Source organism: Ambystoma mexicanum, chromosome 7q (genome assembly GCF_040938575.1).
Source record: "Ambystoma mexicanum isolate Mex_15411 chromosome 7q, UKY_AmexF1_1, whole genome shotgun sequence".
Classification (NCBI taxonomy): domain Eukaryota; kingdom Metazoa; phylum Chordata; class Amphibia; order Caudata; family Ambystomatidae; genus Ambystoma; species Ambystoma mexicanum.
In genome coordinates, this window is record NC_090941.1 from 943256181 (window position 1) to 944409613 (window position 1153433).

General features: G+C 46.4%; 4 protein-coding genes across 7 annotated transcripts; 2 read left to right on the forward strand and 2 right to left on the reverse strand.

Annotated features, from left to right (window-relative positions):
• Positions 1 to 18566: 18566 nt before the first annotated feature.
• ALG8 (ALG8 alpha-1,3-glucosyltransferase) lies at positions 18567 to 515195 on the reverse strand. Of its 4 annotated transcripts, XM_069639934.1 has the most exons (14): positions 515066 to 515131; positions 513250 to 513470; positions 468425 to 468503; positions 363582 to 363775; positions 286803 to 286912; positions 235990 to 236057; positions 232499 to 232625; positions 232054 to 232157; positions 188465 to 188585; positions 112806 to 112945; positions 71917 to 72056; positions 60061 to 60158; positions 24334 to 24406; positions 18567 to 21072 (listed from the first exon to the last, which is right to left on the reverse strand). In XM_069639934.1, the coding sequence occupies exons 4-14, from the start codon at positions 363707 to 363709 to the stop codon at positions 20838 to 20840; spliced, it is 1344 nt and encodes a 447-aa protein (XP_069496035.1). In that variant the 5' UTR covers positions 363710 to 363775; positions 468425 to 468503; positions 513250 to 513470; positions 515066 to 515131; the 3' UTR covers positions 18567 to 20837. The 4 variants fall into 4 exon arrangements, with proteins under 4 accessions (XP_069496035.1, XP_069496033.1, XP_069496036.1 ...); XM_069639932.1 differs by lacking the exon at positions 513250 to 513470 and having other exon boundaries at positions 515066 to 515195; XM_069639935.1 differs by lacking the exon at positions 363582 to 363775 and having other exon boundaries at positions 515066 to 515130.
• Positions 515196 to 515703: 508 nt separating this feature from the next.
• NDUFC2 (NADH:ubiquinone oxidoreductase subunit C2) lies at positions 515704 to 642779 on the forward strand. Its single transcript, XM_069639937.1, has 3 exons — positions 515704 to 515996; positions 548903 to 549046; positions 642580 to 642779. Exons 1-3 carry the CDS (start codon positions 515858 to 515860, stop codon positions 642627 to 642629), a joined length of 333 nt encoding a protein of 110 aa, XP_069496038.1. The 5' UTR covers positions 515704 to 515857; the 3' UTR covers positions 642630 to 642779.
• A 4266-nt stretch (positions 642780 to 647045) lies between these two features.
• THRSP (thyroid hormone responsive) lies at positions 647046 to 647591 on the reverse strand. The gene has a single exon (XM_069639938.1). It carries the CDS (start codon positions 647559 to 647561, stop codon positions 647160 to 647162), a length of 402 nt encoding a protein of 133 aa, XP_069496039.1. The 5' UTR covers positions 647562 to 647591; the 3' UTR covers positions 647046 to 647159.
• A 315725-nt stretch (positions 647592 to 963316) lies between these two features.
• On the forward strand, positions 963317 to 997223 carry KCTD14 (potassium channel tetramerization domain containing 14). The gene is made up of 2 exons (XM_069639939.1): positions 963317 to 963542; positions 992416 to 997223. The coding sequence occupies exons 1-2, from the start codon at positions 963489 to 963491 to the stop codon at positions 993085 to 993087; spliced, it is 726 nt and encodes a 241-aa protein (XP_069496040.1). The 5' UTR covers positions 963317 to 963488; the 3' UTR covers positions 993088 to 997223.
• The last annotated feature ends 156210 nt before the right edge of the window (positions 997224 to 1153433 follow it).

Here is a 1153433-nt window from a genome sequence, read left to right on the forward strand (position 1 = left end):
GTGTGTTCGACGACGAGCTCTCTTGTCCTTGCACGGATGAGCCAATAGTCCAGGTAGGTGTAAACGTGGATCCCCCGCAGGCGCAGCTACGCTGCCACTGGTGCTAGGCACCTGGTAAACACCCTGGGCACCGACTTCAATCCGAAAGGCAGGGCCTTGAATTGGTAGTGCTGCCCTTGGACTACGAATCTGAGAAACCTTTGGTGTCCTTTTAGAATGGGGATGTGGAAGTAAGCATCCTCTAAGTCCAGCGACGATAGGAAATCTCCTTCCTACAGCTGTCCCAGCACGTGCTGGAGGGTGACCATCCTGAACTTTTGGGCTTTGATGTATTTGTTCAACCGATGTAGGTCCAGGATAGGGCGCCAACCGCCTGTCTTCTTTCTGACAAGGAAGTATCTTGAGTATACTCCGGAGCCCCGAAGCCTCTTCGGGACGAGCTCAGTGGCACCTTTCTTGAGCATCGCCCTTACTTCTAACAGCAGTTGAGGGACGTGATTTTCCTTCCTGGCCACGGGAGGAATGCGGGGGCACTTCTTTAGAAATTCGAGAGTGTGCATCCAGGGCATCCAGCACCCAATGGTCGGTGGAGATGGCCTCCTTGGCAACAACGAGATCCTCCTGACTTGCCGCGTCCTCTATAGGCCTCCTGCGTCGAGGAGCGGGCTGCTTGGCGGTACGTCGAGGAGCCGCCACCGGATCCCTTGGAGGCACCCTGTCTGCCTCCGCCATTCCGAAAGGATGGCAGTCGTTGCTGCAAAACTCCCAAGGCCCGAGCGGTCTCTGTGTCAGTCTCGATGGCCTGAAGTGACTCATCCACTGTTTTTCCAAACAGGTTGTTCCCATCGAAGGGCATGTCCAAAACTCTGGTTTGCACGTCCTGGCAGAAATCTGTTGCCTTGAGCCATCCCCACCATCAAAGGCAAACACTATTGCCCAACTGGCGGAACCCGGTGTCAGCGATGTCCATGGCCACCGTTATGGCGTGGTCCGATGCCACCTCACCTTCATGCAGGATCTCCAGGGCCTCCGCCCTCTTGTCGTCCGGTAGGAAGTCCAGCAGGGGAGCGATCTTGTATCACAGCTCCCTGTCATAGCGGGCCACAATCGCTAGGGCGTTGGCCGCCTTAATTGTCGTCGCCGCAGACGAGATGACTCGTCGTCCCATGGCGTCCAGTTTCTTTCCCTCGCCGTCAGGTGGGCAGGTTGAAGCTGAAGCCGTCGCCCACGCCGCTTTCTTCTTGGCCGCCTCTGAGACGACTGAATCCGTGGTCAGCTGTGCCCTAAGGCACAAAGGGGCGGAATCGAGGACCTGGTACTTCTTCTCGTACCGATCCCTCTTGGCGGGCGTCATGGATGGGTTCTTCAGGAGAGTAAGTCCCTCGTCCCATATATTGTCAATCAATGGCACCACGAGGACCGTCTTCCTCTTGGCCTCGCGCTACTGATAGAGGAAGCCTTCCTTCTTCTGTTCTTCGGGGCAGAGCTGGAAAAGCTCAGATGCCCTGGCAATCATGGCATGGAAGGAGCCAATTTCATCGGGCGGGGAGGCCCGAGGGAGTGGTGATGGAAGGCCCATCCCATCGTCACCACCGTCGTCATCTGTCCCCGGTGTGGACGTATCTGTTCCTGTGTCATCCTTAGGATCAGGGGAAGGAGACGAAGGCTGAGTGGGCCGCAAGGGCTGGGAAGGCGGGGGATGAACTCTCCTCTGCTTGTTTGGAGGGCTTCCCGACGGGCCCGGTTCTGCTGGGTCGTCCGTTGGGGTTAGAGGCAACCTCATCCTCATCTCCGTGCATAAGGTTTGGATTGCCATCAAAATGGCCACCGAGTTGTCCTGAGGCTCGGGCACTGGCTGCGACGGGCGTGATGGTTGCTCCTCCTCCATGGGAGCCTTGTCGGCGCCACTGTCGATTTGTTCATCCGCCTCGTCGGGGTTCCTCCCGTGGGACCTGACCTCCTCAAACCTCTCGTTGAGGCCCTTCACGACTTCAACCAGCTCCTCCTCAGAGGCTGTATCCGTGTCCGTAACAGCCACCGCCCCCCCTCTTTTTCCACCGGGGTCTTCACGGGGGACTTATCGATGGGCTGAAAAGAGGATTCCCTCCGTGGTGGCAGGGAAACTCTGGGCCCCAAGGTCGCCTTCAATGGGGTAGCCTCCACAGGCTTCGCCAGGGCCGCCGAAACTCCCTCGATAGAGGCCTTAGCCGAATTAATCAAGGCCTTCCCCACCTTGGATGCGCTTGAGGCCTTCGCCTTGGGGGGAGGGTCACCGCCTCGCTCCCCCTTGGCGGATTCCTTCGAGATCGACCGGGGCCTCTCCAGAAGCTTACCCGGGTTGGCTCGTTGTTGATGGTGTCGGTGAAAATGAGCCCTGCCTGGCAGCCGAGGAGCCAGACCCTTCGGCACTCCCGGTGCCTGCGGACTCGCAGTGCTTTGCCTTCTGTTGGGCCCCCGCTGCCGGGGCGCCCTCACAGCACTTAGAAGACCGCTCAGACTTCTTCTTCCTCTCACCTGCTGTACCCTTCTCCAGCCAGCTGGCGAGGCGGATCCGACGATCCCTCATAGTCTGTTCCGACAAGTTCTTGCAAAACGCAGTCCTTTTCCACGTGCATTTTGTCTTCGTGAAGGCAGTAGAGACATTTCGAATGCTCATCCTCCTTGAAAACATTCTGTAATCCGCATCCAGGGCAGTTCCTGAACAGTTTGGATCCGGGTGTCGAGCTTCCCTTGTCCTGGGCCATGTCCACGAGGTAGGCCTCAGATCTTCTGGAATCCTCCAAGAAGCGTAACTCGACAAAGATTTGCCCTGGAGGGGCGTAGAAAATTCTGAAACGGGTCCCCATTGTCCGGAAGTAGAAATGGAGGAGCTTGAGGCTCGATTGACCGAAGAAATGAGATTAAACTCTTTGAAAAAATGCAAAAAGCAGTAAAAGCTCGAGAGCTATAGCATGAGGACTCCCAACACTTGAATGTGCGGTAAAAATCTGAGGATGGCTGCCAGGGGAGGGGCTTAGGGAGAGGGCAGTCATTGGCTGGGGGCAGTATGACCCAGAGACCAGTGATTGGTTACTACTAAGAAAGACAGATCAGAAACGAAACGGATACTGATTTTTTCTTTACTGAGGATTCCCAGCCTGACGACGGGGAATATATTCATTCCAGACCCCATGCTGGAGAAAAACCGTTATCAAGCAGTCTTCTGGCTTTTCCATGTTAAGTTTCTACACAGAGATTTCACCGAATTTCTTAACCAGACCAACCAGAAGCATCATGTTGTTAGCATAAGGAGGTAGTTTCTATTCTGGATGAGATATTTTCAAACTTAACCTCACTTGATCCTGTCATATAGCAGCTACAACGTTGAACACAAGTGATGGAGGTACAACTTCAACATATCACTTTTTCTATTCCAAAATAGTCTACTACTGCATCACTTGCCGTACTTACCTAGCATCTGCATATACACTTCCAAAATAATTACATTCTCCTTAAAACTAAACCTTTGTAGAACATGTTCCAGGTTTTCACAAACCACACGATCGAACACCTTATCAGGGTCAACGTGAATGGCAACTGTTGTTGGATGACTACTGCAGATACTAATTAGCTCTATTAACATTCTAATGTTAGTCCTGCTATGCCAACTGATCATGAAGCCAGTTTTGTAATGGTGTGTCCAGGCATCCACACTGCAGGGGCGTTTTTGATGCATATCTGGAACAGAAACATGTTGTCTATGTGGTTTTCTTGCCAATGAAAAATTGCTTTTCTATGAATGGATTAAGGTGACATGAATAACTTTCCAAAAAGCCATTTTTGAAAACAGAATAAAATAATAAATGGCTAAGTGTAGCAGTTGATGGCTTAGAATGCAAAAGTAAATGCACGATTAGAAAATGATGCAGTCCCTTGATTTAACAAACCGTTTCACATTCAAACCTCCTGACAAATTAATTCAGTGCACTGACAGTAATGTTTGAATGTTTGGTGCAACCTGGCTATATGAGACTGTGAATCAGATTCCCAAGAACAGACAGAAATTTACGAGGTAGAGTTATCAGTGTCTGCTGCACTGCATACACTGGTGACATCTGATATACAGTTGCATTAGTGCTTCTGCTAGACGTGGTGCCAAAGACCCCCAGCTTTTCTATACAATTGCAACAGTTTCAGAAATGTAATTGCAAGGAGATGCCAATTTTTGGAATTAGGGGCAGAACTACCAGAGGTCCTAGATGGCTGTTTTCTGTGAGCCTGGTGCCCGTTCCCTCTGTGGATTAATTTTGGTGGCCTGAGATTCGTGGGGCCTCTAGAGGAACAATCCGTAGGCTGAGACGATGGTGCTCCTGATGTTGGCGCTGGTTTCCAGTATGATGCCATAAGAGCCCCATGAACACTAGTGATCCATGGCCCCCAATCACAAGATTTAAAAACAATGGTGGCCTCCAAATAAGAAGGTGTCATCCATCTTTTCTTATTATTATTTATTATTTGTAAAGCACCACATAACTGTGGATCTCAGAGAGCTAAAGAGGCGAAAATAAAAGAACAGAAAGTCATCACAACAGACAAAGAGGTCATCAGCCAAGTCTTGTGAAGAAGCAGAGAAGAATCGAGCCAGCAGCAAAAAAATGTCTAAGGTTTTTTTTTTAAACATCATATGGAGGGAATGCAATGAAGCGAGAGTGGCCGACTGCTCCAAAGAGTAGGGGCAACAAAATCAAACATCGAGTTGCTGGTACGCTGCAACTTGAAGCGATTGCGATCCAACTGAAAGGAGTCATTGGAGTAAAGACGTCTCCTAGGAATATAACGTGTTATGCGACTGGCAAGATTGGCAGGGCCAAAACCTTGAAGGCATTTATGTGCCAAGGTTACAATTTTGTGTTTAACCCGTGCCTGGATAGGAAGCCAGTGTAAAGACTGTCTGGTAGGAGTGACATGATCCTGACAGGCAGGATTACAAACTACACGAAATGCGCTGTTCTAGATAACTTGCATTTTGTGAAATTTGGCTTGTGAAGTGCCTATAAAAAGGCTGTTGCAACAGTCCACATTTCAACTCACAATTGCCCTGGCTAAAAGACAGCAACTGGTATCAGAGAGGTATATTTGCATGAGTTGCATTGCCAATCCGAGCAGGGGATATGTGAGAATTACACCAGAATCCTGCAGCTACTCCTGCCCACTGAGCATGATTGTGCGCCAAGACAATGTAGAAGAAGCATAAGTGCAGTCCTAAAGTAAACTGTGACTATACATGCCTGGATGTAAAGGGAGTACAAATGGGTAGGTCCCAAGTTTTTTGTTTATGGGGGATTGAGCAAGATAGGGACTGATTACATAGTGTAAAACAAACTAACAGAATGCTCAATTACCCCTCTTTTAGTCCACTTTAGAACCAGGTCACTAAACAAAGAGCGGAATACTGATAGATTATCTATTTCAGCTATCTGAAATTCACATGAAACAAAAGATTTTTGCCAAAGTATAAGCAAAGTGAAGTGAAAACACATTTTAATCAGTACATTTTCAACACACAGAAATATACAGTGGGTGCTTTCCACAAGGCACCACACACATTTAAAATTCACGGTTAGAAAAACACAAATTATAAAAAAGTCCAGCAAAATCACGTTTTCTACCAGTGGTGTCTAAAGTTAGTAAAGTGACACTTGTGACAGATCACCTTGACATATTGTTTCTCAGTATATTTTTTTGTATTGCAATTTCGGGAGTACAAACTATAAATGTACAACATAAGAAGAGTACTAGTGTTGCAAAAGAAGACACATTTGTTTCAATGTCTACATATGTTTCGGCACACAGATTACATCAACACCATCCCTGGTGTTCTGCTGTTTTCGTTTTGGCCCTCTTCAGGACGATGTATTGCTTGTTCAGATTGACTGAAAGTTCAAAAACAAATCCCCAGTTTATGCACAATTTTTATCGGGTGCTGTAAAAAATGGAAATGCGAGATGTGTGTTAGTGACTGGTCTGGAAGGTTAGATTCCTTAGACTCAATTAAGATACATCACAATGTTAAAAACTTTTTTGGCAACGTTCATGTGTTTAGGGCTGGTTTGTTACCCATTTCCACACTTTTCATTGACCTTTATATTCTATTGTAGTTGGACTGAAGCATGGTTTCTTTGGCAGAAAATAGAAAATCACTTCCTTTTCATGGGTTGCGCTATGCAACAATCTTATTTCGTTTTGCTTATCAATTTAGCAAAAGTTGATGCCGATGTTATTATTTTCCCAAGAAAAGGTTCTCTGTTGGCCACTTAGCGGAACCTGTTTCAATCATATTTCAAAATTTGGGCCTTTTACTTCCCTAATCTGTAAAATAACACAAGTCATGGGACGTGTGTACTGACCTTTCATTTGTTGGTCGGTTTGTCTGTAGTGATGGCACCGGGAAATGGGCTTCAAAACAGGCTGTGCTCGACTTTTCAGTTAATTGCGGCTTTGTCTTTTTAATGTTCGTGTACGTCTCGCCCACTGGCTGAAACACAAAAGGTCGGGGGGGACGTTAGGATGTTTCCTACTTAGTATTTCGTAGCATTTTAGCGTTCATTTCAGCGCGTCTATATCAGTTTGTGTTCCCTCCGTAAAGTCAATCTGCGAGTCAACATGTTCCAAAATTAAGGTTTTTTTTACCTTTTGAATTGCAGGTTTTGAAGGATACTGACGTCTTCTTGAGTCGCAGAAGTTTTGCAATCTCAACGCGCAAAAGCCAGTTGTCTTTCGCGTTGCCAGGAAGTGTTGTTCTTTTATACCCGTGGTTGCGTATCACGTGATTTCACGTGATCGCGTCCAGTCATCACTATGTTTTCTTTTGTATTGAGTGAACATCTTATCAGCGCGGCCATCTTGGAAGGGTGGCAGGGCATTGGAAAAGTCCTTGTTGTGGGCACAACTAATGGTAGTAGTGATGTTTAATCTCGACGGCAGCATCTTTCATACTGAATTTTTGGGAGATCTCATTTCCAATACCTACATATGTTTACACGTTCCGAACAGGTATATGGGGGTACTTTCTCAGATGCAGTTAATTGCTTTCTATGATGGTACCCCACTTCTGAAGATGGAACTCGGGGATGTGTTTGTAGCAAAACTTCTTCAATATTCTCATTTTCTCAGGCCTCATTTATGTCGGTGTATGAAGGATTCTCAGTGTGAGAACACCATAATTGCAGTACTGTTAGTCCAAAATTGCAATGATGTAATGAATGGGTTCATTGTCTCATCAATGTCGGTATAGAGAGCGTTCTCTGTGTGGAAGATATCCATGAGGAAAACCATAATTGCAGTTCTATTAGTCCAGTTATAATAGTGGTATGGTGAAAGGACTCATTGTTTTATGTGGGTTGCCTCCAGCATCTTAAAAGAAAATGCCCCATTCTACCGCTGAGTATAGGCCATTTTTCACTGTGTCCAAATCGAAAATCCATTTCTGTTCACATTTTCGAAGTACCAGATCTCTATCTCCTCCTCTTTTTGATATTTGGACCGTTTGGATGATAAACCAAAAAACTTTGCATGGTTTATGTTTCAGATGTAAATAGTGAGCAACCAAAGGTTTATTTGGCGTTTGATTTCTGATGTTGGTTCTGTGCTGGCCTATGCGTATTTTTATGTCTCTTTTGGTCTTTCCAATGTAAAGGAGTTTGCATGGGCACTGGATGGCATAAACTACCCATTGTGAAGCACAGTTAGTAAATGATTTTAGTTGCCAGTTTCTTCTTTTTAAATCGACATTTTTCATGTTTTTTGTTAGTGAGCAAACAGAGCAGTTGCCACATCTAAAGTGTCCGGTCACTGGTGGTAAGTCCCAGAGTGTTCTTTGTGTGTCCGTTTATTTTATTGCATGGGGGTACGTATGAACTAGGTTGTCTCTTAGATTTTTTTGTCTTTTGAAGGCAAATCTCGGGGGTGCTGGATTGAAGTCTTCTGTTTTTATAATGTGCCAATATTTTAGACTCAGTTTGCGTAGATTATGGCTCATGGGGCTGAAGGTCGTAACGCATGTCATCTTTTCCAAAGTTGTTTTATTCAAAGGATTTAGGCATGTTTCTCGGTTTCTATTTTTAGCCCTTTTGTATGCCATGTTGATTTGTTTTTTAGGATAACCTCTTTGTTCTAGACGTTTTTTGATTTGCTTTCCATGCGTCTGGTAGTCGTCCAGATGGGTACAACTGCGACAAACTCTCAAAAATTGGCCAATAGGGAGGTTAGCCATCAAACTTGCTGGGTGATAACTTTGATACTCCAGTAGTGTGTTTTTATCAATTTTTTTCCGGAAGAGATTTGTGATCAAGGACCCATTCCTCTGGGTTCTAATTTCCAGATCTAAAAAAGGAATGGTTTCTGTGTCGTACGACATCGTGAAGTTTATATTCGTGTTGCATTGATTTAACCACTTTTGGAATTCAAACAAAAGTGGGATTGTACCTCTCCACACTAGAAAACAGTCATCAATGTACCTGCGCCAAGCAATGATGTTCGTTTTGAAAGGGTTGTTAATGTGATATATAGAGTTGGTTTCCACAAAATCCATATATAAATTGGCAATGTCCGGGGCAAATGTTGTCCCCATACTAGTCACGTGTCTTTGATTGTAGAAGACGTCTTCACACATGAAATAGTTTTCCATGAGTGCCAAACGCGTGCACTCTAAAATGAAGGCGGTTGGAACGGTTTTCGTGTTAACGTGGCGTTGGTTGAGATATTGTTCTAACACTTGTAAACATTCCAACTGTGGAATACTGGTATATAAAGCCACAACATCTAAAGTCACTAGGATGTCTCCTTGATCAATATGGATGTTATCTAGGATTTTTATCATGCTGGTTGTGTCCTTGATGTATGATTTCATTTGTGACACGAAAGGTCTCAGGAACGAATCCACGTAGATGGATAAAGGTTCCAGGATAGAGTCTATAGCCGAAACTATAGGTCTTCCTGGTGGTGTTACACTGTTTTTGTGCACTTTCGGCAACAAGTAGAAAGCTGAAATAGTTGGATTGGTTTTACTTAGGAAAAGCTTCTCGTCGTGGTCAATCCACCCCTCTTTTTGGGCATGTGACATCAGGCTAAATATTTCTTCTTTCAAGCGTGGTGTTGGGTCTCCCTGTAGTAGTCTGTAAAATTTTTGGTCCGATAGATGGGACTTTATTTCTTCATTTTATGCGTTTTTGTTCCATAGGGCAATGCCCCCGCCTTTGTCCGCAGGTTTTATTACGAACAAGTCATTATTTTGTAAGTCGTTGAGTGCCTGTCTTTCCATTGGGCATAGGTTGTCTTTAGAGAAATTTTTGGTGGACTGCAATTTTGTCGTCTCTTCGATCATTTTATTTTCAACAGCGGCAATAGCTGGACTGATTATGTTATTTGTTGGGAAAAAAGTAGAAGGTAATTTTAAACCTGTTGTGCTCTTTTCTTTTTCCTTGTCATGTGTTGGAGGTTTGCGGAAGAAGTATTTTAAACAAATCGTGCAGAAGAATTTTTGCAATTCGATTTCTGTTTGGAAATTTTCTGCTTTTTTGACAGGGACAAAACTTAGACCTCGACTGAGTACTTAATTTCTCCCTCTGTGAGTACAAGTGCGGACATATTGAAAATGGGTGTCACCAGTTCTGCACGGGCCCGTTCCAATTCCGTGTTTGCATTCGTGGTGGGGCTTGTGGTCGATTGCGGCCTCCTTGCGCCCTCCCTTGAAAAAACTGTTGTCTCTGACTTTTTCCTCCTTGCAATGTATTGGTGTTTATGCTATTGTCGGAGTCACTACTTGTGGTGCTATTGGTAGTGTTGGAAAAAGTCACGTATTGTTTCCTTTGGTAGCCATTTCTTCCTCTCTGAGGGCCTGATTTATTGAGGTTGTCGTAGTATGTTTCAACAAGATATGGGTATGTCTTTGTTTCCTTGTACATGTCGATGTCTTTTTTCAGTTTCCAAATTTTTTCCAAATCTTTTGTTTCATGTGAATTTCAGATAGATGAAATAGATAATCTGTCAGTATTTCCGCTCTTTGTTTAGTGACCCGGTTCTAAAGTGGACTAAAAGAGGGGTAATTGAGCATTCTGTTTGTTTGTTTTATACTGGATGTAAAGGGTACATTACATAATATAGCGAGTGCATTTTTAGAGTGCACGTTCATGCAGACAGGGGTATATTGGCGCAGTAAACACAAATGAAGTTCACTGTTAACCAACTGGATGGTACTCATTTTATCGACCTCAGTGGGACAAAGGGACAAGTAGACTTGCTGGGACTCGAACCTGTGACCATGAGGTCAAACACAGATCCCTTTAGTGGAGGCATTAGTCCAATGAGCCACAGACCTGCATACTCTCTCTTCTAGAGGTTGACTATTTCTGTTATTCAAGAAATTATATTGGAAAGATTACTCACTGTAGTGACTACGGTGCTCCTAGTTCTACTTCCCCTTTCCTCCATACTTATGGGAGTTAATGCAGGGACGGCACCAGAGCCTTCAGCAAGCACAGAGAGTTTCTCCTTTAATTTGAGGGGCGGGCCAGGTGCGCATAGCACAACCACAGCTCCACCTCTCACGCTCCTTCCCCTTTGTCCCTTGAGCCGCCGAGAGGAGCTGCAGGACTTAGAAAAAAAAAACTGTGGATTGGTGGAAAGGTGTATGGAGAAAATGAGACATAGGATTAAGAGTACAGTAGACATTACAGTGAGTAACATTTCCTTACTCCTAAATCCCATCCCCTTTCCTTAATACCTACAGGAGAGTACCAAGAACTTACTTTTTACCCCAGAAGGTTAAGCTCAAGTCCAGAGCATAGTGCCTGCAGAAGGCGGATGGTGAAGCCCAGGTGGCTGCCTTGCATATAGTTTCCCAAGGTACACGGAGCTGAAAGGCTACTGCCATGCTCTCTGACTTGGTTACATGTACATGTAATCCTTGAGGTGGCGGCCTGCCCTGTACCTCATATGCGTGTGTGATGCAAGAGACAATACACCTAGCTATTGTGGACTTAGCTGCTTGTCTGCCAGGGTTTGCACCCCAAAAGGTGACACACGGGTTGTCCGAGGACCTGTGAGGTCTAGTCCTCTCGAGATAGAACCCCAGGTCCCTACGAACATCGAGGTTGTGCATTGTGAAAACGGCTTCAGACTATGTGTCTGGAAGAACCACTGGCAATGTGATTGCCTTATTAATGTAAATATCGGACACAGCTTCAGGTAGAAAGGAAGGATGTTTCCTAGGGCCCACCCTATCCCGATGAGAAGACAGATGCGCCTCCTTAGCTGAAAGAGCCTGCAATTCAACAATGCGGCATGCTGATGTAGTTGCCACCAGGAATTCGGTCTTCCCGGACAAGGGTAGCTCCATGGAAGTCATTGGCTCGGAGGGGCTGTGCGAAAGCACAGTTAGAGCAACATTGAGATCCCACAACGCATTAGGGCGTCTGATGGGCGTAAACAGGTGGGTCAGGCGGCAGAAGTGTCATTTGATTAATGGGTTGGCGAATGAGACCACCCTGTCTTTGTTCGATAAGTAGGCTCCAATAGCCACTAGATGTGTCCGTTAAGAGGATACCTGGGTCCCTGTTTAAATTTAGACAGGAAAGAGCATATCATCAATGGATGCTTGTAGTGGGTTTTGGTCTGTAGCCAGCATCTAGTGGCAAAACTGCAACCATTTACTTGTACTGGTAGAGTGTCGAGGGTTTCCCTAGATGCTCCCATGATTTTGAGGTTGTCATCTGAGAGCTTCTCAGGTGCCATAGTGCCAAGGATAGTGATTGACAGGAAGGATGTAACACTGTGCCTTCCTGCTGGTGAATCAGATTTGAATGGAGGTGGCATAGGGGGAGAGGGAGAGATGGTCCATCTGCCATGACCAGCAGATCTGAGAACCAGTGTCTCTGTGGCCAATACGGGGCGATGAACAGTTGGCTGGAGCGCCTGCATTTTTGCAAAACCTTCAGGATCAGAGGTAGGGGAAACGCAAAAGTGAAGGGGTTGTTCTATGATATTGATAAACTGTCCCCCAAAAACCCCTTTATCTCCCCTTCCACAAGGCCACATAGGGGTGCCCCTTGGACGGAAATATGAGCACTGAACTCCCATTTGTGGTTGGTAGTGACCATCTGCTAAACTCGTCGGACTGAACATTCTCTTCCCCCGCCAGGTGATCGGCATGCACAGAGATGCCGTGGTATAGTGCTCACTCCCAAAGCTGAACTGCCAGCGCACATAGCTTTGCTGACCTTGTGAACCCCTGTTTATGTAGAACATTTTGACAACGTTGTCCGTTAGTAGCAAGACTCTTGAGCAGCAATCATTGCTAGGAAAGCTGCGATCATCTCTAAGAAATGTATATGCTTCTGAGCATCTTGATTGTTCCAATTATTGTGGATTTGTAAGTCCTTTAGGGTTATGATATGATATGATATGGTATTTGTAACGCGCCTATACACAAGTGTTTCAAGGCGCGACGAGGCAGGGAGGGAGGAAACAAGGGGAAGACAGACAAACGATCCTACTAGGCCAGGTGTCATTCAGATCGCGCAAGTGCAGAGGTAAGGGGAAAAAGGGGAAAGTGCAGGGGGAGGAGGTGGGGGGGTAAGTGCAGTAAAAGGTAAGTGGCGAAATAAAATAATAAATAATAAATAAAAAGGGCCAGCTGGTGGCAAGTGCGAGGTAAGTGCAGAGCAAGTGCTGGGAAGGGGGCTGTAGGGATACAGTGACAGTCCCACAGTGCAGGGGGAGCCAGGGAGGCAGTGCAAGTGGAGAGTGGCTGGGCCCTGGACCGAGGTCGCTGAGAGTGGCCCAGATGCAGGTTAGGTGCAGAATTCAGTGGGGAGTTAAGCAGGTTTAGCAGGGGAGAGGGAGAGAGAAGGCAGAAGCGAAGAGGAAGGTTTTGAGGTGCTTCCGGAACCGGAGATGGTTCTCCTCAAGTTTCAGGGAGGCAGGCAGGCTGTTCCAGAGGGAGGCCCCTGCTGCGGAGAGAGATCTACCCCCAGCTCGTTTCTTCGAGAAGCGGCTGACCATGAGGGAGTTGGAGACGGATGAGCGAAGGGCTCGTGAAGGAAGATATTTAGGGAGAGAGAGTTGAAGGTATTTAGGCCCCAGGCCCCAGAAGGCCTTGTGGACAATGCAGAGTATTTTGAACTTAATCCTTGCAGCCACTGGGAGCCAGTGAAGAGATTTCAGTCCTGGAGAGATACGGTCCCTGGGCTTGAGGCCAAGGACAAGTCTCGCAGTTCTGTTCTGGATAAGTTGCAGAGGGCGGAGAGTGGAGGCAGGGAGATTAAGATAGAGGCTGTTACAGTAGTCCAGCCTTGAGAGAACCAGGGCTCGGGAGACAGTGAGCTTCTGGGGGAAGGAGAGGAAGGGAAGAATACCTCTGAGGAGGTGCAGCTGGTAGTGTGATTTCTTAGAGACATCAGATATATGAGGAGAGAAGGAGAGTGTGGAGTCGAAGATGACCCCAAGGTTTTTAGCCTTGCAGGTAGGGGCAGGAAGGTTGCCACCCATTCTGACAAGGAGGAGTCTGTTGTGATTGTGTACGGATTCAGGGGGTCTTGAAAAAGCGGTCCTTCCTGCATGTTTCTGCTGTTCGACCACCAAAGAAGATCTGGGCGTAGCTAAGCCAAATTGATGCTGTGGTCATCAATCTGTTAATTGCAGCCATAAAGCCGCCAAATGTAGTTGCATGTGCCGCATGCAGAGCCAGGTCATTGGTTCTGGAAGGATGCAAGCCACCATCAGATGCAGCAGGAGCAGAAACCGCCATGTCCGTTGTCTGGGCATGAGAGAGGAATAACAAAGTTGTTTCCAACTCGTCGCGCAAACTCGATTCTGTGGGAAACATTTAGCCACTTCCAGAGTCCCTGAAGGAGCCAATGAATTCTAGCTTCTGATAGGGTATGAGTATCAATTACTTTACATTGACCAACAATCCTAGGGCATACATCAAATCTAGAACATACTGAAGATGCCAGGATGTCTCTTGTGTGGGACGGAGCTCTGATGAGCCAGTTGCTCCTGAGAGATGTGCAGGAGAGTGTGTCACAGAGCACACAGGTGTCCCAGCGGACCCAAACACTCTAGACAAAGAGTGTACGGGTCTGCCGCTGAGAATGACTTGTGACAGGCGGTGCACAGAGTGAAAACCTCTTCACCCAGCATAAAACGGAACGAGAGCGGGGGATGAAGCAACCAGTAGAATTGGAATTGCTGCTGGGAGCAGCCGAGGAAAAAGACCAAAAAAAAGGCTCTGCCTGGTGTCCAATCGGTCCAACACAGAGAAAGTGAATGAGGGGAAGGAGAGTGAGAGGTGGGGCTGTGGGTGTAGTCGTGACTATCTGCGTGTGGCCACCACTGCACTCCCTTAAATTTAAAAGGGAAGAGCGCTGTGCTTACTGAAGGCTCTGGTCCAGTCCCCACTATGGAGTATGGAGGAATGGGAACGGGACGTAGAAGTACTACGGGTTACAATAAGAGGTTGAAGCAGTAAAAGGAATAGTATTTACCTTTAGTCAACCACAGGAGATACTAAATGTGTAGGCTTGAATCTAGAAGGAAACCCAGGAGACAGATGACGCAGGACAAGTTGCTGATGACACGAAAGGAACTTCAGAAAGACATACAAAATATTGAAACCAAAGTAATGGATGAAAAGTATATTAGTCTTAACACATGATTAGTATCTACCAAAATTACAGTTGGGAAATCAGGGACGTCATTTCACCAATATGCCTGGGGTAGCAGAAGTGATATCACACGACCCTTGACCTCTGTTGACATCACAGCAAGTGATGTCATCTGACCCCACCCCGAAGTGACATCATGGGAAGTGATGGAGAACGACCTTTCACCCCTTGACAGAACAGGAAGTGGCATCACATAACATTGTTGCTAAGTACACTATGAAAAATATGGTTACGGTATCACTGTAAAGTGATATATATTGCATACAAGAATGGATCACCATATGTATCATTCATTTCAGTGCTCATAGGCTCATATTACCAAATTACTGTGAATGCAAGCAGACGTTCAAGGGCAAACGATAATGATGTGTTATTATATAGCACTTCCGCTTAAGCACTTCATATGGAACAAATATACATACAATATCAACCAACCTGTGTTGGCACTTATTTATCAGCCTCAGCAGGAAGAAAGGCTGAGTTGAGCAGATAACACACACATTCCAGCAGCGAGCGCTCTACCCACTGTGCTACCTTACCGGCTATAGCTACCAGAAAACCAGCCACTTCAGGAAAAAATGCCAGATGCTGCTGGCCACAACCGAGGAGCCTAAAAAAAGTATTTTATTTGTCTATTTTACTTAGGGGTAGCAAGTGAGACCCACAGGGGGAGCAATGTACAGCGCTTTGGTTTAAGGCGCTCAATAAAATACAAATATAAGGGAGACTTCAGGGGCCTAAAAAAAAGTATTTTATTTTTCTATTTTATTTAGGGGTAGCAAGTGAGACCCACAGGGGGAGCAATGTACAGCGCTTTGGTTTAAGGCGCTCAATAAAATACAAATATAAGGGAGACTTCAGGGGCCGCAGTTGCGACACCTGGAGACCCCAAATTGACGTCCCTGTGGGCAATGCTGAGATTTTGAGGTTACATGACAGTCTTACAATGTTTTAGAACATACAGAAAGCATTCTGAGAATTCCAGAACTGTGAAATAAAAAAAGAATAAATGAAGAATGCAGCTAAGCGGTCAGCCTGAGGATCCTAGTCTTTGCAGTCTCCCAACAGGGTGAAGAGCTATCAGAGGTGGCACACCAATAACTGTGTTCAGTGGTAGTCACATTTGTCCCATCCCAACTTTGAATTGTAGTGGCGAGGGTGTTCTGGCTCCACAATAATGGGCTTGGAGGACAATTCAACAGTTAAGGTTGAGCTAGGTAACCTCTCAGGAGACCGAACAGTGACCTGTACATTAGCTAAAAAGGAGGTTGTCTCCTTTAGGGAACACCACATTTTTGACGACCCAGACTTAAGCAAACACATACAAAGGAAAAAACAGAACCTTCACGAAATGAAGAAGGAAATGGTAAGCAAGAAGATACCTGTTGCCGGTTTCCAGCTACGCTAAAAGTGATCCATGAAGGGAAGACATTTGTCTTCACGCAAACTGCACTAGCTCACAAATTCCTGAGTGGTATTGACAAGGACGTTCCATAATCTGACATTGGATATTTAACAGGAAGACTCTTGAATACAATGTTTGAGCTCACCCATAGAACATGGGCTGATATTGGCTCGGACAAGAACCAGGTTTTTACAATCAGGGCAGGGCCACTGCATGGTACATGCTTTTTATAACACTTGTTTTTCTCTTGTTATCCACCCAACGCGCCTCCACTTGAGCCTACATACTAGTAGTATGGGCGCCTCAGAGAAATTTAAGCTAATCACACATTTCGATCCAGTAATATAAAAATTAATGCCTGTACCAGTTGTGCAATTTTGAATCAAAAGAATATGAATAAAGAAAGTGGTGTTAGCAGGAAGAAGTTAGAGATCTTGATACAGATCTTGATACATGTCAAAGTAAAAGCAGTCCACCATGCTGCAGTCTGTCCGACTATGGGAGCATGGAATTTTTACTGAATCACCCTCATCCAACGCAAACTACACTGGCTTCCTCTCCAAGCCAGGATACTGTTCAAGACTGCATGCATAATCTACACAAAGCAGTCATGAGTAACGCACGAGCGTACCTGGTGGCTAAGCTCCACATATCTGGTGGCACAAGCTCCTCACGCAGCAAATAGACCAATCGGCTTAAATCACAACTCGTCTGCAAAGAGATAACCCGAAAATAATCAATCTCTTGTCATGCACCCACCCTTTGGAGATTGATCCTGGTGTCGGCTCAGAATGCTCCCACTATTCTCCAATTTCACAAATCTCTGAAAACATGGCTCATTCAACAACACCTGACAAAGGACTAATTCCAACGAACGCACAAACCAACGCATAGGCCTCGCAGTACTGTGCTGTTAAAAGATGCCAGCCCAAATGATGGCTACCTACTCTCTGTACAGCACTCTGCTGCTCTCTAGCTAGGTCCGCACTTTAAACAATAAAATAAAAATAAAATTTGAATTGACCAAAACCCCATTCATCTTCAACATGGGGCTAATATTATGCCCTTCTTGCATGTGTAAGCACTTTCTAACCAATAGTTTTCCTGAGCTAGTCATGCCAGCTGAAAACAATAGAGAAAGGCCGATTGCTCAGCCTAGGTGTTATAGAGAAGGCAGAAAGTGACTTACAACCGCTTTAGTTCAAGCCCCCCGCCTTGCACTTTGAGCTTGTTAAATTAGTTTCTGCACATTAGACTTTCACTTAAATCTTCTCTATATTATTTTTTCTCAATATAGTCTTATGTGCTTTGGAAATGATAATCTCCATTATGATAGTGGCCTTCAGTGCGCCCCAGATAAACTGGGCACCAGCGCAGCCTTTTTCTCCTGGTAGAATAATTTGACCTAACATGTACTTATTCAGTCATCATCTATCTTTCACTAAAGGAGACAGAAAAGCCCAGCTAGTTGTTTTTGTGTGAATTCTCCTCGAATATTAAGGTTAAATGTACATCTGTGTTATCTGAAATCACTATCTCACCTTTACTAGTATATGCAATATCCTTCACTAACCTCTCTGATACAAACACAATCTCGTGGAGTGGTAGTCATGCACAGGAGAAATAATATTCCATATCTTTGGGGGACAGGATCACCCATGTGACCATTAAATTATATGCATTAAGGAGGTTAGAAAAATATATTGAGGGACTTGTCAGACCGCCACCAGAGTCACTTTATGGATCTAAACTAGCAACTAACACAAAGTTAAAAGTCCCCCTCAAAATAATACCACTTCACCAAATCCACACAAAAAACACAGAAGGGGGGCAGGTGGGAGCTTAGAAATTACCAAACAAATATGATGCATTATAAATAGGGTCTCTTGATTTCAGCGTTTGCTTTTCCAATTCTAGTGGTGTTTTGCTAGGGTTTTACTTTTTTCTTTATATCTGTGTTTAACAGTGCATACCCATTGCTTCCCCAAATATAATTAATGGACAACTGTGTTTTTCCAGTGTACACAAAATGTATCTATTGATGCACAATTAGGCATAATTCCTCTGGAACAAAATAAAACACAGATTATGATGATGGAGTCCTTTTAATCTCTTTGCTTTCTTGAGTTTGACGTCCTAAATGTCTGATGGAAAAGGAAACTGCACATAAAAAATGCAAAATGTAAGGAATTGATGCGCTCCAGTTACCATGCAGGCGGTGTTGTAAGAGCACACATTAATGTTGCAGTGAGTTCTAAGACATGTACTGGGTCAGAGGTAGGTTTTTCTATAGATTCATTTTCAAAGCTGCATGCAGGACAAAAACAGAGCGACTTGTAAAACAAAATTATGTGTTGTGATCTGAGCTTCTCATCACACAAGTTACTATGAAACCCTTGGTAAAATATACAGTGTACATGTTTACTAAGCCGGCAGTGAAATAGATTCAAGAACCATAGTAAAAGAGTTGGATTTTTAATTCGATGGGATTTAGGAATTCCAAATCAAACATATCTTGGATATTCTTTACATGAAGTGTACAATCACAATTTTTGGAAACCTTTGTTATGGGAAGCTTTACTTGGTCAATTTCACTAATAGAACTTGAATGGACTAGTGTTTGATGGTGCATCATTGGAATACATGGCACCATTTGATCAAGTAGTCGATGGCTAACTGAATTTATTCAGTCCTGTAGCTTCAGAAATACAATTCCAAACTGCTGCTTTTTGAAATACATAGTACATACAATAATTAAGAGGAACAGATCATGTGGCATATTTCAGTTTGGATCATAGTTAAATACAAATATGTCTGAAAATATCCAACAGACGGCAGTGCCGACCTGGTTTTTAATTTGCAATTTAATACAGGAATCCACGTGTATCAAGGTAAGTGATACCATCTAGTGGACATTTTCAGATAAACCCCTAAAAGGGAACATTATTTTCATGGGCCACAAATCAAATTAAATAGGATTTTTACCAAAATCCAAATGAAACCCAATTATAAAACATCATATCTGCAAGCACAAATCTACCTTTATCAACTTTCAGGAGCATATCAAAAAAGTACTTCATATTTTCATGAAACATTATATTTACTCTCCTGGCTTAGATGAGAAACAACTTAGGAATGCTACAGGATCATGTTTCTGTTCAGATGTATTGTTTTGCTTTCCAGGTAGGATCTTCGGAAAACTGTCTTGATTCTTGAAAGAAGTGTAAAGACTTCTTTCCTCGTTATTGGGCTGTTTAACCTTTTACAATCCAAGATAAAACTAGTGTAATCTTAATAATCATGAATTGCCTCTGTCTAGTTGCAGTAGTGCTTATTCCTACTTTTAGTGACTCAATCTCCAAAAATCAGACACATATGCACAAGTTATCACAACAAAACCTCTAAACAGTGCTATTATGCAGTACCTTTCACTTCAAGTATTGTTCAACTACCCAATCACTCTTATGAGCACCCTGACATATTTTAATAAGCATTGGATGCATGGTGGTGTGTGGTAAAGTCAAACATCAAACACTTGGACTAAGGGAAATCCAATAAAAAAGCAAACAAACGCAATGGATACCAGGCAAATTCCCATATAAACAGGTTTCCATTAGTGGGTCTTTAAAGATACATTATACTGATGTTATCATATATACAACAGTGATTAATACCCAGAATGACTAGCACAAGAAACCTCCACACTCAGCCAAAGAAAGGCAAAGTGAGCTGTAAAGAAATATATATATCCCATGGTAACACTCCTCCCACACCTCTACACATATACCCGACCTAGTTGTAGCATATTTTATTATGAATGTATGCACTAAAATAATTCACACAATAGGTATTCTCCCAGATATATTTGAAGCACTTCATAACCCCGAAACTAAATCACAGAGCACCGCTTTCTGAAAAGGAACGAACAAACACATTTCAGAATATACAAATATGATTAGGTTTTGCTTACTCCCTTTCTTATCACTCCTCAACCAACTTTTGTAAGTGATTATTTTTTGTGCATATTAGTTGCCAAATACAGCAGCACCTGCCAATGTTGTATATCTTCCATAGTTTTCTTCCTGGGAAGGTACAGTGCCACAATTAGCAAAATAAAAAATATATAAAAGCAGTTTTTCTTCTTTCCAGAAAAGAACCTGGAGCTCGGATTACCTACCTTACATGGTAAGTTATTTTTACATACACAGAGTCCAGCCATTTTGTTTTAATCAAATGAAGTGGTTATTTCTGTCTTAAAACAATATTACAAAAACATTCCCTGAGTATTTTAGAACTTTTTAAACCTCTTCCAAATGAAAACCAAACACAGTCCAAATGGCTGTATTAATGAGCATGATTTTGTAGCAGTTTTCAATGATTGTACTTCAGGGCAACAGAAAGTTAATTTCTTGGAAATGTGCCAACCTATCTGCAGAACTGTTTTTAGAATCTGAAAGTGCTGAGTGGGCGCTTGCCTCCAGGTACTGAATACTACCAAATATTGAACCCTCATTTCATGACCATCGAGGGAGTCAATCTTCATTGCCCTTAAAATGAAAAGCCGTACAATATTAAATGTCAGCATAACGATGAACTCAGCACTTAGTTTGCCAAGAGGTGCATTAAAATGTTTTTAATGTCTACACATGTTCCTCAGTGAGATGGCTCTCGCTACAGCTGCCAAAACCAAACAATTCATTTCCTGGCCATTGCTTCATAGAGTTACTTCGTCACTTATCTTTTTTCTGTGGAATAGTTGCTGGCTCAGTCAGCACAGAGACATACATTCGGAGCCAAGCATATGTGATGCCCAGTGCACAGTACACAGATGTGAGAAGCAGGGAGATGAATGGCAGGCTTTGCTGCCAATGTGTCAACGGGTAGACAATCTCACAGAAGACTTCCAGTGGCACCAAACCCATGAGGTATAGGGTTTCGAGACGATTCAGCAAATGTCCCTCTGACCTGAAATAAAATAAACATAGCACACTGAAGAAATGTTTACAAGAAATAACAAGCACAACATGAACATTTTAATTAATAGCAACATTAATTCTTCCCACGGGCTGTGATGTTCCCAACAGGAGAATACAGAAGCATGTTGCAAAAAAGATAAAAGGTTAGTTGTGTACTGCACACTATGACACACAGATATACCCACACCTCATTTAACAGTGTCCTGCAGATTGAACTAAGTATGTTACAAGTCCTGGCAGAGTGTGACCCTGTCGATAATTGATAAAGGCGCAAGTGCAGGGTGGAGGGGGAAGGGGGAGAAGTGCATGGAAGGGGGAACAAAAGCAGAGAGAGGAGCGAGAAGGAAAAAACTAAAATAATAATAAAATAATACATAAAAAGGCAACAAACAATGGGAGTGCAGCCAGCAAGTGGCAAGTGCTGGGTTTATGGCAGCAGGCCGGGTAGGTCTGAAAGTGCAGGAAGAAAAGGGGAGGGATGTATGGGTACAGATACAGACCCCAGTGCAAGGGGTGGCCCGGAGGCAGTGCGTGAGGGTGGCAAGATGAGCAGTTACCTGGGCCCAGAGGACAGAGGGTGGCCAGGTGCATGATGCCCAGGGAGAGTAGAATCAACAGGGGAGAGGAGAGGAGAAGGCAGACACTAATACGAAGGTTTTGAGGTGCTTCCGGAACCGGAGATGGTTCTCCTCAAGTTTTAGAGTGGCAGGGAGGCTGTTCCAGAGGGAGGCCCCAGCCGAAGACAGAGATCTACCCCAGCTCGTTTCTCTGAGAAACAACTGACCCTGAGGGAGTTAGAGGAAGAGGAGCAGAGTGCTCAAAATGGGAGGTATTTGCAGAGGGATAGCTGAAGGTATGTTGGACCCAGCCCCAGAAAGCCTTGTGGACAATGCAGAGGGTTTTGAATTTAATCCTTGCATCCACTGAGAGCCAATGGAGAGATTTCAGAGCTGGAGAGACACGATCCCAGGGCTTGAGGCCAAGGACAAGTCTCGCAGTCCTGTTCTGGATAAGTTGTAAAGGGCGGAGAGTAGAGGCAGGTAGATTAAGAAAGAGGCTGTTGCAATAGTCCAACTTAGAGAGAACCAGAGCTTGGGAGACAGTGAGCTTCTGGGGGAAGGAGAGGAAAGGAAGAATACCTCTGTAGAGGTGCAGTAGAACGTTTGACTTCTTTGATACATCAGCGATGTGGGCGGAGAAGGAGAGTGTGGAATCAAAGGTGACACCAAGGTTCTTGGCCTCGCAGGTGGGGATAGGAGTAGGGCCAAGGGAGGCCGGCCAGAGAGTGAGGGGAAAGGAAGGTGATGGTGTGCCGATGAGGAGGATCTCAGTCTTGCTGGCATTAAGACAAAGATTGTTGGCGGCACACCAATTTTGAATGGCAGTTAGGCAATCAGTGATGAGAGAGGTGGAGGAGGTGGCTGAGGGCAGCCTGAAAATGAGTTGAGTGTCGTCTGCGTAGCACTGGAAGTTTGAGCAGAAAATGGCAATACAGCAGGCGAGAGATGCCAGGTATTGGTTGAAAAATATAAAACTATATGAAACTATATAACCGAGCTACCGAAAATGTTTTTATTAAAAAGAAAACACACAGTGAAACACATGGAAGAGGCACCTTTTAATTATTCACTGGTGAAAACACTTGTCTTTGAGGACTTGATAGAAAATCTGATGGTTAAAATGTGCCAGTGCTTAGAAGCGTGAGGAATGCATCATGAAAATCAAAGAACACAAATTATTATTACAAAACACTTTCTCTTTCATTCCAGCTATGGACTATTTTTTTAGGTTCTAGGCTTTTCTCGTGCCTCCATCTTGATCTGTCAATTATCCTTCATTAACAATATTTGCCATATATACTACTGTTGAACTAGTGAATTTTACACATTCTGATTTTACAACAGGGCTTGACAGTTTGGGATTTTGTAGTACCATCTTCTAATTTTAGATGCTACATTTATCTGGCTGTGGTCGAATATATTTATAGTCAATGTCAATTTTGGAATTATTAAATCATACAACACACAACAATGAGGATTTACAAATGTTTATAGCCCAGTGAAAAGATTTTCCATTCTTCGTGGATTTCTACATTAGAATGAACCTACATTTATGATTTCCCAGAAAGAACAAGGCACGTAAATGAAAGGAAATTCAGCCAAACGCATACCACAAGCCCAGGTGCATCAATGAAAAATAAGGAGCACGAGTTAATTCAAATATTCACCAAGAAATGACACAGACGGGGGGTTAGCCAACTTAAATGTAGCAATAGCGTTAACAGTGAACGACAGTGCAAAAAACACACTGAGAGCACTCCAGCAAAGACCCATAAGCATTCGCTAACTCGGCTTCCTTCTGGGAATTGAGACGATTATCACTCCAAATTACAAAACAAATTGAAACTTTCAATATAACAGAGTAAAACGACATTTGATAGGAACGTTTAGAAGATGACTCTCCAATGCTTCAACACAAGGGATCTCTTGTTAGAGGCTGACAAGTTCCCTCCTACAGCCAGATACACCAGACGTGTGGAGGACAAAGATTGATTTTTGGGTTGAACAGTGTATCCACTACCAGTTAAGGCTACCAAAATAAGCACTGCACCAGGTCGCAAAAGGAAAAAGGGCTCCAAACATTAAATATCACTGCTCAACAGAAGCTGCTTCCTTTACTGACAATGATACGTCAATCACAAGATAGTTTCTTTGACTAGTACAAAATATGCAAAACAAAGAATGCTTAGGATGAAACTCATCCTGAACGTGCTGTTAGATTGCACAAATGGCTCTATCCAAGGCATTAGCTCTGCCACAAAAGGTTCAGAAGTATCAAAACAGGCACAGCCTTTTTCAAATTCCCCTTCTCCGCTGAACAAGAGGCTGCAGGCCACAACGTGGACCTCGGTGCTTAACACGTGCTAGAAACATAACTGAGAAGAAGTAGGCAGCACATTGTGCAGTTTGTTTTAACGAGATTTCTGTTCAAAGGCAGCGGCAGGGAGACTGTCAGTAATTTAGCCACCAGATCAAATCTCATTAAATGATATACTGTCCAGGTAGATATTCAAAAGTAAGGTAAAAATAGCACAAGTAATATTCTGTATTGATTACAATGCTGTTCTACACAAATATACAAATCGGTTCTGAATTGCCACAGCCAAAAACAACCTAATGACTATAGTTGGAATTATTAATTATGCGTAGCTCGAAGCATATTCTTTCCCGTGAAGCTTTTCTTTCCTTACCTGAATACAGACTTCAGAGAGGAGAAACTGAAGATGGTGAAAAGTAGCATGAGCAGGATTTTGATAGGGAGTTCTGAAAATAAAAACACTGTTACGCACTCAGGTAGGTACTACATCAAGTAATGCCCATTAAGATCACAGAGTCATCAATTAAAATGGTCATTTTCCTCATTTTAACACTATCATGCATCATTTATAACTTCGGCCTTAAGCCTCTTTTCAACCAATCATTTTTTTATTTAGCAACACATATCTCAAAAGGCAACATATCAAATGACTACAAATCGCTTTCAGTACAGATCAAAATAGCTGCAGTGCATTGCACATATTGTTAATTATCAGAACACCCAAAAGTTAGGAAAAGTAGTATAGTATATGTGAACAGACGTTATAGCACACATGATGGAACCCCACCACAACTGGAGAAAGCCTTGCAGTAAATATTATTGCAGTTTAATAATTCAATCAATAAGTACAACTCGTTGACTTCATATTCTTAGCATCTTTATTGGTGATGTTCTTTCACCATTATTCGAGTGACAGAATCGTCTAGACAATGTATTTTGGACATGGTGTCCACCATCATTTACTTCACACTCTGCTCTGTCCCAGCCCAGAGGTTTCACAGGTTAACAGAGGATCCTCTCGCTTTCATTGCTTTTAAGCACCACAAGATAAACATCTGAAGATGTGTTCAAATGAGAGATATGTCCCACCAATCACAGAATCAGCCCTGACTATGGACATGTCCGAAATGCATTGGCTAAGCGATTCTGCCCCTCGAGTATGTGTAATGGTTAAATAGCAGCACCAATTAAGATGCCATTAAGAATATGAAGTCAACGAGTGCTACTAATTGACTGCATGTATTCAACTGCAGTAATATTTACTAAAAGGGTGTCACCAATTCTGGTGGGGTTCCATCAGTTCTGGTATACATATTAGTTACTGAAAGAGTGCATTTCAGGTTTTTGGTGCAAAACAAATACTAAACTATATATAGGACTAACAAACCTAATCCAATTAGTGGTGACCTCCTACACAGTTTTAAAAATAATCGTAGCATTGTCACAAACTGTTAAAAACTAAGTGAGATGCATCTGTTCAAACATCATCTAGGCCCCATACCATATATGGTTCACAATAATGTGGGCCAGTGTAAGCACGAATGCTTGAAGGAGGAGTGCAGCACACATTAGCAGGGATCTCAGGACATGTTGAATAGAGACAGAGTACGTGGCCATTTCAGAAGTGAGGCAGTAAAGTCCCCTGACTGTAGCTGACTGTGTTGGTTTGGAAATGCCTAAGCTAGTAGTAGCGGGGAAGCCTGTGTTCTCATTTAGTTCAATCAATCAACAATACTTTATTTTGGCGTGCTGCCATAAAAAAAAAGATGCACAAAAAATCACAATTGAAAAGCACAGGACCTTGGTGCAAAATATAAACTTAAATTGATCCATATTCAAATTCATCCAGAATTTCTAAAAGCATCATAGTGCAAATAGGCGAATTTCCAGAATAAATAATAATGCGCAGTGATCAATGCATCACCGTAAACTTGCCATTTGGTTCTCCTTCTCTAAGCTCCAATTACATAATTCAATACGGCATAGACAACATCAGGGAAGGAGGAATTCCTACATATAACTTCAGCAGCAGATTATATGCGTACACCGTGGTTCTTTAAACACAATCTAAGACTCCCCCCTCGGATTTGATAATAGCCTGAACAAATAAACTAAGTGCTGTACAGATTCAATTACATTAGTACAAAACGGACAACACACATTAGTAAGTGGTGCTCGGGCTAACGGGAGGATATTAAACCTCAATTTCATGTAACGGGAGCGCACAAACAGTGGTTCTATATCCATTAACTAATGTTCACGGACCCACACAGTTTTGCTTTACAAAAAATTCCAACCCGCCACCAATGATAAACTATCAGTAAGTTGTTGGGAAGACACATGATCCGAAAAGGCCACTTTGATGACATCTGGGGTATTCCCTTGCATATTTCAGGGTTCAGACCGTGGACTGCCCAAATTCAATTAATGGAGTGTGATTCTGACATAGTCTTGCAATGGAAGATAGGTTGCACGTTTGCAGCTCATTAAATCCCTAAGCGCTTCACGATAGCAACCAACATCCTCATTTTGTCATATGTGTGCCCAATACAAAAGGGGCTTGATATTTAACATTTCTCTGCTGCATTTTAAATCTAATTCCAAATGGACAAATGTGTTAGGAGCACGAGGAGTCTTTTAAAAAAAAGTCCATTATGGTTAAACGGTGGGATTTACTGTGGCCCCACAATTCGGCTCCATAATTTGCAGCCCCAACTGCTTGTGATTCATATAATTCTAAGGCAGGGATTACAATCTTGTTCACAAACTTCTTGCAAACGTTCCCAAGCGCAGCACATTTACGAGATAATGTGCGATTTTTTTTCTCCACTTTTCTACATGTTTGTCCCACTCACCATTGCTAGTCAGACGTAAACCTAAATAGTCAAACAGCTTGACCTCCTCAACCTCAGCTCCTTTGATTGCTATGGTGGTTAGATCAGTAAACCTCTTCCCCACAACACATTAGTTTGGTATTACCTTTACTGATCGTTAATCCCTTCTTATCACAAAATGCCACAAACTGGTCTGCTAATTTCTTCAGCACCCTTGATGCGCAGGAGACCAGGACAGCATTATTTGCATACATAAGAATACTGACTCTGTCACCCGCAACACTGGAGGCATCAGCATATTCTATGGCCAAATGATTTACAATATAATCAAAAAAGACAGAGAAGTGGGCTGAGGCCATCACACACAGCCCTGCCTCACCCCCGTCTGTAGCGGAAATTGCCTTCTGTGCATCTCATCCATCCCTACTCTAATGTGGCAGGGTTTCCTGTGTAGAGCAACAAAATAGCGCTCTGGAGCCAGTCAAGAATAGGTTTATCACAAAGTGATTTCCAGAGCTCTGCACGTGGAATACAGTTAAACGCTGTCTTTAGATCAAGAAACAAAACATACAAAATTCTTGATATCAAGGTAACGAACGTACCGTGGTTCCGATGCCCTTCCTAAACCCTGCTTGTGCTCTGCTGATACAGTTTGACTCTTTAGCCCATTGCTCGAGTGGCCCAGAACCAGCTTGCCAAAAATCGTACCCATTACATTAAGGAGGGAGATGGGGCGATAGTTCCCAGGATTGCTCCTGTACCCTTTTTTGTAGATCGGGAAGGTCTCGACTTGACGCCAAGTAGAGGCACCCTGTGTATTCTGCAAAATAAGTTGCATAAAAGTTCCAGATATGGAACTCACTAACTCGGGGTATACAGTGATGTTGACGTGAAAATGGCCACCAGGTGGCGACATTTCCTTAAAATTGCATCCTCCAGACAATCAAACGCTTAGTAAGATTATCGGATTGGAGGTAATAATATATAATTATAACCCTCCTAGAATTTGGGGAAAGAATATTAGGACTCAGGAAAAAAAGTTGCCTACTTGGCGACATTTTCACACCAACATTGTCACATGGAACCTAACTCGGCCAATATTTATACACATCCACAAAGACTTTATCCGGCCCTGGGGCTTTAGCTCCATGTTGATAAGACACAGCATCCTCTACCTCTTTAAGGGTAAATGTTAAGTATTCCCTATTCAAAGCTAGAGAGGCTGTAAAACAATGTCAGTTTCTCCTGATGTTCCACTGTACTCCAATCTGTCCTCCTTACATTAATCAGGGAAATAGTTGAACCGGATATCCAGCGTGACAGAAAATTGAAAAGGGGTGCCCTCATTGCTACCTCACAGATAAGCTACTTTCCAGAATGCTCTCATATCTTTTTTTTTTTTTATAGCAGCATTCATATTGGCCACCTGGCTGACGCAAGGGCTTTTTGCTTTTTATTTATGAGATCTATACATTGTTTCCTCATGGAAGGCAGCTGTGATTGGGCCAATGGGTCAGTGGTTTTATATTAATTAAAAAATCTGTTTTCTTTAACCTACATTCAGATTCAAACCAACCAGCTAGCCTGTGTTCTCATTTAGTTTGTTTGAATAAGGAATCCTTGTAAACAGTGGCAGCAAGTGATCTTTTTAATTTGTGGGGCATAAATAAATGTTTACCGTGAATGCGCCTTAGCGGCTGAGCATAGATAGAGAGTGGAGTCAAATTCAACCCAGGGTGGGGGGTGGTGTGGGGTGGGCAATGCAATTGTTTGGATTCGCTGCCCGGGTAATTTTTTTAAATGGGTGAAAATGATACATTTTAAAGCACACTTTCTGTGACCAACTGTGCATAGGAGCATTTACAAACACATTTTCATGATGCCTTTGACAAGGTATTAGCATAATTGTGCGTTTTTTTTTGGGTCGAATTGTACATTTGACCGAATTTGGCCTGTACCATTCGACCGAATGAAAACGAACAACTAGGCTAATACATACTGAGCCATGTGGAGCAGGGGCTGCAGGGGTGTCCCCCGCTTCTTATGATCGGTATGTATTAGCTTTGAGGGGTTCCAGGGGTGTCCCCTGCTTAATCAACTTGGAAGGTGGGGGACTGGGGAAAAAAAAAAGACCCTGCGGCATCGGATCTGACCCGAGATAGAGGGACAGATCGGACGCCACACGGTTTAAGTGGACCAGGCAGCAAGCAAACAGATAAGTAGGGATGGGGGGTGGGGGTTTGGGGGTGTGGATGGTGGTCTTTGATCATCCGATAATTGATTGCATGCAGTCTCTTTTTTTCCGAACAGTTTGCCACGATCAATTCCTCGGACGACCAAACACCACTAAACCCTTTGACAACAGTATATGCCAGTATACAAACACTATTTAATGATGGCTGTGCCTATACACGTCCATGCAGGCTGCACCAATATATGCCAGTATTACCATATAAGACCTACAAGCAGTACAAAAAAAAACATGCTGCAAAAAGAAAGTATATCCAGACTGACTGCGCCAATGTAGGCCACTCTAGCCATCCAGCCATGTAAGAACACTAGACATGTTGGCTTAACCCTTGATGCAAAGTAACCAATTCCATAACACAGTAGGAAAATATGGCCAGGCTGGCACCCCCAATGTTGGTCAGTCAAGCCAAGTAGTAACACCAGGTTTGCTTTACTCTTGATACACAGTACAAAAAAATGCAATGCTATTGTACAAATATATGGCAAGACTGGCACCACAAATGTCAGCTAGTCAATCCACGTAATAAGACTTATGTTGTTTACCTTACCCTTGATGCTCAGTAAGAAATATTTGCCAAAGTAAGAAAGTATATGCAGACTGGCACCACCAAAGTAGGCCAGTCTAGCCAGGTAATACCACTTGCATTGCTTGCTTTACCCTTGATGCATAGAAATAAAAATGCCTGCCACAGTAAGAATACACCAGACTGGTGCCACCAATGCAGGCCAGTCAAGCAACAGAATAACACTTATATCGCTTTTCGTTTGATGCAGAATAAGAAATGCCATGTCACAGTAAGAAATTATATGAAGACTGGCGCCACCAGTGTAAGCCAGTCAAGGCCCACAATAACATTTATCAGGTGTTCTTTACCCTTTATGCACAGTAAAACACGTTGTGCCAAAGTAAGAATAAAGGGCAAGACTGGCACCACCAATACACACCAGTCAAGCTATGTGATAAAACGTATGTTTGCTTAACCCTTGACGCATCTCAAAAAGAACTGCATGCCACAGTAAGATATGGCCAGACTGGTGCCACCAATATAGGCCAGTCGAGCCACATATTAAAACGTACCATGTTTGCTTTACTCTGGATGCCCAATAAAAATAAATACCATGCCACAGTTAGAATGTATATGAAGATGGCGACATCAATGTAGGCCAGTGAAGCCACATAATAACACTTGTCATGTTTTCTGTGCCCTTGAAGCACAATAAAGATTTTTTACTGAGCATTAAGGGTAAAGCAAAAAAAAGGCCATGCCTCCGGTAGCTCATACCCCTAAATGTAGCAGCCAGCTCCCACTTCACACACGCAGACAAGCTCACATTCACATGCATTCATTCAACAAACACTTTCATTCATGCAACATTCAGACAACTCCTTGCATACACTTACTCATACAATCAAGCATACAAGCTCACAAACATACAAACACATTTCATATACATAAAGCATACTTCACTTACCTGGATGCCCCCCTCAGCACACCACCCCAGCCACACAGGACCAGGTGGAAAACCTCTCTGCTCTGTAGCATAAGCACACTGACTGACAGATATTCACATTACAAATATGTATATGATGCATTACTCACCGTAATCGTATTTCTGATGCTTGTATCTGTTTAGATTTACATGCGCTGCACAGTCTAACAACTAGTGGTCGACCAAGGTATTACAAGATATGTTTTCGAAAGTCAAAAACAGACATCGACAGGGCGTGTTAGTAATAATATCCCTAGTGTGATGTGTACTGTACCCATGGTCCTTCACGCATCAAGGTAATTAAAATTGTTTGCTTCAGACATGAGGTTGCACGAAGTGAAGAGTGAGTACAGATGTGATAAAGCAGAGACAGTGATAAACCAGAAAACATCTATGTGCCTTCGACTCCAGTAGGGGAGGAAGGGTGGGCACATGCAAATCTAAGCAGATGCAAGCATCAGAAATACAATTACGGTGAGTAATGTATCCCTTCTGAGGTTTGTGGATCTGCTTAGATCACATGCTCTGCATAGATTAGCGAGCAGTATCTGGAGAAGGAGGTGGGATGTCAGAAAGTACAGCGGCAAATAGACGTTTTAGAACCACTCCCACTTGTGAATCTGCTTTCGAGTGAGTTGTGTCAATGCTATAATGCTGTGTGAAAGTATGAATGGAAATTCATGTAGCAGCTTTGCAAATGGTGTCTAGAGGGACGTTTGCAATGAAGACTAAGGTTGCTCTGGTAGAGTGAGCCCTGGGGGTGAAAGGTAAAACTCTTTTGGATAGGGAATAGCAGAGCTGTATGCATTTGACTATACATTTGGAGACAGCTTTTTTTATATGTGATCACCCTCTCTTCCAGGTACTATGGAAACAAAGAGTTGGTCTGTTTTCCTTAGTGGTTTAGTTTTGTTTACATAGTACAAGACCACCCTCGGTACATCAAGTGCATGGAGGCTTCTTTCAGCTGAGTTTGATGGATTCAGAAAGAAGGTAGGAAGTTCTATGGTTGATTAACATAGAACTTGGAAATAAACTTAGGTGAAATCCAAGGGTGTGTTCTGAGGACAACTTTGTCCTTGTGGATTATGAAGAAAGGGTCTTGTACAGACAAAGCCTGTAGCTCATTGACTCATTTTAAAGAAGTGATAGCTGCTAGGAATGCAGTTTGATAAGTCAGATGTTTTAGGCTGGCTTTGTGCATAGGCTCAAAGGGTGGACCCATGAGCATGGAGAGCACGACATTAAGATCCCAACCCAGTGGAGGGTTAGAAATGGGAGGGTATAGCCTCTTTACCCCTTCCATGAATGCTTTAATGACAGGAACTTTCCACCAGGACACCTTTTTTTGTGAAGTCTGGTAAATTGACAGGGCGGCCAGGTGCACCTTGATGGAGTTGAATACTAGGCCGGAGTCTAGTCGGTAAAGCTGTTAGCTGGGGAACATTATGTTGGGCTTAGGCTTTGTGACCTGCACCATATCACAAATCTCTTCCACGCATTGAAATAGCAGTGTCTGGTGTTGGATTTCCGTGCCTCCGTCAGGATATCCATACACCTTTGTGGAAGATTTCAGTAGGCAAATTGTATGACTTCAGGAACCAAGCTGCCAAGTTCATAGATTGAGGGCGAGAATGGAGGGATGCTCCCTTGTGTTGTTTTAGCATGTTGTATGGGCACAGGAGCTTGATTGGGTCGCACATCGCCAGTTTGAGCAGATGGGGAAACCAAGGTTGTCTCACCCACATAGGAGCAATCAGGAATAGAGTCACTTGTTCCTGGTGCATCTTGTGCTCTATTTTGCTCAGTGAGTGGTGTTAGGGGAAACGCATAAGCAAATTTCCCTGCCCAGTTCATCCACAGGGCGTTCACCTTGGACTCTGGTTGGGGAAACCTGGACACACAGTCTGGGCATTGCGCGTTTAGGCTTGTGGCAAATAAGTCTAATGGGGGGCTCACCCCCCATTAATAGTAATAGTAGCATTACTATTGATTTCAATTTTGTTCCATAATGGCAACAATACAGCCCTACTAGTACGAGCTGCAGTATTCTGAGGTGGAATTTCTTGATAGAGAAAGATGCGGAAACCATGGGGCATCGGACGACAGTTGGAAACAGGAATCAATGGATCCTGAGCCAGAGCCTAGTCGCATGGAAGATGTTTCCACCTGGTGTACCTGCAATCGGTGCAAGGTCATGCCAACCGAGGAGGAGAACTGCTGCTGCAGAGAAAAATCTGGATGCTTGGCCTACATATCGGAAGAAGACTCACCGCCACTATGCGTTACCGAGCTGCATGACTTCAGGGCAGCCTGCCTCACAAGGTCCGTGTTGAAGATTATGGTGGTGCTTATGCACGAACTTCGCGCAAATGTTCGCCCTCGCAATCCAAGTAACGAGTAAGGGTACTCTAGATGTGATGTCATTTTGACCACTGAGGCCACTAACATTTCATGTTTGTCTCCTATATTGTCGTAATTTTGATCTATCGCTGCCAAATGAATGTAGTCTGCCAATTTAATACATTTCTGGCGCTTTCAGGAAATCAGAGTGTTCATCTTATGTATCTTTCACGTTCAACTAAAACAATATTTCTCTGTGCCCCAAACGTTATGGATTGCATGTGTGTTCACTTTTGTAATGTGGCTACACTTTAAAGCCCAAGTTGATTGATGCATGAAGTAACATTTGTACGGGCAACTATGCCATAAGATACAGGGTGCATTTTCAAGTAAGGTTTGTACACTTATCAGGTTCATTTAAATACAGTATGTGTGTTTCTCTTCCACAGGTGGTACAGGCTGGTGGCCTACCGTTCATTTACATGGTGGCTTTATGGGAGGCTTGTATTCCGCGTTCGACAAGTAGTTGGAGCCATTTGCGCCAAATTCCCCAGTGACAGCAGACAGTACAGGGTATTTTCCAATACTGTTCTGCAACCCGAAGTATACAATTTGTAGTATATTTGTGCCATCAACAAAATAAAATATAAAAGAGCTTTTATGAATAGTTGTTTCAATTTTTCAGTGAATCAAGGACACGCTCACCTGTCTAAGAGGGACATGAAATAATGGTTGGTGCCCTTTTACGCTCACCTCCTCTGCAACAATCCATCCCCCCTCCATTATAAAAGGCCAAGGTGCCAAACACCATGTACACTTCAAAGGTATCTTCCGCACAGGGGCCATTGTTCACAAGACCTCCCCAGACCCAGTGTCTCCAGGCTCCCCTGAAGCAGACCGCACCCCTGCAATCCACATACGTATGTCTCCTTTCAGCAGTGTTCCGTCCCTTTTCTACACGCCTCTTGCCCATCCATCCCCCCCTCCACTATCAATGGCAGTTCGCACCTGTAGCCGTGCGCTCCCAAGGGGGCTGGCAGGGTGGAAAGTGCCAAGATGCCAAACACCATGTACGCTTCAAAGGTATCTTCCACACATGGGCCATGTTCACAGAAACATGTCACACATTCACATACACACCCACTTTTCAAATCCTTTATAAACCCCTTGATATTTATCCGGAGAACATCTCAGAGCACTGGAAGTCAACTCTTGATCGTGCTACCTATTCTCCTGCTACTAACTCCCCAGCTTGCTGAATCTAATTGTTTATTAGTCAAGATAAGGGCAGGTCACATATTAACTTCATTATATTCATCTCTTCCTGATCGCAAATTTTCTATCTATTTCGACCGAATGTACCCAGTAGTGTAATGTTCATTCATCTCAATGACTTTACCTTTGTCTAATGTTTCAGGTGTTCTGATCTCGATATATAGCACATTTCGTCAGTGTTCATTGTAATAGAATCGCATCTTTCTCGGACCAGGCCTATAAGCAGGTTTCCTTTTGATGCATGAAAGTACATTCAACGGACGAGTAACATTTTCTGATTTGCGTCATATCAATCGATTCTGTATGAAAGTTATCCCAGTGTATATTTGACTACGCTACACAGGTTTTGCTTCTTTGACCAAAACAAACATTGCATAGAAGAACAAGTTACTTCTTACCTTGTAATGTTCTTTCGATGGGATGTTCCTCTGACGTATTCCTCATCTTTCATGTTACCCATCCCAGCTTGCTGGCCTCGGAAATATTTTCAGTAGAGGGCGCTGCGCGTCGACGTCCTTCGAGTTGATGACCCTCGACGGCCTCCGTCTCTGCACCGATGTCACCGTGCGTATAAATAGACTGGCGCAGTGTCCGTTGCTCAGTTCCATTTTGAAGCTTGAAATTAGCTGTGCATGAATTGGTTATTGACCTTGAAGGAGCGTAAGCTGCAACCACAAGGAAAGTTTTACTGCGGGGATAGATGGGAGGGGCGATGAGGAATACGTCGGAGGAACATCCCATCGAAAGAAGGTTACAAGGTAAGAAGTAACTTGTTCTTCGAAGGGATTGGGTCCTCCGACGTATTCCCTATCTTTGATAGACTCCCATAGCAGTGGTGTGAAAGAGGAGGTGGGAGTAAAATGTAATATTCCCTTTAAGAATGTATAGAATGTAACACAGTTTGCCAAATCTTGTCTCCTGGCTAGAGGAGGAATCCAGGCTGTAAAATTTTGTAAAAGTATGTGCAGACGACCATGTGGCAGCCGCACACATGTCCCGAATCAGAACTCCTCTCTGGAGAGCCGTAGAGGCTGCGATACCCCTGGTTGAATGAGCCCTAAGTTGTTGAGGGGGCTCTTTCCAAGCCAATTTGTAGCATTCTAGAATGGTTAAAATAATCCATCTTGAAATGGTCTGTTTCGTGATTGGCATTCCTAATTTGTGTCCTGTATAACCTACAGTTGGTCTGCTTGTCTTATTCTAGCAAGTCTGCTGATATAAAAACTCAAGGCACGCCTTGGATGCAGCCTATGTAACCTCTCTTCCTCTTTCCCTGGATGGGGAGGAGGGTAGAATGAAGGTAAAGTTATTTTCTGAGTAATGTGGAATTCAGAAACCACCTTTGGGAGAAAATTAGGGTTCACTTGTCTTTATGAAAGATTGTATGAGGAGGTTTGCAAGATAGAGCTTGTAATTCGCTCACTGTTTAAGAGTGAGAAATCTTAATGAGCAAGAATGGAGTGGTTCAAAAGGAGTACCCATCAGAAAATGTAGGACTAGATTTAGGTCCCACAATGGAACTTGGAAAGGCTTTGGGGGATAAACATTAGTTAACCCTCAGAAATTGGACTACCAGAGGTAATTTGAAATATGAAGGCTCCTCCGAAGTGCGCTTAAAGATTGATAGCGCTGCGAGGTAGCCCTTGATCGTACCAACTTGAAGACCTGAATTTGCTAAATTCAGTAAGAAAGATAACACCATAGGTGTACTGCATGAAAAGGGCTCATTATTCTTTTCTCTACACCAGCTGCAAAATGTGTTCCAACGGAGGCGGTATAAAGTCTTTGTTGCTGGCCTTTTAGCCGAAAGCAACACCTCCATGACGTCATCCGGGAGATCCCAATCCTTGTATCTCAACCTTTCAGAAACCAAGCGTGAAGGTTGAGGGTTCTGATGTCTGGATGGAGAACCTGACCTCCCTTCTGCGAGAGAAGATCCTCTCTTTGCGGAAGACGAATTGGAGGGCAAATGGACATGTCCAGAAGGTCTGGGTACCACGTTCTCCTGGCCCAATCTGGGGCAATTAGGATCATGGTCTTCCGGAATCTTGTCAACCTCCTGATCATTTGAGGAATGACAGGGACTGGAGGAAACGCGTACAGGAGTGAAAACTCCCAGTTCACTACGAACGCATCCCCTAGAGCTCCTCTCGGGTGAAATTCCCTCGAACAAAACTGATCGCACTTCCTGTTGATGCTGGTGGCGAACAGATCCACTTGAGGGGTTCCCCAAAGAGCGAAGATCTCTTGAAGGACTTCCTGAGCTAGCTCCCACTCGTGGGAAACTGTACTCTGCCTGCTCAGAGCGTCCGCCGTCAAGTTCTTCTCTCCAGCTAGGTGAACTGCCGATAGAGAGATTTCTTCCTGAATTGCCCAAAACCAGAGCTGCATTGCCTCTCTGCACAGTGGCAGTGATCCTACGCCTCCTCTTTTGTTGGGGTAGTGCATGGCCACTGTGTTGTCTGTCATTATCAGGACATTCTTCCCCTGTACTGATGGCTGAAAAGCCTTCAGCGCTAGTCTGATTGCTCTCAGCTCCAACAGGTTGATATGTAGTCTGGACTCCGATGGAGACCAACGACCGCTGATGGTCAAGTCTTTGGCATGGGCTCCCCACCCCGTGAGTGAGGCATCCGTGACTACCGTTATCTCCGGCCATGGTTGCCAAAACAGTTCTCCTTTCAAAATGTTCCCCCGACAGGCCCACCACTGAAGCCACTCTGTCCGGGACTTGAAGGAGATCTGACATTCTTCCTCAGAATTGCGACCATTGGGTTCTTAGTGCCCACTGGAGGGTTCTCATTCTCAGACGAGCCTCTGGCACTAGGAAAATGCAGGATGCCATGAGGCCTAGCAACCTCAAAAAGTCGAAGGCTGGAAGAGGTTGGGCATTTTGAAACTTGTTGACCATCTGCAGAATATCTTGAGCCCTCACTTCTGGTGGCGAGGCTTTTCCCAGGGAAGTGTCCAGGACTGCTCCAATAAACTGGAGTCTCTGTGATGGTTTCATCTGTGACTTCTTTAAGTTGAGTGAGAAGCCCAGCTTGTGAAGGAAGTGGCAGACATAATCCAGATGGATCTGAGCTTGTTCCGAAGATACTGCTCTGATCAACCAATCGTCCAGGTAGGGGTAGACGTGGATCCCTTCCCTCCTTAGACTTGCAGCCACAACCGACATTAGCTTGGTGAAGACCCTTGGGGCAGAAGTCAGCCCAAATGGCAGAATTCAAAAACTGATGAGAGCTGCCAATTGCGAACCTCAGGTATTTCCTGGGTTTGAGATGGATTGGCACATCGAAATAAGCATCCTGAAGGTCTAGAGATACCAACCAGTCCTGAAGCTGGAGGGCCTGAAGAATCTGAGAAAGAGTTACCATCTTGAACTTGTCCTTCCTAAGGAATTTGTTCAATTCTCGTAAGTCCAAGATGGGTCTCAGTCCTCCGTCCTTCTTTGGTACTAGGAAGTAGGGGAATACCAACCCTTGTTCCTCTCCACTACAGGTACCGGTTCTATGGCACCTTTCTCTAGCAGGTCTACAATCTCCTGCATAAGGAGCAGATCTGGAAACTTCAAAGAGTTGTTCCCCAGTGGATGACTCTGAGGGGTGTGTAAGAAGGGCAGGCAGTAACCTTGGGCAACTGCCTCCAATGCCCAAGCATCTGACGTAATAGCCTGCCATTCTGCCAGATGTTGAGTTAACCTGCCCCCTACTAGCGTCTTGTGAGGGAAGACCTCAGAGGGGTTTAGAAGCGGCTGACGCAGCTGCCGAGTGTAAAGTGGCACCTGTTGCTGCAGTTTTTGTACTTTTTCCCCGTCCACCACAGGTGAATCATTTCTGGCCCCTTTGAGCTGGCTGTCCTCTACCTTTTCCGAATGCGGAGTAAAAGCGAAAGGATCTACCCCTCCAGGAGGTTCCTGAGGGGCGATTCGGAGTCTGTCGGATTGCAGCCCCAAGAGATTTCTCTGCTGCCTTGGATGTTTGTAATCTCTCCAGGCTGTCATCAGCCTTCTTACCAAACAAAGAAGTGCCATCAAAGGTCATGTTCAAAAGTCTAGCTTGTACATCTGGAGCAAAACAAGACTTCCGCAACGACGCAAATCTGCGGATTGTGGTACTTGCCGCCATGGCCCTGCTGATACTGTCAGTAGAATCAAGGCCTGTTTGAAGGGACTCGCACATTGCATCTTTTCCATCCTTGATGATGTTTAAAAATGCTTCCCTTTCTTCTCCTTCTGGGAGACAGTCGGCCGCTGATGAAGCATACTCCCAAAGTGTATGGCTGAATCTTGCAATCGTGCAAGTGGCGTTACTAGATTGAAGCATCATGCTACATGCTGAAAAGACTTTTTTTGACATAGCATCAAATCTTTTATCATCCCTATCCTGTGGACTAGTAGGGTATGCAGATCTACTGTTTGATGAAGTTCCTGCTTGTACAACCAAACTCTCTGGAGTTGGATGTTTGCTCAAATATTCAGGATCTGTAGCAGATACCCAGTATTTAGCAGACAGTCTCTTGTTAACTGCAGGGATAACTTCAGGAGTTTCCAAATTTGCAGACACTTTTCTTTGCAGAGCAGAATGAAAGGGGACAACAGGATCCTCCTGTGGACCTTTATCTAAAATATCAGTAAGGTCATCCTGCTGAAAAGAGGGTGTAGGTGTAGACCACCCCATGAATTTGATTATTCTGGCCATCAGAACCCTATAAGGGGTCTCAGCATGTTCCCCAGGGTCTGGCTTAGCAAACTCTACTTCTGGAGAAGTATCTAAACCGCTTGCCTCATGTAAGGAGTCTTGAAGGTCCTTCAACCTGTTCTCTTCAGAGATAAATTCCTCTGGTATGGTTGAAGTGGTCCTTTGTAAACCAAAAGGTCTCTCATGATCAGAATCCTCCCCTTCCTCATATATTGAGGACAAGGCTCTAAAATAGTCAGACCTAGGATGTGGTTTAAATCCCATTTCTAGAGCAGAAGGAGCCAAATTTGTTGTCACTGGTTGTGAAAACGTCGAGGTTGTCGACATGGAAGTCACAGGCTTCGACAAACTCGAAAAGGGTGTCGAAAAAGTTTGAAGAGACCTTGATGTACTCGAGAGGATCGGAATCCTACTCTGTGTCGTCGAAATAGTCGATGGCATTCTCGACGTCATGGTCGAGGTCCTCGACACCTCTACTGTAGTGACAGTTGTAGGTCTGTCCTTTATCGGAGTCAACAGTGGCGCAGATTTATGAGTCGAAGAAACCTTCGGCGACGGCGTCGACGACGCGGTCTTACTGCCTTTACTTGAGGGTTCATGACGCGCTCGGGTAGTTTCTCTCGCCGGGTGCAACGATTCGCAGCGTTTTGATTTTTCGGGTCTTTCACCCAGGGTATCACCTTTAGACGTCTCCCAGGGGGTCGAGGCCGCTTTCTCGAAGACGCTAAGCATTTTCTTATGGAATTCCTCCCACTTAGCTGGAGAGCTGTGTTTCGTGGGGCAGGTGACCCTTTCCGGAGAGACAGAAGAAAAAGAGGGAGATATACAACGCCTCTTCTTAGAGTGTCTCGATCTCGAAGACTGATGGGAACCGCTTCGAGATCTTGAACAGGAATGTTTCTTATGACGACGAGGAGACGAATGTCTCGACTCTGCCGAAGAAACTTTCGAAGGAGTAAGAGATTTAAGAGTCATACCTCTTTCTAGTTTCCCCTTACGCTCCTTCAAGGCTTTCGCCGTCATGGACATACAGTCCTCGCATTCCGAACAGTGATGCTCCGATCCCAGGCACCACAAACAGATCCTGTGAGGATCCCTCAACAATATTTTCTTCCCACAGTCACAACACTTTTTGAAGCCGGACCGAGGGGTTGATGGTTCGGATGAAGAAGCCATCGAAATAAGATTGCTTCGAAGAATAAGTCTGAATCTTCCTGAAGAAAGAACTGAGCAACACGTTTCCGAGGCCCACGAAGCGCGGAAAAACAGAACTGAGCAACGGACGCTGCGCAAGTCTATTTATACGCACAGTGACGTCGGCGCCGAGACGGAGGCTGTCGAGGGACATCAACTCGAAGGACGTCGATGCGCAGCGCCCTCTACTGAAAAAATTTCCGAGACCAGCAAACTGGGATGGGTAACATCAAAGATAAGGAACACGTCGGAGGACACAATCCCTTTGAAAGCTGTGATACAATTTTTGTGTAATTATTTATACTTTTTTTATACAGATCTTATAGATTTTTCAAGAATGCCTGCTTGTATGGTTTTGGGTTGCCGTTCTAGGAGCCATGTCAAAAGTCAGGGTACAATCCTGCATACATTCCCAAAGGATATTGATTTAATAAGAAGATGGGTTCGATATTGTGGCTTTGCGGTGGACGAGATTGAAAGGAGAGCCCATACTCTCTTGGGAGACTTGAGGGCCAATCGATTCCGCATCTGCAGCCTGCACTTAACCGCAGATATGTACGACCAATCGAAGTACACAAAAAAGCGTCGACCCAGAATGTTTCATAAATTGCTTCCAAATGAAATTCCAACTGTATCGATGCACACGCTGCCTCAGGTGAGTCCCGGATGATGAATTAGCTGTAGGCGGTAGGGTACTGAATAGGTAACTTCATGAACGGATTGGTGCTTTTGGTGTAAATGTGTCTTACTAAAGTTTGCATATTTACCAGATTGTATAACATTTTAACTGTACCACATTTTACTATACATCTGCCCCTGGTTTATGGAGCCTCGAAGTAATTATGACCATGGAAAACAATGCTATAGTGCCCTTCAAAAGAGGTATCATTTTTTCGTAATTGGTTGCTTGACATGTCCATTTTTGCAGGAAAGCATACTGACGGAAGCACAGACCCACGCAAGTGACAAAACCACTGACACATCCAGTATACCAATGCCCTACAGACTTGCAGAAGTTCATATTCTCGACAGTTGGATCTTCCCACATATCTAATGCAAATCTAATTTTCCCTTTTACCACTTCATGACAATGCACTGAAAATGAAGGAGCAAGATTCTGCATCCATTTATTTTCCAGAGTCAACAACATCAAGCGCCTATCAGGTATTTTTATTTCACTTTTCAATTACGAGAATGTATTATGCTTGGAATTTCAAATAATATGAAATTGTTTATGTATCAAGTTGGTTGTTTACACTAGCTGTCATTTATGGGTTTCTCTTTATATGTACCATTGTCTGCATCCCATTGTCTCTGTTCCATTTTGCTGTTTTCATCCGTACTAAAACAAGTACTGTGTTACATGGGGATGCTGGTACTTCGACTACAATTACATTGTCCTTTGCATCTGGTCCAGAGTATGATGTATGCGTACTATTAGACAGTGACATTCATATAAACGTGCAGTGTTTCAAAGTTTTATGATTTTAGTTCTAACATCACACTTCCTCCCTAATGCACAATACATTGCAAAATGTTTGAGGCCAACATTACAATCAGTATGTTTTGCACAGTGTTCTCTGATCAAGTACACTTGCCATCAAACAGGTGAAATTTGAAATGTATATTTTGACTAAATGATGTACACTGTTGGCAAGGGTATGTGTGTATGCGCTGTGTGCAATGAAAGATTTTAATTTCCAATACGTTTGACTTTTGTTTTTTTTAATGAATATTCTATTCAAGGAATGTACACAAGGTGTGGAATTAGAAGTGGAGGCACATGGATCAGAGCTGGTGGATCAGCTTGCTGGTGCGGTTGTTAGAGAGAAGACCACAGTTTCACAGAAAATCAAGAAAACAAGGGCAACTAACAAACAATTTCGTTTTGAAGAAGTGTTTTGGGCTGGTGTTTTCTTCATAACATGTTTTTGTATTTATAGTGCAATCTGCTCTATGTGTGCTATACATTGAGCATGTTTTTACAAAACATCTCCTAGAGGTCCTGAAGGAAAAGAAGTATAAAGACACAGACAACAAAAGAAACCAAAGATGTCGCTTGCCAAACAGATTTCCCCATGGAGCAACTACTATTTGAGGCGCAGCGTGGTCCATTCAATAAGTCCATTCAGACTTGTGATGCTTATGCCCAATGGCCTGAAACTGAATTGAATGTGACCGGCAAAGCCAGCAAAGTGTTCTTGGACCATTGCTACAATGTGAGAACTCGACAAGATGAAAATGAATATAATGAAGATGCATTGGAATTCCTTGCAGACCACTTGACACAATCTACACCCGCAAAAAAAGGTCCACCCAATAAACATTCTAATTTGACGGTTTCTCCAATTTGTGTGCAAATAACACAAGCTAACAGAGACTGAAGCTTCAACGCAATTGACCGATGAACTTGCCAAAGATCTCGACTTCAGTTTGGCCAATTTGGGTGATTTGTCCACCACAAGTGAGTCACAAACCACATTCATTCAGGACGACTGGCTAATAAAGGAGCAAAATTAAATTGTATTCGACAGCTGCCTGGTAGACATTATACTGATGCTGAAATGCGTCCATACATTGAGGGGGAAAATATGCGGGCAGCTATTGGTGCATGTGTCTCGTGTATTACAAGGCACTAAACTGAAAATGCAAGCCAGCTGTGTCAGCCTCGTTCATACATTTCCATGGTCCGCCCAGCCGATGCTGGGCAAAGTGCCAACTGGAAATCTATTATGTTCAGCAGCTTTACTTTTCAGTGGCCCGACTTTCATGTCCAGTTTCTGGCAATTTGTGCGAGCTCAGCTCCTTGCTAAAACCCAGTACTACAAATATCAAAGGGAATTCTTATTCCCTGCTATTAGTCAAGCCTGGAAAATTGAACAGATGTCAATTGAAAGCACATTCTCTGGCAAACGGTTCTGGTTAGCTGGCGACGGACAGTGCGACAGCCCCAGGTTTTCAGGTAAGTACTGCACATACCACTTTCAAGATATGGAAACTAAAAAAATATTGAGTTCGGAGATCATGCAGGTGTCCCAATGTAAATCCTCAGTGGCCATTTGGAAACATGTTTTTTATAAAATCCCTCTAACATCTTCAAACAAGGGGAATGCAAATAGACATCATAGCCACTGACAGACATGTTTCAATAGCCAAGGCCATGCGAGAGCAGTTTCCAAACATTCGTCGTCAATTTGATGTAAGGCACTTTGCCAAATCAGTGAATACATAAATCACAGCTGCTGGTAAAAAAAAGGTTCGGAAAATATTTTACAGTCGTCTCAGTCTTTCAGCAACCATCTTCGGTGGAGCTCCAAAACTTGTGATGGGTCTGTGGAAATTCTACTTGTAAAATGGCGGTCATTGATGCACCACTGATCCAACGTTCACTCATGGACAGAAAACCAACATTTTCACGAATGTGCACACGGACCGTTATCAGAGAAATAGGAACGAAAGAAGAAGTGGTTGGTGCCATGTTCAGATCGTGTATGACAAAACTCTTTCAAGAGACCTAAAGGGACTCTCAGAATTCTGTAACACCAAAGATTTGGAGGTGTTCCACAATATGTGCCTAAACTACAGGCCTAAAAGGTTGCATTTCGGCATAGACAGTATGCAAGCCCGAACATTACTAGCCGTATTAGCGCATAACGAGAACCTAGGTAGAGAACAATCGAGAACTGCCGGAAACTCTGGGATGCTTCGTTACACCTTGGCTTTTGCAAAACGAAGCAGAAAATGGGGCAAAGCCAATATACCAGGAAATGAAATTTGATTTTGTGAAAGATCTCACTTTAACAGTGTTGGCCATGCATACTCATGGAATGGATCCTGATTTTGTTCATAGCACACACAAAATACCACAAAACATTGCAAACCAGCCCCGTCCACCTAAAGTTGAACTTGTTGTACAGTTGACTTCCTGGTATAAATGAATTGCAGCAGTGTTCTTAATGTCCTCACTATAACTTTTGGGATATGGTCCCCAATGTTTCTACATTGTACACCAACAATGGAATGCTATTAAACTCGAATGTCAATGCTATAAAAAGTATTAAGAAGTATTTAATTATGCAGATTGAATCCGGTTTATGATTCATTAATTTATATCTTTTGCCTTCCCTTCGTTTATATTACAGGTCCTCGAACGATAACATACATGTCTGTGGTTGCTAGGTACCTGTAAATCCCTCTGCTAGACCCAAACCACATATGCAGTGCATGGCTCTGACGTTGATGGCCTAAATTGTCTTTTCATATGTATCTTCTTTGTCAACTTTTTGCCCTGCTCTTTTCCTCTTTCCCCCTCAAATGGACCAGCGCGATCATCTGCCCTGCTTGGATCCTCGGATATAGGTAGACTTATGTTGCTTTTTGGGAGAATATATTACTACATGGGATAAGAGCTGTGATGTGGGTCCTTGACAGATCAGGGCAAAGGAGGGTCAGATGGATATCAGCATGAAAGGAACTGCAGGGTCTGAGCTGGTGGGCTCAGACCTGGCGGGGTGGATGTTGTTAATGCACGGGAAGTGCAGTGGAGATGAATGGGCACTTGGATTTCTAAGCACATTCGTCCACGAGAACAGGGCACGCGCAGATGTGGCAATGTGGAGGAGATGTGTGGGCTGGCTGAGCGAGGCGCTGTGGATGGGAGAGCTGCATTTGTACAGAGATGGATTTCCGGGCCTAGCAGAAAGTTGTCATTCGAGATATGTCATTCGTGCTATTTCAAAATGGTTTCCTAATGCTGGGCTTGAAACTATAGTGTACTTGTTATTTGCGATGGGGTGTGGTGTAACAGAATGTCGCGGGGGTTGGCTACGCCTCCCTCCTTGGCTATTACATATGTTATGGGTAGAGAGTGACGAACGAGGGGGCGGGGGGCAAGGATAGTCTACTTCCCAACACTAGTAAGATCGTTGTCTCTGTCTTCCCTCTGTTCCCCCTGCATTGTCTCGTCGCACCTTGAAGCACTTGTGCATTGGCGCGTTATACATGCAATATAATTTCATCATATGCTATCACGGTCTGTTTCAGACAAACACATGGAATCTTAGGTCACACCATACTTTCAGTGGCTTGTATTATCTATTTCACTGACCTTCAGTGTAACAGTTGGATACCAGCAAACAATTTGTTTATTTTTCGAAAATATTTCCAATGCCACGTTGGTCAGCCAGGCTCATCGCTCCCATGGAGTGAAGGTCACTTCGTTTGATGTTGCTTGTGGGGAGTTCACACCGACACGTCTTGTACAGTATGTTTTAGATTTATGGCTTTCCTTCACAAAAATCAAACCTACCAGGCATACACGCTCTTAAGAAGCTTCAATTGTTATTCGATCTTGGACGAAAGGGAGGATTTGCTATGGCTTGAAGGGCGGAAGGTGTCGAATACCCACAAAAATTATAAGATTTACTATTTTAAAACTGGTCATTGGAACATTTACTTTAATTTTATGAAAACCGTTGTTATGAGCGGACATTCTGTGTAACACCAAGAGAATGGAAATACCAAATATTATGGAAGTTGAACTATTCAGTTTAAAGACGAAAGAGTAAAGGTTACATTTTGTGACCGGTATTGCTTACTTACATTGTTATGGGTTGTTAGTTGGAGCATATTGTGACGATTATTCATCGACGACCCGCAAACACAACCTGTATGCAGGCTTGTGATATCTAAACCACTTCGTCCCATGGCATATCATTGTGTGCTGCGTTCGCTTGTCGAAAATTTTATTTTGTCAGTTCTGTTACATTTTTAAAAAAGGTAGCAGGCGCCCCTCGCTAGAAACAACATGGCATGATAACCTGTTATGTTTTTTTTTCACACTGAGTGTCCACAGCTGTGTGTTTCCATTGTTTGTGGTTTGTGTTCGTTGTTAGGTTTCACCCGGTGCAGAATTACAGGGTAAATGGATATATTTGAATAAAGAACGGCTACTAAAATATATTTTTATTATGTTTTCTACACAGCTATATTTTGCCGTTCTGCAAAATCCAATGGTTCCAGATACCGACAGATGGTTTGTTCAGTCAGAAGTGGCAGATACGCCTAAACAGATGGATTTCCATTACGCTGATGTGAGACGATCACCTGGGACCGATATGCCATTTGGTGGTATCAGCGACAAGGAGCAACCCGTCATCGTTGACAGTGGTCTAGCAAGTTGCTGATGCGAAGCCTGGCGTTTCAAGGTGCGTCGAATGCGCATCTTCTCCCGATAGGAACACTGTGTGCCTCATGATAACGTTTTGATACTATAACCCAAGGACTTTCAATAATTGGTGGTAAATAGAAATCAATGATGTTCTCCGAGCGTTTTTTGTGAAATAAAAGCATATTATAAATTGCAGAGTATTGATGTTTCCTTTAAAAATAGTGTTTTCCATTCCAACTTGGGACGCGCTGTGCTGTGAGAGGATGTGTGTTGATATTCCGGGTTCTGCATCAACTGACGTTAAGACGTAGGTGATGACTGGGCGCGTTTTGTTACGCTGCCCACTAACATCATGAAAATAGGTGGAGAATATCGCTAGGAATAGTGATGGCGGCTTCAGGGGTGGGTGATATGATTTAGTGCCGCAGGGGCCCTTGAACTCAGGGTGATCGATCCACGGATAAGATTAGCACAAGATGGCCGCGCCCGCTTGTTGATTTTCGTGTGTACAATTGCGGAAAACTAAGGTAAGGTGCATAGGAAATGTTTTTACAAACGATCACAGTTTGCCTAAAACCACATGCCCGAATTCTCGGGACAATAACATTTGTGAGCACACTATTCCTTTAACAATTGTCATTTTAGGGGTTCTGGAACCGCTTCAACCTGGTGTTACAAGTCAGCCCACTTGTGGCAGCCATAACTACCCAGAGGTGTAGTGTTTGCGATTCTAGCTTGATAAGCCTTTCTTTGTCTGGCAGGGCTTCAGCCGACACCAGAAGAGTGCCAGCTCTCTTTCTGGTAGTGGTGACGACTAGTGAATCAGGTTTTAGCTGACCCCTAATATGCAGAGGGTCTGTGGGCGCTGGCCTGAATAATTCCTTGATTCTGGGGTTAACCACCCTTGTGAGTCTAGGCGCAAGTAGGAAGGGCTGTATATGCATTTGTACAGACGGTACCAGTGGGATAAACTGATTGGCCGACTTCCTGTCTCCCAGAACTTCCTCCACAAAGTCCTTGTCTACGTGTGCCTTTTGGGTGTCAATACTAAAGAGTTGGGCAGCTTTCAGCAGCAGTTCATTGTATTGTAGTTGGTTGTCTACAGGAGAATCTGCTACAGGCTGGTGGTTCTGACTATATAGGTCCCCTTGAGAGCCAGGGTCTTGTGACCCTGAGAGATCCACATCATACATGTCGTGAGAGGGGTCTTGATAGGTGGAGGCCAAGGGGACTTAGGCAGAGGTGCTAGGCTGTGGCTCAAGAAAAGATTTTTTAGCAGGGGGTTGATATTTTGAAGACCCTGGCTGTGAGGCATCTCTAAGGGACATCAGGTCTTCTGGATGGTTGTCAAAGTCAACAAAGCATGACATCCTCTTTATAATTCTGTTAAATTGTTCAGGAGTATAGTCACATGAAGGTGGGAAGCCCGACATGGTAGGGGTGGCTTGTGAGGGTACCTGTTCCTTGCGATGCATAGCCCCTGAGAGTTTGTCTATAGGGGAGGAAGAATTAATAACCTGAATGCTTTTGGAGGACATAGGCGTTGAAGATTTCAACTTTTTCGGTGACTGTGTTTTTAACAGGACAGCAGGGATGTGTTTTTTTAATGAATTCTTGCATTTTCAGCATATGTTTAGGGGACGCGGAACCGCCTTTCACTGCCTGTTTTTTGTCTTGCGAAAGGAGGGCCTTTTTATGCACGGGGTCCCAACCGAATTTGGCGGCCGGTTTCTGCAGTCTGTCATGAGGCGAAGGCATAAGCGATGGTCCAGAGGACAGGGAAGACCTAGAGGCTTTTTTCGGACACACCGTGTGGGCTTCGATGCTCAACGTTTTAATCAAATGTTGGCCGTGGGCTATGTGCTTAATGTTCTTGGACGTGTTTGTGCTATGGCTGCCGGGTGTTGTCTCCGTCACAGAGCCGCCGACCTGCTTATTGGAGTGGGGAGCCCGCAAATGGGGTTCAGACAAACCCTGGTCGCATTTGGCGTCACTCAGGACACCGCTACTGCCCTCACTGGAGTCCTTCTACACGTCGATGGCGGCTTTGGCCTGCATTGCATGGACGGCCCAGCGCTTGGCGCGACGATCTTCGAGTGTTTTCAGTCAAAACGTTTGCAGGACTTGCAAAGCTTTTCAGGGTGATCCATAGGGAAACAGTAATTGCACACTCGGTGCGTGTCTTTCCACAGGAATTTTTTATGGTAGTTTGGGCAACATTTAAAAAGGTGTTTTGTCTATTATAAATGGAAAGGGCAGTTACGTGAGGAAAAGGGTAAGGGGTGGCAGAATATGCATTCTCTAAAGAAGTCAGTATGAAAGACCTACCCCCTCTATCCCTACAGTAGAGGACGGAGCCTGAAGATGCCTGTGAAGGCCGCATCTGGTTGGCGATTCAGTCAAGTCGTAGACAAAGGAATTGTCCGTCGAGCAGTTGGATGATGCTGCAGCAAAACGGACCACAAATAAAGAGAACTCTACAAATAAACTTTTAACTAGTCAAAGCATCAGCCTGGAAGGAACTCTGTAACTTGCGATGGACCACGATGGTGGAAAGAAAGAATCTGAGGGACCTCGATGCGTGAAGGACCATGGGTACAGTACACATCACACTAGGGATGGTAATTACTAACACGCCCTGTCGATGTCTGTTTTCAACTTTCGAATACAAATCTTTTAATACGCCGTGACTACCACTAGATTTAGGACTATGCAGAGCATGTGGTCTAAGCAGATCCATGAGCCTCAGAACCAGATGATCATCAAAATTATCCGTACCAATTACTGGCCTGAAGTAGTTCAAGCGTGGGTCAGTCCACCCATTTGAAATAGGGAACCAAAGTTATTCCGGTGCACCAGTGCAGGCACCCCTCAAATAGGGTGGAAAATTAGGCTGGAGCTCTGAATACTCTGACCCCCCACAAAGGGAACAATGATCATCAGAGAGAATAAGCTCCCTGAATGGTCTTAAGTGAATAATAAAAAAAAAACTATAAAAAAATGCCGATTTAGAAAGACTGCTCTGTGACCACAAAGAGCGGTCTTTCTAAATCGAACTATCAACCCCTGCGACGCACTAGAGTGCACACAGGGGCGGACAGGCGCGGCAAGACCTGGAAGAGGTGTTGAGGGAGTGTCTGTGTGCATGTGTGTGTGTATGAAAATGAAGGGTGGGGTAGTGGTGAAAATGAAACTGTTTGTGTGCAGGGGAGTGGTGTACTACGGATGGACGAGGGGCTCAGGGGGGGGTAAAACCCCACACATTAAAAAGACAAAGCATAATCTATGTGCTTTTTCAGGCTTTTGAAGGAAAAAGACACAGAAACCACTCAATAGGTCGGCTATGCCGGAAAATCTACCCAGAGGCTGATGAATCAAAAATAACCAACAAGCAAGCCTGCCCTCCAGCCTGCAACCCCTAGAACCGCATCTCAGGTGGGTTGAAGAAGCAGATAACTAAAGCAGGAAGAACCAGGTGCCAAAAGTAGACAGATTTAGACCCACATCCAGTAATTCTAACATGTCACCCAAACAGATACTACTTGCTACCACAGAACCTCAGAGGTTTGGAGGAAAAGGAAGAAATAAGCTAAATCAGAACAGGCACCCCCAATCCAGCGAAACAACACCGACACAATCCGCCAGAATGTGTGAGATGGGCCTCACCATCACAACTAACCAAATAGTGTTGGGAGGACTGAAAGGGAGATCCATTGCAAACATGTTCCAATGTTCTCAACATGACACACTAGAACATTACAAAGAACAGTCCATGTGCCTTCAGCAGGCAGAATGTAGGAACCCAAAGAGTGTCAGCATCCATCTTTTCTTCACCATGGAAAGGGAAGAGGCTTGGGAGATATCAGAGCTTCTGCCTCACCTATCATAATGCTAGATCCCAACATAGATCACTGAGGGCACAACCAACTGTCCACGGCTTATGACCACCCTTAATCGCCACATTTAATACGTTCTTAGTAACTGTCTTACTATATTGAAGTGAACTTCTATATTAGTTATATCTCGGCCAAACTACTTTACTGCTAATTATCTCTGCCGATGCTTTGTGGTAGATAAATGATGAAGTTTTGAACTTCATTGCCCAACACTCTTTACGCCCGTGCGCCCTGTGCAAACGCGCTTCACACGCAACGCAGGCCATTACTGTTTGGCCTGTTTGCTGCCTGGGTTCGCGGTAGTGGTCAAGCCACGCTGTTCTGCTGTTTCATCAACGCAAAAGGTATTATCGTCAGATTGCATCTCTGTGACTCTACTGATCTCATTTGTGATCTTATTGAGATCAGGAATAAACATGACAAATGTTCATTATACAAGGGACTCTTTGTTAAGTATGAACATCAAAAAGGGGGCTTTCTCCCTTCGCACATTGTTAAAAACCAGCGGGTTGGGTATAGAAAGAAATAAAGCTGGTAGTATCTGCTCTGGGCTACATTTAGATTCTCATATCCCAGTCACAGCCGCACTGTTAAACACCAGGTCAGCGGTTGTCCATGCCACAGAGATCTCTTTTTTAATTGAGAGTCATAAATTGGACGTTTGGACTGAAACCTGGTTTAGGGACACCTCTCACGCCATGTTTCATTGTCTGATTCCCGAGGGATACACTATTCAAAATATTAATAGACAGGGCAAGTTGGGAGGAGGAATTGCAGTCACCTACCAATCTCAGCTAAACATTGACCACTTTAAATCCATTCAATGGGACCCTGCGTCAGAGATCGGTGAAATGGCTCTTACTGCTACCCCAAGTACTCGGTAAGGATCCTGCAGATTTATAGGCCCTCTGGGCTGGCGGCGTCATTCTTAGGGGGCCTGGACGATTTTCTTGCCACAACAGGTACTAAATATAAGGAACTATTGTGTACTGGTGATGTAAACATCTGATTGGAGGATCACACCAAGCCAGACTCAAAACAACTACACAAAATCTTAGCTCAACATGGTGTCAATATTAGTCCACACTCACACAAACTGGGTCATTGTTTGGATGCAGTTTAAGCCAGAGGGAAGGAGATTGGTATGATTGATACACTCCCCATTTTGTGGGCAGACCATTATCTTAGGCTGTTCTCTATGAAGGCAGTCAAATATGAAACTACTCCCTCCATATCAGGTGGGGCTACCCTTAACCGGAAAAAAAGGAATTGGATACTATACCTGAACCTGAACTGGGGAAGGCGCTGTGTAAGTATGGTGTATCACAAGGGTGTGATGCCCTATTTCAACAGGGGACTCAAATAATGAGTAATATCTGTACTAAATATGCCCCCTTTAGAGCCATTTCCTCCAGAAGCCCCTCCAAGGTCTAGTAAACTGCACAACTTTCTGAGCTTAAAATGGAATATTAATACCACGAGAACAGATGGTATCTTTTAAATTTGCCTGAACATGCCTCAATCATAAAAAGCTATCTTCAGAGCAAAATCTAACTTCCTGGCAAATAAAATTACAGCTGCAGCAAATCGCCTGCAAAAACTATTTATAACAATTGTGAATTTTGTCAACCCTAACACGAATATTCCAATGAAGATCTCATCTGTAAACTATATTAATGGGCTGAATATGTTCTTTAGAGAACATTGTTTGAATATTCAGAATAATATCAGGCTCCAAATAGAGCCAGTCAGTATACCTCACTTGAATGTTGTTAATAAAATCAAAGAAACTTCTAGGGCCTTGGGAAGTGTAACGACTGGGACAGCCCAGTTTAGTTTTTAAGCAGGCGTCAGGGTAGGAAATTTGTAGTCTTTTGTCACAACTAAAACCTACAAATGACTCCCTTTTTCCAATTCCTGTATTAGTTGCTAAGCAATTATCATCAGAATTGACTCAATTTGTGACTGAGTTCGTAAATGCATCACTTACCCAGGGGATGATCCTAGACCCTTTGAAACTGTCAGTTGTTTCCCCACTGTTAAAAAAGGCTTGTCTTGATCCCGAGGACTACAATAACTATCGTCCCATTGCTGGCCTTCCCTTGCCAGGAAAAATGTTGCAAAAGTAGCCACAAGCCAGCTACAGAACTATATTGAAGACAAGGGTTTTCTTCACCCTCTACAGTCCGGTTTTCGGCCCGGATATGGGACAGAGACGGCATTGGTGGCGGTATGGGACAAGATGTTGCAGGCAGGGGATGCAGGTAAACTCTCCCTGCTTGTAATGCTCGACCTATCCGCTGCTTTTGATACGGTGGACCACGGCATCCTACTAGATCGCATTAAGAATTTAGTAAATGTAGATCCCTGTTGTCTTGGATTGGTTCAATTCCTTACTCGCAGGGCACAAACAATGTGTACAGGTGGGAGGATTTATATCTGAAATCCTCTGTCAATTCTGTGGTGTGCCACAGCGGTCTGCACTTCCCCCTATCATTTAATATTTATCTTCGCCCATTAATGGAGATTTCCTCTCATACGCTGATGATATGCAGCTGTACATTCGGCTTGACGATGTGGAAGACGCTCTTGCTAAGGTAGCCAAATGCTTGGAGGAAATAGGGGTTTCGATGGTACAAAACTGGCTGCAACTTAACCCCGAAAACAGAGGTTATCTTGTTTGGACCTAAACATCTACTAGAGAGGAAAAGCAGCCCACCTCCAGCCCGGTTTCTGGGGTACAGCCTTAAATACGCCACTAAGGTTCAAAATCTCAGATGTCAGAGTGACCTGGGCTGCAGTGGTCAAGTCTCAGCCAAAGTACAATACATTTTTTACAATATTCATGTGCTACGTCAAGCACTTTTTTTACGTTCCGGATACTGACCGTGCTTTGGTTGTGGGAGCTCTAGTTAATTCCAAACTAAACTAATGTAATGGACTCCTACCTGGAGCTCCGGCCAAACAGATTTAGCGCTTACAAAAAGCACAAAATGCAGGAGTAAGATAGGTATTCGGCGTATCTAAAAACACCTCAACCTTAGGCTTCCGCCGCTCCTTTCACTCGCTAGCGGTAGAGGACCGTATAACATTTAAGATGGGGTGTCTGGTGTACAAATGGTTCCATGTGTTAAAATCATGGCGAAAATGGCCGTGGACACAAAATACTGCGGCAAAAAGGCTGTGGTTTTGCCGCTGCAATCCATGTAAAGGATGCGCAGGATACCCCAGCAACCCTTGGACCCATTATACCATTTAAGGGGAGCGGGGGACACCCCTGCAACCCCCGCTCTCTTTAAATGGTGTAATGGGGTACACCTTTAATGGGTCAAACCACAGTATTTTTGCCGCTATTTTTTTGTACAGGCAATATTTTTGCTGTGATTTTATCACTGCATACCGTACAAATGTATCAATGGCTTGGCACCAAGCTACTTAATGAACAAGCTGAACTTGTATTATCCTGCTGGGGCTTTAAAGTCGGATGACAAATTCATGCTTGCTATTCCCAGGACAAAATGTGTCTCAAGAGGAGACTGCAGATTTTCAGTTGCTGGGCCAAGATTGTGGAACAGTCTCCCTTTGAATTTAAGAAGGGCTAACTCCCTCCTGACCTTTAGAGCATGTCTAGAGATTCATCTCTTCAAATAGGATTTTTTTTTTTTATCCTTCCTCTCCTGTGAATTTCAATGGCATAACACTGATATGACTGAATGCTCTCTATGTTAGTCCACTGATCCATCTGCGCCAGGATTCGATTAAGTTTGTTGTGTGCGCGTAACGAATAATTGAAAATTCAAATTTATGCCCACATCTTTAATGGGCCGACTAAAAAAAGTCCACCTGTACACGCTCCATCTATCATACGAGGTAACGCAAGGACCTAGCAAAACCAACTAGGCCTCTTTTACATATATTTCAGAGACACAAAGATCCCCTCGTAGACAGCTTGGGTGCAACATATGCATCAGGAATTCCTATACAAGACTACTTCTATGGCCACTGAGCAGATCCAGTAATGGTCCATACATCTCAGGAAGTCCCAGAAACTCCAGTAAGTCCCAGAAACTCCAGGAGCAGTGTAGGCCGACCTAACGGATGCCCATGAATGCAAGAAGGCCAGGGTCAGGAACCAGCTACCCTGCTCGGTATGACTACGAGGCAGGACTATGACTACGAGGCAGGACCAACCCATCAGCAGGAATACAGAAGATTGCCAAATTCCCATCCCGGGGTTGCTTCACATACAACCACCAGCCTATCTGGTTCAGCAGGAGACGCATTATATCACTCAAACCTGTTACTATGCGAGCCACAGAGTGTGAAGAGCACCCCTCGCCCCCACCCAAGACTGATCTGCAACTGGAGATGGGCAGGAGGCGGTACCCACAGAGCACTTCACCTTAACCCAATTACCTTGCTGCAATTCTCAGCGATGCCACAGGACCCAACCTGCTAGGGCTGACATGGTCAACGAAGAAGAGATATCTACAGGCTAGCCCAGAACAGAAACGAGGCACAGCCAATACCTGCCAAAAATACAGCATGCACTAACACCTATTGACAGCTGAAATAAAAAGCACCAACACCTGAGAGTTCACATCTTCAGCGTGACTCAAACCACAAGCCAGAGGTCTGTGGAGACAAGGGACTACATGAAGTGCTAACAGTGTTCACCCAAACCAAAATCTCAACCCTGATCCTGCAGAAAGCATGTTATCAACACAAACAACCACTACGGTGGAGGTTTGGAGACCCAGGGCCACATATGGCCGAATACTGAACCAAATTGCAAGCCCTATGACCCCAGAGGAAAAGAAACAACAGCCAACAATAGTGGGCTTGTCTTGCCAAATGTCATAGGTGCTGTACTACTAGTAAAATGCTCCAAGACCTCTAATCTCTGTACCCTATGCCTTCCCAAGGCGATATTGCCATCTTTTAGCTGAAGCCGGAAAATCCCTACCCACCTCCAGAGGGACTGCAGCCTTGCATGGCAGACAGGAACGAAACACTGTGCATCTAAACCTTCATATTTGTTTGTATTTAACTAAATCCACAGACGTATGATACACAATTTCAAGAGTTAGCATGTCGGTACTGAATCCCATCTGTAGGGCTCATAGTTCAATGCCCAAACCATTGTGCTATGCAGATTGCACCAAACAGCATCCCCAGGGTTTTGTGTGGGCTGAGCGCCATAGGTTTGGTGTGACAAAGCCTGTTTTTGTGTTCTTTTTTCTTTCTTGCCAAAATAAGTTTGACCACAGAAATATGCGGGTGTCAGGCTATGACTGTTTACGAAGAATGTAGATTGCAGGTCTCGTTTTTAGTGAAAAACATTTGTACAATTATATTGAAATTCCATAGAATGTCCCATGTCATCTCTGTGGCGTGACCTTTGCAGGTGCAGGGAGAGGCATCCGTGGCCACACACAAGCCTAGGCACCCACGGAGCTCAGCCCACACAAAACCCTGGGGATGCCCCATACTCACAGAGCATGGAGCCGCCCTATCCTCCTGAAGATCGGGCTAAGGAGGAAATAACCAATCATCATGCTTAGACTCCCCAAACCCAGCAGTAGGATCAAATATTCAGGAAAACAAGCGACCGGCCCAGCCAGCCTCTCCAGGATGCCTTGTCCTGAATAACAAAAAGCAAGGCATCCATCAACCCCCACCCACAAACCTGGGCACCTCTGGCAATCAACCCAGCAGACAATCCCACAGTGCTCCATACTCCCCAGGCCTGGGGCTGCCCTCCTATCCTGAAGCCAATGGCTAGAGGGGACGTAGGGTGAAATAACAAAACAGCATTCTCAGACTCACCATCCCAGCAGTGGGGTAAAAACATGAGAAAAACAAGAGACCAACTCAACTGGCCTTTCCAGGGTTTCCTGTTGGAAAGGACAGAAAGCAAACATGAGGATTATGGGACAGGTCAGGTACTTTGTACCCTTGTCTGTGAGGGGAGGGGCTATAGAAAATATTTTGGGAAAAGGTTCTATCGGAATTATATGATATGATATGGCATTTATAATGCGCCTATGCAAAAGTGTTTCAAGGTGCGACGAGGCAAGGGAGGGGTAACAGAGGGAAGACAGAGACAACAATCTTACTAGGACAGGTGACATTGAGATTGCGCAAGTACAGTGGAAGGGGAAAGGTGCGGGGAGGGCAGTGCAGTACATGGGAAAGACAGTTAAAACATACATAGAATAAATAAAAGTAATAAGTAAAAGTGCGGCCAGCTGGTGGCAAGCGCAAGGATAAGTGCAGACATCAGGTGTTGAGTGCTGGTAGGGGACTGTAGGGATACAGAAAACAGTCCCCAAGTGTGGGACCGAGATCAGAGGGTGGCCAGGTGACCAGTGCAGTTTCAGTTTCAGCCAGGAATTCAGCAGGGGAGAGAAGGAGAGAAAGCAGAAGCAAAGAGGAAGGTTTCGAGGTGTTTCCGGAACCGGAGATGGTTCACCTCAAGTTTCAGGGAGGCCCCAGCTGAAGAAAGAGATCTACCACCAACTCGTTGTTGGTGAAGCGACTGACCCTGAGGGTGTTGGAGGTGGATGAGCGAAGAGCTCAAGAAGGAAGATATTTAGGAAGAGAGAGTTGAAGGTATTGAGGCCCCAGTCTCCAGAAGGCCTTGTGGACAATGTATAGGGCTTTGAACTTAATCCTCGCAGTCACTGGGAGCCAGTGCAGAGATTTCAGTCCTGGAGAGATACGACCCATGGGCTTGAGGCCAAGGACAAGTCTTGCAGTCCTGTTCTGAATGAGTTGCAGAGGGCAGAGAGTAGAAGCAGGCAGATTCACAAAGAGGCTGATGCAGTAGTCCCGCCTAGAGAGAACCAGAGCTCTGGAGACAGTGAGATTCTGGGGGAAGGAGAGGAAAAGAAGAATACCCCTGAGGAGGTGCTGCTGGTAGTGTGACTTCTTAGAGACGTCAGAGATGTGAGGAGAGGAGAGTGTGGAGTCGAAGATGACCCCAAGGGTTTTAGCCTCACAGGTGGGAGCAGGAAGAGGGCCAAAAGAGTCCGGCCAAAGAGTGACAGGAAAGGAGGGAGCAGGCGTGCCAATGAGGAGAATCTCAGTCTTGCTGCCATTAACGCAGAGATCATTGGTGGCACACCACTTCTGGATAGCAGACAGACAGTCAGAGATGAGAGAATGAGAAGTAGTGGCGGAAGGGAGCCTGAAAATGAGTCGAGTGTCATCCGCATGGCACTGAAAGTTGGGGCAGAGAGCGGCAATGCGGTGGGCAAGAAGTGTCAGGTATTGGTTAAACAGCCAGGGAGAGAGGTTAGACACCCCTGAGGAACAGCACGGGTAGAGATAGAGGAGAGGAAGGACCCAAGTTGGACCTTGGAGGGTAGATCGGAGAGGAAAGAGGTCAGCAAAGCCAGGGTCTGATCGGTGATACCCAGGTTATCACGGAGACGGTTGAGCAGGATGGCATGGTTGACCGTATCAAAGGCAGAAGAGAGATCAAGTAAGATGAGGACACAGTGGGTGTTGGAATCAAGGTTTGAGAGCAGGTCTACATGGATGTTCAGGAGAGCAGTTTGCGTGTTTCTGGCAGCTCTGGAGCCAGACTGATGCTCATGGAGACAACCAACAATGCAGATCACCTTCATAGGTAAGTACTCTGATGAGGAACAGTGATGTGGAGGCATGGCCAGACTGTTTTTGGAACAAATGTCTATTTATACAGAACAATCTTAATTCACTTACCAAAACCTCTTCTATCTATACATCCAGAATCGACTAGCCAAACCCTTGCTTAATTGTGGGCTAGTAGCAGCCTGTGCTTTGACCTGTAAAATTAGTTTTCTCTGGGAGTTGCTTTTGGCAAGAGGAGGGTTAAAATCCTGCCCTTCCTTGTTTTCATCTGTAAAATCAGTGCCCTTTTATTTGGACAACCTTGCCAGTATTGTGAGGATGCATTACTGCAGACAGCAACATTGTCCTGCATAGTGATATAATCTTGGATTGACTCATGAGTGAGTGACAACAAAGTGGGCAAATGTCTGTGGAATGTTGACAGTTGGAGTGGAGAGAGACTTTTCCGAGGAGAGTTGGTGAGTGGTTAAAAGCCTTTGGTAAGAAGAGGGTCCTATTTAAGGTAGGCGCTGGACATAAAGGTCTGGATCAGGCCTTTGATTTGGTGGGTTTTTACAATGGATGCCATTTTTCAGGTAGGATTGTGTAAAGTCTGTGTGTCAGTGGATAGGTACCGACTAACAAGGACTTTTCCCAGGGGCTGAAGATCATGGGCAAGAGATTGGATCTCTGTGGGACTCCACAGTTGATGTATTCAGGAGGTCATCAGGTTGTATCCTTCTGGACAAATTGACGCTGGTATAGTAGGCAGAGGTTGTACAGGGTACAATGGGCGTCATTCTAAGTTTGGCGGTATCTGGGAGGTAAATCCGTCGAGATACCACTAAACTGTAATACCGTTACCACCACTTGGTCCGGCGGTATTACCACTGGATTAAAAGTGGCGGTAGGTGATGTAAGTCCCTATTAAATGACGTCCATTGTACTCCATGGGGGATTTTTGTCAGAAAACAACGGAAAACTGCCAGATTTACCTCCAGCTCATAGCTGGAGGTGAATACTCCAACTTTCAGCCGAAGTTATAGTAGGGCAGTGCGGTAATGCAGCAGTATACGGTAATATCGCCGAATTTAACCTGCACCCCCCAACTTGTAATGAGGCCCAATGTTCTTTCAGGTACCCATGATCTTGTGCATTAGGCTGAAAAGGGCTTGATGGTCTACTGTGTCGAAGGCTGCAGAGAGATCGAGGAGTATCAGGAGGCAGGAGTGTGTCATTGAGGATGGGCCTATAGGGCTGAATGGGGTTGGGGACGTCGGATGCACCGGCACATGCAGATTTGTGACAGTGCATCCGACTTGCTGTACTTGCGGGTGCCGGGCAGCCCTCCAGGAAAAACCTGGTGGGCTGTCAGGCACCCACGAGCACAGCCCGTAGTATGGCAGCCCCAGAACTACGGTACTGGCATGCTTACCGGTACCGTAGTTCCCGGACCGCCATTCTTGTAATGAGGCCCGATGTGTACATGGCGTAATGCCTATCTTTATGTTTATTAAATACTCAATTGAGTGCATTTCTCATGACTCTTCTCTTGACATTGCCTTGTTTTCATTACATGTCAGAATCAACTGTGAGTAGGTTTTCTCCACAAATTGTTTACTTCTTTCTTATGCTTTTCCCTTTCAACATTGGTGAATGTTTTGCAGACTAGCATCCTGCATTGTATGTAGTAATTGCAGGGTTCGAAATTGCTGGGAGCTGGTAGCTATTTAGCTCCTGCTTCTAACCTAGGAAAGCCTGGTTAGTTTGATTCCAACTGTGACCAGGGGCTACTTTTGGCTCCAAGACCACTGTCGACCTAAACAAACATGCATAAGAAACATTAACATTGAGTGCTTGAGAATGTCGATAAAGAAGAATTAGAACAGATATAGTAAACATTTAAACATAATGGATCAAACATAATGGGCAAAAGGGAAAACTGTGCATCTCATGTGAAGGTTAAATTTGCTGTGGGCTGTGTCCTCGCTCTTGACTCCCTAGCTGTAGCTCCTGCCTGTTGGGTGATGCTCGACACCCAGGAGCTGTTTTTGGCTCCTGCTCCTTGAATATGAATTTCGAGTCATGTACGTGTTAAATTTACAAGTTTTGAAACATTTTATCAAATGTGCATTTTGTGTATTTACGAATTTGCAGTGACAGTATCACACGAAGAAGCTCAATGCATTTTCTGATGGATGCAATTGTTCAAGTGTGCAGAATTACCCTTATCCACTTTAAAGCACTATTGCAGCCAATCACATGAATACAGTAATATTGATACAACCATATGGGTATTAATGGAAACTGTGCAACTACTGAAAATGAAAGACTCATAGAAACACTTGCCTGGGCCTGTAAATAGCAGAGGGAACAGAGAGAGATGACCTGTAGTTGTCAAAATTAGGTAAATGCCAGCATCATTTGCACTCCTTACACAAAGGACACTGAAATGAAACAATTTGTTTTATGTTACCATATATTAACATGTTACATAATACAGCAGTAGTTGGCTGGGCTGCATTGAATCCTAAATGTAGCAACAAGTCTCAAACACAAGCAAATGAGAAATTCAGTTAACCAGTCACTAATAATTTTTGTGGCCGCTACTGTAGGAATTCATATTGTAAAACAGATCAGAATGGCCTGACTAAACACCAGAGTGAGCACAGAGGTCTTCGTGGAGCCCTTGGGAGAAAAAGAGCTCACAGGGCTGAGGCAGGAACCTTGCACCTTTAGGCTCATATGGACTTGGAGATGTGTTGTACTGTGGTGAGAACGAGCTACGAGCGGCCGCTCACCACCTCATTAGGGAAGGAAAGGCTGAACTGTATTTCTGATATGCGATCGCGACATCAGAACGTGACGATGCAACCAAATATAAATCAATTATTCTTTTACATTTCGGATGCCCGCAATCCACTGAGCATAGCAGTGTCCAGGCAATGTTTTGAAAGGACCATTGCTGACTGCAGAAATGTGTCTAACACACAAAGAAACGCTGATGAGTTTTGAGAGGGAAACACGGTCTATTTGGTCACTTTGTCTTCTTCTCATCCTTGACATGAGGTGAATATTGAACTGGCCATGTGTGGCCTTTCATATCACAAACAAGCCCGGGCTCCTATTTTTCGGAAACAGCATCAGCATTTCCTATGGACTGTTAGAGAAGTTGTTGAACCGTCTTCACACATACAAGCTTATTAATTACCTTACAGCTTATTCTTTGTTCACTGTTACCTTGTAATATTGGGACATATTCAAACAAGATTATGAAATGATGTCTCTTTTTCCCCATATATTCCATATCATATTGGCTTTGGGTACACGGAGAACTGCAAAAAGGTTTACTTGGTAAATGTGTTTTTTACAGCTCCCTCTTTGATTACCAAACAACTTTTAGCCTATGATCCTCATACTAATGCAGCAGTTAAATTGTTTTGCAGCTGTTTTCCCCAATAACAAACCATAGTAACAATGTGATTTTTCCATGTTATATTTTGGTTCAATAAAACCATCTAATCGTAACTATCTATTGTATGTAATAGTACTTTTTATGTTTAGATCCACAAAATGGTACGCCTCAAGAATATGAATGCTATGAACATAGAACACTGAATGTGTTCACTTAGTAATTCCTCTGTCCTGACTATTTACACGGTTGAAAGGTGTTTTCCCATTGAAACATGTGTTGGCATTTTTTATGACGTCTTGTTTTAGCACATTTGTATAGATTCTGTATTACTGTTAATCCCACAAACTGTAGCACTATTTATTCAAATTCCATCAATGTTTTAAAATTATATTATGTACGAAACCTTAATATCAATCTACTTACCAACATCGTAGCAACTGAAAATGATACTTCTGACCATCCAGCCAGCTTATTGAATTGCTCAAAATCACATTCCCATCATTTCCGATTCTCTTTTTTGTAACATGATATACAAACCATTCTCCGAATTTGTTGCTGGTGTTCCCCCAAATTTGATTGTGGATAGCAGGAGAGAAGCAACTTTCAGCAACTGCTCTTCACCAGTCCAAGGAGGAATTCAAAATGGCAGGTGGACTGGAGGGCCATGGGCTATTACTTACATTTAGACGGATGAAACATTTATTAATTTAAATTTGATCAAGAACATATACAGGGGGATTGAAGGCTTCTGGGATAGTGCTGAAGATCACCACCCACTTTTTATCAGCCTTAGTTCGGGTAAAGACTTCCAGACTAAGCCAGACCACTCCGGTCAGTGGGTGTCCCAGATATCCAAGGATGTGGGAGAACATGCTACAGGGTAGAAAAGAGCTCATAATCCCCTCGTGTTTGTTCACTCCTCCCTTAATCAACGATTATAAAAGATGATTTTGTGGAAAGTCTTAGGAACAAGAGAACCAGTTATAGACCAGACATATTAGCAGCTTCCTGAACATGGCATAAGAGAGCAGCCACGGACAGACAAATTAGCAGCTGGGCCTGCCCTGGCAAACGAGTAGTCTCATGATTAATAGCGGGGGTTAATCACACAAGTCTAACACACCAGAATGTAAGACATGGGCAGGCACAAAAGCCAAGTGGGATGGCTGAAGACATTGGCGCGTATGGCCAAACTTATCACGAGCTCAATATGGAACAAAATGGAACAGGAAGATACTATGCCTACTTGGGATGCCAGAACTGAAAAAAAACTAGACTTTGGAGCAAGGGTCGACAATAAAGAAAACAAGCATTGGCAAAGGAAGAGCATGAGAGGCAAGGAATAGGGTGAGGACTATAGACAGGATGATGACAAGGTAAAGGGAACGAGAAAAAGGGACTAGGATGAGGAACTAAGACTGGGACAAATACTAGTATCATGGAATGGGACCAGAGACTAGGAGTATGGTGAGTTACAAGGAAAGGACACTAGGATGGGGACAAGCAAACAGGATGAGAAACTAGGGCAAAGCACTAGCGCTATGGTGAGAAACTAGAAAAAGGGATTTGGGCATAAAACTAGGATGAGGGATTAGGACAAGGCACTAGGACAGGAAACTACAATGAGAGACTACGAAGAGGGGCTGGCAAGAAACATTAGGAGGATGACAAGGGACAGCAGACTAGTATAGCAGACTAGAATGAGTGTAAGTGATTATGATGGGATACTAGGGTGAGAGGCTTAGACGAAAAACTAGGATGAGGAACTAGGGCTAGGAAGAACAAAAAGACGAGAAATTAGAATGATGGATCAAGACGAGGAACTAGGACTCATATGAGACTAGGGCCATGAATTAGTACGAGGGACTAGGGACTTGGACAGGTGACTAAGAGGATGATCAAGGATGACATACTAGGACGAGAGAATAGGACAAGGGGCTAGGATAGGGACTAGAGCAATCAGGAAGGACTAGGATGAAAGACTACTGCGACAGACTAGGATGGGAAACTAGGATGAGAGATCATGATGATGTTAGACTGCCAGTGACCCAGGCTACATAAATTAAACAACTATGCAGTTTTCCTTTGTTTAATTGTGACGGTGCCAAGACATGCTAGCAGACGAAAGCATGGTGAGCGGCAAGACAATCTGTGATGCAGAAAGCGCATGCCAATAACAAACATTCGATGTTTCAACAACCTTTTCTTTCTCCCTCCTCTTTCGACCACAAGGTGGCACTAAAGCACCACCATATGTGCCAAAACTAAGCAACATAGCCATATTGTGTCCCACTCAGTCCCTTATGCGTTTATGTGTCTATATGAAGTGGTACACTCTTTCCCCTCTAAAGCATGGACAGTGGTATGTACAGAAAATAAGTAAATAAGGATGGTCATCTGGCACTGTGACCAGTAATCATGCACCATCCTGGTTGCCAGGACTCTTGATTGCAACCATGGCTCATGCAGCGAGGTGAGAGAATTTGCCTCTATGTTATGAACCAGGATTCAGTTAGTCCATGCAGCTCTTATGGTCGTAATGAACCTGCCAACTGGAACACTGCCAAACCAAACCACTATGCAGAACCTGCGATCCGGGACACCACCAATTCATGCTTCCCAATGCTGAAAACACCCTCCAAAAAGACTCGACGGCTACACAGTGGTACCGTGAAAGGAACAAGTTACTTACCTGTAACTGTTTTTCTCCAGCATGGGTCTGGCATGGATTCACATGCTCATGAATATTCCCCGTCGTCAGGCTGGGAATCCTCGGTAAAGAAAAAATCAGTATCAGTTTCGTTTCTGATCTGTCTTTCGTAGTAGTAACCAATCACTGATCTCTGCGTCATACTGACCACAGCCAATGACTGCCCTCTACCTAAGCCCCGCCTCTGGCAGCCATCTTCAGATTTGGTAGCAGGTGAAGTGGCAGTATGACCAAGTGAAGAGCCGCAGAGTGGTAGGCGGGAGGGTTCGCCTGTGAATCCATGCCAGACCCATGCTGGAGAACAACAGTTACAGGTAAATAACTTGTTCCTTCTCCAGCATGGGGTCTGGCATGGATTCACATGCTCATGAATAAAGAATACATAGCAGTACACACATGCACAACCACGGGAGGTGGCAAAGGCTCAACATTAAGCATTACATCAAACTCAACATTAAGCCACTCTTACCTCCTCACCAGGCTCACCTTAGGCGAACAGATTGCGCAGCACTGCTTGGCCGAACCTGGACTCCTCCCTGGAATCCCGATCGACGCAGTAGAATTTCGTGAAGGTGTGCGTCGACCTCCACGTAGCAGCCCTGCAGATGTCCAGCAAGGGCACACCAGATAGGAACGCCGTTGTAGCTGCGATCGCTCTGGTGGAATGGGCTCTCGGACGGCCAGGCAGCGGTCGGTTTGCCAACCGATGACAGTACATGATACAGCCGGAGAGCCATCTGGAAATGGAGGCCTTTGAGAGAGCCTTCCCCTGATTGACAGGTCCAAAGTTCACAAAAAGTTGTGACGTCTTCCGAAAACGCTTCGTGCGGTCCACATAGAACTTCAGCGCTCTAGCCACATCCAGCGAGTGCAAAGTCCTTTCGGCCGACGACGAAGGCGACGGGAAGAAAACAGGCAACACCAAGGGTTCGTTGAGGTGGAAATCCGACGGCACCTTGGGCATGAAGGAGGGGTGCGTCCTGAGCACTACCCTCATGTCCTGAAAAGTCAAGTACGGAGGTTTGCAGGAAAGGGCCTGGATCTCTCCCACTCTTCGTGCGGAGGTGATGGCCGCAAGAAACGCTGTTTTCCACGACAAGAACTTCAACGGAGCCGAGTGCAGAGGCTCGAACGGAGGTCCCATGAGCTTGGTCAGCACCACGTTGAGCTCCCACGCCGGGGCCGGAGCCTTCACCGGTGGGAACGATCTGAACAGTCCCTTCATGAATTCTTTCACCAGACGATGAGACCACAAAGACGTCCGCCCCGTGGTTCTGGTGTATCGGGAGATCGCAGCAAGATGAATCTTGATGGACGCGTGCGCCAGTCCAGCCTTGGCCAGCGTCAGAAGGTACGCCAGTACCTGGGGAGCCGTAATCCGTAGAGGGTTAATCTTCTGTGCGTGGCACCAGACAGAGAACCTCTTCCATTTGTGTCCATAGCATTTAAGAGTTGAGGAGGCCCTGGCCTTTGCAAGAACCTCTCTGCAGTCGGCCGGTATGTCGTATCCTCCAAACTCTAACGCTGCAGGAGCCAGGCCTGCAAGTTCAGCGACCTCGGGTCGTGATGGAGGATGGCGCCTCCTTCCCTGGAGAGAAGATCCGCGTCCACTGGCAGCTTGATTGACAGGGACGCTGACAAGTCCAGAAGGTCCGGGAACCATATCTGCCTCGGCCACGCAGGTGCGACGAGGATCATCCTGCACCGTGACCTCTTGAGCTGGTTGATGAGCCGGATCAGCGATGGCAATGGAGGGAACGCGTATAGAAACAGGCCCTCCCAGGGGAACGAGAAAGCATCGCCCATGCTCCTCGGCTGGGGAAACCTGCTGGCGAACCTCCGGCACTTGGAGTTCGTCGCCGTTGCGAACAGATCGATCTGGGGTGTGCCCCACCGTCGGAAGAGGCGGTCCACTAGATCCTGTCGTAGTTCCCACTCGTGGCACGAGCGCAGCTCTCTGCTGAGCGAGTCGGCAATGGTGTTTTTTATCCCTGCCAGATGAAACGGCACCAGAAACATCCCTTGGGCGACGGCCCAATGCCACAGATCCTGCGCCTCCTTGGACAGGGCTGGGGATCTGGTACCGCCCTGCTTCCTGATGTAGAACATGGTGGTGGTGTTGTCGGTGAAGATCCTCACCACCTTGCACTTGATGGACGGAAGAAAGGACCTGAGGGCCCAAAACACTGCACGGAGCTCCAGGACGTTGATATGGAGGGACTTCTCCGTAGGAAGCCAAAGGCCTCTCGCGTGCAGATTTTCGGTGTACGCTCCCCACCCTTCCAGTGAGGCATCCGTGGTCACTGTCTCCTGGTGGCCGGGGGTCTGGAAGTCCATGCCCGCCGTCAGATGCGCGCGGGTGCCCCACCACCGGATCGCTCGTCGGAAACTCTCGTCGAGTGTGATCCTCTCCTCGAAGCTGCCCGTCGTCTGGATCCAGCGCGCGTCCAGGAACTCCTGCAACGGGCGCATCCGGAGCCTGCACAGGCGGATGAGATAAATGCAAGAAGACATCATTCCGAGGAGGGACTTGATGGACCTCACCCTGGCCGCGCCCGCAACCAGCATCCGCTGCACCTTGCCCAAGATGGCCCTCGTCCTTTCCTCCGACAGAGAGGCCAGAAGCGACACTGTGTCGAGCTTCACTCCCAGAAACAGAGCGTCTTGCGCGGGCACCAGGTGGGACTTGGCGTAGTTTATGGAGAATCCCAGGTCCGTGAGTAGTTGGACGGTCCTTGCCGTGTGCTCCACGGCGAGCTCCTTCGTCTTTGCTCAGATGAGCCAGTCGTCCCGGTAGGGGTAGACGTGGATCCCCTCTCGGCGCAGCTGTGCCGCCACCGGTGCGAGGCACTTGGTGAACACCCTGGGTGCCGACCTCAATCCGAAGGGAAGGGCTCTGAACTGGTAGTGACGCCCTTGGACCACGAACCTGAGAAACTTTCGCTGACCCTTTAGGATGGGAATATGTAAGTAGGCATCCTCCAAATCCAACGACGACAGGAAATCGCCCTCCTCCAGTTGACCCAGGACGTGTTGGAGGGTGACCATCCGGAACTTCTGTGCCTTGATGATTTTGTTCAGTCGTCGTAGGTCCAGGATGGTACGCCATCCTCCCGTCTTCTTCTTCACGAGGAAGTATCTTGAGTAAACTCCGGAGCCCCGAAGCCTGTTTGGGACGAGCTTGATGGCGCCCTTCTTGAGCATCGCCTTTACCTCCAAGAGAAGTTGAGGGACGTGATGTTCTTTCCTGGCCACAGGGGGGACACGCGGGCACCTCTTTAGAAACTCGAGCGCGTGACCCTGAGCTAGGGCGTCCAGCACCCAACGGTCGGTGGAGATGGACTCCCACATGCTGACGAAGCACGCCAGCTGGCCTCCCACCGGGGTGCTTCGGTGGGGGCCCGACCCCACGGCCGGTTCAGTCCTGCTTCGACGAGGCTTTGCCGCCTTGTCCTCCTTGGCGATGACGGCAGGGTCCGCCTGACTTGCCTCGTCCCCTGTAAGCTTCCTGTGACGACGAACGGGCCGCTTGACGGTAGGTGGAAAATCCGCCGCTGGAACCTTTGGAGGCACCCTGTTTGCCTCCGCCGCTCCGAAAGGGCAGCCGCCATTGCTGGAGAACCCCAAGAGCCTGGGCCGTCTCCGTGTCCGCCTTGATGGCTTGAAGGGAATCGTCCACTGTTTTCCCAAACAGGTTGTTTCCGTCGAACGGCATGCCCAAGACTCTGGTTTGCACGTCCTGACGGAAGTCAGTAGCCTTGAGCCATCCAAGCCGCCTAAGGCACACGCCGTTGCCCAACTGACGAAATCCAGTGTCAGCGATGTCCGTCGCAATCGTAATGGCGTGGTCCGACGCCACCTCTCCTTCCTGAAAGATCTCTAGGGCTTCCGCCCTCTTGTCGTCTGGTAGGAAGTCCAGCAGGGGGGCCAGTTTGTACCACAACTTCCTGTCGTAGCAGGCTACGATAGCCAAGGCGTTGGCCGCCTTAATCGTCGTCGCTGCCGACGAGATGACTCTGCGTCCCATCGTGTCTAATTTCTTTCCCTCGCCGTCCGGCAGAGAGGTTGACGTAGAGGCCGCGCCCCCCCCGCTTTCTTCCTGGCCGCCGCGGAGACGACCAAGTCCGGGGTCGGCTGTGCCCGAAGGCACAAGGGGGCCGCGTCCGGGACCCGGTACTACTTCTTGTACCGATCCCTTCTAGCCGGCGTCGTGGTTGGTTCTTGAGGAGGGCGAGGCCCTCATCCCAAATATCGTCTAGTAGAGGTACAGCGAGGACCGTCTTCCTCTTGGTCTCGCGCTGTTGATAAAGGAAACCTTCCTTCTGCTTCTCTTCCGGGCAGAGCCGGAAAAGCTTGGATGCCCTGGTGATCATGGAGTGGAACGATCCAATCTCGTCGGGCGGGGAAGCCCGGGTGGGAGGTGACGACGGGAGATCCTCGTCGTAAACCTCGTCGTCCGTACCCGTCACGGCCGTGTCGTCCCCGTATCATCCCCACGTGTCGTGGACGGGGAGGAGGGCTGAACAGGGCGCGATGGCTGAAAAGGAGGTGGAGGATGAATCCTTCTTCTCTTATGGGGAGGGCTCCCAGAAGGGCCTGTCTCCGGGTCCCCCGTCGGGAGCGGTTCCTCCGTTGGTGGTAATGGCAGTCTCGTCCTTATCTCTGAGCATAAGGACTGTATAGCCAACAAAATGGCCGCCGAGTTGTCTTGCGGCACTGGATGAGGGAGATCCGACGGGCGATCAGGAGCCCCGTCGGCATCCTCGACACCCTCGTCGTCTTCCACGTCAGGGTCCCTCCCGACAGGATGGCCTTGTTCCACGCCAGAGCCGTGGCCTAAGACTTCGATCAGCTCCTCCTCAGAGGTTGAGGCTGAGTCCACGACGACCTCCTGCCCCCCCTTTTTCTTCTCCGTCGGAGGTTTCACGGGGGTCCTGTCGATGGGCATGAAAGAGGACTCCCTCCGCGGTGGCAGGGAGATTCTGGGCCCCGGGGTCGCCACCACTGGTGTAGCCTCCACAGGCTGAGCCCGGGCCGCCGCGACTGTCTCGATAGAGGCCTTGGTCGGATGGATCAAGGCTTTCACCACCATAGGTGCGCTCACCACCTTCTCCCTGGGGGGAGGGTCACCACCTCGCTCCCCCTCTGATGGGGCCTTAGGGCACGACCGGGGTCTCTCCAGGAGTTTCGCCGGGTGCTCGGCCTTCCTCTTACCCGAGCCAGAGCGTTGGCTCGTGGTTGATGGCGCCGGGGAGGATGCGCCCTGCCTGGCGCCCGTAGAGCCCGACCGTTCGGCGCTCCCGGTGCCAGCGGACTCGCGGTGCTTGGCCTTCTGTTGGACCCCTGTAGCCGGGGCGCCCTCAAAGGTCTTAGAAGACCGCTCGGACTTCTTCTTCTTCTTCTTCTCGCCTGACGGGCTCTTTCCTTCTAGCCAGTTGGCGAGACGTTGATGGCGGTCCTTCATGGTCCGCTCCGACATATTGCCGCAAAACGCACAGTCCTTCTCCATGTGCGTCTTGTCCTCATGTAGGCAGTAAAGGCAAAGGGAGTGTTCGTCCTCCTTAAAGACATTCTGAAGCTGGCATCCAGGGCAGACCCTGAACAGCTTTCCGGGCGTCGACCTTCCCTTCTCCTGGGCCATGTTCGAGATGGGCCTGAGAAACTTCTGGAGTCCTCCAAAAGCGCGGCTCGACGAAATCTTCACCCTTGAGGGGCGTAGACGAATCCGACACGGGTCCCTGTTGATCGGATGAATAAACGGTGGAGCCTGTGGTTCTTTTGACCGAAAAAAAGAGACATTTTTCTGAGAAAAAACGTGAAAAATAGCACTAACGCTCGAGAGCAATAGCACGAGGATCCCAACACTTGAACGTGCGGTAAAAATCTGAAGATGGCTGCCAGAGGCGGGGCTTAGGTAGAGGGCAGTCATTGGCTGCGGTCAGTATGACGCAGAGATCAGGGACTGGTTACTACTACGAAAGACAGATCAGAAACAAAACTGATACTGATTTTTTCTTTACCGAGGATTCCCAGCCTGACGACGGGGAATATTCATGAGCATGTGAATCCATGCCAGACCCCATGCTGGAGAATCCTTCACATACCTAGACATCTCCAAGTTGGATAACAAGAAGTAGGTGAGGCCTACAAACTCTGCTCTTGACAAGCAGTAGCCCTCCATTGTCACATGATTTGCAGTTTCTTGGCCTATCAAATGAGTCACATCCCAGCCACGATAAATGAGCAGCAGCTTTCATCCTGGCCCATGAGCAGTACCAACCAGGCCAATGAGTCGCTTTTGCAAATGTCCTGTGGAGGATCCGAAGAAGGACACGTATGCGGTAAAGGCATGGTATTCTGTGATGTTTATTTAAAGTAAAATAAGGCCCATCTCTCCCTATAACTATGGGATGTTCCCTGCCTCCGTTTCTCGCCATGGTGCTCATCAGTCAGGATAAATGTCCAAAAACAAATCTGCCTTTATCCCAATTGAAGCTATCTAACCCTGCCACTATTATAACTAACTAAGGTCAGGAGAAGGGCTCCCGTCTCCTGGTGCTCGCGTTTTGTCACAAGTTTCTTCTCACTCCTCTTACTTCTTTCAGTAGGCCATATGGAAACAGTCCCTTGTAATTCACTTTATCACGTTTTGCAGTTCTTTTAGGGACTGGTACTTCTCTGGTCCTTATTCTTTCTTGTCAGCGTAAGTCTATTTAGGTTCCTTTTCTCCCTTTTCTATGGTTCCTGAATCTCTGTTACAATCATCTGATCTCTTTTATAGTAGTTCAAATTCCAATTACAATTGCCTCATTCCCAGGGTGCAGTTTCATATAGGAGTTTGGGCTTTCTGGGTTCACAGATTTGTTCTCCCAAAGTGATAAGTCCTGCTTTGTTTGCCAGTATTCCCATTCCCCGTTTTACCTTCTGAGTTCCAGGGCAACATTGGTGATACCTGCCGGCCCTTGGATACTCTTGGATCCTCTTTCCTTCTCGTCACCATTCTGAGACTTTCTGTCTACAGCGTCTCCTTCCTGGATGTGCCGTTCTCATCTTTGGGATGTCACTAGGATCGTGGCTCCACAGGGAGTTGCTTACTCCCTCGGATGGTCTCGCTGCTGTTGTACAGGTAGACTGCCCACCACTCCGGTTCCGTGGTCATGGTCACTTCAACACCGTTCTTTCTCTTCCACCTGGCTTCGCTTTCTTCTGCTCTTGCATGCCGGTTGCTCAGCGTTTCTGGTTCTGCACTGGAGCATCTCTGTCGCATGTCGGCCCCGTGTTCCCCCAGAGCCCCACATTCTTCTGCTCCGTTATGCACAGGGAGCTTTCCCTGTGTCTCTCGGCCTCCCCTCTCTCACTGGTTAGTCTTGCATCCATTTTCAGCCTCCTCGTTGCAGTCCATTGGAGACTTGAATTTAAAGGGATATCTTCAATGTCTTGCCATTCATAATATAACTTTACATTATCTTCAGGAGTTTGATAACAATTTGGTACATTGTATAAGTCTGTACAAGCCATCACTTGGAGGCCATCAGGGAGTTCCTCACAGAAACAGGAGTCTTTGTACCCAAACGGGGAGTCTCAAAATGACGTCCAACTTGTCTCTACCCCTAGGAGGGTATTGCAAAGCAGGGTCACCTCCCTAGGCTTACGGAGGGGGAGGTATGGGGGGTGCTCTCCTTTGGGGAGAAGGGACAGATTTCCTCAATTCGTCACAGTACATAACCAGCAGCCGCAGCCCTGGCATATGAGCAGCAGCCCTAGCATTTGAACAGAAGCAGTGGAATACCATCATCCCCAGTACTAACATGTAAGCAACTCCAGCGCCAGCGGTGGCCAATGAGCATGTCCAGACACTGGCACATCAGCAGACTCAGCCATGCAACATGGTAATGTGCTGCCTAGGAATTGGAGGGCTTTATAAGTAATCTGATTATACTCTGCAAAATCTTTTTGTGATCAATTTCTAGATCGAGACTATGAGAACATTAATGGCATTCATGTCTGTATGCATATCTCATGTGGTAGAAAAATAACTTGCTGCCATGAAACTCAGAGAATTAAGTGGAGGTCCACTTACCTTAATGGTAGAATGGCGAGAAGGATGGCTTTTTCATGCACGTGCCACCCAAACATGAAGGAGCTCAGAGCACACAGAGTTAGACACTGCAGGAACCCGCGGGGGCCTTGGGGTTTGGACCAAAGACACCAAAGGCAGGGCTGCAGGCAACAAGATTAAAAAGAACATGTCAGGCTCATGAAAAGGAACACTAGAGACAAGGAGATAATAAAGTTGCACACCAAATTGTATGAATCAATATAATACGTTTAGGGTAGATAGTGAGGTACAGGGCAGTGTAAAGCAACCCTGACACTAGGTTGCACTAGTCGAAAACAGAGAGAAACGGTGTCCACATTCTGTGGAACACTCGCATCCCCTGCACACTCTGGGTTTTGTCTACTACAAACAATAGGTAAGCTTATGTTCCTCTGGACCTGTGTCCATTCATTTATGTAGATTCTAGAAAGCGTAGTAACCACTTGTAACATACTTAGGAAGTGGAAGCTAAAATACCTAATGATTGAGGGTGTTAGAATTCCCTAAACGCGTGGAGCTCACGATTAGATTTGAGAATATTGTGGAATTATGATTTATGTGGAGTACACAATATGAATTGAATATTGATTATTGACAAATTGAATTACTTTGTATATGAGTTGTTTGAATATATACTTCAAGAAAAACGATTATCTACGTTATTGAATAATTTGAGTATGAATGTTACAAGTGGCTACTCCACTTTCTAGAATCTACATAAATGAACGGACACTGGTCCAGATGAACTTATGCTAACTTATTGTTTGTCAGTAGACAAAACCCAGAGTGTGCAGGGGATGCGAGTGTTCCACACACCTTGGACACCATTTCTCTCTTTTTTAAGGAACACTAGTGACACATGGCTGTAGACTTGCATAGTAAGGCAAGGCCTGGTAACAACTAAGTACATAGGTTCAGAGGTCAGTGACATTCAAATGCATCCTCTGCTTTTCCTTTATTAAATGTATTTAGTGTAATTGGTTACATTGCAAAACCTTTTACACAACACAACAGTACATACATAAACCGATATGAATCGAGAGCAGCATCTGTATACAATCGATCAATTAGAATACTAAAAATCAGTAAATTAAAAACAGCATGGATTAAGATTACATTTTTAAAAACTCTAAAAATCTCAATGTATCAAATATTAAACTTGTACATGATCCTCTAAAAATCATAGACCAGACTGTGTCCATTGTGGAGTTAGAATAATCTTTTAAATGTTTCTTTAAAAATGTATTTCTCGCTGTAATTAACTTAATGCAACCTAGTATGAAGTGTCTTAAAGATTCAATTTCCTTGTTACTGAAACGACAGAGATTAGATGTCAGAATTCCGTTATTTCTCTTGTTTTTCAGAGATTCAGACATAATCTTAAAAAGTTCCTTCTATTGTGGCGACAAGGAAAATACTGTAAATACTGCGAAACAACTTTCATGGCTTTTTGTTCAAACCGCCCGTTTATGAAGATTTTGTATCGGTTACATTCTTCAATAGTATTACACCAATCTTTCCTCCAAACCTTGATCTTTGCAGAGTCAGGCCTATTAATTAGGCATTCCCAGAAGGTTCCAATTTCTTCCAGCCAGTTTTCACACTGGGATTTCCAATTGGTCAAAACTACTGAGGAATTATTTTTGAGAGCAGATGCCATATAGGATAGGACCGAATCCTGCGGGCCTGGCGAAGATCTTCCTTAAAAATGTTAGCGCTTTCCATTTCGCAATGGCTTGCAGGGACAATAAGCCAAGTTCACACCTTAGGATCTGGATGGGGGCGTGCTTTCTGGTACACCACATACTTGTTTTCCAGAATATTACTTCAATCAGGTTCCAGTTTATTTTTGTTCTAAACATTTTGGCTTCAATTCCGCAGGTTAGAGTTGGCATAACGTTTTGTTTGTAATACAGTACGACAGGTAAATATGAGAAGGTACCATATTTAGTTTGAATTAGTAGGTCTTGTGATGTAGCAGTTCTCATTTTTGTTCTTAGGCCGTTCTCATATGGAGCTTCAGAGTGCATTTATTAAGATTCCGAGGTATTTATGTTCAGCTGTAAGTTTTAGCGGAGTATTATCGATCTTCCATGTTAGTTTCTCTCATTTCTTTTGTTTACCTGGAGTGAATATACCACCTCTTCTCCTTCACTCATCTTTGTCTATCTGCTATCCAGGAGTGGTGTGCCGCCAATGATCTCTGCCTTAATGCCAGTAAGACTGAAATTCTCCTCATCGGCAGACCAGCTCCCTCCTTTTCTGTCCCTCTCTGGCCGGCCTCTCTTGGCCCTCTTCCTGCTCCCACCTGTGAGGCTAAAACCCTCAGGGTCATCTTCGACTACATACTCTCCTTCTCTGCTCACATCTCTGACATCTCTAAGAAGTCACACTACCTGCTGCACCTCCATTAGAGGTATTCTTCCTTTCCTCTCCTTCCCCCAGAAGCTCACTTTCTCCAGAGCTCTGGTTCTCTCTAGGCTTGACTATTGCAACAGCCTCTTTCTAAATCTGCCTGCTTCTACTCTCCTCCCTCTGCAACTCATCCAGAACAGGATTGCGAGACTTGTCCTTGGCCTCAAGCCCAGGGATTGTATCTCTCCAGGACTGAAATCTCTCCACTGGCTCCCAGTGGCTGCGAGGATTAAGTTCAAAACCATCTGCATTGTCCATAAGGCCTTCTGGGGCATGGGGCCTCAATACCTTCAACTCTCTCTTCCTAAATATCTTCCTTCTCGAGTTCTTCACTCATCCGCCTCCAAATCCCTCAGGGTCAGTCGCTTCTCCAAGCAACGAGTTAGTGGTAGATCTCTTTCTTCGGCTGGGGCCTCCATCTGGAACTGCCTCCCTGCCTCCTGCAATTTGAGGAGAACCATCTCCGGTTTCCGGAAGCACCTCAAAACCTTCCTCTTTGCTTCTGCTGTCTCTCCTCCTCTCCCCTGCTGAATTCCTGGCTGAAACTGCACCGGTTACCGAGCCACCCTCTGATCTCAGGCCCAGGTCACCTCCCCCGCAAGTTGCACACCTGCACTGCCTCCCTGGCAAACCCAGCACTTGGGGACTGTTTTTCTGTATCCCTACGGTCCCCCTATCAGCACTTACACCTGATGTCTGTACTTACCCTTGCCACCAGCAGGCCGTATTTTTTATTTATTGTTTTATTTATTCTATGTATCCCATGTACTGCACTGTCCCCTCCTCCCGCACTTTTCCCCTTCCCCCTGCCCTTGCACTTGCAAGGTTTAAATGACACCTGGCCTAGTAAGATCGTTGTCTCCGTCTCCCTCCGTTCCCCCTCCCTTGCCTCGTCGTGCCTTGAAACATTTGTGTATAGGCTTGTTATAAATGCCATATCATAATGTTGGATTTGTTTGCATTGTCAGCTTATTAGTTTGGCAATAATTGTGGATTGCATTCAATTGTCTCTGCAACCCAATTTGAGTTTGGTCCATTAGAACAAGATCATCCGCATAAAGTAACCATTGGAAGGGGGAGTGATATTTTTTGGGGGAAAGCACAGGCTTTAGCCAGATGTATGCCCATGTCTTTAATAAATAGATTAAAAAGAGTTGCCGCCAATATACAACCTTGCTTTATACCTTGCATGGTTAATAAGCCCTGTTGGTTCATTCAGATTTGCATAGATGTATCTGAATAAAGATCTTTTATAATTTCTAGCAAATGGGCCGGGCATCCCCATGTGGCCATTTTTGCCGACAGCATGTTCCGATCAACTGCGTCAAAAGCACATTTAAAATATATAAAAGCTAGGAAGATTGGTTGGGCAGAGGTCATTGCAGTTTCATTGATTACCGATGGTGCTACTAAAATTAGGAATAGTTCCTAGGCCTTTTCTGAACCCAGATTGAAATACATCATGAACCGCTTTCTTTTATCCAGCTCTGCAAGTCTCTAAATACCAATCTTGCGAACACTTTACCCATCACATTAAGCAGAGCTATTAGATGATAATTACTTGGATTTTGGCGATCTCCGTTTTTGAAGATCGGAATGATAATCGATTCTTTCCAAGATTTAGGTATTCTTTTGACAGGTAGAGTGTAGGTAAATATTGTGAGCATGATTTTAGTACATTCTTTCACATAGTTCTTTAGCATTTTGTTAGTTATTCCTTCAGGTCCTGGTGCATGTGAATTTGAAAGTCCACAAATTATTGTTTCCAGGTCTTGAAAATCAAAATATAGGTCCAGGTTGCAACTTGAGGTTGTTCCCCACAATGTCTTTTTTCATTTGTATTCGTGAATACATTTTCAAAATGCGAAATCCATAGTTCTTCTGCTATTGGATTAATCTGGTGCTCAATTTGTACAAAGTTGTAGGTACATCCAGGTGGCCACTCTGTTTTTCGAAATCAGTGCAGTCAACATCTGTTTGGCTTGTTTTCGTAGCATCAGCGCTGTATGTCTCTTTAGCCAATGTTTTAATTTCTGTTTATGTCTCTTGATTTCCGGTATTTTATTGGAGTCTCTATTTTGCCTTAATTTCCTGATTTCTCGTCTAGATTCTGTTTTTTTAATTTCGAATTTAAATATCAAAGAGGTGTTTATGTTTTTTTAAGGGGAGTTGGGTGTCATTCTGTAACATAAACTGACGTAGTATTACTGGGTATGTTTCTGTATCTATTGGGTAACTCCTTAAATGTGCTTCAACTAGATTTAAGGATGCAGTTGTGCAACAAAGTCAGTTGCCATCTGCTGCTATCTCCATAGTTTCAAAATAGTATCTATTTAGTCTATATCTTGTGGGGAACCACCATTTTGAGGTAAGTAAATGATGATCCCTGTTGGCTTGGCGAGAACTCGACATGTCTTGGACCCACCAATATATCTCTTGTGAAGCATAGATATAGTCGAGAGTAGACTGTTGAAAGCCCCGTGTCCAGGTGGGAGCTGCTGGTGTATCTCCAGGTAGGGAGCCATTAAGAGATATCAACCCTCTCGATTCTATCAGATCTCACCAATGGCTTTTCCTCGTAGAAGAATTATTATCTGGCTTGTCTAAATCGGAGATGTTTAGGTCACCCAAAATGATCATACCGTATAGGTCTGGTTCAGTGATACATGTGTCTACAAGGGAAGTTATATCTTTCAAAAACCTAGTCGTGGATATTCTCTGCGGATTCCAGTATATGTTTATTATACCTATAACCTTTTTTTCTTGGTTATTGTTTGGTTGGTTGTTATATGTTTTCCAAGTTAATTTGAACAGTTGGATGAAATCATTTGGGACCTTCCATGGGGTCAGTTCTAAGCCCTGACCATTTTTGGTTGCCGTTAATAGTCCGGCCATTGGTCGCCCTTTTTGCGCCTTTAAACGCCGGAAGGTGGTTACATGTAAACCCCTCGATTGTAGTCAAGTCTCTTGTAAGCAAAAGATGTCTAAGCCTCTTAGAGGATTCTTCATCACCTGTAACAAATGTCGATGGTGTCTGGTATTCCATCTATTTGTATATTAGAGTTGTTGTCTCTCTTTATTGGCTAGATATTAGCTGTAGATTTTGCTTAGGCACTTGCTAGCCAAAACCAGTCTACGGGTTTCTCATTTATTTTCATTGGACTTGACGTGTAGTCTGCTTATTGTTGCGAGAGCAAGTTATTTTTAATACATTATACTTTAGTTGATAATCGCTATTTAGCACATGCATTGATCCATTATTTATATTATGCACTTGCACCATGGTCTCGAGTTCTTCATCTTGTTCATTCACTTGTGTGAGTTCTGTTCAATAAAGGCCTTCAGGACATGATCTCCTTCGAGTATGCCAGTTTGACTGGTGGTCAGGATCTGGTACTTGTGATAAATCTTTTTGCTGTCATTCAGAGGACACAAACTCTTCAAAGTGCGGCCTGGGGGCGGATCTCATTTCGTGCAACTCTCATTCTGTAACCTCAAATACTACATAGCCAAGGAGTCTAAGATGTTTACTCTCCATCATGATAGTTTGTTTTATATTTTCAATAGGATATGCAATTTGATTTGTTCAGCTTTGTGTTTCTTCTCCTTCATTTCATGAAATACAGTTTAAGAGTCTTCATCCATGTCGTAAATATCACAAATTCAGACTGTACAAGAAGGTCAATTCCACCAATTATGGTCATTATTACTTTCCATTTTGTTAAGTCTTGTATTAGTTACACATGGGTTCTGCATCGGCAATGCTTTCTGTGTCACCATTATGTTTTCCTCTAAGGTTCTGAAGGATGTGGTTAAGATAATTGCAGTCAGCATAGTTTCAGGTGTCGCTCCTGGTGCTAGTGTTTGGTTAATTGGAATTTCATCATCTACTGGGTATGTAGATAGTCGATTATTGAAGATGTAATGGTTACATTAGCCGCCTGCCCCGGATTTTCATTTACCTTCTTCGTTCTTGTATCTTCTGTTTGAGAAATTAATTCAGATTTTTTTTGTTTGCCTTTTTGGTGCTTTCGCTTCTTTAAAGTACTATTTTGTTCTGTCTGCAGAGAGCCCATTGTTCGGATACATGTTCTCTATCCTTTCTGTGGGACTTTGAATGCTGGTTTTATATTTTTAGATTTTTGACCACTTTTATAGTGGTCTTTTTTATCTTCTTATTTTGAAAAATATCAAAGGGTGGTTGGATCGGAGCTATTGCTTCGCTGCTTGCAACTTTCATAGAAGGTGGTATATTTATTTGGTCATTCGCTACCTCAATCATATCAGGCGCAGATGATTCCGGGAACAGAGGTTGAAAAGTATCGATCAATACTAGCTCTTTTTCTAGCAAGCCAATTATTGACACTAGCGCTGTTAGCGCGTTTGCTTGTGGTGTGAATTTATTGTTTATAGCATGATACAGTTCTAAAAGTGAATTCAGAGATACGTTCATTGCTGCAAGTGTAATTTCCAATGAGGATGGGGAGGATTAAATAGCCCAAAAGAGCGTCTTGGAGTAGGATGTATAAATGATACCGCTGACGAAGAGGACATGGTGGAAGAGATTGAGGAACTGTGTCCTAATATCGGAGAGGCTGACAAATTCTGGTTCATCACAGTTGCATTGGTTCGCTTTATGTGCGGCTCTTGCTGGTCTGGAAAAGAGCATTCATCATGATCTGCACAGAAGCCCTCCTTAAGGCGCCTGATAGTCTAGGTAGGCAGGATGTGAGGGAGGGATCTTTGGACCCCTGCCATGGGTTCCCTTGGTAACCCAAGTTGCACTCTTGTCTGATTGGCTAAGGGGACTGGCCTGACCAGGCCACCCACCCTGCTGTGTGATTGACAGCCAGGCTGTATGAATGGGGGAACACTGAATAAAAAGAAGGTCTCTGGGACTGGAAGAGCAGAGTCGCCACTGGAACGAAAGAACCAACGAGGAACTGGAAGAAGAGGACCCCTACAACGACTGAACCGCCCGGTGAAGCCCTGCTGCAGGTCCGAATCTTCAAATCCGACGACAGAGAAGATCCTCCAGGAAAATTCTTCCTTTGAGCTGGTGGGACCAAATAGTTCACCCAAACTACAAGCCAGGACCCCTAATCTGGACGAATTCGCTGTAGAGAGCTACAGTGGGCCGGGTAGCCAGGAAGGTCGGACCCTGCTTGGGTTTTAAGGAGCGCACCTTTTATTTGCTTGGCGCTGCTGCTGGTTTCTTCCCTGGGTAGTGCAGGACCCTCCAGTCTTCCTACTTCTGACCAGTCCGACAGGCGCTTCAGGAACTGTGAGCCTGCAGGAACTACCATGAACGTCTGCCTCAGCTACAGCCCCCTCTCCGTTTTAAGGTACTGTGCAAATCCGGTTGTGCGTTTCGCTCAGCCGCGGTGAAAGTGTTTGAAATCTTTCTCCAATCCGAGGGCTTGTCCTTCTCTTCTCTTTGAACTAACTTTTCTACTAACCAAACTCGTCCGGAATCTGTGTCACAAACTTTACCGCAAACTACCCTGAACTGTGTGATCGTGAGCAAACGACTTTAGACCCATTGACTTTGGCCCTAAGCCTTTTCTAGCTGATCTCCTCACTGTAGTATCTCTTGTTCAATTGCCCAGAGTACTTACCTGATGGTTTTGTCTAATCTCTAATAACTTTGTCTTTCCCTCCCTTTTAAATTGCTGGAGTGCCATTTTTCTCCCAGTTCATTTTGTGAGCTTTGTGAGCTTAACTTGTCTGGAATTTAAGGGAAGTGGTGTGGTGTATTTATGATTGTGATTTTGATCTTGCTTAGAATAGTGAAATGTTATACAACTGTTGACTAAATAATATATATTCTTTTACTTAGAAACCTTGAGTCATAGTAATTGCTGTCCTTTGTGTAACTTTTTGTACTGCTCACTTACTCTTGAGATAAGTCTGGCTGCTCCGCTACTGCTACTCCTACCACTATAACTGTGTAGTACAGGCTTGTACCAAAGGTGAAATTGTACTGTCACTTGTAGTCTTAATTGTGTGTAGTGTTCCCAAAGGGTACTGCATATAATTCTGCCTAACACCCTATGCTTCGTCCACAAGGCTTTCTAGGGCCTGGGACCACGATATCTCCAACTTTCTCTCCTTAAATAATTCCCCTTCTAGAGCGCTCTGCTCCTCTAACTCCAACTCTCTGCTTGTTAAACGGTTCTCCAAACAAAGAGTGGGAGGCAGGCCTCTCTCTTCGGCTGGTGCCTCTCTTTGGAACAATCCCCCTGCCCCTCTCAGACTTGAGCCGGACCTCCTCAAGTTCCAGAAACTTCTCAAAACTCTGCCCTTCTCTATCTCTTTACCTTCCCTGCTAATCATCCCATTGCCACTGAGACTAGCATCCTGGTCATGTATGAACTTCAGAGGTTACCAGGCCCTGTACCTAGTCCACACTAGCTCCCTCGGCATTGGCCTTGCAGGCCCACCGCCTGGTGGCTGTGCATCCCACCCTTTGGTTTCCGCCGCCCTAGCACTTAGCCAGTGGCCTCCCACTTTGGCACCCCTTGGCACTTCCCTCCCGGGCTCCCACCAGCACTTGCCCATACCTGCTCCCACACCCTCCATTCCTGCTCTTCTCACTGCACTTGCATGTCCAACTGTCACAAGGAACACGATTGTATATTTACTGTTTTTCCCACTGTTATTTACTCCCTTCCCTTTTTTGCCTTGTGGCACCTGGAAACATCCTTTTGTTTTACGGGTGATATCAAGATGCACACAGGTTCCACACAAAGGCGACACCTCCTGCGCTATTCACCTCAATTCACACTTATGTATATAACTAAGCATAAGGCAGCAATAGAATAATTTAGTCCTTTCCTGTCCGGACTAGTGCAATACAAAACTCAAAAGTTAGACCAATTGCGTCTATGAATGGCCATTACATTTTTTCAAAAACCACTCTCCATGAATCTAAAGAAGCCTCTAGGGTTGTGATACCGTGTTTAATTCCATTCACAGAAATAAACAAATAAAAATCGGCACCCGAGTCAGATCCCACCTGAATAGGAGGGATGGTTACACAAGTTTTCAAAGCATTCTTATAGTGTCATTTTACCTTGTGAACAATCGTCCTGAATCACCATCACTGCATCATTAATAATTGCAAATACAGTAAAAGACAATGTTGGTGCAAATCTGAGGGGCCATCAGTGGGCGTGACAAGGTGGAGTGCCATGCCCATGAAAGACAAGCCTTTCAAGGTTAGGGTGCCCTAAATCCACGATGTTTCCTGTGCGAGCAACCTTGCAGTTTCATGTAAGCCAACAAAGTATATGTGTGAAGTCGAAGGCAACGAACATTTACAAACGCAAGGTAATCCACTACCCTCAGCACAGACAGGACGAATCGATTTCGCCCAGCAACACCAAAGCAGAGCACTGAGCGAAACATCAAGGTATGTAGTCAAACACCACTAGGTTCACACCACCCGCAGGCACGGCAACCAACCCACACGCACCTGCATCCTCTAATCTAATACTCAAATATAATACTCTAATGCTCAAATCACAACAGCCATCAGACTGCAGCTACGACCTATGATACAATTTGGTCTAGCTGGACACATAACGAATCTCCAGCACTAGAATGCAGCTTCGACCTACAAAATATTTCAGTCAAGCTGGTCACATAGCACATTTTTCTTGCACGCTTTAAATCTACTGAACACCCCCAACACTCATCCACATGCGTGACTATTTTGGGTCGCTTACTGGAGCATGGCCAGCCCACCTATTAGGCCTGGCCTCGGCCTAATGTGTACCGGAATCAGTAGAAATTCCCGAAAAAAAAGTTTGACCTATACAAAAGGTCGTAAATGCATGACACCAAAGGTTCGAACACCAAAAGTTTGAACCTTTGGTGGCATGCATTTAAAAAAAATAAAAAAGCACTGCAGCGGCTGTGGGGGTGTTCCCCGCACCACCCCGCTCAACATACTATACAGTATCCTGAGTGGGTGTTGCGGGGGACACCCCTGCAGCATACCTGAAAAAAAAAAGAAAACAGGGGCTGCTGGGGTGTCCCCCGCAACACACTGCTCACTACACTGTACAGTATAGTGAGCGGGGTGTTGCGGGGGACACCCCAGAGCACACCCGGAAAAAAAACGAAAAAAAAGGGGGCTGCAGGGGTGTCCCCCGCAACACTCCACTCACTATACTGTACAGTGTAGTGAGTGGGGGCTACAGGGTGAAACCCCTGCAGCTGCCCGCAAAAAAAAAGAAAAGGACCCAGCAGCGCCGGTTCTCATTCACAAAAGTGAAAGGGAACTGGTGCAAGGTAAGTAGGGTGTGTTGGAGGTGTGGGTGAGGGTGTGTTGGGGGTGTGGGTGGGGGTCTTGTAGTGTTTTTAATAATATGTTTGCATGGGAAATGTATGAACATTTTGTGTTCGTGCATTTCCCATGCAAACTTTAAAAAGAGGCCGCGGTCGGATCACACAGATCCATGTGTACCCGCATTTTACTCAGTCCAACACACCACATATTTAGACTCCGGTCCCCGAGGGCGTTCACCCCCAAGTGCGTTGAGGCCAAAGTAATGGTATAAAGGCGCAATATAAATGACTACTGCTACTTTAGTGGTGGGCTCAGCCTGCTGTATCCCTGGGGTGTGCCTACTAGGAACCCTGTTACAAAATCCCATAGAGAGTGCAACAGATATCCTTTCATCCCATATGAGTGTGTGGGTATATGGATGAAGCCATATTTGTTCATGCCACTGCCTACCTCACAGAGCGAGGGCTGCAGTGACGGAAACCAAAAGAGTTTGGTTGTATGAATTGGTGTCTGGAATCCTGTTGAAATTCACACCTCTGAGAAAGCCTTGGAGGTAGCATGTGTATGTGGCAGCCCCATAGTGACGGGACGGCCACAAAAAGGTTGAAAGGGTGCTCCTGTCCAATCAGTATCCGAACAATAACTTACCTTCACTATTGTGAAGGCATCATGAAGCAAGACACAGTAAACAAAGTTCCAAATAAAATACTTTATTAAATCATGTCAGAATGGTAGAAGGCCTAGCTTGCCCTATGCTAAGGTGGGATTTCCCTACCCGAATGAAACTAAGGAAAATCTCAGTCAAAGAATCCAATTTAAAAGTCTGTTTGTGTCCAAAACCTATCCTTGCCCTCACAACTAAAGTGAAACAATGTGCAGGGATATCAATAATAAAAGAAATAGTGTTCAACTCAAAGTTCTGAACTTCGATTTCTAGAACCTGGCTGCTGCAGGAATGGCAGCTTGAAGTTGAGCTCCTGTGCCCTCAGCGTATCGCCTATTGCTACAATGGCTGACCTTACCACTACTGAATCATCTCAACCAGCTGAAAGGCAAAAAGGAGGGGATACTGATACTACAAAGGGTGGAAGAAGAGAAGACAAACTTCTGGAGTTTTTAATCAAAGTGACATCTGACATTGCAAACATCAAGACATAATTGTTCACTTCTGAGGAAAAATATACTGAGCTATCCACTAAAGTTGACTCAGGAAAGTCACCTGAACACAGTGGATGAAGACACACAGAGAATAGCTGCGCAAATAAGGGAATTACAAATCCAAAATGAGAAATTATCCCTTAAAGTGTCTCATCAGGAAAACATTTCTAGAAGAAATAATACTCGAATTGGAGGGTTTCCAGAAAATGTTGAGAAGAATTGTCCTATGGATGTCTTGGACAAAAGCCTGATAAAATGACAAACTAGATCCTAAAATCCCTTTTGAAATAGAGAGAGCTCATGGTCCATGGGACTAAAACCAGCAATGGGACAGACCCCACAACATTTTGTTGTGAAGTTCCTGAGATTTCCTGTAAAAGAACTCATTCTTAGAAGAGCACAGGAATTGGGTGATCTCTCTTGGGGAGGTCACAAAATTATGATTTTTGGAAACTTGAGCAGAGATGTGCTCGACAAGAGAAGAGCTTTTAACATGGCAAAAGAGAAAGCAAGGAGCAAGGACCTAAAATATTACATGGAATCTTCAGAGAAGTGCTTGATGGGCAAACTCACTCTTTTATTGAACACTGTGGGACAGAGGCGTTCCTATTAGACCTGGATCAAGAGCCAATGGAGGAATCCGCAAATACAGAAAGGAATGTAGCTTTGGGGAAAAAAGAAAAGTTAACTATTTTAAACAAAATCTGGTCTATCTTTATTATTATATTGCATGACATTTGCACTGGTCGAATAGTGATGTAAATACTTTTTTTCTTTTATTGGTTATTTCCTATTTCGTTTTTTTAAAGAACATATTAACAATATTTAATTATAAAATAATAACGATAAATGAGACCGTTGAAAAATGGCTCCTGAAATGTTTTTGTTTGGTGCGAGCGCAAGCAACTTAGAAAAGGGGACCCTAAGATACTACGAGGCATGAGTACGCAATCCAGGAGGTATCTGGCTATAATGAAACTTAAGTCGCTACGTTATTGAATATGAGCCGAGATTTTGCAGTGAGCGTCGGAGTACACGATCTGCAGGTTGGACAACGCCGCCTAAGGTAGCTGGGTTCTTGAGGCGCTCACTGGGACGCGACCACACGGACCTTGGAGCAGCTCAATGATGTGCAGCTCCTCCCGGCCAGGAGTCATCTGAGTCCGTATGAGCCGGTGGAAGTTTATGAACGAAGAGTCTGATGTGGGTCCATGCAGGGATTCTCGGAGGTGGATGAATTTGTGGAGATGTACAGGCTGGTTGGGTTGACGTTTTCAGCATGACGATCGGGGCCTTCCTTGGTCGGGAGGGTGAGGGTCTGTGGGTGGAATGGGCTTCTGTGTTTGGAGATGTTGCGGGTCTGGCAGTTGCTGGAGGGATGGGCTTGGTGGGGGTATCCTGGTCACACACACAAGTTGGAGAACAAGGAGTTAGACGAGGGAGATGGAATGCCTGGAGATTGGAGCAAGAGTGGATTTCTTCCAAGCATTAACCCGGTACCCAGGGATCCCAGTCGACACTGATCATGGATGTTATCCACTTAGGTGTTTGCAACATTGAATTACTCAGTTGGGAGCTGGCAAAGGCACCTTTTAGAGTCCGGGACAGTATACATAGATGCTTGCTGAATAACGGGACCTCTTGAACATATGTCAGGCATAAAGGCTTGCATTGCTCAAGGTCCGGATCTAAGGAACCTACAGAGGGGCGTCTTTCTGAAGTTGCTCGGAGCATGAATGGAATTCTTTGCCAACCCTGCTACGCTATACTAAATAGCCTTGTGATCTGCAGGAGAGAGGCTGGGAGGGAATGTAGGAGCAAGGCATGAGTACAATGCTAATGTGTACAGATCTATTAGATAGAACTCTCCATGGTAGGCAAGTTTAAGATTCCCTGAAGTAATTTATATTGGGAACTCCAGGCTGCTAATGTACATTATATGTGTGGTTGTCTGGAGGAGTGCCTAGGCTGGGTTTTGGGGAGTATGGAGAGTCGCGTTGGTTTACCTGTAATGGGTCAGTGTGAGAAATGTAGTGAAGGCGTGGGTGGTATACTTTGCATTTGGCAACTTGCCTTTAGTAAAGGAATCTTGTACCACAGATGCCGATGGTTAGGGAGGTGGGTAGATGCTTTGAAGTCGCTATTATTACCAAACAGACCACCTAACATCAACTGCATGCAACCTCTTACTTTTATATCCATGCAAAACACTTTTCCTAGGTTTGTGCATTGTTTTGCTATTTTGAATGTGAGTAGACCAAATGAAGCTACAACAGGTTACACCACACGAGGACACACACTCAGGTCTCGCAGTTTCAATCAGTTGCCTGTTAATTGTTCGGATTGCTCAATGACATCTATAGGACACCAACTGTGACACCTTTCATTCTGGTATGGGATTATGGTAGATTGCAGCTGAACATACTTCATTAACTAGCAAGCAACTAAGATAGGTGATTACTACATTATCATGCAGGTCAGTATAATAGGTTTTTGGACAATGCCCCTGCCCCGATCTGCACTAAATTATATATTTCTCTGATAACTTGACACCAGTTCCCACACATTGTTTGTGGAAGAACGGACACGAGGCCCTCATACAAGTATGTGTTCCCCATTCACACAGTCCTCTAGATCGCCTGTGTCATTATGATGGGTAGTAGATACTCTCTTCTCCTCTACGGACAGTAAGCGAGAGTCCACCTGTATTCTCTTCTTGCTACTTCGTTAGGAATAGGGTGGATGAATTAGATAGCAACTTTGCTTTATTCATTAAAATGAGACAGAAATAGGATGAATTGAATAAGAGGTGGAACATAGGGCATGAGTACAGGTTTTAATAAGCTGATGCAATAGGAGAAAATAATTCAATGTAATGCTTTTGTAATAGGCACTGATTATCGGGAGTATATGGTTCAGAATACGAAATTTATAATTTAGAGTGTAATTTATGTGTGGTTCAGTTTGAACTGGACTGATATGTGGCTGACACGTTACAGTTGTTTTTGGTTTATTCTTGTTCTGTGTTGTCTATCTATGTGTGTTATGTTGTTTGTATGTAATGGAAAGGATGCATGCTTTCTAAAGGATAAGTGAGATTATAATAGTCACAAAGATCCCTATCGTTATTTGCAGGAGAGTATTAACTATACAATACGAATAGACATAGTTACTAATACACTTATGATGAATTTGTGACCTGGAATATTAAAGGAATGCCCAATGCAAAAAGGGAAAAAAGTGATGCCAAGGATATGGAGAAAAAATGCTGATTTAGTATTTTTTTACAAGAAACACTTGCAAAATGAGACTAGAAAATATCTAACCAATGTAAAATTCTCACGTGAATTGTCAAATTGCCACTCTTCAAAATCAAGATGATTTAGCATTTTATTCAGAAAGGGACTAAACCTCAAAATTGAAAAGGTAGCTATGGACAGTGAAGTCAGAATGATCTTTGTGGACATGCTTTATAGTGGTAGGGTGATGACACTAGGATGTGTGTTTGGTCCATGACCACCTAATAAGCCTTTTTTCGAGAGTATCACCCAATTGCTACGTGATATGCAGGGAGAGACAACTATTATAGGTGGGGATTTCAATTGTGTTCTTAATCATGCTATTGACCGCTCAGCATCATGTAGGTATACGAACCACAGAATAAGTAATGAATTCAATCTTTTTATTAAGAGATTTCATTTAGCAGATGCTTGGAGGACCATACATCCATCTGAGAGAGAATACTCCTTTTACTCACCAGTGCATGATTCATTCTCCAGGACTGATTACATACTGATCTCCGATAGACTGATTGATAAGGTATTATGTACGGATATTAGGGAGCGTGAAATCTCAGATCATGCTTTGGTAGATTTACACCCAACAATGGGCGGGGTAAAACCCTAGTTTTTTAGATGGCTACTGAAAACAGGTATCTTAAAGGACTAAAAAGATAACACAATTCAGAACATTTATTGAGACGTTCTTTAAAGAAAATATGGGTTCAACAGATTTTCAAATGGTTTGGGATAGTTCTGAATTTACAGTGAGGGGTGAATTGATTAATAGGACTTCTTACTCGAGGACGGCTACTAGCTAGTAGGTTGAAGGGAGTGATGGAGACATCATATATACAAGCCATTGAGAATAAGCAAGGTTGTACAGTAGTTAAAAGCACAGAAATGTGCCAGTGTTTCCGCTCTTTCTATAAATCTATATATACGGAGGACACCTTCCCGTTAGTACCTGAATTGGAGAACTTTTAATAGCACCTTAGAGATCCCCAGTTTAAAAGTCAGGATAATGTTGCAATGGAAGCCAAGATTGAGATGGAAGAGATTTTACAGGCGATTGGACAGCTCAACATTGGCAAATCGCCAGGGTTAGATGGTTTCCTGATGGAATTGTATAGGTCATTTGGGCCTACCTTAGCTCCCTTTTTAGGTGAACTGTTTAATGACTTTATACATAAAGGGACTTTATGCCATTCAATGCGAGAGGCCTTGATAACAATAATTCCGAAACCAGGTAACGACCATATGAAATGTGGAAATTACAGACCGATTACATTGCTTAACGTGGATTTTAAGATATTCTCGAAAATACTTACAAATAGACTAGATAAATGTATTGGGTACCTAACTCATAAATCTCAAGTCGGTTTTATGAGGAATAGATTTGGAAATTACAACATTAGGACTATTATTGACATATTGGGACTTCGCAAAAATTTGATCCTAGATACAGTGCTAGTCTTTATGGGCGCAGAGAAGGCATTTGATAGAGTGAATTTTACATTCTTGGAGTTTACTATGCAGAAGATGGGGTTTGGTACACAGTCCTAACAGGCAATTAGATGTTAAATGTTAAAGGTGTTTATACCACGCACTGTCACCAACGGAATTGGTCCCCAGGCGCTCTGGCGGATCTGTAAACGATGAGGTGGGATGGGTTAGTAAGGTGAAGAGGGAGTAGGATAGTGAGAGGAGTGGTGTTCCGTTGGCAGCTTCAACTCGGTATACACCGGGTGCTGAGCTTTGGTGTGGGTATAGGATCGGTGTCAGTCCGCGTGTGCTGTTGCTCCGGCTTATGTGTTGTTGCAGTTGTGTGAAGTGCGTGCGGCTTGTTGTGTAAGATTTTTTGAGTGAGATAAGTATGCAGAGTTTGAGCTTATATTGGTTAGTGGGTTACCTGACCTTTAGCATGCTAACATTCACAGTTTAGTCTAAGTGGGCACTTGTTGACCTTCACAATCCTATCTAGATGCGACGCAGGCTAATGTTCACAATTCTAAGTGTGGCATATGCTAGTCTTCAGGTTTCACCTAGGTGCGGGCATGCTAACATTCAAAGTCCTATCTAGATGCGACGCAGGCTAATATTCACAGCTCTATCTAAGTGTGGACATGCTAATATTCACAGCTCTATCTAAGTGTGGACATGCTAACATTCAGGTTTCACCTAAGTGCGGGCGTGCTAACATTCCAAGTCCTATCTAGATGCGACGCAGGCTAATATTCACAACTCTAAGTGTGGACATGCTAATATTATGGCAGTCTATGTTATTGGGAGGTAAGATAGAGTGGCAGGGGTTTTCTGGAGTGGAGTAATTGAGTAATTGCTCTACTCCCCACCCATGCCACACTCACAGTTTTTGTTGGTGTCTGTTGACTTCACTGGCTTCCCCTGCAGACACCTGCAGACACGCCTTGGAGCGCCCACTGTAGGAGCCGCCCTTTGCCTCTGGGCCCTTAGCCGAGGAGACTGCCGGGCAAAGGGCTGCCCAGTGGTGTGGTGTTATGAGATTGAAACAGCCCAATCAGGTTGGGAGGGTGGGACGGGAGGCTGGACGCGGCGAACCCGGAACAGGCGGGGGAAAAAGAGACCAACGCGCGCCTCGCGCTCCATAATGGAAATGCCCAGTGTAAACAGCATTTCAGGGCAAGACTGTGGGGCTGGGGGCCTGGGCGAACTCACCGTGCCTCAGATGGCTCAGGAAATGGTGTGTGTGCCGTGCCTGCAGCCAGGTCACTAGGCCTATGCTGTGGGTGAGCATGGGGAGCCAATCGGGTCGGGTGGGATGCGGGACGTGGAAAACCCAGAACAGGCAAGGGAGAAAGAGGCCAACACGCGCCTCACGCTCCATAATGGAAATGCCCAGTGTAAACAGCATCTCAGGGCAAGATGTCTACATAATGACACGACCGCAAGGATATGGGTGACTAATGAATAATGAAGCCTCTGACTCATTTAAACTTGAACGTGGCACGAGGCAAGGGTGCCCACTGTCGCTGTTCTTATTTAACACTGCTTTAGAACCGTTTATTACATTTAAACGTAGGGAAGAAGGAATAAGAGGCCTTAAATTTAGAGATAAAGAAATTAAAGTATTTTCATATTCTGATGATATGGTGTTTATACTATCAAATCCGGAAGAGTGGAGTAATGTTTTGATAAGCGCATTTGAAATAGTCAATAAACTCTCAGGGCATAAAGTTAACATGGGAGAAATCAGAGGTCTTTCCGCTCTCAGAGATGTGTAGATGAAGTGACTTTGCAGAATGGAACTGTAAATGGTCAGATTTGCAAGTTAAGTATCTGGGAATTTACCTTACCAAGGATATGGAACAAGTTACTTACCTGTAACTGTTGTTCTCCAGCATGGGTCTGGCATGGATTCACATGCTCATGAATATTCCCCGTCGTCAGGCTGGGAATCCTAGGTAAAGAAATCAGTTTCAGTTTCGTTTCTGAACTGTCTTTCTACTAATAACCAATCACTGGTCTCTGGGTCATACTGCCCCCAGCCAATGACTGCCCTCTACCTAAGCCCCTCCTCTGGCAGCCATCTTCAGATTTTTACTGCACGTTCAAGTGTTGGGAGTCCTCGTGCTTTAGCTCTCAAGCTTTTACTGCGTGTTGCGTTTTTTCAAAGAGTTTACTCTTATATTTTCGGTCAATTTGAGCCTCAAACTCCACCAATTCTTCTTCCGATCAACGGAGACCCGTTTTGGAATTTTCTACGCCCCTCAATGGTGGATTTTCATCGAATTACACTTCTTGTAGGATTCCAGAAGACCTTTGAGGCCTACCCCGATTCGGACATGGCCCAGGACAAAGCAGATTCGACACCTACTGGATCCAAACTGTTAACGAACTGCCCAGGATGTGGACTACAGAATGTCTTCAAGGAAGATGAGCACTCCCGGTGCTTCTACTGCCTTCACGCCGACAAGTCGCACATGGAGGAGGACTGTGCGTTCTGTAAGAACATGTCCGTCTGGACAATGAAGGACTGTCATTTTTGGCTCTCCAACTAGCTGGAGGGGAAGAGCCCAGCAGCAAGTGAGGAGAAGAAGTCAGAGCAGTCTTCTAAGACCTTTGAGGGCGCTCCCGCAACGGGGGCCCAACAAAAGGCAAAGCACTGCGAGTCCGCGGGCACCGGGAACGCCGTTGGTTTGGGCTCCTCGGCTGCCAGGCATGGCACGATGTCACCAATGCCATCATCCATGAGCCAACGCTCTGGCTCTGGGAAAAGTAAGTCGGAGAACCCGGGTAAGCTTCGGGAGAAGCCCCTGTCGATCCAGACGGAGAAAGACACGGGGGGCGAGGCGGTGAACCCTCCTCCTAAGGTGAAGGCCTCAGACGCACCCAAGGTCGTGAAGGCCCTGATTCACCCGGGGAAGACCTCGATTGAAGGAGTCGTGGCGGCCCTGGTGAAGCCTGTGGATGCTACCTCAGTGGAGATGACTCTTCCGAGCCTAGAGTTTCCCTGCCACCCCGGAGGGAATAGTCTTTCAAGCCTATCGAGAAGACCCCCGTGAAACCCCGGGACGAGAAAGAGGGGGGGCACGGTAGCCATAACGGACACAGATACCACCTCCGAGCATGAGCTGGCTGGCGTCAAAAAAATTCTGGACAAGAAGTTTGAGGAAGTCAGGTCCTACGGGAGGGATCCCGACAAGGCGGACGTAGAGAGCAACGGTGGGGCCGACGAGGAGCAGCAGGCCGCGGAGGAAACGGAGGACCCCACACCCCAGCCGTCGCTCCCGTTGCAACCGATGCCTATGCCACAGGACAATTCAGGAGCAATCCTGATGGCTTTGCAGACCCTGTGTACAGAGATAAGGACAAGGTTGCCCTTACCCCCAGCGGATGATCCAGTGGCGCCTGGACCGTCGGGGAGCCCACCGAACAAGCGGTGGTGAATCCATCCTCCCTTCTATCCTTCACCTCCATTCCCTCCACTGAGGGATGAGACGGGAACGGAAACGGCGACGATGGGGACAGACGACGACGGTGGTGATGACGGGACGGATCTCCCATCACGCCCCTGCCTGGGCCCTCCCCTCCCCGATGAAATTGGCTCCTTTCACGCCATGATCGCCAGGGCATCGGAGCTCTTCCAGCTATGCCCCAAAGAGCAGAAGAAGGAGGGTTTCCTTTACCAACGACAGGAGGCCAAGAGGAAGACCGTCCTCTCAGTCCTGTACTGGACGACATCTGGGACGAATGACTGTCACTGCTGAAGAACCCGTCCACGCTCCTGCGAAGAGGGACCGGTACGAGAAGAAGTACCAGGTCTCAGACTCTGCCCCTATGTACCTCAGAGCACAGCCGTCCCATGATTCGATGGTCTCTGCGGCGGCCAAGAAGAAATCGGCAGGGGCGACGGCATCAACTTCCACTTCCCCACCGGACGGCGAGGGGAAGAAGCTGGATGCCATGGAACGACGGGTCATCTCGTCGGCAGTGACAACCATCAAAGCGGCCAACGTCCTCGCGATCGTGGCCCACTACGACATGGCGCTGTAGTTCAAGATCGCTCGCATCCTGGACTTCCTCCCAGACGACAAGAGGGTGGAAGCCCTTGAAATCCTGCAGGAAGGTGAGGTGGCTTCGGACCACGCCATCACGGTGGCATCGGACATCGCGACACCGGCTTTCGCCAGATGAGCAATGGCGTTTTGCCTCCGCCGGCGCGGTTGGCTCAAGGCCACCGATTTCCATCAGGACGTGCAGACCAGTGTACTGGACATGCCCTTCGATGGGAACAACCTGTTCGGTAAGGCAGTGGACGAGTCACTGCAGACCATCAAGGCGGACACTGAGACAGCCCAGGCCATGGGTTCTCTCCATCAACGACGGCCGTCCTTTCGGACTTCCGGAGGCAAATCTCAAGGTTCCTCCAAAGTGCGTTGTACCGCCAGGCGGCCCGCTCCTCGTCGCAGGAAGCCTACAGAGGCCGGTGGACACCGTCATTGTCATCACCAAGGAGGCCAAGGTGGCAAGGCCTCGGCGAAGCAAGATTGAATTGGCCATGACGTCGGGCCCCCACCCGAGCACCGCAGCGGGAGACCGGCTGGCGAATTTCATCAGCGTGTGGTAGTCCATCTCCACCGACCGTTGGCTGCTAGATGCCCTGGCCCACGGGCACACTCTGGAGTTCCAAAGAAAGTGTCTCTGTCTACCACCCGTCGCCAGGAAGGAAAACCACATGCCACAGCTGCTTCTAGAGGTACGAGCAATGCTAAAAAAGGGTGCGATAGAACGCGTCCCGAAGAGGCTCTGGGGCTTCGGAGCATACTTGCGGTAATTCCTCGTCCGAAAGAAGACCGGCGGCTGGCGGCCCATCCTAGACCTTCGCTGCCTCAACAAATACATCAAATCCCAGAAGTTTTGGATGGTCACCCTTCAGCACGTGCTGGGACAGCTGGAGGAGGGCGACTTCCTGTTGTCGCTGGACTTGGAGGATGACTACTTCCACATCCCCATACACAAAGGACATCGAAAGTTCCTACGATTCGTGGTCCAAGGGCAACATTACCAGTTCAAGGCCCTGCCCTTAAGGTTGAATCCAGCGCAGAGGGTCTTCACCAAGTGCCTGGCACTGGTGACAGCATGGCTGCTTATGCAGGGGATCCACGTATACCCCTACCTGGATGATTGGCTCATCCGAGCAAGGGCGAGAGAACTCGCCGTCGATCACACAGCGAAGACCGTCCAACTGCTCATGGATCTGGGATTCTCAATCAACTTCGCGAAATCGCACTTGGTACAGTCGCAAGACGCCCTGTTCCTGGGAGCCAGACTCGACACAGTGGCGCGGTTGGCTTCACTGTCGGAGGAAAGGACGAAGGCCATCCTGGGCAAGGTACAACGGCTGTTGACCATGGAAGTGGCCAGGGTGAGGTCCATCAAGTCCCTACTCGGCATGATGTCATCGTGCATCTATCTTGTGCTTCTTTGCAGGTTGCGGATGTGGCCCCTGCAGGAGTTCCTCGATGCCCGTTGGATGCAAGCGGCAGGTGCTTCGAAGACAAGATCTTCCTCAACGAGACGTTCGGTCAAGCGATCCGGTGGTGGGGTGCCCGTGCGCACCTCGCGGCGGGCATGGACTTCCAGACGCCAGCGCATCAGGAGTCGGTGACGACAGACGCCTCCCTGGAGGGGTGGGGAGCGCACACCAGAGATCTCCACGCAAGAGGCCTTTCTCTCCCGGAGGAGAGGTCCCTGCACTTCGACGTCCTGGAGCTCAGGGCCGTGTTCTGGGCCCTCATGTCTTTCCTTTCGTCCTTCAAGGGCAAAGTGGTACGGATCTTCACCGACAACACCACCACGATGTTCTACATCCGGAAGCAGGGGGGTACCAAATCCCCAGCCCTATCCAAGGAAGCGCAGGATCTGTGGCACTGGGCCGTCGCCCAGGGGATGTTCCTGGTACCTTTTCATCTGGCAAAAGTGAAAAAACACTGTTGCTGACTCACTCAGCAGGGAGCTTCGGCAGGATCAAATGGATCTCCTATTGCGACAATGGGTCAGCCCCCAGATCGACCTGTTCCCGACGGCGGCAAACACCAAGTACCGGAGGTTCGCCAGCAGGTTTCCCCAGCCAGGGAGTATGGGCGATGCATTCTCCTTCGCCTGGGACGGCCTGTTCCTATACGCGTTCCCCCATTGCCATTGCTGCTGCGACTCATCAATCAACTCAGACGGTCCCGGTGCTACGCTATCCCGGCGGACTGCAAGGAGATACTTGCAAAGGCCAGGGTGTCCTCAACTCTTAAGTGCTATCGACATAAGTGGAAGAAGTTCTCTGTCTAGTGCTGTGCACAGAAGATCAACCCTCTATGGATTACGGCCCCTAAAGTGCTGCCGCTGGCCATGGCGGGGCTGGCACATACCTCCATCAAGATCCACCTGGCGGCTATCTCCCACTACATCAGAACTCCGGGGGGTCGACGCTGTGGTCTCACCGCCTGGTGAAGGAGTTCATGAAAGGACTGTTCCGCTCGTTCCCGCCGGTGAAGGCTCCGGCCCCGGCGTGGGAGCTCAACGTGGTGCTGACCAGGCTCATGGGTCCCCCATTCGAGCCCTTGCACTCAGCACTGCTGAAGTTCCTATAGTGGAAGACAGCGTTTCTTGTGGCCATCACCTCTGCACGATGAGTGGGAGATCCAGGCCCTCTCCTGTAAACCTCCATACCGACATTCCACGAGACGAGGGTAGTGCTGCGGACGCACCCCTCCTTCATGCCCAAGGTGCCGTCGGACTTCCATCTCAACGAGCCCTTGTTCTACGTGGACCGCACAAAGAGTCTTCGGAAGACATCACAGCTGTTTTTGAACTTTGGTCCTGTGACCCAAGGGAAGGCCCTCTCGAAGGCTTCCACTTCCAGATGGCTCTCCGGCTGCATCATGCACTGTCACCGGTTGGCAAACCGACAGTTGCCCGGACGTCCGAGAGCCCATTCAACCAGAGCGATTGCTGCTACCATGGCGTTCCTGTCTGGTGTGCCCCTGCTGGACATCTGCAGGGCTGCTACGTGGAGGTCGACACACACCTTCACGAGATTGAACTGCGTCGACCGGGATTCCAGGGAGGAGTCCAGAGTCGGCCAGGCATTGCTGCGTTACCTGTTCGCTTGAAGGTGAGCCTGGTGAGGAGGTAAGAGATGCTTAATGTTGAGTTGTTGAAATGCTTAATGTTGAGCCTTGCCACCTCCCGTGGTTGTGCATGTGTTTACTGCTATGTATTCTTGTATTCATGATAATGTGAATCCATGCCAGACCCCATGCTGCAGAAGGAACAAGTTACTTACCTGTAACTGTTGTTCTCCAGCATGGGTCTGGCATGGATTCACATGCAAAGCCTCCCTCCAACCCCTCTGCGGCTCTTCCCTTGGTCCTACTGCCACTTTACGTGCTACCAAATCTGAAGATGGCTGCCAGAGGAGGGGCTTAGGTAGAGGGTAGTCAATGGCTGGGGGCAGTATGACCCAGAGACAATTGATTGGTTATTAGTAAAAAGACAGTTCAGAAACAAAACAAACTTATTTTTTCTTTACCGAGGATTCCCAGCCCGAAGACGGGGAATATTCATGAGCATGTGAATCCATGCTAGACCCCATACTGGAGAATGAGAACATTGTAGAGTTTAATATAGAAACTTTGATTGGGGAATTGATGAAAGATATCAGGAAGTGGGAACGCTTAGCTCAAGGTCAATGCAATTAAAATTGCTTTGTTACCAAAGGTATTCTATCTTGTTCAATCGCTTCCCTTGCTTGTCACCAAAAAACTGTTCAAAAAAGTTGATCGTATATTTCAGAATTTTATGCGGGGTGCGTAGGAGAAAGCAAAAATCGCTAGATATATTATGGTACGCAGTATACAGGAAGGTGGTTTTGGCTACCCAGATCTCATTAAATATATTAGGGGTTTTATACTAAAGAATGCTGCTCACTATGCACCGCCCGCAAATATACAAGAGCCAGTTTGGCTGACAATTGAAAGAGATGTGTTTTATCCATTGGAATTAGATAGCATTTATTCAATGGGGAAAATACCCATGAATTTAAATAGATTACCCACTATAGATGTGACACGTACAATCCTTATTTCTTGGCTAACTGATACTGACCAGAAAATTTATCTGCATTATAAAGCCTCGCTTAGGGGGAACCCTGGACTCCAACTTGCAAATAAATCTCTATGCTGGCACAGCTGGATCCTAAAAGGTATTCTCAAGATAGGGGACATCATGCAGGATGGGCAGATAGTAGTTTTCTTGGAGCAACAGTGCAAGTTTGGTCAAGGGGACAGAGAACTGTGTAAATGATCGACATTTTGGCCCCACAATCCACGCACTTTTATTTATTTTTTTTACATTTTTATTTACCTTGCACAAGGTTACAGCATTGTAAATCATAAACAGGCAATGATAGATTAGTGGTGCAAACATTAATTTACATGTGATATCTCACGATTTGGTCAATTATCATCATCATTCACATTTTGACGTTCCATATACTGCTGGAAGTCTCCCCATATGTCTTGCGGGCGACTCACCGGGGCCTGCAAACTGGCATACACTTCTTCCTTATCATCGGCCCAAACCATATCATGAAGCCAGCTGTCATAGGTGGGGGCCTCCCTCCATGTCCAACACATCAAAATATCTCTTTTTGCCAAAACAAGACCAAGATTAACCAATTTACGCTACAGTGGGTTCAGCTTCTTCACATATCCCAATAAACATAATGAGGGCTCCCAGGACAGTGACTGGTCTACAATTTCCTCTAATACGTGACATATTACATCCCAATACCCCAACAGCACTCGACATGACCACAACATGTGCATTATATCAGATCCAAAGTGTCACACCTGGGGCATCTCCCCTCTGAGGAGGGGAACATTCTCTTAAGGCGAGCCGGGGAAAGGTATGTTCTGTTTAGGATCTTGAAGTGGATTAGCCTATGCCCAGAGTTCAGCGATACCCGCTTTGTTAATCTGCATATTTGCAGCCAGTGTGTGTCTGTGAAAGTGACATCTAGATCCCTTTCCCACTTACCCTTAATGTCCACTGTTTGCACCCCCAAGACACATGTGCAAGTCTATATAATGCACACAGATTTTTCCTTGCGTCAAACAGCAGTACATAGCTAAAACACGGATGAGATGCAGGCTCTTGTGGAAATTCAGGCCACACTGAACCCATGGCTGAGTGCATTCGGAAATACTGGAGCCTGCGCAGCGGTGTATCCCCTACGTGCACCTTAACCTGATCCCATGTAACAAATTTCCCTTCATAGAACAAGTCTTCCAGGTGTAGTATGCCAGCCTCTCGCCAACGCGTTGCCAATAGCTTATCCCGTTTTGGACTCAAAAACGGCATGTCCCAAATCGGTATGGCTCGGTTATATAGCACGGTATTCTTAGAGCGTCTAAGCAACCTAGTCCAAGCCTCCCGCGTGGCTTTCACCTGATCTAGTTGATGGGTATAACAACGCGTTTCCCACAGAATTGTATGCATCAATGATGCCGGTGCAGCCCCCTGCTTCTCTAACCTCGCATATGGTAGCTGCGGGCCTCCATCTACCCAGTATATAACATAATATGCCTGGGCAGCCAGATAGTACAACTCAAAATCAGGGGCTGTCAGTCCCTCAAGCTTGTACGTCAACGTGAGTCGCTGCCAATTGACGCAGATCTGTCCCTTCCAAACAAATGAAGAGCAAACCAAAACCACTTTATAAAAGAGAGACCTGCCAGGCCATAGCAGTATATTGCTGAATAAAAAGAAAAGCTTGGGCAAGATGGTCATTTTTATTAATGCAACCCGTCCCATCAATGAGATGGGAAGCTGGTTCCACCGCCCAAGCTTGATGCCAATTTTAGTAACCAAGGAGTCGTAATAAAGCGATTTGACAAGAGCGGGTGAGCGCGCAAGCTCAATGTCGAGATACCTCCTATTCAGGGGTGACAGCCCAAAAATATTATGTGGTTCTTGTGTAGCATCCGTTAACAGAAAAATCTCAGAATTGCAAGCTAGAATGCTTCCCGAACTCGCAGACCACATTTAGTATCTTCTGCAAATGTCTTTCGGGTCTTTTATATACATCATTATATCATCCGCATATAGTGGTATGAGTTCCACCCGCCCAGCGATATTGATCCCAGCACTCACATGACGAGCTTGCATGAGATCAGCCAGTGGTTCTATCACTAAGGCGAACAGCACGGGCGACAATGGGCACCCCTGTCTAGTACCACCTTCCAATACCAATACCAGCGAGAGCACCCTATGCACATGCACACTAGCATATGGCTGTGTAAATAGAATTTGCACCCACTCGGCCCCAGCCCATAATTGTTCAGTGTCCTGACCAAGAAGGGCCAATACACTGTATTGAATGCTTTCTGCATATCCATTGACACAGCTACCCCCTGGACCGCCCGTGGTATCTGCGCAATCACATTATACATCCGACGTATATTAGATGCTGTCGATCTCCCCAATATGAATCCAGCCTGGTACCATATATGGCATTAACGGATTCAGTCTAGATGCCAGGATGTTTGCAAAAACTTTTGCATCTCTGGGAGAATCCCAAATTCTAAGGCCTCTAACCAAACCGAAAGCAATCGGGGAGATAACACACCTACAAATTCCTTTTAAAATTCTGCCCCCAGTCCGTCTGACCCTGGGGCCTTCCCACTCGGGAGATCCCTGATGAAGTCTTATTTCGGACACATTTATCGTCTCCTCCAGTGCATGCATTGCGCACCTCTACTGATAGGTGTCATGGGAATTCTTGCAATATATTGGTCAATCTCTGTTATTGTGGCTACACTTTTGGAGGAATATAAATCCTTATAGAAGTTGTAGAATACTGCATTCACCTCATCCACCATGTTAGACACCGCACCATCCAGTCTAATTATACTTTGGATATTGGAGCTGCCCCCATCATTGCGAACTGTTTGAGACAGCAATTTCCCAGGTCTATCCTGTTCCCCTTATTGGCGTGCTGCTGCAGGCTTATCAAAATATTGCAGCTCCCTATCGGCAGCATTACGGTATTTGTCCAGATATGTCTTAATATCATGTCTAATCTGGGGTGACGGAATGTACGTGCTTTCCGTTTACAGCTGCTCTAATGCCTCCTCATATCCCCCCAATTCTCTCCTAATGTCGCGCAGTACAACAAATTCAGTAGACATTGTAATTCCCCTGATATATACCTTAAATTTTTGCCAGAGAGTGCCATGTGTGGTCAAAGAACCTTCATTAATATCAAAATAGCTACCTATATGTTGCGTTATGTTAACCTGGAATACCGGGTCCTGTAGTGAGGTGGACTTAAAGCGCCATTGCGCCCTCAATCATATTCCAGGGAATGTCCAGCAAGAGCAATATCAGGGAATGATCCAACAAGGTTCTAAGCAGCATCCGGCACTCGGTCACCCAATTCAATAACTTGTGTGATATTAACCATAAATCAATGCATGAATGCATATCATGCACCAATGAATAGAAAGTGTATGCTTGCTGAGTGTTGTTAAGTTTTCGGCACACTCTGAACCCCAAATCCTCAATGTGCGTGTGTATAATTGTGAAGCACTTGTTAACAACCTTAGCGTTGTTGAGGTGCGATCTAAATTTATGTCCAATATAGAATTAAAGCCGCCCCCACAAATAACTGATGCATATTTTTTAAATAGAGTATCATAAAATTCAGGGTCGTCCACATTAGGTCCATAAACATTTATCAAAAGTACCTCCAAATTCCCCAACTTCCCATGAACAACCACGAACCTTCCACAATCATCCATTATAGTTTCAAAGCGAATTAATGTTAAGGACAGGTGCACCAAAATCACACATCCGTGCCCTGGTGGAATAAGACGTATAGTAGCGTAGGTCCCCCCACCCGGGGGCCACCTTACTTGCTTGATAATCTAACAGGTGGGTCTCTTAAAAGAACAAAATCTTAATCCCTAGCCTGTTAACGTATGAAATTACCTTACGCACCTTCATTGGATTCCCAAACCCTAGCACATTTCAGCCCAATAGTTTCCTGTTACCTAGGTCACTCCCAGCCATGGTACCCTAAGTGCATCAAACTGCCCTTCTCTGTCCAGCAATCCACCATGACCAGCCCATGTTGTACTCTATTTACTGTGTGCGTGTTTGCAACATTTGCAACCCAACTCGCCCTACAACCCCAGTCCTCCTTCCTCATACTACCCCAAACTTTGACTATGCATGTTCCAAACCTTCTCCCCTCCTCCCCCGCAACCCTAGCCTCCCTAACCAAAATATGCATTTGCATTGGGGACGGCTGTTACCGCTGCAAGTGGAGCTTCCCGCTACAACAATATGTTCCCTTGACCTATGAAAGAAAAAAAAAAAGCATTACCATCAGCCCATCCTTATTGCATCATTATGGGTAAGAGATTCTACCATGGCCCCTCATCACTTCACCCCAGGATCTTGCTCCACTGGGAGCATAATATTGGCCTCCACAAATGATGTGGGAATGTAAAGAAGTAGGTCTTATTATTAAATTGCAGGCGCAACCAGACGTGATAGAGTATTGCGTAAGGTATTCCACGCTCCCTAAGGAGCTTTTTATCACTGACAAATGTATGTCTTTCCTGATGCACTGCCAAATTATAGTCTGGAAAAAGGCGGACCACACTGGATCCAATCCTCAGCTACTGCTTCTCGCATGCAAACCTCAACGCTAGGTCTCTGTCCCTGTAGTTCATTAGGCGAGCGATTATCGGCCTGGGATACCCACCCCAGACTTGGCCTCGCCATAATGCTCTGTGTGCACGTTCCACTATGAACAGCGGGGACCACCCAGCATTGCCCAGCAGCCCCGTCAGCAACTCCACCACTGCAGTCTCCATAGCGCCCCTCAGGGCACCCTCAGGCACACCTATAATGCTGACGTTATTCCGCCTCGACCTCGCCTCCAAATCCTTGCACTTGGTCTTGATGTTGCCCATATCCTTAACAAGGGACGTCATGGTCCCCTGCAATGCTGTAATAGCATCCTCTGCGGTGCTGATCCGTGTTTCTGTCTCTGTTATGCGCTGCGCTGCCTTTTCGAGCTGAGCGCGTATGGTTGTAACATTGATGGTGATACCCTACAATTTATCATTAATTGAGGAAAATCCTTGCTGCATTATAGTCATGACCCCTTGGAGATCAATAGGTGTTGAGGATAGAGCTCCCTCCGCTTGCACCTGATTGCTTGTGCGTTCACCTGCCGTTTCCACGGCCTTCGTGGTGGGCTTCACAAATGTATCCATGGAGCCACTTTTTTTTTGCCCAGCCCCCTTAGGCATGGTGTATCCCCATGCAGCTGTCACTCCCAATCCATGGTATGTTAGGATACTGGTTCCACACAGCAGCGCAATATCTATCACTCCCTTATCCTTGCTTGGGTAGCTGAGTATCAATCAGCTAGTTAGCTGCACAACCAGTCCTCAGCATCACCGCCACACCCCACACCAAGCGTGTCCAAAGTGTGCAACCCGGCGGCCCCACCAAGAGTTGCTCACCAACCCACAAACCCAGCTCACCTCAATCTGCTACGGGCCTCGACTCTCTGCAAATTCCATAGGATCAGGCAGCAGCGGGAGGACAGCCTTCCGGGGCTGGTCAGCCGCTCGCAGTCTTGTCTCCGCCTCCTCCTCACTCGTCCTATATACAGCTTTCGGCCCGGGACCACTGACGCAGGTATCCGCTTCGCTGTTTCGTGAACCAGGCGGAGCCTCCAGCTGCACGCAGGCCTCGTCCCACCCAGCTAATGTTACCGAGTTCGCCGCAGCATGCCGCCTAATATCTCAGCTCCAGTGGCCGCTGTACTGCCTATGACATATGTCAAGCGAGCCCTCACCCAACAATGTACTGCCTGTCAGGTTCCATTCAAGGATGCCTCATTATCAGTTAAAAATCTCACAGGGAATCTTCACTCGGAACGGAGCTCATGCGAAAGCCGCCATCGTGGCAATCGTGCAACAGCGCCCCCCCATCAACACACTTTTTAAACCCTTACTTAAGGGTGGACATTTTCAAAATAACAGTCAAGAATCAACAAAACTCGCACAGTATCCAAAGCGAAGCGAACGAAAAAAAAACGAACTGAAGTAACGGGCGCAGTGCATGCTGTATATATATATATATATATATATAGAATACATTACTCACCCCAATCGTATTTCTGATGCTTGTATCTGCTTAGATTCACATGCTATGCATAGGCCGACATCTAGTGGTAGCCGCGGAGTATTACATTATTTGTTTTCGAAACTCGAAAAGGGAGGTCAGCAGGGTGTGTCAGTAATACTATCCCTAGTGTGACGTCCACTGTACCTATGGTCCTACACGTGTGGAGGTCCCTCAGAATGTTTTATTTCTGACATGAGTCGCATGAAGTGTAGCGTGAGTGCAGATGTAATATAGTAGATAAGCGATAAAGCCAGAAAAAACATCTATGCACCTTCTACTCAAAGAGGGGAAGAAGGGTGGATGCATCTGAATCTAAGCAGATGCATGCATCAGAAATACGATCAGGGTGAGTAATGTATCCCTTATGAGGCTTGTGAATCTGCTTACATCACAAGCTATGCATATACTACCGAGCAGTATCTGGAGAAGGAGGTTGGTTGTGAGAAGGTACAGCAGTAAATAGATGTTTTAGCACTGGTTGTCCCACCTGTGAATCTGCTTTAGAATGTGTGTCAATGCAGTAATGCTGAGTAAATGTAAGTATGGAACTCCATGTAGTTGATTTGCAAATGACGTCTAGAGGGACGTTTGCAATAAATACCAAAGTAGCCCCTGTACCTCTGGTACAGTGCGCTCTTGGGGTGAAAGGCAGGGTTATCTTTGATAGGGAATAGCAGAGCTGTATACATTTCACTATCCATCTGGATATGGCGTTCTTTGAAATGTGTTCACACTCCCTGCCAGGTGCTATGGAGACAAACAGTTGATCTGCTTTTTTTAGCGATTTTGTTTACACATCCAGCTGAGTTGGATGGATTTTGAAAAGAAAGCAGGTCGTTCAATGGATTGGTTAACATGGGATTTGGATATGAATTTAGGTGAAAACCTAGGGTTTGATCGAACTACCACTTTGTCCTTGTGGATAACAAAGAAAGGGTCTTGCACTGACAATGCTTGTAGCTCACTAACCCGTCTTATAGAGGTGATGGCTACTAGGAAAGCTGTCTTGTATGTTAGGTGTTTGAGGCTGGATTTGTGCACGGGCTCGAATGGTGGACCCATGAGTTTTGAGAGTAAAAGAAAGATTCCAACCTGGAGGCGAGTTTACTCCTGCCATGAAAGCCTTAACAACAGGGACTTTCCACCAGGACACCTTGTTTTGTGAAGTGGTGTACACGGACAGAGCCATTAGGTGAACCTTGATGGGGTTAAATACTAGGTCAGCGTCTAGTAAGTGGAGCATGTAGTGAAGAATGTGTGATGGGTTACATTCAATAGGGTTCTACAAGAAATGTTCACTACTGCAAATCTGCGCACTGCCCAATAAAATCTGATACAGTTGCAACGTCAAATAGATTGTGCGATAGTTTATTCAAATAGTCAGCCGACAAATGTTTCGACCCTTTGGTCGTTCTCAAAGCTGAGTGAATATGACAATAATTACACACACATGAAAGTAACATTTACAAATTGCGAAGACAAAATTATGTGCATTTACAACCCCAATTGAGTTACAGCAATGGTATCCCATTCCAAACAGTAAAGCAAAATCATGTAGGTAATGTTAAGTTTGTCACATACCAGGATTGCGCCACTGAGAAGGGCATAGGGAGAAATACACAAGAGAAATGCATCTTAAATTGTGTTGCATGGAAAGTGTTACAATTCCAAATTGAATGTACATGTGACCCATTCGGGTTACTGATGGAAATCCATTGCTATTATAGTTGTGGTATGACATGCTAACATGTTGCCATGCGGCCATAATGTGAAAATGTGAAGATGGCACCCTAACAACCTGTGACAGCTATGTAGTGGCTGAAGATGTGCTCATGCACATGTGGTTAATATTACCCATATTGAGTGTGCAGTAAAGCATCCTGTGCCAATAAATGTATTAAAATCCCAAGAGTGAGTCATACAGATTAATGTCATATGTGGTTTCCAACATTACCTCTATAGTGCTGATTGATGTGTCTGTCAATAAAGACACACAAGAAATAATTATTTAGTGAGTAAACACTAATTGCCATTAATGTGTAAATTGGCTAATTGCTGATAACTTACTTTATACTATAGTATTATGCTTTTCAAGTTTGTTCTGGTGATTTCCCATATCTAATGATTAAGGTGAATGTCCTAGTCATGGATAAGTGTCCCCTTATAAAATAATGTAGTAAAATAGTGGTTAATTCCATGTACACGTGTGCTGACGAGTATCTAAAATGTTATTACATGTGAATACACGCGGTCATTACTGGCTGTTACGCCCGCCATGTCTCTTTAAGAGACTAGGACCGTGTCACATGGGCGGAGTCACGTGACGCGGTGATGTAAGCGGGGGGAGTGGGAGAGTTTTCACTTTCATTTGTGTATTGAATAAAGGAAGACGTATACTACTCCACGGCGTGTCTGCTCTTATTCCAGCTGGCCCCCTCCAGGCCTAACAACTGGCGACGAGGTGTTTCCCAGACCGCCGCCTCCTCCTCCTCCTCCTTTATCCTTAGGCAATGATCCTGCTCGGAAGAGCACCACCGGCACCTCCTGCCCGTGTATGCGCGCGCCTGATCCCAGGCCCGCCTCCTCCTCCTGCTTCGCATAAACCGATCCCGGTGCACGCACAAGGACCAGCGCATGTGATCCCACACCCGCCCTACTCCTCCTCTACACAGCGACCTGATCCCAGGTCCGCTCTCCTCCTCAAAACACTCACGGCCACGTGGAGGATAACACGTGCGCCATTGACGACTCGCCATCGCAGAGGCCATTCTCCCTCTTCATGCACATGTGCACATCACGTGTACTACAGCGGCAGCCGCAGAACGCCTGATCCCAGGCCCTTCTGCAAGCACCAGCACGTCTGATCCCAGTCCCATCCACCCACATCAGCAGCAGCTCGCCTGATCCCAGGCCCTCCTGCAGGCACCAGTACGCCTGATCCCAGGCCCATCCACCCACATCAGCGAAGCCAACCCCTCCAGGGCCCACCTGAAGTGCCCCAGGCATCGACTGCACGGCAATCCGCCAGCGGTCGCATCGGAAGCTCGACAGTCTCCGGAATAAGGTGAGTGGCACCCGCGCCGACGCCCAGCCTGTGCTCAATCCACGGCCTACACTGCCACACCCATCACCAACAACATGAGCTCACCCCAAGGTCAGCAAGCTCCAGCTCCCCCATCCCCTACAGGGAGCACTGCAACCACGGCGTGGCACATGCCCCCCCCCCCTTCTCCATGATGCCGCAGGCGGACAAAGGCCCGAGGTGGGTTGAGTGGTTGGAGGACTTAAATACCTTCATAGATGCTGCAGGAGAAGAAAAATCACCATGGCTGCGCAGCATGTTTCTGAACCTAGCAGGAAACAATATCAAAGTCCTGCTGAAAACCATCCCCACGGCTGAACAAGCTGACTTCACAGCAATGATCGTGGCACTGAACAGATGGCTAGTAATTGAGCCCAATAGAGACTATGAAAGGTACATATATAACCAGTGCACACAAAGGAAAGACGAAACCGTGGACAGGTTCATCACCTCCTACGAATAAAAGGAGCGAACTGCCAGTTCAATGCCTTCTCACTAGATGAGGCTATACGACAGTGATCGAAAGATGTGTATCCCAAACCCTGAAGAAACAACTTCTCAAGAAGCCCATCACCATTGAAGAAGTCAGCCAAATGGCAAGAATTTTAGAAAGGCTTGAAAAACAAGTGACACAGATAACAGGCACCACCTCCAGCAAACAGGACAAGAACGAAATGATAGCAGCGATACAGGCCAATACTGCCAGAACAATACAAAAGAGGTCCCAATTCCAATTACACAATGACACCAAGAACCCAACGCCAATGTTACCGCTGTGGGATGGCTTTTCCCCAAGCAGGGACCTGCCCCGCGCTGTCCCAGAGATGTGGCAACTGCGTCAGAGAAGGACACTTTCAATCGGTTTGTAGGGAAGGCAGACCATTCCCGACGCAAAGACCACATGTTGCCCCCCAGTTCAAAATAGCCAACAGAAGCCCACAAGCACAAGCCTACCAACCAAGACCATATCAACAAAGCCCGAGAAGATACATCAGAGTGGTTGAAGACGTCTACCCTCCAGGGGAAGCACAAGGAATTGAAGGATACGAGCAAGTATCTCACATAAGAGACGAATATGACGGGCCCCCAGAGCCTCTCGCGCACTACGAAGTGGACCCACAAGGTCTTGAATATGAAGCAGATCAATACGGCCACTATCCGCATGACGAATATGTCAACCTTATCATGGACGAAGGACAAGCACGTGAAGCACCCAAGATACCAGTGTTAGGAGGAAAACAATTCTGCTTCCTAGTTGACTCAGGAGCCACTGTTAACATTATGGCTGAAAAAGAGTTCCACCAGATCCCCACAAAACCAGCCCTGACATCATCCGACTCAAAGATATATCAATGGTGCGCTGCCACCCCCCTGCAAACAATTGGCTCATTTGGCCGTCGCCTCTTCCATGGCAACCACTCCACCATGACACACATCCATGTCGTTCGTAGCCCGACCAAGGGAAGGTGCCTCCTCAGTTACAGAATTGCCTCCAGTCTAGGGCTCATAGACATACATGAACAAGAAGGCGACAAAATCCTCTCGGCAGAACCAACACCAGAGATGAAAGAGTACGTGTCTAACGTCCGGTCTGGCCACACGGATGCAGAGACGATGTCAAAAGACACCATCATGAAAGAATTCCCCCTCATCTGCAAAGGCTTAGGAAAACTAAAAGGACCCCCAGTAAAACTTCACATTGATCCCACAGTCCGACCTGTCCCGCAACAACCACAAAGAGTTGGTTTCGATCTTCAGGCTGCAGTGTCAGCTGAACTCTGTCAACTCCTGGAAGATGGAATAATCGAGCCTGCGACGGGCCCGACCCCGTGGCTCTCTCCTTTGGTAATCGTGGCGAAAGACGGAGGACGTCTCAGACTGTGTGGAAATGCGAGTTGCCAACACCGCAATTCAGCGTGAACGACACCCAGGTACCCGAATCGAGGACATGATTGTCCAAATAAATAAGTCCACCCTTTTCTCAAAACTGGACCTGAATCAAGGGTACCACCAGATGGTGCTCCATCCACACTTGAGAGGCATTACCACCTTCGCAACGCACGATGGATTATTGCGATACAAGCGCCTACATTTTGGCATATCATCAGCTGCAGAAATATTTCATGAAGCCATCAGACAGATCATTACACCAATTCGAGGAGCACTGAACTACAGTGAGGACATTCTCGTGTACGGAAAGTCAAAAGATGAACATGATGTTGCCCTCCGTGCCACATGCAAAGCCATCCAAGAGGCTGGCCTCACTTGGAATGTTGATAAATGGCAGTTCAGCAAAACCAAGTTAACATTTTTTGGACATATATTCTCTGCTGACGGAATGACCCCAGACCCTGACAAGGTTGCAACGATATTCCACCTGCAGGAACCGAGGCAAATAGCAGATGTATGATCATTCCTGTGCATTGCGGGATACTGCGCAAGATATATACCGCATTACGCCACGATCACTAAACCACTCAAAGCTCCTCCAGAAGGACATACTCTTCGCTTGGACTGCAGAATGCGAAGAAGCATTCGACACCATCAAACAATCCCTAGCGGAAGTCAGAAAACTAGCCTACTTCGATCCAGATTGGCACACCGAAATCGTGGTAGGTCTGGGTGCCATTCTTGCTCAGACAAACAGTGTTGACAACCACCTGAGTCACGTAGTGGCCTATGCCAGCAGGGCTCTGGCGCCCCGCCCCCCGAGTCTGCATTCTCTCAACCAGAGAAAGAGAGTCTAGCGGCAGTTTGGGCTTGTGAACATTTTCACAACTTCATAATAGGAAAGAAATTCACGCTGATCACGGACCATCAAGCCCTACTCTCACTGTTCGGGAATCCGCAAACTAAAATGCCCCCCAGAATCGAGCATTGGGGCATTCGCTTACAGGAATACGATTATCAGATCATACATCGTCCGGGGGGTGAACATAACCCAGCTGACTACCTGTCTCGACATCCAACAGGAAGACCTACGCCAAGACAAGGTGACAGAGTACATAAGCTATGTCACCACGAATGCTCTTCCTCCAGCAATTTCACTAGAAACCATCGCACTAGCCTCAGCAGCTTATCCGTCCATGGCCCTGGCGATCGACCTCACAGGACACAACAAGTGGAAGGACTACAAGAGGTCACTGCTAACACATCCAGATGCAAATCGAGATGAACTAGACAGACTGGCAAAGATTCATACGGAACTTGCCGTCAAAGATAAAGCCATCCTTCTCAGAGGATGCAGGATAGTAATTCCAGCGGCCCTGCGGTCAGACATAATAAAGACCGCTCATGAGGGACACCGAGGAGCGGACAACACCAAACGACAACTCTGCTGCCACGTGTGGCTCCCGTTCCTCGACGCTTTAGTGGACCGATGGGTAAGGAACTGCATGGCGTGCCAATGCACGGCCAGAGCTGAGGCGCCGATACCCCTTCAGCCAACCCAGATACCGAACACCTGTGGGAAAGAGTGGCAGTAGACTTTTATGGACCCCTAGAATCAGGAGAATACCTACTCTTGTTCATTGATGAACACTCAAGATTCCCGATCGTAAAGAAATCGTCACCTACAGCCTTTGCTCAAATCACAGCCGTCTTCGATGAAGTCGTGAGTGAATGGGGCATACCCAACGTCATTAAGTAAGACAACGGCCCACCATTCTGCGGCCATGATTTTGCAACCTTTGCCAAACACTTAGGGTTCAAACATCAGAAAATAACACCTAGATGGCCGAGAGATTTATGTCATCAATCAAAAAGACATTGCAAAGAGCCAGACTAGAAAACGTTGACCCTCACCAGGCCTTATGCAGGATGCTTCGAGACTACCGGAACACACCTCATGAGGCCAACAATAGGACCCCGGCCGAACTCATGTTCACACACGAATCATACGACACCCTACCAACAAACCAGAAACAGATCCAGAAATCCTAGAGAGGGAAGCAAGTTGGAAAGAGCGAACCCGCATCCAGACAGATGAAAGAAGAGGAGCACGTCCAAAAAACTTTCAAGTGAGAGATGAAGTGCTAGTACAACAGACAACAGTCAAGAAGACTGACCCAAGGTTTGCCCCACAGCCACTCCAAGTCACTGCAGTCAAAGGAACTATGGTGACTGCTGAAAACGAAGAACGAGAGATAACTCGGAACTGCTCCCAGTTCAAACTCATGGCAACTCAGGGAAATGAGAGACTGGAACCCCCAGATCCTGAGCCCATGGTACTGGACCCGCGAGATACACTGTGGACACCTCCAAGATTCTCGCCTCGCCCAGGAACAAAGAGGACAGAGAGACCAGAAGAGGATCCAGGAGACGCCACTAGCAGTCGGCCCCAACGAGCCGTGAAGAAGCCAGCTCGGCTGGTTGAAGAATGTTGAGAGGGTTGTAAGGACATTTGTCCGAGGGTGATGTTACACCCGCCGTGTCCCTTTAAGAGACTAGGACCGTGTCACTTGGGCGGAGTCACGTGACGCGGTAACATAAGCTTTTGTGTATTGAATAAAGGAAGACCTATACTACTCCACGGCGTGTCTGCTCTTATTCCAGCCAGCCCTCTCCGGGCCTAACACTGGCCACCATTAGTATTGCTCCGCATATACTCCTTACGAGTTACAACATGAAACCATCCCTAATATGCCCAAGTAAAATTACACATTTCCTGTAGGATCATTCTCGGCCGCCGCGGCTCAGCTTGCACGCCGGCGCCATTGATGCCAGTGTTTATATAAACAAACCATCCTACGTGAGTGAGATACGGAGCGTTCGGTCATCGTAGATGATGCACTGTGTGTGTTTGTTGGGTAATCCCAGTTCCGTATGAATGTAATACGTTACTAAGTGTTATGCATATAATGTGTGACAGTTTGCACACATTCAAACGGTTCTAAAAATCCCCGGGCTTCTGTCATTATGTTAACCATAGTGGCATTTAACGCTCCATGACTTCAAAATTGCCATTGTAAAATGACAGCCTATATATTTTCAAAAAAGGAAAAAAATTGCCCTAGGACAGGGCAAAATTCGATGGATTACACTCCCAAGAGCAGCTGAGAAACGAAATCCAGTCTCAGCAAGGAAAAGGCATGACAGCAAATCCAGGCAGCACAAATGTTTCTTTATTAATAAAAAGGTGCAGCAAAAAGGGAAAGCCTGGTTACAAAACAACGCGTTTCGCGGTACACTGACCGCTTGTATATATATATATATATGAGAAGGAATGCCATACTGAGAGCCCTTCCAGCTGCAGGACTGTCAGCTTGGTACTGCGTCTCCACATCACTGCTCTCTTGCACTCATCCAGCTCCTTCCCACTAACCCCCCACCCCCTTCCCTTTTCAGAGCTGCCACAGTGCCAGGGGACCACTCCGGTGGTGATAGTGCGCTGTACAAATGTCCTTTAACATTAACATCATGTTAATTTTTATGCTCTATGTGAGCGACTCCCACCATAATAACGAGGGAATCTGAAAATGAAAAATGCTCAAAATGCTATAAGAGATTATTCACATCAGGCTAGAGGTTGGGATGGGGGAAAAAAAGAACATGTGAAGTGGGGGAGTTGGAGGTTAGCTCGGGAGCCCGTTTGGGTTAGAAAGTTTTCGTTTTATCGCTGTAATCCCAAGGATATCCTGCAGGAATCTTGCAAGATTATTGCAGTAACATTGCAAGATGTGCTCGGAAAAGAAAATGTGCCACACATCCAGAAGAGTGAAAGGGTGTAAAGTGAGAGGGTCAGGGAGGAAAAACACAACCGAGGGGAATGGGAGGGGACAAAAAACGAGGAGATGGACGCAAGGGGGGTGCCAGTGAGGACAGGAAAGACTTTTTTTTCATTTTCAAGTGTAACGCAGGAATCAGCAAATGTTAGGTTATCAGCATACTTGGGAATGATTACTGGGAAATGATTGCTGGAATAAGAAGGGGGGAGAACAAAATGTCTTTTAAACTTGACATTGATCACCTTTATTAGGCATGGCTCAATGGATCTTTGTGAATCATTTTTGCAACACGTGCAATGGACACAGCCATGGCCCCGCAACATAATTGACACAGCCATCGCCAGTAGACCTTGAGGCTATTGGCTATGCCTAGTGGGCCAGTAAATGGCCAAAGTTCAGTGGACCCCAACTTTGCTAGGGGGTTATGGGCCATGGCCTGTGGCCTTTCTTCTTAAAAAATCATTGGTGCAGCATGTACAGTGGCAACGGTCGAAGGCCATGGCAAGTAGGTCCCAAAGAAACTACAGTATAACAAAAGCCTTGACATTCAGTGAAAAAACCTTTCGTTAAGAGTGATGACCATCTTAACTCGGAACCCATCCTTGCAAACCCCATGAGGACTTCCATGATATCACAGAAGGGATTCACAATGGCCTATAACATGTCATCATGATTACATCAAGGGGGAGTGCAGAGTTAAGATGTATCAATTGGAATGCTGTACCCTTGCGCAAGTTTAATAAACGTTACAAAAAAAAAGATGGGCCTCACTTACACACCAGCTGAATTTCAAGGGTTTTGTTGTGGTAACTCATCACCTTAACTGTCTCTTGACTATAGTAGTTTTACTATATACATATTCATATGTAACACCTTGCGTGATGTGCACATTCCTTTATTTAAAAGAATTACTTGTTATACTGCATTTCTGTTGCGCAAATCACCTCTGGAGAACTGAGAATTGCCTGCTCGACCACAGCCACCCTAGGTGGGCTACGAGCACTTGAGTTACGGTATGCCAGCTTAGATGAAAGTGGTGACCTTAGGCTTTGAACATAGGCCTCAGGAGACCTCTCTTGACACTGCAATATAAAGTTTGCTGAACTCAATTGGATCATATTAAAAGACACAAGAAACTAAAATAGGTCTGTTTCGGTTATGATTACCAGAATAGAGACGAGAGTACAGATCAGAGTTGCAAATGGAGTCACAGATGGCAAAACGGTGTGCTGAAATTCCTGAACTAAACCTCCAGTCATTGAAGCTTTTGGAATCTTCCCAGGATCAATCCACCTTAGTTTTAGACCTGCATTGGAATGAAACATTACAGTAAACTTGGATAAGAGTAGCATCAGTAGAACTTCTGCAAGGGAAGAAATTACAGCTGGCGACTGACAGCGTTTTGTTTCACTCTATCGAACCACAAGCAGCGGAGTAACAACAAGCATAAGAGTCAATGTTTTTCTTTATATCTTTTGCATGACAGATTCTTCAAAACTTGTACATTGAAAGTGCAAAAACATCATATATAAATGTAATCTTTAAAAGTGGGCTATGAAAATTGCACCTCCTTATATTTCTAAACAAGCATAATGAGTCTTCATAAATTGACCAAAGAAAATATAGTAAAAATGTATGCTACTTTCAACTGTGAAATCAGTTTTTCGTTTCTGGATCATCCAATCGTGGTGACAGTTATTGAGCAATACCCCATAGTGGTTCTGAAATAATATACATACATTTATGAGAAAAGATTGTGTGATCACCAAAATTTGTGTAGTCAGATTTAATGGGACATGTTTTCTTCTGTGACTGCCTTGGATTTCTTTTATTTATTGTTAATTAAGATTATAGCTCCAAGAGCTTTAACATAATACATACACGGGCAATTCATAGCACAAACGTTATGCATATCACATAAAATTCTTACATTATTAGATAGTTAAGTAAAGAGCAATCAGTCCATCAGTCATTCTGATATACTTACTCAAAATTCTTAAAAACATATTAAACTAGACTACATTCCAGGAAAACATTTTGTGGAGTAACCTTTATCAAGTAACATTCATAGGATAAAATTCATAAAATTAGTTTCATAGTAGAAATTCTCAGATTCCCAAGGACAGTACTAATACTAGTTTCAAGCGACATAACTTATATATCATGGGACTTTTTCTACACAGAAGGTGGGGAATAGAGCAGAGTCTCCAACTCAGCATGTTCACAGCAAATCGCATTAAAGTGCTCAGTGCAGGAGTCGAACACAACATTTGTAATTTTTTTTTCAAATTTTTTTATGATTAGTTGATATCGTTTTTTGGTATAGGTCCCACCTTACCATATTTTAGTAACTCCTTCCAAATGCTAAAAAGTGCAAGGTGCATAGATTTATTGCCTGAGTTCAAACAATAGCACCAAAATGACTGACTTAATATTGTTAGGATCAGAGACATAAGCCCTCAACCTGCTTACATATAGTAGGCCATGTTCTCTGCACTCCTTTAGGACATGCTGGGCGGTCTCTACTCCCACAAGAATGGCAAGACCTTGCCTCATTTGGAATATCCTGCTCCGGACCGAGAAACGACAATACCGGACATAACAACAAGTAACCTTGTGCAGAAATTTTTCATGAAGCCATCAGACAGATCATTAGACCAATTTGAGGAGCACTGAACTACAGTGATGACATTCTCGTTTACGGAAAGTCTAAAGATGAACTATGTACCAGTTGTTCCATTAGGTTATGGTAAGTAGTTAAAGTGGCCAAGTGTGTATAATTTTGAGACCAGTCCCATTGCTCAATTTTAAAGGTAGCTTTCTCGGTCAATACTTGCAGGATTCCCTCTATCGTAGGCTTCCAGCCCGCATTGTTAAGGTCTCCAAGTGCCAAGTACGCTAATGTTTCAGGTTTGGTAGAAAGGGGTAATTTACCCAGCAGTTTCAAAAGGTGGCTATGGGTACCCTCCAGGACTTTAGAAATAATATACAGTGCTTTTTACTAACCACAGAGGGGAGTGAGGTAACACCCAAATCAATCCGTAGGATTTGAAATGCGACACTGAGCCCAAACCCCAGCATTTTTAGCCAAAATCTTAATATTTTAAGCCATGTTAGGTCTGTCATGGTGAGTGCCTCCAGGCCATAGAGAAATGAGGTACTAAAACATTGTTTATAGAGGGTCAGAATGCCTTTATGGCTAAATCAAGATGCAGATTGTACGCATCTGGCTATCATATTTAATTTAGAGATAGCCTTGCACTTTCTTACCTCCCTCAGCTCTACATAGTCGGACTTTGTAGTAAATTCCACTCCCAAGTACTTATAGCAAGGCACTCGCTCAATGACTTTACCGCCTATGGACAAGGTGGGAATCAGCACAGGTTGTGAGTAGTGCATTAGATTGGTCTTATCAACGTTCAACCGGAGATCATGTTCTAAGGCATATGTAAGCAGTACACCCATGGCACATTTTAGCCCCGAGATGGTGAGGTCAAAGATAATAAGGTCATCAGTGTATGTGTAACGCTCACCTGATTCCCGTAGAGGCGCCGGTCTTGACTGGGCATATACCGTATCTTCAAAGGTGATGTGTAACACACGGCTGGCTCTTTGGGCTGGACCTCTGTGCACTGTATGTCTGGCTCGAAGGGTAAGATGTCTTAGGTAAGTGAACGCCGTGCTCTCCATCTGCCTCGAGGCAGGGTGCTGTAACCAGTTTCTTCACTGGATAAGGGGAGCCGGCCTCTTGACTTCAGAGGACTGCTGTCCGTCGTTTACTGCACGAACGGTAAGTTTCGAGTAATTCTAATGTCTTTAAAATCTTTAGTAATGATGTCTCTTGTTTTGCAGGGTTCCGGCGATGGCGGATGGCGGGCTGAAGTGAGTTGAAGATGGAGCCCGTGTGATGAATAGAAGCGCCTGGAAGCACGTAAGTAAGCGCTTGTTGCCTGCTTCACGATGCGCTCTAACTGTTTTTTTATTTTGCAGGTACAAGTTCGGGGCGGCTGCAGGGTGCCGGAATACCCACTGGGTTAGATGTGGAAAGGAGTAATGGCACGTGAGTATTAAAGTTCCCCAATGTCTTTAAACGCACCTTGTTTTGTCTTTCAGATGCGGGATGCAGCGCCGAAGGCCTCCGGAGCGTGCGAAGAGTTGGTAAGCTTTTGTCTTTCAGATGCCGGAATGCAGTGTGAAGACCTCCGGAGCGCACGAAGAGTAGGTAAGCCTTTGTCTTTCAGATGCCGGAATGCATTGTGAAGACCTCCGGAGCGCACGAAGAGTAGGTAAGCCTTTGTCTTTCAGATGCCGGAATGCAGCGCGAGGCGTTGGTGACAGCCGATGGACCAGGTAAGTGAAGAGCTGTCACTGAAGACCGTAATGCTAACCTGTTCTTTCTTGTCTTTATAGGTGTTGCTGAAGACTGGATTCAGAATGGTAAGCCTTTTTCCTTAGGCCCAGGATCAGATGCAGAAGACACGATGAGCGTTCTGCTGCTGAGGATGCAGAATAACGCAAAGCAAGATTCATCCATCGGGTGTGGTTTAAATAGCCTCCTGTAGTGCTTAGGTGTCTCCTTCCACAGCCACGCCTAGGTAAGAAAAGAGTTCCTGCATTCCAGAAGAGTTCCAGTGTTCTGAATCTAGGGAGTGGCTCCTGCCCCACCCAACAGGAAAAGTAGTTCCAAACAGAAGAGGATCAGAGACTCAACTGGCAGGCAAGTAAGCAGCATGGTCTGCTGCAGGTAAGTCCACCCAAGCATTATGAGCCCGGCGCTTCCAGCGCTGGGACTGGGCATATTTATGAGCCTGGTGCCACTGGCGCCAGGACTGGGTCCAAAAGGTCCCAATTGGGACTGGTTGGCACTCGGAACCTGGGTTATGGATCTGCTTCCAAGGGAGTTGGGAAAACCCTGACCTTTTGGAAGCAGAGATCATGACAGTACCCCCCTCAAGGCCCCTCCCAAACGGGCTTCTCCGGGGGTTTTGGCTTGTCAGGAAACGTTCGGTGAAATCTTTTGATTAGGCGAGGAGCGTGGACATATTCAGCAGGTTCCCAGGATCTCTCTTGGGGGCCGTAGCCTTTCCAGTCAATTAGGTAGAATAGTTTAGATTTGGAGATCTTGGAGTCCAGAATGCTTTTGACTTCAAACTCGAGTTCTCCATCAACTAGGATAGGTTTTGGAGATTTGGTTAGTCGGGTTTGTGGTTGCACGGGTTTTAATAGAGAGACGTGGAAGACCGGATGTATCTTCATGTGCGGGGGCAAGTCCAACTTGACCGCTACTGGGTTTACTATGGTAGTGATGGAATAGGGACCAAGGTATCTTGGGTTGAATGTGCGTGGCCCTTTTAGAGGTAGATATTTGGTGGATAACCAGACTTGATCCCCTACTTGATATTGAGGGGCTTCCTTCCGATGTTGATCTGCTCCTTTCTTGTATTGTTCTTTAGCCCTGTGAAGGTGAGAAACAGCTTCCTTAAAGGCTTGGGTGATTGTAGAATGCAGGTAGTCTACTGCTGGTGTTTCAAGATCTTGGAGGGGATCCAACTCCGAGGTTCGAGGGTGACTGCCGTACAAAAGAAAAAACGGGGTTTTCCCAGTTCCCGAATGGACAGAGTTATTGTAGGCATATTCGGCTATCCAAAGGATGTCTTTCCAAGTTTTTTCAGTTTGTTGCAGCATGCAGCGTAAATACTGTTCCAGAGTTTGATTGGTCCTCTCGGTTTGTCCGTCGGTCTGAGGGTGGTGACTGGTCGACAGTCTCACATCAATTTGAGCCGACCGACAGCAACTTCGCCAAAAATGAGAAATAAATTGACTACCTCGATCCGAAATTAGAACCGAAGGAAAACCGTGCAGTCGGACGATGTTTTCGAGAAAATCTCGAGCCAGAGTTGCTGCTGTTGGCAAGCCTTTGAGCGGAATGAAATGCGCCATCTTGGAGAATAAGTCCACGATTACTAGAATCGTATTGTATCCGGAGCATGGAGGTAGATCGGTGATGAAGTCCATAGAAAGCGTATGCCAAGGGCGAGGTGGGATGTCAATAGGGCGTAAGAGGCCTGCTGGTCTTTCCTTTTGACTCTTGTTTTGGGCGCATACTCCACAGGACATTATAAAGTCTCCGATATCTTTTTTCCAAGACGGCCACCAGAAGTAGCGCTTGATCTTTTCTGAGGTCTTGGCCATACCGGGATGTCCTTCCATTAAAGAATCGTGATAACAAGAGATTACTTTTTTCTGTAAATCTGTGCTGGGTAGGTATAATCGTTCTTGGAAATACAATAAGTTGTCCTTTACTGCAAAGTCCTTTCCCTGCAGATGCCAATTCTGTATGTCTGCTGGAGTTACAAGTTGCCTGGCTTTATCCTTAACTTCCTCTATGGATTCTGTGGCGATTACACCCAGAATTCTTTGTTCGGGAATGATTGGTACAGGTTTAGGGTTGATCAAGTGTTCTTCCACTCCCATCCGAGAAAGGGCATCAGCTTTACCGTTTTTTGTACCAGGTCGATAGGTAATTATGAAGTCAAACTCGGCAAAGAATAATGCCCAACGGAGTTGTCTAGAGGATTGGGCTTTTGCAGTTTTCAAATATTGCAGGTTTCGGTGATCCGTAATCACAGTAACAGTGTGTCAGGCCCCCAGCAGATAATGCCGCCAAGCCTTAAAGGCAGACTTGATAGCCAGAAGTTCCTTGTCAGTAATCGTGTAATTGATTTCAGGAGGCGAGAATTTGCGGGACCAAAATGCCACGGGATGCAACTGATTGGTTACCGGGTCCTTTTGTGATAGAACTGCCCCCATGGCAAGGCTTGAAGCATCAGTTTCCACGATGTAGGGGAGTTCGGGGCGAGGGTGTTTTAAGATTGGTGCAGAGATAAATTTAGTCTTCAAATCCTGGAAAGCTTGTTCCGCCTCGGTAGACCATTCAAAACGTTTGTTTTTCTTTAACAAGGCAGTGATGGGCTGGACTATTCGAGAGAATTCGGGGATAAAGCTGCGGTAAAAGTTAGCAAAGCCTAACATGCTTTGCACACCTTTTACGGAGGATGGAGATGGCCATTTGAGAACTGCATCGACCTTCTTTGAATCCATACGCACTCCGCCAGGTGATAATATGAATCCCAAGAATTCAACTTCAGTCACGTTGAAAACACATTTTTCCAACTTAGCGAAAAGTTTGTGTTGACGCAATCTTTCGAGGACCATTTTCACGTGTTTCCGATGTTCAGATTCCGATGAAGAATAAACGAGGATGTCGTCAATGTAAACAACAACACACACATCTATGAGCTCTCTGAGGACATCGTTCATAAAATATTGAAAGGCGGCGGGGCATTACAAAGTCCGAAGGGCATGACCTGATATTCAAATAGCCCATACTTGGTGCGGAAGGCCGTCTTCCATTCATCGCCCTCTTTTACTCGTACCAAGTGGTAAGCTCCTCTAAGATCCAGCTTTGTATATATGCATGCTTTTCTGACTTGGTCCAGGAGTTCAGGGATCAAAGGTAACGGATATCTATTCTTAACGGTGATCTGGTTCAGGGAGCGATAATCTATACAAGTTCTAAGGTCTCCTTCCTTTTTTGGAACGAAGAACAAAGCTGAAGAAGCAGGGGACTTGGAGGGACGAATAAACCCATTTGCCAGGTATTGATCCAGGTATTGTCGAAGGTGAAGGTTCTCAGGCTCGGTGAGGGCATAAATTCTACTACAAGGAGGAGTAGATCCAGGTATCAGGTCGATCTGGCAGTCATAAGACCTATGAGGAGGTAGAGAGTTAGCCTGATCCTTCCGGAAAACATCTTGGTATTCTAGGTATTCGGGAGGTAACTGGGGAGTCTCTGAAGAAATTGCTGCCAGTGCAACACCAGGTGGAGGGTGACAAGTAGAGACACATTCTGGAAACTGGACCGTTCTTGCTCGCCAATCGATCAGAGGATTGTGTTTCTCTAACCAAGGTATTCCTAGAATAATCTGAAACTGAGGGGCCTTGATCACATCGAACACGATCTTCTCATGGTGTCCATCTTGACTTACTAGCGTCACTTCTTGAGTGGTATGCGTTACTGGCCCGGAGGCTATCTCCGTACCATCCACCGTAGTAATGACGTCCTTTACAGCCTTGGGACAAAGAGTTAGATTCATCCTCAAAACCATTTCATGATCCACATAATTGCCGATGGCACCGCTGTCGACGTAAGCTTTAATTGCATGTAATCGATCCGGATTATCAGGGCTAATGAGGACCATAGGTATCACGAAATGCGAGGTCACGGAACTGGTTTTCACGCTCGGCAAGAGGACCTCTATTCTTGTCGGGCGAGGTCGTTTCCCTGCTCAGAGTTTGTAACTTTGGTAACTGCAGCTCCTACTGCCTTCTTGGCAGGTTTCACCAGACAGTCTCGAAGAAAGTGCCCTGAGTTTCCGCAATAGAGGCATAATTGCAACTGTTTTCTCCTTTCCCGCTCCTTTTGTGTTAGAGGACCTTTCAGACCCCCTATTTGCATGGGTTCCCCGGAGTCTACTCCTTTGGAAGGAGTTGGCGGTTTGGAAAATACTCGACCATCAAACTTGGAACGATCGGCCTTCCTGTTCTGCAGTCTGTGATCTATTTGAACGACTAAGTCTATATAGTCCGAACAATCTTGTGGGGGATTCACTACTTGGGCTAACACATCTTTGAGCTCTCCGCGTAGACATCTATAAAACAGCGTAATCTTTTTGTCCTCAGGCCAGTGAGTTTCCACTACCAGTCTGTTGAAAGACGCAATGTAAGCCAAAAGGTCTTGATTACCTTGTCGCAACGAAAGGAGCTCATTGTCCAAGGCCTGCCCCTGTGAATGTCGTGCGAACAGTTTTTCCATACTGAGCTGAAAAGCTTGAAAATTATGGAGGACCGGATCATCTTGATTTACTAGTGGGATCGACCAGTCTGCCGCATTGCCACTAAGGTACGAAAGCACGAAAGCTACTTTAGCTTGATCAGTTGGAAAGGCTGCTGGCCGGCATAAGAAATGCAACCGGCACTGATTGATAAATACTGCAAACCTCTTTGGGTCACCAGAAAATCGTTCGGGCAGAGCCAGAGGTACATTCCCAGGTAGGTTGATCTGCACTGGATTCATAGAGGATGTAGAAGGAAGATTTCCCCCAGATGCGGGTAACGGGGTCTGTCCGGCTTGTGACTGTAGCAATTGTCTAGCGAGGTCATCTGTTCGCTCCTTGGAAATAATCAGTTCCCTTCTTAGTGCGTTCGTTTCCTGACGGGCTGCATGCACTTCTGCCCTTAGTTCCCCAAGTAACTGGGCTAGCTGGTCGGTATACGAGGTTTCCATAGCGCCTGGACGGGAGTTTTGTGGTAGGCTTTGTGTTCTGTAACGCTCACCTGATTCCCGTAGAGGCGCCGGTCTTGACTGGGCGTATACCATATCTTCAAAGGTGATGTGTAACACACGGCTGGCTCTTTGGGCTGGACCTCTGTGCACTGTATGTCTGGCTCGAAGGGTAAGATGTCTTAGGTAAGTGAACGCCGTGCTCTCCATCTGCCTCGAGGCAGGGTGCTGTAACCAGTTTCTTCACTGGATAAGGGGAGCAGGCCTCTTGACTTCAGAGGACTGCTGTCCGTCGTTTACTGCACGAACGGTAAGTTTCGAGTAATTCTAATGTCTTTAAAGTCTTTAGTAATGATGTCTCTTGTTTTGCAGGGTTCCGGCGATGGCGGATGGCGGGCTGAAGTGAGTTGAAGATGGAGCCCGTGTGATGAATAGAAGCGCCTGGAAGCATGTAAGTAAGCGCTTGTTGCCTGCTTCACGATGCGCTCTAACTGTCTTTTTATTTTGCAGGTACAAGTTCGGGGCGGCTGCAGGGTGCCGGAATACCCACTGGGTTAGATGTGGAAAGGAGTAATGGCACGTGAGTATTAAAGTTCCCCAATGTCTTTAAACGCACCTTGTTTTGTCTTTCAGATGCGGGATGCAGCGCCGAAGGCCTCTGGAGCGTGCGAAGAGTTGGTAAGCTTTTGTCTTTCAGATGCCGGAATGCAGTGTGAAGACCTCCGGAGCGCACGAAGAGTAGGTAAGCCTTTGTCTTTCAGATGCCGGAATGCAGTGTGAAGACCTCCGGAGCGCACAAAGAGTAGGTAAGCCTTTGTCTTTCAGATGCCGGAATGCAGCGCGAGGCGTTGGTGACAGCCGATGGACCAGGTAAGTGAAGAGCTGTCACTGAAGACCGTAATGCTAACCTGTTCTTTCTTGTCTTTATAGGTGTTGCTGAAGACTGGATTCAGAATGGTAAGCCTTTTTCCTTAGGCCCAGGATCAGATGCAGAAGACACGATAAGCGTTCTGCTGCAGAGGATGCAAAATAACGCAAAGCAAGATTCATCCATCGGGTGTGCTTTAAATAGCCTCCTGTAGTGCTTAGGTGTCTCCTTCCACAGCCACGCCTAGGTAAGAAAAGAGTTCCTGCTTTCCAGAAGAGTTCCAGTGTTCTGAATCTAGGGAGTGGCTCCTGCCCCACCCAACAGGAAAAGTAGTTCCAAACAGAAGAGGATCAGAGACTCAACTGGCAGGCAAGTAAGCAGCATGGTCTGCTGCAGGTAAGTCCACCCAAGCATTATGAGCCCGGCGCTTCCAGCGCTGGGACTGGGCATATTTATGAGCCTGGTGCCACTGGCGCCAGGACTGGGTCCAAAAGGTCCCAATTGGGACTGGTTGGCACTCGGAACCTGGGTTATGGATCTGCTTCCAAGGGAGTTGGGAAAACCCTGACCTTTTGGAAGCAGAGATCATGACAGTATGATAAACAACAGACGCTGACCCCGATGATCTTTGGCGGGCAGGTGTTTGCAGCCTGTAATGCCTTAGGGAGCTCAGAAAGATATATGTACAAAAAACAGACAAGAGAGCAGCCCTGCTTTACTCTACGGTTTACACTAATTGGGGTGGAAATGAGTCCTTTATTATCTAATCTGACTTTGACGGAAGTATTCTCACGTAGGCCCATGATGGCCATTAGGAGATCTTTTGGGCAGCCCAATCGCTTCATTGTTCCCCAATGTTTCTCCCTATTGACCGTATCAAAGGCGGCCTTGAAGTCAATCATGACCAAATATAGGCCAGGTTGATCTTTAGTTTTAGCCGTAGTTATCAGAGAATCAAGCAGCCATGAACATTGGGTAGCCCCAGAGCCAGAACGAAATCCCATTTGGAAGTTGCTAAGTAAGCAGTTAGATTCTACCCCGGTTACTTATCTTTCCAGCAATAAAGATGCAAATATGTTACGAGTTGTGTCTAACATTGCTAGCAGCCTCACATTTTCAGGGAGGGTTCTGGGTCCTTTCTTGTGTATTGGAACCAATATCGACCTACGCCAAGATGCGGGAATCTGGCCTTTCTGCCTCACTTTACTAAATACACGGTACAATATTTCCCCCAGAACCTTTCGTTCCTCTTTAATAAGACATTATAGAGTCCATTGGGACCAGGGGCTCTAGAGTCTTTCACGGAAGCGATTTTCTGCCCAATTTCCATACGGGAGAAACAGATGGTAAATATCCCTCCCGCAAGGATAGGCTTTGCAGTGGAGGTTACAGGGTCTTGCATATGTATTCTAATGTATTTGACCACTCGGATTCTCCAATTGCACACAGCTCCTTGGGGGGAATGTCAGAGTTAAAGCCTCTAAGCAATTTCCAAAACTTGCCGGAGTCCCCATTATTCGCAATTGCCACCATGTATTGCCACTGTGCAGTTCTACATGAGGCTAACCAATCCTACACCCATCTTCGTTATCTGTTTTTGGCTTTCCCTGATGCCGCCAGTGCTACAGCTGAGGCGTAGTGCTGCTTCCTGATGTTAGTTAATTTGCGCTTGAGTGATTTTTTGGATTCCTTTATCGTCCCGTCAAAACAATATTTCTTGTTATTGTGAATTATCGAAACATTGCTTTTATAGGTCGCTAACAATAGAGTAGCAGCTTTAATCTTAGCTTCGATCTCATCGGTTGTTAAATCAGCGACAGAGGAGAGCCAGTCTTCACTCAGAGCAGAAGCGGCTCCCCGCGCTATCAATGCTCCTGTCTGTCCAGCAGATTCTACAGCCGGAGTGATTTCTTTCCAGTTCAACTACAGGGCCCTGGGTTGGACAGGAGTTGATACCCACTATGTGTAGGGAGAGTATGGCGTGATCACTGAAGTTTGTATGAATGATGTCCAGATTATTAATAAAGGGGATCGGCGGCAGATTGCAAAACAGGTTATCCAGAGTTGAGGACTTATTCCCAACCCCTCCAGGTATTCTTTCCTGGGATATAAGCCTTGACTCTTCCATTCAACAGAAAACAGTCCCAGTCATACAAGGAATCAACCCAGGATTTACCTCTGCCATTCCCTTTAGCAGCCAAATGAATGACTGACTTGCTTGCTTTTAACGGCATCAGTCTCATTGATTGTATGTAGGCAGTTACAGCGTGCATTCACGTCACCGCCTACATATCTCTGTGCCGATTCATCCCGGTTTTGGATGTCACTGATCACATCGAGAACCAAATTTACCACGTCATCAGTGACTGCTATCCCAGGAGGATCATAGACATTTACAACATTAATGGCCCCCACCTCATTATTTCCTCTCACACAAACCGCCAAGACGAATGGGCTGTCAGATTTAGACCATATTTTTGTGGCTTTCAGATGATTGTGTACCCCTACAACGACGCCACCATAACAGTGTACTCGAGTGCTCTTCTTTGCAAGGACTTGGAAGATCTGAAAACCATCATTAAAGAGTTCGGACACTAGCCATACTTCCTGGAGAAGAAAAATATTAGTCTTTAACCCCCGAGCTCAATGAGATGGGAAAAGCCTCTGGTGTTCAAAGTACTAATGGCCATATCTCATTTTCCTGGAGTTGAGCTATTTCCGCTATTTTAAACCAGCCAGTTCAGTATGCCCAGAATGTTGCTTGAAGAGCAGAGCTGTTGTCAGGCATACTGCCAGAGTTGCTAATGGTGGTGATTTTGCCCTTATGAGTTCCAAAATAATGACTGCTGGATTGGTTTAATGATGGTTGCCTCCTCAGCCACATAAAGTTCATAGCCCAACTCGACATACCGGTCACTGAATTATCTAATCAGTTGTGTGGTTTCCTCTGTACCACAATAGATTTTGCTGACTGGAACTTGGGGTCCTTAATTGGTTGTACAAAGTCAAAGTCCTTAGTGTCCAGGACACTAAGTGGTAATATTTATTGGGTTAGAGAGAGCAAGTCAGCTCTATTAAGGTGTGAATGTAATTTAGATTTGCCCAGGACTTTTTTCCTGCTAGTAATGGTACGAGGCAGGTTGTTTACTGTTAGCGCCATGGTATTGTCCGAAATCATATCCTCCTCATTTTGGCCATCGGCTGGCTGTACCAAAGTATTGGTGCCGGGTCTCAGAATTAGAGGATGCTTTTCTTTATTCTGGGGAGCCGAAAATGGGCTGGTGGGCCTGCCACATTCTCAGTTTGAGTGGCACCATCTTGCTTGGGACGTGGGTGGGTATCTTTCAGCACCAAGCTTGTTAGTGTGCCAATAGTTCCGGGGACTTTCTTGTTTTTCCTAGTGCTCTTTTTTAAGCTTTTAAAGGAGGGAGAAGGGAATCTTGGGGGCCTCCTGTAAGTTGTCATTTGACTGTGGTTGTGTAGGATCCAAAGAAATTATTGCCACCTTGCTATTTAATCGCTTTCTTTTCCTTCATTGTTTGTGAATCAAATAGATGGCAGAGAATTCTCTAGGGAATTCGACCATCTCCTCCGCCTCTGTTATGTTGGGGTCAGTGATAGCTGCCATACTTATTTCTCTCGTGGAGGCATTGCGATAAGTCTGATTTTCAGAGGTGTATGGTGTTGCTGCAGCTATCAATTCATCTAAGGCTCCGTCATCTTCGATATCTGGTGGACTTCGACTAGCTAAAAGTGTAACCTCCCCCAAAATCTTCCCACACACGTTTAGTAACACCTTCATGGCACATTGCAATACTGATATTTGAGCTTAGGCCCGGCAGTAGTTATCCCGATTAAAGCAAGAGGATGCATTGGTGCCCCCCAAGTCAGTGGGGCACATGTTAGGTGAAGCTGAGAGTATCTGTCCCCCATCATCCATTGCTTCCAGCTCAACATTCTCTAAAGAAGTCACATTTTCCTCCACCCGCTTTTTATGAGGTTGTTGCTCCCCAAGACCCCAATATCTGATGATGGTGTAGATCATTTGGTACAAACGAATCCCTGAGGGAATAGTACAAAACCAAAAAAAAAAGAGTGCTTGTTATCCATGGCTGAGAAAGAGGAGTCAAAGTGAGAGGAAATAATGGTTCCACTAGGGTGTTCTTCGTTGATTGGTGGCTGAGGGGATATTAACGGAACAGGTGGAAGATGAATAGATTTTGGATTGGGCGAGAAGTATGAATCAATTGTCCGGATTTTACTTTCTCTGTTCGGGTCCCCTCTAGGCAAGCTGGTTACACGTGCTCTAGAGGTGTTTGCGTTGAATCCTTTGGCATGATTTCGTGCCCCCAAGCTTATAGAGCTGTTAGAATTTTGGGGATTTGTCTTCTGTTTGTGATTTGTTAGATCTCAGACCCATTTTCCCAGGCATATTCAGGGGAGAAAACGAAGGGAATAGATCAGGTACCAAGTGTGGTGCAGTGAGTTACCCTCTAGTCAGCACGGGAATCCACTCTCAGGGAAAAACACAGGGCAAAAGTTCCAGATGTAAACACGGGGGTTTTGAATAAGGCAGTGACACAAAAAAAGGTCCTTAACAGTCCCGACTCTTAATTGCAATTTTAGTTCAGTTGTGAAGTGCAGATGCCACAGAATGGAGAATAAAAGTAAACAGGCTGCGCCAGACTATGTCTCTCAATAAAGTATGACCTAGAGAGAGACAATACCGGAACACACTTCTGTGCAGATGTTTACTTTAGACTTACTTGCGAGTCATTCAGAAGGTCAAATGCCACCTCCCCCTTCCACTCTGAAGCTGCATCAGGAAGGGTAGTTGTAGAAAGCTACTTCAGATTAGGGCTACCAGTCAGAGATTCCAGTGTCTACAGCGCTCCAGCGTAGACTGCGGCGACTGCAAGATAACTCGCCACAACTCCACAAGTGGTCTGGCACAGAGAGGCATTGATTCATTAGCACATACAGGCCTCACCTCCTGGGCAGCCCAGTCCTGCCTCCTCAGCACCAGCTGTTATGTCGATTTCTACGCCCCACTACGGGTTGCTTGTGTGTTTTCAATGGCAGGACGCGTTTCCAGTAAGGGTGACAGTATCCCAAGAGGTCTCCGGCCAAGGCAGTGCGGAAGTGGATAATTGTACCCCTCGATGTGGCACCCGCACCCAGACACCAAGACACTTCTTTTGTCTTCTGCTTTGTCCTGTATTTTGTGCATGTACTAGGGTGAATATTTATCCTTTACCTGTTCTGTTTGTGTTCTTCTTCTTAAGACTTCCTCCCAGCTTTTGGTTTCTTTATACTTTCTGTAACCCACTTCAGTTGCCAAAAATCTTTCAATGGGAACCATTGCGCTGCTACACAGACTTACATCTACAATGCACTAACACTAAAATGTAATGAAGGTTACATGGGGCACATCAACACTGAAGTATTGTAACGCCTAACAAATGTAACTAAATACCTATCAGATAAATCACCTGGAAATGTGTACACAAAAATACATTAGTGACTTTTTTTTTTTTTTAGAGTTAGTCACCAGATGCTTGAAGTCGACAGCGTCACTTCCAAATGCCAATCTGAAAATTGAGCAATCATTATTTGCATCTACCGGTTGGTAAAAGGTTTGTCAGCGGAAAAGAGCATGTCCCACAAAAACACCAGCAAAGCGAGCAAACCTGCAAAGATGAATGGACTGCAAGCTGTTAAGAGTGTAAGGCTTTGAGATGCGAAGACTTCAACAGAGAGCATATTCATGTCTGATAGCAACGAGGATGAGAAAGCAGCCCCTGCCGCATGGAGGGCGACAGAGGTTTGACGTTGGCTGGAAAAGCAGTTTTATATGTGAGCTGAGCAAGCTGGGAGAGGAACACCTGGGGTGGAGAGAAAGGGATAGAAGAGGTGAAGTATCCCCACCATTCTGCAGTGCTAAACAGAAAGGAGATGAAAGAATCTAAAAAAGGAGGTCAAAGAAAGATTTTGGTAAGGACTGGAGGGATAGAGGTGGTGGAACGAGGGACCCGAAGAGTCGAGGAGTAAAGCTGCATAACCAGGCCAGGAAAAGAGGCGTTTTAAGTACCTTTACCATTGTGGCATGCTGCAGGAAGGAGTCGGACAAAAAGGTGACATGTTAACTTTCACTTTTATTCAAATAATAAAGAAAAGACCTCTCTCTCCCCATCGCTAAAGGGTGTCCAACTAAATATGTCTGTACTCTGTCCAAACTAACCTACTCTAGCCCTACCACTAAACAAATGGCAAACATAACATAACACCAGGAGAGTGACTCCCTTCTCCTGGCTGAACAAGTTCAGTATCCTGGCTACTGGCTGATCGTTCCTTATAATGGTTCCAATTCAACATAAGAATCTCTGGTATAAGAGAATTACCTTCTCATAAACTGTGTCAGCCGCCAGGCTGTAGCTTAACCTTTTACTTTAGCTTCTGATTCAACAACTCTGGTGGAAACCAGGAACATGACTCCCTTCTCCTGGTTCCATGTGTCATTGGTTCACTTCCCGAAATAGTTTGTATACGCTCTTTCAACTACTTTCAAGCTTCTCGCAGGTATTCTTGTCTGAATATTGTACAATCCTTCCAAAGGAAACTACTTTCAACTTGTCCTTGGTTCTTTTTAACACTTGATTAAGGGAGATGTTTTCCCTGGTATTCTCGTAGTTCAATGTCTCTTTGGTGGCTCATAAGATGTTCTTTATCTTTAGTCTCTTTGGTCCAACAACTGAGACAAGGAAGATCACTCTTGATGGGGTCTTCCCACTTCACACTCTTGGTACTTTTGATACAATTACTGAGACAAGGCAGAGCCTTCTTCACTCTTACTACTCTGGATACAATTACTGAGACAAGGGAGATTACTCCTGAGGCCTTGTGCACTCTTTTTACTCTGGGTACAATTACTGAGACGAGGGAGATTATTCCTGAGGCCTTGCTCACCTTTGTTGCTCTTGATATAATTATTGAGACGAGGCATATTACTCCAGAGGGCTTGTTCACCTTCCCCCAAACCCCTACCAGGTTTCCATAGCTCTCGTTATCGTTGCATTGGTCAGGACACGTCACTGGTTCTTCCTGGGGTCTTGGCATTCCCAGTGAATGTTTCCTGAGCTTTCTGCTACTCTGCTTTTGCTCTGCAGATCTCCTGGCCAGGCAGTTCAGGCACAGTTGAGGGACCATGCAGTCCACCGCCACCATCTCCCAGTTTCCCGCTTCCATTCAGGCCTAGCATTAGTCGGCCTGCGGGGGGCTCTCTCGTTCGGCTGTCAGCCTACGCCTGACAGCAGGACTGCTTCCTTGGCGTGCAGTCTTCTTGCCAGGTTCAAACTTCCAGAGTCTGCCAGGTTTCCCACCAGCTTCCCGTCTCTTCATTGAGTCCGTCTTCTCTTTTTATGTTGTATAGCTGGGTCCTCCCGAGCAGATTGCCATAGTCCTTTGTTTGGTTAGATTGTGCACTCTTCAGGGCCACCTCTTTCCAGTACCTGATAAACTTGGCAATGGAGTGGTTTATATATCTGCCTCGTTTCTCATTTATCTTCTGAACTCTGCCTCCACACACTTCTCTCTGAGCCACTGCCCCATCAGCCCTGCAATTCAGCCAAGGCTCGGCATCCGGAGGGGTCAAGAGGCCATCCAGTAGCTTGCACTTGATAAGAATTCTGAGAGTGGGCCGGGTAATGCACTCAAACAGGTTCTGAGGGTGGGCAACGTATAGCACTTAAACGCACCTTTAGGTCGAACAATTTGATCACTTTGGAGGAGGATAATTAGTTGCATTTAAATCATCATTGGAGTTTGGCACTGTATGTAAATAATGTATATGAGGATGGGCATTGGGTTCTATGTGATTACAGAGAATACATAACAGAGAATGCTCTTTCAGCGAAAACAATAACAGTGAAAAAATATCTAATTTGTTTTTAATTTTTTAGGGGGGTCCCCCCACCAAACCTCTGTTTCTCTATGTGATTAAACCAACCCCAACCGCACCCGTTTTAGCCCCTTACTCCACCCACAAAACTATTTTTTAAAATGTATTTTTTCTGTTTTTGTTTCTCTGTTATCGCATTTTCTGCAATTGTATTCTCTATTATCACAGGGTACCGGGCATTGTCGCTGCAACTAGACATTTAAGATGGGAATTTTTATCACACTTGAAGGCCCGGGGGATAGGCAATGTATCATTCTAAGATCCACACAGAGAGTGGGTATGTATTGCACTTAGATCATATGTGAGATTAAGCACCTAGATGGAACCCAAGACAATGTTGACTGTATAGCTAACCCATTTATTCCTTTCACACTCTGCATCTTTGTAATTTAGCCGAAGAGACAGCCTCACTGACACACACATCTGCTCTCACATGTAACTCAAACACTATTGCACAACACCCCTGCCATAACAATGCAGCTACCGTTCACGAGAAGAAATTCGAACTGCAGTTACTACCGATCCTCTTATACACCCCCACCTGCTTATCTCCTAGTATACCTCCTTCCACCGATCCACATGCCATTCAGACATGGGTGACTAGCAGGGCCTTGGCCACCCTCTCATAACTTTAATAGCCAAAATGCACACATGTGTAAAAGCACCTCCTCAATCTTCCCATACTTTGGCCCCTCCGAGGGCGTTCAACTACCAGTGCATTGGGACCATAATTAAGGTGAAAGGCGCTGAACAAATGACAAAAAATGAATGAATCGTCTTCTTCTCAGTTCTTTGATAGAAGGTTTCAGAATCAGCCTGTATGTTTGTTTTGTTCTTCCTCGTCTTGATGGTATCAAATATTACAGAAAGAAGGAATAAGTATTACAAAAAGACAAGAGTAGTGCTGTCAGCCTGATTCTTTACAGATCATATAGGTTTCAAGGGTAAAAGGGTTATGGAGATCCATCATGGAACGGGAGTCCTTGTCCCCTATGAGGGGAGTCTCTCCCAGTGAGGTTCCGCTTTCCGCCAGTACTAGGGGGAATATTGTGTAGTAGGCTCACTTCCCTAGCTTCACAGGGAAGGGCTCCCCTCTGGGGAGAAGTAATGTGATCCCATGATTCGTCACACCATTCAAGCCCTAGTAAGGCATTTGAAGGTGGTTTACGTTTTGAGGGATCAACTAAGGACTTGCATTCTACAACATTCATTAAAAAAAGGATGGATTGCACACAACACCTGGGTTGACGTAAATTAGGAAAACAAAATCTCCAATAACAGCACGGAAGGTCCAAGGAAAACAAACAAGTGCAACTGGTCTAAATCACTCGCAGTTCACAAAGTTGTGGAGGTCACCGAAACCACCCTGGCAGTTGCTACAGTACTTCAGCCCCCAGCAGGATCTGTTTTGCTGGCCGATGACAGTCTATTTATTCCCTATCTGCCCTTTATTGACTTCATGCCATTATCAATATGACACCCTCCTGCCAGCAGAGATCCCCTTTAGTCTCTTTATCAACCCGTTTAGAGTCTGGTGACTGTATTGAACTCACCAGAATCTAGCCTTCATTGGTTTCTATCTTGTGGGGGTATAATAAGGGAAGAATTTCATTTTTGGGGTTCAGGCTTCCTAAATTTCAGGGTACCATAAACTTTTTGCTGACTTCCATGGTTTTTTAACATTCCTTTTGTGGAGAGGTTGACTTCTAATGAAGGTTGCTTGCCACTTCAGCCCTTTTTCGGGTGTGCTGCCGTTAATAGCCTATTTGGCAATCAGGGCAGGGGACTTTTAAGCCCCCTATTTTGGTCCCAGAGTGATCGTCACCCTGGAGTAGGCTCGTGTCAGATGCAATTTAGTTTTGGGTACATCAGTTCTGTAACCACTTTTCCTGCATTAGTTAGCCAAGAAGCAAAGGTACGGTAGCCACTGGGATACTAATTAAATATTTAAGCCCTGCTTCCAGCCATTTTGTTTTGGGACACCTGTTTGTCTATGTGGACTACTAGGAACAGCCATATTGCCGACGTGGGCTCATTCTAAGCCCATGAAGGCACATTTGGTTGTAGTTTAAACTGGTGTGGACTGGTTTAAAGACCTGTAGACTTCTCAATCTACCTCCAGTGTGGGAGTATCTGTGTGTTTCGTGGCTTATGAGGCAGTCTAATTGACTGGCCATCAAAATCTTTATGTGCCTGCCTGGAGTATGATTGGTGGGATTGCATAGGCCAGACCCTGGTTCAAAGTAGTATCTGTGGGAGATCCTGTGCATGTGCCGGATACATACCTCAACTCCTGGAAGACAACTGATAAAAATGATCTGCTGCTGAGGATCTTTGTGTGACCAAAATGACTGGACTTGGCTTATTTGTACTTACATCCTGTTGCTTGCCTGATGGTGGAATCCTATCCAGGGCTCTTCCTTTGCTTCCTACTATACTGCTAGCTGACATTTTCCTTGCCTTCAGTGCTGCTGGCAGATCCTTCAAGCACAAGTGCCTTAAAAATAGGTCTTCCTGGCTTGAAAGTCAAGTTGCTTGCTGCTGCACTGCATCAGCTCAATTTCTGGGAAATTCAGGGTCCCTCCCTGCCGCTTCCCACATCTAGAGCGCGCTCTTTGCACACAAGTTGCCTTTTCCTGCTCCAGTTAGCTGACCAAGAAACTTGGTCAGGGTATTTGGTGTTCCTATTGCCATGTTCATGGATGCCGAGTCTTCTACCTCATGGTTCCTCTTCCCAGGTGTTCTCCTAGTTGATTGCTTTGTCATCTAGATCCTTGCGGGTTGGTGGGTTTGAGTCTCCTCTACTCTGAATCCGCAACTATGGCTAGCCAGATCTAAACCAGACATTCAACTTCACCTGTCCACCATTTATTCATTCATTCTTCATAACAAGTGCCATTAGTACTTGTCCTCCGGGCCGGCGGACTCATTGTTGGTTCCCTTTGTAGGCGTCTCCTGGCTACAGGAGTGGTGGGCTTTTGAGATCATGTCCTATACTATAGCTCTCTATTGCCTGGAGTGCGTTTTATGCTCCCTCCTAGCACAATTCCTCCTGATCTGCTGATTCGTGAACCCTGGGCTGCTGGAAATTTATTAGGGGTCTCCTTTGGCTTGCTGCTTGTAAGATAAAAGGAAAACATACTGTATGTTTCCCTATACACAGAGATGACCTAAGGAATGTGACTGCATTTCTTTCCTATTGGAAACATCTTATACTACTTCAAACTTACTAAAGGATTTATCCGAAATAAGACATTTTACCCTGCCATGCAGTTATATAACAAAGACTAATTTTAGAATGTACTCCATTTATTATAGTGGATTTTACTATAATACATTGCTTCAGGAGTTTCTGTGCACAGCAAATCTTGGTATAACAATAACCATTGGTTGTTACCATGATACTATCTATTCCTAGGGGTGAATTGGGACACATCCGGGCCCAGTATGTAATGTTTGTTTCAAATAATGGTCTAACCCATTTCCCACTTTTTTAAAGAGTCATACAAGGCCTAGTGCCTATCTGTTAGGTTTGACTCCTATGTTGTTTTTCATGGAGTGAGATACAATTAGATCAGTGCTTTATCCATTTACTCTTTTTTTTGCTTCACCCTGGTTTTGTTGGTATTGTTTAAAGTAATTATTTGACAGTGTTTTTAACCATACTGCCATAAAAGAAGTGTATATGACATACATTACTTACTGTAATCATGTTTCTGGTGCTTGAATCTGCTTAGATTCACATGCTGTGCATATAGTCTGACATCTAGTGGTAGTCGCAGAGTATTGCGTCTTGTTTTCTGAAGTTTGAAAAGGGACGTCGACCTGAGCGTGTTTGTAACACAATCTTACTGTGACCATGATCCTTCATGCGACAAGGTCTCCCTGGTTGTTTTTGTTCTGCAGTGAGGAAGCCTCAAGAGAATGTGTAAGTAAGTACAGAACGAAAGGAAAGGAGTAAGATCTCTATGTTCCTTCAACTCCAAGAGGGGATGAAGGGTAGGCGCATGTGAATCTAAGCAGATACAAGCACCAGAAATACGATTACCATAAGTAATATATGTTTTCTGAATCTTGTGAATCTGCTTAGAATCACATGCTGTGCACAGACTAGCAAGCAGTACCAGGAGATGGTGGTGGGATGTTGGAAGGAACAGCAGCAAAAGATGCCTTAACATTGCATGACCCACCTAAGAATCGGTCTTAGAATATGTATCTAAACAGTAGTGCTGTGTAAAGATGTGAATCGAACTCCAGGTAGCCACTTTACAAAAAGCATAGTAGAGGAATATTTGCAATGAAAGCTATAGTAGCTCCTGTGCCTCGAGTAGAATGTGCTCTATGCAAAAAAAGTTAAAACTCTCTTTGAAAAAGTAACACATCTGGAAACATATAACAATCCATTTTGAGATTGCCTACTTGGAGACATGATCCCGTTCCCTACCAGTGGCAATGGAGACAAATAATTGATCTGTATTCCGAGGTTTTGTTTTATTGAGGTAGTGCATCAATGCTCTCCTAACATCTAGTGTATGGAGACTTCTTTCAGCGGAATTAGTTGGATTATGAATTTTGAAAGAAAGTTTGAAGTTCTATAGATTGATTTACATGGAATTTGGAGATTAATTTAGGTGCAAAGCGTTGATGTGTGCGCAAAACCACTTTGTCCTTATGAATGGTAACAAATGGGTCTTGAACTGAGAGAGCTTTGAGTTTGCTTACCCTCCTAATTGAAGTGATAGCTATCAGAAAAGCAGTCATATAGGTGAGAACCCTAATACTAGCCTTGTGCATTGGCTCCAAAGGAGGACCCACAATTTTAGTAAGGACGACATTCAAGTCCCATCTGGGAGTTGGCTTAGAAATAGGGGGGTGAAGTCTTTTTACCCCTTTCATTACAGGGACTTTCTACCAGGAAACCTTGCTTTGACAGGTGGTGTAAGCAGAAAGGGCAGCAAGGTGGACCTTTATTGAGTTAAAAACTAGTCCGGAGTCTAAGAGGTGAGTGAGGTAAAGGATTACGTGTGTGGGAGAACAGTCAATTGGATTGATTTTACGAGTACCAAACCAAAAAGCATTCCCATGTATTGAAATAACCATATTTGGTATTTGGTTTACACGCCTATTTAAGAATGCCCATACATCTTCGAGGGAGCTGAAGATGCCGAACTATATTACCTCAGGAGCCAAGCTGCTAAGTTGAGGGTTTGAGGGCATGGGTGCAGTGTTGTCCCTTGATCCTGGGATAGCATGTTGTAGGGGGCAAGGCAGTTTCACTGGAGGGCAAAATGACTTTTTCATGAGATGTGAGAACCATGGCTGAAGAGCCAACATTGGTGTCATTATGATCAGTGTAACTTGTTCCTGGTGCATCTTGTGAATTATCCTGTTGAGGAGAGGAGTTGTGGGAAAAGCATAACCAAATGTCCCTGACCATTTGATCCAGAGATCGTCCCCCTGGACATTTTTTGGAGATAACTGGAGGTGTAGTCGGGGCATTGTGCCTTCTCCAGTGTTGCAAAGAGGTCGATACTGGATAGCCCAATTCTGAAAAGGCACTGTGAAAAATGTGTGCATGTAAATGCCACTTGTGTTATATGGGTAGTTGAACGTTTCTACTGAGCACGTCTGCAAGAAGAATGTGTTCCTGTGGAATGTGTTGTGACTGGAGGAACAAGTATTTGAGTGCTCCGTTCCAAATGTTTTGGGCCAGTTTGGACAGATCTGGAGAGAGTCCCTCCCTGCTTGTTTATGTAAAACATGGCGGTGGTGCTGTCTGTCAGGACTAGAACGGTTTTTCCCTGCAGCTGTTGTTGGAAGACCTTTAGGACTCTGAACACTGCTAGAAGTTCTAACAGGTTGATATGTTTGTTTGTCACTGATTGTGTCCACGTGCCACACGCTGTCTGATGGATAAGGTGTGCTCCCCACCCTAAGTATACTGAAAAATTGTCCAGAGGACGTCATTTCAAGAATAGGTATCAAAATAATTTAAGATGATACAAAATGTATACAAAATAAACAAATCATGAATTAATCCTCACTTCAAATTTCATTTGCGTTGCAGGGAAGCATCAACTTTAAAAACATACCAAATAACCAAAGTAGCAATAAGTTATTCACTCATTTGTCCACATTCAGTGTCAATCATCCATCCACAAAACACTAAAACATATACCAAAATACATACAATGTGTAAAAAGACATTCTAATAGTCACAGAAAAAAACATATTTTAAAGTACATTAAATGTTTAAACAATTCTAAGAACATGTAATCAATTGATGGAGTGGATCTAATCAATGAAATCCATCCCCAACTTTCTTCAACCGGTTTCGACGTATCGGGATAATTTAGTCCACGTCTTCATCGGGAAAAACATAGGATGTGCATGAATGATCATCTATTTGCAGAGGTAGACGTCAGTTTTGGCAACTGGCACAAGAATTGGCACCAGTATCTTGACTGAGCTTGTTATAAATAAAATGCGTTCCCATTAGATGTTATCAGCGTAGATTTAAAAATTACTAATAGGTCTGGATAGACCTGGAATTACAGGAACTGTCCTCTCTCCTACTTGAGCAGTCCATGCATGGTTCAGTCAGGCTATATTTATGCACAATAAGTCCAATGCGTGGCATTTTGCAAGGACCCAATCCATGTTACACCCACTGACTAGAGCTGCCAGGGATGCATCTGTGGTGAGAGTGGCCTCTACTACGGGGGTGTTGAATGATTTCCCTTTCACAAGGTTTTCCCTTGTCCACCACTGCAGTGATAGTTCAAGGGCTTTTGAGACAACCACTGACCGCTTGCTTGACACCAAGAGCCACTCTTGCATGGGACGGGTGTGTGGTACCCGAAAAATGCAGGAAGCCATCATTCACAGTCGTGGCTTTCCGTACGGTTATCTGACAACCGGCTACATATTGAGGGATTTGGAACAAAATGTTTAGGATCCACTTGTTGGAGGGGAAGACAAGCCCGTCTTTCATCCGAATTAGAGCTCCCAGAAATTGTTTCCCAGGGACAAGGCTTGACTTTTTCTTGTTGATGGAGAACCCCAGTTGAAAGAATAGGTCTATAGTCATCTGGGTGTTCTCTAGACACGCTTGATGTGTGTCTCCTGTTATTAGCCAGTTGTCTAGATAAGGGTACACGGGAACAGACTGTCTGCGTAATTGAGCTGCTGCCACTGCCAGAACCTTGGTAAAAACTCTTTGCGCTGAGGCAATGCCGAAGGGAAGGAGCTTAAATTGATACTGAGTGTCTCCTATTTTGAACCTCAGGTATTTTCTGTGCACTGGCAACACTGAAATATGAAAGTATGCATCTTTCATATCCAAAGCTTCCATGTAAATCTCTGTGCTTTAGCAGTGGAATTACCTCTTGCAGAGTTGTCATCCTGAAACTTTGAGGCTTGACATACTTGCTGGCAGGATGCAGATCTAATACAGGGCACATGGTCAGATCCTTTTTGGGTACAAGGAAGTATACTGAATATATACCCATCTTCACCTGGTGAGCAGGGACAAGTTCTATTGCTCCCTTTTGCAGCAGGGCCTCCACTTCAGCTTGAAGGAAGGAGATGGTCATGGGTAATTCTTCTCTTTTTTGGCAGGTGGTACCAAGATGTCTGGAGGAACTTGATACAGTATCCCTCGGCCACTGTCCTGAGCACCCAATTGTCTGAAGTAATCCACTCACATTCATGGGGGAAACATGTTATCCGACCTCCTACTGCAGATGCATCCAAGGGGACTCTGACCGGAGAGTCATTTGTTGTGTAAGAGGATTCAATTCAACACTACAGCTAAGTCAATGCCTAGTCTGGGATACTGAATGGAAACCCTTATTGATATATCTTTACGTCCAGTTCATGCGTTCTGGATGACTACCCCTATATAACACCCCTCTCTTGGAATCCCCCTGACCCCACTGAGCCACGAAGTAGTTCTGTTTTGCAAGTTTAAACGGTTTATTTGATAATTTAAACAATATATATATATATCACACTTTATAATAAATTAATAATTGAATATCACACTTAATCTGAGCAGTAATCAATAATGGATAGTCCGGCACTAGCACACTTCTTTATAATCAATGATGAGTGGTTATAGGATGGATACGATAGCAACAATACTTTTATGGTTTCAAATGGATGCAATGTGGAATGAAATGCAGTACAGAAAATAACTTGATAGGATATCAGCAAAAGACAATGTAATCACTTTCTTGGACAATTCACCCCCCCCCCCTTTATGCACTGTAAGGAGATGAAGATGACACAGTTCTTAGGAATGCAGTCAAATAGAATTCAGTTCAATTCCCCCCCAGCAGCTTATACAACAGATAGGAGTTTTGAAACACAGGCAAAATGCTTTGAATATGGTGACAATGCAGTGAGAAATATGCTGAAAATGCTTTTAATTCCCTTTAGGAGGTTCAGGGTGAGTGAAGTATACTTGGGATGAGTTCAGGCTCACTTTAGCAAGGATCTAGGAGTAACTAGCAGGTTAAACGAATTTTTGGCAAAGGAAAGCAATGAAGCTGCTGTTTTCACACGTGGCTGGATTTTTAACCAAATTGCAAATCGCGGTAAAATTCGCGAGTGCGAGAATCGTGATTACGGCAAAAGACTGAGGAGTGGGAAGTTCTAGGCTTGTTGAAATGCTGAGATTCTAAACTTTCAGAGGAAAGTTAAACCAAGTTCCTAGCCCAAACGGTTCCAGAGATACGGACGATTAAATAAAGGTAGTTTTTCGGATTTGAAATTTTAAAAGTTCAAAGCGACAGGTTACAGCTTGCAGCTAGAAAATGACAAGTGACAGCTTTGCAAATGACAGGTGACAGTTAGGAGGGCAGTTCTGGTTAGATTAAAATAGATTGAATTATATTATTTTAACTAAGAGATTGGTTCTGCACAGTTCTGTTAGGTACTCACAATATCATTTTAAAAGGAATGGGCCTCGCCACGGATCTGGTCAACAGGTTTTCTTCACTCGCCACGGACGGTTTCTGCGCACAGCGTCTGGGTCAGGTCTACTCTGCTGGTCTGGGTCTCTGGTTCTGATCAGGTCTGTGGGTCCGGATACAGCGGTCTCCGGTTCAGCTGGTCTCTCTCTGGATACAACACTGCTCTCTGGCAAATGGCAAGAGTTCTTGCAAAGAATTCAAACAGCTCGCCTGGCTGTGAATAGTGGCAATGATTTGAGGCCTGCTAAAGAGGGATTTAGCTTGTAGTTGACCTCTCTGCTACAAATTCTGAAGTAAAGTCGTGGTCTCTGAAGGTGGATAGATTGAAGTCTCTATGTTGGCACTCTGGAGGTTGATGGAGGTAAAGTATGGATTTTCCCGGCAGAGCGTCCCGCAGCTGATGGAATAGAATGTCCCTCTCTGTCCTGACTGTCTGCTTTTATGTGTTTTGAAAGTGGGTGGAGAGGCTAGCTTTCTAGGCCCTACCCCTCTCCACTTGTCATTGGCCACTTCCTCCTCTTCCCCTTGATTGGGGGAATGAAATGAAGTGTCATCATGATGAGGTCTGTTTATGATACAGAGAACCCACCCCTGTCAACTTTACACACAATCTATATTTGACCTAAAGACATATTTCATAGATACACAGTGGTTTGAAATTACATGCACCCATCACATGAGGTATACCCTGTTCAAACTCTGCTCTTCCTGGGGGCTTGGGTTCAAAAATGGCAACATATTTCACTTTTTGGTCAGGTTACCAATATTGGATTTGTCCCCGCATTTACACAAATGTTCGCAAAGCATGTGGGCATTAGGTGGTGGAGTGTCAGATTTGTAACATACATACATTTAGAGTAATATCCTCTTTTCCGCTAAAAACCCCCCATGAACATACCACCGGGTCCTAACACGTCTTCAAATGTGCACAGAAAAATCACATGAATAATGATATCACTTATAAAATTTTCACAAGTCCGCTCTATGAATGATCCATCTTTTTAGATTTATGTTCTGGCCCCAAAGGGGTGTGGTTTCCCAGGTCACATGGTGTAGAAACCAGTTTATCCAGTTTCTGCCAAGCTCAGAGACCCTGCCCCTCCCAGCTTCTGCCAAGAGGAAGCTATTTTACGGTCCCCCTAATAAACCATCTGCCTGGGCCCAGGACAGGCCTTTGTTCAACTCCCTGTAGCTGCTCCACCCCTAATCTAATCAGAGAGGTGACAACTCCTTTTGGCAAGGGGAAGAGTGGCTGAGCAGGTTTTAACTCCTGTGGGGGTAGATGTCAGGCAAAATTCAGTTCCTTAAGCCAGGCCCCAGCTAATGTCACTTCTAGTTACCCAGTTTTCTACATTCAAATAAACTAACAATTTTTACACATGCAGCTAGAATGCTGATTCTAAGTTTAAAACTATGACATTTAAACAATTGAAACCTATGTGACACTCAAAAGTAGGTCACTCATTTCTTTTAAACATTTAGATTTTTAGTGTCTTTCAGTCCAAATTTACTTAAACTGCTGAAATCCACAGCTCAGCCAGTTTTGCTATGAACATTATTTTAGGCTCATCCTCTTTCCAGATTTTGTATGCCCACAAGACTCTATTCTGTCAAATGTCTGCTGGTGTTCAGTGAGATTGTTGGATATTCTGCAATGTTTGAAATGGGCATTCTGAGCTTGCCTTCAGAGAAACAAAGGGTGATTTTTAAAGTGCTTTCTAGCGAACAGGCACTGCTGTTTTTCTCTTTGGCACCCCATTTCTCTCATGGCTCTTCTGACCCAGCACACCCGCACCGGGGGGGTGGCAAGTCAGGCGACGATTTTGGTGTGCGCACAAACTGCGCAGTTTTCATAGATTCTGGCGCACATGTGGGCTTTTTCGGCCATCTTGGATTTCCTAAGCCCACAGCACCAAATGTTGTAGCATAATAGTCCAAACGTGGGTCAGAACACCCAACAGTTGGCAGGGGTAGGGGAGACTCTGGCGGCAGCATTCCTACCTCTTCCTTTGCCACGGAAAAACCCTAGTTGTTGAGAGGTTTGATTGTTGCTTGGCGAACCTTGAATGGCATACCCGTGTGAACCTCCTGTTGTGCAGGCCGCCTCTGTAGCTCTGGAAAAGGACTGCCCTCAAAAGGACCAGCGGGTGTTGAAGCCCTGCACTGCAGGTACGGTCTGTTGGATATTTGATTGAATGACGTAAGAGTTTTGTGCTCTTTTTTCACTGTCTCGAGTGATTCATCGACTGCCTTCCCAAACAAAGCTCTGTTCTGTAACCATGCGTGGCGCTTGAGTAGAGTCCCTTCTGCTAAGACTCAGCCAGCTGTCACCGCGGAGTCTAAGGTGTTTTTTTTTAAATATGTAGTGTGACCTTTCTGCCCTCCTGAACAACAGTGAGAAATTGCGACTTGGCTGGCACAGGAACACATTCCAGACATTCTTATAGAAGACCCCACTGAACGTCACAAAAACTGGCAAACAAAGTAGTGTTGTTTGCAATACGGTTAATGTAGGCCGCTGAACTTGTGATCCTTTTGCCTAAGGCATACAACCTCTTAATATTCCTTGTCAGGAGGGGCTTCAGCTGAAGACAGTGGGACTCCTGCATGCTTCGAGATTGTAGTAACAAACAGAGAATCAAGAAAAGAGTATCCCCGAATCTATAGGGGATCTGAGGGAGCAGGTCTAAAAAGAATTTCAACCTGCGGGGTGATTGCTTGTGTCAGGGAATGTGTAAGAAAAGAAGGGGCAATCCACTTCTTTGTAGAGTTAAGTAATGAAATAGATTGACGGACTGGCTTTTTCTCTTCAAGAATAACCTCAACAAAGTCAGGGTCAGGCACCGCCTCCTGAGTGTGTAGCTTAAAATGTTCTGTGCTTTTTCAGAATATTCAACAGCAGCTGATCATCAATCTGGAATGTGTCTCGAGGCTGCACAATAGGTGTAACATCTGTAAATATATTTGTCTTGCTCTGTCTCATGAGTGGGGGTTGTAGGCCAAAGCCCCTGATTATCGCTATCATCAAGCCATGTGTCTGGGTCCTGGGTTATAGGATCCTGGACATTGTCACACTGGTCTGGGACATAATATAAATCTTCATCCTGATCATTGAGAAAAATATCACCTGAAATATTAAATGTCTAGGGCCCTCATCTAAGGGGAGAGATCTTTTAGGAAATCTGTCAAAGAAAGAAAGACATTCAGACACTTTCTCCATGGTCTGTTCAAATCTTCCCTTGTATTCCCTGTATTAGGAGTTTCAGGGAGTGAGAAAACGACCTTATCTTGAACAGGACTTTTGTGACTTTGTAAGGACTGAGACAAAGTGGAAGATGCTTGTACATACCCCTGTAACAAAGCAGGAGGAGAAGCCTGGGTCCCAGTACCATGAGTGTCAGTCTGCGTAAGTGTTTTTGAAAGTTTCGCCCTTAAATTAGTGCGAGTTTGAAACATCAAATGTGCATTTTGACGTGTGCGAAATGTCCATCGAATATTTAGGAGGAGCACCATGTGAAGTCGAAGACTTTGAACCATGCGCTGCACATGGAGACGGAAGCGCAGCAGACTAAGAACAGGTAGGTTCTCCAGGTTTTGCTGTGGATTTTGATATACCTGTAGGTGCAGTTTGCTTCTTCGACCGCGCCATCAAGGATCACCCGTGGTTTATGCATTTAGCCTTTGTGTGAGTGCCCCTGTCGCCAGTGGGTGGGATACCCATAGCAGTGCGTTCGGCATGCCTAGTGGGGCTGAGGATGGCACGCGGGCGTCCAAAGACTCCACTACAATGTCTTTGGTATCTGAGCTGTAGCCGTGGCTGCCACAGTGTTCCTCATCCGCAGCAACAGCACAAGTGGTGGAATGGAACTGGCCTGCATAGCACAAGCTGCCCACCCCTTAGTGTGCCGTTCTTTAAGCTTCTTAAGCCTAAAGAATCGACAGGCCTTGCAACGCCGTTCGTTGTTGTCACAAGGCAAACAGTTGTTACACTCTTTGTGAGTGTTCCTCCAAGTGAACTTCCTGTTACAGGAAGGGCAACATTGAAATGGAGTTCTCTCCATAATCCGATAAAATAAAAAAAAAGAGCAGCCAGGCAAGGGAAAGCATAGGGAAGGACAAGAAAAAGATTCCTCTAATGAAGAAGAATGTCGAGAATCAGACCCCCACTCTCCCTACTGTCAAAGACCGAAGCCTGTGGTGAAGGCTGCAGCCAGTTGTCGAGAGTCAAGAAGATCAGTAGAGATAGACAGTCGAAGGGATGTTGAAAGTATGTTGAAACCTGGACTGTAGCCCGAATAATATACATCCATAGCATGCTACGAGGTGCACATTACATGACCGACCAGTATGGTGGAAAAAACAATCTGGGGGGCCCCAACGCATGAAGGATCACAGGTACACTACATGTCACAGTACAGATAGTGTTACTAACATGCCCAGGTCGCCCCCCCCTTTTCGAACTTCGAAAACAAGATGCAATACTCCACGATTACCACTAGATGTCGGACTATATGAACTGCATGTGATTCTAAGCAGATTCACAAGCATCAGAAAGTCTTTTACAGCATATTATGTGTTTTATTGTGTATGTGTATAGGACTAATTTCACTTTAGCACCAGCCCATGCCCTCCCAAGAGTAGAACCTGACTACTCTGCTACAATACCCATTGATTGAGATTTGGTCTAACTTGGTGAACACCCTGTTCTTCCACTAAGCATCAATCTCTTCACAACTCTCACTAGAGAGCTGTGGAAAAATCTCTCTTACATGGAGTCTTTAAGCTATTACCCCGTCAATCTGTGTGGACAAGTCTACAAGGCTCTCTACCTTTCTAGCACCTGTACCTTGGCTGCACCCAGGGACAGGGCCCTCTGGCTCTGCCACCTGCAGCTCAGCACCCCTCTAGCCTTTGGCCCTTTTGCTTTCTGTTCTCTTTCTAGTCTCTGGTCCTTCATCACTAGCCTTTCCATGCCTCTGTTGCTTTCTCCACGTCTTTACTCCAACCTCCCCCGGTGTCACCTTTTGTCCCTTCTAAAACACAAATCTCTCCCTTGCAATCTTTCCATGGTTCCACTCGATCCTTGTCTTTCCCTCCTCTAACACCTTCCTTCAGTCCTCTGTTTGCTCTCTTTCCATTCCCTCATAATCTCATACTCTGGCGTAGCCAGTGGCTGCTAGTGAAAGTGGAGTGATGTAAATATTTTGATGTGCTTAAGCGACCACAACAAATGTGCCCGAACCACCCAAAAGGAGATTTCCGACTCATCCCTGGAAACAATGTTTTAAATTGGTTGAAATTGGTGCATTCTACAGCACACTCTTTGCCCACATTTGGGTAAAGAGACATGGAATTTCCAATCAATCCCGTATGTTGACATATTAAATAATCCAACAAATAGCAGGTAACCATAACTGCACACATTTTCATGATGCCCATTCACAAGCCACAAATGCCAGTTAACACTCTTTTATGACACCTGTGGCCTGCCCACAATATTGTTTTGTTTCATTTTACTGTGCATTGGTTTCCATAAAAATCTTTCACAATACATTCAATAATAAAACAAGATAATAACAATAACAAATGAATTACAGTTACAATCAGTTACAGTTAGTTACAAATTGATTGCAAACGTAGTTACAATTTAGTTGCAGTGTGAGGAAGAAAAGAATCTGTTACAACCTTTCAAAGATTTGGTATACAAATCTGCACAACCTTAAAATCACAGACACATTATTCATAAATTAAAAAGGTACTCAATAAAACGTCATCCGCTCCTTCATAATTCATAGTAAAAACATGTTGAAGAATGAGCCAACGTTCATTATTAAAAAGGGCAGTAAGTCACAAGATGTTTTAGTGTTTCGGTAACTGACAATTGATTACGTCCTCTGCAAGATCTAACATCTTTCAGTAACTTTAGTCTACGTCCTAATATCTCCATGGTTGGCAATACATTAAACTTAAATTTCAAATTGAATGCCTTCTTTTCTGGCACGGAAAGCGCACCAAACATTTGGATAATGACCCCACCCTTTTAGGACATTTCGTGTAATCCTCATATTGAGGATAAGTCCCCAAAGCATCCACCGTAGAACACCAATAATAATTATACAATCTTTGTTTGGGCTTCTCTGGGTTGGTGACAAGTTCAGTTAGATCACTACCAATCTCATTCAAGAGGCCTCATTACGAGGTGGGCGGTACGGGGTTAACGGCACCGGTAAGGGTGCCGTTAACCCCTTACCACCGCATTACGAGGTTCCCTTGCGGGACCCGCTCTGGACGTCTGGTCAGACCGCTAGGGGACCACGGAGCTAACAACGGGCCTGTTATTAACGGGCACGTTGTTAGCTCCCTCCCCATTCCCATTGAGCCCTACGGGGGCTCGAATGGAAATGGGGATGGGTTACCTGAATGGGGAAATACCGGGTCCTCCAAGGTTGGAATGGCCCAGTATTTCCCCATTCAGGGAACCCGGACCCGGTATGCGGTATGGGGGTAGCCATGGTGCTAATAGGTTGGCTACCTCCAACCTCGTAATGAGGCCCAATGTCTTCAACATATCACTAGCCTAACATTTTAGGAAGTATTGTTGCTTGCAATAGACAAGTTATTCCTAGCATCTAGGAAAAGTGCGGAATGCTCTGTGAAGCTAACATTTTTGCAAATAAACCATTTTTTTCCATTGGGCAAGGCATTGGGAACATAAAGAGGCAGACCCAAAACTATTTTCCAAATTATGCCTTCAATAGAATTCAAACAAATCTCAATATAATAATAACTTTCTATCTCAATGTTATATAATAAGGATGGAATAACTTTGGCAAAATAAAACGTCTTCAAAGGAAGGTTAGAAAATGTACAAAGAAAGCGTACAAGGCCACTTCATTTGCGGAATCGACAAACGTAGAAGACTGATAGAAATACAAAACCCAGATATTTCAAGGATTTAAAATGTTCTAGTATCTGCTCACCAATAAGGAGAGGTTTACAGGTTCTTTTATTGGAGAAGATCAAACATGTTGACTTGAAATTAAAGAAAAGGGACAATTCCTTATGCAGACATATAGGGGTGGAGTCGTACAGTAAGATATCGTCAGCATAAGCTAGCCAGTGTAAGTTCCAAAGACCTCACCGTACCAGCAAAAAGTTGGAATTAGCCCATGAATTCATGTCTGCTAAATATACGTAAGTAAATAGGGAAGCAAGAAGACACCCCTATCTCAAACCTATAAAGGTGGCAATTGCCGTGGATATGTGTCCCTCAGTGTTAAGCCGCACTTTGATTTTAGTCTGTGAATATAATAGTATGACAAAACAATTCGTTTTTCTGGTAAACCACTTGAGCACATTTTCCACCAAAGTCGAGCCCTGTCCACTCTATCAAAAGCACTGGAGAGGCACAGGCTACCAATATAAATTGGGAAGGCACCAGGACATTTTGATTGAGCTTCTAGGTGAGATAATAGCATTCCATGTAGCGAGGTACCTCTATGAAAACCCAACAAAAATGTTGAGGGGGCCTCAAGTGTAGACAACCATCTGTCCAGTCCTTCAAGTAAAATGGCTGCAAAAACTTTGCACGGAGACGCCAATATTGCAATTGGACGGTAGTTTTTCGGTATCCTTCGATTCCCCTTTTTAGAAATCGGAATGATGAAAGCTTTATGCCATGAAGGCGGTGGAATTTATTTAGAGATCATTTCCAAAAAGAGATGATGTAGAAGAGGGGAACCACGACTTTGTATTATAATTTAAAGTAACAGGTGCAAGATTATCTGGTCCTGGGAAGGTTTTAATTTGTTTAAAATAGATTCAATATTGTGCATTGAAAAAAGAAGTTCCCAGTTAAAATCGAGATCCATCCCCCGATTCCTATCCAAGGTTGGTATTAGAAGCTGTTTTTAAATGCTCGACTATACGTCACCCGAACATCCTCTTAGATGACATTTACTTGAGCTTTATTACACAATCGGCCAGAATTGACCAATTCCCAAAACCTATGCATTTTACAGGGGGCTCACTGCTCTCAACATCTCTAAGCTGTCCACGTGGTGAAGCTCAGCTTTTAGTCATTTTACTAAGATTGTACAAAAGAAATCTTTTTTATTATTGAGTTCCCTTGATTACACTTTACCAATAGTCTCAACAGTTATTTCTTTTCCATTTTAGCAGTAGTAATTTTGTATATATGACTGGGACGGCTATTTATATTAAGCTTTTATCTACTTCAAATGAATGCTAGAACATGTTTTATAAGTTTCACATACCCCAAAATAGAAAACTTCAAAAGGTAGATCTTTGAAGGGTATTTATTTATTTTGCATTTTTAAAGCGCTCACACAGGCCGCGGGCATTGAGGCGCTGTTACAGGAATTGTTTTGTTTTTTAGTTGCGTAGTTGTTTTTCTTAGTTGCGTATTTATAACGGGCTTAAATACTCAGAGCTTTCTAAGCATGGACCCGAGGATCGAACCTGTGTTGCTTCGTGTCGTCTTGCTTCCAAGGCGAGCACGTTGCCACTGAGCTATCCTCCCGGGACATATGCCCTTCAGCATATGCTCGAAGTTGGTCGAGAATTCCATAATAAACTTTGTTTTCCATTTTATCACTCTTTCTTAGAGCTAGAAATGCTACTGGAGGGTTATACTGAAAAAACAGTTTTGAAGTCAGAAAGTCACATTCCATAATAGCATGATCGTTAGGCACCTTAAATATGTTATAATTATAGCAACTCGAAGCAAATATGTGATCAATCCAGGACACTGAGCCCCCTTTGCGCCAGGAAACAATTTATTCCCGAGATGTTAACCCTATCGGGTAGATAAAATCGAAACTCCAGTATTTAAGGAATTGAGTCTAGAACAGCGCATTGTTAATAGATGACTTTGACTTACTCTCAGTAGGGAACAGAAGCCGGTTCTCTTCCCCCAAAAACTCAGCACATTTATAATTGAAGTCACCCATAATCAAAATAATATTAGGGTGACATTCACGGAACCAAATATCAAAAATCTTCCCCATCCGTCTTCCAAATTTATCAATTTGCGGTTTCAATGGGTTCAAATAAACCTTCACAATTAATAGTTCATCTAATACATAAGCCTGGTGAGATTTTAAACTAACCGCAACAAGTGGATTATCATACGCAGCAATTAAACAGGATGTAAGATTTCATTTTCAATTTTCGTTAACGATTCATCCAAATCGAGAACTGGACCCCTTGACATATTTGAGTTAGTTTGTTTGCAATGTTTTGGCTAGAGTGAGCTTATTTGTTATAATTGCGAGTTGCCCAGCATTAGCCTGGACAGTCTATTTAATATTATTATAAAGTCTTTTTTGTAACACTAAGTGCGATGGTGAAATGGATGCTGGGCCCAGTGAATCCATAGAAAGTCTTGAGGGTATAGCATATAGAGTATGCAAATCCAGATGAGTAGTAGGATTATCATCTAGCAAATCAAACTGCCGGCATATAGGCATGTTCATCGCAGTTCTTTTAGCTGGGGGTTGCTGCATGTTTGGTATTTCTTTATTCCCTGTATTGGAACCCCGCTCGTCATCATGCGCTTGGCACATCCTCAGAAAGGAATCATCCAAAATAATTGATTCTCCTTGGTTTTGCATTCCTACGTTTGAGGGCCAGTCCGCAGCAGGGGTTTCCAGTGCTGTGTCTGATATGGCGATCGACCTACCCCCTCTAGTAAGCAAGAAGGATCAGTTAGAGTTTAGTTGGATGGCAATTCGGGTTTTGTACAATCTCAACTGGACCAATGTTGGAACCTGAGAGGGGAGTTTGTTCAATCGATGATAATATATGCATATTAAGGGGGATGTCCATATGTACCATGACTTGTACATTGGTTGCATTGCTCCTTAAGTGATACATAGTATTGGAGATATGCCAGTGACTATACAACTATTAACATCAAAGTCACAATGGTTATCAGTCTTACCGACAACACAAGTGGTGCGGTCAATGCAGACAAGGCCGTAGATGGTTAGGCAAGTAGGAGCCACGGCTGGATACTAAAAGTTGTTTTCCTCTTTCCCTGGCGGACCACGGCAGATCACACTTGCGAGCTGCACTTCTGCACCACGCTCTGCACTGGCTGCGGGTTCTCGACAGGGAACAGGTGTAGCAAGAAACAGGGCACCGAGCAACAGCAGAACAGTCAATTCTAATTGTAGTTCCACACAGCAGACCACATTTGTGAGCTGCACTTCCTGCCCACAATATAGCCCAGCATGGTCATTCAAAGGAAAGTTTAATGATGTCCATGCCCAGAATATATTTCATCATTGCCACCATAAAGCTTTTTTATGATAGCTGTGGCCACAATATAAGCGAGAAATGCACTGTAAAGCATCTTTTTAATATGCATTTTCCCACAACAGGTGCTGTGTAAAAAACACATTTTAATAATGCTTTTCCACACAAACTATGCCATCAATCCCAGAGTTTTTAGAGAAGAACTGTTTATGTTACTTTGTTTGCAGTTCGTATAGCTCATTATGTTAATGTACCCTGTGCACAAATCTTTGAGTTACCACGCCACCTTAGCTGGGATTGCTGGTGGTCTTTTAGACTGGTATAGTGAATTATTGAACAATACAAGAATAACAAGCTATTTAAAACATTACAAAACAACAACTGCAATGACGTGCTACAAACACACAACTCATGGCTTGCTTTTACATGTGCATTACGCCTTACATTAATACGAAGAAGAATGTTCTACGAAAGCCTAACAAGGCATCTGTACGAAAATGCACCAATTTAACCATAAATTCCTTTTTAGGGAGCCATTGCAATGAGCTCTAGCGACTTAATGCTTGTACCACACTTACACGATTTGCATTTTACATTGCTTGCCAGAGCCATTTTTATCATTTACCTTTTATTAAAGTATAAGGCATTAAGCATATAGCCCCACAAACAATTACTGCTGCATACATCCTCTGCGAACTGCAATCCAGTACAGCATTAATTATCCAAACCTTACAATTCCAAATACTGAAATATTGTAGTAGCTATATAATTCCAATGATGAGGCATAAGAAACAAAAACAGAAAACAAAACATATGAACACAATCAAACACAAAATACAGTGTGGAGGTCAAAAATACTCCACAAATAGATGTCACAGCAACGAAAAGGACACCATCTCATGGGGCTTACGATGAATATTGGGGTTATCATGACTGCTCACAACAAAATTAGGGGTCGCCAGTCAACTAGAAATTGTGCCATCCCCCCATTCATTGTAGAGTCCTTCTTGCACATGGCGGCCACAAACCAAACTCTCACCCACCATTCCTTCAGATCTGGTACCACTGAGGACTTCCAGTTTTTCAGTACAATCAGCCGCGCTATGAACAAAAAGTGAGTTATCAGTTTGGATGCGCACCGAAACTGTAGTGGCCCTGTGATCCTCAATGCCTTGTAACACGACCTTTGGATCTAATACCAGGTCTACTATGACAGATTCCCTTTATTTGGGCCAGGACCTCCTCCCACAATATCTGGACAAGGGGACACATCCATCACAGGTGGAAAAAGGTGCCTAGAGCAGTTGTACATCTCTAACACATAGGCAAGAGCATAGGATTCATTTTATTCAGGCACTCTGGGAGTAGGTACCACCTGCACATTAATTTGAATATGTTGTCCTTAAATTGAACCGATTTGGACGATTTCCGAGCCCTGACGCAAATATTGTGCCAAGCCAGATCATCTAGGGGCTGTCCTATATCCTCCTCCCATTTAACTCTGTACTTATGAGGGGGTTTAAACCTGTTGAAATTCAACATTCTATATAAAGAGATGACCTTGCCACCCAGGGGATCGCCTATGAAAAGACCTTCTCGTCTGACCCGCTACTTTAGAGTTAACAAGCTAGTGTCTGAGCTGTATATAACCGTATCTGTCAACCTCTTCCATCATAAAAGCCTGTTTGCATTGCTCAAAAGGGGGTGTTGATTGACAAACAGCTACCCCAGCCTGAGTAAATCCCCCTCTATCCAACAATTAAAACGGCCCGTATTTTGCTCTGCAGGGAATTCCTGGTTATCCCATATGCCTGTCATGGAGGAGGGGAAAGTGGTTATTGCATACCTACGGACGACCTTATCCGAATAGTCGAGCGTAGTAATAGTTGTTAGGAGTGCTCAACCTACTGGTTTCCTTCCCGCCGGAGAATGCCAGCACCGTGGATGCAGGGGGGTCCCAAGGCTTTCCTGCTCTAATATTTATCCTATATTTGGGGTTGTGTGTGGATGCCTTGCTCTCTAAGCGTGGTAGGAGTGGGGTGCATACAGCTAACGCTCAGTATCCGGCACTGCTAGATCCCCTTTGTCTTTTGCCACCATAAGTGTGTGCCTAGTACCATGGGGAATTTTTGGGCCAAAATAAATCGTAAGATGTGGGATTGAAGGTCCTTAAGTACTGCCGGACGTGGGATGCAGTCATCTTCACCGCCGTTCCCCTCCCCAACCGCAGATATTTTGGAGCTCGCCCATGGCACCAGCTCTTGCTTAGCCGAAGCGAATAGCGCCGGAATGTTGACACATAGAAAATCAGCATATCGTGCGGATAAATGAACGGCCAAATATTTCAAAGTATCCAGAGCCCAAGAGAATGGAAAAGCAGACTTCATTCAATTGTTCATCTCAGGGGTTTCGGAAACATTAAGCATTGTGTATTTTGTATAGTTAATCTTGAAACCTGAGACCTTCTGAAACAGTTCAAACAATGAAATGATGTGGGGCAAAGAATTGAAGGGAGGGTGCATGTAAAAAAGCAGGTCATCAGCGTATAACGCTATTTTATGTTGGTACATGCAATCTCTAATTCCTGAATATCTACGGAAGCTCGGACCAAGCGCGGCAAGGGCTCAATGGCCAAACCCCTCCAATGCTTTTGACAGATATATCCAGTGTACTCGAACAAATGCTTTTTCTGCGTCAATAGAAAGGAGGGCCATCGTCTGCTTATACTTCAGCGCTCAGGCAATGACATCAACCGTGCACTGAATATTGTCAAATAATTGCCGCCCCGGGACAAATCCGGTTTGATCTCAGCCTACCACTGCGGACAGCACTCTAGCCAGGCGTGCGGCCAGCATATTTGAGTAGACACAGGAATCATAACTGAGGACCGCAATAGGTCTGTAGGAGGAGCACATGGTGAGATCCTTGCCCGGCTTACCTATTAGTGTGAGTGTCGATTTCCCCATAGAAGGTGTAATAGCTCCCGTGTCTGCAAAAGAATTAAATAAGACCACTAAATGGGAAGAAAGCAAATCAGACATTTCTTTATAAAAGAGGGCCCTGAACCCATCCCGGCCCAGGGCCTTATTAACAGGGAGATTGCATATAGCCTAGGAAACTTCCTCCACTGTTATGCAGGAGTCTAGCAGACGTTTGTTATCCTCGGAAATGTGAGGGAGACATGCATCCTGAATGAATGTGTCTTGTTGGGCTTCATTAAGAGGCCCAGTTGTGAGCAATGACTAATACTGTGACAATATGCACATTTTGGCCGGTTCATCGACATGCAATTTAGCAGTCTCATCTTGCAAACTCCCAATCACCGTACTATTTCTCTGGGCCTTCAGTTTGTATGCCAAAAGACAGGACGCTTTATTGGAAGTACTATAGTAGAAATGTGTAGTTCTAAATAATTTCTGGGATATGTCATCCACCCATAGCGCCTTTCTATTTGTATTTTAGTTATATTTTATTTAGCGTCTTAAGCCAAAGCGCTTTACATAGGATACAAACGGTTATAAAATAAATGTATAAACAATAAAATCCAGTGAACAATCACTCAAATGTTTTGAAGTAGATGGGATTTCAGAGAACCACAAAATAAATAGTAGGTAGAAATGGAGGGAAGAGAAAGCGGGAGAATGTTTCAATGGTGAGTCGCAAGAAGCTCAAAGGAACGAAAGTGGGACTGAGCACACGGAGGACGAGGAGCCAAGAGCAAAAAATGAAAAGAAGAACAAAGAGAGCATGCAGGTACATAGAAAGATATTAGTGCAGCAAGATAGCCGGGAGCCAGACCATGTAGAGATATAAATAGAAGACAAAGAAAGTTACATTTAATTTTAGAGTGAAAAGATAACCAACCAAGTGTTTTAAGAGATTCCGTAATAGAGTCCTGTGGTGAGAGAAGACACAAAAGACGAATGGAAGAGTTGAACACTGATTTGAGTGGGGCAAGATGAGAGTTAGGGAGGACAAATAGGACAGATGAACAATAGAAAAGTCGAGAAAAAATTAAGGTAGAGTTTAGATGCCTGAAAGGTAAGGAATGGACAAACCTTATAAATGTTGTATAGGTGAAAGCGACAAGAACCAGCAGTTAGTAAGATGTGGTGAGAAAAAGAAAGATTAGTATCAAAGTAGAGACCAAGATTACAAGCTGTAGATGAAATTGGAAGCTTATACGGTGGAAAAGATATAAAGGAGGGTGTAAGATGAGGAGAAAGATTGTTGGCAGGGAAAAACAGTACGTCTGTCATTGCAGCATTAAGGGTGAGATAATGGGAGGACAGGTTTTGATTGCAACCAGACAAGCAGATAGGTTATGGTGAATTTCAGGAGAGAAAGAGAAGAAGGAAAGAAATAGTTGGGTGTCGTCCGCATAGAAATGGTGGGACAACTCAAAAGAAGAAATAACAGCCGCAAGATGTTATGTGTAGAGCGAGAATAGAAAAGGGCCCAGAACTGATCCTTGAGGCACACCGTGGGAAAGGGAGAGTGAGTCAGAAGACTTGCCCGCCCAAGACACTGAAAACGTTCTGTTAGAGAGGTAAGCCTGAAACCTTATCAGAACCGGACCTGAGAGGCCAAAAGAGGAAAGTGAAGTTAGGAGTAGAGAGTGATCGACTGTGTTGAAAGCTGCAGATAGATCTAGAAGAATAGGGAAAATGAGTGTTTAGAATAGCGTGCCAAAAGAAGAGAGTTCAACACCGAAAGGAGAGCAGTTTCTGTGGAATGAAAAGGATGGAAACCAGACTGAAATTTTGGGAGAACAGAAGAAGCAGAAACAAAGGTGGTGGAGATCTGAGAATAGACAAGCCTTTCAAGATGTTTGGAGAGATATGGCAATAGAGAGATAGGACGGAAATCTGAAACAAGCAGAGTATCAGCAGTGGTTTCTTTAGAATTGGAATAATGAAAGCGTGCTTAAATGATTTGGGAAAAGTGGAGGAAGAGAGACAGATGTTGAAGAAGGAGACAAGATAAGGTACAAGGAAAGGGTAGACCTTAGGGATTATTGTGGACGAAATAGGAACAGTAGGGGATGCAGTAGGATGGGCTTTAGCAGGTAAGAGAAGAACCTCCAAATTGGAGACCGGGGTAAAGTGAGTGATGGTGGCTTGAGGAATATGAGCAGAAGTAGCAGGGGACCGTTAAGGTGGGTTAGATGCTTCAATGTTATGGTGAAGAGAAAGAACTTTTGAAGAGAAGAAGTAAGCAAAGTCACACGCAAAGAGAGTAGAATTTGTGCAGTGATCCATAGTAGGAGGAGAGAGAAGATGTGCAAGAGTTTAAAAAAGACACCTAGGGTGAGTAGACTGAGTTTGTAGTAGATCAGAGAAATAAAGACGTTTAGCAGAGCATAAACGAGTATCATAAAGAGTATGGTAAGAGAAATAGGAAGAACGATCCGATGTAGATTTGGTCTTGAGCCAACGCCTTTCAAGATGACAAAGAAATCGGCGCATAGAGCGTAGTGAGAAGAAAGCCAGGGTTGGGAGGGTCTATGAGTGGGGTGGAAGGGGGGCAGAGGGTAGAGTTGATCAAGAGAAGTGATAAGGGATGAGGATATGAGAGATGTTGCCTCGTCAGCATTAAGAGCTGAGAAGGAAAGAGTAGAAGAAGGTGCCGAAGTGCAGGATAGTGTTAAATAGCGAGGAATTAAAGTTGCGTAGATCACAACTAGAAAAACTTGGAGCATGAAAGGGAGAAACAGAACGACAGGGATAAGTGGAAGTAATGATGTGGAATAATGATCAGAAAGATAGACCGGAAGAGCTAGAACAGGAGAGGCAGTAAAAGTCTAGATAAAGATCAAATCCAGAGAGGAACTACAGATATGAGATGGAAGGTATAGAGGGGTAGGAGAAAATGAGAATCAAGAATAGAGAGAAAAGGAGTAGCAGAGTGCGTAGAAGCCAGATGAAGATTTAAATCCCTTAACAGGACAACAGGTGGCGAGAGTAGGTAGGATATGAGCCAAGAGATGGTCAATGTCTTCACAAAAGGAACCGATAGGACCAGGAGGACAATGAACAATAAAATAAATAGGAAAGGGTTTTGCAAATATTTTATAGATAAATTCGAAGGAAGTATAAGTCGGAAGAACAGAAGAACAGATAGTAGAAAAAGAAGAGCGGTAGAGTATGCCAGTGCCCCCTCCATGAGTATTGGTGCAGGGAACATGGCAAAACAAAGTAGAAGACGTGGTCAATGAAGCGGCAACTGTAGTGTCGTAAGGCAGAATTCAAGTTTCTGTAGTACACAGAAAACGTACATTTAGTCTTAAGAATAAGTCCAGTACTACTGCATTCCATATGCCCAGGTCGACAACTGCAGTGTTTACAGAATTTGAAGGATGGGTAAGGTTGCTGAAAGTGCGTTTACAGGTGGAATTTGCAGCAGCGCGAGTGTAGTCCAGAAGGCATAGCAATACAAACTAGGACAAACGTGAGTAATGTAGCCAGTACTTTGATGGAATCAATCTTAGAGCCAGGAAATGGTTTACCTGGCCGTGCTGGAGTAGGAAGTCAGGAAGAGGTTGCATCGCGCTGGGTATTGCCAGTGGTTGCGTCCAGACCGCAGACAGCAGGGGCTCGACTTGGCCCGACTCCACCTGAGCTTCACCCAGGCCGGATGTTGTAAGCCGGATCGCGGGATGAGAGTGCAGATTCCTTTAGTTCAGACCTTGCTACTTGCAGCTGCCTATAGGTCTTCCTTCAGCCATCATGTCTATATCAGGCCTCCGACTCTTGAACTTTCTCTTCGGCCTGTACTCGTTAGGCTGGTAAAACCTTTTTACTTGCCAAAGCTAAGCTTATTAATTTGCCCCACCATGTAGGCTTGAGCGCAATCTATGCCATTGCCACTGCCTGTCCTCTGTTCAGTTATATTGGAAATAGTGAGTGATCCTGTTAGAGATGGTAGTACAAAGGGCTGGGTCAGCTAGAAGGGAATCATTTAATTTACATAAGCCTGGCTTCCTAATGCCTAGCCCAAGGGTATCTAGAGGCAATGTGATAGGGGAGTGATCGGATACAAAAGCTAGTTCTATAGTGGTAGAACTGATCTCCGAAAGTAGAGGTTGAGAAACCAGAAAGTAATCAATTCTTTAATAACTGAGGTGGGCATGAGAAAGTGAGAATAGTCACGAGTGTGAGGATGGAGCTAGCTCCACACAGCCACTAAACGCATATCCAGCATAGCCTTCTTAAGGGAGACAGTTTTCGCAGCTCCAGATTGGGCACCTGGGCCCAATCTATCCACCCTGTGTCCAGCAACACATTAAAATTGACCACGATCGTGAGTCCCCCCCACCCCGTTGAAATTGAGCAATACGAGGGAAGAACTGGGCATAGAAGTAGTGATGCTGTTGGTTTGGACCATAAATACAAACCAGAGTGAAATCTTTACCCCATATCCATATATGCAAGCCCAAATATCTACCCTGGGCATCTCTTACCACCTTCACCTTCTCTCTCAAAGTGGAGGGATTTAGCTATTAAAATCGCATCTCAGGCTTTCTTCTGAGAAGAAGAGGTGAAATATTAGCCCAGCAGGCGGCTGAGGTGTGCAGCTCCGTAACCCCGCCTGGAACAGCTACAGTCCGGGAGAGGAGGTGAACAGCACATGGCGAAAAGACCGAGGAAGGCAAAGAGAAGCAGCCGACACACAGAGCCTCGGGAGAAGGCAGCCGCAGAGAATAAACAAGAAACGGGAAGTCGGGTCACGGCCAACAAAGGAGGAAACAAGGTACGGAGCTGTGGGGAAGGAACAGATTACGGGACAAGGCGCCCCCCCCCGCTCCTCTCGCCCCCATCCAAGACACCCCAGGACTGGGGAACAAGCAGGCACCAACTAAAAATCAGGTGACACACACTCCTAACCAGCGGAGAGGCAACACGAGGGGAGATGGTGAAACCCTCTCGTGGTTAAAAACACCTGAATCAGGAACTACAAAAGGGGCTACAACCGGCAAAGGGCCCAGAAAGGAAAGGAGACAAAGAGAGGGGAACAAGCATAAAGAAGAAATCCCGGAAGGGACACCGCAACACCCCATAGAGAATAGTGCCCATCAGAACAAGGAAATCAGATTGTTCGAGGACTGCAAAACAGTACTGGGCTCGACAATTAAGGACAGATACAAATAGAAACAGCAGAGACATTTGTTGTCCACCCCATCCATAAGACAGGTAGCGACCAGAGATCTAACCCCCTTGACATCTCATACAGGCACAAAGAAACTCGTATCAGCCCTGTATAGGTTTGTAAACACACAACAGAAAGAAAACCCTGGGGGAAACGATTTCAAGAACACAGTGGGAATACACCTGTAGAGTGTTAGGCAGAATCCTGTGCAGTTCCCTTGGGGAACACTGCAAAAAGATTAAGACTACAGGAGCAGCAGTAAACCCAATTGGTAGCAGTCTGCACCACCCAGATTTACCTGGTAGCTGTGGCTGAGCAGTCAGACTTCTCTCAAGAAAAGTTAGGCAGTATACGAAGCATACACAATAGGGCCAAAAATACAGTAGAACAAGCAAACACTGACCAGAGCTTTGGTATTAAAATAATATCATTATTTATTTAAAACACACTTATGAAAATACACTGGCACTAATAGATCAAGCAAGTTCAAACACAGTCACTATAAGTATATACACCTCCCTAGTTAATTATTCGACAAGTCTAGGTTAAGACACCACTTATTAACAAAACAGAGGTCAGCGTGTAACCTTAGATGGCACTCCAATAATTCGTTAAAAAGGGAGAGAAAAGGCAGAGCATGGAAATAACAGTACCAACACGTTTAAGAACCCCCAGCAAGGCAGGAAAGGCAGGGTCTACTGTAGAGCCAAAGTTCATAGGCCAGGTCCCCTCTTAGAGAAAGCAAGGCTGAATGTGCCCAAGATCACACAGTGGAAATGCACTCGAATTCTTTGCAGAAAGTGTCAAAAAGAGGTTGGATCAGTTCAGAAAGATAAAGGTAGAAGGTTTGGAGGCCAACCCAGTTGGAAAGTCAAGGACTTACGGGACACCTTTGACAGTCCGTTGCAAGGGAGGCCAGGCGGGACACAGTACCTTAAATGGTGAGAACGTTCCAGCGGGGGAAGTTGTTCCTGGCAGCGGGTGCAAGTCGTGGCTTCGACCAGAGGAAGAGATGATCTCAACGAGGAAGAAAGCTGGAAGTCGTTGCACTTCCAGGATGAAACCAGCCGCGGAGTTCCCCGATTAAAAGGTACGACCCTTTTATTCGCGTCAGTGGTGAAGCGTGGCTATCCAGCCGCCGGGGTGCTTGGCACGGGTGATTCGACCACGAGACGTCCTGGAAGGCGTAAAAAGGCGAACTGGTTGGTCCCACCAGCTCAAAGGGAAGAAGACTCTCCTGGAAGAAGATCTCCTCTGTCGTTGGGGAAGTTTTGAGTTCTTTACAGCAGGGCTCCACCGGTGGTGTCGTCGTCGTAGATGGCTCAGCTTCTCCCCTCTTCGGATTCTTTAAGTCCTGTGGCGACTTCTAAAGTTCCAGTCCCCAAAGCCCTGCTTTTATGCAGAAAACCCCCATTCAACAGCCTAGCTGTCACCCAAACATGCTAAGTGGTGAGCCGGGCGGCTCACCACTGGGCCAATCACACAAGAGTGCGACTTGAGTTGCCGAGGCAACTCAGTCCAGGGTGCCTAATCCCCCTCCCACATATCCTATAGACCCCAGACAGAGTCGAACCATTTGGAGGGCGTCTGTGCAGAAGCCTGCCAAAAAGTGGAACAAAGGGCTCGACTTGGGTTAGAGTTTCAGAGGTGAACACAAACGCCATTTTAAAACCGAGTCCTGGCAAAAAGACCCAACCGGGGAATTAATATTAAATAAAGAACCCAGTGGTATCTTTAACATTGCACCAAAAAGTGGTGCGTTTAAAATCAATGGGAAAATCCCATAAGAAATATTCCGCTGGAATATTTCACATGGTATCCACTGCCACCAGCCAGAAACTCGACAAGGGAGGACTGGACAGTGCCCCCTTGGAAAAACAAACCCAGGGGCAATCGAATTACCCCTACCAGTACTTCCACAATATGATGGTTTGTACTGGTTCTGTTCACAATTTGAGACTAGTCAAGCCAATGGTGACTTTACATGCCCTGAGAGACAGTAGTCAGTCCCAGGGTATGGAGTCTATGTTTGGGGGTCACTATGACACCCCTGTGTTACTGCACTGAGGGTGCTGTGTAACACACATACCAAAAACACATGAAGCCCTATGGAGTAAAAGACCCCATAGCCCATAAAACACATTCACAGTCAAAGGACATTCTCAAATCATTCCTAAGAGTGGGAGAAAAAGAGTCTCACTCTTAGCAGGAGAAAAAAATAAACCCCAAAAATCCAGCAAAGCTGCTGGGGGACTCACTTGGTTTGGGAAATTAGCCTTAACAGAGACATCCCAAAACTGACGCGAGCAAAACAACTGAGAGAAAGTGGGTAAAAATGATGGTACAATGGCACCACACCCCAGAGAGGCTAAACGCTATCTATCCGCAAACATCAAACCGTTGTTGGAGAGGCTGTAAAGAGGAGGGAAATTGGAAACACATTTGGTGGGACTGCCCGGGTATTAAAAGTTTCTGTTCCAAGGTGAAATCCCAGATGCAAGCGATGTTCAAAGAAAGACTACATGGGAGAAAAAATACGGTTCTGTGGAATGTGGGATCCCAAGTCGAGGGCCATGCCGAAAAGTGCAAAAACAAAGCTTTACGAGACTACTGATAGCAGCATGGGTGGCAATCGCGCAAAAATGGAAACCACAAGTCACACAGACAATCTATGAATCGCAGCAGAAGGTTTGGTCTTATGTCACAATGGAATGGGTAACATATTAATATAAGATACAGGGCAGTCAAGATACATTCCGGAATGACTGGGGAACAGTGCTAGAGTTTTTGCAAAGTGACTATATGGTGCAATGGTGCCCACATAAGATCAGGACCATGGATCTATTTAGCTCATAACCCACAATCGCCAACCGAAACGAAAATGGAACTCATCTCCGGCTAGGGGGTGACAAGGCGGGTGGGGGGCAGACGGCGGTGTTGGGGGAAATGTTGATTATGTTAACTCTGAAACCAATAAAAATATGTTTAAAAAAAACAAAAAACCCAGGTTCAATTAAGTCTCCCTCAGCCATGCCCGGACCAATTTGCTTTACTTTATACTATCAAAGCCTTCCGAATGTGCACAGGGTTTAGCAAGACCCGTTGAATGACTACTTCGAGACAAAGCTCTATTTTCCCCATGCAGTTGCCATCCAGTTGGATACTTAACAGAGACCTTCGAATGAGCACCCACGTGGCGCCAGACCACTCTGTAGAAGGTATCTTTATTCGGCTTTTCAAAGTACATTCACTCCTTTAGTTTCTGCTTCAAGGCGCCTCTCATCACATGCGCTTCAATTACTGTTCTTTATGGATTTCTTCCTACAATGTTGCCCCTTGCAACCTTTGTTAAAACACAACCTGATTTTGTATCGGTTTTTCCGACTCACTGGCTGTGCTGCTTTTACTGGTGCGGCTTCCTTGCAGGAGCCAAGGACAGTAGCACAGAGGCAATCGCTCCCCCCGGCCTGGGTTATCGACACAGGAGCACCGTGGGTACCTTTGATGCACAATGTAGGTTTGTTCAGCTGCAGTTCCCGGTCTTAGGCTTCTCACTTTATAAGGCTCGTAAAAACAGCAGTATCTAGAGGTCAAGGGTAGTTCCCTCCTTGTAACCCTCTCCGGTCTCACTGCCTTTCTCCTCGTGTTAAAGTGCCACCTTGGAACTGCTCTATCCTTGTGTGCTTTTCCTCGCTCAGAGTGTACTTTTGTGCTGCGCCTTTTATCTGTGTGGAGAAGTGTGATGGGAGTCAGGTGTGTGTAATGATTAGTAACTCCCTGACCTTACCTGACCAAGGTGTTGGGACATGTTAGGTATGCAGCTCTGGTGTTAGTCCATTGTCACTTACAATGAACTGTCCATGAGAAAGTGTTTGTGTTGGGAAGGGGGGTTTGAGTTTCTAGGTATCCTAACTGGTAGGATGGGGAAAAGGTGTTACAGGAAAGGGGATACCGCGCCTCACCCTTCGGTGTCCCACTTTCACACCTGACCGAAGACCCCTCATCCAGGTGACCCTCCAACACTGGTCCACCTCAAGGAACTGGATACAATAGCGATGGTCGTGTCCCAGCCACCTGGATGATAGATCCCCGGGGACTAGCGGATGAGACACCTTCAGGTTTCACACAGATCCCCCAATTTTGACTGAACACTCTTGTTATGTTATGTTAGCTGCACTTGAAAAACGCACATTCACCCGAAGGCATCTTGCCACAGGATTTCCGAGGTATTGGCCAGGACAACTGAACACCAAAAACAACAACCTTTGCAGGGAACGCCTGAATTAGAGATGATTCTCGATGCACCTAAGGGCAGGTGACAGGTTGTTCCACAGTTTACTCGCAGAGAAAGAAAGCACACGTCGACCAACTCTTGATATCCACATTTTCAGAATTACCACCCGTTGAGCATTACCAGAATGGAGAATCTGTCCTGCAACATGCAAGCAACATTTTTCTTGGAGGTAGTCATCCCACTGGCGATAGAAAGCCAATGAAGTGCCGGCTGATGCGAGTCCAATAAGGAGAGTTTGTGGCCACCCGGCCTGCCAAGTTTTGTAGCAGCTGCAGGCGATGCATAGAGCCAGTGGGCTGAGCCAAATATAGGGCGTTGCAATAGTCAATGCGACTAGTGACCAACAACTTGACAACCAGCGGTCGCAGGTGGCCAGGAAGAAATGGAAGTACCCCCTTTTTCAGACAGCACTCACTTGAGGGTGTCATGACCACTGGCAAGGACCCCTAGTTCCATCATCTAAAGGGTCCAGGTGGGCCCAGTCCCGGCACCTTTGGCTCCAGGCTCACAAGTAAGCGTGCTCTGCACACTTTATTCCTAGTGCACATGATATTTCCTCCCCAGTAGGTTCCCCCACGTGCATCCAGGTCAGGCCATAGGGAAACATTGGGCTGCACGTGCAGCATCTTCTGGGAGTGGCAAGGTGGGGCCACAAGGCAGAGCCAAGGGGGCGTGGCTGGGACCAGGCTATTTAAGCCTGCCCCACCCGCATGCAAGCGCTTCGCGTTAGTCTGCTTCTTGCATCGTAACGCTCACCGCCGCCTGAAGCACTCTTACCTGATTCCAGCAATACCATCACTTGAAGAGCAGCTTATCTGACTCCAGCAACATTATCTTCAGTGCGCACCTCACCCGATTCCTGCAATACCATCACTTGAAGAGCAGCTTACCTGACTCCAGCAACATTATCTTCAGCGCGCACCTCACCTGATTCCTGCAATACCATCGCTTGAAGTGCAGCTTACATGTCTCCAGCAAAATCATCGCCTGCAGCACATCTTACCTGATTCCAGCCATAACACCGCCTGAAGCGCATCTTACATGACTCCCGCAATCCCATCACCTACAGCGCATCTCACCGGATTCCAGTAGTTATCGCAGTCGAGTCACATCCTCACCTGTTCTGGGCATCTAGCTACGCGGGAGCTCATCTCGCCCAGCATCCTCACGGATCCATCCATCTAGTAAACGCCCACAGGTCTTCGGATAGCTGCCTATCGTCAGACGTCACCAGGCCATCCCTGCAGGAGAAAAAACAACATAAAGACTTTATGCTTGGTCGCACGCTACACAACCCTCGTGCTTGACCTAGAACCCAACTTATCTTCTACTGGGGACCACGTAAACTCCTCTGGCACCCATTTGGACTTGCTCCCAACACTGCGACTCCACTGGGCCCTTCATCACACCTACTGGGGAGAAGGAAAGACATTACAAGGGTTACGGACAATAATCACGGAAAAAAGACATTGAAAAAGGATACGGACAATAATCATTGTTAAGTAACATTTACCTTTGAAGTGGTTCAGCCACGGCCGGTCTGGGCTGCCACGCACACGGACCAGTTTAGTAACTAGGTCCATTAATGGCGCCCCTGCAGTTGAGAAGCAGGATAGAGAGTTCCTCCTCATAAATAAACAGGTGAGACTATATGGGTAGATGGATGCTCACCTCATTCTGCGAAGAAGGGTTTGAGAGAAATCACAGTCCAACCACAGCATTCTCATTGCCTCTCGTATTCTCTCAGGGGTAGTGTCAGCAACCATCGCAGTCCACACTTCAGAAGCTGGGGTAGAAGTCTGATCCCGGGGAGCCAAGTCCAGGGAGGGCTCCAACCGTGCCCCAACAGCCCCGCAGAGCCAGGTCAGCGTAACGGAGGGGCCATTGAAAGAGAAAAAGAAAGAAGAATCCCTAAATTCCTAACCACCATCACTGGAACAGGAAGATGAACCAGGGCAGGTGACCAGAATGAAAATGTCCATACAGCAGGGCTAGGAGGGGAATCCACCACCAAAACCTCCGTCTTGTCCACATTCAGCTTGAGCCAGTTTGCATTAATCCGCTCTCCCCCCGCCGATAAGCACTCACACAGGCATGACACCTCTGCTGGGTCCATATCTCCTTTCTTAAGGCATGGGTCTCTGAACGGGCCACGTGTACCTCTGCCCGTAGTTCCCCAAGTATTGCGGCTAGCTGTTCTACCTCAGAAGACTCCATGACACTCAGGAAAGGTGTAATCCTGTGGGTTTTGTGTTCTGTAATGCCTACCTGATGGCATGCAGGAGCTCCTGGACTTCTGGCGGGTGCTTGCGTGTCTCCCTCCTTCTCACTTCTGGGATAGAACTGGTGAGCTTCTGGGATGGAAATAGTGCGCGTTGCACCACTTCCTTTTCTGCAAAACAAACAGTGCGGTAGGAACAAACCCTGTCGTGTTTTGGGAGAAGGGGGGAGAGAATGTTGATGAGTGTGCTGACTTGGCCCTGGTTATGATACCTAACACTATTGTGTTGACCACCTCCCCAGAGCTCCCCACTCCGACTATCAACTGGGGAGGGACTGGGCTCACTGTAACATGTGTCTCTGCTGAGCCTTGCACTGGTCCCAGTTGCTTCACTGGTCCCTGCAGTCCAGACCTGCTGCGACACGCATGCTGCTGGATGTGGAACCCTCCTTCCTGGGGTTCAGTGTTGTCTTGCCTTGCTGCTAGGCCTTGGTTCAATGTCTATGTTTTGTCTTGCCCTGTTGATTCTGTAGAAGTCTTTTGTGGTTTTTCCTCCTTGTAACTGTGTGGGCGCAAGTGCGCTTCAGTCTTAATGCTCGATCTTGTTTTGCAGGTCCCTGGGCGGCGGTACGTGTGAGGAAACGGAGTGCCCAGAGCCTAACATGGTGAGCAATTCAGGTAAGTAGCTCTAAGCGTGGCGCTCGTAACATGATGAGTGCGCACCGGCTCTTGCTGTTCTTTGTTTTACCTTCGTGTTCTTCCTTAACACAGCACGTCCTTCCTGATGGGCAGACTTTCCCCTTGCTGATCTGCTAGCGCGATGACTGTGCGCCGGTCCGCGCGGTCTTCTCCCTTCTGGTTTCCTTGTAGCGCGTATGGTCTTCTCCTGGTTTCTCTTTACTGGCAGGCTTGGGTCGGGACGAGGAGTAGGTGGGAGAGCAGATGCAACAAGAAGCAGGGAGTGAGCCTTGGGGTGTGGTTTTTATAGCCCTGGGCCACTCCCTGGTTGCATAGCAAGTGGAGGCTGCTCTGGTAGCTGTGGAATAAACGGCAGCCATGTTGGTTTCCTTGTGAGTGCCCTTCAAGGTGGTCATCTTGGAAAGGTTATTCAGTACTATAATGTGGCTGAGCTTGTTGCTTGCACCACCCACACACACACACACACACCAATGTGGTCCAGTCCTCCCCACTGCTCCTAATCCTTTTGTTCTGTTGTGTTCTAATGGTGTGGGCGACATGTGCCTTGGAAGGGTCTATCTGGGTGCTGACTCCTGCGATCATGACACAGGCTGAGGTCTGCGAGGAATGCAACTAGGACCCTGCACAGTCCCACAATCCCCAGAATGGAGAGCTGACACCAGCAGCTATATGACACGGGCCCTCGCCAGTCTCAGCACATTCCAGCATCCTTCTCCGCGATCATCTTCTTGTCAGCCATGTTGACATGTTTGGGATCTGGAGAGCACCCGCTTCGCGATTCGGATGGATTGAAGCCTCAAGCCTGCTCACCAAGCTCTGAAATTCGGTCTGTCCATGCCTGAGGGGTTCCGACACCTGCTCCTTGGAAATCAGCAACACGGCGGCCGTGTAAGAGGCTTCACATGCTGTTCCTTTTTCTCAGGGATGCAGATCTAACAGGGCTACGCTGCCGTTAGCCTCCAGCCAGGCCACGCCCCTGAGACATTTTCTACTCCAAAGGTTATCAAAATTCCCACACTAGGGTGTAACAGGTGTCACAGCAGGGAATAGTGCTGAGTTCAACGGATGGCTCTGGGGAGAGTTGGAAGTCTGTGCTTAGTGCAAAGAAAACACTACCGAAGAGCACCTGAGAGGTTTACTACTGGACAGCAATACTGTTGTGGGCCAACTTCTAGAGCATATAAGAAACAGTTTATTACCCTTGTGTATGATTAACATTAGATGTTATCAATATCTTCCCAACACAGTTTTATCACAAAAACAGCAAGTGTATATACTTGCGATATAGCCCTTTTTATACATTTTCATTTTAACACACCAAGAATGATCTCACTCTTTTTGTTTAGTTTTTATGTATATGTATTCTTTTGTAGAGATAATATATGCGCATTAAAAATAATAGTCCAAAATATGCAATTCCAAGTATTACCAATAATGTGGTTAAATATGGTACCACTGCCCCTATTCACTGTGTGACAAATCTGGACTATTCTTCCCTTCTCCTCAGAGGGGAGTCCCCCCCCTTTGAGGCTAGGGAGGATGTGTTTGCTCTGTAAGACCCTCCTAGGGGTCTGGGCAAGTGGGACCTCACTGGGATGGACTCCCCTCATGGGGACAAGGACTCTCATTCCTGAAAGGAACTCCCTGTCCAGAACACCTTGACTGCCTACATGGAAATTGGAAACACTCCCTTATATTTTGGATTCTCCTGATAATGACATTTCTTCAATCTCTTGGGCTTTAGGTAATGCTGGTTCTCGTCTGAACTCCACAGTCAAAGAGAAACGACAACCCCCTTTTGTTTGCGATGACGTACATAAAACCACAAGGAACTTGGAAAGATGGAGAGAAAATCCTACGCAGATGCAAGCCTTTGACGGGAGGATGGAGGGGCAGAGCCGCCCTAGAACTCAGAGCCAGCGGTAGCGTGGAAGGCGAGCAAATTGCTAACCAGTCGCGGAAGGCTGGCGTCCTGACTCGCAAAGAAACCAAGGTCGAAAGAGAGACAGACGGTAAAGAAAAAAAGTGTGTGTTTCGCCTGGTGGCGCGACCACACGGAAGCCATGGTGGGCCTGGGGCCCGTTAACAGACGCTGAGACCAGACCGATGCAGAGAGATCAGATCCTCGATTTCCGCAGAAGTGCTTTAGCTACCTAGCCATGCAGTGGCAGGGAAGCAAGCGCTCCCGCAAAGAGGTGACACCATTGAGCGGGGCGATCTGTGGTATTGAAGCTGGGAAAAGCTACAAGGGTAACGGGAGCCAGGAAAACCCAATGGGCTGACGCCTTACCGAGGCAAGCGCTCCCGCAAAGAGGTGACACCATTGAGCGGGGCAATCTGTGGTATTGAAGCTGGGAAAAGCTACAAGGGTAACGGGAGCCAGGAAAACCCAATGGGCTGACGCCTTACCGAGGCCCTGCTATAACAAGGCTACCAGAGGGCTTTGGAGAGCCCTGAAAAAAGGAGAGACATTCATATTTGAAGCTGGGAGAGCCACAAGGGTTATGGGAGCCCAGAAAACCCGAACAGACGAACGACCCAAAAGGCCGCTAACTGCAGCCTGTCAGAGGGCCAGAGGAGTTTGGGGAGTCCTGGAAACACAAACCTAGTGAACAGAACTGGAAGGAGACTGAACCTGCAGTGTTCCAGTGCTTCAAAACAAAACAAGGACATTGTCAAGTACCAAGTAAGAAATAGTGGAATTGTGTTAAGAAAACCTCATCTTCCTGGGGAAAAGGAACTGTAAGGAATATATGCAAAAAGACTTAAAACTTGGCATACAGAACTGCAGAGAGGCTGAGGACTGTATTGTGAGAAATTGATGAACTTTAAAAACAAGCTTCTTGAAATCCAAATAATTGGGCCTGGCAAAGCCTAAGGACAGAGGCTATTGCCAAGGCCTTCTTTTTGTTACTTTGTAGCACCAGTTAGCCAATATGTTTTTTGATTCTTTTGGACTTTGACGAGTATCCTTACTTTTAGTTTTGATAGTCAGCGAAATTCCCTGAAAGTGGTAGGGCTAGATAGGCGTTGAAAATGTCACAACTTGGGGGGGCGCTGTTGCGCCGAACGAAGATGGCCGCCTGATGTCAGTGCTCTGAGCCGGGAGAGCTGAAGATCTCGTCCGGCACCCTTTCAGTGCAACTGTGCAGTCCCACGCTCGAGGAGCGGACGTGTGGAACCTTCCACTATCCCCTGGCTTAGTCTGGTGCCCCAGCGTTGCTGGTTGTCCCTGGTGCGGCGCCCGGCATCGAGAGCGGACGCCGGCGCTTGGCCTCCCCGGCCCGCGGCTCCGGCGCCTTCAACTCGCTCACGTTACTTTTGAGCGCGGCGCGGCGGGCCTCTGCGGGGGGAGGGGCGCTGTGCCTCCATCTGTCCTCCTCCAGAATCGGGCCCTGCGCGGCCACAGACGGTCTCTCAGGACCCCTCCGGCGCTCCGTCCGGCTGCTGCCGCCGCGCCTTCCACCTCCGGAACTTTGTGATACCGAGCGGCGACGGGACCTCCGATTCCAGCTCCAGTGAAATTCCAGCCTTCACTGCGTTCCCGGTGCCGCCGCCGCATTAATACCCTTCCTCTGCTGCCCCCCTCCTGACGCCATGGTGGCCGCTTCGAGGACCAGGTAGGGGGGCGCGGGGAAGGCTCTACGCTGTGTCCGGCTGGCGGGCGCCTGGTTCTCCAGGCCGGCTCTCCTCTCTGGTTGGGGGCGCGGTGCTGCGGCGGCCGGCCCTGCTGGTCCACCCGTCGCCTTGCCCTGGGGGGCCTGCTGTGCCGTGCCCTGGTGATGCGGCGGCCGGCGCGGCCGATCCCTGAAAACCTCCTTTGTCCCGTTTCTGCCCCCGCGGGTCCACCCGGCTGGCTCGCCCACCTCCCCCTGATTTGCTCTCCTGACTCTAGGTGGGCCGGCGGCGTGGCTGTGGGGCATGCTCCGGCGCTGCCCTCCCGGCTTCCCGTGACAGCGGCCCAGGTGGCCTTGAACTCTCTAGTACCTCACCAATGGGAGCAACTTACCATTGTCCAGCCAGGGCGCCAAGAAAACCCATGAACTTGCAGTGATCAATTTGTCAACGTACTCATCTCCCCGCGGTATGAGTTAAACATCTGCTTTTTGGGGCTGGACCTTTGGTGGCCGGATTGCATCGGCCCAGACTTGCACTATACCCTGGTACTGGGGAATCTCCTCACATGCTGCGCCTCCTTCTCCTCGGGGCTTGGTGAGTTCGTACTTGGCATTCCCCCCCCGCTTGGCCCCGCGGCGCCCGCCCGGGGGATAATGGTCCCTTGCCCCTGAGCTCCCCCATATTTGCGTCAACTCATCTGTCCCTGGGATTGGCGCTAATCCTGGAGGCCCGGACCCCGGTTCGGGTGCCTGCGGTGTCAGTGTGTGGGCGGGTGTCTACGGGTTTCAGCCTTATCATACTAGCTGATGTTCTCCGCCTGTGACTAAGGTCTTAATACAACAGCCGGGGGCTTGGGACCCCCTGACCCTCCCTACAGTAACACTCACCCGGTGGGCTCGCCCACGTAAACTACCGTACTGCTATCGGGCTGTGCCTCCCTTCTGGATAGGGACGCGGCCCCGACCCACGGCTGCCGGCCCTGCTGGGGTGGTCCCAGCTCCAGTTCTACAGCTCCCGTTGTTACTCCTGCCCACGCAGGGGCCCCCCCCCATATCTTTGCGGGTACGGACACGCGCTCCCCCGGTGGCGCTTCTCGTGGTTCCGTCATCACCATGACCAAGGGGGCCGGAGCTGGTAAGAAACAAAGTTCGCTCAACATGTTTGCAAAAACTCCGTCTAAGGTACCCCCCGATCCACCTGAGGAGACACCCATGGTCCCGACGCCCTCAACCTCGGATGACTCACAGAGGATGCTTGAGTACATGAAGGAGGGATTTACCGCACTGCACACCAAGTTGGACGACATGAGCGGTACCATCTCGTCTATTAAAGCCCATATGGAAAGAACGGACGGCCGGGTTACCGAGGTCGAGACCAGGGTGGGTGTCGCGGAGGATGACCTGTTGTCACTGCGAGCTGCGGTATCTACACTTACTAATCGTGTCTCAGCGGTGGAGAGGAAGAATGATGACCTAGAATCTCGCTCTAGGCGTAACAACCTGCGTATCATTGGCGTTCCGGAGGATAATGTCAAAGAGCCCATGGAGGACTATGTTGAGCGTATCCTTTTAACCGTACTTGACGCCCCGCAGCTCTCCTCACACTTTGCGGTCGAAAGGGCGCATCGCTCTCTCTCTGCTAAGCCTAAACCGGGCGCGCCTCCCCGACCCATCATCGCCAGGATCCTAAACTTTCGGGATCGAGACGCATTGCTTCGTGCAGCCAGAGCCAAGGGTGAGCTGCGCTTTGGCCCGGCAAGAATCCATCTGTACCCCGACTTCTCGGTCACTGTTCAACAGGAGCGTAGAACCTTTCTTGCTGTAAAAAAGAGGCTTCGCGACCTGGGGGTCAAATACTCCATGCTCTTCCTGGCGAAATTAAGGATTGAACACATGAATCAGTCCTTCTTCTTCACCATCCCTGAGGAGGCATCGAAATTCATTGATGAACACTTTCCCGGTTGATAACTGTCTCCGCTCCTATAGTATGGGGCACCCCGTGGTGGCCCCCCAGCACATGACGTTGGCAGTGAGGGGTTCACCACCGCCAGGTCCCCTATGATATTCATGATCTCAGCTAACTCTTGATCACCGGTTCTGCTCTCGCTGTCTCCAGTGCCCCCCCCCTGAGGGTCCATCATTTGCTTATAAAAGACTCTGTTGTGCTCGGGCGTTTTGGCCCCTACGGGGCCCCCCGGCACGTAGACTGTGGCGCTGTTGACCGCGGGCAGGTAGACCCGTCTGCCTGGGCCCTGGTCCCACTTTGATCACGAGGGATTTTCGGCTCGCCTTGATCTGGTTTCCGAGGACCCTTGACTGTTGCATTCACCCTGATTTGTTGTTTGATCTGTTCGCTTATACGGCACTTTAGACCTTAAGCCGTTCCGATCCTGATATTTTGTAGCCATACGGCTCCCTTATACTACCACTATGTTTTGTTACATACTACTATTGCACTGTGTATTATCCTTATGCTCTCCCCGGTTTCAGCTTGACATCGCTAGGCTGACTTGCAGCCCCCCAGGCGCAGATGCCTAGTATTTTGTTGGTGTTGTTGTCAATGGGTTTGGGTTTCTTCCCTCGAGTTTTGGGAGGGATGTGGGTGGGGGGAATGGGGGGAGGGGTAGTTACTGTTGAAAATGACTTGGCAACCACTAGGGGCACCACATACGGTACGTTACTACATCACACACACTCACGACTGGAGATCCCTCCACGTCTGGATCTGTAGAGTTTCTCCTTTCTGATGACGCACTACTGGTACTGTATCAATATTCCCAATTAAATGGCAAGTGAAGCCTTGACGTTCATGAGCTGGAACGTTCGTGGCTTAGGTAATCATAAAAAAATGCGCCAGATACAATTATACGCAGAACGCCACGGGGTCAAAATTCTCTGCTTACAAGAAACCCATGCCCGCTCTGAACAATGTGACCGATTCGCAAAACAGTGGGGTTCCCAAAGATATTATACTAACTATTCTACCCAGAGCCGTGGCACACTCACTCTAATACACAGAAGTTTGAAATTTGTGTGCAATCACTCACGTATAGACCCCCTTGGCAGATATGTCCTGCTCGTTGGCACACTACAGTGCCAAGAGGTGGCCATCCTAAACATCTACGGTCCCAACGTTGACGATCCAGACTTCTATTCGCACCTAGCCTCGCTCCTGGAGGGATTTCCCCTGATCCCGATCATATGGGGAGGAGACTTTAATACTATATTGGATGTCACCCTAGACAGATCGGGCACGCGGCCTCGCCAACTCTCCAGAGCGGCCTACACTATACTTACTATTCTCCCACATCTGACACTGGTTGATTCCTGGCGGTTAATAAACCCTGATGCCCGTGAATACTCATACTATTCCACAGTCCACGACTCCCACTCCAGAATAGATAGATGGCTCATCACTGACAGGTTGGTCAGGTCACTGTCTCACCAGGGTATCCTCCCCAGAACTCTATCTGATCACTCGCCTGTCGTCATCTCGCTGGAATGGGGTCCGGACGCCAATAGACCCAGGCAGTGGAGGTTAGGCTCACGCACGCTCCTAGACCAGACCTTTGTGGCTGAACTCGAATCGTCCATTGAAGAGTTCTTTGAACTCAACACTGGATCGGTGACAACTTACTCCATGCTCTGGGAATCATTCAAGGCATACACGAGGGGTGTGGCTATCTCTAAGGGAAGCGGCATCCTTAAAAGGATCCGCGCGGACATCTCCGTTAGTGAATCAACCCTTGCCGGTCTTGAGGCTCAATACGCTCTTAACCACTCTTCAAGCACTCTTTCGGCCCTGGGATCGGAACTAGATAACTTTCGTGCCCTTGCGGAGCGTGAGGTCAAATTCCTAGAGTCCCCATGTCTGGCGAGGAAATATGGCGAAGGTGAACGCCCCGGCCGTATGCTAGCCAGGCTGCTCCGTCGCGAACTCGGTGCCCCCAATATTCCGCCCATAGCAAGATCGGACGGCTCCATGGCTCTGTCCCCACAAGACATCAACTCCGAATTTCTTGCATTCTACACATCTCTATACTCCGAGACCAATGACCCCCCCATTTCGGAAATAGATTCCTTCCTAGACTCTCTCCCTCTCTCCGTTTTATCTTCTGAGGCTGGTGCCTCCTTGGAGAGACCTATCACGTCTGAGGAGATCACGGAGGCTATTGAATCACTGGCGTCTGGCAAGGCCCCTGGCCCGGATGGATTGCCCATTGAATTTTATAAGCAATACAAGTCATTGCTGGTCCCGCACATGTTGGGCCTCTGGGAGGAATCCTGCGAAAAGGGTATACTCCCCCCTCTCTCCGGGAGGCGGTGATAACGGTTCTCCCCAAACCGGGCAAGCCCCCCTCCCAGTGCAGCTCATACCGCCCCCTCTCGTTGATTAACAGCGACGTTAAAATTTACGCTAAACTGTTAGCCAACCGTCTAGCCCCTATTCTGCCCCACATTATTCATCCTGACCAGGCAGGGTTTGTCCCAGGAAGGTCCACATCCTTAAATTTAAGAAGACTCTTCAATGTGATTAGCAGGGTCAGCCCCACCACGCAGGCGGTGGCAGCCACGCTGGATATGCAGAAGGCCTTTGACTCGGTCTCTTGGAAATACTTGTGGCGGGTCCTTGTGAAATGTAAGTTTGGTCACAATTTCCAAACTTGGGTTAAGCTACTTTACACCTCCCCTTCAGCTAGAGTCCGTACTGAGGACAGATGCTCCGCCCCTTTCCAGATAGCTAGAGGCACGCGCCAGGGATGTCCTTTCTCTCCACTAATTTTTGCCGTCGCCATCGAACCATTTGCTGACATGATTCGCCAGGCACATGCCCACAGGGGATTACGCACAGCCGGTCAGGCTGACATAGTTTCTCTGTACGCAGATGATGCTCTGCTGTATATTCGTTCACCAGACATCAACCTTGCTCCTATCCTGGCTGACGTCGCCAGATTTGGTGACATATCGGGATTAAAAGTGAACTGTTCTAAATCTACACTGTTCCCGCTTACTGATTGTACGTATCCTCCCCCGGATCTGTTGGGTTTCTCCTGGTCTCAATCTAGTTTCACATACTTGGGGGTTGAGGTGTCCCGATCCATAATAAGTCTGCGCATGGACAACTACTCGAACTATCTAACGGCCCTGTCCGGTAAGACGTCTAGTTGGAACAAGCTCCCCATTTCATTAGCAGGTAGGATCGGCATCCTCAAAATGGTAGTATTACCCCAACTCTTATACCGATTCACCAATCTACCTGTATGGCCAGGAGATATATTCTTTAAGTCACTACGTCACATTACAAATTCCTTCCTTTGGCACTCAGGTGCGGTTAGGCTTAAACTTTCTACGCTTACCACCCCGAAAGAATTTGGGGGGTTTGACGCACCGGATTTCTTGAGGTATTGGGTGGTGGCTCAATCACAATTTGCCTCCCATTGGTTTAATACCACCGATCCCCCCCCGCATGTCCGACTCGAGAGGCTATCTGCTGCTGACCGAGTGCTGGGTTCCCTCATTCTTAAACCTATACCAGCTGGCTCCGACTCGACAGATCCAGTGACATGCACCTCCCTTGCGCTCACTAAACTCTGGGCCCTGGTTATCACACCACGGCCATTCCATGGAGACCTACCGCTCTGGAACTTTCTCCCGGATGTCTCACCTATCCCGCCATCCACCGTAACCCGTTGGGCTGAAGCCGGCTTCCTGTCGCTCCGCAATATATACGAACAAGGCAACTTCGTCGAGTGGGCGGACCTTCCCCCATCCCTCAAGCGCCGGCCCACTGCCTGGCTACAATTTTCCTCCCTTCGCAGGAATCTCAAATTCAGATACCCTGATTTTCCCACAATACCGCCTGATGACTCCATAGTTGCGGAACTCCGCTCATACCTATCCTTTAGGGGCAAAGTGTCGAGACTATATGCACTGGTGCAATCTAGAGCAGTCCCGGCCTTCACTAAGCTGAAGCACAGCTGGGAGGTCGACCTCGAGGTGGAGATCAGCGATGAGAGGTGGTCTCGAATGTGTGCTCGCACTCAAGATGTCTCCTATAACTCAAAATTTAAGCTTATACAGTTTAAGATTCTCCACAGATACCATCACACACCTAAGAGACTGCACCGCATGTTCCCAGATTCCCCCTCCAGTTGCCCCAGATGCGGCATGGAGCAAGCAACCTACATCCATATGCTCTGGCATTGTCCTCTCCTATCGCAATTCTGGATCGAGGTTTGCTCCACGCTATCAGACATGCTGGAACACCCCATTGCCCCTACCCCACTACATTGTCTCTTTCATGAATTCCCCCAGCTGGGCAGGAGGGCCAGGAGGCTTGCGGGTCTCTGTATGCTGCTGGCGGTCCGCTGCATTCTGTTATGCTGGCTCCGTGCCAGACCACCTATATATTCACAATGGTTTGGATCAGTTACGTGGGCTCATGACACTGAGGAAACCTAGAGCGCAATGCAACATCCGCACTGTCGCCCAATAGATGTCTGGCAAAGCTTCCGTGATTACATGGCCTCCTTGCCTTCTCCTTCATGCACAGCTGGTGTCTCTCCTAAAAATGTATAATGAAGTGTATAACATGGTCATCTGTACGTCTGATTGTCTCATATGCTGATATCTAGTTGTATCTATGAGTCCCTGCTCCACTGCCCCACAGTTGAACAGCCGTGTGTTGTTGTTGATGTATATTTATGTATACTTACTTTTGTTGTCTTAGCTGCCATGTGGCCGCCCCTTGCCCTGTCTTCTCAAGTGTGTTGTCAAGTCAAACAATAAAAACAAGTTTAAAAAAAGAAAATGGCACAACTTAATCCAACTCCTTTTTCTGATTCGCCACAACTTCTAGACTTGTGAAGCAACCTACAACCAATAAATAATGTGTGGACTTGGGGGACCCAATGCAGCTGGGCCATGTGACTTCTGCAAGCCAAGGAGCTTCCAGACCCCTGAGCGCGGAACAGGAGCTGCTGTGAAACCAGAGCATAGAAGACACTGCCTGCATGCCGACCAAGGCAGAGAGACGCACAAGGCAGGCGAGCTGGTCTTGCGCCACTAAGGCACAGAAGGCTGGTGAGTGTCGAGAGGGCAGAGAGGCTCTGGGGCGCTCCAACAAGAACGCAAGGGAATACTGGTTTGCAATATGAAAACAACAATGTGTTTTTTGAATATTGAACAAAAGAGAAACTTAACCTTGAACAAATTAAATGCTCCTTGAATACCAAGCTAAAGAAAAACAACTTTGAACAATGAAATGTTCCTTGAATACCGAACAACAGGGAACACTTAAACATTGAAATAAAAAGGTGCACATTGAATCTTGAACTGAACTAAAATTTTAAACTGAAAAATAAAAGTGCACACATGAACACTGAACCGAATTGATCAATGAATTGATCAATGATCTAATTCAAACATCAAAGACAAGAATATTCAAAAAAGGAAAGAGCCGAACAATAACCCTTTTGAGAGTGAATGCTGTGTGACATGGTCATAGCTTGGCAGGAGGTGGGGAACACATGGTGGCAGACCTACGAGGCTAATAAGGAGAAGCCAAGGTAGAGCAAGAATCCCCACAAAGCCAAGAGGCCAATAAAAGGAACTAAACAAAGGTGACTCGGTGCACAGGAGCAAGTGCCAAAGAAACCTGTATGTCTGTTCTGAGGAGTCCTGGGGCCCTGGTTGCATGGCCTGTAATGGGTGGACAGTGTGATCTAACAACTGCGCCTAGACGAGAGAGCCATGCATGGTGACACTTAACAACTCAGAACAACAGTCTATGGAAACCACTGCATACGAGCTTGTGAAGTGGGCCAGGAAGAAGGCCAGGTTGACCTGGTGTTTTGTTAAGACTCTTCTTTTGAAAGACTAACAAGTAAAGGCGGGGGCGCTAGAGAGCCCTGTCAAGATGGCAGCAGGCCAGTGAGCTCCATGGCAACCCGAAAACTATCTGGTCTACATCCTGCTCGTCTAGAACTGCGGAGACCCCCATTCGGGGTCCATGAGTTTAAATAATCTTGGGGGACGAATGTACTTTTGAAGACTCTGAGTGTGCTGCTCGCAGAGATATCGGCGGCTGTGGCATCCGGAACGCGACAATGCGGTGGGCCTATATGAGGCACCGTTGCGGCTGCAGCGGAGAACACAGAGGCTAACCCGGCAGCGACTTTGGCGAGACCTGGGTATGTGGGGACCCCCGCGACCCCTATACTTCAGAGATCTGCTGCTGTGACCTGGTGAGGGACTGCGATCTGCACCTAACACTGAGGTAGGGCTGCCGATCACGGTTATTCAAAAGCACGGGCGACGGGTGCAGAGAGTGAGGCTGGACCAGAGCGGTCAGCCAGAGCAGGTGAATCGGCAGCAGCAGGCCAACCCCTACCCGCCAACTAACGGGGGCCTAGACACTGGCACATGGCAATGGGGACTCCGTCCCCCCGGGAGAGCAGCGAGTCGCGGTGGCTGGTCCTCCCTCTGCGGTGGCGCTCCAAGGCTGCAATACGGCAGAGCGCATAGAGTGCTCAGACATTGGCAGGATTCCCGCTTATCAGCGAAAATACTAAAGGGGGCACCTGTGCCCCGCGGCCTGGGGTTGTTGGGCACGGTGTGTTGACTCGAGTGGGGGAACCACGGCCCTGACGAGCCGCATTGGTGACCACCTGACGATTCAGCAACGTTGTGGGTTGCGCACCTAAGGGGAAGAGGGGCCCCAACTGCAGGAGTAAACCAGCGAGGAGAGGTGGAGGAGACGTCTGGCAAAGTGCTGCCGGCCGTCCTGGTGGATGGGGGCAGGCACACCTCAGGAGGAACGAGTCATCTGCAGAGGGTGAATGAGAACCTGGAGACAAGTACATAAGCTGGCACCTATACACCCAGCAGCGCTGACCTCAGATATTCCGGTGTGTTATGCAGCGAGGCCATGAGAGTAAATACACCCCAAGGCTACTGAAATCCACCTACAGTGTGAAGGGGAACAAAGTGGCCCAAGATACCTTGTCACGCCAGGAAAGGGAACAATAACTGACAGGCGTCGAGAAGGGTGCCTCAGGGGCACATATCACCCAGCATTCAGACATGATATGATATGGCATTTATAACGCGCCTATACACAAGTGTTTCAAGGCGCGACGAGGCAAGGGAGGGGAAACAGAGGGAAGACAGAGACAGCGATCCTACTAGGCCAGGTGACATTAAGATTGCGCAAATGCAGGAAGGGGTCCGGATGCGGACTGCTATGAGTTGCAGCCTCAGAGCCATTCAGGGCCGCGGGACAGCACCATGTCAAAGTCTCAGAAATCAGGCAAGCAGCAATCAAAACTGCACTTCGAATCTTCAACCCCAGCCAAATCAACAACAATGGGGGAGAGCTCCACAGACGAGCCCTCACAACCCTTGATGCTGGACACAGACGGAGTGGTTGGTGACATTAAAAAGATGCTTGGACAAGTACAAAAAAGCATTCAATCACTAGATGGCAAAGTGGACACCCTGACATGGAAAGTAGATCACATGCAAGTCCGCCTGGATAAGCATGGGGATCGCCTGGACGAGGTGGAGGCCGAGTGTTTACAGTGGAGGAGGAAAGCAACACAGCTGTGAGAGAACTGGCTACAATTAAGAAGCCAATTAAGGAACTGTCTGATAAGCAAGATGACCTTGAATCTAGATCTCGGCGGAATAATCTGCGTATAGTAGGAGTGTCTGAGGCGGCGGCCCAACACAACATGGAAAAAATGGTGGAGAATGCTTAACGAGTTTCTGGGTGGTGAGGAGTTCTCGGCAATGTTTATCGTGAAGAGAGCCCATCGTATACCTAGTGGCAGGAAACCGGTGCCTGGCCCTCCAACTCGGCCGCTGAATGCCCGATTGCTTAATTATCAGGATAGAGACCCAGCACAATGCAGAGCCTGAGAAAAGGGACCCCCCCTGTCATTTCGGAATGCACCTGTCCGCTTGTTCTCGGATAACGTACAGCCATCCTGGAAAACATTCATCAATGTCAAGAGGAGACATGGAGAGGAACATGAAATACGCCATGCTCTCCCCAGCTAAACTGAGAGTGGAAAATGATGGGCGAGTGCTTTTTTTCTACACCCTGGAGGAGGCAAACACATTTCTTGAAACCTTACCTAGAGCGCCACATCATTGAGAGGAAAATTAACCTGGGGGGAATGTCCCATAAAAAGTGCATATTGTGTGATATGCGATGAGGAGCCATAGGTATCCATAGGGGTGGGGGACAACTGGCAGGTTGGGGTTGCTGGTAGGGTACAGGGGGGATTAATGTGGGGATTGGTGTTGGGGTTTCACTGTAGATTTGGGGGTTACTCTATTACAACGATTTATGGATTGGTGTAGCATCACGTTCCAAAGTTTGGGAAGTCTGAGGGTGCAAATATTTTATGGACACAACATGGCCAAGGCATTTAGGAGCATGAAATGGAACGTCAGGGGCTTGAACTGCCCATCCAAGTGCAGAAGAGTCTTGTTATATATGCAGCGTCACCAGGTGGACGTGGCGTTCCTACAGGAGACCCACTTAACCCCTGGGGGGGGAGCAAAATTTGGGGAAACCTGGGGATGTCACCGCTACTCCTCCTCATACTTCTCGTACTCCAGGGGTGGTATGTATTCTCCTGGGTAGCTCAGTTGGGTTTTGCCTGTCTTCTCTGGTTTAAGACCAAGAAGGGAGAGGCCTCCTGGTGCATGACAACCTACAGGGTTGACTATCCACTTTAATTAATTACTATGGTCCCAATCAGGATACCGTGGAGACTTTGGGGTGGATCGGTGACCAACTAGAGAGGATGTCACCCGGGGAGATCATATGGGCAGGGGACTTTAATGTAGTCATGGATCCTGACCGGGATAGGACAGCGGGAGCCCACCGTTCATTGCCAAAGACCACATGTAAAATTCAGGATATGTGCTGGACGTGGGAGGTAAGGGGCATTTGGAGAACTAGACCCTTTGGGAGTACAGGGTACACATTTCACTCATTGGTCCATAATTCTTCCTCCCGACTGGATTATTTCTTGGTCTCTGATTCAATTATGGGAAAGGTCTCAGATTTGTCCATCCCAGCATGCACACTGTCAGATCATGCCTCGGTGGTGTTGACGATGGAGGCCCCCGGTTGAGGGGGTGGGAGACCCTGTGGGTATTCAAGAGTGCAGGGTTGTCAGATGGAGTGCGTCGGGATGACTTCACCACGGCTATAGATGCATTTTTTGAGCTTAACGAAGGATTAGTGGAGTCTCACGCGACTCTGTGGGAGAGCTTTAAATGTGTCATCAGCTAAGGAAGCTGGGGTTTTAAAGCAAATGAGCAAACAACTTGCGGAAAATTGAGGTTTACATTCAGCAACTGCAGTCAATGGCACCTGGTCTCACATCTACGGAAGAAGCCGAGATTAAGGAACAGTTGCACGTTTATAGGGAACTGGCATTTACGGAGTGAAATTTCTGAATTGGAAGACAGAATTGCGACAATATGGGGAAGGGCAGCACCCTGGTAGATTACTAGCAAGAATTGCAAGAACAGAAATATCTAGCGGTCGGGTCACATTAGTTAATAATTAGCAAGGGGATGAGAAATTTGGGGATGCTGATATTGTTCAGGAATTCTGCACATTCTACAGTCGACTGTACACCACTCAGGTACAGGTCTCCCAACAGGAGGTAAACAACTATCTGGACCGAGGGGCATTCTATTACAGACACAGAGAGGTAATACCTGGGTCATCCTGTATCACTGGGGGAAGTCCTGTCAGCGATTAAATCCTTACCATCAGGGAAGGCCTCCGGCCCTGACTGGTACACCGCAGAGTTCTATAAGCATTTTGCTGAGAAGCTGGCCCCCGCTTGTTAGAGGTAAATCACTAAGGGCTGAGAGATGGCCGGTTGCCTGGTACAATGAGGGAAGGGGTGGTGGTGGTGGTCCTGCCGAAGCCGGACAAGGAAGCGAATGACTGCTCATCCTACCGCCCCATATCTCTTATCAATTCGGACAATAAGATTCTGACCAAAATATTGACGTCCAGACTTCTGCCACTGATGCAAGGGCTAGTGAGAGCAGACCAATCTGGATTCATACCGGGGCAATCTTCCTCATACGGGTTGCGCAGGATGTTTAGGCTAATGTCTGCAATGCAGCAGGACAACTCCATAGTGGTGGCACTCCTTGATGCCACAAAGGCATTTGACTCAGTAGAATGGCCCTTTCTAATTGCAATATTATGTAGAATGGGGTTGGGGGAAGGATTTGTTTCCCTAGTCGCATTGTTATATACCTTAACCACTGATAGGGTCAGAGTAAATGGCCAGTACACACTCGTTATACCATTGGAGAGAGGCACGCAGTGCAACGGTGCCCACTCTCGCCGCTGCTATTCGCATTGGCCATCGAACCTCTGGCTGAAATTATTGGAGATCGCGATGTTGAAAGAGGGATGCAGCTGTGTAAACACAAATTAATCATTTCTCTATACGCTGACGATATGGTGCTCTATGTCAGCGATCCGCAACGCAACCTAGACCCGATCATGGCGGATGTTAATCTATACAGAAACTTCTCTGGGTTAAGAATTAACACCACGAAATCGGTTCTTTTATCTGCTCACTAATGACACCAAACGCTTTAAGGACCATTTTGGGTTTCTATGGCATGGGGTATATACGCGTTATCTGGGGATAAATGTAGCCCCAAACCCCGGAGAACTATATAAACACATTTATCAGTGAGTGCTGGGGCATGCCAAAACGATGGTGGATAGGTGGATGGACTTGCCACTTAACCTCTATGGGAAGGAGGATTCCTCTGGTTAAAATGGTCCTGTTGCCTCGCTTCCTATATATTTTTCTCAATGTGCCCCAGGTACTACCAAAGGAGTATTTCCGGGAGTTAAAATCCACAATTTTGCGATTTATTTGGGCGGGTAAACAAGTTAGGGTCTCCTGGGAGAGGCTTGTGGCACCACTAGATGAGGGAGGACTGGCGCTTCTGGATTTGGAAACATATAATAAAGTAGCTCAAGCATTTCTTCTCTACTGGTTCGGGAACCAAACAGACAGGAGTCATGTAGAGATAGAGAGGGCACTAGCATCCCCGTTCCTTCTGCGTGCAGTTATACAGACGGTGCCGGACAGGGCCTTTAAGGTAACCAATATGGTAGAGTTGACCTGCAGGGCGTGGGTTCGCATAGAGAACAGAACCAAAGGAGAGGTTATTTACTCCCCAAACCTTCTGGTTACTTACATACCGGGGTGTAAGAGGTTTCAACCCAGCACTCCAACTAAGTCAATGCCTAGCGTGAGATGCCCAGCTGGAACCCTTAATTATATATTTTTCCGTCTAAAGTTCATTTATTTCTGAATGATGTACCCTTATATCACGCCCCTCTCTTTGAATTCCTCTTCCCCCCGGTCTCACTGAACCAAGGAGTAGGTTGTTTTGCACAGTTAAAAGATTTAATTGATGGATTTGAACAGCATATATCACTTTTATGAATTATGAACAATATCTGGATATCACACTATTAATATTTAGACATTGATCAGCGTTGGGTGATATTACAGTCAACAATCTCTTTAAACAATAGGAGTATGGATGAAAAGAATAATGTAGCATAGAATAAAACTGGGTGTGGGTTCAATGAAATGCAATGATGTGAGATTAATGCAGCACAGAAATAAAATTGATATGAATTCAATCAAATGCAATGTAATCACTCTTTCCCCCTGAGACTACTCAATCCCCCCTAATATGCAATGTAGAGATGGAAGGCGAGCAAACAGGTTTCAGGAATAACACTCTACAAATGCATTTTAAATCCCAATTCCCCCCAGCAACCTTAGAGAGAACAGGAATGATTTTAAAACAGGTCAATTGCTTTGAATGTGGTTTTGTAATGAATGAAAAAATGCTAAAAATGACTTTAATTTGCTAAATAGGATTCATAACTAGTGGGAGCCGCTTTGGATAGCTTCACGTAAACACTAGCACTGATGATTGAATAACTAGCAGGTTGGAAATTGAATTCAGAAGTTGTATGCAAGAAATAGCTGTTTTATATGGGATAAAATTGAGCCAAATGCAGAATCGCTGCAAACTTTTCAGCGCGCGGGAAACGCCATTGCGGCACAACTATATGAGTTGGTTTGAAAGCGGAGGATGTTAGCTTCAATTTGACATTTAAATTCCGTTTCTAGCATGTACGGTTCAAAAGTTATGAAGGTTTTAGTACAGGTCGATTTTTCTCAAAAAGAGTCAAGATTTCAAATGAAAGACGCGCTTTTGAAGATTACAACAAGGATTTCTTAACACTAAGGGAGGCTATGAAGATGCGGGATAGCAACGGTACAGCCACCAGTCCAGAGGCGCCTCTGTCTGATCTTTGCCCGCTGCGACACTTGCCTTCTTCAGCAAAAATATTAGCGCAAAGATGATTTATCACTACAATTATCACAGGACTATATGGATGAGGGAAAGATTCAGGACAGACAAAAGAGATTCTACAATGCAGTCTGGATATGATAGAATGGGTTGGATTAGGTTACATAAGGATAAGAGATTGGCTATGGCCAATTCTATGCCTATGCTAAATACTCACAACTATGGTTTTGGAATGTGCCCGTCAGGATCTGGTCAAGAGTTTTGGACTGGAATCTGCTCGCCACCAGACAGGATTCAGGCGCTTGGTTCTGCTCTCAGCAAGGCACTCTGTCTCTGCACGGCCCTCTGGACTGGATCTGACGGGTTGGTTCTGGGTTACAGCTCTGCTCTACTGGTTTGGATCTCTGGGTTCTAGCAATAGTTCTTGGCAAGAAGCAGAAAAACAGCACAGCCTGGCTGTTGAATTGGTTGGAAGTTTGGGGTTAAAATCAGGTTGCAAGATTTTAAAGGCCAGCTGAGAAGGTTTCAGCTTTGGATTGGGCCTTCTGCTTCAGAGTTCTGGAGTCTTGATCTGGGTTCTGGAGTCTTGATCTGGGTTCTTCCTGCAGAGTGCCTCGCCAGTAAATCCGTTGATGGGTGAATGTGTGTGTCTCTAGGTCCTCAACAGTCCCTATTTATGTATTTCCCAAGGGGGTGGGTAGGCTGATTATACTAAACCCAACCCTCTAAGAAGCCTATTGGTTAAAGTCTTCCCTCTCTCCTGATTTGAGAAGCAACCAGAGAGTCATGATGTGTCGTAGTGGTGCTGCAATTTACAATCCAGGGAAAAATATCCCCTTTGTTTCTACACAGAAAATCTATTTTTCATATAAAACATATTTCCAATGTCACCAACTTGCTAATAATACATATTTACATCCCAAATTAAATAAGGCACGTATCCATCAAAGTCCCATCTTTTTAAGAGTTTCCAATCACAAATGACAGTTTTTCACGCTTTTGGTTGGTTACTCAGTGTCAGATCTGTACAAATTTTTCCAGATACCTGCACATAACATCTGGGCATACCCCTGTGAAGTTTCATATTTTTAGCATCATCACAACTGCTACAAAGTCAATATTTTTGTGGTTCAGTCTCTGAATATCGCACACATTCCAAAGTTGTTTTAAAACATGACCAGAATTTTCATTTTAACAACACTATATTTACAGATTTTTACCAATTTTGTTCAGTTTTCTATGAGTCTTTTTCAAAAAGATATTTTCTGTGCTCTCCGAATAAACAAAAATGTCTGTCCCCGCTCCCAAGGTTTTGGCTGGGCCAGAGCAGTCCCAGGCTTCTTCCTGCCAGCAGTTGTTTTCTGTCACACCCAAATTTGCATTTCCTTTCATTCAAGGGAGTCTTTTGTTTCTTGTCAGAGCAACAGGCCAAAGACCCTCCCATTTCCTTTCACACCTCCCTGCAGTTCTTCAGCAGAGGGCAGGGGGAAGATTCCTTTGTTTGGAAGGGACTGTGGAATTTCTCTGAAGCTCAGTTTGGCTGGCTTTAACTTACTTTTAAAACAATGTTTAAAATAGTCTTTCTATAAAATACAATTTACATTTTTACAAATATAGCCACAAATCTCTTAATTCCAGCCTTTTTAAAACAGAGATTGAATTGTCACCCTATATTGCATTTGATGGGAAGTCTCTTCTTTTCCATACTTTGATTTTCAGGCACAGGTTTAAATGACAGTATAAGTAAATGCCGGCTTCTGACACAGGCGAGCGGCGGTACTGCGCCCATTTTTAACATATTTTTCCAAGCAAGCATCTTTGCATGTGGATTTTCTTGTGACAAAATATGCTTCTGCTGACATTGTGCTTAGGTGAATTCTTTAAATAAAGTGATGTTTAACACCCAACAAGGATGTTGGATCTTTTGTGATGTTTGGGAACCATGATTTTTGCACTTTCCACAGCCAAGGAAAAATGGATTTTTAAAGCAGTTCTGGGTTTTCCTTTGCAATGCAGCAGTTCTTTTTCAAGTAGTTTCATTTTCCTCTGTGGGCAGCTAAATGATAGGTTTTGGCAGTGGTCTCTTGTGTTACCACTGACATAGGCAAAATGGATTGGCGGCCTATTTTTCAGGTTTCCCTGCGCACTTTCAGAGATTTTTAGCGCAAAGATCTTTTTGGCGGCCACTCTGTTGTTTCTGATGCAAGCAGCGCACAGAGATGTTCCAGGGCATAGACTAGTGGGTTAAAACATCTAGTGGGTTAAAACATCCCACAGTGGATCCCACTGACCAGTGGAAGGCACTATGCAGCATGCATGCATCGATCTAACATAACCTGCTTTGGGGCCTCTTTCCAGGCGGGCATTGGAGGCAATGAGAAGGAGGGGGGAGTTCACGCCCCTGGATGTACTTCGGGCTGAGGAACTCCCTGAAACAGTCCTTTTCAGCTTCCCCCCCCCAAGAACCGGAAATAGCTCCAATATTAGAACAAATGCTTGGGAGGATCTACAAGGGTAAGGTAGTATCTACGGTATATGGTATGTGCATTGCCACCAGGACAAGGGGAGGAACATCCTCCTGGAGGAAATGGGAAAGCTCACTGGGGTGTGTAATATCGGGCGAGACATGCAATTACTGCTGCGGAGAGACGAGAAATAGTGACCCTCAATTCCAAAATCAAACTGATCCATTTAAAATAGCTGCATCAATTCTACTATACACCAGCTTTGCTATACAGGTTTTTCCCGGATACCTTGGAGGGTTGTGCAAGGTTCGGCACAGCCCCTGTAGATTTTTTACATTTGCCGTGGAGCTGCCCAGCAATCCTGTTCTTCTGGGAAAGGGTCTTTGAAACTCAAGTACGATTGTAGGGGAAAAGTGGACCTGAATCCAATGACTGCACTTCTGGACCACACAAATCAAATCCTGAAAGAGGTAAAGAGGTTGGTTGGGCTGCTCCTAGTATTTGCCAAGAGGCGGTTGGCGATGGTGTGTGGAGGTACACAATTCCCGAGGGTGGAACAGTGGCATGCAGATATCCTGTATTGTAACGAAATGTAGACAGAATTTGGCATGCTGAGACAACCCCAGGCTAAGCCCAGAGATATCTGGGGACCCTATGTACATTACCTGATAGCTTCTTCCCAGACACGAACCAAGAATGCCCGGAATTCTCCCCGGGGACTCCAATAAACCCTGTGTGGCATAACAAGATGAAGTCGGGCAGTGGAGGAGATGCACCTGATGTTACCAGCAAAATATATTCATCAAAACTGTTCACCTTCATGAGTCATTGGGATGTTGTACTGTCTTATTGTTCAAGATGCATGAGCTTGGGGAGAAACCCACTAGGCCACTGTGCTGGTTTTGGTTGTTTTTGCTCTGTGTTATGTTGTATGGCTAGAGTTAATGCTGCGAAATGCTATTAAAAAAAGAGTTTAAAAAAAAAGTAAAGGGTGTGGAATTGAAGTCTTGGGGAAGGGAACACTCAGGCTTCCAAGAAGCACATTTGTTGTCTTGAGAGTATAATCTCAACACCCCTTTTGCTTTTGTATTGTCTTACTTCAAACTTGGGGAAGGGTACCCCAAGAATTGGTTTGGAACTAGATTGCCTTGAACTGGGAAAAGGTCAACTGAGACTTTTATCATGGAACGTTTCTGTACTTGGGTAAGGGAAGCTGAAAGTAAGCTGTGAGCTGGGAGAAGCTTGGAACTTTGAGTCGAACACTATTTCCTTTGACTGTGACATCCCTACACATTGGTTAGTTGTAGTTGTGAGGGCAAGGGCAAGTTTTTGACACAGACAGACTTTTAAGTTGAACTCTTTGACTCAGACTTTCCTTAGTTTCATTCAGGTAGGGAAACCCCACCTTAGAATAGGGCAAGTTAGGCCTTCAATCATCCTGAAATTTAAGTTAATAAATATCTTTTATTTGAACTTTAAGTCTGTCGTCCGTGTCATACTTCATGATGCCTTCACAACGGACAGAGAAGGAAGTGTCAGGGAAAGTGAGGCGAAAATGTGGGTGGAGTTGGAAAGAGTAGAAGGAGATAAGGGAGAGCAACAGAGAAACATAGGGAGAGGCACATCAGAGCGCAAAAGGAAAAGACTAAGAGGGGCCTGAATATCCGGAAGGTGCAAGCCCTTACATTAGAAAACATTGAGAAGGTATGACCCACATTGTTCCTAGAGGGAGATTTACATATATAAGATGTTCGCCTTTAGGCCAGCACAACAAGGAAAGATAGAATCTAAGACCGTAGGAGTTACAGATCTCTAGAGACCATCCTAGGGTTGAAGGACGTCTGGGCTAGGGAGGGAACTACCTGCACTAGAGGAGTGAGGGAGGGACACCCATTTGAATATTTCACACCCTTTCCAGCCCGGTGCGATGTTTCACAATCACTAAGTTGAAAAATATTCTCATGTTCAGTCCTAAACAATCTGTATACCTCAAAGGTTTTAAGAAGAATACAAATCCTTGAACTGTCTCTTAGCTTCTGTGACAATATGCATTTGACCCCTGTATCTAGATAACCTCTGAGGTTCAATTTGTCAGGTGGCATTTCACAATCAAGTAGTAAGGAGTAAGTTACAAAGGAGCATCCCTTTAGTGAAAATGTTTCAAACACAGAAGCAGACTTCTTCCACTCCACAGATTTCAAATTCAATGCCATGTCCGTCCACTATGGTTGGTTTCAAAACTGCTTGTGTTTCAAAGGGAATTTTAAAAAATTGTGCTTCCTTGCAACTAGTTCGGATTGTTGTTTTAGGGTTTACTGCTCAGTTGGGACTCTGTTCTTTGGTATGTTATGTTATTTGGCATTTATATAGGGCTCTATACATCATTGGTATGACTTCAAAGCGGTGGTAGGTTGAACACCCGTGGGACCATAGTCCAGGTCAGTTGAGAGAATAAGGTGTTGCAGGGTGCTTGGGTGCACCAGTTATGCGTTCCACTGATGTAACTGTCTGATGGTAACTGCATCCTAGCATTTATAGGTGTGGTGGTATTGATGTCAGTTGAATGTGTGCAGTCTGGCGGGTGGACACCAGGACTGGGCTCTGGCTGCGTTGGGCCTGTAGGACACTTATGTGTGCAGCTAGGCTGGTTTGTCATGGGTTATAGCTGCGTTTTATAGAATGATGAGGTGTTTATATGTTAATGTTCGTATGTGAGCAGCTAGGCCAAAACTGATCGAGGGGTATAGCTGCCCTCTAATTGTGTGATGGTGTAGAGAAGAGAGTAAGCGTAGTGATATTGGAGGTGAGAGTGTGGGTTGAGTTATGATCTAAAACATAGGTAAGAAACTTACAGAACTATCTGAGGCGGAATTTCCTAGTTGTAAATCGAGCGGGTGAGAGAAATTCTAATTGTGCAGCGCATGCACCAGAGTCATAGTGCTATCAGAGGGGGTACTTTCAAACTGTGAGATAAAGTAGCTTACTAGATGTGAATCAATCTTGCAGGAACAATTCCTAAGCGTGTAAATAAATCACAGTATCATAGCATGCACCCTCTAGGTTTGGTATCAAGCAGTATATTAGGGATATTGGGTCTTGAGGTGCTGATGTTTGTATTTGCATGTTGTTGAATGTATTTGGCATCCATTACTATACCACTTTCTCATTTTATATTTTTTAATACTGTGTGTGCAATGTGGCAAACATCATACTGTAATAACCTACATATGTTTCTTGCTGTTCCACTTTCTTTGTGATCCCAGGACTAGAGTACAGCACACTACATGAAATCCTATTCATTCACATAACAATATTTTCTTCTGAACCGGTTTTGGAGGCAAAGGAACATGAAGGCATCTCTTTTTACTGTACAATTGTTAGCATCCCTTGATTTGATGTCCCTAAAAGATAAACATGCACTTTCATGGTTTATAGCATGCTAATGCTCTTATGAAATATCTGGAAATGTTAAGCTCTGGTTAATGCAAGATATTAGTCCAAGGACAAATGCATGCAAAGAATTGTGAGAGATATATTAGAATAAACCATACCAATAACTGACATCGTCTTATCCATAACATTGTACAAAGCCCAGAAATTAGGAGCCCAATAGGCATGGCACAGGCCTCTTCTAAACGGAAACAGTCGAGAAAGTACCTGAGGGAGTTGGCCCTGTGAAAAATGAACAAAACAGAAGTTTAACATTACAAAACTGAAACAGTTACAAGTATACAAGTTTACACATAATTGGCTGCATTTGTACAACACGCTACAATAGTGTGTAGGCATAACAATAGATGAAATACAGCTCGAAAAGATGGAGCTTCAGCAGCTTTTGGGTTGGCAATAGAAAGTGCTAAAAGAAGGGCATTCAAAAACCAAAGGTGAAAAACAGGATCCCACCTTTCTCTTATCCGCTGATAGACTTTAACCTGGGGGGAACATTCAGTAGGTCTAGGTTGCCCGATTGCAGAGTTATGAGGGACAAAACAACTGTATCCTCATTTTAAGATAGGAGAAAGCCCTATTATGTGTACATAAAAAAGGTCAAATGAAGCCCCTTGAAGTTCATTTGCGCATGTACAGGAAGCCAGTGCATTTCGAAATAAAGGGTTATGTATTCTTTTCTTTTTTAAATGCAAAAATAATACATCATCTGCTTTTCAAACAGTTAGCCAACATGAATGTTGGTATGCCAAAATGCAATTCATTTGTATTGACTAAGCGTAAATTCACTTCTACACCAAACACTGCCTAGTTTCTGTGGGAATAATGTAAAGATATCATAGAGCCGTTTTAGTTAAAAGAGGGCACAATGAACAACAGTTCCACCTTCAGATTTGATCTGTAAATCTCCAATTGTAAGACCACGATTTTTTGACAACTTTTGTTATATATACCACTTCACTCGTAAAAAAAACCCCATGATTATGTACAACCAGATGTGCGACAGATTCTGGTCCAGGAACCTAGATTTTCATAAGCTTCCCTAATGACCTCTCTGAATATCAAGATCTTCCACGGGCAGATGGAATCGCTGAAAAGTTAGAAGCCAATCCTTATTTTGAGTGTTGATAATGATATATGATATTTTATTTATATCGTGCCTATACACAAGTGTTACAAGGCGCAACGAGGCAAGGGATGGGAACAAGACAACGATCTTACTAGGCCTAGTGACATTGAGATCGTGCAAGTGCACAGGAGATGGAGGGGAGAAGTGCCAAGGGAAGGGGAGAAGGAGCAAGTGCAAGACATAGGATCAAACATTGTAAACAAGAAGTGCAGCCAGCAGGGGCAATGCAAGGATTAAGTGCAGAAAACAGGTGATAGAAAGTGCCAGTATGGGGGATGTAGGGTTTCAGATACAGCCCCAAGTGTGGGGTTGCCAGGGGGCAGTGCAGGTGTGCAACTGGGAGGGCAGGAACCTGGGCCCGTGGTTCAGATGGTAGCCAGGTAACCAGTGCGGCATCAGACAGGAGAACAGCAGGGTAACGGAAGAGAGAAGGCATAAGCAAAGAGGAAAGTCCTGAGCTACTTCTGGAACCGGAGCTGGTTCTGTTCAAGTTTCAGAGCGGCAGGGAAGCTGTTCCAGAGGTAGGTGACAGCCGAGGAGAGAGAACTGCCTCCAACCGCTGCTTAGAAAAGCGATTGACCCGCAAGGAGTTGGAGGTGGAGGAGAAAAGTGTTCGAGTGCGAAGATACTTAAGAAGGGAAAGCTGGAGATATTTTGGTCCCAGGCCCCAGTAGGCCTTGTGAACAATGCAAAGTGTCTTGAACTTGATGCTTGCAGCCACTGGGTACCAATGGAGAGATTTCAGTGCTGGTGAGATATAATCCCTGAGCTTGAGGCCAAGGATAAATATTGCAGTCCTGTTCTGGATGAGTTGCAGAGGACAAAGAGTAGTGGCAGGCAGATTTAAAAGCAGGCTGTTACAGTAGTCAAGCCTAGAGAGAACCAGAGCTCTAGGTACAGTGAGCTTCTGGGGGAAGGAGAGGAAAGGAAGAATACCTATAGGGAGGTGAAGTTGGTAGTTCAACTTCTTAGCGACGTCAGAAACATGAGGGGAGAAGGAGAGAGAGCAGTCAAAGATAACCCTGAGGTTCTTAGCCACAGAGGTAGGAGGAGAGCCAAGGGAGGCCGGCAAGACAGTGGCGGGAAAGAGGGATGTGGGCGTGCCAACGAGGAGGATCTCCGTCTTGCTTGTATTCAGGCAGAGATCATTGACGGCCCACCACTCCTTGATTGCGGTCAGACAGTCAGGGATGAGAGAGGGAGAAGAGGCAGCAGAGGAGAGCCTGAAGACGAGCTGGGTGTCGTCCGCATAGCACTGGAAATTGGAGCAAAGAGCAGCAATGCGGTGGGCGAGAGGTGCCAGGTATTGGTTGAACAATCCGGGAGAAAGATTAGACCCCTGGGGAACACCACAGGTGGAGAGAGAGATAGAGGAGAGAAAGGACCCAAGTTGGACCTGGGAAGGTCTGTCAGAGAGGAAAAAAGTCAGCCAAGCCAGAGCCTGATCAGTGATACCCAGGTTATGAAGCATTACGACATAAGGAAAGTACAAACAAAAGTTATCAAAAAATAAGCCATGAGAAGATAACGGTCTTCAGGCAGACATGCCTAGGTGGAGACATAATACTCTCAAGAGGAGCTCTGCAATCCCCACGAACAACCTCACAGTACCAAAAGGGTCGGGTACAGCAGAGGATCTATTATTTCTCACTGAGATACCCCTCAAAAAATATTATCTTGTGCCAAAAGCATGCAAAAGGTATAACTTTGAGATTGCAGGATTCAGCATGGGAGAAGGGAACATAAACCCACACTTCTATGGAAGACTAAAGTCAGCTTCTAAATTCTAATCCAAGTCACAGGAGAACATTTTGCTAGTTTAGCTTTTGTGTTCCTCATTTTAATCTCTTTTATTCAGCTAGCTTTAGGACAAATAAACTGCAGAAATCCCTAAAACTTTAATGTATTGTGTCCAGAAAGCGAATGCGTACGGAATGTTGAATACCATGCCTTCTGGAGGTTTTTTTACTGCAAACAATGAGAAAAAACTGGCAAAATTAGATGTTGGGAAGTAAAATACATTAATATACTTGATTAGAAACAGAATTTACATGCAATAGGGAAGAAAGGTAAGAGGTCTATTAAAACACAATGTGTCATGCTGTCAAATGTAGAACTGCTCGATTGTGATACATCACTTACTCTTCCATCTGTGAAAGCAGATCTGCTATGCAGAAAAGCCTATAGTGATGACCATGGGAGATGTCAAGGCAGTATGAATACCAGAATGGTCTAGCTCTTTTCCGAGGATGAGGAGCATCTCAGTTTTGAACATACAGAACTCGGACATAACACTTTCGGTAAGTAGAATCAGGAGGGTGACTGGCAAGGTGAACATTTATGTACCTTTACTGTTTAAAAGGTAATTTCTCAGGCACCATTTGTATAGATCCATAATAAATGGCATCTTTCCCTTCAACAAAAAGACTAGGGTTCACTCAAACCTGGGAGATCTCACTCATTGGTTCTCTGTCCAACGCCCTCTTGTGTTATCGTGTAAAAAATGGTCTTGCTGAGGACATCTTTGCACTGGACCTTGTTATTCTGCATTCAGTTATCCGTTTCTATTGTGCCCATTATCACAATGGAGGGTCGAGATGGAGCTTTACCCAGCGCTGCATAAAAAATTAGCTGGTTGATCCTGTCTTTTCTGAATGTGGTGCCCAGTTCCCAGAAGGGCCGTTGCATCAAGAATCCCTCCTGCTGCCCGCTTCACTCGATTAGCACACCTTGTGGGGACAGGAAATACCCACCACCTCCTCCCAGCGCCCGCCTCACTGCCACCCGCCCTGGATGCTCCTGACTACGCAGTGCTCCCCACTGAGGAAGCACTGCATGAATACTGCTGGGCCCCACTGCCAAAGCAGGCTCCATTAACTCTTGGACCGCTGCTAGCAGACGCAGACTGAGTCAGAGGACATAATGTCACCCCCATCAGCTGCTGCAAGCAATTCTGGACTGCCCCTTGCATATGCAGCCTGGCCAGAACTTCATAAAGGGCCCCCCCCCACACACACTGCTGCTAATGTGTGGGCTGCTCTTGACATATGCAGCACGAATTACAAGAATACTGGGGGACCCCCTACACGCTGCTGCTGCACTGCCTGACAGTGAGATAGACCAGGAGCACCTGAAAAGAAACTACTACAGCAAAAAGGACCTCGACACAGCCATGGCCAGGATGTCTCCCAACTAAGGACTTTTGTATATAGTTTGAAAATATGAACTGCACTTATAAGGACTTTTTTGGAATGGATCCTTTAGCGCAGCTGCTTAGGAAAGAGTTAATGTCTACTGGGAGTCACCCTTTTTATACAAAAAGAAAATATTTGTGTGCTGGTGCAAGGTATCAATATGCAAATCAATAACTCAACAGACCTATACACCTGCATTCCTGTCTCTGCTTTTGCTTGTGTGATATTTAGTTCCTCTAACCTAATGTTTCTTTCTAGGGGCTTGGGGAATCCTAAGCATTGCCTTTCAAGAACACGTCCTTTTCCAACAGTGGCACACCCAGGATGATCTATACCCTCAGCTAAGTGGGGGTTCCCACAGGCAAGTAAGAGTCGGGTTACGTATTTAGAAGAAAAAGTGTAATGTTGTGCCTGCCGCCTCAACTGTCCCCACCAAAGCACGTTAGAAAATGTTTTTATTTCGAAAATTGCTCTCTCAACTCCTGCTAGCAGTTTCAACTTTACAATCAGTTGTTTTAATAACCTAGGCGATGTATGCCATTGCCCACTCCACATTGTGCTGTGTCCTTTCCACCGGGTTTGCCTCCCTTGGCAAATTAGATCCTTTTCCCAGTCTGGGTATCGCCTGCTTCACCTTCTCAGTCTGTGCTTACTCATCCCCCCCTTATGCAAGCCTTCCAACACATTCTACCCATCAGTCTCAACCCTTCTCTTAAGCTTATGTTCCTTCACTACCTGGACAAGCTCTGCTTCTCGTCCTCCATAATTCTTATGGGTTCTATATACACCATCCACAGTCTTTTCCCTAAATGCTCATCCTATGGTATTCACCACAGCTTGATCTGGATATTCTGCATAATAGCTCCTGTATAATGTCTCTTCGCATTTTTTTCTCCCCCCTTGTCTATCTCATTCTTCCTTTACGTGACAATCTGCATCAGTCTCTCTGTCAATAAAGGCACTTTGGCACAGACTTTGAAAGAATAATGGTGCTAATCTCGTTCTTACAAAATAAGTCCTTCCTATCAACCTCTGATCATTTCTACCTGCAAATGCCTGGCCATCACTATTTGATGTACCGCTGACGAGACCCCCCCTATCCCCTCCATTGCTTATCTATCACTGCCTCGGTCAATCTCCCTGTGTTGTTTATCTCTAATTGCCTCAATCCTCTTGATGTTTGACCGCATCATCTTTAAGAAATTCATCACCAAGAAACCCACTTAGTAGAGAAATGTACAATATTCAGAGGAGCCCTTGCAACACTAAGCCACAACACCTTCAACTCTGGCGACAGGATATGGAACACACCTCCTCCGCAAAGGGGGGTTGTACCTATGCTGTTTGCCTTCAGAAAATAACAGCATATGCTCAGTGTCCACTGGGCCAAACCCTGAATAGGATTTCAAAGAAATTAATGATGCAGAATCCTCTACACCTAAGCCAACATCTTTAATAACTAAAAGAAAACCTGCATTTTCCCTGAGCCTAGGTACACGATCATTGAATTCTCCCCATGCCACGCCTAATAATTCATACCTGTATATTTCTTTTGGTTGACTCTGCCCTAGCTATGTACAGCACACTGCTGTCTCTCAGGCTAGCCCTATGCTTAAAGAATGGCCTATATCTATGGGACAGGTCAGTTTGAAGTAACAGTTCAAACTCATTTTCATCTCCAGTTAATGCCATCTACTACTGCAACGTTCCCCACAACATTAACACTTTGCATTAAACGTACTCAAGAAAGCATACACTGGTAAAGCTCTCCAAATATAAGATGTTGATGAATGCAAACTCATGTCACGGATGGCCGTAGACATCCACAAATAAGGAAAATAGATTTAAGGTATTTAAATTTAATTAATTTTATTCATATTTTAGACAAAAATGGTTTGGGAAATGGTGGGGGCCAGGTGGCCAGTACAGCTAGGAGGCCAGTACATCTCTCTCAACCTCGCTGCAGGCTCCCTCCACCCTAGCGCAGATATCTCCAATCACATATCGCTGACATTTTCGAATACAAGCTAACCACTAATGCCGAAGTTTTCTCTATTCTGGGAGGGAAACCTAAAGTATGTGACCTTCTCTAGTTCACTCTGGGACTGTTCTAATACTTCTGGCCTGTTTTCTAGGCCCAATCACTAGGGTATATATTCCAGTCTTCACACTTTTTCACTTTCCAACTCTAGTTCTAGACTTATATCTATTTTTGCTTTTGCATTCCTCCCTGCTGCACCTGCGAGTACCCCTAGATTGGTAATGACAGTGCCGTCTCTCCACACTGCAGTTCCCTACTACAATTCTTTCACTCCTGAAGCTCCAGCTGCTCTTACTACTCATCTCTCCCTATGCTTTCTCCAATTACGCTACAACCTCCTCCTTTCCTATCCATATCATAAAACTCACACCGCTCCACTGCACTTCAGCAGACCACCGTCTGAATGTCCAAGGTGCGGAGCAGACAATCCAGACTTTCTCCATATGCTTTGGTCCTGCCCTAAACTCTCCTCATTCTGGGCAGAAGTGTATACGACTGTATTCCAGGTTGTTGATTGTGCTATCGACCCTTCTCCCCTTGCGTGCCTGTTTCATGAACTTCCCTGGATGGGCCATAACTCTAGAAGGCTGGCTGGTTTGTGCATGCTGCTGGCGACCCGCTGTTACACTCACCTGGTTCCCACAGGGGCATCGATCGCACCCGGACAGCTGCGGTCTCCACCAACGTGATGCGTAGTGCAGAGATGACAGTCTGGACTGGCCCGCCTAATCTTGTCTGCTGGACTCGTAGAAGTATTCTCCTGCAAGTGGAGAAAGGGATTTAGCCACCCGTGGACTTTAGTGATGGCCCCCCAACTGTTCTCGTTCTCCCCACTAATCACCTCTGATATCCCCTCTTGGTAACCTCACCTTATGTTTTTAAATGATGAGTTCTCCATCCTGCATGACATGCAGGGGCGCGTAGATACCAGTTACTTCACTGGTTTGAAGGTACTGGAGGAGTTCCGGAGGAATATTGACTCCAGTGTCTATAAAGTTCAAAGAGTTCAATATGTCCGATGTTCACTCTTGTTCCATTCCCTCGTTAGGTTGCAGCTGGGTCCAAAAGAATATTGCCTGGAGGCAGCTGATGGCGTCCAGGTAAGAGTCTGTATTACCAAACACTGTCCGGTAAAAGCTGCATGAGTTTAACTTGCTGTTTTCTCTACCTTTATAGGTGCAGCATAGGAAGATGCAGCGAATTAAAGGATAAAGCAGGTAAGCCTATGGTGGCAAGAGATTGTCTTTGTCGGTTTTCTCGGCTCACCTTGTTATTCCTTTTGTTTTCCCCCCAGGTGCTGGGTTTCGAGGAAGAAAATGATGGAGGCAGCGCCGAGTCGAAAGATGCGGTGGACTGGTGAGTATAACGTTGCGTAGCTGCTGGCGAAGCGACGCATGCTGAAATAATGTCCTTTCCAGGCTCAGAGCTGTGCTGGGTCCAGAATCAGGTAAGGAATCAAATAATGTCCGTGATCTAACCTCTTCTCTTTTCTTTTCCTTTTGTCTAGGAGCTCCGGATTCGAGGCGGGCATGGCAGAAGACTGGATGCTGTCTTGCAAACACAGTGAGCGTTACGCTGCTGGATGCAGAATAACACGAAGCATGGGCTGCTGTTCGGGCGTGGTTCAAATAGCCTGCAAAGTAGTCCCAGGTAAGAGGTTCCCCAGAACTACACCCCAGTGAAAAATAGTCCCTGTAATAAAATAGTCCCATCCAGGCCTCATGTTGGCTTGGACTCATTTGCAGCATGGTCTGCATAAGGTAAGTAAAGTCTATGAGCCTGGCACCTAAGGCGCCAGGACTGAATCCAAACAGCCCCCAGCCGGGGCTGTTGGGGTTTTAATAAGTATCTGGATGCCTGCTCCCGGGGCTGATGGACTCGATCCGGATGCCCATGGGTAGGCATCATGACACCCGCTGTATCCTATTTCACTGTTTGTGCCCTTGACCCCCCACTCACAGCCAATGGCTCCAAACGCTCACCTGGGCTTCTGATACCGAGGAGCGCTGGGTTGCCCTACAACCAATGTAAGCAGACCCCGAAACATCTAGGCGTATTTACTCTCCTCTACGAGCGATGATGACAAGGATACTGTCGACTCCCGTTCCCCTACGCATTCCCATCTTTAAGCGATATATTGTCTTCTGAATGTTTGCCATGTCGCTGCTTGAACTCCTTCACCTGTCGATCATGTCCGAACAGGACCTTTGCCTAGTCCTCATGTCTATGTGCGCATTCATCCAATGCTGATTTGTCAATACTTTATTTGCTCGTCCTTGTTGCAATGTCAAGCAGTATATATAAAGTTTAAAAAAGAAAAAAAACTCACACCTCAAAACTTAAACTACTCCATCTCTCTTTCATCTACTTCCAAAGAACTAACCATACGACCCCTTAACACAGATGGACCTCGCCTCTCTTCCTCTAAGGCTCAACTTCTCTACTCTTCCTTACCGCATCAACTGAACACCGCGCTTGGGAATGCTCAGTCTGTATGCATCAAAACTTCTTTTATCACAGACTACATTTATGCCAGCTCTGCTTCCCTAGACGACCTTGCTATCACTGAAACTGGGATTTCTCCATTAGACAGTGCCACTCTGGTGGCACTACATCATTCCAAACTATCTTTCATTGACTCTCCTCATTTGACTGGCAGAGGGAGAGAAGTCAGACACCTATTCTCTTCCCACCTCACACATCTCCAATGCCACGCCCTCTCCTACCTCTTTAAAATTCACCATCTCTACTATTGCTCTGCCTCATTTGATTCACTTAATTTCCGTCTATCGTGCTCCTGGTCCCACTGGACCATTCTTTGATTAATTTGGGCAACTCCTAGATTCTCTTTCCACTATACATCACCTCATTCTCTTCGGCGACTTTAACCTTCCCTTGCCAACCACTTCTCAGAAATCTAAACTTCAGTGTTTTCTTAGTGACCACGCTCTCCACTCTATCCATAACCTACCTACCCACACAGGGAGTAACTCTTTGGATCTCTTATGCATCCCCACCTCTCTCTCAGCCACTAATACCACTGTCACACCATCCATATCTGATCACTCAATTGTTTCCACCACCATCTCCTTCCCACCCTCTGACCTTTCCTCGCCACTTGCTTCACCTATTACTAAAAGGAAATGTAAACCTTCTGCCATTCCTCCCTTTCTCTCTGGTCTACATTTCTCGCTCTCCTCCGTCACACCTCTTGCACCAACACTGCCTTCTCCAGCTTCCAATCCCTACTGTGACTCATTCCCCTCTCACTTCCCATTACTAATGTTAACCCCTAAGTCTCAGTGTCCTCCACCATGGGTCACCGCATTAATGGGCTCTCTCCGTACAGACATTCGATGGCTGCTGCACAAATGGAGGCAGACCCAATCCCATGAGGACCGGAAACGCTATCTCTCAAGTCCTCCTTTGATAGAGCGTAAAAAGATTTCTACCTCACCCTCATTGACTCTTTTACCATCCTCACCGGCTAGATGCCATCCTAAACTCACTCATCACTCCTCCTAAACCTAGGACTAATCAACTGAACTCTCACAGTTAATGACCTAGCTGCATATTTTGCTGCAAATATTTCCAAACTTAGAGACTCTCTCCTGACGTTCCTCACACTCCCTGCTCCTACATTCTGCGCTCGGCCTACTCTACCATCATCATCTGCCTCTATCTCCCACTTTAGCCACACTAATACTGAAGAAGTCCTCTCTACACTGATGAAGGCTAAACCCTCTTGTGCCCCATCAGACCCTATTGCTCCTCAGTTAATTAAGCCTATTTCCCCTTTGGTGCCCAATCACTTTGCTGAACTCTTCAACCTGTCCTTCGCCTCGGCATGCTTTTCCAAAACAGCCACAGTTATCCCTCTCCTAAAAAATCATAGGGCTGACCAAAACCTACCGGCTAACTTTTGCCCTGTCTCTCTCCTTCCGCACTACTCTAAAGTGCTCAAAAGAGTTGTGTTCAACCATTTTACAAATGTCTTAGACATCCACAACCTTTGAGACCCCCCTACAAGCAGGTTTCTGCTCCTGTTACTCGATGGAAACTGCTCTCAAGAACATCTCCAACTTCACTGTCTCTGCTAAGCACTTCAACCTATCCTCTATACTAATTCTCCTTGACCTGTCCGCTGTCTTTCACACTGTCAATCACTCTGATCTCCTTAATACTCTCTTTCCTCTCGGGATTCACAATCAAGCCCTTGCCTGGATTGAATCCTACCTGGCACCTCGTCAATTCTGTCTCCTGGAGCAACAACACATCTCAACTCAATCCTTTAACTGTTGGTGTTCCACAAGGCTCTTTACACTGTACACCTCTGCTCTTGGGGCACTAATCTCCTCCTTTGTGTTCTTGTACCAATTCTTTTCAGTTGAGACCCAAATCATCTTCTCTTTTCCTGAACTGCCCTCTTATCTCTTTATCAAAGTTTCAAACTGTCTCTCTGCCATTTAATATTGGATTCCTTTGCAATCTTTGATGTCATACTCTACCAAATGAGAGGTGCTCTTCTTCCCTGCCAAATACTTTTCTCATCTTTTCTCCTGCCAATCCAGTACCCATCTGCCACTCTCACCTACTCTTCTTCAGCTAGAAAGCTCGATGTCATCTATGACCCCTTCTCACCCTTTCTCTACTTTCATGTCCAAAACTGCAACAGCGGCTCACCTCAACACCCTAAATATTAGGAAAATCAGGCACCTCCTTGCTTTCAATACGACCAAGTATCTCTTAACCATTCTTGTCTTCTCTAAACTGGACTACTTTGCCAGCATCCTCTTTGGGTCTCCCCAACTATGCTTTCTGTTCTATCATCAAGATCATTAACTTTGCTATCAGGATTCTCTTTGAACTCCTTCACGTCACACCTACTTCCTTGTACCGTCACCAGGCTGGATGGCTGACGATAGAAAACCAGGCCTCATTTAAATTTCTTCTCCTGGTTCCCATATCTATTCATTGTAGGGCACCACTCTATTTATCCTCCTCCATCCAACTCTACAAGCCTTCTCATAATCTCTGCTCTGCCTCCTCAACTACACTTGTGGCATCACGCCCCATACACACTATCACTTTCACTGACTCTGACTTCTCCTCTCTAAATCACTCTACGCTCAGCCTCTCCATCTCTCATCTTTTGTACACCCCCCACCACACTATAACAAACTAGTACCTCTCGAAATATTAATAAAGAGTAAAAGCCATGCATAAGGCTTTTACTCATTCCATTAACGTCACATATAATTTTCTTATTTTTTTTTATTTGATTTTATTACATTTTCAAAAGAAGACATACAATACCAAACAGGTGTTATGGAGCAAATAACGTTTCAACAGGATACAGAAAGGTGGTACCCCTTTCATCTTTCAAACTCTAAACCCCTTCTTCCCACAACAAATAATGTTCTCCCCTCCCGCCTCCCCCGACAAACAGCGTTGTAGTCTCAGAAGATCTCTTAACAAGTCTATAATCACAATTAGTGTCGTACATAGTCAGATTTGTGTTCCATGTCATACTGAAGGTTAATTGGCAGCAAGCAATCAGGATCAACAGGTGCTATTCAAATTCCCATTCCGGTACATTGTTAGTTTGCTTTCCAACATCCCATCAATTTCAATCCCCAATTCTCAGGCGATAGGTGGCTCCTTGCAGAGCCACCATATAAATGGCAGGGTCAGGGATTGGTAATATATTTCTCAATGAGGTCCATCCATAGGACTTCATATTGGGTGGCTTTCCCATGAAGTCCCGCAGTAATTCTTTCCATGATACAAATATTGATGATCACATTCTCCCATTCCTTCTTGCTCGGTGTAACTTCCGCTTTCCACCTTATAACAATACATGCTCGGGCTGCTAACAACAAGCCCTGCAACTTTTACATACCTATCTTCCTCCTTCTCCAGCCCAAACAGAACCAGAAGAGGCGTTGCCTCGTATCGAATTCCTTCCACATCTTTAATCCATCCAAGCACTTCGTACCAGAACATTCTCACTTTCGGGCATTCCCACCACATGTGCCAGTAAGTTGCCACCTGACCACATTGACGCCAGCATAGGGGGCTCGCTATCAAACATTTTGGACAGCCTATGGGGATCATATTGCCATCTATGGAGGAGCTTGACAGTGTGCAATTTATACTGGGACCCAATAGAAACTTTAAAGGAGTTCCTACATAGCTTGGACCATAGGACAGGGTCTATCTCCGTATTCATATCTGGTCTATCTCCGTATACATATCTGTTTCCCATCTTTGTCTGAGTCTAGTGGTGGAACCACCTCAGTTGTCTATTAGAGTTCTATATATAATTGAGATCAAACCTGTGTTGCCAGTAGGGTGTCGAGTAGTTTCTTCAAGGGGGTAAGCTCTCTCTGTATTTTCTCCTTCCATGCTTCTCTCGTAAGTACACCTTTTAACTGGAGGAAGTGAAATACTGATAGTTTCCCTATACCCAATCCCTCCTCGAGATCAGTGATTGCAATAAACTTGCCACCCTTTCAGAGTTGTCCAAACCTTTCGAGACCTGCCTCAAACCAACTCTGAAACCACCCATGATCTGGGATTTGCTCTCTGACACCCAAAGCCCATAAATGGCCCAATGGGGACGGCCATGTCGTGGTACCTCGCATGTCCTTGCCCTCCCTCCAAATCACCCAGGTTGTACCCAAAATCGGTTGCCGCTGTATCCTCTGCGTTCGTTCGGGACCCAGAGCCATTCCGCAAGGGTGACCGGAGTGAAACTATGATTGTCTAGGTTTACTCAGTGTAATGTGTGTCGTTCCTCAAGTGTGGAATTAAAACCCTCAGTTGAGCGGCTACATAATAACTTCAAGATCAGGTAGGCCCACCTCTCCTTTCTCCTTAGACAGTATCAACATCTCATATGAGATTCTCGTTTTTTTCCCCTGCCACAGGACTCTTAATTTAGCTTTCTTTACTTCACTGAAGAATGTTTAGGGCATCTTTATCGGGAGCATCTGGAAAGGGGTATAAAAACCGTGGGAGAGACACCATCTTGATTGCATTTATTCTCCCTATCCATGAGATTGTACGTTTCTGCCACTTTGACAGGTCGGTCCAGAACTTCTCAAGTAGGCAGGGGAAGTTGGCCTTGTATAGGACGTCTAATTGTCGTGTCACATTTATCGCCAAATATCTTAAAGTGGTATCCCCTACTATAAGTCCCAGGGCTACATACCTCTCCCTGTCCTCCTGTGCGAGTTCCTGTAAGGGGAACAAAACAGATTCATTTTTGTTAATTTTTAAGCCTGAGAGTTGTCCATAGTGTTCAATCAACTGTATTGCTCTGGGGATTGATGTGAGTGGATTACTGACGTGCAAAAGCATATCATCGGCGTATAGGGCAATTTTGTATTCTTTCCCCCCCACCGATATCCCTTCAACCTGTGGATCGGTCCTGATTTGTATTGCTAGGGGTTCGAGCGAGAGAGCAAACAATATGGCAGACAGAGGGTATCCCTGCCTAGTCCCTCTACCCAGTGTAAACCACCCCGGGTAGTCGGAGTTCACAGATACTGAGGCTTTAGGGGATGTGTACACCGCTCTTAACCCTCTTCTGAATCTCTCTCCCAGCTCTACCTTAGCCAGTACCGCCTCTAGAAATCCCCATTCGACCCTGTCAAACGCCTTTTCCGCGTCAATAGACAGAAGTGCTGGGTCTCCTACCATTGTTTTGGATTCATGTATCAGGTAAAGGGTTTTTCACATAGTGTCAGATCCCTGTCTTCCTAACATGAATCCCACCTGGTCTGTGTGTATTAGGCGAGGCATATATGTCTCCAAACGAGCAGCTAGGATTCTCGTGTAGATCTTTGCAACCACATTAAGCAGTGATATTGGGCGGTATGAGCCACAACATTTGGGGTCAATTCCTTCCTTAAGGATGACTGAGATCAATGCTTCCGAGAAGGCGTCTGGTGCTACTCCTGTCTCCAATATATCATTAAACAACTTAACCAAAAAGGGGAGGAGATGGGATAAAAAGGTTTTGTAAAAGCCTGCGGTATAGTCGTCGTTCCCAGGTGCCATCCCTAGTGATAACTGCCGGACTGCACTTTCAATCTCTTCTGCTGTAATTGGGGCGTCCATTGTGTCCCGCTCGGTATTAGTCAGTGCAGGCATTTGCATTACAGCCAGATAGTCATCTATAACTGTCATGTCCTGCCCCGTTTCGGATTTATAGAAGCGATGGTAAAACTGGGCAAATGCCTCTGGGATCCCTCCTCCCTGTGGGGCCTGGGTGACTCTCTCCCCTTCATCAATGGTTGTGACTAATCTTTCTTCCCTTTGCCCACGCAATCTGTCCGCTAGTAACGCAGCGGCCTTGTCTCCTTTCTCATAAAACTTGTGTTTAAGTATTTGAAGTTTTCTCACAACTTGTGTCTCTTCGAGAAGGCGGAGCTCATTGCGTTTCTGCCTGGCTAAGATAATCTTCTCTGCCCTTCCCTCAGCAGCCGTCCGAGCTTCCCAGTCTAAACAAGTGATTTCTCACCTCAATTTGTTCTCAACCAAAGTCCTCTCCCGCTTATTTGCCCCCTCCCTAATCAGGACTCATCGCCAGGTTGCTCTCCCCGCTTCCGATACGACCTTCGTCAAGATCTCCCCCGTGCTGTTAACTTTGAGATATTCCTCTATTTCAGTTATCATTTCAGCTCGGAAGACCGGGTCTTTCCACAGAGACTCATTGCAGTGCCACTTGTTCCCCCTCTTCGGTAAGGCTCCCAGATCCACCCCTGCCGAGACCATGTCATGATCCGACCAAGCAATTGGTTCAATTTCAGTGCAGGCCGGGACAGTTTCTAAATCTTTGGAAATGTATATGTAATCAATTCTTGTGTATGTACTGTGGGGTGCAGAGAAAAAGGTGAAGCCTAAGGTGTCCCGGTGTTGTACTCTCCATATGTCCCTCAGTCCATATGTTTGCATCATCTCTGTTACCACCGTTCTCCTGGCATCCGCTGGTTCAGAGAGGTCGGGGACCACTGTTTGTCTGTCTCTACTGGCGACCGCCCAGAGGTTAAAATCCCCTCTCATTATTAAATGCCCTTCGGCCTCTAACATTATTTTGGATATTGTGCGCTGTAGAAAGTGAGCTTGTCTCACATTGGGTGCGTATAATGTGGCTAATGTGACCTTCAAGCCCCTCATAGTCCCCACCAACATCAGAGCCCTTCCTTCAACATCCGACCATACCTTCGACACCCTGAGCTCCATCCCCCTTTTAAACAGTATGCCCACCCCCGCTTTCTTCAATGGGCTCGATCCCTAGAATTCAGATCCCTCTCTGGGTTGCATCATCTTGTGTTCCTCTCCTTGAGCGTACTTGGTCTCCTGCAGGAAGAGTATATCAATTCCAGATTGCCGGAATTCTCTGTGCACCATCGACCGATTGGTTGGAGAATTGAGCCCCTTTACGTTCAGTGTTCAGATTCTATTGAGAGCACCCTCTGATCCATTAGTAGTTACTGCGATGACCTATCAGAAACCCGATCCAAGTCCCTAATGGACTTCACCAAATCTGCTTCATTTACGTAGTCAAAGAGACCCCTAGTCACATATTCGCTCAACACTGCATGTCGGCTCTCCCCCCACCCCACACCTCTCCCCTCTCCCTGAACCCCTAATGGCGTCCGCACCAGTTTGGATGACATCTCCCAGCTAGGATCTGACCACCATTAAGAACCAGACCCGCCCGGGTCCCTGCACAATTGAATCGTTAAACCATTGAGCCCCCGTTCCCCCCCTCCTTGAGTCATTGTATCAATGCAAAATAATATTGTCCCTGTGTCAATCAAGCGATGTCGTTACCATTAATGCTCTGCGCGAGGGGAGTCATTCATCCTTCTGACTTTCCTGGATCCCTGCACTCGTCTGTGTCTCGGCCCCTGTATGCGCCACTGTCTGTCATTTTGTCGTCCGCCCTCGATCTCCTCATTTTCTTGATGTCCCAGCAGGTCGGCTGTGCAGGTCTGGATGTCTTTCTTCATTCGCAATCACATTGTTGTCCCCTCCCACTCAAACGTGAGTGAGAAAGGATAGCCCCACCGGTATCGGACTCCCTTCTCTTTCAGCCATTTGGTGAGTGGCATACACAGGGCCTCATCACAAGTCTGGCGGTAACCCTTAAATGCGGTGGTAGCGCTATTACCGCCGCATTTAAGGGTCCACCAGATCATGGCCTTGGCAGATTTCCCCCCAGCTCTGAGCTGGGGGAAATCCGCAGCAAATCTGCCGATTTTCGATGTTATTACCGCCGGCGGGAAATCCGCCGGAGGTAATAGCGCAAATTTTCCCCATTGGGCCCAATGGGGAAGGAGGAATTCCCTAATGGGCCCAACCCAATGTCGATGGGCACTAACCGGTCTGCCAAACCTGTGATCCGGCGCTAATAGCGCTGGGGGGGTTTGGCGGTAGGGCTAATGGCGCTGGCGGTAATAGCGCTGGTGTTACCGCCCAACTCGTGATGAGGCCCAGAGTCTTCTCATGGCGAGTGTCAATGATGATAAGTCTTGAAATATTGATATCCTCAATGTGTCTAGAAGGATCTGTGGGGCACAAATGGCCCTCTCAAGGACCCTCACCTTATCTGCGTAGTTATGCAATCGTGCTAACACAGTCCTCGGGCCGCTTGCCGCTCGTCCGGCTCTATGTATCCGGTCGATTTTGGGTTCGTCGATGGAGTCGTCTGTGAACAGGATTTTCATAATCGTGTGGAGGGTGTTCTTGAGATCTCGTTCTGTTTCTCCTTCTTTGTCCGGGATACCAATGAGGCGTATGTTATTTCTCCTTCCTCAATTTTCTAAGTCGTCCATCTTCAGACGATAGTCTTCCTCTCTTGCTTCTCAGAGATCCTTACGTCTATTTGGGATTCAAACGTTCCCAGAGAGGTTTGGTTGTGTTCAACCTCCTCCAACCTTTCTTCCATCTTGTCGATTCTTTGTGTAATTTTATCGACCTTTCCTCCAATATTCTCCCTCTTGCTTTTAATTTCGTTTAGCAGAGCTGCGGTCTCCTTTGGTTGCGGCTACCTCCACCTCTGATGTCGCTATTTCGTTATGTTGAGGCGATTTGGGGTCAGTGAGATGTGGGAGGAAGCGATACACTGCCAGCTTTTGTTTTATGTCCATAGATCTGTCAATCAGTTGCAGGTTCGTGGAGGAATTTATGTCATGTGGCTTTCCTAATTTTGTGGGTTTTTGGATTTCAACTCCCTGGTCGAGGATGGGGTCTTTACCATTCCCTTACTCCTTCAATGCTCATATGTCGTGAGGGGGGATTTTGAGTTCTGGAGCTTGTTTTCCACCAGAGGGGGGGTTCCCTCTCTCGGGGGGTTGGAGGGCAGCCCCTTTGGTCACTCACCAGGTCAGACCGACTGAGCCTCAGAGGCTTATGTTTCTGGATCTTCGGAGCGGAGTCATAAGCCCTCTAGATTCGCTTTGCAGAGTTTCTGTTGGTGGTCAATGTGCAGAGTCGGCGAGAGGTGCAAAGTTCAGATATATCTCTGGCTTCTGTATCACCCTCTCACTTCTCAAGTTATACCAGGTTACTCACTGCCAGTCGACCTCACTAATATCCAGTTCGGAAGTCTTCAGAATGATTCCAGAAGCATGCTCCGGTTCCAGGCGCGTTCCTGCACTATGGGTTGCTTTCTCAGCTTCTGCCTTCACCTGCACACCGTGGTCAAATCCTGTCTTCAGAGCCACGGGTCGGCCTCTGTCCTCTTTCAATATACCCGTCTCCAGTCCTTCGTGATACTTCGCAGGCCCCAGGGGTTCGCTGTTGCCCTTGTACAAGATCCCAGCACGGCCCCCAGTGCGCCCGGGTCTTTTCTCCTCAAGTGTCATGGTCCTCTCTAGGAGTGAGGGTCTACGACTGGCTTTGTGCTCCCTTCTGTCTCAACATTTCACATTGTCAATTGCTCCTTCCACCTCGAACCTTGGAGGCACACGCCCCGAGGACGGGGGGCCAACCATCCACAGGTATGAAATTCACTTACGTAGTGTCCACGCCAGGCATAGGTCATGGCCTGTATCGCAGTTTGGGGGGCTAGCAGGGATCCACTCCTTGCCATGCCACTGGCTGAGATCCAGCGGAGTCAGGTGGTAGTTCTTGGGTATCCCACTAATGGGGCCCTCGCCTCCGTCTTCCCAAGTAGTGGCAACAGATTCCCTGTACCCCCAGTGTCCTGATTTTGTAGGGCGCAGCCCGAAGGGTCAGAGGGGAGTCCTTATACTAAACCTCCTGATCTTTCCGGCTGTGTGCTCACTTCCCCTTCAGTGTTGTGACATCAATCGGGTCACCAGCATCCACCAACAGGCGAATTCACCGCCTCCTTGGCCTATCTGTTCTTCTGCCTTCTGCTTCTCATGGGCCCAGACGTGGGCAAAGCCAGGAGGCCCCCTCCTCCCCGGGATGCCTGGCTCACAACTGCAGGGGCGGAAGCCGCCCTTCCAGGCAGTCTTCCCTTAACACTTTCCGGTGCAAATAGCTCTTTTACTGTCTGGGATGGCCCGCACAAGGTCTCCCAAGCTCTGTTAGGCTAAACCCCTGCATGCTCCTACTCATTTATGAGCGCGTATCATCGCACTCAGCCCAGCAGGCATGTATCTGCTGGGAACGCTGGCCTTCGTCGGGCGGAGGAGGCACGTCCCATGGCACTCCAACAATTGCAGCTCACCTCGGAGTCCGGCAGGAAGGGGGAGATGTATTATCCTGGCACTGGCAATGTCTGTGCCGTCTCTGCGCCGGCCGAGGGGCTCTGTGTCTCTCCTCCGTGACAGAGTCCTCCTCCCTCCTCATTGCCCGAAGGTGTGTGGGCCGGTCCGCGCTGTCTCTCCCTCTCTCCCGGGGGGAGGGTTTGGGGGGGACCGCCTCACTGCTGCTCCGATGTAGGGCCTGGGATCTGGGCACCCTCCAAGGGCCTTCGGACTCTTATCAAGATCTTGCAGGCCAGAGGGACGCCCTATCTTCCTCTTACACAGCACCTCAGGCGGCAGGATTCACTTTTGTTTTCTCTGCGATGTTCTGCCAGCCGTTTTACACTATTCCCCGGCCGATTTTGATCATTCTTGGGACAGCTGGTGCGGGGTGGATTTATACGGCCAGCTGTCCTCTTTTCTCCATCGGGGGGGTCGCAAGTGGGGGCTCAATCCACTTTTATGGACCTCGGAACTGGAGATCTACGCAGAGGCTTCCAGCATCCCTGCCGTGACATATTTTCAAGCATTTGTATGGTGGAGATGATGGACCCAAATGCCGGAGTCCGCCTGTCATAGACGCCAATATAAAGCAAGCGGACCCTGCATGGCAGGCAACTTGTATAATTACAATTAAACCCTGCCAACATGCTTGCATGTCAGGGAGGGTTCTATTTTAATTGTAAACCCTGCTTACCATGCGCACACAATTGACAACATTTTCGTCTTAACCATACAATCTAAACATATGCAAAAAGAAGCATGTTACAGCTTTTATGCGCAGGGGTGGACTGGCCTATAGGGAACTCTGGATATTTCCTGGTAGGCCTCTGGATCCTGGGCCTTTTCTTTGTGGTAACCAATTTAATTTCCAAATTTTCTCATAGAAAAAGGGTTGAAAATGTGTAATATGGGCCCACTCCGGGTCCTCTTTTGGTTTCCAGTCCGCCCCTGTTTATGCAGTATTGCTGGACTTCTCTTTTTGGCAAGTTCTTATCAGCAAAGGAATGTTGTGGGGTAAACTCAAGATCACTAGTCAAAATATAGAACTCCAAGAGAGAGATGCAGGTGATATTAAATCGGAGATCTCAAGCACCACTATCCTGTCCACACAATGAGCCAAACATGGCAGTATACCAATCCCAATTCTCTTCTCCCTGTGCCTAATTGACAAGCATGAAAGCAAGCTAGAGGCTTCACCTGACTTCCATAAAATTGGAAAGGAACAAGTTACTTACCTGTAACTGTTGTTCTCCAGCATGGGTCTGGCATGGATTCGCATGCTCATGAATATTCCCCGTCGTCAGGCTGGGAATCCTCGGTATAGAAAAAATCAGTATCAGTTTCGTGTCTGATCTGTCTTTCTCAGTAGTAACCAATCACTGGTCTCTGGGTCATACTGCCCCCAGCCAATGACTGCCCTCTCCCTAAGCCCCGCCCCTGGCAGCCATCCTCAGATTTGGTAGCACGTGAAGTGGCAGTATGACCAAGTGAAGAGCCGCAGAGGGGTAGGCGGGAGGGTTCGCATGTGAATCCATGCCAGACCCATGCTGGAGAACAACAGTTACAGGTAAGTAACTTGTTCCTTCTCCAGCATGGGGTCTGGCATGGATTCACATGCTCATGAATATAAGAATACATAGCAGTATAAACATGCACAACCACGGGAGGTGGCAAAGGCTCAATATCAAGCAATACAACAACTCAACATTAAGCAACTCTTACCTCCTCATCAGGCTCACCTTAGGCGAACAGGTTGCGCAGCACTGCCTGGTCGACTCTGGACTCCTCCCTGGAATCCCAGTCGACGCAGTAGAATCTCGTGTGCGTCGACCTCCACGTAGCAGCCCTGCAGATGTCAAGCAGGGGCACACCAGACAGGAACGCCGTGGTAGCAGCGATCGCTCTGGTCGAATGGGCCCTCGGACGGCCTGGCAACGGTCGGTTTGCCAACCGGTGACAGTGCATGATGCAGCCGGAGAGCCATCTGGAAATGGAAGTCTTCGAGAGAGCCTTCCCTTGATTCACAGGTCCAAAGTTCACAAACATCTGTGATGTCTTCCGAAAACTCTTCGTGCGATCCACGTAGAACTTCAGCGCTCTAGCTACATCCAATGAGTGCAGAGTCCTCTCATCCGGTGATGAAGGCGACGGGAAGAAAACTGGCAACACCAAGGGCTCATTGAGGTGTAAGTCCGACGGCACCTTGGGCATGAAGGAGGGGTGCGTCCTTAGCACCACCCCTGTGTCGTGAAAAGCAAGTATGGAGGCTTGCAAGACAGGGCCTGGATCTCTCCCACTCGTCGTGCAGAGGTGATGGCCACGAGAAATGCTGTCTTCCACGACAGAAACTTCAACGGCACTGAATGCATAGGCTCGAATGGGGCCCCCATGAGCCTGGTCAGCACCACGTTGAGCTCCCACGCCGGGGCAGGGGCCTTCACCGGCGGGAATGATCGGAACAGTCCTTTCATAAATTCCTTCACCAGTCGATGAGACCACAAGGACGCCCGTCCTGTAGTTCTGGTGTAACGTGAGACGGCAGCCAGATGTACCTTGATGGAAGCGTGAGACAGGCCAGCCTTGGCCAAGGACAATAGGTACGGCAATACTTGAGGGGCCGTAATCCGCAGAGGGTTAATCTTCTGTGCACGGCACCAGACAGAGAACCTCCTCCATTTGTGTCCGTAGCACTTGAGAGTTGAGGATGCCCTGGCCTTCGCAAGAACCTCTTTGCAGTCGGCCGGAATGTCGTATCCTCCAAACTCTAGTGCTGCAGGAGCCAGGCCAGCAAGTTCAACGACTCTGGTTCGTGATGAAGAATGGCGCCTCCTTCTCTGGAGAGAAGATCCGCGTCCATCGGCAGCTTGACTGGTGTGGACGCTGACAAGTCCAGAAGGTCCGGGAACCAGATCTGCCTCTGCCACGCCGGTGCGACGAGGATCATCCTGCACCGGGACCTCTTGAGCTGGTTGACGAGCCGGAGTAGCAACGGCGGGAATGCATAAAGGAACAGGCCGACCCAAGGGAACGAGAAAGCATCGCCCATGCTCCTCGGTTGGGGAAAACTGCTGGCGAACCTCCGGCACTTGGCGTTCGCCGCCGTCGCGAAGAGATCGATCTGGGGTTCGCCTCATCGTCGGAAGGGTCGGTCCACTTGATCCTGGCGCAGTTCCCACTCGTGGCACGAGCGCAGCTCCCTGCTGAGTGAGTCGGCGATGGTGTTTTTTATCCCTGCCAGATGAAAGGGTACCAGAAACATCCCTTGGGCGACGGCCCAATGCCACAGATCCTGGGCTTCCTTGGATAGGGCAGGGGATCTGGTTCCGCCCTGCTTCCGAATGTAAAACATCGTGGTGGTGTTGTCGGTGAAGATCCTCACCACCTTGCCCTTGAGGGACGGAAGGAAGGACCTGTGGGCCCAGAACACTGCACGGAGCTCCAAGATGTTGATGTGGAGAGTCTTCTCCTCCGGAAGCCAAAGGCCTCTCGCGTCGAGAACCCCGGTGTGCGCTCCCCAACCTTCCAATGAGGCATCTGTCGTCACTGTCACCTGGTGGGCCAGGGCTAGGAAACCTGTTCTCGCCGTCAGATGAGAACGGACACCCCACCATCGTATCGCCTGACGGAACGCTTCGTCGAGCGGGATCCTGTCCTCGAAGCTGCCCGTCGTCTGGATCCAGTGGGCGTCAAGGAATTCTTGCAAGGGCCGCATCCGAAGTCTGCAGTGGCGCATCCGATAAATGCAGGAGGACATCATTCCGAGGAGGGACTGGATAGACCTCACTCTGGCCACGTCTACGTTGCACCTTTCCCAGGATGGCCCTTATCCTTTCCTCCGACGGTGAGGCCCGCCGCGCCACTCTGTCGAGCTGTGCTCCCAGAAGCAGGGCGACTTGCGACGGCACCAGGTGGGATTTTGGAAAGTTGATGGAGAACCCCAGGTCCGTGAGCAGCTGGACGGTCTTCGCAGTGTGTTCCACGGCGAGCTCCCTTGTCCTTGCCCGTATGAGCCAGTCGTCCAGGTAGGGGTAGATGTGGATCCCCTGCAGGCGCAGCTGCGCCGCCACCGGTGCTAGGCACTTGGTGAACACCCTGGGCGTCGACTTTAATACGAACGGGAGGGCCTTGAACTGGTAGTGAGGAACTTTCGGTGTCTCTTTAGAATAGGGATGTGGAAGTATGCATCCTCTAAGTCCAACGACGACAGGAAATCGCCCTCCTCCAGCTGTTCCAGCACGTGCTGGAGGGTGACCATCCGGAACTTCTGTGCCTTGATGTATTTGTTCAGTCGTCGCAGGTCCAGGATGGGACGCCATCCTCCTGTCTTCTTCTTTACGAGGAAGTATCTTGAGTAAACTCCGGAGCCCCGAAGCCTCTTTGGAACGAGCTTGATGGCACCTTTCCTGAGCATCGCCCTTACTTCCAACAGCAGTTGAGGGACGTGATTTTCCTTCCTGGCCACAGGAGGAATGCGGGGGCACCTCTTGTGGAACTCGAGGGCGTGCCGCAGGGCCAGGTCGTCCAGCACCCAACAGTCGGTGGAGATGGACTCCCACACGCCGACGAACTTCGTCAGCCGGCCTCCCACCGGGGTGCTTCGGCGGGGGCCCGACCCGACAGTCGGTTCAATCTTGCTTGGAGGCCGCTTTGCCTCCTTGACCACCTTGGCAACGACGGTGGGATCCACCTGACTTGCCGCGTCCCCTGTAGGCCTCCTGCGACGAAGATCTTGCCGCTTGACGGTACGTAGAGGAGCTGCTGCCAGCTCCCTTGGAGGCGCCCTGTCTGCCTCCGGAGCTCCGAAAGGACGGCCGTCGCTGTTGGAGCACACCCAGTGCACGGGCCGTCTCCGTGTCCATCTTGATCGCCTGAAGGGACTCATCAACTGCCTTGCCAAAAAGGTTGTTCCCATCGAAGGGCATGTCCAAAACCTTGGTCTGTATGTCCTGGCGGAAATCCGTCGCCTTGAGCCATCCTCGTCGTCTCAGGCAAACGCCATTGCCCAACTGACGGAAACCGATGTCGGCGATGTCCGTAGCCACCGTAATGGCGTGGTCCGAGGCAATCTCACCTTCTTGTAAGATTTCCAGGGCCTCAGTCCTATTGGCGTCCGGAAGGAAGTCCAACAGAGGGGCGATCTTGAACCATAACTCCCTGTCGTAGCGGGCTACGATGGCCAGGGCGTTGGCCGCCTTGATGGTCGTCGCTGCAGATGAGATGACCCGTCGTCCCATCGCATCCAGCTTCCTACCCTCGCCGTCCAGCGGGGAGGTTGAAGTCGAGGCCGATGCTCCCCCTGCTTTCTTTTTGGCCGCCGCCGAAACGACCGAATCCGGGGTAGGTTGCACCCTAAGGCACAAGGGGGCAGCGTCGGGGACCCGGTACTTCTTCTCGTACCGGTCCCTCTTCGCAGGAGCCGTGGCAGGGTTCTTGAGGAGGGCGAGCCCCTCATCCCAGATGTCATCAAGAAGCGGTACGGCGAGGATCGTCTTCCTTTTAGCCTCGCGCCGTTGGTAAAGGAACCCTTCCTTCCTTCTTTTCTTCTGGGCAGAGCTGGAAATCATAGCATGGAAGGATCCAATCTCGTCGGGCGGGGACGCCCGGGCAGGGGGCGACGGGAGACACGTCCTGTCGTCGCCTCCGTCGTCATCCATACCCTTCGTAGTCGTATCCATGCCTGTATCATCCCCGTGGATAGTGGACCGGGGGGAAGGCAGAGAAGGCCTAAGATGCGTCCTCCTCCTCTTAAGTGGTGGGCTCTCCGAAGGTCCTGGCTCCGGTTCCCCCGTCGTGTCTTGCTCAGGTACCTCAGTCGGGGGAAGGGGCAACCTAGTCCTTATCTCCGAGCATAAGGACTGGATGGCTGACAAAATGTCCGCCAAGGTGTCCTGTGGCGCCGGAAACGACGGGAGTGAGGGCTCTTGAGGAGCCTCGTCACCGTCGCCCTCGTCGGGATCCCTCCCGATGGGCTGGGCCTCCTCCACGACTTGGATGAGCTCCTCTTTAGAGGTCGTGTCCGTATCCACGACAGCCACCAACCCCTCCCCCACCCTTTCCAACGAGGACTTCATGGGGGTCGTCTCGATGGGCCTGAAAGACGACTCCCTCCGCGGTGGCAGGGAGACTCTGGTACCTGAGGGCGCCTCCACTGGTGTAGCCTCCACAGGCTGAGCCAGGGCCGCGGCAACATGCGCAATCGGGGTCTTAGCAGGGTGAATTCAGGGCAACATCACTTTCTGTACGCCTGGGGCCTTCACCTTGGGGGGAGGGTCCGAGCATCGCTCCCCCTCTGCCGGAATCTTCGAGATCGACCGGGGCCTCTCCAGAAGCTTCGCCGGGTTCTCGGACTTCCTCTTACCCGAGCCAGAGCGTTGGCTCGTGGTCGATGGCGCCAGGGAGGATGCGCCCTGCCTGGCAGCCAAGGAGCCTGACCGTTCGGCGCTCTCGGTGCCCGCGGACTCGCGGTGTTTAGCCTTTTGTTGGGCCCCCGTCGCCGGAGCACCCTCACAGGACTTAGAAGACCGCTCGGACTTCTTTTTCTTCTTCTCGCCTGACGGGCTCTTACCTTCCAGCCAGTTGGCGAGACGGAGTTGGCAATCCTTCATGGTCCGCTCCGACATGTTCCCACAAAACGTGCAGTCCTTTTCCTTGTGCGTCTTGTCCTCATGGAGACAGAGGCATAACGAATGCTCGTCCTCCTTGAAAACGTTCTGAAGCTTGCATCCAGGGCAGGTCCTGAACAGCTTCCCGGGCGTCGAGCTCCCTTTCTCCTGGGCCATGTCCGGGGTAGGCCTCGGAACTTCTGGAATCCTCCAAAAGCGTAACTCGATGAAATCTTCACCCTTGAGGGGCGTAGAAACTCCGAAACGGATCCCCGTCGATCGGAAGTAGAAACGGTGGAGCTTGAGGCTCTATTTAACCGAAAAAATGAGAAAATCTCCTGGCTGCCAGGGGCGGGGCTTAGGGAGCGGGTAGTCATTGGCTGGGAGCAGTATGACCCAGAGACCAGTGATTGGTTACTACTGAGAAAGACAGATCAGAAACGAAACTGATACTGATTTTTTCTATACCGAGGATTCCCGGCCTGACGACGGGGAATATTTATGAGCATGTGAATCCATGCCAGACCCCATGCTGGAGAAAATGGATAATTCCACTTCTCCTATACACAGACAGTTGCACAGTAATCACTGAACTTAAGAACGAACCACAGAAAAAGCTAATTGCATTGAAAAGTATTGTACTATGAATAATAATGCATCACAAATATCTGAAGAAAAGGTTTTGGGTTAAGGAAATCAAGTATTGCCTCAACTACCATTAATCTTTGCAATAGGAAATCACGTATCACCTTTCCATATTTGAGTGTCACAAATGATGCTAACTGATTACCGGCAAATCATATTAGACCAGCAATTGAAAAAAAGTACCACATCACATACATTCATCCGCTTTGTCTGTAAATATCTAAATAGATTCTATCCAGCATATCTTTAAAATAGATGCTGGGAGTAAGCTCATATATAGAAAAGAGATACGGTAAAGTGACCTTTGAGCATCTAACATAGGCATATTTGAACAGAGATTTAGGTAGAGCATTTTTTACCTTCCTTCCTGCTTAACTCACGTTCTATAGTGGGGTAACAGGATTGAAAAGTGTAAAAGCATTAGCATAAAGTAGATGGACCCAATAGGCATCCATTGTACAGTTGAAATGAAACCTTCCTCGACATGAGGGTTTACTTTCAATTGGGAACGCTGTAGAAATTAAACCCTCCCAGTCATACCCGCATGTCAGGGAAGGTTTCATTTTATTTGTGAGCATGGCAAGTGGTGCTCACAAACAGAAGTCAACGCTGCCTGGCATGCCAGCATGCCAGGCACCGTTTACTCACTTTGCACTATGGAGGGTAAATGTGAAGGGTAAAAGGCGGCGTACATGCTTGTATGCCGCCTTTTGTTCTTTACATTTCAACCGCACAGTGCAAATGACGAAAATGTGGCAGCGGGGAGCCGTTTACGAAACAGTGTAAACCTACCTGCTCCCCGCCATCAAATTACGAATTTCTGGAAAATGAGCACCTAAATGTTTACTTTCATTCCAAATATCTCATGGCAGGAACAAGTACAGCCCCACTAAAATATCCGTGAGGGAGAGCAGCCATTTATTCTGACCACATCATCGAAAATGATTACAAAACAAACTGATTTAAGCAAACAACCTAAAGCTTTATAACATTTCAAAATAACACCTGCGTATATGGTTCAAGCAATGCCTACAGGTACAAGACACCAAACGCACAGAAAAAAACACAATACTATCAAGACGTGGTACGTGAAAGGGAAACTAGATGGAGAAACAAGCTACAAAGATATATATAACATCTCAGAAATATTTCGGTCGTAACACATCCTCAGGATAGCCATTCGGAATGGTTAGTGCAGAAGGAACAAGTTACTTACCTGTAACTGTTGTTCTCCAGCATGGGTCTGGCATGGATTCACATGCTCATGAATATTCCCCGTCGTCAGGCTGGGAATCCTCGGTAAAGAAAAAAAAACAGTATCAGTTTCGTTTCTGATCTGTCTTTCGTAGTAATAACCAATCACTGGTCTCTGCGTCATACTGACCACAGCCAATGACTGCCCTCTACCTAAGCACCGCCTCTGGCAGCCATCTTCAGATTTGGAAGCACGTGAAGTGGCAGTATGACCAAGTGAAGTGCCGCAGAGGGGTAGGCGGGAGGGTTCGCATGTGAATCCATGCCAGACCCATGCTGGAGAACAACAGTTACAGGTAAGTAACTTGTTCCTTCTCCAGCATGGGGTCTGGCATGGATTCACATGCTCATGAATAAAGAATACATAGCAGTACACACATGCACAACCACGGGAGGTGGCAAAGGCTCAACATTAAGCATCACATCAACTCAACATTAAGCATCTTACCTCCTCACCAGGCTCACCTCAGGCGAACAGGTTGCGCAGCACTGCTTGGCCGACCCTGGACTCCTCCCTGGAATCCCGGTCGACGCAGTAGAATTTCGTGAAGGTGTGCGTCGACCTCCACGTAGCAGCCCTGCATATGTCCAGCAGGGGCACACCAGATAGGAACGCCGTGGTAGCTGCGATCGCTCTGGTGGAATGGGCTCTCGGACGGCCAGGCAGCGGTCGGTTTGCCAACCGGTGACAGCACATGATACAGCCGGAGAGCCATCTGGAGATGGAAGCCTTCGAGAGAGCCTTCCCCTGATTGACAGGTCCAAAGTTCACAAAGAGTTGTGACGTCTTCCGAAAACCCTTCGTGCGGTCCACGTAGAACTTCAGCGCTCTAGCTACATCCAGCGAGTGCAAAGTCCTCTCAGCCGGCGACGAAGGCGACGGGAAGAACACAGGTAACACCAAGGGTTCGTTGAGATGGAAGTCCGACGGTACCTTGGGCATGAAGGAGGGGTGCGTCCTGAGCACTACCCTCGTGTCGTGGAAAGTCAAGTACGGGGCCTTGCAGGAAAGGGCCTGGATCTCTCCCACTCGTCGTGCGGAGGTGATGGCCACAAGAAAAGCTGTTTTCCACGATAGAAACTTCAACGGGGCCGAGTGCAGAGGCTCGAACGGAGGCCCCATGAGCTTGGTCAGCACCACGTTGAGCTCCCACGCCGGGGCCGGAGCCTTCACCGGCGGGAACGATCTGAACAGTCCCTTCATGAACTCTTTCACCAGACGATGAGACCACAAGGACGCCCGCCCCGTGGTTCTGGTGTATCGGGAGATCGCAGCAAGATGAATCTTGATGGACGCGTGTGCCAGACCAGCTTTGGCCAGCGTCAGCAGGTACGGCAGTACTTGGGGAGCCGTAATCCGTAGAGGGTTAATCTTCTGTGCGTGGCACCAGACAGAGAACCTCTTCCATTTGTGTCCGTAGCATTTAAGAGTCGAGGACGCCCTGGCCTTTGCAAGAACCTCTCTGCAATCAGCCGGTATGTCGTATCCTCCAAACTCTAGCGCTGCAGGAGCCAGGCCTGCAAGTTCAGCGACTTCGGGTCGTGGTGGAGGATGGCGCCTCCTTCCCTGGAGAGTAGATCCGCGTCCGCCGGCAGCTTGATCGGCGGGGACGCTGACAAGTCCAGAAGGTCCGGGAACCATATCTGCCTCGGCCACGCAGGTGCGACGAGGATCATCCTGCACCGTGACCTCTTGAGCTGGTTGACGAGCCGGATTAGCAGAGGCAAGGGAGGGAACGCGTAGAGGAACAGGCCCTGCCAGGGGAACGAGAAAGCATCGCCCATGCTCCTCATCTGGGGAAACCTGCTGGCGAACCTCCGGCACTTGGTGTTCGTCGCCGTCGCGAACAGGTCGATCTGGGGTGTGCCCCACCGTCGGAAGAGGCGATCCACCAGATCCTGCCGTAGTTCCCACTCGTGGCACGAGCGCAGCTCCCTGCTGAGTGAGTCGGCGATGGTGTTTTTTATCCCTGCCAGATGAAACGGCACCAGAAAAATCCCTTGGGCGACGGCCCAATGCCACAGGTCCTGCGCCTCCTTGGACAGCGCTGGGGACCTGGTTCCGCCCTGTTTCCTGATGTAAAACATGGTGGTGGTGTTGTCGGTGAAGATCCTCACCACCTTGCCCTTGAGGGACGGAAGGAAGGACCTGAGGGCCCAAAACACTGCACGGAGCTCCAGGACGTTGATATGCAGGGACTTCTCCGTCGGGAGCCAGAGTCCCCTTGCGTGCAGATTTTCGGTGTGCGCTCCCCACCCTTCCAGGGAGGCATCCGTGGTCACAGTCTCCTGGTGGGCTGGGGTCTGGAAGTCCATGCCCGCCGTCAGATGCGCGCGCGTGCCCCACCACCGTATCGCTCGTCGGAAACTCTCGTCGAGCTTGATCCTTTCCTCGAAGCTGCCCGTCGTCTGGATCCAGCGCGCATCCAGGAATTCTTGCAACGGGCGCATCCGGAGCCTGCACATGGGAATGAGGTAGATGCAGGAAGACATCATCCCGAGGAGGGACTTGATGGACCTCACTTTGGCCGCGTCGGCCACCAACATCCGTTGCACCTTGCCCAAGATGGTCCTGGTCCTCTCCTCCGACGGGGAGGCCAGAAGGGACACTGTGTCGAGCCTCGCTCCCAGAAACAGTGCGACTTGCGCGGGCACCAGGTGGGATTTGGCGTAGTTCACGGAGAATCCCAGGTCCGTGAGGAGTTGGACGGTCCTTGCCGTGTGGACCACGGCGAGCTCCCTCGTCTTGGCGCGGATGAGCCAGTCGTCCAGGTAGGGGTAGACGTGAATCCCCTCGCGGCGCAGCTGCGCCGCCACCGGTGCGAGGCACTTGGTGAATACCCTGGGTGCCGACCGTAGTCCGAAGGGAAGGGCTTTGAACTGGTAATGACGCCCTTGGACCACGAATCTGAGGAATTTTCGGTGCCCCTTTAGGATGGGAATGTGGAAGTAGGCATCCTCCAAATCCAACGACGATAGGAAGTCTCCTTCCTCCAGCTGACCCAGGACGTGCTGGAGGGTGACCATCCGGAACTTCTGCGCCTTGATGAACTTGTTCAGACGTCGCACGTCTAGGATGGGGCGCCATCCTCCCGTCTTCTTCTTTACGAGGAAGTATCTCGAGTAGACTCCGGAGCCCCGAAGCCTCTTTGGGACGAGTTCGATGGCGCCCTTTCTGAGCATCGCCTTTACCTCCAGGAGAAGTTGAGGGACGTGAAGTTCTTTCCTGGCCACGGGGGGGACGCGCGGGCACCTTCTTTGAAACTCGAGCGCGTGGCCCCGGGCCAGGGCGTCCAGCACCCAACGGTCGGTGGAGATGGACTCCCACACGCTGACGAAGCCCGCCAGCCGGCCTCCCACCGGGGTGCTTCGGTGGGGGCCCGACCCCACGGCCGGTTCAATCCTGCTTGGACGCGGCCTTGCCGCCTTGACCTCCTTGGCGACGACGGCGGGGTCCGCTAGACTTGCCTCGTCCTCTGTAGGCCTCTTGCGACGACGAGCGGGCCGCTTGACGGTAGGAAGCGAAACCGCCGCCGGAACCTTTTGAGGCGCCCTTGCCTCCGCCGCTCCGAAAGGGCGTCCGTCGTTGCTGCAGGACTCCAAGGGCCCGGGCCGTCTCAGTATCCGCCTTGATGGCCTGAAGGGAATCGTCCACTGTCTTCCCAAACAGGTTGTTCCCGTCGAAGGGCATGTCCAGGACTCTGGTCTGGACGTCCTGCCGGAAGTCTGTAGCTTTGAGCCATCCACGACGTCGAAGGCAAACGCCGTTGCCCAGCTGGCGGAACCCAGTGTCGGCGATGTCCGTCGCCACGGTGATGGCGTGGTCCGAGGCCACCTCACCTTCCTGCAGGATCTCCAGGGCCTCCGCCCTCTTGTCATCCGGCAGAAAATCCAGCAGGGGAGCTATCTTGTACCAGAGCTCCCTGTCGTAGCGGGCCACGATAGCCAAGGCGTTGGCCGCTTTAATCGTCGTCGCTGCCGACGAGATGACTCTACGTCCCATAGCATCCAATTTCTTTCCCTCGCCGTCCGGCGGGGAAGTCGATGTGGAGGCCGCACCCCCCCCCGCTTTCTTCCTGGCTGCCGCGGAGACGACGGAATCCGGGGTAGGCTGCGCCCGGAGGCATAGGGGGGCCGTGTCCGGGACCCGGTACTTTTTCTCGTACCGGTCTCTTCTAGCTGGCGTCGTGGAAGGGTTCTTGAGGAGGGAAAGGCCCTCATCCCAAATGTCGTCCAACAGAGGCACTGCGAGGACCGTCTTCCTCTTGGCCTCGCGCCGCTGATAAAGGAAGCCTTCCTTTTTCTTCTCCTCAGGGCAGAGTTGGAAAAGCTCGGAAGCCCTGGAGATCATGGAGTGGAAAGATCCGATCTCGTCGGGCGGAGAAGCCCTGGTGGGAGGCGACGACGTCGTATGCCTCGTCGTCCGTACCCGTCGCTGCCGTGTCAGTCCCCGTATCATCCCCTCGGGTGGACGGGGAGGAGGGCTGGACGGGGCGCGACGGTTGAAAAGGAGGTGGTGGATGGATCCTTCTTTTCTTGGTAGGGGGAACACCAGAAGGTCCCGGTTCTGGATCCCCCGACGGGAGAGGTTCCTCCGTCGGTAACGGTAGCCTCGTCCTTATCTCGGAGCATAAGGACTGTATGGCCAACAAAATGGCCGCCGAGTTGTCTTGCGGCGCTGGCAGAGGGGAATCCGACGGGCGAGCAGGGGCCCCGTCGGTATCCTCGACGATGTCGTCGTCGTCACCTGCGTCGGGGTCCATTCCGACGGGCTGGCCTTCTTCCACGCCTAGGCCGTGGCTTAAGACCTCGATCAGCTCCTCTTCTGAGGTTGAGGCCGAATCTAGGACGACGCCCTGCCCCCCCTTCTTCCCCACGGAGGGTTTCACGGGGGTCCTATCGATGGGCACAAAAGAAGACTCCCTCCGAGGAGGCAGGGAGATTCTGGGCCCTGAGGTCGCCACCACTGGTGCAGCCTCCACAGGCTGAGCCAGGGCCGCCGCGACCGTTTCGATAGAGGGCTTGGTCGGATGGATCAAGGCCTTCACCACCTTAGGTGCGCTCACCGCCTTATCCTTGAGGGAGGGGGCACTGCCACGCTCCTCCTCTGCCTTAGAGCTCGACCGGGGCCTCTCCAGGAGCTTCGCCGGGTGCTCGGCCTTCCTCTTACCCGACCCAGAGCGTTGGCTCGTGGTTGATGGTGCGCCCTGCCTGGCGCCCGTAGAGCCCGACCGTTCGGCGCTCCCGGTGCCAGCGGACTCGCGGTGCTTGGCCTTATGTTGGGCCCCCGTCGCCGGGGCGCCCTCAAAGGTCTTAGAAGACCGCTCGGATTTCTTCTTCTTCTCGCCAGACGGGCTCTTACCCTCCAGCCAGTTGGCGAGACGTTGATGGCGGTCCTTCATGGTCCGTTCCGACATGTTGCCGCAAAACGCACAGTCCTTCTCCACGTGCGTCTTGTCCTCATGAAGGCAGTAAAGGCAGAAAGAGTGTTCGTCCTCCTTAAAGACGTTCTGCAGCTGGCATCCAGGGCAGACCCTGAACAGCTTTCCGGGCGTCGAGCTTCCCTTCTCCTGGGCCATCTCCGAGACCGGGCCTGAGAAGCTTCTGAAGTCCTCCGAAGTGTAGCTCGACGAAATCTTCACCCTTGAGGGGCACAGACGAATCCGACACGGGTCCCCGTTGATCGGATGTAGGATCGGTGGAGCTTGAGGCTCTTTTGACCGAAAGAATCGAAGTTTTTTGTGAAAAAGCGCGAAAAATAGCACTAACGCTCGAGAGCAATAGCACGAGGATCCCAACACATGAACGTGCGGTAAAAATCTGAAGATGGCTGCCAGAAGCGGTGCTTAGGTAGAGGGCAGTCATTGGCTGTGGTCAGTATGACGCAGAGACCAGTAATTGGTTATTACTACGAAAGACAGATCAGAAACGAAACTGATACTGGTTTTTTTTCTTTACCGAGGATTCCCAGCCTGACGACGGGGAATATTCATGAGCATGTGAATCCATGCCAGACCCCATGCTGGAGAACTAAGCCATTTAGGAAGTCTTCTAACGAAGAGGAAGAAAAACTCAGGGATCCCCAAATGGTCATAAAGATGGATTGAAAATCTCAGACACCTGTGACCAAAATAGCGTCTATCATGATGAAATGAATCCTTAGATCCATAAGAAATAATCCATATGTCACCCGAAACCTACAATGAAAATCCTCTTTGAGGCTATCTGGGCAGTTACCAACAAAAAGACAACAGCTGGAAATCTAATCCTGACATGGAAAAGTCAGAGAGTAGTTGCAAAAACGAGACAACCAAAGAGGCCCAGAGACTCCAGTTAGGCAGAAAGCAAAGTTGAATGGAGAGTACTCCAGATGGCCTAGACCAGTGCAGGTTAGTGCTCTCAGGCTGTAACACAATTTTCATGAACCTCTCCGCTTGATGCAAACCTCATCTGAACATGATGAAGGGCTTGAAAAGTGTAAAAAGGGGTAAACAATGAGAAAAGAAATTAACTGCTCATTCTCCCACTGCACACTCAGTCTCCCGCAATTACTTTCCCTGCATGAACTTAAAGATGACCAGACTTGAGCAAGGGAATTTGATGCGTTTACCCAGGTAGTGTTAATTGCATGTCATTGTTGGTTGCATATAAATCCCCCTGCTCTTTCCCCATATGTCTTTACACAAAGCCACTTTGCAGCGCATGGTGTATTTGCATCTCCATTTCGGCACAATCACTTTAAGTTAATGAGTTATTTTACTTATAGGACGATATTTATTTCACGGTGCACTGTTAAACATTCAAAAGAGTTCTGATCAGGACAAAGTATTAATAAGCTTTCATTGACTTTCATTGAATTAAACCTATCTGTGAGCATGGGATGTTTAACGAAAGCAAAGAACCACAACAAAGCCAAATAAAACGGGCACAGATCTAAACTGTGGAACTTTAGAAAAAGAAAGGTTGACATACTGATTAGGCTGCTGTAATATTATAGAAACTTGACTTTCCGGACAATACGTTCTCCACCTCAAACACACAGCTCAGATGTGCCTCTCCCTCTGTTGGATAATAGGGGCAATACATGAAGGGGAACTGCAGCCTTCCAAGCCTCCTTTACAGTTTGAAAAAATCTCTGTCTTCATTAGCATTGATCTGTATCCAAACCGGTAATGACACTTATTTTGCTGCCATCTGAGGATCCATCACTGAATACATTAATCGAAAACCTACTGACAATGTATTGCATTCTATCTGCAAATTAATTTTAAACACCAGGCGACTTCATGTTGTGGAGGGATTGCCAAAAAATAACCAGTTCACCCAGTTCAAAGACTTGAAGCCACTAAATCATTTGTTGTTATTGCCGCCAACAATGCAGGCCATGCACAAGGACATTGGATTGAACAGTCCGCATATGGTTACGGGGGACATAGACTACCACACAGCAGAGATTTAGAAAATGGATGGTTCACAAAATGCCCAATGCTCTAAGGCAATCATGCAATATATTAACATTCAAGTGGCGATAATCTGAAAAAAATACAATACAAAATATCAGATAAAACAGTCCTAATCTAAAATCAGGTACCTTGGGGAAAACATATCTAGCATTTATTAAACGTTTATGAAGCATTAACAAGTATCACATATGTAAACTTTTCTATGGTATTATTGCAAATGTCTTCCTAGGAATAACTAACCCCACTGCACTGGATACAACACATTTGATGGGAACTCAACAAACCACATGTGCTTTAGGTTTGTAATTCAGAAAAGAGACCAACCATCTAATTTACTTTTACTTTAATGGTTTTCTATCACTCTCAAGCCGCTTCATAGTTTCAACATAGATCTCTGCCCATTGCAAAAAAACATGCCTTTGTTAATTTAAAATGAGATGAACGATACTCCAAAAATAAATTTGCCAACATACACAAAATATTACTTAACATATTAAAAGGATCCTCCTTATAGATATGTTATGTAATGTTATTTTGCATTTGTATAGCGCCTTATGTATCATTGGTATGATCTCAAAGCGCTGGTAGGTTGAACGCCCCCGGGAACTGCCGTTCAAGTCAGTTGAGGGAGAGAGAGAGAGTCGTAAAGTGCGTGGGCGCACCAGGTATGTGTGCAGCTGGTGTGGTTGTTATATGATAGCTGCTTCTTAGCGGTAGGTGTGGTGCGGAGGAGATCAGTTGAATGTGTTCAGTCTGGAGAGTGGACATCCAGACTGAGTTCTGGCTGCGTTAGGCCTGAGGAGACGCCTATGCTAGCCGGTATGTGCTAGCTAGCTGTGTTTTATTAGGATGATGGGTAGTTTGATGAGTCATGTTAGTATGAGAACAGCTTTATCGAATGTGTCATAGTACCGCTGTGTTCTAGTTGAATGGTAGTGTATAGGAGAGAGTAAGCGTAGTAGTGTGATATTGTGGTAATCCGTAAAGTGTATGCAACCAGGCACACTCAATGATGTTGGGAATACCATCTTAATTCAACTCTAATACAGTGACACTATTAGGGCATACTTCTAAGTTCTAACTTTAACACAGTGACGCTACTGGGGCACACTCAATGATGTTGGAAACACCGTCCAAATCCAACACCAGCACGGTGATGCCATTGGGGCACGCTTTCCAAGTTCAGCTTTAACACAGTGATGCCACCAGGGCACATTCCCTAAGTTCAACTCCAACACAGTGACGTTATTAGGGCACACGTTCTAAGTTCAACTTTAAACAGTGACGCTATTAGGGTGCACTTTCTAAGTTCAACTTTAACCCAGTGATGCCAATGAGGCAAACTTTGTAGATTCAGCATTAACACATTGACGCTATTAGGGCACACTTTCTAAGTTCAACGTTAACACAGCGACCCTATTAGGGCATACTCAATGATGTTGGGAATACCTTCTAAATTCAATATTAGCACAGTGACACTATTAGGACATGCTTTCTAAGTTCAGATTTAACACAGTGACATTATTAGGGAACACTTTCTAAGTTCAATTTTAACACAGTGACGCTATTAGGGCACACTTTCTAGATTCAACTTTAACACAGTGACGCTAGTAGGGCACACTTTCTAGATTCAGCTTTAACACAGTGACACTAGTAGGGCACACTTTTTAGATTCAACTTTAACAGTGGTGCTATTAATGTACACTCAATGATATTGGGAATAACCACTAAATTCAACATTAACACAGTGACGCTATAAGGGCACACTTTCTAGGTTCAACTTTAACACAGTGATGCTATTAAGGCACACTCAATGATGTTGGGAATACCCTCTAAATTCAACATTGACACAGTGACGCTATTAGGGTGTACTTTCTAGATTCAAAATTAACACAGTGACGCTATTAGGCATGCTTTCTAAATTCAGCTTTAAGACAGTGACGCTATTAGGGCACACTCAATGATGTGATGCAGGCGACGCAGGCTAGGTTGAGGATTCTAAGTGTGGCACATGCTAACAGTTACAGTTCTATCTAGATGCGAAGCAGGCTACACTTAAGAATTCCATCTATGTGTGGCACATGCTAACATTTACAATTCTATCTAGATGCGGCGCAGACTAGTTTGTAGATTCTAAGTGTGGCACATGCTAACATTTACAATTCTATCTAGATGCAACGCCGGCTAGGTTGAGGATTCCAAGTGTGGCACATGCTAACATTTACAATTCTATCTAGATGCAACGCCGGCTAGGTTGAGGATTCCAAGTGTGGCACATGCTAACATTTACAGTTCTATCTAAATGCGACGCAGCTTAAACTTTAAGAATTCCATCTATGTGTGGCACATGCCAACATTGACAATTCCATCCAGATGAGGCACAGGCTAGGTTGAGGATTCTAAGTGTGGTAAATGCTAACATTCACAGTTCTATCTCAATGCGACGCAGGCTAATCTTCATAGTTTTCTCTGGGTATGGTACTAGTTAACATAGTAATGCAGGCAATATTTGCTGTCCAGCCATGAATAGGTTTAGGCTGGTGGTCACATATCTCTCTAATAATGCATGGTGTAAGTCTGAGTTATGGAAAGGTAAGTTAGAGTGGCTGGAGCTTTCTGGAGTAGAGTAATTGCTCTACACCCCACCCATGACAACACTTACAGTTTTTGTCGGTGTCTGGTGACTACTGGCTTCATTGGCTTTTACCTAGCCATGCACAAGTGGTCTATGGGGAATTAGACATGTCAATACCAGGGCATAGTTTGGCGTATGGGTGGGGTAAGGAGAGACCAGAGGTTTTGATAGGGTAGCTCTACGAAGGGGCTGATTGGGGAGTGGCAGGACCAGGACACCACTTCCGGTGCAGGACAGTGGACAATAACACAGGCTAAGGGTCCAATGGATAGAATGGGAACATGGCAGGAGGCCATCAGGGTATTCTGTGGCTTAAGTGAGGGAAGTATGTCACCTACTAGTATGTCACATTGTCCAAGTTTGTTCATTTCTATGAACGTCTGTTGAGGACTTTGGCTTATCAATCTTTTTAAGGCGATCAGACAGGAGGTAGGTTGCTCAGTGTATGGATCAGGGCAAGCAAAGCGTGGGGCTGTGAGGCATTGAGTGAGGCTGTGATAAAGGAGGGCGCTACTGCAAATATGTTAGTCTACACGCTACCACCAGTGAATAGGTGGTTTGATTTCTAAGGCAGAGGCGACAAGCATTACATACAAGCTATTTTAGGTGGAATTTGTACAACTCTTCGGTGAGGGCCATACAGCCACTAACCATATGGTGGGGCAGATCAACTAGCCAAAAAGGGAAGGCAAACCTCTTATAATGGTGGAGTGGCAGAGAAGTTAGGCTTAACTCTAGGAAAGGAAAGTAGGATGACATGAAGAGCTTTTGTTCATTTCCTGGGTCTCTGATCATTGCTTGCCAAGGGTGCATGTCCTTCAAATCCAGGAAACTGCACCTGTGGAATGATGTCCTGTACTCACTAGTTCACGCTAATGGAGCAGTTTTTGCCAAAAATACCTACCTTTGGGTACTCGAGTGGGGCAAATTATTTGTGATACGCACCCCTGGGATCCCTGTGGCCCATGTTCTCTACTGGTTAGGTGTAGTGCTTCCCCGGTTCTCCCTCCCCCCATGTCTTTGTTATTTTATGTTGGATGTCTACTTTTGGCAATGGGCCCACATATATAGGTAATGGGCTTAGGAGAGTCCTTTATAGACACTGTTTTATGGGGATATGTAGCACACGCTTTTAATACAGAGAAGTCCTAACCGCTACACGGGCACGAGCATCAGGGAAAAGAGTCCAGGGACGGATTATATTCCTTCTAATTCGTTTTTTTCTAAAGAATCATTTTGGGTTCATGTGGTTACCATTATTTTATTTTTCACCCAACTTTATTTAAGCTTGGCAGACACACAACCAATAGCAACAATATACAGGTGGGGGTATATATGCAGTAACACATCATTCAGAGTGCAATGCACGTTCTTTGAGATACCATGGGCAGGGTTTTCAATAAGGCAATCAGTCGTCAGCTTCATTCCTTGAGAGAAACATATGGAACTTGCACCATAAATTCAGAGGCCTGGATGTCACCAGCTGCATCAAGATAGGTCTTCACATTCATTGGATTATGTTAAATCCCTCAGCCAGTCCCTCTCTAGCGGAGGGCAACGACCTCTCCATTTTGTAAAGATGCATATTTTGGCAATAATACACCCCATGTTTAAAAATGATCTTCTGCATCTCTCTGTGACCGAATTCTGCATACCAAAAAGGGCACTGACTGGTGATCTTACAAGTTGTACTGCCAAGACTTCGGACATAACATTATACACGTGCCCCCAGAACTCCTGTTCTCAATCTGTAGAACTGCAGTATTTCTATAGGTGTACGTTTATGCTCTCCTCTCCATGTGTGCAGTGTTATAAATTGACCCTCTGGGAAAAAAATCCCCCAGCGCATTGTATCCTGGATTTCGCCAGTGTGCACTTAGTGCAGGGTCCCAGTTGGGATGGATGTGTGGAAACTAAATTCCATAGCGGTAGCCATTTATAGTATGGTTGTTGTGCATCTGTTCTCTGGAATATAGAGCGCCATGCAAGCAAGGTAGTCTGTACAGGATAGTAAGGGTAATCATTAACATATGACGATTGCAGTACAAGAGTCATGTCAGCTCTGTTGGAGGCTGTGCATTCCAGCTTAACATGGGGAGGGGTATGTATGTCTCCGTACCAGTAAGTAGCAAACTGCACCCGAGCCGCCATCCAGTATACTTCCAAATGTGGGCAAGCAAACACCCCACCCCTCACTTTTGGCATACGGGAGGGCCATATCCTCCCACTTCTTCCTGACTGTTCCAGCATCCCATTTGAATTTGGACAGAATTTCATGCAGGTTAAGGTAAGCATTACCCGGCCAGAGAAGGATATTTCCAAAAATAACAGTTTAGGGAGGCGTATCATTTTAACCAAGACAAATCTGCCCCCTAGGAACAATGGGATCTTGGACCATCTCTCTAGCTTTGCTTTCACCTGTAGCTCTTGTGTATGAAAATGATCAGCCAGCAGAGAGTTCTTGCCTCTAGAGACTATCACGCACAAATATTTAAAACCCTGGGATGATCATTGCAGTGGATACCTGCCAAGCAGACTGTCTGTACGATCAGTTATGGGGAACATTTGGTATTCTTTACAGTAAACCTGTGTGACGACATCCATTATTGGATCTAGGTTTACACTGGCATCTCTGATATACAATAGCGTGTTACAAGCAGAGAGAAAATGATCTCCGGGGACCCGCAATCCAAATACCCCGCCCTTTGTAGACCTCCAGCATGAAAAGGATGGGGTTCAGGGGGCATTCCTGACGAGTGCCCCTGCTCAATGCAAGCAGGCCTGAGGTAACCGAGTTCACAAGAACTCGAGCAGTCAGGTCAGTGTACAGGAGCCATATATATTTAATCATTTGTTCCCTCATTCCACATTTTCCCAGGACCACAAACAAGTACTTCTAGGACACCACAGCAAAGGCCTTAGCGCATCAAGTGTCACGGCTGCTGCCGAAGCTTTCGGGAATATTCATGACATTGAACAGTCTTCGTATGTTCAAAGCTCTGGACCCAGTTAGCAATCACTTTAGCATCATTTTTTGTATCCACTTTCATCAAGGACAGAGGGCGGTATGACTCATCACACTCCGGTTTCCCTGGTTTTAGTAGTACAATAATGATTGCCTCTCTCAACGGTTCCGAGAGCATTCCATTCGCCAAAGATTCCTCCCAGGCCTTCAGCAGGTAGTGAGCAGACAAGCAAAAAAGGAGGTAGGGTGAGGCAGCGCGTAGGGTAATTAAAAGCATACTCTGGAAATAGACTGATTGAGGGCTACAACTTTACCTGTATACATTTCATACAAAACATGTCCAAAACACTTTTATGCCAGGATTATCTCAATTATAATAATGGATATCTACCCTCGTCCTTAAACCCCTTCTGGCATAAACATGATGGATAAGGATTTCTGCTCAATCATAAGGCTACTACTTACTAAAACCCCAATAGTTATATTCCTAGATGAAATGTAATTGCTAAGCTCAATAACTAAATAATTGCTGCATTGGTTCTGGGAGAGGAGAATATTCTTGCTCTAAGAGGGATCAGAAACAAATAGAAATCGCCTGTTGAAAAAGAACATGTCAAAGAAGAAGAAATAAAGAAATCACATTACATCGCGCTCTGAAACACTTGTGTACGAGCGCGATATAAATAAATCATATCTTATGTAGCTTCTTGATACAATGGGCCTCATTACGAGTTTGGTGGTATCCTTAGGATACCAAACGGTTATACCGTTACCACCACTAGGTCTTCCATATTTACAGGCAGATTACAAGTGGCAATAAGCGATGTTAATCCCCATTCCATGCAGCAGTTTCTGGTGTTGGGGTGCCGGAATTACCACCAGCTCTGAGCTGGAGCTAATTTTGTCAACCCCAGCATCAAACTCAGAGTATGTCAGTGCAGAAAAATGTCAGTAAACGTTACTACTGGCACATTATTTACGCACTGGCATACTCGTAATGAGGCAACCAAACACACCTACATGTTTAGGTGTTTTTGAAGTACACCATTTGGCATGCTTCTGGTAAGCACACTATAAAAGAATTGAATGATCAAGGTCAAGTAAGAATTACTTGCTCTTGAAAGCTACACAGAGTATTTGAAGGGAATGTACACCTGAAACATCTAAGAAGGCACGTAACGACAGTCCAGTGTTTAGAGGACATCCTGAAATGGTGAAAAAAGAAATTACAATCACACACAGTCCTTGGGGACCATTTCAGATTTGTTCACATCATATGGCTTTAAAAAACTGCAAACTTTAGTGATCTCAAAAGAAATTGTTCTTTGACTTGCTATTCACAAGGGAGAAATAAAAAGGGACCCATAGGCGGCACTCCTGACTTTATAGTTGGATACTTCCCCAATCTCTTTGTAAATGATTGTTGAACATTTGCATGTGCTGGCTCTGCAAATGTGTATGATGAATACAGTAGCTGTTTGTACTGCTTAGCTTACATCATTAGGGATCCTGTGTTACATATATAGCTGTGAAACAAAGTTCCATCCTTCTTGGACAAGTGAATATGTTTGATTTTTTACTAATTGGTTTACACAGAGTTTCCCTAATAATTACTCTACCTAGCCCTCATCAGCTACACAAATTCAGTCCTTCCCACTGTCCACCACAGGCCCCCAGAGTCAGCTACCCCAAAGCACCCTGTTTCCCTACTTACAAAAGTCTACTTCTCACACATCTGTGTTTTCCACTCTTTGGTGGCAGCCTTTTTATCATTCAAGTGGTGGACAGACTACTGTGCCCAAGAGGATGGGCCAGTGCCACTAAGGGAAATCCAAAACAAAGTTTAATGGCTAGATATTGTTCCCACAGGAAAGTGCGTAGTCTGCACATGTTGTAATTTATGATCATTGCTACTGTCTACCTCGGAGAACAAGGGCTACATTTTCAAAATCTGTTTTATGAATGGTTTCTGGGATTCAAACCTGAACCCACACCTAAAAGAAGAGTGCAATAATGCATGTGAAGTTTGAATCTTTCAAGGCCCCAGGGATTGGAAAGGGTCTGAAAGAATGCAGCCCACTGGCGCTCTCCTCCCTTTACCACGTGGTCAATCGAGTCACAAGCCCTCAAGTATCCCAAGCTCTGAGGCAGCTTTACTAACTCATCCCTATGCGTAGCTGGAATAAATAGTTGGGAGCACAGGACACCGAGACAACCAGAAACTGACAAAGCCCAAAGCCTGTGGCCACTAACTAAAATAAAACAACCTAAAGATATCCAAAATAGATCTGCCCAAATTGGATGCAGTCTGCATCTCCCTCTACTGAGTTGCATCTTCAATGAGCGGACAGCTGCACCAAAAGCCAGTTACAGCAGGTCCTCACAAGAGCATAGCAACTGCTACAGTAGACCTCTCATTTTACGTGTACCTGAGTGTTGATAGCCAGCAGCTGGTTTGTGAGGGTCCTTCACTCAGACTTTCATCAGAAAGGGACCCTAGCGAGCCCAAAGGAAGGTCCTACCTCTAACATTCCCCAGATCTTTAACATTGGCAGCCAAACAGCATCAGGACCAGCATCCTGCTCAGCTATTTTGAAGCCCTCTTTAAGAAACTAAATCACAGCCAAGCTAAAAGATGACCCAACCCTTGGTGTACGACTCATCAAACTTTGCACCAGAGGTTCATGGGTGACCCTTGTGGTTGACCAGAACAAGAAGAGTCAAGAAAATTCCTAGACACTTTCTGAAACCAAAGTGCATACCTGTAACTCATGATCAAAATATTACATACGTTTAGAAGTAACAGTGTCGCCCTATATTCTTGGGTACCTTCCTCTCCCCTCCAAAAGGTTTGGTCTTCATTAGATGGCCAGAGCTTGAAATGGCTGAACGCGGGAAAGTTTAAGGATTAGCTAGATTTGGGGTGGTGCCTTCACACCCCAAAGTTAGGCTGGAATATTCCTGCAAAAGGAGTTATATAATTGTACTGCAATCCCATACAGAAGGACGCCATTAGCAGATTACTTACCATGGCTATGAAGGGTCCCAAAGAAACAGCAAAGACAGCACAGACAATTGTCCCAAGGGAAACAAATCGCAACAGGCTAAAACTGCTCCACTTGACTGATCCATCTACAAAAAAAAATAGTTCTCATTAGCATGAAAACCAGACTATGGAGGAAGCAGACTACATGCAATCTATCCCACCTCTCCTTTGCCATGGCTCTCTCCCATACAAGCTAAACTGTGGTGAAACGAAATTGTCAGCCTTAAGTGAAATTAATTTCTTATATCCAGGCTAATTACCTCATGTTGAATGGTTACATCGACATCACAATAAAAAAAACGATTCCAGCAATGTACCATCCTTTAGTTCACTTGCACCCAACCTTTATATGCATGGTCTTGCAAGTGCTCAATCAAAATAGAAACAGACGTTTAATACAATTCAAGGAAAGGAGCAAGTCGCTTACCTGACTTATTTGCAGTGAAGCAAAAGGATCTCAGCAGATATACGCCGTAAGCTGGGGCAACATAGAGGTAAATGTGCTTGAAGTTCAGAAGTACAGCAAAAAGTAGGGCCCCTTCTAGATGCCTTCGCTGATAAGATATTGAAAAAGAAAGTTATTATTTCATACCGAACATGACCAGGAATTAGTATTCCTGCATCAGAAAACAGAGGCAGCAGAGAACATAAAGCAACAGTGAGGCAAGGGTGAGGGATGTTTGGGAGTGACAGGGGGGCAACAACCTTCCTGTGCGAGAGCTAGGTTCTACATTGCTCAGCAAGAGGGGAGGAGTATCAAACTAAAAGTGTCTTGTCAAATATTTTGCAAAGCCATGTTGAGAACAAAAGGTCAAGTACACGGCTTCCTTGCTATATTACATATGTTCCATACAATACACACACACACAAAAAACACACTGTGAGAAACTTGAACATGTCTCACCCGCTAGTCCCCAGGGATCTGTCATCCAGGCGGCCAGGACACAGCCATCGCTTTTGGACCCAGCATTTCAAGGGTTTTGTAATACCATTGTTTTTTTACAAGCAGTTAACCATGGCGTTTGGCCATGACCAGCGCGGAGGCATGAAAGCGCCCTTGCAGGAGAAATGACTGGACTGTGTGCTGATTGCAGCTTGGACCCAAAGTTGCATCTCAACCACCCCTACTTTGTTTACACGCTTATTACCGTAGTCTGTGGCTCCAGAGGGGCTGCACCCAGGTTACCTATGCCTGACTTTGGAGCGCCACACTGTTGATAATTCCCTCCGACCCCCACTGAGGGTAGATATTGAATAAATGGGAGAATTGGATCACAGCTGGCTCAGAACTGCAGAAACCGGAATTCCTTGCTGTAACATCCGGGTACTTACCAGTAGGATTCAACTTTGCACATCTGAAACAGATCTGCCTCCCTGACGATTGCTGAGGCATGATCATCACTGGACTGTGAGCGGATTGCTGCTGGGACCCAGGGTTGCACCCCAACAACACCCCTTTCATCTATACATATTACTGGAGTCTGGGGCTGCACCCAGGTTACCCATGACTCATATTGGAGTACAACACTGTTGGTAAATTTTACGGACACAAATGTGGTACAGCCATGGGTTTCTGTATTGCTCCACCCATGCAAATGTATTTATGGGTTGGTGGGAAGAGACAATAGCATGGTCAGTCACACTTGATACATTTTTAGACCATATTGTAGTATGCTCTCGTTATACTGCCAACCTTTTCCTTATTTGGGATGTTTCAATGGAATTGTTTTCTGAATATGTGATAATTCTAAATACAAAATCAGTGACTCTCGAGTCAACCATGACTTTCGAGTGTGAGTGTGTGAAATAGTATTTCTGGATGTCATTTATCAAATCAGAGATAATCAACTGATTAGTAAGCTCTACTGAAAACCCACAACATCAAATTCTGCCCTACATGCAAGAAGTCACCACCCCAAAACTCATCAACAGTATTCTGTTTGGCGAATTCATGAAAGCTAAATGAAATTGCTCAAGGGAGGAGGATTTATTTTAGAAGAAGATGGAAATACAGGAGAACGTTTTCTAGACAGTCACCAATGCCTATAATAGAGACAAAGATGTGAATTACTTAAAGTAAAATCTAAAGATGTGGCTAGTAAGAACCGGATTAAATTCATTACTAGATATAACGTTCAAGCTCATGCCATCAAAAAATACTGAGCAAACATTAGCCTATCCTTTGTAGTGACAAAGATCTTTTAAACGTCATTGGAGAATATCTTCAGATAACCTTCAAGGTACCAGCTCTAAAAGAGAAAGTAGCTCCCAGCATGACAATGTTAATGATGAGATGAATTGCCTCTCTAGTCAGGTGGTATCTATAGATGCAATAAATGTAAAGTATGTAACTTAGCAATGCAAAAGTAACTGTCATAATAGGAAAAAGGCAGTGCATGTGTGCACGACAGAAGGAGGGCAGCGTGCAAGAGGCACAACAGAGAGAAGGAATAAAGGACAGTGCAAGAGTGCACAACAAAGGAAAAGAAACACATAAAAGGGTGCAGGAAGCACCTGAAGATAAAAACTACAAAGAAAGCAAGAGTAAGAAACAAAGAGAAGCAAAGGGTCAGAGGGGTCAGGCTGAGGAAAAACAAAGAGCCTGGCGTTTTCAAAAGCCTCTGATTACACCCCATGAGAGGACACTATTTTAGAAAAACTATATATAAGGAAAAGGCACATCCTGATCAGCTGAACGTATGTTTGGAACTAGGGGGCCTAGGCTTGGGGACGGGCACAAGGCGAAATCAAAAAGGAACTGTGATATATTTTAATTTGTGGTGGAAGCTGGAAGAGAAAGAGCACCCTGAGAGGCCTATCAAAGAAATCCAAGTGCAATCTGATAAAACTGACTTTTGTGTTTGAAAGCTGAAAGGGGCTTGAGCTTGGGGGAAGGGAATCCTAAGAGGCCCAACCAAGTTGGAGACTTATTGCTTTTCTTTATAGTGTTGAAAGGATTGAAGGGTGGGGAAGGGGGCCCGAGAAGCTTCAAGAGGAACTGTGTTACATTTCTTTTGTGGCGTTTTGAAACTTGGATAAGTTGATGCTTGGGGAAGGGAAGGGAACCCCAAGGAAATCCAAGGAAATCAAAGACAAGAAGGTATTTGAAATCACTCTAAGGGCCCTGTGGAGAAGGTCTTATGAACAGCCCTTTTAATTGAACCCCTTTTGTGACATTGACCAAATTGAACCTGGTGAGAAGACCACCTGAAACCAACTTTGGTTTCCCACTTTTTGTTGAATCACTAGTTTTCCTTTATAAAAGGCTTCCTATTACAATTTTGTAAAGAGTGAGGGCACGCATAGGTTTACACACATGCAGACTATTATTTTGGGCTATTCGACAGCAACGGTGTTAGAAACATCAGTTAAGGGAACCATTGCTTTAGAGTTAGGGCCACTCAGGCATTACACCGACCCAGGAACCTTAGTAAATAAAGGTTTTGAAAACAAACACCTTTGAGTCTGTGTCTGTCTCGCACATATATCACATCATTAAAAACATCACACTGTATACCAACGCTAAATGCAAAATACATCACACAATCGTTAACCTCTGCATCCGCAACGTGATGCAATGTTGCTCTTTCTGAGTGGCTATACAGTGTTTCTAATATGTGTCAAAGCTAACTACAAATGGATACATGCATATTCTGCTGCGCCCAACGAGAACTGCTAGCACTAGGCCACCTGCTAATATGTTTTGCGCCGTCTAAATCTCTTTGCCTGCCTCGGATGTTGCACATGCACTCCAAAATATCTCAAAGGGAGCCTGATATTAGATTGTCATACTGTAGATACTGTTTATATATGTTCAAAGTATCTTTCATGCTATTATAACTTATGTAAAACAAAATACAAATGTCAAAAGAAAAACAGAAAGGAGATTTAAAAAACCACACAAAACCTTGTGGTTACCTGAAATATCCTGGCAATGGAAAGCAGCATCAATCCGAATAGAAATCCATTATACTGGAAGTGAATATCTAAGATGGGTTGAGTGAAAGGAAAAATCCAAGGAACAAACCATTTGATATGATTGGTAACTGCCATGATTGTTCAAACAAACCAATGTTTTGTTGCTAACTCATCAATGAGCTGTTCGATTGCTCCATATCTGAAGATTCAGTGAAGGCATCTACTTTAGAAAAGCTCTGAAGTATTACGATTTATACATGCAACACTTGTATGGAGATTGGCACAGGGCACCCCTGCGAATAGGCTGCTTTAGAGACCCCAGTTAAGAGTAATATACAAACAGTGTTTCTAAGGTCTGAGTGGCAATCAGCACATCTGACAGTGAGAATTCATATTTCTTTGTTTTTATTGTTTTACTTTTAATGCAGTCTCCAATAAAAACCCTTATACCTGTTGCAGTGTATTTTCTAGTTTCAATAAATTTGCACATACCTCTCCTCCCACCTTGGTCCATCCCCCCCCCAACACCTGAATGAGTGCCAATCCAGTCCATCCTAACAATGTCCCCATGATTCACATCTTTCTCCTATATTTCGGAATACTTTTCAGGTCACATTCTATGTTCATAAATAGCCTTCTAGGAATTGAAGGCTACTTATGAATACGTATTCATCACTCGTATGTTCAATGTTGACTAGTTCACTAATATGTCGCTTAGAAATCATGCAAGCAACCAAGGGCAGTACGTTGTCATATCTACCTAACTGCATATTTCCGGTAATTCCAAGGAGGCCTGTTTCCATCAACCCAATACTGTCCCCTTCATGGTTTCGATACCCATTGGAGGATTTCGCAGTTGCGCACATGACCCATCATATGCGATAGAATCCCTTCCACATTCCCACACATCGTTAACTGTGCAGAGGCCCCTTTCGCCATTTGAAACAGCATTTCAAGCAAATGTATTTATTGGACATTTGTACTGCGCCTATACACACGTGTTAACTATAAGACAAAGTATAAAGCATGCAATTGTATCAACAAAACATCACAAGCCTATTGCACTCTACTTGGTTGAGCCAGTAGCATCATCAGGCATGGATCAGTGGCATAGTATTGCAGCCACATACCCTGGAGAGGAGTTTCCCAATTTCTCCTGCAGTTTTTGCCCCAGTCAAGGGGGCTTCCATCATATAGCAGTGCCACATTTTGGATATTCAGACACAGGGCATTTCAGTTGCAAACATTTATGACCACACCCCCTGAATCAAATTCAAAGTATTCTCACAATTGCATTGTGCCTGCTTGCCACAGAGCCCATCCATTTTGCCACATTTTTCTACTTCTACTCGAACATTCCACCTATTCCCACCACTTCAAGAGCTCCTAACCACTGTGATGGTGCCCCAGAGAGTTTGCATTTCCAGCCTTTGTAATTAATGGAGGTGCAACAGTCAATACCGTTTCCGCACCTTGAAGTAGCACTTGTAGGAGGCCTATAGGATGGGGTTCTTCCTTCCCTCACCGTTTTGCTGTTATTTCCATATACACTACGGGTTTCCCTTCCTTAGAGAAGAGGTTGTCAATAACCACCAAAGTGTGCTGACCAGTAATATTTCTTTACCTTTAGCAGGCTTGACATATTTTTGAAATACTGACTTCTACAGTAACCGCAATAGCAATTCTGATGGTTCACGAAGGGGTACGTTTCATGCATAGGTTACTTTCTCACTTAAGGACGAGCTGGTCTTTCTGAATAAGCAACATTTAGAGGAGCATTGGCTTCAGCAAGGTATGTGGTTTTCACATTTATTTGGAAGGTTTATTGAAAAAGTTGTTTGCGTGGCTTTGCGGATAATGGTAAGGTGTTTCAAAGTTCATTCCTGGAAAACTAGCTTCCGCTTTTGGGTGGAGGGATAATTTAGTTCTATTTTCTTTTTCCAATGATTAATTTGCCCACAACATTCTTGATAACTGATATGTAGAGATTTGTCAGAAGGACTCACAAAAAAGGACATTGTTCTCGCTGAGTATTAAGACGATGATCAAGAACATTTTATAGAATGTTGTTTGACCATGGCAGCAGCTTGAGGCTCCAGCTTGTGAGCTCCCCTATCTATAGATGAGCTAAAGATTACCAATTTGGACAAGATGAGCAACATAAAGAAAATTGAAACAGCAGAGAGCCCTATGCCTAAAAACCTAAACAAGCCAATGAGGCAGAAGATGAGAAGTACGTACCAGGTCCTGGGGACATTTATTCCCTATTCAAGAAGATATCTCAGGATATGGTTGATGTGAAATTTTTCTTGCATGATTTAACTGGGAATGTTCAACATTTCGAGAGCAGATTAACAAAGGACACTGGGGAGTTGGCCAAGTAATTCGCTGGCAGCTTCAGAGCCTATAATGATATGAAATGGGAACTTTCAAGAGTGAGTCTTGGAAGTGCAGAGCTTGAAATGAAGATTAGGAACCACAATCAGTGCCTGGTTGGCTTCAAGGACCCTGATGAAGACACTGGCACAATATATGGTCCGGGTATAATAGTTGCAGCTGATCTGGATTTTGCTTTCAGAGCAGGTAAGGTGGATAAAGGTAAATCATGTCAGATAATCATGTCCCTTGTGAAGGTCAGTGCCAAGGAGAGAATGAGAACGGCTAGGGATAAACGGAAAGTTCAATATGCTGTAAAACTATTTGCAATATTTTCTGATTTTCCAAAGGAGATCGTGGAGAAGAGGAAGGTGTTCAATAAGGCAAAAATGAGGGCCAGTGACTTGAACATTAAGACTGCACTGGTGAGATCGGACATCTTGAAGACTGATTTTTCAGAGGGTTTGAAGATTACTGAAATACCAGAGGAAGCTGTTGTTGAGAAGGAGCTAGCTTCTCCCTTCATCACCAAGCACTTAAGAGTTAGGCAAGACTTCTTTGAACTGTTTCTAGGCACTACAAGAGACCGGGGGGAGGAGGTGCACTTAAAAGAAGGCAGTTATTATTTGAATATAAAGGTGTAAATAACTATTAGCTTAATACATTTGTAAATGTTACATTTTATTTAGTTTTTCTCAACGCACATTAGATGCAGGCTCTCTGCCAAAAGGAATGTGGCCTGCACTAAAAATAGACTACAGGCATTGTCATGGTGTTTGACAGCTCTGGCAGGCTAGCAGGTAACTCAGCAGCTGTTTGCTGTCTGTCAAAAACCCATGTATGCTAAAATGGGATTGTACATGTTCAATGCACGACATGCAGAATTAAGGAAAATCAGGCTTAACAGAAATTACAGGACCACATCAAAATATGAGTAATATGAATGGAGTATGAATGAAAATGAGTTATAGAAATGTTTAGTTTTTCCTTGGGCTAGGCCTCAAGGTTTGTAAAAGTCTACAGTGTGTGTCTATGTAAGGTATTAATATGTTAAGTAGCATGGCTGCCAGAAATTGCTGATGATGAAGAAAGGAAGACCCTGCACCCCTTGTAGGGAAGGGGGACAGTTTTGGATGGAGCCATACCAGTATCCAGTGATCAAGTCAACAAGTATATAAACTCCTGTCTGGCTCCAGTCTGCAGGAGTTTGGAACGGAAGAGGGACAGAAGATGCCGTTCAGGGAGCAGAGTTCTTTGCCCCACCCTCATCTCTGTAAAGAATACATTTGTTATCCTTGCAAGATAGACTCTTGTCGTTAATTCCCTAGAGGGTTGAACTTTAATCTGGTGTGAGCGTGATTAGGGGTACCCATATAGTTAAGGGGTACCCCTGTAAATTGGGCTACCCTTACACTATTGGATGGCTACAGTACGCCCAGTTGAGGAACAAAGGCCAATGCTGATGTCTTGTTTGTTTTTGTTTACCATTGCTTTTCAGATAATTATCTATTTTACTGCTATCAATTGGTGCTATTAATGCGTGTTAATTCAAAACTACACTGTTGATATGATCTCTGCAATGTTTTAGTGTTATTAATACTATTTGCTGATGTCCTGTTTCGTTTGCTAGTTCCTGTCTTTCAGATCTAGCTGTGTTTAGTACTTCACTCAATTGTTCAACTGTATCTCAAATCTAGCTATGTTTAGTACTTCACTCAATTGTTCTGTTGGTTCATCGTAAAGCTCTACTTCTACATTTTGTTTTACTTTGTTTCATAAAAACCTGCCTCTATCTATACTGTCGAATAGTGCAGACAAAGAGGGTCGGGTGGTCTCCACCAATTGTAAAATACAGAATACGGAATTAAGTATCTGCAATACATCTGTCAATAAAGGTGGCTCTGGTTTGTTTTTCAGGGAAGTTACACAGGTTCTGCAAAACATTGGTCAGTTTAATATCCTGCTGGGGTGGGGGGGGGGGGGATTTCAATGAGGTCCCGGACCCATTTATTGATCGGGGCAAAAGTAGGAGGAAAGGTTTGCAGGATGGTAACCGCAATGCCCTCCCCGACCTTGTGCATGAGTTTAGAATGATGGATGTTTGGAGGCTGGAACACCAGATTGCTAGGGAATATAGTTGTCATTCAGGTGCCCATACATACTCCAGGATAGACATGATACTAACAGCAGGAAAGGTGACAACATCTTTTCATGCAGGTAACATAGGGAGTATTAGCATATCAGATCACATCTGATGTCATTGGAAGTTTCACTAGATTAAGTCCTGGAGAGGTCTAGCCCATGGAGAATGAACACTTCCATATTACAAGATGATAACTTGGTGGCAAAAAGTGTTAAGGAAGCAAAAATATTTATTGAGCTAATAGAAACAGTGAATCCCAGGAGGGTACAACAATGGAAGCTTTCAAATGATACATGAGGTGAATTTGGATTACCCTGGCTCCAGTAAGAAAAAGGCCAAGGAGAAAGAATTAAAGTTGCTGGAAAAGGGAATTGCTAAGTTAGAGAAATACTTGAAGACTTTCTGTTACAACATTCGAAGGAAAAATGGAGAATACTGATTCAACGCAAATAAGACTTCAATGAATTAATATTCGGAGAGGGCACTCGAGAACCTAGCCAAGATGGACACACTCTATGGAGCACTGCGACAAAATCCAGTGATTAAATCCTGGAACCTGCTGCAGCACCATGTGTAGATCCTACAAATCACATGCTGTGAGCCCAGTGGACAATGATATCTACTTTGTTCCACCAGAGCTTTCTCCTGAACCGAGTGCCATTCATCGTTGTGGAGCGGAACAGGACCAGAGAGGCTCTCTGTGAGTCGGTGATATATGAGGCACGTATGGGTTGCACCAGAGGGCCTTCTAACTAGGTGCCCTGCAGAGAGGTCGGAAGAAGAGGAGCCTGAAATCTGGTTGTTGCTCCAAGAGTGCAGGTACCGACTGTGCCACAGCATACACCCTGTGGGGAGAGCCAGGGTTCACATCACATGTACGTGTCACCAGATGAGCCCCGACATAATTAAGATCCCTTGCACGAAAGATGAACTGTGCGAGGGCTCCACAGCAACAATTTGGGAAATAAGATAGCCATGAGAGCAGGTGGGGAGAGTTTGCCCTTTTGTCCTGCATTATCTCCACGTACATGCTACTAGGTCAGCTCGGAGCACTAGTTTGATACTGTCCTTGTTGGCTGTGGATACTGTGGAAACTGGTCAAACTAAGTCAACACATTGATATCCCTGATTAACTCAGAGTATCGCCCACCTCCCCATTATAGTAGAAGAAGGGCAAGTCGAATAAACAACAACCTAAACTCTCCTTTGAGGCAAACGACGCAACAAGAAAGCAAAGGCGCTGAGTGCGGCCCTTCGAGATCCACAAAAGGGTCGGCCAGGTAGCAAGCAGGGAGACCTTGATGACATTAAAGAAATGTTTCAAGATCTGCAGGCAGGAATACAGACCCTCGATACTAAATTGAATACCTTCACTTGAAGAGTAGGTCACATTAAGGTGCAGCTGGATAAACATGGAGAATTATTGGATGAGGCAGAAAAACGTATTTCTACTGTGGAGCATGGGACGACAACTGCAGCAAGAGATATTGTACACATCAAGAGATCACTCAGGGAGCTTCTAGAAAAACAAAATGACCTGGAATCGAGATCCCACAGAAACAACATCCCAATCGTGGGGATACCTGAAACCAATGTCTTTCAGTCTGTGGATCTGTTTGTAGAGACGCTTCTGAAGGAGATCCTGGGACAGACACTTATTCATCTGTGGTCCTGGTAGAGCGAGCACACTGATCCGGGCAGGAGGCCGGTTCATGGGCCCTGGGTAAGATGGATCATTGCTCGCTTGCTCAACTACAGGGACCAGGAAACGTTTTTTCTGCTGACGCAAGAGCAGGGCCAGCTAATGTATGTCATGGTCATGAAGTCAGGGGCACAGGCATGCGGGGCCGCATGCACAGGAGACCTGGATGGACACTGTCCTGGCGCCTTTGGCACCAGGCTCATGAACAAAAGTAAACAAGAACATCCAGATAACACCAAGAGGCTTTTATTATGGACATAGCACTTCAGATGCATTAACCTTGAACATTCCATCCATTAAGCACTTCAGGTGCATTAACCTTGAACATTCCATCCATTAAGCAGCCCCAAGTGTATTCTTGGGTGTGGCTGCTAATGGATTCACAGCTATATAAGCTGCCCTGACCCTCAAGACAGACGCTTCGCGTTATTCTGCACTTATCAAAAGCTCACCGTTGCCTGAGGTCAGACCTCCTTACCTTTGAAGACCCTGTTTCCTGGACATCCTGCTTCCTGCCAGCATACTTACCAACTGGGTGAAGCTGTTCTTAGCTGTACATCTCTTCGGTGAACCGAGCATTCATCTTTACACTTTCCGGAAACGCCGAAATCTTCATCTTGGCACCACAGCAAGACACACTCCATCGTCGACAGCAGTGCCTGCAAGGAAAAAGAGAAGACAAGGTTAAACATCGAAAAGACAGTCAGTTTAAGGTTGCGCTTCGCCATACTTTGTGCTTTTCCTTAAACCATCACTTACGTGCTGTCGAGCGTTGCGGTAGCATCTATCTTCCATCCGGCCACGTCTCGAGTCTCACAGCTGCATTGAGGCCGCGTTTCCATCTAAGGGAATAAAAGAGAAAGGGAGACATTATTGCGGACATAAGGAGCAACATATAAAGACATTAAAACGAATGAACAGAATCACAAGAGCTCAAGAGACACTTACCAATCATAAGGAGAAGCATAGTCGCAGCTGGACTGGACTAATCCTCATCAGGGATCAGTGAAGGAACTAGATCCCATTCAAGTAGCAGGACGGAGAGCTTACCTTCCATATATTCACAGGTGAGCTTTATGGACCGGCGTATGCTCACAGACACCGTACGTAGGGGAGAAGGGTTCGAGAGGTACAACAATCACAGATTGGCGCACTCACACACTCTTATCTCCATGCAGGAGCAGTATCACCATGTACCACTGTTCACAGCTTTTCTACCAAGGGAGAGTTCAGGGAGGGCTGCAACCGTGCCCCAACGCATCCGCAGAGACCAAGGGAGCGTAACATATATAAAGAGGACCAAATCAGAATTTCCCCTGTTTTTTCAACTAAAGCCTAAGCCTCGAGAAGAACATTTATGGACGTTAAGAGGGACCTTAGAGCTAAAGGCATTAAGTACGCCATGATGTTTCCTGCCAAACTCTGGGTGGATTACAAAGGGAGGTCCCTGTTCTTTACCACCCTAGAAGATGCCAGGGAGCTTCTGTACTCTCTACCGCCAAGTTTTCTGCGCACAGGGTGACTGAATGGAGCACAGCACTCGCCGACTTGCAACTGGGTTGACAGAAAACTCAGGCAAATGTATAACGTGGTACTGAGGGGAATAGGAAATTTATCATTATGAGCTGCAGCTCGGCAAACTAGTAGGGTGGAGGGTGTTGGGTAGTGGCTCAGAGTGCCCTCTGAGGCATAATGCACGCATACCAGAGGTTGATCTTAGGGAGGGTGTCCATTACCGGCACGTTGGTGTTGCTGGATGGGATTGTGGGAGGACGTATGGGTATGGTTTGAATGGTTGCGATTATTGGTTACATTGGAATTTACGACAGCTGAACTATCACATGGACTCTATGAAGGGGCAATATTAGCAATGCGAGATTGGTTGGACCACAAATCCTGTGATGCGGTCTCGGTGGAGAAGGTTGGTTAGACTCCTCACATATAAGGACAGAGAGGCTGAATGGCAATGACTGAAGTTAAGAGAGTGACTCTCATATAGAATGCTTGGGGTCTTAATTGTTTTTTGAAAGCTAGAAGTTATCTAGCCAGGCACAGACTTGATATCGCCTTTTTACAAGAGACACACTTGACCCTGAGCACAGAAGCAGGCTTTGCAAAGCAATGGAGCTGCCATCGTAATTGCTTCTCCTACTCTTCCTTTTCTAAAGGAGTATTTTGATCCATAGGTCTCTCGGATTTTGGCTCATAGAAGTGATTGGAGACTCTGAAGGAAGGGCACACATGGTTACGGGTATCTTGCATAAATGTACATTTACCCTGATCAACTGCTCCGAACACCGATAGTCTAGAATACTTGGATTTGATTGAACAACAGAGGCTGAGATGGAGGTATAACGCGCTTATTTGGGAAGGAGATTTTAATGCAGTTCTGGACCCAGTCATTGACAAACCACCTGGCATTCCAAGGAAGCTTGGAGAAACAACGTATAAAATAAAGCAGAGGGGTAGGTTATATGGTTTCTCAGACATCTGGAAGGATAGACATCTCTCGCTGGGAAAGAATTCACGTTTCATTCAGCGGTGCACCAGACCACCTCACGGATAGATTATGTTCTCATGTAAGATAGGGGAGCTGGATGGGTGACTGAAAGTGCAATTTTGGCTCGCACACTGTCTGATCACTCGCCAGAGAGTGTGCAAGTAGCAATCCCTGGTAGACTGAAGGGCAACGTGGGATGAAAATTTAAACACGAGGCTCTCTCGGATAGTGTGTTCCGGGTGGAGATTCAGAAAGGAACAGATAAATTCTTCAAAGAAAACGAGGGTTCAGTATCCTCACCTTCGATACAGGGGAATCTGTGTTGCTAAAGAGTGCAGGGTCCTCAAGACAATTAGGATGGAGCCGAATCAACACGAAGGCACGCTCAGGGACCTGGAGTTGAACAGGGCAGAATAGATGACCCAGATATACAAATCAAAATACATACTATGTTAAACCTGTTCAGAGAAACAGCACAGAGAGCAGATTCCTGGGTAGGCAGGCAGCAGTCAGACAATACGGAGAGGGTCAACGGCCGGGGATTGGCATGGGTGGCGAGAGCAGAAGTCCCCAAGACATTTTCTGCACGCTGTAAGAGATGATGCAGGGGCTATCCACAGAACAGATGGAAACAAACAAAACCTTTACGGACTACTATAGGCGATTATATAAGTCGGTTCTAGACATCTCCCGGACACAAATTAGGGACATATTTAGACCAGGTTTTCCTCTGAAGAGAGGGAGCATTAAACACTTCTATAACAGCTCATGAGGTTCAGTCGGCTATCCAGGCCCTCCCTGGGGAGTGTGGGGGTGGGGTGCCCGGGGCTGGATGGGTTTTAAGTATATTTTTATAACGTATATGCTGCCTCGTTGATATCACACCTTCGCCGGGTTTACCAATGTGAGGACGATGAGGGAAGCAATGATCACTGTACTTCTCAAGCTGGCAAAGAACCAGTTGGACTGCTCGGCATATCATCCAATTTCTCTTATAAACACAGACAGTAACATTCTCGCCAAGATTCTGGCTAGCCGACTGGCACCTTTGATGCCCTGGTGTGTGGGTTTTTCACGGGTAGATCCACCTCCTATGGTCTTCATAGAAAATTTGGTTTTATGCAAGCAGTGGATCGGAACCTGCCGGTGGTAGCGGCCCTCCTTTATGCAGAGAAGGCCTTTGATTCCGTCGAGTGACCCTTTATGTTCGTGGTGCTCAAGAGGATGCAAGGGTTTGGGTCCGTGTTTCTCTCTCTGGTATCCTTCTATATAACTGACCCACCGCCAAGTTGCTCGTTAATGGCCCGTTGTCAGATCCAGTACACATGGGTAGGGGCACGATACAGGGGTGTCACCTCTCCTCTTTGCTATTTGCCCAGATCATGGAACCTTTAGCAGAGTTGCTTAGCGAAACATCATTTACACATAAGAGTGTACCATATACGCTTAAATTGATCGTTTCACTTTGTGCCTGACCCTCTTTGTTAAGCGTCCTGAGATTAATCTTGCGGCTGTTATGGCGGATGTGTTGGAATATGGTCGCTTCTCAGGGTGAAAAATTAATGCAAAAAATACATTGGTTCTCTTTCCCCTTACGAGAGTGTTACGGAATTCCAGGAAGGATGTGTGTTCCAGTGGCATATGATCACACAAGAAATTTGGGGGTTCAGCTGGCCAGTAACCCAAAGGTATCCTGGCAGGAAAACTATGGCAAGGCATCGGCAAGTGTGGAAGCAGGGTTTCTTCGGTGGAAGAATTTGCTGCTGTCACTGGTTAAGATGGTCTTAGTGCCAAAGTTTCTCTACCTATTTCTTAATGTTCCCCTGGAGTATTTTCATACAGTTAAAAAATAAGATTAAAGGCTTTATTTGGGCAGGGAAACTAGCAGAGGTCAGTTGTAACAAACTGGTCGCTCGACTTTCCCTGCCGGGCCTTGAATGCTACCCCAACCCTTCCATTTTACTGGATAAAACATCAATAGCGCTAATCAGTAATCGTTGACTCTCATCTCTGAAAGGCAGCCCACTATTACCATTAAAACTCAGGTCTTGCTTCCTCCTATGGTGGATCTTCGGTGGGTCCACTGGTCTGGAGAGCAGAAAGTTCCAATAAGGCCCCCATATGTCTCTCACCACAGCAGGTACTGGAAGCTTATCCTATAATCTACAATGTGTCTCATCCAATTGGACTTTTGTGGTGATGGACCTTTCCCCATTCCATAACCACACACCTCTTGGCCAGGACTAGCAGTATGCCAGTAAAGAACAGCAAGCTCCCTGAATCTATCTTCTTTTGTATAACCCAACAGTGCCACACTGGGGGACATTTCAATTGACTCACCCCCCATTTCCTGAATTACCTGAAAAACCTCAGACCAGAAGATCCCAGGCCAAAAGTAGAATGGTGGCTGGTGCCTGCAAACTCTGTGCACATTCATCGGCAACATCGGGGTAGTACCTAAGAAGGTTCATGGGTGTGTAGTATGCTTGGTGTAAAATGTTGGAGTTTAAACTGGCTATTGAAGGAGACTGGTTTTGTTTGCATAAAGCAGTACATCCAAACTTCATGGGAGATTGGTTGACCCAGTGATTCCTCCCATCTGCGGTGTGCATCTTCAGACCACCATGCTGTTTTTCCATTATTTTGGTGTATAAATATGATATCAACCTACTTTCCCTCTCAGCCTTTATTGCGCGTTGTAACAGATATGGGAACTCTTCAAAAAGTCATTTTACCATGCGTCTGGTCTTGAAATAAAGAAAAATATCCAATGCTGAGCAACCCCACTTGCCCCCCAAAACTCCTTAAACTTGTCAAGAGAACTGTCCTTCTGGGAAGATAACTTGAAACTTGGATAGGTACAGTCTACCCATACATTGCACATAGACCCTTTCGCTTGTTAGGGAGATCCCTGGAATATGAGTAATGGGCAACAGGGGAGAGTATAAAGTCGACCCAGTCATGTCGAGATACATATGGGGGCTGTAAGGAAGGCACTGTATCAACAGTAAGCCAGACACAAGTGACCACAGTTTAAAGGTGTTTATTGAACGTGCAAAAGGGTGTGATAAACGCCTATCTAAACTTAAATCTACAGATGGGAGCTAGCTATGACCATCAAATAATAATAATACAGTCCTAGTGGAGTCTTGTCAAAATAAAAGGGCCTATACTAAAAATCTATTGCCAATCCTTACCACTAATTTCCAAATAATGTGGGGTAATGTTCATGAAAAAGAAAGAAGTCTTCACAAAATAATATGTCAGGATGCTCGGGCAGTTGGTCTTCCTTCCCCATGTTTTCAGCACAGGACAAGGCGGGTCACTTGAGTTAAGCAAACACTCTAGCTTCTGAGGCACGAGGATATAGTTCCATTTTCCCAGTTCGGGACCTTCTGTGTTGAAGTCTCTTTACTTCTTGCAAGTCTCTGGACGCAGAGGGCCTGCTGTACCAAAAACAATACACAACTGTTCTTTTCCTTTCACCAGTATTCAACTCAGGTATTCACCCTGGATCCCCCTCAGCCGGGTTCAGATCCTTTTCAAAACCAAAGTTCAACGTTGGATCCGCCTCTTCCAGGCTCAGATCCCGTTCAAAACAAGGTTCCGAGAATTATTTTTCGGGTGACTCACGGTTCACCGGGGATCCCCCTCTGCCGGGCTCAGATCCCTTTCTTTCGTTCAATTAGTCTCCCTCAGCCGGGCTCGGACCAACTGTGATGTACATTAAACTATCAAAGACTTTCGAATGTGCACAGGATTTAGCTTGAAACGTTGCATGACCACTTTGATCTCAATATGTGTTTCTCTCACCCTCAGCATCAGTTGGAAACCTAACAGACTTCCAAATAAGCCCCCACATGGCACTAGACCACTCTGTGTATGGTATCTTTTCTTGGCCTCCCAAAGTTTGATTATAATGTTCATTTACTATCTTTGGCTTCCAACTGTATTCACGTCGCTCATCACAAATGCTTCACACACACTGTTCTCGTTATACAATGATGACGCTTGCAACATTGGTTCAAAACACAAGCTGGTTTGGTATCAGTCTCTCCGACTCACCGGCTATGCTGTCTTTTTTGATGCCGCTTTATTGATGGAGCCAAGGACAGTACCACGGCGGCAACCGCTCCTCCCCATCTTGATTAAGGACGCGGGAGAGCCCCGGGTACCTCCGACACACTGTGCAGGTTTGATCAGCCTTAGGTCCTGGTCTTCGTTTTCTTACTTTCCAAGGCTCACGAAAGTAACGGTCTTTACAGGTCATGGGTACTTTCATCCATGTAGCTCTCTCTGGTCTGAACATCTTTTTCCTTGTATTAAACTGCCATCTTGGAACTGCTGTTTCCTCATGTGTTTTGCATCACTCTAAGTGTGCTTTCGTGCTCCGCCTTTTATGTGTGTGGGGAAGTGTAATGGAAGACAGGTGTGTGTAATGATCCGTAATGGCCCGACCATAGTGGTGGGACATGTCAGGTATACAGCACTGGGGTTAGTCCGTTGTGGCTCACAGTGAACTGTCCATGAGAAAGTGTTTGTGTCGGGAATGGGGGGCTGAGTTCCTAGGTATCCTACCTGTTAGGATAGGGGAAAAGGTGTTACAAGGAAAGGGATACCACGTCTCTCCCTCTGGTGTCCCACTTCCACTCCCTGAAGATCCCTCATCCAGGTGATCCTCCTGCACTGGTCCACCCCCAGGAACGGGATCCAAAAGCGAAGGCCGTGTCCTGGCCACCTGGTTGACATATCCCTGGGGACTAGCGGGTGAGACACCTTCATGTTCTCAAAGGGATTTATCAGAACTTTCTACTCTCCAGACCAGTGGACCCACCGAAAGATCCATCATAGGAGGAAGCAAGAACAGAGTTTTAATTTTAACAGTGTGCTGCCTTTCAGAGATGAGAGTCAACGATTACTGATTTGTGCTATTGATGTATAATGGGAAGTCAAATGGAAGGGTAGAGGATCAAGGGGTTACTGGGGACTATCCAATGTGTTTTTGAGCTGTCAATGTTTTGTTTATCAGAATGCAAAACAAAAGAAGTTAAAAGAAAAAACATGTCGGAAAGGGTAGAGAAGGCCCTATTTAGGACCCTTTGTCCATACTATGAACGTGGCGAGAAGTGTAATAATCTGTTAGCTCATCGATTGAAAGTCCAGGAAAATGGAAAAGCGATTTATGCAATTGAGGACAGTACTGGTCAGCTGACCTTTGAGCCGGCAATGATTAATCAAGATTTTGTGGCTTTTTATTCCAAGCTATATACTTCGGAGAGTGGAGCGGATGCCCACTATCTCGATGAATATTTTGAAGATATGCATCTCCCTGGCCTGAGATAGGGAATTTGGAAGGTGAAATATCAATAGATGATTTGAAGAGAGCAATGATGCGCTTAAATTCTGGTAAGTGTCCTGGATCATATGGTTTCCCTGTGGTGTTCTACAAGGTACTTCGCAACTGCATTATCTGAGTTTATGACGGATGTGTTTAATTCCTCTTTACATAATTTTCTCTTACCCGATTCCATGCAGCATGCATTGGTTTCAGTGCTGCTGAAGGAGGACAGGACTTAGACTCTCAGGAGTAGTTACATTCCAATAGGTTTGATCAATGCTGATAACAAAATATTAGCTAAGATCTTTGCCCTACACATTGAGGAGTGGCAGTTTAGAAGATAAGGTGTCTCGAGATTCTTAAATAAGCATTTGACTGAATTGCATGGCAGTTCTTGCAGAGTACTTTAGAAATAATTGGATTCGGATTGAATTTACAAAAATGGATCAAGCTGTTATATACCAGTCCTATGGAGACAGTGTCAAGAATGGGTTTACCTATGAAAAGATAACGCTGGAAAAAGGGACAAGGCAAGGTTGTCCTTTCTGTACATTTCTCTTTGTGATCATCATGGAGCCCCTAGCATATGCTATTAGAATGTATGACAGAATACAAGGAGTCAAGTACGGAGGATGTAGACAATAGCTCTGGCTTCATGCAGATGATCTGCTGCTTGTATTGTGGGGTCTTAAGAAGTCAATAACAGTTTAACAGAGAAAATTGACACATTTAATAAAGTCTCTGGCTATAAGATGAACTGGCAGAAATCTGAGACCATGGCCGTTGCACCGGGTTCTATACAAAGTGATTTGTCTAACCTGGATTTCAGATGGTGCCCGAAGAGGATGAGGTCCCTTGGTATATGGCACAAATGTTGAAAGAAAACCTATCTGAATTGCTATTGATGTTGAAGTTTGACTTGGATCAATGGTCTCCAATGAAGTTGGCCTTATGGGGGAAGGTCAACTCTGTCAAAATGAATGTAGCGCCATGGGTGAACTAGGTCTCAAATAGAATTCCACTTCCTACTGAAAGGGGTATGATTGAGAAATTCGACAGACTAATACAAGAGTTTCTATGGGATGGCAAACTGCTGCAGTTGAAGCAGTGGGAAGATGCAACTCCCATGCACAACTGGTGGACGGGGGGTGCCTAAATTCAAAGCGTAGCATTTATCTTTCATGGTAAAGCACCTCATTCCATTCCTTAGCGATTATTCAGATGACTGGACTGTAGCAGAAACAAGTCAGAATATGCCATTGGAGCCTAGGGCACTCCTGACATCTAAGAATCCGAGAGGCGATAAAAGGTCTGTGCCTACAGAGGTTTTGCAGCAATTCTTCATTCAATAGTCTTAAATGTTGGGTCATGATCCCTTCCACACAGAATGTTCTTCAATCTGGCTGAATCTGAGGAAGAGATGAGGATCCCTTGGCTTAGTTGGTTCAATTGTGGTATAAAATGGAATGGGGATTTAATAAAGGACAATAAATGGGTTACCTTTAAATATCTTAAAGAGAAATTGGCCCTCATGACAGTAATGTTGGGGAGTACCATTTGTTGAAGAACTTGGTAGATCTCCAAGCACCTGTTGAAAGTCTTGATCTGGCACAGCAGTTACCTGAACACAATGCACATGCTCACCTGGCCTCAAGGATATACAAGACTCTGACGAAGAGCAAAGGTCCAAACACTGTTTTACTGACTGTGGTCGAATAAATTGGATTTAGGACATTCTGATTTGACAGTAGCTAGATGGGGTGATATGTGTAGGAACATTGTTTTAACTTCCCAGAACTTGGGCAAGAGGGTAGTACAAATCAAGATTCTTAATTGAGTATACTAGCCTCCGGGGAGAATTTGCACCTCTAGAAATGCGGAAATCTAAACAGGCAGCACATCTTAACAATTAGTTTACCACCAATCTAAAAAAACTTCGTAAGATTAAGAGAGCAACAGAAACTACCTGGAAAAAACATCCCTCCACAACTAACAAAGATACATTTGTATTAGCTTCCACTAACTACAAAAATGCCATACTCCACACCAAAAGTGACACCCATAATGCTAGGATTAGCAATGTAATTATTCACAATTCTTAGAGAATTAGAAACAATCGTGACCCCTCCAGATGATAGTACAAAAGACTCCAAATGGTGTATTAATATTCAAAAGGCGCTACTGGACAAGAATTCTCACTCCTCCAAACCAAAATTCACAATAAAAAGGGTAACCTCTCCCCAGACTCTACGTACTGAGCTCCCAGAATCCTCAGCGAACAGGACCCCCCCTTCCAATTCTCACCAGTATCAGTGAACAAAGTCAACAAGATCATTGAAGGCCTCAAACCGTCCAGGTGCCAGGGAGATACATGCCATGCTACTCTTACCAAAGACATCAGATCTAAACTCACCCCATTCATAACCACACTCATAACTACCTCATTTAAAAATGGCATAGTGCCATCCCATCTCAAAAATGCCTGGGCTCGTCCACTCCTCAAGAAAGCTACTCTAGGCCGAAACATACCGAGCAACTACCGCCCCATAACCACAGTACCCTTCCTTATCAACATTTTTGGTAAAGCAGCTTACTGGCAAATCCAAAACTACCTTGAATCCAACAATCTACTAGGCCTACGCCAGTCAGGTTTCAGACCAGGTCATGGAAAAGAAACCGCACTCATCGACCTAAAAAACTAAATTGATGATTTAAAGGCTAAAGGAAATTTAGCCCTTCTCCTCCTTTCAGATTTATCGGCTGCCTTTGACCTGGTCAATCACTACATCCTATGTAAACATCTGACCTCAGAAGCACACTTCTCCTCCTAAGCCACAACATGGATCAAATCCTTTCTCTCTAATAGAACTATGAGAGTATTCTCCCAATTAGCCATGGCCTGTCATATGTGGAGTCCCATAAGGATCTTGCGTCTCTCTGACTTTGTATAATATTTTTACAAAGCCAGTATTTGACTACCTCGACGGTTTGGGTGTCATCTACACTAACTATGCAGATAACACCCAAATACTCATTCCCCTCACAGGGTGCTATGAATCTGACTCCAAGCTCCTTAACGACATATCAGGGTATCCAGGCTTGGATGGCCCACATTAACTTTGTTTAAATGACAAAAAAAAACAGAGATTGGATCACAGAATCGCCTAAATAAACTGCCTGAACAATTCAAAAACGTTCTCTTTGACAACACTCTTATTAAAGTATCAAAAGAGGTCAAAACACTTGGTATTTACCTGGCCACACTCTCTCTTAGTAAACAAATTAACTCCATAGCCTCTGCAGTCTTGTACACTGCCAAACTTATTACAGCCTACAGCCCATTTCTCTCCCCAACCAGTTGTATCACTCTGGCCAGAGCTTTGATACTTTCCATACTGGATTACTGTAATGCCCTAAACATTGGTACCAACCACGCTAAACTTAACAAATTACAAGTACTTCAGAATAACGCGCTAAGATCTGCGCTCAATATCCCTAAAGCCAACCACATCACTAGTGCTAGACAAATGGTCCACTGGCTTTCAATCATAAACAGAAAAACCTTTAAAACACTATCCCTAACGCATAAATGTCTAGCCAACAAAGCACTGAAGTACTTAAACTGCAAATGTTCCCACACCCAATCCAGTAGACCTACCAGAATTGCACAAGTAAACCAAATTCAGGTAAATGGGTACAAACTAGAAAGAACAGGGGGCAAGAGCTTCCCAGTGCTAGCGTCCAAACTGTGGAACTCGCTACCACCGGACATCAGATCTGAGACCTCCTACTGGACCTTCCGGAATAGACTAAAATCCTGGCTTTTCACCCATGAACAAGTTCACCTGGCTAGTACCAGATTAAGACATCACTTTCATAGCTAACTGGAATTTAATGTATAATATGAGCTAAACTCTCATACAAACTGCATATGTAAATATCCTAACACTGTAAATTATCACCATATTTACCCATACTCAAATGCTTTTTCCTTATTCACTTGCTCTGCAACTATGTACATCTTCTCACAATTGTATATGTGAATAGCTGTTTTAACATTGTAATTATTAATCTATGTACCTGTTTTGTTGCTGTAACTACCTTTTCTGTAATGTTAACTTGTAAAATGTGCGCCCAGATACTCTTAGGTTAGGAGCGCTATACAAATAAATAAATAATGGTTCAAGATGCCCTTGTTGAGGATATTACGTGCCATCAGAAATGTTGGCTCTTTAGGCCAAGAAACTTATCCTAAGAGTATGGAAATCTGATACAGTTCAGACTATGCAGGAATGGTAGGTAGCAAGAGCTTGTTAAAATGTCTCTGAATGACAATGATCTTTAGGCAACAGAATACATTCAAAATGCATACAGACATTTGGGGAAGATGTTTAGAACCTCTGATATGTATGTTTTTTAAGCTTTAATCTGTAAGTATGGGGTGGGAGGGGCTTGAGTCGGGGGTTTGCAGGACTATATATACATATACATATTTTGTGTTTATTCCTATATAATACTCAATAAAGAACTAAATCTAAATAAAGAACCTTTTAAGAGAGGTTCAATAACTTGTTGATCAGAATTCCTGTATTGTTGACGGGCAAAGTGTGAGTTAGCTGCTCATCATTGCCCATACTGTGTAATCGAGATGTTATTTATGATGAGGCAAAGCTCTTGTGAGGGATTAGAAAGAGTATCAGGGAGATTCTAGAATTGTCAGTAACAGGAATTGCAGATAAACTGCTATACCAACGGTCTCCACTGGTCCATGATGAGATGTGGAGTTATGTAGGCCTAATTTATTTTTGTTTTCCATTTTCATGGACAGACAAAAGCTCTTAATAAGGCGATATGACCCGAGGAGGCGGGGCGACCCTGTCGGTAAAGGCCCGCCGCTGGAGTTAAGGGCCCGAGTGAATATTTCCTAGCCTTTAGCACCCACAGTGTAACCAGACAGGACAAAGGTAAGTTTTCCTTTCCTTTCTTTGATCCATTTCCTAGTCTTTAGCATCCGCGTGTGGTTACTCATGGGTGCTAAAGGCTGTATGGGGAGGCAGGAGAGTGAGGCACAGGGCAAGGGACACAGCCGTGGGGGAGCTCAAAACGGAGGCTTATACCAGAAGATACAGCCCATGTTCTGAGCTCCCCAATTGGCTAGCACCCCCACCCAGGGTGCTAATAGAAGGTAAAGGAGGGCCTCAGTGCGATCTGACCAAAGCTGATAGTGAATCGGATGGCCTTGTTGCCAAATTGCCTGTCCTTCCCCTCCATGTTAGCTACCTGCTCCCTTATATCTCTGCTTCCCCCCTATAATTAAATGGTTTTATAAATAAGAGGGGTCCCGTTGGAATCCCTATAAAATTACTTTCTGTATCCATTAGTAAGGTAAGAACTCAGTGTGCAGTCCATCTCCTGTTAACAGCAATTTTCAGGTGCAGCAGCCCTCCCTATCCAGTGGGCCTGGTGGGGTGGGGTGATGGTTCCCATGAGGACTGCCCATGACCTGAGGAAAGGAATGAGTGCTCCCTAGCCTGGGTTAGGGCCGCACAGGGGCTACATAAATACCTCAAATAAGCATCCTCCATCACGCTTCAGTTTTACATTATACAACCTAAGTGGGTCGGGTATGACCAGAACAGCGTCCCGAGCTTGCTGTGCCAAGTGGTCAAAGCCATGTTTCACTGAAGAAAGCCAATCACGCCAAAACTAACTGGGTCGGGTATGACGCCAAAACATATCTGATGTTTCTAGTGGTCCCATGCAGAAAACAAATGACCTAGCAGTATGGGCCGACTGTCCCTTTTGGCTTGGAGCCAAGTTTGATTTGGATATTCACGTAACCCCTTTTCTAAAGACATGGTAGGCAGGAGAACAAAAACAATTGTTTTGAAGATTGCCCCCAGCAATCATGTGGAATGGGTATGCCAAGTTTTTATTTATTTTTTACTTTATTTTTGGGTTTTTCAAATAAAAACAGAGTTGCACCACTAATGTGCAATGACAACAATTGCACCGCTCTGCTCACCACCTAAACCTTCCCGCCGCCCATGTTCGTGTTATAAGTAGGCGTTACAGTAATCAATCCCTGCGCCTCGCCGTTCGTCTTTGGCTACGCTGTAGGTTAGTGCTTGCCCACTTTGATTCTTTATGGAGTTTGTGGTTGTGAATCTGTGTCTTCCGATGTTGAGAGTAGATATGTTACGTAAGAGCCCCATATGTCGGGAGGACGAGCGTGTAGGGGTAACGTTCTTACAAATTCTGTCTCTACATCTTGACAGTACAGTATGTCCTTTTTCCAGATTGCTAGAGTTGGGACTGGTCCGCGACCCCAAGTCATTGCAATTCTTCTACTAGTACTAGGAGGGCTGCAAATATTAAGTTAAACTGAGGAGGGCCACTGTGGTGATTGATGACAGATCCTCTCCTATTATTGCAGCCATTGTGTGCAGGATGAGTCCAGAATCGGGATACCTCGGGGCACTCCCAGGCGAGATGGAAGTCAGCCGCCTCGGCTCTGCACCTTTCGCAACTTGCTGCTGATTCTGGGTCTTGTCAGAAATAGTGGCATAAATAGCTTTTTCCCACCGTGTTTTCATTCGGGTATCGATGGTTACTGTGTCTGATAGTAGGGATTTATATATCAGTGAAACCAGCCTCCCCTCTCCTTTCGCTTGGATTGTATTGTGTAGGAGATCCCATGTAGTTGGTTGTAGAGGGAACGACGGGAACAATGGGTGTAGTGTAACCTAACCTAAAGTAAATGAATGTGTCGAGTGATGAAGTACTTCCTCTTTCTTTGGCCATTTGAGGTGTTATGAATAGGCCCTCGGGAAACAGGTCGCCAAGGGTTTGTAAATTGGTCTTGTCGAGCCATTGGTGGAAAACCTTGGCTGTTAAGGGGACTCCTGGTATAAATTTGATTGGTAGCTGGGGGGAGAATCTGGTTTGTATATTATATTTCTGCGCCATCTTTTTCCAGATTGCATAGGTGGACAGGACAGTGTTCATCGTGTTGTGCAGTACTGGGATATGGCCAATAATGACGGCTCTCAGAAGATTGGGGGAAGCGAGGGCCCGTTCTATCTGGACGGGTGGTCGGATGAAGTGTGTAGTGTACCAGTGGCTTAGGAATTGTGCTTGGGCTGCCCAGAAGTATCTCTCTATGTCGGGGAGTGTGAAGCCATCGTGTGACGTTGGTAATACTAGTGTTGTATATGCTACTGTTGCTGGTTTTCCTGCCCATAGTAGGTTTAACATTAGGGTTTTGATTTTTTGAAAAAAGGACCGAGGGAGGAGAAGCGGTTTGTTCGTGAATAAGTAGAGAAGTTTGGGGAGGATTACCATTTTGATCAGTGAGGCTCTACCCCACAATGTTAGCGGGAGTGTTTGCCATCTGTGTACACGTTCTTGAAGCGATCCTAGTGTTGTCTTGTAATTGTCTTTTTAAATGTCACTGTGATTAAGGGACATAGAGATCCCCAGTTAGTGGACCTGGGAGCTTTCCCATCTAAACCCGTGATCGTCTGGGAATTTAGTGGCCTTCCGTGTCAGGGGAAATATCACTGACTTGGAATGGTTAATCTTTAGACCAGAAATGGTACTAAACCTAATCACTTCACGCATTATAGTATTAAGGTTAGTTTGGGGATCGTGAACAAACAGGATCACATCGTCGGCATGTAGGGAAACCACTAGTCTACGGGGGCCCAGGGTGAGGCCTCTGTGGAGTTGTTGTCAGCGTAACCGCGAAGCTATAGGTTCCATTATCAAAGCAAAGATTAGGGCGGATAGCGGACAGCCTTGCCTGGTCCCTCGTTCTAGGCTTATACTGGCAGATTTGGTTTAGCCTAGTATGATGGAGGATTGAGGGTCGTTGTAAAGTAATGAAACTATTTTTATGAAGAAGTATCCCATTTGTTTGAGCACCGCAAAGAGGTATAGCCATTCGACAGAGTCAAAGGCCTTCTCAGCGTTGAGTAGGACGGCTATCGCTTGGTGCAAGGGGTCTAGTGCTTCTATAACACTGAATAGCCGCCTGATGCCGTATGTTGTGTTACACCCAGGGATGAATCCCGCCTGATCACCTAGCACTAATGCTGGCATGAGGGGGAGTAGTCGCGCAGTTAATATTTTGGCCAGTATCTTGTTGTCTAGGTTAATCAGATAAATTGGCCTGTAAGAAGCGCATTCTTCTGGGGGCTTGCCTGCCTTGTGTAAAAGGATGACATTGGCTTTGAGCAGTGTTGGTGAAAGAATCCCTCAGTCTAGAGCTTCTTCATAGACTTGGAGTAGTAGTGGGGCTATAGTGGCCGCGAAGTCTTTATAAAATTCGCCAGCAAGGCCGTTGGGGCCTGGGGCCTTGGTGTTGGGTAGGTTTTTGATGGCTGTTAGGATTTCTTCTATTGAAATGGGTGCGTTTAGGGGTTCGCGGAGGTCACGTTCTACCCAATAGAGTTCAGTATCATTTAGGAAACTTTGTAGTGTCTCAGAGTGCGTGTTATGTTTAGAGCTATACAGATCTTGATAGAAAGCTCAGAATGTGTTGACGATTTCTTCCTCTGTATACACTAGTGTTCCTAGTGCATCGCGAACCCGTTCTACACGGGTGGGTTTCCTGTCGGTTGCTATTAAGCGGGCTAGTAGGGCACCGGGTTTTTGACCTTTGCCGTACTGCTGAATTTGGTGTTTACGCCCCAGGAATTTCAGCTCACGGTCAGCCGTTTCTTTGAATCGTAGTAGCTTTTCTTTTAATTCGGCTTGAAGCTGTGGTTCATTGGAGGTGGTGCCTTCGAGCTAGAGTTTTTTAAGCCGAAGCTCACTCTTTGACAGTTCCTTTCTTATCAATTTCAGGATTCCATTCTCTTTTGCTATGCACACTCCTCGTATATAGCATTTTAGTGTTTCCCACAGGGTGCCTGCAGAGCCGACTGATTCTTGGTTTACCTCCAGGAAGGAAGTGATATCTTGCTTTAATTCAGATGCGAAAACTTGGTCTGATAGTGATCTGGGAGTCTCGGTGGTACCGTGGTGGTGTACGAGAGGCCATTAATTTTCATGGGTGGTATGGTGAGAGCTTCAGGCTTATCCGGGTTGGAAGGCGGGTGAGTAGTCGAGGGCGTCTTCCCATAACTGTCGTCCCGCCCTTGCGTAGGCAACCCCCAACTGGCCCACGATACTCCCCCCCTCATGCACAAGAAAGTTAACAGTGCCGTGCTAGGGGCGCTAGTAGCCTTCCAAGGGGAAGGGCTCCTTTGAGTTGTAGGATTACGGTTCTGTGGTTGTAGTTGCAGATTGGTTCGTTCTGATTCTACGGTCAGGTATTGGTTTATGGTGGATCTCTTCTCACCGATCTCTGCGCTGTGGCCTCAGGTTAGTGGAAGCAGGTCTGCAGCCAGTTCTGTCAAGGTAGTTGTTGGCTTCCTCGGGTGAGTTGAAGAATTGAACTTTTCCGTCATGCTGAATGCACAGTTTTGCTTGAAAAAGCATTGAGTACAGTATGTGGTTGTCCTGTAGTCGACGTTTGACTTTTGTGTATGATCTTCTTTGAGCTTGGATGACCGGGGAGAAATCTCGATACAACTGAATATTGTCTCCATCGTATTGAAGTCTCCTTTTTCCCTGGCTAACTTGAGTATAGCGTCACGGTCTTTGTAATTTAGAAGTTTTGCGATAATTGGGTGTGGGTTTGCTCCTGGGACTGGTTTAGTGTTGGGAATTGGTGTGCCAAGATCTGGGTCCAGAGTCTGATATGCTCTGTGTCTCAGGCTACACTTTACTGATGACCCGGCAATGAGGCTAAAACAAGAATGGGGATATTTGTCATCACATGCAGAAGCGATCTGTTGCAGCATTTTTGTCTGGGCTACACCTTTTGGGGCAGCACGGAGTCTGATTTGCATATGGTCTTCACCTTTCTGTAATGACATGGCAGGCTGAAAATTGATGGTTTGGAGGGCCGCCCAAGGAATGTTAGAGGTTATCATATATTCAAAACCTTCCATTGCTTTGTATAAGGTCAAAGCAGACAGAGAGAATTATAAGGTTAGCAAATGGTGAAATGGGGTTCATTCATTCGCTATAGGGACGGGAGAGGTTTAGGAGGTCCTCATAAATTATTACAGTGCCCCAGCAAAAGAGACATTAGCATGCCACCACGCAGTGCGATCATGCTGTTACAGGGAGGGGGAGGGGGAGAGAGGGGCGGAGAGGGGGAGGGAGAGAGGGTGAGGGAGAGAGTGTTATATTATTACCATTGAGGGAGGGGGTTATTGAGGAATCTGATTAAAACGGGTACACCAATCCTGAATCAATTGCCATGTAATAAATGGAGCAATATGGTGGCTGGCAAAAATGATGGTATAGAGAATGTTCCAGAGACCAGGGAAAAGACAAAGAACTAGATTATGAACAGGTTAGCATGTGTAGTGTGTTAGAGGACAGAAAGATCAGAGGGGAGTAATGTAGGATTTGGAAGAGGGAGCTTCTTCACGGTTGAGTAGGTGGAGCTTAAGTGCAGACTTGAATGAGTATTGTGAGACAGGCATGGTATCAAGAGAGACACAGACTCATAGGTGTTCGTTTTAAAACCTTTATTTACTAAGGTTCCTGGTTTGGTGTAATGCCTTACCGGCCCTAACGCTAAAGAGATGGTTTCCTGATGTTTCTAATGGCCGTTGCTATCTAATAGTCGAAATAAAAGTCTGTCTGTGTCTACACCTATGCTTGCCCTCACTCTTTACACCAGATGTAGTTTGGTCAATGTCACAAAAATGAGTTCAATCAAAAAGGGCTGTTACTAAGATCTTCTCCACTGAGCCATGTTCGTGGTCTCAAGTACCTTCAGTCTCTTTGGGTTCCTTGGGGGTCCCTTCTCCAAGCTTCAACTTATTCCAGTTCCAAACACCACAAAATAAATATAACAGTTCCTTTTTTAAGCTTCTCAGGGTTCCCTTCCCGAAGCTGCAATCCTTTCAACACTACAAACAAAAATAATAAGTCTCCAACTTGGTTGGGCCTCTCAGGTTTCCCTTCCCCAAGCCCAGTCCCCTTCCAGCTGTCAACACAAAATCAGTATTATCAGGATGCACATTGCTTTCTTTGGTAGGCCTCTCAGTGTTCCATTACCCAAGCTTACGCCCCTTCCAGCTTTCAACACAAAGTCAGTTTAATCAGGATGCACCCTTGTTTTCTTTGGTAGGCCTCTCAGGGTTCATCCTTCTGTGCCAGTGTCAGTTTAGGAAAAATGGACACCTCTCACGATGGACGGCAAATGCATTTTGGTGGCCGAAGGCCAACCGTCTCATGTACGTAACGATAGAAATACAGGTTTCCGAGTTTGACCAATGAACGGCCATTTTGATGTAAAAAGGATCGCCATTTTGTTTTCTAATGATTGCTCATTGCTTTCTTTTCAAATTGCTTCGCAGCACATTTCTGCTTACACTGCTCGACTGTTAACATTGTTGTCTGAACGTGAAAGGATAAGGCCGCGAGGCTAATAAGAGTTTGTTGAAACACAACGTAGGCAGCTCCGGAGAGGAATGCCCGGCTCCCTCCCGAATGTAGCCTTGAAGCAGAGCCGCAGGGCATTTAATCATTTCACAGCTGCCAGCTGTTATATGGTAGAATATGTTAGAATAAAGCAGCTAAAGGCTTGAATTATGCTCTTCTTAGGCCCCCCTTTTCCGAGCCCTGTAGAGCGTGTCAGCTCCCAGGACACGAATAGCACCTCATAGATAGCAAGGTCTGGAATGTGACTCTTCCCCCGTATGTAGCTCACTTACAAGAACAGAAGCACTGGTTACATACTGTTGCTAGAATAGATATTTGAAGGTGTCATATTCGTCGAAATTGTCCATCATCAAACCGAGTTCAAAGAAATCCAATAAAAGGGGGGTGTTAAACATGTCATAGCTGATTGTATGATATGTATTTTGTATATATGTAACTGATGTACGTAATTCACTCTCTTGCGTCCCTCGAGGTACAGAGATACACGTCGCAGGGCGTGAGACTGAGTGGGCCAACTGAGACTATTTGCTTTGCAATAAACCCTAGCTTTGGGAATACAACCTCGTGTCTGGCATATCTATCGTGTGTGGTGACATGCCTTGTTTCCATAACGCGAGGGACCCCTAGGGGCCCCTTCAAGATGGCCCCCGAATAGGGACCCTCCCCCACTTGTTCCATTGTGTACGTTGTAATTGAGTAAAGGCGGAGAACGACGAGGACAGGACGATCGAGCCGGGATCAAGAGGTGTTCGGGGCGCCCTGTAGAAGTGATGAGAGATTCCTTTGCAGATCTGCACACATCTGATCCCTGATCGACGTATCTGGCCAGAGAACAAGGAGGCGAGGGTCCCGAAACGGGGCAGAAGCCAAGAAACGGAGACACAACGTCATTGGTTGCGTCAGGATACAGACGAATTGTGTCCTGGAGGATAAATTGTTTTATCAGATGAGTCATACCCCGATTCAAAATAATCCTGATATTGGTTGAGAGTTGACTTTGCAAAATCAAACGCCCTAGGTAAGGTTGATTAACCAAGGGGAGGTTGAAACATGCCTGGGGTATTGTCCACCCTAGCGGGGTTTTGCCGCTGCGATAGACAATCTTTGGAAGATGGCCAAATTGCACCACCTGGGGGAATGCCGGCGTATGAGATGTATGTGAAGTATGGTGTGGGAGCGATAATATTCTGTGAGACTTGGCATAGGCAAACCAGAAAGCAACAAGACCACCAGTGGCCGATAAATGGTAGTTTTGAGATAACCAGAATAGATCATTTGGAAAGAGTGTTGATAAAAAAGAAAGCGCGTCCCGCAGCATTTGATATCGTTAAGGACTGGAGAAGGGAAGCAATGCTCCGATTTAGAAGTAGAGCGAAGCATGCGTGCAGGCATAAATCGAAAGGTGAAGTAGCGGAAGAAAAGGAGGAGGAGGAGTGGACTGAGAGTCTAAGGAGGTCAGGTAGACGTGACCAGTTGAATATGGAACAAATATACCCACAACGAGAATTGAACATAGCAGATGAAGTGATGGAAAACATATTGATCCATACAAAACAAAGCCCAAGATCAGAAGCGAGGCCAAACACGTCAGTAACTATTGCTCAAGCCCCTCCCGTAGCTCAAGCCCTCCCACAGACCGCGCACGTAACACTTCCTATTAGCCAACCAGGCCCACAGCAGACACTCCCCGTTCATATTGTCCAATCCACACATCGCCCGCCTTAGATACAGACTCGGTACCGTCGGTCCCTCCAGGGGTTGAAGTTGAAACCCCGGGGGCAAGAGGCGGGACTGAACAAAGTGGGTGCACGAGGGTAACTTGCAGTGCGATCAGCAAAGAAAGGAAGGTGGAATTGCAGCAACAGGCCGAAATGTATATAGATGGGAATGATGGGACGGCAGCATTGGCTTCGATGTACGACTTCCGAAGAAGCAACGAAAGACAGGTAGTGTTGGAATGCATGGGTGAATATTTGGTGGAGAGATGGAAACAGTTAATTGGGAAATTACCACTGCAGCGATTGTTAGACTTGAATGCATTAGCACGCTGTAGACAAAGAGATGAAGAAGTGAGGGAACGCGTGTATGGACTTTTTGAGCTTCAAAATGAATTGGATAATGATTATGCTGAAATGTTTACTGCACCTGGTTACAGGAGTAAGGATATCGGGAGAGATAGGAAGGAAGTGCTAGGGCCACACAATCGACGGCAACAGTTACCATCGCCAGGGCGAAAGGCGATGGTGGACGAATTATTGTTATTAAAACAGGTGGGGGAAGACTTGAAAGAATCCATACTGAAAACAAGGGTGTTACTGCAGCAAGTAGCAGGACATAATAGAGGAAGAGGGAACGCACAAGGGAGGAGTAATTCGAATATGCATGGGGGGCCATTGGGATCAAATCAGTGTGCATATTGTAAGGAGGAAGGACACTGGCGAGCACAATGTCCACATTTACAGAATAGAAATGGACCTGGTCAGAGAAGACAGCACAGAGGGCACCAAGGAGCGAATGGACCAAATAGGAATAGTATGCAGCAGCACCACAATAATGAAGGTGATCAAAACCAAGCCCAAAACCAAAGTGCTCCTAACCAGAGTCAGGGTCAGCAAAACCAACAGCATGGGAATCAGAGTGGGGGAAATAGAGGAAAGAATGGGAACATTTTCAATACGCAGCCAAATACGTATTACAGTAATAGTAGTGACTACACATTGGATAATGTGTTATTTCCCCAATAGGACAGCCCAGGGCAGGGGTCGGAACCAGTGTCTATTCCCGTGAATCAGAGAGGACGCTACGTAGAAATGGGAGTCAGGAATGAGGAGCACTGCTTCCTTGTAGATACAGGAGCACAAAAGTGTTCAATAGACCATTACTTGGTTCTGGATATACCACTGTCAGGGCAAAAGAATGTTTCCGTAGGGTTCGCAGGTACACCAGTCATAACCCCAGTGTCCCAACCAGTCGAGAACTTGTTGGGACTGAACTTGTTGAAAAAGCTAGGTGGGATTATACATTGCACGTTAGACGGGTTGTTTCTGACGATTTGGCCACAAGATGCCCCTGTGTCAGAATTCATGTCTGAAACCTTGCCTGGAGAGTTAAGAAAAGTGCCAACCTGTATTGGGCGATGCATGACAACGATGTAGGATGCTTGAAGATAGAGCCAGTGAGGATCATTTTGAAAGAAGGAGTTACACTGCCAAGAATTCCCCAGTATAAAATTTCGGCCAACGGAGAGAAAGGATTGAAAAATATTGTTTCAGATTTGGTGAAATTGGGGGTGATTTAAGAAATTACAGGCAGTACATGTAACAGCCCGATTCTTCCAGTGTTTAAGAAAGGAGGCAATGAAGTACCATATCGTTTCATAATTGATTTGCGCACGCTAAACAAAGTAGTAGATCCACAATTTCCATTGGTCACATACGTCACTACAATATTGACAATGATACCTGCCTCAGCCGAATACTTTAGCGTAAATGATCTAAAAAACGCTTTCTTTAGCATTCCGGTGGACAAGGACAGTAGATATTTGTTTGCGTTCACATTAGGGGGACAATCATTTACATTCACGTCCATTCCACAAGGATATACGGAAAGTCCGAGTATTTACAGTAGAGCGTTAAAAGAGCAGCTAGACATGCTAGAATTACCAGTGGGGTGTGTACTATTGCAATACATAGATGATCTGTTGATCGCTGCTGATACAGAAGAGATTTGTAAAAAGAGCACCGTATTACTACTGTCACACCTAGCGGCACATGGCCATAAAGCTCGTTTGAAGAAGTTTCAATATAATCGAAAGGAGGTAGCTTATTTGGGCTACCTACTTTCGAAAGAAGGGAGAAGGCTAACGCCAGAACGCATAGAAAGTATTTCTTGTATGCCTATTCCAAAGACACAGAAAGGAGTCAGAGCCATAATAGGCATGTCTTCTTATTGCCGGCAGTGGATCGGTAATTTTGCGTTAATTATGAAGCCAATGGGGCTATTAACTAAGAAGGATGCAGTGATGCCTTTGCAGTGGAATGAAGAATGTCAGAGGGCGTTTGATCAATTGAAAACTGCATTATGTTCTGCTCCAGTTTTGGGCACGCCGAATTATGAAAAAGTTTTTAGATTGTTTCTATGCGAGAATGAAGGATGTGCATTAGCTGTTTTGACACAGGAACAAGGTGGAAGAAATAGGCCGTGCGGCTATTTTTCTTCTGCGCTGGACCCTGTAGCGCGCGCACTACCACAATGTTTGCGATCTGTCGCAGCGGCTGCTGCGTCTGTGAAACAAACGGAAGGGATGGTATTGGGGCATACTTTAATTCTGATGGTGCCACATGCCATAGATGTCCTATTAAATAGGACACAGACGCAACACCTCACCTCTGCTAGACTGACAAGATATGAAATTATCTTATTCGCGCCCCATATCCAAATTATGAGGTGTAGCGCTTTGAATCCTGCAGAATTAATGCCACTGCCCATAAAAGAAATTGGTGACAACAAATCACCACCCCATGATTGCTTATTGTTCACTGAGGAAGAAACGAAGGGGAGAGTTGATTTAAGTGACATCCCACAAAAGCAGCCAGATGGAGAGTTATCTTGTGACGGCTCTTGCTTTAAACTACCTGATGGCACGTCAACTGCCGCTTACGCTATCACTACCCTAGAGAGCGTTGTAGAAAGCAAAAGAATTCCCTACAACTCGGCACAAGCCGCAGAAATAATAGCATTGACCAGAGCCTGTGAGATTTCTGAAAATTTGAACGTGAATATCTATACTGATAGTCAGTATGCTTTTGGGGTGGTTCATAACTTTGGTCGACTCTGGGCTGAGAGGGGTTTCTTGACATTGCATGGGGCCAGAATTCAACATGGCCCTTTGATTGTACGATTGCTGTCTGCACTCACGTTTCCAAAGTGCCTAGCAATAGTGAAATGCGAGGCACATAAAAGGGTAACATGCAAAGTGGAAGAGGGAAACGCATTTGCAGACAGAATTGCGAAACAAACTGCCACTGATTTGAATAATAAAATGATGACAGTCCAGACTGCGGAAGTACCCTGTATGATAGAAGATGGAATTGCCACTGTCAAAGTGATGCAGGCCGAAGCCACAGCCGATGAGATACAAGGGTGGGCAGAGGGCTCTGCTGAGTTAGATTTAGAGGGTTGTTGGGTGGACAAGGGAACTAAAAACTGGATGTTGCCAAATTCTTATGTAACTGCAATGGTCACAATGGCTCACAGCCCTACCCACACTGTGCAAAAAAAATAATACAGCACCTATCTACGGTATGGCAGAGTGTAAACATAAAGAAGAATGCAGAGAGGTTGGTGCAGAACTGCATTACGTGTTTACAACACAATGTAGGAAAGGGAACAGTGACTCCAATAGGCAAATATGTCTTAGTGGTGATCTGTGCATTCAGCAAGTGGCTGGAGGCATATCCCTTAAAAGACTGCACAGCAATGAGTATGGCCAAAGTAATGCTTAAAGAATACTTTTCCCGTTTTGACTTGCCCTGTGTCATATGGTCAGATAACGGTCCACATTTTGTGGGCGCAGTGGTATTACAGATATGTGCAGGTCTTCAGATTGGTAAAAGATTTCATAGTAGTTAGTTTGTTGAGAGGCACAACGGAATCCTCAAGTCAAAAATTAGCAAGATATGTGCAGGAAGCAAGTTGAGTTGGGTGGATGCATTACCGATAGCGATATTGTGCATGCGTACATCTGAACAGGGTAGAACTGGGCTCTCCCCGCATGAGATTGTGATGGGGAGGCCGGCGAATGTTTGGTGCGCACCTCAGCCAAAACGACTGAGTGAAGTGGAACATCCTGTATTTAGCACTTATTGTGGCCTTTTAATGCAGAAATTGCGTTTGATTCATATGCAGGTGCAGGAGGCTCTACCCGTAAGATATACTGGTCCGGGACACGCGCTGGAGCCAGGAGACTGGGTGCTGCTTAAGAACTTTGAGAGAAAATCATCGTTAGCACCCAGGTGGCGCGGCCCCTATCAAGTGCTTCTGGCAACGCAGACGGCAATACGGGTGGATGGGAGGAAGTTGTGGATCCATGCCACCCATGCCAAAAAGATCCCATCTTCACTGAAAGACTTGGCCAATCCGGACGACCGGAAAGAGACAGCGGTCCCAGAAACGAAAGAAACTGCTGCCAGTCCACCGCCGCTAAATCTGTCCGAGCGAGAAGTGAAACTCGAAACAAAGCCTTAAAAGATTGCCAAAAAGGGGCAAGGGCAAAGAGTGCCACAACGTTGCCCAGCAGATCCCACATCACTGTTGGCCGACACGAAATCTGCATTGCAAATAACCACAGATACTAAACGTGTACCCCTTTGGCGCCCACCAGCACTTGCCATTGCGCCAGAGCCAAAGACCGAATCCACATCACTGTCGCGGCGCACACCAGCATCTGCCATTGCGCCACAGGCTGACTCTGAGCCGGGATCTGGAAGTGCACCGGCACTGTTCACGGATCACACAATACCAGGACTGAGGCGATATTATTTGCGGCCTCGAAAGACAGAGTGATCCACAGTTCTTTGGTGTTTATGCTAAGGAACAAGTTACTTACCTGTAACTGTTGTTCTCCAGCATGGGTCTGGCATGGATTCACATGCTCATGAATATTCCCCGTCGTCAGGCCGGGAATCCTCGGTATAGAAAAAAATCAGTATCAGTTTCGTTTCTGATCTGTCTTTCTTAGTAGTAACCAATCACTGGTCTCTGAGTCATACTTCCCCCAGACAATGACTGCCCTCTCCCTAAGCCCCACCTCTGGCAGCCATCCTCAGATTTGGTAGCACGTAAAGTGGCAGTATGACCAAGTGAAGAGCCGCAGAGGGGTAGGCGGGAGGGTTCGCATGTGAATCCATGCCAGACCCATGCTGGAGAACAACAGTTACAGGTAAATAACTTGTTCCTTCTCCAGCATGGGCTCTGGCATGGATTCACATGCTCATGAATAAGAGGATACATAGCAGTACACACATGCACAACCACGGGAGGTGGCAACAGGCTCAACATTAAGCAATACAACAACTCAACATTAAGCATCTCTTACTTCCTCACCAGGCTCACCTTAGGCGAACAGGTTGCGCAGCACTGCTTGGCCGACCCTGGACTCCTCCCTGGAGTCCCGATCGACGCAGTAGAATCTTGTGAAGGTGTGCGTCGACCTCCACGTCGCAGCCCTGCAGATGTCCAGCAGGGGCACACCAGACAGGAACGCCGTGGTAGCAGCGATCGCTCTGGTCGAATGGGCTCTCGGACGGCCGGACAGCGGTCGGTTTGCCAACCGGTGACAGCGTATGATGCAGCCGGAGAGCCATCCGGAAACGGAAGTCTTCGAGAGAGCCTTTTCTTGATTCACAGTCCCAAAGTTCACAAACAGCTGTGACGTCTTCCGAAAACTCTTCGTGTGGTCCACGTAGAACGTCAGCGCTCTAGCTACATCCAGCAAGTGCAAAGTCCTCTCAGCCGGCGACAAAGGCGACGGGAAGAAAACTGGCAACACCAAGGGCTTGTTGAGGTGGAAGTCCGACGGCACCTTGGGCATAAAGGAGGGGTGTGTCCTCAGCACCACCCTCGTGTCATGAAAAGTCAAGTATGGAGGCTTGCAAGATAGGACCTGGATCTCTCCCACTTGTCGTGCGGAGGTGATGGCCACGAGGAAAGCTGTCTTCCATGACAGGAACTTCAAAGGCGCCGAATGCATAGGCTCGAATGGGGCCCCCATGAGCCTGGTCAGCACCACATTAAGCTCCCACGCCGGGGCAGGAGCCTTCACCGGCGGGAATGATCTGAATAGTCCCTTCATGAATTCTTTCACCAGGCGATGAGACCACAAGGACGCCCGTCCCGTAGTTCTGGTATATCGGGAGATTACAGCCAGATGTATTTTGATGGAGGCGTGAGCCAGTCTAGCTTTGGCCAGCGACAGTAGGGACGGCAGTACTTGAGGGGCCGTAATCCGCAGAGGGTTAATCTTCTGTGCACGGCACCAGACAGAGGACCTCTTCCATTTATGTCCGTAGCATTTGAGAGTTGAGGATGCCCTGGCCTTTGCAAGAACCTCTCTGCAGTCGGCCGGCATGTCGTACCCTCCAAACTCTAGTGCTGCAGGAGCCAGGCCTGCAAGTTAAGCGACTCCGGGTTGTGGTGAAGAATGGCGCCTCCTTCTCTGGAGAGAAGGTCTGCGTCCGTCGGCAGCTTGACTGGTGTGGACGTTGACAAGTCCAGAAGGTCCGGGAACCAGATCTGTCTCGGCCACGGCGGTGCGACGAGGATCATCCTGCACCGGGACCTCTTGAGCTGGTTGATGAGCAGGAGCAGCAACGGCAGCGGAGGGAACGCATAAAGAAATAGGCCGTCTCAGGGGAACGAGAAAGCATCGCCCATGCTCCTCGGCTGGGGGAACCTGCTGGCGAACCTCCGGCACTTGGAATTCGTCGCCGTCGTGAAGAGATCGATTTGGGGTTCGCCCCATCGTCGGAAGAGTCGATCCACTTGATCCTGGCGTAGTTCCCACTCGTGGCACGAGCGCAGCTCCCTGCTGAGTGAGTCGGCGATCGTGTTTTTTATTCCTGCCAGATGAAGAGGCACCAGAAACATCCCTTGGGCGACGGCCCAATGCCACAGATCCTGGGCTTCCTTGGATAGGGCCGGGGACCTGGTTCCGTCCTGCTTCCGGATGTAGAACATTGTTGTGGTGTTGTCGGTGAAGATCCTCACCACCTTGCCCTTGAGGGATGGAAGAAAGGACCTGCGGGCCCAGAACACTGCGCGGAGCTCCAAGATGTTGATGTGGAGTGACTTCTCCTCCGGGAGCCAAAGGCCTCTCGCGTGAGGATCTCCGGAGTGCGCTCCCCAACCTTCCAGGGAGGCGTTCGTCGTCGCCGTCACCTGGTGAGCTGGGGTCTGAAAGTCTGTGCCCGCCGACAGATGGGAGCGGGTACCCCACCACCGGATCGCCTGACGGAACGTCTCGTTGAGAGGTATCCTGTCCTCGAAGCTGCCCGTCGACTGGACCCAGCGGGCGTCGAGGAACTCTTGTAAGGGGCGCATCCGAAGCCTGCAAAGGCGCACCAGATAAATGCAGGAGGACATCATCCCGAAGAGGGATTTGATAGATCTTACCCTGGCCATGTCTGTGGCCAGCAGATGCTGCACCTTGCCCAGAATGGTCCTGGTCCTTTCCTCCGACGGCGAGGCCAGCCGCACCACTGTGTCGAGCTTGGCTCCCAGAAACAGGGCGACTTGCGACGGAACCAGGTGGGATTTTGGAAAGTTGATGGAGAATCCCAGGTCCGTAAGCAGCTGGACGGTCTTTGCAGTGTGCTCCACGGCGAGCCAGTCGTCCAGGTAGGGGTAGACGTGGATCCCCTGTAGGCGCAGCCGCGCCGCCACCGGTACGAGGCACTTGGTGAACACCCTGGGTGCCGACTTCAATCCGAACGGGAGGGCCTTGAACTGGTAGTGCCGCCCTTGGACCACGAACCTGATGAACTTTCGGTGTCTTTTTAGAATGGGGATGTGGAAGTATGCATCCTCCAAGTCCAACGATGACAGGAAATCGCCCTGCTCCAGCTGTCCCAGCACGTGCTGGAGGGTGACCATACGGAACTTCTGTGCCTTGATGTACTTGTTCAGTCGTCGCAGGTCCAGGATGGGGCGTCATCCTCTTGTCTTCTTTTTTACGAGCCTCTTTGGGATGAGCTCGATGGCACCCTTCTTGAGCATCGCCCTTACTTCCAACAGTAGTTGAGGGACGTGATTTTCCTTCCTGGCCACGGGTGGAACGCGAGTGCACTTCTTCTGAAACTCGAGGGCGTGCCCTTGGGCCATGGCGTCCAGCACCCAACGGTCGGTGGAGATGGACTCCCACACGCTGACGAACCTCGCCAGCCGGCCTCCCACCAGGGTGCTTCGGCGGGGGCCCGACCCCACGGTCGGTTCAATCTTATTTGGAGGCTGCCTTGCCTCCTTGACCTCCCTGTCGACGACGACGGGCACCACCTGACTTGCCGCGTCCCCTGTAGGCTTCCTGCGACGAAGCTCTTGCCGCTTGGGGTACGTGGAGGAGCCACTGCCGGATCCCTTCGAGGCACCTTGTCTGCCTCCGGAGCTCCGAAAGGACGGCCGTCGTCGTTGGAGCACTCCCAGTGCCCGGGCAGTCTCTTTGTCTGTCTTGATGGCCTGAAGGGACTCATCAACCGCCTTCCCAGACAGGTTGTTCCCATCGAATGGCATGTCCAAAACCTTGGTTTGTACGTCCTGGCGGAAATCCGTGGCCTTGAGCTATCCTCGTCATCTCAAGCAAACGCTGTTGCCCAACTGACGGAAACCGGTGTCGGCGATGTCCGTTGCCACTGTGATGGCGTGGTCTGAAGCAATCTCACCCTCCTGTAGGATTTCAAGGGCCTAAGCCCTTTTGGCGTCTGGAAGGAAGTCCAACAGAGGGGCGATTTTGAACCACAACTCCCTGTCGTAGCGGGCTACGATAGCCAGGGCGTTGGCCGCCTTGATAGTCGTCGCTGCGGATGATATGATCCGTCGTCCCATCGTGTCCAGCTTCCTGCCCTCGCCGTCCGGCGGGGAAGTTGATGTCGAGGCCGATGGCCCCCCAGCTTTCTTCTTTGCCGCCGCCGAGACGACCGAATCCGGTGTAGGTTGCGCCCGAAGGCACAAGGGGGCAGCGTCGGGGACCCGGTACTTCTTCTCGTACCGGTCCCTCTTTGCCTGCGCCGTGGCAGGGTTCTTGAGGAGGGCGAGCCCCTCATCCCAGATGTCATCAAGAAGCGGTACGGCGAGGACCGTGTTCCTTTTAGCCTTGCGCCGTTGGTAAAGGAACCCTTCCATCTTCTTCTCTTCTGGGCAGAGCTGGAAGAGCTCGGATGCCCTGGAAATCATGGCATGAAAGGATCCAATCTCGTCGGGCGGGGACGCCCGAGCAGGTGGCGACGGGGGACACGTCCCGTCGTCGCCTCCGTCGTCATCTGTACCTGTCGTAGCCGTGTCCGTGCCTGTATCATCCCCGTGCGTAGTAGACCGGGGGGAAAGCAGAGCAGGCCGCAGAGATGGGAGAGGTGGCGTAGAATGCGTCCTCCTCCTCTTATGCAGTGGACTTTCCAAAGGTCCTGGCTCCGGTTCCCCCGTCGGGTCTGGCTCAGGTACCTCCGTCGGGGGGAGGGGCAACCTTGTCCTTATCTCCGAGCATAAGCACTGAATCGCTGACAAAATGGCCGCCGAAGTGTGCTGCGGCGCCGGAAACGACGGGCGCGAGGGCTCTTGAGGAGCCTTGTCGGCGACACCGTCGCTCTCGTCATCGCCCTCGTCGGGATCCGTCTCGATGGGCTGGGCCTCCTCCACGACTTCGATGAGCTCTTGTTTAGAGGTCATGTCCGTATCCACGATGGCCACCAGCCCCTCCCCCACCTTTTCCAACGAGGACTTCGTGGGGGTCTTCTCAATGGGCCTGAAAGACGACTCCCTCCGCGGTGGCAGGGAGACTCTGGGTCTTGAGGTCGCCTCCACTGGTGTAGCCTCCACAGGCTGAGCCAGGGCCGCGGCGACATCCTCAATCGAGGTCTTAGCAGGGTGAATTAAGGCCATCGTCACCTTCTGTATGCCTGGGGCCTTCGCCTTGAGGGGAGGGTCCGAGCCTCGCTCCCCCTCTGCTGGAATCTTCGAGATCGACCGGGGCCTCTCCAGAAGCTTCGCCGGGTTCTCGGACTGCCTCTTAGCCGAGCCAGAGCGTTGGCTCATGGTTGATGATGCCGGGGAGGATGCGCCCTGCCTGGAAGCCAAGGAGCCTGACCGTTGGGCGCTCCCGGTGCCCATGGACTCGCGGTGCTTAGCCTTTTGTTGGGCCCCCGTCGCCGGTGCGCCCTCACAGGACTTCGCAGACCGCTCGGACTTCTTTTTCTTCTTCTCGCCTGACGGGCTCTTCCCTTCCAGCCAGTTGGCAAGACGGAGGTGACGATCCTTCATGGTCCGCTCCGACATGTTCCCACAAAACGCACAGTCCTTCTCCGTGTGCGTCTTGTCCTCATGGAGACAGTAGAGGCATAACGAATGCTCGTCCTCCTTGAAAACATTCTGAAGCTGGCATCCAGGGCAGGTCCTGAACAGCTTCCCGGGCGTCGAGCTTCCTTTCTCTTGGGCCATGTCCGGGGTAGGCCTCGGAACTTCTGGAATCCTCCAAAAGCGTAACTCGACAAAATCTTCACTCTTGAGGGGCGTAGAAAACTCCAAAACGGATCCCTGTTGAACGGATTTAGAAACGGTGGAGCTTGAGGCTCTATTTAACCGAAAAAAAGAGAAAAATCTCCTGAAAAAGTGCAAAAACGCAGAAAAAGCTCGAGAGCTACAGCACGAGGACTCCCAACACTTGAACGTGCGGTAAAAATCTGAGGATGGCTGCCAGAGGCGGGGCTTAGGGAGAGGGCAGTCATTGGCTGGGGGCAGTATGACCCAGAGACCAGTGATTGGTTACTACTAAGAAAGACAGATCAGAAACAAAACTGATACTGATTTTTTTCTATACCGAGGATTCCCGGCCTGACGATGGGGAATATTCATGAGCATGTGAATCCATGCCAGACCCCATGCTGGAGAACCTCTGGTTCCGCTCATGGACGGAGAAGGAACTAGAGGTGTAGAGGAGTGAAGCGTGAGAATTGTGCAAGTCGGACAATTCAAGACTCGCGGCTCCTCGGTGCGATCATAAAAAGTACATGTGTCCTGAACCAGAGCGGACAAGCTGGGCGCACATGGTACAAAGGCAATAGAGAACTGTTCAGAAGTTCTCTGAGCAGTATGAGAGAGGATAAGTGATCTTGCCTAGAACGAATAAGCAAACCAGGCTGCAAAGGGCTGGCAGACTAAACTGTTGACAATTCTCCTTTGAACTTATTGACATCCAGACAAGTGCGACGAAGAGAGATATCCACGACGAACTTTGTCAGGAAGAAGAAGGACGGTGAGAAAAATGTCTGGACCGGTTTCAGCCTCCTCCTGCACCACTGCTGAGAATGAGTTAGTTTTAAAGACTGTAAACTTAGGGAAAACGCATGGTAAAAAAAAATGGTATGCTGGCGTTGACAATAATCATGTGCTTCATGAGTGTGGTAGCACCAATAACGACAGCCTTTGTGTTATGGTATGTGGAGTCTATACACCCATTGGGAATGTTTTTACCAATAGTTAATATATCCACTACTGAAAGCCCGGTTCAGGTGATTACTTATACCTTGTACCCAATGGAAGAGGGACACAGAGAAGGGTATGGGAACAATACACTATTACTCATCATGAACATGACGCATGCAATTCTAAAGAAAAATAATTGTTGGGTATGCGCCCATTTACCGCAGCATGCGGGAAAAGGAATAGGCTGGTATGTACAACCATTACCATTAAGTTCTGCATGCAGTGCATCTTTAAGTGCAATGTTTTATGGGAAGTGGAATAAGAGTAGTACGGGTCAATTAGATAGAACAAACATGAATGAGTTTGAGGAAATAATTATGAGGCCTGTGGGTTGTTCCATATTCCATAAAGCGCAAGTGATGACCCCAGAACCTACGTTTAGAAGTGCGCGAAAAATAACACGACAAAATAGACAAGATAGATTGTCTCCACCAGTTAAAACATCTGTGATGAGGTTTCGTGTAAGAACAGAGGGGACCAAAGATGCAATTCCCCCTTATTACACGGTGAATTACAATCAGAGAACTGTCCCTTTTTGTCTAAAAAAGAAAGGCTCCTATTCAGTAGGAACATTTACTGGATGCATGAATACAGCGGTACTAAAATGGGAAATAGAATCAGTATATGTGGGAGATCCTGTCTATTTTATATGTGGAGAAAAAGCATATCCTTGGTTGCGCAGAAACTGGGGCGGTACATGTTACCTAGGTCTACTATTCCCGGGAGTGTTCCTCTTAGAAACCGCAGACATGGCCAGGCTATCTAGATCTAGAACCCAAAGGAGTAGCGAAAGTGTTTTGATAGCGAAGGACGTAGCAAAATCATTCATACCATTCTTGTCCCAGATAGTGAACTCCTATAACATAAGGCAGCTGTCAAGAATACTAAAAGATACCATAAACACAACGACAGATATACTATTTAACATGACGTTGGAAGAAAAAGGAATTAGGTTAATGACGCTGCAAAATAGAATGGCTCTCGATGTAATCCTGGTTGATCGTGGGGGAATTTGCAAGATTGTGGGATCAGCGTGCTTCGTATTCGAAGATGACTACTCCCCTACGATTTTTGAAGCAATAAAAAAAATGCATGTCCTAAGCTCCGAACTCCATACTGAAGAAGGGGGCTGGGGAATAGGGTCCTGGTTTTGGGGAATACTGCGTTCTTGGGGATGGAAGTTGGTTGCGATATTAGTAGTAGTGTTTGGAATATTCATAACGTGCTGTTGTTGCATACACTGCCTACCGATAGTTTGCACTGAGATAACTGAGGGATGTACTAAGGGATGTATGCATATGATAACAAAAAGAAAACAAACTTATGGCCGGGATGACAGAGACACAAATGAAATGAAAATAATGAAAGAATTAATGGCTATAGATATTAATGACGATGATGATGCTTATAATAGCATGCAAAAATCAGACATAAGTACTTCAGACTTATCGTCATCAGAGGAGGATACAATGAAAGAATGAGACGTGGCATACGGCCAAAAGGAGGGTTTGTCGGTATAGGAAAAATGGACACCTCTCACGATGGATGGCAAACGCATTTTGGTGGCCGAAGGCCAACCGTCTCATATACCTAACGATAGAAATACAGGTTTCCGAGTTTGACCAATGAACGGCCATTTTGATGTAACAATGATCGCCATTTTGTTTTCTAACGATTGCTCAATGCTTTCTGTTCAAATTGCTTTGCAGCACATTTCTGCTTACACTGCTCGACTGTTAACATTGTTGTCTGAACGTGAAAGGACAAGGCCGCAAGGCTAATAAGAGTTCGTTGAAACACAACTTAGGCAGCTCCAGAGAGGAATGCCCGGCTCCCTCCCGAATGTAGCCTTGAAGCAGAGCCGCAGGGCATTTAATCATTTCACAGCTGCCAGCCAGTCTCGTTATATGGTAGAATATGTTAGGAAAAAACAGCTAAAGGCTTGAATTATGCTCTTCTTACGACCCCCCTTTTCCGTGCCCTGTAGAGCGTGTCGGCTCCCAGGACACGAATAGCACCTCATAGATAGCAAGGTCTGGAATGTGACTCTTCCCCGTATGTAGCTCACTTACAAGAACAGAAGCACTGTGTTCTGTTCAACAAAGAAAAGATGTCTCCACACTTGCAAGGTTGCATACTGTTGCTAGAATAGATATTTGAAGGTGTCATATTCGTTGTAATTGTCCATCATCAAACCGAGCTCAAAGAAACCCAATAAAAGGGGGGTGTTAAACATGTCACAGCTGATTGTATGATATTCATTTTGTATATATGTAACTGATGTACGTAATTCACTCTCTTGCGTCCCTCGAGGTCTAGAGATACACGTCGCGGGGCGTGAAACCGAGTTGGCCAACTGAAACTATTTGCTTTGCAATAAACCCTAGCTTTGGGAATACAACCTTGTGTCTGTCGTATCTATCGTGTGTGGTGACTTGCCTTGTTTCCATAAGGCGAGGGACCCATAGGGGCCCCTTTCACCAGTAGTGCACTTTCTCCTTTACTATTTCCTTGTTCCTTCTTTCTTACTTTGATTCTTTAAACTGTCCTTTCGCTCCTTGCAGCTTTGTAAATCTTGCTTTTCTCCCTTTCCCGCTCCAGCCACCCGCACACTCCCGAGTTCTTCTCTCTCTCATGAGAAACTCACTGGGTAGATTAGCGCTGGAGACCAGTCTATCTTGGATACTTTGGGTCGAGGTCAGGGTCTCACCACCTGCCCCTCAGAAACAATTGGGCCCGGCACACAGCCCAAAGGAATGAGCAATTGCACAGACACTGCCAGCAGGATACCGGCTGCCTCACTCCGGCTCTCCTTGGAGACGCGGCTCACTATCCACTCTGCAGCCCCTCTCAAACACCGGGCAAGCATTGTGGCAAGCCGCTCTCCTCCAGATCCTTCTTTCTGCCCCTAGCTTCTTGGCTTCTCTGGTCCAGTATGCCTCGCCAGCTCGCTTATTCACCTGTGCAAGACCACACCTTTTATAGCGGCAACAACAGTCAAATGGAGTCAGGTGTGAATGGTCATTTTTAAATGCCTGACCCTGCCTGACTCTAGAGGCTACTGTGTACAAATGGTATTAGTGCACACCAACACAACACGTAGGAAAGAAAATTTGTATCAATGTAGAAAAACATTTATAGAAACTTGGGTGCAGAGGAGGTAACCAACCTTGACATGAGGTTGGAAGAAAATACCAAGAGAGATGGTGTCCGAAATGACGAGCACTCCTGTCCCTTGCACACCTTTTTGCTGAAAAAAATAATCTGAAAGTAATTCAAATACATATAAAATACTGAATGGATTTTATATGTATTCGAATTACTTTTGGCTTATTACGGGCACCATCTGCTTGACTCTACTATTGGGACAACTTGAGTTCTTTCTATGGTAGGTTTCCCTTACTTTCCCCATGTTATCCCTATGGATAATCTTTACTGCTCTTAGTTGCCTCCTCTTCATCTCAGTATTTGTCAAAAAATGGAGATGGGAAACCAAGACAAGATGGGTAAAGGATATGGGAGGATCCCCTGGCCCTGGTTGGTATACAAAAGGTGATTATCTTTGAAGTCTATTACTCCTTATGTTACATACCCGGACATGTGAGCGCGGGTCAGTATAACACTTCCCATGATGTAAACTAGGGAAAGACAAAGCATTGGTATTGAGGTTATGTCTTTGTGTCACCTTGCTTTTCCCTTTTCCGGGGTTTGTTCTGGGATAGTCTGTTTGTCTCTCTCTTGGTTTAGGGACAATGGGACCTGCATACCCCATAAATGTTTCTGGGTTCTCTTCACCTATTATTCTGTTGGAATACCGCGTCTATCCAAGGTTATTCTCCTAAGGGCAACCCCAGTCATCCCTACCCAGGTGATACTCCCTTGCTCATGTACCCCCAGGGTTGGGATCCGAAAGACGGCCCTCCCAAGGCCACCTGAGTAGAGGATTCTCAGGGTCTACATGGGAGAATACCCCTACGTTTCTCACAGTATGTAGAACTAAAGTTTTTAACACAAAGGGGAAGTTCCAGTGGAGCAGTGCATAGAGGGAGTGGAAGAGAATGAGCACAGGGGCGTTGTGTGATGAAGAGATTAGGGGAGCGAAGGAGAATGGAGGCAGCAGAGGGAAGTGTGGTGCAAAATCGTGGTATTTAGGTAGGGAGGAGAAAGTCCATGTAAGAATGAAAAGAAACAGTAGAAATGTAAAGTGAGATCAGTTTCCACTAGAGAGCTACCTAGCAAGAAGGCGGTAATCAGAGGTGGGAGAAGAGTGGGGAATATTATAGAGGGTAAAGGTGGTAAAGTTGAGTATCTTGTCATGTCGGGAGAAAGACTAGAGTGGGAGGCCAAGGAGGAGGCTGATAGGGATCCAGGTAGCCAAAAACCCAAGTTAGAATGAAGGTTATAGTGGCATTTTATGTAGAGAGGAGGCATATGTTCCTAATGTAAAGTAGGCTGATCCTTGCTGAAGTTGCAGTATAGGAAATAAAGTGATGACATTTAAGGTTTCTCACAAAATAGACCCCAAGGTTGCGAGTCTTGGGGGGACAGAGAGAGCACATTAGGCAGAAGAAATAGGAATGAAGAGGGGGGAAAATTTAAACCAGGAAGGTAGATCACTTTAGTCTTGAACAAATTCAGAGTAAAACAGAGAAGTGCCATCCAGTGACAGCTAGGAGGTAGACAATTGGGTATGCACTGTGATGAGTCAGAAGAAGGACAGACTCTCAGAGGACATGACATTCTCTTGTTTATTAAAGTAAAGACAGAAAGCTTAACTTTCCCTACAACTATAGGTGGTCCCTGCCTAGATTACTAAGGTGCTCGTTTGCCAGTCGTGAATGTCCGAAGAAACAAGTCCGCTGTCCAAAACTACCCTAACTACCCCTGCCACTAAGTGAAAACTAACTTCGGTCAGGAGACAGACTCCCTTCTCCTGGAGGTACTGCTAGTGCCAGCCTTTAATATACAATCTGCAAATAATCTCTCGTGACGTCTTGTATTTATTTCTTTAATTACCTAGGTGGGTTGTTGCACTTTCTCTCTTCACTTTGAATCCCTTTTGGCGCTCTCATAGCCAGTTTAAGGTTTTGGTCATAGACCTGGTTTTGCCCTTTTCTTGAGGGAATATGTTTTTCCTGGGCTTTTACTTTTAGGTTACAACAGTTCCACTTTTCCTGGATTATTGGGGTTAGTATCTTGTTTGTGTCTGTAGGCTCACAGCCTGGTCTTCCTGTCTCTAACACAATATTGCTATTGAGCAAGAAACAATTTATTTTCCCCCTTTTCCAGGCATTTTGTCCCACTGGTTCGCTCTCCTATTATACAGCGTCTAATCAACCTTTCCTCTTGGTTTAAAATCTTCGTATATCTATTTGTTTTCCAAGTTAACTCTGTTTAATATCTCCTACTGTGACAAGTTAACTCGGTTATAATGATTTTCTCTTGATTCACAATCTTTGTATCCATTTGCCTTCAAAGCTAACCCTGTTTCATATCTTCTGCTATGACGTGTTAGCTGTGCGATATACTGATCCTCTTGAATCTCCCCACACCTCCCATTCTCCCGGTTACCTTCTGTCTTGAAGGAGAATGTTGTCAGAGGGTTTCGTCCTTGGGGATGGGGGTGTCTCTGTTTCTCTCTCTCTCTCTCCCCTTCGCATCTTCGGTCTCTTACTCCGTGTCTCTGCACTCACGGACACACTGTGGTCCTCGTTTGTTGGCAGTCTCTGCAACGTTCTTCGGACCGTCAGTTCACCACAGACTTGTCTCTGTGGTCTCGCCAACACCTCCACTTGGGATTAGGTTTCCGCCCTGTCTGCTTCTCGGACCTCGGGACTGCCATAGCTTTGGCATACTGAGTAGCAGCTGCAAGCGAGTTTGAAACTTGTGGGTATTTTCATCTGGTGCTGCGCAGCTTGGGGCCTCCCACAGCCTGCTTCTACAAGCCCCTGTCTCTTCTCCTGCTTCTCTCTCCTACCTATTTGGATGCACGCTTGTTAACGTCCCAGTAAAGAGGATGTCTGGATTTGAAAGGAAACCACCTTTTCTCACAAGAGTTGCATTGTCCCAGTCTTGACAGTTCATATTTTCTAGTGTTTTAAAACATCCCATGTAGGCCATGGTATGTCCAGCTGGCGGGAGTTCCTCCTGGGAACACGAGTCGTCATCCCCTAAGGGGGAGTCTCTCCAGTGAGGACCCACTTACCTCTACCCCTAGGAAGGGCATTGAGGAGTGGGCTCACCACCCTAGCCTCACGGGGGCTAAGCGGGGGACTCCCCTTGTGGAGATGAGGCAAATTCCCTCGATTCGTCACAGCACAGAGAAAAAGTCAGGAATAAAAGAAGAGGAGGAGGGGATTCAGTGGAGTGACAACTATGAAACCGAGATTAGAAAGAGTACTTGAGCTTCTGAGAGTCCAGGCTGGGGGAGATCCTGTTGAAAACCAGACGCTCAAAGAGTTTAGAGTTGTGAGGGAAGAGAGACACCAATCTATAATTGTCAGGGTTTCCAGGGTCAGCTGAGGTGCTTTTTAGTATGGGACAAGTAGGTGCAACTTTGAGGGATGCTGTGAAAACACGAAGAGAAAAAAGAGAAGCTGAAGAGGAAGGAAAGATGGGAGCAGGTGAGATGTGCAATCTCCTTGACAGTCAGTCTGGGGCGCAAACCGGTCCAGAGGGACATAGAAGGGGATGGCAGTCCTCAAGATGGGCAAGTTTGATAGGAGGAGATGATCAGAATTAGCATAATGAGGAAATAGTTGTGATATACAGAGAGGCGCAGAAGGAGAGTGATAAGTGTGTGTTTTGGATTTTTCAATTTTAGAAGGCTTTATGTTATGTTATGTGCATTTGTATAGTGCCTTATACACCATTGGTATGATCTCAAAGCGCTGTGGGTTGAAAGCCCTTGGGGACCGTAGTCCAGGTCAGTGGAGAGAGTAGGGTAATAAATACTGCTTGTGTGCACTCAGGATGTGTGCAGCCAGTGCGGTTTACGTAGTGTATAGCTGCATTCAAATGCTAGGTGTGGTGCGGGGTTGTGTGAGGTCAGTAGAATGTATGCAGCAAGGCTGTTGACCTCAGAGTTTGCATTCTGGCGGTGGTGGAGTTTGTGTATGAGATTGTGTGTGCAGCTAGGCCGATTTTTCCATGGGGTATAGCTGCGCTCTAAAGACTGTTGAGTTGTTCAATGAGGTGTGTAAGTATGTGTGCAGCTAGGCCGAAATTGATCGAGGGGTATATCTGCATTCTATTGTTTGTTGCTGTAGAGGAGAGAGTGAACATATCGATATGTGTGAGTGTCTGTGCGGATTGGTGGGATAACCCTTTTTCAGATTATCTTCCAGTGCCCACTGAGCTGATGGTATCTATTCTAGAGGTTCGGAACATTGGTTCGCTGGGAGAGATTCTCAGTCTAGCTCAGAGTTTGTCTGATCCCCGGGCTCGAGTTTGTCTTTCCCCTGTTTGGCAGTGTCATCAGTGTTGAGTGGCCCTATTCCAAATTTTTATTGGGTTAAGTGAATTGCAGGTCTATGGTCATCCCAGTGTCTCGTTGGGTCTAGCACTGTTTATTAGGAAGATACCTTCTCATTGTGCAGTTACATCCAATTCTGTTTTATCAGACTTACGAGTCCTAGCTATATTCGATAACTGGTAAATGATAACTGATAAATGATAGAAGAGATTGCATTGGGACAAGGAGGAGTCAACATGGCTTCTACTGTGGATGAGAGCAAAGATCTGGGACTAAATTGGTGAAGTAGGATGTTTTAGCAGAGTCAAGGGCCGTGGCAAAGGCTAGAATGGAATACTTATAGATGAGAGGAGAAGGAGTACAGTTTCTGCACCACTTGCAAATGCAACGTTGCATTTCTGTGTTAAGGAGACAAATCTGAGGAGAAATCCAGGGCTGGGGGAGTGAGGTAAAGGAAGTGAAGGTACGAGAGACAGAATAATTCTGGAGAAAGCAGGATCAATAGAGAAGGCGAGAGGAAAAGCAAGGGAACAGGAAGTAACCAGCTAGGGTGTCAGTCTCGAATGTATTTTTGAAAATGGCAAGAATGGGAAGGGGAGCAAGTGAGAGGAGGGGGCAGTAATACTAAATTGGAGGATAGAGTGGTATAGTGAATCTATAGTTTCAAGTGAGAATGCAATAGAGAGAGGTTGAGCAATTAGAGGGATAGATAGGAGGAAAGGGTGCTAAGGGAATATGAGAATGATAATGAAAGTGTAAGCATTTAAAGTAGGTGAAGTGAGGGAAGCATGCAGAGAGAAGAGAAGGGAGTGGGTGATGGAGAACAAGGAAGTCCAAACGGTCAAGACCCTGTATACAGAGTAACAGTGAAGAGCAGAGGGAAGTCAAAGGGCCAAGGCATTAGGAGACTAAAGTGCAGTATTAAGGCAGTGGTATAGGACCTTAGCAGAGCAAAATGTAGACTTTACAAAAAAAATGCAGTTTCTTTTGAAGTATGGAAACAGGGCCTAAGGTGATCAAAATGCAGAATTATGCAGTACATACAAGAAAAATGCTGTTTTTTAAGTTACGGGTACAGGGACTTAGGTGGCCATGGTGTAGGCACGACCAATAGGTACCAGCTCAACATTGTAATTGAACAGCTAGCAGATATTGCCATGGTGCAGGGGGAGGGGTGATGAACACTTCAGAAGATCACACTCAGACATTAAATGTATTGACTGGCAGCAAGATTGCTTAGATACCCATGTAGTACATACATACAATTTATAAAGAACTACGCTTGGGTGGTTGTAGTGGTGTGAGGTAAAGATTGAATACAGTTGAAAAACAGGTAAAGCCAGAGGATGGCCTATGACCGTACAGAAACGAAGGGGGTGAAACAGGACATGCCCTTGTCAGTTCTGCCCTCAGCAGAATTCCAGGTTATTTGGTGCCTAGTGTCGGGAGGCAAATAGAGGTCACCTGACCAGCACAGCCTATCGCAAGGCTGCCTGGTCCAAAATAGCCACCATGTACGCATGTGCCATGCGGATACCCTTAGATTTGTTCTAGAGGCCTCTTGAGAGGACAGACCACAGATCTGGGGGGAGTGGTTGCATCTCCTGAAAAGGGGTGGGCTTCAGGAGGACTATAGGCAGGTTGTGTAGAAGAGTAGGCTTTGCAGTGGGTCGGAGTCAGATTCGCTCAGTCACTTGACCAGTGCATCCAATTGCAAGGCTGCCTGCTCAAAAAAGACTGCCATGTGCCCTGAGGTCAGGCGGATGGACTCTGCTTTATTATAAAACTGAGATGCATCATGTCCCTACACAGAGAGAAGAGAGTTTGGATGGGCCTGCCGCTGTGCCTGGCGATTGGACACCAAGTTTACTCCTGGTGTATTATGTAATCCTCACTTTGCTGACAAAGCCCTATACATGATGATGTGGAGCCAGGATAAAACAAGTCAAAGGATTAAGACGCTACAAAAATCTGAATACTAGGAAGGACTTATGCAGCTCTCTCACCCTCATCAAGGATTGCAAAACCACTAAGCGCCAATACACACGTGAAGCAAAACCAAGTTTATATACTTGGACTATAGTGAATTTAGCAAAAAATGCTTTTATTCGCTTAGTCAAGGCCATTTTCCATAGAATTTTGCAGGGGGAAAAAAGGAGCGAATTCATTTTCCACCATGATTTCTTCATTTTTAGAGGAATAATTGTGCTTTAGGAGACATATCAGTTTGATAAATGTTTGGCAAGTGCAGAGTACTATTCAATATGCACAGAGACAACTCACAACACAACTGCTGTTTTTAGGAGTTCAGTAAATGAACCAACCCGTTGTCACCCATTTTCCATCACGTACATTAAACAGGCTGGGGCTTGGTTGGGATATTATCCTTGTCAACAATGTTATTAAGGCGATTCAAGGTCACAATGACGACTCATGAGACACACTTGTAAACAGGATGAAGATTGCACTTTATTTAGGTATGACTTTTATTTAAGTCCTCACCTTGCCATGAAGGACGCTGTCCACCAGCCAACTCACCAGTCTCATCTACGAAATGAGTTATGCCTAGAATATTCATTCAATTCCACAGTCACCATTCTTTGAGCCCACAAACACACTGTTCACCAACATTTGAACCTTCACTATTAGTTGTGTTTGAGCATTATTAGTTATGGAGGATTTCGTTCTGCAGGTTTGTCGACTTACATTATCTTCCATCTTAGCACTTACTAATCTATCAGCTGCATGTGACACTGGGAATCACCATTCTGTGCTCCATTCTCTATCTGTACTCGGGTTCCATGGAACTGTTATTTCCTGGGTTCTTCTTATTTGGCACACCATACTTTTTTGTCTCTTGAAAATTATATTCTCCTCTATATACAGGTTATCTTATGAGTCCCGCAAGGTTCAGTTCTTGGCCCTTTGATATTTACCTCACATGATTGCACTTCTGTTTTCATTCATATTGTTTCCAAACACATTTTTATGCTGATATGGAAATATTCTTTTCATTTCCATCTTTTTCAAACTCATGTCATCAGCAACTATTCAAGTGTTTTAACATCTGTCAAAACGTAATTGCATCTACAATTGCGTGAACCCCCCCCCATCTATTTCTTTTCGTCCTTTAAAATTAGACTTTTCTTCTGTAGCACGTAACCTAGGTTTTATTTTTACTGCTTTTACTGTTCAAAATCAAATTCTGTCTGCTACTCCTGCATGTTGCATATATTATTAAAAAAGATTTGTCATCTATTGACTTTTCATGCAACCAAAACACTATTTTCGACCTAGGTTTTGTATTGTTTAAACGATTGTTTTTTAAATGATGTCTACCTGTATATGTTCTCTTTCATTTTCAATGTATCTCACGCTCTTCCATTCAGACTTTCATTTAAATTGCTCTTCATGTATCACATCATATCTAGCTCACTTACGTTGGTTTGAATTTCACTTTGTATGTGTTCTATTTAAATGCGTACACGGCATTCCACTGGATAAGACCCTCTTCCGTAGGTCTCCATCAGGTCCAACGTCCACCCTGTGCAATGTCCTGCTTTTTTTCCTACTAAATTTTGACCCACAAACTATGAATGCTTCACACCTGGATAGGCATCTACATTGGGCATCAATTTAAATCACACTTAAAAGAGCATTTTTGCTTTTACCTATGAGCATTTTTGCTTTTACCTATTGCACGCATTAATTGTACTTCTTCATTGAAGACGGCCAAAGTTTGTATATCGTACTCAAGTTCTTTCAAATGATTTGTACCATTATTTTCATTGTACAGCACTTTGGATGAAAGTGCTACAAATACATAATAAAGTAAAAAAAAAAATGAACAAATTGCCAGCGGGTCCGGCAACCAAGAACCAACACAACATCCCGGATGGGGTTTTGTGTGCAATTTATAACGCGTAGGTCTGCAAACTGTATACTGTAAACTGTATACTGCAAACTGTATACAAAGGTTGTTCATAACAATCCTTAACAATGTAAAGAGCATAGTTTCTGTACTGACAGGGCACCCAGCAAGAGTGGCATGTTATTTCCCACAAAAAAACGAAAGAATTGCATTCTCACAAAGCATTAGTATGTAATTGAAGAACAAACACAAATAGACAAAAAGAACAGGTTGCCTGGGGGGCAGGGCAGGGTGTAAGGAAGAAGGGCTAACGGGGGTGGTGGGACAAGGGGAAAACTGGGGTCAGGAAAGGGGGGTAACTCCTAAAACCGTCACATGGCAGGGGGATGTGGTTGAATAATTTGGGAAAGGCGGTATACCACACGTCAGAAAAAGGCATGTCCAGTGTGGGTAACAGATCCATGGGTGTAGGCTCAGGCTCTGTTTTCAAGAAGTTTAATTCCAGTCAGAAACAGTTTACAAACTGGTTTATGTGCTTTTTAAGTGTCGAGTGTAGGCCTTTTCATGGCTTTACATGACTAACTTTAGGCAAGATACTGTTTGAGCCCAACAAAACACGATTAAAATACATTAAATCCACAGGAAAAGGATACGGTCAACAAGCAACAAGCCAAAGTTCCAGAGCAGCAGGCCAGCAAGGACAAAAGTGGGTCTCTCGAGAAGCTCTTTTCCCTCTTTCTTGCTGCGCACACATTTACAGCACCTGCATCCAAGCAAAAGTGTAAGTCAGAAATGGAAAGTACACGGCTACAATGCACAGACAAGAGTTTTGGGCTAAATGACCCCTTCTAGGGATAAGCATGACTGCTTAATCAAATAAAAGTGGACATCTGAAATGGGTGTTTTCTTGCTAGCAGATGTAAGCAAAAGCAAACAATTATATAAAACGAGCCAATAGGTATGGCTTTATTAATGTAGAGTTTCTTTTTCTTACAGTAGAAAGCAATATAATAATTAAAAATAAGTTGCCCTGTTATCTTACAAAGCCAGACATATTGGAACAGCCATTCTTTATAAAGTGCATCAGGTAAAAATGTTCCGACCAAGCACTATTACCGACTTTAATGGTACTCAATCTATCAACAACCATGCCTCGTTGGTGTCCTGCGTGTAATTGCACCCTAACAGTCCCCACACAGGGGACTGGATCAACTTGTAAAGTTCATCAGGGAAAGGACTGGCAACGTTTTCTTTTCACTTATTGGTAACATGAGATGTATCCTGTAATCGTATTTGTACAAGTTACTGTTGCAACAAGCCCAGCCATGATAAGGACAGTTCAAAGGTCGAAACACATGTTGGCTGGCACTCGGGCATCTGCCATTTTCACCAACCACATATAGTTTCGGCTGGAATATGGAATGATATGGAATAAAAATGTCTAACTTGAAGAACGACTGATTCTCTTTAATGAGAGAGCAGACATACACTTTGGACACTGCTGATTCAACTCTTTAATTCAAGTTGTTTTGTAGCTATTGAGCTATGAATTTCTAAGGACATGTGCATGGATTAAGGAGTAGATTTTTTTCCACTTTCTGCATAACCCTGGAATAACAGTGGTTATCTCTCGCATCGAGCAAAAAAAAGGTGACTTTTAATTTCTGAAAAGTCTCTCTGCTGTAATGCACCATGGGAGATAAAGCCATAATGTTGGGAGAAGGTGGCACTCCCTTCCCCATCGAATATTTCAATAGTTGCTCGATGGAATAACCCCAGGCCCTCCCGGAAATCGAGGCAACGCTTTGTGCCTAAGTTGTTTCTCATTTAGTCCATTTCCGTCCGGTGGTTTTTGCCCTGCGCAATGCCAACATTTTGGCTTTTTCCTCTATGGGAAAATGAATGGGAGTAAGGCACAGGCACAGGCACAGACACAGACACAGACATACAAAAGTTACAGTGGATTTAAAAGTATTTGCGAAAAACCCCTTCACCTGAAATGTGAAAGTAGGATAGTCCACTTGAGCCAAGTCACACCAAAGTCACGTAGGGGCCATCGCTGGAAGTTCACCTCCAGTTCTGAGTCACACACAACAGCAAGGCATTGTGGGTATGCAAATTAGCCTAAATAAAAACCCTTTCTCCTGGAAATTGTCTGTCTTAGAGGGAGTGTTACTATATACATAGCTTAACCAACCCAAGAGAAACATTCTGCTAGGCTGTCAGGAAGGTATCGGCTCAAAATGTTGATTAAAAACATGCTGAATGCGCGTTTACTGCACATTCAGCTGCAAAAATTATTCTGAATCCCATTACTCCGAACAAGGGGAGCAAGGGTGTGGGAGTGTTCCCCGCTCCCCTTGCTCAGTGTAATGGGCTCGAGGGTTGGGAGGGATCGCCGAAAGGTAAGAAGGGAGAAAAAGGGGAAACGGGTATGGGGATGCGGGCAAAAGGGATCTGTGAGATCACTGCGCCTCGATGTTTTTCTATTTGCATTTTCTTTGTCGACATTTTCCGCATGCAGTGATCACATAGATCCGTCAGGACAACTACATACCGACATGCATGGCCCAGTGCTCCAACCACAAGTCTGTCAAGACTATACTGCACTGATGTATGGGGCTTGTACGCCACCTTTTACCCATTACAGTGTACATGACCAAAATCTGGCAACAGGGGGCCCGCTTACCTTTAAGTGTAAAACATAACAGGACCCCGCTGCCAAGTTACAGGAGATTCGAAAATGAACTCCTGAGTGTCAAACGCTTGACATCAGCTACAAAAATAAAGTCCACCAAATGCCCACTAATGGAAGCTCAGACAAAGGGCCTCTTAGAACTATTTACATGACTCATGTTTCTAGCACAATATTTTAGAATTCAAGCAAATGAAACTGGTTTAAATTGGCACCAGAAAGGAATGTGAAAACGATTTTCAATATAACTCCACATTCAAATGTCCTAGATTCAAAGACTAAAAAGTGTTGCTACTTTGAGATGGGCCTCTTTTAAATTAGTTCAAATACATTTGTAGGATTATTAAAAATCAATAAAAAAATAAATATGAATAGATAAGTCATATTTCATCACACAAATTCATGTTGCATATCCCAACATTCGTGAGAACTACGGGAACCAGAAATTCGTATTTAATGTATTGGTCATATTGCTATGATGAAATATGGAATAAAATATGATTTTGAATTCAAATGTGTGCAGAGTATATAACCTTTCCCTGTCACGTGTTTAGAAATATGGCCAACCCTTAGTAAGCAAGCCAATGGAAATACTTGACCAATCAAAATGTGTGAGGTAATGATGGCAGTGTGGGAATTATTCCAATTATAAAGGTAGAAACACACAAGGAATGAGAAAACTCTGGAATTGAAGACTGCAGAGAAGGTGAATACCGGTTCCAAATGGATGAGGGTTGAATATTATCTGGAGGGGATTGGACCTAATCCATGAGTAAACCTGGAATCATTGCAGATCTGCTTTGCTAGAGAAGGGAGAACGAGACCAGAAGGAGGATAGCTGACCAAGAATGCCTTTGAAAACTCTTGAGAGTGCCTCCTGGCTCTGCACCCTAATGAATTATTGAAAAGTAAGTATGAAAATTCCCCCAATGTAATTAGACATAGGCCCTAAAGAACCATTTCTCTGTTAGGACCCAGGAGATGGTGGATTGGGATGGTGACTTACACTATGGGGAACTTATTTCAAATAGACTGCTTGAGCATGTAAAGTGGCAACTGCATTTCACTGTATTCACAACCAAGCCAGATTTGTTTTGCATGAGAAAAGATAGCATTTTAGCACAGATAAAGCACAGCTCTTTGGATACCCAAAGCCAACCAAAGGAAACACTATGGATTATTACAGGCGTAGTCCGACACTGGATTTTTGGAAGGGTGCACATTTCAACATCTCCAGGATTGATTGATCTCTAATGTTGTCATTAAATTAATTGTGCTGCTTAGACGTGACATTGTATTACTTAGGATTAGAAAAATATTTAGAAATGTAACCACTTGATGATTGGGATGACTGCGTGTTTCCACATTGTATTTGTGAGAATTTCACAGGCAGACCAATTCTTGTTTCTGTAAACCAGTTAGAAATGTATCGATATTTTATTGTGGAGACTTCCCTGGCATAATGATAGCGGACTTCCTTTCAAGTGATTGTATTTGAATAAAATGAAATTTTGATTCATAATACAACCAGTTTGTTCTTACAGAATCGTGGGGTGGGATTGCATATTAGGGGTGTTAAATTAGCTATACCCACTTAGTTATGAACAATTAGAACATACACAAGATATCCTGAAGGCTGCAACAAAATTACGCATTATTACGCAAAATTACACAGACAGAGTTCGCCACTACACTCCACATGGAAAGGTTTGCTGAAACCTTTCTCCAGATGCTTCTGGAACGCCTCTCTTTTATGTCCCCGTTTCTAGTTCAATAAGCATACAGATTTCTAGCGCTGTCCCCTCAGCAGGGACAGTGGTTCAGGGTCTAAGCCCCACAAAAAAGGCAGACTTTGTGAAAGACGGCCACGAAGGACGATCCCCACAAGGTTTGGCTTTTGCCTCTTCCTCCTTCTCCCTGTCAATTTCAGGGGTCGCCCTATATCTACTTCCACTGCCACACTTCCCTTAACCCCCTTCACACTTAACTACTGACCTCAACTGGTTCCAGCAAACTCTTGCAGCTTCCCTCCAGGCAGTGACCCCCAAAGTCAGTCAACGGGATGCAGCTTTCTGTACATTGGTCTTTAGGAGGTGCAGTCTAGAGACCACAATTGGGGACATCATCCTCGCCCTGTTATCGCATGTCTTCTGAAATATTGTGACCCTGAATTTCTTCTGTACACAGTTCACGAGCTTGGCCATCTCAATACAATAGCACAAACATGTACACTTACCCAGGCTTTAACTTTTCTGTGCAGGCAGTGCAACACACCTTCACAGCTGTTAAGTATAAACTCTGTGACAGGGGTATGGAGATACGTAATGTTATTCCCAGGTGAGCTCATTTCTTTTCGTTGGCATTTTTGGACAGGTGCCTTTAGGTTCTGCCCGACCCCGTCCATGGGCAGCGGGAGGGTTCTCAATCCCTCCCCAATGACTGATCCTGTGCTAGTAAACTTTGGCAAAATCAAATTTTAAGCAGTTGTAATGATGTGTACATGCTTTACAATATTTGTGCTATGGGAAATTTGGGAATGCACCTTTCCACAGTGCTTGTAATTGCTTTTTGTTTGGTGTACTGCTAGTCCCTTGAGGGGTTTACCGGAGCTGGGCTAAATATTCAGATGCACATAACCTGTGGTTTTACTCTTTTTTTTTTCTTTTTGAACTTTAAATAAAGTCAGCAATCACAAAAAACATTTCCAGTACATTTGTCGGATATATATTGTCTCAGTTCATGGTACAATATGGACATAATAATACAGAGTTTGCTTGCCCCATAGTATTTGCTTATTGCGTAGCTAGTTCAGCCTTTAGCAAGATATGCTCTAAATTCTCCCCATACATCCTTGCGGCGGGACATACGTGGAATCGTTGATATATATAGCTCTTCTCATTCATTTACCCAGGTTGTCTTTCAGCCATTCATGGATGGGGGGCAAGAGTTTTTCCATTTTCTGAGTATGCACCTTTCGCCACTATGTTTCCCACATTTAGAAAGGCGTCTGATCCTATTTTCCAACATGTGTTGCCACTGTCCAAATAGCAGACATTGTATGTTGAATCCAGATGCCTTCCAATAACTTCAGACATTACAGTGTATATCTGTTTCCAGTATTGCAGTAGGCTCGGGAAGGACCAGAACATGTGCAAGCATCCAGCTTCTGTTGCTCCGCATCTCGGGTATAAACCATTATGGTCCGGAAATGCCCTCTTGAGTTTATATGGTGTATAGTGTAACATGTGTAATACTTTGTATTGAATGAATTTCAATTGACCATTCATGGATAGTCGTAAATCTGAACATAGCTCCCCATTGTTCATCATGTATCACCTTGTTCCATTCCGCCTCCCATTTCTCACTTGAGGAGTCCCCCCCGCGTCAATGTCCCAGCTAGTATTTCCCTATATAAGATAGTGAGCACATGTCTGCATCCACTAGAATTAGAGATATAGGCCAGCAGTTTGTTTTCGGGGCTTTCAGTCGGGTAGGAATCCCATCTAGTCCGAATCGCTGCACGTAGTCTATAATATTGTAATAATCCCACCTGAGAGTCCATGTTTTGCTTTCATACCCACAACCATCAAAAATGTCCCATCGGGAAGCAAGTCCCCTATGCAGTTATATCCCAGAGTTTCCCATTGCCTACAGATCGCAGAATCTCGTGTAGGGGAAAGATGTGGGCAGTCCGACAACAGTAGTCAGTGGTAATACAGAGTTATTCCATCTGTTCTTTGAAAAATACGCTTCCAGGCACTTAATGTGGTAGAAAAGGGATCATATGGGTAGTCGTCTCTATATGTGTTGTCCATTATAAGTGTCATCATTTCCAACCCCTCCGTTGCTGATTTTTGTAGCTTAACGAGTTTCCCCCGTACCATACCAATAAGAGGCAAATTGTGCTTTGGCCACCATTCAATACATTTCTAGGTTGTGTCCGTGGAACCTGCCCACGGAGTATGGCAGTGCCATCTGTACCCATCTTTTCCGCATGGCTCTACAGTGTCACAAGAACCTAGCTACGGTGTTATGTAGCTCTTTAAAAACATGAGCGCCTGGCCATATAGGTACATTCACAAACGTATATAGTATTTTATGTACTAATATCAGTTTCATTAGTGCAAGTTTGCCCGCCAATGATAGGGGGGGATCCGTGACCATAAAGAGGTTTTAGTAATTGTGTATCTCGTCAGGGTAGCATAGTTATCTGTTAATAGATCATTCTTAGATCTAGAGATAGTTACTCCCAGATATCTTAGCTTATCTGGCATCCATTTCAACAGGGTTTGAGCCTGGGGCCAGGGCGTGTCGTCCGTGAGGTGAAACATCTCAGACTTCCCGTAGTTGACTGTGAACCTAGATTATACCCCAACCCGGGCAATATCCTCCATTATGGGGTCTAGGTTCTGTTGCGGATCCCGGGCATAAAGTAGGACGTCATCTTCATATAGCAAAACTATCTCTGGGGTTCTGGCTATTCGTATACCTTTATTCATGTCAAGCACAGATCAAGTCTGCCATGGGTTCTATTGCCATGGCAAAGAGTAACTGGAACAATAGGCACCTTTGTCGTGTCCCTCTGCCCAGTTCAAAAGGAGCAGACTGCGTTGTATTAGTTAAAATGTTTGCCATTGGCTTTGTGTAAAGGATTTTAATATAGCTTATAAAAACATCCGCCAACCCACATTTCCGAAGGACAGTGAATAAACATGGCCAGGACACCATATTGAATGTCTTTTGGGCATCGAGAACCACAGCCACTGCATGGGCCTTAGGGGATATGCAAGCCAGGATATTAAACTAAGATTGAGGTACGTCGCTCTACCAGGTATGAAGCCCGTCTGGTCTTGGTGTATTAAAGCCTGCATTAATGGTAACAGCCTATTAGCTAATATTTATGCATATATTTTAGTGTCTACATTCATTAGCGACAGTGGTCTGTATGAACTACACTCCGTTTGGTTTATCCTGTTTGAGCAAGACGGTTTCAACCACTTCTCAAAGGGATTTCTGGAGTTGACCCACCACTACAGCCTCCTCTCATAATGTCAATAAGTGGGGTGCCAAGTGGGCCCCATACTCCACCTAAAATTCTGCTTTAAGGCCATCAGGGTCTGGTGCCTTATTTCTTGGCAATTATTTTATTACGTGAAATATTTCCTCTGTCGTGAACGAGGTATTGACTTGGATGCTGGCATCAGTCGATCGTTCGGACAGCGGGATAGAGTCCAGGAGCCTCTCAAGTTCCGGCATGCCTCCCAAAACTTGAGTCTGGTATACCTCTGTATAGACTTGATCTCCTTTTCAGAATATTACAATATTTGGTGTTTATCTGTAATTGCCACTATGTTTTTGCTCCCCGATGTATTTTAACCGATGCAGATATCGCTTTTCCGGGTCTCTCGCCTTCTCCATAGCATCTGGCCATGGCTGGTTTGGCAAAATATCTCGCCTCTCTATCTGCCAGCTGTCTACAGGTCTCTAATTGCATTTTAATAGCCACCAGTTTGGTACGATCAGGTGGCGTTGCATAATCAGCTTCTAGCTTGTGGAGCTCACTCTCGCTTTTGGTTATGCCTCTGCGTATGTCTCACAGCAAACCAAATTCATGCGACCTGGCCACCCCCCTAATGTAGACCTTAAATGCTTGCCAGAGCATAGCCTGTGTCATGGCCCCAGTGTCGTTCAGCAAAAGGTACATGCGGATGTAATTTTCTAAGTCAGTTCGTAATACTAAGTCTTGTAGTGTATGGCTAGTGATTTGAACCTCTAAGGGTTCCGAGTTCGAGCAGTGTCATCCCAGTGTAGGGACAGCCTAATCGGGGAGTGGTCAGAATAGGTATGAGGACGTATACAAGACTCCGCTGTCCGCCTGGCCAAGTGGTCAGAGATGAGGAAAATGTTTATTCTAGATTACATGTCATGTACAGTGAAATAGTACGTATAGTTCTTTTCATCGTGTGTTGTATACGCCATATATCATATAGACCAAGTGTATTCAACAGAATGAGGATGCAGCCGGCCGCCTTCGGTAAGGGCCTGGGCGCCCGCCCTGTGCAGTCAAGATCTAGGTTCAGAATGGTGTTAATATCGCCCCCCCATATTACTGGGATCGATGGATATCCCATGATGACGTCGGCCAGTTTCAGGTAAAAGTTCGGGCCATCTATGTTTGGGCCATATTAGTTTACCAAAAAGGACTTCTCGAATTCCCAATTTGCAATGAAAAATTACGTACCTGCCCTAGGAGCCTATATGCGAATGTAGTAAGACAAAGGCCACTCTCTTATGAACCAGAGTTAATACACCTCTGGGTTGCAAAGAGTAATTATTAAAGAACCTATTTGAGACCAAACCCTTAGCAAACGCAGTATTCGCTCCTCCCTATGCATGGGTTTCTTGTAAGAATAAGATCTGAACATCATAGCGATTAATGTAGGAGACCACCCTCCTTGCCTAATAGAAGTTTCCAAATCCTGTACGTTACAGCTGAAAACATTAAGCATCTCCAGGGTGTAACAAGTAGTGAAAAGGTACACACCAATGTGAGCGAGTCCATGCATTCATTTCAGTGAACGTAGACTTACAAGCATAGGTTTCGTGATTGTCTGAATGTTTTCCCCCCAACTCTTTTACCCACCTTGTCCTCCCCCCTCCACACACCCTAATTGCCTTCCCAATCAGGGCCATGTATACCATTCCCACCCCGCTCCCTTCCCTACCAACTGTTGCACTCAAGCCAAACTTGTGCACAGATACCACAACAATCAACTGCAACCTTGCCTGGGAGCTGCTGCCGCTGCATATAAACCTCCCGATAGCGACTCACCTTCCACAGCCCAATAACGTTTCAAAGGATTAACAAGCCCTCTTCAAATAAAGTCCATAAGCATTACATGCATATCATGATACTAGGTCATCGTAAACATTTACTAGTAGGTTATATTCCAGTAGATTACCTGCAGACAAATAAAGCCAACCATTCTGTTTCTCCCGTCTCAGTCAGGTGGGCATGGGTGACTCTCGATCTCTGTCAACTGGGTATTGATAGGTATATTAGTCTCAATATAGGAGGCTGCCTCCTCCGTTAATGAAAAGAACAAAGTTTTCCCTCGATGCGGTATGCAAAGTCTTGCCGGGAAAAGCATAGCGTAGGGGTGTCGCTCTTTCACAAAGTATTTGTTTGACTCCCATAAAGGACTTTCGCTCTTGCTGTACAGCTGCAGAGAAATCTGGATAGATATGCAGGGACGTGTTATCGTATTTCAATGGGCCCTTTTCTCTGACGTTATGTTGTCTGGCTCGAGGTCGTTGGGCCACGCACCACAGCTGGCACCATCAGCCGTTCTCGCCCCGTGCACCTTGCCCCCAGTCCACACGCTGTCGTGTCTCGCAGTGTGTGGCGCAGCCACACCCAGTCTTCGCGGCCGGCCCAGGAAAGAAACATTGGGCAGCACAGGAACGCCAACCTGCAGCTCAGCCAGGGTTTCGCCAGTAATGCAGGGGATCATCCGACACTAGCAGTTGGTGTTGGTTCCCAGCTTAGAGCAGTACAAGATGGCTCTCTCGCACTACTATCAGGCGTCTCGTACGGGAGTTCAGAGATTAGTGGCCATCTTGCGGCTGCTCAACAGTGACCCCCGGCCCGTTTTACTCTATTTGACATGTGTCTCCCATCATGCCCCTCGGTGGAGCTATCGACAGAATGTCTTGGGCTGTTTGGGAGGGGGCTCTCATCTTGAGGATTATTTGATTACTGTCTTCAGGAATATAAAACATAATTTCCTTTATTGGGACCTTATTTTGGCATGCTATCAATTGGGTTGGATTTCGCATGTGGTAGCTGTATTAGTTTACAGAATGATAGTGGGTTTTTTCACTGCTTGTTGGGAGTTTTGCAGGGCGGGTAGTGGATGGCTCACAGTAGGTGAGAAATGTACTGAGGTTGATAAGCAAAAAACCATCACAACAGCTTTACACAGATTGGTTTTCAAATTCAGCAACTCATTATGCATGTATTTAACGTCTTATGGTGGTCACAGAAGCACGACATAGGACAAATCGGCCAAATGCTATGATGTAAGTCAACTGGAATGTACAGTGTGAGGGCTCAGAAATGAGAGGTCACACACAAAGTTGTACTTTTCTCAACATTTGACATGTTTATTAAAAATAAAAGGGGTTTAGATAAAGGCCTACCTGTCCCCATCCTAACAAGAATGTCCCTACCTAGCAAATGTGAATGATGAGAAATGTGAGGACGACAACTTTGTGAAGGTTTTTCAAAAGATGACATTTTATTAAATCAAAAGGTTGGATAAACACCTCACTAGCCCTATCCTGCTGAGTATTTCCCTGCCTATAATACACTAAAGGAAACACTCCAACTAAAGGTTTCTGTCCCTCACACTTATTTATAAATAAATAAATAAGGAGATATATGGCAGTTTAACAACAACAAATATAACAGTATAATTCACATCACAACAGTGGCTTCTTCTGATAACCTGGGGGAACTCCCTTTCCCCAGATTCAAGCAGGCTTTTCTATAACTGCTCAAAAAGGATAAGGAAATCATGTGTCATAACAAAAAGTTCCACCTCAGTTCTCTTTCTAATCCAATTTGACAACACAAATGTTCCAACTTGGATTCCAAGGATGATTCATAATGGTTTAACAAAACTTACCTCTTTCCACTTGTAGCCAAGGTCTGGAGACAGCTTCTTGTCATCAATAATGTATATTTCAATAAAGCACAGTTTCTTGTCCTCAACAAAGAATACTTCAGAATGTCATTACATTTAAAACAAATGTCTTTGTCGGGATATTTTGGCACCAATTTAGCTTCAGTACTACTTCATCAAAAGACTTCAGTGAGTCTCCAACTACTTTGACATAAGCTTTACCCCCGCCACAGTACTTCATGATTTTTCACTTTTCACCTGGTTTACTCTTATGCCAGGTTTATTACTACTACAACTCTCTGCTCCGATGTTATTCTGCCAGAACAGAACCAAACACTCTTGGACTGGTATATTCTTCTGCCCGCACAAAACCAATTGGTAAAAATTCATAAAGCCTGGTATACTCCCTTGCCACGCCAAACGAATACCTTCAAAAACTTTGGCGGTAAGGGTCAACTTCAAAGGTTTTAACAATGCTTTCTGCTTCACACAATTAGGTTTGAGGATGTCTTCAAGGGACACAAGAATCACACTGGTGCTATTTACTACAGCTAAGTGTTTTCCACATGCAAGACAGACAATGCTTCCATCCTTCCATCCTTCCGAATCGCTTCTATGAGAAGGGCACACCTCCTGCCAATCTTGTTCCACTTTTGTTAACCAGATGCTGATAACTCTTTCTCTCCTTCATATTTCTTTGGCTTTGGCAATGTGGGTTTAAGACATTCTTCACACACACTGTTATGCTTTTGGCTTAGGCAACCCTGATTGTTTGTCAATTGCCTTAGTGTGGGCCCCTTTTGGCTTTGGCAATAGTGGTTTGGGTTCCCTTCTCGAGATATTGCCTCTTTGTGCGGTTGGCTGTTGTTATTACCCACTACATACCAATCACCTCTTTCAGGTGGGATCTTTAAAGCCTCTTTATGCCAAATGCTTTGGTTTACATCAGCTTGGTATGCGTCATAGTCATTCATTTGTTTTACATCAGTTTGGTAGTTTAAAGGTAGTCTGGATTCAGGCAACGAGTAATCACGGAGCGCTCCGGGGTCAGAATATTACAGTGAACTCACTGGGTTTGGCATGCACGTCCATGTACGTTGCCGCTTCCAGCTCGTCTGCTTCAGTTTTCCTGCGCGGCTCGGCAACCTCTACTGCACGGCTTCCTGCATCTCACGTCGGCTACTCTCAGAGCCCTTGTGGCTCCCCTAGCGAATCGGTGCTCGCCTACCTCTGCTGAACGCTTAACAATGGGGAAAGTTAAAAAAATGTGCACTTTCCGCTGCGCAACCTATGCAGCTGAACTCTGGAGCCCATATGGTCCTCTGAGGGTCGGCTTCAATTTCTCTTGTCAGTCTGGTCCCGCCGTCCTGGCTCTTCCGCAATGTCTTCCTCTGCTGCTTTGTGGAGATCCTGACTCTCCTCCACACACTACTACTACTGTCCTCATGCTGCTTCGGCTGCCTCACCTTTTCCAGCTTGGTCTACTGGCCTGCACTTGAGGATGGCTGAAAGGCATAAAAGGCCCACTCAGGTGTGGGTTATCAGCCTTAATGGGCTGCATTCTGCAACCTTTTGCCTCTGCAGCCTTCTTCTTCGTCCCAGTACTCTGGAAATTCTGGGACTCAAGGCCCCAACACAAAACTTACTTTTCTCAATAATAATTTCCCCAAGTTCCTTTCTCTCCTTAAACATATTCCTTAAAGGAGTATCATAAGTATCAAAAGATATATTTGGTTTTACAGAGGATTGAGGGTTTTAGAGTATCAAATTGTTAATTTTTAAAATGACCTCTCTGCATGCTTTTCCTGGGACTCGTAGGGTTTCCTATTTCTGGGAGTGTTATACATTTTGCAAGAACTTTTCTCACTCTTACTACATGACCGGTTATAACTGTCTTCACTCACACTGTTGCAATTAACTTTAGGGAGTGCCCGTTCTCTTTGACAACATGCCATTATATGTACAGGCATTAATGATACTCCCTTCCTTGAGGTAGACAAGTATTTCGCATGAAGTCCTCCTGTTTACCTAGGACACTTCTCCTCCCAGGTCATCCTCCCGTCTAACACCGCCCCCAGGGTCAGGATCAGGAAGCATCTGCCTTTCTCTGGCCACAGGAGAGGAGATTTTAGGTAGTGATTTTCGTGCAGACTCCATAGGATTCATCACACAAATTAAAACTAAAGAAAGCCGACCTTCTGTCCAAAATATATCCGATTCTCACACTAACATACACAACCAAAGTATGTAAGGAAAATTTCAGTTCAAAAGAAATGTGCAACAGTTCAAATTTATAATGCCAACAAAGTAATTCTTGTGCCCAGGGTTGAACTCCCATGCCCTGGAGCAATTCAGGAAGGCCTATGAACATTTTCTGTTCCAACAATAGTCTATACAGTTCAAGACAAATTGTCTCTTTCGTCTCATACGTCTCTCAAATTGGCAAAGCAACTGTCTTTTTCATAGAACATTGGTTCCAAAACCAAAGCAATTATTTCTTCCATAGAACACTGGTTCAAAAGGAAAGCAACTGTTTCTTTTGCAACGATTTTCCTTTCAAGATGCCAAAAGTGATAACTCCACAGAATGTAGCAACAGACCTTCTGGTAGCATACTTTTGTCAGAATGGCAAAGTCAGTTTCTCTTGCTGAACAATAGTTCATCACAATAATAAATCAAATCGTTTTTTTCCACCACACTCTTTATAACACCAAAAGTGATCCTCCTTTAAGCAACTTCTCCTCTCCTGGTTTACTCCACTGCCATCAATTCGCTATACTTCACACAACTTGTACCTTTCCCAGTTCACTCTCCTGCCAGGAATGGTTTCACTTTAATACAACTGTTCCTTTCCTAGTTTACTCGCACGCGAGGAATTATTTCTACATCACTTAATTTGTTCCATTCCTGGTTCACTCTCCTGCCAGGAATGGTTTCTACAACAGTTAAGGTTCCCTTGATTGTGGCAATGGGGTTTCAGGTTTCCCCAGAATGACATCTCATGCATTGAGAACGGTACCCCTTTAGCCCTTCTGCCTCTTCTTCATTTTCTCTTCACTGGTGGCAATGTGGGTCCCAAGTTTCCCCAGGATGACATCTCATGCATGGAGAACTGTATCCCTTTAGCCCTTCTGCCTCTTACCATTACTGCGACTTTAAAATGGAGACTGCACATTTACTGCGCAGTGAACAGTTAAAGAAATTCGGACTCCCATTACTGCGACCAAGCGAAGCGGGGGTTGCGGGTGTGTGCCTCGCTTTTCTTGGTTGCTGTAATGGGATTTGGGAGTAACGGGGGTGTCCCCCTGAAAGGGGCCCCTAGGGGTCCCTCTCAATATGGAAACAAGGCAATAAGCATACATGAAAGGATGCACCAGACACGAGGTTCAAATTCCCAATGCTAGGGTTTATTGCAAGCAAAAATAGTCCAATTGGCCAACTGTGGTCTCACGCCCCGCGACGTGAGTTTTCTAAACCTCGAGGGACGCAAGAGAGCGAATTACGTACATCAGTTACATATATACAAAATGCATATCATACAATCAGCTATGTCATGTTTAAAAACCCCCTTTATTAAGTTTCTTTGAACTCTGGATGACGATGGACATTTCCGACGGGTATGACAATTATGACACTTTCGATGTCTATTCTAGTAACAATGTGCAATTAGAAAGTGCGGAGGCATCTTCTAGTTGTTGAACAGAACACAGTGGTTCTGTTCTTGAAAGCAAGCTGCACACGGGGGAAGAGCCACATTCCAAGCTTTGCTATCTATGAGGTACTATTTGTGTCCTGGGAGCCGACACGCTCTAAAGGGTTTTACGAAGGGGGGCCGTAAGAAGAGCATAATTCAAGCCTTTAGCTGCTTTATTCTAACATATTCTACCACAATACGAGACTGCTGGCAGCTGTGAAATGATTAAATGCCCTGCAGTTCTCCCTCAAAGCTACAGAGAGGGAGCATGGGCATTCCTTTCTGGGCTACTCATGAGGAGTTCAACGAACTCCTCAGTCCTGCGAACTTGCCCTTTCATATTCAGACAACAATGTTAACAGTTGAGCAGAGTAAGCAGAATTCGCAAGAATTGCAAGCTGCAAAGCAGTTTAGACAGAAAGCAATGAGCAATGGTTAACAAGCAAAATGGCGATTCTTGCTACGTTTAAAATGACCGCTTGTTGGTCAAGCATAGCAGTCTGTATTTCTATAATTCGGGGCATAAGACGGATGGCCTTCGGCCATCAAGTTACGTCCGTCATTCAAATGAAGGGTATTCACTTTTCCAGATTGACAAACCCTCCTTTTGGCCGTATGGCAACCGTCTTATTCATTCATTGTATCCTCCTCCAATGAGGATAAGTCTGGGGTATCTATGTCTGAACCTTTCATGCTATCATGAGCATCATCTTCATCATTAATGTCTACAGCCATGTATTGTTTTACTGTTTTTGTTTCATCAGTGTCTCTGTCATTTCGGCCATGCGTTTGTTTTCCTCTCGACACCATGTGCATACATCCCTTAGTACATCCCTCAGTTGTCTCAGTGCAAACTATTGGTAGGCATTGTATGCAACAGCAACATGTTATGAATATACCAAGTACCACCATTAGTATCGAAACTAACTTCCATCCCTAGGACCGCAATAGTCCCCACAACCAGGATCCTATCCCCCAACCCCCTTCTTCAGTAGAGAGTGTGGAACTTAGGACATGTAATTTCCGGATTGCTTTAAATATCATAGGGGAGTAATCATCTACATACACACAGCATGTAGTTTTACGAGTTTGCAAATTCCCCCACGATCAACTAATATTATATCGAGAGCCATCCTGTTTTGTAGTGCCATTAGTCTGATTCCTTTCTCTTCTAACGTCATATTCAATAAAATATCCGTTGTTGAATCTATTGTATTTTTTAATATTCTAGACAGTTTTCTTATATTATAGGAATTTTCTATTTGGGCCAAGAATGGTATAAATTATTTGGCTATATCTATTGCTATCATTCCATCCTCGCTACTCCTTTGAGTTCTACCTTTTGTTCGTCTGGCTACTTCTGCTGTCTCAAGAGGAACACTCCTGGAAACAGTAGACCTAGGTAGCATGTACCTCCCCAGTTCCTAGGTAACCATGGATATGCTTTTTCCCCACATATAAAGTAAACAGGGTCCCCTACGTACACTTACGGCAGCTGCTAAACGTTCCTACTTTATAGGAACCTTTTTTCTGTAAACATAGGGGAGCAGTTTCGGGGCTGTGATCCACTGTATAGGCAGGGGGCACAGCAGCTTTATTCCATTCATCCCTCATTCGAAATGTCATTACTGATGTTTCTTCTGCTGGCGGGGTCAGTCTATTCTGCCCATGTAATCTATCTAGTCTTGTTGTCTTTCGTGTATTCTTCCTCATGGGATCTGGTGAAAACACACGAGCTTTGTGGAATATGGAACAACCCACAGGTCTCATGATCACTTCCTCAAATTCATTCATATTGGTCTCATCTAGCTGACCCGTATTACTCTTGTTCCATTTCCCAAAGAACATTGCACTCAACGATACTTCACATGAATAAACCAATCGTAACGGTTGTACATACCAGCCTATCCCTTTCCCAGCGTGCTGTGGTAAATGGGCACAAACCCAGCAATCTTTTTTCTTTAAAACCGCATAGGTCATGTTCATGATGAGCAACAATGTATTGTTGTCATATCCTTCTCTATGTCTTTCTTCCATTGGGGACAAAGTACCAGTGATTACATGAACCAGGCTTTCAGTAGCTGCTTTTGGCAAAAGTGTTTCTAATGGGTGCGCGGACTCCAGGAACCATAGTGTAATAGCTGTTATTGTTGGTACTACCATACTTAAGAAACACAGGACCAATGTCCAAATCAGTACCTTATTCCTCTTACCATGCTTTTTCCCTAAATTTACAGTCTCTAAAACTATCATCTTTTCAGCAGGGGTGCAGGAGGAGGCTGAAACCGGTCTTGATTTGTTCTTCATCGTCCTTCTTCTTGCTGGCAAAGTTCGTCGCAAATGTCTCTTGTTCTTGATGCCAGAAAGGTTCAACGAAAATGTAACAGTTCAATTCTGCCAGCCCTTTCACAGCCTAGATCACTTGTCCACTCCGAGCAAGATTAGTTGTTCTTTCTACCACTGCTCAGACGATTTCTGAACAGTTCTTTATTGATAGAGTACTATGTGCATCCAGCTTGTCCCGCTCTGGCTCCTGACACATGTACTTTATTATAAGCGCACCGATTAGCCGTGAGTCTTGAATTGTCCGACTTGCACAACTCTCACACTTCTCTCCTCTACGCCCCTGGCTCCTACTCCGTCCGTGAGTGGAACCAAAGGCAAAAGATAAGCACAAAAGATCTGTGGATCACTTTGCCTGTCGAGGCCGCAAATTATACCGTTTTACTCCTGGTATTGTATGATCCGTGAATAGTGCCGTTGCACTTCCAATATCAGGCTCAGTGTCAGCCTGCGGCACAATGATGGGTAGCGATGAGTGCCGTGGCAATGATGTAGTTTCTTTCTCTGGCCTTGGTGCGTTTGCAGAAACTGGCGGGCGCCAAAGGGGTACACGCGTTGTTTCTGCTGGTGTTTGCAAAGCAGAGTTTGTGTCGCTCGGCAGTGATGTTGTTTCTGCTGAGCAACGTTGGGGCATTTTTCGCCCTTTCCCCTTACTGGCAGCCTCCTCAGGCTCTGTTTCGAGTTTCACTTCTCGCTTGGGCTTTGTTTCAACTTTCACTTCTCGCTCAGGCTGATGCTGTGGCAGTGGACTGGCAACAGTTTCTTTCGTTTCCGAGACCGTTTCCTTTCTCTGGTTGTCGGAAGTTGTCAGCAGTCCTGGGAATCTTTTGGCATGTGTCGCATGGATCCATGCCTTGCGTCCGTCCACTCGACTGGCCGTTTGCGTCGCCAAAAGTACTTGGTAGGGGCCGCGCCACCTGGGTGCTAATGCTGTCTTCCGCTCAAAGTTCTTAATCAGGACCCAGCTTCCAGGCTCCAGCGAGTGCCCCGGTCCGGTGTATCGCACTGGTAACGCCTCCTGCTCCTGCTGATGAATCAAACGCAACTTCTGCATTAAAAGGCCACAGTACGTGCTTAACACAGGATGCTTGACCTCACATAATCTTTTGGGCTGCGGTGCGCACCATACATTTGCCGGTCTCCCCATTATAATTTCATAGGGGGAGAGCCCAACTTTAGCCTGCACAGACGTGCGCATGCATAATGGCGCTAGGGGTAATGCATCCACCCAACTCAACTTGCTCCCAGCACAGATTTTAGCTATCTTTGACTTTAAGATACCGTTATGTCTCTCAACAAGCCCGGCAGAACTGGGATGCCTGGAACTGTGGAATCGTTTCTCTATCTGTAGACCTGCACAGATCTGTAGTACTACTGCGCCCACAAAGTGTGGGCCGTTATCTGACCACAGGACACGGGGCAGCCCGAACCGGGAGAAATACTCTTTCAACATTACTTTTGCCGTTGACATGGCAGTGCAGTCTTTTAAAGGATATGCCTCCACCCACTTGCTAAATGCACAAATCACCACTAACACATATTTGTAGTTCTGTCACCTTTCCATTTCTATGAAATCGAAATGGATCACCTCAAATGGCATAGAGGGTGGGCCAAAACTACCTACTGGAGTCACGGTTCCCTTCCCTACATTGTGTTGCAGGCACGTAATACAATTCTGCACTAGCCTTTCTGCATTCTTTTTTATGTGCTCATTTTTCCATACTGTGGATAAATGCTGTACCATCTTCTTCGCGCAAATGTGGGTAGGGCTATGCGCCATTGTAACCATTGCGGTTACGTAACAATTTGGCAACATCCAGTTCTTGGTCTCTTTGTCCACCCAACATCCTTCCAAATCTTACTCAGCAGAGCCCTCAGCCCACCCCTGAATCTCTTCGGTCGTGGCCTCAGCCTGCATTTCTTTGACTGTGGCAACTCTATTCTCTATCATACAAGGTACTTCCTCAGTCTGTACTGTCATCATTTTATTTCCCAAATCCGTGGCTGTTTGTTTCGCAATCCTGTCTGCAAATGTGTTTCCCTCTCCCACTTTACATGTTACTTTTTTATGCGCCTCGCATATCACTATAGCTAGGCGCTTTGGAAACGTGAGTGCAGACAACAATCGTACAATCAAAGGGCCATGCTGAATACTGGCCCCATGTGATGTCAAGAAACCCCTCTCAGCCTAGAGTCGGCCGAAGTTATGAACCACGCAAAGGGCGTACTGGCTGTCAGTATAAATATTCACGTTCAAATTCTCAGAGAGTTCACAGGCTCGGGTCAGTGCTATTATTTCTGCGGCTTGTGCTGAATTGTAGGGGATTCTTTTGCTTTCTACAACACTCTCTAGGGTAGTAATTGCATATGCGGCCGTTGATGTGCCATCAGGTAATTTAAAACAAGAGCCGTCACAAAACAACTCCCCATCTGGCTCTTTCTGTGGGATGTCGCTCAAGTCAACTCTTCCCTTTGTTTCTTCTTCAGTGACCGTTAAACAATCATGGGGTGGTGATTCGTTGTCACCAATTTCTGCTATGGGCAGTGGCATTAATTCTGCAGGATTCAATGCGCTACACCTCATAATTTGGATGTGGGGTGCAAACAAGATGAGCTCATATCTTGTTAGTCTAGCAGAGGTGAGGTGTTGCGTCTGTGTTCTGTTTAATAGAACGTCTATGGCATGTGGCACCATCAGAATTAAAGTATGCCCCAATAACATTCCTTCCGTTTGTTTCACTGACGCAGCAGCTGCTGCGACAGATCGCAAACATCGTGGTAGTGCGCGCGCTACAGGGTCCAGCGCGGAAGAATAATAGCCGCACGGCCTATTTCTTCCACCTTGTTCCTGTGTCAAAACCGCCAATGCACATCCTTCACTCTCGCTCACAAATAGTCTAAAGATCTTTTTATAATTAGGAGTGCCTAAAACTGGCGCAGCACACAATGCAGCTTTCAATTGCTCAAACGCTTTCTGACATTCCTCATCCCACTGTAAAGGCATCACTGCATCCTTTTTAGTTAATTTTATCATCGGCTTCACAATCAATGCAAAATTACTGATCCACTGCCGACAATAAGAGGCCATGCCTATTACAGCTCTCACTCCTTTTTGAGTTTTTGGAATAGGCATACTAGAAATACTTTCTATGCGTTCTGGTGTTAATCTTCTCCCTTCTTTCGAAAGTAGGTCACCCAAATAAGACACCTCCTTTTGATTATACTGGAATTTCTTCAAACTCGCCTTGTGACCATGGGTCGCTAGGTGTGTCAATAGTAATATAGTACTTTCTTTGCAGATATCTTTTGTATCAGCAGCTAGTAATAAATCATCTATGTACTGCAAGAGTATGCAACCTTCGGGTAATTCTAACATGTCTAGCTGCTCTTTTAGCGCTCTGCTGTAAATACTCGGGCTTTCTATGTATCCTTGTGGAATGCGTGTGAATGTGAATGATCGACCTCCTAGAGTGAACGCGAACAGATATCTACTGCTTTTATCCACTGGAATGCTAAAGAACGCATTCTTCAAATCAACTACACTAAAGTATTCTGCAGTGGCCGGTATCATTGTCAGTATTGTCGTGACATCTGGGACCAAAGGGAATTGTGGGTCTACCACTTTGTTCAATGCGCGCAGATCAATTATGAAACAATATGGTACTTCATTGCCTCCTTTCTTGTAAACTGGAAGAATCGAGCTGTTGCACGTGCTACCTGCAATTTCTTCAACCACCCCCAATCTCACCAGGTCAGTAACAATACTCTTTAATCCCTTCTCACCTTCAACAGAAATTTTATACTGGGGAATTCGTGGTAATGTAACACCTTCTCTCAAAGTTATTTTTGCTGGCTCTATTTTCAAGCATCCTACATCATTATCATGCATTGCCCACAGACAGGTTGGTACTCTACTTAGCTCTTCTGGTAACGCTTTTGACATAAATTCCATCACCGGTGCATCGTGAGGCCAAATCGTGAGGGACACCCCATCTGCCATACAATGTATATGTAACGCTCACCTGATTCCCGCAGAGGCGCCGGTCTTGACTGGGTGAATGCCGTATCTTCAAAGGTGATGTGTAACACACGGTTGGCTCTTTGGGCTGGACCTCTGTGCACTGTATGTCTGACTCAAAGAGTAAGATGTCTGCAGATAGAAAATATGGGATTAATGAACTGGGGTTATTGGGTGCCTCTCTCCTCTTCCCTTTCTCTTCTCCTGTAGAACCCCAAAGGTTAACGCCCTCACCTTAGGTAAGTGAACGCCGAGCTCTCCATCTGCCTCGGGGCAGGGTGCCGTAACCAGTTTCTTCACTGGATAAGGGTGCAGGCCTCTTGACCTCAGAGGACTGCTGTCCGTCGTTAACTGCACGAACGGCAAGTTCTGGGCACTTCAAATGTCTTAAAAGTCTTTTGTAATGATATCTCTTGTTTTGCAGGGTTCCGGCGATGGCGGATGGCGGGCTGATGAGAGTTGAGGATCGAACCCGCGTGAGGAATAGAAGCGCCTGGAAGCACCTAAGTAAGCGCTTGTAGCCTGCTTCACGATGCGCACTAACTGTCCCTTTTATCTTGCAGGTACAAGTTCGGAGCTTTAGAGAAGCTGAAGGGTGCTGGAATACCCACTGGATTCGGCGTGGGAAGGAGTAATGGCACGTGAGGAATAAAGTTGCCCAATGTCTTTAAACGCACCTTCTTTTGTCTTTCAGATGCGGGATGCAGCGCCGAAGGCCTCCAGAGCGTGCGAAGAGCTGGTAAGCTTTTGTCTTTCAGATGCCGGAATGCAGTGCGAAGACCTCCGGAGCATGCGAAGAGTAGGTAAGCCTTTGTCTTTCAGATGCCGGAATGCAGCGCGAGGCGTTGGTGACAGCCGATGGACCAGGTAAGAGATGCGCTGCCACTGAAGACCGTAGTGCTAACCTGTTCTTTCTTTGTCTTTACAGGTGCTGCTGAAGACTGGATTCCAGGATGGTAAGCCTTTGTTCCCTTAGGCCCAGGATCAGAAGCAGAAGACACGATGAGCGTTCTGCTGCAGAGAATGCAGAATAACGCAAAGCAAGATTCATCCATCGGGTGTGGTTTAAATAGCCTCCTGTAGTGCTTAGGTGTCTCCTTCCACAGCCACGCCTAGGTAAGAAAAGAGTTCCTGCTTTCCAGAAGAGTTCCAGTGTTCTGAACCTAGGGAGTGGCTCCTGCCCCACCCAACAGGAAAAGTAGTCCCAAACAGAAGAGGATCAGGGGTTCAACTGGCAGGTAAGTAAGCAGCATGGTCTGCTGCAGGTAAGTCCACCCAAGCATTATGAGCCCGGCGCTTCCAGCGCTGGGACTGGGCATCTTTATGAGCCTGGTGGCACTCGGAACCAGGGTTATGGGTCTGCTTCCAAGGGAGTCGGGCAAGTCCTGATCTTTTGGAAGCAGAGATCATGACAGCACCCCCCCTCAAGGCCCCTCCCAAACCGGGCTTCTCCGGGGGTTTGGGCTTGTTAGGAAATGTTCGATGAAATCTTTTGATTAGACGAGGCGCGTGGACATATTCTGCAGGTTCCCAGGATCTTTCTTGGGGACCGTAGCCTTTCCAGTCAATCAGGTAAAATAGTTTAGATTTGGAGATCTTGGAATCCAGGATGCTTTTGACTTCAAACTCGAGTTCTCCATCAACTAGAATAGGTTTTGGAGATGTAGTTAGTCGGGTTTGAGGTTGCACGGGTTTTAATAGAGAGACGTGGAAGACCGGATGTATCTTCATGTGAGGGGGCAAGTCCAACTTGACCGCTACTGGATTTACTATGGTAGTGATGGAATAGGGACCAAGGTATCTTGGGTTGAATGTGCGTGGTCCTTTTAGAGGTAGATATTTGGTGGATAACCAGACTTGATCTCCTACTTGATATTGGGGGGCTTCCTTCCGATGTTGGTCTGCTCCTTTCTTGTATTGTTCTTTAGCCCTTTGAAGGTGAGAAACGGCTTCCTTAAAGGCTTGGGTGATTGTAGAATGCAGGTGGTCTACTGCTGGTGTTCCAAGATCTTGGAGTGGATCCAACTCCAAGGTTCGAGGGTGACTACCGTATAAAAGAAAAAACGGGGTCTTCCCAGTTCCCGAGTGGACAGAGTTATTGTAGGCATATTCGGCTATCCAAAGGATATCTTTCCAAGTTTTTTCAGTTTGTTGTAGCATGCAGCGCAAATACTGTTCCAGAGTTTGATTGGTCCTCTCGGTTTGTCCGTCGGTTTGAGGGTGGTGGCTGGTCGAAAGTCTCACATCAATTTGAGCCGACCGACAGCAACTTCGCCAAAAATGAGAAATAAATTGACTACCTCGATCCGAAATTAGAACTGAAGGAAAACCGTGCAGTCGGACGATGTTTTCGAGAAATTCTCGGGCCAGAGTTGCTGCTGTTGGTAAGCCTTTGAGTGGAATGAAATGCGCCATCTTGGAGAATAGGTCCACGATTACTAGGATTGTATTGTATCCGGAGCATGGAGGTAGATCGGTGATGAAGTCCATAGAAAGCGTATGCCAAGGGCGAGGGGGGATGTCAATAGGGCGTAAGAGGCCGGCTGGTTTTTCCTTTTGACTCTTGTTTTGGGCGCATACTCCACAGGACATTATAAAGTCTCTGATATCTTTTTTCCAAGACGGCCACCAGAAGTAGCGCTTGATCTTTTCCGAGGTCTTGGTCATACCGGGATGTCCTTCCATTAAAGAATCGTGATAACAAGAGATTACCTTTTTCTGTAAATCTGTGCTGGGCAGGTATAACCGTTCTTGGAAATATAATAGGTTGTCCTTCACCGTAAAGTCCTTTCCCTGCAGATGCCAATTCTGTATGTCTGCTGGAGTTACCAGTAGCCTGGCTTTATCCTTAACTTCCTCTATGGATTGTGTGGCGATTACACCTAGAATTCTTTGTTCGGGAATGATAGGTACAGGTTTAGGATTGATCAAATGTTCTTCCACTCCCATCCGAGAAAGGGCATCAGCTTTACCGTTTTTTGTACCAGGTCGATAGGTAATTATGAAGTCAAACTCAGCAAAGAATAGTGCCCAACGGAGTTGCCTAGAGGATTGAGCTTTTGCGGTTTTCAAATATTGCAGGTTTCGGTGATCTGTAATCACAGTAACGGTGTGTCGGGCCCCCAGAAGATAATGCCGCCAAGCCTTAAAGGCGGACTTGATAGCTAGAAGTTCCTTATCAGTAATAGTGTAATTGATTTCGGGAGGCGAGAATTTGCGGGACCAAAATGCCACTGATTGGTTACTGGGTCCTTTTGTGATAGAACTGCCCCCATGGCAAGGCTCGAAGCATCAGTTTCAACGATGTAGGGGAGTTCTGGGCGAGGATGTTTTAAGATCGGTGCAGAGATAAATCTAGTCTTCAAATTCTGGAAAGCTTGTTCCGCCTCGGTAGACCATTCAAAACGTTTGTTTTTCTTTAACAAGGCGGTGATGGGCTGGACTATTCGAGAGAATTCGGGGATAAACCTGCGGTAAAAGTTAGCGAAGCCTAACATGCTTTGAACACTTTTTACGGAGGATGGCGATGGCCATTTGAGAATTGCATCGACCTTCTTTGAATCCATACTCACTCCGATAGGTGATAATATGAATCCCAAGAATTCAACTTCAGTCACGTTGAAAACACATTTTTCCAACTTAGCGAAAAGTTTGTGTTGACGCAATCTCTCGAGGACCATTTTCACGTGTTTCCGATGTTCAGTTTCCGATGAAGAATAAACGAGGATGTCGTCAATGTAAACAACAACACACACATCTATGAGCTTTCTGAGGACATCGTTCATAAAATATTGAAAGGCGGCCGGGGCATTGCGAAGTCCGAAGGGCATGACCTGATATTCAAATAGCCCATACTTGGTGCGGAAGGCCGTCTTCCATTCATCGCCCTCTTTTACTCGTACCAAGTGGTAGGCTCCTCTAAGATCCAGCTTTGTATATATGCATGCTTTTCTGACTTGGTCCAGGAGTTCAGGGATCAAAGGTAACGGATATCTATTCTTAACGGTGATCTGGTTCAGGGCGCGATAATCTATACAAGTTCTAAGGTCCCCTTCTTTTTTTGGAACGAAGAACAAAGCTGAGGAAGCAGGGGACTTGGAAGGACGAATAAACCCATTCGCTAGGTATTGATCCAGGTATTGTCGGAGGTGAAGATTCTCAGGCTCGGTGAGGGCATAAATTCTACTACAAGGAGGAGTAGATCCAGGTATCAGGTCTATCTGGCAGTCATAAGACCTATGAGGAGGTAGAGAGTTAGCCTGATCCTTCCGGAAAACATCTTGGAATTCTAGGTATTCAGGAGGTAACTGGGGAGCCTCCGAGGAAATTGCTGCCAGTGCAACACCAGGTCGAGGGTGACAAGTAGAGACACATTCTGGAAACTGAACCGTTCTTGCTCGCCAATCGATCTGAGGATTGTGCTTCTCTAACCAAGGAATTCCTAGAATAATCTGGAACTGAGGGGCCTTGATCACATCGAACACGATCTTCTCATGGTGTCCATCTTGACTTACTAGCGTCACTTCTTGGGTGGTATGCGTTACTGGTCCGGAGGCTATCTCCGTACCATCCACCGTAGTAATGACGTCCTTTACAGCCTTTGGACAAAGAGTCAGATTCATCCTCAAAACCATTTAATGATCCACATAATTGCCGATGGCACCGCTGTCGACGTAAGCTTCAATCGCATGTAATCGATCCGGATGTTCAGGGCTAATGAGGACCATAGGTATCACGAAATGCGAGGTCACGGAACTGGTTTTCACGCTCGGCAAGAGGACCTCTATTCTTGTCGGGCGAGGTCGTTTCGCTGCTCAGAGTTTGTGTCCCTGGTAACTGCAGCTCCTACTGCCTTCTTGGCTGGTTTCACCGAACAGTCTCGAAGAAAGTGCCCCGAGTTTCCGCAATAGAGGCATAATTGCAGCTGTTTTCTCCTTTCCCGCTCCTTTTGTGTTAGTGGTCCTTTAAGGCCCCCTATTTGCATGGGTTCCCCGGAGTCTACTCCTTTGGTAGGAGTTGGTGGTTTGGAAAATACTCGAGCATCAAACTTGGAACGATCGGCCTTCCTGTTCTGCAGTCTGTGGTCAATTTGAACGACTAAGTCAATATAGTCCGAACAGTCTTGCGGGGGATTCACTACTTGGGCTAACACATCTTTGAGCTCTCCACGTAGACCTCTATAAAACAGCGTAATCCTTTTGTCCTCAGGCCATCAAGTTTCTACTATCAGTCTGTTGAAAGACGCAATATAAGCCAAAAGGTCTTGATTACCCTGTCGCAATGAAAGGAGCTCATTGTCCAAGGCCTGCCCCTGTGAATGTCTTGCGAACAGTTTTTCCATACTGAGCTGAAAAGCTTGAAAATCATGGAGAACCGGATCATCTTGATTAACTAGAGGGATCGACCAGTCTGCTGCATTGCCACTAAGGTACGAAAGCACGAAAGCTACCTTAGCTTGATCAGTTGGAAAGGCTGCTGGCCGGCATAAGAAGTGCAACCGGCACTGATTAATAAATACTGCAAACCTCTTTGGGTCACCAGAAAATCGTTCGGGCGGAGCCAGAGGTACATTCCCAGGTAGGTTGATCTGTACTGGGTTCGTAGAGGATGTTGAAGGAAGATTTGCTCCTGATGCGGGTAACGGAGTTTGTCTGGCTTGTGACTGTAGCAATTGTCTAGCGAGATCGTCTGTTCGCTCCTTGGAAATAATCAGTTCCCTTCTTAGAGCATTCGTTTCCTGACGGGCTGCATGCACTTCTGCTCTTAGTTCCCCAAGTAACTGGGCTAGCTGGTCGGTATCCAAGGTTTCCATAGCGCCTGGGTGGGAGTTTTGCGGTAGGCTTTGCGTTCTGTAACGCTCACCTGATTCCCGCAGAGGCGCCGGTCTTGACTGGGTGAATGCTGTATCTTCAAAGGTGATGTGTAACACACGGTTGGCTCTTTGGGCTGGACCTCTGTGCACTGTATGTCTGACTCGAAGAGTAAGATGTCTGCAGATAGAAAATATGGGATTAATGAACTGGGGTTATTGGGTGCCTCTCTCCTCTTCCCTTTCTCTTCTCCTGTAGAATCCCAAAGGTTAACGCCCTCACCTTAGGTAAGTGAACGCCGAGCTCTCCATCTGCCTCGGGGCAGGGTGCCGTAACCAGTTTCTTCACTGGATAAGGGTGCAGGCCTCTTGACCTCAGAGGACTGCTGTCCGTCGTTAACTGCATGAACGGCAAGTTCTGGGCACTTCAAATGTCTTAAAAGTCTTTTGTAATGATATCTCTTGTTTTGCAGGGTTCCGGCGATGGCGGATGGCGGGCTGATGAGAGTTGAGGATCGAACCCGCGTGAGGAATAGAAGCGCCTGGAATCACGTAAGTGAGCGCTTGTAGCCTGCTTCACGATGCGCACTAACTGTCCCTTTTATCTTGCAGGTACAGGTTCGGAGCTTTAGAGAAGCTGAAGGGTGCTGGAATACCCACTGGATTCGGCGTGGGAAGGAGTAATGGCACGTGAGTAATAAAGTTGCCCAATGTCTTTAAACGCACCTTCTTTTGTCTTTCAGATGCGGGATGCAGCGCCGAAGGCCTCCGGAGCGTGCGAAGAGCTGGTAAGCTTTTGTCTTTCAGATGCCGGAATGCAGCGCGAGGCGTTGGTGACAGCCGATGGACCAGGTAAGAGATGCGCTGCCACTGAAGACCGTAGTGCTAACCTGTTCTTTCTTTGTCTTTACAGGTGCTGCTGAAGACTGGATTCCAGGATGGTAAGCCTTTGTTCCCTTAGGCCCAGGATCAGAAGCAGAAGACACGATGAGCGTTCTGCTGCAGAGAATGCAGAATAACGCAAAGAAAGATTCATCCATCGGGTGTGGTTTAAATAGCCTCCTGTAGTGCTTAGGTGTCTCCTTCCACAGCCACGCCTAGGTAAGAAAAGAGTTCCTGCTTTCCAGAAGAGTTCCAGTGTTCTGAACCTAGGGAGTGGCTCCTGCCCCACCCAACAGGAAAAGTAGTCCCAAACAGAAGAGGATCAGGGGTTCAACTGGCAGGTAAGTAAGCAGCATGGTCTGCTGCAGGTAAGTCCACCCAAGCATTATGAGCCCGGCGCTTCCAGCGCTGGGACTGGGCATCTTTATGAGCCTGGTGTCACTGGCGCCAGGACAGGGTCCAAAAGGTCCCAATTGGGACTGGCTGGCACTCGGAACCGGGGTTATGGGTCTGCTTCCAAGGGAGTCGGGCAAGTCCTGATCTTTTGGAAGCAGAGATCATGACAGTATAACTGCCCCCAATTTTCTCAACAAATGTAATCCTAGCAAGTTCTCCCCACAATTTTCTGTCAGAAGAAATGGAAACTGTTCTGTAAATGGTCCTATTGTAATTGGGACAGCTTCGGACATGGGGTTAATTACTGGTGTACCTGCGAACCCTACAGAAACATTATTTTGCCCTGACAGTGGGATCTCCGGAACCAAGTGGTGGTCTATCGAACACTTCTGTGCCCCTGTATCTACAAGGAAACGGTGCTCCTTATTCCCGACTCTCATTTCTACGTAGGGTCCTCTCTGATTCACGGGAATAGACACTGGTTCCGACCCCTGCCGTGGGCTGTCCTATTGCGAAAATAACACATCGTCTGATGTGTAGTCACCGCTGCTGCTATAATACGTGTTTGGCTGTGTATCAAAAATATTCCCATTTCCCCCTCGGTGTCCTCCACTCTGATCATTTCTCTGTTGGCCCTGCCCACCCTGATTTTGGTTCGGAACACTTTGGTTCAATGCCTGGTTCTGTTGCGCTTGGTTTTGACCATAGGATTGGTTTTGATTACCTCCATTGGGCTATCCCTGTTGCTGATGCATGCTATTTCTGCTTGGGCCATTTGACCCCTGATGTCCTCTATGAGGCCTTCTCTGGCCAAACCCACCTCTATTCTGTAGGTGCGGGCATTGCGCTCGCCAGTGTCCTTCCTCCTTACAGTACGCACATTGATTTAATCACAATGACACCCCGTGCATATTATTCAAATTTCCCCTGCCTTGTGCATTTCCTCTACCTCTATTGTATCCAATGACCTGCTGCAGTAACACTCCTACTATCGTTCGCATCGCTTCTTTTCTCATCTCCAATGGGTACCCATTACATATCTCACTTACTTACTTCACTGACGTTCTTTTGTTTGACATCCATCGTATTGTTTCCCCCACCCATGCCTGCAATCTTTATCTATCACCTATTTGACCCGGTACCGGCAAATGCTTTGCATCACTTGGAAAAACTGTCGGCCACGATCTATGCATATACAACCTCGACGTCTCCTTCCTACCTTTCTTAATACACTCACTACTATATTCAGGTGTAGCAAACATTTCAGCATATCTATCTTCCATTTCATTTTTCAGTTCAATGAGTTTGTACACATGTTTTCTTACATCCTCATCTCTTTGCTCACTGCGTGCTAACTTATTCAAATCTAACAATCGTTGTCGCAGTAAATTCCCAAGTATCTTTTTCCATTCTCCCACCAAAATTTCCCCCATGCATTCCAACACTACCTGTCTCTCGTTGCTCTTCCATACAATGAGGCCAATGCTGCCGTCCCATCATTTCCTTCTATGTACCTTTCTGCCTCTCGCTGTAATTCAATCTTTCTTTCTTTGCTGATCGCGCTTCGAGTTACCCGTACGAATCCTGTTCCTTCAGCCCCGCCTCTCGCCTCCCCGGTCTCAATTTCGACTTCGGGAGGGGTGGATGGTGCTGAATCTGTCTCTGGAGCGGAAGGTGCGGGTGGGACAAGTGACACAGGTGGCATCTGTGAAGGGCCTTCCTGGGTGCTGGGAAATTGTGCGTCTGCGGTCTGCGCTTGTGGGAGGGCTCGAGCTGTGGTTGGGGTGTGGGTTAATGCTTGTGTGAGGGGAAGTGCTTGGGCTTTGGGAGGGGATATGAGAGCTACTGGTTGGGCCTGCGCAGTCACTACTGGCGTGTTTGGTTTCGATTCTGGTTTTGGGCCTCGACCCGTATTAGCAAATGTTCCGTTAATTCGTCTGCTATGTGTAGTTCCTGCTGCGGATATATTCCTTCTATGTTCATTTGCTCACGTCTCCCTTCCCGTCTTAGACTCGCCGTCCACTGCTCCTCCTCCTTTTCTTCTGCTACCTCAAGCTTCGATTTGTGCCTACGCGCATGCTTCTCTCTACTCCTAAATCGGAGCATTGCTTCCCTCCTCCAATCTTTGATAGTCTCAAAAGCTGCGGGTCGCGCTTTTTTCCTTATCAACACCCTTTCTAGGTTATCTATCCTCGCAATCTCAAAGCTACCATGAATCGGCCACTGATGGTCCTGTTTTCTAGTTTGTCTATGCCAAATTTCACAAAATATTATCGCACCCACACCATATTTTGCATACATGTCATAAGCCGGCGTTCCCCCAGGCGGTGCACTTTGCCCATATTCCAAGGACTGTCGACCGCAGCGGAAAAGCCCCGCTAAAGTGGACAGTACTCCAGGCATGTTTTTAACCTTCCCCTTTGGTTAACTATCCTTTACCTGGACGTTTGAATTTGCAAAATCAACACTCTACCAAAAATCATGTTTTTCGTTTGAATCGGGGAATGACTCACCTGATAAAACAAGTCGCCTGTCCTGACGCAACCTCTCCCAACATCGTGTCTGCGCTTCTCTGGCTTCTGCCTCGTTTCGGGACCCTCGCCTCCTTTGCCCTCTGGCCCGGTACGCTGATCAGGGATCATATGTGTGCAGATCTGCGAAGGAATCTCTCCTCACTTCTACAGGGTGCCCGTACACCTCTTGATCCCGGCTCGATCGTCCCGTCCTCGCCATTCTTCCGCCTTTACTCCGTTACAACGTATACGATGGGGCAAGTGGGGGAGGGTCCCTATTCGGGCGCCATCTTGAAAGGGGCCCCTAGGGGTCCCTCTCGATATGTAAACAAGGCAATAACCATACACGAAAGGATGCGCCAGACACGAGGTTCAAATTCCCAATGCTAGGGTTTATTGCAAGCAAAAATAGTCCCAATTGGCCAACTGTGGTCTCACGCCCCGCGATGTGAGTTTTCTAGACCTCGAGGGACGCAAGAGAGCGAATTACGTACATCAATTACATATATACAAAATGCATATCATACAATCAGCTATGTCATGTTTAACAACCCCCCTTTATTACGTTTTTTTGAACTCGGGATGACGATGGACATTTCCGACGGGTATGACAATTATGACACTTTCGATGTCTATTCTAGTAACAATGTGCAATTAGAAAGTGCGGAGGCATCTTCTAGTTGTTGAACAGAACACAGTGGTTCTGTTCTTGGAAGCAAGCTGCACACGGGGGAAGAGCCACATTCCAAGCTTTGCTATCTATGAGGTACTATTCGTGTCCTGGGAGCCGACGCGCTCTAAAAGGGTTTTGCGAAGGGGGGCCGTAAGAAGAGCATAATTCAAGCCTTTAGCTGCTTTATTCTAACATATTCTACCACAATACGAGACTGGCTGGCAGCTGTGAAATGATTAAATGCCCTGCAGCTCTCCCTCAAGGCTACAGAGAGGGAGCGTGGGCATTCCTTTCTGGGCTACTCATGAGGAGTTTCAACAAACTCCTCAGTCCCGCAACCTTGCCCTTTCATATTCAGACAACAATGTTAACAGTTGAGCAGAGTAAGCAGAATTCGCAAGAATTGCAAGCTGCAAAGCAGTTTAGACAGAAAGCAATGAGCAATGGTTAACAAGCAAAATGGCGATTCTTGCTACGTTTAAAATGGCCGCTTGTTGGTCAAGCATAGCAGTCTGTATTTCTATAATTCGGTGCATAAAACGGTTGGCCTTCGGCCATCAAGTTACGTCTGTCATTCAAATGAAGGGTATTCACTTTTCCAGATTGACACCCTGCATACCGCTGTGGTAAGTGGGGGACAAGAAAGTTAAAACAATTTTAAAAAAGATAAAAGACCCTGGGGTGTCAGCTCAGACCCACGTTAATGGGAGGAACAGACGCTGCAGGGATAGTGGGGAGTTAACGGCGCACACAGAAGTGTGCCGCCATAAAGGTAAGTGGGGGCGGGAGCGGGTAAGACAATGCGAGCCGGAGGATGCAGGCAACGTGATCTATGTGATCACTGCACAGCGCCATAATTGGAGTTGACACTTTCGTCGTCAGCCTTATGGGCCGCGCAGTGATTACATAGATCCCTTGGCAGGTGTTCAAGTTGTTTCTCCAAGCGTCTTTCAGCCTTCCCACTTGTCCTGGAGTCCCCAAATCCCCTTGTAGATTCACTGGGTGAAAGCGTGGCTGTAATGGAACACCGTTACTAGGCCGAGTTCCCCAGCTGCCTAGAATCTCTTGTGTTTCTCTTTATGTCCTCTCGCGTTGATGACAATGGAACTTCTGTTGTTCCTCCAGACCACTTCTCATTAAGTCTGGCAGCTGCTAACTCCCACTGGAGTCTCCCTCCTCCAGTTTGCATTGCCTCCATTCGGGTGCCTGTGAGAATCTCCCTCCACCAGGGTGGTTCGCTTCGGAGGGTCTGTTTCAGAGCATGTCTCCCGCTCTGTGTCTTCCATGCCTTTCTTCTTCTGCTTCTCCAGTCAGGCTGCGACCGCCTCATCGTCTCCTGCCACACACCTGTGCACAAGGTGCATCATTTTTAAATCTCCTTTACAGCTGATCCTCATTAGAACTAGTATGCACCTTTCGCTTGCAGTTGTTATTGTTCCACATTAACAATGTGTTTACCCTTTTTAAGGTGATATTGTTTCAATTGTTGGTTGCCATTAAGTTTTTCATAAGCAGAAGATATTATGTAAATGTGATGTGCAGTGGTATCATGCTCAAGACTTTTACCCATGAGGGAATCATTGTATTCAGGGGATGTCACATGTGACCTATGGATTCCGAAGGCATAAGACATGTTCTGTTTAGGTGGTTTCTCAGCTAATGTTCTTTGGATTTTAACCTGGGAGGGGCTTGTGCAATAACAGCATGCAATCAAGTATTTGGGAATTATAGGGTCATCATCCTCATAAAAAGAAGAATACTGCGTCCCAGCCAAGGGAGTCACCATTTCATCCCGTCAGCCATCTCCTCCCATGTGATCCTCCCTCAATATGCCACCCCCAGGGTCAGGATCAGGTACCGGCTGCCTTCCCCTGGCCACATGGGAGGAGGCTTTAGGCTAGGGATCAGTGATGACTCTGCAGGATTCATCACAACAGGTACTGAATAATTGCATTAAAACTTGCAGAATCATTGCTTCCCTAGATATGCTGAGCGCACAAATTGTGTGCTTACACAAAACCCATTTAGGGGGCCCTGACAATGATAGTCTTTCCAGACTTTGAATCTTTTTGCAACTCTTTTTCTTCCTGTTCTAGAGGGATGATTTTCAATCCCACAGAACGTTACAATTTTCCCTGTGTTGATGGATGTGGATACAGAAGGGAGTCATGTGTTTTAGTTTCTGGGACTTTAAGGGGGATTCACATTTCCTTGGGGAAGGTCTATGTTCCCAATGTTGATCCCCAGCCTTCTTTTCTCAGGTTTTGAATGAATGAATGCAAATGTTCCTAAAGACAGTCCTTGTTTGGGTTGGTGATTTCAATACCATTTCAGATCTTTCTCTGGACAAGTTCTCTGGTGAACCACTGGGTTTGGCTCATATAGCAACAGAGAAAATTCATTCTTCACTGCAACTGGACTAAGTTGAGATGTAGCAGATTTTATATCCAGGTAAGAGTAAATACACATTTTATTCATAGGTGTGTGACGGTCATTCGAGAATTGATTTGATCTTGGCTCTTCTAAAATGTTACTAGCTGTTCTTGACTTCTCAATTCTACCAACCGCTTACTCCGATTACTCATATGTTTATCAGTGTATGGCCGTTTCCAGGCGCTGGCTTCAGCGCCACCGTGACGTTTCAACCATCTATCCCTTATGGTGCCCATCATTTGTAAGCAAAGTTGAATCTCAAATCACTTCCTACTTTGAGATCAAAAGTGGAGCTGGCCCCCATGAGTTAATCAATGCTCTGGGAGGGGTTAAGATGTATTTAAGGGGAGCGTGCTTTGGGGCAGTAAACGTGATACTGAAAACTATTAGTTGGGGATCTACAGCGCAGACTGCACTCATTAGAGACAACTCGCGTGCTGTCGGGTTACACACCCCTTTTCCACTCTATTACGACTAAACTTGAGGACTTTCTGTATCTTGCAAGCAGAGGTTAAATACTTAACTTGCTCTGTTTTTGCCAGGAAAGGCAGCAAGGGTAACAGATGGGCAGACTCCTAGCAAGGTTTCAATGATCCCCAAGGTGTCTGTCTGCCCACCTTGCAATACATCCGGATCATCTTTTAATTCAGCAATTTAGTTCCTCGATTTCTGTTTGTGCAGCTTGGCTGCAAAGAACTGGTTGGCCTTATTGTCTGAATATAGAAGGATTTTTCAGTCTGAAGGATCAGCTGAGCTTACTAATCTGCCAAATGTGCCTCTAAACAGCAGCATGCTTTCGCTAGTGCCCTCATAGCCTTAATAGTCCCTTTCTGTTTATGTTCCTTTTCCGCTGACTGAACCAGTCCTTCCAGTTCAATCCTTGTAACTTCCCTCGCTCTCATGAGCGCTGCCATCTTCCCAAAAAGTTCTCCCCTAATTGCCACCTTACCTGTGTCCTATATTAGTTCCCAGTCCATGCAGTCCACCTCTATGTCCCTGAAATAATTCTGGAGCATCTCTCCTATGTGTGTTTTAATTGCTACATCCCTCAGTACCAGATCATTCAGGCGCCAAGCCTTCCCAACTGTTAGCGGTGTGGTTCTCGCTAGCACTCTTACTAGAAGAGGTACGTGATGCGAGAGGTACCCGAGATTAATGTCCACACACAATATAGCTGGTACTAAAGTAGAAGAGATCAAGACCAGGTCTATTCTAGAGTATCCTCTGTGAACCACAGAGAAATACATATACTCCCCATCTTCTTGGCGGAAGAAGTGGCAAGACAGACCCAGTTCTCTAAATAGCTTTGCCAAAGCTGCTCTATTCCCTTGATCTGTTGCCGCTGGGGGGGGGGGGGCATTTTGTCTTTCGCTGGATCCATTATGCAATTAAAATCATCACTGATCACCATCTTTCCACCACTGAGCACAACATCTCCAACCACAGCAGTCAAGTAATGATCTTTGTGTTAATTTGGGGCATAAGATGCTATCAATGTAAAGAGCTGTCCCTCCAACAATCCATTAACAATCAAATCTTTACCTTCTGAAACTCTATATATTAATTGTCTAGTAAATATTATCCCCATACCAATTAGGATCGCTACCCCTCGCTTCTTCCTCCACTTGAAGCAAAATACTGTATTGTTTTTTTTTTATAACTCTGTTTATTGAGTTTGAACAACACAACATAAAGAAACAAACATGTATCATCGGCATACATAGGATGAAGGCAGCATAGCATTAATAACAGCTAGAAGGAGCCCACAGGGCCAAGGACCATAAAACAGTAATAAGACAAGGCAGGCAACCAATGCGAACAGTGATATTGATCTACCTCCACCAGCGGATCTCAGTGAGCATCTAGCCATTTACCCCATATTTTTTCGAATTTACGGGGGCAGCCCCGTGCATTATAGATCCGGCGCTCTGAAGCTGCGCACCTGTCCAGCTCGTTGCTCCAACGGTTCAGGCACAGTGGGTCGGCAGATCCCCAGTTAGCTGCAATAAGTCTTTTGCCTGCCCCCAACGCAATTGCCAGAAACATTTTCTCATATTTTGACAGGTCTACTTCACCCCAGATGCCTAAGAGTACCATTTTGGGATCCCTGGGGATAGGTGTCGCCAGGGCGGCAGAGATTGTACTAATACAGTCCTCCCAGGAGGCCTGTAAGACCCTAAAGTCCCTTATCATATGGTAGATGGTGGCAGGTTCATTTTTGCATCAAACGCATGTCCCGTCTTCTAGTCCACCCCATCTGGCCATTACAGCACGTGAGTGGTATGAGCGATGAAGGATTCTCAACTGTATTAGTCTAAGCTTGTATTCTATACAAATTTCTCTTTACATTAATGCATCAACCCAATCTTCAGGTTCCAGGTTCCAGGTGACCTACATCCCTTTCCCACTTTGCTTTGAGCCCTTCTAGCTGTGTAGCCCCTAAGGAGTTGAGGGCCTGGTAGAGAGTGGAGAAATACTGTATTGTTAACTCTCTATGTTCTAGTATGCCTTCATCATGTTCCAATAGGTAAGTTTCCGGAATAAACGTAATAGAGGCTTCAGGTCAGTTAACCAACATAAGATTGGACATCTTTCTTGGGGCTGAAAGAAGCTGTACATTCAGGGTCACAAATCTAAGATCAGTCATTATACTGCGTATCGTATTGCTCCCCCACTCCACTTCGTAATCGAGGTGAGATGCCTTTTTACCTCTCCCTCATGTCGACTCTAAACCAAACCATAAATCAGTAATACTTTCAACATGGTTCGAACTGCTTCACCCATGTGCAAATGTAACCTCCCAGAAATCCCAAGCCCACCCGAGCACCTCCATCCGCAAATAGGACAACCAAGATGAAATTACTCATATACTTAAATCCTAGATCAACAAGGAGACCGCCCACTGTCGCTTCTTACAAAGAACACACCCAGTCACCAACTGGAGACCCCCATTATCTGATACCTTATAACCAACCCCTTCCCTTCAATAAACAGATATAAAAAATAAAAAAAGAATCCAACCCTTCCCTGATAAACCTAAACACAACATCTCACCCGATACAATGGCTTTTCACCCTCTGTTCAAGTTCCATCCGGGATTTGCTCACCCCTCAATACACCTCCAAGGCCAGAGTGATCCCTTCTTATACGATCTCTCCCTGGTAACCCTTTACACTGTGTGTCTCCTCTATTTGGAGAACCATCATTTCTCAGGTTGGGGATCGTCAAGCCCATCAAGTCTGCAACCTCTTCCTCCTCCTTGGCGATATTATATGTATTCCCTTCAAGTTCAAATTTTTGTCTGCATGGATGTGCCCATCTATATCCAATGCCTTTCTCTAAGAGCCAACTCATTACCAGGCGCAGACTTTTCCTCTTTTGAAGGGTCGCTTGTGCCAAATCCTGATCTATCAGGATTGGGGCATCTCCGAAACGGATCACTTCAGGTGATTTGGCTTTTCCCATGTGCTTCTCCTTGAATTGAAAGAAGTGGACTTGCATCAGGACGTCAGGGATCAAATAGTTCTTTTGCTGGAACTGAGAAAAGGCTCAAATGTGTCCAGTCTAGAATACTTTCGGGATGAACAGCTCCTTCAGATATGTGGAGGAATAATGCTATCACATGCTCTTGCAGCTCTTTATCAGTGATTTCTTTAGGGACACCACGTATCTGGATGTTTCACTTCATCCTATTTTCAACATCTTACTGTTTAGTGAATACAATTTCCATCTGTTGTTCAAGTCCCTTCACCCTTTTTGCCAGCTCGCCTGTTCATGCGTCTGGTAGCAAAGGGTGGATTCCACCTCTTTCAGTCTGCTTTCTGCCACCCTCACGTGATTATCCTGATCTGCCATAGATTTAACCAATTTGGTTGCATTATCTTTCATCGCCCTCTTGAGTTCTGCTAGCATAAGCTGCAAATTTGTCTTCGTAGAATGGGGGTCCTCTATATTTGCTTGTGCGTGGGGGACAGTGGGGATCTGCACCATCGCCTCTTGTTGGCTTTTCTTTGAGCTTTCCGGTGCTTGCATGAAACCTAATATCCCACGATTGTGTTCCCTTCTGTTTAGAAGGCGCTTAGCCATTTTGGTACAGATATGAGGCGCCCTTTTCTTTCAAGCTGTCCAAGTTGTTTCCCAGGCTCCTTATATGAGGGTAGGCAGGTGCAAGCTCTCACCACTCTACAAGCCAACAAGATTGTACCCCCAGCCTGGTAATTGCCACCCCCTCTAGTGACAAGATCATGCTTCATTATCATTGCAAGGTTTCAAGGGGACAGGTTCAGTGAAGCTCCCTGTTTGTTCTTACCTCTTCAGTGCTATCAGTGCTGGGCCAAGATCTCGCTGCAGGCTTTCCGGACAATAGTTATGACCCCCCCCCCCCAGTGAGAGACGAATACTCACGTCCCAATCCTCTTCTCGTCCCAAGCTTTCGCTTTGGCTGGATCACTTTGGCAGCGATACACCTCGATGTTGTTTCCTCCGACTCCTATTCCGGGTGCTGTTCTCTCTCACAGTGGGCAGCGCGATTATCCCCACTTAATAACTCAAGCGACCAAGAGCGGCTGGTGAAGTACCCATTTCAAGCTTTGCCTCAACATCCCTTGTTCGGCTCTCCATCTCTCCTCTGGCGGTCAGTTCCAGGTGCACCACCTCGCAGGCACCATCTTGGATCACCTTCTTGTCAGATTTCTTTTGCTCGCTTACGGTGTGCCCGGGATTCCTGCTTGTCCAAATTCACACTTGAGGTCTCCAGAGGGTCTCAGGAGCTTTCTCAGGGGGCACCACCAATTAGTCCCTATTGGGAGGTGTCCAAGTCTTCAGTATGCTCTGGGCTCATGGAGCTTGCAGTCGAGGAGTCAACAATTTGGCCCACTTCTAACGCTTTGTCGTCTGAGCGTGTGGGAAAAGGAGGGGGAGTTACTTCAACTCCCTGGGTCTATATTAATGATTTTTATTAAAATGTTTATATAGTGTGAAAAGGGCTCGAATGCGCCTGCTTGCTTCACAATAAATACATATATAATCGATAAATACAAAAGACATATAAATATTAAACTCTAACTCATTAAAATTTTAAAGGCAGAATAATGGATTAAGAATCAATGGTCAACACTCAAGATGATTTCATTGCGGATTTCCAAAGCCAGACTTTCAGAATCTTCCAAAACCTTAATTACGCCACGATTTTACATACATCCATTGTTAACACGCTCGTGTACAGCAGCATCTTAAAAGGATTTTTAGCTGAAGCTGTACTTTGAACTTTGTCACTTTAAGAAGTAAAGGGTCAACTATGGAGACCTCTCGGCCTTCATTGCATGTTTTTTAGTTGCTAGACTCGCAAAATTCATAGTTTTGTTGGTTATACATAAGAATTTAAAATTAATACTAGCTTCCAGGGGTAACCATCGGATGGAATGCAAAACCAGAGTAATGCAATCACATTTTCTGAATCCTGAGCCCAAACATGCAGCTGCATGAAGAACACCTCTTAAAGGAGCTGAGGATGTTTGAGGAAATCCAATTAAAATAGAGTTTCCATAATCAATTCTTGACAAAACCAATGATTGAACTAAGGTCCTAAAATGATCAATTGCAACATGATTTTTACTAGCTCGCAGCACAAAATCTTGGAAATTGGAGGATTATACCAACATATTAATATGACAGGTAAAAAAACATTTATCATCAATTTAAAACCTAACAATTTGGCAGAAGAGGCAAGTTCAGTTGAAGAACTAACAATCCTAGAATTAATAAACCATTAATAAACAAGTTATAAAATAACATTTGATTAGAAGAGTTGGAGAATAAAAGATAGTCTTTGAACGATTTAAAATATGCAAAGATATCCAAGATCCAATCTCCATTAAGCAATTACGTGGTTGTTGCAAATCATATCCTTATGAAATTCTAAAATAAACCTGAGTGCCATCAGCATATTGATTAATATAATATAAATTACATATTTTGCTGTTAGATTCCACAACGTCTCCATACATAAATTTACCAACAAGGAAGAAAGAACTGATCATTGAGGGACACAATGGGGAACTAAAAAGGATTCAGAACACGAAGTCCCCATTACGTCCCCATACATCTTTATGGATTTGATTACCTTTTTACTGAAACCATCAACCAAAAACTCTGTGGCTCATATAGCCCACTCATGTAACAATACAGATACAAAGTTATTTGCAAGATCTTGGCGGTGTGAAGGCATCAGGAAGTAGACACAGAAAACAAATTCAAAATTGGATCTCACAACTTTATTTCACTTGCCTAACTTGCCCTATTCTAAGGTTGGTTTTTCCCTAACTAAACTAAGGATAGTCTGTGTCAGGAAGTCCAAATAGAAAAGTCTGTCCAAAACCTATACTTGCCCTCGCAACTAACTGTATACAATGTGTAGGGATGTCAGCATCAAAATGAATAGTGTTCAAAATAAAGTTCCAAGCTTCTTCCAGCTCTTATCATCAGCTTCCCCTTCCCCAAGTTCAAAACAGTTCACAAGATATCGGATTTCCCTTCCCGAGATTTAAATCTTCCAGCTTTACAAAACAAAACAATTCCTTGGGACACTTCCCAGTTCTATCACCATCAATTCTTTTCACTGGTTCACATAAATAGTTCTCTTTCCTAATTTCAAAATCACATAAGTGACTGTTGCAAAACACAAGCTTCTTCATGGTTACTTTCATTGGGTTTTTCCACAAAGGGGGCACTCGATCTAGGCGCAGTTGTTGGACCACACGGTCCACACACTACAGGTCAAGCAAATGATATCCCTTCTGATCTGCTTTCCATCAACAAGTGTCCACTGCTTTCCTTTGACAGTAAAACTTGTTAAACTCTCTGTATTCTTCTGGCTCGTGCCAATAAATGTTTCCTCTTGACCTGCTGTTCCTTTAACTATTTTTGCTTTGTTCAATATTGGTTTCTCATCTCATACACTCCTTGGTATTCTCTTGGCTTCACCAACACTTGTGTCTCAACCAATTAATTTTGTGGTATCTGCTGCTTGCACCACCTTTCTTTCATTCTATTCACAAGTACTCATAACTTGCTTTTGCTCTTTGCAGCATTCGAAAGTATTCATAACGTCTTTCAATACGTTCAGTATTCAAAAGCACTTGATTTAGCATTCAAAGTGCTTGGAACAACCTAGTATTCACAACCTGCTTTTCCAGCATTCAAAAGTGTTCATAATGTCTTTCAATTTGTTCAGAATTCAATATGTGTTTTAACAGACGCGTGGGTTGGCTAAGGAGTTCAGTCAGAGTTACAGTAGGGAGACACTGCTGTTGTCCTAGCTTACCTGCACTGTGCCTTTAAACGTGACGATAAACTCTGCACTACATAAACCACACCCAGGCACGTAGCTCCGGCTTGTGAGTTGGCTATGGAGTTGACTCGGAGTTTGGTCAGCAGACAGTCGGCCAAATGGAATCCACCGGCCCGAGGACGCGATATCAAGTGTGACTCCATGAGGGGGCGTCCTCAGCCCTCCATGGACCGGACCCAGCCTTGCAGCCAGAATCCGAAGACGTCTCAAGGAGAGAGGTGAGTTCCAACACAGAGCTGCCACACCACAAACCTCTCATAACGTGAAACGGGATGTTGATAGTAATACTGTGACCGTGCTGGATGACACTTGGGGCTCGAGCATTGACTATCCACTCGAAAGTGAAGCCCCTCTCGAAAAGGATGGAAAAGGTGAAACAATCGACAGGTCTTTAATTAAACAAATAGTGAATCATCCTACACCCTCCACATTGACTGCCCTTTATCCGTGTCCAACATTTTCCAACATGACGGTAACCGAAGCTGGCCCGTACGAGGAAGGGCAGTCGGGCCCCTGAACTCACCTCCTCTTGCGAACGATCTGAAAACTGTTTCCCCATATCCATTGGAGAAGACTACTATAGGAAACAAACAAGCATCCTTCATGATGACATCCTGTTATAGGTGTCGTCCAACCTACGTTCATCCAAGCTACATTCAGAGGAATCCGGTCCAGAAGACAATGGCGTTGAAAGCGATGCGTCTTACAAATCACGTGTTGAGGATGATGATAGTTCTGTGCCTCTAAAGACTGGCGACTGGTGACTGGTTTATCACCAAATCCGAGTGTTGTTAGGACGGATCTGGGAAACATGACTAGCATCAATGATGGATGGGGAGACAGATCCTTGCCGCTCCCAGCTCAGCGACCCCAAAGACCAAGTAAAGATGAGGATTCCAACAAAATGACCGTCAGAACTGTCCGCTCGATTATCACACGATATAGCGGAAATGCAGTCCTTGATAGCAAGTCAAAAGAGACGTAACAATGTACTTGGTCAACTTCCAACCCAGGCCAAAAACTACCTATCATCGAGTGACTCCAGCATATCAGCTCATCTTTCATACATATCTGCTGCTAAAGCACATGGGAATACTATCACTGAGAGAACCCTCAATAACAAAAAGCATAACAGACCACCTAGCCGTCTTGAAGCCTCGATCGAGAGCTCCTGTGCTCTCCTAAGTTCTTTAGAGGCACAGAACTATCATCATCCTCAATCCTCCACATATCTCTGGAGATAAAAGAGATCCTCCCCAGACCATCAAGTTTTGAGCAACCAAATGCCCGTCCAATCCCTCTCAAAGAAGGTAGTGAGTGATTGTTATGACCACGGGCCCCAGAACACAAAAACCACACCATCTAGTGACGGGGGCAATGGGTCACTTGACTCACTTATGTCCCTTTGGGACTCATAAACACAGGGGCCCTGGCTGGACTCAGTCCTGGCGCCTTTGGTGCCAGGCGCATATAGAGATGTGAGCAGGAACACTTTATTTCAGTGCAGGAGTGCTTTTATTTTACTTCAGTGCAGGAGTGCTTTTATTTTACTTCAATGCTGGAGTGCTTTTATTTTACAAGAACTTTCCAGGTGCTGAAAGCCTTTATTCCAGAAGAACATCCCCATGTGGAAGAGTGTTCTGTGTTTTCGTGGTCTCAAGGGAGCGTGAACCAGGAATCATTATTTGCAGGGGATTTAAGGTACGTGTCCATTTATATGTGAAAACATGGGCGGACAATTTGGTGCTTCATGTAGAGCAATACTGACCATCAGAGAGGGGATTTAAATACAGAGTCACACTTAAACAGTTATGTTATTCAAGTTGCAAGTGTTTTATTAGTTTTGGATTGGCGCATAATCTACAACATTTTCTCCACCAGTGGACAAGTGGACGAGTGGACAACTTGTCTCGAGCCCTGATCGACTCGGATAGGCCTCTACTTGACCTGCGGGCAAGGCAGCAGCCTTGAGCAGTAAACAGACGGTCGAGACTGATAGTGCCTGTGAATCATTTACAGTCGACCCTTTGGCCTCATTAAACTGCAATGCCTTGGACTCAGTGGTCGAAGTGAGCGGGAATGGTTGGGAGCAGTGTTCAACTACTTTTATTTTTTACTGTTAACAGATTTCACTACTTTTTGCATGCATTTTCACCATTCCGGAACTGTTCTTTATGATGTTAAAGCACACTTCTCCACTTTACCACCGGATATCAGTTGCACTTAAACTGAAATCTATTTCATCTCAATTGGCTGTCAACCAGCATGACTGCAACCCTTGAAAAATGTGTGTACATTGCTCCTTTCCTTGCTACTCTGTCTCGCGCTAGAGTCACAGTTCCAATACTTTTTTGGTACACGTCTATCACTGCTTGGATTCGATGTTTGCAATAGTCCAAATCCTATGTCATCTATACAAAGTAAAATCAGTACTTTCTGTCACATGGTGGACGCAATGAAAAAGATTGCCAAGTTCTCTTCCTACTAAGGAGAATGTCTTGACTGTAACTACCGACCAAGCGGCCCCGGGATCATTAGAGCCAGGCCTTACTACTTACGAACCTTTGATTATTGGGGTGGTAGTCAAAAGCATTTCCAATTCCATTGATCTGAGTGAGAGGCAAATGCCAGTTGCCCTCCAGAATTTGGAAATTCCATCATACTGGACGATGCGTTCTTGTAACAGTTAAGAGACATGGGAGATCTTGCTACTACTAAGGAGCGATCTTTGTATGTGAAAAATGTTATCGCTGACACCACCACAAGTCAATCCTGACAGGGTGTTCGCTTCTCACAGTAACCATGCTGATGATCACACCAATGTGGACATCTTTACTCCTAAAAACATACATACCAGAAGGAACTCGCAGATCCTGCCAAACATCGACTCTCTAGGGCCAGACTCTATTTCAGCCTTGCATCTAGTCTTAGAGTCTTTACTGCAATGCCCAATTACCCAAATCAATGGCTCTCTGAAGATTGAATCGAGGGAAAGTACTGAACATTTTTAAAAAGGTTCCAACATTGAGGGCCTTGGAAAGTGGTGATATTGCTTCGGTTTCATTGCCACCCTCAAAGAAAATGAATGTTTGGTTTGTTATTTTCATTCCAATTTAACATCTCGTATGATTTGGGAAGAACGTCTTACTCTGAGATCCCTAGGAATTGATCTCTATGAGCTCAGTAACCAAGAGGGGGCTTTGGCCTCCCTGGGCGTTGCACCCCGGGCTCAACCCATGGGAGTGGTTGCCCCAGAAAAACACAGGGACGTCGAACATGCTACTTCCCTAGAGAATGGGCTACCAGCAAACCCAACCCATAGGGTTCAGGATTGGTCAGGGATACAAGCGGCTAACAAAACCTTTACTAACATTAGCCAAGGTTTGACACAACCCTAACCTTCAATCTCCAATGATTGCTTCATGGAATGTGTGTGGTTAGGTTAATCTTGCCAAGTTTCTACATATTTCACAATTTTTGAAAAACAAGAATATTTTGATGTTGTAAGAGACAATGGCATTACAACATTTTGATCTGGAAAGATTTACAACACATACCAAGCCAGCCACTAGAGGTGACGTGGGTCACCCTTGTGGGGGACTGGCCATAGCAATACATACAAATGTGGACATTCATACCGAAATTATTCATACGTCACATGAGGGTCTTATGGCTGTGCATATTTTGCTAAGCTTTTCTGATTTAGGGGGCCTTTAAACCTTTACTGGAATCCTTCCAGATCAACCATGGTTTCGATACAAACTGCACTGACTGTGATACTGGAGGATTGGTTGGTCCAAGGGGATGCGCATGCAGCGATTGTGGGGCAGGGGGGATTTTAATTCTAACTATGTAGAGGGTCACAAACTAAATTAAGCCTCTGTAGTGCCTTTCACCTCTACTTCGGTTGCTATAACTAGAGGGTTCATCTGGTATATGTTCTTCTCTAGTTGGGAAATGTTCCAAGAGGGACCGATGTCAACGATTTCTCAAACATGTGAAACATGTGTACATGGCATAGAGACAGTATGCATTAATGGATTGATTACATCTATGTGTCCAACAACCTAGGCAAACATTGTGGTCACCTGTCGCTGCATGATCCATCATTGGGTGATCACCTTATAGTGCATTTGTTCTCAAGTTTGAAGTGGCCACATACACCCTAAATTCAGATATGGCCTTCCTAACTCTTGATGGAGGTCGTCTAACTGTTAAGTGGAACAATAGAACTTGCCACAGATTCACAGACCTTTTGAGTAAGGCAATTAACAACACCGGATTGTATGAGAACAAACTGTTAATGACCTATGTTGTTGTTGACAAATTGAACTAGATTGTCTTACAATGTTTAAGGAAATTAACTACCAACAAAAGAATGTCAAACTATAAACTGCCCATCCATTGCTATGATTCTAGAATAGCTGACTCAAAAAGGTCCAAACGTGCCAGACTTAAAACTCTTAGGGAGCAAGGGCTTTGGCTTGCAGACTACATGTTAACCAAGAAGGCGATATTACAGGCTCATAAAAATCATGTTCGATCTCTTAAAATAGAAATGTACATCAATGATAATCAAGACGGTTTTCAGCAACTTGAAAGCAGCAAGGTAGGACAGTTTTGGGCCACTATTAACAAAATGACAAGTGTTGCTGACTCGCACATGGATTGTCTGATTAACTAACTAACTTGGGTCGCGTTTAATAAAGAGAAATATGCCATGCTCGAGGCCTTTCTCTGCCACCATGAAGTGCCCTCTGGGTCCACATATAACTGGTCACTGTGCATGGACTGAAGACGATATATTCTTGGCTATAGTCCAAGCAAAAGCCTCACGGGCACCTGGCCCAGATGGTTTAGCTCTGATAATAAAAACCGCCCCCAACATCTGGATTCCTTTCTAAATTATCGCTTTGACTACATCTTTGAGACTCATAACTTACCTACGACTTGGACCGAATCCATTGCTATACCCATCTTTAAGATGGGTGGACTCAAGCAAACCCAGCAATTACAGGCCCATAACAATATTAGACGCTTCAAGTAAAATCTTTGCCTCTTTACTACTAAGAGATCTCAACACCAGCTTAAACCAACTTTGCATCCTCTCTCCCAATCAGGTGGGATTTAGACCTAAAATAGGGACTACCCTTAATGCTGCAATGATTGCTCATTTGCAAGCTATGGTTAAAAAAATAAAAAAGAATAAAAAAATCGAGCTGGTCCGGTTTATATGGCATCCTTGGATATGTCTAGTGCTTTTGAACAGGTTAATAGATCTACTGTTTGGCCAAAATGACTCGATTTTAAGGTCCCCCCCTTAAACTTGCCCAGCTCAAGGAACTATTACACAAAATTGCACCTGTTAAGTTCAGACTTACCAGGGGGGCGCTGTTGTGCACGAGGCCGTATGCACAACTTCGCGTGAGCTACGTTGGCATGCTGGGGTTTCCGGACCAGACCGAATACTAGCGGGTAAAATACCTGGTTTCTCATGAGATCGACCACAAAGTGTTGTGAACTACCCAGGCAGACCCGGGCAAAAATATCAGCAGGTTTGCAGCTATAACTCCGTAAATACAACCTTCCGACTGGCTGGGCCTTCATCGGCTCCCTAAAGGGGTACTTCCTGTTACGACTAACACGCTGTCTCCCTGAGATCCCTGCAGTGACAAGGCGGAGACCGGTTTGCCCTCCGAGGACGCTCACCTCGCCAGTGCTGTTTCCGATCCCGAGGCTGCACCTGCACTTTTGGACCCGAACGGGGGGGTTAGCAGACCACCTCCCCAGCCCACGTCACATGGAGGAAGCAGCATCTAGAACAATGTTGCCGAGCCGTGATCCGAGGGGACAGCAGGGCTCTCCACACACTGCCCGGTCACCGGACGTGCTTCAGGCGACGAGGAGAAGCAGAATTGGGCGACCACGCACCAGTTAATGGTGCCACAGCTGAGTGGCGTCCCGGGCCTACACCTGACGTGGAGATGGCTTGCCACTCCGCGATACGGGCGCATGAAAGGACAGCGCCATCTGCATCCACCGAAGCAGGCGCAAGTGCAGCGGAACATGTACATCAGCCTGGGAGGGCACGGGGGCCAGTGAACCCCCCCTACTTCGAGGCGCAGACGACGCAAGCTTATTCGGCGCATTTGGTTGCAGGCTCATAAAGCCACTACGCAGACGCTGCGGCAAGCTGCCAAACACACACAATACCTGGTAAGCATGCAGGGAACAGGGATAGCGCCCTGCGGAGTAGAATTTGGAGTGCCTCACGACCCGACCCACAGCTGGCCCCCAACGGGAGGGCCACCATGCGAGCCACCCCCATACTCCCTCCGGGAGCACACAATCTCGAGGGCCTGGTCCACCTGGTGCAGCCCGGGACCATCCCTCCCCCTCCGGACAACGTAATAGTGTTGCCCGCAGCACATAGACACTAGCAGCCGACCCCATCCACGCAGACCAGATGGTTGGAGGGGGGAAGCACACATAAGCATGTGCTGTTACGGGACAGCCAGGAACTTGACAACTATTGCGTTGGAACGCTTTTAGTTGCATTTTGAGGGCAAGCCACATGCAGTGGCTCTGGCGCAGCCCACACCTGATCTGGGAAGGGTTTAAGGAAGACATGCTAAATCGGAGACAATAAACGGACCAATGTACTGAGGGAAGCTGAGGAACAGACTAAGGGAAGTGGCATAAGGCACATATACGATACTGGTGCTTGGCAGACCTGGCTCACAAACTGAACACCGGAAGAATGAATGTATCCTGAATGAACACAAGTGGGAAGGGGTCCGGATTGGGCCATACCAGAGACCAGGTGCAGCTGATCTAGGCAAATACAAAGTGCCACACTATAATGTCTAAAGGAGCAGAATCGAAGAAGGGCGGCGCGATGGATAGATTTACCAAGCCAACCACCAAACCGACCAGCATGGGCAGTGAGGGAACTGACGGCACAGAAGCGACGGCATCATTGCTGCACTCTGCACCTATGGAGTGCGTCTTCAGCACTATGCAACAAAGGTTCGCTTCCATAAACAACAAGCTGGACGGTATTACCATCAATGTCACAACAATACGCGCCCAGATGGAGAAAGCCATGCAGCGCATCACAGATGCGGAAATGTGGATTGGCACAGCAGAAGATGCAATAGAGTCACTACAGAACACGGTGACGAGCATGGCAAAAGACCTGGGCACTGTCAAAATGAAGTGCAAAGATTTGGAAGTCAGATCCTACAGAAACAATGTTTGCGTCATAGGGGTACCTGAGTATGCCCTCAAGGGGCCTATGGAACTGGCCGTCGAGGATCTACTGAAAGACCTGCTAGGGGATCCAGGCTGGTCCCCTATATTTGTTGTCAAATGAGCACACAGATTCCTGGGCGCAAAGCCTAAGGCGGGCACCTTTGCCTGGCCAATAATAGCACAGCTCATGAACTACAGAGACAGGGATATGATTTTAAGGGCCGCAAGAGAGAAATTAGACCTGAAGATGGGGTCTAGCGTGATCTGTATTTTCCCTGATTACACCCTGGCAGTCCAGCAAGAAAGGCACACGTTCCTCGGAGTAAAGAAACTTATGGGAGAACACAAGATACCCTATGCAATGCTGTACCCAGCCAGGCTGTGCATGCAAGTCAAGAATGAGACTTACTTTTTCACATTTCCAGAGGATGCAGCCACTTTCGTAGAGGCTAATATCCCTATACCTGACAAGCAGCCACCTGAAGAAATAAATGAGTAAATGTAATGTATAGACCTATAATATTAATGAGGACACTGGACAAATTGCGTAAGAAGGTCAATATTACTGTGATTGATTGTGGACATGAAGAGGTCTGATCGAGCCCGTGCCATGCCCCGAGGATGTCCACTGAACAAGTTGTGAGTGTGGGAGGTGGGTGGCTGGCTTGGATGAAGCGGGGAGTGTATATGGCAATCCCCCCCCGCAAAAGCCTGAAGTAGTCTTCAGAGTGCACCGGGGGCGAGTGTATTGGGGAATGTATCAACTGACCGGAACTATGAACCGGAGGAACATTGATAGTACTATATATTCTCGACCCACATGATCCAATTGACATATACATCTAGAATTGCGGCACTCTCTGCCTCACACTGAATCAGGGTCTGGAGAATTGGCACGCACTGTGATTAGCGATCAGTGCTGCATGTATAGAGGGGTGCCAGGTAGGGATTGAAATGTGCCCTGCAGGCCACAACAATTCATGATGAGTGTTGGTAATGTTACTATATGCTTCAAGGGAAACTTTGACCGGACATGACTTTGATGTTATGATACAGGACCCTGGCCGCCACGGCAGCGGTACCCCCCAATGTGAGTGCACAATTTAGTTAAAGGAGAGAGGGTTTGGGCAGGGGATGTGGATATCGGGCAAAGCATAGTTGAAGTTCGGGTTACTATGAGGGAGGGGGAGGGTGCACATGTGGAAAGTTGGGGTAAAAATGTGTGAAAAACGCAGAGCAACTGCAACATGTTATCATCACACTGGAAAAATGTATGGTACCGTCAAGGCGGAACAAGCGCGTGTGAGAGATGATGGCTGATGGGTTGGTGACGGGGATTGAAACACTCAGTTGGAATGTGAGGGGCCTAGGCATACCTGTGAAGATGAGGAAAGTGATGACGTATGTTAATAGGCAAAATGCCCAGATATTATTTTTGCAAGAAACGTACTTGTTAGATCATCAGGCTTGTAAGTTTGCCCCTGGATGGGGCGAGCACCGGTTTTATACCTCGTATTCCACGCAGGCTTTGTGCAGTCATGATTCTGATTTATAGGTTTCTCCCATACACACACTTTGCAACAGAGAGTGACCCCTGCGGTAGATACCTACTGGTACACGGGAAGTTGGGTAGTGCTGAAGTACTACTGATCAATTATTACAGTCCCAACATTGATGACCCGGAGTTCTATGTAGAGGTTTTCCAGGAATGCGCCATGTACCCTACTGCTCAAACAATATGCAAATAAAAAGCATTTGACCTGGTTTGAAATCATTCCCGTTTCTCTCTGCTTGCTGCGGGGGGAATTGGGATTGAAACTGTATTGGTTGCGATTGTATATTCCTGAAGAACAAGTTACTTACCAACTGGTAACGTTCTTTCGATTGGATGTTCCTCCAACCTATTCCTCATCTTAGATGTATTCCATCCAGCTTTGCTGCTCTTCGGAAATTTTTTCGACAGAAGGCGCTGTGCGTCGATGTCGTAGAGTCGATGGTCCCTCGAAGGCCTCCGTCGAGGGTGACGTCATTGGGTATATAAGTAGCACGCGCGGCGCCCGTTGGCCTCAGTTCTGTTTTTCCCCTTTTTATCTTTGATTTTGTACTGTGTAGATTGTGCCGGCAGACAGGTATCAGCCTTGCGAGATTTGAGTTGGCAATAACCCGGAAAAATCTACAGAGGGGTAGGCTGGGAGGGTGATGAGGAATACGTTGGAGGAACATCCAATCGAAAGAACGTTACCAGTTGGTAAGTAACTTGTTCTTCGAGTGGATTGTGTCCTCCCAACGTATTCCTCATCTTAGATAGACTCCCAAAGCAGTATTGTATAATTTCTCTGGCGGAGGGGTTAGATGGTGGAATAAAGCACTGTTTTTCAAAAACCCAGCTCCTTAGACTGGGAAGCATCCAGACTATAGAATTTTGAAAAGGTGTGTATTGAAGACCAAGTTACTGCTTCACAAATGGACCTTATTGGAACACCTCTTTGAAGGGCTGTCGAAGAGGCGATGCCTCTGGTGGAATGAGCCCTTAACCCTTCTGGTGGGTCTTTTTGTGCTAATCTGTAGCATTCTGAAATGCAAAGCACAATCCAGCGTGAAATTGTCTGTTTTGTCACCGATTGATTTAACAAGGGGGGTCCTGGGAGTCTCTCTGCCAGACATTAGTCCTGGTTACGAGAGACTTACCCAGAGTCTTTAGCTCACTATCTTTTCACAGAGAAGAAATATCCCAAACATATCAGTCTTTGTCCTGCCCTGGGGCAGTCCAGCACCGAAATGCGAGGCAATTCTCCTCTGAACAAGAGTACCAACAGAAACCCCAGACACGTGTTTCGGTCTGGTTGGACCTCATCAGTAGGGTGGATCTGTGCCTCTCTAAGAATAGTGAGCAAGGGGTCCACGTCTGGATTCCCCTAGTAACTTAGGGTGAGACCCAAAGTTACTTAAATATGCAGATTTAACAAGGGGGGTCCTGGGAGTCTCTCTGCCAGACATTAGTCCTGGTTACGAGAGACTTACCCAGAGTCTTTAGCTCACTATCTTTTCACAGAGAAGAAATATCCCAAACATATCAGTCTTTGTCCTGCCCTGGGGCAGTCCAGCACCGAAATGCGAGGCAATTCTCCTCTGAACAAGAGTACCAACAGAAACCCCAGACACGTGTTTCGGTCTGGTTGGACCTCATCAGTAGGGTGGATCTGTGCCTCTCTAAGAATAGTGAGCAAGGGGTCCACGTCTGGATTCCCCTAGTAACTTAGGGTGAGACCCAAAGTTACTTAAATATGCAGATTTAACAAGGGGGGTCCTGGGAGTCTCTCTGCCAGACATTAGTCCTGGTTACGAGAGACTTACCCAGAGTCTTTAGCTCACTATCTTTTCACAGAGAAGAAATATCCCAAACATATCAGTCTTTGTCCTGCCCTGGGGCAGTCCAGCACCGAACTGCGAGGCAATTCTCCTCTGAACAAGAGTACCAACAGAAACCCCAGACACGTGTTTCGGTCTGGTTGGACCTCATCAGTAGGGTGGATCTGTGCCTCTCTAAGAATAGTGAGCAAGGGGTCCACGTCTGGATTCCCCTAGTAACTTAGGGTGAGACCCAAAGTTACTTAAATATGCAGATTTAACAAGGGGGGTCCTGGGAGTCTCTCTGCCAGACATTAGTCCTGGTTACGAGAGACTTACCCAGAGTCTTTAGCTCACTATCTTTTCACAGAGAAGAAATATCCCAAACATATCAGTCTTTGTCCTGCCCTGGGGCAGTCCAGCACCGAAATGCGAGGCAATTCTCCTCTGAACAAGAGTACCAACAGAAACCCCAGACACGTGTTTCGGTCTGGTTGGACCTCATCAGTAGGGTGGATCTGTGCCTCTCTAAGAATAGTGAGCAAGGGGTCCACGTCTGGATTCCCCTAGTAACTTAGGGTGAGACCCAAAGTTACTTAAATATGCAGATTTAACAAGGGGGGTCCTGGGAGTCTCTCTGCCAGACATTAGTCCTGGTTACGAGAGACTTACCCAGAGTCTTTAGCTCACTATCTTTTCACAGAGAAGAAATATCCCAAACATATCAGTCTTTGTCCTGCCCTGGGGCAGTCCAGCACCGAAATGCGAGGCAATTCTCCTCTGAACAAGAGTACCAACAGAAACCCCAGACACGTGTTTCGGTCTGGTTGGACCTCATCAGTAGGGTGGATCTGTGCCTCTCTAAGAATAGTGAGCAAGGGGTCCACGTCTGGATTCCCCTAGTAACTTAGGGTGAGACCCAAAGTTACTTAAATATGCAGATTTAACAAGGGGGGTCCTGGGAGTCTCTCTGCCAGACATTAGTCCTGGTTACGAGAGACTTACCCAGAGTCTTTAGCTCACTATCTTTTCACAGAGAAGAAATATCCCAAACATATCAGTCTTTGTCCTGCCCTGGGGCAGTCCAGCACCGAAATGCGAGGCAATTCTCCTCTGAACAAGAGTACCAACAGAAACCCCAGACACGTGTTTCGGTCTGGTTGGACCTCATCAGTAGGGTGGATCTGTGCCTCTCTAAGAATAGTGAGCAAGGGGTCCACGTCTGGATTCCCCTAGTAACTTAGGGTGAGACCCAAAGTTACTTAAATATGCAGATTTAACAAGGGGGGTCCTGGGAGTCTCTCTGCCAGACATTAGTCCTGGTTACGAGAGACTTACCCAGAGTCTTTAGCTCACTATCTTTTCACAGAGAAGAAATATCCCAAACATATCAGTCTTTGTCCTGCCCTGGGGCAGTCCAGCACCGAAATGCGAGGCAATTCTCCTCTGAACAAGAGTACCAACAGAAACCCCAGACACGGGGGAAAGAGTGACATTGCATTTGATTGAACCCACATCAAGTATTATTCCCGGCTGCATTGTTTTCCTATCCATATCAAGTATTATTCTATGCTGCATTATTTTTCTTGTCCATACTCATTCTGATTAAAGAGATTGTTGATTGATGTATATCACCCAATGCTGATTATTGTATACATATTAATAGTGTGATATCTAGATATTTTATGAATATCTAGATAATTCATAAAAGTGTCATATATATATATATATTGTTAAAATCCATACATTAAATCTTTTAACTTTGCAAAACAACCTGCTTCTTGGTTCAGTGAGACCAGGGGGGCGGGGGGATTCAAAGAGAGGGGCGTGATATAAGGGTACATCATTCAGAAATAAAAACTCAGACAAAAATATATATATAATATATATTAGCATCACACGCTAGGCACTGACTAAGGTGGAGTGCCGGGTTGAAATCACTTAAGGATTGGGGGCTTGTGTCCGAGATTTCTGAATTAGATATACCACTTGTGACAGTCTAATACAATGTGCTAACTAGCGGGTACATAATCCCTGCTGGGCTACCACGCTGTGTTACACTGTGAAAAGCACCCCTCAATAGGAGCGGTCTAAGGAATTGGTCTGTTTTGCAAAAATAAAATAAACTTCTGCAAAATCAGGAAGGAAATCAATATTTCCAGAATGGCGACTTTGGTATAGATGAATATGGCTAAACAACACCTATTGCATACATTATTTGTAAGGGGTGAATGGACAGAGCAGGATCAGAATGTGTGGTTGCAGGCAATCACAGAACAGATCACTCCAACAGGGTTGGATATATGGCAAGACCAGGGTCCATTACATATGGCCCTGAGTGAACTATATATGGCCCCTAAGGCAAAGGAAGAGCAAAACAAGATTGCCAAAATAGCAGCATATCTATACCTATATATTGGAGCCATACAGGATAAAAATGCAGAGGGCCAAGATCTGGCAATCAGGCAATTGGGGGAAGTTTCTTTGAGGTATATGGGTGATGTATGCCTAATTATTTGGACTATTAGGTCTCTGGCCTGTGAGCTATAATACCAACATGGTTCACTCTCTGACTCCTTATATGATGCTTTATTGACCAATAACAATGCTTGAGAGTATAATTATGTTTAGGTTCTTTAATCTTTGCTCTATTTTCTTTTTCTTTCTTCTTCTTTCTTTTCCTCCTTTATTTCTTATCTTTTTTAAATGACCTTGGTACTGATTTGATCTGATATGTTATTGTGCTTGTTAATATGTACCAGATGCTTTTAAGTCTTTTGTTGATATCATCTATTCAATTGTTGTTATATTTTTGTTTATTTGAAAATAAAACTTTGAATTGCAAAAAAGAAAAGGCCCAAACTGATCTGGACTCTTCTGGACAGAGGCTAGAGGAGCCAGGAATCAGAAAATGAAAGTAGGCAGTACCTAACCAAAATAAAATAGGACATGGGTATCCTGCAGCCGGAAAAGGCAGACCAGGATACCAGAATGCTGGCCCTGTAGAAGGAGTACCAAGAAAGTTTGGACTCCCTACTGCAGAGCCAGAAAAAGCTGTAACAACAAATACATTTCAACAGGGCATGCGCAGAGCAGGTAGTCACCCTGCAAAGCCACTTAGACAGAGATAAAGAAGAGAGCAATAACTTAATCCTGAAAGACCTGGACACCCAGGCAGAATTTGTTGAAGAGCGCCAGAAAGTTGGTGCTCTTCAAAGACAGAGGGACGGCCTGGCGGCATAGAGGCAGGCTCTTGCTCAGGAAAGGGACACCTTAGGCCAGGAAGTCTGTCATTTAAAAGAGAAAGTAGAAGAAAATCACCTGGCCCTTCAGGGACTGGGTGACCTCCAAAAAGAATCAAACATTGTTAGAGCACACTAGGAGGGTAGAAGATGCTCTAGCAAGGAAGGACCAGGCCAGTATGGAGAGGACTCAGGATGTAACCCTCCTGCAGCAAAGACTGCCCCAGTACTCTAAAACAACACAAGAAGCCCAGAGAGAAAATGAGGCTCTCTGTCAGAACAATGACAGGCTCCACAGACAGGTAGCCATGCAAGAGAGATTGATAGAAATTAGCAAGGCCTTGATTGAGGAACAGAAAGCTCAGATTCTTGCATGGCAACAGGGAGCAGGGGCTGACAGAGATGAGGTTCGCTGGGAAAGGGAAACACCCGAGTATAACCTCAGGAACCCTAGTACCAGAGGCCTTCACCTCCTCCAATCCCTGGACTCTGCCACCCCCATGTCCACTGGTGCACATGGGGGACACACCTTACCACAATAATAGCCTTCCAGAATTACTCTCATTTGATCGAAGCCTTTGTGGTGAGTGCCTGTTTTACCATATCCGGTCTCTCTCTCTCTCCTCTCTCTCTCTCTCCCCTCTCTCTTTTCCCCCCCAACCCTTTTTCTCCTCCCCCCCTTGTGTGCCGCCGGACCGACAGATCTGTACGGAGACCCTTGCACTGCATTTCCGAAGGGGACCCAATACCATTATCTTGTTACGTTTTCATGAGGGGTTGGTCCATCAGCACTTTCTGAGGACTCCCTACCTTTATAAACATTTAGACTTGGTAACGTGAGACACAAGGCAGACAAGACTAATGTCTTTTGCTCTGCCCATATTCTAGCATGACACTCTAGTCTGCATGCGGATTTTTGATGTATAAGTTGTTACCCTTCACTTGTTCCTACAACTCTGTATAACACTTTTACATCCTGTCTTTTTCTCTTCATTTAACTGGCTCTCCCCCTTTTTCATAATTACAGGGTCCTGCTATTTATTGCCCTGATGAAGGCAGAGTATTCTCTACAGATACGCAGATCATTATTCTTTTGAAGTCTGTACCGCCGAAATGCATTGTAAACCAGAGGGGATACAAGATCCATCACACAATACTGTGTCATCTAGGATCTTTTCTCATTTGCAACCACCAATTGAAGGACAAGGATACTTTTTTCATAAAGCTCCTTTCATGTCAATCTGTTTCCTTACTTCATCCCCCTGATGCGTAGGCAGACCCAATCCCAATATATAATAACTTTTTGATTTTGGGATATAAAAACAACTAATTCATTTGTTTTATTACAATTGTACAACAATAAGGAGCATTTGTTTTCCTTATGATCAACTAGTAAGAACACAGTTTACCAGTAACACAATTGTCTTTTCAATTCTATACTTTCACTTGTTAAGACTTTATTTGTAATCCAAAAGTGACGAAGAACAAATTTATGTTAATGTTCCCCACTAAGTGTTCTCATTTTGTTAATGAATCTACACCAAATAATTGTATGTACCATTTATATCACTGATTTTATATGTTTGTACATGTTAGACCTCACCATGTATGTTATTCTTGGTTTTTTTTACATAAAGCTTTTACTTTGCATTTTCCATAATGTTTATGTCTCATTTGTGAAGGAATGACTTCTACTTTTTACCGCATGTAATGTGTATAAATTACACTAGTTATACAGGTTTTGGACCAGATAAACAATTCTAATTCATTTATACCCTATATGGGCCAACCTTCTGATACACCAGGACCTTGTATTGTTGTAACCCACTGGTGCACATCAGCAAACGGCCACGGTGATGGCTGATTTCAATCCAATCAGAAATATGGGGCTCATAGACCAGCACCTCCCAGAAATGGATGGGCGGGCAACTGGGTATGGGTACCCAAGTACTGTGAAATTTAGTGGGGAACTCCAGGATAGTAGGCCCACTAAGGGCATCTTGAAAACCTCTGTCCAGCTAGGACAGCGGGGGGAATGGGGTACCAATCAAATCCTGGGAGCAAGGAGGAATCAGAAGACTCCTCTGAGCGCCCCAGGACACAGGAGACTAGGTCCCCACATTCTGCCAGCCATTCCCAGGCTCGCAGAATCCGGGAGAGCCTAGAAGACCAGAGGGGCACCTCTGGGAGCAGTACCTCTGAGTCAGAGGAGGAGTGGACCAGAGTTACCCGAACCAAGAATGCCAATAAGGCAAAAATGGCCTTGCTTAAGGACCCCTTAAAGTAAATCAAAGCGATAAGGAGTGTCATCACACCCTATCATAAGAACGCTAAGTATTCTGTTTGGGAGCACTTAGAGCTCTTTGAGAAGATGATGGAAACTTTCCATTTGAAGGACAGCCAAAGCTGTATTCAATATGTGAAATGGACCTACTCACCAGAATACTCCAGCTTCTTTGCAGGGCTGGAGCACCAAAATCATTCTAGATGGTCCACCTATGGGGCGGCCATCTTGAAGCATTTTTCTGTGCATAGAAATCCTCAGGAGGCTCGCAAGGCAGCCTACAACTTGCAATGTGGGGAGGATCAGGCCCCACAAGAATGTGTGCAGGAATTAAAGCGTGCCTTTGCGCAGACCACCAGAAGGGTGCGCACGGACAGCAAAGAATTTGTGAATACCTTTTTCCACGCTCTCCCCAAGTACATCATGACCCAGCTAGTGAGAGATTTCCATGAGAAAAGATCACTAGACTGGGTCATTGAACAGGCCACACGAATTTATGAGGTGCAAAAGCCCATAGAAAACAAAAACAATTCAAAAAGCCCCAAACCAACCAACATAAGCCCCCGCTACAAGGGGAACCGACCCATCCAGGGTTATGTGTGGACTCCTCCAGCTCAAGGGAGGTGGGGGGGTCCAACCAAACAGCAGCTAACCCGGGAAACTTCCCTCCTCAATTCCCCCAGGAGGGCAGAAATTCCCCAAAATCCTGGACAGAACTTCTTCCTCAGGTACCCGCAAAACTTTCAACCCTAAAACAATCCATCCTTCTTTCCCCACTTTCCTGAGCCTAGACAACCTAATCCGGGAGAGGGGAGGCCAAGGATGGAAGGGTACCCAAATTTTCCAAACCCAGGGTATTTTCAGAGAAGGGATAGCTACCCGTCCCGGGATCAGCCCAGGGGAGACAACAGGACCCCGTATCAGCCTGAGTGGGTGTCACAGCTAGAGCGCCAGGTCCAAAACATGGCACAGGATCTGGGTCGCATGCTGAGGGCTCAACAGAACCCTCAGATGAGCATGCCGGCACAGGACACCTCAAACTCCGGACCTGGTGCTCCAGAGCAATGACGGGGGAAGAACACTGACAACCCACCATTTCCCAGGGAGGAGGCACAAGGGGAAGGGGGCTGTAAAGCCTTGGAGGAAGCTTCCTTCCCCATTTGTAAAAAGCCCCTGGAAACCCAGGAACCAGAACCAAAATCTCCTGCCCCTGAAAGTCTGCCACCCAAGGAGCAGAGGGGGGTAGGAGAAACAAAGAACACAAAAAGACCCATTTTGGGGAGGAGGTACAAATCTTCCAATTTGAAGTTGAGGGATCCTCAGAGGATTCTGGGAAAAGGATCTTCTCCTTCAGAGATGGGGAAACTCCTCTCAAAGAAAAATGGGTCCCAAAGGATCCAAATCCAGACTGGGTAGATGTGAGGATTGAGCTAGCGCCACCCATCATCCAACCTCAGAACCAACAGCATGAAAATCCCCTGGTTCAAACCCATCCTTGTGACTGCCTCCAAAGGGGGGGGTGGGGGGCGGCCAAGAACCAGAACTAGGGGAACCCAAAACTTCCCCCATATATAGCTGTCAAATTTTCTTTTCAGATTCCCTAGACTCCAAACAGAGTGCTGCCCAAATCTCTTCTCTATCAGTGTCCAAAACTAGAAAACTACCCCACCAGTTGTCCAAAAATGTACATTATCTGTGCCCCCTTGAGGAGAAGGAGGGAAGATTCTATGCCCCGGTCCAAATACAGGGGCAGGGTACAATTTTGGCGCTGGTGGACACTGGATCCCAAGCTACCCTTCTGTCAAAAAGGGCCTTGGATAAACTGTATTCGGGAAGGGGGGAGAATTAGCAAATTCCTCTCACCCCTCTTCCTGGACAACTTCAGAACTTTGACGGGAAGGAAATTCCCATCGAGGGGACTGCGGATTTGGACATTAAAATTGGGCGACACAAAAATGCTCGCCAGTGCCCAGATGCCACCTGCCGCCTGAACACTTACCACCTGCGGCTTCCCGAAATCGCAAAAGACCATGGAATATAAGGCTCAGTGGAATGTTGTTACGCTCACCTGGTATCCACAGGGATGCCACCCAGCCGGGTTACTCGCTGGTATGCTTCTCAGCTTTGCCCTGATGTGGTCTGCGGGGAGGGTTCTGCCTGAAAATACAGGAGACTGTGTTCAAGACTGACCGACTGGGGTAAGTATCCTCCCTCCACCCCCGTATGATTTCAGTCCCTCTGGTGCCCTCTCCTCACCTTGTGGTAGAATTAGGCGTGCTCTCCGTCCTGCCTTCTTTGCAGGGGCACGTTGTCTTTCATGGGCGAGTGCGGTCCAGTTACTTCACTGACGCCGGCCCGTTAGATATTGTTCAGGTAGGTCTCATTGCTGTTCTTTAGTTTTGTTGCTATCCTGCATGGCTTACCTTGTTTAAAATGTCTCTTTTTTTCTCCCTTAGGTATGCGGAGCTTTAGCAAACTGGCTTGGTTGAGCCCCGCTGGTAAATGATGGCGCATTAAGAGCGCTATGATGCCTTAAGTAAGCGCTATGCACAGCGCTGCGAAGTCTTGCCTTTGCTAACCTGTGTTTTTCTTCCTTGTAGGTCGCGGTGTTCTTCAGCACGAGTGGAATGTCCGGAGTGGTGCCAGCCGAGAGGCGACCAGCCAGGTAAGCCCTTTGAGCAGTTCGTAATTTGTAAATGTCTTTCTTTAATGTTGCCTCTTTCTTCCGTTCTGTCCGGGAGGCGTGCAGATTTGAGAAAGCTGGCCAATCGCACAAGAATGCGACTTGAGTTACCAAGTGCAGGGTGCCTAAACCCCCTCCTACACCCCCTGTGGTACCCAGGCAGAGTGGCACCACTTTTGGAGGCTTCTGTGGAGAAGCCCGCCAAAAAGTGGAAGAAAGGGCTCGACTTGGGTTGGAGTCACAGAAGAGAACACAAACGCCATTTTAGAATCGAGTTCTGGCAAAAAATACCAACCGGTGAATTAATATTAAACAAATAAACCGGCGGTATGTTCGAGGCTATGAGAATTAAATAATTAAAGTTGGTAGCCTCGAACAATGGGAAAATCCCTTAGAGATATATTTGTGGTCGAATATAAAAAGTAGTATCCACTGCCACCAGCCAAAACTATATCAGGGGGGACGGAGACGTGCCCCCTCGAACAACAGATCCCGGGGCAATCGAATTGCCCCGACCAGTACGTCCACAATATGATGGTTTGTACTGGTTTCTGTTCATAATTTGGGACTAGTAAAGCCAATGGTGACTTTACATGCCCTGGCAGACAGTAGTCAGTCCCAGTGTATGGAATCTATATTGGGGGGTCGCTACGACACCCCTGGGTTACGGCACGGAGGGTGCTGTGTAACCCACATCAAAAACACATGAGACCCTATGGAGTAAAAGGCCCAATAGCCTGTTAAACACATGGAAAGATAAAGGAACACCTCAAATCATGTCTAAGAGTGGGAGTAAAAGAGTCTCACTCTTAGCAGGAGAAAAAATTAAACCCCAAAAATCCAGCAAAGCTGCTGGGGGACTCACTAGGTTTGGGAAATTAGCCTTTTCAGAGAATTCTCCCTAACACCGTCGCCACTGGCCCTCCTGGCGGTGTACTTTGAGAAGGCGTTCGACTCTGTGGGGCGGGACGCCTTACGGGCAATCATGGCCCGAATGAACTTTGGGCAAAACTATCTCCTGGGTCAGACTCCTGTACGCATCCCCAGAAGCCACCGTGAGGGTGAATGTCAAGTTCTCTAGACCATTTCCTCTGGGCCGAGGAACCAGACAGGAGTGCCCCCTTTACCCACTCCTCTACCTGCTCGCTAATTGAACCACTAGCAATCGAATTTAGGTCAAACAAAAACTGGTCCGGATTCGCCTGGTCAGGGGGAGGAGAAGATTGGCTATCAATATATGTAGACGACTTCCTTATATTTCTTAGTGATCTGATCATGTCATGTCCGATGTATCCCTCATCCTGAAGAAATACCAAACCTTTGCTGGCCTAAAGGTGAACAAGGCCAAAACCATTTACTTCCCGATCCAGGGAGGCAAAACTGTAATTCCTGAGGCTTGCCCCTACCACGTCAGTATCAGGGAGTTTAAATACCTATGTATACGCATTGGCCCGACCCTAGACGGATTCCTCCAACTCAACCTGCAACCCGTACTAGATAGGTTTAACAGAGATGTCTCCCACTGGCAATCGCTCCCCCTACCTTTAATGGGCAGGGTGACTCTGTTTAAAAGGATGGCACTCCCAAGACTTCTATACATTCTCCAAAACGCTCCGCTCCCCATCCCCCATGAAACCTTCACACTCATAGATAGGAACTTCCTTACGCTGTTATGGGGAGGGAAACAACCCAGAATTGCCCTCACTACATTCCAAAGATCAGTGTGGGAGGGAGGCATTGGACTACCATGCATACGCATATACTACCTAGCAACACAGATAGGGGTGGTAAATGATTGGCTACACACAGAGCCCACACTAGCACACATCCGTATTGAAATAGAGACCAAGCTCCCGGTCCCACCCCTACAGGTCCTACATGCCACCACAACCAATTCCTGACAATACCAAGAATGACATCCCATATCCGTCACGCCTGTAGGGACACACAAACTTGTTGGCTGGAAGGCAAAACCAACACTGGCCCAACCCATATTGCACAACGCACATCTCGCAGAAATTAGTAAAGTGGGCTCTTTTGAGAACTGGGGAACAAGGGGGATAACCACACTAGCACACGTGATCCAAGAGAGTCGCCTCCTAAGCTTTGACACCCTGCAAGACAAATTTGGCTTGGCACCTATGGACAGGTTTCGACACGCACAGCTAGCTCACGCCATACACACCCAGTTCCCCGACATAACTACACCCCCCTGCTCCCCATAAAGACCAACATTTTCCCACAACGAATCCCCTCTAAAGTCACCTCCACCCTCTACCAGGCCCTTAACTCCTTCGGTGCTAGGGAACTTGACAGGCTGAAAGAGAGATGGGAAAGAGATCTGGGCGATCTGGAACCAGAGGATTGGGTGGAGGCGCTAATGTCCCCCGAGAGATAGGGATCGAGGCCAAACTCAGACTAATACAACTCAGAATACTCCACCGCTCATACTACTCTCGTACAGTCCTGGCCAGATGGGGAGGGACCGAAGATGAGACATGCATCCGATGCAAATGGGAGACGGCCACCTTCTAACCCATGATTTGGGACTGCCAAGTATTACAGGTCTTCTGGGGTGAATGCATTAACACAGTCTCCACTATACTAGAAACGCCAAATCCTAAAGACCCCAAAATTACACTTCTGGGAATTTGGGGGGAGGTGGACCTTACCAATTATGGAAAAATGTTCCTGGCGGTGGCGCTGGGTGCAGGGAAAAGACTCATAGCCGCAAATTGGGGTTCAGCGGATCCAATAAGCCTGAACCATTGGAGCAACAAACTAAGTAGATGCGCATCTCTGGAACGCCGTATCTACAATGCGAGGGGCTGCCCTCGTAAATTTGAAAAGATATGGGGGAGATGGCTCAACGCCCATTGAGACACATTCCCTTCCCACTTACCCCTCCCCTCCCCCACCTTTCTTCCCCCTCCACCCACCTCCCCTAATTCAAAGAAATGAGACGTATCCAGAACTGCCAGCATACCTGTCTAGCGGCTGTACCATTGTCTTTTTGCCCTGTGTTGCCTTTGTCACTGACAATTCTGCCGTGTTTTCCTGACGAATGCCTATGTTTATACCTATGTTATAGTTTGCTGTTTAAATTCAAATAAACAGAGTTTGAAAAAAAAAAATTGGGCGACACAAGGTGAAGCACCCGGTCATAGTTGTAAATCAAGAGGGCACCACTTGTTTACTAGGGAATGACCTCCTGCGAAGGTTGTCACCCCTAGTAGATTGTGTAAACAAGGTCCTCTGGACCCAGACTAGCCGAGCCATAAAATTTAAACAGAGTATCAATCATGTTAGTTTAAAAGTCACCTGCCACATGGTTGAACAAAAATCTGACCAAGTAGAATTTCACTTCCAGAACAACCAAATCCCAGACGTGACAGTAATAGCAGTAGGACAACAAACTGGTGATGGGGGGGTCCTCTCTATTTCTGAAAATCAACCTTCCTTACAGTTTAAGGTGGCATTCAACACTGGAAGGAAACGCTCTGAAATTCTTTACCAATCCACAAACTGACATTCCGACTCCTATAGTCCAGAAAGATGAGAAATCAGCTCAGGGCCTGGCTGATATTCAGAAAATTGGAGAGCAGTTGTTTATCCCTGTTCAGTTAAATGAAGGGAAGGACTCTGTTCTCGCCCGAGTGTGTGTGAACAACGGTAAGAGCTTCATCAGCAAAGCCATGTTCCGCAAACTCCCAAACAACCAGCCATTCCCACATTTAGACTCAGACAAATGGGAAATGGATCTGGAAACACCCAATTCCAAACATCACCTGCCAAGCAGGTGTATGCTCAAAATCTCCATAGGCAACAAGAGCATGGTCCATAATTGTTGGGTCGTGCAAGACGTCACTGCCGCCTTTTATTTAGGCAGTGACATTCTCAATCGTTTTGCCATTAGTTTGGACCTAAAAACTTCAAAGCTTGGTCCGGATTAGCAGATAATCCCCTGGGCTTTGATGATCCAGAGAAAGCATTTAGGTCAGCTCAATTGCTGCCTTATGCAGTTGAACTTCAGATTGGAGAGGAAGTCACCATCCCAGAAAGGACCTGACAATTCTCCCTAGAAGTGAAAGTTAAAAGAGGACAGAAATTGAAAAACCCTGACGCCTATGTTCATCTGAATGCTTATTTCCAACAGCAAGGGTTGGGGGTAAACCCAACACCACTAGTCAATATAGAACATGACACCATTCCAATAGAGGTGGATAACAGCAACTTAAAGAATATCACTCTAGCCGCAGGCACCATTATTGGAATGGCGGTTGATGACCGACATTTATCCATAGAATTAGGCAATGAACTGTTAGGACCAATCCCCAAGGACTGTTTTGACAATGATAGTGATGACAACACAACACAACACCAGACAGGATCTTTACCCGGCATGGGGGGAATTTCCTGGTGTACACTTCCTGCCCTTATGGTAAGGAGGATGTGACATGTGACTTCAGGAGGGATGAGGTGATTTTCCAAGTCTGCGAGGACTGCCTTCCCCACCTGAAGCCACCAGTTCAAATTAGCACTCTGACCAGGGACTTCTCCACCCAGCTGGAGGAGGCCGCTGAAATAGCAAAACTAGAAGTCTTTCCAGGCTTCAGGCAGATGGTTGAAGAGAGAGTCAACCTAGCTGATGCCTGTGAGACTCAATTTTTGCTTTTGCTCCAGAAACAAGTTTTCTTAGATTTTCAAGATCTCTTTGCGGTGGACTCATATGACTGTGGTCGCACCAACATCCACACTACAACAATTCCCACGGACCCTGGCATGACTCCAGTGCTTGTGAAGCAATATCGCTTGCCTCTCGCATCAATGGAGTCCCTTACTGAAATAATTAAGAACCTTGAGTCCCGTGGGATAATCCGTCCAGTCCACAGCACCTTCAATAATCCGGTGCTGGGGATTTTGAAGCCAAATGGCCAGTGGAGACTCTGCGACGACCTTAGGGAGCTCAACAAACGGGTCCATACTTCCCGATGGCCTCTTCCCTACATAGACCAAGGGCTGGCCCAGATCCAGGGGTCACAGGTTTTCACTACAATAGACCTGAGCAATGGATACTGGACTGTACCTGTCAGTAGGGAGGACCAATACAAGCTGGCCTTCACCTTTGGGGGGCAGCAGTACACATGGACCCGGACTCCCTTCGGATACATCAACTCCGGCAATGAATTCAACATTTTTCTACATAAGGCCATGCCCGACCTGGGTCAAAGGGGTAACCTGGCCTATGTAGATGATGATCTCATCAAAAGCTCAAATGTGGAGGAACACATAGTGGAGATCCGTTATGTTCTGACACAGTTGAGGGCTGCCGGAGCAAAACTCTCCTTTCAAAAGACACATTGGTGTAGAATCCGTGTCAATTTCTTGGGGCATGAGATTACTCCTCAGGCTCAGGGTCTCTAACCCCAGGAAAAGAAAGTGGAAGCATTTCAGAAATTGAAAGACCCCACAACTCTGCGGGAACTAAGGAGCCTCTTTGGACTGACTAATTACAGTAGAAAGTTCATTGAGGGCTACGCAGAGATCACAAGACCCCTGATTCATCTTTTGAAGGGGGGGGTCAAGTGGGAGTGGGGTCCAGAACAAGCCGAGGCAGTAAGACAACTCAAAAGAAGCCTCTCACAAGCGCCTTGCCTAGCGTACCCTGTCAAAAACAAGGAGTTCTTCTTGGAGACAGGGTTCTCTAATACATGTTTGACTGCAGTATTATACCAAAAGCATGACAAGGTCAAAGTAATCTCCTATGCAAGTAAAACTTTATCCTCTGTGTAGGAATATTTCAACGATTGTGAGAAGGCACTCCTGGCAATGGTGTGGGCATTGAAGAATTACCACCCGTTTATCCAGGGGGAACACATCATAGTGGAGACTCCACACCAGCCTCTGCAATATCTCCAAAGTGACAGAATCCGGGCCGGAAATGTGAGTAATTCCCGAATTACTTCCTGGATTCTGTCAATGCAAGGCTTTCCTGTGGAGGTCAGATATGGCCAAAACAAGAAGAGTCCCCTCGCGCAAGGTCTGGCTGACTTGCATGATTGTGCCAGAGAAAACTGTCTCGAGGACGAAAGTCTAAAAATCAAGGACAACATGGAGGCATACCTCAATTCTCCACACAAAGTCTTTGAAGAAGACAAGTGTGAGGGAATGCCCACTGTCTATGTGGATGGATGCTCTTACCATGTTAACAACAACAGGGACAAAGAACTTGTGGCCGGCGTAGGGAATGCATGGGTGAATGAGACCCCAGAACCCTCCACTGGGTACAAGATTGGTCCCCGAAGTAGTCAAGTGGCAGAGTTGATGGCTGTGCATCAAGCCATCCTCAATGCTGTCCAACACCAACTCCACGAACTGGTCAGAATCACAGATTCGGATTATGTACGGAACGGGTTCGTGGAGAACCTGGTTAACTGGAAAACCAGAGGCATGCTATGTGCCAATAATAAACCCTTGAAACATGGGAAATTAATTCAAAACATTGATGATCTGGTCACCTCGAATGGGATGACCATCTACTGGAAAAAGATCAAGGGTCATTCCAAAGTAGAGGGATCATACAAAACTGGAAATGACTTAGCTGATAAGCTGGCCAAAACCGGAGCCATCCATGGAGATCTACTTGAGATCGAGTCCCTGTTGGGGGAAATCCAGGTCACTGCTATCACTAGGTCCCAGACAAATGCTCACAATGAACTCTCAACTGCACAGTGGAGTAAGAAGACCCCAGATGCTGATTTGATTACAGCTCAGAAAGGAAATCCAATAATTGGTTTTATCAACACATTGAGGACCCTGAGAACTTTCCCCTGACGGATACCGATTACATAGGGAAAGAGGAACTCAGAGTGTTGATGAAATGTCCAAAAATGCTCCGAATCCAAGACAGTTTGTTGGTGAGGAGATCCCTAGCTGGCCATGATCAGTGGGTGGTCCCTACCTCATTCCGAAGCCTGATGTCAAGTCACGCCCCTGATGCAGCCACAGCCAGTCATAGTGGGTTTCATACAACACTTGAAATCTTAAGAGAGGTTGCATACTGACCACACATGGGGCAGGACCTCGACCAATACTTGAAGGGGTGTCTTGCGTGTGCACAATTTCAGCCAACATCCCTCACACACCGTGCGCCTCTCCAAAAGAGGGGGATGACACTGCCATGGTGAGATTTGCAAGTTGATTTTATTGGGCCCGTGATTCGCTCCTCTAGGGGGAACAAGTACATGTTGACCGTGACATGCTTGTTTACTAAATGGGTAGAATGTCTCCCGGCCCCAAATTGCCAGGCAGAAACAGCAGCTGCCCTGATGATCAACCACATCTTCTCGCGTTTTGGACTACCCCAAAGGATCGAGTCAGACCGAGGTAGCCACTTCACTATCGAAGTTATGACAAAGATGTGGGAGATACTTGGGGTCAAAAGGAATTTACACATTGCCTACCAGATAGCCTCTAGTGGTGCAGTAGAGAGATACAACAAGACAATTGTGAGCATATTAAAAAAGTTTGTGGCAGATTCTGGACCAAGTTGGGATATTCGATTACCTCTTGTCCTGATCTACCCCTTCATCTGCAACTAAAATGTCACTGTTTGAGCTGATGACTGGACGCAGGATGGTGCTTCCCCAGCATCTGCTCTACAGAACCCAAGAGCAGACATTGATAAATGCCTCCACAACTCATGAGTATGTTGGAAATCTGAGAAAACACCTTCAACATGCTTTTGCCTATGCTCAGCGAAATCTAGAAAGATCTGCAGACAGCATGAAGACCCACTATGACTTAAAGACTACTAGAAAAGAATACAATGTAGGAGACCGGGTCTGCTTATACAATTTCCAAAGGAACCAGGCCAAACAGCGCAAATTTTTGCCTACCTGGAGGGGTCCTTTTGAAATTGTAGACAAAATCTCACCAGCCGCCTACAAAATCCACATCCCCAAAGGCAGTTTGGCAGAGGGGGAAGATAAGTGGGTCCATATTAACCAACTGAAGTGTTGCCATCCTAGGCACACTCTGCAGCAACTGGAGGAGCCTTCTGGAGCCCCAGAGGGGGTCACTCCAGCTCCCTAGAATTCCCACTATAAAAAATATTCCATCGATATAGTCAATAAATTGCCAATAGAAAAATGTGTCCTGATTTGTCAAAATGTATGTGTCCGCCCCACTACATTAATAGTGGTGGGAAAATGTCTACAAATATGTTTTTGCTTTGTCATCCTAGAATTGGAAACCATGGAGGCTAAAACCAAGGAGGACCACCCGGGGACCGGAAGGAAAGATCCAAGGGGCCCGGGGTATCGCGTCATACCCACATCAGGACTAGACGAGGAACTGGTCCATCCACCCCTGATGGAAGAAAAGATGAACTTTGCCATTTTGGAACCAAAAGAAATGAGACTGATCATCCCAGTCTTGCGACTTCCCATTGATGGACAGTCAACGCCAAATTGCAAGGGGGGCTTGTGGGATGTTCTGACCCACTAGGCTCTGCTCTGCAACATCACTGTGTGCTTCTTTCATCAGAAACAACAGGATGGCTGCCAAAAAGCTATATGCGCTAAAAATCTCTGAGAAGTGCGCAGGGAAACCTGAAAAATAGGCCGCCAATCCATTTTGCCTCTGTCAGAGGTGGAACCGGAGACCACACTACCAAAACCTGTCATTGGGCTGTCCACAGAGTGAAATGGAACTATTTGAAAAGGCAGTGTTGCATTGCCAGAAAAACCCAGAAGTGCTTTAAAATCCATTTTTCCTTGGCTGTTGAAAGTGCAAAATCATGGTTCCCAAACATCAGAAAAGATCCAACATCCTTGTTGGGTGGTAAACATCACTTTATTTAAAGAATCCATCTAAGCACAATGTCAGGAGAAGTACATTTCATCATAAGAAAATCCACATTCAAAAAGATGCTTGCCTGGAAAAATCTGTCAGATATGGGCGCAATACCACCGCTCGCCTGTGTCAAAGCTGTCGTTCACTTACACTGGCAGTTTAAAACATGTGTCTTAAAATCAAATTGTGGAAAGGAAGAGACTTGCCATCAAAAGCAATATTGGTTGCTACAATTCAATCTCTATGTTTGAAAAAGACTGGAATTATGAGATCTGTGGGTATATTTGTTGAAAATTTAAGTTTATTTAGAAAATACAATTTTAAACAAGGGGTTTTAAAAGTGAACTAATGTTAGCCACAGTACTTCAAAGGCACATGCCACAGTTTGCCCCAAACAAAGGCATCTTCCCCCTGCACTCTGCTCAGGAACTGTCATTGAGTTGTTAATGGAGGTGGGAGGAGATTTTGCCCTGTTGGTCTGAGGAGAGACAAAAGACTCCCTTGACTGAAAAGATATGCAGATTCAACTGTCAACAGAAAACAACTGCCAGCAGGTAGGGGGCCTGGGAGTGCTCTGGGCCCAGCAAACCATGGAGGCGGGGCCAGACAGATTTCTGTATCTTAGATTACAAGAAAATATCTTTTTGAAAAAAGACTCATAGAAAACTGTGAACAATTTGTAAAAATCTGTAAATTATAGGTTGTTAATATGAAAATGCTGCTCACAGTTTGAGTCTATTCTGAACTCTGTGCGATGTTCAGAGACAGCGCTACCGAAATTTGGATGTTGTAGCAACTGTGAAAATGCTACAAATATGAAACTTCACAGGATTATGCCCAGATGTCATGCGCATGTATGGATAAAAATGTGGACAGATCTGACACTGGATAACCAACCAAAAGCGCGAAAAACTGTCAATTATGAACCAAAGCTCGCACTAAAATGAGACTCTGACGGATACGTGCCCTACTAAATCTGTAATGTGAATATGTATTATTAGCAAGTTGGTGATATTGTAAAAATGATTTATGTGGAAAATAGACTTACTGTACGGAAACCAGGGGGAGGTACTCCCTGGGTTGTAAAATGCAGCATCACTATGACACTTGATTTTCTTCTCAAATCAGGAGAGGGGAAAGGCTTTAACCTATAGGATTCCTAGAGGGTGTGCTTAGTATAATTTAGCCTACCCACCGCTTTGGGAAATACATAAATAGGGACTGCTTAGGACCTCCACACACATTCACCCATCAACTGATTGTCGTCAAAGCGCTCTGCAGGAGAACCAAGATCCAAGACTCCAGAACTCTGAAAGCAGAAGGCCCAATTCCAAAGCTGAACCCTTCTCAGCTTGGCCTTTAAAATCTTGAAACCTGATTTTAACCCCAGACTTCCAAGGGGCACACCAAAAATTGAACAGCCTGGCTGTGCTGTTTCTGCTTCTTGCCAAGAACTCTTGCCAGAACCCAGAGATCCAAACCAGTAGAGCAGAGCTGTAACCTGATACCTGTAACCCAGAATCAACCCGTCAGATCCAGTTCAGGTGCCGTGCTGAGTGCAGAACCAGGTGCCTGAATCCTGTCCAGTGGGCTAGCAGAATTCCACCCAAAACCTTTGACCAGATCTTTGACAGGCCTAGTCTAAACCATAGTTGTGAGTATCTAGCATAGAATTGTTCTAGCCAATCTCTTATCTTTAAGTAACCCTATCCAACCCATTCTATCATATACAGAACTGCATTGTAGAACCTTTCTTGTTTGAATCTTTCCCTCATCCATATAGTCCTTTGTTACTTGTAGTGATAATATCATCTTTGCGCTAATATATTTGCTGAAGAAAGACAAGTGTCTTTGCGGGCAAAAGTTAGAGCACAGGCGCTGCTGTTCTGGTGGCTGTGCCGTTGGGTAGCTTGCATCTTCACAGACTCTCCAGTGTACAGATAATTCTTGTTTGTAATGCAAAAGCACATCTTTCATTTGAAAATCTTGACTCTTTTTGAGAAAAATCGACCTCTACTAAATCCTTCATAACCTCCGAACCGTACATGCTAGAAACTAAATTTAAGTGTCAGATTGACAATTTTGTAAAACAGCTATTCTTTGCATCCGACCTCAGAATTCAGTTTTCAATCTGCTAGTTATTCAATCCTCGTTGCTAGTGTTTACCTGGAACTATCAAAAGAGGCTCTCACTAGTTTTGAATCCAATTTAGAGAATTAAATTCATTTTTCAGTGTTTTCCCATTCATTCAAAAACACATTGAAAAGAATTTGACCTGTTTTGAAATCATTCCTGTTTCTCTCTGCTTGCTGGGGGGGGGATTGGGATTGAAACTGTATTGGTTGAGATTGTATATTCCTGAAACCTGTTTTCTCTCCTTCCATCTCTATATTGCATATTATGGGGGATTGAGTAGTATCAGGGGGAAAAGAGTGACATTGCATTTGATTGAACCCACATCAAGTATTATTCCCTGCTGCATTGTTTTCCTATCCATATCAAGTATTATTCTATGCTGCATTATTTTTCTTATCCATACTCATTCTGATTAAAGAGATTGTTGATTGTTGTGATATTACCCAATGCTGATTATTGTATAAATATTAATATTGTGATATCTAGATATTGTTCAAATTCATAAAAGTGTGATATATATATATATATATATATATTTATTTTGTTCAAATCCATAAATTAAATCTTTTAACTTTGCAAAACAACCTGCTTCTTGGTCCAGTAAGACTGGGGGGGATTCAAAGAGAGGGCGTGATGTAAGAGTACATCATTCAGAAATAAAAGAACTAATAGACAAAAATATATATAATTAAGGGTTCCAACTGTGCATCACACACTAGGCATTGACTTAGGTGGAGTGCTGGGTTGAAATCACTTACAATACTTGGAAGTTATGAAGGGTTTGAGATAAAGCTAATGATGAACAACCTGAATGGGAGAATACAGTCCCCTACAATTGACGGTCTAAATTTAAAGAGGCAATTATATGGATGTGGTGCTGATACCTAAATACCCAGATGGTTTGTGTAGGAGCAAAAGAAGAGCACCAACAAAAAGGAAGGAAAGGTTGCTCACCTGCAGTTATAATCATCCAACAACAATATCCTATCTTGATTCATAAATTTGAATAACTGCCATTGCCTTCAGGCTGCACTGCATAGTACCGATTTGTAAATATATTGTTCCTTTTTTTGATAAATCAGAAAGCAGTCTGTGGCACACAATTACATTTCGGGGGAACGATTGTGACAGAGGTTTCCCAGGAGAGGTGGCTCCAGGGGAACGGCATACGTTCACATTTACAGCTTACACATGTAACTTTATCCTCCAAAAATAGAGGAAGATAGTTGTCACCAATTACTGTGGAAAGGAATATTTGTAAGAGATCTTACTCAGATTTCTAACCTTGGCTAATAAAGCCAGGTAAACTAAAGGGCAAGCTAGTGAATGCAATTCAAATAGCTAAAACAACAATATACGTGAGGCATAATGGATTCAGGAAAAATAGGATTTATGCCGGATGTCAGGGGGAAAAAATGTTTAAACTAAAAATGATTTAATAGATTAATCACTAGCGTACTCGACATAGCATTGATAAATTAATTGTTGTCCTTACACTTTTTGTGAATAAGTCAATCAGCTCATTTGTCATAATTACCTACAACAATGAACTCAACTAACAATATTATATATTTAGCAAATGAACTAGATTGCATAGAATTGTTTTAAAAACCAAAGTTATCAAGGATTCATCCACCTAATTAAATTCTACTGGGAAAACAAGGCCCCAAATAATTTCATGCGTATCAGACCAATACCCCAAAGGTCGTGATTCTGTCCAATAACAGCAGGTGGACAAAATAATATATATGTTCGTGTGCGCTGCTGGCAGTAAAGAAGCTCATTATCCTCTTAACGGCGGTTATCCTTAATAAATAAATACCTTGTTGTTCCATCTGAGACTCTCAATTAAAACACAGATGAACACCTCTCATTGTATGAATGGAAAGACTTGCTTGGTTAGCTTGGTTATTTACTCAAAATACAACACAGTTGCAGCAAACCACCTGGTGTTTGGGCAGTTATTCACATCACTAAAGCCAACATTTAGTCTCAATGGATCCGGAGTATTGCGTTACATTAGCCTATATGAGAAGAGATGGTCAACAATTCATGTGATTCTGTCCAATAACAGCTAGGTGGACAAAATACTATATGTGTTCCTGTGCGCTGCTGGTAGTAAAGAAGCTCATCATCCTCTTTACGACAATTACATTTATTTTTATTTTAATCGATCTCTGCTTAATTCGAATCCCAGGGTTTCTCGTTGTTACAAGGCTCAAATTACAAATAACAGAAAAAGAAACAAAAGAGGCAAGTACATTCTATATTAATATTCTATCTTACCTGTATATAAAATAACGCACTCTAATTCTTCAATTAAAACAATGTAAAAAATTCACCAATTCCGGATACTTAGGTTATCCATAATAGATAAAAACCTTGTTGTTCCATCTGAGACTCAAAAGAAAAACGCAGATGAACACCTCTCATTGTCAATGGAAAGACTGGCTTGGTTATTTACTCAAAATGTGACACGGTTGTAGCAATCCACCTGGCAGTTGCACAGTTATTCACATCACTAAAGCCAACATTTAGTCTCAATGGATCCAGAGTATTGTGTTACATTAGCCTATATGAGAAGAATGACAGATTCAGATGGTCAACAATTCCATTAATGGCATTCCGAAGCCAACTTATTTCTTCAATCACCCTTGAAGCAATCAAGGAGAGGTGAATGACCATCCAACTCCCATTTTAATCAATCTTGTCAATGTCCCTCATTATGAATGGGATCTCATTTTTTGGTGTACAAATAAATCAATCCGGCATAAAAGTGGCTGCAAATTAATCTTATGCAATTATTCTCACAGCTATGCAAATAAGTTTTAATCATTGTTGTTGTGCACTCAGTCATGTGAGACCCCAAAACAACTGCTGACCACAATTTTACTTATAGAAGTGTTATCTTTCTTGTCCAAAGGAAGGAACATTTGGGTCTATTTTGGTGAGAGTGAGATGGTTCTTTGATACCGCAGGGGGCTTCCATAAATGTAGTTTCTTTTTTCATTTTGTATATATGTATATATAATACTAGTGGAAAAGCCTGAGTACACGGGCTAAGGTGTGTATAGGAAGACATGTTCAGAGTGTAAATGTATTATGTGGTGTATTTTAACTTAATTTATGTTAATAGAAAAACTTCTTTTTTTTAACAGTTCTTGCTCCTTTTAAGTGGAAGAGTAGCAACCTCAAAGAAAACCTCTCAGAATCCAAGAAAAGTTACACATAGTACATACGGCCAATTGTTGTATCTGCTTCTTATTGTCTTGGATTCCACTTATGGGTTTTGGAGTGAAATATATAATTTTCAGGGATCGCAGAGTAATACAATTCTCATGCAGCATGATTTGAAGTAGACATGAGATCATAAAATAAAGTAAATTGAAGTCACGTACCTGAAGAATATTATTGATATAATAAAACATACCAAGAAATATTACAATGAATAATTGCATAATACATATGAATTTACGTTTACATGTTTTTTTAAAATGTATATATTTGCTTAATGTATGCAACATGAAGTATGTTGTTAAAGTGGTATCCCTGTCTTGGGCTTTTTCTGCAGCTAATTGTATGTTGTCATTGCTGAAATACACATTTTGTTCGGTTGGAACATGAACTTGAAGTCTTATTAGTAGGATATCTTTTTTACTTGATCAAACCTTAGGATTTTGCTTCCGTGGAAAGTGCTTAAAGGCACAAAGCCGGTCTTTGACTTGCCAGTGGTCGGATTTTTGAGCTTTTCACAGTGTCATGTTATGTTATCTTGCATTTTTATAGCACCTACTGCCATAGGCTACGGCATCAAAGCAATTTTTGCCCGTCAGAGAGGTAATGTAGGAGTATGATGGAACATTCAGTAGTGGTAATAAGAAGCAAAGTCAGGTAGATATTTGGGAAGAGGGTGAGGATAGATAAGATGCTCAGGAAGGTATTGGAAGGAAAGGTGAAGAAGATATATACACAAATGGACCGCATTTATTATCTGACTCAACTGGATTCTATGGGGCGTGGCGCTGAAAGCAGAGACTCCTGGAGAAAGGTGTCTGCTGTGCCACGAGTATGCCTGGAACGTACTCATCTCATGGTGAGACAAGGAATGTTGAAGCAATGGCCAAGAAGACAGATGGCCAAGCCCTTCTACTTCATTTCCTGGTCCCCCAAAAACCTTTGGAAGGGTTGCATGTCAGAAATCCTAATTTTGCAAGTTTGAAAAAAGCTCCCAGAAAAGCTAGCAAAACAAATTTGATTTGGGGGGGGGTTATATTTAAGTCATGGTTACCAAAAGGATTACTTTATCAAAACCCCAGGCCTGTGCATCTGTGCCAGTTGCTTAAGAACACAAAGTCTGTCTATTGCTCTGCAGTGGTCAGACTCTGAGCCTTGCACAGTGTCATGCTGAGCCAATGCATAGAGAAACCATGCCCAAAACCACAATGTGACAAGCCTTTGTCGTTACTCCTCTAAACCCCGACAGCCAGGTTCTATGTATGGGAAAAATGGAAGGCAATATTGGCACATTTAACTGAGGGAGGGATATCGACGACGACTTCCCTGGGAGCAGAAGGCCTGGTCCAGCCTTCCTGGAGGTTCCAGAGTCCTGCTGGGACTCTTCATGGAGTTCATTTACATATTCCTGCATTTGACCAGCCTTCTCACCCTGGGCTACAGTTACTGTGTCCTGTTAATAGAGGGCATTATGTGAATTTTAGTTTAAAACAGTGGTTTAGTTAACACTTTTTATTTCCAGGTCTACCTTCTGTTCCTTTTTTGGTGTTTACATGTTCATGTTCAAGGGGTGTTACCTGCTGTCTTAAAGCTGCTTCAAAGGCCCTTGCACATTATACATTAGAAGCAAAACATTACAATGAAACCTCAACATAACATAGCATGACCTACCCATCTAGTAAAAAAGAAAACCAACATCATGTTCTCCCTGCCTGCCACCACCCAAAAGGCCTGAATGAGTACATACAAATGCACGAGTGAGGTGATTGCTATCTCTTTAGGTTCCAGATATGTATGTCCCAAGCGTTGTCACATGTTTTGACCTTTTTAAAAGCAAATAATAAATAGTAAGTTGGCAGTTAATTTACAGCACAGCTTGTCGCACAATACATGGTCAGGCAAACTAAGCTTTCCTTTTCATAATCCATCTTTTTCAGAGTCACTAACAGATAATATTACCAAACCATAATTAAGGAACTTGGGGAAACTAATATTGAAGTGGCTGGCTAGTGCAGAAGATATTTCCGAGAGACCGCTCTCCCACTTGAGAATCTAAGCAGTTAATGTTACAGAAAGTGCAAGACTCTGGTTATGGAGAAAAGGAGCTGCCAAAGCTGCAGTGCAGTGAAGAAGGTAGGTGCAGGGTATTCAGGTGACGACCCCGCCTGCAGAGATTAATCAGGTGCTGAAGCTTGGTGCACCTATCGAGACTGCAACCTCAATGAAGAAGACCGTGAGGCAGAGACCCTCAAACTCTCAGGATCTGGATTTTTAGTGAATCCCAGACAAGCTTTCATACATCCCACCCGATATGTTCATGCTTGGCTTGAGCTCCCGTAATAACATGCCCATATATGGAAAGTACTGGATTTCTACATCAAAGTTCCCTTTTTAAAAGTGACTGGCAGAGACAAGTCTTGTTTCCCTGATCACCAAAAAGCTGTAACAGCGTGCATCCTTACACTATTACAAACAGCTGCTACCAGCCAATGGAAAGTAAACAAGGAACTGAGAGGGACGACATGCTCAGGGAAACAGATATCCGGATATCTTTGACATGACAGTCATATGGACTCCCAAGAACACATACACCGAGTTCCAGCACCACCGAGACTCTGGATGGCGACTCAAAGGAGTGAACTTTTAGGGGAAAAACAACAAAATATGGCAAGGGACTTTGCAACTTCGATCCTAAAAGTTATCACCTGATGTTTAACGTATGTACTTGTGGTAATTGCACAGTGCGTTTTTCCTAAACGGTGTGTGTAATAAACCATGTTAAAGATTCATAAATACATGGAGTGTTTACAGTCGTCAATCCGTTTACACCACTGGTTACCACAGTGCTTGCTTTTCAAAATAAATTGTTGTACAAATGCATCGGGATGAATTCTTCGGACTTACTCGCTCACTGCGTATATGAAGAGAGCATCGGTGACGATAACAGAGAACCGCTGGAAAATGATGGTTTCTTGACTTGCATAGTTCAGGTTCTTTACCAGCAACATGTCCTTGTCAAAGTATTTAGCCATATGTGAAAGTGCATATTCAAACCAGGCGAAGAAAGGAGGGTAATCCAAGGTCCACTCGGAAGTTGCCTGCAGGAGGGGAGTGGGGAGATAAACCAGAACTCAGCTCCAATTAAAATCTATCACACGTCGATGGCCTAAGTTCAAAACCACACAAAGTGAACAACAAGATCAGTGATAAAACCCATCTCAGCTTTTATTGAGACCCATAGTCTTTCTTAAAAATCAAGACTTCCTTTCAAGCTCACTGTCAACAGAATACATTGAACAGCAGTGCTATATGAGATTTTCAATTGTGTTGATCTACAAAGGAACAGATACGTGAAAACAGTAATGTGCCTCTTGTTTTCACAGAAACCTGGAACATGCTACATAGAAAAGGAATATTATGCATAAGGTTAAAAAATGTCTTTTCAAGCACCCGAAAATATACCATCAGAAAACACCAGGTTTTCTGTATGGCTGTCAAGATTTTGCCTTTGGCAGTTGGTGAGTAGGTGCAAGTGGATCTAGGTCACATGACCTAAGCCCCGCCCACCTGTCACCACTGCTAAACGGTTGCTGCCTTCCTATTTTACCACCCTTCACCCTCTTTTACTTGGCAGTTGGTGAGCAGTTACAAGTGGCTCTAAGTCAGTTGCCTAAGCCCCGCCCACCTACAAATCACTGCTAAATTGTTTGTACCTTTCTGTTTACTGTCCTTTGTCCCTACTTAAGCAGCTCTCCAGCCTCTCTTTGCAGTTGGTGAGCAGGTGCAAGTGCATCTAGATCAAGTATCCTTAGCCCCACCCACCTTCTTAGCTCTGCCTCTTCCTTTCTGCTCTTATCTCTTAGATCAAGGGTGTCCTGAAGTGAAGGGAAGACGAAGAAAAGGGCAATTCCAGTTTGGACTTTTTCAGACCGGGAAGACCCAGGGCCCAAACACCTGCTCAGACAACAGGTAAGCACGCGCCAACATGTGTTTTCTCCCTCCGTCTCCACAGGCCATCCCCACCATCACCAGGCGACGCTAACATCATCATCCCTCCTTTAAGGCATGGACTCCGCAATGCAGTGACCTCACCAACATCAGACTTAAGCCCATCAGCAACCCCTCACCGTCCACAACACAGGAGATGATGCTCGCCAACGTCCAATCAGCTATCACCCATACAGCAGACATCGCCGACTTCATCACTACACACAACCTTCGAAGTCCTCTTCTGCCACGTTACACTTTCCCTGACGGACAGTCACCTTCCACCTCATCTACAGACCACCCAAACCCCAACACTCCCGTCATCTGAGTCTTCACCGACCTGGTCACCACCATGTCCCTCACGCATGCCGACAATATCTTCCTAGGTAACTTCAACCTCCCAGGCAACAAGGCCACCAAGCGGATCAAGGAAGCTCTCCTCTGTCTTCTCGACACCCCCAGCCTCACACAGCACACGTAATACCCAATGCACGAGGAATGTAAAATCCTCGACCTAATCATCACTGCACTGCCTTCCCTCCATTGCAGGTCTCCTCTCCCGCTTGACTTGTCTGACCACCTAGCTGTGCCTTTCAACATGCTGCACACCACCCCAGTCAAGCACTGCCAGCAGAAACCCATCAGACAAAACTTTATGTCATTCAAGAAGCCCTCATGGAAGACCTCGCCAACCTCCACCTCACATGGACCGGATACCCCCAACCGAACTGCAACTATCTACTGGAAGCACTCAACACCATCCTCTCAGCCTCCACATACCAACACGCGCCTCTGAAACAACTCACCTGCAAACCGAACAGTCAGCACCGTGGTACAGGCAATAACTCAACCTCAGCAAAAGAGTCAGCAGGAAACAAGAGAAACCCTGTCTTCGCTCCAGGATCGCCTCCGACCTGGCAGTCCTCAAGGAACTCTGAGCAACCTGTCTAGAACTAAATCAACACAGCCAAGGCCTCCTACTATCAGAACACCATAGCGGAAGCCGACAACAAAAGCAGAGCTCTCTTCAAAGCGGTCAAGCGATGCATCAAACCGCTACCCGAAGCTGCAATACCACACACTATTGAAAAATCCAACACCATCAACAAAATCATCAAGATTCGACAGCACAGACACCAGCTCTGCCTCCACAGAACCACCTCAGGTCCCTCCTGGCAAAATCTCCACAGCCTGGACAGCATTCAAGACACTCTCTACAGAGGACCTGGTAGAAACCCTGGCTGCCCCCAAAGCCACATCGTATACAGACAACATTCTCCCAGCTTCCATCCTCAAGTCCCTCCCTGAGGAGGCTTTCCTAACCCACCTGGAGATCATCAACAGCTCCCTAACTCAAGGCACCATCCCATCGACGCGCAGGACAGGGCAATTTCTCCCTCTACTGAAGAAACCTACTTTGGATCCTGACAACCTAGAGCTATTACCCATCACCCATCTTCCCTTCCTAGGTAAAATCATTGAGAAAGCAGTAGCCGCGCAACTGCAGCAACACAACGACACCAACAATTTCCTTCAAAACTACCAATCGAGTTCAGAACCAGATGCAGCACAGAGACGGCAACCATACAGGTGGTCGATGATGCCCTCAACATCTTGACGACAGACACTCCTGCCTCCTGGTTCTACTTAACCTCTCGTCCGCTTTCGACACAGTAGACCACCAGGCGCTCACGGACACCCTACATCGGAACATGGGGATTGGCGGCCTTGTCCTACGCTGGGCTAAGTCCTACCTCGCCAACCGCCAGCAGTTTGTTCAGATGGACTCCTCCGATGCTACCTGTCACCTGGTGAGTCCTGCAAAGTTCCATCCTCTACCCAGTGATCTTCAATCTAAACATTTAGACGCTCGGAGTCCTCCTAGCCACACACAACATCCTCATCCACCAATATGCAGATGCAATACAGCTATACCTCAAGATCGACTCCATCAAAGACATCCAAAGGATCAAAGCCTGCCTCTCGCTGATCCAGTCTTGGATTTCCAGTTCTGAAGTTCTACCCCTACAAGAATTAATTCCTATTACTCACCAACAACACTGCACACCCAGACAGATAGACCTGGCTATCAAACATGAACCCCAAAGGCTTCACACCCAAGCTCACCTCCTGAGCCAAGTCCCTCAGGTTCCACATCTCCTTCAAGAGATAGATAGATAAAACTCACAGCTTGGCATCAGCTCTCCTGTGGAATGTCAAGCCCTTCCTCCCTTGGGACAGCTTTAGATCCATCGTTCAAGCACTGGTCCTATACCACCTGGATGGGGGCAATGCCCTCCTCGAATGCCTCCCGTTGCTCTCCCGTGTGCCCATGAGAAGTGTCCTACACGTGGCTGCACACCTCATCAAGGGTCTACACAGATATAACCACATCACCCTGGCCCTCATCGATCTTCACTGGCTCCAACTGCACGCACAAATTACCTTGAAGTCTTGCTGCATCATCTATAAGGCAGTCACCCTCAAGTCCCCCAGCTACATCACAGAGAAACACATCATCTCCGGTGGACAGCGCACCACCAGAAGCCATGACACGTGCAGACCTGAAATCCACTACTGCAAAAAGAAAGGACCAGAAAAAAAGTTTTCTCTGCCTACATTCCAAGACTATGGAACGTCCTCCCTATCATCATCAGACTTCGCCCCCACGCTCTTACAATTCAGAAAAGAACTCAAGATCCACCTCCTCAAGGAGTCTCTCCTCCTCAACACCTATGCGATCACATCGCCCCTGTGCCACCTGACTCGGTAGATGCCATCTGCCCTTCTGCTCCCTGCCACCCTGTACAGCTGTACCCCTCCTCTCTGCCCCTCTGCGTCCTGCCCCCTCTGTATATCTGTTATGTTACCTCTGAAAACCTCCCCAGTATGCATCTGTACTGTTATACCTTTATAAAGCATTCTTTTGTGTATCTGTATTGTTGTATACCTCTGTAAAGCGCTAGATTGCTTCTCGAAGCTAGATCTGCGCTAAAAAAATACCATAATATTAATTAAAAATTAATAATAATTGCCTTGCTTTAGACTACCCCAACCATCTCCAAATCTTAAAATCCCTCTAGACCTCCAGGGCCAGTTCCTTAGTTTAAATACTCAACCAAAGAGAAATGCACTCATCCGATGGTAACAAAATATTTACCAGGGCTTTCTGTAAAATGGTGCATGTCATCAGAAGCACCCTTCATAGTTTGTGCAATGCTGCCACTCAAAGGCCACTCATGCACAGTGAAACATGTCATGCATCTGACATTTACTGCAAACAAAGTTTGTTTCCAGTAAATGTCAAATAAAAGTCTCAAACATCCCAATATCTGCCAGCAAGGTCATACAAATGGTACTCGCCCTTCATAAAATCTACTCACCAATACTTTAACAATCAAAGAGCAGAAAAGATTTAAACAGCAATAAAAACATGCACATATTCACAGTGGTAAATGCTGCATGATCTAAACAAAATTAAAACGAAGGAAACAGGCTTTAAAGAAAGAAGGAGGTGAGCCCAGGAAGCCCACTCTAATGTTTGTGCTTTATGCACATGATTACAACTTTTCAGCTGATTGAAATGTGAATTCTTCCTGCACAGTAATGCAGGTGTTGAAGGATAACCATTGGCTTATTGTTGCTCACCATGTTCACGATTCTAACAGCCTTAGAAATTCTCTCGAAAATCGTCAATGTTTCCCTTTTTCAACTAGCAGAAGGTGTTGGGTTTCAAGTTGAGAGTTTATTTTTAAAAGCCAACTACTTTGTGGTTAAAGTCCCAAACTGGATGTGCCTCGTAATAGGAAAAACAAATATATTAGGGAATCAAAAGGAAGCAGGGACAGCATTTTGTTATGAAAAGCTGCAGTTTCTAAATTCTTACTGGTGCCAACTTTGGAAAGGGAGAAATTATCGTGGATAAAGCGCAGCGGGGTGACCATTTTCCAGATTCTCCCCAGAAAGTCACAATGCATCAGACTACATGTTCAGGAACCAGATTTCTAAACTTAGTGACTTGCCGGTCTAGCTACCGCTATTGAAAAATATGGTCTTCCCGAAAGGTGGTAAAAGCAGGGGATAGCTAACCACCAAGACAAACAAGACTGAAACCCAAAAAACAATTTACCCAATAAGGGGCCACACTATGTGGCACTATCGAGGTATTACGACCTTTGCCACTTTCGTTAGGATACAAAACAAGTAATGGAGGCATAAAACAATTTCCCCTTCCAATTCAAGGTAAAGGCATCCTCTCCCAAGAGGGTGACCTGCATTTCCCGGTCTGATAGAGCATAATAGTATTTTAGACTAGACAAACAATGCATTATTAAGGTAAGCACACATATGGAAAAAGACAAGACCCTTCAGTTTGTGACTTCCCATTCATATGCAACATATTGTAGGTTGCTGAAGTGATCTGAAGTGTTCTGGACACCTGTAAGATTGATCTGAGAGTGAGTGAGTGAGTGAGTGAGTATAATCTGGTATTGTATAGCTTACATCTATATTTCCAAAAGGTGGATTTCATGCATGTTTATTTGGTTAAAGTCTCCTTTACCTTGAAGGCAAAGTAGAAATGACTTCAGAGTAAAATGTGATGCATTCAGTTCTAACACATTTACATGGAGGACACTATCAGGAGAGCACCATAGATTGTTGCCCCTCAATGAACCCAGGATTGCTCCATACCTTATATAATGAAGAGTCTGCACAGCTGCTAATCTGAAGCTTCTGATGAACAATCGGGTCTCTACATGAAGATTGGATTACTGATATTGCTAAATATGAAGTGGACAGGGTCCTCTGGAACACAATGCTGCAGCCGAGAAAGGAGACTTAAAACAGCTGTATGTCTGCTGAGCAACTGACAGTTTATCTGATTTAAGCAACTCCTTTTCTCTTATTGAAAACTGCTCCACTGAATGTGAGGTGCTGTGATAATAGAAGGGTTGAGTTGAGAATATGTCCTTAAAGGTGAAGTAAAAAAAAAAAAAGGAACCAACAGAGAAAATGTGATGCCCAATGAGAATTCACCAGCAAAGAGATGGGTAGGTGTAAAGCCCAGACACCTGCGAAATGAAGCAAATAAGGGCATTATATTACCACTCTCCTGCAACAACCCCGTATGAAGTCCTTGTGGATAGAGGAAAGCATGAATCATATTGACACAGCAACATCTCCATTCCGGGAGAGCAGAGAGGGTGTGCCCAAGGCTCACCATCTTTAAAGGACATGCTTGTGGAAAATTGGGAAGGGAAAACAGATTGAAACAGTGTAAATGGAAAATGATGTGATGACTTGTACTCCTCTTGTCCACTACAACAAAAAGCAGGACTTGTTGCCTAGATGACACCCTTGCAAGGTAAGAAGAGAGGATGAGTGGGCACTGCTTATTTAATGCGGTTTTTTTGATATTTTTGCAAAATGATATATGTCAATATCAAAGTTTTATGTGGGGTGCAGCCCACCGTAGAGTGCTACTGTGCCGGGCCCAAACAATTAGAGAAGAGAAAAAGACCTAGGCTATTAGCCTTCGATGTGGGCCGCACACCAGTATTGCCCACTTCGGGGTAATTCGCCTATTTGAACAAATCACATTCGTCTGGACAGTGAGCCAACTAATGACTCGACTCACGGTCTAGAAATTCAACCACACGCGCTCCATTACAAGCGTTTTGCAGCGCAGCATCAGTCGCTACTAGCAAGACAAACAGTAAAAATATGATTAGTTAAGGCCCTGATGAAGGATCCATTATCCGAAATGCATTGGCCACAGAATTTGATCGCCTTGTAACATGTTTGCCTTGAAAGCAGTTGAAAACAACTCACATTGCAGTGAAATATAAAACAATCTATTGTATTACTAAAAACCTCTCAAGTGATTATTAAACAATAAGCAACAATCAAATGAACTTCAAATAAGCAAATTACCCCCAAGTGGGCAATACGGTTGTGCGGCCCACACCGAAGGCTAATAGCCTAGGTCTTTTTCCCTTCTACTCTTGCAAGGTAAGCCATTCTCTTGCCTGCATTTCTACAAACGTCTGGATTGATTTCAATGAGGAGTTTTTGCCACACTGGATAGGTATAAGGAGGAAGCCCGCAGCAACACGGAAACCAGCAAAAGAGTCCATGGGACTTTCGTGATTAACTGACAGTCTGACTGATGATTCAAAAACGTTCCCTACTAGTGGGAGTGAGGGTTTCATGGCAAGAGGGGGGCAGGTACTTGTGTTTATTTGGCCAGCTGTTGTGGAAGCCCTGTGAAGATATTTGTAGTTTTCTTCTCTTCCCACTAGAGTGCTGGTCCTTCTCCAGTTTGCGATCCAGTTATATCCTTCAGAAGTCTCTAGACCTGTCCTTATAGGATGCTAAGGAATGACCTCAAACAGGCATAGCAGACATTTTGGTTGTGAGAATAGCTTGGATGTTTGAGCAGCTGAGTGACATTTGGTCAGCTGGTGACAAGTAGAAACTATGCAAATAGCTCTTCTACATGAAGAAGGGTTGATAATATTTCCAATGTCTCTTTCGCAAGGAGGAAATAGCGCAGTGAGGCTTTTCAGTGCACAACAACTCCCAAATGAATGCCTGTATATCTTGTATCCACATTCCTGAGGGCCAAACCGATGCTGTGCGGACCAGTCTATTTGCTTTCAATAATGTTGTGAGGTGGACGTTTATTATGTGAAGGCATCATGAGTAATACAGACAATAGGTTCAAGTGTGTTTACAAATATTTTATTAACTTAAAAAAGGCCGGGTGGAGTAATGCCTAACTTGCCCTATTCTAAGGTGGGATTTCCCTACCTAAAGAAAACTAATGATAGTCTGCGTCAGAAAGTCCAACTAAAATATCTGTGTGTCCAAAACCTATTCTTGCCCTCACAACTAATTGTATACAATGTGTAGAGATGTCGGCATCACAATGAATAGCGTTCAAAATAAAGTTCTGAGCTTCTTCCAGCTCTTGACTTGTAATCAGCTTCCCCTTCCCCAAGTTCAAACTGATTCATACAATGCAGGGGTTGTCTTCCCCAAGAGCTCAAGTCTTCCAGCTTTCAACAAAACAACAATTCCTTGGGACCCTTCCTAGCTCTTTTGGCATCAATACCTTTCACTGCCTCACATAGATAGTTCTGTTTCTTAATATTCAGATCACATAAGCGGCTGATTCAAAACACAAGCTTCTTTATGGATACTTTCCTTAGCTTCTCCATACAGGGGGACACTCTGTCTAGGTGCAACTATTGGACCACCCGGTCCAACCATTACAGATCACGCAATCAATGCCCCTTCTTGACTGCTTTCCAGCAACAATTGGCCACTGCCTTTCTTTGACAGTGAAGCTTGGATTACTTTCATCAGTGTCACGCTCTTCTAACACTGTTCCATGGCTTGCTGGACCACCATGCACTTTGCTACCCTTGGTCTGTATTCCTCTGGCTCTGACCAATACAGGTTTCCTGCAGTTCTTTGAACTCTTTCAGCTTTTATCAATACTTGGTTTCTCATCTGATACCCTTCTTGGTATTCTCTTAACTTTTGCCCCTACTTGGGTCTCAAACAATACATTCTGTGGCATCAGCCACATGTACCACCTTTCTTTCACTCCACTGACAAGTGCTCCCAACCTGCTTTTGCTCTGGGTGGCATTCAAAAGTGCTTTTAATGTCTTTCAGTTTGTTCAATATTGAAAGGTACTGGTTTCAGCATTCACAATTGCCTTTCCCACGATCCACGCTCAAATGTTTCATAAATATATTGCACATATGGAGAAAATGGCCATCTTGCCGTGCCCATTTTCCCAGGCAGACTCACTGGATGTCTTTCACAGCACTTCACTTCTTTCGCAGCCACATTCTTGCTTTCCCTCTGGGCATCTTGCTGTAGCAGTGCAGCAGCGTTCCGTGGTTGCGCACCCACAGTTAGAGTGCTGTCAGCGGGTTCGGCTTCCCCGCATGAGTTCTCCAGCTGGTGACTGCCACTTCCTCGCAGTTCACCCCAGACATTTGCCTTCCAGCAGCCTTGCTTTCCGCCGCTTTCCCTCTGCACCCGGTCTTGGTTCTCCAGCGATTCTCGTGCCACAGCACTCTCTCCGCTCAAGGAAGTTGCTTTGCCTTCTCTGCCTTCCCCTCCTGCTCCCCAGCTGATCTCCTTTAAGATGTTAGAATATCCTGCGCTGAGGTTTGGGATCATTAGAGCTAGTCTGCTCACCTTGAAACAAGTGTAAGCAACTAATGGTGGCAACAATTAAGACAGACAAGTTATCACTGTTCAAGGGTGTTTATTGAGCAAACCTAAAACCTAAATCTAAGATGGGAGCAAGCGTCGACCGTCAAATGAAAATAAGGCAGTCCTAGTGGCGTTGTGTCAAATAAAAAGGGCCTATACTAAGAAACCTATGGCCAAATCTTACAACTAATACAAAAAGGGTGTGGGATAGTTTTCAGAAGAAAGAAGGAAGTTTTTTCAAATAATATGTCAGGATGCAGTAGCCTGGGTCTCCCTTCCCCACATTTTAAGCACGGGGTAAGGTGGGATCTTGGAGCACAGTATTCTCTCTAGCTTTCTTCAGCACAAGATAACAGTTCCGTTCCGTTTATCAGGGCCGTCGATGGCCAAGTCCCGTTTCACTTGAAAGTCTCTTGCATTCGAGGACCTGATGTATTCAAATTATAAACAGTCTATTTTCCATGGGGGTTGGGTGACGACTTTCACCCTGGGATTCCCCTCTTCTGGGCGTAAATCCCTATACAGTTCTTAATGATATCAAGACTCCGGATAGCTATGTTCTCTTGCTTTCGAGGGTCGGTCAGGTTCCAAAATAAACTTCAGACAAAAAGTTCCTTCAACAAATGAAAGTTTGTTTCCTTGTTTTACTTAGGGTGAGGACTGTTCACCCCTGGGTACCCCTCTTCTTGGCACTGACCCCTCTCAGATCTTTAAGCCTCCCTCCACCGGTTTCACTCTGGAATCTTAATGTCCTTTTTAACAGTTCAACGGGGACATCCCTCCTCCGGGTTCAGTCTTGTCAACACACTGTTCCTTGGGACTTTGCCCCTCTTTACTGGCAACCCTCCTTCGGGTTCACTCTAGCCGTTTCATCATACTCTTTTGCTTTTTCTTCTGGCTTTTACCTTCACCAATCTTTGTGGTAACAACTTTTCACCCTTGGATCCCCCTCTGCCGGTCTCCAACCTCTCTCGACTGTTAGCCTCCCTCCACCGAGGTCACCGTGGTACTCGATTAGGGTGATAGTAGCTCGCCCCTGTGTCCCCATCTTCTGGGCGTTGACCCCTCTTTACTTTCAATTATGGCAGGATTCACTTCCCTGGTTCTCTCTGAATACGGGATTTGCTTCCCTTGTTTTTCTTTACTGTTTGTAGATCAAAGTCTTTCGATTGTACAGGGTTTTGCTAGACCTCCTGTATGACCACTTTGCCCTATTTTGGCGGCTCCCCTACGGCCTTCAGGTATCTGTAGTTTCACTCAAGATTGGGTCAACTATAGTCTCTCAAGTTAACACCCACCCACTCTGTGCCGGTCCCCCTTGCAGTTGGTCTTCCCTTACACAAACTCACAGTTCTTTGAACTTCCTTCAAATTGCTACTTTCATTCAACACAGCCCGGTTCACCCTTGGACTCACCGGCTGTGATGAACTACTATGCTTTTTTCTTCGGAGTCAAGGCCGGTACCACAGATGCTGTTATCTCCTTCGTTCGTGCTTATCAGCGTAGGTTTGCCCTGTGTACCATCGACATCTGCTGCAAGACACTTGTGCTATTGTTCGCGGTCTTATGTTCTCTTCCACAAACGTTCAGCGGGCCTGGGACGAAAAGGGCAAGGTCGCTTCTCTCCTCGCCACCCTCTCGATTCTCGCCGACTTTCTCCTTCTCTTGAACTGCTAAGCCTGGTTAGCTGTGCCGTTGTGCTGTCTGCCTTGCTCGCACTGTGCTCTCTTGCTCCACCTTTTATCCCTGTGGGGAAGGGAAATGGCCTTCAGGTGTGAGTGATTCTGATCAATTGCCTGACCCTTGTATTTGGACATTTCAGGTAAACGGCTGGGGTGTTAGTCCGTTCTCTTGTGTGTCATGCAAAAGGGTTCATGTCGGAAAAGGGAGTGTTTTTGAATGTCCTACGTGGTAGGATGGGGAAAAGATATTGAAAGAAGGGGGATCCCGCATCTCACCCGTCGGTGTCCCACTCCCAGAGGACCCCCCTCCCCAATCCAGGTGATCCACCCTCAATGTTCCACCCCCAGGAACAGGATCCAATAGCGATGGCCGTGTCCTGGCCACGTGGATGACAGATCACCAGGGTTTAGTCAGAGAGACACCTTCAGGTTTCCCACACAAGTCACATACAGTAGTCTGTATTAACTCTGAACTCCTCTTCTTCGGCCTAGTATGAAAATAGTGTTTGGTGAAGTATGTTTTAATAAAAGATGTGTGCATACATCTGTGTTGTCTCCACCTTGTCCCAGTGTTGAGGGAGTGTTTCTGGGGGACCTTTTGGGGGGAGAGGGAAAGGGCTGACAGTAGCCCACAAAGGCTTGAGGGATAGAGGGTTTGTTCTGCAAAGGGAATGGGGTATACCATGTCTCACCTAAGGACATCCTCTCCCCACTCCTCAGGTTCCCTCTACCCAGGTGATCCTCCCTCGCATATCCACCCCAGGGTTGAGATCCAAAAGCGATGGCCTTTCCCTGGCTACCTTAGAGGAGTATCCAGGGAAAATAAAACGGAGGACGCCTTCAGCTTCCTCACATACAATGCCTCCCTTACGCTCCATGGCAAAGGGTATCACAAGTATGACACTGGCACAAAAGGTGCAATTTGTAAAACCTTTATTGAAGTTTCAATGGGGTTGGAGAAACTCCTACTTTGCCCTATAGCTAGGATGGGAGAAGTCTCGACCATCAACTAATGAATAAAACGGTCCTGGATGAGACAGTCAAATCAAAATGGCCTATACTAACAAAAATCTAATACCTGCCCCATATCTTGTACAAAAAGTGTGAAAAGGAGAATATGTATGCAAAGGAAAGTCTGTGCTCAAATATAAAGAATAAATGTGGCTGAGTCAGCTCTCCTCCCCACGTTGGACAGCACGGAGCATGGTGGTCCCTGTAGGCAAGATGACACACTCTGGCTCAGATTCCTAACACACAGGCAGTTCAAAACATGGATCGAGGCCCGCCTGGCCTTCCACGTTAATGTCTTACTTTCCAATTTCCAAAACATAGTTCACCAAAAAGTTCACGTTGGTCCGCATAAGTCGGGCTCAGACCTTTCACAGCAAAACAAAACACTCACAGGGGTTCCCTTCCCCAAGCTTAATTAACCCCCCTTAGGGGTTCCCTTCACCTAACTTATTACACTTCCGGTCTCCCTCAGTCAGGCTCAGACTGTTACCTGATGTCGAAGACATTCGAATGTGCGTAGCTTTTTTCTACAGACCTCTGCAGGACCACTCCGACTTTCCAGCTTTCAACTCACACGCTTATGTTATTTGCCATAGTGCTTCTTGGTCTGGGTAGTTCACTGTCTTATTCATCAAAGTTCAATGTTCACCTTTTTACTCTCCTCTTTTCTCAGGGATAATTTTGATCCCCTTGCTTTTACAGTTCGTTCGCTTTATCACTACAAACTTTTCACCTTTCACAGAGACTTTCGAGTGAGCTACTTGTTTTCACCGGGCCACTCCGTTACTCAGTATCGCTGATTTTACAGCTATCGTTACTTCAAGGTTCATTTGCAGCTATGCCTTTCTTGGCATCTCATCCACACACGTGCAGCCTTCAATTGTGTGATTATAATGTTGGCACTTCAATCTTTCTTTAGCACACAGCAGTCTCTCATGTTGTTTGCCAACTCACTGGCTGTGTGCGTTTCTTTCTTGTCTTTACTCTCTTCCAGTTTACGAGTCAAGGTTAGTAGCACAGGCTTGGCCTCACCTCCCCAACTCTGCATTTCACCCAGGAGGGTCGCTGGCATCCTTGAAATACAATGCAGCCTTCTTGTTAGGAATTTTGCCTTCTCCGTTGTGTCTTTTACTGCCTTTTGGAGGCAATGACCTCCAGTAGGGAAATCCTGGGGTTCTGCACCCGTGGCTCTTGTCCCTCGGTATGTTGCTCTGCTCCAGTAGATTCGCCCGAGAATTTCTGCTCTTACTAGTGTTCCACCTTGCTCAGAGTGTGTCGCCACCTTGCTCAGAGTGTGTCTCTATGTTCCGTATTTTATCTGTGTGAGGAGAGCTAATTGGTATCAGAAATTATATGATATTTTATTTGAATCGCAATCAAACACGTGTTTAAGAGCACGACGAGGCAAGGGAGGGGAACAAGGGAGGACAAAAACAACAATCTTACTAGGCCCAGTGACATTGAGTATGCGCAAGCGCAGGGGAGAAGGGAGGGGGAAAGTGCAAGGGAGAGGGGAGAGGTGGAAAGTGCCAACCAGGCGATAAAAACAACTGGTAGGGCAGCTAGCAGGGTGGCAAGGGCAAGGTTTAAAGCGCAGACCAGGGGTGTCTTATAAGTGCAGGTAAGGGGACTGTAGGGTTGCAGATACAGACCCAAGTGCAAGGGTTGCCAGGAGGCCATGTAGGTGTATGGCTGGTTGGGCAGGGACCTGGGCCCAAAATCAAAGGGTTACCAGGTGCACGGAGCCCAAGCAGAACAGATCAGCAGGGGAGAGGACGAGCGAAGGCAGAAGCAAAGAGGAAGAGATGTATGCACTTAAAGTCAAGTGTCTGACTTTGCCTGACACAATTAGTGGGACATGTCCAATGTGATATGTAAGAGTTAGCCTTCTTCCTCGGCCCATTGTTTCTGTGGACAGGGGAGCGGGGGTGGAGTTGGGACTTCAGGGAATCCTATAAATAGGAGGGATCAGGGGTACGGGAAAGGGAGGAATACCGCATATCGCCATTGGACTCCTCACCCCCACTCCCGAAAGACCCCTCACCAAGGTAATGCTCCCGCACTGATCCACCCCCAGGGTCTGGATCCAAAGGCGATGGCCATGCCCTAGCCCCTGAGAGAGAGATTCCTGGGGACTAGCAGGTGAGACACCCTTTGAATTCTCACAGCGAGTTGGACCTAGATGTTTCCCAGGGAAACTGGGAGAGAAAATCGACATAGACCTGATCTCGAGCCTTCTGGTGTTCAACTGTGAAACAATATGGCTGAAGGTCCAAGAACCACTCTTTCTTTTCTTTGGCTGATTCACACTAAAGGTGAATGATCGGTAACTAACCTGAAATTGTGACACAGGAGGTAATATTTGTATGGCCTACTTGATTGCCAGGGCTTCTCCCAGGGAAATAACTTCCTACTGATGTACAGTAGGGGGTGTTCTAATCCGTCATGATCTTGAGAGAGAACTGCTCCCAGTCTCATTAAATAGGCATCCGTTTGTAAAATGAACTCTTTAGAGAAGTCAGCTACCTTTAAAATGGGGCTCTGACAAAGGGTCTACTTGACTGCAGATTGAGCCAACTTACATTTTTTTGCATTAGCTGTTAAGTCTGCCTTACTTAACACTCGCATTGCTGTGTAAAGGTGATATAAATGATCTTCCCAAGTTTTACTGTGTATCACAATATCGTCTACATAAGCCCTGCAGAAGTCAGAGTAAGGTTGTAAGCTCTTATCCACTAGTCTCTGAAATGTTGCGGGAGCCACATCTAGACCGAATGGTAGTACTTTAAAGTTGAACAGACCAATAGGTGTGGCAAAGGCAGTTTTTTCTTTGTCAGCACTGTGTAACAGAACCTGCCAATAGCCTTTCGTGAGGTCTATGGTAGAGAGGTAGACAGCATTATCCAGCAGGTCAATAAAGTCATCAATACGTGGCATTGGGAAAGCGTCAAAAGCAGATATGGCATTAACTTTCCTAAAGTCGATACAAAATCTCCAACTCAGATTTGGTTTTGCCACCAACACGATGGGGGAAGACCAGGGGCTAGTAGATGGTGCAATAATATTAGCCTCAAGCATCTACTTGACTTCCTGGATGATAGCTTCATTTCGGGACTCAGGTAATCTGTATGGTTTTGTCATGATCCAAGCCAATGAGCACAGTGTACTTTTAGGTATCCCGGATAAGCCAGGAACATTATCTCAGTCAGTGGGTCATAAGTAGGTGTTAGCCTGGCATACATGGCATTTGCACCACTCCCAGAGTCTGTTCCCATAGACTTTCATTGTGTTAACATTGGCATTATACTCCAAACATGGCTGCCGCAAGATCCTTTCATATACTGATATTGCAGTGGGAGCTACTTAAGCCCCCCCCTCTGCTGAAGCGCTCGCTTTGCGTCTTCTCCGCTGACAGCGGGTAACGCCACCAACGCTTTCTCCTCACTGAACCTGTCAAAGGAGAGAAATATAAAACATTAGATTTACAGAAAAAGACCACATAATCTCATTTTTTATAGAAAAAACGTACTGAACCGAAGTTTTCTTCGAAGCAGTATCTTCAGTCAGCAGTGTTCATTTATTACCGCAGCAGCTCCTGTCAGAAGTTCCTCTTATAGCCGCAGCATCTTCCGACCGCAGTTTTCGTCCGAAACCACAGCATCTTCAGTCAGAAGTATCTTCTGCCGCCTCTGTGCAATCCGAAAGGATTTTCCTCAGCTTTCTGAAAATCTGCAGATAAACAGAGGTATTTAATTAACTAACGAACTGAATAGAAAAAAACAAAAGAAAGTTAAATAAGCTTACGTACCCGAGGTATTGCAAGTTTCTCTCAGCACAGTTGTATTCTGCGCTTTTCCTGAAGGCAGCAGTTATTCCGCAAAGTTGAAGTTACTTGTTTAACATTTCGTCAACCTAAGTAAGGAACAAGTTACTTACCTGTAACTGTTGTTCTCCAGCATGGGTCTGGCATGGATTCACATGCTCATGAATATTCCCCGTCGTCAGGCTGGGAATCCTCGGTAAAGAAAAAATCAGTATCAGTTTCGTTTCTGATCTGTCTTTCTTAGTAGTAACCAATCACTGATCTCTGGGTCATACTGCCCCCAGCCAATGACTGCCCTCTCCCTAAGCCCCTCCCTTGGCAGCCATCCTCAGATTTGGTAGCACGTAAAGTGGCAGTAGTGAAGAGACGCAGAGGGGAAGGGGGGAGGGTTCGCATGTGAATCCATGCCAGACCCATGCTGGAGACCAACGGTTACAGGTAAGTAACTTGTTCTTTCTCCAGCATGGGGTCTGGCATGGATTCACATGCTCATGAATATAAGAATACATAGCAGTATACACATGCACAACCACGGGAGGTGGCAACAGGCTCAACATTAAGCAATACAACAACTCAACATTAAGCATCTCTTACCTCCTCACCAGGCTCACCTTAAGCGAACAGGTTGCGCAGCAATGCTTGGCCGATCCTGGACTGCTCCCTGGCGTCCCGATCGACGCAGTAGAATCTTGTGAAGGTGTGCGTCGACCTCCACGTAGCAGCCCTGCAGTTGTCCAGCAGGGGCACACCAGACAGGAACGACGTGGTAGCAGCGATCGCTCTGGTCGAATGGGCTCTCGGACGGCCGGGCAGCGGTCGGTTTGCCAACCGGTGACAGTGCATGATGCAGCCGGAGAGCCATCTGAAAATGGGAGTCGAGAGAGCCTTCCCTTGATTCACAGGTCCAAAGTTCACAAACAGCTGTGATGTCTTCCAAAAACTCTTTGTGCGGTCCACGTAGAACTTCAGCGCTCTAGCTACGTCCAGCGAGTGCAGAGTCCTCTCGGCCTGCGACGAAGGTGACGGGAAGAAAACTGGCAACACCAAGGGCTTGTTGAGATGGAAGTCCGACGGCACCTTGGGCATGAAGGAGGGGTGCGTCCTCAGCACCACCCTCGTGTCGTGAAAAGTCAAGTATGGAGGCTTGCAAGATAGGGCCTGGATCTCTCCCACTCGTTGTGCAGAGGTGATGGCCATGAGAAATACTGTCTTCCACGACAGGAACTTCAACGGCGCCGAATGCATAGGCTCGAATGGGGCCCCCATGAGCCTGGTCAGCACCACGTTGAGCTCCCAACGCCGGGACAGGGGCCTTCACCGGCGGGAACGATCGGAATAGTCCCTTCATATATTCCTTCACCAGGCGATGAGACCACAAGGACGCCCGTCCTGTAGTTCTGGTGTATCGGAAGATGGCAGCCAGATGTATCTTGATGGAGGCGTGAGCCAGTCCAGCTTTGGCCAGCGACAGTAGGTACAGCAATACTTGAGGGGCCGTAATCCGCAGAGGGTTAATCTTCTGTGCACGGCACCAGACAGAGAACCTCTTCCACTTATGTCCATAGCATTTGAGAGTTGAGGACGCCGTGGCTTTTGCAAGACCTCTGCAGTCAGCCGGGATATCGTATCCTCCAAACTCTAGTGCTGCAGGAGCCAAGCCTGCAAGTTCAGCGACTCCGGGTCGTGATGAAGAATGGTGCCTCGTTCTCTGGAGAGAAGATCTGCGTCCGTCGCCAGCTTGACTGGTGGGGACGCTGACAAGTCCAGAAGATCCGGGAACCAGATCTGTCTCGGCCACGCCGGTGCGACAAGGATCATCCTGCACCTGGACCTCTTGAGCTGGTTGATGAGATGGAGCAGCAACGGCAACGGACGGAACGTGTACAGGAACAGGCCGTCCCAAGGGAACGAGAAAGCATCGCCCATGCTCCTCGGCTGTGTGAACCTGCTGGCGAACCTCTGGTACTTGGAGTTTTGTTGCCGTCGCGAACAGGTCGATCTGGGGTTTGCCGCATCCTTGAAAGAGCCGATCCACCTGGTCCTGGTGTAGTTCCCACTCGTGGCACGAGCGCAGCTCCCTGCTGAGTGAGTCGGCGATGGTGTTTTTTATTCCTGCCAGGTGGAAGGGAACCAGATACATCCCCTGGGCGACGGCCCAGTGCCACAGATCCTGGGACTCCTTGGACAGGGCTGGGGATCTGGTGCCTCCCTGCTTCCGGATATAGAACATCGTGGTGGTGTTGTCGGTGAAGATCCTCACCACTTTGTCCTTGAGGGACGGAAGGAACGATTTGAGCACCCAGAACACGGCTCGTAGCTCCAGGATGTTGATGTGGAGAGACCTCTCCTCCGGGAGCCAAAGGTCTCTTGCGTGGAGATCTCTGGTGTGGGCCCTCCATCCCTCCAGGGAGGCGTCCGTCGTCACCGTCTCCTGATACGCCGGGATCTGAAAGTCTGTGCCTGCCTTGAGGTGCGCACGGGTACCCTACCATAGAATCGCCTGACGGAACTCCTCGTCGAGCGGGATCCGGTCTTCGAAGCTGCCCGCCGCTTGAATCCAGCGGGCGTCGAGGAACTCTTGTAGCGGACACATCCGAAGTCTGCAAAGGGGCACAAGGTAGATGCATGAGGACATCATCCCGAGGAGGGACTTGATGTACCTCACCCTAGCCACATCCGTGGCTAACAGGCGCTGCACCTTGCCCCAAATGGCCTTCGTCCTTTCTTCCGACGGAGATGCCAATCGCTCCACTGTATCGAGCTTCGCTCCCAGAAACAGTGCCACCTGTGACGGAACCAGGTGGGATTTGGGGTAGTTGATGGCGAATCCCAGTTCCGTGAGCAGGCGGACGGTCCTCGCTGTGTGTTCGACGGCGAGTTCTCTTGACCTTGCACGGATTAGCCAGTTGTCCAGGTAGGGGTAGATGTGGATCCCTTGCAGGCGCAGCCGCGCCGCCACTGGTGCAAGGCACTTGGTGAACACCCTGGGTGCCGACTTTAATCCGAATGGCAGGGCTCTGAACTGGTAGTGACGCCCCTGCACTACGAATCTGAGGAACTTTCTGTGTCCTTTCAGAATGGGGATGTGGAAGTTAGCATCCTCCAGGTCCAACGACGATAGGAAGTCGCCCTCCTCCAGCTGTCCCAGCACGTGCTGGAGGGTGACCATCCTGAATTTCTGTGCCTTGATTTACTTGTTTAACCGACGCAGGTCCAGGATGGGGCGCCAACCGCCTGTATTCTTTCTGACAAGGAAGTACCTTGAGTATACTCCGGAGCCCCGGAGCCTCTTGGGGACGAGCTCGATGGCACCCTTCTTGAGCATCGCCCTTACCTCCAACAGCAGTTGAGGGACGTGATTCTCCTTCCTGGCCACGGGAGGAATGTGAGGACACTTCTTTTGAAATTCTAGCGAGTGTCCGCGGGCCAGGGTGTCCAGCACCCAACGGTCGGTGGAGATGGACTCCCACACGCTGATGAACTTCGTCAGCCGGGCTCCCACCGGGGTGCTTCGGTGGGGGCACGATACTACGGCCGGTTCAGTCCTGCTTGGAAGAGGCCTTGCCGCCTTGGCCTACTTGGCGACGGCGGCGAGACCCTCGTTGCTTGCCGCGACCTATGTAGGCCTCCTGGGACAAGGAGCGGGCCGCCTGGCGGTATGTAGAAGAGCAACCGCTGGATCCCTTGGAGGCTCCCTGTCTGCCTCCGGAGCTCCGAAAGGGCCGCCGTTGCTGAAGGACTCCTAGGGCTCGGGCTGTCTCTGTGTCGGTCTTGATGGCCTGTAGCGACTCATCCACCGTCTTCCTAAACAGGTTGTTGCCGTCGAATGGCATATCCAACACTCTGGTCTGGACGTCCTGGCGAAAGTCCGTCGCCTTGAGCCATCCTCGTCGTCTAAGGCAAACCCTGTTGCCCAGCTGGCGAACTCCGGTATCGGCAATGTCCGTTGCCACCGTTATGGCGTGATCCGACGCCACCTCACCTTCCTGCAGAATCTGTAGGGCCTCCGCCCTCTTGTCATCCGGTAGGAAGTCTAGCAGGGGAGCTATCTTGAACAAAAGCTCCCTGTGGTAACGGGCCACAATCGCTAAGGCATTGGCTGCCTTAATCGTCGTCGCCGCCGATGAGATGACTCGTCATCCCATGGAGTTCAACTTCTTGCCCTCGCTGTCCGGCGGGGAAGTGGAAGTTGAAGCCGCCGCACCCGCCGCTTTCTTTTTGGCCGCTGCTGAGACGACCGAGTCCGGCGTAGGCTGGGCCCTGAGGCACAAGGCGGCGGCGTCGGAGACCTGGTACTTTTTCTCGTACCTGTCCCTTTTGGCGGGTGTCGTGGAAGGGTTCTTCAGGATAGCCAGCCCTTTGTCCCAGATGTCGTCGAGTAACGGTACCGCGAGGACCGTCTTTCTCTTGGCCTCCCGCCGTTGGTAAAGAAAACCTTCCTTTTTCTGTTCCTCACGGCAGAGCTGGAAGAGCTCAGATGCCCTGGCTATCATGGCGTGGAAAGAGACAATTTCGTCGGGCGGAGAGGCCCGAGGGGGGGGGGGTGATGAAGGAATGTCCGTTGTATCATCGCCACCGTCGTCGTCCGTCCCCGTCGCTGTATCCGTCGCTGTATCATCCCGAGGGGGAAGAGGGGTCCACAGGCCTTGTGGGCACGAAGGGCGGTGCGGGGTGGACTCTCCTCTGCTTGTTCCGAGGGCTTCCCGCCAGTCCTGGTTCTGGATCCTCAGTCGGGGTCCGTGATAACCTCGTCCTTATCTCAGTACATAAGGATTGGATCGCCAACAAAATGGCCGCCGAGCTATCCTGGGGCTCGGGCAATGGCTGCGACGGGCGGGATGGCTGCTCCACTGGGCCCTCGTCGTTGCCATCGTCGCTATCTTCGATCACATCAGCAGGATCCTTCCCCTAGGATCGAACTTTCTCGAACCTCTCGTTGATGCCTTTCACGGTTTCCACCAGATCCTCCTCGGAGTCTGAATCCGAATCCGTAATGGCCACCGCCCCCCGTCCCCCTTTTTTTCCACCGGGGTCTTCACGGGGGTCTTAACAATGGGCTGGAAAGAGGATTCCCTCTGCGGTGGCAGGGAAACTCTGGGCCCTGAGGCCGCCTCCACTGGCGTAGTCTCTGCCGGCTTCGCCAGGGCCTCTGCGACAACCTCGATAGAGGCCCTCACCACCTTCGGTGCATCCTGGGCCTTTGCTATGGGGGGAGGGTCATCGCCTCGCTCCCCCTCGGCTCCCTTCGAGATCGACCGGGGCCTCTCCAGAAGCTTACCCGGGTTCTCAGACTTCCTCTTCCCCGAACCAGAGCGCTGACTCGCGGTTGATCGTGCTGGGGAATTTGCGCCCTGCTGGGCAGCCGAAGAGCCCGACCTTTCGGCGCTCCCGGTGCCCGCGGACTCGCGGTGCTTGGCCTGCTGTTGGGCCCCCGTCGCCGGGGCGCCCTCACAGGACTTAGAACACTGCTCAGTTTTTTTCCTCTCCTTCTCACCTGCAGTGCTCCTCTCCAGCCCGGCGGCGGGGCGGGAACGACGATCTTGCTTGGTCCGTTCCGACAGGTTCTTGCAGAACGCACAGTCCTTCTCCACTTGCGTCTTGTCCTCATGAAGGCAGTAGAGACATCTCGAATGCTCGTCCTCCTTGAAAACATTTTGCAATCCGCATCCCGGGCAGCTCCTGAACAGCTTGAATCCGGGAGTCGAGCTTCCCTTGTCCTGGGCCATGTCCGTTGAGGTAGGCCTCAGATCTTCCGGAATCCTCTAAGAACCGTAACTCGATGAAAACTTCACCCTTGAGGGGCGTAGAAGAATTCTAAAACGGGTCCCCGTTATCGGAAGTAGAAACGGTAGAGCTTGAGGCTCGATTAAACCGAAAAAATGAGAAAATCTCCTGAAAAAGCACGAAAACGCAGTAAAAGCTTGATAGCTAAAGCACGAGGACTCCCAACACTTGAACGTGCGGTAAAAATCTGAGGATGGCTGCCAGGGGAGGGGTTTAGGGAGAGGGCAGTCATTGGCTGGGGGCAGTATGACCCAGAGATCAGTGATTGTTTACTATTAAGAAAGACAGATCAGAAACGAAACTGATACTGATTTTTTCTTTACCAAGGATTCCCAGCCTGACGACGGGGAATATTCATGAGCATGTGAATCCATGCCAGACCCCATGCTGGAGAACTTTCTAGTTTTTCGCAGCCATAAAACCTTTCCGAATTCAGGCAACCTGCAAAAGAAAGGTTAATTATTAGAAAGAGAGATCTCTCCAACGTAGGGATAATTTCAAGTTATAAAGAATTAAGCATTTTTGCCAAGAGACTTACCCAAAGACATTTTCGGGAAAAGTATAGGCATTTTCAAGGCAAATGCTATTGAGCCCTCAGCATTCCAAGACTCCACGGTATTCCATTTCAACGCGCCCCTGTAGAAATCAGGATGGAGAGCTCCACACATAATAAACACAGGTGAGAGGGGAGACTTACCAAACTAGATATATATATCCTCCTCATCGGCACACCTTCACCATCCTTTCCCCTCACTCTCTAGCCGGCCTCTCTTGGCCCTCCTCCTATCCCCACCTGCGAGGCTAAGAACCTCGGGGTCATCTTCGACTCTACCCTTTCATTCTCTCCCCACATCTCTGAGGTCTCTAAAAAGTCAAATTTCCTACTGCACCTCCTCAGAGGTACTCTGCCTGTTCTCTCCTTCCCCCAGAAGCTCATGGTATCCCAAGCTCTGGTTCTCTCTAGCTTGGACTATTGTAACAGCCTCTTTCTAAATCTACCTGCCTCTACTCTCCGCCCTCTGCATCTAATCCAGAACAGGACTGTGAGACTTGTCCTTGGCCTCAAGCCCTGAGATCGTTTCTCTCCAGCTCCGAAATCTCTCCATTGGCTCCCAGTGGATGCAAGGATTAAATTCAAAACCCTCTGCATTGTCCACAAGGCTTTCTGGGGCCTGGGTCCAAAATACCTTCAGCTATGCCTCTGCAAATACCTCCCCTCTCAAGCTCTTCGCTCCTCTACCTCCAACTCCCTCAGGGTCAGTCGTTTTTCAAAGAAACGAGCTGGGGGTATATCTCTGTTTTCGGCTCGGGCCTCCCCCTGGAACAGCCTCCCTACAACTCTAAAACTTGAGGAGAACCATCTCCGGTTCCGGAAGCACCTCAAGACCTTCCTCTTTTCCTTTGCCTTCGCTCCCCCTCTCCCCTGCTGATCTGTTCTCACTTGGCACCGTGCACCTGGCCACCCCCTGTCCTCTGTCCTCCGGGCCCAGGTACCTGCTCACCCTGCAACCCTCCTGCACTGCCTCCGGGCCACCCCTTGCACTGGAGTCTGTATCTGTACCCATACAGCCCGCCCCTTTTTCTTCCTGCACTTATCAGACCTACCCTGTCTGCTGCCTTAAACCTAGCACTTGCAAATTGCTGGCTGCACTACCACTGTTTGTTGCCTTTATTATTTATTTATTGTTATTTATCTGTTTCTCCACTGCTTCGCACTTTCCACTTCTCCCCCCTTCCATGCACTTTTCCCCTCTCCCATGCACTTGCACGTTCTCAATGTCACTGGGCCTAGTAAGATCGCTGTTTTGTTCTCCCCAGTCCCCCTCCCTTGCCTTGTCGCGCTCTGAAACACTTGTGTATGAGCACGATCGAAATAAAATATCAATATCAATTGTCAGTATTAGATGCTATAGCCATTCTATTGTTATTATCATTTTTACAGAAAAGGAATCCAAAAAGTGCCCAAGTACAGGTTCACAGGCTGAGAAGGCATTACGTTCCCGAGGAGTCCAGGTAAGCGTTACAGGTTTTAAGTGCATCGCTTTGCCTCCTGGAGTGCGGATGTGATATTAGATATCCTTCACTCTTCCTGGGTCCCCTCTAAATACATCAGTAAAATGCATCATATAGATCTTGCTTCTGGTTATTACTAAGTTCAGGTGGAATGCAAACTTTGTTATCATAATCTTCAGGTAACAAACAGGACAACATAGCGGCATTAGATTATGAAGGATTTTCCCTCCACTCCTTTAAAAGGTTAATGTGATAAACTTGTGTGTTTAGGTGGCAATCTGGTTGTGAAATGTTGTAGTTCTAGCACCTCACATGGTCCATGCCATTTAGATATTAGTTTGTTCTCATAAGTGGGCAACAATATGAATACCTTTTGACCTACTGAAAAATATCTAAAAGAAAACGTTTCTATAATAGAAGGTTTTCTGTTGCTCCTCTGGATTGGCCATATGGCTTTGTACCAAAGACCTAAATATAGTCATGTGTTCTTTAAGTCGGTTTGCAGTTTGGGAGAGTGGGATTGGGGCTTCCTCCTCTTCTTCTCAGGTTTCTCTCAACATATCTAGAATATCTCAAGGCTCCCGTCCATAGAGTAATTCAAACAGGGAGAATCCTGTAGACGGCTGAGGAGTCTTCATACAGTAAATAAATGCCATGGAATCATTTGGTGCCAGTTTCTGCCATCCTGTTCCACCAAATTCCGCAATATGGTTTCAAGGTCTTATTAAACCTTTCTACAAGGCCATCTGTCTGAGGGTGATATACTGAGGTCCTTAACGTCGTAACATACAATAGTTGTTTTACTTCCTGCATGTCAGTATTTCTTTTGGTAACTCTACTTGTGAAACGAAAGGGAGTAGGTGTTGCAAGATCTGCTAGGTGCTATTGGCTTTCAGGGGAAAGGCACTGTTGCCAAGATGTACTTGCTCTCTAATTGTGATGTTTCGAGGGGGGCCTACAATGTTCATACAAATTCTTGAGAATGGAATTTGAATGATTGGCAGTGGCTGTAAGGGGACGGGTGGTAGTATATGGGTACTGGTCTTTTGCAAATTGCACAATACTGGACAATGTTTTTTAATGTCAGCAAGAGTTCCTGGCCAGTAGAATGTATTGATGATTTGGGCCTGTGCCTTTGTCTGTCCTAGATGACCTCCTGTCAAATGGGAATGAGCTATTTCCAGGACTACTTGCTTATGACTTTTAGGGACAACTAGTTGGGTTTTTACTAGGCCCGCAGAAGTAGTGTCCCCTCCCAGTAAATTAGCCAATGTCTCAAAAAGAAAGAAAGGCCCTCTTTTCTCACGGCCCTCTTGCTCAGGTGTAAGTTACAAAAAGGCTTCAGCCAACAACGGGTCGCTCATTTGGGCAAAAGCTAGGTTGGGAAGAGTTTCTGTTTCTTCCTCTCTGACCTTTCTGGGTTCAGGCTCTTGAGAGGTGTCGGGTGTATCATCCGCCTCCCCGAAGCCTTGAGTACCTCAATCTGTTACCTCATTCCCGGCCTCTTCCTTTATCCTAGAGAGCACCCCTTGTACAATTGTATCCCCCTTATGGATTTGTAAAGCATCTTTTCCATGATTCTGTAAAAACACTTTGATGTCACCTCTGAAGTCTGGATCTATGACCCCAGCTAGCACATCAATTCCAAACCTCCATGCGAGTCCTGATTTGGGAGACAGTCTGATGTAGGTATCAGCAAGTAGAATCAGAATCAAATCAGTGGTGATTAGTCTTTCGCCTGGGGGAATGATCTTGTCACTAATGCTGCAAATATCAAACCCAATAGAACCCTTTGTGGCTACTGAGGTGTCCGATGCTCTAGGACCTAACTTTTAAAAGTTGCCCAACTTTTATCGGTTGAGCCGCATCGCACTGCTGACACCATGTGTCAAGGCATCATGAGTAAGACACAAACAAAAGGTTGAAATTCATTAACAAATATTTTATTAACTTTAAGGGTGGAGTAATGCCTAACTTGCCCTAGTCTAAGGTGGGATTTCCCTACCTAATGAAAACTAAGGATAGTCTGGAAGTCCAACTAACATGTCTTCTGACAGATGAAAAAAGGAGGATCCTGTACATCAAGGAACCGGTAATTCCGACCATGTATCTTCTGCCAAAAGTACACAAGGACTATGACAAAATTCCTGAGGGCCCGCCCATCCTGAGTGGTATTGGTTGGGCAACGGAAAACATCTCACAATACCTAGATAACATCTTAAGACCAAGAGCGAGCAAATTGTGAGCATATCTAAAAGATACTACCGATGTAATTCTCAAACTTAGAACTATTGAATGGAAGGAAAACTATCAATTGGCAAGTCTGGACGTTAAGGCACTCTATACGTCCATCCAACATCAGTGGGTAATCAAGACCATAGATCATACCTTCAAAGGGGATTCATCATCACTATATCAACAAGTTGAAATGGTTAAGGAAATGCTTGAACTAACCTTCAAATGCAATATATTAAATTTCAATAACTGCTACTATAGACAAACGAAAGGTGTAGCAATGGGCACAAAATATGCCCGGCACTAGCAAACCTCTTCTTGGGTTACTTGGAGGACAGCGTCATTCATCAGGACATGGCATATCGGAAAGAATTACTAAGATGGATGCGATACATAGATGATGTTCTGATTGTTTGGGGGGGCACACAACTTGAATTCAACGAATTTACAAATCGCATCAATAATAATCGGTTGGGAATAGAATTTTCTGGAAGCTCTGATGCCCACTCAATCAATTTTCTTGATCTAACGATCTACATAGACCACAATGAACTAAAGACATGCACATTCAGAAAACCTACTGAAGCTAATTCCACACTACACGCCAAAAGTTGTAATCGAAAATCTACCATCCTCAATATACCCACAGGCGAGTTTATCCGAGCAAGAAGAAATTGTGAAACTACTGCAGCCTTTGAAAAAGAATGTGCTTTGCTGGAATCCAGGTTCATGGCAAGAGGATACTCAGAAGACTGTTTGAAATGAGCAATGAGTAGGAGTAGAGCATTAACACAAGACCCTAGCACCAAGTACCAAACTAACGAACACCCAAAAGTGTGGTTCATTACCAACTTTAGCAGCAACCACAAACTTTTGAATAAAATCCTCTCCAAACATTGGCATCTTCTAAAATTGGACGAGAATATTAAAAACCATGTTGATCCCAAACCAAGAATGATTTTCAGACGGGCAGAGACTTTGAAGAACAAGCTGAGTCCCTCATTGTTACCTGATTCAGAAAAAACAAACACTGCGAACTGGCTACAATCCCCCAGCAATGGATTTAGGAAATGTGGAGATTGCACAATGTGCAAATATGCTCATGATAAAATGAACACGTTCAAGGATCATTTAACAACGAGATCAAGATTCAACAACCAATCAACTGTAAAACGAAATATGTTGTTTATGGAATGATCTGTTTATGCAACCTGGTATACATTGGTAGTACCATCAGAGAACTTAGAACACGTGTCCAAGAATACTTATGTCTTGACTTGACTCGTCCTGAAGAATATATGGGCCTCTGTCCCCAAGTTCCACACAGAGAGAAAGAAAACTACTCCCTGTGTGAGCCTTGAGGCCACAGGTGGTGGTGGTTGTTTCGCAGGACCAGACGCCGCCGAGGACCCCAGAGCCAAGGGTGATTTTACAATTGCCAGGAACTCTGAGGCTGTGGTGCAGGGAAGCGTCAGTAATCCTTAAAAGCCAGGCACCAGAAAACTCAGCGCTGGCTACCACCTGATGATTCTTGGATGTGTTCTTAACACTGTGGTACCGTAGCAGTTCGAGGAACTCTGGAGAACGTAGAACACTTGACAAAGCAGAGAAGGGTAATCCAATCAATCCGTGAAACATTAGCTAAAGTCCAAAAAGACTGTAAATCCAAGCAGAAACCAAACGCCAAATCCAAGGAGCAAGAAGAACCAGTCCGTAATCCGTAGGCTTGAGGTCTATATCCAAATGAATCCAACGTGAATCGAAAAGGCCAGTGTCGTGAAACAGCTGTGAAGCCGCGAGTGATTCAAAGTGCGCCGCTTTTATTCCTGCCGACTCCGGATCACGTGAGCGGAGCTCAGGGCACGTGACCGGGAATTCAGCCTGCTCCAGCCCTCTCGCAATTTCCATGGCAGTTGCCAGCGGAAACGAGGGAACAAATAATATCGCCTTCTGACAGAGCCTGGAAGCTGGTGATGCTTCCCTCGCACCACAGGTAGCGTGATCATGTGAAGGGCTGACTGTGGCTTGGAGAGTCTCGCTGTGTTATGTGTCAGGGAGTCCGCGAGGGTATGAGTGTTCTGTAAGGCGGTGTGCCTGACCTTCCTACTGCGCATGACAACTTAGTTAAGATTGGGAGCCAAGAGTCGAGACTTCCCTTGTCCTGCCATTGGCAAGAAAAACACCAAATGGCAAACAAAGCAGACATCAGATTTATAGGCCAGAAAATCACAATGGGCAGGAGAGGAGGCAACAAGGAGAAAAAACTACGTCAAGCAGAGGCCAGAACAATCTGTAAATTTAACTCGACTGTGAGGGGCCTCAACACAGACAATGAAATGGTGTCCTTTTTATAACCATTTACTCTCCGAACTAACTTGAACAATGTAACTAACCTATTTATATGCATCTGTGCTAAACTATAAGAAGTGCTTAGTGTTTACTTAGATCACCTATATGGGAATAGCATAACCGTATTTGGGACAGGAGAAAGTACCCTTGAACCTTTATCATATATTGAGACCGCTCCTAGTAAATGGGGAGCCCAATCACTGAATTATGAAATATCAATATAACCTTGATAACGGGCAGAAGGAACTGCTCTAAGTGAATGAGGATCGCTGCTCTTTAATTCTGTAATCTTTTTATTGCATTTGTGAACTAGCATTTATCTGTTAATGCATCTTATATAGAAGGATTCTTATTTGAGCACCTAATATGCAGTAAGAATGCTCTAAGTGAATGGAGATCGCTGCAAATTTAATTGTGCATTTTTATAGTAACTGCCAATTAAATGGTGCAATTGTGAATTAATATCTCGCTGCTAACACAAACCATAGATGGCTTGTAACTTTACACAGTTTCAGCGTTATTTTAGTAAATTAACATTAGCCAACACATGGTTATCTAATTGAGCTTAATTGATAACAAGGTCTGTATTATGGTAAGGAGTACCAACAACAGTAAGATGCAACAAGGTTTGAAATTAACCACAGATCCACTTACATTTGGATTTATGTAATTAATGAATTTATCTATTCTCCCATTTAAATATTGAGACATCGTGAAAAGCTTAATCATTCATTACTCCGTACTCTGCAATTGGGCGAAGTAAGCCCTAGATTCATAGATAACACGCAACGTAATCCCAAAAGATGGCGCGCGTCATTGCAATACAGCGATAGAAATGAAAAAAGGACTGTCGAGACTGTTTCCATGACGATGATGGAAACAACAAATACTTTATACAGGCGGCATTCAGCGCCTCTCAGAACAACAGACCTGCGCGCGAGAGCGCCTTTAGGAAAGGCTGCAGGTAAGAGACCATCAACAAATTATAGTCTCGTGCGGGCAAGGATAAACTAAGATTTTGGACTTAACGGGAGCAAGCAATTTGTGTATAAATAACACGCGGTAACTATAGAGTTTTGTGGCCATACAACCTAAATTGATTAAGTGCGATCAATAAACAGAACAAATGGAGTCTCTAACCTCTGATTATTTCGCTATTTTAATATAAGCACAGAGAAATGTGACAATTAGTATATGCAGTGCATAACTAAAGTGAATGCTACCTCTAGGCATCTAAGGATGCCATCACACTTTAAACCAACAAATGTTAAGGTTTTCAGCGACTGCATTTATTTTAAAGGGATTGAACCCAATTATTCACAAACATCAGACAAATAAACATATGGGAACATGCAATTAAAGGTAACATCATTTAATTACTTTATGAAATGAAAGGAAATGTGTGTAACATACTCACATTGAAGTACATGGACTAATTCGATATTTTTTCGATTTGTCTTTCTCTTTTTGACACGCTCATATTCAATTGCTCTCTATACCCTAGGAATCCTCCCCATTGCCAACCCTTGTTTCTCTGTGACCGTCTATAGAATATTCGTGCATACCATATTCACAATGAATGTGATTGACTCTCTGACTCACTACCAAAACCCCTTCTCTCTTCCCACCCTCTCTCCATTTGCCGCCCCCCCCCCCATTTTCTCATGTCTCTAACTTTATTTATTTTTCTGTTCGGTGGTTTATCCACATAATGTTTGATATATGTTGACTGATGCATTCAACAATGTTGTTACTTTGTATGATTTTGAAATTGGCAAACTGTCCAATTGTATTGATACCATCTATTATTTTTGTCATAAGCTTGTATTTATTTATTCGGATTTGTAGAGCTCACGTCAGACAGGGGGCATTGTGGCGCTTGTTACAGACATAGCTTAGTTGCATATACACGAGTACTACATAAATTTACAGGAGCAAGCATGACATTTGTACAAATTTACAGTGCAGTATATTTACATAGGTTAGCGAATGTTACATATTATTGTGCAATGAAGGAGGTCTTCAGTTTCCTACGAAAAATCGGGAGTGAGTTTTCCGCTCTAATGTCTGCAGGTAGAGCGTTCCAGGACTTGGCAGTAATGTATGGGAAGCTTAGGCCACCGGCTTTAGCTCTTTTGATGCGTGGGATATGGAGTAAGTTGGTGTATTGCGTCATGGTGGGACGTGAGGAGGGGGCTTTGGAGATGGTCTCTGATAGATAGGAAGGGGCAGAGAGAGAGAGGCATTTGTGTGTGGGGGTGAGGATTTTGAGGGTGATCGGCTCTTTGACCGGGAGTCAATGGGCTGAGTGTCTGGCCTGGGAGATGTGCTCTCTTCTTGGGATGCTAAGAACATCCCGGAGAGCATTGTTCTGTGTGACTTGTAGGCTGTTTAGGTTTTTTGCCGATGTGTCTGCTAGGAGGGCATTGCAATAGTCCAGTTTGGCTCCAATGGTTGCTCTGGCTATTGAAAGGCAGTTAGGTTTTGAGAGGTATGGTTTGATGGCGTTTATTAGTTTGGTGGTATGTGCAGATGAGGACGTGATTGCGCTGACTTGTCTGGTCATTGATAGTGAGGAGTCTAGGTATACTCCCAGTGTCTTGACAGCTGTGGATACAGGGATAATAGAGTTGTCAATGGAGAAGTTGGCGTACAACTTATCCAGTTTGTCTAGGGTCCTCTGCTGACCTAGTATCACGATTTCAGTCTTGTCTCCATTAAGGCAGAGGCCATTAACTGCCATCCAAGCCTGGATGATGGAGTAAATCGTGTGGAGTGCCTTGGCGTCTTCGTGGTATGATCCTGAGAGAGGTAGAAGTACTTGTGTGTCGTCTGCGTAGTTCGTGTACGTGATACCATGTGAGTCGAGTTTGTCAAAGAGAGGCTTATTGAACAAGTTGTAAAGTGTGGGTGCAGTGCAGGATCCTTGAGGGACTCCGCAATGGATTGTGGTGGGTGTGGCACTAGCAGTGTCCGAGAAGACTTTCATGGCTCTTCCCTTGAGGAAGGAGGTGACCCAGAGAGCCGATTCTTTAGAGAAGTTAGCTGAGGGTGTGAGGTGTGAGGAGAGGGTCTTGTGATCAACCAGATCAAATTCGGCTGAAAGATCTAGGAGGAGCAGTAGGGCTGGCTTGCCCTTATCCATGATTTGGGTGATCTGACTCTTCAGATCTACCAGAGCTGTTTCGGTGCTGTGTCCTTTCCGGAAGCCTGATTGCCTGGTCCTTAGATGGAGTGGGTTTCCAGAAAGTGTTGGATATGGCAATGGGCGGCTTTGTCCAATAATTTCAGGAGGAATGGCACTGTAGTTATCGGTCTGTAATTGTTGGGTTGTAAGGGGGGGGGGTCGAGAGTAGGTTTTTTTAGGAGGAGGCGCACCCAGGCCTCTGGGATAATGCTGGGATAATGCCTGATTTAAAGGACGCATTGATGATGGCCATGAAGAGTGGCGCAAAGCAGTCTGCGCAGTCTTTGATGAGCTTGGGTGGGCATATATCGCCTTTGCAAGGGGAGGGTTTGAGATTTTTTAGTAAGTTGATAACTTCTGGTTCAGTGACGTCCCTGAAGGAGAAATCAGATATGGCGAGCTTGGACGAGGCAGGTGTGGAGTTGGTAGGCTTGGTCCCGGTCTGTTGTGGTAAGGCTTTGCAGTGGTCCTTGATTTTCTTTTGGAGAAGGTCAATTTTGTGTAACATGGCAACTTGGATACCAGCACACCAAGCTTCATCTTTGATTATTTAATCAGGTGTATGGGGGGGGGGAGATGAGCTCATTAAAAATGGCAAAGATTTCCTTAGAGTGCGATTTGGCATTAGAGATTTGTGTGTTGAAGGCGTTGGCTTTGGCAGCGGTGATGGCTGTTTTGTATTGGTGGGAGATTAGGTTGAATTTGTTTTTGGCACTGCTGTAGGGGTTGGTTTGCTCGTTTTTAGTGCTGCTCTTTTGCAGGAGCGCAATAAGTGCAATTCTTCAGTGAACCAGGAGTTGGTGTGTAGTGATTTCTTTTCTTTTTTCCATTCGAGTGGTATTATTTCATTAATAGCTTTAGTGATGACATCTTTGTAGATGTCTGCTAGAATATTGGGGTCATTAGCGAATGGGGGTGCTAGTTCGGGGATGTTGAGGTAAGGGCGCAGGTTATCCTCTTTAAGCTTTTTAGAGCTTCTGACTTGTGCTGCGATTGCAGGGGTCAGAGTTTTGTGGTTTTTGGTCATGGGAACAGAGAATTTGATACAGCTGTGATCGGTCCAGGGCAGTGAGGTGTTATTGGTGATAGTAGAGAGGCCTGCGATCCAATCTAGAATGTGGCCTTTGGAGTGAGTGGGACTTTCTACTTTCTGGGAGAAGCCTAAGTCACTAGGTTCCTTGCTGAGGGTGACCGCAGGTTTGTCTTTAGCATCATTGAATCCCAGATTGAGGTCTCCTAGTAAGAGAGTCTTAGTGGAGCTTTTGATATTATTACTGAGAATTTGGATGATGTTTTCCTGAGAGTCTAGGGTGAGACCTGGGGGACGGTATAGTAAGTGAATATTGATGGTGCTGTTGGGTGACAGTGTGAGTTTAGCCGATAAGAGGTCAGAGTTGCTGGTCGAGGAGTGACTGACAAGTCGGAGCTGGAGGTTCTCTTTGTAGATGAAGGCTACTCCGCCTCCTGTTCATTCAGGTCTGTCTTGTCTGAGTATGGTGAAGCCTGGTGGTAGTGCAAATGCAACGGCGGGGCCTGATGCTTCATGTAACCATATTTCTGTGATGGCTAATAGGTCAATGTTGTTGTTGGTTATGAGGTCGTGAATATCTGATGCATGAGCTGGGAGGGAGTGTACATTAAGGAGGGCACATTTGATGTGAGGTGTGTGTAGTTTATTAGTGGAGGTGGGGGTGGCGGATGTGTCTGATATGTTATGTGTGGTGACATTGTGGGGTATGGTTTGGTTGGTGGGTAGTTGTTTGCAGGTATGTGGATGTTCAGTGCGAGGGATGTGTTTGGAAATGGTGCGGGAGCTCAATCTATAGTTTCTGTGTTCTATGGGAGGGGGTTGTGTGCTGAATTCAGCAGTCAGTGTGCGAGCTCTAAGTCTTTCTAGTCTATATATTGTGATGCAGGGTGCAGGGGGTGCGTCTGTAAGAGGTAAGTTTGTTTGTGAGGTATCCAGGGCAGTGGGTTGAGTGGGATTGGTGAAGGGGCTTTGTGGAGTAGGTGTGAGGGGGTGGAGTGCGGTGTAGGGTTGGAGAGCAACGAGTGTTGCAAGGAGGGAAGCTATGGGCAGGATTGTATGCTGGGAGGGCTGGGGGCAGTGGTGGCCACAGTCAAATTGGGTCGGGTGGCCCAGGCCACTGGTAGGCACGAACAGAATGGCTCAGAGTGGGCTAAAAAGCAGCCTGAGGCACAATCAAAAAGGCAATGTGGCCTAGGAACAACAAAAGGCACAATCCTAGGAACAACAAAAGGCACAATCAAAATGGCAATGTGACCTAAGAACAACAAAAGGCACAATCAAAATGGCAATGTGACCTAAGAACAACAAAAGGCACAATCAAAATGGCAATGTGACCTAAGAACAACCAAAAGGCACAATCAAAAAGGCAATGTGGCCTAGGAACAACCTAAAGGCACAATCAAAATGGCAATGTGACCTAAGAACAACAAGGGCTCAGTCAAAAAAAGTAAAGCGGGGGGGGGCGCTGTTGTGCGGCATCGAAGATGGCCACAGCCTGAGAGTGCTCTGCTGGAAGCTGTGGATCCTTCGTCCACCGGAGCTGATTTATGTGTGGCTGAGTCGTGAATTTCGCTTTAAGTTGTGGCGGAGCACTAGGAGAACACTTGGACCGCAGCTCGGGGGCTGCGAGCGGCGGATTGTGGTGCCCCGCCTCGTGGAGACCTGAGTGTCAGGCGGCCCCGGCAGTTGCTTGGGGTGCTGGGACTGCGGCTTGAGAGTGGACAGCGCTTGGTGCCGGTGTGTGCGTCCCGAGGCGCCTGTTCTCGTCATTCCTGAGGCCGGGAGCCGGCTCCGACATCCGCTCTGCGGTGCTGGCTCTCCAGCTCAGCCCCGCGTGTCCCGCTCTCGGCGGATTGTTGCTGGCCTCCTGATTGTCTGCTTGGGATATTGGAGGCGGTGCGGGCAGGGGGTCGTAGCCCCCTTGGAGGTGAGTGGAGCGGCCCCTTCGTGATTGTGCGCGCCTGTACTCTGGGGGCTCCCTCACGGCAGCGAGTGACTTTGGGCACCTGTTTGCAGCTGGTTGCGGCTCCCTAAGAACTGTGGTGCAGACTGGGGACATTTGAGTCTTGTGGCAAGTGGCACTCTCCAGCAAAACACTGCCCCTGTTGAAGATGCTGAGGGCTATCCCCCCCGACTTCCCGTTTTGGAGTGTAGTGAGGTGCCCCACTCTCCGTGGGAAAAGGGGGGAGACAGGGAAGAGAAGAAAGAGAAAAATGTTTTTTCTTTTTTTTTTCTTTCCTCTCTGTGCTGCATTTTGGCTTCTATACTCCTAGGGGCACCACTGGATTGGACTTCTGATGGGGTGGTCTGTGGGCTGGTTGGTGGTACCCCCCCCCCACCTGTCTGGGCTAAATAACGGTGGAGTGGGGCGCCGCTTGGGATTGTCCCTGAGGCTTCTGTGGGTGCTGGGACCTTTTCCCCCCTGTTGTGCTTATACGCCCCTTAAGTCTGACACAATCTGGACTTAAAGAATGTTTTCTCCCGGTGGCTGGTGCCGGTGCAGCTTGGGCCTGGCCGCTGTCTGTGGAACACGAAGGCGCTCGATCTCAAACATCTACTGAAAACAACCATTTCACACCACCACGCTTACTCTCTTCTATACACCGCCACTCAACTAGAACACAGCGATACTATGACACATTCGGTATAGCTGTTCTCATACCAACACCTGCTCCCCATCATCCTAACTAAACACAGCTGGCTGCACACCCGTCAGCCTAGGCATTCTCCTCAGGCCTAACACAGCCAGAATCAGTCTGGTATCACCCTGCCAGAATGAACACATACTCTGCATCTCCCAACTACCACACCTACCACTAAGAAGCAGCTATCATACGAGTGCCACACCTGCTGCACACATATCTGGTGCACACACGCACCTTATGACTCTCTCTCTCTCTCTACTGACTTGGACTACGGTTCCCGAGGGGGTTCAACCTACCAGCGCCTTGAAATCATACCAATGGTACATAAGGTGCTGTGTAAATGCAAAGTAACATAACATAGCATCTTCCTTCCTTGCCCAGAGGTTATGTAATGTTAGGTTACTAAGAATCTGTTCCAAGCACTTCTGCCACTGCATTGAGGAAGAAGCTAAAGAGGCAGGAATTTTATTTGGAAACCTGTTCAGAGCAGCTAAAAGCAAAAAGGAATGATTCTGTCAGGAGCCATTTTTGCTCCACCGTCAGAGCAATGGTGCAGCCATTTGTTTGCTCACTGTTAAAACTGGTGAACTACACTCATGTTAGGAAATGTTTGTGCTGGGACTGAGGCTTCACATTTCAGCTAAACCACCCCTGGGGTGAAGTAAGCGTACAGGGCCAGCAGTGTTTGACAAATGGTCGGATGTTTCTGACATCGAAGAGATTATGCAGAAAGGATTGTCTCAACAAGACGACGTCCCTTGTACCCTGAGAGCAAGGCTATGTAAACTTTCCACTATGTAGTAAATGGCATGCAGTGACCAATTTACCGTAAACCTTAAGATTGTGTCTAGACGTTAAGAATCAAAAGCAAAGAGACAAAAAGATGAAATATTTACACATTCTTTGCTTGTTATTGGGTATGTTTGCCATAAATTATGTATGCAGTTTTGAGGAATAAAAGGCAGATTAAACGACACACATCTGCGTGCATAATTCTGAGAACCTAACGGGGTGTGTGTGTGTTCATTTATTTCTGCCGCGTCCTTCTCCCAAACTCTTGTTCAAAAGCGAGAAACCAGGATATGAAGAAATTCTCCTGACAGCTCGTGCCTTGTTGGACCCAGATATTTCCGAAGAGCTGACCAGCTGCTGAGAAGGAGCAGGAAGCTACTTTGACAGTGGAGCAAGTATCCGTAGCACTGCTTCCCCCGCTGCTGTCACAAATGTTAATCCTGCCTTTCTCTCTAAAAAGCATACAACGCAGGATCTTGTTTCTGAAAGGGATGCTCGGGTTGTTAAAGAAGTTTTGTTAAGTGATTATTCTTGGTTTAAAGGTTTTTATACGTTTGTTGTTTCATTCTCTCTGAGGCATTGATGGTAGCCCCTTCCCGCCCCCTTTGTTGTCTTCTCTGAAGCAATGTGGCAACCGTTCCCCTGTTGTCTGTGGAGCAATTTCCGTTAGTTTGTTCCCTTAAAGAGAGAATGGGTAATTCCCAGTCACATGGACACTGTGTTCAGTGTCCAGCTGACCTGCCTGCAACCAGGACGGAGATAGCCCAGAATCAGTTGAATTTGATGTTAAGTGCCATGAAAATTTCGCTGACAGACAGGGGATGAAAGAATTACCACAATCAGGCTCATTTGATTGACGGGAACTAAATTGTGATAATCTGTTGACAAGGCAACTAGCTCAGTTGGACTGACATCAAAAACAAGCCCCAGCGAGACCAGGTGTACGGGTGACAAGTAGGGGGACTCAAACCTCAGAAATGTTGCCCCATTCAGTCTCAGACCCCACTATCAGCCCCCACAGGATTCTCACTGCTTTACCCCATACATGCAAGCCCCTCCAAATGCATATGTTTGGTCTAGTCACACTCAGCAGACACCCTACAGGGTTTTAAAATGAGATTCAATGAGCAGCAGCTAAAACCAGCTCCTGGGTGTTGGCTGTCACCCAGTAGGCTGGAGCTACCATAGGGGAACCAGAAGCTACCAGAGATGCTCCTTTAACTTTGTGTCCATTTTATATGAACCATTGTGTGTAAATATGTAATTATTAACATTTGCAAATACTCAGAGTTAATGTCACATTTACATGTTTTGAAGGCACCAGTTGGACCTAGGAGCCAAAAGTAGCTCCTGGCAGCTGTCGGTTTCAAGCTAACCAGGCTCTACTGTGCTAGAAGCAGGAGCTAAATAGCTCACAGCTCCCCTCACTTTCAAACCTTGCCCTGGGCCACTTACACAGAAGCCACAAGGGTCCCTAATAATCAAGGACCCACTGGTCATAGTAACAATGTACAAAGGCAACCCCAATATCAGCCTAGCCAAGTAAATCCACAAGCAACCCCCTTCTCAACTGGATACTCCGACTTCTCATGTGCATAGGAGGATGCCCCAGGACCACACGTTATTGCATCTATATTTCAATTGGATACATCCAAAACTTCACTCACTGTCACGACCCCCATCCAGAAGACCCCCTGGCAAGCCCATGGGCTAGGAAGGGTATCCACTAAAACCAGGCATCCTTGGCCTAGGCCTTCTTAGGGCCAGTCCTGGCGCCTTTGGCGCCAGGCTCATACTTGATAAAGGACTTGATAAAGGACTTGTATTGGGAACAACTTTATTTTAGTGTCAATCAACATGGAACCAAGCTATGCGGTATAGTATTTTTGGGTGTGGTACCGTAGGAACTATTTTACCTGGACTACTTTCTTGAAGCTATTTAAATCACACCCGACTGGGATAACACGCTTCGCGGTACTTTGCAATTCTGCAACGTGATGCTTACCGTGTTCAGCTGCACCCGCGAACCTCGGAAGAACAGCATCCGTTAAGGAGAAAAAGGACATCGTTAGCAGTAGCAGCTTACCTGTAATTTCATCGTTAGCTGTCCACGGCTCTTGAGATCAGCATCCTGGAACCAGCGTTCCTCCCGAACCGACGGATCTGCAAAAAAGGAAGAAACAAGGCATTAGACATTTTTACAATTTAATGAGCGGTGCCGAAAAGCTTACCTCTCAAGCCGCTCCTCGACCAGCATCGCCTCAGGAATTCCATGCACCGGGTGAGCACCGGGACCTGTGGGAAGACAAGACAACAGGTTAGCAAGAGGCAAGGCATCATAGCGCTGTGCTTAGCGCCTACTCACCGCATCAAGGCGCTCTAAAAACGCCATTGCTTACCGGCGAGACCCAATTCAGTCTATGCCACATATTGGACTTCCGCGCACCTAAGGAAGAGAAAAGACATTAGTTAAACCAAAAAGGCATGCAAGGACAATAATATAGCACAGCAATAAGACCTACCTGAAAGACTCAAAGCGGGCCGGCATCAGTGAAGTAACTCGATCGCAAACGCCCACCAAGCACAACGCGCCCCTGCCAAGAAGGCAGGACGGAGAACACACCTGCATTAAAAACAAGATGAGGAGAGGTCCAGTGAGGCTATGGGGTGGTGGGTGGTGGGGGGACTGTTTACCCCAGTTGCCCAGTCTTGAACATTGCCCACCTGTATTCCAGGCAGAACTCTCCCGCTGGTCACACCTGGGAACCGCAGAGAAGGATACCCGAGTTCCAACTGCTGGGTGGCGTCCCCGTGGAACCAGGTGAGCGTAACACTCACAGCTAGAGTTCAGGGATGCCACACAAGTCTTAGTGGACACAGCAGCTTCAAAAAAGCACCTTAAAAGCACAAAAACGTTCTCTACCACATTCAGGGAAAGCGATAGTTACCATGGAAGTCTAAGGTGTGCCTACCCTCAACCACGTGGGTCCCTTGCTCGCTGCGCCATAGGGAACCAAGATACACCTCACTGAGGAGGCCCAACAAGGCCGAAGCATGTCTTGGGTCGCTTGCGTTTTCATGCAGAGGGGGCCTGGCCTAGCAGTTTGGGCAGGGCTTACCCCATTGGTGGCAGTAGCTGACTGATTTACATATGGTTGGACCCCTAAGGTCGGCAGAAGACTTTTTCAGGAGGTGGCACACAAGGGAGTGCTTGAGGGAAGAGGGGGAAAGTGATTGCAGAAATCAGTGAGTGCAGGGGCTAGAGAGCCGATATGGTCCTTAATAGCTCTGGAAGAACAGGGGGAGACCTGTTTGGAAGAGACCTTCATAAAGCAGACTAGTGACCTTGTCCGATGTGATAGGAGAGAAGGAGGTAAGAGTGGAAGGGGAAGGAGGACGGGCCGAGGGTGGCAGGGGGATGGGAGGAGGAAGTGAGAGAACTCAGGATGTCCTGAGTTTTAGCAGTGCAGAGGGCTTGGAAAGAAAGAGGCTAGGTAGAGACTGCAGATGGATTGGCTAGTTCCTTGCAGATTTTGAAGAGTTCAGCTGTGTTGTTAGAAGCTCCAGAGACACGGGCCTGAATGTGAGCCCTCTTCTTGGAGCGAATGGAGAGATGATGTTGTCTTTGGTCTGTTTATCGGAGGATGAGCTTGAGTTCCGCCACTTCCGTTCGGCAGCTCTGTACTTGCGTTTCAGGACTGCTAGATCAGAGTCGTACAAAGTGTTACGCTTGGTGGCTTCAGACGGATCCTCATGACGGAGGCAAGAATATCGAGAGTGTTAGTGATGGTGAGATGGAGATTGTTGAGAGCTGGGGATTGTTGAGAGCAGAGTCAATCGTTGAGTCGGTAGAGGGAGTAGGGGGGATGAAGGTGGAAGCGAATACAGCAACTGACACTTGTTTCATCGGATGGATGTTCGCAAATGAGGCTGGCAGAGCTGGGGGACACGGTCAGAAGGCAGAGAGGTTCCACTGGGAGGAGAGGAGGGATGGTCGGACCAGGAGAGCGGGGTGGAGAGAGAGGTAGAGAGCAAAAGATCGGTATGGATGAAGGCATTGAGAGTGTGTCCAGCCGAGTGGGTAGGACAGGAGGTGAGAGTAGAGAGAGAGAGAGAGAAGTGCAGAGGTCACGGAAGAGAGTGGAGGCCGTGATTGAAGAATCCAGGTGGATGTTGAAGTAGCCCAGAATGAGGAGTTTAGAGGTGGACGTCAGGAAAGAGAAGGAGAAAGTGGGCCATTCTGAAAGGAAAGAGGAGATAGCGCCCGGGGGCCTTAGTGGCAATGGTCAAGGAGGAAGTAGGAGACATGCCAAGTTTGCAGACCAGGCTTTCAAAGGAGGAGTAGGGCTGGGTGGGTGTGAGGGAAGAAGGGACCCACTCAAGGAGGATCAAAGCTCCTCCACCGCCAGCAAGGTTGGGACGAGGCTTTGAAATGATTATGTAGCCATCAGGGAGAAGAGAGTCAAAAGCAGTGACTGAGCTGGCATTGAACCACATCTCGTGAGAGTGAGGAAGTTGAGATCAAAGTCTTCAGGGAGGAGGCAGATGTTGGAAGAGTGTTTGATGGCTAATTGAAGCTGGTCACCACCCGTGAAGGTTTTCCGTCGGGGTGCTGAAGGAGGTGCTGAGAGAGAGGAAGGAAGGATAGCAGGAACGGGTAGGAAGTTGATGAGAGACTGCAGGCGCCAGTCAAAGAGGAGGAGATTGGGTTGAGGACCCTAAGCCATGATAGTGCCATTGTGATAGACATTAATGATGCATCTCGAGGATGAGAAGCCAGCCAAGAGAACTTCCCATCTAGTGACACCATTAATGGGTGAGGAAGAGGAAGGGGAGAGTGTGGATATCAGATGAGGAGTCCATAGATATGGAGAGTGGAAAGTAAAGAGAAGATCAGTAAAGTGGTGCGGACTTGGGTGTCTGCGAAAGGTGGTCTTTTTTAACGTTTTCCTTGTAGACTTAGTGACAGAGGGAGGATATGTGATAGAATAGCAGTTAGAGCAGATAGGAGAGAGCCATAAAGGAAGGTAGAGCGGGGAATAAAGGGAAAGCAGTAGGTACTGCACAGGCACAAGTCCACTCACTAGGCAGCCTAGCAGCCGGGGGTAGTGTGTAATTTAAAAGCACCCCTAGACTTGACTATGCAAAAGAGCACTAAAATAGCACAAAAAGAGGATGCAACAATTTAAACAGTACACCTAGATTTAACTTTGCCAAAGAGCACCAAAATAGCACACAACGGAATATAGGATGCAACAATTTAAAAAGTACACCTAGATTTAACTTTAACCAAAGAGCACCAGTGCAGCATAGAAAAAAGTTTACGCACAAGTAGGCGGCAGAGGCAGGCTAAGGAAGAGATGCAGTTAGTTTTGTATCAAGGTAGAACGTCAAGAAGAAAGAAAATATTGAAAAGAAGTAATTGCCCTAATCAAGAAATGTAGGTAAGGAACTTATCGTTCAGTAGACTGTTCTCCATTGATTTCAGGTCCTTTGGCTCTCCAAACCAAACCCCTATCCATGCTCTGTGCAAAACATAATCATGAGGTAATTACATTCAATGCCATCGCAGCTCCTCACTTTCAGGTTATCCTAGGGACACCATGGTTGAGATATCATAATTCTGTCATAGATTGGAAATGTAAGGAAGGCATAGTATCAAGAATAGACAGACACAAGTGATCACAGGGTGTTTAATAAACAGTGTAGGTAGGTTGGTAAAACGCCTAATCTAAACCTAAATCTAAAATGGGAGCAAGCTACGACCATCAAATAACAATAAGGCAGTCCTAGTGGCAGCCTGTCAAATAAAAGGGCCTTTACTAAGAGAAACCTATTGCCAATCCTTACGCTAAATACAAAAGTGTGTGGGATGGCATTCAGAAGAAAGTAAGAAGGGTTCACAGATGATTAATCTGGATGTGTTAGCCGGGGTCTCCCTTCCCCACATTTTGAGCATGGGAGAAGGCGGGAGTCATGACCACAGCACACTCCTGAGCTTTCCCAGCGTGAGACAGCAGTTCCGGTTCACGTATCAGGATCTTTGGTGGTTAAGTCTCTTTTCTACAAAAAGTCTCTTGTCCTCCAATGACCTGATGGGTTTAAATAATAACAAACAAAAGAAGTTCTGTTACAAATGTAAGTTGGGTGATGGTTTCACCCCTGGGTTCCCCCATTCTGGGCGCAGACCCCTCTAACAGTTCTTAACAATATCAGGATCTTCTGAGGTTGTCTCTCCTAATTCCGAGGATCTGATAGGTTCAAATAACAAACACAAAGTTATTTTAGATTTCAAATGAGGTGATGATTCTTCACCCCTGGATCCCCCTCTTCCGGGCGTAGACCCCTCTCGAATATCAGCCTCCCTCCCATTGTGTTCAACTATGGCTTTTCACAAATCAATTTCTCTTCTATCACTCAAATCTTAATGTCTTTTTACATCGTCCTTGTTGTCCCTTCGATACTCACCGCCTTTCTCCTCCTCTTGAACTGCCGTGCTTGGATAGCTCTCTCGTTGTGCGGTCTGCCTTGCTTATACTGTGCTCATGTGCTCCACCTTTTATCCCGGTGGGGAAGAGGAAGGGCCGTCAGGTGAGTGTGATTCTGGTCAATTGCCTGACTCTAGGAAAAAAGACCTTGGCCGTGAGGCCAGCGGTGTGGGCTGAACACCCTGTTAACCACGATAAAGAGGTATCAATCAGTAATTCTAGTACTCAAATATTGATATTTTGTTCAAAAGATTTGTTTCACAAATTTGTAAAGTATAATCATCTGAATTCTATTTATTGTTGCTTTATGCGGCAAATGTATCACATTGTTGGCCTATGCATTTCGGGCAATAATGTCCTTCCTCAGGGCCTGTGATATTATCTTTTTCATATCAAACTATACTCATCAGTCACAATACCATAAGTGTTCATATCAAAGCAAACCAATCATAATCATCAGCGTAATATATCATCATAATTGTGCATTTCCAAATGTGTGACAAATTCATATCACCCTGGAGTGTGATTCACAAAGGTGGGCATTTATGGATGTTGCAATTTGCGTACGTAGCGATATACATACACATACATGTGGATACCCATTATTATATACATTACCAATATTTCAGTCCAATCAATTCATAAGTTGCATAGCAGAAGGTCAATACCCCATAATAAAGAAAAGAAAAAAGAGAGAAAAAAATAGAGAATAATGGTAAGCCAGTGAATAACTACTCCACATTATTAGTATATGGTTATATAATATAAATGTTCATCTGCTTCACTAACCTTTAAGTAACATTTTCTTCACAATGTTCTCTGTGAAAAAGAACAGCGTGTGAAGAAAAAGCTGTTCGCAGGTGCAAACGAATCAACCTTTTAGTGTTAGGCACTGTGAAGACCTTACCTAAAAAATGCTGTGGATCACGGACAGCACATGAATCAAAATGTATAGCGAGATTCTAAAATGGCCGCCTGCAGGGGGTAGATGTGCCGGCGGAGCTCCCGCGTCCCGGATCTGGGGAATGCCCACCACCCAGTAGCTGGGATCGGAATTGCGGCGGCAGGCACTGAGGCAACATTGCAGCAGTCTGCCTTTCACGGCTGCCGCGGCTGCCCTGGTGTCGGAGCGGGCCGCAACGTGAGGACGAGGAGGGCTGTCGGGGCCCTGGCGGGCTGGCCAACGGCCCGCCCGTGTCAGAGAAGGAGGAGCCACAGTGGGGAAGGCACGGCACTTAGCCAGCGGAGGAGGAGGGTGCGGCAGCAGGTCGCAGAGCTGTGGGGCCGCAATGAGAGAGACAGTGCTCTGAAGAGGAGGAGGCGGGGCTGGCTATTCGGGGAAAGGAAACGCTGGAAGAGGAGCAGCAGGGGGAAAGGCCCTAGGAGACCCGCTGAGCGGACGCTCCGACCACTAAGGAGAGGAAAAGTGCCTAAGGGCCAATGGACACTGATATGGCTACGAAAAGCAAAGGGAAGGGTGGGAGAGCACCGCGAAACCCAGGGGATGTCCCAGGTACTCTCCTTACTATTTGGCCGATGCACGAGATGAGGGAGCTAGCCAAAAGCACGAGAGACGGTACAGAAGGTGGTGATATACCATCCGAAGGGGAGAACTCAGCCATGATGTCAAGGCAGGGGGGAGAGATGCTCACCCTGCAGACCAGTCTAACCAAGACATTCCAAGAACAATTCCAACTCCTACGAGCGGACCTTAATTCGGCCCTGGGGGAAATAAAGCAGGAATTGCGGCAGCATGGCGAGCGGACGGATCGCTTGGAGAGAGGCATTCAGGAAATGGATAAAGAGGTGACGGCCAACAGTGAAGCAATTGATAGGCTCGACGCAGCCATGCAAAATCTGGAGATCCAGATGGAGGACATGGAAAATAGGTTTCGTAGGATCAATATAAGGGTCAAAAGGTTGCCGGAAACGGTCCAGGACAAAGAATTAAAAGGCGTGGTCCAAACTATTTTCTCCGAAAGACTAGGAGTGTCACCTGCGGACAAGGTGGAGCTTGATCGCATACACAAAGTGGGCAGAGGGGGCAAAGGATCACTGTCGAGACCTAGGGACGTTCTGGCGACGTTTACCAGGTACACCCAAAAGGAGGCAGTCCTCCAGGAGGCAAGAAAGCAAGAGCCAATAATGTACAATGGGCACAGCATCGCACTGTTCCAAGACTTAGCAAGCAGCACCCTGATAAAGAGGTGTCAAATGGGTCCGGTTCTCAAGACGCTCAATGACAGGGGGATCTAATACAAGTGGACCTTTCCATTCGGTTTGGTGTTCGAGTGGGAGGGGACCCAAAGGCAGATAACCACTCTGCAGGAAGGAGCGGACATTCTTCATTTGGACCTAGACGATCCCCCCCATTGGATCCGGGAAGCAACCCACGACCTCCAAGCCAGGGCCAAAGCCCTGGGCCTGGACAACAGTGGGAGAAAAGAGAAGGGAGGCAAAGCTGAGCGGAAAACCCCCCAAGGAAAGGAACAAGAATAGCCAAGGGGGGATAGAAGGGGGGGCACATGAGGAGACCTAAACCAAAACGCGATATAAGGGTGGTGGGCCACTAAAGGGTGTAATTGGCAGGGAGGGAGTAACCATCTATGAATCGGGGGTATGCCCGTGGAGCGGGGGGAGAGGGATGCGGGAAGAGCAAGCCATTCGAGAAGGGGGGGGGGAGAAGGTGAGGGGAAGGTGGGCAGGGAGGGAGCATTTAGAGGGGGGAGGGGGATGGCAGGGTAGGGGAGACGGGGGGTCAGCAGAGGCTTCGTACAAGGGCCAGGACATGGGAAATAGAGATTTATTCCAATGTGAGGGGGCGCAGGAGGGACCAAAGGGGGGCAGCAAGAGCGTTCCGTCTGGTGGGGGCCCCTACAAGAGGAAGAGGGGATGAAAGGTAATGTGGGGGCAGGGACAAGCTAATCCACATTCAAGTGGCTAACACATAACGTGAGGGGACTGAACACCCCCCTTAAGAGAAAGAAATTAGAGCAATTTATGAGGAAAGAGAGCCCAGATATCTTGGGACTACAGGAAATGCATCTCAGGCAAAAAGACCAGGGGCGCCTAAAGCTACGGGGGTTTGGTCAGATCCTGCACGCATCGGGGAGGAGTAAGTCGGGGGGTAGTCCTAGCTATCAAAAATACAGTGGATTTCAGAGTCAAATAAACTATAAGGGATAAGGAGGGTAGGTACATCATAGTCAAGGGGACACACCAGGACAATCCATATACTCTGGCGGTGGTATATGCCCCAAATTCATGTCAGGAGCAGTTCCTGAAGCGGGTTCTGGGGATGTTGGAAGACAAGGCTTGGGGGCAAATAATCCTGCTGGGCGACCTTAATATATTGTATTTGTATTTATTAGGCTTATATAGCGCTTTATACCAAAGCGCTGAACATTAACAATAACAGGATACATTTAATATAACAATAACAGTAACAAAGAAGCAAATTACAATTTTGATTCAGTCAACAAAACAGTATGTAGAGCAATTGACAGAGGGAAGGGGGAGAGAAGTGGAGCAGAGCTAGGAGGGAGGGGGGTAGCAGGAGGAGGAGGCAGGAAGGGGAGAGGGTGAGGATAGGGTGGGGGGAAAAATAAGGGAGGGTCTTAAGGGGGGGGAGAGTGGAAGGGAGGGAGAGTGGGAGCGGGTAGAGGGAGGGGTATCATGGCGGGGAATGGAGAAGGAGGGATTTAAGGGACGTGCGGAAAGAGGAAAAGGTAGGAATAGAGCGGATTGAGAGAGGTAAGGAGTTCCAGTGGAGGGGGGCCAGTAGATGGAAGGAGCGGAAATGGGAGGAGGCACAAGGGGAGGGAGGAACAGTGAGGAGCAAGTGGTCAGCGGAACGGAGGGAGCAAGAGGGGGTGTAGAACGAGAGAAGGGAAGAGAGATAAGGGGGAGCAAGATCGTGGAGAGATTTAAAGACTAGGCAGAGAAAATGAAATTTAAGCTGAAAGTGAAAGTGGAGCCAGCCAATGGAGGATAAGGAAGCAGAGCTGGAGTCTTGGGGTGAGAGGAGACAGAGGGTACGGATGGCAGAGTGATAGATAGATTTGAGGGGGGCAAGATGAGAAGAAGGTAGACCAAAAAGTAAGGAGGAGCAGTAGAAGAGGCGAGAAAAGATAAGGGAGGAGATTAAAAGTTTAGTAGCTTGGAAAGTAAGGGAGGGGCGAACTTTACGATTATAGAGGTGGTAGCGACAGGCGTGAGGGGAGAAAGTGAGATTAGAGGGAGGAAAATGAATGAAAGGAGGAGGAGGGGAGGGAGGGGGAAGGGAGTTGGAAGGGAAGAAAACTACTTCGGTTTTGTCAGAGTTAAGGGAAAGAAAGTGGGAAGACATCCAGTTTTTAATAGCAGTAAGACAGGAGGAAAGTTTAAGGTGGAGATCAGGAGAGAAGGAAGAGAAGGAAAGAAAGAGCTGTGTGTCGTTGGGATAGAATTGATGAGAGATGCCAAATGAGGAGATCAGAGGGGCAAGGAGGGAGGTGTAGAGCGAGAATAGGAAAGGACCAAGCACCGCGCCCTGGGGAACTCCGTAAACGAGAGGGTGGGTGGGAGAGGAGTGGCTACCCCAGGAAACAGTAAAAGAGCAGGAGGAGAGGTAAGAGGATAGCCAGTTGAGTACAGATCCTTTGAAACCAAAGGAGGAGAGAGTGTTGAGAAGCTTGGGAGAGGGGACGGGACAGGTCAGGGGGCCCCATAAGAGGAGGTGGAGCAGTGATGTCGGCAGATCTTAAAGAAAGAATAGGCGAGGCAGGGCTGAGGGATGTGTGGCGGGAACTGAAAGGGGGCGAAGAAGGGTACACCTTTCTATACGGGGTCCACGGATCTCAATCTAGGATTGACTACATCTGGGTCACATCGAGCCTGGTGGGCCGGATCCGAGAGGTAGTGATGGGCCCCATCGGTATAGCAGACCACAGAGTGGTCTCCATGAGGATGGACCTAGGTCATAGAGAAAGAGGGGTGTGGACTTGGAAGTACCCTAGGTTTCTTATTAGAGATCCAATAATCAGGCAAGAAATGGAAGAAAAGATTAGGAACTTCTTTGCGCTCAACAAGAGTGGGGACACAAGGGAGAAGACGAGAGGGGATGGTTTCAAAGCTACATTGAGGGGGGAACTAATAGCAGCAGCGGCACAGAAGGAGAAGCAGCTGAAGGCATTGGAATCGCAGTTGGAGGAGGAAGTTGAGACAGCGAGACAGAAGGCAGGGATAACCCCAACTAGGACTTCCATGAGGGAGTACCACAGAGCATTGGGGCAGTTAGAGGTCCTCTGAACCAAAAAGGCTGAAGGAGCGCTACTTAGTGTTCGCCAAAAATTCTCTGCTAAAGCGAATAAGTCAGATGCACTTCTCGCACGCCTATTAAGGAGAGCACAATCTAGGAACGCGATCACGCCCCTAAAAACGGGATCAGGGGAACAGGTAACACGGGCAGGGGAGATATGGGAAACGTTGGTAGAATTCTACGAATCTCTGTACGCGTCACAGAAGCCTCGGGTCTGCACACAAGTAGAGTTTTTAGAAAGGGTGGAGATGGGAAAGATCGGGAAGGAGGCATTGGAATCACTTAGTGGGGAGATCACAGAGGAGGAAGTGAGGAGGGGATCAGTAGCTTACCACCGGATAAAGCTCCAGGCCCGGATGGCTATACTGCGGCTTTTTACAAAACTTTTGCAACTGAACTAATTCCGCGCCTGACCCACCTCTTCAACACCTTTAGGTCAACAGGGAAAATAACCCTGTACCTGGAGGAGGCTAGGTTGACCCTCATTCTGAAACCAAATAAGGGCCCTGAAGACAGGACATCTTATAGGCCCATAGCGTTGATTAATATCGACGCCAAGATATTCACAAAAATACTGGCAAACATGTTGGAGGGCTATCTCCCGGATCTGATCCACCCGGATCAGGCGATTTTTATAAGAGACCGACAGACAACATCAGGAGGGTGGCCCACCTGGTGGAAAAGGCTCAAAGGACGGACACTCCCGCGGTTCTCCTATTCCTGGACGCAGAAAAAGCGTTCGACCGCATGGAGTGGTCCTTCCTGTTTAGGACTATGCAGAAGATGGGCTTCGGTGGGTTTTTTTACGAATGGTCCAGGCCAATTATCAGGCGCCAACCATGACGATAGCAGTGAATGGGGATATGTCTAGGTCCTTTAGATTGAGTAGAGGCACCAAGCAGGGTTGCCCCCTGTCCCCAATGCTTTATGCAATTTATCTGGAGCCTCTTTTGCAGGCAATCAGGGAGGCAGAGAGGATACAGGGCATTCCATTTGGGGGGATAGAACAAAATGTGACGGCCTTTGCAGACGACATGTTACTTACATTGACGGCGCTGATGGAGTCCATCCGGGCAAGCTTCTGGCCTTAAAATTAATGTTGGCAAATCGGAATTGCTGAATCTAACCTTAAAGGCGGGGAACCGGGAGTCGTTGAGGGCAGCCACCCCATTTGTACGGAGCCCGGGGAGCATCAGGTATCTAGGAGTGAAAATTACGCCAACCCTGGCAGGTTGATATCTAGCTAATTACCCACCATTGCTAAAAGACATTAGGCGGGACTACCGTAGGTGGAGGAGCCTTCGAATATCATGGCTGGGCAGGGTGGCAGCGGTTAAAATGGTTACCCTTCCGCGCTTGTTGTATTTCTTCCAGGCAATACCTCAGGCGATTCCTGCGGGCTTCTTTAAGGAACTGGGAACCTTGACCAGAGAATTTCTGTGGGAAGGGAAAAAGGCTCGGGTCAGTAGGCATCTGCTGATGGCACCCAGACGGGAGGGGGGACTAGCACTGCCGAACTTCCAACAGTACTATGAGGCCACACAACTACGAGTAATCAGAGATTGGCTCCGGGAAGGGGAGGTCACGCAAGATAAACTGTGGGTGAAAATGGACAGAGCAGTAGTGCACGCAGTCTGGCAGAGGTATTGTGGCTCCCAAAACAGCTTAGACCCAAGCACCTTTACAAGAGCACCATACCGAAATTGATGGCGGAGAATTGTGACAAAATGGTGGGAAATAAGGGGATCACGACTTTTCTTTCCCCCTTCACACCCTTGTTCGGCAATGGGGATTTTACTCCTGGGCTGGAGGTGGGGGCATTTAGGCAGTGGCAGGAGGGGGGCTGTAAATGGCTGGGTGATATGTTTCGGGAGGAGGGGGGAATTCTCTCGTTCAAGGATTGTAAGAGGGATATGCGCAGTTACGGCATTGGGTCTTGAATCCTGTGAACAAGCAGGCAGCAACAAGGGAAAAGACGCGGTTCGAGAAATTCCTCTTATCCAATGATGGGCCTAGGGGGTTAATATCTAATCTATATAGAATTTTGGATGAGGCAAACATCAGAGGTCAATGGCACTATATGAGGAGGTGGGAGCAGATCTTAGGAAGGGTAATTGAGCGAGAAGAGTGGGAGAGGTTATGGAGGAAAATTCCCAAATTGGTCAAGGCATCCCAGCTACAGGAAATGTGGTACAAGATTTTGTTCGGGTGGCACTATACGCCAGTACGCCTCCGGGAGATTTATCCTACCACTTCTGGGAATTGCTGGAGGGGAGGTGGGATGGAGGGCACGGCGCAACATATCTGGTGGGAATGCCTGAAAATCAAGCCGTTTTGGCAGGAAGTACGGAAGGCTCAGGAACAGGCATTCGGGCCAGGAAATAGTAGATCACCAGAGGAGGTCCTCCTGGGTGTCCCGGGAGTCGGGGGGGGAGGGGGAAGTGTACCACAATGGTGGAGCCTAGGTCTCTGGAGAAAGCGAGGGCGATCCTCATAATTGCAGCTATGACCGTAATATTGCATAGCTGGAGGAGCATGGAGGTTCCCCTCTTGCAGGACTTGCTGCAGAAACTTTGGGACTACTCGACCTGCAGTGAACATTAGAGATGGGTCCATGGATGTGATGGATCAAGGACATAGTCAAGCTGCCTTCGGGGGGAGCAGAGGGGGGAATGTTGGGGAATGTATTTTCTTTGTTACAAAACTAATGACGTTGACGACTGGTCCATGGAGGTAATGGATCAAGGACACAGTGGAGCTGCCTTCAGGGGTGGGCAAGGGGGGCGGAGGGTTGAAATGCATTTTCTTTGTTGTAAATCCAATAAAAAGAAGTTACACAAAAAATTATGTATAGCGTGACGTTCTGAGAAAGATGTGCAGAGGAACCCTTAATAGGCTGTAAGAGCACAGGGGTTAAGGGAATCAGAAGCTGACGCTCGGCAAAAGCGCTCTCTCAACTTGTTTGCATAGTCTGTAGTGCTGCTACCGTGGAACGCCAAAGCGCGCGTTCAGGGGAATTACTTAGTTATGTTGTTATCGGTTGTTATTAGAAACCGCTACTCGCTCACGGCGGCCATTAACGAATGTCTAGTGCTAAACTATGGGTGTTGTGTAGCCATGGAGATGGTACAATGCTCCCGGCGGCCATATTTGAGTGGAAAATCAATGTAGTTCACAAATATGCATTATTGGAGGAAAGTACAAGATACTGTATGCTGTTATCGTGATAATCTTGCAAAGTAAATTATATCAACAAGAATGTGTGTGTAAAGATATTGTATGCGTGGTCTCTAGTGTTGCTGCCGTGGAACGCCATAGCGCACATGCACGGGTATTTCTTAGTGTTGTTGTAATGGGTTGCCATTAAAAACCGCTACTCGCTCCCGGCGGCCATTAAAGAATGTTTTAAGCAAAACTGTTGGTATTGTGTAGCCATGGAGATGATGCAAAACTCCCGGCGGCCAAGTTGAACTGGAAAATACATGTGGGAAATAAAAACTACTGTAAACTGCTAACGTGATACTGTTGTGTAGTAAAATATATCAACAACAATGTGTGTGTAAAGCTATTAAATACATAAAAAAAAGAAATGAAAAAAAATTCAAAATCGATGCAATGCCTATCAAATAACTTGAAAAAGAGTATATATATATATATATATAGATAGACATCTGTATAGCAAGAAAAAAAATCAAAAATAATAAAACATGGTAAATACTAAATATACATCGCATAGCCTTGATCAGGGCGCAATGAAATCCGTTAGTAAAAGTTGTGAGTCATGGTTTCATAAAAAACAACTGAGATCAAACTCTTCGTTCATTCCTTCAGGTGCCAAAGAGCACAGTCTTTCAATCCATTGTGCCACTTTCATCGCTCTTAGTCTTTTCATATCGATGCTTTGTCTTTTTTTGGGTATCACCTCTAATGCTGCGAATCTAAATTGTGCTACTGTGTGCCCATTTTCATGAAAATGTCTGGCCGCTGCTGATGTTTGATTGTTCAGTCGGATCCATGATTTGTGTTCGTTCATGCGGACGCAGACTTTCCATGATTTGTGTTCGTTCATGCGGACGCAGACTTTGCGTGCAGTTTCTCCAACGTAGTAAATGGCACACGGGCATTAGATTGTGTAAATAACATTTTCCGATAGACAAGTGGCATGTTGTTGGAGTTTAATTTGTTCTCCTATTCTGGGGTGGGATATGGAGGATCCTTTTATCACACTGTTGCAGTTGCCGCAACTCCTACACGGGTATGTGCCCGGATATTTATCTGGTAATTTCAGTTTTTTGTGACTTTGACTATGTGTGTCGACCAATAGATTTCGCAGGCTATTGCTTTTTTGGTATGCAAACACAGGTGGATTTGTGAAGAGATCTTTTGTTCTGTTGTCATTTTGTAAGATATTCCATCTTTTTAAGATGCTATCTTTGATTTGACGATTCTGTATGGAGTATTTCGTAACAAACATCAACTCTGGGCTGTCGCGCTCTGGTCTTTTAGATAGTAATTGTGCACGATCTTGCGTGTTAGTTTTGACTTAGGCTGCTGTTAGATCTTCTTCGGGATAACCTCTTTCCTGTCGTTTCCTGTGAAGTTTACTCAATTCAATTTCACACACTGTTGGGTTGCTCACGATTCTTTTTATTTTTAACATTTGTCCATAAGGTAAATTACGCAGAATACTTGGTGGATGGCAGCTCATTCTATGGGCTGTTTGTTTTGTGTATAGTGTTGTTGGAATCCTTCGACCTTCGATCACTGTTTGCACATCGAGATAGTGGACATTAGGACTTACTATTTCCATAGTAAATTGTAAACGACCATCGATATTGTTAAGATAGACCAAAAAGTCATTTAATTCTTCTTTGTTGCCTGACCACACTCCAAAGACGCAATCTATGTAATGTATCCATTTCTTTAAATGATCTTTCCAGAGTGGGTTGTCAATTATAGGAATAGTTTCAAAGTTGTACATGAAGGAATTAGCATACGACGGCGCCATAGTGGCTCCCATCGCAGTCCCAGTTAGTTGGTTATAGTACACATTGTTGTATTCGAAACATGAGTTTGCTGAAATAAACCTCAGTAATATCATCAAGAACTCCTTGTTGGCTCCTATTGGTCTGGCTTGTAATAGACGTTTTTCAACTGCTTCCTGCCCCAGAATGTGAGGGATACTCGTATATAGACTTGCAACGTCTATGGTAAAGAGGATGTTTGTTGTTAATTCGATTTGATCCAAGATTTGAAGAAAGTGAGTAGTATCCCTGACATAGGTGGGTATTTGTTGAATAATCGGTTGAAGGAAATAATCTATGTATGTTCCTAATGGTTGAAAAATACTTTCTGTAGCTGCTACGATTGGCCTTCCTAATGTATTAAGTTGTTTATGAATCTTGGCTAAGGTGTATAAATGTGGCATTTTTGGATACGTTGTCCATAAATATGTCTAGGTTTTGTTACTGATCCAATTGTTCTCTAATGCTGTCTGCAGTATGTTTTCCAAATCAGCCTTGATGTTCCTTATTGGATCCTGAGTAAGTGGTTTATATGTACCTTGATCTGAAAGTTGTCTAAGACATTCTTGATAATATTGTACTGTGTCTTGTATTACTATTGCCCCGCCTTTGTCGGCTGGTCTAATAGTTATTGTGTCTTCTATGAACAAGTTTTTGATAAGGGATAATTCTCCTCTACTTAGGTTATGCCTTTTTGGAGGATGGAATTGTATTTTATTTAAATCACTAAGCACCATATTGTGGAAAATATCAATTGAAGGCACGTTCTCTGGTGGACAGAAAGTACTTTTAGGTTTAAATTCCACATAATCTGTTTCTGGTGCTGGTTCCATGGAGGTGTTACTTGTTTCTGAAAAGAAAGTCTTCAGTTTCAGTTTTTGTACAAGTTTGTATAGCTCGACCTTGGTATTGAACATGTTACCACTGTAGGTTGGCACACATTTTAGTCCTTTCTCCAATGTTTTAATTTCTGTGTCGACAGTACTCTCTTAGAGAGATTGACCACTAGCTTTGATTCGTTTGAAGTCGTGTCTTCATCCCTTGATCTTTTCTTCTTGCCTCTCCTTGACTTCTTCTTCTTAACCCTAAATAATCTCTTTTTTTGTGGGTTGGGGGGTTGTGTCGATCTTGTGTTTATTCCTGATGTGCTGGCTGTTGCACTATCTGTTGTATGTTCCTCTCTTACTTCTGCGTTATCTGATTCTGAACTGCATTTGTCAACTGATTGTTTGTTAGGTCATTGTCCTTGGTTCAGATATTTATCTGCGCATGTGTATACTTCGTTATTTAAATAGTCGTGCGTGTCCCTTCTAAATTTTCTTTTTCCGGGCTTCTAAATCTTGTTTATAACTTTCGAGTTTGGTATTGACGTCTGTCAATATTTCTGCGAAAGATTCTGCATCAGTTATGTCAGTTATGTCCTTCGATAGAACTTCTATCTCTTTCTCCAATTGTTCGATGTTCCCCAAACGTTCTTTAATCGTGAGTAATATTAGGTCTAAAGAAGACTTGTTCAGAATTTGTTCCCATTTCTCCACAAATTCTCTGTTCTCCTTGCAAAGAATTGGACGCAAGGGTATTCTTAATCCTCTTGGAATTCGCTCTGCCTTGTAGCATCTACCTAGGGTGACTGCATGCAATTTCCAATTGATGATTTTTCTGATAGAATATTCCAATTGCTTAATTTTGCCTTGCGGGTCTTTATTTGTTGTGGTACAGGCTGTGTCTTTGATAAGACCAAGTATGGCATCTGCCTCAGAGGCTGAGAAGCCGTGTGTTGTTGCTCGATTTTCTGTAAGAAACTCAATGTCTTCGTAAAACATAATGGTGTGCACTGGCTCAAGAAATCACGGATGTGAGATATGAAAACTTGATTGGGGGTGTGCGTTGCACTACCTTAGTTTTTAAATGTAAATGAAAGTCAGTTGTATGTCACTGTTCATCAAAGCTGGGGTGCATATCCACTATAAAGAGTGCCTCTGTGAAATGGCACTATGTAATCCAAGAAAAGAGACCTTGGCCGTGAGGCCAGCGGTGTGGGCTGCACACCCTGTTAACCATGATAAAGTGGTAGCAATCAGTAATTCTAGTACTCAAATATTGATATTTTGTTCAAAAAATGTTTCACAAATTTGTAAAGTATAATCATCTGAATTCTATTTATTGTTGCTTTATGCGGCAAATGTATCACATTGTTGGCCTATGCATTTTGGGCAATAATGTCCTTACTCAGGGCCTGTGATAATATCTTTTTCATATCAAACTATAATCATCAGTCACAATACCATAAGTGTTCATATCAAAGCAAACCAATCATAATCATCAGCGTAATATATCATCATAATTGTGCATTTCCGACCATGTGACAAATTCATATCACCCCGGAGTGTGATTCACAAAAGGTGGGCATTTATGGATGTTGCCATTTGCGTATGTAGCGATATACATGCACATACATGTGGATACCCATTATTACAAACATTACCAATATTTCAGTCCAATCAATTCATAAGTTGCATAGCGGAAGGTGTCATGAACCATAGGACGCGTCCTTTCTGGACTTCGTGGTCGCTGACCCATAGGGGCTTGCACTCAGCAGTACTCCCAACATGGCCGCTGAACGCGGAATACTGTTTACCAGTTTCCGCGCCGTACGCATTATGTTCTATAAAGCGGACACGCCCCCGCGGCCCTGCGCGTCTCAACGCTACCGCTTGCCGTGGCTAGACGTGTGCTGCCGTAGTTTGCTTGTGTTTTTCCTTTGATTCCTGGTTCCCGGTTCCCCTAAATTCCTCCTCCTTCATTCCCCTTATTTTGTCCTCTATTGCATCCCGGATCTCCGTGCACTCGTCTTCCGTGTGCACTCTTCGCTGTTTTCCTGGATTTCCTCGGACTTCCCCGGACATCTGAACATTCCCAGGACTCGGAACGCTGAACGCACGCTGGAACCTGAGGACCTGCACACTGGGTTATACAAGACCCGAACTCTTCGAAAGAAGACTCCATCGAAGAACTCCAACAAACAACAAAGACAGGTGAGAAGGGGGGAAACCTGTGACAGAAGGTCAATACTCCATAGTCAAGAAAAGAAAAAAGAGAGAAAAAAATAGAGAATAATGGTAATTGCCCGACTCTGCCTGACAATTGTGCTGGGACATGTCAGGTAAACAGCTCTTAGGTTAGTCTGTTGTCTTTCGCGGTGTGAAAAAGTGTTTGTGTGGAAAAAGGAGGGGCAGTGTTTCTGAATATCCTACGTGGTAGGATGGGGGAAAAGGTGTTGGAAGAAGTGGGATACAGCGTCTCACCCGTCAGTGTCCCACTTCCACTCCACGAGGAACCCCCACGCCCAGGAACTGGATCCAGTAGCGATGGCCGTATCCTGATCACCTGGATGACAGATCCCCGCTGACTAGCTAGGGAGACACCTTCAGGTTTCTAACATACCCTTCCTCCATGCGATGTAGTCACATTTGTTTCACAGGGGAACCTGGAAAGAAAATCTACATTTCCCTGGTCCTTTCTTATTCTGTGTTCCACAGTGAAACAATAGGGTTGTAGGTCTACACATCGCATGACCGGAGGGTTAGAGTCTCTGCGTTGGCTAATCCAAACTAGAGGGGAGTGGTCAGTAACAAGCGTGAATTTGTGTCCCAATAAGTAGTACCTAAGATGCATAATGAACCACTTGATGGCCAGGGGCTCTAGTTCCAACACAGAGTCATTTTTTTCACGTGGGAACAACTTGCAACTGGGGAATAGTATGGGGTGTTGAAATCTATCGCAAACCTGGGACAGGACGGCTCCTAACCCTGTAAGGGAGGCATCCCTCTGTAAGAAACTCTTTAGAGAAGTTGATTACCTTCAGGATTGGGTTCTGGCATAGGATGTTATAACATATCTCATCCTCGTCATTCACACAAGGTTTCTGTGGTTCAGCATTCTTATGTTTATCTGTCAGCTGGGCCGTTTTGCCCGAAAAGTTGGGGATAAACCTGCAGTAATGACCTATTAACCCACAAAATGCTCTAAGATCACTTTTGGTCTTGGGAGTTGGTGTATCCAAGAAATCTTTCACCTTTTCATGTTGGGCCTGTACGCTCCCATTTCCCACAAAGCAGACAGGGTATTTTACGGCTAATTGGGCCAATCAGTGTTTAGCTAGATTAGCAGTTAGCCCAGTGTTTCTGAGGACTTTCATGATGGTATAAAGATGGAAGAGATGGTCTTCGCATTTTTACTATAGATGATGATATCGTCAATATAAGCTCCACGGAAATCGGAATAGGGTTGTAGGATTTGATCCATGAGGCATTGGAAAGTGGCTGGAGCACTGTGTAGGCCAAAAGGAAGGACTTTAAATTGGAATAGTCCTAGAGGCGTTGAGAACACGGTCTTTAATTTATCAGGCCCATAAACGGGAACTTGCCAGTACCCTTATGTTAAATCTAGGGTAGACAGAAAGGTGACTGCTCCGAGTTTATCGATTAGGTCATTGATGCGTGGCATGGGATAAGCATCGAAGTCCGAGATGGCATTAACTTGACGGAAGTCTATGCAGCATCTTCAGGAACGGTCAGATCTAGTGACCAACACGATAGGAGAGCAACGTGGACTTGAGGATGGTTCAATAATATTGGCTTTCAACATTTTGTTGACTTCCTCGATCACTATCTGTTTACGAGCTTCTGGTAGTCTGTATAGCTTTAAATGAACCACTTTACCTTTAGGTGTTCTAATATAATGGTATGTACCTTTCACTCTTCCTCGTTTTTCCGAGAACACATCGGGGAATGAGACTACTACATCTTTTAAATCTTCTTGTTGTTGGATAGATAGCTCGGGAGGAATGAAGTCAAAGTTATCCATGTCTTCGGGAACCAGACAGGCTAATACTTTGGCATGGGTGGCTGATGGGTTCTCCTTCCACTCTTTCAAGAGATTTACGTAATATAAGTGGATTTTCTCTTTTCTGACCGGTTGGGCTACTTTATGAGTACAGGGTCCCGTTCATTATGCTATCTCATAAGGTCTGTGCCACTTGGAGACAAGTTTGTTTTCTGAGGTGGGTAAGAGAACCAGTACTTTCTTTCCTATAGCAAATGTTCTTAAATTAACGTTTTTGTCATAATTGGCCTTTTGTTGGCTCTGGGCCTTTTCCATATGAGTAAAAACTAAATCTCAAACCAATTTCATATGTTCTAGCATTCTGGTGGCGGCTTGCGAGATAGGAATGGGGGCCTCATCTTGCTCTTCCCAGAGCATGTCCAGGACATCTCTGGGCTCTCTTCTATGTGGCAATTCAAAAGGAGAGAAACCTGTGGAAGCCTGGGGGTGTTTTCCTCACTGCAAATAGTGCCCACAGGATTATTCAGTCCCAGTCTTTGCCGTCCTTGTCTACCAATTTCCGTAAAATTAGTTTTAGGGTTTTATTGAATCTTTCTACCGAGCCATCAGTTTGAGGATGATACACAGAAGTTCGTAAGGTGGTAATATGGAGTAACTCGTTGACTTCGGCCATAAGCTTACTCATACAATTCGAACCCTGGTCTGTTAGTATTTCCTTGGGAAACCCGACCCTGGAAAAATACGGTACAAGATGGTTAAGGATCTGCTGTGTGGTATTATTTCGCATTGCAAATGCCTCAGAATATCGGGTCGCACAATACACAATCACAAGGACATATTTATTACCTAATCAGGATGTCTCTAGAGGTCCAATTATGTCCATGCCAATTTTTGAAAAGGGAAAATCTATGATCGGCAACGGGTTCAGAGGGGCAGGTACTGGAATGTGCGTGCTGGTCTTTTGGCGTATTTCGCTTGTCTGAACGAAAGATTTCATTTCAGCGTGGATACCTGGCCAGTAAAACGTCTCGCTAATCTGTGCCTAGGTTTTGTATTGTTCTAAATGCCCCCCCGGTAAGATGGGAATGCCCGATCTCCAGTACAACCTTTCGGTGACTCTTGGGTATTACCAGTTGGGGTTTTCTTAAACCTTCTGTAGAGGTTTCTCTTCTATAAAGCAACGCTTGCTTTAAGAAGAAAAAGGGACTCCCCTTCTCTAAGCCTTCTTCTGGAATTGCTTATAAAAAAGCTTCAGCGAGGTCTGGATCATTTGATGGGTGAAGGCTTAATCGGGGTAGATGGTGAGTTCTTCTCCCTTCCTTTCTTCGATGTTAAGAGATTCATCAGCTTCCCCAAAGCCTAAGGTACTTCTTTCTGTTTTATCTGGCTTGCTTTCTTTTTTTTTTCTTTTAAACTTCTTTTTTATTATTTTCATCATAATAAACCAAGAGGAAAAAAACAGATCGAAACAGCATCAAACTGAACCCACCCCTACCACCCAACCCTTGCCAGAGCGCCAGTAGTCCTTCTCACCCAGTCGTTTCCCTTCCGACCTTTTAACTGTAGATGTCCAACAGCTTGAGACTTTGAGGGCACCATTGTTCCCAGAATTCCCCTTTCAGATAGGCCAGTGTCTCTCCCCAATCTGCCGAGAAGTTCTCCAACTTATTGTTGGCTGCATAAGATGCCCATTCCATCGAAACTACATCCCACATTTTCCTTAAGCAATCTTGCTCTGTCGGAATTGTAGCGTTCTTCCACCTCTGTGCAATAAGGGCCAAACGCAGCCGAAGTGAACATCACTTTCGCCTTAGTTCTTCCTCGCCTCTCCTCTTCGCTCCCCTGCCCTCTCTTCCCCAGTAGTATCTCTCGGGGATCTGGCTGGCTCCCTCCCCAAGTGCCCGAGAAAGGGCCTGTGCGATATCGCACCAAAAAGGCTGGATAATGGGGCAGTCCCACCATATATGAGTTGCTGAACCTTCTTCCCCACAGCCCCTCCAGCACTTCCCCGAGGTTGCCGGGTACATTGCGTGTAGGCAGGCCGGAGTATAATGCCAGCCATACATATACTTATACCAGGTCTCCTGCAACTGGATTGCTTTTGCCACCTTTGGAATCTGCTTCCATAACCTCTCCTAGTCCTCTTGTCCCATTCTGACCCCCGGCTGCTGTTCCCAACCCCTCATGTACGCCCAGGTGATTTTCGGGGCCGCATACTCTAGTTGCCTATATAGGTCCGAGATTAACCCTCTGGACCCCTCGTGGGTTATTAGAAACCATTCAAATTGCGTTAGGTCCCGAGTCGCAGCCTTTCTTACCTCCCCAGACATTACCCAGTGCCAAATCTGGAAGTATCGGTGCCTCTCCCGCTCTCCTACTGTTAGGGAGAATTCTCTCTTTAGGCTGAATTTCCTAACCTAGTGAGTCCCCCAGCAGCTTTGCTGGATTTCTGGAGTTTGTTTTTTTCCTCCTGCCAAGAGTGAGACTCTTTTTCTCCCACTCTTGGACATGATTGATGGTGGTCCTTTGACTGCTTATGTGTTTTATGGGCTATGGGGTCCTTTACTCCATAGGGTCTCATGTGTTTTTCCTATGTGTGTTACACAGCACCCTCCGTGCAGTAACACAGGGGTGTCATAGTGACACCCCACCATAGACTCCATACCCTGGGACTGACTACTATCTCCCAGGGCATGTAAAGTCACCATTGGCTTTACTAGTCCCAAATTAATAACAGAAACCAGAACAAACCATCATATTGTGGAAGTACTAGTCGGGGCAATTCGATTGCCTCGGGGTCTGTTAGTCGAGGGGGCACGCCTCTGTCCACCCTGATCGAGTTTTGGCTGGTGGCAGTGGAAGCTACTTTTTATATTCGACCGCAAATATTTTCCTATGGGATTTTCCCATTGTTCGAGGCTACCAACTTCAATTATTTAATTCTCATAGCCTCGAACATACCGCCGGTTTATTTAATTAATATTAATTCTCCGGTTGGTATTTTTTGCCAAGACTCAATTCTAAAATGGCGTTTGTGTTCTCTTCTGTGACTCCAACCCAAGTCGAGCCCTTTGTTCCACTTTTTGGCGGGCTTCTCCACAGAAGCCTCCAAAAGTGGTGCCACTCTGTCTGGGTACCACAGGGGGTGTGGGAGGGGGCTTAGGCACCCTGGACCGAGTTACCTTGGTAACTCAGGTCGCACTCTTGTGTGATTGGCCCAAGTGGTGAGCCATGTTTGAGTGACAGCTAGGCTGACTGAATGGGGTTTTCTGCATAAAAGCAGGGCTTTGGGGACTGGAACTTCAGAAGTCGCCACAGGACCTGAGAATCCGACGAGGGAGAAGCTGAGCCGACCTACCACGACAACACCACCGGTGGAGCCCTGCAGAACCGACTCACCACTTCCCGACGACAGAGAAGATCTCCCGGCTGGAGAGGTTTCTTCCCCTGACTGGTGGGCACAACCAGTTTTCCTTTCTTTCTTCGCACACCAGCCCGGTTTGTGGTCGAACCTGCCCGTGACAAGCACCCCGGCGGCCGGATAGCCACTCACCACTGAACCGCGAATCAACGGACCGCTCCTTGTACCTGAGAAACTCCACGGCTGGTTTCTTCCCTGGCAGTGCAATGGGCTCCTGTCTTCCTCCACGACGAGATCCTCTCTTCCCCCGGACGAAGCACCGACTTGCACCCGCTGCCAGGAACAACTGCCCCCGCTGGAGCGTTATCACCACTTTAAGGTACCGTGTCCGCCAGGCCTCCCTTTCTAAAGATTGCTACAAGGTAATAATAACTCCTTAACCTTCTGGACTGGGCTGGCCGCCTTGACCCTCTAACTGGTCCCTTTCTTTGGTCCAACTCCTTTTTGAACCCTTTCAAGACTTTTGTGCACTGCAACCGTGTGACCTTGGACACATTTCGTTTCGATCCTCTTAAAGCGGATCCAGCCTACTGACTCTGAATTCACGGTTTTACTTTGCCTCCTCTCTTGTTATGTTCTCGTAAAAGCGTTGGGATCTGTTTCAACTTGTTCACTGCTTTTCTCTCCCTTTTTAAAACAAACTATTAGAGTGCCATCTACGTTAAGCGCTCACCGCTGTCTGAAAATAAGTGGGGCTTTACTTACGACTAGTCTAATATTCTTTTAAGGGAGTGTATATCTTTTAGTGACCGTGTTTTTGAATTGCTTACTATTAGTGCCTGTGTGTTTTTCTAGATGTGGTTTTAAATAAATAATTATATCTCTTTTACACCAAGCTCGGGTCAGTGTTTACTAGTTCTATTGTGTGCTCTTGACCTATTGTGAATACTCTGTATACTGCCTAACTCTTCTTGAGGGAAGTCTGACTGCTCAGCCACAGCTACCAAGTGAATATGTGTGGTACAGACTGCTACCATGTGGGTTTACTGCCAAACACCTGTAGTCCTAAATCTTTTGCAGTGGTCCCAGAGGGAACTGCACAGGTTTCTGCCTAACACTTACCCCAAACTCCTGCTTGCATTCCTAAAATGTTTTCACCCTTTCACCACTGAACATGTCCCTCAGAGTTCTACAACCCCCACTCTCCCACTTCAGAAACGCCACCCTCTCCAACCCCGGTGTGAAGTCCCCGTTATTGAAGATTGGAGTGAACGGCGATGGGAAGGTCGTAATCCCCCGCTTCTCCACCGCCCTGTCCCAGCTGTCCACCACTCCCTTTGTAATAGCACTTAAGTAAAGGTGGGGCGGTCTCAGCCTTCGTGGGAGCCACAGTACTTCCCCCAAATGGTGACGAGCTGCAGCTCTATCCATTTTCACCCAATGCTTAAAATAGTCCTCCGAGAACCATTCCCTGATTACCCTTAGTTGTGCTGCTTCATGGTAGTGGCGAAAGTCGGGGAAGGACAGTCCGCCCTCCCCCTAGACGCCATTAGTAGTCGCCCGGACAAACGCAGCCTCTTACCCTCCCAGACAAATTCCTTGACCGCCCGATCCAATTTCTTAAAAAAACTTTCCGGGACCGGCAAGGGGATAGCCTGAAAAAGATAGAGTACTCGGGGGATAACCATCATTTTGAGAACAGCCCCTCTTCCCAACAAGGATATTCTTAGAGCGCCCCATTTCCTAAGGTCTTTTTTGATTGCCAATAGCATGGGCTCATAATTTGCCCCATACCAACCCGCCAGCGAGGGTGTGATCCTAACCCGCAAATAGCACAGCCCAGACGGACTCCATTTGAATGGGGAGATTGCCCTTGTTTCCCTCGCTTCTTGCTCCCCTAAGGACAGATTCATTAACTCTGACTTCTGGAAGTTAACCCGCAAACCTGAAAGCTCCCCAAATTTAGTTAGTAATTCTATGCTTGCCTTGATGGACTCCTTTGGGTTTGTTAGCGTGAGCAACATGTCATCGGCAAAAGCCGCTACTCTATGCTACCCCCCCCCCCCAAATGGTATGCCCTGAATATCTTCCTCTTCTCGCATGGCCTGGAGAAGTGGCTCCAAATATATTGCATAAAGCAACGGGGAGAGGGGGCACCCCTGCTTCGTCCCCCGCTTCAGTCTGAATGGCTGAGACATTTCCCCATTCACTAAGATCCGCGACGTGGGATTCTTATAATTAGTGACCATTTTTATAAACCCCGTCCCCAGGCCCATTCTTTCCATCACCTGGAACAAGAACGACCACTTCACCCGATCAAACGCCTTTTCAGCGCCAAGAGGATCGTCGGAGTAGTCGTCTTGCGGGATTTCTCCACCAAATGAGCCACCCTCCTAATATTATCAGCTGTTTGCCTTCCCAGCACAAAACCCGCCTGGTCTTGGTGGATCAAAGAGGGTAGGTGCTTTTGTAGGCGCTTCGCCAATATTTTGGTAAAAATGTTTGCCTCTGTGTTTATAAGGCCGATAGGACGGTAGAAGTACATTCCACCGGATCCTTCACCACTTTATGGAGAAGAGTAATTTTGGCCTCCTCCATCGTAGGGGTATTTCCACCCCCAGCGCCAAACGTGTTAAATAATTGTGTTAAATGCGGGACCAAAAGGTGTGAGAAGGTTTTATAGAAGGAGGCCAGGTAGCCATCGGGTCCAGGAGCTTTGTTGTGGGGGGAGTGACACTATGGTGGCCCTCACCTCATCCTCCGTGATAGGTTGGCCCAGCTCTTCGCCTTCCTCCCTAGATAGTCGCGCAAGAGGCAAGTTCCCCAAGAACTCTTTCTGCGGCTGCGGGTGTGGGCACTGTGAAGAGTACAGCGCTTCATAAAATTCAATTAGTCTCCCCTTTATCTCTTCGGCCCGGGTGAGTCTCTTACCCCCCCTCATCCTTGATAGCCCTTATAACCTTCTGCTCTCTTTGTCCCCTCAGGAGGCGAGCTAGGAGTGAATCTGCCTTATTGGCCTTTGCGTAGAATTTTTGCCACACCCTAAGCATAGCTTCTTCCGCTTTTTTGGTCCTCAGGATCCCCAGCTGGCCTTCTGCCAACCTATACTCACTATATGCCTTCCTTGTAGGGGGGTCTCCCGTACCCGCGCCCTGGCGGCCTCGACCTCCTTTTCCAGCTGAGTTTCTAGACCTCTCAATAGCCTATTTCTGTCCGCCTTCATAGCGATGAGTTCCCCCCTCAAAGTCGCCTTGAAGGCGTCCCACCTTGTGCTCTGACTTGTGTCCAAGCTATTGTTCCTCTCAAAGAAGTCCCGTATCTTGTCTCCAATCTCTTCCCCTATCACTGGGTCCATCAGGAGTTTGCCAGGAATTTCCAGCTCCACAACCCCAGCCTTCGCCTCCCAAGCAGCATTTTCATTTGCACTACCTCGTGGTCAGCTATCCCCAGAGGGCCCACCTCAACAGCCTCCACCTCCCCCATCAGGCTGGCAGAGACCAAGATGTAATCAATTCGGGACTGGGTTCTGTGGACATCAGAAAGAAAGGAGAACCCCTCCTCATCTCCCCGTATTGCATGCCATACATCTCGTAGCCCGGCCTTCTCCCTCAACTTGGGAGAAGCCACCGCACCACCCCCTACACTCTCAAGCTGGAACCGGTCCCGCTTCCTATCCCAAGCAAGATTGAAATCTCCCATCAATATCACTTGTCCCCTCAAAAGTTCTCCAAGATGTCCAGGGTTTCTCGCAAGAACTGGTCTTGGCCCTTATTAGGGCCATACACCGATGGGTGGTCAGTCAAAAGGTCGAAACAAAAATCTCGAATGTCAATAATCTCGAAACAAAAATCTTGAAAAAAAGGTCGAATTTATTATTTATTTATATGTATTTTTGGGGTCAGGTAAGCAAAAAAAAGGGGTAAAATAAAAAAATGAAAAAAGGGGAGGTTGGGGTGGGACCCCCCATTTCGAAAAAAAACGTATTGAAAAAATGATTAGACTTTTTTTTTTTCTAGATGTTTTTTTCGACCTTTTTTTCCGATCTTTTCACTATAAACCACACTGATGCAATGGTATAGCACAAACCCATTATCTCCCCCATCACCATACATCTCCCATTACTATCTCTAAGGATATCTTGGGGTCTAAAATGAATCCGCCTCCCGAAGGCCAGGGCAACCCCCCCTTTCTTCGTAGGGCCCGATTCAAACAATATCTGTGGGAAGCCCTTCAGGCGCAGACAGCCCTGGTCCTGCCGAAGTAAATGAGTCTCTTGTAATGCCAGCACATCCAGCTTATGAGACTTGGTACATTGCTCCAGTTTTGTTTGTTTGAAGGGGGGGATTAGCCCCCTCACATTATGTATTAGCCACCTAAAAGCTGCTCCAAGGCACGGTGCGCCCTCCCTGGCCAACTCGCCAACCCTACCCAGGGTTTACCCTCAACATACCGCCCCCCTCACTTCCTGGGGAGGGCACAGATATCCTCCCCTCCTTCTGCCCCTCTCATCTCCATCCTGCCATCCCCCCGAATCCATCCTACTCCATTGACAACTATGGCTTCCCTGAATCCCCCCTCCCTCCCTTCCCATCCCCCTTCCCCACCCTGAACCCCCAATTTATGGTGAGGCCGCCCCCTCCCACCACCCACAACACAAGGCCTCCAGCCGAGAGTCTATGCCCCCACTCTATCCCGCGCCGCTGCCCCCGTTGCTCTCTTTGACTCTGCCGGAGTCCCCCGCAGCACCACCTTCCTCCTTCCTCGAGGCCCCTCCCCCACCATGGTCTGCCTCTCTCCCTTTGTTTGCCCTGGGCTGAGTGGATCCCCCTCCCCCCTTCCCGTTTTCCATGTCTAGTCAGATTATATCGGCTGCCTCCTGAAGGGTGGTAGCCCGCCTCTGGCTCCCCTCCCACTCAAACACCAGCCCAAAAGGGAAGGACCATTTGTACTTTATCCACTTCTTGACCAGTTCCCTCAGAACCGGGCCCATTTGCCTTCTCTTCACCAGCGTAGTGCGGCCAGGTCCTGGAACAGAGAGATTTCTTGACCTTTGTAAAGCACTGGTTCACTCCGCCTTGCCGCTCTCAGTATTGCCTCCTTTTGGCTATACCGGGCAAAATCCGCCAACACATCCCCAAGCCTGGTGTTTAGTCCTTGTGGGGTACGGCCCACCCTGTGGACCCTGTCTAGTTCAGTCGCCCCCGGGGATTCCTCTCCCAGGAGTCCTGCAAAGATCCCCTGGATCTCTCCATACAGTTGTTGGTCGGCGACGGCCTCCGGCAATGATTTGATCCTAATGTTGACCCTTTGGGATCTGTTCTCCAAGTCTTCAATCGTTACCTCCAAGTTCGTGTTGCAATGTCCAACCTATCTATAGCCTCACTGTTTGCTGTTGTATCCCTTTTGCACTCTTGGAGGCCCCTTTCCAATAGGTCTGTCCTCTCCCCCAGCTGAGCCGTCTCCTGTAACAATTCTCCCAAGGCCGCGTTTAGGTCGCTCCTCACCAATTGAAATTGCTCCTGAAAGGTTTTGGACAGGGAGTCCCTCAGGTTCTGCATTTCTCCCATGAGGTCTTGTCTTGTCATTTGCATTGACGCTTCCGGTCCTTCCTTATCTCATGCCTCCCTAGACTGTTCGCCCGCTTCTTCGCTCCGCTCTCTGCTCTCCATTATTGGCCAGAGCGAAGTTAAGGTTCCCTTGGGTTCACTCACAGGATGAACGGCTTTCCCTGCCCTCCCCTTGGACCTGGAAGGCATTTGTGGTAGGTCGCCCCAGCGGCTCAGCGGCTTTGCACACCGGCGGTCGAGCTCTTCGTGGTCTCCTCTATTGCTTCAGGGTCTGCCACCAAGGGGACCAGGGCGGACCACCACCACTTTAGCCCCTCTAGCCCGGGGCCCACTCTGCCCCTACAACGCTGTGTGCTGTGCTGTCACCTCTTCCCTCATTTGGGGGGGCCTCACTGTCCACCAGGTCCTAGGCCAATCCAGCTATGTGGGGGTCTTCTGCCCAGCAAGGACTTTGCTCTTGTCAACGCTTCTCCCTTCACCCCGAAGGCGGCTGGAGCCCACTCCTTCCCAGCCACTCCTCTGGGCAACCCCTGCACCCCACACTCCTCCCCCGTACAGGGGCCTGCTCACTTCGCTTGGTGGGTACACTCAGTCCTCCTCTCACCCCTACTTTCCCACTGCCCCACTCCTCACCTCTGGCCCGGAGTGAGCTTGATGCAGGTAGGGGGGCACCAGGCAGCCAAGAGTCAGTTCTTCTGTCACCTTGTCCCCGCCAGAGGCCCAGTCTATTGGTGTACCTTGTCAGCCCCTCCTCTGGGGCCTACTTGCTGCCCGCCTCTCACTGGGGCACCCGGCAGATCTCAGCTGCTGCTCGTGTAAGTGATTTTCCCGGGGGGAGGGACCAGATGTCCCTGCGCCCGTTCTCTGGTCACTTAGTCCCCACCAGCGGCTCCGTCTGCTATAGGGCTCTGTCCAACCCTCCTCTGGGGTGCCCCAGGCCGCCTACCTCTCAGTAGGGTCCCCCGCCATCCGCCGCTACCACTTATATGGTAGCCTCTCTGGGGGGAACCCCGCTCTCCTCCAGTCCAAACGCCTTCAAAATCCAGAGTCCCACCGGTGGCCGGTGAGCCTCCACTGTCTTTGCTTGGCGTTCCTTGAGCCGGGTCTCCCCCCGGCACCGCAGCTCTCCCGTTCGCACTTCTCAAGTTGGGGGGGCAGGGACCACCCACCCCCCCGCCACGCAACTCTGATGCGGCGCCGGGGGGCCCAGGTCCTCCTCGCGGGTTGGCCTGCAGCACCTGTCCTGTCTTCTGGGTGGAGGAGGGAAGTCCGCCTCCCCTCGCCACGTCTCTCTGAAGGCACTTCAGGAGATCCCAAGCGCAGCGGGACCCGCAGCACTATGCCCCCGGTGGCGCCTTGGCCCCCCGCTTTCTCTTCGCAGGACGGGGTGGGCGGCAGGGATCACCCGCATTGCCCCTCCAACCGATTCCAGTGCAGGTCCTAGGCCCCGGGTCCTCCTCTCGGGTCCGCGCACCGGCTCCCGTCTTGACTCCAGAGGGGAGGGGGGATGAAAACCCACCCCTCCAAGCCACGTCTCTCCGTCTGTGCTTCAGGAGCACCAGAGCACCGCCGGGGCTGCACTGCCGGGATCCCGGTGCCCTCGGACCTCCAGATGTTGTGCTTCGGCACGGGGGGGTGGTGGGACTGCCAGAAACCTGGCTTCAGGTACCGGAGCTGCCGTCAGGACGTCTACACAGTGCCGGCGGCCATCTTGGAATCGCTCACTTTCTTTTAACTGAGGAAACAGAGCCCTCTCCAATATTCCCTGGGCTATTCGATCTCCCCGGCATACCTCGAAAGGGATCTTGCTATGGTTTTGTAAGAGAACCTTCACATCTCCCCGAAAGTCGTGATCAATAACACCTGCTAAGACGTCTATCCCGAACTTCCACGCTAGGCCAGATTTTGGGGCCAATCGAATGTAACAGCTGGGAGGGGGTATCAAAACTAAATCTGTAGGAATCATTCCTGTTTTCCCCAGGGGAATAATAGATTCTCTACTGCTACAGATATCAAACCCTATTGATTACCTGATGGCAAGGGAAGGGCTAGAGGCTCTCTGACTAAGTTTTTGAAATTGTAGGGTTCCCCACTTTGTTTCAATTGTGTCAGATCCCACTTATGACACCATATGTAAGGAAGGCATGTTATCAAGAATAGACAGAAACAAGTGATCACAGTTCAAGGGTGTTTATTAAACTTTATGGGTTTCAAAAATAACAAACGAAAGAAATTCTTTCCAAATGTACGTTGGGTGATTGTTTCACCCCTGGGTCCCCCCCCCTTCCAGGCGCAGACCCCTCCCACAGTTCTTATCAATATCAGGATATTCTGAGGTTGTCTCTCCTGCTTCTGAGGATCTGATAGGTTCAAATAACAAACAAAAAGTTATTTCAGATTTCACTTGAGGTGATGATTCTTCACCCCTGGGAGCCCCACCTTTGGGCGTAGGCCCCTCTCGAATATCAGCTTCCCTCCCGTCGGGTTCAACTATGGCTTTTTACAAATCAATTTCTCTTTTAGCACTCACAAATCTTAATGTCTTTTTAAACAGTTTACCGTGTTTCACTTTTGTCAAAACATGGTTTCTTGAGACTTTGCTCCTCTTTATTGGCATCCCTCCGCCAGGTTCACTCTAGCCATCTCACAATTCCTTTTACTTTCTTCTGATGCAGGATTTTATTCCCTTGTGTTTTCAATGGCTTGTCGGTCAAAGACTTTTGATTGTACAGGGATTTTGCTAGACCCTTGTATGACCACTTTGACCTTTGCGGCTACCCTAGGGCCTTCTGGTATCAGTAGTTTCATTAAACGCGGGATCAAACAGAGTCTCTCGAGTGAGCACCCAGGTGGTGCCGGCCTCCTTTGCAGCTGGTCTTCCTTTAAGCACGTACAGTTCTATGAACTTTTCTCAATGTGCCAATTCGCGACTTTCATTCAACACAGTTTGGTTTCTTTATCGGTTCCCCTGCGACTCACCGGCTTTGATGAACCGCTTGGCTTTTCACTCTATCTGGATTCAAGGCCGGTACAACGGTGGCAGGCGTCTCCCTCTGTCCTGCTTATCAGCATAGGCACACTCTGTGTACCATTGACATCTGCTGCAACCCATTTGGGCTATTGTTCGCATTGTCATTGTCTATTGTCTTATGTTTCCTTCTGCAGAGATCTGTAGGGTCTGGGTCAGAAAGGGCAAGGTCGTTTCTCTCCTTCATGTCCCTTCGATATTCGTCGCCCTCCTCCTGGCCACCTGGATGACAGATCCCCGGGGACTAGCTAGGGAGACAAATTCAGGTTTCTCACAGAAAGCTAAAAAACTAACCTTTCAAGGCCTGCAATGTTCACCTTAGTGTGCCCAAGGTTATCAAACTTTTCCAGAATTCAAGTGTGCTCCAGGAACAACCTTCAACAACAGTCAAGATTACGCAGATTTTTTTGATACCAAAGAATCAAAGAAGTTACCTACACATAGGGACCATGACTGCTGTACAGAGTTATCACCAGGAGCAAAGATTCCCCATGGGCGGACGTACACCTTATCAGACAAAGGAAATTTTATCCTAAAACAATACATTGATGACAACCTACGAAAAGGATTTATAAGGCATTCCAGAAACAGAACTCTGGCCTTGTGTGGACTACTGCCAATTAAATGCTATTACAATAAAGAACCGACACCCACTGCCACTCAACTCTGATTTTACTCGATCAGGCTCAAGCCATTAAGATCTAAACCAAATTGAATTCAAGATGAGCTTATAATTTGATTTGGATGGCACCTGGAGATAAATGGAAGACCATATTCAGGACACGTTATGGGCATAACGAATATCTGGTAATGCCGTTTGGTCTTTGTAGTGCTCCTGCTGTGTATTTTTTTAATGATATTTTCCAGGTTATCCTAGTCACCTATGTGATAATATACCTGGATAAAATCCTCATATTTTCATCATCTATGAAGGAACAAGTAAAACATGCTAAAGAGATACTCAGCCGACCCTGAATGTATGTAACGCTCACCTGATTCCCGCAGAGGCGCCGGTCTTGACTGGGCGAATACCGTATCTTCAAAGGTGATGTGTAACACACGGTTGGCTCTTTGGGCTGGACCGCTGTGCACTGTATGTCTGACTCGAAGAGTAAGATGTCTTAGGTAAGTGAACGCCGAGCTCTCCATCTGCCTCGGGGCAGGGTGCCGTAACCAGTTTCTTCACTGGATAAGGGTGCAGGCCTCTTGACCTCAGAGGACTGCTGTCCGTCGTTTACTGCACGAACGGTAAGTTCCGAGTATTTCAAATGTCTTTAAAAGTCTTTTGTAATGATGTCTCTTGTTTTGCAGGGTTCCGGCGATGGCGGATGACAGGCTGAAGTGAGTTGAGGATGGAACCCGTGTGAGGAATAGAAGCGCCTGGAAGCACGTAAGTAAGCGCTTGTTGCCTGCTTCACGATGCGCACTAACTGTCCTTTTATCTTGCAGGTACAAGTTCGGAGCTGCTGAAGGGTGCCGGAATACCCACTGGGTTCGGCGAGGGAAGGAGTAATGGCACGTGAGTAATAAAGTTACCTAATGTCTTTAAACGCACCTTCTTTTGTCTTTCAGATGCGGGATGCAGCGCCGAAGGCCTCCGGAGCGTGCGAAGAGTAGGTAAGCCTTTGTCTTTCAGATGCCGGAATGCAGCGCGAGGCGTTGGTGACAGCCGATGGACCAGGTAAGAGAAGCGCTGTCACTGAAGACCGTAATGCTAACCTGTTCTTTCTTGTCTTTATAGGTGTTGCTGAAGACTGGATTCAGGATGGTAAGCCTTTTTCCCTTAGGCCCAGGACCAGATGCAGAAGACACGATGAGCGCTCTGCTGCAGAGGATGCAGAATAACGCAAAGCAAGATTCATCCATCGGGTGTGGTTTAAATAGCCTCCTGTGGTGCTTAGGTCTCTCCTTCCACAGCCTCGCCTAGGTAAGAAAAGAGTTCCTGCTTTCCAGAAGAGTTCCAGTGTTCTGAACCTAGGGAGTGGCTCCTGCCCCACCCAACAGGAAAAGTAGTCCCAAACAGAAGAGGATTAGAGGCTCAACTGGCAGGTAAGTAAGCAGCATGGTCTGCTGCAGGTAAGTCCACCCAAGCATTATGAACCCGGCGCTTCCAGCGCTGGGACTGGGCATATTTATGAGCCTGGTGCCACTGGCGCCAGGACAGGGTCCAAAAGGTCCCAATTGGGACTGGTTGGCACTCGGAACCTGGGTTATGGGTCTGCTTCCAAGGGAGTTGGGTAAGTCCTGACCTTTTGGAAGCAGAGATCATGACAATGTATCAATTGTATGCCAAACTACCCAAATGCCATTTTCAACAGACCCATATAGCATATCTTGGTTATATACTTACTCCAAAAGGAATCAAAATAGACCCCAAAAACGTATCAGCTATCGTAGATTGGCCTGCCACATGCTCCATCAAGGAACTACAATGATTGCTTGGATTTGCAAATTTCCATAGGAGATTCATTCCTGAATATTCTCGTCTCCTCTCATCATTGACATGTCTGCTTAAGAAAGGAACACCATATAATTGGACTGAAGACACTGCAGAAGCCTTTGCAGAGTTGAAGGAAAGATTCACGTCTGTGCCACTCGTGAGACTCCCTGAATCTAGTCTTCCTTTCATAAGAGAAACAGATGCCTACAACTATGCTATGGGTGCACTCCTAGAACAATGTGACCATGTTACCAGAAGGTTACATCCTCTTACGTATTCACATACTTTTACGGCCGCCGAAAAGAATTATGAAATTTTCGAAAAAAAAGTATTGGCCATCAAAGAAGCATTTGTGAATTGGAGACTTTTACAGGAATAAGCCTGCCATCCTATCACCATCTTCACAGACCATAAGAATTTAGGATTCCTCAAGAACACCAAGGCTGTAAATCAACAGCAAAATAGCCGGATTACTTTTTTCCTGCGTTTTGCGTTTTGATTTTTTTTGTTACCTTCAAACTTGGCTCCTTAAACACTGAAGCGGATGACTTATCCAGGGCATATCATGATGACATTGAAGAAATGGAAAGAATTCCTTTTTTCTCTCCAGTAAAGGTTATTTCTATGCTTCATGTTCCAACTCCTCTCCTATGAAGATGTCCTCAGACAATTGTACTCTTCAATACAGAGGAAAGACTTCCTTCGAGATACCCTAAACCATCGGGAACAATAAGGATTTTTATTTTATAACAACAAACTTTGCCCACACAGGCTAGTCATCACACTATGTTACAATGGTGCCATGATACAGGACATTACGGAATACATAAAACACTCCAGAGGGTCAGCTGTTACGCCTGGTAGGATACCATGAGACAAGACACCATAGACTATGTCTCGGGATGCCCTATATGTGCCAGAGCCAAGACGTGTCGCCAAAGCCCATGGCTCAGTTACAGGCCTTACCTGTACCTGATCATCCCTGGGATTCTTATTCCATGGATTTCATAACAGACATTCCCAGAGATAATGGAAAAACTGTAATTGTCACATTATAGACTCGTATTCCAAAATGGGATATTTCATAGCCATGAAAGGGGTACCATCAGCACCAATCCTGGCTTTATGTTTTCTACATAACATATACAGAATATTGTCAGTCAAAGGGGGTGCCAGTTTGTATCTTTGTTTTGGCAAGAAATAAATAAATTGTTAGGTATCCATTTGAACTATTCCACAGCATATCACCCACAGAGCGATGGTCAAAGCGAAAGGGCTAATCAGACCATAGGTAAATGCTTAAGTTGCTACTTAACAGAGAAGGAGACAGGGTGGGAAGATATGCAATTCTTCGCGGAATTTGCGAATAACTATTCTTTCCATACCCCCATTCAAACAACTGCTTTTCATCTGTGCACAGGACAACATTCTTAATTATTTCCCCTGAAACTTCAGATCAAGAGCAAGGTATCTGCTGCTCAGGATTATATAGAGCATCTTCTCTCTGGATTTGCATTTGCAAAAACACATTTGATCAAGGCTAACGCTAATGCAAATAAGAAAAGAAGAGCTGCCCTTGAATATCATATTGGAGATTAAGTCTGGTTGGCCCCAGAACACATTCATATTCCTGCATGTGGAAACAAGTTTAAACCCAGATTCATAGGTCCATTTAAGATTCACTGCTTTATAAATCCTGTGCCATGGAATTAAATCTTCCACCCCGGAACAAGATGCATCCCGTGTTCCACGTTTCATTATTGAACCCTGTGTCCCAATCGTCTCTATACCCCACGGAATTTGGGGAATTGTCCATCTGCAGTGGGTCCCCAGAAAGAATACGAGATATGATCCATATTGGATTCTCATAGGAGCAATAGGAAACTACAATATTTCGTCCATTGGAAAGGGTATGGCAAGGAGGAGATGTCCTGGGTCTCCTGTAAGGACTTGAAGGCTCCCGTTTCGGTCTCTAGGTTTCATGTCAGTTTCCCGACAAACCGGCTCTGAAGCTCCATTTTGGTGTGGTGTCTCTTGGGAGGGGGAATACTGTTAGAAAAGCCGTATTGTTTGCCATTAACCGGTGTACTATTCTGGCGCTTACCATATCCCATGGAGGTTGCAGAGTCTGTGCGGACTCGAAGGCAGGTCTTGCGACGTGCGGCAGGGTTGACCTTCCTGGATCCATTTCAGCACGCCTCACATAATGGTAGGGTGCTTTCCTCACGATATGAGGCAAAAATCACACAACGCTGCGGCTTTACATTAGGTAGTACAAAGGGCATAACGAGACGCGACTTTGTTGCCCGGACCCAGAGCCACAGATGTTTGAACCTTTTTGAAGGTAAGTCTTTAGTGAGTAAGTTTCTTGTGCTATTACTTTTTGGGGGGATTGTCGAAGTCTAGGTTTAGTATCATAACAAATATTCCTTTATACAAAGAATACCCAAAAAGTCCATGTCCACACCTCCCTTAAGAGCGTAAGTGATATCACGTGGGGACTTGTTCTTGTATGTCTAATTCCTTCACACAGCTCCTGTATCAGATGCCATTTTCCAGCTATTGGAGGTGTATCCAGTAGCACTTCGGTCAGGGAGAAGAATTTTCACTGCATGTGCTCTTTCACCAGTGGGACTCGCTCTTCTTGGTACATTCTCGCGTTCCTGAGAGAATTTCAGGCTATTGGCTATCCCTAACACTCAACAGTTACAACTTTGTATTATAATTGGAGAAGCAAGAAAAGATTACTCATATGGACACTGGAAGACAGCGGTTCTTAGCTGAATTGTTACAATAAAAGACATATTAATCATGTTCCAACAGAAGAGTGTACTGGCAAAGCACTAGGTGCTAGCTACATTGCATCTACTCCACGTCAAGCACTACCCCGATAGGCTGAAGCAAAGTAAAGATGCAAATGACATTTCAAATAGAAACAAGCACTTTTTGAAAGCCAATACGAATGAAAGTAAGCATTTTGAATACTGATCTGAATGAAAGCAGTTTTGTGGGAACTTATGAATATCAAGGAACTGTGTGTTTTGAATGAATATGCATTGGCCAGAGCTATATGAACTATATGACAGAAGAACAAGTTACTTACCAACTGTAACATTCTTTCGACTGGATGTTCCTCCCACGTATTCCTCATCTTGCGATATTCGTATTCGCCAGCTTTGCGGTTTCAGAAAAAAATATTCGACAGAAGGCGCTGTGCACGAGGTTGTGGCGTCGATGTCCCTCGACGGGCTCTGATCCGTGTCGACGTCACTGTCAGTATAAATAGCTTGTGCCGCGCCCGTTGGTTTCAGTTCTGTTTTTTCGAGGAAATATTCAAGGAACTCCCAGGAGTGCCCTGTGACTGATAGACTCTTCGTTAGAGGAAAGTGTAAGAAACGCAAACTGTACTGCGGGGTAGGATGAGAGGGTCGTTGAGGAATATGTGGGAGGAACAGCCAGTCGAAAGAACGTTACAGTTGGTAAGTAACTTGTTCTTCGAATGGATTGTGTCCACCTATTCCTCAACTTGTGATAGACTCCCATAGCAGTTGTAAATTTGGAGGTGGGAGTACTAGTTATTGTTCTCCTGGACGGAATGAAGTGCCACTTTGGCAAATAAACCCTCATTGGAGGAGGAGGCATCTAAGCAATAATGCTTGATGAAGGTATGCATTGATGCCCATGGTGCAGCTGAACAAATATCTGCTGCAGGGACTCCCCTCTTCAAAGCCGCAGAAGTAGCCATTCCCCTTGTGGAATGGGCACGTAGCCCATCCGGTGGGTCTTTTACCGCTAATCTGTAGCACTCAATTATAGCCAGAATGATCCAGCGGGATATAGTTTGTTTTGTCACTGCTAATCCCAATTTATGACCTGTATAACCTACAAAAGGTTGGCCATCTTGACGTAACTTTGACATTCTTGAAATGTAAAAACTGAGGGCCCTTTTGGGGTCCAGTCTATGCAGTCTCTCCTCTTTTTTGCCCAAATGAGAAGGAGGATAGAATGTTGGTAATATGATTTTTTGTGACAAACGGAAGTCAGAAACTACTTTTGGTAAGAAAGATGGTTTAACTTTAAGAACTACCTTGTCCTTGTAAAACATAGTATATGGGGGTTTACATGAGAGCGCCTGTAGTTCACTAACCCTGCGGGCTGATGTTAAGGCTACAAGAAGGACAGTCTTTAGTGTTAGAAGCCTTAAGGGACAGGAGTGCAGAGGCTCAAATGGTATACAAGTTAGAAACTTAAGTACTAGATTTAAACCCCAAATTGGGACATGAAATGGTATTGGAGGATATACATTAGTAAGCCCTTTCTAGAAATGAATGATTAATGAGATTTTGAAGTAGGTGACCTCTTCCGAGGAGAGCTTGAAAATGGACAGCGCAGCAAGATATCCTTTAATTGTTCCGATCTGGAGCCCGAGATTGGCTAGTTGCAATAGGAAAGAGAGCACCATTGGGGTGCCACATTGAAAAGGGTCCACATCCTTATCTTTGTACCGGTTACTGAATTTGTTCCAACGACACCGGTACAAGGATTTTGTTGCTGGCCTTCTGGCCAAAAGCAAAATCTCCATTACATCATCTGGAAGATCCCAATCCTGTATCTCAACCTCTCAGAAACCATGCGTGAAGGTTGAGTGTCTTGACCTCTGGATGGAGAACACGACCTTCCTCTTGCGAGAGAAGATCCTCTCTTTGCGGAAGACATATTGGAGGGCAGATGGACATGTCCAGAAGGTCCGGGTACCACGTCCTCCTGGCCCAATCCGGGACAATTAGGATCATGGTTTTCCCTAACTTTCTCAACCTCCTGATTACTTTAGGAATCACGGGGACTGGAGGAAATGCGTACAGCAGAGGAAACTTCCAGTCCACCACGAACACGCCTCCTAGAGCTCCTCTCGGAGGAAATTCCATTGAGCAGTACTGTTCGCACTTCCGGTTTACCATGGTCACGAACAGATAGACTTGAGGTGTTCCCCAAAGGGTGAAGATCTCTCAAAGGACTTCCTGAGCTAGCGCCCACTCGTGGGAGACTGTGCTCTGCCTGCTCAGAGCGTCTGCCAGCGTGTTCTGCTGTCCGGCTAGGTGAACTGCCGATAGAGAGATTCCTTCTCATATTGCCCAGAACCAGAGCTGCATTGCCTCTCTGCACAGTGATAGTGACCCTACGCCTCCTCTTTTGTTGAAGTAGTACATGGCCACCGTGTTGTCCGTCATTATCAGGACATTCTTTCCCTATACAGAGGGCAGGAAAGCTTTCAGCGCTAGTCCGATTGCCCTCAGCTCCAATAGGTTGATGTGTAGTTTGGACTCCGATGGAGACCAACGACCGCTGATTGTCAGGTCGTTGGTGTGGCCTCCCCACCCCATGAGTGAGGAGTCCGTGACTACTATTATCTCCGGCCATGGTTGCCAAAAAGATTCTCCCTTGAGGATGTTGTTGTTGCAAACCCACCATAGTAGATCCTGTGCAACTGCGCTCGGGACTTGCAGAAGATCCGACATACTCCCCGAGAACTGGGACCACTGAATTCTGGGGGCCCACTGAAGGGATCTCATTCTCAATCTGGCCCCTGGCACCAGAAAGATGCAGGATGCCATGAGGCTGAGCAACCTCAGAAAATCGAAGGCTGGCAGATGCTGGGCATTCTGGAATTTTGTTATCATCTGCAGAATGTGGAAAGCTCTCATCTCGGGAGGCGAGGCTTTGCCCAAGGAAGTGTTCAAAATTGCTCCGATAAACTAGAGTTTTTGGGATGGTATCATGTGGGACTTCTTGAAACTGATGGAGAAGCCCAGTTTGCGAAGGAAGTGACAGGTGATCGACAGATGTTTTTGAGCTTGTTCTGGAGAACGTGCTCTGATCAACCAATCGTCCAGGTAGGGGTAGACGTGAATCCCCCCTCTCCGGAGACTCGCTGCCACCACCACCATCAACTTGGTGAAAACCCTCGGGCAGAGGTCAGCCGAACGTCAGAACTCAAAACTGATAGAGAGAACCGCCAACTGCGAACCTCAGGTACTTTCTGTGTCTGTGATGGATTGGCACATGAAAGTAAGCATCCTGACGGTCCAATGATACCAACCAGTCCTGGAGTTGGAGAGCCTGAAGGATCTGAGAAAGGGTTACCATATTGAACTTGTCCTTCCTGAGGAGTTTGTTCAAGTTTCTTAAGTCCAAGATGGGTCTCAATCCTCCGTCCTTCTTTGCAATGAGAAAGTAAGGGGAGTACCGACCCTTGTTCCTCTCCGCTACAGGTACATGTTCTATTGCACCTTTCTCTAGCAGGGTTAAAATTTCCTGCAACAGGAGCAGGTCTGGAAATTTTGGCAGAGTTGGTTCCCGGTGGATGGCCGTGAGGCCTTTTTAGGAAGGGAAGGCAGTAACCTTGAGCTACTCTTTCCAGTGCCCAAGCATCTGAAGTAATGCGCGCCATTCTTTCAGATGCTGAGAGATTATGCCTACTACTGGGGTTTTGTGTGATAAGGCCTCAGAGTGATTTGGAGGCGGCTGCAGGTGCGGCTGAGGGCAAAGATGCCGTTCCTGAGGATGGCTTTGCAGTCTTTCCTCGTCCACCACGAGTGACATTTTGTTTGCCTCTATGAAAGGCCTGTCCTCTTCCTCTACCAAAAGAGGAGTAATACCGAAAAGGACGGCCCTTCCAGGAAGATGAGCCCGAATAGGGTTTCTGAGGCTGTCGCATGGAGGCGCTAAGAGATTTAGCTGCCGCTTTTGAGGTCTGTAGTCTTTCTAGGCTTTCATCAGCCTTACTACCAAACAGCCTCAAGCCATCAAAAGGCATGTTGAGAAGTCTGGCCTGCACATCTGGTGCAAACCCTGACTTCCTCAACCACGCAAATCTGCATAGCACTATGCTTGCAGCCATGGACATACTGATACTTTTAGCAGTGTCCAGTCCAGACTGGAGACATTACCCCATTGCCTCCTTTCCCTCTTTGACAATATTCAGGAAGCCTTCCCTTTCCTCGCCTTCCGGAATATGTTCAGCCGCTGCCGAAATACAGTCCCACAGGGTATGTGTGAACCTGGCCAGGGTACAGGTGACATATGTTGACTTTAAAGCCATGCTACCCGAAGTAAAAACTTAATGGGCTCAAGCATCTACCTTCTTATCCTCTCTATTCGGAGGGATAGTTGGATATGCAGTCTGTCTTGAGGTAGTTGCAGCCTGAATAAGCAGACTTTCTGGAGTGGGATGCCTGTTCAAATACTCAGGATCAGAAGTTGAAGTTCTATACTTCTTAGGAAAATTACTGTTTACTGCAGCAATGTTGTCAGGAGCTTCCCAGTTCTTTTCTACGGTTCTCTGAAGTGCCCTATGGAAGGGGAGAATGGATCCTTCTGGGGGACCCGACCTAGAATTTCAGTCATGTCATCCTGATCAAAGGTGGGTGAGGCTCTACCCCTACCCATATATTCCACTACTCTATTCATTAAACTCCTGTACCCTGAATCAGCATGTTCTGCAGGGTCAGGTCTCGCAAACTCTAGCTTAGGTGACGTATCAATGCCACTGGCAGAGTGAAGAGTCTCACACAGATCTCTCATTTTTGATTATGGATCTATTAGTTCCCCTGGAACCTGTCTAGTGCCATATTGCACTCCAAAAGGAGAAATCTCCTCATCTTCAGAACCACTTTCTTCAAATATCAAAGACATAGACGTAAAAAAGTCTGATTTTGGTAATGAAGTAAATCTCCTGTCTTGTTCATGAGTTTTCGTCGAGGGAATGCAAGGATCCTACGATGGTTTTGAAGGAATCTAGTCTTCGACAAAGGCGTCGAAGACGCTTTAGGCTTCGATGTCGAAGCTGTCGGCGCCGATGACGAAGTTGCAGATGTTTTCGACGACTTTTTATGCAGTGTCGGGGAAACACTCGACTCTCGAAGATTCCTCAACGACTTGACGTCGACTTGAGTCTTACGAGTTTCACCCATACTACTTGGTTTTGCCGCACTAGTTCCTGACTTTCCTGTGTCGTCCGCTGGAGCGACCGGGGTCTGGCTCTTTTGAGGCTTCTTTGAGGGGGTTGAGGCCGTATTCTCAAAGACCTCCCTCATCTTTTTTCTAAAATCTTCCCATTTTCCTGGGGAATCCGACTTCATCGGGCATCGTACCAATTCGGTAGATGGATCATATGATGACGAGGGAGATCTATGTCTCCTTTTTATTCTTTTCGAAGAGGAAGATGAAGAGCACCTCGATCTACTACGAGATCGGGATCTCTTAGAGTGTTTTTTGTGACGCTCCGATTCTTTCGAATCGGACGTTATGTCTTCTAGACGAGGCCTTCGAAGAGGCCTTAGAAGCATCCCGCCCCACCGCCAGTTTACCTTTCCTCTCACGTTGGCCTTCTCCGTCATCGACTGACAGGAGCCACAGTCGCCGGTTCGATGTTCTGAACCCAGGCACCAAAGACAAATGTGGTGAGGATCTTTTATCGACATCTTCGAACCGCAGTCGATACATTTTTTTAACCCCGTCTTGGGTGTACAAGGGATAGATGAAGACAACATTTTCTGAAGAAAATTTCGAAGCGCGCCGTTCTCGAGAGCGAAGCAATTGGAAAAACAGAACTGAAGCCAACGGGCGCGGCACGAGCTATTTATACTGACGGTGACGTCGACACGGAGCCCATCGAGGGACATTGACGCCACGACCTCGTGCACAGTGCCCTCTGCCGAAAAAAAAAATTTCGAAGCAGCGAAGCTGGCGAATACAAATATCACAAGATGAGGAATACGTGGGAGGACACAATCCATTTGAAATGTGTGTTTTTGAGAGAAACCAGTATTGGCAAGAGCCACAAGAATATGGGAAAGTGCAACACGTGCATGGTGGCCAACAAGTAAAAGGTAAAGCATCAAGAGGATGTGAAATAAGCCTGAACTGAATCCCAATGTAAACTGAAATAGTGGCAACGTACAGGTGAAGGAGAAACCAGTCAGGTGTGTCTGTTGCGTGACCTGTAATGGGTGGACCGTGTGGTCCAACAACTGCGCCAAGACTGGACACCCACCTATGGAAAAGCCACTTGAAATGTATGCAACAGAGCTTGTGGTTGGATCGGAGGAAACCCAGTATGAACTGGAACTAAGGAATTTAACTTTGTGAAATTTTTGAAAGACTTAAAGCCTTGGTGAGGGGGACCCACTTGGGGTCTTGTGAACTATTCTGAAACCTTGGAGATGGGAAGCTCCCCCTTGGGCATTTATGAACTTGAATTGTGGGGAAGGGAGATCCTTTCCATCCCAGAGCTGGAAGAAGCTTGGAACTGTTATTCAAGCACTTATGATTTTGAAGCCGACATCCCTACACATTGTGTACAAATAGATGAGAGGGCAAGTATAGGTTTTTGACACAGACAGACATTTACTTTGGACATCCTGACATACACTGTCCTTAGTTTTGTTAAAAAAGCCATTCCGGAGACCACCAGGGGGCGCGGAGCATGCAGGACGCATAAAGCTCGCGCTCCTCCACCCCCGCAGGGCCTAGTGGGCTGATACAATCCCCGGCCGGGGTTAATCAGTTAAGCCCCGGCGAACCAGGGCATCAGGAGACCCGCTCCACCGAGACAGCGCACCAGGGAAGATTCCCCCCACACAGACTCGGGCTGAGGCACCAGGAGTGAGCCCCCTGGGAAACACTTGCGGCCCGGACCGGCCCGCACCTGCGACTTCGGGATCGGCCCACACGACAGCGCGGCCGACCATCTGAGGGACTCGGCGGAGGACACCGGCACAGGGGGACCCCCCCCGCCCACGAGGTGCCCCCCCGGAGGTTGAGAGCGGGAGTGGGGACTCCGACCCGGCTGGGACTGTGCTCGGCTGGCCCCCCCGTGGACTGCATTCCTGAGCGGAGGTGAGGGGGCCGACACGCAACGGACTCTCTTGGCACCCCCGCCAATCTGACTACTCCCTCAAGATGGCCACGATAATAGGACTCCGGCGGCCTTTCCCATCCGGACCGCGGCCCGTGAAGGGGCCGAGTTCCCGCCCCGCATCAGCAGAGCTTCCCAGGTGGCTGAGAGCCCGAGCGGCAGCCCCACACACGTCACGGCGTGGGTGCCCCCACCCTCACAGAACAGTTGAGGAAAGCGGGCTGAGGCGGGCCCCTGGAGAGAGATCCAGAGCCCTGGACCTGAGGTGAGGAGACGCTGGGTGGAGGCGGGCCGGTGGAGAGTCACAGTCTGGGCATTGCCCCCCCTTCCATACCACCCCCTGTGACTTCCCCGGTGCCCCATCTCCGCAACCAGTCAGCCTGGGGGGGGACCACTTGCTGGCGGCACCCCGCGCCCCCCCTCAGTCCACACAGCGGGGCAACGTAAACCCACCAGAACTCCCGGCACAGCTATAGGACCTACAACCAGGCCAAAAGCCAGGAACTCGGTGCCCTGCCAGTGGGGGGGCCGTGATTGCCTGGCGGGCCCCGAGATCCCTAAAAGGTGCGCCGGATCGGTCCTACCGCACCTGGAAGCATTGGGAGAGCGACATCCTGGAGCGTCCCCCGGTCACCGGGGCAAGTTTCCCTTCAGCGCTTCTGCCGCCCGCAGACAGCCCCAGAGGGGACCCACGGAACCATCATGCCCACGGGTAGCGAGCCCACACCCACAGCACTCACCAAAGATGACCTAAAGGATATTTTGCAGGAGATTAAAGCCATCCACACCGATATACAGGCCTCGATAGTGGATCTCAGAGGAAGGGTGGATACCCTGGAAGAGAAAATGGAAGGAATGGAAAACAACCACCTGCAGACGGATTTGCTGGACATGAAATATGAGGCGAGATTAACAGATCTAGAAATGAGGGTGGAGGACATCATCCTGAAAATGGACGACTTGGAAAACAGGGAACGCCGAGATAACATACGCATCATGGGTGTAACGCAGCAGAGACCGCGGCCGACGTGGGGAGGAAGGTCCAAGGCTTGATCAATCAACTATTCTCGCTGGAAGGGGGAAAGGAAGTGCAGTTGGAGAGAGCACATTGTGGGGGAGGAGGAGGCCCGAGGTCCATAGGGGTACGTTTCCGACGATATAGAGAAAAAATGGAGGTACTGGAGAAGGCAGAGGCTGGAGAGCTTTATCTTTGAAGGGGACACGATTAGGATCTACCAGGACATGTCGTCCCTTACACTCACCCACAGAAGAGAGTGTCGCCCGCTAACCCAGTGGCTCACCACCCAGGACATAAGATACAGGTGGTCTTTCCCATTCGCCCTATCCTTTGAACGCTCTGGTGTAGACTACAGGTGACTAGCGGCAAGGAAGCCACGCAGGTCCTCCAGGTGCTTAAGGGTGATGTCCCGGAAGAGGGAAACGAAGATAGCACTCAAGCTTGTCTGGAACCCAGTAGACAGCCCGAGGGCCCATGGGCCACAAAGAAGAAGACAAAGGGCAGAAGGAAATTCAGGAAACCAAATACCCCTACGTCGGAGACTGGGGCGGACTAGGCAAACAATGATCTTCCTTTGTGAATGGAAGGGTCCTCATTCTTGGCAATCCCGGCCGGGGACACCGAGTTCAAAAAGGGGAATGCGGGGGACGGATCCACACTCAGCCTGGTGGCTTGCCCATTGGCAGGCGTCTTCGATGGGATGGGGGGAGGGAGGAGAGAGGGGGATCCTACTAATAGCCGGACGCCAGGGAGGGGGGTGGGGGTTTTCGAACCAGTTGGAGTTTACTTGTTGGGAAAGGGGTTTGGGTGGCAGACGGGGGAAAGTTTTAAAAGTGTCCAAACGATGAGACAAAGGGAGAGGTGTTAGGGAGAATTCTCTGTTTAGGCTGAATTTCCTAACCTAGTGAGTCCCCCAGCAGCTTTGCTGGATTTCTGGAGTTTGTTTTTTTCTCCTGCCAAGAGTGAGACTCTTTCTCCCACTCTTGGACATGATTTATGGTGTTCCTTTCAATGTTAATGTGTTTCATGGGCTATGGGGTCTTTTACTCCATAGGGTCTCATATGTTTTTTTCTATGTGTGTTACACCGCACCCTCCATGCAGTAACACCGGGGTGTCATAGTGACCCCCCACCATAGACTCCATTCCCTGGGACTGACTACTGTCTCCCAGGGCATGTAAAGTCACCATTGGCTTTACTAGTCCCAAATTACTAACAGAACCAGTACCAACCATCATATTTTGGACGTACTGGTCGGGGCAATTCGATTGCCCCTGGGTCTGTTATTCGAGGGGGCACTGTCCCGTCCCCCCTCGTCGAGTTTTGGCTGGTGGCAGTGGATACTACTTTTTATATTCAACCGCGAAGATCTCTCTATGGGATTTTTCCATTGTTCGAGGCTAATACTTGTTTAACATAGCCTCTAACATACCGCTGGTTTATTTATTTAATATTAATTCACCGGTTGGTATTTTCTGCCAAAAATGGCGTTTGTGTTCGCCTCTGTAACTCCAAACCAAAGGTCGAGCCCTTTGTTCCACTTTTTGGCGGGTGGGGAGGGGGTTTAGGCACCCAGGACTGAGTTGCCTTGGCAACTCAAGTCGCACTCTTGTGTGATTGGCCCAAGTGGTGAGCCCGCCGGCTCACCACTTAGCATGTTTGATTGACAGCTAGGCTGAATGAATGGTGGTTTCTTGCATAAAAGCAGGGCTTTTGGGACTGGAACTTCAGAAGTCACCACAGGACCTGAAAATCCCACGAAGGAGAAGCTGAGCCGACCTGCTATGACGACACCACCGGTGGAGCCCTGCTGAACCGACTCACCACTTCCCAACGACAGAGGAGATCTCCCTGCTGGATAGTCGTCTTCCCTTGACTGGTGGGCACAACCAGTTTACCTTCTTTTCTCGCATCCCAGGACGTCTTGTGGTCGAATTGCCTGTGCCAAGCACCCCGGCAACCGGATAGCCACTTACCACTGGACCGCGAATAAAAGGACCGCTCCTTTTAATTGAGAACTCTGCGGCTGGTTTCTTCCCTGGCAGTGCAACGGACTACTGTTTTCCTCCACGACGAGATCCTCTCTTCCCCCGGACGAAGCACCGACTTGCACCCGCTGCCAGGAACAACTGCCCCCGCTGGAGCGTTCTCACCATTTTAAGGTACCGTGTCTGCCAGGCCTCCCTTTCTAAAGATTGCACAAGGTAACAATAATCCCTTAACCTTCTGGACTGGGCTGGCCGCCTTGACCATCTAACTGGTCCCTTTCTGTTGGTCCAACTCTTTCTGAACCTTGTGCGAGACTTTTGGGCACTTTCAACCATGTGACCTTGGACACATTTCGACCGGAGCCTCTTAAAGTGGGTCCGGCCTTGTTAACTTTGACTTTACGGTTTTAATCTGCCGTCTTCTCCTACTGTGTTCTTCCGAAAGTGTTGGGATCTGTTTCTATCTTTGCTCTGCCTTTCTCTCCCTTTTTTACCGATTGAGTAGAGTGCCATCTTCGTTAAGCGCTCACCGCTGTCTGAAAATAAGTGTTGCTTTACTTAAGACTTGTCTAATAATCGTTGAAGGGAGTGTGTATCTTTTATTGACCGTGTTTTTGAACTGCTTAATATTGGTGCCAGTGTGTTTAACTAGATGTGTTTTTTTAAATAAATAATTATATCTCTTTTACACCAAGCTCTGGTCAGTGTTTGCTTGTTCTAATGTGTGTTCTTTTGACCTATTGGGAATACTCTGTATACTGCCTAACTCTTCTTGAGAGAAGTCTGACTGCTCAGTCACAGCTACCAGGTAAATCTGGGTGGTACAGACTGCTTCCAATTGGGTTTACTGCCAACCACCTGGAGTCTTAAATCTTTTGCAGTGGTCCCAGAGGGAACTGCACAGGTTTCTGCCTAACAAGAAGGAAAGGAGTAAGGATGCGATGCTGTTGACCAAGAGAGAGGGAAACATAGACTATGGCTGATTGCCATCCGGCCCTGGGAGTGGGAACCCTGAACGTGCGGGGGCTGAACACCCCCACGAAAAGGCCCCTGATTTGTAGGGAATTCAGGAGGGCAAAATTAGACCTGCTTTTCGTCCAAGAGACACAAGGGTCAAGGGGGAAGGAGCCCAAAATGTGAGGGGGGGGAATTGGGGAGGTTTACCACGCATCCTATAAGGGAAAGAAGAGAGGGGTGGCCATACTGGTGGCGAGGAGCATAGGCTTCGAGAAAGAGGCCATTTTGAAAGACCCCGAGGGCCGATACTTGTTGGTACGGGGCTCCTTACAGGGCTCCCCTCTAACCCTGGCGGTAGTGTACGGACCAAACGAAGGACAAGCTTTATTCTGGTAGGAAGTCAGAGACAGGCTCAAGCTGTTTGTACAGGGCCCGTTGGTAGTGGGGGGGGTTTCAATATGGTCCTGGACCCAACCATAGACAGAAAGCGGGTGGGCCCCCAAATCCTCAGACCCGCAGATGAAGCCATGGCGTGAAACTTTCGGAGGGTGAATGAGTGTCTGGCGGATACAATCCCGATCCCCCGAACAGATGTCCCCTCCTTCACTTACTACTCAACCATCCACAACTTGTTCTCTAGGATAGATTATATCTTGGTGGATGAGACCCTCCGCCCATATGTGGCAGGCTACAGGATAGACCCTGTCCCCTGGTCAGACCACGACTTGGTCCGAGTCACCTTGGCGGCGGGATGGTGTAGAGAGCGCAGAGGACGCTGGACATGCAACAATGCCCTATTGAGAGATGAGGTTCACGCCCAGGCTGTCTTAGACGCCATAACAGAATTTTTCGAGCTTAATGATAACGGGGAGGTGGGCACGCACACACTCTGGGACGCCTTTAAAGCAACCCTACGAGGAGTCCTCATAAAAATGGGAGCCCTTAAGAAGAGGGATAGAGAAGCCCAGGAGAAAGCACTGCGAGAAAAAATAGCTCATCTCCAGCCAGGGGGCTCCCCAGAGCAGGCCCTGGAAGGCGACCGGGTGGCCGCACTGGAGGATTATAGACTCCAGCTAAAAGACCTGCTCCTGCATAAAACGGAGAGGAGTCTCCAGATGGTAAAACAAAAATACTATGATAAAGGGGACAAAGCGGATAAGATCCTAGCATGGAAGTTGAGGGAGGTCCAGAGAAGTAGAAGGGTGAAAGAGGTAAGGGACGCCCAGGGGACTCTTGGCTGCGACTCTCCCCATATAGGAGAGGCCTTTCGCCAATACTACAAGACATTATATTCATCGGAATATGGCGGGGACAATACACAGATAGAGGTCTTCCTGAACTCCATACAGATCCCGACCCTGTCGAGGGAAATGGCAGAGGGGTTGGAGGGCCCGGAAACCGAGGATGAGGTGGATAAGGTGATTCGAGGGATGAAGATGGGAACCTCCCCCGGGGAAGACGGTTTTACCGTTTACTTCTATAAGAGATTCCGCTCCTCCCTGGCTCCGTACTTAGTGACAGTTTTCAACGCTGTCCTGGATGGGGGCATCCTCCCCGAATCCATGATGGGGGCTATAATAGCGGTTTTGCCTAAGGAAGGGAAGGATCCCACAGAGTGTTCCTCCTACCACCCCATATCACTGCTGAACATTGATGTTAAGATTTTGGCTAAGGTGGTGGGGAGGCGGATGGAGGAGATAATGCCGAGACTAGTCCATGGGGACCACGTGGGCTTCATTAGGGGAAGGCAAGGGTCAGATAATATCCGTAAAACAATAGACCTGTTCCATTTTGCCCAAATTGCGGAGCTCGACGCATGTGTCCTCTCCCTAGACTCGGAGAAAGCCTTCGACAGGGTAGAATGGAGGTAACATGGAACTCCTTCTCCAACGAATGGGCTTCGGGTCCCATATTATGAGCTGGGTAACGGCCCTCTACAGAGCCCCTACAGCAAGGGTTCAGGTGAACGGGAAGCTGTCCGATTCATTCACCCTCTCCCGAGGGACAAGACAGGGCTGCCCACTCTCCCCCCTGATATATGTCCTCACGATGGAGGCATTAGCCATAGCGATCAGAGCCCACCCGGACATCAGGGGAATTAGAAGGGGTGAGGTTGAATTTAAGCTTTCCCTGTTCGCGGACGACATCTTAGTCTATCTGGTAGACCCGGGCTCCTCGCTACCCCCCCTTCCTGGCCCTGGTGACCGCGTTTGGGCGCTTCTCGGGCTTGAAAACTAACACTGCAAAATCTGTCCTGCTCCCAATGAGAACAAAGGACCCAGTGCTGGACCCCCTGGATAGATTTCATGGGATTGTAGTAGGGAAGGATGCTATTCGATACCTGGGCGTACTTCTCAACAGGGACCTACCGATCCTGGGCACCACTAACTACGGCCCCATAATGGCAGAGATCACATCTGATCTGAGGAGGTGGGGAAAGATGATCCTCTCGTGGTATGGCCAGATGACCGCCGTGAATATGAACATACTGCCATGGCTCTTGTACCTTTTCACAGCGCTCCCAACCGGTGTCCCAGCACAGACCTTTAGAGACCTACAAACTGCAGTTCGAGACTTCGTGTGGCAGGGGAAAACCCCCAGGACCGGGAGGGATACCCTGACCCTACCGAGGGAGGAGGGGAGATTTGGGTTTCCGGACTTTCACCTGTATTTCTATGCTGTCCCACTGTGCGTCCTCCTGGAGCACATGAAAGAAGGATTGGGAACATATTGGTCGTATTTGGAGGATATGGATGCCCATCCCCTAAAGGTCCGTGATCTCTTATGGGCCCCACGCAAGACGATTCCGAAACACCTGAAAACCCACCTGACCCTGGGAGTTTTCTGGGACATCTGGAAAGAGGGCCCCCGGACGGCACACCTTACCACATGGCTGTCCCCGATGACCTCCCTCTGGGGCCACCCCTTCAGATTGGGTAGTAAAGGGTTCCGGCACTCCCAGACCTGGTCGGACACGGGAATGGAATGGGCTGGGCAGTTGTTCAGGGAGGGCGAATTCCTATCCTATGAGGACCTGAGAGACGCCCTGGGACTAGGGTCTCTGTCCATATTCGAATACCTCTGCCTTAAGGGCATCCTCTGTGACCAGTCATGGGGTCCAAACCTGAGGAGACAGCTGACCCCTTTCGAGAAGCTCCTCGATTCAGCGACCTCGAGAAAGGGAGCGGTATCTAGTATGTACAAAATCTTAAATACTTATAACCTTCAGAGTAGGAGGGGCTTCCGCACGTTTTGGAATGACCTGGCAGGTGAAGAGATCTCAGAGGACGCCTGGGCTAGAATTTTCAAAATAGCATTTCATGGGAACTTATTTACCTCAGATATGGAACACAACTTTAAGATACTGCAAGGGTGGCACAGGGACCCAGCAAAACTGTCAAAGATGTTCCCGGGGTTATCACCAAGGTGTCCGAGGGATGCGGACAGACAGGCTCCAGACGCCACATGTGGTGGCATTGTCCGAAAGTCCAGGCCTATTGGGAGTCAGTGAGGGGCTGAATGGCGGAAGTAACGGAGGAACGTCTGCCACTAAATCCCCCAACGATGTTGTTGGGACTCCCCCCAGAGGAAACAGAATTATATCGATATCCAAGGATGTGGGAAACCATGCTGAGGGCGGGCAGAGTAGCTCTCGCTCAGAAATGGAAGAGCCCGGAAGCCCCCTCCAAGGAATATTGGCTGAAAAAGGTGAAAAACCTGTTTTTAATGGACAAACTGACTGCCATGGTGAACAATGATTCTAGGTCATTCCTCACAAACTGGTTTGGAGTGCAACAATCCTGGGGTTGGGACGTTCATTGACTCGGAGATACAGCCCCCGGCCCGAATGGGGCGGAATCAGTCCCAAGATGCTTGGCAATTAACCGGGGGACCCACGTCCCGGGAAACGGCGGCGCCAAGTCAATAGGTGACATGGTCACAAATCGCATCATCTCCGAGGCACAGGTCACGGAGGGAACATTAGGAGTCTCCCTAGACTGACACTCTGAACTGGACACGGGGAAGGGGGGGTAGTGGGGGTGGAGGATAGAGGAGGGGTGAGGCAAGGGGTCATTTAATGGTTCTTGTTTGTTTTATTTTAAAATGCCAATAAAAGCCAAAGTTAAAAAATAAAAAATCCATTCCTTTGCAATGCATCAACTAACAGTTCAAATGACATACTAATCAGATTGTAAGATGGATCAACGATAGACAACAGAAAGAAAGCAAGGTAAATGAAGCAATGGCAGAATACCGACTCCCGTTTACCTAGAGACAGGTCTGTTTTAGGATCCCTCCACCTGGGCAACCCGTAAATAAAGTGTATTGACAAGCCCAGTCCAGTTATGCTCAATATAGTCTTGGTTCCTTCTAAAGGTCCCACAGCCCCAATGTACCTGGTTTTGTAGAGTTCTTCAACGAGTTGTCGAAGGGCCCTTCGTGAGTGAACTCCCTTTAAGGCAGGAACCACGGGTCGTCAAGATTCCTTGATGAAGAAAAAGGTGAACGCTGTTGTCGGGGGAGCAGCAGCTTCGATCCTTGTGGTGCTCGTTGACAAAAGCTTGTGAACGTCCTGTGAAGATGAGGTGTGCAGTGTACCTCGACGACGATAGTTCGCTGCTGCAAAGAGGTAATGAAGAACTTTGGCCCAGCCAGGGCGTCAGGTCGTCGGCGAGCAGGACTCGAACACTGCTAGCTTCCAGACCTTCGTCAGCATCTTTGAGGACTTTGGGTGGCGGGAACCCACCGGTGGATTCTCCTCGGTTGTCAACGACCTTGACTTACTCCAACCGGACAAAGCGGTCGATAGTGATGAGTAAGGGAGTCCTTGCATCAAATGTTTTAGGGCAAGGTGGAGCGCAGCGGCTCCGGTCGGCTACAGCGGTCGACAGTGATGGACTTCAATGTCCGGGCGCTTCGCTTCGGATTCTGCGGCGGTCCCATTCTCCGGCCGGCAGCCTTTCGAGGGTCTGACTTCCAGGGAGCTTTGGCAAAGTTCAGCTGGTGCACGATGTTCCCTCGTAGCTCGGGAAGAGGTCTCCTAGCCAGGTCCTCTCTTGAATCAGTTCTTGAAGGCAACGCAGCTTTCAGTTGGTGAAGGAATGCAGCAGCAAATCCTTTCGTCCGGCTGGATTTCAAGGTTACGCATCAAGTTTCGACTTCAGCTTCTGAATAATTTCCATCAGTGAGAGGTCTCCAGATATACTGTTTGGTCTCTCATTCACTCTGCTGGGTCACACTCAGGGAACCAATCATTCAGAAGGGCATTAATGCAGACAGGCAGCCAATCAGGCTCACAGTGCATACAGGCCATTCTTCTCCTTCCAGACACTCACAACAAGGAATGTGTATTGGGACAAGGACCCAGCCATTCAGCACTCCACACTGCATTCATACCAGTTTCGGGCAGAGCTGTCTCAGGTTTTGTGTCACATACCAGAAACCAGACACCCATAACAGGAAATGTATATTGGTCACACACTCCATTCGCCCAGGTCCCACCCGAAGGGTGTACCCACAACATACAGTCACTGGGAAGGCTCCAGCCAGTCTGGCCTGGACTTACCCAAAATACCATATATGGAACTTCCACCCAACAGCCAGTCAGGGGAAGGGACAGAGTCAGGGCTTCCCAGGACTTTGGGAAAACACGGTAACGGGCAATAGAAAGCAAGAGGCCACTGGGGCTATCTTGTCTCGTGTCAGGAAGCAACTGATTCCAATGACAGCGCCTGGGTAACCCAAAATGGAGGATACTCAGAGCACATGTCAAATTCAGCATGGAGCTGCCACCAGCCCATACCCTGCTCTGTGGGCCACACACAGGTGCCCAAAAACATACACTAGGGTACAGGGTTGTATCCCCACCCATGGGTGCCATAAGGGTATCCCAAGGGTCTGTTCATCACGACCAAAAAGAGGAAGAGCTGCACTGCCAGGAGTCCCGCATGGACTGCTGTGCAGAAAATAACAGGACACACATGATAAAAGGACTACAGAACAAGGACATGGATGACCTGTCCCTCCAATGCATTTCCAGCACCACAGTCTGTCTACCTCATGATGCTTCACAAGGTACACAATCTAATTTAGAAACACAGCACAGTGTCATATGCACAGGAAACACCCATGTTATCACATGAAGTCAATACATAAGATAGGAATGCACACTTACGGATAGTTTTAAAGCCTATCACTGTGAGATTACCCGCCAGTCCCATATTTTTGAGATTATCACCTGACACGATTGTACTGTTCCAAGTTGTATAGCATGCCCCCCTGAGTGGTCAAGATCGGCATGGGGAGAACAATGTGTTTGGAACAAAATACCTTATCCACAGTTTGTGTCCCATGATCCCATTACATATTGGCCACCCAACCACATACCTATAGGAGAAGATAACAGCCCCTTAAGATTACAGGCATTTGCACAATTATACCATAGGGAACTGTAGCCTATGCTCTGCGCCGGTAAACCTGAGTCAAGAACAGGTAAGGATCTGTGCCACCACTAGGCCAGTGAATCTGTAATGGGAGGAGAAGCAATAGGAATAAAATAGAAAATTAGGGCCAGTCAGGTTACAATGCCATTGCATTGACAGGGATCATTATAAACCTCATTGTTCATCGCGCCCATGCCAAGCTATCGTTTTCATTAGAAGATAATTCATCCATGAAATTGGCATACATGACAGAAAGGTTCAACAACAGACTCTCGTCCGACCCACCAGAGCGGCCTATACTGTCTGACAATCCCCGCCTTTAAATGAAAGACAATCAGTGGCAATAGTTTCCCTGTCAAAGCCGCCCCACTTTGGAACTCTCTCCCACCCACTACGAGGGCGGAACAAACTTACCATCATTTTAGACTAAATATCATCAAATGGCTTAAGGCTAATGATCGTTAAACCTACCCTGACTGGCACTTGGGATCCTAGACTTTATGTCACCTGCACATGTGTACCACCACTGTAACCTATCGTACCGTTGTATATCACCCATTTTGTATCATGACTATGTAAATATGTAACTTTGTATTTTACCTGTAACCATGTAAGCCGAAAATGTACTTGTTCTCTGCGCCCTGATACCTTTGGGTCTGGTGCGCATTACAAATAATAAAAGCAAACAAACAAAACAAAACAAATATAAGTTACTGCTGGGTATGCAGCCACCTGTCGCAACCCTTCCGAAGACACTTATCCTCTTGATGCTGTTCTGACCTAACACTATGGAACTACTAACATTTAGTGCTGGGACCAACACATTTGACTACCTCTAAGGGCCAGAATAGATTGTCCAGAACGCTTAGAGTACACCATGCATACCGATTCCCTTTTTGTGTAGGGATAAAAGAAGGAGGAGGGAGATGCTGGGTAATACAATAGGGTGTAACTTCATAGCAGAACTGCTTGCAAACGGCACTGCCTTACTGACAGGAGATAACTGGGGAACACACCATCTTGAAGGCAAATGGACCAATACTACAGATCATGTCTTATGTCTACTGAAGAGGCAACACTGGTTTAAGAATGTGCACCCCTCCAAAGTCATTAAGCAGTATTCTTATCATGAGAGAGTATTGTGGACAAAGTGAAGGGCAATGTTTACCTCACTCGGTTAGAGTGGCAATATCACTGAACATGAACACCACCGAGTCATATTCTAACCTGTGTGCCCTAAATACCAATAACCTTCCACTACCACAATGGTTGATCTGGCTCTGCGGGACAAGAGTGCATAAGGCACTACCTTCCCAATGGGTGGGACGATGCTCGCTCACACATCGGATTCCCCGGGTTGCAGGTGTTTAAGGATTCCCCCTAGCCCCCTGGAAACATTAGAAACACTTGCTCACTGAATAAGAGGAGCAAAGAGAATGCACTTGCAATCGTGGATACTTACCTCCCATTACCATTTGGAGGTTACACATATGCCACCGCACAGATTGGTACTGCTCTCTTAAGACCCCATGCATTTCTACAGAGGTGCCTTCGGTCACTGAACCCTTTTTCTGATGTGCTGATATAAAGTACTCATATGGCTACCAGGGAAGGAGTGCTTTTTAAGCACCCCATTTTGTTTCCAGGATGATTCAATCGCCCTGAACATGGGTTGTGGATTATGATGCTGGAAGCCGTGATTTAGTTTTGGCTACACCAGGGTTGTTGCCACTTTTACTTCATTGGTACCCCTAGTGACATACATGGTAGCCACTGGTGTACCTATGTATTAAACTCTGTTTGAGGCCTTTTTGTTGACTTTGTGGACAATAAGGCATGGCCAAAATGTCAATCCTGCTGAGGTGGGCTCATCCTGAGCCCACAAAGATACCCTTGGTTTATAGTTTGTTCCGGGCAATCGGGAAGCTTGGATGGCTGACTTTACATCATGGTACTGCCCTCCTTCCAAGCCTGCACCTTTCCTCCCAAAGCGAAAGACTTGCACACCCTGTGCTGCCTTACCACTTCTACCTACTCTACCCTACCTGATCACTGGTCCATTCTGATTCAGGCTCCACTTACCTGCAGCCCCTCACCAGTTGACTGCTTGTTGCCACTCTTGCTCTCCCAAACCTTCACCTACCCCCTGGCATAGGACATCATGGAAAGGAAGAAGGAACTGCTCTCTCCAACCATTTTATTTTTAAGCTGAGAAACCACAGATAACTATTTGCATCGCAGACATCATCCTGTTTTTTAAACAGCTGTAAACCCCTTGGTGGTGTAAGGGGTGCAGGCATTACTCGTCAGATAATGGCACCAGGGCCCACGTTAAGGCCCTCACTTCACTTGGGTCTATAACTCCGGTCCCATGTCAATACCTGACCGTTAATATCCCCACCCCGGAGCTTATTGCTTAAGTGTACACTGCTTGGAGAATCTTACTTGGCATTTTGCTGTATTACACCTGTCCCCTATCTTCGTAAGAGTGAAGCGATACTACTCTGTTATATTTACCAGTGAGAAATTGCACTAACTCTGCTCACATACACTACAGGTTAGTCTCTCATATACCCACACCATATAAATTCAGAAAAACCTCCCAATAATGTATTAATACACTTTAGGTTCTGTGATTAAGTCCCATGTTGAAAATAGGATGAGAATGGGGTAACCATGGGAGGCAGGCAGAAGTTAAGGTGTGATAGGCAAGAAGGCAGATATGCGAAGTTGCAGATGAAGAGGCAGGGATGTGAGGAGGAGAAAGAACTTGCATGCCACAGAAAAAAAGGATGCAGGTGAGGGTGCACACCATGTATTGCCACAGAAAAAAAGGATTGCATGTAATTGAGTGTGAAAAGTCCTCTCCGCAATACAAGAAAATTGAAAGAGGACAGGATGGGACAGGTCAGCTGGAAGTGGCGAGTTGGTAGAGGGGTGGCCATGAGCAGACTGGGGAGGGAAGATGGTGGACGGTAAGGGAATGGCGAGGGATACGCGCGGGTGGCGAGTTGCCCGGAAAGACAGAGGATGGAAGATGAGGTGGTTGGGGGAAATGGCGCACAAATTAATCAATTGTCCAACTCTCATTGTGTGATAACCCCACTTTATGGGAGGTGCAAAAGTTATTAATTTTGTAAAGTTAAGGTAGGATCGCAGACGAGTATGGAAGAGCAACCGAGAAGACCAAAAGCAAACTAAGACGGACTCGCTAGGAGAGGAATCGCATTTCCACTGAAACGTGATTCACTGGGTAACCCTGTTTAAAAGAAACAGGTCAGCTTACTAAAGGGGTACGAACACATGCCAGTGTTCTCTAGCGTACAAGGGAAAACATTTACACTGTGCAAAAAACCACAAAACAGAACAACCCCAGTGGAACTAGTCACAGTGCTGAATTCATATAAAATAAAGATATCAGTAGCACTGTATTTTCTAAGCAAAAACAGCTGTTCATAATGTCGATGGCTGGCAAGTGGACCCATATCACGCAATGCCTTGTAGCAGTCCTGGCTTTTCTGCCAACTGCTTGGTGTAGGTTCATACTTATGAGGACAACTAAACTACAGGTCTCAGACTGCAAAGTGGCCGAAAAGATGGGACTGGCTCAGGATAGGCACATTTCAGCCTTTGTTGTCAATAGCCAAGTATTTCGCCACTAGACAAATTAATTTGTTTGGCACTGTGGCAAAATAATATGTACATACATGGGGAAACCAAGCAGAGAAATATTTCTATACGTATCTCTTGGCTCAATTAAGACATAAAGCTTGAACAGGACGCCTACGTGCATACACCAATCCCAAAAATGTTGCCAAGAGCTACATGCACTAATACAAAGTGTGGATAATTAACATTAACAAGTCCTTGACCGAGTTCTGGATACATATTTTTATCAATGTAAAAACTGATTGATAGTCGCCTGAAAGGGTGATGAGAATTTGCGTATCATCTGCATAGTTTGTGTATTATATGCTGAGGTTATCTAGATGATCAAAAAGGAGCTTCGTAAATATGTTATAAAGGGTAGGGGAGACACATGTGATAGGTGAGGGATCCGCTGAAGCAGTAGGGGAGAAAACCCTCATTGATCTGTTAAGGATTTCAATCTGGCACACAACCGGGTCTCGCCTAGCATGTAGTGCGCAATTTTTCTTTTTGTGTCTATAATTTCAATATTCTGAATGATATACCACTCATATCACACTTGTCTCAAAATACACCCCCAGGTCACACTGGACCAGGAATCAGGCTAGTTTGTAAAGGTAAATAAATTATTTAGTTAGTTAATATTCAAATCACACATACATTTTAATATATATATATATTCAGTAAAAAAACTTTGTTAAAAGGGACGTTATGGTTAAGTTGCGCTACTAAAAACCTATGAAATTCATTACAAAAAACCTTTGTTAACGGGACGTTATGGTTCGAAGTAAAACCGAAAAACCCTTGAAATTCCGCCAGTTATGGTAAGCTAAGCAACCATAACTCCCGCCACCACTGTGCACTGCCAAGATTAACACCCAGGACAAAGATGACATCACAAATGTCATTGATAACATCACATGTTGGCTCTCCCTTTTTTCCTTTACTGCCATATCTAGGCCACATTGTTTTCTTCAGTAACAGTCAGGAATTAAAAATGGAAAAGGTACTCTATTTCTATACTTATCCTTCAAGTATGTTCTTACAGTAATTCCCTTAGGGTCCACTCAAATCCTGTGATACATATGCATAGGATAAGTAGCACCTTTGAAATAGAGCAATCATTTCTCTGCATAAAGGTAATCAGTTAGGTTATGAACACTTTCTGCTACTACTGCTCCTTTTTTCCTGTGACGGTTAGGCAGCAGGTCACGAGTACGTGCATCTGGCGTGCATAAAATCCATCACTTGGTATTTGGAATCCATGGCAATCACAGTAAGGCAGGATGTAGCTGTGCGGAAAACATAACAGAAAATATGTATCAATACCCAACCTTTAGCAAACAATTTCAAAAATGACAAAAAGAACGTGGAAACTGATACACAAATCGATGTGGTCATATATGACATTTTAAAGAAATATTAGCGTTGAACATGGGTGCATCTAGTGATAGCCTACAAACGCCGAGAATCTGCACTCTCCATAAGTAAAACAAAATGACAACTACACAGAAAGATAGTACCTTCAGTTACATTGCCAAAAGTAATGTTATGCTAATAAAAAATTAAATCTCGGTCCGGTGTAAAGTCATAAAAAGTAAACTTACACGATATTCACCGTCTCCATTGCCTTGGTGAAACTCAGACAGCAATGTACTTGTTGCACCAAAGAATCTTCTTGAACTGATTTTACACGTGCCTTACAAACGTTTTGAATACATAACCTTATCAAATAGTATTTTTTGCAAACTTTCACTCCCTGCATTCTTACTGGATTTTTCCTTTTCGCTCAAGATCAAAAAACAATTGACCCTTATGGGTTCGTCAGATCCGTGGGCCTACTCATCTCGCAACCAAAAAAGCAAAGCAAGTGACCTTCACTCAGAATACATTCTGACTTTGCAACAACATGTCTCAATGCATTCATGAGAACTGGTACTCCCATTCACTTGCAGACCCGCTGTTTCCATCAAACAGTGCAGGTGCTGCCTCAGATTTCAAACTCTAGGACGTCAGTCAGACGGCAATATTATTTTAAATACATTGTAACACAGACACAGTAATTCTTCGCCTGTACTTAACGGACACTACATTGAGCAGGAACCTTCAATTTACCGTATGCTTTTGGTGACAAGAAAACCCCACTTTTTGACCTCCTGCTGCCACATCCCATCCCAGCCTCATTAACTCTCACCTTCCGAGACAGTATTTCATAAGTTTAACAAGTGCAATGTTGTGTTGTTTTATATGTGTTAGCGGCGATGTCCGCATACACAAAAACACGAATGAAAGATGGCGGGCGCAGCGAAACAATCTGAAGCACTTCACGCTGTTCAACATCCAATCAGTGAACGCGTCACATGTCCGCGGACATGACGCCACGGATTAACCAATCGGTATCTTGTCCGTGGACAGAACAGGGAAGTGTGACCGCGGAGCGGACATAGATATCACTCATTTTTTGAGACATACTTTTTGGTCGTTTTAAAGAAAAGTACTGGACGGATTGGCACCAAATTTACAAAATCACGCTTTCGGGACCAAGCTCCTGCTGCAAATTTGGTGACAATCCGTCCACCGGTTTGGGCTGTAGGCGTGCACAATGTTCCCCCATTCAGTCTATGGGAAAAAAAGACGTTTTGGGACCCCCTCCTATAACTTTTCCCCCCCTGGACCAAACATCACCACACTTTGCAGAAATATTCACAGTGACCCATATACTATTTTTGCAAGGTTTGGTGAGGATTCGTCCAGGGGGAGCGAAGTTATAAGCTGCCCATAACGTGCTCTTTAACCATAACTACATAGCCACTGCAGCAATCACCAAGCGGTGACAATTCAAAAATAAGTAAAGCAATTGAATTCACTTATAATAATGTAGAATAGAAAATACAGGAAAAGAACAGTTTTGGTTTGTGAACGGATAGCGTTTAGGTTAATATTTCCCCCTGCTAAGTTCTTAAGGCACAAATGAGCAATCCTACACAGATGGAAGTAAGCAGCAAGTATTCAGGAATGAAAGACAATGTCTAGAGTTTGAATGCAATCTTCACTCCCCAAACAAGAGAGAAAACCGTTTTTGGAAATTGACACTTTTAAAATGACAGGTGAAAATGGCTTTGTGACACAATGCAAAAGGGTGCAAAAATGCTTAAATTCATAAGAATTCTTATGAGAGCAACACTAAACCGGTCCTAACCAAAATGAACTACAAGATAAACAACAATACACACTTTGGATCAGAATGGGAGTGTGGAAATACTTTAAATGATAAAAAGACATGTGGGAAACTTTTGAAAAATTTAAATTCGCGGCAAAATGTCACCATGCGATGTTTGATGAAAACTGGTGAAATGCACTAATCCGCGATGTGGTTGTTGGTTGTGGATGTTGCTAAGGGTCTTAGGTATCGGTGAGAGTTGAAATTAGGTTTCTATCTTTAAAATAGAAGAAGTTATAGAAGTTTTACCAAGAGGTGTTTTTAAAAAAATAGGCATGAAAATGAAAACAGAATTCAGTTCTTAAAATGCCAATGATGCTCTAAACTAGGGTATTCCGGCTGGTTACCAGCTTGAAACACAGTAAGCCCCAGGGTGGTCCGCAGAAACCAAACCCTGGCACCTCTGTGTCCGCCTTGAAGGAATCAGTCGGATTACCCGTGGGATAATATGAAGGGTTTGGGATTTTCAAAAGACAAAAAAAAAGGATTTTCAAGAAATTATTACTATGACAAGAAATCAAAGCAAGGTTTCAGACTGGAGTGACACTACTACAAGTTCTTAAGTGAAAGAGAGGATGCGTTGAGATTGGGATAAGACAAGGCAATATACTATGGGTCACTGTTATTCCTGTTGATACTTCCAGTCCACTGTACTTAAGATTGGACCGTCAGAGTTCTGGTTATTGGATCGGGTCAGGTCTACTGGCAGCAGAGCACTTCTGGAGGGGTCAGTCAGCTGGGCGGTTCTGGTCAATTTGGAAAGGATTGGCCCTTCTGGTCACTGGACACGGCAGATTAGCAGGATGCAAGTTTCAGCAGGCAAGCCTTAATGGTAGCAAGCTAGACTGGATCAGAATAAAATTCTCTTACGGTTGCGATGGTTGAATTTGGGTCTAGCTAAAGAGAGTTCAGTAATGCTAAGGCCTGGATTCTGCAAAGAAGTCTGGAATCAGCTACAAGATGACGAGTTCTGGAGCAAAGCGCTGCACTCAAATCTGGATGTGTTCAGGAAGCAGTGTGTATGTGTGGTGAAGCTCCTATATTTATCCTACCAAATGACATCACAAAGTTTATGGTATGGGCAGCATTTCAAACCACACCCCACGGCTGTGAGTGGCCACAGGCTCTTGCCTTGTTCTGGTTGGCAGTCAGAACAGAGCTGTCATCTTTATGATGGGATTTAGGAACTCCCACATTGATTTCAGCCAAACCTTAACTTTTGCACAAATGTACATTTCTAAATTATGTCCCCTAATAAAATCGGACACACATTGCATATTTGATGGGTTATTCTGGTGTCCAATTCCCATCTCTGTAAGAGCCGTCTTTGTCATTCTGTGGAATTTTATCAATTTTAATCATAACGGTTTGGCCTAATAATTTCTAATTCAATGCATATCTGGGCGATGACCCCTAGAAACATGGGTATACAATATCATATTTGCAATAGTTTTGCCACAATCAATGTTTTGGTGTAACTTTGGTTCCTTATGTAGTAAGAACTCCTACTAAATCTTCAAATGTCTAGCATGAGTTCAGATTTATAAGTATGTATTTTCACTAGTCTACTTAATTTGGCTGGAATGTTAAATGCCATAAAGTTCTGTGGCAAAATAAGAAATTTCCATTCAAACTCCATGCCAGGTTTTCTTTTCTTACTTCCCAAGTGAGCAAAGGGCCAGTCCTTTGAAGTTCACTGAGAAACCTCCTCCACATCCTGCCCATCCTTTGGGAGGATGGGTGTCCAAGCCTTCCTTTGTCCTTGGGTCAGCCAAAGACGCATGGCTAATGAGGTCTTTGTTCTAAATATGCAGGAACCTCCAGCACCCATTAGGCCTTCCTGGGAGCAGCTTAATGTCAACATGAAGTGTCATTTTTCTCAGGCTGGACCTTGTCAAGTCAGAATTAACCAGTTACTCCAAACTGGGTTACTTTAAAATTCATTTTAAGGACCTTCATTGAAAACATATACAACTAAACACAGTTTACAAGGGATTTGAACATTTAGAAGAATTAAGCCCTTCACAAACATGCTTTACACAGGCTAATTTTGCAATTTCTTCAGGAAAAAGATACACATTTAAACAGGGTTTTTACATCTTATTTTCTTATGCAGCACACACATTCAACTCAGCATTATCCTGTCTTTGAGTGCTGGGATTTATTTTGCATAAAATACATTTCTTAGTTGCTCTCAGTCAGTGAGGCCCGGTTTCTTCTGACTGCACTGGATGATCTGTGGTTTCAGCACACTTCATTTCAATAGTTCACTTGGAGAATGACCGAATTTAGCACCAAAACTGCACTTTGAAGGTTGCAATTGATTTGGAAAACTGCATTTTAAAGGCATTTTCAGATGTTAGCCCACTTCTGTGGCCTTGCTTCATGAGACAGGTAACAGCACCCACTGGCATTCTCCTGCAGAGAGTCCTGTTTTGACACCAACTTTGACTGTGCGTGGCAGGGGTCTGCAGCCTTTTGTGATTTATGAACTATGCACAGTTTTGCAGATTTAGCGCGCACAGGTGTTATCGCATCCATTTTTGTCAATTTCTTTCCCCCATTGGCAAAGGGATGTAGTGGAGCGCATTGGCATGGGTAAAAATATCCCACAGATCTATCGGACAGGAAGGAGTTGACCCATGCTGCAGCTTTGGTGGAGAAGGAGGCAGATGTTATAAGGTGGTTAGGTAGGATGTTGTGGTCAACGCTGCCGAGAGGTCCAGTAGGAGGAGTAGCGCTTTCCTTTGTCCCTAGCCTCATCCATCTGGATTTTCAGATCCAAGAGGGCTGTTTCTGTCCTGTGTCTTGGTGTTACGCTCACCTGGTCCCCACAGGGGCGTCGATCGGACCCGGACAGCTGCGGTCTCCACCAACGTGATGCGTAGTGCCGAGATGACTGTCTGGACTGGCCCGCCTAATCTCATCTGCTTGATCCGTAGAAGTATTCTCCTGCAAGTGGAGAAAGGGATTTAGCCACCCGTGGATTTTAGTGATGGCCCCCTCCCACTGTTCTCGTTCTCCCCACTTGTCACCTCCGATATCCCCTTTTAGTAACCTCACCTTATGTTTTAAATGATGAGCTCTCCATCCTGCATGGCATGCAGGGGCACGTAGATACCAATTACTTCACTGGTTTGAAGGTACTGGAGGAATATTGACTCCGGGGTTTATAAAGTTCAAAGAGTTCAATATGTCCGATGTTCACTCTTGTTCCATTCCCTTGTTGAATTGCAGCTGGTTCAAAAGAATGTTGCCTGGAGGCAGCTGATGGCGTTCAGGTAAGAGTCTGTATTACCCAACACTGTCCGGTAAAAGTTGCATGAGTTTAACTTGTTGTTTTCTCTCCCTTTATAGGTGCGGAATATGAAGATGAGGCGTATTAAAGGGCAATGCCTCCGGTGGTAAATCAGGTAAGCCTATGGTGGTAAGAGATTGTATTTGTTGGCTCTCTTGGCTCACCTTGTTGTTTCTTTTGTTTTCCCCCAGGTGCTGGAGTTCGACGAAGAAAATGATGGAGGCAGCGCCGAATCGAAAGATGCTGTGGACTGGTGAGTATAACGCAGCGCTGCTGCTGGCGATGCAACGCGTGCTGGAATAATGTCCTTTCCAGGCTCGGAGACGTGCTGGATCCGGAATCAGGTAAGGAATTAAAATAATGTCCGTGATCTAACCTTTTGTTCTTTTTCCCCCTTTTTCTAGGAGCTCCGGATTCGAGGCGGGCGTGGCAGAAGACTGGATGCTGACGTGCAGGCACGGTGAGCGTTACGCTGCAGGATGCAGAATAACGCGAAGCGTGTGCTGCTGTTCGGGCGTGGTTTAAATAGCCTCCAAGTAGTTCCAGGTAAGAAGTTCCCCAGAACCACACCCAGTAAAAAATAGTCCCATCCAGGCCTCACGTTGGCTTGGATTCATTTGCAGCATGGTCTGCATGAGGTAAGTAATGTCTATGAGCCTGGCGCCAATGGCGCCAGGACTGGTTTCTAAGATGAGCCTGGCGCTTAGGGTGCCAGGACTGAACCCAAACAGCCCCCAGCCGGGGCTGCTGGGGTTTTAACAAGTATCTGGATGCCTGCTCCCGGGGCTGATGGACTCGATCCGGATGCCCGGGGGTAAGCATCATGACACTTGGTCTAAAACCAGATTGACTGAGGCCTAAGAGGTTCTTGGTCTCAAGATGATTTTGAATCTGGACATATGCTGCCTTGTCTAGGATTTTTAGGCGAAAGGGCACTGTAGTGATTGGTCTGAAGTTGGTAGGGATATTGGGGTCAAGGTTAGGTTTTTTGATAAGTGGCATAAGCCAGGCGTCTGAAATTTTTAGGAACGGTGCAGGATGCAAAAGAGTTTACGAAGGATGTGATGAGAGGGGCACATTCTTTGCCCCTTCTTTAATTATTGAAGCTGGGCAGATGTCTCCTTGGCATCTGGTGCTTGGAGTAGGCAGTATATAGTTTAAGTTATCATGTTTGGCCGTGGTCGCAAAGCTGGATTTTTTTGCTTCAATTTTAGATTGCAGCAGTGCTATTTTGTAGAGTAGTGCCTTTTGAATGTTTGTACACCAAAGGGCATCCTTATTACAAGAGTCTGGGGGAGATGGGAGTTTCCAGTTCTTTGAGGATGTTGAAAAGCTCATTGGAGCTGGATTTGGCATTGAGGATTCTATTGTTGTAGTTTTCCGTTTTAGTTTGCAATATAGCAGTTTTATATACTGTAGATGCATTTATGAACTTGTCCTTGTTTGGAAGTTTTTTTCCAAAACAACTCTGCGACTCTTTTAGCTTTACGTAAGGTTTGAAGCTCAGAAGAGAACCATTTATTGAGTATAAGTGGAGATAAATGGTTGAGGGCCTTAAGTAGGTTCTGGTTGAGGAGGTCAACCATTATAGATGGATCTATGTCAGGCGCAAGCTGTTAGTGGGTGATGGGTTTGTGTAGGAGAGGTATGCTTTCTAATGTGATAAAACAGTAATTTCGGGTGATTACTGGTGGTGCTTGGAGGTTCTTAGGTGTTGCTTGTTTAGAGTCATTGATTTCGAAGGAGATAACATTGTGATCTGACAAAGCACATGGGGAGTTGGATAGGATTTTCATATTGCAGTTGAAATCTGCTATCCAATCTAAAATTCTGCCTTTGCAGTGTGTAGGGTCAGATATGCGCAGTGTGAAGCCTAGTTCTGATATCGTGTTTTGGATGGCCAAGGCAATGGTGTCTGAGTTGTCCAAAAGGCCAAGATTCAAGTCGCCTAGTAACAGGATTTGTGATCCAGGTTTGGTCCTTTGTGTGAGGAGGTCTGTGATGTCTTCCTCAAAAGAAGATAACTGACCAGGAGGTCTGTATAGAATGTGGATGAGTCGTGTCCTCTCTGCTGAGAGAGGGAGTTTTACAGTAAGTAGTTCCCCAGAGGGGAAAGGTGTACTCGTACTTTCTCTGATAGCAAGTTCGTTTTTGGCAATAATAGCTACCCCACTACCTCTCTTGATGGTTCTGTCAGTTCTGAAGATATTATAGTCTGGGACAGCTAGTATGAGCGCAGGACCTGTAGCAGGATGAAGCCACGTGCTAAAGCACCACCTATGATACAAATCTAAAAACAAATCAAATCAAGGGGTTGCTTTATGAGAAGTCGAAACAAAGGGCCCATCCTTTTTTGGCAAATAGAAATAATACATCAATTAGGCATACTTAACACGAGTGTATGTTTATTTGTAAATAAAAGAATACTTACTTCATAGTACCACTGTGACACTGGTAGGCTATGGGTAATGGCAAGCCAGTTTCTATGGACTTCAAAATCTGTAGAGTGGCTGTAAATTAAAGTACCATCATTACTAATTCAATAGAAAAAAGGATTAAGAGTAGTTTAAATCATTTAAAATCAGAAATGTCAGCATATCTTCATGTAGAGCATATTTAACACTGGGTTTTGGATCAAATGTTAGGAGAAGTAAAGTAGTCTGAGAAAGGAACACAGATCACCTGGTATTGCCAAGCCGACTTTTTATACCTTACTTCAAATTGACAAGAATCCTGCTCACAAAACCACAAATGTCCTGGGTGTTAGTCTTAGCAGTGCATGGTATGGTGGTGGCAAGAGTAATGGTTGCATAGCTTACCATAACCAGTGAATTTCTTGGGATTTTCGATTTTACTTCTAACCGTAATGTCCCTTCAACAAAGTTTTTTCTCTGAATTTGATAGGTTTTTGTTAGTGCAGCTTAACCATAACGTCCCTTTAATGTTTTTTCTGTGCATTTCATCGGTTTTTATTAGTGAAAGGTTTCATGATGTTTATTCACTGTATATAAGTTATTAATAATACCTCTTTTAACATATATGAAAAGTATAAACCTCCTTTAACAAACTTTTTTTGCAATGCATACTGATGTGTTTGGTTATCAGCAGCGCATGCTGACGATGCAAGTCATGGTTGAATTGCCTTGGGCATGAGGCTCGAACAAGTCCCCAGCCCCACCAAACCACCACCGTTATCCACTGCACCTATCCTGCACTCTATTTCAGTGCCCACTATACCATCATTATGTGACCAATGGCCAGTGCTCATGGCTTGCAGCCATGCCCACTCTCCACAATCCATGGGGCCTGGGATTTGGCCATGCTGCATGCCTCAATAGGCAAATCAGAGTAGATATTTGTCCTTGCCGAGGGCCAGGCCCACTGCCTAGGCACCAAAGGTATATTACAATTTTTTGTACTTACATTTTGACACATTGGAAAAAGCAAAAAGCACAGGACAGATATGCAAAACCATGTTTTCAGAAACTTGCTGATCCTCCTTGCGCAAGTTTGCTGCAATCCCGTCCAGCACTTCGGGATGTAACCGCAAATAGAATCGTTTTTTCCCCATTCAAACCTATCACGATTTTGAAAACCTTGACCTCATAGCCAGTCCCTAGTGGCCATGCCCACTTTGACCCCATTGCCGTTACCTGGTGGCCATGGCCACAGGCTATACCTCTGTCACCAAAGTTATAGCACTATTTTATGTACCTATATTATGACACTTTTCAAAAAATAAAACACAGACACATTTGCGAAACCATGATTTCGGGTCCTTGCCAATGCGCCTCGCACAAGTTTGCTGCAAATCTGTAATATAACCTAGCCCCCGCTTGACCAAATCCATTATAACTTTGCACAAACATTCAAGGTTGGGTCTATCACCTTTTTGCAAACTGTCGTGCAGATTCGTCTAACAGCACCAAAGTTATAAGCCATCTAAACATTTTGAGACTCTCACTCATTTTGCCCACTCTTGACAAAATTCCACTAAACTTTGCAAAAACTTTCAAAGTTGGGTCTAAAATCCATTTGCAAACTTGTAAGCAGATTCATCAAACGGCAGTAAATTTATAGCCGCCTCTAATTTTGCCCCCACTTTGCGAAACATCACCAAACATTGCAATTCGATGTTAGGTCTAAAACGATATTGCAAGATTTCATGCAGTTTCATTGAATGGTGCCAAAGTTATAAGCTATCCAAAAACTGCTCTTCACCGACCCTATAATGCAGAAATGTCCATGGATGTCCTTGACCTTTTGTCAAGTTCACAAGCATCCCAGCAATGTCCCCGAATATCTGAGATGTTAGCAGACTTTGGACAAGAAAAAAACACCAGATTAGTGGCTTTTTCTGAACATTTCCAATCCCATCCTCATTACCTCTCACCTCCCCAGAGATTGTTTCTGTAGAGAAGGCATGGTATCACAAGTATTGACGCTGACACAATGGATTCAATTTGCAAAACCTTTATTGATACTGTTGGGGTTGGAGAAACTCCTATTCTGCCCCATAACTAAGATGGGAGTAGTCTCGACCATCAAACAATGAACAAAACAGTCCTAATGGAGTCTGTCAAATCGAAATGGCCTAATACTAACAAAAACCTAATGCCTGGTCCCAGCTCTTGTACAATAAGTGTAAAAAGGAGAAAATGTATGCAAAAGGAAAAGTCTGTGTTCAAATGATAATGTGACTGAACCAGCTCTCCTCCCCACGTTAGGCCTCACAAGGTAAGGCGATCCTTGTAAGCAGGATGAAACATTCTGGCTCAGCTTTCAACACAGTACACCACCGTGGATCGAGGACCGGCTGGCATTCCACATTTTAAAGATCCTCTCTCTGGCTTTCAAAATAATGTTTCAACCAAAACGTTCACAAAAGGTCCCCCCTCTGCCGGGCTCAGAACTCTCATGATACAGTTCACACAAAGTTGCTTCCCCAAGCTTAATGCATTTCGGGTCTCCCTCGGACCACTTTCGGTTGTCGAAGTCTTTTGAATGCGCGTGGATTTTGGTTACTGACCACCGCAGGACCACTCCAACTCAACCTCCACTATTTACATTCACTCTTGCTGTTTGTTCGCTCTTTGGCTTTAAACAACGCACCTTTCATGGAGACTTTCAAATGGGCTACTTCCTTTCATTGGACCACTCTGTTACTTAGTATCGCTTATCTTGCAGCCGTATTTCACTTTAAAGTTCATTCAAGGGTCTGCCTTTGTTCACGTTTCATCCACACGCGTGCAGCCTTCACTTGTGATGTGATGTTGCTACTTCATTCACTTTAACACACACCGGTCCCTCCGGTCACTTGCCAACTCACCGGCTGTGTACTTCTTTCTTGTTTGGCGCTTTCCGATTTTTGAGTCAAGGTTACCACAGGCTTGCCCTCAACTCCCCAACTCTGCCGTTCACCCAGGAGGGTTGCTGGCATCCTTGAAACAGAATGCCATCTTCACTTGTGGGATCTGGCCTTCTCCATGTGTCTTTCACAGCCTGTCTGAGGCAACGACTACCAATAGGGAAACTTTGGGGTTTTCGGCCCGCTACTCTCGTCCCTTAGTCTATTGCTATGCTTCAGTAGGTGTGCCTTCCTCCTGGAAGTGCTGCTCGTTCTCGTGTTCCACCTTGCTCAGAGCGTCTCTTTAGGTGTTGTCTTTCATTAATGTGATGAGAGCCAATTGGTATCAGGTGTATACACAGTGCCTGACTTTGCTTGACCCGATTAACGGGACATGTCCAGTACGATGTGATAGAGTTAGTATGGTTACCCTTAGTCACCCTCTTCCTGGGCCCAGTGTTTGTGCAAAAAAGGGGGCCGAGAATGGGACTTCGGTAAATCCTAAAATATTAGGATGTGGTAGATGAACAAAAGAGGGGGGGAATACTGCATCTCACCATCGGCTATTTCACCCACACTACCGAAAACCCCTCACGCAGGTGATCCCCCCGCACTGGTCCATCCCTAGGAACTGGATCCAAACGCAATGGCTGTGTCCTGGTCACCTGGATGAAAAGTACCCTTTGGTTTCTCACATTTCATTGGTTTGACAAGTGTAAAGTTGTGTTTAATATGTTTTTACCATGATGTCTGCAGACTACAGGTGTAGTTCGCAAATCCAACATGGCATCCGTTTCAGAAGTTTTGATGCACCTCACGTTTTTAAGGGCGCAATCAGCAGGCACGTACAATGTCCGCAAACGTTACGCTGCTCTCTGATTTGTCCAGAGGTGTCAGCGGATACCGAATACAGAAGTGAGTCAACGGACCGGACGCAGAAATCACTACATATTTTACCTGGACGGTTTTCACGCATTTGGGGCCAGGCCGCTCCTTCTAGTGCAAATTTGGTGCAAATCCTTCCAGTGGTTTAGGCTTTAGGCGTGAGCACATTTTAATTTCAATGAATGTCTATGAGGATTTCAAATGTTTTGTGACTCCCCCCCCCCCCATAACTTTTCCACGTTGACGAAACCGCACCAAACTTTGCAAAATCATTCGGAGATGGCCATATACTTTTTTTTTGCAAAGTTTGGTGAGGATTCATCGAGCGGTGACAATGTTATAAGCCATCCAATAAATGCCCTTACGATGGGTTGAGCAATGAAACCGTAACCACAGGGCCTCTACCGCAGGTCCTGTAATATTAATTCCTCTTATATTTCGAAAATATAAGCTGATACGTGTCACACACTGTTTGGTGCTTCCTTGAGGCTTAGTACATAAAATCAACCAACAAACTTGTTACCAGTATAACAATTTAAGTTTGTGACGTGGTGTTGTTAAGAAGGATTTCTGAACTCTGTTCTGGAGTAGCACAGGTTCAGAAGGCCAGCCTAGTTTCTTGGAACAGGGTAACCTCTGGACAAGCCAGACCAATCAGGGTAGCTATGGCAGGCGGTCAAGACTAAGTCTCAGGAGGGGTGAGGGTGACTGAAAGACCTCATTTAGCATACAAAGCAAGGACACTTACAAATTACTCCAGGGAGTTGTTATATTAAAAATATAGACACATTTATTACAAGGCCTTTTTAACATAGACCACAGCAAAGAATCACAGCAACACTAAGTAAACCAATACATCACACTCAATACAATATATATACAAGACCAATGGGGTCTAAAGGGTTAAACGCACGAAATGTGTTGACAACCTAGAGGGGAAGAAAACAGGCAGTGCAGGTAATCTTTAGACCTAGTTCCACATCAATAATACACCTAAGAGATAGTCCAAGCCCTAAGAAGAGAGGTGCCTTGTGCTCAATAGTACATGCACGGGCTTGTGCCTATGGGCAGGATAGGATCTCTTCAAGGGTCTCTAGCAGCTCAGGAAGGTGGATGATGCGATGCAGAACAAGTTCCCACTATTCACGATGGACCTCCACTTGAGGGCAGAGACAGTTTGAGAGTGCCTGATGGAGTCGCTATTTCGCAATAGCTGTAGAAATGAAAGGGGCCCTCAGGGGCCACTTGTGTGTAAAAATGGGCTCCTGCGCTAGGGGCCACCGGTTGGGGTAAGGACTACTCACCGGTCCCCGAGGCAGGCAGACCCAAACTTCGCCAGTACAGTCCACTTCGCTGGCAGGTTCGAATGCGGCAAAAAGGACGTCTCGGCACCTTGTAGTTCCCAAGATACAGCGATGATTCCCAAACGGGACAGTGGCGATTTCTCCGCTCAGGGTGGAGGAACTGGCCCAGTTTCACTGCAGCAGGATTCAGGGGCAAGAGGGTCACAAATGCAGCGAACTTGCACAGGTCGTTGCCACGGCAGGGCAACACGGTAACCGCGTTTACTCCGGTCCTGGCGCACTCATCTCACTTCAGACCTGGTAACGCCAAGTGTACGAAATTCGGTTTGAGGGTGCCGGGGACACAGAGCTAGCAGTATACCAAGTTTCAAGGGCCTCCTCGAAACAACGGCGGAGACAGAGCAAAGGTCCTGCGTAAGCTTGTCAGCCCACTGGTTGGCCCAGGGACACTTCCGAGAAGGCTTACTTGCAGGGTTTGATGTGGGTGCCGAGAATAGTTGGTCCCACTATACTAATGGGTCGACGCGTCTTCGCAGACCTTTTAGGACAACCATAGGCAGAGGGGTCCCACAGGACGACAGCGGGCTCAGGGTGCCAAACCTTCCAGCGGGTCACCAGCGGTCCCTCGACTCGGCTTCTTGTGGCAGTATACTTGGCTCCTATCCTTTGTTCGGTGTGAACTCAGGAGATCGACCTGGTAGTGGTGTTTTCAGCCTCCTCTTACCCAAAGTTCCCTTTGCGCCAAAACGGGGAGGACCCAATGGGAGATCTGCTCACAACCACACACTCCATACATGGACCAATCACGGACCACAGTGGTCCCAGGCATTCAGGGCATTCCAGACTCTCTGGCACCCAGGATGTGTATTGGGATCAGACATCCCAGCCCACATCCTGGAGGCACACACACAAGGCATGCAGAAGCCCGCAAAAGCATTGGGATTCGCGGGAAAGTGCATGACCAAATAAGGACTGAACCGGCTCAACTCGACCTGGGGAAGGTGAAGGGGCAAGATGGCCAAAGGACAGGACAAAGAACCTCGTGGCATGGCCATTTTGGAGCCAGGCCACCTAGTCGTGCCAAACGCGGTTAACGCGGTTAACATGGCACGAAAGGGTTAAAAATAATGCGAAAAGATAGCTGCCACCAGTCCTCTGCATGACACATCTGCACAGTTCATAAAAAGTCCATCAAGAGTTTCTACGGCCTTTGAAAACGACTAGAGACCCAAGTGTGCTGTATTGTAAGATACATTGCAAACGTGTTACATGTTGCACAGAAGCTGCAACATGAGGAAAGGACTATGGGAAACAAAGTCTCCCAGTACTGACTGTCTTAAGGGCATGTCAGTTTCCCCATAAAAAGTGAGTGAAATCCCAGAGGAGTGCAGCTGAGGGCTGTGCTTCTCTGGCAAAGCCAGTCAACTGTGTTTAAACAGTAGCAAAAATTTGGGGGTTGACACATAGAGGGAAAATTACATTCAATTATTAAATCTTTCCTAACAGGTGTGTATCAGGAGTAAACAATGTAAGGTGCAAGCTACTAGCCAGTCATAAAATGTCACTTGCCACCTACATTTTCCACATGCACATAGCACATAATTCCTTAATCACCAAGAGTCATTGATCACCTGCCAATCAATAGAGTTGAGGGCACATTTTGAGGCCTGTAGTCTGTAGCCCTCTCTTCACGGCTGCTACACGTTTGATCTTGTCAAACCATTGACACAATGTGTCTGGTACCATGTCTCTTAAAGGCACAAGAATTTGAAGGGGGAAATGTTGCCAAAAAAATACACATCCTTAAAATGCCTATGTAAGCCTGCTAAATTCCCAGATTGAAGCCCAACTCCAAAAGACCAAGGCAACACAGACAAAGTGGACAGAATATGTAACAGTGATATTGTTGAATATTAAAGGCTTCACATAAAAAAGAAAGATGTTCAGCCGATTGGGTGCAGCCCTCAATATTCACCATATCTCTTTTTTTTTTGTTGGTTTTTTTTGGATGTTTTAGTTTGTTTCTCAAACTTTTCCATCGTTGTGAAAGTTATGTGGGGTAATAAGAAAATTAAAAAGAGTGGTGTGAGAGAAATAAAAAAAAAAATAATAATAAAAAGAGAGAAGGATGACAACCAGGCTCTGGTATAGTTCAACGTTTTTTCCCCGTTTAGATCAAGGATACTGGACAGAAAGAGGGTGATTGTATATATGTATTTGTTGTTGGTTCCACTGAGAATGGTCGCCCATCTTTCTTCTGTGTTCATTTGTTGTGTAGCCAGATCAAAGTAAGAGCCAAATTGGTTGCGTTTCCGGTGTGGTTTCAATTTTGCAGAAGTGACAGAAATTTTATTCCTTCGAGATTTGTCGTGTTATGGCAAGGTAGAATTTTGTTGGTAAGATGTTCAGCCGGATTCTTATAAATGTTGATCTGATGGTTTGATCAGGAAATAATAGCAGGTACGGCTGTGGTTCATGTATTTTTCTGTTGTCTTTGTTACATTGGAGCGTTTGTTTGTAGGTGTTTTTCTGTTGGATGGTTTTGATCCAGTCGTTCTGTAGCAGTTTGGTTTTGGCATGTTGGGGGCGCATGATTAAGAGTTCCTCTGAAATCTCTTCCTGCTCCATTTCTTTAGTAATAGATTTTTTCCATTTTTCTAACACCGTGGTGTTAAAGGTGTTTATTTGGGTTTTCAGGATTTGAATAGCAGGGGTTTTGGCGTCCGATAGTATTTTGCGGTAGCTATCTAGTCGTTTCCAGCATACGATAGATCCGATGGATTGTGTTGCTAGTTCATATCGTAGTCTCGGCATTGGATATGAATGCGAAAGAGATAGTATCTTGCGCCAGAAGATTGACTTGAATTTCGCCCAGTTTACTTTTTCTGTGTTCATCATTGCTTCAGTTCCGTATGTTATTATCGGAATATATTTTTGCCGGTAGTACGCAATGATCGGTTTAAATGAAAATCTCCCATATTTCCTGTGGAGAATGCATCCTTGCCGTGCCAGTGTTTGAGCCTTTTGTTCTACTTTGTCCAGCCATTGTGGTTCGGTCTTTGATTGATTGATTAGTATGCCTAGGTATTTGAAGGTTGTGACATTTTCTAATCGTAGTCCATTGATGATAAAATAAGGTTGTTGTTTTGAATTTGATTGTGGTTTCGTTAGCTGCATGGTCTTTGTTTTAGAGATGTTAATTGTTAATTCATTTTCATTCATGTAGTTGCTGAGTGATGTCAAAGCAGCCTGTAGTCCGGAAGGAGTTTTGTCAAGCAGGATGATATCATCTGCATATGCCATAAGAGGTACTGGTATTGAATTTATTTTCAGTGGATTAGTTTGAATGCTTGACAAATGTTGTTCAATATCTGATGTAAAGAGGTTATAAAGAGTTGCTGCTAAAGGGCAATCTTGCTTTAGGCTGTTAGATGTGTGTATTGGGTTGGTAGTCAAACCTTGTTTTGTCAGTCTCACTTTTATTGAGGTTTGTGAGTAAAGTAAAATGATTGGTTCCAAAATGTTTGAAGGACAATTCCGTGTTTTAAGTTTTGTCCAGAGCTTTTGTTGTGGTATGGCGTCAAAGGCCATCTTTAGGTCGATGAATGCTGCATAGATCGTGTTCTTATTGTTGATTGCTTCGTATTTGATGAGATGTAATATTAATAGGTTGATGTTCGTACCGACATTCGGAGTGAAACCTTTCTGTCGTGTTGAGAATCGTCCGTTACAAGTAGCCCAAGAAGTGAGATGTCGCAGAAGTGCTGTTGCAAAAGGTTTTCCAAGAGGGTCCAAGAGAGCAATTGGGTGGAAGTTCTGTGGTAAATCGCGGGGTCCCAGTTTGTGAATCGGGACTATTGTTGCCGTTCTCCATGTTGTTGGGATTTGGTTGTGTGTATTTATAATCTCAATTATCTGACATAAAGTTTGCCTATGCCGAGGGATCTTGTTTTAGTACAGCGTTTGTTAGGCCATCAGGACCAGGAGCTCTTGATGAATTAAGCTTATTGATCATGGATAAGAGGTTATCATGCAGGACAGATACTGTCCATTTTGGTTTGTTGATTGGATCTTCTGCTGATCGGTGAGATCGGTCCTCATAGATGGTCGGAAAATGGGTGATCCATGTTTGTTGTGATACGTTGGCCGTTAGCTTTTGTTGTTTTTGAGGGTTGTCGTTCAATAAATTCCAGAGTTCCCTTGTGTTATTTGATTGGTATGTTTTCATTATAGTTTCCGCATCCATTTGCAGCAAGATGGATTTTTGCGATTTTTTCCAGTTGTTATATTCTTGTTTCGATTTTGAGATCTGGGTATTATTTTCTGTTTTATTTTTCTTAAGGGGTCTTAACGATTTTGCAAGGACCTTCTTTTTTTCTGCAATTTCACAATTGTATGTGTGTAGGTGACTTCTTTTTGGGCAATTTTTGACTGTTTGTTTGAAAGGAAGCAGGATCCACTCGTAATTAATTTTTAGAGATCTGTCTTAGTGGAGGCAAGTAGTTTCATAGGTAATGATGATATCGCTGTTTGTGGAATTCGGAGTCACGAGGACGTTCCGTCGAGTTCAAATGTAGGTGTTTTCATGAGTGTTTCTTGTTTAATCACAGGATGCGAATATGCTGTTAGCTTGTTGTGATCACTGTTCACAGACTATCGTTTGAGCTGAGCTGACCGATTCTTGCAGATTTTGTGACAGAAATATATAATCAATGATTGCGACTGCAGAACCTTTAGCCCAGGTTGGAACGAAGGGAGTAGAATTGTTCCTTGAGTGGTTTAAGAGCGTGATATCTCGCGTCAATATTTCGTTCATCCATCTTGTTGCTTTAGGTGAAAGTTGCTCAGGAGGTCGTGGAGTACCATTTTGTGCGATTAGGTGGATGTTGAGATCGCCGCAAAGGATTATTTCTAGGTTGTGGTAGGTTCCAATTAAATTATCGATAGTGATGAAGACATCATCGATGAATACATCGGTAGTGATAGCTGCAGGATTCCAGTATAGATTCAGAATAGCAATTTTTGTTTCCTCAGTTTTTTTCTTTGGATTTTTCATCATTGTTGATATTATTGTTAATTGGATCCAAGGGTTGATATTTTCGTTCGCCACAACTTTCCATTGAGGGGTTGTTTTGATCAATGTAAGTAGGCCTGAAGCTGGCCTTCCTTGTTTTTTAGTTATAGCAGGGTTTAGAAAGGCCAGGAACCCATCGCATGGTGGCGGTTCGCTGATCCAAGTCTCTTGGAGACATATGATAAGGATATTTTCAAGGTCATTAGAGGGCTGAGTGAGCAAATGCAGGTTTCCTCTTGTATTCCATGAACAGAGTGACCATGTGATTTCTATGTTCTTTAGTTGTTATGATTCGGAGTACACTGTGCTTCTTGAGGATAGAGTTTCTGTATCATTTTTTTGGGTGGAAGGGTTTAACCCCCCCACTTCCCAACCTCCTGCCCTCTGACCTTAAATGGGGGTTTCACCGACGAATGTCCCTTTGCTTCTCCCCCCTTCCTGACAAAATACAACAGCCTAAACCCCAATCTCATCATAGACACACACACACACACTTCCATGACACAAATGCTCCTCCTGGACACCCACTCAAACACCCTTACACATAACTTATCCCCCGCCCCCACCCGGCTTCGTTCTCCCTCAACATACACACACAGACACACACACACACACACACACACACACACACACGCGCGCGCTTCGGCCGCGTCTTCCATCTTAGTCAGCCTCTGTGCGCACTCGTTTGCGGCAGGGCGTGACATTTCGATTTAGAAAGACCGTTCTGAGCGTGTCAGAGCGGTATTTCCAAATCATTGGGTGGGGGGTGGAGTAAAAAAAAAAGGGTTACAGATTTTCTGTATTCTTGTGGCAACCTAAGTAAGGGACTATCCAAGTATAAGAATCTCCCCTTACAGTATCCCCTTTTGCTGCTTCCATGGGCTGGTCCATGTAGAGCCTATCAAATTGTTAAATGAGGTTCTTAGTCTCCCCAAAACGACTCCAGAAGCAGTGCTTTAAATGGGCCGGTCCTACCCAGCCCTCAGTACTTGCACTTCTTATTTTTTAGAAACTGAGTACCTGCACTTCTCAAAGCCAAAAAGACAGTACTGATACTCAACTACATGGTGAGGTGAAAGTTAAAGCATTTCATTTAAATGGATTGCAATAAAGGACTAAGCTCCTGCAGCCTTTGTTGGTTAAGGTTGTGCTTTCTCCCTCCTCTCTCCCCCACCCGCAGTGTCCATAATGTCTCCTTCAAGACCCACACTGCAGAACAAAAGCAGAGCTAAACATGCATCCCCAGAGCTGACAGCACACTAGGAATAGAGCACTAGTTCACATATTGGGCTGTACCTGTTACTCATGGGGTCCCTTGGGAGTTTTCTTATGGAGCACGTATTGATTTGCAGAGCTTGGAGAATTACTTTTTTTGCTACTTTTCTTTATTAGCAGTGCCTTTTCTAATATTGAAATGTTTACGTAATTGGAACTGGGATAAATGTTTCGGACTTAAAAACCACACAGGAGCAATAATAAAATTCCCTTTTTGATCCAAAGTTGATGTCGATGAAGTCTGCTAGTTTGACACACAAATAAGGAAGTCATGTTATATTGTAATCATCATTTATATAGCGACCTATCCCCATTTGTATGGCCTCAATGCCCTTTGTGGTTGGAACGCCCTCGGGGACCGAAATCCATTTATGAGAGATGCTAAGAGTTAACTTTAAGAAGCGTTTCTGCCTTCTGCCAGGTTAGGACTTAGGAGGATTGGCTGGGCCCCAATAAGCAGCACTGAGGTCAAGCACTTGGGTGGGAGCTGTTGGGTGATTAGGATGGAGCGCTAGTGCAGGAGATTTGATGTGTGCCCAGCTAGACCAATTATTTCACGTAGGTTGTCGCTGTATACTAATGGCAGAAGTGTTGAGGTACATCAGGGGTTTCAGTGTGGACGGCTATGCGAGCTGCTAAACCAGATTTTAATAGCCATAGCTGCATTCTAGAGTGCATGCATGGCGAGCCGTGCCTACGGCTTTTGTCCATGGACGTGGTGCGAGTTATACATACCTTAGTTTCAGGCAGATTTTTGTTCGGTGTCATTTTCGTAGGTCTCTCAAGATGATGGATTGGTCTTTCGAGTGCATCTTTGGAGGTATTAGCATACTCCCTTTGGGGAGGAACTGGCTGTTGCCGTCCTTTTGCTTATTGTAAAATATAGTTAACCACTTAGTAGTAAGGTTGGGATATTCCATAGTGGGTCCAGGTGGTGTGAGATTGGTGCCTTTTGTGGAGTGCAATAAGAAATAAATAGACCTTGCCCCCTATGGCCGAGACCAATAGTATTGTTTGCGTCCTGACAGAAAAAAACTGTCCAAGTGCTTCTTAGTGTGCCGCTGTTCCTACACCCATGTTGTTTAAGTGTGTTTTCCGTGCCCAATAACCCTGGTTTAACTGGCGCATTTCCTCACTACTCGCAGTGGGAACTATGGGTTTAGCGTTCTGTGTGCTTGGGTAAGCGCTTTCATAATTTGGTAGGGACATCCAGCTGATTGAGCAAATCATAGCTGTCCCCGCTTCAAACTGTCCCTGCTACCGTTGCTATCTCTAGCGGTCACCCTGAACGAGCATTTTGTCGCTGCGTCTTTAAAATGGCTATTCAAATTTTCTTTGCATAACAACAAACTTAAGGTATGTGTGAAAATATCCTAGATTGACTGGTTAACCAAAGTGTGTGATCCTTGGCAAATAATTTCATTTCAGTGTGCATTCAGAGTTCTCAAAGCCTGCCATCTTTTGCACATCACCATACTGGTGTCAAAACAGGGCAATCTGTGATTGCGGAGCGTCTTTCAGAGATGGTTGCATTAGGCTGACAAATCAAATTTAAAGTTAATGACTTAATAGTAAACCATTATAGTGAGATTTTGGTTAGAATCACTGATATGTTTCAGCACAGCATTCTGCACTATCCTTAGAGAGGCACAGTGCCACCTCACTGATGAGGCCCGACTAGGGTGAAACACGCGTCTGGGGTTGCTGTTGGTACTCTTGTTCAGAGGAGTACTGCCAAGCATTTCGGTGCTGGACTGCCCAGGTGGGTGGGACCAGACTGATATGCAAATGGAAATGTCTCCTCTGTGAAAGGTACAGTGAGCTAAAACGGGGTTGTAGATCCTGTGTGGGTACCTAACCATAGAACGGGTTATTTGTCCATGTTCGTTCTCGGTAGAGGGGCTCCCATAACTTAGTTGTTCTGCAAAGGCCATGCTCAAACAAATACAGAGAGTTAAAGAGTGTGAGAACATGATTGAAGTGGAAGTGTGGGGAGAGGGACACATAGAAACGGAAACAAATACAGAACGAGACACAAACAGCGAGGCACACATAGAAAATTAGACAAATGGGAGAACTGTGAAAATTGAGTGAGACATAGTGTGGGATTAACAAAACTGGGTCAATGAGCCTACGCTGCGCTCCGGCATTAGAGCGACATTCAGACCCTTCCAGACTTAAAGCCTAGATTGGCAAGTACCTGCACACCTTTTTTCCATTTAAAGCACTGTCCAGGTGGCATATACAAGCTGTATCTTGCAAATGTCCATTTGCAACCTAGGGAGAGTAAACCTGGTTTTATTTTTATAGGGTTGGAGGGGTCTTTTGCCCACATATGGTAGGGTTATAAAAGTCCCTGTGTGATTTACACACACTCACCGCTAACCTCTTCAGGGAACACGTGGACTCAGATAAGTTTCAAAATGGGAGTTCTCCTCTTTAACTGTGAAGATCTCTAAAAGCTTGTCCAAGAACAGATTATTACTAGGACTGAAACAATTTGGGTATGTTTTCTTGAAATGGCAATGTGGTTGGGGGTCTGCAACCTGTGTCTCTTTATATGTTTTGGACTGCAAGTCCCTTCCCTCTCCATTGACTATCCTGGATGGGGATGATGGGAGGTGTAGCCCAAACCATATGATGATCCAAAGGTTGCAGACCCATGTCTTATCCATACATGTATGAGTGGGATTAGTGGTAGCCCTATTGATTTCCAATTTCTAAATATTGATTTTATTTTCTTATTGTTCTCATTTTGAATTTTGGACTGGCCCAGCCATAACCTGTAGTTGCAGCATGCTATATGGAACTGGATTAATGGCTTTTTGTGCAACCAGGTTTCTTTGAAACTGCCCTGAGGTAGCCAGCAAGCTAATCCTTCTCACTTTGCCTGGATTTATTAAACTCCCCTCCGACAAGTAGCTGGCGCAAGAGTTTGAGCGCTCAGGATCCTGTGAGGATTAATTACGAATTATACCATTACCAGACAATTCTGGAAATAAGTGGCTAAAGAATTGGATATTTATGTCAATGTAATGTTTAGTAGCGATGGGCAAGTTATTTGAAAGAAGGATATGTGGTTGACACCACTACTTCTGCTAACCCAAAGCTGGTAAAATTGAGGACGACAACTCCCATTGCCAACAATACTTTTCTTTTGAGATCTAGCCCGATCGGCCTTCAATGTGAGCGTGGGGCGTTGAAAGATTCTGTGCCAGTAACACCTTCTCTGTATGTATTGGCAAAAGCAAAGTGTGTGTCTTAAAAAAAAAGAAAGTAAACATCCTTGTTTGGTTATGTCAATCAAGGTGGTTTCTGTTACAAGTACTTCAGGGTATGGTGTATCTCATGTTTGGTATGGAAAACTACATTCTGGCGAGTGTCATATTTTTATTGAATGCCCACCTTAGTATCCAGGGCAGATTTGGTGTCTTTCCTTGAGCCCTTATTTATATTGTACATGGATTATGTAGTTTCCTTCATGGTTTTTGTGTTTTTTGGTTGGCAGCTCTCCCTGGTGCTGTTAAAACCTTTGATTTAGGCCTGAAGGAAATAATTGGGGTTATCCAGTGCAACCTCAAATTGGGTGATAAACTCAGGCGTTAGTCTACCCCTTATTGAAGTTTCCCAAGCCCTTGAATTTTATTCAAGAGTTATGGCCCTGAACTACAGACCTAACAACTAAATTGATGCAGGTTGTTTGCTGTATAAAGAGTGTTTGGTCGCACCTTCTGAGAGGTTGTAACAAAGTGCATTCTTCATTGCACACACAATCTAATTAGGTTTAATCTAACCTGTGGGCTTACACTCCAATGCGCTAACCATTTTTACAATCAGTTGTTCCAATAGTATCCAACTCACTTCTTTACACCCTGGCACTTCTAGGCTGCATATGAGAAGCAAGCTTTAAACCCATAGACGCCTTACAAATATGAGGTTTAATAAGTTCTACACTATCCGCCAGCACCTATTGAGTTGTGTTATCAAACAGTATATATACTCAATAAGAGTTTAGGAACAAACAAACACCACATTTAAATTGTACATTAAGTATTTCCTTTAATTTCTATTCATCCTGAGGACATAGCCAACATGTGTTTCGACCTTTTCAACAGCGGCCTTCATCAGGGCTTTAAACACCACAAAGCAATCATGATGTAAAAACAAACAAAATTAAATTCGAATTATACACAGACCAGTGGCAGGCCAGCGATGTGTCACAATGTAGGGGAGTGAGGGAAACATGATAGATATATAGTACATGGAAAAAGAGAAAGAAAAGATACATTTCCACTTTTAGTCCACAACTAGTCAGAAAATGCTATTGATCGGTTTCAGAAGGCGGTCACTCGAGACATACACAAAGTAATAGACCAAAAAGAGAGAAAAAAGAAGAAGCCAACAAAACCTCACGCAAGTGGAAAGACAAGTGTTAGAGTGACTAAAAGAAGACACTCAGATTATAATTAAGCAAGCCGACAAAGATGTCAACATTGTCATAATGAGCAGGGATGATTATTTAACTATGGCCAATACACATCTAGAGTTACCAGGCTGTTATGAGAAATTGGGTACTACGTCAATCAAAGGAATAGTTAAAGAGGCTGAAGACCTGGTTACCAGATGGATGAGAACTGGTCTGCTAACAGATGAGGATAAAAGCTACCTGCTGATTACTACTCCTAAAATTCCAACAACATATTTTCTACCAAAAGTACATAAGGCATTTGGAATCATTTGGAATCATACCAGAACGAAGACCAATAGTAAGCGGTATCGGGTGGATAACCGAAATTCTTCTAAATATATTGTTGTTAGGGAGGTTTCTAAACGTCTGGCTTATTTGAGGGATACCATGCATCTCTCACAGATTTTGGAACATTTTGAAGGGGAGGATGATTACATTCTTGTGACACTTGGTGTTATGGTCCTGTACACTTCAATCCAACATGATATGGCATCAAGAACTATTAATTATACGTACGCAAAAGGATCAGGCTCATGCCTTTTGCACATAATAATGGTTAAAGATATGTTGAAGTTCACACGTAGAAATACCGTCTTTTTGTTTAACGAGAATTTGTTTACACAAATTAGGGGGGTGGCGATGGGAGCTAATTATGCCCCGTCACTTGCAAACATTTTCATGGGTGTTTTTGAAAATGAATATGTGTACTCTGACAATAAGTATAGATCAAGAATCAAATTGTGGACAAGATTCATTGATTTTTTTTTATTTGGCAAGGAAGTTCTTTGTGTTTGAAGGATTTCGTGAATTATCTTAATGTTAATGATTTTGGCATTCAATTCACATGCAACAGTCGTGTAACAGAGATTTACTTTTTAGACACTAGCTTGTATATTAAAGTGAATAGGATCATGTCAAAAACATATAGGAAGCCTACGGAAGTTAACTCTGTTTTGTTAGCAACTAGCTGCCATGCTTAAAGCGCTATATAAATTCAATAAACATAAACCAAGTTTTATTAAGAATATTCCGACTAGAGAATATATCCTGGACAAAAGATTTAAACAGAGGGGTTATGCAGTGGATATTGTAAAACAAAAAAAAAGCCTATTAGGGGTTGTAATCATACGTGACAAGCAAAATGAAAACTACAGTGGAGAAAACCCATCAAGGCAATCTATGAAAGCAGCTTTTTATGATGCTATGGAATAACAGAAACCTTAAATATGTTATCCTGTTTAAATTTTAATTTAGCTGCAAGGAATATGTAATGCAACTGGCCAATTTTACGTTATAGTGCCATTTTCTGGTCTTCAGAATGGGCCAACATCCTAACATGGTTTCTAGGGCCACGTGCCCTAAAGATATTTGTTGGCAAATATTCATCACTACAGCTGGATGTCAAGTTACATATATCATGTCTGCACCAGACACTGAGGGTATTGAGACATGTATTTTTATTACCTCATTGAGGAAGTCAGTGGTCTCAATTTGAGAATGTGTGGTACAAATGCTTATGTTCCAAAATGCTTCAGATTGTTGGACTCGGATAGGCCGGTTTCCAATGTTGTAGGTGTTTTTAAAATACAGCATCAATTTTAATATCTTGAACACATTGTGTTGTCTTTGTGTGCAAGGTGACTGTCACTTTTATGCTTCTGTATTGTAATCCAAGTAATTTTTTCTTACTAAATTTTCACTTCTGGGAATTTTGCCGATTGGTTTGGATTGCTTATTAATTGTTTAACTGCTGATTTAGAAGAGTGTTTGCTGTGTTGTGTTTAATGCTTATGCTATTGTTCTTAATTCATTACAATTGACTTTTATTTCTGGAGGAAAGTTCTTTTATATGTTCCTTTTACCGGTATGTGGTCTACTTTGACAGCAGCAACATATCCATTTATTTCCACACCACCCCATGCCCCATCCTTCCCGCCCAAATAGATCAAGCACATTTGTGGTGTGCCCCATGCAGCGGAAAATGGGAGCATGCAGAACATAAACCAGTAACAGTGTGAACAGCATGACTGCAGACAGTTCCCTTTTGATATGAATGCAAAAGAAATCTCCACCCCAGTTCCAGACTTGCGCACCTGACACCAGCAGTTATCCCCGCTCCTTCCCATTCTCTAACTTTTTCCATAACTGTGGGGACCCCTTCCTCGTGTGTGTGTGTGTTTATACCAGCTCTTTCATTTTAAACACCACTCCATTTCACCATATTTACGAGAGCTCTGCAGAGTCTCATTTCAGTTCCATTTCTCTTTTTTGCTATAATAAAAGACATCGGCAGGAAGAGTTTTTTATTTTACACCTGGTATATCCTGCTTCCTCGTATATTCCTAATGACACATGCGCTGGGTATAAATATACTAGCTTTTCCATTATTCTACTCAGTTGTGCCACTGCATCTTCCCAAACAGTCTAACCCCGGGGAGGTCACTGATCATGCAATAGAAATTACCCACTACCCTACAACCTCGCAAGTGTTCAAGGTCCCTCTATAAAGATGATGTCAATATGACTCAAATGATAAGAGACCTACTTCCATCCCTCCATCATGTGTCCCAACGATAGAAAGCAACTTTAATGTGTAGAAAAGTACATCAAATACATTATTTCATATCTCGACTATCTCACAATTCAAATATCAACTTTTGTATATGCAATAAAAGGAACAGTTCATGGTGGCATAAGATAGGATGGACAGTCCACGGGGTAGGGAGGATTTTCCAATAATTATAAAACGGATCCACAACATCACTTCAGGGCCAATCTCTCTGCCCAGTCTTCCCCCATCCAGCTGTAACCCTGCCACTCATATATGTTGATCTATGACAGGAGTTCTGCTGCTCAATGCAATTAAAGCTAATGCTAAGATTGTGGCTATTGTTATCGCCTTTACTGCATAAAGGCCACATACAAACCCTGTAATCATTGCCTTTCATCTAAGTGGATCTATGTGATTTCCGAGAGCAATCTGCTCGAAGTCCATTTGCACAAATATTTCGTTTACCACATTTTACTGCAAGAAATGTGGGGGAGACTCCCCGCAGACCCCCTTTTCCACCCCACCTTTGTAAATTCCGAACCCCCCCATTTGTTAAGCATTGCTTTCATAGCAATGATCTCCTTCCCTAAATCTTCTCCTCACCGGTTGATGCACACAATACTATTAGCAATCCAACGCCCCCCCCTTCATAACTGTTCTCACTCGTCTGCTCCCTCTCTAGTTCTCTCACTCTCTCTGCTTGCCTTCGCCCATGACCCTCTATTGTCCCACCACTAACATCTCCTTCACAGTCTTCTTTTTAACTATCACCTCTTTTCCACCAATACCCAGAACTTCTCTTTCCCCTCCTTCACCCCTTCAATCTCTGAATACTTCATCTTAATTCATTTTAAATAGCAGTTATCTGTCTCCCTGGCTGCAACGTCAATCCCACTTGCCCTTCTCCTATCCCCTTATTTTCAGATTTCCTCACGCCTCATCCATGGGCTTGCAACCTTGGGGTTATGTTTAATAGTGACCTTACACTCTTCCATTTCATCACTGCGACCACAACCAGCTTCAACTGCCTTACATTAGGAAAATATGCAGCAACTAACCCAGCACTCTACAAAAATTCTAATCTCCACTCTATACACTTTTGCTCCTCTCAACAAATTTCTCAACTTTACAATATAAAGTATAACACACCCACCACACACTTCTATCCAGGGACAGTATGATGAATGGCTTGTCATGCAAAATCGCTCTTTTCTTACATTCCTGCTCCTTTGCTTTAAATCACCACAGTCTGGTCCCGCAAACACTTTGCTGACTATATCTTCCGTTACTCACCAATCCCAATCTTTTCTCTGCGGCCCGCTTTTCCCCGCACCAAGCCTACAGATAAGGGGTGTGTCAGCCACTTTTACTCCCTGTAACTAGCAAGGACTTCCAAAAAAGAAAAACAGGGAGTAAAGATACTCTTAACCAAAAATAAGAAACCAACATGTTTTTGGTCCTCCTGCTTTCATCCACACAGCTCCATGAATATGTTTGTACCAGTAGTACACGTAGAGCCACAGGAAGAAACTATTAGTATCCCTGCCTGATCCAAAGAGGTACAAATGTATCTTTCAATTTGTATGAACTAGTTGTAAAGAAATATTTATTAAGAAACCATTTCTATTTTATAGTTAAATATTTTTCTCACTTATAAAACCACTCCCATTGGGAATGGGACTCACATTTGTACTCCCAAAAAGTAATTTTACCCCCCACTTTAAAAAATAGGGAGTACGATACTACCACTGACCGCACTTCCTTGCGCATTTGCTCCTTTTTTTTAATAGCCCCACTGGAATGCACCCCACCTCATCAAAGCCATTTCATCAGTAGAAGGCTTCAAAACAAGACACAAACTTCACCTGCTAACATCCAGAGGAGCCCTTCAACTTCAACCGCAACGGACCGATTTCTCACGCCTACATCCCTCCGTGCCACCTGTTGGATTATTTAGGTAATGTACTCCTGTCCATGTCCTTAGCATATGCCCAGGAATTACCATGTAGTCACCTAGTCAACTTCATTCAGTATTATGAAGCATTTAGTAAGACCCCAGTACTCGGGGATTACCTCTACCCTCTGTTGCTGGTTACCATGTACATCTTAGAAACAACATCGACCGCTTAAATAAATTCTGCTTAAACAAACTGCAAATACCTGTCGATATAGAACTGTGTATTATAATTTTCTGCTATGGTCGATCAGACGAAGTGTCTTTGCCAGAACCTAAAGGTAAGAACCATGGTGGACTTCTAGTGTAATGAGTTGTTTCATCAGGCCATGGCTCTAAGCGTTACCTTTAGTTGCTGATCTACCGTTTTTTTACAGAGAAGTACTATACCCAGCAAGGACACTTTGGGAGAAAAACTTACTGTCCACCCAGTTACTTCAGATGACTCGATGCTACAGCAAGACACAGTTTGCTGGATGAAAGGGCCCTGAAAATATGCCCACACTTTGATAGTAACAAATGCGCAATAAATAAAAACAATTACAAATAGGATAACTTCAATGTGGACAGAGCAACCCTTGGGGGTCAGAGTCCCAGTCTGAGAAAGATGAAGCAAAAGGCTACTGACCATTTAAAAAAGAGAACCAGGAAGTATAGTGGACATTGTCTGAAAAAGATATAGTAGTCTGCGTAATAGGGCCATCTTGGCTGTCAAACATTTACCCTTAAATGGTAAGGTGAGCTCTTGCAAAAAAGCCAAACTGGTCAGCTTGTAATCTACGAATCCACATTATTATAATATACTTTTGAGAAATCAGAATTGATCATATGACCCAACTATCGAAATTATTCAATCTATAGGTGAAATGGTAATAAGCACAGCACTTGAAAAGCCAGGCAAAACATATCAGATAGATTTGACCCAATTAATGTTAAGTTCAGATAATATTTTATGTTCCTTAATAGTTTCTAATGTGGCAGGCAAATTCACTGCTGTATACTTTACATACAGCAAGACATAAGCAGTATAGAGAGATGCAACATAAGGGATGCCTAGCACTTGTATGACATGCTCTGTGAAAGTGGACCTTAACTTAGTTACACACAAGTGGTTCCATGAAAAGGCAAACAGACGATAATGGGCACCCGGTCTTGTTCCCTTACTAATAGCAAATAGAGCAGAAATGCAGTCATTTGCTTTACCTCAGGCAGAAGAGTAATACAATAATCATTTAATCTAGTTTAAAGTAGACAGAACAAAGCCAAATTGTTACCTACATTAACAGAGCCGAGTAATGAGGTTCAATGGAGGCCAGCAAGAACATACTTCATGCCAGGAGATTTAAACCAGTGAACCAGCTGTCAGGTGAGAGGCGCTGGTCGGAGATGTCTTGTCCTCTCAGTGTCGACTGTTGGACTGCTGGGCTAATGCGAGGTCAATGGAGCCAACCGGCTCGCAGAAGAGACCGAGGAGAGCAGACTGCAGGAGATAGTACTCTGCGGGGACACCAGAAGAAGGAAGGCATGCAAGCATTCGCAGGTACCGAAAGGCAGTCTCCACGCCGCTCAAGCACATAGAAGCCCAGAGCAGGCGAGCTGGAACTGCAAGGGGCACAGAAGCCATGGAGCAGAGGTGACGACCCCAGAGAGAGAGCGGGTTGCCAAAGAGCTGCTACAGGCTTGCTGCGGGAGAACCAGCGCATGCCACAAAGAGCCGGTGAGTTCACCCAAGGGAAGCAGGCACAACGGGGCATTTCAGCAACCCTACCGAAGGAAAATAACAGTAAATGAAGCATATGAGAAAGGACGGGAGAGTGAATATTTCTTAAAGAGAGAGAACAGAATAAATATAAGAGGCTGTCAAGTTTTGATGTGTACCTATGGGAAAGTCCTGGCAGGAAAGAATATCAGAAAGATTCAAGCTGCGAGTGTATTCATATGATAAAAGCCCTGGCAGGAGAGTATACCAGGCAGATTCAAGTTGCAAGTGTGTTCATATAAGAAATCCCTGGCAAGAGAACATACCGGGCAAGGTCGGGTTGGGCAGTGTGTAAAGTACATCACATAAAGAAGTCCTGACATCAGGAATAGCCAAAGACCTGTTGAAACATATTAAAGAGAAGAAGACACCTGGCAAGAGAGTACAGCAGGTATCTTACCAAGATTCACACTAACAGCCAAGTTGTTTTGCATAGCAGTTGTGTTGTTGATCAAAAGAGACTCAATGAACGGATATTCTTAAAAGTATAAAGCAGAATTCTTAAAGCTATAAAGCAGAGTGAAGAGGAATCCAGGGGAAGCATAGCATTCTCTGGAACTGTGAAACGTATCCTTCTGGAATTTGTGTGTTGGCATTACACATTTCCTTTTTGAACATCTGTACACTACTCAAGGCCAAGGATATTTTCCCTTTTCACCATAGAGGTGATTTTTAAAATGTGAGGACCAGAATAGTACTTTGGACACCGGAAATTTTGCAATGGACATCTTGACATCAGACAGACCCTTATTTTTGTTTTAGGTAGGGAAATACTTCTCAAAGTAGGGACAGAGAGGCATTTTTCAACCCCTTTTTGTTTCAATAAAGGTTTATGGCCTAACCCATGAGTCTCCTGTGTCCATGTCACATTCCTGCTCTTTACCCTCCTTAAATTCATAGTGGGTACAAAGCCAGCCTCATCTTCAAAAACTAGTTTATTCATAATGCCAGACAAGATATCTTCAAGGATAAAACACAGTATCTTAACATTGGTGATAATCAGAAATAGTGTCCTATAAAATCCACATTTCACTTTAACAGACTACAACAGTAATCTAATGAGAGCCTCTCTCAATGAAGGGGGAGTTCTCTGTTGTCTACTGCTCCCAACTCCTGAAGCATACGTGCAGATATTTCAGAGAACGCTGCATTAAATACATAGGTAGCCTGACAGAGCTCGGGGGTTTGCCACCATTCAGAGTTTGTATTGTCCATTTCAAGTTCTTCTGGCTACGATTGACTTCAATTGCCACCCTTTCACCATTTGAAAACCAAGGGGGTTAGATCTCACTACATCTAAAGATTGCTCTCAGCCCATTCTTACCATTGGTGATGGTCTGCATTCATGAAATGCTTTGAAAGTGATATTCATCTTCAGAGGCTCACTGATAATAATGCCTTCAGCAGTCTCATATGGTTAATATCTGTCCTATAATGTGCCTTCGTAGCCACGCATGGGATTGCCTTCTCTGGTTTATTTGTGCATTCATGTTGGAGTTTGTTTTGCATTTACTCTGCACTCAAAAGTATCAAGTCTGTCAAGGTCCTAATACAATCCAATACCTTTGCCAATTAGTCCAATGCCATGATCTCTGAAACCCAACGTCTATCCAGGGCTTTCATGTAGCCTTCTAATGCATCTATTTTTCTGTGTAAAGCCTTCGTGGACCCCCATTGTGTGATAACGAAAACCCCCTGATCTGAACTTTAAACGACACTTGGAATGTACCATGTTCTCGTTGTTAGAAAAAAAAGGTGTTGGATCAGAATGTGCAATATTGCTCCAAAGGCCACAATATCGGATCGAACTGAAGGATGTAATCTCCAGGTTGTTATGATGGAACCAGCCCTCACCTTCAGATAGCAATCAGTCAAAGCATCCAGCCTCCTGCTTCTTGTACATAGTATTAGTGAACAGCATATGCATTTATGAAAAGGAATCATGTTCATTAGACTGAAATGATTACCTATGTTGTAATCCCTAGGCTCCACATATAGCATAGCTGACATCAAGAATCCTCTTGAAGCAGCTCCAAATGGCTGGCCACTCCTTTTCGAGGTATTTAAAATCGTGTCCAAAGCGCAATTAAAATTACCACCCTAGTTGATATGGGGAAATAATTTACTTGACATGTTAGTGATAAATTGTGCCTCATCCATATTAGATGCATGGGTGTTTCGTATAGAAGCGCCTTTGCCCCAACATGGTCACCCCAAGCCCCAAATATCTAAACTGCTTCATCTGAGCACAGCTTTTCCAATTGAAATTAAACACTGGGGTGTAACCTGGTCACCACACCGTGTGCAGCAAAGGGGAATGAACAAAAGAATAACTGCAGTTAAATGTGTCCTGATTTAACTGTGTTTTCTGTACCACTTCAAGGTAATAATGTTGGAGATCAATGGACCCAGTCATAATAATGGCTATAAGAGAGCTCTCGGTTCAGCGTGATACGTGCTACTGGCCTGATGCTAATACTTCCATATTAGTGCTTCACGTTATTAGGCAGAATCCTGTGCAGTTCCCTTGGGGACCACTGCAAAAAGATTAAGACTACAGGAGTAAGTAGTAAACCCTATTGGTAGCAGTCTGTACCACCCAGATTTACCTGGCAGCTGTGGCTGAGTAGTCAGACTTCTCTCAAGAAGAGTCAGGCAGTATGTAGAGTATACACAATAGGGCCAAAAACACAGTGGAACAAGCAAACACTGACCAGAGCTTTGTATCAAAAGTATATCATTATTTATTAAACACACACTTTAGAAAAAATACTAAAGTTAGCACTATAAGTCAAAGCAAGTTCAAAACACAATTAGAAAAGTATTTACACCTCCCCTAGCAATTACTAGACAAGTCGAAGTTAAAACACCCCTTTTTGTCAAAACAGAGGTGAGTGTGTAACTTAGATGGCACTCCAATAATTAGGTAAAAGGGAGAGAAAAAGGCAGAGCATACAAATAAAGCAATTCCCAACACTGTTCTCAGTCCAAAGCAAGTCAGTGAAGGCAGTATACACTGTAGAGCCAAAGTTCATAGGCCAGGCTCACTTTAAATGGAGCAAAGAGAAATGCGCCCAGGATCACACGGTTTAAAATGCACTAAAAGTCTTTGCAGAGTGTTCAAAAGAGGATGGGGTGATTCGAGAAGTAAGGTTAGAAGGTCTGGAGCCAACCCAGTTGGAAAGCCAAGGACTTAAGGGTCACCTTTAGCAATCCGAAGAAAGGGAGGCCAGATGGAAAACAGTAGCTTAAAGAGAGAGGAAGCTCCAGCGGCGGCAGTTGTTCCTGGCAGTGGATGCAAGTCGTGGTTCCGACCAGGGGAAGAGAAGATCTCGTTGAGGAGGAAACTTGTAGTCGTTGCACTGCCCAGGGAAGAGACCAGCCATGGAGTTCGTCGGTAAAAGGAGCGTTCCTTTTATTCGCGGTCAAAGTGGTGAAGCTTGGCTAACCGGTCGCCAGGGTGCTTGGCACGGGCGAGTCGACCAAGAGACGTCTTTGGAAGGCGAAGTGGCGAACTGGTTGATCCCACCAGCTCAGAGGGAGAAGACTCTTCCAGCAGAAGATCTCCTCTTGTCGTCGGGAAAGTGGTGAGGTCGTTGCAGCAGGGCTCCACTGGTGATGTCGTCGTTGCAGATGGCTCAGCTTCTTCCCTCTTTGGATTCTTAGGTCCTTTGGCGACTTCTGAAGTTCCAGTCCCAAAGGCCCTGCTTCTATGCAGAAAAACCCCCATTCAACAGCCTAGCTGTCACTCAAACATGCTAAGTGGTGAGCCGGGCGGCAATTCCCCTCCCCACACATCCTGTGGAACCCAGACAGATTGGCACCATTTGTAGGGCTTCTGTGGAGAAGCCCGTCAAAAAGTGGAACAAAGGAATCGACCTTGGTTAGAGTTACAGAGACGGACACGAACGCCATTTTAGAAAAGAGTTCTGGCAAAAAGACCCAACCGTTGATTTAATATTAAATAAATAAACCAGCAATATCTTTAACATTGCACCAAAAAGTGGTGCGTTTAAAATCAATGGGAAAATCCCATAGGAAATATTACAGTGGAATATTTTGTGTGGTAACCACTGCCACCAGCCAAAAACTCGACAAGGGGGGACTGGACAGTGCCCCCTTGAAAACAGACCCAGGGGCAATCGAATCAACCCCTTCCAGTACTTCCACAATATGATGGTGTGTACTGGTTCTGTTCACAATTTTGGACTAGTAAAGTCAATGGTGACTTTACATGCCCTGGGAGACAGTAGTCAGTCCCAGGGTATGGAATCTATGTTTGGGGGTCACTATGATACCCCTGTGTTACTGCACTGAGGGTGCTGTGTAACACATACACAAAAACAGATTATACCCTATGGAGTAAAAGGCCCCATAGCCCATAAGCACACAAAGAGTCAGAGACATATCTCAAATCATGTCTAAGAGTGGGAGTAAAAGAGTCTCACTCTTAGCAGGAGAAAAAAACAAACCCCAAAAAATTCAGCAAAGCTGTTGGGGGACTCACTAGGTTTGGGAAATTAGCCTTATAAGAGAATTCTCCCTAACACACGTCACTACACCCAGAATTCTCATCGTTTAATCCACTAATGCAAGTATGCCCCTTGAAGTGTTGAGCTCACCCTCTCTTTTATACCCATGTTTTTACTGTACATCCTGCGCCATTCCCAGGATGGGTGCCGGTGCAGTGGGAATGCTGCAGTAGTGATGGATACATTCAACGCCGTTTGTTCAAAACCTTCCCGGTCAATGAGATAGAAGGAACCTTTGCAGACTTCCCCACCACAGAAAATTCCTCGGGCCTCCTCCAATTATTCAACAACGCTGCTATGAAACTAGTGGACACTCATGCCCCCCCCTAAAATCCAGCAAGGCTAAGACCAAGCCGTCCGCCCCATGGTATGACCCCGAGCTAGCCTCCAACAAATGCTGAATCGGAGCCCTAGAGAAATGGTGGCACAAAAATCATAACTCGGGAGACCTCACCAACCTCAAATCTCTGCGCGCAAACCGTAGGATTCCGATTCCTGAGGCCAAAGCTGCTTACTACTCCACCACCATTGCTGCAGCCTCTAACAGGAGCAAAGCCCCGTTTGAAGTAGTAAAGCATTGTACCAAACCCTCACCCGACCCCGAGGTACAAGCAACTCAGGAAAAATGCGACAGAATCAACACATTTTTTATTGGAAAAATATCCAAAATCCAAGAGACCAGTGAATCAACCTCTCACAGCATTGGCCTCCCCTGCACCCTGGCATGAACATTGCCCTTCTGGGTCAATTGTCTCCTCTCTTTCCCCCGGATCTCCTAAAAAGGATTGCCTCCCTCAAACCTACTTCTTACACCAACGATATCATTCTGCTGGCCGCCATCAATCTGGCCTCCATCATTAAACAATTGACAAGCCTGGTGCTCAATGCACTACTCAGCATCATCAGTGCCTCCCTCGCAAAAGGACCATTCCCAGGCACCCTCTAGAGTGGTCTCATATGACATCTTTTGAAAAATCCAACCCTAGATCCAGAAGACCTTGCCAACTACAGGCCCATTACGAACCTCCTGTTTATTGGCAAAATCTTGGAAAAGGTATTTGCTGCACAACTACTCACCAGAATCGAACTCCACCTCCTAAATGACTATCAGTCAGGGTTCCGCCCAAAGTGTAGCATTGAGACAGCCACCATCCAGGTGATGGATGATGCTCCCCAAATCATGGATAAGGGAGACTCATGCCTCCTCGTTCTCCTTGAGCTCTCGGTTGCATTCAACACCATTGATCACTGCATCCTTCTCTCCCTCCTAGTTGACAGGATGGGATTCTCTGGCCCTGTCCTGAATTGCTTTACCTCCTACCTCTCAGGCAGACCCAGGCTGGCCAGGTGAACTTGTTGTATTCTAACCAACTCCAGGTCATGTGTGAAGTCCCCCAAGGGGCCATCCTCTCACCAATCCTTTTTATCATTTACATTGAGCCTCTGTGCACTCTCCTCAAATATCCCAATATAGCCCATCCACCAATATGCATATGATAGTTGTACATGAGAGTAAATAGTGTGCAGGACTTCATTTGTCTCCACAAATACCAAGCCATCATCCAGTCCTGGATGTCGACTACCTACCTCAAACTAAACCCATCCAAGACTAAATTCGACCTCATCGGTCCGCCCTCTAAAACAAAACTTCTCCAATAATGGCTCAATGATATGCACCTAGATGGATTTGATCCACAACTCTCAGACTCTGCTAAATACTTAGGCTTCACCATTCACAGCAGTCTGTCTGTCCAACAACATATAGCCAGGAAGACCCAAATAGACTGGCTCAGATCTCTACCCTTTGAAAAATCAAACCCCGATTTGATTTCTAAATTTATGAAGCGCATATCTCATGGCGGGGTCCCAGCAAAGAATTCCATCTGGGCGCAGATGACGAGCAATATAATCAATCACTGCACAGAATTTGAACATCTATTTTAATAATAATATGATTATACAAATAAGTAGGTTTTTAATTGCTTCCTCAATACACTCAATGATTCAATTTGCCGCAGATTTTGCGGAATAGAATTCCAAGAGCGAGGGCCCATGATAGCAAAGCGTCTGTCAGCCGAGGTTGAGCTTCTGTAGAGAGGAACTACCAGAAGACCCTGTCCGGTGAATGGCAAGGTACGATTAGAGCGATAAACAGCAATCAGACGATAAATAGGTTGCCGCCAAATCATGGAAGCACTTAAAGACCATACAGAATATTTTAAACATAACCCTTTCCTTCACTGGGAGTCAGTGAAGGCTCCTTCTAAAGGGAGAGATAGGGTTCTTCTGGTTAGGTCAAAACCGTATCGTACCACTGAGTTCTGGTTAATCTGCAATCTCTGGAGCTGATAATTCAGGATGCCCATCAAAAGGGCATTGCAGTAGTCCAGCCGAGCATTGGTAAGTGTTCTCACCACAATGGGTCAGTCTTTTTCAGCAACTAGAGGCAGTAACGGGTTCAGAGGTTTTAGCTGAAAATAGACTGACTTAATCTTATTTATATGCAAATTACAGCTCAGACTAGACTGCGATATGCAGCCCATGTTTTTCACTTTCTCAGGATATTTGGATGGGGCCCCAAATAATTTAGGGCAGGGAACAGAGTGTGAGATATTGGCTATTTTTTCTTTGACCCAAAAACAATGATCTCTGTTTTCGATGGGATCAGCTGAAGTTTATTCTCCAACATCCAACTTTTAATTTTACTAGCCAGGTCACGATTCCTCCATAGCCTCCAGTGGTTGTTTTAACCTAACATAGATTTGTGGGTCATCAGCATTGGAATGATAACACAGATCAAACTGGGCAAAAATGTGAAACAGTGGACGAATGTACACATTGAACAGTAACAGTGACAGGAAAGAGCCCTGGGGTACTGTGCATGTAACAGGCAAGGAATCCGATAAATATGGGCCTGCTTCAACTTGCTGGACACGGTCCGTCAAGAAGGACGTGAACCATTTAAGTGCTTCATCCGACAACTGAGCCACAAATCATAATCTTGGCCTGAGAATATCAAAATCCACAGTGTCGAAAGCTTTCAACAGGTCTAGCATGACCAGCATGCTAATATCGCCCTTGTCGGCAGCCTCGAGTAGATCGTCCCAGACTGCAGTCAGAGCTGACTCAGTGCCGCGGCCTGATCTGAATTCTGACTGGTATGAGTCCAGGATATTATTCTCTTTTTAAAAATTCTGTAATTGCATGGTAACAACATATTCTAAAATTTTTGTGCAAGCTGCAAAAGGGCAGTAGTTTGAAAGTAGTTTGAAAGTATTGTCAATCAAATTGTATAATGCAGATTTTCTTTTTTTAGAAGAGGAGTAAGGTAGGATTTTTTCAGATCCGAGGAACAAATCCTGAGTCAAGGAGGCATTCGCCAGAACCTGGATAATTCCACCAAGAGCGATGCATGTTGTTTTGCAAGATAATCAGGAACAGGGTCATAAGCAAAGTTAGTGGGCTTCAGATTGCTTATCAGATCAGTCACATATTCTAAGCTGACTCGCAAATTTATGTTTTTCTGGACCAACTCAAACATTAAAATCACTAGCCATTTTTGGGATGCCTGAATACTGGAATGAATACACAAAGGATAGGTAACATTTCTGATTAGCTTAAACAGAGCTTCAGATCTATTACTGGCCACATAAATATGCCCTTGAAGGCATATGGATTTGGCTTTAAGAATGTCATCCATATGTGTGTTCAGAGCAAGTTTGCCTACAGTACAATTACTTATATCCCTTGTCTTGAACCATCTTTTTTCGGTTTTTCGATACAGTCCTTTAGGGACTTAATTTGTCATACCATTAATTGTTCCTTGTAGGAAATTACATAACAGTTTTACAGGGAGCAACGGCATCACAATTGGCATGCATCTTAGTCATCACTTTAGTGCATAAAGCAATACAGGTCATATCAGATTGAGTAATCGTTAAATCACTCAACAGTTCGTCGCTAGATATACAATCAAGATCTTTCTTTCTACGATGAACCTCTAAAATAACCTTTGTATACTTATGGTGTAGGGTACAGTCAGCAACCATAGTAAAGCAAATCACAAAATGATCAGACCAGCTAACAGGTATATTTCCAGAATGATTTAGACTTAGGCTTCTGGATCATATGGGATCCAGACAGTGATCACCTAAGTGTGTTGGTTGATTAGAGAGTAAGCGAAGAACATGGGATAGCAGAATGTCATGAAGATGCTTACTGTCTGTTTCTCTGGGTTTATTACACCATATATTAAAATCATCCATAATAATTAACCTTGAGTGACAAGTGCTTCTGAACCCAGGTAAACATAGAGACTATCCAGAAAAAGACCAGCTGCACCCAGGTGGTCTATAACGCAAGATAAATTGACACAAGTCATTGAGAGTTAAGTGACATGAGCAAGCTAGATTTTGAGAGGTGGAATCCCATTTAAGGGGTGAATATTAAGCAATTCGAACGTAGTTTTAGCCAGAATGGCCACTCCACCACCTTTCTATGTCTCCCTATTGAGCCACTTCATCTGGAAAAGGTCAGGGACTAGAAGATGAAAAAGGTTGTGCAAGTAGAGGTAAGCCAGGATTCAGTATAAAAAGTATATCCAGTTTACTAACACAGATAAAATCATTAAAGGCAACTGCATTCTTAATTGCGGATCTAGCATTGATATGGGCAAAAGATAGGGGGGATCTGTAATAGTATCTACAGCCCTCTTAGGGTGGTCGGCGCTGATACGAAAGGTTCGTAATTTGCTTAGTGTTTGTAAGGATAGTACCTTGCATTGTATTCTTAAAACCCAACATTGTTTCAGCAGAGAAAGTAATCACCATTGTAAACATAGCAGACAAGCCGTGCTATTCCCAACCTGCTACAGAAATACAAGGAGTGAAAAGCTTACTGATATAAACTCAATGAGGAATGAAAAGAAGATGGTCATACACACGTACACCAGGGACTAACAAAAACATACCAGAACGAACTACAATTCCCTTGGGAGTTGTAGTTCCTTCTGAATGGGGCTTCGGGCAGTGTTTTCAACAACTCTTTTTCAATGCGATCCACGTTGCGTGCAATAGTCAAAGTTATGGACATTTCATTCTAGGTGGACTTGTGCAAATAGTGGCAAGAGGGTCTTAAATATATTATGAAATTCACTTTTTAAAATGTTTAAGATAATAGCCAAAAGCAGGATCACATATCTAAATTAACATAGTAAAATCAATAAAATCACAAAACAACTATGGCAAGTATTTAAATTCGATGCGCAGCGTGACGCGCCGTGTGTTTCTAATAGCAGCATAGCCCTTCATCCCGCCGCAGGATTTCCAGACCATAGTACAGGCCCTTTTGGTCTTGCACATCGATGGGGGAAATGCTCTCCTGACAGGGCTCCCAGCTGCTGACTTGGCTCCCCTAAAAGCAGTCCACCATGCTGCAGCACATTTTATTATGGGAGCTTGGAAATTTGACCGCATTAACCCCATCCTACGTGAACTACATTTGCTTCAACTTCAAGCCACGATACTACTGTTCAAGACTGCTTGTATCCTCTGTAACTGGCAACTAAGCTCCACATATCTGGTGGCACACGCTCCTCGCGCAGAAAATCGACCAACTGACTGAATTACAACTCGTCCGCAAGGAGAGGACCCGCAAACAATCCTTCTTCCGTCATGCACGCGCCGTCTGGAACTCGATCCTGGTGTCGGCTCGGAACAGCGCTCCACTGCTCTCGAGCTAGGTCCACACTTTAAATAGTAAAATAAAAATAATACACTGCATGGCTTCTTGACACAGCATAGCACATCTGAGCACCCCCCTTTGCTTACTGACCAGTGAACATGAACATTCTACAAGCGTATGATTTAGTGATTTAAAGGCACACAGCTATCAAGAAAATAACATGAGACCATATGAGGTTTCAGAGTTCACATGCAGACGGGTTCCTTCACTAACTGCACAGAATAGGTATTAGGGTCTCCTAGCAAACAGCAGATGCTTCAAATGATTTTAGCATTGGCGTAACAGGATACTTTTTCAAAGTAAGACCTGCCTCACAGCACCATAACCTCACTCTCTTCCTGCCCAGAGACCATTCAATGGTGGTTCACGGCAGTGAATCTATATTACTCTCTCGCTAGGCTTCCCACTACACACGTTCTTCATACAGCCTAACATTGACTCTGACTTCTGTCAGCTGGTCCAGCTATTCCAGATTCCCTCTGCATTCAATATGAATAGCTGCTTTGGAGGCCCAACATCTTTAAGACCCTGTTAAGCACAGCACAATGTTGTAAACTGATGATTACCTTTCCATAGCACCAGCATTATGTCTCAGGGCATTGAAGTGTTCCGATGCAAGTAGCTTGTGTTCCCTTTCTTTTTCACATTTGTTTGCTCGATGCATCTCACGCATGTAAGTCAACACATTCAAACTCCTCATTGCCAATTTTGCCCTTTCATATCTGTGTGCGAACCCGTCTGTTCTCTGTCATCTTTCTTCGCAGCTTTCCTTACTGTAGGCAAGGCATGGTATCACAAGTATTGAGACTAACACAATGGATACAATTTGTAAAACCTTTATTTAAAATGTTGGGGTTGGAGAAACTCCTATTTTGCCCTATAACTAAGATGAGAGTAGTCTCAATCATCAAACGAAAAACAAAACAGTCCTAGTGAAGTCTGTCAAATCAAAATGGCCTATGCTAACAAAAACCTAATGCCTGCCCTATGTCTTGTAGAAACGTGGAAAAAGGAGAAATGTATGCAAAAGGAAAAATTAGTGTACAAACGATAATGTGGCTGAACCTGCTCTCCTCCCCACTTTAGGCCTCACAGGGTAAGGCAATCATTGTAGGCAGTATCACACACTCTGGCTCAGTTTTCCACACAGTACAAAGTTCAAAACCGTGGATCGAGGTTTCCCTGGCCTTACACATTAAAGTCTCTTTATCTGACTTCAAAATGTATGTTTCAAGCAAAACGTCCATAAAGGTCCCCCTCTGCCAAGCTCAGACCTTTCTCCACACAGTTCTCATAGGTCCCCCTTGGCCGGGCTCAGACCTTTCACCACACAGTTCTCGTAGGTCCCCCTCGGCCGGGTTTAGACCTTTCACAATAAAGTTCAGCACAAAGTTGCAAGGGGGACTCCCTTCCCCAAGCTTAGTATACTTTGGGTCTCCCTGAATCGGGCTCGGACCCCTTTCGGATGTCTAAGTCTTTCAAATGTGCGTGGTTTTCTTACAGACCACCGCAGGACCACGTTCACTATTTCACTTTCACTCTTGCCGTTTATTCGCATTTTAGATTCAAACAATGTACCTTTCACAGAGACTTTCAAATGGGCTACTTCCTTTCACCGGAATCACTTAGTTACTTAGTATCTCTGATCTTGCAGCTGCATTTTACTTTAAAGTTCATTCGCGGATCTACCTTTCTTCATGTCTCATCTACACGCGTGCAGCCTTCACTGGTAATATGATGTTGCTACTTTATTCACTTTAACACACACCGGTCTCTCAGGTCTCTTGCCAACTCACCGGCTGTGTGCGCTTCTTTCTTGTTAAGCGGTTTCCAATTTTTGAGTCAAGGCTAGTACCACGGGATTGGCCTCGCCAACTCTGCCATTCAGACAGGAGGGTTGTTGGTGTCCTTGAAACACAATTCAATCTTCACTTGTGGCATTGGGCCTTCTACACGTGTCTTTCCCCATCTGCCGGAGGAAACAACCTCCTGTAGGGAAGTCCTGAGGTTTTCGGCCCGCTGCTCTCATCCATTGGTCAGTTGCTCTGCTCCAGTAGGTGTGCCTTTGTCCCTGATGTTCTGCTCGTTCTCATGTTGCACCTTGCTCAGAGTGGGTCTTTAGGTGTTGCCTTTTATTCATGTGAGGAGAGCCAACTGGTATCCGGTGTACGCACTTAGGGTGAAGTGCCAGACCCGATTAACAGGACATGTCCAGCAGTACGATGTGAGAGAGTTAGTCTGGTTACTCTCAGTCACCCTCTTCCTCTGAACATTGTTTGTGTGAAAAGACAGGAGGGTGGGTGGTTTCAGTGGAGGGGGGAGTTGGGACTTCGGTAAATCCTAAAAAATAGAATGGGGTAGATGGATAAAAGAGGGGGGAATACTGCATCTCACTATAGGCTATCACATCCCCACTGCCCGAAGACCCCTTCCCAGGTGATCCTCCCGCAATGGTCCAGCCCCAGGAACTGGATCCAAAAGCGATGGCCGTGCCCTGGCCAACTGGATGACAAGTCCCTGAGGACTAGCGGGTGAGATACCCTTTGGTTTCTCACACTACCACACAACCCTCAATGGCCTTCCTTTTCCATCGCTCCCAAAGACCAAGGTCTGGTATATACTTGGGGGTGGTCACAATTTGCCAACCCAAGCACAAGGTTTTGCACTTTTAGACCACTACAGTGGAGATTTGCACAGTATAGGGGCCTAATAACATAACAGAACACAACAATAAGATTTGCTGCTTTAGCTAGGGCCTTGGAGTAGGATTTTGCCATTTTAACCTTTATGGCAAAAAGGTCATTTCTGGCAATGCATCCTATTGATCCACTGTAAAGCCTGGATGAACTGTTCAGCCTCATTGAAATGGAATATCCAGCATATGTGCAAAACATATCAGAGGAAAAAGATCAGTGATTTGAGACTTGCAATGTTGTGGGCCTCCTCTGAATTGAGTTAGGCAGTGCACACGTGTTGCTTTATAGTGGGCTTTTATCTTTCGCTTGCAGGCTTCTGAACGCACCACACACAATATCAGCAATCACTTTCAATCAGTGAAAGTGATGCCCAACCCCTCACTGCAGCACTACAGAAAGATTCCTTTCATGGATGCATCTCCCAATCCATTCTCTCGTGTTTGACAGGTGTGGGACCATTAACAACACTTTTTTAATTACATTACAATGAAATGTGGAACTTTAGTGAGATTTGGGTCATGAAACATGGCAAATGGTATTCCCTACTGAGGAAACATTTATTCTGGAACATGTAATGCTATATAGGGGCCTCCACATGTTACACACAGTGCCCCAGTGATATGTAGCCGTGTTGGAGGGGGAGCTCTCTGTGCTGAAGCAGAGAGGGAGTCTGTGGCATGCAATTCTGCAACATCTGCCCTACATGAGGAACAGCGTATCGATATGTGAAGTCCGACAGAAACCTCTGTACCGAGCAAGAGATGCCATAATCATGCCGCAGTGCGGCTTTCTCAAAACTCCAAGCCCCCACCCCCAATACATTCCATGGACTTAGCTGTGGCAAGGCTCCCTGACACAAACTGGAATGCATCCCAATATCAGCCGACATTTTCCCAGCACGACAGACATTTGTGGCAAAAAGGGGTGGGGATTAGCTCCCATTTTATGTATCCTGTCAATTGCAACAACTCCCTTGCGAGCAAGTCCATCGGGAGAAGGAGTATAAGAAGGGGCAAAGGAAACAGGAAGGTGGTGGTTGTTCGGGTGAGGTCAGTTGAGGAGGAAGTGCAGAAGAAAAGTTAACACCAGAAGGAAGGATTGTGGACTGGAGTATGGAGGCGTTTTGGAGGCAAGGGTAGGTACTGGCTGGTGAGAGCAAGTGGTACTGTGTTGCCAGTGTGCATGTAAGGTGGGTGAGTGAGAATTGTAGAGGTAGCAGAGAGTGAAAGGAGGGTGACTGAGTAGATGTTTGGGTTGAGTAGTTGTGGAATGGCGGGGTAATGGTGAAAGAGTATGAAAGTAATATTGCAGGAGGGAGAGAGAGAGGGGGGAGAGAGGGAGAGAACGAGAGAACGAGAGAAAGAGAGAGGGAGAGAGGGAGATATCTTGGAGGGACAGAAGGAAAAGGTACAAGGAGAGAAGCTGGGATGGAAAGGGGAAAATAGTAGTGGGAGGAGGATAGACCAACAGTGAGAGATAGGGAAAGGAACATCTGGCCATGGAAAAAAGGAGACTGAGTGGGGCTTGAACGTCTGGAATGCACAACCCTACAACCATTTAGAAGTACCTCAAAAGGTAGTGTAGGTCCAGCCTAGGAAGTCCTGGGGTGAGAATAGATGGATAAGGAGATTGCATGTAGGCCCTCACTGACAGTAAGGCAGTACTTAGATAGTATGGGTTAACATGCTCTAGATACTAACCTGGGGAGTGGGGAAGGAAACAGCTTCTTCTAAATGAGAAAACGAGGGACAACTCTTAAGAGCCCTTTGAAGAAATCTTAATTAAAACCCTTGAACCATCCCTGGGAGGCTGTTAAACTGAGAAGCTCATCCAGTCCCGTTTTAAATGCCAACAGCAAAATGATTGTCAACTTGGGTGGTTGTGGTTCCGTCTTTTGGATAGGAACGACCCCAGTGTGATGGATCCCAAGCAGCACATTGGTTGCCATTATGTTCCTCAGCATGTAGGGATATGTATTCTGCTTTTCCAGTTCAAATGTACAAGCAGTGTGTTCGATCTTTCACACTGGTTTCAAACAAGGATTGTCATAGCTGGATACTGTGATGAATCCAATGTAGACATCACTGATTCCCCAGTGGGATCCTCCTCCCATGTGGCCTGGGGACAACAGCCACTACTTGATCCTGACCCTGGGGGCAGTTTTATGAGGGAGGATCACATGGCAGGAGACAACTACCAGGGAGTTATTATGACTTCATTGGAGGAGTTACAGAGTCCCCCCCTTTCCCATGAGAAAGGTCCCCTGACCCCCAAGCCTTAATGGGCTATTGTCAAATAACAATTCCCCCCTGTAGAGAAAGTCAAGAAACCCTTTCTCTACATCATTCTAGTCAGACCCACGCTTTTCTTCCTAACACTCATAACTTACACATAACACTGTTTGTTCTTAATATGCCTTTATGTAAGGTAAAGAGGAAGAACCATTTAGAAGTTAACAATCCAAAGGTTCCCATGACCTCTAATCTTGATGTGCCTTTTTGTGAAAATCATGCAGGAGATAAATGCCCAAAAGGAGCTATGGACTTCAACTCCCATAACCACTCAGGTATTGAGATGAGGAAGAGGACAAAGGCATGTATGCAAAGTGACAGCAGCTCAAAGTGCAACATGCAGACTAGTTGTTTTTCCAAACCTGCAATGCGCAGGACATTTAAAAATGGACACTGCATTATGAAGAAGAGAGATGCAGCAGGGGGTGCAGAAGCTGATGTTTCCATTCACGTCGGGGCTCATGAACGCGAAGCATACCGACAAAGCAGAGGAGGACGTTGGGAAAGGAAGAGGATCAATGCATGTGAGTGGGAATGACCATGGAGACCCCAGGAGCATTGTAGAAGCTCCAGGAGGTTCAATCGCTCGGTGAGGCAGCAGACTTCACCCTAGGCCGAAAGGAAGAGCTGGTGTGTGACCGCGGAGCTGCGCTGGGTGCTGGGGAAGCTTCCGCACACTCCAACCTGGAAGGCAGAGGAAGAAGCCATACCGAAATAATGCCGGGAACCCTGGAGAAGACTATTGAGTCTGCCCAAAGCAGCGGGGGACACTAGGGCGTTCCACCAACCACGCCAGCAAGTGATTGTAAGGTACAAGATTGCTAATGCAGAAAATATACAAAAGCAAAGTTTATTTGAATGCAGTCAAGACAATGTACAGATTCAATACCCAATAAGAAGAATGTTTGATGCAGAAAATATACAAAGGCAAAGTTTGTTTGAATGCAGCCAAGGCAGAGTACAGAGGCAAAGTTTGTTTGAATACGGTCAAAGGAAAGTACGCAGGCAAAGTTTGTTTGAATACCACCAAGGCAAAGAACCAAGGCAAGGTGCCATAAGAGGAATGTTTGTATGCCGAAAAGACAAAGTATAAAAGTAAATCTGAATCCAATACAGAAGCATGTGTTGCCAATGTTGAGGAGAAGATTGAGGAAGTCGTTTATTTTTTTTTAATTTATTTTATTATTATAGGTTAACATAGTAACTTACAGACGTGTATAAACATATGTATCATATTTCACATCAAGTCATGACCGTCTGCACCCTACCCACGTCGCACACAATGGTTCCTCCACTTCGCAACTCTACTCCCAAGCGACCACCTTGGCAACCGTCTCCTCTTGTACGGGTGTATTTCTTAAGTCTATAGCACCCTTCTCAGAGGTGGCTAAATCTGCTATCGATTGCCTCCAAGCATCCACCCCCTCATCACATTGTTCCGTATTCCGACCCACTGCTTCTTGCCACACCACAGTCTCTGCTTTTGCCCATTTGAACAGGTACCTCCACCACACCTGCATTACTGGCCTCATGTGTGCTTTCCAACCCATTGATATCCTAAGTTTTGCAAGTATGTACGCCAAATCCTTAAGCTTACTCACATGTCTAGCCCTCTTGGGCCTTGTGAAGCCCCCCAGCAGACAAGCAGATAAGCTAGGGGAGATCCAATATCCAGGGTGATATCCGCCTGTGCTAGCGCTTGGGCCATCTCACCCCATAATCTTCAGATCTCTGTGCAGGCCCAGAACATATGAACCAGATCTGCATTAATCTCTCTGCACTTTGGGCATGATTGTGCCGCTGCCTGAATGTATGAGCTTGGCAAAGGCCGGCTTAAGCCTGTTTACCATTAGAGTTGTGAGACTCTTCCCATCCCGATTCAGTAATGAAAGGGGCCTATATGAGCCACAGTCTGTAGCCAGCTTGTTTGGCTTAAGTACAGGAACAATTATCGACGCTCTTAAGGACCCGGGTAGCCTGCCTCGTTCAGCATTGCTAGTAGTAGAGCCAAGACATCCGGCCTATATTCTTTATAAAATTGACTGGGAAGCCCATCCGCTCCTGGGACGTTGCCAATTGGAAGGTCCTTTATCACATACCTAGTTCTTCTATGGTGATGGGTCTTTGTCAGGCATGTTTAGACTGGGGAGATTAATCTCTGACAATGCTTCATCTAGCATTGATATGTCACACTCTGAGGTTACACCATACAGCTGCTTGTAATAATCATAAAAACATGTATTCACCCCTTCCTGCGTCTCACATAATTCATCGTCTCTCCCTACAATCGCTCTAATTGTCTCTCGTTTATTCTCATTTCTATAAAGCCAGGCTAGCAGGCGCCCGGGCTTGTCTCCTTCTGCATGTTGTCTCTCTCCATATTTCCTGTAGCTCAGTTTGTTAAGCCTGTTTCAGTGTTCACAACATTCTTGCTGTAGGCGGGATACCTCCTTAGCCTCCTCTAGGGACCTATATCCTAACTGCTCTATGACTTCTCGTCTGTCTTCTGCTTAAGATAGAGCAAGAAGTTGAGCAGAATATTTTCATAGATAGGTATACCAAGCGTCACATGGTACATGCTATTGTGGTAAACTTGAGAACTGTTAAATGCATAGGAGCACTGGTAGGTGAATACCCCAGACAGCTGAAGTTGAATCGAAGAACTATGAAACACATAAAAAGTCCTGGCAGGCGAATATAACAGGCTGCTGTGATTGCTTGTGATTGTGCAAAGACTCCTGGCAGGTGAGCACACTAGGAGATCTGAGAGTCCTAAAGAGAAGCCCTGGTAGGCCGTTGAAAGCTGTGTTCCGATTCATGGCAGGTGAGTATACCAGGTAATCTGCAGAAATACAAGAATGTTTACAAAAATACTTTTGCAGAACCTTTTGTTTAAACAAACCTTTTTGGTTAAACACGAACGTTTTGAGTCTAGTAAGACGCCAAGGAACTGTTAACTTAAGAGACATTTGCCAGCCTGTTTAAGAATGCAGGGGAAGTGGACCATCCAACGTTCTTTATCTTTTGGAAAATTTTAATTGGAGACACTCTTACACTTTTGGTTTTGAACACTTTCTTGAAAGACATTTCCTTGCACCTTTTGTCAGGTAGGTTGTTTTGGACACAAGGACAGGTTTTCAGTTACTGACATCCTGACAAAGACAAATCCTTAGTTTTAGTTTTATTGAAGTCCTTCCCATTTAGAGGATGAAGCCCCAGCGCCCGCACCAACTTCTTCCAAGGTTCTGAGAAAACATGTCAGAAAATAGGTCACACAAATCACATTCCAAATCCTGAAAGTAACAGTTGACATTTAATATCTCTCCTAGCATTAACGTTACACAAGGGTTATTAGCTGACCACAAAAGAATACAGAGATCACCTCTAAGAAAGAAGCATTACCCTTCCACAAGGGTTATTAGCTGACCACAAAAGAATACAGAGATCACCTCTAAGAAATAATTAAGATCAGCAATCCCCTTATGGCAGTAGACGTTCACCACTAATAGATTGAAAGACATATCATCTGAGGACAAAGCAACTGCCATCGCCCCAAATGGGAGTTCATCAATAATGACTGCAGACATTCCCAGGACCAAGTCAACAGCAGTGAATAACCCTCCAGGTGCCCTCCCTCCCTCCCTTGCTAACCCAACCCCTGCACCCCCCCAAAAAAGATCCATCTGTCAAAAACCTGGGTTTCAAATTGTCGGCATCTCTGTCCATGGCCGACCAGGTCTCATCTGTGGTTCAAAGGGCCAATTTTAAGCTATGCATGTTACGTAAGGTTCTTCCGTATATCCCAGCTGAGCTCCATGCACCGGTGGTGTCAGCATTGGTTATCAGTAACATCGATTACTGCAATGCTCTCTATTTGGCTCTTCTGAAATATCTTTTATGTCGTCTTCAGTTTTTTCAGAATGCGGCGGCCAGGGCTATTCTACATCAGCCTTGGGGTGCTCATATTACCCCACTGCTACGACAGCTTCACTGACTCCCTGTTGAGCAACACATCAGGTTTAAGACACAGTGTATTCTGCTTAGGGCTATCCATGGTTTGGGTGCAGAATTTCTTCAGAGCAAATTTGCTCTGTACATTCCTGTCCGGCCTTACAACCTCCTAGGTTCAGGCTCACTCGCACGGGGGGCTGTGCCTTCTCGGTGGCTACTGCCAAAGCCTGGAACTTGCTGCTTCTTGTGCTACGCAGCGCCGAGTCCCACATCGCATTCCGCCATGCTCTGAATACTTTTCTGTTTTAATCTTGCTATCTTGACCCTTGCCTCTTGTCAGCGCCAAGATGCCTTCGGGCTTATGTTGCGCTCTACAAATATTATTAAGATAAGATAAGCCTTTGCTGTCTGGGTGAACACTTGAAACCCATCAAGCACTGGGGCCTCGATAAGCCAGGTATCTAGGAGCAAGAAGCAATTTGCCTCTTTAAGAGTAGTCATAGCGAGCAGATTAGGAAAAAGGTGGTGGCTCCCCCTCGTGTTCCATGATTTAATACACAAGGATATGTCTCCCTTCACAGGAGAGCCTACAATAGGATAGTTATGGGACTGGTTTCCACCACAATGTTGACCTAACTGCCGAGCAATCGATGTTATTGCTATCAGATTGTTGGTCGACCCCCACCACTGATCTAGGCACATGACTGGTGGGGTGAACCACAATGCCCAAGCCCCCCCGGAAGCCTATGTTGCCACCCTCCTGCAACATGATGGGGCAGACGTCAAAGACTAGGGCCTGGAAGCTAAGCCTTTTAGAATAAACAAGCTCCTTAACCAAGTTAGAATTAAAATGGATAATGAAGATATCTAGGTGGATTCTGTCAGGAAAGGCAATACGGTCAATATCGGAGTAAAATAATAATCCTAGAGCTGGAATCTCAGCAAAAATCAGTAGAATATTAGACTTACTCAGGCAAACCGGGGTGTTAGGGCCCATTAGGCTAGTCATTTTAGCGGAAATTCACTTTTACCAGAACTTAGGTCTTTACTCAGGCCCACCTGATTTCTGTCGTTCGTACCCTTATGAGCATCACTGCCTTTTGCTTGTTGCAATACACTATAAGATTTAAGCCTGTTAGGCTCGAGGCTAGATGAATGGGTCCAAATCAGTTGATGTAGATTGGCCGCGAGTAATTGCCCCACTAGTTGACCCACTACTGATGCCAGAGAGGGATATAGGTTAGATGGTAAATTCCCCAGTGCAAGAGCACCCACAATGTCCCCAAAACCAAGATTACTGGATTGAACCGTGACCTGCGAGGCAGCCTACGGCCAGGTCCTACCACCAGGCATCTCCTGTACCATGGAGAAACCAGAACCCACGGACGGGGAGTGAACTACACCTCCCATACCAGAGTCGTCCCGTTGGTCAAAGGCCTGGCTTACTGGATGGTACAGAGACTGCAACAAGATATCACATTTGGGCATAGGAGCCTTTTCCCCCTCAGCTGGTGTCATACCATAATTGCAGGAATTATTTGTGCTCTCCAAACAGTTTGGTGGAAGGAGAGTATTTTGGACTACCAGAGCTGCGGGGGCATGGACAGTAGATCACACATAACACCTGTACTTGACCTCTGTTTGAGGTAAGAAGGGTGAGGCGTTGGATTGTCCAGGTGCACAGGGTCCGTCTGTGGGTTAGAGTCTGCCATAGACGGCTTTGCCAACAAGAGTTCCAAAGATCTTCCTTCTTCCAATAATGGGGACATGTTTGAAGCGGAAAATTGCTTAGAATTGAGTCTTAGAGTGATTTGCACATTTCAATGGGAAACCAGTCATTCTTTCTTCACATTTTCAGCTATCTTTGCTTTAATCGATTTGGTTGCTAATTTGGTTGCTAAAGGAGCATCACAGGACACAAGCCCCCCCCCCTGCACCCTCATAAGCCTTATTATGATTAGTCAGGTTGGGAGGGGTAGGACATTCCTTGGTCAAATGAATCGTAGTACAGCCTGATATTGTTGGGTGACGGGGCAGAAAGACATTGTTCGAATTGCAACATCGGGATAGAGGAGCAGCAGTGGAAGGAGCCGAGACTATATCGGTAGACTGGTCGATTATTTCAATTACCACGTCGGAGGGAATGCATTTTCCAATGGATGGCAGGGGCTCACCTCCAAGACTTACCAGACTGTTCACAGTCTGGTGGAAGCGCATCTCCAAACCGATTGTATCCAATTTACTATTCACCTCGGTTATCATAGAATTTTTGGACTTCAGCTCATTCCAAATGTCGTAAAGGGCAACAAGAGTTAAAAACCATATTTAGTGCAGAAACCGTAGGGAAGTGTCCGACGGATTCTTTCGTCAACCTCACGGAGAGTGTGATGCATTGCGGCATTTTCAGTGAGGTCGACTGCCTCAGCAGAGGATTCAGATCTAACGCGTGCATGTCCGTCTGGTTCATTAGTGATTGCATATTTGTCGGTTACTTAGATCATACGGAGACGAAGTTAGATGCATCACATGTTTGCTGGATGACAGTGCCAGCATTATCATTTGGCAAGACCCCCATGAGTGCATTGTTTTCCATGGCCAGGTCCGTAAATTCAATAATGCTGAGGTCTGTGAAATCTTTTACACCCAGCAGACACACTCTGTCCCTTCATAACAGAGTGGTCAAGCATGGCCATCCCTATCACTGGTGCCAAAGATTTTAGTTCCGTACTACTGGCTATGGATTTCACAAAGTAATGGTCAATAAATCGTTGGCCAGCTATTGGGGAAAAAACAGAGTTAGATTGGGGAGTTTTAAAATCAGCAGATTCTTTATTGTATTTTAAACAGATGCCAAGGCTTTTATCTTGTGAGTTAACAGTTTTCACATTTCCGAAACTGACCGGATTGAATTGGTCATCAGGGTTCAGAACAAGCTGGGTTACACCTTTCACCTCAATGTTAATAGGGAGTTCCTGCCATAGCTCTCGAGCGCTAGAGGTGGGACGCGTACATTTACAGAGCGAGGCAGACTCCTGTGGTAAATGGATAGTGGAGCTTGCAAGGCGTTGTGGAGCCAGTAGTTCCGGCTGGTCATCTTTGACAGATTGGCTTCCAATGCCTGATCTCATGCTGGAGAGATATGGTACGGTTGCTTTGAAGCTGACCTGGACTTCACACTGTCTAGAGGCAGGCAAGCGGCATATCTAGATCAAAGGAAAAAATTACCTGCAGTCTCTAGATTGCTTAAAGTTGACAAGCAAAAGTCATTAAAATTAAAATACCACGTCAGCACCACAATGCCAGAATTCAGAAAGAAACAGCAAACGGGAGACCCAGATCAAAAGGAAAAGATCCCTACAGTATCTGGGTCGCTAAAAACAGTCAGGAAAAGTCAGTCAAGAGGCTTCGCTATGGAGCGCACACTCACCAAGAGCATCCGAGGCTCAGCTCCTACAGGTCGGGCAGTGAGAGGTCCAGTCGCCATCAACCCTTGACCCGTGGGCCACGAACCGCAGGCTGTAGACTTCAAACAGACTGATCCACTACGCTGCACCACACCAGCTAGGCTCTGAGGAAGCACTTGCTCTGTACCGCAGTGGCCCACACCTCTTACTGATTCAGTCACCGGCTCGGGTAAGAGGAAAGCACCTAAAAGTCAGGAGGAGTCAAGCCGCACTGCACAGCATATGATATGGCATATATAACGCGCCTATACACAAGTGTTTCAAAGCGCGACGAGGCAAGGGAGGGGGAAAAGATCCTACTAGGCCAGGTGTCATACAGATCGCGCAAGTACATGGGAAGGGGGAAAGTGCGGGGGGCAAGGGGACAGTGCAGTACACGGGATAATAGAATAAATAACTAAGTAAAAGTAAGGCCAGCAGGTGGCAAGTGCAAGGGTAAGTGCAGGCATTAGGAGTCAAGTGCTGGTAATGGGACTGTAGGGATACAGAAAACAGTCCCCAAGTGCAGGGGTTGCCAGGAAGGCAGTGCAGGTATGTGACTGGCGGGAGAGGGGACCTGGGCCCGAGATCAGAGGGTGGCCAGGTAACCAGTGCGTTTGGAGTTTCAGCCAGGATATCAGCAGGGGAGAGGAGGAGAAAGGGCAGAAGCAAAGAGAAAGGTTTTGAGGTGCTTCCGGAACCAGAGATGGTTCTCCTCAAGTTTCAGGGAGGCAGGGAGGCTGTTCCTGAGGGAGGCCCCAGCCAAAGAAAGATCTACCACCAACTCGTTGCTTGGAGAAGCGACCGACCTTGAGGGAGTTGGAGGCGGATGAGCAAAGTGTTCGAGATAGAAGCTATTTAGGAAGAGAGAGTTGAAGGTATTGAGGTCCCAAGCCCCAGAAGGCCTTGTGGACAATGCAGAGGGTTGTGTACTTAATCCTCGCAGCCATTGGGAACCAGTGTAGAGATTTCAGTCCTGGAGTGATACGATCCCTGGGCTTGAGGCCAAGGACAAGTCTCGCAGTCCTATTCTGGATGAGTTGCAGAGGGCGGAGAGTAGAAGCAGGCAGATTTAGAAAGAGGATGTTGCAATTGTCCAGCCTAGAGAGACCATACGCTGCGTACACCGCCGGAATCAATTCAGTTAGCAGCCGCTTCTGATTCTCTCAATCCCTTTTCTCCTAGAATCCTGTATCTTCAATGCCATGCTCCACCAGTTAAGGCTTGGTAATCATGGGTGGAGTAAGGATGTGCAAAATGGGTACACAGACAAATGCCATGATGCCTCAACTGTGCATAACAGACACTGGAAATTAAGTAATGTGATAACTGGGTTTAATTTAAACAGGTAATGTCGAGGTAAGTGGGATTGCTGGAAACCAGGTAGTTTAGCATTAAATAAACCAACAATAATGTGCCTAATAGATATTGTAAACTACCAACATGTTAGCAATGTACAATTTATAAAAACGGAATATTGTTTAATCATCCAAATATGTGGATGCTTATACTGTCACTGAAGTTGGGGCGCTACTAGTCATGCACGTAAAATAGTAAAGTAGACAAGACCTACAGTAGCCTGATAAGCCAACTTGCAGCTATGGATTCACTCAAGCAGTTTTCAAATGTCCCTCTGAATGGCTAGGAACTACACTTGAATATGAACTGGAATGGGGTTTCTGAAGATATAGGTGCACAGGGAGCAGCACAGCTTTGCAGGCTGTGCGGGGCTCAGATTAACTATTCATCCCTCGCGGCGAGCTACTACGAAACTGCAATGGGCCATCCTACAAATCTTACTAGGTTGGGATGAGCAGACACTTTATCAGCGACACTCCGACTGCCAACACTGTGAACCAGCTACCCACTAAATCTGCAGCTGCTGCCATCTCCACTTTCAAACCAGCGACGTACACGTACAGAGTTCAGCTATAGTCGCGGTAACACAGCTGACCCACAGACAGTGGGCAAACTTGGCAGCCATATTGGAAGGGTGTGATTTACTCGTGAGGATCTATACCGTCTGCTGCAAGCACAGGGACTTGAGAGACACACGCCATCGAAGATTCCACAACATACAGTCTGACACATTCAATAAGAAAGTGAAGTTAGCTTCAGTTATTCTATAAAAGTCTCAGTCAGTATGCGATCACAAAAACGACAAAAAGGCACCCAAATATTAGACCGCAACAACGTGACAATAATTACAAGCGAGCGGGCTACTTGGTAATTCTCAGAACTGTATCAGTGTCCATTCTGTTACTCATTCAACGTTTTAAAACGTCCCAAGCCTGTTTTCTACAAATACCTCTGCTTAAAGTGACAATTGTTAAATACTTCACAGCTTCTCAGTATATACGTCTATGACTTTATTTTCAGTGTTCAAATATTTGTATTTGTTTTAACAGAATAAGTAGTAAGACATATGTCTAATTGAGAGATCAGTTACAAGGATGTGTTTCTCGGAAGGCGCGCGGGCTGCACCATTTCCTCTCGGAAGTCAGGCTGCCGGGCGGCTTTAGGCGTAACACCATTTGTGCGTCGGCGTTCATCCTCCGCGTTGTCCTTCAGCTGAGGTTGTAGGCTGCTGACATGGTTTGGATACCGGAGGAGGCTCGGGGTTTACCCCCGCCACGATTATTTAACACAAATTCGGCATGGTGCGGCTTCATGGGCTGGTGTACAGCAATCCTGGGAAACGCGCTAAACCGAAGGCCGCCCTTGCTTTCCGGTGAGAATGGATAAGGGGATTGAAACTAATTTCTAAAGCCCCCACCCTCATGTTAAGTGTAAGCCTCTCTTCCGTATCTGCCTTTGTTTTTTTTAAATGCATGTTTAGGAACTTTGAATCTGCATTTGTTACTGGTAAAGTAACACAACATCATTTAAGTACCAGAATGCAAAGGATTGGAACAGGTTCCAGCGATCTACTCCCACATGGCATGGTGTAAGGTTATAAGATTGTTTAACTAAAAACGCTCTTGTTATTGGATGTTTGCAACTGTTGAAATGCATTGTGGGCGAACAGAGTTTATGAATTGTTGTGGCTAGATGTTAAAGGTATTTGTACTGTGCACTGTCACCACCGGAGTGGTCCCCAGGCGCTTTGGTGGATCTGAAAAAGAGGGGATTTGTGGGGTTAGTAGAGTGTAGCAGGAATAGGAAAGTGAGTGAAAGGATCCTTGGTAAGTAATAAAGAGTTTTTTGTTTTTTTAATTAAGAGCATTGCTTTATCCCACTGGATACATATGTGCCTCCTTCACAACTGAAACAGAAATTGAATATTTGTGCTTATATTCTAAATTCTACATTCCATTAAACACTCCACTATAATAAAATGGTACACCTCTCACTTATTTACCAACCAACTCAAACTCATGCAAAAGAGACATAAAGGGTGCAAAATGGAGAGAACATGTTTAACCCTGGAAGAATAGAACTATGTACAAAGGCATACAATCAACAGTGATGCATATTAGTAAAATGGTTTATTCACTCTACATACTCTCTCAAATACGTAGGCTTCTTACAGAGACGCAAAGGTCTTGTACCACTTTGCTTTGAATTTACATTCTCCTTGCAGATACTAAAATCCTGCACAACCTTCCCTCTGTGGATACCAGAGTCCTGCATAACCACCTCCTTTCCTTCAACAACCTTTCTGTTAGGAATACTCAGTATACATGACTGTTTTCTCACACACTTACAAACTCTATTGACATTCCATACTCTTAGCCACTTTCACAGCACCATGTAGTCTCTTAATCACTTCAAATGGCTTCGACCAACCTATTCCCTTTTCAACTCTATATTGGGGAAGTTTTATGCGAACCCAATCACCTCTCTCTACATGGCATTCCTTAGTGGCATTCCTAACATGAAAACGAATCTTGTTGCATACTTGCTTCTTACTAATATTTCCTTTTGATCGTATTAAAATCAATGTTTCTTACATGGCAGGGTATCACCCCCCACCTCTAGCCATGAGCAACACACCCTGGTATTTGGCTTTCTCACTCTCTGTATTTCAAAATGTTATACACCGGTGGTGGCGTGAGGGGTGAGCCTATAAGCCACCGCCTTCCTCCAATCTTGTCCTTCTGAAATGGCTCACCTGATACACTCTTTAATGACACTATTAAACCTTTCCAACATTCCATTGGATTCAGGAAGGTATATCAAACTGGTCTAATGTACTATCCCATTACCTTTCAAAAAATGTCCATCTCCTCTGAAATAAGTTGAACAACATTATCTGTAAGTATCGTGGAGGGATAACCCTCCCTATTGAAAATCACATCAAGAAATGTGATAATTCCCTTGGTACTGACACTACTAACCCAATCAATCTATGCCCAATGAGAAAGCATGTCAAGTAACGCGATGCAGTACGTAAGTAAACCTTGAGATCCGTCCTATGATATCTAAACCAACACATTCCCAAGGTAACAAAGGAATTGACATCAAAGTCATTGGTTCCACCCTTGCAGCACACCCTTTTGCTGCAGTCTCACACTAGGCACGTTCTCGAATGATCCTCTCAACTTGCAAATCCATACGAGACCACCAATAATCCTCTCTCAATTACTGTTTCGTTTTGGATATCCCTTGATGTCCTTCATGTGCCATTTCCACAATCTTAGACCCAACTCCTAAGGCAGGAAACAATTTGTCACCCCTAGAATCAAACCCTCTTTGATGAGAAGTTCGTCAAAAACCTGTATAATGGCATCAGGGATAACACCTCTCTATATCCTTACTTTTCAAACCAGCTTCAAGTCTCTTTGACACTTATCATCTCAGTATCTGTTAACATAGCTTCATGCCATTCACTTTCCGTCACAACCTCTTGGTTGATTCTCAACACTTGGTCCTGCATATCCTCTTCATCTTCTGGCACATTTCTAAGCCTTGAAAGCCTCCCAGCCAGCCTCCTTGTTTTTAACCCCTGGAAGATACTCTTCCTCCCAATTTTATTCCTGTAAACTTGCAATCCATTTACAAATGTGGGTTGGAACTTTATCCTAACCCTTTGACATAAGATTCTCCTTAAGGGGTTTGTGGACTGATCTAACAGTAAACTTCACCCCCCCCCCCCCATGAAAAGGCAGAACATTTTTCAATTGCCCCCTTGATGGTTGAAAGCTCCTTTTCAATAGTGGAATAATTCTGGTCAGCACTCCTTAAAACTCGAAGCGAATGCAACAGTGCACTCGCCACTTTCACTCTTTTGCTTAAGAACCGCACCTAAGCCATGATTAATGGCATCTGTTGTCGGAACCCTGTTGCCTGGATCAAAATTACTCAGGGGGAACATTTGCCAAGGCCAATGAAATTCTTGCTTACACTGTTCATTTCATAAAAACTTCACACCTTTCTTAACTAATCCTCTCATGTGTCTGAACTTGCTTACTAAACCTGGAACAAACTTGGCATAATATTCAGCCATACCAAGGAACGATACCATCTGATCCTTATCAGTAGGGCTAGGGAAGTTAACAATGTCATTGACCAAATTCATCTGGGTCTAATGCCTAAAGCAGAAATCTCATGCCGCAAATACTGAATAGTAGATTGGCTGAAGTTGCATTTATCTTTGCTTAAGGTCAAACATGCATTCATAAAAACACCCATAACTTTTCTCAATCGCACATCGTGTTCCTTTTTGTTTCTCTACATACACCAAAGCATCATTGTGGAAGCATAGGACTCCTTCCATATCATGAAACAGCTGATACATGATGCGCTGAAAAACAGACGCAGCTGAAACTCAACCAAAAGACATGCAGCGGCATTCGAAGAACCCTTCTGATGTGATTAAAAACTGAATATTTCTTTAAGGATGTATAACAATTTGGTGATAAATCGACTTCAAATTCAAGGTACTCGTAACATGGACAAAGTGGCATATATGCAAATCCATCAATTCCTTAAAGAAAACAAAATCTTAGGAAAAAGGCAACCTGGATTTCACCAACGGCATTGTACAGAATCTTCCCTACTTGATCTCAAAATCCAACTTGGCGACATTATGGACAAAGGCAAACCAGCCCTTCTGCTCTTACTAGATCAGTCGGCTGCCTTCGATCTCGTCAACCATCATATTCTCTGTAAGCAACTAACAAACGCGCCCACTTCTCCCCTCAATCCACAGCATGGATTGCTACCTTCCTCAAAGGGAGACTCATGAGAGTCTTCTCCAACTCTGCCAGTGCCTCTCCTACCACTATACACTGTGAAGTCCCACAAGGATCTTGTACTGCACCCACCTCGTACAACATTTTCACCCTCCCTCTCTTCGATCTGGATCGGCGTGACATAGCCTACACAAACTACAGCAACGACACACAAGTCCTACTCCTCCCCCCTCTCCCCCTAACCGGCATCTATGAACAAGTCTCTGCAGCATTAACCAATATTGATTGATTGATTTTATTTCTATCGCGCTCGTACACAAGTGTTTCAGAGCGTGACAAGGCAAGGGAGGGGAACAGGGGAGAACAAAACGGCGATCTTACTAGGCCCAGTGACATTAAGAACACGCAAGTGCATGGGAGGGGAAGAGGTGGAAAGTGCGAAGCAGAGGAGAAACAGATAAATAAATAATAAAGGCAACAAACGGTGGTAAATTTGCAAGTGCTAGGTTTAAGTCAGCAGACAGGGTAGGTCTGATAAGTGCAGGAAGAAAAAGGGGGGGCTGTATGGGTACAGATACAGACCCCAGTGCAAGGGGTGGCCCGGAGGCAGTGCGGGAGGGTGGCAGGATGTGCAGGTACCTGGGCCCAAAGGACAGAGGTTGGTCAGGTGCATGGTGCCAAGAGAGAACAGATCAGCAGGGGAGAGGGGGAGCGAAGGCAGAAGAAAAGAGGAAGGTCTTGAGGTGCTTCCGGAATATCTACACAGCCATCCAAGCATGGATGGCAGCCAACGGCCTCTGTCTCGACGGAGACAAAACAGAGATCCTCATTGTAGGCACCAAAGAAACACTCAAACTCCCCCAAACCCCCCCCCCCCAAATATAGCACATTCAACATTGACAATACTACTATCACTGCCTCACAAGCAGTAAAAACCCTAGGAGTGTACCTTGACTCCTCATTGTCTGACACATCAAGTCAGTGTCATAGCTTCCGCCGCTGCCCTCACCACAATGATTATTAACGCGGTCAAGCCATTCCTGTCAACCAAAAATTGGCTATCTATCGCCAAAGCTGCAGTCGGCACCAAGCTCGACTACTGTAATGCCCTCTTCCTAGGCACATCTGCCAAAAACCTCAACAAGCTTCAAGTCACACAAAACAATGCCCCCAGAGCAGCATTGAGTATTCCTAAAAGGGAACACATCTCCCAGGCTAGGAAGTACGCACACTGGCTACCGGTTAAAGAATGCATCCTCTTTAAAACCATGGCCATTAAACACAAGTGCCTGTCACTTAACACCCCCGCTATCTATTGGAAAGGATCACGCTCCACTCCTCATCCAGACCCACTACAGCACACCTCTCTTACCAGATCTAAGTCCCCTCCTTCAAAAGGTCAAAGGCAGGAGGCTCCAGCTTTGAACACCTAGCTCCTAAAAACTGGAATGCCCTCCCACGGCACTCAGAAATGAAAAATACTACAGTCTTCCGCAAAATGCTAAAAATCAAACTGTTCAACTAATCATGTCATTGTATTTGCAACATGCTCACAGGACCGTTATGCTGCTCCTTTGTAACCATTGAACACGCATCCTTCCTACAGGTGTCAATTCTGTTTTTGCTTTTTGCTCCTCCTATGTAAGTCTGTACTAAGCAAGCATTCTGTAACAGGGCCACGATGCCCCAGGGCCGCTGTGTGCTATATACATTTAAATAAGTAAACCTCTGACCCTTTTATCGTTCCCAAAATGTCAGTTATGTTGGGAAGCGGGTGCCTGTCTGGTAACACACAGCGATTCACCAACCTGAGCTCCATACATAATCTCAGTTTGCTGTTTGGTTTGTGCACAACCACTAAAGGATAAACCTACTCAGAAGCCTCAATCCTCTAAATCATACCTTGTTTTTCCATTGTATCTAACTCTTCCTTTAAGGCAGCCCTAACTGCTGAAGGCATGGCTCTCACTTTCTGCACAATAGGAACAGAGCTGTTCACCGTAATCCTATGCATGAAACCCCTTACATTCCCCAACTGCAGCCAACTGAAGGGGCCAGGAATAAAGACATAAACCCACCAGTGGACACAACGCGACGCGAGCAGCAGATCCTGGACGAGATTGCGGATCTGAAGGCGACGTGGGAAACCAAACTGGAAGCAGCCACAGCCGAACTTAAGGCCACGCTGGAACTTAAGGTGGGTGCTGTACAGGAGGAGGTCAACCTACTCAGACAAGACGTGAGGACAATAGTGGAGCGTACAGATGAGCGCGAGAAAGAAGTGACCACAAATGCAGCAGCCTGGGCATCCCACACCTCAGAGATCCACATACTGAAACAGCAAGTAAACAACCTAGAAAACAGAGCAGAGGAAGCCGAAGGACACGCCCGGAGGAACAACATATGCATAGTGGGCCTCCCGGAGAGCGAAGAAGGCCCTAACCCAACAGACACTGTCGAGACCATGCTGCTTCAGGAAATAGGAAGAGGTGCGCTCACCCAAGGGTTAGTGGTGGAGAGAGCACATAGAACGCTCACAAGGAGACCCCCCCCCCCATCCCCATGGGCCTCCGCGAGACCGATGATCACCAAGATACTGAATTACCAAGGCAGGGAGAGGATCCGGGAGCACTTCCGGAAAGGTGGCACAATACAGAGAGCATCCGCGACTATCACGGCATACCCAGACTACACACTTCTAGTGCAGGGACGGCGACTGAACTATGGTACAGTAAAAGGGAGAATGCGCTATGCAGGCCATAGATACATGCTACTGTACCCGGGGAAACTGAAAATGTTTCACAAAGGCAAGGCTCTGTTCTTTGAGACAGCGGAAGATGTCACAGAATGGCTGGATGCCCAAAACTGTCAGTTGGAAGCAAACAGCCGGAGAGAAGATGGGACGGATAAGTGAGACGTGATCCTGAAGCTGAGGTGCTGTATACACTGGGACATTGGGAATTGAATATAAGACAGGGCAGGAGAGATCCGAGAAAAATGTGTTAGGGGCTGAGCATGGAATATTGAATATGCATAATATAATGTGGCATAAAACTGGAGACGCAGTGGACTCACTCTTATACCCCCATAGATAGGATAGTTGGATTGCCAATAGTGTGGTAATCCCCTGCAGTGTCCCTAGTATTAGCACCGCCAGAGAGGTACTAGATGCGGGTAGGCCTGAGATCCAGGGATGGACTTGGGCAACAGTTGGGAACGGTAAGGGTGGGGGTAGGGAGGGGGGTTGGGGGGGGGGGGGTGTGCAGTGGTTTTAATAAAAGAACGGGCTTACATCCAAGCGCTGAAGCGCAAGATACACAGGGCAAAAAGGGATAAGAGTGGAACTGGGTATGGATATAAATGGGGGACCTCAAGGTAGTTATCTGGAACGTCAGGGGACTAAATGGTTATCTAAAATGAAATTATGATGTATCTGAGGAGGCAAAAGATAGACATCGCCTTACTATAAGAAACCCACCATACAAAAGAAAAACAAGAGGCGATTGGGAGAAAGTGGAAAGGAACTACAGTAGGAGCAATATACTCTGCATATGCTAGAGATGTTATCACCTGGGTGGCACCACACGTCCCTTTTCAGCTGTTAAATACAGTGGTGGAGCCAGATGGGAGGATGGTAACGATACAAGGACTCGTGGAAAACAGGGAGGTGTGCCTTATTAACACATACGCCCCGAACCAAGACACTGTGGCTTATTTTAAAACCCTACACAATAAAATAACCCCGCACTTGGGGGGGGGGGGGGGGGGGGGGGCGCGATTATATGGGGGGGTGATTTCAACTGGACGCTAAATCCCAAAATGGACAGATCGGATGGGAAACTGGACAAACCCACCCCGGCAGCCAGAACCTTGCAAACCTTGTTGGAAGCTTTAAGCTAGAAGACATGTGGAGGTTACACCACCCAGATGACACACTATTCACACTACTCTGCCCCACATGACTTGTATACACGGTTAGATTACATGTTTGCCTCCCCGGATGTGATAGGAGAGATAGTACAGACAGAATATAGAGCGAGAATTCTCTCAGACCACGCACCACTAGTCATAACATGGCAACATCAACCCAAGCCCCCACCACACCCCACTGCCCCCAAGCCAGAATCCTGACGTGGAGACTAAGAGCTGAAGCACTAAAAGACATAGGGTTTAGAGAAGACTTGAGAAAGGAGATTGTGGAATATTTTGTAAACAATACTGGGAGTGTCAAATCAGTAGGCACCGTGTGGGAGGCCTTTTAAAGTGGTGGTAAGAGGAGCAGCAATAGCCAAATCCAAATGACTGCAAGGGAGAATACTATGTGAACTGCAAGAGGCAGAAAAACTTGAGGCAGCCACGCGTAGTGGAGCTGACTCCTTAGACAAGGCGGTTACCATAAGCCTCTTGCAGCAATCATGCGAGAGGCATTGGGAAAGACTATGCAACCTAAACTATAGGAAATGCATAGAAAGGCAACATGCCGGCAGTGATAAACCGGGGCGGTTGCAAGCATGGCTGTACAAAAGTGAAACACTTGAGACCGACGATTAGAGCAATACAGGGAGCGGGAGGACAGGCTCTTGATACCCAGGAAGGAGTGAATGAGGGATTCTTCGAGTTTTATAGATTTCTGTATGAAGATACAGACAAAGGTAAAGAGGGCGAGATAGTGGAAATCTTGGGAGACATTGGCCTACCAAAATTGAGTGCTGAAGAAGGGGAGAATTTAGACGCAGACGCTCCTATCACACTAGAGGAACTAGAAACGGTGGTTCAAGAGTTACCCACGTGTAAAGCCCTGGGCTCGGATGGCCTCCCTAGCAAGTTTTATAAAACGTTAAAGACTGAAGTGCTTCCCCCTGCTGTTGGACATGCTTAATGAAGCCCACAAAATTGGAATGCTTATAGAATCCCTAAGGGAAGCAATAATCATCCCGATTCTTAAACCTGACAAGTCGAGCATGGAACGCGGATCATATAGACCGTTATCCATGCTGAACCAGGATAGCAAAATACTCCCGGCTGTGCTAACCACGAGATTGAGAAGGGTTATAAGCAAACATATACATCCTGAACAAACTGGATATGTTCCACATATCAGAGGCTCCACTGGGTCATGGAACAGACAGAGAGGGTGGCGCAAGAGGTTGCTATAGTTTCACTGGATGCAGTAAAGGCCTTCGATTCTGTGAAATGGTCACGGCTGATATCGGCCTTGAGGGAATATGGTATAGGGCCCGAGTACCGAAAATGGGTTAAATTACTATATAGCTCACCACTAGGCCAGATTAAAGGCTGGAGCGGTCATCTCGAAGAGATGGCAACTAGGCAGGGGCACCAGACAAGGATGCCCTTGGTCCCCGATGTTATATATTCTTGCATCAGAGCCCCTAGCGATATACCTCAGACAACAATATAATGAGGTGGGGATTTATAAGAAGGGAGGGCCACACCTATTATCACTGTATGCAGATGATATGCCGTTGTATTTAAGATATCCGGAGGAAAACCTGCAATACATCCTAGAAGTGATGGAGCGATTTGCGTCGCTCTCAGGCATTACAGTCAACCCCCAAAAATCATGCATATTTCTCCTGGGAAGATATAAAGGGATCCCGTGGGATCAATTACCCATTCTACAAATACCCTGGGAGACCACAATTTTCTGATACCTTGGGATAGACATTTATCATACAGTGGAGGACGAACATAAACATAACACAGAAAAGGCTATAACAAGTATAGAAAACAGTATGAGATTCTTGTCTAAACTCCCTCTGGCCATGGTGGGGAAGGGCAGCCCTGTTGAAAATGGTTGTATTACCCAGGTTGATACACTTCTTTGGGAACATACCATACACGATACCGAAACTTTTTTTGCCAAATTCCAAAGCATAAGCAGAGGCTTTATATTGCATAACACTAGAAATGGGATAGCCCTGTGGAAATTGCAAAACACATATGACAAAGGGGGCATAAAACTCCCCAATTTTGAGGTATATTACTAGACCAGTCGGCTACAATATGTGGCCAAATGGCTATCAGAACCAACAGCGGAGTCCAGATTACTGAGGTCAGAGTGCTCCCCATTTTACCTCAAAGAATGGATATGGTTACCCAAAGCCGAAATAAAGGAGGGACCGAAAATGCTGAAACTGGGATGGCAGACGTGGCGGAAAATCTGCCAGGCCATAGAGAGCCCGACCCTGTGTTCCTTGCAAACACAGCTGGTAGCAATAGCTAAAGGGTACATACAACTGAGGAAAATAATACGCACGCACTGGGAATCGGTGGGCATTGCAACGATGGGAGTTATATGGCAAGATGGGAAAATACTGGAGTTTGAAGCACTGGTAGAAGAAACGGGCCTACACCAAGGGCAATACATCACACATACTAGAATGGTGCGATGAGTCAAAGAAACGTGGTGTGAAATAATATTGGAAGTCCAGCCAGACGCAACCATTGAAACTATCTATGACATCACAGAGGGAGGGCACGAGGTCTCCCGAATTTATGAACTATTGATTAGCAGAATTGGGAAAGCGGTAACACCGCTATGGACCGAAGTGGCCTGTAAATGAGGGGAGGAGGAGGCCGATACATTGATGGTTTGGAAGCATTTAGTTGCCATACTGGTCGGGTCCACCCAGGTATATTCAAGCGAGGTTGATGCCTCCCAGTGGACGGAAGAAGGAATACCCCAGGATGAGACAATGGCGGAAGGCGATGTGGAGTAAGCTCGAGTTAAGGGGGGCAGGGTACAGGGCATGCAGCGGTTGGAAGGTAACAAGAATCGTGATATTCAATAATGTATGACATGCACCGCTCAATTTTGTTGTTTGTATATTGTTTGGTTGTTGATAAAAGATAAAACCAAAAAAATTGTTAAAAAAAAAAGAATTTCCCACCTCTTCACAAAATACTCTATATATCACTAATGCTCTCCATAGAATAGACTGCCTCTTCAGCATTGGGATCAAGTCTTCTCTGCTGTGACCAGGTTAAGAGGATCATATCCCTTATCTTTAAATCTCATGTTGGCCCAAAACCAACCTTCTAACTCTATTCGCTTCCCTCCATATGCTACTGGTTTGATATCAACAATATTCAACACAACCCCCTTTTTTTTTTATTGGGAGTCAAACATAGCTCACCGATCACCATGTCTATATCAATTTCAATGGTGGACATGGGTTTTTCTATGTCGGCACCGTCATCCCCAATCATGGCAGTGTCATCAATTGTACAAGCCACCACGTACATTCCTCCATATCATGCAATTCATCTATGCAATCCATATTCTCAAGTTTTGTCTTGCAACAAGACATGAAATGTCCTCTCCTGTTACACCTTTTGCACGAAGCATGAATGGCCAGGCATTTCTCACTACTTGTGAAGTGAATCAAACTGTCGCAGCGACATCTTTTCTGTCTTCCTTTCTGTCATCATTCTCTTTGGTTTCTTTGTTTCTGCCAAATCTCCTTTTCTTATTGTCTTGTTTTCCATACTGTTTTTTTTTCTTTTTGTCCCCGTCCTTCTTGTCTTTATTGTTGATACCTCCCATAACATCTTCAGTCCTCTTCACTTCTGATTCAGTTCTTTTCTCTAATTCCTTCACTGTCATAAATCACCAATGTATCAATTGAAAAGGATACGGTAACCAAAAAAGGATACAAGTGGTAGGGCTCTTCCGGATCCTTTTTCACACGACTTGATTGTAGGCAGGTCAAATTAGACCTTCCAAATGATATAACTCTCTGACTGATGAAACAGGTAGAGAGATGAATCACTGGAAAGGGCGTGGGTATTGTATCGGAAGTCAGCCTAGGATAGATAAAGTATCATAAGAAACTGTCCCAAACTCAACTCACTATGATAGCACAGTATTAGCATTAATTCAAAACACTGACCTTATGGCAAACTGAAGAATTCAACGAAAGTCTCTTGAAGAAAACCAGGAGTTGAACCAACGACAAAGGAGGGAAAGATTAGTAAGGGAGACTTATCCCGAACGGCATGAGGCTCACGCTAGATACCGGGTTGGTGCACCACAGGATAGCGTCCAAAGTATTGTGCACAATCACCTTCCAATAGTTCATGAAATACTTCCTTTCCCACGAAGAACAAAAAATAGAAGTTCACCTGTTAACTATCACAGGTATCACAGGAAGTTCAGAAAACCATGTGCAGGATTGCACGCAAAAGCGTACACGCAGCCAGGACAGCCGTGCTTGGAGACAGCGTTTACACGTGGAGATTTGGCACGCGAACAGGATACACGCAGCCCAGGGCAACCGCGCTTGAAGACAGCGTCCGCGTGTGGAGATTTGGCCCGCGCACAGGATACACGCAGCCCAGGACAGCCACGCTTGGAGACAGCGTCCACGTGGAGATTTGGCACGCGAACAGGATACACGGCTCCAGGAATTAGCGTGTGGAGGAAAAAAACGCTACAAAAGGCCAAAGAAGTTGCTGAAGGGAATGCGAGGGCGCAGGTCCAGAGTTCAGCTACAAAACGCCAAAAATGAATTCATCAGAAGCAGCGATCGACGTTTCCACGCTGCTTATGTACGTACTGCCGTGACACACGTGACGGAACTAAGTCACGTGAATTTAACGCCGTGAAAAATGCAGACGTCGTTTTCCTGGCAATGCATCGAACAACCTCCATTTAGAATAGAACGGTCTAGCGGTTCTATGGGCGTAACTCATTCTGTATGGAGAGGTTGTTCCCGGTCCAGAGATATGTCCAGCAGGCATGACATTCACACATTTATTTTTATCTCTTTATTCGTTTTTACATTCTAACAATGGGAAAACAGTAATGTACATGATAATACTTCAGGCTCTAGTATTCACTTATATACTACTTATTATGTCTTTTTCCCCAGTTGCAGGTCCTCTTCACTTAACCATACGTAAAAACTATATTGAAACAGCACACTGCCCCAAAACATGGCCGACATCCTTTTGACTAGGGAAACGGAAGTAGGACTATGCGTTTACCATAGCAACACTAGTATACAATTTAAGAACGAGCACAGACGCCCATTTCTTGATTCCGACGCGTGATGCCCGAGCAGTAATACTTTTAGGTAAGCCCTAATGGAGACTCCAAGTGCACCCACAAGGTCCTACCAATTATCTAAAGGTCTGTGCCGTACGCGGAATCCCACTCGGGGACTATAACTATTTTATCATGCATTTATACTCAACAGGATCATTTCGGATAGCGCGCACAGACTAAGCTAATGCAGTACTTTATTCCATTTTCTGAAAACCCCAACACTGGGAGCCCATAATTACTTTTGCATATGCCGTGCATTACCCGGCAATGATATATTAAAAACCATACCGAGGGTACGAGAATTATACACACGCATAGTAACGGCCTGTTTCTGAACGCGCGGCTACAAGCTATTTTAAACTAGGCAGATTTATGCCGTTCACAGTGAGCGTATCCCTCATTAGACAAGACAACGCAATCCCAGCAGGGGCGCGAATAGCCCCATTAACTACCGGTCTTGACCTATCAGAACCAGCTACTGATATCGCGCTTTTCTCTACCTCCGTTTCTTTAAGCACCCCATTTTCCAGAGTTTGATGGGAATTAACCTGATACTACGACATTATGCCGTCTTAGGTAAGCACAATATCTTTCAGATATCTCAATGTTATAAACAACGCAATATTCTGTAGAGATCTGTGTCATAAACAACGTCACTCAGGCATATAGATAACTTCTTCAAGTCAATTACTTATTCATTTTTCTCATTTCTCCTCTTCTCTCACAACCCACTTGAACTTCCCTCGCCCCCATCCGCCTCTTCGGTCCACTTGCATACATCACCAATGCAACATGACAACTCTATGGTATTTTTACTATTTTTTTGTGTGCATTTTACATATATCTTCACTAATTGATACATGCCCCAATGTATTGTTGACATGTCGGATTCACTACAATGTGTCAACGATTCGTATTATTTACATTATGTGAAATCTGTGTTTGGATTGCTATTATTTCATTTTTAATTTTGACTTTATTTCCTAATTTTTATGTATCTGATAATTTGAACTCTTAACTGTGTTGCTACTCTACCATATGATGTCAATATGATGTGTCAACACTTGCTTCACTTTATTTCATTTGGGATACAACACCCTATGGTGCAATACTATTTGTTTAATATTTCTTTAGACAACAGTATTTGCCCTGATTTGATGAAGGCACCACAAAAAATTTCGTAAAGGGCCACTAATAAATATACAGTATGTTATAAGAATCAACTTTTTTGGAATCTACTCATTACTGTGGTGCAGTAACTGATGTGTGCACGAACCTCTTCCAAATTTGAAAAACGGAGTAGGGGAACTGTTTGTCTCAGTTTCCTGCACACATCATTCAACACTATCAAAACTTGCACCATTCAGAGGGGTCGCTGAGGTCTAAGAGTGATTTTGCAGAAAAGTTCCCTTTTCTCTCTTTTTAGTATATAAATTAGGTATTTTATTTTGTTCATTGGTTTATTCTTCAATCTTCTCTTAAAGAGGTCTATCATACATGCTTCCAGGCTTTGGATATCAAGATTAATGCCTCCTTGGGCCACTTTATTTGCCACCCTACCCCAAAATACCTGTACAACAGGGCATTCCCAAAACATTTGTATCAAGCCAGCATTCTCTTTCTTGCATTTGGGACATTCCTGCCTGCCCGCCCCCTTGAATTTTGCAGTTGCAGCAGGTGTAAGGGATGCCCCTTGTGTAATGTAGATGTGGATTAATTATAGATTGGCGTCTCTAGAGACCTTTTTATGATAGAGGACTATACTGCGCCACTCTTTGTCTTTGAACGCTATTCCCAATTCTTTTTCCCATCTTCCCTCGCACTTCAATTCAACCCTTGAATTTTGCAATCTATCAGTACCTTATAGATTCTGGAAATAGTGTGCCCTCCCTCTGATATGTTTATCAATGTCTCTACATCTTAAAACCCTGTTGTCTCTTACGATAGCTGGCCACCTGCCTTTTATTGCACTTATCACAGTCCTATGTAACAGGAATTGACCCTTGTGTATACCCGTAACATCTTGTAGTTCGTGAATTCCATCAGCCCCATTTCATTTCTCAGGTCTCCTATCATCGCTATGCCGCAGGACTCCCACTGTGCTCGCACTCTTTCCATATATCTGCCGCTACAGCGGTCTGTGGTGAGATTGGGTCTTCGAGTCCCATGATTTTGCATGTCCTCCGCCATATCTGGATACCCAGCTTCACTAAATAAGGGTGGCTATGCTGTTCCCCAGAGGGAGTCCAGCTCAAGTCTCTGAGATATAGTCTTTCTATTGCTGGTTGCAGGAGAGTGGTCTCTATCGTGGGGTCATCTGCCATTCATTGCAATACGTATTGTAACTGGAATGCCAGAAAGTGTAGCTCAAAATGTGGTGTCTTTAAGCCCCCTTGCGCATATGGCCTCTGCAATACATTTATTGCAACTCTATGCCACCCTCCTTACCATAGGGAGCCCCTGCATATGTTGTCTAGTTCTAGAAAAAAAAATGTGGGAATGTTATATCGGACATTCCAAAAAAATGCATAAACCTTATTTGTGCCACCATTTTTAGTCTCTTCCTGCCATTGACCGGGGTAGCTTGCCCCAAAACTCCATCGACTTTAACGAAGCCTTCTTTAGCCTGTATTGTATTGAATCCGTGTTCCAGCTTGGGATCGTGATATATGTTCAGCCCCAAGTATCTGAAGGAGTTCTTACTCCACCGCAGGGTAAGGCTGGCAATTCTGCTTCTACCAGAGTTGCCATCTTTGCTAGTGGAAATAGACATGATTTACTCTTGTTTATTCGGATCCCAGTCCGTATACTGAAGATGTTGAGAACCTCTAGCACATATTGTAGATTTTCCGCTGGGTTACTCGGGTATAACGCCATGTTGTCTGCCTACATTGTCAATATATCCCTTACCCCATCTATTTCTATTCCGCTATTCCGGCATCACCATATTCCTGTCTCAGGAAGGCTACAATGGGCTCCGCTGTGATTATGTATAACAAGGGTTTCCAGTTTTTGGGATTTTTTTTTTACATTTTTTTTTATTATTATTTTTTTACTTCCGGTGGTGTTTTTCCGGTGTTTTAAAAACAAAAAACCCTCTCTGGGTCTGTGTTTATCGGTGTTTTCCCATTTGCCCCTTTAAACAAATCGCGGACAGCTGTTTTTCAAGGTGTAAACGCAGAAGTGTATTTTATTGGTTCATTGCGTGCATATGTAGGGTAATCTCTCAATGCGAGATGTGCTAAACAATTTCATGTTAATCCAATAATCTGTTGTATGCCTACAAGTCAAAATTATTGTAATAAATCATGCACTACTTCTTCAAGGACTATTTGCCCATTCGTACCCTTTCTTTTCTTCCCATAAAGACCTTTTATTTGGGAAAAGGACCTTTCCACATTGGCACTGGACACGAGCAGGGCCAAAATATCCAACACACAAGCTGATAAATCTGCCCACTGTTGGCGCTTTCCCAACCAATACTTGTGCACCTGAAGATCCAGATTCTCAGTCACAGGCTCTGCCAAATATGCATTAAACTCGCTGCACACAGACTGTCTTTAAAATGGTTAAAAAAAAGCATCATTTTCAAAATTTTTACTAATTTCTTTTTTGCGGAAGGGATCTAGTACTTGCATGGCATACCACAAAGAGGCTTTACTCAGTTCGAATGACATGGTGGCTGATGGGATATTGCGACACAGCATTGCTTGCCATTTTTCATGCATTGTTGCGTAGACTATCCTAAACCTTTCCTCAGCAGTGCTTTGTTTGCCAAGTGGCAGACATTCCAACAGTGCACATGTTATAGGCCCAAAGTCACTGAAAATGTCACCCAGCTTTCTTTCAAAGATTTTGACCTCCACACTAATGACATTGTACACTTGGTAAAACATATGTGTTTTCGGATTCCAACATCTTCATTTTTATCTACTACAGTGGTCAAAAATCTGAGAACACAGTACTTTTCTTCTCCTCACTATCAATGTGCGCCCTCAGATCCTCACATTTCTTGCCCGAGGCATCATCACTAAGGAGGAAATCGGTAAAAGGTCGCCACATCAATAATATGACATTCACTGCCTTTAATACAGAGAACCACCGGCTAAAGGAGACAGTTGGGATGACCTTTACTTTCATGCCATACAAAGTGCAAAATGATAGGTATTTGCGTTTCAGTTCACGTGCATATCTAAATAGTGCACCAGAATGGACCACAAAGTCAACTGCACCTCTAACCAAATCTGAGGACTTTTTAAGGCTGCTTTTAAAACTCCATCAAGCAAGTGGCAGGGGGGTTGTGCATGGGGAAGGCCTTGAAATTGGCATTGCCCTTGGACAGATCATCACACAACTTTTTCATATAACTTGCTGAATCACTACAACGCACACTACATCGCTCCAGTCTTTCCCAAACTTGCTGAGGACTTTCTGAAGTAATGCTGCAACTGAAACTGCATTGCAAGTTTCAACCGCCTCCAAATCTGCCATGATAGTACAGCGCACCTATCCACTTTTTGGGTCACAAAAAGTGAAGAGGACTGCCACTGCTGGATCACCATGCATCTCGGGCGTTTCATCAACGGTGATTGAAATGTTTGTCGCCTTGGACTAACTCTTTGATATGGGCAATGTCTGTCATAAAAACCTCAGGTAGGTATTTCTCATACATTTGCGTGAATATGGGTAATGTTGTGGCTGCTGGGGCCCGTCTGCGGAAAAGATTACCAATCGGGCCATCTACCTGGTGCAAGCTGGTTCCTGCCTGCACTAAGGCGCGTGCAAATTCATGTGCCATATCTTTTTCCTCATCGCGTTTTCTTTTAAAACGGGTCAGTGTCTCTGTAAGGGACATTTGGCACAGACCACTTTCAAATTTTGGCGGATTTTTCAACCTTGTGCGTTTTCAAAGAAACATGCTCAGCGAGGCTTGAAGTCTTTCCATTAACTAATACAAGTGTTACTCTGCAAGCCTTGCAAATTAACAATTGATTTCCGTTGTGTTCCTCTACTGTAAAATCTTTGTATTGCCGTGCGTAATTCTCAGCGAGTTTGCTTTTGCGGGGCATTGCTCAATGTCAGAGAAGCCTATTGGAACAATTACTAGAGGAGACTACTTACACTTCGAAGAAGCATAACATTCACTTTGTCCTTCAAATTCAGTCTCCGTACCTTCCCCTGCAACATGTGGTCTGCAAGTCAGATTCTCTCACCCCATTGTCAAGGACCTATGCCCTGCTCTGTTTTTGCACCAAAAGTGCATTGCTTTCCCTGTGATGTATAATAAAGTATTAGATGCAATGAATTAAAAAAACATCAGTTGACCTCCGCTACCTACATAATGTCACGTAGTGATAACACGTGATGCCACTAATGTTCGCCATTTAGCTGCTGTCTTTTATGGCTAGAGAAGAGCTGCCATGCAGTAATGTAGATAACAGCAAAAGATATCACAACAGCTTGGTCAAATGAACATGGCTGGACAAACTAATGTGTAAACTTACCACTTACCTTGGGAGAATTCAGGTGGCTACTGTTCTGCTTCTTCGGTCCAGTGACTACTATTCTGATTGCTTGATGGCAAGTTTCTCAGAATCAGGTGGAAATCTTATTTGTTTGCTATAAATGAAAAAAAGACATTAACATAATGTCTCGGACTCCAACGAAAAAAGTAGTCCACAGTTGCAAATGGGAATTCATTCTTTTTGGGACGCTGTTTGAATAGTATCGAAGGGGGAGGTTTTTGATACAAGGTGATTTTTAAACAGTATTTATTCAGCGATACTTGTCAAAACTATTAGCCGCATAGTGAAGGAATTAATCAAACTGCCCCACATTGGCCAAAAAAGTTCCCCACTTTGACCCAAAAAACTGGCCCAAGCAAGCATTTTGCGTTTTTGGTATTGCCTTATGAGCAAGTCCGAGCCTGTTTGGAAATCACTAACTCGCCAAAATGCCCTGTTTCCAAACACCAGGCATGAGTGCCAGCCTTACTAGACACCAAAGTACTCTTGGAACCTACTGTGTAAATTAGTGGCAGTCAGACATAATGATAATGTGTTATTAGACATGACTGGTATTAGTCAGCAGTACCCAAACATCACGCTTCACAACTAATAACCTGATAACAGATTAAATATCTGTGAAAACATAGGAACCACAGACAGTGTATGGCTAAAGTAAGCTTTGTAGCCAGACCGTAAGAGGGAGATGCGTGAGGTGGAGGTTCTCAGATCACAGCATTTTTCTCCCCACACCAGTAAGTGACACTTGGGACCTAATGACATTCTTACAGGCCATGAACAGTAAGGATGTGAAATTAACTATCGTGCTTGGCGACATTTCAGATAGTGCAAGAGCTAAGATATAGGGAAGGGAGGGGTAGAGTGGGAAGGAAATGGAAACAGACAGGCGAGTACCGTATTAGGCCTGGCAACATTTCTGGTAGAGCCGGAGAAAAACAAAAGGTGAAGGAAAGGGGTGCAGAAAGGGAGGAGAGGAACAAAACAAGTGACTATCGTACTAGTCCTGACAACATTTCAGATAGTGCGGGGGGGGGGGTATAAAGGGACATACCCTCACACACCGCCTTGCAAGTCTACGCAATACCTGTATCCAAGATGTAAGTAAGTATGCTTTCCTCTGTGACAAGCTATGACTACATGACTATATTACCATGACTACTGCCATGCAAGTCCTACCCAAAACCTAAGAACGAGCTAAAATTGTTGACTTTGTCAGTACTTGCTTTTTAAAGGACATTTGCTTCGAGTAACAGATGTGGGGGAAAGGCACACTTAAGACATTTTCATTTTACCAGTAAAACATTTACAAACGCAATTAAGCCATTAACTCTTAACAGACTACTAAATAATACTGGCTTGATGTTACGGTTTGATAGAGAAAGCTCTAAGACATACCAGGATAGTGGGCATTGAGTGGGGAAGGGCAGGTAATGGGTGGTAATGACAATAGGGTTTAGTTTAGCAGTAGACAGTCAATGGGTGGGGAAATAACCAAACCACGCCCCCAGGCTGCGTGTCCATCCTCACATACCAGCTACACTCCAATGCATACGTTTCATCTTACAGCCCAACCCAAAAAGGACATAACTTTGAACATAAAAAAAGCCATTAGGGAACTTATATATATATATATATATATATATATATATCGCAACATATTTTAGGAGTGGATATATGAAAGCCTCAAGATCATCCATTTGAAATGTACATGGTTTATTTATTTGGACAATGTTTGTTGGGTCCGTGGAGCCGATATTGCAGAAATAAATTAATCGGGTCCACAGACCCGACAAACTATTGTCCAAATAACTAAATAAACCAGGCCGTGGCGAAGGCCTGTAACTGCCTCTGGTGCCCCCTTGCAGGGGGCACCAGAGGCAGTCCTGCCCTGTCCTGCTCCTCTGCCACGGCCTTGTTTATTTATTTATCAGGACAATGTTTGTCGGATCCATGGACCCGATATATTTCCGACCAACATTCGGAAATGAATAAATTAATGGGTCCACGGACCCGAAAAACATTGGCCAGATAAATAAAAAAAACAAGGCCGTGGCTGAAGCCTGTAGCTGCCTCGGGGCGGGGCATGACTTACCTCAGATACAGAAGGCAGGTTTTGGTCAGGCTGCAGGCTGGATCCTCCCACTGACGGCAACAGAAAACAAAGATGAAACTGGATCACTGGAGAATCTGGCTGCTGTCAGTGCTCTGGGGACAATGGCCGTTTTGAGTGCTTTCATGGTGCCATAGTGCTGCTTGCATGAATGTGAGTCAGAGAGTGTTAAGTGATGCTTCTTACACACCTGCAGAGAGGCAAAGCGGCCTACAATGAACGCCCACTCCCCACACCCCACTGCACCTCCCCTATCATTACAATGCTGGCACCAAACCATTCAGTGACTAATGGCCCATCTTTCGCAGTTTCCTGCCAGCATTGTGATGGGAGGGTCTGGTATTAGCTGCTGGGGGTACTGAAGTGCCCTTATTGTTGTGCTTCTGAAGAAATAAGCGCAACAGTAAGGGACAAATTGACAGGAAAAAAAAAGCAGTTTGCAAAATGCACTCAATTCGCCATTCGGCCACAAGGTGGCAATGGTGCATAATCTTTCATAGAGCTGCCAGGATAGCTCACTGGCAACGCTTCTGTCTTGAATACAAGACATCAGAGCTTCAAATCCCGCTCCCTGCATATGATTTACCGGGGTTTATCGGAGTCCCCCATGTAATAAATAAATATTAATGGGGTCTAGATATGGGGGGGAATTGGTAATCCCTGAAAACCGGACTCCCTATGTATAACACAGGGGACAAAGGGCACCCTTGTCTAGTCCCTTTATGCATTTGTCTGAATATGTTGTACCAGTCCTGACCCTAGCCATCGGTTAGTGTATTTTGGTATATATCATATATTGCGGCCCTATTCCCATCCTAACCATAGTGGCATATAACCAATCCCAATAAACGGAATCAAACGCCTTGGTCGCATCGAATGAAGCTACAGCACATTGTTACGCGCTGTCCCTCCTCCTAGGGATGACGCGATGTAGTCGTCGCAGGTTCTCAGCAATGTTTCTTCCTGGGACATACCCAGTCTGGTCCTGGTTGACCAGTTTAGATATTCATTTCCCAAGTCTATTTGCCAAGATCGCTGTGAAGATCTTACTATCCTAGTTCAATAGGTACAATGGTCTGTAGGAACCACATTCCGTGTCTACCTTGTTTGGTTTAAGTAGCAGAATTATCATAGCTTCCCTCATACTATCTGGGAGGATTCCTACTTCATATGCTTTGTTATACACCTTGGCCAGGAGTGGTGCTAACGTGTCTGCATAATCATTATAAAATTCTCCCGGCAGCACGTCTGTGCCTGGGCCACCCCCCCCCCCAAGGGCAATGTTCTTATAGTGGCTAAAGCCTCTTTTGGGGTTATGGGCACTTCTAGTGTATTTGATTGCTGTTCGTCCAGGCGTGGCAGGGTAATGAGAGCATCCTGTAGTTCGTTTTCGCTGTCTCTATCTGTGTAACTTCCTATAATACTTTATTGATGCCTGCTTGCGTATTTACCTCTTCCTGTTCTGTGTTTAGGATGGAGCATATTGGGGATTGTCCCTGTTTTTATACAGCCAGGCTAGCATTCGGCCTGGCTTATCTCCTTGTACATTAGGTATTTCACGTGGTTGATTTTCCAAGTCTTTCCCATTGTGTAAAACATGCCTGCCTCAGTCTGATTTCTTCCTTCACATGCTCCTCTTCCACATCTGCCTGCTTCCCCAGTTCCAATAATTTCTCTTCTATAGCGCTAAGGTCATTTGTTTTGTGAAGTCCGGAGAACTATCATCTCACCGCTTATGACTACCTTTTATGTTTCCTAAACCGTGCCCACCTGTTGTGCAATTCCCACTTTTACTTCTATAAAATCAACCATTCTTTTTCTAATAGGCTCATTCAATGCGGTATCTAGCAATGATTCACTTCTCAATATCCAGGTAGGTATGGGCGGCCTTGCGGCAGATATCCTCCCTTTTGTTAAAAGGGGTGTGTAGTCCGACAGGGCCCTAGATGGGTAATCCGCCTCAGTAATTTCCATCACGTGTTCTTCCCCTGTGAACAAATAATAGTCTTGTGTAAACTTTGTGGGGCTGAATAATGGGAATATACTCTACTGTCCCCATGCCGTGTCCTCCATATGTCTTTCAACTGCAAATGCTTCAGGAGTGTACTTGGGACTTTAGCTGGGGGGACGGCCTTTTGCGTTTCGAGTCAGACCTGTCTATTGTGGGATTTAGGGTACTATTAAATTCTCTGCCCCATATCGCTACTCAATTTCTGTAGGGACATAGCCTCAAATACAATGACCTGAAGAAGACAGTGGCATTGTGGTTGGGTGCGTAGGTGTTCACTATGCATATTTCCCAGACTTCTAGCATGCCATGTATCATAGCTATTTCATTGTGCCCTCGTCATCAGTCCTAATTTTTGTTTGTTGTTTATTCATTTGTTAAGCGCACCAGATTTGTGAGTAAAAGGGCGCAGTTATATGGAGATGCAAGACTTATAGTTGCGTATACATAGGTTACAAAATGTACATAATAGCAAGATATACAGTTTTTATATGAATACAAGATATATACAATGTACAATATAAGACGAAGAAAAGAATAACCAATGAAATAAATAAATGATCAGTAGGCAATGTGCAGAGGATAAATGTGCACTAGTCCGCTGTTACTGAAGGATAACCAAGTCGCTAGCAAGGTGGGCAAGTCCTCTAAGGGTGGTGGGAGACTAAGGATCCGTAGCAGTGATATGTTTTATTAAATTTTTCCTGAAGTGTAAGTAGGATTGGTCTGCTCCCAGCTCCTGAGGCAGTGAGTTCCAACTTTTAGCTGCCTTAACAGTGAAGCTGTTACCCCCAATGGTGGTGAGCTTATATTTAGGAATAGTTAGACAATTAGTGTTCCCAATTCTAATGGGTCTGAGAGAAGTTCTTCTATGGAGTTTATCTATGAGGTAGCTAGGGGCTGCGTTGTTAAGGGCTTTATGTGTCAAGGAAAGCGTTTTTAGTAATCTTTTGTTAGATGTGGATAGCCATTTGTGTTGACGTCTCAATGAGGAGATGTGAGTTTTCTTATTTATGCCTAAGGCTGCTCTTAGGGCGTTATTCTGTAGTGTTTGGAGCCTTTGAATGGTAGATTTGTTGGCACCACTATAGAGGGCATTGCAGTAGTCGATTCTGGAGAGTATTAGAGCTCGAGCCAGGATCGGACAACTATTGTCAGATAGGAACGGTTTGCCAGCTCTGAGTAATTTGCAGGTGTAGGCCATGGCAGAGGTAAATGATTTGTCCTGTTTATCAAAGGACAGTGTGGAGTCCAAGTAGAATCCAAGGGTTTTTACTTCCTTGGAGATTTTGATGGTGTTACCGTCAATATTGAATGATGAATATTCTTGGCCTAATTTTTTGATATTAGCTTGCGAGCCCAGAATTATAAGTTCAGTCTTATCATCGTTCAAGCACAGGCCGTGAGTGGCCATCCATGCTTGGATGATAAGGTAAACTTTGTTCACTAAACCCATGTCCGTACCGTAATCCCCAGAAAGTGGGAGGAGAATCTGAGTATCATCTGCATAGTTAGTGTAGGTGAAACCCAGCTGGTCCAGATCGTCTAACAGTGGCTTAGTGAAGATGTTGTAGAGGGTAGGCGAGACGCAGGACCCTTGGGGAACACCGCATAGGATGGGTGTAGGGTCGGCAGCTGCTGAGGGGGAAAAGACTCTCATGGTTCTCTCACTCGGGAAGGACCAATCCATTTGATGGCACCCGTAGAGAAGTGGGCTGCCGAATCAAGGTGCCGGCATAAGACCTTGTGGTTGACCAGATCAAATGCGACAGAGAGGTCAAGTTGGGAGCAAGAGTACTGTCCTTCCTTTGTCTCTCAGCTCGTCTATTTGGGACATTAGGTCGGTTAGGGCTGTCTGTGTTCCGTGTAGTGGACGGAAACCAGATTGTCTGTTGCCTAGTAGTTTATGCAATTCCAAGTGTTTTTGAATTTGCATGTAAGCGGCTTTATCCAATATTTTTAATAGAAATGGGACCGTGGTAATGGGCCGGTAGTTTGTGGGAATAAGAGAATCTAGTGTCTGTTTCTTAAGGAGGGCTAGCACCCAGGATTGTTTGAGGTTAGCAGGTATAGTACCTGTAGCAAATGAGGCATTTATCAGTTTAGTTATGAATGGGGAAGAGTTCTCTGGCAGCATCTTTTATTAGCTGTGCTGGGCAGATATCACCTTTACAGTTTGAGGGCTGCAATTTTTTTCTACCTCTAGGGTAGACCTTTTAGGAAAATGGAAGGTAGTGTTATGAGCCGATGGTGACTCGTTAGGCAGGAAAGTGTTAGGCGAATGCTGTAAATTCAGAACTTCTTTTTTTTGTTGAATTTATTCTGGAGTGTGTCAATTTTATTCGCTAAGGCATGTTGGATGTCTGTACACCAGGATTTGTGCATAGTGCAGACATCAGGAATGATAATTGGTGACTCTAATTCTTTGAGTATGCAAAATAGTTCTTTTATACTTGAATTTGAGTTAGCAATGCGCTCGTCGTATGAATTACGTTTTGCCTGGCAGATTTCCTTCTTGTAGTGCGAGGAAAGTGAGGTTAATTTGGCTTTGTTCTCGCAAGAGGGGCAAAGTTTCCAATTAGTTTCACTTTTATTCTTTAATGTGTGGAGGTCTTTAAGTTGTGGAGTGAACCATTTGCTTAAGTGGGCTATTGGTTTGCTAGGCCTAAGTTTGATAGGGGACAATTTTGTCCAGTGCGGTGATTATCAGGTAATGCGTTAAGTGTGGGCAGAATGGCAGGGATAACTTTCTCAACCGAGATATTTTTTTTACTTCTGGGTGAGCATGGTGGTGCTAGTGGTTGAGCCAGTGGAATAGGTCTTATAGTGGAAAGGTGAAGGGAGATCAGAAACTGGTCTTTCCAAGCTAATGGCAGGATAGATGAAATGGTGGCTGAGCAATTAAGGTCCACTATCCAGTCCAAGATTCTCCCTTTAAGGTGGGCAGGTTTATTGACTTTTTGGGTAAGGCCTAATGCTTTGACCGTATTGGCTATTTCAGTTGCATTTTTGTCCATTTGGTCATTGAAGCCTAAGTTAAAGTCACCTTATAGGAGTAGTTGCGTGGTAGGTTTAAGGTTATTCGTAATTCTATTATGCAGGTCTTCCTCAAAGGTACCAAGAGGGCCTGGTGATCTATATATAAGGTGTATAGTAAGGGGTTGCGAGTTATTTATCTGAATTTTGGCAGTGAGTGTTTCACAAGATTGTGATAGAAGGGTAGGGACTAGTCTGAGGCCAAGAGCAGTTTTAGAGATAATAGCAATACCGCCACCTCGGGCATTATCACAGTCTTGTCTGACTATAGTATAGCCATCAGGGATGGCTAGCATGAGAGCAGGTCCTGCTGCATCATGGAGCCAGGTTTCCGTAATTGCAAGGAAATCCATGTTCCCTTCAGTGATTAAGTCGGCAATATCGGTGGCGTGTGCGACTAGTGATCTTGCGTTGAGAAGCGCTCCTTTGAGAGGGAGGGCCTCGGGTGTATTGTTGACTCGGGTAGGTTTGTCAGAGATATTGCAAACTTTGGGCATATGGTTGTTGAGATGAGGGGTATTCGCGTTCAAGATGGACATTGGAAGAGGCAGCTTAGTGTGGCTAGGTGGTTGTAAGTTGAGTTTGCAATTAGTTTTGAGGTTGGTGGCCGGAAGGGCTCTTCTCAGTGGTTCATATAGTTTAGCTAGTCTAGTGTGAAGTCTGTTATTTCTATTGGGCATGGCGCATGGTAAGGAGGAGTAGGGTATTGTCTCTCGGGCCTTGTTGAATATGGAGAGATTAGATTGTGCAATGTTTGTAAGGGTTGGTAGGCTAAAGTCTAAGGTATGTACTGGTGACTGGCCAGTGTGTTCTTGGCTGCTGGAGTCCGCCTGTATGGCAGTAGCCATGGTACAGAGCAATATTGCTAAGTTTAGCATCCTTCCAATCCCAGTGTCAGGATGGTGTGGTGTCAAAGGTAAGGGATTCCTTTGCCGCTAAATGGAGCAGATAAGTGGGTAGAGCTAGGGAGTGTCTAACGTGATGTAGTCAACAGCATTAGGCAAGGCTAGTGTTCAAGAAGCACTTGAATTGGGTTGTTTGGACAGCTAACAGGGTCTCTACACAGCAGGATAAGGGTCTGTTCACTGCACAGTGGCTAGGCTCTCCTCTAGGGACACAGCAAGGCAACCAGGGTCTGGTCTCTAGGGACAGCGGGTGCATGAGATGGTCAAAGACCGGTCTGGTCACAGGATTCTCCCAAAGGGCCCGCAGCCTTTCCTCCTTTCTCCCTGAATTATTGGGATTTTTGTAGGGTTTATTTCGATATATGGTTCTGCCTGGCTAGGAGTTTCTGGATCAGCTAGCCCTGGCCTGACACTGGAGTCTTGCAGGGTGAATGTGGAATGTCTGGATCTTTGGATGTTGATTTGTGAATGAATGATTCTTGAATGTCTGTCCTTTGAATGTCCAGCCTCTCCCTATGCTTCCTTCTTTTATGAACCGGATGAAATAATAGGATTTTTACTATGTGGGCAGACTAAGCTACAACTACCTCCCTAAGATCGGATAGATCAGCCTGCGGATGTCACCGCCTCCCTGTAAGCAGATTAGACCCAGGGAAGTGACATCATTTTTAGTGTAGGTGTGTTTATGAGGTGCCTTGTTATACCACAGTTACTTTTGCCAAAATCAGTTATAAGACAAAAGTCTTAAATTTACTATTGTTCTCTTGAAAATCAAATAGGCAGACCCCATATTTTACAAGGAATATGTCATTTCAACTCAAAAGTTTGTACGATGCTGTTTTGTCCTTCTGGCACTTTTCTCACAATTTCTATGGAAATTATTTCCCCTAAAAATCTAAAAATGGATCCATCTAAGCTTATTAATGTTGGGCATATTTTAATTTAACTTTCATAACTGTCATGTACGCTTTTTCCAGAAATGCCCTTTTAATGCCGTTTGCGACCCCCACATGCTAGGATAACCTGGATAGTCTTGTTTTAATGGTACACAATTTACATTAAAACAGTCATAATTTCACATTGCTGCTTCTTCTGGTCACTGAAATAAATGCTTTAATATAAAAAGTCTTTTAAATCAAATGGATGGCATCTGTCACTGGAGGGTGGTCTTTAACATTTTCACAGCCAGCCTGCCTGTCAGTTCTGGGCAGCAGGGTTATCGTAGCACCCTTTAATTCTGGCAGATGCAGCTGAGGAGAGGTGTCACAAGGAATTTGCACCTTTCTGTAAAAGTGCTAATTCCCCTTGGTCCATTGCCCCTTGCTGGGGAAATGCCAGTCAGTCTGACCAAGTTGCGAATTCTCACACCTTGGCCCTTTCATAGTTTGTGGGGGAGATCCTGTCCCAGGAAGGTTTAGTGCCTTTGAATTTCCTGCCAAGGCCCCTTTCTGTTCTGCTGTTTTCAAATGCACATTGTTTTTCCCTTCCTTACTTTCTTTCACAGAAACCAAGTGTTTAGAAAATACATATAATATACAGTTAAACCACCACAGTTCCACCCATAACATACTGTTTCTGTGCAAGTATCTGTGATTTTCAGCTTTAAAAAGTATTATTTCACTGCCTTTGCAAAACGAATTTACACATGCTTATTTTACACGGGGATTTCACAAGATGCGGTTTCTTTAACACACGTTTCAAAAAAGCCTTGATGGATCAGATCCGTTTAAGGGCATGGAAAGATGCTGGAAATATTGTTCTTTGTAATTGACGCAAGGCCAGGGAGAAAAAGTCTTCTGCATGGGTTACTTTGTTGCAAGAGTGAACACGGGTCGTAGGGCCTGAAATGGATTTTTCTGCTCTTCAGATTTAGCTTGACACAACATGCCATTCAGTAAGGAATGCCCCCATTTGCTGGTGCACAACCTGAATATGGATGAACATGCTTGGGTTCTACTAAAACCCAAGCTAGGTGATGTTCAAAAATGAAGATGGCACCAGTGCAAAGTCGTTTTACATAGAACATTTTCTTTGGCAGCCAGGCTACCTTTTTGGATTCCCTTGAAGAAAATAAGTTCAGCCATTCTCAGGTTGTCTGTGCTCTATCTCGCCCCATATGTGCACAGCAGACACAGTGCAGCCATGGTTTCTGTAACTGCTAAAACACAGTTTTAATGCAAAGGAACATGTGCTCCGCTGTCGCAGCGCAGCCATTATTTCTGAAACTGCTCAAATGCAGTTTTGTGAGGCAGGGATTTCTGTTGGGCTGCGAAAGTACCCTACAGTATACTAATACACTTCCAGGTTTATATGCTGGGGAATCAGGAACCCCTCCACTTGCTGAGTTTCTGTGCAAGGAACAGGTTAAATTACTTGCTAGGGCTCACACCATGGACTACTATGTTGCAACACATGACTGAGATTAGTGCCTCTCTATTGCAGTCTCTGGATAGGCTTGTTAAATTTGAATGTGCTGAATACATAAAGCATTTAAATGAGGGTGCTGACAACCACTTTCATAAACCTGTTAGCCGTATTGAAACCGCACAAAGCGGGCTCACCAGTGGTCCCAAACAAATTCATAGCACACTTGGGGAATTCTGTTGCACAACACATAAACAGATCAGGATGTGTGAGGTTCTTGGATAACCTTCTAGTCGCAAGCGCAGACAAATAAGAATGAATCAAATCGAGACCAAGTGCAAGTTTTTTTATTTTTTTGTATGAGGTTGATATGCCATGAATATCTGACAAAGACATGTAATGCTGAGGCGCTGAGCCAGCTCAACAAGCAGTAGTGGGCTATTGCCAGTTTAGAGACAGAAAAGGTCTTTGACTCTGTCGACTGGCCCTTTATGCACTGACTCTTCAACGATTCGGTTTTGGACACCAATTGTTCCTGGTTGGTTGAGCTGTTGCATGATAGTCATTTTGCTAGTGTTAAAACAAATGACCATCTGATTCCTGCACTATTGATACGACACAAGGCAGCCATGCTATTTGTTACCCCTGTGTATTCATGTCGATGATGGAGCCTCTGGCTTGCCGGCTGGAAATCTTTGCTGATCTGATCTCCTACTGATGATTGCTGGTGTTAGTTGTCTTATTGTATGCAGGTTTGTTCTTGATTCCATGCGAGGATCAGTTTCTTGCGATCCCAGCTTTTCTTAAAATGATTGTGGAGTTTACATCCTCTTTCTTTTTCTCTAGACATCCCTTTGTGGACAACTGCATATTTAATGGCTCACTGCCCACATCTGGCAGACTAATGGGTCAGATGGTGCTTCAGAGCAACTACCTGAATGAAGATGGGGGGAAAAAGTATTGTCTTTCCGGAATGTATGTGTGAATGGAAGGTTAATGATGATGGAGGGTAATTTCTATCCTATGCAGCAGCGTTTCCTGCTGTTTGTAAGGCTTGGCCTGGATTATGCCGCCACAGCATAGTGCTTTTACCCCAATACCCAAGCAATGTAAAGTGGAGAAGCGTGAGCAAATGGAATAGGGATAGGGATTTGGACATTGAGGAACCTGAGGGCGTCCTCACTTTTCCCTCTGTATCCTCCTCTCGGATGGCCAGGGAAAGGCCATCGCTTTTGGATCTTGGCCCTGGGGGTGGCTATGCAAGGGAGGATCACCTAGGAACCTGGGGAAAGGACGTACTTGGGAGAGACATGGTATTCCCCCATTTCCTTTTCATAACAAACCCTTCATCCCACAAGCCTTCCTAGGCTATTGCCAGCCCTTTCCCTGTTCTCCCCCACCCCGCCCCCTCTAAAACATTCCCCAAGAAACAATAATACTCTACTGGGATGAGGAAGAGATCAACTAGAGCAACACATCCTCATTTTATCAATGCACACACATATATAGACCTCAACTGGGTACTGAGACGAGGAGGGCCGCATGAAATGAAAGGCATTACAAATACTTTTGAATACCAAACGGAGTGAAAGCAAGTTTTTGAGCACTCGTGAATATTGAGTGGAGTGAAAGAAGGTGGGTGAATTTGGCACATACCACAGTATTATCTGAGCCACAAATATTGTCCAAAGCCAGAACATTTCAAGTAATTGGAGTACATGAACAGCCAAATGAGTTCAAAGGAAAACTGTATTGTAAAGAGCCAGGAGAATACAAGAAAGTGCAAGAAATGCATGGTGGCCAACCAAGCCGTGGTACACGGTCAGGAGAGTCACACAGGTGAATACATCAAGCATCATTGTCAGATTGAAACAGTGGCACATGTTGATGGAAAGCAGGCAAGAAGGGGTATCGGTTGCGTGACCTGTAATGAGTGGACCGTGTGGTCCAACAACTCCACCTAGACCGAGTGCCCCCATGTATGGAAAAGCCACTGAAAGTATCCATGAAGAAGATTGTGTTTTACAGCAATCTCTTATGCAACTTCGAAGTTGAATTGAGCTGAAGAAATTGAACTGCATATGTGAACTATTGAAAAGTAGCAATATCAAAAGAGCTTGGAAGTGTCCCCAGAACTTTCTTTTGGCTTTTTTTTTGTTGAAAAGCTCGAAGGTTTGAACTCTTGGGGAAGGAAACACGATGTCTTGTGAAGTGTTTTGAACTTGGGGAAGGGGAAGCTGATTAGAAGCCAAGATCTGGAAGAAGCTCTGAACGTTATTTTTACCACGATCCGATGCTGACATTCCTACACATTGTATGCGGTTAGTTGTGAGGGCAAGTATAGGTTTTGGACACAGACCGTCATTTGATTTGACTTCCTGACACAGACTATTCTTTTCTTTAGGTAGGGAAACCCCACCTTAGCATAGGGCAAGTTAGGCCTTACTCCATCCTGACTATTAAGTTAATAGAACTTTTGTGAACCAAACTTGAACCTGTTTATGTATACTTCATGATGCTTCCATAGCGTGGATTTGATTGACACTGAATGGTCACGTGTCTGCACACGAAAGAGGCTTCCATGAGAGCTCAGTTCAAACTGAAACAGTTCAGGTTTTTACATAGAATTTGCAAACCTCCTGTGACTACTGTACACAAGGTCGCGCCCGAAAGAACAGCGTCATGTCCCAAGGTGCTGTCTTCTTAATTTTGACTCCTTACACATGTTTTGGATCTGTGCTCCTATACACGAGTTGTAGTGCAAGGTACTGAAATACCTTACTGATGGGACTGGTTAGGCTTTAGAACAGTTCTCCAAGGTGTGCTGGGGGGATACCCACTCGTAAAATGGGCAAATCGACCACAAAATATCTGGCCTTCGGTATGATCTTAATGAAACGTCTCATGGTGGTCTAATGACCCATCTGCGGCTGATTTTGACCTAAGTGGTCAACTGCCGATAAGTAAATACAGAGAAGCAGGTGTCTTCAATATGTAGGTACCCCACCTTATTCACTGTGGGATACGTTCCTTTCAGTTAATCGTACATCCGATAAGCTGCCTCTTCGAATAAAAGTGTGTACTGATATTGTTCTAGGTGCATCAATTATAATGTAATATTTTATTTCCTATGCTCCAACGTATGAAACACATGTTTGCTATATGCTTATTTCAACTGTATGGGTTATACATGTATTGGATATTTTGGGCATGACTACACATTCTCACATGTGTCTTGTAATATTAGTTTTCGTGAGGTCACCAATTGTTAGTACGGATACTCGGAAGGGGGTGCGTGTTTTGTTTTCTGCCTTTTTTTGTTTATAGCTGGATTCTTTTTCTTTTGTTACATGGCTTTGGCTATGTATCATTCAATTAAGATTTTGTTTTTTAAAAAAACATATTGACTGGCCACTCTACAACAGCAGCAGTTGGAGCACTGGCACCTGTGAAGGCAGTACACAAAACAAGTTTGAGCTTGAAGGAATTTGACACATGGAACAATTGCATCCTGCCCCATGACCCAGCTAGAAGGCTGCTGCTGAAGGCCATTTTGCTGTGCAGTAACTGTACCTTAGTATCTGAAACCTTGGCTGCCTTCCCGCTCCATATCAGCCGTGATTGTCATATAGGCCTCCCTATATGACACATGTGCTTGTTGTGTAGCACACAGAGGGCCCCTGACGTGCTGTGATTATACCCTGTGATACAGATGTTTCCCAGTTACATCCTACTTAAGTAGATGTATGTTGTCGAATTAAATGCTCTTTTAAATTGGTGGTCAAAAGAAAACTGGTGCTTACATTTACAGCCTTCGTTATTTTTACAGCTTTCATTGTTAAGGTCTTTCCACATGCAGCATAGGTAACGTATACCTTTTCTGCTATATTGTCGGTTGGTTTACAAAGATCTGTGCTGTTGTATCATCATCATTGTACATTTTAAAATGGCAGATCTCTTGGAGCGTGAGGGTGCTTGCCCTGGCTGTGACTGTATCATTGTTTAAATTAATCACAATTCTCCTTAGACTTGTACCTTTTATTGCAGATGCGTAGAATACCAAACAGATAGAAGTTTGCAGTGCCGTGACACAGCTGTTCTTCTTGTTTTGACATAGTTGAAAGCCACATTCACTGCTATTCTTGATGTGTTTACCTAACTTTAAGCAGTGCTTTCCCTGGGTATGAAGCCTGCTTCACTGAGCCCTTCATATGAAGCGACCAATAGAGCAGGTAGTGTTTATCCATATGAGCCTGCACACTACCCCCACCCACCCCACCCGTATGTATCGGTTAGTGAGGAAGTTGCACATGCACAGGTTACTTTATTTGTCCGAATTGCATGGCCGTATGCAAATACATTTTTATGTACCATAGTCTGCCTTATTAGTTGTGAGCAATAATAATTAGACCAAACTCCACAATTTAGCACTGCACAAAATAAATTGGACTTTCATATTTAACTTCTGTGGTTTCCTTTTAGGTGTGCATCGGCAGGCTCTGGGAATTACCATTGGGTGGTTTATTGGCTATCATCTTACCAGACATGACAATTATACCTTCGCCAAACTTGACCGAGACCTGTTTGAGTACATGAAGTTACACCCAGAGGATTTCAAGAAGAAGGGTATGGCAAACTACCTGTGAATTCTTAACTTTGCATGTAATCTCATGGCCAGGCATTGCTAACATAACTCTCTGCAGTGGTCATCAGTACACTTCGTTAAAGTGAGGTATCTGTTTTTAACATTTTTCAAAATATCACAAGGCAGAACCATGAACTGAGGACCAATTCTGCAGCTCTACATGTAGGTAATGGAACAAACGCCATGTGCTGTTATTCGCTTGTTAAAGTCCGGCATAGAGCGTGTGTTCCATAAGGGTCAGGAATAGTGCAAAAAGCTGACGCGAGGGACAGCAGACAAAGGAGAACTGGATTTGGGGAGCTAACCCTTATATTGCATACCGGACATCAGTCACGTGGATTTTTCACATACAGTATTTCGGCCCTGATTTGACAAAGGCTCAGCCAAGCCGAAACACGTGTCGTCATGAAGAGGGCATCTTATTTTGAATGATCATTAAACCAAATATATACATACTCCATGGCGTAGAGTCCTGTAGTTGTGTTTCAACGTTACATAGTGCAAAACTAGTTTGTGCCTTTGTGCTTGGTGATGGTGGGTGGATTGCATCTATATCTCAGCTATTCCTCTAGGCCTGGCAATGAGTGATGATCGTTTTACAATATCGGGAGTAGAATGTGTGCAAACCTTCCCTTATTGGTTGAAATCTCCAAACGTTTTTCCTGTCCATCATCATGGCAAAAGCAGTTATTTTCACTGATAACTGATGCCTTATTGTATTTTCAACTTCTTATTTAGAAAACATTTGTGATGGCGTTGCATATCGATAACCCACAGATTTAAGTTTCCCTATTTCGGGGGAAAAAAAGCTTAGGAACGTTTTTAAAGTTCCATAAATGTTTCCATCCTGTACGCTGTACTTCCACTCGTTTTCGCAGCAGAAGGAATGGAATATGGCCTTTACTACTCCAATGAGCAGTGCTGAAAGAGTTTCATAAGTTAATAGTACTAAGGAACACTAACTCCCATTAGAAGGATTGCACACAGACCATTTCCTGAGCCTGGATCTCTGTTTGCTCGCCAAGGACTTTGCCATTTCTAAGATCATGGGTCTCACATTCCACTGCAGCAGAAGCGGTCCATTCCTCATCAAATATTGCTAGATGAATCATTTTAAAAGTTTAATTATTTGCATTGGAGGCGCTATATATATATATATATATATATATATATATGATCTTGTTGAAAATTGGGCACAGTATGAAATTCCAAGTATCATTTATGAATTATTGAAATATGAAAAGGAGGAAAGCTACATTTTGAATTATTGTGGCCAAGAACAATCCCTCGGCACAATCACTTGGTAAAATAGAAAGTAGAAGCAGGGATTTTCTTTGACATATTGGCTAGTTTGGTTCTTGGATTTACACACGACTCATTAAGTGCAGGTTCATTTCCACATACTTGGTATGTGTAGGCAGCACTAAACATTTTGCTGGAATCAATAAATCCAACGGTGGGGGGTGGGCATTTCTTCCATTGTGAAAAGGAACAGGCAATGGTTATCAATTTTTGGGGTGAAGTGTTCATCAAATTACAAATGATTTGTCATCTTGAGGACAAAGATCATGTGGGGTTGAAATAGTTGAGTCAAATAAGTACTTGTTCCTCGCCCAAATGTGATGGGGACAGTGGGGTGGGGCTAGGGGGGCCTACCTGGGTTTACACCAGAGCCAGTCCTAACCTATAGGCAGGGTGTGGTCGTTGGGAAGCCCTCAGTCCCTCTGCCCCCCTCCATCTCCCTTTGTTCCTGTCTTATCACGTCCTGCCTACACAGCACCATTCTGGCGAATGTCTTTTTCTGGTAGATCTACAAAAGCTCCAGTGGGACAGCCAGCGAGTACACTGAAGGGCGAAGCTAAGCAAGCAAGAGGAAGAACAAAACTGCACAGCTCAAAAAAGGGAGCCGCTACATGACCTGTGTCAATTGGAACATTATAGCGTGTCTGAGCACTTTAGCCAACTCCACCCACACTGGTGTGGCACCGATGTAGGAGTCTGGGCCTGAAACTTCAGCTGTATTCCCACATCAGTGTCATTGCACTTGCTGGCAGGGGGCTCTGGAGCAGCTCCCTCAATCAGCCAGGAGATCTTCATATGAACTGGGACATTAACTGTTGTGGGACTTCAATGCTAGAGACCAGTGTAAGGAAAATAGGCTGAGCTTAAGACGCACCCACCCCTCTGAATGGCCTTGTTTGTAATCCCTCCCCTGGGGAAAGGACAGACCGCGGTTGGCCGGAGGAACTAGGTGGGAACGATCCAATGGAGAGGGAAAGGGACGGATAAAAGGGGGACCAGGTCGAGTAGATGCAGAGTAGTGTGGAGAAGTATTGTTGGAGGAGTGTACAAGGTGAGGTATTGCTGGTGGGAGTGAGTGGTACTTGCATTTGAGTGTCAGTTGTCTGAATGAGAGTAGGTCCGTGAAAGGAGGGTGACTGAGGTAGAATGCATGGGCGGATTTCTGGTGATGGGCCTTTAATCACCTTAACCCAAAAGAGGCCCACCACTTAAGCGAGTACACATTTGTACATAAAGCAAGTTCATTGTACAAAGCTCTGTGGAGCGGTTACATGGTGTTGCAGGACCAAACTAACCCAAGTCTCAACAATACATCAGTTGGCATTTTATATACTTTTTGCAGCAATTAAACCCTCTCCCCTCCCCCCCACCGCCTGATACATCATTACAATCCACCCCCAGATATGATTGGACAAAACCTCTTCAAAGAAATCCCATCTTGTCCCAATTCTACCGTTTTCACTGGCCGGTCTTTTCATGATTATTATCTTCAGATCATGTTAAAAAAACATCTCCTCTTGGGATTCGTCCCTAGTAGGTCATGACATCAGTACATGGTTAAACATTGGTATTTAAAATATAATCTATTGCTAGCAGTAGCTGGCCTAAGGCCTTTAACTTTAAGTGTGATTGCAAATGGTCCACTTACGTATTTTAGCAAATAGAGGAAGGTCTGAATAAACATGATCTTCTTTGAACTACTGATTGCGATCTCAATTCCCCAGACTCCTGGCGCTTCTAAAAGACCTACTAATTTATGCAGCCACATACAGCCTCTGATCACCTGTAAAAACATTTAATCTCCAGATACCCTGGCCTCAAGTTTATTACAAACAAACAAATGACAACGCCCTCTAACGATTCTAACGCAAACAGCTAGATAGCATATGTTCCCTTGTGGGAATGTAAACCTTTTTCTCTTTGTACACTAACCCTCTTACTAGGTAATTCATTCTTTAGGTCAAGAATGTCCCTGCTACTTAAAATTAATGTGCAGCAGCTAACACAGAGCAAAGCATCCCATTGTGTGGATCGTGTTTGTGTTGCATTTGCAGTTTTAATATTGTATCTTTCTACGTGCGTGAAGATCTAATATGTATACATTCTAAACCATTGTAACACTAAAAGTAGCATATCCCATCCAGAATTGACTCCACCTGATACATATCGATTGGAAACATTTCCCCAGTTTGGTGCCATCCCCCCCGTCCTCAATATGGTGTGCACAACATTAAACCCTCATAATAATGGGGACCCTACCTGACCACCTCGACAGATTGAGTAGTAGTGTGGAGAAGGGCCTAGTATGAGAGGATAGAGATGATGGAGAGGGAGAGCAGCAGGGAATAATAGCAAAGGGTGCAATTAGTGACTGGAGAGGGGGGACAGACTGTGGGTGGAGTAGAGGAAACTAGAGTCGGATGTGGTAGAGGAGAGGCGGCTAGACATAGGGGGAGGAATAGTTGGGCATGTTAAGAGTACAATAAAGTGGGGCTAAGTGTCAAAGGCACAAAACCATAATCTGCACCATCTTGGGAACCTTGGAGCAGGTCCCACCTAGATTGTTCCTGAGGGAGTCTTTGGTAGATAAGTGGTTTTGCCTTTAGGTCATCACATGTAGAGGAGACCTATATAGAGGGAAGGGGTTGCCCAGCGCCCATCGCGGATTGAGAGAAGCCTGGGAGGGAACACCTGTCTCTAAATGAGATACAGGGAGGGGGGGGGGACATCCGTTGGATAATCGCTGGACTATGAAAACCCTTGGACTACCTTGAGAGTTGGTGTTTTCTTGATTCAGTCTTTGACACAACTCTGTTATATAGCAACAACTATCGCGGTCGCAAAAGAGGTAAAGACCCAGGGAGGATATCTAGACTCGACTCTTTCCTTAACCAGACAGGTTGACGCCATTGCGGCAGCTGCAACATACACTGCTAAACTAATCCATGCCTGCAGGCCCTTCCTGTCCACCAACAGTTGCATCGCCTTCGCTAGAGCACTGCTCCTATCCAGGATCAACTATTACAACTCCCATTTTGCAGATACAAATACCCGCAATTTAAGAAAACTATAGATTTTCCAAAATAACGCTGTAAGAGCAGCTCTAAACATTTACAAGAAAGACCACAACTCCACAGCCAGATGTAAACTACACTAGCTCCCGGTCAGAGAAAGCATTACATTTAAAACACTAGCACTCGCCCACAAATGCATCTCCAACACTGCACTGACTTATCTGTCCAGGAAAATCACCAAGGCCCAAGCAACCACACCTACACCCACTCACTAGTCATCCCCAGATACAAGCGGCAGAAAGCAGGGGGAAGCAGCTTCCAGGTAATTGCTCCCAAATTATGTAACCCTCTCCCACCAGCCTTACGATCTGATGCTTCGTACTGGTCTTTTTGCGAAGGCCTTTTAAAACCTTGCTATTTGCACAAGACCATTAAATCAAAACAAATAAAGATATCTCTTTAGACAAATGTATGCACAGTTTACCTTACCATTTCATGCAACCGTCCCTGCAACCAATGTACCTGTAATTAACTAATGTATACAATGTAATGATTTCCTGCCTGTAACCATTTGCAACAAAGCTCTCCATGTAATAAGCACCCAGATGCCCCTGGGTTCGGTGTGCTTAACAAATGCCTAAAAAATAAATAAATAACAATTGCAAGAGTAGCTATGATGTGACGATGGAGAACGAGAGATCTGCTTAGTTTTGAGTAGTGGTAGTTAGAAACTCAGTTGTATCTTATCACAAAATACCATGGCATGCAATAGCGACTACCATGAGGTGTGGTTTTGATAGGACGGGTATGTGGTCTCGGGCAGGCCATGCGTTGTATGGTTGAATAGAAAATAAGCATTACAGTATGATGTGCATACTGCTGGTTTACCCCCCCCCCCCCCCCCCACTTTGTATGGTTGAGTATTGTTTGACAAAGACTTAGATCACGGAAATGTATTCTCCTATATCAGTTTGATTCCATAGGGGGATGCTTTCTTGAAGAAATCTTGGTTAGACGCCAGTTGTAAGTGCCTAAAGCAGGAGTTACTTTTAGGACTGAAAAGGTTTGCTAAGGCTAAGGAACTGGTGACATTACTCCATAAGAAATGAAAGGCAGGCCTTTTTCTTTCTTTCGTGAAGGGCAATCATTGATGTATTTTGAACAAGTCTGTAGCAGCGGAAAGCTCTAGACACTTAAGGCTTTTGGAAATTGATTGTGGAACACGCAACTGCTAAATATAATTCCGGGACCATGTCCCTTTACATATTCTGCCTGTGTGGAACATTATCCAGTTTGACTAAGGTCCCAAAAAGTTCTTCGAGAGCATTCACTATGTATAACCATGAACTCTCCCTTTCTTTTTCTCCTAGAGGTCGAATCGGCACGTTTGGGTTAAATGCCTAGCCCACATGTAATTCCAGTTGTTCTCTACACGTTCCTACCATCTTTGAGATGCATACTTTTGACCAAGGGTTTTAATACTATGCTTTTCACAGGTTTCTCTTCCTAAAAACTGTATGTCTAGTGCCATTGTTTCAATTTATAAAAGTGTCCTAGAACATCCCCATATCGACCTATTCCTCTTGTTTGGAGCACAGCAATGCGTTTTAGTAATCTAGTACACTCCAGACTACTTACATGGGTTGAAAACCATATTCTGTCAGGCGTTCAGTTCAGATTCAGAGATAGCTGGGGACATAGCTTTAAGTGCTTAACCTATAGCTCCTCTGCACAAAGTATGTACTTTGGCACACATTTATCTAGCTAATATAGGCCTTAGTCCACCCTTGACAATGTCCAAAGGGATACGCTTTGGCCTACACTATATAAACTAGGGGTGGCCCTTGACTTATTGGCAATAATGATGTTCCTTTTTATTTTAATAAATCCACAAATGTAACATCTGGTCCAGGTGAGGAACTTGCATCTAATCTCAAAATAGTTAAGGGTGTGTACCAGGTCTGTGTCCTCCCCTATTCAATTTCTATACTAACTCACTAAATGGGCACCCTTTTGGAATCCACTTCAGATGTCTCTTGGATACTGGGTAGGTGTGTCCCTTTACTCGTAAACGCAGATTTCCTCCTTATTTACAAGAATTCCTGATTCAGTGCAAAGGCTAGCTATGAGGTGCACTTGGTACATGTCCATCTGTTAAATGTTCAAAGGTCAAATATTGGAGTCTCTTCGAAGACAAAGTCATGTAAACTGGTGTATTCATAATACCCAATACATTTGCCTTGCAGGAGATTGACAGATAACGATCCTGGCATCAACCCAGAAGTAATCGAGCACTAAAGATGTTGCAAATTAATGGTGGGCTATTGAAGCTCTTTCATTGCTTTCCTAACGCCTCCATTGATGCAAAAACACTTGAAATTACTAGGTATGGTGTCTGTGGCTTTGCAAATTCTCAGATAATACAAAAGGTGTAAAAACTAGTTCATAACTAGAATCTTGAGTCTGCCAAGAACAACTTCTAAATGTATTTATTTAATAGGTTTTATAACTCGCCCAATACCATACCTGAGTTCGATTTCTAAGCGCAGATCCGGGATTCGAACCTCTTTTGCTCTGCCTGGTCTTAAGACCAGCGCGTTGCCCTGTGCTAGCCTTCATTCAAATGGGTTTTCGATATAGAAGTTCTATATCTTCTATATAGGACATAAGTGCACATCAACACACAATTATGTGGACTTCTATCAAGACCAATAAAAAAAAAGCTGCTCTTCCTCCGGAAATATTAAGGTATGTTGTAACATTGGTGTTTAACTGAAATTGGCCATTACATGTTAAACAAAAGCTACCAGCTGTGGGTCACATTACTTGGTTTGATAAACTGGCTATTATCTATAAGGGTGCAAAATTCAAATTTGATTGAGCCCCAATGTGCATTCTTCAAGCCAGAAAAGAAAGCATGGCATCTTCTAAAAGATCGACATTGGAATACTTCCCAATAGCACCACTTTTGGAGGGTGCCAGACTATTTACCAATACTTGCACTTAGATCTCCTCTTACACCAATATCACGTCTTAGGTTACAGGCTCTTCCAGTCTGATCAGTTATTGGTAGATGGTGAGCCTATATAACGAGGAAATGCACTGCACTTTCGATACTGGTGAAACTACTTTATTTTTTTCTAATTTTCTCTCCATTAAAATGTATGTCACTTGAAGAGCTTGCACACCAGATTTAAAAAAAAATCTTCAAGGTTACCAAGTCCACTATATTTTTCTATGGCTACATTTATATTGTCTGCCTTGAGTATATGACAAAAAAAGCTAAGGAGTCTGCCTAACTTGATTTAGTTAATTCAGTTGCTTTTGAGGTGGGCGTGTATTTCGTGTTTTGAATTTTATTATCTTTACATGTTTTCTTCGGGTTTTTTGTTAGAATTTTATTATTGCTGCGTAATGTATTTTTATGGAGGTATGACTCAAATAGTTATTCTCAAATTATTTTCTCAATACTGCGTTTTGTTTGCCTCCCTACACTGCTCACTTTTCACTCTTTGTGATGCCCGATCGTCCTCTTGCTTACTGTGAGCTCATATGACAATTTAAATAGATTTTGGAAAGAAATGATCGGGCGTGTTGTGGGATGGGGGAGGGGCGTCGACACCGCCCGAAGTGAGTTCGCTGGCAAAGGGTAGAGGTGTTTCCAAGCACTTTTACATGAAACTGCTGGCCTCCAAAAACACTGTAGACCCTGGAAATTGGTTAAAAGTAAAACTTAAATTGAATCTAAAATGTTCAGGGTTTCCAAGGTGTGAATCGTGAAATGATCTCCTGTCTGTATGTAATGACCTCACATCAGCCATTTATGCAATGAGGCTGAAACATGTCTGAGGATTTGTGTGATCTTGTGGAGAAGGTATATGACCTAGTTGTTTAGGCTGCACTGCCCTTTTTGGGGTAGGGCTAAGCCTGGTTTGTATACAGTGTTTCCCCTTTGGAAGTGCATCCTGAATGGTGATGGTCTGTGGGTTTCCCAGAGCTCTTTGATTCATACAGAACCCTCCTGCCATCACCTTTCTGTGTCGCACTCACATCAGCTATGACAGTGACCTTGGGAACCAACCAACAGTGCGCTTGATTCTCCCCCTCCTACATCATCTCAAGGGTATTGCGTGCAAGTTTTCTTACATAATGACATTACCCCTCAAGTCTTCATGCAATCTGTATGTAACTTGGGCTTTTCATTACCAAACGTTGTTTGGTGTGGCCTTTAGCTGTTCCCCAAGACAGGTTTTGCATTTACTGGCCCCTTCATATTCTCGTCTCATCTTTTGCAGTCACACTGGGCCCCAAGCAGTATGGTTCTTGCCACTGACACAATTCCATTTGGTGTCAAATGAACTGCAAAGAATTAGCAGTGATAGAAAATACATTTAAAAAAGCATCCCATCGTTCATAGTCCCCCCCCCCCCCCCCCCCCTCAACGATACGTTTTCTGCTAGAAGTTGATCTCCAGAGTGTGTGCCGCAGCATTAATATGAAACCTTAATTTTATTGGGAAGGCTATGGAGTTCCCCTACCTTTTACTGTATACACGTAAGCAGTTAAAGATGTCTTGGGACAGGAAGGAGGAATGGCAATGCCCTGGGGTGTACACACACAAAATATATTTAATGCATTGGGCCATGGTGAATGCTGGCAAAACCCTGAACAGATTAATGCAAGTACTAAAATCCTAATTGAGGCTATGCCCTGCCTAGAAGAGCAGTTGTTGGCAAGCAAAATATAGAACTCAACCCTTAGCCTATATTGGAGGAAGGAATTGGATGTTGGTTTATGATACCTGGATGTGGTGAAACCCAAATATGCAAGGTGGTTATGCATGCAATTTAGGTTTGGGATCCTGCCATTAGCGGACAGACAACATAAGTGGAACATGAAATTCAGTGGTACATGCTGCTACTGTAAAACCTTGTGAGATGCATTTCTTTTCATTATGCCCTTTTTATCTTGAGTATAGAATGGCATACAAGGCATAAAATAAGCAGTGTCGCATAGAAATTTGCTATGCAATTGTGTAGGTTTACTAATTAAATCGGCACTTGTGTAGCATAGTTAGCTATTTAAATTCTACTGTTCAATGAAAGCTCACCTTGGATTCCTCTCTTGCCCACGGTGTTCTCCCCACCATCTTTTCTCTGTTCACTGCAAGTTCAAAGGAGCTAATAGAGAGGTAGTGCAGCAGTAATCCTCTCCTCCACTGTTAAGTGTCAATGGCCTGTGTAGGAGTGCTAGGCAAGAGAAGTTCTTTATTTTTCAAATAATTACAAACCAAAAGTAACCTAACTATATCCAATTTGGCAAAGACCAGTATTTGTTAACTTTATTTTTTTAAAGGTAGTCCTGCAATTCCTTTCCTAAAAATGTAAGTTCTTGCATAATTGCAGTATTGCTACTGTAAATAAAACGGCATTGTATCCATGTTTTTCAGTAAAGTTCAGGTTATTGTACCTAAATATCATAGTGTCAACTAGATTTCATTTTGTATGGGAAGATGCATCATATTGACGAGGCAACGCTTTTGAAACCTTACATGATCACACGGACAAATACTTTTAATGGCAAACCTAGTTCTGTGACTTGCTAGTTGCATACATTTGTCCAACTGTTGCTCAAACCATGAACGGATCCCAAATTCCTTGACATTCTCTCGTATCACTGTTGCTTGATGCCAGCTAGTCTGACATCGAGGTGGCCGCAAACTACAATATTCCACCTATTTTGCCCAGTTGTCTGCCTGCTACACCGCCCACTCCACTGAGACCCTTACTTTTGTTCCTCTTACATAATGAATATACAAAGCTGATGTTTACGACAAAGTTGTGATCAATAGTTCCATCCAGTCTGTACAGCTACAGATCTACTGCAATACCATCCAATGTAGTTAGCCACCAGAGCCTGCTGTACTCTACGATTATGATTGTATTATATATTAGCACCTGCAGGAGAGAACTGGCCAATACAGAGGCTGGAAACGCACGCTGAATCTGCAAGTAGACACACACATTTCATGCTGCCCCACTGCAAATCTGCCCAGCCTTTACACTATCCTTGGAGGCAATGCTCCAGGCAGAGTCTCCACTGGAGTGCCACACCTCGACCACCCCCCCTCACCCCCCCTGCAAACTTACCTGCACACCTCCATGTCCTGGAAATGGTCATTTCCAATAGCGGACATATGTAATTCCTTCAACTGAATCATGAATTGTGCAATGCCTAGTTATCTAAAAAACAAAGTATCCGCACCCCACAGGTTGTATCTGAGTGCTAATAGCGATAAATGCCACTTTCATGGGTGCACAGGGCTGAAATGCTGCACTTGAGTCTACTGTGCTTGGGCTTAAGGACTGTTAGCAGCCCTGTCCTCGCGCAAAATATGTATTTAACATTATTTAAAAACAGTCAATATCAGTGACGGGCAAGGGCCATCTTGTCCACCTGAAGTTGATAATTGCCCTACCTGACACAAAGGGATATAATAAGTACTTGGTCTCAGGCTACGACCTTTCCTTAACATTTTTATTTTTGATTTATGAATCTTCAGAACTTCATACACTGCAAATGATGTGCCAAGCATACAATACATATGAGTCACTTACTTACAACAATGACTGCACCCAACTGCACAGAGCCATGCATTGAAAACTGTTTTCAGATTTTATCATGTCCATTTATTTGTGTGTCCATTAATGCAGCTAACCTTTCCATTTTACAGACTCGGATCACTGATGTTTTACTTCAGCCTTACACAAACCTGCTGTATTGTTGCTCATATTGTGTGTTTGGCACAAAAAACCTATGGTGACATTAAAAATAGTGCAAATTTGCTAATCAAATTGGTTTTGCTAATCATAAACATTTTAATTAGCAATCTCTGCTAATCAATTTTTGAAAACTAATTTATGCCTTGGCATATTTAAATCCGAGATCTTTAGCAAAGATTTGTATAATTAGCTTATAAGCAACACTGGTTGAAAATGAATTGCGTTTCGATAGGTAATCATGTGACCATTACCTATGGTGTTGCTGTTGCAATGGTGTTGCTGGTCGTGGGACGCGCAACACCGGAAGGCGTTAGCTGCCCCCACGAGCTAAGGCCATAGACTCAAGGCCAGTTCCTGTTTGTGCCCAGCACTTCATGTCAGCCCTACTGCGACCAGGGAGGGCAGGAGCCCTTCCCCCTCTATTTTCAACAGCTACGGAGATGTGCTCTACATATACAGCGCACCGTAATTCTGGGTACGCTTGTGCCATCCATACTCCAGGGCACAACTAGCAGTGTCCTCTGCCCTATTTCCTGGAATCGAGTATTGCCCATGCTTGCACCTCATGCATCAGCGTCCAGCAACACAACTTTCACTCGATATGGCGTTGTGCGGCAGGAGAAGGCCGTACGTAAAATGGCCGACGGAGCATTGTTTTCACGTTGCTAAGCAACAGTTGCAGCTGAGCCGTGCACTCCCATAGGCTGTTCTGAAAAGAAATCCCGACCCGCAAAACCTGAATGTGTTAGCTGGCCCCACGACCTAAGGCCCTAGACTCAAGGCCAGTTCCCGTCTGTGCCTGTCGGGGCCATAGGCACACCATTCTGACCACCACACGGCCGCTTGTTTGGGTAAGCAAACAATGACTTTGTTGCCCCATTGCTGCTAATAACCTAACTTTGCACCTGAGTCGCCAACCGTACTACTAGGTAATGCGCAGTACGTCCCACCGCCATATTCCAACCCGCTATTGATATCCACCTACTGCCATCTCACTTCTCCACTCGCTGACTCGACCATCCCTAACGGACCACATTCTAACACATGTGCTTGCAGCAAATGTGGCAGAGCAACAACAAATGCCCCTCCTGCTCATTTCCAGCAACATGATGCCCTTCAGTCTCTGCATACTGCTGCATTCTATTTGCTAGTCTCGACAAATGGAATGTTTCACGCCAACAGCATTCACAACTGTATGGTGCTTTTTAAACTTGCACCACTCTTGATCCATTGTTTGCTTGTTGTTGCACACGCATCTGTTTGCCCAATGTCTATCCACTCGCCTGTAATAGTGCTCTTGCCAGCTTCATTAAACAACCGTATGGTGTACTTTCAAAGTCGCTCCAGTACCACTGCATGTTTGATCCTTTACTTGTGCGACACATCTCGCCCCTTGCACAAGGCACATCTCTTTAGATCTCCTCCTGCCTTTGCAGATGACCAGTCTACACTCTGACCTGCATCCAGCCATAACCAATATACCATCTAAAATCAGTCTCATATATATTGCTAGCGATCCCCACTTGTTGAATAGCCCAGCACTCTGGACAATCTCTCAGTCGACCATAAGTAACCTATCTAGCGCGAGCATAAGTCGCCATGCGATCCATGACCATGGGACCAACCCTTCTACTCTTCTCTACACTGATCTGCACATGCATGAGCACCAACTCTGCCCTCACAACCATTAATGGCAGATTGCCAACCCACGTTACACCCAAGCCACGCAGTATCCAGCTTTCCATGCCCAAGAAACTACCATCACCTGACTGCATACCTCCATCCAAATTCTTACCACCAGGCCTTCCACACACATGTCCCCTCATGAACACCACACATCCTCAACCAGCAACCACCACCATCTAACCCCTACCCAATGGTTAAAACTATTCACAACCAAACCCACCCCCAACCAACCGTCTACACTGAAAATTCTTAACACCAGACTAGACTCTAGAGTCAGGCTTACACAGCCTCCACCACCTGATAGAAACACGGCCACAGCGCCTATTTATAGCACAGACCCAGTAAACAAACTTATCTCGCCCAATTAAAAACTCCTCATCTAGAAAATGAAATCCAAATAACACGGCCTATTTTATCAAGGGAGGTCTGATCAATGCTAGATCCTTGCCTGCCCTTGATATTGCAGATATCATAACTTCCAATGATCTCGACCTTTTGGTAATCACTCAGACCTGGCTCCATATGGCTGCAGGGCCATACCTATCTCTAGCCATACTTGAAAACTATTCCATCATCTGCCAGGAAGGAGACTCCAACCTCACCAAAGGAGGAGGCATTGCATTAGTCGCCAAAACAACCCTAGGCATGAGACTCCTCCCCAGTAATCCCATCAAGTTAGCTGAATTACTATCCATTAAACTACCTTTTTCAGCATCCCGCACCACTCCTATACATTTAGTCTATAGACCGCCTGGGCCCCCTTCCACATTCGAAGAGGACATCACACTTCTCCTTACCACCAACACTAAGCTAGGATCCCAAATTATTTTACTGGGTGACCTAAATTTTGGTTTTGAAGACCCCAAAGACCATAAGGCACATTGAAGCCAAGTTCAGTAATTGAGTTGGCAATCACAGCATCATGGAACCAACTCGCAATAAAGGAAGGACGCTAGATTGGCTGGTCGACATTAATTGCGACATTGACGTACTTTCCAACACGCCCTGTGCATGGACGGACCATCATCTTACATTCACCTTGAAAGAAACCAACCAGCATAACGTAGCCCCTCCCCTATGTACAAGAAACAACTGAAATATAACAGCTGAGAAATTACTTCCACTGTTACAGCTCATCCTCACAGCTCCCCCTGCACATTCTGGTCCGTACACATTTACAATCACACACACTTCTCAAGGCCATCAATACAGTAGCCTCAATAAAACCACGCAAAGCTCAACCACGGGCCCACCTCAACTAATGGTTTACTCCGCACCTCAGGTCCCAACGCAAAATTAAAAGAAACTCAGAAGCCGTATGGAAGAGCCTCCCACAGTTGCCAACAAAAATAACTTCATGCTGGCTTGCCTCAACTATAAAGACCCTATTATACAGGCAAAAAAAGACACCTATAAGAAGCGCTTCGTAAATGCCAAATCTAGCACTAAAGAACTTCTCAAAGAGCTTGAAACTCCCACCTCACCCCCTGACACATGCGTTAAAGACACCAACTGGTGTGATAACATCCAGAAAGCCTTATTAGGAAAAATCACAATGCTACAAGAGAAAATTGAAGCCAATAAATTAAGCCCATCATCTGACCACATCCAGCCTACTCTACCTATGCCCCCCATGGCCAATCGTAAAACATTCAACTTCTCCCCCCTGAAAATCAAAGAAGTTGAGGACTTGATCTCTAAATTAAAATCCTCGAAATGTCCGGGTGACATTTGTCCTGCCCCGGTCATCAAAGATGCAGCTAAAGGCCTGGTGCCATGCCTCACATACTTCATCAATGCCTCCTTTGAAATGAGCACAGACCCAAGTAACCAAAAAGACGCCTGTGTCCTCCCTCTTCTAAAAAGAAAACCCGACCATCGACCCCAATATTCCAACAAACTATAGACCTATTCCCCCCGGTGCTGTTTCTTCTTAATATCTTGGATAGAGCAGCTTACCTGCAGATCCAAGAACACTTAGAAGCAAACAACCTCCTTGGACTTAAGCAATCTGGTTTTAGACCTAAGCACGGAACCGAAACGCCACTGATCAACCTTAAGACCCAAATTGAAAACCTCAAGGACAAAGGCAAACTTGCCCTCCTTCTACTATTAGACTTGTCAGCTGAATTTGACTTAGTAAACCACAAGGTCCTATGCAACCACCTCTCCTCTGCAGCTCACTTCTCGGACAAAGCCAATGATGGTCTTTGCACCCTCTGTCTCGGCACAACCAGCACCAGTAACATGTGGAGGCCCCCAAGGCTCTTGTGTATACCCCACGATTAGGTGTGTACGAAACCACTGTTTGATGATCTTGACTATTTGGGTGTCAGCTACACCAATTATGCCAATGACACCCAAATACTCAGCCCCCCTCACCAGTGAGTATAATACGGACTCCAAAGCATTGAATGACATCTACAGCATCATCCAAGCCTGAATGGCAAAGCATGGACTTTGCTTAAATGATGACAAGATGGAATTACCCTTCTTGGGCTCACCATCCTAACTAATAATCTTGACAAACAGTTCAACTCATTTAGCATTGATGGTAACATGATCAATGTCTCAAAGGCTGTAAATACCTTAGGCATTTACATTGATTCGACCCTGCACCTATCTAGACAAACAAAATCAATGCAAATGCTTCCTCATTGGCCTACACCTGTAAATTAATCACAGCTTGCAGACCATTTCTCACAACTGCCAATTGCATAACTCTAGCTAGAGCACTAGTCTTACCTAAGCTAGACTACTGCAATGCGCTGTACCTGGGAACTAATCAACAAAATCTGAAATGGATGCAGGTAGTACAAAACAATGCCATCAGATCGGCACAAAATATCGCCAGGTCAGAACACATCTCCACCTCAAGAAGGAATCTGAGATGGCTATCGATCAAACGAAGAATCAACCTCAAAGCCATATCCCTGACAAACCAGTGTCTCGCTAACAATGCTCCCAGCTACCTCATCAACAGTTCTCGAAACACCTCAGATCATCCCACCAGAGCTGTTCAGTCACATTGTCTCAATATCCCCCGCTTCAAACTGCAGGAGGCAGTAGTTTCCCGGTACTATCAGCTAAGCTGTGGAACGCCCAACCCTTAACTCTTGGATCCGAACCATCCTTTACCATCCTTTACCATTCTTAGAAAAAAGACAAGAACCTGGTTCTCAGCACAAGAGAATTAACAACCTGATGGCCTCTTGACTGCTCATTTCTCTATTTCGCACTGAACTGCATCTGATGCAACTCACCAACCTGTATCTACCCTTTTACTCCTCAGTCATGTAATTCATGTAACCATCATCGATGTAACCTCCTGTAACCCAATGTATATATTGATGTAACTGTAATTTATTGTAACATGTAACCATCTTATGCAAGCAATGCTCCCAGATGTCTCAGGACTTGGTGCGCTTTATAAATAAACAAATATGTTGCATCTTTCTGTTATTGTACAACGCACTTTGAATGTTTTTATTTACAATGCTTTATCTGTGATGTGCTATCCATGCCATGACAAATAATTTGAAATTGACCATTCCATTTGATTCTTCCATCACAATTAGGTATCCATTTTGGCCACATTCCTACTGGCCCCTAGGATTTTCAGACTGCAGCTTTTTTTTAATGTTGCACGTCTAGGCCACTTGCACGCTACCTTTGTTACAACTTTGCCGTCCCTATTCGTTCCCACGACATCCCTTTCTGCATCTGTTTTTGGACATAGACAAACTAACTGGCAATCATTGACGTTGTTTTTAAATGTCTTGAAATCCTATGCGCACCACCTTAGTATATGTTAAACCTGGTGCTCGTTTGTCAGGGATAATCCATCGGTAGGTTGGGTTGTTCCAGAGTCCTTGGGCCTGTGGGTTCATGGCAGAGGTAAAATATGCTTTAGTTGCGGAGGCAGCACATCGTGCTGTAAAGGAACAGGCACAACAGCAGTGGACTCGATCGACTCGTAGGATGGGTGTGGTCCCGGGCAACCAGAACAGGATGTGGTGTGCTCAGGAGGCAAAGATTCATCTGCCCCCAAAGACAAAAAAGCACTGCACCTGCAATTGACACACCAGCATTTCTGTACATATGAATCTGCTGGTCGAACATGTGTCCATAAGGGGACTGGCGTTCAAATGCGGGCATGAAGTACATCTAGCATTGTTCGAAAGGCAGGTTAACCAAGAACTCGCTGGATTCCTGTGTTGTAACAGGGAAACAAGCCACTAGCAAGATTTAAATGGTACTTTGCCCATGCATAAATGCCAGTTCTACATACGCACACACGTATTTACAATAAGGGCAACTAGGCCCTGGCCTAGGCAGCATATTTCCACAGGAGCTGCATTTTATAGTAACTTATTTTCAATGTGGTCATATTTTAAATGTGTTCCTCTGAGTCGGGTTGATCCACAACAATGCAATGTGTGAGTGATTTCAAGTTGTTAAGTCATTCCACTCTGTCAACTGAATTCTTCTTTGCTGGCCAAACTTCTATATGCTTGATATTTACAAAAGCTTTATTGTTGGGGTCAATTGTGTAAAATAAAAGGGAAATGCATACCAAACCCAGCATGCATTAGGTGTTTAGTGATTGTCATTCAGCTGTCACTTAAGTCATTCTTATGTTCCCAAAATGCTCTTTAATAGGCAAAACAACCAGCACGTCATTTATTTGATTGGTGCAACTCAGCATTATTATTGGAGATCTTCCTAATCAACACACACACAAACAGTGTTAAACAGTCACTTTTATATTCAAATACACATTACATGCATTTTTATTTGTATATTTTGCTTTTACCCCTTCCGTTTGTTACATGGTGCATGGGTTGCAGCAGGTGGTAACTTGCCTTATTTCCATGTTGCCTCTTGCTATCACCAGAGCTGTAACTATGTGAAGGAGGTTGATCTTTTTATACAACATTGTTATAAATTGCACCTATTCCATTGCATATATTTCATATGTGATCTTTAACATTTGACAAGAACGCATGTAGAATTGTAGGTATGTTGCCTGAAGCATTCATGTTAAGGATCAGTCTAGGTGCTTTTCCTGGGGTGACAGCAGGCAATTCACCAGATATTGGCATTGAAACCAAAGTTTCTCGTTCCAACCTTCCCTCACTTGTGTCCAGTTGGCAAAATGACCTAACCAAAAGTAGACAATTGGCCTCTATAACTACTTTGAACGCACACCACTGCAGAGCACACTGCCTTCTACAAATCTTGGGCAGCAGAGATGAGAAAACACTCTTTCAACCAACATAAAATAGAAGGTAACAGGCTTCAATAAATAGAGTTGTTGCAATAACTTTCTTAACCCAGCAGCTCTAAAAACGTCCTTAAGTTGTTATGGAGCCAGAATGGGGTTAAAGGGGCATAGTTTGGTCAATGCGGACAGAGTATGTTGAAGAGCCGGAACCTGGTGAAAGTGCAGAGGTGGAGTAAAGTGAGGAGGGTCGGTGCATGCACTTAGTTGGGCCTAGGGCAGCAGAAAGCCTTAAGATCCCACTGCACATAATTTCTTACATCCAAAGAGTGACTTATCACTATCCAAGAAAAGCAGTAATCAGCCTAGTAATTTTAGTGAAAAGGCAATTTCCAAATTTATTTAGGGTAAAAACAAAATTATTCAGAAAACTCTTTTGTTAGATTCCAGAGAAGTTAATAATTATTGCCCAGCCCATCAATGCTGCCCTTTTGCAAAACAGTACTCCTCACATCAGATGTAATTGATATAGTTGTGACCACTGGGCAACACGAGAAGCTGGTAAATTAGAATTTGTATTTGTTGTTGTTGAGACAGATTTCTGAACTCTGACCTGGTGGGCAGAGGTTCAGAAGGCCAGCCTAGTTTCTTGTAACAGGGTAACAACCTGGACAAGCCAGACCAATCAAGGTAGCATTGGCGGCGATCAGGACTACGTCTCAGGAGGGGTGAGGGTGACAAAGACCTCAATGAGCACACAGAGTAAAGGACACTTAAAAATACAAATACATTTATTTTCAAGGCCTTTGAGTTTCAACACAGAAATAAAATCACAGTAATAGTTCTAAGCTAACACAACCCTATCAATATACATATATACAAGACCAATGGGATCTAAAGGGTTAATGCACAAAATGGGTCCACAACCTAAAAGGGGAAGGAAACGGGCAGTGTAAGTAGTCTTTAGTCCCTTCTGCATCAAACCCAATCCTAACTGAAAGGCAGTCCAATCCCTAAAGAAGAGTAGCCTATTGCTCAAATGTACTTGCAATGCTGGCGCACGCGGTAATGCAGATGGGCAAAACAGGTTCTCTTCAAGGGTTTGTAGCAGCTCAGGAAGGTGGGTGAGGTGATGCAGAATATGTTCCCACTATTCGTGGAGGGTCTCCCAACAGGGCAGAACAGGTTCGGGAATAGTTTGCTAGTTTGCACCAGCAGTGGAAAGGAGAGGGGGCTTCGGGGGCCACTTGTGCATAAAAATGGATGGATGCGCTAGAGGCCACCGGTAACGGTTGCAATTACTCTCTGACCCCTGGTGCACCAAAACATCAGCTATCGAGTCCACTTCGGTTGCAGGTTGAAATGCAGCAATCTCGCGGCTCTGCGGCTTTTCAGCGACGAAGATACAGCGTTGATTCCCAAACCGGACAGTGGTGATTTCTCCGCTCCTGGTGGATGGATCAGGCCAGTTCCGCTGTAGCAGGCTTCAGGGCACAGAGGACCACAGCTGCAATGAACTTGCAAAGTTCGTCACCACGGCTGGGCGACACGGTAACCGCATATACTCCGGTTCGGGCGCACTCACTAACCGCGTATACTCCGGTTCGGGCGCACTCACTTTACTCCAGACCTGGGAACGGCAAGTGTATGAAAATCGGGTTGAGTGTGCCGTGAACACAGAACTTGCGATGTACCAAGTTTAAGGGCCTCCCGGTGGCGGTATCAGGGCAAAGGTCCTGCGCAAGCTGGTCAGCCCACTGGTTGGCCCATGGACACTTCCAAAAAGGCCTACTTGCAGGTTTTGATGAAGGTGCCGAGAATAGTTGGTCCCACTATTCTAATGGGTCGAAGTGTCTTTGCAGACCTTCTAGGATGACCAGAATCGGAGGGGTCCCACGGGATGACAGCGGGCTCAGGGTGCCAAACCTTCCAGCAGGTCACCAGTGGTTCCTCAACTGGGCTTCTTAGATTCAGGATTCTTGGATCCTATCCTTCATTCAGTGTGAACTCCAGAGATTGAAATGGTATGGGTGTTTGGAGGCTTATCCACAATCTCCTTTGCGCCAAAACAAAGAGGACCCAATGGGATATCTGCTCACATACAGGCATACCATACTTGGACCAATCGTGGACCACAGTGGTCCCAGGCATTCACAGCACACAAGACTCTCTGGCACCCAGGATGTGTATTGGAACCAGACAGTCCAGCTCACATCCTGGGGGCGCACACTCAAGGCATGCAGAAGCCTGCGAAAGCTTGCTGCTTCGTGGGGAAAATGCATGCCCAAATGAGGACTGACCCGGGTCGGCTCGACGTGGGGGAAGGTGAAGGGGCAAGATGGCCAAAGGACAGGACAAATAACCGCATGGCATGGCCAGTTGGAACAAGGTCACCTAACCGTGCCAAATGCGGTAACTGCGGTTAGCCTGGCAGCAAAGGGTATAAAATACACGAAAAGGTAAACTACCACCAGCCCTGTCCAAGGCACATCTGCACTTCTCCTAAAAAATCCTTCGAGAGTAACCAGGGCCTTTAGAAATGACAGCATGACTCCATGCGAAAGCTGCCGCCGTCAGAATAACAACGTTGTTGTATTTGTGATTACAACCACAGCAATCGCAAATACACATTATATTTTTAATTGGTGCGCCTCAGCTTTTTGCCTTTATTTTATGTTTTCTGTGCTTCCCTGGGCTTTGGGAGCACAGAAAACGTAAAATGAAAGTGAAGGCAGCCTCCTCAGCTCTACTCGGGCTGCAGTAAGCAAAAGCTCGCAGTGGGGGGCTTTTGCTGCTTGTTTAGTGCCGCAAATGCAGAGCCGAGGAGGCTGCCTGCAATCACGGAGGCCACCTAGTGCTTGCAATTTTAAAGTTTGAGCTTCATTTGCTCTAAACTTTCCATAGGGACTTAAAACAAATATCTAAAAGACATATTTTTTTTATTATTGGCCATCTTTTTGGCCAATAATATTTCTGAACGAACTATTCCTTTAAGTTTAAGCACTCTCTAAAGAAGTCTATCATAGCGATGGTAAGGCTGACACGTTCACCTCTTAACTCCATTTACCACCATTCAACAGCGGAAGGATTCTGCATTTATGATGATTTTGGCTAGGTGCTTGGATCTCCTGGTGTTGCAGTGTTTCTCGCACTGTTGCCAGTCTACAGAGCCTGCAGCTGGGAGTGATTTTTGTGCACTTTCTATCTAGATTAAATCTCATTCTCATCAGCTGGGTTTTATATTCAGGATCCGAGAATCTGTCTCTGTGGCTGGCCATATGGTTTTTCCTCTAGCCTCAGCTGCTTGTGGAGTTTATAGCTGTTAAGCTTCTTCTCCGGCGAAATCCACTCTTTTTCCCCAAAGCTTTTGGTTTTATCTGGATTGGACAACAGCTCTTCCAGAGAGGCCTCCATTATCAATAGGAGCTTTCTGCAGGCAGCTTCCCACCTTAGGCCCATGATGTTCATCACGCTTCGCTAATTCCACTTGTATCACTTGGAAGCGTATGGTCGGGTTCGGTATTTCCTGAAGAGGCATGGCGTTTTCCAGACCTCTGATGCCCCCAATGAAATTAAATCGAGCTCTTGTCTCACAATTTGAATGGGCGTTGATTTTGGCAATCCGAGAACACGCTTCCAAAATGTCCCTTTGTGTAGCGGCCACAGCTGGTGAGGAGCAGTCGCCATGGTTTCCACGCCATAATGTTGGGACCACCTTGCTTTTATAGAAGTCAATCACTGGTTGCAGGGAGAAGGCACAGAATCTTTTCTTCAGGATTTGGGTTTGATTAGCCAGCGCTTCCACTTTCTTTGTCAGTTATTTTAAAAGAGGAGCCCTACTCCAGCTTTTCTCCGCCGATAGTCCAGCTGAAAATTTGCTTCCCATTGGTATGCATCACCTTGGTTTTCACCCTGTTGATCGAGAGGTTGTTCAACTCGGTGTAAGCTTCCAAGCATTGTCTCTGCAGCTCTATTGGGGTCCTATCCATCAAGACAAGATCGTCTGCGTATTTGGAATTGCAGATCATATAATTTTCAAGGTTCTTAAAAAGCAAGCACCCTTGCAAGGTGCAGTAAGATCCATGTGACTTGCATACAAGTGCATTTACACAGCTTTGCAGTTTCACGTCCGCACGCACGCGCTACAAGTTAGACACTTCAATATAGCTCCATGAACCTAGATATTCTGCTCATTTGCTATACCCAGTTTAACCTTTTCATGATGACCTTTTATGTAGTTGTGCAACCTCTAACAAAACAAACCTCAAGGTAAAGATCTGCAATAAAACCATAATAATTTCCCCTGTAATGCTATTTCCACCAACTATTAGCAATGTCTGATGCGATTCAACACCCATTGTTTCTCTTATCCACATTTTCACTTTCTGAACCCATAGGAAAAGAGCAGGGCAGTAAAGGGAAAGGAAGCTCTATTACGAATCTCGCTCAAGAGATAGTATATTTATATTTCTGAGGCTTGTGGATCTCCATAGAATCACATAATTTGCATAGGCTGACATCTAGTGGTTGGTGTGGAGTGTAAAAAATCAAACGTTAACCCAATTGACTTCTCACCTCCACATATTGTACATGACCACTTGCATTTACTAGACGCAAGTCTTGTCTTTAATTTGTTAAAGGTTCATTTAGCATCAATGTCTGCTTACACAATAGCTCAAAACAAAGTTGTATGGTGGAGAAGTCCACTTGTTAATGCCTTCATGGGAAGTAGTTAAACGCTTAATCCATCGGTTGCAAACCTGCCAACGGGATGGAATTTAAATGGTGTGCTAAGCAAGCTTCTGGGTCCTCCATTAAAGTCAATGCATAAAGCATCCCTAAAGTTCTTAATTACAATGTGACATTTCTAGTAGCAGTCACTTCTATCCGTAGAATAAGTTAACTACGGGCGTTATGTTCAGAGCCTTTTGTCACTGTAAATTAAAAACAAGGTGATGCTGAGAATGCATCCACATTCTTCTCCAAAATACATATCAAAATGTCATGTCAACCAATGCATTGAGTTGCCATTTTTCGTTCAAAACTCAGAAAATGCGGGTGAAAGGGCACTACATACACAAACGTAGAGCAGTCAAGTACAAGCTATTAAGAAAGACTGATTAGTTCTTTTTATCTCTGGCAGCTGGAAGAGAAGGGGATCCTGTCTGAAAGGTTACCATTGCAAGATGGATTGTGAGGTGAATTCAGTAATGGTAGTCTTTCTAAAATGATGCTGCAATTTACACCTTGAGCACACTATAAACTTAGTACAGGAGCTACTTTAGGCTTCATTGCAAATGTCCCGTTGGATGTGATCTGCAAAGCAGGTACATGGAGTTCAGTGCACACTTTTACACAATTTTCCTGTGTTTAACCACAAGCTAGAAATGTTTCACAGGTGGGTTAAGCAGTGTTAAAGTATTTGCTTGCTTGTGTTTCTTCAATTAACCCATCACCTTCTACAGGTACTCCATTCTAGTCTATGCAAAGCATGTGATTCTAAGCACATCCACAAGCCTCAAAAGACAAATATAACATTTCCAGTAATAGTCTTTCTGATGCCTGTATCTCCTTAGATTCACATGCGCCAACCCATCCTCCTCGCACTGTGAGGTGAAGGTATCATGAGAAATATTTATTTTCTTCTCATCAACGTTGTCACACTTACAATGCATTTTAGACTTCATGCATCCTCAGGACAGGACAAATTTGAGGACCTCAACACGAAGGATCATGGTTACTGCACACGTCACAGTAGAATAGTATTACAGGAACACCCCGTTGAAGTCCTATTTTTGAGTTTGAAAATAAATACTGTAATACTCTGCACCAACCACTACACACTATTGTCTGAATAAAGGAAATACTGCATTAATGGTTTCCGGAGGATTTGTTTACATGTTTGGGAGTGCTCCTCATTTACTGTTCAAAGTCCAACGAATAAATATATAATCTCTGCATACAACATATCCTTGTTAAAAATTACTCTATTGATAGTCTTCCCATTCTTGTCTTATACTACCGTCTCCTTTTCTATAATTTTACATTACTTGAAAGTCCATCGTGGCCCACCGATTATTTCGAATTTCCAATTTCAAAAAATGGCCCAAGAGTACTGAAAGCCAGTAGATATCAACCCCAATTGAATAAATCTGTACTCCCTTCCCCATGTGTTTTTTTTTTTTTGTTTATGGGAAGAAGGCCAAGTAGACATACTTTTGCCGGTCTCTCTATGGTTTTATCTACTGTTCTCTCCAACACTGTTATGACCTCTGTCCATGACTGAGTTACTTTGGGGCATTACCACTCCATATGAAGGCAGTTCACCTCTGCAGCGTGACATCTAGGGCATTCCGCTGTGTAATTTGGTCCTATTTGGCTATAGACTAAGGTGTGAAATGCGCTCTACGGAGAATGAGCAATTGTATCTGTTTCAGTCTTGTGTTTCTGGAGACTTGTTTTACCATCTTACATGCTTTTCCATTCATTCCCCTCTAAGTCGCATTCCACATCCTTCCCTGTTCCCTGCATGACCCCTTTATAGACTTGTCATATAAGCAGATAGGTTTATGTAGGCCTGGTAGAACATGCAAGGACCTGCCTCTCTCCCAGTATATGCATTTGGAAAACAGACTTTTACAAAAGGTTAATGTTAAACCAAAAAAGTAGTCTACAAACCTTATAAATAATGTTAAAGGCAAATAAGGTAAAAAAACGTTCTCAATAAATTGAACAACATGGTATTAAAATCAAATATTATGGTAACTTTAACTCTCCCTGTTTTTTGTTTTGCAGAATATTGGTTTTGCTCTAACAATGCTTTATAGTGAGTGTAATGTGTTGTGTAGATACTTGTTTGTTTTTAATAAAAATGTTAGTTTTTATTCATGTTTTTAATGTGTATTACATTGGTGCTGATTTTGTTAGTATTAAGTTTGTGCATTGTTTACTAAATTCAATTTAGCACACATTACATGTTTGTATTTTTTATGCACTTGGAATTACTATATATGTGTATATATTTCTAGAAGTAAATGTTACTAAGCTTTTACTCTAGTTTAATACTTATCGTTTATAATGTTTACTGTTTAGTAAATGATATGCATTTACAATCATGTGTACCTTGTTAATCGATATTATTGTATATGTAAAGTATGACACTTGAATGCTTACGTATATTTCGTTAGTTTTATTTGGTAAAATATATATTTTTTTTATTGCAGTTTTTTGGGAGGCGTTATGCCTGTATATTAGAATCTAAGTATATTACACAGTAATTTTGTATTGCAACATATTTTATACTTTTCACAATTTTAGTCTACATTTAATGTACTTTAGAATTGTTATGGATTTCAATCAGGCATACACCCGGGTCTCGCCTAGCATGTAATGCACAAATGAAATACTTATTATGTCTATAGGTTCAATATTCTGAGTGATATACCACTCATATCACACCAGTCTCAAAATACATCCCTCCCCGCCCCCCAGGTCTCAGTGGACCAGGAATCAGGCTAGTTGGTCAAAGTAAATATTTATTTAATATTCAAATCAAACACAATTTTATATGGGGCAGCAATCACCAAGGTGTGACAATACAATTCAGAAAATAAGTAAAGCAATTGAATTCACTTATAGTAATGAAGAATAGAAAACACAGGGAAAAGGACAGTTTTGGTTTGTGAACAGATAGCATTTAGGTTAAGGTTTCCCCCTGCAAAGTTCTTAATTCACAATTGAGCAATTCTACACAGATGTAAGTAAGCAGCAGGTATTTAGGACTGAATAACAGGGTACAGTGTTTGAATGCAGTCTTCCCTCCCCAAAAAAGAGAGAGAACTGCTTTTGGGAATTGACACTTTTTAAAATGACAGTTGGAAATGGCTTTGGGAAACGTGTGCAAAAATGCATAAATTGGTAGAAATTCTTATGAGAGCAACACTAAACGGGTCCCAACACACATGAGCTACACGATAAACAGTACACACTTTAGATCGGAATGGAAGTTTAAGAACTTTGAATGGGAAAAAGACACGTGGGAAACTTTTTCAAAATGTAAATTCGTGGCAAAATTTTACGATGCGATTTTTCAGAAAAACTGGTCAAATACACTGTTCCGCGTTTAGTTAAGTTGTGGATGTAGCTAAGGGTCTTAAGTTTAACTGAAAGTTGAAATTAGGTCTCTAGCTATAAAATTAAAGAAGTTATGGACGTTTTAGTAAGAGACGTTTTTGAAATAATAGGTGTGGAAATGAAAACAAATCAGTTTTTACTATGACAATTACCCGTGGGATGATTTTTAAGGGTTTGGGATTTTCAAAAGACAAAAGGATTTTCAAGAAATTATTACTATTACAAGAAATCAAAGCAAGGTTTCAGACTGGTGTGACACTACTACATGTTCTTAAGTTAAAGAGAGGATGGGTTGAGATTGGGATAGGACAAGGCAATGTACTATGGGTTACTATGATTCCTGTTGATGCTTGCAGTCCACTGTAATTAAGATTAGACCGTCAGGGTTCTGGTCATCGGATCGGGTCTACCGGCAGCAGGACACTTATGGCGGAATTGGATCAACTGTGCGGTTCTGGTCAATTTGGACTGCACCTCTGACTGAATTTGGATTGGATTGGCCCTTCTGGTCACTGGACACGGTAGATTAGCAGGATGGCGAGTTTCAGTGGGCAAGCATTAATGGTAGCAAGCCAGACTGGATCAGAATTAATTTCCCATAAGTTGTGATGGTTGGATTTTGGCCTAGCGGAAAAGAGTTCAGCAAATGCTGAGGCCTGGGTTTTGCAAAGAAGTCTGGAATCAGCTGCAAGTCTGGAACAAAGCGCTGCGCGGAAATCGGTAAGTGGTCAGGAATCAGTGTGTCTATGTGTGGGGAAGTTCCTAGATTTATCCTACTAAGTGACATCACAAAATTTATGGTAGGGGCAGAATTCCAAACCCCTACCCCCTCACCCCCCACGGCTGTGGGAAGTGAAAGGGACTTGCCTTGTTGTGGTTGGAAGTCAGAAAAGAGCTGTCATCTTTCTGATGATTTGGTAACTCCCACATTGATTTGAACCACAATTTAACTTTTGCACAAATGTACATTTCTAAAATTGTGTCCCCTAATAAAACCGGACACATACTTTACATATTTGATGGGTTATCTTTAGATTCAATTCCCATCTCTGTGAGAGCTGTCTTTGTCATTCTGTGGAATTTGATCAATTTTAATCATAACAGTTTGACTTAATAATTTCTAATTCAGCACACATCTGGGCGATTATCCCTAGAGCATGAGTGTACAATATTAGATTTGCAGCATTAATAGTTTAGCTACAATTAGGGTTTTCCTGTAACTTTGGTGCCTTATGTAGTACAGGGTTCATTAACGTCTTCAAAGCAAGGGCCTAAAATTAGATTTGCCACTACCAATTTTTAGGTTTGTCCTCCTTCATGTTAAAGAGTTTCAAAACTTAATCACAAATAGGCATTGAAACACCAAACGGTCTGGGCAGTTTCTTTTTCTTTGTAACTTTCCTTTCAACAGACAACAGCTGACACATTCCTTTGATCAGGGAGGGGTGTCCTCTTCCTTGAGAGGGAAGCTCCCCTGTAGAGATCAGTAGGCAGCCTGCCATTGTCCTTGGCTGTGCCAGAGGCTGTCATGATTCCTGTCCCTCATGTCCCCAGCCCTCCAAGATGTCAGGCTGGAGCCAGGCCACGATCACCTACATGGCCCTCAAGGGCCTCTCCATCCCTCCAAAGACCCACTTGGAGTCAGACTTGGCGCTTGTGGCACCAGACTCGCTCACTCCCATAGGATAACATTTGGGGATTGGACTTGTAGTGCATTGATGGGGACAAGATGGATGCCCCCACATATTTCGGTTCCCAGAACTGCATGTGCAGTCTAGTCCTTTGGGTGTGGTTCAGCCCAGAGACGCCTGGGATACCCAGAGACTATTTAAGCCATTCCCAGGCTGAAAAACATGCTTTGTGTTTTCTGCACCTGCAGCGTGACACTCGCCGTGTTCGGATCGGTCTCCAGTAGGCCTGCATCTTTCTTCTGCGCTCAGCTCCTGCAAAAACACGAACACCGTTAGGAACAGCCTTACCTTGCGGCGCTTCTGCCCATCATTCATCGCTCCTTCTGTTCTGCAGGCATCTTCGGCGGTGTCATTCCCATTCCCATCCCGGCACTCCGCTTCGTAAGGAAAAGGGAAAAGAACAGAAAAAAGGCATTAGTAAGCATTCAGCAAATCTTCGCTTATTTTTAAATACTGTACGAGCTTCAAACGCTTACCTGAATCCCAGCCGCTCTGGGGGAACTCTGTCTCTGGAACTTTTCATCCATCTGCAAGAGGGAAAAGACACTCCAGGTTAGCGTGGAAACATCTAGAGGCGCCGCATACCGCGCTATTTTTTCTTCATAACCGGCATCCACGCGGAAAACGTTGCGGCACCTAAAAGACACAGAAAAAGAACTCTGTTCAATACAAATACGAAAGGGTCGCATCACACTCACTCACCTTCAATGCTACTCATCTCAGCAGCACGCCGCCATCCCCGGACGCCGGCCATCATCTAAGGAAGGAAAGGAGCTAAGTTAGAGAACTGTTCAAAAGACTCATTATACTTACCTGTCGGACTCTTGCCAGTGAAGTAACTAGGCAGCAACGAGCCCGCATCAATCAACGCGCCCCTGTGCTGAAAGCAGGACGGAGAGAACACTTTCCAAGAAACCAAGGTGAGCTGTGGATCAAACGGAAGGGTTGGACCCCGGGGAAGAAGGGGTTCAAGCACACAGACAATAGGGAGTTAAACTCTACCAATCCTGTGTTTCAGGCCCAGTCTCCAGTCGAGTAGACTCCAGGGAAGGGTTACAGGTCGTAAGGGGTCAGAACAGGCTGAGTGACGTCCCCGTGGATAACAGGTGAGCTTTACAGAGAATAAAGTCTGATGAGCTCATTGTTGTCTATGCGAGAACCTCCAGCATCCATTAAGCCTTCCTGTAGCAGGGGAGTGTCAACCTGAGGTGTCCTCTTTCCCAGGTCGGGCACTGTCAAGTCAGAATTAAATAGATAACTCCAAGCTGGGTTACTTTAAAATTCACTTTAGGGTCTTTCATTTAAAACAAACATATACAATAGAACACAGTTTATAAGTGATTTGGACATTTAAAGAATTAAGCCCTTCACAAAAACATGCTTTCAAATAGGCACATTTTTCAATTTCTTCATGGAAAAAGCACATTTAAACTGAGTTTTTACACCAGCGTTTTCCTTCCAGCATGCACATCTATTCAGCACCATTTCTGTCCTGGAGTGCTGGAATCTGTTTGCAGCCTGGAAATAAGTATTGAGCTTATGCTTGGAGTTTTCTCTGCACAGCTGAAATTGTTCTATGTTGCCACTTTTTTCCGCATTTTTCCTGTGTAACTGAAAACAAACTGTTGCTGGACTGGTTTTCGATAAAATAAATTTCTTAGCTGCTGTCAGTCAGTGAGGCCCGGTTGCGCTGAGCCACCTGGAGGATCTGTGATTTCAGTACCCTTTTAATTTCAATGGTTCACTTGGAAAATGACTGAATTTAGCGCCAAAACAGCACTTTGAAGGTTGCAATTGATTGGGGAAGCTGCATTTTAAAGGGCATTTTCGATTTTTAGCCCCCTTCTGTGACCTTGCTTCTTGTTACATGTACAGCACCCACTGGCATCCTTCTGCAGTGAGTTCTGTTTTTACACCAACTTTGACTGTGTGGCAGGGGTGTACTGCCTTTTGTGATGGTGAACCATGCGCAGTTTTGCAAATATTTCTGTGCGCACAGGGGTTAGCTCATCCGTTTTTGACTGTTTCTTTCCCCATTGGCAAAGGGGTGCAATCGGGCGCATTGGCATGGGTAAACATTTCCCACAGAATGATGTTCCATTGTATATAACTGTCTTTGTGTGAATTTGTTAATTTTATGGCAATATGGTATGCCTTTTTAAAATTCTATTGATTCATTGTTACCTTAACGTTCTTTCTGATGTTTGCAGGCTTTACATTTTTGTTGGTTTACCCTTGACTCTTCCGTGAACCTTTTTTCTTCTCAAGTGTGTTAGGCAGAAACCTGTGCAGTTCCCTTAGGGACCACTGCAAAAAGACTACAGGTGTTAGCAGTAAACCCAATTGGTAACAGTCTGCACCACCCAGATTTACCTGGTAGCTGTGGCTGAGCAGTCGGACTTCTCTCAAGAAGAGTTAGGCAGTATATAGAGTATACACATTAGGTGCAAAGAAATGGTAGCACAAGCAAACACTGACCAGAGCTTTGGTATAAAAGTATATAATTATTTAAAAACACACTTGTAAAAAATACACTGGCACTAATATGTCAAGCAAGTTCAAACAGTCACTAGGAATATATACACCTCCCTGATTAAATTATTCGACAACTATAAGTTAAGACACCACTTATTTGCAAAACAGAGGTGAGCGCGTAACCTTAGATGGCACTCTAATAATTCATTTTAAAAAGGGAGAGAAAAGGCAGAAATGGGAAAACGCACAATACCAACACTTTTAAAGAACCACAGCAAGTCAAGGAAGGCAGGGTCTACTGTAGAGCAAAAAGTTCATAGGCCAGGCCCACTCTTGGAGAGAGCAAGGCGGAATGTGCCCAAGATCACACAGTTGAAGTACACTTTAGAAGTCTTTATAGATAGTTAAAAAAGGAGTTGGATCATTTCAGAAAAGTTAGTTAACAGGTCCGAGGTCACCCCAGGATAGAGAGTCAAGGATTTACAGGACACCTTGGACAGTCTGTTGCAAGGGAGACCAGGCGGGACACAGTACCTGAAATGGTCAGAAAGCTCCAGCGGGGGCAGTTGTTCCGGGCAGCGGGTGCAAGTCGGTGTTTTGTCCAGGGGAAGAGAAGATCTCAACGTGGAGGAAAGCTGGAGGTCGTTGCACTGCCAGAGAAGAAACCAGCAGCGGAGTTTCCTGGTTAAAAGGTACTACCCTTTTATTCGCGGTAGTGGTGAAGCGTGGCTATCCGGCCGCCGGGATGCTTGGCACGGGCGATTCGACCAAGAGACGATCCAGGAAGGCAAAAAATTGGCGAACTGGTTAACCCCACCAGTTCAAAGGATGAAGACTCTCCTGGAAGAAGATCGCCTCTGTCGTTGGGAAGTGGTGAGTTCGGTTCAGCAGGGCTCCACCGGTGGTGTCGTCGTTGCAGGTCTGCTCAGCTTCTCCCTCATCAGATTCTTTAGGTCCTGTGGCGACTTCTCAAGTTCCAGTCCCCAAAGCCCTGCTTTTATGCAGATAACCCCCATTCATCAGTCCTAGCTGTCACTCAAACATGCTAAGTGGTGAGCCGGGCGGCTCACCACTGGGCCAATCACACAAGAGTGCGACTTGAGTTGCTGAGGCAACTCAGTCCAGGGTGCCTATTTCTCCCCCCCCCCACACATCCTGTAGACCCATACAGAGTGGCACCACTTTTGGAGGCTTCTGTGCAGAAGCCCGCCAGAAGTGGAACAAAGGGCTCGGCTTGGGTTGGAGTTACAGAGGCGAACACAAACGCCATTTTAAAACCGAGTCTTGGCGAAAAGACCCAACCGGGGAATAAATATTATATAAATAACCCGGCGGTATCTTTAACATTGCACCAAAAAAGTGGTGCGTTTAAAATGAATGGGAAAATCCCATAGGAAATATTCTGGTGGAATATTTCGCGTGGTAACCACTGCCACCAGCCAGAAACTCGACAAGGGGGGACTGGACAGTGCCCCCTTGAAAAACAGACCCAGGGGCAATCGAATGACCCCTACCAGTACTTCCACGATATGATGGTTTGTACTGGTTCTGTTCACAATTTAAGACTAGTAAAGTAAACGGTGACTTTACATGCCCTAGGAGACAGTAGTCAGTGCCAGGGTATGGAGTCTATGTTTGGGGGCCACTATGACTGCCCTGTGTTACTGCACTGAGGGTGCTGTGTAACACACTTACCAAAAACGCTGAAGCCCTATGGAGTAAAAGACCCCATAGCCCATAAAACACATTACAAAGTCAAAGGACATTCTCAAATCATGCCTAGAGCTGGAGGAGAAGAGTCTCACTCTTGGCAGGAGAAAAAATTAAACCCCAAAAATCCAGCAAAGCTGCTGGGGGACTCACTAGGTTTGGGAAATTAGCCTATACAGAGAACTCTACCTAATGTGCATTTATTTTACGGTTACGTGATTGAGCGTTGGTCATAATACTAGCATTTGTTGTAAGAGCATTTGTTGTAAGAGCATCTGGCATAAGAGCATGTTGCATAATAGCATGTGGCTTAAGTTTGTGCGTTTTAGTATTTTTTTGTAAGGGCGTGCGTCATTGGATCACTTGTTATGGGAGCATTTGTGTAAAACGTGTGTATAGGAGGGTTTGTGATAGGAATATCTGTTGTACAAGTAAGTGTCTTAAGAGTGTCGTTACACTCTGAGGTGTAAGGCATACGAGTGTTTGGTATAAAGTCATCAAGTGCACATGTCCTATATGCCTTTTTTTATATTTATGAAAATGCGCAGTTAAATGGGATTTGACTTTCATACATGGTTACTTTTACGGTGCATACATACACAAAATTTGCATCTCCTAACAACTGATATCAGAATTGGTTAGTTTTTTCAGAGGTTTTCAATGTACATATACAAATTGTCCATTTCCCACACATACATGTAGACTTTGTATATACAATGTACATTTCTTCTGATAATTTGTAGTATGCCTCCTTATGTGTCGGTGCATTTTTAATACGTAGGAGAGGCGTATATGACTTCTCCAATCAGATCTTGAATCTAATTTATAGCTCCTGAAAAAGAACATCAAAGTTAGCCCCGACTGTCCTGTTCGTTCTCAAAAGATGTAAATTACGAACTTGGAAATCGTACTCCCCTTGGTACAATTTCCATGAAAAATGTTTTGATTGAAAACTATCATTTAAAATCAGTTCATTCTTGTATATAATTTACAGCTCCTGAAAACCTATACAAGTTAGCCCTGAATTTCATTTGATTTCAAAAGATGCAAATTGCATATTCTAAAAACAGTGAACTTTATATGACCCTTGGTACAGTTTGTATGAAAGATTTACATTAATTACATCCCCTGAAAACTAACATCAAAATGCACCCTGACTTTCATGTGAGTTTTCAGAAGTAAACTGCAATGTACGAACTGTGGAAATCATTAGCCACTTGGTACAGTTCGTGTAAAAAGTGTACATTTATATCTCCTTAAAACTGACATCAAATTTAGCCCTGGCTTGCTTTTGATATGAGTTTTCAGGAGATGTTAATTTTGCAATATAGGAACTGCAAAAAATCCTACATTCTACCTATGTGTTTGCAGCGCATGTTGTAGCCGCCCGTGTGGTAGGTTTGCGTGTTGTAAGAGTGTGTGTCATAAGGCCATTGTTTCAGGAACATGTCATCTGAGTGGATTTCAGAGGAGCATGTGTCGTAAGAGCGTGTTAGTAGGGGCACGTGTACTAGCTGCACATGTTGTAGGAGTGTTGTCATAAGATTGTGTCATGAATGTGTGTGGTAAGTGTGGCCCTAATGGGTGTGGGGGGGTGCTCGAGAGCCCGACCATAATAGACGCTCTTATATGAGCGCCCATGAAGCCCTGCTACAAATTCGGATAATATCCTGTGCTATCAAGGTCGGAGCATCCCAGAAATTGACTGTTAGAGTGCAGGAGTTGCCGGGGGTTGACTGCTCTTTTCTCGCTGTGCCAGACACAGCCTGCAGGGAGGCCTGAGGCGAAGGTGACGGCGTGGCTCCTGCAGGCTGTCGCAGTGGGAGGCTGAGCCGGGGCAATTTAAGAGCTGGTGCTGCTGGTGGTCAAATCCTCCTAGCTGTGGCCATACATTTGGTCCCTGCAGTGCATTGTGTTGTAATCTGTGCTTTTGGTGTCCTCTGTAATGGAATGGAAGGCACAAGCTCGTGGAATGTATGGTTATGACTTGGGTGTGATGTGCGAGTGTTCTGCAGGAGTCGGAGTGTGCCTGCCGGGTGGGAAGCCGTTGTCTGTTCTCTGTATGTTAATCTGTATCTGGAGACATTAAAGACTTACCTGCACGTCCGGACATCCTTTATTACACTGGCAACGAGGTTCGGGGCTGCTGCGGAGGGGGCAGCACGATTGGAGAAGACACTGCCCTCCATATTAAGTCCCACCCGGCAGGGCCCGATCCGCTGTTTAACCGTTGCTTGTCCCGCTCGCTGTTGTGGCCACGCTGGTGTGCAGTCAAAGTGGAAGGCAGTCTGTAGTCTCCGGTCGTCCGTTGCACCGTGTGGCAGAGCCCTTTGGGTTTGGAACCGGAGTCGGCCGTCGCAGCGGGGTTGTGCAAGCCCCTGGGTCCGAGGATTTTGGCCGTCACAGCGGGAGTGGCAGGCCTCTGGAGCCGGAGGTCGCCTGTGTGAATTTTGCCGTTCGTAGCGGGGGTGCCCAAGCCCCTGTGTTCGAGGCTGGAGACCGCCCGTGGGGCGCCGAGGACTGCTGGACTGTTGCTTGCGGGACAGACCATCGGTTGATGGGTCCTAGGAAGTTTTGTGGCCAACGGTAGCCCAGCGAGCTGTGACTCCCGTCCGCAGCAGTGTGTGTGGGGTGTGTGGATTCCGGCCGTTGCAGCAGGGGTGGCAGACCCCTGGGTCCGGAGCCGGTTGTCGCCGGTTTATGAATTGGTGTTTCATCAGGGTGTTGGCTTCCCCTGCAAACTGTAGGTGGCGCTGCGGTGCACTGCCATCAGGGGGCGAAGAGCATTTCCTAGTGCTTGTTCCGCGCTCTCTGAAACACTTCCGGAGTGAACTGGTGTCCTGCTCCTTATTTGGATTTTCGATGGCTGAACTAACGAGTCCGGGTTCGTCCATGGATTGCAATATGATTGAGGAATCGTGTTTCTCCAGCATGGGGTCTGGCATGGATTCACATGCTCATGAATATTCCCCGTCGTCGGGCTGGGAATCCTCGGTAAAGAAAAAATCGGTATCAGTTTTGTTTCTGATCTGTCTTTCGTAGTAGTAACCAATCACTGATCTCTGCGTCATACTGACCACAGCCAATGACTGCCCTCTACCTAAGCCCCGCCTCTGGCAGCCATCTTCAGATTTTTACCGCACGTTCAAGTGTTGGGAGTCCTCGTGCTTAGCTCTTGAGCTTTTACTGCATGTTTTGCGCTTTTTCAGGTGAATTTTCACATTTTTTCGGTTAATCGAGCCTCAAGCTCCACCGTTTCTACTCCCGTTAACGGCAACCTGTTGGGGGATTTTCCTACGCCCCTCAAGGGTGAAGATTTAGTCGAATCAACTTCTTGGAGGATTCCAGAAGATTTGCGGCCTACTTCGAGATGACCCAGGATGCGAGTTCGTCGCCCGGACCCAGGCTGTTTCGCAGCTGCCCTGGATGCGGGCTGCAGAATGTGTTCAAGGAAGACGAACATTTGCGATGCCTCTACTGTCTTCATGGGGACAAGACTCATGTAGAGAAAGACTGCCAGTTCTGCAAGAACTTGTCGGAGCGGACCATGAGGGACCGTCGATCCCGTCTCGCAAGCTGGTTGGAGAAGGGCTCGACGGGTGAGAAGAAGAAAGGGTCCGAGCGGGCTTCTAAGTCCTGTGCGGGCGCCCCGGCGACAGGGGCCCAACACCAGGCCAAGCGCCGCGAGTCCGCTGGCTCCGGGAGCGCCGAAAGGTCGGGCTCTTTGGTCGCCAGGCAGGGCGCACCTTCCCCGGCACAGTCAACCACGAGCCAACGCTCCGGTTCGGGTAAGAGAAAGTCCGAGACCCCGGGTAAGCTTCGGGAGAAGCCCCGTCTGATCTCGGAAGAGGGGGAGCGGGGCATCGCCCCTCCCCCAACGGGCCGAGAGGGCCCGGGACGCACCTAAGGTGGTGAAGACCTCTATCGAGGCTATCGCGGCGACTCTGGCCAAGCCGGCAGAGACACCGCCAGCGGAGACCGCCTCCGGGACTAGAGTTTCCCTGCCGCCAAGGAGGGAATCCTCTTTTCAGCCCATCGTCGTGGCCGCCATGATGGAAGAAGCGAGGGGGGGCACGGTGCCCTCCTCGAGCTCAGAGTCCGCCTCAGAGGAGGAACTGACTGAGGCCGTGAGGAACCTCGAAGTCCAATTCGAGAAGGTTAGATCCCGTCGGGAAGATCCTCGGGACGACGATGGTGAGGAAGAGCGGCCTTCCCTTCCGGCGCGCCGGATCCTAGGCCTCAGGATGGCTCGGCGGCCATTTTGTCTGCCATCCAGTCCTTATGCTCTGAGATAAGGACGAGATTCCCACGGCCCAGGCCGGAGGACCCGCAACCTGGCCCGTCGGGAAGTCCTCAGAACAAACGACTGAGGACCCAACCCTCTCCTCCGCTCGCCCCCGTAAGGCCTACAGTTCCCTCCTCATCCTCCCACGAATTGGGAGATGACGGTGCGTTGGGCTCGACGACGGGTTCTGAGGGCGCGGCGATGACGACGGAACGGGTCTCCCGTCGCACGGGCCTCGCCACCCGACGAGATTGGCTCATTCCACACCATGATCGCTAGGGCGTCCGAATTGTTCCAGCTCTGCCCGGAGGAGCAGAAAAAGGAAGGGTTTCCGCTATCAGCGCCGGGAGGCCAAGGGGAAGACGGTCATCGCGGTGCCCCTAATCGATGACATCTGGGAGGAGGGCCTGTCGGTTCTCAAGAACCCCTCCACGGCACCAGCCAAACGGGACCGGTACGAGAAGAAGTACCGGGTCCCCGAAACCGCTCCCCTGTGCCTCAGGGCCCAGCCAACGCCAGACTCGGTCGTCTCGGCGGCGGCGAAGAAGAAAGCGGCGGGATCAGGAGCCTCGACGTCGAATTCCCCACCGGACGGTGAGGGAAAGAAGTTGGACGCCATGGGGCGGCGGGTCATTTCGTCGGCGGTGACGACGATCAAAGCGGCCAACGCCCTGGCGATCGTGGCCCGTTACGACAGGGAGCTCTGGTTTAAGCTGGCCCCCATAGTGGACTTCCTGCCGACGACGAGAGGTCCGAGGCCCTGGAAATACTGCAAGAGGGCGAGGTGGTGTCGGACCATGCCATAACGGTGGCAATCAATATTGCCGATACCGGGTTCCACCAGCTGGGCAACGGTGTTTGCCTACGACGACGGGGTTGGCTCCGGGCGACCGATATCCAGACCAGGGTGTTGGACATGCCGTTCGACGGCAGCAACTTGTTCGGGAAGGCGGTGTACAAATCCCTCCAAGCCATAATAACGGACACGGAGACGGCCCGCGCCCTAGGAGCCCTTCAGCAACGACGGCCCTTTCGGCGCTGCGGAGGCAGACAGGGTGCCTCCAAGGGATCCAGCGGTGGCTCGTCGTCCTACCGCCAGGCGGCACGCTCCTCGTCTCAGGAGGCCTACAGGGGTCGCGGCAAGCAGGGAAGCGTCTCACCGCTGTCGGCAAGGTGGCCAGGGCGGCAAGGCCACCACCTCCAAGCAGGACTGAACCGGCCGTGGTCTCGGGCCCCCACCGAAGCACCCCGGTGGGAGGCCGGCTGACGAACTTCGTCGGCGTGTGGAAGTCCATCTCCACCGACCGTTGGGTGCTGGATACCCTGGCAAGAGGACACTCTATCGAATTCCTGAAGAAGTGCCCTCACGTGCCACCTGTGGCCAGGAAGGAAAATCACATCCCGCAACTGCTGTTGGAAGTACGGGCGATGCTCTGGAAAGGCGCCAAGGCGCCATCGAGCTTGTCCCGAAGAGGCTCTGGGGTATACTCAAGGTACTTCCTCGTCAGGAAGAAGACGGGCGGCTGGCGCCCCATCCTGAACCTTCGTTGTTTGAACAAATACATCAGATCACAGAAGTTCAGGATGGTCACCCTCCAGCACGTGCTGGGAAAGCTGGAGGAAGGCAACTTTCTATCATCGTTGGACCTGGAGGATGCATACTTCCACGTTCCCATCCTCAAAAGTCACCGAAAGTTCCTCAGGTTCATCGTCCAGAGACGCCACTACCAATTCAGAGCACTGCCGTTCGGATTGAAGTCGGCCCCCAGGGTCTTTACCAAGTGCCTAGCACCAGTGGCGGCGCGGCTGCGCCTGCAGGGGATTCACGTCTACCCCTACCTGGACGACTGGCTCATCCGCTCAAGGATGAGGGAACTCGCCGTCGAACACACTGCGAGGACCGTCCAGCTACTCACAGACCTGGGATTCGCCATAAACTACCCGAAGTCCCACCTGGTGCCGTCGCAGGTGGCCCTGTTTCTGGGAGCGAAGCTCGATACAGTGAGGTGCCTGGCGGCCCCGTCGGAAGAACGTACGATCACCATTCTAGGCAAAGTCCAGCGCCTGCTTGCCACGGACGTGGCCAGGGTGAGGTCCATCAAGTCCCTCCTCGGGATGTCCTCTTGCATCTACCTGGTGCGCCTCTGCAGACTACGGATGCGCCCTCTTCAAGAATTTCTCGACGCCCGTTGGATGCAGGCGACGGGCACCTTCGAAGACAGGGTCCCCCTAAACGAGGTGTTCCGGCGGGCGATTCAGTGGTGGGGCGTTCGAGCGCACCTCATGGCGGGCAAGGACTTTCAGACTCCGGCGTACCAGGAGACGGTGACGACGGACGCCTCCCTGGAAGGTTGGGGCGCCCACACCGGAGATCTCCACGCAAGAGGCCTCTGGCTCCTGGAGATCAACGTCCTGGACCTCCGAGCCGTGTTCTGGGATCTCAAATCGTTCCTCCCGTCGCTCAAGGGCAAGGTGGTGCGGATCTTCACGGACAACACCACGACAATGTTTTACATACGGAAGCAGGGAGGCGCCAGATCCCCAGCCCTATCCAAGGAGGCACAGGATCTGTGGCACTGGGCAGTCGCCCAGGGGATGTTCCTGGTTCCCTTCCACCTGGCAGGAGAAAGAAACGCCATCGCCGACTCGCTCAGCAAGGAGCTGCGCGCGTGTCACGAGTGGGAACTGCGCCAGGATCAGGTGGATCAACTATTCCGACGATGGGACAAACCCCCAATCGACCTGTTCGCAACAGCGACGAACTCGAAGTGCAAGAGGTTCGCCAGCAGGTTTCCCCAGCCGAGAAGCATGGGCGATGCGTTCTCGTTCCCCTGGGACGGCCTATACCTGTATGCGTTACCTCCGTTGCCGTTGCTGCTTCGACTCATCAGCCAGCTCAAGAGGTCCCGGTGCAGGATGAGCCTCGTTGCACCGGCGTGGCCGAGGCAGATCTGGTTCCCGGACCTTCTGGACTTTTCAATGTCCCCTCCCATCAAGCTGTCGGCGGATGCGGACCTTCTCTCCAGAGAAGGAGGCGCCATCTTCCATCACGACCCGGCGTTGCTGAACCTGCAGGCTTGGCTCCTGCAGTGCTAAAGTTTGGAGGCTACGATATACCGGCCGATTGCAGAGAGGTTGTTGCAAAGGCCAGGGCGTCCTCGACTCTCAAATGCTACGGTCATAAGTGGAAGAGGTTCTCTATCTGGTGCCGAACACAGAAGATCAACCCCCTACGGATTACGGCCCCTCAAGTGCTGCCGTACCTGCTATCGCTGGCAAAGGCTGGGCTAGCCAATGCCTCCATTAAGATTCATCTGGCGGCGATCTCCAGATATACCAGAACCACAGGACAGACGTCCCTGTGGTCCCATCGACTGGTAAAAGAGTTTATGAAAGGACTGTTCCGGTCGTTCAAGCCGGTGAAGGCCCCGGCCCCGGCGTGGGAACTTAACGTGGTGCTGACCAGGCTCATGGGGCCCCCATTCAAGCCGATGCACTCCGCGCAGATGAAGTTTGTGTCGTGGAAGACTGCGTTCCTGGTGGCCATTACCTCCGCACGACGAGTGGGAGAGATCCAGGCCCTATCCTGCAAAGCACCGGACTTGACTTTCCATGCCTGGAGGGTGGTGCTTAGGACGCACCCCTCCTTTATGCCCAAGGTGCCATCGGACTTCCATCTTAACGAGCCCTTGGTGTTACCTGTTTTCTTCCCGTCTCCTTCGTCGCCAGCCGAGAGGACTTTGCACTCGCTGGATGTGGCTAGAGCGCAGAAGTTCTACGTGGACCGCACGAAGAGTTTCCGGAGGACATCAGAGCTGTTTGTGAACTTTGGACCTGTGAATCAAGGGAAGGCTCTCTCGAAGTCTTCTATTTCCAGATGGCTCTCCGGCTGCATCATGCACTGTCACCGGTTGGCTAACCGACCGCTGCCAGGCCGTCCGAGAGCCCATTCGACCAGAGCGATCGCTGCTAATACGGCGTTCTTATCTGGTTTGCCCCTGCTGGACATCTGCAGGGCTGCTACGTGGAGGTCGACGCACACCTTCATGAGATTCTACTGCGTCGATCGGGATTCCAGGGAGGAGTCCAGGGTCGGCCAAGCAGTGCTGCGCAACCTGTTAGCTTAAGGTGAGCCTGGTGAGGAGGTAAGAGATGCTTAATGTTGAGTTTTTTTGTATTGCTTAATGTTGAGCCTTTTGCCACCCCCCGTGGTTGTGCATGTGTGTACTGCTATTTATTCTTATATTCATGAGCATGTGAATCCATGCCAGACCCCATGCTGGAGAAGGAACAAGTTACTTACCTGTAACTGTTGTTCTCCAGCATGGGTCTGGCATGGATTCACATGCGAACCCTCCCGCCTACCCCTCTGCGGCTCTTCACTTGGTCATACTGCCACTTCACGTGCTACCAAATCTGAAGATGGCTGCCAGAGGCGGGGCTTAGGTAGAGGCCAGTCATTGGCTGTGGTCAGTATGACGCAGAGATCAGTGATTGGTTACTACTACGAAAGACAGATAAGAAACGAAACTGATACTGATTTTTTTCTTTACCGAGGATTCCCAGCCTGACGACGGGGAATATTTATGAGCATGTGAATCCATGCCAGACCCATGCTGGAGAACAACAGTTACAGGTAAGTAACTTGTTCCTTCCCCACGATTGTTACCATTGGCCAAAAACTTTCATCAACGAGGAACGAGAAGGATGCACGGCGTGAGGCGGGCAAGGAGAGTGCAGGTGATACCAGTGAACGGGAGGTGCCTCGGTTGGGAGTAGTAGTGCGTTCCGATTTTCATCATGCCCCTTGCAAGAGACGTTCTGAGCTCGAAGGTGGAGACAGGTTCTTTAAGCTTCCTAAGAGGAGTTGCGAACATGGGTGCGTGTTGTGTGGAGATGAAGAAAGTGATGACGGAGACTTTTGCCAGAGATGTTTCCTTTCTTGGCATCCTGGAGGGTTTTCATCCTGATCTCCATGACTTTTATGTCAGCTTGAGGGAACTCTTTGAATGGGGATTGAGGTGTTCGCGTTGTTGAGGCCAGTATGTATGTGTGCGAGTGGTGGCGTTTGTGGCCTCCTGTAGTGTCGTCGTAGGGCCGTGTGGATGTGTGGTTGTGCTACGTGTGTTAGTACATGTAGTGGCCCTGTGTTATGTGTATTTTGTCGAAGATGCAATGCATTTTACACATTTTTGCTTCTTTGCCCAAAATATGTTTGATTGCCTTTCATTGTTTAACTGTAATTTTACTTTTACAGGTGTGGGGGTTTATTTCAAGTTGATGGGAAGGGTCGTACTCGAGGGCATCAAGGGATCTTTGTTCTTCGAGGGTTTTGTGGTGTTGAAATGTTACCGTTTTCAGTTCAGAACGGTTTCGGCAGGTTGTGGACTGGGACCTGAACTTTAAGGAATGTCCAACAACTGAACAGTTTATATTTTTTATGAATTGCTAATTGTCGCAAGCATTGTCAGTGCTGTATGCGGAGTGGGCGTGTTCCCGAGTGTACGGAACGCATATTCCTTTGGGTGCGTGTGGGCTGTGAGTGTTTTTGTGCGAGTACTTCTTTACTCTCAGCGAGAGGTAGTTTCGTGTTTTTGGTGTTGGTGTTTCGAGTGCACCGATTTTGGGTCATCGCAGGTTGCGGTTTCCGTTCATAACCTCCTTGTTTGGGTTCAGGTTGTTTGCTGCAGGATTAGTGTGTGGAGTCTTGTTGTTACTCCGTAGGCGGCCGGGTGGGTCTATGGAGTTGGAGGGTCATGGATTTCTTCATGTTAATAGTGATCTTTTCTGTTTGATGAGCTAATTCACTTCAGGTGTTTTCCAAATGATGGCCGGGTGGGTCCTTTGGTTTTCGTGTGACTTCTTTTGGTTGTTTATCAGTGGATGGCTGGGTGGGTCCTTCGTTTCCGTGCAATTTCTTTAGGGTTGTTTAATCAGAAGATGGCCTGCATTGGCTCTATGAGTTATGTATTGTGCAACTTTGTCTTTACATAATTGATGGCCGGGTGGTCTATTCGGGTGATGGTGTTTCTCTGTGGAGTCTGGGGTACCGGCACATTTTCGTGTTAATATTCAGTTTCAGCCTTGAGTTGCCTTGACATAGTGGCTTGCGAGTTGTTGTGGGGTTTTGTGTTGGATGAAGTGTCTAGTGCAGTTGGTATTATTTCTTTCTTGCAAGGGGGTGTTTGGTTGTGGTTTTCTGTGGTGGCTGGACTGTTTGTGGTGCTTGTGGTTGTGAGTTTTGGACGGCCGGGTGGGTTCAATTCCTATGGGTTGTGATCTGGTGTGGCAGGCTGGAGGCCCTGGGGTGGCAGCCTCGGGCAGAAGGGGAATAGTGCATGGTTGGTTGTGAGCGTTAGTTTGCTTTTGAATGTCAGGTGTGGCAGGCCTGTTATCCGAGGGGCTGCTCGGGTATGGTTAGTGTAAGGGTTGGTGTCCTTGTAAGTTAGTCCTGGGTTGTAGGTATAGGGACTTTGGTGTTGAACGGGTGTTCTGGTGTGCTGTTCGGATTGGTGTTTAGGTGGGTTTTGGTTGGACGAACGAGTGATGTAAGGTACACGTGTCTTGGCACTTGGGTTCTTTTCACTTATAGTTTTTTGGCACATTGGCTTATTTTCACGGCAGTGTGGATGTTGGCAGCGTTAGTATTGTGAGCTTTGTAATTTTTTTAGGTGTCTTGTGGAGTGCACGTCCTGATGGCCACATGTTGTGCATTTTTGGGTTGTTAGGCTTGGTCTCCTTAAATTGTTGATTTAACCGAAGGGGGGAGAAGTGTTGTAATCTGTGCTTGTGGTGTCATCTGTAATGGAATGGAAGGCACGAGCTCGTGGAATGTATTGTTATGACTTGGGTGTGACGTGCGAGTGTTCTGCAGGAGTCGGTTGGAGTGTGCCTGCCGGGTGGGAAGCCGGTGTCTATCTGTTCTCCATATGTTAATCTGTATCTGGAGACATTAAAGACTTACCTATAACTTACCTGCACGTCCGGACATCCTTTATTACACATTGCACCCCGAGTTAATCCCTGATCGGCCCGGTGTGCTGACGTGCCTGGTGGTGGGGTGCTGCAGCATGGTGCTCAAGGAGGTGTATTGGGACGGCTTTAATGGCACACTGCTAGCATATATAAAGGCACAGTTTGCCCTGAAGCAGAGTGTGGCTGGGGCCTGGCAACCCACTTCAAGCGACTGCATGGATCCTATATGGGCTCCAGCAGCTGGGCTCTGCATCTGCGAGCGACTCCCCCACTCCGAACACCTAACTCGAGCCCGAGCCGGGGAGTTGCCGCCTACAGGCAGGGTAGCGTGAGGGTTTAGGAGAGGCACCTGCATGCTGAGTTGCACATATCTGCTTCCTGGCCCCAGGCGGCATCCTGGAACCAGGCGGCATCCTTATCAGGAGAAGTGCATAGCAGGTCATTAACTGCTGGCACCAGAGAACTAGGGGGAGTTTGCGTTGTGAACCCCAGTGAGTGGCGTGGGGCCTCACGTGTTGGCTGGGTGAGCCTCAGGCTTAAGCATCGAGAGACACTCGGTGGCTGCAGCTCTGTGCCCTGGAGCAGCTGCAGAGTAGAAGGCAGCGGGGAGCAAGGCTGGTAAGGCTGATGAGACACAGCTGCTAGTTAGCCATGGTGCTATGATTACTGGAACCTGGCCAGGGTGGTCTGGCATCATCCTGAGGCAGTGGAGGTGGTCTGGTTGCAGCTGGAGAGCCCCTGCGGTGACCCACTGAAAGACATTATCCCTGAAGCGGGGGTTGGGGGGAGTGCCTGGGATCTCTTTTAAGAAGTCCGTAACAGGGGGCCACGCTCTAAGCGGATCCCAAACACGGGTAGCCGGGCCCAGCGGCTGGGAAGCCTGCAAAAGGGCACGTAGTGCTGCCAAAGCAGAGGACGTCGGAACGGAGACAGCGGTGTGCTTGTGACAATGGTCTTTCTCAGGTGGCCCCTGCTCAGGTGTGTCGGTGCTGTGGTGGAGTGAAATAGGGTGTGCTTCAGACTGGGACAAGATGGGGCAAACACGAGCTGACCTTTGGCACCCCCTCGCAGGTGAAAAACGAGGCGCAGGGAGCTCAAGAACTGGAGGAGGCAGTTGAACCAAGAGCTGAGCCCACGCCGGACATCCTAAGGGACATAAAATTCATCCTGATCCATTTGCAGACAGGTGTCAATTCTTTAGATAACAAAAGTGGAGGCCCTTACCTGTAAGTTAGACCACATGCATGTCCGGCTCAACAGGCATGGTGACAGGCTGGATGAAGCAGAGCAACGCCTTTCCTTGGTGGAGGATGAGTCCACCGCAACATCGAGAGAAGTGGCCTAGTTGAAGAAGGCGGTCGGGGAGCTAGAGGAAAAACGGAGCTATTTAGAGTCCATGTTCCGCCTCATTAACCTCAGGATAATCTGGGTGCCCGAAGGCTGTGGACAGAGGGCCCATGGAACAGCTATTGGAGGCACTGCTGTGGGAGGTCGTTGGTGAGTCTGGCTTTTCATCTGCGTTTTTGGTCGAGAGGGCCCATCGAATCCCGGGGGGTTGGAGGGTGCCAGCTGATGCCAGGTGCGCCGCCCTGTCCCTTTTATCGCTAGGCTCCTCAATTACTGTGACAGGGACTACGCTATGCGACGATCATGCGAACTGGGCTCCCTTAGTTGAAACAGCAATCAGATTCAGCTTTTCCCAGATTTCTCAAACACGGTATAGGCGTCACTAAAGGATTTTATAGAGTTGAAGAAAAGGCTCAAAGCGTTCAGCAAAGCTTTCCGGCATGGCTACAGGTCGAACATATTGGCAAAGCCCTGTTCTTTCAATCACTGGAGAAGGCGAGTGGCTTTTTGGACACCTCCAGACAATGGAGTGGGGCCAGCAAGGAGTAGAAATGGCCAGGGCAGGCCTTCGCCAAGAGATCCAGACTGAATTTCCGGATGTGCAATGGCACTCGAGTGTGTGGAGTTTTCCTTTCCAGTCAGCCACGGGTGACTTACCTTTTAAGGCCTATTATGGTGTCTATGGCGGTTGGGGTGGTTAAACCCCAAGAGGCTCACATGCCCTGGATTTTTGGTTGCTACCTGGGTGGGGCGGGGGGGTAAACTGGCATATTGGGGTTGTCAGTGGGGGGAATTGGGAAGTTCCAGGTGTTGGTTTGGTTTTAGCAGCACACAGGTTCCCGATCTCCTCTTACTTAAGTGGGAATGGCCATGGGTGAGGTATGGCTGGGAGTGGTGATGGTGGGGTGGCCATTTCCCAGCCTTGGAACAGTCAACTTCTCGTGGGGTGGTAGTCTGGGACGGCCGTGTCACAGAGAAACACTGAATCTGGGCCTGTCTCACCTGAAACGGGGTGGCTAACAAGGGAGGTGGGGGGGGTCACCTTTATGACATGGAATGTCAGAGGCCTGAATTGTCTCTCTAAAACTAGAAAGGTCCTACTATAAATGCAGACATATAAGTGCATGTTGCAGTCCTTCAGGAGACGTACCTCTCGCCCTCCGGTGAGACTGCTTTCGCCAGGTCATGGGGATGCCCCAGGTACCCTAGATATTCTCGTGGGGGTCTGCATAGCCATTAGGGGCACGCTGGGATTCTGCTGGCTGGAGGTGGCGAGTGACTCGGAAGGGAGGGCTCTGGTTCTTACGGGAATGATACAGGGGAGGGCGCTCACCTTTTGTAAACTACTATGGCCCTAGCACGGATTTGCTCGAATCGCTGTAATTTATTGAACAGCAACTTAAAAGGCATCCGGAGAGTATAGTTTGTTTGGGCCAGAGACTTGAATGCGGTCATGAATAACACGCTGGATAGGTTGAGGGAACCTTATAAGGGGACAGCCGGGGCCACTTGCAAATTGCGACCTATCTGTGCAAATTAAGGACTAGTGTATGTATGGATGGATCGACACAAGTCTGAAATGGGGTACACGTTTAACTCCTCGGTACACTGCTCCGCATCTAGGCTGGAAAACATTCTGGCCTCTATAACTGGGTGTGGTTGTTTCACTGATTGTAAGATTTTGGCACACACGCTCTCCAACCATGCTCCGACGGTTGCCACTCTAGCTATCCCCAGGAAGTGGCAGGGGGGCAGGAGTTGGTACTTTAAGAATGAGAGTTTACAGGATTCATTGTTTCGGGAGGGTGTTGCCTGCTCTTTTTAAAGAGAACAATGGCTCTGTGTCCTCTTACTCGACCCTCTGGGAAGCCTTCAAGTGTGTAATTCGGGGACTGTGTCTCGCCAAAGAAGCAGGAGTTCTATGGGGTATAAATGCGCAGCTGGCAGCTTGTGAATCTCATTTGCGGGACTGGGAAACTGAAGCAGGGTTCCTCATGGATGACTGGAATCAGGCCAGATTCCGTGAGGAAATTGGGGTATTTAGGGACATGGCAGAAAGAGAGGTGAGGTTCCTTAATAGGAATGTGGCTTTATGATGATACGCAGAGGGACCAGGGACAAGGAATTTACTAGCGCGACTGATTAAGACTGAAAACACCAGGTCACACATCACAGCAATTTAGGCCCATTTGAGGGAGGGGCGGGGCGCTTATGCAGACCAGCTAAGAGATAATGGTAACTACTTTAATCCGGTTGGCCTGTACTGGGTAGCACAGGAAGAGAAAGATTGACTGGGCAGACCGTTAACTGAACAAGAAATTCGTGAGGCCATCAAAGCGCTACCCGTGGGGAAAGCCGCCAGCCCGGACGGCTTATTGGCCGATTATTTATTAATTTATTTTTTAAAGGGCCTATGCAAATATACTTGTCCCTACATGCTGCGTACATACCAAAAGGTACTGCAGGATGGCTCTCTGCCAGAATCGATGTGCAAAGCACTGGTTACCCTACTTCTAAAGCTCGAAGAGTGCAGTGAGCTGCTCTTCCTACCACCCGATTTCCCTAGTAAATCTGGACAGTATTGTTTTGGCTCGAGCACTGGCCAATAGGTTTGTGCTGATAATGCTTAGATGTGTACTGGCTGATCAGGCTGGGTTTATTCCTAGTAGGTCCACATCTTATGGGCTCTGGAGAATATTTGGTCTCCCCTGTGTTGGAGCAGCCGTCCTCCGTAGTGGAGGCCCTTCTCGATGCCGAGAAGGTGTTTGACTCAATTGAGTCGCCTTTTTCTCTGTTCGGAGGAGTCTTTGGATGGGACAGGGCTTTGTAAGGATGTCTCACTGCTATACGAAGGCCCTGTGGCACGACTATGGGTGAACAGCAGACTGTCGGCTCCTATTGAGACGGGAAGGGGGACGTGGCAGGGTTCCCGTTGTCCCTCCCCACCCCCCTGCTATTCACGTTCTATGGAACCGCTGGTGGAATTAGTTCGCTATTGCCATATACACTGGGGAGTACAACTGGTCACCCGCAAACTAGTGATTTCATTTTATGCGGACAACCTGATTGTTTGAAGACCCCACAATGAACTTGGCACTGGTTAGGAGGACATTTTGGATTTTGGTAGCTTCTATGGGCTCAATATCAACCTGCCCATATCAGTGCTGTTTCCCTTAAACGATGGGACAGAGAAGTTTCAGGAGGAGTTTAACTTCCAGTGGCACTCTGATCACACTCGATATGTCCCAAGTGCTTTACAGAGAGAACTATGGGGTAAAGTTGGCACACCGCGGCAACCCTTGGGAGGTGGTTGAACCTGCCTTTGTCCCTTTACCTTCGGATATCATTGATTAAAATTGTAATTTTGCCTAGGTTTCTGTAAACATTCCTTAATGTACCCATAGTGGCCATTGACACTTTTGTTAAATCATTGAAGGCTGTCATAAAGACATTTATATGGCAAGGAAAGCAGGCCTGTGTGTGTTGGAGTACGCTAGAGGCTCCTCGGGAAAGAAGGGGGCCTCGCTCTTCCCGATTCTGAAGCCTATTGGACAGCAGCGCAAGCATCCTTTCTGCCTCACTGGTCTGAATCCAGACGGGGCGTACATCCAGATTGAAAGGGCAATGGCCGCCCTATCGGTCTTGATGGCAGTCGTTCTTACTTCATTGCAACAAATAACTGGTCGAGCTCGTTTGTAGTGCTTGGAAGCTGATGGAGGGGAAAAACGAGATGCAAGCTTCTGTACTCTTACCCCCCCCCCCTCTATTAAGCATGTGCCCGGGATTCCACTTACTGGAGAGAAGGTTTTCACGCAATGTATGGACAGGCTGGATTTGGTATGTTGGCGGGATATTTTTCCGAATGAGCATTTCTTGACACTGGATGAATTCAAGGCAAGAGGGGAGGTGTCGGCACTGGAAATGTTTATATACTTTAGATTGCATGCTTTTCTGAGGGATAGGTTCACCGACTGCTCCAGTCCTACGTGGGATGCTCCGCTCTGGGGTCCGGAATAAATTGGTCTCCAAGCTATATGCCACCATGACTGACAGGGCAACAGGATGGGCTGGGGATCCCCAGGTCAAGTGGGAGGCACTAAAGGTACCCCCTTTTTTTAAAGACAATATCTGGAGGTATTGTTGCATGCAAACACTTATGGTAGCGATCAATAGCGGCTCCAAACTAATACAGTTCAAATTCCTGCACCAGTTTTACCTGACTTCAGTAGATATACGTAGATGTTTCCCGGAGACTCTGCCGTAGGTGTGGTGTCTCCCTAGCTACCTTTTTACACCTAGCATGGTCCTGTCCCTATATCCACTCGTTTAGGACACACGCGTTCTGGGTGGGCGAGGGATTTGCAGGTGTAGGGGTAACCTCCTCTCCCATTGTAGCGTTGCTGGGATACACGTACCTGCTGCCTAAACTCGTCAGGAAGCTTCTGGGTTTGCTGTTACTGTTGGCCAAGAGGAGAGTGGCTATGGTGTGGGGAGGGGTCGCTCTCCTGTATATAAAAAATTGAGGAATGACATTTTTATATTGCTATGAAATGGAGATGGAGTACGGTGCCATCGTACACCCGGCCTCGTGGCTGAAAGACATTTGGGCTCCTTATGTTGCACATTTATTATCAATAGTTAGTGACGTATCAGAGGGATCGGAACATACATTTGGATGTAATGGCCTCCTTTCTCCTTGGCTGTGGGCACCTTATTTGTATTGTTGGGAGTAGGGCTTATGTTGCTGTCTGTAGTGCAGTCTTTTTAGATTTTGTTTCAGTCTAAAAAATATGAATGGCTGTAAGAGAGTGTTATTGAAGCATATGCCATAGAAGCACGTGTCGTACGTCCACATGCTCTAGGTGCAGATGTGATGTGCATCTGTTATAGGCGCGTTTATGACTTCGCCAATTCTTATTTGTATGTCATTTATAGCTCCTGAAAACATAAATCACAGTAAGCCCATACTTTCCTGTTCAATTACCACCCGCCCATCTGCTGGTGCAGATTGTACTCATGTTAGCATTATTAAAAAAATGCAATCCTTGTATTCATGTCTCTAGTTCTCTTCTTCCTTCCCTGGTGCATGGACCACTGTCTGGTCATCTGGTATTCCCCCCCCCCCCCTTTGCACCCACCAGCCTTTTTAAGTCTTGGGCACTCTGCCTTTTCTCCGGGTTCTATTGTGGGCATCAGATCCCAGGAATTTTTTTGGGAGATTGCAGGTTACTCATTTCATACGAAACAATTCCCTTTCCTAAAACTGAAATCAAAGTCAACTGTGACTTTCTTTTTAATGTGAGTTTTTCGATGTTGGTGTAATTCCTAAATATCTTTGTCGAGCTCTTTGCTCATCTGCCTCCAACTCCCTCAGGTTCAGTCGCTTCTCCAAGCAACGAGTTGGTAGTAGATCTTTCTTCGGCTGGGGCCTGCCTCTGGAACAGCCTTCCTGCCTCCCCTAAACTTGAGGAGAACCATCTCTGGTTCCGGAAACACCTCAAAACCTTTCTCTTTGCTTCTGCTTTTTCTCCTCCCCTCCCCTGCTGACCTCCTGGTTGAAACTGAAACTGCACTGATTACCTGGCCAACCTCTGATCTCGGCCCCAGGTCCCTCCCCTGCCAGTCGCACACACCCGCACTGCCTGTCTGGCAACCTACGCACTCAGAACTTGACACCTGATGTCTGCACTTACCTTGCACTTCCCACCTGCTGGCCATTACTTTCTATTCCCATGTACTGCACTGTCCCATCCCCTCTCCCCGCTCGCTTTTCACCCCTCCCCCATCCCATGCACTTGCTCAATCTGAATGACACCTGGCCTAGTAGGATCGTTGTCTGTCCTCCCTTTGTTCCCCCGCCCTTGCCTCGTCACGCCTTGATACACCTGTGTATAGGCGTGTTATAAATATCATGTGTACCTACTGTAAAACTCCTACGCTCTGCATACAGTTTGTTTGAAGGATGCGCCATATATAGATAAATGATTCCATTAATATCTCAAAATTGGGCAAAATGAATTTTTTTTTGCTTCACATCAACCCCCCACCCCCAGGGGTTTGATTCATTGGTTTACTCGAGTATGGTAGAACCCATAGCGGCCAACATCTAGCATATAGTGCTTTTCTTATCTTAAGGCGAAATACATCGGTACAGACCTTGTGTCCCAGCATCAATAAGTACAGGAGGACCTTGTGCTCTAGTAGTCTACCTGTAAACAGAAATTCACATTGCCTGCCACCTGTGCTCTCACTCACAGTCTAAATCTCATTGATGCTCCCTTGGTTTAGGGCAATGCGTTAGTCTGCAGCTCGCTGTGTCCACTTTTTCTTGGTCGTATAGGAGGCATAATAACTTTGAGGGCCACCCGCCTATGATCTTCTCCCTAGTACAGCAACGTGCGGATTGGGATGTGCTTAAAATTCCTCTTTGGGATCCATACTGTTGCACCCATAAACACATACAGAAGCTAGTGCAATCCTGAGTGAGCAAGCGAGTGGGAGTTTTGACCAGAACTCGACTTTATGTTACACGGTCTATGTTCACTCTATATTGTTCCTTCTGATCTCGCTATAGTCATACTCCTAAATGTTATATTTTCTACTTTCCATTTGAGTGTTTCTTGTACTAGGTGCATCTTTTAGGACTCCCATTGGGAAGAAGCACAACGTCCCCCAGTTGATCTTAAAGCCAACTATCTCCCAAACTGCGCGACTACTGATAATGGGATAGGAATGATGCATACTGAGATATAATAATCATCCGCATATAACGTGATTATGTTCTTTTGCCCATTACTTTTATGCCCCATACAATTCATTCCGTTCTCGGAACATTGGATAATGGCTCTATTACGAATGCAAATAATTAAGGTGATGGTGGACACCCCTGTCGTGTGGCCCTCTATTGGCCAGCTCTCTGAAATGCATATTCATGCTGTTGGTTTTCACTATATAGCAGTTTGGCCGCAATAGAAAAGTATGGGTCGATATTCATTGCTTCAAGCATTTTGCATAGGAACTCCCAATTAACTGATTCAAATGCCTTCTCCGCATCAAGAGAAGCTATTATAAACTCTTTTGGGCTATCTCTGGACTCTTGTACCGCATGCATCGTTATTCTTAAATTCATGTGTGTGTTGCAACCTGGGATAAAGCCATATTGATCTGTGTGAACTTAAAGCACTTAGTTGACAATGCACTTACACCTGTAAAACAGACTGATGCAGAGACACTCTGGTAAAACACAAAGCCCCCCCTATACATTTCAATTTGTATAACCCTATGCAGGGCAGGCTCTGCATGCTATGACTAGTCTGGCACCACAGTCACTGATTTCCTGGAGGGAAGCTTCTCTTGCATTGCCATGGAAATGCAGAAGCTACCTGACTCTAACCCTGGGGTTGGCTATCTGCGGGAGGACCACGTAAGAGGATGGGTCAAACTCGAGGGAGATGGAAAAATACTGATCTGAATAATTCTTCAGCTGTAATCCTTAATGACACCCATGTACCTTTGCAACATTCCTGTATAGCTTTTTGTGCTGTAGATGGAGAATTCCTAGGTTCTCCTGGCCCCAAGAAAATGTACCTTCCTACACATTGTACAGTACTGAGACGAGGAAGAGGGATAGTGTAATGAAGAAGACCAGAAGCGGTTTGCCAAAGCTGCGTTCTAGTCTTTGGAAAATGCTAACCAATGCCGGGACATTTAAAACCGGCACAGCTGAAAACATGGGAGAGCGACCGAGACTGCTGCTGAATCCAACTTGTTCTGACGCTGGTTGGCACACCGCAACGGAGCAGACTGCAGGACAAAGCACAGAGGCTGACGAGAATGGCGTGCAGAGAAACCAAGCCGGGAGAAATTTGCTGCATTGTTGCCACGGGCAGCTGAGGCCGCCGAAATTCGAGGAAGGCACATTTTGAACCAAGCGGTTAAAGAGACGCACTCCCTTCAGCAAAGACGGTGAAATGGGAGGAACGCCAAAGCCGCCTATGAAGACTGATGAGCCCAGTGACAGCAAATGGGACACCGGGGTTGTTTTAGGGCGAATGGCGCGTACCATTGACAGCGTGAGAGAGCCTGATTTCAAGGAACTGGAATCGGTTATTTTAGAACTTTCCTTTCAACAAAAACAGACCGTATGGCATTGTCGAATCCAAATGCAAGCAAATAGCAACATATGAGCGGGAACAGCTCATCATAGACCTAGACCAGACCCACGGTATACTGCCTGCAAAATGCAGTCCATCACAATTTTGGCCCCATGCGCTACCCACTACTCAGTTGATTGACTCTCTTCACGAGCCAAATATGCACAGAATGTTGTCCAAATGTCCACAATTCGGCAGGATGGGGTCACCATAGCGATTTAATACTTCCTCCCACTTGTTGGTGCACAATAGTTCTTTCAGTCACTCGTTGCAAGTTTGGCCATGTGCTGACTTCCAATGCCGAAGGATCCTTTTTTTGGATATGATCAAGCAAGCCACTGCTACCTTACCTACATCCCCCAACAGATATTTCAATGGAGACAGAACTGGAGGGATCCCAACAATGCCATTCAACATATCGGCCACCTTCTGCCGATATAAACTGATGGTGGACATTTCCAAAACGTATGGTAGGTGTTAACAGGAGAATAACCACACTTCACACATGCCCTGCTCGCATACTGGGAGAACATAGTAACTTTAGCAGGGGAGTAATGTAATTGAGGGAGTATTTTAAACTGTATCCGTCGATACCCTGCATTCATAGATACTACTTTGGTCAGCAGGCAGCACCGGCTCCACTTTTTATCCGTAAGCTCAGTGCCTATGTCCCGCTCCCATTTTGGGATGGGCTTGGCTTTTATACCCTTGCACTAACTGAACCAGGCAGTAGTCTGAAACCATACATTTCTTTTCTCATCCGTCAATGATTGCTGCAATGCGTGCATGTGTCACAGGCTCAAGCGGAAAGGAAGGACACAACCAACTGTTGATAGCCTGGATACAGTAATAATGCAGTAACTTCAAAAAGCCATACCCCAGCTTGGAATGAAATTCTTCCACAGAGTCAAATCTACTCTCGAAAAACGGGTCCCCAATCGTTAAGGGCTTGTGTGCCATTTCACCCCCTCCCCAGCCCCCCATGCACCTCCACATCATATATTGGTGGCAAACGTTGGTAATTCCATAGTGGAACCTGCCTATTGTAGGAAGTGGTGAGCACCAGCCTGCAATATATTCTGGCTCACACATTCACAGTAGTACGAACAGAATCAAATGAGCAGGAGTCTACAGATCAGTCACTGAAAATTACTGATCGTAAATCAATGGGGGCTGCCCCATATTGCTTCAGGGATACATGAACCGCCCTGCCCTCAGTGGCTTATCAATGCCAAACAAGGTGCGCCTGTGCCACCAAATAATAAAGTTTGGAATCTGGTGCAGCCAAACTGCACCCCCACCTGCCCCCCATGCATAGGGCTCAACCAGCTGTTCCCAGCTAATCCTAGCCGCACCCCCGCCCGACTCCCTCAATGCCATATGGGAGCATTAGAAAGATCATAGAGAACTTTGGGCTTTGGGAAGCACAATCGTCTTGAGCAACGAGAGTCTACCATACAGGGAGCGGGGAAGCCTGGACCATACCTTCAATGTAACCCTGAATGTTTAAAGATATTCTGCATGATTATCAGCATACAAGGATTTGTGTGACCTGGAGCTCCCTTTACTTAAATATTTAAATCGCACAGGGACCCATTTAAACCCCAGTAAGTCTGGCGGAACAGCCGTGGCATCCGTTAGAAAGAAAAGCTCTGATGAATCCTGAATACCTAGCAAACTCGTGGACAGTGTCCATCATAGGTCCCAGGTTAAACTCTGGATCTCAGATGTATAGGAAGGTATCGTCTGCAAATAGTGAAATGAAATGCGGGGGGCCCGATATGCGGATATCCCTATGCCCATGCAACGTTCTAATGTACGCCGCCAGGGGCTCAATAGTAAGAGCGAAAACCAGGGGGGACAGTGGACATCCTTGCAGCATACCCCTCCCCAGCTGTACCATCTGTGAGATGTTAGTGCAAACCCTGGCCACAGGCCCGGTATATAGCAGACATACATAATTTATGAAATAATGCCCAAACCGATATCCCAGCAGGACAGCAAACCAATATCTCCATGACACTGAATCGAATGCTTACTTGGCATGCAAGGAGGCAGCCATCGCCCTGGCACGCTGGTTGATCCGAGACATAATGCCAAACAGGCACCTGAGATTCAGTGTCGTGGACCTACTGGGTATAAACTTGGGCAGATTTGTGTGCACCAGGTGAGCCATGTCAGGAAACAGTCTGGCAGAGAGTATCTTAGTGAAAATCTTCACATCAACATTAATTAAAGACAAAGGTCTGTAAGACACAACCTCCTCTGGCGGCCCACTGGAGTTCAATGGGACAGACATGACCGCCTACCGAAAAGAAGGCAGTAACGCCCCGGTTTCCATCGGCTCCTCCCACACCAGCAGCAATCTGGGCGCCAGGGTTAGCTTAAACCTCTTTTATAACTCGACCCTCAAGCCTGTCCGACCCAGATGACTTACCCGATGACAATGCCGCCAGTGCCTCGCATACCTCCAACTGTGATTGGATTTGGTAACTCCATATCGGACAAGCATTCCTCCAGGGCTGTGGCAATACATATATTAGCGTTGCCATATAACCCAGAATAATTATACTCCCAATACCTTATTAACATGGTAGCTGGCAACAAGTACTTCCCCAGCTGCCTCCCTTTCTGCTCTGACAGTGTCCTTCCAGGTCTCTCTGCCTCCCCATACACTCTAGCTCTCATAGGTTTGGCCATATACTTCACTTCCTTTGCAGCACGGTCTTGGAACTTCGACAAATTTCCTTTTTTCACACCCAGTAATGATGTATCCTTGGACACACCTTGTTGGTTTTCTAGCTGCCAGAGTTTCCGTTCCACCTCAGCCAACTCAGCTCTGACCAACTTACGGGTCCCCTGCTGTTACGGACAGCAATTCCCCCTGCATCCAAACTTTAAATGCCTCCGATACCTTGGAATACCGGGACACAACCTGTGTTAATGTTGAAGAAGTAGTCAATTTTATCCTGAAGAGTAGCCGTCAACCCAGGGTCCAGCAGAATGGATGATGGCATCTGCCACAAAGCGCGAGGTCGCGGCTATGGGTGCAGAAGTATAGACAATACAACCAGGGAATGGTCCGACAATGTACATGGCAGAATCTCACACCGCTGCTGTTTGAAAACCAACTCAGTAGCCCTAAGCCAATAGTCTATTCTGGACATTGTTTCATGTACAGTGGAATAATAAGTATACTCTCTAGCCACAGGATGTAGACCGCGCCAGACATCAGAGAGGCACAGCTGTTGCATAATGTGCAGAAGTGACCGTGCAGCCGCAGACCCCACCCTAAGGGCTGTGGAGGACCCATCAAGGACATTGTTAAGGATGACATTGAAATCCCCCCCCCCAATGTGGGGGTTTCAGGGGCCAGAGCGAGGATAGGATGTCAAAGATGGAGCTGTAGAAATTAGGATTGTCAGTGTTGGGGCCATGGGTGTTAATGATCCCCACCTCATTACCATATAGCTTCCCCCATACTATCACATAGCGGCCCAGTGGGTCAACGTTGTTACTCATGACATGGAGCGGGACCGATCGGTGGATAAGGGTGAGGACCCTCTTCCGCCAATGCATGAGTCTTGTAGCATAAGAATGATAGGCTGATGCCTGGCAATATAGGCTTAGAAACTGGAATAGTTGGCAATATAGGCTTAGAAACTGGAATAGTTGATACAAATATTAACATTAAGAAAGGGTCGGTAACCGAGTACTTGAAAAGCACTATTTCCTGGATGCATAAGAGTAAATGGAGAACGGAAAAGCCCATGCAGGATAGTGAACCAGGCCAACAGTGAGTCTGAGACTCGCACCAATGAGAGGATATAAAAAGCCATGTTAGGAAAGTAAACCAGGCAGTGTGCGAATCTGGGACCACCACCCAAGTGCGATCCCCTTGGCAGGAGAGTAAACCAGGGGTAAGAAGATGGTGAGAAAACACGGGGGTAAAAACCCTGTCTTGAGATTGTGAAACAGTGGCCATCTATACAAAAAGGGAAGAACCATACCTCTTTGAAAAACTCTTAGAGGACCCCTGCTAAGGCTCCTTTATCTTAACATTCCTAGAATTTGAACACGTGATTGCTTTTAACCTGTCATGTAACTAGAGCCCTTGATACCTTTTGGGTTTAGAGCACTGCAGCAAATAATTGAGAACGAGAGAATTAATAAAACTGTAAGTAGCCTGGCAGGAGATTACACCAGGGGTAGGAAAAGGATTGAGCAAGTTTACGGGGTCAAAAGCCCTCCTTGAAATTGTGGAAAGGGAACGAACCATGCCCCTTCAAGGATAACTGAGATCCAGAGCGTGAGATTGCAACATTCAAAAGAACTGTGTGTTTAAGGTGAAGAGGAGGTCGAATTACTCCACCCGCCCTGACCGACACCCCGACCGGAAGAAGAACCTAAGACGATATGGCTGCTGATCGCACAAGCTTGCATCAACCCCCACTGCACCCACAATGGACAAGTATCATGAGAAGTATCCTCTCAGCCGTCCTTACAGCCACGGAGTAGCACAAACATTACCCAGGGTGGATGAAGAGTCCTGAGACTAAACCGGAGACTGCTACATGGACAGTCGACTAAAGCGCTGAGAAGCCATGCTAGCAACTACACAACCTAGTTGTGTCAGACATGAAGCACGCATGCCATCCGCACATCTGGCACACACCCAAATACATGAAGAACACATGGGTACAGTTCTATGAGGTAGAGGACGGTGACATTTACATACACTCTGCACATTTATTATTTTGCCACTAGATTATCGCAGAAACGCCAGAAGCAAGAAGATCACGTTACAGGCTTGCAGATGCTTGCATGCAAATAACCCCATGGAATGGCAGGAGCACCCACAGGACATGACAGAACCATGATGCACTAACCTATGGATGCTATATGGAAGACGCACACCGGGGAGACCAGGCCATGACTTACAAAACCATTGTAGGCCCTAATAGTCTCAGAAAACCTGAAGCCTGCTGAATGCTGTGAAAGCAGAAGTATCATGGTGGGGAACGAGGCCACTGCCAAGGTTGCACTGTTGCAAAAGAACATTCCTTGCCCTGAAGTGAAGTGACACCTGCAGTGGAAAAGCACCATTTCCCTTAAAATACCAAATAATTCTGAACTCCAGGGCTCATGGACATGGTCTTGGAGCACGTGATCCAGCCGAGCTCAGAGCGAGTCAAGAATTGCTGGCAGTGAAGCGTAGCTGTCTCACGGACGAAGACGATAATTGCAACAACGTTGTTACATGGCAAGCTACATTTATGCGTTGGGAAAGGAGCACTAAAGCAGTAACGATGGTCTATACTCGGATACTTCAGACACATAGTTGCAAATGGCACCGTGCACAGGTGCCGTACGAGCTGGGATTTTTGTCCCAGGCGTGGGGGGGCTCACGGCTCAGCCAATCACATTTTACGGCTCTAGGGGTGGGTAGCTGGGGCCACCAAACAATCAGTGGGTCCACATACTGTAACATTTTAGTATGTAACAGTTTTGGGGAAGGTCCAGGACTGACACCTGACATGGCTCGCCCTATCTAGTAACTTCTATAGGGTCTGCTATAAGAGAAATACCACTCAGCAGCCTATCCAGAATGGAGATAGGTTTTTGGAGAAGGGCCCGGGGAATTATGTGACGTCACTTGCAGTGAAAACTGGCCTGCGAGCCAGGGTTCGTTGAGCTGTGCTTGGAATCGCCTCTGCGCACTTGATCCCTGTGGTTTGTTGGTTGTAATAAATCTCAGTTTCACTTGCTGCTTGTCTGGCCTTGTGTTCCTTTTGGGATTGAGAAGGAGTTGTGCCTTCCATGAGTTCGATGTCCATGAACACCTAGCAACCCGCCCTGCTTGCCTGGAAGTTATCACTAACAAAGGGAGATTTTAGGGAGGAGTCCCCCTTGAAACTATGAAGTCAAACATTGTATGAAAGGAGAAAAGCAGGGGAAAAGTCGTCCCCTGTGAAGCAGTGGAACATTGACACTTTCCGAAAGTACCGGATAGACCGTGGAAGACCAGAAGAAACCTCAGGAAAGGTGGAACTCTTTCCTGGTGAAACTTTATTCCTTCCCTTTTCTGCACTTTAGAACTATGCTTTGGGACTTTGAAAGGAAGCTACAAGTGTATAGCTTACAGAAATCCCTGATTTGCACATTATATTGAGTTTGGCGTATAAGGGTCAGTTAAGGGTTTTTGGACACAGGACTGAGGACGCTTTTTGGTTGAACATCCTGACACAGATGGTCCTTAGTTTAAGGCAAACCCTTTTACGATTAGGGATAGATGGGATTTCCTCAAACCCCTTTTTCTTTTATAATGAATAGGTCTGTAACCAACACCTAACATGCCTCTGTGTCTGAGTCTTACTCTTGATCCCTTATGTAAGGAAGGCATGGTATCCACGTAAGACGGACACAAGTCATCACAGTTCGAGGGTGTTTATTAAACTGTAAAAATGGGTGAAGTAAACGCCTAATCTAAATCTAAAATGGGAGAAAGCTATGACCATCAAATAATAATAATCCAGTCCTAGTGGAATTTTAGTCCAATAAAAAGGGCCTTTACTAAAAAATAAAATTAAAAAAAACTATTGCCAATCCTTGCTGCTATGCTACATAAGAGTGGGATATTGTTCACAAGAAAAGAAAGAGGATAGTCGGGATGGTATGGTCGGGCTCGCCCTTCCTCACGTTTGAAGCACAGGACAGGTGGGGGGGAACTCTCAAGCAGAGCACACTTCCGGACTTCTTCGGCCCAAACTCTGTTCCTTTTCCAATATCAGGGCCTTCTGTGCCCAAGTCTCTTATATGCAATGCCTCTTGCTTCAGAGGCCCTGATGTATTGCAAACAAAAGGTTCCTTGTATAAACCTTCACGTCGGGCGATTGTTCTGCACCTGCGGATCCCCCTCAGCCAGGCTCCGATCCTTCACAACGTCAGCCTCGCTCTATCGGACTGAGACCAACATCACACTTTGGACATCCTCAGTCGGGTTCACGTTTGTCACCACAAGGCAGTTTAATGGTGTCTCACTATTCATCCTGGTTCGCAGGCATCCTTGAATCGGGTTCACGTTCGCAATTTATCACAGTTCCTTTAGCTTTTCAATTCACAACGTGTCAGACTTTCGACTGTACAAGAGACCCTTGTATGACCACTTTGACCTCTCGCACCGGCCTCACCCAGGGCCTCTTGGTTTTTGTAATTTACTCAATTTGTAAAAATCCTCCCTGTTCAGGAGCAGGGCACAAAATGTTGCCACTGCAAACTTGAGCTCAACGCAGTCTGGTACACTATCAGTTTCTTCCGACTGACCGTCTGTGCTGAACTCGTGGGCTTTTCTTCTGCAGGAGTCCAGGACAGTACCACGGCGGGAAGCACTTTTCCCTGTCCTGGCTATCAGTGCGGAAGGGCCCTGTATACCATTGGCAGCTTTTGCACCAACTGCGATTCCTGTTCTTACGGTCCTTTTATCAAAGGCTTTGTGGGTCTGGGTTAAAAGGGGCATGGGTAACTCCCTCCTTGTCTTTTCAATTTCCATCGCCTTTCTCCTTAGTTTGAACTGCCGTCCTGGAATAGCTGCTTTCTCGTGTGTTAGGCCTTGCTCAAAGTGTGCCCTTGTGCTACACCTTTTATCTCTGTGGGGAAGGGAAAGAGCCGTCGGGTGTGTAATTATTGGCAATTGCCTGACACTGCCTGGCCTTGGTGTTTGTCAGGGAAATGGCTCTGGTGTTAATCATCTTTCGCGGTGTGAGAAAGTGTTGGGTGTAGGAAAGTGGAGGTGGGGGATAGAGCTTCTATGTATCCTACAGGGTAGGATGGGGAAAAGGTGTCCTAAGGAAGGGCGAACCGCATCTCGCCCATTCGGTGTCCCACTTCCACTGCCCGAAGAACCCCCATACAGGTGATCCTCTCGCACTGGTCCACCTCCAGGAACTGGATCCAATCGCAATTGCCAGGTCCTGGCCTCCTGGATGACAGATACCTAGGGACTTGCGGGTGAGACACCTTCAGGTTTCTTGCACTTAAAATGTCCTCACTGTTTAAGTCTTTATGCTTTGCTGTTGTGCTTCGTTGCTATGTTAGTGATTGAATTAGGCGATGTTGCTAGGTCTTGTTGTGCTTTGCTTTGTGAGTAAGCAATTGTATTGCATTTGTTGGTATTCTATAATATGCTTTATTGTGCTATGTTGGGTTCTGTTATGCTATGTTCCACATTTTGTTAACTTATGCTAGGTAACATTGTGATGTGAATTGTGTACCAACCTTAAATGTATGTGGCTTTCTGAGCACATCTCTGGGCCATTGCATAACCATGCTTGCACTAATTCTTGTACTTGTTCCACAGTATCAAAAAATACCATCCCAGGAAAACAACAGTTACCTTGCGCTTTCTTATTGCTAGATCCTCTGCCCACCATGCACACGCCCTCCCACCCATACAATCTTATTACTCCTATGTCCCGTCCCCATTCCTCCATATTTTTGTCACATTCCGTCCTACGGTATGGCAACAGAGCATTTTTTGAAGCGGCCAAAAATATTTGTGTCCTCCTTATTTGTACGTGGTGCCACTGCGTGTGGCTGTAGCCCTGCCTTCCTTTGCCCCGCCCGCGCATCGCCCTTCAGTCCTTTTCTCCACATGGTCAGGGTCAGACGCACTTGCACCGTGGGGATATTTGTTCTTCCTGCTCCGGTTCCACGGTCATCTTCATCTGTCTTTGCCGAAGCATCAGGGTTTCGTGTCCTGTTCATGTGAGCATCGCTTCGTGAGGGAGGCTCATCATTATCTTTGGAGTGTTTAGGCCCGGAACGTCGTTGAGACTCCTGTCTCTACTGCGACTCGCTATCCGTTCAGGCACTTCAGCGTAGGCTCGCCAGGTGGGAGGATGTTAACCTTCAACAGTTAATCGACAATCGGAATCATCTGGTAAGTTCCTTTCTTTTTAGGGTGACTCCTTTCTTGGGTCATCCTGTGCTGGGAGGGGGCTTAACAGCTCTAGCCTTACCAGGGTTTGCCCTTAGGTATCCTGAAGGAGATCTAACCTGGATACCAAAGTAGCCTTTGAGGTTAACACCCAAGGTTCCCAGATCCAGGGCAAATTCTATCCGGGTAACTCCAGAGGATCCCCAGTCAGGGGCTAAACGTACTGAGATTCTACTCAAGGTTCCCTGGAAAGGGGCTAAAAGTACCGGGCTCGCTCCTGAGGATCCACAAACGGGGGCTAAAAAGACCACCTGCAAAAATGAGGACCCCCCCCATTCTAGGGGTCTCGGCACCAGGCGTCAGCCTGAGGTTTCCCCTTAAAAGGGCTAAACTCCATACCAGTCCTGCTGAGGGGGCAAAAAAGGTGGGGGGAAAAGTCCTAAGTCTTCCCATACCGGCTTGGCCGAGGTTCCCTCACAAAGGGCTAACATTGACTCCAAAGCTCCTATAATTCTTGTGGTGACACTGGCCTCACATAGTCCTGTGACACAGAAATCCACAGAGAGTGACAAAATGGCTGGCCAACGTACGCGGTCTGAGGTGGCCATTTTGTCGGATCCCTCCAAATCGACTGTCAGCAGGACCTGGGGTCGGGGGCAAGCCGCCTTTTTCATTGCCCAGCCTGAATAGCAGAAATCCTGTTAGACCGCAATCGACTGGTGCTCTGGATTTCCTCTGCTGCCAACAGTTGTGTTCTCCCCAGCCCCCAACATCTGCTCCTGTCCATTTTGTCGATCCAGCCACAGGCGGACCATCGTGGCAGCCTACCTCAATGGAGTTGTGGGGATACGGTCCGTTGGATCAGCCCTTACCCACTCCTCTGCTTGGGCCTTCCACGGAGGTACCTGTGCCCGAAGCACAGAGGGTGGCCAGGTGAAAGGTGCCAAGAGAAAACGGATCAACAGGGGAGACGAGGGGAAAAGGCAGAAGTGTGAGCAAGATCTTGAGGTGCTTCCTGAACCGTAGGTGGTTCTCCTCAAAGAAGGCATGTCTGATGTCAGGGTGTTGGCTCAGAATCTGTTTGAGGCTGCAGCCCATTACGTGTACCCTTCAGCCTGGGGCCTTCTGATTGTGGATGAGGTTTCCTGCCGGGCGTGGCTCCACGCTACAAGGTTTTCAAGGGAGGTCCAAGAAAAGGATCTTGACCTTCCCTTTGAGGGGAAAAGAGCTTTCCACTCCTCCACGGATGAGGAACTAACAAAACAGTGTGTACACGAACAGCCAAGTCTTTGTCTGTTTTAGCAAAACCTACCCAATCTAAAATGTCCTATACTCTGATATTGGAATCCCAATCAAGATCCCTTTTGGGTTTCAGAGAGTTTTAGAACCGAAGATTTCGCCAGGCAGACCGTTTTTCCAGTGGGCCTCAGCGCAAACAGCAAAGAGAAGGTGGTTGTTTTTTATCCCGGTCCTCCACCGCCTCTTCGGGTACAGGTGCCCTTGCCTCAGATAAATCTACAAAATGATGTTTTTGATCGGTCCCACCAGCCTCCAGTGGGAGGATGGATTTTGTCTCATTTGGAAGCATGAAGTACTATAATAGACCACCAGTGGGTTTTGTCCGTTGCCCGAGCGGCCTTTCGTCTACCCCTTCCAGATACTGTACACCTTCTCACCCCCTTTTTTAAAAAACAGACCGGGTCTTTCTCTCAGGGCCGTGGTGCAGAAGCTCCTGGACCTCAGGGTGGTGTAGCATGTTTCTCTGTCAGAACGAGGGGAGAGATTTTATTCCCGTCTGTTCAGTTTCCAAACCAAGCTGGCCTGCACACTATCCTAGACCTGTCCAAATTCAACATTTCCCTTCCCCAAGAGAAATTCAAGATGATCACGCCCAACCAGATTATATCCTCTTCGGAAGGGTGATTGGCTCAACGTGGTAAATCTCCATGCATATCCTAATATGGCCTCAACACTGTAAATTCCTTTGCTTCTCTCAGTGGGAGCCACCTTTCAGGATCCTTCAACGCAGGTCACAATAAAGACTCCTCCCGTCTGGGCCGGGGGGGGCCTACATCATCTAGAGGTTTTCGACCTATGGACACCTCAGGACAGGATGTCTCCTATCAACCTCGAGCTCTTGGCAGTTTTACTGCCGTTGAAAGCTTTTCGGCCTTCCATTGTCAGAAAGGTAGTGAGAATGCGCACAGACACTGTGAACAAACTGGGAGGCACCAGAGCTCCCCCACTTGTCAATCAAGCCATCCAGATTTATGGACAGTGCAGAACAATATCTGGCTACAGGTAGTGCACATTCTGGGGTGGAACAATATTGCAGCGCATACCCTCAGCCGTCAGTCTATAGGGCACAACGAGTGGGAGATCAACGAGAATGTTCTTGTCTACCTTTTCTCGCAGTGGTGTACTCCGACAGTGGACTTGTTTGCGATGTCAACCGACAAGAAGCTTCTGTGCCATGCCTCCAGGGACGGACTCTGCATCTTCCTTGGGGGATGCGCTCGAGATTCCGTGGGACAACATGCTAGCGTATGCCTTCCTTCCTCTACCATTGATTCATCGATCGCTTTGGAATCTCAGGAGTGCCAACAATTGCACTCTACTGCTCATAGCTCCTTGGTGGCCAGTCAGGTTATGGTTTTCGGAACTTCAGCACCTGTCCATACTCTACGCAATCAGGTTGGTGCAGATCCCCATTGTTCTACACCAGAACAATCAGCAAGTGTGGCATCCCTCCCCATAATCCTTCATTTTACTGGCATGGTTCCAGAGTTCAAATCCTTAGCGCAGTTTAGTCTCTCAGAAGACAATATGCATATAATGTGGGCGGCACGCAAACATTCAACAGCTCAGTACAAAAGCAAATGGCTTTGATTCTGTCACTGGTGCCTTGCCAAACAGTTTGACCCTCGTCAGGCTTCTATTGACTGTGTCCTGTCATTCATTTCACATCTAGCGACCACAGGCATCCACATTTTGTTATGCAGAACTTATTTATCAGCCCTTTGGGGCCTACCTTAGCACCGATAATTGCTCTTTCACTCTAACAAATCCGTTCATAGAGAGATTTTGCTGGGCTTCATCTTTTTCCTCTGGTCAAGCCACCTCCTCCTAAAAGGGATCTCAATGTGGCCCTCACCGCTCTGTCACAAACATTTTGAGCCATTAGTCACTGTAGAACTCAAGTTCCTCACCTGGACAGTGGCCATCTTGATAGCGGTTACATCGGCCAGAAGAATAAGTGAGCTGCAAGACCTCTCTGCTGACCATCGTTTCTTGGTTTTTCCTAAGGACATGGTTGTGCTCTGCACTCATCCTTCCTTCCAAAGATTGTTTCAGAGTTCCATATAAACCAATCCATTTCCTTGCCAGTCGTCTTCCCAAACCCGGCTTCAGATGCAGAATGTGTCCTCCATAACTTTGATGGTAGGAGGGCACTGAAGTTTTACCTACAAAAGAAAAGCGGCCTCAGGGGCTCTTCTCAACTGTTACCTTTCGGAATGCAAAAGAAACCCCTGCCTCCAAGGCTTGCATGTCGCGTTGGGTTGCTTTGTGTAGCTCGGAAGCTTATACAGTACAAGGCCTGCAAGCTCCAAAAGGCATCCACAAACCTCTAGTGCAAGGTAAAGCAGCGGCTGTCGCTTTTCAAAAATATGTGCCGTGGGAGGCCATTGCCAAAGCAGCTACATGGTCCTCTCCTTTGTCTTTCTGTAAGCACTATTGCTTTGGTCTCCGTTCCCTGGCTGATGCCCAGTTTGGCCAGGCAGTGCTTAAAAACCTTTTTTCTGTAAACTTCTTTCCATCCACCTGTTTCATAGGTCAATGCTTGTGAATCTCCCAAAAGTATGGAGGAACGGGGATATGACGTAGGAGTATAACAAAGTTACTCACTTTATTGACTACCTTACTCCTAGTCCATAGTCCCCTCTCCTCCATACGCCCGCCCTCTTTCCCCGCTAAAATGTTTCCTCTCTTTGCTAAAATTGTCCTTCGACTTGGTAATAGAAAAGGACTGAAGGGCGATGCGCTAGGCGGAGCTCAGGCGGGCAGGGCTCAGGAAGGCAGGGCTACAACCCCGCACGGTAGCCCTCCGTGAAAGTAAAAGGACAACAAAACATGTTATGGAGGAAAGGAGACTATGGACTAGGAGTAAGGTAGTCGCTGTTAGGAAGATTTCCATTTATGTGTAATTTTCCCTCCAGTTGTGTACCCCCAACTTTTTTGCTGCTGTTTAACACCATAGTCTGACTTTACCAGGGGAGCCCAGCCTTCTGCTGCGCTCCTCTGGGCTTTCGCTCACTTTTCATGGGGAAACTGACATGCCCTTAAAACAGCCAGTACTGGGAGACTTTGTTTCCCTTAGTCCTTTCCAATGTTGCAACCTTTCTGCAACATGTCTTAGTCATTTCCAAAGGCCCTAGATACTCTCAAAGGATTTTTTAGGAGATGTGCAGATGTGTTACGGACAGGGCTGGTGGCAGCTTATCTCTTCATGTAATTTTAACCCTTTCCTGCCAGGTAAACCGCGATTACTGCGTTTGGCACAAATAGGTGGCCTTGCTCCAAAATGGGCATGCCGTGAGGTTTTTTTCCTGTCCTTTGGCCATCTTGCCCCTTCGCCTTCCCCAGGTCGAGCCGACCCGGGTCAGTCCTTATTTGGGCATGCATTTTCCTGCGAAACGCCAAGCTTTCGTGGGCTTCTGCATGCCTTGTGTGTGTTCCTCTCTCCAGGATGTGGTATCAGTCCCCAGTACACATCCTGGATGCCTGAAAGTCTGGAGTGCTGTGAATGCCTTGGACCACCGTGGTCCGTGAATGGTCCACGTATGGTATGCCTATATGTGAGCAGAACTCCCATTGGGTCCTCTTCGTTTTGGTGCTAAGGAGATTCTGGATAAGAGAAGCCCCCAAACACCCATACCATGTCGATCTCTGGAGTTCTCACTGAACAAAGGATGGGATCAAAGTATCTTGAAGGTAAGAAGCTGAGTTGAGGAACCACTGGTGACCCACTGGAAGGTTTGGCACCCTGAGCCCGCCGTCGTCCCATGGGACCCCGCTGCATCTGGTTGTCCTAGGTGGTCTGCAAAGACACTTGAACCCATTGGAATAGTGGGACCAACTATTCTCGGCACCTTCATCAAAACCTACAAGTAAGCCTTCTCGGAAGTGTCCCTGGGCCAACCAGTAGGCTGACCAGTTTACGCAGGACCTTTGCTCTGTCTCCGCCGCCGTTTCGAGGAGGCCCTCGAAACCTGGTATATCGCTAGCTCTGTGTTCACGGGATCCTCGCACCGAATTTTGTACACTTGGCATTCCCAGGTCTGACGTGAGATGAGTGCGCCAGAACCGGAGCATACACGGTTACCATGTTGCCCAGCCGTGGTGGCAACCTTTGCAGGTGCACTGCATTTCTGCCCCTCTTGCCCCTGAAGCCTGCTGTAGTGAAACTGGCCTGATCCATCCACCAGGAGCAGAGAAATCACTACTCTCCTGTTTGGGAATCATCGCTGTATCTTCGTCGCTGAAAGTCACCAAATTGCCACACTTGAACCTGCAACCGACTCGGAGTCGACTGCTGAAGTTAAGTCCGGAGAGCGCCGGGGGTCGGTGAGTAATCGCAACCCTAGCCAGTGGCCCCTAGCGTCTCCATCCAATTTTACGCACGAGTGGCCCCTGGGGGCCCCTCTCCTTTCCACTGCTAGTGAGAACTATTCCTAACTCTTGGAATCGACTCTGCCCTCAAGTGGATACCCTCCTTGAATAGTGGGAACCTATTCTTCATCGCCTCACCCACCTTCCTGAGTTGCTACAGACCCTTGAAGATACCCCGTTTTGCCCAATTGAACTACCGCGTGCGCTTGCATTGCATGTACATGTGAGCATTAGGCTCCACTCTTCTTAGGGATTGGACTGCCTCTTAGGAGTGTGTTGGATGCAGAAGGGACTAAAGACTATTTGCACTGCCTGTTTCCTTCCCCTTTTAGGTTGTGGACCCATTTCGTGCATTAACCCTTTAGACCCCATTGGTCTTGGATATATGTATTTAGATAGGATTGTGTTGGCTTAGTAAGTGTTACTGTGATTTGATTTGTGTTTGAAACACAAAGGCCATGAAATATATGTATATGTATTTTTAATATATGATATATGGCATTTATAACGCGCCTATACACAAGTGTTTCAAGGTGCGACCAGGCAAGGGAGGGGAACGAAGGGAGGACAATGATCCTACTAGGCCAGGTGTCAGTCAGATTACGCAAGTGCGTGGGAAGGGGGCAGGGACAGTGCAGCACATGGCAAAGATGATAACAATAAGTAAATAGCAGCCAGCATGTGGCAAGTGCATGGATAAGTGCAGACAACAGGTGTCAAGGGCTGGGGGCATGGGGGGGGGGGTGGGTGTAACTGTAGGGATACAGAAACAGTCCCCAAGTGCGGGGGTAGCTAGGTGGGCAGTGCAGGTGGTGCCGAGATCAGAGGGTGTCAAGGAAGCAAGTGCAGTTCTAGTTCCATTTAGGGGGTCACCGGAGGAGGAGGAGGAGGAGGAGGGAAGGCAGAAGCAAAGGGATAGGGTTTAAGGTGCGTCCGGAACCGGAGATGGTTCTCCTCAGGTTTAAGGGAGGCTGTTCCATAGGGAGGCACCAGCCGAGGCAAGAAATCTACCACCAACTCGTTGCTTGGAGAAGCGACTGATCTGAGGGAGTTGGAGGCAGATGAGTGAAGAGCTCGCAAAGGAAGGTATTTAGGAAGAGAGAGCTGAAGGTATTGAGGTCCCAAGCCCCAGAAGGCCTTGTGGACGATACAGAGGGTTTTGAACTTAATCCTCGCAGCCACTGGGAGCCAGTGCAGAGCTTTCAGTCCTGGAGAGATACGATCCCTGGGCTTGAGGCCAAGGACAAATCACGCCGTCCTGTTCTGGATAAGTTGCATAGGGCGGAGAGTAGAAGCAGGCAAATTTAGAAAGAGGCCTGCTGGACTTGCTACACCTGACTGGGAGTGAGTTGTAAGTGTCCTTAACTCTGTATGCTCATTGAGGTCTTTCAGTCACCCTCACCCCTCCCGAGACCTAGTCCTGACCGCCGCCAAGCTACCTTGATTGGTCTGGCTTGTCCAGAAGGTTACCCTGTTCCAAGAAACTAGGATGGCCTCCTGAAACTCTGTCCACCAGGTCAGAGTTCAGAAATCCATCTTAACAGTCACTATGTTGAGTAACTTTGTTATTCCTCTTACATAATCCAATTGTATCGTCCCTCTGTATTCTGCGACAAGGTACACTGCACCGTATCACCACTATAATGATGATTGGTACACTATAAAAAAGTGTATATGCGTCTTTGTAAATGTACGTCTGTAAATGGTATCCTGGCCTTGCTGTGCCTCTAATTAAATAACTAGGCCCTGCTAGAAGATCAGGTTGCAAAGAAAGGGCGGAGGAGGGCTCATTGTCTCCTGGCTGCGAGGTACTTAACAATTATGTCCTGTAGAACAGAGATGCAGTCTTCTGTTGGTTTGAAGGTGCTTGCAAATTAGGCAGAGAGGTGTGTCGAGGGCAGAGGTGGAAGGTGAGTTTGAATAGTGGGGCCCACCGCCTTTCCATTTCTACTGAATGAGCCGGTTCATAGCAACATGTTGTGACTTTAGGAGAGGTCCCACATTCCCTCTTTCCACTTGGACTGGGAGTTGTTCTACAACAAACTGCTCCCAATTTTTGCTGGCCTGTCAAATGAAGTGTAACGTTTCCACAAGCCATACTGAGACCACTTCACCAGGTCTCCACCAGTTTTGCATCCCTTTCTCTCTCGCTGGTGCTATGTCTGGCTGGCACTCGCTAACGCTGGCTGGCTGGCTGGCTCGCACGCTTGCTCACTCGGGCTTGCGAGTATGCTCAGGCTTGCTTGCATGCTGACTGGCGGGCTTGCTACTAGGCAAGAAGCAGGAGATAAATAACTCACAGAAAGTGTCCCTGTTCTTGCATTTTCCGTACAAGCCCCTCGCATGTTTCTGCTATGGCACACCATATGGTGCAAAACTGCAAGCATTTTATTATATTTGGTGGAGCTTGCACTTTACCTTATCTTCCTGCAGGTACTATCAAGTGCAAACCGGTCTATCTCCTTCTGCCTTCCTGTGGTGCAGGGTATGATGAGTCATCACTGGGCCACCAGTTGGTGCAAGAGCCCTTCTCTGCTCCCAGTGCCGCTTCCCACTTGGACAATGTCCCTTTTTGCAAAAGAAAAGAATTGAAATAAAAACTCCTCTGTTGCTTTAATCTGTATTATCCATTTGCCACATTTTATTTGTTTACAATTTGATACCAAAGTTAAATGACTCCACAAAATGATATAATAATAATAATAAAGTGAATACAGGCATTATTTGCGATGTACGCTTTGTATCGTGTTGGCAGACTGCCAACTCCTCGTTGTACTCAAATGCCTTGGCAAAACTGTATAGATTAAGGGAACGAGCACAGGAAACCTCCAGGGCAAAGTAGCTTGCCCATGATCTAGTTAATTGTAGTGACTCTGTAACCGCTTCTTTTGTGCAAAAGAGCCTGTGGATGACTTAAAGTGGAAGTTCAGTCAAAAATGTTATTCTTTTAAAAGATGGGCCATAATAAAAAACATACATAAAATATTTGTACAAAAGGTTCCTATGTAACGTTTTTGGCAAATGAGCCTCAGTCAGCACTATGAGGAATCCATTTTGTGACATGAATGAGCCTCCTGTGCTTATGTTAACTCTGCTCTCGTGACAATAATAAAGCAAAAGCCCCCTACTGAAATGTTTTGCTTATTGCTGCCGGAGAGCAGAGAATGCTGGCAGGCTACAGCCTGCCAGCGTTGTATTGATGATTGGAGTTGCTTTCTTTTTAAGTTTCCAGGGCTCCCTCAGACCGGGGGAGGAAGCCCTGGAAACTTAACAAGAAAGTACCATCAATTATGAACACTATGCCGCCCGCCAATTGCGGCGGAACTTTAATAATTTGCCCTGGAAACTTAAACGAAGTTAACTGCAATTATCAATTATCACTGTAGCCTGCCAGCATTCTCTGTTCTCCCACAGCAATAAGCTAAAGCTCCCAGTAGCAGGGCATTTGCTTGATTATTGCCACAAGAGCAGAGTTCACATTAGCCTAATTCATTTCCCAAAATGGATGCCTCCTAGTGCTTGAAATATGACTGAGGCTCATTTGCTGAAAATGTTACACAGGAACATTTTCTACAAATTTTCTTTTGTATATTTTTTTATTATAGCCCATCTTATAAAAGAATTCAATTTTTGAGTGAACCTCCCCTTTAAACTTGGATTTAAAAAAAATATTTCAATAGTCTTGCATTCCAACTGGCAATTTACGTGCCTGCGTTTGAATTGGAGGGTGTTGTCGTAGGTGGCTTTTTACTTTTAGTTCAGAGGACATTCTAGCACAACCTAGTATGAGCCAAAACTAAAGCTATAATAGTGGTGTTATTTCCTAATTTAAGCAGTTACAGAGTTCCTTAACTTTTTACAGTGGGAAAGACCTTGCAACTCCACTTGCTTCCGATGAGTCGCCTCAAGGGCATTGTGGCAAATGTAAGCAGCTATGCAAAGCGCTCTCCGCAAGCGCAAAGGACCTCCGTAGCGTGGCTTTCATGACATGAGGGGAGCCCAGCATCCCAATCCTAGTGCAACAACTAAGTGTTAAATCCAGAATAACCCGGAAATGTTCTTTACTGTACAGACCCTCTAAGACGTTGCACAACATTTTGCAGCACAAAACCTTGTTTATTGTGGCATTTTTGTGGCTTACTTTTTGACTAGAGGGTATAAGATTGGCACATTGTAGGAAAGAGGCAGTGTGCAAGTCTACAAGAGAACCAGGGTGTCATTTGTACTTTTTTTTTTGGGGGGGTTTTGTATCAATTTAATAGGAAGCGTCTCAGATATCTACGGTTTGGCAGACCAGTGTTTGTTTTGGCTATGTTTTTGACTTAATGTGCATGCCCATTTAATATTATTGACAGTACTGATGATAATCAGTTGTAATACTGAAAATATTCCCCTTCTTTGTTCTCCAATCCCCAAATACCCACACACCTCGCACGTCTCACCAATTCCCCATCACAATTTGCATTCCCGAACATCTCACTCTGTCAAACATGTGCTCTGTCCCACTGCTATGTCACAATTTGCACTCCCCAATCCCTGCCACACTCCAAATCATACTCTCACCTTACGGTCCCCAATGCCTCCTGCATTATATATTCCTTCATTATTTCATGCTACTTCTGCATGTTGCATCCTTTCTCCCATTCTATCACACTCTTTCCTCATCCTTTCTCCCAATCTGCAGCGCCCTGCCACTTTCCGGTTAACCACTCCCCCTCTCTGCTTCTTGGACCACTGCTCCCCCTGAGCCCACGCTCCCTCTACTTTCTGTACCTTTGCTGCCCCTTTGACTTCTCGGCTACTGCTCCCTCTCTGGTTCACCGCCCGCTGCTTCCTCTGCTCTCTTGCCCACTGCTTCCCCCTCTCACCCACTGCTTTCTTGACTACCATTCGACATCTCACCCATCACCCTCCCTCTCTCCTGTGCCTCTCGTATAGTGACCATTTTAAAAATTTAAAAATAATGTAGATTTAGTCCCAGAGCCTCGAATAGGGACATATAAAAATAGAGTGGAAGATATGCTATTTTTAGATAACCGCTTTTTGGAAATGAGCTTGTCACCTTCTCAAAGGTGACCTGCGCATTTACACAGGGCTGAGCTGTAGCGCAAATGATGTGCTGGCCAGCCGCCTTGAATACGTTTGTGTTGGAAGCGCTCTTCCGACAATGTTCTACAGTCTCCCAGCGCATTTCTACGTTTCAGGCAATTAAGGGGCCTGTCACTCTAAAATGCGACCCAAAAATGTAATTTCTATTCCATTTGAGGAACCCAAATGCAAGTGAGGGAACAGCAGTTCATAACTCTGCTGTCGCACAAGAATTGCATGACCGGGTCAGCAAAGACCCTTTCATGCAGTTGCATCCACTGTGTGACTATTCAAACAGGCACATAGTGTTCCCTACAATTCTGCATATTTAAAAGCGCATCTTTTTTGTAAATTTGGGATGCATTTTTAAATGTGCAGAAACACTCCCTGATTTGCGAAAAGGGGTGAAAAAGGCAATTTTGAATGGGTGCATGTAAGAGGTGCCCATTCAGATGCCATAGTGGATTGGGCTGCTTTTTGGGTGCAAGTGATGAGGTGTGCTTGCGCATTTCATTTCTTTTTTTTTTAAATTTCCGTTTTTGCAGAAGCTGCTGGGTTTGTAGGTGTGTTTGAAAAAACTGGCATTATTGCGTTTTCCCCAAAAAATTAATAAGATGGAGTGTCTGATGGTAGGTCCTACCACAAGGCGTGGGTGTTGTACAACTGGTGGTCGTTTATTCAAACAGAGGGACATAGTTTCTTTTCCTCAGGGCAGGCAATAGCTGACACTCTTCGAACCCACTGCTGTTGCTTTGGAATGCTGAGAAGCAGACCAGAGAATACAACACCTTTCCATTTGAATACAGAAGCAGACAGTAACATGAAGAAATACAAGATGGGCATATGAATAAACACACACTCTAAACATAATGAAATGAGCAACTGCGTTCAAGATGTAATGTTGGATTAACATTGTGAAATAAACAACTGAGCAATGTATTAATAAGTGAACCCCCTTGTCCTTGGACAGCAACAGTGAGTATGTGAGAACTGTTAAACTGCTCAACCATCCCATTTCTTTGGCTAGGATACTTTGAAGTTCTGCAATACGTCATGCCCCTACACTTGGAAGGTGGGCATGTGCTCAGGGGTGAATTGAACCCCATTATCTAAAAATAGTTTTGGTACTCCCTCCAGAATTGGTCCTTCTGAAATCCATTTACTGAGGGCATAGTGATCAAGTCCACAAGGTTTACCTTGGACCGCTTGAAGAGGTCATTCAAGGTTGTATCCAACCTTGCTTCAGGGCCTATGGTGTTGCAAAGCCCAGCTAAATCAATGGTAGTGGTACACCAAGGACTTGCGGTAGAGTGATCCGGGCCAGAGGCGCTTGTCTGATCACCAATGTTTTGTTGTCATCTACGCCAGCGGGACACTGCAGCACAAACAGCTCAGTATCTAAGACACTCGCAGACCACTAAAAACCCTTGCAGATTGCCTTTTTAGTGATGGGGATGTCCGTGATGTGCTGCTTCAAGGTGGCCCAGTTGGATCTGCTCTACACAATCTCTAATAATCGCTACAGTTATGTATGTTAACATTCTTGCTCAACTTTGGAATGGACGGAGCGCTTGATTCAGTCTTGGTAAGAGGCCAACTAGCTTAGTTCAGGTTGGATGCAGTGAAGACTCCCAGAAGCAGCTTTCTTGTAAGGCTGTTTATTCTGGATTATCTAGTACAGTGCAGCATTAGTTAGTACAGTGTTGGTCTTGGTTCTCCCCTGGTGCTGTGTGCATGCAAGCCAATTGAATGCCTGTGGAATGTTCATGAGTGGACTGTTTGTGTAAGTTCCCCTGAGTGTTCCCTGGTTGTCAGGTGGTGAGCTGAGTTCCTGTAAGAGAGGGTGCCGGTGGATGTCTCCTATGTCTTCATTATAACTTACCTGTATTTGTAAACTTGTCAAATGGACTTAAGTAAAGAAGTGCCACTTCCATAGAATGGTGTGTCAATCTTCAGTAAGACACATCTTTTAAATGGTGACAAGCTGACTTGGAGGGAAGGAGCCAAGAACCTGCTGCAGCTTTTCAAGTGGAGCAGCACCTGTATGAAGAGAAGGAGGCGTACATCTAGGAGAGGAGACCTATTCCGCCACCCCCACCCAATTAGGGTGAGCTGACTACCCCTGGCTCATTGGTTGGGGCATTGAAGCAAAGCTTGCTGATTTGTTGACATAGGGGCAGTTTGGGGGTGTGATTGTGTCTTCAAGGGGCAGGCAGTGTGAAAATGGGCCGTGTGGCGACCTTTTGGGCCATCCTGTAGTAGCAGGGCATCAAGAGGCGGATTTGACAGCCTGGGAGAGAGGCGCATTGACAGCCTGGGAGAGACGTAACAGGATGCGATGCTGTGAGGCGCAGACTGGGACAATTGGCTTCATTTTGGGAACATGATGAATCTGCGAGGTGCAGACACGGGTGAGCAGCAGCGTGTGGGGCGTATGAGACCATGATCAAACCAAAGGTGGTGGCATTGCATTTATAGCTAAAAACCACCCTAGGCATTATGCAAATACCAAGCCTTCCAATCAAGTCAGCAGAAATATTGTCCATTAAACTACCTATCTCAGCGTCACGCACAATTACACTTCACCTAGTCTATAGACCACCAGGACCATTACACCGTTTGAAGAGGATGTCACATTTCTCCTTACTTCTAACACAAAGCCAGGATCTCAAATGATCCTGTTGGAGGACCTAAATCTGGGCTTCCAAGATATCAAAGATCGTAAGGCTCTAGACCTCGCTAACGCAATCACAGAATTAGGCTTCAAACACTGCATCATTGAACCAACACACTTCAAAGGCAGAACACTAGACTGGCTAGCTGATATCAATTGCGACATCAACATTCTTGACTACACGCATTGCGCATGGACGGATCATCACCTCATCACATTCACTATAAATGAAAATAACCAATCTATCTCTCAGAACTCAGCCCTTCGCACAAGAAACAATCGCAACATAACATTTTAAAAATTGCTCCCTCTGTTACAGCCGATTCTCAACACTACCACCACCTACTCCAACCCCGCTGTCTTAGTAGACCTCTACAATCACACCCTACTTAAAGCTGTTAACATAGCTCCACTCAAACTGCGTAAAGCCAAACCCAGGGCACACCTGAACTCGTGGTTCACTCCACACCTCAGATCCCTATACAAGATTAAAAGAAACGCATAAGCTCTCTGGAAGAGCCTCCCCTCAGCTACCATCAAAGGCAAACTATTTCTAGCATTCCTCAATTACAGAGAGTCTATCCTGCAGGCAAAAAGACACCTACAACAACCGTATTGTAAATGCCAAATCCAGCACAAAATAACTCTTCAATATTCTCAGAGCTAGAATCCCCAGCCCCACCACCATATTTGTGTACTAAAGATACTACTTGGTGCACCAGCATTCAGAATGCTTTATTGGGGAAAATCGCAATGCTACAAGAGAAAATAGAAGCAAAAAAACTCAGCCTCACCCCGGACCATTCCCATTTGACCCAATCAATGCCACCTACAAACAATATCAAACCTTTCAACTTCTCCCTCTCCATTAACAAGGTCGAGGACATAATATTGAAACTAAAACCTTCAACATGCCAGGGTGACATTTGCCCTGCGCCAATCATTAAAGGATATGATGAATGGAGCTAGTTCTTTGGCTGCTCATTTATTAACGCGTCCTTTGAAATCAGCTCTTTCCCGAATAACGTAAAAGACGCCTGGGTCCTCCCACTCTTAAAAAAACAAACCTTTGATCCAATATCCCTACGAACTATAGACCTATCACTACGGTGTCATTTCTATTGAAAATCCTGGATAGAGCAGTCTGTCGGCAGATCCAAGAACACCTAGAAGCAAATAACCTCCTGGGTCTCGGACAATCCGGGTTCAGACCTAAACATGGCACTGAAACGGCCTTTATTGACCAAGAGACAACTGGAAAATCTAAAGGACAGAGGTAAACTTGCCCTCCTCCCACTATTAGACTTATCAGCTGCATTTGACTTAATAAATCACAAAGTCCTCTGCAACCCCCTTACCTCAGCAGCATATTTCTCAGACCGGGCTAATGCCTGGATCCAATCCTTCCTCAACAACAGATCAATGAGAGTATTTGGACCCTCGGCCAACGCTGAACCAGCGCCCTTCTCTTGTGGCGTCCCACAAGGTTCCAGTGTCTCCCCTACCTTTTTATGTGTTCACAAAACCATTGTTTGATGACCTTGATTATTTGGGTCTCACCTACACTAATTATGCTGATGACACCCAAATACTCATCCCACTGACTGGAGACTACACTACTGACTCTTTGAATGACATATACACCATTATCCAGGTCTGCATGGCTAAGCACAGACTTTGTCTAAGCAACGATGAGACAAACTACCCCTCCTAAATTCCCAAACTCAATCTCAATGAACAATTCAATTCCTTTGACATAGATGGTAACAATATCAGGGTATCAAAGGAAGTGAAAACATTAGGCATATACATCGACTCAACATTGAATCTTACCAGACAAATCAATGCACTAGCCTCATCCACGGCCTACACCTGCAAATTAATTACAGCTTGAGGCCATTCCTTACGACACCCAACTGCATAACCTTAGCCAGAGCTTTGGTGCTATCAAAGCTTGACTACTGTAATGCTCTCTACCTGGGAACCAATCAACATAACATAAAAAAGATTCAGGTAATGCAAACCGCCATCAGATAGGCACTAAACATCCCTAGATCTCATCACATTTCTGAATATAGACGCAATCTGAATTGGCTATCGGTCAAAGAATTGCCCTCAAAACTATATCCCTAACTCACAAGTGCCTCACGAACCAAGCTCCTAGCTACTTGACTAATAACTTCACTCGCGGTTTGTCAAATCGCCCTACCAGATCTGCACAATCCTACTGTCCTTGGATACCAAGATTTAAACTCCAGACAGCCGGAGGCAGCAGTTTCCCAACGCTAGCAGCCAAAAAGTCAAATTCCCTTCCCCTGGCATTTAAGTGCTGAACCCTCCTTTCATATCTTCAGAAAAAAAGGCAAAAGCATGGCTATCCACACAAGAGAATTAGGCCTATGATCCCTCAATGAATGACTGCAATTTCACCTTGTTATACCTCCTCAACTGTATATAACTTCTTATTTTTAAAACAATTTTTATTAACTTTAATAACCAATCTGTAGGTCGTGCCACCAAACATCTACCTTTGGTCTATTGTTTGCTTTCCAACCCATGGCAATTCTGCGCTTGGCCATAGTATATAGGCCAAGTCCTTCAGTTTACTTGCGTGTTTCAGTTTGTGCGGTCTAGAAAAACCCCCTACCATGCATGCCCACACAGATTCCACATCTAATATGATCCCTTTCTCGGCTAAACAGTGGGCTACTTCTCCCCAGAATTTCCCAATTTCTGGGCGTGCTCAGAACATATGTATCATCCCTGGGTTTACTTCCCCGTATTTTTTGGGACATGTTTGTATTCCTGCGATCTTGAATCGAGCAATCCTCTTGGGGTGGGGGGGGCATTGGGGGTCATGTTACGCCCTGTGAGTAATATATAGCTGGCTCTGTTGCATTCCTGGACACTTTTTTGTGGTATCTCTGAACCCTCCGACACACCCCATCATTCATAGGTTCTCCAGCTTCTTCTTCCCTGTCCCATCTCAGCTGGGTCACCCCCTTTCCCACCCTGGAAATCAACAGTTCATAAATTCGAGAAACCTCGTCCCCGCCCCCCCCCCCCTGAGATATCGTAAATTGTTTCTATGGTCGTGTCGGTTTGACCTTCTAGCACTATATCTGACCACGTCTCTTTCACCCGCCGCACCAATCTGGTGTAAGTGTGTACCTGTTTCTTCTACCAATGCGTTAAATTCCATTAGCTTCCCATCTTGCCATACATCTCCCAGCGTTGCAATACCCATCAGTTCCCAATGCTTATGAATTATCTTCCTCAATTGCTCGTCCACTGCTGTCAATGCCACTAGCGGCACTTGCGGGGAACACTGGTTCGGGTTCTCCATAACCTGACAAGCCTTGCACCACATCTTCCATCCCAGTTCTAGCATCCTCTTGCCCCCTTTTAGTTCTGATTTCGGCATCCATATCCATTCTTTCAAAAAAAGGGACACATTCAGACCTCAACAATCTAGACTCCAATGGGGAGTCTTCCATTAACCACATATTGTAGTTGACTTGCCAAATGATAGACCCCAAAATTGGCCAATTTTATGCCCCCTTGTTCATGCATGTTCTGCAGCTTCCACAGGGGTATTCTATTCCTGGTATTATGCCATATGAACCCCCTACACATGCTCTGAAGTTTGACAAAGAATCGCTTGGGTATCATGTATGGTATATTCCCGAAAAAATATAACAACCTAGGTAATACAACCATCTTCAACAGTGCCACCCTCCCTACCATGGCCAAAGGGAGCTTAGCCCAGAATCTCATGCTGTTCTCAATGTTTGCCACTGCCTTCTCCGTGTTTATGTACAGCCTCCACCGTGAGGTAAATATCAATCCCTAGGTATCTAAAGGTTCTCGTCTCCCACTGTATTTGTAATACTGGCAGATTTTCTCGCGGAATCCCCATATATCCCAAGGGGAATATACACGATTTCTTAGGATTGACTGTAATGCCAGAGAGCAACGCATATCGCTCCATTACTTCCAAGATATATTGCAGGTTTTCCTCAGGATACCTTAAGTATAGCAGCATATCATCAGCATACATTGATATTAGATGTGGCCCTCCTTTCGTGTAGATCCCCCACACCTCCTTGTATTGTTGCCTCAGATATATCGCTAAGGGTTCCAGTGCTGAGATAAACGGCATCGGGGACCAAGGGTATCCCTGTCTAGTGCCCCTGAGTTGCCACCTCTCTGAGATGATTGCTCCCGTCTTGACTCTAGCTAGTGGCGTACTGTTGAGTAGTTTCACCCACTTCAGGTACCCGGGCCCAATTCATATTCTTTTAGGGCTGCCGTCAGCCAAGGCCATTTGACGGAATCGAAGGCCTTTACCGCATCGAATGAGATGATTTCGACTTCTTGTGAGTCCCTTTCTGTGTGCTCTGACATGGTGGAGCCTTCTGAGATTGTCGGATATGCTTCTGTGCTGAACATATCCGGGTTTGTTCAGGATGTATATGTTTGTTAATAACCCGTCTCGGCCTATTTGCCAACACAGCCGTGAGTATCTTGCGGTCCTGGCTCAGCATGGATAGCGGTCTGTACGACCCACAGTCCATGCTGGGCTTAGGTTTAGGTTTAAGAAGCGGAATGATGATCCCCTCTCTCAGGGATTCCGACAGTATCCCTATTTCCAACGCTGCATTCAACATTGCCAGCAACGAGGGGATCGCTTCCTAGTGAGTTCTACAAAACACATAAGACGGGAGTCCGTCTGCTCCCGGGGCCTTGCCAGTAGGTAATAGCTTGATCACTGCTTCCAGTTCCTCCTACGTGATTGGGGCATCTAGGTTCTCCCTCTCTTCAGTCCCTAATTTAGGTAAGCCAATATCCTCCAGTGTTTGAACCATCTCACACAGTTCACACCAGTTGTTGGTAGAACTCAAGAACCCCTCCGTTCACACCATCTTGGGTAAAAGTATTTGTCCGTTCTCCCCCTTTATTGCTCTGATTGTCGATCTGGATGTCTCATTTTTATACAACCATGGTAGCAACCTCCCCGGCTTGTCCCCTCCAGCATGCTGCCTCTCTATGTATTTCTTATAGTTCAGGTTGCCTAAACTCTCCCAGTGGCCCCCCCCCCACACTCTTGCTGCAATTGACTTCTGGCCTCAGCATCCACATGGGAGTTCTCTCCTCTATGCATAATTGCCTCTAGTTTCGCCTCTGCCTTTTGCAACTGCTGCGTTATACCTCCTTGCAGACCCTTAGATTTAGATGCTCCCCTCACCACCACCTTATATTCCTCCCATCAAGTGCCAGCCGATTCTAAGCTTCCAGTGTTATTTTCGAAGTATTCTACTATTTGTTTTCTCAAGTCTCCCCTGAACAATGTGTCTTTCAATGCTTCGGCTCTAAGCCGCCATGTTGGAATCCTGGCTCTAGGAAGCAAGAATTGCCATGTTAAGATCAGTGGCGAGGGGTCTGAGAGGACCCTCGCTTTGTATTCCAACCTGGCTAGCTCTCCCGTCAGCTTCGGAGTGGCAAACGTATAGTCTAACCCTGTGTATAGGTTTTGTGGGGCTGCGTAATGAGAATGTCTTTTATGTGGGTGGTGTAGCCTCCATACATCTTCCAGATGAAAGCCTCCCAACAGGGTCCTCAGGGTTTTGGCTGCAGGGGTAGGTTTATCTATCTTCCTGTCTGATCTATCCACCCTGGGGTCCAGTGTGCAATTAAAGTCTCCTCCCCATATAACTGCACCCCCGAGGTACGGGCTAACTTTGCTGTACATGGTCTTGAAATAGGCCACAGTATCTTGGTTCGGGGCATATGTGTTAATGATACACCACTCCCTATTTTCTATCCATCCCCGTATCGCCACCATCCTCCTATCTGACTCAATGGTTGACTGTAATAACTGGAAGGGGACATGTAGTGCTATCCAAGTAATTACCCCTCTGGCGTATGCTGAATACGTTGCCCCTATGGTGGTCCCCTTCCATTTCCTCTTTACCACATCCTGTTTTTCTTTCGTAAGTTGAGTTTCTTGTAATAGGGTGATATCTATTCTCTGCCTCCTTGGATCTTATTCCTCTTCAGATAACTGTTGAGCCCCCTGACATTACAGGTTGCTATTTTAAGGTCTGCCATCTCTCATCCATACCCAGTCCCGCCTCTATCCTCCCTTGTCTTCCGCTCCATGCGCAGTAGCGCGTGGGTGTAAGCTCGTTCCCTAATCGTTTTCACTGCAAACTCCCCTCCCACCCCGCCCCTTCACATCCCTAACTGTTGCCCACCCAGTCCCAACCCAAACTCCCCTCCCTCCCCTCCCTCCCTCCTCCCCGACACCAACTGATGCCCAGCTCCATCCCTGGATCTCAGGCTATCCCACATCTAGCCCTTTCTTGGCCACGTCCAGTACTCTGGACACAGCAGGGGGATATCACCCTACTAGAGATTCAACTTTTATCTCCCGCATTAGTACTTGTAGTATGCCGCGCACGGCTGACTCGTGTCTGACGCTGCTCATATATATATTATAGTCCAAAAAGTCCTCATGTGAGTGTGCAAAATGGTCCATATTGCTCGTTGCTTAAATGCCCAGTGCACCCCATCCGGTCTTTACCGCTACATCATCTGACCCAAAGTTAATGTTTACATATTGTACTTCTCTCTCACAATATATACGTGTCCAACAGTATGGCTCTGGAAGAAACAGAGATAGGTCACTTTTCTGTCACGCTCTCCTTTCAGGAGGCCTTCCGTTCCCGATGGGCAGTTATTCGCATCAAGCCATGTAGATGCATCCTACGGGGAGTCGAAAAAGAGGGCCTTGATCTTGTGTAGAACTTTCATCTACGCTGGATACAATAGCATGTATTTAAAGCCTGCTTCCCGTAATCTCCTCTTGATCGCCACATAATTCAAGCATTGTCTTTGTACCTGGAACGTATAGTCGGGGTATGCAGTGATGGTCGCGCAGGCCCTGCTTATGGTTCCGCCTTTCCAGAAATGTTCCAAAACCTTTTCCCTGTCTTTGTAATTCAGGAATTTGCCGATTGGCTGTAGGGGGGGCCCCGGTGGTGGTTTCCTGATCAAGGCTGTGTGCTCTTTCCACCGCGAACCTCTGACTGAGTGCCCCACCTGTTATCTCTTGCAGCAACATGTTTTCAACGTAATCCGTCGTGTCCGCTCCCTCTTTGCCTTCCGAGAGCCCTACAATGCATACATTTTTTTTCTGCGCGCACGCCCTTCCGCTTCTTCGACTCTGTGTTCTAGATTGCGCACCTGTTGTGACAGCGTGTGGATCTCAGTCTTGTTGGTCACGCAGGAGCTTGCGTTGGCACCCACCTCCTTCTCGCTTACTGCGTCGATTTTTAATTTCGAGCGAGGTCTTCAATTGAGATGGCTGTATCAATTTTGAGCCCCCAAGATACCTTTTTAGTTCGGCTATGGCATCCAGTATTTGGTGGTCATTCCGGCTGGTGGCTCCTGCTTCCTGTGCGGACAGCTCCTTTGACTTGGCCCTTTCCATCGTTAGCGATGCCTTGGCGATTTACTCTATGGAAGACTGTTTTCACCTGGCTTTAAGCTGCTTGGATGTCATTCTCCCGTGCGTGAGGGGAGTTTATCAGGTGCCACTATGTAGGGTGATTGCACCCTTATGTTAGTGGTTAGTTAATTCAGTGCAGGGAGCTTCTGCGTGTGTTATCCTTTGAGGGGTAATGTCCTATGTCTTGTGGTCACTCTGCTATGCTTTAGAGCCTTGGGGATCCCAGGTCACAATCCAAGTGCCCACAGGTGCTCTCACAATTCTTCTTTGGTTATTATATCTTATTGTCCTTCCCCCCCCCCCCCTATTTCCACGTACACATCTACCTCTTCTGTCTCGCGATAGGCACCGCCTTGTATCCACAGCTTGGGGTCATCAGCGGTCCGTGTGCTGGTCATAAAGTCACTTCTCATATGGCCACTTCCCACTCGTGTCTGGCCGGTATGGTGTTTCCCAGTATAAGGTCTCAAGCTATGTTAAATGCGAGTTGTCTTTGCCGCCAGTGTCTCATATGGTCTTCCAGCAGCCGTGTCTCGCGCCCAGAATCTCATATGGGTGTCAGCTTACCCTTTCTCGCTTCCATTTAATCCAGAGTTATGTTTAAATGTCCTGTTCCATTGCAGATATTGTTGCAATAGTTCTCGCCCGTGGGCGCACCTCTCCGTAAACGAGTTGTGTCACAATGTAGCGCTCCCCTGTCAACTTGACTGCTGTGCCGGGCCCTCAGGGCTGGGGGGGTATTCGTTTCGCATGCTCTTGCCGGCAGCGTTCATCATCTGTTCCATTGGGTGACATCTGTATCTGGTCAATTACGTGATTCGTGTGATCCTTTCCGGATGGCCTGCAAACCGGAATCCACCAAATTGTTCTCATGCAGGAGAGCCGGTGCCCGATGATTCGTTGGTCTGGTCACCGTGTCACACCGGCGCTTGTCCCATCAGCTGGCTGAATCGAGTAGCCCCTGGCTGTCCTCTTTCAGTAACCACGCTTTATGCTGTCTGTTGCCACGTATACGGTCGCGGATGCAGCAGCTTGTGGTGTTAGTCTTGCAGCTCACTGCCAGGCGATCGTATCGCTGCAGCCCTCCGACCAGTTACACTGTCGCAGCATGATCATTAGCTGGCTTTGTTCTTTGTTCCGATGCCACCATCTTGTTCATCCGTCGGCCGCCGCACGCAAACTTCGTTTGCTTCCGATTTATCCTGCTACGTGGCGAATTCCCTAGGCATAGGAGCAATGCCTCCAGTCTCCATTCAAGTGTATGTAGGTTCCGTTTCCATGTTGTACAGCATCCGTAGAGCGCACTTTTCTGCAGGTTATACGGCGGATCAGCGGGAGCTCCAGGAGAACACATCCTATCTCCTGGCCGTGAAGCCACGCCCCCCACTGTATATAACCTTATCCTGTAACTACACTTGTGTATTATATGTAATTTATTGTAACATATCCTATTGTATACTCTTGCAAGAAAAGCGCCCAGATGCCTCGGGGCACTCTAAAATAAATAAAATACAAATACAAAATACAAATGAGGAGCAGCCTGTCGGGGCTGTGGTGTTGCTGTGGAGAGGGGAAATGTGTCAATCATCGGAGCAGTCTTCGGAAGGGACAAAGTCTTACCTTTTTTCAAGCAGGTTCCTTCCCAGGAACAGTGGTTTACTTTGAATGTGAGCTCTGCCCTTTGTGAAACCATGCCAGAAGTGAAGACGTCACCCGTTTGATCAACAGCTGTGTGGGCTGTTGCATCCTCGCATAATCCACAGATCTTCCTCTGATGTTGGACAGTGCGTTGTGAATACCCGGAAGAGATTGTTTTCGGAGGGTGATGACAGAACGGCCACTCTGCCGGGTACCCTTATTCTGACATGTTGCAAGAGAGGCAATCACATGATGGAATGGCTGCATCCCAGCATTTCTAGGAGGCGTTTAGCTTACTCTGTAGGCTCTGTTGTGAGGGTGGAAAGCACGGAGCACAGTCAGCCTTTGGAGATGATGGAGCACCCTAATGTGCTGATGTATCCAGTTAAGTCGGCTCAGTAACTGGTCAGTGTGAGAAACCTGAAGGTGCCTCACTCACTAGTTCCCCGGTATCTGTCATGCAGGTGGCCAGGACACGGCCATCGCTATTGGATCCAGTTCCTAGGGGAGGACCACCTGGATGGGGGGGGTCTTCAGAGAGTGGAAGTGGGACATCTAGGGGTGAGACGCTGTACCCCCTTCCCATTAACACCTTTTCCCCTATCCTACCCCGTTGGATATTTAGCTCTTCCTCCCCCCCCCAACCCCAACCCCCTTTGTCCGACAGGAGCACTTTCTTAGACCGTGAAAGACTGACTAACACTAGAGCAGTTTACCTGACATGTCCTATTACAGGGGTCAGGCAGAGTCGGACAATTGACAATAACCATGCACAATATCTGATGGCCCTTTCCCTTCCCCACTGGGATAAAAGGCGGAGCACGAGAGCACACTATGAGCAAGGCCAACCACACAAGGCAGCAGCTACTCCGAACCGGCAGTTCAAACGGAGAAGAAAGGCAGGGAAACCTGAAAGGACAAGGAGGGAAGTGCCCTTTCCATATTCAACCCATAAGCCTCCGTGAAAGGAATCGTAAGACGGGGATATACAGATAGTGTGCAATGTAGCCGATGTCAACGGTACACGGGGGCCTCCCGCGCTGATAGCCCAGGCGGGGAGGCATGCTGGCTACTGTTACCGTCCTTGACTTCAGAGACAAGAAGCGCCAAAGAGTTCAACACAGCGGGTGAGTCGGAGGGAGCTGATAATAAGCCTGGCTGTGTTGAGCTGAGAGTTGCAATCGGCAACATATTGTGAATGCAAAGACTTGTGAACAAAAGTCTTGTGCGTTTGAACTTTTGGGAAGCCCAGTGAAGGGCCAGCTGCAGAGTGGGCAGGCAGAGCAGAAGGGCTCATTCGAAGGACTCTGGCTGGCCCCTTTGTTGGAATTACAAGTACCGGAAGGCGCTAGGAGAGGCTGGCGTGAGGTGTCGGAGTTGTCCTACAAGGGTCACATAAAATCCCTTGTACAATCGAAAGTCTTTGACCCATTGCCAAGAAAAATCTGGTGGAAGAAAACTCCCTCCAGCCCCCGCTTTATGATGAGATTGCGAACATTGGGGTTTTTTTTGGTCTGGATGCTTTGTATCTAAATGTGTATATCTTTTCATTGTACATTGTTTTTCCTTCCTTTTCCTTCCGCTTGTGTTAAAGCGGATATGTGAACCCAACAGAGGGATGCCAAGGGGAAAACTAACAAGAGTGAATCCCGTACTGTGATAAAACAAGTTGAACTGTGCATCTGGCAAATGTGAACCCGACAGAGGGATGCCTGCGAATTGAGGTGAAGCATAAAACACACACAAACATTGTGATAGAAAGGCCGTAGTGAACCCGACAGAAGGCCAGTAATGAGAGAAGGATCTAAGTCCGACAGAGGGGGATCCTAAGGCGAAGAGTAATCGCCCAACGTGGAAGATTTATTGAAGGAACTTTTTGTTTGTTTTGGCACTTCAGGTCCTCTGAGGCCAGAGACTTTGTGTAACAGAGACTTGGCCACAGAAGGCCCTGATATTTTGGAACTGAAATTTAACCTCATGCTAGCGAGGCCCACGAGTGTGCTGTGCTCAGAAGTCCCGCCTTGTCCCGTGCTTAAAAACGTGGGGAAGGGAGACCTTTTTGTTTGCCAAGACGCCACTAGGGCTGCCTTATTATTTGATGTTCGTCGCTTGCTCCCATATTAGTTTAGATTATGCTTTTTTTCTCACCCATTCATACAGTTTAATAAACACCCTTGACCTGTGATCACTTGCATCTGTCTTTACTGTTGCCACCATGAGTTCCTTACATCAGTCTGTGAGCACACGGCATGGCAGGAATAACCAATACTGTTTTAAGGATTCTGTGTCAGTCCTGCATTTCAGTAAAAGAGTACGCTTTTGCTATTTGGGATGAGCTTTTTTTTGCCGTGAATATAGTTCTACATTGGGCAATCCAGAGAATAGATATCTAATGGTACTCCAGTAACTTGATCTGGAATCCTGGCATGCTTTAAGCAATTGTCTTTGCAGACCCATGAACAGTGGTCCGAAGGGTTCTCCGTTCAGTGTCCTCATGTTTCTTTTGGTGGTCTGTTGCACTTATTTAATTAGTTGTGATGTGAGGCCTGTTTAACCTTGTGTGCGTTCTGATTAATTCAGTTGGGTGTACCTTTGTTAGGTTGTTGTTGGGGTGCATTTTTTGTGAAGTGTTGTGGCCCTTTGTAATAAAATTGCCACTTTGAATATATGTTTGAATCCTTGGCTGTTTTAGTAGACGTGGGCTGTAGACAAGTGAGTGCTGTGTGGCTAATGTGCGATCTAGCAAATGACTTGGCCTTTGTTTAGCAGTGTGCTATGTGTTTATATATTCTTGGTGTTAACCTATTTTTGCCTCTACAGGACCACTAATTATAGGGACTTTGTAGCTTAGGACACAGACTTGATAAGATTTAAGTTACTTACCTGTAACTATTGTTCTCCAGCATGGTTCTGACATGGATTCACATGCTCATGAATATTCCCTGTTGTCAGGCTGGGAATCCTCAGTTAAAAAAAAAAAAAGTTTCACTTACAAACTGTATTTCTCCTTTAAAACAATAACTGCCCTCTGGGTCATACTGCCCCCATCCAATGACGGTCCTCTACCTAAGCCCCTCCTCTGGCAGCCATCTTCAGATTTTTACTGTACGTCTCAGTGTTGGGAGTCCTCGAGTTTGCTCTTCAAGCTACTTCTACGTTTTTGTCGTGTCCTTCGGCGGAAAAAGGTTACATTTTTGTTCCAAAGGAGCCTGTGTGCTCTTTTCACCATCTGCCGACAGCGGGGACCCGTTGTCATTGAATTTCAGCGCCCCTCAAGGGCGAAGAGCGTCCATTCTAGAAGGCCATCGGGCCTACTTCGCGCCCTCCGACCATGACTGAGGCGAAGGAGAGAAGGTCCTGCATATACTGCCTGCTTCCCGACCACAAGGAAGTGGAGTGTGATCTATTCCCTGGGTTCTCCAAGAAGACTGAGGGACAGGCAGAGTAGACTGGCAGTGTGGGTTAACTCCGAGGCCTCTGACCTGTGCTCCAAGCAGGGTCATGCCTCACCCAGGACCAGCAGGTCCGAGGAGGGTCTTCCAAGTTCCTTGAGGGCGCCTCATCCGTGGGGGCCCAATACAAGGCCAAGAACCGCAAGTCCACCAAGTTCGCCACAGAAGTGGGCCCTAAGGTGGATAGGGCAAAATCGACATCACCCTCCGCCTCCTTTGCCAGCCGGCAATCAAGCTCCTCCTCGAAAAGGAAATCCTCTACCCCGGCTAAACTGTGCGAGAAATCCGAGAAGCCACGTTCGGAGAAAGCTAAACAGCCCAAGCAGGCCCAATCGGCACAGACTAAGACTTTGTCAGCGATGGAGTTGGCGGCTGCTACTACCACGGCGGCTAAAGGCGCTTAACCTGCGTCGGTAGCCCCCGCAGCACAGAAGGTATCCCTGCCCCCAAGGCGCGACATTGTCGCAGTGACTTTGGCAAAGTCTACTGGCACGCCAGAAGGGGGGACACCGGCTGGGGGGAAACCGGCTAGGGCCCCGGTTCAAGACCCGCAGGGGGGTGCGGGGGAACGTGGGAGCGAGGAGGCCCTGAAACAGCCCTCCCAGAGAGTCTGCTGCTGTGTGCATGACCCACGGGCGGGTCTGAAACGGAGGCCTCGAGCTGAAACCATGGTTGCGCATAAGAGCAACTGATAGAGCGACGCGTGCGCACTCTTCACAGCTATGCGGATTCCCGAATGAAGTGTACGGTAAGCTGGGGGCTCGACAGAGTGACGAATTTCACCAAAGGATTGTTGCGTCCATGTACACAGACAATGGACAGTGCTAACGTTAGATATATATTTATATATTCGCTAAGGGTGAAAACTAAATGCTTTAGAACGACCGCTGCACCTCTAATAGCGCTGAAACCTGGACACTGCATGTGGAACACATAATTAAGGTACTTCAACATTAAGGTGTATTCACTACTTATATTTTCAAACACATTGAGCATAGACTAACTTTGCAATGCTCGTTTCTTTCTTTTTCTTTTTTGTATAACTTGTACACCGACCTTCTGGTTTTGGGTACGTACAACAATGGTATATGCTTGATTTAAATATTGCATATGTGTTTTGATGATTTCTTTACGATTGATGGTTGAATTTGATTGTAAGCAAAGAGCACAGCCCTGATGGAGACCTGTTCTCCGAAATGCATTGGCAACAATTAAAGCAGAGTATTATCATCACATCAACCTAGCTTCCTGTTTGCTATTTTCCAATAGCAAACTTAAAGGAAGGATACAGTAATTCTAAATTCAAGATACAAATGCGTCTAAGTACATTCAAAGAAACAGACACAGTACTTGAATTTGAACCTATTAGTATTATTTGAAGTATCTACCAAAGTGTTCCCCTAACGATTAGAAACCTCTATTGAGGCATGGACATGAGAGCGACCGTTTAGCAGGGTGTGTTTCACTCTGCTTTTCGCAGATTGGTTGTTTGAACTTGTGCCAGTCTTTTGGGGGGAAGGTCCTGCCTGTGCTTTTGGTATCCTGGGTTGGACACCCTTGTGGGGAGGCAGAGTAAATCCTCTCCTTTCCATTGGTGCGTTGGTGCTGGGTACCTGATGGGTTATCTGGTGTTAGTTGTTGCTTGTGCTTTTGGCAGTGTGGTGTTGAGAGGTGTGCTGATCTTACATTGCATTGTGGCTGTTTGAGGTATGACGAGAGATGATTGTTGTAAAGACCGGAGGGGGGTGGGGTGTCTGTACTTTTGCTCTCTATATGGTAGAGGAGAGGCACAGAGGACCCCTGCCAAGATTCTCTATTATTGGTACGTGGTCGAGCAATCGAGGCCTAGCTTCTCAGGAGGTGATGCGGGCTGGTTCTTAAGTACAGTGTAGTCCCCAAGCACCAACAAAGGAATGTCCACACACTGTATCGGTTACAACACAGTCTTTATATAATTAATGTTCAAAGGTATATACAATATCACGATAACTCACTTTGTACATATTTACCATTGCTGATTTTCGGAGTACAGTTTCTAAAGTGGTACCACTAACGTTATTAGATCTCATTAAAGTGCATACGGTCAGAATGACACACAGATCAGAATAAAAAGGAAACCAACAGTAGAGAGAGAGGAAGGAAAGCAGGATGGTTGAACCATTGGCAGAATACTGGTCCCGCTACCTAGACAGTTCTGTGTGGAGATTTCTCTTCCCCCCCCCCCCCCCCAAACCTGGGCAACCTGTAGAAGAAAGATACAAGCCCAGTCCATATATGGTTCACACAAGACTTTCCAATAGTTCTGCAACCCCAAAGTACCTTGGCGTTGTAGCATTCCGCGTCGGGGAATCAACGGCCCTTCTCGAGTGTCCTCCCTTTCAGGCAGGAGTCAGGGGTCGTCGAACGTCCGACGGAGAACAGGTCGAGCTACGACGGTGAAGTGGCTGCGTCGTTCCTAGTGGTGCTCGTTGACCGAAGTGTAAACGTCCTGCCAGGAAGAGGCGTGCGGGGCACCTCGGTGTCGATAGTGAAGAGCTGTGGCCCAGCAAGGGTGTCGAATCTTCGGCATCTCTGTGGTCTTTGGGTGGCGGGAAACCCACCGGTGGATGCTCGTCAACGGTCAGGCCTTCACCAGCAGGATACAGCAGCGACGATGCGGACGAGAGCATCCTTGGATCAATGAAGTTCTTAGACAACAGGAGCACGGCGCCTCCAGTCAGCGACAGCGGTCTTCGACAGTGGAGGACAACAATCGGGCGCTTCACCTTGGTGTTCCGCAGCAATCCCTGTATTGGGTCAGCAGCCTGTAGAAGGTCTGTCTACCAGGGAGCTTAGGCAAAGATCCGCTGTGCACGATGGTCCCATGTAGCTCGCGAAGAGGGCGCCTTGCCAGGTCCTCTCTGGGTCAGTTCTTGAAGCACAGCAGCTTTCAGATTGTGAAGGAGAGCAACAGCAATTCTTCTCTTCCAGCAGGGTTTCAAGATCAAGCTTGTTACTCGTCGTAGTGGACTTCAGCTTCTGAACACGATTCCTAGCAGTGAGAGGTCCCCAGATATACTGTTGATCTCCCATTCATTCCGCTGGGTCACACTCAAGCATCCAATCACGACTACGGTCATTCATGCAGGCAGCCAGCCAATCAGGCACACAGGGCATTCAGGACATTCACTTCTCTCCAGACACTCACAACAAGTTATGTGTATTAGGACAAGTACCGAGCCATTCAACACTCCCAAGCTGCATTCATACCTGTTTCGGGCAGGGCTGTCTGTCATTGTGTCAACCACCAGATACTAGACAGCCACAACATAGAATGCATATTCGTCACACACTCCATTCACCCAAGTCCCACACACAGGCGTACCCACAACATACGTTCGTTGAGAAAGCTCCAGCCAGTCTGGTCGGCACTTCCCCCCACACTACCATATATGGAACTTCCACCCAACAGCCAGTCAGGGGGAGGGGGAAGGGGCAGAGGCAGGGCTTCCCGGGACTTCGGGAAGATCAAGGTAACAGGTGATGGGAGGCAAGAGGCCATGGGGGTCATTTTGTCTCCATCTGGAATCTACTGATTCCAAATGACGGGGCCTGGGCATCCCAAAATGGAGGACGCTCGGGGCACCAGGCATTTCAGCACGGAGCTGCCACCAGCCCGTACCCTGCTCCGTGGGTCACACACAGGTGCCCAAAAACATACACTAGGGGCACAGGGTTGCACCCCTACCCATGGGTGCCATAAGGGATTCCCATGGGTCTGTTCACCAAACCAAAAGAGAGCTGCACCGCCAGGAGTCCCACATGAACTCCTGCGCGGAAAACACGACAGAACACACGATAAAAAGCAGTAAAGGACAAGGATACGGAGGCCCTGTCCCTCCGATGCGTTTCCAGCATCACAATTGTACCTAGAGTCATGATGAACTTTGTGGTGTTGGGGCTGAATCTCTGGTTTGAGTGTCCCACTGTTGGGCCCACATGTATGGACTTTGAGTTGTTTTTGCTAGGTTTTCCTTTTTATTTAGCGGACAGTAAGTGAATGAGGTTCAGTGGGAGCGTTGCTCCTTGTTCATAGGCGGAATGGGAGTCTTTCTCCTCTTCTGAGTTGGAATGGAGTGTTGGTTGGAGACTTACGACTTCTGGTCGTTTTTCCAGGTGGCCCTCCCTGTGTGCTCTGTTCTGTACTTTTTTCTTTTCTGTGTTAAGGAGGGAGATGTGTTGGGTCTTGGTTCTCCCCTTGTGCTTTGTGCATACAAGCCAATAGAATGCCTCTGGAATGTTTGTGCGAGTGCCTCCGAGTGTTCCCTGGTTGTCAGTTGGTGAGCGTAGGGCCTGTGAGAGTGTGACGGTGGATGTCTCCTGTATTTTCTTTGTAACTTACCTAAGAAATCTGCTTTTGTAACCTTGTCAACTTGACTTCAGTAAAGAAGTTTCACTTCCCTAGCATGGTGTCTCGGAGCCTTCTTCAGTAGGACACTTCTTTTCATAGAGCCACCGGTCATACCTCTAGTAATCCCTCTCCCTCAGGTCTGTCGGTGAAAACTATTGCTAACGGAACACTTGCTAAGTTGCATCGCTAGAGTTCCATGCTCACACCTGCTTGCCTTCGCCATACTGGAAGACGCAAGATATAACCCTTTGCAATAAATCATCTTTGCGAGTGTCCTGTAACAAATCTTCCCTTAGATACAACCTCTCGCCTCAATGTCCACATAGTCAATCATGGCAAGTGCCTTGACTCTAGCTAGACTGTTGCAGCCCTGAGGGGATGGCATGGGTGGGGACAGTGCTTATTGAGGCTCGGCGAGCTGCAGGACCAGCCCATTGCAGCAGAGTTGAGAGGGGCACGCTCAACAGAAGAGAAACTAAAAGATAGCTGGGGGCTTCCAGTGGGGTGGGGCTTGGCGTCTGGGGTGACTGAAAAGAGAAGCTATCGGCATACTCACTGGTGAGGGGGAGTCTGTGAGAGGTCGCTGGGAGAAATGTGATTCCGGACATCCAGGCTACTTCCTCAACTCCAGAGGAGATTGTTGCCAGTTTGTAGTACCTGGTGGAGATGTGGAACAGCCTAGTTTATTCAGAGCAGAGAGCTCTGAATACACCGCTTTTTCTCAGGGTAGTCGCCAATTCTCACTCCCAGTACCCTTGCCCGCTGCCACACTCGGGAATGCTCAGAGCATGGCAGATTAGTACAACTCTCATGGTATTGCATCTGCTCTCTTTAAGTCAAGTTCTTGTAAGTATTAATGAATCTGTTATCTGTGAAAGGCTACCGTTTATTGAGAAATATCTTGCATTTTCGCCACTGAGAGCTGTGCTTCTTCTGAAGGTTTGCTCACATCGACACCCGTACCGAATAGTTCCAACATTTATGGAACTAGTTATAGATCAATGTTCTGATGCAGGGTTCTGCTGTGTGTAGAAGACGTTGTGTTTACCCCTCCCCCTGCTAGGCCCAGGTCCCAGAGATCCATACCAAATGGTGTGTCTTGGCGTGATTTTATGGATGAGTTTGCGTTTGTAAATCTCTTGTTTGAAATTGCATTCGTCATTCTGTACTGCATAGCCTACTTGTACATCATAGCCTACTTGTACATCTCCCCTTCCATGCACATTGCCTCCAGCTTAAATGTTGGCTATCTATTGATTGGGCGTCATAAACGGGCTGTGCCTATATATGACAATGAGCCACTGAATATTTGTGTTAATGTTAAGTAAACAAGTCGTTACTGACTCACTGATGTTTTTTGTTTGTTTGTTTTACTAGACAAGAGAACCATGGGAGAGGTGCTGGAGGATTTTCATCCAATTCGTTGAAGAATTCCCCCACCTGCAAGCCTGGGTCACCCTTGCTGGGTCGATTTATAGGAATCCTTCTGAAAGCCTTATTTAAATGGAAGAAGCCCTTTTCATCTGTTTGAAAGCTAACTGTAGTCTTGCATTAAACATACTGTACGGGCTACAGAGCCTTCCTGTGTTGTGTACTTTCATTGATGAGCATGGCTCCGAAGTGGAAGCTACCTTTTATTTCCCACAGACCCTTCTATGCGTACACATGTGCCTCGGTGTTTCTCAGCCTGGCCTCGCCCATAAGGTGGGCAGACGTGGGCATACACGTCTGCCCTCTGGTCTACGATCCTCCTGGCCGCCGTACTGGGCTATTGCTCACTCCTGCCTCTTGTCTACATGCGCCTTAATCCGATTCAGATGCAGTATGCGCTACACCTAGATCATTCATTACTAAATAATACCAGGCCTTTCTGAGGTGGTGGAAGCGCAGCAACGCTGGAACACGCTGTTGGGGGCTAAAGGGAATGTGGATTTGCGCGGATTACTTGCCCATTTACTGTAGCTGAGAATCTAAAACGAGCATTGACAATGCTCAACAATTTGGGCGTTGTGTAGGCATGGAAAAGGCACTCTCAAAGCACTGGGCTAGTGGTTTTAACTGTTAGCAGGTGCAAAATGCGCGAGTGCCTAGGCGTCTAATAGCACTGCCTGGCAAATACCTATACACAAGCCAAAACTGTTGGCTTTGCCAATGCGGGTTTTTAACAGGGCTGGTTCATACATTTTTATTACACCAGTAGCGTGTTTACAGCTCCATTAAGTCTCGAAGACTGCTTTGAAAAGACCCTGGCAGGCACTAGTCCAACGTTTGATGGTAGGGCTTGAGAAAGCAAGCTCGGAGAGTTCCCATTAGTAGGTGTTTTGGGGTGGAAGTGGGTAGAAACTGGGTGGGAATGGCCATAGGGATTGGCATGGCCACAGACAGTCAATGGGTGGGCAAATAGCTAAAAACGCCATCAAGCTGTGTGTCCCTAGTATGCCATTTCTCTCGATCTGTACTCTAATGCAATGGTTTTGGTATATAGGTGGGGCTGCCATATTGGTACATTATATGAATTGGTATAAACCAAAACTATTGCATTAGTACAGATGGGGGGAATGGCATATGAGGATTGCCCAAACAAAAAAAAAAATACACATGCTTGGATTACATTTTGTAATTGTATAAACTAAAGAATAAGTTTATAAGGTAAAGAGCGAGAAATTATACTGCAGAGAATTCACTGAGGAACACAATGGAGAGCAGATTAATTTTAAAAGGGTGTTTCAGAGACAAACCAGCAGAGTTCTATTATTCTGGAGCACATAGAGCAAAACATAGCATAAAAGGCAAGATTAGGCAGGATAAGTGGACTTGGATCAAGCGAGGAGAACGGGATGGCACACACACTCCACAATGCCTTCTGGGGCCTGGGAACGCTCTACCTCCAACTTTCTCTTCCAAAACATCTTCCTTCTCGAGCTCTTCGCTCATCCACCTCCAACTCTGAGGTAAAGGGAGCAACTCAACACCTTCCTTTTCGCTTCCTATCTTCCTCTCCCCTGCTGATGCAATGTACTGGTCACCCTCTGAACTCGGGCCCAGGCTCCTGCATGTCCAGTTGCCCTCGCACTGCCTCCGGGCTCCCCAGCACTTAAGGGTTTGTATCTGCAACCCTACAGTCCCTTTTCAATGCACTTATGAGCCATCTGCACTTATTGATTTACCTGCACTTCTCCCCTTCCCTCTTACCTGCACTTGGACGATCTGAATGATACCAAGGCCTAGCAAGATCGTTATTTTGTCAAAGTTTGTTCCTCCTCCTTGTCTTGTCACGCCTAGCAACACTTGTGTACAGGCGCATTATAAATGCTGCATTATATCATGTAGGTGGTCAAATGATACAAGGCAGTATCTGAAATACATTTTAACAAAGTATCTGAAATACATTTTAACAAAATAGCAAAGAAAAACATTTTAAAGTAAATTAAAGTGGGAGCCAGCAAATTGACAAGGAATGGGGTGAAAAAGGTTCAGAAAGCATATTGCCAGTTAATGGCTTAAAAGCAGAAACTAAAAGATCTGGTTCGGTTGGTTTAGATGAATGGACAAGGAGCAATTAAGTTTGTACGAAAAATGAAAATAACTAAATTGTTTTTTCCATGTGCGTATTTTAATGCCCATGGAACTCGGCTACCTACATCCTCGCATCTACATTAACTACATAGTCCAGCTTCCCTTAAATGCATTTTCCATTTGAGGGTACTTTTTCCCCTGAATTTCATTTTATTTTCCATACAAATCACATCAATTCAATAGATAACCTTGAAAATAAACCCTCACATTGTAACACTCGCCTCGATGAAGCATCTGGCACTCCAACACAAACAAGCAAAAGTAAAGCCCTTCTTACATTACTGGCCTTTGGTCTCTACAGATTGGTCTAGTACTTTCTTTTTTTTCTATTAAAAACAAAATGGTACATCACATCCAGTCTGGTTGATGGAAGGGATTTTTATTTTCAAGTTGGAGTTCAACGCCAAATAGAGCATTTTCTTTCACATAGTGGCTGGATTTTCTACAGGGTAAAAATGTCGACATATTTTTGTTGCATATTATTATGGTGTGAAGTTCTAGATGCACAAGAAACAATCATTGATGTTTATGAACACGGACATGAACACACATGATGCAAGAAAGACACATATATGATGCAAGAAGCTACATTTGATTTGTAAAATCCTAAACATACAGCATGTTGCGATCTGCACAAAACGCGACTACTAATCCATATAATTTCCAATATATGGCAAGGATGTCTGCGTTGATCAGATGATAATGTGGCATCACTGCAGTGGGTCTGATTGTTACTGTGAATACGTATGTAGTGTTAGTTTGCGCCACTAACTCTTGAGCTCCTGTCCAAATCTACGGGTGTGGAATCCTATGCTGTCGCAACAATACGGCGGGGGGAGGGGGGGGAGATGTGGCAGCAGCAGTGTCCGTGGGGACCAGTGCGCTGGAAGGGATGGATTTCCTTTCATTTTCCTTGTATTGGAGTTTATACAGTTCTTTCACCATACTGGAAAGTGGCCTAGCTCAACAGAAAAAAATTTGATTGAGGGGGAGCGTAGTGGAGAAGGTGTGCCTGAAGGGAGGTGCGAATGGCAGGGAGAAGAGCAGACTGTTAAGGAGTAAGCATTACAGTATTGGGAAGAATTCTGTCTAAAGGAAGGACAACTTAAAGAACCACAAGGGGGCGAGAAGAAGAGCAAAGGGAGCGGAGCGGCAAGCAGATGAAGGCTGATGGAGCAAGAGTAGAAGATGAGGATCCATAAGCAAAGCAGAGATGTGTGCAGACGGGAGCAAGGGGATTGTGAGGTAGTGGATAGCAGAGCAGAAATGAGGTGAAGCATATGTGAAGACTGACTGGAAGGTAGGAGCAGCGATCTTACAACAGAAAATGTGAGAGGACCAGAGCTTTGCTAGTATAAAAAGTACAGAGCGGCAAACCTTTGTAAAATACTATAGATTGGAAGGGACATGTAACAGTAGAGATTGTGGGGGGTAATGTCTTGTGGGATGATTTTGCCTTCTGAACTACACTAGAGGCAGCGGGCTACAGCAGGACTAGATGAGCTACTGATGTTGGACACCTGAAGGGATCTGCTAATACCATTGCCTGCCTCACCCTGCTGTGTACTAAGTCAAGGTAAACCATAAACAACTGATTTGTGCTTAAAACGATCTTTGATCATTGTGCTTTGAGAACAGCAAATCACATATGTGATGGTGCAATTCTGATGTGGTAACCTTCTCACTATATGTTAGACTAGTTCATAGCACTTCCACACTGACTGTATTCCTTCTCTGTACCCCAAGATCTGGTATTGCAATCGCCACTGGTTTAGATCTTGGATCTTCCTTCATTTTAGTCTAAGTCTGTGCACAACCATGTACATGGCAACAAAAAAAAACCATTACAACTTTATCACTCGTTCACAATGTTCACATTCAAACTGTTATTCATGCATGATTTAAATCCACATTTGGTTGGCTAATCTCTGTTAATTTACATAAACTAGGGGCGACAATGACATTTTATGGGTCACAAATGTGCGTTCACCTGTATGGTACAGAAAGCCCGTGGCTGGCTCACCCCGCAAGCACTTTACACAGAGAGAAGTATGTAGATAATATAAACGGGTCTTCTAATAGTCCTTGAGTGAACATGCTTTTTGAAATTCAGCGTATGCAGTTGTTAATTTACCTATAATGGAACACAGAATACAGGATAACAAACTTGTTCCTTGGGTTTAAAAGAATCCATACATCTTGAGTTTAAATTTAGAAGTAATCCAGGCTTTGTGAGAACCAGTTTTTGCATCGTCCACGTTTCCACTTCCATATGTTGCATCTTGGTTGATCTGGCAAAGGTCTCTGTTGTATAGTTACTGCCTCGTTTAGTTGTTTCTTGATCATGAGTGTAGAGTTCATGCTGGCCACATAATCGGTCCTCAGTGACTCAACCCCAAAATGTCCTTGTACCTGCTAGTCAGAGCATGGGTTTGGTTGGTCAAGCGGTTAAGTACATAGCACAGGCCTTTGATGTGAGACTGGTACATCGCTTCCAGGTCGGGACACTCCTCTATCTCTGTCTTGATGTCTTTGATCTCTTCCTTGGCTGCCCAGTCGTCCAGAGGTATCGCCCCAGTTTCCACAGTCATTCTGATGGACTTCAGCATCATGTAGCTTTCATAAAGGTCCTGGGCACCATCATCTGCAGAACAGATGCCCTGCTGCCACTCTACGGGGACATCCCGGAGCAGACTGGGGAACATCACTACTTGCTCCATGTTTTGAGTGGCCACAGTGTATTTGGCCATTGCAGTGGCAAGGCGGTTTTTGGGATGCTGCATGCCTGAAGCTTGCCCAGTGGCTCCCGCACGTAACAGGATGGGGTGGGTTGTTTCTAGTGTGTGCAGACATCTGCTGGCATATCTGGGTTTATATGGTCTGATCGTTCAGCACGCCATAAAGGCGAGGCGTTCTCATTTTGCTGGAGTTGACAAATTGCGACACTGGCAAAAGTCACACCATGCAATCTTTTTGGCCGGTGATAGCAGATTTTAACTGGAGTCTGTCGATTACATAATGGCAATCTACAGACAAACATACAGAGCGCAATGTTTGAACTGTGCACGAAGCAGACTTCATTTATTATGTAATAAACAAACAAGACCGTTTCTCCACATCAGACAACGCTCTCCAAGTGTGCAATCTGGCAAGTGGTGTCGGACCTAAACCTCTATCAAGAGGTGAATTCATATGCAGTTCAGCTTAATGTACATGCACAACTTAAAATGTTCCTTCTAGTTAAGCTTATCAAGGATTTTCACTAGGTTCTATTTTGCATGGGTGGAGAGATGTACACTAAGCAATAAGCTGGAGTGTGTGTGTAAGGGTCAGTTGTGTGTAGCTACAGTTCGAATTATTTGTCATGAAAGGTAGCTACAGTCTTATGGCAGAAGTTTTGTGCAATGTGTCATTCATTCGAGTTGCATGTGAAAGATGATGTGAGTGTGGCCGTGCCTTTCACTAATGAAAGCTTAGAATTGATACATTCAGCAAATTCTAATACATCTGGGTTGATAAATTAAGGTGGACATATTCTGCATGCTTCCCGCTATCATTAAGTGACTACATTCAAGACCCCACTTAACAGTAAAGGCAGTATTCTGCCAACACCTGCATTCCCTGTAGGGAACACATTCTGCAATCGCCTAGAAACCATAGATGCAGCACCCTGGTCAACTGCCGAACCCTGCCAAGTGTGCTATACAATGGCTTTCACAACAGCTCCTCTGGCGCAAAAGCTACTAAAATCAGTGCAATACAAAGGCTACCCTAAAAAAATCCTCTGAGAGCAACATAAAGGTCGCCCTCCTGAATTATTCCAAGTGCATCACAATTGCTAGCCGCACAAGTCTTCTAAGAGTAACATGTTGGCTGCCCTATTGGATATTCACAGAGCAAAACCTTGGCTACACTTATAAATCACCTAACAGCAGGAGCAATGCACACCTTTCTAATGATTTTTGCTGAACACGTTGGCCACCGTTGCAAATACCGCTAGTGCAATACATGGTCTATCCCAAAATCCATCTAAGTGCAATACATAGCCCATCCCACAATTCATCTAAGTGCAATACACTGCCTACCCGCAAAATCCATCCAAGCGCAATACATTGCCTACCCGCAAAATCCATTCATACCACCTTTGCCTACAATATATGCTAGTATACAAATACTTTCATGCTGGCTGCACCAATGTATGCCAGTATGCCCATATAAGAACATACTTGAGTTTAGTTTGCCTTTAAGGCATGTATAGATACTATAAGAAGACATGCCTGTCCTGTCCAGACTTGTTGCACCAATGTAGGCTAGTATGGCTACGTGAGACCCCTCAACATGTTGGCTTTAGCCTTGATCCCAACAAAAACCAATGCCATGCTACTGTAAGGAAATATATCCAGATTGGCTGCACAGTGCACGCCCCATCCCCAATCGAAAAGCTCACATGTTCGTTACCCATTAGTTCCCCCAGCACCTCCACTCAAAAGAGTGAATAGGATCTGTTTACTCAAAGTCATCATCATCACAGAACCCTGTCACACCCAGACTCCATTATCTCATTTAACTTGAGCATTCATACACACACTATACGTTCACACACCAATTAGAACATTCGCACATAAATAGTCTCCCTCACACAAATACATTTTCACTTACCTTCAGGCAGTGGCAATGATATCTTTTCCACAGGACTGGACATCTGAAGAACGGGCTCAGCAGGTCGTCTAACGGGGGAGTGGGGGGGGGGAGGGTGATGGGGTCAGTTGCCTTCGCCCCTCCTCCATGTTTTAAATCAGGCCAGTGCTGAGTTGGCACTCTGACCCTGCCCCATGCCAGAGTCAATGAGGGGGTGTGATGAAGAGGCATTTGTTATCCTGTGCAGGCAGGTTTTTCCAGTGTCCATGAAGGTGACGAACGGGGAGCACAGCGAATGGAGGAGGCACCCCGATAACCGGGGCAGGGGCCTTCCTCCTTTACGCTCTCTCGCCCCTCCCCCCACAGGGGCAGGGGAGAGGGCGGCAAAGAAGCCAAAGGAAAGGGCGCCAAAAGCCCAGGAAAGCCCGCAAAGGGCAACAAAGGAAGGAGGCGGGGCTTGGGGTATAAATACGGCGGGCGCCCCGGCCCAGGAGCACTTGCAGCTCTTCCAGCAGCCGGGCACCCGTCAAAAGTGGAGGACTTCGTTTTTCATCGTTGTAGTCCTGCAGTGCGGCGTACTTGTCGGAGTACACGGGTCGAGGACTCCTGGAGACGGCGGGCGGACAAGCGGTAACGGCGAAGAGCCGTACACGGATTGAGGCACCGGCAAGCAAGAAGAAGGAACAGCCGGAAGGAAGAGGACACGCAGTCAGCTGATCACGGAGGCGGCGCGGGCCCGGAAGGAAGAAGGAAGCACGGCCTTTGCAGCCTGTTGAACGCGGTGAGGAGGCATCGGGATGTCTGCAGCAGGCAGGTCAGCTGAGCAGGACACCGGAAGCGCGGCGAGAAGGTACCGGGGTGTCTGCTGGGCTCGGTGAAGCCGTGCAGCGGAGCTGAGAACGGAGCGCGCCGCCTCTCCCCGCCCATCCCGGAAACAAAAGGCAAAGTTGTTACGGGGACAGGAACGGGGGTGGGAGGCGGCAGGAGCTGAGAGGGGGAGAAGCCCCGGTCGGCTGAACAGCAGAGCTCCACGGGTTATTTAAGTGGAACTGCAGCTTGACTCGGGCTAACTGTGTCGGGCACGCAGAGGTAAAGAACAGATCTGGAACAAAAAAGAAAAGGGAGCAAGTTGCAGGAACAAGGACATTGGCTATAGCCAGAGGTCCACTGGACTATATTGAACATGGAAATACAAGGTAAAAGCCAGGAAGAGCAGCAGAAGGACGATTTGGAGGCCTTTCTGATGATGGCAAAGAGGGCTGGGGACAGATATGGCACCAGTTGGATGCAGTAGATGGCAGCCCAGGTGGGAGCCGAGGTCGCAGGGCGTAGCCAGCGGTCGGATTCCCCGCTGTTGTTTCCGCCAACCCCCCGTGGAAGAAACATGGGTAGAAGTACACTCCCAGGAGGGAGAAGTACAGGACATTGAGGAGCGGGAGGAAGAGGTCGAGCCGGTCTGCAAGAGGAAGAGTGATGAGCAAGGGACAGCCAGCAGCAGGCGGCAGTGGCACAGAAACGGAAAGCCAACCCTAAGGGAAAGGGGAGGGTGCAGGAGGTTGAAGCCACACCGGCACCTGTTCCTGCAGAGGCTCCAAGGCCAACGGGAGGTCCTCGCGGCGCACCTCTAGCCACACCGGCGGTAGCAGCTGAGGGTCCAACCACCTTGGAGATGGTGAAAGGTATGTTCAGGGAATGTATGGAAGCATGGGGGACTGGTGTAAATGGACAGATACCTGTTAATAATGATCATGCTTTGAACCTAGTAGGTAAGGGGGCGCATGGGGGAAGTGTGATCTCGGGACAGGGGGGCCTGGTGGGGAATCAGCCCGGGGTAGGCGCGGGTCGGCCATTGGTCGGGGGGGGACCCGGGGCAGATGGCGACCCAAGGGGCAAGCACCGCCTACACCCCCCAGATAGGGGGAACACCGTGGTGGGGCGCACCGGCTCTTCCACAGGTGCAAGTGCAAGAGCTGGCTGGCAATAATACAATATATGGTAGACCTATGCCGGGGTTTGCACCAGCCAGAGTGGCAATTAATGCATTGGCGTGGCACATCCCGTTGGCATACAAAGAACGGGTATGGAGGAAGGAGTTCATGGATATTATGGAGTTGTTGGAGATGGTCCCCTCGGGACAGGGGTTCAGTGAGCCAACTGAAAGGGAAAAAGAGAAGAGGGAGAGGGAGAAGCCAAAAATTGAGTTCAATATCCATACCTGGTTGAGGGCTTTCCGGGTATATGCCACTATTATGTTACAGAAATTCCCTCAGGATGGCGTGGCATTGATGGCGTACGAACAGTATATTCATGAGCAGTACTTGAAGCATGGGGGAGATACATGGAGCAATTACGATAAGGGTTTTAGACTCAAAATGCAGGTATGGCCAGCAATGACCTGGGATGAAGTGGATGTGGGAGGACGCATAGACACAAAAATGGTTCCATCCAGGCCAGTAGATGAGGCTGTCACAAGCAAAAGAGCAGCTCAGGGCAGGGGCAAGGGGTTCTACCCAAGGGGTAGAGGGTCCTTTCGAGGGAACTCCTCTTGGAATAACCGGTCCAACTACCAAGGGGAGTTACCGGAATGTTGGTTGTTTGCAGAAGGGAAGTGCACCTATGGAAATGCATGCAGGTTCAAGCACTCAAAGGGCTCGAGCACAGGGAGGCATAGCTCTGCCAACCGAGAAGGCAAGGCGAAGGGCAGCTCAAAAAGCAAGGAAAAAGGCAAGCATGATTAAAACGCAACTGCCGACGCCAATACGTTTACAGGCTATGATTCCTTTTCTGAATGCATATTGTGACAAGGGTGATGCAAAGTTGTTGTGGGAAGGTTTCAGGTGGGGTTTTAAGATTCCGTTCAACGGACAAATAGGACCGAGGGAGGCTTGCAATTTGAAGTCAGCTTTGTCAATGCCTGACGTCTTGGCACTGAAAGTGCGAAAAGAGTTGCAGTTGGGGAGGGTGGCAGGTCCCTTTAGCACACCTCCACTGGAAAACTTGGTAGTGTCCCCGTTGGGCCTGGTACCTAAAAAGGAGTTGGGGCAGTACAGATTGATACAACACCTGTCTTTTCCTGAGGGTGAGTCAGATAATGATGGCATTGCTGAAGAGCACTGCAGGGTTCAGTACGCATCGTTTGAAGAGGCGGTGGAAGTAGACATAGACATAGAGTCGGCTTTCCGTTTGCTGCCAATTCACAGGGATAGCTATCATTTGCTGGGGTTCAAGGTGTTACAGGAGTACTTCTATGACAAATGTTTACCGATGGGGTGTGCAATTTCATGTGCTTATTTTGAGAAGTTCAGCCGGTTCCTGGAATTTTCAGTAAGGCAAAGAACCAAGGTCGGGGGTATGCTTCACTACCTCGACGATTTCATGTTTATTGGGAGAAAAGGAACGCATGATTGCAAGGAGCTCATGGGGGTATTTGGGGAGTTGATGGGGGAGTTTGGGGTCCCACTGGCTAAAGGTAAAACGGTGGGTCCGGTCACGAGCCTGGTATTTTTGGGGATTGAAATTGACTCAGTGGCAGGTGTGTGCAGGCTCCCGGGTGAGAAAGTGCGGAAGTTGAAGGAGGTAATTACAGGGATGTTGGGCAGGGAGAAAGCCACGCTGAAGGACCTCCAGTCCCTAGCGGGCAGCTTGAATTTTGCAGGCAAAGTGATCCCGGCAGGTAAAGTGTTCGCTAGAAGCACAGAGTTGAAAACAGTGGGCTTGAAGCATGCGGGCCAGCATGTGCGCTTGGGGAAAGAGGTTAAAGAGGATCTGAGAATGTGGGAGACTTTCTTGGACCGTTTTAACGGGGTGTTGGTATGGAAAGAATCGCTGGGGTCGGTGAATGGCCCAAAACTGGCTACCGACTCGTCAGGGGCGCAAGGTTTTGGTGCCATCCTGGGTAAGGGTTGGTGCGGGCAGGCGTGGCCGGCTGACTGGCGGACGGTTGGGGATCACCAGGGACATTACGGTTCTGGAGTTGTTCCTGATAGTGGTGGCATTCAAGCTCTGGCCTGAGCAAATGCGAGACAAAAAGGTGATGGTTTGGTCTGACAATTTAGCAGTGGTGCAGATTATCAATCAAGGAACATGCAAGAACGGTAGGGAATTGCGGTTACTCGGGGAGCTTACAAAGTGCTTGCTGCAGCTGAAAGCAGAGGTCAGGGTACGACATATACCCGGGGTTAAGAATGTGGCCGCTGATTCTCTTTCTCGTTTACAGTGGGGAAAGTTTCGGGAACATCACCCAGAGGCAAGCACAAGGATGACCCCCTTCCAGGCTCAATGGTGGGGATTGGTTGGGGAGATCTTAGCGCATTGATCGACACGGCACTCGCACCAGGCACAATGCGAAGATATAAAGGGTGCTGGGAGCAATTCATGGCCTTTCAAAGCAACATCTTGCCCGAGAGTGAGAAAGAAAGGCCAGTGCGGGCCTTTGTGGGATGGTGTTGGCAACAAGGAAGGTCCAGGTCTTGGGTGGCTTACCACCTAGCAGCAGTGGCGCATTTTTATAAATTGGGGGGCAGGCCCGATCCCACCAAAGAACATTACATTGTTATAGCAATGAGGGGCTGGGCCAAGCAGGCGACAGTTGAACCCGACGAGAGGTGGCCCATAGATGTGGTGAAGTTGCACGAATTAATTAGGAGCTTGGTGGTGGTGTGTAGGGATGAGTATGAAAAGGCATTGTTCGCAGCGGCCTTCTCACTGGCATTTTTTGGGGCCTTAAGGGTGAGCGAGCTGGTGCCTGCCAACAAGAAGGGTAAAGGTGAAAGTTTCCCTAGGAGCTGTGATATAGGGGTAGAAGGGGAGCGTTTATACATATTTCTGAGGAGATCCAAGACCGATCAGACGGGGAAAGGCAGAAGCATTGTGTTGGGGGTACCCGGGACAGTCCGGTTTGTCCAGTAGGATGCGTAAGCAAGTATTTGAGTTGGAGAATTCACACGGGGGAGGAAGCTCCTTTTCTAGTACATAACGATGGTTCAGCGTTAAGTCTGTTTCAGTTTAAAAAGGTGTTGGACATGATGCTGGCGGAGGCAGGGTTCTCGAAAGGAGTTTATGGGACGCATTCCTTCAGGAAAGGGGCAGCCACATCGGCGGCGGGGATGGGCCTGGGAGCAGAGGCAATCGAGCAGATTGGGGGCTGGAGGTCCGGTTGTTTTAAGCGGTATGTCAGGCCTGAAAAAATGTAAGTCTAACGGTTCCTCCCTCCTATCTCCTCGCAATAGCATCAAAGAAGGGAAGGCGACGGTCCGCCTGGGTGGTGGGCCATTCCTTTGTGTCAAGGGCCAGGGCAAGCTGGACAGCCAAGCAGGAGGTGTTGACCGCCGGGGAATACAGGGTGCAGTGGCACGGAGTGCCGGGTATGAAATGGGCACAGCTACAGGGGCACATGCGCAGACTCCTGAAAGAACATCGGAGGCCCGATGTGTTGGTGGTACACCTCGGGGGCAATGACTTGGCTGGTCTGGGGAGGGGGATCTTGCTCAAGGAAATGTCTTCCTTACAGGAGCTATCGGCGGTAATGGGAGAAAATGAAATCGTATGGTCAGAAATCATCTCGAGACACGAATGGAGGGGAGCTGAGAGTCAGGCAGCCGTGGAGAATTCAAGAAGGAAGTTGATTTGGGCCATGGCTAAGTTTTGCAAAGGGAGAGGCTTTCAGCATATCAGACATGGTTTGATCAATCTGAAAAACAGGGAGTACTACTTGAAGGACGGAGTGCATTTGTCGGAGCAAGGAATGGATTTGTTTTTCTGTAATATCTGCACAAAATTACTGGAGTTATAAGCCAGGAAAGGAGGGAGCCACGGTGGGCGGTAGCCCACCTTTGGCGTGGCGGGTTGTGGCAACCTATGATAAGACAAAGACTCCGAATGAGCCATTGCTAAACCGGAAGGGGCTTCGCCCATTCTAGACAGCGCCTCCTGGGAGCCTAAACGGCGGGGGTGTCTGGCGGTAGCAATTGGGGCTCAACTTCCCCCCAACAAACGGCGCTCCCCCAGTCCGCAAATACCTGCTGGGGCAGGCAGTTTCTCAGACTCGAAGGCCTTGGGGGAGTTGTGCCTGCAATCAACATGGAGGTAAAGGGGGAAGCAGGACGAGGAGCAGTCACCACACCTTTTGGATCTAATTTTTAATACCTGTTTGCAGTGGTTATGTATATGTAAAAATAAATCTGCGGCCTTGTTATGCCAAAACAAAGGAAATGTCTCATGCAGCACCTTACTGGAGGGGAAACGAAAGGGGCTGACAAAATGAGTAATGTTGGATACAAACGGCATAGCTAATGGACAAATGCCCAGGTTATGCAGGGAAACAAATGTTGTGATGTCTCGTCAATGTCTTTCTTGGGCACCGTGTAGGGTGCTCCTGCGCAGCCCTAAGCAAGTCACTAAGAAGTGGGAACACCACCAGTCTTTGCAAAGAATATAAATGCATTTAGATTCTTTACAAATGCAAGTACTAGAGGGTGTGGCCTGGCTGGAGGCTGGTGGTGGTGTGAGCCTGTTAGCTCCGCAGCCCTACGCAGCATAACCGGAAATATCCGCCTCAAAATTGCACCAAACTACTGACAGGAACCGACCGCAATGAAGAACTCTTGAAGGTCCGAATCTCTGAAGCCGGAGAGTGGTGGAAACGGAGCGGCTCTATGGTGAATGTGGACCCACAAACTATCCCGCGGCTCCGGAGCGTGGCAAAATGGCCGGCGCATCAGGGAGAGTGGGTTAGGACTCAGCTCAGCCATATCGGACTGCAGCGGTTCCAGCCACGATGGAGGAGACCCACTCCTGCTGCAGGGGCCAGGCAGGTACAGCACTGTTAATATATCTCCCCAGGCCGGGGTGCAGAGACCTTCCCCTAACAGCAACAGGCCACACGAGCGGTAAAGGAGCAGCCAAACACAGGGGCCTGGTAACCACGTTCTTGCCTCCCGTTTCCTATGGGGCAGCAGAGGGACAAGCAGCCCACCCCTTCCGCGCAGACAGCAGAAGCCAGACGATTTCTGGCGACTCCCGGCAGAATGTAGCGGAACGGAGGACTGAAGCAACGTCCCCAATCGGAGGAGCTGCAGCAGATCAGATGAAGCAGGGGGTAAGTCTCCCTCCTTGGTGGAACGGGAAGCCTTACATATTTGAATGCCCAGGTCCCACAGCAGAGCTAGTATAAAGGGGGTGAGTTAAGCACAGAACTGGCAGGGGGAATCATATGGTACCAGCCCAACAAGTCTAGTGGATCAACACTTAAGCAGATGGGCCTTGGCTGGTGACCACCCTGCGTGCATAGCACCCTATGGATGCGTGACTGAAAGCTGCACCAGAAGTGAGGAGTAAGATAGCCCACTTTTTTATTGTCAAGGCACAGATGAACTGATCCTGCAGTAAAGGTGGGGTTGGCACCTGAAGCCGACTCGAGCATTAGACCGCGCTTCCCCTATGCTGATCGACCTGACGTCCTTTGTTCCGAAGTCTACTTCGAGTCGTAAATAAGAAGGGGGACAGGATCCCATCAGGCAGGATTAGAGTGATGAGCAGGGAGTGAAACCACTGGGATTTGCACTGTTTTGCTGCAGGTACCGATCTAACCCGCCCCAGAGTGGTCAAAAGGGGTCACTTTCAGCTTATACGGAACCCACTCCATCTCTGAAGTCGGGGAAGACTAAAGAAAAGCCAGCAATATCTATTAAAGAGATGCTCCAGCAATTTAAACCGGCATCTGATCCGCCTCCCGGCGCAGATGACTATGCACAGCCACGAGAGGACACATTCTGCGCTTGTTCCAGTCCGTACAAAAGGAAATGGCATCAACACTGCAGGAAAGCTCCTTCCAGGTCTTGTCCCACAATGTGCAGCAGAATGAAACTAGACTGAGAGAACTGGAAACAGCCCTCTGCGACCAAGCAAATGCACAGGATCAGCTGGAACAGAGTGTGGCAACGCTTGATGCTTACAGGCCCTCTACAGAAGCAAGGCACACGGATGCTGAAAACCACACCCGGAGGAATTCTGTTCTTATCAGTGGTGCCGAGAGAGATTAAAGATCCGGATTTGGAGGGATACATCTGGAGACTGTTCAAAGAACTAGTGGGCGACACAGATGTCGATCTTGCTCTTGACCGCACACACAGAGTATACTTCCAAACACAGCAAAATCTCCTCCCAGATGTCTTTAACGTGAGTTCATTTTTTTCAAGACTAAAAACCTGATCTTCCAAAAATCCAGGGAATGACGCAGTCTGGAGTACAAAGGGGAATCCTTCCAATTGTTTCAGGATCTTTCTCAAGGGACAATCCAAAGGTGCAGGCTCATGAGGCCATTAACCAACTGGCTAGGAGACAAAGGGGTGCGCTACGGATGGGGATATCCTTTTCGCATCCTGTTCCAACTGGACGGAGTCCAGCATCAATTTACTTCCCTCTGTGCAGCAGTGGAGACTTAAGATACCAGAAGCGGACATGCGCTTACCAGACAATAGCTCCCAAGGGCCTTCGACGTCTACCTGGGCCCAGTCCCACTTGAGGAAAAGCAGAAAGAGGGACCGCCGCAGGCCCTCAAGGACAGACTGGAGAGGAGCTTGAACTCGGAGGCCCCTACTTGAGGGTTCACCTCGGGTGACTATAAATGTACTGACATGGGTATATTGGCCAGCAGTAAAAACATTTAGAGGAAAGTCAGATTATAGAGGTACAGAGTCTGTTTAGCTGATTGAAATGCGAATTAATGCGACTATAAGGGCACTAGGAGAGTATGCTCCATTTGAGGTGACGGGCCTGATGTTCACCCCATGCGAGGTTAATGTTGAGTTTATTTTCTTTTCTTTTTCCTATGTTATGGTGCAGCTCAAGAGGGTGCAACACAGGAGGGAACTAGGTGTCAAATAGTGGTTTGTCGCAAATAGAAGTTGGTAGTGTGCTTTGAATGTTCAGGGGATGAATTCACTGAGGAAAAGGAAAAGCGTGCTAACTAAGTTAATAGATCTGAAAGCTTACATAGCCCTAATTCAGGAGATCCACCTTCTGCAGCAAGACTGGCCACGGCTACGATCCTGTTGGTTCCTCCACCAATACTTTGCTTCCTCCACTCAGAAAAGGGGGGGGGGGGTTTGCACTCCTTATAGCTAGCTCCCTTCACTTTGAACAGGGGAAGATCCTAAAGGATCCACTAGGCAGATATATTGGGATGGCCTTACGGCTAGCGGGCAGGAATTTCACCTTTATGTTGGTGTATGGCCCTAATCAACACCAAGATCAGATCTACACTCACCTATTCCCACATGGGGTCTGGCATGGATTCACATGCTCATTAATATTCCCAGTCGTCAGGCTGGGAATCCTCGGTAAAAGAAAAAATCTGTTTAATTTCTGACCTGTTTCCCCTAACAACCAATGACTGGTCTCTGCGTTATACTGCCCTCAGCCAATGACTGCCCTCCACCCAAACCCCTCCTCTGGCAGCCATCTTAAGATTTTTACCGCACGTTCAAGTGTTGGGTGTCCTCGTGCTTAGCTCTCAAGCTTTTTCGCTTTTTTGGAAGCGTTTTACTCTATTTTTCGGTCAATCGAGCCTCGTGCTCCATCGATAATCCTTCCGATTAACAGGGACCAGTTTTTGGATTTCTTCAGAGCCCCCCAAGGGGGGATTTCGTAGAGTTTCTTCGGAGAAGATTACAGAAGTTTCTTCAAGGCCTACACCGCACGGATCATGTCGGATGAGAAGGAGTCCCCTTCGCTTTTCAAGCTTTGCTCCGACTGCAGTTTGCGGAATGTTTACATGGGTGACAAACATTCCCATTGCCTGTATCCAACGCATAAGGAGGAAGTTTGTGCTTTTTGCCGTGAACTCTCGAAGCGCACATTGAAGGATCGGCGCAAACGGCTGCAAGAGTGGCTGCAGGCCAAGGCCTCTGCACTGGGTGGTTCCCAGGGGCATGCCTCTCCCGGATCTGGGAAAGCTGAGTGAGCTTTGAAGTCCTTTTTTAGGGCGCCCCTCCCACGGGGGTCCAACAAAAGGCCAAGCACCACGAGTCCACTACCGTCGGGAGCGCCGTTGCGGCGGGCTCCTCGGCGGGCCGGGCACACTCAACATCTCCTGCTGCATCGGTCTCCAGTCAATGCTCTGGATCATCATCATCCAAGAGGAAGTCCGATCACCCGGGCAAGCTTAAGGTGGCCCCGGAGACTATCAAGGAAAAGTCCAAACTGGGTGCGCCGTCCGGCATACCCGCGACGGATAAGGCCAAAGGGGAGCGTGGACCCGACCCATCCCCTAAGGAGTAGGGCAAGCCGGAGAAGACCACGAAGACCAAGCAGGACAAGGGACCTTGCCTGACTGTGAAGGCCCAGGTACACCAGACAAAAGTGGTTCCTTCCATCGAGGTGGTGGTAGCGTCCCTTTCGAAGGCCACGGGGGCAGACCTGCAGGGTACCCTTCCGTCCGCAAGGATATCCCTTCCTCCCAGGAGGGAGACCTCGTTCATACCCATTGAAAAGACCCCGGAGTAGAAGATGCCGATCGTCTCCACAAAGTCGTCCCAACTGGTCCCGAAGAAAGGGCGAGGGGCGTTGAGGTCCTCCAGGGCACGGACATCTCCTCGGGCGAGGAGAATGAGCTCCAGACCATCCAGGAGGTTGCTGGTGACAAGGGTGACGGCGTAGTCACTCACTACGATGAGGAGGGCGAGGATACTGTTGAGGAACCTGTTCCTGTGCCCCAGCTGCCTACGCCTGCCCCTCAGCCTCCTCCTAGAGACCTCAATGTGGACATCCTTTTGACTCTTCATACTTAGGCATCCGAGATACAATGAAGGATGCTGGTGGCTCTGCCACCCGCCCTGCCTGCGGCCCGGTTCCGTCCGCCCCTCGGTCGGCGGAACTGCCAGCGAAGGGGAAGAGGCACCCACTGCCTCCCTGCCACCCTGCACCACCACCCGTGCAGATGAGACGGGGACGGACACAGTGATGATGACGGCAGGATGGGGACCCTCCTGTTGCCTCCCCCCAGATGCTCCCATCCGGACGAGATCGGATCGTTCCAGGAAACCAAGAGGGGCCGGAGGAGGACGTTGTCGTCGTCTGGGACTGCAATGCAGCCCGTCTACCTCCAAGCAGGAATGTACTGGCTAAGTTGTCGGGCCCCCACCCATGCATCCCGGTGGGAGGCCGGCTGGCAAACTTAGCGTGTGGGAGACCATCTCCACCAACCGTTGGGTGCTGGAGGCTCTCGCCCACGGACACACTTTAGAGTTCCAACACAAGTCTCCTCTAATACCACCGGTGGCTGAGCAGGAAAACCACATCCCTTAGCTGCTGCTGGAGGTGCGGGCCATGTTAACGAAAGGGGCCTTAGAGCTGGTCCCATAGCGACTACGGGGATCCAGAGTTTATTCAAGGTACTTCCTCATTCAAAAGAAGAACGGGGCCTGGAGACCCATTCTCGACCTGCGACGACTGAACAAATACAGAAGGTCCCAAAAGTTCTGCATGATCACTCTTAAGCACGTGCTCGGACAGCTGGAAGAGGGAGACTTTCTGTCATCGTTTGACCTGGAGGATGTGTACTTCCACATCCCCATTCACAAAGGACACCGTAAGTTTCTGCGCTTTGTCGTTCTGGGGAAGCATTACCAATTCAAGGCCCTTCCATTTGGACTGAAGTTGGCGCCCAGGGTCTTTAAGTGCCTGGCGCCGGTGGCGGCCCATCTACGGCTGCAAGGGATCCACGTCTACCCTTACTTGGACGACTGGCTCATCCGGGCCAGATCAAGAGAGATTGCCGTAAACCATACGGCAAGGACCATCCGTCTACTGATGGAGCTGTGGTTCTCGGTGAACTATGCAAAGACCTGCTTGACTCCATCGCAGGACGCTCTGTTCCAAGGATCACAACTCGACACTGTATCATGCCTGGCATTGGCGGCGGAAGAGAGGATAGCTGCCATTCTTGGCAAGGTGCAGCGGCTGCTAGCACTGAAGATCGTCACAGTGAGGGCCATCAAGTTGCTGATCGGCAGGATGTCGTCATGCATTTACCTCATCCGGCTCTGCAGGTTACGAATGCGCCCACTGCAGAAGTTTCTAGACGCCCGTTGGGTCCAGGTATCCGGAAGATCTCAAGACAAGATGGCGCTCAACAAGGCTTTCCGTCAGGCGATAAGGTGGTGGGGCATGCGCTCGCACCTGACCGGAGTTGTGGATTTTCAGACCCCACCACGCCAGCAGACAGTCATGACAGATGTTATCCTGGAAGGATGGGAAGCCCACACTGGAAGCCTTCACGCCAGAGGCCTGTAGCTGCCAGAGGAGAAGACGTTTCACATCAACGTACTGGAGCTACAGGCAGTGTTTTTGGCCCTCGGATCGTTCCTGCCATCCCTCAAGGGCAAGGTGGTGCGGATCTTCAGACAATACCACCACAATGTTTTACATCCGGAAACGGGGGCACCAGATCCCCGGCGCTCTCCAAAGAGGCGCAGGACTTGTGGCATTGGGCCATCGCCCAGTGGATGGATGTTCCTTATCCCGTTTCATCTGGCAGGAGTAAAGAACACAGTAGCCGACTCTTAGCAGGGAGCTTCGCTCTTGTCACGAGTGGAAACTTAGGCAGGATCTAGTGGAGAAGCTTTGTGTCAAATGGGGCAATCCCCAGATCAACCTGTCTGCAACGGCGACTAACACCAAGTGCCAGAGGTTTGCCACCAGCTTCCCCCAGCAGGGGAGCATGGGGTACGCATTCTCATTCCCTTGGGAAGGCCTCTTTCTGTATGCGTTCCCTCTGCTGCTGCTGTTAGGCGGTGCTGGTGCCGGATGATCTTTGTCGCACTGGTGTGGCCGATGCAGATCTGGAATCTGGAACTTTTCAGCATGTCAGTGTCCTCACCGGTCAAGCTGCCAGTGGTCACAGATCTGCTCACCAGGGAACAAGGTGCCATTCTCCACCATGATCCAGGGTCTCTGAACCTGAAGGCCTGGTTCCTGCAGCGCTAGAATTTGGTGGCTACAATCTTCTGGCGGATTGCAAGGAAGTGCTCGCTAAGGCTATAGCTTCTACCTTGAAATGCTACGGACTCAAGTGAAAGAGATTTGCTGTTTGGTGCCGTTCCCAGAAGATAGATCCTCTGAGGGTCAAAGCCCCTCATGTGCTTCCATATTTGCTGTCGTTGGCTAAATCGGGACTGGCTCACACCACCATCAAGGTTCATTTGGCGGCTATCTCCCGCTACACCAGATCCCCAGGACGACCCTCCTTGGGGTTGCACTGGTTAGTCAAGGAATTCGTCAAAGGACTAATGCTCTCGTTCCCACCGATGAAGGCTCCGGCCCCAGCGTGGAAGCTTAATGTGGTACTTACTAGGCTCCTGGGACCCCCGTTCAAGCCTATGCGTTCTGTTTCTATCGTGGAAAACAGCTTTTCTCGTGGCCATCACCTCTGCACGACGAGTGGGTGAGATCCAGGCCCTATCCTGTAAACCCCCTTACTTGACTTTCCACAAGACGAGGGTGGTGCTGCGGACGCACCCCTCCTTCATGCCCAAGGCGCCGTCAGACTTTCATCTAAACAAGCCCTTGGTGTTACCTGTATTTTTTCCGACGCCTTTGGGGCCGGCTGATGGGCCTCTGCACTCGCTGGATGTGGCTAGAGTGCTGAAGTTTTATGTGGCCCGCATGAAGAGTTTCTGGAAGACTTCTCTGCTTTTTGTGAACTTTGTCTCTGTGAACCGTGGGAAGGCCCTGTCCAAGGCTTCCATTTCCAGGTGGCTCCCCGGCTGTATCACCCACTGTCTCCGGTTGGCAAACTGACTGCTGCCTGTCAATCTGAAAGCCCATTCCACCAGAGCGATCGCTGCTACAATGGCGTTCCTGTCTGTGGTGCCCCTGCTGGACATATGCAGGGCTGCTACACGGAGGTCGATGCACACCTTCGCGAAATTGTAATGCGTTGACAGGGATTCCAGGGAGGAGTCCAGAGTTGGCCAAGCAGTGCTGCGCAACCTGTTTGCTTGAAGGTGAGCCTGGTGAGGAGGTAAGAGATGCTTATGTTGAGCCTTTCCACCTCGCGTGGTTGTGCATGTGTGTACTGCTATGTATTCTTAGTTCATGAGGATGTTAATCCATGCCAGACCTCCTGCTGGAGAAGGAACAAGTTACTTACCTGTAACTTGTTATCCAGCATGGGTCTGGCATGGATTCACATGCAAACCCTCCCGCCTACCCCTTTGCGGCTCTTCTCTTGGTCCTACTGCCACTTTACGTGCTACCAAATCTGAAGATGGCTGCCAGAGGAGTGCTTAAGTGGAGGGCAGTATGACCCAGAGACCAGTGATTGGTTGTTAGGAGAAACACAGTTCAGAAATTAAACTGATTTGTTTTGTTTTACTGAGGATTCCCAGCTTGACGGGGAATATTCATGAGCATGTGAATCCATGCCAGACCCTTGCTGGAGAACAGTTACAGGTAAGCAATGTGTTCCTTACGCTGTTTCAAAGGGGAGAACTTGTGGTGGGAGGGCATGGTTTATGGGACAGGCCCATTTGCCCCCACTGGGGCGTCCAAAGCGGTTTCTCTTAAGGAGGCTATAGGGGACATGCACCTGATGGCTATATGGATACACCTACACCCCTCCCCCCCAACAGCGAGACTGCACACATTTTTCTTTTTTTTTAACTTTGTTTATTTTAAATCAAGGCAGGATGACAATTACAAACATTATAAACAGTGATTATTTAGGCATGTTGATCCCCAGTCCTTTATCCCCCCCCCTGAGTTTCCTCCCTCCCTCCTCCCTTTGGTCCCTCTGTCCCTTAGGCATTGTAGGCGGAATCTTCCCTCCTGGGCTGTCCAGTTTGCGCCTCAGCGTCTATGTATCTTCCTCAGGGATCTCTTGATTTTTCAAGATCCAGCGGGCCCTGGTAGGTTTATAGGTCAGGGCGGGGAAGCGATGGTCGAATTCCAGCACTGGGGCCCAAATATTCTGGAAACGATGGAGGGTTCCCGCTTGTGCTGCCATCACCTTCTCCGCTACCAGAATGTCCCAAAGTTTGGTCCACCATTGGGCTATGTGAGGGTCTTCTGGGGTTTTCCAAGCTCGGGCCACCACCGTTTTCCCTGCTAGTAGGCAGTGGGTTAGTAGTTTCGCTCTGGTCCCGGAGCGCGGGTAGGTCCCGGGGATTGGAGCTCCCAGCAAAACCGGTTCTGGTTCCAGGGGAATCGTTGTTCCGGTAATTTGTGTGATGGACCCCAGGCATGATTTCCAGAATTGTTGGACCTTTTGGGCAAGCCCACCACATGTGGAAGGAGCCTGGGTGGCCGCATCCTCTCCAGCAAGAATGATCCACGTGGGGGTTGATATGGTGAAGTTTGAGGGGCGGGTAGTACCACCGCAGCGTGATCTTGTACGCACATTCCCTATTGGTAATGCAGGTGGACGAGGTGTGTGTTCTGGTCCATATGTCCACCCAGGTTTGATCCTCTATCGGGTGACCCAGGTCCGCCTCCCATTGGGCCATGCAGCGGGTTTTTGTGGTCAGGAAGTCACTTGGGAAGCGCCTGTATAGGGTGGATACTCTGCCGCGGGTTGGAAGGTCTCCCAGAGTGAGTTCTAGCGCAGTAGGAGGGCGTGTCGCTGCTTGCAGAGTTTGGGGATGTGAGCACCAGTGGCGTAATTGAATGTAGGTGAATCTATCCCTTTCCTGGAGTTGGAATTTCTCCTTGCATTGGGCGAATGTGAGAGGTCTTCCCCCATATACAGCTGGTCTATGGTCTCCAGCCCGCCTTTAATCCGGTTACAAAAATTGTGAGGATTCGTTCCCGGTGCGAACGTTGGATTATGGAAGACCGGGGAGCGTGGGCTCAGTCCTCTTGGCACTCCCTTTCGTTTTAACGCCCAGTTCCAGGAGCTAAGGGTGTGTTTGGTTGATAGCAGGAGATCTCCCCATTGGGTCCTGAGGGGGGGTGGGATGTGTGGTAGAAATCGTAAGGGTAGGGGCACTCGTGATTGTTCCAGCTCTACCCATCTAGGGCGGTTTGTCGTATTTTGCCATGCCTGGACCTGAGCCAATTGGGCTGCCACTCTGTAGGCCTGCAAGTCTGGGACCCCCAATCCTCCCAGTTTGGAACTCCCCAGCATAGTTCTGAGAGGGATTCTCGCTTTCTTACCTTTCCAGATAAAGTTCAGTATTTTTCTATGGATCCCTCGAAGAGTTGGTGTGGGAATCGCTACTGGTAGGGAGGCACCGGCGTATAGGAATCTCGGAAGGAGGTTCATCTTGCATGCAGTGGTGCGCCCGAGCAGTGAGATCTCTTGGGTCCCCCAGTGCTTCAAGTCGCCTTCCAGTTCTTTAAAGAGTCGGGGGAAATTGGCTTTGTATGTGTCTCTTGGGTCAGCCGGGATGTGGACCCCTAGATAGGGGATGGCTCTCTTTTCCCATGTTATCGCGCACATCTTAGTCAGTGGTTCTTGTTCTGTTGGGGTGAGGCCGATACCCAGGGCAGATGATTTATCGAAGTTTATGGTGAGGCCTGAGACTTCGCCATAGCTGGCGATTTCTCGTATCGCGTGTTTTAGAGATGAGTGGGCCTCCGAGATCGTGAGCAGAATGTCGTCCGCGTATAGGGCGATTTTGTGATGCGTGGGGCCACTTTGTATGCCTTTGATTTGGTCATTTCACCTGATCTTTTGTGCAAAGGGCTCCATGGTGAGTGCAAAAAGCAAGGGTGACAGTGGACAGCCTTGCCGGGTTCCGCATGATAAGGGGATTGGAGCCGAGCTGTGTCCGTTGATTCTCAGGCTAGTTTTAGGGCTATTATTGTTGGCTAGAACCATCGTTTGGAAAGCTGACCCGAAGCCGAAGGCCCCTAGGGTGTGTCTCATGAATGTCCAATCCACCCTATCAAATGCCTTAGCTGCGTTGAGAGCCACTAAGACTAGTTTTTGGGAGTTCCGGGCGGCAAGATCCACCAGGTTCAGGGTTCTCCGGATGTTGTCACCTGCTGTCCGGTGTAGGATGAAACCTGCCTGGTCGGGTGAATGATCTTCGGCAAGATGCGATTTAAGTGGGTTGCTAGAATTTTTGAGTATATGTTCGCATCGATGTTTAAAAGTGCGATCGGTCTGTAGGATGTTATGCTTCTTGGATCTTTTCCAGGTTTGGGCAGGAGGATGGTGGTTGATTCCTGCATCGATGGGGTCACCGCTCCCGTTTCCCTGAAGGAGTTCAATAGGGTAACCAGGTGGGGGGTCAGTTGTGCTCTGAATAGTTTGTAAAACCTGGTTGAAAAGCCGTCTGGGCCGGGGTCCCGTGTTTTAAGTGATTTGATGGCTTCCTCAACTTCCTCCCCTGTAATGAGCTCCTCCAGTTCGTCTCCCGCTGCGTCGGAGAGACGGGGCACTGCTGCCTGCTGCAGGTATTCCTTCTGTTGTGGTAAGTTTCGTGGGGTTGCCTTCATGATTTGGGTCAGATAATCTATTGCGAGGCGTTGCTTTTCGGGCTCTGAGTATAGTGTGACCCCGTTTGGATCACGCAGACCCGTGATCGCGTTGACGCGTCTCTGCTTGGCTAGCTTGGCCACCAGGAACTTGTTTGCCTTGTTACCCTTCGCGTAGTATGACTGTTTGGCCTTCGCCATTAGTTGGCCGGTTTGTTCCGCATAGTGGGCTTCCAGTTTTTTCCTTGCCGTACAAATGATCCGTTGCGTTTTGGGGGACCAGCCTTTCTCCTTGTGGAGTGCCTCGGCCTCTCTTAGTTCGTTCTCTAGAGCCGTCCGGGTCTGATGCCTGTCTCGGTGGTAGGCCGCACCTTGGGCTATCAGGGAGCCCCTGATTACTGCCTTCATGGCGTCCCAGTTGTTCGCTAACGAGGTGTCCGAGGCTGGATTTTCGTTAAAGAAATTTCTTATTCCTGTTGCGATCTTGTCTCTGGTGGCCATGTCGTTAAGGATCGGGTCGTACAACATCCATTTACATGGGTTATTGAGGTTAGGGTTCTGAACCCGGAGTTCCAAGAGCACTGGGGTGTGGTCGGATATCGCTCTTGTGCCGATGGAGACTTCTTTGACTGAGGGGAAAGTTTGCGGGGAGATCAGGAACAGGTCGATCCTTGAAAAGGTGCGATGGACGAAAGAGTAAAAAGAGAAATCTTTTTCGTCAGGGTGGAACACCCGCCATGAGTCTATTATCTCCAGGGTCCTGAAGAGTCGGAGGAGGCTAAGTGCTTGGGCGAAGTCGCTTGGAGTCGGGGGGGGGGGTGTGACCGGTCTTTGGTGGGGTCGGGAACCCCATTGAAGTCCCCACCAACTATTGTTTGGCCCTCCACAAAGCTAGCGAGAGATGTGCCCAAGGAGTCATAGAAGTGTGATTGTCCAGTGTTAGGGGCGTACACCGAGATGAGAGTATATAGGTCTCCCATTAGGAGGCATTTGACCGCTGTAAATCGGCCTTCTGGGAAGATTTTCGTTTCCAGAATCTGTGGGTTCAAGTCTTTCCTGAAGAGGATCGCCGTACCTCCTTTTTTGTTTGTGCCAGAGGCGAAGAATTGGAGCGGGAATAACCGGGAAAGAAGCTGGGTCACATCTGCCGGCAGCAAGTGAGTCTCTTGGAGCATGGCTATCGCTGCGTCTTCGTCCCAGAGTTTCAGTAGAATTGCCTTTCGCTTGTTAGGGGAGTTCAGGCCATTAACATTCAGGGAGAGGACCCGAAGCGTCTGGAGGTCCGCTGAAGACTCACTCTCCTTTCCTTGGGTTGGGGGGGGTCGTGGGGCGGTGATTCAACTGCCATGTCTGTTAGGGAATCTCTTGATATCATCCTGCACTTGAGGTTTTAACACGGAACCCCAACGGGGGGCCGCAACTTTAACTGGAGGGTAGACCGACATTGTAAGTACGGGCGTACCCTCGGCCAACAGGGCCAACTGTCCCATCACGTATTGTGTACTGTGGGTTTCCAAGGAACAAAGGTTGGAAAGTATCCTTGGAGTGGGTATGAACCATGGGTATGGCCTGCCGCCACCGCCTTCAAGGTTCCTTAGTTCGAGACAAAGGTGGCGGGTCCTACTTTAGGTAGATGCACCTGCGTCCAGGCTAAATTGCTGACAGAACCTGGGACCGTGGAAGCGTCCTCATTCATCTTTCTGTTGCTCCGCTGGGTTGACGACCATGACGTGGGTTTGGGCTTTAGGGAGGGAGGCGGTCCAGAGTCTTCGGTCCTCTCCGGGTTTGGCGTGGAAGGATCTCGGGGTGAGGCTTGATGTAAGTTTTTCTCTGCGTCTTCCAGGTGGCTGATTCGGCGTAGGGTGCCTTTATATGTAAACTGGAGAGCTGTCGGAAACAGCCACCTGTAACTGATCTGTTGCTCCTGAAGGAACACTGCCAGAGGCCGGAGTGCTCTTCTTTTCTGCAGAGTAAGTGGTGAGAGGTCCTGGTATATTTGAAGTGGGGTGCTCTGAAAAGTGATCTCTTCTCCTTGGCGACTGATCGCTGATATTGCCTCTTTGGTTGTGAAGAAATGGACCCTGGTAATAACATCTGGGGCGGGGGGTCCGAATCTGTCCCACGGCGCGGGCGCAGTCTGTGGGTCCGGTCCAGCAGGAGCTGAGATTTGTCCAGATCCGGGAGTAGGGCCTCGAAGAAGCTTCCCACGTAATCCGCTAACTTGTTGTCGGGGATAGAGGATGGGACGCCCCGAATGCAGAGGTTATTGCGACGTGCCCTATTTTCAAGGTCTTCATGTTTGAACTCCAGGATCTCGCATTTGTGGTGCAGGGAATCGATGGATCTTTGCACTTCCCCCAGCGTGGTAGTGTGATCCTGAGAATGGTCCTTGATTTCTCCGAGCCTCTGTTCAATTTCTGTGACCCTTTGGTCCGTCTGATCAACTTTAGCGGTGAGTTCCGAGAGGCAGGCGCGAAACTCCGATTTAATATCGGCCATGAAGGCTATCAGGTCTCCTTTAGTAGCGAGGGCGCCCCTGTCTTCTTGTGGCTTCTGTGGGGTCAGTTTAGGAGGATCTTGTTTCTTGGGTTTCTCCGGTGCAGTAAACATGGCGGAGATATCTGTGCCCTTGCTCACCTTTGTTTGCCTCGACATACTGCTCGTATCGGGCGGTCTTGATTGAAAGAGTAGCGGCGGGGCCTAAGGCGGTGGGAGGCTGCACTCGGGGTGTGTATCGCTCTCGACCCCCTCTCTGGTCCAGATCTGGGCGAGTGGGCAGGGGCGCCCCAGGAAGCATTGGTGTGGGGGGGTCTCCGTCGGGAATGGTGCAGGATGGCCGATTGTTGCATGCGGGGGGGTATGTTGCTGCGATGAGGCCCACAGGCTCGAGGCCTCTCTGGATGAAAGCAGTTCTTCCGCTGCTTCCCCGCCCCTCCTCGGGTCTCCATCGGTGGTCCCTCTCTGGTGGAGGTCCCAGGTCCCTCTATGAACCTCCCGTGTGCGGTTCTGTAGTGATGTCGGCTGTCGCTGAGCGGAGGTCCCGACTCGTTCCGCGTAGCGGGGGAAGGGGTGGAAGCCGGCTCTCCCGGTCCCTCAGAGTGTGCGTCGGGTACTCAGGCCCCAGCCGCCGAGGATGAACACAGGTGCGTTCCGGGCAGCCTTGGTATGAATCGGATGGTTCTGTGCTAGAGTCTGCTCCCCCTCTCCAACTCCCTGGCGCTCTAGGGCCCCGTTACCACCAGGTGCGGAGTGTGCTGCTGGGTTCCGGCTTGGCGGCCATCTTGGTTTCTTCGGTTGGAGACGGGGGAGAAGTTCGGCCGCTGAATTCTGGTAGAACGCCTCCTCGGTCGAAGGCTATGTTTGGCCAGGTTGTGCCATGTCGGTTCCGGTCGCCTTAGATGGCATTGGCGACACGGAAACCCGCTTACAATCGCCGGGAATTGACGGCGGCGGGCATCCCACGGGCGGCCTCAGAGGAGCGACCACATCGATGGCGCTCCAAGCCACGCCCCCACTGCACACATTTTTCATACGCCCACTGAAGTTACTCCAGAATGTATTATTTTTTTTCTTGGTATCTAGGCCCCTGCTCCCATGAATATCTTCCGCCACCATATAAGCAGCACTGGTGTCTGACCACTCTCCCATTCCTTTACAACTAGACTGGTATGGTCTGGGAGGTAGGAAGTTGAATGACTCTTTGTTGGCGGACCATGCAATATGTGCCACCATCACAGAGGGAATCACCCAATATTTCCAAGAGAAACTTACGGGAGAGGTATCATAGACCAGGAAATGGGAGGCTTTAGAGCCAACGCTGAGGGAGGGAACTGATTAGTTTAGCATCGGCTGGGGAAATAAAAATCTTTACAGCCCAATGTGATCGGGCTCAGGGGACAGTCCAGAAGTGGAAAGCTCAACATAAGGTACACTGAGCTAGGAGACTGTACAGGCAGTTGCAGGTGGTGAGGGTGGAACTAAAAAGCATTGTGTGCGGATGACCTCTCCAATAAGCTGCTTAGGACAAAACATTTTTTATTAAAGCACCTCGAATAAGGCGTTCTTTTTGGCTTATAAGCTTCAAGCCCAGAGAAACAGCACTACGATTGAGGGGCTGAGGGGCAACCAATGCTGGTTACACAATGATCCTGCTAAAATCAGCATATTGACACATTATTCTACTGAATTATTTGCAGCAGACCCTCTTAATGTCCCACAGCAGGATGCATTTTTGTTGGAGGGCCCCCGCTCCCCCCAAATATCTGAAGAACACAAACGGACATTAGAAACACCTATAACAATAGAGGAGGTTACACAAGCTATTTGTGCCCTCCCTAGAAACAAAGCTCTGGGTCCGGATGGGTTCACGCCCCTGTTTTATAAAAATAATCCTCCGAAGTTCTCTCTCCCCACATGGCAGAAGTGTTTCATTCCTTCATGGAGACCAGGTCTATTACACCATCAATGGGGGAATCAACACTAACACTGCTCAATAAACCTGGGAAAGACCCTACACTATGTTCCTCTTTCTGACCAATCGTAGCCTTAAATTATGATACCCGTATATTCTCAAAAGTACTTGCTACATGCTTAGCTGTGGTACTCCCTGTAGTAGTGACGGCAGACTAGACAGGCTTTGTTCCTGGGCGCCAATTGTTTGACAAAATTTGTCGGGTGGTGGATATCTGGGTCTGGACGCGACAGCGTAAACAGTAGCTAGCGCTACTGTCAATCGACGCTGAGAAAGCGTTTGATCGCATAGATTGGGGGTACTATCTAAGGTACTCATAGGGTTTGGCTTGTGCTTTTGTTCTCTCCGGATCAAGGTAAATGGGGTCCTTTCGAACCTGGTGAACTTGTGAAGGGGGACCCTGCAAGGGTGTCAGTTGTCGGCCCCCAACCCCATTCACTTTGCCTAGCAATGGAACCCCTGGCCTGTTTAGTGTGCTCTTCTAGGAATATTCTCGGGGTGGAAGTAGCGGGCTACCATCATAAGATGCGCTCTATGCTGACTACCTACTTTTCTACATGTGATACTCCCTAAAATCTTTACCTCGCATAATTTCATTGCTGGACAGATTTTGGGAGGTCTCAGTCTTGAAGATTAATTACAAGAATTCAACGATCCTTTGTATAACAGAATCAGGGGAGACGCTTGAGTGTCTGAAATCCAACTTTCCATTCTCATTGGCCTCCAACTCTATGAAATATTTGGGTGTTAACCTCACAGCGAAATATACTGATTTATATGCGGCCAATATTTTGCCGCTATTTGCTGGGGCCAAGCAAGAGTTACTGAGATGTCGTGCCTCTGAAATCCCCTGGTTGCGCAGAATAACAGCAATTAAGATTACTCTATTGCCAAGATTATTGTATATATTTCAACCGTTACCAATCTGGATCCCCAGGGCAGCAATGAAAGAATTGCAGACACATATTTTTAGATTCATATGGGCAAGAATGTCCCCCAGAGTTGATAGACATACACGCATGACAGCAAGGGTGGTGGTCGGGGTGTTGTTCGCGGTACCAGATATTGAAAGCTATTTCTTTGCTGCTCAAATCGTGCCTGTCCTAGAGAGTCAGGCCACAGAGAATAACCCAAAGCACTGGGTCTCCATAGAACAGGAGGCCCTGGGATCACTCATACATCACTGGTGTTGGATCTTCCCGAGAGTAAGAAGATTGGGAGGGCGAGGGCTCTCGACAACTAGCACCACACTGGAGTACTGGGACAAAGCTGTACGGTGCTATGCTACGACTACCTTCCCCTCTCCTATGATGGGGAAATGTTGAGTTCCCTCTGGCATTAAATAAGGGGCGTTTCCTTCGGTGGTCCGAGGGTGGGCTGGACAGACTGGGGCAGTTGTTTTGGGATAACCCCACTCTCGCGTTGGACCAATGCAAACATGTTTTTCTGGCCAACGACATGGTGTGGGGTACATGTGCCAGCCCAGCAGAATTCCCCTACATCACCAAACTGCACTTCAGCAGTTACCAGCAGAATGGTTGCACTGGCTCTGCTGAGCGTTATTCCCTTGCATCAAAGTGGTGTTTTGCAGCTACAAAAATGAAGGCTGTGCTGTCTTTGCAAAGCACATATAGGGAGAGATGAAACGTGGAGCACCCCGAGAATAGCTGCCAGTGTTATCCTTATGTGCACCAAAGAAAATAATTCAAAGGCAGCGTTGCTATGCTGCCAGCTCAAACCTTTTCACTGAAAAAGAAAATATTCTGCATTTTAAAATGACTGCGCCCTGATGCTCTTTTTTATCTTTTGAACAGTCCACAGTTTGGTTCCATCAAGATACAGCTATGCTTATCTATATTCGGGATGTACACCAGCAAATGGGGGCATTCCTCAAAGAATGACGGGTATTGTCAGAAAGATCTGTGAAACGGCAAAGAACTTCACTCCCAGCTGTACGCAAAATGCTTTACTTTTGCAACAAAATATCAGACAAACTTCACAAGAAGCCCTCTCTCTATTTGCTTATGTCAGTTTCTTTGGACCCTTGCCTTGGACAGACTCCTTCCTGTGTGGTAGAAATTGACTATGGCCATGGAAATACTCAGAACACAGATGCAAGAGAAAACCGCATTTGAAATTGACATTTAAGGAATATTAACCACATGTAAAATGGTGACAAACAAGAAAAGGCCTTTTAAAAAGTTAAATGTTAAACTAAGCCCCTGTGCATGCATAGAAATGTGAATGGGACGGGGGGGGGGGGGTTGTTTTAAACATAGGATATTTAATTCCAAAAGACTTGCTTTTGGTTAAGGAAAGAAAAATAAATAAATAAAATTACTGGGAAACCAGCAGAACAGGTTTTTGGCAGGCCCTGGCTTCAAAGGACCTTGCTTCCTGGGAACAGGATCACCTTTCCCCAAATGGACCAGCCCCCTGGAAACTATGAATGGGCCAAGGGGAAGCCTCTCGCACCCTCGTCAGACGAAGCGGCACTGCTCCAGCATGAAACAAAGGACTGCCGGGACACACAGGTGGGAATTCCTGGTGACACCTCTCCTCAGCCGCAACTGCCAGGATCAACAAAGTCATCATGACAACCTCTGGGCCAGTGGGCCAGAAAGACATTTGGCTTGTGGGGTGAGGGGGTGGAAAGACTGCTCCTCTTTGGTGACAAAGCCAGCCCACATGGGTCAAAAGACTTTTCTTATTTAATAAACTTTAAGACTTTTATCTCTGCAACCTGAAAACACAGTAATGCGAAATTTCAACAGTTGGTAATTTTTGCGCCAGTAAAATAAGAAGTTGTAGCTTTTCATAGCAGATTGGAGACGCAAACGCCAGAAAAATGACATTTAGGAAAAATTGTACATGACACGGTTATGAAAGCTAGATGCAAATATGTCCCACATTGATAGGCTTCAGTGTACCGGTTTGTAGATTTTTAGGGGAGACTCTTCCCATTAGAAATGGCAAAAGATTATTAGAAGGACAAAACAACATCGTACAAACTTGGGAGTTGGAATGCCATGTTCTGTGTCAAATATGGAATCTGCCTATGTGATTTTCAAAAGCATAACAATTGTAAAAAGGTGCATTTTTGTGTCATAACTGATTTTGACAAAAGTAACTGTAGAATGGCTCTGTACCTCATACAAACACACCCCATAAAACGGAGCCCCCCCCTTCAGCCCAATCTGCTTCCAGGGAGGAGACAACATACAGATTGACCTATCCAATTCTTGGAGGTAGTTCTAGCTTGGTTCTGCCCCATGGTGAACTCCTGTGTTGTCATGCTCCTTACATAAAGGGGAGGCATGGGGAGCTCTGGACTCTTCTGACTTGTTGACTTTCCCGGCTCCTGCGCATCCCGAGATCCAGACATTCCAGATTCCACTGCCAGGACAGGGGTAGTTGATCCAGACCCTCCTATCCAGGCAGAACCACCCTGCAGAACTCAAGCCATACAAATGTACCGATAATTCTGGGAAAAAGGGGGGAAGGTGGCTGCATCCTCATTGGGATTCTCCAGCGCTACCTGCTCTGCTCCGCTACCTGCTTTATCCAGCTGATGCCCCCCGCTATCTACTGAGACCAGACCCCTGATCGCCAGCTGTCCCCTTCTAGGAGAGCCCGCCGCTTTGTACCATGACCAGATCCTTGTCCCGCTGTCCAGAAACCGGTTTGCTGTCTAAAATACCCAATGCAAGTGATTATTGGAAGTATAACCAATCCCATAGCAAAACATTGTATATCCCATTTTGATACCTTGCCATTTGTTCCACCCTATAGGCAATCCCATACGTATCCTAGCAACTTGTTAAAAGGTCAGAATCCTCTTTGCATTCTGTTTTTGATCTCCTTGTGTTGGCGCCATTCTTTCCTAGCCTTTTAGTCCATTGCATAAACCCTTAGTCATATTTGGAATAAACAAATTAATTTCCACATAAAGAGACATGTGGCGTGTGGGGGGGTTAAGACTACAGCTTAACCTGTTTCACGGGCGGTGTTCCTCTTTTCTAGCCACTAAAATCTAGTATCAGTACAAATGGTCATTTCCTTTCCAAAACAGATTTTTTTTTGTTGCCTGTTTCAAAACCGAATTTCCTTTCCCGTTAATAATCTCATCCTGTCATCCATTCAGAGTGACCCTTTCACTTTCATATTATACCTGTGATGTGCATTTGTCCCTTATCAAAACCAGATACCGATTTTGTCTGTTTAACCGATTTCTCAAGCTGCTTTGACATTTTGAACCCATAAAAATAAGCAAATGCAATTTCTCCACACGTGATTTGGCTGCACTGTTTTTTTCCTTCCTAAATCGATTTTCTGAACTGTATGCCTGTTAGTACATTGCCTTGTAGTTTGCTAGTGTTCTTACCTCTTTGATACTGCTATACTAATTTTTACCTCAATGATTCAACCGCACATGTAAAACAAGTACTTAGTAATTCTGAGTGCTATTTTGCTCAATTTCGAAGGTTTTCAAATCTGATTCTGCCTCCCATTCAGAGGTTGAAGGTCGGATTTCATTTCTGTTTATTGCCTAGTATACCTGACTCCTAGCTACTCCTTTCTACCCACACAAAATTCGGATAACCGGGGTTGGAGGGAGTGTAGTGGGGGAAACATTAACTGTAGTGCTATTGGAAAAAAACACTCAAAAGGTATCTTGCTTTTATTCAATTGTGCAGTGGGTTTCTTATGATAGAACACACTTAGTTTGACCTTTTATCATTTTACAGTGTAATTATCACCACACTGGTGATTGCTGCCCCATATTAAATGTTTGTGATTTTCATTGAAATTTAAAAATAAACAATTTGTGTATTATTACACACCTGCCTGGTTCATTGTCCATTGTGACCCAGGGTGTTTGTAAAGGTGGGTGTGAGACGCGTTGGGTGCCTTCTCAAATTGAATTAATAATAAATAAAATAAAAGTATTTTGATTGTGTGCTGCATCCCTGGCCAGTAGCAAGGGTCCTGGTCTGGAGTGTGATGCCCCTTTAGAATCCTTAACACACAGTGGGGGCTCATTCGCTGGTATTTGAGATGGTGTTTCCACCCGTGACAGGTTAGCACAGCAGGCTAACCTTAAAGGTACTATATATATATGTATATATATATATATATATACATGCAAATCGTGCTCTTCCTGTAGTTTGAAGTATGAAGAGTCAGCCAACGCGTGTTTCGACCAGAGGTCATTCTCAAGGCTATTCTGCTGATTTAGTGGAAATACAAACTGAGTTGTTTTCCCCGTTGGACTCAAAAATCGAGAGCATAAGAGCACTGCTGTTGATCGAGCCCTTATACACATGTGGCATTTTCGAGTCCAACGGGGAAAACATTTTGGAATCCTGTACCACATAGTCATCATATTACACGCCAATGGATATTCATATCAAGGAATCATTCTTGTACTACTGAACGGCTTCACAACTCAGTTTGTATTTCTACTAAATCAGCAGAATAGCCTTGAACGACCTCTGGTCGAAACATGTGTCGGCTGACTCTTCATTGATATCATTAATAAACTATTAATATTGTTTAAATCGGGACACTATATTTTATCATAATTGATTGACACTACAGAAAGAGCACGATTTGCATTTCACTGTATTTATAGAGTATCTACGTTACCAGGCTATAGTGGGTACCTGGCCTTGACATTTGCAACGCAGCTCAATCCGATCATCAACTTGTTAGTGTGCAGATCGCAAGTATTCAGCCTACACCCACTAAAGTTTTCGTTTGAGTAACCTTAAAGCTAGTAATACTTTTTGTGGTTGGAAAGCTGTGTTACGCTGTAGAAGCGCCTTCCAAAACTTAGACCCTATGTATCCGGCCTGTGTGTAAAAAAATAAAGTGAAATCAACCTTGAACTAGATAAAAAAGCAACATAGAACAGGTTTACTCTTCTATAAATAATGTAATAAAGAATAACACACTCCATAATGATCACAATAGAGATAAACATGGCTAGGCAGCACCTTCTGCACAAATTATTTGTCAGAGGGGAATGGGCACAGCAAGATGAGGTCTGGCTAGGAGAAATTATGCAACAGGTCACTGCTATGAACTTGGATGTGTGGCAAGACCGTGGCCTATTACATCAAGCCTTGAGCGAGTTGTTTATGACTCCGAAAAATTAAAGAGGAGCGGATTAAAATGGTCCGAATCACAGCCTACCTATATCTCCATATGGGAGTTTTGTTGGCAAAATATGAAGAAAATGGAATCCTTGCGCAAAACCAGTCTGGGCTGTTAACCCAAACCCAGACTGAACTAAAACAAGTAGGAGAGAAATTGCAAAAGAGCCAAGATTCTGAGATGGGATTGGAAAATTACATCAAACAGCTAAAAGAGGACTTGGCTCTACAACAACAAAATAATTCAGAGCAAGAGTTCCAATTAGAGGCATTAAAAGTAGAATGTCAGACAAATGTTGACTCTCTAGAAGAGTCAACATAAACTGAACCAACAACTAAAATGGAACAGAACCTGCTCAGAACAAATAACCATCTTACAAAATCAGATCAAAGAGTTGGAAGAAGAGAATAGGAAATTAATTAGTAAAGAACTCCACCTCCAGACAGAATTTCCCCAAGAACACCAGACATTAAGCACAATCAAACAGTGGGATGACCTGGCTGAACAAAGGGGCACCCTGCATCAGGAAAAAGATGCCCTATGCCAGGAAGTGAGCAACCTAAACACAGATCTACAGAAAAGTTGGATCTCCAGAAACTAAATGAACTAAAAGTAGAATATGAAAAGTTATTGGGGTACACCAGGGTGCTCTAGAAAAGAACGGCCAATCTAAAAATGCGCAAAATCAGGAGATGGATCTTCTGCAACAAAAACTGTCTCAGTATTCCCAGACCATACCGTCAGCACAAAAAGACAATGAGGCCCTCTCTGAGGAGAACAGTGGACTCGAGTCAGGTAGCAGCTCATGAAAAGGTCATAGAAGTAAACCAATCCCTGATAGCAGAGCAAAAGGCTCAGGCCTTTGCCTACCGTCAGGAAATGGGGGCTGAAATGAAGAAACAGGAGCTGTTGGAGAAAGAGCATGCTAGGCTGAATCCAAACATGAGGGACCCAAAACAAGTAGAGAGGGACAGGGCAACCCCTGATCAGTGTGATGCCCTCTGTACTAACGGCCTCAAACCCATTTTCCAATTTGTATGCACAATGCACTGCTGACTTCATGTCCACAAGAACTGGGAGTAATGAGGCATCCAGACTTAAATAGGCCTATTGTGATTGAGCAGGTAGGCCACTGCCCATCAGAGAGCTAAACCTACAGAAGTATCACTTACAAAGGAACCATTTGGTTCACTTTGCAGAAAAACAGCATGAATGTAGGCCCCAAAAGAGCACTGTAAAAACCTCCACCCAAACAGTGCAGTGCGGGGGGGGGACCCTCCACTGACCCTGGAAGCAGAGAAGAGTCAGAAGACCATTCTCCTGTTTGCAAAAGTGAGTTTAAGGGGAGTGACCCAGAGAGCCCAAGGTACAACAGGGGAGAAGAAACTAGGCCCCACCATTCTGAGAGCAAATCACAAGCTCAAAGAATCGGGGAGCGCCTAGAAGATAAAGAGAGGACCTCAAACAGTAGCAGCTCTGAGTCTGAGGGTAAGTGGACTCGGGTAACGTGGCAAAGGAAGGCCAATAAACAAGAGAGCTCTGGTGAAAGACCCCATTAGGCAGATTAAGGCTTTTAGGAATTTTATAACCCTGTATCACAAAAAGGCAAAATATTCTGTCTGGCAGCATTTGGAACTATATGAACAAATGATGGACTCTTTTCACATCAAAAATAGCCAGAACTGCATAGATTATGCCAAATAGACGTTCTCTCCGGAGTACTCCAGCTTCTTTTCGGGGCTGGAAGACCAGAACCATTCAAGGTGGTCCACCTATAAGGCAGCCTTCTTGAAGCACTTCTCTGCCCACAGAAACCCCTAGGAGGCTCACAAAGCGGCCTACGTCTGCAATGTGGAGAGGATCAAGCCCCAAGAGAATTTGTGCAGGAGCTAAAACGTGCCTTTGCATAAACTTCCAGGTGAGTGTGCACGAATAGTCGAGAATTCATAACCACCTATTTTCATGGGCTCCCAAAATATATAATGGCCCAGTTCGTGAGGGATTTTCATGACGACAGGACCCCGGACTGGGTAGTAGAGCAGGCTACCTGGATCAATGAGGTCCAAAAACCTGCAGAAAACAAAAACAAGACAAGAAATCCCAAACCAACCAACACCCCTGCTGCTGCTAAGGTGGCAGAGGTGAAGGTTGCCAAATCACAAGCAAAGAAGGCCGCCTGGGCAATCAGCAGCAGGTGGTAGTCAAGTAGGTAATGCCACCAACGTGACCTCTAACTCTGCTTATTACATTAGTCCCATATATAAGGGCAACAAACCTATCTTGGGGTATGTATGGACTCCTGCAGGCCAAGGGGTCCAACCAGGTAATTACTTCCCCCTGGAAACTTACCTCCTAACTTCCCTCAGGAGGGCAGTAATCCCCCAAATCCTGGGTTAAGTTTCTTTCCCCGGTATCTACCAAACCCCAATCTGCAGGACAGCCCTACTTTCTTTCCCCACTTTCAGGAGTCCAGACCACCCAATCCGGGAGAGCGTAGGCCAAGGGTGAAGGGTTACCAAGGGAATCCCCAATACCCAGGGTACTCCGGGAGAAGGGATAGTTACCCTTCCCGTGAACCACCTACGTTTGAACAAAGACCTCCGTACCAGTCGGAGCAGGTGTCCCAACTGGAGCACCAGGTCCAGAACCTCACACAGGATCTGAGTCGCATGTTGAGGGCTCAACAAAACCCTCATATGAACATGGCGGTTCAGAACCCCTCAAACCAAGGGTCTGGTACCCCAGAACAATGATGGGGGAGAGAACCCCGACAACCCACCGGTTCCAGAGGAGGAGGCACGGGAGAAAGGGGGTTGCAAAGCCCTAGAGGAAGCTTCCTTAATCACCCGTAAAAAGCCCCTGGTCACCCCGGAACCAAAATCTCTTGCCCCCGAAAATCTGCAACCCAGGGAACAGAGGGTAGGTAGGAGAAATCAAAATCAAAAAGACTAACTCTGTGTCCTCCAATTTTAAGGGGACGTATCCTTGGAGGATTCTGGGAAGAAAATCTTCTCCTTCAGGGACAGGGGAATTCCTCCCAAAGACAAATGGGTCCCAAGAGACCTGAATGAAGACTGGGTGGGTGTGGGGACTGATTCAGTCGCCCATCTGTGAACCCCAGAGTTGCCATCCTGAGGACAAAATATTCATGGAGGGACCATCCCCACAAACTTGTTCTAGTGACTGCCGCCAGGTGAAGGCAGGCGGCACAGAGCTAAGGGAAAAAGGGTATTCCGAAATCCCACATATTTCAGGATGCCAAATTTTCGCTACAGGTTCCCAGACTCCGGCAAAATAAAGAAATTAACCAGCCAGCTTGCCCAAAATGCCCATTACCATTGCCCCTTGGAGGAGAAAGAAGGTAGATTCTACAGCTCTGTCCGAGTGCAAGGCAATATGCAATTTCAGCACTGGTTGACACTGGAACCCATGCCACTCTTCTGTCCAAAAGGGCCTTTGAGCAGCTAAATTCAGGAAGGGGGGAGAGACGCCAGATTCCTCTCACGTCTCTTCCTGGACAACTCCAGAACTTCGATGGGAATGAAATTCCTGTCAAGGGGACTGCGGGTCTGGAAATTTAAATTGGGTGACATAAGGTGACACATCCGGTCATAGTTGTGACTCCAGAGGGAACCCCCTGTCTATTAGGGAATGACATCCTCGGCAGGTTGTCTCCCCTAATAGACTGTGTAAATAAGGTCCTCTGGACTCGGACTAACCGGCTAATATAATTAAAACAAAGCATCAACCATGTTAGTTTAAATGGCACATGCCACGTGGTTGAACAAAAATCCGATCATATTGAGTTTCATTTCCAAAATAATCAAATACCTGACATTACAGTAATTGCTGCAGGACAACAAACTGGTGATGGGAACTCCTCGCCATTCCTGAAAATCAACCTTCCTTCCAGTTTCAAGTGGCATTCCACACTGGAAGGGAATACTTTAATGTTTTATACCAATTCCCAATCTGAAAATCCAAGTTCTATAGTCAAAAGTAATGAAAAACCAGCTTGGCGTTTAGCTGACATTCCGAAAATTATAGAACAGCTGTTCCTCCCTATTCAGTTAAATGAGGGGAAGGAGTCTGTTCTCGGCCATGTTCAGAAAGCACCCAAAAGATCCAGCCTTCCCACATTTAAATTGATAAGTGGGAAATGTGCCTGGAAACTTACCATTCCAAACATCTCCTGCCTAGCAGGTGTATGCTCAAAATGTCTATAGGTGACAAAAGCATAGATCATAATTGTTGGGTCGTGCGAGATGTCCCTGCTGCATTCTATTTAGGCAGTGACATTCTCAATCTGTTTGCAATTAATTTGGACCTGATGAATTACAAGGCCTGGTCCCGACTAGGGGGCAATCCCATTGGGTAAGATGATTCTGAAAAAGCATTTGGTCAGCCCAATTGCTGCCGTATGCAGTTGAAGTTCAAATTGGAGTGGTCACCTTCCCAGAACGGACCCGACAATTCCAACTGGACTTCAAAATTTAAAAGAGGACATAAACTGCCAAATCCTGACGCCTATGTACATCTCAATGCCCATCTTCAACAGCAGAGGTTGGGGTTAAACCCAACACCATTAGTCAATGTAGAACACAACACCATTCCAATATTGGTGAATAACCACGACCTCGGGAGTATCACTCTGGGTGTAGGCACCATTATTGGAATTGCGGTTGGTGACCAGTATTTTTCTATGGATCTAGGAAATGAAGTGATAGGACCAATCCCCCATGACTGCTATGATAATGACTGTGACCATGACATCACACCGGAAAGGATCTTCACCTGGCAAGGGGGGGAATTTCCTGGTGTACTCTTCCTGCCCTTATTGGGGGGGCAGGAAGAGGTGACCTGTGACATCAGGAAGGATGAGGTAATCTTCCAGGTCCACAATGACTGCCTCTCCAACCTGAAACCCTCTGTCCAAGTCAACACCCTAACCAGAGACACCTCCACCCTGCTGGAGGAGGCCAATGAGATAGAGAAACCCAAAGTCTTTCCAGGCTTCAGGCAAATGGTTGAAGAGCAGGTCAACCTTGCTGATGCCTGTGAGACTGAGGAGCAAAAGCAAAAGTTGAAACGGGTGTTCTTAGATTTTCAAGATATCTTTGCTGTGGACTCGTACGACTGTGGTCGCACCGAGATACATACTACCACAATTCCCACAGACCCTGGGATGACTCCTGTGTTTGTGAATCAATATCGCTTGCCTCTCGCATCTGTGGAGTCCCTGACAGAAATGATCAAAAATGTAGAGTCCCGTGGGGTAATTCGTCCAGTCCACAGCACCTTTATTAATCTGGTGCTGGGGATTTTAAAATCAAATGGCCAATGGAAACTTTGCGCAGACCTTAGGGAACTGAACAAACGGGTCCACATGTCCTGATTGCCTCTTCCCTACATTGACCAGGGGTTGGCCCAGATCCAGGGGTCAAGGGTGTACATCACCATTGACCTGACCAATGGATACTGGAACATGCCCGTCAGTAGGGAGGACCAATACAAGCTGGCCCTTACCTTCGGGGGCAGCAGTACACGTGGACCCGGACTCCTTTCAGATACATAAACTCTGGCAACAAATTCAACATCTTCCTGCCCGACTTGGGTGAAAGGGGTAACTTGGCCTATGTGGATGATGTCTTGATTAAAAGCTCAACTGTGGAGGAACACATAGCAGAAATCCGTTATGTTCTGACCGAGTTGAGGGTTGCTGGAGCTAAACGGTCCTTCCAGAAGGCACAGTGGTGCAGGACCTGTGTCAACTTCTTGGGACATGAAATAACTCTTGAGGGTTTCTCTCCACAGGAGAAGAAGGTGGAAGCACTACTAAAACTGAAAGACCCCACATCTCTGCGTGAGCTAGGAAGCCTTCTTGGACTGCCTAATTGCAGTAAGAAGTTCATTGAGGATGACGCAGAGGTCACAAGACCTCTGATCCATCTGTTGAAGGGGGGGTCAAGTGGGAGTGTGGTCCAGAACAAGCAGAGGCAGTAAAACAACTCAAAAGAAGTCTCTCACAAGCGCCTTGTCTACCTTACCCTGTCAAAAAGTTCTTCTTGGAGACCGGGTTTTCCAATACAAGCTTGACAGCAGTATTATATCAAAAGCATGACAAGATCAATAAAGTCCTCTCCTATGCAAGCAAGACTTTATCTTCTGTGGAGGAAAAATTCAATGATTCTGAGAAGGCACCCCTGGCAACAGTGTGGGCATTGAAAAATGACTGCCCGTTCATCCAGGTGGAGCAAATCCTAGTGGAAACTCCCCACCAGCCTTTGCAATACCTCCAAAGGTAGCCCAACAAGGCTGAAACATGTCTGGGGATGCTTGTGGTCTCGTGCAGAAGGGATGTGACCTAGCAGTTCGGACTGGACTACCCCTTTGGGGGTGGGGCCAATCCTGATTTGCATATGGTCTTTCCCCTTCTGTAATGGCTTGGCAGGTGAAGAACGATGGTCTGGAGGGTTGCCCGGAGCAATGCCAGAGGTTAAGATTTATTCTAAACCTTCCAGCCATCACCTCTTTTGTGGAGGTCAGATATGGCCAAAACAAGAAGAGTCCCCTCGCGCAAGGTCTGGCTGACTTGCATGATTGTGCCAGAGAAAACTGTCTCGAGGACGAAAGTCTCAAACCCCAAGACAACATGGAGGCGTACCTGAATTCCCCTCAAAAAGTCTATGAAGAAGACACGTGCCAGGAGACGCCCACAGTTTGTGGACGGGTGCTCCTACCATGTTGATAACAATGGGGAAAAGGAACTGGTGGCTGGCATTGGGAATGCCTGGGTGAATGATGCCCCAGAGCCCTCTCCTGGGCACAAAATTGGTCCCCGCAGTAGTCAGGTGGCAGAGTTGATGGCAGTTCATCAGGCCATCCTAACTGCCGTCCAACACCAACTCCACAAACTGGTCATAATCACCAATGATTATGTCAGGAACGAGTTTGTGGAGCATCTGGTCAATTGGAAAACCAGTGGCATGCTGTGTGCTAATAACAAACCACATAAACATGGCAAGCTAATACAAAATATTAATGATCTGGTCACCTCTAATGGGATGACCATATATTGGAAAAAGATTAAGGGTCATTCCAGAAGAGAAGGGCCAGACAAAACTGGAAACTACCTGGCCGATCAGCTGGCCAAAACTGGAGCCATCCAGGGGGATTGCCTTGAGATCGAGTCCCTATTGGGGGAAATCCAGGTCATTGCTGTCACCAGGTCCCAGACAAATGCTCACAATGAACTCTCAACTGCCCAGTGGAGTAAGGAGACCCCAGCTGCTGAGTTAATCACGGCACAAAAAGGGGATCCGATTATTGGGAAATTTTATCCACACATTGAGGACCCTGAGAACTTTCCTCTGACGGAAACCGATTAAATTGGGAAAGAGGACCTCAGGGTGTTGATGAAGTGTGCCAAAATAGTCTGAATCCAAGACGGTTTGTTGGTAAGGAGATCCATCTCTGGTTGTGACCAGTGGGTGGTACCTACCTCATTCCGAAGCCTGATGCTAAGTCACGCCCATGACGTGGCCACAGCCGGTCATCGGGGGTTTCAGTGGCCACAGCCTGTCATCAGGGGTTTCATACTACTCTAGAAATCTTGTGGGAGGTTGCATACTGGCCACACATGGGGCAGGACCACGACCAATATTTGAAGGGGTGTCTTGTGTGTACACAATTTCAGCCAAGTTCACTCACACACCGAGCTCCTCTCCAGAATAGGGGGATGACACTGCTTTGGTCAGATTTACAAGTAGATTTCATCAGAACAAGTACATCCTAACAGTAACATGCTTGTTTACCAAATGGGTGGAATGTCTCCCAGACCCAAATTGAAAGGCAGAAACCACAACTGCCCTGATGATCAACCACATCTCGCGTTTTGGCCTACCACAAAGAATTTAGTCAGACCGAGGAAGTCACTTCACCAGCGAAGTGGTGACAAAGATATGTGAGATACTTGGGGTAAAACGGAAACTTCATATTGCATACCAACAGTCCTCTAGTGGGGGAGTTGAGAGGTACAATAAAACAATTCTGAGCATTCTAATAAAGTTTGTGGAAGATTCTGGGCAAAGTTGGGACATCTGATTACCGCATGTCCTGATGGCCATCAGATCAACACCATCTTCTGCAACCAAAATGTCTCCATTTGAGCTAATGATTGGGGGAAAAATTGTGCTACCTCAGCATCTGCTCTATAGAACACAAGAGCAGACCCTGATAAACACCTCCACAAAACATGAATATGTTGAGAATCTAAGAAAACCCCTTCAGCATGCTTTTGCATAGGCTTAGCGGAATCTGGAAAAATCTGCAGAGGGGATGAAAACTCAATATGATTTAAAAACAATCAAAAAGGAATACCAAGTAGGAGACAGGGTCTACTTGTAAAATTTTCAAAGGAACCAGACTAAGGAGCTGAGGTTTCGCCCCTCCTGGTGCGGTCCTTTTGAAATTGTAGATAAAATATCACCTGTTGCCTACAGAATCTGCATCCCCAAAGGAGAGCTGTCAGAATAGAAATGGGTCCATATTAATCAGTTAAAGAGTTGTCAGCCCAGGCACACTTTTCAGCTGATAGAGGAGCCCAAGGAAAGTCTAATTGAGGAGACACCAAGAGAATAAGGAGAAAGAAAAAGCAAAAGGGAATAGGTAGGTCCATAGGTATATCTATCTGACCGGGAGTACTTTTCTTCATTACCATTGCAAAAAGGTATCCCAAAACCATGGTGTAAATGCCGATAGTTATCTGTGCCTTGTTAAGGAATTATTTGCTGATATTGTTCGAGTACTTTAATATATGTTTATCCCACTGATGTCAACCTTCCGGGTCAGTAGGAACATTTTGTAACCTGTCTTTATCCACTATTTAGTACTAATTCTGTTCCTTCGTAGACCAAGGAGGATTTCCCCTGGGACCCGGAAAGGGGGTGTGGCTCCACACTCCAACGAAAGACAAAGGGAGGATTTTGGCGTACCGCTCCCTGATGAAAAAGAAAAACCTCTGCCCAATGAATCTCACTTTGCCCTACTCTGTACATTTGGTAGCCCAGCAGAATTCCCCTCCATTACCAAACTGCACTTCAGCAGTTACCAGCAGAATGGCTGCACTGGCTCTGCTGAGCGCTATGCCCTTGCATCAAAACTGTGTTTTGCAGCTACAGAAATTATGGCTGCACGGTCTTTGCCGAGTATGTATGGGGCGAGATGGAACATGGAACACCCCAAGAATGGCGGCCAGCGTTTTCCTTATGTGCACCAAAGAAAAGAATTCAAAGGCAGCTTAACTATGCTGCCAGCTCAAAACTTTTCACTGAAAAAGAAAATATTCTGCCTTTTAAAATGACTGCACCCTGATGCTCGTTCATCTTTTCAACAGTCCACAGTTTGGTTCCAGTAAAATACAGCTATGTTCATCCATATTCAGGTTGTACACGAGCAAATGGGGGCATTCCTCACTGAATGACAGGTTGTCTCAGGCAAGATCTGTGAAATAGCAAAGAACTTCACTCCAAGCTGTACGCAAAATGCTTTACCTTTGCAACAAAATATCAGACAAACTCTTCACAAGAAGCCCTCTCTCTCTTTGCTTATGTTAGTTTCTTTGGACCCTTGCCTTGGACAGACTACTATGTGGTACAAAATTGACTAGGGCCATGAAAATACTCAGAACACAGATGCAAGAGAAAACCGCATTTGAAAGTGACCTTTAAGGAATATTAACCATGTGTAAAATGGTGCTTTTGAGAAACAAGAAAAGGCCTTTTAAAAAGGCAAATGTTAAACTAAGGGCCTGTGCTTGCATAGAAATGTGATGGGGGTTTGTTTTAAACATATATACGATATTTAATTCTAAAAGACTTGCTTTTTGGTGAAGGGAAAGAAAAATAAATAAAATGATTGTGAAACCAGCAGAACATGTTTTTGGCAGGCCCTGGCTTCAAAGGGCCTTGCTTCCTGGGAACAGGATCACCTTTACTCAAATGGACCAGCCCCCTGGAAACTATGAATGGGCAAAGGGGAAGCATCTTGCACCCTCGTCAGATGAAGCAGCACTGCTCCAGCAGGAAACAAAGGACTGCCGGGACACATAGGTGGGAATTCCTGGTGACACCTCTCCTCAGCTGCAACTGCCAGGATCAAAGAAGTCGTCATGACAACTTCTGGGCCAGAGAGAGACATTTGGCTTGGTGGGAGTGGAAAGACTGCCCCTCTTTGGGGACAAAGCCGGCCCACATGGGTCAAAAGACTTTACTTATTTAATAAACTTTAAGACTTTTATCTCTGTAACATGAAAACACAGTAATGTGAAATTTTGACAGTTCGAATGCAATTTTTGTGCCACTAAAATAAGACTTAGCTTTTCCTAGAAGGTTGGAGACGCAAACGCCAGAAAAATGACATTTATGAAAAAACTGTACATGACGCGGTTATGGAAGTTAGAGGCAAATATGTCCTACATTGATAGGCTTCAGTGTATCGATTTGTAGATTTATAGGGGAGATGGTTCCCATTAGAAATTGCTAAAGATTATTAGAAGGACAAAACCACATCGTACAAACTTGGGAGTTGGAATGCCATGTTCTGTGTCAAATATGGAATCTGCCCTTGTGATTTTCAAATGTGTAACAATTGTAAAAAGGTACATTTTTGTGGCATAACTGATTTTGGCAAAAGTAACTGTGGGATGGTTCTGTACCTCATGAAAACACACCCCATGAAACTGAGTCCCATCCTTCAGTCCAATCTGCATCCAGGGAGGAGGCGACATTACAGATTGACTGTAACGCTCACCTGATTCTCGCAGAGGCGCCGGTCTTGACTGGGCGACTACCGTATCTTCAAAGGTGATGTGTAGCACCCGGTTGGCTCTTTGGGCTGGACCTCTGTGCACTGTATGCCTGACGTGTAGAGTAAGATGTCTGCAGATAGAAAATATGGGGTTAATGAACTGGGGTTATTGGGGTGTCCCTATCTCTTTCCTCTTCTCCTCTCCGGTAGACCCCCAAAGGTTAACGCTCTCACCTTAGGTAAGTGAATGCCGAGCTCTCCATCTGCCTCGGGGCAGGGTGCTGTAGCCAGTTTCTTCACTGGATAGGTAGCGCAGGCCTCTTGACTTCAGAGGACTGCTGTCCGTCGTTTACTGCACGAACGGTAAGTTTCGAGTCATTCAAATGTCTTTTTAAAGTCTTTAGTAATGATGTCTCTTGTTTTGCAGGGTTCCGGCGATGGCGGATGACGGGCTGAAGTGAGTTGAAGATGGAGCCCGTGTGATGAATAGAAGCGCCTGGAAGCACGTGAGTAAGCGCTTGTTGCCTGCTTCACGATGCGCTCTAACTGTCTTTTTATTTTGCAGGTACAAGTTCGGAGCGGCTGCAGGGTGCCGGAATACCCACTGGATTAGATGCGGAAAGGAGTAATGGCACGTGAGTATTTAAGTTCCCCAATGTCTTTAAACGCACCTTGTTTTGTCTTTCCGATGCGGGATGCAGCGCCGAAGGCCTCCGGAGCGTGCGAAGAGTTGGTAAGCTTTTGTCTTTCAGATGCCGGAATGCAGTATGAAGACCTCCGGAGCGCACGAAGAGTAGGTAAGCCTTTGCCTTTCAGATGCCGGAATGCAGTGTGAAGACCTCCGGAGCGTGCGAAGAGTAGGTAAGCCTTTGCCTTTCAGATGCCGGAATGCTAACCTGTTCTTTCTTGTCTTTATAGGTGTTGCTGAAGACTGGATTCAGGATGGTAAGCCTTTTTCCTTAGGCCCAGGACTGGATGCAGAAGACACGATGAGCGTCCTGCTGCAGAGGGTGCAGAATAACGCAAAGCAAGATTCATCCACCGGGTGTGGTTTAAATAGCCTCCTGTAGTGCTTAGGTGTCTCCTTCCACAGCCACGCCTAAGTAAGAAAAGAGTTCCTGGTAAGAAAAGAGTTCCTGCCTTCCAGAAGAGTTCCAGTGTTCTAAATCTAGGGAGTGGCTCCAGCCCCACCCAACAGGAAAAGTAGTTCCAAACAGAAGAGGATCAGAGGCTCAACTGGCAGGCAAGTAAGCAGCATGGTCTGCTGCAGGTAAGTCCACCCAAGCATTATGAGCCCGGCGCTTCCAGCGCTGGGACTGGGCACATTTATGAGCCTGGTGCCACTGGCGCCAGGACTGGGTCCAAAAGGTCCCAATTGGGACTGGTTGGCACTCGGAACCTGGGTTATGGATCTGCTTCCAAGGGAGTTGGGAAAACCCTGACCTTTTGGAAGCAGGGATCATGACAGTACCCCCCCTCAAGGCCCCTCCCAAACCGGGCTTCTCCGGGGGTTTTGGCTTGTCAGGAAATGTTCTGTGAAATCTTTTGATTAGGCGAGGAGCGTGGACATATTCAGCAGGTTCCCAGGATCTCTCTTGGGGGCCGTAGCCTTTCCAGTCAATTAGGTAGAATAGTTTAGATTTGGAGATCTTGGAGTCCAGAATGCTTTTGACTTCAAACTCGAGTTCTCCATCCACTAGGATAGGTTTTGGAGATTTGGTTAGTCGGGTTTGAGGTTGCACGGGTTTTAATAGAGAGACGTGGAAGACCGGATGTATCTTCATGTGCGGGGGCAAGTCCAACTTGACCGCTACTGGGTTTACTATGGTAGTGATGGAATAGGGACCAAGGTATCTTGGGTTGAATGTGCGTGGCCCTTTTAGAGATAGGTATTTGGTGGATAACCAGACTTGATCCCCTACTTGATAGAGAGGGGCTTCCTTCCGATGTTGATCTGCTCCTTTCTTGTATTGTTCTTTAGCCCTTTGAAGGTGAGAAACAGCTTCCTTAAAGGCTTGGGTGATTGTAGAATGCAGGTAGTCTACTGCTGGTGTCTCAAGATCTTGGAGGGGATCCAACTCCGAGGTTCGAGGGTGACTGCCGTACAAAAGAAAAAACGGGGTTTTCCCAGTTCCCGAATGGACAGAGTTATTGTAGGCATACTCGGCTATCCAAAGGATATCTTTCCAAGTTTTTTCAGTTTGTTGCAGCATGCAGCGTAAATACTGTTCCAGAGTTTGATTGGTCCTCTCGGTTTGTCCGTCGGTCTGAGGGTGGTGACTGGTCGATAGTCTCACATCAATTTGAGCCGACCGACAGCAACTTCGCCAAAAATGAGAAATAAATTGACTACCTCGATCCGAAATTAGAACCGAAGGAAAACCGTGCAGTCGGACGATGTTTTCGAGAAATTCTCGGGCCAGAGTTGCTGCTGTTGGCAAGCCTTTGAGCGGAATGAAATGCGCCATCTTGGAGAATAAGTCCACGATTACTAGAATCGTATTGTATCCGGAGCATGGAGGTAGATCGGTGATGAAGTCCATAGAAAGCGTATGCCAAGGGCGAGGTGGGATGTCAATAGGGCGTAAGAGGCCTGCTGGTCTTTCCTTTTGACTCTTGTTTTGGGCGCATACTCCGCAGGACATTATAAAGTCTCTGATATCTTTTTTCCAAGACGGCCACCAGAAGTAGCGCTTGATCTTTTCTGAGGTCTTGGCTATACCGGGATGACCTTCCATTAAAGAGTCGTGATAACAAGAGATTACTTTTTTCTGTAAATCTGTGCTTGGTAGGTATAATCGTTCTTGGAAATACAATAAGTTGTCTTTTACTGCAAAGTCCTTTCCCTGCAGATGCCAATTCTGTATATCTGCTGGAGTTACAAGTTGCCTGGCTTTATCCTTAACTTCCTCTATGGATTCTGTGGCGATTACACTTAGAATTCTTTGTTCGGGAATGATAGGTACAGGTTTAGGGTTGATCAAGTGTTCTTCCACTCCCATCCGAGAAAGGGCATCGGCTTTACCGTTCTTTGTACCAGGTCGATAGGTAATTATGAAGTCAAACTCGGCAAAGAATAATGCCCAACGGAGTTGTCTAGAGGATTGGGCTTTTGCGGTTTTCAAATATTGCAGGTTTCGGTGATCCGTAATCACAGTAACGGTGTGTCGGGCCCCCAGCAGATAATGCCGCCAAGCCTTAAAGGCAGACTTGATAGCCAGAAGTTCCTTGTCAGTAATCGTGTAATTGACTTCAGGAGGCGAGAATTTGCGGGACCAAAATGCCACGGGATGCAACTGATTGGTTACCGGGTCCTTTTGTGATAGAACTGCCCCCATGGCAAGGCTTGAAGCATCAGTTTCCACGATGTAGGGGAGTTCGGGCCGAGGGTGTTTTAAGATTGGTGCAGAGATAAATTTAGTCTTCAAATCCTGGAAAGCTTGTTCCGCCTCGGTAGACCATTCAAAACGTTTGTTTTTCTTTAACAAGGCAGATGGGCTGGACTATTCGAGAGAACTCAGGGATAAACCTGCGGTAAAAGTTAGCGAAGCCTAACATGCTTTGCACACCTTTTACGGAGGATGGTGATGGCCATTTGAGAACTGCATCGACCTTCTTTGAATCCATACGCATTCCGCCAGGTGATAATATGAATCCCAAGAATTCAACTTCAGTCACGTTGAAAACACATTTTTCCAACTTAGCGAAAAGTTTGTGTTGACGCAATCTTTCGAGGACCATTTTCACGTGTTTCCGATGTTCAGATTCCGATGAAGAATAAACGAGGATGTCGTCAATGTAAACAACAACACATACATCTATGAGCTCTCTGAGGACATCGTTCATAAAATATTGAAAGGCGGCCGGGGCATTGCAAAGTCCGAAGGGCATGACCTGATATTCAAATAGCCCATACTTGGTGCGGAAGGCCGTCTTCCATTCATCGCCCTCTTTTACTCGTACCAAGTGGTAAGCTCCTCTAAGATCCAGCTTTGTATATATGCATGCTTTTCTGACTTGGTCCAGGAGTTCAGGGATCAAAGGTAACGGATATCTATTCTTAACGGTGATCTGGTTCAGGGAGCGATAATCGATACAAGTTCTAAGGTCTCCTTCCTTTTTTGGAACGAAGAACAAAGCTGAAGAAGCAGGGGACTTGGAAGGACGAATAAACCCATTTGCCAGGTATTGATCCAGGTATTGTCGAAGGTGAAGGTTCTCAGGCTCGGTGAGGGCATAAATTCTACTACAAGGAGGAGTAGATCCAGGTATCAGGTCTATCTGGCAGTCATAAGACCTATGAGGAGGTAGAGAATTAGCCTGATCCTTCCGGAAAACATCTTGGTATTCTAGGTATTCGGGAGGTAACTGGGGAGTCTCTGAAGAAATTGCGGCCAGTGCAACACCAGGTGGAGGGTGACCAGTAGAGACACATTCTGGAAACTGGACCGTTCTTGCTCGCCAATCGATCAGAGGATTGTGTTTCTCTAACCAAGGTATTCCTAGAATAATCTGAAACTGAGGGGCCTTGATCACATCGAACACGATCTTCTCATGGTGTCCATCTTGACTTACTAGCGTCACTTCTTGAGTGGTATGCGTTACTGGCCCGGAGGCTATCTCCGTACCATCCACCGTAGTAATGACGTCCTTTACAGCCTTGGGACAAAGAGTTAGATTCATCCTCAAAACCATTTCATGATCCACATAATTTCCGATGGCACCGCTGTCGACGTAAGCTTCAATTGCATGTAATCGATCCGGATTATCAGGGCTAATGAGGACCATAGGTATCACGAAATGCGAGGTCACGGAACTGGTTTTTACGCTCGGCAAGAGGACCTCTATTCTTGTCGGGCGAGGTCGTTTCCCTGCTCAGAGTTTGTACCTTTGGTAACTGCAGCTCCTACTGCCTTCTTGGCAGGTTTCACCGGACAGTCTCGAAGAAAGTGCCCTGAGTTTCCGCAATATAGGCATAATTGCAACTGTTTCCTCCTTTCCCGCTCCCGTTGTGCTAGAGGACCTTTCAGACCCCCTATTTGCAGGGGTTCCCCGGAGTCTACTCCTTTGGAAGGAGTTGGCGGTTTGGAAAATACTCGAGCATCAAACTTGGAACGATCGGCCTTCCTGTTCTGCAGCCTGTGATCTATTTGAACGACCAAGTCTATGTAATCCGAACAGTCCTGTGGGGGATTCACTACTTGGGCTAAAACGTCTTTGAGCTCTCCACGTAGACCTCTATAAAACAGCGTAATCCTTTTGTCCTCAGGCCATTGAGTTTCCACTATTAGTCTATTGAAAGATGCAATATAAGCCAAAAGGTCTTGATTACCCTGTCGCAACGAAAGAAGCTCATTGTCCAAGGCCTGCCCCTGTGAATGTCTTGCGAACAGTTTTTCCATACTAAGCTGAAAGGCTTGAAAATCATGGAGAACCGGATCATCTTGATGAACTAGAGGGATCGACCAGTCTGCCGCATTGCCACTAAGGTACGAAAGTACAAAAGCTACTTTAGCTTGATCAGTTGGAAAGGCTGCTGGCCGGCATAAGAAGTGCAACCGGCACTGATTGATAAATACTGCAAACCTCTTTGGGTCACCAGAAAATCGCTCGGGTGGAGCCAGAGGTACATTCCCAGGTAGGTTGATCTGCACTGGATTCATAGAGGATGTTGAAGGAAGATTTGCCCCTGATGCGGGTAACGGGGTCTGTCCGGCTTGTGACTGTAGCACTTGTCTAGCAAGATTGTCTGTTCTCTCCTTGGAAATAATTAGTTCCCTTCTTAGAGCTTTCGTTTCCTGACGAGTTGCATGCACTTCTGCCCTTAGTTCCCCAAGTAACCGGGCTAGGGGGTCAGTATCCGAGGTTTCCATAGCGCCTGGGCGAGAGTTTTGCGGTAGGCTTTGCGTTCTGTAACGCTCACCTGATTCTCGCAGAGGCGCCGGTCTTGACTGGGCGACTACCGTATCTTCAAAGGTGATGTGTAGCACCCGGTTGGCTCTTTGGGCTGGACCTCTGTGCACTGTATGCCTGACGTGTAGAGTAAGATGTCTGCAGATAGAAAATATGGGGTTAATGAACTGGGGTTATTGGGGTGTCCCTATCTCTTTCCTCTTCTCCTCTCCGGTAGACCCCCAAAGGTTAACGCTCTCACCTTAGGTAAGTGAATGCCGAGCTCTCCATCTGCCTCGGGGCAGGGTGCTGTAGCCAGTTTCTTCACTGGATAGGTAGCGCAGGCCTCTTGACTTCAGAGGACTGCTGTCCGTCGTTTACTGCACGAACGGTAAGTTTCGAGTCATTCAAATGTCTTTTTAAAGTCTTTAGTAATGATGTCTCTTGTTTTGCAGGGTTCCGGCGATGGCGGATGACGGGCTGAAGTGAGTTGAAGATGGAGCCCGTGTGATGAATAGAAGCGCCTGGAAGCACGTGAGTAAGCGCTTGTTGCCTGCTTCACGATGCGCTCTGTCTTTTTATTTTGCAGGTACGAGTTCGGAGCGGCTGCAGGGTGCCGGAATACCCACTGGATTAGATGCGGAAAGGAGTAATGGCACGTGAGTATTTAAGTTCCCCAATGTCTTTAAACGCACCTTGTTTTGTCTTTCCGATGCGGGATGCAGCGCCGAAGGCCTCCGGAGCGTGCGAAGAGTTGGTAAGCTTTTGTCTTTCAGATGCCGGAATGCAGTATGAAGACCTCCGGAGCGCACGAAGAGTAGGTAAGCCTTTGCCTTTCAGATGCCGGAATGCAGTGTGAAGACCTCCGGAGCGCACGAAGAGTAGGTAAGCCTTTGCCTTTCAGATGCCGGAATGCTAACCTGTTCTTTCTTGTCTTTATAGGTGTTGCTGAAGACTGGATTCAGGATGGTAAGCCTTTTTCCTTAGGCCCAGGACTGGATGCAGAAGACACGATGAGCGTCCTGCTGCAGAGGGTGCAGAATAACGCAAAGCAAGATTCATCCACCGGGTGTGGTTTAAATAGCCTCCTGTAGTGCTTAGGTGTCTCCTTCCACAGCCACGCCTAAGTAAGAAAAGAGTTCCTGGTAAAAAAAGAGTTCCTGCCTTCCAGAAGAGTTCCAGTGTTCTAAATCTAGGGAGTGGCTCCAGCCCCACCCAACAGGAAAAGTAGTTCCAAACAGAAGAGGATCAGAGGCTCAACTGGCAGGCAAGTAAGCAGCATGGTCTGCTGCAGGTAAGTCCACCCAAGCATTATGAGCCCGGCGCTTCCAGCGCTGGGACTGGGCATATTTATGAGCCTGGTGCCACTGGCGCCAGGACTGGGTCCAAAAGGTCCCAATTGGGACTGGTTGGCACTCGGAACCTGGGTTATGGATCTGCTTCCAAGGGAGTTGGGAAAACCCTGACCTTTTGGAAGCAGGGATCATGACATTGACCTATCCGATTCTTGGAAGTTGGTTTAGCTTGGTTGTGCCCCATGGTGAAATCCTGTGATGTCATGCTCCTTATATAAATGGGAGGCCTGGGGAGCTCTGGACTCTCTTCTGACTTTTCCAGCTCCTGCACATCCGGAGATCCAGACTTTCCAGATTCTACTGCCAGGACCGGGATAGCTGACCCAGACCCTCCTATCCAGGCAGAACAACCCTGCAGAATTCAAGCCCTACAAATATGCCCATAATCCTTGGAGAAAGGGGGAAAGGTGGCTGCATCCTCATTGGCTACCTGCTCTGCCCTGCTACCTGCTTTAGCCAACTAATGCACCCCGCTATCTACTGAGACCAGATCCCTGATCGCCAGCTGTCCCCTTCTAGGAGAGCCCGCCACTTTGTACCATGACCAGATCCTTGTCCCGCTGTCCAGAAACCCGGTTTGCTGTCTAAAATACCCAATGCAAGTAATTATTGGAAGTATAACCCAATCCCATAGCAAAACATTGTATATCCCATTTTGATACCTTGCCATTTGTTCCACCCTATAGGCAATCCCATACGTATCCTAGCAACTTGTTAAAAGGTCAGAATCCTCTTTGCATTCTGTTTTTGATCTCCATGTGTTAGCGCCATTCTTTCCTATCCTTTTAGTCCATTGCATAAGTCCTTAGTCATATTTGGAATAAACTAATTAATACCCACATAAAGAGACCTGCGGCGTGTGGGGGGGGGGTTAAAACTGCAGCTTAACTTGTTTCACAGGCGACGTTCCTCTTTTCTAGCCACTAAAATCTAGTCTCAGTACAAATGGTCATTTCCTTTCCAAAACCGATTTTCCCTGTGCAATTGATTCCTGTTTAAAAACTGAATTTCCTTTCCCGTTAAGAATCTCATCCTGTCATCCATTCAGAGTGACCCTTTCACTTTCATATTATACCTGTGATGTGCATTTGTCCCTTACCATCAAAATCGCATTCCCATTTAGTCTGTTTTAACCGATTTTTCAAGCTGCTTTGACATTTTGAACCTGTGAAAATAAGCAAATGCAATTTCTCCACGTGTGATTTGGCTGCACTGTGTTTTTCCTTCCCAAGTCGATTTCTGAACTGAATGCCTGTTGTTAGTACATTGCCTTGTAGTTGGCTAGTGTTCTTACCTCTTTTTTATTTTTAAGACTCTTTTTATTGATTTTCACAAGACAACAAAGAAACCTTCCCTTCCCCCCCACCCCCCTACCCCCCCGGCAACGAGCTAACCCCTTCAACCACCCTCCATGTGAGCAAAAATTCTACAATCAATGCAAGTCCAACAGTCTCAATCGTTGTGGGCACCACATCACCGTAAAATCGTCTTTAAGAACGTTCAATAAGTCCTCCCAATCCGCAGCAAAGCACTGGATCTTATTGTCCATGGTGGAAGTCGCCCATTCCAGAGCCACTATCTCCCACATCTTTCTGAACCAGTCTTGAATCGTGGGGGCCTCTGGGCCCTTCCATCTCTGGGCTATTAACAGCATTGCAGCAAGGGTCGTTATAACTTTGGCTTTTTCCCCTCCCTCTAGGTTCCCCTGCCTCCACCCCCTCCCGCAAGCCCAGCAGGATTTGCGCTGGAGTCCTTTTGTCTTCCCGCCCGAAGGCCTGTTCCTGGGCTTCCCGTACACCCCCCCCCCCACAAACGAAACCATTTTTTGACATTTCCACCAGACATGCTCCGGAGCCCACCATCCCACAGCCCCTCCAGCAAAGCCCCGACACCGTTGGGTAAAATCTATGAAGCCAGGCCGGGGTGTAATGCCACCTAAACAAAATCTTGTACCATGCTTCTTGCAGGCAGGGGGCCTTGACCAGTTTAGGAATCCTCCTCCACAGCTTTTCCCAGTCCGACCTACTAACCGCACCTTCCATAATCCGCTCCCATTCCCGCATGTAGGCCCATTGGACCCCAGCCTTGGAGCCATCCAGAATCTTATAGATATTAGAGATGAGGCCCCTCGCCCCATCGTTAGTGAGCAGAAATTTTTCGAAGAATGTTGGGTCCCTCGCAGCCGTCATCTTGACCCCAGGATGTAGCACCCAATGGCATATCTGAGCATGCCGTAATCTCTCTCCTTCCTGAACTGCAAACAGCCTCTTACAGTCATTAAATGATAATAGTTCCCCTCCAACAAACATATCACATAATTTCTGACAGCCCCCCTCCTGCCACTTCGTGAAGGCTCCCCTCTCCAAGCCTGGTGAGAAATCCCCATTACCAAAGATGGGGGTAAAGGGAGACGGAAATGTGGTGATCCCCTCGGAGCCCGCCAACCTGTCCCAGACATCTGCCATTAGTTTAGTTATGGAGCTCTCGTATAGGTGCCGGGGTCTATGTGGTTTCGGGAGCCACAATACTTCCGCTAAGTTGCGGTGCGCTACGGCCCTGTCCATCCGTACCCATAATTTATCCTGCGCCCCTTCCTCCCCCTTCAGCCATTCCCTGATAATACGTAGCTCTGTTGCCTCGTAATATCGCTGAAAATTCGGCAAAGCAAGACCTCCCTCACCCTTCGGGGCCATCAGAAGTCTGACACCCACCCTAGGTCTTTTCCCCTCCCAGATAAAACCCTTGGTCAGCAACCCCAACTCCCTAAAGTAACTCGCCGGGACTGGCTGCGGGACTGCCTGAAAAAGATACAAAAGCCGCGGGAGTGTGACCATTTTAACCGCGGCTATCCGCCCTATCCAGGACACTCTTAGATCCCTCCACATTTGAAAATCCCTCTTAATAGCTTTAAGGAGCGGTGGAAAATTCGCGGAAAACCAACCCACCAATGTCGCCGTAATTCTCACTCCCAGATACCGAATCCCGCCCGGACTCCACAGGAAGCTAGTATTCGCTCTCAGCTTCTCCCTCTCTGCTGCCCTCAATGTTAAACTCATGACCTCCGATTTTGTGGTGTTAATTTTGAGCCCTGAGGCCGCCCCAAATGTCTCCAAAAGAGACACACTCGCCTGTAGCGATTCCCGTGGGGCCGTGAGCATAAGCAACATGTCGTCGGCAAAAGCTGCTACCTTATATTTCTCACCTCCGAAAGGGACACCCCGAACCTCCCCCGCCTCCCGAAAAGCATGGAGCAGCGGCTCCAAATAGATTGCAAATAATATAGGGGAAAGTGGGCAGCCCTGTTTTGTCCCCCTCTGTAAGGGTATCCTTCTGGAGGCGACCCCGTTCACCATCACTCTAATGGAGGGCGCCTGATAGTTAGCCTTGACCATCGACAAAAAGCCCCCCCCCCCCCAAGCCCATCTTCTCTATTACCCGGAAGAGAAAAGACCTCTCCACGCGGTCAAAAGCCTTTTCTGCATCTAAGGCCACCAGGACTGCGGGGGGTGTGTTTTCTGCACTTTCTCAATTATATGGGCCACTCAACGGATGTTGTTCGCGGTTTGTCGTCCCCTGATAAACCCGGCCTGATCGGGATGAATCAGATCCGGGAGGATGGAGTCGAGCCTGTTGGCCAATATCTTGGTTTATATCTTGGCGTCAAGATTAATCAACGCTATAGGGCGATAAGAGGCCCTCTCTTCCGGATTTTTATTTGGTTTCAGGATTAGGGTAACTTTGGCCTCTTCCATTGACAGAGTAATTCTGCCCGTGAGGCGGAAAGAGTTAAACAGCGAGGTGAGATATGGGCTTAGCAGCGCACTGAACAGCTTGTAGAAGGCAGCTGTAAAGCCGTCTGGGCCTGGGGCTTTGCCCGGTGGGAGAGCTTTATCACCCCCCGCACCACCTCCTCCGTGATTTCCCGATTTACGGCTTCACTCACCTCCTTGCTAACGTTCGCCAGCCGGATTCTCTGGAGGAAGTCCTCCTGTCTGCCAACCGGGGGATGTTGGGAGGTATAGAGCGACTCGTAGTACTCAGCAAAGACCTACTGAACCCCCCCATGGTCCGTGACCCATTCCCCCGTGGCCGACCTCAAAGCTGTTATCGCATTCCTCGTGCTTTTACCTCTAAGCAATCGCGCGAGAAGGGAGCCAGTTCTATTAGCCTTTGCATAATATTGTTGTCGCACAGACAATAAGACTCCCTCCTCTCTCTTATTACGTAGGAGTTCCAACTGCCCAACCCCTTCCTATATGCCCGCATTGCCCTCCTCAAGGGGGTGTCCCCCGCCGCCTGTCGAGCCACCTCCACTTCCGCCTCCAATTGCTATTCCAAAGCTCGGAGTTGCTTCTCACGGTGGGCGGCTATCGCTAACAGTTCCCCCCTGAGGGTGGCTTTTAAGGCATCCCACCTTGTGTCCTCCCCAGTATCCCCTTTCTTGTTGGTGTCAAAGAAGAACTTGATCTTCTCTTCAACGCCTTTTATGATTACCGGATCCCTCAAGATGGCCCCTGGGAGTTTCCAGCCCCAAATGCCCCTCCTCCTCCGACCCACATCCAGCTCCAAAGAGACTACTTTATGATCTGCAATCCCTATCGGCCCCGTGTCTACCTCCCGAATGGCTCCAACCAAGGCAACCAAGACCCATATGTAATCGATTCTTGATTGGGAACCGTGGATGCCCGACAAGAATGTTTCCCCCTCCTTGTCCCCCTCAGCTCCCTCCAGGCGTCCCTTAGCCCCAACCTGCTGACTCTTTCCTTCAAGTCAGCTGACATTACTGCTCCTCCCCCTTCCCCCTTGCCTCCTGTCCTATCCTTTCTCTTATCCCATGCAGCGTTAAGATCCCCCAGGAGGACAATATGACCCCACGAGTGCTCTTCCAACAGATTCAAAACCTGTTGCAAAAAGGATTCCTGGCCCAAATTGGGAGCATACACTACGGCTATTGTTAAAGGGACCCCCTGACACGTCTGTTTTGCAACAATATACCTCCCTTCCCTATCTCTGAGAACCTCGCAGGGCTTAAAGTCTGCCATGTTCCTGATCACCAGGGCTATCCCCCTGGCCTTACAAGGGGCCGAGGCGTGCAAGATCTGGTCAAAACCTCGCAATTTCAACCTGCCCAGGTCCTTATGGAGCAAATGCGTCTCCTGCAGACCCATAATATCTGGCTTCTCCTTTTGTGTGAAGTGCTCCAACTTTTTCCTTTTAAGAGGGGTATTCAACCCCCTCACATTATGTGTTAGCCACTTAAGGAAGCCCCCAGAGGAGGAGAAAACCTGATGAGTGGAAGTGCCACACCCCATCGCCCTTCCAAGTTTAGCTCGTCGCCATGCTCTCAAAACTCCCCCAACCCCCCCCTTCCCACCCCCTTACTCCCCCTGAAGGCTACCACCTTCCCGCCCACACCACCCTGTAACCTCGGGCATCGTCACCCTTTTTGCTTCCAATATGGTTGTGCTCCCCATGACCCCTAAGAACTTAGACTCCCTAATGAGGCCCACCACCTCTATCATCCCGCGCCCGCTCAGGACTGCTCCAGGGAGCCGCTTCTAGCTTCACTAGGCATTTCATCATTCCGCCGACCATGTCCTCTAGGTCCCCTTTTCCTCTTTTCTCGTACCGTCATCCAGTCCCAGGGCCTGGGTCCCGAGCGACTACTCGGGCCCGGGGGGTCTGCACCAAGGGGGGGATCCTCCAGTTCAAGATGTAGAAGAGTAGCACCTTCTTGGAGGGATGTAACTCGCCTCCGGGATCCCTCCCATTCAAAGAGCAGGCCAAAAGGAAAGGTCCACTTGTACCTAATCGCTTTCTCATTGAGGACCCTCACCACCGGACCCATTTGTCACCTCTTTAGAAGTGTACTGCTGGCCAGGTCCTGAAAGAGAGTGATCTGCTGGCCCTTGAACATAATCGGTTCTCGTAATCTCGCCTCTCTGAGCACCGCCTCCTTCTGGGCGTATCGAGTAAATGCGGCCAGGACATCCCTTGGCCTCGCCATTTGCCCTTTGTCCAATCGACCAGTTCTATGCACACAATCCAGCTCCACCATCTCTGGGTTGCCCTTGCCCAAGACGTCCGCAAAAATACCCTGGAGTGTCGCCTTCAGAGTCTTATCCGAAACAGATTCGGGCAGCATTTTAACCCATATGTTGACCCTGCGGGACCTGTTTTCCAGGTCTTCTACTTGGAGCTCGAGATTCCTGGTAGCAACATCCAGCCTCTCTATAGCTTCACTATTCGCTGCGTTGTCTTTATCTACTTCTTGGAGGCCTTTCTCCAGGATATCAGTCCTCTCCCCCAGTTGTCGCATCTCTTGCTTCAACTCCCCCACGGCTGCATTCAAGTCTGTGCGCATTAATTGAAACTGTTCCTGGAAAGTCTTAGCTAGATTGGCTTGCAAGGTATGTAACTCTCCAATGAACTCGTGTCTGGGCATATTTGCCAAGTCCTCAGCTCACTTTGGCGCAGGTTCCTCCCTTGTTGGGCCCCCCAGGGCCGCGGACTCCTCTGTTGAGTTCTGCGCCGACCACATGGCCTGGAGGGTAACCGTGTTATACCCGGAGGTCTGTGGATGCTTCCCCCCTCTACCCCTAGATTTCGTGGTCATTCCGGCCACCTCCTCCCCTCCGGCCGGCTCCAGCCCAGGAACACTTCACCGACCACCTCCTACAGCAAGGTCCGGGCCAGGGAGCAGGCCCTTACAGCCGCCCACACAGGTATCTTCCGCCCCCTAGTCCCTGGGGGGTCTGTAATGTTGTCACAGGGGCTTGGTCCGCTTGCCTCCTCACTCACCCCCCAGACCTGGCACAGCGCAGCACAATGCAAGGATGAAGGGCCTCCACGCCAAACGCGCCTTAGATGACTGTAGATGGTCCTCCAGTGGTCTCTCCCGTCCCCCAGGAAAACCGAATCCCCCCGGGCACCTCTCCTCACCTCCGAGATGCAGGAGGAAGCAGGCCCCCAATTCTCCCCCAATACTGGCAGTGCAAGCCAAAGTCCGATTGCTCCTTTCAGGTCGGCGCGGTCCAGTCCTCCGCCGCCGGCCGCCTCCAAACGCTGCGGGAAGCCCTGGGGATAAGGCTCCTCGCACTCCGCACCCAAACACCCACCTCTAGGGTGTCCGCTTCTGCTCCTCGACACAGCTCCCAGCGACAGAGTCCCCACTGCCAGGCTCGCCGTGGCCTCCATCCTCCCGGGCCACCTCAGCGCCCAGGTCGCTTCCTTCGGGGTGGCACTGGGGTGCAGGGACCCACAGCACAGAGATCTGCCGACGAAGGAGGCCGTCCCCGGCCGCAGCGTCCCACGCTGCCGGGTGTCGCCAGCTCTCCTCCTCCAGATGTTCTCAAAACCGCCGCACACCACAGGACGGGACACCGGCTACTCCCTCTGGCGCTGCATGGGACTCCCGTCTCTCCGCGCACCTCGCGGCTCTCCCGGGCGGTCCCGCTGCCACAGGCTCCGCAGCTCCTCCTTGCCTCGCTGGTCCCGGCGTTGCTGTCGCGCCACAACTTCCCCGGGGCAACACTCGCCACCGGCTCTCTCCTCCATCCTCAGCAGCCACAGGGGACCACTGGTTGCTCTAGCGACGTCCGTGAAGTGGGTGGTGGGCACCTTTCACACAAACGGGTCCAGGGAGCGCCGTCGGCACAGCTACTCAGTGCCGGCGGCCATCTTGGAATCCGTGTTCTTACCTCTTTGATACTGCTATACTCCTTTTTACCTCAATCATTCAACCACACCTGTAAAAAAGTATTTAGTAATTCCGAGTGCTATTTTGCTCAATTTCGAAGGTTTTCAAATCCGATTCTGCCTCCCATTCAGAGGTGGACAGTCGGATTTCAATTCTGTTTGTTGCCTAGTATACCTGGCTCCTTGCTACTCCTTTCTACCAACAAAAAATTCGGTTAACAGGGGTTGGAGGGAGGGTTGCAGGGGGAAACATTAACTGTAGTGCTATCATGGAAAAAACACTCAAAAGGGTATCTTGCTTTTATTCAATTGTGCAGTGGGTTTCTTATGATAAAAGGTCAAACTAAGTGTGTTCTATCATTTTACAGTGTAATTATCACCACAATGGTGATTGCTGTCCCATATAAAATGTGTGTGATTTTCATTGAAATTAAAAAATAAATAAATCTTGTATTATTACGCACCAGCTTGGTTCATGGTCCATTGTGACCGGCGTGTTTGTAAAGGTGGGTGTGAGATGGGTTGGGTGCCTTCTCAAATCGAATTCAGAATAAATAAAATAAGTGTTTTGATTTTGCGCTGCATCCCCGACCAGTAGCAAGGGCCCTGGTCTGGAGTGTGACGCCCCTTTAGAATCCTTAACAATGTATAGATACAGCTATATCCAGCTGAGACATTGGGTATCCCGATCGCACTTAACCAGCCGGGGGAGCGGGATACCACCCTCTTTGAGGATCTTTTCATAGGTGATTTACCCCCGCAGCAAACCTTGAATCCCTATGTAAGGTGTTAACTCATGTAGGTTTAAAGCCCCACACGGGTACATGTCTAGCTGGGAGGAAGATGTGGGTAGGCCCATAGGTGAGCGAACATGGTATAACATTTGGACAAGGGCGAGTAAGGCATCCCAGGCGGGCCAGCTCAAAAGAGAACTGTTTTAAAATACTGTGGTTTTGGTACTTGACCCCAGAACGGTTGCACAAAATTAATCTGCAACTCTTGCCCCCCACCCCAATGTTGGAGGTGTGGGACGTCCCTTGGTTCCTTCTTTCATATGTGGTGGTTGTGCCCCCAAATCCAAGGGTTTTGGAGTAAGTGGTTGCCCAAATTAAAGATATTTGTGGATTTGAACTTGAAGACTCCCAGGGCAACTACACACTGGGAGCCAGATGCTCTCGTTTGGTTACTCATCACTTGGTTGCTGCAAGACTGGTGATAGCGAAACACTGGAAGAGCCAGGAAGAACCAGATATTGGGGAATGGTGGTCACGAGTCTGGTATGTAGCCGCCATGAGTAAAATTGACTGGGCAATGCAGGAGTGGATGCTTTAACTCCTAGCTGACTGGGCCCCACTAATCACATATGTAAGTGAACACGATAGCCCCAATATCCATCATAGGCCCCATGAGATGGCATAATTTTCACTGATATACGGAATGTGACTTAAACCACAAGCAGACACCGCCACGAGTCACTAAGAGTTGCATTTGAATGTTTTTATGCATGTATCATTGAGTATTTTTGCACCAATCGTTTTTGCTTTTATTTTTTGTTGCATCTTTTATTTTCACTACAAGGCACTTATCTCATGTTTATTATCTGTTATGATTCACCATGAGCACTACTGGAACCAAGTAGAGGGATATAATAGAGGTGTGACTGTGTTATACACAGCCTTGTTGTTTTTTCTGTATAAAGTCCATTTATAATGTGCTTATTGTTGGTTCAGAGGAAAAAGTGCTTAATGAAGTTTAAATGATAAAAAAAACAAATAGATAGACTATACTTACACTTTTTTCATTTTTGGAAGGGGACCTGGAAGGTCCCTTAAATGAAGGGGGATAGCATTTGAGCACCCCTCTGGGCTGGCCACCCCTGTGTAGGTCTATCATTCTATGGCCAAACAAAAGAGGTGATAGATGAAGGTTTAGAATTAATCTTAACCTCTGGTATTGCTCTGGGCAACCCTCCAGACCATTGTTTTCCGCCTGCCAAGCCATTACAAAAGGGGAAAGCTACTCCTCACTGATGCTTGTGGTTTCGTGCAAAAGGCATGCGACCTAGCAGTGTGGGCTGAATTGCCCCTTTTGGGGTGGGACCACGTCTGATTTGCATATGGTCTTCCCCCTTCTGTAGTGGCTTGGCAGGCTGAAAAACAATGGTCTGGAGGGTTGCCCAGAGCTGTGCCCGTGCCTAAGATTCATTCTAAACCTTCCAGCCATCACCTTTTGGTTGTTGTTCCTTCTATCTGCGTCTCTGTTAACCTAGCGTTGTGTGTACTGTTTCTATGTGTGTGTATCTATGTGTCTTTGTGTGGTGCCTAGGGTATAGTTGAATGGAATTTGGCAAGCAACTAATCTGGCCATACCCATACATTCATGCCAAATTTGCTGATGCTCCTTGGCTGTTTTCGTGTAAAAGCAGGTTGACTAATAACATGTTTTTTTCATTGGACTTTTTCATAGACCCCAATAAAGAAACTTTGTGGATGCAGATCTCGAAATGGAGCACAGCCATTTTTTTCCTCAGCCTAGACCAGCTCTTGATTGGAAATGGTGCACGCCACAAACCTCAAACCTTTAAAAACACAAATCTGCCAAACTTGACATTCAATTATGTTCTCATAAAAGCACACGCCTGTTGTTCGAACATTTGCACAAGGGCTGTAACCACAAAATACATTTAAAGTGAGCTAGAGTACATTGGTCCATCTCATCAGAAACCTAGCATTAGATCCCAAAACGGCATTCCAGGTAATCCATCCAAGCACGCATGACCAGTGACTAAACGATCTGACCACCAACCCCCCCCCCACCCCCCCCACCACCAGAGACTAGGTACCATACTAGACCCCTTAGGGCCAAGTAACTTGACTATAGCTAGGATGAACATCTCTTGTTGACTTTACAAGGGTGCTTCATCACCCATCTTTTCTTGCTGCAGGTGTACCAAACTGACTCTCAGCAGCACAGAAACTGCTAATGGATTAGTAGTTGTTGATGCCTTCTGCATCCTGGAGTGCTGCTTGGTAGTACTTCTAGACCTGTCGGCCTTTAATATCATTGACTGCCAGGGTCTCAACAAGATTCTTACCATGCGAGTAGCCATTGCTTCGGTGGAAACCGCATCAATCCATCCAAATGATAACTGCCAGATCCTCGTCACCTTATGGCTGGTGTCACCCAGAGAGCCAGTCCCTCAGCAGTGATTCTCAATCTGTATATTAAACCAATGGGGGGCCCTTCTTGGCAATTACAAAATTGAGATTCGAGAAACACTGACTCTGAAAATTCCTCAACCTACCTGGAGTGTCTGTGCTTATCTAGAACTTAAACCTCATTAAACCAGAGATTGTATCCATCACAAACATGTCATGCCATCCCCCCTTCAATTATCTCTGATAGACATAAAGCCTTGTGTAAAATTACTCCGCTTTGAATGGGTCTTTGCCACACTCAAACTGCTGCTGATTGGTTGGCTTTAGGGCATGGGCAAGCCATGCAGGCTCCTGGCTAGAGGTGTCTCTGACCGCTCTCTAAGCACCTAGCTCTGTGATGGCACAGTCACGGGCCACCACTAACAATGCTTTGTTCACTGCAACTCTCTGGTCTGGGTGTTCGCCACATTCTAGTACTTCACATGTTCTTTCAACTATGCCTCTTCACCAGAATGCTCCAAGATCTAAAAATGACACTTTGTTCCCCTCACCCTCATTTGTCTTGTGTCCCCCCACCCCCTTTCTTTTAGGGCACCACAAATCATTCTGCACCTGGTACCTTACAAGTGAACATTAAACTAGTAAATAAAAATAGTCTCTTAAGATTTACATTAGTGACTCCCTCCCACAATGCAACTTCCAAATTTCCATCCAGGGCTTTGTCATGCCCCACATAGATGGTGACAATGCACTCATCAAAGCGGTCCTCCACGCTGTGATCCAACTCATCAATGATGGGCACAGCAAGTCCAATTGTTCACCCCAACTCTGAGGGCTGTAATCGTCTTCTGCATCGCGCATGCAGCCCTAATGGCAACATTGCATGCATACTTGGCAAAACAGCTCTTAAGGGTAGGATTCCCGGAATGCTTGTTACCACAAGTGAACAAATCTTACACACCTAAGAGGAAAAATAGTGGTGATCGATTCACAAAGGGGGCTCGAATGTTTGCGTCTCTGATGTGCACATTCTCAACACTTTTGTGAACACAGTCATGCAATTTCAGGGGTGAGGGTAGGGACAGCTTCTGGGGAGGTCTCAATGTATAAAAAGTTGATTTCTGACCCTAATACGCATTTGTTTACACTCCAGCGAACAGTGGTATACCTGCTGCCCTGTATGCCTTTAACATTTTGGCAGGGGCAGATTTTTTTTTAAAGTGGACGTTTCATCATGACTGTATTTTTAAGGGGTCTGCCATGCTGAAAAGCTCTCCATTCACCCACGTGAGTGCTAGGGGGGGTGTGTCTGATATTCCTGTATTTGTATTTTGTTTATTTGTATAGCGTGCCTGGCCCAAAGGCATATGGGCGCATATCTTAAGTTACAGAGACAGGTAATTTACAAACATAGAGTAGATACACGGGTACAACGACATGTGAGTGGTCTAAATACAATGAAGTAACAAATTACATACAGGTAAACTACAGAGTGCAGTCGCGATAAAGGTCAGGCATGGGGAGCATCAGGATGTAATGGCAAGGTGTCTCAAATGTCTTGAGCTGAGAGCCACAATTTGGTTTTGCTCTTGAAGGATTGGAAGGAGGGTTCAGCTCTGATCAAGTTGGGCAGGGTATTCCATAATTTAGTGGCTAGGACCGGGCAGCTCACAATGCCAGCTTTCTGGAGCTTGAATCGAGGAAGGGAGAGGCTATGGGCTTGGGCAGCTCTCAAAGGTCGAGTAGCAGGTGAACGGTAAGTCGGTTAGCCAAGTAAGGAGGGGCCTGGTTCGCCAAGCACTTGTGTGTGAGGGCAAGCGTTTTCAGGGAGATTCTTTGCACAACGGGGAGCCAACGTAAATTACATCTGTGGTCGGATATGTGCTGATTTCTGGGAATATTTAAGGGGGTTCTAATGGCGTTATTCTGTGTAACTTGCAGTTTATTTAGATTGCATTGGCAGGTCCCTAGATACAGGGCACTACAGTAGTCCATCTGGCCAGAGTGGTGCAATTAGCAGTAGTCAAGAAGGGTCTGCAGGCTGTAATGAGTTTGCAGGTATAAGCAGATGCTGAACTGACCGCATTGGTTTGTCTAGACAATGATGGTGTAGAATCAAGGTAAATTCCTAAAGTTTTAGTATCCTTGGAGACCTTGATGACGTTGCCGTCAATGGTGAACGACTTGGACGGGTTAAGTTTAAGATGTTGATGGGGTCCTAAGATAAGGAGTTCCGTCTTATCATTGAGACAAAGTTTGTGTTGAGCCATCCATGCTTGAATAACAGTGTAGACATCTTCAGGGATTTGGAGTCCACGGCATGGTCCCTGTCTGTTTGGGGTCGAGATACATATAATTTGGGAGGCGGGTCCAGAGAAATGTGCAAAACCACCTTTGTGAATTTGGTGACATGAGCATTTGTCTGCATTGCAGATCTCAAAGTGCATCAGCTTCATTGTGAATCTCGCCTTGGAGCTCCAGTGGCATTCGAGCCAACATAAATTGAATAAGATGTTTAAACTCGAACTTCAAAAGTGCAAAAAAGAAAACACACAGAAACCAGCCTTCTTTCACAAGATTGTGGAATAACATTCCTCTCCACGTCAGACTTGCACCCTCCCCAAAAACGCATCATGGCAAGGGGTTTTTACACCACTGTGCCTTAAAATCTTTGCATGCACATCGCTCCTAAGAAACTCATGCAGGTGGTGCCAGTCAGCAAAGACGACAGAGCTCCAGACTCTCGTGCTGTTGGTTATGTGTTCACTGTTCTGATCAGATACCTAATTCCAATAGGTCTCGGGAGGATAGCACAGGGCCAACGTGCTCGCCTTGGAAGCAAAACAGCACGAAGCAACAAAGGTTCGGTCCGCATCCGCGCTTAGAAACCTCTGGGTATTAAGCGCGTTATAAATAACCTATCATATCATAGTCATTCCTGTTTCTGAAATGAATACGGAGACGGAGAGTGCTGTGCATATCACCGTGCCATTTAAAAACTTTGCACTTGACTTTTTTTTTGTTTAACTTAACTGCTCCACTGCCTGCATGATATGCAAGGGGAGGATGGCCAACGCCTCATCCTGCATGGTGGAAAAATTCACAATCCTTGAAGGCCAGTGCACCATCAAGAGTCAACCCATTTCCAGAACTAGGAACTGCAAAAAGTAGCAAATGAGGAAACGCATATTCTCCTAATGTGTGCCTTTGCTTCTGTGCTTGAAACCCTCGCGCTTCAAATCTAACCTGACCGTTCATGGACTATTGACTACCTCGTCCCCACGTCATCCTCCCCTCGCTGCCCTCTCTGTTGGATCTTTCACTCGCTAGCTGTGCAGAAGCCTGCTACCTCAGGGCTATGTAAATCCCTAACATGACTTGGCTTGTAGCAGAACACTCTCATACGGCTTAGCTGAAGTAGCAAGTTGACTGCTTTAAAATGATGCTGGTCCTTACCCCACTGAGGATGGTCCCCTCCCCCCCAACGATCCATTAACCCATGTTTGAAATATTTATCCAAAGAACTGGTTTAAAGGAATTTCCAGATAAAACTCCACTTGATGGATCAATACATGGATTACTCTATCACCATACAGCATAGTAGCTTAGTAGTTACTCGTTATATGTCCCACCAGATGTTTTGGCCATTCATTTTGTAATGGAACTAGCAGTTTTTCACTTTCAAAGAATGGTTATCTTGACTTGGACAGTCTCCTCTCTATACTTCCTCATATTTGGTCACTCTTATGCAACATGTGTGCATGCTCCTCTGCCCTCAAACAGTCACGTGACTACAATTCTGCAGTGACACTTGTCGGGCCCCCAAGAAGATGGAATCTCTCACTCTGAAAGCCAACAGAGTTGTCCATTAAGTGTATGTCGTTACACGGACAAGGGCTCAAACTAGTAGGACGAGTAACCCATCAAGAGAAGAATAGGACAATTAAGATAAGGAACTGCACTATAAAAGGCAGAAACCCAGGGAGGGAGAGAGACAGACCAGACTTTCACTTCAGAGGAAGGATCAAATTCAAGGACCTGCTGGGTACTAAATCCCAGAAGCCAATGGAGATTAGTCCAGAAGGACCAACCACTTGCCACAGAGGAAACATCAGACATAAACCATGAGTCCCCAGTACACCCGATAACTTAATAGCATCAAAAGATTCATCCAAACACAAATGAGAACCTGGTGCAAGTCTAAAACCTCATCTAACCTAGCCCAATATAAATAACTATGTGCTGCCTGCAGACAACTGATCACCACAGGGAAAGACACCTACTATCAGAAGGCCATAGCCAACAATGAAATCAAAGCTCTCTTCAAGCAGTCATTTAGTGTATCAACCCTCTCACTGACCCTCCAATCCCTCATTCCAGCAAGGAATCCACCACCATCATCAACATCTGCATTGACGAGATCCGTATAATCTGACAAAACATCGACCCCAATCACATTACAAACACACTGTCCCACTTATCCTGCCACTCGAAACAATGACATGAACAACCTTCAAACCTCTATCTATGGAGGAGAGGACTATCTCCCTAGGATCACTCAAAGCTATCTTCTAGTCTGGTGACATCTTGTCAGCCTAGAGACACTCCTTAGGGAATCGCTCAATCCATTTCTGATTTTCGTAAATGTAGTTCTTAAAGAAATACTGGAGCCCGAGGACCTCAACAACAATCCCCCCCTCAAAAACCTTCCTTTCCTTGGAAAGGTCTTTGTTGGAGCAATAGCCGCTGAACTTAAAGCACACATCACTTGCAACAATCTCGTACAGATCTTCCAATATGGGTTCAGACTCGGATGCAGCATGGGGAGCCACCATCCATACTAGAGACTGTGTAGTCTGCATTCCTGATGATGCCCACCCCTGCCTCTTTGTGCTACTTGAGCTCTGTGCAGCTTGACCACATGGATCATCAAGCCCTCGTTGACATTCTATGGGACCATATGGGCATTAGTGAGACTGTCCTGCAGTGGTTCTCACCAGACCTAGAAGACTGCCACCCGTTTGTCAAATGGATACTTACAGATCACCCTCTTACATGTTAGATCTGGAGTCCCACAAATATCCGTCCTCGCACGCTACATGAAACTCCTCCTTGCCAGCCACAATAGTCCCATCCACCAATATGCAAACTATTCTCAACTCTCTCAAAATCTCTTCCATCAAAGACATCCACCAGATCAAGGCCTGCCTCAATCTGCCTGGAAGTCTAATACATACCTGAAAGTGCACCCCAGTAACAGAATGCCTCCTCTTCTCCAATAACGCCAAACTTGCCCACATCCAGACCTGAATGTCTGCCATGAACCTAGAGGGCTTTTTCCTGCAGCTGACCCCGTGCGGTATGTCCCAGAGATTCCACACTCAGACCTAGAAGACCACCAAAATATCCATCCTTGCACGCTACATGAAGCTCCTCCGTGCCAGCCACAATAGTCCCATCCACCAATATGCAGAGAATTCTGAACTCTCTCAAAATCTCTTCCATCAAAGACATCCACCAGGTCAAGGCCTGCCTCACTCTGATATATGCCTGGAAGTCTACCGCATACCTCAAACTGCACTCCAGCAACAGAATTCCTCCTCTTCTCCAATAACGCCTAACTTGCCCACATCCAGAACTGAATGTTTGCCATGAATCTAGAGGGATTTTTCCCACAGCTGACACTGTGCAGTATGTCCCAGGGATTCCACACAGATCGACAGCTCTACTTCAAACTGCACATAGCAAAGAAACCCCAGACAGCTTGGTATCAAGTTTCTTGGTAATGGAACATCAAGTCCTTTGGTCAGATAACTTCTGATTCATGGTACATGCCTTTTCCTGTCCATTATCTTTCAAGATTGTAAGCTAGACTCTAAGTGAAATGGTACCCAGATTGCTATACTGCCATACCTGTGCCAGTGCGTTGCTGCCAACATTACAAGTGACATTATAATGTTAACATTACCTCATATGTTACATTGCATTCACCGCCTGGATTAAATAATCAATGAGCTCTGATGATAACATGACATCAATGAGCACACCAACTATGCCTCACATGCATTTCAGGGTCTCCTTTGCTTCTAGGAAACTGTAGTACCAAAGAACACATTTCCGAAGGTGATGTAATTTGTCTGGTCAAATTGTATTCGCGGAAAAGAAAATTGGTGGATTCTATCACATAATTTGCTTTGCTAGCGAATTGTGAATCACCCACAGTTATGAGATATGATATGGCATTTATAACGTGCCTATACACAAGTGTTTCAAGGCGCAATGATGCAAGGAAGGGGAACAAAGGGAGGACAGACAACGATCCTACTACGCCAGGTGTCATTCAGATCGCGCCAAGTGCAAGGAATGGGAGAAAGGGGAAAGTGCGGGGAGGAGGGGGAAGGGACAGTGCAGTACATGGGAATAGAAAAAAACAATAAGTAAAAGTAACGGCCAGCAGGTGGTAAGTGCAAACATCAGGTGTCAAGTGCTGGTAGTGGGGCTGTAGGGATACAGAAACAGACCCAAAGTGCGGGGGTTGCCAGGCAGGCAGTGCAGGTGTGTGTGACTGGCAGCGGAGGGAACCGGGACCGGGATCAGAGGGCGGCCAGGTAACCAGTGCAGTTTCAGCCTGGAGGTCAGCAGGGGAGAGGAGGAGAAAAAGCAAAGAGAAAGATTTTGAGGTGCTTCCGGAAACCGGAGATGGTTCTCCTCAAGTTTCAGGGAGGCCGGGAGGCTGTTCCAGAGGGAGGCCCCACCGGAAGAAAGAGATCTACCACCAACTCGTTGCTTGGAGAAGCAACTGACCCTGAGGGGGGTTGGAGGCGGATGAGCGAAGAGCTCGAGAAGGAAGACATTTAGGAAGAGAGAGTTGAAGGTATTGAGGCCTAGGCCCCAGAAGGCCTTGTGGACAATGCAGAGGGTTTTGAACTTGATCCTCGCAGCCGATTGGAGCCAGTGCAGAGATTTCAGTCCTGGAGGGATACGATCCCTGGGCTTGAGGCCAAGGACAAGTCTCGCAGCCCTGTTCTGGATGAGTTTCAGAGGGCGGAGAGTAGAGGCAGGCAGATTTAGAAAGAGGCTGGTGCAAAAGTCCAACCTAGAGAGAACCAGAGCTCTGGAGACAGTGAGCTTCTGGGGGAAGGAGAGGAAAGGAAGAATACCTCTGAGGAGATGCAGCTGGTAGTGTGACTTCTTAGAGATGTCAGAGATGTGAGGAGAGAAGGAGATTGTGGAGTTGAAGATGACCCCAAGATTTTTAGCCTCGCAGCTGGGAGCAGGAAGAGGGCCAAGAGAGGCCGGCCAGAGAGCAGCAGGAAAGGAGGGAGCGGGTGTGCCGATGAGGAAAATCTCAGTCTTATTGGCATTAGGGCAGAGGTCATTGGCGGCACACCACTCCTGGATAGCAGACAGACAGTCAGAGATGAGAGACGGAGAAGAGGTGGCCGAAGGTAGCCTGAAAATGATCTGAGTGTCATCCGCATAGCACTGAAAGTTGGTGCAGAGAGTGGCAATGTGCGGTGGCCAAGAAGTGCCAGGTATTGGTTGAGCAGCCAGGGAGAGAGGTTAGACCGCTGGGGAACACTACAGGTAGAGATAGAAATAGAGGCGAGGAGAGGAAGGACCCAAGTTGGACACGGAAGGATCGATCGGAGAGGAAAGAGGTCCGCCAAGCCCGGGCCTGATCAGTGATACCCCGGTTATCACAGAGATGGTTGAGCAGGATGGAATGGTTGACCGTGTCAAAGGCAGAAGAGAGATCAAGTAAGATGAGGACACAGAGGGTATTGGAATGAAGGTTGGAGAGCAGGTCTTCACAGATGTTCAGGAGAGCAGTTTCTGTGCTTCTGGCAGCTCTGAAGCCAGACTGATGGTCATGAAGACAACCAACAGATTCAGTGTGGAGATTAAGCTGGGAGATGGCCAGCTTTTCTAGGAGTTTTCCCAGGAAGGGAGTGATGGAGATTGGGCGATAGTTAGCCAGGCAGGAGGGGTCGGCAGAGGGTTTCTTAAGAAGAGGGTGCACAAGCGAGTGCTTCAGCGGGGGTGGGAAGACTCCAGTGGCGAAGGAGTGGTTGCAGTTTGTATACAGATAAAAGATTAAAAAATTTGTGACAAAAACGAATTGCCTATTGATAAAAACAACCCCAAAACCCTTTTTTTTAAAGAAACAAAGTAATTTGCTGAAAAACAATGCAAAGGCAATTAGCTGATGTACTTCTGCTGGAAAGAACTCCCCAACTCGTTGTGTGGTGAATCAAGTAATTTTTTCCGATTGCATTTATTTTCAACAGTATTCACAATTTTACGCTGACCTTAATAAAAACCTTCATAATAAGACGACGAAGACTTCTAGCAATCCAGTGCCTTACATCCCTCTTAACACAAGTGCTATTCGTTCCACATGGGAGTAGCTGGGAGTGGCCTGAGTGAGTGAACATTGTGTTACTTTGTTTTTTATGTACATTACAGGTTGAGAGAACGAAGTGTAGGGGCCCTGTATGTCCACACCCTCCCAGTGCAAACTGTAATCTCCTCCCTCCCTGCATCACTTACTCGAGTGACAAGAAGGTTAAGAGCAGTAACTGCGTTCCTTTGGGCAAATGTGCAGCCAGCATGCCGAGTGCGCGTGCCAGCCTTCAACGCTATGCTTTGAAGTGTTGCCTTATTCTTAAGTGGAGGCTGTGCAGGTAGGCAAGCGCTATCACAAGACCTGTTACTCACATCCTTCACTGCATTGCGGTATATTGGCATATGGGTGTCATTATTGACGACCTCTGAGCCAATACGAAGGTTCGGAATGCAGTCAATAACTACTGGTATTGGGTGCATTCCAAACATTCTGGATTCAGAGGCAGACAGGGAAACGGTAGAAATATTGTCTCTGCATTCAAGAAACCGCAATGCAATTCCGCAGCAGGAGAACTTCCAAGCCTAAGGGACGATCTTTTTTCACAGCACCTTCAAAATGGCAGGCAACTTCCAATTTAATGCAAAAATGCTAAAACATGGACGTATGCTTTTACATAGACAAACAGATTCATTTTCTCTTGCACATTCTGCAGTTCCAGTTTAACCAAAATTACAATTAAAATGCTTACCTTATAAAGTCATCCTTGTTATTTAAGTACTTCGATATTAAATCGCATTTATTTTACTAGCATATTTTGTCTATTTACTTTTGTCACCATTAAAACCTGTTACACTTCACCACAACTCCAAAACCTGTATTGCTATTCCCACTATCTGCTTCGAGCATTAAAGACTTTCAGATGAGTCATTAACCGAAGCGATAATGGCCCCTCTGCATGTCTGTAACGCTCTAAGAACAAAGTGGTAATACCAATTATTGTCGTGGTCAAGGTGACAAAAGTAAATAGGCACCCAAGTATAGCCCAGGGTTAATGACCCATCCCCCAGTCTTTAGGGCCATAAACAATACACCGAAGCACTTATCCCTACTGCTGTAAGAATGCAACTCTGCTTTAAGATGCAGACCCAGATTCTACACTTGGCGGCGCACACATTCTCAAATATTACGCATGCTTGAAAATTGCATAAATCGAAAATAAACATTTTACCACTCTCTGTAAATATTCACTTTGGTCCTTGCTGCTTTACTGATTTTTTTTAATTTTGACGGATGAGCTCTAATCCTAGAGCTTCTCAAGAGTACGAATATCAAATTGCTGTCACAGGGACACCATGTCCTTCAGGGTCATGGTAGCCCCATGCCCATTGCTTTCCCCATGCAAGTAACATTACATAGGCTGCATGTGAAGGCTCCGTTTGTGGGTGGCAGCCTTTACTCGACATGAGGGACAAGTGAACGGGCATGCTGTGGACTTTATGCAGGCTCCAGCTACGGGCATTGGATAGGAACATTACACCTCGATAACTTGAGAACTTGAGTTGCTCTGAACAGATCATTCAGAATCCCCGGATGTAGAATCCGTTCAAGGATGGTACGATTTGTGACTGATGACCAAATTAACTCATGAAAATGAGGGATTTAGGTTTAGAGTGTAACAATGACCTGAAAAAACCCAGATTTATGCAGAGGATCAGGAGCTAGAAAAACACAGACTCAGTAACAGGACTAGACCAAGTGAAAGGCAAAACCCAGTTTTATTAACATCCAAAACAAAGCAGGGACAGCATACAAAGAAATGTCGCTCTCATAGCTCTTCATACAAAACAACATCTTTTATGTCAAAAACACGTCAGAATGACAACAATGATACAAAACCTAAGGGGTAAGGAGATTAGGGGAATGGACGATATACATTTTCTATATGGTTAAACATTTAATTGGATAATGCTTAACCTTTAAATTCATAACAAGACTACACCATTTTATATGTTTAACTATTGGTTAACACTATACGTAATGGGCAGTATTGTTGCCACGGGTTTTAATTGGTTGGCATTACACTGACCAACCTTGGGCAACTGACAGGTCGTCAACACATGAGCCAAAAGGGAGTAGGGGAAGAGAGGTCCACAGGCTGTTTGTCTTAATTCAAGAAAAATACCATCCCTCATCTTCTAGGGCATGTGTCAGGGTGATCACCTTTGTAATTAGCACAATGTCTTGTGTCTGGGAATATGCACAAGGGGTGAGGCAGGTGTGCCAACTGTGTTTCTTGCTAATGAATAGACTGTATTCTTCAGTTATGGGTCACGTGTGAGAGGAGTGCGTTTGGATTTAATTCACCCTGCATTTATGAGTATTTTATCTAATATTCATGCAGTTGTTATAGTCACCTCAACCTCCAGGGACTCTCTTGAGCTTATTCTTCATGGGGTTTTCTGACTTACAATTACCGTGCACCTGGCTCACAATGGGCGGTTGTACATTTCCAGGCTTGAATTAATTTGGGAGTATTCCATCTATGTCCTGGGAACACTTATCTTGGGTCCTTCTCTGTGGTGCTTGGACCCTCCCTAATTTGTTAGTAACCTTGGCTCATCCTGCCTAGCTACTGTCTGAGCCCTGCATGGATCTGTATTTAAGTAAATTCAGCATTTTGAGTTCTTGTGAAGCCTTGAGGCCTTCCATTTACTTGAAGTGTATTACGGCTTCCATTTTGGAAAGGTGGCTGCCCATTACTGTTGCGTTTCTATTGTAGTGAGCTATACTCTTGTGTCGTTCGTACTGCATTCAGCTTATATATTGCTTATGTTAGTATTCTTCGTGTCTTTATGGTTGCAATGTTAATTTTCTTCATGTATAAATGCACATTTGACACAGTGCATTTTGTTCATGGTGAGTGCATATGTGCTTCGTGTCTAATGGATGCATAGGTGTGATTCTAGGATCCGTTTATAGTAATTCTCGCCATTGTCAGCCTGCATTGTATTCATACCTTGCGGTAACTGCCAGGGATAAGGACGGTATGGTTGCTGTAAACAATAACATTTCTCGCTTTTAAGATATTAAGCCGGGGGAGTGGCCATAGTCATAGATGACATATTCATCTGTCTCTCAACAAGAGTATTTATTACAGAGTTATAAATGGGTGATGCTGTTTTTCCATCTTTCAGTAGATTAGTGAGACTTCAGATTTGCTAGGCTCACCGAAGCCTTTTTCAGTTTAGGACTTTGTGAGTCATTGCAGTCTCTTAAGCTTAGCTTAACCACTGCTCTCTTTATAGGACATGTATGGTTTCTTCGGCCCTCTTAGGTGTAAGGGTAGGTGTGACCCTTCTCAATGGCTTCTTCAGCCCTATCAGAATACAGTGTAGTTGTGACACTTTGCCTGAGCAAATTGCTTCGTTAGCTCACTCAAGGTGCTAGGTAGGAGTTGGACTCATCAGTCTGAACAACTTCTTCAACCCTTTCAGGATGCAGGATAGGTGTGAGACTCCAACAGTCCCAATGGAATGTTGTACAGCAGTGAGACTCTGCAGTCTTCAGCAGTCCTTCCAGCCTCTTCACAAACTACTTTGAAAGGGTGACACTCTGCACTCTCCTTGTCACTGCAGCTTCTCTTCAATCTAATAGGAAGGTCCTCCCAAACTCCGAGTTACTGGCTGTCTGGCTTTTAATAGCCTGGGCTCTTCCCCCTACACTCTCTCCTAGTTCCTTCATTGGGCAGCCATGAACTCCATGGAAGCGGTGTCATTGTATTCATCCTGATGGACTTCTGTGGGGCGTTTGGCATCATTGGCCATAACCCCAAGACAGGCTAGCAGAGGGTAGCTTCTCTGGAGTAGCTCTGTAGTGGTTCTGCTCCTTTCCTGTGGAGAGAATCCAGACGGTTGGCATGTCCTCTTTTTCCTCCAAAAAACTATTTTATGGTGTAATAGCATTCCTTGTGGGCCCTAATCATCTTCGTGCCACCTGATTTCTAACCTGTTGTATTCTTTTGCAACGGACACCCAAGTTCTCCTCTGCTTGGGCATGGGGGCACTGGATGGCTTCAGTCAATAACACCAGGAGCTGCATGGTGGCCACAAACAATTGGATTAGTCATCACTGGCTCATTCTCAATTGAGACAGAGATGATCATGATGGGGCACAGCAATGCGCTCTGGGATGCCCCTTTCTGGCCCAGCCCCCTGGCCCTTTGCCTATGCCCTGTTGCTACCATGACAAATCTTTTCCGCTTTGATTATACTCTTTCCCCGAAATCACAGGTGAATGATGTGGCTAGCCCCTGCTATTTTCAACATCAAATGTTTTGTAATAGCCTTGCTTTGTATCTCTGCTGATTTGACTATAGTAACTGCAACAATTGTTTCGCGCTTGAACTATGGCAATGCCTTGTACTTGAGATCCCCTGATTTTCCTATTAAGTGGCTTCAACTTCTACAGAATGTTGCAGCGTGGTTACTGAATAGAATGTGCAGGACAGGGCGTAGTATTCCTATTCTGCACTCACTCCATTAGCTTCCTGTGCCTCAAAGCAATTCATGTAAGACCTATGACAATGTCCCCTGCTGCCCCTTGTCGGAGGAAGTTCTGGCCCACAGGTGGCTGAGTGTGGAATGGGGGACCGCTTAGCAACTGTGACCATACCACATGGTGACCACAAAAGTGATGGGTGGAAGGTTTCGAATGAATCTAAAACACTGGCAATTGCTCTGGGCCAACCTTCCACACCACCGTTTTTTAGCCCGTCTGCGCCATTGCAAAAGGGGACCAGCCATGTGCAAATCAGTCAGCAGCTGCCGCCACCGAAGGTAGCAGCCCAGCCCGAACTGCTAGGCCAGGTCCCCTCTGCACAGAAAACCAAGCAACCCCAGACATGTTTCGGCCTTGTTGGACCTCCTCAGTGAGGTGCAGCCTGGTTCCCTGTGGCGCAGCGAGCAAGGGACCCACGTCTGGGCATACCCTCTCTCACAAGGAGAAACAAACTGACCACAAAAGTGATGGGTGGAAGGTTTCGAATGAATCTAAACCACTGGCAATTGCTCTGGGCCAACCTTCCACACCACCGTTTTTTAGCCCGTCTGCGCCATTGCAAAAGGGGACCAGCCATGTGCAAATCAGTCAGCAGCTGCCGCCACCAAAGGTAGCAGCCCAGCCCGAACTGCTAGGCCAGGTCCCCTCTGCACAGAAAACCAAGCAACCCCAGACATGTTTCGGCCTTGTTGGACCTCCTCAGTGAGGTGCAGCCTGGTTCCCTGTGGCGCAGCGAGCAAGGGACCCACGTCTGGGCATACCCTCTCTCACAAGGAGAAAAAAACTGACCACAAAAGTGATGGGTGGAAGGTTTCGAATTAATCTAAACCACTGGCAATTGCTATGGGCCAACCTTCCACACCACCGTTTTTTAGCCCGTCTGCGCCATTGCAAAAGGGGACCAGCCATGTGCAAATCAGTCAGCAGCTCAGCTGCTGCCACCGAAGGTAGCAGCCCAGCCCGAACTGCTAGGCCAGGTCCCCTCTGCACAGAAAACCAAGCAACCCCAGACATGTTTCGGCCTTGTTGGACCTCCTCAGTGAGGTGCAGCCTGGTTCCCTGTGGCGCAGCGAGCAAGGGACCCACGTCTGGGCATACCCTCTCTCACAAGGAGAAACAAACTGACCACAAAAGTGATGGGTGGAAGGTTTCGAATGAATCTAAACCACTGGCAATTGCTCTGGGCCAACTTTCCACACCACCGTTTTTTAGCCCGTCTGCGCCATTGCAAAAGGGGAGCAGCCATGTGCAAATCAGTCAGCAGCTGCCGCCACCGAAGGTAGCAGCCCAGCCCGAACTGCTAGGCCAGGTCCCCTCTGCACAGAAAACCAAGCAACCCCAGACATGTTTCGGCCTTGTTGGACCTCCTCAGTGAGGTGCAGCCTGGTTCCCTGTGGCGCAGCGAGCAAGGGACCCACATCTGGGCATACCCTCTCTCACAAGGAGAAACAAACTGACCACAAAAGTGATGGGTGGAAGGTTTCGAATGAATCTAAACCACTGGCAATTGCTCTGGGCCAACCTTCCACACCACCGTTTTTTAGCCCGTCTGCGCCATTGCAAAAGGGGACCAGCCATGTGCAAATCAGTCAGCAGCTGCCGCCACCTAAGGTAGCAGCCCACCCCGAACTGCTAGCCAGGTCCCCTCTGCACAGAAAACCAAGCAACCCCAGACATGTTTCGGCCTTGTTGGACCTCCTCAGTGAGGTGCAGCCTGGTTCCCTGTGGCGCAGCGAGCAAGGGACCCACGTCTGGGCATACCCTCTCTCACAAGGAGAAACAAACTGACCACAAACAAAAGGGATGGGTGGAAGGTTTCGAATGAATCTAAACCACTGGCAATTGCTCTGGGCCAACCTTCCACACCACCGTTTTTTAGCCCGTCTGCACCATTGCAAAAGGGGACCAGCCATGTGCAAATCAGTCAGCAGCTGCCGCCACCGAAGGTAGCAGCCCAGCCCGAACTGCTAGGCCAGGTCCCCTCTGCACAGAAAACCAAGCAACCCCAGACATGTTTCGGTCTTGTTGGACCTCCTCAGTGAGGTGCAGCCTGGTTCCCTGTGGCGCAGCGAGCAAGGCATACCCTCTCTCACAAGGAGAAACAAACTGACCACAAAAGTGATGGGTGGAAGGTTTCGAATGAATGTAAACCACTGGCAATTGCTCTGGGCCAACCTTCCACACCACCGTTTTTTAGCCCGTCTGCGCCATTGCAAAAGGGGACCAGCCATGTGCAAATCAGTCAGCAGCTGCCGCCACCAAAGGTAGCAGCCCAGCCCGAATTGCTAGGCCAGGTCCCCTCTGCACAGAAAACCAAGCAACCCCAGACATGTTTCGGCCTTGTTGGACCTCCTCAGTGAGGTGCAGCCTGGTTCCCTGTGGCGCAGCGAGCAAGGGACCCACGTCTGGGCATACCCTCTCTCACAAGGAGAAACAAACTGACCACAAAAGTGATGGGTGGAAGGTTTCGAATGAATCTAAACCACTGGCAATTGCTCTGGGCCAACCTTCCACATCACGGTTTTTTAGCCCGTCTGCACCATTGCAAAAGGGGACCAGCCATGTGCAAATCTGTCAGCAGCTGCCGCCACCGAAGGTAGCAGCCCAGCCCGAACTGCTACGCCAGATCCCCTCTGCACAGAAAACCAAGCAACCCCAGACATGTTTCGGCCTTGTTGGACCTCCTCAGTGAGGTGCAGCCTGGTTCCCTGTGGCGCAGCGAGAAAGGGACCCACGTCTGGGCATACCCTCTCTCACAAGGAGAAACAAACTGACCACAAAAGTGATGGGTGGAAGGTTTCGAAATAATCTAAACCACTGGCAATTGCTATGGGCCAAACTTCCACACCACCATTTTTTAGCCCGTCTGCGCCATTGCAAAAGGGGACCAGCCATGTGCAAATCAGTCAGCAGCTGCCGCCACCGAAGTTAGCAGCCCAGCCCGAACTGCTAGACCAGGTCCCCTCTGCACAGAAAACCAAGCAACCCCAGACATGTTTCGGCCTTGTTGGACCTCCTCAGTGAGGTGCAGCCTGGTTCCCTGTGGCGCAGCGAGCAAGGGACCCACGTCTGGGCATACCCTCTCTCACAAGGAGAAACAAACTGACCACAAAAGTGATGGGTGGAATGTTTCGAATGAATCTAAACCACTGGCAATTGCTCTGGGCCAACCTTCAACACCACCGTTTTTTAGCCCGTCTGCGCCATTGCAAAAGGGGACCAGCCATGTGCAAATCAGTCAGCAGCTGCCGCCACCGAAGGTAGCAGCCCAGCCCGAACTGCTAGGCCAGGTCCCCTCTGCACAGAAAACCAAGCAACCCCAGACATGTTTCGGCCTTGTTGGACCTCCTCAGTGAGGTGCAGCCTGGTTACCTGTGGCGCAGCGAGCAAGGGACCCACGTCTGGGCATACCCTCTCTCACAAGGAGAAACAAACTGACCACAAAAGTGATGGGTGGAAGGGTTCGAATGAATCTAAACCACTGGCAATTGCTCTGGGCCAACCTTCAACACCACCGTTTTTTAGCCCGTCTGCGCCATTGCAAAAGGGGACCAGCCATGTGCAAATCAGTCAGCAGCTGCCGCCACCGAAGGTAGCAGCCCAGCCCGAACTGCTAGGCCAGGTCCCCTCTGCACAGAAAACCAAGCAACCCCAGACATGTTTCGGCCTTGTTGGACCTCCTCAGTGAGGTGCAGCCTGGTTCCCTGTGGCGCAGCGAGCAAGGGACTCACGTCTGGGCATACCCTCTCTCACAAGGAGAAACAAACTGACCACAAACAAAAGTGATGGGTGGAAGGTTTCGAATGAATCTAAACCACTGGCAATTGCTCTGGGCCAACCTTCCACACCACCGTTTTTTAGCCCGTCTGCGCCATTGCAAAAGTGGACCAGCCATGTGCAAATCAGTCAGCAGCTGCCGCCACCGAAGGTAGCAGCCCAGCCCGAACTGCTAGGCCAGGCCCCCTCTGCACAGAAAACCAAGCAACCCCAGACATGTTTCGGCCTTGTTGGACCTCCTCAGTGAGGTGCAGCCTGGTTCCCTGTGGCGCAGCGAGCAAGGGACCCACGTCTGGGCATACCCTCTCTCACAAGGAGAAACAAACTGACCACAAAAGTGATGGGTGGAAGGTTTCGAATGAATCTAAACCATTGGCAATTGCTCTGGGCCAACCTTGCACACCACCGTTTTTTAGCCCATCTGCGCCATTGCAAAAGGGGACCAGCCATGTGCAAATCAGTCAGCAGCTGCCGCCACCGAAGGTAGCAGCCCAGCCCGAACTGCTAGGCCAGGTCCCCTCTGCACAGAAAACCAAGCAACCCCAGACATGTTTCGGCCTTGTTGGACCTCCTCAGTGAGGTGCAGCCTGGTTCCCTGTGGTGCAGCGAGCAAGGGACCCACGTCTGGGCATACCCTCTCTCACAAGGAGAAACAAACTGACCACAAAAGTGATGGGTGGAAGGTTTCGAATGAATGTAAACCACTGGCAATTGCTCTGGGCCAACCTTCCACACCACCATTTTTTAGCCCGTCTGCGCCATTGCAAAAGGGGACCAGCCATGTGCAAATCAGTCAGCAGCTCCCGCCACCGAAGGTAGCAGCCCAGCCCGAACTGCTAGGCCAGGTCCCCTCTGCACAGAAAACCAAGCAACCCCAGACATGTTTCGGCCTTGTTGGACCTCCTCAGTGAGGTGCAGCCTGGTTCCCTGTGGTGCAGCGAGCAAGGGACCCACGTCTGGGCATACCCTCTCTCACAAGGAGAAACAAACTGACCACAAAAGTGATGGGTGGAAGGTTTCGAATTAATCTAAACCACTGGCAATTGCTCTGGGCCAACCTTACACACCACCGTTTTTTAGCCCGTCTCCGCCATTGCAAAAGGGGACCAGCCATGTGCAAATCAGTCAGCAGCTGCCGCCACCGAAGGTAGCAGCCCAGCCCGAACTGCTAGGCCAGGTCCCCTCTGCACAGAAAACCAAGCAACCCCAGACATGTTTCGGCCTTGTTGGACCTCCTCAGTGAGGTGCAGCCTGGTTCCCTGTGGCGCAGCGAGCAAGGGACCCACGTCTGGGCATACCCTCTCTCACAAGGAGAAATAAACTGACCACAAAAGTGATGGGTGGAAGGTTTCGAATTAATCTAAACCACTGGCAATTGCTCTGGGCCAACCTTACACACCACCGTTTTTTAGCCCGTCTCCGCCATTGCAAAAGGGGACCAGCCATGTGCAAATCAGTCAGCAGCTGCCGCCACCGAAGGTAGCAGCCCAGCCCGAACTGCTAGGCCAGGTCCCATCTGCACAGAAAACCAAGCAACCCCAGACATGTTTCGGCCTTGTTTGACCTTCCACCCATCACTTTTGTGGTCAGTTTGTTTCTCCTTGTGAGAGAGTGTATGCCCAGACGTGGGTCCCTTGCTCGCTGCGCCACAGGGAACCAGGCTGCACCTCACTGAGGAGGTCCAACAAGGCCGAAACATGTCTGGGGTTGACCATTGCACTTGCTTTTTGGTATGCAGTCTTTACATCGAATGTTTTGAAGAATTAACATATATCAAATCTTTTATCACGAAACATTTTATGAAGAATGCACTAAGGGATGGTGTAAACAGTTGGGGTGGGTTTTCAGGGGTGGAAAAAAATGATCGTTATATTTTTCCTTATAAAGGTTTCGTTATAAGTGCATTCTTCATAACATGTTTCGTTATAAAGACATGTTACCTTGCTTTTTGGGTCTGTGGCAAAATAGCATGTACCGAAGTATTTCTCCCACTGAGTCTATGAAACCAAAGGTTTGCACATCAAAGCAAAGTCAGAAATATGGAAAATAAAGATACTTCAAAACATCTTTGAGCCAGTGTAACCCCAACAGAAGTGATTAAAAAAATGGCAGACCGGCCCACGACACACCCAGGAGCACCACTCAGGTTTACCCAATAACAGGCCCCCACCACACAAGTGCAAACCCTCATAGGGAGTCAAGCCTTGGGGGGGAGGGGTTACTGCCCTATTAAATATGGGAGTTGGAGAGAAATTTGTAGGAGATTGCCAGACATGAACAGGAGATGGTGGTGGTTGAAGGAGAAATGAGATTGGAAGAGAAAAAGTGGTTTTACGAAATCAGAGGCAGGAAAAAGAAATGACAGTGGAGTAGGTTGGGAAGGAGGAGGAGGAGGAGATTGGCGATCGGAGGAAGGTGTGTTGAGAGTATTGGGTTGGTGGATGAAATCAGGAGTCTGGTCGGGGTAAGAAGGACATTGATGAAGAAGACCTGGAAGTAGTTGAAGGATATGTTTGGAAGCCTGGAGTATACGAAAAGGAGGACTTGAGAGAACATCAGGCAGTGTTACGAAGGAAATGGAGACATTTTCAGACATTGGCAAAGAGAGTTTGGAAATTAGACTGGAGGGAGTATGACTGAAGTAGTTGGAGAAGATAAGTAGTAGGCAGGAAAATACCTGAAAGTGGTTGGAGGAAGTATGGAGGAGGGCAGAGAACATCGGGGGCGATCAAAGAGAATAAGGAGGAAGTTGAGCCCATCATGAGAAGGTGGAAGAACTAAGGAGCAAGAGAAATGGGTAGACTAGGAAGATTAGTTTTAGGTGAAGACCCGTTTTTTTTGTTTCTTGGTAAACGTAGCCTTAATAAACAAGGGGCATTTGGTGTGGCTAATTTCTTGGTCCCGTCACCCTATGTGCCTTCCATGTTTGTGGTCCCCTTTTTCTTCTGACCAAACCACATCTCTATGTCACTTATTCGTTCTGCTCTATTCCCCCTTAGTCTTCATCATCCCCCTCCTTCAGGTGAAAAAGCCTGGGGTCATGGAATTTTGCTTTGTTAATGGCTATTTAATCTTCGGGAAAAGACTGACAAGCTGGCTTTACCCTTTATGATCGCTGTGACTCCCACACTCACTGCAGTTCCAATACACCCTTGTGTCGGCGGGCAAAATGACTAATTATACACATAAACATAACCCCTCTTCGCCTAAGTCGCAGTGTCCAGCCAATATTCTGATCAGTTGTAGAATCTCATCATGTAAAGGGCAGTTGCCTTACACCTATTCCAAGAAGTTAAGACTTCTCTTTATCTAAAGAGTTGGTTTCAGTAAGTCAGAAACCTTGGTCTAGACTCCAAGTAAACAAGTTAAACATTCTCTTACATCAGGGAATCCGGTTTGGTCCATGGACCTATTTCCCACCAATTAAGGGTTTATATGGTCCTTTTCACTAAAGTTAGTCACAGCCATCTGAGAAGAGAGCGCCTGAAGGCCTCCGTGGCTCGAGGTTCCCCAATGGACTACAGTTTCCCACTAAGACGCATCCATCCAGTTTCTTGGGTCTATTCAGCATTCATAAAGTTGGGGCCCTCTGATTATCTACAAAGAGACAGGCCCTGATGGGAACTAGCACACTGTGCTCCTCAATATGTAGTTGTGCTTGCTCCATTCATACCTTCAGCAATCTCTCTCTCTCTTTCTCTCTTTCTCTTTCTTTCACTCTCTTTCTTTCTCTCTCTCTTTCTCTCTCACTTCCCCCTCTAATCATTCACCTTCCGGTTAATATGTCTCCCCTTTCTTTCCTTCTCTTTCTTTCCTTCGCTCTCTCTTTCTCTCTCTCTTCCCCCCTCCAAGCATTCACCTTCCGGTTTATGTGTGTCTCCTTATTCATCCCTCTCTCAATGGCAACGTCAGCTCCTGCATTCTCACGTCTACTGAGCATTGGTCTACCACGCAATGCAGCTCTACTTGCAATGCAGCTCTACTTACAATGCAATTTCCCATCTAGCTGATGCAATCACCATGCTATCTGAGGACATTGGGTCATTCTGGAGCATATTTCAAGCCCATCTCTGGCATCTTATTTTACAGACCGCCAGACTTGATGTGTAATCTGGTCAGAGATGGTAAATCATCTGGTCTACACTGCTAGCCCTAGAGCATTACACAGTGCTTCGACACCAGAACCTACAGCAGGTGGCGTTATACGAATGCAAGATAACATAACATGTAAAGGTTTGTGGAGGGGTACATTCCCATGCCCCAATTTTTACTTACCTCCTCTCTCTCTCTATAGTCCACAAAGTAGTGGTTGTGTGAACACTTATATTCTTTAGCGATTTGCTCTGGAATCTAACCATAGAATTCCCAATCGCGAAGACCCTTTGCTCATCACCAAACATTCTAACAGAGAAACAGGCAGGTTAGGCAATGACACGGTATATTACCATACAAGAGCTCACTCTGGAATGTAACATTGAATTCCAAATGAAGAAGCCCAAAGCTCATCATCAAAAATTGCAATTGAGAAACAGGCAGGATAGGCAGTGACGTTGTGTATTACCATACAAGAGCTCATGCTGGAATCGAACAGCCCAAAGCTCATTTTCCAGAAGCCCAAAGCTCATCATCAAACATTCCAATAGAGAAACAGGCAGCAACAAACTCTATTTCTACATAGTTGTGCAGAAATGGGTCATGAAACCAGTGTAATGTCCTGTACTAAAATATTTGTCCTGAGCACACAAATCTTATTTTCTTTATTATTCAGTTTTATTTAATGAGCTTCATACAAAAAAAGCCCTGAGGGGCATGATTTTGCAAGACCCTCAGAAGCCGATGTAATTCAACATGGCTTTCCCGTGTGAAAGAAGCCATTTATTTTGGAGGTGCTTTCCATTCCACCTAGCAGTACTTAACCACAGACTCAGCATTCGCATGACTGGCATAGTGGTTCTCAGGTGGCTAAACCCACCTTCATGATAGAATGCAGGGCATGTAGGTTGGTGTACCTCAAGCAGTGACTTACAAAATCCTCAAGCCTTAAGGGCACTCTTGCACACTTGCCAACCAATCATTTTTTTCGTTCTATGAGACCTCCTGTAGCAGGGTTGCGGATCCTGATCAATTGCCACAGTGATGGCTGTCCAAGCCTCATGTAGGTACGTGGCCCTAAAGTAAAAGATCACCAGCTTCCACATCTCCTTCTGTGGCTCTTGCTCCCACTTCCCCCACAGATCGGAACATTCTATAGGATTGAAGTCTTCAAACTATGGGGTGTGCCTCACCCCGCAGGGGGTCAGAAGGGGGGGCACAGGACCTGGCTCGAAAAGACCAACAAATGGCTGCTGTAGGATGTGTAAGGAAGGCATGGTATCAAATAGTGAAGACAGACACAAGTGATCACATTTCAAGGGCGTTTATTGAACTTCAATTGGTTGGTAGAACGCCTATCCAATCCTGAATCTAAAAGATGGGAGCTAGTTATGACCATCAAATAATAATGCAGTCCTAGTGGAGTCTGTCAAATTAAAAGGGCCTATACTAATAAACCCATTGCCAATCCTTACTTCTAAATACAAAATGGTGTGGGATAGCCATCGATGCAAAAGAAAAGTGTTCAAGAAATAATATGGCAGGATAGTTGAGCAGTTAGCTTCCCTTCCCCACGTTTTTAGCACGGGGCAAGGCGACACGTGCAGGCTTTACACACACTCTGCCTTCTTGGCCACGAGGTATAACAGTTCAACACATAGGCATCAGGGCCTTCCGCCAAAGTCTCTCTCGTTTTGATAGTCTCTTATTGCAGAGGGCCTGTTGCAGCAAACAAAACACAAAGTTTCCTTTCCTTTGTCAGGGTTTCACTTTCATAAGTTCAAGACTGGTCTCCCTTCTTCAGGCTCGGACCACGGGTCCCCCTCGGCTGGGCTGAAATCCCTTTGTTCCACAATGTTCACAACTTGGTCTCCCTCATTTGTGCTCTGACCATGGATCCCCCTCTTCCGGGCTCAGATCCCCTTTTGATAACAGAATCGAAGACTTTTGAATGTGTAATGGGTTTTGCTTTCGAAACGTCGCAGGACCACTTTAATTCACTTCACACAATTTACACTTCACATTAATCGTCTACTTTCGTTTCTTTTGTCAGGATACCATATAAATACCTTCGACTAAGCACATTCACAGTGCTGGATTACTCTGTCAACAGTATTGTATCTTTCCTTCCAATGTTCAAATTTTCACCAGCAATTTAGCTTCACTCGCGTCTTTCATCACACGTGTTTAACAATGTTCGTTTACAGTGTTGCCGCTTGCAACCTTGACTTCAACTTAGACCGGTCTGGCATCAGTCTCCCCAACTCACTGGCTGTGTTGTTCTCTGTCGGTTCTTTGTTTTTGGGGCCAAGGACGATACCACAGCATCTGCTGCTCCTCCCCGACTTGGTCAGTTATGCGGGAGGAACTTCTGTATCTCCGACACAAAATGCAGGATTCTTCAGCCTGGTTTCCAGGTCTTAGGTTTTCTGCCTTGAAAGTCTCTTGAAAGTAACGGTTTCCTGCCAATGTCAAAGGTGTTACCCCTCCCACAAACCCCTCATGCCTGGCCGTCTTTCTCCCCTTGTTCAGCTGCAGACTCAAAAATGCTGTACCTTGGTGTGTTTTGCCTTGTTCAGAGTGTGCTCTTGTGCTCTGCCTTTTATCAGTGTGGGGAAGTGTAATAAATGCCAGGTGTGAGTGATTCTCAATAATTGCCTGACCTCGCCTGACCATAGTATTGGGACAAGTGAGGTACACGGCTTGGGTGCAATTCTGTTTTCTTCCAGAGCGGGCTGTCAGTGTAAAAGTGTTCATGCAGGAAAAAGGGGGGCAAGGGGTTTAAGTTCCTAAATACCCAATCCTGTAGGATAGGGTAAAGGTGTTACAGGGAAGAGAGGGATACTGTGTCTCACCAGCCTGTGTCTCACTCCCACTCCCAGAGGACCCCTCAGCCAGGTGATCCTCCCACACTGGTCCACCCCCAGGAACTGCATCCAAAAGGGGTGGCTGTGTCTTGGCCACCTGAATGACAAAACCCTGGGGACTAGCAGGTGAGACACCATCTGGTTTCTCACATACCCTTCCCCTATGTGATGTAGATGCACTTGGTCTTTTCCAAGGTCCTCCTTTTTTGGGGTCTTGGAGAGAACAAGGGGAAAAGGTATCCAGGGATCTTTTCATATTCCATAGGTTTCCTTTCCTCCATTTTGGAAGAGGCAGAGTGTTTGTGTATGTCTCCCGAATGTATCCTACAAACTAGGATTGAGGTGGTGATTGCATTAGGTTTTCCTGAGGTTTTAAAGGTACCGCTTGGCGAATGGTAGGTTCCTGAGATTTGGTTTCAGTACACTCCCACACCGGAGAGGTTTGGGAGCAACAGTCAGGTTGCCAACAATCCTGAGATACAAACTCTCTAGGGGAATTCGGTATATCTTGTAAGAGTAGAAAATGCAGGAACGTTTCTTCCCACAATTACTTCTTCGGGAAGTCCAGGAATAATGGCGGATGACACCAGCCGTGATTCACCCATGATGTTAATTTACGTAGGTACTTTGGTGTAGTTTTCATTATCCCTGTGTACACATGTGAATCTCACTAGGGTTGCATTTTCTAGGTCTGCCATTGTTATCAAATAGCCCTTATGGTGGTCTGCTTGCTGCCTGAATCAATTAGTGCTTTTACTAGCCTTCCATTTACTAGGCTTTTTATAGGTAAAGTCAGTTGAAGACTGGCATAGACATATGCTGAAGTTTTCTAGATCAGCATCTGTTTCTTCCCACTCGTCCCCTCTGAGGCATCCTATTTCAATTGGCTCTTCTTTTAGATTTTTAGGGCAATGTCGAGCCAAATGGCCAGTTTCTTTGCATGAGAAACAAATAGGGGGTGATGGTTTAATCTCTTTGAATTCTTCTCTCCTGCTTTCCTCTCTACACTTCGGGTCTGGTCTTCTGATTTCTATTCTTTCTTTCAGGGACCACTCTTTGGGTTTAGGGAGTCATCTATATAGTACATGGGTTTGAGAACAGTATGTGGGTTTGTGATCCTTCTGTTCTTTAATTCTGTGTATAGAGTGAAAATGTTTTGCTGAGTCTATTTTGGGCAGTGTCAGTAGCCATAACTATGGTAGGTCAGTTTAGCTGTAATACCACTTTTTGTAGAAAATGGGGTAGATAATTGGTGAATTGCTCTAAAATGATTATTTCAACCAATTCTTCCATGGTCTTGTTGTTCATCCAAAGGGCTACCGTGTTCTTAATTCATTCCCCTAATTCGAGGGGGTTTTCTCCAGGGTTTAATTTAATAGCCTTTAGTTTCAATCGATAGAAGTTACAGGTTTGGCCTACTCTTTTAAGAAATTCCTCTTTTATAGACATAAAAATAGCTCCTTGGGCAAGGTTAAGTAGCTTGTAAGCGGTCTGTAACTCGCCTTTCAATAGGGGTCCCAAATTTTTAAAAAAGATGTTCTTTCCACCCCAATTGCACAGCTAACCATTTGAAATTCAAAAAGAAGTTCCCTAGATCTTCACCCTCCTGATAAGGTTGTAGTATCCCTTGAGGTATTATGGGTCTAGTCTGCAACTCAACTAATTTTGATACATTTTCTTGAAGACTGATTTCTGCCTGCATCTGATGAGCAGCCAGCCGGGTCATCACATCTTCAAGCTTGACCATACCTTCCAGGGGAGTAAGGGATCCCTCCATGACACTTTCTTAATCGGAATAAAAAGAGTCTCAACCTCCGAAAGAGTTTTTGAAGTCGTCTGATTATCTGAACTTCATCCCGATGGAGGTGAAGATCTGGGTCTGTCGATATCTACACCCGGTGGGCCAGGAACTGAAACTAGTCTGGTATAAAAAAGGAAAGATTTGGGGAAAGGCAGATTCAGGGCGCTAGGTCTAATGAAGATGTGTGCAGGTCTTATTTTTAAGACTATTCCATCCCATTGTTAAATAATTATAGTGGGAGAGCAGAAGGGTATCTAACAATAACTGGGTTTTGAAAAACAAATCTTGTTTGATGATTGGGATTTGAAGCTGGGAAGACAAGGTCTCTTTTATGGTGCATATTCTATCAGACTCAAGGAGTCCAATAATCCTATTTTCGCCTTCTGGTGATATAACGATTATTAGCATAGGTTTTCAATTTTAGTCAGTTGAATCATATCCCACTCCTGACACCACATGTAAGGAAGGCATGGTATCAAACAGTGACGACAGACACAAGTGTTCAGGGTGTTTATTGAACTTCAATGGGTTGTTAGAACGCCAATCTAAACCTAAATCTAAAAGTGGAGCAAGCTACGACCATCAAATAATGCAGTCCTAGTGAAGTCTTTCAAAATAAAAGCCTATACTAATAAACCTATTGCAAATCCTTACTTCTAAATGCAAAATGGTGTGGGATAACAATGTATGCAAAAGGAAAGTGTTAAAGAAATGATATGTCAGGATAGTTGAGCAGTTAGCTTCCCTTCCCCACATTTTCAGCACGGGGCAAGGTGGCACATGCGGGCTTCGCACACACTCTGGCTTCTTGACCATGAGGTAACAGTTCAACACTTAGGCATCAGGGCCTTCTGCTAACATCTCTCTTATTCTGATAGTCTCTTATTGCAGAAGCCTGATGCAGCAAACAAAACACAAATGTTCCTTTCCTTTGTTAGGATTTCACTTTCATACCTTCAAGACTGGTCTCCCTCCTTCAGGCTCAGACCATGGGTGACCCCTTCAGCCGGGCTCAGATCCCTTTGTTCCACAATGTTCACAACTTGGTCTCCCTCGTTCGGCTCGGACCATGGATCTCCCTCGTCCGGGATTAGATACCCTTTTGATACCAGAAGCAAAAACTTTCAAATGTGCGATGGGTTTTGCTTAAACCATTGCAGGGCCACTTCGATTCACTAAACACAATTTACACTTCACATTAATCTTCTACTTATGTTTCTTTTGTCAGGATGCCATACAGAGACCTTCGACTGAGCACATGCACAGTGCCAGACCACTCTGTCAACGGTATCGTATCTATCCTTCTATTGTCCAAATATTCACCAGAAATGTAGCTTCACTCGCATCTCTGACACACAATGCAGGATTCCTCAGCCTGGTTTTGTGGTCTTGTGTTTTCTGCCTTGAGAGTTTCTTGAAAGTAATGACTTCCTGCCAACAAGGTCAAGGGTGCTGCCCCTCTCACAAACCTCTTGTGGCTGGCCGCCTTTCTCCCCTCATTCAGCTGCTGACTCAAAACTGCTGTACCGTTGTGTGTTTTGCCTCGCTCAGCGTATGCTCTCGTGCTCTGCCTTTTATCTGTGTGAGGAAGTGTAATGGAAGACAGGTGTGAGTGATTTTCGATAATTGCCTGGCCATAGTATTGGGTCAGGTACATGGCTCGAGTGCGGGTCTGTTTTCTCCCAGAGCAGGCTGTTTGTGTAAATGTGTCCGTGCAGGAAAAGGAGGGCCGGGAGATGAGTTTCTAAATATCCCATCGGGTAGGATGGGGATAAAGGTGTTACAGGGAAGAGGGATACTGTGTCTCACCATCCAGTGCCCCTCTCCCGCTCCCCGAGGACCACTTACCCGGGTGATCCTCCCGGACTGTCCCACCCCCCAGGACCTGGATCCAAAAGCGATGGCTGTTTCCTGGCCACCTGAATGACAGCACCTCAGGGACTACCGGGTGAAAAACCTGTTTTCTCACAGATGGGACATGTCCTATCCTAAGATGGCCCCCGTTGCACATACTCGGTGTGAGGGGCCAGGGTTAGGGTCAGTGGGAGTGGCTGACCCAGGAAATAGAAATCCTGGAAGCACGCTCTGTCCCTTTCCAGAGAGCGCACCTCCAGGGTGTTTTGGAGCGGGTGGGGGAGCCCTGGGGTTGTTTGTCAAAAGTGTGGTGGGGTGTTGGGTTGGTCTTGGAGCATGTGGGGCAGCCCTGGGGATGTTTTTGTAGCAGGTGGGGGGCCCTGGGATTATTTTTGGAAGTGTGCGGGAGTGATGAGGTTGTTTTTGAAGCGGGTGGCGGAGCCCTGGGGTTGTTTTTGGAGCTGGTGGTGGAGCCCAGGGGTTGTTTTTAGAGCAGGTGGGGGAGTCCTAAAGTTGTTTTTAGTGTGGGTGGGGGGGCTCTGGTATTGTTTTTGGAGCGGGTGGGGGGACCATTGGGTTGTTTTTGCAGCAGGTGGGAGGCCCTGAGATTGTTTTTGGAGCAGATGGGGGAGCCCTGGGGTTGTTTGTGGAGAGGGTGTGTGGCACTGGGACTAAGCAGGGTAGGGGCATCCCACAGACTTTGCAGTGAGTGGGGTAGGAGGAGCAGGGCAGGGGGAGCCCCAGGTCTGCGCTGAGAGCAAGGTGAGGGTGCCCAGGAACTGTGCTGATAGCAGGGTAGGGCGAGCCATGGGATAGTGGTGGAAGCAGGGTGGGGAGAGCCCAGGGACTGTGGTGGGATGTGGAGAGCCCATGGACTGGCCTAGGAGCGGGATGAGTTAGCCCAGAGACTGTGATGGGAGCATGTGGGGGAGTCCAGGGACTATACGCCAAGAAGGTTGCGGCGCGCAATAGTTCAAATCTATTTGCATTTACTGGCAATTTGGCATTTTCGGATGGGCCCAGCCTGCCCACATTAGGCTCACTTTGAGGACCACTGCTCCAGGAGGATGGTTTGGATGCATGTCCTGAAAAGGGACCTCCAAAAGAGTAATTTTCCATGACAACCTGTCTCAGGTCATTACACCAAGATGCTCTCCTCCAACAACAGAATACTCCAGATTAGATTGGTCCAAGGCCATTCACCTCACATACCAGCCTATGGCTCTCAGCCAACATTCAATGCTTCTAGGCCATTTTCTTTGTGGACACCAACCAGTTACTTTCAGACAGCATTCATGGAATGTTTGGCTGCTCACTGTTGAGCAAGCAAGCAGCCCCAGGCCTCTTAAATTATCCCAGTCTTACTTGCCCTTTACCTTTGTACACTCTCTCGAGAGCAAAACATTCTCAGGTTTTTAAGATTTCCCAAGACCCTCGGCTCCTTCAGCTCTACCAGACTGCATAGTCGAACCAAGTCTGTGCTCTGTATCAGCTTTTCTAGAGACTGCCTGGTGTGCTTGCTGCCATGATAGCGCCATACTCCCTGCATGGCTGTTTCTGCACTTCCCTTCTTCTCTCTGACCTTTTATGTGCCTCTAGCCCCAGCTCTGCATTGTTCACTTCCAGTTTGGTTTGCCTATAGCCACCAGGTGGTTTTATTTTCCCCAGCTATTGCAGGTCTAGGATGTCTTCATAAGGCTTGGCAATCGTCTTTAGCCCAGGCAAAATTCCTGCCTTCCTTGCTCTGCTCCACTCTGGCTACCTGCGCTCCTTCACTGCTGGTGTCATAGATACTGTGGATCTTCTTTTCAGACTGGTGAGTCTCCATGGAGATCAGTGCTGTCATACAGGATTCCACTGGGTTGACTAATATGTTGTAAGAGGCTCAGTTCCATATCTATCTGCGAAAGTCCCGAATGCCCTATGGGACCCAGTGGCTTTACAGCTTATCTCAGATTACTTCTTGTCATGACCTCATGATCTTCAGTGTTTAGATTCTGCCCTGGTCCACACCGACATTTTGGACCTGCAGCGAAGGCTGCTTATGGGTTGGGTCCCCCCTGTCTTGCCCAGGCACTTGGATGAGCTGTAACCAAAATAATCTTTCTAGGACTTGGACCCCCTACTGTTGACCGCATATACAGCTGGGAAATAGGTTTTTGGGAACAGGGCAGATTTACCTCAATGTATTCGAGGCCTTCAGAGGCTAAGTCATCAGGAACAGGGGGAGAGAGAATGCACTGGGGGCTTTGTGACTACCACCCCATACCGCCTGCAGATAGCACACAGCTCTGGCAGAGCCTGCTAGGCAGCGTTTTCTAGTGTTGCAGAGTCCCCTCCAAACCTTGGGATGGGATCAGGCACCTGAAGTAAAGAATAAAGAGAGCTTTTGGCATGCGTTTCTGGTAATGTTTATTAAATGTTGTTGGGATGGTCTATTATTTACCAGAATGGAGCGAGAGGTGAAATAGAACTTGGTATTTGTTTTAGCAAATCCTTCTTAAATTGCACTAACCTTTTAAACAATGATTTAGAAGAGAAAGGGGGACTCGAAAACGATTTCTTTTCATTTTCGTCCCTAACATGATCAAGCCTCCGTTGCAAACTCCCCAATGGGTGCCTTTGATTTTAAGAGCGCAATCTCTGCTGAAAGCGACAGCCAGAGAATTGGGCAATCTGTCTGTGCGGGTCGTCTGCAAGGTTATTAAAGGTGGACATGATAAGCAGAAAATAGCGATTATGTAACCTAAAGCCAGGGAGCGTTATTTCTTCAGGACAATGATGACCCAGCACTGCGGAGGCATGATTCAGCCCCAGTAGGGCCAAGGTTTTTGCACATTCCTGGGAGAGACAGGCTGTGTCCTCATTTTGCAATGTTTTAGTTCAAACACGTTTATCTCCCATATCTAATCTAGCCAGACATGCCAGGATTTACTTATCTTGCATATCCAGACCTTTCTATTGGCACTTAGCACAGGTGCATATCAGGTCAAACTACCAAGATCTGAGGGAGAATGTAATTATTCTCCACATTTCTTGTCTAGCCCAGTTGAGTACCACAGGCTCGATTCGCACGTAGAGGTGTGCAATCACGCTAAAATGTGCATGCGTGATAACTGGCCCATTGAAATCCAGCAAGGGCTGTGGATTAAATTCGCAGACGCGATGCATGAAGGAAATGAGCAGATGACATCACATCTGACCCCATCCGTGAAAACAAAAATATTGTGCCAAATGTGCTTGAAAATAACTGACATGCACATGTAGTGACATTTGCATAGAACAAGTGTGCATCTAATGTATCACCAACAAAGTGTGTATTTACTTTCATAGTCCAGAAAATGGCCCTCGAAACACTCCTTTGGGTCGTGGCTGGCAAACTCAATGTCTGACACAGAAATATGGTTTCAGGGTGTGGGTTCAGTTGCCCGGATGGTATTAGCACAAGCACCTTTAGGAATTTGAGGCTCCTCTAAAAATGAAAAGGTGGAGGACGACAAGCGGAGGTGATCCTGTGCAAAAGGGAATCTGGTCTCCCTCTGGATCTCTTCTCTAAGTACAGTCTCGGGGATAGAGTGCTCCGCATGCTGCTGAACTCCAAAACACAGTGCCAGGTGTATAGCTTTCAGCTCGCTATTTGTGATACTTACAGGGATATGGTGCCCGGCTCACTTCTTTGGCTCTCAAGGATATAGTGGCCAGCTTGCTTTTTTTAATGGTTTCACCGTTTCAGTAGCTCTTTTTTAGGGATTTAGTGGCCAGCTCACCTCTACTCATCCATATGGCTAGACTGGCAACGGTGGACTGCTTTTTTGGGTCCAGCTGCAGGGCTAGGTTGACTCATGGTGCTTCACCAACATAGCGAGATTGCTGTTCTGTGTTTACCTACATAACTAGATGGACGCATTGTACAACCTGAATTAGTACCCAGCGAGGGACAACCAGATTGTAACATGCAATCTGATTGGCCCTCGCCAGGGCTTTACCCGAACGGGAATCCCTCTCCCGGCGTTCTTTTCCTTTGTCCCCGGCAGGGGGGGAGGTGTGGCAGCCCCTCAGCCAATGAGGAGGCTCGGAATGGGGTAATCCAGTCCGAGCCACCACACGGCTGAGGGGCTGCCACACCTCCCCCACCACCAGGGAGCGAAGTAAGTGTTCCCCCCGCCTCCCTGCCTCTCAATCCAAACAATCCCCTCCCTGCCTCCCAACCCAACCCAACTTAACTTCTTTTTGGTCCATTTCGAGAGGGGACGTGCAGGGAACACTTCTGACCCCAGCGCATCTGCTCCCGATCCGCGACAGGCCGTCATGGAAAGGAAGAAGGGAATAAACATAGTCCCTTCTGTCCTTTCCATGGTGGCCATTTTTTTTTTAACCTTTTTTCTATTTTTTTTCAATGACCGCCATGGAAAGGTAGAAGGGACTACCTATTATTGCCTTCTCCCTTTCCCTGGCGGCCATTTGATTTTTTTTACCTTTTTCAATACAATTTGAAAGGCCGCCATGGAAAGGGAAAACAGACTCAGTTTTCCCTTCCCCGGCAGCCATTTAAAAAAAAAATATATCATTTTATTTTTCAAAACACCAGAGCGTTTCGGAGCAGAAAAACAATGCTATTAGTATGTCGGTCTTGCAGGCCAGGGTACTAATAGTAATAAACTCCTTGCCGTGGGGGCATTACTGAGTCCGGTAAAGCCCCGGGGCCTTTGTTAAGGCCCCAAGGCTGTAACTATGGCCCTGCAGCTCAAGGGCTATTGGTTAAATAATAGATTGATTCTGTGTTAACCTGCAGAACCAGATTGAATACTTGTGTTTACATTAACAGCCACATTGCCCCACTGTGTTCAGCGGCACACCCAAATAGAATTCTTGTATAACATGTAATATTAAACTGCCTCATTGTGTCCATCTACATAGCTAAGATGCTGCATTGTGTTCACCTGCATAGCTAGACTGCCCTGTTGTGTTCACCCAGACCGCCAGATCACCTCACTGTTCATCTCCATATCCAAATGGACTCATTGTATAACATGACTGCCTCTTTATGCTCACCTTGCTATCCAAGATGCAATGTTATGTTTCACCTGGATAGTTAGACTGCCTCATTGTGTTAACCTGCATACAGATAGGCTCACCTAACCATAACCCATCATCCAATCCCCATCTTCTCTCAACTAACTCATCACTGCTAAAATCTTGCAATCTGACATCTCATCCCTTCTCCCCCAACAGATGACCCTTGTAGGTGTAATCTAGTGAACACACCACTACCCTATCAACAGCCCAACTGAACACTGCTTGCAAAAAAGGGGCTGTCAGTATGGCGTACATGCCCCAAGAACTTAGAGTTTCCACATTGGCACACAGGTAATGGGTACTTCCGAACTTCACCCAACACCACAGGCTTTCTGAATCTGTGTTCCCTCTGTCACATCAGCACCCTGGGTGGGGGCGCCAGTCAATCGGGGAGCTCAAAACGTGGGCTGAATCCTTTGGGATAAGCCTGTGTTCCGAGTGCCCCTCGCACTGTGCCGTCCTTCCTCCCTCCCACCTCCCCCATGCCGCCTTTAGCACCCGTGAGTAACACAGTAACTAAGTTCACATTTTTGCAAAAGGACAAACTTGCCTTTATTCCATCCTGCGAGACACGCATCGGGAGCAGGAGTCTATCTTAAGTGTTTACTGAAAACGGACTACTGTTCCTGAAGCAGTGTCGCACGACGGAGTAAAGGTATGGTTTTCCCTTTTTTCCCCCTTTTTTTAACATTTTAACATTTCCTTCTAGCACCTGAATGTAGTTATTGGCATGTTCTAGTGCTAAAGGTGATATGCCCCTCAGCAGCGGGCCAACCCAGTTGGTAACAGCACCGCTACCCATATTAAGGGACCCTCACTTTTCTCAGACCCTTAACTTGGGCAGAGGGGCTTTACCAACAGAGTCGGCCCACCACCTCGTGGTATATTGCTTTATTAAGACCCTCTACCCCGTTCTCTTACATAGCCTTATGCAGCAAAGCCAACATTATCTGCAGATGGTTGCTATAATATGATTTGGTATTTATAACGTGCCTTTACACATGTGTTTCTAGGCGCCAGAAGACGAAGAGGGGAGACAGAGGGATGACACGACAAACAATCTTCCTAGGCTTTGTGACATTCAGATCGTGCAAGTGCAATGAGAAGTGCAGGGGAGAGAGTGTGGGGAGAAGTGCAGGGTAGGCGTACAATGGGAAGTGTGGCCAGGGCAGCAGGGCTCTGAGTAAGTGCAGGGACGGCAGAGGAATACACAGGTGCAGTCCCAGACTGGGAATGCTAGGTAGGCCAGAAGGCAGTGCAGGGTGACTGGACAAAGGGGTAGGATAGGATCCTTGTGTAACTCTGAGGGCAACTATGCCACCAGTCAGGGCGAGCAGACAGGTAGATTAGCAGGGGCGAGGGAGAGAGAAGAAGAAAAGAGGAAGGTCTTGAGGAGCTTCCGGAACTTCATGTGATCCGGCTCACATCTGAGAGGGGTAGGGAAGCACCTGCAGAGGAGAGAGATCAAACCCCACTCTCTGTTTGGAGAAGCATCTGACCCACAGAGAGTTTGAAGTAGCTGAGTGGAGGGCTCTAGAAGGAAGGTATTTAAAAAGAGAGTGTTGGGTATAGAGAGGATCACAGCCCCAGAAAGCCTTGTGGATGATGCAGAGGGTCTTGAACTTGATCCTCGTGGTCACAGGGAGCCAGTGGAGAGATTTTGGAGTTGGAGCGATGCAGTCACTGGGCTTGAGTCCAAGGATAAGTCTTGCATTCCTGTTCTTGATTAGTTGAAGAGGGTGAAGAGTAGAGTTAGGAAGATAGAAAAAGAGGCTGTTGTAGTAGTCAAGCCTGGAGAGAACCAGAACTCTGTGCTCTGGAGACAGTGGGCTTCTGGGGGAAGGTGTGAAAAGGTAGGATATCTCTGAGGAGGTGCAGCTGCAAGTGGGCCTTCTTCACAAAGTCCGTGATATGTGGGGAGAAGGAGAGAGTGGAGTCAAAGATGACGCCAAGGTTTTTTGCCTCACAGGAGGGTGAGGGGAGGGGGCCCCCAAGAATGGCGGCCAGAGGCAGAGAGGGAAAGCAGGAGCAGGGGTCCCAATGAGAAGGATCTTTGTCTTAATGGCAATCAAGGCAGAGGTTGTTAGGTGGACAAAAAGTGGTTGTTCCTAAAGAATTTAGGAACTCCCGTCCCCTGCACACTGTCTGATATCTGCAAAGCAGATCAATAACTTTCGTGTTTTTTTACTAAATTTCATAACACACAGTTCAATAGACAATTAAATAGGTGGGGCAGTCACAATGAATAACAAGCTCACAAAATTTATATAGACAACAAACATGATATTTATTGTACAATATCTCTGGGCCCGACGCGTTTCGAGTATAAACTCTTCTTCAGGGGCAAAAACATATTTCACAATTCATAATTCAATTTCTAGAAAAAAGTAGAGAAGGGTACAACTTAGTATTTTGCATATAATTCAATTATTCATACAAACTTTCAAAACATTAAATCATAGATGTAGTTTGAAACATTGTCAAGAGATGTCTAGGATAGTACCTAGTAGCTCGGTTTAGTATAAGTCCAGTCAGATAAGTAGTATCTGTAACCAACACGAAAAGGTTATAATTTGTGGGAAAATGACAAGCTACTCTATTTTCAACAAAACAAAAAAACAAAAAAATAAAAAAATAAAAAAAATGATATACAATTATGGCATTATCCATGCATATAGGTAGTGTGCCACTTACCAACTATGGAATAGGCATAGTTGCAAAAACATATACGATGTCCATGGATAGCGGGTGCTTTAGAGAGATAGAGTGTGTATCCACAATAAGTAAGAAATGTGAAAAGTCAATAGTATACTTAAGATGCAAGTATAGGCAAAAGTAACGGTAACAGAGTTTCATCAACACTTACATTAGTTTCCCAAAAGGATTCCGGCTAGCGGTACGTGGACTGAGTCAAAAGGGACAAGCAGTTCGCGCTAGTACATAGATCTGCATAAAAGTAAAGGAAAACGTAGGAGGAGGTAAATAATAGTAAAAAAGTTCCAGGTCTCGAGAGTGTCAGTGGACCCATAGATCACTTACTAGATACAGTGTGAATCCTTCAGCGAGCGAATCATGGCGAACAAATCATGGCGAACCTCATCCCGAACAAAGAGGATGTTGTTCATTCATGATTCTGCTCTTCTGTACTGAAAGTACTGCTGACGTATGAATGAGCATGCGTGGTAGCAGAGCGATCGATATGCATGCGTTTGCAACAAGTTGCAGGTAATTGGTGCGCATCATGTGTCTGACGACACAGAGAACCCGGCGTCAGAGCAACATGAAAACAAAGAAAAGCGCGCATGCGCGAGACTAGTGAGCGGCTAAAACTGCCTGAAAGTGGCTGTCTATTTTGTAGTAGGCAAGTAAGTGGCCATGAGGAGTAATGAAAATTTAGAAAAGAAGAATGCGGACCAGACAAAGTGGTTTTTGAAAGATAAAATGGATAAGTCAGACCGTCCTCTGCTAGTCAGTACCTCATTCAGTACATTGATATAGTTCAACACAAATGATATTACAGGCATTGATATAATGTACATACAGCTCCATATTTTGCAGAATTTACCATCAGAATGATGACATACATTGGGTAATAATATGGCATAGTTTTTCAAAAGGTAACTTCACAATCATTTGAGCACCCCAAAACTTAAAGAAGGAGGATATTGCGGTTTCAAAACAATCCTTAATAGCATATACATTTCTTTGAAAAATTACATTTCAACCATATGTGCACATGTAAACACAATGAGACCACCTTGATGGATAATTCACAGGTAACAGAGTACATTTATAAAAAATATGGGGATTTTAACCAAGATATGGTCAGTATGAATTGCTGTAACTAGAGTAGTTGAGGTGAAGGGTATGGTCCTCATAAATAGGGGCCGAGGTAGTAGTCCTCGTTCATGCCAAGAGGGGCAAGTGAATCAAGACAGTGTATCCAATAGAGTTCTCTCTGGGATAGTAGTTTTTGTAAGTCCCCACCTCTGGAAAGTGGATGTATTACTTTGAGTATTACCATTCTCATTTGTGCCACTGTGTGTTGATGATCTCTGAAATGTCTATACACCGGGGATTTGATAATTTTTAGTGCGAATATTTGACTTGTGTTCAGTACAACGTTCCTTGGCTTTCCTGGTAGATTTCCCTACGTAGTATTTTCCACAGGGACAACGCAGAGCATAAATAACGTTTTTTGAATCACAAGTTGCAAATTGTTTTAGTGAATTTTTCTTCCTAGTGTTTCCATGTTGAATGTGGTCTACTTTAATCACATTTGAACAGTGTTGGCAATTTAGGCACGGGTAAGTTCCCTTTTTAGGTTTAGACAAAAAGGTTTGGTTGTCTGTTTTTCGTTTTTCTGCTCTGATCAGACTGTCACGAAAGTTTTTTCCCCTCTTGTACAGAAGCATCGGGTGTTCCGGAAAAAGTCGGTTCAGTTGCAGGTCTGTTTTAATTATATCCCAATTCTTGTGGTTTATCCGTTTGACCTGAAAACTCTGGCTAGAGTACTTTAATGAATGAATAAGATTCCCGTTTTCATTTTTGGTCTTTGGATCCAGTAGGTCTTCACGACTTTGTGCTTCTGTTCTGAGTATTGCTTTATTGATCACATTTTCTGGAAATTTTCTGTCTTTGAACCTTGCCTTCATAATGGAATATCCGTCCTGTAGTCTGTCAACCTCTGAAGTTATTCACTTGACCCTGAGGAGTTGACTGTACGGTAAATTTTCTTTCAGGTGTTTTGGATGAAAGCTTTGAAAATGTAAGGTACTGTTCACATCAGTGGGTTTCCTGTATAACTGTGTTCTGAGTCCTGTGTTAGTTATTTCAATAGTGACATCCAAGAAATTTACATTAGGTTTACCAATGTCCATTGTGAACTGGATTCTCTCATTGCATTTGTTAAGGTATTCCCAAAAGGTGTTGAGTTCATCCTCGGTGCCTCTCCAGATTCCAAAGATATCGTCGATATATCTATACCAACTTTTGATCTTGTCTTTCCACCTGGTTTCGTTTAGAACATGGGTATGCTCAGAATAATACATGAAAACATTTGCGTAGTAAGGTGCGACTGGTGACCCCATAGAGGTACCTGAAGTTTGTAGGAAGAATTGACCATCAAATCTGAAATAGTTATTAAAAAGGATGATGTTGATGAGTTCAATTGCCAATATTTTATGAATGTTGATTTCTTCATGTTTTAGTAGGAACCATTCCAGTGCTTCAATGCCTTGGTTGTGGGGAATTGAGGTGTACAAACTGATTACATCTATTGTGAACAGTAACAAATTTGATTCATCCAATTCAAGGTTCTTGATGTTTTGTAAAAAATGAGTGGTGTCCTTTAAGTAAGTTTCAGTTTGGATCAGGGGTTGTTACGCCCGTGATATTGTTTACTCCTGGCAAGAATTTTATAATAGTAAACAAGCATATTTCACTCCAAGACAACCTAAACCACGACGGACTAACAACAATACCGATAGTAGCGATGTGAACAGTGGAGAATTAGAGGAAATTTTCATTACTCCTCATGGCTCATGGCCACTTACTTGCCTACTACAAAATAGACAGCCACTTTCAGGCAGTTTTAGCCGCTCACTAGTCTCGCGCATGCACGCTTTTCTTTGTTTTCATGTTGTTCTGATGCCAGGTTCTCCGTGTCGTCAGACACATGACGCGCACCAATTCCCTGCAACTTGTTGCAAACGCATGCGTAGCGATCGCTCTGCTACCACGCATGCTCATTCATACGTCAGCAGTACTTTCAGTACATAAGAGCAGAATCATGAACGAACAACATCCTCTTTGTTCGGGATGAGGTTCGCCATGATTTGTTCGCCATGATTCGCTCGCTGAAGGATTCTCACTATATCTAGTAAGTGATCTATGGGTCCACTGACACTCTCGAGACCTGGAACTTTTTTACTGTTATTTACCTCCTCCTACTTTTTCCTTTACTTCTATACAGATCTATGTACTAGCGCGAACTGCTTGTCCCTTTTGACTCAGTCCACGTACCGCTAGCCGGAATCCTTTTGGGAAACTAATGTAAGTGTTGATGAAACTCTGTTACCGTTACTTTTGCCTATACTTGCATCTTAAGTATACTATTGACTTTTCACATTTCTTACTTAGTGTGGATACACACGCTACCTCTCTAAAGCACCCGCTATCCATGGACATCGTATATGTTTTTGCAACTATGCCTACTCCATAGTTGGTAAGTGGCACACTACCTATATGCATGGATTATGCCATAATTGTATATCATTTTTACATTTTTTAAATTTTTTTGTTTTTTTGTTTTGTTGAAAATAGAGTAGCTTGTCATTTTTCCACAAATTATATATCCTTTTCGTGTTGGTTAGAGATACTACTTATCTGACTGGACTTATACTAAACTGAGCTACTAGGTACTATCCTAGACATCTCTTGACAATGTTTCAAACTATGATTTAATGTTTTGAAAGTTTGTATGAATAATTGAATTATATGCAAAATACTAAGTTTTACCCTTCTCTACTTTTTTCTAGAAATTGAATTATGAATTGTGAAATATGTTTTTGCCCCTGAAGAAGAGTTTATACTCGAAACGCGTAGGGCCCAGAGATATTGTACAATAAATATCATGTTTGTTGTCTATATGAATTTTGTGAGCTTGTTATTCATTGTGACTGCTCCACCTATTTAATTGTCTATTGAACTGTGTGTTATGAAATTTAGTAAAAAAACAGGAAAGTTATTGATCTGCTTTGCAGATATCAGACAGTGTGCAGGGGACGGGAGTTCCTAAATTCTTTAGGAACAGCCACTTTTTGTCCTCCATTTTCCCAACCTAGTTGCCAAGGTTGAGTCTTTTCTCCCCCGCACCTCAAATTATCTCTAATTCTATAAAGGTTACTCTAAAATACCCTAATACTCTTTTGTTAAATTATAGGTGTGCCCTGTGTTTTTGCTCATCTTCTTAGAGGTCGTTAGGTGACCATCCCTGAATAGCGGATAAACAGTCAGGAATGAGCGAGGAGGGAGAGGAGGCTGAGGGTAGCCTGAAAGAGAGAGCAGTGTCATCCGCATAACACTGAAAGTTAGAGGAGTAAGTAGAGATCAGGCGGGGCTAGGGGAGCCAGATAGACATTGAAGAGAGGATAGAGCCCTGGGGAACACCACATGTGGAAAGAGAAGTGGTGGAGAGAAAGGACCAAGTTGGACCTGGAGGGTCGGTCCATGATGAAGGAGGTCACCCACGCCAGAGCCTGTCCAGTGATGCCAAGGTTCTCACTGAGGCGGTTGATCGGGTGGCGTGATTGACCGGGTCAAAGGCAGAAGACAGGTCAAAGAAGATGAGGACAGAGTGAGAGCTGGAGTCAAGGTTGGAGAGCAGATCTTCACGGGAGTTCAGGGGAGCAGATTCCATGACACTGGCCCATTTGATGCAAGAGTGATGGTCATGAAGATAACCAGCAGATTCAGTGTTGTGGTTTAGCTGAGGGATGGACAATTTCTCAAAGAGTTTGCCCAGGAAAGGAGTGATGGAGATCGGGCGATAGTTGGTCGGCAGGAAGGATCAGCAGAAGGCTTTTTCAGAAGGGGGTGCAGAAGGGAGTGCTTGAGAAGAGAGGGGAAATATCCAGTGGCAAATGAATGATTGCAGAAATCGGCCCAGGCTGGAACGAGGGAAACACTGGTGTCCTTAATGTTCCTGGAGGAGCAGGTGAGCACCTGTTTGGATTAAACTTTCATAGACCGGCCTTGTCTAGAGTCATACCAAGAATTGCGCTTGAAGGCAGGCTTTGGATGGATCCTCATGACAGGGGCAAGGATATCAAGAGCATTGGAGATAAAGAGATGAAGGTTGGAGAGGACTGTGTCAGAGTGGGAGTCAGCCGCACGGGCAGGAGAAGGAGAGAAAGTAGAGGCAAAAGCGTCAACTGACACTTGCTTCTTAGGTCAAATGACTGCAAAGAAAGGTGGCAGCGTTAGGGTTAGGTTTTGCCTGGGGAACAATTTCCGGTGATAGAAAATCAGAATGTGGTCAGTTCAGGAGAGTGGAGCAGTGAGAGGGTTAGAGAGGGGTATGTCTGAGGAGATGAGAACATCCACGGTGTGTCACGCCAGAGGGACGAATAGAGCGGGAGAGAGACTCACAAAAGTTGCGGAAAGGCCCAGAGCGGTCAGAGGAGTCCAAAAGGATGTATTCCCAAGAAAGAGAAGCTTAGAGGTAGAGACAATGAGAGAGGAGGAGAGATCAGCCCATTCAGAGAGGAAGCGGGCAACTTGGCAAGATGGCCTGTAGATGGTGGCCAAAGTCAGAGAGAGAGCCCAGGAGAGATAAAGAGCCTGCAGACCAGGCATTCAAAGGATGAGTGAGCCTGGGTGGGAATGATTGAGGCAGGGACCCACTCAGGAGAGATCAGGGCCACTCCACCTATGGGCCGGTTGGTCCTGGGTTCGGAAAGGATCTTGTAGCCCTTAGGGAGGAGAGTGTCAAAACTGAAGACAGTGCTGGCCGTGAACCAAGTCTCAGTGAGAGCGAGAACATCCAGATCAAGGTCTTCGAAGAGGTGGCAGATGTCTGAGGAGTTGTTGACAGCAAAGCGAGCATTGAGAGTAGCTATGTGGACCAGGTTGTCACTTTTGAAAGACTTCCGGGGTGGGTTACAGGAGAGAGGTGCACCCAGTGGAAGAGGCAGAGGGGCGCAAGAGAGGGCAGAGGTAGAAGAAGGGGGCAGATGGCCCAGAGAGGAGGGGGTGAGTGGCAGAGGAGCTGGAGCAGTAGAAGAGGAAGGTGGCATAGGAGCCAGATAGGTGGTAGAGGTAGCGCTAGGTGTCAAATGGCCCAGAGAGGAGACAGAGAGGAGAGCCAAAGAGGAGGCAGCGGAGTTGGGAGTGGCATAGGAGCAAGAGAGGTAGATGAGGAAGGTGGCTGAGGGGCCAGAGAGGTGGTTGATAGGGTAGCAAGAGAAGGGATGAAGTTACTAAGATGTGGGAGAAAGAGGTTGGGCTGAGTGCCCTGGACCATGATGGTCCCATTTAGATATACATTAAGGATGGTTTTGGAGGACAGGAAGGATGCCAAGACCACCTCCCATTGTGTGCCACCATTAATGGGAGATGAAGAGAAAGGAGAGAGAACAGCAACCATATGCAGGGTCCGTAGGTCGGGAGTGGGAACGACAAAGAGGATGTCGGTAAGAGTCTGTCTGGGGGAGAACTGATTTGGGAGTCAGTGTTGGGAAGGCCTGGATTGGAGACCAGGATGTCCTTCTTGAACTTGTTCCTTCCAGACTTGATGAGAGGTATAGGATAAGTGATAGAAAAGCAGTTGGAGAAGATGGGTGGAACCGAGTGCACCATACAGGGGTGTAGGTAGAAAGGAGAGGGAAAAGCGAGAGGAGGAGAAGAAGCGCAGCACAGAGCTAAGTCACACAGGATGCACTGGGTGGGGACATAGAGGGGCAACACAGATGGAGGCACAGTAAGGAATGCAACAGAGGTACAAGCACGTAGACTCAACAATGGGAACTAATATGCAGAGGAAAGGGCAGAGGAGGCAGACAATTGGTAGCAGCAGGACTATAGGGGGGGCAAGTGAGCAACAAACAGTAGCCCAAGTGGATGCACAGAGGAGCAGGCACCTAGAAAGGGGAGGAGGGAGAGGAAGGCCTAGTGGGCACAAACAATACCAACAGGACCTGAAACCTGAAAAGTGCATGGGTCACGCCTATCCGCAAAAAGCCAGGACTACCAGCTGATGTCCCAAATAATTTCAGGCCGATCACAAATACCCCATTCCTTTGAACATTTTTGAACCAGGTGGCATATAGGGAAATTGCTGAGCATATGAAAAAATTCCCTATTCTGAATGACCATCAATCAGGTTTCAGGGCACGATTTGGAACAGAGACGGCTTTGCTGGAATTAAAATCTCGGCTTCTGGATTGCATGGATAAAAATGAAGCTTCCATGCCGATGATGTTGGATTTGTCGGCAGCCTTCGACCTGGTGGTCCATTCCATCATGGTCACCAGGTTGGGGGAGGTCGCAAATTTCTAACCAATAGCAGCCCAATGGATTTTATCCTTTCTCTGCAACCGAGAAAGCAGAGTATTCTTTAAAGAAGCAGAAGCTATGCCCATCAAATTAGGTTTTGGGGTACCACAGGGCTCTTGTGCCTCACCTTGTTTATACAATGGGCCTCATTATAAGGCTGGCGCTCCCGTAATGAAGGGGGCCGGTACGGGACCGACCCCCTTAATTCCAGGAGCGCCGATTACGAGCTTCCCATTGCGGGTCCCGGTGTGCACGTCTGGTAAAACAAGGCGTGCTTTCCGGGTCCCGCGTGGGGAAGAGGGAGGCAATAATGGGCCAGATGTAATCTGCCCGTTATTACCTCCCTCCCCATTCCCATTGAGCCCTATGGGGGCTCAAATGGGAATGGGGATGGGTTCCTGCAAGGAGGAATTACCGGGTCCTCCTATGTTGGAGTAACCCAGTAAGTCCCCATTGCAGGAACCCGGTAATGGAGCCCGGAACGGAGGCAGCCATGGAGCTGATAGCTCCATGGCTACCTCCATTCCCGTAATGAGGCCCAATATCTTCACAGCTCCTCTATTTGCCATGTTAGCACATGAGGGGGTGATGTTTACAAACTATGCAGACGATACACAGTGTCATCCCCCTCTCCGGAAATCATGAAATTGATGAGGCACAGATTGACAAAATGTATGCCTTGATCGAGACCTGGATGGTCCACAATCGACTCGCATTGATTAAGGAACATACAGAGCTGTTGATTGTAGGCTCGCCCTATATGATACAGAAATTGGGACCCGCATATGAATGTTTTCATATAGGAACCACTAAAAGAATCAATTTTAAGAAAGTTAAGACGCAGGGGGTCCCCTTTGACCAGCATCTCAGCATGAAGTCTCATGTTGGGAATTTGGTATTGGCTTGTGCCTATTACATCAAACTGCTGGCCCACCTTAGACCCCTTATCTCTCAGGCAAATGCAGAGACAATTGCAAGAGCGATGCTAGGAGCTAAAATTGACTAACGCTCCAGCCTGCTCATGGGTATTAATAAATCTATTTGCAATAGGATGTAGGTTACCCAGAACAGAGCAGTAAGAGTGGTTATCAGTCTCGGTCGTAGAAACCAAGTATCAGTGGCAAGACAAGCTCTTCACTGGCTCCTGGTTGAGTCAAGAATCCGGTTTCGACTATTGGTAATCACCCAGAAATGTAGGCAGGCAAGAATGCCTGTTTACTTACAGGTTCTCTTATCTAACAAAACAATGGAACATTGCTTAGATCCAGCAATCAGGATCTTCTGATGATCCCCAGGTGTACGACTGCAAAGGCTTCAAAGGGAACCTTTTACGTTGCTGCTCCCAGGGCTTGGAATGACCTTCCTCTGGCGCTAAGGGGCATTGATACAACTGATATCTTCAAAAGAAAATTGAAGACATTTCTGTTTGCCTAAGGTGACCTGCCTCTGCTCTACTACTCCTCCTCTTTAATCTGTCCATGCTTGAGGAGCTTTTTCTGTGTCTCGTTGCCTCCTTAAGCCTACAGGTCCATGACCTGCGCAATATACATTTATAAAAGTAAAGTAACAGTAAACACAGAGGTGGACCCTAGGGAGGGAAAAGGGCCTAAGGGCACAACAGAAGCAGAATGTAAAGTACAACCAACAATAAACCAGCAGAAACACACAGGGGAGGATCCTAGAGAGGGGAAAAGGCATAGAGGGCCAACAGAAGCATAGTGAAGTAACAGCACAGGAACAAACACCTAAAGGGAGAAAAACACAAAAGAAACAGCAGGGAACACAAAGTGAGGCTTATTGGGTGCACAGAGACAGTTTACGTTGATACAAGCGTTTAAGTGGAGGTACAAGCGAGGGCAAAGCAGTTTAGTAGAGAGCAGTAATGGCTGCTCCCCCTGCCCGCACCTTTCGTACCATACGGTCACTGATGGTCAACGGCGGCACAGCATACTGGCACTTTGGGCTGCAACACATGCGTTGCACAACACCCCGCCCCTAGCCTGTGCAGACTTTGCCACAGAGGGTAAGATCCTTAGTTCTTAAAGAATCCAATGCGTGAAACGTAGCGCAATGAGCTACGTATCAAACATCCAGCATCTGCTGCGGTCCTGTGTCGCACAACACTGTGCCCTTAGCCTGCGCAGGCTATTTAAGACCACTTATCTTACCTTTCAGTGATATTGTGACCAGGTCACTTGATAGCAGTCTCAGGGTTCCTGGCCTCTCGGTTCTCTCTGGTTTTGCTGATGCCTCTGTTAAGTAAGGCACTTAGGTTCATGCCTCATTCCGGATGGCTTGTTTGTGCTCTCACTGCCCTGATCTTTGTATCTGCTCCAAATGACGGCTGCTTCCCTACAGAATTCTGCAGGCCTTTTAAAGTCCTCTTGCCCAGTTTCTCATTGACCAATTGGCCTGGGGTTATCTTGTTTGTTCAAACACTTTCTTGCCTATTTCGCTCCCCTGAGGTTATCCGGTGGCTCTCCATGGCTTTGATGGTGGCCTCCTTCAGATCAGATGAAAGTCACACCATCTGTTCCAAGTTTTGTGTTTGCTCAAACCTTTCTGGCTCCATCTGCTTTCTCCGCCTTGGTGGCTCTGGTACAACTGACTCCCCCAACGCACGGTTTCCAATGTGGTTCTCATATTTTTTATTTTTTTATTTATTGCATTTGATTATACGCCCAAACCCGAGGGTATCACGATGTAAGTTACAGTGAAACATATCTGGTTACATAGGACGAACAGACCTGTAAACTAAACAAAAGCTTATATGATTACATAGACAGTAGAAGTGAATTGGTCATGGTGAGACATTAGTTTACAAGACAGCAATGGTGCACGGGTACCTTAGAGATACTTGAAATGGTCACACATGTTAGAACTTATTGAATAGACAGGTTTTTATCGGTTTCTTAAAGCGGGGGTGTGAAGACTCATTGCTTATGTTCAGTGGGAGCAAGTTTCAGATTCTTGGTGCTGCTACAGGAAAGCTAGCTCCCCCCGCTCTGGAGATCTTGAATCGGGTGGGGTGAGTAAATGGGTGCTAGAGCTTGATCCTAGTGACCTAGTTGAGGTTTTGCGGGCGAGGCATTGATTGAGGTAGGTAGGAGCCTCTTGGGTGGTGCATTTATGTGTGATGGTGAGTGTTTTGTGTAGTATTCTTCCTTGTATAGGTAGTCAGTGTACCTCTCTCCTGGTCTACGAGATGTGGTCCCTTTTTTTATTTCAAGCTTTGCCCTTAGGGCTTTGTTTTGCAATAGTTGTAGATTCTTCTTTGTGGTACATAGCAGGAGTATGTTGCAATAGTCTAACTTTGAAAGAATAAGAGCTCTTGCTAGAGTGATACAGTTCGGTGGAGTAAGAAATTGTCAACTAAGGGCAACAGGTTTGACCATGTAGGCAGTAGAGGAGGCGAGGGAGTTGATATGTTTGTTCATGGTGAGATTTGAGTACAAGTACACACCTAGTGTTTTGACCTGCTTTGATATTGGAATGGGAGTACGTCTATGACAATAGAGGTATAGTCAGGGTGCAACCTTTTCAGTCGAGCTGGAGATCCTATAATGAGGATCTCGGCCTTGTCGCCATTGAGGCATAGACTGTTTGTGGCCATCCAGTTTTGAATGAGGGAGTAGATTTTATTGATGAGGGCAGAGTCTTGCTCATGATCACCTGTGATTGGGATGAGGATCTGTGTATCGTCTGCAAAATTAGTATAGATAACACCCATGGCATCTAATGCTGTGAAGAGAAGTTTAGTGTAGGCATTTTATAGAGTGGGGGAGAGGCACAAACCTTGAGGTACGCCCAGTGGTAGTGATATAGGGTCAGCCACCTCCTCACCAATGGCTACTCTTGACGTGCATTCTGATCAAAATGATTTGACCCAGGCGGTTGCCTCAGTTGAAAAATTGAGGTTTTTATACAGAGTCTGTCATGGTCCACCAGATCAAATGCGGCGGACAGATCAAGTAAGAGGAGGATGCATAGTTTCTCTGAATCTCTAATGGAATCCATCTGTTTTTAGATCTAATAAAGCTGTCTCTCTACTGTATTTAGGTTGAAAACCAGATTGTCTATCACCTAGCAGCTGATTGTTTTCTAGATGTGCTTGAACTTGGGAGGAAGCAATTGTGTCAATTATTTTTTAGGAGGAAGGGTACTGTGGTTATGGGTCTGTAATTGGTGGGTATAGTGGGATCCAGAGTTGGTTTCTTTCAAAAGGGGAGTGACTCATGCTTCTTTAATATCTGTGAGGATAGAATTGGTACTGAATGAGGCGTTAATGAATTTAGTAATAATATGTGCTAAAGTGGGGGCACAGAGCTTGACTAATTTTGCAGGGAAATGATCTCCTTTACAGTTGGATGGTTTTAGAGAGGTGATAGTCTTAAGAACTTGGTCTTGTGAGACCATGGCAAAGTTGAACTTGGTAGCTGAATCTTCATTGTCAGCTGTGTAGTTGAGGGGGTCCTCAGTTATGTTGGCCAAAAGTTTTCTTTTCATTAATATTTTCGCTTGAAGAGAGTTGATTTTGGAAGCTAGGGCGTTCTGGACGGTTGTGCACCATGCTTTACTAGCGTTTAAAGGGCTAGAAGGTGGAATAGGTGTTTCCAATTCTCTGATAATGGAGAATAGTTCTTTACTATTCGAGGCAGCATTATTAATGTGCATGTTTAGGGTGTTTGCTTTGTGGGTAATGACTGCAAGTTTGTAATTCTTGGTGGCTGCCTGCAGCTCATTTTTGGACTCAATGGAGGGTTTTTCTGGTTCTTGTTAGGTGTTCTAATGCTCTTTTGTTTCTTCTAAGAACGACGAGTTCTTCGTTGAACCAGAAGTTGCTTTGTTTAGAGTATCTGGGGATTTTTGACTTGTGTGGAGGTACTTCATCGATAGCTGATTTCAGGCAAGTGTGGTAGATAGGGGAGATGCTGCCAGGATTGGTGTTCATTATGGGATGTGTGTCGAGTACTTTGGACAGGATGGGGGCCAGGTTTTCTAGTGTGAGCTTGCGTGTGTTTCTCACCATAATAGGTGTGGTTGATGGTGAGGGGTCTCTTGGGCTTTCGGTATTGATACCTTGAAGTGAACTAGATGGTGATCTGACCAAGATATAGCTTAATATTTGAGGTTAGAATCTAATCTAGGATTCTGCCTTTAGCGTGGATGGGTGCATTGACAATTTGTGTGAATTGCATTTCTTGTAATGCTGTGTGGAAAGCTGTGGCTTTGTGGTCTCGAGAGTCATTATTCCATATGATGCCCCATGTTGATGGGCAGTAGACAGTATTTATTTCTCAGAAGCATTATTACATCTTGGTTCACATGTCTGAATTGCTAGGAGGGCTGCTGCTTGCATAAGCAGCCCTGCAGTGAGGTTTGGGGTGCAGTTTTCATTTTCAGCAGCATTCTATGTCTTGGCTTACATGGGTGAGTCTCCTTGAGGAGCCTTGCTAGCACACATGGCTCCAGTTGAAGTGTGACACTGGGTAGAATTTGTGTGGCTCTTTCCGTGTAGTGGGCCCATGATTCTCCTTTCCTTGGCTCAAGGTCCCTTCCACTGTCCTCATGTACAACTAGAATATTGGATTTAAGAAGGGTTAAGGATCGCTATTACAACTAGTATATTGAGAGGTTGTATTACCTGACTTGGAGATGGGTCCTGGAATTGGAGGGGGACTGCAAATTCTGCCCTGGTCTGCCTCGAGGTAGCAACCCGCTTTTGCTGGAAGCCATGGTAGGCAACTTTTCTGGTCCACAGTGTCCCCCTCCGTGCCGCGGAACAGAGCCAGGACCCCGACTTTGTCACAGGGTTCAGATTCCTGGCTGGAATACCTTTGAAGTGGAAGATTCCTGAGAAGGAACATTAGAGAAGCAAGCATAGTGACAAGGAATGCATAGCGAAAGCCGTAGGCTGAGATGAAGCGCCTCCTACCATTTATGGAGGAAGGTATAGTTGCACTTTTCAACCACCATAGGCATAGAGCAAGCATAGCCAATCACAATGACCTCTGGCTCTAAATAACCAATATCAATATGCCTGAAGAGCACAGGCGCACCCCTAATGAAGGGAAAACACTGTGTGGATGGTGGGGCATCAAGCTTGGTGCAAGGATAAGGTGCCTCCAATGAGGGCACATGCAAGTGTGAAGTGTGGTGGACTTGCCTCAACCACATCCTTCAATGCAATGGAAGGAGCTGTATCTGAGAGGATTCCAGCACTTGCCATGACTGGCATTGGAGGATCTGCCACTGCAGAACAAGATGAACCAGTGGTGCTCTCTGCACTTACCTCAGTCCCAACCGACTGGTTCACTTGATCCTCCCCCCACACCCCTGCAACCCTCTTGCACTTGCGCGATGCGTACGCACCGTGCCTGAAGATTGTCTGCCTGTTCTCCCTTGTCTTCACCCCTAAATTGCACTGTTAAAACTGCAGAATCACCGTCAGGCCTATTTGCTGTCTCCCAAACTGTTTAAATGTATTCTTACGCACTTACTCTGCCTGTGCAGACTATTATTGTCACAGAATTTCAAGGGCTCTGAGCGACTGTTTGTTTTTTCCCCTTGTCCCCACCCTCCTTGAGCGCTTTGAAACACTTGCCTGTGTGTAAGCGCTATATAAATAAACAAAACCATACCAACATCCACAGAAACCCCTAGGTAACAACACTCCTTGTTGTATGGGTGCACTGTGTGCTTGCTAGAGCACAGGAGGGTTGGCAGCAGGATTGCGCACACAGTAATTGGTCTTCTGAGATGAAAGTAGGCATCTGTAGGACAATGAATAGTGGAGGTGGCATGTTGCTCTTGGAATGACATTGGAAACATTGTAGTAGTAACATACAAATCCCTACCGTATCACATTTGATGAAGCGCATACATATGGCAGTGTGAAACAAGTGCAAATCGCAGAAAACCTAACATGAAATGCACAAAGCAAGGTCCATTACCGTTGACGAAGGTTGCATCGTATGTTGATGGTCTGTGTACCAAAACGAATTTGAGGTTTGTTTTAGGGTTTGCTGTTAGGGGAAGGATTAGGGATTTGCAGTTTTGGATGTTTCATGGTTCATCCGTTTTGATTTTCAGGTGGTCCTTGTATGCTAACGCCAGTCCTCCTCCTCTTTTGTTTTTCCTGTTTGCTTGTGACCACTTGAAGTTGTCAGGGATGTAGTTATGCAGTGTGATTATGTAGTGGACGTCTAGCTATGTTTCAGTTATGATTGTTTCAGCTAGGAAGTAGACTACACAGACCACCAACCAATTTGTGACAACAACACAGAAGAACTCCAACAAAACAACCAGAAAACAAAACAAGGATTAAAAAACAAACCCAACCATGTCAAAAAGATCAATTGCAAGCTAATCAAGGCTAGATCAATGTCCAAACATGCCACTGAGTTTTTCAACATCCTGTGAGTCTGGTGTATCGACATCCTATTCATAACTGAAACAAACCTCAAATTCGTTTTGGTACACAGACCATCAACATACGATGCAACCTTCGTCGACGCTTTCCCTGAAGCCATCGAGCAAGAACACCTGATAATCCTGGGAGACGTCAACATATGGTTTAATCAAGAAACCACTAACTCACAACAATAATCACTATCCCAACAACTGAAGGCAATGAAACTACATCAGCTAGTCAAAGGAGCAACCCACACGGCGGGACATACGTCAGACGCAATCTTTGCTAACAAAAACCTCATCACCACAATTCCACCAATACAGATCCTCTGAAGCGACCACCTAATCGTCCCCTTCGTGATCATGCTCCCCATGATGACAGACAAACAACCCGACAAACTCCTGACCACCATAAAAAGAAACTGGGGGCCATCAAAGCAGGGAACTTAGCAGAACAACTGGAAATCAACAAACCATCAACAATGACCCTGAACGAAGCTGATCTCTACAGAAAAAGAGAAATACTTCATAAATTGATCACTGGAAACAACCAATGAGATCACCATGGAGAAACCTTTCACCCCATCGTGCAAAAGAGCGACAACAAAATGGTTTACCCCGCTACTCAGCTCCTTGAAAAGAAAAAACAGGAAGCTGGAACTAGAATGGAGGAAAGAAAACAATCAGGTGAAGAAATTACAACTCCAAAGACAAATCCGCTAATACAGAAAGGAAATCCATAAGGCCAAAAAGAAATACTACGACAACAGAATCATCAAAGCCGCCAACACCCAAAAATAATTGTTCACAATCATAAACTAAATGAGAAACCCTCCAGGCTGCAAAAGTATGCCGATACCTTCACTTGAACTATGCAATGACCTTGCAGAACACTTCGAAAACAAAATCAGCACCATCTAACAGATCATACAAAACAGACCAATCAACTAAAACATGCAACCCACCCTGCCACCCGCGGATCGCCAGAACAAACTCTGAAGCTTCCCCCAAATATCAGCATAGACATTCAACAAGGTGGTAAGCAAGAGCAACAAAGCAGCCTTCCACCTTGATCCATGCTCCGCCAGGCATACACAAGTCAATCATCACACAAGGACTCCGCAGGAAACGTGGAGGACCTCGCCAATTACATACCCATCTCCAATATCAGGATATAAAGTTAGCAGGGTGAAGTAACTCAGGTAATGGTGCGCTTAGTCCCCAGTTAGCATTAATGATAAAGTGCAGTAGAAACAACAAAAGGGGGCTCCCCTGTTCCCCCTAAGGATTAAGTAGAACGTAATGTATTGTTATACTGCGCAAAGATCCAAAAATCTTTCAGACAATTTATAATTCATGAATTCACAGGGTTCCAATGTATCCGATCCAGAGATTTTGTTACAACTGTTCCCAAAATATGCAGTTTATTCACAAAGTCCAATAGAATCAACAGCCGACACGTGTTTCAACCAAAAGGTCGTCCTCAAGGCTGTGGTTATTCAACATTCATTACATAACTAGGGTAGTTATCAAGCCATACAGATGTATTCGCATGACCAAAAAGTACAACATTATAATAAACATGATTACGTATAGAAAAGTTGTTACATACCCGAAGGATGATCAGTAATGTGAGGAAAGTAGAGGTGTAGGGGAGAAGGGAAAAAAGGGGGTAAAACAAGATATATACAAAACAATCAGTCAATAATGCGAAGAAATTCCCATCATTTAACAATAACAAGTTACTCATTGAAACACATGCATTGGTACCCAAAATTATCAAACATACTAGTCTTGATACACATGGGTTACAGGTGTGTACCACAAAACTAGTTATTCGCCCAAGTGGGCTAAATCTTGTGGGTATGAGTGTGAGATTGCTGCAGACAGTCAGTTTGATGAATTATTGATCTTGCATGTGAACGATGTGAGTCACAAGGACCCGCCCATAATGAGCAGTGAGTGTTCTAGGAAAAGTGATTTGACCCCAGTTCATGCATCTTCATATATTAGTCTTAGAGAATGGCGTAATGCTCACCAGAGATTGCTGTTTATTTAAGTCCCATGTATGATCGTAGTCATCAAATATCTGAGAAGTTTAATTCCAAAACCCTAAAGCAAATGGGTTCCTGTTGCGAATGTGGAAATCAGCGGCTGCGGGGCAGCTATGACATATAATGAATACGAGAATTCAGTGAGGAAAAGAAAGAATTCTAAAACTGTGTGTAATAAGAAGTCAGATAGTGAGGGTTCTTCTTACCCAGCTGACAGTAGTGTCCTCAAATATGATGTGGCTTGATTATCCAAGCAAAGCTTGATTCTTCACTAACAGTATTCAAAGCAAGTCCTATAAAAAGAATGAAAGTACTGTGGTGCTGTGACGTGCCTAGTAATAGTATGTCCTAACATCACATTGCTGAAAAAAGTTTTTTAGGGTCAATCTTACCCTGATGGAGATAATGTCCTTGTCTGGATACATAATCCTGGGAAGTATTCACCATAAGAGTGCTTCTGTAGAATATCAAAAATGACCCGTTTAAAAGGTACCAATACCTGTTGGTTAAGGAGATTCATATATCAGTGTATTGGGAACAATAATCTATCCTCCCTAGAGTAGACAAGGTGAAAAATACATTCTCACCTGATTAGATCTGCGCATATATACGGGATAAATCCCGCTTTCGGAATCGCTGCTCGAGCGCGGCGCCATTTTGAATTTATTTAAATATTGTAAACAAAGCATGTGACGTCACACTGAAAATGAACAAAAGTAACATGGACCCTTTTGGGTAACAGCAACTACTCCCACCCATGTATGATAAATGTAGTAATACGTGTATGCGTTCGTCAGTGTACACGTCATGAAAATGAATAAATGTAACATGGACCCTTTTGGGTAACAGCAAATACTCCCACCCATGTATGATAAATGTAGTAATACGTGTATGCGTTCGTCAGTGCACACGTCATGAAAATGAATAAAAGTAACATGGACCCTTTTGGGTAACAGCAAATACTCCCACCCATGTATAATAAATGTAGTAATACGTAGTCACAATGACTAGATAGATAATATAGTGGGACAATTAGGTAATTCTACAGTAAATATGCAAATGAGGCTTATAAATAAATATACCACATATGAAAGCAGCAGATGCCACTAAATCCACTCGAAATGGGAGTCTTATCAATTTGAAAATAGACTTTCTTTCAATAGTCCTAATTATTGGCTTGTAAGAATCAATAATTATCAAAACGTTGTATACCCGTAGATTGTTGCGGTGACTATATAGTTGGTGTTTCAAGGCCAACTCATTTTAAAATATGTCTTTCTGATACCCGTCGGTCCTAATTAAAAAAGTGTTCTGCTGAACAGAAACACAAAGTAATATCGGCACTGTTGATAGCAAAATATAATTGGCAAATGTCTGAATGCTCAAATAAAGTTGTCAAGAGTGTAATTTTTAGAAATGCATGTCTTTCTTTGAGGATTATATCAACCGCAAAGTGAAGTTTGAACTACCATAATTCAATGTTCACACACATGGGATACAAAGGATGTGTACACACATTATTAAACATTACACTCTTGACAACTTTATTTGAGCATTCAGACATTTGCCAATTATATTTTGCTATCAACAGTAACGATATTACTTTGTGTTTCTGTTCAGCAGAACACTTCTAATTAGGACCGATGGGTATCAGAAAGACATATTTTAAAATGAGTTGGTCTTGAAACACCAACTATATAGTCATTGCGACAATCTACGGGTATACAACTTTTTGATAATTATTGATTCTTCCAAGCCAATCATTAGGACTATTGAAAGAAAGTCTATTTTCAAATTGATAAGACTCACATTTCGAGTGCACTTAGTGGCATCCGCTACTTTCATATATGGTATATTTATATATAAGCCTCATTTGCATACTTACTGTAGAATTACCTAATTGTCCCACTATATTATCTATCTAGTCATTGTGACTACGTATTACTACATTTATTATACATGGGTGGGAGCATTTGCTGTTAGCCAAAAGGGTCCATGTTACATTTATTCATTTTCATGACCTGTGCACTGATGAACGAATACGCGTATTACTACATTTATCATAGATGGGTGGGAGTAGTTGCGGCACCCCCAGACCCCCACAGCGCCCCTCCCAATCGGGCCGCAACTTGCCTGATGTTCCTGCGGATTAGCTGCCTTCCCCTCTGCAGTTCTGCCTGCTGCCACACGCGCGGATGAGGAAGCGGCGGGGCCCAGGCAAGGCCACACAGAAGTACGAGGAGCGGAGCTGCAGGGCGGCTTCAGGTGGGTCTCCAAGGCACGTCCTCGTCGCCAATGCTAGGAATTAGGGTCCGAGACGAGGGTATACTTTTAAGTATTTTATTAGGTCAGAGACTATGGTGGCAGCAGGCACCCCCTTTGAAGGTAGGCTCCAACTGACCCATAAGAACTCAACATGAAGAATAACACTCAAATACAGAATCTTATGACATAACAATGTATATGATTCAGAACATCCCAAAGCTTACCATTCTACTACTATTTAACATGTTTATGTGATTACTATTAAGTGAAACACCCCAACATTGCTGTTACCCAAAAGGGTCCATGTTATTTTTGTTCATTTTCAGGACGTGTGCACTGACGAACAGATACACGTGATGTCACACGCTACGTGTGACATCACATGCTTTGTTTACAATATTTAAATACATTCAAAATGGCGCCGCACTCGAGCCGCGATTCCGAATGCAGGATTTATCCCGTATATATGCACAGATCTAATCAGGTGAGAATGTATTTTTCACCTTGTCTACTCTGGGGCGATTAGATTATTGTTCCCAATACACTGATATATGAAACTCCTTAACCAACAGGTATTGGTACCTTTAAACGGGTCATTTTTGATATTCTGCAGAAGCACTCTTATGGTGAATACTTCCTAGGATTATGTATCCAGACAGGGGGGCGTGGCTAAGCAGCCATGAGATAGGACATATCTCAGATGGTCTCCTGTTGATCCTTTCAAGATCCTGTGGCGCAAGGATGCCTACACTGAAGCACAAGCTATTGAAATAATATCCAAGGCTGTATGAACACATGCTGCGTAGAAGGAGCAGTTCCCGGAAGAAATCCGAGCTGTACCAAGCAACTACGGAAGAAAATGCAGCAGAGGCGGACGGAGCTGATCTTGGGGGAAAATGGCGGCCGGCCCTGAAAATAGAACAAAGGAAGGAGAGGCCCAGCGAGAAAGCAGTTCCACTGGGCACCCGCACTGAAAACGCTTGCCATTAAACAGAAATGCAACGTACACTGGGGAGCTAAATTGGATGTGAACCCCTGCAGAACCGAAGAAGGAAGTGCAGACATATGGAGACGCCAGCGCCGGAATCAGAGCCCCCGCAGTGTGATGTGAGGAATTGCGGTGCATGTCCGGCTCGCCGAAGCACAGCACCCGGAATAGGGGCGCGAGTGAGAGCCCCCGCTTAACACACGCACCCGCTGCGGAGTGCAGAGTGCGGCTGGTGCGCGTGCAGACGGCGACAAATGAAGGGGAAGAAGACGTACAGATGAGGCCAGACCGCGCTGGCGGCTGACAAGCGTGGGCTGCAGTGAACATATATCAACATTGCCGCGGACGGAGGCACGGAGAGCCTCAAGCTGCAACAGTGACACACAGACCGGCACCCTGCCAGGATCCGTGTGTCAGAACTTCAAATTCGAGCGAGTGATGCGCACGGGGATACATTGTATCTGAAATATAACCTCTGCCTACAGTTACACGCTCTGCAATACCTAGGGCAACAGAGATGAACTAGAATTTATGTGGTGATGGGGTACACGCTTTCATTTTACTAGTGCCCATAACAGTTGAGGGGCCGAACGACACGGCTGAAGAGTACGACGAATTTAGGGAGGAGAAGCCCCACCCAGAGGACAGTGCGGGCAATGCAAGGAGGGGGCCGCACCGTATAAGCAGGCCCAGAAGGGTACAAAGTGCATGAAACTTGGTTTGGAGTGCCAAAGTGGGGGGGGGGGGCATGGGCTACGCAGCAAGCGATGATAAACTGGATACATGCAGCTAAATTAGTGAACATTGCACCCTGCACTTCGTGGACATAATCATAGCTTGGACCGCGGCACACAGCAAAGCCGGAAGAAACACCGGGCTATACCCAGGGCCATAGCCCAATGCTAGAAGGGCCACGTGGCAGAAGGACCTCCCTGCCTGGGGATCAAGAATCACAGCTCTGAAGTGCTGAAAAAGAGGTCAGACATGACAGCGGGGGGAGAGCACTATGGAGTGACTGTGTCTGCCACATTCCGCAGCATAATAGCCAATCCTGGCTCACACACAGATAATACGGACGGTTGTGCGGTAATAGGGCACGAACAGGTGAGCAGAGAAGGGTTGGCCCCACGAGAAAATCAGAAGCACGCTGGGCAGAGAGGGCAGCTCAAGAGAACTGCAAGCCCCCCAATGTGCGCACACTAAGAACAATTGTAAACAAGAGGCAGCACCGTAAGCAGGCCTGCACATGTGACAGTGGGGCAGGAGGCTGGCACGGGAACGGCACAGCACCGATAAGTCGCACCTGTAAGCAACAGACAAGCAGGACAGGGGGCGTCAAAGGCAATGGCTCTTAAAGGGGGCAAAGGGAAAGGCAAGCAGACAACATATTCACGAAATAGCAGCAGTCTCCAAGCATGACGGCACAAACTGTGGCCACTACATCGGAAGGGGGGATCTTGCCAAGGGAAGACCACCTGATCCTTGCAGCCATCACAGAACTAAAATCCTCGAGGGGGACAGCGATGGCAGACCTGAAAGCGTCACTGGAAGTAAAGATTGACGCAATAGGAATAGAGGTCAACCTGTTGAGACAAGACATGAGAGCATTGGCAGAACAGACGAGTGGCCTGGAGAGCATGGTGAAAACCAACACGGATGCGAGTGCCACCAATACTAAGGAGATCCACATATAAAACAACAGGTGTCCAACCTGGAAGACCGGGCAGAAGAAGCGGAAGGGCGAGCAAGACGCAACAACATACACGTGGTGGGCCTGCCTGAAGGGGAAGAAGGCTCTGACCCAACGGATTATGTGGAAAATATGATAATCCAAGAAATAGGGGCCAGCCGGCTCTCAGAGGGATTTGCGATTGAACGAGCACACAGGGCCCTCACAAGGAGGCCCCAGCCCGGGGCTCCCCCTCGAGCAATCATAGCAAAGATCTTGAATTACAGAGACAGGGAAAAGATCCTGGAATTTTTCCGGAAAGGAGGAACCATAACGCGGGCATCGGCGACCATCACTGCATACCCAGACTACACTATGCTGGTGCAGAGACAGCGCTATAGCTACATGGCAGTGAAAAGAAGACTACGGAAGGCCGGATTCAAATATATGCTTTTGTACCCCGCTAAACTCAAGATCCTACACAAAGGAAAAGCCCTTTTTTTTAAACCCCAGACGAAGCAGAATGATGGCTGGACGCCCAGGAATGCCAAGAGTTCGGAGAAGGGCAGGAGCGAGATGGACAGGATAAGTGATCCGGCGCCATGTTTGTTAATTCAGGGGGGGGGTATTACAAGTGATTAGGCTTGAAGGGGATGCAAAGGGCACGTTATAACAGGGCAGAGGCTCAGTAATTGGCACACTTAATATGTTGACTTGTTGGACTGGAATACAGAAGTGTGCATGCCAGATAAAAACTAGACGTGCGCAGTGATTGGGAATCAATACAGGAGACACAGGAGGTAGGCGACCTATCCCCAGTAGGTAGCGTAGCAGAAACGCCAATAGGGCGATATCTCCCTGCTGTGTCCTGAGCACTGGCAACAGCCGGAAGGAGGACTAGATGCAGGGGTGCCTGAGATCCAGGATGGAGTTGGGCATCAGTTGGGATGGGGGTGGGAGAGTGGGGAGTTGGTGTTTGAGTTGGGTTTGGGAAGGGTGGGGGGAGGGAGAGAAGTTAGGGAAGTAGCTAGGTTAAAGGGTAGGGACAGTTTAAAGTTGGGGAACGAGCCTACAGACACGAGCGATGGCCTTCAAGCAAGACCTGGAGACCTGCAAAGGGAGGAGCGGGATGTTATTGGATCATGGGGGACCTTAAGGTAATCACTTGGAATGTTAGGGGGCTCAATAGCTACCTAAAAAGGAATAAGGTTATGATGTATCTGCGCAGACAGAAAATAGATATAGCCCTAATACAAGAGACTCACCTCACAAAAGAGATATTAGAGGTGATCCGGAAGAAGTGGAAGGGGACTGTTGTCGGTGCAACATATTCAGCTTACGCTATAGGGGTGATCACGTGGGTAGCACCGCATGTCCCATTCCAGTTACTACAGACCACAGTGGAAGCAGATGGGAGGATGGCTGCAATAAGGGGGCTGGTGGAAAATAAAGACATATGCATCATAAATACATATGCCCCAAACCAGGACACGGTGGCATATTTCAAGACCCTGTACACCAAAATGAGCATGTATTTGGGGGGGCGGTGATCTGGGGAGGTGACTTTAACTGCACACTAAACCCGAAAGTAGACAGATCGGATAACAAAATAGACAGACCCACCCCGGCTGCCAGGGCATTGCAGTCATTGTTGACGGACTTCAGGTTCAAGGATGCATGGAGGGTGCGCCACCCGCAGGACAGACAGTATTAATATCACTCGGCCCCACAAAACTTGCACACTAGGCTAGATTACATGTTTGTCACACAGGAGCTAATGGCAGAAATAGTACAGACAGAATACAAAGCAAGGGTCCTATCAGACCACTCGCCATTGGTCCTAATATGGCAATACCGACCCCCAAGAGCAAGGATACCAATGTGGCGCCTCAGAGCTGAGGCACTAAAAGATACAATATTCAGGGAGGATTTGAGAGAAGAAATAACAAGTTACTTTGAGACCAATACTGACAGTGTTGAGTCAGCTGGCACGCTGTGAGAAGCCTTCAAAGTGGTAGTGAGCGGGATAGCCATAGCTTAGTCCAAGGGACTACAAGGAGGGATATTAATAGAACTACAGGAAGCGGAAAAAGAGCTAGAAACAGAGCTGAGCAGAGAGGGTAACACCAAGGAAGATACTGAAACCATACTTAGGCTGCAACAGAAATGTGCGGGACACTGGGAGAGACTGTGCAATCTAAACTATAAAAAGTATGTAGAGAGACAACATGCGGGAGGAGATAAACCAGGGAAGGTGCTGGCATGGTTATATAAAAGCGAGACCCCCAGACCAACAATCAGAGCAGTAATGAAGGAGGATGGGCGTATAGTGGACACCCAAGAGGACGTGAATCGGGAACTTCTAAAGTACTATCAACAATTGTATGGGGATGAAGGGGGAAAGCAACTGCAGGGAAATAAGGGAAACACTGGAAGACATAGGCATGCCACGAATTAGCGCAGAGGAGCGAGAGGATTTAGATGCCCCTATTATCCTGGAGGAATTAGAGGTGGTAGTGCAGCTACCCACCAGCAAGACTCCGGGGCCGATGGACTCCCTAGTAAATTCTATACAATGTATAGAAATGAGGTGCTTCCCCCGCTTTTAGCAATGCCAAATGAGGCATACGAAACAAGAAGGTTGCCAGAGTCCCTGAAAGAGGCGATTATCATACCTCTCCCTAAACCCAATAAGCTTGGCAAAGATTGCAGATCATTCAGACTGCTGTCAATGCTTAATCAAGATAGCAAAATGCTCACAGCGGTTCTGGCAAACAGAATGAGACGGATCATTAATAAACTAATACACACCGATCAGACCGGATATGTGCCACATAGGAATATATCCAATAACCTTAGACGACTACACCGAGTGATAGAACATACGAAAGGGGATGCGGGTGAAATTGCAATTGTATCGTTGGACTCAATAAAAGCCTTTGATTCAGTCAAATGGCCTTAGCTGATTGCAGCCCTGACCAGTTATAGGATAGGGCCTGGGTATCTTAGATGGGTCAAACTGCTATATAGCGCACTGCTGGCCAGGGTTAAAATGGGAGCAATAATATCGGAGAGATGGCAACTTAGTAGGGGTACTTGACAGGGATGCCCTTGGTCCCCTATGCTGTATATCTTAGCACTAGAGCCCCAGGCGATATATCTAAGGCAACAGTATGACATAATAGGGATTAACATAAAAGGGGAGCCGCACTTAGTCTCCTTGTACGCTGACGATATGCTGTTGGATTTACGATACCCGAAAGAAAACCTCCAATATGTTTTGGAAGTGATTGAGTGATTTGCGTCGCTATCTGGCATAGCGGTGAACCCCAAAAAATCATGTATATGTCCGCTGGCTAGGTATGTAGGGATCCCACGAGATCAATCACCAGTTCTACAAATACCATGGGAGGTCAACACATTCAGGTATCTTGGGATAGACATTTACCATACGGTGGAGGCAGAGCACCAATATAATACTGAGAAAGCGGTCAAGAGCATCGAAAACAGTATGAAGTTCTGGGCAAAGCTCCCCTTGGCGAAGATGGGAAGAGGGGCAATGCTGAAAATGGTAGTTCTGCCGAGATTATTGCATTATTTCGGGAACATACCATATCTAATACCAAGGCGATTTTTTGCTAGGATACATAGCATATGCAGGGAATTTCTCTGGCATGGGACGAGGAACAGCATTGCCCTTTGGAAGTTACAAAATTTGTATGATAAAGGGGGTATAAAACTGCCAAACTATGAGATCTACTATCTAGCGAGCCAACTACAATATGTGGCAAAGTGGCTATCAGAAGATCCAACCTCAGAATCTAGGTTGTTTAGACTGGAATGTGCCACATTCTTCCTGAAAGAAATGAAATGGCTGCCCAAATCAGATATGAAAGAGCGCCCAGAGATGATGACACTGGGATGGAAAATATGGCATAAGGCCTGTCAGGTAATGGAGAACCCAACCCTGTGTTCCCCGCAAGTGCCGCTTGTCGCATTGACGGGAAAAGAAGGTCAATTAAGGAAGATGATCAGGAAGCACTGGGAACTGGTAGGGATAGCAACAGTGGGAGACATATGGCAAGAGGGGAGGATAAAAGAATTTGGGATGTTGGTGGAGGAAACGGGGTTGCATACGGGACAATATATTACATATCATAGGATTGTGCGGCGAATCAAAGAGACATGGTCCGAAATAGTACTAGAGGAGCAACCAGACACCGCCAAAGAAATTATATACGATATAGCAGAAGGAGGGCACGAGATATCCAGGATATATGAGCTGGTGATGTCCAAAGTGGGGAAGGAAGTGGTACAACTGAGACAGGACTGGGAGGAAGAAGTGGGTGCCCCAATGAGTGATGGGATGTGTGAGCAGGCCCAAGGGTGCCACAAGAAAGTGTCAAGAAATGCAAGACTACAGAAAATACACAGGGCTTATATGACACCCCAGAGGATAGCTAAATTTAAAAACGCAGAAAGACAAACATGCCCCAAATGCAGCGAAGAGAACGCCGGGATGACGCATATGTTTTGGGCATGCCCAGAAATTGAGAAATTTTGGGGAGAAGTAGCCTACAGATTAGAAGAAAAAGAGATTAAGATAACGGTTGAAATAGCATGGGCATGTCTGGTAGGGGGGTTTCCCAGACCACGCAAACTTAAACATGTAAGTAAATTAAAAGGATTTGGCATATATACTCGCGAAGCGTAGAATTGCTATGGGCTGGAAGGCATGCCATAGACCAAGGATAGAAATATGGTGGAAAGACCTTCAGAAATGGGCAGAAGCTGAAACTGCAGTATGGCAGGAAGCTAGCAATACTGGAGGGGATGAAGAAGCAGGAATCCTGACAGCCTGGAAACATTTAATAGCCACACTGTTTGGGCCCACTCAGGAGTGGTCGAGCGACCAGGACCCAGCAGAGAATACAGAAGAGGGAACCCCTCTGCAAGGTGAAGAAGCAGTTCGCGAAGTAGTGTAGACTCGGATGGGGGTGCGAGACGCAGTAGACATTGTTTAAGTTGCACACAATTTCAAATATTGTAATATGTACTGTAAGTTTGGTTGTTTGTTTGAAATAAAATCATTCAAATTGTTTAAAAAAAAAAAGTTACCCAGACACGGACGTTATCTCCATCAGGGTAAGATTGACCCTAAAAAACCTTTTTCAGCAATGTGATGTCAGGACATACTATTACTAGGCACATCACAGCACCACAGTACTTTCATTCTTTTTATAGGACTTGCTTTGAATACTGTTAGTGAAGAATCAAGCTTTGCTTGGATAATCAAGCCACATCATATTTGAGGACACTACTGTCAGCTGGGTAAGAAGAGCCCTCACTATCTGACTTCTTATTACGCACAGATTTAGAATTCTTTCACGGAACCCGAAAGGTGTAAAAGAGTGGAGTTGAAGGATGGAGCAGGTGAAGCATGGGCTACGCAAAAGGGTAATTCAAAGTCCATGGAGACCTCACAAAAAACTGCACCAATTGAACAAAACCGGCAGGAACAGCCCGGTCGGAATGGGCCGGCCCTCAAAGTTGGACTACCTGCACTCGCACTCCAAAGTGTAGTTGCAGTTGAGCAGGTGGCGATTTCCAGAACTAGTCCAATGGCCAAAATCAAAATTACCATAAAGAATGGCGGCTTAGTCGACAAGTTCACTTCCACAAAATCAAGTAGCTTAGTGGAACAAGATACTACGCAAGAATGGAATTGGCTGGCCACGGCTTTGAACGCTAATACTCGCAGCTAATGCCGAAGTCCAGAGCGGTTCAGGATTGTTCCTTTGCTTCATGGAACACGCGCAGCTTCATACATCTGCTAAACAATGACTGGCCTCAAGACCTACAATTGATTTGTCTTCAAGAAACCTGGATGTGCGCAATGCCAGTGATCTCAGAATTTGAATGCGCCTTGAATCCAGCTATAAAGGCTGAAAAGGGGCGTCCGCTAGCAGGGCTCTTAACGATGATCAAACGGTCATCGGGCTACCGGTTGCTAAATTCAAAGAACTATACGCCCTACATTTAAGTCTGTGAGATATGTAAAACCAATGGTACATCAGAAGCGCTGGATGTGATCCACATAATCAATTTATATTGGAACCACCGTTGGACCGGAACATACTCATTCATCGACCAGGTTACATCAATAATCGATAACATGCTGGAGTCAAGCAGAGGGAGCGGCGTGATAGTCTGTGGTGATCTAAATATTGATTTTTTTAAACCGCAGAACTCAGCCAAAGGTCAACTAGCTAAAAACTGGTCGGAAGAACTGAATGCAAGAGGCCTATCAATGCTAAACGGCTGTACACAAGGCGATATCCCGGCGAAGCCTACGTGGCAGCGTGAAGGCCAATCGTCTACTATTGACTACAACTTTGCCTCAGATACTATACATGCGAGGGTAAAGTCCTTGAAAATTCTCACAATGGATAACAGTGATCATGAAATGTTGGAGCTAAAATTTCAAGTCTTAAAAGGTGTTCAAAGTCAAAAATGGGGAACAAAAGTTCTGGTGGAATCAAATCGCCTACGCGTGAGGCTGGATGAACGTGAGGTGGCCAACATATGCTCCCAATTCAAGTCAATTCCAGAGGAGAGTGAATATGCGTCTATATTGTCGCAATTTAAAGACAAAAATACTGGGCTGAAAAACTGGTCATTTCAGAAGAAACACTGCTTCGACCTGACGGTGATGCAGCGCAAAAGAACGATGAGAGCTGAAATCCGGAAAAACAAGAAAGGGCCCAAGAACGAAATAATGTCAAGAAAGAGAGTAACCAAACAATCTTATAAAAATTGGATTAAAAGCCATAAATTCTTACTATACCAAAAAGATGCTGAGGCAATGTTGAAGACTAACAAATAAGAACAGTGGTGAGTTCTGGCGAACCATTAACAGCATGGAAACACCGCAAGAGGCATTGCAAGTGTGCCCGGTACCAGAAATTGGGTGGGTGCATCATTTTACCGCTCTATACCATAAAAATCTTGCTCCCAACTTTTCAACATCTAATCTAGTATCATGGAATTTGCACTTTACAAGGGAGGATATCCGAGAGGTAATCATGAGAGCAAAAAACTCTAGGGCGCCGGGACCTGATGGCTTGTCCAACTTCATGATTAAACAGTTCCCTGATCCCTGGGCTGATTTGTGCTTTGATCTATTTGCAAGAATCAACACGCAAAAACAAGTGCCAACTTCATGGAAGACAGGGATAATAGTCCCAATCTTCAAGAAAGGAAACAGATCGCCACCGAAAAATTATCGACCGGTGGCTCTGCTTGATGTCTTGGGCAAGATTTATGCTTCGTTGCTACAAATAAAATTGATCAACTGGGCCAGAACAGCAAAAAGAGTGGATGAAAGACAAGCGGGATTCGTGAAATTTGTCGGGTGTTCTCTGAACCTGCTGGTCCTAAACCTACTGAAAATGGAAGCCCTGCGAGCAAATACGAAAGTGTATCTTGCTTTTGTTGATTGTTCCATGGCCTTTGATATGATTGATCGCGAAGTGCTGTGGCAAAAAATGGAAGCGTGGGGTTGCCCTGCAGGCCTACTAGCAGCGATTAAAGAACTCCACTCAGACACTTCTATTGCAATTGGTCTAGATCAATCAGGTTCTTTGTCAGCACAGATCAAGACGGACAAGGGGGTTAAACAGGGATGCCCTTTGGCAGCAGCAATTTTTAGTCTTTTCATCTCAGACATTGGTGAGGCGATACACTCTGTGAGAGCGTTTCCACCTAAGCTCAATCTATCGCAGATAAGCTGGTTGTTGTATGCCGACGACTTAGTAATCTTAGACTTAACCCCGATTGGCCTACAATGTAAACTTGAGGCAGTGCAAAGTTATTTGAGCATGAACAAGCTAAAGATCAACGCAGCAAAGACGGAAATATTGGTGTTTGAGAACTTAAGAGCAACTCAAAGGTCAAAGGCCTCAAAATACGTGTGGAAACTAGACCAAGACCAACTTCGTATTTCAAAAAGTGTAAAGTACCTGGGTATGTTATTGAATTCCAGCATCTGTGATGAGCCCTGGGTAGTCGAATCCAAGAGGAAATGTGGTCAGCTGGCATGTCAGGGTCTTGTGATACATAGAAAGTTTGGGCGATTTTCTATGCGTCCCTTGCAAAACTTTTACGAACAGAAAGTTGTACCGATCCTGACATACGGTGCAGAAAATGCCTTTGGATGCTCGTGGAATCACTGGGCTTCACTGGAACATATGTTCTGGACTAAAGCGCTAAGCCTACCGATTGGAAATTCAACAGCCTGCATAAGGTACAAACTTGCCTTAATTTCGCTGCATGCCCGGATCAGCTGGAACCAACTGGCTTTATTTCGGAAATCCAGAGCAGAGGAAGGAATTTTGCAATTTAAGATCTTACACAATGCGTCATCAAGAGGCTCTGACATTTGATCTCAATGGGTGAAACGTTGCGAAGGTCTCTTGCTAATATAGGACATCAGCTTGGAAACTCTCCACTCAAATCATACGGCAGCAAAAGTAAAGATCTGGCGTGCCGATTGGATAATTACATGTAGTGAGCGCTATTCTGCCAGTGCTATGAAAGATTCTCCTGCCGAAGCAAAATGCTTTAACGTGTTTCAAAAATACCTGAATCGTTTCCCAAATTCGAAAGCCAGTAGACTCTTCATGCTATTCCGCATAAATGCTATTAAAACCAAGGAGTGGACCAGCCATTGGGCTTGTAATGTAGGATTAAATTCCAATTGTCGCTTCTGCGACAAAGAGCTAGAATCACTTAAGCATCTCGTGCTTTTCTGTCCTGAACTAAAGGATGCAAGATCAATTCATTTGGGCCAGTGGATTGATGACCATCAGACTGTGTGCGCGGAAGAATGGTGGCAGAGAATGTGGAATGGATCGGACATGAAAGTAATTATGCCCCTGACTTCTTTTTTGGCTGTAATTGAAGAGAGATTAAATGCAGTTGAACGGCCGTCAGCTAAAGATGTTAAGTAAACTTAAGGACGACTCAGTCACGTTAAAGATTCAGTTATGTTAAGTCATCTGTAATAATATGACATTGGTTGTGAGAAGGGAGGAGGATACTTGGGATATATTAATGTGTTTGTTAATTGTTTGTCTTGTTTTGTGTAACATTTTAAAGGTTTGAATTTAAACCAATAAAATTAAAAAAAAAAAAATAATTCTTTCTTTTCCTCACTGAATTCTCGTATTCATTATATGTCATAGCTGCCCCGGAGCTGCTGATTTCCACATTCGCAACAGGAACCCATTTGCTTTAGGGTTTTCGAATTGGACTTCTCAGATATTTGATGAGTACCATCATGCATGGGACTTAAATAAACAGCAATCTCTGGTGAGCATTACGCCATTCTCTAAAACTAATATATGAAGATGCATGAACTGGGGTCAAATCACTTTTCCTAGAACACTCACAGCTCATTATGGGCCGGTGCTTATGACTCACATCGTTCACATGCAAGATCAATAATTTATCAAACTGACTGTCTGCAGCAATCTCACACTCATACCCACAAGGTTTAGCCCACTTGGGTGAACAACTGGTTTCGTGGTACACACCTGTAACCCCTGTGTATCAAGACTAGTATGTTTGATAATTTTGGGTACCAATGCATGCGTTTCAATGATGAACTTGTTATTGTTACATGATGGGAATTTCTTTGCATTATTGAGTGATTATTTTGTATATATCTCGTTTTACCCCCTTTTTTCCCTTCTCCCCTACACCTCTACTTTCCTCACATTACTGATCATCCTTCGGGTATGTAACAACTTTTCTATATGTAATTATGTTTATAATAATTTTGTACTTTCTGGTCATGCGAATACATCTGTAGGGCTTGATAACTACCCTAATTATGAAATGAATGACGAATAACCACAGCCTTGAGGACGACCTTTTGGTCGAAACACGTGTCGGCTGTTGATTCTATTGGACTTTGTGAATAAACTGCATATTTTGGGAACAGTTGTAACAAAATCTCTGGATCTGATACATTGGAACCCTGCGAATGCATGAATTATAAATTGTCTGAATGATTTTTGTATCTTTGCGCAGTATAACAACAATACATTACGTTCTACCATCTCCAATATCCCCTACCCAGCGAAAATACTTGAAACATACGTCTATAGAATAAAACAAGAATTCATAGAAGAACATCAACTGCTGGACCAAGCACAAGTAGGCTTCAGACCAATGAGTGGAACGGAAACGGCTCTGCTTTTAATTTGATCTAAAAGCTAATGCATGCAGACGCAGACAAAATAACAGCTCGAATACTTCTGCATCTCTCTGCAGCATTTGACACAGTCAACCATGAAATCCTCATTAGGAGATTGACTGAAATAGGAATCACAGACCTATCCCTACTATGGATTAAAACCTTCCTAACAAACAGAACAGAAACGATATGGATCAAACCTTTAAAATCCATCACTAGGGAATGTACCTGTGAAGTACCACAAGGATCCTTCTGCTCTCCATTCCTCTTTATCATATACCTGATGCCACTAAGCAAACTCATTAAAAACACAGCCTCATATGCTACAACTACACTGATGACACACAGATCATCTACAAAATACAAGATACACACAAAGGAAACTCAACGCTGGAAGACTGCCTACAAGAACTCTCCAGCTGGATTAACACTAGCAGCCTCAAACTCAACCCTGACAAAACAGAAATAATTATCATATCCAAAAGCGGGAGAAACAATCACTACATCCCATGGCAGACTAAACTGGGAACAGCTCAGGCTCCATCAACTACAGTAAAGATCCTGGGAGTTCTGATGGAAAATGAACTAACACTTGAGCCACAAGTAAATGCTATAATCAAGAAATGTTTCTTCCTCCTACATGCAGTAAAAAGGATCCTACCGTTAATCTCTTTCGCCCACAAAACACTCACCATCATTGCACTCGTTTTGTCGAGAGTAAACTACGCCAACAGCCTTTACCTAGGAATGCCAGAACGACTATTAAAACCAGCCAGACTCCTGCTCAAACTACCATGAATAGAAAACATTACTCCAGCGCTCAAACTGCTACACTGGCTACCAATAAAACAGGGAATAACAATGTGCATAACATGCAGAGCAATCCACGGCTAAGGAGCAGCGTTCCTAAATGAGAAAATAACTGTCCACCACCCGACAAGACCACTGAGATCAAGCAACGACATCTGCTTAGAACCAAAACCATACAATAAAAGAAAATTCAGTGGCTCATCCTTCTCTCACCTGGCAGCAATATGCTGGAATCGCCTCCCAATAAACATATGCAACACAAGGGATCATCTGGAATTCAGAAAACGACTCAAAACGTGGCTCTATGCTCCACAAACAGTAGGAAACGACTAGGAAGCTTAGACCCAACAGGAAACAAGAAACCTATCTCAATCTTACATAACCAGAGGCGGGGGGGCCACACCTCGACCACCCTTGTCCACATACCACTAATCCACAGAGGAAACCTAGGTAGGTAAGGCCCCCACACGTGATGGGCTGGCTGGGACCAGTATCCCCTAACCTAAACATCGCCAACCCAGGGTGGGGAAACACGCAACATAAACGCAGCACACATACTACTAGAGAAACACAGTGGAAACTGACACTCAACAAGTCTGCCAACTAGGCAGACAAATTACAATACCGAACACACGGGGCATTCATAGATGTTGAGTGCAGAAATTCAAAGACAAAGAGGTAAGGAAAAGAAAAAAACCTAATAACCGAATTCTAAAACCTCAACTTTCCGCATACACACCTCATACAGAAACTCGCACAACCACCTCTCGGCACAGCAATCTGCACACACTTCACCACATTGCAACAACAGACTAACAACACATAACCTGGCACAACAGCACATGGGAATTTGCACCGACCCAAATACTGCACTTAAGCGCAGCGAACAGTGCAAACCGAATTGAAGCTCCTATGAACAGGACGCAGCTACACTGTGAAAAACGTATTCCTCCATCCATGCCTGGATGACGGCTAATGGACTGTCTCTCAACAGGGACAAAACAGAAATCTCCTGGTAGGCCCCAAGGAAATTCTCAACAATCTTGACACTCAATACAGTTCCTTTAACATAGAGAACACGCAAATCACTGTCTCACCAGCAGTCAAAAACCTGGTGGTTTATATTGACTCCTCTCTCTCCATGACGAGCCAAGTTAGAACCATTGCATCTTCGGCAGCATTCACTACAAAAATCATCAATGCTGGGGGCGCTGTTGAGCAGCCCAGAAAATGGCCGCTTAGCCCGCGAGCTCCGTGGTCTGCCTACAGTAATCTGCAGTTATCGGCGGACATCCTCTCTATCCAACCATCACTCTGCAGGCTGATCTCTGCTTCTCTCCTCCACACGTACCTGCAATCTGGATCCAAATCGGAGCCTGGAAACCCTAGTTACGGCCGCCCAACACCTGGCCCACTGCACGGCGCTGACAGCGGAGCTCTGTGAAGAGACCGACCGCTCCACTGCCTGCCATCATCCGGCGCGCCCGGCCTCCGAAATGCACAATCTTGCCCCCCCACTCCTGCAGAGGCCTCGCGCCGCATCCCGAACTGCGCTCTTGACACATTGCTTGCCAGCTTCCCCGCTCCCACCGGGCGCAGCGTGGAGGGGGCCCCGCGCTCTAATCTCATTTTTGGACCCGGTGGAGCCCGGGTGAGTGCTGGACCGCCCCGCCTTTCGCCTTCCTGTCAGCTGGGCTGCGCTGTATTGGTGGACCGCGGCACCCCGCAGAGAGGGTCGGTGTTTCCCTGCGGCCCCCTGTGTCCTACACCAGACTCCGGGGCCTCCCCGGGCCTCCATCGGACTGGGGCGGACGCCTGCCGCCTGCTGCACCTGCCGTCTGTGGCACCTCAGCAGGGGCTGGGCCCGGCCTCGCAGTCTCTGGCGCGTCTCCCCCCGGCGCTCCTCTACGCTGCCACGACTGGAGGCCTGGACACATAGAGCAGGAGTGCCGCGGATCATGACTTATGCTCTCCTGAACCACCAATTGACGCTGGATTACGGGTGCAGCCTCCCTGAAGGCTGGAAGGTGGGTGCTGAGAGCTGCGCATGAACTGCTTTAGAACTATATCAGCTGGAGCCCTGGTGCCCCTATAGCTCCATCACCCTACCACGCCACTTGCATCACGACTGTCAACCCCCTCCTGGGTCCCCTCTGCATTGCCACGACCGCCCTGGGCTGCAGTGCTTAGCCCTGTGCCTCATTGAAGCTTACTTGGCGCCCTGGGGACCCGGCCTACACTTCACCACGTGGAGTGCTGGACGTCACTCCTCCCCAGTGATACTGTTACATCCAAGGCGCATACGACCAGCGCCATCTCTACTTGCACGCCGAACAACAATCCAGCCTGCTGCACAACCCTGTAATATCCACGCCTCTCCATGGAAAGAGCATAACTTACGCACCAATCTGATTTACCTGCCACTACACACCCGTACCTCCGCGGAGTTGTGTGCGTCACTGTGCCACGGCCTCAATATATCCACTGGCCCCCATTCCCGTGGCTGCTGCTCTACACTACTTCGACACTCACCAGTGGTAAACACCTGATATCCACCTACATTGACAGGTCTGGCAGATCTCGGGAGCCATGGATAAGTTTACGAAAGCTACGCCTAAATCAGACCAGGGCTTTCATCCTCCAGTCCAGACGACTCTGCCTCACCTCCCTCCGCCCTGGCACCTGACCTAGCAGCGATACTCGAGTCCATGACCAAGAATTTCGCCTCTTTTCATGAGAAACTGGACGATATTAACGCTAATGTGGCGTCGCTCAAATCTCAACTATACCACGCTGGCACCAGAATCACTGAGGCCGAAACGCGGATAAGCGCCAACGAAGACAACATACATACCCTCCAGGACACTGTTACTTCCCTGAGCCGCGACATGAAAATGGTCAAATCTAAATGCGACGATCTGGAATCGAGATTGCGCAGGAACAATGTGCGCATAATTGGAGTCCCTGAAAAGGCCCTTAAGGGCCGCATGGAACTGGCAGTGGAAGATCTCTTAAAGGAACTGCTGGACAACCCCGCTCTTTCCCCTTTTTTTACAGTGGAGCGCGCTCACCGAGCCCTATCACCGCGTCCTGCTCCCAGGGACTTTTCCAGGCCCATCATCGCTAAAATACTCAATTACAGAGATAGGGACCTTATCCTGCGCCTATCGCGCGAAAAGGGGGAGCTGCGCCTGGGCCCCCAGACGATTAGGATTTTCCCTGACTTCTCTGTGGGAGTGCAGCAGGAGAGGCGCCAGTTCTTAGGGGTCAAGAAGATGTTGCGGGAACGTAACATCCCCTATGCAATACTATTCCCGGCTCGACTAAAGTTCACATTCAATGGGAAATTATACTTCTTCATGGTCCCGGAGGAGGCTGTGAAGTTTACAGAGGCACAAATACAACTCAATGCCCACCATGGGGAACACATGGACATGGACAACGGCTGATCTGATCTGGTCAGCCTTCTGGGTCCTTAACATTCTCGCTACTTCCACTCTGCTTGTTCTGATCTGCTGCGGTGCACAGCCCAAATTCGAAGTCGCTCTGTGATATCCAGTTAAACCCATCCGCTGGCCCGTATGCTCGCTAAATGACAACTACGATCTAAGTATCTACATAGCTGAACTAATGTACCCTAGTGTTACTTCAATACTCCTTTTTGTTCTAGAGGCAACACGGCAACGGCGCACCCCACCGCAGTTGCGATCCTATGTTAAAATGTTTGGTTGGTGCGGGCACCGGTTGGGCCAACAGTATGGCCGGTCCACGTTGGGATCTGCCTGCTGGCACCCATTGTTTGAGGGATGTTAGGGGCGGGTGGGCGCCGCTGGTTACTACCGGGCAGCGAGGGGTGGGTGTTCGGGGAAGTTATATTGCGAATGGCAGGGGTGGGCAGATGGAGCACGCTACACTGAGGCCTATTACAAGTGATCACACACATTGCAAATGCATACCACGACAACTGAGCTGGGACGTAACCTAGACTAGTGAAATGCACACTACCATAATGTCCTGGACCGTCCGGGGATTGAGCAACTATACCAAAGCTCGCAAAATCTTGGCTTATGCCAATAGACATGGCTGCAAAATTCTGCTGCTGCAAGAAACCCATTCCACTGGCCGCCTGGTGGGAAGTTTGGCACCATCATGGGGCCCTAACAGATATTTCCCGACATACTCCGCTCAAGCTAGAGGCGTGCTGACGATGATCCACAAATCCATCAAATTCACCCTACACAAGAGCTACATTTACTCCGAGGGGAGATATGTCAAATTACACTGGACCATAGTAAATGAGGAGTACCTCCTTGTGAACACCTACAGCCCCAACGTAGACTCCCCTGAATTTGTTGACACCGTGGTGACCATACTATTGGGTTATGTTGTGGTCATATGTTGGGGAGACATGAATCTAATATTGGACACTGACCTTGATAGAACTTGGACCGCCGCTCGGTCCCTGTCAAGCGTTGCACGTAGACCACACAGTCACAGCGCGATACTCAATATTTGCGATGCCTGGCAGTCACTGCACCCTCATCGGCGTGAATACACCTATTACTCCTCTGTCCATGACAGCTCCTCCAGAATTGACATGTTCCTGGTGTCTAGCACAGTGATGGACAGGGTGGAGGGGGCACAGATTTTAACCCGCACATTCTCGGACCACGCCCCGATTACCATATTGTTACAACTGGGTACACCCATCCCGACATTTAGCACATGGCGTTTTAAATCATCGGCCCTCAAGGACATCGTGTTCAAGGCTGACATACTTGCAGACATAGAATCGTTTTTCGAGCATGACACCCCCCAAGCTACCTCCATTGGCATCAGGTGGGATGCCTTTAAAGCATATATCACGGGGATGTCCATATCTAGAGAAGCTGGAGTGCTAAAAACGATTAGAACTGCCTTAGGCCGCTCGGAAACTAAACTATGCGAGCTGGAACGGGAATGCTCAACTGCTGCTGACCCCGCCCAACTAGCCCTTATTAGTGATGAACTCCAGACATATAACACACTCGCTACAAGTGAAGTCCAATATTTTAGTCGCCCCCAAGCTGCTCGTAAATACGGCAATGGTGATAGACCCGGGAAAACACTCGCTAATCTCATTAAAGGGGAATGGGGCCATGCCCAGATCGCCTCCATTAAAGATGATCAAGTTATCCCACATTGGTCGGACCAACGCATACTGGACATATTCGCTGAATTCTACACAACCTTATAGTCCCAGCCCCCCGAGCACTGATCAAATACCCACAGCGAGTGTCTCCTCCTCCACCAGGGACCAGCTCGACTCCCCGATCACTCTGGATGAGATAGTTAAGGCCATCTGTGACCTGCCCAAGGATAAGGCCCCGGGTCCTGATGGACTCACCGCGGAATTCTACCAAGAACACATAGCCATACTAGCCCGCAAGCTGTTAGAAGTCTGGGACGAGTCCCTCCGCTTGTCCATTCTCGCCGCAACTCTGCGCGAAGCCGTTATAACAGTCCTGCTTAAGCCTGACAAGCCCGACGATGAATGTGGGTCATATAGGCCACTTTCTCTCATGAATCTGGACACTAAGATTTTTCCAAAGTGATAGCGAACCATTTCCTCCCGTTTATGACGCACTTGGTCCATGAAGACCAAGCAGGCTTTGTACCTGGGAGGTCTACCTCCCATAACATCAGGCGGCTATTTAATGTGATGTCCCACATTGACCAGGATGCGCACGCCGTTGCGATCACGCTCGAAGCTCAGAAGGCGTTCGACATGGTATCTTGGCGGTATATGTGGCTGGTGCTGGAAACAATGGGCATTGGCCCCACTATGATTGGATACATCAAATTACTATACACCTCTCCCGTAGCAGGGTGCGCGTCAACTCCCTTACATCAGCTCTGTTCACGCTCTGCAGGGGTACCCGCCAGGGTTGCCCCTTCTCCCCGATCCTCTTTGCTCTAGTGATAGAGCCGATGGCGGACCACATTCGAGCACGCCACTCCCACAGGGGGATTAGACTGAAAGATGCTCCTGAAATCATATCCCAGTCTATGCGGACGATGAATTACTGTACGTCAGGGATCCCTCCACACAACTTAACCCCATACTACGAGACATTACACACATAGGCACCTTCTCTGGGTTCACAATCAATTATTCTAAATCCGAGGCCTTTCCGCTTACAGACTCCACTCAACAACCAGTCACCGAATATCCTCTGCGCTGGTCCCCAGCTGGAATCAAATACCTGGGAGTTCAAGTTTCTTTGAAAAAGCCCACTCTCCTTGCAGATAACTATCTGGCCGTAGCACAGTTAGCTGAAACGAAAATGACACGTTGGCGCTCTCTTCCATTGTCACTGGCCGGCAGGCTCTCCCTCATCAAGATGGTCCTACTCCCCAAGCTGCTCTACACCTTCGGTAACGTGCCCATATGGCCCGGGAGGAAATACTTTACAACATTACATAAATCATGCGCGCAGTTCCTGTAGCACTCTGGTGCAGTGTGTAAGAAATGGTCCGATATGACACTTCCATACAAACAAGGGGGGTTCACTGCTCCTGACCTAATACTCGATTGGACAGCCGCCAAGGCCCAACACGCCATGCACTGGTACCCCGGCTCCCCAGTCAGCCCACATGTTAAACTGGAAACCTTGGCAGCAGCCGGTGTTAACATAATGACCCTAATTTTACACCAGCTCTATGAACCCGACTCCCCCATCAACCCTATTGGGACCACCATACGGGCCTGGAAACGATTACTACATCAAACAGCGGAATCCCCCCCATATTATAAATGGCTCCCTGTGTGGGCCTTCCCCGGACTGGAGCCCACACATGACACTGCTCTAGCCCATCACTGGGGGAACCTGGGCTACCAAGCGCTAACAGACTTCTATCCTGAGGGCAGGTTTATAGACCCCCAGACATGGAAGCCGGGCCACTCCGGATCTGCACTAGAGATCCTGCAATACTACAGGCTTCGAGCTGCATTCCGCACCACATGGCCCTCCTTTCCTAACGAACCCCCTGACACCCCGGTGATTGCATACATTACCAACTCAGGCGGCAGCCGTGGCGTCGGCTCCTATTTATATGAGATGTCACAAGTGAATATCCCGACCCCGGCTGTAGGGGCACGCGTGGTGTGGGCAGACGAACTGGGACTTGAGATCACGGACCAAATGTGGAAAAAAATGTGCTCACACACTCAGAAGGTCTCCGTCAACTTCCGCTATCGAGCCATGCAGTACAAGCTACTGAACAGGTTGTACTACACCCCACACAGGATCTCCAAGTTTGCCCACACCATCGCACATTCTTGTCCCCGCTGTAAGATGGAGAACACGGATCACCTTCACATGTTTTGGTCTTGCCATGAATTGGGAGACTTCTGGGGGAAAATTCTAGAGACAATTGTTAAGATGGATTTCTGAACTCTGACCTGGAGGGGCAGAGGTTCAGAAGGCCAGCCTAGTTTCTTGGAACAGGGTAACCTCTGGACAAGCCAGACCAATCATGGCAGCGATGGCGGCGGTCAAGACTAAGTCTCAAGAGGGGTGAGGGTGACGGAAAGACCTCAATGAGCACACAAAGCAAGGACACTTACAAATTAAAAATATAGACACATTTATTACAAGGCCTTTGTAACATCGACCATAGCAAAGAATCACAATAATACCAAAGTAAACCAACACATCAGAATCGATACAATATATATACAAGACGGGGTCTAAGGAGTTAGGAGCACGTAATATGTAGACCACCTAGATGGGGAGGAAAACAGGCAGTGCAAGTAATCATTAGACCCAGTTTGATATCCGAAATACACCTAACAAGGAGGAAGTCCGAGCCCTACGAAGAGAGGAGCCTTATGCTCAAAAGTACCTGCACGTGCTGGTGCCAATGGACAAAAGAGGGCCTCTTCGAGGATATCAGGCAGTTCAGGAAGGTGAATGAAGCGATGCAGAACAAGTCCCCACTACTCAAGCAAGGCCTCCACTTGTGGGCAGAGGCAGGGTGAGAGTGCGGGATAGAGTCGCTATTTCGCAACAGGGGTAGGAAAGAAACGGGCTCCTGCGTGAGGGGCCACCGGTTGGGGTATGGACTACTCACCGGTCCCCCGACGCAGGCAGACCCAGACTTCTCCAGTTCAGTTCACGTTGCTGGCAGGTTCAGCTGCGAAGATCAGGACGTCTCAACACCGTGTAGATTCTGCGTAGGAGGATGCAGGGTCGAGGGTGTCCCAAATGCAGCGGACGTGCACAGGTTTTTACCACAGCAGGGCAACATGGCAACCACGTTTACTCTGGTCCGGGCGCACTCGTCTCACTTCAGACCTGGGAATGCCAAGTGTACGAATTCGGTGTGAGGGTGCCGTGGACGCAGAGCAAGTAGTAGCCCAAGTTTCGAGGGCTTCCCCGAAACGGCGGCGGTGACAGAGCAAAGCGTCCCGCGTAAGCTGGTCAGCCCACTGGTTGGCCCAGGGACACTTCCGAAGAGGCTTACTTGCAGGGTTTGATGAAGGTGCCGGGAATAGTTGATCCCACTATTCCAATGGGTCGAAGCGCCTTTGCAGACATTCTAGGACGATCAGATGCAGAGGGGTCTCGCAGGACGACAGCGGCTCAGGATGCCAGACCTTCAGCGGGTCACCAGCGGTTCCTCGACTCAGCTTCTTGTTGCAGGATACTTGGCTCCTTATCCCTTGTTCGGTGTGAACTCAGGAGATCGACATGGTAGTGGTGTTTTCAGCCTCCTCTTATCCAAAGTTCCCTTCACGCCAAAACAGAGCGGGCCCAATGGGAGATCTGCTCACAAACACTCACACCATACGTGGACCTATCACGGACCACGGTGGTTCCAGGCATTTAGGACACTCTAGACTCTCTGGCACCCAGGATGTACATTGGGACCAGACATCCCAGCCCACATCCTGGAGGCACACACAAGGCATGCAGAAGCCTGCGAAAGCGTTGTGTTTCGCGGGAAAGTGCATGACCAAATAAGGACTACCCCGGGTCGGCTCGACCTGGGGGAAGGTGAAGGGGCAAGACGGTCAGCGGACAGGACAAAGCACCTCGTGGCATGGCCATTTTGGAGCCAGGCCACTCATTTGTGCCAAACGCGGTAAGCGCGGATAACATGGCGAAAAAGGGTTCAAAACACAAGATAAACGATAGCTGCCACCAGTCCCGTCCGTGACACACTTGCACAGTTCATAATAAGTCCAACGAGAGTTTCTAGGGCCTTTGGAATGACTAGAGACCCAAGAGCGCGGTAATGTAAGTTACGGTGCACTCTTGTTTCATGTTGCACAAAAGCTGCAACATAAGGAAAGGACTAAGGGAAACAAAGTCTCCCAGTACTGACTGTCTTAAGGGCATATCAGTTTCCCCATAAGAATTGAGCGAAAGCCCAGAGGAGTGCGGCAGAAGGCTGCGCTTCTCTGGCAAAGTCTAGATCAGGGTGTAAAACAACAGCAAAAGGTTTGGGGGTTGCCACATGGAGGGAAAATTACATACAATTATTAAATCTTTCCTAACAACAATTGCTGAGATAATTGACACTGCCATCGACCCTGATCCGCTGGGGATCCTGTTCGGGGTTCGGAAAGCAGACGATACCAAACTTCTCAACATAAGTTGCATGGTGGCTAAGAAGTGTATACTTCAAAACTGGAAAAGCCCCTACCCCCCGACGTTCCAGAAGTGGCTAAGCCTGCTTACATGGTCCCGAAACTGTGAAGAGGAGTACCTCATAACGCTCCCCACTCATTCCCGCCCCAAGAATATATGGACCGCATTTAATAGCTATCTTAACAGCCAAGGGGAATGCACATCTGAAGGTGGTTTGTCCCCGCCCCCACTTGGAAATGCTTGAATGTTATAATCATCATACTTTGCTCTCCCTCTATGCATTTTGCTACTGTTTGTTGTGGGTTTTTTCTGCTTGTTTCTCGCACTATTCATCATGAACTCATTATATGCATTATACGCCTCGGCGTGTGTGTGTCCATGGTTAACCTCTGCCAACAAAAATAAACGTTTTTTAAAAAAAAATCATCAATGCTGTCGAACCTTACCTATCCTCCAAAAACTGCCTCTCTATAGCCAGAGCTACTATTGGGGCCAAATTGGATTATTGTAACGTCCTGTTTGTGGGCACGTTGGCCAAAAACCTCAGCAGACTACAAATCACGCAAAATAATGCACTCTGAGCTGAGTTAAGCATTCCCAAAAGGGAGCACATCTCCCAGGCAAGACGGGATACCCACTGGCGCCCAGTGAAAGAGCGTATACCTTTCAAGGCCTTTCAAGACTCTAGCAATTACACACAAGTGCCTATCACTCACAGCACCTCCATACCTATCAGAATAAATTGTCCAAGCAACCTCTTATAGACCCAAGTGATCCCACCACTCCAATCAGCTCAACGTCCCTACCTTCAAAAGAGCCAAAGCTGGAGGCTCGAGCTTCCTATGTCTAGCGCCTAAAAACTGGAATGCCCTGCCCACAATACTAAGGAATGAGACCTCTCACGCAGCATTCCACAAATCACTCAAAACAAAGCTCTTCACCTAGGTCCCCCAGCTAAACTAAGCTTACTGCAAGCTCCAGCTGGTTCCCCTGTAACCTTGGAACCTTCAGGATTAAAGGTGCACATCATGTAAATGTCATTGTAACTTTGTACTTTCTTGTATCTTTCTCACTGTACCTAATAACACTCACTGCTTGTCATGTTGTTTTTCTCTCCTGTAACTAAGTAAGCCCTATTGTAACACCGCCACGATTCCCCAGGGCCGCATTGTGCGCTTTATAAATGTAAAAAAATAAATAAAGCTGCCAACAGGATATCACAACTCTCACTTTCCTATTCCACTACACCCTACTAGTCCCCCTAATCCCCCCTTTTCTTCAGACTCCTTTTCAAATCCGCCAGAGCGCGTGGGGACCACTCCGGTGGTGATGGTGCGCAGTACAAGTACCTTTAACATAACCTGAAATGATGCTTAAATTAAATGCAGATTTTTAATAAACCAGAGATGAGCGTCTGTGCGTGTGCTGAGTTGCGGGCATAACCATAAAGAAGACAATAAACCCGTAACTTGAGAGCTCTGTACGAACCAGAGTTAGATGTTTGGCTGTACATTGAAGCAGGTGATTGGCCTCATGCCCAGTTAAACGATACTTATTTCATTGGACTCCTGAGGATGAAAGGTTGAGTCTAAACTACTGAGATCCGAACAGGTGATCTCAGCACAGGAACATAACTCATTGAACTACAGAGCATAGTCTGCGTTTTATGAGGAACATGGACATATATATATGTGTGCCAATCGTTTTTGACGGAAAACCACTCGAATGTCTCCATTATTGGGAATATCGGTTTTCCCAAACCTTATGGAATCAGGGTCGGACTGGCCTATAGGGCAATAAGCCCATGACCGAACCAAAAACACAAAATGCTGGTGTGGGCCAGTTTCTTGGGTCAAAGTGGGCCAGTTTGATGAGATACTTCACAATGCAGCTAGTAGTTTTGACCAGTGTTACTGAATAAATATTCTTTAACATGCACAATTTGCATCACATTTTATAAAAGACCTCCCGCTTGAGTACTACTCAAACAGTCTGTCACAAAAGGAATGAATTGTCATTTGCAACTGTGGGACACTTTTTAATTGCTGCCCGAGATAATTTCATGGCCCAGTCTGACCCTGTATGGAATCCCAGCGATCATGCTACGCCTGCATATTGCATTTGACATTTTCTCTGGAATATCAAAGCAGGCACGATAAAGGCTTGGGAAGACTGCCGCAACGTGATCATGTCGCTATTTTGAAAATGAATGCGGATCTAAAATTTAAAGTTGGCATGTTTTACTAAGTGCTCAGGTTCGTATTGTTTGCTTGTATAAACCACACATATTTAAAAATATTGATTTGCTTGAAAACGAGCCGACCGGCAGCTCACAATGGGTTCCCATCAGAAGCAGCAGCCGGCCAGGGCCCAGTCAGCTCTGACCAGCGAACGGCAGGAAAGTGTTAAACGTAGCTCCCCCAATGACGATCGGGATCTCCCTTTGCAAGTGCGGAAGAGCGCCCTCTGTGATGTCGGTCTGCCGTGCTGTATGCAGAGACCGACATATAGCTGCAGGCCTGGATGGGCCTACGATGGCGCGCAGTGCGCGAGGGTCGCAGGCAATAAAACACGACCACTCTATTGGGTGCATAAACCCGGACTGGCGCTCTGACGTCAGTTCCGGTGATTCCTTTATTTTACTTGTGTCACGTGACCCGGAACTAACGGGCACGTGACACCACATTCCTCCCCAACTTGGAGGTGTTTACACAACTGTTCAACATAACATTCATAACAGGGTATTGCATATTCAGATGTTGCTGGGCTCATCTTGGCGAGGTTTTCTGTTGGTAGATTCCGTTCACTATGTATCATTGGAGACGGGATGATGGTCTGGGCTTTTCTCTCAAAAGGTACCGGGTGCTGCTTCTCTCTGGTGTGGCCACTCTTGGGGTCACTAGTTCAGTCGAGTCATCCTGTAGGTGTGGTGCCTCGGCGGTTGTTGGTGTGGCACGGGCCCTGGGCGAAGCTTGGTCCCGGGGTGTGTGTGGGGTCATCACCTCGCTTCTCGGAGACACGGGGCGTTCTTCCCATAGCTCGGCTGGTACTCTCCTGAAATGTGACACGTTTCTTGTCACGGTCTCGCTCCCTCTGGTGGCGGTGACCATGCTGTGGTTTGTCGCGCTGACCGTCCATGGTTGGAGCTCAAAGTTGAGGGACATTTTCTTGGGTGTTGCTCGGTTTCTGACGATCACAGTGTCACCTGGTGTTAGTTCTCTGTGGCGGGCTCGCCTGGCAATGCTTTCTTGTTCGTTCCGCCTCAGCCGCATGGCGTCTATGGCTGGGATGTCAGGTTCGGGGGCTACCCACTGAGGGTGTATGGGGAGCTCTGCCTGTATGGGTACCCCGAGCATGAGGGCAGCAGGGCTGATGCCTGTGGATGAGTGTGGGGTTTGCCTGCGCGTTCTTAGGAATCGATATACGGCCTTCAGCCAGGGATGTCCATTTTCTTTGGCGATGCGGATAACTTTATTTAGCGACCCCATGAATCTTTCTGCGTCGCCATTCGCTTGGGGCCATCTTGGGGTGATTCGCTGGTGTTTAAAGTTTATGTCTTTGAAGAACTCACGCAATTCTTGGCTGGTGAACGATGGACCGTTGTCGCTCTTCACTTTTCTTGGGATTCCATGTGTCGCGAAGATCTTCTCCAGTGTGAGGATCGTGGTCTCTGCGTTCGTGGATGCTACGTGTTCTACTTCAGGATATCTGCTGAACTCGTCGATCACTACGAGTAGGTATCCTTCGCCGGCAATTGTGCAGTGATCCATGCTAACTGCGTCCCACCGCTTGCTGCTCCTCGGAGCACTGCTGATGGGCTCTGGGTTCTCAGGTCTCCTGGAGGCTTGGCAAGCAGCGCAGGATTCCACTAGCTCCACTACTCTTTGTTGTATGTTGGGCATCCACATTCTGGACTTTAGGTATGCCGTTGTCTTGATGATGCCCTGGTGTCCGCTGTGTGCTAGTCGGAGGGCTCTCTCTTCCAGTGACACAGGTAGCACGATGCGGTGGCCCTTCAGGAGCACTCCTTCGGGAGCAACAGAGAGTTCGTGCCTTATCCCGAACAGCGCGCGGAGCTTGGTTTGAGCTGATGTGGTGCGTTGGGCTATGGACGTGAGGTAGGCCTTCCAGTTACCTGATTGGATGGCAGCAGTGGTGTGTTGTAGGATGGTATCTGCTTCTGTCTCGCATGCTACCTCCTGTAGGGTCAGGGCTCGTGGTCGGGCACAGGCGACCACGTGGCTCATTGGTTTCTTTTGAATGGCGTTGCTCCCCCTCAGTGGCAGGTCTCGGGTGGCGGGACAAGTAGTCCGATGGGTTGTCTGTCCCTGGACGATAGTCGACTTCTATGTTATAGGGCTGCAGTAGTAGCATCCATTTCTCGATGCATGCTGGTGGGTGTGAAGCGGAGCCTCTGAATATTGGGATCAGGGGCTTGTGATCCGAAAAGACCTTTGCTTTCTTGCCTAGCAGGTATACTTTGAAATGGCGGCATCCCCACAGGATGGCAAGGGCTTCTTTCTCTATGTGTGCATAGTTCTGTTCTGGTTTAGTGAGTGCCCGACTGGCAAATGCAATGGGGAATACGTTTCCTTCATTGTCTGTTTGGGTCAGTACTGCTCCCAGGCCAACCGGGCTGGCATCCACAAGGAGTTCAGTATGTCTTTCCACGTTGAAAAACACCATGGTTGTGGATGCTGACAGTGTGTCCTTAATTTGTTGAAATGCTTGTTGGTGGGTCGATGTCCATTCCCACTTCTGGTCCTTCTTGGTCAGTTCTCTGAGTGGGCTTGCGATGTTGGCGAGGTCTGGAATAAAACGCGCACAGTATGTCGCCATCCCCATAAAACTTCTCACTTCTGTGGCAGATTGAGGTGCTTTTGTGTTCTTTATGTCATTTACCTTGGAAGGGTCAAGGGACACACCTTTGGCACTGAAAATATATCCAAAGAAGCATAGTTCTTCCTTTGCAAATTCGCATTTCTCTGCGTTTAGCATTAGGTCTGCTGCTTCTAGTCTGCTCAGGACTGCTGCCAGGCGTTTGTGGTGTTCTCTCTCGTTTGACGCGTACACAAGAATATCGTCGCTGATGTTTGTCGTGCCATCTAGGCCACTGATGACCCTGCGGATTTCGTGTTGGAATACCTCGGCAGCGGGCAATATTCCAAAATTTAGCCGTTTGTACCTCATTAGACCAAGGTGAGAGGAGAATGTGGTGATATATCTTGAGTCTCTGGCCAATCTGAGCTGGTGGTAACCGGATCTTAGGTCAAGTTTGCTAAAAATGGTTGCTCCTGTGAGATCTACAATGAGTTCATCTATCGTTGGGGTTATGTGGCGTTCTCTTCCAATCGCCGCATTGGGAAGTCTCATATCTATACAAATTCTTACGGCATTGGGCTGCTTCGGTTTTTGGGCTACTACCATTGGTGATACCCACGGGGTTGGTCCTGATGTTCTTTCAATTATTCCTGCTTCTTCGAGCTTGACAAGTTCCTTCTCCACTGCTTCTCTCAGGTGAAATGGTATCCGTCGGTGCCATACGGCTTTCGGCTCTATAGTAGGGTCTATATGAAGCTTGATGGTTCGGCCTTTGAGACACCCAATGCCTTGAAACAGTTTCTTGTGTTGTTGTAGAAGATCATCGAGTTCGTTGTGTTGGAGGTCAAACGCAAAGTGGATTAGTTTGAGTTTTTCCGCTGTCCTGCAGCTGAGCAGTGCTCACAGCCTGCATCTACCACGTAGACTCGCGCCCTGCAATTAGTGTTCTTGTGGGCGAAGTCTGACTTGAAGGACCCTTGTACGGGTAGGGGTTTCTTACATCCATATGCGTATAGTCGGACCTTCTTCTTGTGGAGCGTGGGCTTCGGGCGAAGCTTGCTGAATGCTGCCGCTGGCATTACGTTCACCATTGCCCCCGTGTCAATGACTACCTTCAGCGGTTCACCATTTGAGATAACAGTACACGATGGTCTCTTCCTTTGTCGTGACCGGTGTGGTTCAACGGCTGATATGAGGTGTATTCGGTGTATCCGTTTGTTTCCTTTCTTCCGTCTCTCTTTTCTCTCGGGGGACACGCTGTCATCGCTGTCGTCGCACTCACTCGTGTTTGGGGATCTTTGAGAGTGGTCGACGGCTCTGGCTTTTCCTTTCCGGTCAGGTTGGTATGAAGACTCTCTCGGTGCGAACTTCTTCCTGCGCTCCGGTGTCGGTCGTGATGTGGTTTCTTTGTCGTTTCGATTTGGCGGGTTCAGGCAGACCGCCGCATAATGATTGGGGCGGTTGCATTTCCTGCACGTGGATCCCCATGCTGGGCAGGATTCCCCTTTGTGCCATGGGCCGCCGCACCATTTGCAGGCTTTGCTTCGCTCTTGTGTCATGTGTGTTTTCTGGCTATATTTCATGCGAGTGTTCTGGTGTTTGGATATGGCCGCGACGTCTTCTGTTGGCTTGGTGTTGTCAAGCGGGAGTCTTTGGATCGCTGCTTCGATCACCGCTACTTGGTCTTCAGTCTGCTCACGAAGGCGCGCCATTTCTAGGATGCGAGACAGGCGCATGTTCCTTTCTGAGAGTATCGCCCTTCTCAGTTTTTCTGAGGATATGCCGTTGATTATTTGGAGGTGGATTGCGAACTCTTCGTCTGGGAACTCACAGCCTACTGCCATTTTGCGGAGGCTAGCATGAAATTTGTCCACGGTTTCCTTCTCGCGTTGCCTGGCCATGCAGAAATGGAAGCGTTCGTAGTCAGGGTTAAGATCTGGTTTGAACATGTTTGTGAGTACCGCTTTGGCCGCGTCGTAGTTGTTGTGATCTCCGCGGTCTGGGGTAGCGTTGAATAGGCGCAGGGTGGCAGATCCGACGTTGAGTAGAAGGAAAGTGCGCTTCTTTTTTGCTATAGTGATGTCCCTGGCATAAAGGTGCATTTCAAATTGTTGTAGCCAGATTTCCCATCTGATGGCTGCCCCCGTGGTGAATGGGTCAAATGGCGGCATGAGCGTGGTTAGTGCTGGGTCAGGGTGGTCTGTGGTGAGGCTCTTTCTGATGGCTGAGCTCGTGCTGGCTCTCACGGGGCTGGTTTCTGAGCTTGACATGTTGCTGGGGGTTTTCTAACTGGGTCCTACTTTCATGAGGGTATGAGACTATGGAGGTACACTCACCGGTGCTAGCAGTTCCTGGTGACAGCACAGGTTGTCCTGGGACCTTCCACGTGGTGTGAGGATATGTTATCAAAACTGCTGCAGTCCTTTCAGAAATGCACAAAGGTTCAGGCATGCGAACGTCTTGTCCCTTCGTTAGAGTTGGTGATGGTTTTCTAACGTTGGGGGAGGCTGCAGGGGCTCTGCTGAACCGCGTGTCAATACACGGCCTTAGCGCGTATTATGCTGGGCCTGCGTTGATGTGTCGGCTGACACGCGGCTTTCCTGGGATGGGGCCCTGCTGATGCGCGCGGTACGCGTGGTTTGTGTTGCTTGGTGGCCGTTGGAGGGGCGCGTATGACACGCGGTTTCTTTATGGCGCGTACAATACGCGGCTTCGTTCCCTTGATTGAGGGAGTGTTGGCGCTGTTCGTGCCCCCCACGTGTCGTGATGTTGGTCTGGCCGACACGCGGCCCTGCAAGATGTCCCGGTTTCCAGCTGCGGGCAGTACGGGCCCGCCGGTGCGCATTGGGCTGCGTAGCTCTGCAGACTTAGCGGTTTCTGATGAGAGGAGGTGCGGTCGTAGCGTGGCTCTCTCTCTGCCTTGTCGCCAGTGTGATGTCGGTCTGCCGTGCTGTATGCAGACCCGACATATAGCTGCAGGCCTGGATGGGCCTGCGATGATGCGCAGCGCGCGAGGGTCGCGGGCAATAAAACACGACCACTCTGTTGGGTGCATAAACCCGGACTGGCGCTCTGACTCCAGTTCCGGTGATTCCTTTATTTTACTTGTGTCACGTGACCCGGAACTAACGGGCATGTGACACCACACCCTCCATAGGGAGGCATATATCATTATTTATTAGTGCCTTACCTGCTGATTGATGTAGTCAGGCCAGTGCTGCCAACACTCCACCCATGACCTCCAGCCCTACCCCTACACGACATGACTCGAACTGCTAGCCAGCCGCGTTGGCCAACCAGCAGCCAGAGACAGGCCTAAACAGGCCTAAACAGCATGGCAGGCCCCTCCCCCTAGCCAGGCAGCAATCTATTGTCTGCAGCCTCCTGATGCTGCTGCACTGCACAAGGCAGTCACAAGCAAGTCCACACACTCTCGCCTAGGCCCTAGTTTCCGGGCACTGTAGCACAAGATGTTGCCACGTGCTGCTCTGCACTAGATGCTGGAGCCATGTGTGCGGCATGGACAAAACGGTTACAATTTTGTTATAGTCCACGTCGCGCCCGCACTATCAACCATGCCAGCACATTCCTACTGCCTGTATTCACCATATTTAATTTCTAACTGAACACAGCAGCTCCTGAGCTCCATGCAAGCTATGCACTCAACAGAAGAAAGAGGGTCAGCCTCCCTTTGTGCGAGGCCAAATGAGCGCTGTGCCAAGTAAGCACAGCTACACATGCTGCTGCACTGTCACTGACAGGAAGGCAATTTTAGGAGGCTAACAGCCATTCCCCCCTGAGTGTGAGGCCTCGGACAGTTTGCCCCCTCTGCACTCCCCCTTGCGACATCCCTGCTCTGACGTCGTCCACCGCCTCCTGTCCTCACCCAACTAACCCACACTTGCACACCAGTGTTGCCAGGTCAAAAGGAAAAAATAAGCGGAATGCCCACTCAAAACAAGCTCAAAACAACACTGTGACTAGGTCTCAAAAGAAGAAAGATAACAATAACGCAAATATACATAGAGACAACACAAACAGAAAATGTTGGAACAAAAAGAATTTATTAAAACATTTTCTTTTATTTTTAAATCTTTATTATGTGTGCTTGCCACACAGCGATCTTCAACTTGTGTGGTCCCCAGCTTTCCACCTAAAAACATAACACCTCTCAATATCAACCTTCTCCATGGAATATGAAAGAAACCTGGCTAGCACTTGTCAAACACGAGCATGTCCACATGACCCATTCCATCCTGTTTTTATTTTGTATTCAAATATATTTCATTATCTTTTGAGAAACCGTTCATTCCTTAATAAAATTGGGCATGTTGGCATTCCAACACAAATTCCTGATTCTGTATCATGTGTTGTGGAGTCTTTTCAATAATACAAGTGACAACGGGAGGCCATGGGCAGGGGTGGACTGGCCTATGGGGAACTCTGGAGATTTGCTCGTAGGTCTCTGACCCCCATGCCTCTTTTGTGTGGTATTTCCAAATGTTTCCATAGGAAAAGGGTTGGGCTTGCTGAAAATGTGTAATATGGGGCCCCTTTGAAAAATATTTCCAGGACATTTTTTGGTTTCCGTTCCTCCCCTGGCCATGGGAGAGCTGCTCAGGCTTAAAAAGGGTTAGTAAGCCGCACCCCTTTTTGCTGCGATTTTTCCACGGAGCCTATACTGGCTCTGCAAGACCCACACCTCTTGCTGGGGACGTTTTCCACTTTTTAAACCAAGTCCCTGGTGGTTTAGTGGGTTTATTCTATGTCCCTCCTACGGCAACTGGTGCTGTCACAGCCGCCACTCTGCTTTCTGTAGGGCTGCCAATCCACGTACTTGGCCTGCCGTTGTTGCAGCGCACATCCTAACCCACGGCATAGTGGGAGTCGCTGCAGCGTCCCTCTCCCTCTGGCTCCTGGTGCCGCGTGGCTTCACTGGCGTTCTCCGGTCCAGGGAAGATTCCCTCGCTCCATTGACAGGGCCGGTCCGCCGACCCCATCACATAATTCTGGCATTGCCAAGCCAACTCCAGAAGATGACCTAGTCCAAGATTAGCATATGTGAGAAGTTGAATGTTGTTGTTAACAGAAGGCAGATGAACAGGATAGACAACATTAATAAAGAAATGCGATTATCCCTGGGCTCTAGATGGGGCAAATTCCTGAGTAGAAATCTGCAGCTGCCAGGTAGAGGTAGAGGTGGCCCTGTTTAGGATTGTCTGTGTGAAAGGTGAATGTAGTTGGAGAACAAATGGATAGGACGGGCTGTTGTGGATCTGTGAAGACATTGGCTAAATTGCAAGCCTAGCACTCAGAAAGAAGGGGTATCGTGAAAAGTTCTGATACTATATTTTCTGTGAGTTCCGTTGCTGCATAGCTCAGGGTGTTGCAGGTCTTTGCCGGTTTGTTGTTCTTGCTCGTTTGGCGCTTTATGCCAAATTGAGACTGCCTCACTGGGTCAAGGAGCAAGCAGTGAATCTCTCAGGCGTGCCCAAGTCAGGCAGTCTGCCACAGTGGAGGGAATGCGAGTAAAACCGAAGTGAATGTTCTCCAAAAAGGACGCGGGCAAGATGAATGGTGATCTCCGGTGCAGCTTGTACACCCTCCTGAAAACCCTTTGATTAACAATTCAGGAGTGGTAGCATGTTAGAAAAGCAGATTTTCCATTTTCATGACTCCCTGAAATTAGCACAATTCTCAGCGCTTAATTTTGAAAAATCTGCCATATTTATTTCTTCATGTGATGTTATAAAGTTTTTATAATGCACCAAACCACTATTGTAGTAGTCTCAGAGTGCATAGGCTTGCCCTTGTGTGTAAAATGCTTGAAGCACAAGAGCATGTCTTTGGCTCAGCATAGGTCATGCGCAAGAGCGTAATTTTAGGGTGTCAAGGGTGTTTGTACCCCCCAACTTTCGTGGCATACCATTTTATCCCCCTCATTTGGCAGGGGCACCTTTTCTATAGATGCCATGCCCCCCGCCCGCACTATTTTCAGCAAAGTTACCCCGCTGGTCCGGCGTCTAAGCCTTGCAGAGTGCCTGCGCATGATGCTCTCCTTGTTCTGATTGTCTTGTACCGTAATGGGCGAAACAAGAGTTTTCCCATCTGATTGGATGGTGTACACCCTCCCTCTACATACACGCAAGCCCTCTCCTTTGTTCACCATTCTAAGAAATGCAACACGCAATAGCCACAGTATGTAAACAATATAGATTCCCCATTGCAAATCACACATTCCCTCCCTGCTTAAAGTATCATTTTAGTAGTCTCCTGTAAATTTATAAATGTTACAAAAAAGTTCTCCGCTCCCTTAAGTATAATTAACATCTTTTCAGTTTTGTTCTGTGTTTGGGAGGAATAATTAATGACCTACCGCGCACTGCAACCCTACAGTGCCCTGCCTCCTTGCACTTACTTAGAGCCGGCCACCCCAGCGGCAGTTACTTGAGTTTAGCTCATTGCATTCTCCCCTTTGCTCCCCAGGGCATTCTCCGCTCCCTTCCCCTTGCAAGATCTGAATGACACAAGGCCTAATAAGATCGTTTGTTCTGTTCCCCTTTGTCTTCCCCTTCCTTGTCGTGCCTAGAAACACTTGTGTACAGGCAGGTTATAAATGACTTATATCATGCAGCAGTCTCGTATTTGGCCATGGAGCATAATCACTATGTGGTTTGGGTGTCAGCACACAATGTCCCTTACAAAGGAGTAATTGTGGTTGTTATAATGCTCAGCTGTAGCACTGATAATTAACTATACTCATGCATGCCAACTACAAATCCCCTTCTCACCCAGATACTGCACCACAGAAAGGCATGGAGACACAACCATATGAGGACATGGATACTTTCAAGGGTGTGGGGGATGCTGGAGAGAATTCCACTGCAGTCCCAAGAGGGAGGATGACCATGTTGAGGAGACACTCCATGAAGGGGAAGATGACATTTATGAATTGGAAGACCATGCACGACCCCCTAGCCTCAATAACAACAGTCCCAAACTTACTTCAGTATTGGCCTGGCCTTGCCTTTACAAATTGGTCTCATCCATCACTGATCTAGGCCTGGGAAAACAAAATGCAATGGCATCAGTTGCCCATATGAGTCATCATGATCTCAGCACCATGGGGTCCGAATTGGGCGATCTGACTAATTAGTGAAGTGGTGAGCACCATGCAGTAAATGACAACAGAAGCCCAAAGGAGTCATGAGTGCAAGGATGCACACCAGACATTTGTCCCCTTTATGATAATGCAACGAGCCAACACAATAGCATCTGAAATCGAGGAATATGTTGCAGACATAAATGCACCGTTCAGGGGCAGCACTACCCCAAGTGTTGGCAGGAAAAGTGTGCTGGCGCATGACATAGGATGCAGAGAAGAAGCTGCATGAAACACCTCCAAGTGCACCAGTGGGGGACAGAGTACGCGGCATAGTAAAAGGCCTGTGATCAGGAATGTGACATTGCTCGCACTGAGGAGCACTTGTTGGATTGTGTGCTGTCAATACTTGACAATACAAGATTTTATTCAACAGTGCGTCATGTCTGTTCTTCCACTAATCAATGGACTACTAAGGGAACTGGGGGTGTCATTTGCAGGCACAGCCCATTACACACCACTGGCAGGCCAGGCCTCAATCACTGCCCATGGCCCATTCTTGTTCTCACCATTCCTTTAATGCACAATAAACATGTCATGGTAGGCAAAACACCTTGGCCCTCATTACGACCTTGGCGGAGATCCATGGTGCTATTTGCACCATGGTCCATGGCGCTAAGCTGCCAACTCCGCCATGGTGGTTGGCGGACTTACCGCCCCATTCCGACCTTGGCGGGGCGGTAAGTCCCCAATCCCCATTTACCCTTCCCCATTCCCATTTTTGCCCCATAGGGTATAATGGGAGTGGGGAAGGCGTTCATTACGCCACCGTAAATTACGGTGGCGTAATTAACAACAAGGTCCCTTAGCGCCATGGATTTTTCCGCCTGCAAAAAGCAGGCGTAAAAATCACCATGGCGCTACGGGAACTCGTAGTCAGGCGGAAAGGTGCGCCATGGTTTACGCCGGCGTAAACCCCTTTCCGCCAGGGTCGTAATGAGGGCCCTTGTAAAACACCTTGTAACCACATCACTACACAGCTCCGTTGGTTAGCCACCTAGTGCCTGAGCAGGGGTTTGTGTAACACACTGGAGGCAGTGATGATTCCCTCTGTACAGAAGCAATCAGCGAAGAATGGCCGAGACGGTTTATAGTGATAGCCTCGAATGCAAAAGCATTGAAAAAAATGCATCGAAAAAATGCATTTTCTTTTCATGTTTTTTTTTAAATGGGGGAACCTCGCCCAACCCCCGTTTTTTACCCCTTAAACCCATTATAACAAAAATAAAACCTTTACCTTTAAAAAAATGCATTTTTTCGATGCTTTTGCATTCAATGCTTTTGCATTCGATGCTTTGTATTCGAGGGAATCACTGGATACCACCGAGACATCCGAACAGGCACTTGAGGATCTCAAGCGTCTGCTCAATGCGGTTACTGGTGTGTATATGCACAGCACTGTACTACTGCTACCCTCTGTTGACTGGGTTCCTAAAAGGGTTGAGTAGGTGCTTCTTCATGGAGTAACCACTGTAATTTGTTGAGGATAGTCTCTTCAATTCAAGGGGTTCGCCCAGTATATTGGGGGATGTGTAGCAGTGATAATCTGCCTACACTTACCAAGCAACCATGTTTCTCCAAACTGCCCTCTCTCAAATTGACGTCCAATTGTTGAGTTAGCAGTAGATACAACTGTAGTGTGTGAATCCTGGGTTGTTGGCATTCATGTTTAGGGTGGCACTCCTGGCATCGCACACCATCTGGATGTTGTAAGAATGCAAGAATCTCCTTTTCCTGTAATGGTGCTGTGTTCCCCAACACGAGTGGTGGTATGGGTTGGCTCTAAGAGCTGCTTACTTCCCACTCTGGGCAGCTCTGACGTCTCTCCAGGCTCTTTCACGGATCTTCTCCTGCTCACTGGTTTCCTCTCGGCTCCCGGTAAGGACAACCCTGCTTCTGTTGGCTGCTGGCCGCCGAGGAATCCTCTCGCGGTTCCTGGCATCTCCATGGCCCGCCTCAGTTACACCACATTACTTTCCTTCTTGGCTGCCAAGCTTCTCTGCTCCACCACATCGGCTCTTGCCTCCAGCCTCCGCACACTGGTTCATGCCTCTAGCCTCTGCACGCCGGTTCGTGCGTCCATATTCTGTCTGCCTTCCCCGGGGACGCAACATCCTGCTTCTTACTTACTTCGATGACCATTTTTAAAGGTCTTGGGCACAGGTGTTTCCCTCCAACAGCTGGCACATTCATTCAGCTTCACGCTTCTGCTGCTCTGCATCAATTCCTTCCTCCTCCCCGTCTTCGTACTTAGGTAGTTGTGGGAACTGAAGTCCACTGATATTAGCTAATGATTTAGGTGGTTGTGGGAGTTGAAGTTCATTGACAGATTTTGATACATATCTCTTGGAGAGTCTTTCTTGATGGTTTCATATGGAGGAACAGTTGTTCATGAAAGAAAACTAGCAATGAAAAAGGTTCTCTTGGAGCTTTTACTCTTCAGTTTACAGTTGGGAGTTTGGCCTAAAGGGTGTCGGCAAAAGGTCTCCTTATTTTCCCTATAGGGAATAACAGAGACGTGGGAATAGGCCATTAGGGTATTGGGCAACAGTGGTTTTTCCTCATGGGAAAATGGAGGATACCACCCCTCACCCGTGGAAGTCGTGGTATTTCTCCAGAGGTTGTCTTCCCCCATGTGATCCTCCCACATACAGCCACCCCCAGTGTCCAGATCAGGTAGCGGCTGCCATCCCCTGGCTACATGAGAGATCAAAATGGGAAAAAAGTGATGACTCCATTGGATGCATCACACCTGACATTGTGAAAATACGGAGAACAAAATACCTGGAGAAGGAAGGCATTCTCCAGGAACCCAATAGTGAAGAAACAACTATGGGCAATAAGAAATGTTGAAACTGGAACTTTACCTTCAGAGTTGGAACTGATTTTTAGCATTACAACTTGGCATTGTGCCTTGGAAAGGGACTGAGACCTGGGGAACGGAGTCATTCCCTCAGGTAAAGATCCCACCTAACAATTGGAACCGTGATCCGTTGCCCAGAATAAGGGAGCCATTCTTCTGGACCAATAAGATCCACTACCTCTTTAGTCTAGTTATAAGTGTAAGGGACAGAAGCAGGTTTTTGATACAGGACGGTGGACTCTTGATCTACACTGACATCCTGAACAAATCCTTAGTATTTTAGTTTAGGTGGAGAAATCCCTCTTAGAGTTAGGGAGAGGCAGGGTTGCTCTTTATTTCTGTAATAATAAAAGCTTATTCCAACAACCATGCCACCTGTGTGTCAGTGTGTGTGTCAGTGTATGTGTGTGTGTGTGTGTGTGTGTGTGTGTGTGTCATATAGTCCAGAAATGAACCACTTTGCATAGGGGTAGATTTAAATTCTGAACTAAATCCAGATTAAATGGACGTTGCTATGCGGTAGGAAGATCATGCCCCATTTGTTTGCCGAGAAGTAATAAGAAATCATGCTTACACTGTTCTCTTGCAACCCTTACATGACACCGAAAGGGATTATACATATTTTTCTGTGGTTCATAAAACATACTCCAGGCTAGAGTATATAGTGGCATCCGTATACAGACACCCCCTATTCAGGGAAAGTATTCAAATTGAGGACGTTTTTACCAAAATGTGGAGATTGATACATCAATTTGGGAGGCATGCAAGGTAGATATAAAGGGTTTAGGTATGTGACAAATCTAGCGCTATTGCCACTACTCTCCAGGGAAAGTCAATCTTCATGTGGCCAGGGCAAGGCAGCAGCTTCCTGACCCTGGGTGTGGTTATATGAGAGAGGACCACTTGAGGGGAGATTACCCTCATGGGGGTGGAGTACACTTGCTAGGTGCAACATGGTATCCCCTCCTCCATTGGAAGTCAAACAAGAACACCCATTCATGAATAATAATAGAGTACTTCCACGTCCGTGTTTTAAGCAGACTGCTAATACTCAAACTTGGAGGTGGACTAGAGCATTGAAGATTATAGAATCAGAGAACCAAGACCTGTGCTCTAGTGGTTGGAATTGTTTGATTTGTGCCGGGGCATTGAAAAATACTGAAAGACAAGAAGAATGCACTCTCGCTGCTCCGGACACCGGGCGGAACATCCGATGGAGATAGGTTGCTACGCGGAAGGAGGAAGCTCCAGTAGACACCTTCCGAAGAGGTTCTGAAGTGGGAGGTTTGCAGTGTGAACACTATGAGTGGAGAAAGATTGAATCCCTCTGAGGCGTCACGAGAACCAGAGAGCAGAGGAGGCCACCGGCCAGAAGTGGAGACAAGCAGCTGGGAAAGACAAACACTGTGAAGGATGCCAAAGCTGCAGAGTAAAGTCGGTGAGCCCATAGAGGGAAGCTGGGACACCGGGGCGCTTTGTGGCGTATACGCGTACCGCTGAAACAAAGCTGTATGAGCTTGGTGAGCCAAGAAAGGGGAATTGGGACACCAGAATATTTACTAAGAAACTATGCAGAGAATGAGAACGGGTCTGCGCCCCTGTACTTGAGTGAAACAAACATAGAATCTTGGAATGCTGAAAGAGAAGAGTTGCAAGTCTGGGACCCACACCCAAGTATATAAAAGTGAGTTATAGAAAGTCCTGGCAGGAGAGTATACCAGGCAAAACAATTGCGAGTCTAGGACCTGCACCCAAGTGTGTGAAACCAAAGCATTGAAAGGGTGACAGGATAGTGTACCAGATGGAAAGAGGAGGGTCTGGAACTCACTCTCCTTTTTGTTGAACCTTTAAGAGAACTGGGAAATCAAGAGGAGGGAGTTATCCCCGTGAGTGTGTGGAATCCAGGAGAAGGAGTTATAACCCTGGGGCTGGAACTTCAGAATGTTACAGGGGAAGGCAGTCATCTATCATGATTTTGTCAAGAGGCCAAGAGAAGTGGCGCTGCTTCTTGACCTTGTGGAAGAAGGTATAACTGCTTGTTGGAGAGTGAACATACCACCTTAAATGAGGGATGACCTTAATGGTGAGGAGGAAGGACACGACTCAGGGAACAGGGGAGGAAGAAAAGGGGCTACTAGATCCCAGAGAGGACAGAAACATGGAGATGGGGCATAAGACTCTGTATGACATTCATCCCTGTCTCCTTATTTGGCCTCTGCCCACATATCTCTCAGAGCCCTGCTCTAGCCATTCACCCTATACTGATCCAAGATCCAAAACAACTGGCGACAAGAGGACATGTATCCCAGGCACTGCCTGCAGCACTCTGCTGTTCCAAGGCTGTCCCAGCAATCTGCAGCTCCGTTTGCCGCTCCGTTGGCGTCGAGACAAGGTACAGCCTCCAATCATAGAGGACCGCTGCCGCCCGGGTTCGAAAAGTTGCAAACAGCAATCATGATGTTGTGGCACGACTGCTGATATTGTGTCACCAGGAAGAACTGCTTATGGCAGTCCGTTGCAGCCCGACAGTCATTTGCTGCACCCTGCTGTCCCGGAGCCTTCTACAGCACTCTGCTGTCCCGCTCCCCAGCCTCCTGCCCAGACAGCATTTCCGCTGCATCCCACTCATTCCGGGGCCTCCTTTCCAGACAGCACCTCTGCTGCTGCCCATTCACTCCTCCGCTGCGCAGAAACAAGCAGAGGAGAACAGATAATGTGAAATTGGAAGAAGGAGTCACTACGGCACGTAACGGTGGTCAAAGTATAAATAAATGGTAAAATGTTAACACTAAAGTGGACACAGACTCACAAGACAAAGGCGACAGCAGAGAAACCAGAAAGTAAACCCAGCACGTGATGCTTGCAACTGGCACAACCAGAATTCATAACAAAAAGAAAATTCACACCCTCCAGAAGAAAAGGCATTTCCGCCCTCCAAAAGAAAATGCATTACCGCTCTCCCGAAGAAAAGGCATTTGTGCCCTTCAAAAAAAAGGAATTTCTCCCTCCAGAAAAATGTATCTCCGACCCCCCACCAGAAAAAAAAAACAAGGCACTTCCGTCATCCAGGACAAATACCATTTCCGCCCTCCAAGAAACAACGGCACCTCCGCCATCGAGAAACAAAGGAAACTCTGCCATCCAGGTAGAACACTAAACGTCGGCCGGCAAAGTACTACCGGCACCAGCATACAGTCACCAATATCCATCCACGTCGAAGAGAGAACGTTAGCCAATGCTCCAACACCAACCAAGACAAGGGTGTGGCCCCTCCAGCACATTCGCTGTCCAGCACAGGCGGCAGTCCAATGGCCTGCCAAGAAAAGGAAGGCATGCAGTACATTCTGATGGCAAAGGAGAATGCAGTCCAAGCTGTACACAGAAAGTCCACTGATTCAGTAGGGTCAAAGCAAAACAGAGAAGACAGTGGTGCACTTAAAGAAAGCCAAAAGAAGAAGAGAAATTCAAAATAAGGCTCAGAAGGGAGCGTGACCAGCGCACAAGCGATGAGGCAGTAACCCTCTGCAGCTCCCGCTGCCACCCGAGTATTATCCTGATAAGAATCCTGTTCCAGTGTCCCGATCTCGGTGCACAACACTGTTTCCTGCACCGGAGCACTGGGAGAGCAACATGATTGTGGTTCTGAACTGAACTAAGACACCAGAAGCCCTGATTTCGCCTTTGCTGTACCAGCAAGAAAGCGTGTGCAAGAAGCACAAAGATGGCTGCCGCCCGCACCGAGTGGCGGCTGGCTACAGGACACTGCAGCCAGCTTTCCACAAGCCGGCCACCGTGAGTGGATCCCCGCTGGCGGACAATGTGGGGACTCCCCTCCCTCTGCGGGAGATGGATGGTGGAAGTAGCGGCCAAATGGAGGAGGCGGAGAGGACGGGGTAGCAGTGACGCCTCCCTCCGCACCAGCCAAGCAAGGGGAGGTGCGCCGGTCCCCATAATTAGACCCTGCAGGATTGCGGCATCTCCCCCCCCCATTACGAGCAAGGCAAACCACACGACGAGACAGCTATCCCAGTGCAGCAATTCAGGAGGAGGAGAAAGGTGGCGAGAACCAAAGGGGCGGCAAGGAGAGAAGCGACCTTGCCCTTTTCAGCCCAGACCCGCAAAGCCACTGTGAAAAGAATCATAAGACTGCAAACAATAGCCAGTGTGTGTTGCAGCATATGTCAATGGTACACGAAGCCCTCCTACACTGATAATCAGGACAGGGAGAGACGCTTGCTACCGTGGTATCGTCCTTGACTCCAGAGACAAGAAAAGTCAAGCGGTTCATCACAGCCGTCGAGTCGAGGGGAGAACTGATAAGAAACTGAACTGTGTTGAACAAAAGTAACATATGGCAAATTAAAGGAAGTTCAAAGAACTATTAACATTTTAGGGGAACACCAGCTGCAGAGGGGTCCAGTACCACGTGGGTGCTAATGCGAGAGACTCTGGTTGAATTGCCCTGTTTGTTGAAACTACCGATGCAAGAAGGCCTTAGGAAAGCTGCAAAAAAAGGTCAAACTGGTCATACAGGGGTCTAGCAAAATCCCCTGTACAGTTGAATGTCTTTCACCGGCAAACCATTGGAAAAATTAAGGGAAGTGAATCCCGCACCTGTGAGATAGTAGAAGGAATTGAGACTGGCAAACGTGAACCCGACTGAGGGATTCCTGCAGAAAGAGGCGAGGCATGATGCCCCAAGGAACATTGTGATGACAAGAGTGACCCGACGCAGGGATGTCCACAGTGGGTTGTTAAAATAAGACATTGGGCCTCATTACGACCCTGGCGGTAAGTACCGAACATTACCGCCATGGCGTAATTAACGTTTACGCCATGGCCGGATGCCGTAAAATGCGGCTCATTCCGACCCATCGCGCACGAGCATTACGCCATGGCGGTAATGTCAAGAACGCGATGGCGTAAAAGACCCCAAAACGGCCCCTACCGGCATCGTACGCTGCGCAAGGTGCACTACCGCCACCCATTTTAGCGGTCACCACAAATAGCGGTGACCGCAAATAAGCGGAAGCGGAAGTAGCGTCATCGCGGCGGAACGGGAAAGAGCACGGCGGCCATCTTTAAAAACACAATCCATTGCCATCCTCCCCAACCATACCACATCTGACCCTGAGACCCATCCAAACCCATCACACACCCAAATACCAACCTAAAAATGCCCAAAGTCGTGAAGAAGGCATGCGATCGGCAGCGCCAGGAACGCTTCTCCCGTGAGGAACTAAGCATGCTGGCGGAGACACTCCAGGACAATGCGGCGGTGGTGTTTTCCACCGAAATGACCAGGGCGGCGATTGCAAAAAAAAAAGCCATATGGGCCATGGTGGCACAGCGCGTCAGCGCAGTGGGGACCGTACCCCGCAACCCACAGCAGTGCAGGAAGCGGTGGGATGACTTGAGGCTCCGCGTCCGAAGCATCATCTCTGCCAATCGCAACCTGGCCCAGGCTACCGGGGGAGGAGCTGACTCCCCAATAAAACTCCAACCGTGGGAGGAAATATGTGCCAGCACAATAGGCATGGAAAGCATCGAAGGTGTAGGAGGGATGGAAAGAGGAGCGCCGACATCAGGCGATGAAGGTAGGTGCCCCAAATCAAGACATGCTATAGTCACTGACGTCCATTAATGTGTAGCACAATGTTGCCCTAGAGTGTAAATGCAACACATCAGCTGGACACTGCCCACAGCCACATGCGACCTCCACCCTGTACACATGTAGCATGCACACCCTAACTGCAGACACCCACATACCTCCATCCATCATCCACACAGAAAGGAGACAACCTGCATGCCCATGCCTCAAATGTGCTTCATCTAGTAACCAAAATCTGGTGAATCATTGCCATTCCAATGCCCGCAGACCCATCAATAACGCTATCCCTCCTTTGCCCCACCACAGGCTCTGAATCCAACCACGAGGATGAGGACACCCCTGCCTCAAAAGCAGCCAAGAGGGCCAGGACCACCATGCATAGACCCTCCACCTCAGCTGCAGTGAAGAAGACATCGCAGCAGGCAGAATCATCTGCCAGCACACTGGACGGCCCCCCGACAGGCACCCCAGCAGGCAGGCATGCCAGCACCTGCAGCACCACACGTCCCCACAATCTTGGCCACTGAAGGCACCGTTTCTGCAGGGAGCAGCAGCATAGGGGAAACTGCTGCCATAGCAGCATGCTCAGACACTGACACCGATGAGCCCGATGTAGGACGCCCCACTGAGCAGCTTCATTCCCCCTTTCTGTACCGGGGCAGCCCCCAGGAGGAGCCCACACAGGGGCATCAAGGAGAAGGGGACTGGCCTCCCACCCCATGCCCTGCAGAAAGTCTGCAGGAGGTGAGCAGCCCCTTCGCCACACCATCTGGAATGGGCATGGCCCAGCAGAGTGAACTTTCCCTTGAGGAGATTGTTGTACGTCAGCAACAACTGTCCACGCTCCTCAATGAGCATGCTGCGGAATGTGGGGGGGCTATGGCAGCCATAGAACAATCTACGGAGACCCTAAGGGCCGAAATAGAGCGCAGTACGGAGACCCTGAGGGCTGCAATGGAGTCCACCTCAAGGGACATTTGCGGGGAACTTGCCGCCATGCGCCGTGTGCTCACAGAGCTGTCCCACACCCTTCAGGACATGTGTGCCCGTGAACAGCCAGGGACATCCTCCACTGCAAGTTCTGCCCAGAGCAGCCCTGTCCGACGATCAAGACGGAACCTGCGCTCCACAGGCAGGGGTGCCCCGGGGGCCGGGAGAGGGGGCATGTAATAGCGTGTGCCCACTGTCACAGGCATCTTTAGCCACTCACAGGGTGTGTGTTGGGGTGTTCAGGGGAGAGGGGGGAGGGTGTGTGTTGGGGTGTTCAGGGGGAGGAGGTGTGTTGGGGTGTTCAGGGGGAGGGGGGAAGGGGTGTGTTGGGGTGTTCAGGGGGGAGGGGGTGTGTTGGTGTGTTCAGGGGGGAGGGGGGAGGGGGTGTTGCACGACAATTTACAATTGAAATACACATTTTCCTTTTTCCCAAATCACATGTGTGGACATTTTCATTGCGTATGTGTGCTTTATTGGTGTACAGTCCACAGTGTGCATGTCCCAGAGACACACAGTGCCCCAAGTGCCGTCTCCATGTGATACCCACCAGCCGTGTGTGCTAGAAGCATTGGTTGATGATATCTTGACGCATTTCACGCCCCTCCTGTGCATCGCCTCCTCCATGAGGTGCGGCCCCATCTGCACCCTCCTCATCCTCATCGTCAGGTGGTTGCATTTCTGCGTCAAGGGGCAGGGGCACATTTCGTCTGACGCACATATTGTGTAGCATGACACATGCCATGACCATCTTTGCCACCTTCTCATGGCGGTACAGGAGTGCACCACCAGACCTGCTGAGGCAGCGAAACCGTGCCTTCAATAGGCCGAATGCCTGCTCAATGACCACACGGGTACGTGTATGTGCACGGTTGAAGTCCTCCTCGTGCAGGTTCTGTGGGTTCCGGACTGGTGTAAGGAGCCACCTCTTCAGGGGATAGCCTGCATCACCTGTATGTGGGCGAGAATGCATGTGTCAGTCATGACGTCTAATTCAGAACATGATGTGCCACCATGGCTTACATCCAAATATTACTTTGAACCACTTCTAAATGCACTAATTGATTCACACTATGCGACCCATATATGCTCATGGCTCTCATGGCCTGTTTTGCATGCCATCAACCAATGTATGCAGAGGGCCCGAGTGCCTTGTGAGTGCCCATCCACTGTGTTCGTTCATGGCGTTTGTTTTGGGGGCCTGGCACGTGTCCTGTGATGTCAATGCTCACATCATTGCAACATTGCTGTCGGCCTCATCATGACCCCAGTGAGCAATACTGATGTTGATAGGGACATTTTGGGCGCCCTGCTGTCTGTGTAATGGTGTGTTGATGTTTCTGTCCGTTATGTGCCTCCTTCGTGCACAGTTATGGGGGACAGGCCTTTCGGTTGATGGTGTTTGTTGATGTGCATGTAGGTGCATTTCGTAGAAGTCAATGTGGTCTGAATTGGTACAATGCACTTGCAGATGGTTGTGTCATGGTTGGGACACAACCTCATTCACATGGAAGGGCTGCATACATCAGGTATTGGGTTTACTGGTGTTGGGTGTAGTTTGTGTTGCTTTAGGGTATGATCTGGCTCCGTTGTCTCTGCTACTCACAGGCAGGTGGAGTATGCATCATTCCCCCCCCTTTCAGCCAGGTGGAGTATGCATCATTCCCCCCCCTTTCAGCCAGGTGGAGTATGCATCATTCCCCCCCCCCTTTCAGCCAGGTGGAGTATGCATTGGTACGTCGTTCACCTACCCACTTCACATTCCCATGGTCATGACATTAGACTCACCGAGTAGCCAGGATCGTGGGCCTGCATGTTGCTCCATGTAGCGTGGTATTGTGGAGTTCCTCAGGACCATTGAATCATGGGTTGATCCGGGGAATCGGGCACAACAATGTGTGATGATCTTGTTGGAGTCACAGACCATTTGCACGTTGATTGAGTGGAATTGTTTCCGGTTGCGGTACGGTACCTCCATGGCACGTGGAACCACCAATTCATCATGGGTGCAGTCGATGGCACCAATGCAACCAGGTATGCTGGCTAGTGCATGGAAACCCACTTTGGTGGCCAGTCCGTGGTAATGAGATGTGGTCGTCTGTGTGCTTGAGGAGGGCATCGAGCACTTGGATAAGCGTACGTGAGAATAATGGTTGTGAAATGCCATGCAAGTGCCCCACTGTGTGCTGGTAGGTGCCTGTAGCCAGGAAGTGGAGTACAGACACTACCTTCAGTAGGGGTGGGATGGCGGTTGGTGTTTCTATCATGCTGTCAGGATCCGTCCTTGGAGACTATGGCAAAAGTGGAAGTTTTCGCCGCGGAGAACCTTCACTTAGCAGGCCAGTCCTCATCCAACATGGCGGCCTTTGTTATTTAAGCAAGCCCCGCCCACCTCCCGGCGCGTTGTATCTGTGTTGTTACTCCTAGTTGATACCAGCGCTCAGCGTTATACTCTGTTTAGCTCCTTCCGTACCCCTCCAGTGCCCCTCCAGTAGTGCTTATTCCTTCCTGCTTGTCTTACCTCTGTCTTTCTTCTGCCTCTCCGTGCTCTCTTGTCCGTCCTCAGCACTTTGCCCATCACTTCTTTTCAGACTTTCCTTTTGCTTAAGCATATTGCCACTCGCGCTAGCGGTCCGCCGCCATCCTCACGTATCTTCGTGTTCCTCTCTGTGCCTTTCGTGGATCCAACTGTTTCTGGTAAGTAGGGACTTTACTGCTTCTCCCTCTTTCTCTTCCTTTCCACTCTGCTCGGTCCGTTTTCCCCGTTTCCTTCTTTTCTTTCCTCCTTCATTGCCTCTCGTAGTTACTACCTTGTATTCGGTCAAGCCTCTTCGGATCGGTCTCCGCCTTCTTTTTCCCGAGGCATCATCACATCGGTGGACCGAACCAACTTGTTGGATCCTCTTGTTTCCTGATTTCGCTCCGGATCTCTTGATACCACATCCACCATTGGAGTCTCCCATTCTATACCATCTCCGGAAGACTACAGAGGGTTTTTTTTACCGCCCATCGGTTTTTTCCCTGTCGCGGGGCTTTGGCTCCTCGGGGCCCCCCAAGACAGGATCCACCTCCTGTCGAGGTGGCCTCCGAGGGAGCCAGACCCTACTTGCATGACAGGAGGTCCAGAGACAAGTCTACCAAGGAAGATACTAGAACCCCCCGAAGATCCTCCAAACACTCCAAGGACAAGCAAGAGGAAGCATCAGGTGAGGAGAAGGGTGGTGAGGGTGAACTTTCTGACAGAATACATGGCTTCCCTTGAACAATATCAGGAGCTGGTGGCAGCATTGCAGGGACTAACCCTAGAAGTCCAATCTCTGAAAACCGAAAATGCCGCCCTACGCCAACAAGTAGTCCTACATAGGGATGATCAAGGAGACCTACCCCCCATGCCTTTATCCTTCGGAAAGTATGATGGCTATCCAGGTGGTCTAAAGGAGTACCTAGACGCCTGCCACGTATATTTTGCCTTTCGTCACCACGCCTTTGAAACAGCCAGAGCGAAGGTGGGGTTCCTCATAGCTAATCTCACCGGAAATGCCTTAGCCTGGGCCACCCCTTTGGTAACAATAAATGATCCTGCACTGGCTAATTATGACTCTTTTGTGGACCTTTTCAAAGCCAGATTCGATCGTCCAGAGGTTTTGTACACCTCTTTCGAAGCAATACTAGATGTAGAACAAGGAAACACGGATGTACAGAACTACATATCTCGCTTCCTGAGACTGGTGGCGAAAACAGATTGGCCAGAATCTGCCAAACAGACGATCTTTCGGAGGGGACTTAAGGATGAGTTGAAGGATGAATTAGCCCGAGTAGCTCGACCTCCGTCCTTTCAAGATCTCATGTCACTCACTCTCCAATTAGAGTATCGTCTCAACGAACGCCGCCTGGAAAGGAGAAGACCTCGTCTTAGCCAACCTTCATCCATCCCAGCTCCTCACCCTTCGAGGGAACCATCCACCCGAGAGGAACCTATGCAGATAGGAGCAGCCCGAGGCCCTCTCACACCTGCAGAACGCAAGAGACGCAGGGATTCAGGCCTCTGTATGTATTGCGGCTCTTCAAAGCACTTTCTCAGGGATTGCCCAGAAGTACCTCCAAGAAGGAAGGAAAACTTCCACCCTCGGTCCTTTGCAAGGGAGGTCTCGGGGGGACAAGATACAGTCCTTGCAACCTTACCAGACCAACAGAATTAAATGAGGATAACAGCCTGATGGTATTTCGAGTCAAACTATGGACAACCAAAACTTCATGTGTGGAAGTCTTAGCCATGCTGGACTGCGGTGCCGCAGGGAACTTTATGGACGAAGGATGGGCTCGAGAACAACAGATCCCTTTTAAACAGAAGGATAGGCCCATTCCAGTAGAAGGAGTGGATGGTACCCCCCTGTCCTCAGGCCCGATCCAATCCGAGACAATACCCTTACGTCTGGAGTTGGGAGAGCATCAGGAACTGCTGGTATTCGATCTCATTAGAGCAGCCCACTTTCCCTTGGTGATAGGAATACCCTGGCTAAGAAGACATAATCCCCAAATAAACTGGACTACCAACTATGTGCATTTTGATTCTTCCTACTGTGAACAGCATTGTCAATCTGCCCTTTGGGTCAAAGGAAAGGACAGGAACAAGGGATCCCCTCTACTCAAGGTGGTCTCATCGGTTCCCCGTCAGTACCAAGAATATACTGAGATCTTCGAAGACACTATGCCCAAACTCCTACCACCTCATCGGCCAGAGGATTGTGCTATAGAACTTACTCCGGAGTCTGTAGTCCCATTTGGCAGGATGTTTCCCTTATCTCTAGCCGAAAAACAGGCTTTAAGAAAATATCTGGATGACAACCTGCAGAACGGTCTAGTACAGGAATCAAGGTCTTCAGGGGGGGCTTCATTGTTTTTCATTCCAAAAAAAGACACCACCGAACTACGTCCCTGCATAGACTATAGAGGGTTGAATCGGATCACAATCCGTGACCGCTACCCTATGCCACTCATAAGGGACATCCTGGAAGCTGTGAGAGGGGCCTCTTACTTCACCAAATTGGACCTCAGAGGAGCCTACCATCTCCTCAGAGTAAGGAGAAGTGATGAGTGGAAGACCGCATTTAGGACCCCATTCGGATTGTATGAATACAGGGTTATGCCCTTCGGTCTGGTAAATGCCCCTGCAGTCTTTCAGAGGTTTATCGACAAGATTTTCTCCGACATGTTGTTTGTTTCGGTGGTCGTTTATTTAGACGACATATTGATCTATTCTCAAGAACTACCGGACCATCGTGAACAAGTCAAAAGAGTGTTACATCGACTCCGAGCAAATCACCTCCTGGTCAAACCAGAAAAGTGCCAGTTTGAAGTAACATCGGTCTCTTATCTAGGTTATGTCCTCTCGAAGGAAGGGATCAGGATGGAACCCGGGAAGATAAAGGCGATCCTGGACTGGAAGGAGCCTAGAAGTGTCAAAGAGATCCAGTCTTTCTTAGGTTTGGCAAATTTCTATCGCCAATTTATCCCCAACTTTTCTAACTTAATGTTACCCATTACAGGTCTCCTTAAAAAAGGGGTTCAGTACGCCTTTGGAACAGAACAGAAAAGAGCCTTCTTACAGCTCAAAGAGCTGTTTACCTCCGCTCCCATACTGGTGCAACCAGATCAAACAAGACCATTTATATTGGAAACTGATGCCTCGGGGGGAGCAGTGGGAGCCATTCTGTTGCAAAAGGTAGAAGACGGTCTCACGCATCCAGTAGCGTATTATTCCAAGACCCTGACCAAAAGCGAACGGAATTACTCTGTTTTAGAGAGAGAACTACTGGCCATCAAACTGGCATGCCAAGAGTGGAGACACTTATTACAAGGAGCAGCACACCCGTTTCTAGTACGAACGGATCATCGTAACCTCAGAGTGTTACAGCAGATGGAGTGTACCAATGCCCGACATGCTAGGTGGGCATATTTCTTCTCCCAATATGATTTTCACATCACCTATTTACCAGGAACAGAGAACAAGATGGCAGATGCCCTCTCCAGATGTCCAGGAGAAGGAACTGACCTCAATCAAGATCACGATCTCTTATTTCCCAACCTTAAGATCACGGCAGGTGTCTCTCTCTTTTTGCAAGAACTTACCTCCCAATACGGTTCGCTATCAACCATACCAACCACTGTCAATCAGGCCGATGATGGCTTGTACTACCATGGTACTGGGTTGTTTCTCCCGTCCAAAGAACTTCAGGAGCAGATCCTCTCATGGTGTCATGATACCCCCCTCGCTGGACACCCCGGTATCAAGAAGACCCAAGATCTCATAAGCCGAAGGTTTTGGTGGCCAGAACTCCACAAGGACGTAGAGAGATATGTTTCGACCTGCCCGATCTGTGCTACCAACAAATACCAAACAGGCAAACCTTTGGGCGAACTACAACAACCTACCCTACCCACCCAGCCTTGGGAACACGTGTCTACGGATTTTATTGTCGATCTCCCAAAATCAGAAGGAATGACCGCAATCATGGTAACTATTGATTCATACAGTAAACTGGCCCACTTCCCAGCATTGGAAGGTCTTCCGTCAGCCCCAAAGACTGCTTCAGTCTTCCTCCGGGATATAGTACGCTTGCATGGCCTGCCTCGTACCATAGTTTCGGATAGAGGTACCCAATTTACCTCTAGATTCTGGACATCGTTGTGTCAACAGTTGGGTATTCACAGAGCACTATTGTCAGGATTTCACCCACAGAGCAACGGTCAGACAGAGAGACTTAATGCCGGACTTGAGCAGTACTTAAGATGTTTCTGCAGCAACAGACAGGAGAACTGGTCTTCCTATCTCGCGCAGGCCGAGTTCGCCTATAACAACAACTACCACACCTCGACTAAGATGAGTCCTTTCTATTGCACTTATGGTTACCATCCTCAGCAGATGCCTTGGTCCGGAATGCAACCCACTAAATCTCCTGCCATAGATGACCGGTTATCAGAACTAAGAGAGGTACATAAATTGGCAAAAGAAGCATTAGAGGACAGCCGACTAGCACAAAAGAAGTGGGCCGATAGAAGCAGAAGACCCAACCCAGATTGGAAGTCCGGACAAAGGGTCTGGTTATCCACAAGATATCTACCCAAGTGGATACACACCGGCAAATTTGCTCCACAATATCTGGGTCCTTATCCTATAGTGAAACGAATAAACCCAGTTGCATACGAAATCCGCCTGCCTAAGAACCTCCAGAGAGTACATCCTGTCTTCCACACATCACTGCTTAAAGAATATAAGATGGATCCTTTCTCACGAAAGTTTCGGAAAACCAAGACTCCGTCCACAGTAGAACCACAAGAATATGAAGTGGAATACCTAGTGGATTCTCGGTATTATCGAGGCAGTCTCCAATATCTTGTCCATTGGAAGGGTTTCTCCACTGAAGAAAGGACCTGGGAACCCAGACAACATCTGCATACTCCAAGATTGCTGAGAGAGTTTCACCAGAGATACCCGGGAAAACCAGGGGGCTTTCGGAGGGAGAAGGGTTATACTGTCAGGATCCGTCCTTGGAGACTATGGCAAAAGTGGAAGTTTTCGCCGCGGAGAACCTTCACTTAGCAGGCCAGTCCTCATCCAACATGGCGGCCTTTGTTATTTAAGCAAGCCCCGCCTACCTCCCGGCGCGTTGTATCTGTCTTGTTACTCCTAGTTGATACCAGCGCTCAGCGTTATACTCTGTTTAGCTCCTTCCGTACCCCTCCAGTGCCCCTCCAGTAGTGCTTATTCCTTCCCGCTTGTCTTACCTCTGTCTTTCTTCTGCCTCTCCGTGCTCTCTTGTCCGTCCTCGGCACTTTGCCCATCACTTCTTTTCAGACTTTCCTTTTGCTTAAGCATATTGCCACTCGCGCTAGCGGTCCGCCGCCATCCTCACGTATCTTCGTGTTCCTCTCTGTGCCTTTCGTGGATCCAACTGTTTCTGGTAAGTAGGGACTTTACTGCTTCTCCCTCTTTCTCTTCCTTTCCACTCTCCTCGGTCCGTTTTCCCCGTTTCCTTCTTTTCTTTCCTCCTTCATTGCTTCTCGTAGTTACTACCTTGTATTCGGCCAAGCCTCTTCGGATCGGTCTCCGCCTTCTTTTTCCCGAGGCATCATCACATCGGTGGACCGAACGAACTTGTTGGATCCTCTTGTTTCCTGATTTCGCTCCGGATCTCTTGATACCACATCCACCATTGGAGTCTCCCATTCTATACCATCTCCGGAAGACTACACAGGGTTTTTTTTACCGCCCATCGTTTTTTTCCCTGTCGCAGGGCTTTGGCTCCTCGGGGCCCCCCAAGACAGGTTCCACCTCCTGTCGAGGTGGCCTCCGAGGGAGCCAGACCCTACTTGCATGACAGGAGGTCCAGAGACAAGTCTACCAAGGAAGATACTAGAACCCCCCGAAGATCCTCCAAACACTCCAAGGACAAGCAAGAGGAAGCATCAGGTGAGGAGAAGGGTGGTGAGGGTGAACTTTCTGACACATGCTGACAATGTCGTTGTGTGTCATGTCTACTATGGCGGTGATGGTGTCCCGGTCCAAACGGTACAGGGTGTGGATCTGCTCAGCAGTGAGGTTGAATGGACTGGCTCTGATGCGTGGGATTGGGGGCTGCCTGCGTGGTGGCATTGGCTGTGCTTGTGGGGCTTGCTGGCTCTGCCTTGCCCTCCTTCTCCTCCTGCATCTCCTCTGTGATGCTTGTTGTTGTTGTTGTTGTTGTTGTTGTTGTTGTTGTTGTTGTTGTTGTAGCACTTGCATTGCTATCAGGTCCTCCAGCCCCAACATTGCTAGTGCTATTGGTCATTGTGGAGTGTGACTGGGTGTGGGAAGGGGTGGGGTGTGCTCTTTTTGTACTTCCTGAGTCTGTATTGCCTCCACCTGTGCTGTTCCTGTGCACCTGTGGCAGCTGGATTCACTTTCCATGGCCATTTACGGTTGGTTCGCGATGGCGGAATTAGCACCATGGCGGTAAGGAACTTAACGGGCTGGGTGATGGCGTTAGGTGCATGTCCGCTTGGGTCGGCATTCGCGTGCCTTTCCGCCATGCCGGTAATTACGGTGTGGGAGGTCGCGTGCGCGCGGCCTTGGAGCAGTTAGCGGCAGCGTTAACTACGATGCCGCTAATGGCATCGTAGTTAACGGTCGCGGGTCAGGATAGGACCTGGCAGAAAACGATGGCGGTAATCATTTACCACCATCGTTTTTCACTTACCGCCAGGGTCTTAATGAGGCCCGTTATGGTTTTTTTTTTTGTTTGGTTTTATTGATTTTGAAACAAAAAAAAAAGGGAGAAACAAAAGATTAACAAAAGATTTGAGCATTTCACTTGTTACAACTCTGTTAGCATATGGTTACATCAAAAGAACAAAACTAGAGTCTCATTCCAGGCGAAATCAGAAACCTACAATAAACGTATTTTGGAAGCCAACTCCCACTCAAAAGAGCTTTTCACCATCTTTAAAGAGCTCACCATCCCCCCAATTTGCACAGATGAGATTGTTAAGGATGAGACCTGGTGTAACAGCATTCAAACAGCAATGTTAAATAAAATAGACCTTCTTCAAAATAAAATAGCAGAACACTCTAAGGCACTGCACGCCCAACAAACCCTCTCCGTCAATAACACCAAAGACGAGCACACCTCCAAATTCGATTTCTCCCCAATCACCGAGTCAGACACTCTCCACATCCTCAAACAGCTCAAACCATCTCGATGCAAAGGAGATATATGCCCCCCTAATATCATCAAAGAATGTGCCACTCCCCTCGCACCAATCATCACAGCATTCATTAACGCCTCATTCAAGACTGGCAAAGTCCCTGACAGCCTTAAAGAGGCATGGGTGCGCCCACTCTTAAAGAAACCAACCCTGGACCCTGCTCAACCTAACAATTATCGGCCTATTACTACCGTTCCATTTCTCTTAAAAATCCTAGATAAAGCTGCACATATGCAGATACAGGCCTACCTAGAAAACAACTCTGTCCTAGGCAAAAGGCAGTCTGGATTCCGCAAAGGTCATGGCACTGAAACCGCCCTACTAGATCTTAAAAATCAAATTACCCTCATCCTAGACAAAGGCAAGCCGGCCCTTCTGCTCCTCCTAGACCTCTCAGCGGCATTTGATCTAGTCGACCACGCCATCCTCTCCAACCATCTCACACAGGCCGCACATTTCTCTAAACAAGCCACAAACTGGATCACCTCCTTCCTCGAAGGTAGAGTGATGAAAGTGTATTCCAATACAGCCAACGCAGAGCCTACCACCATCAGGTATGGAGTCCCTCAGGGCTCATGTACGGCTCCTACCCTCTATAATCTTTTCACCAAACCTCTCTTTGATAAACTGGACGCACTTGAGATCACATACACCAACTACGCTGACGATACCCAAGTACTCCTCCCGCTCACAGGACTCTACCACCAGGACGCAGCCACTCTCCAGAATATATACGCAACCATCCAAGCATGGATGGCCACAAACGGTCTATGTCTTAACGGAGACAAGACCGAAATCCTCATCCTCGGCCAAAAACCCACTCTCACAAACCTCGACCCCCTCTTCACCAACTTCTGCATTGACAATTGTGTCATCCCAGTTCTACCTTCGGTTAAAACACTAGGAGTCCACATTGACGCATCACTCTCCATGGAAAAGCAAGTCAACTCCATTGTCTCTGCTTCCGCCCTGAGTACCAAGCTCATCAATGCAATCAAACCATTCCTAACTAAAGATAACTGCCTATCCATTGCCAGAGCCACCATTGGAGCCAAACTAGATTACTGTAATGCGCTACTGGCGGGCACCTCCAACTCCAATCTCAATAAACTTCAAATAACACAAAATAATGCACTAAGAGCAGCCCTCAATATACCTAAAAGAGACCACATCGCGAAAGCCAGAAGGGAAGCACATTGGCTACCTGTTAAAGAGCGCATTACATTCAAAATACTTACCACCGCACACAAATGTATTAACCTGACTGCACCTTCATACCTGTCCGACACGCTAGTTAGATCTCACACCAATAGGCCAATGAGACAATGCCACACTAACCAACTTAGGGTCCCACGCATCAAGCGAGCTAAAGCAGGTGGAATAAGCTTCCCCTACATCGCACCTAAACTATGGAACGCATTACCTAGCACGCTCAGAGCAGAAACCTCTCTCACCACCTTCCGAAAAAAACTGAAAACCACCTTGTTCAACTAATTCCCCCAACATGTGTATGCTCACCCTCTCCTCTCTTCTCCTCCTCACCTATAGCTATACACCTATAGCTACTACTTTTCTCTTGCAACTAAGTTATGACCTCTATGTATGTATAACAAGTCATGTTCATATCTGTAAACTTTTCTATTGCAACTAAGTTATGACTTCTCGGTATGTATAACAAGTCATGTTCATATCTGTAACCAGCGCCACGATGCCCTATGGGCTGCCTGTGCGCTTAACAAATGCGAATAAATAAATAAATAAATAAATGATCGTCCTTGTGTTCGTTTCCGATCTCTAGTAATAACAATCAATATAACATCCCCCATACCCACCCACCTCCCTCCCCATGGTTGGGCAGACATCATTGGGGCATCTTTTCTCTGTTGACATGTTCATAGCGGATAATGTTCGGTTCACTATTGTGAGGTTTCCTCGATTCTTGGGTCATAACTGTCCTGTATTGAGAGTTTTGAGATTCTTAGTTCAATTAAGATCCTGTAGTGTTTTCGGGTTGGGAATCTGTCTTCTCTGAGAGGTGTTTGCCTCGAAATTCTGACCATAAGATCTCGCATTGCGATGCTTTGTTATGTAGGGACGCCGTGATCAATTCCATTGTATAGATGTTGGTGGACAAATTGATCCATTCCTTTTTACTTGGAACCTTTTTGGATTTCCATTTTGTTACTAGCAGTGCACGGGCTGCTAGTAATAGGTGTGGGGCAAAAGCCCTAAGTCTAGTCCATTCGTCCTCGTCCTTTTCCATTCCGAAGAGAACCAAACGTGGATCAACGTCTCTCTGTATGCCGTCTATGTCTTTGATCCATGCCAGGTCCTCCTCCCAGAATACCTTAATGCGTGGGCAGCTCCACCACATGTGCCAATAGTCGGCTGTTTCTCCACAATCTCGCCAACATCTCGGGCTCAGAGTCTGAAACATCTTGGACAATTTGAGTGGGTCATATTGCCATCTGTGTAGGAGTTTGATGGCGTGTGATTTATATTAGCTGGATAAGGATGTTTTAAATGCGTTTTTGCACATCATTTCCCATTGTTCTGGATCTATCTCCTCTCCTAAATCTCTCCCCCATCTGCTTCTGAGATGTTCCGTGGACCCGGTGCCTGCTTCGATAAGTTCTTTGTATATAGCCGATATCAAACCCTTCATTTCAGACTTAGAATCCAAGAGTTGTTCGAATGGGGTGAGTTCTCTCTGCAGCTTTTCCTTCCATGCAGATGTTGTGAGGACTCCTTTTATCTGGATGTATTGCAAGGTGGATAATGGGCCTATCCCTAGGGCTTCAGTTAGGTCTGGAAGAGTTATGAATTTGCCCTTCTTCTGCAGTTGTCCTACTCTTTCGAGTCCTGCCTCGTACCAGGATTGGAATCTTCCTACCTCGGGTATGTGGTCGTTTATGCCAGGGGACCATAAATGGCTAAGTGGGGACGGCCAGGTGGTGATCTTGTTCATTGCTTTGCTTGGTTGCCAGATGTTCCAGATGGTACTCAGTATCGGGTGGCCCTTAATTTTCCTTTGTATTCTTTTGTGAGGGGCCATTGCCATTCTGACACAGTGGCCGGCGAGAAGTAATGATTGTCCATGTGGACCCATTGGAGGTGGTTGTGATCACTTAGTTGTGGGATAAGGATACGTAGTTGTGAGGCTTTGTAGTATACTCGCAGGTCGGGGAGACCTACTCCTCCTTTGTCTTTGTAAAGCGTCAGAGTGTCGAATGCAATCCTCGCCTTCTTTCCTTGCCAGAGGAACCTAAGCATAAGTTTTTTGGCCTCTTCAAAAAACGCATTTGGTATCTCGATAGGTAACATCTGGAAAGGGTACAGGAATCGGGGGAGGCATACCATCTTAATGGCGTTAATTCTTCCTAACCAAAAAATCGTGAGTTTGTCCCACCTATTCAGATAAGCCGAGAAGCTCTGGAGGAGGGGAGGGAAGTTAGCTTCGTATAGGTCCATTATGTTTTTGGTGATCTGGATGCCTAAGTATTTAAAGGCAGAGTGTTCAAGTTTGAGGCCTAAGGGCAAGAACTTGGTTTCGTTTTCCTCTTTCGTTCCTTGCAAAGGGAACAATATTCATTTAGTCTTATTCACCTTAAACCCAGAGAGTTTGCCATATTCTTCTAATAGATGGAGAGCATGAGGGACAGATACAGAGGGGTTGGTAATGTGTAAAAGTATGTCATCAGCATAGAGTGTTATCTTATATTCTTTTGTTCCCAATTGCATGCCTTCTATTCTGGAGTCGGATCGTATCTTTTGGCCCAGGGGTTCTAGGGAGAGCGCAAAAAGTATTGCAGAGAGGGGGCACCCCTGTCTAGTACCCCGTCCCATTTCAAACCATCTGGAATACTCCCCATTAACAGAGATAGATGCCGTTGGGGATGTATATACTGCTTGTATTCCTTTCCTAAATCTCGGCCCTATCCCCACCTTGCAAAGGACTTCCCTCAAGAATTCCCACTCCACTCTATCAAAGGCTTTTTCTGCGTCTATTGACAGTAGGGCAGGGTCACTTGGTAGTTCTGGTGATGCGTGGATGAGATGGAGAGTTTTGCGCATGGTATCAGCCCCTTGCCTACCCAATATAAATCCGACTTGGTCATTGTGTATGAGGTGAGGGATCAGTACTTCTAATCGGGTGGCTAGTACCCTGGTGTAAAGTTGAGCAATGAAATTGGGCGATATGAACCACAAATTTTGGGGTTCCTTCCCTCCTTTGGGATTACTGTTATGAGCGCCTTCGTAAGGAGTTGGGGTCTGTCCCTGTTTCTAATATCTCGTTAAAGAGCTCTGTCAGGAATGGTGTTAGTTGGTCGCTGAAGGCTTTATAAAACCCAGCGGTATAACCGTCCTCTCCGGGGGATTTGCCTACAGTTAGTCTTTTAATTGCCTCTTGGACCTCAGGTTCGGATATCGGAGATTCCAAGAGCTCAGTCTCGGGGTACAAGATTTTAGGCATATCTATCTGGGAGAGATAGTGATCTGTATCTGATTGTCCTGGAGTCACTTCCGAGGTGTACAACGCCTCGTAAAAGTTGGCAAAACTCTCTGGGATAGTGTGGAGGGTTGGGGGGGTCGTGGGGTTTTCTTCAATTATCTCTTTCACTTTCCGCTCCGCCCTTTGTTCTCTGAGTCTGGCTGCCAATAGTGTGTCGGCCTTGTCCCCCTTCTCATAGAATTTCTGTTTGAGGAATCGGAGTTTGCGCACAATCTGTTCGTGCTCCAATAGTCTTAGTTCTTCCCTTTTACGTTGTGCTATGTTGATGTTATCGCGGTCCGTGCCCACGTGTCCCTGTTCTTGCTTTCCAGTTGGCATATTTCGGACCTAAGTATGGCCTCAATGATCTTTCTCTCTCTTTTTTTGGTAGATCCTTCTCGTATCAGGATGCCTCTCCAGGTGGCTTTACCCGCTTCCCATATTGTCTGCGTGGAGACTTCCCCATTGTTGTTTAATTTGAAGTATTCCTCAATTTCGGTTGCCATTTCAATTTTAAATACTGCATCTCTCAACAGGCTTTCATTACAGCGCCACTTCCCTCCTGAAACAGGTAAGTCTGCCCATCTTATATCTGACAGGACCATGTCATGGTCTGACCATGTTATCGGAATTATTTCTGATAGCGTTGTGGTGTCAAGGAGGTCCTTGGTGAGATATAAGTAATCAATCCTGGTGAATGTCTTGTGCGGATTGGAGTAAAATGTGTAGCCTTTTTCATTAGGATGTTTAATTCTCCACACATCTTGCAGGTCATATATCTCCATTATGTCGGAGAGCCCATTGCGATCACTTCTCGTTTGGCTTCTTATCTCGGGGTTGCCTGGTTCCCAGTCTTTAGTCGGGTCTGCCCATTGAATAAAGTCTCCTCCAAGAACAACTTGGCCGGATGCTTCCAACATTATTTTGGGTATTGTCTTTTCTAGGAACTTGGCTTGTCCTGCATTGGGAGAATATATTACTGCGACTGTTACTTTAACCTTTGCGATTGTCCTAGATATCAGGAGGGCACGCCCGCTTACATCGGACCAGGTCTTATCTACTTCGAAGTTGATTCGTTTCTTGATCAGGATTCCGACTCCTCCCTTCCTGAGTGGGCCCGAGCCCCAGAATTCCTTTCCCCCTCTTTTTCCTAGTATTCCTCTCTCCTTCCCCTTGGCAAACTTTGTCTCTTATAGAAGGATAATGTCTATTTGACATCTACGGAATTCCCTTGCCACTAATGATCTCTTGGTCGGCGAGTTGAGGCCTTTCACGTTAAGTGTTCCTATCCTTAGGGACTCCCTACCCTTCTGCTCTTCAATTGGTGCCATTATCAGAGTATTTCGGTTGTGGATTCGAGACCCGTAGCAAGTAGATATATTGGTCATAAGGACTCACGTCGTCTTGAGTGAACCTTTGTATTGCCGATAATGCTTCATCCTCTGTACATTTCTTGTCTGCCCAGCCCCCCCACCCTCCACCCTTCCCACATTGACGGCATCCATGCAGATCCAGGTAAAGACACTGGTCCTGCATCGAACCACCTTTAGGGACCGTCACTTCGGGTCCCCAAGATTATTATAACATCATAATCTTGATTGAGCCCCCATTCACCTCCCTCCTTCGTTTACATGGTCCGAGTCTCTTTCGAGCCTAGACATCCTTACACAGTTCAGGCCATGGACATATGTTTTAGTATATATGTCGTTTTACCAGTGTTGTAGTTCATCGGTTCTCTCCCCCTGGGGGGGGGTATTACCTCTCCGAAATGTCCTCGATCCCTTGACACGTTTCCTTCTGGGGCCCTGTATACGCCATCCTCTTTCTTCTTGACGTGGGTCTCCCCGATCGTGTTCCTCTGCGCTTGGTCCAAGGAGGTCAGAGATGTACGCCTTGATCTCCCCCTCCGAGCTTAGCTTGACTTTGTTTCCGTTGTAGTCAAAGGACAGAGAGAAGGGGTACCCCCACCTGTATCGTATGTTCTTTTCTTTCAGATGTTTGGTGATAGGCCCGCACATGCGTCTGAGTGCCAGGGTCATGGATGATAGGTCCTGGTATATCGAGATTTGGGATCCTTGGAGGGTAATTGAGTCGCTGCTTCTTGCTTTCTCGAGGATCCGTGTTTTGTCCTGAAAGCGGTGAAATCGAGCAAGGACAGATCTTGGTCCGCCTGGGGGCCCTCCGGCTCTGTGTATTCTCTCTGTCTTAGGTTCATCAACCGCGTCATCGGCAACTAAGAGTTTGATGATGTCATGCAGGGTGATCTTCAGATCGCTCTCCGTCTCCCCTTCTCGTTCCGGGATTCCGAAAATCCTCAGATTGTTCCGCCTCTCCCGGTTTTCCAAGTCATCAAGCTTGAGTTTGAAGCTCTCCTCTCGTTGCTCGAGTTCGGTCATCCGCTGGTCGAGTTGTGCTTCAAGGGTGTCTATGGACGCTTGATTGTTCTCGACCCCTTCGAGCCTCTCCTCCATGGTATCTATACGTTGGGTAATCTTGTCGATTTTGGAGCCAATGCTGGGGCCCATATTCTTTATTTCGCCCAGCAAGGCGGCAATGTCCCCTTTGGTAGCTGCTGATTCACTCCCCGAGGCATTTCGGTTCGCCATGGTATGGGCACAGTTTTCGGCAGGAGTCTAGACGTAAGAGAATGTAGCTAGTTTCTCCCTTATTTCCATTGGTTCTCCCAAAGCTCCGTGGTGTCACCAGTGCTGTTCGACGGGGAGATGGGGTCGGAGGCAGAGGAGGCACATGCCCCTAGGTCGGGAGCCCTACCCTCTGCACTCCAATGTCGGCGTTCTCGGGAAGTTCGTTAGGTGTTGGGAGGGGTGTCCGTTTTGCGTTTGTGGATATGCCCAGGGTACGGGCGGCTCAGTTATGCGTGTGGGTCACTCGGGGTGCCCTTTTAAGCAGTGTCTAGGCCTGGCGACGCTTTGGGGGTGTTTTCCTCTTGTGCAAGATGCTGGGGTAAACAATCAGGGCGAGAGAGATCCAAGCCGCTGCTGCGTAGTGATGGCACACCACCCGTTGTTCACGGGGTAGATGGGATGGGCCTACCGTCTCCCCGCTCAGCGCTGTCTCAGGGCCTAGTCCGATCCCGCTCTTCGGAATCTCCGCCGACTCGACCGAGGCTGTCCCGTCTCCTTTGCGGCAAGGAACGTCGTCGGGAGTGTGAGTTCCGTGGCCGGGGTTCAGGGTCCTTCAGTTCTTCTTCGTTCGTCAGGCCCAGAGTCCGCCTCCGACCGTTGCGCAGTTCCCTGCGAGCGGGCCGCGGAGCCGTTATGTGTGACGACTTTTTGAGGGAGGTATATCTCAGGTTTGCAGGGGTCGATTACGATCGGGTTTTCGACCGACCAGAGGGGGGGGTCCTCAGCTGGCGGCACACCGGTGTAGAATCTTGGGGGGGTCATCAAAGTGGGGGCTCAGTCCCTCCTAGGGACCCAAAGCAGCGGAGCTCACACGAAGTCAGACCACATCCGCGCGCCCCCTGGTGGCCAATCAGATGTTATGTTTTTGAATGCAAGCCATAGTGAACCCGACGGATGGAGGCAGACATTCGAGAGGGGTCTGAGCCCAGAAGAGGTGGTAAGACGGGTATTAGAAGAGTGGCAGGAGAGGTGGGTGAGTGGGGTGAAGGGCAGGTGGTTGTTCGGTGTTCGTGGGAAAGTGTCGGTGAAGGTGGATGCGGGGGGCCTGGAATGGAGGAGGGGGGAGGAGGTGATGATGAATCGGTTAAGGATAGGACATGTGGGGCTGAATGATTGTCTGTATCGAGTAGGGAAGCGTGAGTCGAGGGATTGTGCGGTGTGTGGGGTGCCTGAGACTGTGGGACATTTTCTGCTTAGGTGTGAGAGACATGTTGAGGAGAGAGAATTGATGAGGGTTCGGTTGTCTGCGCTGGGTGTGGCTGAGCTGAGTGGGAAGGCTTTGCTGGGAGGTGACGGGGTGAGAGGCAGGAGAAGGAACAGTGTGTTGTTGGATTTTGTGAGGCAGACTGGGCGGTGGGAGGAGTTATGAGATTATGTGAGCTAAGTACTGATTGGTGGGTCTGGTGCACATCATCCTTTAGGATGGGGAAGCGCCTGCGTGGGTCCGCCCACGCATCTGAAAATTAAGAAGAAGAAGAAGACCCAGGGGTGAAGAACCATCCCGCTCGAGCAAGCAGAAAGGAACTTTTGTTTATTATTTTGAACCTATCAGGCCTTTGGAAGTAAGAAACAAAACTACTGAAGGTCCTGATATCGCTAGGAACCTTTGTGGATCTGAGCCCGGAAGAGGGGGATCCAGGGGTGAAAAGTCATCACCCAACGTACATGCGGAAAGGAATTTTTTGTTTGTTACTTTGAACATATCAGGTCCTCAGAGGCAAGAGACTTTTTGTAGAAAAAGAGAGTAACCACCAGAGGTCCTCATACCTGAGAATGGAACTGTAGTCTCGTGCTGGGGAAGCTTGAGCATGTGCTGTGCTCTGGGGTCACGCCTTGTCCCCTACTCAAAACGTGAGGAAAGGAGACCCCCGGCTACCACAGCCTGACTTATCATTTGTGAACACTTCTTTCTTTCTTATGAACCCTATCCGCCACTCTTTTTTTCGTATTTAGTTGTAAGGATTGGCAATAGTTATTATTTTTTTAGTATAGGCCCTTTTATTTGACAAGATACCACTAGGACTGCCTTATTATTATCTGATGGTCGTAGCTTGCTCCCAAATTAGATTTAGTTAGGTTTAGATTAGGCGTTTTTCCAACCTACCTATACAGTTTAATAAACAACCTTGAACTGTGATCACTTGTGTCCGTCTTTACTGTTGCCACCATGAGTTTTTTACAGCTCGGACTGGCCTATAGGCCAAAACCGCAAAATGCTTGTGTGTTCCAGTTTTTTGGGTCGAAGTGGGCCACTTTTTTGGCCAATGTGGTCCAGTTTGATAAGTTACTTTACTATGCGGAAAATAGTTTTGACCAGTGTTACTGAATAAATATTCTTTAAAATATACAATTTGCATCACATTTGATCAAAAAACTCCCCCTTGGGTACTATTCAAAAAGCATCACAAAAGGAATTAATTCCCATTTGCAAATGTGGGCCACTTTTTTGTTGGTGCCCGAGATAATGTTATGCCCCAGTCCAACCCAATCATGTCGTGATGTGACATTCTTTCCTTTGCAGTTTGAGGGGCTGCGAAGGATGAGGCGTTAAATATTCGTTGCCGGGCTTATTTTCCAGTTGCATTCTTTGTCCTTTTTCTTCCTTGTTAAAACTAAAGTTTTTTTTGTAAAAGGAACTTCTTCCAGTCTAATAATATTTTGTTATATATAGCATGTGTAAATTGACTTTTCATCCCTTATTATAAAAAGGCTGTTTTTGCACACAGCTTCAGATAGACAAGCATTGGCTTTTGCATATCCGTTAGATAGGATGCTACCATATGACCATGTATTATCATAATTTTCCTGCAAATCCCGGTTTAACAAATGGGGATTTGCGGGCAGAATGGCGCACAAAATCCCCTTTTTTCGGCGCAAATAATTCCACGAATCAGCTATTTGTGACGAGTCACTGTGCCGGGATAATCCAATTTTTTGCATAGGAAATAGACTGGACACATGGAAATCTGTCGTTTATGTTAATGATTACACTGGTGCAGCTCGAAAGAGGCCTACTAAAAGCCTGACCTGTACTGTACCTGTAAAGTGTAGAATGAGGGACAGGAAACTGCCCAACAGTAGACCGAAAAGCAGTGCAGGGAACAGCAAACATAGTGGAAGCAGAATAAAACGTGTTGTTGGGGGAGTAAGACAAGGGAAAGTCGAAGCACCCAACGTTCACCGGAGAGATACCACAGAAGAGCCTGACGAGCCGTTGTGCAACAGCAGGGGATTCTGCAACACAAGGAAGCCTGCAACGCTGGCGGGGATTTGAGTCATATGTAGCATGGCAAATTCAATGATCGCATTGGCAGGACCAGCGGGTACACTGAAAGTCTGACATGCCACTGGAAACCAGTCTGAGCCCCTGTAAGTTCCCGAGCAGGTGGAGAGCCAGAGGCGGAACTCATGGAGGGTTACAACGTTGGCAAACCGAGAACTCTTGGAGTTGAGAATATGACCCACAGGTGCCCAATAGAAAGTATAAAGCTACAGCACATACAGTACAAAAAGGCTGTTTCTGGGAATTTGAGTCCCATAGATTTCTGTGAATTAGTAAAAGATAGGACATAAAGAGACCGCATTGCATTCTGGGAATTGGAGTCCCAAAGAGTTCTGTGATTGAGAAAAAGCTTAGACGCGTTATTGAGAAAAATGTTCCTAAACAGTGCTTAAACCCAATACTGATATCAATATATCAATGCAGAAATAGGTAAGACAACATAATCAATAATTATTGGAGGTGATGAATAATATAGCCTCAGCAGATCAACAAGTCCTTACAGGTCACATGTAAGTAGTAAAATCATTCCAATGCGCAGTAGCCATGATTCACCTAAAGAAACTACAAGTACTCCAATGGCTGCAGTAAAACCAGGACTGGGAAAATCCCTAGAAGGAACATTTGGCACCAAAAGAAAAAAGATTACAGAAAACAACAATGAATGAACGGAAGTTAGTCATAGCAACCTCTCCACACCGTGTTTTGGTTGTGGAGATTTGAGGTCATATAGCCTGAAACTGACTACATAAACATATTACAGAAAGAGAATGATCCAGAAACAAGTACATTCCAGGTTCCCTGTTTAACCTACTACAAAGAAAGCACGCCTGACAGAGTCACAAGCCCGAAAATAGATGGTCTACTTTCACCTCTGCAGAGATATGAGGTCCCGCTGTAGGTAACATTCTATCAAATGTAGGTAGTATTGGGATTTGCAAGTCAAATAACTGCTGTGATACTAATGCAATCACATGAAATAATCAAGAATTGAAATGTGGGAATCATTTGTGTCCATAGTGACCGACAAATCTACCCAAGTACTAAAGTAGTGTTTCAACGAAATGGTCAAAATCTACTGTGAAGAATAGCTGTTATACCTACTGTAGGTTTCCAGAACCCGTTAACTTCGGCAAATATTTTCCTTGCTTTGAAAATTGTAACAAGACCAACACCAAAGGGGGAAAACAGTAGAAGATCATCAGAGAAAGGAAACATACTTTCATTGGAAAATCCCTTCATCCAATTGAGTTAGAGAAAAATCGTCAGAGAACATCACAGGAAGAAGGAAGCTCTTTTATGACATGGTTGGAAGTCAGGCCATTTCCCAAAGAAGAGCCCCAAATGGTCCACTCAGATCTTGAACAAGAAATACTTGAAACAGACAAACCCATGATATAGACAAAAACAGATCAGGAAGAAAGGACTCCTCAACTTGGTACCACTAGAAAAAAGGGTTTTTACTCGAACTAATGATTGACTGGAGATGTTGATGCTAACGAGGAGGCTATGGGAACAGTCAACCAACCTGGACAAATTACCTTTAAGATTGGCATAGAAGAGAGGCTGGAAACATCTACATCTATCGTTGATACTTGTACCAGTGCGGCCCTGTAGAGGCCTATGTGACGAAGTCACTGTGGCCACACTAGCCGAGGGAGCCTTGGGGTGAGGGAGCCACCAAGCCAGTGATATGAACCCCCCACCCAAAGGTGGTAAATGGGGGATCCCCTACAGTTCTACCATTCTTCCGAATGCTGTCAAAAAGGTTACAGACCCATTTGTCTCCTACAGATCCATATACAGGCTGCTGATGAAAGATAGAATCACTGCCGCCTTAACCTGCCCAAGTTCCGCAGATCCATGTGCAGAAAGGTAGCCCCAGTGCGACATGTGCTTGAGGGACATACCCCGGCATAGATCGCAGACCTGGCCTCCAAACCAACCGGACAGAATTGAAAGAAAGCAGGCGCTTGTGTTAGACTGCAAACCACAGCTTCCAATTCCGAGTGACCAATCAGACAGGAGAAAGCCAGTTCCCCACAAACTTGACAGGCAAATTATTGGGTCAGAAAGCCGCCATGATACTCCTGCCTGACCCTAACATGGTAGGTCTGGGCAAGCTAAAAACAAAAACATTACACAACTCCTCTCACATGGATTTATGTAAGGGCGCAGAGATCGTCAAACAGGGGCAGGGCAAGTTAGAGCCAGGGAAACTGAGGAAGAAGAAATGGGGAAGACCATCAGTATCATTACTCCAAACACCTTATTAACCACATATGAATAGGGCCAGAACACATCTCCACTGCCATCGGGAGTGTAGGAAGAAACAGAGGGAGAGAGGGAGAAACGGAAAGAAGGAGAGAGGGAGGGACAGACAGATGGAGAGAGAGAAAAAAAAGAGAGAGAGACAGCAAAGGTGCACAACTGATGGCCCCTATATTTGCAATCCGAGCGGGGCACTATACACCAAGGGCCTTTAATCACAGAAAAGACAGTGGGGGGGGTTCAGATTAGGGTTACAAGGTGCAGGCCATCAACACTACCCCATGCCCATGTAAAAGGGGAGAAAAATGTACCCGGAATAACTAAATTGCAGGGGCGAGGCAATGCGGCTAAGACACTGCCACAGAGGAGCACCTAGGACAGCAAAGTGCGTGGGCACTAGGACTCCCCCAGAAACTGTGAGTGACTTTGCTGAACTCTGTCCTAAGAGTGAACCAGCAGGAGCTCTTGGACTTTGGACTTGGGACAATCGTCCTTCTACAGGAGGGAATACACTGCATTGGTTCACCCATCCGGGCACTTGTTTGTTGTAGAAGGCGCCCACCTTTTATTGCAGAGAGTAAAAACCCCTGCCCTTGAGACTCAGAAAGGAAGAGTTCAAGAGGCTATGATCCTGCTTGATGACAGAATCCAAGCATGGAGACAGTCCGTAAGAGTGGCAAAAATGCAGCGTCGTTCCTTGGTTATCCGGACTGCCGCAAGTCAGACTCAGGGTGCGGACAAGAGGTCATTGTTACAATGTGACTTTTATTTAAACCAAATAAAAAGACTATTCTTTCCCTACCTCTAAGGTGTGACATGGCCCTATCCAAGAAAAGAAAAGAATAATAAATGGTGCTTGTCAGTAACTCTTCCAAACCTGGGATAGCCCTCTGTCCCAAAAAGCCTAATCTAACCTGAACGATGGCCCTACCACCAAAAGCAGAATTAATTTAAATGTTGCCTGTTATTAGAAAACTTGCAATAAAAAGTGGTTTACAAAATAAACGAACTAACATAAAGTTAACCAGAATAGGTCTGTAACTCTTTCTTCCTCAAGGCTGGACTAGTGATTGGCTTCTGACCCTCACCCACGTTTCCAAGTCTTGTGCCGGACTGTATAGTTCTGGTAAGGATGCCTTTGGAGTCCCACGTGTTTTCAGTACAGCACTATGATTTTACCAATAAAATTAGGAGTCCTCCACCCTGGAGTCTGGTTCTTTTCACTCGTTCTACGGTTTATGTGTCCTTTGCCCCTTCTTGGGGTAGTTTGGCACTCTCCCTGCCAAGGGCTTTCTGGTTGCTCACCCACCAGGGGTATTATCTATCACCGCTTCTTGTGGTCGTTTGGCCTTTAACGGCCTAGGGTTCTCAAGTTGCTCACCCTGCCGTGGGTTATTACCGGTTCTTCCGCCCTTCTCCCTGGAACAGCCACGTACCTTCTGTATCATGACGGCATTCATTGGAGGCAGTATCTTCGGCTGTCGCAGGACCACGGGTCAGACTCTTCCTGTTCTTCATGCGTCGGTCCCTCACGTCTGGCTCCACTTCGGCCCTCATCTCACGGGTTCGGTAGCACGGCATTCTGCTGGCACTGGTTCCTCGCCTTTAGTTTGAGCATTGCTTCTCAGTTCCCTCGGTCGAGCCCAACTGGCTCCGGGTTTGGTTGGAGGTAGCAGCGTTCTACAGGCTCTTTGGTTCCTCCACACCCGTCTTCCGCATTGGCCTGCTGTTTAATTCCGCTCTCCAGTAGGGCAGCCCTGCTTGTGGCTTGCTCTCTGGGACTTCCTCTTCCTGTTCCTCCTCTGATGTTGCTCTTGCATTGTCTTTAAAGTACAGGCTGAAACGAGATTGGATGTTCCATTGACTCTGTTTTTTAAATGATTGTTAAATACAAGGGTCAGAAATCATGCCAACCTTTTCAAAGGATTATAGGTACAATCACATGGCTCAATTCCCACATAGCCAAAACATTCATGGGACGTTTCACCTGAAGGAGAACGAATAAAATCACTTTTTGGAGATTCCTTGTTCACCAAGGGGAAGTATGCCACAGTGGGATACCATGTGCCCCGTCCCCTAGGGTGTGTTAAGCTTAGCGTGCTCACTTCCCTACTGCCAAAATGGATGGCTTTTCCTTGGGGAGAAGGGACAAATTACCTGGATTCGTCACAGGACCTTCAGGCTCGTAGCGCCCCGATGCCCACAGGCTTTCAGCGCTTTATAAATATATAAATAAATAAAATACTTACAGACCTAGCCAAGCAGAAGGACAGGGAGGGGGTGGAAGCATCTATATTTTATGTTTGCACCACCCTTTTGCCCAGAGTGCTTTCTATTTTGCTTATTTTCTTCACTTCAAACATTATACTTGTGACACCTAATAAAAGACAGACCTACAGCCTTTAGGGGGAATGAAGGGAATGAAATGAACGATGGGAAGGAAGATAAGAAATGGCTGACCAGAAAGGCACTGCTCAGAACAACATGGGAGCAGAAGCAGAAGAAGGTGTGTGGATGGTGAGAGTGGGACACTACAGGAGGGCCACTTCGAAGTCTCTGGTGAGCTAGAGTAGGAGACGTGGGAAACCTAAAGTATCTGGCAGTCTGGCTGCTGAGAAGTACAGCTGAAGTGCCTGACAAGTCACTGGAGAACCAAAGTAGACGCTGGAAGGGCAACTCATCCAGCACCCAAACAAGCACAGGGGGAGCTGCAACATGAGTGCCTGAGACTTTGGTGAAGGTGAAGTTTGAGGCTACACTACCCATTCTCAGAACACATAGACAGAGGATCAGGAGAAGGACATTGCATGTCTAAAAAAATTGCAAAACAACCAATGTGAGATTTCAGGACCCCAGAACACCGAGCGGGTGTAGAACCCTAGATAAAACTCATGGAGGGATAAAGTGACAGAATGCAGAGAATTCTGAGGAGTTGAGAGATTGAGGCACTGGTGTCCATCAAAAAGTATAAAGAACAACACGTTCTGTGAACGAGAAAGAAATTGCACTTTAAGAGACAATGCTGCAGTCTGGGAATTGGAGTCCCCAAAGCATGCTATGAATGAGGCAGAGATCCCCCAAGAATACAGTGATGCATTCTGGGCAGCAGACACCTCCAGAACTTGTTACCATAAATGTTCAACTCATCTTTTGTAGATACTTCAAAACATGGGTCATTCCCCCAATAAACAACTGCTCTTATAGCTTAATGAGACGTGTACAGATGCCCACACTGTCCTTAGAAGTAACTTTTTGGAGTGGATAGGCGTCTTGTAAATTTAGCAGTGTTATCTGTGGAGACCGCACCAATGAGGCACTTTTTGGAATTTGAGAACTACATAAACATTCAAATAAGATCTTCACTATGCGATTCTTCTCCATACGGTAACTGCGTAACGTTTTATGCCTGTATGACATTTTCACACAGGTGTAAAATGGATGGATGCTCATGAAATACAGCTTGCATTAGAACCTGCTAACGAGCAAGTGGCTTCCATAGAAATACATTAGTTCACACCGCCTTCCAATTCTTCCTCTAAGCAGTACGCATGTGCTCTTGCCCAGGTTCTTTCTGGGTCCCTCTCAGAAGAGTTTTAGCAGTGTGCACAGACAATTTGCACCGTCTCAAGAATTAATAAGGCACAAGCCACAGCATTTACCTGACATTTTCTTTGTCTCTTAATAATGATAAATTATAATAACTAGTCTTGCTCTCTTGGTCTAGCCTATTTGCATTACCCTACTATGACTTTTAAAACCTAAAAACAGAATACGACCTCAAGAGGTTAAAAAAATGAATATGAAAATCGTGCCCCATGAACAGAAGATCTAAATAAGATATGCCTGCATACATAACCCAAATACTGTTCCCTCCGCACCCATGAATCCTATACTGCTCTCTACCACACATATACCTCATGGGCCAGATTCTCAAAAGTTTCTTGGTGCAAGTGAGGAGATGCGTTAGCGGCTCTCCTCACTTGCGCAAAAGAAGTAGCATCCCAATTCACAAAGGGCATCTGAATGAGTGCATCATCAACCCCGTCCGTGAAGCGCACTACCAGCAACCACGTGGTTGCTGGGAGCCTGTCTTACATTAGTGTCATGAACGCACTCCCAACAACAATTCATGCAAGAGGGTTGGACAGAGCATCTTTGCGCTAGTGTCCAGGCCCTCCTGAAATGCTCAGGTCACCTTTGAGAATAAGGTGACGTGAGCATTTCTAAAAGTAGCACAAATGAAACTATCGCAGCATCTGTGCTCCTTTCAGTTGCGCTAATTTCGGAGAACCTGGCCCAATGACAACATTTGGATATTACTGGACAACCTTAAATCTACCTACCTTGACTCTGTGAAAGGTTACACTACCTACTTCCACTTGTTTAGTTATTGGTTGTAACATGAATAACGTTCAAGCACCAGAATTTCTGTTACACATGGTGCCTTAGGAAAGCGTCACTTACACTATGTAACCCAACTAGCAGCTCAAATATCAGAAACAGACTATAACAAAGCAGGCTACTTGGATATGTAATCTCACACTATGCTTCCTATTCTTTGTACATATGTCACACACAAGCTTTGAAGCGGTTGCTTCCAACTTAAAGCATTATAAAACTAAAATATGTATTTGCCCTCTAAAGATTGTGAGTAGTATGAAGAATCCCCAGATGTCGTAACATCTCCCCCGGGGGAGCCCCTTCCCATGAGGCAAGGGAGGTGAGGCCGCAACATGGGGGTGGTACTCAGCGGGGAGCCTCTCATGGGGATGGAAGCCCCCTATGGGATTAGTGGTGACCTGGGGAGAACATGGCATCCCCATAACTCACCTAACACACCTTCCTACCCCCCCCATCCACCAACACTTTCCCATGTGTTCCTATATGTTATTGTAATACTACCAGTATAGGAAGTACTGGGACGAGGAATAGTGTGGACACCTCAAGGGACGTGAATCCCTTAAGTACTGGGATGAGGGAGAGACCAATGGATTGACTGGAAGACCTCAGGATCAGTACTGGGACGAAGAAGAAGTGCAGAAGCATAAAGAGCACTCATGAGAATTGTGATGAACAGTCTAGTGTTTACTGAAACCTGATTGGACAAAGCGCATTTTAAACTAAAGAGGGGCGTTCGGCTTGGAGTAGAAAGAAAACAGTGGCCAGAGATGCACGGGCCGCTCAAGCGGCATCCCTTTTCGGTCTGCAGGCAACAGACGTACTAGAGAGCTGGAGGAACAGAAGCAAGCCACTGAACCACACAGTTGTGGAGAGAACCTGCAGCCGCCCAGCCTCTACCACTTTGGAGATGCCACAGAGAGCACAGAGCCCGAGAGAGAGGAAGAATGCAGGAAACTAAACTGAGCTGCAGAAGCGCTCTGCACCTGCAGAGAAGACCCAACAATGCACCCGAAGGTACCAGGACTGTTGGGGGAAGCCAAAAAGCTGCAGGAAGTCTGAGAATCAGCATCTAGGACGCATACACAAGTGCAGAGACTGCCTTAAGCCAATTGAACCAGGAGAATACCTGGCAGGGTATTGAACAACTTACAGAACACCAAGAAGGGCCTGGGACCCACCACCACAAAACGAGAAGGACATCACTAACCCTCTCCTTCGTCACAGTGCCTGGTAGGATAGTGAACCAGGTCTGCAATACGAAGAGAAGAGGATCCCACAGGTCTGGGACCTGTACCCTTTTAGGAAGAATACGTCAAATTATCTTCCCAGCCAGAGTACCTGGCAGGACAGTGAACCATGTCTACAGCAGAAGGATATGAGAAATACATGGGTCTGGGACCCGTAACCATAAGACTGGGGGGAATGTGAACTGTGAACATTCCCACTAGCATTGCGTACAGCCTGAGAAGGGATTGGAGAAAGGGAGTCATTCCCCCTAGACTTGGTGAACTCTGAAGTCAAAGAGACACCAGGAGAAGGAGGATATACCTCCTGGTGTTGTGCAAAACGAAGCAGAAGTGACTTGTACTTTCTAATGTCTGTCCATTTTTGCCATGCTTAAAATGGCACATGGTCTGAGCCGCAGACCAGGCCTTCTGCTTGTGCTAAGTAAACACATTTATACTTCATGTAATGCAAGCCTTCTTGCTATAATGCACATTGTGATATAAACACATTTATATTTAGAGAAATGCAAGCCATGTGATTTGCTTTTCCATTTTGCGATTAAGTACAGTAGTGTTTTACTAATAGCATGGCCTTGGGCAGTCTTCTTGTATAAACATCAAAGTCAGATGCAGGTCCTCTCCAGGAAGGAAGCCAATGTACTTGCAAAACACAAAACATAGATAGCGAAAACTGCAAACTACAAAATGCAGGCCTTCTGTAGTTCTATTATGAAGAAGCGAAATGAAGGAAAACGACAACAGCTTTGGCTATTTGTCGCACATTGGCTGCCTTTTACACCCAACCAGCGTGACTCTTTTTCGAGCCATACTTAACCTCGAGCCATCGGCTGATGCATTGAAGGTGCAGTTCCCAGCGTGCACAGTGGAGCCGGTACCGCGCCTAACAGCGACGCTGTTTCTACTACCGTTGCTACATTTAAACTCCAGGCAGAGCTACAGCCGACCTCACACCGGACTTAGCCCTGCTTTCCAGTCTCCAGCCGGGAAGAATTAAGCGGCTATAAAGCAATACGCTACAGAGCAATCCCCGCAGGACTGCAGGATCCACATACATAGACCATCGACTAGATGGTAACACGTGGACTGACAAGGTGTTGCACAATGGATGCACTATCAGTATAAACACTATTAGCTACCTATTTGCGCTATTATGTGCATTTCTTTGCTGAAACTATAGAAATCAAAGCACTCATTAGACGGGCTTGATTTTTGCCTAAGGCAGATGTTTACAGTGCTTTAGTTGTTATACAGTGTTTAATTTTGTTATATTGACTTGACTACCCCGGACAGTTCCCTGACGAATTTCCCTACACTTGGTTTACACTTTTTTGTTTGTTGGAAAGAAACATGTTGGATGAGTTGTGTTGAGAAGGGTGTGCATGTAGTGTTCTGGAGCGAGAGAGTGAAATGTTGTATGTAAAACCTTGTTTTTAAAACATTTGCTTATTTGCACAGCATACAACACTTTCTGTAGACACCACAGACCTTAGAGGGCCTTGCATAATCGAGCCCCCTACAGCTACTAGACTACTGTCTGTTTTATCTTTGCACTGTTTGTTTGATGGTTGAGCAGAAATATAGGAGAGTTGCAGTGCAGTGTAATAAAACCACACTGTTCTGCAATCACTATTTCTTACATCAATTGCCTGACAGTACAACTTAAATTTTGTATTGCTTGTTTGGTTACATATATCAAATTTTTGTATATGAATAACATTTTATTTTTTAAAATCTGTTGACACTGCCTGATAATTTAATGCAATAGGAGGCAGTCCCCCATAAACCAGCATTCGTCTGGTCCACAGAGTTACCTTTAAAAACTGGAATATTGATGCCCGATTAACACTAATGTTTTTCACTAAAGGTTGTTGACCTTATTGAGAGTTGGTTACTAGTGCGTTCTCCTCCCCCTCTACCTCTTGTTGTGTTGTTGGTTCTATTATGAAGGACAGAACCATGTCTTTCTTCATATTATGTACAAGAAAGGTGGTGTCAGTTAAATATACAATTGTTGACAAAATCCCTAATGGCCTTTGAAGGACAGCGCTATGTCCTTGTCCATGTTGTGTATGTGATCGATGAGGTCTGTTAAAAATACAATTGTTGCAAAATCCCTAGTGGCCTCTGAGGGACAGGACCATGTCCTTGGCTTGTCTTTGTAAGAGAAACATATTATGAGCTGAAATACAATTTTTGGCAAAATTCTTAGTGGCCTCTGAAGGACAGACAGTAGGTGCGGAGGGCTTGAAAATAGGGAAGGCACAGAGGGTCTATAACAGAGTTAAGCTCAGCCCCTGGCCATTGCTGTTCAGGATGACGGAGCTGGCAGGAAGACTGAGGCAGATGGCTGGACGGAGATGAAGAGCAGAAAAGGCTTCCCAGATGGAAGAGGTCAAGCCATTTATAAATCTTCTTCTAGAGATTTGAAGCCTTAAGCTGGACCCTGGCTATTTTGAAACATTTTGAGCTGCATTCTGGGCTGCTTGAGGAATTATATCTTGTTTTTTTCCCCAAGGCGCTTCAGCTCCCACCCTAAGGGCCTGAGAGCAGGCACCTTATTCTGGATTGGCTATATGCTGAGCACCATAACATGCAGAAAACATTTCATTCTTTTTGAAGCATTAAATCCTATTAGTATGCATTTATTATGAAAAGCCATATGGCAGCAATAGGTGTCTTTTTGGATTTCTTCCAATCATTTCCTTTTTTACATTTTGTTTTGAATTGTGGGATTTTTACAGGCATCCAGTCTTTTCTTCCAGCCCTCTTCATCTCCCTACCCTCTGATGTTAGTGTGTATAATGAGGCCTTGTTTACCCGGCATTTGATATCACATTGAGAAAGGTATTGAGGTATTGATTGAGGCAGTTGCCTCTATCAGATTGCCGATCATGATTTGGTGAGGCAGGTGCTAGATTGCCTAGCATGTTCTGTGAGGTTGCCTATCATGACCTAGTGAAGCAGGTATTTGGTTTTTAAGGTGACTGATTTCTTGGAGAAGGTTGATCAGTCTTAGGGCCTCATTACACGGACGGCGGTAAGGGTTTACCGGTACTGGTAAGGGCACCGGTACCGGTAAACCCTTATCGCCTTATTACAAGGTCCCTTTGCGGGTAGGTACTTTAACGCCTGCTGTTTAGCAGCCGTTAAAAACCAACCCGCAAAGGGACCAGGGTGCTAATTACGGTACCGCAATTTGCGGCACCGTAATTAGCGCCTTCCCCATTCCCATAGAGCCCTATGGGGCAAAAATGGGAATGGGGAAGGGCAATGGGGGAAGGGGGAATTAGCGCCCCGCCAACCTTGGAATGGGGCGGTAATTCCCCTTTCCACCAAGGTGGTGCCGGTATTTTACCGGCATGGACCCTTGGTCCTCCGCCTACCGTGTATTGAGGCCCTTAGTCTTGATCTGAGGTAGAGGCAAATTACAATAGTTCAGCTTTTCCATTAATGATTTATTGCATTTTTAAGTGTGTTGTGTTTAGTGATGTGAATAATGATGATGTTTCTTGATTACATATTTCTCATAATTAAAAATATGGGGGTCATTCCGAGGTTGGAGGTAAGGAATTACCGGCACCGGTAAGGGTGCCGATGCCGGTAATCCCTTACCTCCGTATTCCGAGGTCCCTTTGCGGGTCCTTCCTTACCTCCTGCTTTTAGGTACTTCGGAGGTAATTACGGGACCGTAATTTACTGTGCCGTAATTACCTCCTTCCCCATTCCCATTGAGCCCTATGGGGCAGAAATGGGAATGGGGAAGGGCAAAAGGTGAATGGGGAATTACCGGTCCCTCCAACCCTGGAATGGACCGGTAATTACTCCATTCACCATGCCGGATTTGGGACGGTTTCGGAGGCAACCATGGAGCTAATTACTCCATGGTTAGCTCCAAACCCGGAATGAGGCCCTATGTCTTTTTTATATGAGAGTGTAAGACACATTGGGCCTCATTACGACCCAGGCGGTAAGTTACCGCCTGGGCCGTGACTTTACCACCATGGCGTAAACTACGTTTAGGCCATGGTGGTTGGCGGACTTACCGCCCCATTCCGAGGTCGGCGGGGCGGTAAGTCCCCAATCCCCATTTACCCTTCCCCATTCCCATTTTTGCCCCATAGGGCATAATGGGAGTGGGGAAGGCGTTAATTACGCCACCGTAAATTACGGTGGCGTAATTAACTCCATGGTCCCTTAGCGCCATGGATTTTAACACCCGCTAAAAGCAGGTGTTAAAAGCGCCATGGCGCTAAGGGACCCCGTAATTGGCGGTAAGGGGTCGGCGCAGCTAACGCTGGCGCTAACCCCTTACCGCCAGGGTCGTAATGAGGCCCATTCATTGTGTGTTCATTACTGAGTGATATCAGATGACTTTGAACATGATTATTAAATGTGGGGTATCTATATAAACGACTGTGTATTGATATGTTATACAAGGTACATATCTTTTAATACGCACCAACTGTTAATGGATGGTGTGTGCAATGGACTATCAATATAAATGTATGTGACATTGGTAAACCTCTGCTGTGTTGGCAATTGAGAGCAGCCGCCTACTGCAGGGGTTGGTGCCTGCTTTCATTACTGTTGCACAGTGACTGCTACATGTGTTTCCCTACACCTACCACAGCCTCTGCTGGGGTGGTCATGGACATTCCCCCTTGGGTGGAGGGAAGGCTCTGGAGGTTGAGGTGATAACAGTCATGACACGTTGGCGATGGCGGCAGGTCATTGCTCACCTTTGCTACACCCTGATAATATTCTCCCCACCTTGCTACTGAAGAAGAGCCCCAGGGGTTGCTACAGGCCTAGCGATACAATAATAATACACTCTAGTGAAGAGCAGGGTGTAAACCAAAGCTTAAAGTATTCCAGTAAAGAGCAGGATGTCTTTTCAAGCAAGTCCTCTATACAGCTATCAAGCTAGGAGGCATTAAAACACTCTAGTAAAGAGCAGGGTATAAAATGAATACTCTTGACAGCTATTAAGCTAAAAGGTATTAGAATGGCTAACCCACTTGATGATGGCCCTATACCTGTGAACTGCCGCTGTGCAGTAACCAGGGAATTACAGGAAAGAGGTGTTAATAACCTCAACACCAACTTCACAGTGGCCGTTCCTGGAGGATTCACGATCCATAAAGAAACCTGGTACCAAGCGAGGAGGCATATTTGAGACCCTACACATTAGGAGGGATCTAGATTAAATACATTAAACACCCTCTGTGTATCCTAAAGTAGCCTTACAGTAGATAGACCACCAGAACTGGTTTCAAAGGAGCTTGACATACCCCACAGCAAGGGCTAGACATAGTCCTTCCAATTGCTATGGAAAGGATAACATTAGGACACATCCTTGGTTTGCACCTGGATAGGGGTGCAAATGCCCCATATACCCGGGAGCACTATGGCATTCTGGTGAGACCTTCTGACACTGTCCGTGCTCAAGCTGTAGAATATAGAGTGTTGGGAGCTGCTCAAGCAGCACCCAGATCAGCAGAAGTAGGGGTGGAATGAACACTTCTATTCCAGACCCTACAAGCCTTACTGGGAATTGGGCCAACAAGGCACAAGGACATTTTTAAAAAAAATGTTTTATTGTTTTAGATGACTTAACTTTTCAATATACATAAAAGTTTCATTTAAAACTAAACATTCAAGGTATTGAAATATAACATGTTAATTGTTAACATGCATATGAGCTAACAATGATGCAACAGAGTTAAAACAAGACGAAACAACAAGACGAATACAACCATATTTACATCATCATCCTATTAAATAATTGATTGCAACTAGTGGAATTTAGCTTTGCAGTTGTACCCCAAAAATAAATAAAGATTATTCAAGTTTAAAGTGATCAAGATGTAAAGAAAGTAAAAAATTGACTGTCGCAACTTGAAGACCCAAATGCGTCGAGCCATAAATATATTCCCAACATTCATTGCAATCAAACATGGAAAGAGTCGAACAGTATTTATGAAAGTGCAACTGTCGCTGACTACTTAATTTAGGGCATTGAGTAATGAGATGTTCTATGGTTTCAGGACATTCAACAATTCGACAGAAGCGACACACATTCTGAATAGGCAAGATTAGTTTGCGCATACAAATAAGATCTTTAGTTTCCCATATGTGCAATCGAAAACGTAGAATTAAATTTCTATATTTAGAAGATGGCGGTTTTGAAAGATAGTTTATTGTTGTACATCTTTTATGAGGAGAAAAGCGTTGACTAGAGGCATATTTATATGAAAAGCATGTCTGGTGATTCATAATCCATGCAGTTTGGAGATTTTTAGTTTGGCTTTATCAGGATTCTGAATCAAGAGTTCGATGGAAATGTCCGCTTGGATCATAGTTGTATATACTGACAATAACCATTTTTGTACAAAAGAGTGATCAGTGCTGAATAGGTAACCCACTAAGATTGTAAGAAGGGAATCTGATCGAATAGATGTTAAACATTTCCTTAGAAAAGAACATTGTCTCCAGTTAAAAATGGCTGACAGAGGAGTTAATCCTAATTCATAGCACATCCATGATATGGGAATGCATGTAGGTAAATTTAATACATTCTTCCAAAATGTTGCTTCCCATTTATCAAATATGCTGGCGACAAGGGGTAACCCAGTTTCCAGTCCATAAAGAATAGCGGGAATTACTTTCATTTGCCAAAATGTGACGGCAGGAATAATAGAAAACTTTCCGAATTTGGCAAGAATGATACCTGACTGCGAAATAGCAGTAAGAAGTTTGATGTTTATCTGATTTAGATGTTGGGAAGGCTTCAGGGAGGCTTCAAAAAGGATTCCTAAATAAGTGTAGGCCGAGACTAAGGTCAATTCAGTGTTATCACTGATAGACCAGTGTTTTAGGTTATGGAGGCCTCGATTAGGGTTGTACATTAGTACTTGTGTCTTTGTAATATTGATTGTTAGTTGATTGTCCACCGTGTAGGAGTCCAAAGCCGATATAAGTTTTTGTAAGCCTCTCAGGATTTTAGAAATTAGCACAATATCGTCAGCATAGAAGAGTGCTTTTATTGGATGACCATGAATTTTTGGTGAATCAGACTGGATGTTTGCAAACCTATATTTGATGTCATGAATATAATAATTGAAAATTGCCGAAGCCAATAGGCAGCCTTGTTTAAGGCCGCGCGATGTTGGAATAGGTCGAGAAAGAAGACCATTTAGAGTGAGTCGAATCTGCACTGAACTGCGAGAATGAAAATGATAAATTAAATCACAAATTGTAGGTGGACATTTGTCCTTGATAAGTTTTGCCATGAGTTTGACTCTCGAAACGGAGTCAAACGCTGAATGAAAATCCACAAATGCAAAATAAATCTGCTGTTTTTGTATATGACAATGTGACTTGATAGCATTCAGCAAAAAAAGGTTCACAGTTGTGCCCATACCGGCCACAAAACCTGTTTGAAAAGGATTACAATGAAAATAATTTGTGGACCAAACAGAAAAATCATGAAGTAAAAATGTTGCGAACGTTGTTCCTGGTGAATCTAAAAGTGCAATGGGCCGATAGTTCCTGGGAGACGATCGATCCCCTTTCTTAAAAATTGGCACGAGGATGGAGGAGTGCCATGACAGAGGTAATTGTTTAGTGTTCAAAATATGTTGGAATAAAAGAAATAGAATTTGGGCCCAGCACTTTGGATTGTGCTTTAGGGTTAGATTACTAATACCATCAGGGCCAGCTGCTCTGCTATTTTTTGACAATTTGATGTAGTGAATAATTGTGTCTATATCACAGTTGTGTGACCACTTGGTGGTAGATTGCATTTGATAAATTAATTTATCAAAATTGGGATAAAAAATAATCGACCCATTGGGCTTCTTCGACGCCGTTCGCTTGTGTATCCAATTGGTGTCGACAGTCTGTAAACTTCAGTAATTTCCATATGTTTGCAGAGTTTTTAGTGCTTAGGGTGTTGAGCCTAAGTTTGCTATCATTTTGGAATAGGGCAGCTCTATATGCACGAACCCAGTTGTTATATCAGGTTTTTGCCTTTCATGCTGCATCAAATCTTGAACACGATGTAGACGAAAACAGAAGTTTGCGCTCTTTTCTATAGTCAATTCTCCTCTGATGTAGTTTGTAATCAAATGAGTGTAAATGAGTAAGAGGACATCCCTAGATGGTATTCCAGTGAACTGAGCCAGCTAGAGGTAGGTTAGCCAGCCGAGGCAGAGGATGTTAGCAATCATAATGCAACAGGTTATAATCCTCCCATGGAACACTGTGATAGTTGGGTTTCATTATGCATTTGTTGTTACCTTCATTTAATTGGGACTCATTCAATTAGAGCACTAACCTGCATTCCGAAAGAGACAGACCCCCAGGGAGCAGAAGCATCAATGAGTTTAGGACTGGCAATAGCTGGGGGCAAATATTTCAGGGTAGAAGGAGTACTTATGCCCCTTATAAGAGGTGATGTTAGTAAGACTAGTAGTTGTCAGACTCTAGCAGCATTGCCCAGTGACCAAGAAAGGTAACTACAGTTTGGTCACAGCTACTTACAGGTCCCTAGGCAGGGATCACCTGAGTAATACACCCGGGTAAAGGCAGAGGAAGGGGTTAAGATGAGGACAAACACTCTAATAGAGCACCACCTACTAGTACTATTGGTACCAGATAGAAACCAGGCAGCAATACCTTCTCAGCTAAAGACAGAAAGGGAAGGACAAGGACTTCCAGAATGCCCCTGCCAAAGAAGAAAGGGAGACCTTTTGTAGACCACTATCTGTAGAAAGTGATAGCACCAGTCCCAGACTGAAAGCTGGTTTGGATAGAAGACCCTTTAAGGGCAGAAGTGGTACAAAAGGTACCTATCAGTCAGAAGATAGGGCATAGCTTAGGCAACCACAAAGATAGTGAGATAGAGACTATCCATCAGGGCTCAGCACGCAAGGGAGAGCAGAAGCCCGCCAATAGAAAGGAGGAAAGAAGTACACTGCGGTTTTGAGAGTGGACAATGGAAACAATGGTAGAAACTCTAAACCAGACACGCATGATAATACCAGAAACTGAAGATGCAAGGGATTGGTTAGTGGTACAATTGGACTCTGGCACACACATCTCCATATTCAAAGGGAGATACAAGAAGCTTTTAAAACACATACCTACTAATCAGAATGTAGAGGTGACTACTCCCACAGGAGAAGTGGTTGAGAAAAATAAAGTGTACATAGTTTCAATTCACCTTGAAGGGGAACATCCAAAGGAAATAGAAGGAGAATGTATTGAGCTCCTATGCAGCCTCATGGGATGTCATAGGTGCAGCACATTGACGCAGGAATCGTGTAGGACATGACAGCACATAGATTATCCTCCATATAGTATGCCAAGTGTTGGCAACACCAAAACCTCAGACACAATATCCAATCAAAGCACAGGCTATGCCATATTTGAAAGTAATTGTGAATCAGTTATTGGAAGAAGGGGCCTGATACAACAAGCAAGCCCCTACAATACAGCATTAATTCCATCATCCACACCGGATGGTTCATAATAATTGGTAATAGATTTTAAGATCTTATAAGCTAATACAAGCATAGAGGCTGTGCAGAGCATGCATAGTTCAGGTCTTCTGGGTATTCTGTGCGAACGGAGGATAGCACAGGGGCAACGTGCTGGTCTTCGAAGTAAGACCACGCAGAGCAACAGAGGTTTGAATCCATGATCCGTGCTTAGAAACCTAACTCGGGTATTAAGTGCCTTATAAAAAAACAATGAAACATACAGAGATACAGACCGTTAGGGGGCGCCGAGCAAGATGGCTGCGTGAGACCAGAGTTCAGCACCCCACCAGTATTAACGGCACTGCCCGACAAGCGAGCCCCCCAGGCAAGCAGAAGAGAGGCGAAGTCGGGCGGACAGCTTCCCGCAGCAGCAGGTGGAAAACAACAAAAGAAAACCGAGAAGAGACGGAGAGTGTGCGCGCGACAGCCAGCAGCCCGCCGACGGCGTCCCAGGCTGTGTGGTAAAGAAAAGACCAGATGACATGATGATGACCCTGACAGACCCAGACACTTCTATACATATCCTTACTAACTGAGCTTTCTGATATGAAATGTTATTTATAATGCGCTTAATACCCAGAGATTTCTAAGCGCGGACCCGGGGATCGAACCTGTGTTGCTCCGTGTCGTCTTGCTTCCAAGGCGAGCATGTTACCCCTGAGCTATCCTTCCAAGGGTGGCAGGACTACAGATAAATCTGACCAAATCCGAGCTGTTTAACTTGGGGACCACAGGAATTCAGGTGACGATAGCGCCTATGCTCTCCCCTGTTTAAGCTAGCTAGGGGCAAGATTGCTTATCTTGGAGTGAACCTGACTATTTCCGGGCTATACCGGGCAAACTACACAGACCAAAGCAGACCTAAGTAGATGGACACCTATGTGCATATCCTGGCTGGGTAGGATAGCTACAATAAAAACGGTTACGCTTCCCAGACTATTATACCACTTCCAGGTACTTCCCGTTAAAGTTCCACAATCATTTTTTAAAACAGTTAATAAACTAATATCACAATTCATATGGCAAAACAAACGCCCTAGATTAGCGCTGGAAACCATGATGGCTCTTAGATCAAGGGGTGGGCTGGGGTTGCTGAACTTCACCAAATACTATGAAGCTGCCCAACTGCGGGTCATACGCGAATGATTCTCGAACGATAGGGGGCTTGGATGGATCCGGCGGTAGCAGGGGTTCCCTTGGAGGGCCTATTGTGGCTGAGAAGACAAGATAGGTCACAGAGTGCAGGGTTAAGCCAGGCAGTGACCGTGGTCTGCGACATATGGGACCGCCTTCTAAGGCAAGGCTACTTTACAACGATCCCATCTCCATTCACCCCCTTGTTCGACAACCCACAGCTCTCCCCTGGGACGAACCCAAACTCATTCCGAGATGGCGGGAAGTGGGCTGCAGAAAGGTAAGAGACATGATGTTGGACGGAGATGTTAGGTCATTCGACAATTGTAAACAACAAATAGGGCTAAGAGAGAAAGACAGGCTGGAATATTATCATCTGAGGCACTGGTTGAAACATCCCAATATAAAAAGGCAGAAGTTCATCACAGCACATTCAGGGAATAAGCAGTTAGTATCAAAGTTATACACGATATTACAAGTGGAGAGCCCCGAACTGCACCTGGTGATATATGAAATGCTGGCAGAAGACACTCGGGGAAGAAATACCTATAAAACACTGGGAGAACCCATGGGATCAAATACTGAAACTAACTCGATCGATTGAAACCAGGGAAGCATGGAACAAGGTGTTGACACAGTGGCACTACACTCCCAAAAGATTACACTCAATGTACACAGGGATAACACAGGAATGCTGGAGGGGCTGTTCAAGGAGAGAGGATTGGAGGCATATATGGTGGGAATGCCCGATACTGGAGGGTTTTTGGGGAGAGATAAAGAGACAGATACAACAAATGGTAAGCGGACCGCCGACCTACTCCCTCAGGGAATGGATACATGGCCTTTTCGACCCAGAGTTTCAGATTCCTACAAAGCCCCAACGGAAAGCGTTCATGATACTGCTAATAGCGGCCTGGTTAGTTCTGGCAAGGAAGTGAAAACAAAAGGCACCCCTCACAAGCACTGAGTGGCTACATAAGATTTGGGGGATCCTAGCTATGGAATGGGTGACCTATGGGATACAAGGAGAGAGAGAGACACATATCCTAAGGAATGGGGAGTGATATTGGATTACCTTTGGAGAGACTACATGCAACAATGATGTCCCCAAAATGTCAAAATATTTGATATAATGTAGGAGTTAAACTGCGAATGGAGATAACAACATATGCACGGTCTTGCGGGTGTCAGAATCAGGCGTGGGGACGGGGCAGGGGATGGAGAAGGGGTAGGGATTGTTTGCTTTCTTTTTTTGTTATGTAAATGTTGAAAATGACAATAAAAACAAAATGACAACAAAAAAAGAAAAAACATACATCTGCAAAGGCAACAGTTTTGTCTTGTGTATTGCTATTAGAGAGTAATTTTCCAGGAACAGCTACCATATTCCCAGGTACTAACACCATTTTCCTGCTGTTGCCATTTTTTGGCCAGTTGATACCATTATGGCAAAAGCCTATCTCATGCCTACAAAAAAGAAGAAACTGCAGACTTTGCCAATACTTGTTAAAATGTTCCTGTAACCTTATTGTGGACTGTTAATGTTGCACTTGAAATGCCACTTGTTAATTATTCCGATTCTGATGAGGGTAAGTATGAAGAGGGTAAGGGGACTGGAAGGGAGTACCCACGCATATTTTGAGTGCTGTGGGGCAGCATATTGAGGGGGGACAGGGGGGTGCGGGCAGTTGACCAGAGATTCTGGATTCCTTCATTTTTCTGGTTCAGGAGGAGGCGGGGCACAAAGGTGTCTGTGCCATAGCGCCGAAATTCTTTAAGGTAGCCCTGCTGAGAGACATTTCAGATATGTTTTCTGCCCGATGAACATGCTATGCTTCTGACTCACATTTGGGAAGAGCAGTGCACAGACGCCCTTTCCCTGCAACACAGCACTTAACTCTGATTGGTGCTCAACCACTAATGCAAACAAGTGCTCTTCATGGTACGCTGATAAAACTAATGTCATTTCTGTTAGTTTTTAGGGAGTAGCGCGGTAATTATGTGATAACCGCATACTTCATTCTTGTAGAAAAAGTACTGTATACTTCATTTGAGTAGAAAAGTTCTAAGTTAGGCCATTGTTTAGCCACTCTCTAGTTGCACTTCCAACCAAGGGCTCAAAAAGTCTGTACAAAATGCAGCTTTGTTTAATAATCTGTATGTAATGTAGACATGATATTATTTTATATTCTAGTCAATTTCAGTGCGCATAGGATCCAAAGTATGGAGCTGGTCACGTATCTTTTGGTACAGTGTTATGGGATATTCTCCTGTGCAATAAAAGGAAACGGACCAGGCCGACCATTACTACCCAGGGTGGAGGGAGGAGCCAATCAGGTTGCTCGAAATGTGGGCTGAAGCATTTGCTAAAGACCCGCCTTTCCAAACAAGTTGTTTCCTGCTCTATTACAATCATTGCTCCCGTTAGCCCTAGCTGCCACCCACCACCTCTTCCGCCCCCAATGTCTCCTGCTACCACCCACCCCACATGATTTATGTATTTATTGGGAATTTGTAAGGCACCAGTTGAGAACGCAGTGACTGCGAAGTAACCTCTTCCAGTTCTGCATCTCCATCGCTGCTCATGGCGGTGATGACGTGGAGGCAAGTGAACCTGGGCCGTGGCCCGGGTGGCGAAACAAAGGGAAAGGGTGTAAGCCTGCGAAAACGGGAGTCAAGCCCCGGAAACAGAGAAAGGGGCAGCCGGAAGGAGGGTCAGCAGCCAATAGAGGGCTTGCTCTCCCAGGGGCATAAAAGAGGACCGGAATCCTGTAAAGCCTGAGCGAGGAGGGGACCAGAAGCCTCTAAATGGCTTTGTTCACCGAAGCACACAGCTGAGCCCACTTTCCCACTGCACATCTCTGGCACCAATCACCAGAGCAGGACCCGGCAAAAGGGAACCAGCAAGCAATGTGCGGGCCAGAAGACGGATAGACCGCACTAAACCTGGGAGCCAGAGGACTGTGTGCAGGTGAACAGAGGAGGAGGCTGCACGCAGCCGGTGAGCTGGGGAACAGGGGCTGTGTGAGACCTCGCGGAGCGGCGAGGAAAAGCCATCAGTGCCAGCAAGCCAGCGAAGGCTTGCAAAACAACGAAAGTTCACACAACTAGTGGCAAAGTCCTGGGTCCAAGCCTCCTCTCGGACATGAGAAAGTAAAATGACAGTTTGAGGTACAAGTGAATGGCAGAGGGAGACACAAGTGTACCTTTTGCACGGCTCGTGGGGGCAGAGGAAAGCACAGTGAGCATTTAGGGTCACACGGTGACCGGCCCAAGGAACAGTGGTCCAAAGAAAAGCTGGCTCTTTCCATCATCTGCTTCCGGATGCCGCTGATTATGCCCATTCAGGAGATGGTGAAATGGTCCCAGTTGTGCAACATACTCCTAATGGTGGACGCCAATAAGGGGGGGGGGCTGTCAATAATTGGCCTATAGATTTGGCGATATGGATTCCCAAATATTTTTTATTGTTGGGGGCCCATGAGTATGGGAAGCTCGCCTTCAGTTCCCGCTCCCTTTCCAGTGATGTAGTCAGGTTTATTATTTTGGATTTGTTTCTGTTTATCTTTAGGCCTGCGACCTCTCCAAATTCGGCTAGTACCCTATCTATTGCTTGGAGGGATTTCCCTGGGTTAGTTATTGTTAACAGCATGTCGTCAGCGAAGGCTGTCACCTTGTGTTCCCTACCCCCAAAGGGGACCCCCTCAATTTCCTTCAAATCTCTTATTTTACTCAACAGTGGCTCTAGATGGATGGCATATAGGAGCAGGATAAAGGGTAGTTTTGTTTTGTACCTCTTGTTACTGCCACCGGACAGGTCTCTGTTGATTAATAGGCGTAAGGAGGGGTTTTGATAGTTAGCAGCTATTTTGACCATAAAGGCTTCACCAAATCCCATATTGTACATGGTGTGGAATAAGAATTGCCATTCGACCCGGTCGAAGGCTTTTTCTGCATCCAGAGCGACCATTAGGGTTGGTATGTGTGTTTTGTTGACTTTTTCTATGATGTGAGCGATTCTTTGGGTGTTATCATGCGTTTGTCTGCCTCGTATCAAGCCTGATTGGTCTGGGTCTATTACTTTGGGAAGGAGGTTTTCTAGGCGGCTCGCTAGGATTTTAGTGAAGATCTTAGCATCTGTGTTGTTAAGCGCCATTGGTCTGTACGAGCCGCATAGTGTCAGGTCCTTCCCTGGTTTGGGCAACAACTCGACTTTTGCCTCTTCCATTGAGGATGAAATCCCTACTGCTACCCCAAATGTATTGAATAAGGAAGCAAGTCGGGGGGCCAAGCTATCCTTGAACAGTTTATAAAAGTCAGAATTGAAGCCATCTGGGCCCGGGGCTTTATTGGTTGGGAGTAACGTGATAGCTCTGCGGACTTCCTCTACTGTAATTTCTCTTGGTCTGATATTTTTGGTAGGCAAGTTTCCTAGGTAATCTAGTTGGTTATGTTTCTTTGGATCATCTGATGTGTATAAGTCTGTGTAATATTTATTGAATTCCCTCCTGATGGACACTCGTTCTGAGCTTACTTCCCCCCCGCACTTAGAGTGTCTTCAACTTTAGGATGGTCCTATCTTTCTCTTCTTTCCTCAGCATCCTTGCTAGGAGCCTATCTGCTTTATTCTCTCTCATGTAGTATTGCTGTATAAGGTGCATTAGGGAGCGCTCGACTTTCCTTGATTGTATGATTTCAAGTTGGCCCCTTATTGCCTTGTATTCCCTTATTTCCCCCGTTGACCTAGATGTCATCTTAAGCATAATTACCTTCAATTTCAATTTGGTTTCTAAGTCCTCTTCTAAGAGTCTGCGTTCTCTGTCCCTCCAGGCCTTTATTGCTGTTATTCTCCCCCATATGGCGGCCTTAAATGCATCCCATATTATAAGTGGGCTTACTTCCTGACTTCCATTAGTTTGGAAAAAGTTCCCTTTCAGGGTTTCACCTTTGAAGATGTGTGCTGGATATTTCCATCTCCATAGCCCCGAGGTGTTCAATGACTTTTGCATTTTTAGTGTGATGGGGCATGGTCAAATGGGGTTATAGCGCCCACTTCTATGTCCTCAACTTGCCCTAGTAGGGATCTCGACACCCTTAGGTAGTCTATTCTTGATGCTGACCTGTGCACATGATAGTAGAAGGTATATCCTCTGCCGTCGCCTCTCTTTTCCCTTCAGGCTTTCCTCTTTGATTCTTGCGTAGTACATTCCCACACCTTTCTTTTTGGGTGGTCCTTCATTGGGCTCAGAGTATCGCTGCAAGTTGAGTACACTTCTATGCCCAGGATGTTTTCTTCTTCCTCTATCGAGGTGATTCTCCTTTGCCTGCTTTCGTGCTCGAACGTGAGGCCGAATGGGAAGGTCCATTTATATTTGATACCTCTTTTCATTCGTTCCTGCGTTAGTGGGCACATCAGCCTTCTCTTTGTGAGTGAGACCTGGGAGAGGTCTTGAAAGAGTTCTATAGTGGCACTGTTGAGACAAAGACCATTTGTTCGTCTAGCGGCAGCCAGGATCTTTTCTTTTTGGGAGTATTCGTACATGGCAATCAGGACGTCTCTTGGTCTTGTGCCAGATTCACTGCTTTTTGGTCTCTCCCTGTGGATCCAATCCACTCTGATTTCAGCTGGGTCTGCTGCATCCACCAGGTTTGCGAAGATTTGTTTAACTATCTGGGGTAGGACTGCGTCCCCCACCGCTTCTGGAATTGCTTTAATTCTTATGTTCGCCCTCCTTGAACTATTTTCAAGGTCCTCGTGCTTGAATCACCAAGTTGTGGGTCGCCCTGGCCAATTGATGCATCAGGTCTTCCATTGTGTGCGAGTCGTCAGCCATCTCTTGCAGGGTTTTCTCATTTGTGTCCACTCTCGCTTCCAGCGTTTCCTGGTCTACCTTCACTTCCTTTTTTGCCCCCGCCAGATCTTCCCTCATTTTGTCCAGTTGGGATTGGTTAATGCTCGCCATCCTGTCCCCAAAGTTTTGAAAGTATTGTTCGAGGAATTTCTGTGTGAGAATTCGCTCCTCTGGTATCTCCTTTTTGAGGGTTCTCCTCTTCTTCCCTGTCGGCTTTGTGATCGGTATCAGGCTGTGATCTCCCTCCTTTCTCCACATTTTCTGTATCACCCCCACGTGACTTTTTGTGTTCCCTCCCTTTCATGGGATTCTGACATTCTTTCCCTCAGTTATTCGACATCTTGCGTTTGTATGTCGATAAAGGCCGGGGCGTGGGCCCTTGCCAGGGTTTCATATGTGGGTGCTTCACTCGGTACTTTGGGGGAGACAGGGCCTTGATCTGTTGGGTCAGTACGACGATGGTGGTCTCCCGTGCCTCTGCAGCCCTAGCGTTGATTGGGACGCTTTCAGCAACTTGGTCCCCCCCTCTTATTTAGTATTGGTGCGCTTTCCCTGTCTTTTCTGCTCTTGTCGGCAGTGGTGGACGTTTGTCTTTGCTCTACTCCTTTTCCCTTCGGCATTTGCCTCCCGGCCCACTCTGGAATGGCCTGCGCTTCACCCGGCCAATCTGACCTTAAGTGGTCCTCTGCTGCACTTCTTGGGGGGTTCGGGCTGCCGATGCTCTCCCCACTCCCCCCGATGCTGCTCTCAGTTTTCCGGGTCAGCTCAGCAGTTAGGATGTCGGTCCCTGCAGGGGAGATGATGTTTATTACTTCACGTGAGGTGGGTGTGTTTCTGGACTTGCTCTTACAAGAGAGTTTCTCCTCCCTTTATTGACCGTCTCCCAGCCCGGGCCCTTTTGGGTTGGCCCGTGCTCCTCCATCTCGCTTCACTGATCGGATGGGCCAGTCGTCGTGCCCCCCGCTGCCTGTTACAGCCTCCGGTGTTTCGTGGCCATGACACGCTCCCGCGCAGCGGGATCATCTTGGGTTTCTGTGTTTGGGCTAGCTGACGGGCTCTGCCGGCGGCTGGCACCTCAGTCATGGCAGCAGGCTCACCCCCTTCTGGTGTGGTCCCTCCAGGGTTTATTCGCTGCGTTTGACGGCATGCTCCGGAACTGCTGCGGTCTCCGATTATTTAGTCCTTTATTCCGGCTGTGTCTGTGCGCCGTTTTGTATCCCGGGGAGGAGTTTCTCGGCTGTTATCAAGTCGTTTTGAGCTTGTGGGGATGGAAAGCACCTCCTCACAGTGTTCTCCCTCTGGCGGCCATCTTGGAATGTCCATTCTGTCCTTTTTTTAAAACCTAACTTCATGTGACTGACACATTTTATATATCTGTGCAAGGAATTTTCATCATGCTTGCATCCTGGTTTAATGCGGAGATAGATAAAAACCAGACAGTTCTTGAGATACTGAACGAAGAACTTGGGAAACCAGTAATCTCTAGAAATACGATTTATGAAGATGTGTGCATGTTTGCAAGACTCCACAACAGTAATAACACAGCCCTACAAAGTTGAAGGTGAAGAATTAGGGTTGAATGGTACAATGTGCACCTGGTGAGATCTTCTGTAAAGAGTGGGGTTTTCAGGTCCATCATGAAATGTAGGATGAAGGGGTAACTTGTTCTAGAGACAGGATGAATAAACAGTAAAGGGCCTGTTTCTGGTGTTTTCCTCTTTCAGTTCTTTGCTTCCAGTGTGGCAGATGCTGTGGATTCTTGTATTGCACTGGCCTCTAGAGATGGTTAGATTCTCAGCCAGGTAGAGTGCTGTTTTGGTTGGGAATGCTTTGTAAGTGATGCAGGTTGTCTTGAACATGTTGCATGCTTGAAGGAGTAGCTAGTACAGTGCCTTGAGGATGGGTGTGTGATGTTGTGAATTTTCTTAGTTCTGTGATGAGGCATGCTGCAGCTTGCTGGATGACTTTCAGAGAGGCGAAGGTGGTATCTGCACTCCACCATCCAGTTGGAAGATGGTCAAGGCACCACAACTGTGCTGAAAATTGGGGCAGGGATGAGAGGTGACATGAGTGAGACACTTCAACGAAGGTAAGGAATGTACTTTATTGAAATGAGTACATGTATAAGCCGACTGCAAGCCCCCGCTCCCTTTCAGCCTCTCACTCCAACTGGTCCCGCATTCTGAATCACAGTACCTTCTCCTTGATTCAAACAAGAACTTTCAAGGCTGCTGTGTGCTCTTGCATGGGCCTGAGAACTATAGAACATCTTTGCAATTGGTGTTTTGAATCATTTTATTGTTTCAAAACTGCTAATATGCTTATACAGCATGGTCTATGCCCCACCCTTTTTGCTAAAATAATGACCTCTTCTAAATCAGGGTCTCCTTTCCAAGGTTATTCCATTATTTTATTACCGAGTTTCTCCATATAAATTGGTCCAGTGACTAAGTGCTATGCTACCCAGAAGTGGTTAATGGGAGTCTCCCAGAGTCCCACCTTCTTAACCAATTCTCTGTTCGCATGAGATCCCAAAAAGGCACCATGCAGTTTCCCCCTTCGCAAGCAGGAAGGGGAGTGGAAGCAAGATGGGTTATCCTGTTTTTCAATACCAAGGGTAGATGAGTATGACCAAGTTATCGAGGTAGAGGGTCTACCCGTTACCCCCAAATGGCAATTCCATTTCTCAACCCGGTCCTTTGTCCCAGCAGAAGTACCAGAATATTGATCCTCTGCTACAGACACTGCCACTGGTCCGTTATCACACAGACTTGCTGTTCTGCAGGGACCTCAGCATAAAACACTTTGGACTCCATCCTGGCCTAATGAGCATCAAAATAACACTGATAGATTAGCAATATTGGTGGCGGTCATAACTGAGCTGCCGCTTGGGCATTACAGTGCATAGCTTAACCATGCAACTGCCTGAGTCATTCTACTAGGAGTGATCCTAGTAACCCTGGACGTGGACAAAATAACAATAATAGAGGCCAGAGTTTTTTAGGCCAGGGCGGCCCAAGAGGCAGACGACCACCCAGAGGCAGCGGTCCACCAGTGGGACAACAGCAGACATTCAACACGAGACAACGAGGATATCCCCGGTAATGTGTAACATAACATCAGTATTTAATCTATCCTCACACCGCCTTACCCCCATGGAAGAGGGTGTTTTGAAGAAAGGGCTGAGCTTTGTACCGTCAGCTGACAATACCATTAACAATTTGGAAATTGAACTCAGGAGGTTCTTCAGGTCTATCAGATTCGAAAGCATTCTTCATGGAAAAATCGGAGAGACCTGATGAGTCCTTGACAGGTTTTAGACCGAAGTCCTTGTTCACTCCCACCATCAAAGAAATACCGGCAGAAATAGTTTCCTTTGAAAGAATGGTATTGAAGGCCCTACCAGCAATCATGCACCAACCCCGCATTCCACAACACAAACCGAACCTGTCAATAGAGGAAAAACAAGCTTTAAAATCTCTGGCAGGGAATAAGAACATAGTGATATAATCTGCCGACAAGGGGGGATGAATAGTTGTGATGGATAGACAAGGGTATGAGAGGATGATCTTTGCATTGATTAACAACACTAACCACTATCAAAAAATACGTGTGGACCCCACTGACAGACTTATGGGCATGCTACAAGAACTTTGTACTCAAGGAATAGAGGACGGGTTCCTTACATCTGTAGAGGCATGCTTTCTAACACCTAGAGAATGTCGGATACCGATGATGTACGCACTGCCAAAGGTACATAAAGATAGTGTCGACCCGCCTGGGAGACCGATTATCTCACTGTGTGGCTCTGTTTTAGAGATAGAGATAGAGAGATATTGAGAAAGCGATACATGCATTGGCGGAGGATTGTCCATCTTTTCTGAAAGATACAATGCCCACTATTAACCACTATGAGGGACTGAATGTTGGTGGGGATCAAACATTGTTGGTAACACTGGACATTACCGCCCTATATACGAATATCCCCCAGGACGAGGAACTACCAAGTATCGAAGAAAGGTTGAATGGACGGCTGCGCCCCCATGGGACACCTACACATTTTGTACTAAACTTATTGGAAATCGCCTTATGTAACAATTTTTTCCAATTTTTAGATGACATCTATTTTCAGAAACATGGTACCGCAATCGGGGCAGCCTTTGCCCCGAGCCTGGCCAACATATATATGGCGCTATTTGAAAACCAGTTTGTGCACAACAACAATCCATTTGGGGAGCACGTGTCCCATTGGAAGCGATATATCGATGATATATTCTTTATCTGGACTGGTATGGAAGAACAATTGCAGGCCTTTATTTTTTGGCTAAACAAGCAGAAACCAAATCTGACCTTTACAGGACACTGGAATCCAGTGCAGTTACCTTTCCTGGACTTAATTATTGCCCAAAAACATGGTTGTATATTTACATCTTTATACAGAAAAAAAAACGATCGAAACAGTTTACTTGAATACTCCAGTCAACATCCACACTCCCAAAAGGATAATTTACCCTACGGCCAGTTCCTCAGGCTACGACGGAACTATACAAACCTGGGGGACTACAAACTTCAAGCCGACCTACTGGGTTCTAGACTGTTAGAGAGGGGATACCCACGTAACTCATCAAGAGCTGGGCGAAACGGGCACGGTGGACACCGAGGGAACATATTTTGAGTCCAAGGGAGAAGAAGACGGACACCGATAGATAAGTATGTGTAACAACTTTCTCACCACAAACAACACAGGTCAAAAAACTCATCAATAAACATTGGAATCTTGTCACCAGCACTGGGTGTACCAGTGGACCACCTCTGTTTGCCCTTAAACGGTCAAAAAACCTTCTGGACAATTTTGGTCCATTCTATGCTGCAAGTGATTGGGACAAACGTTGCACAGAACAGCTTAAGAGACGCTTGGAGTAACAGTAAAGAACGTACTCTGGGCCACTACCCATGTGGGAAATGTAGTGTATGCCATCTAACTACAAAAACCACAAAATTCAAACATGGTACATTTAATTGGCAACTTTGTCAATTTACAAACTGTGCATCCAGCAATGTCATCTATGTGATATGGTGCCCTTGCAACCTACTATATGTAGGGATGACAACAAGGAAGGCATCGATTCGGATTAGCGAACACAGGTCACGTATCCGCACGAAGTGTAGGACCGCACCGCTGGTGCAACACTACATAACAGAAAATCACACAGAAGAAGACATACAATGGACAATAATAGATCAATTGTTCCCTGACAAGAGCCAATATTCTATGTTACACAGGTTAACTAAGTTGGAGCAGAAATGGATTCATCGACTTAAGACGCATGAAATTGGTCTCAATGAAGAGATTCAGTGGGCACTTTTATTGCAGTAAGAGGCACACTTGTAGTTGTGCAACATAACATCTGCATACCCATGGGGCTCCTCTAGATTGCTTTGGGTGAACTCCGCTGGATAGGAGGACACAGTGCTGCAGGTATATGGTCTAGGACGGTGCACCGCATGATCATATAAGACAACAGGACCACATGCCAACTTTATTATGGTCACTAGAGTGGGACTGGCAATTCCAGTCGATCCACTGTGTGGCACCTGCCACCCCGAGCAGACACAGTGGATTCCATTAATGCCGTACCTAATCGCGGCGGCTGGACAAACAACTTGAGCAGTATGCAAACATACTCCTTCCCGTGTGTTTTGGGAGTCCCAATGTTGGTTTGTATCATTTACAACCACATTGGATTTGGTTGTCTGCGAATTTGCAAATTATATGGGGCATCAAGCAAAGAGAAGGTGCTATTATCCCCCGGCCTACCCTCGGGTTAATGGGGGAAAAGAATTGTTTGTGGTAAGACCATATGTGTCTCTGAGTTCTGTTTTGGAAGTCAGCGGCAGCTGAGAGACTGTCCGTGTGCATAAACAAAGCGGGCCCTTTAAATTAAGTGGAACGGCCTCGACTGGAACTCGGGAGCGTACCTGGACGTGACTTTGTGAACCCACCCCCGTAACTTAGAGACATAGCTCACGCATGAGGGCGTGTTTCAACTGGAAACACATTTAAGGCGGCGCAATGGATGCCGAGTCGTAAGAACGGAGATCGGCAGACTCTGGAGGAAAACCATGTAGGCGTGGCAGGGGGGCCGTAGGGACCAAGATTAAGAGGTAAGAAAAAAGCAGTGACACCCGACACCCGCACCAAGAGAGGCCAGTTTGGGCCAATAGACGCCTACACATGTATCCAACCCGGAGCACTATTAGAAAACGCCTAGGCGACGGGGGCCATGTTAGACACTGCCCCCGACTGTGTGCCTCGGCCGCAGACCGGATGGGCGTTCCCCGGGGGTCAGCAATCGGTTTGCTGCCCCCCTGGGAGGTGCCCCTCCGGGATGCGTTCGGTGGCCGGCGGGGGACAGGGGTCACCATTGGCTCTGCACACAAAAACATGCGAAGTAGGATGGTGAAAAGTTTCTCTCACCTACTTACCACTAATGCTTTTGCATCCCCTTTTTCTTTCCCTTTGCTTTCTTTTTCCCTGTTTTCTGGCTCTCCCCTCCCCCTTTTTCTTCCGCTTCCCTCTTTCTCGTCTTCTTGCCCCCTGGCTCCATTTGCAGAAATATTCCTTTTGGACACACGCAATAAGGATCCACAAAGGCGAGGGCGAGATCCACTTGGATGGACATAGGAAACACCCTGTGGAGGCAACATTCACGCTGAACGAACGATTGGGGCAGGCTGATACCAACCCGAAAAATAATTGGTTGTAGCCAGAAGGTAAATCACGATGACCAACACACTCGGGAAAGGGGGAAGTTTGGGTTAGAGGATGACCAGCACCATAGGAGAATGGGAACATGAGGGACGCACGGAGATGGAATGTAATGAGGTGTTTTTTGTTGTGCCTTCTTTGACACCAACAGGCGGAAACAAACTGCCCTAGAGGGAAGTCCCAGCAGGCATTGTCAGTCAGCACGGATTCAGTACACGAAGTACATCAAATTGATAACACTTTGGCCCCCAGTGTGCCCAGTCTCGATCCACCCATTCCTCTTCTTCCTCCGCTGTGGGTAAGAATTGGCACCAAGATCTTATATTTACCTCGTCTTTGATTAGTGGGACTTAATACAGGAAAGGGGGGGTATAGTCTATCTAGGAGACTTTGAGCTCCTCAACAGTGTGTGCGTTGCCCCCTCACAGGATGATGAGGGGGTGTTTTAGCAGACTTGTTAGCAACATCACCTTTCCAGGAATACAAGGAGAAAATTAAGTCTCCCTTATTCAAATCAGGGTATTATCACCCAGATTTAGCCATGCCCATGATAATGGGGCAGCATGGCTTTAGACAAATTTTGGTATGATGCTTTTTAGACACTAAGCATATAAGTAGATATGTCTAAGATGCTAGAAATTTTAGAAATACGGCTGAGAGTGATTTTTATTAAAATGATTGTATGTATTTTTCTCTTTCTTTGTCTCTCTCTGCCTGTTCCTCTTCTTTGGTTGAAGAGACTCTCACAGAAACACAGTGTGATCGACGGAAGCATGAAACTCTGTTTGAAAATAGAAAGAAGTTATATTTTGAACACCTAGATGACACGCATTACATATCGAATCGAACTATGTTGATATGAACTGATGTTTTTTGGTATCTAACAATGTATATGTCCTGATGAGGTGTACCAGATAGAAACAGTATGGGCCTCATTACAACCTGCCAGTCCGGGACCGTGCAAAATCCGTGACAGCGGTAAAAACGTTTCCGTGTCCGCAAGGTTGCGGAAAAACCGTCCGATTACATGCTGTCGGTCGCGCGCACCACACGGACTCGGAAACGTTGTTACCGCCGTCACGGAAAACCCCACGGAAATGGAAATAAAGCAGCCACAAGTGGCGCAAAACCCGTGTCCGCCTCCGCCTCCGCCGCCACGGACACGGAACCGGAAATACCATGATCGCCAAAACAGGAAACAGAGAGGCGGCCATCATATAAAAGCACAATCCATTGCCATCCAGAGCCAGCACAAGCACAATCCTAACTCTGAGAAGCCAAAAGGGACCACCAGCATGTCTGCCAGGATTCCTGCTCAGAGGCAGCGCAAACAGCGCTTCAGCGAGGCGGAGCTAACCGTCTTGGTGGAGCACATTGTGGACAATGCTGAGATGCTGTTCAGCGCCGACCAACGGCGTGCCACACAGCAGCGGAGGAAGGAGGTGTGGGCCGAAGCTGCACGCAAGTGCACCGCTGTGGGCGTGACAGTGAGGAGCGTGAAGGACTGCCACAAGCGGTGGGACGACCTGAGGCTGAGGGTACGCAACCTCATTTCCACGCACCACCAACGCAGCAGTGGGACAGGCGGAGGACCCCCTTCCCTACTGAGGCTGCAAGCATGGGAGGAGCGTTGCAGCAGCGTCCTCCACCTAGAGGGAATCCATGGGATCGGGGAGGCTGAGGCAGGAGTGAGCCCACCTGCAGATGCCGGTAAGTGCCCAAACAGGAATGCCACATGTAAACTGGGCCAAAGGACCCATTAACAACCCCCCCCCCCCGCAGGCAGTGCATGTGTGGGCCAAAGGACCCATAAACAACCCCCCCCAGGCAGTGCATGTGTGGGCCAAAGGACCCATAAACAACCCCCCCCCAGGCAGTGCATGTGTGGGCCAAAGGACCCATTAACAACCCCCCCGCCCCCAGGCAGTGCATGTGTGGGCCAAAGGACCCATCATGATCCGTATGGCAACCAATATCACAGAATGCATACACCAGCAATCAGATGCATGTGACTAACACTATTCAATGTACAATCTTAATGACGCATGTGATACACCCATCTGCCACCACAACAACACTAATTGCATGCCCTTTGTGTCCCCCCAGCCGTTTCAAGTGACAGTGATACTGCACAACAGGCCAGCCAATCTGCACCGGCAAGTACACAAGCCACCGCCACCACACAGGAGGATGCTGCCGGCAGTTCTGCACCTCTGGCCACATTACCAGCCAATACAGATGTGCCGCCCACCACCACCACCGACATCCCCACCGTCTCCACACTGCCCGAGTCTAGACAGGTGCCACGGGAACCTATCATGGCCACCCAACACAACACCGAAGGCAGCAGCACTGCAGAGGGGGCGGCCTGCAGTGATAACAGTGCCCCGCAAGAGCACTCGGAAACGGGGCCACAGGGGGAGATGCCCACATTGGAAGACCTGGGCTCCTTCCATGAGCTGGAGTTCAGCCCCACATCACTGGGGAGTCCCATGAGGTCGCCTACCCCATCCATGGCCGAACTGAATGCCCGCATGCAGCGGATGGAGGACCAGCAGGCTACCCTCACCCAGCTGGTGGAGAGGCAGCTAGAGGAATCCAGGCTGCAGAGGGAGAGCTACAGCGCCTCAGTGTGTCGCCTGTCGAGGTCCATCGGACGCTTTGCGAGCACTATAGTAACCCTTGCACGCCATGTGCGGGAGGGCAACGACCACACCTCCAGGCTTGTAGAGGCCATGTTGGTTGGCCAACAGGCAAATCTGGCACGGATGCCCTCAATCCCAGATTCTGCGCAATCAAACACAACCACCCCATCCAGCTCCACTACTGCCAGTCCAAGGAGGCGCTCGAGTAGGCTAACGGGTCCCTCGGGCAAGGCTGCACAGGCATAGAAGCGCACACGGAAGTGATGGCATGTGTGTGGGGCAGTGCAGGACACATGTGGACTACAAGGGTGTGAGAGGGGTGGGCACGTTTGGGTGGTGGGGTAGGTAGTTTTGGGGGTTTGAACAATGGGGCCTGGGTGGGGGTGGGCACGTTTGGGTGGTGGGGTAGGTAGTTTTGGGGGTTTGAACAATGGGGCCTGGGTGGGGGTGGGCACGTTTGGGTGGTGGGGTAGGTAGTTTTGGGGGTTTGAACAATGGGGCCTGGGTGGGGGTGGGCACGTTTGGGTGGTGGGTGGCCCCGGGTGTACAGCTTCCCTAACCAATGCACCTCCTTCCCTGTTGTTATTACATCAATACATCACCATTTCGAATCAAGACATACATGTGTGGACATTGATCATTTATTTTGCAGTGCAACTATTAATTCATTGTCGTCCCCATGTTCGTGCATTTCTGTGAATGTGCTGTGACTCAAAAGTAAATGCGAATCAGGGCATCCCGTGCTCTCTGGCCATCATGTGGACCCCCAGGGGGAGGCGGTGCCATCCCATCCCCATCTCCATCCCCATCCCCATCTCCATCCCCATCCCCATCTCCATCCCCATCCCCATCCCCATCTTCCTCATCTGCGTCTGGTGGCATTGGGATGTTCCTGCGCCGGCATATATTGTGCAGCATGGCACATACGAGCGTGATTTTACCCGTCTTCACTGGGCTGTACAGCAGTGATCCGTCAGATCTGCTCAGACAGCGGAAACGGGCCTTCAGCAGTCCAAATGTCCTCTCAATCATTCCACGTGTGCGGATATGTGCCCTATTGTATGCCTCTTCATGCCTGTTCCTTGGTCTCCGTACAGGTGTCATCATCCATGGCGTGAGTGCATATCCCGCATGACCTACATGGGATGTAGATGGGGGAACATGTCAGTGTTTGTGGCATCATGTCCTCATCTGCTGCTGTGCATTCTTGTATCATCATTCATTCATGCATATGTACCATGCAGTGTATGGAGGTATGTTTTGGGCATCACGATGTATGTCGCTAACTGGATATGGGCCTACACATTAACTTGCATGTTTACTGTGCCCTGCGGGTGACATTTGATTGTGTGCATGTCACGGTGCAGTGCTGTCCACACATGGCAGAGTGACTCCACTGTACGGAAGTAGTAAATACACGTCGTCTCATTTACATGCCTCTCGTGCCTTTTGAGGCAGTGTTTCAATTGAGGGTGGGTGTCTGCAGTGGCACAAGGTTCATGGGACAGTGACGGGATTGGCTGTGCCAGCGTGTGCACGGGCACATTGTGGTGCCGTCATGTCTTCCTTCATGATGTTTGGCATCCGCTGTGTATTTGGTAGATGGAAGGGGAGTGATGCATGTGCGGTCACAGCGGCACACTCACAATGCTCATTGGCCTGGACACACACACACCACTTCGACAGGGTTGTAGCATCGTTAGCTGTACTCACGCAATAGCCATGTGCTTTGTCCGGCATAGCTTTCCATGTACCGTGGCAACGTGGAATTCCACAGTACCATTGAGTCATGTGATGAGCCTGGGAAACATGCGCAGCAGTGTGTAATCAGTTGCATGGCATCACAAACCATCTGGACCTTCAAAGAGTGATACTGTTTCCTACTGCGGAACACCGCCTCAATTGCACGTGGTACTGTCAGCTCAACGTGGGTGCAGTCAACTGCGCCTATGCAATTTGGCATGCCTGCTATGGCATGGAAGGCCAACTTGGTGGCAATGACCTCGGGGAGGGTGCAGGGTAGGGCTATGTGTTCCGACACATGGCGCAACAGGGCATCCAGTACCTGTACCAGGATTTTTGAGAAACAGGGTTGTGATATGCCGTGCAGCTCACCAACCGTGTGTTGATAGGTGCCAGTGCCAAGGAAATGCAGTACTGAGACAACCTTCAAGACGGGGGGGATGGCGGTGGGGGTGTCAATTTGGCTGCTCATGTTGTCCTCAATCATGGCGGTGATGTGCAGGATTGTTGCACGGTCCAGCCGGTATAGTGTGTGGATCTGTCCTGGGGTGAGGTTCCAGGGTGAGGACCTGATGCGTGGTATTGCTGGCTGGCGGCGGGGTCGGGCTGGCTGGGCAATGGGGTTTGCCATAGCTGCAGGGTTGGCTGGTTGCCGCCTGCGCCTCCTCCGCCTACGCCTCCTCCTCTGCGCCATTACTGCCACCATGTGCAGTGCTTCCTGTGGTTGAGTAGGCCCAGTCCCAGTGCTACTAGACCTGCTGCCTGCATGGTTCTGTGTTGTGTTGGGCTGGGTGTGGCCCTTTTGTAGGCTCCCAGTGGCCTGCTAGGTCCAGCTGGGCTGATTTGGTGCACCTGTGCCCTGATTCAGTTCAGCAGGCAGTGTATAACGCCATGTTCGCTGTGGCGGCGGTTCCGCCACCATGATCACGGTATTTACGCCATTTTTTTGCCGGTATTTCCGTGTCCGCGCTAGTTGTGATGCTCACGGTGTTTCGTGTTGACGGTAACGGAGGGGTTTCCGTGCAGACGGACTTAACGGGACCCCTATTTCCGCGGTGGCGGTTGAGGGTGGTGCTATTACCGGGGCCGCGGGTCATGATTGGGCGGACATGGAAACGGTGCCGGTATGGTTTTACCGGCAGTGTTAATTCCGGACCGGAGTACTTGTAATGAGGCCCTATATGTCTATTGTGGTGCCTGAAACTCGAGTAGACAACACCATAGAGCCCACCTCGTGGAGTTGGGTCTCTTTGACTTTCTGTAGAGTACATAGGCAAATAATAACATGTTCATGAGTAAGTTCTTTTTGAACATTTGTCCTGTTTAACCACGTGAAAAAAAGAAAAAAAGTAAAACAAATGTTTAGTGTCAAATAGGCTTTTGTAATCATATAATAACATTCGAGTCCTAACAGATGGATGTTCTACTCCTAGAACAGAGTGATTAGAACTGCGATTTTTTGCACAGTACGAATAGTGGATGGTATGAATGTGAATGAAAGTGGATGTGAGTAAAGGATGGGTGAAATGTGATCACTGTTTTTTGATATGATAGGTGTTTTTTCTAGATGTGACATGTGCATCTTCAAAATTGGTTTTTAAAATATGAAATGTCATTGTGCTATGTGTGGTTTTTCTACAAATGGATATTTTATAATTAATTTTGAGCAATAAATGCAATAAATGAATACAAAGCATACATATTGTGATTTGTCTACAACACATGCCCTTTGAGTAGGGCTCCCCTTTTGGAAAGGATGTTTGTCAGCGTTGTTTACGCATGACTTGTTTCATAAATGAATGGAGGGGGTGCACTTATCCACAGATAATTGCAATTTTTGTATGAGTCATTCTATAAGACTTCAAGGTTGAAAACCAAAGTTTTAAACCCTCAGCTCCAGGGGTGCACAATCAATGAAAACAATTATTCAGAGAAGCGGGATAGTTGATAACTGAAGGAGAGAATAGAAACAGCTGAAAACTCAAACCCATTGATCAGAAAAAGACAATACATGGGTGAGTTGTGGGAGAGGGCGTACGGGAATCAATCTGGGGAGGTACCGCTTTATCAATATCACTATATAAAAGCCCCACCAGAGGCAGAGAATGTCATAGTCATGGTGATCCTGGAGAGAAGCAGGAGAGGAGGCAGAGAAAGGGAGCACACTGAAGGCTCAGTCCAGACTTTGGCAGTGGCCTTCGCCAAAGAACAACCTGATACAGGCTGGCTGAGGACCATATCTAAGACACTGGCTGAAACCAGTGACAAAGGAAGAACAAATTCTGCATGCCTTCTGGATGCAATATCCAAGATTCTAGAAAGAACCAAGAAGGACAAATTAAAACGTACTGAGGTAGGAAGCTCTAGCCAAGAGGGTGATGCAGGGCCGGTGGGTGTGTGCTACCCTAAAGCAAGGAGTGAAGAATTTGTTTCTGGGATCTAGAAGTCAAGAACTGTTCATGTCAATATATATCTGAGACTGAAAACTCAAGAAGTGAGATCAACGCTATGGGCCTCATTACACGATGTGCGGTAAAAATCGCAAATTACCGGCATGGCGCTATTAACGTGTCCGCCCTTGCAAGAGGGTGCTAATAGCGTACCATTACGAGGACACGAGCATAGCGCCATGCCGGTAATGACCCTACCGCCATGCCGCTAAAGTCCCCAAAAAGTCCCTTACCGGCTTCGACGAAAGTGCACATAGCACCTCTGCCCTCACGCTACATGCAAGTAGCGTAAATTGCGGAACCAGAAATAGCGTCATCGCACAGGAACGGGAAGGAGCACGGCGGCCATCTTTAAAAACACAATCCATTGCCATCCTCTGCCCCCTGGACCTGTTTTGAGTTGCTTGCAATTAGAAATCTACAGGGACACCCTCGACATGCCCAAGGCTGTTAAAAAAAACACGGACCGGCAGCGCAAGGAGAAGTTTACCACGGAGGAGCTAATAATGCTCACACAGACCCTTGCTGCTAATGCCGCTGCGGTCTTTGCGAGCAACATGCGTCAGGAGACCCTCATATGAAAGAAGGCAATCTGGGCAGAGGTTGCCTTGAAAGTGAGTGCTGTGGGCACCACCACCCGCAATGTGCGTGAGTGCAGAAAGCGGTGGGATGATCTCCGCCTCCGGGTCAGAAGCATCCTGTCTGCAAACTACAACATTGCCATAGCAGGTGGATCTGATTCGCCCATTAAATTAAAGGAGTGGTAAGAGACCTGCGCCAACCTCATTGGAGTGGAATCAATAGAGGGAGTCGGGACAATGGAGCATGGCGTGGCAACCACTTCAGATGGAGGTGAGTGTACACATGAAAGTATGCACTGTAAATCTTCAGGTCCCCCCAAATGTGAGCCCAGAATCACCTCATGGATGCCCAAACATCCACACATGCATACAACCCTGGCCATGTCAGTGTCAAATCCAAACACACACGCATGCACACATCACCAGAGACAAGTGCCACACACAACCATGCATGGATGAGCCACTGAACTGACACATCACCTGAATCCTTACCAATGAAGTCCAAATGCCCACAACTGCATTATTAACGTATACTGCATTAAGTACATAGAACCGTAACCAATACCATCCCCCTCTTTGTCCCAGACAGGCTCACATACAGGCAGTAAGGATACTGGCACTGCATCTCAGGCACCCCCTGCGAGTAAAAAATCAAGGGCACAGGACACAAAGGACACCCCCACGACATCAAGGGGCAAAGGTAAAAGAGTCCACATGCAGAGTGGCAAACATCCGTGGAGCGCCACTGCCAAGATGCAACTGTCCACACCACTAACAACTGCCCCACCTCCTGAGGTGAACCCACCACCTCAGATCCCAGCCACGGAGGGCCCACCCTCAGCTGCAACTAGTTCCGCAGGAGAGGCGGCAGCCACTGCACCACTCTCAGATGTGGAGGATACAACAGATTTCCACATGGAGATGCACACCCCAACCCCCCCTGGAACCCCAGAGCCATCACCACAGCAGACACCTGGGTCCAGTTTCCCTGGCGAGGACAACATGGGAGGTTTCAGTAGCCCACCAGTGGCATCACCTGTTGTCCTGGTTGCAATAGAAGGCGCAGCAGCCACACCACCAGAACGCAACAATGCCCTCGACCTGGCCAGCATCAGCCAGCGCCAAGAGGACATAACTGTACTGGTTGGGCAGCATGTGGAGGAGGCTGCCCATCTCAGGGCGGAGATTACCGAGACAGCCAGGCACTCCAGGGAGGCGATGGAGGCCTGTACAAACAGGCTGTGTGGGGAGATTGTGCAACTTAGGGAGGTCCTCACACGGATAGCGGACGCAATGGACCGCCAGTTCCCACCACCACCACCACCAGGACAGCCAGCCACTTCCTCATCTGCCAGTTCGAGGCAGACAAGCCCCCTCCGCCGCTCCTCATGCACCACCAGGCGCACGTCTAGCCAGCCTCCTAATGCTGGTGGTGGCAAGGGCAAATAGGGAATGCATGGTCAAGCTTCCATGTGTATAGCTGGACGACAACATTGTGCCAGACACATAAGAAACTGTTGTGGGGGGGGGGGTGTGAAGGGTGTTTTTGGGCTGTTGTGGGGGGTGGGAGGAAGGGTGTTTTTGGGCTGTTGTGGGGGGTGGGGGGAAGGGTGTTTTTGGCCTGTTATGGGGGTGGGGGAAAGGGTGTTTTGGGGCTGTTGTGGGGGGTGGGAGGAAGGGTGTTTTTGGGCTGTTGTGGGGGGAGAGGGGAATGGTGGTGGGATGTTTGGGGACATGCACTCTTACATCTTTACATTTCTTAATACACTGGTGTTTGATCCATACACAGGCTTGGACTTCTTCATTGTGTATGTGTACTTTATTGGCGACAGGGTCCATTGTGCGCTTCCAAACAGACACCAGTGCATTACTACCCATATCCATTCCTACAAAAAGAAAAAATGTAACTCAGAATATTTGGTTGATCAGATGCTGTCTCACAGCACGTCCCTCCTAGCCATCCAATCTTGCATGACCTGCATCCCCGTCAACTCCGTCCTCATCACCATCATCATCCTCATCAGGTGCTTCCATTTCTGCGTCCGGGGGCAGTGGCACATTCCGTCTGATACACATATTTTGCAACATGACACATGCCATGGTGATCTTGGCCACCTTCTCATGGCCATACAGGAGAGCGCCACCAGACCTGCTAATGCACCTAAACCGTGTTTTCAAAAGGCCAAAAGTTTGCTCGATCACGATGCGGGTACGGGTATGTGCACAATTGTAGTCCTCTTCGTGCCTGTTCTGTGGGTTCCGTACAGGGGTAAGCAGCCACCTCTTCAGGGGATAGCCAGCATCACCTGTATGGGGGGACGAATGGGGTCTGGTTACTGTTCACCTCAAGAGCGGTCTGTTCATATCACACAAATTGACTTTGCATTGTGATTGAAGTCCACAATTAACAGCATGCATGCAGACGATCTGTGTGACTGCAATGTGCAAAGTTGAGCTCGACCCTGCAAGTGAACATGCCCCATTGATGCCTCCTAAAGTAATTGGTACCACACTGCTAGTGTACTGCCATTCAAACATTTATGTTGCCATGCTGAGAGGCATCACTTCAGTGGTGCTATAGGTGTGTAGTACAATGCTATGGGTAGGGGTGATACCTTTGCATGCACTCAAGGGCACATTGCATTATTGTGGTTGTGCAGCGCTGATTCTGTATGACTGTCTCGACGGCATGTAGGAGACTTGTGTATTTTGTGGTGTTAAATGTTGTGCGATGTGGATGGATGTTTGATGTTTGTAGACCTAGATTTTTTGCTATGTTGTGTAGCTTATTGTTGCATGTCGGTTCATCTCAGGTAGATGGCGGCCTTCCCAGATGGACATTGGCGTACATGTGTATGTGCATTTGTCCTACAGACGACAAGCTACACCCAGTTGGAGTATGTATCTCCCCCCACCAATCACACCCAGTTGGAGTAGGTATCTTCCCCCCCAATCACACCCAGTTGGAGTATGTATCTCCCCCCCAATCACACCCAGTTGGAGTATGTATCCCCCCCATTCACACCCAGTTCGAGTATGTATCTCCCCCATCACACCCAGTTGGAGTATGTATCTCCCCCCCAATCACATCCAGTGGAGTATGTATACCCCCCCATCACACCCAGTTCGAGTATGTATCTCCCCCCCAATCACACCCAGTTGGGGTATGTATCCCCCCTCCAATCACACCCAGCTGGAGTATGTATCTCCCCCCTACCCAATCACACCCAGTTGGAGTATGTATCTCCCCCCCACCCAATCACACTGCCATGTGCTTGCCCTGCTACTCACCAAGTAGCCACAAATGTTGTCTGGCTTGTCGCTCCATGTAGCGTGGGATGGTTGAGTTCCACAGGACCATGGAATCATGGGTTGATCCGGGAAATCGGGCACAACAATGTGTGATTATCTTGTTTGCGTCACATACCATTTGGACATTGATGGAGTGGAATTGCTTCCTGTTTCGGTAGACAACTTCATTGTGATGTGGGACCACCAATTCCACATGGGTATAGTCGATGGCCCCAATGCAACTTGGGATGCCTGCCAGTGAATAGAAGCCAACCTTGGTGTTTGCAATCTCCTGGGCAGTCCGTGGCATGAATATGTGTTCAGGTGCATGCCTCAGGAGGGCATTGAGTACCTGGTTCAGCATGCGTGAGAATACTGGTTGTGAGATGCCATGCATGTGCCCCAATGTATGCTGGTAGGTGCCTGTGGCCAGGAAGTGGAGCACAGTCACCGCCTTTAGTAGAGGGGGGATGGCAGTTCTGATGTCTATGAGGCTCACAATGTCATCATGTATCATGTCCACGATGCTGGTGATGGTATCCCGGGCCAGACGGTACAGGGTGTGTATCTGCACAGGGGTTAGGTTAAATGGACTGGCTCTGATCCTGGGGATTGGTGGCTGCCTCTGTTGTATGACTAGGTGCCGTGGTGGTGCTTGCTGTGCCTGTCTTGCCCTCCTCCTCCTCCTCTTGCGTCTCCTCTGTGCTGCCTGTTGTTGTTGCTTGTGCACTGCAATCATGTCCTCCAGCCCATGTAATGCTGCTACTATTGGGACCATCTTGGTGTGGGAAGGGGTGTGTGAAGGGGTGTGGTGTGCTCCTTTTGTGCTGCCACAGTGTCCATTGCCTCCACCTGTGCTGATTGTGTCCACCTGTGGCAGGTGGGAAAACTACTCCGTTCTCTTAACGGGTGGTTCGCGATGCCAGTATTAGCGCCATGGCGGTAAGGGATTTTGGGAGCTTTACCATGCCGCGATTGGCATGTCCGCTTGGCTTGTGATGGTGTGCTATTAGCGGCATGGCGTTATTTACAGGATGGAGGGTCGCGCGCACGCGGACTGGCCGCTATTAGTGGCACCGTACTTAGCGGTGCCGCTAATAGCGGTGAGCCGGGTCGTAATTGGCAAGGGGATTTAACGTTACTGGTATTCCATCACCGGTAACGTTAAATCCCTACCGCCTACCGTGTAATGAGGCCCTATATCACTGAGACTGTGAGTTTGAACCAAGAAGCAAGATGGGAATTACAACCCTGAGACTGTTGGATGGTCCAGGAATATTTTTGTCCATGAGATGAAGTAAAACATTGGAACATTGTGTTAAAATACCCTGTTCTGCTCTTGTGTTTTGTGCAAAACCTTTTTCTTTTTTTTTTTTCAAACATGTTTTTATTGGTTTTAAACAAGCAAGTTATACATTATGGCATGTGAAATGAGGGTGTTTCAATCGGTAAAGTCTCGCTTGAGAATACAAATCAAAGAAACAACAGAAAACAAACAATAACAGTAGGTCAGCGAAGAAGGTGTAACTGCATGGGGAGGCCAGAGTTCGGTGGGGGTGAGCCTATCAAGGTCTCTCGTCGGATTCAGAGCTCCTGGAGGTAGATCATGCTTCAGGATCCTGCTGGGGGAGGGGAGACGTCATCACTTAGTTCAAGGCCTTTGATGTTTCGACTCTGATTTTGCTAGCAGGGGCTGACCTCCCCAGATGGGTATCCCCGGCTACTCTTCCGTCTTTTAATTCAGTCATATTTGTCCATCCAACGTAGAGAGGGAGGTTGTCGGGCCAGGCCTGGGAATGTCTGTGCATAGTCCAGGAAGGGAGACCAAGTATGGAGGAATTTGTCTCTGTTCCCAAACCTGAGGGCGGTGATTTTTTCCACCGCTATTATGTCCCAACATTTAGTCCACCACATTTGGACCGGCGGGCCCTCTGGGTTTTTCCAAAGACTTGCCACTGAAATCTTGGCAGCCGTCAGCAGGTGGGAGCAAAGTTCTGCTCTGTGGCCTGATCGAGGGAATTGGCCCTCGCCGCTTGCTCCGAGCAGTACGATACCTGGGTCACATGGGATTGATAAGCCCATGATCGTATTGATTTGATCTAACACTGCTTTCCAAAATTGCGTCGACTTGGGGCATGTCCAGAGCAAATGGTATAGTGTGCCTTTGTCCGGGCAGCCTCTCCAGCACGTCGGTGGGATCGCCGGGTTGCATTTATTGAGAGATTCTGGGGTTCGGTACCACCTGTAGCATACCTTGAATGCCCCCTCCTTATTGGATACACATTTCGAGCTTCTATTTGCTCTAGTCCAGATCTGGTCCCATTCCTCCAGCTCAATGGGTCTCCCAATGTCTCTCTCCTATTTGAGCATGTATGGTTCCTTCTGGGTGGGGTCAGTTCTGTCTAGGATCTTGTAGAGGGTAGAGATCTTGCCCTTATGGGGAGGCGATGTGAGGGTCTGCTCCAGGGCTGTAAGGTCTCTGCTTCCCAGGTTTCTCATGCTCCTGTTTGAGAGCCAATGCCGAAGTTGGGTGTATCTGAACCTCTCGCTTTCGGGAACCTTGAATTTCGCCTTGCAGGCCTCGAAGTCCAGAGGATTTCCCTCCTCGAGAAAATCTTGCACTCTCTCCAGCCCTCCCTCCCTCCACCTCAAGAAGTCCTTGTGGTTGATGCCCGGCGAAAATTCAGGATTCATCCAGATCGGGGTGAGTGGGCCTGTTGTGCTGCGGACTTTCCATAGCCGCGCTGCCTTCTTCCAGTTCGCCACTGTATTTTCGGTTGCTGAGAGAGGCCCCCTGTCCGTACGGTCGATGGAGCGTTTCATATGTGGTAGTGAGTTTATCGGGACTGGACTCCATGCCTCCTCCAGCTCCAGCCAGCGGGGTTACGGTGTGGCAGGTGGCCAGGCGAATGCATGCGAGAGCTGGGCGGCCAGGATATATCTGGCAACGTCGGGTGCTCCCAATCCTCCCACCGCCCGACCCCGCAGCATGAGTTTCCTTGGGATCCGTGGCTGTTTTCCTTCCCAGATGTATCTCATGATGCCCCTTTGTAGTTTCTGTGTAGCTTGCTTCGGAATAGCCGTTGGTAGGGCTGAGCAGTGGTAAAGCAATCTTGGAATGAGGTTCATTTTCAGAGCCGTTATTCTTCCGAACCAGGAAATCTCCTGTTTCTGCCAGCGTAGTAGATCGCTCTTGAATTCTTTGAACAGCGGGGGAAGTTAGCTTTATATAGTCTGTTGGGTGTGCCTGGCAGCTGGACCCCTAGGTATGATAGGTGCTTTCTCGCCCAGGGTATGAGATATTCGTTTGCCATGTCCGTGGTCAGAGATCGAGGTAAGTTGATGCCCAGCGCGGATGACTTAGAAAGGTTGACCTTGAACCCCGATGCTTCCCCAAATTCTTTCAGTTCCGTCCAAAGAGCTTTCATGGATTCCCTGGGCTTGGTTAATGTTAAGAGTACATCGTCGGCATATAAGGCGGCTTTATATACTTGGGCTTTGATTGCCAGGCCTTGGATTGCTGCGTTTTGCCGTACTCTGCTTGCGAATGGCTCCATGGAGAGGGCAAAGATCAGTGAGGAGAGGGGACATCCTTGACTTGTGCCTCTTGAAATGTGAATTGTGTCAGATCTGGTTCCGTTAATTCTCACCCGGGTGGATGGGTGCTGGTAGTTAGCTAGTGTCCATTTTATGAACTTGGGGCCGAAGCCATAGTGCCTTAATGTTTTCTGTATATAGCCCCAGTCTAGCATGTCAAAAGCTTTATGAGCGTCGAGCGAGAGCACCATCAACTCCTGACTCTTCCTGCTGGCTGATTCGATAACGTTTATGGTTCTTCTTATATTGTTATGAGTGCGACGGCCTGGGATTAATCCGGTTTGGTCCGGGTGTATGATGTCCGGGAGTAATGGGGCCAGCCTGTTCGCTAGGATTTGGGCGAAGATTTTGGCGTCATAATTCAGGAGCGTGATGGGTCTGTAAGAATCACAGAGGCTCCGGTCCCTGCAAGGTTTCAAAAGCAGCACTGTTAGCGACTCTTCCATTGAGGGGGTGGTTGTCCCTGACGAAAGGAAGGAGCTGAAGAGGGCCGCCAGCTGGGGGGCGAGTATGTATGAGAACTTTTTATAAAATGGAGCTGTGAGCCCATCCGGACCAGGCATTGAGTTTTTCAATTTTGCTATGACCTCACTCACTTCTTCTATCGAGATAGGGGCTTCTAGGGCTGCAAGTTGAGGGTGTGAGTCGCACGGGTGTATCTTAGCTAGGTATTTCGAATGTGCGTCTGCTGCCGTGGGGGAACCCGACATGATTACTCTATGGTATGCAGTAATAATGTCTATTTTCTCTGGGTCTGCGTAGCGCGGCGTTCCCTGAGCATCCTGGAGACATTGGATGGTGTTCCGCGAGTGCAGCTTTTTCAATTTGTGGACCAGGAGGCTGTTTGCTTTGTTGCTGTGCACATAGTAGAATTGTTTGGTGTATGTTAGTGCTCTGGCCGCCTTGTCTGCTAGGTGCATTTCTAGAGATCGTTTTGCTTTCTGGATCGTGCGGCTCGCTTTCCTGTTCTGACCCTGTTTCAAGATACGTTCCGCCTCGGACACCTCCGATTTGAGTTGGTCCTGCTGTAGTTTGTGTAGACGTCGTAGCCTGGCGGTGTAATCGTTAGCCGTGCCCCTGATCACCGGTTTCATGGCATCCCAGATCGTGGAAATCGATGTGTCTTTGGTGGTGTTTTCCTTGAAGTAGTTCTTGAGGGCTTCAGCCATTTCCGTTCTGATCGCTATGTCTGCCAAGATCTGGTCTTGAAGTTTCCATTGTCGCTGGGTCGGCTCGGGAAAGCTCTGTACCCTCAGTTTCATTATGACCGGAGCGTGGTCCGAAAGGGCTCTGTGTCCTGTTTCGATGGTTTCAACGCAGGGGATGAGAGAACTGGAGAGAAGCAGCAGATCGATCCTCGAATGCCCCAGATGGGCGTGGGAGAAGAAAGTGTAATCCCTAGCCCCCTTGTTGTCCCATCTCCAAACATCTATGGAGTCGGTTTCCCTCAGGAATTCTGCCATGGCGAGAGCTGTGCCGAAGTCCTCCTTGGATGGAGGGAGTGTTTTATCCAGGTTAGGGTCTGGAGTCAGGTTGAAATCGCCCCCTATGAGCAGCTGACCTTCGGTGAAGGTTGTAAGTACGGGAAGGAGGTGACGCAGGAATATGCTTTGCGCTGTGTTTGGGCAGTATATAGCTGCTATGGTGATGGGAAGCTCCACTAGCCGGCCTTTCAGGAGAATATACCGCCCCTCTGGATCTCTTTTGATCGTGATATTCGTTAAAGGGACGTCTCGGCTTATCAAGATGGCCACCCCTCTTTTCTTGAGGCCCGCAGAGGCGAAGAAGCGTTTTGTGTAGTATTGGAACGCGATGCAGTGCTCGTCTGTCCTGAGGAGGTGTGTCTCCTGAAGGCATATAATATCAGGTGCCAGCTGGGAAAGCCTGTGCTCTACGGACTTCCTCTTCCGAGGGGCATTCAGGCCCTGGACGTTACAGGCTAACACCGATAGCTCTCTATCCGGCAGGGCCATTCGTCGATGAGTCAGTTAGTGGATTTCCCATGCTTCTGTCCGGGTGCAGGGTTAAAGTCTCCCCTTCCCCTGTGGGCAGGGCTGTGCATGTTGGGGAGGACTCGTGTAGGGGAGAAACCCCCCTGCAGCTTGCACCCTGACCCCTGGTTCACCCTTTCCTTAGTTATCTTCTTAGATCTAGCTCCCCCCTTCCCTTTGACCATGGTGAACAAACAAAAGAAACAAGAACAAAACCTAAAACAGAGAACAGGTATCGGTATCCAGACCAGCCTTCTACCAACAGGGCTGTCGGCTGGGCCGTAGCTACCAGCTAGATGGGAGACCCTAGGGCCTCGTGCATTGTCGGTGAAAATATGACAGTGCGGGATGGAGTATAGATAGTCGTTTCCGCCAAGGGCCCAGGCAGGCTTGGACCCCATCATTCGATGAGTACCATCCGCCGAAGCGGAGTTTTCGGTCGTTAAAGAGGGGGCGGCTTCAGCGATTGTTGATGCTCTTCCCCTTGGAGGGCGGGCCGCGCATCCTGCGATGACCCTCCACTCGGGACCATGAGCGGAGAGACTTTCTGTTAGTTCCCTCGGGTGAGTGGCTCGGGTGAGTGGCTCGAGCTCCCAGGGGCCTCCTCTCCCGCCTCCGGGTTCATGAATAGTTCCGCTTCTTGCGGGGAAGGGATTTGTCGAGTTTTCCCCTCCCACATGAAGGCGAGGCCAGAGGGGAAGCTCCAGCGGTAGGTTATCTTGCGTTCGCGTAGCCAGTCAGCCATGGGTTTGAGAGCTCTTCGTTTTGCTAATGTCGTTGCTGCCAAGTCTTGGAAAAGGGATATCTCTGAGTCCCGGAAGTGGATGTGTTCCATGGCCCTTGCTTCTTGCATTATCTCCTCCTTGAGCTTGCAGAAGTGGACTCTGACCAGCACATCAGCTGAGCCATTAGGATTTTGTCTAGGTCTGGTTCTATGCACCCTGTCAAGGTCTTCGGGGGCGTCATCTGGAAGGGTGATGATGTGGCGGAGGAGATCGGCTACGTAAGATGGGAGGTCTTTCTCCGGGATCGCTAGTGGAATGCCTCGAATCCTGATATTGTTCCGTCTAGAGCAGTTTTCAGCATCTTCTTGCTTGGCTTCGAGTGCCTCACATCTGCACTCCAGGGCCCTAATTCTATCAGCTCCCTCTCCGATCTCAAAGTTCTGTTCGCAGAGCGTTGTTTCAATTTCCTCAGTTCTTGACTCGATCTCCCCCACTCTCTTGTCCAGATGAGCAATTTGGGTTTTTACTTCTTCCGTCCCCTTCTGGAATTCTCTGGTGAGGGCTGATAAGAGATCGTGCAAGTCGGCTTTTGTGACAGATTGGGAGGCCATGGTTGCTTGGCACTCGGGCGTGGCATTTCCCATTCCCCCCTCGCTGCGCTCACTCTTCTTGTTTTTCTCCCCCCCTGCAGGCATGTTCAGCAGCATGGAGATGTCCGTTTGCTTCGTTGTTTTGTTAGCTTTGGACATAACTATGCAGGGAGACCCCGTACCCAGAGGGAAGGAGAGAGGGTCCTAATCCTGACCAGTTCCTGCGGATTCTCACCGAATCTCTCACTCTGCTTTGTACCTCGAGGGGGAGGGCCAGTTAGCTTGGGAGGTATGGATCGCACCCTAGAATCTTGCTGTAGGGAGAATTTCTCAGAGGCAGCCTCGGGCCCCTGACCCCCAACCAGTCACATGAAGCTGCAGAGCATCCAGGGGAGTCGAATCCCGCTTAAGGGCCAGGTCAAAACTTGGCAGGAGCTCACAGCCCCGGGCCCAGATAGTGAAGTGCAGGAGCCGGACCAGCCTCGGGCGGGTGCTCCGTGGGTGACTCCCCAGTTCTTGGAGCATTTGGGTGGAATCCCACCGGGCGTGGTATGGCAGGTGCCACCTTACCTTGATCTACGATGGATGTGGGACCAAGGCGCTCCCCAGGGAGGTGTTGTGTGGGCTGGTGCCGCCCCAAGGCGGAGTTGGCCTCGGGTGGGGAGCCCCCAGGCAGGCTCCACCTGAGTGCTGTGCTCGGCCCCGTTCACCCCCTGCGAGGCGGGGGGGCCGTGGCAGGGATACCCCGGTGACACAGAGGATGGTCCGGATGTAGAGTAGGGCCCCAGGGGCGCCAGCCGCCAAGTTTGTACTGGGCACGGTCCTATTCGCCTGTCGGGCTTCAGTCCAGGGGGTCGGAGAGGGAGTGAAGGCTTGTCAGATTTCCAGGCAGAAATGTTCGGGAATGGAGATGGTGTCAGGCTGCCACAGGAGCTGTTCGTGAAGGGGGACCCCCCAGGATCCCAGAGGACAGCTAGTGATGTCGGGGGGGAGGGCCCGGCGGGCACACAGAGTATCTGGCTAGCTGCGACCAGGGCCACGTTGCCGATGGGACGCTCCAGTCCGGGTGGATCAGGACCCACTCTGCGGGTGTGTACCGGAGGGGGGGTGTTTGTGTCTCGGGCAGGTGTCGCGGGGGGCCCAAGGGCCTGCAGCGGCCCCCACGGATCCCGCTGAGGAATGTTCAGGAGTTCGGTAGAGGGTCGGGCGCAGGATCCTGGCCTGTCGCTCCCGAGGAGGCCCCACCTCCGAGGTTGATGTTGAGGCAGAGCTCCGCGCTCCGCCCGAGGGCGCGAAGTGTCCCCAGCAGGGCCTCTGCGACCAGGGCCGGGACGCAACTGGGCTGCTCAGGTCTGGTTGGTTCAGGTCCCCCTCCGCGCTCCTGAGGGGGGGGCACGCACCCCAGGTAGGTGCCGGGCTCCTCTGCGCAGTTGAGCCCGATGGCCCACCGCAACCCCAGCAGCTCCCGCCTAGAAGCGTCCAGAAGCCCCGGCGTGGGCTCGAGAGCAGGCACCCAGTGAGTCGCTCCTGGCTGAGGCTGAGATCCGCTCTCCGGCGGGGGGACGAAAATTCCAGGAGTCGGAAGGCAGGCCCTCTGGAGGAGGTCCCCAGACCAAGACCTCACCCCCACAGAAGCGCGCCGGGGATCATCGCTCTGGTGGTTCGTGCAGCGGGGCGGGGGAGGGGAGGCTGCCAGGCGCAGGGAAATAGGAAGGCGCCGCTTGCCAGGGGAGCCCCGCTCGGCACACTGCTCCGCTTGAGGCCGCTGGTGGTCCGACGTGCCGGGGGCAGGTCCCGGAGCCCCGCAGCACCCAACCCGTGTCACGGGCTCAGATCGGGCCGCACCACCAACGGCCGCGCTGGGATTAGATGGAGTCCGCCATTTTCCTCTCGATCTGTAGGAGGGATCTGCGTGCTTCAGAGCCCAGAGGAACAGCTGTTAGCCCCCACGGTTTCGCGACGGGAGACTTCCAGGACGTGCACCAGCCTTTGCTCCGCACATCATTGCTTCTCAGCAGGTTTAAAACTCAGATTTCACCGGGCATTGTGGCTGGTAGCGTGGCGCCAGCCGGGAGCTCTCACAGAGCCAAACCGACCGCCATGACTCGAAGCCACGCCCCCGCAAAACCAAAAAAAAACGTAGTTAACTAAGCTAAGACCCTGCACCAGAAATGGAGCTTTCCACCAACCACTCTACCACAAACTCTTACTAATGGAACAGTATCACTATATGGAATGTGGTCGCAGGTGTGATGAAACCAATGAAGTCATCATGGATTCGCTGGCGGTGACCTCCTCCTATGTGGTCAGGGGACGCCAGCCGCTATCTGATCGGGACCCTGGAGGCGGCTATATGAGGGAGGATCACATGGGAGGAGACAACTACTGGGTAGATGTCATGACTTCATTGGACAAGACGCTATCACCCCCTCTTTCCCATGAGGAAGACCCTCTAATACCACAGACCTTCATGGCATATTGTTATCTGTTTGTTCCCCCTTGTGGAGGTAATCAAGAAACCTCCTCCTCATATTCTTTAGGTCAAACCTCCATCCACGACCTAGACACACAAAGCTCCACCAAAACACCTTTTGCTTTTGAGATACCTTTTTGTGGAAATATCCTGTCATATAAAACAACTGAGAAAAACCCTATATGTCTGATGACATCCACAGACTCCAACTCCCACAAGCCCCAAAGTACTAAGACAAGGAAGATGAAGGAGTTGGATCAAGATAACAGGAGCCCGAAGCTCAATGGGCTCCTGTGTTCTGTTGTTCTACAGAATCACCTTTGTGTGTGGGACATTTAGAGAAGACGTCAGTTCCTATGCTGAGGCTTTCGTGTGCGGGAGACACGTACCAGTGCGGCGGAGCAGAGGAGTCTGCCGAAGCAGAAGGAGAAACGCAGTGTGTGAGCAGAAAGTGCTGTGGAGACACAGGAAGCCGTGAAAGAGTTCCTGGGCGCTCAGCCACTCGAAGAGGCAGTGTTCTCCATACCGGGATCTGAAGGGAAGCAGGCGTGTGACCACAAAGCCGTGAGGGAATCAGGTAGGACGTCTGCACAATCCAGAGTGGGAAGCGAGTGGAGAGCCATGCCTCAGAAGCATGTATAAGACCGGAGACGCTGCAGAGAACTGCTGAGTCAACCAAAGTCAAGTCCAGTGGGGACCCGGGGCATTCCAGCGATCGTGCCAACGACAAATTGAATGTTATGAGATTGCGAACACAGAAACTACAAAAAACTTGTTTTAATACAGAAAAGACAAAGTACAGATTCAAGCCCCAATACCATATGGATGTATGAGATGCACATGTGGGGCATAGTTTGAAAGAACATTACCACAGACAAATATACCGAGACAAGAACGGTATATGTCGTTTTGGTGATACAAAGAACTTTAAAACTAATAAGAAGTGCTGGCAAGGGCAGGATACCAGGCAATTGAAACACAAGCGAAGTCGTGGCAGGGGAGAATACCAGGCAATCAAGACCACAAGAGAAGTCCTGATAGGAGAGTATGCCAGGCACGTTGCAAAGATACAACGAAAATACTAAAATAAGGACAGTGTTTGCTAGACAAAAGAGACACTTGTATTAAACAAAGATTGTTGCCGGACTTGTTGCCTAACAGGAACATTGTGAATCCAGGAGAGACGCAAAAAGAAACAGTTAGTAAAAGTGACATTGCCATACCATTTCAAATCCAGGGGAAGGGAACCACCCTCTGGGTCCAAGGCCTTTCCCCTTGGAGCACATTTTCGTTGGAGCTATTCTTACTTACAGTTGGGAACATGTTTTTGCCAATAACAGGTTGAAGACATTTCCTTTCACATTCAAGGACGGCTTTTCCGTTATTGACATCCTGACACAGACAGATCCTTAGTTTTAGTTTTTTTAGGTAGAGAAACTCCTCTTCAGAATAGGGTTGGAGAGGCATTTTCCCAACCCATTTTCATTTAAATAAAAGACTTTAACCAAAACCATGACAACTTTGTGTCCGGCTTTCCTTTCTGACCCCTCACACAGGACACATAGTAAAGATGAGTTATGCATAATTATGTGTGCAGCATAATACATGCAGCTCCTAAAATACAACATACCTAGAGATGAAGATCTTGAGCAAGGTGATCACCACCAGGACACAGGCAATGGTTGCATAAACGACTACCCCAAACCAGACTACCTTCAAACCAGTCCAAAAACCTATGGAGAATCCTCCAAGTCAAGTATAAGGTGAAGGGGCTGCATGTAGAATCTGCATCGTACTCAGTGCACACTAAAAAGCATATACTTCCGTAGGGTGGGTATTCCTATTAGAGACCATCTGCCTCCAGACACTGGTTTTCTCCAGATATATTGGGGGAGATTCTGTTTTTAATTAATGGAATTGGATTGTATTCCTCTGGTCTCGAACATTGGTCAAATGGCTAGTGCACAGTGTGAGGGGTCAGAAATGTGAGATGGACAAGTACATAAAATTACTACTTGTGGCAAAACTCTATTACATAATAAGGGTGAGAAAAACACTTTGCTTTCCCCTAACCTAACAAGGGGTTCCCTGCCTGTTAAACTAAGACTAAGGAAAAAACACTTTAGTATCAAAAGGTATCTGTCCCTCACACTTATACATATAACAAAAACATTCAGGTATCATATGGCAGTTGAAACTCAATAAAAACAGTTGTATTCAAACAAACTTTGTAAACATGTATCGTTGTAACCAGGGTCGAATCCCCTTACCCAGGATGAATTCAGGATTTTTCAAACCAGCGTTCAAATCAAGACAGTTTTTTCAATAGCAAAGTTCTGCTCCACATGTGACACAAAATTATTTTCAATAGCCAAGGTTTGCTCCAGATCTTATTGCTAAACAAGATTCATCAATCTTCAAAATGGATTGTCAAACTTCCACAGTTCTTGTTTGATAAATCAAGGCTGTCTTCACACTTCCAGTCAGTATTCAATATAATTTCTGTTCTTTAAAGGACAACCACTTTAACATTTCTTCTTCATAAACAAAGGTTTTGTCAGGATGTTTTTTTCTACTGTTAATCACAACACATTAATGGACTTGCCGCGTTCTTGCCTCCAGAACCTTCTGCCACATTGCAGTAAGTACTTCAATTGTCTTCTTCCTAGTCCACTAACCTTCTAGGACTAACCACTAATAGCCCCTTTCCTGCTAAACTCGCTTGCCAAGATAAAACTCCTACCACAACTACAAGTACTCTGTAGTGAGGCTGCTTCAAACTTTCCACACTTCAGTCTTCAATAGGGAAAGGTTAGATCAACAACTGTCATCAATAAGTCACAACACATGACAATGTTTCTCGCTCCGATTCATTTGCCTCACGCAATGCACATTATATTCCTCTCTTCCTTGACAATGGTTACAAGGAGGGCTTCTATTCTCCCATTTCGTTTTATCTTAATTGCCTTTGTTTCGCTTTGGCAATATTGGTTATAATTTACAAGTGATTGATCTTTCTTTTTAACCACATTCACTTTGTTTGAATGTTCTTCCCTTTTGACTTTGGCAAAGTTGCTTACAATATTCTTTTTCACTTTGTTCAAATGTCCTCCCCTTTTGGTATTGACAATGGTGGCTACAATGTTTCTCAACTCATAATATAAGAGTTGCACCCACTTGGCTTCCATTCAATGGTTAGGTATTCAAAAACTTTATCTGGAGTTAGCGGTCTGTTTTCGAGTGCACCAGGGTTTCCTGATAAAGGCCAACTCACCGGTCTTTCTGTGCACCTCCAACGGACCCGCTGTTCCTTCTTCGGGTTTGCACAGGCATCTGACAGCTCCAGTAACATTCCCTCACTCGCACCTCCTGTAGCTGGTGCTTCCTCTACTCCACTCATACTCCAGTGAACTCCACACACCAGAGTCACAAGCAGGAGCAGGAGAGCTCCTCTCCCCCTCGGGACAGTCAGGCTTCGTTCTGCTTCCCACTGCATTCTACAGGGCTTCCAACCTCTACTACTTCCACAACACGGTGTACCATTTCCATGACAGCGGCAGCTCTGTCTCGTACCTACTGCCTCTGCTGCTCCCACTGAGTGAGCCAGGGCACAGGATCATTCCCAGGTTTCACGATGACTTAAGTCGGGACACAGGAAAGAGAGACTTCGAAGGCTAGGTGATTTTGACGAGTCTTACACCAGCTAAGTCCCCATTGTCTCAGCAGGATAGCTCAGCGGCAACATGCTCTCCTTGGAAGCAAGACGACACAGAGCAACACAGGTTCAATCCCTGGGTCAGCGCTTAGAAACCTCTGGGTATTAATTGTGTTATAAATAACATATATCATTTGACAAGAAATTCAGAAGACTCCACACGCTTCAAGGTAGCAGTGGTATGTGGGGACCACTATTTAGTGGCAGCCGCTGGGAATCCAAGAGTGGGGTTTAGGATACCCTAAGATAACTCTCTGGGATTGCTAGAGGACCAAAAGCAATGGACCAGGCGTCCAAGCATTCAGTCGAACTTTGGTCCTCCTCATGGAATGGGGGGCGCGAGGGGGATGGAAGAGGTGGGAAGGGGGGAATTGAAGTGTGGGAGAGGGAGGGACAAGTTAAGCTGCAGAGGTGAGGTGGAAGAGGGTGTAGGGGGAGGATCTTGCCAGAGAAGAAGAAGAAAAGGGGTCAGCCGGAAGCAAATAAGGGCACAGCAAGCAAAGTCACATTGTACTTGTTATGCTTCACAGGGGCAGCAGCATGTTGCTATGCAAATCGCGCACCCCTCAGTTCCCTTCTCACCATCAATGGTGGTTGCCATGGTGTTTACTCCAACGCTCAGAGCGTACGCAACGTATGTCTCCAGCTCTGCTCTCACATCGGGCAGCATCTTGTGTTGCCATGGGGCAGTGTTCGAAGTGTACGAAAAGAAGTAGTGGAACTATGTTCCCTACTGGCCTGCACCGCTCCCCACAACCCCCATCACCACGCTCCCTCCCATGCACAATGCAAACCCCAAAACAAATGTGCCTGCTGTTTAAGAGAACGTTCAGTGCAGTGCAGTGCACTGAAAGTGCAAGTTTCAACTTCTTCCTACACTTTTATTTTAAATCAAAACCATTTCAGAACGTTTTCTTTTTAAAATAAAAGTATAGGAACACCGCTCCCGACCGCTCCCGCCCACTTCGACCACTGCCATGGAGACCTGACGTGCAGCAGTACGCCGCACGTCACCGGCCGGCTCTGCATTGTTTAAGTTAATGCAGTTCCATGGCACCTGCGCTTCTGATTGAAGTGACTCCTCAGCGTTATGGTTTCCGTGCCTTCTGTTGTGTCCTCCTGACCCGGTTTTGGTTATTGACTTCTCTTCTGGATTACGGTTTGATACTTTCATTACGTGATTTCTGGCTCCTGAAACTTTTGCCTGTCCCTCTGATTGCTTTGTGGAGAAACCCTTGCTTTATTTACCCGATTTCTTCTTTGACTTCCTGTCTGCCTGGTTTTCATTTGTGGATCTGTAGTGAAGGTGGACCCTGCCTTTGGAAAATAGCAGTGCACCGGACTTAGGATGCTATGCTGCTTATGGTGCACTTTCTGCCATTGTTAGAGTGTCCTCGTTCCGCCCGGCGTTAGGTTCCTCTAACCATACTAATTTCCCCTCCCTTTTCGCACTTAGGGTTTCTCCTTGCTACTTCACCTCTCTTATCCACACCGTCGTCCAATTGGGATTATTACATCAGGAATACCAGGTATGCTCATGACCACAGACTAGATAGCGTATCCTGTGTCCTTTCGTTTTCTACACTCTCCTTTATTCTGCAGTTCCCATAACAAAACAGAGCCTTTTTTACCACCAGACGACTCCCTTAGAGAGATGCAGCCCATCGCTAAGTGTTTCACAGGTCAGTATTGTTCTGGTGTACATGTATATTGACTAATACTGGGACGTTACTATTAAAACTGTCTCCCTTGCCTTTACAGCCTGGCGTTTATACCTGGTGATATTATTTGCTCTTTCATGTGAATCACAACCCCCCTGTATAGGTCAACAGGGCAGATTGTGCTTCATTGGAGATATCGCCCTTGTAGATGTGCGAAACCTGAAGGCGTCTCACTTACTAATCCCCTAGTATCTTTCATCCAGGTGGCTAGGACCCGCCATTGCTATTGGATCCAGTTCTTGGGGGTGGACCAGTGGGGGAGGATCATCTGGATGGGGGGTCTTCAGGGAGTGGAAGTGGGACGTCAACAGCGAGACGCGGTACCTCATTCCCTGTGGCGCCTTTTCCCCATTCTACTCTGTATCTGTAGGATATTTAGAAACTCTACCCCCCTTTTCTGACACAAACACTTTCTTACACAATGAAAGGCAATGGACTAATGCCAAAGCCGTTTACCTGACACACCCCAATACAAGGGTCAGGCAGAGTCCGGCCATTGATAACTATACACACCTGACGGCCCTTTCCCTTCCCCACTGGTATAAAAGACAGAGCACGAGAGCACACTTTGAGGAAGGCCGACCGCACGAGGAAGCATCTATTCCGGACCGACAGTTCAAATGGAGAAGAAAGGCGGTGAGACGGGACAGGACAACAAGGAGGGAAGTGCCCTTGCCCTTTGCACCCTAGGTCCACTAAATCTCTGTGAAAGAAGTCATAAGACCAGGAGATACAGCTGACGTGTGGGGCAGCAGATGTAAACGGTGCACAGGTTCCCCCCGCTATGATAGCCAAGGCAGGGAGACAGGTTTCTTGTCATGATGCCTACCTCTAAGGAGCCAGGCCGGGCCCAGCAACCCCAGAGGCAGACATCATTTTCCCCAGGGAAGTCTCAGCGGGCCCAAGTCGGGGCCCTTTGGACTCAGTCCTGGCGCCTTAGGCGCCAGGCTCATAGCGGACCCCAGTCCTGGCGCCTTAGGCGCCAGGCTCATAGAAGAGGATATGTGTTTAAGTGCTTGGGTGCACACTTACCTGATGCAGACCTTGCTGCTTCATCCAGGCCCTCTTGAGGCCTGAATGGGACTACTTAACCTGTAGGACTACTTCACCACCCGGGTGTGGTCGGGGAAGGATACATACCTGATTGGTGGAAGGATACATACCAGGAACTTCTTCCAAGGCTATTTAAACCCCACCCGAACAGCCACACATGCTTCGCGTTGTTCTGCACCTAGCAGCTGGACGCTCACCGTGTCAGCTCCTGCATCCTGACTTCAGCCACGCCTGCCAGCACCCTGGAACACCTGCAAGGGGAGAAAGGAAGAGAATAGGAGAAGAAAAGCCCTTACCTGCTAAATCTGCATCCCGGAGTCATTTCTCCAACGGCCCTGAAAAGGAAGACATCATTTTAAAGGCATTTCGTTTCGATCGCTGCAGCGCTGCATTTTACTCACCTTTGCAAGGCGCTTCCATCTTCAGCAGCGATCTTCCGGATTCAGCTACGCCCCGGCGCCTAGAGGAAAAAAGACAAGAACAAAGGTGAGAGGGAGAAAAGGAATAAGGAAAGCTCAGTTTCCTTTTAAGTCTTACCTGTTGGATTATTCCCACTGCATTTCGGGTCCTGCCGCTTCCTGGCATCTCCGGACCCCGGCCCCTATGGGGAAAAAAGACAAAGACATTGAATGAGCGAATGCAAAGACATGCAAAGAGCGCTCATCCAGAACTGTTTCACTTCGGGTCGGCGCCATATCTCCGGCACTCCGAACCCCGGCCCCTAAGGGGAAAAAGACATAAGCATTAGCGCTTGCTGCAATTAGACAACGAACATTATTATTAAGCTTGAACTTTTGAACAGAACTTTTACAGCGCCTTACCTGAACAGTCAAGCTTACCTGAACTCCCATCAATCCTCAATCCAGTGAAGTAACTGGGTTTCAACGCGCCCCTGCATCAGAAGCAGGATGGAGAGCTCATCCTTCCAAACCCTAAGGAGGGTAACCAACGAGCCAGGGAAGCCAGAATAGAGGGGCCCTTCCTGTCCATCTTCAGAGTTCTGCGCCTTCGACGCCGCGCCTCCGTGGGAACCAGGTGAGCGTTACAGAACGCGAAGCCTTACCACAATTTCCCACCTGGGCGCTATGGAGACTTCCGAGACAGATCAGCTGGCCCATCTTTTAGGGGAATTACGGGCAGAAGTGCACTCAGCCCGCCAGGAGACTAATGCTCTTAGAAGGGAACTAATCCTATCCAAGGAAAGAACTGATGATCTGGCCAAAAGGTTATTGCAGGGCCAGGCAGAGCACACTCCTTTACCTGTTTCCGGAGATATTTCTACAACAATGGGTTCGAATAACCCGGTACAAATCAATCTACCTGGACACATGCCTTTGGCCCCGCCGGAACGTTTTGCGGGGGATCCCAAGAAATATGCCGTTTTTATGAACCAATGCCGTTTACACTTTTTATGCAGGCCCGGGGCCTTCCCCAACGACCAGACCAAAGTAGCCTTTGTACTATCTTACCTCAGTGGCTGTGCTGCCGATTGGTCTATTCCATTGGTAAATCAGGATGATCCCATTCTCCGGGATTTCCAGGGCTTCCAGGCCAGCATGGAAAGATTGTTCGCTCGACACTCGCAGGGACAGGCCCTTGACAACGAACTGCTATCCTTACGACAAGGTAATCAGGATCTTTTGTCCTATATCGCCACCTTTAATAGACTAGTTGTGGAAACCGGATGGCCTGAAAATAAAAGGATCACATTGTTTCATCGAGGCCTGTGCGGAGAGCTTAAAGATGTTATAGCTCAGATAGTAGATCCACCCCAGGCCTGCGCAGACTACATAGACTTAGTGGTTCAACTTGATCACAGACTTCAAAATAGAAAAGCAGATCGGCTCAAGTATGAAACCAGAGTACCTATCAAGACCCACGTTAACTCCAAGAGTACTGACGTTTCCGAACCTATGCAAATTGGCAGTGTTAAAGGACCATTAACGCAGAAGGAACGAGAGAGAAGGCGACAAATGCAACTTTGTCTGTATTGCGGAACTTCCGGTCACTTTCTTCAAAGTTGTCCAGTTAAACCACCCAAGAAGGTGGTTGGAGCCACTGATAACGAGTTATTGACACCTGGTTCGGGAAACGACCTAGCCCGACAAGCGTAGGGGTCCGCTTGCCGAGCTTGAAAACAAACTCTTTGACCTCGCATTTTGTCATGCCAATGGTGCTTGTGAACCCAAAACAGCCTCAGCAGTTGCATGCTATAAAAGCATACATAGACAGTGGAGCTATTGGAAATTACATAGACCGTGAATTGGCTTCCAGGATTAAGCTTCCTCTCCGCCCGAAAGTAACCCAAGATGTAATTACTACAGTTGATGGAACCGAAATAGCCTCAGGGCCTGTAACGCATTCCACAGTTGAAATCACTCTGGTGGGTCAGGACGGACATCGGGAAGCAATCGTGTTTGATGTGATCAAGGCCCCACAATTTCAAGTACTTCTTGGAATCCCTTGGTTAGAAACACATAATCCGAGAATAGACTGGCGAGCAAAGAAGATAACTTTTCCTGATTGTGAACCAACCTGTTACCCAAGGAATCCAGCTATGGGTCTAGCCTCTGTAACTTCCACCCCTGTACAGCTACCATCTGAATACCAAGAATTCCAAGACGTTTTTCAGAAAGAGCAGGCTAACACCTTACCTCCCCATCGATCTTACGATTGCCAAATCGACTTGGTACCCAATGCACTACTACCTTGTAGTAGGATTTATGCTCTTACTGAACCTGAGAACCTGCATTTGCGCCAGTATTTGGTTCAATACCTGGCCAATGGTTTCATTCGCCCATCAAAGTCACCAGTCTCTTCCGCTTTGTTCTTCGTACCTAAAAAGGAAGGAGACCTTAGGGCCTGTATTGACTACCGCGCCCTAAATCAGATAACGATTAAGAATCGTTACCCTTTTCCCCTGATACCTGAGCTTATCGACCAAGTAAAAGATGCTCGTGTGTACACCAAGCTAGATCTCCGAGGAGCTTACCACCTGGTACATATAAAAGAGGGCGACGAGTGGAAGACTGCATTCCGCACCAAATTTGGGCTCTTCGAATATCAAGTAATGCCCTTCGGTTTGTGCAACGCACCTGCCGCCTTTCAGTACTTCATGAATGATGTTCTTCGGGAACTTATCGATGTTTGTGTCATCGTTTATATTGACGACATCCTGGTGTATTCCTCCTCAGAATCTGATCACAGAAACCATGTTAGGGCAGTTCTTGAGATATTGCGCCAGCACAAATTATTTGCCAAGCTCGAAAAATGCGTTTTTCATACCACAGAAGTGGAGTTTCTCGGATTCATCCTGACACCTCAAGGAATCCGAATGGACTCGCGGAAAGTGGACGCCATTCTCAAATGGCCATCTCCTAGCTCTGTGAAGGGAGTGCAAAGCATGCTTGGCTTTGCCAATTTCTATCGAAGGTTCATCCCGGAATTTTCTCAAACTGTTCAACCCATCACAGATCTCCTAAAGAAAAACAAACGCTTTGAATGGACTCTTGAGGCTGAACAAGCCTTTCAGGACCTGAAAACCAAATTCACCTCTGCACCTGTATTGAAGCACCCGCGCCCAGATCTCCCTTACATCGTGGAAACCGATGCATCCAGTTCGGCCATGGGAGCTGTCCTGTCGCAAAGAGACCCAGAAACTAACCAACTACACCCTGTAGCCTTTTGGTCCAGAAAATTCTCTCCACCTGAACTCAATTACGCAATTACCGACAAAGAACTACTGGCTATTAAATCAGCTTTCAAGGCTTGGCGTCACTATCTTCTCGGTGCAAGACACACCATCACCGTAATTACGGACCACAGAAATTTGCAGTATTTAAAGACGGCCAAAGCTCAATCTTCGCGACAACTCCGATGGGCTTTATTCTTTGCGGAATTTGATTTTGTAATTACCTATCGCCCTGGCTGCAAGAATGGTAAGGCAGATGCCTTATCCCGGATAGGCATGGAAGATCCCAATTCGAGTTTAGAACCTGTGCCAATCATACCGGAACAAAGAATTCTGGGCTTGACTTCATTGCAAACCATTGAGGACATCCAAGCTCAAGTAAAACAGCTTTTTGACTCTTCTGCCTTACTGGAATGGAGTCAAAAGGGTCCTCACTACACCGTTAAGGATGATTTACCCTACTTCCAAGAGCGGTTATTTCTGCCAAGTAAAGAATTGCAGGAACTTGTCATTACCCGTCATCATGAATCATTAATGGAAGGACAACCCGGTATCGCGAAAACAGAAGAAAAGATCAAACGCCACTTCTGGTGGCCTTCTTGGAGAAAAGACATTAAGTCATTTGTGTTGTCTTGCGGAATCTGTGCCCAAAATAAGAGTCAAAAGAAAAGGCCAGCCGGCCTACTTCAACCTTTGGACATTCCACCAGCACCTTGGCACACCTTGTCAATGGACTTTATAACTGACCTGCCTCCTTGTGGTGGTTACAACACGATTCTCGTAATAGTGGATCTATTCTCCAAAATGGCCCATTTTATCCCTTTAAAAGGATTGCCGTCAGCTTCCACCTTGGCCAAGGAATTTATGGAAAATATAGTGTGGTTACATGGTTTCCCTTCCATATTAGTCTCAGACCGTGGAAGTCAATTTATCTCCCACTTTTGGAAGAAATGTTGCCAACTAGCACAAATAGACGTGCGGTTATCCACCAGCCACCACCCCCAGACCGACGGACAAACCGAGAGAACCAATCAGACTCTCGAGCAATATCTGCGGTGCATGTTACACCAATCCGAGTTGAATTGGAAGGACATCCTTTGGATTGCAGAATATGCATACAACAATTCAGTGCATTCTGGAACCGGACAGACTCCTTTTTATACCCTGTATGGTCACCATCCTCGGACCTCTGACCTAGATCCACCTCTGACCCTGGAGATGCCTGCAGTAAATCACCTACATTCCACAATAACCCAAGCCTTCAAAGAAGCTACAACCCACTTACAGCAAGCCAAGAAAAAGTATAAAGAAAACGCTGATTTGCACCGAAGTAAAACTCCTCCTTACCAAGTAGGAGATCAGGTATGGCTAGCAACTAAACATCTACCCCTCAAGGGTCAGCGAACTTTTAATCCCAGGTTCATTGGGCCTTACCCCATCAAAGCTATTATCAACCCAGTGGCCTTTAAACTCGATTTACCATCCAACATGCGGATTCATCCCGTTTTTCACGCATCTCTTCTAAAACCAGTACAACCTGGAACCAGACTGTCTGAGCCCCCAGGCCCTGTCCAAATTGATGGAGAATTAGAATTCGAAGTGAAAGACATTTTAGATTCCAAGATAGTTAAGTCGAAACTCTTCTATCTTGTTGATTGGAAAGGATATGGACCTCAGGAAAGATCTTGGGAACCCAGTAACTATGTTCACGCACCACGATTAATTCAAAGATTCCATCGAAGATTCCCGCACAAACCAAAACCCCCGGAGGAAGAGACCTTGGGAGGGGCCTTGAGGGGGGGTACTGTCATGATGCCTACCTCTAAGGAGCCAGGCCGGGCCCAGCAACCCCAGAGGCAGACATCATTTTCCCCAGGGAAGTCTCAGCGGGCCCAAGTCGGGGCCCTTTGGACTCAGTCCTGGCGCCTTAGGCGCCAGGCTCATAGCGGACCCCAGTCCTGGCGCCTAAGCGCCAGGCTCATAGAAGAGGATATGTGTTTAAGTGCTTGGGTGCACACTTACCTGATGCAGACCTTGCTGCTTCATCCAGGCCCTCTTGAGGCCTGAATGGGACTACTTAACCTGTAGGACTACTTCACCACCCGGGTGTGGTCGGGGAAGGATACATACCTGATTGGTGGAAGGATACATACCAGGAACTTCTTCCAAGGCTATTTAAACCCCACCCGAACAGCCACACATGCTTCGCGTTGTTCTGCACCTAGCAGCTGGACGCTCACCGTGTCAGCTCCTGCATCCTGACTTCAGCCACGCCTGCCAGCACCCTGGAACACCTGCAAGGGAAGAAAGGAAGAGAATAGGAGAAGAAAAGCCCTTACCTGCTAAATCTGCATCCCGGAGTTATTTCTCCAACGGCCCTGAAAAGGAAGACATCATTTTAAAGGCATTTCGTTTCGATCGCTGCAGCGCTGCATTTTACTCACCTTTGCAAGGCGCTTCCATCTTCAGCAGCGATCTTCCGGATTCAGCTACGCCCCGGCGCCTAGAGGAAAAAAGACAAGACCAAAGGTGAGAGGGAGAAAAGGAATAAGGAAAGCTCAGTTTCCTTTTAAGTCTTACCTGTTGGATTATTCCCACTGCATTTCGGGTCCTGCCGCTTCCTGGCATCTCCGGACCCCGGCCCCTATGGGGAAAAAAGACAAAGACATTGAATGAGCGAATGCAAAGACATTACCTGAGCGCTCATCCAGAACTGTTTCACTTCAGGTCGGCGCCATATCTCCGGCACTCCGAACCCCGGCCCCTAAGGGGAAAAAGACATAAGCATTAGCGTTTGCTGCAATTAGACAACGAACATTATTATTAAGCTTGAACTTTTGAACAGAACTTTTACAGCGCCTTACCTGAACAGTCAAGCTTACCTGAACTCCCATCAATCCTCAATCCAGTGAAGTAACTGGGTTTCAACGCGCCCCTGCATCAGAAGCAGGATGGAGAGCTCATCCTTCCAAACCCTAAGGAGGGTAACCAACGAGCCAGGCAAGCCAGAATAGAGGGGCCCTTCCTGTCCATCTTCAGAGTTCTGCGCCTTCGACGCCGCGCCTCCGTGGGAACCAGGTGAGCGTTACATTTCTACCATGGTACCGTCCGCGAGTCCAGAGAGAGGAAACACTGATGAGTTCAGCACAGCCGGTGAGTCTGAGAAAACTGATTGCAAGCTGGGCTGCATTCAGCCGAATGTTGCAATCAGCAACATTCTAGGAAATCAAGGAGTTGGTGAACAAAGAATTTGTGTATGTTTTGAACATTTGAGAAAGCCCAGTGAAGGCCCAGCTGCAGAGTGGTTAGGTGCCGTAGGATTGCTAATTCGAAGGACTCTGGCTGGCCCCATGTGTCGTGCAACTACAAGTATTGGGGGGCCTTGGGAGAGGCCGATGTGAGGTGTCAGAGTGGTCCTACAAGGGACACGTCAAATCCCTGGTGCAATAGAGAAAGTCTCTGACCCATTGCCAAGAGAAAGCTAGGGGAAGGGGACCACCGCTTTCTGATGAGATTGTGAACATTGTGAACTAAGGAAAGTGTGAACCCGACGAAGGGATGCCAAGGGGAAAACTAACAAGAGTGAATCCCGTACTGTGATAAAACAAAGTGAACTGTGTGGCTATGTAAACCCGATGGAGGGATGCCAAGAGGAAAGCTAACAAGAGTGAATCCCGCTTTGTGATAAAGCAACCCAGCTGAGGGTTGTCCATAATGAATGGTGCGTTTTGAATGAAAGGCCATAGTGAACCCAACGGAGGGAGGCCTTTGTACGACGAAGGATCGGAGCCCGGCAGAGAGGGATCCTAAGGCGAAGAAAGTGCCCGTGAAGATTTGTAGAAGGAACTGTTTTGATTGATTGTGACACATCAGGTCCTCTGAGGCAAGAGACTTTGCGTGAAAGAGACTTGGCCACAGAAGGCCCTGATATTTTGGAAACAAACTGTAACCTTGTGCTGGCGAGGCCCAGGAGTGTGCTGTGCTCAGGAATCCCACCTTGTCCCGTACTTAAAACATGGGAAAGGGAGACCCCAGCCATACTTATCATTTGAGAACACTTCTTTCTTTTCTGGTGAACATTATCCCACACTCTTTTTGTAATTTAGCGGTAAGGATTGGCAATAGTTTTTTTTAGTATAGGCCCTTTTTCTTTGACAAGGAGCTACTAGGACTGTCTTATTATTATTTGATGGTCGTAGCTTGCTCCCATTTTAGATTTAGGCATTTATTTCACCCATTTATACAGTTTAATAAAAACCCTTGAACTGTGATCACTTGTGTCTGTCATTACTGTTGCCACCAAGAGTTCCTTACATAGAGGAGACCCCTTCTTAGGGGTTGTTCCAGAACGGAAACTGACAGGCCACTGGGATTATCTGTGAGGTACTGACAGTACTGATAGCTATCACTGTCCTTACCTACAATGTTAGGGGCAGGAATACCCCGGTCAAAAAGAAGAAATTGGAGGCATTTTTGAGAGGGGGAAAACCTGACATAATTATGTTTCACGAAATTCACTGTCATGATCACACAGAACACACTCTCGGGAGGCAGCAGTCAGAAGGGTAGAGACATGGAGGAAGGCTGGACCACTTTGGTTGCTGGCTGGCATAAGCGCGCCATGGCTGGTGAAGGCGCATCATGGAAACATGAGTCCAACCCCCTCCAAGATGGCCACCAGGGATGGATGCAACCCAGAAACCAACATGGCCCCAAAGCACACCATTGCATCCATCAGGCTACGCAGTCTAGGCACGCTAGGAGTGATCTAGAACCGTCAGGGCTGGGCAGGTTGGCAGCACTTCATGTGGGAAACTAGTGTCCCACAGTCATCCAGACCCTGTGAATCCTTTGCTTAAACCCTACATGCAGTACATAAGGAGGATTTTCCATCCTTATTGCAGGCAGAGCATGCAGGGATTCAGAACCACCAAGAGACTACACTACCCAGCAGGCCGTGTGCTTCACAAGCCTGCCGGGAGGAAAAGACCCACGCTAGAGCCGCAACCAACGAACTGCACATGCGCGAGCCGCGCCCATGCGTTCCGGCTTGCTATTCCGGCTTCAGAGAGGAACGGACGTGTTTCCCAGAGCTACGCCCAGGGCAAGCCTACGCGGGGCATTCCGCCCACCTGAAATCATCACAGGCCCCGCGACAGCTCTCAGATAAGTGCCTCTAGGTTATATTCTGCGAGAGGAGAGAAAGACTAACTCAGTTTCGGGGCATGTTAACGAGGCAGCTGAGGCCACGGTGCATGGCAGACATAGTTACTTGGCGGTACAGACCGCAACGCATGGCAGAACATTAACCCGCATGCAGAGTGCATACTTGGGGTGATTGAGTGTTAAAACGCCTACACAACGTTTCGGGTGAGGCAACCCGAAACATACTTTTTCCGATCCTCCGACGAGGGTAGTGCTGAAGGCACGTGTGCGGAGCCACGGGTGAAAGCAACCCGACCTGCGCACTTCAGCGGTACAAGCTAGTATAAGAACGCTAGGTTTAGGTCTGCCCGTGCTCATTGTTCTTTTGGTATTTTCCAGCGGAGCTCATTGCAGAACATTTGGGGACTTCCCGTGCAGTACTTAAGGAGAACACGACCACGAACCGTAGCTAAGTGCATTTCTGGTTTCATTTATAAAGTGTACAGTGTAATGCTACAAGGTGCTATGTAATGCCGCAAGGTGCTATGTAATGACACTAGGTGTTGTGTAAATGTGCATGTTAGCACGAGCCTTTTAAAACTGTGAAGGTAATGCAGTGGGGAATAAGGCTCATGCTATCTCTACCCTGGTGAAGCAGACTGTGGTTAGAGCTCGAAGAAAAAGCTCATATGGTGTGGTTTCAAGCTCCACAACGAAGGCTTCAAACTGCTGGGTAAAGGTGTGCATGAGAATGGTTTGCGAGGGCGGAGAACACACCAGAAGAACAACCAGTCGATGAGGTGGCAGGAGCTGAGGAGCATCTTTTCCCAACCTCCCCCTCCCCATCCATAACCTCTCCCTAATCCTTTTCCCGGTGATCCTACAACCCTCTACCCATCCACTCTACGGACCCTAACCCTCTTTCCCCGGCAGGTTGCGGTAACCTGTGGCTCCTATTAGGTCCAGATGCCAAGACCTTACGGGGAGGCAGGTGTTCGTGCTGCCTCTGCGCCAGACAAGATTGAAGACGTCTTGACAAGGACTATAAATACCACGCCCATGGCCAAACCCATTGCTTCGCGTTAGTTCGACTGGCAGTAAGCAGCCTAACGCTTAACACTTCTGCCTGTCCCCCATCACTGCGCTACCTACTACAGTACTTACCAGGCCTCCGGATTCCAGAGTTTTGCTTCCATCATACTCCTGTTTCTGCAAGAAGAAATACAAGCTAAGTGATTGCGTACCATTAGACATGCTGTGCACATCTTGCAAGTTCTTTTCAGGCATGCGCACCCGAGCATACCTGCCATTTAACCACATCTTCGCTCCTTTTCAGCTGCTCTGTTGTTCACAACTCGCTGGCCCACGCTGCTCTTTGGCTGGCTCCATTGCTGCGCACACCTCGCGGGCCAGCCGACCTGCAACAACTGTAAAGAATAAGGAAGGATTAGGAAAGAGACATTATCATCACTGCCGCGCAGAGCTGGAGTATACCACGTTGTGAATTGAGCAAGAAACACTAAAACCTACAGAAAGCAGACAACTACTGCTCAGACATTGAACCTCTGGGGCTCATGGACTAATAATTGCTGCATAACACAAGCAGAGACTAAGAAGGGCACCTTGCCACAGCACCACGCGAGTCGCAGCTGGACTGGACCGCATATCACCAGTGAAGGAACTGGTCCTTGGTGCACTTCCCATTTGCACATGTGTGTGCACACCAACAAACTATAAGGTAAGTCCATCCTTCCCTCCAATCCTGTGGGGCTAGTGGGTATAGCAGGGGAAGGAGGTAGGAGCACATAGTGACTTTTCCTTTGCCCTTACTCTTAGGTCCTACCATACAACTCGTCCATTGTTGGGGACACAGCACATCCATCGCTGGGGACCAGAGTAACCACCAACATTCCAACCCCTCCTACCACACAGTGCACAGGGTTTTTCATACCGCAATGTGCTACTTTGTGGAAGGAGCGGTTTGGAACATACATACGTTCTTCAGAGGGTAGATGCTTCCGCAGGGCACCAAGTAAGCATTGCAGAATGCGAAGCCCACGTGTGTGAGCCCTGCCTGAGCATCATGGCATCTGAAATAGACCGGTTAGCTTCTATATTAGGTCAACTTCGGGCATAAGTACATGCCCGCTTGGAGACTAACGCCATAAGAAAAGATTTAATAGTGAACAGGAAGCATACCGAAGAATTCACCAATGCTTCACTCAGGCACAATCCGGACAGGTCCCATTACCCGGACCGTCAGATGTTCCTGCAACCCCACCAACGCACATACAAGTGACCACTCCTGCTTCTGTTCCCCTGGCCTCTTCTGAGCGTTTCATGGGGGATGCACATAAGTATGCATTGTTCGTGACCCAGTGCCGGCTCCATTTTCTCTGTAGGCCTAGGGAATTTCCTACTGATCAAAGGAAAGTTGCCTTTGTACTGTCATACTTGGGGGGGGGGGCACGCGGCCAACTGGTCAGTCCTGTTAGTGAACTGCAATGACCCTATTCTGCACAATTGTCTGGGGTTTCAATAAGAACTAGAAAACCTCTTCACTCGTAAGACACATGGACAGGCCCTGGACAGCGGACTACTGTCCCTGCGTCAAGGCTCACAAGACCTCCTGGCGTATATCATCACCTTCAATCGGTTAGTGGCAGAAACCAACTGACCAGAGGAGAAGAGAACCACACTATTCTATCGGGGCTTGCAAAGTGAACTCAAAGATGTCCTGGCACAAGTGGTCAATTCCCCCGAGTGCTGTTCAGAATACATCGTCTTAGTAATCCAATTAGACCACCCTCTGCACGAACGTAGAACAGATCGATCATGCTCGAAGGGGCTTCCCTTATACATTCGACCAAAAGAAAGCATCCCACATCATACAGAAAACCCACCAGAGCCTAGGCAATTAGGGGGTGTCAGAGGGTCATTGACCAAGGAGGAAAGGGAGAGACGGAGACAACGACAGTTGTGCCTGTACTGTGGCAAATCAGGAAATATCTTGAGAGACTGCCCGAGCGAACCACCTAGAAACACTATGGGGGCGGTTGACATGGTGGCCCTAGCCAAGCCCTCGCAAAACCACACTGCTCAGCAAGAATAGAGGTTGGCTTGTTGAGTATGGAGAAGGCACCAAAGGTCTCACATCTTGCTTTACCTGTTATACTCATCTGCTTCAGACAACCACAGAAATTGCATTCCCTTGAGGCATATGTGGATTGCAGGGCTGTGGGTAACTATATGGATTACACGAATAGGGGTTCCGTTACAGCATAAAAGGACAACAGACAACTTTGTTTCTGTTGATAGGACACAGTTTCCTCTGGACCAGTGACCCCGTGTACAGGGGAGGTTGTGCTACTCTGTCACGATGGACATCGAGAACGTATCGTATTCGACTTGATCAATGCACCAATGTTCCAACTCATGCTGGGTATGCCCTGGTTGGAATTCCACAACCCAACCCGACTGGCTAACTCGAACATTAACCTTCTCCATCAACTGTCCCAGAACCTGCTACAAGGACGAGCTATCTGTTATCCATTTGCCTCTTCAACCAAAACAGACGAGAAGCCATGCATCCACGCTAGGCATCATAGGAACGGTGCCATTTGAATATGAGGATTACCAAGACGTGTTCCAGAAAGAGCAAGCCAACATCCTGCCCCCACACAGACCCTACAACTGCCAAATTGACCTGGTACCAGGCGCTCAAGTGCCTTGCAGTCACATCTATTCACTGACTGAGAAAGAAAACCAACATCTTTGTAGTTATCTCGATCAGTACCTAGCGAACGGGTTTATACGACCCTCTAAATCACTGACTGCCTCGCCCCTCTTCTTCGTTCCCAAGAAGGAGGGGGACCTACAAACCCATATTGACTACAAACCGTAAAATAAGATCACAGTAAAAAAAATACAGTATCCCTTGCCATTAATTCCCAAACTCCTAGACAAAGTGAAGAGCATCAACATCTACACCAAGCTGGATCTCTGTGGGGCATATCACCTGGTACGAGTGAAAGCCGGCGATGATTGAGAAACCGCTTTCTGCACCAAGTTAGAGGTCTTCGACTATTCCATCCTGCCGTTTGGCTTATCTAACGCCTCCATCGCATTTCAGTTGTTTATGAACGACGTGCTGAGAGAACGCCTGGATGTCTGCACTATGGTATACATCAACGATATCCAAATATATTCCACCTCCCTGGAAGATCATGTACAACACACGAGAACAATCCTGGAGAAGTTGCGCCAACATAAACTGTATGCTAAATTGGAGAAATGTGCCTTCCATGTCAGTGAAATTCCTGGGTTTTATTCTGAGCCCACAAGGAGTTTGCATGGACAACCGTAGGGTCGAGGCAATTCTTCATTAGCCATCACCCACTTCCGTTAAAGCAGTCCAGAGCTTCCTGGGATTCGCACATTTTTTTTAGTGTTTTATCTCCAACTTCTCTAACATTGTACATCCCATCACCTTGTTGCTCTGAAAGAAGAACACATTTATCTGGACAGCAGATGCCAAACGTGCCTTCAAAAAACTCAAACACCAGTTCACTACTGCCCCAGTGTTACAGCACCCAGAAACGGACCTCCCTTACCTAGTAGAAAGTGATGCTTCCAACGTAGCAATTGGCGCGGTGTTGTCGCAGTGCAATCCTGACACCAACCAACTACATCCAGTGGCATTCTAGTCCAAAAAATGTACACCGCAGAATGAAACTACGCTGTGACGGATAAAGAATTACTTGCTATCAAAGCGACCTTTAACGAATGGCGGCATTATCTCCTTGGGGCTCGTCATCCCATCATTGTGCTCACAGACCATCGAAACCTGCAGTACCTCTGAACAGCGAAGGCTCAGTCCCCTCGACAACTAAGATGGGCTCTGTTTTTCACTGAATCAGACTTCACTGTGCCTTTCCGACCAAGAGCTCGCAATGGTAAAGCCGCTGCCCTATCTCGCATAGGCTGGGATACAGTAGGGGATGATGTCTATGCTGCCCCTGCACTGGTAGCCATCATTCGGGAGTACAAACAATTGGGCATCACAGATGCGGCTCCCCCTGACCTGGATTCCTTTCAAGATGCAATCAAACAGACAATGTAACCTGAACCCTACAGGCCTAGCCCTCTCTAGACCCCCAATGAGAACAGCACAATCACTCCTGTACTACAAGAGCCGCCTATACTTACCAGACACCATCATGTGAACCAGGATATTGCAAACCTATCACGATGCATTAATTGCAGGCCACCCTGGTGTTATAAAGACTCTCGCTGAAGTCTGCCAACATTACTGGTGGCCTGCTTGGCGAAAAGACGTGACACAATACGTCAAGACATGTGATATATGCGCACAAAACAAGACACCAAAAATGAAGCCACAGGATATGCTTCACACATTACTGATACCACCTGTTCCTTGGCACACTGTATCCCTGGATTTCATCACAGATGTTCCCTTGTGCAGTGGCTACAACACTATCCTAGTAGTGGTTGATCTTATGACTAAAATGGCACATTTCATAGCCCTGAAGGGACTAACCAATGCCAGACAACTGGCTCAGGCGTTCCTGGCAAATATAGTCAAATTGCATGGGTTCCCCTCTGGAGTAATCTCGGATCGTGGAAGCCAGTTCGTCTCTCGATTCTGGAAGAACTGTTGCGCCATTGCTCAAATATATATACGCTTGTCAACCAATCATCACCCCCAAACTGACGGTCAAACCGGATAAGAGCTGGGTCGACCTCCTCTGGGTGGCAGAATACGCCTATAATAATACCATCCACAGTTCCACTGGCTTTGCACCATTTTATACTCTACATGGCAGACACACACGCACTTCCGGGTATGACCCTCCTGTGCCCTTAGAGATGCCCGCTATTGCTTCCTTGCATGCTAGCATTCAGGAGACCCTAAAACAGGCGGCAGTTACACTCCAGAACACCAAAAACACCTATAAGAAATTAGCAGACCAGAGGAGAAGGTATCCCCCGACATAGGATATAGGGTACAAGGTTTCGCTGGCTACTAAACATATCCATTTTAAAGGTCCAAAAAGTTTCCACCTGAAATATATTGGTCCCTACCCTATTGTATCCTTAATCAATCCACTAGCAGTTAAATTGGAGTTAATGTCTGCCTTACAAGTGCACCCAGTTTTCCATGGGTCACTGTTAAAACCTGTTCAACCTGGTACCCGGGATTCAATAACTAGACCACCTACGGTAATAACTCAGGATGTGGAACCGGAATACGAAGTTCAGGATATTTCAGATATCAAGATAGTGAGAAGGAGGCTGTATTAACTGGTTCACTGGAAAGGGTATATTGTGCTAGATCGAACCTGGGAACCAGCTTCCAATGTACATGCCCCACATTTAGTGGCCCGTTACCACCGTAATTACCCAGGATGGCCAGGACCAGGCTTTGTTCTCATAGGTGGGTGCCTGGTGGTGGGGGGGTGCTGTCATGATCACACGGAACACACCCTCAGGATGCAGCTGGGGGAAAGCTGGACCTCCTTGGTTGTTGGCTGGCGTAAGCGCCCCATGGCTGGTGTAGGCGCATCATAGAAACGTGTCCAGCCCCTTCCAAGATGGCCATCAGGGATGGATGCAACCCGGAAACAAACATGGCCCCCAAGCACCCCACTGCATCCATCAGGCTGCATAGTCTAGGCACTAGGAGTGGTCCAGGACTATAAATACCATGCCCATAGCCTCACCGATAGCTTCGAGTTAGTACTGCTGGCAGTAAGCAGCCTTACGCTTACCACTTCTGCCTGTCCTGCATCACTGTGCCGCATACTACAGTACTTACTGGGCTTCCGGATCCCAGAGCTTTGTTTCCCTCACGCTCCTGTTCTTGCAAGAAGAAATTGAGTTTAGTGACTGCGCACCATTTGATACGCTGCGCACATCTTGCAAGTGCATTTCAGGCATGCTGAACCCAGCATAGCTGCTATTTCACCACTTCTTTGCTCCTCTTCAGCTGCTCTGCTGTTGTGCGGACCTTGCTGGCCCGCGCTTCTCTTTGGCTAGCTCAGATGCTGTGCACACATCGCTGGCCTGCCGACCCGCAAAACCTGTAAAGAAGGAAGGAAGCATTAGGAAAGAGACATTATCTTCACTGCCACGCAGCGCTGGGGTACACCACGTTGTGAATTGTGCAAGAAAGACTAAACCCTACAGAAAGCGGACAACTACTGCTTAGACATTGAACCACTGGGACTCATGGACTAATAATCGCTGCATAACATAAAAAAGAGACTGAGAAGGACACTTTGCCCAGCACTATGCGATTCACAGCTGGACTGGATCGCATATCACCAGTGAAGGAACTGGTCCTTGGTGCACTTACAATATGCACATGTGTGTGCACACCAACACACTATAAGGTAAGTCCAGCCTTCCCTCCAGTCCTGTGGGGCTAGTGGGTATAGCGGGGGGAAGGAGGTAGGAGCACATAGTGACTTTTCTTTTGCCCTTGCTCTTAGGTTCTACTATACAACTCGTCCATCGTCGGGGACACAACACATCCATTGCTGGGGACCAGAGTAACCATCAACATTCCAACCACTCATACCACACAGTACACAGGATTGTTCATACCACACTGTGCTTCTTTGGGGAAGGATAGGTTTTGAACACACAACCATTCTTCAGAGGGCCAGACACCTCCGCAGGGCACCAGGTAAGCGTTATACCCACATAAGGAAAAGAGACAAAGGAACACTTAGAATGCGAGAATATCCCCAGATTTACCAGATGATGCTATCGACAAGACAACCAGGGTGCTGAGAGCAATTAGTGACAGGCGGCCCAAACAGGTCCGAGAATCCAAGCAGTCCCGGAGGGAAGGTTTCTTTTTATTAATGCATCCATAGAGTCCAAAACACACCCGCTGGCTACGGTCTATTCCCCCAATATTGGCCAAGATGGGTTGTTACCGGCTGGGATTGGCCAAGAGAAACACAGACACAGAGGAATTCAGTACCCAAGTTTATTTTGTCACCCAACCTCAGCAAAACGGTTAATTAAGTGGTAGTCCGGGAGGGGTAGTTGTTAACTCACAGGGACACCACCCCCTTTCTTTTCCTCTACCTGCGATAGTACAGTCTCAAGCACAGAGTTTGATTTAAAGCTTGCTACCAACCCTTTGCCGAACCTCTGGGAAGAGTGTCACAATTTGAGCCATAACTGGTTCCCAATGGGACTGCTATCAGAAGACCAATATCAATTTATGCAAAAGACACATCCAATAATGGCAACAGTATATTTCATTTGAAAAATCCACAAGAAATGTCACTACTTTCCACCTTGCAGACCTATCATTAATGGTATTGGTTCATTGACAGAAACAATTTCTCAATACATAGACCTTCACCTACAACCATTAGCCTCAGGCCTAGCATCGTACATCCAGGACACAAAACATGTAATTCAACAATTGGAACACGTCACCTGGGAACAAAACTACAGACTAATAACTCTGGACATAACATCACTGTATACAAGTATCTTACGATAATCAAGCAGGGAAACTAGCCTTATTGAAACTTCAAAAATTAATTATAAACCCATGACTATTTTGATGAATCCTCCTGATGAACCACTATGTGCTATGTGGGGAAACACGTGTCGAGGACTTTCGGAAATGTAAGACACAGCTTTCAGTTTGAATCACTTTAAAATAAAATTCTACTATTCTAAACTAAACAATTGTAATCTGGCAAACTTATTCTGTTGGCACAAATCAGAATCCAACTGCCAAGTATTGGGCAGTCCCAATACCAGGATATCCAAATTTGAAGACAACTAGACAATACCCATCAAGCTACTACCAGGACTCACCTGTCATGCCTGCGCCATGGGCGCATCCATTTACGCTCAATTTGGACTATATGTTTATCATTTAGTTACAACAGACTCTTGGATCCATCTATATTTACTTTGGGAACTTTATTTCCCATTTGCGAGACTTTGGTGCTTTATTATTATTTCCAACAAACTACTCATACCATAATGCACCTGGCTTCAAGCATCGATTCCTGGCTGTTCTTATTGGTTATCAAAGGAACTACACCCCCCAGAAGCCCTAGGGACTTGCCCTGCTTCCACCAGCCCAGGAACAGAAAGGGAGGTGGCCGATTGCCTGCAGGTGTGCTTCGCCAGGTGCAACCAATTAGCCTGCCTCTGTGCTGGGCTAGGCAGTATAAAGGCTGCTGCCTGCAGTGGCTCAGCCTCTTGCATCTCAGAGTTCTTCCTCCACCTTTTGCATCTTTCTACGGATCTTGTATGCTGCTTACCTTCACTCCTGCTTGGACCCTGCCTTGTTGCTTGCTCCACCCTGCTGCCTCCAGCCATAGCCTTCCAGGCTCCCTGCCTCACAGCCCTGCTCCTCTGGGCTCTCCACACTGCAGCTGATCACGCTCTGCTGCCTTCCAGTCTCTGCCCTTGCCCTGCCGGGCTCTCCACATTGCAGCGGATCACGCTCTGCTGCCTTCCAGTCTCCGCCCTTGCCCTGCCGGGCTCTCCACATTGCAGCGGATCACGCTCTGCTGCCTTCCAGCCTTCGCCCTTGCCCTGCCGGGCTCTCCACATTGCAGCGGATCACGCTCTGCTGCCTTCCAGCCTTCGCCCTTGCCCTGCCGGGCTCTCCACATTGCAGCCGATCACGCTCTGCTGCCTTCCAGCCTCCGCCCTTGCCCTGCCGGGCTCTCCACATTGCAGCGGATCACGCTCTGCTGCCTTCCAGCCTTCGCCCTTGCCCTGCCGGGCTCTCCACATTGCAGCCGATCACGCTCTGCTGCCTTCCAACCTCCGCCCTTGCCCTGCCGAGCTCTCCACATTGCAGCCGATCACGCTCTGCTGCCTTCCATCCTCCGCCCTTGCCCTGCGTACCCTCTACATTGCAGCTGATCACGCTCTGCTGCTTTCCTGCCTCAGCCCTTGTCCTCTGGGCTCCCTGCCCTGCAGCCTGCCTCGCTCCGGCTGCCTTCAGCCCTTGTCCTCTGGGGCTCCCTGCTCTGCAGCCTACCTCTCTCTGGCTACCTACAGCCCTTGTCCTCTGGGCCTTCCTACTTTGCAGCTTATCCAGTTACACGACTTTCCTTTCATTTCCTTCTGCTAGTTTGCTATCACCTCCTTTACTGGATTTGTCTGTAGTATCTTCTCTTGTACTGTTTGTAGACCCTTTTGTACAGAGCTTGTCTGTTGGTTCCCATCAGTCAACCTCTGCCCCTTCCCTTGTCCTGTTTCTACATTACAGACACCCAGAGCTGCTGTTCCAAGTCATGAGCAAACAGCGTGGGCCTCTGTTATAGCAAACTGTGCAGAAGGCTAGAGTATTTCCAAGGTTCGTGGAATACTCTTTTCCTATATCTGCATACACCCCAAGAGGGTATTCATTCTGTATCTTTTCCCTTGCTACTCTTGCTTACTCTTCGTGCTCTTTCCTTTCCGCTGTGTGTGTTCTTATCTGTCCACTTTATTTGACACAACCACCCAAACCCTTTCTGGGTGTCCTCTTAATAGAGTGCCACCCCTGACATCACCATCGGTTGTTCAAAGACTGCAATTTTCAAAATAACTAACACAGAGTTTTACTCCTAGTTCACTCCTTACCACAAACCAATGAATTCAGGTGGTTCTTACAGTGACTCCCACATAGGGGGCACTCCATGGTTAGTTATTCATTCCTCTCGGCTAGTCCTGCACTCTTCAGGTCTGGATAGACCTCCCTCAGTGGTGGCGTTTTGCGGCCTCAGCTTCTCTGTGTTCTTCCTTGTAGCAGGCCCGGGAAGTACAGAGCACTCCCCTCTTCAGGGCTGGGTAGACCTCCCTCGTGGTGGCGTTCTGCGGCCTCAGCTGCTCTGTGTTCTTCCTTGTAGCAGGCCCGGGCAGTATAGAGCACTCCCCTCCACTACTTCTTCACCAATAACCAAAAAATAGAAAACATGTCGTCCCTCGGTGGTGGCGTTCCATTTAGGTTCCTGCTCGTCTGCCGGGTCCTCCCGCTTCTATCAAACTTCCTTTCCTCCCGTCCCTGGACTCGGCTGCCGTCCCGACTCCAGCTCCCGTCTTACTGGCCTTCTTTTTTTAATATGCCCAGGCGAACGTCACCACGCCAGCTTTTTCGCCGTCTTACACCTCGCTCCCTCCACCTGAATACAGAAAGAAAACATTTCTTTTATTAGGCTACCCGCCTCAGGCCTGTCTCACCACCTGTTCCTCCTCTCTCCCTTCTCTGGCTGCTGGCCCGACCCTCCTCCGCCTCCTTTATCATCCTCACCTGCTGTCTCATTAGCGCCATGCTCCCTGACGCCCCTGGAAGTTCGCTGCAGGTACCTTTTCCATCAGAAGGTTATTATCACACCTGGAGAGCTTTGCAAATAGGGAAATAATTCTGACAGGGGATTTCAACATAGCATGTGTCCCCCAAGAGTAGATGGGTCACCCAACACGCGCTAGCGCACCTAAAGCAATCTAACAGAAAGTGGCTATGCTGGCTCTGCACAGTGTCTGGTGGGAGGTGAAGGGACTGGCATATGGATATACGTACTATTAGCATGTGCACTCCTCTTTATCCAGAATAGACTACATCTGGGTCTCCACACGCCAATTGGGCAGGGTTAAAGAGGTAAAAATGGGCCCCATTACTTTATCTGATCATGCTCCGTTGAAGATGGGGATTGAAATGGGGTGCAAATCGAGAGGACTGTGCAAGTGGGCTTTCCCATCAGATAAAATGCAGGACCCAGTCCTAGTAGACACAATAAGGGACATAATAGACACTTACTTCGCTGAGAACGAGACACCGGACATGTCCTTAGAGACTATTTGGGATGCTTTTAAGGTCATGCTGAGAGGTCAATTAATAGCTATAAAAGCCACCTGAATAATCCCCCTAGGAGGGCACCTATCCTCAGCTGACTCTCTGTTCCATTCTCCAGCTCCCTAGCTGCACCAGCCCTGCGCTCCCTTTACTGTTCCCCACGTTTCATTTGGGAACCTATCCAGACATCGGCCCGATGCCGTTGACACACGGCCCTCTGCGCCTGCGCATCGACTCGCAGGACAGAGTTTACAGCCTAGCATCATTTTCGGACGCCGGGCACTCACCGCGCATGCGCGAGCCTATGACATTTGCCGGTCCCGCTCCGCGCACGCGCACCTGTACTTACACTGTTCATGCGCGCTTGCGCTATATTATACACCACGAACAGCTCCAATTCATTTGAATTCGGGACCTCACCAGACTGACCACGCACGGCGCAGCCACCCCAGCCTCACCCGCATGAAGCTACACACAGCTCTCTCCAGGAAACCAACAGTTTTTCCTTCCTCTGAGGCCATTTCACTAGCGCTACCCCCACACATAGTAGTGCCTTTTACTGACACAGCTCCACCTTGCTGTCCTTGTGTCTCCTTTTCCATAGGGCCGCATAATCAAAACCGACCCACATACTTAGGCTACCACATGGATGTTTGTAGCAGCCTGCACAGACTGTGACCTTTCCGCACAGCCTATGCCTAATCACTCCTACAGTTCTCTGGAAGCACAGGAGTTTCCACCCAGCTTCCAGGACAGGTCAGTCACTGGACCATGAGGGCCCTCAGCCCTTCACTTATTTATTGTACCAGCACCATTATGATGCTTTTTATCCTTCCACTTATTGTTTATTATAGAAACACTTGGTACCCTTTTCTGAGTGGACACTCTTGTCTTTGTTTATCTTTAGGGAGACCTGAATATATAAGGCCCCAGAAGAAGATTGTGAATTAGAACAATCGAAACATCAGTGATCCTCGTGGGAAAATGACTAAATACCACATCTAAGGACCACACTGAATCTTCCTCACAGTTTAACAGACGTCGGACCAGTCTCTCTTGGTCGGGGATCAGCCACAGCTGACCACTCCTTCTAACCATTACTACATAGACCAATATAATTGCCTCTAACCACAGCAACTTAGTTAGGGCTTAATATCTGTGCCTCACATCTAAAAGGACTTTCAGGGTAATTCATAGAATTTCGCAGAAAAGTGTCGCAAGCGGCTGGCGCAGAGTGTCCGCGTGCGATTGTCTGCGAGAGGCACGTGCGCTAAAACCGATTTCCGCGCACAGCGTATTCATGGATTTTAGGCTCCCAAACCAGCCGTGGCGCAGAGTATCGCAGCGACCCTGCAGCAGCGCCAGTAACGCCCCCAAGAACGCCCTCTCGCAAGGAAAAGCCATCAAAATCGCTAAATCATCGCAAAGGGCTGCGCTAACCCTGGACCAGTTTACAGGGCTGCCAAACAAGGAACGCAAAGCGGGTAACGTGCATATCAGGGGTACGCGTGAAGTTATACACGCGATTAGCCAGGGTACGTGTATTACAGGGGTACGCGGGAAGTTGAACACGCGATTGGCCAGGGTACGTGTATTACAGGGGTACGCGTGAAGTTTTACACGCGATTAGCCAGGGCACGTGTATCACAGGGGTACGCGGGAATTATCACACGCGATTTGGCTGGGTACGTGTATTACAGGGGTACACGGGAAGTTTTACACGCGATTCGGCTGGGTACGTGTATTACAGGGGTGCGCGGGAATTCTCACATGCGAATTGGCCAGGTACGTGTATTACAGGGGTGCGCGGGAATTATCACACGCGATTTGGCTTGGTACGTGTATTACAGGGGTGCGTGGGAAGTTACACACGCAATTAGGCTGGGTGGGTCCTCACAGGTGTTCCCTGTACACCCTCCACAGCCCCTGCAGGCAGCCCACAAAACAGGGGACTACCCTGCACACCTGCTCATGTCCCCCTGCCCCCCCACCCCCCAGCAGTGCAGGGGCACCCTCCACCAGGCCCCCACTCATGTCTCCCACCACCCCCACCCCCCAGCCACCAGGGGCACCCTCCACCAGGCCCCCACTCATGTCTACCACCACCCCCACCCCCAGCCACCAGGGGCACCCGCCACCAGGCCCCCACCCATGTATCCCACCACCCCCACCCCCCAGCCACCAGGGGCACCCTCCACCAGGCCCCCACCCATGTCTCCCACCACCCCCACCCCCCAGCCACCAGGGGCACCCTCCACCAGGCCCCCACTCATGTCTCCCACCACCCCCACCCCCCAGCCACCAGGGGCACCCTCCACCAGGCCCCCACTCATGTCTCCCACCACCCCCACCCCCCAGCAGTGCAGGGGCACCCTCCACCAGGCCCCCACTCATGTCTCCCACCACCCCCACCCCCCAGCAGTGCAGGGGCACCCTCCACCAGGCCCCCACTCATGTCTCCCACCACCCCCACCCCCCAGCAGTGCAGGGGCAGCCTCCACCAGGCCCCCACCCATGTCTCCCACCACCCCCACCCCCCCCCAGTCACCAGGGGCACCCTCCACCAGGCCCCCACTCATGTCTCCCAGCGTGCTACGTGTATTTCAGGGGTTCGCGTGAAGTTCCTCACGCGATCGGGCCTGGGGGAGCGGGCTACGTGTATTCCAGGGGTGCGTGAGAAGTTCCACACGCGATTGGCCTGGGCGAGTGTATTTCAGGGGTGCGCGGGAAGTTCCACACGCGAATAGCCTGGGCGCGTGTATTTCAGGGGTGCGCGGGAAGTTCCACATGCGAATAGCCTGGGCGCGTGTATTTCAGGGGTGCGCGGGAAGTTCCACACGCGAATAGCCTGGGCGCGTGTATTTCAGGGGTGCGCGGGAAGTTCCACACGCGAATAGCCTGGGCGCGTGTATTTCAGGGGTGCGCGGGAAGTTTTACACGCGATTTCAGCAGGGTACGTGTATTTCAGGGGTGCGCGGGAAGTTTTACACGCGATTTCAGCAGGGTACGTGTATCTCAGGGGTGCCGGGGAGTCCTACATGTGATTTGACAGTGTGGGTCCTCCCAGGTGTTCCCTGTACACCCTCCACGGCCCCTGCAGGCAGCCCACACCACAGGGGACTACCCTGCATCCCTGGTCATGTCCCGCAGGCAGCCCACCCAACATGGGCATGCCCCCCAGCAAAGGCACATGTCTCCTTGAACTAATGAACACCAACTCATGTCCCCCACCACCCCCACCCCCCAGCACTGTGGGGCACCTGCCAGCAGGCCCCCACCCATGTCCAACTCATGTCCCCCACCACCCCCACCCCCCAGCACTGTGGGGCACCTGCCAGCAGGCCCCCACCCATGTCCAACTCATGTCCCCCACCACCCCCACCCCCCAGCACTGTGGGGCACCTGCCAGCAGGCCCCCACTCATGTCACCCAGCACCCCCACCCCCACCCCCCAGCACTGTGGGGACACCCTCCACCAGGCCCCCACTCATGTCCCCTATTACCCCCACCCCCCAGCAGTGCAGGGGCAGCCTCCACCAGGCCCCCACTCATGTCCCCTATTACCCCCACCCCCCAGCAGTGCAGGGGCAGCCTCCACCAGGCCCCCACTCATGTCCAACTCATGTCTCCCAGCACCCCCACCCCCCAGCACTGTGGGGCACCTGCCAGCAGGCCCCCACCCATGTCCAACTCATGTCCCCCACCACCCCCACCCCACAGCACTGTGGGGCACCTGCCAGCAGGCCCCCACCCATGTCCAACTCATGTCTCCCAGCACCCCCACCCCCCAGCAGTGCAGGGGCAGCCTCCACCAGGCCCCCACCCATGTCCAACTCATGTCTCCCAGCACCCCCACCCCCCAGCAGTGCAGGGGCAGCCTCCACCAGGCCCCCACTCATGTCCAACTCATGTCTCCCAGCACCCCCACCCCCCAGCAGTGCAGGGGCAGCCTCCACCAGGCCCCCACCCATGTCCAACTCATGTCTCCCAGCACCCCCACCCCCCAGCAGTGCAGGGGCAGCCTCCACCAGGCCCCCACTCATGTCCAACTCCTGTTCCCCTGCACCCCCACCCCCCAGCACTGTGGGGCACCTGCCAGCAGGCCCCCACCCATGTCCCATCCATGCCCCCCCTGCACCTGGGTCCCAACAATCCCCAATCATGACCGTAATGGCCAGCCTCCCCTGCCAAAAGGCCCAACCAACTATCACATCCACCCACACATCAGAGGCAATTACATGTGACACACCCAATGTAAATAACGCAAATGAACATATGTCTGTCACACACAATCGTTGCAAGTGAATGTTGAAACACCCCACATGTCATGCATGAAAGCAATGAGATGATACTACACATTGAAGGATGAAATGAAAATGTATTAAAAATCAACTAGAATGGAAAAGAACTAGAAAAAACCACAAAGCAAAACAACCAAAAGAAGAAGAATGTTGATGAAAAAAAATTCGAAACACAAAGCACAATCCTAAAAAATGGTATCCAAAGTCACAGTCACAAAAGAAATCCAAGTGTAAATGAAATATAAAACACATTGCTCCATGTGTCCAAAAAAAATCCTAAAAAATCCATCATCCATCCAAGAACTATATACAAGATGATCCTGGGTCCATGAGCCCAACCAAATTAAACCTAACTATGTCAACCAACTAAAAACTGAACTATATACAAGAAAGTGGCGCATTGTCCAATCGCAACCAAAAAAAAATAACAAAAAATTTAAAGGAAACCTACCACTAACTATATAACTATATACAATGGCAGCGGGCAAGTCCTGCGGCTCACTCTGTGATGTTGCCGGCCAGGGCATCATCGAACTCCATGTCGATGTCCTGGAGGCGGGACTCTGTCCTGGCCCCGAGGTCTCGCAGGGATAACCCCATGTTCACCTCAAACTCCCTGCGAGCTTCCTCGAGGCACTCAGCCCGCCTCAACGCCCGACGCATGGAGAACTCCGCCCTGACCATGGTGAGCCGCTCCTCTTCCGCCCGCTGCCGCTCCGCACCTATCCGCTGGACCAGCTGCTCCCACACGGAAGACACTACCATCCCAGGGTTCTCCTGCCCTCCGGCCGATGCCTGCCCCTCTGATCTTGATGGCCCCGAGCCATGATGCCTCCCACGTCGAACCTGCTGCTGCCTCCGACGCCACTGCCTCTGCCAGCACGACGGCATCCAGGATGATGGAAACCACCGACGCCGTCGTGCACGTGCCCTGCCCAATGATGCCGTCACATCCTCCATCTGCTGGGGTCCAGTTGCTGTGTTGTCCACCCCTGCTGGACCTCTGACTCCCGACTGTGGCAGGGATGGGATCCCCACCGAGCTGGCTGCATTGGTCAGGGCAGGTCCACAGGGGGCCCTGGTGGCATCTGGGCCGGAAGACGGCAAGGAGAACGACTGGCGTATAGTCTCCACAGAGGAGGAGAGGGCCGCCCGATTGGCCGACACATGCAGGAAACCCCCGAACATGGCCGATCCCAATTGGGCCACGTCGGCACGGTGCTCTTCGTGATGACGTGCGTGCTCCTCCTGGGAAGCACGCACGGCATCACGAATCACAGCCGTGCGCATCGCGACCCCAATCAGGACCGTCTCCACACAGCCAGGGGTCCCCTCGTCCGCAGGTGGAGGGGAGTCAGATGACATGGACATCCCCTCTACCTGCGGACGGGCCTGGGACGGGGCATCCCTGCTGGTGCAAGGTGGTGCACCCACAGGTTCAGGGACAGCGACATGCACAGGCCCCTCCACGGTGACCTGTGCTGCCTCCTGCCCCTGGACTGCACCACTTGCACCAGCAGGGATGCCCCCACCAGGCCCCATGTGCGCCTCAGTGGCGGCCTCCTCCTCCTCTGTGGAAACCACCAACCTGGATGGCTCCTCGCCGTCTACCGCCGTAGCAGGCCCCTGTGGGGGCTCACCCACCCCTTCCGCTGCAGCCGTGGGGGCATCCCCGCCGCCTTGCTCCACAGCGCCGTCTCCGCCCTCTCCTTCACTAGCCGCTGCGTAGAGGGAGACATAGAACACAAGCATCAGGGTACTGTACAATGGTCCCCTAGACAGGAAGCAATAGCAGATGAGTGCCACTGTCAAAGTACACTTCCATCATGTCACACCACAACACATGTGTCAGTCCAGGCAAAACACACACAGTGACAGTCATGGTGCGTGCCATGGACATTTCAATGCATGTCCAATGGACTCTCGAATCATACAATGTAATGGGACTCACATGCATCATGGGTCATGCCTATCACATGCACACACTTCACCTCAGTCACAACCATCTGGCCCCGTACACCCCAATCACAGTGCATACAAGGATGACTAGGCTGCATTAGTGAATCTGTACATTGTCACACACATGTGTCATGCATCCATGGCACTCACAAGTCACAGACACGCAGGTCAGGCACACAGACATGGATACCACATATGTATCTGGCATCAGCACCCATCCCTCGCCCCCACCCATGTCCAGGAACAGAGACTGCCATGCTCTCATGTGTGCAATCTGCACAGGGCTCCCCATGTCGCATTCAAACACATGCAACAACCGTGCGGTTCACACATTACACGTCGCACATGCATTCCCATGATGTCCCTGCACACATACATGCGTACATGGCCTATGTCACACATGCAGGCAAGTATCAGACAACCAGCACACTGCAACATGCCCTGTCTCACACAGCAATGCTTGGCCACTTACCGCTCAACTCCAGACGGGTCTCCCTCTCAAGGACCTGGGCGTGGAGCGCTGGGTGTGCGCGTTCCAGGACCCTCAACTGGATGGAACTCATGCGGCCCCGGCCCCCCTCCACGAGGCGCCGGGCCTTCATGAGGGTCCTGGACCTCAAGTCTTCCCAGCGCTTCTTGACCTTCTGGATGGTGCGGGTTGCCACCCCCTCCGTGTTGATGGCAACCACACAGTCGGCCCAGATCCTGTCCCGTCCTTCCTTGTTGGCGCGGGACGATCCGAAGAGGGCATCATACTGCCCCAGGACTTGCTCCACCAGGACACCAACTTCGGTGGCAGTGAAGCTGGTGCCCCTCTGCCCCTCTGGCTGGGGGTTGCCACTGGTGCCAGATGTTGATGTGCCCGACATGGCAACCCCAGGGGCAGGAGTGGGTGGGCAACTGGGTCCTGGGGCTGGGCTGTGGAGCGATGTTATCCGAGTCGGGAGTCTTCTATTCCAGCAGGGGTGGACACAGCAACTGGACACCTGCAGATGGCTGATGTGCAGGCACCAAATGGCAGGGCACGGTGGCAGCAGGCAGGCAGGCAGGCAGCAGCAGATGGCACGTGGGAGGCTGCTCGGGGCACTGGGGGGCAGTAATTCGGCCTTCTGGGCAGGAGCGTGGTCTTCCGTGTGTTTTCGCGTGGCCAGCTTGACACGGAGTGATTTGGCACGTGAAAATCCTGCACGTCAGCGTGAAAATCGAGGAAAGGCCCTTAGCGCGTAAGCGCGTCAGCACGCGTACGCGATTTCATTGGACCAAAGGCCCTTACAGCGTAAGCGCGTCTGTGACATTTTGCGCACGGGCGTTTCCCTGGCAGGGCTTGGTGATCCCGCGTGCCTTTATGTTCTGTACGTGCTTTTCGTGCGGTGCGTGTGTTTTCCATCCGTTGGGGTTCACACGCTATTACTTCACAGCGGGTGTTGGCTACGCGTTCTTCTACACGCAAGGCAGACGGTGAGTGGTACCCCGCTCCCCCAGGCCCGATCGCGTGAAAAACTTCACGCGAACCCCTGAAATACACGTAGCCCGCTCCCCCAGGCCCGATCGCGTGAAAAACTTCACGCGAACCCCTGAAATACACGTAGCCCGCTCCCCCAGGCCCGATCGCGTGAAAAACTTCACGCGAACCCCTGAGATACACGTAGCCCGCTCCCCCAGGCCCGATCGCGTGAAAAACTTCACGCGAAACCCTGAAATACACGTAGCCCGCTCCCCCAGGCCCGATCGCGTGAAAAACTTCACGCGAACCCCTGAGATACACGTAGCCCGCTCCCCCAGGCCCGATCGCGTGAATAACTTCACGCGAACCCCTGTGATATACGTAGCCCGCTCCCCCAGGCCCGATCGCGTGAAAAACTTCACGCGAACCCCTGAAATACACGTAGCCCGCTCCCCCAGGCCCGATCCCGTGAGAAACTTCACGCGAACCCCTGAAATACACGTAGCCCGCTCCCCCAGGCCCGATCGCGTGAAAAACTTCACGCAAACCCCTGAAATACACATAGCCCGCTCCCCCAGGCCCGATCGCGTGAAAAACTTCACGCAAACCCCTGTGATACACGTAGCCCGCTCCCCCAGGCCCGATCGCGTGAATAACTTCACGCGAACCCCTGTGATACACGTACCCTGCTGAAATCGCGTGTGAGACTTCCCGCGCACCCCGGTATACACGCACACGTATTTTTTGTCAGCGGGTGTCCGTGTTTGTGGGTACCCCTTTGCACGTCATTTTTCCTGGAGGGCCACAGTATAGGACATTCATCATGGCAGTATATAGGTTCTATTTGTTGGCGCACCTTTTGGCGCACATTTCTTACAGCCGCAGAGACGCTACCGCCTGCTTTCTTGTGGCGGTCGTGTTTGTGCCTGTGCGCTGGTTTGAGCGTGCGCTTTTTTCCCCTATTCTATTCCATGAATACGTGTTGTAGGCGAGCGTGTGGGCGTTCCGCGCACTTGAGCCCTGTACTTCCCCCGTGACGCCCACGTTTTGGCACGTTGTTCCCCATTCCGAGTGTTACGCCCGTGTTCCGCCTACTTTTGTTGCGTGCGCCGCGCTATGTGCGAATTTCGCTGTGGCCTGTGCGATTTTCGCTGTGACCTGGCGCACGCTGTTAGATGGCCTGTGCGCCAACGTGCGCCGTGCACTTTTTTATCGCACATCCGCTGGTTTTCTCGCGCACGGACTTCCATGAATCGGCGTGCGCGGCTTTTCGTGCGATTTTCGCACTTGCACTGCGATTTTCGCTATTCCACTGCGATTCGCACGTTTTTGCCCACTTGCGCCGCGCTAATTATTCCATGAATCGGCCTGTTTGTGTTTTTCTAACTCTTCTGGTCTGTTTGAATGTATCAGAAAGAAAAGCAGTCATTTAAGACAATACTTCACAGCATTGAAACTATGAGATTGTGACCTTTATGAAGGAATATTGTGTACACCTCTAGTTCAATTATAACAATTACAAGAAGCCATTGCATATTGTTTGTACAGACCTGAGAAGAATTGCACCTCTTTTTGCATTGTTCACCTTTACCTTTGCCTATACACACAGTTGTTGACCTGTCTTTGACCTAGCTATGTTGAGTTAATAGCACGGTGCTCCTCTGAGTTGTCTTGTTTTATCTGAACACCTTATCTCTTTTTAAGAAAAAACTCACAAGACTAGCCACTAAAATAATAAAGAGGCTACCATATAACCAGTCATAGTCAATGGTTGTTTCTTCGCCTCATGATTAGGATTTATTACCGATACATGGGGACCTTGGGAAGGTAGAAATCGCAAACTGCTTAAAAGTGATTGCAGTACGAAATCAGAGAGGACAGGAACACCCAATGTACAGATACAAAGGACAAACAGACAAGACAGAGGGAAAAAGAACTAGAGAATCAGGTGAAGACAATAATGGGGAAACTGGAGAGGGGCCCAGACAGGAAGTTGCAGAGATCGTTAATACTCAGGGCCAACTGGAGCTCCTCCGCACGAAAAGCGCAGAATAAACCCTACTATACACCAGACAACGGTACTATATAGGTGCCAATAAAGCAGATAAGCTGCTGGCAATGAAGCCGAGGAACAAAACATTAACCTGGGCGATTTGGAGATGAGAAATAGAGGTGGAGGGCTGGCCACGAATAATGAAGCGATCCTAGATATTTTGGAGAAATACTATACTGAACTATACGCTACTGAAAACCCAGAGAGCGACAAGCAGGAGACATACTTAAAAATCTCATCCCTCAAAAGGGAATAGCTAGGGGAAGAGATCCAGGATAGCTAAGTTGCAAAAGCAATTAAAGCACTACCCCTGAACAACGATCCAGGCCCGGATGGTTATTCGGCAAGCTTCTATAAAAAATTAGAAGGCAACCTAATCCCACGCCTCACTAAGCTTTATAACTCTTTCAGGTCAACAGGGACGTTCACAGGGTCAATGAATGAAGCGAAAGTGGCAGTGTTCCCAAAACCAGGTAAGGAACTAACGTTTCCGGGTTCGTATAGACCTATAGCATTAATTAACTATACACCAAGATCCTGGCTAACAGACTGCCAACACTTCTGCCAAAATGTATAGGCCCGGACCAAACCGGATTTATACCAGTGGGGCAAACGCATGATAACATATGCAGAGTTTGTCACCTGATATTAAAAATCACTATATCACAACATCCTGCACTTATTGTCTCGCTGGACGTAGAAAAAGCGTTTGACAGGGTCGAATGGTCCTTCCTGTACCACACAATGGAGTATATGGTTTTGGGTCAGGGTTTCTTCAGGTGATACGGGCTAACTTTCAGACCCCTTTCATTCACCCAGCAAAAAACAGAGCCCTCTCTCTGAGTATAAACATATGGCGAGACACCAAACAGGACTGCCCGTTGCCCCCTCTGCTCTACGCCATTTACCTTGAGCCCCCGTTAGCTCGGATTCAGACCACGAACCGGGTTACAGGAATAACCATGGCCGAGGAGGATCACAAAACGATTGCATTCGCGGACATGCTGGTTGCCTTATCCAGAGAGATCGGTATTGGCACTCATGACAGAACTAGAAGAATTTGGAACAGTAGCAGGCTTAAAATAACAGACAGAAGTCAGAAATTCTGAATTTAATGGTCCACCCAGATGATCTGGAATGGATAAGGGGCCCTGCCCGGGTAAAATTAACGGACAAGGGAATATCATTCATATCAGGGGTAACCATAACCAAGACATTACGACAACTGTATGGGGCCAACTATCCACAACTACTTGTAAAGATGAAAGCAGATTGACAAAGATGGAGCCCCCAACAGTCTCTTGGCTGGGAAGAATGACAGCAGGAAGATGGTGGTCCTACCTAGAGTTCTATACTACTTTCAGGCACTCCCGATCCAGGTACCCAAAGCATTCTTTAGTTCCCTTAAATAAATTGCTTCAGCTTACATATGGCAAAACAAGCCTCCCTGGATAGCAATGAGCACCCTTATGGCCCGGGAAATCAAGGAAAAATGGGTTTCACCCATTTCCGTAAATATAATGAGGTGGCGCAACTCTGTGTAATGAGGGAGTGGTTCACGGGAGACACCCGGAAGGTGTGGGTGCAGCAAGATAGTGCAGTGGTAGGGACACACCGTCGGGGCTCTTATGGTTAGGCAAGACACATAGACGGCCAAATGTACAAATCAGCAAACTAGTGGGGCTGATAACGACTGTTTGGGATTCAGTGGTGGCAAAGGGGGCCTTTACTACGGCCCCATCCCCGTTTTTAACATAATTTTATAACCCTTTTTTCCTGTCCGGAGTTGAACAGGGAACATTTAGGGCTTGGAAGGAGGCGGGCTGTCTAAAAATACAGGGCAAGTTCCAAGGGCAGATTCTAAAATCGTTTGAGGAATGCAAACACAGTATGGAGATAAGCCAAAGGGATACACTCCGTTACTGCCAACTGAGCCATTGGTTATCTGACCTCCGCATTAAATCAGCCACCACATGCCAGCTAACCCTGTTTGAGTTATTTATTATGACCCACTGTGGTTCAAGAAAACTAGTTTCAATCCTCTATAAATTCCTCAACGAGGACACATTCCCGACAAAATGGAGATATAAAGGGGTGGGAGACCACATTCAGATGCACTACATCTAGGGAACAGTGGGAATATCTCTGGGGCAATATTCTCGAAACTCAAGCGCTCCATTCAGACGAGGGAAATGTGGTAGAAGATAATGCTCCAGTGGCATTACAGCCCGGAGAGGCTTCCTGTAATATATCCGGTAGTATCACCAGATTGCTGGAGGGGATGTAAGGCTAAAGGTGATTGGCTTCATGACTGGTGGGATTGTCCTGTTCTCCAGCCATTTTGGAACGGTGTAAAGTCCCAGATGAAAGGGATATTTCAAGGGGTAGAAAACATGGAAGTGAAGGTATGGATGTGTGGTTTATGGAACCCAGAGCGTAGATCGTACACAACGAGCCAGATGCGAGGATACACGACCCTCCTTATAGCAGCATGGATGGTGATAGCACAAAATTGGAAACGTAGACAGGCACCGACAGACTGAGTGGCTCCAAAAGGTATGGAACTTCGTATCATTGGAATGGGCAACATATATGATCCAAGGAGAACAAGCGAAATTGGGACAGGAATGGGGAAGTGTGCTAATGTATCTGCAGAGCGATTACATGCAGCATTGGTGCCCACAAAAACTTAGAATTTTGGACATACTGTGAGGTGGGAAAGATTGTCTGAGAAAATGTGCACTATAACAAGGATCTCTCTGGCGCGGACAAGGGATGGAGGGGGGTAGTGGGAGTTGGTGTTATGATTGTTATGAAAATTGATAGAAAATAAAAAACTAAAAAATAAAAATTACTAAACACTGTTTAACACCACAGACATACATGTAGAAATGCAGGTAATACCTTAGTGCACTGGCAGAATAGTTTTCAGAGTACAAATGCATTTCTGTGTGGAGTTCCCGCCCACCTGGGCCACCTGCAAGAAAAGATAAGTTATACTTTGCTTTTATATTAATGGACAGTCCTTAAATGTTCATTAATTGTCTGCTTTTATTTTTGCAGATCCCACCACCCTAAGGTACCTTGCAAGCAACAGGAGAGCTGAGCCCAAGATGAATCTAGGACCCTTCAATGGACCCTGAGGGGGGAAGCCCCTCTTCCTTGTTACAGTACCTGGGGTGCCTTGGAAGGCTAAATGGTGGATTATCTCAGCTTTACTCAACAGTGCTCCTCGAGGATGGACCCCCTCTGGAATAAGGAGTCACTGGGTAGTCAATGTCGAGCAGGAGAAGGTAACCGAGCAGTGTCTGAAAGGCAGCAATGAAGGTCTGTCACAGAGTTCTCCTTGGTCGGGTTGCTACGTCAGCTGTGGATGTCCCACAAGCTGAAACTCACTGTGGACCTTCACAAAGCTTGGCAGGTGAGGATGAGTTGGATTTTGTCGATGACCTTTGGCGGCGACAGGTGAAGTGACAGAAGTAGGTGTCGCAGTTGGCCGCCGTTTGGTTCTTCGCTGCTCTAGCTGCAGCACGGATGACAGGATGGCTTCTAGCAACTTGGACTCAAGCACTGTACTTCTCTTCGGGCCACCACCAAGTTTAGACCCTCGGGAATCGTTATTTAGTTCCGAATGGCAGGTAACCCACTGGTGGGCACTTCTCTGCAAGCAGCGATACTGGACTTCCTCAGCTGTGGAAAAGTGAACAGAAGTCGTGGCTGCAGTGTGACTTGAAGATTTCTTCGGTCGGTTGAAACTTGGCAAGCTCCAGACGTCGAGCAGCACTGTGCCAGGTGTGAGGAATCCAATGGAGTGACCTCCTCCCATGTGGCCAGGGGATGGCAGCAGCTACCTGATCCTGTCCCTGGGGGTGGCTATATGAAGGAGGATCACATGGTTCGAGACAACCTCCGGGAGGGAGTGATGGTATCCACGAATGAGACATGGCATCCCCTTTTCCCCTTGCAGGATGAATCTTCCATACATAACACCCCAAGTCCTGAATTCACTTTCAGAAAATGATAGCTGTGAGACCATGCTAGAGAAATACACCTCCGGCCTGCAAAAATTAGTGGACAAGTATGCCCCACTTAAAAATAAGCTAGTCAGAAAAAATAACAATCACTGCAAATGGTACAATGATGAAATAAACATATTGAAACAAGAGAAACGGGCCAAAGAAAGAATTTGGCTGCAGAACCAATCACTAGAGAATAGAGTGGACTGGAAACGAAAGGACCTAGAGTATAGAAAGGCAATCAAAAATGCCAAACTCAATTATTACAACAGAGAAATAGAGTCAGCTGCTAATTCAACGAGTAAACTCTTCGATATCCTTAAGACAATTGAAAAGCCAAAAGCACTCTCAGTACCACATAATCCATCTAAAGAAGACTGCGAGAAAGTACAAGAAGCCTTTGCAGCTAAAATCTTAAAAGCTAGAACTAATATAATTCAAGCAAGGGAATCCACGAGCACGGAAACTTGCCCCACAGCAGAGCCCAAATCAGGTAATAGGGACAGTTTTCAGTTCAAAGCTATAACAGAGGAAGTTTTCTGCCAGGTATTAGCCAAAATGAAACCTACTTCATGCGCTGAGAACATCCTGCCCACAAAAATCATCCTGGATAATAAAGAAATTTTTGCACCAGCTCTCACTAAAATAATTAACACCTCGTTTTCCGAAGGGAAAATTCCCAACAGCATTAAAAAAGTTACAATAACCCCGTTGGTCAAAAAACCGGGCCTAGATCCGAAGGACCCTAGCAATTTACGGCCAATAACAAACTCCAATTTTGTTTTGAAGATTCTAGACAAAATTGCCACTAATCAGCTACAACAACATGTTGAAGCACAGGGGTTGCTACACATACAGCAATCGGGCTTTAGAACAGCCCACAGCACAGAATCAGCTATGCTTGACCTACAAACCCACATGCTAGAGCTGATAGAACGGGGCAAGTCTGGGATGCTCATGCTACTAGATCTTAGTGCTGCTTTCGACCTAGTGGACCATCAACTACTACAAAAGGCCCTAGACAAAACCATCGGCTGCTCTCCAACAGCATTGGCCTGGATAGCTTCCTTCTTAAGTGATAGGAGAGCACGCATTCACTGGGGAGACACTTTCTCAGAAGCAGCTCTCATCCTATTTGGAGTACCGCAGGGAGCCAGTCTGTCCCCTCTGCTTTTTAATATTTACATGCGCAGTTTGTGTGAGTTATTGGAAAACATTGGTGTGTTCTTCACCAACTACGCCGATGATACGCAGCTGGTCTTTGAAATGACGGGAGACTACACACTAGACAGTGCAAAAGTAGAAGAGGTATATAAAACCATTGATATCTGGATGCAGAAGCATTGGATGTGCCTCAACAACAGCAAGACTGAGCTCATGATTTTTGGAGCTCAGCATGCCAGAATCAAACTAGGCGATCAATACGAGGCTTTTAGCATAAAAGATGCCAAAATTACAGTACTACCCCAAGTTAAAACACTTGGGATGGTGGTAGAAGCCTCAGTAGGGGCCGAATCGCAAGTCAACTATCTACACAAAAATAATTCTTATTACTTGCGCCTGCTGAGAGCCATCAGACCCTACTTAAGTGAAGCAAATGCGGCTAACATCGCAAGAGCGGTCATTCTATCCCGTCTTGACTATGGAAATGCACTATTAGTGGGGGCCACCAAGAAAGAGTTGCATCGTTGTCAGGTCATCCAAAATGAGGCAGTCCGTATTGTTAAGGAAATCAAATTTGGAAACCATATTTCGGAGGCAAGGAAAGATCTTCACTGGCTCAGAATCGAAGAAAGAGTCCACTTTAAGGCCATGATGATCGTGCATAGATGCCTATTTGGCACGGCGCCAGGATACCTAAAAAAGAAATTCGCACCTTATACACCTAAAAGAAACCTGAGATCAGCCGACACAGGCCTCTTGGCCATCCCCAGGGTGAAACGAGCAGCAGGGGGGGGCCGAGCCTTCCCATTTATGGCAGCCAAATTTTGGAACAACCTCCCAGGGAATCTTAGAGTAGAAGGAAATTACGGCAATTTCAGGAAACTTCTAAAAACATACCTCTTCCAATAACCCCCAGTGATTTCAGAACCTCTCACTGGTATCTCGACCCTTCCGGCGTTCGACAAGACTCCTTTCTCAGATGTTCTCCGCGCCCTGATGCCTGCGGGCTGTCGGCGCGTTATAAACACATAGACATAGACATAGACATAGACATTGTGATTCTTTCCCTGCTCCCTCAAACGAGTGCTGAATTTCTCTCAATTCAATCTACAGACCAACTTCCAAACACTGACTTGCGCTCAGAACATGTGCAAACCATTCCTCCAATGTTTTTGTGCAAGTTAGTTAAAAGGTACTACTGTTCTCAGAAACACCTTAACACTGCAATGAGGAGGAGGAATGGAGGAGTTCAGAGCATGAGAAGCCCCAAGCACAGGAAATGCTCTACTTTTTGGTAGCGTGCGCCTGTGCCCAGGATGTTTAAAACAGGATCACCAGAAGAAATGGTAGATTGCTGGTGGGAGCGGGCAGCTGCCCTTCATCCCACTGAGGAGCTGAGAGAAGGAGGTTGGAGCCAACCTACAGAGGAAGACTACGCAAAGAGGATTCCACGTGGGAACGCGAGAAGCAAGTGCCGGGCTCCTGGACATTCACTGGTGTAAAGAAGAGGCAAGACACTTACCGGAGACCTGCAAAGAGAAGAGAAGCTCAGCCGGAACCACAGGAAGCAGGGAAGCCAAAAGCTGAGCAACGCAAAGAAAGAAGCATCCAGCAGCTGTTAACGGCAGGCTACGAGCAGACTGGTAAATGCCACATAGAGCCGTTGAGTACATGCCGGGACGAAGGGAACACCAGAGCGTGTTGGCGAGCACGCCACATGTTATAAATTGAGCAACCCAAAACGGAGAAAGAAAGTATGCCGGTCAGTAACACTGAAAGCAAGAAAGTAAAAGTACATTTACCACATAAGGGAATCTTTGACGTTTGACCCTGTATACAGAGAATAAGAAAACACTATTTACTGGACAATGTGAATTAGCCAATACTGCTAAGGTGGTGAATTACCAAGTTTGGAAGTGTGAGCAAAACACTGACAAGGCAATATTCTATGGACAAAAGGAATTAGCCAAAGGGGCTAATGTGGTAAATTATCAAAAGTGCAGTTGCAGAGATAGGCAATCGCAAGTGTGTGAATACAAGAAGCCCCGTCAGAAGAGTACACCAAGGAATTACAAGTGTGTTAATACAAGAAGCCCTGGCAGGAGAGTATCAGGGGCCTTAAACAAGATACAAGTCGTCTTCCTTGTGACAGTACTTGGTAGGGGAGCAAATCAAGTGGGCCAATTCAAAGAAGAAGAGAAACCCGGCCTGGGACCCAAAGCAAGCAAGTGATACGAGGCATCTTCCTAATGGCAGTACTTGGCAGGGAAGTGAACAAAGAAGGCCAGAGTAAAGAAGAAGGGAAGCCAGATTTGTCAACCCCCCCCAAGACTTAGAAGTGGGTGTTGTAGGTGTGAAACCTAATGAAAAGCAGACCAGCAGAAGGGAGTAATTCTCCTGGTAACCTGGACTGAGAGTATGGTTAAAAAAAGCCCAGGGAAGGGAATCATTCCCCCAGGCTATCTGAGACCGGACAGCTGGAAAACAGAGACATTCTTCTGGCTCATCCAGAAAGCATTGTTTTAAACTTTACCATCAGGGGAAGGGAGCCAATCCCCCTGACGACGTGTGAGACACAAGACTTCCAAGATTTGGGAACGGTTTCAACAAACCAGGAACTCTAACTCAGAAAAAGGGAGTAATTCTCCTGAGACCAGAACAGTACTACCTTATTCTTTAGTTTTCTAGTCTAAGGGACAGATGTAAGGTTTTCTAGGCACAGGACGGTGGACACTTTGCAGTTGACAGACATCCTGACAGTCACCTTATCTCTTAGGAATAGGGATGATAGGTTTTCTTTTTCTTTTCTTTCCTCTTCAATAAAAGTCTTTAGCCCGCAAACATGCCACCTTTGTGTCAGCCTCCTTCTTCTGCACCCTTACACTTCCAAGCTTCTGAATTCTGGTTTCAACTTGCAGCTTCTGACGCAGAGGTAAGTGAGGGGTCTTTCGTTATACACAAATCCCCCCATTCACTCAGGGTGAGCTAGCTTCCGTCAGCCATTCACACACTAGGGCATTAATCATGCAGCACCCAATCAGGCTCACAGGCATTCAGGTAATTTACCAAAAAACAAACACACAAAACAGTGAATGTGTATTGGGGCAACTCCCATCCTTTCAGATCACACAGTACATTCACTCCCGTTTCAGACAGGGCTTACTCGGGCAGACCACAGGCATTGTGACACACAACCAAAACCAGACACCCACAACACAGAATGTGATTGGATACCTCTCTCCATTCAGTTAGGTCCCACCCCTTGGGTGTACCCAAAACAATCAGTCCCTAGGAATGCTTCTACCAGTCTAGCAGGGGCATCCCCAGAGCTATATATGGTCCTTCTACCTAACATCCAATCAGAAGGAAAGGGGACAGATTCAGGGGAGTCTCAGGACTTTCAGAAACAGGAAGGGAAGGCAGTGACAGTAGCCATCTTACTTTTGTTTAGGAATCCATTTATTCCTATGGCAGGGCATGGGTGTCCCAAAATGGTGGAGACCCAGAGCTCCTGTGAAATCAGCATGTAGCTGCCACCAGCCCCTGCCCTGCTCTGTGGGCAACCCACAAGTGCCCCAAAAACACACACTAGGGGTGGATGCAATAAGGGTATCACATGGGTCTTTGTTCACCAAGAATACAAAATGAAAACTGCACTGTCAGGGGTCCAAACTGGACTCCTGTCCAAAAAACATACATAAAACACACATTAGGGGAGTAGTGGGACAAGGACGAGGAGGCCCTGTCCCTCCAAAACATTTCCAACATCATATTTAGTAATGGCAATTGAACAAACCAGAAAAATGTTCCTATATTTGAAAATGTGATTTGCTGTAGGAGTGACGTTTTGGTCAAATGGAATCCCTGAAAAGCCATAACATCACTATAAACAATTGGACTATTATGTAAACCTACCACTGTTGGCGGTGGAGAGAGAAGCTTTGGGAAAAATGATCGGGCTCCCAATATTTCTACTACTTTCAGAACATCCCAGTGTGCTTAATGGTAGTATGGTAGTATTTCTTCTGGTAGCTGTATCAAATGTTGTGTATTTGTATTTATTAACAGTTAGCACCCGGAGGAAGTGTCTGCCCAATCAGGTGGCCGGTAAATTAAGCAGAATCCATTGATGATCACCTGTGTTCTCTCAGCCACCTGTGTGCCTCCCCTGTGTGTCTGTCATTTTATTTTACAGGCCTCCCAGGCCCTAAATCTGCCTTCCCCTCTCTGTTCCCAAGGAAACCTGCACCCCGCCCCAACATCCTCCCCCCACAAGACTGACCTGCTGTTTCTCTCTGGGCCGCGCTCCATCCTGATGGCAGCCACGGAAAAGTGTGCTACTTGTCAACACAGAGAAGGCCTTTGACACTATGTAGGGGCGCTACCTCTTCAATTTATAAGAGACGATGGGGTTTGATAAGATACACCCTTATCTAGTACCTCTATACAATATAAAGCTGTCAGACCTGACTCTAATGACCCTTAAACTAGCCTGGGATTCCGATATAGTAATTTACCCAGTTCAGATGTGCGGGACAAAACCCGCCACTCCATCTCCTACTCAAGCACCTCACACCTAGAGACTGTCCAGGGCTGCCTTTAAACCTGGATTTCCACTCGCCTAAGGTGGACTCTAGCAATCCTTGCTGCAGCTGGGTAGGCCATACTGGTTTTGTTTTGGATTGGCTTGTGTGCTTAGGATCAGAAGGTTTGTGAGAGTCAATTTCCAAGGTTATTTTAAGGATAGCTGCCTTCTCGATTTGAAACTGTTACTGGCTATATAGGAGTTGTCCTCTACCCAGGGAACCTGTGGTGAATTTTATTGCTTATTTCCAGTGGCCTCTGGTTTGTCAGCATGTATCCACCTCAGCCGGGCTCAGATCCCTTTCTTTCACTGAATTAGTCTCCCTCAGCCAGGTTCAGCCCAATTGTGTTTTACTTTAAACTATCGAAGACTTTCGAATTTGCACAGGGTTTAGCTTGACCCGTTGCATGACCACTGCAATCTCAATATTCCTTTTTCTCACACTCAACATCAGTTGGATACCTAACAGAGACTTTCGAATGAGCACACACGTGGTGCCGGACCACTGTGTGTATGGTATCTTTTCTCCCAAAGTTCAATTATAAAGTACAACTACTCCTTTTGGTTTCCAACTATATCCGTGTTGCTCTTTGCAAACCTTGGTTCAAAACACAAGCTGGTTTGGTATCAGTTTCTCCGACTCACCGGCTGTGCTGTCTTTTCTAACGCCACTTTGTTGTAGGAGCCAAGGCCAGTACCACGGCAGCAATCGCTCCTCCTCGCCTTGGTTATAGACGCGAGAGAGCCCAGGCTACCTCTGACACACTGTGCATGTTTGGTCAGCCTTAGCTCCTGGTCTTCGGTTTCTTACTTTGTAAGGTTCACAAAAGTAAAAAGAAGGAAAACACAGTCTGCACACCTGATTGTTGAGGGAAGTATATAAAGTTGCTAGATGTTTAGTGAGCTGCAGAGGAGAGAAACACTACCCTGACAATAGGTAGTGATACAAAACAAGGAAAAGAAAGTGTCCACGGGCTGTGGATCACTCGTGTCCCCTGCACACTCGGGTTAATACCAAAGGCAATCAATTAGTCCAAATAATGGTTATGTAATACTCATGGAGTTCTAATTCAATATTCTGTTTGACCAGTGAAGTTGAAACTGTTAGTAAAGTCAAAAGGCTAATTAAACACAAAGGTTGTTATAGACTTCTACGTAGTAATATCTCTTAGTCCCACAAGACCATAAAATGAATAATGTGATCACTTGATTCTGAATTTAAACAAATAAATGTCTGGTTTATTAGTGCATGCCAGTCTATATTCAGCAATAATACCAATTGTTGATCTTCATATAGTAACATGTCTTCCATCAAACAATGTATTCATATTGGATACAGTGGGGGCCTAATTACTGTACAGGTAGCTCAACGCGTTTCGGGAAACAAATTCCCTTCTACAGGACCAAAATATTCAATATTATAAAATTCATGTGTTCATAATCAGATTCTTCACGGTACTCTGCTTCCCACTACAGAGGAAATAACAGAAAAATGGGAATAGTTTAGTACTATGTTCATTGGCTTCAACAAGCATAACAGTCTGTAGTTGTTCAAATAAACAGTCCTTACCTCTCATTGGTGCCCCATGTTTTTTTTTGAGGTGATCAGATGTCTAGGTGAGATATTTCTCATCACTGTAGGCTATCCCCTCGGTTTATATGGATTCCTTCTCACAGCCCAGCAGAGGGGGACTCAGGGTGAACTGTCAGGAATTGGAGGCTGTGGAAGCGCTGGAAGCTTTGATCACGCTCCAGTCCTCACCCAAGATGGCCGCCGACCCTTTATAGGCAGGCTCCTCCCACAAGCCGACGCGTTGTATCTGTTTACCAGCGCTCGGTTCGTGTGGAGATTCTCTCGTGTAATTCATCCGTTCCGGCTTCCTACTTTCGCCTATTGTTTGATTCCTTACTGTACTCTTCAGCCCTTCTTGTGTTAGCCTTGTACTCCCGTTGTTTTTTGCTTTCTCCTTTGCCTGAATTCTACTGCACTGTACGCGGTATTCGGCTTGCTCTGGGCCGTGCCGTGCTTACTTTTTCTTGCCTTCATAATGCTTATTTCTGTTGGTAATTCTTTTGAGCACTATTGGTCTTTTCATTTCTTTTAGGTACCAGGGGTATAATTGCAACCGGCGCCGTCACTCTGTTTTAGCGAGCGAAGCCTTGCTCACTAAGACCTTAAGGAGCATTTCTTAACTGGTGAGTGGGTTTCTTTCACGGTACTTCTTCCTTTCTTCCTAACTGTTCGCCTTCGCGGTCTACTCTGAATGGTTTCTTTTATTCTTTACCTACTTACCTCTCCTAGTACTTTTTCTCTGTTATTCTGTTTAGTCTGAACCTCTGGCTCTAGTAGCTTTCTTGTATTCTCCTGTTCAAATATTCCACATCTCCTGGATACACTGAGCATTCATCAGCGGTGGAGTTTGTTCTCAAGTCTAACGGACTTCCTTGCCTGCTGCAAATGGAACTTTCATAACGGGAAGAGAGGAGTTCTAATTGCCGCCCAGCAGAACCCAATTGGGAACAGGGTTTTTTCTGCCTTAGTGCTTTTTCCCTGAATCTAGGACTGGCCCCCTGGGGATCCCCGCGGTCAGGGAATATCTCTGCCAAGGTGGCCTCCGGAAGGGACAGACCCTATCTGTACGATAAAAAGGCCCGAGCACCAAAGGACAAGACTCCCACAAGGAAGAGGGATCAGAGGCTACTCTTACAGAACCCATTCCGGAAGAAACAGGTGAGGAGTTGGGGGAGAAAGCCTCGGTATCTGACAGCATACAACGCCCAAGATCCTTCATGGCGTCACTCGAGCAGTATCAGGAGTTGGTGGCTGCTTTGCAGAACCTTACTATGGAGGTGCAGGCCCTGCGAACAGAGAACGTAGCCCTCCGACAGCAAGTGGTGTTACATCGGGATGATCGCGGGGACCTGCCTACTATGCCCCTTTCCTTTGGCAAATACAATGGACATCCAGGAGAACTGAAGGAATTCCTTGACGCTTGCAGGGTGTATTTCGCCTTCCGACCTCACGCCTTTGAGACAGCCAGATCAAAGGTTGGGTTCATTATAGCCAATCTTACCGGAAACGCTCTTTCATGGGCTACACCCATTGTTACCCGAAACGATCCCCTTCTGAGTGATTATGACCGTTTTACGGAACTTTTCAGTGAAAGGTTTGATAGGCCAGAAGTATTCTATTCATCCTTGGAAGCAATCCTAGACATCAAACAAGGAAATACAGACGTTCAAACTTATCTAACTCGCTTCCAGAGGCTAGCAGCCAAGGCAGATTGGCCTGATTCCGCCCAGCAAACCATCTACAGAAGAGGTCTCCAGGACGAAATCAAAGATGAACTAGCCAGAGTAGCCCGTCCTGCATCTTTTCAGGAGCTAGTGACATTGTCCCTTCAGATTGAATTCCGTCTTCAAGAAAGAAGATCTGAGAGAAGAAGAAACCGAAGCTTCTCACAACCTACCCCTACTCCTCCACCTAGAGCCAACCCTGCTACAGATGAGCCTATGCAGATTGGAGCTGCCCGTGGTCCTCTGACGCCAGAAGAAAGAAGAAAGAGGAGAGAGGCAGGACTATGCATGTACTGTGGCTCCTCGACACATTTGTTGAGAGAATGCACTGAAGTCCCTCCTCGTCGACAGGGAAACTTCCGCCCCCGATCTATAGCAAGGGAAGTCTCGGGGGCGGTAACAAGCACCTTTGCAGCTACACAAGAGCAGTGAACACCCCGGAAGACAACAGTTTAATGGTGTTCAGAGTGGACCTATGGTTAACCGAAGAAGCTCCCACAGAGGTGTTCGCCATGTTGGATTGTGGAGCATCGGGAAATTTCATCGACTCCAAGTGGGCTACAGAGCACTTGGTACCCGCCAAACCCAAGGTCACCCCGATTCCGGTAGAAGGGGTTGATGGTAGACCCTTGTCATCCGGACCCATAACTTTGGAAACTGTTCCATTAAGGGTGAGGTTAGGTCAACATGAAGAGTTTCTGGTGTTTGATCAGATCCAAGCTGCTCATTTTCCATTGGTATTAGGGATTCCTTGGTTAAGAAGACACAACCCTCACATTGATTGGACTGCAAACCGGGTTTCTTTCAATTCTAAGTTCTGTGATAATCACTGTATGACCTTGTGTAACGCTCCCCACACCGTAGACCGCAGGAGAAGTATCCAGAAGCCAGTCACAGTGGCCTCAGTTCTCTTACATTACCAGGACTTCTCAGAGGTATTCATGGACATAATTCCAAAACAACTACCACCCCATAGAACCGAGGATTGCTGTATCGATCTGATACCGGAAGCAGTAGTACCGTTCGGAAGAATGTACCCTTTGTCACTACCGGAAAGTAAGGCATTAAGAGAGTATCTAGATGCAAATTTGCAGAACGGACTCATTCAAGAATCCAAATCTTCATGTGGTGCCTCCCTATTCTTCATCCCCAAAAAAGGACTCGACAGAACTTCGCCCTTGTATAGACTACAGGGGTCTCAACAAGGTCACTGTCCGGGATAGATATCCCATGCCCTTGATTCGGGACGTCTTGGAGGCTGTACAAGGGGCGGAGTACTTCACGAAGCTTGACCTGAGAGGCGCCTATCACCTCTTGCGAATCAGACAAGGAGACGAGTGGAAGACGGCTTTCCGCACCCCATTTGGGCTCTATGAATATCGTGTGATGCCCTTTGGCCTAGTAAACGCACCAGCCGTCTTCCAGAGGTACATGGACAAGGTTTTCGCTGACATGCTGTTTGTGTCGGTAGTGGTGTACCTGGACGACATCCTGATCTACTCCAAGTCCTTGTCTGAGCACAGATCATTGGTCCGACTGGTTTTACAACGTTTGCAGTCCCATTATCTGCTAGTAAAACCAGAGAAGTGTTCATTCGAATCCAAAAGGGTGTCCTACTTGGGTTTCGTATTGTCCAAGGAAGGTGTTGAAATGGATGCAAATAAGGTAAAGGCCATAAGAAACTGGAAAGATCCTACCAACATCAAGGAACTGCAAGGGTTTCTAGGATTGGCAAATTTTTATAGGAGGTTTATTCCCAATTATTCCAAAAAGGTACTCCCTCTGACCTCCTTGTTGAAGAAGGGCGTTAGATTCGCTTTTGACGGAGAACCTCGAAAAGCATTCGACTTTTTAAAGGAATGCTTTTCTACAGCACCCATCCTGGTTCAACCAGATCAGGCTAAGCCCTTTATTCTGGAAACAGACGCTTCTACGGGGGCAGTAGGGGCAGTATTACTTCAAGAGGCAGAAGACAGCTAAGAACATCCGATCGCATACTACTCCAAGACTTTAACTAGTAGTGAGCGAAACTACTCTGTTATCGAAAAGGAACTTTTGGCAATAAAGCTGGCCTGCCAAGAGTGGAGACACCTCCTGCAGGGAGCCACACATCCTTTCACTATTAGAACTGACCACCGCAACCTACGGGTCTTACAACAATTGGAATGTTCCAACGCCAGACACACCAGATGGGCGTATTTTTTCCTACAATACGACTTCCATCAGAAAACAAGAAGGCAGACGCCTTATCTAGAAGCCTAGGAGATCCATCCGGATCCTATATAGGACATGAACTGGTTTTGCCACATCTCACTGTGTTGGCTTCTACGGTTTCGTTTCTTCAGGATTTAATCCCTCAATATCAGATGTGTGCTGAATTTCCGCTATCTACTAAACAGGAAAAAGACGGGTTGTTTTATCATGAAGGAGCCCTCTATATCCCCACAAAGAAGCTGCAAGAACAGATACTTTCTTGGTGTCATGACACCCCCCTGACAGGGCATTCTGGTATTAGGAAGACCTTTGATTTGGTCCGGAGAGGATTCTGGTGGCCTACCCTACGAAGGGACGTAGGTCAGTATGTCTCTACTTGTTCAATTTGTGCTTCCAACAAACACCAAACAGGAAAACCTCTGGGGTTATTACACCAACACTCCTTACCGGATCGCCCATGGGAACACTTATCCACTGACTTTATTGTGGATCTGCCTCCTTCATACGGAATGACCACGATCATGGTGACGGTCGATTCCTTTAGCAAGCTGGCACATTTCTCCGCCTTCAAGCAAGTGCCTTCGGCCTCAGAGATGGCTGCAACATTTCTCCAAGACATAGTCCGTCTACATGGCCTACCTAAGACCATAGTTTCGGACAGAGGACCACAATTTACCTCAAAGTTTTGGTCTTCCCTCTGCCAGGTTCTCGGAATTCATAAGGCTCTTTCCTCAGGATACCATCCTCAAAGCAACGGCCAAACGGAGAGACTCAATGCCAATCTGGAGCAATATCTCAGGTGTTTTTGTAGTCCCCAGCAGGAAGAATGGTATCGCTTCCTCCCGCAAGCGGAATTCGCCTACAACAACTCTCTTCACACCTCGATCCAGATGAGTCCTTTCTATTGTACCTATGGCTACCATCCTCAACACCTGCCCGGGCTCAGTCCGCCTTCAACCAAAATTCCAACTCTGGATACGATTCTACAGGACTTGCAAGAAGCTCACAAACTCGCTAAGGAGGCACACCAAGCAAGTCAACTTTCACAAAAGAGATGGGCCGACAAAGGTCGGAGAGCCCATCCCAGCTGGAAGGTGGGACAATTAGTCTGGTTATCCACCAGATTCCTACCCAAGTGGGTTCATAGGGGGAAGTTCTCCTCTCGTTTCCTTGGGCCATTTTCCATCATACAACAAATCAATCCAGTTGCTTATAAACTCAGGATGCCAGAATACCTCAGAAGGATACATCCTGTCTTTCATGTCTCCCTTCTCAAAGAACATAAGGAGGATCCTTTCAAGAGACCTGTGAACCGTACACGAGCCCGTGTGAAACCAACACCTGAAGAATACGAGGTGTCTCATCTGGTGGATTCTAGTTACCGCAAAGGGCGGTTGTACTATCTGGTCCATTGGAAGAACTATCCAGTAGCAGAGAGGACGTGGGAACCTGTGGGTCATATACACGCCCCGCGTCTGGTGCAGAAGTTCCATCAACTCCATCCGGGCAAACCCGGGGGTGCCCCGAGAAAGAGGGGGTATACTGTCAGGAATTGGAGGCTGTGGAAGCGCTGGAAGCTTTGATCATGCTCCAGTCCTCACCCAAGATGGCCGCCGACCCTTTATAGGCAGGCTCCTCCCACAAGCCGACGCGTTGTATCTGTTTACCAGCGCTCGGTTCGTGTGGAGATTCTCTCGTGTAATTCATCCGTTCCGGCTTCCTACTTTCGCCTATTGTTTGATTCCTTACTGTACTCTTCAGCCCTTCTTATGTTAGCCTTGTACTCCCGTTGTTTTTTGCTTTCTCCTTTGCCTGAATTCTACTGCACTGTACGCGGTATTCGGCTTGCTCTGGGCCGTGCCGTGCTTACTTTTTCTTGCCTTCATAATGCTTATTTCTGTTGGTAATTCTTTTGAGCACTATTGGTCTTTTCATTTCTTTTAGGTACCGGGGGTATAATTGCAACCGGCGCCGTCACTCTGTTTTAGCGAGCGAAGCCTTGCTCACTAAGACCTTAAGGAGTATTTCTTAACTGGTGAGTGGGTTTCTTTCACGGTACTTCTTCCTTTCTTCCTAACTGTTCGCCTTCGCGGTCTGCTCTGAATGGGTTCTTTTATTCTTTACCTACTTACCTTTTCTAGTACTTTTTCTCTGTTATTCTGTTTAGTCTGAACCTCTGGCTCTAGTAGCTTTCTTGTATTCTCCTGTTCAAATATTCCACATCTCCTGGATACACTGAGCATTCATCAGCGGTGGAGTTTGTTCTCAAGTCTAACGGACTTCCTTGCCTGCTGCAAATGGAACTTTCATAACGGGAAGAGAGGAGTTCTAATTGCCGCCCAGCAGAACCCAATTGGGAACAGGGTTTTTTCTGCCTTAGTGCTTTTTCCCTGAATCTAGGACTGGCCCCCTGGGGATCCCCGCGGTCAGGGAATATCTCTGCCAAGGTGGCCTCCAGAGGGGACAGACCCTATCTGTACGATAAAAAGGCCCGAGCACCAAAGGACAAGACTCCCACAAGGAAGAGGGATCAGAAGAGATCAGAGGCTACTCTTACAGAACCCATTCCGGAAGAAACAGGTGAGGAGTTGGGGGAGAAAGCCTCGGTATCTGACAGTGAACAGTAATCACCCAAGAGGGTTTTGTGTTAAAGTGGGTCTGAGCTCGGCGGAGGGGGACCTGGGGTGAATCGAAAATCACCTATGAAGTTGAACATGTGAAATCCTCAGAAGAAAGGAACTTTAATCTTTGTTGTGTTGCATCAGGCCCTCTGAAATAAGAGACTTTGGATGGCAAAGAGACTTTGGCACGGAAGGCCCTGATCTTAAGGTTTTGAACTGCATCCTCGTGCTAGAGAAGCCAACGAGTGTGCTAAGCTCGAGTGTGCCACCTTGTCCCATGCCGAAAACATAGGGAAGAGAGTTCAACGGCTTGAATATCCTGACATATCATTTCTTTAACACTTTCCTTCTGCATAACATTGTTTCCCACACTATTTGTATATAGAAATAAGGATTGGCAATAGGTTTATAATTATAGGCCCTTTTATTTTGACAGACTCGACTAGGACTGCGTTATTATTATTTGATGGTCGTAGCTTGCTCCCATCTTTAGATTTAGGATTAGATAGGCGTTTTCCAATTGAAGTCCAATAATCACCCTTTAACTGTGATAACTTTTGTCTGTCTTACTTTTTGATACCATGCCTTCCTTACAGTATCTAGGGCAAACTATTGCTGGGGAGTACAGATGAAATGCGACCCCTCACAAATTGACTCCTAACATGGGTGGAGCTCATTCTTTGATCATGGTGGCAACGTGGAGCTGTAATAATAAACACCCATATTGCTGTTCCTCAAAGCCATCCCCCCTCAAGATGTATTTTAGCCTTTTTTAAATCACTCTTCTAGACCATCTGTCTGAGGGCAGGGCATTAATGACATTAAAGCCTTTATTCCTAAAAAGGTCTTGTTTTCATCCAGGAGTTTGGACATCAATCTGGACCCTTAGTCAAGTAATATCTCCTTTGGGAATCTCAATCGAGGGAATTAAGCCATTCAAAGTATATTGGATTGTGTTAGATCTTAGATCCAGTACACCGTAATATTGCACACGGTACTACTGTAGCTTGCCTGTACCAATACGAAAAGCTGACCAACAATTTGAAAACTGGTCTTGGACCTACAAAGATATCAACAGACCAGTATGAATTGCTAGGCCATTCCATGCAAACACAAGCAAACTCAGACTAGTTCCTGCTGTGTTTACTGAATAAGTGAGGTGCAGCTTGATTGCATTTCCATAACAGGTATGGTCTCCACATCAGAGCAAACATTCTCCCACTGAAGAGAATTATAGGCTTTGATTCCATCATAACCTCTGGCATTTCTCTGGGCAGCCTCCCATAGCAATTTCTGACCAAGCGGACATGGTCCTGCCACCAATGTGAGCAGTCTGTCCAAAGCTGCCAGACCACAAGGCATGCATTTCATTGTAATATCATTTAATATCGTGCAAAATCTGGTAGAATAATCTGCATCCGGGATCAAGTGTATTGCAGAAACATAGTGCAAGGAGAAGAAACAGTAGACACAAAACAAACATTTAACAAAAAAGGAAAGTGTTCAGGGCTTTCCAAAAAGAAATCAAAGAAGATGTTGATGTAAGTTGCTGGAAAGGGAATTCCAAAGACGGGGCCTTCAGTCTCCTCGAGTTTTGCATATAGATTTTGGAATTATTAGACTGCAGGTATCCTGAAACTGAAGTTGCTGCTTGGGTTCATATCAGCAGATTTTATCGGAAAGATACAAGGGAGCAAGACCATGAAGACACTTAAAGACACAGTAGCAGAGTTTGAAATGAACACTCGTCTGTATTGGTAGCCAATGCAGTGCTTGCCGGAATCTGGAAACTGAGTGTGACTTATAGGCCGTAAGTAGGACTGATTCCAAGATTCTGTGTAGAATGTACATGTTCTAATTGGGGCATAACATGAACTAGAGTAATCCAGTTTGCAGTTTATCAAAAAACCCACAACTTGAGTAAAATCAGCTCAAGGGAGGCAAGGGCAAATCCTGAAAAGTTGGCAAAAAAAGCGCTTTTCACAACCATACCTACCTGATTATTCACACTAAGATCCGCCGCTCAATAAACCCACAAGATTTACTGATTCTAGAAACACCATGTCAAGACTGCAAGGTTTTGGAAGATTAGGGAGACTAGCAGGGTCAGCTACTGCGAGCTTGGAACCCAAGAGAAAAACATTAGTTTTCGATTTATTGAGCTGGATCCCATTTTCTACCATCCAAGCATTCACTTCACTGAGACCATTGATCGGCTGATGAAGTGTTGTCGGCATAGTAATAATCCAATTAAATGTATGTAGAAGAAAAAACAATTAGTGGATCTAAAAACGAAATATTAAAGATGAAAGGGGAGACATTCCACACTGAATGGCACAGAGTTGGACAGGAAAGGGCCATGTCTGACCTGTTGGGACCTATCAGACAAAACAAAATGAAACTATCCAACGACAGTCTCGGAGACCTTGGCCACTTCAGATAAATGGGAGATTAAGACCTTATGATGCACTGTGTAGAACGCCGCAGCGAGGTGCAACAACACCTGGAGTGGGAATGGTTGAAGGCCATTGTCTGAATTTAATAGAATATCATCCCAAACTGTGGTCAAGTCGTATCAAAAGGGCAAAAATCCTACAGTATATCGAATAAATTAAAAAATTTCACATGGTGACAGATGGATCCAGACTTGTTTTTTTCAACAAAGGGATGATACAGAACTCTTTCAGTGCAAGGGGCACAGTACTTTGCTGAAGAGAGAGATTGGCAAAGTTTGCAATATTCCAGTTGACAGGTGAGCTTTAAATCAGATAATTAGAGAGCCACATCATCCATCGTAGTAGGCTTAAAATGAAATCAAGCACTAGTCGGGGGGAGTAGCTATGCCCTATTTGGTTGCGCGGGCCGAATTTATGAAGGTCTTCCTAACCGTTTTCAATGGGGAGTCCTTCTGATATCTGTTCCTCCCTCCACCGCAAATTGAAATGGGGAGCCTGCCAGGGCTGACACCCATACCCCCTGTTCCTCCTGCCGGCACCACCCAACCGCCTGAATCGCCACTTATCAGTCCATTCATGGGACGTGCTTGTCGGTGCAATGAACCGGCACGTGTTTGCCCAGGGGGGGTGGGGAGGATACCAATAAGCATATAGCAATCACTGTAGTCTATCAAAACATGCATTAGTGAATTTCTTTGTGTAGTGCACACTTAACAGAACCCTTCTAGGGGATGCTGATTTTGGTGGGCACAGAAAATAAGACCTTTTTAGGCAGAGTGATCAGCCCTGGATTACCAAGGTTGGTCAAGAGGGGAAGCCTGGCTGTGCGTTCTGGTTTTCTGGTTGCGAGGTTGGCAATTTCTGAGATTTCAGACTACACAATCTCCCGTTTCATCTTTCGTTTTCCACTAACATGCAATGCTGCCAGCGTAGTAGTCTGTCAAGATTTACAGGGTTATCACGAGTTTGGCAGTAACCCTTAAATGCGGCGGTAATGCTATTACTGCTGCATTTAAGATGCAGCGGTAACGCTATTACCGCCGCATTTAAGGGTCCACCAAATCATAATACCGCCGGGGTTAGTGCCCAACTCATGATGAGGCACTTAATCATGGCACTTAGCCGGTCAAGTGGCACAGCGAGTAGAGCGCTCGCTTTGACATCAGTGCAGAGCCTGCGAACGCAGGTTCGAATCCTGGCAGTGCTGAACTTAGCCTTTCACCCTTCCGAGCTTGATAAATGAGCACACACACCGTGGGTAATAATAAGCAGCACTCAGATACCTAAGGGTTCGTAGCGCTATATAAATGCCAAATTATTAAACTAGTATTATGTTCATGGGTGCCAAATTATAGATTTCCAGATTAGGTGTTACAGTTCAATCCCAAATCGCAACCTTTGACCAAACCAGAAGTAACATCACAGAAAAAGACAATCTGCCCCAAATAAGTAGGGGTATGGCTAAAGTGCATGTGCCTGATGTGCCCGGATTTGCTCATTTGTCCGTTTTTAGACTGGACATACAAATGCTCTCTGGCTTTCCATCCGATCAGTACTAAATGTCCCAATAGTTTGAAGGAAGCGAAAATAAGGATTCATTTATTGAAAGTGTTACATATTTGCACTCATTTTATTTTATCAAAAATATGCAGAAACTTAACTCTGAAGTTGTCCTGTGTACGGGGTGAGGTTTTGCAAGTTCTGGACTTTTAGCTCACATTCTGTATCCTTGCAAATCCCTTCTAGTTTTGTTTTGCCTCTATACATACACACGACTAAAAATTACTATGATTGAATGCGATGGGAGTCTAAAAGCAAACATGGCTCATCACAGAAAGCTACGTATAGGTCAAACCAAGATATATTTAATGTCTCTCCTGCATTATATGCCTATGTGAGAACGCCAGCTGTTCTTAGTCATTGTTTTCATTAAGTCGTGCATTTTACTGTTAAGTATGATGTGGATACAGGTCTCACCCACAGAAAAAACACTACAAATACAGTTCGAAAAATAAAGTGGTGGTTTTCCTTTTGAGAACATGTTTTTGTGACAGGTTTGTAAAGGAGGTTGGAATCATCTGTAAACAAAAAAGAGCACATTCATGCTTGAAGGTTGTGTCTTTTACTATACAAGCCCCACTTGAGCATGCTTCAGCAAGTGGGAATTTGATTGTGAGATGTAAATGGCCCCTGCCACCAACTCAATGTTAACAGCTATGGCTTAGCTGCTGGCAGAAATGTATCACTTGCTTGAACAAACAAAAGGTGACACCGGCTGCTCATGATGCAGCACTGCTTGTCTGTCATTCGTTTGGGTGATGTTCCCACAGGGTACCCTGCCTCTCCCGATTTTTTTGGGGCGGGAAGGGGCAAACACCTCTGTTTCCCACCTGCTGTATTTACTGTCACTGCTTAGATTTTTAGAAAACGACAGTTATTGCCATAGGTCACTCACTGTGTTCATTATTCTACTCAACATCTGCTGTCAAAAGGGCCATCTTTCCTTTAGAAGAAGGCATTTGTAAAGAGTTCACTTCTCCGGTCCTTCTGGATTTATGTAGGCCTTCTTGATTTCTCAGCGATTCTGATGTATTGCTCCGAAACAGGGGCCCTTGTGCAGTGCACTGTTTGGAAGTTATATTCGTACAAAAAAGAGAAAAGGTTCAAAATAATAAATCCATAAAGTAACTCTTCTATATTGAATTGGTGATGTGTGACCTCTTATAAACATTAGTCCTGAAAAAATGAACGATGTACACTCAATATTGTATGCACTTCAGGGATGGAGAGATGAGGAGCCAGATTCAAGAAAAACACTTATACCTGAATCACAAACGCTAAAACTAGGGTAAAACCGGAGCTGTCTGGAGTACCTCCAAGGTGCCTGTTAGCAAATCTTTGTGAATTGCATTTGCACATGAGCATCTAAAAAATGCTCCAGCCATCTCCAGCGTTGCTCCAGTTTTAGGCATTGCGAACAAGGTACACTTTTCAGGGGGAATTCTATAATGCTCATAGCAGCTCCTAATTTTTTCCCAGTACAAATCTTGGTGAATTTGGGCCTTAAGACACTATTTTTAAGATCCAAAGTCAGTCGCAACGCTTAACGTGGGACCTCCAGGAGCTGATTAGAACGTTTTAATGTATAAAGTCAGAATCTTCTCATAAAACAATCAATGATAAACATTGTACATAAAAAATGTTATTGCTGATTACAACTGCAAATTATGTCTACAAATAATGTGCTGACTGGGCTGCTAAATATAGTTTCATGACGTAACCACCAGCCACAGGTGTGAACAGTTTCTAGCACACTGACCTAATTAGTCTGACCTTGCAAGAAAGCACCAGGCAATTACACATTTACAGAGCAAGAGTGCACGCCCGGGAGCACTCCTTGCATTCCAAGTGTGTGCGTGTGTATGAAAGACTGCCAACACAGACACCTCCCTAGACTGATAAGGAACGCACTGCGCATTCCTCGTTCGAATGTGCCTTTGTACGACAGAAGGTGGAGCTGGTAGATTCCGTGAATTCCAATGGGTGGAAGTGGAGCAGCCCGTTTCGGTATTTGTGCAAGGCAAGGGTGCTGATATTTTCTCAGTGACACATGCTGTACACGAGAAAGCGAGACGGTTACGACACGGATACATGGCCAGCCAAAAGCGTGCATGGCCAATGTTTCCCGCCTTCTACAACGCTTTCCTTTACCATTCTCCAAACGCTCCACATGTTGTACCTACCTTTGAGAGACTGGATTCTTCTCAGATTTCCAGAGGTCCCGTGGTTGCCCCCTGTGAGGTTGTATCGCTATAGAAAGGAGAAACAGGATCCACCCTCACTTTACGTTTACTTTATTTTTATTCATTTATATAGCGCACCAGAGGCCCCGAGGCATGAGGGCGCAACAAACAAAAAACCAATACACAGAACAAAATAAGATTCTTCCTTCATCTGATGACCTTGTCCTTGTATGGTCCTCCAAAGTTCCTCGCTCTTCTCTCTGATTCGATCATGTTGGCATAACCTTTACAATTATGCAGACTAATCAATGGTCATAATGAAGATTAACAACACACCAGGCAACCAATCAACCCTATATGCCTGTTGCCTCCTGGTGGTAGACCAATGGGTGAGCCATTCCCCTCAGAAGCACAAACTGGGCAAGAGCGAATTCATGATCTTTGGCACTTTTTCTCTGATACACTCATCCTGCCTTGGCCCTCTGCCCACCGCCCGTGTGTCACCCACCCCAGAACAAAATAAATCAGACTGAAAAAAGGGGGGGGGGCGGGCAATCCTTCACTGGCACTCTAAATCAATAAGATTTCGTTTCGGAATTTGTAATGTGTGAAAACATGCATGTCCAGTGAATGCAATGGGTGGTCTGGTAACCTTTTATATGCATTTTATTGGACACCACATACAGTTTTTACGATGCACACTAACATACCTACATTGCCCACAGGACATGCATGGCCACAAGCCATGGCTTTGGCACGTTCAGTGGATGCAATGGGTATGCCTGGAGGTGCCGAAGCCATGGCTTAAAACAGACCAATCTCAGAACGAGAGAACGAGAGAAACCCGCAGGATATTGAATTTGCAAAAAGGGACAACAGCTGTGAAAAGTGGCAGGTGAGTGCTCCCGCTTTAGTCCAGTGGGCAAAACCCACTTAAAGGAAAGGCAACAAAGAAAAATATTCACAATATTGCTTCTTTAAAGGGGAAGTTCTCTCAGGAATTGTATTGGCCCAATGGATCGGGCATGTATTTTTGAGCATACATAGATCTGAGAAAATTATTCTAATCATCTTACCTTCGTTTTTCTCACATTTACACATGCAAAACCTATGGGTCGGAAACCACCATCTTGTGCTAATCCTATCCGTTCATCCATCACCCTAAGTTCGAGTGCCTTTGCAGCAGTAAATCAGATCACCAGCCCCTCAAGCTGACATCATTGTTTTAAAACTCTATATTGACTTAACAAACAAACATCAACAACAATAAAAACATCACACTACAACTGGCACTTTGTGTTGGAATCCGCACTCCATCCTCCATCTCTCGGCACGTCGGCTTGGCTTTCTCTTGACTGTCCATCATGTTCAGTGTTGTTCATCTCTGGCTCCTGCTTTCGGCCCTTTGTAGCATGTCCACAGCCCCCTCCGAGTTCCCTCGCTCACCTTGACGCTGGGGATTCAATCCTCCTCCGGCCCGCTAGGGCCTGTCGTGTCTTGTCCTTCCGTGCAGTGAAACAGGTCCTGTATGAGAGAGTTCCATGCAAGTAGTTTGGCCCCACTCTCCCCCTCTCCTCTCTGTGCCGCTCTGGTCCACACTGATGTTTCCGCCATTGTCCATTTTCTCAGGTCTGCCCACCACCTTTCTGCTGATGGCCCTGTGCTCGAGTTCCATGCCATTGCTATGCTGCGCTTTGCCAGAATACACATTAAGTCTTTCATTATCGCTATATGTGTCCCTTGTTTGCCGCCCATCTGGAACAGCCCCAAGCGGTAAGATTCCGGCGACCATGCTTGCATTTGTATCCCTTCTGCCTCTGCCATCGTTTTCACTGTGTCCCAAAGGTTGAGTATCACTGGGCAGGACCAGAACATATGTATCATATCCGCCTGTTCCTCCGCACAGCGTGGGCAGGTTCGAGTTTGTTGTGTCCCATGTTCGACATTCTCATAGGTGTGAGGTACGCTCTTTGCATGAGGTACAGCTGCAGTTGCTTGAATCTCGCATTTCTGGAGACTTTTTTCGCATACTGAAGTGTCCTCCTCCCATCTGGCTCTTGCGGACAACACCCTTTAATTATTGCTACGCAGGAGCTGTCCTCCCTCCGACACATACCATGCGTCCAGTGCTCCCTCGCTGTCTCCTTCTCCCAGCAACGTCTTCCACCTCTTCTTGATCCTTTGTACCATACCATTGTAAAGTAGGAATTGTCCGCTGTGTACTCCTTGTTCATCTATCAAGGTCTGAAAATCCACCCACTGCCCTTCTTTCCATAAGTCTCAGGTCTGTGCCACTCCCTGGTCTTCCCAATGTGTGTAGTAGATGGTCTGGGACGCCGCATGGGTGTCGACTAGCCCCGCGAGGGGGATTTGTCCTGAGTAGGGGTCTCGCTCTCCTTGCATCTTCCACGCTCTCCTCTACAGTGTCAACCCCAGCTGGACTATAGTTGGGAGTGGTTTAGCTAGAGCCTTGTCCAGCCATGGGAGTTCCCTCATGTAATAGTGACGTATTGCAGGCTGAAAAAGAAGTGTATCTATAGATGTGTCATCCCCAACCATTTCACAACGAACTGGAGTTGTCCCGCTAGGTAGTAGCGCTCCAAGTCTGGTAGCTTGATCCCCCCATTCGTAATCCCTCTGTAGTGCATTCAGCGTGATCCTGTTCCTCCCCCTGCCCCATAGGAACTCTCTCCAGTGTGTGTACCCATCTGAAGAAGGGCCTGGGAATGTTATATGGGATGTTAGTAAAGTAATACAGTAGGCGGGGCAGGACCGTCATCTTTAATAGGGCTGCTCCCCTTTTCATCCCCAATGGGAGTGTCTTCCAGAACTTCATGGCTATTTCTATTTTGGCTAGGGCCGCCTGTGTATTAGGCGTGTGGGTTGCTGTGAGGCTGTGGTGTATGTCCACTCCCAAGTAACGGAAAGTGGTTGGTGTCCATGTGATCCTAGGCTCGGTAACTGGTCGGGAGCAATCCCCCTCAAGCCCGCCAGGGGCAAGAGCAAGGATTTCTCCTTGTTGATCGTAATTCCCGACAGTCTGGCAAATGCCCCCAGTGCTTCTAGCAGATCTGGCATGTTTTCCCTTGGGTTCCCCACATAAAGGAGTATGTCCTCTACATATATCGAAATTAAATGTACTACCCAGTCTATTTCTATTCCTGTGTTCCCGTACTCTGCCCTAAGGAAAACGGCAAATGGCTCCAGAGCCAGTATATATAGAATCAGGGATAGTGGCCATCCCTGCTTTGTGCCCCTGCCAATCCTCCACCTCTCTGAAATGTGCATACCCGTTTTTACCATAGCTCTGGGGTCACTGTAAAGAAGGCGGATCCAGCGGAGGAACCACTCCCCTATCCAAAAATGGGCGAGAGCCCCCAGGAGCCAGTCCCAGTTCACTGAATCGAATGCCTTAATAGCTAGCGATGCCACTGCATGTTCCCCCTGTTCCCGGTTAGTGCCTTCAATGACGTGGTGGAGTCTGCGCAGATTCCATGTCGTGGTCCTCCCTGGTACGTATCCTGTTTGGTCTGGGTGCGCCAGCATCGATATGACCCTCTTGAGGTGGTTCACTAGGGCTGCAGTCAGGATTTTGGAGTCCTGATTGATTAGGGAGATCAGTCTATAGGAGCCGCACTTAAGGGGCGGCTTCCCCGGTTTCAATATGGGTATGATGACCGAGTCCGATAGGCTCTGTGGCAACCTTCCTTCCTCATATGCCTCCTGAAACGTCTCTAGCAGCCGTGGGGCCAGGGTGTCTTTGTATTTCTTATAGAATTCCCTGGGCAGCCCATCCAGTCCCAGGGATTTGCCTTTTGGGAGGTCGGCTATCACTGTGGTCAGCTCGTCAAGCGTAAGGGGCGCATCCAATATCTGCGCTTGCTCCTCCGACAACCTGGGGAGAGTAATCCCCCCAAAGGCGTCTGCTATAACTTCCGCCTCTGCTTCTTGTTTTCTGGAGTACAGTTCTTCATAAAACCGCGAGAACACTCTGTTAATCTCATGCTGGGTCCTCACCTCCTCGCCTCGTTCATCCCTCATTACGGTTTTTGGTTCATGTCTGTTCTCTTGTTTAGTAAGCCAGGCTAGGAACCTGCCTGGCTTGTGCCCTTCCACCTGTAGTCTCTGTACGTACTTCCCATAGTCTAATCTGCCCAGTTTCTCCCAGATTGTGGAACACTGCAATCGCAGCCATGTAAGCTCCTCCGGTTCTTCCCCCCTCTCCCTTGCCCATGCCTCTGCCTGTTCTATTTCCTGTTCTGTGTCCCCCAGTTCAGCCGTAATGGATCCTCTGAGTCCCCCCATCTTCCTGATCGCTGCTCCTCTTACCACCCACCTTGAAAGCTTCCCATACCATGCCAGTGCTGTCCACACTCCCCACGTTGTGGTCAAAATAGTCCTCTATCGTCTCTCTAATATGTTCTTGGAAGATGTCATCCGCCAGTGCCTTCGCCCTAAGTCTCCAGGTGGGTATGGGAGCTCCTCTATATGTGTATGTCCTTGTCGCTACTATCGGGGCGTGGTCGCATAGCGTCCTTGCCTTGACGTGTATCCCCGTGAATTCCCCCAGGGACTCCCTCCCCGTAAATAAATAATCTATGTGGGTGTGTGTGCCATGTGGGGCGCTATAGTATGTGTATCCCCTGATATTGGCATGTACCTTCCTCCAAACGTCTTCCAATTCCAGCTGGTCTAGAGTTTTCTGTAGGGCCCTGGTCGGCGGAGCCATTTTCTTCTGCTTGTCATCAGATCTGTCCACCTGCGGGTCCAGCATGCAGTTGAAATCTCCTGCCCATATAAACGATGCTCCTCTGTAGGGGGCTATTCGGGGTGTGATCGTCTTAAAGAACTCTGTCACGTCGTGGTTGGGGGCGTACGTGTTTATCAGGTACACCTCTTTGCTCTCCAACATTCCATGTACGATCACCATTCTGCCTTCCATGTCCCTCTCTTGTCTTATTAGTTTGAAGGGGACTCCCGGGGCTATCCATGTCAAGACTCCCCTGGCATAGTTAGAGTATGTTGAGCTGTGCATTTGTCCTCCCCATTTCTTAGCTATCTTAGTTTGTTTTTCCGCCGTCAAATGTGTTTCTTGCAGCATAGCAATTTGCACTTCAGCTCTGTTCAGCCAGGTGTAGACCCTGAGTCTCTTGACGTAGGCGTTTAGTCCCCTGACGTTCCAGGTGGCTATGACTGCTTTCTCCTGACCCATTTGGTTTCTTTGTCTCGTGGCCCGGCCGTTGCCATAGGCCTGCCTGTCGGCTTGTATTTGCTGGTGGGCATTTTTGTTCCATTATTCGCTGATTTCTCCCTCACGGGGTGGGACTGACCCTACGCATTCATGCTGTGTCTCACACGTTTGGTTTTGGTGCCTCTCCGGTAGCCGTCATCGGGATATAAGTCTGTTAGCATGCCATTTGCGCTTCGTTCCTGTTGCTTGGTGCATCCTTCTTTACTCGTGCCTTCAATCTTCCTAACCAACCACTTACTAACTACAACTGTTAAACAAACACCCAGCCTCCCTCCCCCTGCTCGGGCTCCGCTGCTTCTTTTGCTTTGCCCACCTAGGTGGGGCCGTCATGCAGCAACGTGGTGCCTTAAAACTGGCATCCTAACTAACAAAAGTCTTTGGGTTGTGTGTCTTGTCACCATCTGCGGCGGTGCTGTCACTCATTGCTCCTTTTATTAACTTCCATTTGGCTTACTTGGTGTTCTTGGGGTCGGATCCACCATTCTCTGGCAACCTTACTCCCGCTGCCCCCTAGGTAGGTTTGCATCGTTACTGGCATTCCTGGGTCTCTCTTGCAGATACCCTGTTGGTCCATCCACAAGCTGACATCATTAGATGCTTACGCCCCATGTCACAATACAAATGCACGTCTCATTTAAATGTCCTCTGTGCGCAATCTATTGATGTACAAAGCCTTTCTGTTCAGGCAACATTTGAGGTTCTTCTTCTTTCTTGTCAGTCTATTTCATTATGAGCCTCCGCAACCTTTTTGCTCTGTTCAGCTATCTACCAAGTACAACGTACTGAGAACAGATACTTAAACTAACTCAAATGAAGCAACCCTGTTTATTATGTACAAATGTCTTCACGAAACCATATTAACGTGACTTCATTTTTACATGTGCCAATGCGAAATTTTAAGTTTGGGCCCATTCCTCTTGTTTTGCACTATGGGTTTTTATAAGATGTCTGTTTCTTCTCATAATTTTCTTTACATTGCATTTTAAACTAAAACTTGTTTTTTTACTTTAACCAAATTACATTTTTTTATTTTCCTCCCACAGTTGATTTTATACTTCTCAAAGATTATGGGAACAATTCAGCCCTAAACAGAAGAGGAAATGGTTGAGAAAGAAGCTGAAAAGATGTGGAATCTACTGAAAGTCGTGCCGATCAATAACAGGATCATGATCTTAGTCACATGGAAGACATTTCCACTTGGTGTACCTGCGATCGATGTGAGGTAATGCCAACTTTGATGGAGAACTGCTGTTGCAGAGAACAGCATGCACCATTATGCGTTAGCCAGCTGCATAACTTCAGGGCATCCTGTCTTACAAGATCTGTGTTGAAAATAATGATGGTCCTGATGCACGAACTTAGAGCAACAGTTCGCCCTCATTATCCAAGTAATGAGTACATTTTGTGTTTATACATTTTATTTGCGACAACCTTGAACTGTGGCCGTTTATGTTGTTCTGCTAAATTGCGAGTTTGATGGTTCATTGATGATATAAATGTTTTATATTTGAAAAAAGCTATTGTTCTTACTTAAAGGCAAACTATTCAATATTCTATTTAACGACTTGACAATAAAATGTTGTTGACTTTAAAGCAACAAAAAAACATTTCCCTATATTCCTATCTTTTATTGTTCGAAAGGGCGTACAAATTTCTATATCACCCTTACTTAAAAAGAATTGTACTGTCTGTATTTTCCTGACAAAGGTACTTTTTAAAAACATACCAATGCCATGTATTTTAGAAGGTAGGGCAAACAAGATAAATGAAATTATTGGATTCATTTAACAAAAATATTTCTGTATCTGTTACACAGATGGTACAGGTTTGTGGCCTACCGAGTTTTTACATGGTCGATTCATGGAAGACTGGGATTCCGCGTTCGAAGAGTAATATCTGCCTGTGTGGTTTCAGCCAATGGTGGTAATTCTCTAGTGACTCTGGACAATACAATGGATTTATACACACAGTACCTCAAACACAGCAGTATAATTTGTTGTTTGTATATACGTTCAACCTTTTCTAAAAAATAGTATTTTACTAAAATATTTTACTTTCAATAAGAAATATATGTATATAAGAATTTTGCATTGTATTTTTTCCAATTATTTCAATTTACTATGTGTTTTATTTAAAGTTTTCAGTTTTCCTTTCAAATCTCAAGTTTTCAACAACTACATACAACGATGCACAAACACCACAGTTAAAATAAAAAAATGATCTGTAATTGCATTAAAAGGACGACTGTAATTCACATTCTTATCATTTATTCATGTGTTACTTCTTGCCTTCATGTAGTCTATATTACATAAGATTCTATTTCAGAATAAGCAACTCTTTCTATAAAAGATAACGATGATCACACTTTCACTTTCATAGTCAGGGTCAAACCGACTTTTACGTTCATAGCCGGCGCGTCAGGGTCAAGCAAGTCTGCTTGTATTTTAAGAGACTTGCTTGCCCTTGTGCACAATAGCTATTTTTATTAATATTGTATTCACGTGATTCTGAGGCATTTTAGGGCAAAGTTTTGTATTTCTTTTAGCCTTCTGGCATTTAGAAAATATTTTATTGAATTATCTAGATTTGAATTTTAAAACTTGACTGCTTTTTAGTTGTTTTATATTTAGTCAGCCCGCTGTATTTTAGAAGTCTAAAACATCTGCTTTAGGCAGAGTGCGACTGTTCTGCCAAACAGAACTACAACTCGCTCAGAGTTTGTAGTTCGAGTACTCCTTATTTCCTGGGTCAGGCGTGTCAGCACCAGTCTGTCAGGGTCAAGTAAATCTGTGAGAGTCCGCACAGAACGTGCCAGTGCTGAACGCAAAGCTACTCCAGTCTGGAGATTTGGACTCGTACTTAGTAAGTCAGCTGTCCATGGGTAACCTCCTGTCAGTAAAATGGAGGTTAAAATCAAAGCTCTGCTGGCAGAACAGAGGTTAAGACGTGAGGCAATTAGGTCTGATTCCTGAAATATATCTGACGCTGGGTCGGCCAATACGTTATGCACTCAGCCTAGTACTGATGTCATCACTAAATTAACAACTAGCAAACCATGTGGGCAGAGCAGTGCCCCCATTGATATTAATGGAACACACTGGATACTGTGAGAAACCCGAAGGTGTCTCACCCGCTAGTTCCCAGAGATCTATCGTTCAGAGGGCCAGGACACGGCCATTGCTATTGGGTTCAGTTCCTGGGGGTGGGCCAGTGGGGGAGGATCACCGGGTTGAGGGGCCTTTGGGGAGTGGAAGTGGGACACCGAAGGTTGAGACGCGGTTTCACCTTCCTTGTCACACCTTTTCCCCATCCTACCCTGTAGGATATTTAGAAGCTCTGCCCATCCTCCTTTTCCGACACAAACACTTTCTTACACCATAACAAACAATGGACTAAAACCAGAGCCATTTACCTGTCATGTCCTAACACAAGGGTCAGGCAGAGTCAGGCAATTGATGATAATCACGCACACCTGACGGCCCTTTACCTTCCCCACAGGGATAAAAGGCACACCTCAAGAGCACACTATGAGCAAGGCCGAACGCACGAGGAAACAGCTACACTGACCCGGCATTACAAACCGAGGAGAAAGGCAGCGAGACCTGGAAGGACGACGGATGGGGAACTACCCTTGCCCTTTTCAACTCAGACCTGCAAAGCCTCTGGAAAGGGAATTACAAGACGGGGGACAACAGCTGACGTGTGGAGTAACCAATGTCAACATTGCACGGGGGCCTCCCACATTGATAACACAGGCAGGGAGGCACACTGTCTACCGTGGTACCGTCCTTGACTCCAGAAGCAAGCCAAGCCAAGCAAGACTCGATATATTCAGTGAGTCGGAGGAAGCTGATAGCGAGCTGAACCGTATTAAGCCCAAGGTTGCAAGTGGCAACACTAGATGAATGCAAGAACGGGAGAACAAAGAACTTGTGTGTGTTAGAACTTTTGGGGAAAGCCCAGAGAAGGGCCAACTGCAGAGTGGTCAGGTGCCATAGAAGTGCTAATTCGAAGGAGTCTAGCTGGCCCTTTTTTTTAAAACTGCAAGTACCAGAAGGCCCTAAATAAGTATAGCTTTGAGGTTGGTCGGAGTGGTCCTACAAGGGTCACGTCAAATCCCTTGTACACTCGAAAGTCTCAGGCGCATTGCCAAAAGGAAAGCTAAGGGAAGGGAACCCCCGCTCTTTGGGAAGATTGTGAATATTGAAGAAGAAGGCAAGTGTGAACCCGACAGAGGGATGCCGAAAGAAAGCTAGGGAAAGGGAACCTACGCTTTCTGATGAGTTGAGACGAACCATGAACTATGGAAAAGATGGCTATGTGAACCCGACGGCGGAATGCTAAAGGGAAAGCTAATAAGAGTGAATCCTGCATTGTGATAACCTAAAGTGAACTGTATATTTGGCAAATGTGAACCCGGTTTGAGGGATGCCTGTGAGTTGGGGCGAAGAGTGATACACCCATGAACACTGTGTCGACTAGAATGAGCCCGAACGAGGGTTGTCCGCAGTGTGAAGTTGCAAGCTGCATTTGAGAGGCCGTAGTGAACCAGTCGGAGGGAGGGCCAAGTTGCAAGAAGCATACGAGCCCGGCAGAGGGAGATCCACGGGGCGAAGAGCAATCACCCAAGGTACAAGATTACAGAAGGAACTCTTTGTTTATTTGTTGTCTGTGATTGATCAGGCCTTCCAAGGCAAGAGACCTCGCATAGAAGTGACTTGACCCCTGAAGGTTCTGATATCATTGAACTGGAATTGTGAGCCTTGTGCTGGAGAGGCCCAGGAGTGTGCTGTGCTTAGAAGTTCCGCCTTGTCCCGTGCTAAAAACGTGCAGAAGGAAGACCAAGCCGTACCATATTGACTTATCATTTTGTGAACACTTCTTTCTTTTCTGGTGAACATTATTCCACAATCTTTTAGTAACTTAGTAGTAAGGATTGGCAATAGTTTTTTTAGTATAGGCCCTTTTTTATTTGACAAGACGCCACTAGGACTACCTTATAATTATTATTATTATTATTATTAGATGGTCGTCGCTTGCTCCCATCTAAGATTTAGATCAGGTGTTTATCTCACCCGTTATAAAGTTCAATAAACACCCTTGAACTGTGATCACTTGTATCTGTCTTTACTGTTGCCACCACGAGTTCCTTACAATGCCCTGAAAACTGAGATTCCCAATACTGCTACAGATACTGTACCACAGATTACTTTACAGCCTGACACATTTTTGTCAGGTTATAATGTAGAAATAACACCAGATAATGTGGATCTGACCCTCAGACAAACACTTAACATATCTCTATTGAACACTCATTCTATGTATAAACATGCCATAGACATTTATGATTACATTGTTGATAATCAAATTGATTTATTGTGTGTAACAGAAACATGGCTGAAGGACTCCAGTGGCCCTAATATCGACCTAGCCATGCCTGAAGGCTATAGGTTCTTTGGCCAGAACAGAGAACACAGTAAGGGTGGCAGAGTTACTATTTTAGCAAGACAACCTTTTGGTCTCTTTCAATGCCCTATTAGTGCCTCTACCCTACCTATGGGTGGGTAGAGGCAGGAACTGCATGGGAATTGCTAGAGGGATTCGCATAACCAAAAAACACCTACAAGCTGCATGTCCCTCCTCATATGCATTTCTCCCTATCTGTACTCTAATGCAATAGTTTCAGTTTATAGGTGGCGCAAGTGCACCTAAGAACCTAAACTAATTAGATTAGTGCATATCTCCTGGAAGCAAAGAAACTGCTTGGGATATGATTTTTGTAGAGGCATGTTTGAGGTTTAGAAGGAATCACTGCATTCACACTTAAATCAACACTGATGACACTAATTTAAGACTATTAACATAAATCTTAACCTTTGTACGGAATTATTGATGCGAACATTTAGACATTTCTCCTTACATGTGCATACCCACAACTTTTGGTAATGCTTTAACTGTGGGGATTACATTTCTTATTAATATAATATCTATTGTTTTATTACAGTGCTTGAAAGCAGGGCATATATGTCATGGCACACTTCTTATAAATGCGATAATATTAATGTTATATTTTGTATTTAAAAGGACTGGGGGAACAGGGGTTAGGAGAGGATGCAGGGCAAATATGATGTTTCTTTTTATCTCCACTAAGTATATAGCTCAATGAAGTAAATGTTCAACTGTGACATGTGCCTGCCTGCACTTTCCAAGTTAAATTCTTGGCAGCGCCTAATCAGCCCTTCATTCTTCTGAGGTTGATAAATCGAGTATCATTACATTTGGTAGTAATTCCGCTGTTTTTACAGCACCTAAAAGTGGGAGGGTTCCAGCATAAAGGGTTATACATAAACGTGTGATATAACATATTCTCACAGCATTACGGAAACTCTAGACCAAAGTAGCATCCAAATGGTATATTTTGGCATGTTCAAATGATAAGCCATAGATAGTTAAAACAGTCAGGTCGATTCTATGTAAGAAGCTACCTGTACCAAAAAGCACATTAGCCACTGAAAGAAAGCCAAAAAAATGAAGCAGATTCCTGGCAGGGTGAATTGTGCTGCGAATGTCAAACTGCAGCATGCATTAAATGCAACGTGCACACATTTTACCTGACTAGAATCTGTAACAAAGATAATTTCTGTGTTCTGCACGTCCCTTACGCCAAGCCTCCTGTTGTTCAGTGCAGGGAAGGGTAAAGGGGGCGAGGGCAGGCCTTATGGAAGAGGTCCTCCCGGCCCTTCGTCGAGACTCCACTGCACCAGAAACAGCCAGTTATGCTCAGTCACCAAGCAAAGGGGTATGGCTCTGACAAAAAGTCAGACAGAAAGGCAAATTCCCTATTGTCCTTTAGATCAGGTTCAAAGACCAATCTATTTACATAGGTGCTGATCCTAATAGTCTCTGGTAATTTTCAATGGCATTAACACATTTTTGGCTGAATTTTGTTTCTTCAATCAGCTTATTGTTCCATCTGCGCCAGGATTCGATTAAGTATGTTGTGTGCGCAATATAAAGGATTCAAAATCAAAATCTGACCCAGAGGAAGCATAGGGACTCTTGGTCCAGACATCATGAATTGACAGACTCTGGAAATCAAAGTCTGAAGATTATAAAATGGGATAGTAAAGCGATTCAGAATCAGGTCTGGCGTCAGTGCCTTTCAAGCTATTCAGTTAGAATGGAACTCTTTGTGGGGCCCCGCCTTTGAATTTGACAACAAAGGTTAATAGTTTTTCTTAAGTGGTCATTTGGGTGGTTAAAGCTTCTCTGCCGACAGCCTTTCTTTGTTTTGCTATTGTAGGCACGCCCCTAAATGCCTACACCAGAGAAAATACAACCTACTAGAGAAAAAGGCCCAAGAAACTCTTGCAAGGATAACAAGTGTTTATTTCTACAACAGTAGGTGCATCAGCAAATAACTCTGCTGCCATGGAAAATTCTGCCAAAAAGTGTACAAGCAGAATCTTATAAGGAGACACAGCGTCAAAAATGACATCATTGTATACAGTGTAAAACTGTGTGGCTGGTTGGTGCGACCCTATACATGGTCAGCTTGCTCCACAGGGGAGGCTAGGTCATTGGTCCCAGCCCAGTCCATCCGTCTTCGCTCACGTGGATTCTCTTGGGCTCATCGTCTCCAGGAAACCAAGGCTGAAGAAGCAATTAGCTACATTTGTGAACAATGCTACTCTACAGTGCACTTGGCAGACTCGAAAACTGGGGAGTCTCGAGGTTAAACCAACCCCCACATGAGTCACTCATTCCCGATCGTGAAACCAGCTCCCAAGGCTTTCACCCTCGCTTTTGGACTATAATCTATCCTTCCCTGTACCTCGCACTACAAATAATGTCATTATAAAATAAAGGTGGGACAACCATACTCTCAGATCTTTATGGTTGATTGGTTTATGGTTGGTGGTCTGGGGTTAACTGGCATCTTGGAATTGTGAGGTCTCGGGACTAGGGCAGTTCTAGTTAGCTGGGTGGGGTCGGAGGCCTGCTTCAGCCTGTTTGTGATAATACATGCACCAAGGCGCCCAGTTCTGTCTTGTGGCCTTGCGGGGCACATTCCTTTTGAAACAAACATATTGGCAACAATCTTAAAACAAAGAAGGGTTTCTGCGGAAGTCGAAGGCGTGGGAGTCTCTCATCAGCGCTTCGGCCTATCCAGATTTCCCCGTCAGGCTTGTGGCCTTTGTCAAACACACTAAATACTGCATGGCTGTGCAGGCCCTGTGCTTTGATTATGGCTACTAATATGTACAAAAGATGTGCTCGCTTATATACGTGCACTATGCCTAAATTGCATACAATATTATGATTGTGTGGGAGCTTTAAGGATGCCCTCCTCCCCCATGGTTTATTATAGTTCTTTCAATGGGGTTCCCCTCACCTTTAAGCATCTGGGTGGTGGGATGGGCTTACTCCCTTCCCAATATTCCCCCCTTTCGTTACTTCTACAGTGGCAAACCCCCCCCCCACGCATGCACTCGTTCTCCTTTCTCACCACCTCCTCATATGGTGGGGTTATCCAGGCCCTACACACGGACTGTAGACTCTCCCCTGATCACACATACTCCTCAGGCGTGCATGTTATATAAATACATCCCCCATCACCTGCCAGATCCACCATACATCCTTATAATTCTCAGGGTCAGGGGGTGGAACAATAATGGTGTAATACAAATGGTCTACTTTGTCCCCATAGGGGATGGGAATCATGTGGGGGATGGGGTGGTCAGTCTGTATTTGACTATCTTTTGAATTGCAAGGTACCTTTGAAACCCCAATTGACACCATCATCATTGCGCTATTAGGCACTGCTTTGGCACAACACCGGAGGCCCATATGACAGGTGCAAAAGATGACTAAAATGAACACCACGACGGGCACCAGCATCTTCACGATGGTGCCCAACCAGAACGGGGCCCAATCGAATGCAACATCAAACCAGTAATTTCCTTGTATTTCTCCTTCTTTCTTCATACAAACTCCTAGACCATGTACGACTGCAATTATGTGAGATAATGACCCATTCTCCGCGTCTTCAGGAGGTGCAAATGTGCAGCAGGAATCACCAATTGTTCGGCACACGCCTCCTTCCACTTCTGTCAACAAATCAAGGACGTAGCGGTTCTGCATCGTCATCAGTCTCAGGGCACGCAGCTCGACCTTTATGACGTTGAACTCATGCTCAGTGTCATTTGCCAACTGGACCAGTTCCCAGCATACAATTTGCAGCCATTTTGCATTGGCTGCTGCTTTCACGCCAGGCAGCAATAGCGACGCATAGAACGTTTCCGCTGAGCTGAAAAGTCTGTATCATCAGGGATTTCAGCAAGCAATGCAGATGAGTCTCTCAAACGTGGGAGAAACGGTCAGGGCTGTATCAGGTATTGGCCCTGCTTGCAAATGTTCTTCTGGGATTACCAATAGCGCTGAGTGCAGCATTGCCAGCAAACAGTAGCCCCTCCATGATGGCGAGACGCGCAAGTACGCTTGTTGGCCGCAGACCCAGTAGTAATCCATCACTGCCGCCATACCTTTTTTCAGGTCTGCAATCAGGAGGGTCTTATTGCAGCGTGTGTGTGAGCCAATAAAAATAGTTCCTTCGCTGTAGAAGCAAAGTTCATATGTTTCTTCGTGGTGCACTTTCACTGGTTTGTCCATTGCTGCAATCCATATCAACTTTGTAATATGCTCTGTCCAAATTTGTGCACAGATTGCTTCCACACGAACCAGAAGCTCCTCTTCATACCCCAGGAGTCCCTCTGCCATGCAGCCGAGTGTGGTCTCTTGCCATCTGCTTATATATTTAAGTCCTTGGATCACCAGATATGGTTGCTGCAAACATTTAATGTCTCTCACATTATTGTTACATTGCAGGGGATCAGGATCCACAATCTGTAATCGCACACTATGTGTCTAGAAGGTGTTTTTAACCCTACATAGCGCAAGATGAACCAGGCACTGTGTCTCTATGATTGGTATTTGTTGTGGTACTAATACCGTGGGTGCTACCAACACATGCGGGATTAGTGAACATAAATAACAGCAACCATTCGCAGTTTCTCTTCCTACCGCTCTCATATCCATATACCAACTGTTGGCCATCTCGGGGTGTTGCACATCTTCAACAGTATCAAGGCCTAGCCCATGGTAGGCATTAGATTCTGCCTTTGGTGCTTGCCTTTCCATTCTCCTATGTGACCCTATGTGTTTGCTCGCAACACTTTTAATGCTAATATCATGAACGCTTATGTTACGAAAAATATTCTTAAAACAAATAGAAAAAATGTGCTAATATCATACTCATTCGTACAGGTGTACTTGTTGGTCTGCTATCGCTGTTATTACGTTCATTACTATTGTTATACATAGTTAAAGTGATGTTGGTGATGTTTGTGTATGCACCCCCACCCCTCTTTTATATGTTCCCCATATAAAGGTTGCTCCCCAATAGATTCCCAATATGAACATTGGAATGGTGAATATTTCTGCAATAAAATGCATGCCACACATATATGAATATGAACATCTAGGAGCAATCTCATAGCCAACACCTTTTCTAATATACACTGAAATATTTGAAGCTGCTGGTTCCATCGTCTTCTCTCCTAGGGGGAAAAAAGAATTCACACAGAAAAGATAGGGTGAGGGAGTTGAGAGAGAGAGAGGAAGAGAGAGAGAGAGAAAATGTGAGGGAGGTTGAAAGAGGACAGAGAGAGAAAGAGAAAATGCGAGAGAGGAAGAGAGAAAGCTGGAGAGAGAGAGAGAAAGAGAGAAAATGCAAGAGATGAGAGAAAGAGAGGGAGGGAGAGCGAGAAAGAAATAGAAAATGTGAAAGAGGATAAGAGAGAAGGAGAACAAGAGAAGATGAGAGAGGAAGAGAGAAAGAGGATGAGAGAAGAGAGAGAGGATGAAAGAGGATGAGAGAGAGTTCCTATAAAATATTTATGTTTAAGCAGCTGTGCATGTACACTAATGAGATAAGGGCCGGAAAGAATTGTACAATATGGCCGTATAATTGGTGCCGAAGTATATGAAGAGTGGCAGGTGCCCTTAAGGCGAATGCATAATGTTTGAGGGTGCCATGCGGACATCTCAAAGGTGGATCCAGTAGCGAAGGCCTTTCACTTTTACTGCAAGGGGAGTTGAAAACACCACTTCCTATGGGCCATGAAATCTGGGGTTATTCCATTCTTGAACAAAGCTCCTCACGTAGATATGTTCCCCAGGCAGCAGCAGTTGGTTGGGCGGGGAGCCTGTTGCTGTCGTGTCTGCAGTGTCCTCTGGTCGGGGTGGTGCAATCTGCCGGGAGACACATTTAATTGCACGTTTTGGGGTTGTCAGATACTCGTTAAATTCTTCACCTAAAGCTGCTGCCGTGGCATCTGATGCCCTCCTGACAGGGGATATGGGCGTGTTCATGCGCTGACCAGTAACCACCTCATGGGGTGATAAATGGTAGTCCTTGCTGGGTTGAGTGCGCAAACTGAAGAGGGCCAAGGGCAAGCGGTGCCCCCAGTTCTTCTTCAACGTGGTGCAAAGCTTAGATAGTTTGCTCTTGAGAAGCCTGTTGATCCTCTCCACAATGCTATTGGCCTGGGGGTGATAAATTGTACACACCTGTTGCTAAATGCCAAGTAGTGCTGTGAACTCTTTAAAGAGCTCATTGAAAAAATGTGTGCCGTTATCGGACCGTAGTACTTCACACACACCCCATCGGACAAGAAATGTGGCTGCACATTTGGCATCCGGGTGTGCACAATGTCCTGCTTCGACCCACAATTGAAAAAGGGCAGACCACAACAATCAAATACAGGGACCCATTGCATCTCTCCCCCATGTCCGTGTAAACTATGTGCAGCTCGCGGAGCGGCCCACTAGGGCGGGGCAGGGTGCCTCGTAAACTTCGTAATGTCATGTCTGTGATGAAGGTTTGACACGTGGTACAGTATATGATCATGTTAGTGAGGTGTTCCTCATATTGGGCACAAACCAGTCCTCTTTTATGTCTGCTCTAATGTGTTGCTTTGAGCTCTGGGAGGGGTGGTGGAGTTGGTCAAAAGCTATCGTCAACATCTCATGAGGCATTACTGCTTTACCAGAGCACTCCTGAGATAAGCTGCCATGTTGGCCACCGCATCTGCAGCAGCGTTTGCCAGTGAGATTTTGTCTGTGTTATTGGGGTGGGAGGCACACTTAATGACCGCCACTACAGGGGATTGGGACAATGCGCTGATTAATGTATCTAGCAGTGCGGCATGTTGTACTGGGGAATCGTCTGCTCTCCGGAAGCCCTTCCTTTTCCACCGTGACAGACCGGCATGCACTGTTGTAGTGACATATGCAGAGTCAGAATAAATGGTCACGTGACATCCCTGTAACGCCTGCAGCGATTGAATGAGCGCTATAACCTCTGCTGCTTGGGCCGAATAATGCATCTGTCACTTCCTTTAAATCATTGAACTATTTTATCATGTCTGCTGTCTACTCGACTTTGTTATCACTTTTTTGTGCTTCCTTGAGGGCCTGCAGGAGTGACTTGGTATATGCTGCATAGTCTAGAATCCATGCCCCGCAGTAGTTGCATAACCCTAAAAACTTGTGCATGTCTTTCACTGTGGTGGGTCGGGTGTGATACGCACCGACGCTGCTCAGTCTGGTATGGTCCTTTTGCCATTAGCTGATATTAACGGACCTAAATACAGCACTTCCTGCTGGCAGTAGTGTAGTTTTGCTTTGTCAACCTTGTACCCTTTATGGGCTAGTAGTTGCAGGAGTGTGATAGAGTCTCTCTGGCAGTGCTGCTCACTGTCACTACATACAAGCAAATCGTCCCACATACTGCATGATCGTACTGGATACTGGAACGTTTCCTAAGTCAGCGTGCAATATTCTGTTAAAAATGCTTGGGCTCTTGCAGTACCCCTGAGGCAAATGAGTGTGTTCGAAGCGCCTTCTGCCATGGGTAAACGCTTTAAGATACTGCAAATCGGGGTAGAAAGGTATTGAAAAGAAGGCATTTTTTAGACCCAACACTTTAAAGTGGGTTGCTTCTTTAGGGATACTACCCACGAATGGTGGCAGGGTTAGGGAACACAACAAATTCCTTTTGTACCACGTCGTTTAGGGGGCGAAAATCTTGGACCATCGTCCAATTGCCCCCGTTGCCTTTTTCACAGGGTTGATAGCCGTGTTACAATGGAATGTGGATGGCATTATTATGCCTTGATCGAGCAGGGCCTGTCTCATGTCTTTAATTCTTCCTCTGCTTTTCTTGACAGTGGGTTCTGTTTCACCAGGGTAGCACTCCCCTACTATTAGTGTTATGTGTACTGGGGTTACTTCCTGTAAAAGCCTGACACCATGTGGATTTGAATGAAGGGGGCGGGGCCACAACGGCCATCAGGGGCCACTGCACTCTTCGATACTGCACTATAATTTCACAGGGGATACAAATAACTAGTATTATCTCTCCATCACTGTCCTTATTTTCAAACACGCCTGCATCTGTCACCTCCTTCAGAGGTACAGTGGGGTCGATGCAAAGCACTGTACGCTACTCACACCCATCCCGTCTGTCCCTAGTACGACCACTCTTTTCGCCGACACTAACAACCCTTGCAGGTCTAGGGACAATACTGTGCCCGCCACCAACTCTGGGGACACCACAGGGCGAAAGATCAAATCTGTCGGCACTGACCAATAGCTCTTGGCAATTTGTGGTACTGCCTCCACAAGTCATGTTTTTCTGAATATAAACATGTCTGGATCTACGAGTATCCCACGGACCACTACCTACCCTGCCATTGCATGTATTACTACTATTGTTCTTATTGCGCACATTCCTGGCCTGGTGCAAACAATGCTGTGATCCGTGAATAATATTATGTTCAACTTGCTGAGCAGGTCCCTGCCCAACAGGTTGACAGGAGAACTTTCAGAATACAATAAAGGTAGCACACAGCCTCCCTCCCACCTTTACGTCCATCTCTTTAGTGTATAGAACTGTAGAAATATGCCCATAAAAGCTCTGCGTGTCAGGATTTTTGCCCAATAGGGGGAAGTCCCCCTCACTGATGCATGATTCTGCTGCACCCGAATGAACCATAAAAATGAATTGCTTGTTTCCTATCTCTGCCCCCACCAAGGGTTCCTCTTCAGGGTTGTAGGTCATTGTCAGGACACACACGAGTTCTCTGTGGGCTGTCCTAGTCAGGATATGTGTTTGTCCCGGGAAACAAAAAGGGGTTTCCTCCCCATCACGGCTGCGCCTGGAAAGGGGGCGACCGTGCCATTTGGTGTTTCATAGAACGGGGTTGTCACTTCCCTGTTGAAAGGTGTGCTGGGATGTGTGCTGTTGTACTGTCTGGTGCTGTTGCGCTGGTGGATCAGGTATCTGCGGGGGTAACTGGGTGTAGGCCTGATGAATCTCGTAGGGTATAGAAGTCATTCTGGGCATCGGCCCTTGTGGGGGTCCTTGGGGTGGTGGCCCGTAGTTATACCCCATCCCTTTTCTGTTCCAGCATTCTCTTGAGAAATGCCCCCACTTCCCAGAGTTCCAACATTGTAAAGGCCCCATTCCTCCACCTCTGGGCCCCATTCCTTCAAACCCCCTCCCCTTGCTCCTCGGAACCCACCCCTTCCTCCTCCTTATTGCCACTATGGGGCAGGGTTCTGTGAACCCCCGCCCCACTGTCATTGCCCTCCTTCTGACCAGACCGCAGATATTCTATTGTTTGCGAACTCTTGGGTGTTTCCTGCCACTTCCGTCTGCATTGGCATTGATAATGACGTCTCCACAGCAATTTTAGCTAATTTGATTTGTACTAGTTTCGCTACTATGCTTGCTGCCCCTGGGCTTTTTCATCGTCATGCTCTTTTATCCTTTAACAATTGTTTATTATTATGCTGTGTATTTCGGTCCACCCCTTCGCTTCGATGCTCACGATTTTGTCTAGTGCTTTTTGCACCTCTTTGGGCAGGCCCGCTTTAACAATAAATAGAAAAAGGGTATTGACCGATCCCACAACTCACCAGTCTCTGCTCTCCACATCTCCTGAACCTTAAGAATGAACAGAGGGGTCTGCCTCATCGCCCATAGAACATTGCATTATCGATTGTAGGTCAGGTGTGTCAGGAACCACTCGACGCAGCGCGTCCCATATCTGTACAGGAATCTTGATAAACGCTTCTCCATCATGTGCATTGTTCCCTAAATTCACTCCTGGGTATCCTGCTTTTACCCACACATCCCCAGCCTGGTCTCCAACAGTCGCTACCAGTAAGCTTTTCATGTCACCTACTGCCAGGGGTACGCTGTCTGATTTTCAAATGCATACATCCACTGGACCCGCCTTGAGGGGCGGGAGCGCCTTTATCAGATTCTTTTTATCCATCTCCGCCCATGGCACATATTGCTGCCTGCCAGGCCCCTTAGGTATAAAGGGCATCTGCATCTGTGCCCTACCCTTGTCATTCCTTTTCCCACTTTCTTTTTTCCTTGCTACTGCCATCCAGCCAAACCTGCTCCTTAACCTACCACCCCACAAACTCTCCACCCCGGGAGTTTGTTCAGACGCTTGCTCTGCCTACTCTTCCTCATCATCCTCAAACTCATCAATTGCACTCCTTCTCCGTCCCTGTGAGATCTTAAATTCTTATAGCCTAAGCTGTCCGACCACCCGCCCCCTTCTTCTTTCTCTTTCTTTATATGCACATTCTTTATGGCTGTGCTATATATTCTGAACAAAATGTCTCCTGTTTTCCACCCATCTAATCCTTGCTCTGCTGGTTTCTTGGTCTTTACTTTGCAATGTCCTGCCTGCAATCTGGTCAGTTCTGTTCGTACCAATGCCAGTGCTACTTCTAGGTCTCTTTTATTGATATCAGCATGTGCTGGGCGGACACATAGGTCGGGTAAGTATAACCTACTGTGGGGCGAGCTGTTAATGGATGTATTCCCCCGTGCTCCGCTGGTGCCCAGCCCTCTTTTCCTAGACAGTCGCCCCTGTCTGTGGTCAGTGGTCTGGGGTCAACTGGTATCTTGGAATTCAGAGGTCTCGGGACTAGGGCAGTTGTAGGGGCCATAACTTGTAGTTAGCTGGGTGGGGGTCGGAGGCCTGCTTCGGCCTGTTTGTGATAACACGTGTACCAAGGCACCCAAGTCTGCCTCGTGTTCATGCAGGGCACATTCCTTTTGAAACAAACATATTGCCAACAATCTTAATTTTCTGTGGAAATTGACAGCTTGGGTCTCTCTCATCAGCGCTTGGGCCTATCCAGATTTCCCCTTGAGGCTTGCGGCCTGTGTCGAACACACTAAATATTGCATTGCCGTGCAGGCCCTGTGCTTTTATAATTGCTACTAATATTTACAAAAATGGTGCTTGCTTATATACGTGCACCATGTCTAAATTGCATACAATATTATGATTGTGTGGGAGCTGTTAGGACGCCCCCCTGGTTTATTATAGTTCTTACAATGGGGTTCGCCTCACCTTAAAGCGCCTACGAGGGTGTGATGAGCTTACTCCCTTCCCAACACTATGCAGAGGTCAGTAAACCTGTCCTGTGATAATCTGTAGGTTTAACCTCCTCTCTATTGCTATATCTAGGGTTTGCCACAGGAGGAGGTCACAGGGGGAGCGGAAGGTATGCACATTTGCCCTAAAGGAACATTTGACCTCATAAACTGAAGGCTGGTGCACGTAAGTTGTGCACTGTTGGCCAAAGACAGACCATTCCAAAACTGTTCAATAACCACAGACAAGTTTCACCCTTCTTTTAGCTCTTTGGAGTGGGGTATCTAATTTGCTGGGAAATTAACAAGTTCTACAGTAAAGGCAAGATTTAAACGCTCCATGTCTGGAGGGAACAGCTTTCCTGTTAAAGCAGCACAATTCTGGAACTCCCTACCACCATCCCTCAGGGAAGACCTTCCATACTCACAATTCAGATCTAACACCATCCTTTGGCTCAAGGAACATGACACTTAATGTTCTTCCTTACTGCGCTATACTATAAATATTGTAAATTGTGTATATCTACTGATTCTCCATGTTAGACACTTGATATATCCTGTAAATATTGTATATTTCCTGTAATTATAACTTGTCGTATTGGTCCTAATTGTTTTTTGATGTGTCTAGCTATGTAACCTGAGCTGGATTCCATCTATTTTGCTCCCTGTAACCTAGGCCTTACAATCCTCTTGTTGCCTTTGCGCCCTGCTACCCCTGGTTTAGGTGCGCACTACAAATAATAAACAAACAAACAAACTCATCAAGCTATCCAACCTTAAAGCTAAAACCAGGAAAATCACTCATTCAATTTGCATTAGGAAACATATTATCTTATTATGATCTATGCACCACAGAGATGCCTCTCCTAACATAAGTCCTTTACCTAGGTTGCGCTGAATTCACTCTTCCCATTCCTTATGATACATGGATTTTGTGATCAGTTATGTGCTCCAGGGATTGATTTTAAAACATGCACCAACTAAAGCGGATTGTGCTGCATGAAACGTGTTTACCATTTTTCAACTGCCCTTTTGCATTTTAAATCCTAAGACTACACCAGATCAATGCCTTTTTATTATGAACATATAGAGGCAGGTTTCCACAGCTGTAGGTAAGTGGGCTACCAGCCATCGTTTTCTAATGCCCCATTCCTCCCCTCTGCATAATGTGTACGAATGGGCTGAAAAATGGTGGTGGGGACAATGGTGGCAAAGCTTCCCTGTGTAACTTCCATTCCATACAGCTGATGCTTGTCCAGCCTGGTTATTTTGGGCTTTTTACCAGGACTTCACTGAATGGCACGCAGAGTGCTTTTGAATCGAGTGGCTGAAGGCAGGCCCGGTAAGATATTTTTATTAGACCAGCACCGTGTTTACAACTCCAATTAAGTCATTAACACTCTCAGAAGACTGCCTTGAAAAAAACGTGGCAGGCACTTCGAGTTCAAGACTGATGGTAGGCTTGATTAAAGCGATCTCAAAGATGTCCCATGAGGAGGAGTTTTGGACGGGTAGAGGCGGGAATGGGTGAGAATGGCCATAGAGATTAGCATGGCCATGGGCAGTCAATGGGTGGGTTCATAACCAAAGAACACCTATAGACTGTGTGTCCCTCCTCATATGCCATTCCTCTGTATTTGTAATATATTGCAATATTCTAGACTTATTATAGGTGTTGCAAGCGACACCTAATAGCTCAAACAAAAAATGGGAGTGTAGAAGATAGGCTTATGTATCATGACCCTATAGACTGGTAGAAGATGGCATATGCGCCCCTATTTATCCTATCCCCCACTGTGTATCTGATCTGTTGCTACCTCTGAAAAGTGCTCTGTTATGCATCTGTTTTGTTGTATACCTCTGTAAAGCGCCCCATTGCTTTTCGAAGCTAGGTCCACGCTCAATAAAAATACATACCTCTCAACTCACTCGCCACAGAAAGTGTTCACTCACCCGCCAAACTCCTTACCTGTCCATTCTCTTCAATGGACTCTCACCCGCCTAAAACGGAATTATGTGTTTTCACCCACCCTTATGACTGGAGAGGTTGAGAGCCATGAAAAATACAATAATAACAATAATAATGTGGGGCGACATGATCACTGCAAGATTTTCTGTGTGATCAGTCTCCAGATTTACCCAACAAATCTTTTTGAAGATAACTGCAACAGACCAACAGCATGGTTTTAATGTAGCCAAGTGGCACCTAAAAGGGTCTCATTAGCATATTTATGTCATATTTATGTCTTCCACCCATAAACGTAAAAGGAGAGTTTTCGCATCTCCTGTTCACGGTGCCGCAAGTCATAGTAAGAAGGCATCACACATTTGGGCCCGGGCTTCAACAAACTGTGTGGAGACAGGGCTGGTTCCAAACAACAGCCGAACGTTTGCCCAGTAGGGGTAGGAGCCGAATATGGCATGTGTCATATGCCAGTGACACGTGCCACTGCATGTCACCACTACAAGTGACACGTGCCACTGGCAGGTGTCACATGCCATGCCCCAAAAAAGGTTTCACGTGTCACGGTAAATCTGTCTCTTCGTTTTTCAAATTATAATCCTCCTTTTTAAAAATAAAAATACGAAGCGCCAATTATAATCCGTCTTTAAAAATAAAACTGAGAGGCTCCATGGCGGCTTCGCACTCAAGACCTCATGCTTTCTGGCCTACCTTCATTAAGCATACGCCACTATGTCTCACACCATGTAAATGTCAAATTCTATCTCTAATGTGAACTGTTGCATGGTTCAATGATGCTTTCTTTTTTGTTTGAAGTTACATCTTAAAATAAACTGCATGTGCGATTCTGAAAGTTTGTAGGATAGAAACAATTTACTGAAAGTTTGTAGGATAGAAACAATTTACTGAAAGTATTTGTATCTTGTGCTTTTCTTGCATAATACTAAATTTTAAAAACAGTTCAATCCAAAACCTATTACTGTGTAATGCTTTAAATGTCAAACATGATTGGTGGCATGCTGTGGCATGTGCCACATGTCACATTCGGCTCCTACCCCTTCTCCGTTTGCCACGCCCCTCCCTCAACCCTGAAATAAATGGTACTACAATAGGCTCACCCTCCAAACGCCTCGAGATCACCAGCACCGCCCCCTTTCGGTTGGTTACTGAACAGGTTGAAGTATTTAGGAATGAGAAGGGGGCCTCACTGGCCTTGGCCCCTTATGAGTCACTAGCCAACCTCCCGCTGGGTGACGGAGCACTGACAAAGGAAGCCTCGCCCTGCGCTATGTTAGAGTCTCCACATGTATTTCCACTTGGTGTTTAAGGAAAGAGCGTGAAACTTGCACAGCGGCGCGTTACTTTGGCGGCCATCATGAAACTTTGTTTTGTAAATGTTAATCACCTCAACTGTCACTTAACTAAATCTGAATTAACAGATTTTCACCAACATATATATATATATATATATATATATATATATATATATATATATATATATATATGTTTAGCGTTACAGATTTATGTATCACTCGCATCTATTTAAATGACAAAAATACAGAATTTCTCAATGATGTACATTAGTATATTTACGCACCTAAATATATAACAGTAAATTAAAGACCAGTTCAACTTTATCCTATGGGAACATAGGGCAGGCGTCTTGGATCCTGATTGAAAGATTCCATTCAAAGATGGCAGCCCTATTAGAGGCTGAGCGGGCAGCGGGCTCTTGGAATGTTTGCCATTGACTCCGCCTCACAATAACACCTGTTACCTGCCCGCAGTCGGGGAGCGGCGCAGACACTCCAAGGGATCCTGAGAAGCAGCTCTCCACACTGGTCATCCATCAGCACAAGGGACAACACGTACCCGAGAGGGGTTGACTCCAGCCATCATGAGTATCTCCTCGGAATATAGGTCCAACGGCAAGCAGATCACCACCAATACGGTCAGTACACACCAGGTGCCAATAAGAGTCTTCCACTCAACCAACCGTCCTGTTGCCTTTTCTATCGCTTAAATATCTGTGTCAGTTTGATTTCAGTCCCAAACAACTATGGTTGCAGTACTGTAAATCTGCCAAGAGTTGATAACCAAAGGGTATGCTTAGTCAGATGTAATTTTTACTCATTGCGAGTGTCAAGTATTGGTACAGTCTAACTGTATGCCCGGGAAAAGGGGCGTCGGGGGCGCCTCCCTTCTGTCCCCTACTTCCCTGATTGGCGATAGAGGAGGAACATTACGTATACTACCTTTTCCTGAGCATAATACTTGCGTGGGGAGGGGGGGTGGTGGTGGTGGTATATGTGCGGCGTGCTGTGCTCAATTACCATCTCAAAAGTCACTGGTTGGATGAGATCTATGTGTTATGTGTGTCATTGTACTTATTGTAAAGTTTGTTGCGCCTAATTAATGTAGTACCTTACCACGACTGCTTTAACTCTCACGTTTTAATCCTACCATGCATTTAATTAAACGGATATCCAATTATCGGAGAGAAGGGTGTAGCTTACTTTTTTGTTTTAAAAAAAAAATCTTTCTGTAGTCCCACTGAAGCAGGTGTGATGCTAATTTTCTGCTTCTGTGAGACTGGCGTAACTATCCATGGTGTGAAATGATGGCCTATGAATGTGCTGCTTTTAGGCTCGTTAATAAAAAATACATGCTTCATATTCTGTATCGATCACTTCCGTTCAATAATTATATGGTAATTCATTGTTATAGTATGTTTTCATGTACTTGACGTAATGCATTAAATATGTTTAATTCTATGGTAAAACTAATGTTTAGAATTAGCAACTTATTTTAACAAAAATTATTTAACTTAAAAAAAAAATCCAAGCAGAAAAAACAATCGTTTAAAATTGTCATTGCAGATGACCCACTATGCAAATGAACTGCAAATAGTAAAGTTTAATTATAAAACTGGCATTATTTTCCACTAAATTTAGTAATACGCAGGATGCTAGGACCCTAAAGCCAACGAAATTATGCAGCTTGGTTTGCGTTAAGATTGGACGTGCTAATAGCAACCCCCTGTGGCTTTCTTTTTTGCCCGCAAACATGTTTTGTCTCCTATACTGCTGCCCCTCACACCTTGGAACACACCATAGTCTTGCGCATCAGAAGCCTGATTGCCCACACTGAATCTTCATAAACTGCTCAAGGTTCGCTTGTTTAGATCCGTCGGAGGAATAATACTGTCACCATTACCTTTTTAAGACTGGAATTCAAGCGTGTTTCGGGATCCTCACGGATTGGCTGCACTGTCACTTCCTCCCAGGGGTGGACTGGGAACCAAAAGTGGCCCGATATTCTTCTAGTTGGGGTGGCTCTCAAAGGAGACAGTGATTTCCATCGGAATAGATGAGGCTCGCCAAACTTACCACAAACGCATGCACTGACCAACCCCCCCAAAATACATTAAACCTCCACTACCAAGAGACCCACACCACAATACAACCACCTCACATCACACAATTCCCCCTACTCAACACCTCATTCAAATGCTCCCTCGTAAAACCGACAATGCCCAAAAACTCGACCACCTTGACTATGATCATCATTTTCCCAGTCTTACTCTGCGTTTGGAAGGAACAATTAATAACCTCAATCATAAACGGCAAAAACCTTTCCTTCGTCATTACGAGAAAAAAACTACCACCAGTAGCTGCACAATGCCCTTCTCAGTAACAAACCAAAGGAGGCAAGAGCCTCCTCCCAGCTGGACAATCCTTCCCAACCTGATCCACACCAGCAGCTGGCAGCCGCCTCAGAAGACAAATTGTGAGACACAGTGGAGTAACTTTACCGAAAATGTTGGGGGGAACATGACAACTGAAGGAAAGGTGCGGGGTGGACGAAGGGTGGATGGTGGCTCCGAGGGATAAAACTAAACTAAGACACCACAAGAATCCCTTGCCGATACTCTGTCATAATTTCCATAAGACTAAAGGCGTATCTTTAAAATTTAATTCTAAAGACACGCCAGTCTTCTGAAAGTTATAACACCCCTGTGTGTCTTTAGAATTCCCTGCATTGACAACAGTAAAAAATGAGTCTAGCCAATTAATAACACATACCATGCTTGCTTTATCAAGATGCCCAGAATAAAGTCATGTCACAGTAAGAAAGGGCTAGACAGGCTGCCCCAAAATTCCAGTCTGAGTCTAGCTATGTAATATTTCATATTTGCCTTCTCGATGCTCTTACAAATGCTGCACCTGCCAAGCGCCTCTCGTGCACACACATACATGCATACACACACACACTCCATATTCATACCCATTCACCATGGACGGCATCAAGGCCTTTCACCTTTCTTCAAATAGAAGAGCCCTCGAACCTCAAGGGTGGCCCGTAGCACCTGCCCCCATGTTGCCAGTCAGCACTTAGTGGTGTTGTAAAACAGCAATATATTCATTTCTCTCTATTTTCGTTCTGGGGCTTAAAATGTGCACTTAGCAGCGCTCGCATTACTAAGTGCATTTTCTCTTCCCACAAGAAGCACCGGAGTGTTATCACCTCATTGCCTTCTAACACAGGTTCCTCCATATCAGCCACTTGCTGACAAAGAAGGGTTTAGAGCTTTTCAGTGGGTATTTAGTGTTGAAGCTCCCTGCTGGCTGGTCGCCTCGAAATAATTGGCGGCTATTAACCTCTTTGTCACCATTGTAATTTATATTTATTTTATTGATTGATTTATAGGGCGCCGAAGCCCACAGGCGTCAGGGCGCACAAACAAAAACACAGTGGACAAACATAAAGGCACAGGACAAAAGCGCAGGAAGAACCAGCGCGTCAAGCAAAGAGCATTAATTCAAGGTAGCCTTGACTGTTTTTTGCTCTAAGCAGGGGGCACCCCCAACCATCTTCATTCCTGCCTGCCACCCACACAGTGACGCAACAACATAAGATTCACAAACTTCATTCCACCCAGAACATTCAAAGAAAGCATTATTTATCATTCATTCAGACACAAAAGTCAACTCACCCGAAATGTTGGTCTACGCTGACTTGACCTGGCTAAACTACATTGCCATGGCAGGACAGGACCTGACAAACAGTGCTTGGGCGGGGGGGGAGTGCACTTTTAACAAAGGCCTGGCAATTAGTAATAATTTAACGCATTCACCTGAGTTTGTATACATACATTTTAAGGCAATTGAAATCATGATGGGTGACTTGGTACTTGCAGGGCATGGGAGACAGACGGCAGTTCATTCTCACAGTTCTTAAGTGTGTGTTTCTGACACGGAGAGTCAACAGCTTTTACCATTTAAGGTGACTAGAATAGTATCATTAGAATATGCAGATGCACGCAAAAAGTTTGCCCCTCACTACAGGGTTAGCCCGCGGTCAGGGCTGACCCTAGTATTTGCGTGGCCTTCTGTGGCAAAAGATGTGTTGGGCCCCTCGCAGAAAATGATGTAAAACAATGTGTCATTAATATCCGTAGGGATCAAATAAACTGACGTAATATTATGGCTGTAGCAATATCAGGAGTGAGGCTTATTTTGGAGCAGGCGACCGAGTGAGCGGAATCATTTGTAGAGATGGGGACCTCAAAAGAGAGTACTGTGATGAGGAAGAGCAGGACAAAGAGTAATGAAGATCACTGGTAAGTAATTCAAACTTACCTAATGTGACTGCACGTTCCAAGGATGTAAGAGTAGAGATTGGCCCGGGGGCCAGACAGGGCAAAGTGCTTTTGCTGCAGGATAGTGCAATCATAGCTAAGCCTATTTACCGGAAAGGTACTGAGACAGTCAGAATAAGCAATGACGCGGGTCTACAAATGTCATCAGTAGGGCTCAAGTCCAGAAAAAAGTGTGGGGGATCATTCACATACCAACAGGGACTGAACACACCCTAAAGTGGAATACGCACATTTAATTCAACTGGCCTTTCCTAATAGAAGAACATTCAAAATAGAAATGAGCATTGTCGTTCACAAAATGAATGAATACCTGGGAAAAAAAACTGCTGGAGGAGATTTTCTTAGAACACTGCTGTAAAGTACAAAAGGTGTGCACCCCTTTAACCCAAAAATCTATATTGAAATATTCTACTGAAAGCAAAATACCAAATGTGCCTTGACACTTTCATGTGGTTTTGTGGGTTCAAATGCTGGTGGGCGAAAACTTGAGCAAAGAAGCTTTTTTGCATGCTGGCCTCAAAAACACACAAGGCGGATGGAGACGGCACTGTGAAAAAAGTGAGCAAACGCTGTCAACCCACATGTAATCTCAACTTGTACCCTGATAATCGGCACAAGGCAAGGTAGAACATCTTCAGTTCATCAACCTCTCTGCCTACATCCATGGAACTGGGAAATCATCCCAGCAAATGTGCCCTCTGATCCTTTTCCCTCCTCACCACGAAGTTTGGCTTTCAACAATGCTCTGTTTTATAAATCCAACCTGAAAAGTACACACATCATAATTAAAGTATTCCAACAATGTAGGAATCCTTGAAATATATCAAATAATAAGAGTACAAATGTTGCGTTATTTTCACCGCCATCTTGAAGACTACAAATACCAGAATGCAATTCAACAAAATGCTAAAGAATGGCTCGTAGGCTGTCTTTGAACACTTAATCATAACAAAAGATAAGGCGCTATGCTAACCTTTTGCATCATTTGACAAAGGCATGCTTTATATGATGCGACTGAAAAGTGACATTGTCGCCCCCAATTTTTATTTAACACACTAAATGTGAGCATATGAATACTATGGAAGAATACCACCCAGTCCAGCACCCTGGCAGTGGCTGCTGACTTTGAGTCAGGCCACCAGCCAGGGTGAGGGACTGAGCCGCGCGGGGGGGGGGGGGTATCTGCTGCACGCTTTATTTAATGGACTGCGCAAGTCTGACTGGCTGTCCCAGCCAGGCTTGCACTGTCCAATTACCTATTCAGCAGGTGCAATGTGGCCGCCCTACCCCTGCCAAAAGATGGGGGTGGGGGAGGGACAATTTGGCAGGCCACAAATGTTGGGGGGGGGGGGACTTGTCCCCCCATTACACCCTTGTTGAGAAGCTCTCACAGACTGCACCTGGTCCTCGCACATATACACAGGACACTTCTTAAACATAACACAGTGATCCCCACCACAGTTCCTAAAAACAGGCTTAGCCTCACTTAAACATACCTTGACATTGTGGCCACCGCCACACTTCATACAACTCTGCGCACCTCTGCAGACACTGGCCACATGACCAAACCTCTGACACCGAAAACGCTGCAAAAAGAGGGAGCACATATTTTGCCACCCGGAACCTCTCATAACCAATCCACAGAAACTGTGGCACATCCACAGACTGAAACGTCACCAAAACAGTATTAAAAAGCACTACTCTATCACCATTCGTTTGACCCAAACGTTGCACTCCAACCACACACCCCAACCACGCTATCGTTCTTAAGTTCCCAAAAGACCGAATTTGGGATGCCCAATTTATACATATGTGGGGGAAGGGTAATGTTAATAAAACATTTTTAGCGGTATATATATATATATATATATATATATATATATATATATATATATATATATATATATATATATATATATACGGTCAAGGGGGGGGGCATAAATATATTGTGGTCTTTTGTCCTTTGTTTTTTTTCCTTAGGGCAATTGATGGTAATCCCTGCCACACAACTGCCCCTAACACTACCCACGTGTGCCAGATCACCAGGGTACAATAGAAAAACGAATCGCACACATTATTTTCATGATGTGTCCTCTATAAAAGGGTGTAACATTGCACACAGATCAACCACTCTTGTGATGTCACTCTAATGTCAAAGTAATGCTAGTAATATAGTGCAGTGAGTTTAGGTGCCTGTTACAAAGTTGTTTGTAAACTTGGGTCAACGGCTAGAATTCATGCAGGGCTGAGTCATCCTTCATAGGTCGATCACATGAGTACATTTTCAGGTATTGAAATAGTGTTGATAAACAGGAGCTAAATGCAGTGCCTGGTGTGAAGTCATCATGAAGTAGACACAGACTACAGATTCAAATGTGTTCTCAAAAGTTTTATTTAACTCAAATGCAGGATGGAGTAAGATCCAACTTGCCCTATACTAAGGTGGGGATTTACCTACCTAAAGCAAACTAAGGATAGTCTGTGTCAGACTGTCCAAATCAAATAACAGTCTGTGTCCAAATCCTAGATTTGCCCTCAAAATTAACTGTAGACAATGTTTAGGGATCTCAGCATCAAGAGAAATAGTGTTTGAAATAAAGTTATGAGCTTCTTCCAGCTCTTAGCTTATTATCAGCTTCTCCCTTCCCCAGGTTCAAAACCGTTCACTAGATATCGGGGTTCCCTCCCCCAAGAGTTCACATCTTCCAGATTTTCAAAACAATAGCATTACTTGGGACACTTCCCAGCTCTCTTGTCATCAGTACTTTTAACTGGTTCACAAAGATGGGTCTGTTTCTTGACTTCAAAATCACATAAATGGCTATTGCAAAACAGAAGTTTCTTTATGGATACTTTAATGGGCCTTTTCTATAAAGGGGGGAACTTGGCCTAGGTGCAGTTGTCGGACCACACAGTCCACCCATTACAGGTCGCACAACCGCTAACCCTCCTTATCTGCTTTTCATCAACAATTGTCCACTGCTTTCCTTGTCAGTGAAGCTTGTCTCTTTCATCAGTGTCACATTTTTCCAGCACTTTACCGTGGCTTGGTTGGCCACCATGCAGTTTGACACCATCTGTATTCTTCTGGCTCTTGCCAATACAGGTTTTCCCTTAACCTGCAGTTCCTTGAACTCTTTTTGCTTTGCCCAATACCTGGTTTCTTCTCTCATACCATTCTAAGTATTCTCTTGGCTTTACCAACACTTGTGTATCAAACCATTTATTCTGTGGTATCTTCCACTTGCAACACCTTGGTTTCATTCTATTCACAAGTACTCAAAACTTATTTTTGTGGCATTCAAAAGTGCTTATGTCTTTCAATTTGTTCAGTATTCAGACGTATCCGTTTAAGTCTTCAACAGTGCTAATAACTTTCTGTTTGTTCGATTTTCTAAAGCACTTGTTTCAGCATTCAAAAGTGCTTTGAACCCTTTTCAGTTAATTCAATATTCAAGAGTGCGTGTTTTCAGGCTTCCGGAGCACCCCGGTAGGAGTTTCCCTGTTTTCACTCACCGGCTCAATACGGCAGCTCCCTTCTGGCTTCCCTCTGCTCCTCGTACTGCTTTACGGCTTCTCGTAACTCTGCTCTCCCTGCATGGAGGCAATAGAGAGCACTGCTCGCTCTCCTGGCTATTGCAACTGGAGTTCTCTCTGCACCGCACAGCTCCCGCTGCGTGCACCCGGCAAGGAGGACTTGCAGGTACCAGATCCAATTCGTGGCCAGCCTCTGCCTTTCATCCCTCTCTCCTGCTCGACACGGCTACTGAGTCCCGTGTCTTCCTCTCTTTCTCCAGCCCGCTTCTGTAGCCTGCTTCTGTTTTCCGTTCTTGCTCTGCAGCAAGGCTTTATACTTATTGAAATTGTAAAATGACCACAGGTGTGGGTCATTAAATTCAATTACATGACCATGGTGAAACCCATTAGCTGGACATGCCTGGCTGCTGCATTGGTACAACTCCATAGCCCTCTTCTTTGTCTCAGTACCAGAGTGGTGTTTGGGGATATCTGAATTAAAGTTAGTGTACCTAACTCTGTGTTGATTCTTCCTCATCTTGGTACTTGACTGATATGTACCAGTATTAACAATATAAGGCTGACAAGTGTTTCTTGCCCAAATCAGGATGTGTCCTCCTAGCTGTTCTCTTCCTCGTCCCAGTGTTGATGTGGTGTTTTTGGGTGACATTTTGGAGGTAAGAAAAGAGAAAGGGCTGAAAGTAGCCTATAAAGGCTTTAGAGATAGAAGTTCATTTTGTAATGGGAATGGGGGATACAATGTCACATAAGGACATCCTCTCTCCACGTTCCCTCCACCCAGGTGATCCTCACTCGCATATCCAGCCCCAGGGTCTGGATCCGAAAGTGATGGCCTGGCCACCTGAGAGGAGAATCCTGGGGGGAAAGAAGTGAGGAGGCCCTTGGGTTCCTCACACTAGGTAAATGACACTTGGTGAAAAGGAGCTATTTATGCAAAATAAGGAGCTTTGTATATGTACATGTAATACAGGGTTTTTGTTCCTCCATTCCCATAAAATCCATAAATATATCCTCAATTCTATGATGCTTGTCGCACTTGTTAGCGCTCCATGACTCTTGTATGTGTTCCTATCTCATGTGATCTGCACACATGTTCACTTACACTTGCCCATGTTGCCTGCTGGCCCACAGAGACCCAGTCAGCTGTGGTTTTTGCCAAACATGCTTCTCCATCGGTATTCCGTGTTTTATAAAACTCTTTCTTTTGGAAGTTTACAGTTTGGTCGTGAACTTTTGTGGATGAATCAACCAATTACATATACATGTGCTTGTGGGAGAAGGGGGTAAAGGGGATGAGGGGCGTGGGGTAACGATGACAGAAATGCAGGGTTCCCCATAACAAAACAAGCATTGGCAATGCCAACAGTTTTGTCTTGGCATGAGAAATGCATTTGCCAGGCACTGCCAAAGTGTTATTAACTGGCCATCAATGGTAACGGCTGAAAAATGGTGCGAGTACCTGGGCACATAATTGCCGTTCCTTACAAATGTATAATACTTAAACACAAGCCAAACCTGTTGGGATGGTCAATGCTTGTGTTTATCAGGACTTCGGTGAAGGACATGCATAGTGCTTATAAATCAAGGTTCTGAAGGCAGACCTTGTTTAAGACCTTTCATTACACCAGTTGTGCGTTTACATCTCCAATTAAGTCATTAACTCTCAGACTGCTTTGAAATAACACTGACGGGCACTTCGAGCACAATGTTTGATGGTAAGGCTTGATAAAGCTAGCTCAAACCATCCCAGGAGGATGTCATTTGGGCAGGGCAGGAAGTGGGTGGATATGGTCAGGGAGATTGGCATGGCCAAACCACCCCCACAAGTTTTGCATCCCTCCTCCAATGCCATTTCTCCCTAGCTGTACTCGAATGCAATAGGTTTGGCGCCACCTAACGGGGATAACAAAAAATGGTCGCATTCAGGTTGGCCAAAGCTGACGACCAAAGTGCAAACTTTCAAAAGAGCTTTTTAAAACCTGTAGCATGATTGCCTTGTACGGGTAATGCCAGAGTTGAGTTCTTCCAGCCCTAGGGGCTTCACGCTTGCTTGTCCACTGCAAATATGAATGCTGAGCTACAGCACCCTTCATGCTTAGCATTTCCTCCGGCTTTGGCTGTGTCTGGTTGCCCCACCCATACACTATATGCCTCTCACGTTTGTCACCAGGCGGAGTTCACACAGGTTCCTTCAACCAGTCACATTGTTCCTAAACAGGTATGGTGTCAATGAGTTCCAGCCGGATACTAAATGCTGTTTGCATGTTTCTTTAACGGGAACTTGGACAGGTACTGGTTGCTCACTGGTGCTCAGTTTTGGACTGCCATGTCTATGATGCCTTTATTAGTACTGGGTGTTATTTTTGGCCATGTTTCAGTCCCCTGTTATGAACAAGCGTGCGTCAGCCGTTTCTGGTTCCTCAGGTCTGCCATTTTGATGGGCACAAACTGAGGTGTACCGCTGCTCAGGACACGCAAGAAAATCTGTAGTTATGGCTAAGGTGTTTTGGGTCTCATTGATGTGAGCTTGGTTAGACTTTCCTCCTTGTCTAAATGCGCCCTACTCCAACCAATATAACACAATTATTGGGTAAAAATAAGGCAGTCTCTGCCCGATGGATGAGAAGAAACGCACACTACGTATCTAGTGCTCGCCACAAGCAAACCTCTTGTATCTTTAATAAGGGACTCTGATTACGAAGCACCAGTACTCATTTTAGCATACTTCGAAAAACAACTGCAAGCTTTCTCTGCTCAAATTCGAACCTCACACCTTTTAGCGCTAAAGAACAGTGACTTTTAGTTTGGAATGCAGTCTTTTACAGAGTATAAAAACCAAAGTTGTGTGCTCTACAAATCCACTCCCATCAATCCTGGTTAACCACGGTGAACGAGAAAGATGCTTTGAATGTTACTCTTTTAATCACAGGGAGTTAATGGCGTGATTTTAGGGTAGTAGAATTAGGTGCCCCACTTTGTCGATGTTCTAGAGGGATAGGGAAACCGCATAGTGGGCCTACTAAAATCTCATTTAGTGAAACTTTCAAGGGGGAAAAAATGTCGACCTGCCCTCCCAACAGGGCCACTTACAATGGAGTATGTTTTAGTTTTCTCAAAGGAGTTCCTTCACCTCCGAAGTTGGCAAGGAAAATACCATGATTGTGGCCTTGTTGACCACCTTAAAAAACCTGATGTTCGATCATGTCGAATAATTTGATGCCACCAGTGGCATGTACCTGGGATCATGGAATGACCAGGGTGCAGATTTACTCGACTAAAGTCACCATGGGTCTTCAAGTTGAAAATGCTCTGGATGGAGGATTATACCTGGCCACTGAATATGGGCATTGTGAGCCTGTATCTTCGCTGTCATCTGTTCAGGAAATATAAGTATTTTAGCTGTGTCATGCTGGTGGAAGGAGTGTTTATGCGATGATTCTTTTTTTAATTTTATTTGATTATTTCTTTATTTTTTTACCACATGGAAAATGGTCCCGTCCAAGCAGCTGCACATAATCTCATTACAGCATAGAATACAATCTAAGAAATTTAAACATCCTCTTAAATATTGTTGGGGCGGAAGAAGCAATAGTTGGCCACCAACTCAAGTTCAGAGCTTGGAGAGAATGCACTCCCCTAGAAACCTGGGTTGTTTCACAGTTGGCACAGCATTGAGCATGTACCCCAGAAGAACAGCCGAGGGATCTATTTTCTAACGTTTTATTTGATTACCAAAATACACCACCTCCAATATTTGATTCAACTTGAACCAGTGTACTCTCGTTCATGAGTGCAATCAAGCCAGGATCAGATTGTGTCGAGTCCTTCATTTTTGTCCTGGTGCACCATCACTTGCGTGTCGTTCGTGTGCATACGTTACGTGAAGTATAACAAACCATTCAAGCGTAGGCTGATGGTCAGTTAAGGAGAATGCGCTTGAGGAGAGATTTATAGTATCGTTCAAAAAATATGCATTCAAATGGACTGCTTTTTCCTGGCAGGAAACAGATCAGCCATGCTAGGATCTTCCCACCAACTTTCACCACCTGCAGCTGTCTTGTGTGAATCTGGTGGTGACCGTATGGAATGCCACTCGCCAATGTAACACTGGGAGTTTACTTTAGTTTCGTATTTATAGCGTGCAACCAAGTACCGGTTGGCTTAAGGGCGCCAACATAGATACAACTGCCCAACAAACAGAAAGGTATTTATCCTAGCCAGATTGGGTTGAAGCATTTAGATGTGTCTAATAAATCAGGAGAGTTTTCAATTTCTTTAGTTTAGTTTCGTAAAGTGGTGTGCCTAGGGATGTGCAGGTCTTTCATGCGAGATCGGGTCCCACCTGGTTTTCTTGCAGGCCAGAGATCTACAGCTGCTCGTTTTCCATCTTTCAATTCAACGTAACCGTGAAGGAAAGGTGCCTGTGTCTCTCTTCAATTGACAGTCGGTACATAGGCTGCTGTACAATATCTTGATCTGGCTAAGCCCTGTTCACATGTTGGGCTTCTTTTTGGAGGCATGCCCACTACAAGTTCCCTTTTCAAATCGTGGCCTTCACTAGAATGCAAGCATTTGGCAGAGGGGTCTGCAACCTTTTGACTCGCCAGATGTTTTAGACTATCACTCCCTTCACCACTAGTCAGAATAGTCAATGGTTATGAATCATGGGAGTTGTAGTCCAAAACATCAGAAGAGCAAGATCACAACAAAACGTTCAACTTTTGTCTGCCACATTTATTTTTGCGGATGTCCTACAGGTTTCATAAAACCTGTAACCTGTGCGCATCTAACAGGTGCACATCTATTTGCACCGAAATGAGAACTGCCGAGGGGCTGGTGGGAAAACAAGAATGGCTCTCATTTAAAAAAAAAAATGGTTGGAATTGGGTTTTACAGAGCTAAACATGCGTTCAGTCGGAATGATGAAAATAAATCTGACCAACAGTATTTGACCTTTTTTATGAATTGTTTGGCGCCTATAACAATAGAATAGTCTGTAAAAGGTCAGCAAAAAAAGAAAATGAGGAGGTGACAGACTTTATGGTACAAGCCCATTTATAATAAAAGCAACATTTAAAATAAAACAATAAAAAGCGAGGAGTAAACGTCAATTCCTCAAAGAAAGCAAATAGTTCAGTTCGATAGAAAGTGCAATTAGACATTCTGACATACAATCGGGTAAAGAAAAGTGTACACTTTTTTTTTCTCTTTCCCACCAGGCCCCATGACAAGTTGACATCCTTAAGTTTTTAAATCCAGGTGCTCGCTATCCACAGTATATTCCGGTTGTCCTAATGTGCCTGCTTCTCAATGGTGGCTGCTATACGCCTTGCAAAGAGTGAGAGGCGGTGCGAAATAGTCTCCCAGATTACCACCATGATTGTGGAGCAAGTAAGATTCATTTTGAAAGCCTTGGGTCTAGCGTTTAACATCCATGTAGTGATATATATTAAATATAGGTAAAGTGCTCTAATATGTTTAGAAAAAAATGTGTGCTGGGACAAGTGCAGAGCTCTGTAATGGCCTCTTCTTGCTGAACCCTGGCATGGTGCTCTTCTTCAGCACTGTGCAAGACCAGTGGAGACTACTTTTATATTGTTCTTGGAGGGACTGGTGGTGTACCAGGACATCTCCAAGACATGCTGATCTGATGCTTGTGGGGTCTGTTGGTGCCAGAGGCACATGTCTCTTGGAAGGAGTGCTGAGGATTTCTAGATGGTGGCTGACACCTCCTTGGGGGAGGGCGGCAGACAAGCTGAAGAGTGTGCTCTGTATGGAGATTACAGAGTATTTTACAACTCTTCATTGAGGCTACCATTCCACAATTCAAGGCAAAAGTTGGTAAGTGAAGAGTGGGTCATTAACATGTAAAAAAAACGCTAGGTCTGCCAGTGAGGGTAGTCGAAGACCACCTACCGTGCTTTATCGCTTTTTCTTAAATGCCAACTTTAGCCGGAAGACGAGACCCTCCTCTTGAGAGCACTGAAGTTGTCATTTAGCATATAAGGGGGCCAGAGGAACTTGAAAGGACTGTAATGGTGATTTTGAAAGAAGTAGGAATACTATAGACACACATCAGGAGAAAAGATCCAGTTGGTAGGCAACAGGATTTCCCTCTTCATGATCAAGCCCAGGGCTCCAAATGAAAAAGTAGATCACTGCAAGATGTCAGAAATGAATCATAATTGGCAGGGAGCTCTTGTGCATATTAGGGTAATGCTGGCTCTGATGAATACCAAATGCTGTCTTTCTACATTTATTAGGTAGTTACAAATCAAACCGAAAATAAAAGGGCTTGACATCATGGCAAGGTGTATTTCTAATACTGGTTTGCTCTTAGTATTAAAAAGATGGGAGTTGAGCAGTGGGTGCGTGAGCCTTCTTTTGAAGTGCTTGAGACGGGAGAGCTGAGAAATAAACTGTGAGTGAGCCACTTATGGCCGGCTGGCAATTAGCTTGGGGTCTTATCTCGCCTTCCTCATCGATCAGCATGCAGGTGTTGACCAAGGGACATTTTAGCCCATGACAGGCCTCCAGTGATTCGTTTGGGCCTTGTTGCTGAAGGCGCTCAAAGGTGCATTCTCCATGGGGTTGAAGTGCATCATCCACGTAACGGAAGCAGCAGCAAAGGCCACAGCCTGAGCTATAGACCTCCTCTCCTGTGACTTTTGAGCAACAGAGTGCTTTGCCATTTTAGAAGGATTTTCCAAACCCTGTGTGTAGGGTTCAGGAAGATGAATTTAGCCTCTAAATTGCATTGCTTATCCCCAAATGCCTGACACTCCCATGGGTAAGCGTGGCAAAACAGTCAAGGCTACACTCTCATGTGGCAACACAGGTTATAAAACTGTACAATGTAACAGTAAGGGATTGTCCACCCGGTAGATATGTCAAAATGTACTTTTATATAAGTTTTTTATTCAGATATAATGGGCAATAGTTTTAGGAATAGTTTGCAGTGTAGCGACCTTTGCAGCAGTCCCCAAATCTTTAGTCCAAATGCAGTGTCTGCAATAGGGTTTTGAGAACTATGAAAAGCCCAACCTTCTCCAGCTGGAAGAAGTGAAGCGGAAAGCGCTGGGCGGGTAATTGGGTGCTAGCAGGTGGCTGGGGAGTGCACTGGGCACCAGGTGTGAGCCATGGTTGCGCCCCCCCCCCTCCTCCTGGCTCGGTCACTGGATCACACAAGTTCCACAGTATTTCACCTTCAGTTGCTGTGTTGGAGCAGACGCTTCAGCCAAGTCTACTGTTCCTTTAGTAATTTTTCTATCCAGTTGCCTCGGGATGACGCCCAGAAATTATGTTGAATAAACTGCTTGTTTTGGGGTATCATTGTGGTTGAGTGAGGGGCATACTTTTTATTGTGGTGGGGATTGGGGCACGGCATCGAATCCAAGGAAAGAGGTCTGAGATGAGAGAACTTGCATCCTGAAAATATGTAACTTCATTACTCTGGTGGTGGTGTGCATCTGGGGCGGAAATACTTCCAAAGCTGAACACGCAAAATAAACCGTGACTCACTCGGAGCGATTGTACTTGGTGGGGGTAATGTTTTATTTCCCCGTCCACATTCCATTTCATTGGGCATGGGCTAATTGAAGAAATACTAGCGGTTATGTCTACTGTGGGGTTGTTTTTTTGATGGTGGTTGGTTGTCTCCGGGGGCAAGCGGGCGCATGTAAGTCACGAGAAATTATATGAAGGTGAAACATGCAAATTGCATTCAATTGGCTTTGCATAATCAAACAATATGCACAGGACGAACACACAAACCCGGTTATTTCTTATAATCGTGATGATAAATTCTATAGGGTGCACACGTTTTGAACTCAAGAATGATACCAAAATATTTCCGGGAGAGCAAATGCTCACTATATGACATTTTAACTTAAGTAGTGTGAGCTTTTATCTGCATAGATGCAACTTTTCACATTGTTTCCTGGGCAGGCCAAACCCATGAGTTGCGGGTCACTTGACAGCTATACATATGGTCAAGGGTGTCCAAAACTAGGAACCAATGGACACTTGCAATCAAGAGAAAGCAAAAAGAAACTGTATAATAATGATATAAAATGTTCTTGAGTTGAACTAGCTAATGTCTCAGCTTTTCTGATTTTAATAAGAACAAATGTATGTTGTTAGGGGAAATTAACCTCCAAAAGAAATCGATTACAAACAATTTCTGACGTTCAAAGCGAAAACAGTCTGGCATGTTTCGACCATGGAATTGCCTAATACATTTGCAGACATGGTCTTCTTCAGGATAATATTCTAGTGAGAACTACAAATTCTTGTCTTGATCATCAAAAAAGGGAGCGAGTATGCTTTACATCAAAACGGTACCTCTAAGAGATTAGAGTTTGTGTAGATGCATTTGTTATGCACATAAGAAGATTCAATTTTTTTTTTTTATTTTTTTTCCCCCCCCCCCCCAAGCCAACCCATATAGTAGAACAAAAATCTATAAGGCACCAAACCTAATTGGATCTGTATGAAACCTGTATTGATTGTGACGAGCAGGGATGAAACTTCAGATGCAAGCAAAGAGGGGGAACCTCCTGTCTGTCTGGAAAGGAGAAATGAGTATAGTGTGGCAAATGCGCCTCCAAAAAAGGGGATTGTTAGGCGGCAAAATTTGCAGTCGCAACTTGCCATTGGCTAGTGATAACTGACTGTGGGCGTGTAGGAAACTGGGTGTATGTGTAGAGTTGGTGTCAAGCGACTCTTTGTGTGGATAGTAGCCTACCACTTCACATTTGTACCCCTCATTTAGTGTATCAAAGATTAGAACTTTCAACATTTCTAGGTATTTACTAAGTTACCTGCTTGTAAAAATGTAGTCCATTAAGCACTTTCTGCTTGCAGTGTTTTGTAAATACTCAGACGTGACTAGGTTTGGGATGGATCGTGTAAGTATTTCACCACAAGGATGCCCTGAAACTGAATGGTAAAGTGGACAATGTCTTATTTGGGTATCTGGCGCCAATGGTTCGAATACCTAGCTATGCCTCGTTGAGCACAGTCGGTGTGTAACATCTTTGAAGTAGAGCAAATTAACTTGCTTTTATTAGCAACCTGAAAAATACAAAGGGATGATGGCCACCCTCTGAAAAATGTGGACGGACGCCATCCACCCGCATGTGATATGATGATACATGAAACAGCATTTATAACGTGCCTATGCACAATTGTTTCACTGTGCCCTAGGTGTTTGCAGTTGGTACCTTCCTTTAACCCCTGAGCCGTAGCTGAAAAACGTTTCACTGAAAAGTCTTTCCTTAGAATCGTTTTGGCAGGTCCCACTGAAGATTAGTCGGGAGCCCATTTCAAAATGTCTGGGTGGCCCCTTAGCCAGAAAGTAATATATGCCTGCATATTTGAACAACACAAATGCAACACAGAGTGATATCTGAAGCCTGTGCTTTTCCTGTAATGAAGGTCTAGAACAAGCACCGGAATAGATGAAGTCAGGAGAGGGTAATGCCACCCGACAGCGGGCAGCTTAAAATCTGTCGCCATGAGCCAGTGCGATTCTAGGCAGTGGACCTGAGAGGTGGGACAGTTGTGTGATGCAAAGATTATAATGTGTTTCTAATACAGATTGCAATGGTGATTTCCATTCTTGTATCACTGACGTTGCCTAACATGAACCACATGTTGAACAACTCCACCCAGAGTCACCGTCCCATACCAAAGACCTGAAATCTGCGTCAATGCAGTTATGCAGAACCAGACCAGAAAAGGTGGGAGGGAGAAGCGGGAGCAAGGATAGGCAACAGACAAACTAACAATGAGACTGGTATGAAGAGTTTGAGGGAATGTGATTGTTGTCATAGGGTTACCTGTGTGATCATTGGTCGTGGGTAAGATGAAATGGTGATCAGAAATAGGAAAATGGAACGTCTTGTGATAACTAGCATTTTCCAGTGATGGCAATTCCTAGTACGCGGGGGCGGGGGGGGGGGGGGGGGATTTGTGCCCAAAGCATGCCTTTGAAACATTCAAGCTTGAATTGACAGATAATGTTTTTAGGCATCCACAGCCAACTTTTCTAGAAATATTTTGGTAATGGTAAGTCAACTGTCAAGTAACAGAGTTAAGAATTGGCTAGGTAAACAGTGAAATCACAGACCACCGAGGAAGAAAGGGAATGGGTACGAAGAGGCGAAATAAGCCCTCCAAGGATCCTCTCTGTGGGGGTGGGCTATGAGCGGGATAACATGGGAGAGACCATCATCTAGATGTGAGGGGCCGATCTGTATCAAAATGAGAGAAAAGCATTCTTCATGCAATGTCCACCCTGCTAGCCCTTACCTAGTAGATTGAAATGGTGAACACAACCTATTTGGAGTCGCTGGGTTGGGAAGAATAGGAATAGATTAAAATCGGGCGCTACCTAATGTAGCTGCAACCTCCTGCAGCACCATTAGAATTGAACGGCAGTGCCGAGGATATCATAATACGCAGTCAAATTGACCTCCGTGCCTGAAGGGCTGACCCAACATTTTAGACTGGCCTCGCTTTTTTGATTTTTAGCAAGCCAGTTTCTTTTGGCCAAAAGGGGCCAATTTGATTTACTGCATGTGCTTTAAAATGCACTATTTGCAATACATTTTATCAACCCATCCCTTTAGTCTGCCCTGAAACGTAGCAAATAGAAATGTTCAATTGCAGGGGGACTCTGACGCAGCCATTTCGAAGTGGCGTTTTAGGAAGTGAGCCTTTCCGTAAGTTAAATATGCTGTCAAATATGAAAATTCCGTTCACCTTTTGTTTCGCAGTTGAAGAATGGGCACAGGACAAACAAACGTTTGCCAATGGAAAGTTTTCCTATTTCACTGCTTGTAAATTATAAAATGTACCCGGGTTTTAAATGTCATAATTACTAACAAAACATGTCCTGTATAGCATGGTGTCAATGTGAGACATTTTACTGCTACATTATAAGACGATTGTGTTATCTTATGGTTGAGTGTTTCGTCATAAACGCACATGGCGGAGCGGGGTGCTGGGGAGAGGAACAGCGCCCGCCCACTTAAAAAAATAATAATAATAATAAAAAGAATGGAAAATGTCCACCTGCGAGGTCCCTCGACTTAAGCCCTGATGCTGAATTTGTGTCCCACTCCGACCCTGCACAGGGTGAAATGTGAAGTAGCAAACGCGATCCTGCATAAAGAGTACACATCATGGAAAATTAATATTTTCTATAAAGCATGCCACTGAAATGTGAAGCACTTTAGAGCTGCAATACATAGTTGTCCTGTAAACCAATGTACTCCATTTATTTAACCCAGAAAAATGAAAGGATAATTTTTGTATTTTATTTGTTTTTTTTATTAACAGTTTTAAAATATTTGTATTGGCATATTTGAAAAGAATGAGTCGCACACGGTATAACAAACGGCGTCTCATAGCAATTTGCTATGCAATTCTGTAGGTTTGCTAATAAAGTTGACACTTGTGTAGCAAAGCTAGCGATTTAAGTTTCCCCAAAGCACAGCTCAAACTGCATTCCTCTTGCCCTTGCGGCTCTCTCCACCCTCTTCTCCGTTCTCTGCAAGTTCAAAGGGGCTAATGGGGAGAGTGAGTGTGCGCAGCAGTTATCATCCTCTCCACTCTTAGTGCTAAGGCCTGTGTGAGTGTTCCTTTTCAAATAATTGTAGACCAGTAGGAAATAGGGATGATGCATTCATTAAGCCAACTATTCTGTTTGACAAAGACCAGTGTGGGTTAACATTATTCCTTACGATTGGTACTGTAAAGCACTGCATTGTCTCCTTGCTTAATAATAAAGTTTGTTAGTGTATCTTAATCTCATAGTGTCAACTACATTTCATTTTGTTGGGCAAGATCCATCACACTGGTGAGTGAACACTTTTGAAAATGTACATGATCACACGGCCACATTCCTCTGATGGCAAACCTAGTTCTGTGAGCAGCTGGATGTATACATCTGTGCAACTTGTGCTCAACCCATGAGCTGTTTCCATGGTCCTTGACATTCTATCTTATCACCCTGTTGCTTCAGATCAGCTACCCTGAAAGTGAGATGGCCACAAACTAAAAATTCCACCTAGTCTGCCCAGATCCATTCTGCTTAGTCTTTCCCTTCCTTTTCTCTTACGTAATGAATACACAGAGCTAACTAGATGTTTACACAAGTAGTGATCAATAGTTCTATCCAGTCTGTACATCTACAGATCTACAGCAATACCATACACTGTAGTTTGGCCTCCAGAGCTCACTTTGTCCTTGCTTACATTCAGCTGCACATCCAGTGCTACAAGGAGAACACCTGCAAGGTATGCCACACAATGCATAACGGTTATATACAAGTAACCTTTACATGAATTAGATTTTAAATATAAGGTATGACTTTTATTGTAAAACAGTACCTCAACGACAGAAGGAAATCTAGACCTATAAACAACAAATCTCAAAATGTGCCTTTGTATTGCACATTCTAATCCACTTGAAGGAGTGAACAAAAATGTTAAATGACCGGAAATGCAACCTGACAAGACGCATAGCCTAAACCACACCCATAAAGATAATGTGCCAGAATGCCCAATCCATTACTCGGTTTTGCTCTCGGGGTGTTGGTATTTTGGACAATGGCACAAATCGCAATGATTTAAACAGTATCTACTTAATTTGTTATAAAAGCTACCTGCACTGCGCAGCTACGCATAATGTTCTTGCTCCCCACCCATGAATATTCAGGGTCACTCTTATCAATTACCCCACTGTCTTTACCCTAATGAGGTGTTTATGCCTGGCAGAGTTTAACAATGTCACTTGTGATTTTGCCATCTTTTAATAGCGTTCCAGCCCAAGGGATTGGAGGTGCATGGGTTGCAGAAAGTGGTAATTTTGCTTCTCTCCATTATGCCCACTACTTACATCAGAGCTGTAAGCATGAGAAAAGGGTTTTGGTTATTTTTAATCAACATTTTGTTTAAGATGTGCCTGAACCACTGGCATATATTTCACATGTAAACTATAACATTTCACCAGTCTGCATGTCAAAATGTAGTTCTGTTGCCTGAAACATTCCTATTACAGACCAGTCTGGTTGCTTTTCATGTGGTGACGCCAAAGTTTCTCATTCAAACCCTCCCTTAGTTGTGTCCAGTTGGCAGACGGTTTATGTTCTTATGGCTTCCTCTTAAGTTATCTGACCTAACAAAGTAGGACATTCTGCCTCAATAAGTACCTCTTGTAATTGTTTATTTGTACAGCACTTATACCCCAGTGAAGTGCTTCAAGGCGGGAAGAGAGCAAGGGGATACAGTAGTCATTCTTAGGCCTTGAGGTTTCCGATTGAGCTAACAAAGAAGTAACTAGCGTACTAGACCTGATGGCATTTAGTGCATGAAGTGTTTCCGGCGCAACCAGATTAGGGCGGGGAGTCAAGGGGGGGTTGGACAAGACAGAATTTACTAGGCCTAGTAAATTCAGGACATTCAAATGTACAAACGGATGTACAAGGTAGGGGGTAAGGGGGAAGCAAGTGCGCATGGCCAGGAGGGTCCTGGGTTCAGTGCAGAGAGGTGACCTCTTTCATGGAACGTATGCCGAGAGTGCAGTAGTGCTGACCATAGTGCAGAGGCCCAGAGGCAAGTGCAAAGACTGGCGGGGGAGCCTGGGACCTGTGAGGCTCAGGAGCTGGGCCAGGCAGAACAGAGTTAGGGGAGAGATGGAGGAGTGAAAGCATTGTCCACAAGGCTTTCTGGGGCCTTGGACCCACCTCCTTGCAATGCTGCCTACCTAGAAAATGCTGTCCCTCAAGAGCCCTCCGCTCATCTACCTCCAACCTTCTGTGAGTGAGCCGGTTCTACAAGCAGAGATTTCGAGGGAGATCCTTATCCTCAGCAGGTGCCTCCCTCTGGAATAGCCTCCCTGCCGCCCTCCGTCTCGAGCCAGATCTCCTTAAATTCCAGAAACTCCTCAAGACTTTACTCTTCTCTTCCTTCTCTCTCCCTCTACCCTGCCAACCCAGTTGTGTCTTCCTTCTCTCCCTCCTCCTCCCTTCAGCATGCTGACTGCCCGCCGGGTGTACCTCAGAGTCTCACTGGTCCCTGGCACCACCGCCTGTACTCTCTCACACTTGCCTCAGGGCCCTAAACCCCACCCACACTCAATGCACTTGAGAAAATAACCCTTGTGGCTCTCTCTGCACTTACCCCAGTCTGAACTGACCGGGAGCACTTGATTTTCACCTCCCCCCCCCCCCCGTGATCCTCTGTGCACTTGCTCGATCCGTACGCACAGCGCTTGAAGATAGGCGTCTGTTCTCCCTTGTCTTCACCCTTTAATTGCACTGTTAAAACTGCAGAATCGCTGTCAGGCCTATTTGCTGTCTCCCAAACTGTAAAATGTATTTTTCACGCACTTACTCTGCCTGTGCAAACTATTATCTTCTCAGAATTTCAAGGGCTCTGAGTGACACTTTGTTTTTTTTTCCCCCCTTGTTCCCATCCTCCTTGAGCGCTTTGAAACACTTGCTTGTGTATAGGCACTGTATAAATAAACAATAGCATACTAAAGAGAGTGGAGGTTTGAAGGGAGATAGGAAGAGGAAGGTCTTGAGATGTTTCTGGAACTTCTGGCTGAAGGCGGAAGGAGGCAGGGAGGTTGTTCCAGAGGGAGGCACCTGCAGAGGCTAAAGATCTACTCCCAAATCTCTGCTTGTAAAAGACGACTCGCCCGCAAAAAGTGGGAGGAGGATGAGTGGAGGGCTCTAGAAGGCGAGTATTAAGGAAGAGAGCGTTGTAGATGGTGCAGGCCCCGGCTCCAGAAGGCTTGTGCGGACTATGCAGAGAGTCTTTAACTTGATCCTAGCAGCCACGAGGGATTTCAGTGCTGGAGAGATGTGGTACCTGGGCTTGAGGCCAAAGATAAGTTTTGCGGTTCTGTTCTGTATGAGTTGTAGCAGACGGAGAGTAGAAGTAGGAAGATTTGGGGAAGGTGAGAAAAGGTAGAATACCTGTGAGGAGGTGCAGCTGGTAGTGGGACCTTTCTGGAGATGTGAGAGAGGAGGAGAGAATGGGAGTCAAAGATGACCCCCCCCCCCAGATGTTTTGCCTCACTGGAAGGAGGGGGCGCAGGGCAAAGGGAGGCCGGCCAGTGAGAAACTGGGTGCAGGGGACCCAATGAGGACGATCTGTCTTATTGGCATTGAGGCAGAGATCGTTAGCAGCACACCTGGACTGAATTGCAGACAGTCAGGAATGAGCGAGGAAGAGCTTGAGGGTAGCCTGAAGGAGAGCAGAGTGTCATGTCAAAGTTTGAGGTGAAGGTAGAGATACTGTGGACCAGAGGGATCATGTAGACATTGAAGAACCAATGGGATAAGTTAGATCCCTGGTGGCGGCACCAGTAAAGAGAGTGATAGAGGAGAGAATGGATGCAAGTTCCACCTGGGAAGGACAGTTTGAGAGAAAGGAGGCAAGCCACGCCAGTGCCAGATATGATACCGAGGGTATTTTAGAGACATGAGATCAGGATGTTGTGGTTTACCGTGTGGAAGGCAGAAGAGAGATTGAGAAGAATGAAGACAGAAGGAGAGTTGGAGTCAAGATTTGAGAGCAGGTTTTCAGAAGAGCAGTTTCTGTACCTCTGGATACTCTAAAGCCAGACTGATGGTCATGGAGACCACCAACAGATTCAGTGTGGAGGGTAAGCTGAAAGATAGCTTATTTCTCCAGGAGTTTGCCCAAGAAAGGAGTGATAAAAATCAATAGTTTACTGGGATAGAAGGGTCGGCAGAGGGTTTTTCTGAGCAGAGGGTGCACAAGAGTGCTTGAGAGAGGTGGGGAAAACTCCACTGGAGAAAGAGGTTGCAGAGGTCGGCCAAGGCTGGAGCAAAACAATCCATGTTGTCATTGATGGTTTTAGGTGGCATAGGTCAACCTGTTTGGAGGAGGCTTTCATGGACAGGACTTGTCGAGACGACCTCAGATGTGACCAGGGAGATGAAGGAGAGAAGATGGGTGGGAGTGGCTGAGGGGGGCACAGGAGATGTGGGTGCAGGCGAAGGTGTGGGGATAGAGAAGGTGAAATGAGCAGCCAGGGCCGAGCAAAGGGCCTGGGTGGGTGCAGTAGAGGAAGAGGCTGCAGTAGGATTGGCCAGTTCCTCACAGACTTTGAAGAGTTTGGCTGTGTTTTTAGATGCTGCTGAGATACGGGATTGAATATAGACTCTTTATTTGGAGCGGATACAGAGTCTATATTGCCTTTGAAGAAGGCGGCAGGCAAGTTTGTCAGATGGTGTACCTGAAGATCCCCATTTACATTCTGCTGCTCTGCACTTCCATTTAAGGGCAGCCACCTCAGTCTTACCAAGAGTTGCACTTTTGGAAGGCTTCAGATGGACCCTCATGATGGGGGCAAGAATGTCAAGAGTTGGAGATGGAGAGGTGAACGTTTGAGAGACCTGTGTCAGGGTGGGAGTCAACCGCAGGAGTAGGAGGAGAGTAGGTGGAGGCAAATGCTGCCACTGTCATTCTTTTCATGGGTTGGATTACCTTTAAGGCAGGAGGCAGTGAAGGGTGTGCCAGTGCTAGAGGAGAGGGGAGCTTTAGGTGTGAAGAGAGAAGAGCATGATCGAGCCAGGAGGAGGAGCTTGGCCGATGGGTGGTCAGAGTAAGAGAACACACTGCCTTCTCCAAATCCTGGATTGCAGAGACCTTAAAACACACTTTCAGCTAACATAACATAGAAGATAACGGGCTACAATTAAATGGGTCGAGATTGTGGTGAAGGGGTGTAGTTTGGTTAAGGTACACTATAACTGTCCTGGACAGCTAAGCTGCTGAAAGATAAAATGCCTTCTTTATCGTTATCAGTAAGGCCTGTACGTAACACACAAGAGATGTATGGAGAAACACAAGAGCTGAGTTTCGTTTAGGAAGGAGATCAATCCACTTGTAAAAGTACTGACCCTCAAGGAAGCACACCCTATCCTGATCGGGGGGTGCTATCGCTAGGTCACTGGTGGTGTGGCACCGATCTAAAAGAAAATGGGAGAAACACTGTCCCTCAACTTCAGCAAGGAATCCTCTGGTCAAGATACAACTAAAGAACACTCAGTAGCCCGAACAAGGGTACCCAAATAGAATCTCCCGTTATTGCACTCTCAACATTACAGGGCAGAGTTTTACTGTTATATTTTTTTTTATTTTTTTATTCACCCACAGACCAATATTTGTAAGAGGTACTATCAGTGCTGCATGTTGTTTAAAAACTACAAAAAGGGAGAGAAGAGCCAAGAATGGAGGGCTCAGTGTACCAGCCTCAAGGAATGGGAACCAGTAAAAATTAAGTATCCCAACTGCTCAAAGGATATCCAGTCCTTCGGGGGAGGGAGTTGGGGGGGAGGAGGAGGGTGAACTGGTTTCGATGACTTTAATGGTTTAAATAATCATCTTCAGGACCAGGAGGTTCAAAGGAGTGTTATTCTCTGTGATTCATGGTGCACTATGTTGTGGATCGGCACCGCCATTTCGTGACCTGCAAGGGGAATGGATGTATGTTCAGAGTGTTGCTTAAATGGGGGGTGTCAGTTGCTCAGCGCGTGATTACCAAAGAAGCCAAAGATTGTGAAGCACATGCCTTAATTGTGGGCTCAACATAAAATGCATTCACCAGGGTTCGTAGATTGCCCCTCATCCCACCACACATTGTCAATGCTAACTGAGTGTATGGAGGCAAGTATTACCTCGCTGCTGCTCCGCAGATCAGTCTGATGCGAGGAACGAGTTTGAGAAGAGCATGCAAAGGTTCTGGGCATCTGGGATAGCTCCCCCTGAGGGGATAGGGTTTAGATAAGGTAGACCGTCTGTTGAAGGGGCAAAATCTGGTAAATGTGCCGAATCTAGCAGCGGTGGAGTAAAGTTGTGGAGAGGGGGATGCATACTCTTGGGTCTAGGGCAGCAGAAAGCCTGAATATTCCACTGGGTACAGCAGCAAGATGCAACCCCTGGCGATGGATAAAATGCAAGAAACAATGATGCAGGCCTCTTCAAAGTACTTCACAGGAGGAGGGAAGGTGAGTTCCAGCGATGGTCTCCGCACTCAGGCGACAACAGGCATCCTTCTAGTCACGATCACGGTAGCTCCTCTTTGATGTTGGGATGCTGAAATCCAGAGGGAGTGCGACATGTAGCACGAGCCCACAAGCGAGTTGGTCAGTCCACCGGGTGGTCCAGGGACACTTCCAAATGCTCATGATGGCTGGATCCTCGAAGGTGCCAATACTTGTTGGTCCCACTAGTCCAAGGGCTGAGATCAGCTAGTCCAACAGAGCTTGACTGGGTCAGGCGCTGGAAGATATGTCTGGCCACTTCAGGAGTCGTCTTTGGATCTTCAGTCAGCTGTTCTATGAGAGAATCTTGGCTTCAACGCTGATAAAAAAATAAATAGCTGCAAGAGTCCTCTTCTTATCCAAAATCCAGGTTGGAAGAAAGTCCAAGGCCACCAGTGTAAGTATCTGCACCATTCAAACAACCGGTAGTTGCCCAAGGCATTACATGGCATGGCAAGGCAGGAAGAAGGCCGAACCACAATATGGCCAAAGAACAAGTGAAAATGTCATGGCACACACTTTAGGGAAGTAGCAACGTGTAGTAGACTTACACTGTGCACACTAAAAATAATACAAAAGTGGTAAAAATGTACCTGCAGCCACCAGCTCGCCATTAGGCGCATATAAAAGCAAAGGTGAAACTAAATATCCCCATTGCACTGCATTGTAAGATGCTGTGTGTAATGTAAAAAAGTCACAGAATGCAAAAGACCTGTACTGATAAGTCTGAAGACTGATCAGTTTCCCCATAACAAATGAGCAAAAGGCCAAAGGAGCGAAGCTCAAGGCTTTACTTCCCTTCAAAAATTCAGGACCAGTCCACAGACTATGGAAAGAATTTGTATGTAGGAATGCCCTTTATTAGTTCAAAGAAGGTTACGTACTGGCAGTATTACTCTAAAAAAAAAAAAAAAAAAATTTCAAGTAGAAAATGTTTTTAATTTTTATTATTTTTTGCAAGTCATTATAACAAACCATACCTTTGCTGGCGTTTGCGTACACCCATTTTTCAACAATTAAACATTTGTTTCCCTTTTTAATGCTATCAGTGGTATTCAGTTGACTTGTTTTGAAGGGAACTTTTCAGTCGTACATTTACCAAAGAAAAAGTAAGAAAACGGACCCGGTCTTCTCAACAAGTTGGCTAAAGGTTTTCCCCAGATGCGGGCCTCGAGTAGTATGTTTTTAGTCTCTTGCAGTACATTTAACAAGAAATAAAATGTTCTGTTGACATAACTTGTCATAAGAAACACACAACTTGCCAAACTAACCCTTATGTCCCCCACAACCTTCATCGCTTTAAATCAGTTGGTCTGCATCCACACGGGCACCTCAAGGAAAGACCAGATCTCTGAGCTGAGGAGGCAGGCTCACTGGCTCCCAGTCAAAGAGAGGATCGTCTTCAAGACACTCTTCCCTGACCCCATAAATGCATTCATATTCATGACCTGGCCCCACCCTACATTGCTCAAATAATCGTTAAACGCGCATCCACAAGACCTCGCAAAAAGGGGTATTCTAACATGGTCATCACGCCCAAGACGCTGAAAGTACGCGTTGGGGGCTCAAGCTTCCCCACGATGGCCACATCACACTGGAACGCCCTTCCATCCCACCTGGATGATCGAGTCCCACCATGCATTCCACAAAGTCATCAAAACCAAGCTTTTTGTCTAAACTGCTTGGCTAACTCGTATTTTTCTGTTATCTCTGCTGTAATATTAATTGCTGGCTCACTTTTCATGTATGTAATTACTTACTTGTCTTGTTTAAAGTCACATACCTGTATTGCACCTATACCTAAGAGACCCCTTCGGTCACCTGTATCCATGTAATCAAAATTTCCTACAAACTTCTTGTAACCGTGCCTCAATGCTCTTAGGCTGTAAGCGCGCTATACGAATGCAAATAAATAAAATAAACTGTCGAGTCCCACAATGGTCAGTATAGCACAAATTCATAAATCTAATTGCTTCATCTGTGAAGCATTTAATGGAAACCATTTCGCCTTTTTTTTTACCTGTAGAAACGCACATTGATAAACAAATGGCCCACCTGTTTTAAGTGTAGCCACGCATGTGGATGGCTGTGTTCGGCCTGTGGGGAATGGTCAGCTAAACAAACCTGTAATGCGGTAAAGTTCGCTAAGGAGAAATGCAGCTGCCAGTTTTTGTTAGTTTTTTTCTCAATTGTTAAAGAAAAACTATAAAAAAAAAACAAAAAACAAAAAAAAAGCAAACGGTTTCAACACTTTCGTTTAAATGTAATCACGTCTTAGAACGTTGCCCTTGCTGGGTATTGTTTTATTCTTAAAAAATATATTTTAAAAAGTTCTACAGTTTATTATAAAAATCTTGCATACATAAGGCCGAGTAATTTGTACTCCCCCTTTGAAACTCGCTCTAATACTTGGGAGTGGAGACCTGCACCAGCCTCTTGTACCGCCCCAACTCCACTTTCCCCCACCTGCTCCTTGACCTTCCCCGCCACCTACCTGATCTTACTGTAAACGAAAAATAACGCAACCTTCAGTCTCTTATCCTATGCATCAAAGTCATTTAACTTGAAATTATATTGCATCAACTTTTTTTAACCAGAAGGCATCAGTTAGTAAAACATGTTCATACAAGTTGAGCGTTCGTTTGCACGAGTCAAACTGCCCACCCAGTGTTGCTTATCCCAGGTTCTACGTGCTTGTACATAGTCTATTATTTCTAGCAGCTGTATTGCAATGTATATGCCATAGAAATTTCAAATGGTTAATTTCTTATATAAATTTGTGATTTTTGTATACTTTTGTGTTCATATATATTTTTGTACGTTTTTTCAGTCCGTTTCACAATATTTAGTACTATTTTAAACGGTATGTTTTTATGATATGGCTGATCTCTCACAGGGGGTTTCATGTGGAAGGATTAAATCATATAATGCAATTAACGTTGGAATATATCTTAAATGTATTCATTAGACTTCATTGCATTTCAGCGTTCCTATTCCAGGTTCTCAAAGTTATAGGGGATGTAAAACCACTGGGCTAATGTTACAAATAAGCTATACCTAAATGCACTTCTTGTTTAGTGGCTTGATGAAAATGTTCAAATGAATCATCTAAAATAACCCTTGTTATCTTATCCAATGAAATGATACTCGTTTTTCTAAAAAGCTTCTGTGCAGGTAGCTAAATATCCCATATCTGGATAGCAATACAGTGATTGTAGTATATTTTAAGCGCTCCAAGAATACATTATGTTGTGTGAATCGCAGGCAAAGCTGATGCAAGCCTGGTTTATCAAACATAAAATGGCTGTAATGTTTTGGCAGGAATGCATATAGCAGAAATATTTTGCAGGGTCTGAATGTGTCCCAGAAGTGAGGGTGACCTCCTGCCAGACACACCGATATTCCACCATTGATCTAATCCACGTACTCTTATCTAATCGCAACACTTCCAACTAGAGAAGTCTCTGAGTTGAACTTGCAGATGGGTAAATAAAGTGTTTTATTTATTTCGTTCTTTCTCGCTCTCTCTTCTAGATGTCTGCAATTGTACAATTGAATGTCGGGGGAGAGATCTACACCACAACAATCAGCACCCTCAAGAAATGCCAAGGGTCCAAACTCTACGATATGTTCAATGGACAACCCAAGCTAAGGGTGGACTCTGAGGGGAGATATTTTATAGATCGAGATGGAACATATTTCCGTTACATTCTGGAGTACCTTCGCAGCAATCTGGTCCCCACGCAGTTTGTTCAGGATGTTTACCGGGAAGCCTTGTTTTACGAGATTGACCCATTGGTGAAGCAGCTAGAAGACTCTCCATTGATATTCGGTGAACAGGTTGGCAGGAAGCAGTTCTTGGCCCGGGTGCCCAACTACCGTGAAAACATTGAAGTGATGATCCGCATCGCCAGAGCTGAAGCAGTGGCCTCCCGACACTCCTCTGTGATTGTGTGCATCGTCAGGACTGAGGAGGAGGCTAACAAATGCCACGATGCGCTGAACACTCTGGACACAGATAAGGATTCTGTGGTGAGGTTTGGACCCTGGAAAGCTACTCCATCTGTTTCAGACCTCTTGGACTGCATTAAAATCGACATTGAGGCTAAGGGATACAAAACAGTGTACCAGCCGCATGTGGCAGATAAGGGCTTCCGATTTAAATCCTATGACTTCTTTTACAAGTTTCTGTTTACATGGTGGTAATGGTTGCAAGTAGGACTGGGAAGAGGACCAACAAAAGCTGATTTCAAGACATTCCATAAAATTGGCCAGTGACTGTTCCTGGTTCAAAAAACGGGTTGAGGAGATCATGTGGAACGTTCAATATGTGAGCAGCCTGGTATAGGGCAATGAGGGCTCTGTTCATACTTTGTACTTTACTTTTCATAATGAACACAAAGTACTTGGGTACTCACCAGTGCAACTAAGGACACTGCTAAATTAGTAAACATTTCATTGTGCATTCATAACCTACATCGGTCTTCCAAACGTTTGTGATATGAGGTAGTTTTATTTGAAGGATTTAGAAATTCAGGCCTTTAAAATGTTAAACCCCTAATTGATCAAAGAATGGCAGCTTGACGTTTTTGGGCACTTGCTTAAAAGATGTGCAGCCCAATAATAGACATGTATAGAAACATCGATAAACCTCATTTCTATAGAAAGTTTTACGGCTACACACTTTTCTTTTGGGATTCGAAATAGCATTCCACGGTGAACAGTGCATTGCTCTGAAGTTGACCCATGTCACTTATGCAGAAGCCATCCGGTATGTGACTACTTTTTCACATTATAAATATGGCGGCAAATGTCCCAGAATGCAGTGAAAAATCTCTAATGTCATAGAACAACTTGAGAGCTCTTACAGTTACAGTGGTTACTTGGCAATTGCAATAAGTGAGATGAAAGTAATTGTGCTTAGTTGTTTAACCTCTCGTGGGTGCGCAACGTTACTTTGATCAAGTAGGTTTTTAAAAAGCAGTATAGAAACACACCTTCCCGCAAAGTGAGCTTAGTGCCACCATTGTATTTACCACTCAAGAGTTGGCCATAGCTCAGATCAATTCAGTAGCACTCAGTGTTGGTCTATTATTCCACGAGTATTCTTTGCCTTAAAATGTTAGCTACTGATCTGTCAGGTGCCCAACATGGCACAAGCCAAACCCCACAATTTCTTCCCATTCTGGGTCTGTACATTTTCATCACTCCTGCACTAAACTTTAACTAGGGCAGCAAAGTCCCCAAACATGGATTTAGGAAAAGCTCATGTCACTGCCCATACGTTATAGATTTTATGGGTAACCCTAGTTGTTGAAATTCCAATTGAAGTTCTCTAAATAGTCTACTCTGTTCCGTTGCAGACCTCAACTGGAAAAATTCCTGTGGCACCCTAACTGAATCTGCGTATTGATCAATGTTTTTATTTAAGCTGTAGGATTTCCTTTAGTCTTTTTCTTTTGCTTCAGTGTCAAATAATTCATACGGCGCAACTGAATAATCCAGTAGAAACCATTTGTAACTGGTCCACTGGAATTGCCAACAGTGTCATCAAGACGACGGCTACACCCCCCACCTGCGATGATATTTGGCAAGAGGCTTTTCTCGTTCCTGCATTGTTGGACTGCTTGAGGCAAACACTGCCTTTGCACTTTGACATGCCTGGTTGATTTTTCTATTGTAGGTTACTGGGCAGAAATGCTGTGTAAATTCTTTGTGCATACTTGGTGACACACTAGTGAACAATGAGCCGAGGACAGGTCGCTATCGGGAAACACTGCAAATAAAAATGCCAAACTGGAAACGACACACCTAAAAAAAACAAATACGCCAAGAGCATGTTTACTTTACGTGCCAGTACAACGTGAGAAAAACTGAATGTCAAGTGCATGTTTTGTTTTACTGAAAATGTTAGGTGTCGGATTGATTGCTTTTAATTTAGTTGTGAAAATGTAATTTGAGTTACAGAAAACAATTTGACTAATCAATTGGAAACACCTTCTCGTCTGTAAAGAGCCTACACGTGTTTCGTCCTCTTGAGCTTGTTTTCGTCAGCCTCTGCAAAGTCACCCCTCGCTTCATGAATGGTTGACGAACTGGTTTGGATTTTCAGTTGAGAAGGCCCTTTTCTGCCAAATGGCACTACCTATATTTTGTTTTGGCCTAACAACTCTCACTTTTCCGTGCCTTAACTACTCCATTGCACTTCAGCTTCCGTATCATTGACGGAAATCTATAGCAGCGGGGCCATTCATAAAATAGATCAAAGCCTAGACCATTTCTGCACCTCTCCAGGAAAGCGCCTTCACTGTTCCATTTAGAGGATACAAATATCAGGACATTGATGGTTTTTAATGGAAGTAACAGCGACTATCTTTTTTGTAGCATAAACGTTGTCGCTGATTTACATCTTATAATGTAAACTTTTTTTGTTGGTAGACCAAATCGAATACACGTATGTTCTAACTATAGCAACGTTTAACGTCATCAAAACTCTAGTTCCAAGTCTGCATAAATGATCTATGGCTTTATAAGTAGCATGCAGCCATGTGCTGATGCAAGCAACTACTCTCCGAACCCCACACCTATTGTTGCCCAGGGGAAATAGGTGTCCTTTCCATCGCCATTCAAAGCCTGTATACAGCATTGGAGTTTTAGTATTTCATGAACTGTGTGCACTAGAGCCTTGGGTTTGATCAACCTGACCCGAAAGAGTTGGACAAATGGTGGAGTCAGCCCATGGCAATTTAACACAAGAATGATGTCTGTGCAGGGACTTGATGCTCTCCCGACGTTGCCATCGAACTGAGACGGTCTGCACGAGAAGAACCATGACTTAATGCAGGGCTCAAATTGTCTTCTATCGTTTAAAGGATTTTTTTTTCCGATTTGGCTCTATTATAATTCTGATAATACACTACCCTGAAAAAGTTAACTAGGCACAGGCCCATTTTCTTTACCATGGTAGTTTCGAAGACACTACGGTTAAAATATAAGTAGGATGCATGAACCTTTTCGGTCACTGTATCCATAATTAACTAAGTATAAACACATAGCCGGTGAGATTTTAAGATGTATGTGCAACGCACTTCTATATGGAATTCTCTGTTCTACATGGGCCTAAAACCCATCTAGGATTTTCCCTTTTTTTTTTTGATGGAGAGGGCAGGCAGGACATCGATGGGCTACTAGATGGGAATGTGAGGGATGAGGAATGATAAGGGGCTAGAAGCAACAAAATGGATCTCTTAAGAACCAAGCATGCATCTATATCATTAGCGATGCACATGAACCCTGATGCATTAAATATGATCAATAACAATCTGGGATAAAAGCTCACACCAAATGAGATAATGGAGCTTTCTGAACCTCTTGCCCATGATGGCACAAACTTAGTAGGTTTTGTAAGGCAGCCTTCCAGCTGGCCTATTTTCCCTAAAATCTACACCCTTGCAGGGAGACACTTGTTGCTGCCATTCCCACTTTCTGGTGATGAAAAAAATGATCGTACACTTAAAAAAAAAAAAGGTTTTATTAAAGTTGAATCCATTCAACTCGTTCTGATGTACTGTTCTCGAAGGTTGTTCCCAACCCAAAACAAACATACTTTTGTATGGCGTCCGCAATTTTTGTTCCTTTCCCTCTCTGCCAGGCTAAGGCACCCAGACGTGCCAATCGGCCTCGTTTTTGGCTTGCCAACCAATTCTTTTCAAGACGATAATCCCATCAAGGCCTTGTAGTAACTGGTATTCAGTGTTTGCCTTATGTTCTGTCTGGCTTCCTAATCCTTACTTCAACACATTGTGGGACTTCGGTTGTCTCGTCCCACAATGTATTCTGGGTTGGTGTAGTTTTGTGGAATTTAAACTAGCAGGTGAGGTAATCTGTTCATCCCAGTGGTTGACCCCTATTTGTTAAAACCCCCAAAAAACGTGTAGATTGGAACAAAAGGCTTTGCTGCAGGCTCCGTAGGAGAGCCAGCACGATAATTAAACCCAATGTTTGCATTCCCCCTTTCATGTCAACGGTGCCAAATTTAAAAGCTGTGCCTGACCTTTGGTAGTTTCATGTAAATACTATTGTTTGTAATCAAAGGAAATTGTAATGATGGTACTTAATGACCCTTTTAACTATACTTTTTGTTCAGTAGGACATAAACCAAAACGGACTGTTTCCGATATATGAAGTATGTTTTAAAAACAAAAAATGTACAAATGGTACACTTTTGTATTAACCTACTGCCTCCCAACCCTGGCAGGAACCGAAGGTGCTTAGAAATGAAGTATTTTTAACGTTCATGTTTTGTTTAAGAAAATAAATGGACTATAATTTTGAAACTCGCACCCTGTGTTTTTCTCCACTCTGTTGGTGCTTTTGTTTATGGATTGGGGATCACTTCTAGGTCGCAGAGTTGCCGGAGAATCCTTGGTGATCATGTGATGCAGGTGGAGGTCTGCCTTGGAAAACAAGATGGCGTTGCAGCTCAGGAGGCAACATATAGAAAGAAGCACATGCATAGGGTACAGTACTGAACTACTAGTACACTGCTTCCACAGAGAAATGGATGAATCTCCTACTTCGGAAAAGCCACTGTTGCCTTGTTTGCTTGACCACTGATCCGACCCAGCTGTACTCTGAAACTCTAACCTGCTTGCTCAGTGCGGAGTCTCCTCTTATTTCATCCTGTAACTCAAGTCTGTTCTCCATTGATTCACTCCAGAGGCGTTGCTAGGGTTGGGCTGAGGGGGCTATAGTCCCGGGTCTTTTGGTTGTAGTCCCAGATAGAATCTCAGGGGCTACAACCAAAAGGCTAGCTAGCCCCGAGTCCCAACGGTCCCGACATTAGTGTAGCTCCGGATCTTTGCCAGACCAAGCAACACCCCTGATTCACTCTTTACAGTCCCTGCATGCGGCTTGGTGACCCATTTCAAGTATTTTCCACAATTCAGCATTTTGTTTGCGGCAAGACTTGGTGACGGCTCATCGCTCCTTCAAGGAAGAATCACACAGCTGAACCATCAACCCAGCCCCGTATGGCTTTTCCCCCACACTAGCACACCAGTATACACTTAAGACATCTTGGGGAGTGTCTTGGCAGGTTATCCATAAATGCGCTGCAAACTGTTTCTGTGGCACTAGCCTTACGACCGACACGTGTGCTAAGGGCACGGCAATATTTTCTAACACTCTGGGCCTCATTACCAGTACGATGGTATGCTAAAAAACAGCAGCAACTGAGTGGTCATTCTGTTACGGCCGTATTACCGCACCACTGTACTACAAGTTCAGTGGTCAAGTGGAGGATTTAATTGCCATAGTTGCAAAAGCTGCACAGGTTGGGAAATCCTACACCTTTAAAATGACTCCTTCTCCTCACAACTGTGTCAATAAAATTTTAATCTATCCATTTACCCCTCCCAATGCCAAACTATAGTGAAGAAATCCTTTTACTCTTACACAGTCTTATTGGTCCAAACAGGTCACACATTTTTTGGGTGACCTGAATCTCTGGAAATGTGACAACAGGAACAAGAAGGCGGTAGACCGAGAATCTGCCCTATCAAACAGCGAACATAAAGTCATCAATTCGGACCCAACTTTGGCTAATCAACATATACTTGACTGGATTATGACCAGGAAGCTCAAATCCCACAATGTCTCTACCACTCCTTGCATATGGTCTGATCATTTCACTATTAGTTTTACGATTCAACTTTCGGAACCCCTGCTTAGGCCTAATACCATGAAACAAGTCACAGGTCGGAATTTTTTTAAAAGGTGCGCCTCTTGACCTCCGGCTCTGCTTGGAGTCCATTATATCCAATTCTTCCTCCACCGATCAAGTGGACCACTTAGTGTCCTCCATTACTGACACTTTTACAAAAATCCTAGCTATTACTGCCCCCATCAAAACAAAACTAGATGGAGACCACCCAAGGCACCGAAATTGGTTTACTCCAGAGTTAGGGGACATGAAAAAAAAGAAAACACGTGCACTGGAACTTCAATGGATAAAACACCCTTCAGTTGCCTCTAGGACAGAGTGGAAACAATTGGATACATCTTATAAAACTTTTTTTTTGACACAAAGGGAAATGCCTTCAATTCCCAAATACAGCATTCTTCCAACTCCACTGCAAAGCTTTTCGAAATACTGAATTCTCTGGAAAAACCCAAAGTTTCTGAGTCCCTTTTCACACCTACCAACCTAGACTGCACTCTGACGTCAGCCGCTTTTAGTGAGAATCTCCAGCGCAAGGAACAGGATAATACTAGCCCAGGGCCATTCTAGTCCTATTGGAGCTCTAACCCACATGACAGAGGTTCTCCTACTCTCAGCTCTCCCTTCTGGATTTGACCACAATGCATGACGTCTATGCATGCAATATCTTGTCACTAACTTATTGCCTCCTAAGCTTATTTTGTAGCATAAAGATATATTCACCCCTTTTCTTGCTCGTATTGTAAACGCCTCGTTTAGAGATAGCCAAGTTCCTGCGGAAATTAAGAAAGTGACCATTACCCCTATTCCAAAAAAAACGACCCTTGATCCCACAGACCCTAGCAACTAAAGGTTGATTACCAACAGTCAATTCCTCTTGAAAATTCTTGACAAGTTTGTAACCTCACAGCTGCAAGCCTTCACCAAACTACTTAATAACAATCGTCACAGGTGACAATCCGGCTTCTGCCCTTCTTTCAGTACGGAGACCGCTCTCGTGGATCTCTAATTCCATCTTCTAAAAATAATGGATAAAGGGAAAGCCGGGATGTTGATACTATTGGATCTGTCCGCGGCTTTCGACCTCGTCGACCACAAGCGTCTCCAACTGTGTCTGCTGAATCAAGGCCACTGTTACAAAGCTGCAGTGGACTCGGTACAGTCCTTTCTGGCTAACCGTGAGTCAAAAATCCTATGGGGTTCAGCCTGCTCCCTTGCCTCTTCCATTTTTTTGTGGCGTTCCTCAGGGCGCCACCATCTCACCCTTCCTTTTCAACTTTTATCTGCAATCTTTCTGCTCGCTTTTGGAGGAGCGGGGAGTATTTTATTTATTTATTTTACCAATTCTGCTGATGACACTCAGCTGGTCATCGAGCTGAGTGGGGACCACACTCGTGAATCCATTGCCCGTAACAACATCTACGATACCATTGAGGGATGGGTGTCCGAGAACTGGCTGTGTCTTGATGGCAGCAATACCGAGCCCCTTATCTTCGGCTCTCCCCAGGCTCGCTCTAAACTTGGCCCTTCTTATGACAACTTTCTTTTACAAGATAACAAAATTGTGACCCACAAGAAAGTAAAAACCTTCAGGGTCTTATTAGAGGCAAGTACAACACCTTGACCTTCACCTTCACCGGCACTGCAATTGCTATCCAAGGCTTCTCTGGTGTATTTGCCCATTTCTGTGCGAAAGGAATTATAAAAAATAGCTCGGGCCACTATTTTAACCAGTTGGAAGTATTGGAACATCCTCTAATGTGGGGCTTCCGAGTTCAACATCCAGGCCTGTCCAGTTATTCAGAATGACGCGGTCCGTGTCGTCTTGAATGTTCCTAGAAGATCCATATTTCCAAATTCAGGAGGGATCTACATTGGCTCCCCGTGCAGGAGCACATCTGTTTCATAATGGGCACCCTGGTGCACCACTGCCTTTATGGCAAATCACCGGATTATTTTAAAGCCTTACTACCACCAAACTAAAAGAAATCTATGATCCTCCACCATTGTCCAGTTGCAGGGACCAAAATTCACATGATCCAGGGGTCTTGGAAGATCATTCCCTGTCATTGCGATGTCCTTCTGGAACGCTTTGCCTCCCACTACTAGATTCACGCCTAACCTGAAGCTTTTCTGGAAAAAACTTGGAAATGCATCTCTTCAGGTAATTTCCTGGACGTTGATTGATACGCCACCCTGTGACATTTGACTCTCTCCAGATATGACCATTGTCCCATCCTTTTGTCCTTTCGTGTTCATGTTGGGCCCTGATTCCTGCGGGCTGCTGGCGCATTATAAACATAAAAATAAAAAATAAATTTACTTCCAGCAAAAAGCTGGATGTAAATCTGCCGCTTTACTGGTGAAACTTGGCAGTTAGCAACAGCAGTAATTGTGCCAAAATCCCCATGGTGTCCTGTGGACTCCAATAAATGGGGACTAACACAGCCTACCACCACTTGTAATGTGGCAGTAAATGCATCGGACCAAGTGAGTATGCTGGTATTCCTGAATATTTGCCAGTGTTGAAGGGGGCGGGGGATTACACCTGGTGACCAGGGGCCAGGGAAAGGTAGGACCAACATCCCAAAGACCCAATGGAAGCCCACAGATAAGGAGGCAATGCTGGGCCCATACTCTGGATTTATTTGGACAGTAATAAGACCACCAAGGAATCTCTAGAACAGTGGAGATCAGGCAAAGTATTCCAAGCAACCAGGCCACGAAGGCTTACTGAATCCAGGTACCACATAATCCTCGAAGGGCTAAAATGACAACCTCCTGAAAATCCAAATGGAACAAATCCATGATTGGCTTCAGCGCACAAGAGCCATTTCTCATCTGCAATGGCTGAGGAGGGGTTCCAGGATCCGAAAACACAAACAACGTGACTAAGTGCCAGCTCTGTTCGAGACACTATTTGTGATCACAACAGTTTTGTAACGTTGTTGAGCTCCAGGCGTAGATCCTTTGAAGCACCTCTCCTTTTTCTTTTTTACATATTTATTTAAGACTGACAAGTGCATACCATATACGTATAATTTACAGGGAGTTTACATCTTCTCCAGTGCGTGGAAATATAATACAACGTTTGACAAATGATTAACAAACTATATACGCTTGGCTAAGTTATCATTTCTAGAGTCGGAGACAGTATTCATTGTAGGGATGTTCTGGGCGGGTCGGGCTCAGGAATGAACGATTCATTATTTGATGAGTACCAGATTGGTAGGCCTCAGGTAGTTCCTCAGGGGGGCCCATTTGTCCTTTGGTCTGCAGGTGGCTGTGAGGTTCCCAACATATATGTCCTCCGACTCTTAGATGTATGTTAGGTCTTTCAGCCATGCCTACCGGGTGGGAGGAGCCCTTGCCTTCCATGCTCGTAGAATGTTTTTCTTGGCGACCACCGCCGTCACTGCAAAGAGCCGCCTCGTTCTGATCGGGACCTTCCCTATGTCTCCAAACAGGTATTTCAGTGGAGTAGCTGGGATTTGGAGGCAGATGATGTCGCTCACTGTTTCGGTTACCTCTCCCCAGAACTGTTTGTTTAAGGAGCAGTCCCATTACATGTGCAAAAAATTTGCAGCTGGGATCTGGTATTTGGGGCATTTTGGCTGCAGCGAGGGGTTAAATGTAGCTATTTTTCTTGGGGTGATATGCAGGTGGTTTAGTATCGTAAATTGAATTAGCCTAAAGTTCGCACATATAGTGTATTGGCAAAACCTTGCCAATTGGGCATCCTCTATGGGAATTCCCCGGTCTCTTTCCCAGGTGTCTTTCATTGTGATTTTGGAGGGAGTGTGTCGTTGAACAGCATTATAGAGGGTGGAGATACCACCCACTAAGCCCCTTGGTGTCATAATTTCAGTCAAGAATGGGTGTGCGGGGGGGGGGGACTACCGGAAAGGAGGGCCACTTCTTCCTGCATGCCGCTTTTAACCTATGGTACTGCAGCGATGTTACTAGTCCGGCTCCCACCTTCGCTTGGACTTCTCCCAGGGACACACATCTCCCACCTTGATATAGGTCTCCCAGTCACATTTCCTTCCCCGGGTCCCATCTTCTCTGAAGGGCGGGTGGGTTCAAAGTCTGGATAATGCCATGCAGGAGCATGGGGCCAGAATGGATTAATAGTCACATCCCACCCTTTCCAGAAGTCGGGACCAGGCTCTTACAGTGGATTCAACCGGGTCTACCTCCCCCCCCCCGGTCTCTTCTGGCCTTGGCGAATGGCATTGCACTAAGGTTCATTGGAGAAGCAGTGAACTTTTCAGCTTGTATATGTGTGAATGATTCAACATCAGCTGACCAGTATTTTGCAAAGTGTGCCTGGGCTGCCTGAAAATAAAATACAAAATCTGGGGCAGCTAGACCCCCTGTTTCATACCCCTCACATAGATTGGGCCTTTGGTGTCTGGCAATTCCACCCCCATACAAAATTTGATGCCAATCTCTGCAATGTTTGAAAAAACGGTTTGCCGGGCCACATTGGAATGTTGCAAAACAGGTTTGATAGTTTTGGCACTACTACCATTTTAAGTAATGCTATTCTTCCACATAACGTAATTGGAAGTCTATCCAATACCTTAAGTTTATGTTCTAATGGGACCAAATAGGGTTCGTAGTTTTTGACGAATAAGGTCTGTTTGTCTGTGGACATTATAATTCCCAGGTAACGGGCGGAAGTGGGTGACCATTTAAATTGTGTAGTGGCCGGGGACTGCACTGTGGAGGGAGTAAGCAGGATTATTTCAGATTTTCTTTGGTTAATCTGGTATCTAGAGTACTTGGAATAGGTCTGTATCTCCTGCATTACCGGGGGTAGATTGATTTCAGGGTTCCTGAGGTATACCATTGTATCATCAGCATATAGGGAGACAAACTGGGGAGGTCCCCTTATCCGAATACCCCTCCATGCGTGTACATGTCATAGTTTGGCCGCCATACCCTCTATGGTAAGTACAAATATGAGGGGAGATAGCGGGCAACCTTTCCTGGTGCCTCTCCCGAGGGCAAAGCTTGCCGATTAAGGAATTATTAGTTCTAACAGCTGCTCTAGGGTCTGTGTGTAGGACTCAGATGTAGCTAGTGAAGACGGGGCCAAACCCCATTTTACCCAAAATAACGTACATATATCTCCATGAGACAGAGTCAAATGCTTTTTCAGCATCTAGGGTGACCGTTATGGTCTGAGCTTTCGGGTCCACTTGCGAAGTAATAGAAAAGACAGCCTGAGGTTCAGTGCAGTGGAGCGGGTGGGGATGAAACCGGATTGGTCTGTCGGGATTAACTTGTTCATATATTTTATAAGCCGGTTAGCAATTGCTTTAGCATATATTTTGGCATCCAAATTTATTAGGGATAGGGGCATAGGACGCAGGGTCTTGTGGTGTTTTGTGCAGTTTAGGGAGAACTATAATTATTGCTTCCCTCATAGTGTTGGGCAGTGATCCTCTCTCCAGTGCCTCCTCCCAGACCTCCAGCAGTTTAGGGGCAAGCTCTGTTTTGAAAGACTTATATAGGTCAACTGGGATGCTATCGGAGCCAGGGGTCTTGCCAGCTCATAGATCCGTGATGGCTTGTTCGATCTCTTCGACGGTCAGGGGGAGGTCAAGCACAGCTTTATTCGTTGCATCTAGTTCAGGTAGGAGAAAACAATTCATATAGTCACATAGTTCCTCAGGGGAGGCCACATCAGTGTTGTGGTAAAGTGTGCTGTAGAACTTCCGAAATATCTCAATGTCGCCCGGTCTTGTGTATACGTTCCCGTCAGTATCTGTTAAGCTGGTAATATGTCTCATCCCCTGTTCCGCTTTTATGAGGTTGGCCATTGATCGACTTGCTTTGTTTCCCTCACCGTATTTCCTGGCTCTCATGAGTTGACACATAGAGTTTGCGTTCAGTTTCGCTTCTACTCGGAGCGTATGCATCCTCGGGTCCTTCAGCGTTCTTTCAGAGTGATCCAGCTCTCTCCTTATTTCCCTAAAAGCCCCATGTGTTTGTGACATCAATAGCCCTCTTAGCCAGACTTTAAAAGTTTCCCAGATCGTAGCCTCGGACCCAACTGAGCCGGAGTTACGCTCATAGAAGTCCAATATTTCAGTCCTGATGGTTTCTATCATAGTATCGTCTATAAGCAGGGCCGGGGGCATTCTCCAATTGTGAGTGGTAGCTTCTGCTTTGTGTGGTAACAAATCGAGAAGGACTGGGGGGTGGTCCGACATTGTCCTGGGGAAAATTCTACAGTCACTCACATCCGTGATGAGGTTTTGGGAACACCACCTATAGTTAATGCGTGAGCAAGAGCCATGGACATTCGAGTAAAAGGTATACTCCCTTTCTTGTGGGTGCAGTTCTCTCCATGCATCGGCTAAGGGGAGCGTGGTCATGGCCTATAGAATAGTCGATGCTGCTTTGGACTGATTTCTACTGCCATCTGACATTCGGTCCAAAGTCGGGTCCAAGACCGTGTTGCGGTCATCACCCCATATTAAGTCAGCGTGGCCAATTGGTGATATCGGGGCCAATATATTTGGATAAAAAGACAGGGTGTCGATATTAGGGCCATAGGTGTTTATCACTATAGTTTCTGTATTGTACAGTGATCCCCAGATAATTGCGTATCGGCCTTCGACATCAACTTCGGTCCTGGATAACTGGAATTTCGTCTGTTTGTGTATCACTGTGAGCACGCCCCTGGCTTGGGTCAAATAGTTAGTGGCGACTTTCATGGGGCCCCGAGTCTGAGCAAATGTGTTGGTGATCTTCTTGGTGGCATGAGTCTCTTGTTAGAGGAGAATATCAATTTTGTGCCTGTTGGCATAGGTTAAGAGTTTCCTTGCCTTTAATAGGATGAGCCAGGCCCCTGACGTTCCACGTTCGAAGTCTAATCCCTTGTGTTTTACCTGTCGAGGACATTGGTGGTTTGGCGTCTCTGCGATTGCAGCGTCAGACTTCGGATCTGTTGCCGTGTGTTCTTTGCACTTGTCAGGAAGTTAACAGAAACAGCAAAAATAACTATTAATCCAACGGTGAACAATATCGGATGGGTTGCGTGGTTGCTGTGCTTGAGTATCGTTGGATACAGTTTCCCCATTCCCAACTAGACAACTGGCCCGGACCCCCCCCCCCACACCCCTGCCCTCACCATCCCCCCCCCCCCCAATCGGACAGTGTAACCCCCTTGAAACTGTTTTAACCTTTGTAACATTGGATGGCTTTATGTGGGTACCACCTATCTGTGACATTCAGACTGCCCCAAGGGCTGCCGCGCAGTCGTTCTACCGAACAGAGACTACGTTGAGAATAGCTAGTTCCTCAGGCATCTGAGTGCCTTCAAGTGTTGGAGGCGGAAGGCTGGGCATTCTTGTCCGGGGGCAGCAGGATTGCGTTCTATATTGCCCATGGCTGCTTCGGGAGAGTCAAAGAATTGGGATTTGCCGGAGATCTGCAGGCGGAGTCTGGCCACGAAGAGCATAATATATGGTATAGCACGAGCTCTGAGCGCTTTCTTCACCTGGTCGAATGATCGTAGGGCTTGTTGCACTCCGTTGGAGAAGTCAGGATATGTGTCGCCTGGCATAGTCAAGGGTGAGAGACCCCTTCTCTCTGGACAGCCTTAGGATCACATCCCTGTCCTGGTAGTTGAGCAAGCGGGCAATTACCGTCTGCGGCGGCGCTCCTGTTTTCGGGGGAGGGGCGAGGGATCTGTGGGCTCTCTGCATTAGAAATTGTTGTGAGAATTGTGCTTCGGGGAGTATAGTACGTATCAGTTGTTCCAGGAAAACCTCCATCGTGACATTAAGGGGTTTTTCAGCCAGTCCGATCACCCTGATGTTACAGCGTGATCTCGATTCAAGGTCTTCGCATTTGGTCTGGTCTGCTTTCAGGTTTTTTCTGATGTCTTTGCTGTGTTTGATTGAATTGTCTTTTAGTTCCCCTATGCTGGTCTCTGCCTCCATATGGTTGGGTTGTGTCATTTATTTCACCTCTAGTCAGGAGTTAGTTTGAATTACCATCTGATGTTGCAGAGTATAGTTCACTTTGCCGTATCGATTGCCTGTCACGGAGTCACTTTGTATCCATGGCACTTATGTGTAATCAGGAAGGCTAGGGGGTGTTTCATGATGGTGGTGGTGGTGTTTGTCGGGATTGGTCCAATTAAGATGGTCTCCCGTTCCATGTATCTTTTGGGTACGTGTGATTACCTCAGAAGAAGGGGATATAGTGGGGTTGTTATTGCCCCATGTTTTGCACTTATTATTAATTTGGCAGACTTTGCAAATATCAATCGGTATAATTATGCATTGAGCCCGATTTGAGTGTTTTTCTGTGTTTTTATTTGTAGGTGAGCTCTTTGTGATGTCCACACGTTTGTACCTGTATGTCAACTCTCCTGAAAACACCGGACCTACTTACCCCTGAAGAATTTCTACAGAATGGAATAAGCATAGAAAGAAACATGTTGGGTTGGGGAATTGTTATGCTGTAGTAGGCAGCTGTCTATATTACAGTGTTGTGTATTGTTTTGAATACATTGAATATAGATTTTTTGCCTTGCTGTGAGGATCTCCTGTTGTCCTTCTAGTCAACGGAGATTGTATTTTAGAATACTGTTTTAGAGTTAAGTTTTAATTGTCACAATTGGATGGAATAACAGTGGTGTGAATTTGTTTGTTTGAGTATGATTGAGGTTTGTCTGAAGTATGTTTTTTGGGAGAGGATGTGAACAGTGTGTTGAACAAAACAGACCAATTGTGTCTTTGATGTTTTAGAGGTGCTTTTATGTCGACACTATGGATGATTTTTAGATGTGTGTTTAATTCAATATGATATGTCTTTTTCTATAAATAAAAAAATAACTTTTTATTAATTTATTTGCTTTTATGATTTCAATGATTTTGCAAAAAGAGAGAAAATCTTAAAGTTTTGAAGTTTTCTGTCCAACCATGCTCTGGTATTCAAGATAAGGTCAACACCTTTAGTTGGTCAAACCTGGTCGCTCGTCTCCATTGGATTTGAAGCACATTTCTCTAGGGCTGCCTTTAAAACTTTGGCAGTCGCTATTGACCATGCTGTCCTCGATCCACTCAGGAGGCGGTTCCACCAGACTTCTTCATACAAGAGACTAGGTTGAATCAGCGGGCCCAGGTACGCTCCTCTCCATCTTTTCGTTTGAGAGCAGTGCATCAGGAGGTGCTTTACCGATTCGGGCTCATGTTCAGTTTCGCATAAGCGACAATGGTTTGTTTGCGACTGGCCCCTAATGGTCCTTAATTCGTTGGTCGGAAGTAGGTTGAGACGAGATCTCAGAAAGATGGATTTTAGGGCCTTGTCTGGAAACCTTTTTAGGACTTCAGTGGTTGAATGCAATTTTTTGGGCTGGAAATTTAGATGAGTGAGAAGTTTGTTTTTTTCCGCTGATGTTAAAGTCTCTATCCAGTCGGTCCATTTTCCGTTTTATTTTTGTGGGGTTTCGGATCAGTTCGTCTTCAGAACATCCAATATTGTCCAAGTGGGCTCGCTGCTTGGCTGCCCAAGTTGTGAGAGCCTTGCCCCTTCCTGCTGACATTTCAATTTGTTTGTACAGGGGAGGTGAGTCCTGCATTATTACTTTCCTGAACAGAGCCATTTCACCTGCTTCGATGGCAGCTTTCAAGGAGAGTGTTCCCAGTTCTCTTCTAATAACCGAGACCGATGTGGAATTGGGAAGCTGAAGGAATTTCCGCCAAAAGTAGGCCTCCAATTTTGGCCATATTGTCGTGGGAATCGATGGCATTGCCTCACATCCATATGCCAAGCTCGGAACTACTTTGTAGAATTTTATGGCTGGTAAGAGCGAAAAACGGCCATATTTCCTGGCAATTATTTTTGCCTGGGTGGTGAGTTTTCGGACCTTGTCCCACAGATGGTTTTGCATCGATGTCTCAGACTTTGAGTTGTCCATCACACCCAGGTATTTAAAGGACTTCACCACTTCTATGGTCGAGTTTTCGATGTGCCATCTGAAGTTTTTTTAGTTCTTTTTTTGGAGGTTGTCCAAAAATCAGGATTTTTGTTTTCCCTTTATTTATCTCTAGGTTGTTTTTAGAGATGTATTTGGCCAGATTATCAAGCTGTCTTTGAAGGCCAGTTTCAGTCTGGTCAAGAAGGATGATGTCATCTGCGTATAGTAAACGGACCACAGAAGTCTCGCCAACTTTCGGAGGAAAAGATCTTGTGTTGCTGGAATTTTCTTTAAAGTCTCCAAGAAAAGAGATGAACAGAGCCGGGGCCAGCGGGCAGCCCTGTTTTACCCTTCTGAGCGTTGGGATTTCTTCGGTCAGTGTGCCTGTTTGGTTTAACTTGACCCTGATTGACGTCATGTTGTGAAAAGCCTTTATTGGGTCAAGAAGTTTGCTTGGACATTTCTATTGTTCCAGTTTGGACCACAGCAGAGCTCTGTCTATTTGATCAAAAGCTTGACTGAGATCTATGAACGCCAGGTATACTTTCCCAGGCCTTGGCGTAAGCTTGTTCTTTATGACACTTAGCATCATGATGTTAACTATGGTCCCTGAATTTTTCATAAACCCCGCTTGAAAAGGGTCCTGGCACGGGGCCGATTTAGCCCAGGCTTGGAAGCTCTTTAAGAGAAATGATCCGTATAACTTGCCGATTGTGTCCAGAAGCGCAATAGGGCGATAATTCCCCGGATCAGTTCTGTCGCCTTTTTTGTAGATAGGGGCAATCGCTGCAGAACACCAGGACTTCGGGATCGTTTTAGTGAGGCAACATTTTTTGAACACTTGGCCAATGAAACTCGCCCATTCCTCCGGATGGTTTTTTAGGTCTATGTTGGTAATTCCGTCGGGCCAGGAGCTCTGGAGGATTTAAGACGCCTGATGGCCAACACAATGTCCTCTTTGTTTGAGAAGTCTTCCCAGGTTGTTGGTTTTAGCTCGGACCCAGTGGAGGGTCTAGTTTGCCTGGGGAGCTGGAATATCTTAGAAAAATGCAATTTCCAGACTTCTTCTGAGACGTTGTTTGACCCTGTTGCAGTTGAGCCGTCTCTTCTGAGTTCCTAATCAGTTGCCAAAATGCCCCTGTGTTCTTATCTGCTAATTTTCTCATCATTTCTTCTGCATCACGTTGATAAAGGAGAGCTCTGCGGAATCTTAACCAGGATTGGTACAGTTTTTGTTCGTTTAGGTAAGCTTTCATTGGGCCACCTGATTCAGAGGTTGCTGCCTGTTTCTTCAGCTTTCTCAAGATACGACATTTCATTACCAACTCCTTGTCATAAGTGTGTAGTGGTTGCTGGTTGCCCTTTGGGTTTAACTTCCTGGGCATCTGATACGGAAGCAGTAAGGGTTGGTAGTCAGTTGAATTTATTGCCCCTCTTTCTTTCCGTGAGCAGTGTGTTGCGTAGTTTTTTGAGAGTTCTTCAATTCGCTCCGCCGTGAGTCTTAGCCGATTTCCTTGGGCGTTGGATTCAGTTTTTTCAGGCATTCGAAGTCTGCCTTTATGACCTCAAAAGATGTGATCCGACTCAGCATTGGTTCCGATACAAATATGTAATCGATCGTCCCTTCTTGTGACCCTCTTTCCCATGTCGGAATGTAAGAGGCCAGAGGTAGGGAGTGGTCAATATTGTAGAGATTTCTCGAATCCATGAGGGATTGCCATAATTTGCCACGTGATTCCACCTGACTTGTCGGACGTGATGGAATGCTTCTTGGGAGTCCGTTCGGGCATTTGGCGTTCAGGTCCCCACTTAAAATTATAAGAGGGTTGTTTTGTGCAGTCATGATGCCGTCGATCTCGGATTCGATGGTCGCTAGAAAGAGCCTGTCTGAGATTACTTGAGGGTTCCAATAGGTTGTAATTATGGTGATCATAGAGGACGTCATAGAGTGAGTCTCGGCGTCCAGTCGTTCCCACTTTACTAGTACTGCTAGGTGCGTTTGAGTAGCAGCGAGCTTCTTCTGGATTGCGAGGCCTGACCCGGATCGGACTGCCACAAGGAGACCAGCTGAAGGACAGCCCAAGCGGCCTTTGTTTCCTGGTGAAACCACAACCGAAAAGCCGTCGATTGTAGGGGGGACAAAAAGCCACGTTTCTTGAAGGGTTATGATGTCAAATTCCCCTAGGTTTACTCCTCCTGCTTTTGTGAGGTGAGTGTAACCCCTGGTGTTCCATGACATCATTTTAAGCGTCCGGGTTTGATTGTCTGGTTCTGAGATCTTTTGAGCTTGTTACATCTTTAAATGTTTTCGGCGTTTCGCTGGATGGTATTTGTTGCTATTTCTTCGTGTGGCTTGATGAGGTTTTCGGAAGCCATGCCAAAAGCTGCTTGATTGGTGCAAATGTTGACAAGTTGTTCCGGGTAGAAGAAGACTCCAGGTCTCAAGGTGTTGGGGTTTCTGTCAGACGGATTTAGTTCGAACTTAGTTTCTGAGTGAGACAGGCTCCGTCTCTTGGTGAGAGATCTTTCTTCTTGAATTTCTCTTGATCTGTACAAGTTTCTTTCAGTAGGTCTCCTTGACGGAGAGTGCCGACTCTCACGCTTGCCAGTATTGGCCGGTATTCGAACAAAGTCCCGCTTGGGTCAGATTTTGAGTATTGAGTTCTGTTTTTGATCTATAGTGGGTTTTCCCAGTTGGGTAAGTGTTCCCCCTGTGTTGAGATAGCTGGTCGTTCGATACTCTTTTTACCTCTGTGATGTAGTAGCCCCTTTTCAGGAGGTCTGCTTTGCCTTCTATGGACCATCTGCCTTTAGCTTTTGCTCTCACATGTAGGTAGGCCTTTGCTTTTTGATCTTTGTGGTAGGGTTCTACTAATATCAGATCCTCTGTCGTCAGATCTTCAAGGTCTCTGATGCGTTTCAAGATTTTTAAAACCGTTCCCCTGTTTAAGGTTGTCTTCTCCTTTTCCGGGGTCTGTTCCAGCTTGAAAACTGTAGCCAAAGCTAGTCTTTGTTGTTTTGCTATTTTTTGGGTCATAGTTCTGTCTCTGAAGTGGTTGTTTTCTTTCTGTTCAATGGATTCCTTTGATCTTTTGTGCGAGTTAGGACTGTCTCTTCGATGATTGTCAGTTTCGTTAGGTGATTTTATTTCTGCGTAGTTTCTTTTTAATGTCACAGGTTTCACTCTGGAGAGTTCCGGCCCTCTGGGATATCTCAAGTTAGGTCTTTGCGAGTCCATCTTCTTGTTTTCACTGTTCTTCCTTCGTTTTTTTGATATTGGGGATGTTGCACGGTTGGTGTTCGAGGACGAGCTTTTGCGCTCATTTTCGTCATTTTGGCTTTAGGTACAACTCCCCGGAGATGAGTGCAGGGTAATGTTCATGGAAGCTTCGTCTCTCAGGAAGTCTTCCGCAGTGATTGGCGAAGTACTGGTGAAGCCTGTGAGGGACTTCTAACGAAATGACAAACCTGGATGGGGGAATTTGAGGATCCGCGGGACTCACTTGGTTTAGGAGCCGGCTCTCTGTTCCTCAGATGGGGGTCTGGGTCATTTCCCAGTGCCGGGCCTGAAGGAACTGGTACCGGTCCTTGAAGATTGGGGGTTTTTTGACCCCCGTTTGGCTTAGTTGGGCTGGTGTTCCTTTTGTCAAGCCTTTGACTGGATTCACCAAAAAAGGCAGATGTGTTTTGTTTTGGGCTGGATTCTTACAAGCATGATTTAGCCGCTCCCTTTTTGGCCCCTTCAAATAAGAATTGGTGGGGTGGGGGGTTCAGTATTTTCCTTCAGTTTTAGATTTTTTGTTTGTTTTTTTCCGAAATCAAAACAAATTTTGTTGGAAGGCAGCTTGTCTGCTGACTGTCTGGTCCCGCAAGTCTGTTCCTTTTGGGGTAATAGAATCTGTTTGAGACGCACTATCTCTTGAGTCTTTAATTAGAATTGGTTTGGGCAGAGGAGTTGAGGTGGCAAGATTGGCTCGTGCTGGGTCTCCTATAATTTTGTTGTATATCACGCTGTCTACTTTTTCTTTAGCAGTTATGTACCCCTCAAAATATGTCATCTTAGTATGGGTCATTGCGATCAAAGTAGTTTGGTCCTTCAGTGTGTCATTTATGGCTTCATACAATTTTCCAAATGGAGCAAGCGCAATCGTAAATGCTGACATCAATGTTGTTAGGTCTAATTTTTTGGGCGGTGTATCCTTTTGAGCTTCTTCTGTTTGGCCGCCCCTGCGCTCTTCCTTCGAGGTGAAATATGAGGACGGCTGGACAGGGTAGATAGCTGTGGTTGGGTCTTAGGAGGGCGCTGCTCTTTACCCAGCAAGGAGGCAGAAGGGTCGGGGGATAGCTGAATTTTAACTGGGGACCCAGGCAGAAGGGTGTCCGGCCTCTGAGCATGAGGGTCTTCAGCTCCCTCCTTTGTTGTGATGTTGTTTGGGTGATCATCAGTAATTTGTGGTGCAAGGGGAGGGCGCATAGACAAACGCCCAAGGTGTTTCAGAAGAGGTGGGAGAAAGCCCCATTGAGGAAAAATTGAGGGGAGCGGTTCGCGAGCCTTCTGGTGGTACAGGTGAGCCAACTTTCGAACTTTGGGATGGAGAAGAGTCTGGAAGGGTGTTTTCAAGATCGCCGGGGTGGGAAGGTCTTGGCTTAAGTGGGGTTCCCTCTTTTGGTGTGTAGGGGAACTTGCAGGCTTTTGGACCTCAGAAAGGTCAGACGTTGCATCCAGCAGTTCTGCGTCTGTCAGTTCAAGGAGGACGTCATATTTCCGTTTTCCTTGGCTGGCAAAGTATGCTTTTAGAGAGTTGCAAATCGCTGAGTTGGCCAGGAGCTTTTCCGAAGATTTCTTTTGTTTATTATGTAATGACTGGCCGACTGTGCCTTTCCTTTTCCTGTGAATTTTTTGATTTTATTTAGTTTTTTGAAGAATGTTTTTTTTGGGAAAGCTAAATGTAGGCAGAGAGTCAATTAAAAGTACTTCGCTATCTTCATTCAGCTGAGTTTGCGGTGTAATGGGTTGTTCATTGTCATTTGACCTGGACCCTTCACTGTGCTGATCCTTGGCTCCACCCCCTTGAGGAAGTGGATCCTCGCTCTCGGCAGCGTGTACTAGGGCGTCCACCTCCCTCTTCTCTGATGACGCGCTAGGAGCCAGTGGGGCTTCTGACGCGCTCCCCTGCGAGCTCGAAGCAGGGGAGCCGAGCGAAGGCGACTCTTCGTGTCCTGTCTGACTGAGACTAGTCACATGGTCCCGTGTAATCGCCGCCGTGTTGTACTCTGCGTTCCCGGCAAGTGATGGAAAGCAAGTCGGGTTAGTTCTTTGTGTGCCCTCTTGGTGCGTTGCAGGTGGCCCGGGCCGGGGAGCCCCATGCAGTTCCCTCGCAGCCCACCCTTCGGTCGGTTGCACCGGGAACTTATCCGCAGGGGGTTTCCCCGGCTCCCATGCCGATTTCAGCTTGCGGACCTCCTGGTCCAGTGCAGTTGGGTTCTTGGCAGGGGTGAAACGAGTTGGCAAGTCTTTGTCGCTGGCCGCGTCCTTTCCTGAGCAGGTCGTTAAAGGTTCATGAGCGACCTGGGGCGAGTCTTCGAAAGGGGCCGCATGTTGGGATTGTTGGGAGGGACTGGCATAACCAGACCCTGTTTTTCATGGAAACCTGGGTCTTGATGAGGGGCGAACCGACGGGGGGCGGGGGAGATCGAATCTGTGGTGGGCAAGCGTTGAGCTTCTCATCCATTGCACCTCCTCGTCTTCGCCTCCCGATGGCGGTGTGGAGGGCATGTCACCCTGTTTTTCCTCCATGTTGGTGGTGGGGGCCTTCCCCGCCTGCTCACAGACTGCTACAGACTGCAGCAACTCAGCAGCCAACTCCGCCTATACTTCTTCGAGCTCACCACACAGAGAGACCCGTTCTATGGTCCTTTTTGTCTATATAAATATAACCGTGTTTTCCAGGTTAGACCATAGAACAGAGATACACCTGGTATCCCCTGTCACTTCTGTTTTCTCTGCCTCCAAAACCCTGGTGTTCACCTGTTGCAGATCAGATTTAATTGAGGATATCGTACTCCCGATGTCATCCAGTTTGCTGTTCACTGCTGTGAACCCGGCCTGGAGTGCTATCATAGAGGGGTCCGAGGCATTGCCAGTGGGACTTTGCTCCTGTGCGGCTTTCATTTCTGATGCCCCCTCACCTCGCTCCTCCATATTTGGGTTTGTGTAGGCTTCCATGGGGCCCTTCCTGCTGCTCTTGGTACCCCTGGTCATGTCTGTATTAGAGGATCAAAGCAGTGGGCACGCACGCCCTAGCATGAAGTGGGGCATGGATTCAGGGTGTAGAGAGTTTGTCAGTTGCACAATGCACTGTTGGCCCGTTGGGAAGACTCCCCGCAGTATGGGGGACTTAAAGTCTGACCGCAAGGGTCCACTGCCAAGTGAGCTTAGCACAATGATGCACTATTCTGACTGGTGGCTATTAAACCCTGGATCTATGTGCACAGTGCTCTGGTTAATTGTGCACGGCCTGCTGTAGAGTATACCAGTAGTATACTTGGGGGTGCCAAGGTAGTATTCAATCGTGTTGCTGCCTCTATTGCACCAGACTTGTAACTGGAGGTCAATGTGTTTAGTAATGCTGTGCAGGTGGTATCCCAGCTGCTTGGGGGACCCTTGTTATTGCCGGGGGCTGGATCCCAACGGTACTCGGAGGAGCGTGCTCTGCAGCCTGTGGATCACTGTTGGTGCGTGTATCACTGCTGCAGTAGATCAGCTGTGTAGCGGACTGAAGGGAGGTCTCGACCGCTGCCGTGTTGGCTCAGGCCGTGTCCTCAGTGGTTCACCTGACGAGGGCCAAGACAAGGGATCTCAGCGCATTGGGGCCGCTTCCCATCACCTGGTTTTGGCGCACTACATTGCCCCCCCCCCCCCCATAGACCGCGGGCGGCTGTTCAGCTGTCAGTGTCTAGTGGGGAACATGCCTGGGGTGTGAGTTCGTTCTATAATGTGCCCATTTGCTTTTTGAATGGTACATTGGGATCGCCGCACGTACCTGCAATTGGGCTTGCAAGAGCTGCGGGGAACCCCTCGACCCGTTCCTCCGTGCTGTTCGCCCTCGGCGGCCTGTATGCTCCTTCCTGCCAGGGGAGTGTGTCAGGTCACAGTGGCTCAGCACCCCCAGTCCAGTAGGTCTCACCCCTGCACCGACTCCCCAGCGGGCTGCTTTCCTTGATATAGTTGTGCAGGCAGGCACAATCCACAGCCCCGGCCTGTTTGGGATCAGGCAGTCTGCTTCTGTGTCTGGATGCTGCTGTGCTGTGGATGGGAAACACGGCCTTTGTTCGTGCCAATCTGGTCCGCCGGGGTCTCGCGGCCAATGTAGTTTTACTTCGTGATTCAGGCTCGGTCCATGATACAAGCAGAACCCTTGGTGCGCAGTATCAATGGCCCTCCGATTCGCGTAGGTTGTCAGACCAGAACGTCTCGTTCAGCAGGATGGGGTCGGAAGGATTTGGGTGTGCAGCGCAGCTACTCAATTAGGCGGCCATGCTTGTGGGCGTCCCACAGCGCCCTGCCCAGCACCTCCCCTTTTGAAAGTAATTACTGTTGGGGTGATTTTTCCACAGCCCTATTGCGAGAGATGTAGAGTAATATATCCTAAAAGGCTATTTAGGGTTTCCAACCAAAATAAAGACCAAACTTAATACAGTGACAGCAATGGCAGCACAATCTGGCTTAAGGTACAGGGAGGAGGTAGGCTGATAGTGAAATCGTTTTTCCCCATATTTACCCCCAGAGAATCGCCACACTGTTATACTGAAAAATATTCACCTTAATATAAAATCTGTGTTTCTGTACATTCCCATAGGTACTATAGGTTAAACGTTACACGCAGCATATATAAAAGGCCTTTGGCCATAGACTGACCTTGTCTACTAGTAAGCTAAATGTATGCCCACTGCCTAGTGGTAGGCAAATGTAGTTAAGGGGTGGGAAGTGAAAGGACCCCTAGAGAATAATTCATAAAAATGCATTGTATAAATTCCAAATCCGACCATAGAAGGCCACAGAGACAGTCACTTCCCTCACTTATAGTACATAGCATAATTAATGTTATAAATGTGCTATACACATTACATATATATATCACCTAGAGGGAGGGAAAGGGGCTACACTTCAACAACAACGGTAAAAGTGCCACGAGGATTTGGGCACAATTGGGTTTACGGTACCAGCCACAAAAGGTCTCATTACACTCCTAGAAATACAGTGATACAAGAATAATCAACAGATACAGTAACAGCACATTTTTGCAGGCAGGGAAATAATGCAGTGATTTTTAAAATCACGAGTACAAACTAAAATTTCAGCCTCTTAGTCCCGGGATCAAAGGGGAGCCTGAAAACATTTCTACAATACACAAGTACTTTCCAAGTCACTTTATAGGAGTTTTCCAAGTGGTTCAAAAGTTTCTATTAGAGAATGAGATGTGTGGTTATGTATAAAGGTCGGGTAACTCTTGAGTTCTACTCAACAAGTGAGAAGAAGACTGGAACAAACTCCACGGCGTGCCTGGAGACCCTGTCAAAGATTTCCAGTTTCGAGACCAAGAAGATGAGTAAATCTGCTGACTTTTGGCAGGAATCTAGCAGAATTCAGGAAGGGTCGGGGGCTCCCCTAGATATACTCTTTCACTCGTACCAGCTCTCCTTTCACATTAAGGGGAGTCGCACCAGTTATGTTGGGCACAGGTTTTGTTGGGCAGCCAAGCAGGCTGGGCCCAAAAACCACCAAACACACCCACTTTGTGTTTTGTCCTCTATAGCGCCAGAAACCAGTCTAAACCATTCCTCTCGAAAGGACCACACCAAAGGGTGCAGTGCTGGGCTCTGAGTGTGCTTGTGTTTGCACAACTGCCATTTTAAGCTTGCTTTGTGGTTCCTCAAATGACGGAAAGACCTGAAAACATAATCGCCTAGAATAGGACCTCAAAAAATACATTTGTACCTCAATAACTACCATGAAAGTACATTGGTCTACAAATGGGTAAAACCGAATGTACCCCAGGTGACTCCACAGCTAATTTACAGACCCATTAGCCTACTCCATAAAACCAATGTAGGGGTGGGGGGCATAGCAATTATGAGGGAAATGGGAGTGCTTAAAAAGTACCCAATGTTGGAGCCATATGTGCTACCATAGGACATGCAAAAAAGGGGTAGTGTGGCAGGGGGACTTCAGGAGAAGTCTCCCTCAATACAGAAATAAGTCGGATCTTAAAAATCCGATGGGTGTTTGTGAAGAATCGAGGGAATTTGTCCCTTCTCCCCAAGAGGGATCCCCTTCCCGTGAGGCTAGGCATGTGAGCCAGCTCTGCAAAATACCCTCCCTAGGGGTAGAGGCAAGTGGGAGCCAAGTGGGAGAGATTTCCCCCTTAAGGGACAAGGACTCCCGTTCACTTTAGGAACTCCCTATAGAGACAAACTATGGCCTACATGAGATGTTCTCCAACTCTGGAAATATCTGTATACTCGAATTGGAATGAAGAAATTCTACAGGGATTCTGTTATTTTGATGAACAGGATGATGTCCCTTTTAAGTAGAATTTACCAATCCACTGAGACGAGTATCTCACATAACGCCAAGTAATGGGGAGAGAGAGAGAGGAGAGCTGATGTCACGGGAAGGCCCCTAAAAATGCAACAACTGCAAAAATCCGAGAGCCTGTGAGTTTCAAACCTGCTTTAGCAGAACAAGCGGAACACCAATGCTGTGGCATACCAGCAATGGGATTGTTCAGTTGGGCAGGAGCTTGAATGCCAATGGTGGTGGGACCACAGGGCAATGTCTATGGTGGACCGGTGGTCCAAAGAACGTCACCAAGACCATTGTGGAAGAGGAGCCAAAAGCAGTCCAGGTTCAAACTGCTGGATCGGAATACTGAGACTAGAAGCCAACAGAGAACGGGACCCTCTAACCAAGATGGGCAAATGCTGGTGGTCGATAACTGTTATGTTGTAGTTCTAGTTCGTCTCCGTATAAACTCAAAAATATAATTTACCCTACAAGTCAAGAGACTGAGAACCCAAGAGGGGAGATTGTTGAGAAAGCCAATACTGAAAGAACGTGTGATGGTGTGGAAAACATACCCTGGGAATAATTCTAAAAGATACACAAATAGTGATCATTTGAGAATCCAAATCCTAGATAAGAAACCGCCACAAGTGGTGTTTGAGGCAAGATTGGAAATGCCCAGCTGAAGTACACCATACTCGAGTAAGGAGGCAACAACCCTCCTACCAGGAATATACAAATGTGTATAGTGAAAGATACAGTGGAGGAATTGAAACCTGTGGTAACTATACAAAAGAGATCCCAAGATGCAAAAGAGACTTCTTAAACCCATTGGAAGAATTACAGAGGCTGATCTAGGAAATAACAAGAACATGTTTGAAAGTCACATATTAAAGCACAGAGTGATACTATCAGTGTACAAGGGGAAGGGAGGCCCTCCCCAAGCCAAAGTTAGTTTAAATAGTGGTAGGTTTAGTTACGATTGTTTTGCCGGGGGTGGGGAGGGGGCTTCTTCAATTTTGGACTTCCAAGACAGACTGACAAGCACCATAGTACGTTAAGTAGGGAGCTCCCCTAGTGATAGGGAAAGTTGGGCACTGGAACATATAATTTGAATAAATCATGTCATATGAGAGTCATGTCTTCCTTCTGACTCGCCGCAGGTCCTATAAAATGGAAATCTGGCCTAACAATTCCATTGAGCAAGGCAAAGTTCCCATCCCTAAGGCTATGTGCAGAAGACCCAACGGTCCAGACAGGAACATAATGTTGGTCTTCATGGACCTTAAAATTAAAGTACCTTGGGAAATGCATGCAAGACTAGCCACTAAGTTGGGGATGGCTGTAAAACATGATATTGATGTGGGTGGGGAGCAGGGTTGTTAATGGAGACAACAGGATGGTAGTTAAGATGCTCCTAATCAGTCACTCCACACATCCATACAAAGTGCACCTGGGGAATGCCATCTCCCAGCTTGTGTGTGAAGGCCTTAATGAAAAACGCAGTTTGGAACTGTAAAATGGGCATAAACCCCAGAGACCTTGCCTGACGGGCTGAAATAGTATAAAGTCAGAAACCATCATTTGTTTTTATTGTTATAGTTCATAGAACTTTTCACAAATTTATATCAAAACCTATCATACAACATTAGATATCAACACTTCCTAAAAACAACAATACAATTAGATAGCACTTCCTAAGAACAGCAAATTCAGTAATAAGAGAGAAAGAACAAAAAAGAGCACATACTTAATATAAATAAACAGAAGCCAATAAAGGAAAAAAGAAAAACAACAATATCACAGTAAAAAAGAACACATCAAAATTATAGATCCGGACAATGAATTAAGCCACACCAACATGGAATATTAATTACACCACATATACATTGGTTATCCATACAGGAACCTAATTCAGGTCAACTATCAAGGTCCTTCAGCACGTCAACCTCCTCTTCAAATGTATATAGGCGTTTGTGAGCCACCTTCCAAATCTGGGTAACCGCAATGACCAACCTATTGCTCCTCCCAGAAAGGCACCTCAGCCAGAAGATTTCACTTTCAATATACCTCTGATCATACTCAAATTTGACATTTTGTCACAGGTCAATCTCATCATCTGACAGCGTGTGAGTACATGTCTAGCTCTTTCAGCCCTAGAATCATCAGATATTCTGCAAGTCCTTCTCTCAGCAGGTAAATTAATCCAAGATCCCCGAACCCCCAATACATTTAGACAGTTAAGTCTAATATCTAAGAATATTCTACGGTTAGCCTGTGAGGGCATGAGTTTCAGATAGCTTTATGGCTCTTTATATGTAAAAGACATTTTAGCAAATGTATGTAAAGAGCTCATGGAAGAAACCTTGTCATGGCTAGCAGCCCAATCCCACTTCTGTATTGCATCCTTCAATGATTTAAGGACCATCCCTTCACTGTGTTCCCATTTGGATGACCAGCAGATTTTGTCAAAGACTTGCTGATTTTTCACCTTAAATTTGTTCAGGGCATCCATTTTACCTCCCTCCAAACCTTCCTGAAGGATGTACAGCAAGGTTCCCGTGCAGACAAATTTAATTTTCACATAGAGCTTAGCTCTATTGTTATCAAATTGAGTGGACAGAGAGAAGCCCCATTTCAAGCTGTGCCGCCTGAACCGGGGTATAGTTAGTGAGGCCAAGCAATCTACGCCAAATTATACCTTCAGTCACATCCGCCCACTCAGACCAATCAGAAAAGGATGTCTCCAGAACGGAAAAGCATATAGCCACCAGCTTCTGCTTATATATATTAGTTATTCCCAGCAGGTTAAAGCCTGCAGTTTTTTTGGAGAATGACATAACTGCTGTTAGGGTGGCCATAACTTTAGATCTTTTACTCTGTTGAACCATCATATTTATTTTTCCTCTATCTCCACATACCTCATGGCCCAGATACTTGTAACAGTTCACTTTCTTTATCAAGCCTAACGTGCACCGAATATCTGACTTTTTACAGCAGTTTCTGCCCACAGGCATAAATTGAGTTTTAGTAAGATTGATTTTTAAGCCATTATTCTTGGCATATTCATAGATGGCATTGGCGCTATTGCAGATTCCACTATATGTTTTATCGAAGATAATGATGTCCTCTGGATAGCAGATCCACCCAATTTTGTGAGAGCCAATTCTGAGGAAGGCGTTCATTTTTTCTTAAAAAATGCCACCAAAGTCAGCCTTAAACAGATTGTAAAAAGTAGGTGCTAAAGCGCAGCCCAGTCTTACACCTTTTGTAATGGAAACGGGATCAGACATGGCACCTGTGTTATCCAGCCGAATTCTGCCCTTACCTTTGTCATAAATCATCCTACAAGCATACAGGAGATGAGGGGGCATACCAAGAGACTGAAGTTTCGCCCACAGCCTCTTACGCTCTACAGAGTCGAACGCAGAGGAGAAGTCAACGAATAGCATGTAAAGAGGAAGCCTATCCTTGCCGTTGGCCTGCTCAATGAGTGTATTTACTATAAAGATATTATCTTTGTTTGACCACCCTTTGCGAAAGCCGGTCTGAGCCTTGTTCAGAATATTATTGCTCTCAATCCATTTAGTTATTTCATGGAGAATCAGGGTACAAAAAATCTTACTGGACACATCAGGGAGTGCCAAGAGCCTATGACTTTCAGGTAAATTACGAGGGCCACTTTTAAAGACCCGAATGATGTTATGCATCTTCCAGGAGTAAGGCATCATACCTGTGTCAATTTTTTGTTATAAGATCCCCAATATGTCGGCCCAGATTTCAAGATTTTCTTTTATTATAACATTACCTATGCTGTCTGGACCAGGTGCTCTGGAGGATTTTAATTTCTTAATTATCCTTATAATATCCTCCCGCAGAATAGTCAAATTAGGTCTCTTATCAAGCCTAATTGTATCATCTTCAAATTTGTTAGCAATAAATCTCATCCATGTGTGACTATCAATGGGGATCGTCTGCTCCGAATTGCCTATATTACCCAGAGATCTAAAACTGGCCCAACATTTCCTGGTGTTCTCATCTATAAGAAGTCGGACTATGTATTGCCAATTTGTGGTGTTAGAAGCCAGGTACCGTCTGATCTCATTGCGGTAAGTATTCAGGATATTTCTCCTAGTCCTATGAAGCATCTCTGGGCTCTGGACACTAGAGTTACAAGCCTGCAGTTTCCTGCGCATCTCATTTCTTATCCCTAATGACCCCATCATAAACTATTTTTCTAGGGCCATTCTTACAGGGTCTCTGCTTTCCTCCTATAGGCATAAGACCGTAAATATGTTTAGACAACCAGCTCACAATATTATCAACAGAGCAAGTGGTCAGATGTTCTGTTGATATGTCACCACACCACTTTTTAGTCTTAGCTAAATTGGCATCTGACCACCCAATCCTGTTGCTACGACTAGAGATAGTGATCCCCCCATGGCATTTGTATCAGCAGGTCTGATAACCAGGCTAACCGTGCATTGTAATAGAGAGTGGTCACTAAATTCATTTTCCAATATCTCAAAAGCAGTGAGACTATCAAACAGCTTGTCACTCATACAAATATAATCTAGTGTCGATGCTTACTGGCCATTGGTCCATGTACTACAAGTTAAGGACTTATCATATTTGTTTCTGTTCAACACAAATAGTTCCATGTCATTAATAAAGGTATTCCACCACTCGGCCTTTGTAATTTCTCCCATGTTGGAAATCAAAATTTTGGAGTTAAGATCTCCTCCCAGTATAATATTATTCACCCCCTCAGAGATGCATTTATCAGACAGGCACTCAAAGATATTTTGTTGTATGTCAGTAGTATGGTTGCTACCAGGGTTGGGGTGGGGGGAGGGTCATCTATGTCGACCAGCATAATATCGCAGCCATTGTCCAGAAGGATCTCTACCATTAGTACATTGGGGTTAGAGAGAAAAGATACACATTCACAAGCATTGCAAACATTGGATACCAGAGTCGTAAGGCCACCATAGGGCCTGCCCTTGTACTCTTTTCTTGCCAGGGTGTGATATGCAGTATACCCATTAAAGTCCACCTTTTGCATAAAAGTTTCCTGTAGTAGGACAATTTGTGCATTACAGAAGAGGTCATGTGCACCTGATTCTGCAAAAAGATGACAGTGGCCTCTAGTATTCCAAGATATAATAGTAGTGTCATCTCAATGATTATTATGAACCAGTGGAAGAAAAGAACCGAGCCATTCCCAATGGGATTTTATTACATCATTACCCCTCATAGAGCTGTTACCCTGATCACAATCTCTAACATAGGCAAGGTTACCCATTATTTATAGGCAAAACATAACCCTCCTCACTAACATCCACCAGATTTCCACTCCTTTTTAGCTCCTCCTTATGTTCTCTCACAAGACTAACCACAGCTTCAGAATAGCAATGTATTGGGCTAAACAGACTTGAATGCGGTTCCACAAAGTTAAAATCCCCGCTTTTTAATATCCTCAAAGGGAGATGAGCATTTAAAATCTCAAGCAGTTTACCTCAATTTATGAGCTTTCTAGTTTTCTTAGTGCTACCAGAGATAGTAAACTGTTTTCTAGGCAAATATGTGTTAGAAGAGGCAGCAGGACCTGGACCTATAAAAGGTCTTTCGATATTCATAGGTGATTTCATAGGGAGTTACTGAGCTACTTTAGAAAACGTAACCTTAGGTTTCTTATTAGGCCCCACAATTTCAGCGGATAGAACAGATTCCGCATCACTATCATCACTGCTTTCTGTAGAGGCATAGGTTGTGTCCAGATCACCAGGAGCATCAGCTCACCCCTCCGTCACAGGAATGACCTGCGGATCATTAGCCTTAATTTTGGGCTTCCCAGAGCCAATCAGCCAGGTGGTAAAGTTACCCCCTTTGAGGGCACGTTTTTTTGCCTTCCTTGCTGCTCTCTTTCTGCCTCTTTTGAAAGTAGGTTTCAACCCTTCCGACATCACTTTACTGGTAGTTTCCACCACTTCTACTGCCCTGTCCTGTTCAGATTTCGTTACAGGTTGTTTCGTCCTTCTCCTCTCTCTTTTAGATAAATGAAATCCATCAACACTCTCACTGCCTGCCATAATTTCAACTAATGTTGATTCCAAGTTTACTTTATCGACAGCAACCGTGGCGACCTTAACAGGCACACTCACACTCAATGTATTATTCCCCACCATTTCAGTGATTATATGTGTTTTTAGATATTTCTTTTAGTGCATCTGTGTTATTTCTCACTTGGGAGACAATGGTGTAGCACAGCCTTAGCAAGATTTTCAATGCAACACTGGTTGCGGTATTGTGAATGTCTAATTCCTTCGGTTTAGATTCTATGTTACATTTGACACATTCATGATTTGAAGTCAAAGATGCATTATCTTGTAATTCACAGTCGAAACACTGTCAACCAAACCGGTAAGTCGAGGGAAACATGAAAGTCTATCTGTGGTCACAATGGGGGGGATGCTGGATATTAGATCCACAAAGCCTGAGTCTGGTATAGCAATATCCACAGTCTCCAGATTAGATCTCTGTTCCTTCATCCTCTCGAGATTAGTTATTTGTCCTTTCAGGCTGCAGCACAGTTTAAGTAGTGAGTCGTTATTATCAAATTCCAAAGAGGTGCAGCCCACCTCACTGGAAGTAAATTCCACATTCACCCGTATTGTATGTATATGAGCAATAGCCATTTGATCCCCAAAGAAATCCGTCATCTGCTTATCTTTGGCACTAACCGTCTGGGTGCTTATTTCCACCGTATCCACCATGTTGGTATCAATCTTATTGTTTTTGCCATTTTTAAGTTTACTTCTCAGCTTCATATTAATAAGAGATTTGATAATAGCACACCTTATAGTAAATTATATTAGATGTATGGTCTGATAATGCAGAGAGAATGGCGTAAAGTTGTTATTTCTTACAATCCCACACTGGCTCTAAGATAGAAAATCCACAGTCACCAGTGGGGGGGGGGAGTAGCAGTTCCTACTAGTCCCTAGTCTGCATACAGACAGGCCAGAGCACACAGAGGGACAGTATTTTAATATAGAACAATAAACAGCACAAGAGATAAAGTGCCCAAGTGTTAGAAGAACTCCTAGAAGCCTTTGGAAACACGGGAAGATTCACCATCCACAATGCACTCAGTGGAATCCAAGATGGCGACTACTAGACAACGTTTCCACTAACAAGCAGTGAAGGTCTAGTGTTCCAGTCGATAGGAAATGCATGCTCGATTCACTCCTACTTATGTTCCAAGACACAACGGGTAACTGCGTTGCTACTCTAACCCTTCAATAGCATTGCTCCTTAATTCTCCTTCCCGCTAAACCTTTACAAGGTTTTCCTTATTAGTGCTTTGCATTATACTTTGTTTTTCTACACGGTGTTCTGTTGCTGCTGCCCTTCTTGCTCTCGCCGCTTTCGGCCGTCCTCGCCGCCTCCGCTCCTCTCTACCCTTCGGCTCCTGGCCGCAGTCGCTGCTCTAGGCATCTCTTCACCCTATGGCGTCTGGCTGCACTTGCCGCTCTCGGCTCCTCTCTGCCCGTTGGCTCTCGGTCGCCCTCGCCGCTTTCGCCGTTCTTTCCACCCTTCGGCTCTCGGCTTCCCTCGCCACCCTCGGCTCCTCTCTGCCCTTTGGCTCCTGGCCACACTTACCGCTGTCGGATTTCTCTATACCCCTCGGCTGCCAGCCGCTTTCGCCGACTCTCGGCTACTTTACTCTCAGTTCTTACTCTCCGTTCTACCAGTTTGCCAGTCTTCGGATTCCTTCTTCCACTTTTCTTCATACCGGAGATTTGGCTCCTTTCCTTTTTCGCCTCCTTCTTCATCCTTTCTTCTGTCCTTTTCGGTTGGATCTTATTTAGATCAGTTCCATCGGAGTATCCAGTTCCTGTCTTCTCATCTACTGGAACTAAGCTTCAGGGATCTACTGCTTCCATTCAATCTTCTTCAGTGGACATTCCTACACCTTACAGTTGGATACCTACCTACATCTGTATCTGGGTTTTCTTCCCCACGAGGTTTCCCAGGGGGTGGCCCCCTGGTTGCACAGAGCATAGTTTATGGTCTCTGGACTTCCGGGGGGACACTTCTTTTTCTCTACAAGTCTCCAGTTAACCCGAAGACCCGCGAGTACCATTCTTGGCAAAAGCATAAAGTGTGGTGTTATAAGAGATAGCAACACCAAAAAAGGAAAAGAGAAATGGAACAACAAATCCAGCAACTCGTGGCAGCCGTACAAAACCTCAATACCGAAGTGCAGACATTGCGCAATGAAAACACCATGCTTCGCCAAATGGTACATTCAAGAACAGAACTACCTCCTGGACCTTTACCTATGGGGAAAATATGAAGGCAATCCTAAGAGACTGAAAGAATTAATTGATTCATGTACGGTACAATTTACATTAAAACCTTTTTTCCTAATGACCGGTCTAAGGTTAGTTTTATGATATCTAACCTATCAGGAAGTGCTCTGGCTTGGGCTACTCCGCTGGTGACCACTAACAATCAACTCTTAGACTCTCTAGCCGGCTTCACTAACAGCCTACAGGCCATGTTTGGACGCAGAGAATTAGTGGTCACAGCACAAGAAAACATCCTCGACTTGAAACAAGGAACAATGGAACTTCTGGCATTCATCACGCAATTCAAGCAGTTGGCAAACAAGACGGCATGGTCAGATGACGCCCTCTTAACCATCTTCAGAAGGACCGTGAACGAAGAATTAAAGGATGAGCTGTCTCGAGTTCCCCGCCCACACAACCTTGCAGAGATGATTACACTTGTCCTGCAAATGGATTACAGAATCCAAGAAAGGAACTTAGAAAACCGAAAAGGAAGGGCGAAAGGACCTCTGCCAAACCTAAAAAAGTGAATCCGCCAGGACCTCACGAACCACTGAGGACGAACCTATGCAAATAGGTTCCACCTGAGGACCTCTTACTTCCGAAGAGAGAAACAGGAGACGCACTCTGGGCCTGTGCATGTACTGTGGGTCTGACCAGCATGTACTTAAGGACTGTAACCTGGTTCCTCCCCGGCATTCGGGAAACGCCTCCCCCCCGTTCATAAAGGGAACCATGAATGGGTCCAACTTTCCGAGTTCCCTAAATGGGGTGGCTAATTCACCTCAGATGGTGGTTCTGCCGATAACACTCCAATTCAATGACATTACCCTTGAAAAAAGTTCAAGCTCTTGGGGATTGCGGAGCAGCGGGTATTTTCATGGATGCTGACTGGGCTTACAAGAACAAGATACCTCATTTAGCTAAAACCTCACCTGTACCAGTCGAAGGAGTTGACGGAAAACCATTATCCTCTGGACCAATAAAAGAAAATACCTCAGTTCTCACAATGAAGATATCTACCCACGAAGAAGAGGTGATCTTTGATCTTATTAAAGCAGCTCACTACCCTATAATCCCAGGGATTCCTTGGTTGACTAAACATAATCCCTACATCAATTGGAAGGCTGGAACTATGTTTCTGGGATCTGAATACTGTATCTCCACATGTCTACCAAGCTGTGCCACAGGGGTACAAACCTCCAATCCACATGTCACCTCTCAGAACACCTCCTCAGTGGTATTGAACCTAAATCTATTACCAGAATGCCATCATAAGTACCAGAAAGTCTTCTCTAATGAGGAATTCAAGGAATTACCTCCCCACAGAAGAGAAGACTGCAGTATTGATCTCTTGCCGGACGCTCGGATCTCTTTTGGACGGATGTATACTCTGTCTAACCCTGAGAAGGAAGCATTGAAGGAAGCATTGAAGGACTATCTTCAGACCAATTTACACAATGGGTTTATCACGGAATCTAAAGGTCCAGCAGGAGCGTCCTTGTTCTTTATACCTAAAAAAGATTGTAAGGAACTAAGGCCCTGTATCGATTATAGAGGGTTAAATAGAGTCACATACAAAGATCGATATCCCTTGCCCCTTATACAAGATATCCTTGAAGCTGTAAGAGGTGCCTCCATCTTCACGAAACTGGATTTAAGAGGGGCATATCATTTAATACGAATCAAAAGTGGAGACGAATGGAAGACCGCATTCCGCATACCTTTTGGGCATTACGAATATTGCGCAATGCCCTTCGGGCTAGCTAACGCTCCTTCTGTTTTCCAAAGATTCGTGGACCACTTGTTTTCAGATTTGCTGCTTCATTCATTAATCGTATATCTTGACAATATATTGATCTTCTCTAACAATCTTCAAGAACACAGTCACCATGTCTCAGAGGTGCTGCATCGCCTTCAAGACAACCATCTCTTCGCCAAATTGGAGAAGTGCTCCTTTCATCAAGATAGCATTCCTTACTTGGGATTTATCCTTTCTGCAAAAGGGGCTTACATGGACCCCCGTAAGGTACAAGCCATTTTACAGTGGAAAGCCCCACAAGGAGTAAAAGAGATTCAAAGATTTGTAGGCTTTTCAAACTTCTACAGGAAATTCATCCCCAACTTCTCCAAAATCATCAAGCCTTTGACTACTCTTCTACAAAGAGGTAAAAGATTTGTATGGTCTACAGAAACACAACAAGCATTCGACGAGCTCAAGACAGCCTTTTCAACTGCTCCTATTTTAAGGTTACCAGACCAAACCAAACCATTCATCCTTGAGACAGATGCTTCTCATTCGGCTATAGGAGCTGTACTGAAACAGACTTCCCTAAGCGGCAAAGAGCACCCCATAGCCTACATGTCAAAGACATTGTCTTCTTCAGAACAGAATTATATGGTTCTGGAAAAAGAATTACTCGCTATCAAGAAGGCATGCCAAGAGTGGAGACATCTTCTGATTGGAGCTAGATGGTGTCTGGTCAAATGGCCGAAAATAAAAGATCGAATGACCATTTGATTGAAAGTCAAATGGTCGGAAAAAAAATGGTCGAATTTTTTTATTTATTTATATATTTTTTTTAGTTTTGTTTGGTAAAAAAAAACATTAATATAGAAAAAGGGGGGTTGGGAGGAACCCCCATAAAAAAAGAAAATTAAAAAAAAAAAAACGGCCATTTGACTCTCGATCAAATGGCATTTGATCATTTGGTTTTCGACCAAATGACCTACAACCGAGCTAGACATCCCATAACCATCAGAACCGATCACAGAAACCTAAAGGTCCTCCAAAACCTCGAATGTCAAAACACCCGCCAAGCCTGCTGGGCATATTTACTTTTTTTCCTTTGACTTTCATATTACCCACATCCCAGGCACCTATAATCAATTGGCTGATGCTCTGTCTCGGAGTCTTCTAACCGAGGACTGCAGTATTCCGGAGAAGATATTACCACAAGCCACTTTTGTTTTTGTAGTTTCATAATTTCTTCAAGAAGTCCACAGACAAGGGAAGCAAATCAAGAAAGTTGATATTAAAAAATATCAGCTTCAGGAAGAACAAGGATTATATTACCACCACACAGAACTGTATGTGCCTACTGATTCCCTAAAACAACAAGTACTGCACATGTGTCATGACCACAAGACCGCAGGTCATAGAGGAATAGCCAACATCCAAGAATTGATCAGTCGCCATTTCTGGTGGCCTACATTATCTGCAGACGTTAAGGACTACGTTTCATCATGTGCAATATGTCTGCAAGAAAAGATACAAAGGAGACTACCAGTAGGAAAGCTGGTCCAACCCCCATACCCAATCAACCTTGGGAAAGGATTTCTACCGATTTTATAGTAGACTTACCTCCTTCAAACCATAACACCACCATCATGGTGACAGTTGATTCTTTGATTAAAATGGCTCACTTCATTCCCATGGTTAAACTTCCCACAGCAGCCCAAATGGCCTCATGTTTTTTACAGACTATATTCCGATTACATGGGTTACCCAAGAGCATTACCTCTGACAGGGGGCCACAATATATTTCGACATTTTGGAAAAACTTATGCCAATCCTTAGGCATACAACGGAACCTGACCTCTGGATATCATCCATAAACAAACGGCCAGACAGAAAGGCTAAACCATTCTCTGGAGCAGTACCTTAGAAGCTTCATCTCCGCAACCCAAGACAACTGGAATGACTTACTTCCCTATGCAGAAGTCACATATAACAACTCCCAACACTCAGCGATCAAAATGTCTCCCTTCTACTGTACGTATGGGTTTCACCCTGTAATAATACCTACTACTCCCCCCAGGATTACAAATTCTCCAACGGTTGAAGAATTGGTGGCCAACATTCAATCTGGACATGCCCTTGCCCGTACCGTTCTGAAGGAGACACAACAAAAGACCAAGATACAAGCTGACAAGAAAAGAAACCAGGAACCCACTTAACCATCAAGGGGACCTAGTCTGGTTATCTTCTAGATATCTCCCAAAGAGACTAATACCTTCTAAATTATCCCCAAAATTCTTTGGTCCTTTTCAGGTATCCAAGGCCATAGGGAAGGTGGCCTATAAGATTCTGTTACCCCCATCATGGTCCCGGATACATAATGTATTCCACGTCTCTCAGTTAAAGGCTCATGTATCTGACAGGTTCCACAGGCGAAAAACAATCACTCCTCCGCTAATCGACACACCCGAAGGACCAGAATATGAAGTATCAGCCATAGCTGACTCTAGGTACCATCGAGGAACCCTACAATATCTAGTCGATTGGAAAGGCTATGAACCTTCCGATAGAACTTGGGAACCAGCTTCTGCTGTTCATGCACCTGCCTTAGTGCATAAATTCCAAAGGTCTCACCCGTGGAAACCCGGGCCTTCCATCCTACGGGGAGGGCATTCTGTTAGAAGAACTCCTAGAAGCCTTTGGAAACACTGGAAGATTCACCATCCACAATGCACTCAGTGGAATCCAAGATGGCGACTACTAGACAACGTTTCCACTAACAAGCAGTGAAGGTCTAGTGTTCCAGTCGATAGGAAATGATTCACTCCTACTTATGTTCCAAGACACAACGGGTAACTGCGTTGCTACTCTAACCCTTCGATAGCATTGCTCCTTAATGCTCCTTCCCGCTAAACCTTTACGAGGTTTTCCTTATTAGTGCTTTGCATTATACTTGGTTTTTCTACGCGGCGTTCTGTTGCTGCTGCCCTTCTCGCTCTCGCCGCTTTCGGCATTCTTTCCACCCTTCGGCTCTCAGCCGCCCTTGCCGCCTCCGCTCCTCTCTACCCTTCTGCTCCTGGCCGCAATCACTGCTCTAGGCATCTCTTCACCCTACGGCGCCTGGCCGCACTCGCCACTCTTGGCTCCTCTCTGCCCGTCGGCTCTCGGCCGCCCTCGCCACTTTCGGCGTTCTTTCCACCCTTCAGCTTTCGGCCGCCCTTGCCGCCCTCGGCTCCTCTCTGCCCTTCGGCTCCTGGCCACACTTACCGCTCTCGGATTTTTCTATACCCCTTGGCTCTCAGCCGCTTTCGCCGACCCTCGGCTTCTTTACTCTGTTCTTATTCTCCGTTCTACCAGTTTGCCAGTCTTCGGATTCCTTCTTCCGCTTTTCTTCATACCTGAGATTCGGCTCCTTTCCTTTTTCGCCTCCTTCATCCTTTCTTCTGTCCTTTTCGGTTGGATCTTATTTAGATCAGTTCCATCGGAGTATCCAGTTCCTGTCTTCTCATCTACTGGAACGAAGCTTCAGGGATCTACTGCTTCCATTCAATCTTCTTCAGTGGACATTCCTACAGCTTACAGTTGGATAGCTACCTAAATCTGTATCTGGGTTTTCTTCCCCACGAGGGTTTCCCAGGGGGTGGCCCCCTGGTTGCACAGAGCATAGTTTATGGTCTCTGGACTTCCGGGGGGGCGCTTCTTTTTCTCTACAAGTCTCCAGTTAACCCGAAGACCCGTGAGTACCATTCTTGGCAAAAGCATAAAGTGTGGTGTTGTAAGACCAAGCGTATATATACAGTCAGGTAGGATTGGTAAATAAACCAACCAGCAAGCAGACCACCGGGAATCTCCAAGCAGGGCTACTGCTGACTATAATAGCTGTGCTGTTTAGGCCCTTCAATCATATGCACTGTGCCTCTAAAATGATAGCCCAGCAAGAGGGGTGAGCAGAGGTGTACATGGGAAGATTTCCAACCGTTTAAAAGCCCCCCGGGCCAATCACCGCCTCCCCGCCCGAGCTCCTTGCTCAGAGCAGCAACCTCGCGGATAAACGCCGAGGTGAGCTTGCCACCAGTAGGAAAAGCTACGAGCTGCAGGCTCGCAGTTCGCAGCCAGACCTACCTGATCTGAGTGACGGGCTCAGGGGTTCCCAAATACTCCTGAGGATGGCAGTCGAACAGAAAACACTGTTCACAGTTCCCCTGGGTAAGGAAAATCACGCCTCATCCTCAGCTCTCTTCCAGATCTCCTCGCAGTCCTCCAACAACGGCGTCAGCCCCTTTAGACGAAGGGACCCACAGAACAAGTGAAAGACCGTCAAGCCGCACCAGGCACTGCAACAAAGTTTCCTTGCTCACGCTGCTTACGCTACTGGCTGCTTCTGACAGTTCCACCATCAAACCATCTTTGTATTTCTGTTCCTTTGCAGTGAAAGGGTTAGGATCAGGCTAGATGGGTTTACTGACGGAGGACAGTTTAACTTTCGTATGACATTCTGACGTGCATCTTTCTTTCTTGGCACCAGAGCATTAGAATTAGATCGGGTTTCAGTACAAAACACAATGGGCCTCATTACGAGGCTGGCAGTAGTAATACTGGCACGGCTGCTGCCGGTATTTTATTTTTTCCAGCACCCAGAAATGGGCAATTACCGGATCATTACGGCCTTGCCGGACTCGGTATTGCCCATTCCTGGTGCCGGGAAAGTTCTTCCCCATTCCCATTGAGCCTAATGGGGCTCAATGGGAATGGGGAAGCCGAATGCACCGTTATGAACGGTGCCGGTGCATCCGACATGCTGTGCTCATGGTGCCGCTCTGCCTGCCAGGTCCGACCTGGCGGGCAGAAAGGCACCTGCGAGCACAACTCGTAGTTTGCCGGTCTGGTAACTACGGTACTGGCAAGCTTACCGGTACCGTAGTTCCCATACCGGCAAACTTGTAATGTAGCCCAATGAGTTTTCCCGACTCCGGATGTACCATAGTTTATAGCAATTCCTCTAAATGGGTCCAAGTTGTTCCATATATTGTTCAACGTTGTATCCTTCCTGACATTTTGAAGCAGGATCACAATTCGGTTATCCTCAAAACAAATTTTCAGTCTTTATCCAACAACTCTAACCTATCTACCGGATGTGATGTATTTTTCCTATTGCCCTGGACAATTCTCCATCTGCATTTCACAGTAGGTAACTGGGACTACAAGTGGCCAAACCAGCGTTTGCAATGAGCAGTTGACTATTCATGGCTGTTCAGGGTTCCTGAAGAATTCGTCCATTGGCAGAGGTAAGACCTCTGACCCCCACATACCTACAGATCGTGTAGGTCGAAGACGATAACTTGTTTTTAGTAAAAGCAGTTAGCACATGGGACCTCATGTTGTTCCAACCCATTAAGAAACTATACACGTCTCTTGTTCATAACAACCTGCTTTTTATCACATATTTTCCAACTCATCTTTATTGTGTGCAACACCAACATTGCCATACTTGCAGCATAGTTGTTGATTTTCATTTTCTCTTGATTTTCTCTTGATTCTTGCTCTCTGGCCGTCTCTGAAGCCTTTCACTAAAGGAACAGTGTGGACACAGCGTTATCCTGCGGTGACTTTTGCAGTCTTTCAGCTTTTTTTACTTTGAACTCTGAACAAACGGCTCACACCTCCAAAAGCTCCTTGGACCGCGGAGCATAGGTGGAGTGTGGAAAATAGTTCTGTGTTCTCGTGGTCTCAAGGGACCCTGACTCAGGAACCATTATTTGCAGCAGGGTTCAACTACAGCTAACATAAGGTACATGTCCAATCACACGTGAAAATACAGGCAGACAATGTGTTGACTTATATAGAGCAATATTGATCGTCTGGCGGGATTCAAACGCAGAGTCACATTTAATCAGTTTCATTTTTCAAGTTGCAAGTGTTTTACCAGTTAACTTTGGCTTGGCATATAATCTATAACACACTTGGCACTAACTGGTTGGGTGCTGCCTGCCTGGCATATGGCCAATTCGGAGTAACCCGGCTTCGAGTCCCGATTGGATACGAATAGGCTTCCTCCTGACCTGTGGGCATGGAAACTGCGTTGCGCAGCAAACAACGGATGGCCGCTCCTGATAGTGCCTGTGAATCACTCACAGTCGACCCTTCAACCTCAATTAAATGTAATGGTTCAGATACGACTGCTGTAGTTCACACTCCCAAGTCATCTATACAAAGCAAAATTACTATGTATTGCCGCACGGTGGATGCAATGGAAAAGTTAATAAAATCGCCAAGTTCTCTTTCCACCAAGGAGAATGTCTTGACTGTAATTACTGACCATGTGGCTTGTCCCAATGTTTCTTCACTGGGATTGTTGGAGCCAGGCCTTACTTATAAACCCTTGATTATTGGGGCGGTTGTAGAAAACATTTCCAATTCAACCTAGCTGGGTGAGAAGCAAACAGTTTCCCTCCATACTGGACGACTCATTCTTGAGACACTGCAGAGACATGGAAGATCTTGCTACCACTAAGGATCCATCTTTGCCCGCAAAAATCTTTATCGCTGACACCACCGCAATCGAAGTTAATCTGGACAGGGTAATCATGCTGATGATCACATCACTACGGACTTCTTTGCTCCCAAAATCATATACACAAGAAGGAACTCACAGATCCTGGTAACATTGACTCTCTAGGTCCAACCTCTATTTCAGCCTAACATTTAGTCTTGGAGTGTTTATTGCGACTCTACGATAATATCAAGGACACAGTGCACAACAACGCCTTCAAACTCTCCTTGCTTGATCGAAAAATACAAAAGCTCACTTATTTATATAAAAGGGGGAGGGACAAGCAGGTTGTCTATTCTAAGAGCTGTCTTAATTCTTCACTGTATTTGAGCCAAGTCTCCCTTCCTCAATTGTTAACATCTCCACCAGCTCTTCTAGCCATGAGTCAGAATCCCAAGAGCCCAACTCCCTTGGTTGATTATGATACGAGAAGAAGTGCCTCTCCTATGCTGTGTAACTCTCCTGATGAACCCAGAAATTTAGAGGAGGATAATGATTCTATGTTCGATCCTAAAAACAACCGTGGTAAAAACAAGATCAAACGGAAGAACCGTCTGTTGGAGAAAAAAAATGAAAAAACTGCCTACAATTAACTTATCTGCAGTAAATCCTCCCTAAAATTCCTGTGTTTTGTTACCTTTTGAAGGCGAAATAATTGACCTCAACAGCTAGGAACTAGGGGTACTGGGTTTGTCCAACAAAAACCCATTGCCCGAGTCATGCATGGCTCATAGCCTAAGGACCCCCTGTTACCACTTCTTTGGAAAACACTATCTTCCTTTAATACTAGAGACATGGTTCTACTAATATTGTCTTACCCACTGCTAGCCAATTTATCTGATCAGAGACATTCAAGGGGTAACCAAACCAGAATCACTGCTTATCTGTACAACATTGCGAAAGCTGGGGGAGAGATGGTTCATCTTACTTAAACCTTATCCCCTGCTGCTTGCTCAGGGTATTTAGCTACTCAGGATCAAGTAAACCTACAAGAGTCCTCGTCAACACCTACAGGTTCTTACAAATGTAATTCTACCCAACCATATGAACGATACAATTCCACTATCCAAGGATGGGAAAACCTAATCCAAATCAATGGCTCTCTGAGATTGAATCGAGGGAAAGTACTGAATATTTTTCTAACGATTCCATCATAGAGGGCCTTGCATAATGGTGATATTGACTTGGTTTCATTGCTATCTCAAAAAGAAATGTTTGGTTTTATCTTAATTCCAATTTAACATCTCGTATAGTTTGGGAGGAACGTTTTACTCTGAGATCCCTAGGCTTTGATCTCTATGAGCTCAACACCAAAGAGGCGGCTTTGGCCTTCCTGGGTGTTGCAACCCAGGATCAATCCAAGGGGGTGGTTGCCCCAGAAACACACAGGGATGCTGAAAACGCTACTTGCCTAGAGAATGGGGTACCATTAAACCAAACCCTTAGGGTACAGTATTGGTCATGGGTGCAAGCGGCTATTAAACATTCACCAACATCAGCCAAGGTTTGACACAACCCTAACCTTCAGTCGCTAACGATTGCTTCATGGAATGTGTGTGGCCGGGGCAATCTTGCTATGTTTTTATACAATTCACACTTTTTGAAAAACAAAAACATTTTGATGTTGCAAGAGGCCATGGCTTTACACCATGTTGATCTGGAAGGATTTACAACATACACCAAGCCAGCCACTAGAGTTGACATGGGTCACCCTAGTGGGGGGGCTGACGATAGCAATATATACAAATCTGGACATTCACACCGAAATTATTCATACATCACATGATGGTCTTATGGCTGTGTGTGTTTTGCTAAGCTCTTTTAACTTAGAGGCCCTATTAGTAAATATCTTCTGTAATCCTTCCAGATCAACCATAGTTTTGATACAAACCGCACTGGCAGTGTTACTGGAGGGCTGGTTGGTCCAGGGATGTGCGCATGCAGTGATTGTGGGGGATGGGGGTGATTTTAACTCTAACTGTGTAGGGTCATAAACTAAATGCAGCCTCTGTAGTGCCTCCCACCTCTACTTTGGTTGATATAACTAGAGGGGTTGCTTGAGATATGTTCTTTTCTAGTTGGGAAATGTTTTAAGTAGGACTGTATGTCAACGATTTCACAAACATATTATACACATGGCATAGAGGCAGTGTGCACTCCTGGATAGATTACATCTATGTATCCAACAACCTAGGCAAACTATGTGGAAACCTGTCGTTGCATGAGCCATCATTGGGTGATCACCTTATACTGCATTTTGTTCTCAAATGGCTACATTTGCCCTAAATCCAGATATGGCCTTCCTAACTTTTGATAGAGGAGGTTGCACTGTTAAGTGGAACAATAAAACTTGTCACAGATCTTTTGAGCAAGGCAATTAATAACACAAGCTGTTGATGACCAATGTTGTTGTTAATTGTAATTAGATTGTCTTACAGTGTTTAAGACAAATAGCCACAAATACCAGGATGTCACACTATATCATGCCTACACATTGCTACGATTTTCGAATAGCTAACTCAAAAAGGTCCAAATGTTCCAGACTTAAAATCCTTCGGGAGTAAGGGCTTTGCCTTGTAGACTATATGTTAGCTAAGAAGGTGATACTACAGGCCCATAAATATCATGTTTGATCTGTAAAATAGAAAATGTACATCAACGATAATCAAGTCATATTTCAACAACTTGTTAGCAGTAATGTAGGACAGTTTTGGGCCACTATTAATAAAAAGACGAGTGTTGCTGTCTCTCACATGGAATGTCCGATTAATTAACTTGGGTAGAGTTTTGCAAAGAGAAATATGCCATGCCTGAGGTCTTTCTTTCTCAGCCTCCATGAAGTGCCCACCGGCCTTCCTATTATTGGTCCCTGCATAGAGGGAATATGTTCTCTCTTGGGCTATTGCCAAAGCAAAAGCCTCACAGGCTCCTGACTCTGATGGGTTAACTCTGATGGCAATAAAAACCACCCCTAACCGCTGGATTCCTTTCTTAATATCTCTCTTTGACTACGTCTTTGAGACCCATAACTTGGACCAAATCCATTGTTATACCTATATTCAAGAAGGGGAACTCAAGCAAACCCAGCAATTAAAGGCCCATAGCTTTATTAGATGCTACAAGCAAAATGTTTGCCTCATTACAGTTAATAGATCTCAATACTAGCTTAAACCAACTTGGCATCCTCTCTCCCTGTCGGGTGGGATTCAGACCTAAAATGGGGACTGCCCTTTATGCTACAGTGATGGCTCACTTGCAAGCTACGGTCAAAAAGAATCAAACTGGTCTCCGGTTTAAATGGCGCCCTTGGATGTGTAGCACTTTTGACCGGGATATTAGATCCACTTTCTGGTCAAAATTACTCGATTTTAAGGTCCCCTTAAACTTGTGCAGCTCATGGCACTCTTACACAAAAGTACAGCTGTTAAGATCAGACTCACCAAAGAGGTTTCCTTGTCCAGGCCAATTGACACTTCAATTGGACTGAAACAAGGATGCGTATTGGCACCAGTGATGTTTAAATTATACGTAAGTGACATTGACCAACTATGGCATGACAGTAACACCTTTCTGGTCAAGTTGGGGCACTTAAAGCCGCACTGAATTGCCTTCACAGACAATCTCGCTTTTTTGATAAAACACCTCTTGGTTTACAAATGAAATTGGATTCGTTTTTTTGGTATTTTAACAATAGTCTGTTCATTAATGGTCAAAAATCTAAGATCGTTATTTTTGTCTAACCAGTCTAAACCCAAGACTATGTATTTATTGGGTGATGGGCGGCCATAGACTTGACAGAGTTGACTCTCTACGATATCATGGCTACAATCTGACAAACACCAGTTCTGTGGTATTATGGAAGGCTTCTTTGAAGTATAAGGTATGACCACATGCATCTCATTTGAAAAGACTTCATAGTCTGTTATGCAAATATACCATCCTGCCAATACTAAGATACTATACCTTGAATATTGAACTGGTCTTACTTTACGGTTTGGGCATGTCCTTTGTAGATCTAGGTGACCGTCTGAATGTTTTACAAGGCCAGATTTGGAAAAGTTCTGGGCCTTGCTCTTTCGGCACCTAATGTTCTTTCCCTCCGTAAATACCTTCCCTTCCGAGCTCTTTACTCCTCCACACCTAGCTCCCTCAGGGTCAGTCGTTTTCTAAGAAACGAGCTGTGGGTCGATCTCTGTCTTCGGATGGGGCCTCTGCCTGGAATAGCCTCCCTGCCACTCAGAAACTCAAGGAGAACCATCTCCGGTTCCGGAATCGCCTCAAGACTTTCATCTTTGCTTTTGTCTTTGCGCCTCCTCTCCCCAGGTGATCTGTTCTGTCTCGGCATCGTGCATCTGGTCACCCTCTGACTTTTAGGCCCATTTACTTGCTCAGCCTGCCACCCACCCGCACTGCCTCCTGGCAATCCCTTGCACTGGGGTCTGTATCTGTAACCCTACAGTTCCCCCGCCCCTTTTTTTCTTTCTGCACTTAACAGACACACCTTGTCTGTTGCCTTAATCCTAGCACTTGCTGGCTGCACTATCACTAATCGCTGCTTTTATTATTTACTATCTATTTGTATTCTCAGCACTTTCCACATCTCCCCTACCGCCCATGCACTTTTCCCTTTCCCTCTCCCATGCATTTGTGCATTCTCAATGTCACTGGGCCTGGTAAAATCGTTGTTTTTGTTTTTCCCTTGCCTCCTCACACTCTGAAACACTTGTGCACGAGCGTGATACAAATAAAATATCAATATTATCATTACATGAGTTGGCCTTAACCTGTCTTTATTATAGATATGTAAGAAGACAACTGACAATTTATGGAAAGATCATTTCGTCACCTTCCAACTCTTTGTATGGTGATCTGGGTCGAATGGTTGAAGAGGGTGCAGTGGAATTGATTAATTCGTTTAGGTGTAAGATACAAGACTGCATCAACTCCACAGAAGAACTTATCGACCGGGCATTGTTAAAACTAAGCTTTTGAGGTACAACGAATCTGCCAGCTGGTCAGCATTATAGTTCAGCTCTTAACCTATGGCTGGAAGCTTACATTTTTTTGTGTATTAGAAAAATAATTACAGGCTGCGTATTTGTAAGTTACCAATCTCGGCGACCAACAAAAGAAAACAAGTAGTCATCAAAGCACCTGAGAGCTGCTAAAATTCCGGCCCCAAGATGGAGAAATGTTTTTTTTGCTTCTGTTAAATTCACAAAAAACCCTGAAGAAGCCAATTGAATCTAATACTTTTCTCATTCGTCCTATTATAGGGATATGCGAACATGTGTGCACTTTGTCAAAGAGGTTCTGGGCAGATGGGTCCTCATCCAAAAAGGGAAAATATATGTCAAGTTAATCACGCCAAAGCTTTAAGAAGTATGTACTTGCCATATTGCACTGCAAGACTTGCATAAACCACTGGTTCTATGCACAGAAACAAATAACTCCAGGGACAACGAGTATGCTGATTATTGCAAGACATTTCAATGGATTTCTACTGGATGACTCATTTTGGATTTTATTATATTTCGAAAAAACAATGTATTTAAGTACTACTTTATCAAGGGATGAGCTTTTGAAACCTGAACGCTGTGCTTTGACTATTATGGTATCTTTGCCTGGCCCCAGATTACACAAACAAATAGGTGGCGAATAGAGAAAGTGGCAAAAATATACAATCGAGACCATCCACTGATCAGTACAGTGGATTTTTATTCTATTTCATTGAATTGCAGATTTTTCAGATTGAGGCACATGAGATATAAAGTTACCCCACGATTGATTTAAAAATACAACTCTCGAAGTAGTGATAATCGATTGCCGTGCAACTGTTCTGTTTATTCAATTACATGTATTTCGATAGAATAGTGTAAAAGCAAGGCAGAATAAAATACAATATTACAAACCAAGCAATTCATGTACAAGAATCATGCACCCACCATGACCCATAGCCTCTGTTCGCAGCCTCATCAAAAGCTAAGTACATATAAACATTTACACCATGAAGATCTAATGCAGCAAAATTCCTCACACATCGATAACGGAAGAGACTATTTTATGAACTAAATTATCGTCACGCTATATAGAGCATTTGAAATGTACGTGAGTCAAGTTCCCTATGGCTGGGCAAGCGCAGTGATGCCTACTCCTCTGAGAGCTGCATCCAAAGCTGGCGCTTTCTTCTTTCCATGGAAAACAAAAGCTTTGCAGGCCCTGGGAGCCCTGGGTTCAAGTTCCAGATACAGATTTAGCACTTCAGCATAAAGACAAGCTCAGCTCATGGCACGACGATTTGCAGGAGGCAAATTATTTCTAAATCGAGATTGTGTTCACAAACACTTGAGGTGTTGGAGCAGAAATTAAACGTGTAGGGGGTTACATTTTTGTTAATCCCGTTTTTCCGATACTGTTAGCACCTGAAAGGACAGCCCTCACAGGCGGGTTTGCATTCATAAACAATGATTCAGCGCGCATTTGGACATGTTTATAAGGAACGTAGCTCATCCTTGATGAGGCTACTCGCCTCCTGTCTGTCCTATCGCGCACGGTGGCTCGGCTCTTCCTGGAGTCCTGGTCATGACACGAGTCACCGGTTGACCCCACCCTTACTCAAACTGCTCTGCGTCCACACCAATTCACAGGCCCACCCGCCCCTAGTGGAAACACATTGAATTGGCTGTTTAAGTTTGACGGTTTCTGTGACTGACTGTAAAATAAGGATACAAAGTAAAGTGTCCAACAGCGCTGTTTGAGCAAACGAATCATACTACCGGGCCACGCCTCTGGCCCCCACAATCACTCTAATCCAAACACGTCAGTTGCACAGCGCCAACAAGACCTATGCAAAAATCAAAGAAAAAAACGTTGATGGCATTGGACGTGCCCCTCTGCCTGCGTAACCCTCCCAAGTGTGTTTCCCCTTTACGGGAATGTGTCTTATATGTATTGCCCTTTTAACATGGGCCATGGCTAATAAAAGGAGTCTCTGCAGACACGTGCACCAGAACGGCTGTAGACTCCCAAAGAGGAATGACTGGTCCCTCTCTCATTTAGGCCTGCAGGCCATGATGGCGTGGGACCTTCTTCGTGCCAGCAAAGTGGCAAGGGGACCGCATGGTCATTGATATGGCCTACCCTGCCCCCACTAAAGACTGGGTTTCCCCTGGCAACTCTTCAAGGTACTGATGTGACATTGCATGGCTGCCTAGGCCCAGCCCAGAATTATGTAGTAGCCCCGTAGCATTCTTAATCCATCACTGATGATGCTTGGTGCGTGTGCCCAGATATGTGATGCCTGCTCAGTGGAGTAACTTTGCTGAAAATGTTGGGTGGACATGACATCTGAAGAAAAGGTGCCCCAGCCAAATGAATGGGTACAAAATGGTGTGCCATGAAAGTTGGGGGGGTGGGGGGGAATTACCCTTTAACTCCTAAAATTACGCCCAAACGAGGACGTTGCACCTCCGTCCTAAGTAGCCAACCACCGGGGCCAACTGCCAATGGAACTTGTACTCCAACTTATTTCTGGTTCCCCAGGCAGCCTCTGACGTGCGAGTGACTGCTGGTACAAAGAATTGTGCACGTTTCAATGCTTTTGTTCATCTATGAGCTCTCTGGTCACAAACATTCCCAACAGCACCTCTGGCAAAAGCCTAAAGGTGCAGGGGTCCCCTTTTCAAATCCGTATTGAGGCAAGCAAGTAGTCCTATAAAAACACACCCAGAATAGACACGTCAAATTGAGGTTAGAATAGGGACATGTTTTTTAAGGTGGTGTTGCCATTAGTGAGGCAAGAAACAATTTACTTTGGGGTGTGCAGCATTTAAACGGTCACTGTTATTTTATGTGTTTTTTTTCCCCCCAGGTGACACCGCTTTCTAAGGAATTTCCTGAGACCCTTACCTAGTACGGGGCCAGAGAAACTGCAAACCTGAGATTGAATTGCTATTGGAAAGTCCATCCTATCACCACTGCCTTTCCAAAACCTTGTTCTGTCAATGCCAACATAATGCTCTTCCCCCACCCTGGAGTCGCGGTGCCACCCCTGCTTTTTAGGCAACCGTGCTGCACATTTTGAGGAATACAAACTCCAACTACTTTCTTTTCTACAGCTTGTTCACTGTGAAGAACCCTGAATGGTTACAGCATCGCTCTAATGCCCAAGACCTGGTGCTGACAAACTCTGGTGAGTTGTGGCTGTTGGAGGTGGTGGAGAATCTTTCATTTTGGACTGTGTGAAAAGAGTTGGTTTCTTGAGGGAAACAGCAGGGTAGATACACCTCTGGGAGAAACGAGCAGGGATTCTGGCCCTGCTTCGACCAATGCCTGATGAACGTCTAATGAATGCCGTAAACTGCCTTGACAGGCTGTAGTGGAGGGGGAGTGACCCCGGACCTGCCCATAGAATCAGTGCTCGCCCTCGAGTACTTTAAGACAAGATAGCTGCACCTTCAGATGGAAGGGGTGGAGGATTTCTTACTCCAACACCAATCAATAAGGACAACTCAATGGTTTGGCAAAGGGGAGTCCGTTTAATGACAAGTACAAAAACGGGGAAACATGGAAATCAACAGTGATGCAATAGCCCGTCTTGCTTCAACTCCCAACGATCTTCATTCAAACAGTAACAGTTATGCCCAAAATTCGTCATCATTGACATATAACACTCATAAGTTTGTCATGCAATTCTATTGGTTGGAAAAGGTAACTTAAGTATAGGTGCTATATCTGTATATGGTAACAGATTGTGAGGATTGGTTAAACCTTATCAGGCGGGCATCTACGCCCTTCCCTCTAACATTACACATGTAGACGTCACTAAGAGTACGACGTCTCATTGGTTCTACTAGCTATAGGACCCTAGATTATTTGGTCCACTGTGATTGGGTTGGCTATAACCCCAAGCATAAATCTCCACTTTAATTAGCAGCATGCAGAATGGTCACCCAGATGCAGGATGCCCCAAGATTCACCCCGCCTCCCTTCCATCAATCAGTACTCAAATGGCTATGTGCCAATTAGTTGGCTGTGGTTGGCCTCAAAACTGTAGCTTCTTGTCAGGAAAAGTTATGGTATCTCCTGTTTTGGGTGACATCAGACGTTGGTGCCTCTTCGTGCTTGGCTGGTCACGTGTTAGTACACCGTGAATCTGCTTCGTTTTCCTTCTATTTGTGCATTCAATTCTCATTTTGGCCTGCCACCTGCCTGGGCCTCCTTATCTTGACCTTCACGGGGCAGGCTGCTCTGCTCTTAAGTTTCGATTCTCCGAAGGTACTGTCCGCCTCCCTCTCTTGATTTGACCTTGATTTCCCAGGCACGGAATGCTCTTTGCTGAGTTTCGATTCCGCCGTCTCATCTTGTTTTAGCTGGGATACGAATCCTGTCCTGTTTGACCCTTACTAACTTGGGCGAGTTCTGCTTTTGTATAAAGTGGACTCGCGCTTATATAGTGTGCTTTGTCGAGGTAGATATATTGTTGGCGCTTGCCGCTCTATTCTTCTACTAATCGTAGCAAGCCTCACTGTTTTCTTAGCTTCTTGCGTTACAAGCATATGTACAGGCTTAAGCTGGTTGAATATATTCATCCCGTTTGACAGTTTAAGTTTCTATATGTGTCAACATTGTGCTTCCTTCTAAGTTCATGATATCCTTATTCATGATATTACGTCTTTGTGTGTCATCTTTTGGTTGTCGTTCATTCATCTGTGAGTGTATCCGGGCCCTTGTGTCATCACCATTCATCTTCAATTAAGGCCTTTTGAGTTTCTTCTGGGACAGTGTTTAAGCAATCTTTATTTCGTGTCATTTGCTCGTAGGGTTGTCTCAATGGATACCTTACTGTCCATGGTTGTCTGGTTATTGGCACTTCAATAGGTGTTGCTCTTCTGATGGGCACTGGGCAGAGTCCTAATGCGGATCTCTGCTGGTTTATTTGTTCATCATACGTCACATATCTCGGTGTGAACGTTCCTGGTACTTCAAAATGGGTGGCTGGAGTGCAGGCCATATTTGGGACCTCCTCTACACTCCCCCATCTGGTCGGTTTATCGACCAATTCCGCTTCCTCCTTTGGATTTGTCTTACTTGGTTCTTCTGTATCCATTTCTTCTTCGTCTTCTGGGTTTGTACATGATGGTGTGAAGGACTGTCTCTTTGGAGTCCATTTTTATCACTCCTTTTAGGCTTCCCGCTGTCTTTACATGTTCATCCTTGTTCCATGTCATTAGCTGTCATTGTCCGTTTGGGCTGCAATAGATCAATTTTCTTTCATAATTTCTGCGTTTCCTAGGATACAGAAACTTTGTACCATCTGGTGCATGTTCGCCTGCCTTCACAAAGTCTCTTATTTCCCCATCAGTCAAATCTCCGGGCTTCCATCCTGGTTTGACATCAATCATGATCTTCATCCCTATGGCTTTCTTCGCAATTTTCTGGCATTGCGAAATTATTATCTTGATGACACAAATCCTAGTAATATCATTACTAGCAGGGCTCCTAGGAACTTGACTGTGTCTGCCATCCATTGTGGAACCCATGCAAACAGTGATCCAAACCAGCTGCCATCATCAACTTCGTCAGTTTCATTGATCATCTGGTTCTGTAGGTTTGTCAGCATAGCTATGGCTTCTCTTAAAGTTCAGTTTTCTTCGTCATGAGAAGGTATAAATGTGCAACATGATTCTCCGATTTTTGCACAAACACCTCCATCCATAGCTGTGATCATGTCAAGTACATATCTGTTCTGCAGAGTCATCAATCGGATTGCTCTTAACTGTTCCTTGATTGCGTTGAATCCTTTTATTGTCGAGTTGATGGTTTGCAGTAATTCCCATCTGGTTATCTGCAACCATATGGTATTTGCTCCAACTTGGAATCTCGGCATAAGGATTGTTGCGAACACTGATGAGGTGAGGCTGAATAGCCTGTGCTCATATGGGATTGCATGAAATGCTTCTTCTGATTTGGCAGAGAAATAGTTTTCTCTCTTCACTCTAGTTGTCAGTTCCACAGATCTCCTCTTCCTCAGGTGAGCGTCTGCTTTCGGGAAACTGTCAATGTTCAGGTCACCTTTCGGGATCACTAGTGCTGGAACGTGGACATTCACTATCGTGCATATGCATCCCCAGTTTTTTAGCAGTCTGATGTATGCTTTGGATCCACACACCCAATAATGATCCATAATTACTGCAGTTCCATGAGTCATTCCTGGAGCTTCAAAAATTAGTCTGCAGTTCCGATTCTCTCCCATCTTCCTTGTGCCATTGTTCCTGAAGCACAATTTTGGGCTTTCCAGTGGCACTATCTGCAGGGGTCCTCCTCTGTCTTCTACCCATGTCAGTAGTCTTGTGAGTTTCAGCCATAAAGGTTTGCACAATCTCTGTGAGTTTTCTATTGCTTCCTTGCAGGCTCCAAGGACCATCCATGCTCGGCAGATCACCACTCCTTCGTCCCATCCGTTTGGTGAACACTATTCCCCAAATCTGCATTTGGACTCTGTTTTTCCAAATTTGAGCCTATTCTGGAGTTATCCATTGGACGTTCAGTCTCGGGTTTACTTGCCATCTTGTTCCTGCTCCTTTGACTTCAGGCTTTTCATACCTGATCACGTGATTCCTAGTATGAGCTCTATTTATCGTCTTAATGTCCTGAACATAATCATCTTCATCGGGGTAATCTTTCTCAGTTGCCGATATCAATGAGGTATCCCTTCCCATGAACTGGCCTCTGGTGTTGCACATTGCTACATGTGACAGACAATGTGCTGTCGGGACATCAATTTCTACAGCCACGAAGATTTTGGATTTCCCCATGCTGTACGGTAGAAGTGCACAAGCGAAGCATTCTCCTTCTGAAGTTCGCCTTCAAACTTCTTTCATGTGTTGGTACCAAATGTTGTTCCCTAGATGTGCTGTGCTGTCCAGGTAATCGTTGCATTAATTATTATCTTCATGCATGCTTCTCTTGATTCTTAAGGCTTTCCTGTAGTTTGCTACAACTACATCCCTAAATGCATCTGTATGGCTTATCCTTGCGGGAAGGTTCTCAGGTATTCTGGTCCATGGTGCAGGCTTCTTCATCGGCGCCATTTGAGTGGACAAGAGTCTGGCAGCTCTTTCCTGGTCCTCGTGCATTTTTTCTCTGCTGCGTGCAAGTGCTCATGCCAACCAGCCTAGCACTGGTCCGCTATCTGGTTGTATTGTAAGCCTGGTACTTGTCCCTTGTGTTGGAATATGCGTGCTGGGTGATATAGTTTCTGTTGTTCTGTTCTTCAGTTCCGCTTATCGTTTTCTCGCTCTGCTCAGGTGTGGAAATAGAAGGTCTACTAACATTTGTGCCCTTGAGGAGAGTCTTTCTGCGGCCGCTTCTGTTTTCTTAAGGGCTTCTGACAGGACTGCTTCTGTTGGCTCTCCTCTTAATTCTTCTTGTTTCTTCTCACTTTCTCCTGTGAACGTTCTTTCGGTAGACAGTCTCGTCTTCTCTGCTGCTTTCGTTTGAGGTTCTTGCCATCTGGCCTGGTTCGTGTGCATTCAGTGTGTGCGTGTGTGTGTAGTTGTTAGTGCTCTGTTTTCATTCATTTCGTGCTGACCCTGTCTCCAGCTTTTCTCTTCATTCATTACCTCAAGTGTGTGTGTATCACTGCTAATTACATTCATTTCCAGTTCATTTACTTTACCATCAGATTTTCTCAGGACTGGAATGACTATATAAGGTCTGGGTGCTTTTGTGGTTTTCATGTCTACATCATCAGGTGGGTGCACTGAAATTGGAATGCTTCGTACACCAATAAAAAATGCACTTCTGATCGTCAACGAAAGTAAAATGATGATAAATACAATACATAAGTACATTATAGTTCGATACGTAAGGCGACATCATTTTCTTCCAGAGAAGCGATGTTGCCCTTCTACTTGTGGGAGGACCAGGTTACTGCTCTGGGCCCCCATCTCGATCATTCGCCAAATGTCAATGTTATTGTTCCCCCACTCACTATCGTTCTCCGAGTTCTGTGTCAAAAAAGTGTCAAGTGCTTCACAAGTGTCCCCCCTCTTGCGGGAGGTAATTGTCTCTTGATACGGGATACAGTTCCTTTGATAAACTATGGGAAAAATAGATTAAAATATTAATTTTCGATGAGACACTTTTACTGTGCATGTTCAAAATGTGTGAGTTCCCAGTTCACTCCTTTAATCTGCTTCAGTCCTGAGGACATGTTGGACACTGGTCAGTATGAAGAAATAGAGAAAAGTGACAACAGTTATAACAAATAAGGTTCTTGACTCTGCTCCCTCAATCTGTCCCTCGGCGGAAGTCTTCTTCAGAATCTCCTCAGATAATCTCTCTGATTATTTGAAAGTTCCACTTGGGTACTTACTCCATGCAAGAGCATTCCCAACTGTGCGATATTAGCTGGATCTCGGATGAATGAGAGGACGTCAACTTCCATAGGTCTCCCCTCTAATTCCAGAAAGTCAGCAACTATGCGAAAAAAGACACTGTGCACTAATCTGCTGTCTTCTAGTGATAGGGACATTCATCCGGTCTTTGTTGAGATTCAGGATTATGTGTTCTTTCCTTGACGTGAACAATGTTTGCACTGTCCGGTTGCGTGGATTGCGACCAAAATGCTAATTTTATTTAACAGATGACTCAAATGTTCAGTGTTTGCTGGATCTCGAAGAAAGGTCAGTGTCTCTGTTGTTCTTCCGACAATAGATGGGCACTCTTCGATTATGCGAAAGAAAAGTGTATTGATGAGTTCCTCTAGTATCACCTGTGGTGGAAGCATTTATGTCCTTCTCCGGGAGTACGATGAATGCTTCGGCAAGGACAATAAGCAGGTGTCTGATTACCTTTTCATTGTCAAGATCTTGAAGAAAGTCTGTGACACTGGTAAGCCTCCCTAACAGTGACGGGTAGGATCTTACACTAAGTGGAAGTACGTCACCACGTCCTTTGTGATATCTCTACTGTGGGACACCATAAGTGCTGTCAAACAAAGTCTCGGTTCTAGATCAGTCGGGATGCTGTGTTTGTTTCCAATGTAAATATCTTTGATCAAAGTTTGCTATAGTCTTTTCCTTCATCAAGGCTTAGGTGTGACTCGGTTCAAAAGTTTGTGTCAACAAAACGTGTTGTGGCTTATATGTGCAATTTTCTTCTTCACCCTGCAACTATGATGCACAGAGTGTCCGTTTTTTATGTCCTTATCCCCTATTTTGCTTAGAGGAAGTGTCCAAATTAAGCCACAACTTGCAAAAGGGTTCTTTGTATTTGCTTTGCTGGTCATGCATCCTTCTTCCTCATCATGGGCCTCGTCTGCATGTGCTGTGGTTCTTCCCCGTTGTCCGTAGTTTCTTCGTGGTGGGTGCAGGCAGGGCGTTTCCTCCGACGTATGGCTTGATATCACCCAGGAAGATCCACGCTCCTCTCCCTTGTAACTTGCTGCAGATAGAGTAACGTCTTAAACTGTGAATGGTCCTTTGAATCTTGGCTCATCCCACTTTTTCCTTGTGAAATTTCTCACCAAAACAGTATCTCCAGGGAAGACGAGTGGAGTACGTAGACCCTGAGCTGTGACTGATGTATTGTCTTTTTCTGTGTCCTGCGCTGCCTTGCACCCTGTTCGTCGTCGCTGCAGCTGGTCTGAAATTACATTAAGGCAAGATGTCATGCAGTTCAGATAGTTTAGCATTTCAGTTCCTAGAATCTCCCTGGTCGACTAGCTCTATCTCGGGGTGTCAGGGGAGTGCACATTCGTCTTCCTGTGGCTATCTCGTGTGGCATAAGATGATGGTCGGAGCCAGTTGGTTCCGAAGAGCATACAATGCCAGAGGAAGGCAGTGCAACCATCCCCTCTTTAGAGTAAGCTTCAGCTATTTGGCTATCCTTTCCTTTAACAAGCTGTTGAGCCTCTCACAGATCCCATTACCTTCTGGATGATACGCTGACGAGAACTTGTGCTTTATACCAAGCAGCAAGCTAATCTGCTCAAAGACTGCATTTACAAAATGAGCCCCATTATCTGATCTCATTACTTCACACACCCCCCACCTAGGGAACACTTCCCTCACAAGGAATTTGGCCGCACAGGTAGAGTTTGGGTGTGTACATGGACCTGCTTCTATCCATCTAGAGAATGGACACACCACAACAATTAAGTACCTGTACCCGTTGCATACTTGAATCATGTCTAAATAATCGACATGCAAGTGCTGAAAAGGCCCATTTGGCCTGGGGATGACTCCTCTCATAACTTTTAATGTGTGCCCAGAGGTGAATTGCTGGCAGATTATGCAGCTCACCATAAAGAATGCAACATGCTCAGCTAAATTCGGTATAAACAGTCTTCCGCGAGCGTTGCTGCTAGATTCTCCTTTGTCATGTGCGTCGGGTAATGCAACTGTTCCAACACTATATTTAGTAGGGCTACAGGCATTACTGGTTTACGAGTGCTGTCTTGTTGCCACAAGCTGTCAGAGGGGTTTAAAGAACACCCTCAACATCTCCACAGGTTTTTCTCTTCCCGTGGTGCCTCCCCTTGGAGTTCCATTAGTTGCGTTTGCCCAAGATTGCTATAGGCTTCTGGTGTGGTTCGTGCTACCATCATCCTTTCATGGGTGCACTCCACTTCCATAACCGTCTCACTTTTGGATGCCATACGCTTGGCTTCCGTGTCTGCCGCGTGGTTTCCGCGTGACACAAAATCTGTCCCCTTGGAGTGAGTGGCGCATTTCACGACCCCTATGCCCACTGGGAGCTGTAGTGCCTTTATCAGCCTGTCCAATAAGGCTGCGTGCTGCACTGGCGGGCCATCTGCTCGGAGGTAGCCCCTCCTTTTCCAGCACGCTAATCCTGCGTGCACTGTTGACATCACATAGGCGGAGTCACTGTACACCGTTAATTCCTGGTCTGCATGATTCTCAATGGCGAGTATCAACACCAATAATTCTGCAGCCTGTGCTGAGTAGTGAGATGATATTCGCACACTAACAAGTACTCGAAATTCTCCATTCGCTGTGTGTTTCATCACAGCAACGCCTGTGTATCTTTGCCCATCATTTTGGTTGGTGTCTGATCAAAGGATCGAAAAAAAAAGGGTCGAATGGTCAAAGGATCGACTCCAAAGGACCGAAAACCAAAGGATTGAATTTTTTTTTTTAATTACATTTTTTTTTGGTTGGTTTTCGTATAGGTAAATAAAATGGTTATTAGCAAAAAAACAGGGGTTGGGGGGGGAGCCCCCCAACAAAAAAAAGTAAAAAAAAGTTGAAAAAAATTAAAATAAAAAATTTGATCCTTTGGTTTTCGGTCCTTTGGTGTCCACCCTTTGACCATTCAATCCTTTTACTGTCGATCCTTTGACCCGTAACCATTTTGGTTGATTCTCGAAGAACCGCCAATAAAGACAAGCTCTCCTCTCGCCAAGTCATTTTCTTTTACCCTGGGGATTTCATCATATAATTCTTCATAATTCGTGCAGTCATGTATCGGCTCTCCTTCAGTGACCGGCTCTGCTGTAAACATAGCTGGGTTCACTATCTTGCATCAGACTATTTTAATCGATGGATTTGATATGATCACTTCATAAGCAGAAGCTCTCTGAGATGTCAATGTGCCCTTTGGTTTCTCTATAATGGCAAATAATGAGTGCTCGACGTATAACGTCATGCAACATCCCATTACAATTGTTGTCACTTTCTCTATGGCGAACGCTGCGGCAGCTAAACTTTGTTTGCATGGGAAGTGACCCTTCATAACTGGGTCCAGGTTCCCGCTGTAATATGCTAAGGGCTTGTACCCCAGCAACATTCTTTGAGCGAGCACTGCCGTCATAACGCTGCCATCTGTATGTGAAAACAGGTAAAATACCTCTGCATAATTGGTAATTCCGAAAACGGAGGCCATATAAATCGCTCTCTTGAGTTCAGTAAACCCTTTCTCCATCCCCTCAGACCATTCAATGTTTTCCTTTGTCACTTGGGCCGCCTTTAGGGCCTGAAATAAAGGCTTAGTATACGAGCTGTAATCGAAAATCCATGCCCGACGTAGTTACACAGGCCTAGAAAGCTCTGCATTTGCTTTATCGTGTGTGGCTTAGCCGTGTTCAATATTGCTTCAGCCCTTTCTGGGGTCACCTTCTTTCCTTCATGAGAGATCAGCTGGCCTATGTATAACACTTCCTGTTGACAATATGGTAACTTTTCCTTGTCAACCTTATATCCTTTCTCAGCCAGTATGGTCAGTAGCTGAACAGAATCGGGCCGGCATTGCATACATTTGAACAGTGTATTCCTGGAGTGGCACATACTATGCCCGCTTCTGTGAACGAAATTGTCATGTTCAATTTTGTCATCAAGTCTCGACCCAAAATGTTTACTGGGGTCTGCTGTGAATACAATAAAGGCACATTCATTTCGCACTCTCCTATGGAAACTGGGAGAGCGTCTATAAAGGGAACTCAACTGTGAGCTCCTGTAAAACTCTGAGTATCTATGGCCTTGCCGGACAAGGAAAACTTGCCTTCACGTATGCACGAGCGTGTCGCACCCGTGTCCACTAGGAAGGAATATTCTTTACCCCCTATAACAACATCCACCCTAGGTGCCCTATGAGGGTCTGGTGTCACTGATAGGATAGAGCACATCAGGGTTCCCAGTGAGCTGTCCTAGTTTATATATAAGTTTGGCCCACTGTGCACTTGCAGATTTTCCCCATTCCCAGTGTTGCTTCCCCTTCCAGGGTTCTGGACCTGCCCTGTGCTCATCGTGTGTGACACGTGCAATGGTGTCTGTTGGGATTGTCCTTGTGACAAATTTCCCATGTTCTGTGGTTGCACCCCTTGTTGCGCACCTTGCTGCACTCCTGGCGCTTGCTGTTGCACCATGTGATTATGTGCAACGCCCTGTTGTGAGATTGCAGGTGGATTTGCCGTGCCTGCTCCCATTCCTTGGCCATTCTGCAACATGCCTTGACTTCTGCACATGCTCGCCAAATGCTCTGTCATTCCGCACAGCCAACATACTGGCGGTGGTCAGATCATTTGTCCATTCGACATATCTTGGTTACCATTCTGCACATTTTGAAAGCCTCCTTGATTATTTTGGAAACCTCCCTGGTTGCTCTGCCATCCTCTTCCTCTAAATCCTCTTCCCCTCGGGTAAAATCCTATGTTACCCTGGTTATTCTGTTGCGGGTTAACCACCTGCTGCATGTTTTGTTCAGCTGCGTTAGTTAGCATGGCTCCTTCAAGAGCATACTTTGATAATTTCTTTTGCACCAGCTTCGCTTCCTCACCCTTTCTAAGTCGCCTCTTTTTTCCAATTCTTTTCTTGCAACAGTCTACAGTAATGTGCGATAATCAACTGTATTACAGCCCAAGGTTTAGCCTCAACTCCTACCAATTTCTTGAGCTGTTTCTGCACTGGTCCTGGCAGCCCTTGGCACAATATGTGGTAAAACACAGGTATTGATTTCTTCCAAGATTCATGCGTTTCGAGCACCCACGTGTCTTGGAAATTCTGGATATAAATTAACAGATCTTCCGACTCCTTCATTTTTTTCGAGTCATTATAGCTCCCATATAGGAAGTGTCTGGGTAAAGCACTCGTAGCGTTTTCCATACTGCTGCTCTGCAGTTTTTAAATGGAGCTCCGTCATGCACAATGTTAATTGTGGTTACACCAGGATAGCCTGCCCGTGTCCACACATCGTCTGCTCTCTCACCAAGTATGGCAATCAGGAGAACTTTAATGTCCCCTATAGCTAGCATGTTTCCTCCTGTAATTTTTTCTAACTCATGTATCCATTTTCCGGCTCCCGATGTCAGCATTGGAAGCTTGTTCTTCAGGTTTCCACGATCCATGTGTGGCCATGGAATATATTGTGGTCTTGCTCCCCCTTTTTCTAGTAGTGGAAATTGGAATGTGCAGCCCTCTTTCTCTTCTCTCATAGCTCTCTTGTCTATCGCAGGTGTAATATTCCTGCATCGCCGTCTACCTGGCAATGTCATTAATCTGTCTATGTAGGGCGGTGACGACACCCCCCTCTGACCATGCGGTATTCCTTCATGCCGGTCAAACTGTGCAGCAGAATCTGATGCCCTCAGTGCAGACTCGCTAGTGTCTGACCATCGTACCCCTCTTTCCCTTCGAAGTCATCTTTCGCGCCGTCTCCCTTCTTCATTTTCCTCGCGCTCCTCCCTTTCGGAGTCGGACATTGTTTGTTCCCAATTCACGCAACTTCTTGTGTCATCATCGTTTCTACTGATTTCTAATCTGTCCAGGGACAGTTTCCTATTCCCACTACTTCAGGTGACATCCTCCGTGTCATATAGCTGAGTGCTCTCCAGGCGCTCCCCCTCCCCCTCTCCGTGGGGTATTTTTTTTAGCCTCATTTCATCATATATTTTATCGATCGTTTCCCCGATGCTTCTGGTGTCGAAGTCATCTTGAATATTTGCCCTAGACGTGCCTGGTACTGAATCATACGCAGGAAAGAATTCTTCAATGTCTTTCCAGTCTACAACTGGATCAGGTTTTTTAACTTCCCTTTCCAAATATTCGAGATTGCGTGCACTGTGTCTCCGCTTACGTTCAATATCATCATCAAATTCTTTGCGCTTCCTCGCCTCTTCTCTGACCCTATCTTCTTCCCTTCCCTTTTCATCACTGCGTTCATCTGCCCTTTGAACTTCCTCATCTCTTCGTCTCCTTATCCTTTTTTCCACATACCCTTTGCTCTTCTTCTAACCTTTGCTGTTTCTGTCTGTCTTGATCATAGGCTGCTCCTGGTTTGCGATCGAGCTGTTTTTCTTTCTCTTCGCGATATAACTGTTCTCGCCTTAGCCTATCTTTCCTTCTAATCATTTTGTCCCTTAACTCCTTCTCTTTCTCCTTTCTCTGTGCCTCATCTAACCTCTCTTTAGGTCTCACGTCATCACTTCCTTTCCCAACCGAGTTTCAATAAGATTTGTCCTCCCATTCATTCGTCTTTTGCGAATGTTATCTCATCAGTTCTGTCTTCACTTCCTTTCCATTTCTTTCCCTCGATCTCCTTGTCGAGAAATGCACTTGACCTGTGCCTGATCCTTTCTTTCATCATTGCATCACCCCTTGTCCCCCGGGACTGCGGAGGTAAGATTCTTGTCCTTATCCTTCCCTTGATTTTCGTCACTACTATATGTAGGTGACTCATACGCGGGGTTGCTATAACCTGTGGCTGCTTTAAACTCTCTTAATGGGTAGAGTCCCTCAGTCTTACTCTCTTCGGTTTCTGTTTCAGGCGGGGCAGGTGGCGCGGTAGGCGTCTCACCCCCCCTCTGTGCATACATTAAGTATCCAATCTGCTGGTGGCTCTTCCTCTTTTGCTTGTTCAAACATCTTCCAAAGTTCTAGAACAGCAAGCCGTTTCTCTAGCTTTTTGCCTGTATATGTGGCATGCAAATATGTCGTCATGTGTTGTAAAGCGGCTTTGGATAAAGACCCATTTTGTGGCCATGGCATAAACATCTTGTGGGCAGTACCTTTAACCCACTCGGTGCTATACTTCTTTAGCTTGGGTGCATGTTTCGGCAACTGTTAGCATAAGTGTGCTAATGGAGTTATATCTTCCATGTTGATATCTGCTTTCTTTCCTCTTATACAACACTTGTCAATACTTTGTGTGATCAAAACACCTTGTAACAATATGAGCAAGCACCAAACACTGCAAGCTCCAAACCAAAATTTCCACCAGACAAAAATCTCTTATATAACCACTTTGCTCGAAAAACATTTAGTTCAGGTGTGATTCAGTCTCAATTATCGAATCGCTCAACAATTTTTCAACCCATTTTCGTAATAACAATTTCACAAATGATGCCACACAAAACATATAGGACAGACACTTAACATACTAGACAGACACCAGCTGGACACAAATATCTCTGCCTCTAATCATTACACCTACATGGAGTTTAAACCATCCCCGTTCACAATGTCTTTAAACGTGGTGGTAGCTTAATTGTTCCCCATTATGTGGGGCTCTGGGTTCATGTTTCTTCTGACCGCTATATTGAAGCGCAGGAATAAAGTGTATCCTCTCACTTCTCAGGTGTCCGCCCTGGTATCCTCTCTCTTCTCGGATGTCCACCCCGGTATTCTCTATTTGTTAAATTATTCTCATGTCATTATCCCTATATATATATATATATATATATATATATATATATATATATATATATATATATATATATATATATATATATATATATATATATATATATATATAGTCGTCTCTACTTCTGACTATTTTGTTTTTTCCTCCTCCCTCCATTACCTTTTCCCTTTACTTGTTCTAAGGTGCACGTCATTTGCCAAAGCACTCAATTTTTTATTTCACTCACTGTTCGCACCGTTCGTCTCTGGACCCTCGGGATCACCGCCTCCGTTACCGCCTCCTTCAGGTTTTTCGTCCGATCAGCTGACCGTAGGAATGGGAAGGGATATGTTTTTAAAACGGGTCCCTTCAGGACCCGACTGCAGTCTTGGGTCAGTTACACTACCATTGTCCACGGGGAGCTTCACAGTCTACAGAGCCGAATGGCGAAGGATATTGCCGAGGACCTAGAGTTACTTAGTGTTGACGGTCAATAGGTGTCTTATTTTAATCAATAATCGATGGTTTCCAACCATCCTCTGCTACCAAGTGTACAGGAGGGGGAGTGACCCCTGACTGGCCCATAGAATCAGAGCTCGCCCTCGAGTACTTTAAGAAAAGATAGCTGCACCTTGAGGTGGAAGGGGTGCAGGATTTCTTACTCCAACACCAATCAATAAGGACAACTCCATGGTTTGGCAAAGCGGAGTCCGTTTAATCACAAGTACAAAAACAGTGAAACAAGGAAATCAACAGTGATGCAATAGCCTGTCTAGCTTCAACTCCCAACGATCTTCATTCAAACAGTAACAGTTATACCCAAAATTCGTCATCATTGACGTGTAACACTCATAAGTTTGTCATGCAATTCTATTGGTTGGAAAAGGTAACTTAAGTATAGGTGCTATATCTGTATATGGTAACGGAGTGTGAGGATTGGTTAATCCTTATCAGGAGGGCATCTGCGCCCTTCCCTCTAACTGTCTAACATTACACATGTAGACGTCACTAAGAGTACGATGTCTCATTGGTTCTACTAGCTATATGACCCTAGATTATTTGGTCCACTGTGATTGGGCTGGCTATAACCTCAAGCATAAATCTCCACTTTAATTAGCAGCATGCAGAATGGTCACCCAGATGCAGGATGCCCCAAGATTCACCCAGCCTCCCTTCCATCAATCAGTACTCGAATGGCTATGTGTCAATTAGTTGGCTGTGGTCGGCCTCGAAACTGTAGCTTCTTGTCAGGAAAAGTTATGGTATCTCCTGTTTTGGGTGACATCAGACGTTGGTGCCTCTTCGTGCTTGGCTGGTCACGTGTAAGTACACCATGAATCTGCTTCATTTTCCTTCTATTTGTGCATTCAATTCTCATTTAGGCCTGCCACCTGCCTGGGCCTCCTTATCTTGACCTTCACGGGGCAGGCTGCTCTGGTCTTAAGTTTCGATTCTCTGAAATTACTGTCCACCTCCCTCTCTTGATTTGACCTCGATTTCCCAGGCACGGAATGCTCTTTGCTGAGTTTTGATTCCGCTGTCTCCTCTTGTTTTAGCTGGGATACGAATCCTGTCCTGTTTGACCCTTAGTAACCTGGGTGAGTTCTGCTTTTGTATAAAGTGGACTCGCACTTATATAGTGTGCTTTGTTGAGGTAGATATATTGTTGGTGCTTGCCGCTCAATTCTTCTACTAAGCATAGCAAGCCTCACTGTTTTCTTAGCTTCTCTCGTTGCAAGCATATGTACAGGCTTTAGCTGGTTGAATATTTTCATCCTGTTTGACAGTTTAAGTTTCTATATGTTTCAACATCGTGCTTCCTTCTAAGTTCATGATATCCTTATTCTTGATATTTCATCTTTGTGTGTCATCTTTTGGTTGTCGTTCGTTCATCTGTGAGTCTGTCCGGGCCCTTGTGTCGTCACCATTCGTCTTCAATTAAGGCCTTTTGAGTTTCTTCTGTGACAGTGTTTAAGCAATCTTTATTTCGTGTCATTTGCTGCTACGGTTGTCTCAATGGATACCTTACTGTCCATGGTTGTGTGGTTACTGGCACTTCAGTAGGTGTTGCTCTTCTGATGGGCATTGGGCAGAGTCCTAACGCGGCTCTCTAATGGTTTATTTGTTCATCATACGTCACATATCTAGGTGTGAACGTTCCTGGTACTTCAAAATGGGTGGCTGGAGTGCAGGCCATATTTGGGACCTCCTCTACAAGGCCCTGCCCTTCGAAGGCATAAGTCCTAGCTGGCCACTTAGCACAGCACCTGAACATGTTAGCTGTGGTGGCTTGGCCATAATTAGTGAGGGATACTGGTACACAAAAATAGATGTTCCTACCAGTGGTTAGATCAAAATCGATTTAGTAATATTTTCATACTAAATCAATTCATTACATATTAGCATCTTGTTTTACAGAAATCGAGGTTTGGTGAAGGGTGATTTGTCTTGATTCAATCAAGCATTTTAATTAATTTGAGCATGAGTCTCAATTCTTATTGTGCACAGATTCTTCACAATTTTATGAACATAGTTCAAAAAAGGCTTTCAAACCAATAATATTACAAATGTGCTATGTGCTAGAGCAAAGGTATAGTGCATGTAATATAATTTATACATTATTACACAAGGCAAGCAGAGTAAAATAAAATATTAAATTAATTTTGAAAGTAGTCCAGGGTCACTGGGTACTGGTTTCTCTGGATCCGGAGTAGTGGCACAATAGTTTAACAGAAGTTAACAATGAAATATAAATTTAAAGTCCCTAAAACAGTCACTGATGTTGCAGAATCTAAAGTACAGGAGGGGTGGGGGAGTCGCCTACAATGATAGGAACTGGGGGAGGGTAAATGATACACAAAAAGAGATGTTCCTACTAGTGGTAGTTAAAAAATCTGTTTAGTAATTTTTTTATATGAAATCAATTTGTGACATATTGGCATCTTGTTTAAAGAAATCGACATTATTAAGTGAAGGGTTATTTGTCTTGATTCAATCAAGCATCTTAATTAATTTGAGCATGAGTCTCAATTCTTATTGTGCATGGTTTCCACACGATTTTATGAACATAGATTAAAAAAAGGCTTGTATAATGGGTGAGGGGACACCGACCCACCCATACCCTCGCCCCATATGGAGGAGCCGATCCAGCCCAGTGTCAATACTGAGCGCTCCATCAGCTGCTTCTGCAGCTGAGGGAGCACTCCTGGGCTGGCTTAAACTCTCAAAGGAGTTTGACAGTTCAGTAGTACGCCAGCACGCATGCCCAATGAGCTATTCATGGCCGTGGGCATTTTGTTTCCCCAGCGGCCTGCGTCGGGGGAGGCAGCCTGCGGGTTCTATGGGCTGAGATTACAGGTTTCAGCCTGCGATCTGCAGAACCTGATTGGCTGCGCCCCTCCGCGCCACCCCTTGTGCTAATGAACATTCTTACTTGAACTGTAATTAAGGGCAAAAGGCCAACAACATCTGCTGGCGATCCTAGTCCAACCTATATCTGTGGTGTCTCTGCATAGTGCTTGACAACATCAGAGTTTTCTTTATTAACTATGCAGAGGACACCCAGCTGATGGTTGAGCTGAGCGGGTGCTACGTCAAAGACAGCGCCAAGGTAGAAGCAACCTACAAAATGATTGAAACATAGATGGCACAAAACTGGATGTGCTTGAATGGGAAGAAGATGGAGCTTATGATCTTTGGTCCAGACAAGCCCAAGCCAAACTCAGTCCAGAGTTTAAGGCCTTTACCATCAAGGACACAGTCATCCCTGTTAGTGTAAAAGTAAAAGCACTTGGCCTATACTTGTAAGCCTCATTGGGGGCAGAATCACAAGTGGCATACTTACACAGAAACTGCCAGTATTAACTACGGCTACTTAAGAACATTCAACCTTACTTAAATGAGGAAAATAGTGCCACCATTGCTAGAGCGACAATCTTATCGAGATTGGAATATAGAAATACACTGATGCTGGGTGCCAGCCAAAGATGTTTGACCAATTGTCAGGTTATCCAAAACAACGCGGTAAGAATCATTAAGATGAAAAAAAGGAGAGACCATATTACCAACGATAGAAAGGACCTTCACCTTCTTGCCGTCAAAGAGAGGCTCTCTTTCAAGAGCCTGACACTAGCTCATAGATGCCTTTTCGTAAAAACGCCAGCCTATCTTAAAGAAAGATCATTCAAATATTTATCGCTAAGATCCTTAAGATAAGAAGTACAGTCTCAGATCAAATGCCCACTATACAAACGCTCAAATGGCCTGGGCAGATCCTTACCTGTAAAAATAGCTCAAAATTGGAACGGCCTTCCATCTGAGCTTAAGCTTGAAAGACACTACAACAGTTTCAGGAAAAAGCTGAAAACACACTTTTTTTAAATAAATAGCAACAAGAGAGTAGTACAGAACTATTAATCAAACTGTTGTCCCGTGTTACATGTAAGAAAACGTCTTTTTCTCTTTGGGGCGCCCCAATACCGGTGGGCTGCGGCGCGGTATAAATACATAAATAAATGAAATAAAATAGTGGCACCTTGCTGAGGGCAAGCAGCCTTGTCTAATCCAACAACAGTACAGTGGGGGCCAGAAGCCAGCCAATAGCATATCATTTGGGCAGATGTCTTGTAGGATATTTTTTGTTTACATTAGATTTTTTTTCCTTTTTAGTGGTAGGACCAAGGATCGGGCTAGCTTAGGTTTCTAGATGGTGGAAAGACTTATTTTGCACAAATCCTGATGTGCACCCATTTGAATTCTTTTCTTTCTTTCAGCATAGGGACCAGAAGTATAGAGTTAGAATGTGGTTTTGGAACTGAAATAAAACCATCATTTTATAAACCAAAATGAGTTGTCCGTCTACTGATTCTGACTTCCCACAGTTCTTACATGGTAATATGGGCAAATATTGATGCAGCCTACATGGATATATGGCGTAGCCAGCATGAAAACGTTTATAATACTGGCTTATCCATGTTTATAATACTGGCTAATCCAAGCTTAACGGAACCTGCCCAACTCTACCAGTCTTGACACCAACCCTCTTCAGAAATGTAGCTCTAGATAGCTTGCACGTATCAATTATGACTATAACCATTGTAACCATTAACTGTAACTAATGTGCTAGCCGTGTCTGCAACCTGGCAACCACTGCCTTCATGTAAACCAGTGCCCAAATTCCCTCGGGAGCGGTTGTCAGGCATGGCACTCTGTCAAGAGTGGCACAGGGTCCCCAGGTAGGTTTTGGGTGGCTGTGTTGAAGTAAGCTAGCAGATAAGCACACACAGCAGGAAGTTCAACAAGAAAGAAGAGTAGGAAACTGTAGCTGTGAGCCAAAAGGGGCAAAAGATACAAAGGTACAAACAAACTGGATTCCCTCTTGGGGTGTATGCTGAAATAGGAAAGAGTGTTCCACGAGCCTTAGGAAACTCCAGCCTTCTGCACAGATTGCTATAACAGAGGCCCACACTGTATGCTCATGGCTGGGAACAAACAGCAGTGGGTGTCTGTAACACTGAAAACGCGACAAGGGAAGGGGCAGAGGTTGCCTGCCGGAAACCAACAGGCAAGCTCTGTACAAAAGGATTACATAAGACACATGAGAAGACAAGAACAGATATATCCAGCGAAAAGGAAATCAATGAGCAATCTAGCAGAAGGAAATGAAGGAAAGGCAGTTAGACTGAAGTAGATAACCTAAGGTGGAGTACAGAGGACTCAAGAGAGCAAGGGAGCAGCAGTCAGGAAAACAGAAGGGTTGCAAAGTAGGAAGCAGGTCTGCAGTCAAGAGTGGGACTAGGTGCAGGCAAACTGTAGTGGACTGCGGAGGACTGTAGTAGGCTGCAAGGCAAGGAGTCCGAAGAACAGGACAGAGAGAGATTAGTAGTAGGCGACAGACAGAGAGCCCAAAAGAATAGGGCCGCGAGGTAGGGAGCCCAGAGGAGCAGGGCTGTAGGCAGCTAAGTGTAAAACAGGCTGTAAGGCAAAGGAGTGTAGCAAGCCGCAAGGCAGGGAGCCCAGAGGACAAGGGCTGTAGGCAGCGGGGGGGGACAGGCTGCAAGGAAGGAGCCCAGAGGACACGGGCTGTAGGCAGCGGAGGGAGCAGGCTGCAAGGAAGGAGCCCAGAGGACAAGGGCTGTAGGCAGCGAAGAGGTGCAGGCTGCAAGGTAGGGAGCCCAGAGGACAAGGGTTTGGAGACAGCAGAGGGTTGCCAGCTGCAAGGTAGGGAGCCCAGAGGACAAGGGCTGTAGGCAGCCGGAGTGAGTCAGGCGGCAGGGCAGGGAGCCCAGAGGACAAGGACTGTAGGAAGCCGGTGTGAGGCAGGCTGCAGGGCAGGGAGCCCAGAGGACAAGGACCGTAGGCAGCTGGAGTGAGGCAGGCTGCAAGGCAAGGAGCCCAGAAGGGCACTGGATCAAACAGGATAATGCAGCAACAGAACAGCATACAAAGTAAAGGGTCAAGGCAAACAGGAGCGGGGAGATCTCAAGATGCAAGACACTGTGCTCCTGCAGGCAGCTGCTTATATACAGCCCTGCCCTGTTCTGAGGCAGGCTAATTGACAGCACCTGGAGCAGCACACCTGAAGACAATCTGCCTCCTCCCTCTCTGGTCCTGAGCAGGTGGAAGCAGCACTGGCCGCTAGGGCTTCTGGGGATTGTGGTCCCAATAACGATGAATGAGAATAGCCAGGAGTTGAGGACTGTAGCAAGGTGCATTGTGGTAAATGTAGTTAGTTGAATAAAATAAGAAAGAACCAAAGTCGAGCAAATGAAAATTAAAGAACAAGGCGTGAATAGGAGTTGTTCAAAGAGTATTAGGAGGATGAATGAGTACCAAGTAATCCATGATGGTTGCCAATGCGTGTGCCAGCGGCGCGGGCATGACAGCGGTGCGCTTTATAAATGTTAAAATAAATCAAAACTTGAGCAAAGAAAAGGAACATCTTAATAAAATTAAGATTACTATCAAAGGCATGCTGCTCATAGACCAGACATCGACCAAAAAGTCAGGAACTAAAGAAGATCCCAAACATTGGAATTGGTTGGCTGGCACCTTGGCAAAGAAAATTGAAAATTAGCAAAAGAAGACAACCACTGAAGAAAAATGGAAGATAGGAAGCTGGAACACCAGGGGTTCTAGACATTTATTCAATGGAAATAAACAGCCCATAAGTGAACTGGAACTTATCTGCATCCAACAGTCTTGGTTAAAGGACCCCCCACCCCGGTAGACGGATAAACTGTATTGTTTAATCCCCCAAAAGGCGGGGAGAGTGGAAAACCATCAGCTGGATTGAATACTTTAATTAAGAACGGAACTTGTTTATCTGCAGCAGATTCAATAAACATAAGTGCACACATACAGTTAACTGTTTTATATATAGACACTGGTGTTGACAGAATAAATGAAGCACTCTTAGTGCTAAATGTCTATTGGAACCCACTTAACAAAGAAGGAAAAAACTTCATAGATTTAGCAACTGACTGGATCGACCAAATGAGAAAGAAATACTACAACACCCACATAATGATTTGTGGAGACCTCAACGCAAACTGCTTTGAGGAAGAATGGACAAATTCAAAATTAAAATCCAGTCATAAGGGAAAAAATGTGCTCGTAGGAAAAGCTGAATGGAAGAGATGGAAGTCAGAGGAATTCATAGATTAAATGGTAATATGATAAGTGACATACCACCAGCCACTACTGGTAAAACGGCAAAACATATGAAACATTAGACTATATGTTTACATCTGAAAATCTACTTCACAGAACGGTAAAGTTAAGTGTAATACCGACTCCACACAGTGATCATGACCTTGTGATTGCCGCGGTAATCAAAGGTAAGAAAGTGGAAAAACCCAGGTGGGATGCGAAGGTTGACCTTGAATCAGGAAGAAATCGTCTTCGATTAAAACAAAAGGATATACCAACAGCAATAAAGAATTTGAAATTACTACAAACTGAGGATCCCAACTCAGCAGAATATAACTTAACACTACAGAGCTTTAAAGAAACAACTTTTAAGGCAATGAAACCATTCTTTAAGCCAAAACATATATACGATATAGAAGTATTGAAACAAAAGAAACAATTGAGGCAAGATATAAGGTCGATAAAAAGATCAAGACACCAACAGAAAAAATAACTTTTACAAAAAAGATAAAAACAAACAATATAAGAATTGGCAAAAGTCACACAAAGCAATTCTTCTTCAGAAAGATGCAGAACACATGTGTAGAGCCCTAAATAATACTAACACCAGAAATGTATGGGATTTACTAAATAAGAGAGACAATGCAAAGAACTCTTGCTTAATTAATCCTATAGCAGAACTTTCCTGGATAAGTCACTTTGGAAAACTGTTTAATGAATCAGGAGACATTTCTGACTTGGACAAGGAAGATTGTAAAAACCAAGGAAGAATGCCATATAGATTTCGACAGAGAAGACATTAGGATTTTGATCAATAAAGCAAGTAGTTCGCCGGCACCAGGCCCCGATGGCCTAGCCAATGCAGTACTACAAACAGTCCCGGAAAAATGGTCAGAGTACTGTGAGATCCTATTTAAAAGATTAATCAAGATTGGAAGTATCCCAGAGTCTGCGATTATTGTCCCCATCGTTAAAAAGGGGGACCGCCTGCAACCTGCAAATTATCGCCCAATTGCTCTGCTGGATTGTGTAGGTAAGATCTTTGCCACATTAATTCTGATTCGACTAAAGAAATGGATCAAAGAGACCGAATGTTATGACAAACGGCAGTCCGGCTTTGTCGAACAAGTGGGCTGCAGTCTAAATATTCTGTTACTGGCTCTATTGAAAAAAAGAACTTTCAATAAAAAACAGAAGTTATACTTAGCCAGTATCGACCTTCAGAAGGCCTTTGACATTATAAATCGAGATCTGCTTTGGAGAAAGTTAGAGATGAAAGAATGCCCAAGAGAACTCCTAACAGCAATAAAAGATGGATACTCTAATACCTCACTAAGAGTAAAGCTGGATCATTACGGCAACTTATCAAAAAACATCATAACAAGAAAAGGCTTAAAACAAGTGTGCCAGTTAGCAGCTACCCTCTTTTGTTTCTACATAGAAGACCTACAAAGAATACCAGAAAAAATATTGTCTTTCCCACGGAAAATAAATGGATCACTAGTAGGAAGATTATTGTATGCCGATCTGATCATTTTAGACCAGACTAAGATAGGCTTACAAAGGTCTTTAAACCTACTAGAGAAATCTGTGGCTGAAAATACATGCGACAAAATCCGAAATTATGGTTTTCAGTGATATAAGATGGAAAGGAAATAAAAGAGAAAAATGGCTCCTAAATGGAAAATATATAGAACCAAGTAGTGAAATAAAGTACCAAGGTGTACAATTGAGCTCTGTAAAGAACGAAGATCCTTGGATGAACATACTGAAAACCAAAGCTAAAAGATTAATAGCTCAAGGCAAAACCATAAATAAAAGATATGGGAGGTTTTCACTACAACCTCTAATTATATTTTACAGACAAAAAGTCATTCCATCACTGACATATGATAGCGAGACCTGTATGGGCTTAAAAGAAGAGTTCTGTAAAGCCCTAGAGGGACTTTTTTGGAAAAACATCTTACCATTACCAAAAGCGACCCCTATTGCAGTAATTCGCCATGAATTGGGACTGTCTTCACTGTATGCCCATATAACTTATAATAAGTTAATGTTATAGAGAAAGACTATGCTCAGTATTTGCCCACCACAATTTGAAGTATTAAGAGCGAACCATAATGGAGCCATTGAGAAGGTAGTTGAAGAATGGAAAAATGATTGCGATCTGTTGCTCAGTAAATTGGGAACGGAGCTGAATACATTAATAGACAACCAAAAAGTTGTCAAGAGACTGACCTGGGCAGAAGATTGGTTAAAAACCAAAGCCCAAAGAACAAGATCACGGACCCATACTTTGTTGGAAACAAATTGGGGCTTAATTACTGTTTTACCGGAATATCTAAAAATGTTTCCACATTGTAAACAGAGAGATTTGCTGCTGTGTTTCAGATTGAATGTACTTTGTAATAAGACCACATTGGCAAGATACAGTAAAGAACGGACTTGCCTAAAATGCAGATCGTGTAAACAAAAGTGTGAAACGTTACATCTGATGTTATTTTGCCCAGAACTAAAGGACTTGAGAATGACAAACTTACATGATTGTGTAGCGGTTGTATGTGGCCTAGATTCCAAAAGATGGTGGGAAATTATTTATGAATGAAGAAACAGGAAATTAAACTATGCAACAGCTAAATTCCTAGAGCATACATTTAAAATGCTAGAAGAAAAGTGGTAAGGGAAACTAGAAAATCAACAAGAATAATGTGACTGAAAGTGTGATGATATACACTAAGAGATAGTGTATGGCACTGGACTGTTTTTAATGTTGACAGATACTAATAGAATTAGTTTGTTTTATTATTTTTCTTTATTTTATTCCTTTTACCTTTTCCCGTTTTTCTTGTTGATTTATGAAAGATAAAGTGTTTCATTTCCTTTCTCGTTTTTTCAATTGATTTTAAAATAGTGAAAAGTTTGATATAAACTATGTACACTAATAAAATAAAAAATAAAAAACATTGTGGGCAACGGCATCATGAAAAGGAGTTGGAAAATGTTCCTGTGCAATGCTGGTGACTTGTTAAATCGATTGGATTTTTACATGTGTTACCTTACAAGACCCATTACAAACTGGCTTTTTACCCAAATTGTGATAAGAATGATTTTAACCATATATTTTTAAAATTGTCTCAAGGGGAGAACCAAATGAACCCTGCTTGGTTGGTTCGGGCTCTCTTGCTATGCTCAGTCGCTTCACATATTCAGGGAAAACATGTATGCCTCTCCATTTGAAAAATGTACCAGCCGCCAATACATGTTAGTGAGGTTTGAGGCATCTTTCATCCTGCCAACCAACATAGTAAGGAAGGTAAAAAGGGTATCTGTGGCCCTCTGATTCAGACTGTCTTGCCTTCCATAACCCTTAACAGGTAGCTCATGGTAATGTCTGGAGTTTTCAAATTGTTCCCTCCTTCATCTGCGAAATTGCAGATGCTTGTTTTTGTTCCTCATGGGATACAGTGTATCTATTTGAGACAGAGAGAGGGGATTGACAAGTGGCATTGTGAGCTAGAGAAAGGGACCTGTCTGCAAATGGCCATGGGTAGGATTGCAGGATTGCAAGTTGTTTTGCCTTGTAAGGCTTAATTCCCAGTTCCCCAGACTAACCGACTCACCGCTAAGATCTCCTAGCATTTTATACTACACACACAAACCTCCCCAGAGATGGCTGCCACGGTTCTAGCTGTTAGCATAGCAACAGTAACCAAACAACGACTAAGCTCTACTCTTTAACCCTATCACACTCTCCCACATCAGTATCTAACCACATCCAAAGTGCTTTAGTCAATCAGATCATGGCTTCTTTCCTGTGGATTACATACGCCTAAGATTCTCCGCCAGACCCATAGAAAGCAGACTGTCAGGGTTCTCCACCAGACCTGGTACTTCTGACCTTCACCCATCAGCACCACAGGCTTTACATCTGCCTCTCCCACTAATGACTCTCCAACCACCTTTTTCTCACCGAGCCATCTGCAGCGAGGCCGCCAATAGTCAAACAAAATTACAGGGTGTTGCTTTTCTGAAGAGCTTACCCCGACAACCACATCATTCTTAGGGGCTGACTATTATGAAAGATTGGGGTATTGGCAATTTTGACAGGTTTGGGATTCTGAGATTGAACGAGTTGTCCAGGAACACCTATTTTTTGATTCTCAGGTTAAGATGGGATTTGAGCTCATCCTGCTATTTCAACATGTGACCATATTGTCTCTCACGCCTTGTTACAGCAAAGTGAAATTACTTCAAAAACTTTAAAAAATTGCCTATTTTATAGACATGACTTAGAAACTACACAAATCACATAATAAATGATCCTGACAAAATGTTCTTAAATAATTAGCATAAACATAGTCCTAGGAGAATGATTGTAGCTGTTCCTTCTCCATCCAATAAAGTACACTACAAACATACCTGAATAATATTTGATTGCTGCACCACCGAGGTTTGGCCTCAGTGATACAGGGTCCTCAGTTTGGGGTGGGGGATCCATCCATCAACTCAAGCGTCATGCGCTTTCTCAGCAGGGCCTCTGGAAGTGCCAGCCCTGGGTAGGGGGGAACCCCTGCTCAGCAGGGAACATCCAGCCCAAGGCTCACAGGACTGTTGCCCCTCCTGACCTGGTCAGGTAGGGCTACTATGTCAAGGACGTCATCTTGAGTCCCTGCCAGAAGCAGGAACATCTTCCAACTGACCGATGGTGAGCTAGGCGGCACTATATGCCCCAAAGTGAGGAGGCAGGGCCTGGGAAATTAAAAAGAAGAAAGTAAAAAAGGGTTCCTGAGGAGTGGTAAGGTTACCTCATAAGTAAGTACTTGAACAAGAAAGGGTAAGACCAAGAGTAAGGAAGATTGCGAGTAAATAATCTGATCATTGTGGTGCACAGACTTCGGTTTTACACAAGAAAACGAGGTACAATGGAACGGCGGATGACTATGTTGTCAGAATGTGCAAAATGTTGCCACTATGTGAATTTGGGGAGAGCACGGAAGACCTAATTAGTGACATGCTAATAGTACGCACCAACAACAAAAAGGTACAAGATAAGGCCATCAAAGAAGAATGGGAGGAAATATATTGACCAGTGAAATACATGCACTAGAAATCGAGAGAGGCTTAGGGGTGAGGCATTACAGTGACTCTACAGAAAGAACAGAGAAGAGGAGAGATTTCACGAGGTGTCACAGATCTGGTAGCTCCAAACGCATTGCCAATGATAGGCAATGCACAGCTAAAGGGAACCATTTTGGGAAATCGCCGGAAAATAGGCAACTTTGCCAAAGCCTGTTGAATAAGAAACAGCAAAATAACCTCATGATCATGCAACGTTGATGAGTTTCCCATATTACCATTAGCATGGGAAGTGCAGGAGAGAAGAAACCCACCCCATTATTAAAAATCCCTACTCCCTTATTAAAGTAGACTGAACGAAGGTAAGGGTTATTGAATTTTTGAATGTCTGACCTAACCATATTGTCAGTGCATACCTTTTAGGAACTGGCAGGACTAGAAAACATCAAGGTGAGCAAAACTAAATAAGCAAACGTTTTTGGGGGAGCCAGTACCTAGTTATTAGGATAGTTGGCGTGTGCTGACCAAGTAAAAGTAGATATCAATTTGGACCCCAATACCACACACCAAGACTATCAGTGGCATGCACTGGCGATACCTTTTCTAAACAGGACTACCCCAAACTGGTCACAGATCACTTAAAATGCATCATCAAGGACTATGTGCACTTAAGGAGCAACTGCAGAGAATGTTGAAAGATAGCACCATTGAACCTGCTGAATCGTCAATGTGGTTGAGTCCAGTAGTTAACAGAGACCCTAATCAAAAGCTTTAAGAACGTGGTGTTAACACCCTGTACCAATGGCCGACAGACCAAGTTAAGCACCCGAGCAAAGCAAGGGTGATTAACGAGGGTCCTGGGCCATTACCCCCATTCCAGCCCTTGGAATGGGGTGTTAACACCATTAGCCCCCTGTGTTACCAAAGGGGCGAACCGGGGTGCTGAGAAAAAAAGTATTTTCATTAATTGAACGGGAAACTGCACGTATCCCGTTCAGTGAAGGAAAATACTGATCCAAAATGGCTGCCAAGGTTATAGAAGGTGGGGCTCTGTGGAACCCCTCTTCTATGACCATGGCAGCGGTAAAGGGAAGCTGCTGTGGGGGCAGGTGGCTGCCACTGCAACAAGGTAAATTTGAATGGGCAAGGAGGATTGGGATATTTGAAAAAAAAGAGATACAGGAAGGCGGGGCAGCACGATGGCGCCTTGTGGTGGGGGAGGCAGCCTCTGGGTTCCCGTGGAACGTGGGCTGAGATTACAGGTTTCAGCCCGTGATCCGCGGAACCCTATTGGCTGCGCCCTCTGCCCCGGGTGCTAATCTCCATTGATTTGCACAGTCGGAATTAGGAGGTAAGCAGTTACCTACCAAGCATTAATGAACTTAAACTAATGATGAAAGAGGCAAAATGTGGTATCCTGGATGTTATGTTGATTGTATGTATGAGTGCAGGGGCCTGGTGGAATCCTCAGGTAGAGCTTGGAGTGTTGTGGGACCTGAGGATTCCAGGAACTGACGGTTAGGACTTGGAGCTGGGTAGGGAACCAGGGTGGAGGCCTGCAGACCTTCTCTCCTACTTCTTACCTGAACTATGTGACATAAGAAGCAATAGAGCATGTTCCTGTTTCTTCTTACCTGGGTCAGCCTGGTTCCTGCTCCTTGTACATCACTGGCCCAGGGTACATCTTGCAGGAGGCAAGATACATCACAAAACTATTTTCAAAGTTGGACACATACCATCAGATACGCTTGCACAAGCAGTCTGGACCGCTTATGGTATTCATTATATCATTTGAAACTTTTCAATTCACTATTCTTCTGTTTGTCTACTTCTTCATGTATTTCCTTGTGAGTCTACTTCTTCTGTATTACTTTCCCTCCATGGGCTTTCTTTTGTTTCTCGCTTATCGGGGAACAAGGGCACTTGTGGGCCACCGTTACTGAGGTTGTGGGTCGCCACCCCCACCAAACCCAAACCCCTCATCCACCTCTATTGCCACAAACGTTTTATATGTTCAACCCAAAGAGGAAAATACTGACTGTCAGATGAAAACTGCTGTCCCCATTTCTAGGTGCTGATTTGAAAACACAGCCTCACTGCTCCACCAAACTCATGGGTGAGGCTTACCAACTAATAAAGGAAATAAACCATTTCTTGGGTGGGGGGGGTACTTTGGACGTCGTGGGCTGCAAAACGAATCCGAATGATTTGCCCACGGCTGAAATTACCGCGGGCAAATCGTTCGCATAAGAAATGTACTAACTACCAAAAGTTCGCACCTTTCTCATGCGAACACACTTACATACTACGGGGGCTGCAGGGGTTTCCCCCGCAACCCCTGCTCACTATACTGCAAAGTATCGTGAGCGGGGTGTTGTGGGGGAAACCCCTGCAGCCCCCGTTTTTTTTTTGTTTTTTTGTTGCGGGTGTGTTGCGGGGATATCCCCCGCAACACCCCGCTCACTATACCACACAGTATAGTGAGTATAGTGAGCGGGGTGTTGCGGGGGCACCCCCGCAGCCCCAGCAGTCTTTTTATTATTTTATACTTACCTATAATGCTACCACCAAAGGTTCGAACGTTTGGTGTTCGAACCTTTGGTGGTAGCATTTTTAGAACTTTTTGACCACGCAAACTTTTGCATGCGATCAAAACGTCCTAAACCTGCAAAAAACCACGGTCTCCCACGAAGCGGTCACTCCTAGCACTGAACCCGAGGTTTTTCCGAACGGAGAAGGGCTGGATCTACACAAGGTTAAAGCTGGGACTTATGTGCCACCTACGCTAACTAATACTGCCCCAGCAGTCTGTGTCGCTGGCTTTGGAGCAGATCGACATCCACCAATTCATCACTGACCTGAAAGAACTGATGGCTTAAAACCAACAACCATTAACCTTGATGGTGTAACAGTATGCCCACTTAAGACCGTACCACCTAGCCCTCCACCGAAAAGGTTTCAGGGGGGTGTGGATTCACACAAGTCCAAAGTGAGCCCAAGGCCTGCAACAATAAGGTGCAGGCTCATAAAGTCGAGGTGCAGACCATATGTGTTGAGGAAGGGTCACCAGTCGACTGACAGCCCTGCTTGCTCAATAGCCTCTTCTTGTATATTTGATACCCTGACTTCCTCTGTGGTCCATGCTAATGAGGGCCACTTAACTGATTCTGAGTGTGACTTGATCCTAAAAGAATTGGCAGATATTAAGAGGTTGCTTGGGCTTATCCATCTTGGAGTATTGCCAGGGGTGTGGGGTCATGGGGGGGGGCATCAATGTGGTCAACCGATCCTGGAGGTCACCATAGGGGCTACTCAACCTGCGCCTGTAAAACTATATATTAGCCAGCAAGCGGACCTTAACCTGAGCGACATTCCTTGTGTACGCACTCTTCCGCTTGGAAAGGGGTTCCCGATGCGAGCGGAGTCTACCTTCTGCCCTACCACTTGCCTGGAAACCTTAGCCCAGCAACCAAGGAATAGCCATAAACCCCCACGGCCCGTGCAGGAGGACAACCAGGTGGTTTGGAGCTCGAGTACCTTGTCTTGGGGCGACGCAGGAGCACGAGGGGCAGGGTCTGCTTCTTCTTTATTTGCTCCCAGGCACATCGGCCACAGCGACCCAAGATTCCAGCAACGCCAAGCTCGGAGTAGCTAACGCAAGAGAGTTTCATATGAGGGGGGACGTTTATTCCTGCATAGAGTCCCCAAATATGCTAGCGATCAGTGGGAAACCAAGGATTCCCTGATAAATAAATGTACTCACTGGCTCCGTTCGGCATGGAATAGTTGCTCCAGGTTTCACCACAATGGATGGTGCCTTGAGACTATTTGTATTGGACTGACAGACTCGAGGATGGCACAGGAAATATTGAGAATGGTCAAGTCATGGCGTTTGCCAGCATCCAGCAAGATCTGCAATGCCCTCCCTCTATCTAACCGTACTATCTCTATTTTCCCTCTCTTTAAGATTCACCTAAAAAAACATCTGCTCTCGGCCTGATGTGCTTTCAATTTGTTGTACTGTTTTTAATGTGTTCATCGCTTTGGTGTAAAGTGCAATAAAAATACAATACAATACAAATACTTGTATGCCATTTGCTTTGTACTCCGTGGCCTGAGATAAAATCCAAAATGAACCTACTTCAAGCCATTGTAGATGGGCCTGCTCCCAAGTATAAGGGCAAGCTTTCGTCTTTCTTGGGTCCGACTGAGTATGATATGATATTGTATTTATAGCAGCCTATACACGAGTGTTTCAAGGCGCAACGAGCCATGGGAAGGGAACACGGGGAACAAGAAAACGATCTTACTAGGCCCAGTGGCATTGAGATCGCGCAAGTGCAGGGAGAGGAAAGGGGGAGAAGTCCCGGGGGAAGAGGAGGCGGAGAAGTACAGGACATAGGATCAACAGAAGCACCAAAACAAAACAAGAAAAGGATGTGCTGCCAACCGATGGCAGTGTAAGGGTTAAGTGCGGGTGATTGGAAGTTCTGGTGAGGGGGACTGTAGGGCTACAGATACAGTCCCAAGTGCAGGGATGCCAGACAGCAGTGCAGGTGTGCAACTGGGGGGCAGGAACCTGGGCCCAGGGTTCAGAGGGTAGCCAGCTAAGCAGTGCAGTGACAGATAGGAGATTAGCAGGGAAGAGGAAGCGAGAAGGCAGAATGTCAGGCAAAGTTTGCATGCAGTACCCTCTGGGAACTCTACAAACAACTCTGACTACAGGTATAGGAAACCCAACCATTGGTATAAGCTTGTACTACACAGTTTTGGTAGCGTGTTGAGCAGCCAGGCTTATCTCAAGAGGGGTCAATGTGAGCTGTAGGGGAGTTGCACAGAGATTCACAGTGACAAGTATTCAAATAAACTCTTACACTCAAGGTTTCCTGAATGAACAATTATTAATTAATTTATTAGTCAGTTAGAATAAGCCTTCTTCAGAAGGGAGCAATATAATAGTAACACACAAATACACTTCAGTATTGTACACTCTTAGTTTCTAAATCAGTAAAGACCCTTTTGGGATGGCCCACAGACACAACCTACACCCTCAGGTGACTTCAACAGCTAGGGAGCTGGGGACATTAATATCTTACGGTTTGCATTTAGAGTAGTTATAAGTTGGTAAAAGGAAAAGATTATTAGAACAACAAGAGACCACAAATATTCTTAAGCAGGCAAATACGTTTGGATCCCCACAGCAGAGTCATTCAGTATAACAGGCTAGGCCAAAGTCAATGGGCAAAAGTCTTATATAGGATGAAGCACTTCTGGTAGGTAACTAGAAAAGTCTTTGCACAATGTTTTAGAAGTCTTTGAAGAAAAGAAGAATCAAATGTAGGGCAACAAGCCATTAGTCTTGTGAGTGATAGAAGATACAAGCAACTCTACAGCAAGAGGTAAGTTCTCTCAGACTTTGAACAGTACCTTTTGAATTGAAGAAAAAGTGCAGCAGATGACTTCTGTTCCTGTGCAGCTCTGCATATCTCACTGTTCCTGGGCCTCAGTCGTGGGGACAAGAGGGATGATGTTGCGGGACTCCTGCACTGCAATGGGATGGTCACCGCTCGGAACCGGCAATCTTCAAATCACAGTGTTCAATCTTCAGTGTTTCAGCTCCTCGCGTCTACCGCAAATAGCAACACTGCGGTTCCTGGCTGTCGAGATGGGCTTTCCTTGCTTCTGGGGTCCTGCACTCTGTTGAGGGGGCTCAGGCTCAGTCAGTCCTGCTTCCTGGGAGTCTGGAGGATCTTCCCGGAGCTCTATGCCAGCTTAAAAGCAACACACACAATCTGGTGTTCCTCTCCCTGGCTATACGGTTTCCAGCAGCAACCTCGTGGAAATTCAACCAGCTCTGAGACGGATTCCAGGTGGCTTACTTTGGAGTTGATTGGTCCTACCAACTCAAGGGGAGAAGTTGTCCTTGCAGGGGCTTCTCTGTCGATATGAATTTGGAGTTTCAGCACAGCAGCAGCAAACCAATGGTCCAGGAGTTGCAGCAGGCAGTGGTCGACTCTGCCTTCCAAGCCAAAGGCCTCGCCTTTTATTCAGTTGTCTTCCATTAATTCCAGCCTAGCTGTCAGTCACCCAGCAGAGTGGCTGTCCTTGCCGGACAGTCAGCCGGCCAATCACTACAGAGTGCATTTGGATCTCCTAGGAGACTAAGCACAGGGAGTTTTGGGCACCTCCCTCACTTCCTGCCTACCCAGACACCCTGGAGCCAGAGGCGGGCTTCACTTGTGAATCCCGCCAAAGGCAAAGCGAACAATGGGACCAAACCTGGTTTGGTGTGCAGAGTAAATCTCAAGAAAGACTGTTCCAAAAAGAAATGGCGAAAATAGAAGACGGGGGTAATTATTATCCCCATATATAAGAGAGGTGATTGTTTGGCTCCTGCCAACTATCGCCCGCTCTCTCCCCTAGATGCCGACGGGAACATTTTAGTTTTGAGGGACCTTGAAAAATGGGCAAAAGCAGAGGACATTATCTCCAAACATCAGATAGGTTTTAGGAGAGGTCTTTTGACTTCTCTAAATGGTCTCGTCTTGAACAGTGTCAGGTGTGGGTCTTCCTCTCTATGGGGCATGGATAGACCTGTCCCAAGCATTTGATACCATCAATAGGGATCGCCTTTGGGGTAAGTTAAGATACTGGGGTTTACCAGACAATATCCTAGCCATACTAATCAAGCTGCAGAAGAACTCAAAACTGCAAGGGAGTTTGACTAGGTCCGGGAAGCTATCTAGGTCCATTGGAATAACAAGGGGGATACCGCAAGTGTGTCTGGTAGCTCCTTTCCTTTTCAATCTATCTGATTTGGCTAAATGGATAGAAGATTTGGACTTAGCTAGCCCAAGAATTGGTAGAACTAAAATCAACTGGTTGGCATACGCCAATGATATTGTTCTTCTAGACCATACTCAGATTGGTCTTCAGCGATTGCTTTCTGCTCTTCAAAAATATGTGGAGCTGAATGATCTGAAGGTCAATCCCAATCAATCACTAAACCCTTTACTTGGCGTCTGGACACTCAAATAAAAACCACAGTGAAAGAGGTGACCTACCTAGGCTCGGTAGTCAGTTTTATTCCAACAAAGGGTCATGTGACTGCCAACCTGGAGGCCAAAATATTGCAACTGGGCTCACAAATGAAAAAGATTCTAAACAAGTTCTGTACATTTTCCATCATTTCAATTATTTGGTACTATATTGGTAAAGTAATACCAACTCTACTTTTTGGCTTTGATACCAATCCCAAGTCGTATTTAATAGATTGGGAGAGACTGGGGGGAAAACTATGGAGACGAGTTTTGGGCCTTTCGAATTGTGTCCCCATAGTGAGCCTCAGGTACAAATTGTGTTTACAATCAATGAGAGCATGTTTGGAATGGAAGTGGATCTCACTGTATAGGTCAATTTTGATTCCCACCTCGCCGTCTCTATACGAAGATGTTTCCGTTTCTCTTCAAGGTTCCTCTAACCTATATTTGAACAACCTGAAAATGGCATGTGTTAATATCCTACTAGGATCGGATTGTTCGGAAGAGGTCCTGGTCCAAAATCTGTTGAAAGTAAAGGAATGCATGAAAAGGACAGATTGGATCCGAACAATTGCAGGAATGAGATCTTCTAGGATATACGCCTCCTTAACTCCTACAGAGAAAACTAGATCCTTCCTACCCACCTATTTGAAGAAATTCCCTGAGTTTTTGAGATTTCGTTTGAATTTGTTACCAACTCGAGAAATTCAATATATCAAACACAGAGTAGAAACCATTTATGATATTTGTCAGAAATGTGAGACGGTGGAATCGCAATCCCTTAGGCACTTGCTTGTTACCTGTCAGGGACTTTGGAGTCTAGGGTGCTAAGGCTGGCTAGATTTGTCTGTCAGAATTAGTGGCTAGACACAGATTGTTTTTGGGTAAGGCTAGCCTCAGGTAATGAGGTGTTCCTAACGATTGAAGTTGTGAAACTGCTGAAAGAATGGAGGTTGGCTGGGTAACACTAATGAGAGGGAGGTATACTATCAGCAATATGAAGGTTATTGCAGGTGGGAAAATGCTGGGTATCTCCATATCTTTCATGTTTATTGATCTTCTATGTTCAGATTTTATTCCAGTTTTATTCTTTGTTTAAATTTTGACGATTTTTTTCTTTCTATGTTTTTTATTTCATTCAATTGACAGAAGCTTTGATATGCAGATTCTTTTGTTTTGTGAAAAGTCTAAATATTTTTGACTATAACACAATAAAAATAAATTTAAAAAAAAGATTTTAAAGAGTTTGGCCGAGTTGTTGGATGCCACAGAAACGTGGGCTTGTATGTGAGCTCTCTTCTTAGTGAGGACAGAGAGTCAGTATTGCCTTTTGAGCAGATGGCAGGCCAGCTTGTCAGAGGATGTACAAGATGCCAACCATTTCCTCTCAGCCACCCTGCACTTGTCTTTAAGGGTGATGAGATCTGAGTCATACCAGGAGTTGCACTTGGCTTTAGGCTTCATGCGGATGCTCATGACAGGGGCAAGTGCATCGAGAGTGTCAGAGATAGCAGAGTGGAGCATGGAAAGGGCTGTGTCAGGGTGTGAGTCAGCCAGAGGTACAGGAGGGGGAGAGAAAGTGGTGGCGAAAGCCTCAACTGACAAACGCATCATGGGTCGAATGACTAAGAAGGTGGGTGGCATTGTGGGTGTGGGGGTAGGCCTGGCCCGAGGGGCCATTTGTAGTGGTGTACTATGTACTATGTCATTTGTAGTGGTGGCTTTTAAAAGCCGTTTTCTTTTTTAAAACAACTTCCACAGTAACAACTCCTTTTTCTGGCTTTTTTAATGGTTTTTATTTGTTGCTCTGTGCCTCACATTCTTACAATAGAATCTTCACTGCAGCCTGTAGATTCAAAAACCAAATTTCATTTCCACTGTGCGACAATGAAATGCCATTTCCATTGAGAAGGTGCAGATATCGATGACCAATGTTCTCATTCTTACAGGAATACATCCCAGCAGCACGCAAAACGTTGCACATACTTCTGTTGATAAGACGCCTTCCCACCTCTGGCTGCCGACAACATTCATTAGAATAGTTATATACTGGACTTGGTGGTATACATGAGAAAATCACCTTCGCAGTGGCTAAAATGTGCTTCACATCTTTCATCATCTTTTTCAGTTGACGGTACGTACTTGCACAAGTTATTGAACCCAAAAGCAATGCTCCATAACTATGTGTATAGTACCTAAAGTGGCCACTCGTCGACATTCTTCAACCAAATGGTGGAAACTGTGGAGAAGGACACTGCACCACAAAGTCTCCACTTCGTCCAAATTCAAATTGCTATTAAGGCCTGTTTCAACGGCATACTGGAGCAAAGCGATCACCCACTATGGGCGTTTCACCATCTCTTCCCGCCTCACTACACACAGGAATTAAACAAAATATGGCCGCCTTCTCCTGTAATGCACAATCTAAGCACCTCATTGGACAATTGCAACAATCGCATTACCATTGGCCAGCATGTTCAAAGGCACAGAATATAGCACATGCTACTCGCAAAGTACTGTTAGAGCTGCACCCCAACAATTCATTAACAGTCCTTCTTCCCTTTCCACTATCCTCTTCCCACCACTCCGTGATTAGGTATTTGTAAGTACTGACACACACATCCACCAATGGCCTCCAAGACTTCAGCATCCTACAATGTCACTTCTCCACAACAGTTCATATGTACCGTTACAACATTAGGCTGCACGTGTGCTGTTATTGGGAAGCACTTCCAGTTAAAACTTCAGTGAAACATTGCAGTAATTATACATGCACATTTGCACATTCATGCACATAAGCACCCATCACCACGCACTTTGCCCTCCCCCTCCCAATTCACTTCTGCACGGTTAATGTCAGCTGGCCTAGAGGAATCAATATCTCTGTATGGCCTACATTCTGCATCCCTTTCCTCTGCGCTCCTTCACACACTTGTATGTATGCACAATACAAACGGCAGAAAGTACCATAGCACATCATATGATATAATGCATAACAACATCATAGCTGCCACGTACTTTATACACTTCACAATATGGTCTTCCATTGTAATACATGTACTACAAATGTCGGAAAAGTGATCCCACAAAAGCAGCAGGGAATGTATAGTAGCAACATTACACAAGTGCGTTCAGTCCATGCATACAAACATGATGCATTGCCCCTTACCTTGCACGCTTTCACCATAGCCTCCTACATTTATGTGTACAAACAAACATTCTCTCACAGTCTTTGTGTACACACCACAACCAGTAAGCACATTGCCCAATTGCTTTGCCTCCTCAGTGGCAATGTTATAGCTGCCATCCTGAAAACAACCGGATGTGCCACGTGGAATCCTCACAAAATACAGCGGATTGCGCAGTATTACCGTGCTATACGCTAGAGAGGGTGGGGGGGTTGAGAGGGTTTTAGGGGTGGTGGGGGGGTGAAATAAAGGGGTGGGGATTGTGTCTTTAGGATAATGTGTAAAACCACTTTGGTGGCCTAGAAGAATGACAGGACGCTGTATGGTTTCAGTGGGTGTTTATTTAGACACCAGCACAATCACAATGTGGGGGGGTTGGGTATGGTCCAGAGCAGGGCTGGGATCCGTACTCACTGTTGTGCTGTCTAATGATGCAGTTAACTTCACTGCATCCAAAGTGTCATGGAATGAGACACACTTAGCCAGCAAGAGCACCTAGGAAACTGTCCTCAGGCTTGGTATTACACTCAGCTAGCTGGGCCTCTGTCAGGTGGGCCCTGCCACTTATGAATCTCCTTCTCAGGAGGAGGGCTGGGGCTGACTGCCTTGGTCATCTTCCCGCCGAGTTCTGGCGCTCTGTTCTCTTCGCGCTGGTTAATTCTCTCTAGATCACACGAGGAGGAGTCCCCACAAACACTTATATTATTTTTTCCTTTTTGTCGTGTTTTTATTATATATGTGCTTTCATGCATTTCTTTTCTTCTTCTTCTGTCTTTTACTCACTGCCTGTTTCCTTCTCCTCCTGACATTTGTCTCCACTGAAGATTAACCGTTATCTTACATTTCTACAGGATTGTCTGCAAAGCTTTGGGCACAGTGGCAAACGCAACAGCATTGCCCATGGAAGTAAAAAAAATGCTATTTCCCTGGAACCACTGGAACATTCGCTGGTTATTAATGCTGTCATAGTCCATGCACAACATTCCAACATGGGACATAAAGTCGCACATGCTTCTGTTTTTCCAACGTCTCTCAAACTCTAGCTGTGGACAACTGACACCGGCATGCTCCCATTTTCCTCTTGGTGTCATCGATGAGAAAATCGCCTTTGCAGTAGGAAATATCTGCATCACAGCTCTCATCAACCTCTTTAAATAAACGAGCAAACATAAACACGACATGTGCCCCAAATGTAGTCCTCCAAAATGCACGACCACCACATCCACAGTACCAACAGAGGCCACATATGTGCAAAGAAGGTCCATCTAGCTGAAACCCCACTCATAAACTGTGGTCAAAAAGCCTGCACTCCTTCCAACTGAAAATCAGTATTGAAGCCTCTTTCCACGGCATACATGTGCAGATCGTGCACAAAGGTATCACCAACTATAAGCACTTGACATCTCTCCATGTCCGCCAACCTCAATACATCTACTTTTCGGTAAATATGTCACCGGACCTTAAGTTAAACCAGACCCTCCAATCCTCATTGGAGAAACCCCACAATTCCTTTTGCGAATGCGCCATGCTCATAAAGCCATGATGTGGAATATGCACTTTCCCAGCTGCAGCTAGGGCCATGCCCCAGTAAAGCAGACACAATACTCGGCCATGCACCCAACAGTCTAGGCCTTCAACAGTCTCACTTCTACATAATGGCACCATCCATTCACCAGCCTGTAACTGCTGCACATTCCGAAATGCATTAGTGCCGTGTGTGTCCTACAGTCCTAGCCTCTGTAGTGCATGGCCTATAGCCGACATCACAGCGTACCGCATTCCAATGACACTGCGGTCCGCGCAGCAAACACGGAAATGGGTCTGTGCATATATAACTTACTTTTTGGGACGTACATTTCAGTCATTTCCCCAAAAAGTACTGGTCGGATTTCCACCAAACACACAAAAGCACGATTTCTGGCCCAAGGCCCCGCTCCTACAGCAATTTTGCAGAAAATCCGTCCAGCCGTTCGGCCTGTAGCCATGCGCAAAGCTTTTCCTCATTCACTCTATGGGAAGAAAAAAATTATGTTTTGGGACCCTCCCTATAATTTTGCCCCCACCCCCCTACACCTCAGCAAACTTGGAAAGAAATTCAAAGCCGCCCATATACTTTTTCTTGCAAAGTTTGGTGCGGATTCGTCCATGCGGAGCGAAGTTATAAGTCCACGAAAAAGTGCTCTTCCTATGAGTTTAGCAGCTTAACCATAACTACACAGCCGCTACCAATTGAGTGGCCATTCCTTCAGTGGGGACAGGAGAGTCACACCCTATAAAGCTTTCCCTGGCTGCAGTCAACATTACCGCATTCTTATCAACCTGTGTCCTTCGCCTTCTAAAATACTGGCTATGGGTTTGAAACATTACTTGTTACATCAGCCATTGTTCGATGCCTGGGATCCTACTTCGCCATGCACCCTCAGACAATCACAGCGTGGCATTTCACACCACCTCCAAGGACGAATTACCTGTCTGTGCACCAGCTAATTCACTGCAGAAAACTCTGACTTCTTTCTGTGGCTACTCATCTGCAAATTCCAACATGACCTATTCCATTTTAAGAAGAACCTCTACTTGCTGTTAACACACATCGTTATAGGTTTAAGCAATCTACCCCTACTTTTCTGTTAGACTACATAAAAGCCTTTCAACTACCGGGGGTGCCTCTTGCACTTCTCTCTATCTTCATTAGTTCTAATCAGCTGCACATTTGCCGCAAAACTGTCCATGGTGCCAACTGGCCTGCCCTCTACGTATCGTGCATGCTGCATGTCATTACCCTATGTTTCTTTATAGTATTGTTCTAAAAAATGAATGTGCACCTGTTACAGCTAATACGTAGCAGAGTAGCCACGCACAAGACCGAATCACTGACCCTATAAATGGCCTACTCTCCTTACTATAGGAACTTCCTTAACCAGTACTTTCTCTCTTATTTGGGTCATTGGATGTGCATCCCAACGATGTAATAATTGAGAGAGCTCATTCTGGTCATTTGGGAACCACTGTGACCAAGAGAAGGGTCAGAGAATCCTATTGCTGGCCCAGAATGGACATGGACATACATGCAACCCTGATGAACTGTTATGGATGCACCAAAAGCGCAACCATTCACAAGTGGGACAAGCCCCACATTAACAACAGAGATACCAGTTGCTACATGGGCTATAAGAGAACTAGATTGTATTGGGATAACCAGCCAGACCCACTCAGGCATCATTCCATTGGAAAAATCCTCAATTCAGGTTTCTAGTTTGTAAGTCCATTCCTCTGTGCAGACTGAACAACATCGTTCTATGGGTTGCTCTGGCTTCCCTCTCTCAGTGGACCAGTCTTCCCCTTCTAGGTGGAATCTGTCCTTTTTCTCTCCAATCTCCAGTTCGTCCCCATTCTTAATCTTCATCACCCAAACTCCTCTTCCATAATCCCTCCTTCTGTCGTATGTGCATCATATTATATTTCCCTCTAATCCCAACCCAAGTTTGTCACAGAGGAGTGGTTTGCTTTCCACATGACCAAAAACGGGCAGGGGAGCGGGAGCTTATTTTTTCTGAAGATAAGTTAATTTCATTTTTATGCTCCAGTTTCTGACTTATCTATGCTAACTTGATACAACGTAGATTCTTAGTTTCTGCACGCCGAGTGGAGCATTTTGATATATGACATGATTGGATTCTTTTTACAAATATTTAGCACATTTCAGTCATTTCAAACATTGCAACATATAATTCTGTTTCAATATTCGGAAAGTTTACTTTTATCCACAAACTGTCCAAATATGGGGTCAATTGGATTTGTCATTGTGATGAACCACTAAATTTAGTTTTTGCACAGTGAAAGTGAGATTTTTGTTCATGTAAAGGCATTGAAATTTCATTGGTGTGCACTTGAAGCAGTTCCCCCCATGAGGGCAGAAATGATAAATCGCCTACATTTTCCTTCTCCATATTACCACTATTCACAGTAAATGGTCTTAGTTATACATATCTTCAATGTCTTTAACCTTTAGTAATCCAAGGCAGCTTCATAATGCCATACAGCTGAGTACCTGTGACCCAATTTGTTAAACTTTCAGGTGCCCCAAGACAAAAGGGAGGGGGGGAGGGATAAGAGAAATAAAAACACAATAATAACGGTTCTACTAGGCCTTGTGACATTCGGATTGTGCAAGTGCAGTAACATGAAGTGCAGGGGGGAGGGACAGGGCATGGAATTGGTGAGGGAAGGGGTTGAGGGAGAAGTGCAGGAGGGATGGGCCCACAGTGGGTGGGCAAGTGCCAGGTGGAGGCCAAGAGAGCCAGTGCCAGGGGAGGAGGGTAAGGGTGAATAGTGCGAGGACAAAGGTGCACCGGCCTCCGTGGCTAGTCTGGGGAGGGAGCCTGCGGGCAAGTGCTCGAAAGGGGTGCAGTGGAGGACTGGTTGAAGGAAGGCCCGGCCCTGGGGGACTCATAAGGGTCACAGGCAACCGGTCGCAGCAGCAGATGAAGACTAGCAAGGGAGGGGGAAGAGGGAAGAAGGATGAAAAAACAAAAGTCTTGAGAAGTTTCCATAACTTGAGATCCGGTTCAAGACGTAGAGGGGCAGGGAGACCATTCCAGAGGAAGGCTCCTGCCAAAGAGATAGAGATCTAGCCCCCACTCTCTGCTAGGATAATCGTTTGATCTGCAGAGAGCTGGAGCTAGAGGACCGAAGGGCTCTAGCAGGAAGGTTTTAGGGAGAGAGAGTTGGATGTAGCGAGGTCCCAGGCCCCAGAAAGCCTTGTGGATGATGCAGAGGGTCTTGAATTTGATCCTTGCAACCACTGGGGGCCAGTGGAGAGATTTTAGGTCTGGACAGATGCCGTCCATGGGCTTAAGGCCAAGTGTAAGTCTCGCAGTCCTCTTCTGGAACAGTTGAAGAGGGCGGAGGGAGGAGAGAGGAAGGTTAAGGACAAGGCTGTTGCAGTAATCCAGTCTCGAGAGAACCAGAGCCCTAGAGACATTGAGTTTCTGGGGGAAGGTGAGGAAGGGGAGAATACCTGTCAGGAGGTGTAGTTGGTAGTTTGACTTCTTAGAGATGTCGGAAATGTGAGGAGAAAAGGAGAGCATGGAGCCGAAGATGATACCAAGGTTCTTAGCCTCATGGGTGGGAGCAGGAAGAGGGCCAAGGGAGGCCGGCCAGAGAGTGACAGGAAAGGAGGGCGCAGGTGTGCCGATGAGGAGAATCTCCATTTTACTGGCATTTCGGCAGAGATCATTAGCGGCATACCTCTCTTGGACAGCAGACAGACAGTCAGAGATGAGAGAAGGAGAAGAGGTGGCAGAGGGAAGCCTGAACTGAGTGTCATCCACATAGCACTGAAAGTTGGAGCAGAGAGCGGCAATGCAGTGGGCAAGGGGTGCCAGGTATTGGTTGAAAAACCAGGGACAGAGGTTAGACCCCTGGGGAACACCAGAGGTAGAGAGTGAGATAGAGGAAAGGAAGGACCGAAGTTGGACCTGGGAGGGTCGATCAGAGAGGAACGAGGTCAGCTAGGGCAGGGTATGATCAGTGATACCCAGGTTATCACAGAGACGGTTGAGCAGGATGGCGTGGTTGACTGTGTCAAAGGCAGAAGAGAGATCGAGTAGGATGAGGACAAAAGGGATGTTGGAGTCGAGGTTGGAGAGCAGGTCTTCACGGATGTTCAGGAGAGCAGTTTTCGTGCTTCTGGCAGCTCTGAAGCCAGACTAATGATAATGGAGACAACCAACAGAGTCAGTGTGGAGATTAAGCTGGGAGATAGTCAGTTTTTCCAGGAGTTTACCCAGGAAAGGAGTGATGGAGATTGGGCGTTAGTTAGCTGGGCATGAGGGATCAGCTGTGGGTTTCCTGAGGAGGGGTGCACAAGAGAGTGCTTTAGAGGGGAGGGGAAGGCTCCAGAGATGAGGGAGGGGTTACAGAAGTCTGCCAGAGCAGGAGCAATGGTAGCAATGTGGTCCTTGATGGTTTTGGACAAACAGGGAAGAAACTGTTTTGATGAGACTTTCATAGATCGGACATGTCTGGAAATCCCATCAGGGGAGAAGAGAGGAAAGGAAGAGAAAGAAGGAGGGGGGGTGGCAGCTGCAGGAGGGCCAGAGGTAGAGGGTAGAGAAGGGGGAAGAGGAAGAGAGGAGGAGAGAGTGGACAGGATGTTCTGTGTTTTTTAAATGAAATGAGAGGCAAGGGCCGTGCAAAGGGCCTGGGAGGCGACAGGAGAGGTAGAGACTGCAGCAGGGTAAGCCAGCTCCTTGCAGATTTTAAAGAGTTCGGCTGAGTTGTTAGATGCGACAGAGACGCGGGCTTGGATGAGGGCTCTCTTCTTAGTTTGGACAAGGAGCCGGTATTGACTTTGGAACAAGTGGCAGACCAGTTTGTCCGAGGATGCACAAGAATCACGAGTACCAGAGATAGACGAGTAGAGCATGGAAAGGGTTGTGAGTTAGCCAGAGGAGGAGGAGAGGGAGAGAAAATGGCGGCGAAAGTCTCAACTGACATACACTTCATGGGTCGGATGACCTAGAAGGTAGGTTGCAATGTTGGAGTTGGCTTAGCCTGAGGGGTAGAGAGGGAGAGATGGGAGGAAATGATGGAATGATCACTCCAGGAGAGAGGAGTGGTCAGAGGGATAGAGAGAGGAATGGTCAGAGGGATGGAGACGAGGAGGACAGAGGAGATCAAAATATCCAGTGTATGCCCAGCAGAGTGAGTCGGGCTAGAGGGGAGAATAGAAAGAGAGAGAGAGTCACAGAGGTCGCGAAAGAGTCCAGAGGCGGAACAGGGAACATCCAGATGGATGTTGAGATCCCCAAGAAGGAGGAGTTGAGTGGTTGAGTTCAGGAGGAAGAAGGAGAGGTCCGCCCACTCATAGAGGAAGGAGGGGATCTGACCAGGTGGCCGATAGATAGTAGCACTGGAAATGAGGAGAGAAGGTCGAGATCAGGTGGGCAAGATGGGCAAGGTAAATGTTGAAAAGCCACAGCAAGAGGATAGAGCCCTGAGGGACGCCGCAGGTAGAGAGTGAATAGAGGAGAGAAAAGGGCCCAGTTGCACTTGGGAGGGCCGATTCAAGAGGAAAGAGGTCAGCCAGTCCAGTGCCCGGTCCTTGATGCCTATGGTATCATGTGACATAGATTCTTTGAAGGCAAGGCCTAGTGTAATGAATGAATGCCTTAAGAAGATTTATAGTGTTTTGTGAGAAACCTGAAGGCACTCCCACATCTACTCCCCAGGGATCTTTTGTTCAGGTGGCCATGGAAGGGCCATCATTTTTGGATCCCGACCCTGGGGGTGGACTAGCGAGGGAGGATCTCCCGGGTGGGGGGTCCTTGGCGATTGGGGAAAGGGTGCCCATTTCCTGACCATGAATGACCTTACCCTGCCTCAGCCTTTGTAGGATATTGTTACACAGACCCTACGTTTCCCCTTGAAGTCAGACCAAGTACTGAGAAGAAGACACTAACCCCAAGAGTAATTAAAATGATCCATAGGAAACACTACTATTGTACTGGGACGAAGAAGAGGGAGCCTGAAGGTTATAGAACTGAAGGTCATGCATGTTCTTTTAATTGGACTAATTGAGGTCAAACAAATGAGCCTAGGACTTCACACCTGCAGCATTTAAAGGCTCACAGGTCTATAAAAGGTGGAGTACACTGAGAGTGAGAGGAGAGAGTTGGAGGGAGTTGGAGAGAGCAGTTGAAGTCAACGAGAAGCTAGAGGAGAATGGGATGCCAGGACGCTGAAGGACAGCAGAGCAAGAGGAGATGTCCTTTTGTGGCGTGGGAGCCGTGTCTCCAAGAAGCCGCAGAAGGCAAATGTTATTCATGCAAGGAGTTTGGTCATCTGGAACCCCAGACTTTATGTTAGAATATCCCTACACCACATTTCTGTATTAGATGTGAGGGCAAGAATAGGTTTTGACACAGACAGACCTTTGAGTTGAATTTACAGAGTTAGACTTTTCCTTAATTTCTTTAGGTAGGGCTATTCCTACCATAGCTGTAGGGCATGTTAGGCATTACATCCATCTTGATATTTTAATAAAGGTTTTCAAAACTGTTGCATCTGTTGTACGTGTCATCTCTTGATACCATGCCTGTCTCACAGTTTACATTTTCTGAAAGCTTGAGTTCAATGCAATCAAGAAGCACTTATGGTGGTCCTTAAAAGCCATCTACCCTGACCATAACCTGTAATTATCTTCTGACCTGCTCCAACTCGACTGTAGGCCCTGAACTCTTCATGTATGTGATTCTAAATGTCTGGGCTAAGCCATGCTTGGAAATGTAAAGACACAACGTGTTTCCAATTCTGTTTCTGGACAATTATGAATTATAATGGTAATCACCAGGTTCAGGCATGTCATTTAAAATCCAAGTACATACATATGTGAGAAACGCATTAAACTGTAAGAGTCTAGTCTTATCACTCATAATGTTACTTTAGGTCAATTAAATCTTGCAGTCCTAGAAAATTGATGTCATTGTTTATGTCAAACTATTTAAATTTTTGGTTTACTGCCTGGGATCGGTATCCAGTAATATTATCCCCATATATATGCCAGGATAAGGTTGTGGCGACATTACATATGGTGATGTTATATATGGGGTCAAGGGGCACGTGGGTTGCATGGGTGTCCCCCAAACCCCTTGGGGAAAAAAGGGTTTAGGGGATGCAGGGGTCCCCCCCCCATGTTCGATGTAATAATGTCCCTGCAAAAAACGGCCATTTGTTGGCGACTGTTTTGCCAGGCGACATTATTACATGGAACCGCTGGATCTTTATGCTCAGGAACTTACGGCAGAGATGTTCTTTCCCAAGAAGGCTGGATACTCCACAACACATATTCAACATGAGCATTGAATGAAATACACTTATGATGCATTTCCTGTTAGTTGCACAATGGCTGAAAGAAAACAGGTCACTTTACTTTGTTTATATGAAGTCTGGCACTGAGAATAAATGATTTCAACATTAATTATCCAGAATTTGGTCATGCTCCGCAATTAGGCAGCAATCCCTAAAAAGCACCAATGTTGCTACACTTTATTTCTCTCGTTCTTGCCAAGAAGGCCTTTCTCATTTTATTCATGTTAGGCCTCGTCTTTTCCTATAATATAGGCTATAGATCCCCCTCCCGGAATTGACATTTCCAGGACAATGGTGAGAATTCAGAGACTTTCTAACAACACCATTTCTCAAATATAGTTCCTTGTCCGTGTCCTGTCATCCAAGTTTTCTCTTCCGTGGTGGGTTTTGGACAAGGGCGGGCTGGGAAGGAGGGCCAGGGTGCAATTGCACCCCTGACTGGCTGGGCTGTTGTTTCCTGCGTCACAGCAGCAAAATGTAAAAAGTAAATTGAAAAAAGTAAAAATCCTTCAGTAACCAGCCTGCCCCATGGTCTGTTCTGCTTCTGTTTAGAAGGGGTGTTTTGTTGGCGATGTGCCTGGGCGGCACCACATGTGGGCCTCGACGAAGGCAATGTATGTATATAAGTGACAGATTATGTAATCATGAATGTCAACATGATTACAGAATCCTCAGTAGTTTATCATGACTCCTACTTGCAAAGGAAGTCAGGTTCCATATCAAATTAGAGTTTCTCCTCGGTTTCATTCTGCAGTAATGCTTCTCATATGCTATGGTGCATTTCTTGATCACTGGTGAGTTCATTACTAATAGTTTCATGGTACCTTGAATAGCACCTATTGATGTTACTATATGGAAATTACTTCTGTTGTTTGTGGTACTCGCTTATGGGCACAGAAGAAACACACACACAGAAAGATGTACCATTCTGGTATCATTAGTAGACTACAAACTAAGGGGGTGATTCAGAGTTGGACATTTTTTTAAAGTGAAATATCGCTGGACACCGTTACCACGTCCACTAGTGGTATTTCTGAAAAGCCAACCAATTCAGAGTTTGCCACACTAGCCGAGCTGGTATTTTTTGGAATCTCTCTGGAAATATTCTAGAAATACCACGTCTGACGATGGTAACGTAAAAAGTTGTTTTTAAAGCCTTTTTTCAGCAATTTCCACCTTCAATTTAAAGGTGGAAATGGATTATGTACAGTAGTAGCTCATACAACTAATGTACATTTTCATATTCACCAAAGGGTCCATTCTGACACTATTATTCATTGCATGAGTTAGGTGGTCAGTGGGCATCAGAGATGCCCACCTTTTCATCGCCTTACCATGACCCTCTGTACAAAGGATTTTCACTGTATTGAAAGGAAGTACACTCTGTACAGTAAAAAATAATTTTCAGAAATTGAGACCAAACTAGCTTTTTAAACTCCACCTCTCAGGTGGAAGTACAATTGGGAAGATTTCTGGCAGAATGTTTGCCCAAAATACTGCAGCTGGTGTTCGCATGGAATACGGCTGGTATTTAATCAAACCCTGAATTGGATGGGGAGTAAAATTGGCAGTATTTCTCAAATGCAGCTGATTTCACCTTTGCATCCACTTCTGAATGACCCTCGATGTTTTCATTATTTTGTCTTGTCTAGAACATTATCTGACCAACAAAAGACATACATAGAAATCAATAACATAATTACATACATAGTCACATGAACCCAGATGCATCCTTACACATATACTTTACCCAATCACAAATACACTCTAACCCCTCACCACAGTCGCACAAATCTAACAAGCGCGCACACACAATCCACCTTCCTTGAAAACACATATGATTATGATAGGTTGCTCTTAGTTCTTTTCCATTACCATATCCCAGACAGGACTCCCCTCAGTTCCCTCTGGTTTCATGAACTGAAAAATGCACCAACTTTCCCAAAAAAGTGTATTTTAGGAGCACAATAACAGCCAAAATCCCTCTCTGCGTCTTTTGCTCTGCATTGTCCAAGTGCAGACACCATAGCCACATTTACCAACAGGACACGTGACCACAATTTCTTGTCATATCTGGCAGAGGCTGGCTGGCAAATCAAGGTGATCTACTGTCAACATGTGAACCAGGGCAATGAAAGGGGGTGCATGACAAGGAATTGGTGACTGAGCAATGTGGGTTAGTGAAGCGGGTGCGAGCAAGGGAAGGCAAGGGAATTGAGTTAAGCGATGGCACAAAAGGGGAACAGAATTCTGAAAGTAAATTTTACAGAAGTGGGAAAATGGGCATCAGAGATGTAGGGCAAGGGAAGGAGACCAAAGTGTGTTCTGTAAGGAAAGATTGGGTAAATCAGACAGAGGTACAAGCCGGGAAAGGTAGGTCAGTACATTGAGTGGCAGTTGTTGAGATCTGTGCCTAACCTGCAGGCCACTGACCTGATTGTGGGACTGGCTCACCCCCTTTCTTTTTTTGACCAAGTGATTCATACTTCCTCATGGCTGAGTTTCAATTAATACTTGTCTCATGTTTTGTCAGGTTGCTTTATCATTGTACTAGTTAAGCCCTTGAATAACAGCTCTGCAGAAAGAGTTTCGTTGGTTCTAATATTGAAGATGGACAAAGTGAAGATGACTGAAGTCTAAATTTGAATATGTGGAACCAGGAAGCTATGGCTTAAATTCCCATCTTCCACAATTGATAAATTATGTGGACTTGAGCAAAACACTTTTCATCACTTGCCATATTTTTCTGAACTGTCTGTAGAGAAAGTCTCACTCATGTGAGTTTATAATCTATAGTGTTACTCCATAAATAAAGATGAACCATTTATGTAATGCGTAACAGGGAGTTGGGGAGGTTGTATGCCAATTGAGGGTCTCATGTTGTGCGGTGGGGCGGTAGTTACATAGGGTGCCAGGAATGGTTTTTGTACAGTGCGGTCTGGAGTCAGAAAGCCAGGTAAAGAAGGTCTTTTGCCATGCCTGTGGGTTTCGGCTCTTAAAGTGAAGCCAGGCCCCCTGCCTCTGCTCTTCCAATTCATTATCTAGCTTCTTCACCTCTTTACATTGGTCTAAAACTAAAGATGGGGCGGGGTGGAAGTCGATGGGAGGAGATGTATCCTGCTGTCAAATTGCAAACTGGAGCACAAGCAAACATGGGCTATATTATCCTGGTGCAATAATTTTACTACGTTTGGTATATGGGGGACGTTCCATGTGGTCTGGGTCTCATAGAAACCACCAACATGACTGAAAGATATGTTGCATACAAGGAAACCAATGTTAATAATGTCTACTATATATACTTGAGAATGTGTAGGTGAGGGAGAGGTTGGTATTGAGTTTAGGTATCCTGCAAGTTGGGACCGCTACACTGTGGGCTTGGGCAACTGCACCATGGGCCAGAAAATAGTACCTGCCCCACCAGGACAAATTGGTGCCAGTCCTCCCCTGGTCTTGGATGTTCTTCTCTTCGGAGAGGGGTACTCAGGCAGCCACCTCTATTTCCATAGTTGGTGTGTGCAGTCACTCAACGCCCTTTTGATTGGTGTATCCCTCTTCCATGGGTTTGTGAGTCTGGAATGTAATGTTTCTTTTAGTGACTAGAGAGAGAGTGGGTAGAAAGGCTGATTTATTTATAACATATAATTACATTTTTAGCTTCACATTTTTAGGAATTCCCTATTCTGCCCTACTCTGTCAACAATGCTACATACAGATTATGGATACATGTAACGATTGATTTTTACATTTTATTATTTTTCAAACATTCATACTGTCAGTCTAATCATTCATACTTATGTCTTTCAGGAGAATCCTTGGTCTGGTCACAATTCATCTGATCGGGAGGAGGAGCTGATTCCTTGACCCGATGAAGAGCATTTCAAGGGTGGAAGACTTTTCAGCTGGTTCAACTAGACCAACATTGTTTAACCTGTTCTCTTTTAGGAACCTGACCTCATAGGCAATGAGAGATATCTTATCTATGATCTCATATGATCCCTTGCAGGTGGCAAGAAACGTTCACTCCTTGTTTCGTTGGGAATTATACAACTCTATCGCCTTCCTGGTACTCCTTTCCTTTTTGGTAGTCTGCTGGTCTTAGTAGGTCTTGGTACTTACCACTGCTCTTTCAAGGTTCCTTTGGGCATAAGCAAAAGCATGTGGGAGGTGTTTTCTCAGGTGTTCTACGTATTCATCAGTAGTGGTTGAGGCGCTGGTCAACGTCTGTCCCTGTGTTCTATAGAACAGATGTTGAGGCAAGGCCATTTTCCAGGGGGCATTTTAGTTGCAGATGTGAGTGTAGATCTTAGAGCCATCATGGCAAGTGGTAACAGTATGTCAAACTGGGTGTTATGACACAAGGGCTCAGTATAGTAGGTGTGGCATGACACGTCGTGATGCAATTTAGGCTTTCTGACAATATACCCCAATATACTGACAATAGTACAAAAGGACAGATTGAGGTCAGTATTGCCCGAAAATATGGTACACCATGGTACTCCAACAGCTGGCTACAAGAAAACTTAACCAGATATTAACATGTGGGTTAAGGCAATGGACTCTCCAAAGCAAGATACTGAAGTGATACTCACAAACAAGAAAATCAGACTGGGACTGAAGAGTTCCAAGTTAGTTTGGGGAGTACCTTGAAAACAAGGAAAGTAACTGTTACCAGGAGTACAGAAATAGCAAGAAAGTAAGAAATGAATAGACTTGTGCTTACCAAATGAGTGACCGGGATAGGTGTTGTAGGAGAATTGGAAATGGAGTGGCAGTCTGGGAAACACAATGTTTTGTTTTCCTATACCCGCCAGGATGAGGACGCCTAAAGATTTAATTGATCCGGGCGCCGTTCCTCTGGGTGTCCAGTCATATTTTCGAATACAATATTTTCAAAAGTCAAAATGTCGAAAATATTTATTCGAAAACAAAAATGTCGTAAAACAACAAAGTCGAATTTTTTTCGATTTTTTTCGATTTTATGTGTTAATAATAAATATTTTATTAAACTTTTTTTTAAATAATTAAAGGTATATCCATGGGGGGTGGGGGTGATGGGGAGGAGGGGGGGGGGTTGGGGGTAGGGGTTTGGGATGTTTTTTTAAATAATTAATTAATTATTTAATATTATATTAAAGATTTTTTTAAAATAATTAAAGGTATATCTATGGGGGGTGGGGGGGATGGGGAGGAGGGGGGGTTGGGGTAGGGGTTTGGGATGAGGGGGTTGGGGGGGACCCCCCCCATAAAAAATGTTAGTATTTGTGTAAAAAAAAAAAAAAGTGTTTTGGGGTTTCGATTTTTTTTTCGACATTTTTTTTTCGAAATTATGACTTTTCCTATTATATGTATGTGTTTTCGACTTTTTTACATTCGACGTTTTTTTTTCGACATTTTTGCTATTCGAAATTAAGTTTTCGACTTTTTGACTATAAACCGTTCCGCTGGTGTCTTTTGATCCTTGCGCTGATGCGCCAATGTCCTTTGGTCCCTGCGCCGATGTGCGACAGTCCTGAATGTTCCAAAAGTGTCTTTGACAGTTCCAGAAAGAAGATATGACACAGGTAAGACTCAAGAGATGAGATGTATGCAGTCTGTGGGTTTTCTAATTGTAACAACGAGCAGTTAAGACCTGTGAAATGAGATAACTGCAGTTCGTGGATGTTCCTGGTCTGGTTTGAGCAGGTAAAACTTAAGGGATTTAGACAAATGCTGTCCGCGGCCGTTCCGGGTCTGGTATGAGCAGGTAAGACTTGAGAGATTAGACGAATGCAGTCTGTGGCCGTTCCGGGTCTGGTATGAGCAGGTAAGACTTGAGGGATTAGACGAATGCAGTCCGTGGCCGTTCCGGGTCTGGTATGAGCAGGTAAGACTTGAGGGATTAGACGAATGCAGTCCGCGGCCGTTCCGGGTCTGGTATGAGCAGGTAAGACTTGAGGGATTAGACGAATGCAGTCTGTGGACGTTCCGGGTCTGGTATGAGCAGGTAAGACTTGAGGGATTAGACGAATGCAGTCCATGGACGTTCCGGGTTGGGTTTGAGCAAGTAAGACTTGAGAGCAATGACAAGAAAGAAGCAAGGAAGGTCACAAGGCAGGCCGGGGATTCAAGGAGCCAAGAAAACAAGGTACAAGGTACGTAGCTTTGAAAACAGACAAATTCACAAGCGCCGCCGTGCGCGGGGGCGCAGCTTAAGTACTGGTCACCTGACCGTACACACAGGACGGCGCCGTAGGCATGAGTACCTACGCGAATACCATGCCTGCCAGCGTTTCCATGGCAACCCATAGCGTTCTGTAAAAGGACGTGCCAGAAACGATGCAGCACGGTTCTGAGGCTTAGCAGACGACCTCGATTTGTAACCAAAACGTTTTCTCCCCCGGGGTTACTAGGTAGTTTGTTATTGCGCAAGCTCCGTCTATGTTTATCCAACGAGGCATTCAATGGAACTCTGACCGTTTCCTCCCCCAAAGATGCCTCCCCGGAGCGAGCAGCCAGGAACTCGGACAAGAGACGAGGAGCATGTACACTAGACACGGGTTCCCATGTTCGCTCCTCCGGACCATAACCTTCCCAATCAATAAGAAAATGACAGATCCCACGTATCACCTTAGTATCCAGAATGGCTTGACCACATACTCCTCCACCCCCTTGACTATCACTGGTGCCGGACGAGAGGAGAGGCAAGTGCCTGCGGGACAATGCCTCAGAAGTGAAACGTGAAAGACTGGATGACTCTTCCATTGGGAAGGTAAATCTAAGCGAACCAACAAAGGATTGATGACTTCCTTAATGGGGAAAGGTCCCACAAAACAAGGTATCAAACATCTACGACCAGGCAAATGGAGGTTCTTGGAAGATAACCAGACCAACATTCCAGACTGATAATCGGGAGCAGGTCTCAGTGTTTGTCTGCATTGAGTTTAGCTTGCTGTTGGGCGGCCTCCAAATGATCAAAGACCGTCTCCCTAAGGGAGATGAAGTCACAAATGCCAGCCTGAGCTGCCGGATTATCAATGGTAGGTATTAGATCCTCAGGAATTGACCTAGGATGGAGACCGCAAAGAGCAAAGAATGGGGAAGTACCTGTAGACGAATGTACTGAATTATTGTATGCATATTCTGCCGCCCCCAAAACATTTAACCATGACTCTTGATGCTGAGTAATCAAACAACGTAAGAATTGTTCCATAGTGGCATTTGCCCTTTCGGTTTGCCCATCCGTTTCGGGATGGTAGGCCGTAGAATAGCATGCATTTATACCCAAGACAGTGACTAGATGGCGCCAGAAACGAGAGGTAAACTGTGAGCCATGATCTGTAATGATGATCTAAGGTAGCCCAAAACGACGGAACACATTCTGCAAGAACATTTCTGCTAGAACCGGAGCAGAAGGTATACCCTGGCAGGGGACAAACAAGGCCATCTTGGAAAAGTAGTCAACGACCACCCATATGGTATCACAACCTCGGACATGAGGTAATTCGACCACAAAGTCCATTGAGATCATTAGCCAGGGTTTTTTAGGAACAGGGATAGGCTGAATCAATCCCATAGGTTTAGACACTGTACCTTTGCACTGAGCACAAATAGCGCACCCTTTGATCTAGTCCGAAACATCTTTAACCACCGTAGGCCAGAACGCCCAACGTTTTAACAGTTCAAGCATCTTGTGTCTCCCAGAATGTGCAGCCATTAAGGCATCATGACACCACTGAAGGGCCAAGACACGGGTTTCTGAAGTAGGGAGATACAACCGTTCTTGTACATAAGGCATGGAATTGACGATTTTTATGTCATGATCGTCGCCATCCAGGATTTAATCATTCCCTTCAAAGAAGAATCTACAGTACAAGAACAAATGGCAAACGATGGTTGTAACACAGTGCTTTCCCGGTGAGGCGTCTGACCGCCTTCGTTCAATCTTGATAAAGCATCTGCCTTAGAATGCATCTTGCCGGGACGGTACGTGATCTGGAAGTTATACATGGAAAAGAATTCATGCGACCTTGCATGGCGAGCGGTGGTACAGCGTACAGATTTAAGAGCAAGAAGATTACGATGATCAGTGAAAACCCGTACGGATGTAATAGTACCCAATAGATGGTGTCTCCATACCAGGAACGCATCACGTATTGCCAGAAGTTCACGTTCAGTGATAGTGTAATTCATCTCATACTTAGTAAGTCTCCGGGAATGGTAAGCCACAGGATGGAGAAGACCAGAGTCTTCACACCTCTGGGACAGAATCGCTCCCACAGCCAGATCCGAAGCATCAGCCTCAACAATAAACTGACGTTTTTGATCTGGATGCTGTAAGACCGGGGCAGAGGTGAACATGGACTTCAATGTTTCAAAGGCTTTCTGGGCTTGATCAGACCATACAAAGCGAGTTTTAGAACTGGTTAATGCAGTCAAGGGAGCTGCGGTGGCCGAAGGGGTTGAGGGAGAAGTGCAGGAGGGACGGGCCCATAGTGGATGGGCAAGGGTGAATAGTGCGAGGACAAAGGTGCACCGGCCCCCGTGGCTAGTCTAGGGAGGGAGCCTGAGGGCAAGTGCTCGAAAAGGGGTGCAGCGGAGGGCTGTTTGAAGGAAGGCCCGGCCCGGGGGTCTCATAAGGGTCACAGGCAACCAGTCGCAGCAGCAGATGAAGACTAGCAAGGGAGGGGGAAGAGGGAAGGAGGATGAAAAAGAGAAGGTCTTGAGAAGTTTCCATAACTTAAGGAGATCCGGTTCAAGACGTAGAGGGGCAGGGAGACCATTCCAGAGGAAGTCTCCTTCCAAAGAGATAGAGATCTAGCCCCCACTCTCTGCTTGGATAAACGTTTGATCTGCAGAGAGCTGGAGCTAGAGGACCGAAGGGCTCTAACAGGGAGGTTTTAGGGAGAGAGAGTTGGATGTAGCGAGGTCCCAGGCCCCAGAAAGCCTTGAGGATGATGCAGAGGGTCTTGAATTTGATCCTTGCAACCACTGTAGGCCAGTGGAGAGATTTTAGGTCTGGAGAGATGCCATCCATGGGCTTGAGGCCAAGTGTAAGTCTTGCAGTCCTCTCCTGGAACCGTTGAAGAGGGCAGAGGTAGGAGAGAGGAAGGTTAAGGACAAGGCTGTTTCAGTAATCCAGCCTCGAGAGAACCAGAACCCTAGAGACATTGGCCCTCATTAGGACCCTGGCGGAGTGGGTTTCCGCCAGCGGTATTCGCGGCGGACCCGTCCGCCCTACTACGAGTTCCCGTAGCGCCATGGCGCCGTTTTCCGCCTGGTTTTACCAGGCAGAGAAAACCATGGCGCTACGGGACCTCGTTGTTAATTACGCCACCGTATTTTACGGTGGCGTAATTAACTCCTTCCCCACTCCCATTATACCCTATGGGGCAAGAATGGGAATGGGGAAGGGCAGAATGGGGATTGGGGATTTACCGCTCCGCCAAGGTCGGCATGGGGTGGTAAATCCGCCAACCCCCATGGCGCTATCGACGGCTTTCCGCCGTGCTTCGCGGTGCATTTAGCACCGCGAAATCCGCCAGGGTCGTAATGAGGGCCATTGAGTTTCTGGGGGAAGGTGAGGAAGGGGAGAATGCCTGTCAGGAGGTAAAGCTGAAAATGGGCCTTCTTGGCAAGGTCAGCGATATAGAGTGAGAAGAGTCAAAGATGACACCCAGGTTTTTAGTCTCACAGGCTGGTGAGGAGAGGGGACCCAAGGAGGGCAGTCAGAGTGTAGGAGGGGGCAGGAGTCCCAATGAGAAGGATCTCAGTCTTACTGGCATTAAAGCAGAGATCATTATTAGTACACCATGCCTGGATAGCAGTCAGGTAGTCAGAGATGAGAGAGGAAGTAGAGGAGGAAGAGGAGGGAAGCTTTAAGGAAGGCTGTGTGTTGTCAGCATATGATATGATATTTTTATTTGTATTGCGCTCATACACAAGTGTTTCAGAGCATGACAAGGCAAAGGAGGGGGACAAGGGAGGACAAAACAATGATCTTACTAGGCCCAGTGACACTGGGAACGTGCAAGTGCAGGGGATAGGGAAGGGGGAAAGTGCAAGGGAGAGGGGAGCAGTGGAAAGTGCTGAGCAAGGGAAAACAAACAACAACTGGTAGTGCAGCCAGCAAGGTGGCAAGTACAAGGTTAAAGTGCAGACAAGGGGTGTCTGATAAGTGCAGGTGAGTGGACTGTAGGGTTACAGATGCAGACCCAAGTGCAAGGGTTGCCAGGAGGCAGTGCGGGTGGGTGGCTGGGTCGGCAGGGACCTGGGCCAGAAAATCAGAGGGTAACCAGGTGCCCGGTGCTGAAGCAGAACAGATCATCAGGGGAGAGGAAGAGTGAAGGCAGAAGCAAAGAGGAAGGTCTTGAGGTGCTTCCGGAACTAAAGATGGTTCCCCCCAAATTTCAGAGAGGCAGGGAGGCTGTTCCAGAGGGAGGCCCCAGTTGAAGACAGAGATCTACCCCCAACTCATTGCTTGGAGAAGTGACTGACCCTGAGGGAATTGGAGGTGGAGGAGCAAAAGGCTCGAGTAGGAAGGTATTTACGGAGGTAGAGTTGAAGGTATCGTGGACCCAGACCCCAGAAAGCCTCGTGGACAATGCAAAGGGTCTTGAATTTAATCCTTGCAGCGATTGGGAGCCAATGAAGAGATTTCAGGGCTGGAGAGATATAGGATCCCAGGGCTTGAGGCCTAGGACAAGTCTCACAGTCCTGTTCTAGATGAGTTGCAGAGGGCGGAGGATAGATGCAGGCAGATTTAGAAAGAGGATGTTGCAGTAATCCAGCCTAGAGAGAACCACCGCTCTAGAGACAGTGAGCTTCTGGGCGAAGGAGAGGAAGGGAAGAATACCTCTGAGGAGGTGCAGTTGGTAGTGTGACTACTTAGAGACGTCAGAAATGTGAGGAGAAAAGGAGAGCATGGAACTGAAGATGATACCAAGGTTCTTAGCCTCACAGGAGGGAACAGGAAGAGGGCCAAGGGAGGCCGGCCAGAGAGTGACAGGAAATGAGGGCGCAGGTGTGCCGATGAGGAGAATCTCCATTTTACTGGCATTTAGGCAGAGATAATTAGCGTCATACCACTCGTGGACAGCAGACAGACAGTCAGAGATAAGAGAAGGAGAAGAGGTGGCAGAGGGAAGCCTGAACTGAGGATCATCCACATAGCACTGAAAGTTGTAGCAGAGAGCGGCAATGCAGTCGGCAAGGGGTGCCAGGTATTGGTTGAAAACCAGGGACAGAGGTTACACCCCTGGGGAACACCAGAGGTAGAGAGTGAGATAGAGGAAAGGAAGGACCCAAGTTGGACATGGGAGGGTCGATCGGAGAGGAACGAGGTCAGCCAGGGCAGGGCCTGATCAGTGATACCCAGGTTATCACAGAGATGGTTGAGCAGGATGGCATGGTTGACTGTGTCAAAGGCAGAAGAGAGATCGAGTAGGATGAGGACAGAAGGGACGTTGGAGTCGAGGTTGGAGAGCAGGTCTTCACAGATGTTCAGGAGAGCAGTTTCCGTGCTTCTGGCAGCTCTGAAGCCAGACTAATGATAATGGAGATAACCAACAGAGTCGGTGTGGAGATTAAGCTGGGAGATAGTCAGTTTTTCCAGGAGTTTACCCAGGAAAGGAGTGATGGAGATTGGGCGGTAGTTAGCTCGGCATGAGGGATCAGCTGTGGGTTTCTTGAGGAGGGGGGCACAAGAGAGTGCTTCAGAGGGGAGGGGAAGGCTCCAGAGATGAGGGAGAGGTTGCAGAATTCTGCCAGAGCAGGAGCAATGGTGGCAATGTGGTCCTTGATGGTTTTGGACAAACAGGGAAGAAACTGTTTTGATGAGACTTTCATAGATCGGACATGTCTAGAAATCCCATCAGGGGAGAAGAGAGGAAAGGAAGAGAAAGAAGGACGGGGGGCAGCTGCAGGAGGGCCAGAGGCAGAGGATAGAGAAGGGGGAAGAGGAAGAGAGGAGGAAAGGGTGGACAGGATGTCCTGGGTTTTTTAGATGAAATGAGAGGCAAGGGCCGTGCGAAGGGCCTGGGAGGCGACAGGAGAGGTAGAGACTGCAGCAGGGTTAGCCAGCTCCTTGCAGATTTTAAAGAGTTCGGCTGAGTTGTTAGATGTCGAAGAGACGCGGGCTTAGATGTGGGCTCTCTTCTTAGTTTGGACAAGGAGCCGGTATTGCCTTTGGAACAGATGGCAGGCCAGTTTGTCCAAGGATGTACAAGAAGCACGCTATTTCTTCTCAGCAACCCTACACTCGCGTTTAAGGGTATCTAAGTCGGAGTCATACCAAGAGTTGCACTTGGCTTTGGGCTTCAAGCGGATCCTCATGACAGGGGCAAGAAAATCACAAGTACCAGAGATAGACAAGTAGAGCATGGAAAGGGTTGTGAGTAAGCCAGAGGAGAGGGAGAGAAAATGGCGGTGAAAGCCTCAACTGACACACACTTCATGGGTCGGATGACCTAGAAGGTAGGTTGCAATGTTGGAGTTGGCTTAGCCTGAGGGGTAGAGAGGGAGAGATGGGAGAAAATGACGGAATGATCACTCCAGGAGAGAGGAGTGGTCAGAGGGATGGAGAGAGGAATGGTCAGAGGGATGGAGACGAGGAGGACAGAGGCGATCAAAACATCCAGTGCATGCCCAGCAGAGTGAGTCGGGCCAGAGGGGAGAATAGAAAGAGAGAGAGTGTCGCAGAGGTCGCAAAAGAGTCCAGAGGCGGAACAGGGAACATCCAGATGGATGTTGAGATCCCCAAGAAGGAGGAGTTGAGTGGTTGAGGCCAGGAGGAAGAAGGAGATGTCCGCCCACTCAGAGAGGAAGGAGGAGATCTGACCAGGTGGCCCATAGATAGTAGCACTAGAAATGAGGAGAGAAGGTCGAGATCAGGTGGGCAAGATGGGCAAGGTAAATGTTGAAAAGCCACAGCAAGAGGATAGAGCCCTGAGGGACGCCGCAGGTAGAGAGTGAGATAGAGGAGAGAAAAGGGCCCAGTTGCACTTGCGAGGGCCGATTCAAGAGGAAAGAGGTCAGCCAGTCCAGTGCCCGATCCTTGATGCCTATGGTATCATGTGACATAGAGTCTTTGAAGGCAAGGCCTGGTGTAATGAATGAATGCCTTAAGAAGATTTATAGTGTTTTGTGAGAAACCTGAAGGCACTTCCACATCTACTCCCCAGGGATCTTTTGTTCAGGTGGCCATGGAAGGGCCATCATTTTTGGATCCCGACCCTGGGGGTGGACTAGCGAGGGAGGATCTCCCGGGTGGAGGGTCCTTGCGATTGGGGAAAGGGTGCCCATTTCTTGACCATGAATGACCTTACCCTCCCTCAGCCTTTGTAGGATATTGTTACACAGACCCTACATTTCCCCTTGAAGTCAGACCAAGTACTGAGAAGAAGACACTAACCCCAAGAGTAATTAAAATGATCCATAAGAAACACTACTATTGTACTGGGACGAAGAAGAGGGAGCCTGAAGGCTATAGAACTGAAGGTCAGGCATGTTCTTTTAATTTGACTAATTGGGGTCAGACAAATGAGCCTAGCACTTCACACCTGCAGCATTTAAAGGCTCACAGCTCTATAAAAGGTGGAGTACACTGAGAATGAGAGGAGAGAGTTGGAGGGAGTTGGAGAGAGCAGCAGGAGAGCCATTGAAGTCCACAAGAAGCCAGAGGAGAATGGGATGCCAGGACCCTGAAGGACAGCAGAGCAAGAGGAGATGTCCTTTTGTGGCGTGGCAGCCGTGTCTCCAAGAAGCCGGAGAAGGCAAATGTTATTCATGCAAGGAGTTTGGTCATCTGGAACCCCAGACTTTATGTTAGAATATCCCTACACTACATTTCTGTATTAGATGTGAGGGAAAAAATAGGTTTTGACACCGACAGAACTTTGAGTTGAACTTACAGAGTTAGACTTTTCCTTAATTTCTTCAGGTAGGGCTATTCCCACCATAGCTATAGGGCATGTTAGGCATTACATCCATCCTGACATTTTAATAAAGGTTTTCAAAACTGTTGCATTTGTTGTACGTGTCATCTCTTGATACCATGCCTGTCTCACAGTTTACATTTTCTGAAAGCTTGAGTTCAATACAATCAAGAAGCACCTATAGTGGTCCTTAAAAGCCATCTAGCCTGACCATAACCTGTAATTATCTTCTGACCGGCTCCAACTCGACTGTAGGCCCTGAACTCTTCATGTATCTGATTCTAAATATCTGGGCTAAGCCATGCTTGGACATGTAAAGACACAACGTGTTTCCAATTCAGTTTCTGGACAATTATGAATTATAATGGTAATCACCAGGTTCAGGCATGTCATTTAAAATCCTAGTACATACATATGTGAGAAACGCATTAAACTGTAAGAGTCTAGTCTTATCACTCATAATGTTACTTTAGGTAAATTAAATCTTGCAGTCCTAGAAAATTGATGTCATTTTTTATGTCAAACTATTTTAATGTTGTGGTTTACTGCCTGGGATCGGTATCCAGTAATATTATCCCCATATATATGCCAGGATAAGGTTGTGGCGACATTACATATGGTGATGTTATATATGGGGTCAAGGGGCACGTGGGTTGCATGGGTGTCCCCCATACCCCTTGGGGAAAAAAAGGGTTTGGGGGATGCAGGGGTCCCCCCCATGTTCGATGTAATAATGTCCCTGCAAAAAACAGCCATTTGTTGGCGACTGTTTTGCCAGGCAACATTATTACATGGAACCGCTGGATCTTTATGCCCAGGAACTTATGGCAGAGATGTTCTTTCCCAAGAAGGCTGGATACTCCACAACACATATTCAACATGAGCATTGAATGAAAAACACTTATGATGCATTTTCTGTGAGTTGCACAATGGCTGAAAGAAAACAGGTCACTGTACTTTGTTTATAAGAAGTCTGGCACTGAGAATAAATGATTTCAACATTAATTATCCAGAATTTGGTCATGTTCCGCAATTTTTATTTTTTAAAAAATTTTTTATTAATTTATTTATGAAATTTTTACATATAGATAAACAAGTAAATCAGTTAATCAGTACAGAACCACAAAATATACATGGAACAGCAAAACAATATAAATTTATAACCACCAAGAATCTAGTAAATGTTCAGGAAGTCATCCCAAATCCTTCCATACATACTCAACTTCCCTAGCCTCTTAAAAACCACCTTTTCCATGGACGCAAGGGTAGACATCCCCTCAATCCAATCATGAAAAGTAGGCGCAAGAGGCAGCAATCCCTAAAAAGCACCAATGTTGCTACACTTTATTTCTCTCGTTCTTGCCAGGAAGGCCTTTCTCATTTTATTAATGTTAGGCCTCCTCTTTTCCTATAATATAGGCTATATATCCCCCTCCCGGAATTGACATTTCCAGGACAATGGTGAGAATTCAGAGACTTTCTAACAACACCATTTCTCAAATCTAGTTCCTTGTCGGTGTCCTGTCATCCAAGTTTTCTCTTCCGTGGTGGGTTTTGGACAAGGGCGGGCTGGGAAGGAGGGCCAGGGTGCAATTGCACCCCTGACTGGCTGGGCTGTTGTTTCCTGCGTCACAGCAGCAGAATGTAAAAGGTAAATTGAAATAAGTTAAAATCCTTCAGTAACCAGCCTGCCCCATGGTCTGTTCTGCTTCTGTTTAGAAGTGGCGATTTGTTGGCGATGTGCCTGGGCGGCACCACATGTGGGCCTCGACGGAGGCAATGTATGTATATAAGTGACAGATTATGTAATCATGAATGTCAACATGATTACAGAATCCTCAGTAGTTTATCATGACTCCTACTTGCAAAGGAAGTCAGGTTCCATATCAAATTAGAGTTTCTCCTCGGTTTCATTCTGCAGTAATGCTTCTCATATGCTATGGTGCATTTCTTGATCACTGGTGAGTTCATTACTAAGAGTTTCATGGTACCTTGAATAGCACCTATTGATGTTACTATATGGAAATTACTTCTGTTGTTTGTGGTACTCGCTTATGGGGACAGAAGAAACACACACACAGAAAGATGTACCATTCTGGTATCATTAGTAGACTCCAAACTAAGGGGGTGATTAAGAGTTGGACATTTTTTTAAAGTGAAATATCGCTGGACACCGTTACCACGTCCACCAGTGGTATTTCTGAAAAGCCAACCAATTCAGAGTTTGCCACACTAGCCGAGCTGGTATTTTTTGGAATCTCTCTGGAAATATTCTAGAAATACCACGTCTGACGATGGTAACGTAAAAAGTTGTTTTTAAAGCCTTTTTTCAGCAATTTCCACCTTCAATATAAAGGTGGAAATGGATTATGTACAGTAGTAGCTCATACAACGAATGTACATTTTTATATTCACCAAAGGGTCCATTCTGACACTATTATGCATTACATGAGTTAGGTGGTCAGTGGGCCTCAGAGATGTCCACCTTTTCATCGTCTTACCATGACCCTCTGTAAAAAGGATTTTCACTGTATTGAAAGGAAGTGCACTCTGAACAGTAAAACATTATTTTCAAAATTTGAGACCAAACTAGCTTTTTTAACTCCACCTCTCAGGTGGAAGTAAAATTGGGCAGATTTCGGGCAGAAAGTTTGCCCAAAATACTGCAGCTGTTATTCGCATAGAATACGGCTGGTATTTAATCAAACCCTGAATTGGATGGGGAGTGAAATTGGCAGTATTTGTGAAATGGAGCTGATTTCACCATTGCACCCACTTCTGAATGACCCTCGATGCTTTCATTATTTTGTTTTGTCTAGAACATTGCTATCTGACCGACAAAAGACATACATAGAAATAAATAATATAATTACATACATAGTCACATGAACACAGATGCATCCTTACACATATACTTTACCCTATCACAAATACACTTTAACCCCTCACCACAGTCGCACAAATCTAACAAGCGCGCACACACAATCCACCTTCCTTGAAAACACATATGATTATGATAGGTTGCTCTTCTTTTTCATTACCATATCCCAGACAGGACTCCACTCAGTTCCCTCTGCTTCCATGAAATGAAAAATGCACCAACTTTCCCAAAAAAGTGTATTTTAGGAGCACAATAACAGCAACATGTCCCCTCTGCGTCTTTTGCTCTGCATTGTCCAAGTGCAGACCCCATAGCCACATTTACCAACAGGACACCTGACCACAATTTCTTGTCATATCTGGCAAAGGCATACTGGCAAATCAAGGTGATCTACCATCAACATGTGAACCAGGTCAATGAAAGGGGGTGCGTGACAAGGAATTGGTGACTGAGCAATGTTGGTTAGTGAAGCAGGGGGGGGAAGGGAATGGAAGGGAACTGAGTTAATGGATGGCACAAAAGGGGAACAGAATTCTCAAAGTAAATTGTACGGAATTAGGAAAAGGGGCATCAGGGATGTAGGGCAAGGGAAGGAGACCAGAGTGTGTTGTATAAGGAAAGATTGGGTAAATGAGACAGAGGTACAAATCGGGAAAGGTAGGTCAGTAAATTGAGTGACAGTTGTTGAGATCTGTGCCTAACCTGCAGGCCACCGACCCGATTGTGGGACTGGCTCAACCCCTTTCTTTTTTTGACCAAGTGATTCATACTTCCATCATGGCCGAGTTTCAATTAATACTTGTCTCATGTTTTGTCAGGTTGCTTTATCATTGTACTAGTTAAGCCCTTGAATAACAGCTCTGCAGGAAGAGTTTTGTTGGTTGTAATATTGAAGATGGACAAGGTGAAGATGACTGCAGTGTAAATTTGAATATGTGGAACCAGGAAGCTAAGGCTTAAATCCCCATCTTCCACAATTGATACATTATGTGGACTTGAGCAAAACACTTTTCATCACTTGCCATATATTTCTTAACTGTCTGTAGAGAAAGTCTCACTCATGTGAGTTTATAATCTATAGTGTTACTCCATAAATAAAGATGAACCATTTATGTAATGCGTAACGGGGAGTTGGGGAGGTTGTATGCCGATTGAGGGACTCGTGTTGTGCGGTAGGGTGTAAGTGACATAGGGTGCCAGGAATGGTTTTCGTACAGTGCGGTTTGGAGTCAGAAAGCCAGGTAAAGAAGGTCTTTTGCCATGCCAGTGGGTTTTTGGCTCTTAGAGTGAAGCTAGATCCCCTGCCTCTGCTCTTCCAATTCATTATCTAGCTTCTTCACCTCTTAACATCGGTCTAAAACTAAAGATGGGTCGGGGTGGAAGTCGATGGGAGGAGATGTAGCCTGCTGTCAAATTGCAAACTGGAGCACAAGCAATCATGGGTTATATTATCCTGGTGGAATACTTTTACTACGTTTGGTATGTGGGGGACGTTCCATGTGGTCTGGATCTCAAAGAAACCACAAACATGACTGAAAGATATGTTGCATACAAGGAAACCAATGTCAATCATGTCTACTACCCACAGCGGAGCAGGAGCTCCATCTGGGCACTGCAGGAGCAGTGTTCAGGCCAGAAAGAAAGAGCCCCCCTCCAGAGTATTATTGGTAAGCAGATTGCCATTCTGCACCTACTCTGCACAGCCGTCTGAAAATTCATCTGAGCACTTCTAATTTCCGAAGTGCGTTCATGTGGCACATCCGATATCATTTTAAATGCAAAAACGTTGCCAAAATCGTATTTCGCCGCCTGGTCATTGAATCCACCATTGAGCACCGCGAGGAGTGCATCCTCCAAGATGGCGGTCCGAGAACTGCCTGGCTAGCACCTCCACCCAACATTGCCTTAGCCCAGCTGCCTGGCTCCGGATAGGCTACTGGTGCTACTTCTCAGCCTGTCGGGCGCCGGCAGGCGTAAGCCGGCCTACCGCACCAAGGCCCAGGAAACAAGGCTGCTTCCTGTCCTCAGCCTGAGACCTCATAGATCAACGACCCACAGCGGAGCATGAGCTCCATCTGGGCACTGCAGGAGCAGTGTTCAGGCCAGAAAGAAAGAGCCCCCCTCCAGAGTATTATTGGTAAGCAGATATCCATTCTGCACCTACTCTGCCCAGCCGTCCGAAAATTAATCTGAGCACTTCTAATTTCCGAAGTGCGTGCATGTGGCACATCCGATATCATTTTAAATGCAAAAACGTTGCCAAAATCGTATTTTGCCACCTGGTCATTGAATCCACCATTGAGCACCACGAGGAGTGCATCCTCCAAGATGGCAGTCTGAGAACTGCCTGCCTAGCACCTCCACCCAACCTTGCCTTAGCCCAGCTGCCTGGCTCCGGATAGGCTACTGGTGCTACTTCTCAGCCTATCGGGCGCCAGCAGGCGTAAGCCGGCCCACCGCACCAAGGCCCAGGAAATAAGGCTGCTTCCTGTCCTCAGCCTATCACCAGCCTTCTGCCTCTGCCAGAATCCCTAGTGGCTGCCAGCTCGTGTCTGTCTCCAAAAATGTGAAAACGTGTCTTCATCTCATTTGTGCTCTGTCCCCAGCACACCCACCCATTCTACTCCCACCAGCTGCCGAGTGTATTCCGTGTGGTGATCACACTGCCGCTGCACTGACCCAAAAACCTTTATATGGTCATCTTCCCCTATCCTGTGTGACTCACACCCACCGAGCTACTAGTTATATTCCATGCCATAGGACCTTTGCTCCATTGATACATATACTATACCAGCCGTATATGTACTGTCTTTGCTTTCGAACTATACTTGTCATTTAAACTAAGCAGTATCACCTATCCAGATGACTAACCACTTTCTCGCTAGGCTGTATCTCTTGTATTTCACACTGGTAATGATTACATTGCTAATTGTAACTTTGCCCACCTTCATAACCAGTTTTGCCAGATGCTGCATACACGTATGAACATGTCCCTTGTGCGAACATATCCCGTACAAATAGTATACCTTAACTGCTCCTACGGTTTTAGCCTGTGCGCCTACCAGCATTGCGCTACTGATGCACACCGCTGCATAACTGTGACTTACCTCTATCATTAATAATTACTCTGGCCACATACCTTTGTACTTCACTACGGCCCGCTGCACTAGTGCTGACTAGACTTGGCCAGATGCCCAGCCTGCTTATTGATACTGTCTAGTTATCTAACTGCCTGAAATACTCTATCGTGCCTGCATTGATTAAGTAACCACTCTGATTTGCACTATTGTCTTGATGTGCCACTCTCACCTATGTCGACCCTTTAATTATGCTTAAGCCCAATTGACCACCTGACCCTCAGGAATTGTACTTTGCTCCCTATATTGTATAAACTTTACCTATTGTGCTTGCATTGATTAAGTAACCACTCCGTTTTGCACCATTGTCTTGATGTGCCACTTTTCACCCATTTTGATTATTTAACTATGCTTACGCCCAATTGACCACCCATCCCTCAGGGACTGTACCTTGCTCCTTATATTATATAAGTTCAACTCACTAATTTGTGTCACCTAGTTGTAACTGCGTCCCTATATGCTTTACCATCTCCTGATACTGGCACTGGAAAGATGTTCAATCTAGTAATAATGCTTTGCACCATGGCTGCTGCCTTGTATGTGAACTCTAGAAGCCAAGAATACGGTACTCAATCGCTAGTACCTATCCTAGAGCCTAGCCTGCATATGAACCCATCCATATACTACAGGCTCTCAGAGATAGTATCCTACGCCTCTCTGCCATGTGCCACGTCCAACAGAAATGACAGACTCTGTGCTAGATTAATGAAACTATATGAACCTCCGAGAAGATCCCTTCCGGCCACTAACCTCAAAACTAACCACAAGCCTAGCTTGAGACCAAGTCACTTAAAATTGTCTCTGCCACTGTCCATCTCGAATACGAATGCCCTTCAGATCAATAACTATAAGCATAAGCTATGCTATAATACCTCTGCCAAATCTATCCTAGTCAACAAAGTAACTGAGTTTCCCCCTATCAAAGGAGCGCTTCTCAATGCAAGATCGCTTGTCGCCCATGCTACCGACATTGCCAACCTAATCACTGAAGGCAATCTAGATTTCCTTGCAATTACGGAAACATGGCTACATAATGCAGCAGAAACTGCACTTATGTTAGCTATCCCCGATGGCTATACCATAGTTAGACAAGACCGAGACAACGCCCGAGGTGGCGGCATTGCCATTATTTCTAAAACATGTCTCTGCCTTAGACTAGCCCCTACCCATTTGTCACAATCATGTGAAGTTCTCTCTGCCAAATTACAGATAAATATTTCACAATCACTCACTATTCACCTAACATACCGACCGCCTGGTCCTCTTGGTACTTTTGAGGAGGATCTGCATAACATAATCACGAACAACCTTAAACCTACCTCGCAACTACTCCTATTACGAGACTTTAACTTAGGTTTCAATGACCAAATGGATAAAAATGCAGCAGATATAGTCAACATACTCAACGTACTAGGTCTTTCCCAAAAAGTCAACAAACCTACCCACCTAAAAGGGAGAATACTGGATTGGATAGTGGACTTTAACTGCTCAGCCACCATTTCTTCCATCCTACCATTATCGTGGACTGACCATTCTCTGGTGTCCTTCCAATTATCTACTATAAGACCCACTCCATTGGCTAAGCCTCTAGTGCCATCATGCGAAACTACTACAAGTAAAATAAAATATCACATTAGAGAAAGTCATCCATGCCATCCTGCCCACCCTGAATGCACTGCCAGAAAATCTTGATCCTAGTATCCTAGTTCAGGAATTTAACAATATTATGCTCACCACTCTGGACAAAATTGCCTCTATCAAGCTAAGACCTAGTAAACCAATAGCCCACTTAAACAAATGGTTCACACCACAACTTAAATACCATCATATCTTAAAGAAAAAAAGTGAAACTAATTGGAGACTTTGCCCGTCCAGTGAGAACAAAGCCACATTAACCTCACTCTCTTCACATTACAAGAAGGAAATATGCCAGGCAAAACACAATTCCTACGATGAGCGCATTGCTAATTCCAACTCTAGTATGAAAGAACTCTTCACCATACTCAAAGAATTAGAGTCCCCAATAGCTATACCTGATGCTTGCACTAAAGACAGATTCTGGTGTACAGACATCCAAAACGCTCTAGCTAATAAAATCAACACGCACCAAAATAAAATTCAGCAAAAAAAAGAAGTACTGAACCTACAGTACTCGCCTAATATCCTCCTGCGTAGCGTTTGACCACCAGCATAAAATACCACCTTCCATTTTTCTAAAATGTCCACCTTAGAAGTATAAAAAATGATCCTGTCACTGAAGCCTTCGAACTGTAAAGGTGATATCTGCCCAGCACAATTAATAAAAGATGCTGCCAGAGAACTATCCCCATTCATCATCAAACTGACAAATGCCTACTTCGCCACAGGCACCCTCCCTGCTAACCTCAAACAATCATGGGTGCTTCCCCTTCTCAAGAAACAGACATTAGATCCTCTCATCCCTACTAATTACCGGCCCATAACTACGGTCCCATTTCTACTCAAAATATTGGATAAAGCGGCCTATATCCAAATTCAAAAACATCTTGAACTGCACAAACACTTAGGTAACAGACAATCTGGCTTCCGTCCACTACACGGAACAGAGACAGCTTTAATCGACCTAAAGTCCAGATAGACGAGCAGAGAGACAAAGGTAAAACAGTACTCCTTCTCCTACTTGATCTCTCTGCCGCATTTGATCTGGTGAACCACAAGGTCCTATGCCGGCACCTTGACTCTGCGGCCCACTTCTCCACAGGAGCTATCAAATGGATTGAGTCCTTCCTGAACGAGAGAACTATGACAGTCTTCTCCCCCTCGGCAGCCGTAGACCCAAGACCCATCCTATGTGGTGTTCCTCAAGGCTCTTGCGTCTCGCCAACCCTCTACAATATCTTCACTAAGCCCTTGTTCGATGATCTGGACCATCTGGGTATCACCTACACCAACTACGCAGATGATACTCAGATTCTCCTCCCGCTTTCTGGGGATCACAGTTTGGACACGGGACTGGTGAACAAAGTATATCTTATCATCCAAGCATGGCCTGTGCTTGAACGATGATAAGACTGAGTTAAGAATTCTGGGCTCACAGGCCAATATTAAAAAGTAGGCCAAGAATTCTCCTCATTTAATATTGACGGGAACACCATCAAAGTCTCTAAGGAGGTAAAAACCCTTGGATTCTACTTGGATTCCACATTGTCCTTTGATAAACAGGTCAAATCCCTCACCTCCTCCATGGCTTACACCTACAAGATAGTCAGAGCAGGCAAGCCATACCTCTCTGATGTCAGCTGCCTTATCCTGGCCAGAGCCCTAATACTCTCTAGAGTTGACTACTGTAATGCCTTATACAGTGGTGCTAATAAATCTACCATCCAAAATATCCAAACATTACAGAACAATGCCCTAAGAGCAGCCCTAGGCATAAATAAAAGAACCCACATCTCCTCCCTGAGAGCCAGCACAAATGGTTATCCACCTCCAACAAAATACAATTAAAAACGCTTTCCTTGACTTACAAAGCCCTCAATAACACAGCCCCTAGCTACCTTATAGATAAACCCCAGAGAAGAACCTCGATCAGACCCACTAGAACTGCGAATGACAACTGTCTGACCATGCCTAAATACAAGCTCACCACCATCGGTGGTAACAGCTTCACTGTAAAGGCAGTTACATTTTGGAACTCACTGCCTCAAGATCTGAGAGCCGACCAACCCTACCTACATTTCAGAAAAAATGTAATAAAACACATCATCGCTACTGACCCCTGGTCTCTTAGCACCCGTCTTGGACCTCGTTTGGCCTACATCTGAAAAGACCTATCCACCTGTATTATTTTGTATCACTGTGTTAACATTTGAAGACCATATGTAATTTAGCCTACCTGTGAGCCTAAGTGATATACGAAGGGCATCACCCGTGTAACATATATTCTTGTACATTGTCTACTGTTTATTTCTGTAACTACATAGGCCATTTCTTAGTTTTGTTCCCATTTTTGTACATTGTGTATATTTTGTAAGCATGTAAGTACTGTATCTGATGTATATTTTGCAACTTTGTAAGCTTTGCATCTTCATACTGCTGCACCCTTTTACTTACGAATCTTGTGCGCATAACAAATGAATGAACAGACAAACAAACAAGCAAACTATATATACTTGAGAATGTGCAGGTGAGGGAGAGGTTGGTATTGAGTTTAGTTATCCTGCAAGTTGGGGTCGCTACACTGTGGGCTTGGGCAACTGCACCATGAGCCAGAACATCGTACCTGTCCCACTAGGACAAATGTTGCCAGTCCTTCCCTGGTCTTGGATGTTCTTCTCTTCGGAGAGGGGTACTCAGGCAGCCACCTCTAGTTCCATAGTTGGGGTTTTCGGTCACTCAACGCCCTTTTCCTTTGTGTATCCCTCTTCCAGGGGTTTGTGAGTCTGGAATGTAATGTTTATTTAGTGACTAGACAGAGAGTGGGTAGAAAGGCTGATTTAGTATAACATATAATCACATTTTTAGCTTCACATTTTTAGGAATTCCGTATTCTGCCCTACTCTGTCAACAATACTACATACATATTATGGATGCATGTAACAATTGATTTTTACATTTTATTATTTTTCAAACATTCATACTGTCAGTCTAATCATTCATACTTATGTCTTTCAGGAGATTCCTTGGTCTGGTCACAATTCATCTGATCAGGAGGAGGAGCTGATTCCTTGATCCGATGAAGAGCATTTCGAGGGTTCCAGACCTTTCAGCTGGTTCAACTAGACAAACATTGTTTAGCCTGTTCCTCTTTTGGGAACCTGACCTCATAGGCAATGAGAGAGATCTTATCTATGATCTCATATGATCCCTTGCAGGTGGCAAGAAATGTTTGCTCCTTGGCCTGATTTTGCTGAGAATTATACAACTCAATCACCTTCCCGTTACTCCTTTTTGGTAGTCTGCTGGTCTTAGTAGGTCTTGGTACTTAACCACTGCTCTTTCAAGGTTCCTTTGGGCATAAGCAAAAGCATGTTGGAGGTGTTTTCTCAGGTTTTCTATGTATTCATGAGTAGTAGTTGAGGCGTTGATCAACGTCTGTTCCTGTGTTCTATATAACAGATGTTGAGGCAAGGCCATTTTCCATTGGGACTTTTAGTTGCAGACGTGACTGTAGATCTTAGAGCCATCAGGTTAAGTGGTAACCGTATGTCAAACTGGGTGCAGAATCCACCTTGAAATTCTTAAAATTCCTACAATGGTATTATGGTATCGGTCTACCCCCACTGGAATGCAGGGTGGTAGGCAATATGGAGTTTTCACGTCACTCTCGAGAATTGGTGAAGTGATTACCTCGGTTGAACTCAATTTTATGAGTGAGGCTGAAATGAGGAAATACATGATTCATTAACAACATAGCTATTGTTTCCGCTTTGCAATTCTGAGCAGGAAGACATTCGACCAATGTAGTGAAGAGACACATAAAGGTGAACATTTATTGCCATGTGAAGAATGCGTCACTGGACCAATAAAGTTGATCTGAAGATCAGAACATAGTAAGGTCATTCCTCCCTTTTGTAGAGGAGCCCAGTGAGTGGGAGAACTTGGTTGTAACTGAGCACACATTAGAGAGTCCTTTAAATAAATGTTTAAGTCTGGACCCATGTGTGGCCAATAGGTGACCTCACATAGGATTGCCATTGTCTTTTGAAAACCCCAAAGACCTACTGTTACTGCATCATGGGCGTGGTCTAACAACATTCTTTGGAATGAGGTAGGTAAAACCCCCTTATCATAACGAGAATGGGCTTTCCTAACGAAAAGTCTGTCTTGAATTTTGAGCATCTTTTCAAAACTCAAAGAACTTCCTTCCCTTTCCAGTCTGGTTCTGATAAGGGAATGTTTTTTAGTCCTCTAGATAGTGATAGAATCGTCCTATCATTGGATCTTCTTTTTGTACAGTAATTAAATTTTAGTCTGGAGCATCTCTACTCCATTGTAGAATAGGAGGCTGATTTTGAACCTAGGTTTGTGATCAAATCACTGCTGTTACTTGTATTGCTCTTAGGAGATGTTCATGTCAATGCATTAATTGCTCTAGTTTTGGTGAGATGGTCGGCAAAATCATTTCCTGTTTCATCAGGACCTTTAGATTTTGAGTGACCCTTAATTTACTTGTAATATAGGGTCATATTATTTGATGTTACTAAATAGGTTATTGTTTGAATTAATTTCCCATGTTTCACAGGTTTGTTGCTGGCACAAAGCATATCTCCGGCTTTCCAGTTCACTAAATGCTTAACAAATCAATGTCAGACTTAGTCTGAATCAGTTATGATCACTAGTTCCTGGAGGTGGTGATTTACGGCTGTCAGGACAGCTTTATATATTGCCATCACTTCTGCCAACTCACTACCTAGGGACCAATTTTATAACCGGTGGTGGGTTCAGGGGTGTCATTCTCCCAGGCATTCCCAACACGAGCTACTAACTCTTTCTCATCATTTCCGTCCGCTTTTGATTTGGTTGACCATGAGTTGCTGGCATCCAGGCTGCAATCTCTGATGGGCTGTACCAATCTGTCCATGCAATGGTTGGTCTCCTTCTTGGATCCACATGTTGCTTGAGTTGCAATTCACAACGCCTCCTCTTGTCCTACTCTTCTCACACAGGGTGTTCCACAGGGTTCTTCACTATAGCCTATCCTCTTCAATATTTATATTGTCCCTCTTCTCTTGTTGCTTGATGACCTGGGTGTCCAGTATACTAACTATGCCGATGACACCAAGGTCATCCTAGAACTCTCTGGCATTTATGCCCAGGATTCACAAGCCATCAATGCCATCTATTCGATCATTCACTCCTGGATGGTCGCAAATTCTATGGCCCTCAACACGGACAAGACCAAGATTCTTATCACTGTTTCAAATCATTTGCTCAAAAATTTTTCACCGGAATATGCTTCCTTCTCAATTTCCAATATCATCATCCCTTTGGCAAGAGTGTTAAAACACTTGGCATTACACGCAACTCTATTTATTTATTTATTTATTTCCTTTATTATACGCCCAGGACCCAGAGGTATCACAGCGTAGTTACAGACAGTGGCAAAATACAGTCTTGAAGTAAGTTACAGTAATGCATGCGCTAGAACAATTATACCATTTATAACATACTTATATACAATTATGTACAACAACGCAGGGACTTAGGCCTAACTAATCAGGTTCTGTATATATATTAGAACTGATTGAATAACCAGGTATTGAGCGATTTTTTTGAATTGTGGGAAGGAAGTTTCATTCTTGATGTTGGTGGGGAGGGCGTTCCAGTGCCTGGGTGCGAGTACTTTGAAGCTGCTCCCACCTGCTTTTTCTCTTTTATATCATGGGACTTCTAGATTTTCGCTATTGTTCGATCTGAGGAGTCTGGTGTGATTTTTCTTGGTGATTGCGTTGAGGAGGTGTTTTGGCGCTTTGTTGGTAATACATTTGTGGGTGATACTGAGGGTTTTGAAGAGTATTCTGGCTTTTATGGGGAGCCAATGGTTTTCTTTTCTGATATTGGCAATGTGGTCAGATTTCTTTATGCCGAATGCCGCTAGAAGGGCTTTGTTTTGCATCAATTGGAGTTTGGCTAAGTTTGTGTTAGATGTCCCCAGGACGAGGACGTTACAATAGTCGAGCTTCGAGAGTATAAGTGCTCTTGCTAGTGTAACGCAGTTTTTGGCAGTAAGGAATTTGTAGCTGAGGGAGATGAGTTTGGATGTGTAGGACGTGGAGGAGGCTAAGGTACTGATTTGTTTGGTCATGGTTAGAATAGGCATCTAAGTATACGCCAAGTGTCTTCGCTTGTTTACGTACTGGGATTGTAGTGCCATCAATGATGAAGGCCGAGTAGGCAGTTTCTAGGGAGGCGATTTTAGATGATGACACTAATATAAGTAACTTTGTTCTGTCGTCATTGAGACAAAGGCTGTTGTTGGCCATCCAGTTTTGTATTAGTGAGTAGATTTTGTTAATAGACCCTGTGTCTTGCTCGTGGTTCCCTGTTAGGGGGATGAGGATTTGGGTGTCATCTGCAAAGTTAGTGTAGATGACACCCATGGCATCCAGTGCTGCGAAGAGAAGCTTGGTATAAGCGTTGTAGAGAGTGGGTGATGGGCAGGAACCTTGCGGGACGCCCAATGGGACTGGTAAGGGGTCGGCTGATTCTTTACCGATGGCCACTCTGAGCTCACCAAGAGGCCACCTGTAGCTAGGACCCATGCCTCTTGTGTTTGGATTAATAAGCAGCAAGGCTACTTGAGCCAGTTTCTGTCCGTCAAAAATATGTCGGTTCTAGCCTCTGCTTTAATCAACACTAGGCTAGATTACTGTAACAGTCTGTTGGCAGGCACTGCTCAATCCAATCTTGCCGCCCTTCAAGTCACACAAAATGGCGCAGTGAGAGCAGTGCTGGGTATTCCAAGACGGCATTCCATCACGGATGCCAGAAAAAACCTGCACTGGCTTCCGGTCAAGCACTGTGTCTCTTTCAAGATCTTGACACTTACTTTTAAGTGCTTAACCTTGGCAGCACCCCGCTATTGTGCCTGCATGATCTTTCAGGTCACTTGACCAGACTAAACTCAGCCAACCCAGATTTCGCCTTGCCAAATTTGGGAAGACAACTTTTTGATGTCCTTGCCCCGGCCATCTGGAACTCCATTCCCCTGGATCTAAAACGGAACACGACACTTGCTGATTTCAAAAAGAAGCTGTAAACGTTTCTCTTCAGGGTTCCCTAGATCTATTTCTTGCTCTGTTCTCTGACGCTGCACCATTGTCTGTTGTTCTTTCTTGTTCTTTTGTCCTTGAGGCCTGCGGGCGATCTGGCACGTTATCAATAATAAAAATAAATAACTACATTTTCTTTAATATGTTAGGAACATCCATCCACAAACTATAGGCATTCCTTGACTGGTGTTCTCATCATATACTTTGAGGTAGATTTTGGTGTTTTTTAACTCTTCATCTTCCACACAATTTTCTTGCACACAATCATGGAGATCAGCTAGTCCTTGTGTTATTGGACTCTTTTTGTTTTGACCATATCTGATTTCTACAGTGTAACCCTGTATTGAAAGAATCCAGAAAGTAATGCTTGAGTTGGAGACATTCCCACTCATGATCCGGTCACTCTGCAAATAGACTGTAAATGCTGGTGGGAGGTCTCCACTATAATATGTTGCACATACTGTGTGTACAGTAGATCAACACACTGTAGTTTTTCAACACCCATACAATTGCCCGGAGTGTTTTCACGCAGTCATTAAATTTGACCTCAACGAGTGATAAAGATTTGCTTGCATAAGAGATCAGCCAGGGCAGGGCCTGATCAGTGATACCCAGGTTATCACAGAGATGGTTGAGCAGGATGGCATGGTTGACTGTGTCAAAGGCAGAAGAGAGATCGAGTAGGATGAGGACAGAAGGGACGTTGGAGTCGAGGTTGGAGAGCAGGTCTTCACAGATGTTCAGGAGAGCAGTTTCCGTGCTTCTGGCAGCTCTGAAGCCAGACTAATGATAATGGAGATAACCAACAGAGTCGGTGTGGAGATTAAGCTGGGAGATAGTCAGTTTTTCCAGGAGTTTACCCAGGAAAGGAGTGATGGAGATTGGGCGGTAGTTAGCTGGGCATGAGGGATCAGCTGTGGGTTTCTTGAGGAGGGGGGCACAAGAGAGTGCTTCAGAGGGGAGGGGAAGGCTCCAGAGATGAGGGAGAGGTTGCAGAATTCTGCCAGAGCAGGAGCAATGGTGGCAATGTGGTCCTTGATGGTTTTGGACAAACAGGGAAGAAACTGTTTTGATGAGACTTTCATAGATCGGACATGTCTAGAAATCCCATCAGGGGAGAAGAGAGGAAAGGAAGAGAAAGAAGGACGGGGGGCAGCTGCAGGAGGGCCAGAGGCAGAGGATAGAGAAGGGGGAAGAGGAAGAGAGGAGGAAAGGGTGGACAGGATGTCCTGGGTTTTTTAGATGAAATGAGAGACAAGGGCCGTGCGAAGGGCCTGGGAGGCGACAGGAGAGGTAGAGACTGCAGCAGGGTTAGCCAGCTCCTTGCAGATTTTAAAGAGTTCGGCTGCGTTGTTAGATGTCGAAGAGACGCGGGCTTGGATGTGGGCTCTCTTCTTAGTTTGGACAAGGAGCCGGTATTGCCTTTGGAACAGGTGGCAGGCCAGTTTGTCCAAGGATGTACAAGAAGCACGCCATTTCTTCTCAGCAACCCTACACTCGCGCTTAAGGGTATCTAAGTCGGAGTCATACCAAGAGTTGCACTTGGCTTTGGGCTTCAAGCGGATCCTCATGACAGGGGCAAGAAAATCACAAGTACCAGAGATAGACAAGTAGAGCATGGAAAGGGTTGTGAGTAAGCCAGAGGAGAGGGAGAGAAAATGGCGGTGAAAGCCTCAACTGACACACACTTCATGGGTCGGATGACCTAGAAGGTAGGTTGCAATGTTGGAGTTGGCTTAGCCTGAGGGGTAGAGAGGGAGAGATGGGAGAAAATGACGGAATGATCACTCCAGGAGAGAGGAGTGGTCAGAGGGATGGAGAGTGGAATGGTCAGAGGGATGGAGACGAGGAGGACAGAGGCGATCAAAACATCCAGTGCATGCCCAGCAGAGTGAGTCGGGCCAGAGGGGAGAATAGAAAGAGAGAGAGCGTCGCAGAGGTCGCAAAAGAGTCCAGAGGCGGAACAGGGAACATCCAGATGGATGTTGAGATCCCCAAGAAGGAGGAGTTGAGTGGTTGAGGCCAGGAGGAAGAAGGAGATGTCCGCCCACTCAGAGAGGAAGGAGGAGATCTGACCAGGTGGCCCATAGATAGTAGCACTAGAAATGAGGAGAGAAGGTCGAGATCAGGTGGGCAAGATGGGCAAGGTAAATGTTGAAAAGCCACAGCAAGAGGATAGAGCCCTGAGGGACGCCGCAGGTAGAGAGTGAGATAGAGGAGAGAAAAGGGCCCAGTTGCACTTGCGAGGGCCGATTCAAGAGGAAAGAGGTCAGCCAGTCCAGTGCCCGATCCTTGATGCCTATGGTATCATGTGACATAGATTCTTTGAAGGCAAGGCCTGGTGTAATGAATGAATGCCTTAAGAAGATTTATAGTGTTTTGTGAGAAACCTGAAGGCACTTCCACATCTACTCCCCAGGGATCTTTTGTTCAGGTGGCCATGGAAGGGCCATCATTTTTGGATCCCGACCCTGGGGGTGGACTAGCGAGGGAGGATCTCCCGGGTGGAGGGTCCTTGCGATTGGGGAAAGGGTGCCCATTTCTTGACCATGAATGACCTTACCCTCCCTCAGCCTTTGTAGGATATTGTTACACAGACCCTACATTTCCCCTTGAAGTCAGACCAAGTACTGAGAAGAAGACACTAACCCCAAGAGTAATTAAAATGATCCATAAGAAACACTACTATTGTACTGGGACGAAGAAGAGGGAGCCTGAAGGCTATAGAACTGAAGGTCAGGCATGTTCTTTTAATTGGACTAATTGGGGTCAGACAAATGAGCCTAGCACTTCACACCTGCAGCATTTAAAGGGTCACAGCTCTATAAAAGGTGGAGTACACTGAGAGTGAGAGGAGAGAGTTGGAGGGAGTTGGAGAGAGCAGCAGGAGAGCCATTGAAGTCCACAAGAAGCCAGAGGAGAATGGGATGCCAGGACCCTGAAGGACAGCAGAGCAAGAGGAGATGTCCTTTCGTGGCGTGGCAGCCGTGTCTCCAAGAAGCCGGAGAAGGCAAATGTTATTCATGCAAGGAGTTTGGTCATCTGGAACCCCAGACTTTATGTTAGAATATCCCTACACTACATTTCTGTATTAGATGTGAGGGAAAAAATAGGTTTTGACACAGACAGAACTTTGAGTTGAACTTACAGAGTTAGACTTTTACTTAATTTCTTCAGGTAGGGCTATTCCCACCATAGCTGTAGGGCATGTTAGGCATTACATCCATCCTGACATTTTAATAAAGGTTTTCAAAACTGTTGCATTTGTTGTACGTGTCATCTCTTGATACCATGCCTGTCTCACAGTATACATTTTCTGAAAGCTTGAGTTCAATACAATCAAGAAGCACCTATAGTGGTCCTTAAAAGCCATCTAGCCTGACCATAACCTGTAATTATCTTCTGACCGGCTCCAACTCGACTGTAGGCCCTGAACTCTTCATGTATCTGATTCTAAATATCTGGGCTAAGCCATGCTTGGACATGTAAAGACACAACGTGTTTCCAATTCAGTTTCTGGACAATTATGAATTATAATGGTAATCACCAGGTTCAGGCATGTCATTTAAAATCCTAGTACATACATATGTGAGAAACGCATTAAACTGTAAGAGTCTAGTCTTATCACTCATAATGTTACTTTAGGTAAATTAAATCTTGCAGTCCTAGAAAATTGATGTCATTTTTTATGTCAAACTATTTTAATGTTGTGGTTTACTGCCTGGGATCGGTATCCAGTAATATTATCCCCATATATATGCCAGGATAAGGTTGTGGCGACATTACATATGGTGATGTTATATATGGGGTCAAGGGGCACGTGGGTTGCATGGGTGTCCCCCATTCCCCTTGGGGAAAAAAAGGGTTTGGGGGATGCAGGGGTCCCCCCCCATGTTCGATGTAATAATGTCCCTGCAAAAAACAGCCATTTGTTGGCGACTGTTTTGCCAGGCGACATTATTACATGGAACCGCTGGATCTTTATGCCCAGGAACTTATGGCAGAGATGTTCTTTCCCAAGAAGGCTGGATACTCCACAACACATATTCAACATGAGCATTGAATGAAAAACACTTATGATGCATTTTCTGTGAGTTGCACAATGGCTGAAAGAAAACAGGTCACTGTACTTTGTTTATAAGAAGTCTGGCACTGAGAATAAATGATTTCAACATTAATTATCCAGAATTTGGTCATGTTCCGCAATTTTTATTTTTTTAAAAAATTTTTATTAATTTATTTATGAAATTTTTACATATAGATAAACAAGTAAATCAGTTAATCAGTACAGAACCACAAAATATACATGGAACAGCAAAACAATATAAATTTATAACCACCAAGAATCTAGTAAATGTTCAGGAAGTCATCCCAAATCCTTCCATACATACTCAACTTCCCTAGCCTCTTAAAAACCACCTTTTCCATGGACGCAAGGGTAGACATCCCCTCAATCCAATCATGAAAAGTAGGCGCAAGAGGCAGCAATCCCTAAAAAGCACCAATGTTGCTACACTTTATTTCTCTCGTTCTTGCCAGGAAGGCCTTTCTCATTTTATTAATGTTAGGCCTCCTCTTTTCCTATAATATAGGCTATATATCCCCCTCCCGGAATTGACATTTCCAGGACAATGGTGAGAATTCAGAGACTTTCTAACAACACCATTTCTCAAATCTAGTTCCTTGTCGGTGTCCTGTCATCCAAGTTTTCTCTTCCGTGGTGGGTTTTGGACAAGGGCGGGCTGGGAAGGAGGGCCAGGGTGCAATTGCACCCCTGACTGGCTGGGCTGTTGTTTCCTGCGTCACAGCAGCAGAATGTAAAAGGTAAATTGAAATAAGTTAAAATCCTTCAGTAACCAGCCTGCCCCATGGTCTGTTCTGCTTCTGTTTAGAAGTGGTGATTTGTTGGCGATGTGCCTGGGCGGCACCACATGTGGGCCTCGACGGAGGCAATGTATGTATATAAGTGACAGATTATGTAATCATGAATGTCAACATGATTACAGAATCCTCAGTAGTTTATCATGACTCCTACTTGCAAAGGAAGTCAGGTTCCATATCAAATTAGAGTTTCTCCTCGGTTTCATTCTGCAGTAATGCTTCTCATATGCTATGGTGCATTTCTTGATCACTGGTGAGTTCATTACTAAGAGTTTCATGGTACCTTGAATAGCACCTATTGATGTTACTATATGGAAATTACTTCTGTTGTTTGTGGTACTCGCTCATGGGCACAGAAGAAACACACACACAGAAAGATGTACCATTCTGGTATCATTAGTAGACTACAGACTAAGGGGGTGATTCAGAGTTGGACATTTTTTTAAAGTGAAATATCGCTGGACACCGTTACCACGTCCACCAGTGGTATTTCTGAAAAGCCAACCAATTCAGAGTTTGCCACACTAGCCGAGCTGGTATTTTTTGGAATCTCTCTGGAAATATTCTAGAAATACCAGGTCTGACGATGGTAACGTAAAAAGTTGTTTTTAAAGCCTTTTTTCAGCAATTTCCACCTTCAATACAAAGGTGGAAATGGATTATGTACAGTAGTAGCTCATACAACGAATGTACATTTTTATATTCACCAAAGGGTCCATTCTGACACTATTATGCATTACATGAGTTAGGTGGTCAGTGGGCCTCAGAGATGTCCACCTTTTCATCGTCTTACCATGACCCTCTGTAAAAAGGATTTTCACTGTATTGAAAGGAAGTGCACTCTGAACAGTAAAACATTATTTTCAAAATTTGAGACCAAACTAGCTTTTTTAACTCCACCTCTCAGGTGGAAGTAAAATTGGGCAGATTTCTGGCAGAAAGTTTGCCCAAAATACTGCAGCTGGTATTCGCATAGAATACGGCTGGTATTTAATCAAACCCTGAATTGGATGGGGAGTGAAATTGGCAGTATTTGTGAAATGGAGCTGATTTCACCATTGCACCCACTTCTGAATGACCCTCGATGTTTTCATTATTTTGTCTTGTCTAGAACATTGCTATCTGACCGACAAAAGACATACATAGAAATAAATAATATAATTACATACATAGTCACATGAACACAGATGCATCCTTACACATATACTTTACCCTATCACAAATACACTTTAACCCCTCACCACAGTCGCACAAATCTAACAAGCGCGCACACACAATCCACCTTCCTTGAAAACACATATGATTATGATAGGTTGCTCTTACTTCTTTTTCATTACCATATCCCAGACAGGACTCCACTCAGTTCCCTCTGCTTCCATGAAATGAAAAATGCACCAACTTTCCCAAAAAAGTGTATTTTAGGAGCACAATAACAGCAACATGTCCCCTCTGCGTCTTTTGCTCTGCATTGTCCAAGTGCAGACCCCATAGCCACATTTACCAACAGGACACCTGACCACAATTTCTTGTCATATCTGGCAAAGGCATACTGGCAAATCAAGGTGATCTACCATCAACATGTGAACCAGGTCAATGAAAGGGGGTGCGTGACAAGGAATTGGTGACTGAGCAATGTTGGTTAGTGAAGCAGGGGGGGGGAAGGGAAGGGAAGGGAACTGAGTTAATGGATGGCACAAAAGGGGAACAGAATTCTCAAAGTAAATTGTACGGAATTAGGAAAAGGGGCATCAGGGATGTAGGGCAAGGGAAGGAGACCAGAGTGTGTTGTATAAGGAAAGATTGGGTAAATGAGACAGAGGTACAAATCGGGAAAGGTAGGTCAGTAAATTGAGTGACAGTTGTTGAGATCTGTGCCTAACCTGCAGGCCACCGACCCGATTGTGGGACTGGCTCAACCCCTTTCTTTTTTTGACCAAGTGATTCATACTTCCATCATGGCCGAGTTTCAATTAATACTTGTCTCATGTTTTGTCAGGTTGCTTTATCATTGTACTAGTTAAGCCCTTGAATAACAGCTCTGCAGGAAGAGTTTTGTTGGTTGTAATATTGAAGATGGACAAGGTGAAGATGACTGCAGTGTAAATTTGAATATGTGGAACCAGGAAGCTAAGGCTTAAATCCCCATCTTCCACAATTGATACATTATGTGGACTTGAGCAAAACACTTTTCATCACTTGCCATATATTTCTTAACTGTCTGTAGAGAAAGTCTCACTCATGTGAGTTTATAATCTATAGTGTTACTCCATAAATAAAGATGAACCATTTATGTAATGCGTAACGGGGAGTTGGGGAGGTTGTATGCCGATTGAGGGACTCGTGTTGTGCGGTAGGGTGTAAGTGACATAGGGTGCCAGGAATGGTTTTCGTACAGTGCGGTTTGGAGTCAGAAAGCCAGGTAAAGAAGGTCTTTTGCCATGCCAGTGGGTTTTTGGCTCTTAGAGTGAAGCTAGATCCCCTGCCTCTGCTCTTCCAATTCATTATCTAGCTTCTTCACCTCTTAACATCGGTCTAAAACTAAAGATGGGTCGGGGTGGAAGTCGATGGGAGGAGATGTAGCCTGCTGTCAAATTGCAAACGGGAGCACAAGCAATCATGGGTTATATTATCCTGGTGGAATACTTTTACTACGTTTGGTATGTGGGGGACGTTCCATGTGGTCTGGATCTCAAAGAAACCACAAACATGACTGAAAGATATATTGCATACAAGGAAACCAATGTCAATCATGTCTACTACCCACAGCGGAGCAGGAGCTCCATCTGGGCACTGCAGGAGCAGTGTTCAGGCCAGAAAGAAAGAGCCCCCCGCCAGAGTATTATTGGTAAGCAGATTGCCATTCTGCACCTACTCTGCACAGCCGTCTGAAAATTCGTCTGAGCACTTCTAATTTCCGAAGTGCGTGCATGTGGCACATCCGATATCATTTTAAATGCAAAAACGTTGCCAAAATCGTATTTCGCCGCCTGGTCATTGAATCCACCATTGAGCACCACGAGGAGTGCATCCTCCAAGATGGCGGTCCGAGAACTGCCTGGCTAGCACCTCCACCCAACATTGCCTTAGCCCAGCTGCCTGGCTCCGGATAGGCTACTGGTGCTACTTCTCAGCCTGTCGGGCGCCGGCAGGCGTAAGCCGGCCTACCGCACCAAGGCCCAGGAAACAAGGCTGCTTCCTGTCCTCAGCCTGAGACCTCATAGATCAACGACCCACAGCGGAGCATGAGCTCCATCTGGGCACTGCAGGAGCAGTGTTCAGGCCAGAAAGAAAGAGCCCCCCTCCAGAGTATTATTGGTAAGCAGATTGCCATTCTGCACCTACTCTGCCCAGCCGTCCGAAAATTCATCTGAGCACTTCTAATTTCCGAAGTGCGTGCATGTGGCACATCCGATATCATTTTAAATGCAAAAACGTTGCCAAAATCGTATTTTGCCACCTGGTCATTGAATCCACCATTGAGCACCACGAGGAGTGCATCCTCCAAGATGGCAGTCTGAGAACTGCCTGCCTAGCACCTCCACCCAACCTTGCCTTAGCCCAGCTGCCTGGCTCCGGATAGGCTACTGGTGCTACTTCTCAGCCTATCGGGCGCCAGCAGGCGTAAGCCGGCCCACCGCACCAAGGCCCAGGAAATAAGGCTGCTTCCTGTCCTCAGCCTATCACCAGCCTTCTGCCTCTGCCAGAATCCCTAGTGGCTGCCAGCTCGTGTCTGTCTCCAAAAATGTGAAAACGTGTCTTCATCTCATTTGTGCTCTGTCCCCAGCACACCCACCCATTCTACTCCCACCAGCTGCCGAGTGTATTCCGTGTGGTGATCACACTGCCGCTGCACTGACCCAAAAACCTTTATATGGTCATCTTCCCCTATCCTGTGTGACTCACACCCACCGAGCTACTAGTTATATTCCATGCCATAGGACCTTTGCTCCATTGATACATATACTATACCAGCCGTATATGTACTGTCTTTGCTTTCGAACTATGCTTGTCATTTAAACTAAGCAGTGGAATAGATGTATCACCTATCCAGATGACTAACCACTTTCTCGCTAGGCTGTATCTCTTGTATTTCACACTGGTAATGATTACATTGCTAATTGTAACTTTGCCCACCTTCATAACCAGTTTTGCCAGATGCTGCATACACGTATGAACATGTCCCTTGTGCGAACATATCCCGTACAAATAGTATACCTTAACTGCTCCTACGGTTTTAGCCTGTGCGCCTACCAGCATTGCGCTACTGATGCACACCGCTGCATAACTGTGACTTACCTCTATCATTAATAATTACTCTGGCCACATACCTTTGTACTTCACTACGGCCCGCTGCACTAGTGCTGACTAGACTTGGCCAGATGCCCAGCCTGCTTATTGATACTGTCTAGTTATCTAACTGCCTGAAATACTCTATCGTGCCTGCATTGATTAAGTAACCACTCTGATTTGCACTATTGTCTTGATGTGCCACTCTCACCTATGTCGACCCTTTAATTATGCTTAAGCCCAATTGACCACCTGACCCTCAGGAATTGTACTTTGCTCCCTATATTGTATAAACTTTACCTATTGTGCTTGCATTGATTAAGTAACCACTCCGTTTTGCACCATTGTCTTGATGTGCCACTTTTCACCCATTTTGATTATTTAACTATGCTTACGCCCAATTGACCACCCATCCCTCAGGGACTGTACCTTGCTCCTTATATTATATAAGTTCAACTCACTAATTTGTGTCACCTAGTTGTAACTGCGTCCCTATATGCTTTACCATCTCCTGATACTGGCACTGGAAAGATGTTCAATCTAGTAATAATGCTTTGCACCATGTCTGCTGCCTTGTATGTGAACTCTAGAAGCCAAGAATACGGTGCTCAATCGCTAGTACCTATCCTAGAGCCTAGCCTGCATATGAACCCATCCATATACTACAGGCTCTCAGAGATAGTATCCTACGCCTCTCTGCCATGTGCCACGTCCAACAGAAATGACAGACTCTGTGCTAGATTAATGAAACTATATGAACCTCCGAGAAGATCCCTTCCGGCCACTAACCTCAAAACTAACCACAAGCCTAGCTTGAGACCAAGTCACTTAAAATTGTCTCTGCCACTGTCCATCTCGAATACGAATGCCCTTCAGATCAATAACTATAAGCATATGCTATGCTATAATACCTCTGCCAAATCTATCCTAGTCAACAAAGTAACTGAGTTTCCCCCTATCAAAGGAGCGCTTCTCAATGCAAGATCGCTTGTCGCCCATGCTACCGACATTGCCAACCTAATCACTGAAGGCAATCTAGATTTCCTTGCAATTACGGAAACATGGCTACATAATGAGCAGAAACTGCACTTATGTTAGCTATCCCCGATGGCTATACCATAGTTAGACAAGACCGAGACAACGCCCGAGGTGGCGGCATTGCCATTATTTCTAAAACATGTCTCTGCCTTAGACTAGCCCCTACCCATTTGTCACAATCATGTGAAGTTCTCTCTGCCAAATTACAGATAAATAATTCACAATCACTCACTATTCACCTAACATACCGACCACCTGGTCCTCTTGGTACTTTTGAGGAGGATCTGCATAACATAATCACGAACAACCTTAAACCTACCTCGCAACTACTCCTATTAGGAGACTTTAACTTAGGTTTCAATGACCAAATGGATAAAAATGCAGCAGATATAGTCAACATACTCAACGTACTAGGTCTTTCCCAAAAAGTCAACAAACCTACCCACCTAAAAGGGAGAATACTGGATTGGATAGTGGACTTTAACTGCTCAGCCACCATTTCTTCCATCCTACCATTATCGTGGACTGACCATTCTCTGGTGTCCTTCCAATTATCTACTATAAGACCCACTCCATTGGCTCAGCCTCTAGTGCCATCATGCTCAACTACTAGAAGTAAAAAAAAGTATCACAGTAGAGAAAGTCATCCCTGCCATCCTGCCCACCCTGAATGCACTGCCAGAAAATCTTGATCCTAGTATCCTAGTTCAGGAATTTAACAATATTATGCTCACCACTCTGGACAAAATTGCCTCTATCAAGCTAAGACCTAGTAAACCAATAGCCCACTTAAACAAATGGTTCACACCACAACTTAAAGACCATCATATCTTAAAGAAAAAAAGTGAAACTAATTGGAGACTTTGCCCTTCCAGTGAGAACAAAGCCACATTAACCTCACTCTCTTCACATTACAAGAAGGAAATTTGCCAGGCAAAACACAATTCCTACGATGAGCGCATTGCTAATTCCAACTCTAGTATGAAAGAACTCTTCACCATACTCAAAGAATTAGAGTCCCCAATAGCTATACCTGATGCTTGCACTAAAGACAGATTCTGGTGTACAGACATCCAAAACGCTCTAGCTAATAAAATCAACACGCACCAAAATAAAATTCAGCAAAAAAAAGAAGTACTGAACCTACAGTACTCGCCTAATATCCTCCTGCGTAGCGTTTGACCACCAGCATAAAATACCACCTTCCATTTTTCTAAAATGTCCACCTTAGAAGTATAAAAAATGATCCTGTCACTGAAGCCTTCGAACTGTAAAGGTGATATCTGCCCAGCACAATTAATAAAAGATGCTGCCAGAGAACTATCCCCATTCATCATCAAACTGACAAATGCCTACTTCGCCACAGGCACCCTCCCTGCTAACCTCAAACAATCATGGGTGCTTCCCCTTCTCAAGAAACAGACATTAGATCCTCTCATCCCTACTAATTACCGGCCCATAACTACGGTCCCATTTCTACTCAAAATATTGGATAAAGCGGCCTATATCCAAATTCAAAAACATCTTGAACTGCACAAACACTTAGGTAACAGACAATCTGGCTTCCGTCCACTACACGGAACAGAGACAGCTTTAATCGACCTAAAGTCCAGATAGACGAGCAGAGAGACAAAGGTAAAACAGTACTCCTTCTCCTACTTGATCTCTCTGCCGCATTTGATCTGGTGAACCACAAGGTCCTATGCCGGCACCTTGACTCTGCGGCCCACTTCTCCACAGGAGCTATCAAATGGATTGAGTCCTTCCTGAACGAGAGAACTATGACAGTCTTCTCCCCCTCGGCAGCCGTAGACCCAAGACCCATCCTATGTGGTGTTCCTCAAGGCTCTTGCGTCTCGGCAACCCTCTACAATATCTTCACTAAGCCCTTGTTCGATGATCTGGACCATCTGGGTATCACCTACACCAACTACGCAGATGATACTCAGATTCTCCTCCCGCTTTCTGGGGATCACAGTTTGGACACGGGACTGGTGAACAAAGTATATCTTATCATCCAAGCATGGCCTGTGCTTGAACGATGATAAGACTGAGTTAAGAATTCTGGGCTCACAGGCCAATATTAAAAAGTAGGCCAAGAATTCTCCTCATTTAATATTGACGGGAACACCATCAAAGTCTCTAAGGAGGTAAAAACCCTTGGATTCTACTTGGATTCCACATTGTCCTTTGATAAACAGGTCAAATCCCTCACCTCCTCCATGGCTTACACCTACAAGATAGTCAGAGCAGGCAAGCCATACCTCTCTGATGTCAGCTGCCTTATCCTGGCCAGAGCCCTAATACTCTCTAGAGTTGACTACTGTAATGCCTTATACAGTGGTGCTAATAAATCTACCATCCAAAATATCCAAACATTACAGAACAATGCCCTAAGAGCAGACCTAGGCATAAATAAAAGAACCCACATCTCCTCCCTGAGAGCCAGCACATATGGTTATCCACCTCCAACAAAATACAATTAAAAACGCTTTCCTTGACTTACAAAGCCCTCAATAACACAGCCCCTAGCTACCTTATAGATAAACCCCAGAGAAGAACCTCGATCAGACCCACTAGAACTGCGAATGACAACTGTCTGACCATGCCTAAATACAAGCTCACCACCATCGGTGGTAACAGCTTCACTGTAAAGGCAGTTACATTTTGGAACTCACTGCCTCAAGATCTGAGAGCCGACCAACCCTACCTACATTTCAGAAAAAATGTAATAAAACACATCATCGCTACTGACCCCTGGTCTCTTAGCACCCGTCTTGGACCTCGTTTGGCCTACATCTGAAAAGACCTATCCACCTGTATTATTTTGTATCACTGTGTTAACATTTGAAGACCATATGTAATTTAGCCTACCTGTGAGCCTAAGTGATATACGAAGGGCATCACCCGTGTAACATATATTCTTGTACATTGTCTACTGTTTATTTCTGTAACTACATAGGCCATTTTTTAGTTTTGTTCACATTTTTATACATTGTGTATATTTTGTAAGCATGTAAGTACTGTATCTGATGTATATTTTGCAACTTTGTAAGCTTTGCATCTTCATACTGCTGCACCCTTTTACTTACGAATCTTGTGCGCATAACAAATGAATGAACAGACAAACAAACAAGCAAACTATATATACTTGAGAATGTGCAGGTGAGGGAGAGGTTGGTATTGAGTTTAGTTATCCTGCAAGTTGGGGTCGCTACACTGTGGGCTTGGGCAACTGCACCATGAGCCAGAACATCGTACCTGTCCCACTAGGACAAATGTTGCCAGTCCTTCCCTGGTCTTGGATGTTCTTCTCTTCGGAGAGGGGTACTCAGGCAGCCACCTCTAGTTCCATAGTTGGGGTTTTCGGTCACTCAACGCCCTTTTCCTTTGTGTATCCCTCTTCCAGGGGTTTGTGAGTCTGGAATGTAATGTTTATTTAGTGACTAGACAGAGAGTGGGTAGAAAGGCTGATTTAGTATAACATATAATCACATTTTTAGCTTCACATTTTTAGGAATTCCGTATTCTGCCCTACTCTGTCAACAATACTACATACATATTATGGATGCATGTAACAATTGATTTTTACATTTTATTATTTTTCAAACATTCATACTGTCAGTCTAATCATTCATACTTATGTCTTTCAGGAGATTCCTTGGTCTGGTCACAATTCATCTGATCAGGAGGAGGAGCTGATTCCTTGATCCGATGAAGAGCATTTCGAGGGTTCCAGACCTTTCAGCTGGTTCAACTAGACAAACATTGTTTAGCCTGTTCCTCTTTTGGGAACCTGACCTCATAGGCAATGAGAGAGATCTTATCTATGATCTCATATGATCCCTTGCAGGTGGCAAGAAATGTTTGCTCCCTGGCCTGATTTTGCTGAGAATTATACAACTCAATCACCTTCCCGTTACTCCTTTTTGGTAGTCTGCTGGTCTTAGTAGGTCTTGGTACTTAACCACTGCTCTTTCAAGGTTCCTTTGGGCATAAGCAAAAGCATGTTGGAGGTGTTTTCTCAGGTTTTCTATGTATTCATGAGTAGTAGTTGAGGCGTTGATCAACGTCTGTTCCTGTGTTCTATATAACAGATGTTGAGGCAAGGCCATTTTCCATTGGGACTTTTAGTTGCAGACGTGACTGTAGATCTTAGAGCCATCAGGTTAAGTGGTAACCGTATGTCAAACTGGGTGCAGAATCCACCTTGAAATTCTTAAAATTCCTACAATGGTATTATGGTATCGGTCTACCCCCACTGGAATGCGGGGTGGTAGGCAATATGGAGTTTTCACGTCACTCTCGAGAATTGGTGAAGTGATTACCTCGGTTGAACTCAATTTTATGAGTGAGGCTGAAATGAGGAAATACATGATTCATTAACAACATAGCTATTGTTTCCGCTTTGCAATTCTGAGCAGGAAGACATTCGACCAATATAGTGAAGAGACACATAAAGGTGAACATTTATTGCCATGTGAAGAATGCGTCACTGGACCAATAAAGTTGATCTGAAGATCAGAACATAGTAAGGTCATTCCTCCCTTTTGTAGAGGAGCCCAGTGAGTGGGAGAACTTGGTTGTAACTGAGCACACATTAGAGAGTCCTTTAAATAAATGTTTAAGTCTGGACCCATGTGTGGCCAATAGGTGACCTCACATAGGATTGCCATTGTCTTTCGAAAACCCCAAAGACCTACTGTTACTGCATCATGGGCGTGGTCTAACAACATTCTTTGGAATGAGGTAGGTAAAACCCCCTTATCATAACGAGAATGGGCTTTCCTAACGAAAAGTCTGTCTTGAATTTTGAGCATCTTTTCAAAACTCAAAGAACTTCCTTCCCTTTCCAGTCTGGTTCTGATAAGGGAATGTTTTTTAGTCCTCTAGATAGTGATAGAATCGTCCTATCATTGGATCTTCTTTTTGTACAGTAATTAAATTTTAGTCTGGAGCATCTCTACTCCATTGTAGAATAGGAGGCTGATTTTGAACCTAGGTTTGTGATCAAATCACTGCTGTTACTTGTATTGCTCTTAGGAGATGTTCATGTCAATGCATTAATTGCTCTAGTTTTGGTGAGATGGTCGGCAAAATCATTTCCTGTTTCATCAGGACCTTTAGATTTTGAGTGACCCTTAATTTACTTGTAATATAGGGTCATATTATTTGATGTTACTAAATAGGTTATTGTTTGAATTAATTTCCCATGTTTCACAGGTTTGTTGCTGGCACAAAGCATATCTCCGGCTTTCCAGTTCACTAAATGCTTAACAAATCAATGTCAGACTTAGTCTGAATCAGTTATGATCACTAGTTCCTGGAGCTGGTGATTTACGGCTGTCAGGACAGCTTTATATATTGCCATCACTTCTGCCAACTCACTACCTAGGGACCAATTTTATAACCGGTGGTGGGTTCAGGGGTGTCATTCTCCCAGGCATTCCCAACACGAGCTACTAACTCTTTCTCATCATTTCCGTCCGCTTTTGATTTGGTTGACCATGAGTTGCTGGCATCCAGGCTGCAATCTCTGATGGGCTGTACCAATCTGTCCATGCAATGGTTGGTCTCCTTCTTGGATCCACATGTTGCTTGAGTTGCAATTCACAACGCCTCCTCTTGTCCTACTCTTCTCACACAGGGTGTTCCACAGGGTTCTTCACTATAGCCTATCCTCTTCAATATTTATATTGTCCCTCTTCTCTTGTTGCTTGATGACCTGGGTGTCCAGTATACTAACTATGCCGATGACACCGAGGTCATCCTAGAACTCTCTGGCATTTATGCCCAGGATTCACAAGCCATCAATGCCATCTATTCGATCATTCACTCCTGGATGGTCGCAAATTCTATGGCCCTCAACACGGACAAGACCAAGATTCTTATCACTGTTTCAAATCATTTGCTCAAAAATTTTTCACCGGAATATGCTTCCTTCTCAATTTCCAATATCATCATCCCTGTGGTCAAGAGTGTTAAAACACTTGGCATTACACGCAACTCTATTTATTTATTTATTTATTTCCTTTATTATACGCCCAGGACCCAGAGGTATCACAGCGTAGTTACAGACAGTGGCAAAATACAGTCTTGAAGTAAGTTACAGTAATGCATGCGCTAGAACAATTATACCATTTATAACATACTTATATACAATTATGTACAACAACGCAGGGACTTAGGCCTAACTAATCAGGTTCTGTATATATATTAGAACTGATTGAATAACCAGGTATTGAGCGATTTTTTTAAATTGTGGGAAGGAAGTTTCATTCTTGATGTTGGTGGGGAGGGCGTTCCAGTGCCTGGGTGCGAGTACTTTGAAGCTGCTCCCACCTGCTTTTTCTCTTTTATATCATGGGACTTCTAGATTTTCGCTATTGTTCGATCTGAGGAGTCTGGTGTGATTTTTCTTGGTGATTGCGTTGAGGAGGTGTTTTGGCGCTTTGTTGGTAATACATTTGTGGGTGATACTGAGGGTTTTGAAGAGTATTCTGGCTTTTATGGGGAGCCAATGGTTTTCTTTTCTGATATTGGCAATGTGGTCAGATTTCTTTATGCCGAGTGCCGCTAGAAGGGCTTTGTTTTGCATCAATTGGAGTTTGGCTAAGTTTGTGTTAGATGTCCCCAGGACGAGGACGTTACAATAGTCGAGCTTCGAGAGTATAAGTGCTCTTGCTAGTGTAACGCAGTTTTTGGCAGTAAGGAATTTGCAGCTGAGGAAGATGAGTTTGGATGTGTAGGACGTGGAGGAGGCTAAGGTACTGATTTGTTTGGTCATGGTTAGAATAGGCATCTAAGTATACGCCAAGTGTCTTCGCTTGTTTACGTACTGGGATTGTAGTGCCATCAATGATGAAGGCCGAGTAGGCAGTTTCTAGGGAGGCGATTTTAGATGATGACACTAATATAAGTAACTTTGTTCTGTCGTCATTGAGACAAAGGCTGTTGTTGGCCATCCAGTTTTGTATTAGTGAGTAGATTTTGTTAATAGACCCTGTGTCTTGCTCGTGGTTCCCTGTTAGGGGGATGAGGATTTGGGTGTCATCTGCAAAGTTAGTGTAGATGACACCCATGGCATCCAGTGCTGCGAAGAGAAGCTTGGTATAAGCGTTGTAGAGAGTGGGTGATGGGCAGGAACCTTGCGGGACGCCCAATGGGACTGGTAAGGGGTCGGCTGATTCTTTACCGATGGCCACTCTGAGCTCACCAAGAGGCCACCTGTAGCTAGGACCCATGCCTCTTGTGTTTGGATTAATAAGCAGCAAGGCTACTTGAGCCAGTTTCTGTCCGTCAAAAATATGTCGGTTCTAGCCTCTGCTTTAATCAACACTAGGCTAGATTACTGTAACAGTCTGTTGGCAGGCACTGCTCAATCCAATCTTGCCGCCCTTCAAGTCACACAAAATGGCGCAGTGAGAGCGGTGCTGGGTATTCCAAGACGGCATTCCATCACGGATGCCAGAAAAAACCTGCATTGGCTTCCGGTCAAGCACTGTGTCTCTTTCAAGATCTTGACACTTATTTTTAAGTGCTTAACCTTGGCAGCACCCCGCTATTGTGCCTGCATGATCTTTCAGGTCACTTGACCAGACTAAACTCAGCCAACCCAGATTTCGCCTTGCCAAATTTGGGAAGACAACTTTTTGATGTCCTTGCCCCGGCCATCTGGAACTCCATTCCCCTGGATCTAAAACGGAACACGACACTTGCTGATTTCAAAAAGAAGCTGTAAACGTTTCTCTTCAGGGTTCCCTAGAGCTATTTCTTGCTCTGTTCTCTGACGCTGCACCATTGTCTGTTGTTCTTTCTTGTTCTTTTGTCCTTGAGGCCTGCGGGCGATCTGGCACGTTATCAATAATAAAAATAAATAACTACATTTTCTTTAATATGTTAGGAACATCCATCCACAAACTATAGGCATTCCTTGACTGGTGTTCTCATCATATACTTTGAGGTAGATTTTGGTGTTTTTTAACTCTCATCTTCCACACAATTTTCTTGCACACAATCATGGAGATCAGCTAGTCCTTGTGTTATTGGACTCTTTTTGTTTTGACCATATCTGATTTCTACAGTGTAACCCTGTATTGAAAGAATCCAGAAAGTAATGCTTGAGTTGGAGACATTCCCACTCATGATCCGGTCACTCTGCAAATAGACTGTAAATGCTGGTGGGAGGTCTCCACTATAATATGTTGCCCATAGATCAACACACTGTAGTTTTTCAACACCCATACAATTGCCCGGAGTGTTTTCAGGCAGTCATTAAATTTGACCTCAACGAGTGATAAAGATTTGCTTGCATAAGAGATCACTTTGTTAACCTGTCATGCTTCTGATACAAAACTATGGTTAAACATGTATCAGATAATCCTGTTTCAAGGAAAAAAGTCACATTTTTGATGGGATAAACCAAGCATGGAGCTTGAGATAAACTTCTTTTTAGTTGTTTCACAGCCTCTGTTTGAGAGTCCCGTCACTCGATTACCCATTTCAAAAGATGGACCAAGGATTAAGTGATTTCGGAGTAATCCTCTAGGAATTTCTGATTATAGTTAGTCAATCCTAAAAAGCTATGTAATATGTGGGGTTATTGAATTTCAGCAAAGCTTCAAACTTCTTCTGAGGATTAAGAGGCTTGGCTGTGATTTCATGGCCTAGAAAGTTTACTTTAGTTTTGCACCACTGTGCTTTCTCTGCACTTTTTAGCTGAGTCAACACATGGCACTTTTGATGAAGAGATCATCCACATAAGTGTCACACCACTTACCTGGACGGCGGGTCGGGGTCGGCAGGTCCGGCGGACCCCATCATTGAGGGTCTACCCTCGGTACCCCCTATGGTGGCCGCGTTCTTTCGGGGCCCCCGTTTCCTTGGGTGCCTCTGTATTCACAGACAGCCTTGTCCAGCCTTCCGCACATGCGCGGTCTGTTTGGCACTGTTCGCATCTCCATGCGGTTTGCTTCCTGAGCGCTCGCTACGCTCCAAGCACTCCTTGCTTCATTCCTGTTCCTGCATTATCTTGTGTTCCTTGCTCCTGACCCCTTGGGCTGCTCACTGGCTCTATGGTCTTTGGTCTCCCTGGTTTCTTGGTTCCCTTTGGCTCTCTGGGCTCCCTTGGCCTTCCAGCCTTCTTTGTTTCCTGGCCTCCCAGCCGACTTGGTTTCCTTGTTCTCCCTGGCTTCCTAGGTTCCCTTGGTCTCTCTGGCTCCCTGGTTCCTCTGGCCTCCCTGGGTTCCCCGATTTCCTTGGTTTCCCAGGCTTCATAGTGCTCTCCTGTCCAGCCGTTCCCTGCCTGGTATTCCTGTCTCTTGATACCTCTGGGATTGTTTTGCCCTGCCTCCGGTCTCTGCCTGGGTACATTGCCTCTGAAGACCATCGCCAGCCATTTCAAGCATCGCACCTCATCTACTTGAGACCAGTATCAGAGCACGGAGTTCAGTGTATCACATCCATCAAGAAGTTGGCCTTCCCTGTCAGTGCTTGCACTGTCCTGACGCCACGCTAATCAGGGAAGCGACCATTCCAGGCGTTGGCAGCCGGTCCACTTCTGACCTAGTGTTTGTACGGGTGGGTGTTGGACTGGTTTTTTGTGCTACCCTTCATCTCTTCAAGTTTCTGGACAGACTGGCTACCTCTCCGCGTCCATCATCTGGAAGTTCAGGTACGCAGTGACCACAGGACGCTTTTCTTAACAATGAGCCAAATGCCCTCTTTCAACAACAACATGGCCTTATGCAGGAAGATATTGAACTATTCTCTGCTGTTAATGTACCCATATGGAGTTCTGGTCTATGCATTCTGCTGCCCTCCAAAGGTAAAGACAAGTTTTCACTGGTCTTCACTGAGTACCAATATGCATTAGTCAAATCGAGGGCAGTATTTATTATTGAACCCTGGATCTGTGCAAGCTCTCCAAAACATGATTTTCCCTTGAGCCACATCATTATAGTGCACAAATGGCTTTTCCTTTTCACAGTTTATACAACAGACACATTTGTCTTCACCTGCTATCCTGCCAGGATGTTTATATCTAAAACATTCAAAGCTTTGTAGGAGAAATGACTCCCTTCCCCTGAGGTTTGACAGGCTGGGTTCACTAACCCACCCAACACCATCACTTGTTTTGACAAGTGTTCACAAGGCCAAACAGGATATTTTTTTCCCTTGGGCTCTCACAGGCTTTGTCTTACCGTACAAGTATTTGGCATGTTTCACTATTTACGAGTTTCCCCTATTTCTTTCATTTTGTCCTATTTTTAAGTAACAGCATTGGTGCGCCGGCCACCCGGTAACCCATTTACTTTCCCTGGGCTTACTGGTTGCCTTTGGTGTTGCCTTTTCTCCGTCTGCTTCATAGAATGGGCTGAGTTGTGCGCCTGGCTAAGCGCAGACTTGCCACTGTGCCTCTCTCCTCGATGCGCGGTTCCTGCAGTGTTTCCCTTGCTCGCAGTAAACCACCAGCACCTCCTCCTTGCCTTGGTTGGGACAGCCTCTCTGCTGTGTGCCGCAGCGCACCTTCCCCCTAGCATGGTGTTCAGCTGCGTGACCGACTGGCAGGCAGACCTGCGTCTGCAGCTCTCTCCATTCCTGCTGCTTCTCCCCCTCCCCATAGACTCTAATGGGCTCGCCCCTGCAGGGTAGGGAAACAAACTCTCCTGCCAGTCTGGTGAACTCAGTAGACAGTGAACCCCAGCTTTTATCCTCAGCTGGCTGGCTATCTCTCCCTCTGCTGGACCAGTATCTCCTGGGGTCTGCGCAGTTTCAGCAGACTGTTAGCCCCAGTTCACCTGGTCATCTGGACAGCCCATTCTCCTTCTGCTGGGCCATTCTCTCATCCTTGCCTTTGTCAGGGATTCCACTGCCCCCAAGTAAGCGCCCTGGTCTTCCTTCTTCTGGGTTCTCTGGACTAGCTTCACTACTTCCACATGGTTTGCCCAGGGAGGACTCCTCTCACACTTCCTGAGTCTTTCCTTGCTTTTATATTGGCTCTGGCCAATAGGATTTGGGGAAAGACTAGACCATTGACAGTGGACATTGCTAGATTAATCACATATCTCTGCTTCTTAATTTGTAGTATTTATTTATTTATTTATTTTTATTAAATATTTAAACAAACAATACAAACCAAACTTGCAGTGTATACAATAACATTTCAATTATACATCAGTCAGTCGTATCCACTGCTTCCTTTTTCCCACCCCCGTTACGAGCCTACTTCTACTAATGTTCTATTCCTGCATCTTGTGATGGGGTATTCCTTTCTGTGGGATCCGACGAGTCATGCGCTGACCCAAATAGTTCTGCTATCAGCAGTTTCCAGGCCATCAGGGTCTCAGTTTCCTCCTCCCCCCAATATTGCTAGCTTCTTACCATACCATGGTTTACGCCTCCGCCCATTTCTGCAGATCTTTCCACCATACCTCCAATAGAGGTTTGTGGCATGTCTTCCACCCCATAGCAATTCTCCTCTTTGCAAACGCATATGCCAGATCTTTCAGTTTGCTCACATGCCTAAGTTTCCGTGGCCTAGGGAACCCGCTAACAGGCAGGCCCACACAGTATCCACCACGATCTTAATACACTTTTCTGCTAATTTATGCGCGACCTCACCCAAGAAGCGCTCAACAACCGGGCATGACCAAAACATATGCACCATGCCCGCGTTCTCCTCGTCACACCTAAGGCATGCCTGCCGCCCTGCGTTTTTGAACTTGGCTGTCCTCTGGGGTGTCAGGTACGCCCTATGTGTGATATACAATTGCTTCTGCTTAAGTCTTGCATTCCTTGACACCTTCTTGTGATACCCTTGGGCTCGTTCCCACATCCCATCCTCAATCGGGATCCCCACTTCCTCCTCCCATTCTAGTCTCAATTGCACCACCTCCTTTCCCACTTTAGACATCAGCATCTCGTATATTCTGGAAATCTCGTGTCCCCCCTCTGCTATATCATATATTATGGCTATAGTAGCATCTGGCTCTTCCCCCAGCACCAATTCGGACCACGTTCTCATAATTCTTCACACCAGTCTATTGTACGTGATATACTGGCCAGTGTGTAGCCCGGTTTCTACCCCCAATTCCCCAAAATCTGTTATGGTCCCCTCCTGCCAGATATCCCCCATTGTTGCTACACCAGCCGGCTCCCAATGATTCCTGATTATCATCCTTAGCTGCTCCTCTCCTCCTGCCAGTCCAACTAGTGGTACCTGGGGGCAGCACGGGCATGGGTTCCCCATCAGTTGACATGCCCTGCGCCACATCTTCCATCCTAATACTAACATCTTGGGGCGACCATCCATTACAGCCTGGGGCAACCACATAATTTCCTTCAGGTAAAACGGGACACAGTCCCGTCTGAACAGCCTAGTTTCAGAGGTTGCTTCCTCTGAGAGCCATTTGGCCACATATTGTAGCTGACTGGCAGCATAGTACACTTTATAGTTAGGCATTTTTATGCCCTCCTTCTCGTAAGTGTTCTGTATTTTCCAGAGGGCCACTCTGTTTCATGTGCCATGCCACAGGAAGTCCCTACACATGCTGGACAGTCTATTAAAAAACTTTTTGGGTATCAAAGGCAGGATATTCCCGAAGTAGTGCAGGAGCATAGGCAAGACCACCATCTTTAACATTGCACAACGTCCCATCATTGCTAAGGCAGTTTTACCCAGAACTGCATGCAATTTTCAATTTTGGTAATAGCTACTTCTGTATTGCGCTTATGTTCTTCCTCCACTTCGTGGTATATATCTATTCCTAGATAGCGAAATGTGCTAGTTGCCCATGGTACCTGCAACACCGGCAAATGTTTCAGGGGGATCCCTTTGTATCCACCCAGTGGGAACATGCTAGACTTCTGAGGGTTCACCGCTACACCGGACATTCCCGCATATCTTCCCATCACCTCCAAAACATATTGGAGGTTTTCCTCTGGGTATCGCAAGTACAGTAGTATGTCATCTGCATATAAAGGTATCAGGTGTCGTTCACCACCCACAGGGATGCCTATCATGTCATATTGTTGTCTTAAATAGATCGCATGGGGTTCCAGAGCCAATATGTAGAGCATAGGTGACCACGGACAGCCCTGCCTTGTTCCTCTACAAAGTTTCCACCTTTACGATACCACCGACCTTGTTTTAACCCTGGCCAGCGGTTCACTGTATAACATTTTAGCCCATTGTAGATATCCTGGACCCATCCCATAGCCAGCTAGGGATGCCAACAGCCATGGCCATTTGACCGAGTCAAAGGCTTTTATTGCGTCCAGCGACACAATTGCAAGTTCGTCCTTACTTTCGTTTCCATATTCAATGACTCTATGGAGCCTTATAAGATTATTGGATATGTTCCTATTAGGGACATAGCCCGTCTGGTCCGGGTGTATTAATTTGCCTATGACTCTCCTTAATCTGTTCGCCAAAACGGCAGTCAGAATTTTACTGTCTTGATTCAACATCGACAGGGGTCTATAAGAGCTGCAGCTATGCCGTGGCTTATTAGGTTTGGGAAGTGGTATTATAATCGCTTCTCTGAGTGACTCTGGTAGTCTACCTAGCTCATACACTTCATTTAACATGTCTAGTATCTGGGGGAGCACCTCATCTTTAAATATTTTATAAAACTCACTTGGGAGTCTGTCAGTCCCCGGGGTCTTACTAGTTGGCAACTGTCTCACTACCTCTTCTAGCTCTTCTAAAGTAATCGTTCGTCCATCTTTCCTCAACACTGATCTGTGGCAATCCTATGTCTTCCAGTGTTTCCACTATCATTGCACTATCATCCTCCCCGTCATCCCCATATAGCAACCCATAATAGTTTGCAAACTCCTGATTAACTCCATCTTGGGTATCCACCACCCTTCCGTCCTCCCTCATTATCGATCTAATCGGGGATATAGTGGTTTCACTCTTATATAGCCATGCCAAAATCCTTCCTGGTTTATCTCCCCCCGCATGCTGCCTCTCTATATACTTTTTATAGTTAAGGTTACACAACCTTTCCCAGTACCCTGCGCACCTTTGTTGCAATCTTGGTATCAGATCAGCGTCTTGGTTGGCGCTATTTTCTCTTTTAAGTGTCCTTTCCAGTTCACCCTTGGCGTCCTGCAGATCCGCCAGTATCCCTCCCTGCAATCCTTTAGATTTTGCTATAGCCACTCCTCTCATCACCACTTTGAAGGCCTCCCACAACATGCCCGCTGAATCCACACTACCCGTGTTCATCTCAAAGTAGCTAACTATCTCTTCCTTAATTCGTAGTATTTGTTCTCTTTATAGTTTGTCTTCTCTTTATAGTCTGTCTTCAGACATCTATAACCCTCTGCCTTTCTCCCCAGGTGTGTGCCTAGTAGTTTCTCTCTCAATCTTCATTGCATTCGGCTTTCTCTCATTGCCAATTATCAAACTCCCACTTTTGAGGTTACACTCACTTTGATTTGACTGGGACGGTGTATGAGCCGTTCCATAACGATTCTCCAAGGTCTCCAGTTCTCCCTGTTACCTTTGATTCTCTGGGACAAAATGTCACTGTGGCCTCCGTTCGCTTGCGGTTCATTGTTTCCTTTGATTCCTTCGCTTCTCTTGTTACTCCAGTGTCATGTGTTCCGTATTCTCCTTCTGGATGGATTAGCAACTGCTGGTCCACCGCAAAGTCTTCATGATCATGCCACCACTGTCAGCTTCTCACTCTTTCCTTCTCATGGGATGCTGCGTGTCTAGTGCTCTGCCTTTGGCACCTGAGCAGTGAGTATCCTAAGCCAGGGAAACCTCCGGATGTGAGTACGCCTTGGAGAGGCTGACCGGAGCTGAGCCACAGAGCATGCAACTATCAAAGAGCTGCAGAAAGCCGGAGAGGGACACTGGAGACCCGGCATACCCAACAACAGAGGAGCCGTGGTGAAACAGAAAAGCAGAGTCCTATGTCAAGTGGTGGCGAAACCACATCCATATCGTGGTGGCAGGACACCTGACAAAACATGCCAAGACCATCATAGAAGGCAAGTGGGAGCACAAACAGCTTACTAATGTTAACCCCTGTATATGGCATAGGGGAAGCAGAGAATGGGAGACCAACGAAAACGGAGAACAAGGAGGCAACTGGTAACACGAACAGCTACCCAATGCCAACCTCCATATACAGCCGAAGGGAAGCCGAGAACGGGAGTGCAACAAAACCAAGCAATGAGAAAGGCAGTATCCAATGCTACCAGTGATATCTAGACCTATTGATATTTGGATGCACTTGGACTTTCGCAACTTCCTGGCTAGTACGCACACTGCACAATAGTCAATTGGACTTGTGGTTTGTGAATGGACTGTGCAAATGCCGAAGACCCTCTCCTGCCAGCTGTGATCTAATTTACATAACGTAAGCCTGAGTGTAGATGGCTGTAACACTGTACGCTATTGAAATACGTGATACTCGTGTAATACAATCTGCTGAATGTAATTATATGTGTTTGCCGTGAATAAACACATTTTTTTTTAAAACCTCTAGAAAGGCAGTATTGAAGAGGATCACCCAAGCGAATGCCATGTCCTGCAACATTCTCTGACATAAAGAGAGGTAATGGGGAGAACGGGAGAATTGGTAGGCCGTCGGGGCAGCCAAATATGGGAAGAGAAAGTAGTCCCAGTACTCACAATGAGTTACTTAATATAAATATTGGAACTGTGTAAAGCTGATAAAGAAGAGATTGAATAAGCCTGTATGAGAAGTCTATGAAGTGTCATGGCCACTGGCAAGAACCACAAGCTCCACTACATAAAAGGTCCAGTTGGACCCAGTCTTGGTGCCTTTGGCGCCAGGCTCATGAGTAAGTGTGCTCTGCACACTTTTATTCTGGTGCACTTGCTGTTTTTTCCCCTGCAGGGCCTCCACATGCCCCCAGGTCGGGAATGGCCATAGGAGTGAATTGGGCCGCACATGCAGCATCCTCTAGGAGTAGCAGGGTGGGGTCATGAGTCAGAACAAATGGGCGTTGCCGGGACCGGGTTATTTAAGCCTGCCCCGCCCGCATGCAAGTGCTTCGCGTTAGTCTGCTTATAGCAGTGTAACGCTCACCGCCGCCTGAAGCGCATCCTTACCTGATTCCAGCAGCAACCGCAGTCGGAGCGCATCCTTACCTGATACCAGCAGCAACTGCAGTCGGAGCGCATCCTTACCTGATTCCAGCAGCAACCGCAGTCGGAGCGCATCCTTACCTGATTCCAGCAGCAACACTTACTCAGAAGTCCACTTTCGGCCAGCATCATCGCAGATCCAGGCATCCTTCACCCGCCGGCAGATCTTCGGATAACGCATTCCAGTCCGACATCACCAGACAATCCCTGCAAGAGAAAAAGACAAAACAAGGTTAGAAAAGCGATTAAGACATTACGCTAAGGTCGCGCTTAGACCCGATCCTCATGCTTGACCTTAAAACCAAATTTACCACCTATTGGGACATCGTGAACTCCCTTTTCTTCCATAGGGACTCGCTTTTTACACCGCAACTACCGCTGGGCTCATATCACCTATTGGGGAAAAGGAAAGACATTACAAAAAGATACAGACAATAATCAAGGAAAGACATTACAAAAGAATACGGACAATAATCATTATTGGAAGGATACTTACCTTTGGAGTGGTTCAGCCACAGCCGGTCTGGGCTGCCACGCACATGGACCAATGAAGAAACTCGGTCTAGCTAAAGCACCCCTGCAGTGAGAAGCAGGACGGAGAGCTCGCCATCATAATTAAACAGGTGAGACTATATGGGTCGGCGCGTGCTCACCACATTCTGGGAAGAAGGGTTCGAGGGGGACCACAGTCATATCACAGCATTCTCACGGCCTCTCATATTCTTGCAGGGGCAGTGCCAACACCCAGCACAGTTCACAACACAAGAGCAGGGGAAGAAACCTGACCAAGGGGAGCCAGTTCCAGGGAGGGCTGCAACCGTGCCCCAACGTCCCCGCAGAGACCAGGTGAGCGTAACACGAAGACTCTGAACAAAGACCTGATAAATGAAGTAAATTACCATATGAGCATCAAGATGAAAAGGGGAGACACTGTGGCATAACATCCTGCAATGAAGAAGGACAGACAAGGCTATCAAGTGAACACGATAATTACAGAGAGAGAAGCCAGGAGAGGGGAAAAACGAAGGGCCTCATCACGAGTTGGGCGGTAACGCCGGCAGTATTAGCCCTACCGCCAAACGGGTTTGGCGGTAATGGAATTCCCCATTCCCCACTGAGCCCATTCGGGAATGCCCCGTTCCCCATTGGGCTCAATGGGGAATTTTCGCGCTGTTACTGCCGGCGGATTTCCCGCCGGCGGTAATAGCGTGAGTTTTCTGCAGATTTCCCCTCAGAGCTGGGGAGAAATCCGCCAAAGCCCTGATTTGGCGGACCCTTAAATCCGGCAGCAATAGCGCGACCGCCGGATTTAAGGGTTACCGCCAAACTCGTGATGAGGCCCTAAGTGAGGAGAAACCACAGCCAAGCTCAGAAATCCTGGATCAATAGATTATGAAAAGTCTAAACCCTCCATCAAGAATGTGAGAAAGTATCACAAGGAAACGTTGTCACAGATACATCCCTAAACAGAGTACAAAACCAAAGACTGTTGTAGAAGAACTTCAAGAGTTACTCCAAGGGATAAACAAAGACTGTTACAGAAGATCGTGCTAGACAAGCAGCACAAGTAATAGAGACTTTGAGACAAAAAGACTGTCAGATGATATTGGCATACCAAGTGAATCAAGCCAATCTCCTGGACTTGTTTAAGTTAGTTATTTTAGTGGTAGGGTCAGGTAGAATTAGATTGAGACTGAGGACTTTGCTTTCTTTGAGACTTCCTGACGACAGACGAACTCCTTTAGTTCCTTTAGGTACATAGGGAACTCCCTCTAGAAATAGGGAAAGATAGGTCTTTTTCTTATAATTTGAATAAAAGTGATTTGGAATGTCCTTAAAGAGTGCAACTCTTTCTTCCGACCCACTGCAGACTCTGCAGAAAAGACGTTCTTGAATTCCATAAATATTTGTCCCAACGTCTGTTTCTGTTCTGTCTCACCAGCATCAGCCTTACTGATCTGTTCTTCTACCATCTGGCAGAAACCTGGAAATATTGGCTATTTCTGAAGTATATTCTAGTTAGACCGAGAGATCTATGGCGTCTACCTGACCAGTGGATTTCTTAGTGTCAAGATAATTACTTGTAACTTTGAATACTATCTCATCTTCTAGCATTTCACAGGTAACATTCTCTGCTCCATAGGGGCATGAAGAGTATACCATAACACTCCCTTTTGTTGAATATGGATTAATCCTGGAGTGTTACCATCAGTATTGTCATAACAATCTTCTGGTATATGTCAGGTTTAGCCTCAAGGTCCCCTTCACTCTCACCTGATGATGAGGTAATGTCTGATTGTCTGGTATCTTCAGTATCCTTGTCCTTGGAGCTTCGCTGAGAAGTCCCCTTTTTCTTGAAGTGATAGGGTCTGTTCCTGGAGGTCGCCACAATTTCTTAGGAATGGGATCCGGAGGAAAGAAGGGCTGAACAGTCCGAAATTGGGGAAAAAGCCATAGGCATAAAAAACCAACCAGATGATATTGCCAGCGATGTTATTTAGGTTCTCGAGTGTCTTAGGAGCACAAAGGTTGTTGTGAGACCCAGGATAGGTAATGAATCCGTAGCAAGTCAAGAGAGGTCTGGGAGAGAAGAGCAGCAGGTAAGCAGGCAACTTTAGACGAGATCCAAAGGGGGAGAACAGAACAGGAGAAGGAGAAGGAGAGAACACTGCGAGGCACTAGCAAAGAAGGGAACCCAGTGAAGGCAGAGAAGGCAGTCGAATAGCAAACCAGAAGGCCAAGAGGCTGCAGGTGGCAAACAGGCAAAAGGAGGCAAAAGAAACTATTGGGTTTTGCTCAGCTTGGGTCTTGTGTCTAGGGGTGTCATGAACTTCAGATCACGCCCCTTTTGGACCTCCTGGTCCTTGTCTCAACGGGGCTTACATTCCGTACTACTTCCAACATGGCCGTCCAGAGCTGAAGCCCTTGCTCGCTCCATGCACTGAACGTGGCGTGATCTATTTATAGACCACGCCTTCTGCGGCTCCGCGCATCTCAATGCTATTGCAGAGTAGCCCCAGACGTGTGTTCGTAGCTTGCGGTACTGTTTCCTTTGTCCCAGTGCTATTACCTGCTCCTGACCCTTTCCCCCTTCCTGGTTCCGAGCATTTCTAGCCTTTCCCAGATTCCCGGATACTTGGACTCTGTGCTCCGGGAACTAAACGCAACCTGGAACCAGACGAGACTCGAGCAGCGCTGTTCAAGACCAGGAGCGTTCGCAAGAAGGCAGCGATCGAAGACACCGGCAAACTTCGGACCCAGGTGAGAAGGGGGGAACTCCTTGACAGTTTGAGACGCCACCCGATCGAACCTAAAACGAGATGGAAGCCGCCGTGCAGGACTTAATGCGACGCATGCAAGAATTATCAACCGAGGTTCAAAATCTTAAGGCGGAAAACGCAGCGCTCAAACAATTGGTCTTATCCCGGGATTCTGCTACAAAGGAGTGTGTCCTGTTGGGCGGTATTGTTGACAAGTATGATGGTTCGGCAAAAACACTTTGCGGATTCCTGGATTCATGCCTGGTCCACTTTACCTTTAAGCCCTATTATTTCTCGACTCCTAGGGCTAAGGTGGGTTTCATCATATCCCACCTTTCCGGCAACGCCTTAACTTGGGCAACACCCCTTGTTAACTCCGGCGATGCCCTCCTAGACGTCTATGATGGATTCATACAGGCCCTTAAAGGCATGTTTGACCGTCCAGAGCAGGTCTATACTGCCCAACAACGCTTGCTGGACTTTCAACAGGGCTCCCAAGATATGCTCACTTATGTGACCAGATTTAAACAATTGGCTAAGGAAGCAGACCGGTCCTCTGAGGCTAGTTTTACCCTGTTCAGGAGGGGCCTGAACGATGAGATCAAGGATGAACTGGCCAGGGTGGCCAGACCAAATTCATTCCAAGCACAAATGGACCTGGCCTTGCAAATAGACTTTCGCATACAGGAAAGGAAGGCTGAAAGGAAGAAATCCAAGGGAAACCCACCCAAGACGTCCTTTGAGAGCACAGCCAGAACGGACGCAAACCCAAGTCCAGCCCCAGAACCTGAACCCATGCAAATTGGAGCCTTTCGTGGACCCATATCACCTCAAGAAAGATTGAGAAGGATCCATACGGGTTTGTGTATGTATTGTGCTTCAGACAAACATTTGGTCAGGGAATGTCCTCTGGCACCTCCTCGGCGTTCGGGAAACGCCAGCTCCCGATCTTAAATGGTGCAGAGATTCGAGAGAGAGATGTTTGCTCCACATCAATTCCATCCTTGAACTCTCCTGGACAAAACAGTTTGGTGATACTACAGGCCTTCCTGTCGCCCTCCAAAGACAAGACCTATCCCATACTGGCCTTGGTGGACTGCGGAGCTATGGGAATTTTCATTGATCAAGACTGGGTTGTTAGTCATCATATTCCGTACGAGACACGAAACACCATGCAGCCGGTGGAAGCAATTGACGGAAGACCCCTCTCTTCAGGGCCCATAAGCCTGCAGACAAAAGAGATCCAACTTTCCATAAACCATCATCAAGAGCGTATTACATTCGACATCATTAAGTCAGCCCATTACCCCATGGTTTTGGGAATGCCCTGGTTACAAAAGCACAATCCGTATATCAATTGAACAGCAGGATCATTATTCCTGGGCTCAGAGTTCTGTATGTCCCACTGCCTATCCCTGGACCCCTCCTCGGTAACTTCTAAAGAACCACCAAGAGACAAAGAAACACCACTCACGGTTTCCAATATTATACAAGTTCCAGAGGCCTATCAAGCATATGCTGATGTATTTTCTACTGCCATAGTCCAAGCCTTACCCCCTCACAGGCCCGAAGACTGTGCCATAGATACGGATCCCTCAGCTGTAATTCCCTTTGGCAGAATGTTCATTCTTTCCGAACCCGAGAAAAAGGCCTTTCGGGAATACCTAGACACTAATCTTGAAAACGGCACCATAAGACCCTCGAAATCTCCAGCGGGTGCTTCGTTGTTCTTCGTTCCCAAGAAGGATACCAAGGAACTCAGACCTTGCCTTGACTATAGAGGCTTAAATCAATGCACCCTCAAGGATCGGTACCCACTGCCCCTGATCTCGGATATCCTGGAAGCTATGAGAGGAGCCATAATATTCACCAAATTGGATCTCAGGGGTACCTACCATTTGATCCGTATCCGAGAAGGAGACGAGTGGAAGACCACCTTTAGAACACCCTTTGGTCACTACGAGTACCTGGTCATGCCCTTTGGACTAGCCAATGCCCCAGCAGTATTCCAACGTTTTATGGATAGGGTGTTCTCTGATATGTTGTTTCTCTTTGTCATTGTCTATCTGGACGACATATTGATTTTTTCCAAAGACCCTCTGAAGCATGAAGGACATGTTAAGGCAGTTCTACAAAGACTCCAGGAACATCACCTCTTAGCCAAGCCTGAGAAATGTTTGTTTCACGTTACCTCTGAGCACTGGGATTTATCCTTAGTCCAGAGGGGATTGGCATGGACCCTTCAAAAGTAAAGGCTATTCTCGCCTGGCCTACTCCCACGTCCGTGAAACAAAACCAATCCTTCCTAGGACTAGCCAATTTCTACAGAAATTTCATAGCCACCTTTTCCGAGATTGTACAACCCATAGTGGCTCTGCTTAAAGAAGGACACCCCATTTGTCTGGTCATCTTTACAAGAAACTGCATTCCAGCGTTTGAAGACCGAGTTCACAGAAGCTCCCATTTTGGCTCAGCCCGATACAAGTCGAACTTTTTTAGTGGAGACGGATGCCTCTAATTACGCTATAGGAGCAGTGTTGAAGCAGAAGATGGAGGACGATTTGGAACACCCCGTTGCTTATCTTTCAAGAACCTTAACTCCTAGTGAAACACACTACTCCGTCCTGGAAAAGGAACTCTTAGCCATTCGCCAAGCATTCACTGAATGGCGACACCTACTTCTAGGAGCCAGACATCCTGTCCAAGTCCGTACTGATCATCGAAACATTCAGATTCTACAGTCTCTGGAGTGCAGGAACAGTCGTCAGGCACGTTGGGCCTACTTTTTTGCCCAGTATCAGTTCCACATTACCCATGTCCCTGGATCACAGAACCTGATCGCTGACGCCTTGTCTCGCAGTCCTGACTATGTGACCACTGAAGACAAGGCATTTCCTAAAATGTTCTCTCCCACGATCTTCGTAGCCCAAGCAGTTGATCTACTGGAAGAAGTCCGATCGCAAACTCAATCCTCGGAAATATGGAAGGACATCTCAACACGAAATCACTGGAAATTAAGAGCCAAGGAAGGCTACTTATTCAAGGACAATGCACTACTCATTCCTACACGGAAGTTACAGCAAAACATAATAAACCTTTGTCATGACACACTCCATTCCGGGCACCGAGATATCACCAACACCCTCCGTCTTATACAGAGACAGTTCTGGTGGCCTAAAATGAAGTCTGACGTACAGCAATACATCCAGGCTTGTGTAACCTGTGCCCAAAATAAACATGATAACAAAAGACCGGTGGGTCTTCTTCTGCAGCCCACTCTATCCTCTAAACCATGGGAAATCATCGCTACAGACTTCATAGTGGAGCTACCACCTTCCCGAGGATATACTACCATCATGGTCACCATAGATTTGTTTACCCATATGGCCCATTTTACGCCACTGATGAAACTACCCTCCTCTTCAGAACTAGCTGGAATATTTCTGCAACACATATTCCGACTACATGGACTTCCTTCCAAGATCATATCTGACCGGGGTCCCCAATACATTTCACAATTCTGGAAACACCTCTGTCGGGTACTAGGAATCCAACGTGCCCTCTCTTCAGAATATCACCCCCAAACCAACGGAGCCACAGAACGTGCAAATCAGACCCTGGAACAATATCTCCGATGTTTCGCCACCAAGGTCCAGGATGACTGGTCTCTCCTGATACCTGTTGCGGAATTTGCTTACAACAACTCCGAACACTCAGCACTACAGACCAGCCCCTTTTATTGTAGCCAGGGGTTCCATCCATCGGTCTTACCCTCCGTTCTTCCTTACCCTACACCAGTACCTACTGTTGACTCCTGGATTGAAACTCTTATCAACATTCAACGGGAGGCTAAAGAACACTTAGAGAAAGTCAGATTACAGACCAAAAGGTATGTGGATTCCACGAGAAGACCAGGTCCTTCCTATACGGTCGGTGACCGAGTGTGGTTGTCATCAAAACTACTCCCCCGACACTTACGACCAAACAAGCTGGCTCCCCGCTACTATGATCCATTTCCCATCAAGGAAATTATCAATCCTGTCTCATATCGAATCAAGCTACCTGACTCCTGGAAAAGAATTCATCCAGTTTTTCACACATCCCTATTGAAGACCTACATCCAATCCTCTCGAAAATCCAGTAGACCTCCTCCTCTACTGGTTGACTGTCATGATCTCTGCTTCCAAAAGGTCAGGGTTTTCCCAACTCCCTTGGAAGCAGATCCATAACCCAGGTTCCGAGTGCCAGCCAGTCCCAATTGGGACCTTTTGGACCCAGTCCTGGCGCCAGTGGCACCAGGCTCATAAATATGCCCAGTCCCAGCGCTGGAAGCGCCGGGCTCATAATGCTTGGGTGGACTTACCTGCAGCAGACCATGCTGCTTACTTGCCTGCCAGTTGAGCCTCTGATCCTCTTCTGTTTGGAACTACTTTTCTTGTTGGGTGGGGCAGGAGCCACTCCCTAGATTCAGAACACTGGAACTCTTCTGGAAAGCAGGAACTCTTTTCTTACCTAGGCGTGGCTGTGGAAGGAGACACCTAAGCACTACAGGAGGCTATTTAAACCACACCCGATGGATGAATCTTGCTTTGCGTTATTCTGCATCCTCTGCAGCAGAACGCTCATCGTGTCTTCTGCATCTGATCCTGGGCCTAAGGAAAAAGGCTTACCATCCTGAATCCAGTCTTCAGCAACACCTATAAAGACAAGAAAGAACAGGTTAGCATTACGGTCTTCAGTGACAGCTCTTCACTTACCTGGTCCATCGGCGGTCACCAACGCCTCGCGGTGCATTCCGGCATCTGAAAGACAAAGGCTTACCTACTCTTCGTGCGCTCCGGAGGTCTTCACACTGCATTCCGGCATCTGAAAGACAAAAGCTTACCAACTCTTTGCACGCTCCGGAGGCCTTCGGCGCTGCATCCCGCATCTGAAAGACAAAACAAGGTGCGTTTAAAGACATTGGGGAACTTTAATACTCACGTGCCATTACTCCTTTCCACATCTAACCCAGTGGGTATTCCGGCACCCTGCAGCCGCTCCGAACTTGTACCTGCAAAATAAAAAGACAGTTAGAGCGCATCATGAAGCAGGCAACAAGCGCTTACTTACGTGCTTCCAGGCGCTTCTATTCATCACACGGGCTCCATCTTCAACTCACTTCAGCCCGTCATCCGCCATCGCCGGAACCCTGCAAAACAAGAAACATCATTACTAAAGACTTTAAAGACATTAGAGTTACTCGAAACTTACCGTTCGTGCAGTAAACGACGGACAGCAGTCCTCTGAAGTCAAGAGACCTGCTCCCCTTATCCAGTGAAGAAACTGGTTACAGCACCCTGCCCCGAGGCAGATGGAGAGCACGGCGTTCACTTACCTAAGACATCTTACCCTTCAAGTCAGACATACAGTGCACAGAGGTCCAGCCCAAAGAGCCAGCCGTGTGTTGCACATCACCTTTGAAGATACGGTATACGCCCAGTCAAGACCGGCGCCTCTACGGGAATCAGGTGAGCGTTACAGAACGCAAAGCCTACCACAAAACGCCCGTCCAGGCGCTATGGAAACCTCGGATACCGACCAGCTAGCCCAGTTACTTGGGGAACTAAGGGCAGAAGTGCATGCAGCCCGTCAGGAAACGAACGCTCTAAGAAGGGAACTGATTATTTCCAAGGAGCGAACAGATGATCTCGCTAGACAATTGCTACAGTCACAAGCCGGACAGACCCCGTTACCCGCATCTGGGGGAAATCTTCCTTCTACATCCTCTATGAATCCAGTGCAGATCAACCTACCTGGGAATGTACCTCTGGCTCCGCTCAAACGATTTTCTGGTGACCCAAAGAGGTTTGCAGTATTTATCAATCAGTGCCGGTTGCATTTCTTATGCCGGCCAGCAGCCTTTCCAACTGATCAAGCTAAAGTAGCTTTCGTGCTTTCGTACCTTAGTGGCAATGCGGCAGACTGGTCGATCCCTCTAGTAAATCAAGATGATCCGGTCCTCCATGATTTTCAAGCTTTTCAGCTCAGTATGGAAAAACTGTTCGCAAGACATTCACAGGGGCAGGCCTTGGACAATGAGCTTCTTTCGTTGCGACAAGGTAATCAAGACCTTTTGGCTTATATTGCGTCTTTCAACAGACTGATAGTGGAAACTCAATGGCCTGAGGACAAAAGGATTACGCTGTTTTATAGAGGTCTACGTGGAGAGCTCAAAGATGTGTTAGCCCAAGTAGTGAATCCCCCACAAGATTGTTCGGACTATATAGACTTAGTCGTTCAAATAGATCACAGACTGCAGAACAGGAAGGCCGATCGTTCCAAGTTTGATGCTCGAGTATTTTCCAAACCGCCAACTCCTTCCAAAGGAGTAGACTCCGGGGAACCCATGCAAATAGGGGGTCTGAAAGGTCCTGTAACACAAAAGGAGCGGGAAAGGAGAAAAAAGTTGCAATTATGCCTCTATTGCGGAAACTCAGGGCACTTTCTTCGAGACTGTCCGGTGAAACCTGCCAAGAAGGCAGTAGGAGCTGCAGTTACCAAAGTTACAAACTCTGAGCAGGGAAACGACCTCGCCCGACAAGAATAGAGGTCCTCTTGCCGAGCGTGAAAACCAGTTCCGTGACCTCGCATTTCGTGATACCTATGGTCCTCATTAGCCCTGATAATCCGGATCGATTACATGCAATTGAAGCTTACGTCGACAGCGGTGCCATCGGCAATTATGTGGATCATGAGATGGTTTTGAGGATGAATCTAACTCTTTGTCCCAAGGCTGTAAAGGACGTCATTACTACGGTGGATGGTACGGAGATAGCCTCCGGGCCAGTAACGCATACCACTCAAGAGGTGACGCTAGTAAGTCAAGATGGACACCATGAGAAGATCGTGTTCGATGTGATCAAGGCCCCTCAGTTTCAGATTATTCTAGGAATACCTTGGTTAGAGAAACACAATCCTCTGATCGATTGGCGAGCAAGAACGGTCCAGTTTCCAGAATGTGTCTCTACTTGTCACCCTCCACCTGGTGTTGCACTGGCAGCAATTCCTTCAGAGACTCCCCAGTTACCTCCCGAATACCTAGAATACCAAGATGTTTTCCGGAAGGATCAGGCTAACTCTCTACCTCCTCATAGGTCTTATGACTGCCAGATAGACCTGATACCTGGATCTACTCCTCCTTGTAGTAGAATTTATGCCCTCACCGAGCCTGAGAACCTTCACCTTCGACAATACCTGGATCAGTACCTGGCAAATGGGTTTATTCGTCCTTCCAAGTCCCCTGCTTCTTCAGCTTTGTTCTTCGTTCCAAAAAAGGAAGGAGACCTTAGACCTTGTATAGATTATCGCTCCCTGAACCAGATCACCGTTAAGAATAGATATCCGTTACCTTTGATCCCTGAACTCCTGGACCAAGTCAG

Excerpts from the sequence above, each read along its gene's own strand:
- ALG8 (XM_069639932.1), bottom strand. The coding sequence starts at position 515,154 with ATGGCAGCAGCTGCAGATTTAGTGGGTAGCTGGTTCACAGTGTTGGCA. Across the intron at positions 286,913-363,581 it reads TTCATATACGCAGTGAGCGA|GTGCTGTAAATGTGTGCGCA; the intron begins GTAAGTCCGAAG and ends GCTTGGATGCAG. Across the intron at positions 24,407-60,060 it reads TCTGCTATTTACAGGCCCAG|AACTCCCTATCAAAATCCTG; the intron begins GCAAGTGTTTCT and ends TTTTATTTTCAG.
- NDUFC2 (XM_069639937.1), top strand. The coding sequence starts at position 515,858 with ATGGTTTGGATACCGGAGGAGGCTCGGGGTTTACCCCCGCCACGATTA. Across the intron at positions 515,997-548,902 it reads AAGGCCGCCCTTGCTTTCCG|GTGTGCATCGGCAGGCTCTG; the intron begins GTGAGAATGGAT and ends GTTTCCTTTTAG. Across the intron at positions 549,047-642,579 it reads AGAGGATTTCAAGAAGAAGG|ACAAGAGAACCATGGGAGAG; the intron begins GTATGGCAAACT and ends TTGTTTTACTAG.
- THRSP (XM_069639938.1), bottom strand. The coding sequence starts at position 647,561 with ATGCAGCATCCCAAAAACCGCCTTGCCACTGCAATGGCCAAATACACT.
- KCTD14 (XM_069639939.1), top strand. The coding sequence starts at position 963,489 with ATGAGTATCTCCTCGGAATATAGGTCCAACGGCAAGCAGATCACCACC. Across the intron at positions 963,543-992,415 it reads AGCAGATCACCACCAATACG|ATGTCTGCAATTGTACAATT; the intron begins GTCAGTACACAC and ends TCTCTCTTCTAG.